Consider the following 1,068,856-nt stretch of genomic DNA (forward strand, 5'->3'; position numbering starts at 1 on the left):
ACCCTTTTCTGGAATCGCGACAGCTTTCCCCGCCTCTCTCTCGCCTTCTGAAAACCCTTGAGGACAAAGAACCTCTTGATGTTCTCCTTCACCGTCTCCCACCAGTCGACTGGAGACTCAAAGAGGGGTTTCATGGTTCTCCAACCAGCGTACTCCCTCTTAAGCTCCTCGACGTTCTCTGGGGTCAACAGAGTCGTGTTGAGCTTCCACGTCCCCTTGCTGGCCGGCTGGTCGTCCTGTAAGTGACAGTCGGCCAGCAGGAGGCAGTGGTCAGAGAAGAACACCGGCTCGACACCGGTGGACCTGACCGAGAACGCCCGTGACACAAACAGGAAGTCTATCCTAGAGCAGATAGACCCGTCTGGCTGCGACCAGGTGTATCTCTGCTGCGCTCCGTCTAACTGCTGGACGCTCTCTGGGCTCAGGAAACCATCCATGCTGCCTTCTGGGTGGCATCTCCCCATCAGGGGTATGGAGGCAGGAGAGTCCGCTCTGGGTCAGGCTGGGGACATGCTGTTTCCTCCTTCCCACCTGAAAGTTCCGAGGGGCCCTCCAGAGCACCAGCAGCGCATGGCTGGGTGTCGGAGGGAGCCTCAGGACGTCTCCCGTCACCTGGAAGCGGGGTGCTGCTTTCCTTCTCCCTTGAGATCTTTAGCTTCTGCTTTGGGTGGGCTTCCTCTGAATCTCCCTCGTCAGAGGAGCTCTTATAGCCCCCCTGTAGCTGCCTCTTCCCGCCTGATGGTTGCGGTGCCTGGGCCCGCCGGCGCGCCTTCCACCTCGCTTTCCGGACCGTCGTCCACTCCCCTGGGTCACCTGTCGCCTCCTCCATCGACTCCAGGTTGTCGGGGGGAGTGGAGCCTGCAGGTGCGCTTTGCTGGCCTTGGGTCCATCCTGCGGGGCTGGGCCCTCCTGCACATTACAGGGCTCAATGCGGGGTCCACGCAGGGCCCTGGTGCCTTCCTCTCCTCCGGGGTGGCTTGCCCCGCATTGCCCCTGCCAGCGACCTGGGCATAGGTGGTCCCCTGCCGCAGGCATGCCCTATAGAGGTGGCCCGCTTCCCCGCAGAGGTTGCAGCTTTTTTCTTGTGTGCAATCCTTTGCAAGGTGTCCTTCCTCCCTGCAGATGGTGGCTTTGCAGTCGGCTGCCACGTGACCTGACCTACCACAGGCATGGCAAACTCTAGGTTGCCCTGCGTAGGTCAGGTAGCCCTTGCTCCCGCCGATCGCGAAGCTGGACGGTGGGTGTACAATGTTCCCGTACGTGCCCGTCCTCAGCGTCACCTTGACCTGCCTCTTACTGGTCCAGATCCCAAAGGGGTCCACGATGTTGGTTAGGTTCCCTTCCACCTTCACGTACCTTCCAAGGAAGGTCAGGACATCAACTGCTGCCACATGCGGGTTGTACATGTGTACAGTCACCATACAGCTCCTCTGCACCGGCATCATGAACAGCGGGACAGTGGTCAATACAGAGAGGGGGCCCTCACCTCCTTTCTCATTGAAAACCTCCAGGAAGCGCACGCAAAGCTTGGCACTCTTGAAGGTTACATCGTAGAAACCTCCTCCAGGGAAATCCTGCAGGCAGTAAATGTCCACAGCAGCGAACCCACAACAGTCCAACAGGACCCTCTTCACGAAGAACGTGCGGTCCACAGGTGCACCTCCATCCACCTTCTTCACAGAAACGCAGATGGTGTTCCGGACCCCCTGACCTGGGGCACGAGTACTTGCCGCAGCCATCGTTGCAGGTTGGCTGCTCCCCTGAACCAGCGTTAGGCCGAAGCCAGCATTAAGATCCACCGGTTGCAAGGGTGCACAGCCAACCTGACGTCTTCCTTCCACCTCCAACACAGTCATGCTCTCCTCTTCTCGGTCCACAAAAGAGTGGGCCTTTATTTTGTTCCGAGTGTAAGCTGGTTCACTGAGCGGGAAGGTTCGTTCCCGGACGTTTCATCACCATTCTAGGTAACATCATCAGTGAGCCTCCAATAAAGCGCTGGGGTTATGTCCCGCTTTCTATTTATCTGTTTAGGTTTCCTTGGGTTGGTGATGTCATTTCCTGTGTTGGTGATGTCATTTCCTGTTCTTTTTCTCAGAGGGTGGCAGATTGATTTGGAACCAATGTGTTTGTTGATGGAGTTCCGGTTAGAATGCCATGCTTCTAGGAATTCTCATGCGTGTCTCTGTTTGGCTTGTCCTAGGATGGACGTGTTGTCCCAATCAAAGTGGTGTCCTTCCTCATCTGTATGTAAGGATACTAGTGATAGTGGGTCATGTCGTTTTGTGGCTAGTTGATGTTCATGTATCCTGGTGGCTAGCTTTCTGCCTATTTGTCCAATGTAGTGTTTGTCACAGTTTTTGCAAGGTACTTTGTAGATGACGTTCTTTTTGCTTGTTGCCTGTATCGGGTCTTTTAAGTTCATTAGCTGCTGTTTTAGTGTGTTGGTGGGTTTGTGGGCTACCCTGATGCCAAGAGGTCCGAGTAGTCTGGCAGTCATTTCGGAAATGTCTTTGATGTAGGGTAGAGTGGTTATGGTTTCTGGGCCCATTTTGTCTGTTTCTTTTGGTTTGTTGCTGAGAAATCGGTGGATTGTGTTCATTGGGTACCCATTCTTTTTGAATCTTCTCTTCGTAGTTCCTCTGTGCTGCAGTGTGTGGTGGCTGGTTGGAATAATGTTCTAATGCAGCTTCGTTTGTGGGTGTTGGGATGGTTGCTCCTGTAGTTCAGTATTTGGTCCGTATGTGTTGTTTCCCTGTAGACGCTGGTTTGAAGTTCCCCATTGACTGTTCGCTTTGCTTGAACCCGGGACCCTGGCACCGTGAGGCTGCAGTGCTCACCACTGAACCACCATTATGGTTCTTTTATCTAAGGAAATATATACTTGTATTGGAGGCAGTCTGGAGATGGTTCACTCGGTTAATATTGGGTGTGAAGAGATTTTCTTACAAGGGTTGACTGGTTTAAGTTTTTTCTCATTGGACTTTAGAAGAATAAGAAGAGACCTTATTGAAATACATAAGATTTTTAGGGGGCTTGACAGGGTAGATGCAGAGAAAGTGTTTCCCCTCTTTCCCTCTTTAGAGAGTCTAGAATGAAGGGTGGAATCTCAGAGTGAGAGATTGTCACCCAATAAAGACAGAATTGAAGATTTTTCTCTCTCTCAGAGGGTAATAAGTCTGTGAAATTCTTTACAGCAAAGGCCTCTTAAGGCTTTGGTTCTGAGTATATTTAAAGCTGAGATTGACAGATTTTAATCATTAAGTGAATCAAGAATGATGGGGGAGTGGGCAAGAAAATGTTGACAATTATCAGATCAGACAGGATCTCATTGAATAGTAGAATATATTCAATGGCTGAATGGTCATTATATTGCCTCGTCACGTAGTCTTGTGGTTTTATGATCATCCCTGTGTGCATAGTTACCAGAGTGACCACAGGGCACTCCAAATAGGATCAGGGATCTGCAATCTCACAGGACCAGGACAGGGTCTAGTCCCGAAACGTCAGCCTTCCTGCTCCTCTGATGTTGCTTGGCCTGCTGTGTTCATCCAGCTCTACACCTTGTTATCTCAGGTATACTTAGCTGCTGTTGGCGAATGCAAAATCTCTAAGGTTTTAGAGTAGATTTGTAGCTCAGGTTGTGGTTGGTTGGCTCGCCAAGCTGGTTTGTTGTTCCACAGATGTTTCATTACCCTGCTGGGTAGCATCATCAGTGCAGACTCCAATGAAATGCCATTGTGTTTTCCCGCCTGTTATTTGAACTCTGGTGTCTGTTTGCAGAGACTGTGACAAACACTACATTGGACAAACAGGAAGGAAATTAACCACAAGGATACACGAACATCAATTAGCAACAAAAAGACATGATCAATACTCCTTCATCTCTATCCACATGAATAAGGAGAACCACCAATTTGATTGGGACAACACCAGGATCCTGGGACAAGCAAAGCAGAGTCAAGCACAGGAATTCCTAGAAGCCTGGTACTCCACTAAGAAAGCCATCAATAAACACATAGAGCTCAACCCTAATTACACTCCATTGCACAGGAAACTCAGAAGTGAGGTAATCCAGCCCAATGGATACCAAAGTTCAACTAATAGGAAGGAAAACACAACAGCGCTTCATCAGAGGCTCACTGATGATGTTACCCAGCAAGGTAATGAAACACCTGCAGAACAACGAACCAGCTCAGCATATCAACAAACCATAAAATGCAAAATCTAGCACAATGTTAGTGAGAAGTATTTTCAAGGATGAACACCTGCTACAGCTGTGGTTGTACTATTTGTACTTATTATTCCAGAGTCCAATTATCTTCCAACCCTGCAACGTTGATCATATTCTAGAAGTTATGTAATGTGCAAAATGGGAATAACGCTTAGCACTCACTTGGCAGATGATCTCTCCTGGGTTGCTGGTAAAGGTAACTCCTTGCATGATGAAATGACATAAATGTATGCAGCAGTGACTTTTTATTTCTCTTGGTGTCACTGGACCTCTTCCTAAAACGTCCCTAGACACAGTCGACCTGGGCAATCATGTTGACCTGTCCCTCAGTCAAGTTCGTATTCTCCTGTAAGAATTAAGAGGCCTCTTGTTTAATGGATAGCCATTCACCCTCTCTCCATGACCTGCTAATAGTTTCTAAGACATATTCCTGAAAGGGACTTATCCACGATGATTAACAGCATCATAACATATACCTGTTTGTTCAATTTCTCAAACTGTATCACTCATGATCAACTCAGGGTTCACCATAGTTCTTTCAAAGCAGCTGATTTATTCAATATGCAGCCAGTCATCTTCCAACCCTAATTCCTGTGTATTAAAGATATATTATGAGGGCATCTTTCAATTAAGCTCAGGAACCTAATTTGGAAGAGTGACTATACTAATCCCCTTGCACTGCTGATATGAACATACAGACTTTGGGTACATACATCTCTCATTTTGTCAGGATCATACTTTTTTTTATAGAAATACATGCTTTCAAAACACTACTTTTGAAGGAGAACCATCTGTGGGAAAATATTATCACAGTTACTTTGTTTGGTGGAAAGGCAAATTATGTATTTTTTTATAATTTTCAACAGATACAATGATGTACAATATATAACACTGCATTATGTTTATTTTTAAAATTCAATACGTTTTTGCCAAACACTCCTTCATGGAAACGAAGCTGCATTGAAAAGGGATTTTGAAAACTTGGAAAGCAAATATTTCCTTCATTAGATAGTGGCCTATAATACAGAAACTCTATCAGGCCTGTTTCAGGAACGTTTATACCTCATATGTATTCTCACTTACAACACAGAGAGAAGAACGAAAATATATCCCGTCACTTCCGGAAAGTACCTAAGTTAAAATGACTGCTACCTTTCAAGAGAGGATACTTTATTCTAGATCTCAAGACAAGTATATTTCTATAGTTCTATAAAGAATTCCTTAGTGATATTCAGTCCAAAAGAAAATCCCAGAACCAGAGATAAAAAGTGCTAATTTGTAATATTCTACAAATATTAACTTGCACTGCATTTTGCTTGACTTCTTAATGAAGGAGTTATTACATTCAGGGTTGATGAGCACGGACATGGGATAATCTTTGTGTGCGAAGGAGATGGGGAGAGGAAAAGGGCTGATTACTGTGAGTGGCAGTTTTCAACTTCTCTGCTATTCTGCCAATTACCTTAAACCAGACCCTTTTAGTCTTTAGTTACTTACATTGGTAGTACAGATACCTAAAAATGTTGGTTAGCTGGTCTATTGGAAACTAAGTCATAGATAGGCATAAAAATTTGAAATGCAGAAATTTATTTGAAACTTTAGACTCAATCAGAAAAAAAAACACTCTGGAGAATGCGGGCATCGATCCCGCTACCTCTCGCATGCTAAGCGAGCGCTCTACCATTTGAGCTAATTCCCCTCGATACACAACTATGGGCGTAAAATTCTCCACTCAATTTCTTGTATTTCTGAATTTTTTTTACTAAAAAGTCATGGTTTCCAATCTTAACTTTCAATAGTCTTTAAAATTTCTGATGGTGCAACATCTTCTTATTGCTTTGTGCTCTTAATAGCTAAAACCAATGTATCGAACGGGATGGAGTTACTTTTTATAAAATGTACAGTGTACAAGATAAAGATCAATGCAAGGTGCTTTTTCCTCAGACTGCGTGAACTCACACGCTTTTATGCTGACTGCAGGAAGACAATAAAGGAAATGGAGCAAGGAGTGCGGCTGAAATGTTAATACACAGTAAATACAGAATAAGACCACTTCTTCCCACCTCCCCCCCCGAGACCCGACCGCCCTGAACATCAAAGCTGCACAGTAGATGGTGCAAAAGCAGCACGAGGGGCGCTGTGCGCGAGTGAGCGCGGTGGCAACGGGAGAGCGCGCGGCAGAGTTGCGCGGGCGGGCTCGAGCTCCAGCGTGAGCATGAGCACGGCCAGCGGCAGCATCTCGCTGTCAGGCAGGAAGAAATGAAGAGTGAAACGCAGCGGCTCAGTGACAGCAGCGAGCAGCCTAATTTTGACCTTAAGGTAAGGCGCCGGGCGGTGGGTCTTGTTTCACCCTCTTCCCTGTCTCTGTAAACAGGTAGTCGAGATAACAAGGTGTAGAACTGGATGAACACAGCAGGCCAAGCAGCATCAGAGGAGCAAGAAGGCTGATGTTTCGGGCAAATGATCAACTGATACTGCTTGGCCAGTCGAGGTAACGGCCTCTTTCTTTACGGTGTGGCGTGGACGGTGCCTGGTCATGTTGAAGGAATCATGTGTGTCTGTCCGTTCGGGGTGGACCCTCTCGCAGCCACTGGCGGTGGCTTTTTTTTGTTCCGACAGGGCATTGCTGCTGTCATTTATTTCACCAGGGAAGAAATCCATGGTTGTGTTGATTTATAATACTGCATCTCTCTCTTCTGGGTATTGTTGGACTTATGGGGGTTCTGGAAGATTTTGTTTTAAAAAGCTGTGCAGTGATGTTATTACACGCTCCGGAGCAGATGGGAGTTGAATCCAGGTCTCTTGGCTCAGAGGTCGGGATACTACCTCTGCACCAACTGCAATGAAATGGGCTTCGTTTCTTCGAACTGCCCTGCGATGGGAATTGTAAACTGTTGGTGACACACATTTCAAAACTGTTCGATGAACGCGGTGAACGCGCAGCGTGAAACGGAGAGATGGTATCAATTATACAGCAATCAAAATACACCCAACGCTGCTTAAAAGGAAATTCACACATGATTTGAGAACCTATATCGCCGGAACTGGTTTATTTCCCCCCTAAACTTGAATACAGACATCATATCTTTTGGAAACCGTATTTTATTTCACGTCAGTTTGTAAGCAGTTTACAACACAAATATTTTTACAGGCAGTCTTTCTCAATGGCGAACGCTGTCAAACATGATGGAATTTGTGGAATAAATATTTCAATATCTCTTGTTCCAAAGGAGGGCATCATAATCTAATAGTACGTTGCATATGTTGTGACATTTCTTGGTTCGGATAATAGAGCGTTGTAAGAAGAAAGTAGTAGTAAAACGGTGTAGGAGTGTGCACGTAAATTATTGCAGTCTTAATGGCCAGGATTTATTAGGGTTACTTAGACTGTGCGCAAAAATATAGACAAGTTAATTGAGTCGTAGCAAAGTTATTAATTTCAGTAGTCAGAGTAGAAAAACTAGGTATTTTTTGAAGAGTATTTGAAACATCTGTTGATGCTTCAGAGAGACATTGAGTATCTTTGCAGGAGTACACCAAAGAATTAACATGTAAGTACAGCAAGCAATTGGGAAGGCAAACAGTATGTTGACAAAAATGTCTTGCTACAATTGGTGAGACCAATGTTTGGAGCTGTGGATGCACATTTGGCCTCTGTCTAAGATTTAGCCAAGAAATATAATAGATCTGAGGATTGGGAGCAGTTTAGAATTCAGCAAAGAAGGATGAAGGATTGATTAAGAAGAGGAAAGTGGAGTCCGAAAGTAAGCTTTCAGGAAACATAAAGACTGACACTTAGAGTTTCTACGAGTACATGAAGAGAAAGAGATTGGCAAAGACAAATGTAGTTCGCCTATGGACAGAAACAGAGGAATGTATAAAAGTGGACAAAGAAATGACTGACGAACTGAAAATATACTTGGATTCTGTCCTCACGAAAGAAGACACAAATCAGATATGGCAAGGTGCAGAGCTGGATGAACACGGCAGGCCAAGCAGCATCAGTGGAACAGGAAAGCTGATAATTTCAGAAACAAATCAGATATCAGAATTGTTGGAGGATACAAGATTTACTGAGTAGAAAGAACTGAGGGAGATTCATATTAGTAGAGAAATGGTGCTGGGAAAATTGTTGGGATTGAAGGCTGATAGATCCCCAGAGCCTGATAATCTACATCCCAGAATACTTAAGGAAGGAGCTCTAGAAATAGTGGATGCATTGGTGGTCATCTTCCAGGATTCTGTAAACTCTGGAACAGCCCCTGCAGATTGGAGGGTGGATAATGGCACTTCAGTGTTCAAAAAGGGAGGTAGAGAGAAAACAGGGAATTATAGACTGGTGAGCCTAACAAAGGTAGTGGAGAAAATTCTCTGTTCTATTGTCAAGGATTTTATTGCAGAGCATTTAGAAAGCAGTGGCAGTATCAGACAGAGTCAGCACAGGTTTATGAAAGGGAAATCATGCTTACAAATCTGTTGAAATTCTATGAAGAAGTTAACAAGGGGGAGGCAGTTGATGTAGTATATTCGGACTTTGAGCAAGTGTTTGACAAAGTCTCGTGTAAGAGATTAACGTGCAAGTTCAAAGCGCATGGATTGGTGGAAGTGTATTGAGATGAATAGAAACTGGTTGGCAGAGACGAAACAATGAGTAGGAATTAATCTGTCCTTTTCACGTTGGCAGACAGCAACTAGTGGGGTGCCAAAGGGATTGGTGCTGGAACCCCAGTTATTCACAATATATATTAATGATTTGCATGAGGGAACAAAATATAATGTCTCCAAATTTGCGGATGATACCAAGTTGGGTGGGAGGGTAAACTGTGACGAGGATGCAGAGATCTTTCAGCATGATCTCCATAGTTTGGGTGAGTGGACAAATCAGTGACTGATGCAGTATAATTGTGAGGTTATTTACTTCGGAAGCAAAAAAAAGACAGATTATTACCTGAATGACTGTAACTTGGGAGAGGGGAGTATGGAGCGTGACCTGGGTGGTTTTATGCACCAGTTGTTGAAAGTAAGCATACTGGTGCAGCAGGTAGTAAAGAAGGTAAATGGTATGTTGTTTGAGTCGGTTTTGAGTACAGGAGCAGGGCCTTGATAAGGCCAGACCCAGAATGTTGTGCGCAGTTTTGGTCTACTTTTCTGAGGAAGGATGCTCTTGCTCTTGCAGTGAAGGTTTACTGGGCTGATTCTGGGGATGGCGGGTCTGATGTATGAGGAGAGATTGATGAGGTTTGGATTGTTTTCGCTAATTTTCAGATGAATGATGGGGAGAATCTCATAGAGACTTAGAATTCTAACAGGACAGGACAGGATAGATGCAGAGAAGATATTCTTGATTGTGGGTGTGTCCAGAACCAGGGGTCACAGAATGAGGATTCAGGGTAGAAAATTTAGGATGGACATGAGACATTTCTTTAGCCAAAGAGTGGTGAGCCTGTTGAATTCATTACCACAGGAAGCACTTGATGCCAAAACATTGAATGTAATCAAGAGGTGACTAGATAAAGCACTTGTGTGAATGGGATCGATGGTTTTATGGGGCGAAAGCAGGATTAAGCTAGTGAGTTGGATGATCAGCCATGATTGTGAAGAATGGCAGAGCAGGCCTGAAGGGCTGAATGGCCTCTTCTGGCTCCTATCTTCTATATTTCTATGCAAAGCTGAGTAAATTCATCATGAGCTGTCTGTGCATTTCTAAGAATGAGAGATGATCTATTTGAAATGTACACGATTCAGAAGGGGCTTGATGAGATGGACACAGAGGTATTACTGCCCCTGGATGATAAACCTAAAACGTTGGAGGTGGGGGGGGATGTGCACACAGCACCTTGGGTTAAAATCATTCTCAACAGGGATTGTGGGTGTTCCAACATTGAATGTATTTATGACTGAGATTTTATAGGCAGATTTCAGGTCTCCCAGGAAATTGAAGTATATAATCAGTGATTGGGAAAGTGACGCTGAGGCAGAGGTTGAGCCACGATCCTATTGAATGGTAGGACAGGCTTGATGGTTTACTCCAGCTCCTATTTCTGATGTTCATATAAATATACCAAGATTATTCTAACAGCTGTTGTATGATTAAAAATAGATGCATAATTTTGAAAGTTACATGGAAAATTTGTTGCAGTGTTCAAGAGCTTACTCTGGTGCCTCGGTTCTCTTGCATTATACTTATTTGGATTTATGTGCATCCTATTTTGATGTCATTTGCAAATATGTACACCATCAGCAGGCCTCCACTCTTACCTCTTGTGTTTCTTCCTTTGGTCCTAATGAAGTTGAGATATGTGGTGTTGAATGGAGGAAAGTTTGGATTGATAGATTGGGAGATGTGAGATATTACAGGAGGAAACATTGGAGGTAGAGAAGTGCTGAGTGACATGGACCAGGTTAGGGGCACCAGATAATGGCAATGATTATTTGTGAACATGAGAGATTAAGTGGGTTGAAGTCTTGGTGAGAAAATTACAGGTAAATTTTAGATGTGGTTAAGACTGAGGCAAAAAAGGGTTTTATGAGAATATGAACAGTAATGGAGGCTGCAAAAGCTGTACGTACAACTAGTTTTAGTACTTCTGAAATTTATCATGCCATTGCTCTTTGTACTTCTTCCCAACATTTGAAACCCCAAAGCAGTAAAATAACGATTTTAGAAAAAAGAATCCAGATGAAGATGCAAAATTGCTTCCTCGTTATGAATTTCTGAGAGGAGGCTGATGTTCAGAATATGGCTACTTAAAAACATCCTAAAGTGTATATATAATGATGGAGTGTTAGGTTTAAAGTTGGAGCATTTCATTCTTCAGTATTGCTTTGCCTTACTACTAAATAAGGCTATTATGTTGACTGATATGTTTTGATCTTATGATGTGAATGAGCTTATTTACCTCTAGTGTTGTTTGTAGTCTTTCGTTATCTGTGCAGTGATTCAGTTTGCTTTTATTACAGTTTGTTTGTCTCAAGTTGCTTTTATATCTGGATTAATTTAGTGCACTCTCTAGGTGAGAACTAATTCTGATAAACTGTGATACTGCATACCAATGTTTCGTTATTTAAACTTGGCAACTTCAGCAATTAGTGTTGTGTAATTAGTAACTCCCAAAACAAAATAGATTTTGATGTTGCCATTGTTATACTTAACAGAGCTTCCCTTCATAGATGTGACAATGCAACTATACCATATCATACAATGAGCATTCTGTTTCCTTCTGCACTAAGTGAAAACATTGCTACCAAGCTTAACATTACAGCAATTGTTTCGTAGTTCACAGATTTGTTTAAGAAATGCAGAAGGAAAAGATGGCAAATGAGAATAAGTGTGTTCAGTTAACTGAACACAAAATCTTCTGCTAAAATACACACATTGTACCAGTAGCCAATGAAGAATATAGACAATAAACTTTATGTTCCTCTTGCCATGAGGCTGTTCGGGAACTATCATATCATCACTAAATTGACATGCAGCATTAAATCCGGCTTTGATATAGACCTTAATATGTCGAATAGTCACAAAGTAAGGTTTAAATTTAAATTTTGTCACTTGTTATAGAGGTGCAAATTATGTGAAGTTAAAATGCTTCAGTCCTGACAAAGCAATTTAATAGTTATAAAGAAAGAAATTTAAGTGGACTATCTTTTTGTTGAATGTGTATCTTACATCTGTTCTCAGCCGTTCACTGTTTAGTTCTGATGTGGCTTTTGTTTTCCATCATTTGTCATTCCCAAATGTTTTATAGCCTATATCTGCAATCACATCTCGGTCTGGGTTATCCCACTCCTGTAGCACCTTCTGCTCCTCTTTTAAGCATCTCACTTTGTTCCACCAGACTCACCTTACCATGTACAGTGCCAAGCTTCTTTCTGAGATATTCTCATTGTTTTTGTTTCCATCAGCCTTTTCATTAAGTGACATGTCTTTGTTAAACTGAGATAGAATTTGAAATAACCATGTCTCCTTCCCTCTGAGATCATTACGTTCCTGCCCAAACACACATCTTCCTCTATATGACCTCCTTTACCCATATTCGTGGCTTTGTTACTTCACGATCCTCTCTATTTCCATTGTGTTAATCACAGACCATCTCTGATTTTTCACCAGTCAAGCCCCACTTTCGTGTACCAACCTCATTTGCTTCTGCTACTGCTCTGGAAAGAAATCTCTTTTTCCCCCAAGTCACTGACACTTGCATCTTCAATCAAGTTCCATTTTGTCACCACCGTTGCCCTTTACAGCTTCATTAGGCCTGTTTTTTCTTTACATGCCCCATCTCTTTCTGCCTTCTACTGTAAATATTTTGAAATTCCACTCCATCCTCGACATACACATTTTTTCTCTTTTCCCAGGCAAGATATCTGAAACTGCTGCAATTCTGGGTTCTTGACCATCCTCGCTTTTTAATCACATCACTGTTGTCAGCCATGCCTTCAACTCCATCAGATTTGCACTCTAGAATTTCCACCCAAAGCTGCTATGTCTTCTCTTCCTTTGATATAGTAATTCAAACCTTTTAGCCAAATGCTTAATCACCTGTTTTTGTGTAATACATTTGGGGCTTGGAGTCACATTTTGTTTCATAGCACAATATAAATGCAAGTTGTTGTTACTTTAAATTGAGTAACTATGTCTTGAATTAAGGTCAGCAACAGATTGCATGGCTTATTGAAATGCTTTGTTTATGAATTTAAAAAAACATAAATTGAAGTTCTCATGGATCATAAATCATGGAATCCCTATGGCGTGGAAACAGGCCCTTCGGCCCAACAAGTTCACACCAGCCCTCAGACGTTCTACTCAGACCCATGCCCGTATAACGCTCCTAATCTACACATCACTGAAAACTATGGGCAGTCTAGCATGGCCAATCCACCTAGCTTGAACACCTTTGGACTGTGGGAGGATACCACGCAGACACGGGAGAATGTGCAAACTCCTTGTCATTGTAAAAGTATTTTGAATACATCACCGATTAAACTACAGGCCTAAACATCTATAATAGCTTTCTTCTAGACTAAATTCTACAGTTTGTTTTATTTGTAGTGTGTCATGTGCAAACATTTTCCATAAATTCTTAGTACTGTGCAGTATAAAGTGACTCATGATTTAATCAAAGTATAGTCAGAATAGTTGAGACAATTGCTATTAATCAAGCCTATATATTCATTTTAAGTTAGTATGCAGCACTAAACAGCTGGACAGTAATGTAGTTATTATTTCATTCCATACTAGTTACTGTCAAAATTTTAAAAGCTTTAAGATTGGCTTTGTCTTTGATCTGTAAATATGTTCCAAGAAGCTATCGAAGGTAATGGCAATAATCTATTTAATCTATTTATTAATATTTGACCAGCTGAAGAGCAGAAGGGAGTTGAATCTAAATTGATGTGAAATGATGCAACTAATTACATAATTAGCTTCCAGGTACCTGCCACTTCAACACACCACTTTGTTTTTTGGTCAACATCTCTCTTTCAGGTTTTCTGTAGTGCTCCAGTGAAGCTGGAAGAACAGCATCTCCTTTTCTGCTTGGGAACCCTACAGCCTTCTGGACTGAGTGTCAAATCCAATAATTTTAAGGCTTGAAGTACCTTCTCCCATGTCCTTACCCCAACCCCAACACACCAGGCTGTTATCGCATGGTCTGCTATTACACACTACCATTGTTAGCTATGAATAGTTCCCACTGGCAGTCATTCATTCTCCTAGGCTGACTGTTATCCACTCCTTTGTCTGTCCAACTGTCCATCTCTCTCCTTGGGCTCTATCTCCATCTATTGTTTACTCCTTACCCTCTCACCCCATCCTATTTCAGCATAAAATCCAACTCATTCCTACCATCAGTTCTAAAAGATTGGACCCAAAGCATTAACTCTGATTTCTCTCCACAGAGACTGCCAGATTTTCTTTTAGCAATTTCTGTTGTTTCTGACTTCCAGCATCTGCAGTTCTTTGTTTTGTTTTAATACAACTAATTTCTTGCATTATGGTAATGAACACCTATTAATGTTTTAATGTTAGCTGGCTGCAAGTGGAATATTAATGTGATATTTAATCACTATTCCTGCTACTTAACAGATTTTAGCTACATAATGGCTTTATAACGTTGCCACCTCAGTCTAACCATTTGGGTTAGCTTCAAAAATATTCCCATCTCTTATTTCTCTAAGGCCATAATGTCAGCAGGATTTGTCATCAAATGATGTTTTTCATCGTGGGGAGGTGATGGCCTAGTGGTATCATCACTGGGCTGTTAATCCAGAGACCCAGATAACATTCTGGGGACCCGACTTCGAATACGGCAGATGGTGGAATTTGAATTCAACAAATATCTGGAATTAAGAATCTAATGATGACCGTGAACCCATTGTCGATTGTTGGAAAAGCCCATCTGGTTCACGAATATCCCTTAGGGAAGGAAATTGCCATCCTTACCTGGACATGTGACTCTAGACCCACAGCAATGTGGGTGACTCTTAACAGGCCCCTGGGCAATTAGGGGTGGGCAATAAATGCTGACCTAGCTAGTGATGCCCTCGTCCTTGAATGAATAAAGGAAAAAAAAGTTACTGATCAAAAAATAGTGTTTGTTTGAACTAATTTTAGCAGACATTTATTATTTCTGAGTTATATGTCTGAGAAAAATGACCTTGATTAGTATGTAAAAACTGAAAGAACTGTGGATGCTGTAAATCAGGAGCAAAAACAGTTGCTGGAAAAGCTCAGCAGGTCTGGCAGCATCTGCGAAGAAAAAACAGTTAACGTTTCGGGTCTGGTGACCCTTCCTCAGAATTAGTATGTTCTATTTTTATGTAAACAATGCTGTATTGGTACTTGTAAATTTAAAAAGAAACTGATCTGCCATACTTTATAATTTAAGAAGAGAAAGGAGGAAGCTAGAAATATGGCCAATATTATTTGTTAGAAAGACATGCTACAACATTGGGAGTAAGTGGAAAGTGTGGATCAGGCAGTTCTATTAGTAAACCCATCTGTGGGAATCTGATTGAAAACCAACAAAGTGATCCCGTAATCTAAAGAACTCTCAGGAGCTGCATCAGTGTTGAAGATCAATCCAAACAAAGCACTTACAGTTTAACAAGCGGTTTATTGTTCAATTAAAATAATTCTATATGGTCCAAGTGGCAAAAAACGTACTATCAAAAGTATTCGTTACTTTGTAGTTTACACAGTAATTATTCTTTATATTTTCATTCATAAATATGTGTAAAGTGATTTTTAAAAAATAATCTTTTGGATGATACAGGCAATGCATTATTTATTATTCAGTAGTGGCTGCAGGCCAACCACTTTGTGCAGGTCTTGGAATGATCTTAGATAAGACTGGGTGGCACTGACTTGTCCCCTAATAAATGACATTGGTACACCTTATGATGGTTACAGCATGAAAGAAAGTGTCTTAGTTCATTGAGTGCTTGCTGGCTCTCTGCAAGTGCGATTTAGCTCGTCCCAGCTTTTTCTGGTAGCTATGCATTATATATGCCTTCAGTTGCTTATTTAGATAGCTTTGGGAAGTCATGAATCAATCTGCCTCCATCTTTCAGGCAGCACATTTCGGATTGTAATCCCTTCAAAGTTTTTTTTTCAGGTGTTTTTGTTTCTTTTGTCAGTTACCTTACATTGTCATTACCCTCTCTTTGTTAATTCTTCTGTTGAGACTCTTGACATCTATAATATATATAGTTTTAAATGCCTATATCAAATCTGCTCTCAACGTTCTATGATTCAAGAAGGACATTCTCAGTCATTCAGTGTAGCCTGGTACCTGAAGTCCCTCAATACTAGAAGTATTCTCATTAACCTTTTTAAAGGCTTTCCACTTTTAGCACAGTTACTAATCTGAAACCTCTCCTCCTCTTCAATTAATGTAGCACACTTTGTGTTACTCGCCTGCTGACATGTGCTACACCACCTATAATCCAGCAACAAATTGCAGTCCACAGATTAACATTTTTTTAAAAAATGAACAGTATTGGGATGAAATATATAAAATTAGAAATCAGACTAATTTGTTTGAGTTGCTGTTGAGAGCTTCGCAATATACTTCAATTATTTATTACATTAAAATTTCAAGAATCATTCATCTGTATTGTTGTTACCATGACATCATACAGATAATGTTTTGACGAAACTTCATGTTAAACTTTCAGTGGTTTTATTTTGCACACTCTTCTTCTAAATAAAGTCATTTATTTTGTGAACAGTACAAACCTTGGAAGTGTTGTGAACTGTGCAGAGACTAGTGTAGAACTTCCAAAACACAGGCACATAGCTGGAATGGGTGGACAAGTGGCAGGGAGGCCCAATTTAGTGAAAGGTCATGTGAGTTGTCTTGGTTGGAACATGTGGAGAGCCAATTTAAAATTGAGGTTACAGAGCAGAGGAACCTGAGAGTAAAAGTGTATAATTCATTGTGGGTGGCAGGACAGTTTGCAAGAACAACAATAAATCATATGCATGCTAGGCTTTTTCAAATGGGGTGTAGAATAGAAAAGCAAGAGTTTATGTTAAATTTGTATAAAATTGTAATATTGTGTCTAGTTCTGGGCACCACACGATGAATACAAAGGCATTCAAGAGGGTGCTAAAAGATTCATGAAATTGACTTCAGGAATGAAGATAGATTGGAAAATCTTGAACTGTTCTCGCAAAGATATGGTCTGAAATTGATTTGATGCAGATATTCAAAATCATAAGGGGACAGTCTGTGTGTAGAAACTGCTCCCAGTGGTAGATGAATTGAGAAACAGGGAATGCAGGTTCAAGATAATTGACAAAAAGAAGCAATGGCAATGCGGAATGTCTTTTTTCGTTCAGTGAGTGATTTGGATCAAGAATGTGCTGCCTGGGAGTGTAGGGGAGGCAGGCTGAATGATGACCTTCGAGTGATCTGGATTATTAGCTGAAAATGAAGATCTGCAGGGCTACTGAGAAGAGCAAGGGAGAAGCTAAATGTGAAGTGCTCCTTCAGAGACAAGTGCAGACATGGTGATTTGAATGGCCTTCTTCTGTAAAATAAATAATTGTATTTAAGCCAGTTTACAACATTGGGAATTCAGAATTTAACAGCCAATGAAATGCCTTTTGATGTGTGGTGACTGGCCTAGTGTAGGAAACTCAGTAGCCAATTCGTGTATATAAAAAACACCCTCAACAATACTGTAATAATGAAGAGATAATCTGTTATACAAATTGAGGTAGTATTACCTCAGGGGTAAATGTTAACCAGGATTCCAGGGGATAAACCCCTGCTGAAAATAGTTATTTGAAATAGCGCCATGAAATGTTATGCATCTGCCTGAGGGGCATCAGTTTAATATCCCATTGGAGCAACTTGTCTAATATTGTACACCTTTAGTTCTGCCCTAGATTTTCTGTCCTCGTTATCTCTCAGAGCAAGCCCAAATTCCTGAGCCTTTTGGGAATTTCCATCCTAGTCTTGCCAACTTTAAACTGAAAGATTTCAGCAGCTGGCACAGCTTATGATCTGACACCTGTGATATGTTTTATTTCTGTTGAACTGATGCTGCCCCCTCTTTAAGAATTTCTGTGGATGTTTAAAAATATAATTTACATAGTAACTGTTGGTCTAGTGAAAAGTGAGGCTGTGGAATTAGTAATGCAAAATAAGAAGATGGCAGATGAATTAAACAGTGGATTTCATTCCAGGGATTTTAAAAGAAATGGCTAGTGAGATGTTTGATGCCTTGGTTTTAATTGTCCAAAATTCCCTAGAATCAGAGCAGATTCTATTAGATTGAAAATAACTCCTTCCAATCACAAAGAGAGAGAGTCAGAAAGCAAGAAACTGTAGGACAGCTAGATTAACATCAGAATTCGTGAAGATGTTAGGATATATAATTAAAGACACTATAGCAGGTCACTTAGTGTCATACAACATGGAAACAGACCCTTTGGTCCAACTCATTCATGCCGACCAAGTTTCCTAAACTAAACCAGTCTTGTTTTGCTTGCATATGGCCTATATCCGCTAAACCTTTTCCATTCATGTACCAGTTCAAATGTCTTTTAAATGTTGTTACTGTACCAGCATCTACTACTTTCTCTGGCAGTTCATTCCACATATGAACCATCCTGTGGGTGAAAGATTTTCTCCTCAGGTCCCTTTTAAACCTTTGTCTTCATCTTAAAAATGCACCGTTTAGTTTTGAACTCTCCAAGTTTATGGTAATTGGGCAGAGTAATCATGGTTTTATGAAAGGGAATTCATGTTAAGCAAATTTACTGGAGTTCTTTGAATGTGTGAAAAAGTGGATTAAGGAGAACCAGTGGATATACTCTACTTTGATTTCCAGAAGGTAGGGTGCTGTATCAAAAATTATTGGGGAAAATAAAAGCTGATACTGTAGGGTGGCAGTGTGCTGGCATGAATGTTGGCTAGCTAACAAGAAACAGTAGGCAAATATGGGTCATTTTCTGGCTGACAAAATGAAAGAAGTAGTGTGCCAAAGGGATAATTCCTGGCTCCTCAGCTTGTTTCAATTCATATGAATGACTTGGATGAAGGGACCAAGGTATAGCTGCTAATTTTGTGATGACAAAAAGATAAGTTGCAAAGTGAATTAGAAAAGTAGTAGGTTTCAAAGGGATATAGATTATTCAAGTGAGTAGGCAAAGATCCGGCAAATGCTGCATAACATGGGGAAAATGTGAAATTGTCCATTTTGACAGGAAAAGTAAAAAGGAAACTTAGTATTTAAATGGTGATATTGCAGAGCTCTAAGATGCAGGGAAGTCTGGATGTCCGAGTAAACGAAATACAAAAATTAGCCTGCAGATATGGCAAGGAATTAGGAATGCTAAATAGATTGCTATTATTTATTGTGAGGAGAATTGAATGTAAAAGTAGAGAGGTCATGTATCAGTTACACAGGACATTGATGAAACTGCAAGTAGAGCGCTGTGTAAAGTGATGGTCTCCTTATTTAAGGAAGAATGCAAATGTATTAGAGGCAGCACAGCAAATATTTATAAGGCCAATACCTGGGATAGGTGTTTTGCCTTATGAGCAAAAGTTGGTCAAGATAGGCTTGTAACTGCTAGAGTTTGGAAACGCATTACGTGACTTGAATGTTGTGCATGGACCTGAGAGGCCTACTCAGCTGGGAAGAAAATCAGTGGGAACACTGCACATGACACTCTGCTGGAAGATTTTTTTCCTGATTTTTCTCTTAAATGGCGATTCTTATTTTTAAACGGTGTCACCTATTTCCAGATTCTCTCAAAATAGGAAATATCCCTTTCACATACACTGTCACCTGGGATAGGTGTTTTGCCTTATGAACAAAAGTTGGGCAAGGTAGGCTTGTAACTGCTAGAGTTTGGAAAAGCATTACATGACTTGAAGAAAAATATATAAAATCCCGAAGAGTCCTGACAGTGTATGTGAAAGGGATATTTCCTATTTTGAGAGAATCTGGAAATAGGTGACACTGTTTAAAAATAAGAACCACCATTTAAGAGAAAAATCAGGAAAAAAATCTTCCAGCAGAGTGTTATGTGCAGTGTTCCCATTGATTTTCTTCCCAGCTGAGTAGGCCTCTGAGGTCCATGCACAACAGCAACTCCTGGAACTAGGTGTCAATGCCATGATTGGTGTGTCAACCATCAGGTTGAAAGTTGCTGCCGAAGGACCCTTGGTGAAATTCTACAGTGTATCATGCTTGGTGGTGGAGAGACTGAATGTTTGTGGATGTGGTGCTGTTGAGCTGACTGCTTTATTCTAGATAGTATCAAGCTCCTTGAAAGTTCTTAGAGTTGCAGTCATCTGGGCAAGTATTCCATCACACTGTTGACTTGTGCCTTGTGAATGGTGGACAGGCTTTGGGGAGTCAAGAAGTCTGTTATTCATTGCAGGATTCCTATGTCTGACGTGCTGTTCTAGCTACAGTAATTACGTGGCTAGTCCAGTCCAGTTTCAGGTCAATGGTATGCCCCTAGGATGTTAACAGTAGATATTCAACAATGATAATGCCATTGAATGTCAAGAGCTGATGTCTAGATTCTGTTTTGTTGGATATGGTCATTGCTTGGTCCTTATGTTGAATGAATATTCCTTATCTCTTGTCAGCTCAAGCCTGCATATTGTCCAGGTTTTGCTGCATTTGTAAAGAGACTGCCTCAATATTTGAGGAGGTGTAAGTGGTGTTAAGTGTTGCGCAATCATCAGTAAACAGCTACAATTTTGACCTTACAATGGAGAGAAGATCATTGATAAGGTAGCTGAAGATGGTTGGGCATATGATAGTATCCTGAAGATCTCTTACAGAGATGGCCTAGAGCGGGGATGACTAACCTTCCAACAACCAACCATCTTACTTTGCACCGGGTATGACTCCACCTAGTAGCGTTTTCCCTCTGATATCCCATTGATGTTAATGTTCTAAGGTTACTTGATGCTATACTTTGATCAAATGCATACTTGAAATCAAGGACGAGTTGTTGGCCTAGTGGTATTGTCGCTAGTCTATTTAATGAAAAGCTGAGCTGATGCGCTGGGTACCCAGGTTTGAATTCCACCATGGCAGATGGTGGAATGGAATTGAATAATTTTGGGTGGCATGGTGGCTCAGTGGTCAGCACTGATGCCTCACAGTGCCAGGAGCCTGTGTTTGATTCATCCTCTGGTGACTGTTTGTGTGGGTTTCCTCTGGATGCTCCAGTTTCCTTCCATAGTCCAAAGATATGCAGGCTAGGTGGATTAGCTGTGGGAAATGCAAGGTTACAGGAATAAGAATAGGGTCTGGGTGGGGTACACTTCAGAGGGTCATTGTGGACTTGATGGGCAGAATGGCCTTTTTCCACACCTTAGGGGCTCTTTTAAGAAAAAGGACAGTGACTCTAACTTCATTTCTGGAAAACAGCTCTTTTGCCAAATTTGAATGAAGGCTGTAATGATGTCAGGGGCTGAGTGGTCCTGGCAGTGCCCAAACTGAGCATCAGTGAGCAACATATTGCTAAGCAAGTGATGCTTGATAGCACTTGATGTCAATGATATCTCCCATCACTTTAGTGGTGATTGAGAGTATACCGATGAGGTCATAATTGACCAGGTTGGATTTGTCCTGCTCTTTGTATATTGGACATACCTGGACAATTTTCCACATTGTCAGGAAAATGTCAGTCATGTAACTGGAGTGTGCAAGTTCAAAAGCATATGTCTTCGTACTCTAGATGGGATTTTGTCAGGGCGTTAAGCCTTTGTAGTAGCCAGTGCTTCCAGCCGTTTGTTGGTATCACAGGAAGTAAACTGAGTTGGTTGGAAATCTCTGGAAGAGGCAGAGATAAATGTCCTCTTGACACTTCTGGCTGCAGATAGTTGCAATTGCTTCAGCCTTATCTTTTGCGCTGATGTTCTCGGTTCTCCCATCATTGAGGAAGATACTTGTAGAGCCTCTTCCTCGAGCCATTTATTTAATTGTCCATGCAGATCTTAGATCTGGATCTGTTGGAATCATTTAACCTTGTGTATTACTTGCTGAATACATTACTTGCCATGCAAGTAGTCCTGTTTTGTGGCTTTATCAGGTTGACACCATTGTTTTAGATATGCCCTCTTGCATCTGCATTAAATCAGGTTTGATCCATATTGGTACCCCAACTAATTTGTCTTCTGTTGAAAATGTGCACTGAATTTTTTAAAGCTTTTGCAGTGTGTCCGGTATTAGCTTCACTCATCTCCTAGCCAATGAACAAATGTAAGTTTTCCGCCCCTACCCACAACCGGATGTAGCTGACCCTTTCCTCTTCACTTGTGTTTTTTAGAAGCCTGCTGAATATATAATTTAAATACAGAATTGACTGTAAAAGTTAGTTGACACTTAGTGAGCTAATTTGTATATTGGTCACAGTCAATGATCTAGTTCAAATGACACGTTATAAATGTATCTGTTTTGGCTATTAAAATTACTTTGAAGAATTGATTTGAATTGTATATAGTTGGGAAGGAAGTGAAGCTTGAATTTGTTTCTTGTGATTTCCCATTCTTGCATTCAAATATTTATTTTTATTACTAAGCACGACATAATCAAGATGCACTTGTTGGCAAATTAAGTACTTTTCAAAGGAGGCTAGAATATTTATTCCAACCGTAGTGAGACATAGAAGTTAATTCTAATAACTGTAATTCAGAATTAAAGTTGCTGCAAGACAATTAGTTAACAATTGTCAACCTAGAGGTTATAAATGTTCTACATAATGATGCACTGACTCCACTGTGGTTACAGTAGATCTAAATCAGTTGATGCAACATTGGACTGATATAAAATGGCTACCACCACAGTTCCAGGCTTTATTTTTAGCAAGACGACGTGCAATTTTGACGTATCATCGCTACCTGTCATTATCTCACGCATGCAAGCTTCACGCTATTATTTTAACAAGTGACTTAGTTAACAGCTTTACTATTGATGCTTCTTTGGAAATCATCTGCTTTCTCCAAACTAGCTGAAGCCTAGAACTACCTTTAAGGCTTGTCTGTACTTCTGCAGCTGACCACTGTTAGGTTTATGAGCACAGCACAGATTCACTGTTGGATATTCTATTTCCTTCTCTATTTCCTCAGTAATCTTCATTCTTTAACCTTGTGGTGGTCAAATATGCAGTTTGCAAAATTGTAGAATAGATTTCTGTTGTTCCTTCTGCAATTTAGCATGTTGTGTCAGTGTTTAGATATTTTCTTATCAACTTGTTCAGACATGTTATTACATACCCCTGGAATACTTGGGACTTGAACATGGGGCTATTAGTCCAGTGACACTGCCACTGCATCACTAGAGCCCCATTAAAAAAGGAAGTAAAGCACTGCCATGCATGGAACCCAGGCCTCTTTTATGGCAGGTGAGAATTCTACTACTGAACCACCAATGCAACTGCTTGGACAAAGGACTCCTCTTGCTCCCTTAAAAAAATTGTACGGTGATTAAAGTGATTTCAAACTTAACTGCTCACTCATCATTAGATGCTTTCTTTTATCCTGACCAAATTGATTAGAATAAATTTGGTGTAGATGTTCAAGTTTATGAAGTGAGTTATACAACATGCTAGAACACTTTTGTAAGTTCAGTACCTGGAACATTAATTAGCAATACTGAAAATAAGCTTGCATCTTACTAGTCACTTAGCCAACAATTTGAAGCCTGGTTATTGTGTATATGTACTATTATTTTACCGTTTTACAACAATGGAAATTAATAGCAACCAGACTCTCACTTGAGTCTCAATTTGTACTGCACACTGCTCCAAAGCTCTTTTTTTTTATAATTGAAGCATTCCACTTCAAGTTAAGTTCAAATAACTACTGGTTAAATGGAAATTATATTGCTCTCTCATTCTCAAAATTCTTTATATTACTCATCCTTAGCCCACAAAGCACAATGAAAATTTAAGTGCTTCAGAAGCATTTCTAACTCCAAAGACTTTAACTTTGTGACATTTAATATGTAATTATTCCAAATTTAGGTTGTATAACATTTGTGTAATACTAACTCTTTTGGTGACATCTAACAGGAGTGGCTAGAAATAGTGATGAGGCCACATTTGGATTATCGCTTACTAATTCTAGTTGCCCTGTTACAGGAAGATGTTATCAAACTGGAAAGGATGCGAAAAAAATATTTATAATGTTGTTACTCAGACTGGAAGACTTGAGTTATAAAGGAGAGGTTGGATAGTCTGGATCTTTTTTACCCTGAGCATAGGAGGCTGAAAGGTGATCTTTGTACAGATTTATAAAATCTTGATGGGTATAGATAAAGTGAATTGCCAAGGTTCCCCCACCCCTGAGTGGAATCCAAAAGTAGAAGGCATAGGTTTTAGGTGAGAGGGTAAGATTTAAAAGGGACCTGAGGAGCAACTTTTTCACACAGGGTGCATAAATGGAAAGAGTTGCCAGAGGAAGTGGTTGAGGTGGGGACAAGGGTATTTAAAAGACATTTGGACAAGGAAGTGATTGGAAAGTTTAGAGGGACATGTACCAAACACAGGCAAATGGGACTAGTTCAGTTTAGGAAACCTGGTCTGCATGGATGAGCTGGGCCGAAGGGCCTGTTTCTGTGCTGTATACCTTTATGATTGTATGACTGCATAAATAAATTTGGTCTGAGTATGCTTTAGTAAAAGACTGGCAACTCAGCTTTATCATCAGGTGTGTTATTTTTTCAAATTCATTTGTGGGATGTGGGCATTGCTGGCTGGCCAGCGTTTCTTGCCCATCCCTCCTTGCCCATGAGAAGGTGGTGGTGAGCTGCCTTTTTGAACTGCTGCAGTCCACCTGCTGTGGGTTGACCCACAATGCTATTAGGGAGGGAATTCCAGGATTTTGATCCTGTGGCAGTGAAGGAACGACTATATATTTCCAGGTCAGGATGGTGAGTGACCTTGGAGGGGAACTTGGATGTGGTGGTGTTCCCATATATTTGCTGCCCTTGTCCTTCTGGATGGAAGTGGTCGTGGGTTTGGAAGGTGCTGCCTAAGGATCTTTGGTGAATTTCTGCAGTGCCTCTTGTTGGTAGTGCACATTGCAGCTCCTGACTGTGGGTGGTGAAGGGAGTGAATGCTTGTGGGTATAGTGCCAATCAAGTGGCTGCTTTGTTCCGGATGGTGTCAAGCTTTTTGAGTGTTGCTGGGAAATATAGTTTAATTTATTTTACTCTGCTGCAGAGAAGACTGGTTATTTTGATTCTCACTTGGAAATTACGTGCGCTTGAAAAGGACATGTGTGTTTGTTACAGATCTTTGTTTCTATTAAAGAGCTTTCATCTTCAGTGAAACTGCTGTCTTTTGATTATACAGTTAGTTAATTTAACTATTTCTCAACAATGATAGTGGAAGGGACCAATGTTAGGCTCTTTGGTTTTAAAATAATGAAAGCTTCCTGAATGTTTGCCCATGATATTTCAGCAAGTAATTAAATTATTAACTAATTATAAACTAATTAAAATATACAAAAAATTGGGGAACTTTAAAATATTTTTTCAACAAATTTACCTGTAATTCATTTACACACATCAGACTAGTGATGACAAAGAAAAAAAGGCTGGAAGCCAGAATTTCACTCAGTCTGTTAGACTTTTTACATTTTCAAAGATGTGTCTTGGAGTCATCTTGGAGATGTGGGTGAAAAAGAATTTCTCTGTAGTACCAAGAAAAACAAGATCGAGTAAATGCTAATGTGGAAAATGGAGCTGATTTTTCCCAAAATCAGCTAAATGTCAATTTTCAGGAGTTTTTCTTCAGCTCCATGAGATATATCATGCAATTCTCTGTTGCTCACCTCATTAAGTATGAATAGCATCTCTGTGGCATTGTTCTTGTGCCGTCTTGTGCTGACAGGGTGGTTGACAGTGAGAAGTAGGTCTTAAGTTACAGGAGCATATAAACAGATTGGTCAGATGGAAGTGGCAGATGAAATTTAACTCTGATGAATGTGAGGTGGTGCACTTTGGAAGAAGTAACAAAGTAATTAAGTATCCAATGAATGGCAGGACCTGAGGAAGTACATAGGAACAGAGGGATCTAGAGGTTCTTGTCCGCAGTCCTCTGAAGGCAGCAGATCAGGTTAATATGGTAGTTAAGAAGGCATACAAGAATCTTGTCATGGTCATTTAGATTATAAGAGCAGGGAGGTAATGTTGGAGCTACGTAGGACTTTGGTTAGACCACAGCTAGAGGAATGTGTATAGTTCTGGTCATTGCAGCGTAGTAAGCATATGATTGCACTGGAGGACGTACAGAGGAGATTCACTAGGATGTTGCCTGAATGGTGCATTTTATCTGTGGAGAGAGGCTGGATAAGCTCAAGTTGTTTCCTCTGAAGCAGAGAAGCATAAGAGGGGACCTGATTGAGGTATATAAGATTATGAGCGGCATTTGCAGGATGGATCCCTATTCCCCTTAGTTGAAGGGGCAGTAACAATGTGAAAAGCAGGAGGTTTTTAGAGGTGATTTGAAGACTTTTTTCAGTCAGAGGATGGGTGGAATCTAGAATATATTGCCTGGGAGTGTTGTAAAGGCGGGAAACCTTACAACTTTTCAAAAGTACTTTGACAAGTACTTAAAATGTCACAACATTCAAAGCTATGGATTAAGCTCAGGAAAATAGGACTAGTGTTGATCGAGAGTAGCTTCTTGTTGGTACAGATTTGATGGCTGGTAGGGCTCTTCTTTACTCAATGGTTCTATGATTCAACACCAATTTACAATCAATGAATGAAAACTTTGCCCAATTTAGATCCATTAGAACCAGGTGTCACAAGTTCTGTCTGACTTATTACCTCTGTAACATGGTGACAGTGATGTTCCTCATTTAATGTCTTCTTCCTCAAGACTGCTGCCAGATCTTCAGCATCCATCACATCTCCTCTTTGGCTCCTCCAGTTGTGCGTGGTTCAGCATATAAGGATTTTGTGCCATACTGTATTTGAAATGAACTGTAAGATCCCCCCAGACTTTGTGACTAGTGGCTTCCAAGGATTCCAGTGACGTGTGTGGTATCTTACAGTCCTCAACCCACAAATGTACCTCTGCTGTTATTGATGCAGTCTGTGCCAGATTGCACTTTGTCTCATCTCCTCATGATGAAGTCAGTGTTTCAGTTTGGATAGTAGGCTTTGCCAACAGAGGTGGCTTTTCTGAGGTGCTGGATGTTATAGATTGTACATCCATCATGTTGGGAGCATCATATCATATGGAGCTGATCTAATCAATAAAGAAGAGCTCCAGTTGATCAATATCCAAGTCACCTGTGATTGTTTGTAGGACCCTACGATATCTGAGCCAGGTCCCTTGGAAGTTTCCATTATGCCCATATCCTTGATAATTCTCAGGCTTCATCTTAATTTCAATAGTTGGATGTCTTCCAAGGCTGGCTTGGGAGAAAGGGGCTACCCTCTGCAACAGTGGTTGATGCCTCCATTCAGCAACCCTCTGCTTAGACTGAGAGTAGGGACAATGGCGACCACCCATTCTTCGTCGAGGTTTGTCGTGGAACAGTTGATAGGCCACTTGAAGATCAGCTTCCAGTGCTTGACTGCTGGTTTCAGAAGTTACTGCCATGAACCAAAAATTGGACAGAATATTGCTCATGATGACCTTTTACAATGACAGCACTGCACCTCACTAATCTGGAGGAAATGGCATGAAATGGCCAGCCTTGGAAGACAATTTCAATCGTTGGACGTCTTCCACCAGCAGCCCTGTCTTTGGGACTCATCTTCCTGTGCCCAAGAATGGCCACTCCTCATAGGGCAATGGCTGGAGAGCATCTGGTTCCAATGTGTTAAGCATGACAAAAGAATGGTGGCAGTGCCTTATGTAGAGGACTGTTATAGGTATCTGATGTAACAGACTTGAATGCACATATATTGGAGACATTTTGACATTATGGGTAATGGTTCTGCAGAATAAACATCGTTTAATAAGCTCTTGACAAGGGATTATTCTCTTCAGAAACTTCTACCTTTGACCAAAAAGAATCACTTGAACGAGCATTTGAAAACCCATTATCCTCTTCGGAAGCCCATAAATCTATTAGAGCCATAAACACATATTCCCTAGAACTGTTGGATAAACAAACTTGGCCAGAACAATTCTTTAATATTTTTGAAGTTCATCAAAAGCTCATAACCTATGTGAACACTTTCAAATAACCAACAGAAGATTGAGCTAATGTGCCAAGAATGACTAAAGTTTAAACATCAGTGTAAACTTTCAAATGGTCAAACAAATGGTTAGCAAATGCACAGTTTGCTCTAATGTTTAATAATGTATGATGCAGAGTAGACTTACCCAGTGGGGATAATCCAGTTCTAATGCATCGAAAGACTTTTTCACTTTTACACCTTGCCAGTTGCAGGGAGTAACATCCTGACAAACATGTTAATGGGTACGTACCTTTACTAATTACAGCATTCCTATAACTTACTTTAGTAAACAGACATTCTATAATGAAAGGAGGTAACACCATTTTTATTTAGCTTTTATACTCTTCCTGCTTCTAATTCAGGGTTCAAATCTCCACTTTTTGGATGTTATCTAGAAAAGCCTCAAAAACACAGCTCCCTTAATGAAAAGTGCAAACATTCTCAACCAGACACTTCTGGAATGGTCCCAAGAACTTCTAAACAGCAAAATGTGGAGTTTCTGACCTATCATGAAAACAGCAGGGATGCAAATGGAAGTGGAACTTAGATCTTAGCCACTTCGTGGCCATTTTTTCTTACTACTAACAGCATGCAGTCCTGAAATGGCACAGCAGAATCTGACCAAAGTTATCCAAGTGTACAAATCAGGAAAAGCAAGTGCAAATTTATATTTTTAAAAAATCAATAAGTCTAATCTCGAGCACGTTGGAATTCAAAAGTGCCAAGATTATGCTTTATGTTCAGGAACCATTTATATAATGCACCCAGTTTTAAGTATCCAAAATAGATAAAGTTTTATTCATTAACGATGTCAGCTGAATTGAGGTACAGATCAGATGTGATGAGATTGAATGATGGAGCGGGGTCTGGGGCATGGCAAACCACTCCAGCCTTTTATGTTCCTTTCATTTTTTTCTATTGAATGCAATTCCTAACAATTACTGAAAATCCTGAGTATTAGGTGTTTTTGATATTGTATGTAAATTGCATATTTTGAATATTACAAAGAACAATTGATGCTCAATATCAAAAGATAAATGTACAGTGGACATAAAGTCAGTTAAAATTTTAGGAAGTCACACCTGTAAACCACATATGCTACAGCAGTAATGATGTTCAATGTTTAAAACAAGCTAAACTATAGGAAGCTTTTTTTCATACATTTAATAGAATCATTACATTCAAGCCACATCCGGTACATAATTGTTCATTTTTCAAGCTTTCAGGGTTGAGGTAACAAAGCAATTCATATAGGATACTATATTTCTGACTCTGCAGAATTCTAAAAAATGATATTTGCTAATATTTGAAAAGCATTCATTGCAATAATGACCATCTGGCCTGGAGCAATTAATATATTCTAACTCAGTACAGTGTCTCAAGAGGGCTGGAATATAAAAGCAGCGATGTGTGCTTCTGAGGCTTTATAAGGCTCTAGTTAGGCCCCATTTAGAATACTGTGTCCAATTTTGGGTCCCACATCTCAGGAAGGACATACTAGCCCTGGAGCGTGTCCAGCGGAGATTCACACAGATGATCCCTGGAATGGTAGGTTTAACGTATGATGAACGGCTAAGGATCCTGGGATTGTACTCATTAGAGTTTAGAAGGTTGAGGGGAGATCTAATAGAAACTTACAAGATAATGTATGGTTTAGAAGGGGTGGACGCTAGGAAGTTGTTTCCGTTAGGCGGGGAGACTAGGACCCGTGGGCACAGTCTTAAAATTAGTGGGGGTAAATTTAAAACTGAAATGAGACGACATTTCTTCAGCCAGAGTGGTGGGCTTGTGGAATTCATTGGCGCAGAGTGCAGTGGAGGCCGGGACGTTGGATGCCTTCAAGGCAGAGATCGACAAATTCTTGATCTCAAAAGGAATCAAGGGCTACGGGGAGAGTGCAGGGAAGTGGTGTTGAAATGCCCATCAGCCATGATTTAAATGGCGGAGTAGACTTGATGGGCCGAATGGCCTTACTTCCACTCCTATGTCTTATGGTCTTATGGTCTAATGGTCTTATAGTATAAAACAAGCCAGAAATATTGTGCTCAAATATCAGGATGTATATTAAATGCTAAACAAATAACTTCCTTAATATTGGACTCCAGGCCAGGGTATATATATTCACCCGGGACGGGTGGTTGGCGGGGTGGGCCTCTGAAACACAGTAAATGCAGTTTTGCCAAGGTCACTTGATCATAAACTGAGCAGCTTCTTTCATGCCAAAGCTTGAAAGAGTGAAAAAAAACATTACTGTAGCATTTTATTAACTGGTTTCACATTGGTATCTTCAGTATTGAATTTCATGACAAAAATAAGTGAAGAATTTAGTGACAAGAAAACTTGGTTTGGTCTAGTTCTGTGCTTTTCAAACGTTCTCTCATTGTTGACCCTATTTTTTGATGCTTGAAAATTTCTCATACCAGAGCCAAGAGAGTTGGGGGTGCTGGAGGGGAGGGAAGAGACCTATGAGAACGGTGTGGGCAGAGTGGAGGGGGAGAAGTGTTGAGGAAGATGTTCAAAGTTGCAGTTTTTGCTTAGTTGTTCAGGATGGGAATAAGGTCTTGAGGACTGGCTAAGTACGCCATGTCAGACTAAGAGGCTTTAAAGAGAACCTTGCATTTGGTTGGAAACCTACAGTGGCTGCCACAACATTGGTGCTTGTGACCCTATAATTTTGGCTGCAACCCTATTGGTGGTCGGGACTCACAATTTGAGAAGCAATAGCGTACCAAGTTTTTTTTAATGTTGATCAGAAGATGGACACCGACATATCTCGAGTATTTTTCTGTCCAATTTTGCTTGAAAGTTTTAGTTGAAATGCATGTTCTATGCTGTTAAAGCAAAAAGTTACCCAACATTGTTAAACAACCTTTTCTTTTGCATTTACCACTCAGGGAAATACTTAGATGATGGCTAAATAATTCCAATTAATTTTGAAAATGTTATAAGAGAAATTTACCAGTTGACATTTCACTCAATGGTTTGTTTGTAAGCTCAGTTTGGATTTACAGGACCTTTCAACCTATTTGTTTTCATCCTTCCAGTCTGCTAAATAATTTGTTTTAAAATTGTATAATTTATTTCAAAATAATAAGTAAATTAGAATTTATTCATTGACCTGTAAGCCACCTTTTTTGTCATAAGCTTAATACAGATGGGCTAATTTTTCAATGTTAGAAGACTGTACTGTCTTACCATTACCAGGGCTTGCAGCCTCTCCCAACAAAAGTGAAGAATGGTATCAAATTGAAAGAAAGTACACTGTGGTAAGCCAGAGGATTGGGAAGGTTTTAAAATACAACAAAAGATGGAGAAACAAAAGACGAAGATAATAAACATTGAGGATAAATTAATAAATAATATCAAAACAGACATCAAGAGCTTCTTTACATATATAAAAAGGAAGAGAGAAGCCAAAGTGAACATAGTTCACTTAGAGAATGAGACTGGAGAATTAATAATGTGGAACTAGGAAATAGAAGAGGAGTTGAATAAATACTTGATATCCTATACTACCTTTGTGGTAATGGACACTAATAGATTCTAAAAATATGAAATAAATTAAGGGGCAAAAATGGGGGACCAAATAAACATCATAACTATCACTGAAGAATTAGTGCTCAGAAAACAAATGTGACTAAATAGGTTAATAAACTAATAAATCCTTTCAGAAGACAAAGTTATTTCAAAGAGGACAATGAGTAGCTAAATAGATTTAATTTTCTGGAGAAATTATGTAGAACCTGTATTTACAGTAAAATCAAACTGTATTTGATATTTTATCAAAGAGATAAAATAAAATCTTGCTTCTTTGCTGTCTGTTGCTCAAGATAAAGAGCTAATGCCAAATGGTTTCATTTTGAAGGACAGGACTTTTTGAACTGCGAATGGAGAAAAATATTTTCAATGAGGATGTTAATTAACTAATTAAGTTAGTTGCGGAATGTGTTCTGAGCGCAACAGGCTGCAGTTGGTCAGAATAAATTCTATATTGAGCAGCTAATAAGATGCTGCTTACAATATTCATGATGAAGGCCACATGACTATGATAAACCAGGAAGGATATTTGTTTATGATTATAATTCAATCCAAACATCATCATTGTTGTAAAAAACAATTGCATGCATTATCACTTACATTTGAGCTATCCAATATGTGCACTCATGCTCTCATGCATTAGCAAATTATTATGCTAGTCAGTCTGTGTGTATGTATTGCATGCATAAACTCTGAATTATACCGATCTCTTAACAATGCACATACATATTGTCATTGGCTATTCATCCAAGTGATGGTCCATTCCTGAGAAGTGTCATTCTTGAATCATTTGTTTGTGTGGTACCTCTTGTTACATTTCAAGCCAAGCAAAATAATTTGCTAAATTCCAGATTTTGCTGTTCCTCCCATTCTATCAATAACTTGATTAAAAAGGAATTTGTCCCAAATGTCTTTGCAACTGATAGCTGACATAAAACATAATCATTTGCAAGTGGTAAAGGTCTCTTCGTTATCTGAATTGTCATTATTTCTGTCTCCCTTTTGTTTTGGACTCTAACTGGTTTCAGTTTAATTGATTGTCAAAGTGATGGCAAGGCATACTCCAATCTCTGTCATGGTGATGAGATGCGAAGGAACCTACTTGAGAAAATATCAGTGAATAACTGATTAATAGTAAGGTGCATTTTACTTAACACGTCTATTGACATTTATTACTGAGGAAACTGTTAATGCATTATAAGGTTCAACATTTATTAGATACACAATTGTTTATTGCTGATAAAAAATTTTGTTGCCAGTAAGATTGGTGGTAATTCAGCTATCACCCATTTTAAAGTTTTCAGGGATGTGTAGAATTAGGTGGGATGCTCTGAGGGTTGGTGTGGACCTTTTGGGCCGAAGGGCCTGTTTCCACACTCTGGGAATTCTATGATTCTGTAAAGAACAATGCACGTACTGAAGTCGGTCTCGAAAATGACAGAAATATCATTCTGTTTTGAAAGTATAGTAACTCTGGAGTGTAATGTTATTTCTGCAGTACTTTGTATGTTTTTTTTTGTGGGTAAATATGCTCTGTCATGAAACCTAATACTGCCTGCTACTATACATAGAATGCTGCTGGGTGAATGTCTGATTATTGACGGTGGTTAAAATGCTTGTTAGAATTCAGCTGTTTAACCTAACATCTGATATGTTGCATTTCCTTTGTAGCTTTCAGAAAACAGCAAAAGCTTTGTTCTTCCTCCTGATTTAATTTGTGATATGTTCATTATATGGGTGGCTATTCGTCCTTTGGCCTCGAATGAAAAAAATTGAAGCAATATTTTACTGAGATCATAATTTTAGTCATTTAAATTTTAATATCCAAATTATGAAAATCTTGCATGTCACATAAATCTGGTATTGTATGACAATTAAAATGAAAATGTTGCCTGGGCATTTTAAGCCTCTGAAGTATCACAACTCAGGATATTGTACCTTTAAAATATCACATTCTAAGCAACAAAAATGTGATTGGTTGAAATGGATAATGCCTAGTCAATTGTATTTAACAAATCAAAAGCAGTCATGTTGGTTGATAATGCTGATGATACACATGAACGAGCAAAAAATTAAGCAATTGATTTTTTTTTAAGAAAAGCCTTGATTAACTTTTGAGAAATATCTAGGACTGAATATCTTGTACAGCTATTTTTTTCCCCTCTCCGAACAAGCTAGTGATCACTTTCTAACCTTTTAGTCGTCTAAACTGCAGCATGTAAGACTTTGCTGCAGCTGCTTCTCCTGCTACTCTTGTCTTGATCGTATTCTGTGTCTTGTCTGCAATTATTTTGTGCCTTCTCTGTGACCCTGGCAATATTTCAAGCCCCAACAAATGGATAAGTTGATTTCCTCTGACTGCTTTTGACCTTTTAATGATTCTACACTGCTCCAATTTAGACCCTTTAAAACCAAGTGCTTCCTAACTTCTACTTTGACAAAGCTCAGGCACTGTTGTCTGTGCTGTCAAATCATGCAATCTCCAACGTTTCTGACTCTAACTTTTTGTAACCTCGGTACTACCCAACACTTTCTCCTTATAGTACTGTTATGCTTTGGAACATTGAAACTACAATTTCCTAGCTTAGATCAGATCTTAAATTTGTATCACTGCCTTATTACAATTTGGACGTGCACTCATAGGCTCATGCAGATTAATTTGTATAGATCAAACAGAGGACTCTTGATTCCCTATCTCTGAGCCAGGAGGTCCAGTTTCAAGTCTCACCTGTTACAGAGTCATGTGAAACAAGACTGAATTGTTTGGTTAAAAAACACATTTTATATCAACAAGGCCTGGGAGATTGTGAGCCATGGTGTTTCTCCAGGCGTCTTATTTTCATCTTTTCCTGCCATCCCACTGCTTTAACCACCACCACCACCTCCTCCCCCTCCCGTTAAAGATGCATTTAATTCACACAGTTCCATTTACATTGACAGCAAGGTTTCTTGCAATGTGGAACATTGCCCCACTCACATGATAAGTGATGGTGGTGACACACTGTTCAACTCACACTGATGTTATCTAAAGTAATGATCCTGTTAGAGTTAATATTGAAAACCTGCATTACCCCTGCCTACTCTGATGTCATGAGCACTTCATTGGACAATGGCTGAATATCTTATGATTTTGTACAGTGAATATCTGTATCCAAATGTTTCCCAATATTTTAGTACAATTTCACGTTAAGTCACCAAGGTAACTTGTACTTGATTGCTATTGTACACTAAATGACATCTTGTTTAAAACTAGTGCCTCTTCTCATTAGGCCTCATTGGGTTTTTTTTCCTCTGCCAGGTAAAACAAGTAGGCCCTTAGATCAAGTTAAGGTAAGAGGGTAATTAGAGCAAATTACCCCAACCACAAGCTGATAGAGGTTGGAATTCATTGCAACATTCAACAGTGTTGGGTGTCATTTCCTAATACTTCAATCCAACGACATTGAGAATTCCAATGGACCCAGGAGCAGTACTAGACATTTACCAGTTAAAAGAATTTACTGTTTAAGAGCTATTCATACAAACAGTCAGGAGCTGTAGCAGCGAAAGAGTAAAATAACCTGTTGACAAACTTCTGGAAAGGTCAATAAGGAAGAAGCAGCATTTCAGATCTTGTAAAAAGCTGAAGCAAGAGTGATCTAGTAGCTTGTCACATCTGGCAAATACAGATTCTGTAAGGCGCTGAAAATCCGATGGAGTGGTCTTGCTTTGAAGCCTACCAAGGAAGGGAACAGTAAACTCAGTGAACTCCAAACTTAGTGAACAAAGTTAAAAACTTCTGGGGCAAGAAAAGAAAACTTCAAATTAATGACCCAGAATCGGTAGAGTGGCAAAAGCTAAGAAAGAATATTTACAGCTCACAACAAGGGGAGCTATCATAGCGTGCGGACAGTGCACAGCAAGGCTAATTGGGAAAACCAAGGGCCATAGAAGTAATATAAACTGAAGTTGCAGTGCTGATAATGTTGTGAAACCAGAATTAAGGTGGCATATGGAGCAATTTAAAAAACTTAGAGACAGACTCTCGTGGAAAATAACAAGATTATTGGGGCTGCAAGAAGAGTTAAAGAATTTATTAGCCAGGATTTAATTTTGGAAAGATGTGGAAATGAGCTGAGGTTGCAACTGATGAAGAATGCAGGATTCAGTACCTGAGAGAAAAAGTTCATTAAGATGCAGAACTGCTTTAAAGCTGTGCACTAAATCACAATGTTGTATTCAGTAAGTATATGCAATATTGTATTCAACATTATCTGTGGCTGATCATGTTATAACTCATCAAAACTTAAAAATTGCTAAGATAGTTTTGATTAATTTTCTCAAGCTTTTGACAGTTACTTTACTGTGAGAACAGATTTTTAAAAAATGAGGTTTCTTTCATGGATGCATGTTTAGACCTCAACCTTCTTCAAGTTATAGATGATGTTCAGAAATTACAACAGACAGCAAACCGATCAAGGGAGACCAAATTATGACAGGGCTTCGAAAGATAACTGAGTCTGGGAGCAACTAGGACATAAAGTCAAAGGGCAACAGGTAGAACATTTCATTGGACTTTTGATTCATGGCAGACCTCAAAAAGAAATAATTTGTTGATCATAGTTATTCCAGTAAAAGAAAAATGTTTCCAATAGCTGACAATAACGAGGAGCCAGCAATCTAAAATTGGCTGAAGCAAATTTGACAAGAAGTGAAGACTAACTGAGAATGTGGTACCATTTACTATTATGGATTTGAAGGATGGCTGAACCATAGGTCTGGTGAGTTGGCTGACAACGCGCTTTATGAGTATCTACAGTGTTTCACAACCATAGATGACTTATGAATGCATGTTAAAAGATTTATTATTTCACCACATCATCGGAAGATAGCCTGACAAGGATACAAAGGGACACCAGAATAAATAGGAATCGGGAGGTGGGGGTGGGGGGCTGGTGGCTGGTTGGGGTGGAGAGAATCTCTCCAATGGTGGGAGTCATACTTAGCACAAAGGAAGATAGCTGTGGTAGTTTAAAGTCAGTCTTGGCGATAGGACAACGAGGCAGGCATTCTTCAGCTGCTTCATTAATTATTTTCTTCCAACATAAGGTCAGAATTGGTGTGTTTCTGAATGATTACACAATGTTCAGCACCATTCATGACTCTTCAGATGCTGAAAGCAGTCTGTGTCCAAATTTAGCACAACCTGTGTAATATCCAAGATAACAAAGTGTGAAGCTGGATGAACACAGCAGGCCAAGCAGCATCTCAGAAGCATAAAAGCTGACGTTTCGGGCCTAGACCCTTCACCAGAGAGGGGGATGGGGAGAGGGTTCTGGAATAAATAGGGAGAGAGGGGGAGGCGGACCAAAGATGGAGAGAAAAGAAGAAAGGTGGAGAGGAGAGTATAGGTGGGGAGATAGGGAGGGGATAGGTCAGTCCAGGGAAGACGGACAGGTCAAGGAGACGGGATGAGGTTAGTAGGTAGGAAATGGAGGTGCAGCTTGGGGTGGGAGGAAGGGATGGGTGAGAGGAAGAAAAGGTTAGGGAGGCGGAGACCGGCTGGGCTGGTTTTGGGATGCAGTGGGGGAAGGGGGCGAGCTGGGCTGGTTTTGTGATGCAGTGGGGGAAGGGGAGATTTTGAAGCTTGTGAAGTCCACATTGATACCGTTAGTCTGCAGGGTTCCCAAGCGGAATATGAGTTGCTGTTCCTGCAACCTTTGGGTGACATCATTGTGGCACTGCAGGAGGCCCATGATGGACATGTCATCTGAGGAATGGGAGGGGGAGTTAAAATGGTTTGCAACTGGGAGGTGCAGTTGTTTATTGCGAACCGAGCGTAGGTGTTCCGCAAAGTGGTCCCCAAGCCTCTGCTTAGTTTCCCCAATGTAGAGAAAGCCATACCGGGTACAGTGGATACAGTATACCACATTGGCAGATGTGCAGGTGAACATCTGCTTAGTATGGAAAGTCATCTTGGGGCCTGGAATGGGGATGAGGGAGGAGGTGTGGGGGCAAGTGTAGCACTTACTGCGGTTGCAGGGGAAGGTGCCGGGTGTGATGGGGTTGGTGGGGAGTGTGGAGCGGACAAGGGAGTCACGGAGAGAGTGGTCTCTCTGGAAGGCAGACAAGGGTGGGGATGGAAAAATGTCTTGGGTGGTGGGGTCATATTGTAGGTGGCGGAAGTGTTGAAGGATGATGCGTTGTATTCGGAGGTCGGTGGGGTGGTATGTGAGAACGAGGGGGATTGTCTTGGGGCGGTGGAGATGGTCCTCAGTTTCCTGGGTGTGATGATGGACACTGGTTGTACCTTTATTTTTGCCCCTGGAGCTGGTCTCCTTGTACTCACACAAACTCAAAATTTACTCTTGTCGGATGCAAGGGTTCAATGATGGAGCTCGAGCATGTGCTGGTACAGATTGGTGTACATTCATGCAGAGAGAGGTTCCTCCTCCTAGCTACAAAGTACAAGGTGGACAGTGCCTGATAACGAGAACGAGATAACAAGAACTGCAGATGCTGGAGTCAGAGTCAATACAGTGTGGAGCTGGAGGAATGCAGCAGGTCAGACAGCATCAAAGGAATGGGAGAGTTGACGTTTTGGGTCGAGACCCTTCATTAGTCAAAACATCAACTCTCCCATTTCTCTGATGCTGCCTGACGTGTTCCTCCAGCTCCACTCTGTAGTGCCTGGAGTCTGTTGATCGATGAACATAGCAGTTGAGTAACATTTCTAAACCTGCTTGCCCTGGAGCCCTGGACCCATGGACTAATGTTCCAAACATTTTTTGGGATCCTGTGCACAATACATGAGAGAATTTTTTTTTTCTGTAGACTAAGACCACTTCCAGTTTTTCACTTTTAAAAGTGAAATTTCATGACTTTGAAATGATTTGAACCTGAGACCTCCATTGTATTTTGTCCCCAATGCTTTGCCTTGACGTCAAGTCATCCTTTTTGTGGGATTTCCTTCCCTCAAAATTTCAGTATCTTGCTTTTCTATCCCTGACATCTTCCAACAGAACCTCCCAAGATGCATACAGCTGTAATGTTCTATGTTCTATATCTGGCAGTGCATTGAGCTGCTGACAACCCTGAAATTCTTTGTGCACCAGATGTGGTTGTAGTTTAGTGATACCATCCTTTAATTTACTACAACTGTTTATAAGTGTCTAGCAGTGATTGATATTATGTGGTATTTCCACTCCACAGCTGACTAAAAAGTAGTTATCAAAACCAAAATATCTTTGTAGTCTTTCAAAGTAATAGCTTTACCTACATTGTTTCAGTTATCTAATGCAACTTAAAAGAATTTGTACATCTCCATTCTTATAACCTGGAACATTTGATATCCTAAACTTTGACTCTCTTCATTAAAGCTATTATGGACCTTACATTATTGGCGCAGAAACTGAGATGGCTGCCTTCTTGGCTTTATAAGGTTGTGTTGAAAGAAACTTTTAGAATATCACAACAGTCCTGAGCTTTATTCTCTAGAACAGTGGCAACCAATTTGAAAATAGCTGTACATTTACATTTTTCACATCTGGAGGGAAGGTACACAGCAGTAAGCTTTGTCCAAAAAAGATTCGAAAGCAATAAAATAAGAATTTAGAAAAGTAGTTAAATATAAATGACCAATAAACAGTGCCAAGCAGCAAAGCTTTATAATAAAGCCAATTTTGCCTTTTCATTTCAGAAGCAGAAGTATAGAGAAAGTAAAAGGATTAGCCCCAGTTCATGATCACTAGGGAAGAGGCTAAGCTTATGAGTTTAGTTAAATATTCTGAGCTGGCCTTGGTGGAATACGCATGACAATGGGAATCAGAAGTGGAACTTGTCAGAAGATATGGAACTTTCAGCTTTGGGTATCGTTCTGTTACATGCTGCCTTCCCAGTCTCTCCCTTTATCTTTCCCACATTCTTACCCCTTTCCCTCTATCTCTCTCTCTCTCTTATCCCTTCCCACCTGTCCATATTTGTCCCCCTCTTTCTTGCTGCTCACAGTGTTTCTCTCTTACTTTGATCCCTTTAATTTCATGAAAATAATCAATGGGGCTATGCCTTTCAAAAATTCACCAATCTTAAAAAAATCTTTTTAAAAAAAATACAAAAATATCTTTGCAGAGGAAATGAGTGATCGTGAACTGCAATATGGTTTCAAAAGATTGTTGACAATACACTACCAACTCTGCAATGGCAACATCACTGTCTGCTGCGAGAATTTCAACATGTACTACCAGGTGAGCTACTCGCTGGGAGAGTTCTTCGGAGCCAACAGCCCTTACCTGTGTCTTAATGGGGCTGGAGCTGGCAAATATTCAGTGCCTTACCTGTTAGCAGAGCCCAGACCCCTTCCTGCCATCTTAGGGCAGCCAGAAATAGTTCCTGCCCACCACCTCCCCAGCTTTCCACAGTGGTGGTGGTGGTGGTGGATACAGCGACCTCACTTGGCTATTCCTGAGTAGCTAAGAGGAATTGCTCACCTGATCCATCCCTGTATTCCTACTTGAGTCCTGATTGCCATGGTCATCCACAACATCCTCAACAGGAAGATGATTCTTAGCCAAGTACTGGGCAGATCTGGCTGAGAACTCTAGAGGAACTAAAGGAGTATGGAGACACTACCTAGGAGAGTGGCATTGGATGTGGCAACTGCAGTCTTCTCTCAGAAGAGTTTATTGTTTGCTTGAAACAGGACTGTTGTCATTGTAGATATTCTCCATAAGTCATGTTTGCATTCCCGACTGAAGTTGTGAGCCACATCTGAAACAGGTGTTCATTGTCGCCAAATAGCCAGCTTATAAAACAATGGTTCAGTTGGAATAAAAGTGGCAGAGAGAACTGATACAGAAAAAAAAGTCATAACTGCTGCTAGTATATTTTCTGCTAAACTTAGGGCCTGACTATAGTACTTAGCAGTGCCCCTCGGCAGTCTGGGTGCACAGCTGCAGAGCATCCAGAACATGTTGCACAGTAAGTAGACGCCATGGACAATCAACATGTCTCTTTGAAAGGCACGTCTGTACCTGCACAGCAACTTTAAAGGAACCACAAAGTGAACAGCTAGGTGTAACAAAACAAAATGTGAGAGGGAATATTGCAGTTACTGCTGAGCATCAAGAAGGAATAGCCTTTAATCTTCTCAAAGGATGCAAACGGATTTTTAATGGGTCCCTTTGTACAATATTAACAAGGGATTATTGAGTATTACATTGTAGTTGTGACTACTCATTTACTGTGAAGATGGTACTGAGAATTTTTAAGATTCATTAATTGGAGATAGCACAGCTCCTTTTAATAAAAAAATAGATTTTGAAGAAAAACCCTGCAAAGATTGCAATGCTTCAAATATCGGATACCATTGAGAGAGCTCTAGTTTCTCGAGATTTTACATGTGGCAACTTTAAATGCTTGCATTACGGTGAGGGGAAGAGGGATTAATATGGTTGATAACTGGTTTCAATACTGGTAGTACTTTTGAAAGAAGAAATCTACCTTTGCACTTCTGAAGAAGAACCCGATACGTCTGCTTCATTGAACAGAAACTGGAAATAAAAGGGAAAGTAAAATATATGACAATCAGCATGGCATTCAGGAGAACATTCTGAAACCAGCATATCTTAATGACACCCATGAACCACTAGTGATTATTGAAACTTGACACTAATTATGACTATCATTGCAGTAAAAAGGTACACGTAGAAAATTAATGTTGTAAGGTGTCTCCCTGGGTTAAGCCATTCTTATGGGTCAGAGGGTTTTGGGTTCTCCACTTCATTTCTAGAATACATACTCTGCATTGACATGAATCCAATATTGAGAGTGTACTGTAAGAAGGCGCTAGTTTTTCAGATAGAATGTTAAACTGAAACCTCACAGATCAGATTCCCTACAGTGTAGAAACAGGCCCTTTGGCCCAACAAGTCCACACTGCCCCTTGGAGCATCCCACCCAGACCCATCTCCATCCCCCTACAACCCACACACCCCTGAACACTACGGGCAATTTAGCATGGCCGATTCACCTAGCCTGCACATCTTTGGACTGTGGGAGGAAACTGGAGCACCCGGAGAAAACCCATGCAGACACGGGGAGAATGTGCAAACTCCGCACAGACATTCGCCCAAGGCTGGAATAAAACCCGGGTCGCTGGTGCTGTGAGGCTGCAGTCCTAACCACTGAGCCACCGTGCTGCCCAGAATAGGTATATTCAGTTAACTTTTTGGCGATATTACTGCACACCACTACACGTTAGACTTGAATGCAGGTTTTCTAGCTCAAAGGTTGGACAGCTACCACTGCACCGCAAGATCCCGAGGCCCCATTTATATGCTAAGTTATGTGTGAAAGATCTTTGTAACACAAATTGGAGAAGGGAATGGGAATTCTCCCATGCAGTGTTCTGCCCAGAATCCTTCAACCCAAACCACAAAAAACCGGCTTTACTGTTCTTATTTCTGTGTTTATATTAGCTGCTAAATTGCCAATTGACAGAAGACAACAGTTCAAGTAATGGGAGAGAGATAATGGGAACTGCAGATGCTGGGGAATCCGAGATAACAAAGTGTGGAGCTGGATGAACACAGCAGGTCAAGCAGCATCTTAGGAGCACAAGCGTTGACGTTTCAGGCCTCGACCCTTCATCAGAAAAGGGGGATGGAGAGAGGATTCTAAAATAAATAGGGAGAGACAGGGAGGTGGACCGAACATGGATAGAGGAGAAGATAGGTGGAGAGGAGAGGATGGGTGGGGAGATGGCGAGGGGATAGGTCAGTCCAGGGAGGACGGACAGGTCCAGGGAGCGGGATGAGGTTAGTAGGTAGGAAATGGAGGTGCGGCTTGAGGTGGGAGAAGGGGATAGGTTAGAGGAAGAACAGGTTTTGGGAAGCAGTGGGGGGAGGGGAGATTTTGAAGCTTGTGAAATAAACATTGATACCATTGGGCTGCAGGGTTCCCAAGCGGAATATGAGTTGCTGTTCATGCAACCTACGGGTGGCATCATTATGGCACTGCAGGAGGTTCATGATGGACATGTCGTCTAAGGAATGCGAGGGGGAGTTGAAATGGTTCGCGACCGGATGGTGCAGTTGTTTATTGCAAACCGAGCATAGGTGTTCTGCAAAGCGGTCCTGAAGCCTCCGCTTGGTTTTCCCCAGTGTAGAGGAAGCCACACCGGGTACAGCAGATGCAGTATTCCACATTGGTGGATATGCAGGTGAACATCTGCTTGGGGAGGCTTGGGGACTGCTTTGCAGAACACCTATGCTTGGTTCGCAATAAACAACTGCACCTCCCAGTCGCGAACCATTTCAACTCCCCCTCACATTCCTTATACGACATGTCCATCCTGGGCCTCCTGCAGTGCCATGATGATGCCACCCGAAGGTTGCACGAACAGCAACTCATATTCCGCCTGGGAACCCTGCAGCCCAATGGTATCAATGTTTATTTCACCAGCTTCAAAATCTCCCCTCCCCCCCACTGCATCCCAAAACCAGCCGAGCTCGTCCCCGCCTCCCTAACCTGTTCTTCCTCTCACCTATCCCCTCCTCCCACCTCAAGCCGCACCTCCATTTCCCACCTACTAACCTCATCCCGCCCCCTTGACCTGTCCGTTCTCCCTGGACTGACCTATCCCATCCCCACCTCCCCAACCATCCTTTCCTCTCCACCTATCTTCTCCTCTATCCATCTTCGGTCCGCCTCCCTGTCTCTCCCTATTTATTTCAGATTCCTCTCCCCATCCCCCTTTTCAGATGAAGGGTCGAGGCCTGAAACGTCAACGCTTGTGGTCCTAAGATGCTGCTTGACCTGCTGTGTTCATCTAGCTCCACACTTTGTTATCTTAGTTCAAGTAATGGATTGGCTGTCAAGCACTTTAAAACACCCTGAGTGTGAAATATGCTATATAAATATAAATTCTATGTGCTATATAAATATAAATTGCATTGATGTGGTTATTTGGTTGTTTACACAACAGCTTTATAGCATACTGTCCACTGTTCCTGAGCTTTTGAAGACTTGTCACACCTCTCACTTTCAAACAGCGGAACAGCTTAGCCTTGTATATTTGAGATAGCAAGGTGTGGAGCTGGATGAACACAGCAGGCCAAGCAGCATCTTCGGAGCAGGAAAGCTGACGTTTCAGGCCTAGACCTTGTTGTTTCCGGGGAACAAAACATGGCATTCAGCTCTTGTGAGGCACAAAAGGATTTGTTTCTCAGTAAAAATCATTATGTCAGTAGCTACCTGTGTCTTTCAAGTCTACTGTTAAAAGAACTATGTGGAGAATAGTCACAGAGTGACTTATTACCCAGATTGACCTACAAGTACCAGGAAACTGTGTAACGAAAACAAGGGGAATTGATTAAGTGATTCAGCATTGCATTACCTCCAGCAGCCACATCTCTCAAATTTCTACATTTGACAAATGGAATGTGATTTGCTGGCTAAGTACCACATTTCTTTACAAAAAGACGGAGTGCCAATGCTGATTTATTGGATATTCTTCGTCATGGTAAATCACTTGCTGCACTGTGTACATTCTGAATGAAGATAGAGGGATGGAACTAATAATGTAAAATTTAGTGTTTGAAATTGTGTTACTGTGTTGCAATGTTTATTTTGTGTTTCTTCAATCTTCATTGCAATAAATAATAAATCAAATTAGTTGAAGAAAGAGCTGTTATTGGTGGGACGGTGTGGATAGGATAGAATAGCATGATGGAGATGACTCAGAAGAGTGAATGCAAGAGGATAATAATGCAGACGGCATGGAATGGCGTCAAAAGGAGGGAATGGTATGAGGGTACCATTAGAACATAGCATCAGACGATACTGAAATAACTCCACAGAGCCTGGTATCCCACCCCCAAATCCCCCTTTATTTACATGGGGAAAGTCCTTGACACTGATCCAACTCCCTCAGAGCCAACTCTAAGTATCAGAATGTTTGACACTCCTGTTTTTATCTGCCAGCCAGGGATCCCCAATTGGACAAGATTAACAACCCCATTCAGGGAGCTTGTATTCTGAGGTCTATCTGGCAGACCTTGTTACAGTCGCTACTGATACAACCTGTTAATGATCATATTTGGCCTTGGGTGCTTTGCTGGTCTCTATAAATTTCCTAATGCATGTGCACTCCATTTATGAGAAATAAACAAGGTCTTGAGGGGATTGGATATTTACTTGGACGATGTTTCTGTTGTGAGGGAGATGAAACATGGGTGCGTATTGTTTTAAATAAGAGCTTCCCCTTTAGTCAGGAGTGAGAATGCTTTTCCTTCCGCATGTTGTTAAAATGTGAAAATACCCTCCCCAGAAGATAGAGAACGTTGGATTTTTCAAATTTTCTTGAGGCTGAGTCTCACAGGTTTTTTTTATAGACAGGGGAGTTGGGGTGCAGACAAAGTAGAGATGAGAGCATAGCCAGTTCAGCCATGATCTTGTTTAAAGGTTGAACAAACTTGAAGGGCAAAATGACCTGATCCTCCTCCTAAATCCTTTGTCCCCATAATCATCTACTATACAGGCAAAGGTACTTCATAAACCAAAAGTGATTGAACAGATTCATTAACTTGTTGAATTAATCATTAACAATTTGGAGATATTTTACTCTTAGCTAGTAGGTTCAGCAACATCAACCACTTTCAGAGTTGAACCTTAAATTTCAAAGAATATGATAATATGCACAGATTTCAGGGGTGAAATGAAGATCCATCCTAACTTCAGTTTGTAACATTGTCTTCCTTGTCCAACTTTCAAAGACATTGTCTTGACTTGAAGTTTGGCAGCAAAACAAATTTCTTCAAATGATATCAATGAAAACAGCATAATTAATTCCTTAAATGAGTAGAAAATAAATAGCTGTAACTACTTTATTGACTTGTGTGTTCACACATGGAAACCAGCTGCTCCGACTTGTTTCTGCTGTTTACAACAGCCTGATTAAGAAATATTTCGCAGTATCCATTGAGCCAAATAAGTTAGCGACACGTTCAAACAATTTGTGGGATTCTTTTTAATTTAGATAAAATGGTGTGGTTGGTTGGCTCGCCGAGCTGGTTCAGTGTTCCGCAGACGCTTTATTACCCAATTGGGTAACATCATCAGTGCAGTCAATGAACCAACCTCATCCCGCCTCCTTGATCTGTCTGTCCTCCCCGGACTGACTTATCCCTGCCCCACCTGCCCACCTATACTCTCCTCTCCACCTACCTTCTCCTCTATACATCTTCAGTTCACCTCCCCCTCTCTCCCTATTTATTTCAGAACCCTCCCCCCATCTCCCTCTCTGATGAAGGGTCTAGGCCCGAAACGTCAGCTTTTGTGCTTCTGAGATGCTGCTTGGCCTGCTGTGTTCATCCAGCTAGACACTTTGTTATCTTGGAACTGCAGATGCTGGAGCATCCCATTATCTCCAATGAAGCATCGTTGTGTTTTCCTGCCTGGTATTTAAATTCTGGAATCCGTTGAGTTGGATTACTTCACTTATGATTTTCCTTTGCAGTGGAGTGTATATGGAGTTGAGGTCTATGTGTTTGTTGATGGCTGTCTTTGTGGAGCACCACGTTTCTAGGGATTCCCGTGCTTGTCTCTGTTTTGCTTGTCCCAGGATCTTGGTGTTGTCCCAATCAAATCGGTGGTTCTCCTTATCCATGTGGATAGAGATGAGTGAGTATTGGTTGTGTCTTTTTGTAGCTAATTGATGTTCATGTGCCCATGTTCTCAATTTCCTTCCTGTTTGTTGTAGGAGTCTTGTGGTTAGCTCTGATGTATTAGTTCATCGGAACTACCCACAAGACTCCTACGACTACTGGGCGTCAGAATAGCACACAAACCGTCATCAACCCTCTGACAACTGCTCACCCAAACCAAAGAACCACTACCCACTATGGACAGGACCAAAGTCATATGCAAGATTCCCTGCAGAGACTGTAACGAACACTACATCGGACAAACAGGAAGGAAATTGAGAACAAGGGTACACAACATCAGTTGGCTACAAAAAGTCATGACCAATACTCACTCATCTCTATCCACATGGATAAGGAGAACCACCGATTCAATTGGTACAACACCAAGATCCTGGGACAAGCAAAGCAGAGACAAGCATGGGAATTCCTAAAAGCCATTAACAAACACACAGAGCTCAATGCCATATAAACGCCACTGCGAAGGAAAACCAGAAGTAAGGTCATCCAACTCAACGGACTCCAGAGTTTAAATACCAGACGGGAAAACAAAACGACGCTTCATCAGAGGCTGCACTGATCATATTACCCAGCAAGGTAATGAAACTTCTGCAGAACCATGAACCAGCTTGGTGAACCAACCAACCACAACATCCACAACCCTGAGCTACAAATCACTCTAAATCCTAAGCTAAAATGGCTTGGACTTGCTGCCAGACAGAACAAGTAAAATCTTCAATATGTATTAAATAAACTGGACATGCTTTCAGAGAGTAAAACACAGGTATTTCTGGCAATAAAAGAAACCAGACCATTCATAATTTATATAAATAGGTCAATGATGCTTTGTATTTTTTTCCACCATTGTCACGATGACCAACTTGTTTTGCAATATTCTGCACTAGTCGTTGGAACTGCTTTCCGAAGAGCAGTGTGATCCCCCACATCCCAATGAGCCAGTCAAGAACATTACTCATTATCACCTTTTCCGCAGCAGTTTGAGATGGGAGATAAATGCATTGACATCTATATCCCATGAATCAATGAATCAATGAATAAAAAAATCTATCTATGCCAGCACTTAAGTTTTATGCTTTATTATTTACATTAAATTATTGCTTAAATTCCAAGTGGTGACTTGATTGAAACAAGATCCTGAAGGGTCTTAACTCAGTGGATGTGGAAAAGTTGTCTCTGCTTCTGAGAAAATTCAGAGCATCAAGTCAACAAGTGAAGGGATTGAGGGGAAGGTAGATGTGAGGACCAGTAAAACAGAGAGAAAGGATGGGCAGAGACACGTCAATGAACACGATGACATTAGTGGGCTGAAGTGTGTTTTTTTTCAGTGTATGAAGTATTATTGGTAAGGCAGATGAGCTTAGAGCCTCGATCAGTACATGGGACTGTGACGCTGTGGCCATTATAGCGACTTGATTATGAGAGGGACAGGAGTGATTGCTCAACATTTCAAGGTTTTGTTGTTTTAGGTAAAATAGAGAGGGCGATAAGAGATGCAGGAGTTGCATTACTAATCAGTGAGAATGTTATATCTGCACTCAGAGAGGATATGTTGAAAGGTTCATCTACCGAGGCAATATGGGTGGAGCTCAAAAATAAGATGGGTGCAATTACTTTGGTAGGATTATAGTATGGGACCCCCAACAGCCGCTGAGACATTGAGGAACAAATATGTAGACATATTATTGAAAGATGCAATAAAAACAAGGCAGTCTTTGTAGATGACTTTAACTTTCCCAAAACTTACTGGACTCCTTTATAGCAAGAGGCTCAGAAGGAGCAGAATTTTAAGTGCATTCAAGAGGGTTTCTTGAAACAGTATGTACATAGTCCAACTAGAAGAGGGGTCAACTGAACCTAGTGTTGGCTAATGAGCCTGACCAGGTGACTGACTTCTCAGTGGAAGAGCATTTTGCAAACAGTGATCACAACTCCTTAACTTGTAAGATGGCTATGAATAAAGATAACTCAGGATCTTGTAGGAAGGTACTTAACTGGGGAATGGCACATTTTGTTGGTATGAAGCAGAAGCTGGGGGAGTGTTAATTGGGAGGAGCTGTTATCAGGCAAGTCCACATTTCATATCCGAGAGTTGTTTGACGAGACCTGTTGTTGAGAGTTCGGGATCAACATGTTCCAATGAGGAGGAAGGACAAGGATGGCAAAGTTGTGAATTTAGTCAAAAGGAAAAAGAAGCATATGTAAGGTTTTGGAAGCTAAAATTGGACAGATCCTGTGAGGAATATAAAGAAGGCCGGAAAGAACTCAAGCAGGGAATTAGGAGAGCCAGAAAGGGGCCATGAAATGACCTTGACAGGTAGGGTAAAGAGAAGCCAAAGGCATTCTAAACATAGGTTAAAAATAAGGGGATAACTAGGGACCAGGTACAACCACTCAAGGATAAAGGAGGGAAATTGTCCTTGGAGGCAGAGGATGTGGGTGAGATCCTAACTGAATACTTTGCATCAATATTCACCCTGGAGAAGGATGTGGAGGTTCGTAATATTTATGTGGAGCTTGCTAATATGTTCGGGCATTTTGAGATCAAGAAAGAAGTTGTGTTGGGTCTCCTAAAGAACATTAAAGTGGATAAATTCCTAGGGCCCAGTGGTATCTACCCTACATTATTCAGAGAGGCAAGAGAAGAAATTGCTGGGGCCCTGGTCAAGATTTTTATATCCCTGCTAGCACAAGAGAGAGGTCCTGGAGGACTAGAACGGAGCTAATCTTGTTCCTGTGTTCAAGAAGGGAAATCTGGATAATCCAGGAAACTGAGTCTCACATTGATGGTTGGGACGTGATTGCAGAGAATCCTTGGAGATAGGATTTATGTGCACTTGGAAAAGCATTGCCTAATTAGGGACAGTAGGTATGGCTTTGTGCAGGGCAGGTCATGTCTTATGAACTTGATTGAATTGAAGAGGTGATGAAGGAGATTGATGAGGGTAGAGCAGTGGATGTTGTTTACATGGGTTTTAGTGAGGCTTTCAACAAGGTAACTCATGGTAGGCTCATCCGGAAGATTAAGATACATGGAATCCGCGGTGACCTGGCTGCATGAATTCAGAATTCTCTTACCAGTGGAAGAGAGAGGGTGATGCTGGAAGGTTGTTTTTCAGGCTGGAAGTCTGTGACTAGCAGTGTTCCGGAAGGATCTGTTCTGGGACCTCTGTTTGTTTGTGATGCATAAATGGCTTGGAAAAAGAAAATGTAGATAGGTTGGTTAGCAAGCTTGCGGACTATACAAAGATCAGTAGATTTGTAGATAGTGTGTAGATGTTTGTCAAAGGATACAGTGGGGTATAGTTTGGAAATATGGGCAAAGAAATGGCAGGTAGAGTTTAATCAGGGTAAATGTGAGGTGCAACACTTTGGGAGATTGAATGTTAATTATACAGTTAATGGCACAATTTGAACAGCATTGATGTACACAGGAATCTTCAAGTTCAAGTCCATTGCTCCCTGAAAGTGGCCATGCAAGTCGATAGGATGGTAAAGAAGGCGTATGGCATTGGTCAAGGAATTGAGTAGAAGGGTCAGGATGTCATGTTGCAGATTAATAAGACTTTGGTTAAGCCGCACTTGGAGTGTTGTGTTCAATTCTGGTTGCCACAGTACAGGAAGGATGTGGAGGCTTTGGAGATGGTGCAAAAGACATTTGCCTGGATTAGAGGGTATGAGCTATAAGGAGAGGCTAGAAAAATCTGGGTTGTTTTCTCTGGAACAATGGAGGTTGAAGTCCATAAAGTTGAGATGCGTGAATAGGGTCGATGGTCAGAATCTTTTCCCAGAGTTGAAATGTCAAATATATGGGGGCATGCACTTAAGATTGGGTGTGGGGAGTTCAAAGGAGATGTGAGAGGCAAGTGTTTTTACACTAAGACTGGTAGGAGTCTGGAACATGCTGCTCGGATTGGTGGTGGAGGCAGGCACGATAGGGGCGTTTAAGAAACTTTTGGATAAGCACATATATATGCAAAGAATGGAGGGATATGGACCAGAGCCAGGCAGAAAGGATTAGTTTAATTTGGCATCATGCTCAGCACAACATTCTGTGCTGAAGGGCCCGTTCTTGTGTTGTACAGTTTGATGTTACAAAATTCAAATTTGTGGTAACTATTGAACTATTTAAGATAGATAATGAATATTGTTTTTCTCACAGGGTTGTGTGTTTGGAACTCTTCCTTAAAGGTGTTGGAAACAGAATTTTGATTCTTTTCAAAGCAGTAGTAGATCTTGACAAGCAGTGATAAGAAAGAAGTTACTGGCAATGTGGAGTGTTCAAATTAGCCATGATCTCATTGAATGGAGCATTTAATTTTTTCTAAAATGTCTGTACAGTTTATTTTGCATGGGTAGCAAACAATGAAGAGACAGTGATGCAACTGTTGGAAGCTTGGAAACAATGAGAATCATTGGGCAAATTGTAACTTTCAGCTAATTGAAGTGAAAACAGAAAGTTCAATTGTCCAGCTATAATTGTGTTTGTCTCAGCTGGTGTGCCTTACCACTGACAGTAAGTAAAATGCTGTTTGATTTTATTTTAACTTCTACAATTGCTAGTGCCTTGGATTTGCTATCAACCTGCATAGAATGAATTCCATTTCATTTGTTTTAAGATAACAGTTATTTGTATTGAGGTGCTATTGCTCACTTATGTTGAGGCATTAAAATTGTTTTGAAGCTTTTTGAATATACAAACATGTAAGGAATTGTGGAGATTGTAACTGGCATTAATACAGATTGCTTTGCTTCTACAGATTAGTATTGCTCATAGGCAGTTGCGGGTGTGGAAGCAGAGCTTTATAGTCAGTAGTTTTTACTTCAACCACAAGTTTGGACATTTGAACTTTAAATATTTCTTACATTCTTAAAAAAAACTAAATTTGTAAAACGGAGAATTTTCTTTGTTCATTCATGACATGAGGGTGAGAGTGAACCATAATTATGATGGGTCTTGAGGCATATTAGGCCAGGATGGCAGTTTCCTTCCGTAAAGGACCTTAGTGAACCGGATGGGTTTTTCCCAATAATTGACAATGGATTGATGGTCATCATTAGATTCTTAATTCCAGATAGTTTATTGAATTCAAATTCCACCACCTGCATGGTGGGATTTGAACCTGGGTCCCTAGACATTTCTGCATCTCTGGATTAACAGTCCAGCAATAATACCACTAGCCCATCACCACCTGTATAAGAATTGCAGAACATTCTGCAGGGGGCACTGCAGAATCTAGGTGGCTTTGACAGAATGTTCTGAACCAAGACCTCTGCCATCCAAAAGTACGAGGACAGCAGATGTATAGAAATGTAACTGGCTGCAGGATCCCCTCCAGGCTATAATATTGTTATTCATTACTAACCTGGAATATTCTCAGTTTCTTTGTGTTACTAAAGAATATCTGCAGAATTCACAAAGGGAGTGTAGAAAACATATCTGAGATAATAGCAACTGCAGATGCTGGAGAATTCGAGATAACAAAGTGTGGAACTGGATGAACACAGCAGGCCAAGCAGCATCTTAGGAGCACAAAAGCTGACGTTTCTGGCCTAGACCCTTCATCAGAAAAGGGGGATGGGGAGAGGGTTCTGAAATAAATAGGGAGAGGGGGCAAGCAGATTGAAGGTGGATAGAGGAGAAGATAGGTGGAGAGGAGACAGACAAGTTAAAAGGGGTGGGGATGGAGCCTGTAGAGGTGGGGAGGTAGGGAGCGGATAGGTCGGTCCGGGGAGGACGGACAGGTCAAGGGGGCGGGATGAGGTTAGGAGGTGGGGAATGGAGGTACGGCTTGAGGTTGGAGGAGGGGTGGGTGAAAGGAAGAGGCAGTTAGGGAGGCAGGGACGAGCTGGGCTGGTTTTGGGATGCGGTGGGGGGAGGGGAGATTTTGAAGCTTGTGAAATCCACATTGATACCATTGGGCTACAGGGTTCCCAAGCGGAATATGATTTGCTGTTCGTGCAACCTTCGGGTGGCATCATTATGGCACTGCAGGAGGCCCAGGATGGACATGTTGTATAAGGAATGCGAGAGGGAATTGAAATGGTTCGTGACTGGGAGGTGCAGTTGTTTGTTGCGAGCTGAGCGTAGGTGTTCTGCAAAGTAGTCCCCAAGCCTCCACTTGGTTTCTCCTATGTAGAGGAAGCCACAACGGGTACAGCGGATGCAATATACCACATTGGTAGATGTGTAGGTGACCATCTGCTTGATGTGGAAAGTCATCTTGGGGCCTGGGATGTGGGTGAGGGAGGAGGTGTGGCGACAAGTGTAGCACTTCCTGCAGTTGCAGGGGAAAGTGCCTGGTGTAGTGGGGTTGGATGGGAGTGTGGAGCGGACGAGGGAGTCCCAGACCAGGCGGTCTTTCCGGAAGGCAGACAAGGGTAGGGATGGAAAAATGTCTTCGGTGGTGGGGTCGGATTGTAGATGGCGGAAGTGTCAGAGCATGATGCGTTGTATCCGGAGGCTGGTGGGGTGGTATGTGAGGATGAGGGGGATTCTCTTGGCGGTTATTGTGGGTACGGGGTGTGAGGGATGTGTTACGGGAAATGCGGGAGACACGGTCAAGGGCTTTCTCGACCACTGCGGGGCAGAGGGAAGTTGCAGTCCTTGAAGAACGAGGACAACTGGGATGTGCGGGAGTGGAATGTCTCATCCTGGGAGCAGATGTGGTGGAGGTGAAGGAATTGGGAATAGGGGATGGAGTTTTTGCAGGAGGTGGGTGAGACGAGGTGCATTCCATGTAGCTGTGGGAGTCGGTGGGCTTGAAATGGATATCGGTTGCTACGTGGTTGCCTGAGATAGAGACAGAGAGGTTCAGGAAGGGGAGGGATGTGTTGGAGATGGTCCAGGTGAACTTGAGGTTGGGGTGGAAGGTGTAGGTGAAGTGGATAAACTGTTTGAGCCTCTCTTGGGAGCATGAGGCGGCGCCGATACAGTCATCGATGTTACGGAGGAAGAGGGGTTTAGGACCAGTGTATGGATGGAAGAGGGACTGTTCCATGTAACCTACAAGGAGGCAGGCAAAGTTTGGGCCCATGTGGGTACCCACACTTCCTACAGACAAAGTGGGTGGCGATGGGTACCCGCATGGGCCCAAACTATGCCTGCCTTCTTGTCGGTTACATGGAACAGTCCCTCTTCCATCCTACACTGGCCCTAAACCCCACCTCTTCCTCCATTACATCGATGACTGTATCAGCACCGCCTCATGCTACCAAGAGGAGCTCGAACAGTTCATCCACTTCACCTACACCTTCCACCCCAACCTCGAGTTCACCTGGACCATCTCCAACACATCCCTCCCCTTCCTGGACCTCTCTGTCTCTATCTCAGGCAACCACCTAGCAACTGATATCCATTTCAAGCCTACCGACTCCCATAGCTACCTGGAATACATGTCCTCCCACCCAGCTTCTTGCAAAAATTCCATCCCCTATTCAACTCCTTTGCCTCTGCTGCATCTGCTCCCACGATGAAACATTCCACTTCCGCACATTCCAGATGTCCTTGCTCTTCAAGGACTGACTATCTTAGAAAACATATCTTTTAGTTTCTGAAGATAACTAATAGTAACAACATCTGACTGGGACTTCCAGTTGTCATGAACCAATAAAAGAGCAGTATTATAATTGAGTTATGTGACAATCAACCAGTTTCTGTGATGTAGAGTGGTCTCATTTGTATATTGCATGAGTAACGCCTTACACTGCATTCTTATCTCCCCAACATCAGCCGCCCCCGCCCCCCCAAAAAAAGACTGACTCAACCCATTATGTTTCACAGTATTTTATAATATCTCACCTTGCAGCTGTGGCTTCATTTCTCATTTACAGGAACAACTGCTGTGGCAGTTTTACCAGCTTACCAAACTGAGTCCTCAGTTCTTTTAGAGGAGAATGAGAATTTGAGTCCTCCATGTGTTCTCTTGGACTCTGCTGTACAGTATAAGAATTGTCAAGTGATGCCAATTCAGCATTCAGGCTGTCGATTTTTTTTTGATGAATGTAATGTCTGGTTTGTTCACCTTTGTTTCAATTGTGTAGAAGGATGCTTCTTGTGGATACTAGTGCATGTCTTTTTCATTTGTACCATCTATTTTTAGATTGAATGATTTATATTTTTGAAATATTTGGGTATGACATGCTTAATCAAAGATCCATTCAAGCACTTCTGATTGGAGGCCTGGCAGATAACGTGCTCTGTAACAACTGTTGTATTTCCACATTCATTGCTTGTAGATGTTGCATGGTTATATGTGGGCGAGTAAGGAATTGATTTCTCCCCCTCTTTCCAAGTAAGAGGGAGCGAAATCATGTTGAAGTCACGTTGAATGATAAAGAAGGAGTGCCATGTAAATGTATCTGATCTTGTATAACAATGCTGTTACCCTTCACACTCCCCTTTCTGCTTCACCCTGGCTTGTGAGCATCTTGATGAGCTAGTGATACAGTGACAAAGCCATATGATACTGAGATCTGGAACCCTGTGGAATGTAAAGTTTCCCTTCAGTGGTGTAATCACTGACTCCGTTGAGTGACCCACCAGTCACTTGACCTTTATCCACCTTTGATAGCAGTCAACCACTGTCAAGAATGATTTTTCTTTCTGTTCAAAGAGGTCTGTCCCAAGATACCCTGTAGTCTTGAAGGTTAAGAAAAAAATGACATAAGTGGCTCCCTTGGCTCCGGTGATGAAATACACATTTCGATAGAATCTCTTCCAAGTCTTCTTAAGGGACCTGGCCACCAAACAGAGTGTTTTGTGCTTTATCTCAAATTTCTTAATCTCTAGATGATTTTGGTGTAATCATTGCTATATATCAAGTCACAGGACACTTAGTATGACTAATCTCTCGTCATAAATGAGTAGGTCATCCACAACAGAAATGCGTTCAAAAACTGCCTCAGAATGGGACTTTATGGCATGTGTGTTGGTTATTCTTTGCAGTACTGCCATGCTTAAGCACATCCTTCATTTTATTTTAGTGTGTTTCTGATTTCATTCAGCCTTTGAGGTGTCATTAATAGTAGATTTGTTTTTGTTAATGACATCAAGGTTTCTAACCCTCTAATAAGTTTTATGCCCTCCCCTCCCTTTCTCAGGTGTTGGCACGGTGGTATGAGATAAAGTTTTGCAGTCTGGTTGTTGCTTTCCTTGCATATAGTTTTACATCAAATCTCATTAGTCTTAGTTGTAATTGTTGTACTATTGGTGGCACTCTTGCTGATTCCTTAGCTTTGAAAAGAATAACTAAAGGTTTGTGATCTTAGTAATTATGAAGTAAAGATCCAGAACATAGGTTCCTACATCATTTTATCTTTTATCTCTTTGAACTGATATCATTTGAGGGTTTCTTCTTTTCACTTTTTCATTATAAGTTTCTTGTTGTGACATACTGCTTTAAAATGAACTGTTTTGAATTTTCATTCCAAGGTCTTTTCTGTCGCACCACTAACAGTTTGTTGGGATGATTTACAAGTTTTTCGTGTTTTCCTCTTTCTGTGCAGCTATGTTTGCAGTTTTGGGCGGCACGGTGGCTCAGCGTTTAGCACTGCAGCCTCACAGCGCCAGGGACCCGGGTTCGATTCCAGCCTCGAGCGACTGTCTGTGTGGAGTTTGCACATTCTCCCCGTGTCTGCGTGGGTTTCCTCCGGGTGCTTCGGTTTCCTCCCACAGTCCAAAGATGTGCAGGCTAGGTGGATCAGCCATGCTAAATTGCCCGTAGTGTTCGGGGATGTGTGGGTTATAGGGGATGTGTCTGGGTGGGATGTTTCAAGGGGTGGTGTGAACTTGTTGGGCCGAAGGGCCTGTTTCCACACTGTAGGGAATCTAATCTAATCTAATCTAATCAAATTCTTTTGAGTTTTTCCTGCTCAAATCATTAAATCAAGTCATCCTTTGAGTGCAGGAGTTCTGATGATGTTTCCTCAAAGATAACAATGTTAGTAATGATTCTTCTGCTAAGTCCATATTCCTACTTAGGTTTTCCACTGACATACATAATTATTCATAAATATATTAATACCTTAAGCCATTTGCAGGATACATTTATAAAATTGTGCCTGCTTGGCAATGATATTTTGTCAAAGATTAAAGGAGCCATCAAATGCTTTTATAACTTTGCCAAATGTAGCCAATTCTGTTTGATGTCTTGTCTGCATGACCACCCGTTTCTTATGTTGATAAACTGGCCTGTTCACTGCAAGACCCAGTGTGGTGCAATGCATGTGCGGTATTAATTCAGCCATACTTCTGATTGATTGTGATCTGTGATCTAATGGGAACTGCAGATGCTGGACAATCTGAGATAACAAAGTCTGGAGCTGGATGAACACAGCAGGCCAAGCAGCATCTTAGGAGAACAATAACTGACTTGGTCTTCCTTTGATACGAGGCTGTATGACAGCAAGATCATGATCATGATCATGTCAATTGATGTCAAATTGGAAAAGCACAGCAGGTCAGACAGCATCTGAGGAGCAGGAAAGTCAATATTTTGAGCTGTAACCCTTCATCAGGACTGGGAAGGGGGAGGGGAGCCCAGAAGTAAGTAGAGGGATAATAAAATGTGAGGCTGGATGAACACAGCAGGCCAAGCAGCATCTCAGGAGCACAAAAGCTGACGTTTCGGGCCTAGACCCTTCATCAGAGAGGGGGATGGGGGGAGGGAACTGGAATAAATAGGGAGAGAGGGGGAGGCGGACCGAAGATGGAGATAAAGAAGATAGGTGGAGAGAGTGTAGGTGGGGAGGTAGGGAGGGGATAGGTCAGTCCAGGGAAGACGGACAGGTCAAGGAGGTGGGATGAGGTTAGTAGGTAGCTGGGGGTGCGGCTTGGGGTGGGAGGAAGGGATGGGTGAGAGGAAGAACCGGTTAGGGAGGCAGAGACAGGTTGGACTGGTTTTGGGATGCAGTGGGTGGGGGGGAAGAGCTGGGCTGGTTGTGTGGTGCAGTGGGGGGAGGGGATGAACTGGGCTGGTTTAGGGATGCAGTAGGGGAAGGGGAGATTTTGAAACTGGTGAAGTCCACATTGATACCATATGGCTGCAGGGTTCCCAGGCGGAATATGAGCTGCTGTTCCTGCAACCTTCGGGTGGCATCATTGTGGCAGTGCAGGAGGCCCATGATGGACATGTCATCAAGAGAATGGGAGGGGGAGTGGAAATGGTTTGCGACTGGGAGGTGCAGTTGTTTGTTGCGAACTGAGCGGAGGTGTTCTGCAAAGCGGTCCCCAAGCCTCCGCTTGGTTTCCCCAATGTAGAGGAAGCCGCACCGGGTACAGTGGATGCAGTATACCACATTGGCAGATGTGCAGGTGAACCTCTGCTTGATGTGGAATGTCGTCTTGGGGCCTGGGATGGGGGTGAGGGAGGAGGTGTGGGGACAAGTGTAGCATTTCCTGCGGTTGCAGGGGAAGGTGCCGGGTGTGGTGGGGTTGGAGGGCAGTGTGGAGCGAACAAGGGAGTCACGGAGAGAGTGGTCTCTCCGGAAAGCAGACAGGGGAGGGGATGGAAAAATGTCTTGGGTGGTGGGGTCGGATTGTAAATGGCGGAAGTGTCGGAGGATAATGCGTTGTATCCGGAGGTTGGTAGGGTGGTGTGTGAGAACGAGGGGATCCTCTTGGGGCGGTTGTGGCGGGGGCTGGGTGTGAGGGATGTGTCGCGGGAAATGCGGGAGACGCGGTCAAGGGCGTTCTCGATCACCGTGGGGGGAAAGTTGCGGTCCTTAAAGAACTTGGACATCTGGGATGTGCGGGAGTGGAATGTCTTATCGTGGGAGCAGATGCGGCGGAGGCGGAGGAATTGGGAATCGGGGATGGAATTTTTGCAGGAGGGTGGGTGGGAGGAGGTGTATTCTAGGTAGCTGTGGGAGTCGGTGGGCTAGAAATGGACATCAGTTACAAGCTGGTTGCCTGAGATGGAGACTGAGAGGTCCAGGAAGGTGAGGAATGTGCTGGAGATGGCCCAGGTGAACTGAAGGTTGGGGTGGAAGGTGTTGATGAAGTGGATGAACTGTTCGAGCTCCTCTGGGGAGCAAGAGGCGGCGCCGATACAGAGGGAGGTTGTGGTGAAGGGAGAAAGGTAAGTGGATGCAGGTGGGAGGTTTCTGTGATTGGTCAGTGCAAAGCGTGGAGCAGATAGGCAAGTAGGAAGAGAGACCGGTTAGGTCAGGTCAGGTTGGGGAGGTGAGGATGAGGGGCAAGTCTGGACATAGGATAAGGCTAGGGCAGGGGTATTCTGAAGCTGTTGATGTCAATATTGAGACCATTAGGCTGTCAGCTCCTAAGGCAAAATGCCAGGTATTGATCTTCCGGTTTATGTTTGGCTTTACTCTGACAGTTGGAGGCGGCCAAGGATGGACATGTCGCTAAGGGAGTGGGAGGGATAATTACAATGGATGGTAACCAGAAGGTTGGGTTGGCTGGTCTGTGCAGAGCGCAGATGCTGTGCGAACTAGTCCCTAAGTCTGTGTTTGGTCTCTCTGATATAGAGGGGACCACACTGGAAGCCACAGATAAAATAGAACTGGTTGGATGAAGTGCAGGTGAATCTCTGCCAGACCTGGAAGGATTTTTTGGGGCCTCGGGCAGAAGTGAGAGGGGAATGTATGGGCAGGTGTTGCATCTTTTGAGGTTGTAGGGAAGGGTACCCAGGTGTGGTGGAGAAGTTGGTGAGGTCAGGGAGAATGGTGTTTGAGCGAGAAAAGAAACAAAAGATACATATAGAGCAGGTGTGCTGTTGAAAGTTGAAAATATGCAAAAAGCAATAAAAAGAAAACAAAAGTTATAGAGATTAAGGTCTGAAATAGTTGAATTCATTGTGGAGCCTGTATGGTTGTAATGTGCATGATTGAAAGATGAGGTATTATTCCTCAAACTTATGTTGAGCTTTACTGGAACGGCAAATATCTAAATGCTGAGAGTTTCTGATGCAACCATCTTTACAGGTAGGAAGTTTCAGATTCCCTCTGAGTGGAAAAAAAATCTTCATCAACTCTCCTCTCAGCTTTTTTACCTGTTAGTTTAAATCTATACCCCCTGGTTACGAACCTCTATTAATGGAAGATGTACTTCCTATCCATCCAATCTATAGCCTTCGTAATCTGGTACACCTCTATTAGTTCCCCTCTTAACCTTCTCTGTTCCAAGGAAAACAACCCTTGTATGTCCAGTCTTCATTTCTCAGACCCTCCAGCCACTCAGCCTCCTGGTAAATTTTCTCTGTGCACTCTCTATTGCAATCACATCTTTCCTTTAATGTGGTGTCTAGAACTACACACAGTATTCTAGTTGTGACCTAACCAACAGTTTAAGCATGACCTCCTGTTCTTGTATTCTGAGCCTCCGTTAATAAGTACAAATATCCCATTTGTCTTCTTAATCGCTTGCTACCTTCTTTGGATATCCACACCATGATCCCTTTGATCTGTGGCCCAGTGATATTTTCTCACATTTTGTTGCTATCTTCCTCAAAATTTCCCACCCTAATATCATCAGCAAGTTTCTTGATCATATCCCCTAAATTTACAACCAAATCGTTTATGCACACCACAAACAGCAAGGGCTCCAGAATTAATGCTTACAGATCTCCATTGAAAAACTGACTTCCAGTCACAAAAACATTCTTCTTCACCACTTTCTGCTTGCTGCCTCTCTGCTAATTTTGCCTTAATTTGACTGGGCTTTTATTTTCTTGACCAGTCTGCCATGAGGGACCTTTTATCAAAAACCTTGCTAAAGTCCATGTGGAACACACCAAATCCTTATCAAGACCCTTGGTTACCTTTTCAAAACTTCAGTCAAATTTGTCAAACATGAACTTCCTTAACAAATCCATGCTACTCCTGATTAATCTCTGTCTCTTCAAGTGCAGATATATTCTGTACCTCAGAGTTCTTTCTAATAACGTGCCCATCACCTAGGTTAGACTGACTGGCCTTCTGGACTCTTTAGTAAAAAAATAAAATGTATCTCCCATTTTCTTTCTACAATTGGTGGTAATTACTTCAGTCTACTACTTGTTTGGAAATCCTGCCCTGAATCTTCCTGTCCTCTTTCCTGATGATGCCACTTATTAGTTCATACCCCAAAGATGACACTGTTCATTCTTATTCACTGAGCACTTTTTTCAGAGCATTGGTGAGTGGAGGAAAGTGAAGCTCAACAGGTTAATTGGCAAATCCTTATCTTGAAGCATCTTCATTGTATTTTGGGGTCACCCTTGCTGTCAAATCTCTGAAAATAGAATGTCCAAGGTTTCTTGCATTTCAGCAGCAGGCAATAGCTGGCAATAGAGATCACAATGTACTTCAATAGATTGCATTTTTCACTTATCAGCAGAATCATAGAACACCTTCAATTGCTGTGTTCAGCTTGCAGAAATGTCAAGTGAGCACATACCCTGAGAATAATGCTTTCTTCATCAACAACAATGTTTCTAACAGCATGCCTTGTCGAATTGTGCGAAGTATAAGATCAATAGTCCTATGAACATCTTTTGGTTTTTATTCAGTTTACGCTTATTGTGCTTTTCATAATTAATGCTTACATTGTCAGCTGAATATAAGGGAAGTCTCCTTTGGTTGGGATTGCTGACAGAGTTTGAATAATATCCCTGATTCCTTCAGAAATTTTGTTAAATGAGTATAGAAATCCAAAATTAATGCTGGATCCTTTTCTCAAAATTGAGCCATCTCAAAGTCAAGACAAAAAGCTTTGTTGCAGCCTTGTTTCAAGCATCAGTTGCCAAAGGAAATAAAAGGCCATCAGCTTAAATGTAACCCAAGTGATTCTGTATCAATTATAACTTTAGAACATTCTCGTTCTGTGTTTTTGCCGTTGTTTTGCTACACATCAGCTGTCACATTACAGAGAAGCAATTGTAGATTTAGAATCATAGAGCTGTACAGCATGGAAATGGATCCTTCAGTTGAACTCATCCATGCTGACTAGATATCCTAAATTAATCTAGTCCCATTTGCTAGCGTTTGGCCCATATTCCTCCAAATCTTTCCTATTCATATGCCCATCCAGATGCCTGTCAAATGTTGTAATTGTACCAGCTTCCACCACTTCCTCTGACAAATTATTCCATACACGCGCCACCTTCTACTTGAAAAATTTCCCCTTAAGTCCCTTTTAGATCTTTCCCCCTCATCTTAAAACTATGCCATCTAGTTTTCAACTCTCACACCCCAGGGAAAAGACCTTGCCTATTCACCCTATCCGTGCCTTTCATGATTTTGTAAACCTCTGTAAGGTCATCCCTCAGCCTCCAACACTCCAGGGAAAATTGCCTCAGTCCATTCATTTGCTCCCTGTAGCTCAAACTCTCCATACCCGGCAAAATCCTCGTGAATCTTTCCTGAGCCCTTTCAAGTTTTACAACATCCCTTCCTATAGCAGGGAGACCAGAATTAAACTCAGTATTCCAAAAGTGGCCTAACCAATGTCCTGTACAGCCGCAACATGACTCCCAACTCCTATACACAATACATTGACCACCAAAGGCAAGCATACCAAACACGTCCTTCAGTGTCCTGTCTACCTGCGACTCCACGTTTAGGGAACTGTGAACCTGCATTCCAAAGTCTCTTTGTTCAGCAACACTTCCCCCAGGATCTTACCATTAAATGTATATGTCCTGCCCTGATTTGCCTTTCCAAAATGCAGCACCTCACACTTATACAAATTAAATTCCATCCACCACTCCTCAGCCCATTGGCCCATCTGATCAAGATCCCATTATACTCTGAGGTAACCTTCCTCACTGTCCAGTACACCTCCAATCAGTGTCATCTTACTTAAATGCAAACTTACTAATTATACCTCCTATGTTCACATCCAAATCATTTAACTAAATGACAAAAAGCAGTGGACTTAGCACCGATCCTTGTGGCACGCTGCTGATCACAGGCCTCCATTTCGAATAGTAACCTTCTACCAGCACCCTCTGTTTTCTACCTTCGAACCAGTTTTGTATCCAAGTGGCCAGTTCTCCTGTATTCCATGTGATCTAACCTTGCTAACCAGCCTATCATGAGGAACCTTGTCGAATGCCTTACTGAAGTTCACATAGGTCTGCCTTCATCAAACCACTTTGTTATTTCTACAAAAATTTCAATCAAGTTAATGAGACACAATTTCCCAAGCACAAAGCCATGTTGACTATTCCAGTCAGTCCTTGTATTTCCAAATACATGTAAATCCTGTCCATCAAATCCCCTCCAACAACTCACCCACCACGTTGTCAGTTCACTAGTCTATAGTTCCTTGGCTTTTCCTTACCACCTTTCTCAAATGTTGGTACTATGTTAGTGAACCTCCAGTCTTCCGACACCTCTCCTATGGCTGTTGATGTTACAAATATCTCAGCAAGGGGCCCAGCAATCATTTCCCAAGCTTCCTGCAGAGTTCTAGGATACACCTGATCAGGTGCTGAGGTTTATCCATCTTCATGGTTTTTAATCCTTTATCAACTTTTGGCTGTTGGCCTGTGAGACTGGTGGTGCCTCACAATATGGTTCAGCAGCAATAGCTTTATTGTTTTGAGGTAACAGAAGCAATTTAAAAAAGGAATGCAATAATGATGTACCTGCACTTTGAGTGTTAAATTTATGCTTTTCTGACAAAATATCCAAATTTGCAACACCTTTCCTTTGGTGGCTAATATCAGTATCACAATGGGCACATAATGCAGGATATATGATGGTCTCACTTCCTGCTTTTCACTGTCAAATCACTTCTTTTGACCTTCTATTCCTGATTGAATAACATCTTTTTCTTGAGCATTTTGAATTAATGAACGGCGCTGATGAGGATAACACAATACGATTTTTTCTTACATCGGCATTTGTCAATCTGGAAATGATTTCGTATAACTGACATCCCAGTCTCCAAACTGGAATCATTGTTCGATAGTAATCCCAATCCTTTAAAATGTTTGCATTGATCTGCAACTGGTGGCTTGGGCCCGTCAAGAAATAACCATCTCCTCAGGCTGGGTCATAACATTTTGAACTTTAAAATACTGAATTCAAGTGTGTTTGGGACCTGATTATGGCCCAATGCAATGAAAGCTGCATTATAGATATGTACACTAAAGTTGAACAGATTTTAACATTAATTTCTCAAGTTGAAAGTTTTAAATCTGATATCTTCATGGTGATTTTTCTTTTGAATAAGGTTTGAAGAGTTGAAAAATATTGCTTATTTAGTTATCTAAGTTTGAAATAGCTCCAACTTATTTAATATAATTTTCCCTGTTTTACTAACCTCAAATTTATAGGACAATATTTTGATGATATTATTAGGCAAGATATGAAGTCATTTTTAAAGCAAATATATTAAAAATGTGTTATGAAATTTTTAATATTCATTCAGTGTGTTTCTGTTCCTCTCAAGTATTCCATACGTACAGGTCACCAGTTTTGACCATTTCTAAGATTTGAAGACTAGTTGAATTCCAGAAACAGGCACAAACTCACTTTAGGAAATCTGGCTGCTCACAAGAATGAAAATAAGGTAAGCAATGTTTTGCAACCATTACAAAACCTATAAATAAAAGTTTGCAACATGAATAATATTGAAAGTGCGTTCTTCAGCTGTGCTTTAATTGCTGCATTAGTGCCACAGTGACACAAAGAGAAAAAAAGTCATAACAGATCCACTTTGTATAAATTCCCTGTTAAATTTCGACTACCAGCTTCCAATCACATAGAGTGCAATCCAGGAACTATTAATCTAAATTTTACTCCTGTGACTGGCATCAATCTTGTTCAGTTCCATACCTGCACGATTTACACACTAATTTTTGAATGGCAGTAACATATTTAATGCTAATAAGAGTCAAGATGTTGGTTTTCTATTATCATTTCAAATACTTAAGTTTAACTTTGTAATGTTGCCGGATTGTTTATCAGTAGGGTCATTGATAGATCATGTAGAAACTTTTAAACTTTGTTTTATTTTGGACTGTAATTATATTGCAGTTATTTTGAAGCTTGGATGGTGCAGGGCTACTTTTTGGTGTATTCTCATGCTTAATTTTATAGGGGATACAAATCTTGGAAGTGTTGTGAACTGTGTGGAGTATATTGTGGAACTTCAAAATGCCATAGACAAGTTGGTGGAATAGATGGAACAATGGCAGAGGAGAATTAATGCAGTGAAATGAGAAGCAATGTGTTGTGTTTGGAACAAAAAGGCAATATAAAATACAAGTTACATTTGTAAAAGGGATGAAGGAGCAGAGCACCTGTGGGTATACATACAGAAATATTTGAAAGTGGCAGGACAAGTTCTGAGGGCAATAACAAAGTATATGCACCGTGGATTTTAAAAATTGAGACAGAGTACAAAATCATGGAAGTTTTGTTAAATCTGCATGTAGCCCTGGTTTGACCTCAACTGGATTATTGTGTCCCGTTTTAAACAGTATATGAAGAATGTGGAGATAACACAGTGTGGAGCTGGAAGAACACAGCAAGTCAGGCAGCGTCAGAGGAGCAGGAAAGCTGACATTTCAGGTCAGGACCATTCTTCAGAACATTGATGCGGAGGCATTAGAGAAGGTGAAAAAGATATTCACGAGAATGGCTGCAAGGGCGTGAACTTCAGTTATGTAAATAAATTGGAAAAGTTAGGCCTGTTCTCTTCAGAGAAGGTTATGAAGTTTATTGAGGGGGTATTCAAAATCAAAAGGCTTCTGGACAGAGTAGGTAGGAAGAAAGTGCTGTCATTCATAGATGAGTCGACCATTCACAGTCACAGATATGTAACAAAAAAAACAGACAACACGAGGAAACCTTCTTTCACACAGTGAGTGGTTAGGGTCAGAAATGCAGAGTGAGAGTTTCGTGGAAGCACGTTAAATAATAGCACCAAGATAAAGACTGAATTGGATTATTATCTGCAAAGAAAGAATGCACAGTACGATAAAGAAGATGTGGGACAATGGCTCAGAACAATAGACATGATGGAGTGAATGGTTTTGTTTGCTGTAATCATTGTATTATTCTTTCACTCAAAAAAAGCACAAATAAAAACTGTATCCAACGAATGGGTTTAAGTCAAAGACTGCAGATGAAGATGGGATATCAGTGGAAAGTTATTCCAGCTCACAAGTAGTTTGCTGCATTATATTTTGTGAGGCAGTGTTGTTTTCATTTTATGCATTGTGTGCCTAAGATGGATGCCGGAACCATCAGCCACAGTATAAGTGGATAACACTTGTTCTCTCGTAGCCCTGTTTGATTTGCTGTGGGTGTCTGAAATAGAGCAGCACAGCAAACTGCTACAAATAAGGGCATGATGACTGCTGCCAGGATAAGAGGAAATTAACCGTTGCCTATTGACAAATAAAATCCGGACATTGAAGTAGTGGAATTCCATTGGTTCTACCGCAAAGCTGACTTGACATGCTTTGGCCAGGCAGTGATGTGTGAAGAAGTTGAAATTCTATCAGAGCAACATTCTTGCTCCAGCTGTTTGTTACTGACAGGAGAGAAGGAAACATTGTTAGCTCTGTTTGCATAGACAGCCTGATGCAGTGAACTCCCTGACACAATAATTGAATCACCTTGCAGAGGGATGTCTTCTTACCGACCCTCCACTTTCTTCCATTTGTGACAACTTGACCTTTTCAACATCATGTCTGTTCATTGTCCAAATCATGCTGTGTTTCATAGAAAGTGCTTCCCATATCTCAGGATAACAGATTTTTGCTGAAACCTTGAAGCTAGGTTCACAGTTGCTTCAGCACCTGACCCTGTAGATTTTTATAAATTGAAACAACCCCAATAAAATATACCAAAATGAGTATTGTTGAGTAGTGGCATTAGTAGGAAGAAATTGACCAGTCTCCAACCACAAACAGTTGATGATCTCCTCACAATGCATTAATGGCTGCTTAGTATGTTTGGAGGCAGGGTTTTTTTTTGGTTTTGTATGCTGGAGGTGGAGGACAAGGGTGGAGAGGTGGGAGGAAGTCCTGTCTGATGCAGAATGCATTCAGCTGTGCAAAATTAAGAGTGCCTGTGTTGGCTCCAAATTAACACTGCTGATGTTGTTAGCAATGTCTGTTGTCAAGTGCGTACAGTGGTTAGCATTTCTGCATGGGTTTCTGGTTTCCTCCGCGGCCCAAAGATGTGCAGGTGGATTGGCTTTACTAAATTGCTCCCTCCAGTCCAGGTTAGGTGGATTCACCATGGGATGGGGGCAGGGAGGGGGGAAATGCTGTATGGACCGTCAGCGCACAGTAGTTGGGCTGAATGGCCTCTCTCTGCACTGTTGTGATTCTGTGACATGTTTTGCCTCTCTGCACACTTGTGGCAAGTGATCACTGCAAAAGCACTGACACCTTAACCAATATGACATTTGACAGAATTCTGAACATAAGCGAGTGTATTTGGAATGGGCACTATTAAAATTCCAAGTCCACTAGCAATTATCGAAGCCTGTTTATTTTGTGCCATTTCTGACCGTGCTATAATCCGTGCTGCACTGCATTATCACACTAGATTATGTTCTTGAACCTTATCATTCATTCGGTATCTTAGGAAATTTGTTTGTCAACTTCATTCCAGGAGTAGTGAGGGCAGAATTCTTAAAATTTCTAATCGTTAGAAGTTTTGTGTAAATCGAAATCTTTTGTTCTGTCAGTTCATTTTTAGCTCTGTGCTAAGGTCCAGGGTTAATAGTATATTTGCAAATACAAAATTTTTATTCTACATTGCGAAAGATCTTGATCTTGTTTGTCCAGTTCATCTTATATTCCTCCAAGTTCATCTCTTCAAATTTTTCCTCAGCTAGACTCCTGTGTGCTGAATTAGTGACGTTGGGTTTTCCAATGCCACAAAATCTTCTATGCAGTTTTGCACATTTTAATTTTGACTGAATGCCGTGGTTAGTTTACTACCTGGTAATCCAAAGGTCGGGCTTAATAATGTAGTGAAATGAGTTTAAATCCCACAGGATATCTGGAGAATTTGGATTCAGCTAATTAAATAAATATTGATTTTTTAAAAAATGCTTATCAGTAATGTTGAGCATGAAAAAATAGATAACTGTAAAACGAAATCCTTTGGTTCAGTATACACACATGAATGAATTCTAAAAAATGAAGTCCAGTTAAATTTAGAATAGTGTATTCTAACACAGCAGGAGATGTTCTGAACTGTTGACAGTGTACCCCCGGGTGAGTTCTGTTAAAACCAGCTGAAAGGCACCAGATGTAATAGTTGAGATAACACAGTGTGGATCTGGAGGAACACAGCAGTCCAGGCAGCATCAGATGAGCAGGAAAGCTGATATTTCAGGTTGGGACCTTGTTCAGAAATGGGGGAGGGGAAGGGGCTCTGAAATGAAGAGGTGGGGGCGGTGATAGCAGGCAGACAGTGGAGAGGCTAGGTGGGAGAGAAGACGGACCAATCAAGGAGGCAGGGATCAAGCTGGTAAAGGTGAGTGTAGCTAGGCAGTGGTGGGGATTAGTCATTGAGGTGGGAGGAGCAGATAGGTGGGAGAAATGATGGACAGGTCGAGGAGCCCTGGATGAGAGGTGGGAGGGGCACTGGTCTTGGGATGAGGTTGGGGGTGTGCAGATTTTGAAGCTAGTAAAGTCCACATTGAGACCATTGGGTTGTAGACTTCCAAGGTGGAATATGAGGTGTTGTTCCTCCAGTTTCTGGGTGGCATCATTGTGACATCGGAGGAGGCCTAGGATGGACATGTCATCCAGGGAATGGGAGGGAGAAATTGAAGTGGTTTGTGTCTGGATGTGTTGTTGTTTGCTGTGGACTAAGCATAGGCATTCTACAAAGCGGTCTCCAAGTCTCAACTTGGTCTCACCGATGTAAAGGAGGCCACATCATGAGCAGTGGATACGATAAACCACATTATCAGATGTGCAGGTGAACATCTGTTTGATGTGGAAGGTTTTTTTGGGGCCTGGGATGGAGGTGTAGGGGCAGGTGTAGCACCTCCTGTGGTTGCAGAGTAAGCTGCCGGGTGTAATGGGGAGTGAGGAGCAGATGAGGGTGTCATGGAGAGCGCGATCCCTCCAGAAGCCAGATAAGGATGGGGAGGGAAATATATCCTTGGTAGTGGGGTCAGATTGCAGGTGGCAGAAGTGGCAGAGAATGATGTGTTGACCATTGACCAATATTGTTGACCAATAATTGACCATTTGTCAATCAAACAAAGTACGATTGACCACAGGTCATGCTGTGTAAATATTATACAATTTATTGAACAATATAAAAGCCGATCGCTAAAAAAAATAGCTGATACAAGCAACCGTGAACAGACGAGCCTGGGGCCTAGGTTTAAGGTGTATTAAAATCAAGAGATAAGCCTCATTTTGGAGAAAATAAGCAGATGTCCTGATGGTTAAAAGGCCAACTGATCATGGCAGACTTTGTCCATTCATTATGCCCTTAAAATAAAATAAAGAACTACTGATGCTGGTGATCTGAAACAGAAACAGACACTGCTGGGGAAATTCAGTACATCTGGCAGCATATGTGAGAAGAAAGCAGGGTTAATATTTCAAGTCTGCTGACTTTTCATTCCAGTTCTGCCAGATGCTGCCAGACATGCTGAGTTTTTCCAATAATTTCTGTTTTGTTTTATTATACACATGTTTGATTTCTACTGTTCCATAAACTTGTCTACTTTAAAATTCCTACTTCTTACATTTGTAATACTTTGAATGTTGTTTATACCTCATTTCCAGTTATTTTATATGCTGTGTGTATGGCATGTTGATTTGTCTCTGTAAATAGTAATTCATACTGTGCAGCAGAATTTTTCCACTTTGGACCATCACCAAATTACAGTTGGAATAGTTTTCACATCAATTAGCTAACGACACTGAGATTTATGTCCTTGAAGATTTTACAGTATGCAACACATTATGCCATCATTTAATACGGTCTGAAGGAACACCTAAGATTTAATGGAATGTGGGAACAAATGATGACAATATTAGGTTAATGATTAATTGATGTTAATTGGTTATATAAATATGGGGAGCTAGTAATTAGTGATGTGAAAGTTTTATGGAGTGTGGTTAACGAGATAAAGCTGATCGTATAAGTGTGGACTTGAACTCTTTAAATACAGTTGCCTTCTTGTGTATAACAGTGGTAAAACAAATCGGTGAGTCAAAATGTAAAATTTCAGATTACGGTTACCCACCCAGGTTTCCTGAAGATGAGCCTTATGACCAATGCAAGAATGAATTTGCAACGTAGGTCTGGGTTATTTCTTTGCCAAAAGAGGTAAAAAGGTATCACAGGCGTGTTGAGGTGCTGAAGGAGGCCATTCAGCCTATCTTGTCTGCATTAGCTTTTCAAATGAATTTGACTATGTAGTGCCAGTCTCCTGCATTTTTCCCCATAAGATTACAAGATATCAGAGCAGAATTAGGCCATCTGGTCCATCAAGAATCCTCTGCCATTCAGTCATGGCCGGTATGTTTCTCAAGCCTATTGTCCTGTCTTCTTCCCATAGATCTGATCCCCTTACCTATCAAAATTCTATTCATTTGTCTTAAATACATTAAATGATTTGGTCTTCACAGTTCTCTGCAATTCTGAGTTCTACAGATTTACCATCCTCTGGTTGAAGAAACTTTGTCATCTCAGTTCTAAAGGATCATCCCTTCACTATAAAGCTGTGCCCTCAGATCTTAATCTCTCCTGTTAGTGAACATGCACTCTATCCAGGCTTGTCAGTATTCTGAAAGTTTCAGTTGGACTCCCCCCACCATCCTCTTAAACTCCATTGAGTACACACTTGGAGTTCTCAACTGCTCCTCCTATGACAAGCCCTTCGTCCCTCGGATCATTCTAGTAAACCTCCTCTGGACCCTTTCTATTGCCAAAACATCCTTCCTTAGATACAGGTCCCAAACTACTCAGTATATTCCAAATACAATCTTTCCCATATCCTTGCTTCTTACTTCCAACCAAGTACTTGTCCATAGCAATGTTGAATCTATGGTGTGTCCTTAGTGCTTTTATTGCCATATAGAAGCAAGATAAGAAGGAAAGTTTCTTTCTGGAATTGGAGCCTGACAATTTAACACGGACACTGGCTTGGATGAGATGTTAACTTGCATGGATAAAATTTATCAGAAAGGTCACCTCATGGGGGTTTACAAAGGATTGTCAGGTTATAGCAAATTTAGAAAGACTGATGATAGGACCATAAGAGAGATTAATTAAATTTAATAGGTTGTATGTAGCATAGAAATTTATGTCGAAATTCCCAAATCTGTGCAGGCATTTAAGTTATTGGACTGTACCAAAACATCAAATGAGGGTCGACTTGTAGCTTTGACAGGAGATAAATCTGAGAATAAACATACACTGCTAAAGCAAATGTCAGAAGCATTAAACAAATTCCTACGAAAGTTTCCTTCTCAGCAGCATTTATAGCGCGGGATGGGCAATTGGCAAAACAAGAGAAAGTGGAGGACCCAATGGTAACAAATTGATCTGACCCCATTATTACTGGTCATATGTCACAGTGTAAAAGGAGACTGTAACTCATAGAAAGAACAGAAATGTTCTTGATAATTTTCAGAAAATTGAATTTATGTCAGAACTGTGTGTTTAGTCATTAATGTTTCAGGTGTGATTTGAAGTTCCAGTATTTCTTGAACTGTCACAAATTATATACTAAAATACTTGAAAATAAGCATGAAATGGAAGATTCAAAGGAAAGTGTGGAGATGCAAATTAACGAGAGGGTATTGAATTGGCTGCAAGATGTTCCAACTCAGTAGTGAATTTATTGGTGGCAGAGTCTACAAATATGCAGTATTGGACAGCAGATGCACATCAACTGTATGTGGAACAGACTAGCTAAAATTTTACCTAGACATAGAGTGGAAAAACAATCAGAACAAAGTGAAGAAATTTGAGATTTCCACCATTGTTAGATTTGAAAAGAATTGTTTTTTTTTCCATGTAAAATAGCTGGAATGAATTATTTTATTGGCATGGATATAGTGTAGTGACATACCCTTGTTACTGGATAAAACACAAGTAAAACTGGATGTGTAAAATGACAAAGTTATTGTGGATCGAAAATCTGAGAGTTGCAATTTACATAATTGGGACACTAGTCCTTTAATGTTTTATGTTCTTTAAATGGGGCATAACCTCTCGACTACAGAAATCAAAGAAGTTGCATCAAGGGTTGAAAATTTAAAGACAAAACTTCAATTGTGTGAACATTACATTGGCAATATGCTTATCCATCCACTAAAAGGCTAAACATTTTTGTAAAGGACATAGAAGTAATGGCTAGGGAATACACCAAGCTCATAGATAAGTGATAGATGTGAGATTTGTAAAAGAAAATTGAAGGACACTGCCATAGCCTACAGTATGTCTGCCCTTATCAAGTGATTTCAATGAATTGGATTTAAAGGTACAGTATAAAGGAAAACAAACTATTTTACATTGCATATTTTGGGAACCAGACTTTTGTCAATCATCAAACTGCATAGTAAATATAAGAAAATAATTGTGGATAATGTCACGGAAAAGTATATAGGGACTGGATTTGGACTACTTAATGATAATGGGGGTGACTTTGCTGAAGGGGAATTTGGAGACATGTATGCGAGTATAAATAATTATATATACGGGAAAAGAAAGCCCTTTCAGCAATGGGGTATGTGACCAGGGTGTCCTGGAGGGAATTCTCCCTGCAGAAGGCAGACAGGGGAGGAAGGGAAGTATGTGTCTGCTGATGGCATCTCACTGGACGTGATGGAAATGACATCTGATGATCTTCTGGATGTGGATGCTGGTGGGATGGCAGGTAAGGATGAGGGGAACCCTTTCGCTGTTGCAGGAGGGCAGAGAGGGGATGAGGGTGGAAGTGCAGGAGGTGAGTCAGACCTGGTTGAGGGCACTGTTGACAACAGTGCTGGGGAATTCTCAGTTGAGGAAGAAGGTGACATTTTGGATGCTCCCTTGTCAAAGTTGGCCTCATCTGAGCATATGCGACAGAGATGGAGAAACTGAGAGAATGGAATGGAGTCTTTACAGGAAGCAAGATGTGAGGATGTATAATACAGGTAGCTGTGGAAGTCAGTGGGTTTATAATAGATATTAATGGCTGGCCTACCTCCAGAAATGGAAACACAGATATCGAGGAAGGGAAAGGAGGAGTCAGAGATAGACCTGGTGAAAGTGAAGGCAGGTTGGAAATTGGAAGCGAAATTGATGAACTTTTCAATCCTGGACGAGAGGAGGGAGCAGCGCTGATGATATCATTGATATATCGGAGAAAGAGTTGTGCATGGGGGCTAGAATAGGACCCCTCTGATCTGAAGGAAATGAGACCAAGTTAAAAGAGGAGTTGTTGAGGGTGAGGCGAGCTCAGCCAAACAGAAGAGGGTGGTGGCCAGTGGGGACAGCTCAGGCCTTTGCCCCAGGAAGAATTGGAGAGCCCTTAGACCATCCTGGTGGGAGACGGACGTGTAAAGGGATGGCACATCTGTGGTAAGGAGGAGGCGGCTGGAGCCTACAAACTGGAAATTCTGAAACTGACGTAAAGCATCAGAGGAATCGCTGATGAATATGGGCAGGGACTGGGCCGGGGAGAGAAGACTCAGTCAAGATAGGATGAGATGAGTTCTGTGGAATAGGAGAAGGCTGAAACAATGGGTCTACACGATAGTCTTGTTTGTGGATTTTTGGAAGAAGGCAAAAGCGAGTTGTCCGGGGCTGGGGTCTGTCAGCTTGGAGGCAGTGGCAGTGAGATCACCAGATGAAATGAGGTTAGCTACCATGGTTGATACAGTGGCCTGATGTGCCATGGTGGGGTTATAGTCCAGGGGAAGACAGGATGAGGTGCCTGAGAGCTGGTACTGAGCCTCTGCAACGTAGAGGTCAGTATGCCAGAGTACAACAGCACCACATTTATTGCCAGTCTTAATAACAAAGTCAGGGTTGGATCGAAGCACACTGAGTGCAGTCAATTTGGAGGGAGCTAGGTTGATTTTGTGAGCGGAGCAGAGAAGGTGAGGTGACCAATGTCACACTGACCCTTCTTTCACTCCGAATACAGCCCCTGCCCCCATGGCACCAAACCCCGCAACAGCTGAAGATGTAACACTGGTCCATTTACACACTACATATTGTTAGACACTAACAGTCCCCTTTAATAGTTATTCACCCTCCTAACCAGATCATTATCAACTCTGAAATGAAGGGTCTAGGTACGAAACGTTAGCTTTTGTGCTGCTAAGATGCTGCTTGGCCTGCTGTGTTCATCCAGCTCTACACTTTCTTATCGCGGATTCTCCAGCATCTGCAGTTCCTATTATCTCTCATTATCAACTCAGTTGTTTATCAAACTGCTGTTCCCTCTCTCTGGGCTCTATCCTGAACTATTGTTTACTCCCTACTCCATCCCCCTCCCTATCTTCTGCAGAGAAACTGACATTTTCCTAACTACTGTCAGTTCTGAGGAAAGGTCGCCAGACCTGGAACAATAAGTTTGATTTTTCTTCACAGATGCTGCCAGACCTGCTGAGCTTTACCAGCAACTTTTGCTTTTGTATAAATTTATATACTTCATGTTTCTCAAGTTACGATACATTTGTGAATCTGTTCGTAACTGTCATTCCTAGTGTAACTGGTAAAACACAAGTACTTGATTAGCTAATCAAACTTGTTCCATTTCTCAATCAGCTGGCTGATCTGTACTTTAATTTCATTTATTCTGTTTTGCTCCGTTTTCTTTTACTCAGTTAATCAACAAAAATGTAAAGATCTCACTTTGAAAATATTAATCATTCCTGCATCCCTAGGCTTTCTGATACCCATTGTGCAGACAAATGCACACGTTCTTTATTACCAGTCTAAATGGCCAAGAACTCGTATTAACATTATGGCCTGCATCTTGTGGTCAGTGATTTGAAGTGGAGGCATTTCTTACTGACTTCTTCTTAAAGTATGGTCCGACCGTGATGGTAGGCTGCATGGGGAAGCTTGCTTTGCTGGTCCCAACAGCAGAGTAAATTCAGAGACCCAGTAGCCTGAGAGCTGTGACTGCCCCCATTTATGTTCTGAGAAACACTGCTCAATGTCTGTTGTTCTCACTGAGATCTTTTTATGAAAAAGATCTTTAATTTTGAGGAATAAGGGCCAGAATCTCAGCAGTTTGAACAATCTTTGTTTTGGTGAGACATGTGACAAAATCACTTGAAAAGGCTCGCAAGATCTATCTCGACAATATGAGCATCTTTTAACTAAGTCCCAAGTTGTCAAGGTGAGATCCTTGCGAGGGAGCACTGAGTTGCCTATTAGAGGGGATTATTGCTTGTTAATAACCTCACTAATTGCAAATCTCATCAAACATGTAGCTTCCCATCCCCTCTCTGACCATGAGCAAACGAGACACTGAGAATTCTTGTTATACAAGTCTAAGCAGGTCCCTGGTGACAGCTGGAATACTGTGAATAGTTTTGGGGCCCTTATCTTAGGAAAGATGTATTGGTATTGGAGGCAGTCCCCAGAAGCTTCACTAGTTTGATCCCTGGCATGAAAGGACTCATAATGTAGGAGATGTAAAGGTTGGCTGGGCAAGATTTGTACAACTTTGAAGCTGTGAAAATTTTTTTGTTAATTCATGGAATGTGGGCATCGCAGGCTAGCCCAGCATTTATTGCCTATCCCTGAGTGCCCAGAGGGCAGTTAAGAGTCAAGCACTTGCTGTGGGTCTCGAGTCACAGACAGGCCAGACCAGGTAAGGACAGTAGTTTCCTTCCCTAAAAGGCATTAGTGAACCAGATGGGTTTTTCCTGACAATCAACAATGGAGTCAAGGTTAGACTTCTAATCACAGGTTTTTGCTGAATTCACATTCCACCAACTGCCTTGTTTTGCAGGTTTTGAACTTCAGTCCCCAGAACATTACCTGGGTCTGTGGATTAACAGTCCAGCGATAATATCACTGGGCCATTTACTTCAATCCCCACCCCTTTGAAAAGGAGTGAAGCATAGAAGATTAGCTATTTAACAACGTCTAGGAAAATCCAACTCAAGGACTCTTGTGGCCATCTCTCTGAACTCTGTCTGGATGCAACGGGCCTATTGCATCCAAAGATCTTCCTTCCCAACCCCAACCCCAGGCGTTTGGTCAGAACTCTGTATGGGATTGTTCAATGTGAAGAAAGTCCATGCTCCCAATCGTGCTTTCCACAATCAAGAAACTAATCTGTGTAAAAACTTGACAATTAAAGCACAGCAAATAGCTGTTGCCTCAGCTTATCAATGCCTATTGCAGCTCATGGAATGGCTGTGCCAGTCTCATCAATCGATTCTTTACCTGCTTGTTTGACTGTTTGGGGTTTCACACTTTTAAGGTGAAATGCAGGTGGCTCAGAGCAGAGTTGAGGAAAATACCCAAAGGCTGGTGTAGATCTGGAATGCACTGTCTGGGAGAGCAGAAGAAAGGTAATACCCGAAATGTTGACTGTTCCCTTCCTCCAGGTGCTGCCTGGCTTCCTGTGTTCTTCTAGCTTCCTGTTTGTCTATCTAGTAAAGATTGGTAGCCTCACATTCTTTAAAAAAATTTGAGTGAGCACTTTGTATCATAACATTCAAGGCTATATTGGCTTTTTCAGTGGCCATGAAAGCCAACACCTCAATTTTAATGCTGTAGATCTTTTCAGGGAGCAGCCAGAGATTTCAGGAAAATTTCTTTGTATGCCATCCATCACAGCATCTGGAAGATGGCAGCAGCCATTTACACTTGTTGAGTGCAGTTCATGAAAGGATTCGTGGCTTTGACAAGAAATTAGAATTCCCAGTGGTGCAAGGTGTTAATGCCTGTTTGTTTCTGGCCCTGCAGGCCCTTTTTTTATAATTTGTTCACAGGGTAGGGGTGTAATTAGCTAGGCCAGCATTCATTGTTCAACCCTAGTTGACCTAGGCAAAATAATAGTGAACTGTTGCAGCTCTCGGAGTAGGGGCACCCACAATACTGTTTGGAAGCAAATTCCAGGAGTTTGATCCAACAATAATGAAGGAAACAAAATGTGTTTCCAAGTCAGAGTGTTGTGTGACTTGGAGAAGAACTTGCAGGCCGTTTTCCCATGCATTTGCTATCCATGTGCCCGTAGGTAATGTACGTTGAGAGTTTGGAAAGTGTTGCCGGAGGACCCTTGATGAACTACTGCAGTACATCTGGTAGATGGTTCATGCTGTGTGTCAATGGTGAAGGGTGCGAATATTAAAGGTGATAGGCAGTTACAGAACACCCAGTTTACTTTGTCCTGGATGATATCAATCTTCTTGAGTGTTGAACATAGAACATAGAACATTACAGCACAGTCCAGGCCCTTCGGCCCTCGATGTTGCGCCGACCTGTCATACCGATCTTAAGCCCATCTAACCTACACTATTCCATGTATGTCCATGTGCTTGTCCAATGACGACGTAAATGTACCTAAAGTTGGCGAATCTACTACCGTTGCAGGCAATGCATTCCATTCCCTTACTACTCTCTGAGTAAAGAAACTACCTCTGACATCTGTCCTATATCTTTCACCCCTCAATTTAAAGCTGTGCCCCCTCGTGCTCGCCGTCACCATCCGAGGAAAAAGGCTCTCCCTATCCACCCTATCTAACCCTCTGATTATTTTATATGTTTCAATTAAGTCGCCTCTCAAACTTCTTCTCTCTAACGAAAACAGCCTCAAGTCCCTCAGCCTTTCCTCGTAAAACCTTCCCTCCATACCAGGCAACATCCTAGTAAACCTCCTCTGCACCCTTTCCAAAGCTTCCACCGCCTTCTTATAATGCAGTGACCCAGAACTGTACACAATACTCCAAGTGCGGCCGCACCAGATTTTTGTACAGCTTCACCATAACCTCTTGGTTCCGGAACTCGATCCCTCTATTAATAAAAGCTAAAACACTATGCCTTCTTAACAGCCCTGTCAACCTGGGTGGCAACTTTCAAGGATCTGTGTACATGGACACCAAGATCTCTCTGCTCATCTACACTACCAAGAATCTTACCATTAGCCCTGTACTTTGCCTTCCGGTTACTCCTACCAAGGTGCATCACCTCACCCTTGTCTGCATTAAACTCAATTTGCCACCTCTCAGCCCAGCTCTGCAGTTTATCTATGTCTGTCTGCAACCTACAGCATCCTTCGTCATGATCCACAACTCCACCGACCTTAGTGTTGTCTGCAAATTTACTAACCCATCCTTCTACGCCCTCATCCAGGTCATTTATAACAGCAGTGGACCCAACACCGACCCTTGCGGTACACCACTAGTAACTGGTCTCCAGGATGAACATTTCCCATCAACTACCACCCTCTGTCTTCTTTCAGCAAGCCAATTTCTGATCCAAACTGCTATATCTCCCACAATTCCATTCCTCCGCATTTTGTACAATAGCTTACTGTGGGGAACCTTATCGAACGCCTTGCTGAAATCCATATACACCACATGAACTGGTTTACTCTTATCTACCAGAGATAATGGGAACTGCAGATGCTGGAGAATTCCAAGATAATAAAATGTGAGGCTGGATGAACACAGCAGGCCAAGCAGCATCTCAGGAGCACAAAAGCTGACGTTTCGGGCCTAGACCCTTCTTCATAGAGGGGGATGGGGAGAGGGAACTGGAATAAATAGGGAGAGAGGGGGAGGCGGACCGAAGATGGAGAGTAAAGAAGATAGGTGGCGAGCAGTTTCAAGGCCGAAGAGATTACAAGAGAGTTGCAATGGGAGAGAGATTCCCTGAGGTTGGTCCGGAGGGAGGAGGGTAACTTCTTCAGGTTAGGCATCCCTGGAAGAGGCTTCGCAGTGAGGTTAAAATAGTATCAGAGATAATGGGAACTGCAGATGCTGGATAATTCCAAGATAATAAAAATCTTCGGTCCGCCTCCCCCTCTCTCCCTATTTATTCCAGTTCCCTCTCCCCATCCCCCTCTCTGATGAAGGGTCTAGGCCTGAAACGTCAGCTTTTGTGCTCCTGAGATGCTGCTTGGCCTGATGTGTTCATCCAGCCTCACATTTTATTATCTTGGTACTCTCATCTACCTGTTTGGTCACCTTCTCAAAGAACTCTAAGGTTTGTGAGGCACAACCTTCCCTTCACAAAACCGTGCTGACTATCCCTAATCAATGTATTCTTTTCTAGATGATTATAAATCCTAACCCTCATAACCTTTTCCAACACTTTACCAACAACTGAGGTAAGGCTCACTGGTCTATAATTACCAGGGTTGTCTCTACTCCCCTTCTTGAACAGGGGAACCACATTTGCTGTCCTCCAGTCATCTGGCACTATTCCTGCAGACAATGACGAGTTAAAGATCAATGCCAAAGGCTCGGCAATCTCCTCCCTGGCTTCCCAGAGGATCTGAGGATAAATCCCATCCAGCCCAGGGGACTTATCTATCTTCAGCTTCTGAAGGATTTCTAATACCTCTTCCGTGTGAACCTCAATTCCACCTAGTCTAGTAGCCTGTATCTCAGTATTCTCCTCAACAACATTGTCGTTTTCTAGAGTGAATACTGTTGAAAAATATTCATTTAGCGCTTCCCCTATCTCATCTGACTCCACACACAACTTACCACTACTATCCTTGATTGGGCGTAATCTTACTTTCGTCATTCTTTTATTCCTTAAATACCTATAGAAAGCCTTAGGGTTTACCCTGATCCTATCCACCAACAACTTCTCATGTCTCCTCCTGGCTCTTCTGAGCTCTCTCTTGAGGTCTTTCCTGGCTACCTCGTAGCCCCTCAAGTGCCCTAACTGAGCCTTCACATCTCATCCTAACATAAGCCGCCTTCTTCCTCTTGACCAGAGATTCCACCTCCTTCGTAAACCACGGCTCCCGCACTCTACAGCTTCCTCCCTGCCTGACAGGTACATATTTATCTAGGACATCCAGGAGCTTTTCCTTGAATAAGCTCCATATTTCTAATGTGCCCATCCCCTGCAGTTTCCTTCCCCATCCTGTGCTCCCTAAATCTTGCCTAATCTTGTTGTAATTGCCTTTCCCCCAGCTATAACTCTTGCCCAGTGGTATACACCTATCCCTTTCCATCACTAAAGTAAACATAACAGAATTGTGATCGCTATCACCAAAGTGCTCACCTACTTCCAAATCTAACACCTGGCTGGGCTCATTACCCAGTACCAAATCTAATGTGGCTTCGCCCCTTGTTGGCCTATCTACATACTGTGTCAGGAAGCCCTCCTGCACACACTGGACAAAAACTAACCCATCTATAGTACTCGAACTATAGTGTTCCCAGTCAATATCTGGAAAGTTGAAGTCCCCCATGACAACTACCCTGTCTCTCTCGCTCCTATCGAGAATCATCTTTGCTATCCTTTCCTCTACATCTCTGGAACTATTCAGGGGCCTATAGAAAACTCCCAACAGGGTGACCTCTCCTTTCCTGTTTCTAACCTCAGCCCATACTACCTCAGTTGAGGAGTCCCCAAACATCCTTTCTGCAACTGTAATACTGTCCTTGACCAACAATGCCACACCTCCGCCCCTTTTACCATCTTCTCTGTTCTTACTGAAACATCTAAATCCCGGAACCTGCAACAACCATTCCTGTCCCTGCTCTATCCATGTCTCCGAAATGGCCACAACATCGAAGTCCCAGGTACTAACCCATGCTGCAAGTTCACCCACCTTATTTCGGACACTCCTGGCATTGAAGTAGATACACTTCAATCCAACGTCTTGCTTGCCAGTGCCATCTTGCTTCCCTGAAACTTTATTTCGGACCACCCTACTCTCAACCTTTTCTATAGTCGAACTACAATTTTGGTGCCCATCCCCCTGCTGAATTAGTTTAAACCCACCCGAACGGCCTTAGCAAATTTCCCCCCCCCAGGATATCAGTACCCCTCTGGTTCAGGTGAAGACCATCTTGCTTGTAGAGGTCCCACCTGCCCCAGAAAGAGCCCCAATTATCCAAGAATCCAAAACCCTCCCTCCTGCACCATCCCTGTAGCCACGTGTTCAACTTCTCTCTCTCCCTATTCCTCGCCCACTAGCACGTGGCACAGGCAACAAACCAGAGACAACAAATACTTATCCAGGCTAGTGGAGAGAATTCCTTCATACTTGTAACTTGTGCTTTGTAGATGCTGGAAAGGTACTGGAGAGATAGGAAGTAATATACTCAGTACAGAATTTCTTGCCTTTGACCTGCAATTGTAGCCACGGTATTTGTACGGCTGATCCAGTTCAGTTTCTAGTCTATGTCAGCAATGCTGTCTTATTGGAAATGGCCATTACCTGGTGCTTGTGTGGCCTGAATGTTACTTGCCACTTATCAGCTCAAACCTGGATGTTGTCCAGCTCTTGTCGCATGTAAACTTGGATTGTTTCAACACCTGAGGAGTTATGGATGATGCTGAATATTGTGCAAATATCAATGACTGAAATCTTCCAATGTATAGATTCAAGATCAGTTCGTGTGGATTGGAGGGTGGCTAATGTTGTCCCACTTTTCAAGAAAGGAGGGAGAGAGAAAACAGGAAATTATAGACTGGTTAGCCTGACGTCAGTGGTGGGAAAGATGCTGGAATCAATTATAAAAGATGAAATTACGACTCATTTGGATAGCAGTAACAGGATAGGTCAGAGTCAGCATAGATTTACGAAGGGGAAATCGTGCTTGACTAATCTTCTGGAATTTTTTGAGCGTGTATCTATGAAGATGGACAAGGGAGAACCAGTGGATGTAGTGTACCTGGACTTTCAGAAAGCCTTTGATAAAGTCCCACATAGGAGATTGTTGAGCAAAATTAGTGCACATGGTATTGGGGGCAAAATACTGACTTGGATTGAAAATTGGCTGACTGACAGGAAGCAAAGAGTAGTGATAAATGGGTCCTTTTCGGAATGGCAGGCGGTGACCAGTGGGGTACCACAAGGTTCAGTGCTGGGACCGCAGCTGTTTACAATATACATTAATGCTATAGATGAAGGCATTGAAAGTAATATTAGCAAATTTGCTGATGACACAAAGCTGGGTGGCAGGGTGAAATGTGAGGAGGATGTTATGAGAAGACAGGGTGATTTGAACAGGCTAGGTGAGTGGATAGATGCGTGGCAGATGCAGTTTACTGTGGATAAATGTGTGGTTATACACTTTGGTGGCAAGAACAGGAAGGCAGATTACTATCTAAATGGAGTCAAGTTAGGTAAAGGGGAAGTACAACGAGATCTAGGTGTTCTTGTACGTCAGTCAATGAAAGCAAGCATGCAGGTACAGCAGGCAGTGAAGAAAGCTAATGGCATGCTGGCTTTCATAACAAGAGGAAGAGAGTACAGGAGCAAAGAGGTCCTTCTGCAGCTGTTCAGGGCCCTGGTGAGACCGCACCTGGAGTATTGTGTGCAGTTTTGGCCTCCAAATTTGAGGAAGACATTCTGGCTATTGAGGGAGTGCAGCGTAGGCTCACGAGGTCAATTCCAGGAATGGCGGGACTATCATATGTTGAAAGATTGTGGAGCGACTGGGTTTGTATACACTTGAGTTTAGGAAGATAACAGGGGATCTGATTGAGACGTATAAGATTATTAAGGGATTGGACACTCTGGAGGCAGGAAGCATGTTTCCGCTGATGGGTGAATCCAGAACCAGAGGACACAGTTTAAAAATAAGGGGTAAGCCATTTAGAACAGAGTTGAGGAAAAACTTCTTCACCCAGAGAGTGGTGGATATATGGAATGCTCTGCCCGAGAAGGCAGTAGAGGCCAGCTCTCTGGATACTTTCAAGAAAGAGATGGATAGAGCTCTTAAAGATAGTGGAATCAAGGGTTATGGGGATAAGGCAGGAACAGGATACTGATTGTGGATGATCAGCCATGATCATAATGAATGGTGGTGCTGGCTTGAAGGGCCAAATGGCCTACTCCTGCATCTATTGTCTAAAATCCCCACTTCCGACCTAATGGTGGAGGGAAGGTCATTGATGCAGCTGAAAATGGTTGAGCTTCGGACACTACCTGAGGAGAAAACTCCCACACCATCTCCAACTTGTTTTCATTCTAAAATTCTTGAATGGTTGTCCTCTTCTAAATCCATTCTCTTCTTTCCTGGAGCTTCCTTTGAATTCCTTGAATCAGATCCCTCCACTCTCACAGTTCTATATGGCTGTTATCAAGGTCACAAATTACATTCTATGTGACTGTGATAATGGCAAACTTTGACTCCATATACTTCTCAACCTGTCTTCAGCCTTTAGCACAGCTGATCATATCATTCTTCTCCAATTTCATCCAACAAAATGGGTCTGCTCTACCTAGTTCCTTTCTTGTTTTTTTAATAATAGCTAGAGAATCAGTTATACTGGCTTCTCTTCCTTCTACACTCTTAGCTCTGGTGTCCCCTAAGGATCTATCCTTTTCCCTTTACTATTTCACATCTGCATGCTGCCATTCAGTTACATCTTCTGAATGCAATGCATTAGCTTTGTTGTAAGTTGATTAAACCCAGCTCTACCTCATCATCACTCCTAACATCTCCACTGTTCTTAACTCATCAGATTGTTTATCAGACATTCAGGAATGGATGAGCAGAGTTTTTCTCTGTTGGAGGAAATCTCACTTTCATTTCAAAGTTCCCAGTGATGGGACTGAAAATTTGTGGAATTTTCACTTGAAGGCAAAGCAACTAGCCACATGCAGTCATCTAACAGCCAATCAAGTTTTAAATTCAGGGTGAAGGGCTCCAGCTAATCATGCAGCACCGTTGGACATGAAGTTGCCTGCCCACTTTTGCTTTATGGAATCAAATGTCTAGGTGCCACATTTAAACAATGCTGTCATTGATCTGCTGTACACTGCCTTTGATCCTGTTGGATCTCACCATTGACCTTGTTTGTTTAAACTTGGATCTCATCACAGTCATACTTGAGCTGTTTATTGTCTGTTGATACTGGCCTTCCTTGCTGTCTGCCTTCCTCCCTCTGCCTCCTATTAGCCTTCATAGGGTTGCACCTCTCTTCTTTCCTTCCATGGTCAGTCATGCCCTATTTCTCTTTCAGCCTCCACTTGGTGTCGGTACATCACTACCTCCTTTCCCCTGTTTCAGCAAAGCTCTCACGACAAGAAAAACTCCTTCACAGTACAAGATAATAAAATGTGAGGCTGGATGAACACAGCAGGCCAAGCAGCATCTCAGGAGCACAAAAGCTGACGTTTCGGGCCTAGACCCTTCATCAGAGCTCTGATGAAGGGTCTAGGCCCGAAACGTCAGCTTTTGTGCTCCTGAGATGCTGCTTGGCCTGCTGTGTTCATCCAGCCTCACATTTTATTATCTTGGAATCTCCAGCATCTGCAGTTCCCATTATCCCTTCACAGTACAAGTTCACTTTAGGAAGAAGACCTTAGCTGCTGTATGCTACCTTTAACCAGATGCACATTTCCCATTTGCTGCAAACCTAATTCGAAAGATAGAAGTAAACCTCATGGTTTGTTTTAATAATAAGCAAATATGACATGCTAATATGTTTTTAAAAAATTCGTGCAGCAAGCCAGCAGGAAGCATGATCAGCCCTTTACTCTATTCCCAACTTAATCAATTTTCATCTGCCATTGCATTTCTAACAATTTGCTTCTCGCTCAGTTAAGTGTCCCTGCCTGCTTTGTTTTCGTCATTCATGAGGTTATTGTTTGTGATCCCTGCTCTAAACTCTCTTTCCTGGCTACTGATTTAATTCCCATTGCTGACAACCCTCTGAGATTAAGGAATCTGTTTGTAATCTTGATGTTGCATTTAACCCTGACATGCCATCAGGAAGACCACCTATTTGCAATTCCATAACATTAGCCAACTTCAGCCTGCCTCTGTTCATGTGTTGCTGAAATCCTCATTCATTCTTCATTACCTCTAGATATGAATATTCCAATGTACCTACCTGGTCTCCCACATTCTATCCTCTCTAAATCCTTCCATGGCGCCTCTTGCTGGATCTGTAATTTTTTCTAGCCTCTCAAACTTTTGAGCTATGTTCATTTGTCTGTCACCAATTTTAACCGCTCTGCATTTGTGACCACAGCTTCATTTGCCTAGGCCATAAGTTCTGGAAGACCTTTACTTGCACTTCTTCACCTCTCTGCCTTATTTTCTGGAGTAATAGAAGTTAAAGATTCTGTGCAGAAAAATAAATCCCCAGTTTGCCTATCTCTTAGATTTTTTCCAGGAACAAAAACAACGTTGCTGGAAAATCTCAGAAAAGAAAACAGAGTTAACGTTTTGCGTCCATGATCCTTCCTCAGAACTTATTAATTTCATTTTTAACTCACTGCCACATCTCTTCTAAGCATGCCGATTCACACCTTCTGCAGTGCTTTCAGTTTTTGTTTAGTGTTATATTTCTATTCATTTGTGGGATGTGCACGTTGCTGGCTGGCCAGTGTTTCTTGCCCATCCCTAGTTGCCCTGGAGAAGGTGGTGCTGAGCTGCTTTCTTGAACTGCTGCAGTCCACCAGCTGTGGGTTGACCCACAATGCCATTAAGGAGAGAATTCCAAAATTTTGACCCAGAGACAGTCAAGGAACGGCGATATATTTCCAAGTCAGGCTGGTGAGTGGCTTTGAGGGGATCTTGAAGGTGGTGGTGTTCCCATATGTCTGTTGCTCTTGTCCTTCTGGATGGAAGTGGTGATGGATTTGGAAGGTACTGTATGAGGATCTTTGGTGAATTTTCGTAGTGCATCTCGTAAATAGTACACACTGCTGTTACTGAGCGCCAGTGGTGGAGGGAGTGGATATTTATTGATACAGTGCCAATCAAGTGAGCTGCTTTGTCCTGGATGGTGTCAAGCTTCTTATGTTGTTGGGGCTGCACTCATCCAGGCAAATGGGGAGTATTCTATCACACACCTGGCTTGTGCCTTGTAGATGGTGGACAGGCTTTGAGGAATCAGGAGTTGAGTTACTCACCACAGTATTGCTAGCTTCTGACCTGCTTTTATAGCCACTCTGTTTATGTGGTGAGTCCAGTTGAGTTTCTGGTTAATGATGACCCCCACATTGTTGATAGTGGGGGATTCAGTGATATTGAATGTCAAGGCATAGTGGTTAGATTATCTCTCATTCGTGATGGTCATAGCCTGGCATTTGTGGGTTGTGAGTGTCACTTCCACTTGTCAGCCCAGGCCTGGATATTGTCCAGATCTTGTTGCATGTGAAAATGGACTGCTTCAGGATCTGAGGAGTCACAAATAGTGCTGATCATTGTGTAATCATCGACAAACATCCCCACTTCTGACCTTATGATAGAGGGAAGGTCATTGATGAAACAGCTGAAGGTGGTAGGGCCTAGCACACTACCCTGAGGAACTCCTGCAGAGAAGTCCTGGAGCTGAGATGATTGACCTCCAACAACCACAACCGTCTTCCTATGTGTCATGAATGACTGCAACCCCCAGAAAGTTTGCCCCCGATATGCATTGATTCCAGTTTTGCTAGGGCTCTTTGATGCTGCATGAGGTTGAATGCAGCCTTGGTATCAAGGGCTGTCGCTCTCACCTCGCCTCTGGAATTCAGCTCTTTTGCCCATGTTTGAACCAAGGCTGTAATGACGTCCAGAGCTGAGTGGCCCTGGCAGAACCCAAACTGGGCATCACTAAGCAGGTTATTGCTGAGCAGGTGCTGCTTGATAGCTCTGTTGATGATGCCTTCCATCACTTTACTTATGATTGAGGTTAGACTGAAGGGGCAGTAATTGGCTGGGTTGGATATGTCCAACGTTTTGTGTACAGGATGTACTTGGGCAATTTTCCATTTGCTGGGTCGATACCAGTGTTGTAACTGTACTGGAACTGCTTAGCTGGGGGAGCTGCAAGTTCTGGAGTGCAAATCTTCAGTACTGTTGCCAGAATGTTGTCAGGGCTGGTAGCCTTTGCATTATCCCATACCTCCAACTGTTTCTTGATCTCACATGGAGTGAATCAAATTGGCTGAAGATTGGTATCTGTCACGCTGGGGACCACTGGAGATAGATCATCCATTTGGCACTTCTGGCTGAAGATGGCTGAGAATGCTTCAGCCTTCTTTTGCACTGATGTGCTAGACTCCTCTGTCATTGAGTTTGGGGATAGTTGTGGAGCTGCCTCCTCCAGTGAGTTGTTTAATTGTCCACTGCCATTCATGACTGGATGTGGCAGGACTGCAGAGCTTAAATTTGATCCACTGGTTGTAGGATCGCTTAGCTCTGTCTATCACTTGCTGCTTTTGCTGTTTGGTGTGCAAATAGCCCTGTTTGTTGGTTTCACCAGGTTGATAGCTCATCTTCAGGTATGCCTGGTGCTGCTCCTGGCATGCCCTCCTGCGCACTCCATTGAACCAGAATTGACCCTGTGCCTTGATGGTAATGGTTGAGTGGGGGATATGCTGGGCTATGAGGTTACAGATTGTGCTGGAGTTCAATTCTGCTGTTGTTGTTGGTCCACAGTGCCTCATGGATGACCAGTCTTGAGTTGCTAGATCTGTTTGAAGTCTGCTCCATTTAGCATATGCATAGTGGTGCGCAGCATGAGGGAGGTTATTCTCAATGGGAAAGCGTGACTTCGTTTCTACAAGGACTGTGCGGTGATCACTCTCAGTGATACCATCATGAGCAGATGCAACTGCACCTGGTAAGGATGAGGTCAAGTATGCTTTTCCTTCATGTTCGTTCCCTCACCACCTGCTGCAGACCCAGTCTAGCAGCTATGTCCTTTGGGAGCTGACCAGCCCGATCTGTAGTACTGCTGCTAAGCCACTTTTGGTGGACATTTAAATCCTCCGCCGAGAGTACATTTTGTGCCCTTGCCTTTCTCAGTGCTTCATCCAAGTGTTGCTGTACCTGGAGGAATACTGATTTGTCAACTGCGGGAGGACGGTATGTGCTAATCACCAGGAGATTTCATTGCCCATTTTATAACCTGAAGACATGAGCCTTCATGGAGTCCAGAGTCAATGTTGAGTACTCCTAGAGCAACACTCTCCCTACTATATAACACTGTGCCACCACCTCTGCCGGTCTGTCTTTTTGGTGGGACAGGACAAACCCAGGGATGATTTGATGGTATCTGGAGCATTGTCTGTAAGGTATGATTCTGTGAGCATGACAGTGTCATGCTGTTGCTTAACTAGTCTGTGAGACAGCTCTCCAATTTTTGCACTCGCTAGATGTTAGTGAGTCGGACTTTGCAGTGTTGACAGGGCTGTTTCTCTCACTGTCTTTTCCAGTGCCTAGGCCAATGCCAGGTGATCTGGAGTCTCAAAGAAATGAAAGATCTTTCTTTGAGACCTTGTCATGATAGTTACGACTGAGTGGCACGCTAGGCCATTTTCAGAGGGCAATTGAGAGTCAGCCACCTTGCAGTGAGTCTGGAGTCACATCTGAGCCAGACCAGGTAAGGTTGGCCAATTTCCTTCCCTGAAGGATAATAGTGAACCAGATGGGTTTTTCTGGCAATCAGCGATGATTTGTCTGCAGGTAAACATCAAAAAAACATTGGCATACAATGTTATTAATTAAAACTCCCCTTAAACCCCACGTGCACATGCCAAAAACACATGTAATAGATGCATGGAAAACTGTGAAAGTAGTTCACTTGTCTCTGAATAATCTGTAGTGATGATTCTATTGCTAATCAAAATGCTGCTTCTCAGATTTCTTTTTCTAAATACTTTCACTGGTTTATGGGAGGCATGGGCTGGTTCGTTGTTTATAAAGTCTTTTGACTTTTTTATTAAAAGCCACAAGCTCCAGCAATTGCTGGAGGAAAAAGATAATTTTTTTTCAATCTTAAAGTAGAATTTTCTGCCAATAATAGACAGTTCCTGAGCTGCTGTGAGACTGAAAGATTCTCACTATCCTGTTTGCAGCCTCAAGCTGTTCAGCTGCCTGACAACCAATCACAATCTGTTGGCAGGCAGAAGGCCTTTGTCATCGCCAAATGGTTCCTCGTCCACGAACCAACCAGCTACTTGTTGCTGGCTGAATCTCCATTTATACAAACAACTCTTCTTCAGCTTGTCTGCAAGCAACACTTCAACCACTGCATGAACAACAAGATGTGTAAGCAGTGTTTGCAATGAGTGTCGGGTTACTTGCTTTTAAAATCTACACAAATCCTTCAGTAATCATCAGTCTTTAAAATAGTTGTTTTTCTATGAAAAGACAGTCTTTATATTTGTAGTTGCATTTCATGATTTTACAGGAAGTGGAAAAATTGGTTTTCAGCTGTCTCGGCACAGTTCATTTCATGTTTACATAACAGGATTCAGTAGTTTCAACAATGCAGAACTCCGCCATTACTGTGCTGATTTGTAAGCCTGGATTGGTCTGATATTCTAAAATGGAGCTTGAAGACACGCCATTGAAAGAATAATGATCAGAGCTAATTTACCCAGAGCCCTATTTGTAGAAATTGACACTAAGAATTGGGAATGCTAACTGAAAGAAATTGTGGACGAAGGTTTTTTGATGAAATGTGGTCATTGTTGATTTTGTTTCTTGAATAAACATGCATAGTTTCAATTATATAGCTTTCTATTCCAAAACCTAGTGGATTCCTGCTGTCAGACAAGAACATTGATGTTGTACTTTGCCAGTAGAAGGCCACATTCTGACACTGAGTTGCCTTGGACTGTTATTCTGTTCGGTTTTAAGCTGAAATTAATAGAGATTTAGAAGAGGTCAAAGAGGTCACTTGTCTGCTGGGTAATTGGGATCAAATTATAAATAAAATGATGCTGATAATATAAAATGATATTGAGTTTAAATGCACTTGATGGTCCCAAATTGTTCCTGTTAGCTCCTGGCAATGGAGAATTGCTCACAATTGCCCTGCTGCGACAAAAGAGCATCTGGCTATTTGATTAACCAGTTGACAGTTTTCAGAGGTGGGACACCCTCCTAGATGGGGCAGGGTCCCACTTCAAACCAATTAACAGCCTAATTGCCATTGTATGGGGCAAGCTAGTCAAGAATGAACAAATTTGTGCCCCTGATTCTACGTCAGCGTAAAATTCAGCTTATGATCTGCAAGCAATGTGGAGAGCGTCATCTAAAATGAAGTGAATTACACAGAAAAGGTTCTCATAAAGAATTATATTAACGAGAAGGCTCTAGCACTGTCAAAATCCTGGCCAGTTCCCTTTCCATGATTATGCTAAGGATTGAGAGGTTGTGACTCAATTTATTTTATGCAATCAGTATATTTCTCAATCTAGGAGGCATTTCCAGTGTTAGTGTGCATCTTGGTAGTTCATTAAAAAAATGTTTGCTCAGTTTTACAGTTTTGAAATATGGTAATTTTAATATGAATTATGTACTAATGATTTTCATTTTTTCTTCAGTTTTTGACATGAAGAAAGATCTGGAGACATTAATTGCAGAAGAAAGGGCTGGAATAATTTCCAATTATAACAAGGTACTGTGTAATTTATAAAATAGAACAAAAAAACAAACCATAGTATTGGATTTTAAACTATAACTTGAAAGTGAAGGAATGTTTTTATTTTTCGTCTTAACATTTTGCGCTATACATTAATCCTTCCTGTTATCATGTTATTAAATGGATGGGGATGATTTTTATATGAATCAGGTGCACGGTGGGTAGAAAGCTGATCGTCTTATGATGTAGAAAGCTGATAGATACCTTTCTAATCTGGAAGGGCAAAACTTGACAAGTGGGATGATTTCAAAGAGCTTATACCAACACTGTGATTAGGAGGTATAGTCATATTGGGAATGAATGGATGTTGAACTCTGGAGCAACAGCCAACATTTTTGCAAAAGCAACAATTGCAAAGTCCGTAAATGTGCCAATTTTTAAGGAAAAAAACACTCTGTGTTTACAATAAAAATGTTCGCTAAACCTGCACGTATCTTTACCTTATTGTACTTGACAATTCTGCGAGTGTTAGCAAAAGCAGCCTTTACCTAAATCTTATTGTTGATGTTTGGTGAATAGAAGCCAGAATTGGTAGTATCAATGTAGATGAGAGACTAAAATAGTGTTGCATGTTGCAGTACTTCACTTAATCCTGATTAGGCTAAGTTTATGAAGCTACTTCAGTTTCTGGTAGAAGGTTCGTTCATTAAGATTGAAGTCTACTGGAAAACCAGCTGAGGTAAAAACTCAAAATGGTGCTTTTGTTCTGTGTGCCATTTTGGTCCCTGTTTTTAAGGACAGATTGTGTAGTAGAAACTTAAAAGCAGTCTCATCCAGTCTAAGTAATTTTCATGCTCATGTCACATGACATGCAGTCCTCTATATTGAAAAATATATGTACTTGTTTCTCAGTAGCTTTCATTAGATCCACCTTGACAATATTTCTGCTCCCCTTCTCCTTAAACAGAGAAGACAGATAAGATTTAATTTGTTTTCGTGATATTTTGTGAACTCAGTGGCATTTTTCCAACAAACTGAGAACAGAAAGAGAAGTATATGAATACTTCTGTAATGTGTATTTCATAGAACAGTGTTCCACGGCCAACCGTCTTCAACTGTTTCATCAATGAACATCTTTCCGTCATAAGGCCAGAAGTGGGAATGTTTGCTTCTGACTGCATAACGTTCAGCACCATTCACACCACCTCAGATACTGAAGCCATCCATGTTCAAACGCAGCAAGATCTAGATAGTATCCCAGTTAGCGCTAACAGTGGCAAATAACATTCATGCTACACAAGTGCCAGGCAATAACCATCTCCAACAAGAGAGAATCATACCATTAGCCTTGGCTTTCAATGGCATTACCATTGCTGAATCACATAATATTAAAATCCTGCGAGATACCATTAACCAGAAACAAAGTGAGCTAGTTATGTAAACACTGTGGACACAAAAGCAGGTCAGAGGCTAGGAATCCTGCTGCAGGAAATTCACCTCCTGACTGACTAAAGCATGTCTACCATCTACAAGGCATAAGTCAGATGTGTGAAGGAATACTCCCTGCTTGCCTTGATGAATGCATCTTCAACATTCCAGAAACTTCACAATATTCGGGATAAAACAGCCCACTTGATTGCCACCACATCCACAAACATTCAGTCCCTTCAATACCAATGCTCAGTAGCAGTAGTACTTAGCATCTACAAGATGCACTGCAGAAATTCGCCAATTCATTTACACAGAACATTCCAAACCCATGACTGCTAACATCTGGAAGGGCATGGGCGACAGATGTACAGAAACACCATCACTTGCAAGTTCCTCTCCATGCTACTCATCATTCTAATTGGGTAAATATTGCCATTCCTTTAATGTCACTGGGTCAAAGTCTTGAAACATTTTCCCCAGTAGTATTGTGGGTCTAAGTATACCAGATGAACTGCTGTAGTTCAAGAAGGCAGCTCATCACCATCTTCTCAAAAACAACTAGAGATTGGAAATAAATGCTGGCCCAGCAAGGGATGCCCACTTCCCCTGAAAGAATTTTTTAACATCCTCTGAATCTGTTCATGATGGACTAGCATTACTGCTTTTTAAACAAATTCCTTTCCAACTGTCCAAAATTAGCTTGCTAATATCTCTTTGAAAATTAAAATAATCTTGGATGAAAAGCCAAGGCAAAGCAGCCTATTTAATTAGCAAACCAACCCACTAAATTGAATATTCATTCTCTTCACCACTGGAGCACAGTGGTAACAGAATTTCCCATTTACAAGCATCTCCGTAGCCTACCAGCTTTCATATGTGCAACCGCTGACACCTGGAATAAGGGAAGCACGGGAGCACTACCATCTGCAAATTCCCAAGCAAACCAATATTATTCAGCCTTAGAACTATTCTTTCATTGCCACTTAGTCAAAATCCAGGCATTCATTCCCATTCAGCAGTCTGGTAAACCATGTGGACTGGTGAGGGCCCAGCAGAGAAGGTGTCCATGATACTCTTGTCCCTTGTGGGGACATCTTTGGCTGAGGGTAATGTAGCCAAGGGCTGCATAAAAGAGGCAGCATCTGCAAGGCTCTGCTCCTTCAAACATAAGCCTTTTCTCTCCACTTTCATTTAAACACAGGAGAGCACCACCTAATAGTTGAAGGTACAGCTTGGAAGGCGAGTGCATGAGGTTGGCTAGCGGCTGGGATTGCTGTCAGTGGGAGACCTGGCTTTAGGGGTTTTTTCTGAATATGGCTCTCAGCATTTGGGGATCGTTGTCAGTGGATTCCAAAGAATGCTGCTTGTTAAAGGAAGATTGGATGGAGGAGGCTGTCGGGATCAGTGGTGGAAAAGATAAGGCTGCAAAGGCTTGGGTAGGAAGAAGGAGGCTGCAAGGAGGTGGAAAGAAGGAAATTACAAGGTGTGAGAAGAGGGAGGCTATATGTTAGAGAGAAGAAGGAGGCTTAAGGTGTAAGAATAAAAGAAGGAACTTGCAATGTTGTGAGTAAAGCTGGAGGTTAGAAAATAATGGATGGAAAAGCAGGCTGCAAAGGAGATAGAGCAGTCTTTAAACTGTCAACAATGCAATGTGCAACTACCTAGGAGCCTGGAAAACCTTTAATCACCACTAAAGCAATAAATTTCTTGAAAATGAATGTGCAATCTCGAATTTAAGGCTGCTTAATATCAGGAGCTATTATATGGGGAGAAACATAGTGGATGCTTTTGTAGTCAACATTGTTGCTTGCTAAATGTCCATCTGCAATTGAGCTCTAAGATGCAGCATGTAGGGTCCATAAGACATAGGAGTGGAAGTAAGGCCATTCGGCCCATCAAGTCCACTCTGCCATTTAAATCATGGCTGATGGGCATTTCAACACCACTTCCCTGCACTCTCCCCATAGCCCTTGATTCCTTTTGAGATCAAGAATTTGTCAATCTCTGCCTTGAAGGCATCCAATGTCCCGGCCTCCGCTACACTCTGCGCCAATGAATTCCACAAGCCCACTACTCTCTGGCTGAAGAAATGGTGTCTCATTTCAGTTTTAAATTTATCCCCTCTAATTTTAAGGCTGTGCCCACGGGTCCTAGTCTCTCCGCCTAACAAAAACAACTTCCTAGCGTCCACCACTTCTAAGCCATACATTATCTTGTAAGTTTCTATTAGATCTCCCCTCAACCTTCTAACCTCTAATGAGTACAATCCCAGGATCCTTAGCCGTTCATCATACGTTAAACCTACCATTCCAGGGATCATCCATGTGAATCTCCGCTGGACACGCTCCAGGGCTAGTATGTCCTTCCTGAGGTGTGGGACCCAAAATTGGACACAGTATTCTAAATGGGGCCGGATCAGATTTGTCCTCGGCTGCTTTGGGAAGCGAGAAATGCAATTGCTTCGCCACTTGCGAAGATCTTTGCATCCTCGCTCTCCACTGGAGTCGTACCTGAGGACTGGAGAGAGGCAAATGTAATTCCTCTCTTCAGGAAAGGAAATAGGGAAATCCCCGGCAATTATAGACCAGTAAGTCTCACGTCTGTCGTCTGCAAGTTGTTAGAAAGGATTCTGAGGGATAAGATTTATGACCATCTGGAAGAGCATGGCTTGATCAAATACAGTCAGCACGGCTTTGTGAGGGGTAGGTCATGCCTTACAAACCTTATCGAGTTTTTTGAGGATGTGACGAGAAAAGTTGATGAGGGTCGAGCTGTGGATGTGGTGTATATGGACTTCAGTAAGGCATTTGATAAGGTTCCCCATGGTAGGCTCATTCAGAAGGTCAGGAGGAATGGGATACAGGGGAACTTAGCTGCTTGGATACAGAATTGGCTGGCCAACAGAAGACAGCGAGTGGTAGTAGAAGGAAAATATTCTGCCTGGAAGTCAGTGGTGAGTGGAGTTCCACAGGGCTCTGTCCTTGGGCCTCTACTGTTTGTAATTTTTATTAATGACTTGGACGAGGGAATTGAAGGATGGGTCAGCAAGTTTGCAGATGACACAAAGGTCGGAGGTGTCGTTGACAGTGTAGAGGGCTGTTGTAGGCTGCAGCGGGACATTGACAGGATGCAGAGATGGGCTGAGAGGTGGCAGATGGAGTTCAACCTGGATAAATGCGAGGTGATGCATTTTGGAAGGTCGAATTTGAAAGCTGAGTACAGGATTAAGGATAGGATTCTTGGCAGCGTGGAGGAACAGAGGGATCTTGGTGTGCAGATACATAGATCCCTTAAAATGGCCACCCAAGTGGACAGGGTTGTTAAGAAAGCATATGGTGTTTTGGCTTTCATTAACAGGGGGATTGAGTTTAAGAGTCGTGAGATCTTGTTGCAGCTCTATAAAACTTTGGTTAGACCGCACTTGGAATACTGCGTCCAGTTCTGGGCGCCCTATTATAGGAAAGATGTGGATGCTTTGGAGAGGGTTCAGAGGAGGTTTACCAGGATGCTGCCTGGACTGGAGGGCTTATCTTATGAAGAGAGGTTGACTGAGCTCGGTCTCTTTTCATTGGAGAAAAGGAGGAGGAGAGGGGACCTAATTGAGGTATACAAGATAATGAGAGGCATAGATAGAGTTGATAGCCAGAGACTATTTCCCAGGGCAGAAATGGCTAGCACGAGGGGTCATAGTTTTAAGCTGGTTGGTGGAAAGTATAGAGGGGATGTCAGAGGCAGGTTCTTTACGCAGAGAGTTGTGAGAGCATGGAATGCGTTGCCAGCAGCAGTTGTGGAAGCAAGGTCATTGGGGTCATTTAAGAGACTGCTGGACATGTATATGGTCACAGAAATTTGAGGGTGCATACATGAGGATCAATGGTCGGCACAACATTGTGGGCTGAAGGGCCTGTTCTGTGCTGTACTGTTCTATGTTCTATGTTCTATGTTCTAACTAGAGCCTTATAAAGCCTCAGAAGCACGTTGCTGCTTTTATATTCCAACCCTCTTGAGATAAACAACAACATTACATTCGCTTTCTTAATTACAGACTCTACCTGCAAGTTAACCTTTAGAGAATCCTGGACCAACACTCCCAGATCCCTTTGCACTTCTGATTTGCAAATTTTCTTGCCGTTTAGAAAATAGTCAATGCCCGTATTCTTTTTTCCAAAGTGCAAAACCTTACATTTACTCATATTGAATTTCATCAGCCATTTCCTGGACCACTCTTCTAAACTGTCTAATTCTTTCTGCAGCTTCCCCACCTCCTCACTACTACCTGCCTGTCCACTTATCTTCGTATCATCGGCAAACTTCGCCAGAATGCCCCCGGTCCCTTCATCCAGATCATTAATATATAAGGTGAACAGCTGTGGCCCCAACACTGAACCTTGCGGGACACCGCTCGTCACTGGTTGCCATTCCGAAAAAGAGCCTTTTATCCCAACTCTCTGCCTTCTGTCAGACAGCCAATCCTCAATCCAAGCCAGTAGCTCACCTCGAACACCATGGACCCTCACCTTGCTCAGCAGCCTCCCGTGAGGCACTGTATCAAAGGCCTTTTGGAAGTCTAGATAGATAACATCTACTGGGTTTCCCTGGTCTAACCTACTTGTTACCTCGTCAAAGAATTCTAACACGTTTGTCAGGGTCGTAACTACAAATAAAATTTTCCAGCTTTGTCAATGTGTGATGAAAATGCATTAGCTTTGACCTCACTAGCATGTGTAAGGTGTGCTTGGGGTGATGGCTTTTTTGGGGGTAGAAGTGTCTGTCATTTTGAGAAAAGTTTTTCTTAATAATGTGTCTTGTGCCAATTTAATTACCATGTCTCTAGGAAATTAATGATTTACTTATGTAACATAGATCTAAGTTTAATGGAGGATTAATAATTGAGGACAGTAATTCATGTAATTCTGTTTTTGCTTGAGCCCAAATACCCCATACGTCACCACAAATACAAGAGGTATTGTTACCAAGTGACAATATCACTGAATGCTGCCTGGACTGGAGGGCAGGTTTTAAGAGGAAAGGTTGAGGGAGCTAGGGCTTTTCTCATTGGAGCGAAGAAGGATGAGAGGTGACTTGATAGAGGTGTACAAGATGATGAGAGGCATAGATAGATTGGATAGTCAGAGACTTTTTCCCAGGACGGAAATGACTATTACAAGTGAGCACAATTTTAAGGGGATTGAAGGAAGGATAGGGGAGATGTCAGAGGTAGGTTCTTTGCACAGAGAGCAGTGGGTGTGTGGAATGCGCTGCCAGCGGTCATAGTGGAGTCAGATACATGAAAGATATTCAATTGACTCTTGGATAGGCACATGGATGATAGTAAAATGTAGGTCTGCAGGGTAGTTTGATCTTAGAGTAGGATAATAGGTCGGCACAACATCATGGGTCGAAGGACCTGTACTCTTCTGTGTTCTGTGTTCTCTAATAATTCAGTTAATGAGAATGAAAATGGAGCCTCTGAAATCCAAAAAGAAATCTCCAGAAATAATGCGTAGTACTTGAGAAAATATCAAGAAGAGCTCTTGAAAAAGAATTATGTTGACAAAGCGCGAGGTTCATGGAGGCAGAACAGGTTGTAAGTATGAATGACTAAGTCATGTGCAATTGGCTTACAAAGTTATGGTTGTAAAGTGTGTAGTACTGAAAACTGAGAATTCTCGTAGGCTTTGTAAATAGAATACAGGAGCAAAGAGTCGATTTTTGGACCTGTATAAAATAGCTTGACCCTCGTGACTATGATTTTGGGCACCAGAAGGAACCTTTTTGCAGAGGTTGTGGAAGAGATTTGCTCGATTGGCTCCAGGAATAAGGGAAATTGGAGAAGCTGAGGTTGTTCTCTAAAAAAACATCAAGATATCTGAGGGGATTTGGAGGAAGTACATAAAAATATAACATGTTTAGATAGAAGATTTTAAATAGAAACTTTTAAAAACAGTGCTGACTTTGCCAGGGATGCATACAACCTGTGAATTGATATTCTTAAACTGCCACATGTCATAAAAGATACTGCCAGCGTTAAAAAGTGCAACAGAAAATATTAGTGAAGAATGATAGATTCACAGCATGACGAACCATGAAGTTGAATGCATTTGTGCAGACACCATTAGGGTTTAACAGTGATTAGACTGGAAATAAAAAGAGTAATTCTGCCTTCGTGAGATGTGTAAACAAATTGCAAACTGACAACATACGTTACATCATAAAAATTGCCATTTCATCTAAGTCCTCATAAATATCATTTATAAACATTGGAGGAGTTGTAAAATGGATTTCTGTTGCTGATACACTTAAACTCGATATGCAAGTAAGTACAAACAAATGGGTGCTGACTGTTGATATGGAGTTTAGGGTCAAGCAACAGTGATGAATCCTTACTGGAAAATTGATTGGATTCTGATCCTTATTGAGAGGGAAGAGAGTGCGGGGAGTTGTGATACCTGAAGTAGGAAAATTAGTTATTTATGCTCGATAAAGTGCTAAGTACACATACACACTAAATTAAGCTTCAGTGTTGATTTATTTAAATAAACATTTCTGCAATATATGGAATAAAGGAGTAGAAAGAACTTTTAAAAAATGGGAACTTGCACATGGTGGTGTTCCATGCATCTACTCCCCTTGTCCTTCTAGGTGATAGATTACACTGGTTTGGAAGGTGCTGCTGTACAAGCCTTGGTGAGTTGCCGCATTTATATATGGTACTTACTGCTGCCAGTGCAAATTGGATGACAAGGAAGTGGATATTCATGTGATTGATGGGGTGCCAATTATACGAACAGCTTTGTCCTAAATTGTATTGAGCTTCTGAATGTTGATGGAGCTGCATTCATTCAAGCAATGGAAAAGATTCCACGGTACTCCTGATTTGTGCCATGTAGATGGCTGACATGCTTTGTGGAGTCAAGAAATGATAAACCTGCACAAGGATTCCTCTTTCTGACCTCCTGTTTTGGCTGTTGTATTTTCGTTTTATAATCATGTGAGGGTTGTGTGTTCTGGCTAGTCCAACATTTATTGCCCGTCCCTCATTGCCGTTGAGAAGATGGAGATGAACTGCCGAAGCGTCAGCATTCTTGCTCCTCTGATGCTTCTTGGCCTGCTGTGTTCATCCAGCTTTACACCTTGTTATTTCAGATTCTCCATTTAAGTTTCTGGTCAGCGATAATCCCAGGATGTTGATGGTGGTAAGTTCAGTGATGGTAATGTGCTGAATGTCAAGGAACAATGGTTAGATTCTCATTTGTTGGAGATGGTCTGTTTTTGGCAATTGTGTGGTATGACAAATCACACAAATACCTCTTTCTCGAAAGTACCGGAAAGAGGTATTCAAGCTCACATGATTAAATTGAGAAAAATATGTTGGTTTTCAAAAAGATACCACTGTATGGCACTCACACTTTAGTCAATTCTGCAACATTGCCTAACAAACTTAGCACTACTGTTAAGTTGTTGAAGTATCACAGGAGGCTTGTGCTTTGACAATAGTTCTTCAATTTTACCAAAGCAGCAAAAATTACACTTTAACTTTGGAGCCTGTATTACTGCCATGTCAATATGTTTTCTCCCCCATCCAGAAGAAATACAAAGCATTTAGCAAATGTAAAGTATTTCCATGTTCACAGATTCAAATGACAGAGATCATCATTTGCTACTGTTTAAGACTGTCTCTGTTCAATGAAAAGCTTCTGTGTGGGAAACGTTGTACAAAGGGCAGTCATGTTTTAACATTCATCCTATGAGTGATGAGTACCAATAACGTTATTTAGAGATAGTAAGAACTGCCGATGCTGGAGTCAGAGATGACACAGTGAGGAGCACAGCGGGCCAGGCAGCATCAGAGGAGCAACAAAGTTGACATTTGGGTCAGGACCCTTCTTCAGAAATAATGTTATTTAGTTGTACAGACTACATGTGGGTCATATTTTTGCTGTGTTCGGGTCTTGTTGAAGCAATGCATGCTTCCTACCTTAATCTTTTAGTGCCACAGCTATGTCCTGCCACCTTATGCAATGTTGTTTGCAAGTAGAAACTCAGATGGTCTGAGGCTATTGCATTAGATTCTGGAGACTGCCTTCACACAGTGGACAGCCACTTTTTCAGTGATAATTAAAGATCATTAGCCCCATGAGCCATGATCAGGGGAAGAAGGAGCAAATGAGAGTTGAGTCCCTCGATGGAATGGGATAGCTTCAGTGAGTCAGAATGTCAGGGAGGGGCTGTACACAGAACAGTGAGCCTTGATGTAGACAACAGTGGTTTCATCAGAAGTACTGAGTGAAGTAGGATGTGGAGGAGTTGGGTGACCCGAGCTTCCAACAGTGAGTCATAATACAGAGGCGTGTTTTCTTTTCATTAAAAAATGTTGTATAAAGATAGTTGAGTATTTATCCCAATTTGCAATAGATGCCCTGCGAAGTAGCTCCATTATTTGGATTTACTAGCAGTGTAGTTAATCAGATTCTTCCCATTGATAATCATAGCTCAACAAAGCCAGAACGAACAGAAACCAGAAAATGCATTTTTTTCCCTCTGTGCAAACAGTTTTGCTGGAATTTTATCATGATTAATTTCTACCTGTGTTACAGTACACAACAGCTTTTGCTCACCAAGCTATTTCTAAAGTATAGAACCGTGAAGAATGCTGGGTTTTATTTTAAAGAGAATGGTCTTGTCTGATTATGTGGTAACCTCCTACTCTGATTTATTTCTTTCTGCCTCACCATGATTTAAACAAAAATTTTTTATTTAGCTTGACGTTTCCCGGTCAAGCTTTCCTTCAAGTAGATGGGCGCATTGTCTAGATGGCTGATCTTTGAGACCAGTTTGACTGGCAAACTGAACTGGATGCAAAAAATCAAAGGGAAGGTTTATGATGGGGTAACATCTTGGGAAATTGCATGTCAAAAAGGATGACAGTGGAAAGTGAAAGAGTGATAGTCCAGAAGAAAAACCCAGTGAAACTTGTGAATGACACAAACTAGTCTGAGTTGTCTTGAATACTTCAAAATAGAGCTTCAGAGGTTCATTTCCAGGTATTACTAGCGTTTCACTTTTTATCCCCCTCTGGGAATGGAATCAAATATATTTCTAGAGAAAATGTGAATGGCGACATTATGACTATTTGCCCTCCAAAGCAAAACAATAATACCTTAAAATGAGGGGGGAGTATAAAGGGGGAGTATGACCTGAAATTATTGAATTCCATATTGAGTGAAGAGACTATGAAGGAACTGACTGGATGGTGAACTGCTATTCTTTGCATGTACGTTGGGCTTTAGTAAAACACTGCAGAATGTTGAAGACAGAGTGCAGTGGTGAATTAAATCAGCAAACTTTTGTCTGAATGAAGATGATCCACAAAGTGGTCATCTGATCTACATTTGATTTCTTCAGTGTAGAAGAGACTGAATTGTGAATAATGAATAAGAATGCTTAATTGAAACAATTACAAGAAATAGCACGAGAAATTTCACGACACATTTAAAAATCAAGATGTACTAAATTATATATTTCCACACCATTGATCTGAATGCTATTTATTCAGAACATATTTACACATATTTCCAAATTTTGAATGTTTACCAAATTAAGTCTGTGTCAACATTATGCCTGTCAATTTAAAATAATAACTGCAATCTTACCAGATGAAATTGCAAATACCTATTTCTTTTTTCTTAAGAATATGGTACTTGAATTTGCTGTTGTGCATGATATTCTCATAACCCAGCTAATCAAAATGTAATTGTAATTAGTTAGCAAGTCGTAGACAATGGATGTGCTTTTAACTGTACCTATTCAGTGGAATCTGCAATCACTTCAAAACTTCCAGTATACATATTTGCCCACAGATACCTGGACATCCTCCAGTGGGGACCCTTTTTGCCCTGTGCCCAGAGGTGTTATCATATACAACTAAGAAATTTATCACCATTTTGTTTTGTAAAATATTAACCACCATCTGTAATCATTCATGTAGCCAATTAGATATTTACATGCAAAGCCTCTTCAAGGCAATGCAAACCATCAAAGGTGAGCGGTTTGGGCAGGGGTTGGTTGATGTGAATAAAAAGGGAGGAGGAGAGGGGTGAAGGTATGGTGGGGTTCCATTTTGTAGATATCAGGTTCAAAGACCCAGTTCAAACCCATTCGTAATGTTAACTTAATAACCTGAACAGGAAGTTATGGAACCTTGCCACCAGATGAAGTGGATTTTTGTCAGAAGAGGCTGAAAAGATGTTTTACTTGTAGATTTTGAAAGAATAAGAACACATTTCCTATGATCCCACCACCTATCTTGACTTACTAGGCTGGACAAACTTGTTATGCCTCTGCCTATTTCCCTGCCAAACGGGAGAGAGAGAAGGTGGGTAGTGGGAATTAAGTGAAGCTTGAGGGTTGCACATTTTAAACCTGGGCCAGGGTGTGGGATAGAAATGAAGGGCTGAAATTGGTAGAGAAACGTAGCAGGCCTGGCAACATATAGGAAGAGAAAGTAGAGTTAACCTTTGGAGTCTACTGACCCTTCTTCAGAACGTTTTGAAATATTGAAGAATGAGCTGCAACCATATTGAAACATTGAAGATTCTTAGGGGACTTGACAGGGTATATGTGGAAAGGTTGTTTCCACTTTTGGGAGAGTCTAGAACCAGGGACAATAATCTTTGAATAAGGGGTCACGCATCTAAGACAGAGTTGAGGATTTTATCTTTCTCTAAGGGTCTTGAATCCATTGGAATTCTAGCCATAGAGGCCCATTGAGGCTGGCTCATTAAGCACATTCACAGCTGAGATAGTCAGTCAGGATTTTAGTCACTATGGGAATCAAAGGTGATGGGGAAAAGGCAGGAGAATGATATTGAGGATTACCAGATCATCCATGATCATATTGAATTGTGAAGCAGTGGCTCAGTGGTCAGCAATGCTTCTTCACAGTGCCAGGGACCTAGTTTCGATTCTACCCTTGGGCAACTACCTATGTGGAGTTTGCACAATCTCCCTGTGTCTGTGCTCTGGTTTCCTTCTACAGTCTTAAAAATGTGCAGGTTAGGTGGGTTGCCCATGTTAAATTGCCCATAGTGTTCAGGGAAATGTAGATTTGCCATAGGAAATGCAGGGTCACAGGGATAGGATGTAGGGGTATGTCTGGATGGGATGCTTTTCAGATGGTTTGTGTGAGCCTGATGGGCTGAATGGCCTGATTCCACACTGTAGAGATTCTATAATTCATTGTAGGATAATTAGATCAGAGTATTCAGAGCTAACTTCAGCTAAAAAATAAAATGCACAGTTATCTGAGAATTGGCTGGTCAAGGTTGGGAGCCCCAAATTTGGACGTTATGGGTTGCTGACCTTGATGCTAATGAGCAAATGCATGGAAACAGTACCATTTGCGTGGACCCTTCAAGTCATACTTAGTGCTCACTTGGAAAAATGGGTTGAATTCTACCTTTTTTTGCTAAAAGTGAGTTGTTTTGGATTTTTGGAGGATTTCTGCCACAATGCCTAATATGGTTTCATGCTGTAATTGACAAATCTCACTTCATTACTTACCAATTCTGCTCCTGTAGGATCCAATGTGTCTGTTTCTGACTTCACCTTACCATGCATTGTTTCCAGAAAAACTCCTTAACTCAGTGCATATTCGCTGAGAGAGCAACATCCCTTGTGACCATGCCATCTTTGAAATACTACTGTGTATCCCAGCATGCATTGGCAATATGGCATTGCCTCTCACTGGCAAAATCATGGCACAGTAATCTTGCTACCCATGGTTCATAGCCAATATTGGTGAAACTCTCTTGCAAAAATGACCTCATTCTCTCATCTTAATTGCTGTTTAACAACCACACCACACACCTTACCCATACATAACCAACTCATCCAAATACCCTCCAAGTTAGAGCTAACTGTCCCCAATGCTCCACACCCATAGCTTGTCTTTGACCAGTAGGGAAACATATTTGCAAACAATCAGACAAATTCAAAGATGAGCTTTAATTTACAAACAGCAAAAGTGGACTCAAGCAAAAGCTGTGTTTTATGTGTACCAGAGCAGGTTTATGCCAGGTCACCACCTAATCCATCTATTTGAGCTTGTATCTGTCCACTTTTCCCCACCAGCTCCTGGCAAACACTGCACCAACCCCCCAAAAAAGAACCTTGAAAACAGGTTGCTTCTGACTGTGATGAACCCCTGTTCTGCATTACCCTATTCACAAACATGCCTTACTCTATTTCCACCCTTATAAATCCCAGGCTCTTTCTTGGTTGCTGCTGCATTTAACATCCTACACCTCTATTTTGTTTTGCATTGTCTTTATATGGTGCAGCATATTATTTTTATGAATTGAAGTATAATTATGGAACTTGAACACAAACTGTTCAACTGGAAAGTTTATATAAAATCACTATACAAAGTAAAATTGGGGTGCTATACTATTGTACTCAATAGGAGTTCAGAGCATTAATGAACGTACGCAACGTTCCTTATCTGCAGTTTGAACTCTTGGACCTGAGCAATACACATCAGTTCCCTAGCACATCAGTGTGACACCTTTTGTTGTTTGCTGCAGTGCAGATTTGGAGTTTCTGAGTGAAATTGCCAATTTGATGCTAAAATGGTTCTGGGGTGTTGTTGATGCTTGCCTACTTCATGCTACCGGAATATCATTCTATCTGTCTGGTCTGGAGTTAAGCGAGTGCTAAATCATTTCATGATACAGTTCTGGTCATAATACATTCTTTGAAGATAAAAGTATGTTGTTCACAGTGTTTTAAAGACTCTTGTATATTTTAACAGGGCAGGCAAAATGGGGCCTCAATTGATCCCTGGGAAGATTTCAATTTATATAAAGTTGTGGACAGATTTGGCTTTTTGCAGTAAGTTCAATAATTTTTGAATGTTTTGAAGACTGTTTTGCATTTTTGTTAAATTATGTCAGATACATTTATTATTCTATTTGTTATTAATGTATATCCTGTCCTTAGTATTACTAAATTAACGACAACGTTATAATGTACTTGCAGTGAACATGAACTGCCTATGCCAACAGTATTGGAGGAAAAGGTAAGATATGTAATGGCCATCACAACAAATACTAGTTTATTGTTGAACAATTCTACATTCGCCTGTACATGATAATAGATGGATAAAACTTACTGTGTATTACACATGAAATGAAATCGCAACTTTTTCAAATGAAAATGGCAATATTGTATTTCTTCGTGAGTTTAGATGACTCAGTCTAGTGTTTCAATACATTGAAATAATACTGTAGATGTTAAAATTTGGGGGATTTGATGTACAAAGCTGTTTACCTGACTGAACGATGCACTTCAATAACATTTACAGTAGAATTAAGTTTGCTTATAGTGGTGATTTTTGCTGTTCAAACTTGCTTAACTCACCAAATTATGCATTTTAGTAACATCCAGTTTGAATGTTGATGCTTCAATTTTCACACTGTGCTCTGCCACGAGAAGAATAAAGCAATGTAGAATTGCTCCAGGCCAGGAAGGGAAAATCAAAGGTTGTTTGAACTTGAACCCCTCCTATACATCCATCTAACAGCTGGTTCCAGAGCAAGACTCTCAGAGAACTGGAATAGATTTGTTACGTATACTAGAAGCTGAAATAGCACATCCGTGTAAGCTAATAAAGTTTATAGTAGACAATTAAAGCACCACCTGATATGTAAGAAGATGGTGTGGAACAACGAAGCATGATGATTCTATTTAGTGTAGTGGAAGTCTGATATAATGTGGACATTGGGCCCAAGAAGTGAGACTGCATTATAGCTGATCATGTGGTAGCCATTGATAATCAAAATCACTGACTATCTTGGAAAATAGAATGTTGGTTCAGTTTATTTACGACAATGTTCATGCTCATTGTGTTAAGTTCAATGCTCACCCACAGAAGTGTCAAATACTCTCCTGAGATCAGTCCCTTCTCTCAGAAGCCCCTGAGATTGCAAGAGAAGATTTTCAAGCAAAGGAACCATGAAGTATTGAAAATGTGCCCATGAACCCATGCCACTGTGTGCCTTGGAAGATAAGAGAAGCTGATTTACTTCATACATAAACTCAAACATAAAGTGCAGATGGGAAGATTTCAAAGCTATTTCTTTGTAAAAGTTGCAATTGTGAAAACACACTTGCAAATATAGGATAACACGGTGTGAAGCTGGTTGAACTCAGAGGAGCAGCAAAGCTTGATGTTTTGGGTCGGGACCCTTCTTCAGACATGGGGGAAGGGGATTCTGAAATAAATAGGGAGACAGGGGAAGGCGGATAGAAGATGGATAAAGGAGAAGATAGGGTGAGAGGAGACAGACAGGTCAAAGAGGCGGGTTTAGAGCTAATGAAGGTGGGGAGTTTGGGAGGGGATAGATCAGTCCAAGGAGGACGGACAGGTCAAGGGGACGGGATGAGGTGATTGGGAGGACATGGGGGTGGGGCTTGAGGTGGGAGGAATGGTTAGGGAGGCAGGGACTAGCTGGGCTGGTTTTGGCATGTGATCGGGGAGGGGAGATTTTGAAGCTTGTGAAGTCCACATTGATACCCTTGGGCTGCAGTTGTAGCATGGTGCACTGATTTCTACATTACTGAGGCCAGGCGTCAACTGTCTGAGACCACCTCCTACCGTCCCCTGGATCATGACCCCACCCCTGAGCACCAAGCCATTATCTCCCAAACCATCCACAATCTCATTACCTCAGGTGACCTCCCACCCACAGCTTCCAACCTCATCGTCCCCCAACCCCACACCGCCCGCTTCTATATCCTTCCCAAAATCCACAAACCTGACTGCCCTGGTCGACCTATTGTGTCCGCCTGCTCCTGCCCCCCGAACTTATCTTCACCTGTCTGGATTCCATTCCATTTTCTCCCCCTTGGTCCAGGAACTCCCTACCTACATCCTTGACACCACCCACCTGCTCCTCCTCCTCCAGAACGTCCAATTTCCCGGTCCCCAACACCTCATTTTTACTCTGGACATCCAGTCCCTATACACCTGCATTCCCCATGCTGATGGCCTAAAAGCCCTCCGCTTCTTCCTGTCCCACAGACCCGACCAGTCGCCCTCTACTGACACCCCCATCTGCTTATCCGAACTTGTCTCCTCACCCTCAACGACTTCTCCATTAATTCCTCCCCGTTCCTACAGACAAAGGGGGTGGCCATGGTACCCACATGAGCCCAAGCTATGCCTGCCTCTGTGTAGGGTACATGGAACAATTCTTCTTCCAAACCTGCACTGGTCCTTTACCACATCTCTTCCTGCATTACATTGATAACTGTTTCAGTGCTGCCTCGTGTTCCCATGAGGAGCTCAAACAGTTCATCCACTTCCCTAACACCTTCCATCCCAACCTTAAATTTACCTGGACCATCTCTAACACCTCTCTCTCCTTCCTGGACCTCTTTGTCTCCATCTCTGGCATCCACCTGGAAACCGACATAACAAAGTGTGGAGCTGGGTGAACACGGCAGGCCAAGCAGCATCTCAGGAGCACAAAGGCTGACATTTCGGGCCTAGACCCTTCATCAGAGAGGGGGATGGAGAGAGGGAACTGGAATAAATAGGGAGAGAGGGGGAGGCGGACCGAAGATGGAGAGAAAACAAGATAGGTAGAGACGAGAGTATAGGTGGGGAGGTAGAGAGGGGATAGGTCAGTCCAGGGAAGATGGACAGGTCAAGGAGGCGGGATGAGGTGGTAGGTAGGAAATGGAGGTGCGGCTTGGGGTGGGAGGAAGGGATGGGTGAGAGGAAGAACAGGTTAGGGAAGCAGAGACAGGCTGGGCTGGTTTTGGGATGCCGTGGAGGGAGGGGACGAGATGGGCTGGTTTTGGGATGCAGTAGGGGAAGGGGGGATTTTGACGCTTGTGAAGTCCATGTTGATACCATTGGGCTGCAGGGTTCCCAAGTGGAATATGAGTTGCTGTTTCTGCTACCTTCGGGTGGCATCATTGTGGCACTGCAGGAGGCCCATGATGGACATGTCATCTGAGGAATGGGAGGGGGAGTTGAAATGGTTCGCAACTGGGAGGTGCAGTAGTTTGTTGTGAACCAAGCAGAGGTGTTCTGCAAAGTGGTCCCCGAGCCTCTGCTTGGTTTCCCCAATGTAGAGGAAGCCACACCGGGTGCAATGGATACAATATACCAAATTGGCAGATGTGCAGGTGAACATCTGCTTGATATGGAAGGTCATCCTGGGGCCTGGGATGCGGGTGAGGGAGGTGGTGTGGGGGCACGTGTAGCACTTCCTGCGGTTGCAGGGGAAGGTGCCGGGTGTGGTGGGGTTGGAGGGGACTGTGGAGTGGACAAGGGAGTCACGGAGAGAGTGGTCTCTCCGGAAGGCAGACAAGGATGGGGATGGAAATATGTCTTGGATGGTGGGGTCGGATTGTAGATGGCGGAAGTGTCGGAGGATGATACATTGTATCCGGAGGTTGGTGGGCTGGTATGTGAGGACAAGGGGGATCCTCTGGGGGCAGTTGTGGCGGGGGCGGGGTGTGAGGGATGTGTTGCGGGAAATGCAGGAGACGCGGTCAAGGGCGTTCTCAACCACTGCGGGGGGAAAGTTGCGGTCCTTGAAGAACGTGGACATCTGGGAAGTGTGGGAGTGGAATGCCTCATCTTGGGAGCAGATGTGGCGGAGGCAGAGGAATTGGGAATAGGGGATGGAATTTTTGCAGGAGGGTGGGTGGGAGGAGGTGTATTCTAGGTAGCTGTGGGAGTCAGTGGGCTTGAAATGGACATCAGTTTCTAGCTGGTTACCTGAGATGGAGACTGAGAGGTCCAGGAAGGTGAGGGATGTGTTGGAGATGGCCCAGTTGAACTTGAGGTTGGGGTGGAAGGTGTTGGTGAAGTGGATGAACTGTTCCAGCTCCTCTGGGGAGCAAGAGGTGGCGCCGATATAGTCATCAATGTAATGGAGGAAGAGGTGGGGTTTGGGGCCTGTGTAGGTGCGGAAGAGGGACTGTTCCACGTAACCTACAAAGAGGCAAGCATAGCTTGGGCCCATGCGGGTACCCATGGCCAACCCTTTGTCTGTTGGAAGTGGGAGGAATCAAAAGAGAAGTTGTTGAGGGTGAGGACAAGTTCGGCTAGGCGATGAGGGTGTCGGTGGAGGGGGATTGGTCGGGCTGGCGGGACAGGAAGAAGTGGAGGGCCTTGAGGTCATCTGCATGAGGAATACAGGTGTATAGGGACTGGACGTCCATGGTGAAAATGAGGTGTTGGGGGCTGGGGAATTGGAAGTCCTGGAGGAGGTGGAGGGCGTGGGTGGTGTCACGGACGTAGGTGGGGAGTTCCTGGACCAAAGGGGAGAAAATGGTGTCCAGATAGGTGGAGGTGAGTTCGGTGGGGCAGGAACGTGCTGAGACAATGGGTCGACCAGGGCAGGCTAAGCCTACTGACTCCCACAACTACCTAGAATATTCCTCCTGTCACCCACCTTCCTGTAAAAAGGCCACCCCATTCGCAATTCCTTCGCCTCCGCTGCATCTGCTCCTTAGATGAGGTATTCCACTCCCGAACATCCCAGATGTCCTCGTTTTTTCGAGAACCGCAACTTCCCCTCCACAGTGATCGAAAATGCCATCGACCGTGTCTCCCGCATTTCCTGCAGCTCATGCCTCACACCCCCATCTGTAATAATAACCAAAACAGAATCCCCCCTCGTCCTCAGGTACCACCCCACCGACCTCCAAATCCAATGCATCATCCTCCGACATTTCCGCCATCTGCAATCTGACCCCACTACCAAAGACATTTATCCCTGCAACCGAAGCAAGTGCTACACCTGCCCCTATACCTTCCCCCTCACCCCCAACCCAGGCCCTAAGACTACTTTTCCCATCAAACCTGCACATCTGTTAATGCGATGTACTGTATCCACTGTTCCCGTTGTGGCCTCCTGTACATCGGGGAAACCAAACCAAGGCTTGGGGACCTAGGCTCAGTTCTCAACAAACAGCTACACTTCCCAGTCGCGAACCATTTCAACTCTTGCCCCACCCCACCACCTCTCCTCGGACGACATGTCCATCCTGGACCTCCTACATTGCCACAATGACGCCACCCGAAAGATATAGGAACAGCTTCTCATATTGAGCTTGGGAACCCTGCAGCCCAAGGGTATAAAATGTGGACTTCACAAGCTTTAAAATCTACCCTCCCCCGACCACATGCCAAAACCAGCCCAGCTAGTCCCCGCCTCCCTAACCATTCCTCCCACCTCAAGCTCCACCCCCATCTCCTTCCCACTCACCTCATCCTGCCCCCTTGACCTGTCCATTCTCCCTGGACTGACCTTTCCCCTCCCTTACACCCCACCTACATTCACCTTCACTGGCTCTAACCCCACCTCTTTGACCTGTCTGTCTCCTCTCACCCTATCTTCTCCTTTATCCATCTTCTATCCACCGCCCCCATCTCCCGATTTATTTCAGAATCCCCTTCCCCTCCCCCATGTCTGAAGAAGGGTCCCGACCCGAAACATCAAGCTTTCCAGCTCCTCTGATGCTGCTTGGCCTGCTGTGTTCATCCAGCTTCACACTGTGTTATCTCAGATTCTCCAGCATCGGCAGTTCCTACTATCTCTGTTACAAATATAGGCATGGGTTTCTCCCAGTTGATTGCCATTACTTCAACAGAAGATTCCTGAAAATTCTGCATATTGTGTAACACCGTTTGTTATTTATTTGAGGTTCTGCAGATCTTCCATCAAAGTTTGGTAGACGATTGGAAGAATCCATTCAAATGTCCATTTTCAAGAAGGGCTTATTGACTACGGGTAGCTTTAAATAAATCATTTTACAGTATTTATACAAGTAACCTGATTGCAACTATAATGATAATGTCCCTGAGCAAAATTGCAGCTGAAAAGATGAGACTGAAAACAGGCTACCTGGTGTTGAGTTAGAATTTTAAAACTACTGTTGTTTCATTCTTCCTCAACTGGCCTGGTTGAAATCAGGCATAATATTTACCTTAACTGCGAAATATATAAGTGCTGAAACAGGTACACATTCACTGAACCAAATAGGGATTATTTTTGGGAGACATGAGGCCCTGTCCTACAAGCAAATTTGCAGCATGTTGAACCCAATTATATCCTCATACATTATTGTGGTAGGAAGATGTGAGTTCTACCATAATTTAAAATCATTCCTTTCATTAAGTCTATAATAGTTGTCCAACTCCAACTAAAACCGAAAAGTTTTGGGAAGCTTTACACGCTAATTTTATTATCACTGACTAACTTCCTTGAAAAGGTTTTGGATTAACTCGTTTTGTTGAAGTATTATGTTTATTAAGAAATTTATAAATAAGTACATTGATATCCAGTTCATGAAGAAAATTTGATTTGGAAGAAGTTACTCTTCAACACTTGGGAGACCTGCCCTTGGCTTATTTGTGCTATGTCCTTTTTCAATTAATGTCTGACATTTAGGAGTAAAACAATTTATCCACTGTTCATGACAAAAAAGTATGAAGCTGGATGAACACAGCAGGCCAAGCAGCATCTCAGAGCACAGAAGCTGACGTTTCAGGCCTAGACCCTTCTTCTTCTGCTCAAGGGTCGAGGCCCGAAACGTCACCTTCTGTGCTCCTGAGATGCTGCTTGGCCTGCTGTGTTCATCCGGCTTCACACTTTGTGATCTTGGATTCTCCAGCATCTGCAGTTCCCATTATCTCTATCCACTGTTCATTGTTCTTTTGCCATGACGTTTGCTATCATGTCACTCCTGTACAGCACTAGAATTTCAAAACATGGTGGAATTGAACATAAGTAGCTCTTCACAACATATATGTTGTTGAAGTAGCTAATTTTGAAACTGAAAGACCAAGGAATCTTAGAAAAGTCATCACAGCATGTCCAATCAACATATAGAGAAAAAAAATTAAATGTCAAAGTATACAGTCAAAACATTAGAATATACGAAGAGAAAATTGCATAAGAACATAAGAAGCAATGATCAGTTAGAATGTTGATCTAGTCATTTAGCAGTACAGAACTTGTTATTACACCTTGAGTACCGTGCCCTCTTCTGATTGCTGAGACACAAGAAGATATTCAAATGGTACAGTGTGCAAAGAAAAGTCATTAGAACTGATCTCTTGTGTCTGAAGTCTGGGTTACAACGAAATAGTGAACAAACATGCATTTTTCAACCTGGAAAGGAAACGTTTGAAAGGAATTCTGAGGAGGAGTATGAGAGATACTTGAGGAAATGGAAAAGGTAAATCTAAATATATCTTGGAAAGACTAGAATATGTGGACATACATCCAAAAGAATAAAATGTAAATTTGCATAAACAACTGATGTCGATGTGGCATAGACATCCAGTTCAGGTAATAAGGGAGTAAGCTCTGAAATTGTTTAAGTTGCACTTGAAGCTGTAATGAGGGAGACAAGCTGAGTGCCTTTCCTCAATAATTATCTTGTCTGGAAAATAAATTTTATGTAATTATTTGTAACATCATTGTCCATTAGAAGTACCTGAAATTGCAAAAACACTATACTAAAAGCTGAATAATTATTGAAATAAGCACCTGATTTTTAATGTATGACACTTTTATTTCTGTTTTACAGCTTAAACATTTAGAGATTGAGAGAATACCAAAATGGATCAAAATGGTTAAAAAATGGGACAAGTACAGAAACAGCGACAAGGTAACATTTATTACTTAGCCTCAGTGAACCTGATTTTATATGTTTACGTTTGAAATAAAACATTCAGTTCCATGAATAATTATCAGAGTTTACTCTAGAACTGACTTATACTGATGCAAATTAAATGAGTCAGTTATAATTTGTTGCAGCTCCAGTATAACTGAGACATCAGCTGTTTTGGATTCCAAATTATATGCATCAAAGATCTTCACATGGTGATAATAAGGAGCCAGAAAACTTTAGGCATGTTTATACTGTGCAGAAACAAAACAAAACATGAAAGAGATAATGAAATGTGAGGCTGGATGAACACAGCAGGCCCAGCAGCATCTCAGGAGCACAAAAGCTGACGTTTCGGGCCTAGACCCTTCATCAGAGAGAAGAGGTCAGGGATGATCGTTGATCCCTTTTTAAAAGTTCTCAAGCAGAGTGAGGTAGCTAATGTAGCATTTAGGTTGTCGTTTTCAGCTCACCTTTGGTGCCCAGACATAGTGTTTTAACCTGTACAGAAGAAGCAGAGTTATAATGCTATGAAGATACCAAATTTAAGCATACATTGTTGTGAAATTTGGTATATCTCTTTGTGAGAATTGCAGGGCTTAGAGGAAATATGACTAAGATTTTTAAAGTGACGAGCGGTGCCATCTGACTAGACATGTTTTTGAATTGGATGTGGAAGGCAAGAGTAGAAATCACACCCTTAAAATCTATGAACCAAGAATTACGTTAAGTACAAGTACGTATTTGTTTTTGCTTTGAGTCATCAGCCTTTGGGGTGAAGCACCAAAAAATGTAATGATTAAAGAGTCAACTGAGTCCTTTAAAGGAGAATTTAATATTTCTCTGAAAAGAAGTTTCTGATTTAAGGAAGGCAATGAACTCTCCTGTATTTCATTGAGTCTGCAAAAAAATTAACATTATCCTTTTTTAATTTGATTCTTGGGACATGGGCGTTGCTGGCTGGACCATTTTATCATTGCGTTACAATTTTTTATCTAAGCTCAAGTCACATCGAGTTTGTTGGAGTGATTCTTGCGCAAGGCTGAACAAGTGATTTTCTTGTATCTTCCAACTCACTACATTAATTATCTTTAGCAGAGGTGAATATCCATCCCACCTTACAACATACCAATCCCAGAACAACTTGCCACTCACTGGATATTCACCTCCAGACAAGTATCCCTTGCTCACCCGATGGAGAGCTTGTATCAGTTGTTGGGGACTGAAGAGTGATGGCTATGAAAAGGAAGCTGGCATCAGTGTTCTCCGCAAGAACCTGGAGACTCTTGTTTATAGGATGCTACAGAAGAGGGCTGTCCTCTTCCTGCAGGACGAGCAGTAAAACCACCTCATGGTTGGAGGTCACCACCCGCAACAATGCCAGGGTTGAGGTTGCAGAGGACGAAACTGCAGTGCATAAGAAGATGAAACACCACCTCCGCTCTACTTGGCAAGTGCCATACAGTGACCTCTGCAACCTCCTAGTCACTCCATCTCTGCCATTCCACCCACCTCCCCTCTGTTGCATGCAACACCTGCTGTCATTTGCTCTTGTTATTATCTCCCATCTTTCTATGCCATTAACCCTGCATCTCCTGTTCACAGTGTCCTCACTCTCTTGGAACATCTAAAAACTATTCCCCCTCATGAATCAACGCTAATATCTGTCATCTGTTTGTATTTTACTCATTCAACCACTTTATCATTGCAGCAAAAGACAACCCATAGCAGCAGAGCAATGCTGAGAATACCAATATTCATGTCTTCACCCTGTACAAAATGAAAAGCCTTGTCCTCCTAAGAGAGGACTGAGACCCCTTTCTGCAGGAATGCTGTTGTTACACCAAAAAACTGACATTGACTATGCAGTCAGTTTCATGCATTGAGTGCCATTTGTAGTCAGTGGCCATGTCATATTTTTCCTGTTGTGTCTTATTGGTGTAACCAGTGTCCCAGCTACATTGGTAGAGACCTGCTCATCTCCAGCAAAGGATACTTTCTCGACCTCTGTGGAAGACAATGTCCAAGGTCCAGAGAAAGCATTGAAAGCATTGATCCCTACCAGCACAGATACCAGTCTGTCACCAGGGTCTGTAGATGGTATGAGTGAGGTTCACGGGCTGCTGAGGACCTAACACCAACTGTTTCACAGATGGGCAATGCCCCAGGCTACTGGCACTTGGAGGATTGCCAGACGCCAGACACCAGGCACCTGCTCAACCTACAAGCAGGAGAGGACCCTGTGGTGTAAGCAGTCAGAGACTTCATTTAAATGCAAAGGAAGGAGCAGCAGTGGCAGACATCATGGTCCTCATTGTTGAAAAGCTGGAACAACCAGTCTGGTGACGATCAACCTGCTTCCACACAGACAGGTTGGTAGATACCATAGAGAGACGGGCCCAGTATACTAAAGGCTTGCTGCAGACTCATGCACCCCTGCATTCTCTCACTCTGAATGTCCTCAAGGCTGAAGACAAGGCAAAAGTGTGATAGGAATCCTTGACCTACAGTCCTGATACTCCAACATCATAAGGAGACAGGAAGGTGCTAGGAGACACCTTGTCAGAGAAGGAACTACACACAAGATCCTTGCCAGTTTCCATTCAGAAAGCCTTCAATATCTATGCTGTCTGCCACTCTCTGACCCTTACCTCTGGCAAGACCACCCTCAGTATGTCTCATCCAGACTCATTCACCCACGGTGTCACCTAATTAAAATTCAGGGCTAACTGACTCCAGTACAAGTCAGGCTTTCTCCACCTCATCTGGGAATGGGGAAGCTCAGTGTGGAGCAGCAGGAAGGAGAGGAGATGTAAATTGTTCTGAGGGCATGCTTAGGCTATATCATACTGAAATGTTAACAGTTTTGTGAGAAACATTTGTTTTTCACTATTCACGTGGTCCGTGTCTTTGACGAAGGCCTGGATTTGATTTTGTGTCCTGCAGCAACACTCCTTGTGCAGTAATAAAGCACAGTGGTTCAGGGTCTACAATGAGCATCAATTACATCAAGTGGGAGCAGTAGTAGCAAAGCATGTACATGGCATTTGCTCTATCCGACAACTTATGGCACCCCCCTCCCCACAAAATTCAACATTGATATCTGCTCAATATGCTGTGTGCATGCAAGAGTGTATATCACGCAGTTCCCCAACAATGTCAGTGCTGGGGTGGAGTCCCACTCTGAGACGGTCAGTGGACAGAGTCTGGGCATCCTGCAAGCCACTTTTTGCTGACATGTGAATATTTAATCAATGCATGCATTTACAGCCCCTATCCTCTCACATCAACTCACTTACCTCACCCATTGTGATTGTGTTCATGGCTGTTCCTGAACATTACGCATTTACATACTTCATCATTGAAACAACAGCAGGTAGCCTTCTGCTACTGTCTTCCTCAGTGTTAATGTACTACTGCTGAGAGCCTCAACACTACCCTCCCCTTCCCAGCTGTACATTCTGTGAACCACACAGGCTTCACACATCCCCAAATTATCATCTATACCTATGCCCACTATTGCTTAATTTCTAAGAATAGAGACAACGGGATACTTTGTCCATCCGCTTGATTGACCCGAACTGTGTGTCTTGGCCCAGCGACCTGATTGGTGAGCCACACATGTCCCTGCATGCAGCAGACATCTGGTCGATATGGAAACAAAGACCCCTGTGCAAAGCCATCCTGACAGTACTCCAGAACATGTCCAAAGGCTAGGTCTTGTATTGGAGGCTGCCCTTGACTGACGGATGACTTCATGGACTTCACTGTGATCTTCTCCCCTCATGCTTTCAAGACAAGTTCCACTGTTTGCTGCAGACACAGTGTGTTTGGTGTAAATCCTGCTGCCATAAGTGTAAACTGACATGCTGTATGCACCTTGACTGAGGACTGATGCATAGACTGATGACCATCTGACTGCTTCTGTGACTGTGTCAATTGTCACTGCAAGACACAACAGACAATGCAAAGCATGTAAGCTGCAAACATGCAGCTAGGTGGTAGGTGACTGCATGCTGAGAGCGTAAGGGAGCAGCCCTAGCAGGCAGCCATGATGTGGACTGGATGCGTAGCCCTGTGCAGTAACTATATCTGATGCATTTGTACGTTGCTGGTTGCCAGTGTGCTTTGCTAGTCATGCCTCTGCTTGCATGGTGCACTGCAAAATGACTGGAAAGATGCTGGCATTGTGGCAATGGATCCGTGAATGTCAGTTTCAAGTGTCCATGAAAGACAGGTGCACCTGCTGTTCATTGATCTGCAGGTTGGCCTTGGGCAAGGTGGAAACCATTCAGTTGAGGCAGAGAGATGTAGCTGCTGAATACGCAACCTGGATTCCACATTGTGTTTCCCTGACAGCTAGTCTGTTTGGTAAGACCGCATCCTGGATATTAATGAGGTGAGTTGGGAGCATAAAATTGATAGGTATGTGAAAAGAAAAAGACTAGTGAAGACAAATGTAAGTCCCTTACAGTCAGAAACAGGGGAAGTTATAATGCAGAATAAAGAGATGACAGACCAAATAAATACTTTGGTTCTATCCACAAAGGAGTGCAAAATTAGCATCCCAAAACTGTTGGGGATCACAGGGTCTAGTGAGAGGGACGAACTGAACAAAATCAGTATTAGTAGAGAAATGTTGGGGAAATGGATGGGATTAAAAAGGGCAAAAAATCTTCAGGGCCTGATAAGCTACATATCAAGGCTCTTGACTGGTCCTGGAAATAATGGATTCATCAGTAGCCATCTCTCAAAATTCTGTAGACTCTGGAACCTATGGAAAGGAGAGTAGCTAATTGAACACAACTGTTTAAAAAAGGAGATAGAGAGAAACAGGGATCGATAGACTAGTTACCCTGACATTAGAAAAAATGCTGGAGTCCATGATAAAAAGATTAAATAGTAGATCACTTGGAAAACAGTGAGAGAATTGGACATCATGGATATATGAAAGGGAAATCATGCTTGACAAATCTACTGGACTTTCAAAGATGTAACTGGTACATTTGATAAGGGAGAGCCAATTGATGTGGTTTACATGGACTTCCAGAAGACCTTTGATAAGGTCCCGCATAAGGAAATAAGCATGTAAAATCAAAGCACTTGGGATTAAAGTAGTGTACTGATATGTACAGAAAACTGGTTGGCAGATAGAAAACAGTAAGTAGAAATTCTTCTTTTTCTGAGAGTCAGGCAGCAAGTAGAAGGGTACTTCAGGGATGTTTGGACCCCAGCTATGTTTTATGTTTATAACAAGGAGCCTAACAAGCGTTAATTTCTGTCAGTTGAAAACTTGCTGCTCCCTTGTGAAATTTTCGCCATGCCATTTGTGAAAAGTGATGGGGCAATGTGATCTGTGTCAAGATCTGCCTTTTTACACTTTTTGTCTGCCTATACCACACATCTTAACATCGACAATGTAGCTCAGACCCTAATATTTATATATATTTGAAGGTGACTCGGAGGAAATGTCTTTAATTACCCTGTGCAGCTAGATTAAAAATATGTTCTTATTTTCTTTGATGCATTTGGTAAAAAGAATTTTGTTCTGTGTTGAAGTTGGTATTATCATTTAATTTTGAAGTACTCTGTTCTGCATATTATGTTTAACAAAACTGTCAGAAGTTGAAGGTTATCACCTGCAGTTATACTTTTTGGATGGTATTTGATAGTACAAAGAAGGCAGGTGGTTAGTTATATACAATTACGGTGGGAAATTTTATAAGGAAAGCTCTGTAAACCATATCCAGTGACTCCCCCTTATCAAATGTATTAGTTACATCCTTGAAAGTCCAGTAGTTTTATCAAGCATAATTTTCCTTTCATATATCCATAATACGATGATGTGCTATGTATATGCAAATAGAAAAAAAAGACTTACAATTTGTGAATGTTCAACCCGGGAGAGATTAAAAATGCAAACATTGAAGGTCGGAAAAATGCTAATGAATCACAGCTGAATTTTTCTAATGATCTGGAAGCCCACTGTCCAATCAGTGGATTAACAGCTCAGCAATTCCAAAACAGAGGTTACAACGCCGTGAAGCAGCATTAATGAAGGGCAGGTAGATTGTGAGGAAATGACCAGGCCCCAGAAATTGAGGGTATGAAAGAGGAGGTGGCATGCCTTGGCATATCGGAAGCACCTGGATGCAGAGGTGTCATTGTGGAGCCATGGAGCATGATTAAGGAGGGCCCCCTCCTCTGTTCTATACCACTTAAATTGGCTAAGATAAAAAAAATCAACAGTCTGAATGAGAGAGAGATGAGGTGAAAGAAATGGGAAGAATTTGATCTGAAAACAGACACGTTGGCATTGAAGATAGCAAGGTGTAGATCTGGATGAACACAGCAGGCCAAGCAGCATCAGAGGAGCAGGAAAGTTGATGTTTCAGCTCGAGACCCTTCTTCAGAAATGTTGGCATTGAATGTTGGGCTGTGATGTTAATATAGCTTCAGTTTGGAGATTATCAGAATGATTTATGTGTCACAGTGATAGAAAGACCAACTTAAGGATATAATAGGTGGGAGAGAACACTTCTCCCAAATCCATCTCTGAGTTCTCCTAATAAGAGCTGTGACCTGTCACTCTCCATGCTATTTTCCCTCTCTGCTTCATTTTCAAATTATTCTTCATCCAAGCTTGACAGGATCTATGGCCTTTGTTTCTGAAAAAGATGTATAACACATTACTTACGTTATTGCTGTGTCAGTTGGGGCATTTGGTTGAGGGTGTGTCAGAAGCTCTCCAGCTCCCATTTTCTTACTGTGGGGCTTCCAGATTGTGGACAAGCACTTTGTCTGTCGGCATCTTCAAAGTAAACATTTCTATCTCCTTAAGTTGAGCATCAGAGGGAGATATGTTGTTCGCATAGACTTTTTTTGCTAGTATATAGTAATTAAATATGTCTGTAACAGTTCTTGTGCTAACTCCTTTAACCAGAAAATATCAATCTCATTGAATCTTGATTGGTCATTTCATTATGATAGTGTTGCATATGACTACAAATTACCATTATTGGAAATCAGTCTATATGATTTAACTTTATTTGTTGAAAACTCTTAGTTTGTTGTATTTGCATGCATACGAGGTGTAGATCCCTGATGGCTACATTACCACAGATCAAACTTAGGATTGTCTTGAGTATGATCCCTTTCTATGGACAGTGCGTGTGTTACTCTTGGATAAAGGATCTGGACAACTTTATTTGAAATATGATTATGTTCTGAAAACATAATAAAAACATAGTCTTTAGCATGATTGCAAACCAATTGTTTGATCCAATAGTTGCATAATTGGAAGCTTGAAAGAATAGAAATGGGTCAGTAAGCAATGGTTTTTGTGGATAAACTTGGGAAATATAATTCTTGGTGATGAAGCATGGCAGAAAAAGATGCTCTTGTCCTTGGCGAAATGTTTGATTTGAGGAAAAAACTGCAACTGGATATTTATATCCAAATGTCTATATTTGACCTAATTTTCCAGACAATCTCTCTTCTTGAGTCTGAATCATAAATGCAAAGACCACAAATCATTCCCTTATTGGCTTCTTTCCACATTTCTGAATTGCAACCAGAAATAAATCAATGCTATTATCCTATTTATAGTATTATTAAAGCGTACGTAAAGCTCACTTCCTGTGATGACAGCTGTCTGGAAAATCTAATACATTTTTGTGTATAGGGACGTATAATAATGTAATTGTATTCATTCAAGTGGCTCAATTTATGAAAGGCTTAAATAATTTTAGGAAGTAATGAGGTAAATTGAATAATGGAATTAAAAGACAATAACAGAAATGCAAAGATAGTAAGAACTGCTGATGCTGGAGTCAGAGATAACAGTGTGGAGCTGGAGGAACAGTGCAGGCCAGGCAGGATCAGAGGAGCGGGAAAGCTGATGTTTCAGATCGAGACCCTTCTTCAGAAATGGGGGAGAGGGAAGGTAGCTCTCAAATAAATGGCGAGAGGAGAGGAGGGGTGGGGCTGGGGCAAGGTCAGTGGGATGGCGATATGTGAGTGCAGGTAGGCAGTGGTGGGGATTGGTCAGTGAGGTGGGAGGAATGGATAGGTGGGAGAGAATACGGATAGATTGTCAGGTTAAGGAGAAAAGAATGGAGGGACCACGTATTAGTTATATTTCCTATTTTTCCTTACCATTTCTTTGAGTTATGGCAGAAAAGTTACATTATTAATCTTTGTTTGACTCGCTGATAAATTAGAGTGTAATTGATTGTGTTAGTGCTAGTAAGGTTAAGGTTCTTCACCCAGAGAGTTGTGAGCGCAAGGAATAGTTTACCAGTGGTAGCCATGGAAGCGTAGTCATGAGTGACATTTAAGCGACTGCTGGACATGCACATGGACAGCGCTGAATTGAAGGGAATGTAGGTTAGGTTAGTTTATTTTTGGATTAGGATTATTCCACGGCACAACATCGTGGGCCGAAGGGCCTGTACTGTGCTGTACTTTTCTATGTTCTCATGGTCATTTATGTTTGTTTAGGACATTGAATGCCAACTGTGAATGAAATACTGCTCTTGAGGGAATTTGTGCTGTCCTAGTATATATTACAGTATGACTTCCAAGAGATATCATGATAGATTTAACTTTAATGACTTTTGATAATATTGTTGCTATAGGAAACATGATTAGTTTACAAATAGTTGGACGAGCAATCCTTTTCGTGACATCTGTTGAACACACAGGGGCGATTATTCCTGACCAATTATTTTGCAGATGTGTGGATTATGAATTTATTTTAAATACTTTGTATGATCTAGTAGAGCTTTGATGAGAGAAAATTCATCTTTCAATTAAATCGGCAGGGTTCAAACCTCATTCATTGTAAAACTATAGATCAATAGGCCTTGGAGATTCAGTTAGGTCTTTTACACGTACAGTTTTGAGTTAATTAAAGCATCTTGATATGTTTGGAACATAAATGAGCTGAAACCTTAACAAGAATTGTATATCCTAGTTAAAAATTAGAATATCAACTCATTGCCCCCTGCATGCCCCGTCATGTCTTCCTAGCTGAAAGAAATTTGAGATTTATGTATGAGCTTTTATTTTGTTACATCACATTTTTCTGTGATTTAAATTAACTGCTTTGAAAAGAAAATCAATCATGCATTGCTGGTTTGTTTATTGGGGATGATGTTCGTTGATAGTGGATCATGTCTTTTTGTGGCTAGTTGATGACATCACCTAGCCACAAAAAGACATGACCCACTATCACTCGTATCCTTACATACAGATGAGGAAGGACACCACTTTGATTGGGACAACACATCCATCCTAGGACAAGCCAAACAGAGACACGCACGAGAATGCCTAGAAGCATGGCATTCCAACCGGAACTCCATCAACAAACACATTGATTTGGAGCCAGTCTACCATCCTCTGAGAAAAAGAACAGGAAATAACATCACCAACCCAAGGAAACCTAACCAGATAAATAGAAAGCGGGACATAACACCAGCACTTCACTGGAGGCTCACTGATGATGTTACCTAGAATGGTGACAAAATGTCTGAAAACGAACCTTGCAGCTCAGCGAGCAAAATCACATCCATAATATTTTGTGTCTGTATGAGTGCAGAATTGACCAAACATGATTAACCATAGAATTCTGGCATGTGTTTTTATTTCAGATGATACGAAGAATTTATAAAGGAATTCCCCTACAGCTGCGGGGTCAGATTTGGTCACTGCTGTTAGATTTAGAAAAATTGAAGTCTGAGAATGAAGGAAAATATGAGGTAAATTATTTAGGAAATGATTTTTGTTTTAAGTACTTGAATAAAAATCAGCAAGGTGTCTAGAGTTTTTTTTTGTTTTCAGTGCCTTTTGAATACCAGACATTGATGACAGGACCAGGACTACACAGTCAGGATTATATCCAAGATATTGGTTCAAGCAATAATACAAGCATGAAAGAATATATAGTTGAATTACTGAAATGCACCTTTTGTAGACCTTTTGTACCATTTTCACAAGAATAATAGTTCAAATAACATTAATATGCATCGTGAAGAACCCATAAGCTCTCATTTAGTGCATCTCCAATAATACGCTTTATGATGGGGAACTTATTTAATTAGGTTACAAGAACTTGTGGCACAGCAGGAAACATCTGTACCCTTGAGCCAGAAGCTTTGTGATACTGTGGTGTACCTTGTAAATATTTTATGATGCTGCCATTGTGTAGCAGGGTTATAAGAAGTGAGTGAACATTTAAAATAGTAAATAGGATGCAAATGAAGTGGGATATTTTGTTATGGATCCTGTGAATCTTCTTAAATGTTGTTAGAGCTGCACTGACTGAGGCAAATAGGGAGTATTCTGTCAGATTATTGACTTTTGCCTAGTGGATGGTGCACCTTAGAACATCAGACATAGGAGGAAGTAATTTGATTCCTCGAATATGCCCTGCATTCAGAAAGATCATGTCTGCCTGATCGTACTCTCAGCTCAAACTTCCAAAATGTTCTCAATAACTCTTGACTTTTTCATAGATCAAAAATCTATGCTAACTCTGTTTTAAAATATATTCAGTGACCCAGTCTCCATTTGGTGTCTTAGATACAAAGTTCCAAAGATAAATGATCCTCTGAGAGAAGAAATTTCTTTTTATTTCCATCTTAAATAGGAACACCTTTATCCTGAAATTGCCCTTGTTTCGAGGTATCTTGACAAGGATTAATTTCCTTTCAGCATTTACTGTGGCAAACTTCCTCAAAATCTAAGTTGTTGGAAAAGCTCAGCCAGTCTGGCAGCATCTGTGAAGGAAAAAACAGTTATCATTTCGGTCCAGTGATCCTGAGGAAGATGCTGCCAGACCTGCTGAGCTTTTCCAGCCACTTTGTTTTTGTCTTGATTTACAGCATCCGTAGTTCGTTCAGCTTTCTTCAAAATCTACATGTTTCAATGAGTATAAGCCCAATCTGCCCAGTCTTTCTTCACAAAACATTCCCATCATTCCAGGAATCAACTTAATGAATCTTCTCTGAATTTTCCTCTAATACAGTTATGTTGCTCCCTAAAAATGGAGACTGAAACTATTCAAGGTGTTCTATATGTGTTCTTACCAGTGTTCTCTATAGTTCTAGCAGGACTCACCTTGAGAAAAAGCCATCATTCTACTTGCCTTCCTAATTGTTTGCTAACTTTTTATAATTCATATATGAAGACACCCAGATCTTTCTGCCCACAACATTCTCCAGTCTGTTGTCGTTCAAATAAGGTTTTATTTTTACTATTCTTCATACCAAAGTAGACATCCATGCAGTATCCCGTATGATACTATATGTAACCTATTGATAACCCTTTGGAGAGTCTGTGTGAAATTACTTTTGAGCTATAGGAAGTGAGTTCCCCACCACAGACTTTGTAGCTCTGACCTACGCTTGCAGCCACATTCTTTAATATGACTGGTTTATTTAATTTTTTTGCTCCATGATAAACCACGGGATGTTGGTGGTAGGGTTTAGTAAGAGTGGTGCTTTTCATTGTCAAGGGGAGATAGTTATGTTCTGTTTAATTGGAGGTGGTCATGTAAGTGACTTATACAGCATGAATGTTACTCATGATTTATCAGTTCAAACCTTAACATGGTCCAAGTCCAGCTGCATGTGAGTGTGAACTGCTTTAGTGTCTGAAGATTTGCAATTAATCTAAATATTATGGCATCATCAGCAAGCATCCTCATCTCTGACCTCCTGACTGAAGGAGGTTCACTGGTGAAGAATGTTGAGCAAGAGAACTACTGTGAGGAACTCCTGCAACGGTGTCCGAGGATTGAAATGTCTGACTTTTAAGAATCACAAGCATATTTCTGTGTGGAAAAATTTTCCCTTGATTTGCATTAACCTCAGTTTTACTTAAATTCCTTGATGCTTTGGTATCGAGGCAATCACTCTCATCTCACCTTTTTGCCATGTTTGAATGAAATGTAGAGTGAGATCTGAATGATCCTTGCAGATAACAAGAACTGCAGATGCTAGAGTCAGAGATAACACAGTGTGGAGCTGGAGGAACACCGCTGGCCAGGCAGCATCAGAGGAGAAGGAAAGTTGACGTTTCAGGTCGGGACCCATTGCTGAACTCATTGCTGAGTAAATGCTTTTTTTAAGCATTGTGGATGACGTCTTGCATTACTTTGACAATTGAAATATAGTCATAACTGTTATATGTCCACCAATAAATCCAATAAGACCAACTACTTGAGAAAGGGAGGTACAAATGTGGAGCTAATTAACTACAGGGTGTAGCTGGTGCAAATAGCACAATGTATTTAAGAGGAACCAAGATAAGCAAATGAGAGATTAAGGATTAGAAGGATATGTTAATGAGGTTTGATCAAGAAGGTGAGGATGGAGCTTGTATGAGCACAAACTCTAACATAAAACTGTTGGGCCAAAATTGTGGGTACTTTTTATAACTTGTGACGCTTTCACACAATTAAATGTGTACTTTTCAACTATAATAGAGAATTTTGAAATTTTTTTTACAGAAAATGAAATTACAAGCACAAAGTGTTTCAGCTGATATTAAACAAATAGACCTTGATGTAAATCGCACTTTTAGAAACCATATCATGTTTCGGGATCGATATGGAGTGAAGTAAGTGATTCAATTTTTTGGTGTAATAATATAGTGTGTCGAAACTTTTGCAGCCTTGTCTTCCTGCCTCCATTCAATGGTTGTTCTCCATGACTCCCTTGTTAAGAGCTAAAGATATGCACATGATACATTAGGGAAGAATAGGCATGGTAGCAATGTCATTAGATGCTAGTATTTGAACCCAGGACTTCTAATTCATGGCGTAACTTGTGGAAATATTTTCTGGGAAATTAGTTTGAAACACTTGGGTGTGTTTTGCTATTTCAGCAACATTGTTAACACATGCAAGAATTTTCCTATCAATATGGAAAGCATTCACAATTATTCTGAATATAGTTCAAAGGGCATAATTTATATGAAATAGAAATATTGTTCACACCTGATAACACCTTAACATATAGTAAATGCTATCACTGGCATAGCAATGTCTATTTTATGGTGACTCAGAGAGATCAGCCTACTGCCAATGCTGACAGGGGAAGCACACCAGAAGGCGCTGGCTGAAAACAGGAGGACGTGGTAATAACTAAATTAAAGCGTAGAATTATAGAAAATTTACAGAACAGCAAAAGGCCTCTTTAGCCCATCATGTTTGTGCCATTTGCAGAAGGAATGTTCCTACCAGTCCTGATGAAGGATCCTGACACAAAACATTGACATTGCTGCTCCTGTGATGCCACCTGACTTGCTGTGCTCCTCCAGCTTCACACTGCATTGACTCTATCTCCTACCAAATCCAACTTGCCAGCCTATGGTCCATAGTCCTGTAGGCTATGGTTTTTGATATCCATGCCAAGACACCCTTTTAAATGAGTTGAGGATTTCTATGTCCACTATCTTTTCAGGCAGTGTGTGTTCTAGACCCTTCCCATCCTACTAATCTTTCTACCTGTTACTTTAAATTTGAATCCCGAGTCATTGCTGAGGTAAATCAGCCCTTCCTATCCACTCTACCAAGGCTCCTCAATTTTGTACATTTCAGTCAAATCTCCCCCAGCCTCTGCTTCAAAGAGAACTATCCCAGTCAATTCAATCTTCCCTCAAAACTGCCTTTCTCCTCAGTTGTGACGTCTTTCTATATTTTCCCAGTCACATAATTAAATCATTTCTGTTGTGAGGGGACAAGAATTGCATGCAGTTATCAAGTCATGACCTAACTAATGATTTATAAAGTTCTAGTTATACCCTCCCTATTCCTTTTTTGAATACTCTTGATTAAAGAAGATAAGGATTCCGATTGATTTCTTTCCTACCTTTATTAACCTGACCTGGTACCTTCAGGGCAATGTGGACGTTGACTCCAATGCCCTGACTTTCTCTACACTTCAATATTCTCCTTTTATTTGCATATTACTTTGCATTGTTTGACTGCCCAAATGCACAACTTCACACTTCTCTGGATTGAATTCCATTTGCCATTTTTCTGCCCAAATGACTAGTACATTGAAATCTTCCTGCAGCATACAGCTATCTTCCTCGCTAACCACACAGCCAATTTTTAGTGTCACCTACAAACTTCTGAATCACATCCCTTATATTTAAGTGCAAATCATGAATAAGTACAAATCAAAAAACTGGGAAACCTAATACTGAATCCTGCAGAACCCCACTGGAAACAGCCTTGCAGTTATAAAAATGCCAATCAGCAATTAACGTTTGTTTTCCTGCTACAAAGCCAATTTTGTATCCCGTTTGTTATATTCCACTGGATCCCATGAGCTTTTATTTGGTTTAACTGAAGTAATCAAGGACGATCAGCAATCAATTGTTGACTAACTTGTGCTTTTTGAAATGGCAGTTAATTCTTTCTTTTATAATTGATTCTGATAATTTGTCCACTGTTGAAGTTAAACTAACAGGCCTGTAATATGAGACAACAAGGTGCAAAGCTGGATGAACACAGCAGGCCAAGCAGCATCAGAGGAGCCAGAAGGCTGACGTTTTGGGCCTGGACCCTGCTTCAGAAATATTCAGTCTATCCCTTGCTCCCTTTTAAAACAGACATTAGCAGCAATTTGGCATCACAGTTTTATCCATTGAGGATTGAAAAATGAGTCAGCCCTTTTGCTATTTCCTGTCTGAGGTATTTTAATACCTGGGATACTTTTCATCTTGCTTTGGTGACTTATATAGTTTCAAGGTTGTAGAAAAAAAATCTACTTTCAATGGTGCTAATCCCAGTATTCTTCTCTTCCTATGTTTATCACATCTGACACTTCACACTCCTTTTTCTTTGCTACAATAATGACATGCTGTGTCTGCCCCACCCACCCCCACCAACAACTTCTGTGATGACAGATGCAAAGTATTCATTAAGAACCATTACAACATTTTCCACCTCTCCACATAAGATGGCTTTTAGACCTTAAAAGAAATAGCCTTCCTTTGTTATCCTCCTATTCTTCATAAGTTGAAAAAATATCTTTGGCAAACAAATTCAAGGTAAATCTAATCATCATCCATGTCGTTTCATTGTTTTCCTGATTTCTTCTTGGATTTTACACCTCTTTAGCTCCTTGAGTCTAGAACGTTCAGGAATGCTCTTCTTTGATCTCGCGAGGAGTTCTTGGATCTTTCTAGCTCAGGCCTTGACTTTTCAACTTGGCACTGCTATCAGCTGTTAACAACCTTACCCACCATTGACTTTATGTCAAAGACTGTTAATTAGTGCCTCCAACACCCTAATGTGTCCTGTTCGATTTCCATTATTGCCCGTTGGCCTTAACATCAGTCTTGCTTTTGGGATTGACCTGAATTATTATGAATTGAGACCTTGGAGATAAAATGGCCTGAATTACATGCAGAGATCCCTGTGGGGCTTTTCCATCCCCAGCCATTACAAATATGCTCCCAGTTAAAATTAAAGCCAACCTGTTTTCAGTTGGAAAACAGGCAGTTTGCCCTAACTGGAATAAGTGAAAAAGGAGATCGGTTACACCCGTAGAATGTGAGCCTGTTGTTAGCTGGTTAGGATCATGAACAACTGAAGATGTTGAAGATCACATTTTTAACAGCATCAGCCAATATCTGTATCATCTGATCAATGCAATATCAGTCCCAAGGCCTTTCACAGGAGCATTAAAATAAAAAAAACAACCGAGGGACAGATATAGAATTATTTGGTCAGATTACTAAAAGCTTGCTCTAAAAGGTACCTTTTAAGGACTGCCATAACCGTAAAAAATAAGGTGCAAGGAAGGAATTCGAGCGCTTAGGGACTAAACAACTGAAATCATGGCCACCAGCAGTAAAGCAGTCAAAATCTGGAATACTGAGGAGGCCAGAAGTAGTTAAGCACAGATATCTTGCAGAATTGTGGTATTCATGTGAGACTGTTTGATCTCTAGTGAAAGAAAACTGCAAGTAAAAGAACTTTTATATTTGAGATAATGTTATACATTATATTATTCTGAATGTCCAACATTTTATTGTTCCTTACTAATTTTTGTACATACTTTGATTTCTACTTATAGAAATCCTAAAAACAATTATTGTAACTCTACTTGTGTCTTAGCCTAAAATACAACCAACAGAATTTAACTTTAATCTAGAAATTCCTCCCAGCAATTTTTACAGTCAGATGGTTTTTAGCTTTTTTAAAAAAAATTCAGCATGTCACTTTCAAACCTTGCAGCCTTACAACACTAAGCACACCTGTATAATTCTAATTGAGCACACCTACATTATAGAGTATAGCAATAAAACATAATGCACTATTAAAGCCCAATCAAATAATGCAATGTTAATAAATGATGTAGATGAGAATGTGGGAGGAATAAGTTGGTTTGCAGATGACACAAAGATTGGCTGGGTAGTTGACAGTGAGGAGGAAGCTATTAGATTACAAGAAGATGTAAACAGATTAATCAGATGGACAGATCAATGATCTGTAGAATGCAACCCTGATAAATGTGAGGTGATACACTTTGGAAGAAGGAACAAGACAAGGGTGTACTCAATGAATGGAAAGAAACTAGGAAGATCAGAGGAACAGAAGGATCTTGGGGTGCTTGTTCACAGATTCCTGAAGGTGGCAGGACAGGTTAAAGGCAGGTAAGAAAGCGTATGAGATGCTTGCCTTTTTCAGTTGTGGTGTAAAAACAGGAGGTTCATGCTGGAGGTGAACTTTGGTTAGCCCACAGCCGGAGTACTGTCTGCGGTTCTGGTCACTAGACTATAGGAAGGATATGATTGCACTGGAGTTTGAGTTTGATTCGTTGTTGTCTCACAAGTGTTGTTGAAAAGTATTGTCTTGAGTACTGTAAGGTAGATGGTAACATACAAAGTGCATCAGGGTAGCAGAACAGAGTGTGGATTACAGTGTTACATCCGCACAGAAGGTGCAGAGAGAGATCAAAATTAACATTGGAGAGGTCCATTCAAACGTTTGTTAACAGCAGTGAAGAAGCTATTTTCAAATACACATGAACTGATTCAAGCTTTTATATTTTCTGCTCGATGGAAGAAGGTGGAAGAGAATATAACCAGGGTGGGAAGGGTTTTTGATTATGTTGATTGCTTTCCCAAGGTAGCTGAAAGGATAGCTGGAGTCGGTGGATGAACAGCTGGTTTATGTGTAGGACTGGGCAGTGTTCATGACTCTGTAGTTTCTTCTGATCTTGGAAACAGCAGTTGCCAGACCAGGCTGTGAAGCATCCAGAAAGGATGCTTTCTATGGTGCATCTTAAAATTGGCAAGAATCTTTTGTGGACGTGCAAAATTTCCTTAGCATCCTGAGGAGGTAGAGACATTGTTGTGTTTTCTTGCCTATTGTGTCAATGTGGGTGGACCAGGACAGATTGTTGGTGGTTATCACTCCTAGAAACTTGACACTCTTGACCATCTCCATGTCAGCACTATTGATGCAAACAGGTGGGTGCCCTCCACTCTGTTTCCTGAAGTTAATGACTAGCTCCTTTGTTCTGCTGATATTGATGTCTTTACAACATGTCGCTACGTACTCAGTCACTTTCCTATATTCTGTCTCATCGTTTTGAGATCCAACCATCAGCTGTGGTCAGCCAACTTGTAACTGGAATTAGGGCGTAATTTGCCACACAGTCAAGGGTGTACAAGGAGTATCGTAGGGGGACTGAGCATGCAGCCTTACAGGGCAAAAGTGTTGAAGATTATAGTGTTGTCACCTATTCTTAAAAGGAGTGCAATGGAGATTCTCAGGATATTGTCTGGTTTGGAGAATTTCAGCTATGAAGAGACACTGGATAAGTTCAGGTTGTTTTCTTTGGATCAGAAAATGTTGAGGTGGAGGTGTGCTGATAGAGGTGTATAAGCTTATGAGGGTCATTGACGGGGTAAATAGAAAACAGCTATTTGTTCAAGGGTCAGTAACAAGAGGGTATAATTTTAAAGTGAAATGCCAAACTTGTAGAGGGGGTTTAAAGAAACATTTTTAACCAGAGTGTATTGGGGGTCTGGATGCGTTGTCTGGGAGAGTAGTTGAGGCAGGAAACCTTCACAACCTTGAACAAGAATTTGGGAGAGCCCATGAAGTATCATAACATTGAAGGCTATGAGCCCAGTGCAGGAAATTAGGACTAGTGTAGGTGGTAGCCTATTTTTGTCGGTGCAGACTTGATTCATCAAAAGGCCTCTCCTTTACCGTATGATTCCATGATTGACTCAACAAGCTAATCTTAAAAGAAGTTATAAACTTGAAGCCTCCTCAAAAAGCAGCGAGGCATAAACCTGGTAACTACAAGCTGGTTAGTTTTACTTTAGTGGTGGGAATACTATGAAAGATCATTCTGAAGGACAAGATTAATCTGACTTAGAGAGGATTGAGTTAAAATGGAACAGGAGCCCAGATTTGTTTAAAAACTAGTAATGTCTAAATAACTCTATTGATGATGCTGTGGAATTGGTTGATAAAAGAATTGCAGTAGATGGTGTATAAATGGCCTTTTGAAGGTATTTGAGAAACTACCATGTTATAGACATGCCTGTAGTCAGAAAGGAGAAGCATGTGATGTTTGAAGGGATGCCTCTAACTTAGCTATGTACTTGGGAAGGAAGCAAAGAGACGCAGTGAGTAGGGAGATAGTAGGAACTGCCGATGCTGGAGAATCTGAGATAACAAGGCATAGAGCTGGATGATCACAGCAGCCAAGCAGCATCAGAGGAGTAGGAAGGACCTCGGCCCAAAATGTCAGTTTTCTTGCTCCTCTGATGCTGCTTGGCCTGCTGTGTTCATCCAGCTCTACACTTTGTTATCTCAGATGAAGTGAGTAGATTTTTTGTTCTGTCAAGAGCGAAGCATGGGTCAGTGTTACACCTAATGCTTTTCTCTTGTATGCATTTGTCCTAGTCTAGAAGACGGAAAACAATTTTGAACTTTGTGAATCCTCCAAAACTCAGCAACAAGTATATTGAGCAGGATAGTAGCAGGTTTCAATATGCCTCAGCAGACCTACAGCAGATGAGAGTTAGTGTTGATACATGTAAAGTGATGTATTTCCTGGAGAGTCTGTATAATCTCAATTAAAGGATCATCTCAATTGACATTAAATCTCTGAAGATGTTACAAATATGGTATTTTCACAGTAAAGCTAAGGATGAAAAACTTAAGTAATATTAAAGAGATTGAATAAACCTATTCATATCTTTTCATAGTATGCAATAATAGCATTTGTGCTATATCCCAAAATTCTCTTGTGAAGGTGGTTGTGAGCTGCCTTCCTGCTGCAGTCAGTCTGGCGCAGGTACTTCTATGTGCCGTAAGGAAAGGAGTTCCAGAATTTTAATACGGTGCCACTGAGTGAATGATGTATTTGGTTTCACGTAAGGATGGTGTGCAGCTGAGAGGGAGACATGAGGTGTTTCCATGAATCTGCTGCACTTATCCCTGTTATTTATAGAGATCATTGGTTTGAAAGGTGTTGTTTGAGAACTGTTAACAAGTTGCTGCAGTGTGTACACTCTACAAGGAGGGAATGAATGTCTAAGTTGGTCAATGGGTTGCTTGTCAAACAGACTGTTTTGTCCTGGATGACAACAAGTGTCGTAAGTGTTGTTGGATCCATACTCATCCAAGCAAATGGAGTGCATTCAATCAAACTTCTAACATGTGCCTTGTAGATGTTGAAGGGGATTTGAGGGAATAGAGAGTGAGTTTTTTTTTGGTGCAGAATATGCAACCTCTGACCTGCTGATGCGGACACAGTATTTATATGGCTTTCCTATGTCAGTTTTTTGAAGGTGCCCTAAATTTATGCTATGTCTTTCCTTTGACTCTCCTGTTGTCTTTGATTGTGGAATACATATTTCTTAACAATAGTAGCTAGATTCATTTTCCCTAGTGTTTACACAATTTAAAGAGAAAGACAATAGAATCTTAGCTATCAACAAATTTGACTAATTCATGACCTTCAGCATGCATGAAAGGTGAAGCACTTTTAATACTGTTTGGAAAAATAAAAGAGTAATATTTAAAGGAAATGTGTTTTTCTATTTTTGGTTTGACCGTTTGGTTCCAGCGCACTGGTTCAAACATGTAGTATGTTAAACAGTGTCATTGAAAAAGATCTATAGCATAAGTAAAATCTTTCGATATTAATGACAACATATTTTCAGCCTTTTCAATGGATAATGTATCAAAGAGAGACTTGTGAAAATCTACAGTTGTTTAATTTAAAGCTGTCTTTTTGTGAGTGACATCATAAAAAGTCCTACTAGATTCTGCATCATTGGACATGCAAAAAAATTAATGCTAAAGATAGCTATTCATATTGTGCGGTGTGGGGAGCTTTTCTTATGAGATTTTATTAGACCATTGAAGTTTCACTATAACTATTCTTTTGATAACTACTGTACAGGCTTATAGCAAAATGGCAGTAGCCATGGTTATAAGCAAAGCTGAAAAGAAAATGTTGAGATAAAATAAAATCAATGTCATGAAAATGACAAAGAAAATGAGTTTGGCGTCACAGAACAAAAGCAAATATTTATGAGAATGACGAACTCTGTATATTTGAGATTGTTGTATTGAAGAATATATTTGGGTCTGGCTTTTAGGGTCCCAGACAACTTGATTATTATTGGGACCTGAAGCAAAAAAAGTACACGTTAAGACTAAATTCACTTCAGCATTTTCTTACAGAGATAGTAGGAACTGCCCATGCTGGAGAATCTGAGATAACATGGTGTGAAGCTGGATGAACACAGCAGGCCCAGCAGCATCAGAGGAACAGGCAAACTTGACGTTTTGGGTCGGGACCCTTCTTCCAATTCCTTTGCCTCTGCCGCATCCGCTCCCGAGATGAGACATTCCACTCCCGAACATCCCAGATGTCCTCTTTATTCAGAAACCGCACCTCCCCTCCACAGTGATCGAAAATGCCCTCGACTGTGTCTCCCGCATTTCCCACAACTCATCCCTCACACCCCCTATCCGCAATAATAACGAAAACAGAATCCCCCTCGTCCTCACGTACCACCTGACCAACCTCCAAATCCCACGCATCATCCTCTGACATTTCCGCCACCTGCAATCTGACCCCACTACCAAAGACATTTTTCCCTCCCCTCCCTTATGTGTTTTCCGGAGGGACCACTCTCTCCGTGACTCCCTTGTCCGCTCCACACTCCCCTCCAGCCCCACCACCCCAGCACTTTTCCCTGCAACTGAAGCAAGTGCTACGCCTGCCCCTATACCTCCCCCCTCACCCCCAGGAAGACTTTTCACATCAAACAGATCTTCACCTGCACATCTGTTAACGCGATATACTGTGTCCGCTGTTCCCGTTGAGGCCCCCTGTACATCGAGGAAACCAAACGAAGGCTTGGGGACCGCTTTGCAGAACACCTACGCTCAGTTCTCAACAAACGACTACACCTCCCAGTCGCGAACCATTTTAATTCCCCCCCCACCGCCCTGGCTCCTTGGATAACTATGTCCATCCTGGGCCTCCGCATTACCACAGTGATGCCACCCAAAAGATGTAGGAACAGCATCTCATGTTTCACTTGGGAACCTTGCAACCCAAGGGTATCAATGTGGACTTCACAAGCTTCAAAATCTCCCTTCCCCTGACCACATGCCAAAACCAGCCCAGCTAGTCCCTGCCTCCCTAACCATTCCTCCCACCTCAAGCCCCACGCCGATCTCCTACCCACTAACCTCATCCCGCCCCCTTGACCTGTCCGTCCTCCCTGGACTGACCTATCCCCTCCCTAACTCCCCACCTACATTCACCTTCACTAACTCTAACCCTGCCTCTTTGACTTGTCTGTCTCCTCTCACCCTATCTTCTCCTTTATCCATCTTCTATCGCTTCCCCCGTCTCCCTATTTATTTCAGAATCCCCTTCCCCTCCCCCATTTCTGAAGAAGAGTCCCGACCCGAAAAATGTCAAGTTTTCTTGATGCTGCTTGGCCTGCTGTGTTCATCCAGCTTCACACCGTGTTACCTTAGTATTTTCTTGCTTGGTTTTCTTCGGTGCTCACATCCCATTTGATCCTTGTGACCTTTGCTCCTTAGTGACTTGTGACACTGAAAAGGAATTGACCCTGGCCTACCACTCTCCTTTAGTACTTCTGATCTGGCAAACATGTTGGATTTTGGAACTGATAGTCAAGACATGCAGTCATTGGCAGTGGAGAGTTGCAGCATAAGGTAGATTTTAGCCCTACCTATCCTCTAGAAATGGCAAGATTTTACCAGCCATCTCCAGACGAACTGAGATATGGGGTGGGTGGGGCCAGTGGTGGCTGGCAAAATGATGATGAGTTGGATTAAAGGGTCTGTTTCTGAGCTGTGAGACTCTATGGCAGAAGACATTGGAAGTAAAGCCCATAACCTTCCCATGCAGCACAGTGTGTTTGAAGCAATGGGAACAGTCATGACTTGGACTGAGAGACCAAATAACCATTTTTGTAGTAATGCAATTTTACCGGTGATGTAAGGAAGAGTGTCCCTCTAGCTTCGTATTCAGGGTACCTTCTTCATTGTAGGCTTCAAGTCCCACAGAGAATGACCCCAGAACAATGCCTGCTCATGCTCTAATGTTGCAATCTCTGCAGTCTACCACCGTAGCCTCAGCATTTTAACTGAACCAAACCTTCAAGGACACATAACTACTTCTGCAGCCTCAGCAGAGGTCACCTCTAGCAGTGGTACTGCTATTCAGCTACTTGACCCTGTTGTGCCGTTCAAAGGATCTTGAGGTTGTTGCCTTGCTTGACGAGCAGGCTGGTTATTGTACAAATGTTTTGTCACCGTGCTGGGTAACATCAGCACAGCGTCCAATGAAGTGATGTTGTTCTACTCTACATGGAATTTGTATGATCCGATCTGTTTAGTTGGGTTGTGCCATATTTTTCCCGGGTTTGTATATGGCGTCTCATTTCACATGTTTGTTGAATTATGTTGATATGTCGACATATGGAATTAGATCCCAAATGCAAACCCATGCAAAAACGAACCGGAAACACAACCCAACTTAACTGACCAGATCGTACAAATACCAAGCGGAGTAGGACAACATTGCTTTATCGGAGGCCACACTGATGATATGACCTTGCGTGGTGACAAAAACATCTGTATGATAACCAGTGAGCTCAGCAAGCAAACCAACAACCTCATCCACAGCCCGAGCAATAAATCTTCTCAAGGACTTCAATAGGATCATGGCTGCTGATGCAGCAGAGTTGCTCACCCACTGATTAGGCTTGCATCTCAGAGATGCTGACATAATTAATTCCAGATTGTTACTGCATTCATATTGCACTGGGGATTTAAAGCGCGGTCCCCAAAACATTATCTTGGTCTCTAGTGATAATACCACAAGGCCATCACTTCTCCTGTATTGCACACAGCCTCAGATTGAAACAAGATCATTTAACTCCCTTACCACTCTTGGATGGCTACGGAACAGCTCCAGCAACCTATCCCAACACTTAACCTGCAGGTCACCAACAGTATCAAATTGAATGATTTTCTACTGTCCTGCCAACTTCCCCGCTGAAGTTGATAAATGCGATCGTGGAGTTAAAATCAGAAATGCTAACTGTCCTGATTTGTCAGTAAAATTGTTAGTAAAAGCACGGCACATTGGTTGGCATGGTGCCTCACAGCTCAAAGGACTTGGGTTCCGTTGCAGCATTGGGTGACTGTCTGTTTGGAGTTTGCACTTTCTCCCTGTGTCTGCATGTGTTCCCTCCCACAGTCCAAAGATGTGCAGGTTACGTAGTTGATAGACGTGGGGTTATGAAGTAAGCCTGTGTGGGATGCTGTTCAGAGGGTCTCTGCACTATGAATCTAGAAAATTAAACCTATGTCACAAATGAGCAACAAAGTCTCCCTGATTTCCTTGGGAAATAGATTTTCCAATATCAAATGTGAATTATGTCTTTCGGTGAGGAGACTTTTTTTAGAACCTATTTAACTTTGGGAGACATCACTTAAAATTGAAATTTTAGGGAAGATATTAAATCTTTCAGCAGTTTATAAAGATCTCCGCATCTTTACACCAGACTAGAATTCAAAGGAAAATAAGCTGGTAGCTGCTGCACCTCATTTTCCAGCTGCTTTGAGTAGCTGCCTGGAGAACTGAATCAGAGGAGGTTGATGACTCTGTTTCCTAACAGGAGACCAAAGGCCTTGTCACAAACATAGTTATTAAGAAGCAGATTATATGAGGAGAGAAATGTTTAGAGAGGATCCTAATGTTTAGATAGTTAGTCATCGCTATCGGAGACATACAAGCGGCCACAATTGGAGTAACACAGGGCAGGAGGAGGGTATAGAAGTGGGCAGGGAGGCTGGACCACAATGTGACTTGAAAATAAGGGTAAGTTTTAAAACCAAGGTGTTGCCAAACTGGAAGATGTAGGTTAGTGAGTACACTGATGAATGGAACTTGATGTGACTAAGGATATTGCCAAGTGTTTTGGATGAGATCAAGCTTTTGGGAGATAGTGTGTCATTCACAAGTTAGTGTTTAAGTTGCTTATATTGAAATTATGACAAATTCCTGGAGGTAGACTTTTATGTTTTCTTAATCTACCACTTTTAGTATTTAAAGAATCTTGAATTGCAGCTACAATGTTTATGCAGCTGTGATCATAATGGACAAATGAAAGGAGAGAGTTAATAACTGAATTCCAATGAGCTTAAATGCTGATGTCAGAAACCATTCGGTATGTGCTTCTATAATATCATTGGAATCCCATGGTTGAGTTACAGCTTTTGAACTAGCACCACAACATCCGTTGTTCTGTGTTGGTTAAAGATTCATGCAGTCTGACACAGATGTATTGCTGTAAACTGGATACAAAATTGCAGAGCTTTGCATCGTAATTATTTGCACAGTATGTCGCAAAGGATTGACTCATAGAGATGAAATAGATTGCAGAAAATCATTCTAAATTTCCGTGCAAGTTATACATAAAGATGGAATTTGAGATTAATAACAGAATATAATATAGTATAGTAATATAGAATATAGTATTAATAACAGAATATACTGTATAGTATATAGTTTTACTGTTGCTAACAGTAAAACCAAATGAAGATATGGTTTTGGAAATTCATGCACTGTAAGGAAAATAAGGAAGATGTTGGTGCTGACGTTATGTTTATGGGTCATGCCAAACACACACTTTCCTAGAAACAATTCAGTTGCTAGATCAAAATTACTTTTATTCTTTCTCAACAATTTTCTCGTACTGTACTTCAGGATAAGTGGTCCAAGTGAAGCAGCAAACTCTTGAGAATATATCAAAGATGAAACAATAGAAAAATGAAGGCAAAAATCTCTTTCTATCTTTTCTGAATTTGACATCTTTCTAAATTCCACGTGAGCTCTTGACGTGCAATATACTTGCCTGCAAAAACTTTCAATTAGCAGGAAGTGAAAAATGCTTAGCTGCACCTCTTAAATGTTTTGCCATCCTTGGGCATTTTTCACCTAGTAGAAACAGTCAGGCTGCTCAGCAGGAAGTGGTTAGTTGAGTCAACAGTCCCTCTAACCTAGAGATGAAGAAAAGGATAATAACCTCAGGAAATCTACCAAGGTGATTCTGGCCATCATTTCATTGCAGCAGATAAATGGGCAAAGTATGCAAGGTACAGATACTTCCTTTGATCTTCTGATCAGTTTCTTGTGATATTGGATGACAACTTCTCAGAAACCACTTCTTTAACAGACCTTACATGCACATGATACAGCAGGTGACATTTTATTGCTGCCATTTCAAATTGGAACTATTTTCACATGACCATTTGGAAAGGAAATACAGTTAACTCTCATTTTGCATATTTGTTTACTAACCGTAATAAAATTATGGTGTAATCACGTGGTAGTCATGCATATGTGTGTCTTCAAACTTTCAAAAGCTTAATACCTCCTCAACAAAGTGGTGCCTAATTGCAAGGAGGAACCAGAATTGTAGAAGGCCTCCAACTTTATCTGTGTAGCCATGCATTGCTGTGGTGAAAACTGACTGACTGGAGTCAGTGGAATGTGAAATGCGGTGAGGTGTTGCAATTATGAGAAGCCTTCCTTACACAATAACTCAATGGCAGCAGTCAAATAACAAGGGTCTGTAAGCATGGTTTGGTTCCATGGAGACTATTTGAGGTGGTACCCAGCTATAGAAAAACATGTATTAGAGTTTGACAAGAAGTTCATCAAGGTCCATCTCGACTTCAAAAGCAAATCATTCCATCTTCTATGCTTTGCACAAATGGTTCAGCGTGTTACTTGCAAGGCTGTGATGAATCACCAATTAATTATTGCTTGCTAAATGGCTTATTGACAGCACAAATCATCTCATAAACATTCAGCATACCATCAACCTCAGCCCATGTTATAGGAGTTCTATGCATACTTCAATTATGAATTAATTGTAGTACTGAAGATTCAGATGAAAGATCTGACATTTAATTTGCTCAAACAACATACCACAATTGTAATTTCAACGCAACATTCATGCCAAATTAAATGCAGCATATCTACTTTGATCCACTGCTCATCTGAAACTGGAATAACTTCTCACACACACAATTTGATGTCAACATTCATTCCATCATTAGTTTTCAATAGACTTGAACCCATTTAAAACCCAGCAGGTACATTACTATCGTTTAAGGAAGATGGTCTTAACTAGTCTAGCAAACATGTGACTCTAGACCTACATCAGTGTGATTGACTTTCTCAATTGCTCACTGGGCACTTAGGATGGGCAATCAATACTGCAGCGACACCCACATCGCATGACAGAGTAAAGGGAAAAAAAGTTTGAAGATGATAGTGCTTGTACAGAAGTACTTGTCCAATAATGTCCTAATGTAAAATCCACAAACTACAAGAAGTTGGAGATTTTCTTTTTAAATAATATTTGAAGTTGTTTTATCTCTAATTATCATTGAATTTTCTTCATACAGACAGCAAGCATTGTTTCATGTACTCGCCGCTTATTCTGTGTACAACACGGTAAGAAGACTGAGTTGTGTCTAATTCCTAAGGTATAATGACATAGTAGTAAATATTATTTAAAGCCCTAATAGCAAGTGTCAACTTGCAGTTTTAAGCCATTCATGTTGGAAATTGTCAGATTGCAATCTTGAAGATATGTGATTCATCTTGTAATAAATGTATGTATTCCATATTAAGTTTAAAAAACAATAAATTCTAATCACAAACAGAAATCTTAAACTTACACAAAGTCAATAACATAAATATAAGGGAAAATCTGGCTAATTTTGATTGGATAAACAGAGCAAAAGGAGATTGATAATTTTAAATAGGAAGATTAGCAACCAGTAAAATTTGCAAGAATTGGAATGAAAGGCAAGTAGGATGTGGTGTGAATTAGATGTGAGCAGCAGCATTTTGAATAAGTAGTGGGGAATGAGAGATCAGCAAAAAGAACATCGGAATAAAAACTTGGGTAGTGCTAAAGGTATGGATCAGAGATTAAGTGGCAGCTAAGCCAAGGCAGGGACCGAAATAGATAAATTGAATGTTGATGGTCTTTTTTAGACATTGTGGGGTTGGAAACTTGGCTAACGTCAAACAGTACATCCCATTTTCTAAGTGCAGCTTGAAACAATAGCCAGGATACAGAATGGAATCAGTGGCAAGTTGCGCAATGCTGGAAAATATCAGCTTTAGTCCTTCCAGGATTAAACCTAAGGAAAATTCATCTCATCTAAAATTGAATATCAATTGAGCAGCAGTCAATAAAGTGGTCAAGAAGGGCAGTAGGGAAATAGACTAGAATATTGCCAGCTTACATGTGGAAGCTAACCCCATCATTGTGGATTACGCTGCCAAAGGGTTACCTGTAAACGAGGAAAAAAATTAAACCAAAGTAACAATACATCTCAACAAGTTTCACAAGAATGCCCATTGATACAAGTTTGACACCAAGACACAGAAGGAGATAATAGGGCTAGTACCCAAAAGTTTGTTCAAAAAGGTATGTTTAATGAGCATCTTTGTGGAGGACAATAAAAGGTAAATAGAGGAACGGTTTAGGAACAGAATTTCAGAACTCTGGTTTAAGGTAACTGAGATAATGGGAACTGCAGATGCTGGAGAATCCAAGATAATAAAATGTGAGGCTGGATGAACACAGCAGGCCAAGCAGCATCTCAGGAGCACAAAAGCTGACATTTCGGGCCTAGACCCTTCATCAGAGAGGGGGATGGGGTGAGGGTTCTGGAATAAATACGGAGAGAGGGGGAGGCGGACCGAAGATGGAGAGAAAAGAAGATAGGTGGGGTGGTAGGGAGGGGATAGGTCAGTCCAGGGAAGACGGACAGGTCAAGGAGGTGGGATGAGGTTAGTAGGTAGGAAATGGAGGTGCGGCTTGAGGTGGGAGGAAGGGATGGGTGAAAGGAAGAACAGGTTAGGGAGGCGGAGATAGGCTGGGCTGGATTTGGGATGCAGTGGGGGGAGGGGACGAACTGGGCTGGTTTTGGGATGCGGTGGGGGAAGGGGAGATTTTGAAGCTTGTGAAGTCCACATTGATACCATTGGGCTGCAGGGTTCTCAAGCGGAATATAAGTTGCTGTTCCTGCAACCTTCGGGTGGCATCATTGTGGCACTGCAGGAGGCCCATGATGGACATGTCATCTAAAGAATGGGAGGGGGAGTTGAAATGGTTTGCGACTGGGAGGTGCAGTTGTTTATTGCGAACCGAGCAGAGGTGTTCTGCAAAGCGGTCCCCAAGCCTCCGCTTGGTTTCCCCAGTGTAGAGGAAGCCACACCGGGTACAATAGATACAGTATACCACGTTCGCCGATGTGCAGGTGAACCTCTGCTTAATATGGAAAGTCGTCTTGGGGCCTGGGATGGGGATGAGGGAGGAGGTGTGGGGGCAAGTGTAGCACTTCCTGCGGTTGCAGGGGAAGGTGCCAGGTGTGGTGGGGTTGGAGGGGAGTGTGGAGCGAACAAGGGAGTCACGGAGAGAGTTGTCACTCCGGAAAGCAGACAAGGGTGGTGATGGAAAAATGACTTGGGTGGTAGGGTCGGATTGTAGATGGCGGAAGTGTTGGAGGATGATGCGTTGTATCCAGAGATTGGTGGGGTGGTGTGTGAGAACGAGGGGGATCCTCTTTGGGCGGTTGTGGCGGGGGCGGGGTGTGAGGGATGTGTTGCAGGAAATGCCGGAGACGCGGTCAAGGGCATTCTCAACCACTGTGAGCGGGAAAGTTGCGGTCCTTGAAGAACTTGGACATCTGGGATGTGCGGGAGTGGAATGCCTCATCGTGGGAGCAGATGAGGCGGAGGAATTGGGAATAGGGGATGGAATTTTTGCAGGAGGGTGGGTGGGAGGAGGTGAACCCTGCAGCTCAATGGTATCAATGTGGACTTCACCAGCTTCAAAATCTCCCCTTCCCCCCACCGCATCCCAAAACCAGCCCAGTTCGTCCCCTCCCCCCACTGCATCACACAACCAGCCCAGCTCGCCCCCTCCCCCCACTGCATCCCAAAACCAGCCCAGCCTGTCTCTGCCTCCTTAACCTGTTCTTCCTCTCACCCATCCCTTCCTCCCACCCCAAGCTGCACCTCCATTTCCTACCGACTAACCTCATCCCACCTCCTTGACCTGTCCGTCTTCTCTGGACTGACCTATCCCCTTCCTACCTCCCCACCTATCTTCTTTTCTCTCCATCTTCGGTCTGCCTCCCCCTCTCTCCCTATTTATTCCAGAACCCTCACCCCATCCCCATCTCTGATGAAGGGTCTAGGCCCGAAACGTCAGCTTTTGTGCTCCTGAGATGCTGCTTGGCCTGCTGTGTTCATCCAGCTTCACACTTTATTATTTACGGTAACTGAAACTGTTTGCCATCAGTGGAATGCTAATCAAGATAAATACCTATTTGGAGAGTTCGACACTTTTTCCAGAATCATCATGAAAATAGATCACGATGAATAATAACATGATTAAAATGTTCAATCTGTTATTCATTTTATTCCTGAAATACATGATATGCAATATTAATTAAACAGCTAAATGTTTCTCCTCATTTATTAAATAATTTATTAACTATTCATTTTTTGATGTGATTGCATTTTTTTCTATCTACAATTTAATTTATTTATAATTATATTGTAGATATATTTATAATTAATTATAATTGTTTGAAGAGGTAACAAGTATGTTAGACTAGGGAAATCTAGTAGATGCTATCTATCATGAGGGGTATAGCCAGGGTGGATAGCAAAAAGCTTTTTCCCAGAGTGGGGGACTCAATTACTCGCGGTCATGAGTTCAAAGTGAGAGGAGGAAAGTTTAAGGGAGATATGCGTGGAAAGTTCTTTACACAGATGGTGGTGGGCACCTGGAACGTGTTGCCAGCGGAGGTGGTAGACGCAGACACGTTAGCGTCTTTTAAGATATATTTGGACAGGTGCATGGATGGGCAGGGAGCAAATGGACACAGACCCTTAGAAAATAAATGACAGGTTAGACAGAGGATCTTGATCGGCGCAGGTTTGGAGGGCCGAAGGGCCTCTTCCTGTGCTGTAGATTTCTTTGTTCTTATCTAGACTTTCAAAAGGCCTTTAATACAGTGCCTCACGGGAGGCTGCTGAGCAAGGTGAGGGTCCATGGTGTTCGAGGTGAGCTACTTGCTTGGATTGAGGATTGGCTGTCTGACAGAAGGCAGAGAGTTGGGATAAATGGCTCTTTCTCGGAATGGCAACTAGTGACAAGTGGTGTCCCGCAGGGTTCAGTGTTGGGACCGCAGCTGTTCACCTTATATATTAATGATCCGGATGAAGGGACCGGGGGCATTCTGGCGAAGTTTGCCAATGATACGAAGATACGTGGACAGGCAGGTAGTAGTGAGGAGGTGGGGAAGCTACAGATAGATTTAGACAGTTTAGGAGAGTGGTCCAGGAAATGGCTGCTGAAATTCAATGTGAGCAAATGTGAGGTTTTGCACTTTGGAAAAAAGAATACGGGCATTGACTATTTTCTAAATGGTGAGAAAATTTGGAAAGCAGAAGTACAAAGGGATCTGGGAGTGTTGGTCCAGGATTCTCTAAAAGTTAACTTGCGGGCAGAGTTCCTGATTAAGAAAGTGAATGTAATGCTGTCGTTTATCTCAAGAGGGTTGGAATATAAAAGCAGCGATGTGTTTCTGAGGCTTTATAAGGCTCTAGTTAGGCCCCATTTAGAATACTGTGTCCAATTTTGGGTCCCACACCTCAGGAAGGACATACTAGCCCTGGAGCGTGTCTAGCGGAGATTCACACGGATGATCCCTGGAATGGTAGGTTTAACGTATGATGAACGGCTAAGGATCCTGGGATTGTACTCATTAGAGTTTAGAAGGTTGAGGGGAGATCTAATAGAAACTTAGAAGATAATGTATGGCTTAGAAGGGGTGGACGCTAGGAAGTTGTTTCCGTTAGGCGGGGTGACTAGGACCCGTGGGCACAGCCTTAAAATTAGAGGGGGTAAATTTAAAACGGAAATGAGACGACATTTCTTCAGCCAGAGAATGGTGGGCTTGTGGAATTCATTGCAACGGAGTGCAGTGGAGGCCGGGACGTTAGATGCTTTCAAGGCAGAGATCAACAAATTCTTGATCTCAGAAGGAATCAAGGGCCACAGGGAGAGTGCAGGGAAGTGGAGTTGAAATGCCCATCAGCCATGATTTAAATGGCGGAGTGGACTTGATGGGCCGAATGGCCTTAATTGCACTCCTATGTCTTATGGTCTTATTTATAATACCTATCTTATTCACTTTATAGTGCATTTGTTTGTTACAGAAACATCGGATACAGTACGATAGCTTATGAATAAGAAATTAATAATGCTTCTCTTCACAGGAGGTGAGCTACTGTCAAGGAATGAGCCAAATTGCAGCAATTTTACTGATGTATTTGAATGAAGAAGATGCATTCTGGGCACTGTCTCAATTACTGACTGACCAGAAACATGCAATGCATGGTAAGCACCTTAGCAGTCTGACAGAATGATGAGTATTAAATGCAGTTTTAATTTCTTGACCAAGTATGACATTTTGGAAACCCATATCGTACATGTTTGCCTGTCACACACATCATTGAAAATCTTACAAGTTTTACGCGTGGATCATTAGTATTGTGCTTTTTTTTTGATTTACGGGAATGTGTTAGTTCAAGTCCAGTATTGACTTAATCACTTAACCATGTTAAATGGTTGACTTTCACTACAGTGCTGAGATAGAGCTGCATTGTAGGGGAGCCATTTGTTAAACAGGATGTGAGACTGATAAAACTAATAAATCCCCACTTCAGGGCGTACTTAACCAGAGGTGAAGAGTACACACATCACATAGCCTAGCTGCGAACTTGGTTGAGAGATTCCTTCTGTTTGGCCAGGCTGTACCCCAAGCTGGGACCTGCCTTACTGGTCCTAATGAGGTGACCTCACATAGTTTGAACCCTGATCTCAAGCAATGCTCCTGGTAAGAGTTTAACTGCAGCCCCAGCAGTGGCCATTACTCCCAATAACACTGCAATGATTGGAGAGTTCCTGGCCATCTGATGGATTGGCAATGATTTGACATGGATTAGGGTTAGGGTTATCATGTGGTCAGAAGCCATCACTTCAGGAAAATATTTTCCTGACAACCGTGAAATTTGATCATTGCTTCCAGGGTCTGCAGATACAGGATCACCACCTACTTTGTAGCCAGTGGGTAGGGCTATCTCTTCCATATAAAAGTTAGCCCATGATAAAAATAAAATACCAAAATTGAAAAACAAAACCAAAAACGCCACAAAATACTGAGAATAAGTATAGAAATAACAAACAACAAGGATAAAACATTGTTTTTTTAAACCTAAAGCAAATTACTTCTGATCCTGGAAATCTGAAGTGATCACAAAAACTGCTGGAGAAACTCAGCAGGTCTGGCAGCATTTGTGAAGAGAAAAAAAAACAAAATTATCATTTCAAGTCCAATATGATTCTTTTTCAGAAAGTTTACGTTTCTCTTAGTTGTGCTACTCATATAAAGTAGGAAACATGACCACTAATCATATCAGAAGTGGCTATTCTCTGATTAATTCTGCATCACCAGAGCACTTAATCATTTAATCTTCTGAAATAATAGCTATTGAGAATTCACAGAAGAGATCTATATTTGGAAAATATTTAAAAACATAATAGTTCTGACTCATAGACACATACTACGTTGGTCGTATATAGGTTGTACCACTATGTCTGAGTGCTAATAACACAATACCATTTTTGCGAGAAAAATGCCAAATTGTAAACGGTGTTAATCTTGGCTGAGCAAAGATAGGTATGCAGTAGGACCTCAATGTTAAATCATATAGTCTAAAGTGTTTTATTAAAAGTGGAACAGTTAAATTTATCCAAGATCATTTCTAAAATGTTCCCAGCTGAAATCACCAGAAACTTGGCAATTCCCATATATCTCGATGTACGAATTAGATTCCCGAAAATCTGTTATCCCTAAGTACTGAGAATACATTTGAATAGAATGGATAAAGGTCTAATCTGAATGCTAAATTTATTTCCTGGTAACCCATCTTGTAAGTATTTTAAAAAAAACTTGTGAATGAATCTCCAGAGTAATTTCCATTCAGTAATAGCATTAATTTGTTTCCAGCTTTGGAGAAGATTGTAACAAGAATACTCTTTAATACTTTTTCTTCTCCTGAAAAACAGTGTATGTTATATCTCACTGGAGTAGCATGCTGGTAATCAAACCCCCCTATTCTTGGAGTCATCACAAAAATTAAAAGTTTCAAAAAATACATGGAATTCCTCAATTTACCTGTCTTTTAGACCCAAGTTGAATGAAGGCATGGGCTAAGTTTCTGTATTTAACACGAATTACAACCTACTATAAATAAAAAGATTCTAATTATAGACAAACAATTATGAACTGTCAGCATTTTACTCTACCAATTAAAATTGTAACCCACTTAACAGACTCCCCCTGTGTACACACATGCAGATAAACACAAGAAAAATGGGTGTTATGGGTGGAGGGAAACATTGGAAAGGCAGTTCAATTCCATGTCCCCAGATTTGCTGAGTCAATCGTTCTGACTTTTGAGGATACTGCTCGTTGACCTTCCTTTACCAGGTAGTGTCACTTATTTTCAGGAGACATAGAGTGATTGATTCATAATATGAAGGTCTCTGACTTTTATTAATAAAAGTCGCAGCTTACCACAGCTCATGGTCAAGAGTAAACTGGCTATCTCCAAGCTTGAATTTTTCTTACTTCAGTGCAGAGGTCTAATGAGGTCTTTTGACTTGAACATTCACACCCCAATTTCTGGGCAACAGGAAGTCTTTGCAATTGTTAACTGATCTTTGATAACTATTTCATCGACCAATCAGCTGCTCGTTGCCTGCCAAATCTCCACACATACACAGCCCTCTGGCTCCAGCCTGTCTGCAACGAGAGCTACCCCCACTACTTGCGCAAATAGCTACGTAAACCACACTTACATTCACAGAGTCATACAGCATGGAAACAGACCCTTGTGTCCAACTGGTTCATGCTAACCAAGTTTGCCAAACTAAACTAGCTCCATTTGCCTGCATTTGGCCCAAATCCTTCTAAATTTTTCCTTTTCATGATTATGAAGGAATCTTGTGGCATAGTGGTGTCATCCTTGCCTCTGGCCAGAAGGTCCAAATTTGAGTTCCATCTGGCTCGATGTGTCATAACATATAGCGAACAGGTTGATTCAAAATACTTCAGGAGTTTGTGATTTGGTGGTAATGTCCCTACTTCTTGGCCAGAAGCTCTGGTTTCAAGACCCGTGTGCCACAATATACCTGAAGAAGTTGTTTAAAAATACATACATGTGATGAGTTGGTTAAGTGTCTGCAGGTAAACTGGAAATCACAAGCTCAGATCTCTGCAAAGCTTTTCTCCATTCTTTCAAAATATAGATTGGGGATTATCTAAAGGAATCTTGTAATGTGCTGATAGTCGCCCTACTTCTGGGCCAAAAGGCAGGGAATATCCAGTAACTATGGGAAATGAGCCATAACATGTCTGAACAAGCAACTTGTGCCTAAGAGTAGAAAAGGAGGATTGGCGCGGCACTCTACTCCAACCATTGGTTGATGGCCATAATGTATGTCAGATGACTTGTTTTTAAAAGTGCAGTGATCCTTCAACAATCCTTGGCTTTTAAATCAGTCTTTTTCCCATTTCAATCTACAATCAAAAACAGAAAAATAAAAAGCTATGGTCTTTACCAGTAATCCAGTTTTACAATAACATTTATTACATCATTATGCAGTGTCTTCATTACTGGTAAAGGGTTCCGAGCTCTCTCTCTGCTTTCTAATTGGTTAGATGCAACTGATTTTAGTTCACAATCCACATTTCAATTATATTTCAATTTTTACAGCAATCAGAAGGGTTATTCACCTATGTTTCTCAGAGGTCACAAGCCGACCAGTGTCATAGGCTTGAAGCCCACTCCATTTTTGTTGCCAGGCCTCACGAATATAAAACTAGCAAACCATCAATGATAACTAAATACTTGAAGGAAGATTGCTAATTCTTATGGGCTAATGAGGTTAGAATCTCTCAATTCCTCATTTAGCTGGATTAGCAGAAATTTCATATCTTATTTGGGAGCGGGTGGAGATGTAAGGCAGGCAATCTTTTGGGGAGGACCATTGATTTGACCACATTACCCCAATGAACAGAGCACATATTCTGCTAAATAGAAGATCAAAATTACGCGTTGTCTTAAATAACTTCAATTAAATATTAAATGTCTGCCTGTTTGTCCCTTGATTCAGAGTCTGCTCAGGCATCAGATTTTGCATCTTTGTCCATTTGTGTGAATTTGTTTGAGTGCTTTTTTCTGCAATTGAATTCTGCCACTGGGGAAACTTTGAGATTACATGAGACTTCATTTTATTATGGACACTTAGCAACTAAAAGACACTTTGTTGCCGGACTTCTGAATATCCAATTTGTCTTTACATTTCTGGTTGACAAGTGGAACAGTTTAGTAACTAAAAGTCTCTTTTGTTTGTGTTTCAGTAAGCACTATAAGATAGTGGAAATTGTTAGATCAGAGGTCCAAAATTGGGGCCTTTGGCTCACAGTTGGCTAGCAAGCCAAAATTTTGCAGTCCTGTGCTCCGTCTAGGTCATGATTTCTGTGGAACTCCAACTGAGTACGAACAGCCGCAAAGTTTTTTTTTAAACAGTAGTAATGCCTAACAGGCTGACCCTTGTGACAAAACTTTGGAAAAACTCAGCAGGCCTGGCAGCATCAATCTCTTCACAGATGCTGCCAGACCTGCTGAGCTCCTCAAACAGTTTCTCTATTTGTTTTAGATTTCCAGCATGTGCAGTCTTTTATTTTGACGGACCCTTGAGATCTGATTCCAGTCCTGAAAAATTCTACTAAAAACTTTCTACTTCAATATTACAGCCTAAACATCATCTCTGCCCCTTCTCATGAAGCTTTTAACTGGTCACACTCTGAATTTACCCCATAGCCTTGCAGTTCTTATTTGCCTCTTTAGATTCAAGTCCTTTTGAAACACATGACTAAATGTGCTATCACAATATTTTCAGTCCATTCTGCGTTGTAACCATACCTTCACAGATATTATGCACCCTATGTCCTCTTTAACTCTCTTTTTTGTCCAGTATTTTGAGTCTGTGTCCTATGGTGTTTGACCTTCTTACCAATATGATTAGATAGATTAGATTAGATTCCCTACACCGTGGAAACAGGCCCTTCGGCCCAACAAGTCCACGCCGCCGCTTGATATATCCAATCCAGACCCATCCCCCTATAACCCACACACCTCTACATACTACAGGCAATTTAGCATGGCCAATCCACCTAGCCTGCATATTTTGGACTGTGGGAGGAAACTGGAGCATCGGGAGGAAACTCATGCAGACACGGGGCGAATGTGCAAACTCCGCACAAAAAGTCAAATCTGGGTCCCTGGAATTGAACTTGGGTCCCTGGTGCTGTGAGGCTGCAGTGCTAAACCACTGAGCCACCATGATGCCTAATAGGAATAGTTAATTCCTATATAAATTTGGGCACAATATTCTAGGTGAAGCCAAATCATTGTTTAAGAAAGATTGGCAATAATCATAATTAATCAGTCAATACGAGTGGTACTGAAACAATTAAATAACTTTTCTTTGTCCCAAATGCCAGGTGCAGTCTTTGATAGGAACTCAATCATCCGTCCCAACTTGTGGCCAGCACAATCTTGACATTCTTTGCGTTATAAATATTTATTTTTCCAAGTTATACTTTATTTTTAAAAGCATTTAATTCAAATATTTAACTTGAAGCCTTAATATTTTAGGCCATCTCATTTTCCGAATGTTTGTTGTAAGTGAGTGCGATTTTGTTTTTGAAAATGTATTGTCAAAATACGTGCCACATACAGTTTCTTGTAAGAGTGAGCTTGCAATGCATTACTGTTAGACAATAAGGTCTCTTGCAACCAGTGATTACATTTGCTGTATAGAAAGTAAAACTCAAAATGAGGCTGCTGTTGTCCAGTCATACTGGCTCATTGTATTATACATTTCCTTTCTATGCATTCAAATGTTACTGTTTCTGTTCAAGCAAAAGAATCAGGTTCCCCTCCCTATTTACTGTCCCCCATCTTTAAAGAAACTTCTGTGATAATTCATTGATTTGAATTACCTCGCCCCAATTTTCAATGCGAGGTATGCTGTTCAATCTAAATGTTGCTTTTGAAACACATTTTACCCGTGCTTGAATACTCTTATGTATGTAACTTGTACTTTTCATTCAGAATTTTAAATTTGAAGTTTTCTGTTCAATATCATAGAAATTTTGACTGCCCAAATTTGTTATATTTGTTGTCATTTGGCAAATTGGTATTCATTTTGTTACCCCAATGTTCCATTGTTCAAATATTCCACATCAATGTATAACAACTTATGGGCAAGCAGTAGAGATTGAACTTGTTGCAACTAATTATTTTTTCCTTTTGCCACAATAGGAGAATGAAAATTAACTTAGTACTCCTTAAGTTTCGTTTACACTTTGAGAAACTTTTCTGGTTCTGAGCTCAGATTTAAAGCTTAGGATCACCAATTTTGCACCACGATTATGTGATGAACATCAAATATATTGTGACAAAAGTAGATTGGTTCAGACAATATGCCCAAAACACAAGGCCTTAAGCCTGCCCAACAAAGGCCCTTGGGATCGCAACTAAATGATGAAGATGAGCTGTTGATACCAGTTGTACCTGAATAGGCAGCTCACATATTTCAGATAATCAATTTCAGACCATTCATCCCAGCCACCTTAAAGTAAGGACAAGGGGACAATAGGAAAGTTGCGTGAGATGGTGTTTAAGACTGGCCAGGGGATAATTGAGTTTGTAAGACAAGTGAAACAAGGCCCAATTTCCACACCACCATCTGCAGAAAGGCCTGACTTGTTTCACAATACTTCCAGCCTAGATGAAGTTCTGTTTCCTCCATAAATTCATTAAATAAGTTGATTATTTTATTTTCAGGATTTTTTATTCCTGGATTTCCAAAGCTTCAACGGTTCCAGACACACCATGATCAGATTTTAAGTAAACTCATGCCAAAGCTCAAGAAGCATATGGTAAGATGTTCTGTTTTCTTTATAGTTTAATGAGGCCCATATCATTTTATTTATTGTGTTTGTTATTCTTACTATTTCTGTTGTTACTCATGGTGGTGCCAAAAAATGTAGTTGCAATAATTAAATGCCCTGTCTACTCACCATCACCATACGTCTAGCAGTATTACAACTAAGGTGCCAGAAATTTCCCTGGCTCTTTATTTGAGGATCAAATTAAATTAATTACATTAACATAAATGAGACAATAGAGAGAGAAGAGATACTCAGTATTGTAGGTCAGTAAAAGATTGAGGAATCAGATATGGGGCACCCTATAGGTGATAAGTTTAATAACAGTTGATGGAAAATGAAGAGAACAGTAGAATGCTGGAGAAACTTATATAGTCACACGGATAACCTTAACTTTAGAGACCAAGGACCAAATCTTAACTCCCAAGCTATGTATGGTTGGGGATGACGGCAAAGGTTGAAACAGTAGCACCGGAGAGGATGCAGAGGAGATTTACTGGGATGTTAGCTGGATTGGAGAATTTGAGTGAAGAGAGGTTTGGCCCGCTTGGCTTGTTTTCCTCGGAGGAGAGCAGATTGAGAGGCAACACAATTGAGTGGCATAGATAGGGTAGACCCAAAGAAGCTTTTTGCAACAGTGGATGGATCAATGACTGGGGAGATAAATGTAAAATAAGGAGCAGAAGGTTTAGAGGAGATGTGAGGAAAAATGTTCCTGCCCAGATGGTAGTGCAAATCTGGAATTCACTGCCTGTGAGGATGGTGGAGGCAGAACCCCTCACATTTAATAAGGATTAAGATGTGCATTTGTGTTACCAAAGCATACGAAGCCATGGGCCAAGAACTAGAAAATGGGATTAGAATAGTTAGATGATTGTTTTTGACTGGTGCAGCTACAATGGGCTGAAAGGCCTTTTTCTTGCTGTAGATTTCTATAACTCAATGGCTACTATGTCAAGAATCTGGTATTTCTCTCCCTGAGGTGGGTACACAAAACTTGGGAGATCATCTGGCTGTACTCAACCACCTCAGGAAACAGTGCCCCAAACGGTAACTGGAGGGAAATGGAGACAAGTGTGGGATAAACTGGATCTGCCCCCTTGGACACAATTTGAAGGCAACTGCAGGATTGCCAAGTGCTGAGATGGTCTGGTTAAAAAGCCCTTTTCAGTTCTTGTTAATTTTGTCCCACTTGCTTTGTTAATCATTAGGCCCTTGAAACTTCATCCCCACCCTCTCCACATTCCCATATTTTGCAAGCCATGCCCATGTCCGCACCCGTAGTCTATCATAACTCCTACAACCATGTTCTGTCAGCTCATGCTAACCAATAAGACTGTAAGAAATAGAAACAGGTGTAGACTGTTCAGCCCTTTGAGCCTGCTGCGCCATTCATTAGGTCATGGCTGAGCCCACGCTCCTCACTTCTACTTTCCATCATTTCCCGATAACCGTTATTCTCCAAATGATCAACAATCTATCTGTCTCAGACTTAAACATACACAAAGATTCTGCCCCCAAGCGATCTGTCTGTCTGCAAAGGCACCCAACCCTTTGAGAGAATAAATTTCTCCTCATTTCATTCTCAAATTGGTGCCCCTTAATTCTGAAACTATGCCCTCAGGTCTCAGACTCTGCGATGAGGAGAAAAATCCTCTCAGCATTTACCCCTGTCAAGCCCTTTAAGAATCTATATTTATGTGTCTCAATGAAATCACCTCTTATTCTTCTAAACGCACATGAGCAGATTCCAAACCTATTTAATCTTTCCTCATAAGACAATTCCTTCATACTTGTGATAACACAGTGTGGAGCTGGAGGAACACAGCAAGACAGGCAGCATCAGAGGAGCAGGAAAGTTGACGTTTCAAGTTGGGACCCTTCTTCAGAAGTGGGGGAGAGGGAAGGGAGCTCCGAAATAAATGCAGAAAGGAGGGGTGGGGCTGGGGAAGGTAGGTAGGATGGTGACAGGTGAGTTCAGGTAGGTAATGGTTGGGATATTTGCTGTGGAAGAGGGACTGTTCCACGTATCCTACGAAGAGGCAGTCATAGCTTGGGCCCTCACAGGTTCCCATGGCCACCCCCATAGTCTGTAGGAAGTGGGAGGAATTGATCATCCTATGGAACCTTCTCTCAACTGCCTCCAATGAAATGATAACCTTTCTGAAATAAAGGGACGGAAACTGCTTGTAGCGCTCTAAACACTTCGTATAGTTGTAAGACTTGTCCATTCTTATACTCCAATTTCATTTGCCTTTCTGATTACCTGCATCCCCTGTTTCTGTGTTTGGTGCACAAGTATCTCTAAGTCCCTTTGTGTTGCAATTTTCTGCAGTTTTTTTTCTATTTCAATAATACACTTCTTTTGTTCTCCTTTCCAAAATGAACAACTTCACATTTTCCCACATTATACTTCATTTGCCTGCTTACTTATCAAAATCTCTCTGTAAACTGTTTGATATCCTTCTTGCAATCTGCCTTTCCACCTATTTTTGTGCCGTTTATGTTTGGCTACCGTACATTGGCTACTTTCTATGCCATTAATCTGTATCGTGAGCAGTTGCAGTCCCAGCGCTAATCCCTGTGGAACCCCACTGGTCATAGGTTGCCAACCTGAAAAAGAACCCTTTTTCCCCACTTGCTATTCCCTGCCCGTTAACCAATTCTCTCTCCATTGTCAATGCACTACCTCGAACATTGTCGGCTCTTATCTTATAACTTAACCTTTTTTGAGGTACCTTGTTGAATGCCTTCTGGAAATCCAAATACAACATGTCTATTGGAGATAATGGGAACTGCAGATGCTGGAGAATCCAAGATAACAAAGTGTGGAGCTGGATGAACACAGCAGGCCAAGCAGCATCTTAAGAGCACAAAATCTGATGTTTCGGGCCTAGACCCTTCATCACAAAAGGGAGGTGGGGAGAGGGTTCTGAAATAAATAGGGAGAGGAGGATCGAAGATGGATAGAGGAGAAGATAGGTGGAGAGGAGACAGACATGTTAAAGGGGCGGGGATGGAGCCTACACAGGTGAGTGTAGGTGGGGAGGTAGGGAGGAGATAGGTCAGTCTGAGGAGGATGGACAGGTCACGGGGGTGGAATGAGGTTAGTAGGTAGGAAACGGGGGTGCAGCCTGAGGTGGGAGGAGGGGATAGGTGAGGGGAAGAACAGGTTAGGGAGGCAGGGATGAGCTAGTCTGGTTTTGGGATGCAGTGGGGGGAGGGGAGATTTTGAAGATTGTGAAGTCCACATTGATACCATTGGGCTGCAAGGTTGCCAAGTGGAATATGAGTTGCTGTTCCTGCAACCTTCAGGTGGCATCGTTGTGGCACTGCACGAGGCCCAGGATGGACGTGTCATCTAAGGAATGCGAGGGGGAGCTAAAATGGTTTGTGACTGAGAGCTACAGTTGTTTATTGCGAACCGAGCATAGGTGTTCTGCAAAGCGGTCCCCAAGCCTCCGCTTGGTTTCCCCGATGTAGGGAAGCCACAACGGGTATAGCGGATGCAGTATACCACTTTGGCAGATGTGCAGGTGAACATCTGCTTGCGGCCTGGAATGGGGTGAGGGAGGAGGTGTGGGGGCAAGTGTAGCATTTCCTGCGGTTGCAGGGGAAAGTGCCGGGTGTGGTGGGGTTGGAGGGGTGTGGAGCGGACAAGGGACAAATGGAGAGAGTGGTCCCTCCAGAAGGCAAACAAGGGTGGGGATGGAAAAATGTCTTTAATCCCCCTCACTCCCTATTTATTTCAGAACCCTCTCCCCATCCCCCCTTTCTGATGAAGGGTCTGGGCCCGAAACGTCTGCTTTCGTGCTCCTAAGATGCTGCTTGGCCTGCTGTGTTCATCCAGCTCCACACTTAGTCTCAACAATAGACATGTTGTAACATTCTCGAAAAACTCTCATAAATGAGTCAGATATGATTTCCTTTTCATCAAGCCACGCCGACTCTGCTTGATCAGATTATGATTTTTCAAATGTTCCACTGTTACTTCCTTAATAATTGATTCAAATACTTCTCCAACAATAGATGTTAGTTAAATAGGCCTGTGGTTACCTGCTTTTTACCTCCTTTTTGAAATAGGGTGTCACATTGCAGTTTTCTCAATCTCTGGTTTTTCTCCAGAATCCGGGGATTTTTGGAAAATTACAACAAATGCATCCAGTAACTCTGTAGCTATCCTTATTTGGGATCCTAGGGTGCAAACCATCAGGGCTGCTGTTATCCCAAAGAACTTGTCTAATAATACTTCTCCAGATGATGATTGTACTTCATTCATCCCCTGTATTCTTCAGTATTAATGGGATGTTCAATGTATCTTCCACTGTAAAGATTGATGCAAAATATCTGTTTAGCTCCTCTGCCATTTACTTGTTCCCGACAACTGTGTCCCCAAATTCATTTTCAAAGGGGCCTGTGTTCACTTTGACCCCTGTTTTCTGTTGTATTTATGGAAGCTCTTATTGTCAGTTTTAATATTCCTGGCTGGTTTGCCCTTTTAGTTTATTTTCTCTGTCTTTATTATCTTTTTAATCTCCTTTGCTGAATTCTAGATTTATCCCAGTATCCTGGGATATTAGTGAATTTGACCTCCTTTTACGCTTTTACTTTCAATTTAATCTCTTTTTAAACTTCATTGGTTAGCTATGGTTAGTTTTTCCATTTCTTAGAATGTTCCTATATTAATGGGACGCATTTTTGTCAAGCGTCATGACTTCTCTCCTAAAATGTCTGCCACTGTTTACTTAATGTCATTCCTGTTAATCTATCCACTCAGTTAACTTTAGCTGTTTCTTTTCTCACTTCAATGTAATTCCATCTATTTAAGTTAAACATCATTGTTTCCAACTAGGTTTCTCACTCTTGAACTGATTATTAACTTCTATCTCGTTATGATCACTATGAACTAGGGGATCTTTTACTCTAAAGTCATTTTTTGAGCCTGCCTCATTACCCATTACCAAATCCAAGGCAGCTTGTTCCCTGGTTGGCTCCTTGACACATTGCTCTAGGAAACTGTCCTAATGTATTCTATGAATTTGTTATCATCGTACCTTTTCCAATTTGATTAGCCCAATCAACATGAAGATTAAATATATTCTTCAGTATTAATGGGATGTTCATAATTAGTGCTCTGTTCTTTTTACATGCTTCTCCGATGTGTTGATTTATAGCTTTTCCCACATGGTGGCTACTGTTTGTAGTCACTACTTCTACCAATGCCATCTTTCCCTTTCTGTTTTATATCTCCACCTAAATGGACTGTACATCATTTGAGCCTAAATTGTCTTTCACAACTGTCCTCATTTCATTGCTTAGTAGCAAAGCTACTGCACCACCTTATCCATCCCTCCTGACGTTCCGAAATGTCAAACATCTCCGAATGTTAAGTTTCCAGTTTTGATCTCTTTGTAATAAAGTTTTTCATAATGTCGATAACATAATATCTAATTCCCACTATTTGTGCCATGAATTTGTCTATCTTATTGCAAAAGCTGTGAGCATTAAAATACAAAGCCATAGTTTGTTCTATTACCAAATTTCCCTCTGTTTTTATAGTTCCTTGTTGCAGTATGACATAGAACAGTACAGCACAGTACAGTCCCTTCGGCCCACGATCTTGTGCCGAAATTTTACTCTAAACTTAAGGTCTATCTAACCTTCACCCTCACCTGCAATCCTACCTTCTCCTTTACCTTTGAAATTCTAATTTTCCATGCAACTGAACCCATGACTCACCACCATCTAATTTAATGTCCTATCTACAGCCCTGGTTATGCTTATGTTAGTATTTGCCAGGACTTTGTTCCCAGCATGTTTTAGTTGGAGCCTATCCCATTAGAACAGGGGTGACACGGTGGCTTAGTGGTTAGCACTGCTGCCTCACAGCGCCAGGGACCCAGGTTCGATTTCAGCCACAGGTGACTGTCTGAGTGGGGTTTGTATATTCTCCCCATGTCTGCAAGGGATTCCTTCAGATGCTCTGGTTTCCTCCCACAGTCCAGAGATGTGTAGGTTAGGCTGATTGGCCATGCTGAATTGCCCATAATGTCCAAGGATATGCAGGCTAGGTGGATGAGCCATTGGAAGTGACAGGGATAAGATAGTGGGTTGGGTCTGGGTGGGATGCAGTTGAGAGGGTTCATGTGAACTGAGTGACCTGTTGCCAAACTGTGCAGTTCTATTTAGAATAGCTGCCTCATTCCCCTGTACTGGTGTCAATGTCCCATGATTTACAATCCATTTCTCCCACACCAATCTTTTGAGCCATGCATTTACCTTTTTCGTCTTGTTGACCCCATAGCAATGAGTTTATGACTCGGGTATAATCCAGAGATTGTTACCTTTTTTGGTTCTGCTTTTTAATTTAGCCACTAGCTGCATTTATTCCCTTAGTAGAACCTCTTTCCTTTTTCTACCTATATTGTTGGTACCATCCTGGACTGTGACAACCGGATCTTTACCCTCCCACTCCAAGTTCCTCTGCAGCCCAAATGCAAGATCCTGAACCTGAGCACAAGGCAGACAACACACCCTTTGGGACTGTCAGTCCTAGCCACAGAGAACAGTATCTGTTCCTCTGAATATACTATACCCAATTACAATTACACGCCTTTTTTTTCTCCCCACTCGTGAATGGCACCATTATGCTATGGTTAGTTTGCTCATCCTTCCTGCAGCCATCACTGTTCACAGAAGGAATAGGAATTTCAAGCCTGTTAGTGAAGATCAAGGGCTGGGGCTCCTCCAGCACTACCTCCTGGATCTCTCTACCATCCTCGCTCTGAGCACAGACCAAATTTGAGGTAGTTAATCTAAAGGCTGTGACTGCCTCCTGAAACATTGCATCCAAGCAACTCTACTCCTCCTAATATGTCACATTTTGAAGCTCAGACTCCAAGTCATAAACTGAACTGGAGTTCCTTAAACAACTGATATTTGATACAAATATTGTCATAATGAACCAAAATGGAGTCCACCAATTCCCACGTCATGCAGGTACAACAAATCGCCTGCCCTGTATCTCTAGTTTGTTTACTTAGCTTTCTGAGTATACATTTCCTACTGGTCTTTTAGGCATAATCTGTAAAATATTTTTCCTATTTGCCTTCAATCTGACAGTAATTTATGATACAAATTAGCAACTATTAACAACTAATTTTGTTTTTGGTTTTTCTATGAATGTCACTGTTTGCTTTGTACTGGTCTCCCAATCCCAATCTTCAATTTATCCTCTTAAAAGAACCGAAAACACAAAAAGTACCTTTTTCCTTAATTCCTACGCTGCTCTAAAATCCCAGAAATATATACTCACTCAGGCTGTGCTTCACTCTGTACATGATCTCTCCTTGCTGACTATCCAAAGCTTATGGTAATAAAGTATGAAGCTGGATGAACACAGCAGGCCAAGCAGCATCTCAGGAGCACAAAAGCTGACATTTCGGGCCTAGACCCTTCATCAGAGATGGGGATGGGGTGAGGGTTCTGGAATAAATAGGGAGAGAGGGGGAGGCGGACCGAAGATGGAGAGAAAAGACGACAGGTGGAGAGAGTGTAGGTGGGGAGGTAGGGAGGGGATAGGTCAGTCCAGGGAAGACGGACAGGTGAAGGAGGTGGGATGAGGTTAGTAGGTAGGAAATGGAGGTGTGGCTTGAGGTGGGAGGAAGGGATGGGTGAGAGGAAGAACCGGTTAAGGAGGCAGAGACAGGCTGGGCTGGATTTGGGATGCACTGGGGGGAGGGGATGAGCTGGGCTGGTTGTGTGATGCAGTGGGGGGAGGGGACGAACTGGGCTGGTTTTGGGATGCGGTGGGGGAAGGGGAGATTTTGAAGCTTGTGAAGTCCACATTGATACCATTGGGCTGCAGGGTTCCCAAGCGGAATATGAGTTGCTGTTCCTGCAACCTTTGTGTGGCATCATGGTGGCACTGCAGGAGGCCCATGATGGACATGTCATCTAAAGAATGGGAGGGGGAGTTGAAATGGTTCACGACTGGGAGGTGCAGTTGTTTATTGCGAACCAAGCAGAGGTGTTCTGCAAGGCGGTCCCCAAGCCTCCGCTTGGTTTCCCCAATGTAGAGGAAGCCACACCGGGTACAATGGATACAGTACACCACATTGGCAGTCTGGTCATGAAAAGTTTTTGGAGGCACCAGAGCAATAATAAATATAAAAATGAAAACATTTGAGGTTGTGTCAGCAAACATCTGTTAAAACTTTAAAACTTACTTTTTAATTTTTAGTGGGGAGTAAGCTGTTATCTCATTTGACTGTTTAAAAACCTCAGCAGCCCTTCATACGCATTCACGTCTACTTTAAAAAAAAGTCACTCACTCACTGCAGGATAAGCCCCTCACACCAGTGAAATTTAAATCTGTTTGAACTCAGCCCTGACTTAGAATTGTCCTGCTGAGTGTGAGTTTTCCAATGTGAGTCACATCCTGACACTGTTCTCTTACCAGCAACAATAGGAGCTGTAAGAAATATGAATTAGATTGTTTTTCCAAATTCCCAGTTCTGTGTAATCTCCAACAATCTATGCCAAGAAATCTGGAACAGGGACAAAACTGCCCATATCCTATTTTATCTGCAGGCAAGATGAGGAATGAATAGCAATCTGTGGAAAGCAGTTTGATCATTTAAACGAGGTAAGAAATCCCACCACATCAAGTTCTAGTCCAACAGGTTTGTTTGAAAACATAAGTTTTCTGAGCCTTGCTCCTCCTTCAAGTGTTAGACACAGAATTTTAAGTAAGGGTCTCATCACTGATGAGGATATATTAAATAAACCTAAGATGCCGTTAAATCTTTCATCAGCTAGAAGGTTTTAATTGATTAACATAGATATGTAAATCCTGCAATTACTTTCAAATCGCTGTGCAACAATTGCCAAAAAGGGATGTTCTGTCCCAGTGTGGGAACACTTCAGTGGTCAAGGACGTTTGACCTCAGATCTTTGGGTAAACGTCCTCCAAGGCAGACATTGGGATACACAGCAACGTACAGCCAAGTTTGGTACCCACAAGGACAGCCTCTCTCACACGTGCATACATACATACACTCTCACAAGTATACATACACACACACACGCTCAGATCCTTTCTGAAACATACACACATGTGCACTCACACTCAGTCTCTGTTTCACAAACACACTTGCCCACACTGGTGCACGAGCATGCGCGCGCACACACACATACACACACACACACACACACACACACACAGAGTTCCCCCTAGCACACACAAAATATTTCTCACTCTCTTTCACAAACACACTCAGCCACACTGTCCAACCAACACAGACACAGATGCATACACAGGCTCTCTCTGTCATGCTCTCTCTCATTCACACTCGTACTCTTACTCTCTCACTTTCTTTCATGCACGTGCCCCACGTGCACGCATGCTAAGTGCATACGCCACACACCCAAAACGTGCGCACACTGTCCACCCACACATGCTTGCACGTGCACACTCTAGTGTGCACTTTGCACGCGCATGCTTGCTGTCCGTGTACACACGTTCTCCATGCACGCACATATTCTCCCCACGTGCGCGCGCACACACATTCTCCACATGCTCTGCATACATGCCCGCACTCTGTACACACTCCCACGCATACTTTCCACATACCTGCACAACCCTCTCTCTCTCGTGCCTGTGCTGTCGCGCTCTCGAGCTCTTGCACACTCTCTCTCTCTCTCTCTCTCTCACATGTGCACGCGCACACACATGTAAATGTTTCGGGTACATGTGTATTTACAGATACATTCGTGTTGTTCAAAAAAGACAATTTATAGACAGTCATCTTAAGCAAGGCCTCACACCTAGCATGCATTGTCTGACCTAAAATGTCACCTGTTCTTTACATTGATAAAACCTTTAGTTTTCTCAGAGCAGCCACTTGAAAGGAATTTGGGGATATACATATGCATATTAATAAGTTAAAACCTTCTAACTGATTAAAGATTTAACAACATCTTAGGTTTGTTTAGTAAATCCTTATCAGTGATGTGAGTCTTTGATATTTTACTTATAAATTCTGTGTCTGATACCACCTCACTACTGCCTGTGGTTTCTTATCTTGTCCACGCCAGTGCAACACTGACATCTCCATACCATGGTTATTTAAATATTATAATCAGCTGCCTGCTTTCGTTTCAACAGTCATTCTATTTTAACTGCAGAATGCCAAACTTCTAAATCCTCAGGAGACTTGGCAGCTGCAAGAAGATGAAAAGGGCTGAATCCACATGTTAGATCATTTACTGATTACTCGAAGTCTACAGAGAGCAAGACCATTCATTTTCTCAAGTCAAAAGGCAACCTGTTAATGCTGCTCTGCCAACCATCGTTTGTTCTCCTCCTCCTGACCACCATTAGACACTAAATCCCCCTTAAACCCAAGAAACCACTATTGAATTCCTAATACCTTCAAACTCCTGTGTGTTTCGGAATCACCCTTCCCTCGCCCACCACAATCAGGCTCACTCAACTCACTCCCTGCCCCCACCACTCTACTTCACCTTGATCTCTTTCTTTTCTTGCACTCCGTGAGTGCTCATGTAGACTTCGATCATGTGAAATGGGCTTCCCAAATGTATGATATTTTTCCTGTTAATCAGTCTACCTGTCACCATGAGTCCCATAGGAAAGAAAAGCTCCCCTGCAGTTACATTCTGCAAGATGCCAGCTGGGATCAAGTGAATTCCCTGAGGAGTATAAGGGCAGTAGGAATATACTCAAGGGAAATCAGGAGAGCAAAGAGGGGTCAGGAGATAATAAAATGTGAGGCTGGATGAACACAGCAGGCCAAGCAGCATCTCAGGAGCACAAAAGCTGACGTTTCGGGCCTAGACCCTTCATCAGAGAGGGGGATGGGGGGAGGGAACTGGAATAAATAGGTCCGGAGGGAGGAGGGTAACTTCTTCAGGTTAGGCATAGTTTGGCAAATTGGATAACGGAGAATCTTTAGAGATTTTACAAATACATGAAGGGCAAAAGAATAATTAGGGAGGGAACAGGCCCTGTTAAAGATCTGGAACTGCAACTGCAGGAGATGGGCAAGATACTAAACACATATCTTGCACCAGTATTTAATTTGGAGAAGGATATGGAAGCTAGAGAACTTGGAGAAATAAATAGTGATATCTTGAAAAGTGTCCATATTACAGAACATAGAACATGACAGCACAGTACAGGCCCTTCGGCCCTCGATGTTGTGCCAACCTGTCATACCGATCTGAAGCCCATCTAACCTACACTATTCCATGTACGTCCATATGCTTGTCCAATGATGACTTAAATGTACCTAAAGTTGGCAAATCTACTACCGTTGCAGGCAAAGCGTTCCATTCCCTTACTACTCTCTGAGTAAAGAAACTACCTCTGACATCTGTCCTATATCTTTCACCCCTCAATTTAAAGCTGTGCCCCCTCGTGCTCGCCGTCACCATCCTAGGAAAAAGGTCCTCCCTATCTAACCCCCTGATTATTTTATACGTTTCAATTAAGTCACCTCTCAACCTTCTTCTTTCTAATGAAAACAGCCTCAAGTCCCCTCAGCCTTTCCTCGTAAGACCTTCTCTCCATATCAGGCAACATCCAAGTAAATCTCCTCTGCACCCTTTCCAAAGCTTCCACATCCTTCTTATAATGCGGTGACCAGAACTGTACACAATACTCCAAGTGCGGCTGCACCAGAGTTTTGTACAGCTGCAGCATAACCTCTTGGTTCTGGAACTCGATCCCTCTATTAATAAAAGCTAAAACACTGTATGCCTTCTTAACAGCCCTGTCAACCTGGGTGGCAACTTTCAAGAGGAGATGTTGGACCTCTTAAAATATATAAAAATAGATTAGTAGTCAATATACTCGAAATCAAATTTATTTTGTGTCCTGTACCCCTAATCTTCTGAAATAGATATGCTGTAAATAAGATACAAAATATAACTTTGAAAACTAGATGAAACATTGAGGGCAGCATTAAAAACGAAAGTAAAGTGCTGAGAACTAGCTGAGCTGTTTTCCTGGTGGAGATATGTTTGGGAAGTCAGCCGGTGAAATATGTATGTTGTGACTGCCTTCTAGTTTGACAGTGAAATTCTGTTCATTGTGAGGGTTAGACCGAGTGAACATACAACCAACAGATGTTATGCAGAAAATAAATGCTGTGATGCAGCTTGGTGGCTTCAAAATGATGCAGTCATGGCAGCCTAGCCTGTCTTGAGATCCAAAATTAGTTAAGTATGAGGGAGGTGGGTGTGTGGCAGTGAGGAGTTCTGTTCTTTTCAGTATCTTCAAAAAGAATTCATCAAAGCATGCCTTTCAGGCTTCTCTTCAGTTTGGATACCAGCTGATAATAGGCAAAGTTGGTCTGCGCACAGTCTATCTAGTGCTATCCTAATGGCTGTTGGAGTCCTTTCTGTATGAAAAAACTACCACCTGACTCAGGCAGGCTGATTACATGCCTGATTCTGAACATTCTATATATAGAAATTATCAAACCATCAGCAGGAAAAGACCAGTAAGTCACTACCAACAGCTTTTGTGCTCCTGAGATGCTGTTTGGCCTGCTGTGTTCATCCAATTCCACACTTTGTTATCACCAACCATTATTATTTTGTTTCAACTGAGCAGAGGGTTTCAAAATCACCCCCAACACTTTTGCTTCCATTTCATGGCCAAATGTAGTTACAGTCAAGTAAGACTGAAAAGAAGTATAAAATTATGTCTAATATATACACTATTTGCATTAAATTGTGTTCCTTGTATAATAGTATGATTCTTCTAAATTTTTCATTGTTGCTAGATATAAATTTCAAACTTGGCCTGTTTTAAATTTGTTATTTCATTCAACCTTGGGGGAAAAAAATACAGTTTGAAGATTAAATTGCAGTCTGATTTGGGATAGATATAGGAGAGTATTTCCAAGTTTTTCTGAGTTTCAAGCTAAAATTAAGGCTAACATTAAAAGTTGTGGACTGTAATAACTGGTTGTTCTGGGTGCAATGAATATGTTATTCATTTTCTATTTGGAGTAATAGAAAAGAAGGCTGTCAACTTTACTGCTATTTTGTAAAGGGTCTCTTATAAACTTATATACTGGGCTGCCAATCTGAAACCTGATAATACAGGGAAAATGTTGGTCAGTGGCAGGACACAAGTAAAAATAGAATATTGGCTTGGATATTACAAATTGCCAGCTCAATGACATTCAGGCATTTACATTTGACTTCTAAAATCAGAAGAGCTATGTGACTTCTTGACACGCATCCCCCAACACTACCAAGATAGGAAATAATTTTACAATGCTAAATCATAAGTTTTTGAAATGTATCAACACTAATAATGGACTGGTGGTGATAATGAATCACAGAATCCTGTCTGCACTGACTCGCTTAACATTTTGACCTAGTACTAAACTCCTGCCTCTTCCCCTTCCCATTGTTCTTTTTAAACAAATGTCCGATGCCCTCTTGAGTACCCAATTAAACCTGCCTCAACTACACTTCCAGGCAGCACATTTCAGACCCAAACTATCTGCTGCATGAAAAAGGATTTTTTATTCTCAATTTGCATTTTCTTCTTTTGCAAAGCAGTTTAAAACTGTACACTTGGTACCAACAGGAACAATTTCTCCCTATCTGTTCAGACCCCATGTGAGTTTGAAAACTTCTATCACATCCCTCCTCAGTCGCCATCTCTCCAACACAAGTGGTGTTAACATCTCTGATCTATCCTCATGACTGAAGATTCTCGTCTCAGTAACCATTCTATTAAACCTCTTCTGCACACTCTCCATTTGGTTCACATCCTCCTTAGAATGAGACACGCAGAACTGCACATAGTGCTCCAGCTGAGGCTTAACCAGAGTTCTAAATAAATTCGATATAATCCTGATCTTGTGCTGCTTATTTCTACTGTGCTTTTTTAACAGCCCCCTCTACCTGTCCTTCCACCTTTAAAATGATTTATGCACATATATACCTAGATCTGTCTGTTTCTGCACAACCTTTAGAATAGTATGCATGATTTTATGCTGTGTCACCGTATTCTTTGTACTGAAATGTGTCACTTTACAAGTCTCCCATGTCTGTTTATTCTACCAATTTATCAATGGCTTTTTGAAGTTCACACTATTTTCCTTACAATTGTTTCAATTATGTTATTTGTAAACTATGAAATGGTTATTTGCACACCAAGATTTAGACCTTGATATGTCAGAAAAAGCATCAGTCCCAATGATCCTTTCAACGATCTTGAAAAATATTGATTGACAATAACTCTGTTTCTTGTCAGTCAGCCAATTTTGTATCCATGTTGCTACTGTCCCTTTTATTCCATAAGCTCTAACTTTACTATAAATCTGTTGTGCGGTGCTGTATTATTCTTTGAAAGTCCATGTACCTGACATCAACAGCCTTGCCCTAATCAGTCCTCTTTTTTTACGTGTTCAAAACACTCCAGCAAGGTGATGAAACCAGATTTTCCCTTAACAACTCCTGGTGCTGACTCTTCCATATTTTTCCATGGGACTATTAAGTTTATCCTGCATTGTTGTTTGTAAAAGCCTTCTGACCACTGAAGTTAAATTGGCCGATCTGTAATTGCTGGGCTACTTCTGAATCTTTTCTGAACAAGGGCATATTGTTTACAATTCTCCAGTTCTCTGGTACTATTCCTGAAACTATGGAAGAGTAACAGACTATTGCCAGTGCATCTGTAATTTTCCTTCCAACTTCCTTCAATATCTTGGTTGCATTTCATTTGATCCCAGTGTGTTATTGACTTTAAATGCTGACAGCTTATCTTATGACTACTTATAGTCATAGAATCCCCACAGTGTGGAAACTGGCCATTTGGCTCAACTAGTGCACACATACCTTTTGAAGATCAATTCCGTACCCCTATCCCTGTATTTCCCATAGCTAACGCACCTAACCCACATATCCCTGAACAGTATGATCAATTTAACATGGCTTATCCACCTAACTTGCACATCTTTGGACTACGGGAGGAAACTGGATCACCTGGCAGAAACCTTCACAGATACAGGGAGAACATGCAGACTTCACACAGACCAGTCATCTGAGGCTGGAATCGAGCCTGGGTCCCTGGTACTGTGAGGCAGCAGTGCTAACCACTGAGCCACTGTGCTGCCTATCTCCTCTGTCAATTTTAAACCATCTAGTGACTGAGTTTCCTTCACTGACATCATGGCATAGGCAGCATCAGCCTTGTAGATATAGACAAATACAAAGTAATCATTTAATACCTCTTCCCTTCAACTCACCATCCATCGTCTCCATCTAATGAGAGAACAGCCTTCTGATCCATATGGACTATGGCGGCTTTATGTTTACATCTTGCCTCCAGATGCAAATCACCACCTTTCCAGTCCCTAATCAGTCCTGCACCTTCTTTTACCACCCTTTTACAATTGACATGTTTATAGCTGACTGAATTTCTCCTCATGTCAGTTGCTAGTATTTTCTCATAATCCTTCTTCACTTTGTTTTTTATCTCACTTCTGAACTTTCTGTATTCAGCTTAGTGCTCAACTTCATTTAATACGTGTCATAAGCCCATTTTTCTTCTTTTAACTTCATTTCTATCTTGTTTCTCATTCAGGAAATTCTAGATTTATTTGTCCCACCTTTCCCTATTGAGGGAATATATATTGACAATGTCTGAATCTTCTTTGAAGGTAATCCATTGTTCAGCTATTGTTTCTTTCACCTACATTGGTTCTAGTCTATCTGAAATCTGCTGTCTGCCTGTTGATTATCCTTACTCTGGATTGACCAATGCCACTTTCCACCATATAATGATCACTGTCCCCCAAATGTTGCTCCACTGCCACTTGAGCTACTTGCCAACCTCATTTCCAGAATCAGGTTTAACAGTGCTTCCTTCCTTGTTGGATTGGGCACATATTGTTGTAGGAAATTCTCATGATCACAATTTAGGAATTCCTGCGCTTCACTGCCCCTAACATTACCACTATCCCAGTTTATATACATGTGATTGAAGTCTCCTCTATTGTAAATATGCTATGATATTTACACCTTTGTAATTTCCATGGAGATTGTTCTTTCTCCGTGGTGAATTTGATGCCGGTTCCTCCATATCTTCTCCACTAGTTGGTAGTCTAAAGCTCACCTACTGAGTCAACCTAATGAAGTGGGACTAGAGCCGCATGCAGTCTAGATCCATGATTGGTTCGCTCACCGAGCTGGTTCGTTATTTTGCAGACGTTTCTTTACCCTGCTGGGTAACATCATCAGTACAGTCCCTGATGAAGTGCTGTTCTGTTTTCCTGCTTGGAATTTAAACTCCACGGTCCGTTGGAGTTGATTACCTCATTTCTCGTTTTTTCTTTCTTGGCAGTGGCATATGTATAGGGTCTAATTCTACGTGTTTAGTGACAACATGCTGAAATTACTGAACCTATGCCTCACGACTCTGCCTTTAATGGGAAAATCTGTGAACAAATCAAGGGGACACCCACAGGGTCACCTATCTCCAGACTAATTGCAGAAGCAGTGATGCAGAGACTTGAAAACATCGCCCTTCCACAGAGCCAACTTAAACCATGGATCTGATACGTGGACGACACTTTCGTCGCATCAAACAGACTAAACTAGAGGAGACACACCACCTAATGAACAACATTCTCACCGGCATCAAATTCACCAGGGAGGAAGGAAAGAACAAATGGCTCCATTCCTGGACATCATGGTAGAATGCAGGGTCAGCAGGGAATTTCTGAAAAGGTACACAGAAAGGCCAGATACACGGATCAAGTGCTGAATTTCAACAGTAACCACCACAGCACCCGTAAACAAAGTTGCATAAACACACTATTTAAACAAGCGGCAACACACTGCAGCAACCCTGGAGTACGCCAAAATAAAGAATGCCTCTACCATGTATTTAAAGACCAAGGATATCCGAACAGCTGGGCCCAACAATGCCTATCACACAATAAAAAACAGGAAGATGCAGTACGCCCTGACACGCTCATCACATGACCAACATCAAGAACATATCCGAACTGACCACAAGACTCCTGCGTCCATTGGGCATCAGAGTGGCACACAAACCTACATCAACCCTACGCCAACTGTTAACTCAAACCAAAGACCCCTTACCCACTATGGACAGAACCAATGTGATTTACAAAATTCCATGCAAGGACTGCAACAAACATTACACTGGACAGACAGGAAGGAAATGGGCCACAAGACTACATGAACACCAACTAGCAATAAAAAAAGCACAACCAATACTTGCTTGTCTCCATTCACACGGATAAGGAGAACTACCAGTTTGATTGGGACAACACCAGATTCTTAGGACAGGCCAAACAGAGACAAGCACAGGAACTTCTAAAGGTCTTATTCTCCACCAAACAGGCCATCAATAAACATGTAGAATTAGATCCTGTATATATACCACTGCGAAGAAAAAATACTGGAAATGAGGTAATCAATTCCAGTGGACCCCAGAGTTTAAATAGCAGGAAGGAGAACACAACAGCGCTTCATCGGAGTCTGCACTGATGATGTTACCCAGCAGGGTCATGAAACATCTGTGAATGAACTAATGAACCAGCTCAGCGAGCAAACCAACTACAACACCCACTACCTGAGTTACAAATCTACTCAAGAACCTCCGTCCAGATCTAGTAGAAATGACACTCTTCCCTTCCCTGATCTACACAATAAATTGATTTGATTTTACAATAATCTAGCAGCTTTCATCATTATCCTTAGCCCACAACTTATCCAAATTTTAGTAGTTGGAATTCTGCAGTATGCATAGTGGTATTTAACATACCAAGGAGAAATATGTTTGTGTTATTTCTAATTAAATTTCTTGCAGTATGATATTGTACATTGCTGCATGAGTTGTGCAGGTAGCAGCCCACAATGCTGCCGACACCAGAGACCTGAGGTGCATCTGCCTTATTCCGCTTGGCACTGTGTGAGAGAATTACACCTTTGCTTGCCACCAGTCTTCTTGGTGTGGCATGAGCAAATGCTTGAAGGTAGGGAAGTACGGAGGAAAAAAAAAATCAGAATTTGCGATTTTTCTCTCCTGCCTTAAATGAGAACTTCAAAATCACGCCATTGAGCAGCAATTGCCTTATTTCTGTGCATTTGTATCTCATCAAAGTCCTAACTTGCTTGCTTTATATAACACTTCCAAGTCTGCTGTGCTGCCTTGAGAAACTAGATCGTGCAAACTCCTGACATGTAAATCAGGACAGATACCTGATGCCCGCAACCTGCCAAATGCTTGTCCTGCCCATTCTCCAACAGATGCTTCACAACAATGCCCCTGCATGCTTCATGACTACCACTCTGTTCAACTCTTTGCTTGTGCATGTCAGCATCAGCAAAACACGAACCTTACTACATCAGTCTACTCTTGGACCAAATCAGATGCCACTTCAGCCCTTTAACATTTTAATTTGGAGTTTGGGGCCAGAAATGACTTGCACGCTTCTGCCCATTTACTGTACAACCAGGCCTCTCATGTTTTTGACGGATCTGTAAAGGAAGCATTTTATGATTCTTAGCTTCTTTTCTTAACTCTCAGTCATTTTGTGCTTACTTGGAGTGTGCTTCTCTCTGCCTACTTCATCCGGCTTTCTTATTCGTACTCGCAGATATTGTTTTCAGAGCAAATACAGTCTTCAGTGATGAATTACACGTTGCCACCTTTTTGTGTCACGTGTTGCTTTTTAGGGCAGATATAGAGGTAGGCAGCTAGTCATGGTGGGGAGTGCTGAACAGTCAATGGGCTGAAAATGTCGCTGTGAAGCACCGTGCTAAGTCACACCTGGAGAATGTGCTTGTACATACGTCAAGCAAATGGTGATGTATGAAAGTCAAAGGGGACAGTACTTAACAGGAATGAAGAGGGCCCACAGCCTGTCACAGTCAGTCAAAGGATCAACTGATTCCAGTCCAAGAGATTTGCCTCAGTCGGTCAGGTGCTTATTCCAACTTTTTTACAGGGATCATGTAATTGCAGGGAATTGGGCCAAGGTCAGCGCTTCAGGTAAATTGCAACCAGTCCAGCAATTATGGGTAGGTCAATCAGTATGCTATGAAGACATGAGTTGTGACAGTAGGCCTGATTTTCCTGCAGTAAGACAAAGGAAGGGATTGCGTATGGTGGAACTAGATCGAAGAGCAGCTGATACTGAGGTGGTGAGGTGTCCCCAGTGAGTGAGTAGGAAATACAAAGGGTGGGGTTGATGAGTAATTTGGGAGATTGAGGTGAGAGAAAGCCCTTGAAGTGGGTATGTTGCATGCAATAGTGAGAGCTGAAATGTTTTGTTAGAGACAGGTGCAGTGGCAAAGTTGGAATGAGTTGGAGTCCTATGGGCTTGAGATGACAAAGAAATGATGGTGGCACCTACCCTTTCAGGGTGCAGAAGAACTTCACCTTGCACTGCTGGGTATCCTTTTACACTTGGGACACAACACTGACCTGTGCTGCAATTTGGTCCAGTATGGCTTGGTCTGATGACCTGACCTTCTATGGTAGTCAGCAGGAAAGATGACTGCATCTCCTTCCCACCACCTCTTCGACCAAATCCCATTACGAAGCAGAAATCAAGCTTTCCTTTCTTCTTCCCCTGTGAAATCAGTCAAGAACCACATAGCAAAGTTGGATTCCTAGCTTCCTACCTATATAGTTGGGTTTTAAATATGTGGCCAGCAGCATGAACATTAGGAAGTTCCTACAGTAGTGAATCCCTCTGCCTCTCCAGCCGTCTGATTTCTTGAGAAAGGCACCTGGGAGTTTAGTTATCATAGTTAATGAGGTGAAGAATGGAAAATTGCATAAGAAAAGTTGTTCTGTGTCATGGCTATCCAGGCACCATTCATCTCACTTGACAAAACACTTTAAGTGGAATTTTCACAATTTCAGTGAAAATATTTTGTTAGAAACGTCAAGTCCAATAATTGAGGTAATTACTTTCAAAAGAGGTTCTTGTCAAAACAATTTGACACATGCAACATTTATCAATTAGTGGCAATTGTATCATTATGGGCCATTTCCTAGAGTTGTGTTTAAGTTTCAAAGATTACAAAGTTTAGCATTTGGATTTTTCCACTTATCTTTAAAACAAATTGTTTTGTCAGAAAAATTAGAAATTTTAAATTAGACTTAGAATTTTTAATTAGAAATTAGAAATGCTATCCGACTGGCCCAACAACAAATAACATCATGAAAGATGACTGATATTTGAAATTATATTTATGATTTTGCTTTACAGGACAAAGAGCAGATGTCTACAGGGATATACACCACAAAATGGTTCTTGCAATGTTTCATAGAAAGGGTAAGTGATGCTTTGAAATATGGAAGGGATACGATGAGTAAATTGAGAGAAAAGTGTAATGGAAAAGCCAAACTGGAAACCTGCGAGAGCAACCCAGCAACTTGGAAAATGTGGTATTTCTGGTGATAACTGGTGCGGGGCATTGTCATTGGGTAGTGGTGGAGAGAAAGGAGTGAGTGAATAGATGCAGGTATAGAGAGGGGGAGAGAAGGTAGACAAAGGGATTGTTAATAGTAAACTGGGAAAGAAGGGAAAGTAGATGGATGATAATGAGAGTTACAAGTAGATTAAAATAGGTAAGACATCCTGTGCGAAAAGCAAACCATGTGCTGACAAGATCTGGGACATCGAGTTTGGGTAATATACATGGAAGAAGGTTTTTGTTCTCTAAAATTGTTAAACTCTGTGTTGAGCCCTGACGCTATGTGGTCCCTGAGTGGAAGATGTGGTATTGCTCCTGCAGCTTAGACTGAGCCTCACTGGAGAACTGCAGCATGCCTCATACAAAAATGTTGGCATGGGTATAAGGAGATGTGTTGAAGTGGCAGGCAACTAGAAGCTCAAGGTAATTTTTATGGAGGCAAAGTGGTCACCCAGTCCGTGTTTAATCTCCCCACTGCTAAAGGAGAATGCTTTGTATGCAGAAAATGCAGTAGGCTCCAATGAATGAAGTACAGATAAATCGCTACTTCACCTGGAAGGTGTTTCTGGTGCCTTGGATGTGAAGGGTGAGGATGGAAGTGGGCGAGTATAAACTTTGTGAATTTAGTGAAAAAAGTTGACTGAGTAATTGGCTGATAGATATCTAAAGGAGTAAACCCCCCCCCCCCCCAAAATGGGGGTGGATGTCTTACCTGAGCCAATTACAGATCAGTGACCATAAAATGGCTGTGAAAGGTCTTTTCATGGTTGATCTCCCAAACTCGCTTTAGTCTGGGGTAATGGAACACAAAGCTGCATAATATCCAGTCCAGTGTTGCCATCAAAGTTCAATAAATGGAAAATATCAGAGAAGATCATGCAGATTTATTATATCGTACACAAATAAATGATGAAATATCCAAAACCAATTCAAGTGTTAGGATTGAGCTTTAAGTTTAGCTGTGACAATATATCAAGCTGCACAGAATATATTAGAGGTAATGGGAACTGCAGATGCTGGAGAATCCGAGATAACGAAGTGTGGAGCTGGATGAACATATGTTCACTTCTTACCAAAGCACACCTGTTTTATAAATAATACCTCACTCCACTCTTCCGAGTCATTGTCTTGGAAATATTCAAATGAATAGCATGCCAGAGGTTGCTGGCTGGAAACTGTTTACTTCGGTATTTTATGCATTGTGTGTTTTATAAAGAGACAGATGTATTACTGTTAATATTGATTTTTTTAAAAATTGTCAAACAGACACCATTTACACTGACACTGCGGTTATGGGACATCTACATTCTGGAGGGGGAAAGAGTCCTTGCTGCAATGGCATATACTATCATGAAACTGCACAAAAGTAAGTTGGTCTCTCCCACATATTGAATTTTCATGAAATCATTAAGTTGAATACCGAAAAGAGTTGAAATTGCCAGAAATTAAGAGCACCATTTAATTGATGCCTGTTCCTTGGTCTACAATATGGTTTTCAATCATGTTCTTTCAGGAAATGAAAGGATATTTCCCTTAAGTTGAAATGACAAGACTTGATTTATATAATCAAATGTAGAGGTTGTACAAGTGGAAGAAAATGTCAGGTATTTAATATATTTAAAAGGATATTAAAATCCACTGTGGATCTGTTCACAACCATCAGCAGGAGCAAATATAGAGTGACACAGTGCTGTGTGAATGGAATTTTACAAAGTTGGTGAGAGATCTGTATTGCTAGCTCCTGGGAACGCCCACTAATTTTCATGCCAGTCAGTTAGTTGAAAGGTCGCTGACTTGACTTCCACAGGATCAGAAGCCTGAGGGCATGCCCAGCTCACCAACCGGAGAAAGGCAGCTCTTCTGCACATCATACCTTGGGGAGGAAAGACACCCATTTGAGGCTCAGATTTTTTTTGGATCCCTCGACTCAGGTGAGTGAGGGCTGCAGGTGTTTCATAGCGGAGGAGTGTAGAGGGGTCCTGGCTGGGCAGAAGTTAGCTTCTGGATGTGAGTTTGCTCGCTGAGCTGGAAGGTTAGTTTTCAGACGTTTCATCACCATTCTAGGTAACATCATCAGTGAGCCTCCGACGAAGCGCTGGTGTTATGTCCCGCTTTCTATTTATCTGGTTAGGTTTCCTTGGGTTGGTGATGTCATTTCCTGTTCTTTTTCTCAGGGGATGGTAGATGGGCTCCAAATCAATGTGTTTGTTGATGGAATTCCGGTTGGAATGCCATGCTTCTAGGAATTCTCGTGCATGTCTCTGTTTGGCTTGTCCTAGGATGGATGTGTTGTCCCAATCAAGGTGGTGTCCTTCCTTATCTGTATGTAAAGATACAAGTGATAGTGGGTCATGTCGTTTTTGTGGCTAGTTGATGTTCATGTATCCTGGTGGCTAGCTTCCTGCCAGTTTGTCCAATGTAGTGTTCAAACATTGGACAAACAGGCAGAAAGTTAGCCACCAGAATACATGAACATCAACTAGCCACAAAACGACATGACCCACTATCACTAGTATCCTTACATACAGATGAGGAAGGACACCACTTTGATTGGGACAACACATCCATCCTAGGACAAGCCAAACAGAGAAACGCACGAGAATTCCTAGAAGCATGGCATTCCAACCGGAACTCCATCAACAAACACATTGATTTGGAGCCCATCTACCATCCCCTGAGAAAAAGAACAGGAAATGACATCACCAACGCAGGAAATGACATCACCAACCCAAGGAAACCTAACCAGATAAATAGAAAGCGGGACATAACACCAGCGCTTCGTCGGAGGCTCACTGATGATGTTACCTAGAATGGTGACAGAACATCTGAAAACTAACCTTCCAGCTCAGCGAGCAAACTCACATCCAGAACCTCAACCTGAGCTACAAATCTTCTCAAAACTCGCTAGAAGTTAGCTTGATGCGGCATTCACTTGCCACCTTGATGCTAGGACAGTAAAATGCCTTTGAACAGCAGAAATTCCCACCATCTGTTTCCAGGATACCTCAAACAATTTGCTCAAATTTACTTGTCGTGCTGTCCATGTGGCAACAAACCTTCCTGCCCCTGGTTTAATAACAGGGAAACAGTAGAAACCCTTACTTGGGCATTTGTTTCTCACATATGGCTCTCAGTTGGTGGTGAGCCAGGAAGGCCATCCACAGGGCTTCCATCACGAAATGGATAGTTAGGTGGTTGTTTCTGATCAGTGCAGAAGTGATGGACTGAAGTGCCTTTTTCCAAAGCTGTAGATCTCTATGACTCTGTGGAGATGGAAGTCCTATCCAAGCAAATTCCCTGCCAGGTCCAAACCGTCCGGTTGGCAGAGGGATGCTGCCCGATATTTTATTCTGCAAGGGAAGAAAGCTTCTAGGTTCAGCGTTTCCAAAAAAAAGTTAGGTAATAGCAAAGGATAACTGCACAACACAGTTTGGACTCTCCTCAAAAGTGAAGGAAGATGCTCAGTTTACAAATAGCATTGGAAGAAACAAATGTAAGTTAGAGGTAAGTAAACTTCAAAAAAGATCTATGGTAGATAGAAATACTTCATTCAAACAATGGTAAATATTTGAAATTATCTACTTATCAAGATATTAGAGATAAAATCTATTAGAAAATGTAAAGTACTACTTGGTAGCAATGTGGTATACCCAGAACAGGGAGTCAGGGACTCCTGGTTGTGGCTGTAGTAGGCCTGGAGTGGGGACTCTTGATTATCGGTAGGCGGCAGCAGCAGCAGAGCCTGTGATTCCCAGTTGCAGGGCAAATATGGGTTCAGCATGGGACTCAGTGGTAGTGTCAGAAATTTAGGGCCAGGAGCAAAGAAATGGCGCCTAAAGGATGATGACTCCTATTTTGGTGTCCACCGAGGCAGTGGAGGAGGGGTGATGGCAGAGGTGTCTGTGGTGAGCCAACTCAAGGCTCATGGTGAAGGCAGCAGAAAAAGATAGGTTCTCTTTCATTTTTATCTTTTTACTTCTTGTGTTCTTAAACTCACCAAAATGGTGCCAGATTGTGGCAACCATTGAAGCTTTCACTGTAAAATGTAAGTGACAATAAATAATTCAAATTTAAAAAATCAAAATTAATTGTTGAATTGGAGAGAGTGAAGTAGGATAAAGAAGGGAATTAGAATAACAGGCAGAAAATGTAGCAATTAGTTTAACATAAATAATCAAGAGTCTTCAAAATGTAGGATTGAATTTTAAGTTTAGATGAGTGAAAAAACTGAATCAAGAAGCATCATTAGTCCGTACAGCACAGAAGGCCTTCCAAACCCAGTACGACTCCCTAGATGGAGTTCTGGGGATAATGAGAATTATGCATAACTGAAATGTAATCTTTAATCTTAAAATGCTCACATGAATTTGTTCAAAAGTATGTTTTGTTTTTGAAAATTTACAGTAAGTTTTTAAAGAGCTAACTTATCCAATGAAGAGACATTGCAAGGTGTTTCTCAAAACCAAAAACTTTGTAGAAGTGATAGATTTTAAGGAATGTCTTAAAGCAGGAAAATGGGGTGGAGAGGTGGTACCTCTAATACTGCAAAACTTAAAATTTCATTGAGATTTCAAATATCTAACTTCGACAAAGATGTTATGTACTAATACTATTTGAGGCCTTAAAATCATCAGAAAATATAGCTGTCCAGAGTTAAGTTTGTTTTAAAATTGAAACCTGCCCTCTGGAGCCTCCTGAAGTTTCCCACATCAGTTGTTCTCTAGAATTTCCATTGAGTTGTTCAGTACTTTGATCTTGCAGGCAATTTGTTTTTATGGTGTTATTGCTGCTTCAAATAATTTTTTTCTGTGTTGTACTTAGGAGTTGCTACCATGGTTTGGTTAAGTTTCTGAGTTTCATATCCTTGTAATCCTTCTATGATCCAGCTCCAGACGACTGGAGGATAGCAAATGTGGTTCCCCTGTTCAAGAAGGGGAGTAGAGACAACCCTGGTAATTATAGACCAGTGAGCCTTATCTCTGTTGGTAAAGTGTTGGAAAAGGTTACAAGGGATCGGATTTACAATCATCTAGAAAAGAATAAATTGATTAGGGATAGTCAGCACGGTTTTGTGAGGGGAAGGTAGTGCCTCACAAACCTTATTGAGTTGTTTGAGAAGGTGACCAAACAGGTAGATGAGAGTAAAGCGGTTGATGTGGTGTATATGGATTTCACCAAGGCGTTCGATATGGTTCCCCACAGTAGGCTATTGTACAAAATGCGGAGGAATGGAATTGTGGAAGATATAGCAGTTTGGATCGGAAATTGGCTTGCTGAAAGAAGACAGAGGGTGGTAGTTGATGGGAAATGTTCATCCTGGAGACCAGTTACTAGTGGTGTACCGTAAGGGTCGGTGTTGGGTCTACTGCTGTTTGTCATTTTTATAAATGACCTGGATGAGGGCGTAGAAGGATGGGTTAGTAAATTTGCAGACGACCCTAAGGTCGGTGGAGTTGTGGATAGTGACGAAGGATGCTGTAGGTTGCAGAGAGACATAGATAAGCTGCAGAGCTGGGCTGAGAGGTGGCAAATGGAGTTTAATGCAGACAAGTGTGAGGTGATGCACCTTGGTAGGAGTAACCGGAAGGCAAAGTACAGGGCTAATGGTAAGATTCTTGGTAGTGTAGATGAGCAGAGAGATCTCGGTGTCCACGTACACAGATCCTTGAAAGTTGCCACCCAGGTTGACAGGGCTGTTAAGAAGGCATACTGTGTTTTAGCTTTTATTAATAGAGAGATCGAGTTCCGGAACCAAGAGGGTATGCTGCAACTGTACAAAACTCTGGTGCGGCCGCACTTGGGAGTATTGCATACAGTTCTAGTCACCACATTATAAGAAGGCTGTGGAAGCTTTGGAAAGGGTGCAGAGGAAATTTACTTGGATGTTGCCTGGTATGGAGGGAAGGTCTTACGAGGAAAGGCTGAGGGACTTGAGGCTGTTTTCGTTAGAGAGAAGAAGGTTGAGAGGTGACTTAATTGAAACATGTAAAATAATCAGAGGGTTAGATAGAGTGGATAGGGAGAGCCGTTTTCCTAGGATGGTGACGGCGAGCACAAGGGGGCATAGGTTTAAATTGAGGGGTGAAAGATATAGGACAGATGTCAGAGGTAGTTTCTTTACTCAGTAGAGTAGTAAGGGAATGGAACGCTTTGCCTGCAACGGTAGTAGATTCGCCAACTTTAGGTACATTTAAGTCGTCATTGGATAAGCATATGGACGTACATGGAATAGTGTAGGTTAGATGGGCTTCAGATCGGTATGCAGGTCGGCACAACATCGAGGGCTGAAGGGCCTGTACTGTGCTGTAAAGTTCTATGTTCTGGATGAATTATGGGGAATGGGTCTGGGTGGGATGCTCCAAGGGTCGGTGTGGATTTGTTGGGTGAAGAGCCTGTTTCCACACTGTAGAGATTCTATGATTCTACAATTCAGGGTGGTAGAAATATGGAATGTGTTGCCTGAGAGGAAAATGGAGGCAGATACTCTCACAACATTTACAAAACATTTGGATGAGTATTTAAAATGTCAGGGCATAGTATGCTATGCACCAAGGTAAATGATTGTTGTTTGGTGTTTATTGGTTGACACAAATGGTGGGCTGAAGGGCCTGTTTCTATGCTGTATGACCTTATAACTCGATAATCTTTGATCCCCTTGTGAATCAAGTGCCCATCTATTTCTGTCTGAAACACACTCAATGACTTTTCCTCCACAGCCTTCTGCAGCAATGAGTTCCACGATTCGCCACCTGCTTATCGAAGAAATTCGTCTCAGTTCTAAAGGCTCATCACTTTAGTCTGAGGCTGCACTGCTCAGGTCCTAGAGTTCCCTACTAGTGGAAATATCCTCTCCATGTCCATTCTATGCAGGCCTCTCAGTGTTCTGTAAATTTCAATCAGATCTCGCACCCCACCCCATTCTTCTGAACTCCATCCAGTACAGATCCAAGCCCTTCATTTCCGGGATCATCTTGTAAATCTCCCCATGGCTCCTTCCAAGGCCAGCACATCATACAATATTCCAAATGCAGTCTGACGAGACTTAAACAAACTTAGCAGCACATCTCTGCTCATGTATTCAAGTCCTCTTGAAATGAATGCGAAAATTCATTGGTGGCACAGTGGCTCACTGGTTAGCACTGCTGCCGACAGCTCCAGGAACCCAGGTTCAATCCCACTCTTGGGCAACTATTGGTGTGGAGGTTGCATATTCTCTCCATGCTGCAACTGTACAAAACGCTAGTGCGGCCTCACTAGGAAGATTGTGTACACTTCTGGTCGCCCCATTATAGGAAGGATGTGGAAGCATTGGAAAAGGTGCAGAGGAGATTTACCAGGATGTTGCCTGGTCTGGAGCGAAGGTCTTATAAGGAAAGGCTGAGGGATTTAGGTCTGTTCTCATTGGAAAGAAGAAGGCTTGGAGGGGATTTAATAGAGACATACAAAATGATCAGAAGATTAGGTAGGGTGGACAGTGAGATTCTTTTTCCAAGGATGATGATATCGACTTATACTAGGGGGCATAGCTACAAATTGAGGGGTGATAGATTTAAGACAGATGTCAGAGGCAGGTTCTTTACTCAGAGAGTGGTAAGGGCATGGAACGCCCTGCCTGCCAATGTAATTAACACAGCCACATTAGGGGCATTTAAACAGTCCTTGGATAAGCATATGGATAATGATGGGATAGCGTAGGGGGAAAGGCTTAGATTAGTTCACAGGTTGGCGCAGCATCGAGGGCCGAAGGGCCTGTTCTGCGCTGTATTGTTCTATGTTCTATGTTCTAAAACTTTAACACCCTTCTCCCCTTACAATATTAACATAGTGATAACACCATAAGGAGACATATTGCAGCCATTTTTATTCTGTTCGCAAATTTCCTCCATAATGTACAAAGGTTGCTTTCAAAAACAAAGGACAGTGCTTATTGTGTCTTATCTTTTTCCTATTTCCTGTTGAATGTCAATCTTTGACCATTTAATTTTTGTGTATCAGGCCTTTGAACTTTTTCTGAGAACATTTGCATATGCATTTTGACTCTAGGCCTGAGCCCATCATTCTGTTTCCACTGTTGCTTTTTTTAAAAACTTCTTTTCTCTCTACCCCCTTACCGCACCCTCTTTTCATTTCTCCCCCCTCAAGTTCTCTGCCTTCTGAATTCTCTCTATTTCACTCTTTAGTATTCCTTGATCCTTCTGCCCTCTTGCCCCTATCCCATGCTTGAGTCTATCTTGTATTCTCTCTCGTATTCACTAAAAACTTCATGAAAGCACTCAGATCAAGCTTGCTACAAGCAGCATCCACAATTGTCCCATCCTCTTGCCAAATCTATCATCCCCACTGGAGAACAATCTTGCCAATTTCCTCATCCAACTCATGCCTCCTTCTGTTGATTCTGTGAACTCTTCTGGTAGATCAACCGCCAGTGTCGCTTCTCATACCTCCCAATAGAGACCTGCCTTGTGAACAAGGTCCTTCCCATCAGGAAACAGTGGTAGTTGATGCGTGGTATCATGGCCACAATGGAAATTTGGCTGAACAGTAGTGGCACCTTTGCCCTTAACGAAACCTGGTTATACCTTTCATCCTTTGCTCCCATCAAGACCATCACAATGGCAATATGATGCTTGTCACCAGATCACAGCTTTATCAGACTCCTGACACTTCTGGCAGTTTCTCTTCCATTGAGTATCTCATCATGTTCCAGTCCTTATTCAAAATCTTTGTTATTTACAGCTCTCCCAGGCACTATAAAAATGTTCTCAATAAGTTATCCTCAATGCCTCTGCAACTTCTCATCCTTGATTGTTTCAAACTCTATCTCACCTCATCATGCTTGCTCTCCTCTGAGTTATCTGCCCCTCATTGGTCTCTTCCTCTTATCTAAAATTGCTCAACACATTTTAATTACCACACCATTGACTTTGCCATCCCACTTGGCCTTACTAGTCTCGTCATATTAATGACAAATAAGGCCATATCGAATCATTTCTCTGTCTCACTCTGCACCCTCAGCTCCCTACTTTCATGACCCAACTTTCTGTATTTGCCCTTGGGGAAAAAACCTATCACCCTATTCATTTCGAACTACACTTTCAAAATCCCAAGTATCTAGCCCCTTTTGCCAGAATGTTTCTGCAGCTATGGGTTTGCTCAGTTGCACCCTTACTTCCACTTTTGGTGCCCAAGTCCCATTTAAAACCATTACTTTTTCACCTTAGCCATCCATTTGGTACTATCAGATCCTGCATTCCTCCGCTAAAGCAGCTCTTTATTCCAGAATCATTTCAGAGAATGCAACGATAACTCCAACTGCCTTTCTTCATCACACACCAACTTCTCCATAGTCATCCAACACTCTGCTGACCATGGTCTAACTCATATCGTCGTATTCCCTATTACCCTTGTGCTTGCTGACTGACATTGATATCTGATCAAGTAACATTTGATTTTAAAAGCCCCTGTGTTAAGAATACAATGAGAAAAACCTTAATACATGATAATTCCATTAATCACAAATTTAGAATAGGTTGATTTTTCCAAAAATTAAGGAAAGGTCTGTTTATGATTCCTTGAATCCCTATGTGGCTCACATGCAGTGACACAGATTCATGGAGAAGACATAATTTCAGGATGAGTTTTTTATAATTGTAGAAGAGGAAAAATGCCTTTACTCAGAAGGTTGAGAGTCTTTGGAATTTTCTACCACAGATGTTTATAACTGTTCAGTCTTTTAAGTATGAGCAAGGCTGAGATCAGTCGGCTTACTCGTTCCGAAGGAACCAAGGCAAATGAGAATTGAGTGGAAATGTGGAGCTGAGGCAAAGATTAGCCATGCTCTTAACAGTGAAACTTTCTCGTGGACCTAATTGGCATATTTTTGCTCTTTTTCTTATAATCAAAATTCTAATGATGGAACGAAATACTCTTAAGGAACTCAAGGGAAAACATCAAATGAAATCATATTTATATCTATGTCCTGAATCTACTCCTGTACATATTGTATTAGAGTCACCTGATCAGCATAGCATCTACAATATTTACAGGAGCAGTGATGTAAAATAAGAATTCTGCATTATCAATGGATAGAGCAAAACTTAAATTGCTATCAAAATGCATTCGTAATAAGTTTCTTTAGGCTCTGCATATTATTATGAAATTTAGGAGAGTCTTATCAGAAGTTACATTTGAGATGCCTTCATTCATTATACCTATCAACCAAATTGAACATATCAGCAAAAGGAATGGCAAGAATGCAGTTGCCCTGTTTCAGAATCTCTTTTGAGAAAGATCGTTTTAATTTATATATCTCCTTTTGTGACCTAAGATTATTCCAAAAAACTTTATGGCGAATTAAATACTTCTGATATGTCCTTACAATTATACTGTGGAAAACAAATTTACTAAAGAAAAAGGTATGTTGAATGACCGATAAATATGCTCCAGAGTATGAGAGTCAACTCCCTTGCTCATCTTTGAAATAGTACAATACATTTTGCATCTACCTGAGACTGCAGATGACGTTTAATCCAAAAGATGGCATTTCTGAATGTTCAACACTTTCGTGCTACGGCTTAATGTTTGTGCTGAGGACATTGGAGTACAACATTTGCTTCTAAGTGAAACAATTCTGTGTTTGAATGCTACACACTGAACCACAACAGTCACATGACTTCCCCTTTCAATGAGCTAATTATAGCAATTTCTAATGTCATTAGCACCTGTTACATTTGTTACTCCCGTCAATAAGATTTTAGCACAGCTCTCCCACCACAAATGTTGCAGGCAAGTATCTGAACATTTAAATGCAGCTCCTCCTGCTTTCTACACATGTGCTGCTGAATGCCATTTTAACTCAGCAAAAACAATGTTCAGGAGAGTGGGCCTCCTAGGCTAGTGGACTCCACCTATCAATAAAAGCTCCAGACAGTGATAGCATCAATGAAGTTTTAAAGTGGGAAATGGGGAGGCCCGATTAACAGAGTGACCAAAAGAGGCCGTTTTAACTATTTTTAATGTGTTGAGAGTGAAGCATCCTTCAGTGAGGACAGGAGTATTACATCATTCCTTTCAAATAATTCTTAGGCTTTTTTACCCTTGGCCTTTTTTGTCCTTCTCAGCATCTGAGAAGGAACCATACTAAACAGCCCCTTTTGAGGCACTAGATTGATGCTGAGGTCCATTTCCTGCGTCTACAGTCTACACTATGTGTGACATCTATTTAAATTTCCACTGTCACTGCTGTGCCTTGATGCATTGTCTGCCATCTACTGGCAGAAGGCTGTGAAAAATAATGGGTTGTGGGACTAAATATACATGTGTGATTCCTGCCTGCCCTGCACTCAGCCCACCCACCCTGAACATAGCTAGTTAAAGTTATTATTATTTTCTTTCAAATGCTTTTTAAATTTGCAAATACAGACTCCAAGTGATAAAAAGCATTAGTCATCTGAACTAATTGAAAGTCATTCAATACCATTAACTTCCAATAGAAGTTCTATGTCTCCACTGTGTCCAATTTCACCCTACAATGTTCCTTAAGTTATTTCAATGCAAAACAGTTCTTACAAAAGTAAATAAAGCTTGATGCATTTTCACCCCAATGCACAGCTTTTTCCCTGTAACTGCTAGGAATTCAGATCATATGCAAACAGTGGTTAAACTAGATTTACAAAACAAAATGAAAAGGCTCTGCTTTGTGGAGGCTTGTTGAAAATTTAGAGAAGGAAGAAGCTAAAATCAGAGTCAGATTATGTATTTCAATATTCCCTTAAAATAGTTTCACAATGTCTGTGAGGAAATGAAACAAAATGATGGAAATGCTCAAAAGGCCAATTAGTATCTATGAAGAGGGATAACAACGTGTGGAGCTGGATGGTCGCAGCAGTCCAAGCAGCATCAGAGGAGCAGGAAGGTTGATGTTTCTGGCCTAGACCCTTCGTCAAAAATTTCTGACGAAGGGTTTAGGCCCAAAACATCAGCCTTCCTGCTCCTCTGATGCTGCTTGGCCTGCTGCGACCATCCAGCTCCACACCTTGTTATCTCAGATTCTCCAGCATCTGCAGTTCCTACTATCTCAACGAAGAAGGAAGCAGAGTTAATGGCAGAATTTAATAGTCCTTACTTGGGAATGACCAGTGATGGTACTTAATGGTGTGGAAGGCAAAATATTGGGGAATGAAAGTTGGGAAGTAAGTTAACAGTGGATTAAAGCCAGATGATATTTCCCAACAGTGTGTGGCAAGAACTTATTTTCTGGCCATTCATGCATATTCATTAAAATACAGGGTGGTCAGATTAAATTGTTCTTTCTGGTTAAGACAGGAGCAAACAAAAAAAGTTCCTTCTGATTCACCACTTGTTGAAGCTGGTAGCTTGGAGGAGCCAAGGTAGTTCCTGGTCGATTTTGAGTGAGGAGGAGCTGCTTTTCTTTTATGGGAATCTTTTCCTGACCAGGGGAGAGGAGACTGAGTTATTGTATTGAGCTTGGGTGTTGGCTCTCCAGGTATGTCGGGCATCGCTATCCATCAGAAGGAAGGTAAAATAATAATGGTGCTAAAACAGGACATGGGAGGCAGAGGGAATGAGCTGAACAACATAGTGAAGAGTAATCCCTCTGGAAGATAAATCAAGCAAGATAGAAGGGAGATAAAAGGTTCTTTAATACAGATCAGGTGCATTTAGGGGAGTTGAAGATAACCAAGGGCAGTTCAGGGATGATTGTGAGAGGCTCAAAGATGACAAATGGCAAGTCAAAGGTTCTAGTATATAGGTCTAAGGTGCTGGAGGCTAGCTTAATGTGATGGGGAGCAGCTCTAACTTAAAAGTGTAGTTGATCGAGAATGATTGAGGGTGCTCATGGCCACAAAAGGCAAGGAAATGATGACGGGTGAAGGTCAAAGATGACTGAGGGAGGGTGTGAGGTGATGGCTTGCAGCTCCAGTCTGTGTGGGAGCATCCAAAGCTTTAAATACTTTAACTGTGAAAAATGGACAGAAACCAGTTTGAGGAAGGAGTTGACCACAGTGGAGAGGACGGGAGACCAGGATGTGTCAGCATTGAACAGCATTGGGCTCCCCATTAGTCCATAGTCCCCAAATCACAAAGAAGAGTAAAATTGACTGGGCCTACCAGACCTCTGCTGGGCTCTGTTTGTATTTCACAGGATGGCGGAAGACAGGATGGCCTGTGTACCCAGCACTTTTTGATGCCATGGCAGAGAATTGGAACCAGCAGAGTATGGTGCAGCTCAATTCGATTCCAGCCTTGCCAGACTGTGTAGAGTTACCACTTTCTCCCTGTGTCTGCGTGGGTATCCTATGGGTGCTCCGCTTTCCTCCTACAATCCAAATATGTGCAGACTAGATGCATTAGCCATAGGAAATGTAGGGGCACACTAGTAGGGTAGGAGAATGGGTCTAGGTGGGATGCTATTCGGAGGGGGTCAGTGTGGACTTGGTGGACCAACTAGCCTGCATCCAAACTGGAAGGCTTCTGGGATTCTATGATTCTAATGGCCAAAAGGATAACCAGGTGTAGTAGCAGAGGGTCGGGCACCTCAAGACGTTAGTCACCATGGGCAGTGCAATGTCAAACAATAGCACATAACTGAATATATTGCAGGCAACATGACTGCCTCTGAAATTTACAAACAATGTCAAAGGTGACTAAGGATGCGCGATAGTCGAATACTGACCTATACCAGCTTCTGCAGCTAGACATACTACCCATCAGAATGGAAGGCTATTCCAAAAGTCTTGAATGGCTATACCATCAACTCATCCTAAGGCTTCACAGATGATGTGTGGTATCTACTAGTTAGTCACACATGTCTGAAATGGAATTCACAGAGTCCCACAGTGAATAATTGTTGCATCTGATATTAGTCAACAACCTCGAATAATGTTCACTGGTTCCTCTCTGATTGGAATTTAAAGGACATACCGGTCTTGTGTCCCTTCAGGCAGAGGGACAGGAACAAATATGGATGTATTACTTTATGTTGAACTGATAAGTGAGATTGAAGATGTTCAACTTCCTCTATCTTTGAAGTATAACTCAGCATGTGAATATTTTATATGTTGTGGTCTTACTAAATTATATCAGGATTCCTGTGGCAAAGGCAGAAGATGCATAATAGAATCACAGAATCCCTACAGTATGGAATCAGGCCATTTTGCCTACTGAGTCCACACCAACTCTCTGAAGAGCATCTAACCCAGATGCACCCACCCCCATCACCGCAACCCTGCTAATCATCTAGCTTGCACATCTTTGCACTGTGGGAGGAAACCCATGCAGACATTGTGAGAATGTGTAAACTCCGCACAGATAGTCAGCCGAGGGTAGAATTGATCCAGGATACCAGGCACCATGAAGTGCCAGAGCTAACCCAACACAAGGAAGCTAAATTACATATGACAAAGAGTATTATAAATTTTATTTTGCACTGTTTTTATTTGAACTGTGAGAAACTATGTGTATCATTTTTATCACATATCCTGTATTAAGCCTATGTGTTTGCTGATTGTAACCATATCCTGTTTAAGCACAGCAGTTAACATTCTGAGGTTTGACCAGATAAGTGCATACTTAATTGCGAAGTTAAGTGCTAAATTACAAATTTACATTTTGTTTGTAATTGTATAATATATGTTCGTAGCATAGGAAAACTTGCTTGAGATGGCTGTACATTGAAGTCAGAATGAGGATGTAAATCTAAAAACTCAAAAATTAATTTTTTTGTTAGTGGTGCTAAAATGTTATGGGTGAATAGCAGCTATAGAAGCAGTCCAGCAGGTGGTTTTCACATACAGTATGCAATGTTTTAGAAAGTTAAAGATGTTTGTACAGCAAACTGGGCAACATTGTAGAACTCTAGAGACAGAATTTTATCATTGGAAGTCAGACTGCTGCCCCTGTCACTGCAGCGTAAAATTGGACATCATCATATCATTGAATGATGAAGGGTCTAGGCCCGAAACGTCAGCTTTTGTGCTCCTAAGATGCTGCTTAGCCTGCTGTGTACATCCAGCTTCACACTTTGGGATCCAGACATGATATGAAGATAACAATGTTATTACCCAGTTAGAATAATACAACAGGTGAGCATGCCTTCCAATAAGATCAATTAAGGAGTATTTTGAGACAAATAACAACCCTGTTGCTCATGACTCTGTTTGCTGGTTGCACAGGCTTCACAGTGGGGATTCAGGGATCAAATCAGCAGCACAAAGGGTGGAACGTGTGGGCAGAGGTGAAGAAGGCAGCATTGGAGGCTGCAGTTGAAACTACATGAAATAAGAGGAAACTAGTCTAAATTCATTTTGTGCACAATTCTTAAGGGAAGCCATTGAAGCGTTCATCTTGAAGGGAGCAATTTGGAAGATGGGTTCTAGTCATGGAGGTACTCTTATGGGGTGGCTGACAAGAGTGTCACAGGCAATAGTTAGTCCACACGGGTGGGTGCTCTTCAAGTGAGGATGATAGAAAAGGGATAGAAGAGAGGAGGACAGCTGCCCAGGCTATCTACTTGAGTAGAATAGTGACACTCAAGGTCCAGAAAAGTACAGAGGGATACAATCAGTTGCACCTAAGGAGGAGCTTATTCTTTCCACACCTTCCACTGAATATTGGACATCAAGCACCTGCTGCCTTACGCATGACAAGAATAGCCCATTCTTTGCATGGGTCTCAGCATCTTCCTGGTCTCCCACACAATTCTGAGAACAAATTCCAGGACTATTACAACCTCTGTCACTACGCCCAAACTTGAGTAGTGCTCAAAGTAGTTTGTGGATCAGCTCAGCCAGCATGCCTATACCTATCAAGGTATAAAGTGTCTGAGGTGGTGGAAAATATGGAGTACATTTGGATAATGCATCCTCTGAGATTCCCATCTCTTCTTCAGATGTCAGTGACAATCCCTCCAGGCTGGTGGCCACACACTCTGGATCTCTCTAATCTTCAAGTCATGAAGTATTACAGCACAAAAAGTAGCCTGTTGAGTCCATGCCCGTCATCACGCACCTATCTGTTGTAATCCCATTTTCCACCTCCTTGTCAATAGCCTTGTGTGCTGTGCATTTCAGGTATTCATCCAAATTTCTTTTAACTGTTATAATAGTTCCCATTCCTGCACGCGTTTAGACAGTTCCAGATACCCACCACCCTCTAAGTGAAAAAAAAATTTCCTTAAATACCTTTAAAACCTCCTGCCCCTGATCTTTAAATCTATATGCTCTAGTAATTGACCCCTATACTAGGGGGAAATGTTTAGTCCTATCAACACTATCATAATTTTATTGATCTCAATCAGGCAGCTGCTGCAAGGAAGACAGCCCTAACCTACATAGCCTCTCTTCATAACTGAAATGCTCCGGACAAGGCGACATCCTGGTGAAATGCCTCTCTACCCTCCAGGCAATCATGTCCATCTTATACCATGGGACCCAGAACTGACCATGATAATAAAGCTGTGACCCAACCCATGTTCTAGACAGTTACATGATAACCTCCCACTCCTTGCCTTTATTAGTCAAGCATATAATACAAGTATTCCATATGCCACCTTCTCCCTCTTTGAGTATCCAGAGCCAGGATGTCTTTGTCCACCTTTATTAGACTGGTCAGATTGGGAAGTACCAGTAGCTCCTTGTCCTCTTGTGTGTTGTGAGCATAATGTCATGGAAAGACAATGGGATAGTGCTGAGTTCAATTTGTTGAGTGGCCCCACAAGTTTTTATGCTTTTCCATTCCATGTTCCTTTGGATATTCTGTATCTTCAGCCTTTCCAACCTCCATCCACAAACCCCCTCAAAACCTAGCTGCTCACATTCCCTCAGCAGAAGCTCTTGCCCTGTTTGTCTTTTGCCTCCCACTCCAAGTTCCTCTGCAGCCCAGAGGAGATAATGTGAACCTGAGCACCAGGCAAGCAACTCTCTTGATCCAGGCCACAGAGGAAAGTGTCTGTTACCCTGACTATACTATCAGCGATTACAACTACATTTCTCTTTTCTCCCCATCCCCACCTTGAACTGCTTCCCTGTACCAAAGTGCTACAGTCAGTTTGTTTATTGTCCCTATACCCCAACACAGGGAGTAAGAATCTCAAACCTGTTAGACAAGCTCAAGGGCTGAGGCTCTTCAGCATAACCTTCTGGATCTCTCTACCTGTCTCACTTGTAGTCACACCCTCCTGTCCCTGACCACTGACTGATTTTGAGGTAGTTAGTCTAAGGGGTGTGACCACCTCCTGAAATACAGCTTCCACGTGACTCTTCTCCCCCCCCCCCCCCCCCCCCCCCAACCTCCCTGACATATCACAGTGTTCGAACCCAGATCATTAACTCTGAGCCAGGGCACCTGAGGAGCCATCTCATTTCTAGAGATGTGGCCACGATGAATCACAATGGAGCCCACCAATTCCCACATCATACAGGTATAATAACTCTTGGTCTTGCATCTCTGTTTCATTTACTTAGTTCTTAATTTTATTTAATTCTCTGCTGATCATTTAGTTTTTGATTTCCAACGTATTGCTATTCGCCTTTAATCAGAAAGCACCTTATATTAGATAGTCAAATTAGCAGCTATTACCAACCTGTACCCTTACAGTTTTCCTGTAACGTCACTTTTTATTTTGTGCTGGGCCCTGAATCCTGGGCTTCAGTTTATTCTGTTAAAAGTCCTTTTATGAGGCAAAAAGGCAAAAAGCACCTTTTTCCCCCTTTGCACAGAATTCCCATGCTGTCCCAAAATCCAAGAAATACATACCCACTCAGGCTGTGCCTCACTGTAGACATTACCTCTCGTTTCTGGTGATGAAAAGCTTACTGATTGTGCACTTTTCACAGATCTTTTAAATTGAATTAAGCTAATCTGAGATGACTCATGCTGGTTTTGAGCTTCAATAATAACCAACACCTTTTGAGGTCCTCTTCAGGTGGTTGATTGATAACTGTCCCTTGTCCAGATGAGTTGTCTACTTTATTAATCTTTTTACTGAATTTTAAACTTTTTGGAATAAAAAAGAGAAAGAAATGAAACATTTACCTGTTCTATTCCCTCAGTACTCCAAAATCCCAAAAAGTATATACTCACTGAGGCTGTGCCTCACTTTAGACATAACCTCTCATTCCTGGTCATGAAAAGTTCCTGATTGCGTGCTTGCACCAGACCTTCTCATATCTTACCCCTTTTATTTTCAACCTGACCATTGCCTCTCTACTGCAGCTGTATGCTTACCAGGATGTGTTTGGTGAGGGAGCACGTAATGCTTGGTTCTGTTCTTCAGGCATTCTTTGATGGGATAACAACATTAGAGAAATATGATAGTAATCGTGCCCTACTAGTCTATGAATCACAAGGGTGTAAATGTTTTATTTAATCACTAACTTTTTTTTCTCTTTAGTATTACTATCCAGAATAGGCTTCTGTAATGAGCTCAGAAATAACTCATTTATTTGCCATCTATTCTTACTATAAGCAGCAAAGCTAGTTAACAAGGAAAAAGAGTAGCCCACTTGGTCCTTTAAGCCTCTGCTACCATTCAATAATATTGCGCTGATCAGGTTTTAAACTCCACTCTTCATTCCCTTGGTAATCAAGAATATGTCTACCTTTGCCTCAAATATATTTGAAGTATCTGCATCCAATGTTGTTTGAGGATGAGAATCCAAAGACATTTAATCCTCTGAGAGAGAAAAAAAATTCCTCATCTGTGTTAAATGGGCAATCCACCTGGCCAAGTTCCCTCAGGATCTTGTGTTTCAATTAAGTTACCTCTGGCTCTTCTAAACTCCACAGGTTCCAGGTCTAGCCTTTCCTCATTAGGTAATTTGCCCATTCCAGGTATTAGTCTAGCAAATCTTCTCTGAACTGCTTTCAATGATTGAACATTCTTCCATCAGTCCAGTGACCTGTGCTGAACTCCAGATGTGGTGTTACCACTGCTTGCATAACTGAAGCACTTTTGTGTTCAATTCCCCTCACTCTAAAATATATAATGCTATCATCTTTCCTGATTACTTGCTTTAACTGTACATTAAATTTCTACAATATGTGCATGAGGACTCCCAGATGTCTCTGTATCTCAAAGCTTTGCAACCTCACAGCACTTAGATATTCTGCATGTTTTTTATTCTTTCTGCCAAAATGGGCACTTTGCCATTTGCAAATGTCAGATCCTTCCCCACTCATTTGACCTATCTCTATCCCTTGGTGCTAGACTCCTTATGTCCTCTTCACAGTGTACTTGCCCACCTATCTTTATGTCAATAGCAAGTGTAGCTACCGTTCATCCAGATCATTTATGTAAATTGTAAACAATGACACCCAGCACTAACCCCTGTCACATACCACTCATGACCGCCTGAAAAAGAGCCATTTATTCCTACTCCATGCTTCCTGTTAAGACCATAAAGTGTAGGACCAGAAGTAGGCCATTCAGGCCATCGATCCTGCTCTGCCATTCAATGAGATCATAACTGATCTGATAATGATAGTCTTCCACCTCTTCATGGACTACTGCAAATGCCTTGAGACGTCTTCAGTATAAATGAAGTTTTGATTGTCAGTTGTGACAAAAGTGGAAGTCATTACCCCACATTGTTTGCGAAGCAGCAGTGATTTTAGACAAGTCGGTTAGTTATTGAGTGACACGAAGGTGGTTTCAGTGTCGTGATCCTCAAAATCTTCCTGGAATATTGAACACTTGATTAATTGTTAAGAGGATCTCCTACGCAGAAGACAAGGTTCCCAGTGAATTTTTCTGGAGACAGCTATGCAGACATTGATAAACCTTAAACTTCTTGCATGTAAGTAATTCTCTGCCACTGATCTAGCCTGTAGAAAAAATGTTCCAAGGGCAGGATGAGACCAGCTAATGCCATCAGAATTCTCGCCATCCCACCTCATCTTCATCTATAGCCAAACCTGGTACCAGAAGTTACAAATGCTCACAAATTCATCTTGGTGAACAGAAAATTAGTATGGGTTAACTCAGCATTCAGATTTTCCTTTTTAGATTCTAACAATTTTGGCAGTCTGTGATTTACTTTGTTGATTTGTGCATGTCTAGACAAAGCTAAGCACAACAACTCTTGACCTGAATGGTGAAAATCTTTCTGTCTGCAGGAAACTATATCTGACAGTTAAGCTGTGCTGTTTGAATAGCAGGAAACCTCTGTTAAGAAGCAATAGAATCAGGAGTTTCAAGCTGTAATAATAATGCACTACAGATTAATTTAATCTGACTCCCAAATATTAAGAAGGCACTTAATTGCATTTCCCTTTTAATGTTAGATTGAAATTTATAGTGAAAATGTGGCATTGTTAAACCAGATCTAAAACAAAACTGATTAAAAGATTTTGTCAAATACAAACTTTATCAAAATGAAAACAGAAAAGCTACTTTCAAAAAACTGGATTTACTAACTGAATTTATGAATTATTTAAACTGTGCAAAAAAACTGACTTTTTATCCTCTCTTAATTTCCCCTCCCCTCTTGAAGGAGCTGAAAATCTTGAAGTACAATTCCAGGTTTACTAGATTAATTTAAAACGCCAAAAGAATCTTTGTTATACAACAATCACAGGCAATAATGATGAAATAGGTATCCTGAACAAGTACAGGCATTATTATACACAATGTAAGTTTGTATATTTTAACTCAATCCAACATATTTAACTCAGTTTAATCTTCTGACTGTGGCATTCACTCTGATAAGCTTTTAAACATGGACTTGGGAAGGCAGTTCCTCTTAATTCTGGATTTGGCTGCACAGGTCACAGCTCAGGTTTATGGTTGTAATTTCCTCGTCCAAGTAAAAGTGTCACTGACAGGCATAGACCGCAGATATATGTAGACACACCCTTGGCATCTATTTCATAGCTAGACTTCTTTTATTACAGAGCTACATTACCCTTCCCAATTCTCCAGAACTCTGATATTTTTCTCTCTCAACATAAAGTATTGAGTTCTTTAGTTGACCAGAGCAGAACAAATGCCTGCAGCCTCCAAGTCAATTTTCCTCTCACGTACTTATGTTTTAAAATCCAAAACCAACCAATTTTCATTTACAGCATTGTTCCCCATGTAGCAATTATCTCCATAGCAACAACAAGGTTTTCTTGCTTCTAAAAGACTCCCATCTGGGTCAACAGAGCAAGTATTGTTTGGAAGCACTCACAACTCTCCTAGCTGGTTCCAAATTCCAAATGTTATTTGTAATCATACACAGTTTGTTATATTGTGAAGGATTTTGATAGAGTAAATGAAGAATGACTATTGCCTCTATTTAACAAATCATTCGCAAGTATTCGAGAATTTAAAGAAGCAAGGAAAATGGTTGTTTTAAAAAATTACATTGGGGTTGTTGCAATGTGAAATATTTAGCTGCAGACTAATTAGAGAGAGAGGGAGATTGTGTTGCATCTATTCAGGAAAAAAGATAAGTAGTCAAAATAGGCTACACACAGATTTGTGAGTAAAAATGAAGCAATCGGATTAACTTTGGATTGTATTGGCATTATGGAGAAAACTGCCTCTTTCTGTGCAAAACAGCAGTTCAAGCAACAAAGTATTTTGACAATGTGTAGTTGTGTAAAAATAATGCAAGGTGTCAACTGAAGAAAGTAGTTGAACTGAAGGCTCAAATAAACATTTAGAACTACGATAGGACATCTGTTCAGTTGCTACTGGTGTAAAATCACATGAGAAAATCTACACAAGTAACGGTGGATCTCACTTGCCACCACTCTCCTGAAAATGAGCTTAATTTCAGTTAAGTGATAGTATCATTTACTTAGGTCTTCTGCATTAGATCTGAAGATAGATTCCAGCAGGCAATAACTACTACCGTGCATTTGATTTTGGCCTTCTGGAATACCTGCCATACCATCCCCCAGTTATATGACTCAGCTGTTTCAGCATAACTCCTTCCATTTCACCATTAATCTTTCCATAAAGAATTATTTCCTGACTCTTCATCCTAACTTTGGTTTGTGTAATCCTGAACCTGCCCCCCATTATATTTTCCATGCAAGATTTGAAAGTATATACTCAGAAATGGCAGTACTTCTGGGGTCGAGGCAACAAAACTGTGCATACTAATTAATCAATTCTAGGAATTGGCCTTGGTATAATAAAGGACACAGAATCCCTTTTATTAGAACAGTACATTCTGTACTTGGTGTCATAAATTTCTGTTAATAATGCTAAATAAATTTAATTTAAGCATTTTCTTTTCACTATCTGTTATATATAATCATATTTGTTAAGTATTGCTGGGAAAAAGAGACATATGGTAGCAAGAATGCCAAATTTGAAAGGGAACAACAATTTAGACTGCAGGAGACAAGGAACCTGATGGATGGGCATGTAGATTCTGGCTAAGGTATTGCCAGGGAGAATGCACAATGGAACAGTTAATCCCCAAGCTTTTTTAAATTCAAATCAGATGATTGTGGTTAGTCAAGCTTTGGTTTAATTGATAAAACTGCAATATGTTAACGTGTTCTTTCTTTTTGCAAAGCTCAGAGCCCAGTGTGTGAATATGTTCAGTTCCTAGCAAGCCTCAATGAGCTACATTTTATCAGCCAGGCTTGCAATGTCAATTAAGTTGGCTACTGAATTAACACTAGCGCAAAAAGGCATGGGCTTAAGGCCATGTGATAATGGGAACTGCAGATGCTGGAGAATCCAAGATAGCAAAGTGTGAAGCTGGATGAACACAGGGAACCCTGCAGCCCAATGGTATCAATGTGGACTTCACAAGCTTCAAAATCTCCCCTTCCCCCACTGCATCACAAAACCAGCCCAACCCGTGCCCTCCCCACACTGCATCCCAAAACCAGCCCAACCTGTCTCTGCCTCCCTAACCTGTTCTTCCTCTCACCCATCCCTTCCTCCCACCTCAAGAAAAAACCGCACCTCCATTTCCTACCTACTAACCTCATCCCGCCTCCTTGACCTGTACGTCTTCCCTGGACTGACCTATCCCCTCCTTACCTCCCCACCTATACTCTCCTCTCCACCTGTCGTCTTTTCTCTCCATCTTTGGTCCGCCTCTCCCTCTCTCCCTATTTATTCCAGAACACTCTCCCTATCCCCCTCTCTAGGCCCGAAACGTCAGCTTTTGTGCTTCTGAGATGCTGCTTGGTCAGCTGTGTTCATCCAGCTTCACACTTTGTTAGCCTGGGCTTAAGGCCATCATGCTTTGGTCCTGAAATATCTCCAATCTATTCAATAACCTTGGAAGAGAAAGGTTCCTCACAAATTTGAGCAATAGGTGAAATTCAGCATTTCACACTGCTATCAAACAATATCTGGAGAAGTGGTATTCCCCACTCGAGTCACAAGAGTTATACAGCACAATAACAGACCTTTTGGTCTAACTAGTCTGTGCCGACCAGATATCCTAAACTGATCTAGCCCCATTTGGCCCATATCCCTCCCTATTCATATACCCATCTGGATGCCTTTCTATATGTTGTAATTGTACCTGCCTCCATCACTTCCTGTGGCAGCTTGTTCTATGTATGCAGCACCCTCTGTGGAAAAAGTTGCCCTTCAGATTCTTTTTAAATCTTTCCCCTCTCACCTTACACCTATGCCATCTAGTTTTGGACTCTCCCACCCTAGGAAAAAGACCTTGGCTATTCACTCCATCCATGCCCCTCATGATTTTATAAACCTCCAAAAGGTCACCTGTCGACCTCCAACACGTCTAGGAGAAAGCCCCTGCCTATTTAGCTTCTCCCTATAGCTGAAACTGTCTAATCTCAACAACTGCCTTGTAAATCTTTTCTGAACCCTTTCAAGTTTAATAACATCTTTCCTGCAGCAGGGAGACCAGAATTCAACACAGTATGCTAGAAGTGGTGTTACCAGTGTTTTGTACTGCCACAACGTGACATCCCAACTGTTATACTCAGAACTCTGACCAATGAAAGCAATTGTGCCAAACATCTCCTTCACTATCCTGTCTACCTGTAACTGCACTTCCAAGGAACTATGCATTTGCACCCTCTGGCCCTTTTGTTCAGCAGCACTCCCCAGGTCCCTACCGTTACATGTATAAGTTCTGCCCTGATTTTCCTTACTAAAATGCAACACCTCACATTTATCTAAGTTAGACTCCATCTGTCCTTCCTTGACCCATCGGCCTATCTGATCAAGGTCCTGGATCAAGATCAAGAAACTTTCTCCACTGTTCTCTACACCACCACTTCTGGTGTCATCTACAGACCTACTAACCATACCTCCTATATTCCCATCCAAATCGTTTATAATGACGAAAAGCAGTGAACCTAGCTCCAATCCTTGCAGCACACCACTAGTCACAGACCTCCAATCCAAAAACAACCCTCTGCCACCATCCTTTGTTCCTACCTTCAAGACCTAGCCTTACTAATCGCCCCACCATGTGGAACCTTGTTGAACATTTCGCTAAGTCCATATAGACAACTTCTACTGCTCTGCCCTCATCGATTTTCTTTGTCACCCCTTCAAAAGACGTAATCAAGTTAGTGTGACACAATTTCACATGCCTTGGCCTCTAGTCTTCCTCCACCTCACCTGTAACTGTCGATGCTCCAAAATCTCAGCAAGGGTCCTAGCCAATCACTTCCCTTGCTTCCCACAAAATTCTGGGATACGCCTCATCAGGCCCTGGGGATTTAGCTACCTTTGCACATTTTAAGACCTCCAGCCCCTCTGTAATATTCTGTAATATGGATACTTTCCAAGACATCATTGTTTATTCCGCCATCTTTCCTAGCTTCCATGTCCTCCTTCACAATAAATATTGATGTGAAATATTAATTTAGTACCTTACCCATCTCCTGTTGGCCCATATTTATTGATTACTGAAGGTGGCCAAGCCAAAAACATTCTTTCTAGTTCACAAGTGAGTTCTGTAGTCTGTGAATTTTATTGTTGCTGTGATGCCAGCTATGTTGGCTGTATGATCCAACAATTGATAGATCGTATCAAACAGAACGGCTCCTCAGCTTTTTGCACCAGGCAATGGGTTGACTGTATTCAATCAGTCTATGCTTGCAAATCTCAGAATATAGAGTTCGACATTACATATGAGTTCACAATTGGACAGAACCTATTTAAAAATTCCTATTTTAGTAAAAATTACAGCACCTACAGCATCTGATTACCAGTCAGATCAAATCACCCTTGCTGTGTATTTCATTTTAGCCTGATGGAAGATGCATGACGATATGCAAGGTCCTGACCTTTGAAAGCATTAAGAATAGACTACATCATACTATATTTTGGCTGTGTCAATTTGTTAAGTTTCATAGCAATTTCTAATGTGAAGCCTAGTGCTACCATCCGAAACTCTTCTCATTAACTCCTGGCCACATCCCCATTTTTTTTTTTGCATCTGTGTAATTTCACATTTATCCTCATCATCCTTTTTCTGCCATGCATTTGGCTACTCATTAAATTTGTCCAAATAACACTAAAGCATTGTCTTCTCATAAATATAAATTGTTGTTCCTTTTCAGATTTTGCATGTAAATTCAGTTTTATCCTGATTAGTGAAAACTAAAAAGCTAGTCCAGTATTTTTTTTTCAGGCAGTGAAGTTCCATATTTGTTAAGTTAGAATTGAAGAAGCCATTTTTTTTTCACCCAGAGCACCTGATGAAAATGTCATTAGAAGATCTCCGAGAATTCCTTCAGGAAATTATGTCAAAAAACTTTCAATATGATGATGATGTTGTTATTGAACAACTGGAAAGGTCCATGGTGGAGCTCCGGAAATTGAAGCTGGAACTTCCTCCGCCAGGTATGTAACAATTCTACAAGCGTTTAGCTTATTCATCTGTTAACGTTCATCTTAATTTTAAGTTTCAAAAATTTATATGTAAAATGGAATATGTTCAGTTCTTTTTCAAGAAGCATTTTATTTCAATTTTTTAATTAACACAAGACTTTGCCACTTTACCTTCCACTGTAGCGTTCATTTTTCTTCTTTGCTTTGGTGCAGCTATTAACCATACATCACTTCCTATCTCAGGAGAAAAGTTAATATCCTAAACTACAGATTTCTCCTGAAAGATTAATTTCAGGCAGTGTTCCTTCTCTCACATAAATAATGAAAGGATGGCCTTGACTACTGCTCAACACTAGCCAAGATGGAGATCGTTATGAGTTATTTGGGGAATTAACATGCCACATCTTCCATTTTTCAGTGGTTTACAGAAGAAGTTTAGTTTTCTGCCTGTACTTTGAGGCAAGTTAAAGCAGTTAGAATAGAAATGTAGTAACAGTTGACCTTGAGCTTAAAAGTCTAAGAATCTTGCTTTAAATATTTGTACGAAAGTGTACATTTAATGGGCATTCATCACCCTTTTCAAGTTTAATATGGACTTAGACAATATGTGAAAGCGAGAAACTGATTGCAAAGTTGTTGCTGAGTTACTGCAAAGTAGCTGCTAAAACCAATACCAGTAATGTAGTAATAGCAGATATATGAAATAATAATAGCAATAAGTTCCCACTTCACACTTAGTGTAAATTACATGCATGGTATATCTAAGTGTTAACAAATCGATTGCCTTACTTAAGTAGCTTTTCATCTATTAAGTCCCTTCCCCTTTTCTGAGTTCAGGTTTAATCCCGCTAGCTTCTGGTTCTCAGGCACTTTAAGGGGAACTGTGAATTTCTCCTAAGATTTCAGAATTTTTGTGTTTTCAGTATCACTTGCAACAAATTGTCAGTTTATTATTAGAATCTCTCATGCTTGGTAACTGTAATTTATATTCTGGTTATACTGTAAAAGATTAAAGGATTTATTGAAATTTTGATGGTGTTTTCGGGATCATATTCTGTGATTTGGTCCATTTTTCAATAATAATTGCAAACAAGCAGCCTTAACAACAATGTTACATGATCATGCTATGGAAGATATTTAAGATTTATTTGCAAAACCTCCTGCTTTTAATCACCCTGCCGAATAAAATTTTTCTTCATCTCTAATATTTTTGTTACTAATAATTTAGTGCTAAACAAAAGTTTTAAAATATATTTTTAATGTATTCATAATTTTGCTCCTGAATTAGTCACAAGGTGATATTTTTAATTCCGGCACCCTCTACAACAGCCTGATGAAATGACAACTTGGGTTCATTGGACAGTTTTAAAACTGCATTTCCTACTGGCACAACAAGATGACTGCTATCCCACAAGGTTCTTTAGAGCTTCCATATATTGTCATAGGTTGGCAGGAGCCATTTAGCCCATTGAGTCTGTATTTCCACCATTTGGTGAAACTATGGAGCATGAATTATTTACTAACCATTTAGGTGATGATGGAATACAGAAAGAACCATAGGCAAAAGCTTGTAGAAGACTCCATGAGAGGTAGCATTGCAGTATGAATTAAAGTATAAAACTAAAATAAGATTTTGATAGATTACATGACTGAGCAGCCTTTGCAAAGCTCAGGAAAGCCATACAATTCAAATTAAATCCTGAGTGTCCACTAAATTACTGTGAACTCAGGGATAAATTGGAGCTAAATGGTTCAAAACTGAGTCTAATGGACAGCAACATCCCATGGTGACCCCTTTCCACTCTAACTTGATCATGCGATGTTTACCTATTTACTGCAGACTGATTGGGAGGCAGTGGTCTAGTGGTATTATCATGCCAGGGTGGCTCAGTGTTAACACTGCTGTCTTAGAGCACAATGGACCCGGGTTCAATTCCACCTTCAGGCAACTGTCTGTGTCTGCATGGGTTTCCTCCCACAGTCCAAAGGTGTGCTGGATAGGTGGATTGGCTATGCTAAATTTCTCATGGTGCCCAGGGGTGTTTGGGTTAGGTATTGTTAGACAAGGGAAATGCAGGGGTAGGGGAATGGGTCTGGGTGGGATTTCTTCGGTAAGGCAGTGTGGACTTGTTGGGCCAGATGGCTTGTTTCCACACTGTGGGGATTCTATGATGTATATACTCCTGCACACTTCAGTGGAGTGGACTGTCATATTTCCTGCCACATATGATCAAGTTGCACCCAAGTAGCAGTGGGTGCTGGGTCAATTCTTAGTTTAGACCTGAGATTGATACATTTATGTTAACCAAAGGTCTTAAGGGTGATGGGGAAAAGGTGGGTGTGTTGCAAGGTCATAGGTCCTCCAGAGTTTCATTGAATAACTAAAAAATTTTAGGAGTGCCTTTTCCTCTTCACCATTACTGCTACATTTTTAGTTTAGGATTGCTCTGTTTATTTAAGCGTGTCACTTATTTAAATTTTTTATTTTGAAGAACATAGAACAATACAGCACAGTACAGGCCCTTCGGCCCACGATGTTGTGCCAACCTATTATCCTACCCAAAGATCAAACTACCCTACATACCCTACATTTTACTATCGTCGATGTACCTGTCCAAGAGTTGCTTAAATGTCCAAAACGTATCTGACTCTATTACCACCGCTGGCAGTGCATTCCATGCACCCACCACTCTCTGTGAAAAGAACCTGCCTCTGACATCTTCCCCTACACCTTCCCCCAGTCACCTTAAAATTATGCCCCCTCGTAATACTCATTATTGCCCTGGGAGAGGATCTCTGGGTATCCACTCAATCTATGCCTGTCATTGTCTTGTACACCTCTATCAAGTCACCTCTCATCCTTCTTCGCTCTAATGAAAAAAGCCCTAGCTCCCACAACCTTTCCTCATAAGATCTGCCCTCCAGTCCTGGCAGCATCCTGGTAAATCTCCTCTGCACCCTCTCTAAAGCTTCCATATCCTTCTGATAATGAGGTGACCAGAACTGACCATAAAATTCCAAGTGTGGTCTAACCAGAGTTTTATAGAGCTGCAGCCTAACCTCACAACTCTTAAACTCAATTCCTCTACCGATGAAAGCCAGCACACCATCTGCCTTCTTTACAACCCCATCAACTTGGCTAACAATTTTGAGGGATTGATGGACTTGGACCCTAAGATCCCTCTGTTCCTCCACACTGCCAAGAATCCTGCCATTAATCCTGTATTATGCATTCAAATTCGAACTTCCGAAATGAATCACTTCACACTTTTTTCAGTTGAATTCAATCTGCTACTTAGCCCTGCATCCTGACAATGTCACGTAGCGACCTCCACAGTATCCACAACTCCACCAACCTCTGTGCCATCAGCAAAATTACTAAGCCATCCTTCCACTTCCTCATCCAAGACGTTCCTAAAGATCACAAAGACCAGGGGTCCCAGAACTGATCCCTGCCGAATACTACTGGTCACTGAGCTCCAGGCTGAATACTTTCCATCTGCTACCACCCTCTGTCTTCTATTGGACAGCCAGTTTTGTATCCAGACAGCCAAATTTCCCTGAATCCCATGCCTCATTACTTTCTGAATGAGCTGACAATAGGGAACCTTATGAAATGCCTTCCTAAAATACATGTACGCCACATCCACTGCTCGACCTTCTTCAATGTGTTTTGTCACATCCTCAAAGAATTCAATAAGGCTTGTGAGGCATGACCTGCCCCTCAAAGTCATGCTGACTATTTCTAATCAAACTCTGCTTTTCCAAATAATCATAAATACTATCTCTCAGAATCCTCTCCAATAATTTTCCCACTACAGAAGTAAGACTGACCGGTCTGTAATTCCCAGGATTATCCCTGTTCCCTTTCTTGAGCAAGGGAATAATATTTGCCATGCTCCAAACTTTTGGCACTACTTTAGTGAACAGTAAAGATGCAAAGAACATCACCAAAGGCACAGCAATCTCTTCCCTCACTTCCCGTACAAACCTTGGGCATATCCCGTCTGGCCCAGGGGACTTATCTATCCTCATGTTTTCAAAATTTCCAGCACATCCTCCTTCCTAACATCAACCTGTTCAAGCATATCAGCCTGTTTCACACTATCCTCACAAATGTCAAGGTCCCTCTCACTAGTGAATACTGAAGCAAGTTAAGAACCTCCCATACCACCTCTGACTCCGCGCACAAGTTCTATCCACTGTCCCTAATCAGCCCGACCCTCACTCTGGCCATCCTCTTGCTCCTCACATAAGTACAGAACGCCTTGGGGCTTTTCTTAATCCTACCCACCAAGGCTTTTTCATATCCCATTCTCGCTCTCCTAAGTCTATTCTTCGGTTCCTTCCTGACGACCTTGTAGACCTCTAGAGCCATGTCCTAGCTTCCTTCTTCCTCTTGACTAAATGTTCTACATGTCTTGTCATTCAAGGTTTCTTCACCTTACCATCCCTTCCTTGCCTCAGTAGGACAAATCGATCTAGTACCGGTAGCAAGTGCTCCCTAAACAGCCTCCACATTTCTGTTGTGCATTTCCCTGAGAGCATCTTTTCCCAATTTATGCTGTGCAGTTCTTGCCTGATAGCATTGTAATTCCCCCTCCCCCAATTAAATACTTTCCCATATAGTCTGCTCCTATCCCTCTCCATGATTATACTAAAGGTTAGGGAGTTGTGATCACTGTCACCAAAATGCTGTCCCACCTAGAGATCTGACACCTGGCCTGGTGCATTGCCAGGCACCAAATCCAACATGGCCTCCCCTCCAGTGGGTCTGTCTACATATTGAGTCAGAAATCTTTCCTGGACTCAGATGAGGAAAAACTGCTGCATCCAAACTATTTGCACTAAGGAGGTTCCAGTCTATATTAGGGAAGTTGAAGTCAACTATGACAACAACCCTGTTGCTTCTTCACCTTTCCAAAATCTGCCTGTCAATCTGTTTTAGCTATTTAGTTGTGCATGCAATGTAACTTAAAGAGCCAACTTGTGTGCACCCTGTTCAAGCAGTTTAGAAGGAACAATGCTCCAGCTCCTGTTCATGTACTATTGAATATTTTTAGGTGTCATCTACCACCTTGTGGTCAGTTTTAGATATTGCATCTAAAATGTTGGTAACCAAGTCAGTCTTTGTGCTCCTGACCTTCTGATGCTTCTGTTATAAAAAATTCAAAAATGCCTTGTAACAAGGAGAAGGAATTAGTGTTCTATATCAAAGTCTTTTAACCAGAAATCAAAATATAACCCTGAAACATTGACTCCATACCTCTCTCCATTTGCTGAGTGTTTCTCCCATGTTGATGTGGATTTTCTGTTGGCCTGAAAGCCATTACTCCAGAGTAGATAGGAATTGGGCATGGGGACCCTGCAGAATCTTCATTATAGCACACTGAAGGAATTGTCCAAGAAATTGAATATTTCACTAGGCAATTCCCCTCTGCCTGGAACCCTCCAATAGTCTCTGCTTAAATTGGGGAATTTGAAGGGCTTTGAAATTATGTAAAATGGTTACTCAGGAAAAGTTGGATTTTTAAATAAATAGTCAAATTCCTGAATAACCATTCAGCAGACCCTACATTTATCCCACACCCGGAGCTACACTTCATGCTAATGCCTAACGCCAATCCTGCCAGACCTGACCTGACCTGACCTGACCTGAATCAAAATCTCATCCATCCCCCCGCCACACCAGATACAGGCCCTAACTCTCCATCCCTCAGCCTTCCCCACTGCTGAATCTGACTTAAATTCTGCTGGACCCAACTCCTTACCCACCCCTTGTTCAGAGTGGAGCCAACCCACACCGACCACTGCCAGATGAAACCTAATCTCATCTTTTCTCCCTCCAACAAACCGAACCCAAAACACCACCCCACCAGCTGAACCTCACCTGATCTGATGTGAGCTGACCTCCACCATCACTGGACGTGACCCTGACACTTGACACCCCCACCTACCAGCCCCACCCCTAATGGAGCCGACCAACCTGAAATCCCCAATGCCCCTTCTCCCCTGCTGTAATGAGATTTGTACTGATTGACCTTCTCCTGCCAGACCCAAGCATCCTGCCCCACTGGACCAAACTCTTCCATTTTCTGACCTTCTCATGATTTTTAAACTTTCTGTTAAGTCAATTTTAGCCTTCTCCTCTCTGATGTAATCAGTCCCAACGTCCCCAATCTTTCCTCATATCTGAAGTGTCTCATCCCTGACACCATTTCCATAAAGCTCTTCGGCATTCTTTTCAATGCATTTACATCCATCCTCTAGTGTGATGTTTAGGATTGTATATAGTTGCTGTGGTCTGTCTAGTGTCTTATCTTGCATCAGTATAGAATTACAGCATTATAATATCTTGTACTTTGTGTTCCTATTTCTGAAGGTTAGAATTATTTATGCTTTATACCACCTTTAATGACTTGAGTATATAAACACCCCATTCTCTCTGCTCCTGCACACGCTTTAGAATAGTAACATTTATAACATCTCTCTGTATTCTTTGTACCAAAATGCATCACCTCACACCTCTCTGCATTGAACTTCATCTGCTAGCTATCCACCCATTCCACTGACATGTCAGTTTCCTTTTGAAGTTCTACACTGCCCTCCTCACAATTCACAAATCTCCAAACATTTTGTCATTCATAAACTTTGCGATTGTCCTCTACACCCCCGGATTAAGATTGGCAAGGATGCTACAGTCAAGAAAGCACGCCGATGCCTCTACTTGCTCAGACGGTGAAGGAAATTCGGCATGTCCACAATGACTCGTATCAATTTTCATAGATGCACCATAGAAAGCATCCTACATGGATGCATCACAGCTTGGTATGGAAACTGCTCTGCCCAAGACCACAAGAAATTCGAGAATTGTGAACATAGCCCAGTCCATCATGCAAACTAGCCTTCCTTCTGTTGACTCTGCCTATAGTCCTGCCTCAGGAAAGCAGCCAACTTAATCAAAGACCCCTCCCGCCCTGGTTACGCTGACTTCCACCCATCCTTCCCATCGACAGAAGATATCAAAGTTTGAAAACACATACCAACAGATTCAAGAACAACTTCATTCCTGCTGTTATCAGACTAATGAACAGACCTCTTGTATATTAGAGTTGATCTTTCTCTGTTCCTTCTGTGTAGCTGTAAAACTATATTCTGCATTCTATTCCAATACCTGATGTACTTACGCAAGGTATGATTTGTCTGGCTAGCAAGCAAAACGATACTTTTCACTGTATCCTGCTATATGTAATAATATTAAATCAAATCAAATCAATATCTAACACTGAGGAACTCCACTACATGCTTCCAGCCTGAAAAAAATGAAGAGAGTACAGATCAGATAAAATAGGGCGAGGATAGAGTGCAGTCATAAGATGAAATAACGGTAGAGAGAGAGCACAGACACCAGTATAACAGTGCAAGAGAGAGCGGAAAATGTATAAAACGGCAGAAGAAAGGGAGCAGGCACTAGATAGAACAGTGCAAATGAAAGAGAGAGGTGGACACCAAATAAAACAGGAGGGAGATCAGGGACCAGATAAAATAGCATAACAGAGAGAATACACATGAGATAAAACAACATGGAGAGCCATGATGTGGAGCTACAAATGTTAGACAGGGGTGGACAAGGTCAGAAGTCACACAACACCAGATTATAATCCAATGGGTTTATTTGAAATCACAAGCTTCAGAGCGGAGTTTCTTTGTCAGGTGAAGTGAAGGAGCTCACGGGCATAGAATTTATAGGAAGAGAGATCAAAAGTTTGTACAAATGATATGAGTGGAGTGTCAACAGGCTGAATAACAAGTCTCTGCAGGTGATCAAAAGTGTCAGAAGGTGTGAGTAAAGTGGAGACATAATTTGGTTTGCCTCCAGACCATCTTTTTTTAAAATTTTTGTAATTGACTCTCTGCCTCAATTAATCAGATCATAGGTCATCTCTTCACTTGCTGTTCAGCCTGTTTACACTCTACTCACACCATTTGTATGATCTTTTGATCTCTCTGCCTACAAATTCTGTGCCTGTGTGCTTCTCTGCATTTCAACTGACGAAGGAGCAGCATTCCAAAATCTTGTGATTGCAAATAAATCTGTCGGATTATTACCTGTTGGATTATAACGTGATGTCATGTGACATATGACCATGAGAGAGTGAGAGAGAGACACACAGCGGGCACCAGTTAAAACAGCCAGTTAAAAATGAGAGTGTGTGGACACAGATAAAATATTGAGAAAGAAAATGTGGGCATCAGATAAAACAACATGAGGATGTACACACCAGATGAAACAGTGCAGAAGAGAGCAGGTGCCAGAAAAAACAGTGCAAGAGAGAGCAGACACCAGGTAATTGTTAACAGCAGAGATTGTGAACAAGAGATAAAACTGTGTAAAAGAGTGAGAAAACATGGACTATGGATAAAACAGTGTGAAAGAGGGGAGACACCAGACAAAACAGTGCAAGACAGGGTGCGAACACCTGTTAAAACAGTGCATTAAAGAGAGTGAGAGAGCACAGTTATTGGATAAAACAGTGCAAGAGAGTGCGCAGACACCAGATAAAACAACGTGAGAGAGAGCACAGACATTGGATAAAAGAATGCAAAAGGGAGAGAGCACAGGCAGCAGATAAAATTATGCAAGAGAAAGAGTGGACTCCAGATAAAATGCCATGAATGAGGGAAAGTAGATAACAGATGGAACTAAATGAGCAGAGAGAGCAGACACCAAATGAATCAGCAGGGGAAGAGGAGAAAATAACCCATGAGTGATATCACAGAAATGTTGTGAATTGATTGATTGCTACTATTACGAACTGAGTTCCAGCTGTGGTAATTTTGAAAAATGAAATTTCTAAACTAGCACAGAGAAATAAGAATTTACAGGCACAGGAGATGGAGCTGATTTATGAGTAAAGGTTAAGAATTTCTACTTTGTGTTAATCTCCAGTTTATAGTTAATAGCACAAGTATAAGGATAAAGTAAGTTAAAGTAAATGAAGTGACTAACATTAAAGTAAATGTATTAACTTGAGAGTATGAGGTTAAGCTATGGAAGGGCAGCCCAGCCAAGCAAAATGTCTATCCTGTGGCATGTGGGGAGTCATGACATGTACTGTGATTAGATGAGCTCATGTCCAGGAAGTGTCATTTATTACACTAGCTTGAACTTGGGGTTTTAGAAGTCAGGCAGTGGCTAGAATCACTGATGTGAACGCACGAGGCAGAGAACTGCATAGCTAGCACGATCAGAGAGGTGGCCACATTGCAAATTAGGGGCAAGCAGGCAGATAGGTAATGCGTGACCACCAGGCAGTCCAAGAGATAGAGGCTGGTATTGCATGAGTCACCTGATGAACTGGTAACATTCTGAATAATAGTGAGGGAGAAGAATCCTTGGAGTGCAACAAGACCCATGCTTACTTGGCACCATGTGCCGCCCAAATGTAATTGAGGGGAGGAGGAAGAGTAGAAGGGCTATACAGCTGAAATTTTTTTAGCTGGGGGAACAGACAAACAGTTTTGCAGATGTTAGCATCTCTCCAGAATGGAATGTTGTCCCACTATTTATTGGGTTGGAGATGTCACAGAATGACTGCAGGACATTCTTCTGAGAGAGGATTAAAGACAGAGGTTATATTCCACATTAATGCTACAAAATCTTCAATAAATGAAATGTCGTCCTTCCATTGGAATTTGGGGAGCTAGATGAAAAATTAGCAAGTAGAACCACGAAAGTAATAATCTCTAGACTTATTCCATTGCAACCTGCAAGTTTATACAGAAATAGTAAGATAAGACAGATGAATGCATGGCTGGAAAGATGACGTAGGAGGGACAGCTTTTGATTCATGAGACACTGAGACTGGCTCAGAGTAAATGGCACCATTGCGTTTGAACAGAGCCAGGACTGAGATCCGTGTGTGCAGTTGTATAGAATGGTTTAAAGTATTTCAGCAGAGGTGGGAGAACCAAGACAGAATATTAAGAAATAGGACCAGAGTGCACACAATTCTGGGAGAGGTAAGTAGCACTAACATAAAGAATATGAGATGATTAAGAAAACAGAAGGAAGTAATGAAATCTAAATCAGGGTTATACCAAATATATGTGAAAATACAGAATACAAGTAAATAAGATTGAGGAGTGACAGATGCAGATTGTCATGTGAGATGATGATGTGGCAATAATTAAGACCTGGCTCAAGGAAGCCATAGTGTGGAGGTACTGGTGTTGGACTCAGGTGGACAAGGTCAGAAATCACGTGACACCAGGTTACAGTTCTGATGAAGGGTCACTGGACCCAAAACCTTATCTGTTTTGTCCTTCACTGATGATGCCAGATCTGCTGAGCTTTTCCAGCAATTTCTGCTTTTGTTATAGTCCAACAGGTTTATTTGAAAACTCAAGCTTTTGGAGCCTCGCTCCTCTTTTGGTTGTTAGTGAGAGAGGTGGTATCAGACACAAAATTTATAAGTAGAAGATCAAAGGGTCATACCACTGCTGAGGATGTATTAAACAAACCGAAGATGATGATAAATCTTTCATCACTTGGAAGGTTTTAATTGATTAATATATATGTGTAAATCCCCAAATTCCTTTCAAGTCATTGCCCTGAGAGAACTAAGGGTTTCTAAAGAAGAGGTGACATTTTAGGTCAGACAATGCATGTTAAGTGTGAGGCCTTGTTTAGAATCTGTTTGTGTTTTGATTTGGAGTCGGACTGGTTTTATTTCTAAAGTAGGAATTTATAAAATGACACATTGTCTATAAATTGTGTGCTTTTTGAACAACATAGAGTGTATCTGCAAAATCAAATTCATGCCATAGATTTAACGTACATGTCAAGAAATGACACATCTCAGTCACAAACATTCTGGGTAGCAAAGTTTTCAGAAAAATAAAGAATAGAACAAAAAAGGAGGACGTGGCATTTTCAATTAAGGCAAGTATTGCAGTATGAGAGAAAGATGATGTTTCAGAGGGTTCAATGGCAGAGTCGATTTGGCTAGAGTTAATGATTAAGAAGGGTGCTTGGTGTAATATATGGACAACAAACCAGTGGGAAGCATGTAGAGGAACAAATTTGCAAAGAAATTGCATTGAGGTGTAAACATCATCAAATAGTTATATTGGGGAGCTTTAATTACCACACATTAGACTGGGAAAGTTTGAATGTAAGGGGCAGAAAGAAGCAGACAGTCTTAGATTGTGTTCAGAAGAATTTCCTTCTGTATGTGTCCGATCCAACAAGAAAGGTCACACTGGTAAACTTGGCTCTTGAAGTGAGGTGGGCCACGTAGATCAGGTGAAGGAGGAACATTAGGATATACTGAACAGAGTCTCATCAGTTTTAGAATTATATTAGAAGATTACACTGATAACCCAGAGTCGACAGTGGGCAGAGAGTCAATCAATGGGCCAAGAAAAGAACTGGCCCAGTAGATTGGAAGCAAAAGTTGACAGGAGAAACAATGGGCTGCCTTCAAAGAGGAGATGATTCGGGCACAGTAAAAGTATATTCTGTCAAAAGAGAAAGATGAAACAATTAAATTCAGAGATCCCTGGAGGTAGAGATTAAGCTAAAGAAGAAACCTGTGCCAATGATAGGTGCCAGGTAGTAAGTACAATTGAGAACAAAATAGGAGAGGCAAACAAGCATAATTTTTTTAAAAAAATGATCATCTAACTTAATAGGAAATCCCAAAGTCTTCTAAAAGTACAACAAAACTAAAAGGGTGGAAAAGAGGAAATAAATTAGGGACTAAAAAGCAGATTTACACATGGAAGCAAGAGGAATGGCTCAGGTGTTAAATGAATATTTTGTGTCTATCATTAACAATACCGATTTTGCTTAGTCCATCGTGATAGAGGACGAAACTGAGTCCCTAGAAGTTTAAAATTGATGAAGTATAAGATAAGCTATGGAACTTAAAGTTGTAAAGGCACTGGGACAGGATGTGTGCTAAAGGACTGGGTGTACAAATGTTATGTCCTTGATCAAAAAAGTTTCAAAGATAGGTTCAGCAATTACAGACCAGTCATTTTAACTTTGGTGGTGAGGAAACCTCCCGGACAATTATCCAGTATGTAATTAATAGCCACACGGTGAAATATAGGGAAATTTGGATCATTCAGCATGTATTTGCTACAGTAACAGAGAGAGTTAATGAGGGCAAGGGTTAATCTGGACATAATGAACATGAACTTCCTAAGAAATTTGATACTGTGCCACACAACAGATTTGTGTCCAGTAATGAAACATGGAGTGCATACCATATAATTTCTTACATTTTATGATTAAAATAGGCAGCTAGCTGTTGATCACATTCACAAGCTCATATTAAATGTCCTGGGAGTTGCATTGAAATTAATTAATTAGAACTAGTACATGAAATTCATAAAATGAAATACAATAATTTTTAAAATATTATTTAGTGCTAAGAAATCAGAAGCAACATTGACTTTAACTGATATTGAAGCAAAATGGGGTTGATTGCAGGTCCCTTGATACCAGATACCAGACTAACATAACAATAGAACATACATTCCAATGACATCAAGAGTAGCAGCTGGTGAAATTGAGTAACACAGACTGGAGCTGAAAGCCATTCGTAGTAATGGTGACTGTGAAATTATCATTGATCAGTCAGATTCACTAATGCCTTTTACTTAAGGAATATATCCTTACCAGTTCTGATGAAAAGTCACCAGACTCAACGTTCACTGTGCTTTCTCCCCACATACGCTGCCAGCCCTCCTGAGTTTCTCCAAAAATTTGTTTTTGATTCAGATCTCTAGCTTCTTCAGTTCTTTGTTTTATCTTACCTGATCTGGATTTTTGTGATAGCAAAGCTTAAGTTGACTCTTACCTGCCCTCTGCTATGCTTAGCAAGCCGCTTAGTTCGAGGACAATTCGAAATGGATAACCAACGTTGATTGGCCTTGTCAGTAACATTCACTTCCTCTGAAACAAAGAAGAAACCTCCTGTACTTTGACTGGATTACTTCTTCCAGCAAATCTATTTTTTTGTGTATTTACCCATTCTCCTAGAGAGTTATATTGACTGTTCCCAAGAAAATGTCCAAATCACATGAACCAGGTTATAGTCAAACAGGTTTGTTTGAATTCACTATTAATTACATACTGAATAATTGTTTTGAGAGGTCTCCCCACCAATGAAGGAATAGTGATTGGTCTGTAATTGCTGAACCTATCTTTAATTCACAAGATTTCGTCAATTCAGCTGACGAAGGAGCAGTGCTCCGAAAGCTTGTGATTTCAAAAAATCAATTAGACTCTAACCTGGTTCGTGTGACTTCTGATTTTGTCCAACCCAGTCTATCGCTGGCACATCCACATTATTCCTTAAATGTTAGAAAGAACATAGATGATTACAATAACCTGTGAAGTACAAGTAGGTTGCAAAGTATCAGCATTATTTGAAAGATAATAGGAACTGCAGATGCTAGAGAATCTGAGGTAACAAGGTGTAGAGCCGGATGAACACACCAGGCCAAGCAGCATCAGAGGAGCAGGAAAGCTGATGTTTCAGGCCGAGACCCTTCTTCAAAATGGTTCGTTCATTCTTCATTCTGAAGAAGGGTCTAGGCTCGAAACATCAGCTTTCCTGCTCCTCTGATGCTGCTTGGCCTACTGTGTTCATCCAGCTCTACACCTTGTTTCAGCATTGTTTCAAACCCTGTTTTATTCATTTGTGGACTGTGGCAAGGTCAGCATTTCTTGCCTATTCTTAATTGCCCTTAACTGAGTAGTTTGCTCAGCCATTAGAAGAGGTACATCAAAGGTATTCAAAACATTTTTTCTCTTTTCACTGCATTTTACATTTGTTGCACTTGTTCCATTGGAGCCCTTTTAAAGGCCACTTTAACTTTGGTGAGACAAAATAGTGGTGTTCAACACAACTTGTAACAGATACAGTAATGCTGTCAACAAATGAGATTTGCGCACCACTGGTATTTTCTGATTCATTATTTCATTAATAATGCAGTACATCATTTTTATAACAAGTGCTAAAATCATCAAAGAATTGCAAAATGGGATTAAAATGCCCATAGAGAGAATCTGAGACTGCATAGCAATTAACAATTGCCTGTGGAATTATGAGGAAAGGAGAATAATCTCAAATAATATCCAATATTAAAACCGAAAATGGCATCTTAAGAGAAATTTAGCCTTCTACAGGTCATCTTAACAGTAGTAAATAACATGATAATGAATAGTACCTGGAGAAAACTGACCGTAAAAGGGAAGGTGCAGAGAAAATATTTTGTGTTCAGATTTACTGCGTGTTTCACTCTGGATGTTGTAGAACTTTCAGTTAACTGACAGGTAGATTCAAAACAGTGAATCCGCTCTTCCCACACATTATTTCCCCTCAAACAATCCGCATTAAAGCATTGGAGCGATTCCAAGTTGTAGTTGATATAAACCGCACCAAAGTATTTGTAAATGATGGGAAATTCACCATCATAGCTCATCATTGAGCACCATATTTCTTAGTTAATACTCAGGCACACCCAATATTTATTTAGTTATTTATTTAACTTATTTAGATACTTGCATTGTTTGGTCCTCTGAATAGTTTGTTGTTTTCTCAGATCCTCTTATCTACATTGATAATACGACTATTACAGAATATTTATATTCAAAATTAGAATGTGAATAAAAAACTAAATGCTTAGTGCCAGTTCTTGCAGTATAAATTGCATAGCAAAGAATGAGTGGAAATGAGAAAGAGAACAGAAGCAAGCCCGTCAATACTGCTCTGAAAATGCATTGACGCATTGGTGCCCAGGAGAAAGAATTTGACCTGTTTCAGAATGTTGATTTGCAGTAATGATCTGTACTGCACTTTGACATTTTTGTCTTTTTTCCAGAAGCAAAAAAATTGGGGGAGAAAAGTCACACTTCAGAACATGAGACATAATCCTGTTTATACCCAACATATTGCTTTCCAGAAGGAGATACTTAACCATTTGTACAACTCATTTTCTCCTTCTTCTACAAAGAGGTGCTGACTGACACTTAGGCGCGTTTTCATGAATATTATCAGCCTTCCATACCTCTGGCTTGTTTTCGTTTAGACGTTTCATCACCATGCTAGGTGACATCATCAGTAGATTCTCCAATGAAGTGATGTTATTCTACTCCACTTGGAATTTATACTGTTCAGTCCATTGTGGTGACTAATGTCATTTCTGGTGTCGATCTGTATGGGTTTAGAATTGGACCCCATATACATGTGTTTGTTGATTGCATGATGGGTGGAGAACCATGCCTCTAGGAATTCCTGTGTGTGTCTACGTTTGGGTTTGGCTACTATAGTTACTTTGTCCCAGTTAAACTGATAGCCTTCATTGTCTGAGTGCACTGATATTAAGGAGAGTTTGTCGTGCCATTTAGCTGCTAGTTGGTGATCATGTATCCTGATGGCTAGTTCCCTTCCTGTCTGTCTGATGTAATGTTCATGGCAGTCGTTGCATGATATTTTGTCCACATTGGACAAGGTAACCATTGCAGCCCAAGCCAAACCTAGACACGCACGGGAACTCCTAGGCATGAATCTGCACCCATAATGCAATCAACAAACACATAGAATTGGACCCTATATATAAGCCTATAGAGCTCAAAACCAGAAATGACACTAGTCACCATAATGAACTGGATGGTATAAATTCCAAGTGGAGTAGAATAATCACTTCACATTGGAGGCTCCACTGATGATGTCACCAAGCATGGTGACAAAACGTCTGAAGAAAACAAACCAACTCAGCAAGCAAGTCAACAGCCTCACCATCAATCCAAGCTACAGACCTTTGCTAAAACTTGCATACCTCCGCCAAGTCATTATACTTCATAATAATGCCTTCTAATGAGAATATTTGGCAAGGCACTGGGGAATATCATGGTGAAGCTGGATCCTATCCTGACCTGCCATACACATGCTATTTAGTAATCCTGGCTAGAAAGAGCAATGAGGAGCGTAAAGTCTGGCCGATTTTATTTCTCATTTTTCCCAGCCTAGATCATTTGATTTTGTGTGGCATGGTAAAATGAATGATAATGAATCAGAATCTCATGTTATCTTTCCCAATGTTTATTTCCATTGCGAAAATCAAAATCAGGAGGGCTGTAAAAGAGGCAACCAATTCTACATGATCCCACAAAGTCAAAATTACTCCATTGAATATTTTTACCGGTAGCAAAGTCAAGCTCAGCCCAGTTAGCGGGAACAAATGCCAAAACATTCCTAATCTTCACGTTCAATCAAACACCCTAAGCAGCATTTAATCACCTAGCCATATTAAGGGAATTATTTACCACCAGTTTTGATCTGATCCTGAAAGTAAGCAGTGAGCCTTGATCATGTTTGAGCTTTATTCTGTAGCGTATGATTACTGCCTCCACATAATTCTGTAATTCAGTACCTTTCCTTTGTAGTGTACTGTACAAATACAACAACTGAGAATAAAGCAAAGCATGAAGATAATGTACAATTATGAGATTTTGACCCAAAAGAAATGAAATGTGTATAATTTTCTATTTCTATTGCTCAATGAGGAGTAGCATTTCTAATAAAAGCAAAATATTGCAGATGTTAGAAATCTGAAACAAGTACTGTGAGTTCTGGAGAAACTTAACAGGTCCAGCAGCATCTGTGAAAAGGGAAACAGAGTCAAAACTTTGAATCTGGTATTCCTCTTCTTCAGAATTCTGTAGTTCTGCAGTCTTCCTTTTCTCTGTATCTTGCTGTATCAAATGCCTTGTGGCTTTGACACGAAGAACATAATGATTAAGCAAAAATCTATTATTTTCACATATTTTCAGCCTAATTCATTTATTTCATTGACATGTGATTAAATAATCTAACTCAAATGTACCCTTAGATATTTACTGATAACTAGCCAGGTGTTATCACTTCTCTCACTTCCTCACCCTCTTAGCACCATGGGACAGATCATTCATACTGAGTTACATTTCTTGAGACACAGTTAGTACTCTGGAAGTTCATAAAATTAATCATTTTGAAAACGTGTACCCACTTGACAAGTGTGGACAAGCCTTTTGGCTTTGGGCATCTGTGAAGAGCTCAATGAAGATCTCCATATGTGTATTTTTTAACAGGGCTTTCCGAATATAAACTAGGATTGGGAGCCTTTTTTTTGTTCTTGCACTTTAACAGAGGGATACTGAGGTTCATTAAAATCCACGGGTGCTCTTTAGAGATCAGATGACCATAGAAATGTGAAATTGAACCTAAAGCAAATATTTAGCCCTGTACCATACCATTCTACACACTGCACCATCACAGAGCCGCAATATAGGTTTCTTGTGGATCTTTTATGACTTTGACCTGATGTAACTATTTGCCACTCTACTGTACATGCCACTTGTTGCGCTACTACATTGACTAGACTACAGAAGGATTTAATTGTTTGTAAAGTGCTTGGGATAAATGAAAGAAACTGCATAAATTAAAATTGTTCTGTCCTCTATCTTTCTCACTTGCTTGGTAACTGTTACTTTTAGCTCAGTGATTGTTCAGATTCTCGACATCAGCATTTTCCTTTACTGTGGCAAAGTTTGTCATTAGTGACTCTATATTTCTCACTACTATTCAGCATAGTTGCACTTTGTCTAGCCGACCCACCATATGAAGGATGTACAGTCATAACTTGGACACCAATCGTGTTATGCATTCCAATTTCACAAATTGTAAAGAAAAGAACATGAAGTTAACAAATGTAAAACATCATGAGCTCAATCATGAATTTCAGTCATGTGATTGTTTGAAGATCTTATGTCAAAGTCAGGTTTATGCTCCAGCAGGAAGAAAGATCATTTTGGACAGAATTCATAACAGATCAGGAACTACCTAGATAATAAAATGTGAGGCTGGATGAACACAGCAGGCCAAGCAGCATCTCAGGAGCACATTGTGCTCCTGAGATGCTGCTTGGCCTGCTGTGTTCATCCAGCCTCACATTTTATTATCTTGGAATCTCCAGCATCTGCAGTTCCCATTATCTCAGGAACTACCTAGAGTTTGTTTTCATGCTTCATTGCTTAAAAATAAGAGCAAATTATCTGTTGCCACCACCTTGACTAGCAGTACACGTAATGGGAATTTAAAAAATCATTCGCTTAACTCCTCTGTATCAAATAGTCACTTGTGAGGTCATTGTGTATCAGGAAAGATATGTGTTCATTGTCATTTTATGGTATCATTCCAAAGTCTATTTTTGCCATAGATTTCATATCCTAAGATGTTGTTGATGTAGAAGACTAACCACTGGATTGTGAGCCAGCTCATAACATACTGTGAGAATTACTTCCAACTTCAGATCATGAACACAAAAAAGTAAATTTTGCAGTTTCACAATCAGAGAAATTGACATGGCCCTTTTGTTACCTAGAATGGTGACAAAACGTCTGAAAACTAACCTTCCAGCTCAACGAGCAAACTCACATCCAGAACCTCAACCTGAGCTACAAATCTTCTCAAAACTAAAAGCTTGGTTAAAAACTTGGGCTTTGAGGAGTGTCTTAATGGAGGAAACAGAAGTAGCAAGAAGAAGGGAGAACATAACGCACCTTAGGGCCTCAGCACATAAAGCACAGCTTCCAATGGTGAAATAATTAAAATTGGTGATGCTCAAAGAGACCAGAATTAGTAGAGTGCAGATATCTCCCTACTCTTAAGATCCATCAACCTTTCAATAAAAGCCATTGGTCCATTTACGTTCCCAATTACATCCTGTATACTAGATACTAACGTTTTGTCATTCATGATCAAGGATCCCCAGATACTTTTGTAATGCAGCATTCTGGTGTGTCCCCACTTAAATAATATCACACTTTTCTATTCTTTGCACCAAAGTGGACAACCTCACATTTTTCCATACATTTTTCTCACATACTCCATTTGCCAACTGTATTCCTCTACAGACTATTTGTCTCTACAACTTGCTTTTCCAACCTGTTTTGTAAGCCAGCAAATTTGGCTACAATAATTGATCCCTTCTTCTAAGCTATTTATGTAGGTCAGAAATTGTTGAGGATACATCACCACTGATTCCTGTGACACTTTGCTAGTTCCATTTTGCCAAAGTGGAAATTACCATTTTTCCCCCCAATTTTCTAGCCAGTCTTCTATCCATGCAATACCTGATGGTGAGACAACAAGCTTTGATCTAGTTTAGTAACCTTTTATCTGGCACCCTTTCAAATGACATTTCAAAATTTAAATGCACTACATCTCCTGGTTCTTTTTTATCTGCTGTGCTAGTTACATCCTTAAACAGCTAGTAAATCTTTCAATCACAAGTTCGCTTTCAAAAAACCATGCTGACTTTATGTAATTGTATAATTTTCCAGAAGTTCTCTTTTTACTTTCTTTGTGATGGATTCCAGCATTTTCCCGATGATAGATGGTCAGCTAACTGACCTGGAGGTCCCACCTCTTTGTCTCCCTCTTTTTTTGAATTAACATGCTACATTTTCAGTTTTGCAATATCTTAGGGCTGTCCAGAATATGGGGAATTTTAGATGATTACAAGCAATAAAATCACTATCCCGATAGCCATTTCTCCTAAGATCCACCATCAGGTCCAGGTAATTTTTGAGTCTTTAGTCCTGATGATTTTTGCAACATTTCATCTCTAATCATAGTGACTGCTTTACGTTTCTCCCTGTCTTTTAAGTCCATAATGAATTTTTTTTTTACTATACTTGGGACTTTTGTGGTGTCTTTTATTGTAAAGACAAATACAAAATCTGAGAAGACAGATTCGTCTTGGCCATTTCCTTTTTTCCCCATTATTAATTTCACAGTCTCATCCTATAAAGGACCAATATTTACTCCAACAATTAGAGTCACAGAGTTATACAGTCATACAGTATAGAAGCAGGCCTTTCTCCCCATCATGTCTATGCCAACCAATAAACACCAAACTACACTAATCCCATTTACTCCAGCTTGGTCCCTCGCCTACCATGCCCTGGCATTTAAAGTGCTCATCTAGGTGCTTCTTAAATGTTGTGAGAGTACCTCTCTTCACCAAACTCTGAGGAAACATGTTCTATATTGCCACCACACTCTCGGTGAAAAAAGATCCCTCAGATCTCTTTTAAACCGCATCTTAAATTTGTTCCTCCGGTCTTAAGTGCATTTGCCATGGAGAGAAGATTCTCACAATCTACCCAGTCTATCCTTCTCATAATTTTTATACTTCAATTAGATCCCGACCCCCAACCCTCCTCTGCTCCAAGGAAAACAAACCCAGTGTATCCAGTATCTTCGCATAACTAAGTCTTTTCATCCCAGGCAACAACCTGGTGAATCTCCTCTGCACCCTCACCAGCATAGTCACATTGTTCCAATAGTGCAGCAACCAGAAATGCACACAGTATTCCATCTTTAGCTTAACTAATGTTTTATAAAGTTGTAACAAGACTTCCTTGGTCCTATATTCAATACCCTGGCTAATGAAGGCAAGCATCCTGTATGCTTTCTTCATCACCGTCTACCTGTGCCGACACCTTCAGGAATTATGGACTTGTACACCAAGGTCCGTTTGTTTCTCAGTAATTCCTCAGGACCTGCCATTCATTGTGTATGTCATTCTCTTATTAGACATCCCAAAATGCAGCAGCTGGTACTTATCAGGATTAAATCTCATCTGCCATTGCTCTGCCCAATTTACCAACATCAGACTTTAGCCTGAGACCACCCTCCGCAGTATCAACAACGCCACCAACTTTTGTATCATCTGCAAAGTACTAATTATATCTTCTACTTTCACTTCCAACTTGTTAAAGGTAAATAACAGACAGCAGTCCCAGCACCAAACCCTGTGGTACACTGTTGATCACAGGCTTTCAATTACAAAATCAACCCTCCTTCATCACTCTTTGCCTCCTATTTTTCAGCCAATGTTAGATCCAATTTGCCAAATTACCCTGGATCACATAGAACGCTGGTCCAAATGATAAGAGATTATGTGGGATCTTGTCAAAGGCCTTACTTGAGTACATGTACGCCACATCAACTGCTCTACCCTCATCAACATATTTCATTACCATTTCATAAAGACTCAAATTAGTCAGACAGTATCTCATTTTAACAAATCCATCCTGACTATCCCTGATCAGTCCTTTCCAAGTTTTGATTAATCCTGTCCTTCAGAATTGTTTCTACTAATTTCCCTACCACTGATATCAGATTAACTCTATAATTGCCTTGCCTATCCCTGTTGCCCTTCTTGAACAAAGGAATCTGATTAGCTATCCTTTTTTTTTGTACTTGTAGAAGCTCTTACTACCTCTTCCTACATTGTTTGTTTACTTGGAATATAATTTTTCTTTTCTTAAGATTCATCCTTTGCTGGTTTTTAAACATTTCCCAATATTTTTGGCCTATTGTTACCTTCACAGAACATGCTATGTTATGCTTTTTCTTTCAACATGATATCATCTTTTGCTTCCTGAGTTTGCCCTCAATAGTGTAACCTTCTTACAGGTTATTTCCTTATCAATGATATGCACCTTTGTTAAGAGTTATGCAATATTTCTTTAAATGTCTGACACTGCTTCTTCATCTTTTTGACCTATTTCCTACAGCACTTCAGAAAATTCTGTCTTCATACCCTGCTAGTTGACACCACTACTGTTCGCCTTCAAACTGAATGTAAAATTCTACCATGTTATAATGACTGTTTTCTCCAAGATCCCTTTCCATAAACCTGTCTTAGCACACATTCAATCACCTGTTCCCTGGTTCTTTTTTTTAATGTATTCTTCTAAGTAAATGCCCCAAATACACTAGGAACTCTAAGCCACTTTTGCCAATTTGCTTTGCTTAAACAATATGAAAATTAAAATCACTCATGACTTCTGCAGTGCCTTTGCTACAAAATCCCCTGGCTGATCTCCAACATTTTACCCTCTATAAACGTGAAGTCATGCAAAAATCTCTTCCTCATGTCTTAATTCACACCAAGTTAAGTTCACCTATCACCCTTGAGCTATATTGGCTGATGGTCAAGCAACATTTTGACTTTAAAAAATTCTCACCTTTGTTTCCAAACAATTTTTTTAGTCACAGCTATCCCTATCTCTGTAAAGTTCTTTGAGCCTGCATGCCTAATCCAAAATTGTCACCTGATCAGGGCAGTGTTCACATTGCTGAAGAATGCACAGCAATGCAGGAAGAAGGTCATCGATCTTCTCTGCTCCACAAGGGTGAGTACCACCACCTTGCTTCTGCCACCTCACATTCACTCTAACTCTGCCAATGCACACACAGTCATCACCAATGCTCATGGCCTGTCTCACTATTGCATGCATCCAAAATGCCAAGGCCAACAGGGTCCACTATAGGGTAGGCTTCCCAGCTGCAGATCCTGGGAGATTTAGTGGAAGATCGAGGGGAAAGAAACTCTACTGAGGTAGCACAGACAACACATTATTTTAATTAGGATGTCATGTTTGTAAATATAATGGTACTTTACATCACTTGTCTCAATGACAATCATTTTAGCTGCAACGACAAAAATGAATCTGCTGGGAATACCCTCATTGTCATCCAATGTTAGAATCCTCTAAGAAGGAGTACTACTGTTCCACTAACACCAGTGTAGCATAAAATTTTGTTGTTATTGAATGTGGAAGCATCAGATGTTGTGAAACCTTCAAATAAATTGTTCACGCTAACTGCTGCTGCATTACAGGAAAAGTGAAGAAGAGCAAATAATAAAGCTCCTCTTGTATTCAGTTATGAACCAGAACCACACACTTTTTCAGCAACAACAAATAATCATTGCATAAAGACTTCACCCAATTCAGTTCTATTGGCAGTAGATATCAATTAAGTCTTGTCTGGCTTGTTGCGCCTGAAACTGCTGTACAATACAATAGCGAGGATAATGTTCCTCCTGCTCAATGTCCTTATCTTCAACCTCAGAAGAATGCAGCCACCCTCGCAGCTTTGAGCATCCATCCCACTCCCTCTTTGCCTGTGCTATTTTCCAGAGCATAGTGTGCAAGAATTATGTGGAGAATTCTGTATGTAGTGTACTGCAAGGTCCCATAGATCTGATCAAGCATCAGAAACTTATTTCAGCAGGCCCTCTGCTTGCCCCAGAGTGGTCCCAGTGAAAGACTGGGCTGGCTGATAGATGTCATCCTCAATTCCTGTGGCCCTTCATTGTGCCATAGCCACAGTGATTAACGAAGCTGCGTGCGAACACTATTTAAATGGGCAACAACACACTGCAGCAATATGGAACTGTGCCAAGAGGAAGAAGAATACCTCTTCCAGGTTCTCAAGGATAATGGATATCCAAAAAACTGGGTCAGAAGATGCCTCCACAAACAACTTCAGGAAGATACTACATGCCCCGACACACTCATCACACTACCCTACATCAGGAATGCATCGGAACTAACCACAAGACGGCTATGACTGCTGGCCATCAGAGTGGCACACGAGCCCACGTCAACCCTAAAACAACTCACCCAAACTAAAGACCCATTCCCCGCCCTGGTCAGGACTAATGTCATCTACAACATCCTATGCAGAGATTGTGAGAAACACTACATCGGACAAACAGGAAGGAAACTAACAGCAAGGGTACACGAGCACCAACTGGCTACAAAAGGACACGACCAATAGTCACTCATCTCAATCCACGTGAACAAGGAGAACCACCAATTCGACTGGGACAGCAACAAAATCCTGGGACAAGCTAGGCAAAGACAGGCACGAGAATTCCTAGAAGCCTGGCACTCCACAAAGCAGGCTATTAATAAACACATTCAACTCGATCCCATATACACTCCACTACGAAGAAAAACGGGAAGTGAGGCAGTCCAGCTCAGTGGACTCCAGAGTTTATAAACCAAGCAGGAAAGCACCAATGCTTCATCAGAGGCTGCACTGAGGATGTTACCCAGCATGGTAATGAAACCTCTGCGAAACAAGAAACTAGCTCAGTGAGCCAACCAACCTCAACAGTGACAATAACACTTGCTGTGGCTAGATGCAATGGCTTGGGTTACAGTGAGCCTATATTTATGATAACAGAAACAAAGCAGTTCCTTAGTTATGTGATCCGTCATGATTCCAAGATATATATTAATGACAGTTTACTATTGTCCTCAATAGAGTGGAACATGGAGGTCTCTGACAAGAAAGGTAATGAAATGTCTCTGCATGGGCCCTTAACATGGTATATGTTATTCAAATGGATGCACCTACAGTCGGAGAGTGTTAAGTGTGGTACTATCACTTACAATTTGTCTTTCCACCTTACCCCTCTCCCACGTCACCCAAGGAAGGTCATCTTGTTTATAAGAGCAATATTTACAGTTCAACTTGTGGGGAAAGCAGCCCTCGTGCAACCTACGAGACCTTGAAATATGCTTCTGAATTGTGGACAACAGGTGACGCTTTAAAGGTTGTCTGTGATCACTTCTGATTCACAGATTACTAGAATTAATTTGTAATGATCAATTTCATGGTCAGGATTGTTTGTGCCCATGATTTGTAATTTGCATTGTTAGTTAATGCATGATGTTTTCATACAGAGTTTTGTGATTGCAGATGTTTTTAATTTGGAATCTGAGTGCCTCTTATCTATGTTCAGATCCCTAACGATAAGTTGCGGATCTAGTCAGTCACCTGTACTAGTTGAAATTTGTCAGGCACACACAGATGGAGCCTGCTTCTGCATATTAAAAATGTTAATCTACTAACGATTGTGGGCAGTCACTTGAATTTCATTGTGCATTTGTACACCACATGGAAATGGAAAGCCCTATTAGCTCACCAGAGAGTAAATTGCAGACTGTGCCTGTTAAGCTAGGTGCATCTCCGCTACAAACTTCATGTTTATTTCTGCATGGTACTCCATCAAGTTTGAGCTTCCCCACTTTCCTATCCAACCTGCTGTTTACATGTTCATCTCTCTACTTTATCCTGAGCCCCAGACCTATCATTTAGTAATGCCTGACATAGTTATTCAATTAAAGTACAGAAGGAACTCCGTTCAGACTCGATTTCAGACACACTGTTCTAAAGAAGAGTAATTGGTCTTGAAATGATATTTGTTTTTCTCTTCACAGATTCTGCCAGGCCTGCTGAGTTTCTCCAGCACTTTATGCTTTTATTTCAGATATTCAGCATCAATGATATTTTACCTTTTATTATAGTTATGCACTGTCCCATTCCCCATACTGAGTTTCCTCTCCTTCACAGTAATGTACCCACTGCATCCAACCTGCTATCTCCTTTTCATACACTTGTCTTCCCCAACATTGCAGTCAGTGGCTTCTAATAGCCCCTCTTGACTTTTAGTACACAGACCCCCTAGGATTAGCTATGGCCCACCCTCCTGATGAATTTCAACTACTACTGGTGACTTACTAGATCCCCAACTTATCTATGTTCAGATCCCTGACTGACTTCTCACTAATCCTTGGACTGTGTGGCCAAATCCCTGGGCTAATGAGACAGATCTCTGGACCCTGATAACATCAAGCAGCATTACGACCATGGCCAATCCTCTGGACTAAGATCAAAGCTGCACTTGACTGATAGTGGTAGAACCCTTTACTGGACTGAGGATTCCTCCTCTTAAACTTTCAAATCTAACAATTTCGTTGAAGTAAACAGTGTGTTTGTCATGTTAACACATGCTGTAAGTGTATCATTGATGGAATAACATATCCACTTCTTTGACTGTTTTTTCCTAGCAAAATGACTGGCTGTTAGGCTTTCCATCCATGCTAAATGACAGTGCAAGAAAGAAGTACTGTGAGTACTGAATAGACAGCAATGGGTGGCACGGTGGCACAGTGGTTTGCACTGCTGCCTAGCAGCAGCAGGGTTCCAGGTTTGATTCCATCCTAGGGCAACTGTCTGCGTGAAGTTTGCACATTTCCCCTGTGTCTGCGTGAGTTTCCTCCAGGTGCTCCGTTTCCTTCCACAGTCCAAAGACGTGCAGGTTAGGTGGACTGGCCATGCTAAATTGCCTGTAGTGTTCAGGGATGGGTGGGATGTGCTGAGGTTTGGTGTGGACTTGTTGGGCCAAAGGGCCTGTTTCCCCACTGTCGGGATTCTATAATTCTAATGTGCAAACGGCAAGGCAGAGAAACCGTGAGCATCTAAGTAAATGCAAAGTGAGAGAATGCAAAGAAAGCAAGCTGGAGCCCTCAAGTCCATCCCATCCCAAGGCATGAGACGGGTCCTCTCCCTCTGTGCAAAGCAATCAGTTAGCAACGTTGCAATATTATTGAGCTTCAAAATGCAGCAGTGAAGTCCTGACCTGAATTGTACACATGTCTGAGTTGTGCTACTATTATTTGGTGAGGCTGGTGTTCTGTGCTACCAACTTCCATAGACGTGAAGTCTAACTAGTCACTTCCCATGAAACATGCCCTGAGATGTTGGGGAATGCTGGCTAAGATGGCCAGAGAAGACACTGATGTTCTGTAGCCTTCAGGTTATGGTTCTGACTTTCAAGTCAGGAATTGCCGCCATCTAATTTCTATCTGCTACCTGGGAAAATAAAAACCTGCATTTAAATGAAGTGAGTTTAGGTCAAATTGGACGTTAATGCGTTCAAATAAGCCAGTCACTGTTCACTGAAAAGGCTCATGCCATTAAAACATCAAGTGTAAAATCAGACATTTTCTTTTGACATTGAGAATCTAATTTTTCCATTCTCACTCTATTCTCCCAACTGTCTTGCCATTGCCAATGTCATTCATAGGCTGGTGAAATTCAGCCTGTTGAATAGGTTGGGTGTGTACTCAGTGAAGTTTAGAAGAATAAAAAGTGATCTTATTGAAATATATAAGGTTTTGAGGAGGCTTGACAGTCTGGAGATGATATTTTGTTAGCCTATCTAGCTAGAGGACACAGTTTTTAAAAATAAGGTCTCCCATCTACGCAACAAATGAGGATGAACTTCTCTCAAAAGTTTGTTAGTCTTTTGATTTCTTTTGCTGAGAAAGCAGTAGAGGCCACATCATTGAATTTATTCAAAACTGAATTCAACAAATATTTGATTCACAAGAGAGTCCAGGGTTATGAGTACCCAGCAGAAAAATGGCAATGGCAGTAATCATTGGTGGCCTGATTGAATTTTAATTCATTTTTTTAAAAATCTGTAACTGATAATCATAAAATTACCATGAAATCATGGTGGTTTTCTTCCCAATGGACATTAGTGAAGCAGGTGGGTGGTGGGTTTTTCCAACAATCGACAACAATTTCATGGTTATTGCTCAATTCCTAATTCCAGAGTTCTATTTAATTTAAATTCCACCAATTTTTAAACTTGAGAATATTATCTGTGTGGCTGGATTAATGCACTAGTGGTAGCAATGGCCCATTGCCTCCCTGAAATCTACTATCCTTACCCAGTTTGGCCTACATGTTATTCCAGATCAACACTAATGTAATTGACTCTTCCATGCCTCTGAAATGGCCTAGCAAACCACTCAGTTTTTTGCTCTTTCCAAAGCCACCTGCATCCAGCTGAAGAATTTTTTAAAAAATATCAAATGTCTTGAATAGTGTAGAAAGCTTGAAGAGCTGAATGGCCTACCCTTATTCCTATTTCTTGTGGGCAGTGCATTGGGATAGACATGACTAGAGATGACAAAGGCATGAATAAACAATAAGCTGAGACAGGTGTAAAGTTGGGCAGTATTACAGAGGTGGAAACAAGTTGACTTCGTGGTGTGATGGAAGCTCATCTCAGAGTCAGATGTGACAACGGAGTTATGAACAGACTGTTTAATCTCAAACTGTTGTCAGGGAAACCAATGGAGTACCTAGGAGACAGAGTCTGGAGCAGGAAGCAAAAACAATGGGTACAGTCTTTCCAGTATTTAATTGGAAGAAATTTCTGTCTTCCAGGATTGGCTGTTGGCAAAACATTCTGATAACTTAGCAACTGTGGAAGACTCTCAGAATCAAAGAATGATGGTGGTGAGGCAGAATGTGGTTTGGAATTGGTAAAAGGGAAAACTAACTCCCTGAGTTTTATAATGAAGTTAGTTATACTGGGGAAAATTATATGGCAACTGGATAAAAGGTTTGGAAAATAATTAGCTAAGATATTTCCAATTAGCTGTATAGGGCTAAAGGTAGGAAAATCTTGTTAATCTGAAAATGGATTTCAAGAAAAGTTTATAAGCCGTATTTTAAGTTTTAATTTTAATTTTAACTACTTCTATAAAGTCAGTTCTTATTCATTTTACTTGCTAAATAGTACTTTAATTTTGATCTTATTTTGTAGTTAATCTCCTAATGTTCTTAAAACTAATGAGTTACCCAATTCATTTGTGATTTTTACCATTGATTACCCAATCCTTTCACTTCTGATGCCAGTATGCTCTCGTAATAGAAGTTTTAAAAAGACGCTTGAGCGAATCTGTTCTACATTCAGAGCTTCCACATTCAATGTGATACTGAACTATGTTCAAACAGGTTTATCAGAAATCATCTCATTTTAGATTATCATGTTACACAGAGAAGAGGTGAGATTCTACAGGATGGTGTCTGTCATGTTTTATTTGCAGAACACAAGTTAATTCTGCTTGGAATATTGATGTATGTTTAAAACTGCGCAGCTAGTCAGAGTTTGGAATAACTGAACTATTGTTGAAATGCATCAGTTAATCATTTATTAATTTTAAAACCAATTCCAAATGTAGAACACAGAACATACAGCACAGCACAGACCCTTTGGCCCACGACATTGTGCCAACCAATTATCCTACTCTAAGATAAAATTAATCTGCATACCCTTCATTTTACTGTCATTCATGTGCCTATCCAAGAGTCGCTTAAATGTCCCTAATGTATCTGACTCTACTATCACTGCTGGCAGTGCATTACACGGACCCACCATTCTCTGTGTAAAAAACCTACCTCTGACATCTCCCCTATATCTTCCTCCAGTCACCTTAAAATTATGTCCCTTCTGGATGGCCATTTCTGTCCTGGGAAAAAGCTTCTCTGGGTATCCACCTCTATCTATTGCCTCTCATCATCTTGGACACCTCTGTTAAGTCACCTGTCATCCTTCTTCAATTCAGTGAGAAAAGCCCTAGCTCTATCCACCTTTCCTCAGAAGACCTGCCCTCCAGTCCCAGGCAGCATCTTGGGAAATGTCCTCTGCACCCTCTTTAAAGCTTCCACATCCTTTCTGTAATGAAGCAAGCAGAGCTGAACACAATATTCCAAGTGTAGTCTAACCAGGATTCTATTGAGTTGCAGCATAACCTTGTGGCTCTTAAACTCAATTCCCCTGTCAATGAAAGCCAACACACCATACACCGGTGGCAACTTTGAAGGATCTGTGGATATGGACCCCAAGATCCCTCTGTTCCTTCACACTGCCAAGAATCCTGCCATTAATCATGTATTCTGCATTCAAATTTGACCTTCCAAAATTAATCACTTCACACTTCTTGGGTTGAATCCCATCTGCCACTTCTTTGTGCAGCTCTGCATCCTGTAAATGTCCTGTTGCAACTGACAGCCCTCCATACTGTCTTGAACAGGGGAGTAACATTTGCCACCCTCCAATCACTGGTACTACTCCAGTGGACAGTGAGGACGCAAAGATCATTGCCAAAGAGGCAGCAATCTCTTCCCTTGCTTCCTGTAGCAACCTTGAATATATCCCGTCTGGCCTGGGGACTTGGCCATCCTCATGTTTTTCAAAATTTCTAGCACATTCTCCTTATTAACATCAACCTGTTCAAGCATGGTCTTTTTCTCCTTGTATACCAATTCACCAACTGGTAATGGTTTGAATGCATTTATAGTTTTTACATTCATCTTACTTGACATAGTCTGTAGCTCACTTTTGTATGAGAGATAATGGGAACTGCAGATGCTGGAGAATCCGAGATAACCAAGTGTGGAGCTGGATGAACGTAGTGGGCCAAGCAGCATCTTAGGACCACAAAAGCTGGCGTTTTGGGCCTAGACCCTTCATCAGGTCTAGGCCCGAAACGTCAGCTTTTGTGCTCCTAAGATGCTGCTTGGCCTGCTGTGTTCATCCAGCTCCACACTTTGTTATCGCTGTAGCTCACTTTTGGTTGTTTTAGTGACTTTTCTTCATAATTGCATTTCTTTTCTTATTATCCACCTTGTGTGTGTTTTTTTTACAGTTTAATAGTGCCTGTCTGTGTTCAGTTCACAGTTACATGTCTACATGGAAGTATGGTGGGCATTATTGCTGTGCTTGCACCAAATGTGTTTGCTTCTTTGTGTTTCCGTTAACCATTACAAATGATTTTAAGGCTGTATGCTTGATCTCTTTATGCATAGTGTACAACACAGACTACCAACCGTAAAATGAATGAGTTTGTTAATGAGCTTCTGGTGCATGTGCTTAGCTTGTTCTCTGCTGCCTGAGACATGTTCAAAAAATACTTTTGGTGCTTTAATAAGGTGACACCGTTTTACCACAAACTTAAAATTAAGCAGGATCCAACATGGATTCATTTCAGTGTGACAAATAATGTTTTGGTCTTGATGCATGGCATTGTTGCAGAGACTTGATATGTTTGTTTAAATAAGGGCATCTGTAATTGATTAAAAGAATTATTTAAAGTGTAATAATTAAATATGAAGTTTGTATTTGTGTATTGTTTGCTAGCATGTTGAACATCTTCAGTATATTTTATGCACCCAGTTGGTTTTTAAATGTTTTAGTATATAATAGCACATGATACCCATCAAAAACCCATTTTGAGATTATTTCATAACCCCTAATTCATCGTGTTAAGTATTTTTACTTTTGGAAAGTTTACATTGAACTTACTATTTGAACAGCTTAGTCAGATTAGAATGCTCACCACTGTTGAGATGAATAGTTCTCCTCTTTCCTATGGTTTAGATGATCCTATTACAAGCACAAATGTTTTTTTGAAAGTTGTACTCAAATCCATGTAGTCAAACCACTGATAGTCTTTCTGAAACCTGCTGACCAATGGAGGGACAATTTCTTTACAATTTATGCTTCCTTTATCCATACAGAAAGGCACCCTATCTTCAGTATTGACCAAGATTACATAAGGTGCCCAAAGGAATAACCCTGTATTTCTATTATCCCATCATTCTGCAGTGATTTTGACTGTGCCTGACAATGCAGTGAATTTAATTTTACCAATTATTTTTCACCAGAAACATTTCTACTTTCCAATTGCTCCTCCTTGTGCAAATTCCAACATGAAAATTGCTAGGGGGATTCATTAGCCACTAGGAGGAGTATTTGTTGCACATTTCATCAATCCTGAATTTTCTTTTCTCTTATTGTTCATTCTGCTAAGAGTAAATGTATTGCTTACTATTTTCTTTATTCTGACTCCTAGAAATCCACACGTACATGCAAGGAAATCAAAAACAAGCAACAAATAATTAAATGAGCTGAACCCATTTGCTATAAAATTGAGGTCATTTTCTGCAGGAACATAATTTTACATTGTATGTAGAATTTATAGCCACACTACTGTCATTTTACTGTTTATATTTCAGTCTTTAAATTAAATGCCATTATCTTTTCTTTTTATCCATTCTAGCAAAAGCTGATGAATTTCCCAACAAACCATTAGGCCAGGAATTTGCTGTCACCTTAATACCAGAGAAGGATAACATCATAGTCAATGGCAAGAATGAAAAGGTTAATTCCATTTCAAATAACTTTGAACCTGATAATGATGTAGACAGAGAATCACCGGAAAAAAACTGTATCCAGCCTTCTGTGCCTGAGCCTGTGGAAGAGAGTGAGATGTCTCCTGAAAATAATGGGAATCCTTGTCCAGAGGAGAATGATACTAATTTTGTCGAAATTTGTGAAATTCAAGCTCCAATCCATGACAACTCCATGTCTCCCATAAAAGACCAAACACATCTACCACAAGAGGATGAATCTGTGCTTTCAGAAATGAGTCCAGCTCCAAGCCCAGTAAAAGATTCAAAGCAGTCTCTTAAGAAGGAAGACATCCCACCTGCTCAAAATAATGGGACTAGAATTGCAGAAAATTATGCAAACTCAAATTTTAAAGAAGCTAACTATAAAGCTCCAGAAAAAGAAACTACCAGTTCTCCAGAAGAGAATATGATCACTTGTCAAAACATGAGAAAAGTTGAATATACAGAAAAAACTGAAATAGCTAAAACTCAGTTCCTAAAAGAACAACCTGCATTTTGCTCAGAAATTAATCAAGTATCAGTACTTCAAAATATGGCAACAAAGTCTCCACAGAAATACCAGGTACTTGTTTCAGGGGATGAACAGACACTAGATGAAGAAGACAATAGTGGTAGTCCCTCTCCAGGGAGTAATGATGGATTGACAGATTTGGCAAACAATGAGAATGTGCCATTATCTTGTCCAGAGCCACCACCTGCAGTGACACTGTCTGAAGGCATGCATTTCTTGCTCCCAAATCCAGAAGAAACATTGCATAGATATTCTAACCCCAATATCCCTCAACAATTGGAAACACATCTCCCTATTGATCAACCACAATCTATAGTGACAGTGAAGTTTTCAGCTGCAGAAAAGGAGAACTCATCCTTGAGTGATTTAACACAAGAAACTTCAACAGACTTGAACAGACCAGAAATAGAAAGTGCAGATGAGTTCCAAAGTAAAACGCGAGTTTCAAATGTTACCCAATATGACAACTTATCTGATACTGAGTATAAGTATGATCAGAATATTTCAGAACCAATAACTGAAATTCAATATGATGAAAATGATGCACTTATTCCAAAGGAACTTGTGGGTGTAGAACCGGCAGACACAGTCAGTACACCCAAACGATTTTCAACATTAGAATTGTCAGATGACCCACAATCTGTGGAACCGGATTCAGTTTCGTATCAACAGATCTGGGACATTTACAGATCTGAAAACCATGCCATGCCTTCTGCTCAGCACAGCCCTTCCAAATTTTCACCAACTATGCACAAACAGGACCATATGAAAGATGCAAATTTGCAGAGTCCTCAGCATCTGATTGCTATCACACAGACCTCACCAGCCATGCAGTGTTTAAATAGCCCCTGTAAAATAGTCCGGTCTATGTCTTCAGTTCATGTGGCACATGGGACTGAGCAAAATCTCCTGAAATTCAAGCACATGGCATTGCCTGTACAGGATGATTCACAGTTGGTTGCAACCTGTGATGAAAAAGGGACCTGTACAATTAGAGAGACTGGCTCACTTGAAGTTAATACTCCAGTTACTAATGTGACTCTGGATAAAACTGTAAGTTTGATAGAAGTACCAACCCATCTTTTTGTACATTCCTCTCATACAGATGCAAATATGCAACAAAAACACATCACAGCTGCAATAGAAAATTTAGGCACAGAAATTTGTTTGGCAAACTCTCCAGATGCCCAAGATTGCGAATATATTAAATTATGACAGAATTCATTCCAGTTGAATCATAATACATATGTATAAAGTTTCATCAGTTACAATGGTCAAATACTTCAAAATGATGCAAGCATTTCATATCACAAAAGCAGCCACATATTTTCCTAGTTATTGAACTAATTGTTCACTGTGCTTTATTGAGGGCTGCATGGTCATTGAGTCACAATAGAAAGCTATGCAAACAGTGTCATTTCATTCTTTACATTTTAAAAAAATCTTGTAACTAATCTGCACATTTGACAAAATATGGATGCAGGTAAATATATTTTCTTGTTTCATAAAATATTTTATGATTATTTTTGACCTATATAATTGAGAAATACCTGTCTTGTAGCAGATCAAACATTGTTTAATCTTTTGCATGACCACCTCAAAATGCCATGAAAATTTGAAAGGCAGCGAGCAGGCTCACTATATGAGACATTGTAGCACAGACTATTACACAAGCAGCTTTCACATGGTTTTCCCAAGTGGCTGATATTTTTCATTCACATCACAAGATAGGTGACAGGCAGGGCAGACAGGATTTCTCAGGAGTTATTTCTATCTTGCTTGATTTTAATGCATTCTAGTACAGAGGTAATACAATGAAACCGTATGATGCTTGATTGGAAATGGTAACATCACACATAAGATGACTTCTTAGCTTTGGAATATATTGAAGAAGTTACTGAAATTGCATTCTTTACAGCATCTTTTGAAGTTGCTGAGTATGTAAATATTTAAACAGTTATGCATTTTCTGGCATGTTTTTAGTTTCCTATTTTTATCATTTTTAAGGCTTTAAAAAAATCCTTTAAATAGCTGTGGTGTGGCGCCTAAAAACCTGAAATGTAGTTGTTGATGTTTACTATAAATTTTAGAACAAAGATTTCAAAAAATAGTGCTTTAAATATGCTTGTGAATACTTCTATTTGGTGGGGGGGAGTGGGGTTCTAAAAATCTTATCCTGACCCTTGCCTTGCCCATAACCATCTGTATAACATTTTGATCACTATTGAGAAGGTCATACTGTGTCACATCAAATCAGAAATATGGTATTTTTGCTCGATGACCACTTCAAATAGTAATTACTTGCAGCAAGCAGAAAAGGACGTGTGTCGGTGCTGTGAGCACACAAATGTTAAGTGTGTTATAAGCGTTTTAGTAAAACATATATTAACTCTGTAAACTGAATGGATGTATTTAACTGGTGTGTGATGTGTATAGTTTTGTTTGTAAAGACTTCATAATTTTGCACTTTTTATGAGCCTACTTTAGACAAGCAAGTTAGCTTTATCTTTAAAAAGCTATAAGGTTTCAATGATGCATTGATAGTGGGAAAATAATTTTGTCCTACTTGTTAAAATTTTGTAAAGTTGTTTTTGCAGGACTTCTACATTGCCAGTTTTTCTTTTTATCTGGAAAAGTGAATAACTTGGAATAGTGTGGAAACATTATTTTATGTCACGCACCAACAATGTTGTGAAGAAATCTTTTAAAATGTTTTTGATATGTTCCATTGTGTTTTGTGGCTTTAATTTAACATGATGAAAATATCGTGCAAAAAATTGTTGACTTTTGATTAACAGACAAGATGGAAAAAGAGGTGTATTTTAACTACATCTGATTGAAAGCAGTGAGTAGCCAGTTAAAGTTGCAAAGATTATTTAAGTTCAGCAGTTGTTGATTTTAACCAGCCTGATGTTGTATGCAGGTGACAAACCACCTAAATTTAGGGGCCATATCTGATCACAAGAAGGCCCTTTAAGCAGTTTTAATCAAGTTTTGACAAGAGACTATAGCAGCATGTCTGAAAGCAAAGTCAGTGTTTCCATTATGAGGCCAGGAAGAGCGCAGATTGTTTTTTATTTTTTTGTTACTATGTAAAAGAAGAGTGCTTTTTCAATTTGGTGCCAAATTCTGTCTCATTAATCACTTACGAATGATTGTATAGATTTACTGGATTTAAGCCCTTTCCCCTCATCCACTCTTACTGGACACAAGAGGTTGCTTTCATTCACAGAGCTTACATCTGGCAGAATGCTGAAAAATAACTGGGGAGAGACCTGATAAGTCTGACCTTTATCTACATTATTTCTTTGTTTTCCATATATTGTTTCTGTTAGTACAAAAGAAATTTGCTTTGAGTCATATTTAATTTGAATTCAGTCTCTGGTTCTTCTTACTATTCTGCAGCAACATTGAAGCTGTTATTTAATGTTAAGTACCAGTTTAAACATTTCTGCACAGTATTTAATATTGTAATTGTATGTTAGTTTCTAAATTTAGAGCATAAAGCAAATTTCTCAGAATAAATCAGTTTACAAAAAAGAGCTGTAAGGAAAAGTGTGTCCAATTAATAATAAATTCACCAGAATTTTAGTAGCCAGCATAGATGTTACTGGTGTTGTTGTCCAACGTAGATGTTGTTGTATAGGTGTTGCTGGGTTAGCACAGTTTATGAAGATGCAATTGATTGATTCAAAACAAGAGTACTATCACTGAAAACAGTAAAGAAAATGCGGGCACAAAGAAGATGACAAAAAAAAAGTCAAAAAGCAGAAGAGAGGGAGCCCTGTAAGAGAAAGAAATTGTGCAAACACATTAAATTAATACTAACTGATACATATGAACTCTTAGCACAGAGAGAGGAACAAAGAAACAAGGAATATTTGACAATTTGAGAAAATTGAACCAATTCAAAGAATTTGTCCCAGACTGAATGAAACATTGGGCTGAATTTTACAGCTCCCACGGGGGCAGGTTGGCAGATGGTGGTGGAGACCCTAGTAAAATTGGGCATCATGTCAGCAGTGCTAACCCTGAAGCATTTTTATCCGTGGTGAGGAGACCAGTACCAATTATCCAGTTTGCCCAGTGAAATGTCATGGGCCAGTGAACAAACAGAGGGGACCCTCCACTTTGCCTCCCTGTGCTAGTCAGAGGCCCCTATCAAAGATAATCCTCTCTTCATTTCATTGTCCTGTGTCTCATCCATTCTGAGCCTCCTTGCTGGGGCCTACAATCCTGTCCCTCATAGGATCCCAGACCTACTTTGATGTCTGGCTCCTTTGCACTGCATTTACTTGGAGATTGCTGCAGGCTCAACAGTGGTCATACACATGGTGGAAAAGAGCTAACGGCTGTGGGGAAAGTTGGCCAAGCAGTAGTGGGCTAATCCCCAAATTTTACACCATGGGTAAGGACATTGTCCCCACAATTTATAAAAGTTATATATTTATAATTTAAGATGCAATTCTCCTGACTGTCCCCTCTTTCATAATTTTTTTGGTTAATTCATAATATGGGCATTCTGACTGGGCCTGCATTAATTACCCATCCCTAATTGCCTTGAGAGTATAGTGGTGAGTTACATATTGTGCTGCTACAGTCCATGGGTGAAGGACATCAACAGAGATGTTAGGAGAGAGGTCCCAGGATTTTCGTCCAGGGACAGTGAAGAAGCAGTGATGAAGTACCAAGTTAGGATGGTATCTGCTTTGAAGGGGAATTTAAATTCAGTAGTGTACCCATTGCATTTTCTGCCCTTTACCATCCAGAGGGATGAGGTCATTTATTTAGAAGTTGCTTTTGGAGGACCTAATTTGTGGTTGGAACATGCTGCTGTCAATGTACATTTGTGGTGAAGAGACTGAACGTTGGTAACGAATCAGGTCCCATGCTTTATCCTGGATGTTGTTACACTTCATGTTGTTCGAACTGTATCTCACTAGACAAGTGAAGAATATTCCACCACACTCTTGACTTATTCTTTGTACATTGAGGACAAGCACTGGGGAGGCAAGTTACTTAACTCAGAATTCCCAGCCTCTGACCTGCTCTTGGAGCACATTATTTATGTGACTGGGTCAGTTCAGTTTCTCATCAAAATTATAAGGTTAACAAAATTATTTCAATTCTTAAATATAAAACATTTCCTGGTGATGAAGTTTATAAGCAGTACCTTTCTCTGTTAATATTTAGTGTAATGTTATCCAAAACACAGAATGATTTTGTTTGAGATGCTTGAGGAAATAACAAAGTGAACAGCAACTGAAGGGGCAAAGGCTATGAAATTCTTAAACTCACACTATTTGTTCTTATCCTTTTCCTGTTACCCTTGGGAATGTGCTCAAATATTGACAAAGTGTGTTGTACTGAAATCACTGCAAGATTCTAAATTGGCTTCAAAGTTCTTGTTGGATCAGCAGAAACAGGAAATCAAACACGAAAGGAAATCCCCTTCATCTGCAGTTCAAGGTATCTTTGCAGGAGGATGAAAATGTATTGTAAAATAGAGGGGGTAGGAAACAGGATCACTAGTGTGGGAAATTGTAAAAAAAATGTATTGCAAAAATATAAGAGCTCTTTTATGTTTAATTCTTTGTCATTACATTTTTGTTGTATCTCCAGAACTTTTTTAACCTGACTTTGAATTCTCAATTTGTTATGTTGACCTCCGAATTACTAATCTAGTAGCATGTAGTTAATTGTGCACTTTTAAAAAGCCTCAGAATGGAAAAAAACACACATTGAATTATGAGTAAAATGAATTATTCTTTTACTTTCAACCTGTTTTCCAAGAGCTCCCAGTGGAATAGAGATAAATTCACCCGAAGTAGTGTAGGTAATATGTTCCACATCAATGTTGGGTGTTGACAGAGGTTCCGCTCTTTACTGATGGCCACCATAAACTTTTAATGTTCATTGCTCAAGGTTACCCATGAAGAATGACCACATGAGCTAAATACTGGGTGGAACTCATGAGAATCATATCCAAGACTCAGTGAGAAAGAGGTAGACAAGTTAGAGAAATTTGCTTTCAAAATATCAACTTTGATCAATCTATTTACATTTATGTAATTTTACCATATCTGATCATTAAGAATGCAAGATTGAAATGTGGAAAACTCAGTTGTGAAATTGGACTCCATAGTAGGACTTACACCAATGTGACATAAGTCATGCCTCCCTTCCAACATCGCCAGCACATTGTGCAAAGCTGCAAAGAAGGCCCAGTGCAGATGCGCTCTGCATGAGCCATTAGCATCAGGAGTGGAGAGACCCTGATGTCCAATAGCTGTTCCAACTGAAATGAAACAAAGAGCTGTTGATACTGGAGATCTGAAACAAAAATAAACTTGCTGAGTTTTGCTAGCAATTTCTAACAGCATCTGTGGGAAGAAAGCAGAACTAAGGGGGAGCCACCAGACTCAAAATTTTAATATTGAATTTCTCCAGCAATTTCTGTTTCCATTCGTCCTCAGACAAATATGCATTCAGCTCCACTACAGATACCTCTCAAGTCAAGTTGGGGTGGCACGGTGGCTCCATGGTTAGCACTGCTGCCTCACAGTGCCAGCAACCTGGGTTCGATTCCTCTGTCCGGCGACTGTGTTGAGTTTACATGTGTTTGCGTGGGTTTCCCCTGGGTGGTCTGGTTTTCCCCCCACAGTCTAAAGATGTGTATTGTTAAGTGGATTGGCCATGCTAAATTGCCCATAGCATCCAGGGATGTATAAATTGTCAGTTTACAAGGGGGATATGACTGGGTGGGATGCTCTGAGGGTTGATGTGGACTTGTTGGGCCAAAGGGCCTGTTTCCACGCTGTAGGGGTTCTATGATTATACTTAAAAGGCCAGGCATCCAATTTGTAGCTGGGATACGTTTGGGTTCTGTGGAAATGTCACTAGACCCAAAATGTTAACTCAGATTTTTCTTCTCAGATGCTACCAGACCTGCTGAGCTTTTCCAGCAACTTCTTTTTTGTTCCTGAGGTACATTTGACTTACTTCCACTGTGGTGTAGCTTGTGGAAATACTACGGCCTGTTTTTTGGAAATGTTTTGGTAAATTGGTGTGTCTATTCAAGATGGTAGAGGATTTGGTCACCTGTTCAAAAGCAAGATTTGGATGCTACAGTCGCAGTGCTGCTTGTCCGTGATATGACCCACAGATGGAGCAAAGACTGCAGAGGGGACAAAGTCAGCAAAGAGGCAGATGCAAGAGGACTCCACAAAGGCCCAATCCACCGCAAATTTTAAGAGAGCACTTCTTACACCGCCCCCTCATTCAAGAGCAATACCTAAGGCAATTCAAATTCCACAAGTAGAAGACTACAAAACTCCAGTGCTCCTTTCAAAGCGACCTACAGCCACGCACCCAAGCAAAGAGACTTAGCCAATATTCATAAAGCTCTCAATTTTATTAAATTTCTGTAAGACTGGATCATCCCAGGTGGAAGTGTTGTATTTGAGTAGAAGTGATTTCATTGTGTTGCATGGAAGCATGTGGATTTGTCTAGTCAGTGGCATTCTCAATGGGAACGACAACAGCAAACACAATCCTGATGCCCCGGAAAGACCTTCTTTGGGGCTTATGCCAAACTTGGGAGATCCGTCCCACAGACTAGTTGAATAGTTTGACACATCATACTCATGAAGTGTACCTCACAATATCCCACTCATAGAACAAACCCACCTAATTAACTGACACTGAATGAATTGTGTAATATAATACTGTATGAATTGGCAAAGGATTTTCCATTGGAGTTTTCAATATTTACTGTGGGCCACTTGAAATCTCTTATTGATTACTATGTACTGTACACCATGTCAACTGATAAATCAGTACTCCATGTTGAACACTGCTTGAAGGAAGTACTGAGGGTGACAAGGGCACAGAAAATATTCTGGTAATTCATTGTCCATAATTATGAGTGGCTCAGTATCATTGGTACTAACCAAGTTGGCAGAGTGCTAAAGCTGTTAGACTGGGTTTTAGCAAGTGATGAGGGAACCAAAAATAGGGAAAAATCTACTTCACCTCTTCCCCACCATCTCTGTGTCATAGTTGTGTCAGTCTGTGACATTATAAGTAACAGCAATCACTGAAAGTCCTTGTGGAGACAAAACTTCATCTTCACGTTGCGAATACCCGTCATTGTTTTATGTGGCACTGCCACCATATGAAATGAGTATGACTTCAAACAGATCTAGAACCTCAAAACTGGACATCCATGCGGTACCATTAGAGTCAGGAAAATTATATTCATCCACAATCTGAAAGCTGATGGCCTGGCTTATCCCCTATTCTACTATTATCGTCAACCCAGGAGAAGAGGGACATGCCATGAACTGCACCAGGCATATCTAATAGTAGGATGTCAACTTGGAGAAGCAACTACACAGAATACTAACATGCATCACGGTGGAAGCAATATATGATAGACAAGGCTAAGCAATCATACAATCATTGGATCATAACTAAACTCTGCTGCATTGCCACATTTAGTTCAGTGGCTAGTTGAATAGCTTATAGGGTATGGAGGCTCCATAAATATCTTAAACTAGGGAGGAACCCAGCATGTAAGTGCAAAAGACATTGTCAAAGCTTTGGCACCATACACTGACAGGAGTACCAAGTGAATGATTATCTCAACTTGCTCCTGTAATCCCCAGCATCACAGACGTCAATCTTCAACCAATTAGATTCATTCCATGTGATATCAAAAGATGGTTGAAGGCTATGGGCCCTGACAGTATTCTGGTAACAGCACTGAAGACTTGTACCCAAGAAGCAGCCATGCCCCTAGCCAAGCTTGACCAGTCCAGATCCCACATCTATCCAATGTAGAAAATTGGGTAAGAATGTAGAAAATTGCCTAGGTCTGTCATAGATTCAAAGAGTTGTACAGCACAGAAACAGACCCTTCAGACCAACTCATCCATGCCTTCTACTTTAATCAAGTCCCATTTTCCAGCCTTTGACCCATATCCCTCTAAATCCTTTCCATTCATACACCTTCCTGTGTCGGCTCATTACAGAAACATACCATCTTCTACATGAAAAATTTGCCCCCTAGGCCCCTTTTAAATCTTTCCCCTCCCACCTTAAATCTTTGCCCTCTAGTTTTGGACTCCCCTACCCCACGAAAAAGACCTCGATGATTTACCCTATCCATGCCTCTCATGATTTTATAAACTTCTTTCATGTCACCCCTCAGCAGGATATTCAACCTGGCCAATGACTGCCCTCAGTCTACTCTTCATCATCAGCAAACCAATGAAAGGGTTCATTGACCGTGTAATCAAATTACATGTGCAAAAGAATAACCTTATATTCAATTTCTTACGGCAGGGTCATTTGGTTCCTGATATCATTACAGACATGGTCCAAATAGACAAAAGAGTTGAACTCCAGTGGTGAGGTAGCAGTGACTAGCTTTAACATCAAGCCAACATTTGATCTTATGTGACATGAGGAATAGCAAAACAAGAGTCAGTGGGAATCCAGCTGAAAGATGGTTGAAGTTGTACTTATTAGTACAAAGGAAAACGGTTGTGTTTTTTTGGTGGTCACATATTCAGCCCCAGTATATCACTCAGGAATTCCTTGAGAAAGTGCCCTAGGCCTAACCGTTTTCAGCTGCTACATTAATATCACTCCTTCCACTATAAGTGTTGGAATACTCCCCACTTGACTAGACAGGTGTATCGCCAAAAGCACTCAAGAAACCTGACACTATCCAGGACAAAGTCGCCTGCTTAGTTGCAACTGTCTCCACAAAACTTCAATTCCTTCACCATCAATGCTCAGGAGCAGCAGTGTATACCATCTAGGAGATTCACTGCAGAAATTCACTAAGGATCCTTGGATAGCATCTTCAAAACCCATGATCACTGCCACCTGGAATGACAAAGTCAGCAGATAAATAACAACACCACTGCCTCCAAGTTTCTCCCGAAGCTGCTCGCCATCCTGACTTGAAAGTGTATCACTTCTCCTTCACTGTTGTTGGGTCAAAATCTCGAACAGTTTTGAGGGTGCACCAACATCAAATAGCACAAGAAGGCAGCTCACCTTCTCAAGGGCATTTGGGGACGAGCAATTAATGCTCGCCTAGATGTCAAAAACCAAATTTCGTGAATTTTTAACAAGTGGCGGCAATGTGCAAACATCAGCGAACAATGTTCAGCATTTGTTACGTTTTAGATACTGAAGTAGTCAGTGCCCAAATGCAGCAAGACCTGCACAATATCCAGCCTCAGGCTGACAAGAGGAAAGTAGCATGTGTGTCACACAACTGTTAGACAATGACCATCTCTAAGAAGAAGGAATCTAATCATGACACCTTGATGTGCAATGCCTTTAGCTTTGCTGATTGCCCCATTATCAATATCCTGCTGATGACCAGAAGCTGAACTGAACCAATCATATAAATGGTAGCTGCAATAATGGGTCAGAAGCTATGAATTCTGCAGTGAGTCCGTCACCTGCAGTTTCCCTAATGCCTGTTTGCCAACTAAAAGACATTTCAGGAATGTGACGGAATATTCTGCGCTAGCCTAGACGAATGCAGCTCCAACAGCACCTAAGCACCTAAGATGCCTGACACCATCCAAAAAAGAGCTGTTTGTTTGGGACTGCACCCATCATCTTCAATATTCATTCCCTTCACCACTGATACACAGTAGGAGTAAGGTGCACCACCATCTATATGATTTACCGCAGTGACTTACCAAAGATCCCGGACAGCACCTTCCAAACCTGCAAACTCTATCATCCAGACGGTCAATGGTAGCTGAAATAATTCCATAGAGGCCAGTATCCCATCACCAAGTCACCCTTTATTTACGTGTGGAAAGTCCTTGACACTGAATCTAGCTCACTGTGAACCAGCTCTCACAAGGTCAGGAGGTCTGGCACTCCTGTTTTCATCCGTCAGCCAGGGCTCGCTGAATGGATCAGATTAACAGCCCCAATCGGAGAACTCACATTTTATGATATCTACATAGTTGACCTTATTACAATCACGACATCCCTTCCCCTCTGAGTCTAAGAACACTTGCTGGTTATTTCCCTAGGAGCACTTCCTAAGGCATTTTAGCACTGGGCCAAGTTCCTCCTCCTCTGACTTGGATACCAGTGCCATGAAACACATAGTAACTTGCCTCTTGCACCCAGAGTGTCCATCATAGATTCCAAGGTATCTTTGATGCTTGACGGAGAGGGAGAACCCATGGGTTCCTCCAGCCTTTCTGACTGTTCAGAGGAGCCAGGCATATTTTCTTCCCACCCCATTTGTGAGTTTGCAGCTTTCATATGGATCCATGTGTTTGTTCAGGATCATTGCATGTACCCAAACTTCATACAGCGCAGGACCTGAACTCACTCTGACCATGCCTCTTACCCAGGCAAAACCATTCCCGTAGTTCCTACACTAATCCTTGTCCCCTGAAGTAAACTATCTCTCTCATTTAGCAGAGTCTTATATCCAGCATTGCATTCCTAATGCCATTTCACCTTCCATCCCACCATGTCCAGGAAGATCAGATTTAACCTGGTGCAGTCTTCTTCCCATTAGCAACTCTGCTGAAGCCATGCCTGTGGTTGCATGAGGGGTGATCCTATATTCAGACAGGAACTGAGACAGTTTGGTATCTGTAGTGAAGCTGTAGGCTCTTTCTTTAAGCCTGCCTTCAAAGATTGGACAGCTGTTTCTGCCAAACCATTGGACGATGTACCATAATGGAATAGTCAAATTCCCTGCTGGTAAATGATGGTCCATTATCTGTGACCAATACGTGTGGGAGTCCATATGTTGCAGAAGATGTGCATTATTTTTCTATCGTCCCTGAGTTTGACAAATGAACTCTATCCATTTCCAGCCAGTTCGAGTGGGCGTCCACAATGACTAAGAACATTGAGCCCATGAAAGGACCTGCATAGTTGACATTTAACCAAATCTAGAGTTTACCCAGCTAATCCCATGGATGTGGGGAAGTTTCTGGCAGGATGTTTTGCCCTTCTTGGCACATTGGGCATTACCCCACCAATGTGGCTATGTCTGCATCCAGTTCTAGCCACCAGACATCATTTTTCGCTACGATCTTCATTTTAGAAACCCATGTATGACTCTAGAGGAGTTCAGCCAGTATCTGACAGCATACTTTGCTTGGAATAATCACGCTTGCTTCGTGTAATAATATGCCATTCTTTACTATGACCTGGACTCTCTGGGTCCCAAAAAAGGTTTCAGTTCTGAATGTGACAGCCCTTTGGTTTCCCCCATTGCCAGCAGCTGTTTCAGTTTTGCCAGGACCAGTCTTTGACTGTAAATGTGTCCATAAAATTTAAACCTATTACAGAGTCTTACAGTAGGAGCACCACCTGTGCTGTATTCACCAGCGGGAAGTGGCTGAATGCATCTACAATTGCCTCTTGGCCTCCCAGATGATTTTTTTTAACTTTTAATTAAATGCACACAGTATTAAAGCCCACGGCTGAAGTGGCTCTGCTTTGCCCTCTTTAAGTAAACCTGTCAGCGGTTTATGGTCTGCTATTATTACAAATTTACTTCTGCAAAGGTATTGATGGAACTTGCTCCAAATATGACTGCCAAATCTTCCTCCTGTCTAGATATATTCATCCTCTGGATTAGCCAAATTCCTGGAAGCATGTGCTATTGGGCATTCCTCTCCATTGGGCCAATTATGAGCCAAGACTACCCCAATGCCATGCATGGAAGCATCACATGTCAATACCAAATCTTTCTGGGGATCATAGTGTGCCAACGTCTTTCAGGATGATAGCTGTTTCTTCACTTCCCTGAAAGCTCTGGCTTGGCTGTGTGACCATTTTCATGGGAGGTTGATGCAAAAATGTCAGGATGGAGGCCAGGTAATCTATGAACTTTCTGTAATAATTCACCAGCCCAAGGAACAACCTGAGCTGCAGTGCAGATGTGGGAGCTGGGGCACCTTTGATATCCTCACTTTATCTTCCAATGAGTGTAACCCGGGGTTGTCGACTGTGTGGCCCAAATAATTCATTTCAGGTGCCTGAATACACACGTTTTTCCTTTCTAAGGCATATGCCCCAGCTGGAAGAAATGCCTAAGGACTGTGACCAAGTTCTCTAGGTGCGCTTTGTTGTTCTTTCCTGTTATTAGCACGTCATCCAGATAAATGGTGACCTGAGATGGACCTTGTGAAATGTTCTCCACCATCTGTTGAAAAATTGCCAAAGCTGATGGTACCCCAAATAGTAGTCTCGTATAATGGTACAAACCCTTTTTGGTAATAATTGCAGCATACGTCTGGGAATCCTCATCAAACCCCACTTGCAAGTACTCATATCGAGCTTCATGAAGGATAGCTCCCTCATTGCCAGCTTTTCATATAACTATAACAGCGATTGTGTTTTTGTCCAGCTGTGAAAAGTGGTTTACTGTTTATTTAAAATCCCCACAAAGGTGAATCGACCTGTTAGACTTCACAATTCATACGACTGATGCTGCCCAATCTGCAAATTGGGCTGGTTTAATGATTCCTTTGCTTTCCAGCCTTCTGATTTCTGCATCTACTTTTGCCTATACGGCAAATGGAACTGGACATTCCTTGCAGAATCATGGAATTGTTTCCTGGTCACAAACGAGGCAGCCTTGGCTCCTTTCTTTGTCTCTTGACGTTCCTGAGAAAAACGTTTGGGTATTAGGACTTCATTCGGGCAAAATGCTCAGCCAATCTAGGCTGAATCTTTCTCAACCCAATCTTGCCTGACACAAGTTTGGGCTGAGGCCTTTTACTCCAATCAATAGTAACTGAACCAGCTGCTTCTCATAAGAGACCAGATCCAAGTTGCACCCTTAATCTACAGGGTTCCCTGGGATAGGTTCTCAGTCTAGCCGAGGTCTTGCACAAACTTAAGTATTGGAGTCCATAGCAAATTTTGTTAAGGACCTCATTACAATCACTACAGTGGCCGATGCATGGGAACACCACCATCTGAAAACTGCCCTCCAAGCCACGCACCATCCTGACTTGGAACTATATTGCTGCTACTTCACTGTCACCATGTCAAAATCCTGGAACTCCCATTCTAACACCACTGACTGTGTTCCTACAGCCAAAACTCTGCAGCAGTTCCTTGAGGCAGCTCACCCCTGTCTTCTCCAGAGCAGTTTGGAATGGGCAATACCTGCTGTAGGCCCAAGCTCTCCAGCCGACTTTAGCAGTAACCATCTCTTTCAATGGCTTTGCTGTGGCCCAAAGATTGGACAGCGGCATAAATAACCCATCAGCTTTAGCTGGTCAGCAAGTTCCAATGTCAGCCCAACACTTCAGGGCTATTGTATTTGATTAGAACCTATTTCCAGCATGGGAAGTATTTTGTCCATAGTTTTAGAGTTAGCCTGCTCTTTGTTTTGTAATTTGGAGAATTTTAGGAGCTCAGTTTGCAACAACACATAGTTACTTTTACCTCCTGAAACATTGTTTGTCTTTTCATCTTTTGAAATATCATCAAAGGAGCACTTAGATTCTAATAGAAAGGAATGACCCGAAAAAATTTTGTTTCTTTTGGTATGGCCTCATCCCGTATGCCTCTGTGATTCCCTAACTGACTTTGTTAAAGACAAATATAGGCACATCCTGTGATGAGCCACATGGTTAAAACTCCAAGATGGGTTGCAAGGATGGAAAGCAAAGGCATTCACAGAAACTGCTGTGAAAAACCTTTATAGAATCTTGGTAATGTAGCTGAGGAAAGATTTTTCTCATTATATCAGTGAAAGCTGATATTTGAAGCAAAGTTTTGGATATTCAAAGTTATTGAACTTAATCAGTTGCTGACTTTACAATTCTTGGAACAAATTTGACCCTTTTCGATAAATTTAACTAAGTCAAGGATAATGTAAGAAAATTCTATTCCATACAACGTATGGTTAGGGTCTGGAATGAGCTTCTTGACAGTGAGGCGGACGGAGGCTCAATTGAAAAATTTGAAATGGCAGAAGACTTACTTGAAAAGGACCCAAGTGTGCAGAATTACGGTGTGAACAAAATAGAATGGCCGTCATTAAAATAACAGGAAGAGTGTGGCACGGCCATGATGTTACTGAACTTGTAACCGAGAACTTCAAGCCTACGTTCTGGAGACATGGGTTTGAATATAACCATGGCAAATTGTGAAATCTGAATTCAGTAATAATCTAGAATAAAAGACAGGCATATGCTGACCATGTACCAGTGTTGATTGCTGTAAAAATCCTTCTGGTTCACTCATATCCTTTAGGGAAGGAAATGTACCATCCTCACCTGTTCTGGTCTACGTGTGACTCCAGATGTGGTTGACATTTAACTGGCGCCTCAACATTTAGGGATGGACAATAAATGCTAGTGCAACCAGTGACATCTTCAGGAAATATTTTTTTAAAAATAAAAACTTTATTCTAATAGCAGGTGTAGAAAGATTGACTGAGTAGCTTCCTTCTGTACTGGAATAATTCTGTGATTCAATCATCTTGGTGTATTTGGCAAAACTTCTGGGTCCGTGCTTTTATTTTCCTAATGTAGCTTATCATTTATGTCTTTAAAGCAACTTTGGATGGGTGCATTTTCTGCCAGGTGCCAACTCAATTAAAATATGGCTTCATTTGAAGTTGATTTATTCAGAACAAGTGTAACCTACATGTATATTCTGGTCACTTATATCGTGTGTACCACACTTTTGACCAATCCTTCAAAGATTCAGACATTTTGTTCCTCAGTCTCTATAAACTCTGAAACTGTTTATCCTTGTATCAGACAGTTACATTGATGACTGTATCGGCACCGCCTCTTGCTCCCCAGAGGATCTCGAACAGTTCATCCACTTCACCAACACCTTCCACCCCAACCTCAAGTTCACCTGGGCCATCTCCAACACATCCCTCACCTTCCTGGACCTCTCAGTCTCCATTTCAGGTCACCAGCTAGAAACTGATGATCATTTCAAGCCCACCAACTCCCACAGCTACCCAGAATACACCTCCTCCCACCCACCCTCCTGCAAAAATTCCATCCCCTATTTCCAATTCCTCCGCCTCTGCCGCATCTGCTCCCAGGATGAGGCATTCCACTCCCGTACATCCCAGATGTCCAAGTTCTTCAAGGACCGCAACTTTCCCCCCACAGTGGTCAAGAACGCCCTTGACCGCGTCTCCCACAACACATCCCTCACACCCCGCCCCCGCGACAACCGCCCAAAGAGGGTCCCCCTCGTTCTCACACATCACCCCATCAACCTCCGGATACAACACATTATCCTGCGACACTTCCGCCATCTACAATCCGACCCCACCACCCAAGACATTTTCCATCCCCACCCTTGTCTGCTTTCCGGAGAGACCACTCTCTCCGTGACTCCCTTGTCCGCTCCACACTCCCCTCCAACCCCACCACACCCGGTACCTTCCCCTGCAACCGTAGGATGTGCTACACTTGCCCCCACACCTTCTCCCTCACCCCCATCCCAGGCCCAAAGATGACTCTCCATATTAAGCAGATGTTCACCTGCACATCTGCCAATGTGGTATACTGTATCCATTGTACCTGGTGTGGTTTCCTCTACATTGGGGAAACCAAGTGGAGGCTTGGGGACCGCTTTGCAGAACACCTCCACTGGGTTCGCAATAAACAACTGCACCTCCCAGTCGCGAACCATTTTAACTCCCCCTCCCATTCTTTAGATGACATGTCCATCATGGGCCTCCTGCAGTGCCACAATGATGCCACCTGAAGGTAGCAGGAACAGCAACTCGTATTCCACTTGGGAACTCTGCAGCCCAATGGTATCAATGTGGACTTCACCAGCTTCAAAATCTCCCCTTCCCCCACTGCATCCCAAAACCAGCCCAGCTCATCCCCTCCCCCCACTACATCACACAACCAGCCCAGCTCGTCCTCTCCTCCCACTGCATCCCAAAACCAGCCCAGCCTGTCTCCGCCTCCCTAACCTGTTCTTCCTCTCACCCATCCCTTCCTCCCACCTCAAGCCGCACCTCCATTTCCTACCTACTAACCTCATCCCACCTCCTTGACCTGTCCATCTTCCCTGGACTGACCTATCCCCTCTCTACCTCCCCACCTATTCTCTCCTCTCCACCTATCATCTTTTCTCTCCATCTTCGGTCCGCCTCCCCCTCTCTCCCTATTTATTCCAGAACCCTCTCCCCATCCCCTTCTCTGATGAAGGGTCTCGGCCCGAAACGTCAGCTTTTGTGCTCCTGAGATGCTGCTTGGCCTGCTGTGTTCATCCAACTTCACACTTTGTTAACTGTTTACACTTCTACATTTTAATGGTAGATCCATTTAAATTGAAGATGATATTTTTCAAAAGACTTCTGTGCTCAGGTACAAACTGACCCATGACACGGATAGACTATTTATAGCGTCCTATCTGTAAAATAATATAAAGTAAATTAAAAATAAAAAAACTGTTTTTCCTGTGTATCAGCTGAGCCAACCTGAAAACAAAATAAATTATTAGCAAGATTCAGCAGTTAAGTTTGGCATTTCCGAGTCTATGAGCCCACATCTGAACCACATGATCCCTGAAAACATGTTTCCTCACTCTCTCCTTGCATTCCTGTAAATAGTGGGATCATTGACCCTGTTCTGAGACCCTATATGGATTGTTCCTTCATCAGACTTCCAATTTGTCTGAAAATATACTATTCTAATTGGTAGCCACAAACTGGAATTAGGTAATGCATTGTGACACCTTAACAGTTACTAGATGGAAGAGAGTGTAATGTGATCTATGCTTAAGATGTCACACTTGTCAGGGAACCAACTCCACGAAGGAGTCATACACTTTCACCCAAAATTGCAAACTTGCTGCAACAGTGATCAAACTAACATCACACGATTGCTGGCATTGTACTTTGGCACAGAGAAAATCCTATAACAATATTTTGTGTCAGTTCTGATTTGCTTTTATGCAAATAACATCAAGCCAGATCTAAACATTTAAGAATGGAAACAGAAGTGGGTAGTAACGTCATTAATATCATGATTTATGAGGAAATGAAATAATTAACATTACACAAGGGATGTTTGGAATTCTTTTCTTGACTGTGATGTTTCTGTGCTTTTGAGACAATATATCTTAGTAAGGAAATACCTGAGATACCATATGAGTTTGTTTTGAGAGTTTAAAACTATGTATTTAGAACACTGAAATGGGTCTGACAGCCTTGTTAAATTTATGACCATTCTCTTTGAGTCACCAATGTCAGACTTGGCAACTAGAAGTTAGCCAACTTACTGATTAGCTCAGCTTAAACTGTAAAGTTCAATAATTCATGCTTTAAAGATTATCCTTGTCAAGTCACGACCAACAAAAATAATGAATCCAGCTGAAATAGTCTATAAAATTAAAAAGGAGTCTCAGTGTTAAATGATGCAGACAGCCTGTAAAATCAACTTTTAATCTCTTAAAGGGACACATTTTTGTTTTATAGTTTCTCCCACTACAAAAGTAATTTCACATTTTCTCTGCCCAAGTAGTTAGTTGCTAATAGTTGAGATTGTCGTCAGTAACATATTCCAGAACAAAACAGATTAACATCTTTCTTGATTCTTAATTCTTAATTATGGATTCCTGTCTGTAAACCCTTCTAAGTTCATTTCCATAGGGCCCTTAATGTGACAAGATCGTTGCTCTTCATGTGTCTGCAGTTCAGTGAGTTAACCTGGTGTTATAAATGCAAAATGAGCTATTAACATAAATTTGATCAAGTCCTGATGGACTATGCACAATATGGTGTACAGCAGGGCCCAGAATCTTTTTGTCATCTCCAGATTAAACTGTTATACTAAAGAAGGTATTTACACAGAATTCATCGCACAGAAACTGTCCATTTGGCCCAATTGATAATGTGTCTTTGTTTATGTTCCACACAAGTGGCTATTGAACCCTTTCTACATGGCTTCCATTCCTTTCTCCCTGCTGCACTTATCCAGATTATCCTTAAAGTATCTATGCTTATTTCCCCTGAACTACTCCATGTGATGGCAAGTGCAACATTGTAACCACATTGTGGTAAAGATCAAAGAATTAAATCAAAGATTTTTGAGTGTTACAACTTAGGAAGCACTGGACATACTGCTGTAAAATAACCTACATGGACCAGGGTGAATCACCCTCCAATGACGTACAGCACAAGGCAAACCTGGCAGAGGTAACTGAGAAAAGGAAAGTTGTCATACCTGATTCCCAATCTCAGAAATCGGCTGAAGAAGAGTGTTGGTGGTTTCTTGCAAGTGAGTAAGCTACCATGCAGGCATTTTACTTAATTGTGCATGCTGCATTACAACAATTATAGCAATTCATTCTCAGCATTATGGACCTTCACAGAACCCGGACCTGCTTTGTTCAGCTGCATATAGCATCATGCAAATATCAGTAACATCTGAGTTCAATCTCTTCATAGACTTTCAGAAGTTCATATGCTGAGTGTTCTGTGATGACTAACTCATCATTCTGACCTCTTAAAGAGTATCAACGTCTATAAGACACAGTTTCATTCTGTGGTGGATCACTGTCCATTTGCTGAATGAGTTTAGCCCCAAACACTGAGGTTGTTGACTTCCTCACCAGGCTGAATTTATACTGACTGGTCAATTATGATGAGTAGTGTCATTTCTGGTTTTGATCTGTAAGGGTTGTAATTGATCTGCAATAGATCCAATTCTATATGTTTGTTGATTGCATTGCAAGTTGAGAACCATGCCTCTGGGAATTCCCATGCTTTTCTATGTTTGGCTTCAGCTACTATCGTCACTATGGAGCATGTCAACAACTTCACCCACAACCCAAGCTATGAGTCTTTGCTAAATTTTAAGCCCCAAACAATGCTCAAAGTCTTCAGATTGTTGAACAAAAATCAGTCAGCTTGACTGGTGCCCTGTTCACTATATCAAACATTCATTCCCCTCACGGCCAGCACATAGATGTTGGCCTCAAATCTAGCATCACCCGTCAAATTCAGTGTAGAATTAATGCAGCTAGAAAGGCTGGAGTGCACGAAATGGCCAGGACCTTCTGGCATTCAAACTGGCTGCCACCATATTTAAAACCCATGCACCAGTTCAGATGCTGCAAGCCAGGAACTGTCCTTCACACAGTGACCATTATCACTAAGGGCACAGCCCAGACAAGGAAGCTGGCACACACATCACTGACAAGGATCTAGAGGACCTGGCAAATGCCTTGGTGGACAGGAGGAAAGTGCTTTCTCTCGCTCAGCACCAAAGGATACCAAACCAAACCAAGCAAGCATGAACAAAGACAATGGCCTGGGTCAGTGCAGTTTTCTATTTAAAATATAAGCAAGGCAGTGTAGGAATGTGCTCTGAATGTTTTTCCGTACTTTGTAAGGATAAGTGCCACCATCTTCTCTCTTCCAATCTTGCATCCACATGGCCTCACTCACTGTAACCTGGCCACTATATATGCCTTTCAACAAGGTTCACAGACAACAGCTCTCATTGCTGCATACATCAGGTCCACTCAATGTCTCTCAGTCACCAAACTACCAACCGTTCCTGCCCTTCACACTTCCTATTCACTAACTGGGAACTCCTCACTACCTCTGCTCTTGCATAATCATTAATTGCACTTTTACCCACTTTCATCATACTCAAACCATCCCTTCGTTTCATTGCAGGAGAAATTGCCCCACCCTCCACCAGAATGACAGGATAAGGTTCGTCCAAAGGATTGACTGACATAGGAGCCATGATGAGTCATGCAATATGAGGAGTAATTTCTTGAACTAACCAGAGGAGAGCACAATTGCAGTGCAATATTAATCAAATAATCTGATTTGATGATCTTGGTTGAGAGATAAATATGACCATGAAACTAGAGAAAACTCCACTGTTCTTCATGATGTAATATCATGGAATCATTTACGTTCACCTGAAAACACATTTCTCATTGACACCAAGTCCAACAATATAGAGATTCCACAGCACTGCATTGCACTGAGATATTCACCTAGCTTTTGACCTCCAGTCCTGAGAACATTTTAATTTTTCCCACAAACGTTCTCTACGTTAAGTATCATCTGATCTCTATCTACCCTATTCATTTATCTATAAATTTCCTAAATTTAAATATACCTTTACTGACAAATAGTCACATTTCCTTTCTTGTGCCATCTGCTAATTTTGATTAATATGTCTTTATATATACTCATTGAACAGGCTGATGGTTCAGTTAAATGATCCCTGAAAACTTTAAATGTACACAGTTGATAGACATGGATCAGTGGCAGTATTTTTAACTGAAAGTTGGTGGATTATGTAACAAAGCCAAAACCCAAGAATTTCTTTTAATTCACTCATGGGACATGGGTGCCTCTGTTTGAGTCCCCATTTATTGCCTGTCCCTAGTTATCCTTGAGAAGGTGGTGGTGAATTGCTTCTTGAACCACTGCAGTCCATATGCTGTAGATAGACCCACAATGCCGATAGGGAAGGAATTCCAGGATTTTGACCCAACAACAGTAAAGGAAAATTAATATATTTCCAAAACAGGATGGTGAGTGGTTTGGAGGTCAGCTTGCAGGTGCTGGGGTTGTCATGTGTCTACTGCCCTTGTACTTTTTAGGTGAAAGTAAGCTGCTTTGATCTGGATGGTGTCAAGCTTCTAGAGTGTTGTTGGAGTTGCACTCATGCAAACAAAAGAGGAGTATTCCATCACACTCCTGACTTTTAGTTGATGGGACAGGCTTTGGGCAGTCAGGAGTTGAGTTACACACTGCAGTATTCCTAGCCTCTGACTTGCTGTTAGAATCACAGAATTCCCGTACGTGGAAGCAGGCCAGTCAGCCCATTGAGTCCACACTGACCCTCCAAAAAGCACCCCATCCAAACCCACAACCCTACCCTACCCCTGTAACTAATCTACCCAGCCTGCACATCTCTGGACACTATGGGCAATTTAGCATGGCCAGTCCACCTAACCTGCGCATCTTTGAACTGTGGGAGAAAACTGGAGCACCTAGAAGAAAACCACACAGACACAGGGAGGATGTGCAAACTCTACATAGACAGTTCCTTGAGGCTGGACTCAAACCCAGGCTCCTAGCACTGTGAGGCAACAGTGCATACTACTATTCACAATGCCACCCTTTGTTCTTGTAGCCTCTGTGTTTTTACAACAAGTTCAGTTCAGCTTCTGGTCATTGGAATCCTTGGGATGTTGACAGATTCAGTGATGGTAATGCTATTGAATGTCAAGGGGCAGTGATTTGATTGTCTCTTTTTGGAAATGTCATTGTCTCGTATTTGAGAGGCATGAATACCATTTGTCAGGCCAAGCCTGGATATTGTCCAGACCTTGTTGCATGTGAACATGGGCTGCTTCAGTATCTGGGGAGTCATGAATGGTGCTGAATATTGTGCAATTAGCAGTGAGTATGCTCACTTCTGACGGGATGATAGAGGGAAAGTCATTGATGAAGCACCTGAAGACAGTTGGGCCTCACCCACAACTCCTAGAAACTCCTGCAGAGATTCCTGGAGATGAGACGACTGACCTTCAACAACCCCAACTATCTTCCTAAACACCAGATATGACTCTAACTGTCAGAGAATTTGTTCCCCAATTCCCCATTGTCTCCAGTTTTTCTACAGCTTTTTCTTGTCATACTCAGACAAATGTGGCCTTCATATCAAATGCCGTCACTCTCGCTTCATTTTGAACAAATTCTATTGGTTGAACTTTCAACACAGTAATGAGGAAGCGCTGATATAGTCCTAGTTACACATCAACTAGAAGAGCCAACCCACTAATCCAATTCTGGCTAGAAACAAACAAAGAAGTTGCTGGAAAACTCAGCAGGTCTGGCAACATCTGTGAAGAAAAATCAGTGTTAACATTTCAGGGCTGAGGAAGGGTCACTGGATCCAAAACATTAACTCTGATTTTTCCTCACAGATGCTGCCAGACCTGCTGAGCTGTTCCAGCAACTTTTGTTTTTGTTCCTGTTTACAGCATTTGCTGTTCTTTTGGTTTCAGTTTTTAGTTCAGTCTTTAAATCACGTTTTCTTTGATTTCTTTCTTAATTACTTACTGTTGTATCCTAACACTGATCCCTGAAGAACTCCACTACAAACCATTTTCCAGCCTGAAAGACATTTACCAAGCACTGCTCTCTATTTCCTGTCACCAACCATTCCGTATTCGTGTTACAACTGTTCCTTTTACTCCACTTTGTCCCACTCAGCTTCCTTTGAAACTCTACTTTTCTCCCAGCATCTGTGTCTCCACAACTTCTGTTTCAATAGTGTCACCCTATCACCAGTGCTTCTATCTTTCTTTTCTTACACAAGGAACCTCCTCCAACTTGCTTTCCAGAGTTCTCATTTGTGTCCATTCTATCTCCCACACTTCAGCCCTCATCCTTTCCCCTCCCTTCCAGAGCTTGAGAGGATTCACCTTGTGCTTCACTCACCTTTATACTCAATAAAACCATCCTCTATCATTTCAACCATTTCTAACATGAGACTACCAACAAAAAACATTTTCCTTTCCCTTCTTTTTCCAAAATTCCAAAAAGACTATTCCGTTTGCAATATCCTAGTCCACTCTTCCATCATCCCAGCACACAAGACTTTTACAATCAAACCTTTCATGCAAGTACAAGAGTGTGCTATCTACTCTTTTATCTCTTTCCCTCCTCCCAGGCATTCCTTCTAAGTGAAGCAACAATTTATTTGTATTACTTTCAATTTGCCATGCAATACTCCCTCATTGCAATGCAGTTTATTCTACAAAGAGATCAGATATTGATGAGGGACTTTACAACCTTCTACACTCAATGTCAAGTTCAACAATTTCAGGTAACGCCATTGTTCCAATTTTTTTGGATACAAAGTGCTGTTGTAGCTGTTATAACATCATTGCAAGCTGTTCTTGACCCTTTTTTTTCTTTATTTGTCCCATAATGTCTGTGTTTTTAGTACTATGATTCCTGCGTCATTGAATTAATCCTGCCATCCCTTCAATCATAGACACTCTGTTTTGTTTATTCCTCCCTTGCACCTTTTCCTCCCACTGTATTTGCTATTATTACTTGCAAATCATGAGGAAAGATCCTAAAAGTTTGTCCTGAGATGCTAAGTGGAGAATTAAAATAGCTCCTGCATTAATCCTCGTGAACAAGTTGGTGTGATGTGCCCTCTGGTCTGAAAAATGTTGTTACGTATACATTTCCCAATACATATTTAGATTATAAGACATTGGAGTAGAAGTAGGCCATTCAAACCATAATGTATGCTCTGTCATTCAATGATATCATGGTTGATGTGTTAATCCTCAATTCCACTTTCCTGCCTTTTTCGCATAAACCTTGATTCATGTAATAATATAAATCTCTCCAGCTCAACCTTAATTATATTGCATGACCCAGCCTCAATATCTCTCTGCAATCAAGAATTTCACAGATTCACGTCCCTCTGAGAGAAGACATTCCTCTTCCTCTGTGTCCTAACTGGGTAACTGTTCCTTCTGAGATTTTACCCCTTCATCCTGGACTCTCCCACAAATGGAAACAACTTGTCTGCATCTAGCCTGTCAAGTCCCTAAAGAATCTCATATGTTTTCATTAGGTCTCCTCTTGTTTTCCTGAACTCCAATGTGTAAGGATCAACCCATTGCATCTTCTCTGGACTGCCTCCAATGCCAGTGTATCTTTCAATAGATAGGGGGACCAAAACTGTTCACAGTATCCAGCTGTGGTCTCATCAGTGCCTTGTATCTCTGTGGCAAGACTTCCCTGTTTTTATAACCCCATTCTATTTGAAATAAAAGCCAACATTCCATTTGCTTTTCCTGTAATCTGCTGAATAGGAATGCTAGCTTTTTCTGATTCATGCACTAGGACCCCAAAATCCTTCTGTACAACTGCTTTCTGCAGACTTCCCCCATTTAAGTAATATGCAGCCATTTTATTCTTGCTTTGGCTGAGCAATATCCACTGCCTTCAAAATCAGGACTTCACTTGTCTGCTTGCATCCAAAGCTTTTTACATCTGGGCCATGAGTTTATAACAATTTGTATCAATTTTACCTCCTGTCTAAGTGTTTTCTTGCTGTATTTTTTCAATGGGAATTTGTAAATGGGAAGATCAGCTTTGTTCATGACTTTTACCATTTCCAGGAGCACAAAGATATTGTAGTGAATATCTGATAAATGTGCATTAGCCTGAGGACATGTTTAATCTGCATTGATGGTAATCTGAATTGATATTGCCTTCATTGAGAACTTGCAACCTAATGTCATAAACTACCAAATACTCACAAATGTCCTCCTGATCTGAAAAGCATGAAAGAACTTGTGCTTGCTTATAACCTGTTTTTGAAACACTTTGTAATTTTGACAAAGTTCATCAACCTGAAATGTAAATTCTGCTCTTTTTTTCCACAGCTGCTGCCTAGCCTGCTGATTGTTTCCAGCACTTTCTGTTCATATTTTGCACTTCTAATATCTGCAATATTTTGCTTTTGTGTCAATGTTACATTGACAAGCGTTCAGCCTGATAATGGCTTTCATAGTTTGTAGTCGGAACCTATGTCATTTCCTCACCAGCTTTCCTTGGCGTTCGAAATGGATGACATGAAGTCCTGAATGAGCTTTCACTTTCAGTTCCACCTGTTTTTTGGAATGTTTGTATTGATCTATCTAATTGTCCTACCACCTCACTTCTACCCTTCCGTTACCATTAACATGTTTCTGTATGAAATCACACATTTAGTGTCACTACTATCCCCTCATTAAATTTCTTTTTTAACTGCTTCAGTCAGAGCTATCCTTTTAACAATGATTTCACTTTTTAACATCTTGATGAAATAATTCAGTTTATTCTAAATCTATCCATCTCCCTACACCAGCTGGATCCGAAACTAAATCAACTGCAGAAACCCTACTTATTCTTTCCTGAAAAACCATTTAACATTCTACACTCCAGGCTATAAACAAGCTTCGGTGATGAGGGAAAAACCCAGGCAAGTTTCCAAGGAATGTTCTCTCTCAAGATGCTTATGGTCTTGTAAAACAGAAGCTTATAAAGCTCAGGATATGTAAAATCCCAAGAGGATCAATAGTGGTTTCAGAAGATCTGCAGCTGTTCTTTTAGTGTAGCCTTGCATTGACCTGGTCATCAGAACATTTACACAAAACGACACATAGAGTTACAAACTTTCCATAGAAAAGGTAACATTTCTAACGACAAAGGTTGAGAAGAGATAATGTGTCCACACAAACCATCTCTAACTTACAGTAATGGAATTTACACATCTATGACAATATGATTAAAAAGGATCTTTTTCATACATTAATGGATCTTTTTTCTCTAATTATCTTTGTGTAATCCTATTAATTTCCACCCCTTCTAAACCTTCAGTATCATTTATGTAGCCTTGCATTCATTTACTCCAAACAATACCCAGAATCAGATTTGCAGAATGGACTTCTGGCATGGAACTCCCTATAAATAGCAAATGAATTCACATTTTTACAGGGCTGTATCAGTTTAATGTGGTTTAACATATTATGTGCATTTATAGCATTTTTATTGGTAAAGTGTGATTTTTTTTATTCTAAATAAATTATTCTGGACTATTATCTGTGGCTATTTTCAATATTTTGTGCATGTATTTAGACATCAAGAATTTGAATTATTTCTGATATATAAATTGTTCAAGTTGGTGAATACAAGTGCAGCATCTTTAAGAAAAGGCTAAGTAAGTTGAAATTTTAATTACGTAATTACTGGTCTTTTGCAATTTCAAAATATTCTTTATAATGAGAAATTCTGTGCTTTTGGCAAAATGAAAGAAAAAACAATTCCACAAAGATTTCTTCAAAATTATCATAGAAAGTGAAACACAGTAACATCTAAACTAGGTTATACCATTCCTCCCCCTCAACACCGTTCCACAATTCGTTTAGTTCATAGAAAGTCTATATCTTAACTTGCCTGTCTTAGTTCCATATTGCATCATCCACACTCCACATTTATGAACATTTCAATTGACAATGTCCAGAAATTTTTGGAAAAGAGACTACCAGATTTACTCGATCTTCTGTGTGAAAGTAACAACTTGATTTAATCCTTACTAGCCTAGCTCTAGCATCAGAGTTAAAGCTTTTGTACTGGATTTAATCAAGAAAAGAGATAGGTTTACTGCGTCCATGCAATTTAATTTCATTATAGTTGTAAACACCTCTATTAGATCACCCTTCCACCTTTTAAACTCAGGAAATGCAAGTCAGGTTTTTGCAGCCTATTTAACACTACAAACTTCAGTATCATTTTGGTAAATCTGTACTGTACTCACTCAAAAACTGTATATATTATTCCTTAGGTTCAGTACACAAAGTTAAAAATTTTCCAGATAAGGATCTGATCATGTCTTTGTACTAAAGCATTACATTCTACACTTTTTTTCTATCTCCTTTGAGATCTTGGCCAATATTCCATTGCCGCTATCACCTGTGAATTAGCATTAGAACAGACTTTTCTTTAATCATTGCAGAAATTTCATTTGTCTTTCTTGGACCCAAAGTGGATGAATTCACACTTGCCCACACTTAAATCTGCTATAGATTTTACCTCATCTTCCTACCATTAACTCCACCAAGATCCTCACCTTGATTTATTTTAGGCTTCCTTGTACCTTTGGTGTTTTGTCCACTCTGTCCACTAATATTTAACAAGACAGGCATTTCCTTGTAGTCTCAGTTGCACATAACTTCTAGTTTATTTTAGAAATAATGTTAATATATTGATGAAATATTTTACCTTTACGTACTTCAATGTACCTTACAGTTCTTTTTACATATACTCACTTATTGTACCATGTAATATTTCATGTGTAACTCACTGTTACTTAATAATGTTCTCAGTCTGCTGATCTTCCTCAATTATTTGCATTTGTGAAAAACAGCTCTTTTGGTTTGACATTGTTAGCTACGTGAAGTGGATATTTTATTTAAAATAATGGTATGTTTATAATATTTTATAACAGTATATTTTCTTTCATCAAAAATATCTGCGGTATGAATGTCCTGTTTGGATCACTGTGTGATTTTACTGCTTCTTTGTGTTTGTACTGTTTTGACAGCCATTTTCATAAAACATTTAGTAGCATTTTGTCAAACTTTTTCACCCATTGTCATCAGCAAGTAATTTTAGGTCAGATATAGGACAATTAGAACTGCATGTTTTCTTGTTAAAATAAAGTTTTTTTTAAGCAAAGACATTATCCTCTAGAACAGATTATCTGACCACGTGGTGGATATGAGTTTGATGCTGTTCTTATAAAGGAAATTTCCAGTTATAAGGAATAAATTACTAGTAGTGCTTGTAAGGATTTATAGTACCCACAGACTCCTGAAGCTTTACCAAATGCCTTAGAGAGTTAGAAAGGAATTCTGCCCAGTTGCTGCTAAATTGATCACTTTTTTTTGTTGTTTCTTCTGTTTTGGGCTATTTCATTGTTAAGAATGTATGGATGCTGTATTTAATTATGCAATACTTAGAATAGTAGGTTTGATTAACATGGTGACAGTTCCTGCCCCTTTTTCCATATTTGTACATTTCCCCATTAGCTACAACTTCAGCTGCACCAAAAGAAGCCAAAATAACAAATTTTGATTTATAAAGAAACTAAATAAAGTCAGCATAGTCCCAGAGGGCTATAGGACTGCTCTCTCATTATAGAGAGAGATGACTGGTGGTAGTTTAAAGTGAGGGTCACCACCCCTCAGGTGAGGGGCAAGATTGAGAAAGTAGGCCCTCTGAGCTAACCTCAACTGGTATAGAAATTGAATCTGCACAGTTGGTGTCATTCTGCATCACAAATCAGCCAACTGACCTCCAGAAGAAACAACCAACTGAGGGTTAGAATCAAGCATACATTCTTTTCAAAAGATTTACCTTTTAAATGAATTGTAATAATCTTAAATCTGTAGCTGAAAGGACAAAGGAGAAAATGAGTTGGCGCAGACAAAATCCAGAATAATGAAAATCAATTAACTAGATTGCCTCGAAAATAATATTGGACTGTCTGAACTTATTTTTGATGATTTCATGATAATTACAAAATGATAACTATTCAGCATAAATTACAAATAATTTCTCATTAATGATTTGAGATGGTAAAGAAGAGTTTCTGGAAGAATTGAGAAAAACATTATGTTTATTACCTTCTGAATTTGGAATGCTGTTAGATCACAGTGACAGATTTACTCAATGTTGAATCTTACTTGTCATTAAAACATTGAATCATTGCCCAAAGTGGGAAAAGTGTTCAAAGTGTCAACATTGACTACCCTTGTGTGTTTGTAAAAAGACTTTCTCATTTTAAAAATTGACAACTATGGTATCAGAAGCAACAATAGCTCTGAATTATCCCATGTTATCCACCTTGGTAACAGAAATCAATGTTCAGAATATTTCTTAAATGATATGAGACTGAAAAGGAATCTATGTATTCTTGCCAATAAGTTGTTGACGGTTAATGTGCAGGTGCAGCAGGTTTTTAGGAAGGCTAATGGAATGTTAACCTTTATTCCAACAGGATTAGAGTACAAGAGTAATAAAGTCTTGTTTCAATTCTATACTAGCTTGGGTTGACAGCACCTGGAGTACTGTTTGCAGCTTTGGTCTCACAATCTCAGGAAAAATATTATTACCAAAGAGGGACTGAAACAGAGGTTCACCAGATTTGTTCACAGGATCATAGATCATAGAATCCCTACAGTGTGGAAACAAGCCCTTACTGACCCTCTGAGCATCCTGCCCAGACCCATCCACCTATGATCCACCAAAGCTACAATCCCCGAACACTATGGGCACTTTAGCATGTCCAATCCGTCCAAGAGTGGATTCAAACCCAAGTCCGTGGTGCTGTGAGGCAGCAGTGCTAACGACTGAGCCACCGTGCTGCCCCAGAATGGTAAGATTGTCCTTTGAAGAGAGATTGGGCAAACTCTACTCTGCAGAGGTTTGAAGAAAGAGAGGTGATTTCATTAAAACCTACCAAATACTTAAAGGGATATAGGACAGATGCAGATAAGATGTTTTCATTGTTTGGGCAGTCTGAAACCAAGGAGTACAATCTAAAAATAATGGGGATACTACTTCAGCCTTGTATTGGAGAATTTTTCTATTATTGACAGGGTTCTGAACCTTTGGAATTTTCCACTACAGATAGCTGTGGAAGTTCAATCTTTGAGTATCTTTAAGGAACGCATTGATAGATTTCTGATTAGCAGTGATCTGCAGGATTATGAGGCCGGTAGATAAAATGAAGTATTTAATCGACCAAAACCAGTTGAATGGTGGGCAGGCTCAATGGGATGAATAGTCTGCTCCTGTTACTATGTTCCTTGTAATCTGAAGCATATCCTTTGTGTTTAAAGATTCCAAGAACCTAACGATTACATGACATCAAACTGCATCTTAGTAAAAATAAATTGTGACTTAGCCATTCAGTTCGTCGCGCCTGCAACAAAATGGGGAACAAGAATAAAACAATTTTTTTTTCCCAGCTAGCCATTGCTGAAGAACAGATCAAAAGATCAGTCACCTCTAATGAAACTCAGCTGTATTCAGTTTCAACTGCTCCACTGCTTTCACAAAAGTAAGTGTAACTTAAATGGACACTTCAAAGTGGTTTGTACAGTAAATCAAAATGTAACTAAAATGCAAAGTGGGCTCAAAAGATTTGCAAACAAGCAACTTATATCAACTGATATTCAGTCGCAAACAAAAACACACATTTTGCTTCTATTAAAATCTTGAGGAAAATATCTGTGCAAGTCATGATTTTATCTTGGTATGCATTTTTGGCTCATTATCAATATTGTTATTATTAATCAATATGTTTAGATGTGCTATGATACACCTGGAGTCAGTGCAACTTGCAACCAGACTCCTGGCTCAGTGGTAGGGACATTACCACTGGACCACAAGGGACCCAAACAGATTTATCTGTGAGTAATGATCACAGCAGGAATATGCTGCATGAAATTATCTTTATATATTTGTTTTTTTTGTGATGGAAGGGAATTGGAACATTGTGGGATGTTTTATGCTCTGTAACTAGGCACTCATTTTCATAAAGACAGAGATGATGTTAGGATGCAATTCCACTTCCGAACATCTCAGATGTCCTCGTTTTTCAAGGACTGCAACTTCCCCCGCCAATGGTCGAGAACACCCTCAACCGTGTCTCCCGCATTTCCCACAATTCATCCCTCACACCCCTCCCCGCAATAACGACCAAACAGAATCTTGCTTGTCCTCATGTGCCACCCCACCAACGCATCATCCTCCGACACTTCTGCCATCTGCAATCCGACCCTATTACCAAAGATGTTTTTCTGCATTCTGGAGGGACTATTCTCTCTGTGAATTCCTTGTTCAGTCCACACTCCCCTGCAGCCCCACCACACCTGGCATTTTTCCCTGCAACAGCAGGAAGTGCTACACCTCCCCCCTCACCCCGTCCCAGATCTCAAGAAGACCTTCCACATCAAGCAGATGTTCACCTGCACATCTGCTAATGTGGTATTCTGCATCCTGTTCCTCCTGTTCCTGTTGTGGCCTCCTCTACATGGGGGAAACCAAGCAGAGGCTTGGAGACCACTTTGCTGAACACCTATGCTCAGTTCACACTAAACAACTGCACCTCCCAGACATGAACCATTTCAATTGCCCCTCCCATTCCTTAGATAAACTTGGCCATCCTGGCCCTCCTGCAGTGCCGCAACGATGCCACCCGAAGGTTACAGGAACAGCACCTCATATTTTGCTTGGGAACGCTGCAGCCCAATGGTATCAATGTGGACTTCACAAGCTTCAAAATCTCGCCTCCCCCAACCGCATCCCAAAATCAGCCCAGCTTGTCCCCGCCTCCCTAACCTGTCCTTCCTCCCACCCATCCCTTCCTCCCATCTCAAGCCCCATCCCCATCTCCTATCCACTAGTCTCATCCTGCCCCCTTGACCTGTCGGTCCTCCCTGGACTGACCTATCCCCTCCCTACCTCCCCATCTACACTCACCTATACTGGCTCCACCCTTGCTTCTTTGACCTATCTGACTCCTGTCCACCTATCTTCTCCTTTATCCATCTTCTATCTGCCTCCCCCTCTCTCCCTATTTATTTCAGAATCCCCTTCCCCTCCCCCATTTCTGAAGGAGGGTCTAGGCCCGAAGGTCAGCTTTCCTGCTCCTCTGATGCTGCTTGGCCTGCTGTGTTCATCCAGGTCTACAACTTGTTATCTCAGATTCTCCAGCATCTGCAGTTCCTACTATCTCTCAGGCACTGAAATTGCAGTGCACCAGCTTATTTTAAGCAGGTTTTTTAGTGTGTTAATTCATTCTTGACAACCCAATCATCTGCAATTATACTGACCTGCCCCACCTCTCCTGCGGGCATATGCAATGTTCACAGGAAGCTGTCAGAATTCTTGCATCCTGAAACCGTTGGTGCCTCAGCTTTTAAAGCACCTGGACAACTCTGTGGGTGAATATTATGTGAAGACAGCTATTCTCTTTCATCCATATGGCGTCCCAACACAGTGGATACCTCAAATCAAAGCCACACAACTGTGAGGGCAACAATTGAGCATGCCATTGATCTGCTATAAATGAACTTTTGGTTCCTAACTAGCTCTGGAAAAGCGTGCACTATAAAGTTGCTGCTTCAAAGGGGAGGTAACCCATGGCATTCTAAATCTCTTTGACAGTGTTTCCCCCTTCAAGAAAACAAGAGAATATGGAAGAGACTGCAGATCAGGCGGCTGTGCAGTGAAACATTTAACAACATGTATTCTGGGGAAACACACAGAATAGCCATGTGGGTACATTCCGAGCCAGTCCTAGACACATAAGTGCGCATTTCAATTATCTCCCCGACACCCCCTTTTTCTTGATTGTCCTGCACCATTTTAATTGACCTATCATGACAAAGCACCAAAACATATATTAGTTTTTGCTGTGATGTAAGCCTTCTAACAGCCCAGCAGTATACAAATGAGCACCCAAACCTTAGCTGAAGAAAGCCATGAGCTTCACTTTCACAGTTTGTTCCAAATCTATTCTTCTGTGCAATAAACTATTACCCTATGATAACCAAGTGCAGCCAGGTGTTTTTGTTTGCAGTTGTACCTACACTGTTTTACCCCAGGACATGTAGCTGAGACAGAGGTAGGCTGCTTGCCTTTCTGCTGCAGTCCTTTAGGTGAGTGTAGCATTAGTCCTTTCATTCATCCTTCATCTAGGGGATCTATGCTCGTCGATACCCACATGTGTGCTGTAGGTACTGTATGTCATCATGTTCGATGGGGGTTCCCATGAAGCTAATCACTTTCTGTGGCCTACACACCATCTCAGCCTCAGGGTCAGGGTTCCCCAGATACATCTTCAAGCTCTAAATCCTCCTCCTCCTTCAGCATTAATATCACCAGCAGTGGAAGCCTCCCTCCTTTGAATTGTGATCATCCTTCTCCTGAAAAAAATAACCATACAAGGTACCACCATGTGGTTTGCAACAGTTTCCGGATCCAGTTTTGAGCCATTGGGAGGCTTGCTGCTTGGGACTATCTGCTATTGGGAAAGCAGCAATCCATATGGATTAATCAGGGATTTTTGTTGTGAGGCAATTGTTGGTCTTTCTGTGAACACTAGCATCCAGATGTGCCTGACACCAAGGTCTTCAACTTCATCTTGCATTACATTGGCACCTTTTGTTGCATAACATATTTTTTGATATAAGGAGATCCAGTCACCTTACCCAGCAAGTCAGCAAATTACTTTCAGCACTGCGGCCACTCCAGGTTCTTAGTCCATGCCTTCTGGTGCTTTGCCAGTCTTTTCCTTCCATTGGATCACCAAAAACACCTGGCTCCTGCCTAAAGCCATAGCAGATAGAGAAGGATATCTGAAGAGGCCCTGCTCAACCTTAGCATGAGCCTTGTTTCAATTTCCTTCCAGATGCCTTTAACCCAAGTGGAGCCATCCCTCTCCTCCTGTCTTTGGTTTATCAGGGAATCTGTCATTGAGAAATTGTCTTCATTGTCCAGTGGGTGGCTCAGTGGTTAGCATAGCTGCCTCACAGCACCAGGAACCCGGGTTCAATTCCACCCTTGTGTGACTGTCAGTGTGGAGTTTGCACATTTTCCCTGTGTCTGCATGGGTTTTTCTGGGTGCTTTGGTTTCCTCCCACAGATCAGAGATGTGCAGGTTAAGTGGTTTGGCCTTGCTAAATTGCCCATAATGTTCAGGGATGTGTCGATTAGGTGGGTTATAGGGGATTGGGTCTGGGTGGAATGCTCTGAGGGTTGGTGTGGAGTTGTTGGGCCAAAGGGCCTGTTTCCACATGGTAGGGATTCTATGATATCTCTTCCAACTTGAGAACATTCAGCCCATCAACATTGTTACTGACTTGAGAAGCTTTGAAATTTTGTTCAATCACCATTATTCATGAAAATGCATGTTATTTTAGGACTGCAAAAATGTTTGCAATGGAGGTATAACAGTAGACAATCTATGAAAATGTTCCACTCAAACAAGAATCTGTGCAGACTTGATGACCGTTTTGCCAAACACCTATACGCTGTCTGGAAAGATGACCCCAAACTTCCAGTATCTTGCAACTTCAACACACCACATTTGTTCCCATGCCAACACTTCTGCCGCCGGCTACTGCAGTAGTCCAGTGAGACTGCACCTCAACTTCCACTCGGTACCTTACAGCCTTCAGGTCTCAACATCGAGTTTAACACTCTCCTCCATGTTGTTTACTCCTCCCCCTCCCCGCCGCCCACACACACGCATACACAGCTAGATTGCTGTCTTGTACAGTGATAATGGGAATTCCAGATGCTGGAGAATCCGAGATAACAAAGTGTGGAACTGGGTGAACACATCAGGCCAAGCAGCATCATTGCTCCCAACACAGACAACGCATTTTCAACAATTTGCATTTCTAGCTTGGTCCTAACTAAGCTTTTATCTCTCCCTGAGCTTATCATCAGGAGTTTTTTTTTATTTGCCTATCCCATTTGTCTCTCTCTCTCTTTCTGAACTCCTTTTCTGTATATTTAATTCACTACCAGCCCGGCAATCACCCTGTCATCACCATTAATAAAGTCAACTCTGTTTCTCTGTCTACGGCTGCTGCCAAATCTGCTGAGTTTCTCTAGCGTTCTCGGTTTTTGTCTCACATGTCCAGCGTCCACCTTTATTTTTAAATAAGAATCTATGTTGCCTTTGATAATCCAAAAATGTAAATTCAACACTTTTGGGATACGTTGAGTAGATTTAATGATAGCTGGACCACAGAACTAAAACTCCATTCAAATAATGGAATTCCCTAGAATTGATGTGATCCTGGTTCTTGGCTGCTAAATGTGCTGTTTCTGCGAGGATAGGACATCTGCATACGCAATTAACTCAAAATTAGACTTGCATGGCACCATTCTATTTGGGCTATTCTCTAATATTGAGTAATGACCCTCAAGACTAACAATAGTTATCTATACAACAGCCATTTCAATTAATTTTTACTTACGTTCTGTCAGTGATTGCTGGCTCCCAATGCAAGTAATTCATGCAGCCAACATCAACATCGAAGAGAAGTTACGCATTCGCTGGCTGGGGAGATTTTTTTTTAACTGCATTTGCCAAACCAACATTCTTAACAACTGGTAAAGTTGTTCTGGTGTTGCTGCCAGCAGCAAGAGATTTGTGCATGAGAACCAATGGTGCGATAGCAATATAAAAAGTGGCTTGAAATTTCCACCCAAGAAACAGTCATAAAATATCTGAGAAGTCGTAGAATTTCACAGCAAGGAATGAGACCATTTGGTCCGTCCAACAAGTAGCTATCCAGCCTAATTCTACATTCGGTCGGTCCAGATACTTCAAGAGAATATCAAAATGGTTTGTAAATGTTCCTAGTGTTTCTTTCAGATTGTGACTTCGAGGTCATTTGGGTGTCCCCCAAAGCATTGCTGATAGTTTGTTGATAGCATTGCTGGTGGCAGGCCCCTTGTTGTAGGGGACAAACGTGCAAAATGGTTATGGTAATTTCTGGATCTATATTTGAAAGGAAGGTGAATGTTGTTGAAACAGTCTTGTGTAACAGTATTCTTGTGTCGGTCTTAGTTGGGACTCGATCTTTTATTTTGAAGTCGGGTAAAGTTTAGACATATTTGCCTGAGGAATTTCAAATTGAAAAGTGCTAACGTTGTATTATTCTGTCCAGTTTTCTCAAATCTACCAGGAGCTCTGATTTGTGAATAAATCTTACTGGTGTGTATTAGCACAGACATCGCATATCAACTTCCCTGTGTACTTTTAGCAAATTAAGAAGCTTCTCTAAAATAAAATTATAACATTTTAAACAATCCGTATTTACGATTTCCGAATTTGGCCACACTTTGCTTAAGTTGAGGGTTTAGATGAATGTGTTCATCCATGTCTGTGTCGAGAACACCAGACAAGAAAATGTCCTTAACCCGGTGGGTTTGGAAAGCAAAGGTAAAAACAAAATTCGGTCTAGTTTTCTACCTTTGGAGAAAATACACCTGAGGTAGCCTAGAGCTGGGGGAATATTTGATTTTGTCTTTAACTGTATTGACGCCAAGTAATTTTACATAGATGTTCAAATTTCAATGACGGAAATGTTACTTCGCCGATTTCCTAAAGCGTTGGTTTGCAAATATCCCAAGCATATAATTGCTGTAACATTCACTTCTCTCCCCTGTTTTAGTTATTTCCTGGAATGGGTTTGCTTATTATATGCTTTTCACGCTTTGAAAGAAATGCCCCTCAGTTGGAGACTTGTAGGAAAAGCATTCGTCAAAATGCAGTAATACCCTGACACAAGGGAAGAGCAGTTTATGACCCTTGCTCCTGCCCAGGAGGGGTTTCAAATGATTTTTTCCACTCTCAGCTGTCCTGAAAAATTCACACTCTTTGCAAACTCTAGGTGGCAGAATAGCTCCATCGATGACCTAAATAGTTCCGAGGACCATTAATCAATCGGATACTCAATGATGCTTAGAAGTACCTAAAAATGCAGTTAGTATCAGAATTATCTATCTGTATTGAATTGTCACAGTTGAATTGTCACAGCGATTCTTGATGTTAACAGTCTTTATGGGGGGAAATTTCATATAATTCTACTATGGGTTTACACTTTAATATGAGAAACCAAAATTACAGTACGGATTTTAACAGCACGTGGAACCAAATGTTGGATCAGCGCTAGAAAAGTTATTTTCTAATCAACCTGTTCAGAGATGACGTTATACATTCCTGGACAACGTGGGACTTGAACCAGAGCCTCCTGACTCAGAGCTTGGACAATACCGCTCCACCACAAGAAGCTTTTAAGCAGTTGTAGAAACTTGCCCGGTATGAAAGGATCTAATGTAAACAGGGCGTTATGAACTTGCAACATGAATCATCCCTGTAAATTTTTATCCTCCCCGACGTTTTATGGCAGGTTAAACCATCTATAACTGCGGGGCCAAATGCAAAACAATATCCCTGAGTGATTTTATGACGAACGCGGTCAGTGTGCTGAGGGTAATATGCTTTTGCATAGATTATAATCTCACTTTGGTATCAGAACTAAGGACCAATTAACCCGATTCTTGCTTCTTGTAGTTTCTGGGTTTTAAATCAGGTGGCGCTGCTGGCTTTGACAGTAAAACACACCCGACATGGTTCTTTGGTGTCTGCGTTTGCTCCGAGCACGGAGCATCAACAAGTCAGACACTGCCCTATCGCCTTCAACCAGAACCAGTTGCGTAAACCACCCTGGATGAAATGCAACTGTTCACTGTTAATGTATTCTCCCTTTCCTAAACAACTGAAGGCAAATCCCTACGTGATCTGACTGGCTGCTGTAGGGTGTGCTCAGATTGTCGAGTTCAATCTAAATATTGACGCAAAAACCAATCCCAAACTGAGCTGTGATGCTCGCTGAATTGCTTCTTTGTTACCAAGCGGGCATCCAATAACCACAGGCATCGGAATGTAGGCAAATGTTTATTGTCTTTATTCATTATGACAAAATAGATTGTACAACATATACAGTCATTGCAAGTCTGGAATGTACAAAAGGAGTCAGGTAACTAGTGAGCATTTTTATCTCCATAATAATGGACACATGATTCTAAATTCGCTGAGACTACAATGCCCTTTATATATTTATATCACGTAGAAAAATAATTCTATGTCCAGATGTACAGTTACAGGAAAATGTTAAATAGTTTAAACAATTTTATATACAATGTCTTTCATACATTAAAACGTCGATTGCACTTTCTACAATAGAAATTGCCTTCAAGTATGATGCAATCCTTTTATACTAGCAGGATTTTAGACTCCCTGTAATCCAAACACAGAAAAACAACATCGTTCAAATCTAGTCCACAGATAATGAGCTGGAATTTGGCTCCAGATTGGGTATGAGCCTTTAATTCCAAGGCATTCGCTGAGAGATGGCGCCCTTTCCTTCATTCAGTTCGTTCTGAAACTCCAAAAAACAATTTCTGGCAAGGTTTTTTTTTACCGGTTCTGACCTCTGCTGTGCTTTGAAAAGTTTGCCAAGTATTCGTACGTCCATCAGAAGTCATGAATATTCTAGCCCAGGGTGGTGGGGCCGGAGTGACAGTCCTGAATACTGTGTTGTGCTTGTCACTGCAAAGCCCATCATGTCCTGTGAATACTCCCGTGTTCCCGAGGCAACGTGAGCGCTATTTTCGAGCGCACCGATCGCCGTTTCCTGCCGTAGCTGTTGGGGCTCCACGTGCTCCACCGAGCCATGTTGTCTTTCTCCGGGTTATTGAGGAGCTGGTTTAACCGGTGGCTTAGCTTCTGGACCTGGCACGTCCCAAGTTGGCAGCTTGGCCGGTTCAGGTGGAGCTGGGGGAAATGCGGCATGCCGTGCCGGTAGCGCTTGACGCGGATGTGTGCGTCTGAGCTGCTAAGAGTGAAAACACACACAAACACACACACGGTCAGTACAGACCCGAGAAACTGGCGCTCCGACCAACTGAGCTCAGTTGTACGGTGTCAACTGATTTGTTTTCCTTACAAACCCGGGTATAATATCAAACATAGGGAAACATCAGCCGGGGTTTTAAAGAAGTAACGTAGCGGGAACAGTTTATAAACCCAAAAATTCAGGTGGAATTTACTGGCAGCTTTGATGTACATGTTTTCACGAAGTACAGTTAGAGGCTTCTGGGACGGTTGGGAATCTCTCAAACAGCGAAAGGACACCGAGCCCTGAATCGCAATCGGTTCTCCCCTGTGTTTTCTGCTAGTTTCTCAGCGTGAAATCTTGTGCATTTCACATCAATGCAGCCCATTCATCTTATTTATCTAACAGCTCTGCAATTCCAGATTAGCTGGGGTCCCCCTGCTATTTCCAGTTTAGTTTTCAACTTCAAATCCATTCAATTCACAATTTATTGTGTTGTGAGGTTTGCCCGAGTAGCGCCTATGTGTGCAAAACCTTCTGGGACCGCTTATTTTTTCAAGTTAGTCGCTCGAAGGATTTGCCTTAATTACCTGGACTGAAGGTTTAAGTTTTCCTTAACGTCTCCTGTCCTCACGAACTCTTGCTGGCTGTTTCCTATCAAACCCTGGCTCTTCAGTTTGGAAGCTTTCAGATCCCTCTTTGCTCGGCTTAAAGCCCAAGCGTTCAACCTGCGAACCCAAATTCAAACGCCCGGTAAGGAAAGCACACAGCCACAAACTGCTGAAGCCCCTCGTTTAAAAAAGAAACAGTATAATCTTATGATATCACGATTCAGCGGGACAGCGATACAAAACCCCGGGGTGTGGTGGGGAGGAAGGAGATACAATGGTAAACTTGCCTTTTTTTAAATGCCGAAGCTACATCCAATTTGGCATCCGCATTGGCGTAGGCTGAATAGACAAAACAGCAGTACAGCAGAGCAACGTGAACCATCCTCATGGTGAAACCTGCTGAAAGAAAACAAAAACAGGCAGCATTAGGGCTTTCGCTTGTTTCCAAGCCCTGTTTGTATTCAGCCCGTGAGCACACTGCTGTTGATAGGCACTTCTCCAGTTCTGGTGATGTGTCAGCAACGCGCTCGCGGTCAGTATTTCCCAGTTTACGGGGGTCAAAAATCTCCGCTCAGCACATGTCACTGCCAGGTTCGTTTTGGTCATGTCTCTTACGAACAATGATGCTTAGATAAAGATCATCAACAAACAGCGGGTTCTGAGGTATTCAAGTACAGCAACATGCTTCGAGACACAAGCGAGTACAACCTGCTAAGAAGTATATAGTGTTCTGATTACTGCTATCTTTCGCATCATCTCGTTAACATTACAAAATACTGGCAGCTACCAAGGAAAATGGGTGAGGTGCAACGAATCAGAAAGTTGTTTAAGTTAGCCAAAGGTAGAACATTCCAGACTTACCTCCAAAGCCTACTTGATGAGATTTTCCAAAAGTCTTCAATCCTGTAATTCTGTGGTGTATCCTTATAAAGATTTTCGCGCAGAGATCGACATGAAACTGTTATTCTCGATTCGCATTGACTGAGTCCAGAGCCGGAGTCTCTCTTTATAGAATTGCACACGGGGCGGGGATTCAATTGATGGACGGCTCGCAGACAAGACGTGACAATACCAGAGCACATCCTGCAGACCGAATGCACACATCATTTATGGGTATGATAAATAGAATCAACTGGCAATTAATTTCTAGCCTATAAATTCACCAAATGTAGTTAAACACTCAAAAGTTAACTCGTGATATTTTTAAACTAAACGTTAAACGTTGCTTATACGAAGATATTTAATAGGATTACCATTTACTACGACAAACATTTATACTTCCCAAACTGTTTGCATCTTAATTATACTATAATCTATGGATTTAAAAATATCCTACATGATAATTCTGATTTTACAGTTGAAGAGGTAGCACGAACGATGTTAATGCCTCCATGTAATTTCATCAGAAACAATTAGTTTGATATATGTGTAGATGGTGGATAATTTAATTAATCAGATTTTTTTCTGTTGCAATGATTGTACCTTTTGTCAACGCACATGGCATGAATTGTGTGGCTGGCAGCATATGCTCCAAATGATTAATGCTTCAACTCGTCTGCTTCCTCAGAGACTCAGTTCGCAATGCCTCTGATATCTCCAGTCATCATACATTACTCAATCATTGGAATGTGAACCGGAGTAATTGTCACGTACACGCTTCATCGTTTTAGACTAAACGTTTTCCATTCTGTGGTCACACGCCACCGTTGAGGCATTGCATTTAAAAAAGACTTATTCCGACTCTACCAAAATTCAATAGAACCGTTCTCGGAAATATATGGTCAACATTCATTCCGAAATGACTCCTGTTAACGTTACAACCACTTGCTGTTTTTAGAATGGCTCCCTGACCATGGTCTAACATCGTCACAGGTTCTTGTTGATCTGCCTAGTATTACCCTTCACCTTCTAATAGCCTGTCGTTAGAAACAAAGAAACGTGACTGCACACGAATAGGCCATTCAGCCCATCATGTCTAAATAAAACTAGCCTCGGATTATAATCCCACTGTTCAGCCCCTGGTCTGTAGCCTTGTGCTTCAGGTGCAGATCCAGATTTCTTTTAGATGAGTTGAGGGTTTCCACCTCAGCCACCAAACTGGGAAATTAATTCTTGACACCGTCCTTCCTCTTTGTGAAAATGTTTTCCCTTATGTCACCTGTAATCCTTCTACCAAACACCTTAAATCTGCGCCTCCTGATAGTTGGCCAGTTTACTCGGAGAACTCCACTCTGCACTCTGTCTTTAGGACCAGACGTGGCAGTGATCAATGGCTCAGTTCTAGCTGATCAAACATGTATACAATTTCTGATCATTATTCAACAGATTAGTGAAGATTTCCTTTAATAAACTAGACCATCGGTTCACAGGAGTTTATTTATGGCATGTGGTATTGCAGATCAGAGTGATTCAATTGGACGTATTTCGAAGGTGATTCTTTCTCCAACCTATCGTAGGTGACAGATTTAACGTGAGGGAAGCCGTCGGGACCTATTGAACCACCTTTAGAGTTGGTCGTTCATACTTATAGTGAATAATATACAATCATGTCAGGATCTGGTTACTTACAAGAATGGAGTATTAATGCAAATATCAAATTAATTATTTAGCCGTGTAGATAATTTCACCGCGCAGCTAATATATAACACTCGCTGAGAGAGCAATTGAGTTGTCTCGAACAAAACATTTTGTGAGAAGGATTTGGCTGGCCACCACTCCACTCAGAACAAAGATATTTATCCCTCTGCAACATTCCTGAGATAGCAGTGTCGCTTGTTCCTTCCAAAATTGGCACTTCACCAAACTGCAGCCTTCTCGAAACCTCACTTCGCAACCCAAACTTGGAAATAGTCCGAATGGGAAGCGGGGTTCTGAGAGCATCATTGGCAGAGAGGAAGCAGCAATACCACTCAAATCTCAATTGTTCTTTTCGTTTAACATAGAGATAAATAAAACCGCTCCTGTAGATATCTTTAAACGATAATGTCCACACGTTCCTAAACAGATCGGTGACTGTATATCCAGTTTCTTGCCAGCATCTCTACACTTGATAAACACAATTGCTGAACGAGTCACACAGTTGACAAAATAACATGAATGTTCAATGTTTTCCTTCTCCCATTCATCCATTTCCGGCCAGCTATCCAGATACAATATATATCTCTAACGCGCTTTTCTGTGTTTTGTATTCCCGGCCCCCCGACACGAGACATGCGTGAGCGCCGTGAATTCATTTCATTTTCCTCTCACTCGTCAAGCACCGAGGTTTTTCACAGGCGATCCTCCCACTAAGCACTTCATCACTACCTACAATACAACTTGAAACTTCCTTGTTTTTGCCAGTTTTCTTCTAATTTCATTGAATTGTCACACCATTCTATTCACTTTGCTGTTTCTATTTTTAATCAACCAGTTCCTGTGTTATGACACACCACTGGAACGCATAGGAATTGACTACCCTTTTGGCTCGAATGCAAGGATACCACCTATCTATCACAAGAGCCTTTACTCTAGTGTATTATTGGCAGGTGATTGGTCAATAATCATCGGGGAGTATTACATTGTTTAATTTAATGTTTTAATGGAAACCTCATTGGGCTTTGTAAGTTTTTTTAGCATTCTGCCAATTTATGGAATATAGGTGAGTATTTAAATATATAATTTGACCTTTTTCCATAAGAGAATCATATTTCTGTTTTATTTTTGTGTTGTATGACCATTAGGTTAAGGTTAAAATGTCTCAGTTAAATGGAGTGACTGGGTTTCCCAATCTTCTATCCTAGAGTCATGATAATCACCCATTAAACTCAGAGCAGCAGTCCTATTCATGCTTGTATTTCTTCTTGGCTGGCTTCTTCTTTTAGTTTGTGGGCCAGAGGATTTAGAAAAAGTTGGTTTCACAATTTTAAAAAAAACCCTAATTCATTTTATTAGCCAGTAATGTACATTAAGGAGTTTCAAACTTTTATTTATTGTAGAATTAATCACAATTTTGTGCTGTAGACTTTCAGCTCAGTTTTTTTTCAAGAAAGTACTGTATACATAACAATATATGGATATACTGTAGAATAGCACAAGGATTTGTTAGGCCTCCACAGAACAAGTGGCATTTTAAGCAAACAGAAAATGTTGCAGAAACTCAGCATGTTGAGCAGCATCTTTGGAGAGGAAAACAGTTAACATTTCACGTCTGATATGATTCTTTCGTTTCTTCTGTTTCTGTCTGCACAGATCTGCCAGACCTGCTGACTTTCTGCAGCATTTTCTGCATTTGTTTCAGACTTCCAGTATCCACAGCATTTTGATCTTATTTCAATGTCATTTTAATGTTTGGGAAATGTTTTGACATTTTCACAGAATGCAAAGCTGAAATTCCCCTTAAATTAAAACTCCCTATCAGAGAAAAAAACTTTCACTTTGTGTGTTAGTAAACTAGTCAGAGAACAAATGGAAATCACCACAAAGAGAACCAATTACAAAATGAAATACGAAACCTTTTGAATTATTTTGTTCCCCAATAAATAAACTCTTGCTTATAAAACTAATGTCAGTTGGCTTTCTTTCTGCTCTAGACTTGGAATTTCTACCGTTGAGCTATACATGAAATACTCCTTGAGTTGATATAATAGATTCAAGAACTGCATTTCCCACCCTGATTCTCTGTAGGATACTATCAAATATCTCAAAAACATCGGTCCCTTTTCAATGCCTGCCTCGTTCTCTGCCACACAATACAATTTATAAATTAACTGCATGTGAAATTTTTGAAATTTTTTGATAAACATCTTTGGGCTGTGAAAAGTAGAAAGAAGCTGCAATGCACTCAGAACCCACAGATTCAAAATCCTGAGAACCTTTTTGTTTCAAAATATGAAAACAATTAACATTTTTCACAAAAAAAAAGCCTAGTGACCTCAACTGAGGTGAAAACTAAGAGGCAGCCTTCAACAGATGAAAAATACTGCCCTGCAAAGACAATCAACTTTCAATCCACTTTAAATTTATATTGTATGCTATATATTGAATTCGCAGAAAACAGTTTCAAATTCTGAAAAATTCTCTGGCCACGCTTGTCTGAACTGTGCAACAGATGACAGTGGATAGAGAGACTGAGACCCCAAAAAGTGCAAAACCAGCTGTAGCACCAACAGAAGGTTTCAGGGACAGTAATCAGTTAGGAACATAAAATTGTTAGATAAAAAATGACCAAGGCTCATCTTCTACCATCCTGCTGGTCAAATCGATAAATGCTATGATACAATAATAATGATAATGAAATTGTTGACTAATCACTGCAATTAATTGGTTTACAGCAGACTCAGAAATGGCACAAAGAAAATCCCAAATGTGGAAAGATTTAGGAAATGCTGATTCAAGACATCTGTTACTTTCACACTTGCAAAATTTGCCATATATTGTATTTCAAATGACTCTCATGTTATAGCTCAAAATGTCAGTTTCTGAAATAAATCTGAGTGATTAGTATACAAACTTGAAAATAGTACTTTTACCAAGTATCAAATCATAAATTTGCTGGGAAAAATTAAGCAATTGAGATTAGAAGGGTTTGAGAAGTGGTTAAGGGACAGAAAGCAAAGAATGCTAATGAATGGTAATTTTTCAGGCTGGCAAGGAATATAGAGTGCTGTTCCCTAAACATGGGAATTACAAGTATTTTTTTTTGATATGTGTTAATGACCAGGAATTGGTTTCAAAGGCATCATACCATAGCTTCTACATGGCATAAAACACAGAAATGTTGTAAATGGATCATTTTCTTGTTAACAAGATGTAGTAAGTAGTAGGCCACAGATACCAGTGTTAGGCCCTCAACATTTCACAAATTATATCAATGACTTTCATGAGGGGTCCAGAGGTACGGTTGCTAAATTTGCTGATAACAAAAGATAGGTAGGAAAGTAAGTCATGAAAAGGGAATAAGTAGGGTACAAAGGGATATGTATATTATTTAAGCAAATATACAAAGATCTGGCAAATTAAGTATAATGCAAGAAGAAGTAAATTTGTTCATTTTGGCAGGAAGTATGAAGAAGGAGCACGTTACTTCAGTGGTGAGAGATTATAGAACTCCAAGACATGGAGGGATCTGTGTGTCCTAGCATATGAATCACACAAAGTGATAAGTAGCTGCAAGTAGAAAAGCTTACAGATTGCTATTGATTAGCAAATGGAATTGAATACAAAAGTAGGGAGGTAGTGCATCAGTTATAAAGTGCAGTGGTGAGATCACATCTGAGTACTATGTAATGTATTGGACACCTTCATTTTGGAAGGATGTAAATGTGTTGAAAGCAGTTCAGGGAAGGTTTACTGGACTAATACTTGTGGAATGGGTTGGTCATCTTTTGAGGAACATTTGGAGAGATTAGGCTCATATCTCCTGGAACTTGGGTCACTTCATTGAACCAGGATCTTGAGGAGTCTTGACAAGATAGATATGGAAGGAATGCTTCCTCTTCTGAGGGAATCTCGAACTAGAGATCACTGTCTAACGATTTAGGATCATCCATTTAAGACAGAAAAAAGGAAAATTTTTAACTCATCCAGAAGGCCATGAGCCACAAACATCGAATATAGTAGCATATCTCACTTTTTCCCATATACTTTGACCCATTTAGTCCTAAAAACTGTAACTGTATCTTTCTTGAAAGTTTTCAATGCTTTGGTCTGAACTGTTTCCTGTGTCAGAGAATTCCACATGTTCACCACTCTCTGTGTTAAGAAAATCCTCCTCATCTCTGTCCTAAAAGGCTTACCCCTTAACCTTAGACTCTGACCCTGGTTCTCGACTCCCCAGTCTTTGAAAAGATCCTTGCAACCTCATATACCCTATCTAGTCCCAGAATCATAGAATTTACACTACAGAAGGAGGCTATTCAGCCCATTGTGTCTGCACTGATTCCTAAAAGAGCTACCCAGCTTGACCCATTCTCCAGTCCTATCTCCGTAGATCTCGAAATTCATCACTTTCAATTATATACCCAACTCTCTTTTGAAACCTTCTATCGAATCTATCTCTATAACTCTCCCAGGCATTGCATTGCAAATCCTAACTGTCTGAGTAAATAAGTTTGTCCTCCTCTCACTCCTAACTCTCTTGCTAACAATCTCGAAATTGTGAGCCCTAGATATTGACATAGCAAACAGAGGAAACAGAATATGAGCTTTTACCCTGTTAAAATTATTCATAATCTTGAACACTTTGATAAGCTCACCACTTAATGTTCTCTGCTCCAAGAAGAAGCCAGTTTCTCTAATCTTGAATATCCCTAAATCCCAGTATCATGCTAGTAAATCCCCTTCGCACTCTGTCCAGAGCTTTAGCATCCTTCCTTAAAAAAGGTGTCTAGAACTCAACACAATACTGTAAATGTGGTCTGACCAACAATGTGTAGAGGTGTAGCATCACTTTGTTGCTTTTATACTCTATGCTTCTGTTCATAAACCCAAGGATTGTTTAAGCCTTCTTAACAACTATTTAAACTTGTTTGACCAGCTTCCCTCAGTTCCCTTGGGTATATCCCATCTGGCTTAGGGGACTTATCTATCCTGATGTTTTTCAAAATTTCTAGCACATCCTCCTTCCTAACATTAACCTGTTCGAGCGTAACTGCCTGTTTCATGCTGTCCTCACAAATATCAAAATCCCTCTCACAGGTGAATACTGAAGCAAAGTATTCATTAAGGACCTCGCCTACCTCCTCTGACTTCACACACAAGTTCCCTCCTCTATCCCTGATTGGCCTGACCCTCACTCTAACCATCCTCTTGTTCCTTGCATAAGTATAGAAAACCTTGGGGTTTTCCTTGATCCTACCCACAAAGGTTTTCTCGTACCCTCTTCTAGCTCTTCTAAGTCCATTCTTCAGTTCCTTCCTGGCTATCTCGTAGACCTCTAGAGCCCTGTCTGATCCTTGATTCCTAAACCTTACATAAGCTTCCTTCTTCCTGTTGACTAGGTGTTTAACATGCCCAGTCACCCAAGGTTCCTTAACCTTACAATTCTTTCCTTGCCTCAGTGAGACAAACCTATCCAGTACCTGTAGCAACTGCTCCCTTAATAACCTCCACATTTCTATTGTGCATTTTTCTGAGAATATCTGATCCCAGTTGGTGCTCTGTAGTTTTTGCCTAATAGCATTGTAGTTCCCTAATTAAATACTTGCCCAAACTGTCTGCTCCTATCCCTCTCCATGACTATAGCAAAGATTAGGGAGTTGTGATCACTATCACCAAAATGGTCTCCCACTGAGATATTTGACACCTGACCTGGTTTGTTGCCAAGCATCAAATCCAATATGGCCTCCCCTCGAGTCGGCCTATCTACATATTGAGTCAGAAATCCTTCCTAGACACAGCTGACAAAATCTGCTCCATCCAAACTATTTGCACTTAGGAGGTTCCAGTCTATATCAGGGAAGTTGAAGTCACCCATGACAACAGCCCTATTATTTCAAAATCCGTCTCCTAATCTGTTCCTCAGTGTCTCTGTGGCTTTTGCGGGGTTGATAGAAAACTCCCAATAAAGTCACTACTCCTTTCCTGTTTCTGTCTTCCACCCGTACTTACTCAGTGGAGAAACCCTCCTTCATGACTTCCCTTTCTGCAGCTATGATACCATCCCTTATTAGCAATGCCACTCCCCTAACTCTTTTACTTCCCTCCCTATTTCTTTTGAAACATCTGTACCCTGGAACATCCAACAACCATCCTTGCCCCTGTGTTATCCAAGTCTCCGCAATGGCCACAATACTGTAGTTCCAAGTACTGATCCATGCTCAAAGTTCATCACCTTTATTCCTGACACTTCTTGCATTAAAGTAGACATACCTCAATCCATCACACTGACTCTCACTTTGCCTATCAACTGCTTATCCTTTCTCATAGATCCTCTGCTTGCTGTATCTGTCTGTACACTAACTACCCCAATTCTTTGATCTGTAGCTCCAGTTCCCATCCACGTGCCAAACTCATTTAAAACCTCCCGAAGAGCTCTAGTAAACCTCCTGCCCAGTTCAGGTGCAACCTGTCCTTCCTGTACAGGTCCCACCTCCCCAAAAGATATTCCAATGATCCGCAAACCTGAAGCTCTCCGTCCTACGCCAGCTCTGTTGCCACATGTTCAGCTGCGCTCTCTCTCTGTTTCTAGCTCACTAGCCCATGGCACCGGTAGTAATCTTGAGATAACTACTCTACTCATCGTGGCTTTCAGATTCCATCCTAACTCCCTATAATAACTTTTCAGGTACTAATCCTGTTTCCTAGATCTACTCTAGGCTGCCAAAAGAATAAAGAAGACGTGTACCATGACTTCTGGCTGCTCTCTCTCCCCCTTAAGAATCCTGAAGACCTGATCTGAGACATCCCTGATCCTGGCACCCAGGAGGCAACATACCATCCAGGAGTCTTGCTCACTACCACAGAATCTGTTTCCATAACCTGTGAATCTCCTATCACTATCGCTCTCCTATTCTCCCCCCTTTCCTTCTGAGCCACAGAGCCTGGCTCAGTGCCAGAGACCTGGCCGCTCTGGCTTTCCTGTGATAGCTCCCTCCCCGACCCCAGCCAGCAGTATCAAAAATGGTGTACTTACTGTTGAGGGGATCCCTACACTGTCTGTCTATTCCCTTCCCCCCCGACAGTCACCCAGCGACTGTTTTCCTGTACCTTGGGTGTGACCACCTCCTTAAAAGTCCTCTTTATCACCCCCTCAGCCTCCTGAATGATCCAGAGTTCATCCAGCTCCAGCTCTAGTGCCCTAACCTGGTCGGTGTGGAGCTGGAGCTGGATGCACTTCTCACAGGTGAAATCAGAAGGGACACTAGTAGTGACCCTGACCATATCCTACAAGAGGAGCATGCAACTGCCTTAGCTTCCATTCCCTCTACTCTAGGCTGCCAAAAGAATAAAGAAGAAAAAACCTTACCTTACTGACCCTCTACACAGTCTTCATTTTTGGTTAGAGGAGGAGGATGGGTGGGAGACACGACATGTGTAGTGTTTCGGGTTTAGACAATGCCCAATTGTAAAAGTTCCCTTCTTGGCTCACACTCTCATCACTGCCGCCGCTTGAAGCAAGTAAGTTGCTGACACATGGGGTAAGTTTTTGTAAGGAAAACCGTACCTTCCCAACTGCCCCCTGGCGTGCGCGCTGGCCACTCCTGCCCTGAAAGCAATTAGCTGCCTCACAGTCCTTGTGGTAGTTCTGACACACTTGGGAGATTCTTGTGCCTATTGTACTTTTTTCATCATTATATAATATTTATTTGTATAAACATCAATTTATAAATGATTTAATTTGAATTCTGTGGCTGCCTGAGTTTTAAATAATCCAAAGAATAAGCATCATGATATTAGCATTTTATTCAATTTGTAAAAGCTTTGATCCAACATAAGTCTTGTTCCAAAAATAACTTTACTTGGAACAGTAATTATATGCTTATTATGTTTCATTTGAGTCATTTAAAGGTCCATGCTCCATCATAAATAATTTTTGTTGCAACCGTTTAGCAATGATATATATCTTCTGGAGAATGTTATAGAACATAGAAAACAGAACAATACAGTGCAGAACAGGCCCTTTGGCCCTTGATGTTGCGCCGACCTGTGATTTAATCTAAATCCCTCCACCTACACTATCCCATCATCATCCTTATGCTTATCCAAGGACTGTTTAAATGCCCCTAATGTGGCTGAGTTAACTACATTGGCAGGCAGGGCGTTCTACGCCCTTACCACGGTCTGAGTAAAGAACCTGCCTCTGACATCTGTCTTAAATCTATCACCCCTCAATTTGTAGCTATGCCCCCTTGTACAAACTGAAGTCATCATCCTCAGAAAAAGACTCTCACTGTCTGCACTATCTAATCCTCTGATCATCTTGTATGTGTCTATTAAATCCCCTCTTAGCCTCCTTCTCTCCAATGAGAACAGACCCAAATCCCTCAGCCTTTCTCCATAGGTCCTGTGCTCCAGACCAGGCAACATCCTGGTAAATCTCCTCTGCACCTTTTCCAATGCTTCTACATCCTTCCTGTAACAGGGTGACCAGAACTGCACGCAATATTCCAAATGAGGCCGCAATAGCGTTTTGTCCAGTTGCAGCATGACATCATGGCTCCGAAACTCAATCCCTCTGCCAATAAAACCTAACACACCGTAGGCCTTCTTAACAGCACTATCAACCTGGGTGGCAACTTTCAGGGATCTATGTACATGGACACCAAGATCCCTCTGCACATCCACACTACCAAGAATCTTTCCATTGGCCCAGTATTCTGCCTTCCTATTATTCCTCCCAAAGTGAATCACCTCACATTTATCTGCATTGAACTCCATTTGGCACCTTTCAGCCCAATTCTGCAGTTTATCCAAGTCTCCCTGCAACCTGCAACATTCTTCCACACTGTCCACCACTATACTATTGGGAACTGTTGGGTTTGTCCAGGCTTTCTAAAAAGAAGAATTAGGAATCTTCTAGGGAGATATTAAAATTTAATCTTAAAATAATTTAAATATATTTAGAAGGAATATAATTCCTATTTGAACTAAGGATATTCAATGCAATTAAAATTGTGATATTTGAAGATTACAGCTAATGTAATGCCTAATTCACATCTTGAAATACCAATATATTACAATGTGTACTTATCAAAGTGTCCTTTTAGATATAACAATTTATGTAGTCGCATAGAAAATAAGAGCAAAGTAGGCAATTCAGATCATTGAACCTGCTTCCACATTGGATATAACTAAAGCTGATCGTCTATGAGATACCACTGTCCTGTTCCCTCCCTACACCCCTCAATGCCTTTACCATTTAGATGTGGAGGTGCTGGTGTTGAACTGGGGTGGAAGAAGTCAGAAATCACATGACACCTGATTCTAGAACAGCACTTCTTGGACTATAACCTGGTGTTGTGTGATTTCTGACCTTTACCATCTAGAAATCGAAGTATTTCTTTCTTAAATATATTCAGTAACTTGGACCTTGCTACTTTTTGTGGTCATGAATTCCACAGGGTCACGACCTTTTGAGTGAAGGAATTTTTCCTCATCTCAGTACTAACTGGCACACATATGCATGCATACACAGACACGCACACAGACACACGCCCTGTCTCATTTGTCTAAATTCTGCTATGTATAGTTGTAGTCAATCAAATTGCTCCTTATATGGCAAACCAGCTATCCCGTGAATCAGTTTAATACACCTTCACTGTACTCGCTCTATGAAATTTCTTTCGTAAGGAGACCAAAAATGTGCACACTACTCTAGACATACTCATACCAAGGATGTGTACTGCAGTAGCAAGTCATCCTGTACTCCCCTATTACCTGAACATTGTTTACTCCCTATCCCCAAATTCCCACACATTGCTGACTCTCTTCTAACATTAGGCAGACTTACGAACCAGGGATGTAAGTGATAATGGGGCAGGGGAGCAGAGAGTATTGAGCTCCATCAGGAAATGTGGAGTGAAAGGGTAAATACTGTTGGGGCGCAGGAAGAGTGAGAGTTGTCACAGAGATATGGGCTGGGTAAGGAATGTTGAAGATGCAGTCAAGGTTGAGGATTTCCAGGTGTGCAGGGTGTTTGAGCATTGGTGGGGGTGTGGTGACTATTATCGGGCTATAGCGTTGGAGAGTGAGCAGTGCTGGGGTTGCTCTTGCTGCAGAACACAATGTGAAGTCTGACAAAAATATCAAACAACACTTTACAAATCTCTGCAGCCTCAGATCAACAATGCCTATAATGTAACTGAACTTGTCATACTGGGCAACCTTTCGCAACATTTTCAGGAGACTGGTCAGTGATGTAGCTTGTAATTGCATAGGTATTACTGAGAAAAAATGCAATAGAGAGATCCTGGAGTCAAATTTTAAATATGATTTTTCACCCTCATATCCAATATAGCTACAACTAAATAAAAACAAACAAGTCACTGTGATCTGAGAGCACTATTTAAAATTATTCAACTCAAGGATGCATTATCGTACAGTCTTCAGGATCTAAGATAATGCAGCACAGAAGAGGCCATTCGACCCATAACATCTGCACTGGCTCTTCAAATGAGCACTTGACTTAGCATCATTCTCTCACCTTTTCCCCATAATCCTGCACATTCTTCCCTTGCACATAACAATCTAGTTCACTTTTAAATGCTTCCATTGAAGCTATCTCCCCAATACTCTCAGGTGGTTCACTTCAGACCATAATCACTTGCTGTGTGAAGAAGTCTTTTCTTCGCTTACCCTTTTGCTTTTTTGCCAATTAATTTATATCTGTCCTCTTTAATTTTCAATCCTGTCACAAGAGGGAACAGTTTTCCCATCTAGTCTGTCCAGATCTCTTATGATTTTGAATATCTTCATCAAATATCATTCAGGTACAAAGTCAGTGTGAAGGACACTTCAGGAAGGTGAGACAAAGGCCAAGTGAATGAATTGGAAACTTGGTTCAAGTTGGAATTTGGTGCAAAGAGGGCCAGAGGTACTTTAATTAAGTGCAGGGAAAGAAGCTGATTAATGAGTAGGGTTGGTGCATATTTGTAGTCTTTAAAACATTTTTCTTCAAAATGACTGGTAAAGTATAAGCATATGTTTGAAAACAAAAAGTGATGGAGATCACAATGGGCCAGGCAGCATCCACAGAATGAAAGCAAGCTGATATTTTGAGTCTCAATGACTCTTCATTGGAGCTGAAGTGAAATGTGGAGGGGGAAGCATTTATGCAGTAATAGGGGTGGTGGTGTTGGAGTGCTGGGTCAAAAGGATGTTGATAGTTCAGATTAAGTTTTTGGAATGTGAGAAAGGCAGAACAATGGTGTGTCTAGCTGTGAGACTGGAAGAAACAGACAGTCCCACTAAGGTAGAGGAAGGGGAGAGAGGGTGACAGAGAACGTAACAAACAAAGCTAAAAGAAAGGGAAGGAATGGATCCACAATTTGAACTCAATATTGAGTTCAGAAAGTTGTAAAGTGCCAAGTTTGAAGATGTTGCTCCTCCAGTTTGCGCTGTGATTCACTGTAGCATTGCAGCATGCTGAAGAAGACAAGTGGGCATGTGAGCAGGACGCTGTGTTAAAATGACCAAGTACAGGAAGGTTTGGATCATGCGTGCGCAAAAACCGGAGGTGTTCTGCAAAGCAGTTACTCAGTCTGCATTTAGTTTCTCCAATGTGGAGTAGGCCACTTTGGGTGCAATGAACACAATACACAAGGTTGGAAGAGGTTTAGGTGAAATGCTACTTCGCCTGGAAAGAGGTTTTAGGTCCTTGTTTAACAAGGAGGGGGCAAAGGGCAGGTGTTGCACTTGTGGTTAAATGGGAAAGTGCTGTATGAAGGGGAGGAGTGACGTTTGTGGTCGATGATTGGATCAGAGATCACTAACACCAACCCCTCTTCCCATAACACCTACTCACGTAGGTGCAACATCTGCCCCTTCGCTCCTTCCCTGCTCACCATCCAAGGGCCTAAAACATCTTTCCAGCAGGATTTCACCTGAATGTCCTCCAATCTTCTGTGTTGTATTTGTGTTCACAAAGTGTAGTCCACGATCAGTAATGCAAAGTTCCTTGGCAAGACTTTTGGATTGTCATGTTAAATCTGCAAGCTACACCTCAAGGCCTCAACGTTTTACCTTCTACTGCGGCTTTATTGATTGGAAGGTCCTTGATTTGTTAAACATGTTGTTTCAAGAACAAATTTTAACATCTTGTTAAACATCTGTTAAAGTGTTGTTTTAAGGTCTAAATATATGTTTAACAATTGTTCAGATTGTTGCACAAACTTGGTTGTACTGCTTTCTTGCTTCTGCCTGTGATTGGTGTAAGGGTGAGAACAATTTTGGCTTGGACAGTATTGTGTGGTTTCACAGGAATCACAACTTATGGATATGGCCAAGTCCTAAACACAAGATTTTCTTAAACCTATCGATTAATGAGGGCTTCCAGGGAAATAGTTATTCAACAATTTTCTTGTTGGGGTCATTTTTTTGCTGTATCTTAACACATTTTGTTCATTTACTACCTACACCATCTAATTTGTGGCCTTATTCTAGCCCAGTTCTTCCAACCACAGTTCCCAAAACAACTTGCCAGTCATCAGATATCCACTGAAAGACAGGCTTCTGTGCTGCCCACACTATCTTTAAAAGGCTCTGTGCACCTGAAGCAATGTTGGCAGTCTGGTGTTGCCCTTCACCAGCAGCCACAAAGCCATAGCTGACAGCACAAAGATGGCATGGTTGACATTCCCTCATATATACAATCCTGTTTAGCTACTAGGCTACACAATTTAGCTGTTCTTAGCTACATCTGTCTCAACGCCCTCTCTAGATCACTGCTAAACTGTCCTCAATGCCCACTGTAAGCCTGGATTTTGTCATAGTTCATTACATGAACACCACATACTGGCAAACAATCAGACAATTCCAAAACAAGGTTTTATTTAAAATCAATAAGAGCTAACACAAACAAAATGAACAGAGACTGCAGTTCATCTCCACAATGCAAACAAAATACTGCCATGATGATGAATGACTATTTTGCATTCCATCTAGCGCTCATTGAGTAGAAAAATAATTAATCAGTTCCTGCCTGCCTTGAACTACCCGATGTAGCTGACCACTGTCATGTACAAGGACAGATTCCACCTCTGCAGTGTGCTTGTCCTCAGTAAAGTGCTCCCACATCTCCGTAATGAGCACATTGTCTCATTGCCTGGTCCAATTGTGCAAAGCACAGCACGCTCGGAAGATATGGCACACTTTGTCAGCACAGTGGAGATTACATCCACCCGTGCCTGTTACACACACACTTGTGATATGGTCCTTTCAGTGCAATGTGCCGCACAGTCAATGCCAAAGTGATCTGGGGGATGCCAGTTACATTTCTGAATCCTTCTAGCTAGGCTGCAGCACCGATCTTGTAATTGAGAAACTAAATGAACTGGTTTGATCTTGCAAAGATGGCCTCAGCCATTGTCCTCAAGTATTTGTGGGTGCATGAGAGATCTCAAATAGGTTTCTCATTGCTCCCTGAAAGGGGCCAGTGGCATAGAAGTTCAACATAGTTGTCACATTAACAGGGTGAACTGGGAAAGATGGCCTCCAACAGTTGGAGCCCTCGAGTCCTGCTCTGGAATCCTGCATTGTTCCATCACAGTGTCCTGGGACATAGAAGCTTGTGTTGGTGCTGCATCTTGGTTATCCGCAAGAAAAGGGGTGAAAAATCCCTCCTGTAAACCCAACGCATCCTAGGGGCACAGTAGCTGCAACTGTGCCTGTACAAGATGCTCCTCCATGGTGCTCTGCTGCTGCTCGTGGAGTTTCTGTGAGCCTTGCTCCTTCTGTATCAGCCTTCAGCTCCTTGGAAAGCAGCCACAGTGATCAACATCCCACCTGTAGCTGGGCATATGACTCTTGCTGGCAATGACCTGCATTGGAAACATACAGAGCAAAACAGGTTCTTAGCTCTGAGATAATCAGTGGCGGCATAGATGATGGTTGCATACACCTCTCCACATAGCGCGACATGCAGCACCCCAAGAACCAGGCCTGTGTCTCAATAATTCATTCAGCATGTGCACCAACTTGGCGATGGTGCTGCGTAAGTTCAGTGACCAACACGGAGGCGATGGCCTAGTGGTATTATTACTGGACTGTTTATCCAGAGACCTGGATAATGTTCTGTGAAGCTGGGTTCAAATTCTGCCTTGGCAGATGGTGAAATTTGAATTTAATAAATATCTGGAATTAGGAATCTAATGATGACTATGAATCCATTGTCAATTGTCAGGAAAAACCCACCTGGTTCGCTAATGCCCTTTAGGGAAGGAAACTGCCATCCTTACCTGGTCTGGCTTACATGTCACTCCAGACCCACAGCAATGTGGTTGACTCTGAAATTCCCTCTGGGCAATTAGGAAGGGGCAATAAATGCTGCCTAGCCAGTGACATTCCTCATCCCGTGAATGAATCAAAAAAACACATTATACACTCAAATGGAGTGCTGGCTGCACTTCTTCTCATCCCAGACCCACATCAATCAGGAAACTTATTGCATTCAGTACAGCCCACCATTACAGACGATTAAGCAATTGTCTCCACCTCTCACAGCACCTTGCAAGTTTCACAAGTTATAGGACACTTTTGGCTAATATTCACTTCTTTTTAAGCCAATTTTGACCTCACTGAGATAGCAATGTTCAATTTACAACAACTAAATGGCAAGGTGTAAATTACCTTCAATCAACATTTGAACCCTCAACATGACAACTCTGCAGGTGTTGCAAATGGACAATGAAATGTCTGAAAATGAAATATAGCTTCAGTTTGCAAATACATGCTTCATGTATTTGCACCTTCAAGGTCCAGTGTCCAGCAGATTCTGATCCAATGCTTTCCCCATAAAATTAACATTGACTCTGCCCACCCTGGGTAATGTCCCAGGCATTTTCCAGTGCAGTTAGTGATAGGCCACTGGAGTCTAAACAGAAGGGGCCTTCATCTTCATCAAATGCTTACTGCATTTATAACAACAAGTACAGTTTATATTTTCTGCCAGGTAGAATTGTTAAGAACACTTAAGAATCAAATAGAGTACATCCACTCCCTTTGAGTTCTGGTGCAGAATTCAACAGCCTCTACCAAAGCCTGTGTGATGTCATCAGACCAGGTGGTGTTCAATGTAACATGAACATTAACTCTTTCTTAATCATTACCTCATACTAAATCTGACCTCAAGATTTTCTTCCCATTGCTAGCCATTGTGCACTAATATTTCTAAATTTATTACCAGTCCATCTTCTCTCAAGTCTCTGACTTCACCAATGCAGGCGGTCTGGGCAGATCACAATTTTGTCAGGATATAGTCTGCTCAGATTTGGAAGAATGGTTGATCTTCTGCCTGAGCTTGACCTTAATACTAGCCTGTGGATAATTTCTCCTCTGTAGAATATTTTACCTCCTGGATATCCTTTCTAGAGGAGATCATTTCTTGGTGATTCACACACATGCTCCTTATCTGTTGGGGGAACAGGTTAGTGGCTGTGGGAGTCGTCAGATAGCTGATTTGGCTGGATAGTTGGTTTGGAATGCTGAGTGACTCATCAGTGTGGGTTCAATTTCTACACCATGCTTTCTCAACCTTGCCCCTCACCTGAAGAATGGTGACCCTCAGGGTAAATTGCCCACAAGTTATTTCTCTCTAAGTCAGCAGCCCTGTAGGATATGGTGACCTTCCCATATCCTGTCTGGAAGGCTTTTAATCTCCTGCAATCACTTTACAGATAAACCTCTCCTTGATAACTCAGCTAGGTGCTCCCTAACTTCATCCAAGGGACCCTTAATTTTGTGATTGCCCATCATGGAAGCCAGCTGCTTTGTTGAAACAAATATTTTATTTCTTATAGTATCCTGGATTACTGGAACTGTGATAGCTTTGTGATTGGAAAATATTTTTTATCTTTGCAGTATTCTGGATACTTAAGCCAGACAATTTCTTTTGACAATGTCCTGAATTATAGATATTGGCCTGGCAGACGCGGAATTTTATCATGCAACTATAATGTGCAACTTATCCCTCTCAATTTGTTGAACGATTGGATGTCTTCAATCACCCTCTCTCGTTGGTTGAGTGAAAAAGTAAACTTTTTGACATTTTCAGTTGTTCTTGAAATCTCACTGTATTAGAAGACAGAGGAATGAATATTTCTACTACTGCCCACCTGCAGAGCATTTGGCTTTCTCTCTATTAACAGTATGAAATAATTCTCTTAAGCTAATTTAAGTAATCTTTTTGGATTCTTTCATCTATTTGGCTTCTGCCATGCATCTAAGAAACTTCTACTGATTGCACATTGACTGGCTGCTCAGCCACAGTATTGTTTCCTGGAGCAGTGTTTTGACACTGTTATTTCCAAGCCATTTGATCTCTGTGAGGTTGTCAGTCTCCTTGAACTCTTCTAATGAAATTGAGATTGACACATTATTGCCTGTTAGTATGTGAAGATTTTTGATTGCTGTTGCTTATACATTTTAAAACTTCTTATGTGCAGTACATTGCAGTGTGACCTGTAATATTCTTACAATCCTGACAGTGATTTCAATGATGCCAGGTAGTTTCATTTCTGTGGGCTGTAACTTCAGCTTCTTCAACCCCAGTAACTGGTCTAACAGGATGGCATCACACACTCCTGACAAAAATAATAAATCCTGAAGGACTGGTGAGAAAAATGATCAATTAAAGAAAAAATTTACAATCACTCAAAATGAGTTTTGTGGAAAAAAATCTGATATTTGGTGGAGACAGTGGCTACTTGCATCGAAGAAAACTTGGACAATCAAAGAGTCCTAATAAACTAAGTCAGTGAATGTGAGGGAAAAAAAAACTTTTCACCAGCTAAAGTCATACATTGCTGAAGATTGTAGTTGTTACAATCCATTCATTTCAGCTCCAAGACATAGCTGCAGGAATTCCACATTGAGGGCGGCATGGTGGCTCAGTGGTTAGCACTGCTGCCTCACAAGGTTCAATTCCACCCTCGGGTGACTGTCTGTGTGCAGTTTGCACATTCTCCCAGTGTCTGTGTGAGTTTCCTCCAGGTGCTCTTCTTTCCTCCCACAATCCAAAAATGTGCAGGTTAGGTGGATTGGCCATGCTAATTTGCCCGTAGTGTTCAGGCATGTGTAGATTAGGTGGATGGGTCTGGGTGGGATACGCTGAGTGTCAGTGTGGACTTGTTGGACCGAAGGGTCTGTTTCCACACTGTAGGTGTTCTATGCTAAATCCAATTATCCTCACTGTTACAATAATGACATTCCAGATATCTTAAGGTCAGAAGTAGGGATGTTTTTATAAAGTCAATTTCACTTGTAACTCCTCAGATAATGCAGTCATGCCTGCATATAGCAAGGTCTGGACAACATTCAGGTTGGACTGGTAGATGGCAAGAAAAATTCATTTCATACAGGTGCCATTCAATAGCGTCACCATTGTTGAATTCCCCATGATCAAAATCCTGAGCTCAACTTTGGCCAGAAACTTAAAAACTGTACCTGCTACACACATTCTGTTGGGACAAAAGCGTACCAGGCTAAGTATTTTGTGCCAAGTGATTTACCCTGCAAACCTTATGCCTTCCAGAGGCATATCAAACATATGATGCAATCATTTCTACCTGTGTGGGTCTCCTTAACACCCAACAGGCATGCAACCATTCCATGATAAATAAGTCTGTTTGATCTGCAAACAACCCAACATGGCGAATATTAATTCCCTCCACCCCTGGTATATCAGGCTCTACAAGGTGCACTGCAGCAAATCACCAAGGTTTTTTTCAGAGTATGTCTCCCAAACTTGCAGTCTTCACCACCAAGCGGAACAAAGGCAGCTGGTTCATAGGAATGCCAGCACATCTAAATCACAGAAATTCTGTCATGAAAAAAATCATTACTCCTTTACTAACACTGGTCAAAATGTGGGATGTCCTCCCTAAAGCACTGTAGATGTATCCTCATCAAGTCAACTGCAGCAGGTCAAGAAGGCTGTAATAAAATCTGGCCTTACCTGTGGTGCTCATATTTCATGAATTGATAGTGAAAATGCTTTTAATAACCAAATGTTTTAGAGACATTTTAAAGTCGTTACATATTTTAGAATAATGTTATTGAAGTTTTTGAGTGAAATGTGATTAGTCTTTGGAGACTTTATTACTTCCTAGCCTTAGCAGAATCAAAATGTAATGGGTCAACTGGATATTGTTGCCCTCATGCAGTTGGAGGATTACCAACATATTTGTGTATTCTAAGAGCGTGGACCCTGGTGAATTTCCCAGAATGCATCAGTTGATTTCTGAATTAAAGCAGTGAAGTGTTTGATGTTATTCTGCAAGAATTTGAGTTTCCTTCAATTAATCAAAAGACTTTGAGACAAACTAGCAATACAATTCTCAAAGCTTTGTTCCAACCATGTCTGAGAATGAAAAATTATGAATGCTCTTTTTTATTAGTACTAGTCAATTAATTACTGAGAGTAACAAAACTGTAATTTCTTTGTTGACAGCTTGGAAACGAGAAAAATTATGTTATATCTTTATTTGAAATTATAAGGTTGAAAGAGATTGTCTCTATTGTCTCAAGTATTTGCAACCCGTTGGGAAATGAACTCAAAGTAGTAGAATTTTCTGTATTGACTACAATACCTGTTAATCATGGTATGCCTCTTTAGATTAATTGAAAATTTTATTTTAAAACATACTTACTTTGGAACAATTTTTTGGGACTTTAAAAAAAATCTAGACATGGAAATTGCATATTAAAATAAAACCCAGCCTGTTCCCTAACCTCCCAAACCTTTACTAAATTATCCTTCAATATTGATACAGTTTCTGCCTCCATTGAGGATATCTAAAGAGAACTGTGTTGTTATTTGAAGGGAAAATGTTGCTGAGTTATAGGGAAAATGCACATCAGTAGGACTAGATGAGTTGCTCTTGTAGAAAGTGAAGCATGAACACACTGGGCTGAATGGTCTCCCTACTTGCTGCAATTATTTTATGATTCTAATGGAAGTGAAATCCAGAGTATCTCTGCAAATTGTCTACTTCTATAAATCTTATTCCACTGTTTCACAGTACTAATTATATTGTCCTGAATTGTTCTAAATCAAAAGATACAGATTTCAGTCCTTTTATTTATTTGCATATCCTCATATTAGCAATGTGCTGAACTCTCTGAAGCCTGAATATCCTACAAGACTGTAAACACTATTGTCACTGATGACTTAACATTTTCTCAACGTTTGTCACTGTCCCACAGATTTTACCTTTGATATCACTGCAAGCCTCTTGCACAAACTCTTTTATGTACATCTGTGCTCACTTTTTGGGTACTCGTAATGATTCTGACACATCCGACCCCTGACAGTCAGTATGCAACTATCTGCTGCTTAAATTGTAGAACGCAATGGAAGACCAAATGCAAATACCGAAAATATGAAAACAGGAAATGTTGTAGATGCGTAGTTCACCCAACAGTTGCAGACAGAACAGACGGTCCGACTGTTTCTAATATTGACCCTTATTCAGAAGTGATGAAGGACTACACGGGAATTATTTATCCTTCCCACGGATTCTGTCCTCAAACATTCCAGCATTTTTTGTTTCTGTTCCTTCAGTTGTTGAATTGAACTATATCCTTCTCTCTTGCAGAATATTCGCAGCATACTAGCCGACTACCGTAGAATGCAACTATGCTCGGATTCGTATCAATTTACCTGTTGGTTTTAAGCCACAATTTTTGATTTTATTGTTTTCCGTTTCTTCGATTTGCAGTGTTTGATTTTATTGAAAATCACAAATTTGACACTATTATTCTGGTTGCAGTCTTTCCAAGACTGTCAGCTTGAATGTTTCGAATTGCATTGCTCCAATCACTTTAAGCTGTTGATTCTGTTGCTCGACCTGGAGCTATATATAACGAAGCATTTCAAGTTGCAGCAATAACGAGGATAACAAGCGTGTATCACCTCGTCAGGTTGCGTCCCATCCCTCGAATGGGAAAGAGAGAGAAACACTCTGTGGTGATCTGAACACTTCTGGAAATGGAACAGTAAATGTGCATCCCAAAACCCTGGTTTCCAGAAGCGACTTGACTTGATAAGAATGCTGCTGGCTGACCTGGCTTTAATTGTTCCGACTCCTCGCGGCTCGGATTGCTTTCCCCGTCCTTACTTCTCCCGACTCCAATTGTTCCCCCAGCACCACTTATCCTCCGCGAGCTTGCACAGCCAGTGAAGCCAGGCCGCCGCCCAATCAGGGTCAGGCCTGTCAGCGCACGCGTATTGTCTTCTCGGGGGGGGGGGGGGGAGCGATTTCAACATGGCTGAGCTTTACCAGTATGAAAAATGTTGAGTTTCTCTGTTTCGAACCTTGAATTCACGAAAAATGGCGAGATTGGCCGATTACTTTGTGGTTGTTGGTTACGACCCTGAAAAGACGGGTGAGTTTTTACTAAAACAAGCTCAAAATTTTACAAGACGTCGTTAGATGTGTGGCCATTTCATTTGGTCTGAGGAGAGTCCTGTTAGGCCGTGAGTGCCTGCCAGAGCAGCTGAGTTGTTCCGGTGGGACAAGGGTGGAAACTTAACTGCTTTGTTATTTAATTATAAGATGGTGATATGACTAATGTGAGCTGGTCTGGCCTGTTAAGGTCTTTTCTGCAAGTTAGTTTAGTTTTTGTGTAGTCTGATAACTGAATCTTTCAAAATAATAAAGGAGAACAAATCTGTTGTCGTATTTGGAGTGACGAATGATTGGCGTGCGGAATGACTGGAGAGTTTAACACATGTTCTTGTAAGTACGGCGGTAGCCTTGAGTTGCAGTTATTTTTCCTGTGTTACTGCTACCGAACATTTCCAGTGAAGTGCTTTGATGTTAGTAGTACATATGTCTATAGTTAAAAAGACACAAATGAATTAGCAGAGGAAAAAGTAATACATTAAAAAGGAAATCTCAAGTTTGCGACTTATGTTCTTCAAGGAATGCAATAGCAACTTGGCATCTCATTTGTAACGTCCAAATAACCTGCCCTCATGAAGTATACGAAACCAAAGGAGCTGTGTCAGTATTTTACAGACATCCAAAGAATATGGCCAGCTGCTGAAACTCCAGACTGACATGGCCATCCTCTTTGACCACAGCAACCACTTGCTAGACCAGTTTTTACAAAGCTTATACGCAATCTCTTGCCATGATATATAATGTAAATGCCTAAAATAGTATTTTATCCATACAGATAATGCTTTTGTCCTGTCTTGATTTGTTTGAAATATTACATTTTTACACTTTGGCACTGCCCTTTGGACAGAATTCACACCATGTAACCTTTGTTTTAGAAACAGATATTGGTGTTGTATGGTCTGTCAATATCTGAAAGAGGAAAAGGAACAAAAAATAGGATATTTCAGTACATATGAATACCTTCAGATTTTAGGCATTCATGATTGCAGAATCACAATTATTAGAGTGCAGAAGGATGCTGTCTGAACCAGCTCTGGATGAAATGATAGGAGATTGACGCCAAGTCATAAGCATGGTGATTTTGTTTTTGGAGGTGGGACCAAATGTAATATTTCCAAATTTGCGTGTGATGTAAAGCTCAGTGAGACTGTGAGGGACATGTAGAAGAGGATTTTTGATGAAACTTAATGAATGGGAAGGTCGCGGTAGATGGAGCATAATGTGGGATAATGTAAGGCATGATATGACAGTGCCAGTTTCGACTGTTGTGGGCAAAGTCAGAAGTCACAGGTTACCAGGTTATAATCCAACAGGTTTATTTGAAAAGCTGAGCTTTTGGAGTGCCATTTTCTTATCTGTACTGACATTTGAAGGAATTTTAAGCTCCTTTTTTGGTAAAAGGATATCATTGACTGACCATGGCACTTTTTGTTTAGTCTGTTTGAAAAAAGCCAAGTATGTATTTATGTGTACAGTTAGCTGATAATGTAGAATATGGATTACGAGTTAATTGAGACAAATGATAGGGAGCTAAGATCAGAATTAGAATTGAGGTACAGATGAACTACGAATAAAGTAGAAGGATGGAATCGATTTGAGGAACTGAATGGCCTACTTTCTAAATTTGTTTTTATTATGAGTGCCTAAAATCATACCCATAATCAACACTTTGTTAATACCCACTTTTTAAGTAACAATGCACTTGTCAATCTCTTACCATTAAAAGCTCACAATATCTGAAAATATTGAGTGGTACTATTTGCATTGCTTTTAAAAACTTTTTTCTCTTGGAGGACATTGGTACATTTACTGTCCATTTCTAGTTGTCCCTTGAGCATTTCGCTACTGAGTGGCTAATGAAGTAAGCATAAAGAGTATTAGAAGTCAATCATGTGGAGTGAGTGACAGTTACTTAGAGACCCTACAGTTTCTCCTCTTCAGGGCACAATGCAAACAACTTTATTTCACTATGATTCTATTATGTTACGAAGGCCAGCTGTGTGCACTACTACAGTTTTAATTCTGTGATTGCAAAAATAAATGCTGCAAGGCAAATAAATTACCATTGTAATACATAATTGTGTACTTTGAAACATATGTCCAGAAATTGTGACAAACTTGTTTTAATTCCAGATTTTGTTTGTGTTTGGGAGGTTTAGGATATTTTTGTATAGACCTGACTGCAAAATAAAAGTATCTGTTTATGTAATCGAGAAGATACATGTTGTAGTCGCATGGTGCACCATCCAGTGCCTGTCTTTCTTCAGAAAGTTAATGTTCTTTTATGAATTTAATTGCCTCCCTGCTGTTTATATGGGCTATTCTTAAGAATCAAAATGTTAATTGAGAATGGTTTTGCTGTTATTCTATGATTCCTGGAATTACATAGAACAGTACAGTGCACAACAGGCCCATCGGCCCTCGCTGTTGCGCCAACCTGTGAGCTAATCTAAGCCCGTGCCCTACACTATCCCAGTTAATATTTTTGTTTAACGTAAGTACATAAAATTCTAATTTTACAGATTAGAAAAACTCAGTTTAGAATCTGTATAATGATTTTCTGAAACTCACTGGATTACCTAAACATTTTATTCTGACATTGTATATGTTTCTTCTGAACTCTAATGAGTAGAATTGAGAGCAAACAAGTGCTACCCTCCTGATGTTTTCGGTGCATGCCAAAATACATGGACTATTTGCTCCTGGACATGTTGAAGACTGCAGCTACAAGGCCAAAGAGCCCCAGAAAGAGAGAGAGAGAGAAAGAGAAAAGAAAGGCCAGAGATCCCTCCTATTAACAGCCCCTGATAAAGATGTATGTGGCAATGTAATGTATTTAAAGTTTGCCTGTATTCATATTCATACAAATTTGCGGGGTCAATGAAGGAGCACAGAAGCCATAAAACTTGATATTTCTTATGAGTGGTCAAGGCCATTGCTGATTGTTTCCTTGTATTGTTCGCCATTCATGTTCTTCAAATTTCAATTTTCTTTTATTTAATGTATTTTTTTTTAATCACCCTATTCAGATGTATTAGCACCTCTGGAGCAAGTTGAACTTGTACGCAAGCACCCTGGTCCAGGGGTACAACTAGGTGACAAGAAGGTGCTTTGACTGTATTGTAATCCAGAGCAGGGGGTGGAGTTGCATGAAGCCACTGACGGCTGTCTTTTCAAACAATTAAAAGGGTGATGATTTGTATTTGGGTCTAGGATCATGGTGTATTATTTTCTATTTATCATTCGGTTTACTATGATAAAATACAGTTTGACATTCAAGGAGGAAATAGTAAGAGAACAGGGCAAACCTATTTTCAGTAAAGACAAGGATGGGGTTAAGGGACACAATGCTTAGGATTAATGAAAAATGACAAGCTTTTGCGGTGCTTCTCCTTCGGGTGACTTCAAAACAGAAATCTTGTGATTTCAAATAAATCTGGACTGTAACCTGATGTCATTGACTTCTGACTTTGTCCACCCCCGTCCAACACTAGCATCTCCACATTAAGAAAACGCATGAAACTTACGGCAGATACCAAGTGGAAGAGTCTCTGGAGGAGTATAAAAAGTGCATGGGAGACCTTTAAAAGTGAGATCAAGAAAGTTCAGGTATTTAGAATAAAAGAAAATCTCAAGGATTTCCAAAAAATAATAAAAAGCAAGAAAATAAGCCCATTAAATACCACAGAAGTTTTCCTTTTGGAAGATGAATACTTTGCAGCAGTATTCCCAATGGAAAAAGATGACTCCAGTATAGACATCAGGTTGGAGGACAGTGAAATATCAGAAGAAATTGAAGTTGATAGAAAGAAGGGGGTTTAACAGTCTTAAAAGTAGGGATATGTCTGCAGATCTGTATGAAATGTATCCCAAGCTATTGAGGGATGCAGGGGATGTGGTTTTTGGGACTCTGGCAGTAATTTTCAAATCTTCTCTGAGCATAGGTGAGGTGTTTGAGGACTGAAGAACTGCTAAGTTGTCCCATTACCTCTTCCTTGTTTTTAGTAGACCAGGAAATGATCAGTTTAACCTTGGTGGTGAGGCAGTTACAAGAGTTGAGGGACAGAATATATCTGCTCTCAGCGAGACATTGATGAATGAGCATAGATTTACGAAAGGAAGATTTTGTTTGTCAGTTTTGAATTTTGATGAAGTAACCAGGAGTGTTAATGAGGGTAATGCATTTAAAGTAATCTATATGACTTCGTTAATTTAAGAATGCATGGAGTCCAAGACAGGGTGGCGTGTTGGATCCAAAATTGGTTGAGCTACAGGAATTACAGGGTAAGGGAAGAGAAATACTTCTGTGATTGAAGGTTTATTTCCAGTGAGGCTCCTCAAGGCTTGGTGCTAGGGTCCTTGATTTTTGTGTAGGTTCATCATTAGGTGGTAGACATAGTAGGTATGGACCAAGAAGTTTGTTGAAGGGATGAAAGTTAGGAGAGTGATTAATACTGAGGAGAGCAGCTGTAAATGTCAAGAAGATATCGATGGACTGATCGGCTGTGCAGAGCAGTAGCAAATAGAATTCAGTCTGGAAAAGTGAGATAGTGATATCCCTTGCATTATGAATGGCAGAACCCAGGGAAACACTGAAGATCAGAGGGATCTTGGTGTGTGTATCCACAGATTCCTGTGGGTAGCAGGGCAGGTAAAAATGTGGTTAAGGTATGTGGAATACTAGCCTCTCTGGTCACTGCCTTTATAGTAGTGAGGACTGGAGAAGTGCTAACATTGTCTTGTTTATTTAAAAAAATAAGGGAGGAAGGGACAGACCAAAAAATAACAGACCAGTCAGTTTAACCTCAATGATGGGACAGTTATTAGAATTCTGAGAGATACCGTATTGTCTGCATTTGTTGAGATTTACCAGGATGTTGCCAATGTTGGAGGGTCCTTGGAGCAGTGAAGGTTGAGGGCACTTAATGGAGGTGTATAAGGTTTTTTTATAAAGGGAATAAATGGGGTGGAGTGAAAAGCACCTTTTTCCATTAATATGAAACCAGGGGCGTAGGTTTAAGGTAAGAGGTAGAAGGCTAATGGGAGAGTTGAGAAATCTTTTTGCAGATGACGATGAGAGTCTGGAGCTCAATGCTTGAAAAGATGGCTGAGCTAGAAACTCTTGCAGCATTTACATGTTTGCTTGCACTGCCGTAGCTTGTCTGGCTATGAGCCCAGTGCTGAAAGTTGGTTAGTGCAGTCAGATCTTTGACTGTTCTGGATGTAATGGGGTGAATGGCTTCCTTTTGTGATGTGAATGTCTGAATAGTGGAGTTTACAGAAATGACTAACATGATTTGTCAAATATGTTTTAACCAGTTTGTGATGTAAGAGAAATTTTCATTTCTTCAAAGTGATGAATGAACGTATAGTTCTTTGATCTTTTGTTTTAGTGTAGATTAATTTACTCTAGCTATTTATGTATTTTAAGATAATCATAGGTGGCTTTAAGAGTTCATATCAGAAGCAATGCAGTGTTCAAAACAGTAGTTGGCATACAGCTGTTATAACCTAAAAGAAAATGTTTGAGAGGTTTTCTTGCTCTCTTATGACTTGCCTACAAGTCACTTTCCACAAAGCTCTGGCTGTACCTGTGGCAGTCACCTTGTGTGGAGCAGAAAGGTTGCAGTAAATAAAATAACATTAACACAACAAATGACTGAAGTATGCAGATGTTAATGATTTTAACATTTGAAATAATTTGGGGTGGGTAGACCATAAATATACAGAAAATTGATACTGATACTCTGTAAAGATCAACTTGTACACTAAACTTGCTCCACACCATAATTGTGCAATCATCAAGCCTCAACGAATCTAAACCTCACTGTGTTTTTCTTTGCTATCTGCTCCCACTCAAAAATGCATTAATCTCCAGGAATAAATTAGAAAGGGCGAATAAAATATGTTCCTGATGGGAAACTTTCACAAGTTAGCTGAACCTAGACTGAGCTATATGAACACTTGCCGACCACATGAACAAGTCGCAAGAGTCACTTGGCTCTTTGAGTCTGCTCCACTATTCATTCAGATCATGATATTAACCTCAACTCTACATTTTTGTATAGTTCTGAAAATCTTTCATCCCCATAGTAATCAAGAATCTGCCTCTGCCTTAAATTTAAAGATTCTGCATTCCACAGCGTTTGAGGAAGGGAATTCAAGAACACTTGATCATTGGCAGAAAAAGTGTTTCCTCATCTGTTTTAAATGGGTGCCCCCTTTATTTTTAAATAATAACTCTTGTGGGAAAATGACAACAAGTGGAAATACTGTTTCCATGTTCATCTGGTCAGGTCTCCCTCAGGATCTTGTGTTTCAATTAGGCCGCCTCTGTGCCTCAAACTCCAGAGGATATGGGCCTAAGCTAGCGAATCTTTCCTCATGCTACAATCTGTACATTCCAGATATTAGTCAAGTAAACTTTATCTGAACTGCTTATGACACACAACATCCTTCTCACCAATGCCCTGTACAACAACAAGCATAATTTCACTGTTCTTGCATTCAGTCCTCCTCACAATAAATTACAATATTCTATTGGCTTTCCCGTTTATGTACTGTACCTGCATTACTAACCATTTGTGGTTCATGCACTAGGACACTCAGATCTCTGCACCTTCTCACCTTTTAGAAATATGTTCTTTTTTCATTCTTTTTGCCAAAATGGACAATTTCACACACACTCCCATTTTCCAAAACCTTTCCTAGTTATTTAACCTACCTACAAGCCTTTGCAGGCTTCTTCTATCCTCCTCAACTTTCTTTCAGCAAATTTACCTACAGTACCTTCAATCCCTTCAACCAGGTTACTGATATAAATATAAGGAGTTGATATCATAGCTCTGATCTCTGTGGTACACCACTTGTAACATCCTGCCAGTCCACAAAAGACCTATTTATTCCTACCTTCTGTTTCCTCTTATCGGCCAATTTCTGTCCATGCCAAAATGCTGTCTCCTACACCTTGAACTTTTATTTTCTGCAATCACTATTTGTGTGGCATCTTATCAAACGTCTTCTGGAAATCGAAGTACAATAAATTGCTGCTTCACCTTCATCTGCAGCACAAGTTACTTCAAAGAACTCCAATAAATTAGTTAAACATTATTTCCCTTGGACAAAGCCATGTTGGCTCTGTGCAATTAACTTGAACTCATCTAAGTGCCCTGTTAAAACATCTTTAGCTTCCAGCATTTTCCCTAAGACAGATGTTAAGCGAACTGGTTTGAAGTTTCCTGCTTTGTGTCTTCCTTCTTTTTGAACAAAGGAGTTACATTAGCTCCTTTCCAATCTAAAGGAAACTTGCTGAATCTAAGAGTTTTGGAATATTAAAACCAATGCATCAACTTTCACTTGCTACTTTTAAGACCCTAGGATGAAATCCACCAGGACCTGGAACCATGTCAACTCATGGTTCCAACAGTTTACCCATTACCATTTCCCTGGCAAATGTAATTTTCTCGCCTTCCTCCCTCCCTTTCAACTCCTGATTTACAGCTATTTCCAGATGCTACCCATATCCCCTCTCATGAATACTGATGCAAAATATCTGTTCAATTCATCTGCCATCTCTTTGTCCTCTGTAACTAATTCCTCAGCCTAATTTTCTGTAAGACCAACACTTGATCTAACTCATTGTTTTTCTTAAACATCCAAAGTAACTCTCTTGATTTTTGGCTAACTTTACCTCCAGCTCTTATTTTTCCTTCTCCTTTGCAGTCTGTTTCCCCACTCATCAGGTAAAAGCCCTGGCTCTCAGCTCCATCTGCAACTTCCTCAATGGCAACACAGATCCCCTTTGTAGCTTGGTGCTACAGTTGCAGCCTGACTCTCTCCTGTACTTTTTGCGAGTTGATGGAATGGTATTATTAGAGGAGCTGATCCTCACCAATTCTGTCATTTCAATCTGCAATATCTCTTTTTCCCTGGTTTCTCCTGTAATTGAATTTTCGGTGGCATTTTGGGAGCTTTTGGCAAATTTGCTAGTTGCCCTTTGTATATTTTGAGCTGTGCTCCTATCACCACCATTGCGCTGCGGTATCAGTTGTGTGCCATGCACAAGATGCACTGCGACAACCCGTCAAAAGCTCTCTCAGCACTGTGCAAACCCGTGACCTGTGCCACCTTGAACATCAAGGACAGAAGACTCCTTAGGACATCATCATCTGCAAATTCCCATCTGAATTAGATGCTGTTGTGTCTTGGAAATGCTGCCACTGTGTTAAAATCTTGGAACCCCAAAATATCACTGGTGAATTTATGCCACTGACAACAAGGGATCAAAAAGGTGCATCTGAGATGTTAATAGGGTAACATTGCATTAATATTTGTGCTCCTTACTTTCCTACACAGGGCTATGTGGAAACTGTCTTAAACTTCCTACCTGAATAGGATTGGGTGGGAAATGTTTTCAAAGGTGTGAGACATCTGTAATTCTGTAAGGGGATGAAACTTCTGTTTATACTGAAGTGGCCAGATCAGTGACCTTTTGTTCAAGCCAGACAGTTTGGCGGCTTGAAATCACATTCTGTCACTTCGGCGACTTGAAAACGCATCCTGCCGTTATCAGTCACTTCGCGAACGATCAATGCTGTATAGTGTTCTCTTTATGTTCCGATTGCAGTAATTTTTTTTTGGTATCAGCCAATTCATAGAGTATAAAAAGCGGGGACTGTCCACTGTTTGGGAAAAATTGCTTGTGAAACTCAGCGCTCTGTGCCGGGTTGAGGACAGCGATCCTCCACAGCTTGTACTTGCTAAATAATAAAGGCTTGTGTTTTTGTAACAGGGTCAGTGTCTTGCTATTACATCAAGTCCGTGAGAGTGTCTGAAAAATGAAGCTGACACCTCATCACTACTTTTGCAAGGGTAATTAAGGATGGACAATAAGTGCTGGCCTTAACAGTCCACATCCCATGAATTAATTTAAAAAATGCATTTGTTACTGCCACTGCAAGATAAAAAGTTCATGATTAGTTTTCTCAATTTGTGAATGGTGTTCCCTAGTGACTAGATATCCTGTGTGAGTTAACTTCTTAAAATGCTTTCTCTTGCATGCCAAATATTACACTCTGACTTGTCTTGGCTGTTTGTTACTGATAATTTATGTCAATAACTAGTACAGTAATATTTTTACATTTTTTTTTAACAATTGCCCAAAAATCATGTTGCAAAAATAAAAGACCGCTAATGCTAGAATTCTGAAAGGAAAATAGAAAACGCCAAATGTAGTAAGTGAGAGAGCAATAATTAACTTGCCCAGTTGCTCATCTTTTTATCAGGGCTGTCAAGTGCTACATTTGTTAAGATTTTAAACAAATAAAACTGGAAGAAAGAGTAAAAGGGATTGAGTAGAAGGAAGGAAAGAATAAATTTTTAACTTTATTTTTCCTATCATTTCACCCCTTTTTCTGCCCCCTCCCTTGCTGCCTTTGCTTAGAGCAATTTATGCTTGCAACTTTTCCAGTTCTGTATTTATTGCTTTTGTACCAAAGTTGGTAGACAATGATCTACTAAAATATACCTTCTGTCATGCCACACTACATGTATAGGTTATTAAAAAGACTGTCTTTACGACCCTAAGATAGCTCATCTATAGTGAATTAGTTACTTCTCATGTTTAACCATTGTGGGAAGGGTATGGCCTCATGTTGTTATTGCTAGACTATTAATCCAGAGACCTAGCTAATGTTTTGGAGACCCAGGTTTGAATTCTGCCATGGCAGATGGTGAAATTTAAATTCAATAAAAGGAAAATCTGCAATCAGGAGTCAAATGAAGATTGTGAATCAATTGTCAATTGTTGGAAAAAAAAATCTGATTCACTAATACCCTTTAAAGAAGGAAACTACCACCCTATCTAGTCTGGCTAATATATGACTCCAGACTTAAAGAAATGTGATTGACTCTTAACTGTCTTCTGGGTAATTAGAGATGGGCAATAAATACTGGCTCAGCCACTGACACCTTCATCTCATGAATGATTAAGAAAGTTGTTACAATATAGGAAATGCTGCAATTGTGACATTGACCAATTTTATTTGGTGGTGTTGATTTGAGGGATAAGTAGTGGCCAGGATACTGGAGATGACTTACCTTGTGTTGTTTGATATAATGTGGGATCTTTGATTTACATTGAAGAAAGCAGATGGGTCCTTTGATCTTTCATCACAAGCATGGTGCATCTGACAGTACTTAACGCACTCGCACTGCATAGTGAGTTTCAGCCAGGACTTTTGAACACAAGTCATTGAAATGTTACAATCATGCAACCTTCAGATTCAACAGCATGAATGCTATCATTTGAGTCATAACAAGCAGTGAAGAAAATTAATATTTGGCTGATCATTTTGCAACCATTTTCTTTGAGATTTTTCCCATGAATCTCATTTATTCCTCTCTTGCTGACTTCATTGACCTTCAGGGAGTGTGCTGAAAAAAAATTAAAACATGCAAGTGAAATTATACCTCTCTTTTTTGGAAACTTAAATTACAGAAGTACAGTTGGTAGAAAGCAATCCTAGATCAGCTGAATATATTTGCTGTGTTTTTAATTCTCTTTTTTTCTCATTCTCTCTGCCTCTGCCTCTGCCTGCCTCAAAATATTTACTTCCTTTCAAACAGGTACCTTGGCAACAAAATCATAAGTAAATACTAATAACAATGTGAATGTGCGACAAGACTTCATTACAACATTTCTCTGCCACCTTTTGTTTGACAATAAGTTCTCCCGCTTGCTCTGTTCTTGTTACAGTAATAGCAACGCTGTTATGGAAAAGTTGCATCTTGACTTTCTTCTAAAACTCATCGTTTGTTCCTTAAGGCTTATTGTGATGCCTTGCTAAGCTTTGCATTGAATTCCTCCATGAAGATTCCCTCCTTTTGACCTCTGGAACCAGTACATGGCCTCACACCTCAGGAAGGACATACTAGCCCTAGAACGTGTCCAGCGGAGATTCACACGGATGATCCCTGGAATGGTAGATTTAACGTATGATGAACGGCTAAGGATCCTGGGATTGTACTCATTAGAGTTTAGAAGGTTGAGGGGAGATCTAATAGAAACTTACAAGATAATGTATGGTTTAGAAGGGGTGGACGCTTGAAAGTTGGCTCCGTTAGGCGGGGAGACTAGGACCCGTGGGCACAGCCTTAAAATTAGAGGGGGTAAATTTAAAACTGAAATGAGACGACATTTCTTCTGTCAGAGAGTGGCAGGCTTGTGGAATTCATTGGCGCAGAGTGCAGTGGAAGCTGGGACGTTGGATGCCTTCAAGGCAGAGATCGACAAATTCTTGATCTCAGAAGGAATCAAGGGCTATGGGGAGAGTGCAGGGAAGTGGAGTTGAAATGCCCATCAGCCGTGATTTAAATGGCGGAGTGGACTTGATGGGCTGAATGGCCTTACTTCCACTCCTAGGTCTTATGGTGATTTCAACACACCATAAGCTTTCCATCCACTTCTGTCTCCTCATTTGTGTCTGAATGTCCCTTGCCATTACACATGAACAAAACCTGGACCATGCTATTTTTATGGTCATAACCCTGTAACAAAACGTGCGCTTACATCCATGTTTAACAAGATTCTTTTACTTTAGACCTACTCCTGTCATTTTTATTCAGAGCCAGCAACATATTCTAAGAAATGGCTTCTTACTGTTTTACTTTTGACATTCTCTTTTGAAGGTTGTGTTCTGCCTGATTTAGTTTATACTTGTTTAGTTTATACTTCTATTAATTCATGGGCTTGCAACCAATACTCATATACCAAAATTTATTGTACAAATCTAATTATCCTTGAAGTAGTGGTGAGCAGTCTTTATTTGCTCCCTATGATCTGGTATAAGAGCTGTTAGGAAGGAATTTCCAGGTTTTTGACTCCCTGACAGTGAAGGAATGGCAGTATAATTCCAAGTGAGCATGCTGAACTTACAGGTATCAGCATTCCCATATTTTGGTTGCCTTTGTTCTTCTGGGTGGGAGAGATCACTGGAACATGCTCCTGAAAGAGATTTCTTGAAGCACAACCTGTACAGTGGTGGTGGATGGAATTGATGTTGACATTAATGGCTAGTCTGCTGATTTGTGATGTATATTATCTTGGATAGTGTTGAGCTTCTTGTGGGCCATTGCAACTGCAATTATCCAGACCCCTCTGACATGATTAGAAAATATGAGGTCAGCATACTTTACTGACCTCCTTCTGTGTACCAACTTTCTTAGTGCTGCATTAAATTCATGCTGTCAGAATACCAGATGAACATCAGTTCACACAAGAGCATGATTTTCTTCAACTGGATCAAGAATAGCAAAGCATCATTCTTGTCCTTGTTTAAAAAAAAATCCAACCCTTTACTACCCAATTCATTCTTTTCTCTGGATATGGCTCTCTCTGAACTAGAACCTACAAACCTTCAGCATTCCGTTGAATTCACTGAGCTTCATCTCCCATTCTGTCCAAGATCAGTCAACCTATTTCCACTTTGCCAAAATTGTGTTTCCATTCCCAACTTGAAGCACTTTGCCACAGATACCTCTTGCACACTTTTGTACTTCTGAACACGTCAGTTTGTACCTTCTATAAATTACGTTTTGTTTTAAATAGATCCATCTAACTTGTTTAAAAATAAAACAGCTTTTCCTCAGTTTCGAGATAGTAGGAACTGCTGATGTTGGAGAATCTGAGATAACAAGGTGTGGAGCTGGATGAACACAGCAGACCCAGCAGCATCTGCTCCTCTGATGCTCCTTGGCCTGCTGTGTTCATTCAGCTCTACACCTTGTTCCCTCAGTTTAAGTCTTTTTTAAAATCAATGTTTCTTCTCTCTCCGTTACTATATTCAAAATCACGTAACATGACACTTCTCTCACCTTCTGTAATTGTTTATACCTGTAAAGGCTAGTCCTTTGATTCTGCCATTTGGGTATTCAACTTCCCTTTGCCCCAGTATTTTTGGCAAAGCCTTCAGCTACTTTTTAGAACTTTTCCAAACTCCTGTGTATTACCACTTTTGAAAACCTGGAAGTAAACAGATTAGTATTATTTACATTCAAAAGACGGAGGTTGAAGGGGGACCTGATTGAGGTCTACAAAATCATGAGAGGCATAGACATCGTGAAGAGCAGGAAGCTTTTTCCCCGAGTTGGGGACTCAATTACTAAGGGTCACGATTTCACGCAGAGGGTGGTGGTTGCCTGGAATGCATTGCCAGCGGAGGTGCTAGAGGCGGGCACAATGGCATCATTTAAGATGCATCCATACAGATACATAAATGGGCACAGAGCAGAGAGATACAGATCCTTCGAAAGTAGGCAACAAGTTTAGATAGAGGTGGATTGGCGCAGGCTTGGAGGGCTGAAGGGCCTGTTTCTGTGCTGTAATTTTCTTTGTTCTTTGTTCTTTAAACCGCTCCCTTAATTGGATTGATAAAAGTTTGCTGTAGCATTTTAACCACTGTTTTATCCCTCACTAAATAAGCAGTACGTACTGATCTGTACCAGTCAGTTTGGAAATAAATACATATTTTACTTATGGCACCAATTTTCTCATCATATCCCAATATATGCAATGGTGTGATTTTTTTTATATTAAAAATCCAGACTATGCTGTTAAAGTTGAAATTGAAAAACTGTTTGATTTCACCTCCCCTACTCACTACTCCTACAGTATTCTGAAGATTTCAAACACTGGAAAAATATCAATTCTGTGTTGCACACATTTGGGCAGATTTACCGGAAATATAAGCTTTTGAAGTGGCTTCGTAATTGCGTCTGCATCCAGGCAAAAAAAAAGCAATGTGGTAAATTAGGTGCTAGATTGCATCTGTGGCTTGTTTAAGTGGTTTTCTTTAACTGATTTTTGTTGTAAAGTGATAGAATAATTCTTTGCTGACATTGTATTTTTTAACCATGCTGGCCCAAAAGTGTGCAATCCAGGGAATTGCCATGATAACCACTTTGTTGGCAACTTGTATTGTTAACAAAGCTGTTCTTTTTCCCATTTGTATCTGCTTACAGAAGAGTCTAGTTAAGCAAGTTTTGACTTGAGAATATTTTGCTTTCTTTTAGAAACACAGCAGAGAGATCTGAATAAAGAATGATGAGCAATTAGTTACTATGCACTAAAATATCAGCGTGGTAAGGGAAGAGAGATATTCCTCAGAGATGGGATGTACACCCTTTGTAGCTGTTCATTGGGTGTGAACTCATGGCGTAATTTCAGTGAATGGGGAGTTGCTCATAGCCCTGTGGTGAGAGAACCTAGCTGATGGAAACTTTTTTGTGGCTGAATGGAATGCATATGAATGGTGATTTTTTTTTTTACACATGAGAGTTATAAGATTGCTACGCTTTGGGACAGTTTTAAATTGTTAAAATGAAGGGGGTCTTCTGACATAATCCTAGGATTCCTCGAGTGTGGGAAGAGGCCATTTGGCCCAACAAGTCCACACCAACCCTCCTAAAGAGCATCCCACCCAGGTCCATTCCCCTACCCTATCTCTGTAACCCTACATTTCCCATGGCTCATACAGCTAGCCTACCTATCCCTGAACACCACGGGTACTTTAACATGGGCAGTCCACCTAACTTGCACATATTTGGATGGTGGGAGGAAACCAGAACACCAGGCAGAAATCCACGCAGATGTGGGGAGAACATGCAAACTCCACACGGACAGTCACCTGATGGTGGAATCGAACCTGGGTCCCTGGTGCTGAGAGGCAGCAATGCTAACTGCTGAGCCGCCATGCCACCTCTGAAATCTGATGGACAATAGGTCTGATGTTGAGTTGTTAATGACTAAAAGAAGGCCTGTTGAGAGGTGCAACTTATTCACACAATAATGATGATGTGATACTGATGGATAGACCGTCTCTAAGTCTCAGAAGTATGTTGTGAATACTAAGTTGTAAACAGTCAAGTTTTAAAATTTCTGATTTAATGACCAGCTGGAATTGAGAAGTGATGGGTCAAGAAAAGGTAATTGAAATAGTTGAAGATGCTTCACCCTAGGTTCCTGTGGTGATGTTTTTAGGTTGTAATGATTGACACCCATAGCTATCTTTTGCTAGGCATGACTCTAATTGTTAAGAATGTCCCTCGATTCCTAGCTTCAGTTTTGCTCAGCCTTTTTCGAGCCGCACTTGGCCAAGTGTTGTCTCTTGCTTCGTCAGTGGAATACAGTTATTTTGCCCATTTTGTTATTTTGGCCAAGGCTGTAATGCAATCTGGAGCTAAGTGGCCCTGGCAGATCTCAAACTGGGCAAATTATTCCTGAGCAAGCACCTCTTGATTGCACTGTCAGTGAAAACCTTCTTTCACTTTACTGAAGGTTGTAATTGGCCTGATTTGGATTTAACCTCCAGATGAATACCTGGACATTTTCCCTTTGAACCAGCAATGAAGCAGCTTGGCTAGAGGTGCAACCAGTAATGGAATACAGTTTTTCAGCCCTGCAGTTACAATGTGGTCCGGGTCTATAGCTTTTGCTGTATTCAGGTCACCCATCTGTTTCTTGGTATTAAACATAATTTTTTTTTGTCAGACCACTAGTTATCAGTAATGATGGAAGTGGCTGAGATGATTGTCCACTTGGTATATCCGGCTGATGCTCTCCAGTGACGGCTCAAGTCATTCATTGTCTCAAATTATCAAGATGTTTTGTTACTACTTGTGCATGTTTACATTTGTGGAGAGACAAGCGTGACTAAAGTTGTGGTTTCAAACCTTTTTTTTGAGACAAGCTTTAATTCAAAAAGGCAAACTTAGGGGAAGAGTGCTGTCCCATCATAGAAACAAAGTGTCGGAGAAACTCAGGCTTCATTGTATTCAAACATATAGAGAGAGTGTGATTTGAGATCAGTGACTCTTCAGAGAGTCGGATTTACCTCTGTTTCTCTCTTCACAGGTGGTGCATGATCTGCTGAGTTTCTCCACACTTTCTGTTTTTATTTCAGATCTCCAGCATCCACAGTATTTGGGTTATAAATTATTCTCCTCGTTACTCAGGGAACTGAGATTGGAAACCAAACTTGTTGATATTATGAGAGCACAGTTGGTGATGCAGTCCAGTATATGCAGACTGAAGAAGACCGGTTAGATCCAGAAGCTGAGAATAAACAAGCATGTAGTTGCTTCAGCCAACTGTTATGTTGGATCTATGCTATTCAGACAGTTGTAAAATGAGTTAAAGATGTTCTGTAGATTTGCCTCCTTGGTGAAGTCTGTGCTCCTGGAACTTGGGTTCGATGTGAGCTGTGGTCTGACAAGCATCAAGTTGACTCATAAAAGGAGAAGAGCTGGAGTTCTTTGTGAGCAAGGCAGAGTTTTGAAGACCATCTTTGTGTTTTTGGTAAACTATGTGCTGAATAAATTGTAAAACCAATTTTAAAGATGCCTTTTAGTATCTGCTATTTAGCAAGTAGATTTATTGTTATAATCTACATGTTTAGAACAATTTGCCTCTTAATGCTTGCTCATTCTGGGTTTTGGAGTGTATGTAATTATTTACGATTGTATTTGTGATCGCTTTGCTTTGTTTTATTTCTACTAGTAAAATTTGCATTTTGATTGGAATATTTGCAGCTTTATTGTTTCAGTAATTAACTGGGATTTCAGAGTCTCCTTTTTTTTAAACAAAATACCGCGTCTCAATCAAGACTGTCATTTCAGCAGGAAAATAAGTCTGTAAATTAATGAACAAATTTGAAAGCTACCTTTGGGTCTCTGAAAAGGCAGAGCTGTATCTTATCCCAATGTTTATTCACCTTGACCATGTAAGTAGAATTGTTGATACGATCACTCTTGAAACATAGATGTGCTTTTTCAGGTAAGTAGTCCTTGCAATTTTGCATGGGCTACAAAATTAACAATTTCCCTGTTCTATTAAACTGTATATTTTAAATTATGTACACCTAGTATTGCTATTTATTATTGTCAGTTGATGGAATCAAATAAAATGCTGACCAAGGTGTTGTGCAAAATATTTATTTAAATAGAAAAGATATAAATTAATGTAAAGTAAGAAAACGCAAACAACACACTGATTTTAAACAGTAACAGCTAGATTAATGCCTTAAATTTCGAGCTACTTCACAAAAGAATTATCAAACAAAATCTTACACTGGGTCACAGTGAGATATTAGGACGGATGATCAGAGGTTTGAAATGAGAGAAAAAAGGAAGAGGAGAAACAGATGCTTGAAGGAAGGGAATTCTTGTGTTTGGGGTCAGTGTCAACAACAAATTCAGTTTTATTTTCATATAGGTTACATTGGGTGTCACTGATTAGGCCAGCATTTATTGTCCAATCCTTGTTATCATTGAGACAGTGGTGAAGAGCTGCTTCCTTGAACTGTTGCAGTTCATTTGCTGTAGGTAGGCCCACAATGCTGGTGGGGAGCAAGTTCAGGATTTTGATCTAGCGATACTGAAGGACCAGTGATATACTTTGAAATCAGGATAGGATGTGGATTCAAGGGGGAAATCAGGGGGAAGTTGCAGGTGGTAGTGTATCTGGTGTGCATGTTATTCTATTTGATATTGGGTTTGGGAGGTGCTATCTAAGCAACTTTGCAGTGCATTTTTCTAGTTGGCACACACTGCTGGTATGGAATCTTGGTCATGGTGTGAGTGAATATGGATGCGTAAAGTTTTTGAGAAGATTTGTAGCTCGGATTGGGGGTGAGGTTGTGGACATGCTTGCTGCGCCGGCGTGTTTGGTTGCAGACGTTTTGTCACCCTGCTAGGTAACATCATCAGTGTTCCTGATGTGAAGCATTGCTGTTATGTCCCACTTGTTTGTTATATGCCTTGGTTTGCTGGGGTGGTTGACATTACTTCGGGTTCTGTTTTTCAGTGGTTTATATATCGGGTCTGGTTTGATGGAATTCAGATTTGAATGCCAGGTCTCTGTTTGGCTTGTGCTATTATGGATGTGTTGTCCAAGTCGAATTTGTCCTTCCTTCTTTGTGTGTCTGTGTGTATTGAGACCAGTGATAAGTGGTCTTGTCTCTTGGTGGCTCGTTTGTGTTTGTGTATCCTTATTGTCAGCTTTCTTCCAGTTTGGCCCATGTAATGTTTTTCACAGTCCTGGCATGGTATTTTTAACATTATTAGTTTTATTTGTCTTGGCTGTGGGATCCCTTTACGGTCACCAGTAGCTGTTGCAGGGTGGTTGTTGATTTGTGGGCTACCCTGATATACTTAAGAATCTTAAAATCTTAGATTCCCCACAGTGTGGAAACAGGCCCTTTAGGCTCAACCAGTCCACACTGACCCTCACAGCATCCCATCCAGATTCACCCACACCCACCTAATCTACACATCCCTGAACACTATGGAGCAATTTAGCACGGCCAGTCCACCTTTGGACTGTGGGAAGAAACTGGGGCACCCGGATGAAACCCGGGCAGACACTGGGAGAATGTCTGTGTGGATTTTGCACAGTCGCCAGAGGGTGGAGTTAGAACATAGAACATAGAACATAGAACAGTACAGCACAGAACAGGCCCTTCAGCCCACAATGTTGTGCCGACCATTGATCCTCATGGATGCACCCTCAAATTTCTGTGACCATATGCATGTCCAGCAGTCTCTTAAATGACCCCAATGACCTTGCTTCCACAACTGCTGCTGGCAACGCATTCCATGCTCTCACAACTCTCTGCGTAAAGAACCTGCCTCTGACATCCCCTCTATACTTTCCACCAACCAGCTTAAAACTATGACCCCTCGTGCTAGCCATTTCTGCCCTGGGAAATAGTCTCTGGCTATCAACTCTATCTATGCCTCTCATTATCTTGTATACCTCAATTAGGTCCCCTCTCCTCCTCCTTTTCTCCAATGAAAAGAGACCGAGCTCAGTCAACCTCTCTTCATAAGATAAGCCCTCCAGTCCAGGCAGCATCCTGGTAAACCTCCTCTGAACCCTCTCCAAAGCATCCACATCTTTCCTATAATAGGGCGCCCAGAACTGGACGCAGTATTCCAAGTGCGGTCTAACCAAAGTTTTATAGAGCTGCAACAAGATCTCACGACTCTTAAACTCAATCCCCCTGTTAATGAAAGCCAAAACACCATATGCTTTCTTAACAACCCTGTCCACTTGGGTGGCCATTTTAAGGGATCTATGTATCTGCACACCAAGATCCCTCTGTTCCTCCACGCTGCCAAGAATCCTATCCTTAATCCTGTACTCAGCTTTCAAATTCGACCTTCCAAAATGCATCACCTCGCATTTATCCAGGTTGAACTCCATCTGCCACCTCTCAGCCCATCTCTGCATCCTGTCAATGTCCCGCTGCAGCCTACAACAGCCCTCTACACTGTCAACGACACCTCCGACCTTTGTGTCGTCTGCAAACTTGCTGACCCATCCTTCAATTCCCTCGTCCAAGTCATTAATAAAAATTACAAACAGTAGAGGCCCAAGGACAGAGCCCTGTGGAACCCCACTCACCACTGACTTCCAGGCAGAATATTTTCCTTCTACTACCACTCGCTGTCTTCTGTTGGCCAGCCAATTCTGTATCCAAGCAGCTAAGTTCCCCTGTATCCCATTCCTCCTGACCTTCTGAATGAGCCTTCCATGGGGAACCTTATCAAATGCCTTACTGAAGTCCATATACACCACATCCACAGCTTGACCCTCATCAACCTTACTAGTCACATCCTCAAAAAACTCGATAAGGTTTGTAAAGAGTTGAACCTGGATGCCTGGCACTGTGAGGCAGCAGTGCTAACCACTGACCCACCATGTCACTGAATGTATCTAGGGGTCTGAGTAGTCTTGTGGTCATCTCTGAAATGTCTCTGATAAACGATAGGGTGACCAGTGTGTCTGGCCATGCCGTGTCATCTTCTTGTGATCTGTCATGGAGGTAATGGTGGATTGTGCTTTTTGGGTGTTCATTCTTCTAACGACTTCTTCGTATCAGTACTCCTGTTTTGCTTTGCGCAATTCCGGGTTGCTGTTTGTATGTTGTGGCCCATAGTAATAATATTTTGATGCAGCTCCTTTTATGGGTGGTGGAGTGGTTGCTGGACTAATTAAGTATCTGTGGTCTTTGTGTATATGCTAGTCTGGAGTTCTCCTTTGTTCTGCCATTATGTCAAGGAAGGGTTGTCTGTTATTCTCATCTTCTGTGAATTTTATTCTGGTGAGGAGGATTTTTATGTATTGATGGGGCTCTTCTCTTGTGTGTTTGATAATCGCAAAGGTGTCATCTACATAGACTCAGTTTGTGTTGTACAGTGGGTTGTATAGCGCTGTTTGATCTAACTTTTGCATATTTGCTTTTGCAATTAGTCCTGATATTGGGGAACCCTTGGTGTTCTGTTGATTTGTTTGAATGTACGGTCTTTGAAGGTGAAGCGGGTTGTGAGGTACAAATCCAGCAGTTTCAGGGTGCTGTCCTTGTTGATGCTGTTGGTGTTGTCGGGTGCCTCCTTTCCTGATTCGTCCAGCAGTGTGGCAATTCTCTCTTTTTGGCTAGGTCGAAGGATTTCATTATTTTGTTCTCTTCTATTCTGGTGTCCTTGATGTTGAGGAATTCTTGACAGGAGTGGATGGAGTGGATAATGTTGTCACCTAGGTATTTCAGTTTCTGTTGTAGTTCTTTACCAGTCAAGCCAACATATAGATTAGCTAGTGAGACAGTAGGTCTGGGGTGGGCCCCTGGTTAGTGTTCCAAGGGGAGTCTTTAGAAGTGGAGTGTGTTGAACCCCTCTGGCTTTTTTTTTGAAGTCTGTCTGGCTCATATCTCCTGAGTTGTGTAATTTCTTCAGGGTTGTTTTGGTCTGGTTCTCAAACTGTGGCTGTTGGAGAATATCGATTTCTGCTGGTAGTGTTTTAGCTTTCTTGATGTATTGGGCTCTATTAAGGATTACTATTGTGTGTCCTTTGTCCACAGATAAGATTACGATATTGCTGTCTTCCCTGAGTCTTTCCAGGACTTCCTTCACTTCTGTGTTGAATGTGTTCCACTTAAGTTTTTTGCTCAGTATTGGGACTATCATATGTCTGGGCTGTTGTTCCATGGTCTGTTGATTGCAGTGCAACCAGGAAGTCAGTTTTCTTGGCATCTGTAGTTATAATTCAGTTTGTGTGTTAAGGTGGTCGTCTCGGTGCCTGTAAGTGGTCGGCCTGAGATGTTCTTGATTCTTGTTTCTATGTTGCCCATGTCTTTGTTATGGGTGAGTTTGTATAGTTTTTCCTGTAGGGCTATTTGTTTTTGTTCTGGTCTTTTGTTGTATGGTGATGGCTTGCTCAAATGTGGCCGTCAGTTCTTGTTTGGTTGCGTTGGAGTAGAACTTTGGCACACAATTTCCTGCTCTTATTTGTGGGGGCAGTGGTGGGCACCCAACGAGCCCTAAAGAGACATGACCAATTCTCAGTACACATGGACAATGAAGGACACAAATTCAACTGGGACAACACATCCGTAATAGCACAAGCCAAACAGAGACATGCCAAGACTTTGATAAATTAGAGGAAAAACCATTATTTGTGCTGTGTAATGGGTTGGTATTTGTCAATTGAACTAATGATTTGGTAGGAATAATAGAGGCACGCACTCCTTGAAAAATGCATGTTTAATTGGGGCAGAAGAACTCTGATGATTTTATAGAATAGATATAGAGTGGTTTCCGCATCTGGATGAGATCAAACCTAGAGGTCATATGTTTACTAATAAATCCAGTAGGGCATTCAGGAGAAAGTTTTTAATCTACCAATTCCACCATCTCCAATGTATTGTTACACTTTTGCCTCCCATCTTTTTCAGCATTCTGAAGGAACCATTCCTTTCATAACATCCTGATTCACCTTTTTTCCATTGGTTAACATCCATTCCTCTTTTCTCAGCCCATGCAAATGCAGTAGATGCAACATCTTCGCTTTTACCCTCCCTTCTCGCTGTCCATGGCCCCGAACACTACTTCCAGGTGATAAAAGGAATTGCTTTTACTCTTTCTTAAAAAAAAATTCGTGTACAGTACTTGCTGCTTATGATGCACTCTCCTCTAGGCCAATGACTTTCTTGACTTGGAAACATATTGCTGTTCTTCCAAGTGTTGTTGTGTCAAAATCCTGGACTTCTCCTCCCTAACAGCATTGTGAGTCTTCCCAGAGCTCATGTTTGTAGCGGTTCAAGAAGACACCTCACCACCAAACCAAGGGTGACTCATGAAGGAAAATAAATGTTGGCAAGCCAGCTGTGCCCATGTCTCATGAGTAAACTTGTAAAATAAATTCAGTCCATGAACGTAACCCTCAGAATACTGTCACTTGTTTAATTTACCTCCCCACTTCCACTCTCTGATCTCTTTTGTTTTTAGCCTGCTGCATTATTCCAATGAAATTCAACTGAACATTGAGATCAGCATTCTTTTTGATTGCACACTTTTTGCAGCTTCTGCAAAGTTATGTTTGAATTCAGTGTAAGAGTTCAGTTTCAGATCAGAACAATTGTTCATCTGTTTTTCATATTGTCCTTTCTGGCAGTGATTCTGAAATTGCTAATTATAGCTTCACTAGGCTCCTGTTTTGTTTCTTGCATTGTTACCAGCCACTTTTTTCCTGAATCCTTTGAGTTGACAGGATTTGTTTTCTTTCTTTCTGACTCATCCCATTCTCTACCTCTCTTTCTTTAAAATGTTACATCTCTCTATCATTTTCTTGTTCTGGGGAAGAAAGTGAAACATTTGTTTCCCTTCGCGCAGGTGCTGCCTGACCTGCTGAATGCTTTCAGTACCTAGTCTTTATGTAATAGATGTTTTGTGCAGGAAGAATCTTTAGTTTTCAGTGAGCCAGTTAAGTTACTGCATTCTAAATGTTGCTGGAAGATTGGTTCTGATGGCCTTCAGTGGTATTAGTGATCTGTCCTGGACTGTTGTTTCTCTCAAACTTTGTGGACTACGTCACATTACACAACCGTAACGTCCCTATTTTTGCGACCGGGTAGCAGACTGTACTATAACGTAAATACCTGGTATAAATCATGCACCTTTTGTGCTTCAGCATGGGTTATCACCTGGCCCATTGTGATGTATTATGCTGTTGCACCCGTTTGATCCTGCTTGTGTACTCGGCTAAATGGATTGGCAACACAAATTTCTTGGGATTGATGGTATCTATCAATGTTTCTTAAACCTTTTACTATTATGACCCCATTTCGAGGCTTTAGTTTGTGTGACTTCACAGCGAGAAGGAATACTCTAGGATGTGTTGAGGATATGGGCTAGTTAAATCTTACAGTTTTTAAGAATCTATTTTTGTGAGGATTTAAAGGGCCCCAGCTGATAAGAGTCGGAGTTGCATGGTAGACATTGTTGCTTTGGAGCTCATGATCCCAAGCTCTTGTATCTCAACCCCAGTAAGAGTTATGACTCAAACCCTGGGAAGCTCTGGTAAATATCCTTGATCTTGTGAGATGAAGAAGAATGAGCTCTGTGGAGTATGGAGGAATGTATAAAATTAGTGAAGATTGCTTCATTGAAAATAAGTTCTAACTATTTTTAAATAAAGCATGAACAGAAGAGGCAAAGTTGGCGCAATAGTGGAATCGGTTATTGGGCAGACTTCAGTTTGTTTCCTTTTTGTATTAAATAACACCCAACATCAATTCGAGGGTGGAAAATTCTGTCTGATCTCAAATTTGAAGATATGAGCATATGAATTAAGAGCTGGAGTAGTCTATGCAAGCACATATCACAGTTTGCTAAGATCATAGCTGATCTGATTATGGCCTCAACTCGACTTTTCTGACAAGAAATAGATTAAGCCCGAAAAGAAAAGACAATTTTGATTTTGTATTTGGATGCCAAGTAAATGGGTAAGGTACTTGTACAAGTCCTTTTTAACCTTGTTGGAGGATAGTTTGTAGCTTGGAAATCACATTTGTAGGATATACATAGAAATAGCACAGTTAAGTGGAATTACGGAAAGAGACTTTGAGGCTTTATATTTTATTAAAGTTGAGAAAGTTTCTTTGAAAATTGGTGGAAAATTTCATGGTGAAAATTTGTAATTAAGCCAACGTAAAAAAAATCTACAACTGTTTATTCTGAGGGAAAGGATTTGTGCATGCATCAAATAAAATGAAACAAATGGGAGGTTAGAGATTTTTCTGTTGCAAAGAACTTGTGAAATTTTGTGGCAGTTGAAATGATTTTCTGCATTACAGATTAGAATGGTAGAATGAAAGACTCCTAGCTGAGTGGGAGCAATACACCTAATGTCACATGCTTTATTACTCTTCAGATTTTCCCTCATCAGATAAAGATCCAAGTCTCCTCTGAAAATCAAGGTTGAGTCTGCCTTTACCATATCACAATGTATTCCAGATCCTAACCATAGTGTTGAAGCATTTTTTTCTTCATGTTGCTGCTTTTGCCAATTGCCTGTCAAAAGAAAAATTTTTGCGAAAACATTGCTGCTTGAAAAAGAATATTAAGCTGGACTAAACTAGACAGGTTATGAAGCAAAACAGAAGTACACACTGGACTGAAAGGCCTGACTTTTACGTTCCTAGTTAGTTTAGAAAAGATCCTTTTTTAAAGCATATAAAAAAAACTGCATGTTGGAAATCTGAAACAAACAAGTTTCTGTTGTGTTTCTCCAGCAAATAGGTTGCTAACGATGAAAGCAGCCCTGGTTGTGAAAGGACCCAGGGGTTTTTGGGGTTGGGTAAAGAACATGGAAGAAGGTGTTCACACCCTAAAATGATTAAATGCTGATTCTTGAAGACTCCATTCCTTTTGATGAGATGAAATGAAAATCTGATTGTGTTTCTTCAGTTTCTTGCTTCTCTCTGGAAGTTCTTCACCGGCCTAATAATTATTTTTGGCGTAAAAGCAATCATATCATATGAAAAATATAGACGATTACTTTAAAAGTAATGAAATCTTCTTACCAAAAGGTCATACTAGCTTTTTACAGAAGTCGCTTAGGTGGTTGCTGCTACCATTACAGGTCAAAGTTGGTGACATCTTGATTCTGATCCTTTGGTATTTCAAGTACCAAAAGATCACAACTGAGCATGTACACTTTGCAGAATTTATCAGTATGAAATCTGTGTGTGTACAGTATTTTCTAGCATGTTTCAGCAGATCTTTGTGATTCAGGGTGTATATTTTTGTCCTATGAAGATTTGAAAGTTGTTTTGATTTTTCCAAAAGATAGTAAAACGAGCTGGATATGGAATTCTCAAAGGTTCGTTTATTCAAATTTAACAATAACTGAGGAATTGCACCAAGTAAAGTTACTCAATTTTTCTGGACCTGTAAATAATTTTGTGTATATTTATGTACAAGCCATGCCTCCTTGTCCTTTCAGCCACATCATTACATGCATAAGTAGTCAGCCTAAATCTTTCACTCTATAGATGCATATTTTAGTTACTGGTCCCTGGCAGACACAACAGGCCATGTTGCAAAAATGCATGGAAGTATAAGCCCTACCCATTCTGTGCTGTGGCTGCTGCTGTCATTTCAAAATGATGATCACTGCTGTGCCAACACTTGGCTTATATATTTGGTCTGTAAGCCAACCTACTTGGTGTTTTTGAGGCATTCGGAGTAGACTTGTATGCTGACACCTGCAGTAAGTCATTAGTAATTGCTCCTTTTTTATTACGATTAGCCTGTTCGAAAATACCAATACTTCCTTTTATCCCTTTAAAAAGGAAATGCCACATGTCTAGGGATTGTATTTTTTTAATTGTAAAAGGATCAGAGTGTGTTTTTTTTCATAAACTCAGCTCGGCGATATATTAGATGATTCTTCCTCATCGGGAATTTATTTTGTTTTGAAAGAACTTCTATCTCTTGAACTTTTAGGGCTTGAGGGTAGATGTTGAATCCTTCTTTAGTGTTCCCATTGTTCTATCTGAAATCCGAGAGTAGTGACACCTAATATTCTATATTAGCAGTATAATGGCTATATTTTAGACAGTACGCTGATATTTCCTGTAATACATTTTTAATTTGCTACATGCTTATTATCTGCATTTAAAAATTCATTAACACGATCTCTACAATTTCCTAATGAAAACAATGATTTAAAAAAAAGTTGAATTTATAGTCCCTTTTATGACCTCAGGACTTCACAAAGTACCTTTAGAATCAATGAAGTCTTTTGAACCATAGTTACCATTTAATGCTGGGACACTGAGTGATCTGATAAACTTTGAGTTGTAAAAATAAGTTTTTAGATGACCGGCAAAGTACCAAATGCTCAATGCAAGAATGCAGGCTGTTGTGATATAGAGCCTTAAAGGAACACACAAACGTTAAAAAGACGATAAGTTAAACATTGTATAATGTTGCTATCCTTAAAACAACTTTAAGATTCACAATGAGCAATGACTTGAATTTTTTTAAAAAAATCTACTTGCCTGTTTTCTCATCAAAAACAAGTGTGACAATGGGTAAGTGTGTAGTGGAGAAAGGGAAGAAGAGAGCAAATACGAGAGAGGGGGAGTTTGGCACAAGGCAGGACAAATAACCAGTGAGCTGTGGCAAATGAGAGAAATGTGCTATGCACCACGAAATGGAAAATGTTAATGAATGCAGTTAAAATAAAGTTTCTGTTAAAATGCAAGGAGAAATTACTCAATCTGGGATTGTACTCTCTGTGGTCTAGAAGGCCAAAAGATGAAATGATTGAAATTTTCAATATGTTAGGTGGACAGTGGGGGCACATAGAAGTTACATTGTGATTTGGGCAGGATAGGATGATGAAGGACCTGTTCGAAGTCCAGAGACTGTAGTTTATGAAATGGTACCTACCTTTCAGAAGTGAAATTAGAAAACTCTTCAACACAAAATAATGGTGGGAATTTGCAACTGTGTTCCATGAAGATTACTCAACTTCTGATTGTAAAACTGAGATGGATGGATTTTTGTTATCCAAAGTTATTGAGAAATATGGTGCAAGAACGTATTTTCAAGCCATGGTGTACAGGTAAATGAACTGTGAAACAGGTTTGCAGAGTGAAATGGCCTGCTGGTTTCTTTTCCATGTTCTTTTGTTTTAGGAAGGAGGTTAATGAATCTGAGGGACTTGCATAAAGTAAAAATGTTGAACTATATTTTCAATAAAGAATGAAGTGCTGTACCAGTTTTCCTAATCAATCTGTTCAGAGATGTTATCTCTCACCTCTGGAGCAGGTGGGACTTGAACCTGTGTCTCCTGATTCAGATGGAGGGATACTATCACTGTGCCGCAAGGTGAATTAATGAAGTACTATAAATGCTGGAAACCGAAACAAAAATTGAAAATATTTTAAGCAGTCAAAACCCATGAAGAGAAGAACAGAGATAACAAGGTGTAGAGCTGGATGAACACAGAAGGCCAAGCAGCATCAGAGGAATCAGCAACATCAGCATCTGAAGAAGAGTCTAGGCCCGAAACGTTAGCTTTCCTGCTCCTTTGATGCTACTTGGCCTGTTGTGTTCATCCAGCTCTACATCTTGTTATCTCAGATTCTCCAGCATCTGTAGTTCTACTATATCAAGAGAAGAACAGAATTAGTCTCAGGCCAGTCATCTTTCCTCAGAGTTCTGATGAATGGCCATGAACCTGAATGTTAACCTTTCGTGTCACAGATGCTTTCTGCTGATTCAGCTCTGCTTGTTTTTATTTCAATTTTTAAGCTGTAAGCTTTTCAAAAGGCTACATTTATGTCTGCCAATCTGCCTAGAGATGAAGCTGCTGTTTTGGCAATTCACATGGTTGATTGGTGCTCCACTCTTGACACAGTTTTAACTTTCAAAATTTGTCTCGAATTGCCAACAAACAGAATATGTATCAACAGCTGTTAAAATAATTGGTAGGAAACACCTTGTCAGGTTGGTTACAGCGGAAGGCTGGTGCTCTAAAATACACTTGTTCAAATTTGAAATGTCATTGATTAGTTTCTACTAAGCAGTGTATTCTCAGTGGATTACTGTAAATGAAGTCATTGGATCTAGTATTTTTGCTCAGTTGCCAATGAGTATTTGTTTTCCTGTCATGCATACGGGGGAGTGGTTTAAAACTAGTTTCAATTTAGAGAACAATAGAAGAATGGATTCTGATGGAACAGACATTGTGTGAAGGATAGGTCAAAGAAAGCCACAAAGTATTGGATGCTTTTGACTTGCAATCTGAAAGCAAATGTCTTCCAGATATGTCACAGTAATTTGTATGCATTTAATTACTTGTTCAAGTTGTCATCAGTTTGTAGCAAACATTGCAGTCCATTTGATTACATCACAGCTGTACAATATATAAACTAAGTATAGCAAATTGATTTGTTTTGGTGACATTGATTCATTGACGGCTGAATCTTGGTGAGAAAATAAGAATTTCTCTGGGTGGTGCATTGTGTGTTTTCAACCTATGACATTTGCTAGGAAGGAGTTTAAGCTGAAGAATGTGGAAGAGCTTAACAACCTTTTAGAGAGTTGTAGTGCTGAAGGAAGTTACCAAGATCAAGGACAGCTGAGAGCCATTAAACAATTTGAATACAGTGTGACCATTTTGATTTTGACTCCTGGCCTAGCAATCGGACAAGGTGGGTCAACGAGCATTGGGATGATAAATGAATTAGATTTGGTGCAGGTTATGATATGGGTGTAGTGGGATTGAGTAATGCCAATCATAAATTTTGGAAAATTAGCAAACTACCAAATCTTAAATTGTCCCATTATCTTGTTTTCTCAGCCAGATCTCTCATGGGTCAAAAAGCCAACTTGTATTGTAGAAGCTTGAATTGCATAAACAAATAGTTTGTTTCAAATTTTCCCTTGCCAGTCTAAACTTTATTAGAAGCCTGGGTTTTAATTTGGCTCTGAGGCCACCATCCTTACCACTAAAGAGGTGCTATCTTCATCTTGGGCTATCTTGGTAATGTCACAAGTGAAAATGCCATTTAAATATGCTGATCTTTTCTCTTCAGCAGTGACTGTTCTGGTTACTGTAATGTAGGCAAGGATGAGAAGGCAAATTAAATACCACTCAGCTTTCCTGTTTCAATATTTTAATGTCTCTCAACCTGAATAAACTTGTCAGTTGGCACAAGCCAAGTTTTTTTTTGTGGGCCTCCCCAGACTTATTAGAAATTCTCCATTCCTCTTGCTTCCTCAGCTTTAAAGTAACAGGTGCATTCCCTGAGTTGAGGAAGTAAAATTAAAAAGAAAGATGTAATAAAATGAAGAGGAAAATGTACCTGTTTAAAAAAAAAGCAACCTTTCATTTGTATAGCGCTTTACGTGACCACTATATATCTCAAAGCTGTTTTATAGCCAATCACTTTGAAGTGTAGTCAGTCATTTTTGTAGAAAATGCAGCAGCCAATCTGTGCTCAATGTGATAATGATGAGATGATCTATTGTGTTGTTGGTTGAGATATAAATATTGGCAGGACACCAGGATAGGTCCCTTTATTATTCTTTGAAGTAATGCTTTTGAGATCTTTTACACCCACACCAGGAGGCAGATGGGGCCTTGGTTTAACATCTAATTGAAAGATGGCTTGGTACCTCTTGTGCAGTTTTCCCTCTCTGTATACCGGAGTGTTGGCCTTGATTTCTGTACTCAAAGCTTAGCACTTTGTGATTCATATATGAGTGTACTACAAACTGACCTGACCCAGGGAGATGCTGAAATCGATAGCCAGCTGCCACTTTCAGGCAGCTTACAGAGAAATAGCTCATCCTGGACAGCCATTTATGGATTTCTGTGTTAAATTGTTTATTGCTACTTTCTTTAAGTTGCTGTCTAATTTGTGCATTCTGTATTTGTAATCCTACAGTAAAGCCTGACCATTACCATGGTTCAATCTCTCTGTCAGCAAGCATGTTTAACACTTGAATGACATTTGCTTTCACATTATCCTGACCAGATGTTTTCATCTTAATGTACCGAAGGGTAGTGATTTCTAATCCATGGTATATGGTGATTTGCTGAAGAACTCGGTCGAAAAGACTTGTTCAAACGTGAAGGCACTTTGTCATTTTTTTTGAGTTCCTTTTAGTTTGCATCAGTGAGCTTTAAGTTATGGGGTATGTATTTGTACTTGTAGCTGACTACATCAAGAACTAAATATGATATTGGTGACATGTGCTTTGAGGGGGGTGGAGCAGTTCCTGAAATGATCTTTAACAATGTGCTAAGGAAAATAGAGTTTTTTTGAAAGACAAAAGCTGTATAGTGATAAAGCAATTTTTGTGGTGTAAGCACTTGTTGGCCAGTGGTGACATGCACCAAGAACTAGGGAGGCTTTGAATCATATTGTGAGCAATTTACAAGTGTGTTTATCTGCATAATAAATTAATTCCTGAATGGTTATGCTACAAGGGGGAAGAAATCAATGTGAATTGACTACGATAATAAAGTGTGAAGCTGGATGAACACAGCAGGCCAAGCAGCATCTCAGGAGCACAAAAGCTGACGTTTCAGGCCTAGACCCTTCTTCAGAGATCAAAATCAAGATCATGCCTTTCAAGACCAATGAAATTATTGGACTCTCTCAAACTCTTCTGTCGTCCTACACTGGGCAATTTACATTAGTAATAAAATTGGTCTCATTATGGAACTCATCTATACCTTCCAACAATTGACACAGTTGGCACTTTAAATAGAGCATCAACCAACATGAGGGAGGGGTTTTGTAGAGCAGCGATTGTGTCCCTACTACTGGGTCAGGAGGACCGGGTTCAGTTCCTACCTGCCACAGAGGTGCTGCATTGGTATGAAGGGTCTAGGCCCGAAACGTCAGCTTTTGTGCTCCTGAGATGCTGCTTGGCCTGCTGTGTTCATCCAGTTTCACACTTTTTATTATCTTGGATTCTCCAGCATCTGCAGTTTCCATTATTAATGTGAATTGACTATTTATTTTTGATTTAGCAATAATAATTGTTCAAGTTATACCAACTCTGTATTCAAAAAGGGTGGCACACTGGTTAGCACTGTTTCCTCATGGCTAGGTGCTCTGGTTTTCTCCTGAATCCAAGGATGTGCACTTAGGTGATTGGGCATACTAGATTGTCCCATAGTGTACAGCAATGTGCAGACTAGGTGGATTAGTCACACTTAATGCTCAGCAAACCGACCAATGACTCTTAGAGGCTATTCAGCCCATAAAGTATGCATCAACCTCCAAACAGCATCCAGTCCATACCCATGTTACCCCCGCCTTATCCCCGTAATCCTGTATTACCCATGACCCTTTGAACCAATGCATCACCTCTGCGGCAGGTAGGAACTGAACCCGGTCCTCTTGACCCAGTAGTAGGGACACAATCGCTGCTCCACAAGACCCCTCCCTCAATTTGGTTGATGCTATACTTAAAAGTGCCAACTGTATCATTTGTTGGAAGGTATAGATGAGTTCCGTAATGAGACCAATTTTATTACTAATGTAAGTTGCCCAGTGTAGGACGACAGAAGAGTTTGAGAGAGTCCAATAATTTCATTGGTCTTGAAAGGCATGATCTTGATTTTGATCTTTTATGATGTAGGATATAGACCATTTGGCCCATTCAAACCATGCTGGTTTTTGTGCTCCATTTGACCCTGGCCCCATGTGAGCATCGTGTGTATTGTTTTCGCAATACAGTGTCTTCCTTTCTGTAGTCTCTTGAGATCTTTGTTTACAGTTACAGTTTGATTCACCTGGCTCCTTTTCTCATTCTCTCAAACTTATCTTTTTTGTTGGTATAATACCAATGCCCTTGTAATTGTGTTGACATACAAGGTATTTGGACTTGGACAGAAGCAGAATTTGAAGAAGTAATCAAGATCTTATTAATAATCATTGCTGCCCCGTAGAGCTTAAAGCCACAGCATAGAAACAAAATATTCATTTCTAGATCCACTTTACTTAATTTGGCTCAAGTCAATAGGCATGAAATAGCAACTGCCTTTTTGTAAAAAAAAATCTGTCACACTTTTATACATGGAAATCTATCACCATAGGCTAGGCAGCAGTTCCTGGTGTGGTAGGCTCAGAACCGGGGCTTCCTGGTTGTGGTGCCAGTGTGGGTCTAGCATGGGACCCGACATCAGTGGTGCCGTCAGAGAGGTGGGCAATATCTAAACGTGGGTTGACAAGTAGCAAGTAACATTTGCACCACACAAAATGTGGCAATGGCTGTCTCCTATAAGAGGTAATCTAACCACTGGTCCCTGACATACCTGATCAAAGTGTACAAGGTAATGAGAGGCATGGATAGAGTTGATAGCCAGAGACTTTTCCCAGGGCAGGATTGACTGCCACGAGGTGTCATAGTTTTAAGGTGTTAGGAGGAAGATACGAAGGAGACGTTGGAGGGAGGTTCTTCACCCAGAGAGTTGTGAGTGCATGGAATAAGTTACCAGTGGAAGTCGTGGAAGCAGAGTCATTAGTGACATTTAAGCGACTGCTGGACATGGACATGGACAGCAGTGAATTGAGGGGAATGTAGGTTAGGTTATTTTATGTTTGGATTAGGATTATTCCACGGCACAACATCGTGGGCCGAAGGGCCTGTACTGTGCTGTGCTTTTCTATGTTCTATAATCACACCATCTGCAAACGTGAAATTCTATTCCACTGTGTTGTGCTTAAGTTAGTGTAGAGCCGTCAACATTAATATTTTTCAAAAACATCTTCATATGATCCTCAGAAGTACTTTAGCTAAGATCCTTCTGGTCATATCATCCATGGATTGAAAAAGTCTATGGTCCTCTGTTCACCATACCACAGTAAGATATAGGAGCATAATTAAGCCATTCTGCACGTCTAGTCTGATAAGCCATTCAATCGTGGCTAGTCTATTTCTTGACCCTATTTTCCTGCCTTCTCCAAGTAACTGTTGATCCTGTTACCAATCAAGAGCATATACAACTATGTCTTACATACATTCAATGTCTTGATCTTCACAGCCTTCTGCAGCAATGAATTCCACAGATTAATTACCCCCTGGCTGAAAAAGTTCTTCCTCATCTCTGTTCTCAATGGTCGTCCCTTAACTGAGGCAGTGTCCTCGGTTCCTTGTCTCTGAAGCTAGTGGAAACGTCATCTCCATCCCCATTTGATCCAAGCCTCAGTATTCTGTAAGTTTTGACGCTATACCTTCCCATCTTTGTAAACTCTGGAGTACAGACTTCAAGTCCTCATCTGCGCCTGTTGTGATAAGCCCTTCATTTCAGTATCATTCTTGCAAGTGTCCTCTGGACTCTCTCCAATGCCAACACACACTTCCTTGTATACAGGATTCAAACTGCTCGCAATGTTCTCGATGCAGTCTGACCAAAGTTTTATACAGCCTCATTAGTGCATCTTCTCAGTGTTCTAGCACTTTTAAAATGTATGCCAACATTGAATTTACCTTCCTAACTGCCAAATGAACCTGTATGTTAACCTTAACAGCATTCTGAACTTGGACTCCAAACTCCATTGTGCTTCAGGTTTCCAAAGCCTTGCCCCATTTGGAAAATAGTCTATGCCTCTTTTCTTCCTGAAGTCCATAATCTTTCAGCTTCCAATGTTGTATTCCATCTGCCACTACTTTACCCATCTCGTCTGTTGAAATCCTTCTGCAGCCTTCCTGTTTCCTCAACATTACCTGTCCCTCCATCTATCTTTGTGTCTACTGCAAACTTGGCAATAATGCCCTCATTTCCTTTGTCCAGATTGTTAATGTATAACGTGAATAGTTGTGGTCCTGACACAGACCCTTGTGAACTCCACTAGTCACTGGATGCCATCCTGAAAAAGACCTCTTTATCCCTAGTCTCTGCCTTTGGCCAGTCAGCCATTCCTCTATCTGTGCCAGTACCTTTCCCCTAAGATCAGGGGCTTTTATCTTATTGAGCAGCATCCTGTGCAACATCTTGTCAAAGGTTTTCTGGAAATCCAAATTGATCGTGTTCACTAAGCTCTCCTTTGTTTACCTTGCTTGTTACCACCTCAAAAGAATTCAATAGATTCGTCAGGCATGACCTCCCCTTTGACAAAATTCTGCTGACTGAGCTGTATCTTCCAAATAATCCGAAAGTTCATCCCTAAAATGGACTCTCAAATCTTACCAATGTCTGATATTGGTGGCCCAAAGTTTCTTGTTATCTACCTCCCTCCCTTCTTAAACAGGGAGCATGGCCACTAAACCCACCTGTGTCCCCTGACTGTCTCTTGAAGTCCTGGTATGCTGCTCTTGCCTTCCAATATGAAAACTGATACCAAGTACTTATTCAGTTCCTCTGCCATTTCTTCATTCCGCATTACTACTTGTCTAATCTGGTTTTCCAATGGCCCTGTGTCCATTCTTGCCCTGCTCTTGCCTTTTCTGTATCTAAAACTCTTGAAAGCATCTTTAATATTAACCAGCTAGCTTACTGTCATATTTCATTTTCTTCTCACTTTATTTCAGTTTTAGTTATCTATTGCTGATTTTTAAATGCTTCCTAATTCTCTGATTTCCCTCAAGCCTTCACCACATTGCATGCTTTCTTATTTGCTTTTATGCTGTCGCTGACTTCCCTTTTCAGTTGTGGCTGCTTCTGTCTCTCCTGAGAATATTTCTTCTTCCTTGGGATGTATTACTGCTGTGCCTCCTGAAATGTCCCCAGAAACTTCTGCTCCGCTGTTTTCCCCTGCTTAGGCTCCCCTTCCAATCAACTCTGGCCAGTTCCTCTCTCATCTCTTAGTAGTTAGCTTTATTTGATTATAACACTTACATCTGACTGCAGCTTCACCCTCCCAAACTGCAGGGTGAATTATGTCATACTATGGTCACTGCCCTGTGAGGGTTCCTTCATCTTAAGTTCCCGAACCAAGTAGCTTCATTACGTCACTAAATCCAGAATGGCCTGTTGGCTAGTGGAGTGTATCACAAGCTCCTCTGAAAAACCATCTCGTGGATACTTCACAAATTTTTCTTCCAAGATCTGATATGAACCAGTTTTCCCATATCACCTGCAAGACAATGTCCCCATGATTACTGTCATTGTGCCTTTCTTACGTGTCTTCTGATTTTCTTCCTGAAATCCTGACTACTGCAAGGAGTCCTGTACACCACTCCTGTCAGGGTCTTTTTCTCTTTGTGATTCCTCTACTCTGCCGCACAGACTTTGGCTTCTGTCTCTGTCACCTCTTGCTGTGTATTTAATTTAATTCCTTACTAAGGATGCAACCCTGCCCCCTCTGCCATCTGCCTGGATTTTCGACAGATGCTTAGTTCTGATAACCTTGCAGCCAGGTCTCTGTGATACTCACAACATTTGTACCTGCCAATGTACCCCCACTCCCCCGAAACCCTTTTCCATAAGTCTCCAAGTAACTCTCACCCAAGCCTCCCCACTATTTAGTTTAAAGTCCTATCCTCAGTCCTACTTCACAATTCTACACAGGAGCAAGAATCCCAAGCCTTTTTGACAGCTAAAGGGTTGAAGCTTCGACAGCACTACCACCTGACAGTTATGCTGTCCGTCTCTGACCACTGACCAAGTTTAAGTTAGTCCATCTAAGGAGTGCGACTGCCTCACGAAATGGTGTCCAGGTAACTTCCCCGTGCCCCCCCCAAAAAAAAATCTGTCACAGTGTTCAAAACTTCGATTCCACCTTGTCAGCTCTAAGCTGGGGTTCTTCGAGTAACCTACACTTGCCACAACGGGCTGTACCAGCTCCCACATCATACAGGCACAACAGTGTCTTGCCTGGCATTTCTATTTTAATTACTTAATTTTGAAAATCAAATTAAGAACTTTGTACAAGTCTTTTAGTTTGTGGCTTGTAAATATTTCTCCCGATTTATCTTCAACCGAAAGTAACCTATTAGAGTCAAATAAACAGCAATCACCAGCCAATGAATGTACACTTTACTTGCGATGCCTCATGTTATTGCTGGGCCCCTGATCCTGGGCTTCAGTTAAACTATAACATAGCATCATAGCATTTCCAGAGCAATTGATCGCTGAACCACACAATCACTTCCACCTTTGCCCATATTCCCACTGGAACCATTACTCTGGCTCACTGTGGCCATTATTCTGGTATGGCTTGGAGTTCTGCTTCCTAAGACCAAAGAACGCAGATGAATGTTGTGATAACTTGTTTAGACATTCACAACCTGGTTTAACTGTCTTGAACTTTATCATTGTCAGGTTATAAAGGTCAACTGCGCATCAAGTCTATGCCGAACAAAAACATGCACTGAACTGTTGGAATTCCATTTTTTTTCAGCACTGGTCTATTGCCATGTATGCCTCTGTGTTGCAAGCACACATTTAAAATATTCTCAAATCTTATTAGGGTTATCAGATACTGGTGTGCTTATCTGCCACCCTGTACTGCATGAGCATCATTTTTCTTTTCAATTAAATAATGGGAAGGCTGAAGCCATCACAGTGTGTTTGCATTTCTTTTCTTAATGGGGAGAACACTTAGCTCATACCTACTTTGTTTATCTTGTTTGATTCGCACGTAATTTTTATGTTAATTAGCTGCCCTAGAGTTTTTTAATTTTAATTCCAGGCTGTACTTTTATTTTGGGAATTTGCCCTTTTTGGCCACCGAAACCAGTATTCTCCAAACACCCTTTTTACGATGTGTTTTCTTCCTGTTTGCAGTAGCCATTGTCTGAAGGGAGATAAATGCCTGAAATTCTTGGACTGTTTAATAGAGGTCATTTATTTTTTACTGCACTTAATCGACCCAGAATATAGCTACTTTTTCAGTAAATGCATTCAGCACAGTAACAGATATTTTTCTTGGTCCCCTGACTTTTTTGAAGAAAAGGTTTAAAAACACCAGATCATGTAGCTGTATCATGACTGTGTTCAATTTGTTCAGAAGTTTTTCAGTATTTATCCATGGAAAGTTTGAATGCTTTGCATGTTGGATTTGAAGCAAATGACATAATTCACAGGATTTTACAAGTGCCAACTGTTCTCTTAGGCACTGCACACTGTTAAATGTGGTAACTGAATAAGTAACAGAATAGAAGCAAATTTAAAACACAAGCTTTTATTGAAAGCTGTATTTTTATGGCAAGAGTGACAACTTGTATTTTGTGTCTAGTGTCTGAAACATGGCAGCACCTTCCACAGTGGATGGAACCGATCTGGACAGGACAAGCAACTAATTGTTAACAAATTATGGAGCTGGAGGAACACAGCAGGCAGTGTCAGAGGAACAGGAAATGTTTTGTGTCAGGACACTTCTTCAGAAATGAGGAGCAGACAGGGAGCTGGAAAATAGAGAAAGGAGGGGTGGGGCTGGAGAAGGTAGGTGGGATAGTGATGGGTGAGTGCATGTAGAGAGTGGTAGGGATTGGCCAGTGGGATGGATAGGTGGGAGAGAAGATGGGCAGGTTGTGTCAGGTTAGAGGGAGCGTTGAACATGGGATGAAATTGGGGCTGCGAAGATTTTTAAAACTGGTGAATTCCATGTTTAGGCAATTGGGCTGTGGGTTTCTGAGGTGGAATATGAAGTGTTGCTCCTCCAGTTTGCAGATGGTGTCATTGTGGCCCTGGAGGAGGCCCAGGATGAACATAACACCCAGCGAGTGGGAGGAGGAATTAAAATGCTTGGCAACCAGAAGACCATGTTGCTTGTCATGTACAGAACGCAGATTCTCTACGAAACAGCCTCCATGTCTCCACTTGGTCTCTCCGATGTCGAGGAGGCCACATTGCGAGCAGCAGATACAGTAGACCAAGTTGACGGGCATGTGGATGTCTGTTATGAAAGGTTTGTTTTTGGTTTTGAATCAAGGTGAGGGAGGTGGTGTTGGCGCAGGTGTAGCACTTCCTGTGATTGCAGGGAAAGATGCCAGGTGTGGTGGTGTTAGTGGGAAGTATGGATCAGACGAGACAGTTGCGGAGAGAGCGGTCTCTACATAACGCAGATAGGGGTAGGGACGGAAATATCTTTTTGGTTATGAGGTCAGATTGTAAGTGGCAGAAGTAGTGGATAATGATATGCTGGATGTGGAGGTTGGTAGGGTGATATGTGAGGACAAGGGGGATTTGGTCTTTATTTTTGTCTGGGGCCGGGGGTGTGAGGGAACAAGTGCGGGAAATGCAAGAGATGCGGTTGAGAGCATTTTCAATCACCAGAGGGACGATGTTATGGCCCTTGAAATAGAAGGACATCTGGGATATTTGGGTGGACATGTCCACTCCCTTCCTACATCCACCTATCACCATCCCACCTCCCCTCTTCAGCAACCCCCCTCCTCTGTCTATTTATTTCTTAGCTCCCATCCCCCTGCCCACTTTTGAAGAAGGGTTTTGACCCGAAACGCCAACTTTCTTGCTCCTCTGCTGCTGGCTGCTGTGTTCTTCCAGCTTTGTACTATGTTGTCTCTGACTCCAGCTTCTGCAGTTCTTGCTATCTCTAAGCAACTAAGTTGTTGTTGTTTTGTCAAATGGTCAGAATTTAGAATTTTCAATTGTCAATGAGACCTGTTTGTGAGAGGGAATTATTTAGAGATTCAAAAACCTTTCTGGTGAGTTCTACCTTTAGGAAATTAATAAGATAAGCTGTCTAGTACATTTAATTTGTCAAGTTGAGAAGCATGTTGCTTGAATGGGACAACTGGTAGTAATCTATTGGAGACAGAGATGTACCTCCTCTCACTCACCCTCCTGTAAAAAATGCAGTCCCATACTGTCAATACTTGTGCCTCTGCCTCATCTTCTCCCAGGATGAAGGTTTCTACGCCACTATTTTGCAGATATCCTCTTACTTCAGGGATATAGTTTCCTCTCCTCTATTATTAAGGATGCCATCAATTGCATCTCTTCCATTCCCATGCCTCTGCCCTCAAACACTGTTTCACCCCAGCAACAATAAGGATAGAGTCCCCTTCATCTGCACATACCACCCCATCAACCTCTGAATACAATGCATCATCCTCTGACATTTCTGCCACCTGCAATCTGACCCCACCACCAAGAAATCCATCCCCCCCCCATCTGCTTTCTGTAGGAACTGTTCACTCTGTCACACTCTCATCAGATCCACATTCCCCACCAATGCCGCCACATCCGATACCTTTCCCTGCAACTGCAGGAGGTGCGACACCTGCCCCTACACCTCCCTTCTCACCACCTTCCAAGGCCCCAAATAATCCTTCCAAATCCAGCAGAGATTCACCTACACTTCTTCTAACCTCGTCTACTATAGCTGTTGCTCCCATTGTGGTCTCCTGTATAGTGGGGAGTCCAGACGCAAACTCGGGGACTGGTTCGCAGAGCATCTACGCTCTGTGCACCAACCAACGCAACCTTCTGGTTGCTGTTCATTTTAATTCCCCCCGCTTGGTGACGTATCCATCTTTGGCCTCATCCACTGTCAGAGTGAGACCAAACATAAACTGGAGGAACAATGCCTGATATTTTGCCTTGGGAGCTTAAAGCTCAGTGGCCTGAATATTGACGTCGCCAGTTTCAAAATCTCTCCACACCTCCCATCTGTCCACTTTCCACTCACTAACTGCTCCACCGTTCCCATTGTCCAACCACACTAACCCCCTACCGACATCTGTCTAATCGCTCCGCAGCCCCAGCCACCCCACCTATTTATTTCTGGGCTCCCCTCACCCCAGTCCTGATGAAGGGTTTCAAGCCATGACGTTGACTTTTCTGCTCCTGAAATGTTGTCTGACTGTTGAGCTTTTCCAGTTCCACATTTATTGACATTGACAATAATCTATTACCTTATTAAATCTTGAGAATTAAGTTAATGTATAGAATTGTCTTCACCCAACAGCTACTAGGGTAATTAATATAAAGTTGGTCTTTTCAAGATCACAATACCTTGGAATGTACTGTTTCTAAAGCATAGCCATAATGGTTGAGTCTGTTGCCAAAGCTATGTTGGACTTTTAGCTTCCCCACCTACGCAGTAGCACCCTTCACTGGTCAGCCTATTACTTTAGCATTTTGTTGCGGATTATATAGTCATTGTTATTTTGTCTAGAATTGTTTGTGCAAATATCCAAGCTCATTATTCATGTTATTAAGAGCAGATGTTTTTTCAGTTTTTCTGATAACAGGCCCCTCAGCTAAAAATGTTAAGGTAGTTTGTGTTACTTATTACTAGTAACTATACTAGAAACTCTTGCAGTACCTAAAATAGTAGGTATTCTAATTGAATTTTTTGTTTGATACGATCCGTGATAATTTGAAGCTATTGAAGATTGTTTCATCAAATCGTAGAATATTATTGCACACGTGCTGAACAAATCCATTGTACCTTTAGAAACTCAGTTATTCATATCAGATTTCCTTTGTTCTTTTTATACATTGTTATTGGCTGAGCATGCATTTTTCTGGCCTGTTATTCTGAATGACTGAATTGGTCACAATGAAAACTTCCTTCACTTGCAGTGTTTCCATGGTATTGACATTAGCCTCCACATCCATGTTAAACACGAATTAGCCAAATGTCCAATAAGCAGTAACTAAAAAATCAAAGCTGACAACAAACTTCTAAAAGTTTTTACATGGTTATTGGAATCATATGGCAAAATGTTATTTTTGTTTCAAATTCAAGTAGTATAGCACAGAAAGAGACCATTCAGCCCATTGAATCTTTGAAGAGCAGGACGGTTCTAATCATTGGCTTTTTTCCACTGGCCATGCATTTTTTGTCTTCAGACGTTTGTTCAGTATTCTTTTCAAAGTGAGTATTGAATCTGTTAACACCAAACTGTAAAATTGTGTGTTCCAAATCTTAATCTCAAGGGTTAAAACAAACCTTTTTCTCTTGTTGTTAAAATTGTGATCAGAGATAATGGGAACTAATAGAACTCTTGTTGACCTGGTTCTTTTACATTGTTAGCTTATGTCTATGCCCTCTAGTTATGAACCTTCTGGGTGTAGCAAGAATGTAATTAATCACATCTAGCCAACTGAGAATCCAGTTATGGCTAATGTTTTGAACTGCACTATGCTGATTCTGGGTCAGAACAACACTGCCCCTGGGTCAGAAGGCTCAAGTCCCACCTGCCCCAGTTGTATGGCCTAATCTGTCTAAACCAATTGATTAAAAATATCTGTAGCGTCTTCGGCTCCATTTAGTAGGGCATAAAGTGAAGGAGGAAAGAGATTATGCAGAACTACTACATGATAGTTAGACTTCAGCTGGAGTTTGGGCACCACCATTTATGGAGGGTGCAAAATAAGTTTGCGAGAATGTTTCCAGGGATGAATTGCTTCATTTATAAGGAAAGTTTGGACAAGTTGGGACTGTTTTCTTCGGCGAAGCAGTGACTGAGGGGAAATAGAATTTCTTAAAATCTTGTATCTGTACAGTGTATGCAAGGAGAATTGTTCTCTCGCAAAAGAATAGAAGTAAAGAGTACAGTTTTGAAGTATTTTCAAAGAGAACCAAGTGTGAGGTGAGAAAAATCTTTCACCCAGCAAAGAGTTAAGGTATAGAAAGTACTGTCTGGAAGTGTGGCAAAAACATGTTCAATTGAGGCATTAAAGAGGATAATACATGATCTTTTACGTTTAAACAATATTCAGAGTTACAGGGAAAGACAAAGGAATGTCAACAAGTCAAAATGATAAATGAACCAGCATTGACACCTGTGCTGAATGGTCTCTGTCTGCACTGTAATAATTCTGATTCTTTGAATTAATTCAAAAGGATTAAACTCAGTACACGGATCAGATAAGTGGCATGTGGCAAACAAAACCAGTCCGAGTCTTATGTCTTAATCTGTGTGTAGCCAGACTACTAATCTCCTGGGGAAAAAAAATGATTTTGGGCATTGAATTGGAACCTTCGACTAATTTGACGTCCACTGGGAATTCCTGTTTCATGAAGAATTTGATTAATTTCTCTACCACTACCTTTAGCAGTGATTGTTCTTAAATGTACTTGTGAATCAAGTAACCATATCCATGATAGCCTGCTTTTCTTTGTGGGAAAGGTCCCATAAAATCTACCAAGATCCTACTAAATGCTACTTCTGTGTGAAGAACTAACTAACAAATATGTTGACTTAGTATATGCTTGGATCTTATGGATTTCTGCGTCCTGCCGTAGGAATTTCAGGGGTTATCCTTCTATCTCTTATTTGAACAGCACCATTGTCTGGTGAACTTCTCGCTACTCTTTGCCCACAGGTCTGTGAGCACATCTCCACTTCGTTATGGAAATTCCGTTTTGTTTTTAACACTGTGTAGCATTCTGTAACTCCCTTGGCTTTAACTGCAGTTGAACTGATTGGACTACTTCAATCTTGATTAGTCTGCTGAGCTTTGAACAGAGAAGAATTGTTGAATGCTTACTTCCTGTAACACACATCCAACTCCTCAAAGAAAATTTCAGTTAACCAAATATCTGTCTTTGGTGCCCATTTGATTTTCATTTAGGGTACATATCTGGGATAATTAACTCTTCTTTCTAGTCCGAGGAGGAAATCCGAGGGCATTGGCAACTGCCTAGCCCCGCCCCCCCGCCCAAAAATACCCAACTTGTCCTTGGCAATTTTCCTTCCTTTTCTCCTCCCATTTTCTGTTTTTCCTAGGTTTGAGGGTGATAGCAGAAAAGTTTTGGATTTATGATCCAATTCATGATTGTCGAATACCTCAGCTGCCTGTCATGCTGTTGCTAAACTTCATGCAAATACATACTAGAAATTCCAGAATTTCTGCTACTAAGTCCAGGGACAACTGACATTCACTGAGAATACCCTTTTTATAGCCATCTCATTGATAGAATTGCCCTCAGATAGCAAGGCATTATCCCTGAGAGACCTGCAGTCAACCTACTATGTATCAACAGTGCCCAGATTTCTTTTGGCTACCTCATTGTTGCAGTCCTGCTACTCATTGGATCATAATATAAAATGAAAATATTTTTCTGGTCCCTTGTCAATTAAATAAAAGATATATCAACCAGCTGTATTTAAACACAATTATTAGTCTAATATCAAACAAAACTTATTCAATGAAACGGTAGTAATTGGTTAACACAGAGTAATATTGAAGTATAAATGCATATCCCTGTAAACATTCCCCTTCTCTCTCTCTCTCTCACTCAAACTTTAAGAAAAGAGAAAACCAAAACGGATTTCTTTTGCAGCAATTGACTTTCTGAAAAGTCACTTTACCTTTAAAGCACATTTGCGTTTGACAAAGGATAAAACACAGCATGTTCTGAAGCCTGTTGCACTGATCTAGTTCTTGTGGTCAAGTCCTTTTGATAAGGCCCCAAATAAGAGTGGGATCATGCAAACTTAAGATTGTTGGAGTAGAGCTTGCATATTGTAATAGAGTGAGAACTGGTTGGCAGGAAGCAAAGCATAGGAATAAATGTATCTTTTTCCTGGTGACAAGTAGTAACTAGCGAGTTACTGCAGGGATCAGTATTTGGACCCAGTTAATGATTTAAGACAAAACTATGTTACAACTCCAAGTTTGCAGATGGGACAAAGCCAGGTGGGCGGCTATGCTGTGAGGAGGATGTACAGAAGCTTCAGTGGGAGTTTGACAAGATACGGAAGTGGGCGAATACGTGGTAGATCCAGTATAATGTGGATAAATGTGAGGTTATCCACTTTGGTAACAAAAGCAACCAGGCAGATTTCCATCTGGTGATAGATTGAGAAAGGGGGAGGTGCTACAAGACCTGGATGTTCTCATACACCAGTGATTGAAAGTAAGCACCCAGGCCAAGCATGTGGTGAAGAAGGCAAGTGGTACATTGGCCTTTATAGTGAGAGGATTCAAGTACAGGAGCAGGATGTCTTGCTACAACTGTAAGACCTCATCTGGAGTTTTGCGCAGTTTTGCTCGCCATCTCTGAAGAAAGATGTTCTGGCTATTGAGGAAGTGCAAGGCAGGTTGACCAGACTGAATCCTGGAATGGTGGGACTGACATTCAGGGAGATATTGGGTCAGTTAGAACTACATTGTCTATAGTTTTGACAAACAGGGAAGGGATCGTCATTTAAAAAAAAAACAGGATTAGACAGAGTGGATGCAGGAATGATCTCCTTAATGAATGGGGAGTCCAGAACCAGGGTCACAGTCTGAGGATAAAGGGTAGGCCTTCAGAACAGATGAGAAGAAATTTCTTCACCCAGTGGTGTGAGCCTCTGCTACAGGAGGTTGTTGAGGCCAAAGTATTGAAGGCTTTCAAGAAGAGACATAGGTATAGTTCTCGAGAGTAAAGGGATCAAAGAATATGAGGAAAAATGGGAACAAGTTGTTGGTAATGAGCAGACATGATCATGTTGAACAGTGGACTAGGCTCAAAGGGCTGATTGGCCTACTCCACCTATTTTCTGTTATTAGTTTTGACAGGCGGTTCAAGTTCAAGTCAGTAGTAAGTGGTAATCATTTCACCAGGTAGCTTGTTGAATCAAAAGCATCTGTAGAACAAAAATAGAGTTAGCGTTTTGAGTCTGGTGACCCCTCTTTGGAATTGTTGAATTATTTAGCTGATTTTTTTGAAAGGCTGTCTTTATCTCACTGCCCTAAATGATTGTAGGTGAATCAAAAATCCTGGACTTTTCTTTCAAAATGAACGTCTCAAGTAATAATTTTTATAAATTTTCAATGTATTATGCTTGGAGGATAATGGATGGTGCTTTTTAGTGTTGACTCCTAATATAGTTTATTGAATCAGGAGGAGACAATCCCATTTACACATACTGGGCATACTTAAGTGTCCTTCTTGGCCTTAACCTAATTTTTGTTTAATTAAAGGTAGCATGAGCTTGGAAATTCTGGTCTCTAAATATTTTTGGCTTTGGTCGGTGTTCTTGGCATCTTCTTTACAAGTTATCACAAATGTCTCTTAATGAGGGCTTATGAATGATTTGACCAGCTTGGGAGAAGGCTGTCAAATCAATAAGTAGTTAAATATATGTATCCCTCTGACTTCACCTGCGAGAAGTTCACCCAACTCCAGCTCCTCTCAGATAGCATTAGGGATCTGGAGCTGGAGCTGGATGAACTCCGGATAATTCAGGAGGCTGAGGTGGTGATAGAGAGGACTTATAAGGAGGTGGTCACAGCCAAGGTACAGGCAGAAGGTAGCTGGATGACTGTTAGGAAGGGTAAAGGAAGTAGGCAGACAGTGCAGGGATCCCTTGTGGCCGTTCCCCTCAATAATAAGTATACCGTTTTGGATACTGTAGCGGGGGATGACCTACCAGGGGAAGGCCATAGCGGATAGGTCTCTGGAACTGAGACTGGCCCTGTGGCGCAGAAGGGAAAGGGGGAGAATATGAGGGCAATTGTAATGGGGGATTTGATTGTAAGAGGTACAGACAGGCAATTCTGTGGACGCGAACAAGATGAACGGATGGTATGTTGCCTCCCAGGTGACAGGGACCGTGATGTCTCAGATCGTGCCTTCAAGATCCTTTAGGGGGAGAGTGAGCAACCAGCAGTCATGGTACGCATTGATACCAATGACGTAGGTAAAAAAAGGTCTGAGAATGTGAAAAAACGAGTACAAGGAGTTAGGTTGGAAGCTGAAATCCAGGACAAGCAGAATAGTTATCCCTAGGTTACTATCAGTGCCACGTGATAATGAGGTAAGAAATAGGGAGAGAGTGCAGCTAAACACGTGGCGACAGGGCTGGTGGAGGAGAGAGGGCTTTTACATTATGTGGATAATTGGAGCACATTCTGGGGAAGGTGGGACCTTTACAATAAGGACAGGTTGCACCTTGCCAGAAGGGCACAAATATCCTGGGAGATAGGTTTGCTCAAGCTATACGGGTTGGTTTAAGATAGATTGGCAGGGGGTGGGGAACCGGAGCTGTAATTCGGAGGATGAGGTATTCAGACTTCCTACAGACACAATAGGGAGTGAGGTTGTTAATAAACAAATGCAGTTGATGGAGTATAATTGTGGACACAGAGATGGTTTGAGGTGTGCATACTTCAATGCTTAGAAATATCAGAAAAAAGGTGCATGAACTTAGAGCATGTGTCAGTACTTGGAGCTGCGATGCTGTGGCCATTACAGAAATTGGGTAACTCAGGGACAGGAATGGTTGATGGAAGTTCTGGTATTTAATGCTTTTAAAAAAAATAGGGAGGGTGGCAGAAGAAGCGGGGGGACTCGCATTGCTCGTCAGGGCGAGTATAGCAGCTACTGAAAGGCAGTTTGAGAATGATATGTCTACAGAGACTGTTTGAGTTGAGATCAGGGTTAGGAAAGGAACAGTCACTTTGTTAGGGTTTTTTTAAACAGACCCCCTAATTGTTGCAGAGAAGTGCAGGAGCAGATTGGGAGATAGATACTGGAAAGGTGCAGAAGTCACAGAGTTGTAGTCATGGGTGACTTCAACTTTCCAAGTTTGGAAACTTTTTAGTTCTAAGAGTTTATATGGAAAGGATTCCACCCAGTGCATTCCGGAAGGATTCCTAACACAGTACATTGATAGACCAACATGAGGAGAAGCCACTTTGGATTTGGTGCTTGGCAAGGAGCCGAGCCAAGTGTTAGACCTGTTGGTAGGAGAACATTTTGGTGGTAGTGATCATAACTGTTACTTTTACAATAGTCATGGAAAAGGATAGGTACATACAGCAGGGTAGGATTTATAATTGGGGGAAGGGTAATTACAATTATGATAGGCAAGAACTGGGTAACATAAAATGGGAACAGATGCTGTCAGGGAAGAGCACTATTGAAATATGGAGACTCTTTAAAGAATGCATACTGCGTGTGCTCGATATATTTGTCACTAGCAGGCAAGGAAGATGCAGTCAAGTGAGGGAGCCTCGGTTCTCGAGAGAGGTTGAATGGCTGGTTAAGGAAGAAGGATGCTAATATAAGGTTTAGGAAACAAGAATCGGAAAAGGCTCTGGAGGAATTCAAGTTATTCAGGAAGGAGTTGAAGAAAGGGCTTAAGAGAGCTATAAGGGTGTAGCAGGTGTATCTTGGCAGATAGGATCAAGGAAAATGCCAAAGCTTTTTACATGTACGTGAGGAATAAGCGAATGACCAGAGAAAGGGTGGGGCCGATCAAGATTTGTGAAGGGAATTTGTGTACGGAGCCTAAAAAGATAGGAGAGGACCTTAATGAATACTTTTCTTTGGTATTCACAGCTGAGAGGGATCTAGTTGTAGAGGAGGAAGATGTGAAACAGGCTGGTAGGCTAGAGGAGGTCAGTATTAGTAACAAAGATGTACTAGGAGTTTTGAGGAACTTGAAGATAGATAAGTCCCCTGGGCCTGATGGGATTTATCCAAGGATTCTATGGGAAGCGAGGAAAGAGATTTCAGGGCCTTTGGCGATGATCTTTTCGTCCTCACTGTCCACGGGTATAATGCTGGAAGATTGGAGAGAGGCAAACGTCATTCCCTTGTTCAAAAAAGCGAATAGGGATAACCCCAGAAATTACAGGCTAGTTACTCTTATGTATTGGAACGAGCTCTGAGAAATAGGATTTATGATCACTTGGAAAGGCATAGTTAGTATCGATTTGTGAGGAGTAGATCATGCCTCACAAACCTTTATTGTACTCTTTATAGAAGTGACCAAACACATGGATGAAGGTAGAGCAGTGGATGTGGTATACATGGATTAAAGTAAGGCATTTGATAAGGCTCCCATGGTAGGCTCATGCAGAAGGTAAGGAGGCATGGGATCAGGGGAAATGTGGCCGATTGGATTCAGAATTGGCTGACCCTTAAGAAGACAAAGGGTGGTAGTGGACAGAAAATATTCAACATAGTGCTCCGTTATGAGTGATGCATCACAGGGATCTGTTCTGGGTCCTCTTCTGTTTGTGATTTTTGTAAGTGATTTGGGTGAAGGGGTGGAAGTTTGGATTAGTAAGTTCGCGGATGATATGAAGGTGGGTCAAATTGTGGATGGTGCAGAGGGCTGTTCTAGGTTGCAAAGGGGCATTGATAGGATGCAGAGCTGGGCTGAGAAGTGGCACGTGGAGTTTCACCCCGAAAAGTGTCAGGTGATACGTTTTGGAAGGACAAACTTGAAAGCAGAATATAGGGTTAACAGAAAGATTCTTAGCAGCATGGAGTAGCAGAGGGATCTTGGGGTTCATGTTGACAGTTCCCTGAAAGCTGCCATCCAGGTAGATGAAGTTGTTAAGAAGGCGTATAATGTGTTAGCTTTCATTAATAGAGGGATTGAGTTCAAGAGCCGTGAAGTTCTGCACCAGCTTATACAAAAGCCTGGTTTGGCTACATGTGGAGTAGTGTGTCCAGTTCTGGTCGCCTCATTATAGGAAACATGCGGAAGTGTTGGAAAAGGGGTAGAGGAGATTTACCAGGATATTGCCTGGAATGGAGGGAGGGTCTTATGAGGAAAGGTTGAGAGAACTATGGCTTTTCTCTTTAGAACGACAAAGGTTGGGAGGTGACTTGATAGAGATGTATAAAATGATCAGAGGTCTAGATAAACTGGACGGCCAGAGACTTTTTCCTAGGGTGGAGGTAGCTATTACAAGGGGGCATAGTTTTAAAGTGAGTGGAGGTAGATATAGGGGAGATGTCAGAGGTAGGTTCTTTATTCAGTGCTGGGGGCATGGAATGCATTGTTGGAGAGACCAGTGGAGTCTGCTTCGTTAGGGGCATTTAGGTGGCTATTAGGCATATGGATGATAGTGTAAGGTTTAGCAGTGTGGAGGTTGGCTAGACCTTAGGATTAGGGTAAACGTTCGTCACAACATCGTGGGCTGAAGGGCCTGTACTGTTCTGTGTTCTATGGTTACAATTCTACAGGTCTCTTTTGGTATGCGTCGTGCTTTAAAATAAATGAGGTCGATGTCATGTCTTTAAGGATCTCCAGGTTGCAACTTATGTGCATTCCAAGAAGGAATCTTTTTGTCGTCCCTCGGTTGTAATCTGTATTTTTAACTCAGGTCATATTAAATGTTGCCCAATGTTTTACAGTCGTTTTCTAGTCATAATTCTGATGCAGGAACTGTTCTAGCTAAGTGTTCCAAATCAGCAATTCATGCCTGCACTGGATTTGCATTGAACAACCCTTGCTGTCAGGTGTCTGTGCTTGGGTGTTCAGTGGTGTGGTTGTGGGGGCAAGGTTGATGTTGGGAAGTCAGTGGTCAGGCCAGACGTCTGTTGTGTTTATTGGGGGGAGTGGGTTTGTCAGGGTGTCAGTTTAATTGTTACCCAGGTTTGGAATAAGTTTTATTTCCTTTCATTCCTTATGGGTCTTGAACCACGTCATGTGCTCCTGCAATATGCAAGAACATTGCTGAACAGGTTGATTAGAAAAAGAAGTCTTTGAGTACTATGAAACTTGACTCTCTTCCTGTGTCAGTAATTCATTCAGAATAGAGCTGGATGGGTAAAGGTTGGCTCTGGCTGCTTCCATCACTGACCAGTAAAACCAGGGGGATAACAGCTTAATTATGTGGAATATAACTTTGCTTTGTGTAATCTCTACTTCTCGTTAGCCGCTAAAGTGCAGTGCACAAACTGCTCAAAGTTCTTCAGGTGTGGACCCTGAGCTTAAATGCAGTTTAGGTGTCTTTTATGGACAAAGATAATATTTAAGCAAATACAATTAAGTGCAATTCTGCAGTAATGGTATTCCAGGATTTGGTATACTGTTTCTGCTAAGATGAAACAATTTGGTCAAAGAGGCACAGACCCAAAATGAAATGCAAATCCAGCAGACTGGAAGAGCAGACAAGGTGTAGAGCTGGATGAACACAGCAGGCCAAGCAGCAGCGTAGGAGCAGGAAAGCTTGACGTTTCGGGCCCAAAATGGCAAGCTTTCCTGCTCCTATGATGCTGTCTGGCCTGCTGTTTTCATCCAGCTCTGCACCTTGTTATCTCAGATTCTCCAGCATCTGCAGTTCCAACTGTCCCTGAGACTGGAAGAGCAATTGGAAGCAACAAAGAGAAACTGTAAAAGTAATGAGGTGGAAAGAGAAAATAGAAAAATGAGCCTGTCAGAAAAGTTTTCATAATTATAAATTGGTTGAAGAAAAAGTTGATATGGAATGTAGACCCATTAAAAGCAGACACGTGTCAGATTATAATGTGGAAAAACTAACACTTCCTATTCAGGGTGGCAGGGTGTCGTGAAGGTGGGCAGTACTGTTTAAACAGGAGTTGAGAAAGTATTGAGGCTACAAAGGGCAAGAGCATCTGCTTGAGGCGTCAGGGTATCTTTAAAGCTTTAAACATAGGATTTCTCGCTTTACTTTTATTTTGTGTGATCCCAGTAATGAATTTATCACATGAATGTGGAGTCTGTAACTTACAGGTGGCCAGAAACTATTCTAGCGAAGGCCATCAATTGGTTGATTTAATACTGAAGAGTCTTTCATAATGATTTGTGCTTGTGGTATCACATTTCAAAGTGTCTCATGCCTTGCAAATTGCTGCAAAGTGAAGTGACTTTTGGATCCAAACATGCTGAGGCTGTGACGCCACCAGTCTGTTGAATACATGATTACAGTAATACACACTTTATATATACAAAAAGGTATCAGTATTTAAAAAAAAATCATTGGCACCAGAGCAAAAAGCACAAGTTGGCAATTTAACTACTGCGGTATCTAGGAAAGAAGTCGAACAGTTTGGAGCTAAACTAAAAAGCAGAACCTCAAAGTAGTAATTTCAGGATTACTCCCTTAACCACAGGCAAACTAGCACAAGGTCAATAAAGTCAGTAAACTAAATATAAAGCTTAGAATGGTGTGGCAGGAATGGATTTCAGTTCATTAGGCACTGGCACCTGTACTGTGGTAGAAGAGAATTGTTTCAGTGGGCTACACTTCACTTGAACCATTCTATGACCAATGATCTGATGAATCAAATAACTAGGGCCAGAGAGGAGGCTTTAAACTAATTTGAAAATTTTGGTGAGTAACAGTCACCAGGGAAGCAATACTGAGCAAATGATTCAAACTGTAGACTGACACGTACCTGTGTATGCTCTACATACGCAGGCTTCGGCTGAGAATCCAAAGAGGTAGTGAAACGTTGACACGTTGGTTTTAATTTTCCAGAGTTTCGTAGATTTGGAGAAGATTTCATTAGAACAGAGCATTACATGTGTAATTTCTTTATCCAAAAAGTGTGAGGGGGCAGGGGATGTGGAAGGTGTGTGGTGTGTGTGTGTGTGTGTGAGTGTGTGTGTGTGTGTGAGAGAGAGAGGGAGAGAGAGAAAATAAACAACAGGATTGTTAGCATAATATCTACCTAGCGAGTTTTGAGAAAATTTGTAGCTCAGGTTGAGATTCTGGATGTGAGTTTGCTCGCTGAGCTGAAAGGTTCATTTTCAAACGTTTTGTCACCATTTCTAGGGAACATCAGTGAGCCTCCAGTGAAGCGCTGGTGTTATGTCCTGCTTTCTGTTTATCTGGTTAGGTTTCTTTGGGTTGGTGATGTCATTTCCTGTTCTTTTTCTCAGAGGGTGGTAGATGGGCTCCAAGTCAATGTGTTTGTTGATGGAGTTCCGGTTGGAATGCCATGCTTCTAGGAATTCTCGTGCATGTCTCTGTTTGGCTTGTCCTAGGATGGATGTGTTGTCCCAATCAAAGTGGTGTCCTTCCTCATCTGTATGTAAGGATACCAGTGATATCAGGTACTAGATTTCCAGAAAGCACTTAAGATACCACATCAAAGGGTGTTATAGAAAATTGAAGCTCGTAGTTTGGAGGTAATATATTGGCTTAGGTAGTAAACAGGAAACAGTCGGCATAAATGCCTAATTTTCTGGTTTGCAAAATGATCTGGATCAGTGCTGGGGCTTAATTTGCTACAATTTATGTTTCTTGGATGAATGAACTGAAGATAGGGGTGCTAAATTTGCTGGTCTACAGAAAATTAAGTAGGAAAGTAAGTTTTGAAGAAAAGGCTACACGTGGATTTAGATAAGTTAAGGGAAAACGTAAAGAATCATTACTTCCAAATAATGAATAATCCATTTAAGATAGGGATTGTGTTTTGCTGAAGAAATTGGAACTCTTCTTTGAAATGTAGAGGAAGCAGAATCCTGTAATATTTTTGAAGCAGAGGTAAATAAATCCTTGATAAGGGAGCGAAAGATTATTGGGCATAGATGGGAATGAAGAGTAATTAGATCAGATCTGACTGAAAGACAGGAGCCACAAGGGCCTGTCAGGCCCACGTCTTCCAGTTTGTATGTCAGCTATTGGGGAGTTTGTAAAAATTAATATGTACTCATGATTCACTGTGGCGCCTGAGGAGAAACTGGTAGACAGCTTAGTTTAATCCCTTGCTCTGAGACTACTACTCTAGTCAATAAGCAGAGGTTAAAATCATACCTTCACCCATGGAACCATTAAACACTAAGCCCTCAGAAATGAAAAAGATGATATTCTAGAGTTCAAGGCCAGTGCCGAGTGGTGTACAAGGTTAAGGAAAAAGAATAATTTAATATCTGATCAAATGAAAAATGTACAGTATTTACTGAACTAGAACTTAACAATAAAATCAAATTCCGTTTTTTTTTAATCTGTCACTGAGAGAAGAATGAATAGTGATTGGCTTGCGTTGTTAGTTTGAATGAAACACAGATGAATTTCATGGTAGGAAAGAAGATGGCTACCAAGTTATGAAAAATGTATAAACAACCAACTGAAGTAACTCCCACAGAGGCCAGAGTCTCATCACCAAGTCACCCTATATTTACACATGAACAATCCTTGACTATAGTACGGCCTCCTTCAGAGCCAGAGACCAGAGTGTCAGTATTTCTGACACACTCTTTTTATATGTCAGCCAGGGCTTCCGGCTTAGGGTTGTTAATCTGGTCCAGTAGGAGAATTCATTCTGAGGTAAGCTGGCAGACCTGGTTAGCATCACTGCATCCCTCTGCCTCTGAATCTCTGGATGTAGGCCAGTCTTGTTTCTTGGAATGCCTCCTGGGACATTTTAGCACCGAGTCACATTGCTCCAACTCACCATCCAATATGGGCGATGTGTGATGCATGGGAACTTACCTCTTGCACCAGGAACACCTTGGTAGAATTTGCATTCTCCTCTTCCGGCAGCAAAAACATTTAAGGCAACTACTTCTATCATGCCCATCTCTGAGGTTGTAGACATGTTCACCAAGCTGGTGGGTTTGGTTTGAAACGTTTTGTCAGCCTGCTATGTAACATCGTCAGTGTGCCTCCAGTGAAACATTGGTGTTTTGGCCCACTTCTTATGTACGTGCCTCAGTTTGCTGGGGTGTTTGGTACCACTTCCAGTTCTGTTTCTCAGTGGTTAGTACACAGGATCTAATTCACTGTGCCTGTTGAAGTTCCAGTGAGAATACCAGGCCTCCAGGAATTCCCTGGCATACCTCTGTTTGGCTTATGTAATTATGGATGTGTTGTCCCCGTCAAATTCGTGTCCCACTCAAATTCTTGTCCCTCTTTGTCCATGTGTACTTGTCTCACTACATACAAAGAAGGCAACAAATTTGACTGGGACGACACGTACTTAATTGCAGAAGCCAAACAAAGGCAATCCCGGAATTGGTACCAAACACCCCAGCAAACTGAGGCACGTAAGTAATAAGTGGGACAGAACACCAGTGTTTCACTGGAGGCATGCTGACGATGGCACATAGGGTCACAAAACATTTCAATCCAAATACACTGGCTTGGTGAGCATGTCTACAACGCGAACTACAAATCTGCTCTCAAACTTTTAAGTGTCCATTTCAGAGAACTCGACAGTGCCCATCGTGATTGCATAAACCTCTGTAAAGACACCGCTCGTCTTCTGATGCTGCAAGGGAGACACGGAGAGAGTGGTCCCTCCGAAAGGCAGATAGGGTGGGAAGGGAAATATATATCCTTGGTAGTGAGGTCAGATTCCGACAGAATTCCCTTTTTTGTCCTCACGTATCACCCCATCAACCTCCGGATTCAATGCATCATTTTCTGCCACCTGCAATCTGACCCTAAAACCAAGGATATATTTCCCTCCCCACCCTTATCTGTCTTCTGGAGGGACTGCTTTCTCCATGACTCCCTTGTCCTCTCCACACTCCCCACTAGCCCCACCGCCCCAGCACTTTTCTCCCTGCAATTGCTACACCTGCCCCTACATCACCCCCTGCCTGCCACACCACCCCCCCCAATCCTAGGCCCCAAGAAAACCTTCCACATTAAACAGATGTTCACCTGCACATGAGCTAATGAGGTGTATTGTATCCGCTGTTCCCGATATGGCCTCCTCTACATTGGGGAAACAGAGAAGAGGCTTGGAGACTGCTTTGTGGAGTACCTATGCTTGGTTCGTGACAAACGACTGCACCTCCCAGTCGTGAACCACTTCAGCTCCCCCTCCCACTCCTTGGACGACATGTCCATCCTGGGCCTTCTGCAGTGCCACAGTGATGCGACCCGAAGGCTGGAGGAACAGCACCTGATTCCGCCTGGGAACACTGCAGCCCAATGGTCTCAATGTGGACTTTACAAGCTTCAAAATCTCCTCACCCCTGACCTCGTCCCAAGTCCAGCCTCTCTCGTCCCCGCCTCCTTGACCTGTCAGTCTTTTATCCCACCTATCAGCAGCTCCTACATCACTGACCAACCTCCATCCCAACTCCCTATCTACATTCATCTGAACTGGCTTCATCTCCACCTCCTTGACCTGTCTGCCTTCTTTGCACCTGTCTGCTCCTCTATCCACCTTCTATCATTGCCTCCCCCCCTCTCTATTTATTTCAGAGCCCTCTTCCCCTCCCCCATTTCTGAAGAAGGGTCCAGACCCAAAACATCAGCTTTTCTGCTCCTCTGATGCTGCCTGGCCTGATATGCTCGTCCAGCTCCACACCTTGTTATCTCAAACTCCAGCATCGGCAGATCCTACTATCTGAGTAAACTTATGACAGATGTGCCAGGACACCTTTGATCAGCCATCTTCACTTCATCATCTTATAGGTGTAACCCTGTCTTTTCAATTCTGTAGTTTCAGTAGGTCACTTTGGGAGCCTGGAACCCCTTTTACTCCTTTCCTAGGCATGTGCCTGACATGGAAAAGAGCCTTAGGTCTTTATCTAAGTTTTCTAAATATTCCCAATCAGTTTACACTGTTATTAGGATGTCATGTAGGGAAATGGTGATCTTGCAAAATGTTCTCCATCAGCTAAAAAATGAACTGGCTGACTGTACCCCAAATAGCAATCTTGTATATTGGTATAAGCACTTTTGGGTATTAATTGTAATATATGTTTGGAAATTCTAGCCCCAATGCAATTACAAGTAAGTATGACTCATGTCCAGCCTCCTGTCAGCTTTGTGTATAAATCCTTTATCCGAGGGATTGAGTATTTATCCAACTGTGAAAAATGGTTTCACTGAATTTGTAAAGTTCCCACATAGGCGAATGAACATGTTGGACTTCAAAATTGATATGACTGGTGCTGCCCATTCTGCAAATTGAACTGGTTTGATTCCTTCACTTTCCAACCATGCATTGGGTGGCCCTGCAGAATCACAGAATTATCTCCAGGCTAACTTGCTAGTGCTTTGGCTCCTGGTAATCTCAGAGCATCCTGGAAAACTACCAGGTATTTAATTTGGACTTGACTTAGGCAACCATTTTCTGATTGAAAAATATTGATCCAGTCTAGGTGAATCTCTCATAACTCATATTGTCCTATCAAGCTTGGGCCTGAGTCTTTAATGTCAATCACTGGTAAATTAATCTGCTGCTTTTCATAAGCAACTGGAACTAAAGTTGTACTCTTAACCTGCTAAAGCTTCTCTGGGTAGGTCTCAGCCTGACTGAGGTTTTGCACAAACTTCAGAGTTGGAGTCCAGAGCTGGTTCAGCAATCACTGATATGGCCATGATGGTATTGTCTTTCATTGGAACTGGTTGACTCTTTAAACAGATGTTTATCTTGATTGTTTCTGTTTCTGATTTGGATGCTGTTGAGCAATTTAACTGTTCCAAACCAGGTGTGGGTAGGCTTTCCAGGGTATGTTCTCTCCTGGATACCTGCCTAGGAGTTGTCATTACTCAGTTTAGGTATAGTGGAGCTGTTTTGCTGTATTGAGTCCACATGCCAGCAGCAACTACAGTGGCTTGTTGGCCAGGATCCTGAGGAAAATTTTAACTGTTTGGCCCAGGCTTGGATTTGTTTTACGGTTTTGCTATAAGCGGATTGAGTCCCTGGGTTCAGGGTGTGTTGTAAGGCTATGCAATTGCCTTCATTCAAGTGGGTGTTCCCAAGCTCAATGGGACTGGCAAGGTATCCATTTCCATGAGAATACAGTGCAACTCGTTTGTTCCACTTGCCACATTTCCAATGATAAAGCCAGTAGTAGTGGCCGTTAAATGTCCAGTTGGGCTTCAACTAACAGGCGTTTTTGCATACTTAAATCATTAAACATGCCTGCCGATCATATCCAAGCATTTTGTTAAGGGGTCAAACCAAATTCACAGGCTTCTGCCCGTCAAAATTCACAATTGAGATTCCCTGATTCTCAATATCCCTTATCTATGTTAATCAGTTCTTGAACGGTTCTAGTATATCTGGTGCTTCAGGGCTCCTAATTACAGAAAAATCTGCAGCTCCACAGACTGTCAGGAGCACCAGTTGTTTTTCATCTGCTGCGATTTTGTTTGCCCAGCAAGGGGAAAGACTGCATTCTTTGCACGTGCAGAGATAGCACAATGTGGAACTGGAGGAACACAGCATGCCAGGCAGCATTAGAGGAGCAGGAAGGTTGATGTTTTGGGCCAGAACCCTTCAGAAATCAGAATAATTGAATCCCTACTGTGTGGAAACAGGCCCTTCAGCCCAACAAGCCCACACCAACCTCAGAACATCCCACCCAGACCCACCCCCCCCCCCCCCCCCCCCCCATAACCCACCTAATCTACACTTCCCTGAACACTACAAGCAACTTAGCATTGCCAGTCCACCTAATCTGCGCATTTTTGGACTGTCCGAGGAAACCAGAGCACCCAGAGGAAACCCACGCAGACATGGGGAGAATGTGCAAACTCCACACAGACAGTCGCCCGAGGGTGGAATCGAACCCAGGTCTCTGGCGCTGTGAGGCAGCAGTGCTAACCACTGTGCCACCGTGCTGCGGGGAACGGAGCTGGGAAATACAGAGAGGTGGGATGGTCGTAGGTGAATGCAGGTAGGAAGTGGTGGTGATTGGTCAGTGGGATGGATGGGACAGATAGGTTGGAGAGAGGATGGACAGGTTGTATCAGGTCAAGGAGGCGGAAAGAGGATGGGTGGGACTGGGAGAAAAGTAGGTGGGGTCGTGATAAGTTGGATGCGGGTAGGGGATGGTGGGGATTGGTTGGCAGGAAGGATAGGGCAGAGAGGCGGGGGACAAGGATGGACAGTTTGTGTCAGGTAAAGGAGGCAGAAATGAGAGAGAGGGTTGGACATGGGATGAGGCTGGAAGTGTGTAGATTTTAAAATTGGTGAGATCCATGTTGAGATAATGGGGTTATGGGCTCCTGAGGTAGAATATGTAGTGGTGTTCCTCCAATTTGCTGGTGGTGTCATTGTGGTCTTGGAGGAGGCCCAGGATGGACGTGACACCCAGGGAATGGGAGGAGGAATTAAAATGATTGACGACTGGAAGGCAGTGTTGCTTGTCATGTACAGAACACAGATGCTATACAAAACGGTCTGCGAGTCTCCATGTCTCTACTTGGAGTCACTGATGTCGGGGAGGCCACGTTGGGGGCAGCAGATACTGTGGACCAAGTTGATGGATGTGTGGATGTCTGTTATGAAAGGTTTGTTTTTGGTTTTAAATGGAGGTGAGGGGGTGAGGTGTAGGGACAGCTGTAACACTTCCTGGGGTTGCAGGGAAAGGTGCCGGGGTCACTGGGGAGTGTGGAATGGCTGAGGGAGTTGCTGAGACAGAGGTCCCTACCAAAGGCAGATAGGGGTGGGGTGGGGAATACACTTTTGGTTATGGAGTCGGATTGTAGGCGGCAGAGAATGATGCAGATGTTGGTGGGATGGTATGTGAGGCCCAAGGGGATTCTATCTTTATTTTAGTTGGTGGGTGGGAATTTGAGGACAGAGGTGCAGGAAATGCAAGAGATGCGGTTGAAGGCACTTTTAATCGCCAGAGGCAGGGAAGTTGTGGCCCTTGAAATTGGAGGACATTTGAGATGACATCTTTGCACATACTAGGTCCTGTCCTTGATAGTAGGTTGAATGAAGCTTCCCAAATAAAGGCATACTGTTTGTAATGTCAAATATGACTGTTGCAAGCGTGTTTCTTCAGGATTGTACTTTACTGTTGTTGCCACTAAAATAATTCCACAGAGGCCGCTGTCCTGTCATCAAGACACCCTTTATATACACATGGAACAGTTCTTGACTATAGTCCTGCCTCATTGACTCAGATACCAGAATGTCGGTATCTCTGATACTCACTTTTTTTATAGCCGGGATTCCATGTTTGAACCAGCCCCAATCAGGGAACTCATTCTATGCTGTCCAGCTGGCTGACGTTGTTACAATTACTGAACTAGCCATCAAATGGTTGATTGCAGTAAAAGGCACAAGAATGAAGGTTGATGGTGACATTTAGGGGCAAGGCTTTCGCCAAAAAGAAATTTTAGAATTAATGTTTGAGAGAGACAGGTTGGAAGAAAGAAGATGGATGTAATGTGTGGATTTTAAGACTAGGAGAATGAAAGAAAGGAAGAAATTTGCTTATCTGGAACATATCTAAATTCCACCTTGTCCATAACTTGGTCCATAATATGAGATCATCAGTGCCAATGTGGCAGTTATACCTGCCGTTCTAATTAGTGTTGTTCAACCCTTCGATATATGTACAAATGAAATCTCTCAATGACAGTAACGGAACAATATGGTCACCGGCGAAAATACATTCACTGAAGGTGGCAAGACACTTCAATAGCAATGTTGCTCCATTGGAATGGATTCAATCCCAGTATTCTCAAAATAATTTCTGAAATATGGAATATTGAATATGTTCAATGGTGCTAATTATCACTTTTCAAAATCTGTTGATAATACTGATGAATGAAGATAAATTATCACTTGCACTCCACAATGAACAAGTGCAGTGAAAAGCTTCACCTGTCACCACACTCTGGTCTTAGTCAAATATTTCAAGATTAAAAAGACAAAACTGAAAGAAGCCCATCATTGCTCTGCCACGCCCACCATGAGTCATGAGTTCTGAGCTGGTTGACCAACGACTCCTGTGTTGGTCGCACCAGTGTCGGCGTCGCCACTGTTCGGGGGCCATCTCTTCATCGCTTGGCCCACCCTATTATCAGGTTGACAATGCAGGGACCTGTGCTGGGCCCACATTCGCTCCACAACCAGGAGCCCCCTGCCTGTACTGCCGCCTTGTCTGATAACTAGGAGACCTTGGCTCTGTGCATCACACAATCAGTAGTTCCTGCTATCACCACACAATAACCAGGAGTCCTCGCTCCAGGCTGATCAAAAACAGGAGTCCCTGGCCCTGCTGCCATGCCAGATCACTCCCTCGCTAAGAGTCCCGCTACAGCCACTCCCCTCTGTGATTTCACCATCTCCACTGCTGCCAGCAGGAAAACAACAAAGAAAAAGAAGGAAAACAAAAAAAGGTGTTGAAAGAAGGGAGGAAGTAGCCATCTGGAGTGGGTTAGCTTTTTACCAATCCTTCGGCACTTTTCAAGAATCTCAGGATTCTTGGAAGATTACTGCCAGTGCATCCACTCACTAGCCACTTACTAAGTATGTAAACCATCGTTTCCAAGTGACTTATTGGATTTTGTCCCCATTAGTTTCCCTAGTTTGTTTCTCTTATTGTATTTATTTCCTTGTGCTCTTTTGCATCTTGATTATTTAATTACTTTTTGAAAATTAACATTTTCTTCTGTGGTTTGGTGCTTAGGTTTGCTAAAATTTCTGTAATGTACCACATTAAAGATGCTAGATAAATGCACATTCTTGTTCTATTCCTGGTTGCAGTCAGGTTTACTCCAACATTACTGATTGTTTTGTGGACCATTTTAATTTGTAGAATAAATATACTTAAGAAGTGCAAGTGGTGTGTTTGAGATCCTGATGGAGGAGTTGTATTTCTTGAGTGTAAAATACTTGTGATTTACATAGATTCAAAGCTTGTAGCACATTAATTAAGTTGCCAAGAACAAGGCCCACCTCAAGGAGGCAGTCTTGCATTGTTTTAACTTTGCACCAACTTAAGAATGAGTTCATTGGTATTAATAAATGGCTGGCTTTTTTAATTATTCCTTTTGCTCATGTTAAAAAAATCAAAGCTGCACTTGATGGCTAACTTTTGAAATAAAATAATCATAGCTCTATCATTGTACACTAAAAACTGTGCATGAAGTACTTTAACCTTTATCATGTCATTTGTGTTGTATGAGTCCATTAGTTGTTTGCAGTGTCATAACGCCCAGTGATGACAAAAAAGAGCTATGATTCATTTGGTGTCTTTAACATAGTAAACTGCTTCACAGGATTAATGAAGTTTGACATTGAGCCACATACTGTTCTAAAGAAATTATCCGGAAACATTGAGAATTCTGCACCAGGTAGCTTTGCTTCTCTGGTTTTGCAAATCTAAATGTAGATGAAAGTCTCACATCAGTATTGTTTTACCTTTCTTTCCTGTACCCTTCATTCCTTTACATCCCACCCGACTGTGGGGTGACAGTTGAGTGACCTGTACACCGCTCTGACATGTGACTTCCTGTGTTAATCATTTCTCATTTCAACATAAACAGGCTTTACATCTTGGTTTCTTGAACTTGGATTATCCTCTGCATGGTGCTAATGCCATCCTTAATTAACAAAGCCATTCCAGTCCGACTTTTCCTAGCTCCCTATCGTTGCTAAATTCCCATTTTAATAGTCTGGTACCGTCAGAAAGAAAGTGAGATGTATACCTTAAGGAGGGGTTTCTGGAGCTTAGGGTCCTGTCAACTGAAAGCATAGCTGTCAATGGTGAAATTATTAAAATTAGGTGTTCAAGAGACCTGAAGTGAAAGGACGCTGATCTCTCTTGTTGAGTTATGAGTCTGGAGCAGCAAACGGAAATAAGAGGGGCAATGTTAAGGAAATGAGAAATTTAAAGTAATATGTTGCTAAATGAAAACCAGTATAGGTCATTGAGCATACTGGTGGTGAATCAAGGGAAGTTAGTAGAAATTAGGATATGATAGCGGTATTTTGGATGGTCTCAATTTTCTGAAAGGTGAATAATGGGATACAAGCCAGACGAGAGTAGGTGTCTGAGTATGAGTAGAGGAATGGGTGAGCGTTCAGCAGCAGGTGAGCTGAGACAGGAAGGAGTAAATGTTAATGAGATAGAAATAAGTGATCTTGATGATGACATCAGAATGTGTTCCGAAACTAATTTTTGCATTAAAGCTGACCCCAATATTGCAAGCAGTTCAATTCAGCTGGGAGAGCTACTAGAGAGGGGGCTGGAGTTGTTGACTAAGAGATGGAGTTAGTGATAGAGACTGCAGAGAATAGCTTTGATCCTCCTGTCAGAAGTCAGGCATGCAGTATGAAAACAGAGGCTATGTTGAGGAAATGCTGGGAATTTTCAGTATGGAAATTACAGTATTTTTAATTGATGCTACCAATGGGCAACTTTTGCGAAATTGAATTTAGACAACTTATTTAATTGTGTAGGAATGGGTAGAGAAGATATTGCTGGTACACATCTATCTGGAGTATGTGGATAGAAGTGAACCTATTTAAGGGCTGACACCTACAGCCGGTTAACAATGAATAGCCTTTGGGGATGGCAGTGTTAACTATTTCAAGAATAGAAAGTAATTATTTACATTTGTCCCAGTGATACAGTATGTGATTTACGTCTTTGTGTTGTGCTGATGGTATGACCAATAGGAAATCAGTTCTTCTCTAGAAAAGTCTAGTTTGTGTAACTTTCACACCACAGAAATCTTCATTTAAAAGCTGAGAGAGGTTGTGCTTTCAGTTCTGAGAGTACTCATTATAAGAAAACTGCACAGAAAAATACTTGAATTTAAAGATGACATTGAATTTCTCATGATTTGATACTGTAAAGTGGTGTTTGGAAATAGATTAAAACACATTTCAATCTGTGTTCCATGGTTTGATTTTTTTCCGGATTCTTGTGCAATAGCCTTCTATTGTTAAAGAAACTCTACAGCTTTCTGTGACTGTGCTTCACTGAATGATCTGTGAAAATAGATTTAATTCTGGGACCGATTTGACCACTCATACCAGCGTTTGGGATTATGACAGTAGTTTAAAGTAAAGAAGGCGGAATTTATCTTTGCATTTCAATATTATGATATATGAAATAGGATCAGAAGGAAACCACTTGGCCCGTTGAGCTTTTTCCACTATTTAATAAGCTTATGGTTAATTTTCAATCTCAACTCTCCTTTCTTACATAATTGCTTTGTCCACCTCCACTTGCAAAAACGTGTTAATCTTTGCCTTGAACGTGCTTGCATATCCACAGTCCTTTGGATCAGAGCTTTCCAAAGATTCCCACCTCTGAGTGATGAAATTTCCGACCCCAGTTAAAAATAGTCAATCCTACATCATGAAATATGATTCCTCACTCTTGACTCTTGGCAACCAGGGCAAGTGACCTCTCAACATCTGTCTTATCAACCTTCTCAGAATCCTGTGTCTTTCACTGAAATCCATTTGACTTGTTATAAATGCCAGAGTATTTTGTACCATTCTACTCATTGTTACTTGATAATAGAACCCTGTCATCCAGGCATCAACTCTAGAACATTGAACTGTTGTGGAAACGTAATCTTACATACCTTATTTCCCATATGTATCATTTCCCTCGTCAAATCCATCATAAGAACATTTGACTATTTCAGTTGGAACTTTTTGGCACGTGATTTACTCCATTTGAAGTTGCCTTTGAGTAGCAGAATTGAAGCAGTTGATAAGATATTTTCAGAAATGCAATTTGGTCCTTTTTATGCCTTTGACATTTCATATAATACATAGAAATAATCCTAAAATCCACTTTATTTTCTTACCTGTTGCTGGAAAAATGCTTCAGTGCAATCACATGAAAGTCATCTAGCAATCATTAATTTGCCTTTTACTCCCAGATGGTGATGAAAATGTGCAATTTTCTCTTCGTTCCAAGCAGTAACTTCTGTCACGTCTACATATTCATTTGTGACATTTAATTCCACTGTTTCTTGTTCTTATTCCTTGTGCAATCCTCTCCTCCCTCTCCCTTGCTCACTATTTTTGCTCTGTTTATCCCTCCCTAACCTTTGAATTCACTATTTTGTTTCTGACAGATCAGCTGTGATCTTATTGGTGTGATGAAAGGTGTTATCAACAGTGCTGTCAGCAGCACTTGCTTCGCAATAACTTACTCGTTGATGCTCAGTTTTTGGATTCAGTATTGGTTCAAACATGGACAAAAAAACTGAATTCCAAATGAGAGGTGCGAGTAACTAATCTTGACATCAAGGCTGCATTTGGTAGTGTGGCATCAAGAGTACTGTGGGAGCCCTAACAAAACTGGAGTTGATGGGAATCAAGGGGAGAGCTTTGCACTGGGTGATGTCATACCTGTTACAAAGGAAGATGGTTAGAGGTCACTCATCTGAGCTTCAGGGCATCTCTACAGGAGTTCCTCAGGTAGTTTCCTCAGCCCAGTCATCTTCAGCTGCTTCATTAATGTCTTCACTCCTTCATGAGATCAGAAATGAGGGATGATCATTGATGACTATAATATTTAGCACCAATTGTGACTCCTCATTAATTAAAGCAGTTCACATCCCTAAGCAGCAAGACTTGGACAGTATTCAGGTTTGACTTCATGTGTGGTAATTATCATTCACGCCAGGCAGTGACTATCTCCAACAAAAGAGAATCTCACCATGGTCTTTCGACATTCAATGGCATTGCCATTGCTGAATCTCCTAGTATCATCACCCTGGGGTTGGTATCGACAAGAAACTGAATGGGACGAGCCATGTCAACACTGTCTACAAGAATAGGTTGGAGGCTAGGAATCCTGTAGCAGGTTACTCATTACCTGAGTCACCAAGCTTGCCCACCATCTGAAAGGGCAAGTCAGGGTTATAATGAAATGCACCCAGCTTGCCTGTTTGAGTCTAGCTTGACATTAGCGAGTTTTGAGAAGATTTCAAACAAAGCTACATTAGAACATTATTCCAACGTGCCACCACACACTGCAGCACAGAGGAACTACGAAGAGCAGAAGAAAATCACCGATACAGCGTATTCAAAAAGAACGGGTACCCAATGAACATAGTCCGCCGATTTCTCAGCAACAAACCCAAACAAACAGACAAAATGTGCCCAGAAACCATAACCACTCTCCCCTACATCAAAGACATCTCGGAAATGACTGCCAGACTACTCAGACCTCTTGGCATCATGGTAGCCCACAAACCCAACAACACACTAAAACAGCAGCTAATGAACTTAAAAGACCCGATACAGGCAACAAGCAAAACGAATGTCATTTACAAAATACCTTGCAAGAGCTGTGACAAACACTGCATTGGACAAACAGGCAGAAAGCTAGCCACCAGGATACATGAACATCAGTTAGCCAGAAAAAGACATGACCCACTATCACTAGTATCCTTACATACAGATGAGGAAGGACATCACTTTGATTGGGACAACACATCCATCGTAGGACAAGCCAAACAGAGACATGCACGAGAATTCCTAGAAGCATGGCATTCCAACCGGAACTCCATCAACAAACATAGTGATTTGGAGCCCATCTATCACCCTCTGAGAAAAAAACAGGAAATGACATCACCAACCCAAGGAAATCTAAATAGATAAATAGAAAGCAGGACATAACACCAGCGCTTCACCAGTGACTCACTGACGATGTTACCTAGAATGGTGACGAAACGTTTGAAAACTAACCTTCCAGCTCAGCAAGCAAATTTACATCTAGCTTGACATTGTCTAGGACAAAGTAACCCACTTGATTAGCACCACATCTACATATCTTGTTTCCTCCACCACTTAAGCACACTAACAGCAACATGTATCATCAATAAGATGCTTAGCAGAAATTCACCAAGACTCCTTTGACAGCACTTTCCCAGCCCATGGGCAATGCCATCCAAAATTGAGGGCAGCGATACTTGCACCTTCGAGTTTCCCTTCAAGCCAGTCACCATCCTCACTCGGATATGTGGCACCATTCCTTCAGTGTTGAAAATCCTGGAATTCCGGGATATAATGAATTTATGGGTGTACCTACTCCATGTGGACACTGCAGTAATTCAACAATGAATGGACAATAAATTTTGGCCCAGCTTTTGGCATCCAAGAATGAATAAAAGAAAACAAGTTTGGTGTTCTGCTCCCCTTGTATCTTGTATTTTTTTTCCTCTTTCTCTTCCCTTGTAGCATTTTCTCTTGTTCCTTTTACTTGCTAGTGCTATACTAAATATTTCACTGATAATTGTTTCTCAATTTGTTCAGTCTGTTTGACTCCTTTGACAATAATTTTGCACTTTAACTTGATTTCCCAATATTTAAAAAAGGTTGAAACGTTGGAGATTTAAGTGGATTAGTCAGTTATATAATAAATTGCAGATAGTTATGTTTTCTTGTATGAGCCTTCATATCCAAATACCACTTGCAAGTAGATCAGAAGGAAGAGCATTTATATTTTCCTAAATGGACACACACATTTCCTATTTAATTGGAATGTGAATGCTATTAATTTGGTTTTTGGAATTTTGAGAGCCATGAGTCAGAAATATCAAAGTAGTTATTCAGCAGTTGTATGCAGTATGTAAGGCGATGGGGGTTACAATAAGAATGCCTTTGTGACCCAATTCATAAGTGTTTTGTCATCCTCTTAGAGACTGGAATTAATAGTTTAGCTCGCACTGTCTCTGCCTGTCTGCCTGTCTGTCTCTGTGTGTCTATCTCTCTCAACTTGCAGATCTTTTTCACTTGTATTAGTTATATGGTTGATAAATTTATGCCTTAACAATCATTCACAATTTTGGATTGAGTTAACTTGAGCAACTCTTCGTTGTAACTGATTCTACTGAACATTCTACTAAAACAAGTTTCTGCATTTTCATGTGGATTACAATGCTCCCTTTTCAAACATGAAAATGAAACAGAAAATATTTGCAAATTCTGAAGACTACTTGGCTTCAGCAAGAGGGTACATCTGTGTAACATCCTTGTGTGTTAATGAAAGAGCACTTTGAATGTTCTGTATTAGTAATATGTTTATGCCAGGATCACTTTCTGCTTGTTCTGTTCCAGTCTGACTTTTATGAAGCAAAGTGAGAAATACAAAAGAAAGCCCTGACTGAGAATTATGTACTTCTGTATAGGCGATGCCAGGTGACACTGATAAGATTGTAATCCGGTAAATTTTTGAAGAACTCCTCATCTATTGGGAGATCAAAACTAGAAGTAACCTTTAGATATACACATAAAACATGTTACAAAGAATAAAAAGATTCTATGGTTGAAGGGTGGAAGATTGAAAGATATTAGATTTCTCAAAAGTTGCCATATTGAGAGCTGTTTGCCTTTTGAGTTGTAGAAAAGATAGCCATACAGACAGGCCCAACTAGCCCATGCCAGCCATAATCCCAAACTAAATTAGTCCCACCTGCCTGCACTTGGCCCATATCCTTCCAAACATTTTTTATTCATGTACCTATACAAATGTCTTTTAAATGTTGTAACTGTGCCTGCATTCACCACTGCATGTGTGGGGAAATTCATCCCACAAATGAGCCTGCCTCGCTTTTCTCTCGCTGTGTAAAAATAAAATTGCCCCTCATGTCTTCTTAAAAATCTTTTTCCTCTCCCCTTAAAGGTATGTCCCCCAACCTGGGGAAAGACACCTGCCATTCACCTAATCTGTACCCCTCATGATTTTATAAAATATGGGAATTCGTTGGGTTTTGTAACTGGCCACTTTTGCCAGTTGCTTGTTTCATAAATAAATCCTGGTTTTGGAATGAATTTCACTGGCTTATAGTAGTCACCGTTGATTTTTTTTTTTCTTGAGAATATAAGAAAATCAGCTGTCCCAACCATTGAACTACATGTGTGCAAATAGCTTTTGCAGGCCCAAAATTTCATATTCTTTCACAGGGGATAAATTAGATATAGCTTATTAGATTTGTATTTTTTTTGCCAGACCCTTTACAGAGGACTTGGCTATTTCAATAATTTATTGTTCCTTTCAGAAAACCATCAGTCAGAAACTTGTTTTTTTTTCCTTTTATCCAAATATGGAATTCATTAACTCTGATTTTAACTCTTATATAAGTCACCACAGTATTCCATTTTATGACTATAAATTGCTTAATGTGTAATCCTTTGGAAGGCATTGAGGAAAGAAGAATCTGCTACAAATTTTACTTGAGGAATCTTCTGTCTCCTGACTCACCATTTACATCCTGTCCCTTCCTTTGACACTGGTGTTGCAAGGGACATGGTAACCCAAGCTGCTTGTACGTGGACCCAGCCCAGTGTGTTAGGTTAGTTTTTCAGAGACCCTCATGGGCCTGATGCAAGAACAAGATACTGACCTGGTTACAAAAACACAATCCTTTATTATTAAACAAGTACAGGCTGTGGAGGATCGCTGTACGCAACCCGGCACAGAGTACTGAGTATCGTAAGCGATTCTTCCGGAACAGGGGACCGTCCCCGCTTCTATACCCTTGGAATTCGCAGATACATAAAACAATCACTACATCCATGAATAGGATACAGCTTTGATCGTCACGAAGTGTATGATAACGACAGGATGTGATTTCGAGTGGTGACAACTGCCTGTCTTGATCAAAGGTCACTGACCTGGCCATTTCAGCCAGAGGTAGGTGGCAGTGTGGGTAGAGCCATAAAGATTACAGAGCTTAATACTTTTTGTGTTTACAGTTGTTGTTTCACACCCAATCCTATTCGGGCAGGAAGTTGAGACAGTGCCCACATACCCCTGTATGAGGAGATAAGGAGCATAAAAAGTCTTGGGATGTTAACCCATTAACATCTTAATAAGGGCATTCACCTTCTGTCCTAGTGGCATCTGAACTAAATCTCTTTGTTACCTGACAGGAAAAACACCTTCATATTTTCAAGACTCCATCTAAGTTGATGAGATGACTGAGGCAATTATCCAACAAGAAGCAATATTTGAAAAACATGAATTTTTGTGGCACAGGATACCATCCCTGCACAATAATCTGTCTAGGGCGGGTTAGCACACAGAAGAAGCATTCCTAAAGACTGCCTACATTATTCCGGCACTCTTCCAGTGCCACATAATACAAATATGCTCCTTTGAGCATCTGTCAACACTTGTAGTATACCAAACCAAGACTGTACCAGGGTCTTGATTTTAAAATCACCTACAGAATTCTCTCCAAACAATATACTTGGGAAATTTTGGCAGTTTTAAGTAGTTTCTCTTCTGAAACATTCATTTGCAGGGGTATATATTTCCAAAAAGAAATCATGTTTCCTCAACATGGAGAACTATATTTTGCTGATTATATTTTTAATGACTGCCTTCAAGTCAAGACTGAAAATATTCCGTTGTGGGATGTGGACATCAGTGGTTGGCTGACATTTTTTGCCTGTCCATAGTTGCCATTGAGAAGGTGGTGGTGAGCTGCCTCATTGTGCCATTGCAGCCCATGTGCTGTAGGTTGATCAATGCCATTAGGGAGGGAATTCCAGGATTTTGAGCCAACAAAAAGGAAGGAATGGAGATATATTTTCAAGTGAGAATGGTGAGTGCCTTTGAGGGGACCTTGCAGGTGATGGTGTTCCAGACATCCTGAAGTTGTGCAAATCGGCATTTGTCTTGAGACTGTTGACTCATTCACAGTTAATGCACAAACTTTGAGTGTGAACTGGCACCCTGCTTATTCTGTAAAGTCTCATGCAGGCTTCTGGCTTGCTTTTTGGATTACCTTCAAACTAGCCCTGGTTTTGGGATCATCCAGACTGCCAAGAGTTCAATCTCTATCCTGCTGTTTCTAGACTATTCACTCTGCCAACACTGAAATATATAACAGTTGGCGCTTTCTGCTTGACTGCTTCAGCATCACCATCGATCGTTCTCAGTCATGGGGCTAGCCCAAACACTAGCAACGTAGATTATGTCCTTCCTCCATTTCAAGGGACCATAAAGGCATCCATTTCCACTGTGAAACTAATAGTTTTTCTTGTGAGCTTGCTCCTACAAAGAGATCGACTACACTTTCTATTTCTGGCTGATGTTTAGAATCTTAAAAGGAATTTAAAATACCTCCTCTGCCTTGTCTGTTCCCTCATTATGTTTAAACACGATGTATCTGCCTCATCTGTTCACTCCTTGAGTTGAAACAGCACCTGTGCCCCACCTTTTCTTTCGCTAACCTTAAATAGCTCCGCACTTAGATGCAGAAGAAGCAGAAGTCCACCCCCAAAATGTGATTGTGTGTGCGCTCGTAGATATGGAAAGGATCTAATGTTTCTGAAGAAATGTCAGCTTTCTGGCTCCTCTGATGCTGCCAGGCCTGCTGCGTTCATCCAGCTCCACACCTTGTTATCTCAGACTCCAGCATCGGCAGTTCTTGCTATTCCTGGAATCTAATGTTGATCTAATGCTAAATCTATAAGTGCTGCTGAAAATAGCAAGGAGATTAAAGCCCTGTGAAGGGTAAATGAGCTCTAAATAGAAAGCAACATTAAAGTTTTAAAAAAAAAGTTCTACCTGAACAATATCAAGCATGGAGCATATATACTGGAGTTTTCTTCAGAATTGAAAATTGAAGAAATAAATGCTAACTTTGTATTGAACCTCGGTTAGCCTACATGACAGTAACTAGTTTTATTTGTGAAACATCTTTAACGTGGTAAAATTCTGTAAGGTGATACTTGAGAATATTGTCAAACAATGTGCAAAGATTGAATATGACAGCTGACTAAAGCAGTATGACCTCTCATGGAATGGCTTTATATGCAATTCCCAGAACATAGAGATTTGGCAGTTGAAGGCATTACCCCCAATGCTGATCCACTTAAAATTGTGAACGCTCAAAAAGCCAGAATTGGAGGAGCATGGATGTTCTGGAGGTTTTCTTTTCTGAGACAGTTACAGAGAGAAGGAGCAGTGGAAATACAAAAGGATTTGCAGTAATACATTGACCTTGATAGCACTTCCTCAAACTCAACTCCCTGTTGACTCTATCTCTGGTTCAACTCAGTCTTGGGTGATTGTCTGTGTAGAGTTTGCATGTTGTTCCCGTGTCAGCGTGGGTTTCCACAGGCTGCTCTGATTCCCTCCCACAGTCCAGAGATGTGCTGGTTAGATGGATTGGACATGCTGAATTGCCCATAGGATCCAAGGGTGTGTAGGCGAGGTGGATTAGCCGTGGTAAGTGTTGGCTATGGGGTTGGGGTGGTACAGACTCAGTGGGTTAAATGGCCGCTTTCTGCATTGTAGGGTTTATATGATTCTGTGGTTCTGTTCCATGAATTGCGTGACAAGATTTCTCATCTTGAAATTTTTATTGTGGGAAAATCTTAATGTACATGTATTATTTATATACTGTTTGTCTATTACATAGAAAGAAAATTGTTTAAGAGAAGGAAAACTCTGATTTTAAACCTCCGCTGCCTTGCAGCCACACCCAATCACGCGAAAGGCTTCGGGAGTAAACCCTGAGGATAAATCCAGAGCCAGAGTCCCTAAGGCAGTCCGATGTTACATCTAACCTTGTTCTATCAACTCCTGCCACGATGCTGGTGCCAAGTTGTATTGGCCCCTGCCCTGGGACAACACTGGTGGTGTGGAGAGTGGAGACGTGCTGCATGGACAACTGCTGATCTCAAAAAAACCCTGCCCAGTCCTGTGCCCTGGAGAGGACACTCCAGCGTCGCCTCACCATGGTGGAAAAACATGGAAAGCAGCAGCCATCGGTTATAAGCCGTGCTGGATTGGCGTAGATCAAGGCCCCTGGGGTTGCTTTCGACAGAGGGAGAGGCCATCGTGCTTCACTGGGCAGCCCCCAGCCAATTTGGTGCTGTCCCGCCACAGTCCACTCGCTCCACTGGGTGTGTGAGGCTTAGGGATACAAGTATCCTGAATCGTGGACTGTAAACACTGCACCAAGCAAAACAACAAGGAAAGAAGCCAGCATTCAGACTTGGATGCTGGAATGTGCGGACCGTGACAACTGGTCTGTCAGATGACCTTCGAGAGATCAGTGACAGCCGCAAGACAGCAGTGATTAATAATGAACTGCTACGACTCCAAGTGGACATTGCAGTGCTTCAAGAGACAAGGCTCCCAGAATTGGGGACCTTACATGAGAGAGACTGTACCACCTTCTGGCAGGGGAAAGGCATCGATGAGACCAGAGAGCATGGTGCTGGCTTTGCCGTGAAGAACCCGCTGTTGAAGTTAGTGGAATCCAGCAAGGATGGATCGGAGCAGATCCTCTCACTTTGACTGCACACTTTTGATGGGCCTGTCAACCTTATCAGCGCCAACCCTCCATTCCACACAAGATGCAAAGAATGAGTTTTACGACCAGCTTTCAAGAAAAATACAGGTGATCCCGAATCAGGAACAGTTGCTGCTGCTTGGCGACTTCAACGCCAGAGTGGGTGCCGTCCACAATTTCTGGCCAGGCTGTCTGGGACGGTATGAGATCGGCAACATGAATGACAATAGACAACAACTGCTCGAGCTTTGCATGCTCCACAAACTATGTGTCACCAACACCTACTTCCCGGCCAAAGCTCAGCACAAAGTTTCATGGCAACGTCCCCGCTTCAAACACTGGCACCAGCTTGACCTGATCCTCTCAAGACGCAGCCACCTGAAAAACGTACTCATGACTCGGTCCTTTCAGAGTGCCGACTGTGACGTGGATCGCTCCCTGGTTTGCTGCAAACTCAGACTCCAACCAAAGAAGATGCACTACTCTTAGCCTGCAGGCAAGCAGTGCATCAGTGCTACTATGACCCAACATTCAGACAAAGCAGCACTATTCATCAAGTCACTGGAGGATGCCCTCCATGCAGACCGACCAGAAGGAGCTGCTCAGCAGAGATGGGACACACTAAGGGACACTATCCACAGCACTGCGTTGAAGACCTTCGGGAAGAAGCACAGCAAGACACAGGACTGGTTCGAAGCAAACGCGAATGAGCTCAACGCGACCGTTGAGGCGAAGCCTGCTGCACTTTTGAAGCACAAACGCCAACCTACCCAGGTAACACTGCAAGCACTGAGGACAGCAGGAAACAACGCACAGAAGACAGCCAGACACTCTGCAAATGACTAATGGCTACAACTATGCGAAAGCATCCAGTTATCATTTGACACAGGCAACATACATGGAATATATGAGGGGATCAAGAAAGCCATTGGTCCAACCCAGAGCGAGACAGCTCCACTAAAATCCAGGACAGGCGAGATCATCATAGACAAAAGCAAGCAGATGGAGAGATGGGTGGAGCATTACTCCGAACTCTACTCCAGGGAAAATGACATCTTGGACAACACGTTAGACGCCGTGGAATGTCTACCGGTCATGGAGCTGGATGCATTGCCGACTGCTGACGAGCTGAGCAGAGTCATCGACAGCTTACCCACTGGGAAGGCACCGGGTTGGATGGCATCCCACCAGAGGCCATCTAGTGTGCAAAGGGAGCTCTGCTGAGCCACCTGCTGGAACTACTGTGCCAGTGCTGGGAGGAGGGAATGGTGCCGCAAGACATGAGAGACTGCAACATGGTCACCCTCTATTAGAACAAAGGGGACAGAAGTGACTGTAACAACTACAGAGGAATCTCGCTGCTGAGCATCGTTGGGAAGGTCTTCGTCCATGTGGTCCTGAACAGACTACAGAAAATCGCTGAAAGGCAGTTTCAGGTCAGAACACTCCACAATCAACAGCTACATGAGAAATGCTGAGAGCAAAGACAGCCACTCTCTACGTCACTTTCATTGACCTCATGAAGGCATTTGACCTTGTGAGCAGAGACGGCTTGTTCAAAATCCTCGCCAGGATTGGTTGTCCTCCAAGACTCCTCCGAATAGTCCAGTCGTTTCACACGGATATGAAAGGCGTCGTTCAATTTGATGGGTCTTCTTGGGAGGCTTTCAACATCGCAGCGTTGTGAAACAGGGCTGTGTGCTTGCCCCCACCCCGTTCGGTGGCGTCTTTGCAGTCATGCTGAAACGTGCATTTGGAACATTAACTGATAGTGTCTACCTCCACACCAGATAGACTGAACAGCGTTCCGTCCAGTCCCAGTTGAGGGCAAAATCCAATGTTCGTGAAGTACTCAGTAGAGACATGTTGTTTGCAGACAATGCAGTGTTGGCAGCACACTCTGAAGAGCAACTGCAGCGCCTCGTGGACAACCTCTCGAGAGCCTGCCAGGAGTTCAGCATGATCATTAGCCTGAAGAAGACCAACGTGCTGGGTCAAGGTGTTGAACACCCCACTGTCATCACCATCAACAGCTACGAGCTGGAGGCAGTCCACGAATTCACATACCTCAGCTCCACTGTCACAGCCTCTCCCTGGTCTCCGAGATCAACAGGCGGATCGGATGAGCAGCCTCCACATTTGCCAGGCTGACCAAGAGAGTCTGGGAGAACAAAAAGCTGACTACAAACACCAAGATTGCAGTCAACAGGATGTGCATCCTCAGCACGTTGCTTTACAGCAGCGAGACCTGGAGCCTCAACCCCAGACAACAGTGGTGTCTCAACGCTTTCCACCTTTTGCAGCCTGAGACACATTCTGGACATCAAGTGGACCGACCAAGTCACCAACACTGAAGTCCTCACCTGCGCCCAGGTACTCAGCCTGTTCACCCAACTCCAACAATGCCACCTCCGCTGGTTGGGTCAAGTACATCGTATGCCGGACAGGGGGATCCCGAAAGATGTGCTGTACGGGGAATTGGCCATCAGCAAGAGAACATGAGGATGACCTCATCTTTGTTTCAAAGATGTCTGCAAAAGGGACATGAAGTCGGTGGACCTGGACATTGAGAGATGGGAAGACGTCGCAAACGATCATTCATGCTGGCGGCGGGAACTACACAGAGGGCTGGAGCGAGGAGAGGAGAAACTGAAGCTTGCCGCTGAGGAAAAGCACGCTCGACAGAAAGACAGCAACACGGAAACACTGGAGGAGAGTGCATTTGAAGACAGTCGCTGCAAACGAGACTGTCACTCCCACGTAGGCCTGTATAGCCACAACAGATGCTGTGCTATCACCAGCAGCTGAATCAAAACTCTTCAGGTGCAGATTCATGGTCTCTCGAGACTGATGGATGCCACACACAAGAAAGATGGATTTCGTTTTGCTTGATACACGGAAGATGTGCCACGTTAATGTGAGCATTTGCGTCACTTCCTGCAGAAGTGCAACACTACAAGACAATCTGTCTTTCCAGTTTAACATCCTCTATGTAAGAACTCTGTCCTTTCTATTGATCAGACCCTCAAGTCTCTCTGCCGGCAGCATTATTTCAGCCCAAGTTCCAAAGTACAGTTAACGCCCAAAAGGGCACTCATGCAACGTTACCATAGTTAAATTTACCACAGTACTGATAACATGAATTCCCCCTCTGGTGTGTACACATGATGGAGGCCGGTGACCAGTGGTGTGTCACAGTGATCAGCGCTGGGTCCACTGTTTGTCATTCATGTAAAAGATTTGGATGAGAATATAGAAGGCATGGTTAGTGAGTTTGTAGATGACACCAAATTCATGTTATGTTGGACACTGAAAAAGGTTATACAACCATACAATGGGACCTTGATCTTGATACCCTGTCATACTGTGTTACTGTTATAATACACCAAAAAGAACAACAGGACAAATAGGTTTAAATAATTCAATATTGTGCTCCAGTAGCTGATTCCACTGAAATCCACACGCTGGTGGCTTAATCTTGCCTGTCATTCAGTCATACAAGATACTGTGGTTTGGAACGTGGGTTAATACTGTTTATAGTAAATATTTTAAATAAATGTGAGGACATTTCGCTGTAATATTCTGCTTGAGTTACAAAATTCCTTCCTGAGGTTACCCTGACCAATTCTGACTTTAGCAAACTTGTCCTGTCAAGTTCTTGGCATTAAAATTTGAACAATTATAACTCTGCAAAGGAAAGACTGATTTATTCTGATTCCTCTTCACTTGTTGCGGACAGTAGATTTTTGAGACACTTAGTGCAACCTGATCTCTTGAGTTCTTGTATGGGGTACTTGAAACATCAAATTAGTTGGCTAGTAAGTTGAAATAACTGGAGGTATGATTCTTAGCATAGAGTTTGCAAACTCTGTGAATTGTGACAACTTTTCGTAAACAACGTGAAATATCCATAACAGAGTTTGTTTACAGGTTAGAGAAAAGGTTTTTAAGACTAGAAAATGGGACTAAACGATCAGTTTCAGTTTGACTGTTGATCCTGAAAGTAGTAATTGCACTAAAAAATCAGGAGTATAAAATGAGCATTCATGACATTAACTATTTCATGTTTATGTCTATTTCTGGAAATTGTTTGATAAGGTGTTGCCACATAGTGTTGGTAGTGTTTGTTAACTATAGATAGGAGTTTTATTAACAGAGAAGAAACAGTTAAGATAAATGGGCCATGTTTTACTTTGGCTAACTATATGTTGTGGAGTGCTTCTGAGATCAATGTTATCATCTAATATGCCCTGGTCTCAAGACCTTAATTATGCAGAACTTTTGAGCATAGGAATTGGGATGTCATGTTGTGGCTGTACAGGGTACTTGACAATATTGCTCACAATTCTGGTTCCCTTTCTATGGGAAGGGTGTTGTTAAATTTGAGAGGATGCAGAAATCGTTTGAGGATTTTGCCGGGCCTGGAGGATTTGAGTTATCGGGAGAGGCTGAATAGTCTGGGACTCTTTCTTTTTCTTTCCCTGGGGTGTCGGAGGCTGAGGGGTGACCTTTATAGAGATTTTAAAAATCATGAGGGGCATGGCTAGGGTGAATAGCCAAGGTCTTTTTCCTAGGGGGAGTGTAATCTGAAACTAGAGGCTGTAGGTTAGGTTTAAGGTGAAAGAGGAAAGATTTTAAAAGGACCTGAGTGGGTAACTTTTTCATGCAGAGGGTGGTGCGTGTATGGAATGGGCTGCCAGAGGAAGTGGTGGTGGTTGGTGCAATTACAACATTTAAAAGGCATCAGGATGGGTATATGAATAAAGTGTTTAGAGGGATATGGGCCACATGTTGGCAAGTGGGACGAAGTCAGATTGGGCTGTCTGGTTGACGTGGACAATTTTAGATTGAAAGGTCTCTTTCTGTGCTGATGCCTCTATGAACTGGGTTGATGGACCAAGGAATGGCAGATGGAGTTTAGTTTCTATAAATACAAGGTGTTGCATTTAGGTAAGACAAACCAGAGCATGACTTGTACAGTTCATGGTAGTGCCCTAGGGAATGTTATTGAACAGAGACGCCAAGGGGTTCAGGCACATAGTTCTTTAGAAGTAGACAGGGTGATGGAGGCGTTTGATACGCTTGCCTTCACCTTCCAAGCATTGAGTGGATGAGTTTGGGATGTCATATTATGGTAGTACAAGACATTGGTAAGGCCACATTTGGAGTAGTGTGTACAATTCTAGTCGCTGTGCTATAAGAAACTGGAATGGGTGCAAGAAAGATTTGCTAGGAAGTTACTGAGGGTGGAGGTTTTGAGTTATATGGAGAGGCTGGATAGGCTGGGACTTATTGTCCCTAAAGTGTAGGAGGCTGAGAGGTGACCTCCAGAGGTCTATAAAATCATGAGGGCATAGATGAGGTGAATGACCAAGGTCTGTTCGTTAGGAGAGGAGAGTCCAAAACTAGGAAGCATAGGTTTAAGATGAGAGGAGAATGATTTAAAAGGGACTTGAGGGGTAACTTCCTCGCACAATGATGCATATCTCTGACAAACTGCCAGGGAAAGTGACAAAGGCAGCTACGGTTCCAACATTGAAAAGACATATCGACAGATATATGGAAAGGTTTAGAGGCATTTGAGCCAAGCACAAGCATATGGGACTAGTTCAGTTGAGTAAACCTGATTGGCAAGGATGAGCTGGGCCAAGGGGTCTGTTTCCATGCTGTGTGACTATGACTTTAAGGGCGTTTCCCGTTCTTATTCTCCTTTTGTTAGTTTCTTCCATCAAACACCGTTCTTCATTTATTTTTTTAAAATTCACATCTTTTGTCTTATTCGAGTTCATGTTTTTAAGGTATTTTCGGTAGCCCATTCCAGTTTCATCCTCTTTCTCTGATTTGGGTTTTGCTAGTTTTACTTGACCATTAACAGGAATGTGCTTTTCCTTGTCAATTTTCAACTGAGAAACTAATTCCATAACAGTGTCTTCTTTATAGCATCTAATTTTTAAATCAACCTGCAATTCATCTGCTAGAGCCTTCAAATGATCTTTTATGTTAACTGTTTCTATGATTACTCCATAAAGGTCTGAGTGCTAATGGTAATCATGTTCACTCTTGATGAATGTAGCTAAAGTAAATGTGGAAACTTGTTTGTTAAAATTGTGTAGAATTCCCTGCTGAGACCAATGACTTGAAAATAATTGGATCCCCAAACAATACAGGCAAAAGGAATCACCTGGACACAAGAACATACAAAATAGGAAGAGAAGTAAACCATTCTGCCCTTTGAACCTGATCCACCATTAAATAAGATCATGGCAGATCAGTTTGTGTTTTGAATTCCATATTCCATTGATCTCTGATAACCCGCGTTTCCCTGGCCTAACAAGAATCTATCCACCTCTGTCTTAAAAGTATTCAATAACCCACCTCCTCCACCTCCTAATGAAATGTGTTTTAAATTTTCACAAACCACAAAGAAAAAGTTCTCCATCTCTGTCCTGAAAGCAATTCCCCTAGTTCCGTACTCCCCCACAAAAATAAATGCCATTTCCACATTTGTCTTGCCAAGGCCATTGAGAATCTTAAACATTTCAATCAAGTCACCAGCCACTCTTCTTAACTCTCGTGGAAACTAACTCAGCATACATTAGCTATTTTTATAACTGTAATTCCAGGTATCAATCTAGTAAACATACTGTGAACTGCCAACAATGTATTTGTATCCATCCCTAAATGAGGAGAACAAAGCTGTATGTAGTGTTTGGAATGTGACCTCAAATGCATAACATCCCTAATTTTGTTATTTTCCTCCCATAATAAAGGCTAGCATCTATTGTCTGCCTTGATTACCGACTATGCATACTGCTGCCTTGTGATTCTTGCACCGAACAGTAAATCTCTGCACCCTGGAATTCTACAGTTGTACTTCATTTACGTAATAGTCTGCTTGTTTATTTTTCTTGCCACATGAACAAATTTACATTTTTGCACATCATAGTGCATCTGTCAGATATTGCTCAGGTACTCAATCTATCAATTACCATCTGTAATGTCATTATTTCATCTTCACAATGTACTTTTCTAATTGTTGTGGTATGGTTTGCATATTTAATAACTTTGTATTTGCATCTTTCCTCTAAGCCATTGATGTAAATTATAAAAGATTGAAGTCTCTGCAGGACTCCTCTTGTCATATCCTAACAATCAGACTAAGACTCAATTATGCACTTTCTGCTTTCCATCTAATTTTCTGTGATATGATGTCATCCCCACACAATGAGCTCATGTTTTCACAATAACCTTTGATGTGCTAACTTATCAATTGCCTTCTGGAAATCCAAGTACAGTACAGACTCCCCTTTATCCACAGTACATGTCAGAGTCTTTAAAGAGCTCCAATAAATTGGTGAAACATGTGCCTTCATTAAACTTGCTGATTACCTTGTTTTGCTAAGTGTGCACCTCTAATCTCTTCAATGATCAATCCTAGCACCTTTGTTTTGACAACTGTTAAGCGAACTGGCCAAGAATTAATCAGAGATAATGGGAACTGCAGATGCTGGAGAATTCCAAGCTAATAAAATGTGAGGCTGGAGATGATCAGAGATGAAGGGTCTAGGCCCGAAACGTCAGCTTTTGTGCTCCTGAGATGCTGCTTGGCCTGCTGTGTTCATCCAGCCTCACATTTTATTATCTTGGCCAAGAATTAATTTGTTTTTTGAACTGTCAAAACCAAAATCATCATAAAATGAATAATAACCCAAGGGTAATTTTCACTTCTAAATGGTCAACAGCAGAAGCATACCCCCCTCAAAATTGAGAGACTGGCCACTCCCAGCTCAAGTATGGCACCGTGTGCAAACGGGGATTTGGCCCTTGTCACTTTCACTGGCAATTTCATTCCAACTTAAGTTCCTGGAAAATTACCATTGAAATGGTGCAGTCCTGTTAAACCTCTTCAGTTAGGTTCAGAACTACCTTGGTGTATGTTGCCTGATAGACGACGTGTTTGAGCAAGGTGTTGCTGGCAAGGACAGTAAATTTTGCTAATTCTTCAGTAGGTGATGGCGTTCTTCTACAATCACTACACTCCATGGGTGATAGCTAGAATGTTGTCAAGGCTTTGACTATCTAACAATGAAGAAAAGATCAGGATCCAAATCAGGACTGTATGTGACTTAGAACATACAGGTCGTGTTCCAAATTCAAATATTGTTATTCTACTAGATAGAAGAGATCACTGATTTGAGAGGTGAGATTGAAGACCCATTAGTGAGTTGTACAGTGCATATCATTTGGAAAGTACTTTTGTCTGTCACTGTCATTTGGTGTGGGAGAGAGTGAATGTGAAAATTAATGAATTAGGTACCAGTCTACCAGGTTATTTGTCCTGGAGGTCATCTTTTTGAGTGCCCTTGCACTCACCTTGGTACAGGCAAGTATTAGAGATGATGGTAACTGCAGATGCTGGAGAATCCAAGATAATAAAGTATGAAGCTGGATGAACACAGCAGGCCAAGCAGCATCTCAGGAGCACAAGTATTCATGACTTTTGCCTTGACAGCTGGACATGCTTTGGGGAGTCAGGAATTGAGTCATTTGGTACAGAATTCCCAGCTGCTGACCTGCTCTTGTGACCCACAATATTTTTGTAGTTGGTCTAGTTGTTTCTGATTAGTTGTGACTTATTGTGTATAATGTTTATACTATTCACGTGAGATTGTCAGATACTTTCTTAATGGAAATAGTGGTTGCCTATGTCACAAAAATGTTACTTGCCACCTTGTATGAAAGCAAAACATCTTTGCCCAGTTCAAGGATTGCACTCATAAGAGGAGGACAAAGGAAGTATTTCAAAGACTCCTCAAGGCTTCCCTCAAGCCATGCTACAGTTTGGTTGGCTCTGGAAAAACTAACGATCAGTAAATTTGTCCAATCTGCAGCCTCTAATTTCACACTACCTTCAGCTTTCTGCCCTTTCTTAAACTACACACACAGCCCATTGTGGATATGTCTTAATCAACCTGTTTAAGAATGTTCTTGCACACCTCTGGAGCAAGAGCAACTTGAACAGGTCTCCTGGCTCAAAGATATGGACACTGCTACTGCATCACAACAGCTCTCCAGAGCTAATTGTAAATATTTCCTCATCACTGTTCAAAGATGTTATTGCAAGAATCCATTGTGATATACTATCTTTGATCTTTCCACCTTTTGCAGAAGAACAGGCAGTTTCATCCCCAATAGCAATTTCAACAGTCATGGCATATCCAGGAAATCTAATTATGACCTCCACGTCAGCCTTTCCATTTTTACTTTGATTTATTGGAGTATCTCTCAAATGCAAGTTTTGTAAAGTTAATCATTTTGTCACAACTGATATCCAGATTCTGAAATCCACAAGGATGGATCTTAAATGCTGGTATGGACTTGTTCAACTAATGACTTGTTTTATGTACTGTGTTTTCATTTATATGCACATATTTATCTAATTCCATACTTTTTAATTTGAAGCTTTAATATGCTTCCTTTGAAGTTGGGCAATGTCTTCTTTCTACTCAGTTTTTTTTTCAAAGAATAGTTTTGTCCCTAAACCAAGCATTGAAAAAGGACTTAAAAAAACATCAGGTACTATCTTGTAACCTGGAAATGAAAATTTTCTGACCTTAGACTTTAATGAAATGTCAAGTCGCTGTAGTCTTGCCAGACTCTCGGGCTCGCTCTCTTGAGAGATGACGTGGTGGATTAACCTGAGGGTCTCGATGATTCAGGCAAAGGGAAGTTGAAAAGTATTTTTCTTCATGATAACCTCAGTTGGTGTGGGAATTGAACCCATGCTGTTGGCATCACTGCATTACAAACCGGGTCTCCAGCCAATTGAGCTATACTAGGTTGTCACTATGACTGGGAGAAGTTAGAAAATTGGCTAAGTGTCTGCAGATATGCAGCTGCTGGGTGAAGGGGAGTAGGCCAAGGCAGCATTACCCCATTAAAGTTTACATGTGAAAAACTTCATGCTTTCTGTTCACTCGGGTGTATGTGTGAGGAGGAGGTTCTGCTTCATCAAGGGAACCAAAACACAACTGTTGCTTTGGCACCAGGATGCAGTCATTCGTACCTGTGGCTCTATTTTCACATGTCAGAGTTATTCCAGCTGTGAGGAATTTCCATGATATTGATCTGGCTACAATGAAGGAATGCCAATGAAGTCAGTTAGGTATCTGATGCCAAGAGGAGTTTGGAGGTGATGGTCTTCCCATGCTGTGTTTGTCCTTCTGGGTAACTAAAGTTGTCAGTTTGAAAGATGTTGTCAACAAGCATTGGCTGATTGCTGAGATATGAATGTATTGTAAAGAAGGAAAGATTTATTTTTTTCCTAAATGTTTTTCTTTGTGCTTATTGTAAAAGACAACAAATAAGACGTGAAGAAGCTCTCATTGTGAGGTTTATTAGTTCTCTGTGGTACTAACAGGGACAGATATATTTTAGGTAAAAGGTAATAATTTGTAGTTCCCAGTTTTTCTTTGTTTTATGAGAAGGTAGTGCTCAAGAGTGGAACTAGCTGGGTAGCTCTTCTGGGAGCCAGTATGAACACGATGGATTGAATGTCGCCTTTTGTACTGTAAAATTCTAATTCTAACCAAAATGGTCAATTCTTGCAGAGACCTTACAGATGCTTTCCACTGCTGTTCCATTCAGACTTCATTAGCAAAGCATCTTGGCTTGCGATAACGGCAATATTTGAATCACTAAAAGCAATTTCATGGATCATCAACTGGCCATTGTCATGGTTAAAGTTACCTTCTGCTACCAATATTTATTGGCTGAATTTGTTGGCAGGCAGATGACGTAGGGAAGTCATGGGTAGAAAATGGCAGGTTTGTAAAACATAATGGAACTAATTAAGGTCCAAAACTTGATTGAACTTAATTAAAATTGGTGGTAGTTTTAGGATTTCTTTCCATAGCAAATGGTATTATGGTAATGCATTTTCAGTTACATGTTAATTTCTTTTGTCTTCAGGCTCTGTTGAAGGTTCAGGGAAGATAATTCAACGTTTTCCACAAAAAGACTGGGATGATGCACCTTTTCCACAGGGAATAGAATTGGTAAGTACATAAGCTCATTCATTTCCTGACTAGTCTTTAAACTTTTTTCTTTTTACAATCTGCAGCCTGCATGCGGCTAATGTGTTCTAGCTGTGTTGGAATGTAAATAATATTTTGATGAAGGATACTGTGCACTGGAGTTTTGATTTGATCTGCGAATGTAAGCATTGTTTAATATAATAGTAAAAGTTGTTGATTACAAAATTTTGTCCCTGCTTTCATTGGAACCAATATTTTAAAAATGCACCACAATGATCTACTGAATCTAGTCCAAGACCGTCACCCTGCCTACTACAATCATTTATAGGATGCTCCTCATGACTCCACTTGGCATCTTAGAGATCATGAAATAAATAGCGAAACTATGAATTCCATATTGTTATTTTCTGTCATAACGAGAATATAATAGTAATCGATGATCTAATTATCATTCAGGATAGAGTGTACAAATCTTCGTGCAGATGTGGACTGGTTGGATCCAAGTGCTTGTTTTCATGCTGTATAACCCTAGGTGAATAGGGTTAGAGATTATAAATATGGTCAAAGGATAAAACTATGGGTTCTATTTGAATGCATGGAACATTTACCACAAACCATTGAATTGACTTAAAATAATTTTTTATGGTCTGGTGGTCTTGCAAATTGGCTGCAAGATGACAAAGACGAGGACCTGAATATTCAAGGATATATGGTATTTAGGAACAATGGGAAGCTAGAAAAATGCAGAAGTGTAACCCTAACTAATTAAGTTTGATATTGGTAGAATACAGAGATGTCCTCAACTCTAAAGATAAAAATCATTGTAGGTAGAGATGAGAAATAATGAAAGTACTGTGTTGCTTGTGGGACTGGTACATAGATCCCACAATAGTAACTGCACAAAAGTGGGGTATAAAGGAAGAAATAATGGGGACTTGAGAAAAGAATGCCAGTTATTATCGGCAGTTCAATTTGCGTATGGTTTGGATGGATCAGATTGTTCAGCTTGCTCTTGCCACTGAGTCAGTAAGTTTTCACGGTAGGAGTGGCATGCTGTAGAGCCAACCAGAAAGCAGAGTGCATTAGATTTGGTGGTGTGTATTGAGACAAGATCCCTTAACTGTGAAGGTGCCCCTGGGAAGCTGAGATAATATGATTGAATATTATTTTCAGTTTGAGGGAGAGAAGAGTGAATATAATTTCTGAGCTAAACTAAGGGTAATTTTGAGGGCATGAAGACAACTGACAAAAGTGAATGAGGAAAATAAGTAATGGAATAGGTCAGCAGAGATGCAGTGTTACAGGTTAAAGGAGATATATCAATCCTCAGAAAATGTACATTCTAGTCGCGGGGGTGGAGAAAGGGACTCCCAAGGCACAATGTATCATATATAACTAACTGAAGAAATTAGAGATGGTATCAAATAGAAAGCATAAAAGAGACACTTTTGGGTTGGCATGATATGACGAGTGGAGTTCACTGGGCTGAATTAAGTGACTTTTTGGACTTTAAGGAATTAGCCTACAACATGATTTTGATAGAAACCTGTACAGCGTATCCTTATTTAAAATTGGGATTGCATTTAAAAAAACAGCTTCAGTTGCAGGACACGGACACATTAGTGCCAAATCTAGAAGCACAATTTGTGGCTTCACTGATGATGTAACTTAGATGATGTCACTTAGATGATGTCAGAAGGGACACAATTATTTGAGAATTGGCCAGGAAGAGCACTTTAAATGAGGAGACAGCGCATTTAAAATAGCTAATTTTAAGTCAAAAAGTGCTCGGTGATGACCTAGTGGTGTTGTCTCTGGGCTAGTAACAAATTGGTAATGTTCTGAGAATCCCGGTTTGACTTCCACCATGGCAAATGTTGGAATTTGAATTGAATAAAAATCTGGAATTAGAAGTCAAATGACGATTATGGAACATCATTGATTAGAATAAAAACATACCAGTTCATTATTGCCCTTTTTAAGGAATGAAACTGCCTTTGTTGCCTGGCCTGGTGTGGTCACAAGTGACTCCAGAAACACTGTGATGTGGTTGACTGTCAACTGCGTGGAAATGGCCAAGAAAATCATTCAGTTGTAACAATTATCAGAAAGGAGCAAGGAATGAAACTGGATACAGGCTACTAGACTAGGTGGGATTGAGGTTCACAAGAAAGCGGTATTAGAAATCCTTCAGAGGGTGAAGATAGATAAGTCCCCTGGGCCGGATGGAATTTATCCTCGGATCCTCTGGGAGCCAGCGGGGAGATTGCCGAGCCTTTGGCATTGATCTTTAACTCTTCATTGTCTATAGGAATAGTGCCAGATGACTGGAGGATAGCAAGTGTGGTTCCCCTGTTCAAGAAGGGGAGTAGAGACAACCCTGGTAATTATAGACCAGTGAACCTTACCTTAGTTGTTGGTAAAGTGTTGGAAAAGGTTATAAGGGATAGGATTTATAATCATCTAGAAAAGAATAAATTGATTAGGGATAGTCAGCACGGTTTTGTGAAGGGAAAGTCGTGCCTCACAAACCTTATTAAGTTCTTTGAGAAGGTGACCAAACAGGTAGATGAGAGTAAACCAGTCGATGTGGTGTATATGGATTTCAGCAAGGCGTTCGATAAGGTTCCCCACAATAGGCGTACAAAATGCGGAGGAATGGAATTGTGGGAGATATAGCGGTTTGGATCGGAAATTGGCTTGCTGAAAGAAGACAGAGGGTGGTAGTTGATGGGAAATGCTCATCCTGGAGACGAGTTAGTAGTGGAGTACCGCAAGGGTCGGTGTTGGGTCCACTGCTGTTTGTCATTTTTATAAATGACCTGGATGAGGGCGTAGAAGGATGGGTTAGTAAATTTGCAGATGACACTAAGGTCGGTGGAGTTGTGGATAGTGACGAAAGATGCTGTAGGTTGCAGAGAGACATAGATAAGCTGCAGAGCTGGGCTGAGAGGTGGCAAATGGAGTTTAATACAGACAAGTGTGAGGTGATGCACTTTGGTAGGAGTAACCGGAAGGCAAAGTACAGGGCTAATGGTAAGATTCTTAGTAGTGTAGATGAGCAGAGAGATCTCGGTGTCCATGTACACAGATCCTTGAAAGTTGCCACCCAGGTTGACAGGGCTGTTAAGAAGGCATACAGTGTTTTAGCTTTTATTAATAGAGGAATCGAGTTCTGGAACCAAGAGGTTATGGTGAAGCTGTACAAAACTCTGGTGCAGCCGCACTTGGAGTATTTTGTGCAGTTCTGGTCACCGCATTATAAGAAGGATGTGGAAGCTTTGGAAAGGGTGCTGAGGAGATTTACTTGGATGTTGCCTGGTATGGAGGGAAGGTCTTACGAGGAAAGGCTGAGGGACTTGAGGCTGTTTTCGTTAGAGAGAAGAAGGTTGAGAGGTGACTTAATTGAAACATATAAAATAATCAGAGGGTTAGATAGGGTGGATAGGGAGGACCTTTTTCCTAGGATGGTGACGGCGAGCACGAGGGGGCACAGCTTTAAATTGAGGGGTGAAAGATATAGGACAGATGTCAGAGGTAGTTTCTTTACTCAGAGAGTAGTAAGGGAATGGAATGCTTTGCCTGCAACGGTAATAGATTCGCCAACTTTAGGTACATTTAAGTCGTCATTGGATAAGCATATGGACGTACATGGAATAGTGTAGGTTAGATGGGCTTGAGATCGTTATGACAGGTTGGCACAACATCGAGGGCCGAAGGGCCTGTATTGTGCTTTTATGTTCTGTGTTCTATGGACAGACCATCTGACATTGACTAAGGTATCGGACATGGCTACAGCAAATACAGCTCTATTGACCCTGTGAAGCCTTCCCTCCTATAACCTGGGGTGAGCACCAAAATTGGGAGACCTGCCTCACACTTTAGGAACAGCCTGATGTAGTTAGACTCGTGAAATCATGCCTTGCACACAAAATCACCAACATTCCTGGGTATGTCCTGTCCTCGCAACAGGACAGACCAAGTAGGAGTGGTGGCTCAGTACTTGACAGTTAAATAGGAGCTTCTGTTGGGGTCCTTAACATTTACGACAAGTACCACAAAGTCTCATGGCATCAGGTTAGATATAGGAAAGGAACCCTCCTGCTGTTCTGCACGTCTTTGGACTGTGGGCCGAAACCAGAGCACCCGGAGGAAACCCACGCAGACGTGGTGAGAATGTGCAAACTCCACACAGACAGTCACCCGAGGGTGGCATCGAATCCAGGTTGCTGGTGCTGTGAGGCAGCAGTGCTAACCACTGCATCACCATGCTGCTCTATTTATTATTTATAATCATGCAATTTTACAAGAGTCACAGAATATGAATAGAAATGTTAAAGGAACACTGTAGCTAAAATATCTTTGAAAATAATAAGGTGCCAAAATGTTATGAACCATTCCTTAATCTTTTAATTTAATCTTTTACAATTTTAACATGGGTGCGCCTCTGCACTCACTACCACAATGGATAAACAATCCATCTGAAATAAGGAAGATGAAGAATATGTCATATTAGATCAAATAAATTCCTCTGCAACACATAGGCATTGAGACATTCCCACTCAGGTAGAAAAGCATGATTTGCAGCAATCTAATGAGTAGTGGTTTTGGCACCACTTGCCTGTCAAATAAATTGGTGCTGGAAGGAGCTTTACACAGTGTCTGCAAGTATCATACGCATTCACATTTCAATGTCAGGCAAGCATTCTTGATATAATTAATAGCTGTAATTGGACTGTTTGTTCACCAATTAGCAAATGAAGGTTTTCTTTGATGGAAGTAAGGGGAAGTTGGTGGTGGTCATGGCAGCATTCCATGGAGTAAACTGAATTATTCAAGAACATACCAAAGCAAAAACTTAATGCTTAACTTCAAAGTATTCAAATTTAAATGTTATGCACTGAATAGATTGTTATTTTCCAGTTATTGTCATACTTTAAAAAATCTTTTGGAATTGCCACATGTTCAATAACTACAGCCTAGTTAGACACTAAGTGACTGTATAACATTATATATTGTATAATTATGTCCAATTTGGTAAGCACACTTTGATAAATATGTGAAGATTCTGAAGATGCACAGGCGATTCAGTGTAATGGTTTTGTTGGTGGTGATGGTGTTGGGGGAGGGGTGGATGTGGGAGCAGAGAGGTGTTGGTTACAAAGTTGGAAACTGAGGTTGTTCTCCTTGGAACAAAGAAGACTTGACTGAGGTGTACAAAATTCTGACAGGCTTAGATAGAGTAGATAAACTGTCTCCATTTGCTAATTGCACAAAGACTAGGACGTGCAGATTTAAGAGTTTGGGTAAGGGAATGCGAGGAACAACTAACAGCAAGTGGTAATGGCCTGGAACTTGCTGTGCACTGGGGTAGTGGAAGCAAAACAGATTAATAAATCCGAAGGGAAATTGCCCAGGACCATCAGAAACTACAGAAGGTCATGTGCACAGCCCAGGCCATCATGGAAGCCAAACTTCCGTCCATGGACTCCATTTACGTGGCTTGCTGCTGTGGACAGGCTGCCATCATCAATGGCCCATCACACTCTGGTAATGATCTCCTACGACCCTCTCCATCAGTTAGAAGATACAGAAGCCTGAACAAACGCACCATTAGGATCAGAAACAGCTTCTTCCCAACAGTTATTAGACTGATGAATGGACTCACGAGCCTCAAGTAATGATTGATCTTGCTAACGTGATCACATCTAGCGCACTGCCTGTGCAGTGTGACTTGTGCCTCTGTCTAGGTCATTTTGAACTGCACGTTCTTGCTTACTATGATCTGTCAGTCCAGCTCATAAACAAAGCTTTTCATTGTACTTCAGCACACATGACAATAAATCAAACTGGAAGGGCATTTGAAGAAAGTAAACTCGGAGCTACTGGAACTGTATTGATGGTGTGGGACTGACAAGATTGCGGTTTGGGGAGCCATCATGTTCAGGATGCCTAGATTAGGTGGGTTGCAGGGGAATGGGTCTGGGTGGGATGGTGTGAGGTTCAGTGTCGACTTGTTGGGTCGAAGGGCCTGTTTCCACACTGTAGGAATTCTGTGATTCTCTGACTTCTCCCTCCCATTGCTGCCCCAGATGATGAATCAATGCTGTTCCATGTGGAACAGCATTTGGTCACTAGGATGAGCACAGAGTGGCTTGGCAGCACTACTCCTGTCTGGCTTGGTTGAATGCCTCAAGATGTGTCTGTTATACTGGTTCTGTGGAAGTTAGCTTCACATGTTGAGGAAGGAGAGATCACATCTAGAGTGAGAGAAAACCCAAGTGAATATGTAGTTGAGGGAATTTGGAAGCCATATGGGAAAAGATACTGCTTTTTTTTTTGGCTGAAAGATTTTATTTTTAGCTGAACGTCTTAAAGCTCAGGGTCAGGGGCTCAGAACAAAAATGAGATCACAGGTAAACCATAAGTTCATTGGTTGGGGATTGCTACTAATTTGACTATCAAAAATAGGTTGTTTTCGATTGAAGACAAATAGGGAAAACATTCATGGGTTATAAAATAAAAGACCAGTGTGAAATTCTTAAAAAAAAAATCGAATTAAGAACCAAGTAATTGAGAAGATTTGTAGCTCAGGTTGAGGTTCTGGATGTGAGTTTGCTCGCTGAGCTGGAAGGTTAGTTTTTCAGACGTTTCGTCACCATTCTAGGTAACATCATCAGTGAGCCTCTGACGAAGCGCTGGTGTTATGTCCCGCTTTCTATTTATCTGGTTAGGTTTCCTTGGGTTGGTGATGTCAGATAAATAGAAAGCGGGACATAACACCAGCGCTTTGTCGGAGGCTCACTGATGATGTTACCTAGAATGGTGACGAAACGTGTGAAAACTAACCTTCCAGCTCAGCGAGCAAACTCACATCCAGAACCAAGTAATTAAAATAGAGATGACAGACAGGCGAAATGTTGTACCTGCACGATGTGGGAGCTGAGGACCCCATTGTCGGTCATAATGGCCGCATCTGTAGCAAGTATGCTTGAGGACCTCCAGCTCAGAGTTGATGAGCTGGAATCTAAGCTTTGAACACTTTGACTCATCAGGGAGGGAGAGAGTTACCTGGACTTTGTTTTGGAAAGAAATCACATTACTTAGATTAGCTACCTTGAAATTGGTCAGTGATCAGGGACTGCCAGTGAGGCAATAGAGGGCTACGCGAGGTAGTACTGAAGGAGCCTTGGCCTTGAGCTTGTCTAACAGGTTTGAGATTCTTGCTTCCTGTGAATGTTTTCCTATTTGTCTTCAGTTGGAAAGCAACCTATTATTGATGGTCAAATTAGTAGCTATCGTCAACCAATGAACTTATGGTTTACCTGTGATGTCACTTTTTTGTTCTGAGCCCCTGACCCTGGGCTTTAGATCATTCACTTGAATGTTGCTAAGTTTGCTGATGGTACAAAGACTGGTGGAGGGACAGGTAATAGTGAGGAAGTGGGGAGGCTACACAAGGTTTTGTACAGGCTAGGAAAGTGGGAAAAGAAGTGGCAGATGGAATACAACATGGGAAAGTATGATGTAATGCACTTCAGAAGGAAGAATCGAGGTATAGACTATTTTCTAAATAGGGCAAGGGTCTGGAAGTCTGAAGAACAAACGGACTTCGGAGTTCCAGTTCAGGATTCTCTGAAAGTAAACATGGAGGTTCAACTGACAGTCAGGAAGCCAAATGCAATGTTTGCATGAGTTTCAAGAGGACTAGAATACAAGAGCAGAGTTGTGCTGAGGCTGTATAATGCTCTGGTCAGACCATGTTTAGAATATTGTGAGCAGTTTGGGCTCTTTACCTCAGGAAAGATGTGCTGTTGTTTGAATGGATGCAGAGAAGATTTACAAGGATAATCCCAGAGATGACAGGCTTGTCATGTGATGGATATTTATGGATTCTAGATCTGTACTCGCAGTTTAGAAGAATGAGGGGGAATCTGATTAAAATTTAAGAGGACACTGAATGGCCTGGATAGAGTGGACTTTAAGTGGATGTTTTCATAAAACGGAGTGACTCGGACTGGAAGGCACAGCCTCATAGTGAAGGGAAAACCCTCTGGCTGAAGAAATTTCTCCTCCTTTCAGTTCTAATGTGTGGAGCTCATTGCTGCAGAGGGCTGTGGAGGCCAAGTCTTTGAGTTCATTTAAGACAGAGAAAGGATCTTGATTTGATATCATTGTAATCTGTAACCTCCTGGTCCAGCATATCCCTCACTCTACCATCCTGATCAAGTTAGGTGTCAACAGTTGTTCAGTGGTAAGTGCAGGAGGGCATGTCAGAAGAGGAACCAGACACAATTAAAAATGAGATGTCAAACAGGTTGAGCTACAAAACACAAGCTGCAAGTTATAGATAGTGAAGTGATCCCACAAACCAAAGATCAGATGCACGTCTAGCCACATCTATTCATGAAGGTGGTGGACAACTAACTAACTCACTGGCATAGGTGGTTCCACAAATATTCTCCCCTTCAATAATGCAGAAGATAAGGCTGAAGCATTTCCACTGACATACCTGGCAGATGGTGGGAAAACCTCAACATTTTATTCAAACCAGCACTTTTAATACCCATGCCAGTTTTTGAGGAAGCATTTAGTGAGATGTTAGTAAAGTGTGTAGGACCATGATCAAAAATGAAAGTGACATCATAATAGTAAAGATCCTATGAATAGGAGAACCTAGTTCCCAGAGGCCATTTCTTTCAAAACAATTCAGCTGAAGTAGTGGTGGGAAAATTAGCTCAATTTACTCATTAAGTTATCAGTACAAATAGTTAAACCCAATGTTCCAATTTTGTCTTAAACTTTTTCTCAATGTAATGCATAATGTGGGTATAAAATAGTTGAACTCCATAGCCTAATATCCACAAACATTTAGAGATACCATCAGACTCTTGATGATAATTGAAGCATATTGTGATGGATATCTTCATAATTGGGACAAAAGGCTGGATTTTCTATTATTTACTACCAGATTATTTATGTGAATCTACTGATCAGTCTATGGTCATGAGATAAGGAGTCCATTAAAAATGATCAGGAGAAGATTCTAGGGCAGAAAAATGAATCTGATATGTTAACCTATACATCTCTGCTGGAAGGATGCTTAGGAGCAGGCAGAGAAGCACAGATTGTTTATAAACTTAACAAGAAGAGACCATTTAAAAGCTTGGTGAGGTGAATTATCTGGTAGATACTGAGAAAACTGTGTTGAAACATATTAATATGATACAATACCACAATAGAGGGGAAGGTGAGAGGGGCAAGTATGTGAAGTGGTAAAGAATAGTGGAAGATGTAGTAGACAGTGAAAGTGAGGTAAAAGGAGACAGACAGTTCTCGAAATGAATCTTCCATCCAGTTAGCCAAACCTGAAATGCTAAACATTTTTTTACCTGCAGGAAAGACAACAGGATCTACTGAGATTACTTATTGAGTTCAAGGAAATCTGTAGAGATAACCAGGGTGTACAAGTTTCAGCCACACGTTGTGGATGTGGGGTAATCTATACCAACAGAACAACATCCATATCATTTTGCATCGAGGACCACAAGCTGTGGTTAAAATAGAGATTTATTATATATATGGCAATTGCTTGGTTGGACCTACTCAAAACTTTTGCAGTTCACCATTGTGTTAGTTCCTAGACCTGACGGGCCAGTAAGATTCTGTACAGGTTACAGGAAGGCCAGTGCAGTGATGAAAATCAATTTGTATCCAATTCCTCAGGGTTGTTTTGATAGGGTTGTAGTGTGTCATTGCTTACTAAAATGGATTTATTGAAAGGATATACTGGCAGGTTTCATTGATATCAAGAACAATGGAGATATCAGCTTTTGTTTCCAAAGAGGTTACATTGAATCATTCATTCAGGTTTAAAAATTCTGTTTACTTTCCTTCAGACTTATGAACCAAGTTATAACTGCTGTTCCTAATTGTGCGGTTTACTTGGAAAGTGTAAACAACACCACTTATGGAGTACATGTGAAACAGTTGGAAGCCTTAAAACATAAAGATTCCTTCTCTTGCTGGGAAGGATAACATGATTGAACAGTCAAGAATGTAACAATATGGGATTAAGAGTGTAACAAGAAGCTGTGTAGATTTTGTATAATGGATGGATGAAAATGAATAATGTCTGACTAGATTTGAGATTTTGTTGTAAACATTTTCTGGGTACATTCTATTTGGGAATGATGTTTTGTGTTTCAAGTGGGGTGGCATGTTGCAATGCATAGCTATATCGAAGTACTCTGGGGAAAAATTGGAAAATATGGAGCAAATTGGACATCTTTTTGATTATGAGTGACGACAAAAGGTTAATGTGTGCTACAAATCAGCTGTTTACAGAAAAAACTTTGGGTAAAACACCTAATCAAAGCTTTCAAGGAGATAAGAGTCAGGGTTTGTTTTCTTAATTACTAATAAATGTGATTTTTGAAAAGTCTAGCGAACCTCTTTCTAAACAGTTGCTTGGCCAAGTTTTTGGGGCAGAAGTTCAGTTTTACAGGTCTTGAAAAAGGAAGATACCCAAGAAGCTGCAAGTTTCTCTTCTGAAACACTTCTCTATAGAGGTTCCTGGGAATCTGATGGAGTTTTCAATTGCTGATAATTCTGAATACCTTGTGGAATCCAAAAAAACTGGACTTTAGTCATATACAAAAGACTCCAAAGCATAGAGGTTCTACTATCAGCCCACCGACTTTTCTAATCATCTTTTTCAGAATTGTTATTGCTCACCTCTGGACCAGACTTGAACCCATACCTCCCAGCCCAGGGGTAGTGACACGACACTGCACCACAAGAGGCATCAGTCAGTCTGTGGGGGTGTGCTGTTTGCCATCTGACTTTGGCAGGAAATTCAACAGATAAGAGGAGCCCTTACTTCATTCTTTTGGTTCCAGTCCCTTGACCCTGAGAATCGTAGAAGCCTTACAGTGCAGGAAGTGGCCATTTGGCCCATTTGAGTCTGCACTCCTCAGAAAAGCATCCCATCCAGACCTCCCCCACCTCTGTAACTCCACATTTACCATGGCTAATCCATTTAGCTTGCATATCCTGGGCACTGGGGAAATTTAGCATGTGCAATCCACCGAACCAGCATATCTTTTGGACTATGGGAGGAAACCAGAGCACTTGGAGCAAATCCACCCAGACGGGAGGAGAACGTGCAAACTCTGCTCAGTCAGTCACCGAAGGCTGGAATTGAACCAGCGTCACCTAGCGTGTCAGGCTGCAATGTTAACCTCTGTGCCGTTGTTCTGCTCCTAATAAGGTTTTGCTTTGCACTTTTTGTAAAAAAAAGTAATCTCTGCATCTTGTACTTTTTGTGTTCTGTGACTGTTTTTGGGATTAAGCGGAAATGGATTTAATTATGGAGTGTAACCCAGATGTTAACCAGCATTTGCCGCTTGGTTCAAAAATAAGTTTTCTTTCTAATAAGTGGAGTTTTGCGATCATCAAAGAATGCTAATGAAAACTTCTCTCTTTCTGGATAGTAGTACAAAAGAGAAATAAATTGGCTGTTTTGGTAATTGACTCAACACGTTTATGCTACTAGTGTGAATGATTGATAGCAGGGCTTAACTGTTGGTGCATGTGTTCTGTTATTACTGGACTCATTTTATGTTCTCTGACAACAGTTTTGTGGAGTGGCTGTAAAGCACCTGAATGGTGTTTTTTTGCCTGCTCTGACTTTGAAAATATATAGGGTAGGGTGAAGGCCTAAAGTAGGCCATTGACCCTTTCTCCAACTGACATCATGAATTTGTCAGTTTTTGGCTGATTCCTGCTAATCAAAAATTTTTCATCTGACTGGAGGCTTTCGGGGAATGGAAAACAAGCTTGGCATATCACCTTGTTTGGGGCTCATGCATGAAAATGAGAGAGGAAGTGGTATCTCCACCAAAGATTCCCATTCCAGATCCAGATAGAGCTGATGCGATTTACTAGAATTGAACTAATGATGGCATTTGGTTATTTAGAGAATATGGCAAATTGCTTATTCTGGTTAGAGCAGACAACATTGAGGGCTGATTTAATAATATGATTCAAAATTATCATTGATTTGTTTTTGTTAGAATGCACAATCTTTCCAATGGCAAGACAGTTTGTAATTTCAGGTCTTTGAGGGGAAATAAAGGGGAAGTGATAAAAACCCAGTTAGCCATAAATTGCCTGTGCCAAATAGATAATCCTGAATTAATCTAGCCCTATTTGCCAGCATTTGGCTCATATCCCTCTAAAACCTTCCTATTCATAGACCCATCCAGACACAATTACAACATTTCAAAAGGTATCACCCTCCACCACTACTTCTGGCAGCTTGTTCCATACACACCACCCTCTGTGTGAAAATGTCGCCCTTTAGGTCTCTCTTAAATCTTCCCTCTTCACCTTAAACCTAGCCTTCTAGTTTTGGTCTCCCCCATCCATGGGAAAGGATGTTGGCTATTCACCCTATCCCTTGCCCCTCATGATTTTATAAACCTCTATAAGGTCACCACTAAGGTTCTGACGCTCTGGGGGGATAAAACCCCAAGCCTACTCCGCCTCTCCCTACAGCTCAAAACCCTCCAACCCTGGCAACATCCTGGTAAATCTTTTTCGAATATTTTCACGTTTCACAACATCTTTTCTGTAGCAGGGAGACCTGTTTTCCAAAAGTGGCCTAACCAATGTCCTGTATAACTGCAACATAGCCACCTAACTCCCAATACTCAGTCTGCTGTCCAATAAAGTCAAGCTTATTAAATCCTGCCTTCACTATCTTAACTCCACTTTCAAGGAACTATGAGCTTGCACTCCAAGGTCTCCTTGTTCAGCAACACTCCCCAGGACCTTATCATTCAGTATATAAATCCTACCCTGATTTGCTGTTCCAAAATGCAGCCCCTCACATTTGTCCAAATTAAATTCCATCTGCCACTCCTCTGCCCATTGGCCTGTCTGATCAAGGTCCCATTATACTCTGAGGTAACCTTCTTTGATGTCCAGTACACCTCCAATTTTGGTGTCATCTGCAAAGTTACTAAACGTACCTAAAATGTTCATAACCAAAGCATTTATACGAATGATGAAAAGCATTGGACCCAACACCAACCCTTGTCGCACACCGCTGGCCACAAGTCGTCAGTCTCTACCACCACCCTCTGTCTTCTATCTTCAAGCCAGCTCTGTATCCAAATTGCTAGTTCTCCCTGTGTTCCATGTGATCTAACCCTACAAACGAGTCTACCATGAGAAACCTTGTCAAATGCCATACTGAAGTCTACTTAGATCACTGCCACCACCCTGCTGTCATCAATCCACTTTGTTACTACTTCAAAAAACTCATTAAAGTGAGTGAGAAATGATTTCCCATGCACAAAGCCATATTGACTTGCCCTAACTTAGGATTTCCTCCAACATCTTGCCCACCACCGATGTCAGGCTCACAGTCTACGCTTTGCTGGCTTTTCCTTACCACCTTTCTTAAATTAAGGCACCACATTAGCCAGACTCCAGTCTTCTGGCACCTCACCTGTGGCTATCAATGATACAAATATCTCAGCAACGGGCCCAGCAAGCACTTCCCTAGTTTCCCACAGCCTTCTAGGGTACACCTGATTTCGGTCCTGGGGATTTAACCACCTTTGTGTTTTAAGACATCCAGCACCACACCCTCTGTAATATGGATATTTTTCAAGATATCACTGTCTGTTTCCTCACCCGTTCTTTATCTTCCATAATCTCCTCCATATTAAACATTGACGTATAATAATCATTTAGTATCTCCCCCATCTCCTGTAGTTCCACACAGAGGCAGCCTTGCTGATCTTTAAGGGGCCCTATTCTGTCCCAAATACCCTCTTGTCCTGCATGTATTTTTAGAATCCCTTTGGATTGTCTTTAGGCCTGTTTGCCAAAGCGATCTCTTGTCCCCTTTTTGCCGTCCTGATTCTCTCTTAAGTATACGCCTATTGCCTTTATACTGACTTTCACCTGATGAAGGGGCTGTGCTCCAAAAGCTTGTGTTTTCTGGCTCAGTGGTTAGCGCTGCTGCCTCAGCGCTGGGGACCCAGGTTCGATTCAACCCTTGGAAGACTGTCTATGTGGAGCTTGCACATTCTGCCTGTGTTTGCGTAGATTTCCTCCGGGTGTCCTGGTCTCCTCCTACAGTCCAAAGATGTGTAGGTTAAGTGGATTAGCCATGCTAAATTGCCCACAGTGTCAGGGATGTGTAGATTAGGTGCGTTATGGGGGAAGGTCGGGGTGGGTTTCTTGGAGGGTCGGTGCGGCTCGTTGTGTCGAAAGGCCTGTTTCCAGACTGTAGGGATTTAATGATTCTGTGAAACCTATTGGATTATAACCAGGTGTCATGTGGTTTCTGACCTTGTCCACCCCAGTCCAACACCAGCACCTCCACATCAAACCTCTATACCCTTCAAGGGGTTCACTTGATCTTTGCTGTCTGTGCTTGACAAATGCTTCCTTTTTCTTGACCAGAATCTCTCTTTCTCTCATAACCCAGCATTCTGTACACCTATCAGCCTTGCTGTTCACCCTAACAGGAACACACTGTCTCTGGACTTCAGTTATCTCATTTTTGAAGGCTTCCAATTTTCCAGCCGCCCCTTTACGTGCCAACATCCACCCTGAATCAACTTTTGAAAGTTTTGCCTAATACAACAAAATTGTCCTTCCTCCAATTTAGAACTTTAACTGTTTTATCGAATCTATCCTTTTCCATCGCTATTTTAAAACTAATAGTTATGGTCACTTTAAGAAAAAAAAGTACCTGTAGCTATGATCTGGAATGTAATTTTTAAAGATAGCTGAAAGTAGATGTACTACTAAGCTTGTTTTCTTGAACATGAGAAGTTTGCAGTTGTTTGAGAAATTGACTTAAGGCAGCTATTTCAAGGACATCATTTTGGTGTAATAAGCCAAATGGTTTTCGTATGGATTTGATTCTATCAATATTTCAGACTGTTAAAGAACAATATGAAAGATTAAATATTTTGTTAGGCAGTATATTTTTGTCTGAATAGAATTTAATCAGCTGAAAAGAGAGTAGTAACATGCAGTTCAAATGAAGGTATAATTTTGGTTTTTAGCTGATTGAAGATAATGCCATCTACTAGCAAATGTGGTCATTTTGGGAGGTCTCTCTGAGATGCAAGAGAAAGTTAATGATATGGCTTGGCAATTCTTAGTGTCTGATTTTTTTTCTGTAAGTAAAGTTCAGGACTGGCTTTTTTTAAAATATTATACAATGGAACAGCTTATTCTGTTGAGCAGTTTAATCAAACTCAATCATGCACATTTGATTTTGAATAATGCTATTACGTTTCAACAATAGACTCCCCCTTCCCTCATGCAATCATCAGACAGCAAATTCAGCACATAAAATGGTAATGGAACCTGTCTACTGATAGCTAAGGTCCCCTCAGCAAAGGCAGACAGGAAGAAGATTTTTTTCAAGTGTGTTTTTTAATGCAACTGATTTGAATTTTTGAAACTCTGGTTAATATAGGTAACCCCATAAAGCAAAACCACATTAGAAAAGCATGTTTGTCTGATATCTTGGTTAAGGAAGTTTGCAAGGTGCTGCATTAAGTGACGGTGAGAAAGGAAAATTTTGCAGTATTAGATATGGCAAAGTGGGTTGGCACCAATTTCCCGGTAAGTTTCTACTCCGAGATGTTTATTCTTTTATGAAATTAATTTTATCAGATACAGAACTCAGAACTCTATCTTGCCCACAATTCAGCGCTAAACTAAATCTCTCAATCAGAATAGACCCAAGGCTGTTGTGTGATCGAATTTAAATGCAGTATTGATGAAGTAGTTGGTGGTTCTTGGGCTGTTTTAGACTATTGTTGGAGTCATAATAATGGAGTGTTACTTAAATCTTATATACAAATGCTTCATAATAGCGATGCTAGAATGGATAAAAAAAAATTCAAAATTGAGATTTTTGAAGAATTCCTTTCATTTCAAAAAGCATTCCAGCCTCTTGTGGCTCAATACAACCCATTAATGAGAAACTATTGTTGGTATTTCCTGTGTCTACAAGGGCACAATAATGTTTATTCATTAATTATTGTAAAATATTGCTATTCAAACCATTTGCCTTAGTTGAGTGTTTCAAAATATGAGATACCATGACTTGTCATGTTCCATGTTTTGATATAAACTTTTGAAGCATTGCCATTAACTACATGCCAGTGTGCTGATAGCAATGTTTGGACACTGATTATTGCTTCCAGATCATTTAGCTGTGCCTCTGTGACACACGATCACGTTACTCTGTTTAATTGCATTTGACGGTGACGAACCAGAATGAATGACTTATTTATTTTCAAGGAAAAATTACTTAATTCAGAGTTACAATGTTTAGTCTTTCTGTTAATGGCTAGTAAGCATAACATTTTATGTGCCTTAGCGTTCAGATGGTGCTATTGTGTAATGTTAAACTTGTCATGCCACAGATGGCACATGGTCAAATGAACTGAGAAATCATTTGGAGCTTGCTATTCTAGGTAGGAGACACATGATTGTTCTGTTGATTATATTCTGGGTAACTTTACATCTGGATTTATAGACTTAAAAATTACTTGGGCTGCAAGCCATGTGGTTAAACTAGGATAGTGATTGAGTGTGTTGTTCTTCAAAACATTTGTGTCTGTGCTCGTCCTTCTGAGGAGAGTGGGGGAGAGAGAGAATGGGTGGGCACTTCATGTCATCGGGTGTGTGCAGAAACCATTTTAATTGTGTCTATGGTGCTCTCTTTTTGATTGCTGGCACTTGAAATGCTTGCCCCTGTTCTGGTGCAAGATATCCCTCAGCCTTCCAAATATCCTCCTTTTCTGAGGTATGCTCTTGGGCTAAGTTGATAGACATCTATTAATCCTGATAGATATGGTCCAGGAGGGTTTGAAAGGGATTTCTCTTATCGCTTACCTGTTGCTGCAATTTTATCTGTAACTCAAGCTCAGGAAACGGAGCTGTAGTGTCCAATGGTGTTACCTGTAAGTTGCACAGTGTAGGGAAACCCCTTGTGCACTCTGTCTTCTACTGTATCGCTTCTGCTTTTGTTTAAAAATACCAAGCATAAAACGCAAAGGTCCATGCAGGAAGAAAAGAAATTAAGGGAAGCATTAGGGGAACTTTATGTGATTGGCATAAAAACACAACTTGTGTTCTGTGAACAGCATGAGTAATTGCAGTTTGAAAGTTTCCTTTTGTTTTATTCAAAGCTGTCAAAATAATAATTGTCTTTTGAAATAGCTTGATATGAAACTTAGAAACATTATCTTGGTATATATTCTCATCCCCAATTCATTGTTGAATAGGTTTTGTGTTTCCCTGTGAAGTAAGATCAATCCTGAAACAAAATCAAAATGTCTTCCCGTCACTATTTTAGAAACTTGGTTACATGACTCAATCGCTCCACAAAGTTAGCATTCCTTCAGCAAATTGTGGATTCGTTAGTTTAAAAAAATTGGAATATAGTCAGTTATGTAACAAGTGCATCTAGGGCAAGTGAATGCTGTAAGCCAAGCCAACTTGACTGACACTTCAGTGGAACTTCTTGGAATGTTGTACTGTTCCTGTCCTTTAAATGAAATATTAAACCTTTTCCCTGTTTCAAGGAATTGGATAGATTTAATATCTCCCTAGGAACTATACAAAGAAGAGTAAAGTTCTGTAGGTAACTTCAGACCTTGTAAAGGGAGAGACATCATTGATTAATAGATAAGGTGGCAGATGTTTGGTAAAAGAATTCATTAAAAACAATAGTTCACAATCCTCACCATTTAGAAATGAAAGGCTGAGAATCATTGGTGGCTAACTAAGGAAGTTAAGATTGGTACCAAATTAGAGGTAGAGACATAAAATATTCAATGACATTACCATTGCAAAATCCCCATTTCCTTGGGCGGGGTGGGGGGGGGGGGTGGGGGTGCTGGTGGTGCCATCATTGGCCAGAAACTGAACTGGATTAACTATGTAAATATTGTGGCTACAACAGCAGGTGAGAGGCTAGGGATCCTGCAACAAGTCCCAAATTCCCAAAACCTGTCCTTCATTTACAAGGCAGTAGTCAGGAGTGTGATGAGTAACCTCACTTGCCTTGAGGGTGCAGAAGTTGCCCTTTCCAGAAGTTGGGGATATTACAGAAAGGAAATACCTGTTTCAACAGAGAAGTCATTTTCTATGATGGAAATTCGTGTGATTTAAGGTCATCCCGAGTATCACTACCTCTGGGTCAGAAATTCTTGGTTTAGGTCACATCCGCTCCAGAGGTGTGTGTAACAACAGGTCTAGGCAGGTTGATTAAAAATATCTTTGAGGAAAGGCTGTGTGCTGGCCTTGTATTTTTTGATAATTAGAATGAGTGGTGATCTAACTGAAATACAAGATTTTGGAGGGGGCTTGACTGGACACATCCCTTTGTCGGCTTACCAAGAGAAAGGATTATCCACTTAAAATGGAGATGAGAGAGAATTCCTTGCAAGGGTTTATTGAAGGTTTTAATTCCCTGAGAGCTGTGGAGGCTGAGTCATTGAATATATGAAAAGCTAAGATAGATTATAGAGTCATATATCACCGGAATCAGACCCTATGCCCAACTTGTCTCTGCTGACCAAGTTTCCTAAACTGAACTAGTTCCATTTGACTGCATTTGGCCTGTATCCCTCTTTCCTATAAGTGCACCTATCTAAATGTCTGTTAAATGTTGTAACTGTCCTCGCCTCTACCATTTCCTCTGGCAGCTTGTTCCATACGTGCTCCACCGTCTGGGGAAAAGTTGCCCTTCAGGTGTCAAGTCTTTTCCTGTTACACCTTAAAGCTATGCTCCCTAGGTTTTGAGTGCCCTAATCTGGGAAAGAGACCTTGGCTATTCACATTCTCTAAGCTCTTCCTGGTTTTATAAACGTCTATAAGGTGACCCGTCAGCCTCCTATGCTCCAGGAGAAATAGTCCCAGCCTATTTACCACCACCATATAACTTAAACTGTCCAGTTTCTGTAACATCCTTGTAAATCTTTTTTACACCCTTTTCAGTTTAAAACATTCAATTCTGGTTGCCCGATAGGAAGTATGCAGTACTCCAAGCGTGACCCTTGGACAGCCGTGGCATGATGTTCCAACTCCTGTTTGCAATGCTCTGACCAATAGAGGCAAGTGTGCCGAACACTACGTTCACCACCCAGACTACCTGAGATGCCACTTTCAAGAAACTATGTGCTTGCACCCCTAGGTTTCTCTGTTCACTAACACTCCCCAGGGCCCTACCATTAACTGTACGAGTCCTGTCCTGGTTTATCTTACCAAAATGCAACACCTTGCATTTATCTAAATTAAACTCCATTTCCATCTGCTGTTTCTTGACCCATTGGCCCAGTTGATCAAGATCCTTTTGTACTCTTAGAAATGTATGTGTGTAATTTGTTGGAGGGAATTCTGAGGGAAGGGTTTTTGGAAAGACAAGACCTGATTAGGCATCGCCAGCATGACTTTTTGCGTGGGAAATTGTGTCCCGCCAACTTCGCTGAGATTTTTTTTACATCAGATCCGACCCGAAAGTAAGTTTGCAGGTGACACCAAAATAGTTGGTGTAATAGATAGTGAAGAAGATTATCTGAATACAATGAGTCCTTTTTCAGATGGACCACTGGGCTGAGGAGTTGTTGATGGCATTTGATTTAATAAATGCGAGATGTGGTGTTTTGGTAAGGCAAGCCTAGGCAGGACCCATACAGTTAATGGTCAGATTGTGAAGAGTGTTGCTGACCAGAGCGACCTAGTGTGCAGGTGCATGGTTCTTTTGAAAGTGGATTCACAGTCAGACAGGGTGCTGAAGAAGATGTTTGATACCCTGTCTTCTTTGGTCCTATTGAGTATAGGAGTTGGGACCTCAATTTGAGGCCGTGCAGGATATTGGTGAAGCTACTTTTGGAATACAGCGTACAATTCTGATTGTCCTTCTGTAGGAAGGATGTTAAACTTGAGAGGGTGCAGAAAAATATTGAAGGATGTTGCTGGGACTGGTGTGTTTGAGCTACGTGGAAAGGCTGGAGCTTTTTTTCCCTGCAGCATCGGGGATTAGCTGCGACCTTTATAGAGGCTTATAAAATATTGAGGGGCACGGATAGAGTAAATAGCCAAGGACTTTTTCCTAGGATATTGAGGGGTGGGGGGAATGTTGTGGGGGTGGCGGGGGTTCAAAACTGCAGGGCAGAGGTGTAAGGTGAGAGGGGAAGGACTTAGAAAGGACCTAAGGGGTAACCTTTTCATGCAGAAGATGATGTGGGTATGGACCAAGTTGCCAGAGGGAGTGGTGAAGGTGGGTACAGTTACAATATTTGAAAGGCATCTGGATGAGTGTATGAATAGGAAGTGTTTAGAATAATCTGGACCAAATGTGGCAAATGGGCCTAGGACAGATTGGCACGTCTGGCCAACACTGAGGAGTTGGACCAAGAATAGCCAAACACAACTAATCTCCTGATCCCTGGTCTGTTTCCATGTTGTATGACTCTCTGACTATCTGCATTTGGGTAGAAGCCCAAAGAAGATTACATAATGATATTTCCCGATACAACAGCCAAAAAAACATCGTAGTGGATGTAGTGAAGCAACAAAGGTTGCGTGTCCAAATGTGGGTTGTTTGTATATAATAATCATCTGAGTCTGAGAAGTGGGAACAAAGAAAATACATGATACAGGATAATCCAGCAAAACAAAGGGAGAAGAAAGTAAAGAAATCAGCTGTTTGGAAGATTGAGACAAACGTTATGATCTAGAATTTTTGGACTTGATGTGTACAGAAGGCTCTGGAGTACCAGGTCAAAAGACCCACTATATTTCCTTGAGATTATGTTAAGCTTATGCAGAACACTAGCAGAAGCATCTAAAACACACACTCTTGGTACAGTACCCAAAGACACCACTCATACAATACTGATACCAGAGTCCGTCTAGCGAACACCTTGCCAGTTTAAGTCGGGGTGGCACGGTGGCTCAGTGGTTTGCACTGCAGCCTTGCAGCGCCAGAGACCTGGGTTTGATTCCACCCTCGGCGACTGTCTGTGTGGAGTTTGCACGTTCTCCTTGTGTCTGTGTTTCGTCCGGGTGCTCTGGTTTCCTCCCATAGTCCAAAAGATGTGCAGGCTAGGTGGATTGGCCATGCTAAATTTCCCATAGTGTTCAGGGGTGTGTGGGTTATTGGGGGATGGGTCTGGGTGGGATGCTGCAAGGGGCGGTGTGAACTTGTTGGGCTGAAGGGCCTGTTTCCATACTGTAGGGAATCTAATCTAATTCACTTGTGACTTCAATTTATAGACTGGGATTGCAGATAATTTCTTCCTGGAGCTATCAACCACCTGAGCTTAAATGTACTTAGCTTTAAGGAATATCTACATTTTATCCCAACTCCTCTGGTCTGGGATTAAGGCCACCTCTTCACTCTCTAAGGTAATCTAATTGACGATATCCTTCCCTTCTCAGGAGCATTGGTCTGTACAACCATGTTCATGGAAAGACTTAACATAACTGCTCAAAACTCAAAGTAAAACTTGGAAAAAACTCTCCAAGCTTCTGTGTTTCCTTCAGCTGATAAAAGAAGGTCCAGGAATATCTAACAAATTTTGAGACCCCATAATTTACCTTGTGAGGTGGCAAAGCAATCTAAGATAAACAGAAATCCAGGAGTGGTGTACAAAACCCCATTAAAGCCAGGCCTCAAAAAGTTTTAAAAGAAATCACTATGGCTGAAGAAATCACTATGGCTGCAGAAACACTGAAGTTATTTATTAACCTGAGACACTGAAAGCCCAGAGGCTACAATCTCAAAACCCAAAACTCCAAGCCAATTCAAATGACATTGATCAAGGACACTAGGTGCTCTCTTTACATCACAATAGTCAGCACTGTTTCTAATCCAGACATTGTTTTGAAGAGTGATAATGGGAATTGCAGATGCTGTAGAATCCGAGATAACAAAGTGTGGAGCTGGTGAAGGGTCTAGGCCCGAAACATCAGCTTTTGTGCTCCTGAGATGCTGCTTGGCCTGCTGTGTTCATCCAGCTCCACACTTTGTTATCATTGTTTTGAAGAGGTCTGCAGAGCTCCACATTGTTCTCCTCCTACAAATCCATTGTTTAACAACTTATGACTTTACTGAGTCATTAATTTATGATTTGTCTTATTATTTGAAATTCTGGAGGTTATCTAAATTATTGGGTTGTATTTTCACCTGATCAAAAAACTTGAGATGATGTAAAAATGTGAAACAATTTGATAAGGTGGAAGTGACTTCATTGTTTACAGTTGGTTCAGTCCATATCTGGCATTGGAATTCTATACAATTATATAGCAACACACAGGTGGTTCAGCCATGACGACTAGTTCAGACCTCATTGTAGTCTTGGCCTAAAGAGCTGCAAAGAAGAGAATAATTCATTGGGTGAGATGAGAGTGACTGCCCTTGAAATTAAGGCTGCGTTTGACTAGTAGCATCGTGGAGCCCTACCAAAATTCAAGATAATTCGAAACAGATGGAAAACGTACCACTGGGTGGTGACAGGGATAATGGGAACTGCAGATGCTGAAGAATCCAAGACAACAAAATGTGAGGCTGGATGAACACAGCAGGCCAAGCAGCATCTCAGGAGCACAAAAGCTGACGTTTCGGGCCTAGACCCTTCATCAGAGAGGGGGATGGGGGGAGGGTTTTGGAATAAATAGGGAGAGAGGGGGAGGCGGACCGAAGATGGAGAGAAAAGAAGGTAGGTGGAGAGAGTATAGGTGGGGAGGTAGGTGGGCTTGAAATGGACATCAGTCAAATGTCCATTTCAAGCCCACCGACTCCCACAGCTACCTAGAATACACCTCCTCCCACCCACCCTCCTGCAAAAATTCCATCCCCTATTCCCAATTCCTCCGCCTCCGCCGCATCTGCTCCCACGACAAGACGTTCCACTCCCGCACATCCCAGATGTCCAAATTCTTCAAGGACCGCAACTTTCCCCCCACAGTGATCGAGAATGCCCTTGACCGCGTCTCCCGTATTTCCCGCAACACGTCTCTCACACCCCGCCCCTGCCACAACCGCCCAAAGAGGATCCTCCTCGTTCTCACACACCACCCCACCAACCTCCGGATACAACGCATCATCCTCCGACACTTCCGCCACCTACAATCCGACCCCACCACCCAAGACATTTTTCCATCCCCACCCCTGTCTGCTTTCCGGAGAGACCACTCTCTCCGTGACTCCCTTGTTTACTCCACACTGCCCTCTAACCCCACCACACCCGGCACCTTCCCCTGCAACCGCAGGAAATGCTACACTTGCCCCCACACCTTCCCCCTCACCCCTATCCCAGGCCCCAAGATGACATTCCACATTAAGCAGAGGTTCACCTGCACATCTGCCAATGTGGCATACTGCATCCACTGTACCCGGTGTGGCTACCTCTACATTGGGGAAACCAAGCGGAGGCTTGGAGACTGCTTTGCAGAACACCTCCGCTCAGTTCGCAACAAACTACTGCACCTCCCAGTCGCAAACCATTTCCACTCCCCCTCCCATTCTTTAGATGACATGTCCATCATGGGCCTCCTGTAGTGCCACAGTGATGCCACCCGAAGGTTGCAGGAACAGCAACTCATATTCCGCCTGGGAACCCTGCAGCCTAATGGTATCAATGTGGACTTCAGCAGTTTCAAAATCTCCCCTTCCCCAACTGCATCCCAAAACCAGCCCAGTTCGCCCCCTCCCCCCACTGCACCACACAACCAGCCCAGCTGCTCCACTCCACCCACTGCATCCCAAAACCAGTCCAACCTGTCTCCGCCTCCCTAACCTGTTCTTCCTCTCACCTATCCGTTCCTCCCACCCCAAGCCGCACCCCCATCTACCTACTAACCTCATCCCACCTCCTTGACCTGTCCGTCTTCCCTGGACTGACCTATCCCCTCCCTCCCTCCCCACCTATACTCTCTCCACCTATCTTCTTTTCTCTCCATCTTCGGTCCGCCTCCCCCTCTCTCCCTATTTATTCCAGAACCCTCACCCCATCCCCCTCTCTGATGAAGGGTCTAGGCCCGAAACGTCAGCTTTTGTGCTCCTGAGATGCTGCTGGGCCTGCTGTGTTCATCCAGCCTCTCATTTTGTTGACTGGGTGGTGACATACCAGTACAGTCATCTCAGGGTCACAAAATTATTTTGAGTTTCTCCAGGAAGTACCTTTATACTCAATCATCTTTGGTTAGTCAATGTTGACCTCACCCATGTGCACACATGCGTGATCTTTAACAGTCTGTACCCATGTTTGGCAAGACTTGAGGAACATTTTGGGCTTGGGTTAATAAGTGATATTAATAGCATAAGCAAGTAGAAGTGCTAAGTAATGGACACCTCTGAAATAAAGGAATCTGTTTGTCTCCCCATGACCTTCGATGACATTATCATTGTTGAGTAGCCCGCATCCTGAATGTTGTAATTGACCAGAAGTGTAACTGGATCAACCATAAATTACGCAAATGTAAAGTTGGTCAGAGGCTGGGAATTCTGAAATAATTTACCATCCCAAGGTTTTTCCATCATCTACAAGGCACAAGTCAAGAATGTAATTGTATGCTCATTCACTTTCTCAACTGCGGGTGCACAGTGGCAACAGCGTACACCTATCATTGCAGTGCAGCAACTCACTCAATTCCTTTCACCAACAGAGCCTTTCAAACCTTTGACTTTCACTAGAAGTTAAAAGGGCAGCAGATAGATGGGAACACCATTATTGAACAATTCCCCTTTAAGCCATGTGTCCAGTTACACTTAGAAGTATTGTGACTTAAGATAAATCTAGATTCCATGTTTTTGTGCAGAGCAACAATCGGCAAACTTAATACTTATAAACTTAATATAGTAAGCTATATGGCCAAATCTATAGAAATATAAATTGATGGGAGATAGAAATATAGAAGATGGGATTCAGCCCGCGTACCTGTTCCATCATTCAGTATGATCACGGCTGATCATTGAGCTCAATTCCTTAAACCTGCACTCCCCCTTGATCCCGTTAGCCGCAAAAGCTATCTACTGCCTCTTTGAAACACACAATGTTACGGCTTCACTCACTTCCTGTGACAGTGAATTCCATTGGCTCAACTGTCTAGGTGAAGAAACGTTTCCTCATCTCAGTCATAAAAAGTTTAGTCCTTATCCTTAAGCTATAACCCCTGGTTATGGATCCCCCACCATTGGGAACATCTTCCTGCATCTATCCTATTTAGGCCTATTAGAATTTTATAAGTTTCTATGAGATGCCCCCAGATTTTTCTAAACTCCAGTGAATACAATCCCAAAAGACTCAATCTCTCCTATGTCAGCCTTGCTGTCCCAGGAATAAATTTAGTAAATCTTTGCATCACTGTCTTTCGCAAGAATAACTCCTTTACCTGAGATTCAGGTAAAGAGACTAAAACTACACACATTATTCAAGGTGTGGCCTTACCCCAATGCACTGTATAAATACAACAAGACATCCTTGTTCCTGGGCTCAAGTCCTGTCACTCTGGCAACGTACAGTTTGCCGCCTTTAGCGCCTGCTGCACCTGTGCTCTTACTTTGTGACTGGTGTATGAAAACATCCGGGTCTCATTGAATGTTTTCCCCTTCACAATTTACAACCATTCAAATAATAATCTGCATTCCTGTTTTTGCTACCAGTTTTGATAACTCTCTCGTTTATCCACATTATACTGCACCTGCCATGCATGTCCACACGCTGCACCATCTCTGTATCTTCCTCGCAGCTCACCCTTCGACCCAGCTTTGTGCCATCTGCAAATTTTGAGATATTTTTAGCATTTAGCTTTCTCATCTAAATCATGAAAACATTTTGTGAAAACCCAGGGACCTCGTTTTGATTCCTGCAGTACTCCATTAGTAACTGCCTGCCATACAGGAAAAGACACTCTCTTGCCTGCTAACTGAATTTCTATCCCTATCAATGCAATAACCCCAATTCTATGTGATTGAATTTTTCTTTAATATGGGACGTTGAAAGCCTTCTGAAAGTCCAAGTTACGCACAGTCACTGGCTCATCCTGATAACTTCTCCTAGGTACGTCCTCTAAGAATTCTAGTAGATTTGTTAGGCATGTTTTTCGTTTCGTAAATTCATGATTCTACGATGTCAGATTCTGCTGCTGTTTTCTAAGTGCGTTGCTATAAAGTCCTTGATAATGGCTCTTAACGTCAGTAGTGAGGGAGATGCTAGGCTCTCAGATTTGCTGTTTCCTCTATACCTACCTTTTTAAATACCGGGGTTACATTAGCTAGCCTGCAATCTGTAGGAATGGTTTCAGAGTCTAAAGAATCTTGGAAGGTAACCACCAAATCATCCACTATTTCTAGGACCACTACCCTAAGTGCTTTGTCATGTAGATTATCAGGTCTTGGGGATTTATCAGCCTCCAATCTATAAATTTTCATCAGAACTATTTCTCAATTAATACAGATTTGCTTCAGTTGCTCTTCCTGTTGAAACCGGGTATCACCTGTCATTGCTGGTACATTATTCGTGTCCTCCTTTGCAAAGATAGAAGTATGAATTCCTTTAGTTAGCCATTCCTTTGCTTTTTGTTATAAATTACCCTGCTTCTGACCTACTTTGGATTTTACCAATCTTATTCTGTTTACATACCTATAAAAACTTATACAGTCAGTTTGTGTGCCCTACAAGCTCACTGTTGTACTTGTTTCCCCTCCTTAATTCCTTGGTTCTGCCTTACTAAATTCTAAACTGTCCCAAAGCTGAGGTCTGTTGGTTTTTATTGCCAATTTGTATGCCTTTTTTATTATGCATCTTATACTGTCTCTAAGTCCCTTTTAAGCCATGGTTTGGCCCTTTGTTCTCTTTGTACTCTTGCGCCCAACAGTTCCCATGTTCTCCATGACTGTCTGCTCAGACCACTTCTTGAATATTGTGGCCAGGTGTGGGTATGAAGAATCAAGAAGCATTCAGTCACTGAGACCTGTGGCCATTTTTAAACCCCTCTTCAACTCTCCACTTGTGGGAACTGTGAGCAAGCCCTGGGACAAATGCAGACCATTGTTATGCTGTCTTCATTCACACCTTCAGCTGCCATGTTTCAGGTAAAGGATTTGAATTAATTGACCAATGTGAGATCTGCTATGTTTGAACTGTATGAAGGAAGTATTTGGTTTTAAATGAAGTGTTTTGGCAACAGCTAACAGTGCTTGGTTAGAGAAACTATTTCCAGAGGAATTGTTTCTCTGGAGCCGTATTCTTTTGTTTTTTTCCCCAAATTATTGAGGGCACAAGAAATAATTCTCCTAAATGGTTTCAATATGTTACAGTTGATTTTTGCTATGGATTTTAGTATGGAGTTGTGTAGCATTTTACCACTTCCAAATATTTTCCAAATTCAAAAAAAAATGTTGCAGGCTTGGAGGGCTGAAGGGCCTGTTCCTGTGAAGTTTATTGAAATGGAAAGAATTTCTTTGAATTGTTGTGTAGACTAATCCAAAAATATTAGTTTAAAAATTCAGACGTTTACTGATCAGTGAGCTGCTGTCTTCGGAGACAACTGATGGTGAGTTTAACCTGAGGGCAGACCTCAGTGAGGCTGAGAAGGTGGGACCTTCATGGCAATTTGAGTTAATGCAGGAATTGAACCAACACTCTGTGTCATTCTGCTGAGCAAACCAACAATCCAGCCACCCGAACTAATCAGACCCTATATTTAAGAATAAAAAACAAAAGAACTGCGGAACAGAGTTTTGAGGAAGGGTCATCAGACCCGAAATGTTAATTCTATTTTCTTCTCCACAGATGCTGCCAGCTGAGCTTTTCCAGCGACTTTGCTTTTGTTTCTATATTTAAGATATTATCTAAACTAACACACGACCATGATAAGATTGAAGAACATTTTACTGTTGATTTGTGACTAGTCGCTGTTGGAAGCACTGCTTGAGTAAAATACTTATGTACTTAACTGCAAGTGTTGATAATAGTGTACTCATTATCTGAGTGTGGTTACTTTTCATTGTTATTGCTAACCAAGTAAGATTAAAATGTAACTTTCCTAAATGATTGCGTGGAGTTAGCGACAGTTGGTTTGTGTGGAGTTAGCAACAGTTATGTTTCATTGAATATCAAGTGAACTGGATGAGAACATTTCCAACCTTTTTGAAACCTTTTGAAGTAGGTTTGGGTTTGCACCTAATTTTTGAACCCTTTGTCCTTGGTCGTCCTCATTCCTCCTTCCTTTTAAGTGGATTTGCTCATCATTACCCTTCAACTGTTAATGTTACTGATGCAGTGCTGTTGCAGTGAAGTTAGTTTCAGAATGTGAAACCATGTTTACTGAAGTTCTGCTATCCGAGTTATTAAACTGTAAAGGGACTTTTTTCAACATTAAATAAGTTGAGTATTTGAAGTGTATGTGTTAAGTTGCTGATTGTATTGTGTTAAATGTAACTACAAAGCTTAAATAGAACTCCCCATTGGGTTGGATCGCAAAGAATAATTTCATTTTAATCTCTTTATTGTTTCAAGCCCAGTACTTGGTGAAATGTTTATTTCGTGGACTTTATCTTTAACTGAATCATCAGCTATGTTATTTTCAGGTATCTTGTGATAGAAGCCCAAAGCTTGCAATTATCTAACATTACTCTTCAAATAAGCAGAGAATTTCCATGTTAACAATATATTGACGATGAGGAATTTTAGAATTTCATACTTCCGGACAAGTTAGTTATTACCACGTATATTTTTTTAATTACCCACTTATCAGGTGTGGATGTTGCTGGCTGGTTAATGTTTATTGCTCATGAAAATGTGTTGGAGAGCTCCCTTCTTGAACTGCTGCAGTTTGTGTGTTGTAGGTAGACTTGTGATGCACTTGGGTAGGATTCAGGATTTTCTTCGAAAGACTGTGAAGGAACTATGATATATTTCCAATTCAGGATGATCAGTGGCTTGGAGGTGATCTTGTAGTTGATGTTGCTGCTAGATATCTGCTGCCCTCGCCCTTCTAGAGGGAAGTGGTTGTAGATTTGGAAAGTGCTGCCTAAGGATCTTTGAATTTCTGCAGTGCGTCTTGTAGACAGTGCACATTGCCACGACTGAGCACTGGTGGTGGAGGGAGTGGGTGCTTATGAATGTAGCGTGAATCAAGCAGACTGCTTTGTGCTAGATGGTTTCAAGTTTGATATGTTGTTGCAGCTGAAAAATGTGGTGTATTCCATCACTGCTGATTTTTTCATAAAATTTTGTAAAATCCCCACAGTGTGGAAACTGGCCCTTCAGCCCAACAAGTCCACACCGACCTTCAGAGCATCCCACTCGGACCCATCCCCCTATGACCCACCTAATCTGCACATCCCTGAACACATTGGACTTGTGCTTTGTAGTTGGCGTGACAGACTTTGGGGAGTCACCTGGTGGGTTACTTACTGCAGTATTCCTAGCCTATTCCTAAAACTATATCTTCATGGCAAGTCCATGAGAGTTTCTGGTCCATGGTAACCCTCATGAAGTTGGTAGTGAATTTCAGTGTTGGTGTCACCGTTGACCATCGAGGAGTAGTTGTTGGATTGTCTTTTGTTGGAGATCGTCATTACACAAATGTAACTCGTTAAGATGATGTGGCTTTATAACCCTGTTGATGGCATCTTCCATCACTTTACTAATGATAGAGGGTAGACTGGGGTTCTAATTGACTGGCTGGATTTGTCTTGCTTTTTGTGGACGAACAATTTTCTATGTTGACAGGTAGATGCCAGAGTTGTAATTGTACTGGAACAGTTTTGGTAAGAGTGCCACAAAGTTGCAGAGCACAAGTGTTTAGTACTATTATCAGTATGTTGAAGGGGCCTATAACCTGTCCAGTGTCTGTTGCTATCATCCTTTACTTAATATTACTTAGAATGTATAGAATCGGCTGGAGACTGACATCGGTGTTGGGGACCACTGGAGGTGGCTGAAATGAACAATCCATTGGAAATTTTTGACTGAATTTTGCAAAATGCTTCAGCCTTAGCTTTTGCACTGATGTGTTGAGCTGTTCCATCATTGAGGGTGGGGATATTTGTTGAGCCTCATCCAGTGAGTTGTTTAATTGTCCAGCTCTATTCACAACCAGATGTGGCAGGATTGTAGAGCTTAGATCTGATCCATTGACTGTGGAATCACTTAGCTCTGTCTTTCACTTGCTGCTAGTGCCGTTTGCCACGCAAGTAGTTCTATTTGGTTGCTTCACCAGGGTTGATTTCCTAGCTTGATGGCAACCATGCAGTGGATGGGGGTGGGGGGAGATGTGCAGAGCAGGTTACAGATTCCAGGCCCAAAACGTGAGCCTTCCACTCTTCTGATACTGCTTGGTCAGCTGTGTTCATCCAGCTCTACGCCTTGTTATCTTAGATTACAGATTGTGTTAGAGTATGATTCCGCTGCTGTTGATGGCCCACTGCATCTCATGGCTGCTCAATTTTGAATTGCCAGATTCTTATCCTTATTGAATTCTGTCCTATTCAGCATGGTGATAATACCACACAACATGATCGAGGGTATTCTCAATGTGAAGATGTGATTTCGTTTCCGCAAGAACCAAACAATAGTCAGTGTCTGAAATATTGCCATGGACAGATGCATTTGCAGCCGGCATTATTGGTGACCATGATGTAAATTACCCTTAGTATTGCTACAGATCCAGTCCAACGGCTATATTCTTTAGGATCTGAGCAACTCGATCAGTTGTCCTGTTTCTGTGTAAGTCTTTATGTTGGATGTTGAGGCACCCTAGCCAGAGTACATTTTGGGTCACTGCCACCCTCTGTGCTTCCTTAAAATGTTTCCTAACATGAAGGAACACTGATTCATCAGCAGCAGGAGGATGGTAAGTGGTAATCAGGAGGTTGTTTCCTTGCCTGTGTGTGACCTAATGCCAACTGACTTCATGGGGTCTGGAATCAATGTTGAGGACTCCAAGCACAAGTCCCTCCTGACAACCACTAGGCTGTCATCTTTGCTGGGTCAGCCCTGCCACTAGGACGAGATGTATCCCAAGATGGTAATGGTGGTGTCAGAGACATAGCCGTGCTCACAGAATCTCACAACAGACAATGTCAGGCTATTGCCTGATTGGACTGTGAGACAGCTATCCCAAGTTTGCTATTCACCCCCAGATGTCAGTAAGGAGGGCTTTTAAGGGTTAATGAGGTTGTTGCTTTTCTCAATGTCAGGTGGTCCACCTGGTTTCATTTTATTTTTTGAGATTTCATAGTGATTATTATAACTGAGTGGCTTGCATGAGCATTTCAGAGGACATTTGAGAGTCAACCACGTTGCTGTGGCTCTGGAGCCAAATGTATGTCAAACCAGGTGAGGATGGCAGATTTCCTTGCCTGAAGGACATTAGTGAGTCATCCTTGTCCTACTACTTTTGCTGACTTTGTCTGCAGAAGGACACCTTTTGGTAATGTGAAACCTTGTTTTTGTCTCTGAATCTCTGTATTAGATTTGGGTTGATCAGGGCTTCTGTCTTGCCTCGAAAGTTTAGCAAGGATCACTCTCATCATGGTCGTTCAGAGCTTGTCATTTGACAGATGGGGTTTCCCATAAGGTACTTGTTAATGACTGCCCATGTTTTCCGTTCCTTGATCCAAAGGATGTCCGCTAGTAGATCTTGTAAAGAACCTCCCTCTGACGTCTCCCCTAATAATAAAAAAAAGGTTCTTAGAGTAGCTGGGGCTTGGAATGCATTGCCAGAGAGGGTAGTGGAGTCGGCCTTATTAGGGCATTAGGGGCATTTAAGTGGCTATTAGATAGGCATATGGATGATAGTATAAGGAGCGGTGGAGGTTAGATAGACCTTGGGTTTAGGGTAAAAGTTCGGCACAACATCGTGGGTCGAAGGACCTGTACTGTTCTGTGTTGTATAAAGCTTCCATTGGGCAACAAGATGGAAAGCAGGAAGTGGGTGGATTGAACATGTTACCATGGAATAGAATTGAGTTGCAACGTGGATGGTTTCAACGAATTTGTTGCTTTTCATCATTTGGCAGGCATGTCGACGAGTGATGTTTGCGAGGACAGGCAGTTGGTGACACATGTTATCTGGAGGGTTCCAGTTATGATGTGTATTGGTGATGTTTGCGAGGACAGGCAGTTGGTGACACATGTTATCTGGAGGGTTCCAGTTATGATGTGTATTGTTCCGTTTGGTTGATGTTAACAAGATGCATGTTGAATAAACTATGTCAGATATGTGTGTAGTTCTCTGCTGCAGAATGATAGTACCGATATGCAAAGTGTTGAGGCATCCGCACTCCATGTACGTCCAATCAATTTGGTTAAAAGGTTATACGCTTTCATTTAAGTTTCATTAATAGTTTTTTTTCTTGTTTTGGTCTTTGTTGTTTTCTTCAGATCTTCTTGGAAGAATCAAGTCCCAGAGTCCAAGCCATCATTCGGTTGCGTTCATGCTTCAGTCTCTGTCCCTCTGTATGGATATGCATTGTTTGGCACTGGCATTTTGGAGGTAGAATAATCTGTATGTGGCTTCAGAGAGCTTCCCTGTGAGATTCCATGTACTATTTATAGTCCGTCAGCTTCATAACATCTTTGGTAAGGACCTGATGCAGAAGGATGGAGCTTGGGTGGCACAGCCAATTTTTTCCACACATTTCTCCCTTTTCCAAGTTGCTCTGTAAATCATCTGTTGCAACTGAGTGCTTAAAACAATTAATGTAGATTGGAGATAATAAAGTGTGAAGCTGGATGAACACAGCAGGCCAAGCAGCATCTGAGGAGCACAAAAGCTGACGTTTCGGGCCTAGACCCTTCATCAGAGAGGGGGATGGGGTGAGGGTTCTGGAATAAATAGGGAGAGAGGGGGAGGTGGACCGAAGATGGAGAGAAAAGAAGATAGGTGGAGAGGAAAGTATAGTTGGGGAGGTAGGGAGGGGTTAGGTCAGTCCAGGGAAGACAGACAGGTCAAGGAGGTGGGATGAGGTTAGTAGGTAGGAAATGGAGGTGCGGCTTGGGGTGGGAAGAAGGGATGGGTGAGAGGAAGAACAGGTTAGGGAGGCAGAGACAGGCTGGGCTGGTTTTGGGATGCAGTGGGGGGTAGGGGGTTCCTCACACCATTCATGACCCATCATCTCCAACACCATTCATGACCTCATCACTCAGGGGACCTCCCACCCACAGCCTCCAACCTTATTATTCCCCAAACCCGCACGGCCCGTTTCTGTCTCCTTCCCAAAATCCACAAACCTGCCTGCCCTGGTCGACCCATTGTCTCAGCCTGTTCCTGCCCCACTGAACTCATCTCGACCTATCTGGACTCCATTTTTGCCCCTTTGGTCCAGGAACTCCCTACCTACGTCTGTGACACCACCCACACCCTCCACCTCCTCCAGGACTTCCAAATTCCCCGGGTTCCAACACCTCATTTTCACCATGGACCTCCAGTCCCTCTACACCTGTATTCCGCATGCAGATGGCCTCAAGGCCCTCCGCTTCTTCCTGTCCCGCAGGCCCAACCAGTCCCCCTCCACTGATACCCTCATCCGCCTAGCCGACCTCGTCCTCACTCTCAACAGCTTCTCTTTCGATTCCTCCCACTTCCTACAGACTAAGGGGGTGGCCATGGGCACCCGCATGGGCCCCAGCTATGCCTGCCTCTTTGTAGGTTACGTGGAACAGTCCCTCTTCTGCACCTACACGGGTCCCAAACCCCACCTCTTCCTCCGGTACATTGATGACTGTATCGGCGCCGCCTCTTGCTCCCCAGAGGAGCTGGAACAGTTCATCCACTTCACCAACACCTTCCACCCAACCTTCAGTTCACCTGGGCCATCTCCAACACATCCCTCACCTTCCTGGACTCCTCAGTCTCCATCTCAGGCAACCAACTTGTAACTGATGTCCATTTCAAGCCCACCGACTCCCACAGCTACCTAGAATACGCCTCCTCCCACCCACGCTCCTGCAAAAATTCCATCCCCTATTCCCAATTCCTCCGCCGCATCTGCTCCCACGATGAGGCATTCCACTTCCGCACATCCCAGATGTCCAAGTTCTTCAAGGACCGCAACTTGCCCCCCACAGTGGTTGAGAACGCCCTTGACCGCGTTTCCTGCAACACATCCCTCACACCCTGCCCCCCCACAACCACCCAAAGAGGATCCCCCTCATTCTCATACACCACCCCACCAACCTCCGGATACAACGCATCATCCTCCGACACTTCTGCCATCTACAATCTGACCCCGCCACCCAAGACATTTTTCCATCCCCACCCTTGTCTGCTTTCCGGAGAGACCACTGTCTCTGTGACTCCCTTGTTCGCTCCACACTGCCCTCCAACCCCACCACACCCGGCACCTTCTCCTGCAACCGCAGGAGAAATAGTAGTTGGCAGCCATCTAGAAATTTTTTCCTGGTTTTGCACTACAGTCCATCTTTGGTAATCACCCTCAGCTGAAAGATTCATGTGTCAAGCAACAAGAAAGGGATCACATTTCAGAAGCTCTTGTACCATGTTGTCACATCCTTCTGCTTTGCTGTATTTCAGGCCTCCTAACACACACTCTCTTCACTTCTCCAGTCTTGAAGGGGTCAGTACTGTTATGTTCTGCTTGTTGCTGGTGTTTTTTTTTCTCATTTTATTAAAGATGATGCATTTTCTTTTCTAATGGTATCATCATTACATGAGCTGATTGCTAGCAACTTAATTTGGGATGATCGGGTGTTTTGACTGAGAGGGCTGCTCTAAGGGAAGCAGTTCAGGCTCCAGCATTTTCAACTTGAAAGGATGAAATCGAGCCCTGCTGTCCTGTCCTCTGGTGCAGCATTTAGAGACATGATGAGATGATATGCTAGTACCATGGTATTAAAATGATGTGTGTTCATTTAGGAGTGCTGTGGTGTCTATATCGAGGCATATGATGTAAAAGAATCAGCAGCCACAAGGGATCATAGCGCAAGCAGCTTTGTGAATAACGTTACGAAAGGGATTATTCTTGCACAGGTATGATCATGTTGCCCAAGATCTTGCTGAACTTTCACCAATCTGCTTTATAGAAATTTTACTGTCGTCAGTCGTACAAGGCAGATGTAGAAGTGGATAGGTTCTTGACTAACAAGGGAGTCAACATTTATCAGAGATCAGTGAGAATGTGAATTTGAGGCCACACTTGGATCATGAATGATCTGATTGCTTGATTTGATTTATTGTCACGTGTACCTAAGTACAATGAAAATCTTTGTTTGCGAGCATGACAGACAGAGTAAGGCATACACTGCACAGGATGTGTGTGCGGCAAGAACAAAGTTAACAAGAACAACATTATTTAATGTTGGAGAGTCCATTCATCAGTCTAATAATGGCAGAGAAGCTGTTCTTGAACCTGCTGGTGCACTTGCTCAAGATTCTGTATCTTCTGCCTGATGGAAGAGGTTGTAGGAGAGCATAACCAGGGTGGGATGAGCTTTGAGGTTGGCAGCAATGAGAGGTGTATATGGAGTCCATGGATGGGCGGTTGGCTTCTGTAATGGTCCAGGCTGTGCATACAGCCTTCTGTCGTTTCTTACAGTCCTGGGCAGAGCAGTTACAGTACCAGGCCTTTATGCACCCGGAAAGCATGCTTTCAGTGATGCATCTATAAAAATTGGTGAGGATCCTTATGGACGTGCCAAATTTGCTGAGCCACCTGAGGAAGAAGAGGCGGTGTTGTGCCGCTTTGAGCGTCGCATCTATGTGGGAAGTCGAGGACAGATGCTCGGCTATCATCAATCTTAAGAACTCGACGCACTTGACCCCCTCAACCTCTGTTCAGTTGATATCGATGGGGGCGTACTTTTCTCTTGTCTTTCTGAAGTCAATGATCAGTTCTTCAGTACTGCTGACTTTGAGAGAGAGGCTGTTATCATGGCAGTAGGCCACCAAGCACTCTGTATCCTTTCTGTGTTCTGACTCATCGTTTGATTTCTGTCCTTCCATGGTGTTGTCGTGAGCAAACTTGCAAATGGCATTTGCTTGGAATTTGGTTACACTGTCGTGGATGTACAGGGAGTATGGTAGGTGGCTGAGAACTCATCCTTGGGAGGGAAGGGGGCAATCTGCAGTGTTGAGATGTTATCCTTGAGGAAGTGCAGTTGTCTGTCTTCACTGATTGCGGTCTGTCGATCAGGAAGCTGAGGATCCAGTTGCAGAGGGTGGAGCTGAGACCTAGGTCTTGGAGTTTTGAGATCAGTATGGAGGGGATAATGGTGTTGAAGGTGGAGCTGTAGCTGAAGAGCAGGGATGTGCCATAGGTGTCCTCTTTTTCCAGATGTTCCAGGGACGAGTGCAGGGCTAGGGAAATGGCTTCGGCTGTGGACGTGTCACATTGGTAGGCAAATTGTTGGGAATCAAGGCAGGCTGAGAGACTAGAGTTGATGTGGGTCATGACCAGCCTCTTGAAACACTTTGTGATCATGGAGGTCAGAGCCACTGGGCAATAGTCCCTAGAGCACGTTGTATGTGCTTTTTGAGTTACTGTGATGTTAGTCTTCTTGAAGCAGGTGGGGACTTTAGCTTTTAGGAGGGGGAGGTTGAAGAAGTCAATGAGTACCTCCGACAGTTGGTCCACACATCTTATTGAATGGTGAGGCTGAGCTGAGGGCAGAATGGCTTACTGCTGCTTTTAATATGTCTTCCTGAATGACTGGAAATCAAAGGCCAGTGTGAATGAGCAGTGGCCTAGGGATTGACCATGTGGGAAATCATTCGGGGCTTAACTGGTTGAAGGTAACCATAAAAGGAACTGACTTAGTTAAAGTCTGGCAAGTGTTTCCAACACCAACTGGCTGAATGGAGTGCTGTTGTTGCTTATGGTTGTGCATCAGGGTGAATGTGGTTCTAGGGATCTACCCGAAGACCTGTTCACTCTCACTGGTACCAGATGACCCTAGTCGATGTAGTGACTGTTGAAGTCTCCGATGTAGTGACTGTTGAAGTCTCCTATGTAGGTTGGGAGACACAGTATTGATAGAATTTGTTGCTCCCACCTGGCACTTGGAAACGTGTACATATTTATAATGTGGAAACTACTGACTCTGTGTCATGGAATATAGCTGGCAGAAGGCAACTGCCTGAGCAATTTTAGATCCAGCCCAAGTGGGAAGGCTAGGTTTAGCATGAAAGGAGTAGCCCACTAGAATATAGCCTTTGATGTAGCAGCAACCTGCATCTTCAGTTTCAGTGTGGGTCTCTTAGAAAATTGTCAATGGAGTGTTGGCTGACAGGATCTGCAGTAAAGTTTCGCTTGGTGGTGCATAAGCTGTTGTGATGATACCATGGCTTTAAGAGGTGTGTTTTGTCCTGATTTCTTTAGAGAGAGATTGGGAGATTGGCCCCAACCTGTCTATGAGAAGATAAACAACTTGTGAAGTTTTGGGTGCTTTTCTTTTAAAAGCTAGAACAATAGGAGCAGCCTGAATGGGGGTAGTCAAGTTCTGACCGACAGAACATGGGATTTTGGGTTTAACTTTGAGCAGTTGCTGTTGATGTCTTGAAGTGGAAGCTATTTTTCCCGCACCTGATTTACAGCCAAAAGCTGGGTTTTTCTCCCTTGGCTGCTGGATTGCATGTGAGATAAAATGTTCTCTTAAATTGCCCTTTTCCAAGAATGTGTTTATGGGATGTTACTATGTTGGAACAGTTAATTAGTAATAGTTATTGTATCTAATATTCTGTTAAGTTTTCTAATAGAGTTGTTATTCCAAATTCTTCTTGTATTTTATCTTAAGCATGTGGATAAATTGTGTTTTGCTTGACATAGGTCATATCTGGAATGCAACACCTGATATTTACCTTTTTCTTAGTTTAAAGTTATGGTCTAGGCTACCACCTGAATAGATTTTGAGGTGGTGGGTGGGCGGTCTGGTCTTGACAAAAGCACCCACAGCATTAACTGTAATATTGGGAAAGCATGGTATCTTGGGAAAATGTCAGAGGGTTACTCTTTGTTGAGACAGGTGTTTCAGGTGAACTGGGATTCTGTAAGGGGCATATGTTGGTGTACTTGAATTTTCTCTTGGAATTTAGTGTAATGAGAAAGTCATTTGTTTCGTGGGGTGCCTGGGTACCAACTGGGACAGTTGTGTGAAATGCACTCTAATCTGTTGTTCTTCACTCTAGCTTAGTAACATTTTACAGATCACTCTTTGTGAAGTTATACATCAGATCATCCGTATTTTCATCAAGCACACAATTCTGTGTTCATTTAATTGCCTTTTTTTCCTTTTGAGGCTTAGATTTTATCAACTTTGACAATTAAGGGGAGGTGGGTGATATTATCAGTGGACTGTTAATCCGAGACCCAGGTAACATTCCGCGAATGCGCTGTTGAATCCTGCAAAGGCAGATGGAGTTTGATTTCAATAAATATCTGGAATTAAGAATCTAATGGTGACTGTGAATCCACTGTTGATTGTCAGACAAACCCATCTGGCTCACTTATGACCTTTTAGGGAAGGAAACTGCCATCCTTACCTGGTCTAGCCTCCAAATGACTCCAGACCCACAGCAATATGGTTGTCTCTTAACTGCCCTGGGGCAATTGGGGATGAGCAATAAATGTTGTCTAGCCAGCGACATTCCTCATCCCATGAATGAATAAATGAATAAAATAAATCTGTTTTAGTTCAACTTCAATTTCTCTTCTTGAGGAGGGATACGTTTTCGTATAGAATGTGCAACAATGACCCTATGGTTTCTGGATTTTAGAAGAATGCTAAATGATATTGTTATAAATTACAAGATTTAAGAGGCCTAATGTAGATGTTGGAGAATTTAGAACTTGGAATTAGTCTCAAGATTAGAGCATGACGATATTTAGTGATGAGATGAAGTGAAATTTCTTTTTCACTTAGAACGTTGTGAATCTTCTTCTTTCTGCACCCTGAAGGACGATTAACGATCTCAGCCTTGAACATATTTAAAGTTTTGGTCACTGGAGGAATCAAAAGATAGATTTCCTTAGTAAATCCTGATGTGTGGGAGCAGTCCACGTTGAATCGTGCAGCAGGCCTGTTGGCTTTTTTTCCTCCTATTTACTGCTATCTCAAGAGATGAGATGAAACTCTTGAGAAATATGTTAGAGTATAAGTTGTGATTTAGAACATAGAACATAGAACAGTACAGCACAGAACAGGCCCTTCAGCCCACAATGTTGTGCCGACCATTGATCCTCATGTATGCACGCTCAAATTTTTGTGACCATATGCATGTCCAGCAGTCTCTTAAATGTCCCCAATGACCTTGCTTCCACAACTGCTGCTGGCAACGCATTCCATGCTCTCACAACTCTCTGTGTAAAGAACCTGCCTCTGACATCCCCTCTATACTTTCCTTTAACCAGCTTAAAACTATGACCCCTCGTGTTAGCCTTTTCTGCCCTGGGAAATAGCCTCTGGCTATCAACTCTATCTATGCCTCTCATTATCTTGTATACCTCAATTAGGTCCCCTCTCCTCCTCCTTTTCTGCAATGAAAAGAGTCCGAGCTCAGTCAACCTCTCTTCATAAGATAAGCCCTCCAGTCCAGGCAGCATCCTGGTAAACCACCTGTGAACCCTCTCCAAAGCATCCACATCTTTCCTATAATAGGGCGACCAGAACTCGACACAGTATTCCAAGTGCAGTCTAACCAAAGTTTTATAGAGCTGCAACAAGATCTCACGACTCTTAAACTCAATCCCCCTGTTAATGAAAGCCAAAACACCATATGCTTTCTTAACAACCCTGTCCACTTGGGTGGCCATTTTAAGGGATCTATGTATCTGCACACCAAGATCCCTCTGTTCCTCCACACTGCCCTCAGGTTCTTCAAAATTCCGAGCACATCTTCTTTACTAACATTGACCTCCTGTAGCCTACCAGCCTGTTTCACACTGTCCTCCTCTACATTTAGGTCCCTCTCAGTTGTGAATACCAAAGAAAAGTATTTATTAAGGACCTCTCCTATCTCTGTAGGCTCCATGCACAAATTCCCTCTACAATTCTTCATCAGCCCTACCCTTTCTCTGGCTATTCTCTTATTCCTCACGTACATGTAAAAAGCTTTGAAGTTTTCCTTGATCCTATCTGCCAAGGTTTTCTCATGCACCATTATACATCTCCAAAGCCCTTTCTTCAGCTCTATCCTGGCTAACTTAGATCCCTCTAGAGCCTTTTCCGATCCTTGTTTCCTAAACCTTCTCTCAGCATCCTTCTTCCTCTTAACCAATCGCTGGACCTCTCTTGAACACCAAAGCTCCATCACTCTACCGCATCCTTCCTGCTGCGTGCTAGGGACAAACATATTGAATACACGCAGTATGCGTTCCTTAAACAATCTCACATTTCTATAGTGATCTTCCCTGACAGCATAGAACATAGAACATTACAGCACAGTACAGGCCCTTTGGCCCTCGATGTTGTGCCAACCTGTCATACCAATCTGAACCCATCTAAACTACACTATTCCATGTACATCCATATGCTTGCCCAATGATGACTTAAATGTACTTAAAATTGGCATCTGTTCCCATTTTATGTTACCCAGTTCTTCCCTAACAGAATTATAATTTCCCTTCCCCCAATTATAAACCTGAACCTTTATTCTTGGATAATCATGTTTTCAAAATCTCTAAATCATTTATGTTTTGTTTGTATTACATATTAGATTAGATTCCCTACAGTGTGGAAACAGGCCCTTCAGCCCAACATTTCAACACCACCCTAAGCAGCATCGCACCCAGACCCAGACCCATCCCCCTATAACCCACACACACCCCTGAACACTATGGGCAATTTAGCATGGCCAATTCACCTAGCCTGCACATCTTTGGACTGTGGGACGAAACCAGAGCACCCGGAGGAAACCCATGCAGACACGGGGAGAATGTGCAAACTCCACACAGATAGTTACCCGACGCTGGAATCGAACCCGGGTCCCTGGCGCTGTGACGCTGCAGTGCTAACCACTGAGCCTCTGTGCCGCCCAGGTATAAGAGAATAACCTTTAGCTTCTAATTCTGAATCATATTTTCTTCAGAATACAGGAAAGTTTACCAAGTGCCAGAATGAAATTTAAGGCTTGATGTGTTATAAACCAGAAATAAAATTTGCACCATCAGAGCTCACTTTTCCCAGCATATATTTCTAAATCCACCACTGCAGCAATTGTTATATTATGTGCCTATTTCTGTTCCCTTGAAATGGCAATAAAGATTTATTGACTGCATGTGTTTGTCGCTGGTAAGGTCGCCTCTATTGTGTATCTTTCGTCAGTCTAACAACTGATGTTGAAGCTTGACGGTGTGTCTCAATTTTTGAGTCCAGCATAAGATATCACTAAGCAGTTACAGAGACTCGGAAAGAGGAGCAGTGAAAAGCCGTTGACTGTATTAGTACTAACCACATAAATAGAATGAGGTAGTGGATTTTAGGGAGTTAAGAAAGAATTGATGTCTCCTAAGTTGGTGGCTGGGTGAAGCAACATTGGCAAGAGTTGCAGTTCCCACCTGGCGCAGAAACTTGTATGTATTTAATATATTGGAAACCATCAAGTCATAGCGTATCACAGAATGTGGCTGCTGACAGGGCAACTGCCTCAGGAATTTCACAGTTAATACAGGTGGGATGGCCAGGTTTATCAAGAAAGTAATAGAAAGCAGAACTTAAAAATAGAAATCCTAGGTTTGTTCATGGTTCTATGCACTAACAGCTGTGGAAACAAAATAATGGAGCAGCTGAATGTGTGATTTGAGTGATGGTGCCAGTAATCTTTGGTTAAAACACTGAAGGGGTTATTTGAGACATAGAAGGAACTGCTGATGCTGGAAAATCTGAGATAACAAGGTGGAGAGCTGAATGAACACAGCAGGCCAAGCAGCATCAGAGGAGCAGGAAGGCTGATGTTTCGGGCCTACACCGGTCTCCTAAAGTGGAGTCTGGGCCCGAAACATCAGCTTTCCTGCTTCTCTGATGATGCTTGGCCTGTTGTATTTGATGTTGAGTAAGTTGATGCTCAGTTGTATGAAGGTTCAAGGAAGAGGCTATCAGGTTCTCATGGCTATGATTGAAGGTTTGGTTTGAAGATCACAGATGTACTGCCGTAATCTTATCGTCCTCCTCATGCACAAGAAGTAGTGCCATAGGACAAGATAATTACAGACATTACTTCCTTGTTTAAAAAAAAAAGTGCAAGGATAAATGCAGCATGTATAAGTTGATCAATTTAATTGTAGGGTGGCACAGTTGCTCAGTGGTTACCGCTGCTGCTTCACAACACCAGGCACCTGGGTTTGATTCCACCCTTGGGTGACTGTATGTGTGGAGTTTACACTTTCTCCTCGTGTCTGCATAGTTTTTGCTAGGTTCTCTATTTTGTCCCACAGTTCAAAGATATGCAGGCTAGGTGGATTGACTTTGCTACATTGCCCATAGTGTTAAGGGGTGTGTAGATTAGGTGTGTTAGCCACGGGAAATGCAGGATTGTAGGGAAAGGATAGCGGGTCTGAGTGGGATGGTCTTTGGAGGGTTGATGTGGTCTTGTTGGGCTGAATGGCCTGTTTTGCGACTGTAGGGATTCTATGATTTTAGGGAGTAGGAAAGCTTTTTCAAAACAAGAGTGAAGCCCATCAAGTGTAAAACACATTGCCACCATGAATGCAAATTTGGCTGAGTAATTTTAAAAATAAAGAATCATGGTGAACTGTTTTTCAGATTGCAAAATCCAGCAGTCAATAATAGGCCCGTTGCTTTCCCTGTTCTATTATTTGCTTTTGACTTTGGTGTACAATGTATAATTTTCAAATTGGCAAATGAGAGAAAAACTTGGAAATACTGTGAAACGTGTTGAACATAGTGATGGACTTAGAGAACTCAACCTGAGAATGTGAAGACACACCCTGGATGAAATGTAATGCACAAAAGTGTGGAGTGATAGGTTTTCTAGGAAGAGTGAGGAGAGAGAAACTTAAAGCTATCATTCTGAAGAGAAGCAGTGGTGGTGGGACTGGAATTAAATTTGCATAAATCACTGCAGATGGTAAGTCAAGTTGACAAAAAGGTTCAACATCCTGGGCTTTATAAATAGAGTTTAAGAGTGCAAAAAAAAACTTATGAAGAACTTTTTATAAACGTTTTATGTATGACTTTACTGCTAATTGGGAGGAGGCCATTGGGGTAGTTGGTGATAGGTTGGATTAGGTTCATGCTTTTTCTTGAGTGATACAGACCTGGGAAAACTTAGGAATTGTTGAGATATTCCAGAAATCCAATTGTGTTAGATTAGTTTGGAGCAGTTGTTTCACTAAAAAGATGCAATCCTTAACACAGTGGCACAACCTCTGCAGACGCTGGAGTGTCAGATTAAGTTGTGCTTTCAGGGTTCTAGAGTAGGACTTGAACCTGAAACCTTTTGACTCTGGTGAAAATGCTGATTGAGCCATAACTTAATATCCTACTGTGAAGTAAGTACTTACATTGAGATCAGGTTGCTCAAGTCTCCAGCTTTTGAACAAAATATTTCTAAACAGACCAGTAAGACAATTTTTGGGAAGGTCTCCAGAAAGTTGTCAGGGTGCTAATGGTGGATATGATTGATTTCCATCAGTAGGCTTAGACTTTAACAAAGGAAGTTTAAGAAATATGTTGATGCCTGGGAAACTTCGTACCCAGTAAGAAATAATGTAATTACTATCACGTGAGTCACAAGATGATGTTTAATATTGAATTATTTTTCAATACTTTTTGACCTGGATAAGTAAGTAAGCTGTGAAATTATTTGTTTGAATGTGGTCCATTGTAAAACACTTTCTGGAAGGAAGAATAACTGTATGGCCCAGGTCAAATTTAAGGTTTATGGATTAATGGCTGTTTGTATTTCTCAATTTAATGTGAATTTGGCCTAAAAGAAAATGAAAATACTTCAAGTAAAAACTCTTGCTGAAGGTCAGAGCTGTGACTTGGTTCTGTATTTAACAGGTGCAAGTGTTAGTTTTGGATTATTGTTTTGTGCTGTATGTTGCTTTGGAGCTTTTCAACTTGAATTTTAGCACACTTTGGTACAGTAATAAAGTTGGATTCTTAATTTCATAATAGCAATTTCATTGTCACTATCAACTATGGGTAGCATGATGGCAGAGTGGTTAGCACTGCTGTCACAATGCCAGAGCCTGGTTTCGTTTCCAGTCTTGTGTGACTGTCTGTGTGGAATTTGTACCTTCTCTATGTCTGCAAAGGTTTCCATTGGATGCACTGGTTTTCTTCTGTAGTCCAAAGATGTGAAGGTTAGATCGACCAAGGAAGATGGTGTTCTGTCCTTGTCTCTCCCCCTACTCCTCTGTTGCCTCCTCCTCCCCCAACGACAACACTCTCACACTCTCTCTCTCTCACTCTCTCTCACTCTCTCTCACTCTCTCTCACTCTCTCTCACTCTCTCTCACTCTCTCTCACTCTCTCTCACTCTCTCTCACTCTCTCTCACTCTCTCTCTCACTCTCTCTCTCACTCTCTCTCTCACTCTCTCTCTCACTCTCTCTCACTCTCTCTCACTCTCTCTCACTCTCTCTCACTCTCTCTCACTCTCTCTCACTCTCTCTCACTCTCTCTCACTCTTTTTTGTTCTCTGTCTCGCGCGCCCCCTCTCGTTCTCTGTCTGGCGCGCCCCTGTGCGCTCACCCACGGACTATTCGGGCCAGGAACATTCCTCATGGACAATTGGACTGCTTGGCAACAATTAGTAAGTAAAGCTGAAAAGTCAAGCATGTAGATGTAAAGTGCTGGATAGTCTTGATGAAGATGAGCATGCCATTGGTAAAGTAGAGGGGTTAAAGAATGATTGTCATTGATATTCTGAAGTGGCTGCATAGGTAGAGAGAAAACCCATTTATTAACTTTTTTTGTAATGAAGGAAATCACTGAAATTCAGAGAGCACATTACCAAGGAGTTGCTTGTTAGAACGTGTTTTTCTTCTGTACAGTTTTGCTCTGATCAACAGTTTCAAATATTTCTCGTCCTGAATTATAAATCTCCAAATGTGTTTTGTTTTAGACTTATGACTGAATCAATATAGCATGCACGTGATTCGTAGAGGAGAGGGGCCAGATAGCTGTTTTGCTCATGTAGTGGCACAAACATCACAGATTCAGTTCTGGAATTGGCTGAGGTTACCACTAAGATCTTGCCTTCTCAACCTAACCCCATGCTTGAAGTGTGGTGACCATTAGGTTACATTTGCCACCAGCCATCTCTCTCTCAAATGAGAGAAGAGCTCCATGGCCCTCTAGGAAAATGGCACTTTGAGGATTTGGGCATTGCTGGCTGGCCCAGCACTTATTGCCTATCTGTGGTGACTTGACTTCTTGAACGTCCTGCAGTTCATAGGTCGACCCAAAATGCTGTGGGAGAGTGCGTGCTCCAAGATATTGATCCAATGACACTGAAGGAATGGTTATATTTCCAAAATATAGAAACATAGAAGATAGGAGCAGGAAGTGGCCATTCAGCCCTTCGAGCCTGCTGCACCGTTCTTTACGATCATGGCTGATCTTCCGACTCAATAATCTAATCCTGCTTTCTCCCCACATAACCTCTGATCCCATTCGCCCTAAGTGCTATTTCTCGTCACCCCTTGAATACATTCACTGTTTTGATATCAACTTCTTGCTGTGGCAATGAGTTACACAGGCTTACCAATCTTTGGGTGAAAAAGTGTCTCCTCATATCTGTCCTAAATCATCTACCCTGAATCCTCATACTGTGACTCCTGGTTCTCAACGCACCCACCACCAGAAACATCCTCCCTCCATCTACCCTGTCCAGTCCTGTTGCAATCTTTAAGTCTCTGAGAGCACCCCTCATTTGTCTGAACATGAAAACAATCCCAACCTAGTCAATCTGTCCTCAAACGTTTGACCCACATTCCCCAAATCAGCCTGGTAAACTTGCTGCACTCCCTCGGGCAAATTAGAAAGATCTTAAATAGCAAAACAAAGTTTCACCTGTTTCCCAGCAATATCCAGTGTAGGTACTTGATCGAAGAGAAATTATAACTCCTTTCTCAACTCTTTAAATTTGTATTTAATTGGCTATTCCAATTCTATGTCTTGGACTGGTGCAACAATTGTACAATATTGTCCCTTCCACTGACCTGAGCCCCCTTTCGGGTTTTAATGGCTTAACTCTCTTCTGACACCTTGAACTCTTCTCGACAAACACTCTCAGTTTGTAGACTTCACAAACTAAAACCCTTCTGCTAGCACAATTGTTTTCTTGATCTGAACATGTGAAAATAAATTAGTGGCATCTGGTTTGTTTCTCCATGAGAACTCAGTTGTGGAAACATTTCATCAGTTAATAGCCACAGGTATCCTGCTAGGATCAATGCTGAATCACATGCCTTCTTGGCAATTATTATTTATGTCACTGTTGCAATTGGAACTCTTGAGTTCTTTAAAAGCAACATTCATTCTAAATTTTTCTAAACAACTCAAATTGCTGAATGATTTTATTATACAAGATATTTCTAAAATCAAAATGATCAAACAAATTTAAGATAAGACTTTAAAATATGGAAATCACGTTTGACGAATTTATCGGTTGTTTGTAAGTGTGGCTAGCAAGATGGGTGAGGGAGAACCTATAATGTCCATGGATTTTCAAAATGCATAAGGTACCACAGAAGGTTACCACCTGAGATATGAGTTCATGGGTATTGAGGGTAATAATATACATTAAGTAGGGTCAAGGTGTGTTTTAATTAACAAGAAGCAGTTGAGATAAATGGATCTTTTTCAGGTTGGCAAACAAGCTGTTGGAATGCTATGGGCTCAGGGCAGATGCCTCGATTACTTCCTGACTACATGAATGACTTGGGTGAAGGGAGTGAGTGTAATATACCTACATTTGCTGACAATGCAAGAAAGAACGCTAAAGCAAGCTGTGAACACACATAGTATGCAAAAGGGTGTAGAAATGTTACAAGAGTGGGCTAAATTTGGCTGATGGAGCATAATTGGGAAAGTTAGTTTCTCCCATTTTAATCGGAACAATAGAAAAGCAAACTATATTTAAAGAGAAAGACCACTGATAACTGCGGTATACAGAGACACTCCGAATTTCTTTGTACGTTTTATATGCAGATATTTCACATAAGTCGGAAGACAAATTAATTGTTGGATTTGTAGCAAGGGGTGGCATGAAATGGAAAAGTAGGGACCTTGCGACAGCATTGGTGAATCCACACTTCAAGTACTGCATTCAGTTTTAATCTTGCGTTTTAATCTCCTGAAGTAAGAATATACTTTGTATTGAAGGCATTTCCAAAAAAAGCTTCACAAAGCTGATTGCAGGGATGGAAAAGTTTGTCTTCTAAAGAAAAATTGAGTACATTGGAGCCTATACCTATTGGAGTTTAGAATATGCTAATAGAACCGTAAGAGATTCTGAGGGGAGTTTAGAGTTAATGCTGAGAAGACGGTTCCCATCATTGCTTAATCGCAAGGGACACAGTTTCAGCATAAGGGGTCTCCTGTCAAGGCAGAGATAAGAAATAATACCTCCGGATACAACGCATTATCCTCCGACACTTCCGCCATTTACAATCCGACCCCACCACCCAAGACATTTTTCCATCCCCTCCCCTGTCTGCTTTCCGGAGAGACCACTCTCTCCGTGACTCCCTTGTTCGCTCCACACTGCCCTCCAACCCCACCACACCCGGCACCTTCCCCTGCAACCGCAGGAAATGCTACACTTGTCCCCACACCTCCTCCCTCACCCCCATCCCAGGCCCCAAGATGACATTCCACATTAAGCAGAGGTTCACCTGCACATCTGCCAATGTGGCATACTGCATCCACTGTACCCGGTGCGGCTTCCTCTACATTGGGGAAACCAAGCGGAGGCTTGGGGACCGCTTTGCAGAACACCTCCGCTCAGTTCGCAACAAACAACTGCACCTCCCATTCGCAAACCATTTCCACTCCCCCTCCCATCCTCTTGATGACATGTCCATCACGGGCCTCCTGCACTGCCACAGTGATGCCACCCGAAGGTTGCAGGAACAGCAACTCATATTCCGCCTGGGAACCCTGCAGCCATATGGTATCAATGTGGACTTCACCAGTTTCAACATCTCCCCTTCCCCTACTGCATCCCAAAACCAGCCCAGTGCATCCCCTCCCCCCACTGCACCACACAACCAGCCCAGCTCTTCCCCCCCCACCCACTGCATCCCAAAACCAGTCCAGCCTGTCTCTGCCTCCCTAACCGGTTCTTCCTCTCACCCATCCCTTCCTCCCACCCCAAGCCACACCCCCAGCTACCTACTAACCTCCATCCCACCTCCTTGACCTGTCCGTCTTCCCTGGACTGACCTATCCCCTCCCTACCTCCCCACCTACACCCTCTCCACCTATCTTCTTTACTCTCCATCTTCGGTCCGCCTCCCCCTCTCTCCCTATTTATTCCAGTTCCCTCCCCCCATCCCCCTCTCTGATGAAGGGTCTAGGCCCGAAACGTCAGCTTTTGTGCTCCTGAGATGCTGCTTGGCCTGCTGTGTTCATCCAGCCTCACATTTTATTATCTTGGAATCTCCAGCATCTGCAGTTCCCATTATCTCTCATTTCTTAGACCTGTTTGTTTTTGGAATTCCCTACTCTAAAGAACGCTGGAAACAGAATCCTGGAATGTTTTTCAAGAATGAGAAAAGAGTTTTTGATGTATTTAGGAGTCTTAGGTTGGTGGTGTGCGTCAGCAGGAAAGTGTAGTTGAGGCTACAGTAAGCTCAACCACTCAGCAGAGCATGCCTGAAAGGCTTAATGGTTTACTGTACTCCTGTTTATTATGTTCTTCTTTTCTTACGAGTGCAATTACATCAAGGAATTCATCCTCGTGAATGCCAGTTCTCTTGGCTTAAAAGCTAGTGAAACATGATGTTTCTGTTAGATATGGCTGAATATCTGACCACCCCACTGAAGTTTGCATGATTTTACCACACTTTTAACTGGACTTAAGTTAGGGTCATTGTGGCAGGGAGGAAGGCCGTTTTGTTCAGGAGTCCACGATGCTGTGTAGAGCAAACCAATCAATCCAGTCCTGCTTTATTTACCGTTCCTCTGCTCTATTCAAATTAAAGCTCCATTGGATGCAAATGTCTTACATCACAGAACCCATTGTATAATGTTTGTGCTGTTTAAACTATCTAATTCATGTGTTCTCCTTTTCGCATAGTTCTGACATTTAAAAAGTAATTTCATGTATTTATCTAATCCTGTTTTGAAAATTGTTATTTTAGCTGAGTACACTGCTCTTCAGGCAATACATTCCAGATATTGATAACCCACTTTAAATATCCTCTTCATGCCTGTTTCTTCTTCTTGTTATCTGTGTCCTTTGATCAACACAACCATCAGTGGAAACAGTTTATCCTTATTTACTCCCTCTTGCCGTCCTGCATTGTTCCATTAGGAACTTCCTTTCAAGTTATTGTTGATCCAAATTATTGTTTGATTACTCCAATGCCCTTAGACTTTTTAAAGGAAATATGAATGCTGATCTTTATACTCCAAAAATATTTTTTATGAAAATCCAAGCCTAATCTGTTGGGATGGTACAATTACTGTATACATTTGTATGTGGTATTTGATGGATGTTTGGTTTGTAGAAAGCAAAATCCAATGTGAATTCACGAGAATCAGTTGGAAGGTGACTTTCTCCTGTTTCTGTACTGCAATCCTTTTTCAAAATGATGCTTTGGTCTGTGTGCAGTTATCTGATTTCTGTTAAGCAGACTAGATAAATAATTTGTTTTTAACTACTTCTGACATGGAAAAGATTAAATCTAAATTCTTAAACTGTAACTCTGATTGTATTACACAGATTATTTCACTCCTAGTTTCAAGGATAATGCAATTCCAGATAAACTTAATTGAATAAGGAATAAAATAACATTTAGCATATGATGTAAATATAGTTTTATAGCAAAGTTCCAGCACTGAATTGGCATTTGATGCTCGGTTTTATAATACTTTTGCACGACTACCCCCATGATTTCCACATGTTTGGCATGTAACATAATAAGCTGTTTGTTTCGGTCTGTGATCCAAGAGTGAGAGATAACTGTGAATCCTAAAGAAACTGTTGATATAATGTATACATTTATTCGGTGTATAGAGTAAGATATAACAGTTCTGAAGCAAATAAGTTTTGTAACAATTAAGACTTATTTCCTTAAAAGAGACACTATATAGTCTGGCGCATCTCCAGATATAGTACTCATTTAATCTCAACTGGGTCTGTCTAAATTCTTTTCATTATAGTATAGTCCCTGTTGTAAAGAGAAATGCAGTCCAAGTTTCCGGGAAGGACAGAAATATCACTGAAATGTTCTTAAATAGGAAAAGAGAAGCCAGATACTGTCTGAGGAGCCTGACATAATTTTCTAGGCTTGCTTAGCCTCCCAAGATCCTGTCACGGCATAAAACAGGCATTTGGCTATTAGCCATTATGAGGTGGAAGGGAAGGTGAACATTCTTAGAAGAATTAGAACAGGAACTGTGGGGAGGTTATGTTTGTTTCTTTTGTTTCACAGACAGCTGGAGGGAGACTACAATTGCTGTAGTGAATAGATGCACTGTGTTTGACATGTGGCCTTGCACGTTGTTACCATGAGTTACTGTTAGACAGGACATTAGTTGCCAAAATGTCCTTTAGCGAAGAGTATTTAAGAATGAAAACTTTTGACCTGCAACATTTCCTCCCAGAGCGATATTTGCATTAACAATTATCTACCATGGGAAATGAAGTATTTGAACCTGGAAAGAATTGCATGAATTGTTCATTGTTGACTCTATAAATCCTGGAATAACTGCAAGTGACTGGAATTCCCATACTTGTGGAATATCAGGGTTTCTTGAAATCTCTTACATTTCAAGAAGAAATTTTGGGAATTCCCAAAGATACACATTTCCAGACTAATTTCCAGTGGTCTAGAATAAGTTTACTGACATTGGTTTACAAAGTCCACAGAATTTTACAAAGAAACTTTGCTTTCTAGCTATTAGTGTGGCTAATTTGGGGACACTGTACTGATGCAGAAAGTTTTAGGTTGAAGACCCAATTATGTACTTGAGCTCATCATCATCTATGTTGACTTTAAAAAAGGATGAGTATTAGATTGTCTGTCTGAGGTATTATGCCCGGCAGAAAAGTTGGTAGAAAGTCGCAATTATCTAGCTTCTTTGACTACCCCGCAGCCCCTTAAAGCACTCTAACTAATTAAGTGCTTTTGAGGTGTAGTCACTTATATAATGTAGGAAATGCAACAGCCAATTTCTACAAAGATGACTACATAAACAGCAATGAAAAAATATGCTTTAGATGCCATTGAGGGAAAGGACACTAGGTGAATGCCCTTCTCTTCAAATGTTCCCAGCGACCTTGTAAGTCTGCCTGAGGGTTTACAGGACTCATTTTCACATTCAATTCGAAGGATAGCACTTCCAACAATATCATTTGTTCTTGGTACTGCACTGCTACTCAAGATTGTGCTCAATGTTATGTTTTCAATACAAGAGTTCTACAACTGAGCTGCAGTTGACTGTGGTTTGTCTGGTGGTTCATTCATGATCTCAAGGAATTTGCTAAATGAGGAACATCTATCATCAACATCAGTAACTTACTGCTTGTGGGAAATTCATGTAGAAAATTCAAGCATTCAAAACATTACATTCCAAAGCAGTTTCTTAAAATGAAGTGTTTTGAGAAGTTCCTGAAAGGTGTTCTGAACTACTATATATTTGTATGTTAATCTAAAAAAATTTTTTAAAAGATTCTGGGACATATTACAACATGTCTACCACCAGTGTTATGAGGGCCTGGTCAGATAATCAGTGTGTTTTGGGGGTAAACGAAAAATCATCATTGTCCAGGTAGCAGATGGAGATCCAGTGTCCTCCTTTCAAAAGCCAACACTGTTTTCTTCGTGCACTGTTGCTGGGCATTCTTATAAGAGTGAAGGGCAAAGGCTGGAGAGCTAAATTGATTGTGCAAATCAAAATAACTACTAGTTGGTAATCCAGTGAGTGGTATGGTAGAAGTTGATTGATTTTCTTCTGGCTAGTGAGTGGTTGTGGTGGTGATGCTGCAACAGGGGAGAAGTTGGTGATGGTACTTTAGATAGTAAAGCATGTATGAACTGAGCCAGTTGCGTCAACAAATGCTGGCATAAAATCATTAGTTGGAAGGGATGTTCAATGGAGGGTAGGAACCTAAGAAACAGGAGTAAGCCATTCAGTCGATTAAAGCCAACTCTGCCATTCCAGTTATCCACCATATTCTCATATACCTTTGTCAACAAAACTAATCAATTTCAGCCTTGAAGTCTATATAAAAAAAACTGAGCATCCACAACCTTTTGTGTATTGGTTGAAGATGGGGTAAAAGGTACAAACTTTTACGACCTGAGAGAAGTGCTTACTGATTTTTGAAAAAACACAGAAAATGCTCAACAGGTCTGGCAGCACTGTGGAGTGAGAAATGGAGTTAATATCTCAAGTCCAGATCCAATAATAACTTCATAATGACTGGATCTTCATATCACCTGTTCCTCTGACTACTATGCTGCCTCTGTCAAAAGTATGAAAAGCAGTCATATTATTGGAGGATTTGCCCATGTTATTGAACTGAAAAAAAAAGTGGAAGGGTCATATCAATCTTGAATCATTAACTGAGATGACAAGGTGTAGAGCTGGATGAGCACAGCAGACCAAGCAGCATCAGAGGAACAGGAAGGCTGATGTTTCGGGCCTAGACCCTCCTTCATTTTTTAAGAAGGGTCTGGGCCCGAAACGTCAGCCTTCCTGCTCCTCTGATGCTGCTTGGCCTGCTGTGTTCATTTAGCTCTACACTTTGTTGTCTCAGATTCTCCAGCATCTGCCGTTCCTACTATTTTCGAATCGTTAACTGCCAGACCCGCTGAGTTTCTGAATCATGTTCTCCTTTTGTTTCAGATTTCCAGTGTCCTGCTTTGAATTTGTTTTATTGTAATTTGGAAATTCTGTTTCTTTGTTCCTCATTCCTCCGCCAGATGAAATGGTTTCACTTATTGATCCTATCAAATCATTTCAACATTTTATATCTTGCTTGAATCACACCTCAATCTTTTGTATTCACGGGAATGGAAACCATGATCTGTTGTCATAATTTAATCCTCTAAATTCCTACATAATTTGAGCAAGGTAGGGAGTAAGTGGGGGTGAGCACCTCTGTTCTACAAATGTGAGTATACCTCTAATATGATCTACAAATTAAAGCAAAATTTGTGTGGTCAAATATCATTTTAATTACAAATAGTCAAGGGAAATGCATGACTGGCTTTCGCCCTCAGAAGGAAAAATGAAAAACTGCGAAAGTAATTAAAAGATCAGCCTGAATTGGGTTTAAAAAAAGGAACTGCTATTTATTTCAAGCTGCACTATTAATTCTTCTGGACCAATCCTCATGAGTTGATTAAAAATTAGTTTGGGATTATATTTGTATGGACTGGTTGGACTAAAGGGTCCATTTCCATGCTGCATGACTGTATAACTCTGACCTTTTGCAAGGACTTAATCTTTTTCTGTTGCGTGCATATCGCCATACATTTTCTTCCCCTCTGATGAGGAAAAAGGAAAGATTCAAATATGGGTGCTCAGCTTTTCTCCCCGCAAGTTAGATTTAATATTGAGAGGTTGGGCTTTTTCGAATCTGATCTCTACATTTGTTACAGCCCTCCATTGTAAAACAGGGCCAGGATCCAGGGGCAAAGAACAGGTCAGTGGAGTAGGAAAATCAATCATGGGATATTGATATTGATTTCTCAGCCATAGGAAATAATGTACCTCACACACGAAAAGAATTATCTATGTTCTTGATTGGTGGCAAAATATTGATGACCGTTTGCAAACACTGCATGATATGTTTCTCAAAGTTGCGATGACTACATACTTACTTTGCAGCGTATGAGCTGAAACTGAAGTGGGCATGTTTATTCCTGGAGTTGGCTGATGCAGCATTAAATTCAAATATTGCAGGAGTTATATTTGTTTCATTCTTGAGGAAACAATTGTAGTTGGCTAAACCTAATTTTACGATGGATTTTAGACGATTCGAGACATTTTATTTCTGGGAAATGCAGAAAATCATCACATGAGGCTGTTTTGGAGAATAACCATGCAAACTTTGTTACATTCCAGCCAAGAGGAATTCCAGGCCAATTATTATTTTTGTTCCGAAGTGTCCATCAGCCAATCAGAATTTTGTCTACAACTTAATGATTGTTCTTATAACAATATCCTAGTTCATGCTGTTTGTTGACATAATTCCAGATTGAATTCTGCTTTCTTGCTGAATGCAGAGTGAGTAGGATGACATTTTGTGTTACTCTTTGGTTCTTGCCCAACCAAAACTGGTGACTGTAGCTTTAGGAAATCATAGTTGAATGAAGTTTGCAGACATAAGAAAATATCTTGCACTATGATGATTTAGAAGAATGCTACCTCAGTGGTAACTCTTTGAGAACTGAATAAGGAGCTGAATCTTTTTTTTAAAAATAGAAACTCAGTAATCTTCTATTTGCCTTTGGAATAATTCAGAAAAGATTGGGAGATAGTAGGTACTGCTGATGCTGGAGAATCTGGGATAACAGAGTGTGTAGCTGGATGAACACAGCAGGTCAGGCAGCATCAGAGGAGCCAGAAATCTGATGTTTCAGGTCTAGACCCTTCTTCAGAAAAATAAGGGTTCAGACCAGAAATGTCAGCTTTCTTGCTCCTCTGATGCTGCCTGGCCTGCTGTGTTCATCAAGCTACACACCTTGTTACAGAAGAGATTGGTACAGATTAAGCAAAAACACCTACCAATCCGTAAGAGGTTAGAGACAGAAAAAAAACTGTAGATGCTGGAATCTAAGGTAGACTAACAGGAGGCTGGAAGAACTCAGCAAAGCCAGACAATATCTGGAGGAAAGGAGAAGTCATCGTTTCTGTATTACCTTTCTTCAGGACTGGATGTTGGATAAAGAGAGGAGGGGGAGGGGACTAGTGGAATGGTGATCGGTGGACACCAGTAGTAGATGTGACTTGGGAGGGATGAATTTGTTTGGTAGCTGAAAGGGCGGATTAGTAGGTGGAATGGAAGGGAGGAGTTGGGGCTGGAAAGGGAGCTGGGAGATGGGTGGAAGGGTTACTTGAAATTGGAGAACTCGATATTGAGTTCTCCAGGCTGTAGTCTGCTTGTAATCAGATCATAAGTAGTATAGCATAGATTTCAAGTGGTTTGCAAAGAAGTATAAATGGCAGAAGCAGATTTGTCTATTTGGCCAAACCCTTTGACTAACTGACTGTATTCTCTGAGTGTAGTCCCTCTTCACCTTCCTGACTTTCACACATTACTATTTAGAGTCATTACATCATAGAGTCAGACAGCACAGAAACAAGCTTTCAGCCCAACTTGTCCGTGCCAACCCAGTTTCCTAAACTGAATTAGACGCATTTTCCTGCATTTGGCCCATATCCCTCTATATCTTTCCTATCCCTGTACCTATCCAAATGGCTTTTAAATGTTGTAATTGTACTCCTCTCTACCACTTTTGGCTGCTCATTCCATATGTGCACCACTCTCTGTTTGAAAGAATTATCCCTAAGGTCCCTTTTAAAACTTTCCCCTATCACCTCAAACCTATGCCCTCCATTTTTGGACTCCACTACTTTGGGGAAAAAGACCTTGACTAGTCACCTTATCTATGCCACAAATAGAAGTGAATGAATATCGGAACATGAGTAGGCCATTCAGCCCCTTAAGCCTGTTCAACCATTCAATGAGACCATGGCTGATTTGTGCCTTAAATCCAATGATCTGCCTTTTGCCTACATTCCTTCATACCTTTGCTTAACAGAAATTATTTATGACAGATTTAAAATTAACAACTGATCAGGCTTCCTGTTAATAGCTTGAAGATTTTGGTCAGATCAGCCCTTAACTTTCTACGTTCTACAGAAAACAGGCTTAATTTGTACAATGTCTTTTCATCATCCCGGAAGTCGAGGTATTGTTCTTTTTAACATACATTGTAGTTCCTCCAAAGTCAATATATCTTTCCTAAAGTGTGATGCCCAGATGTACTTACAGTACTCCATGTGAGGCTAACCAAGGTTTTATGTAATTCCATCCATTTACTTCAGATATAAAGATCAGCATTTCATTAGTTTTCTTCCTTACTCTCTGTGTCTGTTCAAGACATTTTAAAGATCTATGCACCTGAACCCCAAGTCTCTTTTGATATCCACTGCAATTAACACCATCTAGAAAATATTCTTATCTATCCTTTTACGGTCCAAAATGGATAACCTCACACTTGCTAACACTGAACTCCATCTATCACCATTTGTCCATTCCCCTAGTTTGTCTATATTCCTTTGCAATTTAATGCTATCATCTACAATACTTCCAACTTTGCATCATCAGCAAAAACTGGAAAGGGTGCAGGAAAGATTTACATGGATGTTACTGAGACTGGAAGGTTTGAGTTAACAGGAGAGGCTGGATAAATTGGGACTCTTTTTCCTTGAAGCATAGGAGGCTTAGGGGTGACCTTAGAGGTTTATAAAATCATGAAGGGCCTAGCTAAGGTGAATACAACGGTTCCAGAGGGCATAGATTTAAGGTGCGAGGGAAAGATTTAAAACGGACCTGAGGGGTAGTGTTTTCATCCATCGGGTGGTGTGTATATGGAATGAACTGCCAGAGGAAGCAAGTACAATTATAACATTTTTAAAAAAATTGTATAGGTAGATGGATAGGAAAGGCTTAGAGGGATACGGACTAAACACGGGCAAATGGGACTAGTTCAGTTTAGGAAACCTAGTATAGACCAGTGAGCCTTACCTCAGTTGTTGGTAAAGTGTTGGAAAAGGTTATAAGGGGTAGGATTTATAATCATCTAGAAAAGAATAAATTGATTATGGATAGTCAGCATGGTTTTGTGAAGGGTAGGTCGTGCCTCACAAACCTTATTGAGTTCTTTGAGAAGGTGACCAAACAGATAGATGAGAGTAAACCGGTTGATGTGGTGTATATGGATTTCAGCAAGGCGTTCGATAAGGTTCCCCTCAATAGGCTATTGTACAAAATGCAGAGGAATGGAATTGTGGGAGATATAGCAGTTTGGATTGGAAATTTGCTTGCTGAAAGAAGACAGATGGTAGTAGTTGATGGGAAATGTTCATCGTGGAGACCAGTTACTAGTGGTGTACCGCAAGGGTCGGTGTTGGGTCCACTGTTGTTTGTCATTTTTAGAAATGACCTGGATGAGGGCGTAGAAGGATGGGTTAGTAAATTTGCGGACAACACTAAGGTCGGTGGAGTTGTGGATAGTGACGAAGGATGCTGTAGGTTGCAGAGAGACCTAGATAAGCTGCAGAGCTGGGCTGAGAGGTGGCAAATGGAGTTTAATGCAGACAAGTGTGAGGTGATACACTTTGGTAGGAGTAACCAGAAGGCAAAGTACAGGGCTAATGGGTAAGATTCTTAGTAGTGTAGATGAGCAGAGAGATCTCAGTGTCCATTTACACGGATCCTTGAAAGTTGCCACCCAGGTTGACAGGGCTGTTAAGAAGGCATACAGTGTTTTAGCTTTTATTAATAGAGGGATCGAGTTCCGGAACCAATAGGTTATGGTGAAGCTGTACAAAACTCTGGTGCGGCCGCACTTGGAGTATTGTGTACAGTTCTGGTCACTGCATTATAAGAAGGATGTGGAAGCTTTGGAAAGGGTGCAGAGGAGATTTACTAGGATGTTGCCTGGTATGGAGGGAAGGTCTTACGAGGAAAGGCTGAGGGACTTGAGGCTGTTTTCATTAGAGAGAAGAAGGTTGAGAGGTGACTTAATTGAAACATATAAAGTAATCAGAGGGTTAGATAGGGTGGATAGGGAGAGCCTTTTTCCTAGGATGGTGACAGCAAGCACGAGGGGCACAGCTTTAAATTGAGGGGTGAAAGATATAGGACAGATGTCAGAGGTAGTTTCTTCACTCAGAGTAGTAAGGGAATGGAACGGTTTGCCTGCAACGGTAGGAGATTCGCCAACTTTAGGTACATTTAAGTCGACATTGGACAAGCAGATGGACGTACATGGAATAGTGTAGGTTAGATGGGCTTGAGATCGGTATGACAGGTCGGCACAACATCAAGGGCCGAAGGGCCTGTACTGTGCTATAATGTTCTATGTTCTAATCAAGGTATTCCTTAGGACATTTGTGATTTTTCAGTGAAATAATGTACAAGGTTATTGGAAAAGAGTGCAAGGATGGTACGATGGCTTGACTCACATTTGGAGACGAGTGCAGAAATGATGGGCTGAATGCTGCATTTTAACTCTTGAAGCTTGATCATGCGGACGAAGCTTGATTAGTATCCCATCCACCACTTTCAACATTCCCTTTCTCCACTGTTGATTCAGACGAGCAGCAGTGTATAGCATGAACAAGGTGTACTGCAGCAACTCAGTAATTGTTGTTCAACAGCATCTTCCAAACCTGTGACCATCTGCCATCTGGAAGGGCAAGGCCCGCAGATAACGGGCAGTTGCATTATCTGCAGGCATTCCTTCAAGTCTCACATGATTGTCTTGGAACTATAGTGATGTTGCTTAACAGTCACTTGGTCAACATCTTGGAGCATCCTTCTTAGCAGCATTGACTGTATATGTCTCAATGGACTAGGCCCACAACCAATGGATCTGATGTGACCCCTTGAGTCCCACCACATCCAATCAAGAGTGTGGGAAGCAATTCAACAAATAACAACAGGAGTTGAGGCTCATGGTCCGGAAACAGCCATAGCCTTGGCTTTCTCTGACAATGTGCTGGGAAGTCGTGTAAACAAAAAGCAGGATGAATCCAATCTGGCCAGTTATCATACACCTACCATCACTCACCTCTCAACCATCATTAAAGTGATGAAAGTGCTCATCAACAATGCCATCAGGCAATAGTTGCTTAACAATAGCTTGCCCATGGACAGTCAATTTGGATTCTGTCAAGGCGTCTCAGCTCCTGACCTCATTAATTTAACCAAGGTATACTATGAACGTTCTGTGGCTTACCATTGCCTGCCTGTCAATAATTGTGTAAGTGGTTCTTTGATAACTGAACACCTTGGAGCTGAGGACAAGTTAGGGTGAAAGAGACTGAGACGTGTAGTTCTTCCCCAGCTTGGGAAGGGTCTCTTGATTGCTGTAAACCTGACGAAAGCTAGTTTCGGGCTTAGACCCTCTGATGAAGGGTCTAGGCCCGAAACGTCAGCTTTTGTGCTCCTGAAGATGCTGCTCGGCCTGCTGTGTTCATCCAGCCTCACATTTTATTATCTCTACTGCAGTATTTGTTGAAAGCAGTGACTTTTAACTGATAGATTTTTGAATGTACTGAACATCTTGACGCTTATCAATCAATGTAACTAGTCGGTCAAAGATGACTACAGAAATCTGCTCGTCACCCGTAGAGTCATAAGAATGATCTCAACAACATAACCCAGGAACAAAGATGATTGAATTGTCTCAGTGATAATGGGAACTGCAATTGCTGGAGAATCCAAGATAAAAAAGTGTGAAGCTGGATGAACACAGCAGGCCGAGCAGCATCTTCAGGAGCACAAAAGCTGACGTTTCGGGCCTAGACCCTTCATCAGAGAGGGAGATGGGGAGAGGGTTCTGGAATAAATAGGGAGACAGGGGGAGGCGGACCGAAGATGGAGAGAAAAGAAGATAGGTGGGGAGATAGGGAGGGGATATGCCAGTCCGGGGAGGATGGACAGGTTCAGGAGGCGGGATGAGGTAGTAGGTAGGAAATGGAGGTGCGGCTTGAGGTGGGAGGAAGGGATGGGTGAGAGGAAGAACAGGTTAGGGAGGCAGAGACAGGCTGGGCTGGTTTTGGAATGCAGTGGGGGGAGGGGACAAGCTGGGCTGGTTTTGGGACGCAGTGGGGGAAGGGGAGATTTTGAAGCTTGTGAAGTCCACATTGATGCCACCCGGAGGTTGCAAGAACAGCAACTGATATTCTGCTTGGGAACCCTGCAACCCAATGGTATCAATGTGGACTTCACAAGCTTCAAAATCTCCCCTTCCCCCACTGCATCCCAAAACCAGCCCAGCCTGTCTCTGCCTCCCTAACCTGTTCTTCCCCTCACCCATCCCTTCCTCCCACCTCAAGCCGCACCTCCATTTCCTACCTACTACCTCAACCTGCCTCCTTGACCTGTCCCTCTTCCCTGGACTGACCTATCCCCTCCCTACCTCCCCACCTATACTCTCCTCTCCACCTATCTTCTTTTCTCTCCATCTTCGGTCTGCCTCCCCCTCTCTCCCTATTTATTCCAGAACCCTGTCCCCATCCCCCTCTCTGATGAAGGGTCTAGGCCCGAAACGTCAGCTTTTGTGCTCCTGAGATGCTGCTGGGCCTGCTGTGTTCATCCAGCTCCACACTTTGCTTTCTTATGATTGAATTGTCTTTCAGTTTTACTACTTGCAGTAGCCGTTTTTAAAACCCTTTTTGTTTATATGCCCGTATATGTATCTAAAAGGGAATTAGAGTTTTAATTTATTGTTATGTGTCAATGGTTTCCAACTGTTTACCTGTAGCTAGAGTCTACTTACTTGTAATAAAGAGTAATTCTTATTCAATACAGCAATTTTGTCTGTGTTTTCTATCAACCTGATCAGGTAAACTTGGGCACTATGTGTACTTTATCAAATCTTTAACTTGCGTGATGACTCCAGGAAAAGCAGGGCTTGATTTCCAGCACACTATACCAGTGATTTGTAACAATGGTGACTAATTATGAGAAGTAATTTCACATTTCAAAATGCCAACAATCTACACTAACACCAAAGGTTCACCTGTTCGCTGTCTAAACTGATCCCTGCTTTAGGAAAAATCTCCAGTTTTTCTCTATTTTTCAGTTTGTTGTTGTGAGCAGGGGTATTTTTGCTGAGAGTGAGTGCAAGTTAAATAATTTCTTTATTATTCATTCATGGATTATGGACTTTGCTTCCTCAGCATTTGTTGTCCATCTCTGATTGCCCTTGAAAAGGTGGTGGTGAGCTACCTCTTCGACTGATCCAATACACCCCAGTGGTTGGAGATGTGTTCATTGGGAATAGAACTAGCTGCTGCTTATTGTTGTATTTATACAATCACAACAATACTGAGTAATTTTCCGAACACTTCGTTGTATATTAAGCTTTTCATAAACAAGCAATAATTTTACACTTGCCTTCCATGCTTTTTGAGAGGAAATGACACTGAATTAAAAGACTTCACTACCTGATTTGGCTTTTTTTTGGACTGGTAAGAAAGAATGTCACTGTGCTGAAAGGAAATGTTTTTCAGACTGCCCTCAATACAGTAATCTAATTTACCACTAAAAGTACAAGTATGATAATGATTATTTCTGGCTGCTTTTAATGACGCTGACTGACTCTTTCAAAATTATAGCTGCACACTGATTTTCTCCTTACTTGGATGGCTGAGTATAACCCTCTTAGGTCAAATTGTACTCCAAAAGCAGTTGGTACTTTATTTTTGATTAGGAGCTATATTTCAGTTAATAATTATTTATATCTACAGGGTTCTGGCTTCTGCTTCAAAGTTAATAAACAGTCTTTTGTTTTCAAGTTCGTGAAAATCTGGAGCTTTAAAAATTGTTAATGGCCAGGTTTTGGAGTAGTTACGAAAGTAAAGTTGTCAATAATTGCCTCAAATAAAAACACAAATTTCTGGAGAAACTCCCATCTGGCAGCATCTCTGAAGAGAAAGCAGAGTTAATTGTTTTGGGTCCAGTGATCATTCTTCAATCCTGTCTTCAGATATGCCAGAAGAAGGGTTTCTGGACCCAAAACGTTAAATCTGCTTTCTCTTCAGAGATACTGCCAGAACTGCTGTGTTTCTCCAGCAGTTTGCTTCTGTTTCAGATTTGCAGTATTTGTAATTTTTTTCTCATTGCAGCACTCTCCTCCAACCTGATAGCAACCTTTGGAGACAGCTTATGGTGCTGTTAAATGTGGAAATCCAGAGATCGTTATTGTTGGTGTTTCTTTGTTCTTGTATACACTGCTGAAGTCCCCATGGACTGCAGCCATGCAAAGATCACTGAGCTGACAAAATCTCGCCCTTTTATTTTGCTGCTTTCACTGGAGAAGTTATACCTTCTCAAATGCGATACAGCTTAGTTTTAGCAAGATCCTGAATCGCCGCTCGACCGACTCACTACCTCTGAAAAGTTTGTTTTCATATTTCTGGATTGTCAGATTTCTCACAATATGTTCGAACAAATACCAGAAAAGATCAGATCTACCCAGTCTGCATTTTACACTGACATGTCATCAGTCATTTAAAGCAGGAGGAAAATAAACCATCCAAAGCTCTGATGGTGCACAGCAAACAGATAGGGCCAGGGATTGCAAAAATGGGAGAATAAAAGACTGGATTAAGGACTTTGTATCTCAATGCATGAACCATTCTTGACAAAATGAATGAATTGTTAGCCCAAGCAATCAAGATGAATGATTTGTTCACCATTATAGAGACATGGTTGCAAGGTAACAAAGGCTTTGATCTGAATATTGAAGATTATTTTACATTTCAGAACAACATAAAGTTGTTTGAATAGCTTTGATTAAAGATATCATTAACATGGCACCAAGAAATGACCTTTGCTCAAGAGCAAAATGTAGCATCAGTTTGCCTAAGAAAAGAAATGGAAACACTTATGGTAGTTGTTCAGAGAACCCCTGGAAGTTACACTAGGGACAGTGTATACAGGAAGAAATAAATAAAGTATGTTCGAAAGGTATAAGAATAATTGCGGGTAACTTTTCAGTTTACATGTAGCTTGGCTGAATCAGGCTGCGTAAATTTCTAAAGAATAATAATACATTGTAGACACAACTAGTGAGCACACTTTTCTGATCCAGTAATGTGCAATGAAACAGGATAAATATGCTACTCCCAATTCATACCCCTCTAGTTTTACTAGTTAATCTCTTATGTGGACCTTGTCAAAAGTCCTTCTGAAAAACCACAATCGCTGGCTCAACCTCATCAACTCTAGTGCTTAGATCTTTAAAATTTCAGGTAGATTTGCCAAGCATGATTACCCTTTTGAAAATCCATGCTGACTGTACAATCCTCCCACTGTTTTTCAAGTGTTTTGCTATTTAATCTTCTGCAGTGGACTCTGGCATTTTCCCCATGACTGATGTCAGGGTAATGGGTCTACAATTCTGTACTTTGTCTGTACCTCCTTTTTGTTTTCAATACATCAGCAATACTCCAATTCACAAGAACTGTTCGAGTGTCTACAAAATCTTGAAAGATGACAGCCATGACATCCATTGTAGGGCAGTTTTCTTAAACACTCCGGGATGTAGATTATTTGGCCCTGGGGATTTAATGGTCTTTGATCTTACCAATTTCCCCAGCAGGATTTCCTGACTAATACTGATTTCCTTCATTTGATCCCCCTAGACCTTGTAACCCCAGAATTTTTGTGATGTTATTTATGCCTTTGTTTGTGAGGGTCGAACTGAAATGTGTATTTAATTGGGTCTTGCAGTTTTATGTTGCCCATTAAAACATAGCTGTATCTGACTGTAAGGGACCTATATTTTTGTTCACTAATCTTTTGTCTTATCGTTACAAATGGATTGCATCTATTTACATGTGTTTTAAAGGTATGTTATAACTTGCTTTTTAATGTTTTTTTCCCCCTCTTTCAATTGACCTTTGTCTTCTGAAATCTAAATTGCTGTCAATTTGAGGTTTTCTGTTTTATTTTGGCTAATAGGTATGCCCTTCCTTGGATTTAATACTGTCCCAAATTTCCCTTATTAGACATGGTCAGGACACCTTTCACATTTTATTTTTGTGCCAGACAGGACTGAAAAATTTGGTTTCTTCATGTGCTGTTTAAATGCTTACCATTGCCTATCCACGTCTTCCTTTTAAGTAACATTTTCCAATTTACCAGAGCCAGTTCATGCCTCACTCCATGGTAGTTTCACAGATCAATGGAGTGTTGTCATTTATTGCAAAGCTGATAGAATATAAAAATAACAAAGCTTTACTGCAACGGGAAAGGTCTTTGTGAAACCACATGTACAGTCTATAATTTTTGGGCTGCTTATTTGACAGATGATTAGTTAAGTAATTACATGTGAACCAGTTGATAAAAGGCTCGCTTGACTGATCGTTGGGATGGAAGCCTTGTCGTTTGAAGAAAGAATAAACAATTGGACTTGCACACTAAAACTTTAGAAGAATGTGAGGTCGTTTCATTGCAAACATCTGAGATCTTCAGGGAGCTTGAAAGGATGAATTCTGGGAGATGAGACTGGCCTGAGGGAACAGAGTTTAAGCATCAGAAGTCTCCCTTAACATGGAGGTGATAAATGTGTTTTTCACTTAGAAGCTCATTTATCAGTGGAATTATCATCCTTAGAAAGGTTGAGTCTTTGAATTATTCAAGGCAGAGTAAGATAGATTTTTAACAGACAAATAAATCGAGGATTAAGAAGATTTGGAAGCAGATGAGAAAGTACAGTCGTGACTGCAAATGCATCTTAATGAATGATTGAGTACACTCAAAGGCCCGATTTGCCCACTTGCAGTACTACAAACTTTAGCTCTTTGTGGGCAGTTTACTTTAGGTGATTGCACATGTAGAGGAACAGCTAAGGTGTATTTTTCAGGCAGGAAGAAAGCTTGTAGTTTAGTTTCCCAATGGTCATTACTTCACAGCTTTTCCTGTTTTTATAAGCTGCGAGGACACCGTGTAGAACTTCAGAAAGACATTGTCAGTTTGGTGGAGTAGGTGCACAGGTAGCAAATTAGGTTCAGTGTGGAGAAGTAACAATTGTTACACTTTGGTACAAGAAAACATGAAACAGTTTCATTGGTGCTTTGAGTGCAAGAGCAGATGTTAATGTGTAAACTATGTAGACTTAAGCTGGAGTATTGTGTGAAGTTCTCGGTGCTAAACGTGAGGAAAATGTTAATGTATTGGAGATTGTATGGATGATGTTTACAAGCATGTTTTTGATGTGAGAAACTTCAGTTATGAAGAAAGATTGGAAAAGTTGGGACCGTTCTGTTTGGAGAGAAGGTGGATCGGAGTGATTTGAGATTAGTTGTTAATATTATGAGGGGTCTGGACAAAGTAGTTGTGGAGAAACTATTCCTGCTTGTAAAAGGATTAAGAAGCAGAACGCAGTTTTAAAGTGTTTTATGGAAGAAATAGTTGTAAGATGAGAAAAACCTTTCTCCCCTGTGACTTGTCCAGATTTGGCATTCAGTTTCTGGAAGGACGGTGAAGGCATCTTCAATTGAAGTGTTCAAAAGTGTGTTTCTATTTAAATCATAATTAAACAATGTGAACGGTTATGGGGAAAAGGCAGGAATTTGGCATCAAGTCAAACTATTCAGCTATTGCAGACATGATGGACTGATTGTCCACCTCCTATAAGCAAGTCTGTGATTCACAACAATGAAGACTTTTTGCTGGTTGCAGATTCAGGCCAGTGGCATCAGAGATTTTCTCATTGCTGGATAAAGGCAAAAAAAGCTGCATAATTACCATATCATAAAATCTTATGTTGCAATTGCTTAATTTTGGTATTAACTACCATTTAAAACAAATGGTTCCTTTGCTGTCACCGGTTCTACCTCTTAGATAAATCCATTTGCCAGTTAAGGCCTGCAAGTAGGTTTTTTGCAGTATTGTTCAACTGGCACATCAAGATGAGTATCTTGTGCAATAGAAACGGGTTATCTCTTCACTCCTTGGGCATGCTATAAACTTTTGTTCAGGTTGTAAGACAGCTTGTCGCAGTGGGAGGTTGGTCTTACCTGTGACTTTAATTTAAACATGAAAGCAAAGCTACCTAGATCATGGAAAGTGAAAGGTCTGATTTGTTATAATTATTGTGGGCGGATGATCATTATTCATTTGTATAATAACAGCTACATGCTTCTGATAATTACATTTGGGGTTGAGCATGATGTAGAATAGGCATTGAGTTATAAATATTTATTTGAATGTTGTTCTGACAAACTGATGCGAAGTGACTTTAGAAGTTTTATAAAAACATCATAAATTAGTTTTGAAATAGAGAAGAATAGTTTTGACGTCAATATGGATGAACGTGGTTTGAGAGATGTTCTGTAGCAGCCTGTAAAAACTGCATAGGTAAGCAATCTGAATTGCAGTAGTGCACTAGTGCAGGCTTTTCTTAACATTTTTCTTATCCAAACAATTTCATGACTGTTTAAGTGTTTTGCATCTACAAATTTTTCAGCTTTATAGTCTGTATCCTGTAGAATTTTAGTATCATTTTTAAGTTGCCATATACTGTAACCTGATTTGAGATGTAAGGCATTTTTAGACTTAATAGAAATTTGTAACATATTTGTATTGCAGAAAAGAAAGAATAACAGTGATGTAAATGGCAGAATGAGGAATAGCTTCCGTTGGAAATACAAAAACAATGGAAGATGAAAAAACAAACCTGCAATGGAAAGTGATACAGCATGAAATTGCTGAACTTTTTTGGGGTAAAAGGACTGAAGAATGCCCCTTTGAAAGATTAATGACTCTTAGTCGAGTTTATGTTGCATTTCGTTGGAATGCTACAGAAGGTCAAGAACATAGCGGTCAGCATGACAACAAGGGTGGGATGTTAAAATGGCAGACAGTCATAAGAGTCACGTGAATGCAGCTGTTCCTCAAAGCAGTCCACACATCTCTGTTTTGTCTCCTCAGTGCAGAGCACACATAGCGAATAAAGCACATGCACTATTCTACACTGAAAGAAGTATGCATAAGTCACTGTTTCATCTTGAATGAATGAATGAATGAATGAATGAAGTATTGGAGAATGAGGAGTGAAGCGGTAAAAGGACTAAGAGCTGCAAATTTCTGCACTTGCCATGGAAACAGGAGTGTGTGTTAGGAGTGACTGAGTCGTTGATCAGGGTGTTGCATAGTGATTGATTGATTGTTCGTTCTCGAATACTGACAGACAGCACTATGAACAATGAGAGATTTGGAACAATTCCCCTCCTTATCTCATGTCTCAACTGACTACAGCAAGATCTGTTGCAGTCTTTTTTATTTATTCTTATCAAGGGGTATGGGTGTGACCGGCTGGGCTGCTTTTTATGGCCATCACTAATTTTCCTAGGGTGAAGAGCTTTATTCTTGAACTGCTTCAGTTTGTGTTGTGGATATATTCACAATGCTGTTCAAAGTGGTTTAAGAAAATTGACCCCAAGACAGTGAACTGATAGCAACATATTTCTAATTCAGGGTCCTGTGTGATTTGGAGGTGAACTTTCGTGTGGTGGTGTTCTCCTGCAGCTGCTGCCTGTGTCCTTCTAGGCGATAGCTGTCAGGGGTTTACCAGGTGCTGTTGAAAGACCCTGAATCAGTTATTGTAATGACATAGTAGGAACTGCCAATGCTGGAGAATCTGAGATAACAAGGTGTCGAGCTGGATGAATACAGCAGGCCAAGCAGCATCAGAGAAACAGGAGAGCTGACATTTCAGATCTGGACCCTTCTTCAGAAATTCAGACCCTTCTTATTTCTGAAGAAGGGCCCAGACCCGAAATGTCAGCTTTCCTTCTCCTCTGATGCTGCTTGGCTTGCTGTGTTCATCCAGCTCTACACCTTGTTATCTGTGTTATTGTAATGCAACTTTTATATAGTTACATACTGCTACCATGTCTTGCTTGAAGGTGTTAGATGAAGTGCCAATTTAGCAGGTTTGTCTTGATGGTCTCAATCTTGAGTGTTAGAACTGCACTCCAGTGTAAATAGGCAATGATTTTATTCTCTCCTGGTTGTTGGAGGTGATCATTGTTTGGCACGTGGCATGAAAGTTGCATGCTGCTTATTGGCAAAAGTCTAGATGGCTGTGGCTTGCTGCATATAGACATTGACTCCCTCAGTATCTGAAGAGTCATAAATGATGCTGAGCATTGTGCTATCCTCAGCAATCACTTTACATGTTATGAGGGCTGGGGTAGGGGCAGGGAGATGCATTTCTGGTTCGCTGTGGCCTAGTGAAGGAATACTTTTGCCCTGAGCTTCATATGGGTCTGAAAGGACTAATACCGAGGGATACAATAAACATCACTATAAACGAACCTGTGGGAAGAGCACCTTAGGATCTCAGAAGAGTGAAACTGAATACCTGGTTGTTGTCAGAGACACCGACGGGCTCTATCCTATCTGTAATCTCTAGCGAGTTGGAGATAGTGTCATAGTGGTAATATCACTAGGCTCCTAATTTGAAGGCGCAAGCTAATGCTGTGGAATGCTGGCTCAAATCTTATATGGCAGATTGAAGAATATGGGATTGCTGTCCTTGGAGAGAGGAAGGCTGAGAGGAGATTTGATGGAAGTTTTCAAAATCATGAGGTTCAGCAGAGTAAATGGGGTGAAGCTAATCCTGTTCGCAAAAGGAATGAGAGGGCATGGATTTAAATCTTTTTCGCTCAGTGAGTTGCTTGAATATGGACTGCACTGCCTGAAGTAGTGGAGGTAGGTTTGAGGTCATTGAGTAATTATTTGGATTGAAAGAGTGGGCAAGGACGTGGGAGGAAAATTAAGAATGTGGTACTTGTAATAATGCTTTTTTGAAGAACCAGTGCTGGCGCATTGGGCCGAATGGCTATCCTCAGCGCTGTAACCATACTATCATTGATTAAGCAGCTGATGTTGTTTGTGCTTAGAATACAACATTGCGGAACGCCTGCAGATTGACCTCCTACAAACATCTTCCTTGTCCTGTTTGGCTCCAACAGTGTAGAGTTTTCTCTGGATCCTGATTGACTCCAATTTTCTTGGTCTCCTTGACACTGTACTCCATTGAATACTACTTTGATGTGAAGAGTAGTCGCTCTCAAATCAGCTGTAGTGAAACAGCTTGGTTAATGGTATACCTTGTTCAAGAACGCAGTACTGTTACTGAAATATTGCCAGAGCCTGTAACAATTGCACTATCCATTATCTTTAGGCATATGAATGGAATGAGTCAAATTGGTTGAAGACTGGCGTCTGTGATATTAGTGACCTTTTGAGGAGGTTGGCATAGTTCATCTACTTGGCACTTATTGTTAAAGATGGATGCAAACATTTCAGGTATGTATTTTGCCCCGATGTGCTGGGCTCCATATTGTTGAGAATGGGATGTTTGTCGGGCTGCCTCCTGTGAATTCTTTAGTTGTCCACCACCATTCATGATTGGAAGTGGCAAGTCTGAAAAGCGTAGATCTAAACTGTTTGCTATTGGTTTTTCTGGTGCTTAGTTTGATGTCAGCTGATCCAATCAGTTTCATTTCCTTGTTTAGACTTGGTAGCAGTTTGATATAACTGAATAGTTTCCATTTTAGGCCATTTTAGACGGGAGTTAAGAGTTAACCACATTATTATGAGTGTAGAGTCACGTGTAGGCCAGACCAGGTCAAAACAAATGGCAGATTTCCTCCCCAAATGGATATTGGACCAGATGGGATTTTAAACAGCATTCGACAGTGGTTATGTTGTCTTTCGTGTTGGAACTTGATCCCAGGTCTCTAGATTATTAGAATGAGATTTTCGATTACTTGTTCACTGGCATTACTGCTGTATGTATACCTCACCTTAATTGTAAAGAAGAGAGTTGGCATGTGTAAGTGGTTTGTCTGCAAAGTCTAAATAATAAACCTAAGCATATCATGGCCTTGCTACAAATTATCTGTTCTATTTTGTGTCAGTTCGTCAATTTACTCATGTAAATGAGGTTAAAGATTTTCATCAAATGAATTTTGTTCAGTGTCAGGTAATTGCTGAAATACAAAGGGCATTTTCTTTTGAGTGGGGTGTTGTCTAAATTCAGGTGTGACCCCAATTTAACTTGTGTTCTTTGTCTATGATGTCAATGTCATTATCTAATTTAATGCTTAAAATTTTTTTATTGGTTTTAAGAATGATACTTCATGATTTGTGAATCTAGTTGAGTTTTAATCGTTTTGTGGCCATCATAATAAACTGTTGCAATGTCATAAGGGATTGTTTGCTTTCCAACATGACCTTGTGGTTCACAAACACTTCATCTTCCAACTTGTGTGCTATAGCTCTAAATTTCATGTATCACTCTGTGATCACTCTTAGTTCTGCTGTTCTTGATCACATTGATTTGGGTGTTAATTATGATCCCCTGTAGCTCAAGAAAATGTGTGCATGTAAGATATGCAAAGATTAATGAATTTGGAGTCGGCATTGTTGCCAAGTTTGCAGATATCACAGATAACGTGTAGGAACAGGTACTGGTGAGGATACAAAAGGACTTGGGCAAGCTAGGAAATGTGGCATACAAAAGACAATATGTGAAAATCAGAGATTATGTACTTTAGTAGAAACAACAGAGGTGTAGACTATTTGCTAAAAGCTTTGGAAATCTGAAACACAAAGGGACTTGAGAGTCTAGTTCAGGATTGTCTGAAGGCTCAGTTGGCAGTTGGGAAAGCAAATGCAATGTTAGCATTCAATTCAAGAGGGCTAGAATACACGAGCAGTGACGTACTGGTCATGGTGTACAAGGCTCTGGTCAGACCACATTTAGAATGTTAAGCAGTTTTGGACCATATATCTAGGGAAGGACGTACTGGCCTTGGAGGGGGTCCAGAGGAGGTCTATAGGAATTATCCCAGGCATGAAAGGCTTGTCATATGAAGAGAGATTGAGGACGCTGGATCTGTACGTAATGAAAATTAGAAGGATGAGGGATGGGAGTGTGTGGTCTAACTGAAACCTACTGAATACTGAGATACCTGAATAGAGTGGACATCGAGATGTTTCCACTAGTATGAGAAATCGCTGTCAGCCTGCGCCTTCCAGTGCTGAAGGGATCACCCTTTAAAATTGAGATGAGGAATTTCTTCAGCCAGAAGTTGCTGAATCTATTGAACTCATTGCTGCAGACGGTTGTGGAGTCCAAGTCATTGAGTGTATTTAAGACAAAAATAAATTTTGATGAGTAAGATCAAAGGTTATGGGGATGAGGCAGGGGGACAAGACAGGCGAACAAGGTTGAAACATGAATCACCCATGATCGCATGGCAGAGCATACTAATGGGCCAAATAGTCTAATTCTGTTCCTGCATCTTATGGCCTTATTTCAGTAGTCAAGCAGGAATTCTCTAATTGCAAAGAAAACAGTACCAATCTTGCTTCTTAGATATTCTGTCATCTTACAGCTGTTTGTGTTACTTTTTTGAAGTACCTACTAATCTCTCAACTTCTCCATTCTTTTTTGGTTTATATGATGTGATTTTTCAATGATAAAATATACACAGTTCAGAACTTTACTGAATTCATTGCTGTTGAATAGATGATCCATTGCCACTTCTCAAGGTTTGAGGAAAATCAAGCAAAGGTGGTCAAGCTTTGAGATAACTTGTATCATTGAAGTAGACAGCACTATTTATATGGTTAGGAATCTGTCATTGGAGATTCCTAATCATATAAATAGGGGAATTTGCCTGTCAAAAGTCTACCAAATCTGCGCTGCCAAAATTCTGAAGATATTTCAAACATTCGCACTTGAGGGGATCACAATTTTAACACTGTGATAACTCGACATGACAAAACAGATTTTCTGTACTGTGCAGTCCATTTTTGGGAGCTATACTTAAGGAGTTGTTTGCATTTGATATTTTATTGTTGATCCTAATTTGTTCCATCAACATCATGTTCTCTCAATGTTTATGGAACGAGAGTGCAATTGTTGCATTACACAAGATTAAATGTAGTTGACCAGAGCTGATTCAAACATTGTGACCACCTTGTGATGTTTGAGCGTTTGTGTTTATGGATGCTCTTTTTGGTCATGTCTGTTCTGTTTGAGGTCCCGTAACTATAACATAGTTGTAACTTCTCTTGTTTGGTTTCTGCTTTGGCATCAGATAGTTTTAACAAGTTTGACACTCTGTTTAAGTATGCATTGTAAAAGTATTATTTTAAAATCATTTTCTGAAAACTAAAAGGATTGATTTGTAGGCAGTGGATATCATGAAAAATAGTCTGTTGAATTGTTTTTCTGGACGATAGTCAATATGGAACGTGCACTGTTATACTTCAAGAATTCAACAATATTTGATTTGGTCATTTATACGCTATCGTTGAACAACTGTTCTAGTAATCTATGAGCAGCTATTATTTCAAACTCGAACAAAGTGTGAAGCTGGATGAACACAGCAGGCCAAGCAGCATCTCAGGAGCACAAAAGCTGATGTTTCGGGCCTAGACCCTTCTTCAGAGAGGGGGATGGGGAGAGGGCTCTGGAATAAATTGGGAGAGAGGGGGAAGTGGACCGAAGATGGAGAGAAAAGAAGATAGGTGGAGAGGAGATTATAGGTGAGGAGGTAGGGAGGGGATAGGTCAGTCCGGGGAGGATGGACAGGTCAAGGAGGCGGAATAAGGTTAGTAGGTGGGAAATGGAGGTGCGTCTTGAGGTGGGAGGAGGGCATAGGTGAGAGGAAGAACAGGCTAGGGAGGCAGAGATGAGCTGGGCTGGTTTTAGGATGCAGTGGGGGTGGGCGAGATTTTGAAGCTTGTGAAGTCCACATTGATACCATTGGGCTGCAGGGTTCCCAAGCGGAATATGAGTTGCTGTTCCTGCTACCTTTGGGTGGCATCATTGTAGCACTACAGGAGGCCCATGATGGACATGTCGTCTAAGGAATGGGAGGGGGTGTTAAAATGGCTCGCGACTGTTGTGTATTGCGAACCGAGCAGAGGTGTTATGCAAAGCGGTCCCCAAGCCTCCGCTTGGTTTCCTCAATGTAGAGGAAGCCACACCGGGTACAGTGGATACAATATATTACATTGGCAAATGTGCAGATGAACATCTGCTTAATATGGAAAGTCATCTTGGGGTCTGGGATAGGGGTGAGGGAGGTGGTGTGGGGGCACGTGTAGCACTTCCTGCAGTTGCAGGGGAAGGTGCCAGGTGTGGTGGGGTTGGAGGGGAGTGTGGAGCGAACAAGGGAGTCACGGAGAGAGTGGTCTCTCCGGAAGGCAGACAAGTGTGGAGAGGGAAAAATGTCTTGTGTGGTGGGGTCAGATTGTAGATGGCGGAAGTGTCGGAGGATGATGCATTGTATCCGGAGGTTGGTGGGTGGTATGTGAGGATGAGGGGGATTTTCTTAGGGCGGTTATTGCGGGGGCGGGGTATGAGGAATGTATTGTGGGAAATGCAGGAGACACAGTCCAAGGGCGTTCTTGACCACTGCGGGTGGGTATTTGCGGTCCTTGAAGAACGCGGCCACCTGGGATGTGCGGGAGTGGAATGCCTCATCGTGGGAGCAGATGCGCCAGAGGCGAAGCAATTGGGAATAGGGGATGGAATTTTTGCAGGGGGTGGGTGGGAGGTGGTGAATTCTAGGTAGCTGTGGGAGTTGGTGGGCTTGAAATGGACATCACTTTCTAGCTGGTTGCCTGAGATGGAGACAGAGAGGTCCAGGAAGGTGAGGGATGTGTTGGAGATGGCCCAGGTGAACTTGAGGTTGGGGTAGAAGGTGTTGGTGAAGTGGATGAACTGTTCCAGCTCCTCCTGGGGAGCAAGAGGCGGCGACAATACAGTCATCAATGTAATGGAGGAAGAGGTGGGGTTTGGAGCCACGTTAGGTGCGGAAGAGGGACTGTTCCATGTAACCTACAAAGACGCAGGCATAGCTTGGGCCCATGCATGTACCCATGGACCTCTGCTTGGTTCGCCATAAACAACTGCACCTCCCAGGCGCGAACCATTTTAACTCCCCCTCCCATTTCTTAGACGACAAGTCCATCATGGGCCTCCTGCAGTGCCACAATGATGCCACCCGAAGGTTGCAGGAACAGCAACTCATATTCCGCTTGGGAACACTGCAGCCCAAGGGTATCAATGTGGACTTCACAATCTTCAAAATCTCGCCCTTCCCCACTGCATCCCAAAACCAGCCCAGCTCATCCCTGCCTCCCTAACCTGTTCTTCCTCTCACCTATCGCCTCCTCCCACCTCAAGCTGCACCTCCATTTCCCACCTACTAACCTCATCCCACCTCCTTGACCTGTCCGTCCTCCCTGGACTGACCTATCGCCTTCCCACCTATACTCTCCTCTTCACCTATCTTCTCCTCTATCCATCTTCGGTCCACCTCCCCCTCTCTCCCTATTTATTCCAGTTCCCTCTCCCCATCCCCCTCTCTGATGAAGCGTCTAGGCCCAAAATGTCAACTTTTGTGCTCCTGAGATGCTGCTTGGCCTGCTGTGTTCATCCAGCTACACGCTTTGAAAATACCTGACACTATTTGATCCGGAGTACCCCTCTCTCTCTGTAACTTTGTGGCATGGATTTTAGCAACCTTGCTTGCCATTGCAACAGTCCAGGAGTTCCCTGCCTTGCTTTAAGCAGAAGAACTGAAATTAAGACTGAGGTTTACGTTCATGACTAGTTAGCTGGCTTCCCTGGTTAAATTAGATACTCGTCTATTTGCAGACAACTTTTAGTTGATCTGGTGAACAGACCCTTTGATGTTATCCAATCCTATTTCGTAATCTTGTCAGATTGTGTAGTGAAATTAAGACTGAAGCAATTAAAGAGTTCGCAATTTCTTGATTTGCTGCATGTTTATAGGATCCATATTAATTTTCCAAGGATCTTGTGATGCTCATTCACTGCTGAACCTGTGATACAAGAACATGCAAAGTAGGAATGAGAATAAGCCATTTCATCCTTTAAGACTGATGAGGCGAAACAAGGGAATGGCATCGCCACCTCCTGCACTGTGTAGGTTCTGGGCAATTAGGGATGGGCAAAAAATGCAGCCTTGCCATCGACACCCTCATCCCATGAATGAATAAAGAAAAAAAATGCTGTTCTGTACTGTATCTTCATCCATGTATATACTGCTGTCACAGGGATTGGCAACATCTGACTTAGAAATATTCCATGACCTTACCAACACTGCTGTCCAGGAAGAGTCCCACAGATGCTTAATCCTGTGTGAGAAAAGATTTCTCCTCACTCTTAGATGCGAGATTCCTTAACATTTAAACTGTGTCCCCTGGTCCTTGCCTTTACCAAAAGAGGAAACATCTTTTTGGCATCCACTCTGTCTAATCCACTCTGGAGCTCATGTTCCAATAAGATCAACTCATATTCCTCTGCACTCCAATTAGTATAAGCTTAACCAGTTCAAGTTTTCCTTGTTGGATGACCACCTCATTCCAGGAATCAGTCAAGTGAAACTTCTTTGAGTTGCTTAGAATGCAGTTAAAGTTCTCTCTAAAATCAGGGTGCCAAAATTATAAGCCATACTATAGGGTTGTCTCGTCAATGCTCTGTCCAACTGTAGCAAATGATTCCTGCTTTTATATTCCATTCCCCGAGCAATAAGCGATGCTATTCTCGTTACCTTCCAGATAAGTGTGCTTACACGCTGACTGTTTCATATACCAGGATAACCAGACCCCTCTGCATCTCAGTTCTGCAATCTGTTTTCATAGTGCACTGCTTTCTTTCAAAGTGAACAAGTTCACGTGTTCACTCATTATATATTCCAGATGCCAGATTTTCCCTTCATTTAATCTATCCATATTATCAGGGTCATCCACCACTGCATTGGCTAAATTGGCTTTCCCTTTTGTATATAACACATGTGGCACCCTTCTGTTGGATTGACCTTAGTTGGTTTTGCTCATCAGTGAGACAACACAAGCAAAATGATTGGGTTTTCTACAGTCTTTGTACTGTTTATAAATATCACAACACTGTCCTTTATGGGTGAACACCATCACATTGGAAATACTGCTTGGGCTCAGACTGCTGTTGATTTTGCAGGTGGTTTCCTGGCATGTAAACAATGAATACTCTTTATAGTAGTCGAATTTGCAATGTGGTCATTACATTTGGCAGTCTCAACTTTAGTAGCTTTGGATTCTGAAATAAATGTTATTTTTGCTAACTTAAACAGCTCTGCCAGCTTTCTGTTTTTCTCAAGTGCTTTTTGGCTTAATTGTCCGAAGAAACATGTAGTTGACCAGAGAGGTGATCAGCTTTCCCAATAATCCTTTTTCCTTCTGCGTGGACGTCCAAGGTCTTTGGCAGAGGTTTTCAGAAGTGTAAGTCAATGCTGCGACCACAGACCTTCAGGTGGCAGTATATGTGCTGCTGTGCAGCTTAGAGGGTTGAATGTTGGAGACTATCTTTTTTTAATAGAAGTGCAATGCTGTGGATGCTGGAAATCTGAAATGAAAACTAACTGCTGTAGAAACTCGGCAGGTAGCATGTTTAGTGAAGCAAACAATTAAGGAATTTAGGAAGAGAATTTAGCCGTTGTCGAGGTGAACATCTGTGCTCCCATGTGAACTCAGCAACATCTGCATGAGAGAGATCATTTGCTTCTTGGGCATAGGTGCTGGCGTAGTGTGGGAGCTTCTGTCAATGTTATAGATGACAATATTCAACAAACTTCAGGATTGTCCCGTTCTCTCTCAACCAGAGAATGTGAACTTTTAACGTTGTCTCAGTGATAAACCACTGAAATTTCTTGATTTTTGTTTTCAACTGATCTTGTTAAATGACACAATAATGAAGGCTTTTTTTTAATCCTGCCTGGAGAATGTGGCATGCCCATCAGTTTCCATACAGCAATAGATTCGCACATTTTATAGAATCCCCATAGTGAGGAAATGGGCCATTTGGACCAACAAGTCCATACGGACTGTCCAAAGAGCATCCACCCAGACTCCCTCCTCTAACCTTGATCCCTGTAACCCTGGATTTCCCAAAGCTAATCTACCTAATTTACGCATCTCCTGGACACTATCGGCAACCTCGCATGGTCAAACCACCTAACCTGCACGTTTTTGAACTTCGGCTGAAACCGGAGCACCTGGAGGAAACCCACGCAGACATGGACAGAATGTACAAATTCCACACAGGCAGATGCTAGAATTGAACCTGGGCCCCGGCGCTTTGAGGAAACAGCACTAACTGCTGTACTGCCCGAAGGTTAACTTGATCAAGTGAGACTTTCTGTTTTTATCCGCTGTGTTTGTTTATTTGCTGTCGAAAATGAATGAATTCCTCTGTCTGTTAATCTTTAGCTTGTCTTTTTGCATGTAAAACAATAATCTAAAAAGAATTAGCAAGCTGTGAATGGAAGCTCGGATGCAACCATCTCACCTCACGGTATGTCTTGTGGCTCGTGTGATTAGAGCTGAAGTGTTCTAGGATTATCTTACTGAATGACCATCACCCCAGACCACTATTGATAAGTCTCAGTCTTCATTGCTGGATCTAAATGAACTAGTGTATGGAATGGAATGTGGTCTGGCTGTGCATTGAAATGCCCAGTTGACATAAGCCTGCTTTGTGAATTAGGTATAATTTGACAACAGTGGAAAGTCCAAAGAGCCCAATGGAGATTTACATGGTAAAAAATTTGTAACTGATTTGAATTGTTACTACATCACAAAAAAAGTACGTAATTTTAAGGATCGAACGGTCTGGCTTTGCACGTTTAATACTCTGTATAGGCTGAATGTATACATTTTTCTCTCATGAGTAGGAATAGAATGAGACAACATAGCTTCCTTTCCAGCTGTAGTAATAAATTTATGTTGTAAAATATGTGCTAAATATAGTAAGGATTCTGATCACAGCAATGAAATGCTGAACTAACATAAAAATTGTTTTTTCACTTCAGTTGAAATGGAGTTATTTTGCCCTGAGGAGAACAAATCCTATGTTAGCTGTTTTCTGCCAGGTTCTATTTATATGCGGCGCATGTGTTATGTTTCATCTGCTCCTACTGGTTCATTGAGGATTTCCTGCTGTTGTCTAGTAGTTCTTTCATCCAGGCATCCAGACATCCAGCCTTAGTTTTAAAATTTGCATCTATTTGAAAAACAATTTTAGTTATACTGAGTATATTTCTTTTAACTGAATGACATGTCGAAGACAACTCAGCATATTCACAGGAGCATTCTTCCTTTCCATTATGTTTTGTCCATTTTCCCCCTTACATTCAACCCCTCACTTGATGTTAGCATTTTGTTTTTTTTTAAATGAAAAGGCAGCAAATATTAGATGTAAGGTCTGACATCCACGCAAAACTTGAGAAAGAAATATTCAGAGATAATGGGAACTGCAGATGCTGGAGAATCCAAGATAACAGTGTGGAGCTGGATGAACACAGAAGGCCAAGCAGCATTTCAGGAGCACAAAAGCTGACCCTTCATCAGAGAGGGGGATGGGGAGACGGCTCTGGTATAAATAGGGAGAGAGGGGGAGGCGGACCGAAGATGGAGAGAAAAGAAGATAGGTGGAGAGGAGAGTATAGGTGGGGAGGTAGGGAGGGGATAGGTCAGTCCAGGGAAGACTGACAGGTCAAGGAGGTGGGATGAGGTTAGTAGGTAGGAAATGGAGGTGTGGCATGAGATGGGAAGAAGGGACGGGTGAGAGGAAGAACAAGTTAGGGAGGCAGAGACAGGCTGGGCTGGTTTTGGGATGCAGTGGGGGGAAGGGATGAGCTGGGCTGGTTGTGGGATGCGGTGGGGGAAGGGGAGATTTTGAAGCTTGTGAAGTCCACATTGATACCCTTGGGCTGCAGGGTCCCCAAGCGGAATATGAGTTGCTGTTCCTGCAACCTTCGGGTGGCATCCTTGTGGCACTGCAGGAGGCCCATGATGGACATGTCATCTGAAGAATGGGAGGGGGAGTTAAAATGGTTCTTGACTGGGAGGTGCAGTTGTTAATTGCGAACCGAGCGGAGGTGTTCATCCATTCATCCATTTTTCCTTTTTGGAACATGTACAACTTGTATTCAGTCGTGTAGTGATGAAATTAAATTGCCTTTTATGAGCTTAGCTTTAGGAAAGTGTATTACTCTATTCTTTCTCTTATTTGGTCACATCAGCCCCATATAGAATCAAACTGGTGCTTATGACCATGCTACTTGGCAACTGAATCTATCTTTATGACTCCTTTGTTTGAGTAGTGTCGCCTTGAACTTGAGATCTGTCATGCTGCACAGTACATTGGACATAGCCTTTCCCCTTTTTGATGTTTGATTTAGGAGCTGTTATGCTGATATGCCAACAATGTGAACCAGAGTAAGTAGGTACATTGGAATCGACCGTCACTGAAGGTTTGGTTCCAAGAAATTTAGAATGCCCACTGACAAGAAAATTATTGAATGCCTCTTCAAAAGTACCAAATTAGATGATACGTGTTTTAGAATGCTTGCCCCATTGATAGTTTACAGTACCCTATTGGTATCAATTTGCAATTGTCCAATAGGTCCAGTTGCAATCTTTTATATTTTAGCTTTTGTAAACATTACCATCTTGTTCAACCTTAGGTCTGCAAATATCAGATGCTTGTCAATTGCCATATCATCCAGTGGTGCCAAGGTCATCCAGGAATGACAGTTGTGACTTGTGGCATCTGTATATATCTATTGCAGAACCTGTTTCTTGCTTGAAATGCTGAAAAGTGTACCAAAAGTGGTACTTTTCAAAGTTATTTTGTTTGGCAGAGGTGGACTGTGTTTTGCACCATAAGACTCATTTTCCTCTGTCAGAAAATTCTGAATCCATCACCTAAAGATTGCTCTTTTGGACAAGAAAAAGAAAGCGAGTTTTGAGAAGATTTGTAGCTCAGGTTGAGTTTCTGGATGTGAGTTTGCTCGCTGAGCTGGAAGGTTAGTCTTCAGACATTTCGTCACCATTCTAGGTAACATCATCAGTGATTCTCCGGTGAAGTGCTGGTGTTTTTGTCCCGCTTTCTGTTTATCTGAGAAAAAGAACAGGAAATGACATCACCAATGCAGGAAATGTCATCACCAACCCAAGGAAACCTAAACAGATAAATAGAAAGCGGGGATATAACACCAGCGCTTCACCGGAGTCTCACTGATGTTACCTAGAATGGTGACGAAACATCTGAAGACTAACCTTCCAGCTCAGCGAGCAAACTCACATCCAGATAGAAAAAGAAAATCTGTTACGTATACTTGAGGCCATTGGTTTTTCACTTTTCACCAAAACAGTATTACTGACTATTATTCCAAATAGAGTTGACACTAATATCAAATTCCTTACTTTTCAAGCATTCAGCATCCTTCTAAATCCCTGGATTTCATAACAGTTCTTTCTGATTTCAATCCACAGTTTTAAAAGTTCCAAAGAAAAATGACATGGTCTTGACATGCATCTGCCCTTCAGAAAATGAAACACCATTTCGATAATGCATTTCATTACAAAAAAAAGGAAGCTAAACAACAAAACAAGACTTTATATCCATTCATTCTTCTTCTGTTAGGCAAACTTATTCAATCTTAGCCTCTGCTGAAGATTTTACTTTCTCCAACATTTTGTATTCTGAGCAATCTACCTGCAATATGAATAACTTTTTTTACATTTTGTATTGTAGCAAATGACTCCATCTAAATAGTCTATCATTCCAGTTTTTAAATTTTTCACCCAAGGCCAGGTGATCGGTGTAAATTGTCATTTCTTTATGTTGACTTCAAAGTGTTGAACTGACAACAATCTCAAAATTTATTTATCTTCAATCGAGTTTGTCTGGTAGCAATTTAATCTTTTAGAGAAGTACCTGATTGGCTTCTGTATTCTCAACTCATCATCCTGTAACAAGCCAGCATCTACCCCTAAGTTACAGGTATTAATTGCCATTCTGAAAGATCTGGGAAAAATCAGGAGTGGCAGATATTGGTTCATTTATTAAGATTGGCTTCAGCCTATCAAAGGCTGCTTGATATTCTGCTGGCCGTACTACTTGTTTGCTTACAAACCTGTGCCTTTAACTAAATTACCGAGATTACACGTATCCAGTAATAACCAGACAGTCCTAAAAATGTCAGGATTTCTTGTTAAACCTTATGAACTGGGAATTCTTTTTGATCTGTCACTTTTATTGTCCTTGTCAACATTAGTCCTTGGCAACACTAATCCTTGCGCAACCGTATATCCTAGGTAAGTTAACTCTTGCTTTTTCAAATTTGCTTTGGCCAAATTTAATACTAAACCAGCCAACTGCAATTGCTAAAGCAGGTTTTTGACTTACCTCATGTGCTCTTCTCATGTTGTAATATAGATATATTGACACATCACCTAAGTTGTCATTGCTGTTACTAACTTGAGCTACAACTTGATTCACTCCTTCAACAGATCAAAATTAGAAAGAATGAAGAACTGTCAAATCGATCAATACAGTCTTTCAACCACTGAATTAGGTGTGAATATGTCTTTGTGACTAAAATCTAAATAAAATCTTGTTGACCCATCCTGATGCTTTGACTTTGTACATTCAAGTGGTTTTCCAGTATGTACTGAATCTCTGTTTCCACTTGAACTATTACTGATGAGGATTTTGCATTATTGCATTATCCTACATCCATATCATGTCTAACTCATGGAGTACATCCAGGTGCCTCTCTACAGGTTGCCTCTTGCTTCCTCAGTAATCTGCTGTTGTCTTCCTGCTTATAGTATCTAACTATCCAATATTTCTGTTAGCTAACTGAATTAAGACCATAAGACATAGGAGTGGAAGTAAGGCCATTCAGCCCATCAAGTCCACTCTGCCATTTAAATCATGGCTGATGGGCATTTCAACTCCACTTCCCTGCACTCTCCCCGTAGCCCTTGATTCCTTCTGAGATCAAGAATTTGTCGATGGATGCCTTCAAGGCAGAGAATGTCCCGGCCTCCACTGCACTCTGCAGCAATGAATTCCACAAGCCCACCACTCTCTGGCTGAAGAAATATCGTCTCATTTCAGTTTTAAATTTACCCCCTCTAATTTTAAGGCTGTGCCCACGGGTCCTAGTCTCCCCACCTAACGGAAACAACTTCCTAGCGTCCACCCCTTCTAAACCATATAGAAGGAACCACTAGAAGGTGCTCTTTGAAAACTGTCTACCCCTCCTTCTACCTCACTGTCATTATTCCTATCATCTTCCACTACTTGTACGACCTCTTTCCTATCAAAATATTTTTAGATGTAGCAAATGCATTTTGCATTTTTTCCCTTTTTTTGTTGCTATTGACATATCAGCTCTGCACAGCCCTGAAAAAACCTTGTACAGAGCAATTCCTTGTAACTATTTTTTATTTTTTCCTAACTCCTAAGAACCTGGTGTCTTGCTATTTTGTGAAAAGCTTAACTATGCAAATTCATGTTATACCACTCAAATGATTGTACGAGTTACTGTTTATCATCTTTGAACTGATCGTGCCTCTTTGTTTTAAAGAACTATGCATCTACCATTGTCTTAAACTGCTGTCATGGTAGAAGAATTCTTCACCCCTCCCAAAAAACTGTGTCATCTGTCATGCCAATGTAAGATGGAATTTAACTGTTAATTGAGCTTTGGAAGCTATATTTTAATGCACCATTTGAATAGAATTAAAATTATGTTCCATCATCACTAGTACTCAAGTCCAGGGATACGTGAGTACAGTGTACAGAGTCGCCATTTCTGGTGCTGTCTTGGGTGCAAGAGTGCCTGGGTACAAAACCTTAAGTGTAAATTAGGAAAATAAAGGAATAAAGTTAAGAAACTTGAAGGAAAAGATCGAGTGTGGGGGTCCATGCTGGGCTGCAGCTTCAGGTCAGAGGTCCGTGCTGGGCTCCATCTCTGTATACTAGCAGTAACCCCATTAAATTAAGAATTTTATTCTGGCTATGAAATGTTTCTTTTATTTACCAATATGGTGTCGTAGATGACTGGGACAGGCTAAACGGATCAACCTTCATTTCCTGCCTGATGCGTCTGTGTTTATTAGCATGCTGCTGTATTTGTAAAGTCAATGTTGGGTGAAGCTAGGCCACATAATGTTTGGGCTAGGAAGTACAAGTTTAATTTGGGGCCCATTAAAGCATTTAGTTCTGATGTTATTTCTATATTGGACTAGTGGCCACTGGGTGGCTCTGTGACCCAATTCTGAAGTTTCTCACCTAGAACCCATGCCAACAAGTTGGCAGATAATTGTCATAGCTACAAGCATAGCATATATTCCAGATTAGGCTGAATTTGTAAAAGCTTTTGTATGTTGACCCCTTTTTAATTATTGATCTTTTAAACTTAAAAGTCGCAAGCTACGTAAGGTTATGCATTTAGCAAGACAAAAGGTCAGTTTACTGTACAACTATTGCTGAAAGTCACGTAAAAAGTGGTAAATGGTATTAGCTAAAATGCAGATGCAAAGATTTAAAGTTAGCATACATGTTACATCTGAAGATGAAAATGAGCAAGTTTCTAATATGCCATACATAAAGAGAAGGGGTTGAAGTCACATTCAGCAGATGTGATGCCGCCTTTAGTCAAATTGTTGGAAACCACTCCTACTGTTTGCCCGAGTCAATAGAACTGAGCCTGGAAAAAGGGAAGGCTCCTTTGATGTATTTGCATGCATTGCAGGTTGTGGCTTTTGGTCACCAGGTTCAGTATGAGCTGTTTCATTTAGTATTGGATACTTTCCTGTTTTCTTGTTGGGAAGTGGTTCTTCTGTCCCACAGTGCTTAGATGGTTCTCCTTGAAATGAGTGTCTCAGTCAAAGAAAATAGTTAAAGTTAACTTGGAATCTGTGCTAGACATAGCAAAGCCAATTGTTTTGGAATTTCTTGTGATGCAGATTTCAGCAAAAGCAGATAAAGGCGAAGAGAATATGATTGCAAGCTAGGAAGAGATTTGAAGGTAGACTGTAAAAGCTTTATTATACAAAAGGGAAAAAATAGCAAGGACAACAAAGAAAGACAGAATAAATTTTAACAGAGAATAGAAAATGACAAACAATTACTTGTGTTTGTCTTAATTTGGTTAGGTACAGAAAATCTTCCAGAAATATTATGGAATCGAGGGACTTGTGAAAATGAAACTGAAAGATGTATTAATAGAGAGGAAATATTGAAACCTTTATTGGATTGGAGGATGTGGAATCACTTGGACCAGATGGGCTACATTCTGGAATATTGAAGGAAATGGCTGTGGAGGTAGTGGATGCTTTGGTTATTCAAAATGCTTCTTTAGACTGGAAAGTAGCAAATATAGCTTCACTATGTAAAAAGGGAGGAAAATGGAGAATGCTGAGCCCCAGAGATGTTGGTGTGACATCAGAAGTAAAGAAAATGTTGGACAAGAATTATAAAGCAGAAGAATGGTAAATTTGAGCAGAGTCAACATGGATCTTTGAAAGGGTGATTGTTTGACAAAACAGTTGGAGATTTTTGAGTATGTTATTTGCAGCATAGATAAAGAAGAACGAGTATTTAGATTTTCAAAAGTATTTTTGTAAGGTGTAGACAAGAGGTTAGTTTTTTTTTAAAAAGATTAGCGCACGCAAGCATTGTGGTAATATGCTAGAATGGATTGCAAATTGGTTAACACTGTGAAAATAGTAAGAAGAAAATTATCATTTTTGGGATCGCAGTTTTGGGCTGTTACTGTATGGGTACCACAAGGAGCAGTGCTTGGTTGCAGCTGTTCGCAATGTATTTAATTCATTTCAATGTGTGGACCAAATATATTTCCAAATTTGCTGATGATACGAAGCTAGCTGGGAATGTGGGTTGTGAGGAGGATGTGATGAGGCTTCAGGGATTTGTCAGATTAAGTGAATGGGCAAAAACATGGTAGATGGACTGCAGTGCAAATAAATGTGAAGATATCCAGTTTAGAGAAAAGAAGCAATAATACACAGTATTTCTTAAATGATGTTTGTAAGTTTTCCATTTCAAAGGGATCTGGATGCCCATATTTATGGGTCACTTAAAGCTAAGATGCGAGTGCAGCAAGCAATTAGGAGTGCAAATGGTGTGTTGACCTTCATTGTGTGAGGATTTGAGCACAGAAGTAAAAAATATCTACTTGTAGTTGTATATAGTCTTTGGATTGCACTCCAAGGGAAAACTCAATGTAAATATTAAATCTCCTAACCTGGGGAAGATGCACTTGCTATGGAGTGCCACAGGTTTTCTGCACCAATCACTGGGATGGTAGAATTGTCTCGTGGAGTGATTAAAGTAACTGGCCTTGTATTCTTTAGCAGTTGGAAAAAGAAGGATTATCTTATTGAACATACAAAGACAACCCTTTCTTGGAGTCAGAAATCGGTCAACTCCTGGATTCAGATTGTATCAAAGGTTTGGGTATTGTGTAATAATATGGCTTAAAGGTAGATGATCACCCATGACCTGTTTGAATGACAGAGCAGGCTTGACAAATGTACTCATGCTGCCATTTCCCATGTTCAACATCTGTAATAATTTTCAATACCAGAAGGAATGATTGGTAGTAATTAATGATCATCATATGATTAAAAGAGTACCTCCACTGTTAATTGGAGAGATAATGGGAACTGCAGATGCTGAAGAATCCAAGATAACGAAGTGTGAAGCTGGATGAACACAGCAGGCCAAGCAGCATCTCAGGAGCACAAAAGCTGACATTTCGGGCCTAGACCCTTCATCAGAGAGGGGGATGGGGTGAGGGTTCTGGAATAAACAGGGAGAGAGGGGGAGGCGGACCGAAGATGGAGAGAAAAGAAGATAGGTGGAGAGGAGAATATAGGTGGGGACGCAGGGAGGGGATAGGTCAGTCCAGGGAAGATGGACAGGTCAAGGAGGTGGGATGAGGTTAGTAGGTAGGAAATGGAGGTGCGGCTTGAGGTGGGAGGAAGGGATCAGTAACTAGCAAGAATAAAAAGACACTTAAATTTGTACAGTGTTTTTCACAACCCTTGAATGTCTTGAAGAACTTTGCAATGATGTACTTTCGAAGTGTAGTTGTTATTAATGAATCAATGTGGCAATAATCTGCATATAGTAAAAACACACCGCCAGGACACTGGTGATAACTTCCCTGATTTTCTTGGAAGTACTGCATTAAAATATTCTACATCCAGCAAAACAATCAGCTGTGCTTTCATGTGACATCAGATCCAAAATATGACAATGCGATTTTTCACTGAAATGTCAGCCTTGATTTTCTGTATCCTAGTGTGGTGTTTAATCTGAGTCTAGCGAGCCATCAACTGAGTGACAGCTGACACCAGACTGCAAATATCATCAAGCAGCATGTTATTTCATGAACCACTTAACTTTTTTTAAGCTTTCCATGCATTATGTTTGAGTCTTCAATGGGACTTTGCCAAAACAGATCCTTAAAAATCCAGGGACATCTTTGTGATCCATACCTTGACTTTATGACAGAATTCTGAACCTGCATGCCTCAATCATCATGTTCATCATCTTCAAAGAATATTTTACTCGATAAAGAGAGCTTCCTAACTACCTTGTGCCATTTATTAAGTACAATGTTATTTTGAATTACATTATCTATAATTAGATATTTGTAAGTAGTTTTTACACAGTGAGCATCACATTAAGAATCAATGTAAGCAAGTGTTTTACTGGATTTGGAGTTAATCTATGTCAATGAATGTGGCCCAGATTTAACAATTGGGGTCCTCGGAAACAACTAACCATTAATAACAAAGAAATGTTTGAAAGACCTAAATGTTCCACAGAATTGGTAAACTGAACAAAATGTTATTAACTTGATTTATTTGGTGCTTTTACAAGGATTGTCATCATATTGATGCATATGATTGATGAAGAATATTGCCACATTTCCACGATTTACAAAATCTGGTGAGTCATTGTCAGCCTCTTGTAAAAATTCACTTACATTTACTCACATGATGTGGCAATACTATGGTCACTTTTGGATAATTCAAAGAAATTTGATGCCATTTTGGTTAATGGAGTTGCATTTGTTTCCTCCTGATGATTTGACTTATTGTCATTGGAGGACTCCAAGCAAGAGTCATTGAAAATCAGAGGACATGCTCATACTTGCCACAAAGTAAGATTGTTGTGCTTCGTGGTCATCTCAGCTGAAAGAAGTCTCAGAAGGTGTTACTCAGGGTAGTGACCTAGTCTCAACCATCTTTACCTGATTCCTTCCATCATAGGGTCAGAGGTGGGGACATTTACTGATAATTATACAATGCTCAGCGCCACCTCGGATACTGAAGTTGTCTGTATTCAAATGCGCGAAGACTTGGACAGCATCCGTATTTGGGCTGCCATGTGGCAAGCAGCATCACATAAATGCTGAACATCTCCAATAAAATGAAATCTTGACTATCACCCAATAACATTCAGTGGCATTACTAGCATTTGAATTCCATCTACTGTCAACTTCCTGGGGGTCTACCATGGGTCATAAACTAATTAGACTAGAAATATAAGTACTGTAGCTACTAGAGCAAGTCCACGGCTGGTCACTGTCAACATAAGGCACAAGATTGTTGGCTTGCTCAAGCCGCAATCTGAGCTACAAATCTTTGCAAGAACCTAAAACAGGGCACAAGTTGGGAGTGTGGTAATATACACTCCACTTCCTAATGGGTACAGCTCCAACAAAACTGAAGAAGCTCGACATCATCCAGACAAAGAGGCAGGTGTGATGAACACCACATCCACAAAAGTCTCCCTCCTTCTTCTGATGTTCAGTAGCAGCAGTGTTTGCCATCTACAAGATATAGAGCAAAAATTTGTCAAGGCTCCATTGCACCTTTCAAAGCCACTTTTCTCGGGAATATAGTTGGTTATATGCAGGCCATGAGGTTATATACTGCCGTGTCACCTTGGATCAGGACAACAGAAAAGTAGGATTGGGAGAGTATCTGCAATTGAGTACAAATGCTGTACATAAATACATATGTAGACTAGTGCAGTTTCAATCAATGAGTAGGAATTAAAAAGCTTTCCAATTAAATTGGGAGTCAGGCTGGCTGCTCTTTTGCCCTCTGCAGTTATTGGGACAAGACACCTGAAAAAGTGCCTCTGTTCCCCTTTGAAACAGTGAACGTTAAAATCTCTTGTAATGATTGATATTGTTGACAGTTACGATGCCCTTCCAATACTGTGCTGAATATGTCTCATCTTTCTCAACAATTAAAGGGTTAATTCCTTCCTCATGTCTTTAATTTCAAAAAGAAATAATGCTAAGTTGTGTCCCTGTTAGTTTCTCCTTTCTTAGCTGTGAATACATAGTATGTGTGCCAGTTCATTGTACAAAAGTTTGTAAAGACCCTAAAAACCATGACACAAAATTTCCTATGAATTTGGAGAAGAGTCTACTTTAGCTTGTAAGATGGGTGATTCCTGACAGATGGGAACATCATGGCCTTTGTATATTGCAGAACAAAAGTGGTGGAGACTAATTTTTGAATTTTTCTAGTTATTCTTAACTAACATTGACCGGTAAAATGTCTCAGTTAACTAAACTAAATATTCTGAATACTTCATTGAAAACAATAAAGGAAGGTTCCTTCTCATGAATGCTTAAGAAATATTTATTAGTAAAGAACAAGGTAAACCTCAGCCTTTTTGACTGTCAAATTTTCAATATTCTCAAATTCTTGATGAACAAATGTCTAAATAACTACTCCACAAGTCAAATTAACCATTTAATTTATCATATCAGAAAATATGGTAATAGCAAGTGAAAATTGCTACTGACTCCTAATAGTTAATGTGATTAATTTAACATATCCGCATCGCTCAGAAATGCCTCAAGCATTTCAACTAAAACATCAGCTGTGAAAAGTTCTAGGTAATTACTGGACAAATCTGATCCCAGACTAAAACATGCTTGTTAGGTCATATTTTGATGTGCTTTGTCTTTAATTAAATGGTTTCTCCATGCAACATAAGCTTACAATGTTGCAAATTTTAATTTTTAAAATGTAAAATGAGTTTTTAACAAAAAGCTGGAGATGTAATAGAATAAATCAACTTATCTACTTTATCATACAACTTCAGAGATTGATAAAAGTATAATCTCATTAATAGCAACGTACTCCATTATAAATTGAAAAGAAAAACAATCGCTGTGCTATGGTATCAAAATACCCTCATGGTACAGTACCCAAAAACACAACTAATAGCACAGGGACAGCAAACCAAACTAAATCAGCTTTACTGTCATTGGATTTGCAACATAGTGAAATTAAAACAGCCAATGATTCTCAATTGCTGAATTATTCTAAACCAGGCTGTAAGAATAGCAAATATCAGACACCAAGTTTATAGGTTAAATGATAGTATTTTATGACTAATGCAGTAACTTTAGTTGAGCAGAACAAAAAGCTGATCTAGTCGAGGCCTACGATTTAAACCCAGACATCTTAGTTTGTCATGCCCATTCTCAAACATAGACACAGGATAAATTTGAAAGAAAGAACATAGAACATAGAACATTACAGCGCAGTACAGGCCCTTCGGCCCTCGATGTTGTGCCGACCTGTCATACCGATCTTAAGCCCATCTAACCTACACTATTCCATGTACGTCCATATGCTTATCCAATGACGACTTAAATGTACCTAAAGTTGGCGAATCTACGACCGTTGCAGGCAAAGCGTTCCATTCCCTTACTACTCTGAGTAAAGAAACTACCTGTGACATCTGCCCTCTATCTTTCACCCCTCAATTTAAAGCTATGCCCCCTCGTGCTCGCCGTCACCATCCTAGGAAAAAGGCTCTCCCTATCCACCCTATCTAACCCTCTGATTATTTTGTATGTCTCAATTAAGTCACCTCTCAACCTTCTTCTCTCTAATGGAAACAGCCTCAAGTCCCTCAGCCTTTCCTCGTAAGACCTTCCCTCCATACCAGGCAACATCCTAGTAAATCTCCTCTGCACCCTTTCGAAAGCTTCCACGTCCTTCTTATAATGCGGTGACCAGAACTGTACACAATGCTCCAAGTGCAGCCGCACCAGAGTTTTGTACAGCTTCACCATAACCTCTTGGTTCCGGAACTCGATTCCTCTATTAATAAAAGCTAAAACACTGTATGCCTTCTTAACAGCCCTGTCAACCTGGGTGGCAACTTTCAAGGATCTGTGTACATGGACACCGAGATCTCTCTGCTCATCTACACTACTAAGAATCTTACCATTAGCCCTGTACTTTGCCTTCCGGTTACTCGTACCAAAGTGCATCACCTCACACTTGTCTGCATTAAACTCCATTTGCCACCTCTCAGCCCAGCTCTGCAGCTTATCTAGTCTCTCTGCAACCTACAGCATCCTTCGTCACTATCCACAACTCCACCGACCTTAGTGTCGTCTGCAAATTTACTAACCCATGTTTCTACGCCCTCATCCAGATCATTTATAAAAATGACAAACAGCAGTGGACCCAACACCAACCCTTGCGGTACACCACTAGTAACTGGTCTCCAGGATGAACATTTCCCATCAACTACCACCATCTGTCTTCTTTCAGCAAGCCAATTTCCGATCCAAACTGCTATATCTCCCACAATTCCATTCCTCCGCATTTTGTACAATAGCCTATTGTGGGGAACCTTATCGAACGCCTTGCTGAAATCCATATACACCACATCAACCGGTTTACTCACATCTACCTGTTTGGTCACCTTCTCAAAGAACTCAGTAAGGTTTGTGAGGCACGACTTTCCCTTCACAAAACCGTGCTGACTATCCCTAATCAATTTATTCTAGATTATTATAAATCCTATCCCTTATAACCTTTTCCAACACTTTACCAACAACTGAGGTAAGGCTCACTGGTCTATAATTACCAGGGTTGTCTCTACTCCCCTTCTTGAACAGGGGAACCACATTTGCTACCCTCCAGTCATCTGGCACTATTCCTGTAGACAATGACGAGTTAAAGATCAATGCCAAAGGCTCGGCAACCTCCTCCCTGGCTTCCCAGAGGATCCGAGAATAAATCCCATCCGGCCCAGGGGACTTATCTATCTTCAGCTTCTGAAGGATTTCTAATTCCTCTTCCTTGTGAACCTCAATCCCACCTAATCTAGTAGCCTGTATCTCGGTATTCTCCTCGACAACATTGTCGTTTTCTAGAGTGAATACTGTTGCAAAATATTCATTTAGCGCTTCCCCTATCTCCTCTGACTCCACACACAACTTACCACTACTATCCTTGATTGGGTCTAATCTTTCTTCCGTCATTCTTTTGTTCCTTAAATACCTATAGAAAGCCTTAGGGTTTACCCTGATCCTATCCACCAACAACTTCTCATGTCTCCTCCTGGCTCTTCTGAGCTCTCTCTTGAGGTCTTTCCTGGCTACCTCGTAGCCCTCAAGTGCCCTAACTGAGCCTTCACATCTCATCCTAACATAAGCCGCCTTCTTCCTCTTGACCAGAGATTCCACCTCCTTTGTAAACCACGGCTCCCGCGCTCTACAGCTTCATCCCTGCCTGACAGGCACATACTTATCTAGGACACACAGGAGCTTTTCCTTGAATAAGCTCCACATTTCTAATGTGCCCATCCCCTGCAGTTTCCTTCCCCATCCTGTGCTCCCTAAATCTTGCCTAATCTCATCGTAATTGCCTTTCCCCCAGTATAACTCTTGCCCAGTGGTATACACCGATCCCTTTCCATCACTAAAGTAAACATAACAGAATTGTGATCGCTATCACCAAAGTGCTCACCTATTTCCAAATCTAACACCTGGCCAGACTCATTACCCGGTACCAAATCTAATGTGGCTTCACCCCTTGTTGGCCTATCTACATACTGTGTCAGGAAGCCGTCCTGCACACACTGGACAAAAACTGACCCATCTATAGTACTCAAACTATAGTGTTCCCAGTCAATATCTGGAAAGTTGAAGTCCCCCATGACAACTACCCTGTCTCTCTCACTCCTATCGAGAATCATCTTTGCTATCCTTTCCTCTATGTCTCTGCAACTATTTGGAGGCCAATAGAAAACTCCCAACAGGGTGACCTCTCCTTTCCTGTTTCTAACCTCAGCGCATACTACCTCAGTTGACAAGTCCCCAGACATCCTTTCTGCAACTGTTATACTGTCCTTGACCAACAATGCCACATCTCCGCCCCTTTTACCATCTTCTCTGTTCTTACTGAAACATCTAAATCCCGGAACCTGCAACAACCATTCCTGTCCCTGCTCTATCCATGTCTCCGAAATGGCCACAACATCGAAGTCCCAGGTACGAACCCATGCTGTAAGTTCACCCACCTTATTCTGGACGCTCCTGGCATTGAAGTAGACACACTTTAAACCAACTTCTTGCTTGCCGGTGCCATCTTGCTTCCCTGAAACTTTATTTCGGACCACCCTATTCTCAACCTTTTCTATAGTCGAACTACAATTTTGGTGCCCACCCCCCTGCTGAATTAGTTTAAACCCACCCGAATAGCCTTAGCAAATTTCCCCCCCCAGGATATCGGTACCCCTCTGGTTCAGGTGAAGACCATCTTGCTTGTAGAGGTCCCACCTACTCCAGAAAGAGCCCCAATTATCCAAGAATCCAAAACCCTCCCTCCTGCTCCATCCCTGTAGCCACGTGTTCAACTTCCCTCTCTCCCTATTCCTCACCTCACTAGCACGTGGCACAGGCAACAAACCAGAGACAACAACTCTGTTCGTCCTAGCTCTCAGCTTCCAACCTAGCTCCCTGAATTTCTGCCTTAAACCCCCATCTCTCTTCCTACCTATGTCATTGGTGCCAATGTGGACCACAACTTGGGGGTGCTCCCCCTCCCCCTTAAGGATCCCAAAAGCACGATCAGAGACATCACCCACCCTGGCACCTGGGAGGCAACACACCAACCATGAGTCTCTCTTGTCCCCACAGAACCTCCTATCTGTCCCCCTAACTATGGAGTCCCCAGTGTCTAATGCTCTGCTCCTCTTCCCCCTTCCCTTCTGAGCAGCAGGGACAGACTCTGTGCCAGAGACCTGTGCCACACAGCTTTCCCCTGGTAAGTCGTCGCCCCCAGCATATCCAAAACGGTATACTTATTGTTGATGGGAATGGCCACAGGGGATCCCTGCACTCCCTGCCGGTTCCCTTTCCGTCCCCTGACCGTAACCCATCTGCTTTTTTCCTGTACTTGAGGAGTGACTACCTCCCTGTAACTCCTCTCAATAACCCACTCTGCCTCCCGAATGATCCGAAGTTCATCCAGCTCCAGCTCCAGTTCCCTAACGTGGTTTTCAAGGAGCTGGAGTTGGGTGCACTTCCCGCAGATGTAGGCAGCAGGGACACTAGTGGTGACCTTTACCTCCCACATTCTGCAGGAGGAACATTCAACTGCCCTGACCTCCGTTCCCATTATTCTAAATTGCCAAGACTTAAAAAATAAAGAATAAAAAATAAACTTGTTACCTTACCAATCAGGCACACAGAACCCTTTTTTTGGTTAGAGGAGGAGGATGGGTGGGAGACACTACCCAAGTAGTGTTCCGGGTAACGCAACCACACAAATATATTACCTCACTCACCAGTCCCGTGTCGGCTCCTGCTCAGCGTACCTCCACCTATTCACGAGGTAAGCTTTTTAAAGATTCAAAAACAGTGACTCACTGCCTTCCCGACGGGCTCCTGCTCCAAGCTCCCGCTCGCGCTGCTGCTGCAACCAGTACAAGAGTTGTAATTGGTCAGTTTCACAATTGTTACAATGATGAGTACCAGGGTTCTTTATGGAATCGTCAAACGATGTTGCATTCCAGGCACATGGGATTGTATCTTGCTTGAATTCCTGAAGTCTCCAGTCAATGCAAATAGCTTTCTGCAGGCACCAAGGAATGTTCACTTATTTCTTTTAGACTGGGGTTCTTTTCTCAGAACATTCAACAATTCTTTCAGTGAATATAAAACTAGAGAGAATAAAACTCAAATGTGCTTTCCCAGTCAAGCAATTTCTTAGCACTCAACCTTCTGTTGAAAACTCTGTCAAAAACTGGTTCAATCTCTGGTTTCTCTTGTTTCAACATTCTCTGAGGTTGGTTGACGAAAGCAACGTGCAGCCAGCTGCCAGCTTGAGCATAACACATCCATGATCTGAGATTCTGAGATCAATAATCTGCAGTTACCTTTCCAGGCCGATTTCCATATGCAAACATATCTCTCTTTTTATTTAAAAGAAACCTGTTTTTCAAAGTTTGACTCTTCATTAATGGTGCACAAAAAATAGTTAATTCAAACCCAAACCCCTCAATTTTTTTTAAAGAAATCACCATGGCTACAAAAACACTTAGACATTAATTATTAACTTCAGACACACAGAAAACTTCAGCCAATGATATCAATGTGGAACTGCAATTCATATTCCGCTTGGGACCCCTGCAGCCCAATGGTATCAATGTGGACTTCACAAGCTTCAAAATCTGCCCCTCCCCCACTGCATCCCAAAACCAGCCCAGCTCGTCCCCTCCCCGCCACTGCATCACAAAACCAGCCCAGCTTGTCCCCGCCTCCCTAATCTGTTCTTCCTCTCACCTATACCCCCTCCCACCTCTAGCTGCACCTCCATTTCCCACCTACCAACCTCATCCCGCCTCCTTGACCTGTCCATCCGTCCTGGACTGACCTATCCCCTCTCCACCTATCTTCTCCTCTGTCCATCTTCGGTCCGCCTCCCCCTCTCTCCCTATTTATTCCAGTTCGCTCTCCCCATTCCCCTCTCTGATGAAGGGTCTAGGCCCGAAACGTCAGCTTTTGTGCTCCTGAGATGCTGCTTGGCCTGCTGTGTTCATCCAGCTTCACACTTTATTATCTTGGATTCTCCAGCATCTGCAGTTCACATTATCTGAGTTTAAATATAGGCAGCTTTAAGTAAACCTCTGAGTTCTATCACTCTGGTCTGTTTTTAACAGGAACTGTTCACTGTAAGAAACAAAAAAGTATTTGTCTACACAGCTGTCTTTATCAAAGAAATTCTCAGGGCTACCCAAAATGCAAAACCAAGCTTAAAAAAAGTCTCTTGCCAAGCTATGGGTGTTTTTGTTAAGCTCAAAGGAAACAAGTTTCAGAAATTGCTAACAAACTCTACGGTCCCATTATTTACTTTAGGGTGTGGCAAAACAATCTAAGGTAAGCAAAAATTCAGTAGTGGACTCAAAAAACTTAATTCAAAAGCAATGTCTTTTTTTTAAAAAAACTTGAAAAGTAAATCACCGTGGCTACAAAAAATGCTTATCAATTTGTCATAAACATAAAGGCACACAGAAGACCCAAGCTTGCAATAAATGACATGAAGTGCACATATAAATTACCCCACACTTCAGAAAGCAGATATTTAGCTAAATATGACAGTAATGAACAATATGACCAGTCAATTTTCCATTTCTGAAGAAAGACCCTCTGAAGTTCTGATGAGAATTTGAGAAACAACTTAAGTTGATATAGCACCTCTCACATGATGCTTGGCATTTATGGAATGGAATCTGAGCATGTTAGCCATGTGTGTTTTGGGGTGCAGAAACTTGCGTAAAGGCATGTACAGATGAGAGGAAGACTAAAGCAGAGTATTTTAATATGAAGGAATAAGGGCTTAATGGACAAGAGGGAGAAATTGACAGATCCACAACTTATTTTCTCTCTTTCTTTTACGGAAAGGATATTGAAGAGAAAATAAATCTACTAATTTGTAAACAGGGATGGAAACTGTTAGAATAAATAAAAGGAATTGTTTGGTGATAGGATTTCTGAAGGATAACATTATGCTAGGGTCAGATGGAGTACATCCATAAAGAACACGACATAGCAGACTCTTGAAATAAAAACAAATTTTATGTCAAATAACAATTAATTCAATGAAAGTCACTATTTTTAAAATGTTAATTGTACAGCAACTTGTGGAGAGGACAATTCAATGTGCAAACTGCAAATTGAAAAACATTGCTCTATGATTTCTATTATTCTTACCTCACCTTCAACCTCCCTGTGAGTTTCATGAAATACCTATGTTTGTGCATTAATTGCCAACAAAAGCAATGTCATAAATAGCTTTAATGAAATTTCTATTCTTGCAGTGCAAATCAACTGCTCAAGTCCAGAAATGCAACAGTTTAAGCTTTGACATTGCATGCATCAAATTATTGTATACTTCCTTCCTCCATCTCAATCCAAATCAAATGCTTTTGAACCCAAACAATGTGCCTTTTGATAAATGTTCCCACAAATGCTAATAATTTCTGGGTAGTATCCATCTCTGTCATGAACAGCGTTCTTGTCTCAAAATATGATTTATAGCAAAATTACCCAATAATTTCAATTCTTCATGGAAATAGAGGTTTCACTTTATGCATTTTTATTTCTTTATTCATTCACAGGATGAGGGCTTTGCTGGCTAGGCCAGCATTTATTGCCCACCCCTAATTGCCCAAATTAACACTCCAGTGACATTACCTCGAGGCCATCACCTCCCTGCAACCACACCTTGTACCCAATAAGTAGTAGTCTGAAGGTTTAAAAAAAACGAAGCAGTCATGAACCACCATGGTAGTTTTTACTAAATTGAAGAAAAAGCTTTCAGTGTAGTACTTGTAGTTTATCATGGTCTTTTATCATGGTAGAAGAAGCTGAAAGAAACTCAAAGAAACTTCTGAGAAAGCAACTTTGGTTGAATAAAGGAAGTCCTAAAGGATTTAAAACATAAATGCAAATGGATAACCAGGCAAGAGTAGCGTCTGTTAGGGACAGTAGAGTTAATCTGTGTCTCGACATGTAAGATCTGGGCATTACTTTGGTCATCGTAATGAGAAAAAAAGGGTATGGATATCAGCTTGGAGGACTGCAAAATATAAGATGAAATTAGCCTGTCATGAGGAGATACCAGTGAGTATAGTCACCGTTTAAAGGTGGAAAAATCTGTAGGCCCGAATATGATGCATCCCAGGCTGTTGATAGAGAGAATAGAGGAGATTGGGCCATTGCATTATTTTCAAATTCTTTCTCTGGCCGCAGGTGAGGTACCAGAAGATTGAATGACTGCCAGCATCATTCTTTCCTCCTCTTTAATCGTATTACAGGCCACAAGTGTGGAAATTTATTGGACAGAATATATCTATACTTGCAGAGACAGTGATTAATCATGGACTTGTGAAAGGCAGTTTGTGTTTGACCCATTTGGTTAATTTTTTGAGGTGGCCAGGAGTGTTAATTTGGGCAACATATTTGACGTTGGCTACACAGACTTCAGCAAAGCTTGGTTGAAAGCTTCCTGGAACACTGATCAAGAAGGTAAGAGCCCATGGGATTCAAGGCAAAGTAGCACGTTTGGCCCAAAATTGAATAAGGGGGCAGGAAGCAAAGCATGAACATAAGGGGATGTTTTTGTGACTGGGTCTGTTTGCAGTGAAGAGCTTGGTGATGGGACTGTTGCTGATTATGGCACACATGAATGATTTGAAGTTAAAAGATCAAAGTGTTTGCTGATAATGTGTAAGTTACTAGGGTGGTATGTAGTGAGGAGAATAGTCATAATCTGGTGAAAGGATATCAACAGCCTGGTTAGCAGGGCAGCGTATTAACAAATAGAATTCAACTCAGGAAAAACTTGGGGGTGGGACTACACAATGAATGATAGTGTGTGCATTCAAAAACCCCTGAAGGTAGCCGTGCAGATCGCTCAGATGTTTAAGGAGGCACAGGGAATGCTTGCTGCAGCTCAGGATCCAAGTGTTAAGGAGGTTATGTGGCAACTGTCTAAAATGCTGGAAAGCCATAACTAGAGTTCTGACTGCAATTCTATAAGAAGGATGTATTTGCAGTAGAGAAGGTGCAGAGGACACTTAGCTGGTTGCTGCCTGATTGCAAGGGTCTGAGCTATGAGGGTAGATTGATAGACAAAGGTTGTTTACATTGAAGCAGTGCTGGTTGGGATAGGATTTGATCGAAGTATATCAAGTTGAGGGGCAGTCAAAATGTCATTAATTGAATGGTTGAAGAGAAATTGTTTTTATTCAGAAATTGGTGGAAATTTGCACCTCACTGCCTGAAAGGTTAACTGGGTCAGAAAATCTGGCAACATTTAAACAACTTTTAGATATCTGTTTGCATTATCGTAGCCTTCAGGGCCATGGGCCAAAACTTTGAAAATGGGATTAATGTAGTCAGACTTTTGTTGAACAGTACAGGCATTATGGGCTAAATAGTCTCCAACTGTGTAGTACATGGCAAAGCTTATGGTATCACCTGATTTTTATCTAGTAGGAAATGCTCTGTTCTGTCAGTTTTTGTTTGGTTTTGTCCACTCGTGAGCTGCTGAGTATATTTTTTAATCCAGAATGTCTGCATAGATTTGTTATAAAAGTAAATATTTGGAGAGCCATCCCTCTGAAATCTTCGCAATTGTAGAAACATTTCTTTAAATAAATAATATTGTAGGCTCATAAGATTGGTTTAAAAACGATAGAGATTTCTGTTCTTGTAAATGTCAGATCTTGACCTGCCCAACGCATCTGTGAGCCAACCAAATATACCAAGTGTCTAATTAAAAAGTTAAAGTAACAAAATATGAATTTGAGAGTTTCTGGTGCACCTGTAACTATAGTTCGGCACTAAAATTAATTTCCTGTTAGCAAAATGTGCTTTGATTTATGTTGCCTGGCTACCTTTTTTTATACTCCCCGTTAAAATGGAGATCATTTATCAAATCAACTATTTAATATGCATTATATAAATTTTAATCTATCATAATTCATTGAAAAGTTTTGCTTTTGAACAAAACCCAATGTAAATTTGTTTCATGAAAAATGCTGATTTTGGCTTTTTGACATTTGAACATCAATTAAATGGCCGTCTCAAATTACAGTTTGTGTATTAGTGGCATTGCAGCTTGTTTTTTTTTTGACCCAGCTTTCTGTGTAAAGTTAGGTTGGATGAAATGTATCGTGATGATGGGGGGGAAGGAACATGATTAGAATCTGGATTTATTTTGTAGTCAAGAGTTTTGTAGTTCTTGCCACCAATTCGTTAAAAATAATTAACTTTGGGATGATGCATGCATTTATTATATAAAAATCAAAAGGACTGTGGATGTTGTACATCAGGAACAAAAACAGAAATTGTTGGGAATGCTTGGCAGGTCTGGCAACATCTGTGAAGAAAGAAAGAGTTAACGTTTTGTGTCTGGTGACCTTTCCTCAGTTGATGCATTTATTATCATAGTTAACCAACAGTTCAGAGATGAAGTGGTTTTATTCGTTATTGGCCAGATATTGTACTATAAGATTCTGAAATCAACTTTAATGTAAATTGTTAGACCCTGAATCTGACCAAGTTCAACAGAAATCATGTTTAACACTGTAATGAATTCACAATGGAAAGCCAGTCCTTGATTGCATCACTGGACCTGAAACATTAACTCCGATTTCTCTCCACGGATGCTGCCAAACGTGCTGAGTTTTTCCAGCATTTTCTGTTTTTGTTCCTGATTTCCAGCAGCTGCAGTTCTTTTGGGTTTCTTTCTGACAAATAGTGTCCCTGAACTCTGTCCAGTCCAGGCAGTGCATGATTATATTCTGATTGGATACCTCAGCAAAGGCACCTTCCAGAAGGAGGTAGGTAACAGTCTCTCTACTGGAGTGTGTGGTGGTACAGAGAGTCTGGGCATCCAAGAAGGATCTCGTACCGAGTGCCTTTTTCACCACTAACCAAACAATCTGTTGGTGTTTGTTTGAAAGCTTTGGCAATGAGGCGTTCTGCCAAATGACTTGAACAGTTTGCTCAGAAAACAACCCAGCAGCATTTTCCCACCCTCCTTTTCCCACAGGGTCGCAAGGATGCTACATCCTGGCCACTTCCTGATGGATTTGTTGTCATTGGTGTTTCCTTTTTCCACATTTATCCACAAAATACAATGCAGGTGATGCGGAATGTTCTGCGGCAGCAGTTTCAATCCCATCATTTACTACAGCAGGTCTGGTAGAACATCAGTATACAAACACTTGAGGGTGTACATAGAGCTTGATCCAGCTGCGTGCACAGATGGCCATAAGGAGGAAGGCAGTGTTGGGTACGCTGCCCTGCCCATCGTTTTGTCCTTGGTGTCCATATGGACACAGTCCATCTTAGACCTTCAGATGAAATGGAAGATGGCTTGGGAGACTGCAAAAGCACCGATTCTAAATATTGGCTTAAATTAGCTGCTGTATCTTTGTTCACGTTAATTGAGCCTCCACTTGCATCCTCGAAGATTCCTGCATTTAATTTAGCTTAACACTGCAGGTATTTAACCCTTTTCATAAACAGATAGAACTTCTACAAGTATATTTTGTTTTCTTGCTAGTTTATTTTCATAATCAATTTTCTCCCTCTTCATTTGTTTTTAATCATCCACTACTGGTTTCGGAAACAAATTCCCAATTTTTAGAGTAGATTTGTAGCTTGGCTGGTGGATGTTGTGGTTGGCTGGCACACTGAGCTGGTTTGTTGTTTCTCCGCACCTGTTTCATTACCCTGCTGGGTAACACCATCAGTACAGCTTCCGATGAAGCGACTTTGTGCTTTCGCACCTGGAGTCTGTTGAGCTGGATCACCTCACTTCTGGTTTTCCTTCGCATGTGTATATGGGGTTGTGTGTGTATGCAGTTGAGCTGTATGTGTTTGTTTATAGCTTTCTTCATGAAGTACCAGGCTTCTCTGGATTCCTGTGCTTGTCTCTGCTTTGCTTGTCCCAGGATCTTGGTCTTGTCTCAGTTGAATTGGTGATTCTCCTCATCCATGTAGATAGAGATGAGTGAGTATTGATCATGTCCTTTTGTAGCTAATTGATGTTTGTGTACCCGTGTTGTTAATTTCTGTCCTGTTTGTCTAATGTAATGCTTGTCACAGTCTCTGCTGTGAATCTTGTATATGACCTCGGTCCTGTCCATAGTGGGTCTTTGGTTTGGGTGAACAGTTGTCATAGGGTTGATGCGGATTTGTGTGCTACTCTGATGCCTAGTGGTCGTAGGAGTCTTGTGGTCAGTTCAGATGCAAGGTAGCATGATGAGTATGTCGGGGTGTGTAGTATCTTCCTGGTGTCATTTGCGTAATAGGCATATTTTAAAAAAAAATCCTCAAGGGCTTACAGATTTTCTTCTATTCATGTCCTCTTTCTCTTGTCATTTCTCATTTCTACCCAAACTGCACATCACAGTCTATTGTACCTATCTAACTACTCACCATTGCACTAGTACCTTCCTTTATTAGCCACATTATCCCACGTCTTTTTCTTTTTGCTTACTGTTTCAAAGCATTGAGAACCCTTGAATATTCGATTTCTAATCTTGGTCACGCTGCAGTCACAGCTGTAATAGCTATAAGGTCATGTTTACTTATTTCAATTTGTGCCGTTAACTCAACTACCTTGTTAGAAGTGTTGCCACAGTAAGATTAAAACAAACCTTAAGTTTTGTTGTTGTACCATTATTCCTTATTCTGACTCTAATTTCTGCCCTGTTTCTGTGTATGTTTTCTGCACCTTCTTGTTATACCTTGATTATCATTCATGTCCTCACTACTTTACACTTGTACTTTTTATTTTTAAACTTCCCTTTAATTGACACACCCCCGCCAAACTATTTCGGTTAGGTTAGATCCCAGTCTACTGCCCTAGTTACACTGCTTTCCATTTTTCCAGTTTTCCAGTCTCTGTTGCATCTGCTCGGATGTTATCTTCTGTAGTGAGGGGTTCAGTGTTGTCCATTTATTTTTCCTCATGCATGGATTCCCTGATGTTATGGTTAACAGGGCCTTTGGCCCTGTCCCACCCATTTCTCATACTTCTGCCCCTGCCCTCCTTCCCTGTTGCATCAAGGACAAGCGTCCCCGTGGCCTTTATTTTCCAGCTCATCAGCGCCCACATCTGAGGGATCATAAGTCGCTGTTTCTGCAACTTCAGTCTGATGTCACTGCCAGACACGCCTTCTCTTCTCCTTTGTCAGCATTCTGCAAGAGCCGTTCCCTCTTGGACACCCTGGTTCACTTCTCCACCATTCCTAACACCACTTCATACTCCCATGGCACTTTTCTGTGTAATCACCAAAGATGCAACACTTGCCTTTTTACTGCCCCCCTCCTCATAATCCTAGGCCATAGACATGTCTTTCAAGTGAAGCAACGATTCACCTACACGTGATTCAATCTAGTCCAGTACATTCACTGCTCCCAATGTGGTCTCTTCCACGCTACAGAGACTGGATGACAGCTTTGTAGAATGCCTATGCTCTCCAGAAAACTAAACTCAAACCGTCAGTTGCCTGCCACTTAAACACGCTACCTTTGTTCCCATGTTCACATTTCTGTCTCAGGCCTGCTGTAGTGCTCCAGGGAAGCTCAACCCTAGCTGAAGGAACAACACTTCATCTTTCACCTAGGTATGTTACAGCCTTCAGGACTCAATATTGAGTTCAACAATTTCAGAATGTGAACTCTGTTCATGTTAGTTACCCCATACCCCTGGGCCCTGTTTTGTGTGGGCTGCTCCCAGCAAGTCAACCTATTTTCAACCATTTTACATATTTTTTGGTTAGGACCCTTCTCAGTGTTTATCTCTTTCCCCGCCCCCCAACTTATCAGCAGTCCCATTGTTTAGCACCCCCCATGCCTTGCCCTAGCACTGTCCCTAGCTCCTCCAATCTGTTATTAGTATAAATACCACCCTTTTTTCCAACTGCTTTCAGCTCTGACATTCCATTGACTCTTGTTTCTCACTCTACAGATGGTGCCAGATCTGCTTTCTCCAGCAGTTTGTACTTTTGACTCTAATTACATTGATACTGCAGGACATTGGACCCAGCCTGATTCAAATGAAGCTTCCTATCTCTCTGCATTCAGTTGTTGCTTGCAATCACCCTCTTTTCCCTCCTTGTGTTACTGTTTTTTACTGTCTTTGTCTTCCGCTTTCCCTGTGCAGAGTTAACTGCTCCAAACTATTGTTTCCTTTTGGTTTGTCAGTCCTCAAGTGCTGTTATCCACTTATTGAAAGCCCTATTCTAGAACTTCTACCTGATGGGTTACTTGTGATGATTGATTCCTGAGATCCACACTTTGCATTCATTGGTATGTAGGCGCTTGGACGTGCTTAATGTATTCTGATTTCCAACTACAAAAGCAGTTCTGCGGGCATGTTGTCACCTACATACGTAAAAGTAATTGACAAAAACATTTTTAACCATTTATGACTGTCTTTATTTTGCATGTTTGATTCCAAATTCTGTAAATTTTTTCTACAGTTGTAATTTCCCTACTTCCTGGCCTGCATTTTGTCTGCTGAAGACACATTGGCATTCCTCTTTAATCCCAAAGCAGCGAGTAATCTTACAAAACATTTATTTAGCTACTTTCATTGCCAGAATGCTGTTGTTTCAATTCAGCAGTGCTTACAGAACATCATTTAGTAATGCATGTTTGAATGCTTTCGGGAGTTAACATTTGGCTATACCAGATGTATTTTGAGCATAAATACTGTTTTCTGTGTATGTTGATTGTGTAACAACTATCAATCTGGTTTCTCATCTGAGGGATTCTTCCGTCTCTCGAATTCTTTCATATTCATATACACAAGAGACTGAATTTTCCAATATTCTAAATACTTTGCTCAAATGCTTTTGACAGTTGGTTTCACTTAAGTTGTATTATCTTTGATTCACCGGCAGTTTACTAAATTTTATACTGAGGGGCATGCAGTAGTAACCAGAACTTATCAATGTTGCTCACCTCTGAGTTTAAAGGAATATGACAGAAGAGGAAGTGAGTAGCAAATAGTTGAAATTTAAGTGAATTACACCACTTTGTTTTGATATTTTTGCTTTTTTGATCTTGGAAGAATTTCTTATTTATGCTGTTCCTTTAAGTTAAACAATGAAAATGATCTGGAATTAAAGTGAAATCCAGTATTCTGAATTATAAAAGAAAATCTTTTGCAACTTTGCAATTATTTCCAGTTATCATACTCTAAACGTTAGCTCTGTAGATGATCGAGGGAATTGGGATCACATTCAGAGTTAGTTTTCATTGACAGCTCAGTGAATCAATTCTTAACATAATACTTCTCACTTCATGAAATATATTGAATTTAACTAAGCATTTCTATGACAAGGCAGTTTCTGGGTTTGGAATTAGGTCCCTTTCACTAGATTGACTATCTTTGACAAGATGCAAGAAATGCGAAGAGGAGGGGTAAACACAGGGTATGTGACTATCCAGTGCACTTCAAGGAGTTTTATTTGTTATAATATTTGTCATACTATTGTTTGACTAGATATTAAACTGATCGAGGGACTTGAAATCACAAGAATGCTGATGGGAATAGTCAGTAATTCTAAATCGGAGAAAGCATCTCATGCAGCAACTGCTGTGGATTTTCATTTGAGTTCATGATTTGAAGACAATCTAATTAGTCAAACAGTAACAGTGATTTTAACAGAAATTGATATTTAAAAGTACTGACTAGGTCAAAAAAGGCAAAGACGGTGACCTGGATTTTGTGACCAGCAGCAAAGTAACTGTTAATTTCACTGGCCCAGAGACTTTGAGCTTCTGCATTGTTATTTAAGTTATTTTGCTTCAGAGCAGTAGGGCACCCTCTACAGGGAGTGTGGAAACGGTGCACTGGGAAAAGCAATCCATCTGTTCCCAGATGTAATCAGAAATAAGATCTGGGGATATACTGGGTCTGAATCAGAAGGTGCAAATTAGAATATTTAATAATGAACCAATGTCACATAGAGCCTTCAATGTAATAAAACGTTGCTAAGTGTTGACAGGAACAATATGAAACAAAAATGGCAGAAATCACGAAGTAGTGGTCAACTTACCAAATGCTTGGTCAAAGTGAGGGTTTTAAGGAATATGTCAAAGAAGGTGAGCAAGATGTTTGGGGATTCTTGCAGAATGTAGGACTAAGGCAACAGAAGACATAATAGAGCAAATAAAATCACACTGCTTAAGGCCAGAAATAGAGTGTTGTTATATCAGAGTGAAGTGGGCTTGGGAGACATTACTGAGAAAAGGAGAACCAAGCCGTGGAGATATTTGATAATACTGAGAATCTTAAATCAAGATGTTGCTTGACTGAAAGTCATCATAGGTCAGCGACTGCAAGTGTGATTGTTGAATGGGTCTCGGTGTGAGTTAAAACATGTATGACAGAGTTTGGATGTCCTCAAGTTTACAGAAGGTAGAATATGGAAGACCAACCACAAGAATGTCGGAATAGTCTAATCTAGTGAGGTAGCAAGGGTATAAACAAAATCTTAACTCATCTGCTGCTGAAAGCAAGGTCATATCATAGAGCTTGAAATAAGCAATCTTTGTTACGGTGTGTTTAGAAAGTTGGAAGCTCATTTTGAGGTCAGGTGTACCAGGAAGAAGTATGGTGCCAGTAGCTAAGGAATTGAAGTTTTCAGTGGGAACTAAAAAATATGTATTCAGTTTTCTCAAATTGGCTGGAAATCAGTAAGCAAATTAAAAAGACAAGGAAGAAAAGTTACATTTGACTCAAAGCATAACTTTATTTCTCCTTCTGTTCAGCATAGAAAGAAATTTTGAAGAAGGGTTCATTCAAGGGATATTTCTTCAAATGGGAAAAGTAGGACGAACCAATCCAAAGCTCGCTGTATGACGCAGGAGAGAGGAATTAAGATAAAGAATGGGAAAAGAAAATGTGCTTATGACAGATTTCAGCTCGAAAATAAAGTTGAAAATCAAGAGGATATTGAATGTTCAGAGGGGAGGTGAAAAAGCAGAACTGGAGAAAAGATTGGCAGCTGACAAAAAAAGGTGTCCCAACGACTTCAGTAGATGTAGATATACAGCACGGAAACAGATCCTTTGGTCCCACTCATCCATGCCAACCAGGTAACCCAAATAAGTCGAGTCCCATTTGGCCAATATCCCTCTAAGCCCTTCCTATTCATGTGCCCATCCAGATGCCTTTTAAATGTTATAATTGCGCCAGTCTCCACTACCACATTACAAAACCAGCCCAGCTTGTCCCCTCCTCCCTAACCTGTCCTCCCCCCTCCCACCTCCCACCTCCCACCTCCCACCTCCCACCTCAAGCTACACCCCCATCTCCTACCTACCAACCTCATCCCACCCCCTTGATCTGTCCGTCCTCCCTGGACTGACCTATCTCCTCCCTAACTCCCCACCTACACTCAGCTTTACTGGCTCCATCCCCACCTCTTTGATGTGCCTGTCTCCTCTGCACCTGTCTTCTCCTCTACCCATCTTCTATCCGCCTCCCCCTCTGTCCCTATTTATTTCAAAACACCGTTCCCCTCCCCCATTTCTGAAGTAGTGTCTAGGCCTGAAACATGAGCCTTCCTGCTCCTCTGATGCTGCTTGGCCTGCAGTGTTCATCCAGCTCTACACCTTGTTATCTCAGTGTATAAGTTCTGCCCTGATTTGCCTTTCCAAAACGTAGCACCTCACATTTGTCTAAATTAAACCCCATCTGCCACTCCTCAGCTCATTGGCCCATTTGATCAAGATCGTGTTGTACTTTGAGGTAACTTTCTTAGCTGTCCACTACATGTTCAAGTCATTCAGTAAAATGTTACAAAGCATAGGACCCAGCACGCTTGTGGCACGGCATTGGTTACAGGCCTGCAGCCTGAAAAGTAAACCTCCACTATCACGCTCTGTTATCTACCTTCGAGGTAGTTCTGTATCTAACTGGCTAGTTCTTTGTGATCCAACATTGCTAACTAATCTACCATGAGGAACCTTGTTGAATGGAGTTAATGAAGTCCATGTATATCGTCCACCACTCTGCCCTCATGAATTCACTTTGTTTCTTCTTCAAAAAACTCAATCAAGTTAGTGAGACATGATTACCCATGCACAAAACCTTTCCAAATTCATGTAAATCCTGTCCCTCAGGACTCTTCTCCCCCCGCCCAAAAAAAAACAGCTTGTCCTCCACTGATGTCATGCTCATCAGTCTGCAGTTCCCTGGCATTTCCTTACTCTCTGTCTTAAGTAGTGGCACCACATTAGCCAGCCTCCAGTCTTCTGGCACCTCACCTGTGGCTATCGATGATGTGAATATCTCAGCAAGGATCCCAGAAATCACTTCCTTCACTTTCATTAGAGTTCTGGGGTACACCTGATCACGTGGGGATTTATCTGCCTTTATGCATTTTAAGCCATCCAGCACTACCTCCCCTGTAATATGGGTATTTTTTAAGATGAAGCTACTTCCCAACATTCTATATCCTCTGTATCCTTCTCTTGTAAGTACAAAAAGAATGATAAGACGAGAAATAGGGCCGCTTAAAGAGATTTACACCGGGAGGCTGAGGTGTTAAATTAATACTTTGCATCAGCCCTTATCAAAGAAAAGAAAGGTGTTGGCTGAATCATATTATCGTTGGAATGTTAACCCAGAGACCTAGGTAATGTTTTGGTGACCCAAATTCGAACCCTGCCATAGCAAATAATAGAGTTTGAATTCATTAAAAATCTGGAATTAAGAGTTTATTGTTGCCCATGAATCCATTGCCGATTGTCAGAAAGAATCATTTGGTTCACTAACATCCTTTAGGGAAGAGAACTGCCATCTTTACCTGGTCTAACCTATATGTTACTCCAGACCTGCAGCAATGTGGTTGACTTTTAACTGGTTTCTGGGTAATTGGGGTGGGCACTAAATAATTATGGGTGCACATTTTAGATTTAACCCGTCTCAAGAATTTCTAAGCTATGGAATGTTATTGTTCTGGAAATTGCCAGTTTTGAACATTTGAACACAGAGCAGCAATATAGGTTGACTTGCTTCCAGCAGACCCTGTAATTCAGTGACTAAGCATGACATAGAACATTACAGCACAGTACAGGCCCTTCGGCTCTCGATGTTGTGCCGACCTGTCATACCGATCTCAAGCCCATCTAATCTACACTATTCCATGTGCGTCCATATGCTTATCCAGTGATGACTTAAATGTACCTAAAGTTGGCGAATCTACTACCGTTGCAGGCAAAACATTCCATTCCCTTACTACTCTCTGAGTAAAGAAACTATCTCTGACATCTGTCCTATATCTTTCACCCCTCAATTTAAAGCTATGCCCCCTCGTCCTCGCTGTCACCATCCTAGGAAAAAGGCTCTCCCTATCCACCCTATCTATCTACGTCAAGGTCTTCATGGTGATACACCACCGCTTCGAATTTTCCTAAGGCAGGTAACTCTCATTTCCCCATTATCCATGGGACGACCCACCAAGATCTTCAGGGTGGCAAAAAATTGCCCCTCAGGTTGACACTGTAAAAGATTTCTTCATTGTAATCAGGCATGCTCAATTATGAGTTTATTATAGTTAATCCTGACTCCTTTTTAATTTGAAATAGTATGAAACATTACTTCGACCTTAAATAGAGTACTTTATCCGATTGAGAGTGCCACACTCAAGGAAGAACGTGAAGACATTAAAGAGGATGTCGGAAAGAATCACAAAATTAATTACAGGGATGTGGGACTTCAGTTATGTAGATGAGAGATAATGGGAATGTTCTTGAAATCAAGAGGTCTTCAGACAGAGTAGATGGGGAGAAGTTCCTTCCACTTGTGGAAGGATCAAGATCAGAAGGGCGCAGAGTTAAGGCAATTGGCTAAAGATGTAATGGCAGCATTTTTACGCAGCGAGTACAGTGCCTGTGGGTCTGTTGAAAAGGTTCAGCTGACGCATTCAAATGAACTTGGATTGTTATCTGAAAAGGATAAATGAGCAGGATTACAGACAAGGGTGAGGGTGGCATTAGCTGAATTCTAGAAAAGGCCAGTATCAGCATGATGCACCAAGTGGCCTCCCTTTGTGCCATAACTGCTCTATGATTTTGTATTAAAATATAACAATATATTAAAAGAAAAGAATCTGTTGAAACTTGAATGTTTAACAAATGTGTTTTTGATGTGAAAACATCTATGATATTTTGGATTTGCATCTTTCACATGTATTGGATTTTTTTTATTCATTCATGGGAAATGGGATCACTGGCTCAATCAGCATTTGGTGCCTTTTGGAATTAACCAGAAGGCAGGTAGGAGTTGACGATGTAACTGTTGGTCTGGAGTCACATGTTGGCCATGTGAAAGAATGAAAGGTTACATTCCCCAAAGGATACTAATGAACTAGATGGGTCTTTCCAATAACTAACATGGTTACATTGTCACCAAATGTTTGGTGTAGATTGCCTTCAAGTTGGATAGGCCAACTTTCCTTCCAGATTTGTTTTATTGAATTAAAATTTTGCTATGTGCCATTGTAGAATGTGAGCCCACAACCCTAATGGCTTTGGCTTCTGGATTGTTAGTCCAGTGACATTACCACAACTTCTTCCTAGGACCTAAGAACACTGCACGATGATGTGTCAAAGCAGTGATGCACGTATGACCTGTGCATCCATCAGTATTTTTTTCCTTTGTTTTCTGCAAATAAGCCTTTTGATGTTGATTTGACAAGTTATGATGAAATTATAATTCATATAACCATAATATGTTATCGGATTGATGGAATATAAATCACATCATGATTCAATAATGACACAACTGAGTTATTATAAAATTGCTTGTAGTTTCTCATGGATTGGTTTAAGTTACTTGTCACACACCATCTTTCTTTGAAGTTGAACTTGTAAAAGTTGTATATTTTTTAAAAATTCTGTGTGTTGATGGCCACATCACAATTATTTTCTCTGCACAATAAAAACTGAAAGAACTGCAGATGTTGTAAATTAGGAACAAAAAACATAGTTGCTGGAAAAGCTTAGGTCTGGCAGCATCTGTGAAGAAAACTGTAAGAGTGAATGTTTCAGGTTAGTAATCCTTCCTCACAATGCTGTTTCCTCACAATTTTATATGAATGGCTAACAACAGATCACATAATAACACAGTGTGAAGCTGGGTGAACACAGCAGGCCAAGCAGCATCTCAGGAGCACAAAAGCTGACGTTTCGGGCCTAAACCTGGGATCAAAGTCAGTGCCAAGTTTTGATGATCTGCCTGCCTACATCCTTCCCTGGAATCAAAAATTCAATCCTAAAATTATTTAAGAGCTCTGCAGGATTTCAGTAATTTCCATTTCTGGGTATGGCCATTTTGTTGCTTCCCACAAATCATTCACGCAATTTCCTCTGCTCTGACATTTCACAGACACAATCCAGTGGAGTTACAGCATTGTGTCTGATGGCTTTGACATAATCACATAGGATTCTGGAACAATATGACCTGACCAGCTTTATCCATGATATTGCATAGTCATCTGGCAAAATGCCAAAGAATTCTGGCATCATCCTTAATATGGCACAAAACTGACTTTTTAAAATAATCTTGCAGTTAATGATTAGTCTTATATGGCAATTTCTATCTTTGTTGGTTGTACTGTTTTCATGATGCTCCCAACATTGATATATTCCAGTTTCAACTGCAGAAACCAGAGTGCACTGGGATATCCTGTAAGTCATGTTAAAATCCTGTAAGATGATATTGATCTGATCACTGCAGGTAACATTTGATGTCTTCTGTTTGTCATTTAAACTTCTCCTATGGAGTGTACATTTGGTCCTGCAATTTTTCAAATCTTTTTCATTTCCCAATGTTGAATTTAAAAGCCAGTGCCAGGAGAGTCAGTGAAAATAGTTTTTGCAATTTACAACACAAATTTTATCTTAAATAATAGGAGTAATATTGTGAAGTACCCTAAGTGATCAAATTTTAGTTGGCATTTCCACTTTTAGGTAGGATGCAGCAAATATTTCTCTGGAACATTTTTAATTCTTTTTAGATGACACTGAACTTTTTGAACCCTTATCTTCTCACTGAAAATACGATCTATTTTTATCTCAATAACATTGCCCTTCTCTACACTTACCTTGACATATTTGCTGAAATCCTCATGTATATTTTGATACTTTAAGACTCTCTCTACCAATTATGATCTTGATGGCCGCCTTCCTGTCAAGCTGCATCAACTTCAGATAATCCATAACTGATAACTGTTGCCTGTAATCTGTTCTGCACCAAGTGCTGTTTTATCCAGTCTCCCCTCACTAATCTACTTTGGCTTTCAGTCTCCCTCAGGCTCAAAATTTAAAGTTCACATTCTTCTGTTTAAATTCATTTTTTTGTTCCATCACTATTTTTCCAATGTTTACAATTTATACAAGCACTCCCTCCAAAGTCATTAATTTTCCACCAGTCTCTTGTTCATGGCTTTTTTCTTTGTCCAATCATTTACAGTGATTTCAGTTGCTTAGGACTGTCTGAAATTCCCTCCTTAAAATCTTCTACCTCTCCTCCCCATTCTGATCCTTAAATCCACCTGTCTGGCCAAGGGCTTGGTCATTCCTTCTGATTGTTCCTGTTTTGTTATCTTAGGCCTATGCAAGTTGTTTGGGACAGTTAGTCATCTAAATGGTCGAGCTAAATGCCTCTCGTTCTCTCGCTCTCCATTCCCTCCCCTGCCACGTGCTGTGTTGTAATTGTGGTAAGAGGTGTAAGAAATACTTCAGTAACATATTTTGAAGTGCTAGTTTTTTTGCCTTCAGCTAAGAGAGAGGGAAGTTTCAAATTTGTTGTCCGCGTTTTTATTTTTGCAGTTTTAACCCTTGCTTAGTCTTGGTTTCTTACTGGCACTACTTTAAAAAATTTCAATACTGTTGAGCAATGTGGAACTGAATGTATTTTAATTTGTGCTTTCAGTTGGTTATGATAGTTCTTTGGATCGACAGCATGGAGGTGTGCTACATTATTGACACTGGCATGAATTGAGATTTTCAATTGAAGTTCTAGTCTGTTGATTCAGGTCAACATCAAAAATCCTAAAATAGCTTCCCAAAGCGGGACGCATGATCCCAGATGGGATTTGAGATGAAATTTTGGTTCAGTGAGATCAGAAAGTGATGGGTGTGTAATTTCTGTATTTTTCAATATTGATTTTTAAGTTTTAATTTTTAAATTAATGGCAGATTGATTGTTTGTTTGTTTTTTTTTTCTGTGCCTGAAGGGTTTATTTGAGTAACTTGGGGAAAAAGTTCCATAGCCATGATGGTTTCTTTCTAAACCGTTTGAGAATACATAGCCTTGTCAAGAGCTAATGGGTTTTGTTGCACTTTCTGATGGCAACATCTAGATATTTAATTTTGTGGGAAACACCCAGAGCTGAAGAAAATTGTTGGTTTTGGTTTCACTTTGCAGAGTGTGTAGAAGTCTTGGATGATAGAGGATGAAGCAGTTACTCCTGAGGAAGGGAAGTAAAAATAGATTACTTGAAGGTAAGAAGGGTCGAGACAAGGAATGTTTGGATTAAACCCTGAAGAGGTTATTTAAAGCTGAGAATGTTTAAACCTAGGGGTATGAAAACTCCAGAAAGAAGATATTATGTTTTCCAAACAGTCATTTTAAGTTACTGTTAAATTAAGCCCATAATAGGGTTAGAGAAGGCTTCACATGGGATGCTTTTGGAATCTGTAAAGCACTTTTCTTAGAATTAATGGAATAATATGTAACTATGTTTCAAAAGTCTTTAAATTTGTGTTGTATGTAAATTGACTGGTTTGTTTTATTCTTTTAATTTCTTTGGCGGAATAAACTTGTTTTATTTTGGTTAGGCCTGAATTTGTAACATTGTGTACTTGTGCTTCAGTGAGGGACCGCCTTGGGAAAGCAAAAAGTAAACTTTGATTTGTCAAGACAGATTTCAGTCTGGAATCTGTCTTGTCCACTAGTAACATCAGCCAGGGTCTTAGCAGAGTCAGTGGCTGCTCGAAGTCCCAATTGAGTTGTTACAGTTGTTCTCCAGGCTAATGGCCTCTTCTCCCCACCTCCAATTTCTCAATGAAGGGATTAGAGAACTTTCATACTTGAACAGCAGTCTTAGCAAGGGAGAAAGTTGGGAAGCACTATTCAAAGAAGAATAGGCTATCCTGCATCTGGACAAATATTTCTTAATTGCTATCACTAGCATTTGAATATCCACACTGTTAACTCAGAGAAATACATGCATCATTATAGGATCTTACGTAACTTAGAACAAATCAAAGCACTTTAGAATAAATGACCTGTAGTTGCAGTTGTCATATAGCAAGTAATGACAGCTAATTTGCAAGTGGTGAAGTCCCATAAACAGCATTTAAATTACGGATCAGATAATTTTAGAGTGCTCTTTGGGAGATGTTTGCCACCAGACTCTCTGGGATCTCCCTGTGTGCACTTGGAACCACCATATTTCTGCATAAGCAACGACTGAACTTCAAGTAATTCACTTTGTGAGCTAACTCTGAAAATTATGATCAGTTATGCTTTGCTGTGGTAAGGTATCTACTGCTTGAAGTAGACTTACCCTTGCTATCAGGAGATCGGTTCATAGTTTCAGGTCCTGTCATTCGCATACTTGGCCAGATTTATTCAGTGAGCCACCTTGGTTGCTTGATACTGAAAAGGGCCACAGAATACTGCAGAATTGTGCTTTCAGCGATTTGTCATGAAGGATTTGAACTGTTCCAATCTCACATGGTCAGGTTGGAACTATACCTCTGGAGTTTGGTTTCAGTTTGAACATCAATGTGAAAGTCTTCAAGCATCATCAGTGCAATTCTTCATTCGCCTAGTGCAATGATGGCATTTAAGAAAAGCAGTATGTGCCTGCCTTAGTGAGGATAGATGAAAAGAACGCTTGACAAATTGTATTTGTGCCTCTTCATTTCCTTTGTGCCTCAATTGCAAGTGGATGCAATAACACAGGAAATGTCAGATGCGTATATTTCAGACTGAATGTATCTCTCAATTTGCTTTGGTTGAATAATTAACTTAATTGCTGTGCCCGCATCTACAGCAGCCAGTAAGTTGCTCCACTCTGCTCGCCAGTTCTCTTTGTTTCTTTCTTTGCCCTTTTTCTTTTCTGCCTCTTCCTCTCTCCCTCTGTAGTAATTCCATTTCTTACCGCCCACCCCCACCCCACCTACCTAAGGAGCTGGATCACGACTGGGAACCACGTAGTGGGAGCTGAATGTGTGGGTTGCGTCCTGCAGCAACAGTGGATTGAGTGTGGGCTGGAGCAACAGTGGCGGATCAAGAGTGGACTGGTGAGAGTGAGCTGGTGACGCAACGGTGGTGAGATTGGGCCAGAGAAGCAGCCCAGAGCGGGATGCAGGCAGCGGCATAGAGTGGAGGCATGGTGTGAGCTGGAGAGCCTGGAGTGGGATTCTGGCAGAGGCATGGCGAGGGCTGGAAAGCCTGGAGTGGGACTGTGGTGGGGGCATGATGAGGACTAGAAAGGAAAGGAAGCGGCAGTGGAAAGGAAAGTTGGGCTGTCTCTTGGGTTAGCTTTTCTTTCTTGTTTTATTTTAAGTTAATGTGAATTGCGCCATTTACGTACATCAAAGATACACACTTTTCACTGTATTTTTACATTGTATTTTCAATGTGACAATATCAGTAAATCAGTGTATGCTTCAAGACTCTTATTGAATATGGTTGAGACTGCTAAAATTACAGCTGATCTTAAGTAATCAATTTCTTCTGACTGAGTTTAAAGAGAAAACCAGCCTGGGCAAATGGAACAATGCAGTTTTGAAATTACCCCTTCAATTTTATCTACACATGCAGATTAAAGATTTATTTAAATACTGTGCACTTATGTTTGCTTTCATTATCAGCAGGCAGGTTTTCACTAGTTTGCTAGAATTACATGTGCTTTTGCTGTCACCAATCTGAAAAATCGCCTTGAAAATTTTGTTCCAGTTTAGAGGAATGTAAATGTAAGTTGGTGCCGTCATAAACTTGCCATATGAAGCATTGAATGGTATTATTTTCTTTATAATAGAAGGCATAGGGTCAAAAAGCTGTTTCAGTAGTTTAGATGGGAATTGTGCGATGGGACTCATGCCACAGCAGATGTTTAGGGAATTTCCCAGGAAACTGAAAATACCAGTAGGCAATTTTCCTATGCCTTGAACTCTTTCTAAAAAGGAAAAGATCTATTTAACTCAGAAGTTTTTTTTGTTGCAGTTAAATAAATAGTCATCCAGGAAAATTCAAGAATCAAAAAAACCTAATCTAACTACTAAACCGGCTGCCCTGTTAAGTACCCCCAGAGTCTTAGACTGTGCCTGTACCCTCCTGATGCCTTAACCTTATATTTGCTTCCTGTCAATGACCGTCTGTGATGCTGGGCTCTCAAATTAAAGAATACAACAACTTGCAGACAGAGATGAAGAAAGATACTAGGAAAGATTACTGAGAGTGAGTGTGACACCTCATAGAAGTTGCTGTATTCTCTCCCTGCATTTCCTCTTCTCTCTTCTCCTATCCCTCCATCTACCCTTTCTCTTGCTCTTTGGCCCACCCTGCCCCTCTCTGGCAACAGGCCATCCACCCTGCCGCCGCCCCTCTTTTCCTAGCATCTAATACCCCTCATCCCTTGTATCTTGCTAGAAAATGTTGTTTCCACTTCCTTCAGGGCTCTAACATACTGATGCTTTACAGTGCTTGGGGCCTAATGTTCAATTCCAGCTTTGCCTGACTGTGTGGAGTTGGCACATTTTTCCTGTGTCTGCATGAGTTTCTGCTGGGTGTTCCAGTTTCTTCCCGCAGTCCAAAGACGTCCAGGGTAGGTGGATTGACCTTAAATTGTCCCTATTCTCCAGGGATGTGCAGCCTGGGTGAGTTAGCAATAGTAAATGCAGGGTTAAGGCAATGGGACAGTGGTGTCAGTTTAGGTGGGGTGCGCTCCAGGGGCTTGGTGAGATTCAGTGGGCTGAGTGACCTCTTTCTGTGCTGTAGGGATTCTGTGGTTCTTTGCTAATGACTTGTGGAACATTAACTGTCACAGCAGAAATTAAATATATCTTTCAAAATACATGCATTAATTGCTGAGACCTTGACAGTAATTGTTATGGTTTATAACTGTAAAACATCAGTCATTCAGCAATATTCCTGTAACCTTCTGAGTAGAATGATAATTTACAACATTTAAGGGAAATTTCAAATGGGGGAGCCACCTGATGTTCAATGGCATTACCTTAACAGAATCCCCCACAATCAACATCTTGGGGATCACTATTGAACAGAAACGGAATTGTACTAGCCATACAAATTCTGTAGCTGCAAGGGCTGGTCAAAGCATGGAAACCTTGCACCAGTAATTCACCTCACAACTCCAGACTCCACCATCTCTACAAGTCAAAAGGGTGTTTGAATGCCCTCTGCTTGCCTGAGTGAGTGCTGTTCCAATGATGTGTTCCAGAATAAAGCAGCCAGCCTGATTGGCACCACATTCTCCAACTTTCCCTACCTTCACCAGTAATGGTCAGTAGCAGCAGTGTCAAGATACATCAGAGATTTCCCAAGAAGTCTCCCTACAAACACATAACAAGTATCATCTAGAAGGTCAGGGGCAATAGATAACCTGAGGATACCATCTCCTGCAAGTTCCTGACAAAGCTACTCTCCATCCTGACATGAAATATATTATTGTTCCTTCAGTAATGCTGTCAAAATCCTAAAGCTTTGCTTCTAACAGCTTTGAGGGTGTACCGATATCAAATGGATCGCAATAGTTCAAGAAGACCGATCACCATCACCTTTTCATGAACAACCAGAGGTGGGAAATAAATGCTGGCACAGCCAATGACACCCACCACCCATGAATTAATTTTATACAAAACAGCTTATCTGATCATTACATACCATGTGGGAGCTTGGTGTGCATAAATTGACTGCTGTGCTGCCGATAATTCAACAGTTCTGTTCCGCCTCTGTGACATTTAAGTTCATGAAGGGCACTAAATAAGTGGGAATCTTTCTTCTAATTTTCAAATGATTGCAATTGAAAACACAACAAGTTGCTGACTCTAAGGAACAAATATGCAATATCTCGTCACAAAAATATATTGGTATTTTGTATATCTCCAGAATAAATTGATCCTGATGCTATTAAAACAGATTTCTTAATAATAAAATGTATAGCAGCAAGCCCAGGACCTTATTTAACGCCTGCATTTGGAGGTAATTATAATTTTCTACCCTGCTGTAATCAGAAACATTTTGAAATTGAGGGGAACCATCCTTCCTGCATCTACCTCATTGATGCCTGTAAGCATTTTGTATAATTAAATAAGATAACCTCTCATATATTCAGGTCCTTTACCTAAGTCATTAATATAAATTCTAAGTAGTTGCGACCTCAGTGTCAATCCCTGTGGTAGTCCACTCATCACATCTTGCTCACACAAAAATGACAGACTATGCCGACTTTGACTTCTTTCAGCTAACCAATCCTCTTTCCAAGCTAAAAGACAAGCAGAAAGTGTTGGAGAAGGTCAACAGGTCAACTGCATCTGTTGAGAGAGAAGCAGAGTTGATGTTACAAGTCCCGTGATACTTCATCAGAACTGAAATGAAGCAGAACTTCTTCAATGGGCATATACCTGGAACAGATATGGCAGTGAATTAAACATTGAAATAGCAATGCTGAAAATCTGAAATACAAATTGTAAGTGCTGGAAAAAGTTCAGTCGTCTAATGAAAGGTCACTGACTTAAAACATTAACCCTCTTCTTCTTACAGATGCTAGCGAACTTGAATTCCTCAGCAGTGTTTCAGACTTCGAGCATATGCAGTTGTTTATTTAAAAGCACTGTCCAAGCCATTGTTTTACTCCCTACATCATGTGCTCTTACTTTGCGTATTATCCTTGCATGTTTCAACTTGTCAAATGCCTTCTGTAAGTGGAAGTACAGCACATCCACAGGATCCCCTGTATTCATGTAGCTTGCTACTTCCACAGAAGTCCAATAAGTTGTCAAACTAAGATACAGTTCAATAGAAATATCTTGATAAATATAAAGATACACATTTTAGGTGTGAAAAAACAAGTAATTATTGAATAAATGCAAGTATACTCGTAAAATGGAATTCGCGAATGGATTAAAATAATAATTAATGTACATCAATGTTTTTGTCAAAAAAGACACTGGAAAAATGAGTATTTTCAATTATGAGACAACTAGAGAATAAAGCCTTTGAAGATCGACTTGCAGAACTGAATCTCTTTATATTGAAGGAGGAAAATTGGGGTTGGATTTGAGATTTTCTGTTTCTGTATTTGGAAAGATGCTGCACTTGCTTTGAGATAAAGCTATAAAATCTATGATGTAAAGATTTAGTAAGAGTCAACTTTGTCATTAACTGTTGTGAACTTTTTCATAATCTGTTTATCTTGGGCACAGCAGCTGTAAAGACTGCACCAGCACTTTGCAGGATGACGGACTAAATTGGAAATGATGTTCAATTGCATATTTAAATTGTATTTAATTCAGAAAGTTGAAAAGAATAAGACAACTCCATGTAAAGATTGGAATGGTATGTGGCAACACATTTGTTACAAATTGGGGACAACTAAAATAATTCAGAGTTGATAAATGTACTGAATTGTGACCCAGTATGTTGCAAAGGCACCAAAGCTCAGTTGGACCTACTGTTAGTTGGTCTGCCAGATAATGTAAAAGGATATACACAGCAGGCCAAGCAGCATCTCAGGAGCACAAAAGCTGACGTTTCGGGCCTAGACCCTTCATCAGAGAGGGGGATGGGGTCAGGGTTCTGGAATAAATAGGGAGAGAGGGGGAGGCGGACCGAAGGTGGAGAGAAAAGAAGATGGGTGGAGAGAGTATAGGTAGGGAGGGGATAGGTCAGTCCAGGGAAGACGGACAGGTCAAAGAGGTGGGATGAGGTTAGTAGGTAGATGGGGGTGCGGCTTGGGGTGGGAGGAAGGGATGGGTGAGAGGAAGAACAGGTTAGGGAGGCGGAGACAGGTTGGACTGGTTTTGGGATGCAGTGGGTGGAGGGGAAGAGCTGGGCTGGTTGTGTGGTGCATCCAGCATCTGCAGTTCCCATTATCTCTAATGTAAAAGGATGTGCCACACAAGCAGAACCTCTGCTTAATGTGGAATGTCATCTTGGGGCCTGGGATAGGGGTGAGGGGGGAGGTGTGGGGGCAAGTGTAGCATTTCCTGCGGTTGCAGGGGAAGGTGCCGGGTGTGGTGGGGTTGGAGGGCAGTGTGGAGCGAACAAGGGAGTGCCTAATGGTATCAATGTGGACTTCAGCAGTTTCAAAATCTCCCCTTCCCCAACTGCATCCCTAAACCAGCCCAGTTCGTCCCCTCCCCCCACTGCACCACACAACCAGCCCAGCTCTTCCCCTCCACCCACTGCATCCCAAAACCAGTCCAACCTGTCTCCGCCTCCCTAACCTGTTCTTCCTCTCACCCATCCCTTCCTCCCACCCCAAGCCGCACCCCCATTTACCTACTAACCTCATCCCACCTCCTTGACCTGTCCGTCTTCCCTGGACTGACCTATCCCCTCCCTATCTCCCCAACTATACTCTCTCCACCTATCTTCTTTTCTCTCCATCTTCGGTCCGCCTCCCCCTCTCTCCCTATTTATTCCAGAACCCTCTCCCCATTCCCCTCTCTGATGAAGGGTCTAGGCCCGAAACATCAGCTTTTGTGCTCCTGAGATGCTGCTTGGCCTGCTGTGTTCATCCACCCTCACATTTTGTTATCTTGGATTCTCCAGCATCTGCAGTTCCCATTATCTCTAATGTAAAAGGATGTGCCAGGAACAGCATTTCTGAAGTGAGACAGCTATAGAACAGTAAAATTTCATGGTGTTCCTTTAAAGGAATGATGCTTCACATTCAGGTTGAAATACATTCCCTAACCAGCAAACAATCTTAATCTCAGCAAATGTATTAACAACGAAAAATGAAATAAGTCAGCAGACATCCCTGAAGATTCTGGCGAGAGAAAGATCAAGGGCCTCACTGGAATTAATGAGGAAAGGTAGAAATAGGTTTAGCAATGTGGAGAAGAAGAGGGATTGATATAATCAAAGTACAGAGGTGAAATAGAATAACAAAATACTGTGATAAATCAGTGACCGGTCAGTGGCAGAAGAGAGATCTAAAAATATGTAAATTGTCTTAAGACTGGAGATGAAGATCAAAAAATTAATAATTTTGTCCGATTCTTAACAAAGAAAGACATGCGTAACATCTCTTCCTGAGGAAACAGATAACTTTACTGTAATCCCTGACCTGACAGCAGTTGGGGCGCTCTCAATCTCCATGGAGAGATGGTACCGATTCCAGAGTGCAGACTGGGATTAGAAAGGAGATTTGTGTGGTGTTGACAATCAGAAGTGACCATTGGAGAGCTATAAACTTTGGTCTGTGATGAGTAGAAATTCCTTTACTCGAAGGGTTGTGAAGTTCTGGAATTCCTCACCCCCGATTGTAGATGTTTTTTTGTCGAATATATATAAAAGAAGAATAAATTGCATGCTGACTTGAAGGCTTTTCGGATCCCCTCAAATGGAAAAATTACAAAGGACTGACTGGTTGATACTAACTTTTGCTGTCCAAAATTTGTCTCCTGTTAATATATATATCTCTGAACACCAGGATGACTCCATCTTCAGTTATTGGAAGAAGTTAGCAATGCTACTGTTTTTTGATGATTTCCTGGTTAGAGATAAAGCCCTGTATTTTGTATTAGTGACAGTAGTGAATGAACAGCATTGTTCTTGTGTTATGCTTAGAATGATTTACAGAATTACTATGGGCTTTTACACTGGAATTGCTGGTTACCAGACAGTTAAAACAGTTTGGCAGCCTCAACCAATTAATATGTACAGCAAATCATGGTCTACCATCAACTTCAATTTTTTCTCCAAGTCATTCACGACCCTGACATGGAAATACGTCAAAGTCTTGGGCTGGATGAACACAGCAGGCCAAGCAGCATCTTCAGAGCACAAAAGCTGACATTTCGGGCCTAGACCCTTTCAGGCCCTAAAAGTCAGCTTTTGGCTCCTAAGATGCTGCTTGGCCTGTGTTTATCCAGCTCCAGACTTTGTTATCCTGGATTCTCCAGCATCTGCAGTTCCCATTATCTCTGATGGAAATATACCACTTTTTTCTTCAGGATTACTAAGTAAAAACATTCCTGGAGCTTCCTCCCCAGCAGCAAATGGTTGCATTGGTTCAGGAGGCATGGATACGCCACATTCTCAGACAACTAGGAATGGGCAATAAACACTGGGTCAGCTCACGATGCCCACGTTCATTTTCTTTTATTTATTCATTGAAAGGAAACAAAGGTGGAATTAAGAGTGAGAGAGGGATAAGAGTCAGAGTGGAAAAATAATTTTAATTTGCATTGTACAGTAGACCTCAGCAACAAATTTAAACATAAAAATAAGACTCTAGGGCCAAAAGATAATGGCCGTAGTCACATATTCACAAACAGTTACAGATTTGCTTCCACCTGAATGGAGCCCCGAACTATTTTCCATTATGTTTCCTGGTTATCTCAAGTGCCACCGCTTTATATCCTTCATGAATATGAACACCATGTCCAGGCAAGAAACCAGCATCAGTGCATCTTGTAAAGGAGCAGGATAAATTGGACAACAATGTCCTGATTTTCATGGTTGATGTGTAAGTGTAAGAAATTGTTGTTTATTTCACTGCATAACAACGTTCGTATCGTTTGCCTCATGGTTACTCTTCTTGGAAAATCTGGATCAGTGGATAAAAACTGAGTGTATGGACAAATGTAGAAGATGGTTTTAGTTCTTTGTTCCACCAATTTTACACATCCACTTTAGTGGCAAATACCCTAAAGAGGAGTTGGTAATTTAAAGAACAGTTTGTAATTGAAAGCAGTATATTGCCGACAGAAGATAACTCCTTTGCTGCCTGTGATTTGATTATTGGTAAAGACAAAACATAGATTGATATTGCATCTTTTAATGACAAGATGTATTAGACAGTAGGTGCTGGAGTAGGTCATTTGGCCCTTCGAGCCAGCACCACCATTCATTATGATCGTGGCTGATCATCCACAATCAGTATCCTGTACCTGCCTTATCCCCATAACCCTTGATTCCACTATCTTTAAGAGCTCTATCCATCTCTTTCTTGAAAGTATCCAGAGACTTGGCCTCCACTGCCTTCTCGGGCAGAGCATTCCATATATCCACCACTCTCTGGGTGAAGAGGTTTCTCCTCAACTCTGTTCTAAATGGCCTACCCCTTATTTTTAAACTGTGTCCTCTGGTTCTGGACTCCCCCATCAGCGGAAACATGCTTCCTGCCTCCAGAGTGTCCAATCCCTTAATAATCTTATACGTCTCAATCAGATCCCCTCTCATCCTCCTCAACTCAAGTGTGTGCAAGCCCAGTTGCTCCAATCTTTCAACATATGATAGTCCCGCCATTCCTGGAATTGACCTTGTGAACCTACGCTGCACTCCCTCAATAGCCAGAATATCCTTCCTCGAATTTGGAGACCAAAACTGCACTCAATACTCCAGGTGCGGTCTCACCAGGGCCTTGTACAGCTGCAGAAGGACCTCTTTGCTCCTATAGTCAATTCCTCTTGTTATGAAGGCCAGCATGCCATTAGCTTTCTTCACTGCCTGCTGTACCTGCATGCTTGCTTTCATTGACTGATGTACTAGAACGCCCAGATCTTGTTGTACTTCCCCTTTACCTAACTTGATAGTAATCTGCCTTCCTGTTCTTGCCACCAAAGTGGATAACCACACGTTTATCCACATTAAACTGCATCTGCCATGCATCCGTCCACTCACCTAGCCTGTCCAAATCACCCTGTCTTCTCATAACATCCTCCTCACATTTCACCCTGCCACCCAGCTTTGTGTCATCAACAAATTTGCCAATATTACTTTTAATGCTTTCGTCTATATCATTAATGTATCTTGTAAATAGCTGCGGTCCCAGCACCGAACCTTGTGGAACCCCACTGGTCACGTCTGCCGTTCCGAAAGGGACCCATTTATCACTACTGTTTGCTTCCCGTCAGCCAGCCAATTTTCAATCCAAGCCAGTAATTTGCCCCCAATACCGTATGCCCTAATTTTGCTCACTGATCTCCTATGTGGGACTTTATCAAAGGCTTTCTGAAAGCCCAGGTATACTATATCCACTGGCTTTCCCTTGTCCATCATCATAGTTACATGCTCAAAAAATTCCAGAAGATTAGTCAAGCACGATTTCCCCTTCGTAAATCCATGCTGACTCTGACCTATCCTGTTACTGCTATCCAAATCAGTCGTAATTTCATCTTTTATAATGGACTCTAGCATCTTTCCCACCACTGATGTCCGGCTAACCGGTCTATAATTCCCTGTTTTCTCTCTCCCTCCTTTCTTGAAAAGTGGGACAACATTTGCCACCCTCCAATCCGCAGGAGCTGATCCTGAATCTATAGAACCTTGGAAAATAATTACCAATGCATCCATGATTTCTAGAGCCACCTCCTTAAGTACCCTGGGATGCAGACCATCAGGTCCCGGGAACTTAACAGCCTTCAGACCTAACAATCTATTCAACACCATTTCCCGCCTAATATAAATACCCTTCAGTTCATCCATTACCCTAGGTCCTTCAGCCACTATTGCATCTGCGAGATTGCTTGTGTCTTCACTGGGGAAGACAGATCCAAAGTACCTATTCAACTCTTCTGCCATTTCCTTGTTCCCATAATAAATTCACCCATTTCTGTCTTCAAGGGCCCAATTTTAATCTCAACCATTTTTTTTCTTTTTACATACCTAAAAAAGCTTTTACTATTCTCCTTTATATTTTGGCCACTTTGCCTTCATAGCTCATTTTTCTCCACATATTGCCTTTTTAGTTATCGCCTGTTGCTCTTTAAAACTTTCCCAGTCCTCCGGCTTCCCGCTCATCTTTGGTATGTTATACGTTTTCATTTTTATTTTTATTTTTATTTTTATACAGTCCTTAGCTTCCCTTGTCAGCCACGACCACCCCTGCCTCCCCTTAGGATCTTTCTTCCTCTTTGGAATGAACTGATCCTGCACCTTCTGCATTATATCCGGAAATACCTGCCATTGTTGTTCCACTGCCATCCCTGATAGGGTATTGAACCATTGAACTTTGCCCAGCTCCCCCCTCATAGCTCCATAGTTCCCTTTGTTCAACTGCAATACTGACACTTCAGATTCTTCCTTCTCCCTCTCAAATTGCAGATTAAAACTTATCATATTATGGTCACTACCTCCTAATGGCTCCTTTACTTCAAGGTCCCTGATCAAATCCGGTTCGTTGCACAACACCAGATCCAGAATTGCCTTCTCCCTGGTGGGCTCCAGTACCAGCTGTTCCAAGAAATCCATCTCAGAGGCACTCCACAAACTCCCTTTCTTGGGTTCCAGTACCATCCTGATTCTCCCAGTCTACCTGCATATTGAAACCCCCCATTACAACTGTAGTAATACCTTTTCAACTCTTGATTCAACTTGCACCCTACATCCTGACTACTGTTTAGGGGCCTGTACATAACTCCCATTAGGGTCTTTCTATCCTTAGAATTCCTCAGCTCTATCCATACTGACTCTATATCTCCTGATTCTATGTCCCCCCTCGCAAGGGACTGAATATCATTCCTCACCAACAGGGCCACCCCACCACCTCCGCCCCTCAGCCTGTCCTTTCGATAGCACGTATAGCCTTGAATATTCATTTCCCAGGCCCTGTCCACTTGAAGCCACGTCTCAGTTATCCCCACAACATCGTACCTGCCAATTTCCAACTGAGTCTCAAGCTCATCCTCCTTATTTCTTAGGCTTCGTGCATTCATATATAATATTTTTAATTTGTTACTCCGCTCACCCTTCCTATCAATCCCTATTTCACCTGACCATTCTGTATGAACCCTTCTTGAGTTTTCTTGGTTGGCTGTGTTGTCTTTCTTAACTTCTCTTATTTTTACCTTCCCTTTAACTTCCTTCTTATGTTTCCAGTTTGTTCCCCCCCCCCACTACTTAGTTTAAACACACCTGCGTTGCAGTGGCAAACCTGTCTGCCAGAATGCTGGTCCCCCACCTATTAAGGTGCAACCAGTCCCTCTTGTATAATTTATCCTTACCGCAAAACACACCCCAGTGTTCCAAGAATTTAAATCCTTGCTTTCTGCACCAGTTCCTCAGCCACTCATTCAAGTCCTTGAAATGGTCCACTGTCAGTGAAATATTTTCAGGTATAATAAAGGGAAATATTTTTGTCAAATCTTCAAAGCATTATCATATCATAAATATCAGTGTAATTACTGGACAAATAACGTACTCAGTTGGTTGATGGATACGTATTTGGAATCAGAACAGTAGGAATACTCCCTTGCTGCTCTTTGAAGAGTGCCATTACATCTTGCGTCTATCTGAGCACAGTAGCAAAATGTGAAGCTGTTCTCCAGCATCTATAGTTCCCATTATCTTTATCTAAGCACGGATTGGGTCTTAATTAACGTGCTGCTTTATAAGGTCGTACATCCAAACACAGCACTTCCATATTGTTGCATTAAAGTGTCTGTGATTTAACGTGTCATTTATCGTTTCTCCTGAATGGAATTTGCCTGGTTGTTTAACTGTCCGCTACATTGACTTCAGTTTGATGTATTATTCTTGGCCTTCTGTCTCTCATGGGAAGCTCAAATTATTTTTCTTCGTTATTGGTTTCCATGTGTAAGAATTGAATAATTTTGGTACGCAGCTTTTTCATACTCCTTCCTTCAGTTGATACATGTCTGATTGTCTTGATTGGAACCCAGTACATGTTATTTAGTCTTAATCTAGGCTGGGAGTAAATATCACATCTTCACTTTCAGTACCACATTTCAGCAACACGTCTGTTAATATTTGGTGATAAACTTGAGAGAATGCTTTTTCAGTCTGTGAAGTACGTACACATGTTTTTGTTCACTCATATTTATCAAAGATTGTTCTTGGGTTAAATATTCCCTGTTGTTCCTATTCTAAATCCAAACCCTGACTGTGCTTCATCAATCTCAGCTTCAAATGTGATTTTTTTTTGTCATGTTTTTCAAGACCATTTAAATGACACGACTTATTCAGCCCGTGGTTCTAATATGCTCGAGTACTTTAGGTTTTCAAGGTAACGTTGAGTAATGATGTCTCAAGTTACTTGGAAAGGATTCTTTGGTCCATATTTGATAACATTTCTGTTATCACTTTTAATTCTGTTTCTCAAAAAACTGTTAAATGTTCTGTTGTTGCTTCATGTTTGCCTGGAACTTGTGTTGTAATTACCAATTTGAAAGTATTTCCTACCGTTGCTATCATTGTGTTTCATCCATTTTTCCCCCTCTTTTGAGGACTCCCAGACTATGCATCATATGGACAATTTTAATACATTATGTGCATTTTTTTTTGCATGTAACATTGCCTACAACATCAAAACAGACCTGACAAAGTATCTTAGATCAAGCAAAATGTAGACAATTAAGATATGAATAAATGCTCAAAACATGGAAGTTTGAAGGAATACGCTTGAAGCTAAAGTGAAAATTAATGTGGACAGGGTGGAACACATTGATAATATTATCTATTTAGGACAAATTAATGGCAGATGTGAGGTAGAAGTTGGAAGAAGAAGAGAGATGAACTGGAAGTAATATTGTGAAGATTAACGGAAAAGAAACTCAACTTTGTAACGGAATAAAATCATAAGGTGCTACATTCTATGCCTCAGAACCATGCCAATAGGAAGATGGACACCTTGGAAATGTGGATACTAAGACAGATGCTAAAAATTCGAAATGAAGATCATAAGACAAATGAAGATGTATTTGAAGTTGTGGGGCTGAAAAAAAAATTCCCAAAATAGTGATGGCTAGAAAAGAAAATCTCAGTATTTTGGTCATTTGATTAGATCTCAAAAGGTGCACAGGTCTCTTCTAGAAGTCAAAATGAAGAGCAGCCTAAACCAGATTCATCCTAGGAGGTGTTGGATAAGGGATGTCAAAGTGTGGTTGCAGATGAGCTAAAGTTGATGTGAGAGAAATGCACAAAAAGCTACAGTGGCATATCATTACAGCACATGAGAATTGTACAGCGTTCTTCTGTTTTCGTTGAAATTCATTTACATATCTTCTAATCAGCTCAGCTGATGGGTGAATTAGCTGTTTTCAGTCAATAGATAAAGGAGATAATAAAATAGGTAATATCTTGGCCCCGACATTTACATATTCAAATGAAGTTTTATTAGCTGATTTTTGTTTGGTAGTGTAACCATGCTGCAAAACTGGGGTTTTCTTTACAATCCTGCTGTAGACCCTGTAAAGATAACTTTTTAAAAGATAGGTGAATTTCTAGTGACTGACTTGAACATGTGAGATTTTGCATTCTGTAACTGGAGCCAACAACTAAAGGTGGAGATTGTTTGAACGTTTTATTATTGACTGCCCATTCTTGCTCTCCAGAGAGATTAACTCTCTCAATTTACTCATTTCCGTTCTGAATGTATGTAGACATTATTGCTAACCAATTTTATTTCCCAAACAAGCTTTATCTCATATTTTATTCCTGTCTTTTGGTCATTCTCTGTCATGCTTTTTATTCCTTAGTTTGATGTACTTTTTAATGAAACTGATCTAGGTATGTTATAACACAACCCCATGCTAGATAGGACTTGAATCTGGACCACTGCCTAGAGATTGGGACAGTACTACAGCACCACAGGATGCCCTGTTTCTTTACATTTTAATTTTTCCTTGACTAGTTTAGTTAACTGTGGATTGTGGGTCTCCCTTTAGAATATTTGTTTTTCTTTACGGCAAGGATATACTTGTTCCAAGTGTGCAGAAATATCCCCATTAACGTCTGCCACTGTTTCTCGATTGACAGCCACTAGCCTTGATTTCCATTTCACTGTAAACTGTTTTCTTTTGAGTCCATGTAATTGCCCTTATTTAAATTTAAAATCCTTAATTAAATCACGGCGGCACAGTGGCTCAGTGGTTAGCACTGCAGTCTCACAGTGCCAGGGACCTGGGTTCGATCCCCGCCTCAGGCGACTGTCTGTGTGGAGTTTGCACATTCTCCCTGTGTCTGCGTGGGTTTCCTCTGGGTGCTCCGGTTTGTGCAGGATAGGTGAATTGGCCATGCTAAATTGTCCGTAGTGTTCAGGGGTGTGTGGGTTATAGGGGGATGGGTCTGGGTGGGATGCTTCAAGGGGCGGTGTGGACTTGTTGGGCCAAAGGGCCTGTTACCACACTGTAGGGAATCTAATCTAAATTTCAAAATGCTTTCATTCTGAGATCATTTATTAATCTTGTCACACTTCACAAAATCCAACTCTAGTAAAACTGGTTGTCTGGTTAGTTGAGGAATGTGTTCCTCTAAGAAGCTATCATGAATGTATTCACTCAACTTCACTCTAAACTGCCATTGCCAACCTGATTCTTAAAAATTTATATGTAGATTAAAATCACCAATGATTATTACTATACCCTCAACAAACTACTACTACCAGTAAACTTTATTCCACATTAGTTACTGTTAGTGAGCTTGTAGATCAGGTTATTGACAACTCTTTTCCTCTGTTATTCCTTCTCCTCTCAGAAATTAATCATGTATTGTGATCGTTGATGCGATTCACCTGTTGATTGCCCCACATTGCCATCCTTGACGAACAGAGCTGCCCCTCCACCTTCATCTTTACCTAGCTTACCTTCCCAAATACTTTTAACATAGCTCTTAATATTCAGGATCTGCCCCTTGTCACTACACAGCCAAGTCTCTCTGTAATTGCTATCAGTTCATATTTATTTCCTTCATTGTGTGCTATCATTTAGTTTACTTTGTTATAAATTCTGTGCACTTGAACCTCCTTTTGTCATTCTGTGACCAGTGTTACTATTTTTATGTTCTGCCTTGCTTCATCTACCCAAGCTTGATCCTTCACTGCCATTGCTTAAGTAAAACCCTGTCTGTTTTCCCAGCTATATGGTTTGCTGGAACTGTGGTCTCAGCATGGTTCAAGTAGAGCTCAACCCAATTACGTTGTCACCACTTTGACCCACCCGTGTCCCATGAACTGGAGCCCACTTTTCCCACAACAGTCTTTGAGCTATGCGTTCACGTGACTAACTTATGTGCCCACTGCCAAATGACACATTGCTCAGACGATCTAGCGATTATTACTCTTGATGTTCACTTGTTCAGTTTGGTGCCGAGTTCCTCATAGGGTCTAAGCAGAGCCTTTATCTAATCCTCCCAATGTCATTAGTACATTTAAGAGCAATGAGAACTGGATTCACCCCTACTTCTCTGACTTCCTGTCTAAACCTGAACAGATATTTTGAACTCTGGTACCAGGTAGGTTAAATGGACTTCTGCACCCGTGGTCATGTCTGCACAGAAGGGTGTTTATCACTCCCCCTGTCTCAACTGTACTATCCCCAACTACCACACCATTCCAACTCACCCACCAACACCTCATTGCGTGTGCGCACGCCATTTCTCTGCTGACCTTGCATTCATCCACGCAAGTGAGCATTTTAAATTTGTTTGATAATGACAAGGGTTGGGCTTCTGCACCATCACAATTTCCTGTTTCTTATCTACTTCATTCATGGTCATGCCTTCCTATCTCTTCCTAGAAATAGTTAGACTGTCCAAATTCTATCTTGGAATTAAATAGGCAGTTTAGTGTATAATTCTTTATAAAGCCACATTTCTAATACCTGTCTGAAACTTAGAAACTAAACATCTATCAACTGTTGTCCAGGTTATTATTTACTGGTGTGAATGTTTTGCTGGATATCATTGTCATTCTCTCCCCCCCCACCCCCCCCCCCCCCCCCCCCCCCCCCCCCCAAACACAACTAAACAACTAACCTTTTTATTGAGCAGCATTTGGAGTGGTTCAAGTCAACCACTGCTCTGTTTCACTTTAAATTAAACAAACAGTCCTAAAACATTCAGAGTAGGAACTGCTGATGCCGGAGAATGAGATAACAAGGGGTAGAGCTGAATGAATACAGCAGGCCAAGTAGCATCAGAGGAGCAAGAATGTGAACGTTTCAGGTCTGGACCCTTCTTTAGATATGGGGGAGGGAAAGGGGATTCTGAAATAAATAGAGAGGTGGAGGTAGATGGAAGATGGATTAAGGAGCAGATAGTTGGAGAGGAGACGGACAGGTCAAGGAGGTAGAGATGGAGCCAGTAAAAGTAAGTTTAGGTAGGTAGTTACATAGAACAGTATAGCGCAGAACAGGCCCTTTGGCCCTCGATGTTGAGCCGACCTCTGAACTAATTTAAGCCCCTCCCCCTACACTATCCCATCATTATCCATATGCTTATCCAAGGACTGTTTAAATGCCCCTAATGTGGCTGACATAACTACATTGGCAGGCAGGGCGTTCCACGCCCTTACCACTCTGAGTAAAGAACCTGCCTCTGACATCCGTCCCAAATCCATCACCCCTCAATTTGCAGCCACGCTCCCCCATACAAGCTGAAGTCATCATCCTTGGAAAAAGACTCTCACCATCCACCCCACCCAATCCTCCGACCATCCCGTACATCTCCACTAAATCCCCTCTAGGATGGGAGTTGGTCTGTTTGTACATTTGTAGGATACGTGGAACAATCCTTCTTCCGAAGCTATGCTGGCCCTACCTCCACCTCTTCCTCTGTTATATCGATGACTGTATCAGTGCCACTTCATGCGCCCACGAGGAGCTCAAACAGTTCATCCACTTTACTAACACCATCCACCCCAACCTTAAGTTCACCTGGACCATCTCCGATACCTCCCTCTTTTTCCTGGACCTCTGTTTCCAGCTCTGGCAACCAACTGGAAACCGATATCTATTTCAAGCCTCCTGACTCCCACAGCTATTTAGAATACATCTGCTCTCACCCGCCTTCCTGCAAAAATGTCATCCCTTATTCCCAATTCCATTGCCTCTGCCGCATCTGCATCCTTGATGTCATCAATTTTAAGGATTGTAACTTCTCCACAGTGGTCAAAAAACCATCGACTGTATCTCTTGCGTTTTCTGCAACTCATCCCCCAACCCCCTCCCTGCAATAACAAGAAAAACAGAATCTCTCTCATCCTCACGTACCATCCCACCAACCTCCAGATCCAAAGCATCATCAGATTACTATCTAAATGGAGTCAAGTTATGTAAAGGGGATCTCAGTGTTCTAGTACATCAGTCAATGAAAGCAAGCATGCAGGTACAGCAGGCAGTGAAGAAAGCTAATGGCATGTTGGCCTTAATAACAAGAGGAAGAGAGTACAGGAGCAAAGAGGTCCTTCTGCAGCTGTACAAGGCCCTGATGAGACCACACCTGGAGTATTGTGTGCAGTTTTGGTCTCCAAATTCGAGGAAGGACATTCTGGCTATTGAGGGAGTGCAGCGTAGGTTCACGAGGTCAATTCCAGGAATGGCGGGACTATCATATGTTGAAAGATTGGAGCAACTGGGCTTGCATACACTTGAGTTTAGGAGGATGAGAGGCGATCTGATTGAGACGTATAAGATTATTAAGGGATTGGACACTCTGGAGGCAGGAAGCATGTTTCCGCTGATGGAGGAGTCCAGAACCAGAGGACACAGTTTTAAAAATAAGGGGTAGGCCATTTAGAACAGAGTTGAGGAAAAACTTCCTCACCCAGAGGGTGGTGAACATATGGAATGCTCTGCCCTAGAAGGCAGTGGAGGCCAACTCTCTGGATACTTTCAAGAAAGAGATGGATAGAGCTCTTAAAGATAGTGGAATCAAGGATTATGGGGATAAGGCAGGAACAGGATACTGATTGTGGATGATCAGCCACGATCATAATGAATGGTGGTGTTGGTTCGAAGGGCCGAATGGCCTTCTCCAGTACCTATTGTCCATTGTCTATCCTCTGCTACTTCCGCCACCTGTAATCTGACCCCACTACCAAGGACATTTTTCCCTCCCCACCCATACCTGCCTTCCAGAGGGACCACTCTCTTGGTGCCTCCCTTGTCCGCTCCACACTTTGCACTTGCTCCGCCACCTCTTGCACTTTTCCCTGCAACCGCAGAAAGTGTACACCTGCACCTACACCTCTCCCCTCACCCCCATCCCAGGCCCCAAAAAGTCTTTGCACATTAAACAAATGGTCACCTGCACATCTGCTAACATGGTATACTGTATCTGCTGTTCCCAATGTGGCCTCCTCTGCATGGGGGAAGCCAAGCGGAGGCTTGGAGACGGCTTTGTGGATCGCCTATGCTCAGTTCACGACAAACGACTGCACGTCCCAGTTGTGGACCACTTCAACTGCCTCTCCTACTCCTTGGACGACATGTCCATCCTGGGCTTCCTCCAGTGCCACAATGATGCCATCTGTAGGTTGCAAGAACAGCACCTCATATTTGCTTTGGAACCCTGTAGCCCAATGTTATAAATGTGGACTTCACAAGCTTCAAAATCTCCCCGCCACTGACTGCATTCCAAAACCAGCCCAGCTTATCCCCGCCTCCGTGACTTGTCTGTCCTTTCTCCCCAGTATCAACTCCTCCCACGTCAACCCCCACACCCATCTCACACCTACCAATCTCATCCCCACCTCCTTGACGTGCCCGTCTTCCCTGGACTGACCAAACCACATCCTAACTCCCCATCTACACTCACCTTTACTGGCTCTGTCCCTGCCTCCTTGGCCTGTCTATCTCCTCTCCAAATATCTGCTCCTTTATCTATCTTCCATCCGCCTCCCCCTCTCTCCCTATTTATTTCAGAATCCCCTTCCCCTCCCCCATTACTGAAGAAGGGTCTTGACCCAAAACGTCAGCTTTCCTGCAACTCTGATGCTGCTCGGCCTGCTATTTTCATCCAGCTCTACACCTAGTTCTAAGACATACTGGCCTCGTAAAGTTCATATTTTAATATTAATTGCTGTCTGTATTGTGGCTCAAGTAGGATTGGTTCTTTGCTGACATAGAATCATATAGCACAGAGCAGACCCTTTGGCCCAACTGGGCCATGCCTACCAGATTTCCTAAAAACTAGTTCTGTTTGCCTCTGTTTGGCCCATATCTCTGCAAACCTTTCCTATCCATGTACCTGTCCAAAAGTCTTTTAATGTTATAATTGTACCTGTCTCTATCACTTCCTTTTATGGCTCACAACATTGGTTTCATGGGGGATACACTGATGGAAGAAACTAAGGAACCTGTTGATGAGCTCTGATTTTATCTTGGTTCTGACCATTCCCTTACGAAATATGCAATTGTGATGTTTGAACATTTTTAAATAATTCCTTATACTTTCACTTTAGATTTTTCATATGAATGGACAGCATAGAGCTGAAAAGAATGAGAAGAAGCTTTGCCAGCAGTATTTATTAGTAGACTGTGTTTTGTCTTAGAAAATTGTATTAAATTGAGGGGATATGGTGGCATAGAAATATTGTCACTGGACTACTAATCCAGAGATTTAGACTAATCCTCTGGTGACGTGGTTTTGGCTTTCCGGTAACAATACTGAAGACACATTCCACAACTAGTTGCATCCCCTCACTAAGCTGTCCTGTATTAGTTGCAAAGGTTGACCAGGCGTGCCCTGTACACAAAAAGCAAGACAGATGTCACCCAGCCACCTCTGCCTCATCAATGTACTATCTATCATCATCAAAATAAAATTTGTAACCCTGAGGTTTGGAATCAATGTAGAGTCCAGCGAAGGAAGTAAAAGAAACTGGTTATGAAAGGAAAAGAGAATATGAATGTAAACTAGTGAGAAGCAGAAAGCTTACTGTAAGAGCTGTGTTAGGTATTAAAAGGATGAGCTCAGTCAAAATTGAGCTCATTAAGTTGGAGATAGGAGACATTTAAAGAGAGAAACAGTGAAATGGCAGAAAATTTAAATTAACTTTGCATCACTCTACATGAAAGAAGAGATGGAAACTGTTAGAAATACTAGGTGACCAAGGGCCTTGAGAGACTGAAGAAAATGATCTCTGCAAAAACAAAGTAGTACTTGAAATACTGCATAAAACTTTGACAAACCGCTTGGACCAGATGAGCTTCATCACAGAATGTTGAAGGTGGTGGCTAGCCACAGTTGGGTGCATTGGTGGTTACCTTTCAAAATTCTGTAGTTTCTGGAAATGTTCCTGCAAACACGAAAGTAGAAAATGAGACAGCTGAGCGGAGCCTTGCCCTGTCTTTTTCTAGAAGAAGCTCGAATGGCAAACTGTGTGAGACTGCCACTCCCTGGATCATCTGACCCAATATTTCAGGTGGATGACAGTCAGAGCTTGAAAGGAACTTTTTTCTGGTTCTGATCAAAGAATGTCAGTGTGGTTAATAGAGTCTGTGTTGCCTGATCTGCTGACTATTTTGAAATACCTGTTTTAAATTAAAATTTCTAACAAATTGAAAATGTAGTATACCCAACATTGGAATTTTTCAGTGCACTGGCAAGTAGCATTTTATATTTGAGCCGTTGGCTTATTACCTTTTTCAAAACATTTGAGAAACAAAATTGTGCCCTGACTCTGTTCATTATTTGTTTTCAATTCTAGTTTTGTCAACCTGGTGGCTGGCAGCTGTCCACTGAACGAAAGCAACCAACGTACTTTGTGGTGGTTTTGACAGACATTGACTCGGATCGGCACTACTGTGCATGTCTAACATTTTATGAAGCAGAAATTAATTTGCAAGTAAGTCCATTGAGTTTCTTATTTAATTCATCTTACTTTACGTTGCAGTTAATAGTTCACAGTAGGCTTCTGGGGAGAGGGAATGTATGAAAGGATAGTTTAAAGAATGAAGCTGGCAGTGCTGGGCAGATTGCAGACCTAGGACAGTACTGTCAGGAAGGGAATTGCAGTATCTTGACCCACTGACAGCGAAGCTCTGGCAATATTGTTTCAAAGTAAGAATTGTGTGTGCCTTGGAGGTAGTGGTGTTCTTGTCTGCTGCTCTTGTCTTTCTTGGTGATCGAGGTGGCTGGCTTGGTAGGGGTTGTTTAAGGTGCCTTGGTGCATTATTGCAGTGCATTTTGTAGGTGATGCACACTGCTGCCACTCTGTCGGTGGTGGAGGAAATAAATGTTGAAGATTTCTGAGGTAGAGCACTAATCAAGAAAGCTGCTTTGTTCCTGATGATGCTGTGCTTATTGAATGTTGGAGTTGTACTCATTCACGTCGATGGAGAATACTCAGTCCCATACTTGCCTTGTAAAAGGTGAATAGGCTTTAAGGAGCCAGGGTGTAAGATTCGAGATACAGACTTCTTAGCCCCTGACCAGGTCTTTTGACCACAGTATTTGGCTAGCTCACCAGTGGTAGGATGTTGATAGTTGACGGATTCTTCATGAATATCAAGGGTGATGGTTGGATGTCTCCTGTTGGAGATGCTTATTGCCTGGCACATATGTGATGCGAATGTTACATAATACTTATTGATGCAAGTCTGAGTGTTGTCCAGTTATTGTTGCACTTGGATTCCAACTGCTTTAGTGTTTGAGTTGCAATTGGTGCTGGACATTGTACAGTGGTAGTGGACCTACCTCAGAGCCAGAGGCCAGAGTTCAGTCCCACCTGCTTCAGAAGTGTGTTGTAATATCTCTGACCTAGCTGATCCAAAAATATCTAAAAATGATTATCGAGGGCTCTTGTGGTACAGTGGTAATGTCCTTACCACTGACCCAGAATGCCCAGGCCCAAGTCCCATCTGCTCAAAGTGTGTGAGAAAATCTGTGAATAGGTTGATTGGAATGGATCTAAAACTCTACTTGAGTGCAAAAATAACAAAAAACCTTGATTAGAACCGGACTGTGACCAAACAACTTTGGGCACTTGTGGTACAGTAGTGATGTCCCTACCTTTGAGCCATGAGGCCCAGTTTCAAGTCTCAGCTGCTCCAGAGATGTATAATAATGTGTCTCAACAGATGGATAACAAAATATCAGTTCTGAGGAATTCCTGAACCTTTGCCAGTGATTATTACAAATGACGTTTATGATGAGGTCAATATTGAAGAGGTCCTTGGAACATCTGGGGTAAAACTGGGACAAAAATGATGAATTTTAAGGCCTTTATTCTCTGATGTGTTATTGTTGATGTTGATTTTTCCTTTCAAAACTGAGACAAGTGAATTATAAGGTATTATGATGTGAATTGCTCTGATTTAGAAGGTTGACATTAAACAATGGAGAATTTGGAGCACAGTACACTTTAAAAGTTCTGATCATGGAGAGTGCTTAAAAGTAGAATTATATGAAAGTATCTAATGTGATTATATAAAATGTCTTGTGTTTATATTGAATTTCAAAAATAATGTTAACATTATCTTTTACAAAAGGTAATATCTGCTACCCAGGAACAATGTGCTTAAAGTGGAGAAAATTTAAATATGGTTCCAGAGGCCTGTTTGCTAATCCTGTCAAACTATTACATACAATTTGTCACCAAGTATAATAATTTTTTAATTAATTAATGTTTCTAAAACTCCAAGAACATTGTTATAGTCCATTTGTACAAGAAACATTTTTGGCAGCTGACTTGTTACTTAATTGAAATGCATCAAAACAAGTTCAAGATAAGTCTGAACTAAATTATCATTCCAGAATATTTCTTCAGATAATAATTATAAACAGAATGTTGTGCAAAGGCCTTTGTTTGTGAATGTTAATGTGAGGTTAAGGCCTTTAGTTTATTACCTCCATCCTAAATTATAAAATGGAATGTGGATTATGGTACTGCAGTGTTTTTATCATCAGACTGATGTTCCTTTTGCACAGTTACCCCTAAAGTTTGACCTGGAACCTTTATAGATAGCTTCCATTTCCTTCTCTGGACAATCTGTCATGTAGACATCAGTTGCTAAACATATTAAGTTCAAGGTTCTTCTGGTCAGACACCACAATTATGAATTTATTGAGATAAGTTACATGCTTTGAATTCCATTCTCATGACCAAATAATATGCTAAGCCCCATTGTTGTCCTTGTACTGCATGAACATAAAGAACATTTAGCAAAAAACAGCAACCTTCAAGATTACAGTGTAAAGGTCTCAAATACAGCATGCAAAGAATATGAAAGTTGTTTAATCAGTACAAGTTAACTTCAGAAAGAGTGACGTTAATTTTTATTTAGTTTTGTGCCAGGGAGATGGAACATATATTATCTGAATTGGAGATTAAAATTCTAAGCTTGGATTTTAAGTAAGGTGTATTTATTTACAAATTGAACAATGAAGATTGTTTTATAGAGCAACTCGACTAATTTTCCTTTTGCTGAAAAGTTGTTATCCGTAATGGCTACAGTGCAGTAGGAGGCCATTCAGCCCATTGTGTCTCTGCTAGGCGAGAAAAACTTAAGCTAGTCACAGTTTCTGCCCACTCCCCTGTAGCCTTAGAATGTTTTTATTCTCTTTAGGACATTATCCAGTTGTTTGAAGCCTGATTGAATCAGTGTCCTCCATATTTTCTGGCTGTGTGCTCACAATCCTAAAGGCTTGTCATTATTTTGCCATTCACCTTAAGTTGGTCTACTCTGGTCCTCAACTCTGTTGCTAATGGGAATGACTGCTTCCACACTGTCTGGATTCATCGTGAATTTGAGTAATCATATTAATTTTCTTTTCTTACCCTTTTCTTTTCTGAAAAGAATAGACTCGGCTTCACTAATCCATCCACGTAGCTGAAATTCTTCATCCTGGAAATCATTCTCGTATTATCTTTTCTGCTTTCTCTCTGATATCTTCAAACTTCCTGAAATATGGTGTCCAGAATTGGGAACACTACATCAGTTGAAGATGAGCCAGTCTTTCATGTTTTTTTCATCATGTTCTTGCTTTTGAATGATGTTCCTCTATTTGTAAGGCCCAAGATCGCATGTGCCATGTTAACCACTTTATCAATATGGCTCTCTCCTTTCAGTGATTTGGGCACACATATCCTCAGGTTTTTCAGCTCCTAGAAACATGGAAAATAGGAACAGGAGCCATACAGCTCTTTTAGCCTGCTTTGCCATTCTGTATGACCATGGCTGATCATCAACCTCAATATTGTTTCCACTTTCTCCCCATGCTCTGTGATGCCTTTAACAGCTATATTAACTCTTTCTTGAAAACAAAAAGTCTCAGACAGTTTATGTGACGTAGAATTCCAGGGTCGATATCACCTGACCAAAGAAATTTCTCCTCATTTCAGGTCTACCCCGTATCCTTAGACTGTGGCCCCTGGTTCTGGACTCTCTGGCCACCAGGAATGTTCTCCTTGCATTTATCTGGTCTCATTCTGCTAGAATTACTTGTGTTTCTATGAGATCAGTCTTCACTCTTTTCAATTTCAGTGAGTATAGTCCAAATCAATTCAATCTTTCTTAATATGTCAGTCCAATCATTCCATGACTGAGGACAATCAAGATTTGTTGCACTCCCTCCATAGCCAGAACATGTTTACTCAGATAAGGAGATCGAAATTGCACACAATACTCTAAATATAGCCTCACCAAGGCTCTTTACAATTGTCACAAGGATCTTTACTCCTGTACTTGAATCCTCTCGCTATGAAGGCCAACATACCATTCATCGCCTTCACTTCCTGCTGCACCTGCATGCTTTCAGTGACTGTTGTACAAGGATATCCAGTTCTTGTTGATCTTCCCTTTTTCCTGATTTTGTCACTGTTCAGATAATCTGACTTCCTGTTTTTGCTACAAACATGACATTTATTTACATTATACTTCAACTGCCATGTTTTTTCTCACTCATTCAAGTTCTTCAAATCACGTATTACTTTCGATCCGTCATCAATTAACTAATATATATTGTGACTAGTTAGGGTTCAAGCACTGATCCTTGTGGTGCCCAATTGGTCACTGCCTGCCGCTTGGAAAAATAAGAATTTATTCCTACTGTTTATTTCCTGCCTGCCAAACAGTTCTCTGTCCATGTCTGTACACGAACCCCAAACCCATGCATTTCAATTTTACTTGTTGGGACCTTATCAAGTCATTTAAACTCCCATTAAAATTGTATCCTTTGATTGACATTACTTCATTCTTCCAAACAAACAATACTGTTTCACACTTCTTTGCATTAAATCTCAGCTGTTGCTGGCTATCGCTGACTTCTGTGCCCTATTTTAAGCCCTCTTGAAGTCTGTCACTCTGTTCATCACAGTTAGCAATACTTTCAAGTTTTGCATCACCTGTACAATTTGAATTTGTACTTTATGAATTTTGAAATTGCACCCTAAACACCCAAGTTCAGGTCACTGATTCATAGCAACTAAAGCAGTAGTTGTAATATTGATCCTTATGAAAGCTCACTATATGCCATCCTCCATTCTGAAAAACAACTAATTGTTTGCCATTGCTTGGGTCCCGAGAACAAACCCCACTTTGTATCTGTGTTGTCACTGTTGCTTTGATTCCATGAGCTTCAACTTTTCTGACAAGCCAGTTAAATTAACATTTTGAAAGAACACTTATACACACAGCCATGTTACTCTCATGAGCACTCCCTGTTAACTAATTTAAAAGGTCAAGTCTGTTAAATACTATTTGCTTTTTGCCAATATGTATTGGCTTTTCTAATTCATTCACATTTGTCCAAGTGACAATCTGCCTCCCAGATTATCATTTTTACAGGCTTTCCCACCACAAAGATTAAACATACTGACTTGCCATTACAGTGCTTATCCTTGCATTCCTTTTTGTGTATGGCTGGAGCTTTTCTAGTTCTCCGGTCATAGTCACGTAGCATGGAAACTGATCCTTTAAGTCAACCAGTCCATGCTGATCATAGTTGCAAACTAAACTAGACCCATATCCCTCCAGATATTTCTTATTTATGTATTTATCCATATGTCTTTTAAATGTTGTAACGGTACCCACGTCCAGCACTTCCCCTGGCAGTTCGTTCCACAAAAGAATCATTTTGAATGTTTTTTTGAAAACCCCTCATTTTTTAAAAAAGATCTTTCTCCTCTTCCCTTGAAAATATACCCCCTAGTCTTGAAATTCCCCACCCTAGGGAAAAGACATGATCTTCACCATATCTATGGCCCTTATAATTTTATAAACCTCTATAAGATCATCCCTTAACCTCCTACACTGCAGTGAAAAAAGTCCCAAGCTATCCAACCTCTACTGATAAATCAAGCCGTCCATTCCTGGCCATGTTCTGGTGAATCTTTTCTGAACTCTCTCCAGCTTAGTAGTAGTAATCTTCCTAAACAGGGAGACCAGAACTGGACATCGTACTCCAGGTTAGGCCTCAGCCTCAACATAACATCCCAACTTCTGTTCTCAAAGGTCTGAGCAATGAAAGCAAGTGTGCCAAATGCTGCCTTAATCACCCCTTCTATTTGTGATGTAAACATGAAAGAATAATTGGTCTTAACTGCTTTGTCTCTGCAGTGCAACAATGTCCAACGTCCTACTTTTAATTGTATAAAGTCCTGCCCGTATTTGTTTTACCAACTGTAATACCTCGCATTTATCCTAATTAAACTCCATCTGCCACTCTTCAGCCTATTAACCCATTGATCAAGGTCTCTTTGTAATCTTAGATAACCTTCTTCACTGTCCACTATCCCAATTTTGGTGTCATCCACAAACCATTACCAAACATGTCTTTTGTGTTCTTATCTAAATCATTCATACAAATGATAAACAAAGGAGGACTCAGTACCAATCCTTGTGAAACACCATTGGTGACCGGCCTCTCATCCGAAAAACAGCCCTCCAGCATAACTCTGTTTCCTCCTGTTAAACCGGTTTTGTATCCAATTGGCAAGGTCACCCTGAATCCGAAGTGATCTAACTTTGCTAATTATTCTATCATGCAGTGTCTATCGTTCTGTCCTTTTTGGTTACTTCCTCAAAAACTTAAAATATGTTTGTGAGACATAAATGTTTTGCAGCACTGTTTACTGTGGAGAAGGATGTGGAAGCATGAAAATTTGGAGAAATAAGTTTTGCCATTTTGAAAAATATCCATGCTGCAGAGGTGATGGTGCTGGATGCCTCAAAGCACTTAAAGTTGGATACACGCCCGGGACCTGATCGGGTGTACCTTAGAACTCTGTAGGAAGCTAGGGAAGTGATTCCTGCACCACTTGGTGAATTATTTGAATCATTGATAGCCGCAGCTGAGTTGCTGGAAAACTGGAGGTTGGTTAGTGTGATGCCACAATTGGTGGTAAGGGAAAGCCAGGGAACTGTAGACTAGTGAGTCTGACATAAGGAGTGGATAGGTTGGTCGGAAGTAAGTCACTCAGAGATAGCAAGAACTGCAGATACTGGAGCCAGAGACAGTGTGGAGCTGGAGGAACACAACAGGTCAGGCTGCTTCATAAGAGTCAGAAGGTTGACGTTTTGGGTCGGAACCCTTCTTCAGAACTGGAGAGCCCTTCTGAAGAAGGGTCCTGACCTGAAACATCAACTTTCCTACTCCTCTGATGCTACCTGACCTGCGTTCCTCTAGCTCCATGCTGTGTTGTTGGAAGGAATCCTGAGGGACAGGATTTACATGTATTTGGAAAGACAAAGACTCGTTAGGGGCCATCAACACAGCTTTGTGGGTGGGGAATCATGTCTCACTAACTTTTGAAGAAGTAACACAGAGGAGTGATCAAGGCAGAGCAGTGGACGTTATCTGTATAGACTTCAATAAGGTGCTACATGGTAGATTGTTAACAAGGTTAGGTCACATGGAATACAGAGAAAACTAGCCATTTTGATACAGAACTGGCTTAATGGTAGGAGACAAAGTGTCGTGGTGGAGGGTTGCGTTTCAGACTCGAGACCTGTGACTAGTGGTGTGCCACAAGGATTGGTGCTGGACCCCAGTGCTTTTAGTAATTTATTTAAATAATTTGGATATGAACATTAGGAGATATGGTTAGTAAGTTTTGCAGATGATACCAAAATTATTGGTGAAGTGGGCAGTGAAGGAGATTGCTTCAGAGTTCAACGGGATCTTGATCAGTTGGGCCAATGGACCAAGGAGTGGCAAGTGGAATTTAATTTAGATAAACGCTGCATTTTGGAAAGGCAAATCCAAGGACTCTTACACTTAATGGTAAGACCCTGGGGAGTGTTGCTCAAAAAAGAGACCTTGGAGTGCAAGTTTATATTTCCTTTAAAGTGGAGTCACACGTAGACAGGATAGTGAAGAAGGTGTTTGTTATTCTTGCCTTTATTGATCAGTGCATTGAGTATAGGACTTGGGAGGTCATGTTGTGGCAGTGGAAGACGTTGGTTAGGACACTATTGGAATACTGCATTCCGTTCTCATTTCCCCGCTTTAGGAAGGATGTTGTGAAACTTGAACGGGTTCAGAAAAGATTTACAAGGATGTTTGAGCTATAGGGAGAGGCTAAATAGGCTGGGACTATTTTTCCTGGAGTGTTGGAACTCTAAGCGTGACCTTAGAGGAGTATAAAATTATAAAGGGCACGGATAGGTCGAATAGCCAAGGCCTTTTTACCTTCGGTTGAGTCCAGAACTGGAGGACATTGGTTTAAGGTCATAGGGCGAAAAGATTTAAAAGGGACTGAGGGGAAACTTTTTCCACGTTGAAGATAGTGTGTGTATGGAATGAGCTGCCAGAAGAAGTGGTGGAGGCTTGATTGATTGATTTCATTGTAACATGCATGAAATACAGTGAAAAGCTTTGTTTATGAGCAGTACAGGCAGATTACAGCAAGCAAAGGATGGACAGATCAGAAAGACTTGGAGGCAAGATAACTCAGTGTGAAGCTGGATGAACACAGCAGGCCAAGTAGCATCTCAGGAGCACAAAAGCTGACGTCTCGGGCCTAGACCCTTCATCAGAGAGGGAGTTGAGGAGAAGGTTCTGAAATAAATAGGGAGAGAGGAGGAGGTGGACCGAAGATGGATAGAGGAGAAGATAGGTGGGGAGGTGGGCAGGGGATAGGTCAGTCTGGGGAGGGGAAGTTTTGAAGCTTGTGAAGTCCACGTTGATACCATTGGGCTGCAGGGTTCCCAAGCGGAATATGAGTTGCTGTTCCTGCAACCTTTGGGTGGCATCACTGTGGCATAACAGCAACTCATATTCCACTTGGGAACCCTGCAGCCCAATGGTATCAATGTGAACTTCACAAGCTTCAAAATCTCCCCTTCCCCCCCAACTGCATCCCAAAACCAGCCCAGCTTGTCCCCGCCTCCCTAACCTGTTCTACCTCTCACCTATCCCCTCCTCCCACCATAAGCCGCACCTCCATTTCCCACCTACCAACCTCATCCCGCCTCTTTGACCTGTCCGTCCTCCCCAGACTGATCTATCCCCTCCTCACCTCCCCACCCATACTCTCCTCTCCACCTATCTTCTCCTCTATCCATCTTTGGTCCGCCCTCACCTCTCTCCCTATTTATTTCAGAACCCTTTCCCCATCCCCCTCTCTGATGAAGGGCCTAGGCCCGAAACGTCAGCACTTGTGCTCCTGAGATGCTGCTTGGCCAGCTGTGTTCATCCAGCTTCACACTGTGCTATCTTAGATTCTCCAGCATCTGCAGTTCCCATTATCTGTGAAGACTTGGAGGCATATAGGTTACGTTATTTGAGGCTAGAGCTGACAGTCCAATAACGGCCAGAAAGAAGCTGTTCCTGAACCTGCATCAGTGTGTTCAGGCTTCTATATCTTTTCCCTGACGGAAGATGTTGTAGGAGATCATTACTGAGGTGCAATGACTCTTTGATGTTGGTTCTCTTTCCACGGCAGCAAGCCATGTAAATAGAGTCCAATAGAATGAAAGTATGGCTGCAGTGATGGTCTGGGCTGTGCACACAACCTTCTGTAATTTCTTGTGGTGCTGGGCGGAGCAGTTACCAGGCCATTATGCACCCAGACAGTATCCTTTTCAGTGGTGCATCTATAGAAGTTGGTGAGGGACCTCATGGATGTACCAAATTTCCAGAGTCACCTGAGGAAGAAGAGGCATTTCTGTGCTTTCTTGACTGTTACATTTACTTGGGAAGTCCAAGACGGGTCACTGGTTATCATCACTCTGAGGAACGTGATGCATTTCACCCTGTCAGCCTCAGTTCCATTGATGTATATAGGGGCATGCTCTCCTCCTTTCTTTCTGAAGTTGATAATCAGTTCTTTAGTAACAAAAAACAATTCCGTGAAAAAGCTCTGCAAGTCTGGCAACTCTGTTTATTCCTTAACAGATGCTAACGTTTTGGGTCTGGTGACCCTTCCTCGGAACTGATGGTGGCTGGGAAAACGTCATTTATATGCAGAAAATGGGAGGTGGGTGCGGTAGGGAGTAAATGATAGGATAAAGTTGAAAGAGAGACTAAAACAGTTTGTTAGACAAAGGAGTTGGTAACAGTCAGGCTGGGAGGGTGAATAGTTGTTAATGGGGACTGTTGGTGACTAGTAACAGGGGGCGTGTAATGACAGGCTATGTGGTAACAAGGCCTGGTGTGTGGGGTAGGGGGCTGGAACATGGGAGTGTTTAGGTCCTAAAATTATTGAACTCTGGGGGGCTGTAGGACCCCCAAGCAGAAAATGAGGCGTTGTTGCTGCAGCTTGCCTTGGGCTTCACTGGAACACTAGCAAGCCAGAGACACATGTTTGCCAGAGAGCTGGGTGGTGCATTGAAATGGCAGACAACAGGTGGCTCAGGGCCCTTTTTGCAAGCAGAACGTAGATGTTCTGCGAAGCGGTTGCCAAGTCAACATTTAGTTTCCCCAGTGTAGAGGAGACCACATTGTGAGCACAAATGCAGTAGACTAGATTCTGAGAAATGCAAGTGAAGTGTTGCTTTGCCGGGAAGGTATGTTTAGGCCTTTGAATACTGGGGAGAGAGGAGGTAAATGAGCAGACGTTGCACCTTCGCCGGTTACAGGGGAAGGTGCCGTAGGGCTGTAGGGAGGTATTGGGGGTGGACCAGGGTGTCCCGGAAGGAACAGTCCCTGCAGAAGGCGGACAAGGGAGAGGAGGGGAAAATGTGTGAGGTGATGGCATCTCATCGGAGGTGGCGGAAATGGTGTCCGATGATCTTCTGGATGTGGATGCAGTTGGGATGGTAGGTGAACTTAATGGGAGCCTTATGGCTGTTGTGGGCGGGAAGAGAAAGGGATAAGGGTGGGAGATGGATCGAACCTGGTTGAGGGCCCTGTCAACAATGGAGGTGAGGATTCCTTGGTTGAGAAAGAAGGTGGACATTTCGGTGGTTCCTTTCTTCATCAGCTTCACTTCCGCTTTGCAGAAGATCAACGTTCTGCTTGCAAAGAAGACCCTGAACCACCTGATGCCTGCCACTTCTATGCACCACCCTGCTCCCTGGTCAATATCTCTGTCTGTGGCCTGTTGCAGTTTTGCAGCGAAGACCAACGCAAGCTGGAGGAGCAACACCTCATTTTCCGTTTGGGGCCTCTACAGCCTTCTGGACTTGATATTGAGTTTGATAATTTTAGGGCCGAAACTCTCCCATGTCCTAGCCCCCCATCCCATACCCAACACACCAGGCCTTGTTACCACATAGCCTGCCATTACACACCCCCTGTTGTTAGTCACTAACAGTCCCCATTAACAACTATTCAGCCTCGCAGCCTGATTGTTAGCAACTCCTTTGTCTGTCCAATTGTCTTTCTCTCTCTTTGGGTTCTGTCCTATCGTTTACTCCCTATCGCACCCACCTCCCTTTTTTTTCTGCATATCAACTGACGTTTTCCCAGCCACCATCAGTTCTGAGGGAGGGTCACCAGACCCAAAACATTAACTCTATTTTTTTTCCTTCACAGATGCTTTCATATCTGCTGAGCTTTTCCAGCGAATTTGTTTTTGTCCTGATTTACAGCATCCGTAGTCCTTTCGGTTTTAATCAGTTCTTCAGTTTTGCCAACATTCAGAGACAGATGGTTTTCATTGCATCAAGTCACCGAGCCCTCTATCTTCCTACTGTAGTTTGACTTGTTGGTAGATATCCGTCCCACTATGGTGATGTTCTCAGTGAACTTAGTAGCACATTTGTAGGTGTACAGAGAGTACAATAGCGGGCTGAGCTCGCGTCCTCGGGCGGCTGCAGTGTTGAGCGTTATTGTGAAGGAAGTGCAGTTACCTATCCTCTGATTGTGGCCCCTGGGTCAAAAAGCTGAGTACAATAGCGGACTGAGCTCGCGTCCTCGGGCGGCTGCAGTGTTGAGCGTTATTGTGAAGGAAGTGCAGTTACCTATCCTCTGATTGTGGCCCCTGGGTCAAAAAGCTGAGTACAATAGCGGACTGAGCTCGCGTCCTCGGGCGGCTGCAGTGTTGAGCGTTATTGTGAAGGAAGTGCAGTTACCTATCCTCTGATTGTGGCCCCTGGGTCAAAAAGCTGAGTACAATAGCGGACTGAGCTCGCGTCCTCGGGCGGCTGCAGTGTTGAGCGTTATTGTGAAGGAAGTGCAGTTACCTATCCTCTGATTGTGGCCCCTGGGTCAAAAAGCTGAGGATCTAGTTGCAGAGGGCAGAGCTTAGACCAAGGTCACAGAGTGTTGAGATCAGTCTGGAAGAGCTAATGGTGTTGAAAGCGGAGCTGTAGTCACTGAGCAGGAGTCTGATGTGCGTGCCTTTGTGTCCAGATGTTCTAGGGATGAGTGTGGGGCTTAGGGATATGGCATCCTCTGTGGACCTGTTATGGGCAGTAGGCAAACTGTAGGGGATCAAGGTGGGCTGGTAGACTGGAGGTGATGTGGGCCATGACCAACCCCTTGAAGCACTTCATGACTATTGAACAAATATAGCATTTAAAAGGCATCAGGATGTTTGAATGAATGGGGAGAGGGTTTAGAGGGATTTGGTCCACATGCTGGCCAAAAGGAACTAGGTTAATTTAGGCTATCTCGTCAGCATGGACAAGTTGGACTGAAGAGTCTGTTTTCATGCTGGACAGCTCTATGACTCAAATGATATTCCTCGCACAAAACCAAGCTGACTATCCCTCATCTGTCCTTGCCTCTCCAAATGCGCAAAAATCCTAAAAAATCACCTCCACCAACATACCTACCTCCGAAGTCAGACCCATAGGTCTGTAGTTCTCAGATTTCTCTTTACATCCCTTCTCAAACAAAGGTGCAACATTAGCTGCTGTCCAACCATCTGGCACTTCACCCATAGTTATAGATGATAGAAATATTTCTGCAAGGGTCCCCTCAATTTCCTCCCTGAATTCCCACGTAGTTCAGGGATACACCAGATCAGTCAATTGGCATGACTTCCAAACGTAAGGTAAATTGAAAGATTAAGGTCACTGCTTCCATAATTTTCCACCCATACTCCTCTCTGTATTTTGAAACCGTGTAATCCGGTCCTGGAAGCTTTTAAGCTTTAACAGAACGGAAATAGGCTAGCAGAATTGGTGGATGGTAATAAATACAAAGGAGGGGTAAATTGTTCATGCAGAGGGTGCTGTGTGTTTTTGGAGAGAGATCCCAGAGGAGGGTGGTGGAGGTGGGTGCAATTACAATATTTCAAAGGCATCTGGAATTGGAATATTTGAAGTGATGGGCCAAATGCTGGCAAATGGGACTTGGTCAAATTGGGATGTCTGGTTGGTACAGATGAGCCGTACTGAAGGGTCTGTTTCTGTGTATATTATGAATGTAACTCCGTAACTCTATATGTGTGAACTAATGCATTTTTAAAAATGCACTCATGGAATTTGTGATGTGAGCTGACCCATCCCAAATTGTCCATGAAAGATGATGGTGAGTTGTCATCTTGAACTGCTGTCATCCATTTCCTTGTGGGTAGATCCACAATGCAGTTAGAGAGGAAGTTCCAGGATTGTGACCCTACAATACTGAAGATCTGATGAAATACTTGCAAATCAGAATGGTGTGCAGCTTGGCAGGGAACTTGAAGGTGATGGTGTTCCCTTGTCTGTGGCCTCGTCCTTCTAAACAGTAGTGGGCAGGGGTTTGGATAGTCCTTTTGAGAAGCCTTGGAGAACTTTTGTAATGTACCTTGTAGGTGGTGCACACTGCTGCAACTGAAGATCACCGGTGTAGGGAGTGAATTTTTGTGGACTGCTTTGTCCTGGATGATAATCTTCCTTGAGTACTGTTGGAACTGCACTTTTCCAGGCAAGTGAGGAGTATCCCATCACATTGCTGATGTGTACCTTGTACATGATGGGCAGACTTTAGAAGTCAGGACCTGAGTTACTCGTTTCAGTTTTGTAAACTCTGACCTGTTCTTGTGGCTACAGCATTTGTGTGTAGCAGATCCATTCAATTTCTGGTCAGTGGTAAACCAAAAGCTGTTGAATGTCAACGACTGATGGTTAGATGCTCTCTTAATGGAAGTGGTCATTGCCTGGCACTTCTCTGGCCACTTATCAACCCATGCCTGGATATTGTTCAGATTGTGCAGCATTTGGACATGAATTGCTTCAGTAACTGTATAGTGAATGGTGCTGAATCTTATGCAGTTGTCAGTGAACATCCCTACATCTGACCTTGTCATGGAGGGTAAGTAATTGATGCGGTGGCTGAAGATGATCAGCCCAAGGCAGTACCCTGAGGAACTTGTGCAGGGATATCCTGCAGGTGAGACGACTGATCTGTAACCATCACAACCATCTTTCTTTGTAGCAGCTATGGCTCCAACCAGTGGACAACTTGCCCCTGATTCCCCTTGACTTCAGTTTTGCTAGCTTGCCTTGATGCCACGCTTGATGCCTTCATGTCAAGGGTAGTGACTGTCAGCGTACTTCTGGAATTCAACTCCTCCTTTTGAAGTAATACGACCAGGCAACGTAGATCCAAACGGTATACACGGACAGCAGGAACTGGGGTTTGCAAGCATAGATCTTTGAAAGTGGCAAGTCATAGAACGAAAATAATTAACTAAGCATATATAATTTTGGTTCTCTCTGAATAGAGGTTTTTGTTTAGTAGCCAGCAAATTATGCTGAACATTCTTACAAAGCTGTGGTTGTGCCCTAAATTAAATTGATGTATAATTCTGGTCACCACAGTATTTGAAGGTGCGGAAGAGATTTGCCAGGATTGTTCAAGGAATGATGAGTTTTAACTTGTAGGTTAAATTGGAGAAGCTGGCGTTGTTCTCCTTGGAATAAAGGATATTACAGGGAGATTTAATAGACATGGAAAAATGTTACGACTGGTCTAGATAATATAAGTAAACACAGTTATTATTTGATGATGCAGGGACTAGGAAAATAGAAATTTAAGGCCTTGAGCAAAAAATGTATGAGGGATGTGAGGAAGAACTTAGTTTGCGAAACAAGTGGTAATGACTGGGAACTGGCTTCCTGAGAAACGGTCGGTGTAGAAGTGAATGATTTGGAGTACAAACTAGTGAATATTTGAGAAATACAGCAGGGGAATGGGACTGATTGTATTGCTCCAAGGAAAGGTAGAATATACTTGACGGACTAAATGATTTCTTCCTATTACCTCTGACGTACCACAGTCTAGGTTGTTGGGCTTTATTTTGTGCAAATTGGCTCTATATTTGATATAAAACAAGAGTGACTAATATATTGTGAAGTAATTCATTGCCTATATAGTGATTTAATTATTTTCCTTGTTGCTTTCTTGCACTCACTCTGATTCCAGGTATCTGAAATGAAAGATCGCTGAATAGTGAGATTGAACCATCGGATAAGAGCAAGGGTGTATTTCATTCACCAGCTGTAGCAGTACCAAGACATTTTGAGTGATTATGTCATGTTCTCAAGTTCAGCCTGATGAGTAGAGTGAGGCATTGGGAATAGTCACTTCTTCAAAAGATTTGCATAACAACTGCGAAAGAACAGCGGAAATTTTTAAAGATGCTATTTGCACTGTACGATATGCAGTCACGTTATCAAAACTGTATCTGTAGCTATTGCAGTGCATTCAGGGTGGAGTTATGGTTTGGGAGGAAGTTCTGAACACTCGATAAAGATAAAAGGGAGTCACCATGGCTTTGTGAGGGGCAGGTCATGCCTTACAAATCTTATTGAGTTCTTTGAGGAAGTCACGAGACAGGTTGATGAGGATCGAGCAGTGGATGTGGTGTACATGGACTTCAGCAAGGCATTTGATAAGGTTCCCCATGGCAGGCTCATTCATAAAGTCAGGGGGTATGGGATACAGGGTGATTTGGCTGCCTGGATTCAGAATTGGTTGGCTGACAGGAGGCAGAGAGTGGTTGCCGATGGTAAGTATTCTGCCTGGAGGTCAGTGCTGATTGGTGTTGGAAGCAAGAAGATTATTGAAATGGCAAGCAACTTGAAGGCTCATTATTGCAGGTTGGAAGTGTGCTGGAAGTGGTTACCCACTGTGTTTTTGGTCTTGCCTGTGTAAAGAGACTGCATTGTGAGCAGCAAATACAGTAAACCAGAGTGAAAGAAGTAGAAGTAATCTGTTGATTGATTTAACAGGAGGTTTTAACCTTGGATAGTGAGGATGTTAGAGATAAATGGGCAAGTCTTCTACTTTTTGCAATTCCATGGGAAGGTTCCAAGATGGCTGGGGATGTGTTCAGAGCGATGAAGTAATGAATCAGTGTGTCGTGGAAGGCAGGGACCCTGTGCAGCACTGATACTGGACGGAGGGGAAGATGTGTTTGGTGGTGGCATCCTGCTGGGAATGGCAATGGATGATCTCTTGCATGCAGATACTGATGGGAGGGCAAGTAAGGATAAGGAAAAAGTAATTGTGGTTCTGGAAGGGAGCAGAATGGTGGGGGTAGGAAGGCAGAAAATAGGTCAGATGCAGCTGAGGGCCATGGCAAGGGGATGGAATCCTTAATAATGTTACTATTGTAGGTAAGATGGGTGTGTCCTCCTACAATTTTGACCTTCCATTTTGATAGACATAGCCTTGGTGTGAAATCGCACCGATTTGTTAATCAGCACCTTATGGTTGCTCCTGAATCAAGAAAAGTATTTGTATGAAAATTGTTGATTTTAAAGCTTCCCGATCGTGATCCACTTAACCAAGAAGATGTATGTTTTCCATGTCTGAGTCTTTGTCCTCTAATTGGATTCTCCTTTGCTCTAGTTCTATTTGATTTACTTCCAAGAGATGAAGGAAAAGGTGCAAATCGCTGAAAGTGACCAGACTTGCCACTGGAAGCATTCGGTGTCCCCTGCTGGACAATGCTGTCACTCATGTTTAGTGGTTGTATACCACTTAAAAATAACGATTCCTATTTTTAGTGGGCTTTTTGTTGGACATGGCAGACATCTTTGTCTCAGACTTGCACCAAATCGCATCCCAGTTACGTGTGCTGTTCTCTTGGCCTATGTAATATGCTGGACTGTCTGCTGTAACATTGTTATTTTTAGAACACAAAAAAAGTCACAATTTGTCATCAGAGTTGGAGGACTGTTGACCACTATTCTAGATTAGGCTAATCCTACTATGAGACTTAATTGCATGAACGAGCCAATTGATAAGTTACTTTTAAAGGAGTCTTCTGATTTTCCCTAGCTAGCTGGTTAAAATAGGTGCACTCAATGAGGTTTTTTTATGGGGGACTGAAATCTGCTCAATGTTCCATCAGTTAGAATGGTGGGGAGGTGTTGGTGTTGGACTGGGGTGGACAAAGTCAGAAGTCACATGACATCAGGTTAGCTGACCTTCGTTGTGTGACTTATGACTTTATCATTTAGAGGGTCAGTCGTGGTCATTCTATTTCACTGCCCTACTTCCACTCTCTTCACCATACTCCTTGGCACATTTAGCTGTTAGAAATCTGTCTATTTCTTAAGTACATTCAGTTGCTCTGCCTCTACAGTCTTCTGCGGTTGAGATTTCCACAGATTCATCATCGTCTGAGTAAAGACTTTTATTCTCATCTCTGTCCAAACTGATTTACCACGCATCCTGAGGTCACCCTGGTCCCCGATCTTTCTTTCCGGCCCTGCCGGAATCCATATTTGAATGCTGCTATGACTGATTGATTGAAAGATTTGCTGAGGTTTAATCAGCAACTTGTTGGATAAGTATTGAATCTGCACTGAGGTCCACTGCACATAAGAACTTATGAGGAGCAATTGCTGTTCTGAATGGTGACCTAAGACCTATACCTGTGGAAACATGTTTTCTCGAATTCCCACTTGTGTGCCTGCATCAGGGCTTAAACAGCATCAAAAGGCTGTGGAGCAGGTATGAGCTGCTTGATTGGCTCAGGCTTACTGTCACGTGACAATCTCTCATTTTAGTTAACTTTAGTCAAGTATTCAGCTCTCTGAATTTGGGCAGTCATCTCCAGATGCTTGCCCCGTAGTTTCTGAACTTTGACTGACTTGTAATGTTCAGTGTTTCATGATTCTTTGTATTTCTCTGAGTAAAACATCACCTCCACTTAGATGTTGTCTCCAGTGCTGCTAACATGCCTTAGCAAGGATTCAATGGATCTCCACAAGCTCAACCCAGACTTCTGGATTTCTTCTTTTAAGAAAAAAAGATGGTTTACAGTGGGGACATAGCCCAGCAGTATTACTGTTAAACTATTAATCCAAGCTGCCTAGATAATTTTATAGGGATGTGGCTTCTAATCCTGCCAGGATGGATGGCAGAATTTAAATCTGAATTTAAATGGAATAAAGAGTCTATGTGATGACAATGATACCATTGTTGATTGTTGGAAAAACCTGTCTGGTTCACTAATATATTTTAGGGAAGGAAACCCCCTGTTTTTGCCAGGTTGGTCTCATGTAACTGCAGACCCACAGCAATATCGTTGACTCTTAACTCCCTCTAGGCATTTAAGAATGTGTAATGAATGCTGGCCTGGCCAGCAATCCCCAAATCTAATACGTGAATTTAAAAAAAGTACATGACCAGCAACTGGATTAATTCCACTTTATGAGAGCATCCTATAACGTGGCAACTGAAATACAGATGTACCGCTGTTTTGTCAGAGGCTCATCGCATCTTAATTAAATCCTATCTGTGTGCAGTACAACTTGGGTGTATCTCGAGTATTTAATATTTTTTCCGCAGTGTTTTAGTATCAGGTTTAGAGATGATACTATGGCTTTTAAAGGTCTGTGTTGTCATCCCTAAATAAAGAAAGGTTGAGAAGAGGTAATGATTGGCTTTGAGCAGACTGCTCGTGAATAGCTTATGAGGCCTTGGGTTTTTTAAAAGTAGAAGCCTGCATAGGTGGGGTAAAGGTGTCTCAGAATCAGAACTTTTAGGTTTAGCTTTCTGCAGATGATAGGGTGTTGCAACTGGATGTGGAAGCTCTAACTCCTCTCTCTGTTACAGTTAAAAGATCGTTTCCTGCCTCTAGAATTGCTTGTAAGGCAATCCTATTTTACTGAATTTGCCTTTGTGTGTTCATGGGTTGTTACTATATTGGAGCAGTTAATTAGTAGTAGTTTAATATATATTATTTTGATAAGCATTTTGAGAGGTTTTTTATTCTTTCATGGGATGATGGTGTTATGGGCCAGACAGCATTTATTGCCCATCCCTAATTGCCCACAGGACAGTTAAGAGTCAACCATATTGCTGTGGGCCTAGAGTCGCACGTAGGCCAGACCAGGTAAGGATGGAAGTTTCCTTGCCTAAAGAAAATTTGTGAACCAGATGGGTCTTTCCAGACAATCAACAGTGGAGTCATGGCCATCATTAGACTCTTAATTGCAGATATTTATTGTATTCAAATTCCATCATCCGCCATGGTGGGCTTTGAACCTGGGTGTGTGTTTTGCTGAAAGTCGAATAGTTTGACCAATCAAATTGCACATAGAATGCAGTGTCTTACACTTAGCTTTAAAATAAGCAAAAGCTAGGCTTGGGCTATTTCTTAATATATATTGAGGGTATTTGGCCTGGTCCATAATGGTAGTTTATGTCTATTATAATCTTTAAGCCAGTCATTTGATTGGGATTAGTTATCTTTAAAGGAATCATATTTAACTTCTAGCTGCTAATACTGCTTTTTATATATTCCTATCATTTATAATCACAGAGAACAATTGGAATTTACAGCGCAGAATCAACCATTTGGCCCATTGTGTCTGAATATTTTAAACTGTCCAAAACCAAACAAATCTTCAGAGGTAGCAAGGACTGCAGATGCTGGAGTCAGATAACACAATACGGAGCTGGAGAAGCAAAGCAGGCTAGGCAGCATCAGAGGAGGAAGAAAGTTGACGTTTCAGTTCGGGACCCTTCTTCAGAAATTTAAGAAGGGTCCCAACCTGAAACGTCAACTTGCCTGCTCTTCTGATGCTACCTGGCCTGCTGCGCTTCTCCAGCTCCATACTGTGTTATCTGCAAATAAATCCTACTGTTTGCAAGGGCCTTGCAGGCTCCTTTGCTTCAAAGGCTATTTGTGTTTCCTTTGAAACATAAAATGCCCTTGTTATTTTTATTGCAAAGTAACCCATGCTCCAAAAAAAAGTCCATCCAAAGAAATTTTGCTTTTCTCATCGTGTCTTAAGAATAATACTTGGAGGCTATATTTTCCATCTGCAAATGTCAGGCAGAAAGAGCACAATTTCACTTGACAGATATTGTCTTCAGGGTATGTTATTTATATTTCATTTGGCCATCAGATGTTGGAAGCAAATTAGTTTTCAGTTCTGGAGAATTAATTTGTGTTATACTAAAAAGAATTTAAGCTACAATGTTCCAAATACTATTGTGTAGATTTCACTGAATTTTATTTTACATTGTTGAAGGCTTGGTGCTGAGATGCTTGCCATTTGTGGTGTATTAATAAAGTGGACTTAAGTGTACAGTTTATGATCTAGAAATTTGCGGATGACAGTAAAATTCATAGGGCGTTAAATAGCGAGGAAGATAGCTATAAGGATATAACACAATGTTGGGATGGCCGGAGAAGTGGCAGATGGAATTCAGTCTGTAAAAGCGTGAAGGAATGCACTTGGTGATTGCTGGGAAGGCAAGGGATTATGTTATGAATGGTAGGATCCTGGAAGTACTGAAGGTCAGAATGACCTTTGCGTGCATGGCCACAGATTCTTGAAGGCAGTAGGATAGATAGATACACTGGCTAAGAATGCATGTGGGATGCTTACCTCTGAGCTGAGGCATAGAAACCAAGAGCAAAGTGGTGTTGCTAGAACTGTATAAACCACAGCTTCGGCCATAAATGGAGTTCTGTATGTTCTAAAGAGTCTCTGATTTACAAACACTTGTACTTACAAAGGTGACCCTCGTACAGAGAAGCATTCATAATTTTAAAGATCCAACATACGAGTGCTTCGTCATGCTTATGAATGACTGTTTTACAGTGTCCTGCGTTGTATTCTGACTTTTGTGCAAATTGACTTGTGACTAGTCCTGAATACTGAAGTAGCACTTGTTGGGTATTGCTGCTGAATCCCTTTGTAGAATATCTTTCAAAATTTTTCCTAAGAAAAATTCCATTCCTACATCCTGCCAAGAAGGAGGGTCTTACCATTAAAGTATTTTATCCAACGGGTATGATCTTTTTAGCTTCCTGAGCTCCTTTTCCTAAAAGTTAAATTAGTTTCCCTCCTGCGCTGAAGAATGTTTGACAAAGATATGCATAAAAAGCATAACTAAAAACAATGTTTCATGTTCCTTACATTTTGCAACAATTGAAATCTTGAAAGCATAATGCTCCATTTAATAACTTTTGTTTTTTTTAAAGTATAAATAGTATCTTTCACCTTGGAAATTTTCATAGTTTTGAGGTGTTAGAATCGGCTGGCATCACACCTGTTTTGGGTACCCAACCAATTCAGGTTTCTAATTAGACCTCTCAATCCCTCCATTTCTGCTTTGGGAATCTATGCACCTTTTTGTGAAACTTTACCTTGACTAATAGCAGTAGTGATAAATTTTTATGAATAATACTAGTGATAGAAACTGACATTTGATCCATTCTTGCCCGACTTCCAATGCATTGTACTTAAGAAGGCTCAAGCTTGACTGCTAATTTTGAATTCTGCTTTAGGATCACTTAGGACAATATTTTCAAATTCATAGCTTCCAACCCACAAGAAATCATCTACATAAAGATTGATAAAGATTCCTGGCACTCTGCCCCTTCTGGTGTCAGTAATGGTCTGCTTTTGACTGAAGTCAAACCATTTTTAATTAGACAGACGTTACTGAGAAGTATCAAACTCTGGAGGCATCAGTTAGGCCATATACACAATTATTTAACTTTTCAACGGCTCCCCACTGCATTTGGTGCCTCTTTTGCAGGATAAAGTAGTATTCCCTTGAGCAAACTTTCTGCAGAAATGCAGCATTAATATCAAATAATCTACTTCTTGAATATTTGTTGCTAACAAAGCCAAAAAGTTCAAAATTGCTTTTCCTGCTATAGGTGAATCCACTCCTATCTTATTTTCCCAGTTTTTATTTGAAACTTCATGCCATTAGCTTTGCATTTGTCTTAAATCCAATCTCCAATGCTTTTTTGGTACGTGCCTACTTATGTGATAAGTCCCATAACTAGCACCTGTGTACACCCAAAATTCTCTCGAGTTTTATACTTGTACTTTTTTGTATCTTTTATTGACATGACTTCTAGTTTGAACAAATTTAATGCCTGTGTTTAAAAAAGGAGGTAGACAAAAGACAGGTATCTATCGGCCCATTAACTTGACTTCTGTCGTGGGGAAAATGCTTGAATTTATCATCAAGGAGGAAATAGTGAGTATCTGGATAGAAATTGTCCCATCAGACAGAAGTAGCATGGGTTTATGAAAGGCAGGTAAGCTAATGTACTGGAATTCTTTGAGCACATCATGAGTATGGTGAACAAGGGGAACCGGTGGATGTGGTCTATCTGGATTTCTAGTTGACATTCAACAAAAGGCTGCTGCACGAGATAAAAGTGCACTGTGTTATAATTAGTGTTAACATGGATAGAGGATTGGTTAACTAAGAGTAAGCAAAAAATGGGGATAAATGGATGTTTTTCTGTTTGGCAATCTGTGGCTAGTGGTGTGCCTCATGGATCAGTGTTGGGATCACAGTTGTTTACAATTAACATTGGTGATTTGGAGTTGGGGACCAAGTGAAATGTGTCAATATTTGATGAAGACAGTCAGTGTGCAGAGGATGCTGAAAGTCTGCAGAGGGACGTAGATGGTTTAAGTGAATGGGCAGGGGTCTGGCAGATGGTGTGCAATGTTGGTAAAAGTGAGGCCACTTATTTTGGTAGGTATAACTGCTAAATGAACTATTATTTAAATGGTGAAAAATTGTGGTGTGGTGCTATGCAGAGGGACCTGGGTGTATGAATTACAAGAAGAGATAATGGGAACTGCAGATGCTGGAGAATTCCAAGATAATAAAATGTGAGGCTGGATGAACACAGCAGGCCAAGCAGCATCTCAGGAGCACAAAAGCTGACGTTTCGGGCCTAGACCCTTCATCTGATGAAGGGTCTAGGCCCGAAACGTCAGCTTTTGTGCTCCTGAGATGCTGCTTGGCCTGCTGTGTTCATCCAGCCTCTCATTTTGTTATCTTGAATTACAAGAAGTTGGTTTGGTAATTAAGGCAAATGGAATATTCATTGCTTGAGAGATTGAATTTAAAAACAGGGAGGTCAAGTTGCAGCTGTATAAGGTTCTGGTGAGGCTGCACCTAGAATACTATGTGCAGTTTTGGTCTCCTTACTTGAGAAAGGAATACTGGTTCTGGAGGGGGTGCAGAGGATGTTCACTTAGTTGATTTTGAAGTTGAAACTGTTGACTTGTGAGCAGAGATTGAGTAGACTGAGACTATACTCTTTGAAATTTAGAAGAATGGGGGGAATCATATAGAAACATAAAATTATGAAGAGAATAGGTAAGGTAGAAGCAAAGAAGTTGTTTCCACTGGTGGGTGAAACTAGAACTAGGAGGCATAGCCTCAAAAAAAGCACAGATTTAGGACGGAGTTGAGGAAGAACTTCTTCATCCACAGGATTGTGAATCTGTGGAATTCCCTGCCCAGTGAAGCAGTTAAGGCTACCTTGGTGAATGTTTTTAAGGCAAACAGAGATTTTTGAACAGTAAAGAACATAAGTACTATCGTGGTACGGCAATTGTAGCTCCATCCACGAAAAGATTAGCCATGATCTTATTGAATGGCCAAGCAGGCACAACAGGCCAGACGGCCCACTCCTGCTCCTATTTCCTCTGTTCTTATCATGGCCACTGTCTGATTACATGGCCTTCTGCTATGGTTAGTATTCCTAGTTTGTAATGTATTTCCCAACCTTGTTAAACTATGACCTCTCTTGTCTTCTATCTCTCTTTCTGGACTGCGACCATTTGGCCCCTCTCTCCTATTAGTAGGATTTCAGTTCAATGATTTGTGAACTCTTTCTACAGGCATTTTTGTTCCTGGATCCCTGTTCGAGCTTATACTTTTTTTTGCCTTCATCTTTGTACTTCATGTTCCCAATCCATGGCCCTAACCTTCTGCTTCTTGTCCTGTGCATGCATCTAGCTTTTATAGGTTCTACTGGCCTATCCTGCTGTACTATCAATAGTCAAATCTTTCCAGTTGATTAACCCCTTCTTGTAAATATTTGACTGTGATAGCTATTTTTGGCAGTTGTCTTTTGGGAGCAATGGCCTCATGTTAACCATGAGAACTGACCTTTCTATCATCAGACCGAAACTATCAAATATGGCAGTTTGACCCTTGGGTGTGCAGCATGTGTGTCTGGGAAGTGCCTGGCTCCTCCCTATCTTCTAGAACGCCTTCAGAATCTGCAAATTTATAATTTATGCCAAGCAATCATGAAGACAGTCTCTGAACGGTCTGATTCCCATGCTATACAATTATAAGTTTTCCAGCTTTACCCAATAACCTCCTTAGGACCTCTTAAACCTTTCAGCCCCTCTGTACTGTGATGAATCTTATCTCCCACATTGAAACTGGTTTCCAGTTTTTTTAACTAAGGCTCAGTGAGTTCGTTGCGACTTCAGCTTTAATGGAGGTTTTTCTCTCTGCATGCAGTGCATTCAAATGCTCTGAGGAAACAACTAATTGTAGCGTCATTCCAACCTGGAGAAGAGTCACTTTCAACTGATGAAATTTCAGGAATGCTACCAAAATCTAACTGATAAGACTATATTGTCCTCTCAGCTACATCGAATTCTTAGCATGCACTGCCCACGCTACTGCAGACCATCCTACTTTCTTTCTTGCATGCTCGTTCTTTTGCACTGACTGACCACCCACCTTATCAGTGAGAGAGTTGACTGGGCGTCCACATCTGGTTCCTACCCACTTATCCATATCCTGTGCACCTTTGTTTTCTTTACTGTTTATTATTGCTGATTGACAAAATCTGATTGCAAATTCACAAAATGTAAAATTAAAATGATTTCTTCATTACATAATTTGAAATCCACTGCCAGTACTTTGTTCAGATCTCATGCAAAGAGAAGAATGCTATAGGCCGTGACATTGTCCTTCAATGTTTCTTACAAGTCTCACATCTTTCACTTATCTCTTCTGTGAGTTTATTGTACTCTCCAACCGATGTTCCTCCACTCTTCACTGACAGTTTTAATCTTTTACAAGATGTATGACCAACCTGCTCATGTAATTTTAATGCAATTAAGTTTTTCCATTCTAAATTTATATCCTCTGTTATCAATAAGGCAACTTTTTCTTTCTTTACTGAAGTGGTTGTGTTTCATTGAAGTAATAAAAAAGTGTCTGAAACAACGTAAATTACAAATTCATAGGTTTTCCAAATATGGTAGCTTTGTCTTTTTCCGTTTGCAGTTTCATGTGTGCTTCAGACTTCTGGCATTCGTTCAGACCATATTACATGATAACACTGCATGCAAATGTGAAGGATGTGATTATGCAAGAGGGGGTGAAGAAGAGATGCAACCTGGGCTCAAGGAAAGATGAAATAGAGGTTGTTTTCCTTGGAGCAGAGAAGGTTGAGAGGTGCAAAAACAAAGTTGCTGGAAAAGCCCAGCAGGTCTGGCAGCATCTATGAAGGAAAAAGTGGATTTAACATTTCGGGTCCAGTGACCCTTCCTCAGAACATTCTGAAGAACTTCGGGAATCCTACCAAGGAGGAACATTCACCGGACCCGAAACATTAACTCTCTTTTTTCCTTCACAGGTGTTGCCAGACCTGCTGAGCTTTTTCAGCGACTTTGTTTTTGTTCCTGATTTACCACCTCTGCAGTTCGTTCGGTTTTTATAAGATTGACAGATGACCTGGTAAAGGTGTATAAGATTAGAAGATGCACTTTCCATACCAGAGGTATCAATACCGAGTGGGCAGAGGTAGGTGGCAGAGAAGAAATCTTAAATTTGCTTCGTTTCGAGGGTGGTGGGAATCTGGAATGCATTCACAAATGCTGAAAATTGGGATTAGTGCAGTTAGATCATTTTTGACCATTTATGTAATAGGCTGAATGGCAGCCTCCTGTGCTGAAAATGAGTTATAATGCATGGTGATATGTCTGATAATGTGACTTCACCCTGTACTTGCTCTAATAAAAGCCCATCCTCAGGCATAGAGTTTTGAAGAAGTCATATCTGACTTAAAAATATTTCTCTCTCCACAATGTTGTTGACCATTTTTGGCCTTTTCTATTTTTACTTCAGAAGTCATAATTTTAATCAAAGTAATGCAGAAGACTTCAGATGGCAACATATTTGTCATGATTATTTTATTCTTTCAAGTTCTGTTAGATTTTGCATGTGCCTTCTTAGGAACAACCTTAACACGTGGATAAACGATGTTTCTCAAATGATCTGTGATCTGTACTTGAATACTACTTTCCAGTGGCCAGTGTGGCAACTGATGGGAAGAATGGCTGAGAGTTGAGCCCCAGCTCGAGTTGTGCCATGAATATAAATATGTTAATGTATTCATTAAATTGGCAACTTGCTTCCCTTTTTCTACTATTTGAAAAAAGAAGACAGTTTCACCAACTCAAAAATGATGGATTTGTTGTGTGACCATTGGACGTGGAAGTGGAAGTAGGCCATTCAGCCCATTATGTCTACCCTGCTATTCAGTGAGATCGTGGCTGATGTGATGATCCTCAACTCCACTTTCCTGTCTTTTCCTCATTACCCTTGATTTACTTAATAATTAAAAACATGTCTGTCTTGGCCTTGAGCGTACTTAATAACCCAGTCTCAACTGCCCTTTGTGGTAAAGAATTCCACGGGTTCGTAACACTGAGAATTCTTGCTCATTTCTTAAATGTGCGACCGCTTAGTCTAGGATTATGCCTCTGTTCCTAGAACCTCCCACGAGGGGAGACAACCTTTCCACATATATCCTGTCATGGTCTTGAAGAATCTTGTTTGCTTCCACAAGATTGCCTCTGATTTTTTGATATTCCAATTGGGCTATTCAACCTGTCCTTGTAAGAATGTCCCTCCGAGCTTTTTATCAGCCAAGTGAACTATTTTTGGACTGCCTTCAATGCCAGTTCATCTCCCTTTAGATAAGGGACCCCAAATAGTTCACTGTATTCCAGTTTTGGTCTAAGATGTGCCTTGTATAGTTTTAACACATCTCCCTACTTGTGTACTCGTTTCTTGTGGGAATAAATGCTAACATTCAATTTGCCTTCCCTGTTATTGACGGAACTTGGATTAGGACTCCTAAATCCCTCTGTTCTGTAGCTTCCTGCAGACTGTCTCCACTTAAATAATGTTCAGTTCCTCTATTTTTCCTGTCAAAGTGCAAAATTTCACATTTCTCAAAATGATATTCTATCTGCCAAGTTTCTGTCACTCTGTTAACCTATTTATATCCTGTGCAGACTCTGTTATTCTCACTACTTGCTTTCCCACCTATTTTTGTGCTGTCTGCAAACTTGGTAATAGGGCATTCACTTTCCACATCCAAGTCATTGATACATATTGTAAATAATTGTGGTGCCAGCAGTGATCTCTGTGACACACCATTAAATACAGGTTGCTAGCCTGAAAATTCCCCCTTACCCCTCTGTTTTCTTTTGGCTAGCTGCTCCTCTGTCCATGTTAATGTGCTACCTCTAACAGAATATGCTGTAAGTAGCCTAATGTACCTTATCAAATATCTTCTGAAAATCTAAACATATTACATCCACTGCTTTCCCTTTATCTATCCTGTTCATCCCCACCTGTAAAATTTATATTAAATATGACAGCAAGCTTTTCTCACTGTGAAACCATGCTGACTCTGTTGTTATGTTTTTCTGTTTTGTTGCATCCTTTATAATAGAGTCTAACATTTTCCCGGTAACAAATATAAGCTTACAGATCTGTAGTTAACTATTCTTTTAATCTCATTTATCATATTTCTAGATTCTAGATTCCTGGGAGATTACTACAAGTACATCCATTATCCCTGTATCTACTTCCTTTAGTATCATGGGATACATCTCATTAAGTCCAGTTATTTGTCTGACTTTAGTTTTGCTCACAGTTTTTCTCTGGTGAGAGTTATTGTATTTATTTCCTATCCTTCTCTCCTTTGAATATTTGAAAAGCTATTCTACTATTAAAACTTGTAGAAATGTATACAACTCCTCGACCATTTCCTGATTCCCCACTATTACATTCCTTCGCTGGCATCATTAAACAAAGAGGCTTTGTTCACTTTGGCTTTTCTCTTCCTTTCAGTATATTTAAGGAAGCTGTTGCTGGTTGTCTTGATATTACTTGCAAGGTGGCTCTCAAAGTTTTTTTTAATCTCTTTTTTTTGTTGGCTAAGCTTTTGTTGGTTGTTAAAACTTCACAAAACCTTTGGCCTATCACTGATTTTTGCCACATTCTGTCTTTCAATCTGTTGCGATCCTTAATTTTCTTGGTTAACCATGGTTGTCTTAATCCCTTCTCAGAACCCTTTTTCCTCATGGGGGCAAGTTTTTGTTGTGAGCTACAAACATTTGCCACTGATCTGCAATCTTTTTTGCTGCTAAACTCTTTCTCCAACTCACTTCAACCAGCTCTGCCGTCATTCTTTTGTAATTACCCTTATCTAATTTTTTAGCGCAGGTTGTTTCCAACCCAAGTTTCACCTCTCAGATGGCTAAATTTTGCCATGTTATGGCCACTATTTTTGAGGGCAGTGTTTTGCTTTGACATCACTTATTAAACCTGCCTATTTACACATCAGACCCAAAATAGCCTGAGCCCTGGTTAGATGCACAACATATTGTTTTAGGAAACAGGCCCAAACACATGCTGAGTTGTTCTTTTGCTAACCTGATTATCCCAATCTGTGTGAAAATTAACAACACCCATGGTCAATATACTGCCTTTTTTACATGCTCTTATTATTTCCTGATTTATTTACCATTCCACCATATAGCTTTTCCTTTTTGCTTCTTTACTCCACTCATAAATTCAGTATCTTCTGATTCAAGATCATTTCTTGCAAATATACTTATTCCATCCCGTACCAACAATGCTACCTCACCCTTCCTTCTTGACTGTTCTTTCAGAAAGTCGCATGCTGCAAATATTTAGTTCGCAACTTTTGATCTCCTGGTGGCCATGTCTCTGGCTGTAAGGGTTATACCCATATTTTTAAAAAATCATGTGTGCGGAATGTGGACTTTGTTGGCTGGCTATCATTTATTTCCTGTCCTTTGTTTTCCTTGAGAAGGTGTGAGCTACCTTCATGAACTGCTGCAGCCTACCTGCTATGGGTTGACCCACCATGCCATTAGGGAACAAACTCTCAGATTCCAGTGCAGGGACAGTAATGAAGGAACGGCAATTATAGTTCCAAGCCTGGGTGGTGTATGGCTTGGAAGGGAACTTGTGCGTGGTGGTGTTCCCATATATCTGCTGCCCTTGTCCTCCTAGATGGGAGTAGTGGTGGCTTTGGAAAGTGCTGTCTGAGGATCTTTGGTGAATTTCTGCAGTGCATCAAGTAGATAATACTCACTGCTGTTGCTGACCGTCAGTGGTGGAGGGAGTTGATGCTTGTAGATGTTGTGCCAATTAAGTGGGCTGCTTGTTCAAGATGGTATGAAGCTTCTTGAGTGTTGTTGGGGCTGCACTCATCCAGGCAAGTGGAGAGTATTCCATTACAGCCCTGATTTGTGCCTTGTTGATGATGGACAAGCTTTGGGGAGTCAGGAGGGGAGTTATCCACCATAGTATTCATAGCCTCTGATCTGCTGTTGTAGCCACTGTGTCTGTGTGATGAATCTAGTTGAGTTTCTGGTTAATGATAACCCCCAGGACCTTGGTAGTGGGGATTCAGTGATGGTAACACAAATGAATATCGGGGGGTGGTGGCTAGATTTTCTGTTATTGATGATGGTTATAGCCTAGCATTTGTGTGGCGCGAATGTCACTTGCCACTTGTCACTTGTCAGCCCAAGTCTGGATATTGTCCAGATCTTGTTGCGTGTGAATATGGACTGCTTCAGTATCTGAGGAGTCATGAATGGTGCTGAACGTTGTGCAGTCATTCACGACCATTCCCACTTCTGATGGAGGGAAGGTCATTGATGAAGCAGCTGAAGATGGTTGGGCCTAGGACACTACCCTGAGGAACTCGTGCAGAGATGTCCTGGAGCTGAGATGACTGACCTCCCACAACCACGACCATTCTCCTTTGTGTTTGGTATGACTGCAATCACCAGAGAGTTTGACGGCTGAAACCGATTGGTTCCAGTTTTGCTAGGGCTCCTTGATGCCGCACTTGGTGGAATGCAGCCTTGATGTCAAGGGCTGTCACTCTACCTCGCCTCTGGAATTCAGCTCTTTCATCCATATTTGAAGCAAGGCTGTAATGAGGTCAGGAGCTGAGTGGCCCTGGTGGAACACAAACTGGGTGACACTGAGCAGGTTATTGCTGAGCATGTGCTTGTTGATGGCACTGTTGATGACACTTTCCATCATGTTACTGATGATTGAGTGTAGACTGATGGGGCGGTAGTTGGCTAGGTTGGATTTGTCCAGATTTTTGACATCAAATCTCTTGATTGCTGAATTGAATATCTTTCATTTCAAGCCCTTTTTCAGATTGGAGGCGAGTTTGTGGGTTTGGTATGCAGCGACGAGATGTGGCATGCCAATGATATGTCATGATTTGACCTGGCTTACGATTTCTGTCAGGAATAGTAAAGGTGCTGAAATGCATTACAGTCAGGTGGGGGCTTCCACTAGATTTCAGAGCCGACATATTGGAATTTTTAAATGTAAGCTGTGTTGTTTGGGTTTTCCTCAATTAAGTCTCTGGGTTTCTGATTTTAATGGCTTTTAAGTTCACAAATAATTGGTGGGAGGTTTACTTGAAGTATCCCTACACCTCCCAACATACCATCAGTTACTGCTGTCATTTGACTATATATGAGCAAGACATATTCATCGATGTTGCACTGAGATCATCAGGAATGCATGAACATCAAAAATTCAAAAGATAAATTTCTAACATCAAAATACAAATAGTTGTTTGGCAGTATTCATAGAAGCGTCGAAGATAAGAGCAGGTGGTTGTCATTTGGCCCTTCGAGTCTGCTCTGCCATTCATCACGATCATGGCTAACCATCCAATGCAGTAGCCAAATGCTGCTTTCTTCCCCGAACCTTTGATCCCATTTGCCCCAAGTGGTAGATTTAGCCACCTCTCGAGTGCATTCAATGTTTTGGCATCAACTATTTCCTATGGTCATGAATTCCACTGGCTCACCACTCTTTGGATGAAGAAATGTCTCCTCATCTCTTGTCCTAAATGGTCTACCCCAAATCCGCATACTGTGACCCTGGCTCTGGACACATCCACCATCAGGAACATCCTACCTGCATCTACCCTGTCCACTCCTTTTAGAATTTGACATTCTTTGAGATCCTCCCTCTTTCATCTGAACTGCAGCAAAAACATTCCTGAGCTAGTCAGTATCTCCTTATATATCATTCCCACCATCCCCAGAATCAGCCTGGTAAACTTTGCTGCACACCCTCGAGATCAAGCATGTCCTTCCTCAAACAAAAAAGAGACCAAACAGCACACCTTATTCTTGGTGTGGCCTCATCAAGGCCCTATATAACTACAACAGCACACCCCTGCTCCTTTACTTGAAATCTCTCGCAGTGAAGGCCAATATACCATTTGCCTCCTTGACCACCTGCTGCACTGACATGCTTACCTTCAGTGACTGGTGCACAAAGACTCCCAGGTCCCGCTGCACACTCCCCTGTCCCAATTTACAACCATACAGGTAGGTATTCTGCTTTCTTATTTATGTTTCAACATGAGCACTTCTGACAAAAGACACTTCTTGTGCTGGATGTAATGCTAGGATTGGAGGAGTATATCCTAAAGACTGCCAAAAACTTTCTTGCTCTTTGCAACAAGCAAGATACTTAGTATGTCCAGGACAGCCTCCATTTGCAAAAGTTGCAATACAATGTTAACATTAGATGTGACTTTACGACTGGACGCCATTTGCTGGGCGATGAATTGTGCTGACATCCAATTTGGGATTGTCAGTTGGCTAACTGTTTAGTTATTAGAAAATACATACATTCTTTGTACACAGAACATGCACTGCATTTGTTTCAAAACAAATGACAGCCTCTTGCTGGCTCAATTTGCAGGACCAATGCCTTGACCAACATTCCTGGTTCAAAATATAACACAACCTATCATTTAACTGTCAACTATCAACAACTGTGCATTCAGCATGGCAGCATCTCAAACAATTGGAGACAGCTTGCCAACCAAATTGCGTTCTTTTAAATGGCAGAACTAGTTGATTTTTAAATTACCCTGCTCAGTGCAAGGAAAAAAGCTTTGACAAAGCGTCATTTCTTTTTTCATCAATAACAGGCACATACATTTTGCACTCTTGAAAATGACAAGACAGGTGGGGGTAATTAGGAAAAGTGCTGTTTCCACACATGGTGCAAGGTTTAGTGGAGATTAATAAAACATATGTCTCAAACTCCTTTCCCTTATCAGGCTATATTAGGTCTTCAAACTTACTGTTGAAGTCCTTGATCAAATCCATTGTTGAAACTCTTCCTGAGGATTTTAATCAATGTAATGCCAACATCAGTACATCACTTCTTCATGCATCTGATTGAACATCTTCTCTTGGTCTGAATATCTTAATGTTGCACTGAAGAATGTGTAATGAAGACTTCATATTCAGTTTGTGTACAAGATTGAAGCATTGTGGATACCTTTTTAATACTAATCATTGCAAGGACTTGGGAACATGATCTGTCAACAAGGTGTTTCTTAGCTGTCACCTGGCTTGTAATAACTCCATATTTACTGGAGACCACTAGTCTGGGTTTAGGAATTCAGATTTCATTATCTGTTTGGGGTATTATTTGAAGTTGTAGGTGACAAGCCTGTTGAAAGCAAGGGGTTTCCCAGCTAAACTTCCTTGTTATGGAGCTGCTGTGAAACCTTGTTGTTCTCTTGAAGATTGCCTGGAAGTATTCTTGATCCTGTGATGTCTGGGGAAGTTGCATTTATGAAGATCTGCAAGACAACTGTCAATGTTTGGTGACACATGCCAGAATGCCAAATCAACAGTTATCATTTATGCTTCAGAGTTACAGAATCATGCAGCACTGTCCTATTGACAGTAACCCTACATTCCAACACTTCACCCACAGCCTTGAATGTTATGACAGTTTAAGTGCTCTTCCACAGACCATTTCCTAAAGGTTAAGGTTTTCCACCTCTACTGGCCTCCTATGCAGTGTATTCCAATTTGCCTCTCCTCTGAATCAAATTCCCTCAACTTCCTGCTCTTTACCTTAAAATCATGGCCCCTCATTATTGGCCGTTCACATAAGGAGAACAACTGCTAAATATTCACCCTGTTCATGCCCCTTATTATCTTGTCCACTTCCCCAAGCCTTCTCTGCTTCAAAAAAAAACAACCTGAGCTTATCCCACCTCTCTTCATAAGACAAAATGCTGCGATCCAATCCTGGTGAAATTAAACAAAGAACTGCAGATGCATAAATAAAAACAGAAATTGCTGGAGAAACTCAGCCAATCTTTCAGCGTGTGTGGATAGAAAACAGACTTTGTTAGGTGTTTCTAATCCAGTGTTTCTTCATCAGAACTCCTTTGCACGCCTTTCAGTGCAATCATATATTTCCTATAATGTGGCAACCAGAACTGTGCATATTACTCCACTTGTAGTCTAGCCAAACTTTGACAGGTCCAACAAAATCTCCTAGATTTTATAATCTACCCCATGACTGATAAAGGCAAGTGTTACTTATGCTGTCTTCATTGCAGTATAAACCCATCCAGTCACCTTCAGGGAACTGTGAACAAGCGTCTCGATTCATCTGTTCCTCTGTGCTTCCTAATGCCCCGCTGTTAATTTGAGTACTCACTTGCTTTGTTACTTCTTCCAAAGTGCATCAGCTCACACTTCCTAGGATTAAATTCTATAATGCCTTTTAGTGAATTCAAATATTGCCATCTTCCAGGGTGAGATTTGAAACCATGGCCCCAAAACATTATTAATCCAAAGGGCCTTGATTAGTGATGTTAACTGTTCCACTGCTTCCCTGTGTTGTTTATTTAACTTTCAAGAACTAGCCATCGTTGACAAATTTACATTTTCTCCGGAAGTGAATCCCTGCAGAGAGATTAAGAAATCCATTTTTCACTTTTTCCTGTATGTGTGTGTGTGTGTGTGTGTGTGTGTGTGTGTGTGTGTGTGTGTTTTTTGGGGTATATATTTGAACTTCTGTATTTCAAACAGATATTCAGCTCTGCAGCTTCTTCAATTAAGACTTGTTTTCATAATAAATAAATGATTGAATATTTTATTCTCGATCTAATATAGACAAATTACTAAATTGATCATATTAGTAACTGAATTGAACATTTAAATTTATGTTGTGGTCGCTGAAATAGTTGGACTAAAAATGTAGTGCACTCCTCCAGTCTTGTCAGATCTAATTTTGGTGTCACTATCTTGTGGATGAGAGGTTAAACTGACACCTGTTTGCCTTGATAATAAAATGTGAGGCTGGATGAACACAGCAGGCCAAGCAGCATCTCAGGAGCACAAAAGCTGACGTTTCGGGCCTAGACCCTTCATCAGAGAGGGGGATGGGGAGAGGGAACTGGAATAAATAGGGAGAGAGGGGGAGGTGGACCGAAGATGGAGAGTAAAGAAGATAGGTGGAGAGAGTATAGGGAGGGGATAGGTCAGTCCAGGGAAGACGGACAGGTCAAGGAGGTGGGATGAGGTTAGTAGGTAGCTGGGGGTGCGGCTTGGGGTGGGAAGAAGGGATGGGTGAGAGGAAGAACCGGTTAGGGAGGCAGAGACAGGTTGGACTGGTTTTGGGATGCAGTGGGTGGGGGTAAGAGCTGGGCTGGTTGTGTGGTGCAGTGGGGGGAGGGGACGAACTGGGCTGGTTTAGGGATGCAGTGGGGGAAGGGGAGATTTTGAAACTGGTGAAGTCCACATTGATACCATATGGCTGCAGGGTTCCCAGGCGGAATATGAGTTGCTGTTCCTGCAACCTTCGGGTGGCATCATTGTGGCAGTGCAGGAGGCCCATGATGGACATGCCATCTAGAGAATGGGAGGGGGAGTGGAAATGGTTTGCGACTGGGGAGTGCAGTTGTTTGTTGCGAACTGAGCGGAGGTGTTCTGCAAAGCGGTCCCCAAGCCTCCGCTTGGTTTCCCCAATGTAGAGGAAGCCGCACCGGGTACAGTGGATGCAGTATACCACATTGGCAGATGTGCAGGTGAACCTCTGCTTAATGTGGAATGTCATCTTGGGGCCTGGGATAGGGGTGAGGGAGGAGGTGTGGGGACAAGTGTAGCATTTCCTGCGGTTGCAGGGGAAGGTGCCGGGTGTGGTGGGGTTGGAGGGCAGTGTGGAGCGAACAAGGGAGTCACGGAGAGAGTGGTCTCTCCGGAAAGCAGACAGGGGAGGGGATGGAAAAATGTCTTGGGTGGTGGGGTCGGATTGTAGATGGCGGAAGTGTCGGAGGATGATGCGTTGTATCCGGAGGTTGGTAGGGTGGCGTGTGAGAACGAGGGGGATCCTCTTAGGGCGGTTGTGGTGGCGGCGGGGTGTGAGGGATGTGTTGCGGGAAATACGGGAGATGCGGTCAAGGGCGTTCTCGATCACTGTGGGGGGAAAGTTGCGGTCCTTAAAGAACTTGGACATCTGGGATGTGCGGGAGTGGAATGTCTTATCGTGGGAGCAGATGCGGCGGAGGCGGAGGAATTGGGAATAGGGGATGGAATTTTTGCAGGAGGGTGGGTGGGAGGAGGTGTATTCTAGGTAGCTGTGGGAGTCGGTGGGCTTGAAATGGACATCAGTTACAAGTTGGTTGCCTGAGATGGAGACTGAGAGGTCCAGGAAGGTGAGGGATGTGCTGGAGATGGCCCAGGTGAACTGAAGGTTGGGGTGGAAGGTGTTGGTGAAGTGGATGAACTGTTCGAGCTCCTCTGGGGCGCAAGAGGCGGCGCCGATACAGTCATCAATGTACTGGAGGAAGAGGTGGGGTTTGGGGCCTGTGTAGGTGCGGAAGAGGGACTGTTCCACGTAACCTACAAAGAGGCAAGCATAGCTGGGGCCCATGCGGGTGCCCATGGCCACCCCCTTAGTCTGTAGGAAGTGGGAGGAGTCAAAAGAGAAGTTGTTGAGTGTGAGGACGAGTTCAGCTAGGCGGATGAGAGTGCCGGTGGAGGGGGACTGGTCGGGCCTGCGGGACAGGAAGAAGCGGAGGGCCTTGAGGCCATCTCCATGCGGAATGCAGGTGTACAGGGACTGGACGTCCATGGTGAATATGAGGTGTTGGGGGCCAGGGAATTGGAAGTCCTGGAGGAGGTGGAGGGCGTGGGTGGTGTCACGGGCGTAGGTGGGGAGTTCCTGGACCAAAGGGGAGAAAATGGAGTCCATATAGGTGGAGATGAGTTCGGTGGGGCAGGACCTGTTTGCCTTGTTCAGGTGAACATTTACAAAGGAAAAGAACAGTGACTTCTTCAACTGTTCTTCCCTTTGATCAAACTCCCGCAATGACTAGCATTGCTCTACAGTAATCACTGCTGTCTAAAATATATTAGCATAAAGTGCATTGAATATTTCCAAGGGAGATTTTCAGGTGAAATGATCAGCCTTTATAAACTAAATGGTTGGACAATATTCAGACTTAAAATTGATCTGATTTCCGGCAAGTTGCCAATGTTGTATTTGTAATTAAGTAGCCCGGTGAGGGGTGCAGCTAGTTTTGCAGCACGTCTTATCAACTGGCACCCTATAGGACCAGGAATATGCTGGTTGCTTAAGTATTCTGGTTGATCAAAGGTCCAGTTAGTCAATGTAAAATCACACACTAAGTAACAGACGTGTAAGACGGGGTATACACGTCACTGTTCTACTTTATTTACAGCATAAGTCACTCAAATAATAATGCAACTTTGCTTTACTGGCAGAGAACCTTCTCACTTGCATGGTCAACTAACTGCTTTGAAATCACTGAGATTATATTAATACAGTAAACTTTCAGTACTTCGGGGATTTAATTTTTCCCAGTTTAACTAGAGTGCTGGCTCATTAAGGTGCTGGTGAAAACAAAGTTTACTCTGTCTAATTTTTGCTGGTTTATTGATGCTGTTGGTTCATAAGGTACCAGATAAAACGAAGTATTCTGTATATATGGAGTTGTCAGGGTCCAAAAGCCCCTCAGTATCTGTTAGCTTCAGCCATTTCTTGATACCACGTGAAGTGAATCAAGTTGTCAGAAGATTGGAACATGTGATGCTGGTGACCTCATTTAGAGGTAGGGATGGATCATTGACCCTGCATTTCTTCCCAAAGGTAGTTGCAGTTGCTTCAACCTTGTCCTTTCCTCCTCCCTACTTCCGCCGCTTCCTCAATCTCTAATCTTTCCTTAACATTTCCTTTTGTTCCACTTGACCCACCCCCATTTTTCAACAGCATATAATCTTTCCAACACTCCTCAGTTCTGAAGAAAAAATCCTATTTGATTCAAAATGTTAACACATTCTTTATTGTTACATATGTTGTCAGATTACCTCAGGCCTTCTCCTGCACATGAAAAAAGCTTGTTGTTTATTGGTTTTAAGTATTGATTTTATACTTTTGGAACAAAGAGAAATGCAAGTTCCACGTTAGGTTTTTACGACTGCTTGTGTATTGTCTCATTAATTTCAATTTCTTCTTTTAAGGGCGCTAAACATGATACAGAAGGTGAAGAGGAGGATACAGGGTTAATTCAACCTGCACAGGTGTTTGCACCTAAAAGTTTAGTGCTCGTGTCCCGACTGGATTACCCAGAAATATTCAAGGTAAATTTTACTCTTCTCTTAGTATTTTTCTATGTTGCTTTTGCTTTGCATGCCTCCTGTGCAGTTGTAACCTGTATGCCTCGCTCTGTCCACGCACCCGATGATCTATATATCTTCGTTTGCTATGATCTGCCTTTGCAAAACAAAGCTTTTCACTGTACTTGAGTACGTGTGGCTACAATAAATTAAGTCAAATTAAACCGTTCCAAAAACAAAGAATTTTCTGAAAGCCGGTATAGGTAATTATTCGATACTTAAACTTCTTCATTCATTGCTCTCTTAGAGTATGCACTTGACAAAAAAAAACTGATATTCGTGATCCTTCAAAATCTACAACACTGAAAAAGTGTCCTTTGGCCCACTGAATAAGAAAGTTTGAGCTGAATGAAGCAGATAGTCTAACTTAATCTTTTCATATGTTGATCAGAGAGCCATATAGCACAGAGAGGCCCTTCAGTCTGACTTGTCCACGCTGACTTGAACTGAAGTAGCCCTATTTTACCTGCATTTGACACATCCCTCTAATCCATAGAATTTCGACAGTGCAGAACAAGGCCATTCAGCCCATCAACTCTGTACCAACGTACCAAAGTGTATCTCACTTGGAACCAGGCTCCCACCCTGTCCCTGCATTTACGATAGTTAGCCCATAGAGCCTGCACATCACTGGATGCTCTTGGCAATTTAGCACGGCTTTGTGAGGGGCAGGTCGTGCCTTACAAATCTTATTGAGTTCTTTGAGGAAGTCACGAGACAGGTTGATGAGGGTCGAGCAGTGGATGTGGTGTACATGGACTTCAGCAAGGCATTTGATAAGGTTCCCCACGGCAGGCTCATTCATAAAGTCAGGAGGTATGGAATACAGGGTGATTTGGCTGTCTGGATTCAGAATTGGTTGGCTGACAGGAGGCAGAGAGTGGTTGTAGATGGTAAGTATTCTGCCTGGAGGTCAGTGCTGAGTGGTGTCCTGCAGGGCTCTGTTCTTGGGCCTCTGCTCTTTGTAGTTTTACTAACTGGCTTTGATGAGGAGGTTGAGGGATGGGTTAGTATGTTTGCTGATGACACAAAGGTTGGAGGTGCCGTTGATAGTATCGAGGGCTATTGCGGGTTTCAGCGAGACATTGACAGAATGCAGAGCTGGGCTGAGAAATGGCAGCTGGAGTTCAACCTGGATAAATGCAAAGTGATGCATTTTGGAAGGTCAAACTTAAATGCTCAATATAGGATTAAAGGCAGGATTCTCGGCAGTATGGAGGAACAGTGGGATCTAGGTGTTCAAGTGCATAGCTCCCTCAAAGTTGCCACCCAAGTGGACAAGGTTGTTAAGAAGGCATATGGTGTTTTGGCTTTCATGAACAGGGGGATCGAGCTTAAGAGCCACGAGGTTATGCTGCAGCTCTACAAAACCCTGGTGAGACCACACTTGGAATATTGTGTCCAGTTCTGGTCACCCTATTATAGGAAAGATGTGGAGGCTCTGGAGAGGGTGCAAAGGAGGTTTACCAGGATGCTGCCTGGACTGGAGGGCTTGTCTTACGAGGAGAGGTTGACTAAGCTTGGACTTTTCTCTCTGGAGAGAAGGAGGAAGAGAGGTGATGTGATCGAGGTGTACAAGGTAATGAGAGGCATGCATAGAGTCGATAGCCAGAGACTTTTCCCCAGGGCAGGATTGACTGCCACGAGGGGTCATAGTTTTAAGGTGTTCGGAGGAAGGTATAGAGGAGACGTCAGAGGGAGGTTCTTCACCCAGAGAGTTGTGAGCGCATGGAATAGTTTACCAGTGGAAGTCGTGGAAGCGGAGTCGTTAGTGACATTTAAGCGACTGCTAGACATGCACATAGACAGCAGTGAATTGAGGGGAATGTAGGTTAGGTTATTTTATTTTTGGATTAGGATTATTCCACAGCACAACATCGTGGGTTGAAGGGCCTGTACTCTGCTGTACTTGTCTGTTCTATGTTCTATGCCCAGTGTACCTAACCATGCACTTCTTTGAACTGTGGGAGGAAACTGGAGAACCTGGAGAAAATCCACACGAGCAGAGGGAGAATGTGCAAACTCCACACAGACAGCTAAGTCTGGAATTGAACCCGGGCCTCTGGCACTGTGAGGCACTTGTGCTAACCACTGTGCCACCGCATCTAAATATTCTAAATCTTTTCCTTCTCACCTTAAACCTATGCCCACTAGTTTTGGACTCCCTGCCCTTGGCAAAAGACCTTGGCTTTTCACCTTATTTTGTCCCTCAAAATTGTACAAACCTCTATATGGTCGCCCCTCAGCTTGTTATGCTCTAGGGACGAAAAAATCTTGGCCTATCCAGTCTCTGCTTAAAACGTCCAGTAATACGCTTGTAAATATTTTTTGCACTCTTTCCAGTTTAATAACATCCTTCCTATAGCAGGGTGACCAAAACTGTATGCAGTACTCCAGATGTGGCCTTAATGGTATCTTGTACAGCTAATCATGTAGAACTTGTGTTATTCGTTAAGTTTTTATTACAAGATATGTCTCTTTGTGTTTTTGCAAGTGGAAATATACTTGCTAACCAGTTAATAAATAAACGCCACACAGCGTAATCTTGGCATACTTTGCAAGTAATGTGGAATATTGTGACCTGGAGGTCAGACTTCAAGGTAGAAATTTGCTGTGACAACTCGAGTGGTTGTAAATGACAGTAGCTATTAGTTTCTTAGGAAGACAGCTGAATAATAGTGCAATTTTGTATTTTTAGAACATTAAATGCACACTCTAAAAATAAAATGGGGACTTCAGTTTGGCAGTGGATTTATTTTTATCTTAAACCCAACTTCAGCTAAATTGCAGTTGTAGCGAATTATATAAGAAGTTTTAAAACTGTATTTTATACAGTAACAACTCTTCTTCATCTGTTTCCATATGTTCCATAAACAGATTTTTAAAATCTCTACTTCAGACATCTACTCCCATATTTTTCGAACCATAGCTGTTAGTGATGATTCTGCTATGCCAATTAAATTTCATTCAACCTCTCTTTAGTTTGTTTACTTGTTTCATTCCCATCCAATTTGTCATTTGAGCTCTCTGGTCTTCAACCTGTCACAGGCTCTGTCTTTTGGTCCGTAGCCCAACATTTTTTTCCTGCTTCTGTCTTTAAAACTTGTTACATCACAAATGCCTTTTGGCCCCAATGACAGGTGAAAGCCTTGGGATGTTAACTCAGTCTTTTTTTCCCATGGCCTGAGATCTGGTGAGCATTTCCAGCACTTTGTTTGTATTTTACATTTCATGTGTTTTGGAATACTGTATTGTTAAGAAGTTTTCAAGTATCATTGCTCCTTCAACTGTTTCAAAATAGGGAAAAACAAGTGATGTTAATTTCTATAGTATTTTTCATAAGCACTCAGTCCCATGAAGTACTTAACCGATGAGGTGTTTTTGAAGTGTAGTTACTGTTTTTGTGTCGAAAATTGTATGACCAGAAATTACAAGGGACTAATAAAAATAATTTGTTTGTAATTTTAACACTGGATAAGAATAGCCAGCACACTAGGAGCAACTCCTCTGCTCTTTAGTGCTGTGATCTTTTGCATTCACCTGACTAGTAGGTAAACAGGGTTTCAGTTTAATGTCTTAACCAAAGGACAATTCCTAGGACTGTGCAGCATTCTCTCTCATCCTTCCCTGAAATGGCAGCCTTGAGTTTCAACATGGAACCTTGTGATTGTTGATTTTTACCAGGACGGAATTGACAAACAGGCAGACTAGGATCAAGGAACTGTACTTTATATGTAAATTCTGTTTTCTTGCCATTGGGGCCCAGGGATAAGAATATATTTTCCAAATTATGCTACAGATTTTTCTGGGGACTGAAGTCTTTGTAATGTTATAATTAAGTTTTAGAGACTTTTAATGGCAAATAATAGTTATTTAAGTTATACCATTTCAATTTTTATGGTACTTGTCTACAATTAGACTGGCTACAGACATTTGGAACATGATTGTAATAACAAACCCCTATTGAAATTCATGATCATCATGATTTTCCTGAATTTAAACCAGTATTTCTGTTGCTGTCATTTGAACTTTGAATTCAGGGTGTGAATCCATATTGATTTTCCTCAACTTCCAGCTGTTCACATTTCCCAATGCCAAACATCAGTTTATCATTGCAAGTAAAACAAAAAGATCTAATTAAACTAAAGAAGTTACATTATTCTGTGTCTAAAATGTATGCTAGATCTTATCCGGCTTACTTGATGAATGTGCAACTTAAGTGCTTTGTATGTTGCGATTCTCAATTCAGCTCCAAGCATCAAAACCTATGCCCTGGAGTGTTGATTTCCACATGAGCAACATAGTCTGGCAGTATACCATTCAATTCCATCCACTGTTGTCATTTGATGTTCACTTCAGCTCTCCAGTGGCTTCCAGTCATCCAGCGCATTTAGTTTATAAACCTCAGAGATTTTTAGAAAGGCCAAATGTCTCTACTTCCCTCCTATCTGCGACCGTCTTCAATCACATTTGGCAACATATACTTTTTTGTTTTTTAGGTCCTGTTCTCCTTTGCGTTCTCCTCTTTGTTTTCAGAATGTTAAGCTAAAAATAATGTGTGAACTTGACTCTTGATGACTCTTCCTATGAATGTAAAACACATTGGTTCAAATGGTTCCAGCTCCCTTAAGAGATTAAGTGTAAAATGTATATTGATTCTTCATTGTCTGAGATTTTGACTTTCGAATGACATGAGGCCAAAGCTCAATCTTAAGTGGTTCTCCAAGTACACTGGCCAACATTTATTCATTGACCACATTCCAACAAGAGAGTCGTCAATCTTGTTTGAGAGCCTGCAGAGCACACATTGACAGCCATATTTGGCTATGTAACATCAATGATTATAGTTCAAAAGTACATAATTGGTTCTGAGGCACTTTGGGATATGTTCTTCCTTGCTGCTTTCTTTTACATAACTCACACTCTGCATTCCTGTGAAAAAGTTCCACAATGCTTACCTCTGATCACATTCAACCTTTACCCCACTCTTGTCTTGTGCTCAGTTTTGCCTTAATGAAGATTTTAGGTTATTTATAATTGAAAAATGCTTAGAAATGCAAGTTGTTCTGATGAATATAAAATTAAAATGATATGGAAAGTACTACAAAACTGTGGTGAAAAATCCTAACTGAACAGTATTGCAGAATGTTCATGTCACTTGATATGCATCATAAACTTCACACTGAGGCTTCTACTGTGCAGAGAATTTAGAGAATGTGAGACATTGCTTTTGGCCAGCACCATGGCTTATCTGGGGACTCCTTAATCATTATCACCAAATGCAAGTCAAAACATTTCTTCTTCGTTGTACTGAAGTGAAACCATCTCATATTCTTTGAATTTACTAGCCAATTTGTTGACATTAGTCATAAGATGACAAAATAATGGGACATTAAGAATTGTCAGCCTGGATTTAATTAGGTCATTCCAAACTCTTTAAAAAAGAGTCGTTAATGATAACAAATATTGTCATTAATCTAGTTAATTCCGCAAAGTGTTCAAAAGATTTTGTCCATTTTAGTTTTCTATTTGCATTGCAAGATATTGTATCTGTAATGTACATGGCCAACAGTTGTCAGTTTTCAGAGTCCTAGCTGCTTCTGTCATGTTTTGTTCCATGAATTATTACTTTTTTGTTTTCTGTTATCAGATTGTCCTAAATCTTTGTCTCCTGTACTATTCAACCTTTGCGCCAATTGCATTAATCATAAACAGCAAAAAGTTACATTTATGTAGCACCTAGAACACACATGCAAACCATTTGACAAAGCTAAAGACGACATCAGGAAGGGTGTGCCAAAGTTTGGACGAAGAGGTGGATTTTAAAGAGCATGGAGTGATTTTATCAAAGTAGTCAGGGAGAGTGGCACTATGGACTTTTGAAGCCATGATCAACAGTGATATAATGGAATGAATTGAAATGAAGTTTCTCATTCACGTGCAAACTTGCAACAGTGCAGAACAGAAATATCAAATCTACTTGTGATCTAGCTCATTTCACTGGATTGCTCTAAAATTCCTTCACTCTTCTCCAATCTGCATTGAACATACTAGCATTTCTTGGCCAGTCTCTCTTTTTGGGTATACATCCTCTGCTTCACACAGCTGCTCTGAATGGCTTAGCTGATGCTTGAAATTTTGCATTAAGTGTCTGCAGGGAAAATTTGATTTGATTGATTATTGTTACATGTACCAAGATATAGTGAAAAGTATTGTTTTGTGTGCTATTCAGACAAATCATACCTTATGTAAATATGTCTCGGTGCACAGAAGGTGCAGAAAAAGGTCAATTCTAATATGAGGTCCATTCATGAGTCTGATGACAGGGAAGAAAAATTGTTCTTGAATCTGTTTTGAAATTGTTGTATTTTCGTCCTGATGGAAGAAAGCCTGATTGGAGTGCAAGGCCTCTGATTATGTTGCCCGCTTAATTGAGGCAGTGGGAAGTAGTGATGGAATCATCGGAAGGGGGACCGGTTTGCATGATGGACCAGGCTACGTTCACAGCTCCCTAATTTCTTGCAATCTTGCGCAATGCAGTAGCCCTGCCAAACTGTGATGTATCCAATAAAATGCTCTCTGTGGTGCATCTATAAAATTTAGTAAGTGTCATTGTGGATGTGCTGAATTTCCTTCACCTGAGGAAGTAGAAGCATTGGTGTGCTTTCTTGTAGCATCAACACAGACGGACCAGAACACATCATTGGTGATATTTACTCCTAGGAATTTGAAGCTTGGACATCTCCATCTTAGCACCATTGATACCGACAGGAGAGAGTCCTCCAATCCTCTTCCTGCAGTGGACGACCAGCTCCTTTGTTTTACTGAATTGAGGGAGAGATTATTGTCTTTACACCATGCAACTAAGCTGTCTTATTTCTTCACTGTACTCTGCCTAGTCGTTGTTTGGGATCCAGCCCAGTACAGTGGTATCAGCAGCAAATTTTAAATGGAATTAGAGTTGAATTTGACCACACAGTCGTGAGTGTATAAGGAGTATAGTAAGGGACTGGGTATAGAATCTTGCAGGGCATCAGTGTTGAGGATTATTGTGAGGGAGGTGTTGTTGCTTAGCGTTGCTTATTGCGGTCTGAAAGTCAGGAAGTCAAAGATCAAGTTGCAGAGTGGGGAGCAGAGTCCCAGGTCTTAGAGTCTGGAGATGAGTTTATTTGGAATTACAGTATTGAAGGTAGAGCTGAAGTTAACAAAAGGGAATCTGATGGAGGTGTCTTTGTTATCCAGATGTTGCAGGGATGACTGTATGGCCAGGGAGATGGTGTTTGCCATGAACCTATAGCGACGGTAGCTGAATTTTAGTGGATCAAGGCAATCTTGGAGGTTGGAGTTGATGCACTTCATAATGGATGGATGTCAGAGCCAACAGACAGTAGACATTAAGACACATTGCCTGATTGTTCTTTGGGACCGGGATGATGGTGGGCTTATTGAAGCAGGTGGGAACCTGAGATCAGAGTGAGGAGATGCGAAAGACATCTATGAATACTCCTGCCAGCTAGTCAGTGCAGAATCGGAGTGCACAGCTGGGGACTCCATCCAGCCGGTTGCTTTCCATGGGTTCGCTCTCCAGAAGGCCCCACTGATGCTTGCGGCGGTGACTGTGAGTACAGGTGCATCCGAGGCTGTTGGGCACTGACCTTATGTTCAAAACAAGCATAGATTGCATTGAGATAACAAGGTGTAGAGCTGGATGAACACAACAGGCCCGCCAGCACCAGAGGAGCAGGAAAGCTGATGTTTCGGGCCTCGACCCTTCTTCAGAAATTGGGGAGAGGAAGACGGTCCTGAAATAAATAGGGGGTGAGGCAGATAGAAGATGGATAAAGGAGAAGATAGGTGGAGAGGAGACAGACAGGTCAAAGAGGCAGGGATGGAGCGGTAAAGGTGAGTGTAGTTGGGGAGTCAGGGAGAGGACAGGTCAAGGGTCCGGGATGAGGCTAGTAGATGGGAGATGGGGGTAGGTAATGAGGTGGGAGGAGGGGATATGTGGAAAGGAGGACAGGTTAGGGAGGCGGGGCTGGGCTCGTTTTGGGATGTGATTGGGGGAGGGGAGATTTTGAAGCTTGTGAAGTCCACATTGATACCATTGGGCTGCAGGGTTCCTTGGCAAAATGAGGTGCAGTTCCTGCAACCATCGCGGTGGCATCGCTGTGGCACTGCAGAAGGTCCAGGATGGACATGTCATTTACGGAATGGGAGGGGGAGTTGAAATGGTTCGCGACTGGGAGGTGCAGTTGTTTATTGCGAACCGAGCGGAGGTGTTCTGCAAAGCGGTCCCCAAGCCTCCACTGGTTTCCCTGATGCATTGAGCTTATTGGGAAGGATGTATTGTTGTCAGTGATAATGTTCGACGTTGCTACCACAAAATGCTGTACTGCCCATCCTGAAACTTAGCATGTGAGATTAATAATTGATTGAGACTCATAATTACAGGAACCATTATGCTTAGGTCTTGAACTTCACCACAAAGTCCCTCCATCACTTTGAGGACGATACCATATCACTGCTATTACCAAGGCATCTGTCGTGTCTCCCCCCCCCCCCCCCCCTCCAAAATGAGTGATGTGTCTTACCAAAGCCAAGTACTGTGGATGTCCCAACTTTGAAATAAACAAATAATATTGGAAATTCTCTGCAGTCAAACGGCATCTGCGAGAGAGACACAAGAGTGAGTATTTCAGTCTGATAACCTTTCATCAGAATTGAGTAATGTTAGATTTGTAATAAGCTTAAGTTGGGGAAGGCAGTGTCACAGTGGTATTGTCACTGGACTTGATGCCCAGGCTAATGCTCTGGGGATATGGCTTTGAATCCCATGGCAGAAAGTGAAATTTGGATTAAATTTAAAAGCTTAATAAATGATGACGACAAAACCTTTGTTCTTTGGATAATGATGCCCCGTAACAAAGGTAAATTTGCCATCCACAACTGATCTACCTTATTTGTGACTGCACATCAATGTATTTGACTCTAAATGTCATATGAAATGGCTTCATAAGCCACTCAGTTGTATCTAATTGCTAAAAAGAAGAATGATACTCAAATGGATCACCTGGAAGTCACAATAGCATGTACAGCCCTGTTTACCTTGCAGAGTCATCCTTATGAATACCTGGGGGCTTGTGCCAATGTTCAAAGAGCTGTCCCAAAGACGAATCAAGAAACAGCTTGACATCATCTGCCAGGAATTATTACATGAGAATGGCTCAGACATTATCATCCCAGATGTGGTGACACAGTGGCATACAGAAGATATAGAGTAACCATGAGAATCCTCAACACGGACACCGTGAAGCGTCAGTGGCATCAAGTCAAATATGAGCAGTTCAACCTCCTGATTAGCACGTCCCACTCCCTCCTCAGCTGATGAATCATCCTGCTCCATGTTGGACACCAGTTGCTGGCAAAGACACAAGGTATTCTAGATTGGGAGTTTGATGACCATCACCTAGACTGGCATGATAGCACTGCCATGACTGAACTGGCTGAGTCTTAAAAGACATTGGTGTTAAACTGGCACCAACAAGACAGAAAATCTCATCCTCATTCGTCTATCTTTGGGAGAATAATTTATCCATGATGGTATTGGTACTGACCACCACACAGTCCTTGTGAAGATGAAGATCCATCTGTGTTGGGAAATCCCCCATCTTGTTGTGCAACGCTATCACTGGTTGAAAGGGAGATATTTTAAATTGTTCTATCAACTCAAGATTAGAAGCTCATGGTATGCTGTGGCAGCAGCACGTTCCCCACTTTGCCATTTACACCAAGGCAAGAAGTTCCGTGAAGAGCTCAGGAGACATACAGCGAGCAGTACCAGGTATGTGATGTCAACAAAATGAGACCTCAACAAGGCTATTCATTTCGCAAGCAGCATAAGTAATATGCAGTACTTAGAGTTAAGCACTCCGACAAATAAAGGGTTAAATCTAAACTCTGCAATCATGCTGTGTCTCGTCATAAACAATTGAACAACACACTGTAGGAGGAAGTTGCACAAATATTTCCATCTTCAATTGGGAGTTGAACAAATGAAAGAAAAGACAAAGCTGAAGGGTCTAAAAGCATTTTGCATGAGAAGCTCTGAGTGGACAATTAATCACCCTTTCACCTGAGGTTACCAGCACAGATGTTGGTTGTCAGCTGATTTAAACTACTTCATAATAAAAACTGGATGAAGCCCATGGACAGTAGAAAGGAAGTTGGCTGTAACTGTGCTGTACATACCAGTACAGTGATAACACTGGTGCCTACCTAGACATGCGGGAAATTGCCGAGATATGCCCTCTGCTCTAAAACCTGTAGAAATCCAACTGTGTTAAACAAACACCCAATCAGCATATGCTTAATCTGGAAAGTGTAATAGATAGTGCCATTTGAAGTAGCATTTATTCACTGGTTACCTGTTGATGCTCAGTTTGTAATCCGCCAGACCCACACAACTCTTGACTTTTTCTAATTTCAAAAATTTACTTTATTTGTAAAAAAAAACTTTGTACATGTACATTGACAAAAAAGCAGTTCAGTTCTGCACATTTGCAAATCAAGCAAACAAACAAAGCATTGAACTTTGACTCTATCCGAAAAAAAACCTCTCTTACACAGTACTAATATTCATAGGAGACACTAGGACGGTCTGATAACTAAACAGACCCCAATTTACCTTCAAAGGAAGGATCTCAGACAGTAGTCTTTCCCCATTGTGCCTAGGATGCAGCTGCCCCAAGCTTTAGTGCATTCCTCAGCACAGAGTCTTGCACCTCGGAATGTGCCAGTCTGCAACACACGGACGGCGTCACCTGTTTGTTCTGGAAGACCAACAAGATTTGGGCAAACCAAAGAGTGTCTTCAACTGAGTGGATGGTCCTCCAGGCACAGTTGATGTTTGTCGAGGCATGCATCCTGGGGAACAGACAGTGCAGCACAGAGTCCTGCATCAGAGAGCTTGTCAAGGTTTGTCCTGAAAAAAAAATCAATGCACTTGCCTCCAGAATTTGTTTGCAGAGACACGCACGCGTACATGCACATGAAGCATGCTGCCAAATGACTCTGAAAGTTTGCTCAGGAAACGAAGCAACAGAATCTATGCTGTACTTTTCCCTCAGGATCTCAGATGCTATGTGCTGACTGCTTCCTGGTGGACTTGTGGTCAAATGTATTTTTCTTTGAAAATTTCTCTACGAAGGACACGTGATACAGAACAGTCCAACTACTTGGAGCATTCTACTGCAGCAAGGCCGATCTCATCCTTCACAACACCGGGAACAGGTAGAATCTCAGTGAAACTTGGTGTTTTCTCTCAGCCTGATGCAGCCGGATGCCAAGTTGGCCATCAGGATGAGGGCAGCATTAGGTATGTTCCTTATTTCCTCCCCACCCCTCCTGGCCCATAAAGAGTTTTGTACATGGAGTCCATGCAGACTCAGTCTCTCTTAGACTTCCAGATGAAAAGGAAAATGGCTCAGGTGACTAAAACAAAACATTTTTGCAGAATGGGCCAGACCTGTGCTCCGTACAACAGAGTCCTTCATCCTCATGACCAGGTTTATACCCACAAGGGACGGGGTGTGGTGCTCCTAAAGGAGCAGTTTCCGCTTCATTTTGGTGATGCACTCCCTAGATTTTATGCATGCTCCGGCCCCTCTGTACCATGTTCCCAACACCTTCATGTCACCTGTCCTGATGGTGAAGGGAATGAAGGATCGGTTGGCCCAATTTGTAAGGAATATGCTTCCAAGGCTAGTTCAAACTGGTTGCAGATGCCCATGCACCCGCATACTGACAGTGGATCTGAGCAGCAAACAGTGATGTCATCCATGTGGAGAGAAGCTTTGACTAGAAGGCCTCTGCTGCCTGGAATAGTCATGCCTTTTAGGCTCACGTGCTTCCTGATGGACTCAGCAAAGTGTTCTAAACAATTGTGTGATACTGTGTGATATCTTGTCAAAGACCTTCTCCTAGTCCAGGCTGATGAAGCAGGCATATGCAACCCCTTGTCCTGCAGATAGTCAACCATATCTCTGAGGACCATGAGACTCTGAGATCATCCTGCCTGGTACAGCACAGGTTTGGTTGGGATGAATCATTGACCCCAGAGCAGACCTGACCTGGTTGGTGATGACGGTAGGATTTTGTAGTCTGCATTCAGCAATGACTTCCTCCCTGTCTCCCTTCCGCTGGTAAATGAGGATGATGATACTTTCCTCATTGATTCACTCATGGTATCTGACGGAAGCCGACTGTTGCACACCTCCAGCAGTCCTAGCAAATCAAGTCCTACAGAGCTGAATACAACTTGGTTAGTAAGCAGTTGCTTCTGGGAGTTTTATCCTTTTCTAAGGACTCAAAGGCTTTGGTAAGCTCAACCAGAAATAATGACTAGTTCGGCCTTTCGCGTGTGCTGCCATCAGAGACCTTCGTGATAGAGTACAAGGAGCGAGTGGGAGGCTGCTCTGTCTGTGGGCTTTGTGTTATACAGTCTGACATGAAAGGATTTGCTGATCCTCATGATGTTAGATGGAGATGACTTTATAGAGCTACCATCTTCCTTCAGGCAGCTGAGCACAGAGATCTCTTTGCGCACTTTGTGGAAGAAGAAATGCACGCACATCTTATCCTGCTCCATGGAGTGGACCCTGGACCAGAAGATTATCTTGGAGTCCTCTTGAGGCAACAAGCAAGGGTTGCTGGCTCTCAACCTCCAGAGATAGTCCATGACATCGACCCCCATCGTCTGCAGCAGGAAAAGGTTCTGTTTTTCTGTAGTTTGGACAATTTTTTCCTGCCCCTGTCTGTTCTTCTGAACACCTTTGAGGATGAAGAACCTCTTGATGTTCTTTCAGTACCGAAGAAGGGTAATACCTGAAACATTGACTGCTCCTTGGATCCAGGTGCTGCCTGGCCTGCCATGTTTTTCCTGTTTGCCTATCCTGATGTTCTTCTCGACTGTTTCCCACTAGTCCACTGGAGAGACACTCTGCGTAATCTCTTTTGAGCTCCTGTGTGTTTTCTGGGATCAGCAGTTTAATGTCTAGCTTCCATGTTCTCTCGCCAGCCCGCTGGTCATCTTCTCTGTGATAGTTGGCCAGCAGGAGACAGTGGTCAGAAAAGAACACTGGCTTGACACTGGATCTAACTGAGAACATACAATACGCAAACAGGAAATCTGTTCTTAAGTGGATTGACCTATCTGGCTGCAACTCAGTGTATCTACACAGACTTCATCTGCAGGTGTGCTGAAGACATCATGCAACTTGGCAACTTGAACTGTTTCCATCAGAAATCTGGACATGGAGTCCAGTTCACTGTCAGCCCCTCCAGATCGTCCATTTGCATTGATGAAGCACAAGGAAGCACCTGCCCACCACCACCTTAATTTTGGTGAGGGTGCAGCTGCATCCTCGCAGCAAAATACTCAGGCCAGAGGAGCAACTGTCATTTCCCTCGGACAAAATTGAAGGCCCGTGGACCCATTAAGCTTGTGTTGTCCCATGCTCCAGCAGAAACAGGAGGTCTGCTTTGGTGTTGGCCAGGTAAGCCAATATGGAAACACATTGCATTATAGATTTAACACTGTACGCATTAATACTTGCAATTTTAAACATCCATTTTAAAAGTGTATAGAATTAACCAATGTCCATTTCACCACAGTCTTGTTACTGTGGGACTCCCTCTATCCATGTGGTGTGGGAAAACTGTTGGATATTGTCCACACAAGAGGGATTGCCCTGCTCTGGTGTTGTCATGGCAAGAATGAAGTCAGGGTCCAGTTCAGAGTTTGACAGACTGTCAGATTGTCGTGGCTCCCAGTTGGCTGGAGCTTTGGTACAGTGGGTACCTCCTGGTTCTTACCAGCTGGTGGTTGGGCTTCACTGGGCCCCTCAGGAAGTCCCGTGTTTCTCGGCTGGGGGATGCTTATCCTCTTCTCCGCCATGTGCTCTGCCTCTGATTTTTGTTGGTGGCCATCCCTCTGCACATCTTCGTCCTCAGAGGAGGTGCTAGTATGTCCGTCATGCGTTATTCTATTTTGCTGCATGGCTTTAGGACTCTCACATGTTTTTCTTTTTCAGTTGTTTCTCACTGGTATCCACTTGCCTGCTTTCTTGGTTTCCTCCTCTTCCTCCATTGACTTTTTCTGTTCAGGTGGAGAATGGATTGGTTGCTGTGCCTCTGCACTAGCTACCTTTTCCTCATCTCTAGCCTGTTCTCCCCTTGTGGGTACCCTTTGTATCAGTTTTCTTGCTGGGAGGTGGCACTTTACTGACCTTTAGGGGTCCACGGCTCACATTGCCACTTCTGGCCATCTGCGCATAAGTGGCACTTCCTGCAGAGAGTCACTTTGCAGTCTGCTGCCACGTGCCCTACCCTCCTGCAGGCTCAGCACTCTCTGGGCTGCCCCGCATGCATCAGGTAGCCTTGGCTCCCTTCGATTGCAAAGCTGGAGGGTGTGTGGAGGATGTTACCACTGGCATCCACCCTCAGGGTCACCTTGCTGGTCCAGATTGTGAAGAGATCCACCACATCAGTGCTGCCTTCTTCAAGCTGCATGTACCTATATGGAAGGTTGGTCGGGGGTAGGGGTGCTTGTATAAATGGTTTGTGAAAACGTAGCTCCTCTGTGCAGGGCAATTGAATGATGGTGCTGCAGTCGAGGTAGAGAGGGGACTATCACCTCCTTTCTCCTCGAATATCTTCAGGAGATGCTCACATTGCTTCACACTTCTGAATGTTGCATCAAAGTATCCTCCACTGGGAAAATCCTGCAGGCAGAAAATATCTGCTGCTTGGAACCCATAATGATCCAAGAGGATTCTCTTCAAGAAGAATATCTGGTTTACTGGCGATCCTTCCTCCATTGTTTTCACAGTCTCCCTGACTGCTCCAGAATCCCTAGCCTGGGGTATGTATGGATGCTGAGGCCGCAGCTCTAGGTTGGCTTTTCCCTGAATTGGCATTAGGCCAAAGCCAGCATAAAGATCCACCAATAGCAGGTCAGCTGAACCAGTGGCCCTCTAACATCCAATCACAGTCATGATCCAGCGATGACCTCAATAGCTTAACACTGGTCCAGCCTCCCCTGCCAGGTAAGTATCTGTTCCTGACCTCTTGATCTGAACCTGGACAGAACTGCTGAACGTGAGAGAGAAAGTGAGAGTGACTGTCTTTGACATCAGAACAGCATTTAATTGAGTGTGACGCCAAGGGATCCTAGTAAAATTGGAGTCAGTTGGAATCATGAGAATGCTGTGTCAATTGGAGTCATATTTCACACTAGAGAACATGGTTCTAATTTTTGAGGGTCATTCGTCGAAACAGAGTGCCAGCATATTATTCAAATGGTGGTACAACGGAAAGTGTTGCTATTCAAAGGAACCTAGATGTCATGTATACCAGTCACTGAAAGTAAGCATGCACGTGCCATAAGCACTTAAGAAAACAAATGATATGTTGACCTTCATTGTAACAGAATCCGAGTATAGGGGTAAAGAAATCTGGCTACAATTATACAGGCTCTTGATGAGCCCACACTGGAATATGGTGTGCAGTGTTGGCCTCCTTATCTGAGAAAAGATAGACTTTGAGCAAATTCATGAAAATTTTCTAGGATGGCAGGTTTGTCATATGAGAAGAGACTGAATTGATTTAGCCTGTATTCGTGGGAGTTTTGAAGACCTGAGTGTTGGATTGAAGCATATACAATTCCAACAAGGCAGGACAAACTGGTTGGAGGGATGATCTTGCTGCCAGATATAGAGGTCTTTAACATGGGGTCATATCTCGGGATTTGAGGCAGACCATTTTGGACTAAGATGAGGAGAAATTCCTCCACTTGAAGGGTAGTGAGCCTGTGGAATTCTCTACCACATAACGTGGTGGAGGTTGCTTCGCTCGATGTATTCAGGAAAAACATTATAGCTTTCTTCATTTTTACACACTTTTTGGATGTGGGCATCTCTGGCGGGCCAGCATTTTTTTTTATTGCCCGTCCATAATTTGTGAGATACCTTGTTAAAGCACTTTAGTCAGTATGCTGTAGGTTGACCCACAATGCCTTTCGGTATAGAATTCCAGAATTTGACCCAGCAACAAGAAAGGAACAATGATATTCCCAAGTCAGGATGCTGAGCAGCTTACAGTAGAACTTGCAGGTCGTGGTATTCCTGTGTATCTGCTTTCTTTGTCCTTCTAGATGGAAGTAGATGCATGAGGTTGGCTAGTGGATCTCGCTGACTATGAGCTTCCTGATTGACTCACATTAACAGCCCTAGTCAGGGAGTATTGGCTGACAGATATGAACAGGAGTCCCAGGGATTCCCCTTGCTCTAGGGACTGGCTGTGAGCTAGCTGGACATGTACTGTACACATGCAAATAAGGAGTGACTCGGTGATGAGATACTGGCCTGTATGGAATTACTTCAGTGATGGGAGAATGCTGCTAAAGAAAATTTGCTTACAACAGTCATCTTTGAGTTGGGTTAACCATGACTAACAGCATGCCTTTATTTGGGAAGCTTGGCTGGTCCAATCCTACCATCAAAGACTAGGCCTACTATGTGAAAAGCATGCATTATTTTTTCCAGGCAAATGAAATTCAGGCAGATGAAAAGCCACAAGTAATTCTTCTGACTGCTTGTGGATCTGCAGCATTTTTAGGTATTAGGGGTCTAAATTGCCCTGATGTACGAGATTCTAAAAACTTTCTAGAGTTGACAGATTTAATTCAGGAATATTACAACCTCGAGCTGCCTAATATTCTGATATGCTATCAGTTTTACTGGGTAGTTTGAAAGTGAAAACCAGGGGACTCTGTGTTGGGATTTTTGATGAAGTTAAGATGACTGACAGGCATGTGATTTTTGGTTGACCTTAAATGACATGCAGAGAGACTTTGTTTGGTATGTGGGATTACTGATGCAACCGTACAAAAACACCTGTTATCTGAAGCCCAATGGATTTCAATCAGGCACTACAATAGGATTTGTCATTAGAAGATGTGGCAGATAGTGCATGTGAGTTACAGGAATCCCAATGGAAATGGTCACGGTTAACTTTCCAACTGAGCTTGAGCAACACCGATTGAGTGTAGGCATTCACATAGTCTCATGCAGGACATATCCTGAGCAGAGGGACTCCAGATAAGCCCACAAAAAAACCCTATAACAAAGCTGACCTTCTGCTAACTGGCTAAAATATTCTTCAGAATCCAGGCCAGCAAGCCACTGTAGTTGCTGCCTCTATGTAAACTTGAGACAGCAAAGGAGTCCTACAAAGCCTGACTTGAGTAAGAAAACGTGCAAGCTGGGACCCAGGAGAGTGCACACCCTGGATTGGAACAGTTAAATTGCTTAACAACATCCAAATCAGAACCACTTGCCGTAAATGTCTGGTGAAATGGTCACCTGGTTTTAGTGGACGTCAATCCTGGAGCAGCTGTATCAGTGATTGCAGAGCCCATCTTAAACAAGATTTATATGGACTCGGACAACAAAGAACAAAGAAAATTACAACACAGGAACAGGCACTTTGGCCTTCCAAGCCTGCACCGCCATGCTGCCTGTCACAGCTAAAATACCCTCCCTTTCCAGGGACCATACCCCTCTCTTCCCTTCCTATTCATGTATTTGTCACACCCGTTAAAAGTCACTATAGCACTTGCTTCTACCACCTTCCCCGGCAGCGAGTTCCAGGTACCCACCACGCTCTGTTTTTAAAAAATAACTTGCCTCGTCCATCACCTTTAAACCTTGTGCCTCGCATCTTAAACCTATGTTCCCAAGTAACTGATTCTTCCACCCTGGGAAAAAGCTTCTGATTGTCCATTCTGTCCATGCCTTTCATAATCTTGTTAGATCTCTATCATGTTGCCCTCAACCTCCATTGTTCCAGTGAGGACAACCCAAGTTTCTCCAACCTCTTCTCATAACTAATGCCCTCCATACCACGCAAAATCCTGATAAATCTTTTCTGTACTCTCTCCAAAGTCACCACATGCTGGTGTGGCGACCAAAATTGAACAGTATTCCAAATACAGACTAACTAAGGTTTTATAAAGCTGCAATATTACATGCCAGTTCTTAAACTCAGTGCCCTGGCCAATGAAAGCAAGCTTGCACTATGTCTTGTTGACTACCTTCTCCACCTGCATTGCCACTTTCAGTGACCTGTGTACCTGTACGTCCAGATCCCTAACAGTACTCTTAAGGAGTCTGCCACTTACTATATATTTTCCATCTTGCCTCACATTTTTCCAGATTAAACTCCTGCCCAAGTCATCACCTGTTCTTTCTCCTGATGTATCCTGTGATGTCCTCATCACTGTCCACAATTCCACCAGCCTTTGTGTCATCCCTAAACTTACGAATCAAACCAGTTACATTTCCCTCCAAATCATTTATTTATATTACAAAAATCAAAAGCCCCAACACTGATTCCAGCCTAATACCACTAGTCAAGGTCCTCCATTCAGAAAAAGCATCCTTCCACTGGTATCCTGTGTCTTCTATGGCAGTGAATTTTTTTATCCATTTTGCAAGCTCACCTTTAATCCCACACGACTTTACCATCTGTGCCTGTCTGCCTTGAAGGATCTTGTCAAAGGCCTTACTGAAGTCCACGTAGACAACTTCCACTGCTTCCTCTCATCGATCATCTTCATCACTTCCTCAACAAACGCAATTAAGTTAGTGAGACATGACCTCCTGTTCACATACCTGGTCTTCTATCTCTGCTGGCTATTGGGAGGCCTACAGTAAATGCCAAACATTATGATTGCACTCTTACTACTCCTGAGCTCTAGTTAGTGAGACACGACCTCCCGTTCACAATACCATGTTGCCTCCCACTAACATGCCCACTTATTTCCAAGCCAGGAGTAAATCCTGTCTTGAAGAATCCTCTCCAGTAATTTCCCTACCACTGACGTAAGGCTCACCAGCCTGTAATTTGCTGGATTATCCCTGCCACCCTTCTTAAACAAAGGAACAACATTGCCTATTCTCCAATTGTCTGGGACCTCCTCTGTGGCCAGTGAGAATACAAATATTTCCCTCAAGGCCCCAGCAGTTTCCTCCCTTGCTTCTGTCAGTATTCTGGAGTATATCTCATCAGACCCTAGGGACTTGGCTACCATAATGTTTTTCAAGATCCCCAATACATCCTCCGTTTTGATCTCAACATGACCCAAACTATCGACACATCCTTCCCCAGACTCATCATCTACCAAGTCCTTCTGTATGGTGAATATGGACTTAAAGTTTTCATTTAATACCTCACCCATTTCCTCCGGTTTCACGCATAAATTCTCTTCTCTGCCCTTGAGTGGGCTACCCCTCTCCCTGGCTACCCTCTTGCTCTGAATATGTGTAAAAACCCTTGGGATTTTCCTTAATCCTGTTGGTCAATGACTTTTCATGACTCCTTTTAGCCCACCTGACTCCTTGCTTAAGGTTCTTTCGACTTTGCTTGTATTCCACTCTTGCTTCATGTGTTCCCAGCCTTGATGAATGCTTCCTTTTTCTTCTTGACTAGGCTCACAATATCTCTTGTTACCCAAGGTTCCCTTAACTTGCCATACTTATCCTTCGTATAGGAATGTGCCAGTCCTGAATTCGCAGCAACCTCCACTTGAAAGCCTCCCACATACCAGATGTAGATATGTCCTCAACATCTGTCTCCAAGCTACATTTTTCAAATATTGTCCAAATACTGTAATTAGCCTTCCCCCAATTTAGCACCTTCACCTGATAACTATCTTTATCCATTAGTATCTTAAAGCTAACTGAATTGTGATCGCTGTTCCTGAGCTGCTCTCCTCCTGATACGTCGACCACCTGGCCAGGCCCATTCCCCAATACTAGGTCTAGTACAACCGCTTTCGTAGTTGGACTATCTACATACTGTTTCAAGAAAACCTCCTGGATGCTCCTTACAAACTGCCTGATGTGCGTCCCAAGCACTACATGAGCCCCAGTCAATATGTGGGAAGTTAAAATCACCCATGACGACAGCCTTGTTACTTTTACATCTTGCCAAAATCTGCCTATGTATCTGTTCTTCTAACTCCTGCTGGCTGTTGGTATAGTAAACTCCAAACATTATGATTGCACTCGTCCTGTTCCTGAGCTCTAACTATTGTGTTGCTGTAAGAGCCATCCGAGGTGTCCTCTTACAGTACAGCTGTGATTATGTCCTTAACAAGTAGCGCAACTCACCCACCACTTTTACATCCTCTTTCCTGCCTGAAACATCTGTAATCCTGTCCTTTCCTTGACTAAGTCTCTGGAATAGCAACAATGTCATTGTTCCAAGTGCTAACCCAAGCTCTAAATTCATCTGCCTTACCTGTTACTCTTCTTGCATTGAAACAGATGCACTTCAGTCCACCAGACTTGCTTTGATCAACAACTACTCCCTGTCTGCTGTTGCTCTGAGTCTTACTGGCCCTATTCTCTCGTTCCCTTTCAGTCAATTCACCTTTGCTTTGGTTTTGACCCCCCTGCAAAGCTAGTTTAAATCTTCTTGAGTAACACGAGCAAACCTCCCAGTCAGAATATTTGTGCCCCTCCAATTTAGATGCAACCTGTCCTTCTTGTACAGGTCCCACCTGCCCCAGAACAGAACCCAATGGTTCAGATACCTGAAACCTTCCCTCCTACACTATTTGTTTAGCCATGTTTTGAGTTGTACCATCTTCTCATTTCTAGCGTCACTGGCATGCGGTGCAGGGAGTAATCCCAAGAATATAACCCTGGAGGTCTTGCTTTTTAACTTTCTACCTAACTCCCTGAACTGCTGCTGCAAGGCCTTGTCGCTCTTCCTACCTATGTCATTTCCCACCAATATGTACCATGACCTCTGGCTGTTCACCCTATCCCTACAGAATGCTTTCTGCCCGTTCAGAGATATCCTTGACCCTGGCAGCTGGAAGGTAAGATACCATCTTGGAGTCTCTTATGTCCACAGAAACACCTGTCTGTACCCCTAACTATAAGAGTCCCCTATAACTAGGGCTCTAGTGCTCTTTGTGTTTCCCTCCTTAAGAACAGAGCCGGCCGTGGTGCCACCAGTCTGGCTGCTGCTGCTGTTATCCCTTGATAGGCCACAACCCCAATTAAGCTTTTTAAAAAAATTTATTAAGCACTTATCTTACTTATCGGCATGAATAGTCGAAGTAGGTCTTCCCTCACTCACCTTCCCAGGACGGTCTATAGATCTCTTCCATTCCCTTGCTCTGGTCCTCACAGTGGTGTCTGTCTTTTTTTTTGGTTAGAGGAGGAGGTAGGGAGGGCAGTACTGTGGAAGTGTTTGGGGTTGAACTGTCACTAGACATCAGCCCCTCCATAAAACACCTTCTGGAAGCAGTGACCCTGAAGTTTGAACTTAATGTCGGCCAGACTGATAACATTTACCCCGCAGCCATTATAGATTAAGGGTACAACTTTGGCTCTGGCTTCCTATGAGAAACAGTTTGTGCAGTTCGTGTTGATTTGCAGTAAAATGCTTTGGCCCAAGCTTGATGGGGTGGAATTGGTTGAAAAAGATTCACTTGATTGGATTTGATGTTTTGCGATCAGAAAATTGTTACCGGAATGAAGTCCTAAATCAATGCCCAAAAGTTTCTCGTCAAGGTTTAGGGACTATCAGAGGAGCTGAGGCCATCTTACATTTTGACCAGGAAGCAATTGTGCGATTCTGCAAGGCTCACCAAGTGCTATGTGCCTTCTGTGCAAATGTACAGGCAGAAATCAGGAGGCTGCAAAGTGAAGGAATCATCAAACTTATACAGTTTGCAGAATGGGCAGCACCAGTTGTACCGATTGTGAAGCCTGATGGCTTGGTTCACCTTTTTGGGGATTTTAAGCAAACTGTAAACTGCTTCTCGCAGCTGGATAAATACCCAATCCCTCACATAGAGGATTTGCATGCAAAACTGGCAAAGGGCAGCTGACTTTCATGAAGCTGGCCATGAGCCATGAGTACCTGTAATTCTGACCAAATGAGGATTCTGAGATGTATGGCATAGTTAGTACCCATAATGCTTTGTACCAATGTACGAGACTGCTGTTTGTGGGTATCATCAGCCTCCACCCTTTTCCAGCTGATGGATACCCTGCTGTTATCATCATTGGGGCACTGTTGACCAGAAACTCAGTTGAACTCATTGCATAAACACCATGACTAAAACACACCGTTGATGTCTAAGTCAGAGGTGGAGGAACTGGACCTGGAGAAACTGCAAGAAAAATAAAAGGCCTACATCCTTGAAGTTAGAAGGGGAATAATGTAGTACTTGGAACAAGGTTGGCTAGGTGGATCTGATTATGAATTCCCTGATTGGGGCTGTTAACCTGGGCCTATTGGGGAGTCCTGGCTGACACATAAACAGGAGTTTCAGGGATTGTGCTCACTCTAGGGCCTGGCTGACAGCTGGTCAGAGTCCATGTATTGTGCACATGTACATAAAGTGTGACTAACTGAGAGGACATTAGCCTCCATGGAGTTATTTCACTGTTTTAGAGTTATGATGAGTTACTACAATGCATCTTGTAGATAGTACACATTGCTTCTACTGAATGTTGGTGGTGGAGGGAGTGAATGCTTCCATATTTGCTTCCAATCAAATGGACCCCTTTGTTAGAGAATCCCTATAGTGTGGAAACAGGCCATTTGGCCCAACAAGTCCACACTGACTCTCTGAAAAATCATCTCACCCAGACTCGCCCCATAACCCTGTATTTCCCATGGCTAATCTGCTTAACTTACACATTCCTGGCTACTATGGCCAATTTAGTGTGCCCAGTCCACTGAACCTGCTCTTCTTTGGAAAGTGGGAGGAAACTGGAGCACCAGAGGAAACCCATGTAGACACAGCGAGAATGTGCAACTCTACCCAGACAGTCGCCTGAGGCTGGGTTTGGGCCCAGATCCCTGGTGCTGTGAGGTAGCAGTGCTAACCACTGAGCTGCCGTGCCGCCCATGTGCATCTCGGGTAGCTTGTCTTGGATTGTGTAGGGCTACTTGAGTTTTATTGAAGCTGCACCTATCTTTGCCACTGGGAAGTATTCTATCACACTCCTGAGTTGTGCCTTTGTAGATGGTGGGCAAGCTTTGACCAGTCAGGATGAGTTACTCACCAAGTATTCCAAGCCTCTGACATGCTGCTGTAGTCACTCTGTTTATGTAATGACTCCAGTTGAGTTTCTGATCAACCATAACCCCAAGGTGATTGATCATGGGGAATTCATCAATGGTAACGCCATTGTATGTCAAGGAATGGTGATTACATTATCTCTCATTGGAGTTGATCAATGCCTGGTAATGATGTGGTACAAACATTTCTTGCCCCTTGTCAGCCCAAGTCAGGATATTGACTAAATCTGATGTGTTTGTTGTAGGATCACTTAGCTCTGTCTGTCACTTGCTGCTTCTGTTTGGCATACAAGTAGTCCTATTTGGTAGCTTCACCAGGTTGACACCTCATTTTCAGATGCACCTTGTGTTGCTTCTAGCATTACTCCTGCATGTCTCTCCCTACCTTGCTCACTTGCAGACCAGCTCATGTTTTGCTCTCCTCTGGTTCTTGGCTGTTGACCACACATGCGCACAAACAAACTCTGGCACGCATGCTCGCTTGGGCTCACATCCCTCGCTCATGCTGTCATTTCACACAGTTACTTTGTTTTGTTTCCTTATCACCTTTCTTAAATCATGGCATCATGTTGGCCAACCCCCAGTGTTTCAGCACCTCACCTGCTGCTATCAGTGATACAGATATCTCAGCAAGGGGCCCACAAATCACTTCCTTAACTTCCCATAGAGTTCTCAGACATACCTGATCAGGTCCTGGCGATTTATCTACCTTTGTGTTCTGAAATATGGACAATTTTCAAGATGTCGTTATTTATTTCCCGACGTTCTGTATCTCCTTTATCCTTCTCTGCAGTAAACACTGATGCAATACAGTCATTTTGTATCTCCTCCATCTCCTGCGTTTCTACACATAGGCAGCCTCGCTGATCTTTGAGGTTTACAGTTCTGTCCCTAGTTAGCCTTTTGTCGTTAATTTATTTATAAAATTCCTTTGGCTTCTCATTAACCCAAATCGCCAAAGCAATTTCATGTCCCCATTTTGCCCTCCTGATTTCCCTCTTAAGTATACTCCTGTTGCATTCATACTTTTTTAAGGATTCACTACAGTCTATACTTCACATATGTTGCCTTTTTCTTGATCAAAACCTCAATTTCTCTCGTCATCTAGTATTCCCTGCACCTATCTGCCTTGCCCTTCACCCTAACAGTCTCTGGACTCTCATCTCATGTTTGAAGGTTTCCCATTTTCCAGCCATTCTTTTACCTGCAAGCATCCACCCCCAGTCAATTTTTGAAAGCTCTTGCTTTAATGCTGTCAAAATTGGCCCTCATCCAATTTTGAACTTTAACTTTTAGATCTGGTCTGTCCTTTTCCAACACTGTTTTAAAACTATTAGAATAATGGTTTGCTGGACCCAAAATTCTCCCCCTCTGCAGCCTAAATCACTTGCCCTGTTTCATTTCTCTTGGGTAGGTTTTGCACCTTCTCTAGTAGCTGCAGTCACGTACTGAATCAGAGAATTTCTTGTATATACTTAATAAGTGCTACGCCATCCAATCCCTTAACACTGTGGCAGTCCCAGTCTATGTTTGGAAAGTTAAAATCCCCTGCCATAACCCTCGTGTTATTCTTACTGATAATTGCCATCTCTTGACAAATTTATTTCTCAATTTCCTGCTGACTACTGGGGTGGGTTTATAGTACGATCCCAATAAGGTCATCATCCTTTTCTCATTTCTCAATTCCAGCCGCATAACTTGCCTGGATGTATTCTCAGGAATAGCCTCCCTAAGTACAGCCATAATGTTAGCCCTAATTAAAAATGCTACTCACCCTCCTCTCTTGCTCACCTTTCTATCCTTCCTATAGCATCTATACCATACAACATTAACCTGCCAGTCCTGTCCGTTCGGGAGCCAAGTAGTTACCATGATGTCGATATCCCAATCCCACGTTCTCAACCGTGTCCTCAACCATGTCCTGAGTTCACCTGCCTTACCTGTTTGGCCTCTTGCAGTGAAATAAATGTATTTAATTTATTAGTTCTACCTCATTCTTTGTTTTGTTCTTGCATAGCTTGACTGTTTGAGTTACTCCTTTTTCCCCAACTGTACCAAGCTCAGACTGAATTCTTTCCTCACCATCTCACTGGGTCTCACCCCACCGCCCCTCCCTCACCTTACTGGTTTAAATCCTCCCAAGCAGCTCTAGCAAATCTCCCTGCCAGTATATTAGTTCCCTTTTAATTCAGGTCCAGTCAGAATTCAAAAGGATTCAGCCATGTAATTTTGATAGATGGACGTGGGCTTTAGAAGTTGAAACTACATGTGAAGCTTCTGGATTATTTTGCTAAAGGAATGTAAAAACTTTTTGACTTCCATAACAAGAATTGATATCAAGGACCAAAGGGCTGCAACTGCGAGGTAGACAGCAATGATGACTGATGAGTACGAGTTGGTCCACAAAAAAACCCTTTTCTGTCATCTCTATAAATTCAAAGGAATCAAAATTAGGAGGGTGAAGTGAAATCAAGTAACTAAAACAAGGAATGGATAGCTGGAAATACCCTCGGTAATGTCTTCAAACCAAAAAGGAAAGTAATGAAGGAGGTGAAAATTGGAAACACCTCAGCTTCCATTGTAACAAGGTGGAACATTTGTTCAGAATGCTTCAAGTTATGAGGGAAATCATGGGACTTGTTCGAGTTCAAAAAAGTGAGTCTGAGAAGGAAACTCAAGGAATAGACCATGGATGAGATAGTTTTAACCACAGCTAAGAGACTGGGGATAAACACTAATATGAGTGCAGAAGAAGTATTTAGGGTATATGGGAGGTGTGAAGGGTTTTAATTTAAAGGGAAGGTAATCTTTACAAAGTTACTGGTGTTGGCTGGCCCTCATTTTCCAGATTTGACAATTCATGCTAGTAATTTGGGGGTGGATGATATCTTGTAAAACTGTAAATTGGGAATAGAGAATCCACTGAGATTTTTGTAATAAAAACTAAACCAGTCTCAGAAGATGCATCACAGAGACTTGAAGGTTGTTGTTAATGCTTAAACTTTTGATGTCGATGCCCAACATGGAAACAAGGAAATGCTAATTTCCACTGATCATAATCCACTGGTCTTCATTGAAAATCTCATAACTTGAATACATTACAAGTCTTTAACTTTTAAAGGATTGCAAGAATAACAAAGCTTGCTTTCTAGCATGTTAGCCCAGTGAGGCCTGTCAATGCAAAATGTTCGAATAAACTTTGAAATGTACAAACACTGTACATGGGAAATAAGAATGATGTAACAAGTGGACTCAGTAGAGCATAAACCTGAAAAATGCTGTGTGATTCTGAAGGCTTTTCCCTGTCCTTCTAACTAATACCTGAAAAAGCCACTAGAGTTGTACAGTAGTACAGCACAGATACAGGCCATACAATCGAATTCATCTGAGGTAACAAGATATCCTAAATTAATCTAGTCTGGTTTGTGGCATTTGGCCCATATCCCTGTATACCTTTTCTATTCAAGTACCCATCCAGATGCCTTTTAAATGTTATATTTGTACCAGCATCCTCTATTTCCTCTGGCAATTCATTCTACATGCACATGTTGCCCCTTAAGTCCCTTTTAAACCTTTTCCCTTCTCACCTTAAACCTATGCGCTCTAGTTTTGAACTCCCTTATTCTGGGGAAAAGACCTTGACTGTTCACCCAATCCATGTCCCTCATGATTTTATAAACTTCTTTACAGTCACTCCTCAGCCTCTGATTCTTTTTGCATTGAAGAGCTCCCATCTCATTGACCAGGCTTTGGGCAAATCTGTGTATTAACCTACTGCTGAACATCTTCATTAAGTGACATAATTCAGGATCTCGAGATGGGATTGGGGCAACACCAGCGCATGCTTTTGTACATTGGGGCCGTGTGAACTTTCCATTGAAGAAACATTGCTTGTGTACGATATGAACCTGTGGGAAATCCTAAACTGTGCGAAAAAATATCAAAAGACAGAGAAAGTAACATTGCAGCTGCACATGACAAGATCTCTGAATGCAAGAAGCAGATTCTACAAGCAAAATGAATTCCAAAAAAAATCAAGATTTCGTATTAGAACATAGAACATAGAAAAGTACAGCACAGTACAGAACCTTCGGCCCACGATATTGTGCCATGGAATAATCCTAATCCAAAAATAAAATAACCTAACCTACATTCCCCTCAATTCAGTGCTGTCCATGTGCATGTCTAGCAGTCGCTTAAATGTCACTAATGACTCTGCTTCCACGACTACCACTGGTAAACTCTTCCATGCGCTCACAACTCTCTGGGTGAAGAACATCCCTCTGACGTCTCCTCTATACCTTCCAACTAACGCCTTAAAACTATGACCCCTCATGGCAGTCAGTCCTGCCCTGAGGAAAAGTCTCTGGCTATCGACTCTATGCATGCCTCTTGTTACCTTGTATACCTCGATCAGGGCACCTCCCTTCCTCCTTCTCTCCAGAGAGAAAAGTCCGAGCTTAGTCAACCTCTCCTCGTAAGACAAGCCCTCCAGTCCAGGCAGCATCCTGGTAAACCTCCTTTGCACCCTCTCCAAAGCCTCCACATCTTTCCTATAATAGGGCGACCAGATCTGGACACAATATTCCAAGTGTGGTCTCACCAGGGTTTTGTAGAGCTGCAGCATAACCTCGCAGCTCTTAAACTCGATCCCTCTGTTAATGAAAGCCAAAACACCATTTGCTTTCTTAACAACCTTATCCACCGGGGTGGCAACTTTGAGGGAGCTATGCACTTGAACACCAAGATCCCGCTGTTCCTCCACACTGCTGAGAATCCTGCCTTTAATCCTATATTGAGCATTTAAATTCGACCTTCCAAAATGCGTCACTTCGCATTTATCCAGGTTGAACTCCATCTGCCATTTCTCAGTCCAGCTCTGCATTCTGTCAATGTCTCGCTGAAACCCGCAATAGCCCTCGATACTATCAACGGCACCTCCAACCTTTGTGTCATCAGCAAACATACTAACCCACCCCTCAACCTCCTCATCCAAGTCATTTATAAAAATTACAAAGAGCAGAGGCCCGAGAACAGAGCCCTGCGGGACACCACTCAGCACTGACCTCCAGGCAGAATACTTACCATCTACAGCCACTCTCTGCCTCCTGTCAGCCAACCAATTCTGAATCCAGACAGCCAAATCACCCTGTATTCCATACCTCCTGACTTTATGAATGAACCTGCCGTGGGGAACCTTATCAAATGCCTTGCTGAAGTCCATGTACACCACATACACTGCTCGACCCTCATCAACCTGTCTCGTGACTTCCTCAAAGAACTCAATAAGATTTGTAAGGCATGACCTGCCCCTCAAAAAGCCATGCTGACTCCCTTTAATCACGCTATGCTTTTCCAAATTAATAAGTTAATAAAAGTGATACAATAGCATCCTGATGGGCATTAAACCTAACAACATTAATCTGCTCGGAAAACTTTGCTCACATTTTGGCAGCTGCAGCAAATTCCATCACAGCAACTAAGGCAATCTATAACAGTCTAAAACGAGAGACATTCTGAATCAAACTATCTACAGCATTCTGAAAGAAAAAAGATCAATTTTCTCTATTTCTCACCTGTTAATCGATTTTTTTAAAAAAAACAAGTCTGAGATCTGATTCTACATCTTTGATGAAAACTAATCTTCCATATACCATAACCTGTCTCTTTCACTGAGATTTCTTTTGAGACTGTCAAAGAGGCAAAAACATCTTTAAGTGCCAAGTGTACCAACTTCACTTAATGTTGTTACAGTTTCAAAAATTTGTTGGAGATCTAAGTGTTTGCATATGATGACTGTCAAGTCTGCCACAATAGTGGAATAAGCATCAAGAAAATAGAATGCTGGGTTATCTATACGTTGAGTACCAATCTGAAGAAGGGTTACTGGACTCAAAATGTTAACTGTTTCCCTCCACAGATGCTGCCAGTGTTTTTTCAGTAATTTCTGTTTTTTTTGTTTCAGACTTGAATATATACAAGATGAGCAGCCATATATATTGTTAAAAACTAAAACTAGACAAGTTTCTGCTAAGGACAGGATTAAGTGTTTAAGTCAAGTTCAAATTTCATTGTGTTTTGTATGGCTTTTAGAGAAGATTTTTGAAACAAAGTACTTAATTATTAACTGCTAGCTTTTTATTTAGGCTTGCCTTGGCCTCATTTACACAGTGTACATCGACAGCCTGAATGTGAACTTGGAAAATGTGATTGCCAACCTTTTTACATGTTTGGTGCCAGTTGCTGGAGGGTCACAGGTAAGAGAAATTCTGCTGCTTCTGTGATAATTCAAATTTCAGAATTAATAATCTATTCCTTTGCTTACGGCAATCTTTTTAGTTGCTTTCTGGACTTGAAGGTTTTGGAAACTTGAACCACATTACTTCAGTATGCACTATTATTGTGCAGTACACATACTGAATGTAATATGACAAATTATCCCTTTATTCATGTTGGTCCTAAATTTTGTCAGACATTTGCTCCATTTTGTAGCCCCACCTAAACTATTGAAAGCTATTCTTGTCACTCAGCTCACCAGTTCAGTGACTGGTGACTGCCAGATCCTAGGATTCCTGTCATTATTTATGCTGGAGGCAGTTAGGATGATGCATATTCAGATAAGTGACGGACGTTGACGTAATGTATGACTTTTGTATGACACTCAATCTGAGATTCTATCAAATCAACTATCCAAACTCTGAAATGTTTCTGTGTTTCATTTTTATAATTCTATCAGCTTTGCTTAGTAGTTTTAAGAATAAAAGAAATAGAAGCAGGAGGATACTGTCGTCATTTAGGATGTTTATGGCTGGTCTACCTGAACTACATCTTCCAGTGCTATCCGTGTAAGCTTCAATTTCCTTAATTATCCAAATAATCTATCCATACGACCATGAAGCATAGGAGCAGATACAAGCTGTTCAATGTGTTCAGATTCTGTTCGACTATGCAGTGAAATCATGGTTGATATAATAAGCCTTGACTTCAGAAGAGATTCCTCCACTGCCTTCAAAAAGCTTATTCTGAGATTATGCTCTCTGCTCCCAGACTCTCAAACCAGGCAAATAACATTTTCAGAGATAACAGTGTGAAGCTGGATGAATACAGCTGGACATGCAGCATCCGAAACATCAACTTTCCTGCTCCTCTGCTGTTTGGCCTGCTGTGTTCATCCAGCTTCTCACCGTGTTATCTCAGATTCTGCAGCATCGGCAGTTCCTACTATCCGAATAACATTTCCAATTTACCCTGTCAAGTCCCTAAGAATTTTGAATGTTTTAAAGTGGTCACCTCTCATTCTTCTGAACACCAGTGAGTACAGACTTACCATTTCAACCTATCTTCATAAGATAGCCCCTCCATATCCAGAATGTAGCTAGTGAGCCGTACCTGGACTGTGTCCAAATCCAGTGTATCTTTACCTAGCCCAAGGGCCCAAAACTGATCACAGTATTTCAGTGTGGTCTAACTGGTGCCTTGTATGTAGATTTAGCAAAATTTCCCTATTTTTCTAATGCATTACCTTTGAAATAGAGGCCAGCATTCCAACTACCTTCTTTATTACCCATTGAAATTGGATGTTTGCTTTTTGAGATATATGCATGAGGATTGTCAAATCTTCTTTAAGGTAGTTTTCCACATTCTTTCCCCATTTTAAAGAATATTTAGCTCCCGATTCTTCCTGCCATAATGCATAACCGTACATTTCTGCCATGTTATGTTTTATCTGCCAACTTGTTGAATGCTTGCTTGACTGTCAATACCCTTGCATATACTCTGTTATCTTCATCACTTGCCTTCCCATGTATTTTTGTGCCACTTGCAAACTTAACAATAGAACATATACTTACCTCATTTAAATCATTAACATATTGTAAATCATTTATGGCTCCTGTGCTGACCTGGGTGACAGTCCACTAATTATGGGTTACCATCCTGAAAATTTCAACTCCCTGTCCCAACTCTGTCTGTCTTCTATTAGTTAGCCAATCCTCTATCCATGTTGATATACTGCTTCCAACACCATAGTTTCTGCATCTTGTTACTGAAAATCTAAACATATTACAACCGCTGCTCCCCCTTTATCTATCCTGTTAGTTCCTCAAGGAATTCTAATAAATTTGCCAGGTCTGATTTCCCCTGCAAGAAGCTGAACTGACTCTGATCATCACTTGTGTTTCCAAATCCTCTGCGGTTATAACGGACTATGAAACATTTTCCCAGTAAAAGATGTTAAGCTAACTGGCCTACAATTGGCAGTTTCCCAATCCGCCGAGATTTTTCCAGAATCTAAGGATTTTTGAAAGGCTGCTCCGCAGTCCATCAATTATCTCTGTAGCTACTTCCTTTCATATCTTAGGATGCATCCCACCAGATCCAGGTATTTATTGGTTGCAAACCCATTTAGTTTCCCATTTTAATTATTATATTCATTTCCACTCCTTTTGCTGCTTGATTATTTCGTAATATTAGAGTGTGATCAGTGTCTTCCACTGTGAAGACTGATGCAAAGTATTTATTCAACTCTTCTTCCATTTCCAGGTTCCCCATTGTTAGCTCCCAAGCCTCATTCTCAAAGGTTTGGGTTCATTTTGGCCTCTCTCCTCTTCTTTGTGTATTTAAAGAAGCTCTCGCTGTCTATCTCGGTGTTACCCGTAAGCTTACTATCTTTTCCGGTTGAGATAGTGGGAACTGCAGATGCTGGAGAATCTGAGATAACAAGGTGTAGAGCTAAATGAGCATAGCAGGCCGAGCAGGAAAGCTGATGTTTTGGGCCTAGACCCCCCTCCAGAAACGGGGGAGGGGAAGGGAGTTCTGAAATAAATAGGGAAAGAGGGGGAGGCGAATAGAAGATAGATAGAGGAGAAGATACGTGGAGAGGAGATAGACCAGTCAAAGAGGTGGGGATGGAGCCAATCAAGGTGAGTGTAGGTGGGGAGGTAGGGAGTGGATAGGTCAGTCCAGGGAGGATGGACAGGTCGGTGGGGGTGGGATGAGGTTAGTAGGCAGTAGATGGGGATGGGGCTTGAGGTGGGAGGAAGGACAGGTTAGAGAGGCGAGGGCGAGCTGGACTGGTTTTGGATGCGATGGGGGAGGGAAGATTTTGATGCTGCTTGGGCTGCTGTGTTCATCCAGCTCTACACCTTGTTATCTTTTCCGTCTTTTATTTTTTATGATCATCATTTGGTTTTCCCAGTTCTCTTGCTTACCACTGATCTTTACCACATACGTGTTTTTTCTTTCGATTTGATGCGATCCGAACTCCCTTGGTGGATGATGGGTTTATTCCCTTCCCAGAATCCTCCATTCTCACTGGGATATATCTTTAGCTGTCAGCAATGAAGTATTTTCTGAAATGTCTGCTGTTTTCCTCAACTATCTTTGCAGTGAAACTCCTATCTGATCCACTCTAGCTAGCTCTGTCTGCATTCCCTTGTAATTACCCATATTAAGTTGAGCATATTTATTTCTGATCCAAGTTTTTCACTTTCAAACTGTGAATTTTTAACATTTTATGGTCCCTGTTTTTGAGGCACTCTTTTACTCTGATAGTGTTGATTAAATCTGCCTCTGTATAACAGATGCAAAATAACTTGATATTTGGTTAAAAACACAACTTTTTGTTAAAGGAAACCAACCCAAACACGCTATAAATTCTGCTTTGTAGCTACCTCTGTCGGTTCTGATTTTTCCCAATCCACATGTAGATTAGAGTCAGCTATGGTCAGTATGCAACTCTGTTAGATGCCTTTTATTGTCTCCTGGTTTCTTCTCTGTATTACTGAGCATCCCCTTTCTGGGGACCAAATAGACCATGTCTACTAATGCCATCTTCCCTTTTTTATTTCTTAGCTCCATCCGTTTATTTAGAACATAGAACATAGAACATAGGACAGTACAGCACAGAACAGGCCCTTCAGCCCACAATGTTGTGCTGACCATTGATCCTCATGTATGCACCCTCAAATTTCTGTGACCATATACATGTCCAGCAGTCTCTTAAATGACCCCAATGACCTTGCTTCCACAACTGCTGCTGGCAACACATTCCATGCTCTCACAACTCTCTGCGTAAAGAACCTGCCTCTGACATCCCCTCTATACTTTCCACCAACCAGCTTAAAACTATGACCCCTCGTGCTAGCCATTTCTGCCCTGGGAAATAGTCTCTGGCTATCAACTCTATCTATGCCTCTCATTATCTTGTATACCTCAATTAGGTCCCCTCTCCTCCTCCTTTTCTCCAATGAAAAGAGACCGAGCTCAGTCAACCTCTCTTCATAAGATAAGCCCTCCAGTCCAGGCAGCATCCTGGGGTAAACCTCCTCTGAACCCTCTCCAAAGCATCCACATCTTTCCGAGAATACGGCGACCAGAACTGGACGCAGTATTCCAAGTGCGGTCTAACCAAAGTTTTATAGAGCTGCAACAAGATCTCACGACTCTTAAACTCAATCCCCCTGTTAATGAAAGCCAAAACACCATATGCTTTCTTAACAACCCTGTCCACTTGGGTGGCCATTTTAAGGGATCTATGTATCTGCACACCAAGATCCCTCTGTTCCTCCACGCTGCCAAGAATCCTATCCTTAATCCTGTACTCAGCTTTCAAATTCGACCTTCCAAAATGCATCACCTCGCATTTATCCAGGTTGAACTCCATCTGCCACCTCTCAGCCCATCTCTGCATCCTGTCAATGTCCCGCTGCAGCCTACAACAGCCCTCTACACTGTCAACGACACCTCCGACCTTTGTGTACTTCTGATCCAAAATAATTTCTTGTCCCACCCTGGGTATTTTTTATTCAAACAGCTGCCCGGTAATGTTGTCAAGTCGTCTTGCTTTGTTCATCTCCATTTCCCTTTCCCCATTCCACCACCATGTCCCTCCCCTGTAGCAGTAGCTTAAAGCCCTCTACAAGCTGAGTTATTTGATATTCCAGGGCACTGGTATCAGCAGTATTCAAGTGAAGCAGACTTCATCAGAACAGCTCCCTTGTATCCCAGTGCTGATGCCAGTGCCCCATGAACTGTTAGCCACTCCGCCTGCACCAATCTTTAGAGCCACGTATTTAATTCCTTGACTGTACACATCCTGTTGCCGGTTTGTTTGTGGCTCAGGTTGTACTCCAGGGGCCATTACCTTGGAGGTTCTGCTTTTCAATTTCTGTCTCCATTTCTGCTTTGAATATACTTTATGACCGAACATCTGCAGCTCTGCGGTGAAGCTTCATATTCCTCCCAGTGAAGAATCCTCTCAGTGAAGAATTCACTCCTTAACTCTGTCCCAAGTGGCCAACCTCTCATTCAAAGATTGTGATTCCTGTAGTTCTAACCACCTCAGCCGAAATACTGACTTTCCCAATATTCCCTGCAAAACGCTAAAAATTTTGTTTCAGTGAGTGATTTCAATGACTGAAGTCAATGGATTTCAAGACTCGTGTGTCTGTGTTAGAAAGGCGACACTGTTGCAATGGCCGATCTGCTCAAATGCAGCAAGATCTGGACAGTGTCCAGGCTTGGGCTGACAAATGGCAAATAAGATTCGTGCCACACAAATGCCAGCCTATGACCATCACGAGTAAGAAAAAATCTTGACATTCATTGGTGCTACCATCATTGAATCCCCCACTATCAAGATTCTTGGGGTTGTCATTGACCAGAAACTCAACAGGACTCACCATATAAACACAGTGGCTACAAGAGCAGGTCAGAGGCAAGGAATACTGTGGCGAGTAACTTATCTCCTGACCTCCCAAAGCCTGTCCAACATCTACAAGGCAGAAGTCAGGAGTGTGATAGAATACTCCCCACTTGCTTGGATGAGTGCAGCCCCAACAACACTTAAGAAGCTTGACACCATCAAACAACCTACTTGATTGGCACTACACCCACAAACGGTCACTCCCTCCACCACTGACAGTCAGCAACAGCAGTGTGAACTATTTTCAAGATACTTTTGCAGAAATTCACCGAAGTTTCTTGGACAGCATCTTCCAAACCCATGACCGCTTTCATCTAGAAGGACAAGGACAGCAGACATATGGGAACACCACCACCTTCAAATTCCCCTCCAAGCCACTCACTATCCTGTCCTGGAAATGTATTGCCATTTTTTTGCTGACATTGGGTCGAAATCCTGGAATTCCCTCCCTAAGGGCATTGTGGGTCACCTACAGCATTTGGGCTCACCACTACCTTCTCAAGGGCACGTAGGGACAGGCAATAAAATCTGGCCAGTCAGTGATGCTCATGTTCCACAAATGAATAAATAAAAAAACCCCTCCATTCCGCTGTTGGCGATTATTGTGGGAGACCTAGGAAAAAGAGCAAAAGGAGCAGATCAGAGATAATGGGAACTGCAGATGCTGGAGATTCCAAGATAATAAAATGTGAGGCTGGATGAACACAGCAGGCCAAGCAGCATCTCAGGAGCACAAAAGCTGACATTTCGGGCCTAGACCCTTCATCAGAGAGGGGGATGGGGGGAGGGAACTGGAATAAATAGGGAGAGAGGGGGAGGCCGACCGAAGATGGAGAGTAAAGAAGATAGGTGGAGAGAGTGTAGGTGGGGAGGTAGGGAGGGGATAGGTCAGCCCAGGGAAGACGGACAGGTCAAGGAGGTGGGATGAGGTTAGTAGGTAGCTGGGGGTGCGGCTTGGGGTGGGAGGAAGGGATGGGTGAGAGGAAGAACCGGTTAGGGAGGCAGAGACAGGTTGGACTGGTTTTGGGATGCAGTGGATGGGGGGGAAGAGCTGGGCTGGTTGTGTGGTGCAGTGGGGGGAGGGGATGAACTGGGCTGGTTTAGGGATGCAGTAGGGGAAGGGGAGATTTTGAAACTGGTGAAGTCCACATTGATACCATATGGCTGCAGGGTTCCCAGGCGGAATATGAGTTGCTGTTCCTGCAACCTTCGGGTGGCATCATTGTGGCAGTGCAGGAGGCCCATGATGGACATGTCATCAAGAGAATGGGAGGGGGAGTGGAAATGGTTTGCGACTGGAGCACCTCCCAGTCGCAAACCATTTCCACTCCCCCTCCCATTCTCTTGATGACATGTCCATCATGGGCCTCCTGCACTGCCACAATGATGCCACCCGAAGGTTGCAGGAACAGCAACTCATATTCCGCCTGGGAACCCTGCAGCCATATGGTATCAATGTGGACTTCACCAGTTTCAAAATCTCCCCTTCCCCTACTGCATCCCTAAACCAGCCCAGTTCATCCCCTCCCCCCACTGCACCACACAACCAGCCCAGCTCTTCCCCCCCCACCCACTGCATCCCAAAACCAGTCCAACCTGTCTCTGCCTCCCTTACCGGTTCTTCCTCTCACCCATCCCTTCCTCCCACCCCAAGCCGCACCCCCCGCTACCTACTAACCTCATCCCACCTCCTTGACCTGTCCGTCTTCCCTGGACTGACCTATCCCCTCCCTACCTCCCCACCTACACTCTCTCCACCTATCTTCTTTACTCTCCATCTTCGGTCCGCCTCCCCCTCTCTCCCTATTTATTCCAGTTCCCTCCCCCCATCCCCCTCTCTGATGAAGGGTCTAGGCCCGAAACGTCAGCTTTTGTGCTCCTGAGATGCTGGTTGGCCTGCTGTGTTCATCCAGCCTCACATTTTATTAAAAGGAGCAGATCAGTTGTCTGAGGCACCATAGGCAATGATTGAACAGTGTGTGCACAAGGAATAACTGATATTTAAGACTCTTGGGGAGAAGCTGTACAAGCTAACCAATCACTAAATCTCCTAATTATCTGTACAACTGAAGTGAAGATATTGCATATTAATTTTAGCGTTTTGGGGAATAATTGCAGTCATGAATTCTGTTTGCATGGGGCATCATTATGATGCTGGAGGAGCAACACCTCATATTCTACCTCAGAAGCCCACAGCCCGATGGTCTTAACATGGAATTCACGTAAAAATTCATTTAAAATTTCCCCACCCCCGGCCTCGTCTCATGTCCAAAGCTCCCTCTCAACCCCACCTCCTTGACCTGACGCAACCTGTCCATCTTCTTTCCCACTTGTCCGTCCTACTCTTGCCGCCGACCAAACCCCACCACTCCCTACTTGCATCCACCTCGCATCACCCCACCTACCTTCCCCAGTCCCACCCCTCCTCCCTGTTTATTTCCCAGCTCTCTTCTGCCTTCACATTTCTGATCAAGAGCCCTGACCTGAAACGAAACATCAAATTTCCTGCTCCTCTGATACTGCCTGGTCAGCTGTGTTCATCCAGCTCCACACTGTTGTTTCTAAAATAGCATCCCTTCTCACTGCTGTAATTGATTCCTTGATTGACCGTCTGACTTCTCCTCTTCTTTTACCTCTTTCCCTGTCTTGTCTGAAGTACTTGTATCCTGGAATGTTGACTTGCTAATCCTGTGTGCCATTCAACCACATTTCAGTGACAGCGATTATACCACACTTCAATATGTTAATTCGTGCCCTTAACACATGCCCTTTGTTTGTCAGACTCCTTGCATTTAAATACGTACCATCCAATTCTCCCTCACACCGTTGTGCCTTAACTGACCTGAATTTCCTATGCTGCCTTGACTCACTTGCTGTCTCTTGTAATTCTGGCTGTGCATCTAGTCCTGCTCAACCATTTCTCTGGATCCCATACACTTACCAAGTTAGTTTAAACTGTCCCCACAACAGCACTGGCGAACATTTCCACAAAGGATACTGGTCTCATTCCAACATGGGTGCAAGCTGTCCACCTTTGTATAAGTCCCACTGCCCCAAAAAACGGTTCCAATGTCTCAGAAATCTAAAGCACTCACTCCTGCAACATCTCCACAGCACACATTCATTTGGACTAATCTCTTAATTTCACTAGCACCTGGTACTAGAAGTAATCCAGAGATTACTATCATTGAGGTTCTTTTTCTCAGGAGGCAGAGGTGAGGATCAGCTAAGGTTTCTTCTCCATTTCCATTGTTTCTAGCCATTTCAGCAGTAGGGGTGGAGGCTAGGGCGGTTGTATGCTCCTCTTGCAGGATGTGGGAGGTCAGGGTCACTACCAGTGTCCCTGCTGACTTCACCTGTGACAAGTGCACCCAGCTTCAGCTCCACACAGACTGTGTTGGGAACTGGAGCTGGATGAACTCTGGATCATTCAGCAGGCAGAGGGGTTGATAGACTGGAGTTGTAGGGAGGTTGTCACACCTGAGTTAGAGGATAAATGTAGCTGGGTGACTGTCAGGAGAGAGAAATGGAATAGGCAGTCAGTGCAAGGATCCCCAGTGGCCATTCACCTCAACAGTAAGGATACCGTTTTGGATACTGTTGGGTCCACCTACCATTGGAAAGCCACAGTGGCTGGGTCTCTGGCACTGAGTCTGGCTCAGAAGGGAAGGAGGGAGAAAAGAACAGTGATAGTGATACGGGATTCATTGGTTCGGGGAACAGACAGGAAATTCTGTGGATGAGAATGAGACTCCCAGATGGGGTGTTGCCTCGTGGGTGTCAGGATCAAGGACGTCTCGGATCAAGCCTGTGGCATTCTTAAGAGGGAGGATGGGCGTCCAGAAGCTGTGGTACACATCGGTACCAATGTCATAGCTAGGAAACTAGATGAGGTCCTGAAAAGTGGATATAGGGAGCCAGAAAGGAAGCTAATGAGCAGGACCTCAAGGGTAGTAATATCTGGATTGGTGCCTGTGCCACATGCTACTGAGGGCAAGAATAGGAAGATATGGCAGATGAATGTGTGGCTGAAGAGTTGGTGCAAGAGGCAGGGTTTCAAATTTGTGAACAATTGGGATCCCTTCTGGGGAAGATATGACCTGTACAAAAGAGACAGGTTACACCTGAACTCGAGAGGGACCAGTATCCTGCAGACAAGTTTGCTCGAGCTATTGAGAAGGTTTTAAACTCTGGTTAGTAGGGGGGGATGGGAACAAGAGTGTGATGTCAGATGCAGCAGCTGTTGTAAATGTGGATGCAATGAGCAGGGAGACTGAGAAGGACCGACTAAGATGACAGAAGGATGGGACTTCATGCAGTAAGACAGAAGAAAGCAATGCAGAGACCAGAGGAAAGATTAGAAAAGAGAAAAGTAAAATTGGAGGGTAGAATTAAATGGAAAAGACAAGATTACTAGATTATAAAGGGATAATGAGTATAAGGACATTTATTTGTTTGCCATTACAGAAACGTGGTTGCAGGGTAGTGATAACTGGGAACTAAATCTTCCAGGATTTCAGGTAATTCGGAAGGATAGGCAGGAAGGCAATCGAGGTGGGGTCATGCTCTTGATTAAGGATGAGATCCATGTGATGGTGAGAGTTGATTTAGGATCTAAGGAGCAAAATATTGAATCCACCTGGGTGGAGATTAGGAATAGTAAGGGGAAGACGTCATTAATGGCAGAAGCCTATAGGCCACACAGTAATATTGCTACAATGACACAGGTGATAAATCAAGAAATATCCGATGCATGTAAGAATGGAATGACAGTAATCATGGGGAACTTTAGTTGCACGTTGGGTGAATTAAGTTGGTACAGGCAGTGTTGAAGAGGAGTTCATATAACTCATCCATGATAACTTCCTGGAGCAGCATGTTACTGAACCTACAAGGAAACTTTCAATCTTAAACCTAGCCCCGTGCAATGAGACAGGTAAAATTAATGATCTTGTAGCTATGGATCCTTTCGGAAAGAGTGATCATAGTACAATTGAATTTCAGATAAAATGGAGGGTGAAAATAGTATCATGTAAAACCAGGGTTTTATGCTTAAACAAGAGAGACTAAAATGGGATGAGGAAGGAATTGGCTAAGGTAGATGGGGAACACAAGCTAACAAAGTGTGGAGCTGGATGAACACAGCAGGCCAAGCAGCATCTCAGGAGCACAAAAGCTGACGTTTCGGGCCTAGACCCTTCATCAGAGAGCTTCACTGATGAAGGGTCTAGGCCCGAAATGTCAGCTTTTGTGCTCCTGAGATGCTGCTTGGCCTGCTGTGTTCATCCAGCTCCACACTTTGTTATCTTGGATTCTCCAGCATCTGCACTTCCCATTATCACTGTGGAACTCAAGCTGTATGGTGGAACAGTTGAGGAGCAGTGGAAGACTTGTAAAGAGGTTTTTCATAGTGCTCAAAAAGTATATTCCAATCAAAAACAAGGATAGCAAGGGTAGGAAGAGCCAGCCATGGGTAACTAAGGAAGTAAAGGAAGGCATCCAATTAGAAGCTCAGGCTTACAAAGTCGCCAAGAGTACTGGGTAACAGGAAGATTGGGAAAACTTTAAAAAGCCAACAAAAAACCGTGAGGTAAGCAATAAAGAAAAGAAAGATAGATTATCAATGCAAACTAGCACAGAATATAAAAACATATGAAAAATTTTTATAAATATATGAAACAGAAAAGGGTGGCTGAAGTGAATGTCGGTCCCTTGGCGGATGACAAAAAGGAACTATTATTGGGCAGTGCTGAAATGGCTGAGGCCTTGAATGACTATTTTGTGTCAGTCTAACATGCTAAAGAATAATGTTAGGGATACAATGGGAGGTGAGAACCTCAATTCAATTGTTATCACTAAAGGGTAGTCCTGACCGAACTAGAGAGTGTAAAGGTAGATAAATCCCCTGGCCCTGATGGAATGCATCCCAGGGTGCTGAAAGAAATGGCAGAGGTATAGTAGATGCATTTGTGTTAATTTACCAAAATTCACTGGACTCTGGGCAGGTCCCAGCGGACTGGAAGACAGCAAATGTCACGCCACTGTTAAAAAAGCATGTAGGCAAAAGGCGGGTAACAGCAAGTCATTTGGCTTAATGTCTGTAGTTAGCAAAATGCTTGAGACTATCATTAATGAAGAAATAGCGAGATATCTAGATGGAAAGGATTCCATCAGGTAGACACAACGTGGATTCAGGAAGGGAAGGTTGGGTTTGACAGACTTTCTGTAGTTCTTTAATGATATAACAATCATGGTGGATAGAGCGGAACTGGTGGATGGTGTGTACTGGGGATTTCCAGAAGGCATTTGATAAGGTACCGCATAAAAGACTGATCAATAAGATAAGAATGCCTGGAGTTGCGGGGAGTGTATTAGCATGGATAGAGGAGTGGTTAACCAATAGAAGGCAGAGAGTTGGGATAAATGGGTGTTTCTCCGGTTGCAGATCAGTGGTGAGCGGAGTGCCGCAGGATTTGGTGTTGGGCTTGCAGCTGTTCATGATATGTATAGATGATTTGGAAGAGGAGACCGAGTGTAACATACCTAAGGTTGCTGATGACACTAAATTGAGTGGAAAGACAAATGGTGCAGAGGATGTAGAGAGTTTGCAGAGAGATTTAGATAGGCTAAGTGATTGGGAAAGTGTCTGGCAGATGGAATACAATGTTGCTAAATGTGAGGTCATCCACTTTGGAACTAAAAATAGTAGATTAGATTATTATTTAAATGGTGAAAGACAGCAGCATGCTGTTGTGCAGTGGGACTTAGGAGTGCTTGTATCTGAATTGCTGAAAGTTGGTTGACAGGTGCAACAGGATAATCAGGAAGACAAATGGAATGTTGGCGTTCCTTGCTCAGGGGATTGAATTTAGGAGCAGGAAGGTTATGCTGCAATAATACAAGGTGCTGGTGAGGCTGGACCTTTTTAATAAAGGATTTGGAAGATGTGCTGATACAGCTTATATTTTAAGTAGCTGAGTTGCAGACAAGTTGCCAAACACAGCTATGATACGGCGGCAGTAGCAGAGACTTGGCGCAAACAATTGCGAAGATTGGGAACTTAATGTTCTTAGTTAAAAGGTAGTCTGGAAAGACAGCAAGAGAATAAAAGAGACGTGAAATTATTTTTCATATAAACTGTTTTAGCACCAGGAATTGGTTATATAATTGAATGGCTAAAGACATACAATATATTTGGTTGAAATTAAAGATCAGTAGAGTAACTGTTGATGTGCACTACAGATTGAGGGCTTTATGTACATAGAACATAGAACGTTACAGCACAGTACAGGCCCTTCGGCCCTCGATGTTGTGCCGACCTGTCATACCGATCTCAAGCCCATCTAACCTACACTATTCCATGTCCGTCCATATGCTTGTCCAATGATGACTTAAATGTACCTAAAGTTGGCGAATCTACTACCGTTGCAGGCAAAGTGTTCCATTCTCTTACTACTGAGTAAAGAAACTACCTCTGAAATCTGTCCTATATCTTTCACCCCTCAATTTAAAGCTATGCCCCCTCGTGCTCACCGTCACCATCCTAGGAAAAAGGCTCTCCCTATCTGCCCTATCTAACCCTCTGATTATTTTATACGTTTCAATTAAGTCACCTCTCAACCTTCTTCTCTCTAATGAAAACTGCCTCAAGTCCCTCAGCCTTTCGTCGTAAGACCTTCCCTCCATACGAGGCAACATCCTAGTAAATCTCCTGCACCCTTTCCAAAGCTTTCACATCCTTCTTATAATGCGGTGACCAGAACTGTACACAATACTCCAAGTGCGGCCGCACCAGAGTTTTGTACAGCTTCACCATAACCTCTTGGTTCCGGAACTCGATCCCTCTATTAATAAAAGCTAAAACACTGTATGCCTTCTTACCAGCCCTGTCAACCTGGGTGGCAACTTTCAAGGATCTGTGTACATGGACACCATGTAGTGAGAGCTAGTGCCCCAACTGAGGTTGCAGTTGAAAATTTGGGAGTATGAGATGTCACATCACAATGGCCAACCATCGTCCTCCTGCTACTCCACTTCTTGCTAAGGGGTTGCAAAAGGTTTCACGCTTCGAAATGACATTATGCTGACATAGAGTTTGGGATGCTTTGCAGTAGAAAGAATAATACGATGGAGAAATTATGCTGGGCAAGCTATTGGGTCTATCGGTAGACAAGTCTCTGGGCCCTGATGGAATGCATCTCAGGTTTTTAAAAGAGATGGTGGGGCAAATAAAAAATGCGCTGTTGGTAATTTACCAGAATTTGCTGGACTCTGGGGTAGTTTCAGCAGGTTGGAAAAAAGGTTTTTTAAAAGGTAGACCAAAGCTGGGTAACTATAGGCCTTTTAGCTTAACTTCTACAGTGGGCAAAAAGCTTGAACCTGTAATCAAGGAATAAATGGCAAGACATCCGGATAGAAATTGTCCCATTGAGCAGATGTAGCATAGGTTCATGAAAGGTAGGTCATGTTAAACTAATTTATTGGAACTTTTTGAGGACATTATGAGAATGGTGGACAATGGATAACTGATTGATATGGTGTATCTGGATCTCCAGAAGACCTCCTTCAAGGTGCTACACAAAAGGCTGCTGTATAAGTGCACCATGTTACTATTAATGTGTTAACATGGATAGAGGATTGGTGACCTAACAGAAAGCAAAGAATAGGGAGAAATGGGTGTTTTACTGTTTGGCAATTAGTGGCTAGTGGTGTGCCTGAGGGATCAGTGTTGGGATCACAGTTGTTTATGATTTACATAGATGGTTTGAAGCTGGGGACCAAGTGTAATGTGTCACTATTCACAGGAAACAATTGGATGAATGGTAGAGCAAAGTGTGCAGAGGACACTAAGTCTGTAGAGGGATGTAGATAGATTACATGAGCGGGCGAGGGTCTGGCAGATGGAGTACAATGTTGGTAAAAGTGAGATCATCTAACTTAGTAAGAGTAAACACTAAATGGACAGTTATTTAAATGGTGCAGAATTACAACGTGGTGCTCAAAGAAGGAACTGGGTGTCCTTGTGCTTGAATCATAAAATGTTGGTTTGCACATATGGCAGGTAATTAAGAAGGCATATGGCATATTGTCCTTCATTGCTTGAGGAATAGAATTTGAGAACAGGGAGGTTATGCTGCACATGTATAAGGTGCTAGTAAGGACACATCGGGAATACTGTGCACAGTTTTGGTTTCCTTCCTTGAGAGAGGCTATACTGGCACTGGAGAGAGTGCAGAGGAGTTTTGTGCACTTGCTTCTGGAATTGAGAGGGTCATGAAACATTGAGTAGACTGGGTCTGTACTCACTGGCATTTAGAAGAGCGTAAAAACATAAAATTATGGAGGGAATAGATTGGATAGAAGCAGGGAGGTTGTTTCCACTGGCAGGTGTAACTAGAACATGGGCAATAGCCTCAAAAAGAGGGAAAGATTTCGGACTGAGTTGAGGCGGAACTTCTTCACCCAAAGGGGTGTGAATCTGTGGAATTCCCTGCCCAGTGTAGCAGTTGAGGCTGCCTTGTTGAATGATTTTAATATAAAGAGAGATTTTTGAACAATAAAGGAATTAAGGGTTATGGTAAGCAAGCAGGAACGCGGCAAATAGATCACCCACGATCTTAGTGAATGGGGGAGCAGCCTCGGTTGGCCAGATGGCCTACTCCTGTTCCTATTTCTTATGCTCTTGTGAAATAGATTTGCAGGAAATTTACAGGAAGTCTAAAAAACTATTAAGAATTGTGATAATGGAATCTTAAGTAATGCGGATATAGACTGCCATAGTAACTGGAAATCAAAGGGAAGAAAAAGATTCCTGAAATGTATGCAAAGAGGTCTCACTTGGCCTATGCATTTCCAGCTCATTGAAGGAGGGAGCAGTGTTAGACACATTTCTGTGGAATGAAGTGGGGCAATTTGACCATGTCTTAGTAGGGAGCATGTAGAGAACAGTGATCATACAAATGGTAAAGTAGTATTGAAAGAAAGTGTGGGGCTGATTAGGGAATAAAGATTTTCTTGGGGGCTAGAAGATGTTGAGGGGAATTAAACAAATTTGTAGTCTTCGTCTGTTTTTCACTGAAGATAGTGTTGTAAAATGCAGCGTTAAAGGAAAAATAAGCAGTGGTATTTGTGAGAATAAGGTAAAAGAGGAGATGCTTTAAAGATTGGTAGCACTCAGTTTCAAAACAAAAGGTCCTAGTCTGTGTAGGGTGAGACTGGTATGTGTACGTTGAACCTTGGATAACTGAAGATTAGAAGTTCTTGAATATTCAAATGTTGCTGTGAAGGAATGTCATGTAATGATTTATTGACTGACTGTTGTTAATTGGAGCATAATACAAGAAACAGAATCAGGAATAGGCAATTTGATCCTTCAAGCTTGCCCCACCATTCAGTAAGAGTGTCGCATTTGCCCTACGACTCAAATCATCTGTCATTCTGTCTCCTCCTTAGCCCTCAACTCTGTGATATTTCAGAGATTTATCTCTGCTTTGAATACTTTCATTGATTTGGCCTCCACAACTTTGAGGTACAGAATTCCAGATATTCGCTAAGAGGAGAAACACTGTTATATCTCAGTTTTAAGTGAGTGTCCCATTATTCAGTAACTATGTCCCAAAGTTTGAGATTCCGTCCTCCCCGATGGAAGCATCTTCTCATCCATCTGCCAATCCCCCCCCAACCAATGAGATCACCCCTTCTTTATTCTAAACCAAATAAATGCATTATAATAAGTAATAATCTTTGTTGACAAGTCAGCCTCTTAATTATCGGAACCAGCCTATTTGAACGACCTGCAATACCAGTATTTATTTTAGTTGCTGGAACCGAAATGTCCATTAGTCCACATGCTGCCTCATCAATACTTATACTGTTGTAACAGGACTTCTCTACCTTTAAAAAAACTCCAACTCCTTAGTCATAATAGCCATAATTCCACTCACACCAAATTTTAGTTAGTTCTGTCTCTGTTTAATTTTGATTTGGTTCTTTTTCAACATTCGCATTTTCATATAGATAGGTGTTCTTTTGGGAAACTATAAGAGTTTACCTTGTCAATTTTGTGGTGTCTTTTTGTAATGTTATAAATGTACATTGACATGAGATGTAAATTCCAATATAATAACGCTGTGAGTAAGGCTATATTTTTATTTCACAAACATAAAACGTCTGAAGTGCCAGTAGAGCAAATGAGGTCTATTGATTACAAGATACAATGTATTCAATTAGTAAAGAAATAATTTAAATGACATTGTTGAAACATTGTATCTTAGAGCCCTATTAACAAGCATCTTAGTTATTCTGTAACTTTGTACATTAACACAGATAAAACCTTGTTGGTGCTTGGCCTGCTGTGTACATCCAGCTCTACACCTTGTTACCTCAGAATCTTTAGCATCTGCAGTTCCTACTATCAATAAAACCTTGTTGATTTATTTGACATTGGTCAAAATGGTTTTTGATTGTTGCTCATTTTGTTTTGATGTAGAATCCTTTTTGAGTGAGGCTGAGTATTTTTTAGGATATGCAGACAAATATTCATGAAATTGCTGGTCAAGAAATGCCAAGTAGAAAGTGAAACCCTGAAGCCCAGCAATTATTGGAGGCACGACAAAGCCAATTCCTGTGTCAGTTTTGAAATAACATTTTTGTTTCATTTAGGAATACAATTTTTAGAGCATGTTAATTAGATACGAACATGTATTGTAAGGTGATGTATATTTTGCTAAGCTTAACTTCAGAGGGGGAAAACAATTTGTTTTAAGTTCAGTCTTCACATTTATAGATTTGAACTATTTTACTACAGAGATTCCAACTTTTCTGAGCTCAATCAAACCTTTTGATGAATCAGTTTAAAGCAGACTACCTTCAAAGAATTACTAATACCACAAGACCCCCAACTATTCAAAGTTATAGTGTAAAAATTATTAGACAATGGTAGCATTAAGCACATGGTGCGTTTGGAAATACGGGAAAATAAAGAAATCTAACACAAGGCAGACATTAAGTGTTTTTAATGCACAATTTAAATTTGAATATAATAATTTGAAAGTCACTTTTTGCAGTTATGATACAGATTTGAAAAGTAGTTAAGACATTTTAAAACAAGCCTTTGCCTATTCTGTACAAAGATTTGAATAATGATCTACTAGTATGTTAGTCCATGAACACACATCATTATCATGCATTATAAAGAATTACATTAAAAATTACATTATCCAAAATAAAAATAACCTCAAATGCATTTTTCTTAGAAATGCAGTTGCACAGAAGACAACCTAGGTTCATTAACTTCATCACCTAGCATACAGATTGTTGCAGGATAATAATAATGTAGTTGTTGGCTGATCATGTCAGCCATTCCTTATCAGTTGACCTACAATAGATCTAGCTGTGAAGTAAAGAAATCTGTTGGCAAAACACTTTGGAAATTTGCTACCTGCTACCAGCTATTCTCCACAACTCTACACATCCACCCCTGACACATGCAGTCTCTCACCTCCGTGCTCCTCCCACCCACTTGTGTCATCACCTGCACACATACCCACCCCCACTCAACTTCAACCACTCACCCACTCTCATGTGTTACCTCTCTATGCCACACACTCATAGCTTATCGCCCACACAGACCGGCTCCCTCTCCTCCCCCAGACCACATACATGTGGGTTGTATAGTCGGGGCAAAATATGCCATGGTGTTCACTTTCAGGTCTACTTACAATCCAAAAACTACCTATCACAATCACCTCTGAGTTTCTCTTTTCCAGAGAGAACATGCCCAATTTGCTTATATTCAAACTACTGGAACTACAATAAATTAAATAAGTAATAATTGTTGGAAATGCTCAGCAGGTCAAGTGCATTTGTTTCTTTTTCCACATGTTACCTGACCCACTGAATACTCAAAGTTTTTTTCTGTTTTATGCCCAATTTATTAATCGCTCATTATGATTTAATCTTCCCAACAGTAACTGCAATATCTATTTGTACTGCAGCCACCAATTGTTCACAATATGCTATCCAACAGTTAATAAAGGAGCAGGACTCCAGATTGAACTTTTAATACCTCCCAAGATCTGATTTACTTTGCTCCCTGCCACTCATGTTGTAAGTTGTTGTTAATCAGCATGTCTTTCGTCCTAAACAGCTTTTGTTCTTTGAATTTAATGTGTAACCCCTTTCAGAAATAGTATTAATTCTTAGCACTGTGTTATCGGAAAATTGGGCAATGCTGCACTGATGTTGTTCAGTTGGCTACTTTTTGGTTATTTAAGTTGAGTGAGAATATTATTTTCATTTAACACTCCTTCCTTCATAGAAATTGTTTTCATTGGGAGCTGGAGATAGACAATTGATACAAACACCGTTATATGATGGTCTTCCTGTGACAAGCACAAGTGTAGCTCTTCTTTTTCAACAGCTAGGTAGGTTTGGTTTATTCATGCATTTCCTAATTCTACTTTTGTAATTATTTCAATGTGTAGATGATTGTCTAAATTATTACATACGGCTAGAGCAAATGATGCATACTTTATGATGTTTTGATTTCCATTGATGCCACCAGTGTAAGATAAATTGGACTTGCATTCAGCTATTAGCTAGAAATGTATTATAGGATTACATGGTTTAAAAACTCCATTTTAAATGCATCTTCTCTGAATCCTAAGGTTACATTATAGTTTCTCAATTGTATGATTTCCAATGCAATTTTTAATGTAAATTTATGATGATAGTTTTATTCAACCTTTGGACAGGCCTTTGTATTTGATGCATGAAATTGACATAATTCACTGAAACAATGTGCACTCCTACTCCAAACTTATGAAGAAATGTTTAATAATTACATTTCTTTGGTGAGCTAGGAGATCCATGGTAATTTATTTATATTATCCGAAGTCAGACAAGAAACAAAAGAACTGATAGCAACAACTTAGTTTGATTTTCAAGTCGCGTTTTCCTCACCCCTCTGTCTGTCTGTGCGTCTCTCTCTCTCGCACTCACCCTCACTCACACTCTTGGTCTCTCTTGCTCGCACTCTCCATTCATTGTCCAGGGCAATCACATTGTGATCGCATTTTTGCTACTCATTCTTGTTTACACTCATTGCTGTTGTCTGTGGTCATGCCCACCCACGGTTTTCTGTACCCATCCCACCTCTTTCCAATGCATGTTCTATCTGTGTTCTCTATTTGCTGTCCTTCTGCTGCCATAAACGTCTGTTTGAGCCCTTATCCGTTTTAAAAACTAAATGGCTTACCCTCTCTTTTGAAAATTTTAAACTGACGCGATGATTTGAGCAGATCAATCTAACTGAGGGTGGGTTTTGAAACAGTGTTAAGTTCATGTTTATAGTGAACACTTGTCTGGCTAAAGATGGGCAATCCAGTTTTATGTTTACAAAATGTCAAATTTCAATGCGGATTTGGACATACTAGTCTAAAATTTTGATTTTAAGCTTTTGACCATAGTCCCATACGTATCACCAAATCCATCTTTTAATAACTATAAGATACTTCAAAAGGTGACAGATAATACATATTTGTTACTTGCTGATTTTCCGTTTATTTGGGACATCTTCAACATGGTTAAACAAGGAAAAAAGACACTGGCAGGAGTAGTTTATAGCCCCTGAAAACATAATTAGATGATAGGACAGAGAACAAATCTGGAGATAATGAGGCTTGTAAAAAAATAATCACGGGTGAGTTTAATTTTCCTGGAGATTGGGAAAATCAAGTAGGTAGAGGTAGCCGCAAGGAAAACTTCAAAATGTATTTGAGACTGTTTCCCAGAACAGTACATTCTGGATTGAACCAAGGATCAGGCTGTTTTGGATTTGGTAATGTGTAATTAAGCAGTTTTAATAAATAATCTCAGAAAATGTGATCTCCTCAGAAAGTGACCATAACATGGTAGGATTTGATTTATTACTGATATGTGTACTTAGATATCGTGAAAAGTATTGTTTTGTGTACTAAGCAGACAAATCACACCCTGATGTGCTTACGTAAGGTAATAGAAAACAATGCAGAATATAACATGACAGCTACAGAGAAGGTGCAAGAAAGATCAATTCTAATATATGAGCAGTCCATTCATAACTGATAAGAATGGGGAAAAAGCTGTTCTAAAATCTGTGTTTATAAGTGTGTTAAACTTTTGTATCTTCTGCCCGATGGCAGAGGGTGAAAAAGAATATAACTGGGATGGGAGGGATCTTTAATTATGTTGACAGCCCTCCCAAATCAGCAGCCAATGGAAGGAAGGCTGGTTTTTGCGATGGACTGAGTTTCTTTCGGTCTTGGCCAGAGCTAATGCCGTACCAATCTGTGATGCATCTGGATAAGATGCTTTCTACTATTCCGTTTATCTATCAATATAAGATCATAAATACTCATATCTTTGTTAGACACACTTTTTCTTTTAGAAATCTTTGTTGAGTTTACTCAGCTATTTTATACCTAAGTGCTGTGTTACCAAATTCCTAACAATAAATTCTAATATTTTCTATATAAGTGATGCTAAGTTAACATTCTTAGTGTCTTGTGTGGTGGATGCCTCACTTTAGGAAGGATGTGAACTTATCGGAGAGAGTGCAAAAGAGGTTTACAAAAGTTCAAGAGTAACGTTACGGGAATGAGAAACTTCAGTCATTAATATGTATTGGAAACGTTGAGACTGTTTTCCTTGGAGACGAGAAGCTAAGAGGGGATCATCTTAGATGTTTTCAAAATCACAACTGGTCTGCTCAAACTTGATGAGAAGGAACTGTTCTGTCATATGAGCATCGAGAACCAGAGGGCACAGATTTGAAGTGTCTAGCCAAAGAAGCAAATGTAAAAAAATTGTTTTGCACAGCCAGTAGTTAGGCTCCGGAATGCATTGCCTGGAAGTATGGTTGGAAGCAGTTTCAAATGAGGCTTTCAGGACAGCATTAGATTATTGTTCAAATTTTTTAAAAAATTGCAGGATCACAGGGAAAAGGCAGGTTAATATTATACCAAAATAGACAGAGCTAGTGCAGATATGCTGGGCTGAGTGACCTCCTTCTGCATGTCACAACTCTGATTATTCTCTTTGTCCCTCTGCTGTTCGATTGTCATTTAAATAAAACTGGCTCATTCATATTCTTTCCAAAGCAAATCCAACCTCTCTACCAGAGTGAACGTTCTGATTTAAAATCCATAGCCACATGATTGACTCTTAACTGTGCTTTGAAATTGCTTTTTAAGCCATACGAAGGATCTAGGCCTGAAACGTCAGCTCCTTTGTGCTCCTAAGATGCTGCTTGGCCTGCTGTGTTTATCCAGCCCCGCACCTTGTTATCTTGAAATCATTGATTGAAGTCAGCATCTCGAAAGTGTGTACTTAATCAACATTTGCTGAGAATTGTTTCACTGAATTGGTTTTGAATTTCCTATTGGTGTTAGATTTCTTTTAGTTAAACCAATCTTTTCTTCCGGGCATAAGACTTTCTAGAAACTTCTACAAAATCAAATATCTAATTCTCCAGAATGAGAGAATATTTTTAAATTAAAATTAAATATCTTTGGAAAACAACCTGGAAAAGATGTCTTTTTTCCCCCCCTGCAGCTTTCATTGTAAGTTAGAAAGTGTCTTTATATTTTGATCTGAAACTTGCGCTTTTAATTTGATGTGAACTTATGGAAAATGCAGATTGGATGAAAAACACACATTGTCTAATTATAGACCCATTATAGACTGAGTGATTAATGAAATGCTCGGATGCCCTTCATGAATTAGCAAAGAGGAAAACATGGTGAGCTTAATTAATGTTGAAAAGATTCCTTTTTTAAACATGTTATAAAGCAGGCTCAAGAGAAATTGACTTGCGTTGTACAGAATTGATGTCTTAAAAGTTTTTGCAGCTCGGCCCAATAAATCAAAGTAAAAATGTCAGTTACACTTCATAAAATAGTTCTATGAAGAAGCAAATAAGTTATTTATAGCATCTTGTTCCAGTATTCCTGTTTCTCATTTTCTGCTGAACACACAGGCTTTTTTGGAAGAAATAGTTACAGCTTTGAAAAGCAACGATTTCATGGGAATATAAAGAAAAGAAAAAGTTTCTATTTAATAGTGCCAGTTATAATCTCAGTATGCCCAAAAATGTCTTGATAACCAATTAGTTAGTATTGAAGTTCAGACATTTTAATCAAAATTATAATTGAAGTCAGTAGATGCAAACTCTTTTGAAAAGCAATTATAAACAGGTCTTTAACAGGGCTTTCACCAGTATGTTAAATAATTTGTAACAATCTTAAAATGCGTGGCATACAATCGTCTGAAATTTGGTTGCAATTTGTGGCTTGACGGAAGCTTTGGCTTTCTAAGGAACTTTTATATTTAGATACCTTAAGCATCTTTACAGTTAAATTTTTCTACATATGTTTTTCCTTGTTGTTGGCACCACTTCTGAATTGCATCTGTCAAAATCAGACTTGTGCAAAAATCCAGAGAATTTGAAATCAGTTGTTGGTGGGTTGTGGCAACTTTGATATTTTAAAACAAAAAAATTCCCCAGGGTATGTGTGTGTGAGACTTGTACCAGATTTACTATATATTTGAAATCATTTGCATGACATTGAAAATTTGTATTAAAATACTGTAACTTACCAGTTGTAATTACTGAAGTATCTTGCAATTCATATGAGTAGATGGTGCTTTGATGATTTAAAATAATTTTTTTAACATCAAGAAGGGAAAGAGAGCTAAAAGAAGGAAGGTAACATGTTTTATACTTCCTAAGTTCCCCATTAATGCAGATTTCTGTTGTGCACTGACCTTTATGCTTCAGAGGATGCTAAATATATTTTCAGAAATTTACGCATAAAAGTATCATGTAAATCTCAGAATTCTGAAATGTGCCTGTGCATCATTGCCATCTGCTGGCTTTGGAATGCATTGCAATGACAAATGACTGATTCAAAGTAAACTTAATCATGGTCAACCATTCACACAGCGTGAAGTGAATCTCAAAGTAGAAATTCCCATATGAATTCTAGTATTGATTCCAAAGACAAGTGAGCAGGTTCATTTTTGACATTGACAAAGATTGACATTGAAGTACCGATGGGAACTCGGATGGTTAGGGGCAATTCGTAGCCAAAAAGGAGACTAAATTGTGAAAGTAACAAGTGAAATAACAAAGGTGAGACACCTCCTTGGAAAGTTACAATGCCTTTGTTGCCTGGATTTAGCATCAGAAGAGTTTGTCCCGAGAACAAGTGCTAAATTTACAGAGATCTTTTGACGGTGATGAAACCTTACCTTTATCAGTAAAGGGGTGATGATGGCCCTTTCTTTGGATCAGATTGTTTTTTTAAAATATTATAAAACTAGAATTTGTCCTGCAGAATGTTACAAGAGTCATGTAAATTTTACCTTTAAATTGAACTCATGCAGGCGAAGATGAGAGCATTTCCTCTCTTGACCTTGCCAGCGTGAGACCAAAATGATTGTAACAACCAGACCTCATCTGCAAAACCCTGATCAATTTCTAACAATAAACTGGCAGGAGTTGAGAAATGGTGAGTAAGCAGTAGCATTCCAAGTTAATGTTCTGAGTCCAGCAATCCTCCTTCAGAACTTTGCCAATCCTCCATGCTAAAGTACAACCTCTAACATTGTAGACTGTAATCTTACGAAGTAACCTAATATATGGCACCTTATTTAAATGCCTTCTGTAAATCAAAATATATTATCTCCACTGTTTCCCTTTTATCTACCTTCAGAGAATTCTAGTAAACTTTGCATTTTCCCTTCTCGAAGCCATGTTGACTGTGCTTGGATCATTTTATGCATTATTAAATGTTCTCTTATAACATCCTTTATAATAGACTCTAGCATTTTCCCAGTAACAGAGACTAAGCTAACTGAAGGTCTGGTTAATGTGGTGATGTTTTCCTTGTTAACAGGCCATTAAGTCTAGGGCATTTATCACCATTTAGACCCTTAACTACTTATTATTTTTCTCATGTATCTGATTTTTAAGATTTCCTGTCTTCCTTTTCTACTCTTGATTTTCGACTATTCTTGGAATGCATCTTGTGTCGTCTGCTGTCATCTATTCATACTTTTGTAATTGCCTTTATTTAAGTTTAAGATTCTAGTTTCAAACCCACAAACTGAATGTCAAATTTGATCATGTGATAACTGTTTCCAAGAGTCTCTTTTACTATTGCCTAATTGCTCATTACTGCGTCTAAAACATCATAATTCATACTTGTTTCTAGAATGCAATGTTCTCAATGTCCTGAACATATTTTATGAACTAGCTTTCTGGGTTACCTTGGCCAATAAACAATATGAAAATTAAAGTCTTCCATAATTGCTGCAGTTCCTGTTACTTACATACCCATGAGAACATAGAACATAGAAAAGTACAGCACAGTACAGGCCCTTCGGCCCACAGTGTTGTGCCTTGGAATAACCTTAATCCAAAAATAAAATAACCTAACCTACATTCCCCTCAATTCACTGCTGTCTATGTGCATGTCCAGCAGTCGCTTAAATGTCACTAATGACTCTGCTTCCACGACTACCACTGGCAAACTATTCCATGCGCTCACAACTCTCTGGGTGAAGAACCTCCCTCTGACGTCTCCTCTATACCTTCCTCCTAACACCTTAAAACTATGACCCCTCGTGGCAGTCAATCCTGCCCTGGGGAAAAGTCCCTGGCTATTGACTCTATCCATGCCTCTCATTACCTTGTACACCTTGATCAGGTCACCTCTCTTCCTCCTCCTCAGAGAAAAGTCCGAGCTCAGTCAACCTCTCCTCGTAAGACAAGCCCTCCAGTCCAGGAAGCATCCTGGTAAACCTCCTTTGCACCCTCTCCAGAGCCTCCACATCTTTCCTATAATAGGGCGACCAGAACTGGACACAATATTCCAAGTGTGGTCTCACCAGGGTTTTGTAGAGCTGCAGCAAAACCTCGCGGCTCTTAAACTTGATCCCCCTGTTAATGAAAGCCAAAACACCATATGCTTTCTTAACAACCTTATCCACTTAGGTGGCAACTTTGAGGGAGCTATGCACTTGAACACCAAGATCCCGCTGTTCCTCCACACTGCCGAGAATCCTGCCTTTAATCCTATATTGAGCATTTGAGTTCGACCTTCCAAAATCCATCACTTCGCATTTATCCAGGTTGGACTCAATGAGAGATCAGTTTGTTTTCTTTCTAGGGCTGCGTTTTGATTTTCAGAGACTACTTTTTATCCTCTAATTCATTTATTAGGGTATGCCATCATGTAGTGACAGTAGCACCTGTGTTTGTGTTGACATTGAATGGATCCGCACAGAAACAAAAGTGGAATTCATCAATATCCTAAAGAATAAAAGTGTCCATCGAGCTCAGAGTCATAAAACACAACAAAATCATTACTTTCACTTTCTGTAATTTGTTAACCATATGGTATTGCATCCTGAACTTTACAGACAAAACATAAGATGCTCCTTGACTGTATTTGTTCTGAAGCATTTGCCTGATCGCCTTCAGAGAGATTAATTTTTTTTAATGGAAACACAGGGATTTGCTTGGCTCAGGAAAGCTTCCTTCGAGATGCTAATAATATAAAAGTACTGCTTGATTGTATTTAAAAACCAACAAATTTTTTGAAATAAGTTTTCCTGATGAGAAGTTTTTATAAATGTAATACTGCTGTGTAAATCAAGTTGTGAACAGCTGACGTTCTTTCATCTGAGCATGCATGACAAAGATTATTTAAAAAGATTGTTGAATGACAACTTAGCAAAATTACAAGAAACAGTGGGTTCTTGACTTATTCTATTTGACTTAAATATGGTTTTCTCTCCCAAAAGCAGAAATTCAATATTCATTGGAGCCATTAACTCAAACTTCCTTTATTGAGATTAAGATATTTTAGATGGTTCTAATTGCTGTGCAGCGTGGTTTTCAGACGGTATGCTAAGTATACATGTTGCATTGTAAACATATTGGTGTCCAGTTTGTTCAGCTACTTGTTTGCAAGAAAATGCTCAGTATTTAAAGCCTAAAGTTATTCGGGCACTTAGTACAGAGTGCTACAGATCATTTTCATTTTCGTGTTTTCTACTGAAAGGCAATTTGATTCATTTCTCAATTCCTTCACCTCTGCAGCATCTGCTCCCAGGATGAGGCATTCCACTCCTGCACGTCCCAGATGGCCGCGTTCTTCAAGGAGTGCAACCCCCCACCCCCACCCGAGTGGTTGAGAACGCGCTTGACCATGTCTCCCACGTTTCCCGCAACACATCCCTCAAACCCCGCCCCCGCAATAACTGCCCTAAGAGAATCCCCCTCGTCCTCACATACTACCCCACCAACCTCCGGATGCAACACATCATCCTCCAACACTTCCGCCATTTACAATCCGGCTCCACCATCCAAGACATTTTTCCATCCCCTCCCTTGTCTGCTTTCCGGAGAGACCACTCTCTCCGTGACTGCCTTGTCCGCTCCACACTCCCCTCCAACCCCACCACACCCGGCACCTTCCCCTGCAACTGCAGGAACTGCTACACTTGCCCCCACACCTCCTCCCTCACCCCTATCCCAGGCCCCAAGATGACTTTCCATATTAAGCAGAGGTTCACCTGCACATCTGCCAGTGTAATATACTGTATCCACTGTACCCGGTGTGGGTTCCTCTACATTGGGGAAACCAAGCGGAGGCTTCAGGACCACTTTGCAGAACACCTCCGCTCGGTTTGCAATAAACAACTGCACCACCCAGTCATGAACCATTTTAACTCCCCCTCCCATCCCTCAGATGACATGTCCATCATGGGCCTCCTGCAGTGCCACAGTGATGCCACCCGAAGGTTGCAGGAACAGCAACTCATATGCCACTTGGGAACCCTGCAGCCATATGTTATCAATGTGGACTTCACAAGCTTCAAAATCTCCCCCTCCCCCACTGCATCCCAAAACCAGTCCAGCTCGTCCCCGCCTCCCTAACCTGTTCTTCCTCTCACCTATCCCCTCCTCCCACCTCAAGCTGCACCTTCATTTCTTACCTACTGACCTCATCCCGCCTCCTTGACCTTCTGTCCTCCCCAGACTGAACTATTCCCTCTCCACCTCCCCACCTAGACACTCCTCTCTACCTATCTTCTCATCTATCCATCTTTGGTCCGCCTCCCCCTCTCTTTCTCTCTATTTATTTCAGACCCCTCTCCCCATCCCCCTCTCTGATGAAGGGTCTCGGCCTGAAACGTCAGCCTTTGTGCTCCTGAGATGCTGCTTGGCCTGCTGTGTTCATTCAGCTTCACACTTCCTTGATTCATTTATGCTCTGTTGTTACACATTCTGCCATGGAGTGAATATTCCATAAATCATAAGAGAAGATTTTGGGCCAATTTGAATTCATGGTAGATTTAAAAACATGAAGTGTTCCTATAAATACAAAACTACCTTCATGACATAAGAATTTTCTACCTGATATTAAGTTATCAATAAATTGGTTTTTCCCAAAACACACATTTTAGTTGGAAAAGCACAAGAATTTTTTTTTGAGAGTTGTGCAACTCTGTTGCTCCATTTCAGTAGGTGGTGGCAGCAGGATCATTAAATATTTTAAAGCAGAAGTAGATGGGTTCTTGTTAAATGAGGGAATCGAAGGTGATCTGGCAGATAGGACTGAGGAATTTGAAGTACTTAGCTTAGCCATGTTCTGATTCACTGGCAGAGCTGGCTTAAGGGGCAGAGTGCATGTTTGTAGCTCATTTCAATTCTTGTTTAAAAATAAGCTCTTGTGCTGATTTTACTTTTGTTGCATTCATTCAAACCAAATGTACAAGTTTCTTATCCTTATTAATTATGAAATAAAGTTAAAATCTCAATTACTATCAATTGACATGAGCGCTTACTCTTGCCATCACAAAATTTTTTGCATGTTCCATCATCTGGTTTGTTCTTGTGTTGAAATCCTAATCTGTGTTTTATGACCAGTAACTGGTCCTAATTTTTTGAGTACCCTACATCTCACGTGCCTGAAGTTCGGAAACACAAAATTGTTTTCATCAGCGAATCTTAACAATTGAAACTGACCTTTTAACATGTGTTAAGCTATTTCATGGGATCAGTAAACTATATTAGATTTACAGTTGTTAAGGCACAGTAAGGGACTACTTGCTTCAAGTCTCTGCTTGCTGTCCATAGAGCAGAAATAGATGATATTGAAGAGGTAGCTCTGGATAGTCTTGTGATGCAGCTCAGCTTTGCATTCATATTGTTATATAATGCATTCCTACTGGTTTACTTAATTACATGGAAAGGCAATTTTTAGAGTTAAACAATCATTGAATGAATGATTTTGCCCGTCAGTCTCACTTCCAGATGGAAGAATGGCTTCAGGAATTAGCACTGCATTTGTACATATGTTACTCAGCAAGGAAGCATGTCACCCAGTAACACGTGTCACATATCAACAAAATTAATTCCAGCATTTTAGCTTCATCATAGGCTCAATGTCTTGCATTTATTTTCCACTAATGAATCCTTTATTTGTTGAATTTGGTTTCTGAAGTGACTCCACAGGGGCCCGTATCCCATGACCAAGTCACCCTTTATTTGCGCGTGCATCGTACTTGACACTGGTCCAACATTCCTCAAAGCCAGCTCTAAACAAACAGAGCCGGTGACGCTCTTGTTTTTAATCTGTCAGCCAGGGCTCCCTGATTGGACCAGATTAACAGCCCCAGTCAGGGAGCTCTGACCTCCATGTGGCTAATGTTGTTACAGTCACAACATCTCCATCCACCCAAGTCCAAGGATTTTTCCTTTTCTTGCAGTCACTCCTGGAGTGATCTTGCACTGGGTCCGGTTCCTCTGACTCAGCCTCAGTTATGGGCGATGTGTATTGGGCCACAGTCTGCCTCATGCATCAGAAGTACTTTGGAAGAAATTCTTCCTCCTGTTTAGGTAGTAAAGGAATTGAGCCTGCGTCATCTGCTGTGTCCATCTAAGACTCTGAGGTTTCTTTGTTAGATGGAGGGGGAGACCCCACAGGTTGTGACAGCCTTTCTGTTCTGAGGCAGTTCTGAGGGGCTGTGCATGTTTTGCTCTTGCCCCGTTTGTGAGTTTTCAGCTTTAATGTTGTGCATGTCCTTGTTCAGGACTGCCTCAAATGCCTGAACTTTTTGCATCACAGGACCTGAACCCACGTTGACCATGTCTCTCTCAAAACTTTGTACCCTGAGGTAAATTGACTCTTGTTTGTCTGGCATTGACGTTACTGATGCTATTCTTGACCAGCAATCCGCTTTTTCCTCCACCCCCCCCCCCCAAAAAAAATACAGGAAGATCAGATTTAACCTAGCGCAGAGTCTCGTCCCCATTAGCTATCCCTGGAGGCGCATGAGGTGTGGTCCAAGAATCAAATAGGGACCAGGACTGGGATAAGGTAGGGTATAATGAGGCTGTAAAGAAATATGCATGTTAACTGAGTGGACAAAGATATAGTATATGGAGTATAATGTGGGAAAACGTGAATTTGTACGTTTTAGCAGGAAAATTTTTTTTAAAAGGCATTAGTTATAGTGAGATAATAAAATGTGAGGCTGGATGAACACAGCAGGCCAAGCAGCATCTCAGGAGCACAAAAGCTGACGTTTCGGGCCTAGACCCTTCATCAGAGAGGGGGATGGGGGGAGGGAACTGGAATAAATAGGGAGAGAGGGGGAGGCGGACCGAAGATGGAGAGTAAAGAAGATAGGTGGAGAGAGTGTAGGTGGGGAGGTAGGGAGGGGATAGGTCAGTCCAGGGAAGACGGACAGGTCAAGGAGGTGGGATGAGGTTAGTAGGTGGCGGGGGGTGCGGCTTGGGGTGGGAGGGAGGGATGGGTGAGAGGAAGAACCGGTTAGGGAGGCAGAGACAGGTTGGACTGGTTTTGGGATGCAGTGGGTGGGGGGGGAAGAGCTGGGCTGGTTGTGTGGTGCAGTGGGGGGAGGGGACGAACTGGGCTGGTTTAGGGATGCAGTAGGGGAAGGGGAGATTTTGAAACTGGTGAAGTCCACATTGATACCATATGGCTGCAGGGTTCCCAGGCGGAATATGAGTTGCTGTTCCTGCAACCTTCGGGTGGCATCATTGTGGCAGTGCAGGAGGCCCATGATGGACATGTCATCAAGAGAATGGGAGGGGGAGTGGAAATGGTTTGCGACTGGGAGGTGCAGTTGTTTGTTGCGAACTGAGCGGAGGTGTTCTGCAAAGCGGTCTCCAAGCCTCCGCTTGGTTTCCCCAATGTAGAGGAAGCCGCACCGGGTACAGTGGATGCAGTATACCACATTGGCAGATGTGCAGGTGAACCTCTGCTTTATGTGGAATGTCATCTTGGGGCCTGGGATGGGGGTGAGGGAGGAGGTGTGGGGACAAGTGTAGCATTTCCTGCGGTTGCAGGGGAAGGTGCCGGGTGTGGTGGGGTTGGAGGGCAGTGTGGAGCGAACAAGGGAGTCACGGAGAGAGTGGTCTCTCCGGAAAGCAGACAGGGGAGGGGATGGAAAAATGTCTTGGGTGGTGGGGTCGGATTGTAAATGGCGGAAATGGCGGAAGTGTCGGAGGATAATGCGTTGTATCCGGAGGTTGGTGGGGTGGTGTGTGAGAACGAGGGGGATCCTCTTGGGGCGGTTGTGGCGGGGGCGGGGTGTGAGGGAATATAGTGAGAGATTGCAGAACTCTGAGATGCAGAAGGATCTTGGTGTCCAAGTGCATCAGTCACAAAAGGTATAGCAAGTAATTGGATAAGCTTATGGAATGTTATCATTTATTATGAGGAAATTGGAACTCACAGGTAGGCTGGTTATGTTTCACTTCAGGGTATTCAAGGACCCGGCATACTGTGCACGATGTTGGTCTCCTTTTTTAAGTAAATTTGTTAATGCATTGAAAATAATTCAGAAAATTTACTGCACTAGTAATTGGAATGAATGGGTTGTACTGGTTAGCCTTGTAAATTCTGGAGTTTAGAAAAATGAGGTGATTTTATTAAATATGTAAGAACCCTATGTTTTTATTTTTGTCTCTTTGAAAACTGCAGACTGCAAGGAGAAAGAGCTTTTTAGGAAAGGTTGGCCACGTAATTTCACAATAAGGAATGTGATACCTATTGGGAACTCTGTGCAAACCCTTAGCCATGAGAAACAATGTGCAGATGGTCAGGAGTCGAAGAGTCATTTACAAATGAAGCTGATTGGTTCTCAGCTAACTGAACAGGTTGGAACTTGAAACAAGTTACAGATATATAGACATAGAGAAAAGCACACAGTCGCATGCGCAGTTGTCCCAAGCAGAAGCTGCTTGTTCTCTGCAGTTAAAAAAAATCAAAGTTTAAGCTTGAAGAAAACAAGTTACCTTTCCTGCAGCAGTTGTTGTGAGCTGTGATTTCTGATAAATTCAAATTTTCCGAGACATTTTCCAAGTGAATCAGTCACGCCATACTATTTACAAGCCAATGGAAGCTTCCCTACAAAGGCAACTGAGCACTGTGAGACTGGCTGGCCAAGAGCGGATCATTTCAATATTTGTATTGGGAAGCAAAGACCTCTGAACTAACTTTTTAGTCTCTTTTTGCTGTCTCTGCCAATGATCTATTTCTCCTACTTGTTTTGTGTGTGTGTGAGAGAGAGAGAGAAATGGGAAGTGTACTTTTAGATTTTTCGTCAGTCGTGTTAAATGCAAGTGGTTTAGATCTGTTTACTTCTTGCTTTAGTCCAGTTACTTACAAGAAGTAATAGTTCTTGTTTAGTACAGATATCTGGCCTGTGCCTTCTGTTAGACATGGCCTGAAAGTCCAGTAAATTGGGTTTCCTTGTGTACCTTTTTAAAACAAAAATTAGCATGTGATATGACTCCAGGAACAGCGAGGTTTGATTTAGATGCACTTCATAAGTGGGTCATAACAAAGTTTGTGGGCTCATTTGGAATTTGAATTTGACTTTGAATTTGAATCTGAATTTGATTTGAATTGGATTTGGATTTGACTTAAATTGGGTTTGGTTGCAAACAGACAGTGAGGATTTGGGTGTAGTTTGTAAATAATACAGGTGCAGGAAAACACCAATTTCAGTACTGAACTTAAAGCATGTCTTTGGAAACAGCAAAGGATCTCCTGCAGGTGGCAGAGCTGTCACTGCCAGCCTTAAAGGAAATAAAACTAGAGATTGCATTTTTAGCTCTGCCAGACAATGCTGACATGATTGAGGTACAATCACAGCACTTGGGTTTGGAGGAAACATAAAAAGGCTGAATACTTCAGGCATTGAAATATTGGAATCAGGTGATATTCACTTACCATTGAAACAGCTGGAGCAGGAGAGAATGAAGAAACTAGAGATAACAGAAAATATAAGGAAAGTGCGATCGAATTAAGAAAACAGGAAATGGAGACGAAAACACAGGAAATGGAAATTTGACAAATGGAATTACAAGTACAAGGGGAAACAGAAGAGTCAACATGACTATTAGCCAAAAATGGTACTGTTTAAACAGGAGACATCAGATACTGATGCATGCTGTGATGTGAAGTATCTGAGTCATAATTTGAAGTCTCGTAAGGAAATGTTGAAGTTTTGACAGACCCTACCAAAGTTTGAGGAAAAATTATACTCTTCGTGTCATTTGAGAAAGTGCCTAAGCAAATCAGTTGGGCAAAAGAGGACTAGATATTGCTCATGCAGAGTAGGTTGACAGGTAAAACATAGGAAATTCATACTTTGTTGTCAGGGGGAATTATTTGAGATTGTCATGCAGTACAGGTGGCTTTTTTGATACATGTCCATTATTGCCTGATGAATATTTACAAAGATTCCTGCAAAAGTGCTATCGTAGGGAAGAGGATAAGGAGGAACAAGAGTGTCAGATCGTAAGACTAGTGAATAACAAAAGAGAGAGACAGTTGCCAATTACCATTTGACTTGCAAGTTTAGAAATACTGAGACAGTTAATCACTCTGTGTTCTTACATTTAGGATCTTGTAAGACTACTGAGAAAATATGAGGCAATCTGTAAAAGCACACCTGGATGTACTACATTAGCAAAATATGATATAGGTGGAGAAAATTCTGAACTGAGATGGCTACAACGTTATCTTTTCAGCCCGGAAACATGAGTTCAGATGGAAACAGATTTTGCTACATGTTTGATCGTACCTAGTCACAGCAACGAGAACTCACCAATAGTGTTAATTCCTAAAGCGATTGACCAATTCGACTTTTTATAGGTAATAGAAAGGTAAATGCGATCATGAGAGAAGATTTGTATCCCAATTCCACAATTAGAAGATTGCATTGATAGGGCATGTGCCACATTCCTTTCTAAGATTGATCTTTTGACGAGCACAGGCAAGTGCTAAAAAGTTCTGTTTTTGTTATACCATGTGATGTATATCAATATCGTGTGATGCCATTTGGGTTAAGAGCACCTCAGCCATATTCCAGAAGTTTGAGTCGAGTCGTAGCTTGAGTTCACAACCGCATATTTTATTTAAATAATATTCTAGTTTGTAGTAACACATGGGAAGAGCATTTCAGACAGGTCAAAGTGCTGTTTAAGCACTATAGTAGGTTGTTTACTGATCAGTTTAGCAAAAACTGATCAGGAAATGCACGAGTGTCTTCCTTGGGACATATGGTTGGACAAGGATTTGTGCACCAATGACTGAGAAAGTGCTTTCATGTACCTTCAGAGAATTCCCTATTCCTAAAACAAGGAATCATGTGCCTTTTAAGAATCTGTGGATTTTACTGGAAATTTGTGTGTAGTTTCAATACAACTGCTGTACCTGTATCAGATTTCCTTTAATAAAAGCAGCTAAACTGGAATGTTCAGAAGAATGTCAAACAACATTTGAGAAGCTGAAGGCAATCTTAAAAAATGAACCAGTGTTGGCTACCTCTTACTTTTCCAGACCTTTCAAAGAGGCATTTGAAGCTAATTATTTGTGACTATCGAAAGGACAGACTGGTGGGCAGAGGGGGTGGGGTGGCCCTGTTGGTGAGGAATGATATTCAGTCCCTTGCGAGGAGGGACATAGAATCAGGAGATGTAGAGTCAGTATGGATAGAGCTGAGAAATTCTACGGATAGAAAGACCCTAATAGGAGTTATCTACAGGCCCCCAAACAGTAGTCAGGATGTAGCGTGCAAGTTGAATCAAGAGTTGAAATTGGCCTGTCACAAAGGTATCACTACAGTTGTTATGGGAGATTTCAACATGTGGGTAGACTGGGAGAATCAGGATGGTACTGGAACCCAAGAAAGGGAGTTTGTGGAGTGCCTCCGAGATGGATTCTTAGAACAGCTTGTGCTGGAGCCTACCAGGGAGGAGGCAATTCTGGATCTGGTGTTGTGCAATGATATGGATTTGATCAGGGACCTCAAAGTAAAGGAGCCTTTAAGACGTAGTGACCGTAATATGATAAGTTTTAATCTGCAGTTTGAGAGGGAGAAGGGAGAATCGGAAGTCAGTATTGCAGTTGAATAAAGGGAACTATGGAGCTATGAGGGAGGAGCTGGCCAAAGTTCAGTGGTACAATACCCTAGCAGGGATGACAGTGGAACAACAATGGCAGGTATTTCTGGATATAATGCAGAAGGTGCAGGATCAGTTCATTCCAAAGAGGAAGAAAGATCCTAAGGGGAGGCAGGGGCTGCCGTGGCTGACGAGGGAAGCTAAGGACTGTATAAAGATAAAAGAGAAGTATAACATAGTAAAGATGAGCGGGAAGCCGGAGGACTGGGAAGCTTTTAAAGAGCAACAGTGGATATCTAAAAAGACAATACACAGAGAAAAGGGGAAGTACAACGAGATCTAGGTGTTCTTGTACGTCAGTCAATGAAAGCAAGCATGCAGGTACAGCAGGCAGTGAAGAAAGCTAATGGCATGCTGGCTTTCATAACAAGAGGAAGAGAGTACAGGAGCAAAGAGGTCCTTCTGCAGCTGTACAGGGCCCTGGTGAGACCGCACCTGGAGTATTGTGTGCAGTTTTGGTCTCCAAATTTGAGGAAGGACATTCTTGCTGTTGAGGGAGTACAGCGTTGATTCACGAGTTCAACTCACAGAATGGCGGGACTATCATATGTTGAAAGATTGGAGCAACTGGGCTTGGAGACACTTGAGTTTAGAAGTATGAGAGGGGATCTGATTGAGGCGTGTAAGATTATTAAGGGATTGGACACTCTGGAGGCAGGAAGCATGTTTCCGCTGATGGGTGAGTCCAGAACCAAAATCAGATGCAGTTCTGCTATCTTAAGGAGCGATGACGCTCTTTAAAACTTTCATATTGTTTGACCCTGTTTTTGTCTGCTTTTTCCTGTGTTTCCAAATAACAGTTCAGGCAATTCATGCCACATACTGAGATAACAAGGTGTAGAGCTGGATGAACACAGCAGGCCAAGCAGCATCAGAGGGGCAGGAAGGCTGCCGTTTCGGGCCAAGACCCTCCTTCAGGGAAAAAAAGTCAGCCTTCCTGCTCCTCTGCTGCTTGGTCTGCTGTGTTCATCCAGCTCTACACCTTGTTATCTCACTATCTTCAGCATCTGCAGATCCTGCTATCTCTGATGCCACATACTGTTGAGGTATAGCCACCAACTAGTGTGGCAGGATTGAATGAATCGGCAACGAAGATATTCACTGGCAGACTTAACTCTTCAGCCACTAATGCAATAGTATAGTAATGAATTAATGCAATCCTGCAATGACACCCATCAGTGTCTTTAAGCAAATTCATCCTTGTAAAGGTGAATGCACTTTTGACTTTGGTATTTAGTAGTCTTGGAGTTTTGCATTGTCTGTATCTCTGCAGAGTTCCCAAAATGGCATGCGAAGATACCTGGTAATGTCACCTTGAAAGTTATTTTTAAGGCAGCCACCATTTTGTTCAGAAACAAAATCATTATTATGAAATTGAACAACTATCAAAGCCAGAAGTATATCAGTGTTTGAGATTTATGCATAATCTGCTGGTTTAAGCATCAGCGTAGCCTCTGGAATATCTAGATTCACTTTCTTTAGCTCTATCTTCAAACTCCATGGTATACCCTTTTGTGTGAACTGATTGTTTGTCTTAATAAATTTATCAAATGTTGACCACTCATCAGGCTTCCAACAAGTTTTTTTTCATAAACTCAAAAAGTTGCATTAAAATGCCTCATCCTTTTTGGTGTCCAGGTCAGTTACATCCAGTACTTTAAATACTTTATTTCTAATTTTATTCCCTCCTAAAAGGCACAGTAGGCTTTGCTTCTGCCAAAAACTGAATTACTTTGTTTTGTTTATCTTACCACCTGGAGGGATCAGAGTTAATCTTTTGCTACCACAGTTATCATACTGAGATCCAAGTGTTGAATTCGGCAGCAGAAGACTTAACAAAAATGTTATTGTAAATCACTGGTATAGTACAATCATTATTATTCCAGGTCCAGAAGTCAACCCTCAACAGAGAAAGTACTTTTTCTTAAAAAGTATATTTTCTATTTAGAGATGTTAATTAACACTGTTCCTTTTAAGCTGCAAGTGCAACTGCTATGATGTTTCCCATGCAACTGGTAAGAAAATTAGAGGGAACGTCGCTCTGGAACAGGTAGGACTTGTACCCAGGTCCCCCAGCATATGGGCAGGGACACAACCACTCCACCACAAGAACCTTCAAAGAACACTGATCTTTTCGTTTCCTTGTATTTAATATTCAGGTCTCCTGCATGCAGCTGACTTTTAAAAATCTCTTATCTACCATCAAATCATCTGTGGAAGAAGTTGAGTTTTTTTTATAATTATAATTTTTGTTTAACCTGTTTGTCGAATCAGCCTGTTTAGAGATGACGTTACACACCTCTGGAGAAGATGGGACTTGAACATGGGCCTCCTGGTCCAGGTGCAAGGACTCTATCACTCTGCCACAAGAGCCCAGCAAATTCCAGCCTTTTCTTTTTTTGTTTTTTTTTCCACCTGATTGTCTAATCAACCTGTTCACAGATGTTACTATGCACCATTGGAGAAGATGGGACTTGAACTCTGGCCACTTGGCCAGGAGTAAAGGCATGATCACTGCACTGCAGGTGCCTGGACAACTCCAATTTATTTTAAGGCACTGTATTCCCTGCGGTGCTGACTTAGGTCTAAAGGGATTAAGGGCATTCATGAATACCATTTTGTCTTTTTTAAAAAAAGTTATTAACTATCTCACTGGAACCCAAAGAACTCTAAACTTAAGTACAAAGATCAATGCGCATCACCTCTGCTCAATCAGTGCTGAAGTTGTTTTGTTTAAACCTTGACAGTGGCAACAGGTTCTTTGTAAGGCCTGCCACTGCACCAAGCATTTCTCTGTATGCCATTACCTTTCTCCAGTAGAACATAACAGCTAGCAGCAGACATCAAAGGATGGCTTTGTCAGTGATGCCCACAGTTCACAAACAAATTTTTAATAAGAACAAAGTCTTCATCTGTATCTTCTACAGTAAAGTTTTGGTAATTTTGCTTTCTGCCAAATTGACACAAGCACTGTGCATTCTGCTGTCTTGGATAAAGCCTGATTGTGTCCATCAACTCTCTGTACTGATGCATCATGTGCTCATCCATTCTACATTGTCTTCTAAAATTAATTCAGTGCCAGTATCTTCATCTCAGATATCTGACCTTGCCCGTTCATAGTGCGGCTGGACTGGCTATTTGGGTCTTGGATATCTAAAAGTGATAGTATAGAAGTGGACAATTGATGAGGAAAGAAAGGTAAAAACTGAAAGACCTGTGGATGTTATAAATCAGGAACAAAAATAGAAGTTGATGGAAAAGCTAAGCGGGTCTGGCAGCATCACTGAAGAAAAAAAGCCAGAGTTAAGATTTCGGGTCCAGTGACCCTTCCTCAGAACAGTTCTGAGGAAGGGTCACTGGACCCAAAACGTTAACTCTGATTTTGTTTTGTCTTCACAGATGCTGCCACACCTGATGAAACACGTGTTGCAGAGGGAAAACGATAGATTCACAATCTCAAAATCAGGGAATCACCCTACATACCAGAAAGCAGGATGAGGATCAAGTAGGTTTTGAGATGGTGCCTAAGACAGGAATATGTGATCATCCTGGATGCTCAGTGAGCTCCTTGCAATGACCTCAGCTACTGCTAACCCAATGATTTGCGGCACTACCTTCTCCCAGTGGTTTGTGCATGCTTGTTCCCACATGTTCTTTGTTGCTCCATCCTGTTCTGTGTGACCTTGTCCTTCAAGAGAAGGATATCATTGACTACGTTACATGACGTTCGAGTGTTGTTCCTATCATAATTGAGTAGGAAAGTGCATGAGTCTGTAGATATGAGGGTAGGAAAGCACAGCAGGTCAGATAGCATCAGAAGAACAGGAAAGTCCATGCTTCAGGCTGAAATGCTTCGTCAGGACATTGACTTTCCTGCTCCTCTGACGCTGTCTGACCTGCTGTGCTTTTCTAACCTCTCACCTGTAGATTCTGGCATCTGCAGTCCTTACTGTCTCCAGCAATGTACATGAAACTGGAATGTGAGTGTACCGTTGAGGATGATGTGGACGGTAAGATTTGATTAGTGAATGATGTGGATTCATGGAGAAACATGTGAAGTTGATGACACAGTGGGCAGGAGATGTATTTCCTGTCCTTTGCCATCGATATCAGAATATTGAACCACTACTGATACTGCAATCATAATGTTAAGGTCAGATGCTTTGAATCAACCTCTATTGATACCTTTTCCCCCCATTCTGTTCAGGATGTGCATCAGTTTGACTGGTTGCAGGATAATAGTGCATTGGGAGCAATACATTTGTTAATAGGCCATATTGAATTTTTAGTGTGCTATCCTGACACACAAATGACTGTCTGGAAAAAAAAATGACTTAGGAAAATTGTAATGGCCTTGAATTGGTGCCATAATTTGCACATATTTTAACGCTGACTTTGCCAACAAACACTTAGGTTACTGTTGCATTACTGCATGGATTTCAGACCAGGCAGGTACTGTACCTTTGAGACAGTTACACAATATGTGATATTTGGTTTAAAGTTATTCCATCTTGCTGCCTTGCTAATAAATGAAGTCAGTTTATACAGTGAGTGAGTTATATGTACATAATTACTTTAACAGCATAGAACCCAGATTATGTGCAAATTAATGACATTAAAACTGTGTAAATAGTGTTCTTCTTAAACTTCCAGACATCTCCCTCAACACACACCTGATTCTCATGGTATAAGTTAACTGAGCTAACATATAGGGCAGAACACAGACCATTAACGTATTGGCAGAACTGTTTGGTGCAAGAAACCGCGTGATATTTTTTTTTCCTCCCAATCTGTATATTTTGGAGTGTGAAATTTGTGAAAATACAAAAAAAATCGGGGACCAAGGAAAGCACAGGTATCTTTTTTGTTATTTCCTAGATATTAAAGTTGGAAATTTAAAGACTTCAAACTTCTCATTTTTCCAGCACAACAAGTCTTAATGCTGCAAGCATGAGCATTTTTCAATTTTTAATGTGATGATTCTTGCCATGAATGTAAGCGTTTAGGAGACAGAGAATACAGCATAAAGCTCGGTGAGAATGAGAATCACTAACAAATCTTCATTAATCGTAAAATACTTCTAAGAAAAAGACATATTGGACTACAAACGTTTATTCTGTTTCTTTCTGGATAGATTCTGCCTGATCTGAGTTTCTCCAGCAATTTTTGTTTTTAATTCCACAAGAAGTCACTTGGCCTCTCATGCTTGTGGTTTTTGGCTTTTGATCTCTGCCTATAAGCTGGAAATTCACATGAGCTGTTGCTTTGTGTACAATGTAAAGTTTTTGTTTTTATCATAAAAAGTCAAAGAAATTCAGGCTAACGTACAAGCCATTCCACTCAAGTTTGAAGTTTCTTGATCTTTTGCATTGCTTCATACTTCTGTTATTTCAGTGAGTGTTTCCCAGTATGACATCCTTCATTTGATTGAACACAAAATATTCTAAAAATGTTGAAAAGAGATTTTTTTTCATTTAAATGAGCAAACTCAATTTTATGAGGAAATGAAAGTGAAACTACGTATTACTTAAATTCCAATAGATAACCTCTTTACAGATTCGCTACGAAGGTTGGATAAACCATTGCTTGTGAGGACAAGCTTCATTGCTGTCTTGAGGCCTAACCAAATCATCACTAATTTATAAGGCTCAACATACCACTGATCCATCTAAGGTGATCCAATTCTAACATTTGTTGCTGATGCTGTCTCCACAACTTCTTGAGTTCTAATAATGACTAGATAAATGAGCTGTGCCATTCATGCTCAATAATAGTGATGACAATTTAACAATGCATGTAACAAGACAAACATCTACCTTCTCCAAAAAAAACTTGTGTTGTTTGAGACAAGGAAATAATTTTCTGCAGGAAATGTAATTTTTTGACAGAATTGATTCGCCGGAATTAATTACACCTTTCCATTCAATTGCATGCTTCAAAACTCTTTATTTTCATGTGATTCTGTCAATTTGCAATAAAATATCATTATTCGTGTTGTATTCTTGGATCTGTTCTAATTATGTCTAGAATTGCAAAACAATTCCATTTAAAACCTCTCGTGAGTTGTTTGACAATGTATTTTTGTAGTGATGACATGATATTGGACTATGCTTACAGTCCCTATTCAGTATTGCACTGAACCATCAACATTGTTTATATTTTCATTGACATTGAGCAAGGAGGTTGAAATTTAATCCGTTGGATCCAATTGGTGCATTCAGACCATTTGAGCTTTGCTGTCTTGATATGTAATATTATAAAGAACTCTACAATTAAGTTACAGTTTTTTACTTTCCTCTCTAGTTCTGTCTTCAGTGTGACTGCTAGCTTGCAATGCCATTCACGCTGGACAGTCTCGAAGACTGATACTGTGTAAATTTATGTGAATACTGCTTATTTTCACATTATTCTTTTCAATTACTATGTTAGACTTTCTTGCAAGAGGGCAGGAAATCACAGGTGCCCTGATAAAATTTTTTAATTCCTCTCTGGCCACAGGGGAGGTACCAAAGAACTGGACGCCAGCTAATCTGGTTTCACTTTTCAAGAAAGGTGATAAGGTTAAACCAGTGAATTGTAGACCAGCGAGTTTCATAACAGTGGTAGGGAAACAGTTGGAGAAAATTCTGAATGAGAGAGTTAATCCCCATTTAGAGAGGTCAGGTTTAATTAGGATAACCAGCATGGCCTTGACAGAGGGTAGTCATGCCTAATGTGGTTGATTTTTTTCCAAGGAGGTGACTAATTGTCGAGATGAGGGTATTATAGTGGTCGTCATTTATATGGGTTTCAGCAAGGCCTTTTACAAGGTACACCATGTGATTCTGTCAATTTGCAATAAAATATCATTATTTGTGTTGTATTCTTGGATACAAATAAAATATCATTATTTGTGTTGTATTCTTGGATACAATGACTACAAAAGGTAAAGACAGATGCAGTCTGGGTCATGTTGGATCCAAAATTGACTAAGTGGCAGGTGACACAGGATGGTGGTAGAAGGTTGTTTCTTTGACTTGAGTCCAGTGTCCAGTGATCTATCACAGGGATCAGTGCTAGGCTCCTTACTGTTTGCGTTCTATTTATAAATTAAGTAGATGAGAATGTTTGGGGGTGGTGAGGAAGATGTGCTGGGATTGATAACTTTGTGAATGAAGCACAGTTGGCTGGGTGGTTGACTGGAAGGAAGATGATCTTAGGTTACAGGAAGGTATAAATGGGTTGGCCAGATGGACAGATCATCAGCAGATGGGATTTAATTTTGATCCATGTGAGGTAATGTCTTTTGGAAGATGTAACAAGACAAGGCATTATTTCATGAAGTAGGACACAAGGAAGCTGAGAGGAATAGGGTGATCTTGGGAATGCGCATAAATCCCTGATGGTGGCAAGGTAGGTTAACAAGGTAGTTAAGGCATACTGAACACTTACCTTTTATCAGCTGAGGCACAGATTTTAAGAGCAGGGAATTGAAGGCCCTCTGGTACAGTCCCTACCCCTGGAACGGGAGGCCAGAGATCTGAAATAACATACGAACAGGTTGATCATAAAAATAGGTAAAGAGCAGGGAGGCCACGTTGATGCTGTACAGAACTTTATGTGTGCCACAGTTGATGCAGTGCATTCAATTCTGGTCTCTGTAGTGTAGGAAAGATATGATTGCACTGGAGGAGGTGCAGAGGCGATTCACCAGGATATTGCCTGGGATGCAGCGATTTAGCCATGAAGAGAGGCTGGATAAACTCACTGTAGTGGTTGGAATGATGTCATCCAGATGCATCTCATAAAATATGAGTTCCCTGATTGGGGCTGTTAGCCTAGCCCAATCAGGGAGCCCTGATTGACAGATATAAACAGGAGATTTGGGGGTTTTGCTCAATCTAGGAGCCAGCTGTGAGCTAACCAGGCCAGTGTCACGTCCTGTACTATAAATAAAGGTGATGGGCTATTGGCCTTCATGGAGTTATTTCACTTTGGAAGCAGAGAAGGTTGATTGAGGTGTATCAGATTGTGTAGCCTGGTTTGGGGTGGATAGAAAGTAGCTGTTCCCCAGAATAGAAAGGTCAGTTTGTTGCTAGTCTTTTTTAAAACCTCAGATTGACCATTTTCAATTTTCAATTTGAAAAAGAGATAATATTATAAGTTACCAAAGGAAGTATTTTAAAGAAAAGCTGACCTATTTATCATATTTTCAACTGCGTCAAAAATGCTGGGAGGGAATAATTTTTGAGAACTATTAATTTGGAATGATGGGCATATGCACATGATATTTAAGGATAGTTCATTAGAAGTGAAGTGGAATTAAAACATTTTTTAAGAAAAATTGAAATATAATAGAAAATTACAGTGTAATATGATGGTCATACATTTTTAGCCAATTCATAAAAGTTTGTTTCATATCCTTTTGGATTCTTAAAAACATTGCAGCCAGGAAATGGAAGTTACTTCCAAAGAAATTCCAGTGTGCATATAATATCAGCAGGATGTTGTTACTTTTTTTAAAGACTGACAAGCTCTATCGGTTGATGTGGTTTGTTGGTGACCTGTATGAATGTATTATTTAGTGCAGGAAACTAACTGGCCTTGCAGTAATCTGAAGGAGTTAAGAAAACATTCTGAATAAGCAAACATGTTTGACAGTGCTGATCGCTGTTTGCTCGTGAATCCATTAACCCCATGGATGATAAGGGCTCAAAAATCAAAATCTGTTTGCATCTTTTGGCAAACATGTATTTGTTGCACGACCACAATACACATCTTTATTAATCAGTTTTATCTTTTGGCAATAATATTATGTTAAAACCAGTTGTTCTTGCACAGGGCAGAGTTGGAGAGAAGAAATTTTGAAACCTACAAGCTTTAAAATTGAACTAACACAATGTCAGTTAAATGTGTTTTCTCATATTTAGTGCTAGAGCTGTTATCAGAAGACTCTATTGCTTTGGAAAGTCAGAAATAATCTAGTTATGCTGTGATGATATCAAGAATTTAGGCCTGTTTGCAATTTTTTTAGAAATAAATTGAAGTAAAATGTGAACTTAATTTATTTATATGGCAAATTAGGTTTATCAACTAGGCCAATTTATACTTCTGTGAGCAACTGGTGACTAATGGTACACCGATGCAATTCCCAAATGTACAAGGCATTGACCATAAGCAACTTGAAAAAGAAGGTAAACACAAAGCAGAAGTTTCCAATGTTTGCTGCTTTTATTACCATAGAGAAAGATGCTAGAGTGTGAAAAGGTGTGAAACTTGTCATAATGTTGTTTGGATAGATATTCAATGTTAATCTAATTATGTATAGTTACTTAGACTTTTCCTCCTCAACTTCCAAATTATGAACTACTGATGAATATCATACATCAAACATGTTTTAACATTTGATGTAAATGTAACTAGCATAATGAGTGGACCAATTTTGTGAAGTGATGTCAAGTGAACAATATAGTGCTCTCTGGTGTAAGCTGTAACCAGCAAAACAGGAAATGCATATAATCATTGCCAGATCACGTGACGTACTTTCGGAAGTATTAACTAAGGACATTATGATCAATATTTTACAAAACATTTACAAACAATGGTCTAAAATGTAATTAGGTCAAGTTTTGTTTTGCTGAGTTTTGTTGTGCATTTTACTTATGTTTTTACTGTTAATAGTTTAATTAAAAACATTCTGAATTTTATTAAAAACATAGGAAAAGGCACCTCTTGGGAACTGTGGGCAGTACTTTGCAGAATTTAATGGAATTTGTGCAGTAATACACTTTGGCCTCTTTTCAATTTGTAGCCCAAGACAATACAACACTGGCTATCAACTTTCAACCGCTGGGATAGGGATCAATTTAACGATAAAAATGATATATAGCTGAGCTGAAAATATAGAGATGATAGATTTAGGTATACATTTTAACAAATTTTCAATGTTTTAATTCAGTCATTAGTATTTAGTTTTGTAATTTTATTCTTAAGTATTAATTAGTTTATGTCGCAAGTATCCAATTTATTTGAATTTCATGCAGATAAAACACTTGATGGATTTATGCATAACTCCAATATAATATTAAAAATCTTCATTACTTTTCCTTTATTTTTGTGACATAGATGATAGTGAGAAGGCAGTGTTTATTGTCTATCCCTTGTTACTCTAAGAATATTAAGAAGTCCATTTCCACACAGCATGTACCTTTGTGCCCAGTGAGTTTAATGACTGTACTTTGAGAGAATGCTTATACTTGGTAACCTATTAGTCTCCGATGTATATGTCGACCAAGGAGCTAAAGTTAATGATTGACTATATTTAAATTGTTTTCAAAAAAAATTCTTTCATGGCATGCAAGTATCATTCGCAGCATAAGTATTTGTTGCCCAGATCTAATTTCCTTGAAATCCAGGTTTTGACCCAGTGCCAGTGAAGGGCCAATGACCTGTATTTTCAAGTCAGGATGGTCTGTGATATTTTATGTGCCAGCCAAAATAAAATACCTGTAACATGTTTTTATTAAAATAGAATTGTTCAATTAAGCAGTTAGAATTTATAAGCTGCTTTCGTTCAGTCAACATTTTTGTTACTAAGTTGGTGTTGTGTAGGAATGAAATTATTCTTGTTGAACAAGGTCATTTTAATCAACTTTTTCTTTCCAAAGGTATCCAACAAGTGTTCAGCCTTTTCTGTGCTGTGCTCACAGAAAATAAGGTTCTTTTTCATTCAACCAGTTATCAAAGACTCAGTGAAGCATCCAGAGCACTAGAGTCTTTAATATTTCCTCTAAAATATAGGTGAGATCATATCATATTATTTTGTTCTTACAGTACTGTTCAATAATGTGAAGAAATAGTATGATGTTCTCCATTCTCATTATTTAGATATTATTGAGAGATATATTATTGAGATATTTGTTATTATTGAGACACCTGTATAGATTTTAAAGCCTTCTGTAGTAATTATGTTCTTCAACGCACCAACCATTGGTGTACGTGGTCAGTGGTTTATGGATTAATTTTCAGGTTAACCCAAAAGTTATGCAAGCACTAACAACACAACTAGCAGATAAAGATAAAATTTAGATTATAGTAAAAGTTAGTAAAATGGAATCAGTGATTAGGTTCTGACATTACGGAATGCGACATTCAGTCTGAAAGGCTATAAAATGCCAAATCCAAAGAGCATTTGCTGTTCCTTGAACTTAACCTTGATTGTTATTCTTTAGACATTTGCATTACCTGTGGACATTCTTGTTTTGTCCCATTACCCACTCTCCTTTGGCCTTGCACGAACATTTATTTCACCTGACTTCAACCTTATCAAAATCTTGCCCTTTAGTTCTTTCTCCTCCTTTCACTCCCTACTTGTTTTAACCTGATAATGCTTATTACTTTTTCTACTTATGATGCAAATAACCAGCTTGAAAAGTAAACTGTTCCTGACTCCACCAATACTGCCAAAATTGCAATTTCCAACTGAAAGAACTGCGGATGCTGTAAATCAGAAACAAAAACAGAAGTTGTTGGAAATGCCCAGCAGGTCTGGCAGTGTCTGTCAAGAAAAATCAGAGTTAATGTTTTGGGTCCAGTGACCCTTCCTCAGAAATGTTTTGTTGCTATATCCAACATTATGTAATTTCAGGTTTCATTATCACAATACTTTGCTTTTACCTAATTTAGATTATTGCATGATTTACAGGCACTGTGACTTTATGTTAACTAACAGCTATTCCAAAGGTATTGAACATGGGAAACTGACTGCATGAATTCACGCTAACAAGCTTACAGACTGCTTTGAAGTTATTGTCCTCAATCTGTTCTCCAGAGTTAGTGCAGGACTTTAATGCCACTGATGGTACCAGTGCCAATATGAAGTGTTATATTCCACATGAAGTCTGACTACTTTTTATAGAAAATAAATCCCCATAATGTCAACAGAAAGAAACTTAATGGCCAACAGTTCACTTATTTCATTGTAACAAAGAAACCAAAATCAATATGATTCAAACACTAAATGACAGTTGAAGAATATTTCAAGTAAAATGTCAAATTACACGTTAAATAGTCATTACACAAAAATACAATTGACTTAGTTACCTCAACCTAAGCACCCATGTTGCTTGCTGCTCAAATGTGACAGAATGTGCAATCTCTCTGTCTTTTTCATTTGGTTCTCATGCATGGGTCTCTCTAATTTGTTGCCTGTGTAACTTTCACTGGCAGCCAAAGGGTGCACAACTGTAGAACCTTCCTAGCCAAGACTGCAGAGACACCCTTTTCTGATCTGTTTGAACAGTCCAGCAAAATTGAAATAGCAGAATTAGTCCTCAATCCCTGGACTCTGTCTTTGGTTTTCTGTCCTCTTATTACATTGCTTCTTGTAAAAAAAAATCTCTCCACCGGTCCCATCAACTACATATTCTGTGCTGCACTCAGTTATCTGTATTTCTGGGTTTTTATAGTCAGTTGTAAATCTGTCTCCCATTTAGATGTCAAATTACCCTTTGCTTTTTAATTTTCATTACCATTGCAACATTAAGTCAAGTGGACATTTCTTAGAATTCTAATGACCTTGTACTAAGACAAACTAATTGTCCACCTTTCCACAATTATTCTAGTTTTCTCAAAATATGAAAGAACATTTGCTGTTTCATTGTCAGAATTGGAGGAGTTTTGTTAGTTTATTTTAATTGTTTACTTGTGGGATGTGGGCATCACTGGCTGGCCAGCATTTATTGCCTATCACAAGTTGCCCTTGAGAAGGTGGTGATGAGCTGCCTTCTTGAATCTCTGCAGCCCGTGTGCTGCAGATTGACCCATAATGCCCTCAGGGAGGAAATTCCAGGATTTTGACCCAGTGACGGTGAAGGGATGATATATATTAGGAGCAGATTGGCTATTTCCTAAATTAACTTCACATCGAACTTTTTCAGTGAGTAGTGATTAAAATCATTCATTGCATCATTATCATCAGAAGAAGTGTATCCACCACATTGTGACATTCAGCCATCACTGGTTGGATTTGAGTAAAAACCAGAATTTGTCAATCATGAAGCGGTAATAGTTTTGAATTTGTTCAGTGCTTTAATCATTCTTTGTTCACAGCCAGGTAGTTAAGTTTGGAGGTGCATAATTTTGTTAATTCTGGGTTTTGTTGTCTGGTAACCTAAGGTCCTGTTTGGGAGAGGCATGTTTCATTGACGGCCAGGGCTTGATTCATACATAAAGATCTGTTGCTGAACTGCTGGAGATACTTTGTTTTATCTTTGTAAAATACTTTGTGTGGGAAGTTTGTTTTTTGTGGTGACCAATGATCAAGTTGGATTAAAAAAATACATTCTATAATACTTCTGCCAGATACCCATTGACTAATAAGTTCCTGTGAGTCCAGTTACTATTAAGGTAGATACGTAAGCCAAACAATTTACAGTCTGTTAGGATCTGTAAAGAATAAGTGAATAAATGACCAAGTAAATAGTTGAGGCGGCGATGCTGCCAATAGGAAAAATAATCTTTATCTTTCTTTAGTTGCATGGAATCATTTAAATCTTCATGAACTGATAGACAGGCTTTACTTTATACTTTATTTAACAGATGTGACCTCCCAAAATGTAACTTGCATTATCATCAGTCGAGAATTAGTATTAATGCACATTAAATACTCAAGTCTTAAAGTGGGGTTTGGGTGCAAATTTCTGAATCAAAGGAAATAATGTCCCAGCTGAAGCAATAAACGTTAAATCAGTCAATCTTTGAATAGGACATGATAGCCAGAGGAGGTTTGAATTTTACGGATACTGATGGTTTGTTATAACATCAAGACAATTTTCATTTGTTTATTTTCAGTATTCATACATGAGATGCTGAACTTGTTTCATTGCATTTGAGTTTAAAAATAATACAGATCATATTTTGGTTCTGCTAAATGATTAAACAAATAATGTCAGTTCCTTTTATTAGCTTTAACTGATGATTAAATAGGAAAAAACTCAGATAAAACAGGGCTTTGATTTTATAGATGGTAAGAACTGTCTATGCTGGAGTCACAGATAACACACTGTGGAGCTGGAGGAGCACAACAGGCCAGGTAGCATCAGAGGAGCAGGAAAGTTGATGTTTCAGTTCGGGATCATTCTTCAGAAATGCCCCATTTCTGAAGAAGAGTCCTGACCCAAAACATCAACTTTTCTGCTCCTCTGATGCTGCCTGGCCTGCTGTGCTCCTCCAGCTCCACTCCTCCAGCTCCACTCTTCGATTTTAGCATTGTTTAATCACTGAATTTACAAAGAAGCTGCATTGCATTTGAGTTTGCTTTTTCAAAATGTTATTTATTGAAGATAAGAGAACAGCCTAAATATAGTGGGGGCAAAGGATACTAATTGAAAGTGCGTGAAGGAAAAAGTTGTGACTGGGATTTTGTCTTTGTTTCTGTATGAGGAGATTTATGCTGCCAACTCTCTCTTTCCCTAGCTACCCTTACATTCCGATTCTCCCTGCACAACTGTTGGAAGTGCTAAGCTCACCGACTCCATTTATCATTGGTGTACACTCCATGTTCCAAAGTGAAATTAATGACCTGGTATGTTGCAGCCCTTTTAACTGTTGATTCAGAAGACTGTTCTGGATTCTGTCTGTTTTTTCACACAACATCATATGTATGTTATTATCAAAAAGTGTTACAGGGTGCTTCTCCTGTTAGGTGTTAATTGTGTTCTTGTGTGTCCTCGCACTGTGGAAAATTGCATAATTGGGAGATTGCTATAGAAAATTGCTATACCTGTACAGTGGAAAGTTTGCGTTATCCAAACATTGTCCACTATTCATCAATCACATTGCAGTCAAATAATGTTAATGAAACACACATTATAGCAAAACTACCTATATTCTCCAGAATTATGTACTGATTTGCAAGCAAATTGTTTACTTAGTGATCGCAAAACCTGTAGATGCTGGAGACAGAGTCAATACAGCGAGGATCTGGAGGAACACAGCAGGTCAGGCAGCACCAACGAAGCAGGAAAGTTGATGTGATGATGGATGTGAACCCAAAACATTGACTTTATTGCTCCTGTGATACTGCCTGACCTGCTGTGTTCCCCCAACTCCACATCATTTAATTAAGTTGCTTTTGTACTTCAAGATGTGTGAAACTTTCGAGATTAACTGCTTTGAGCCACATCAGAAAGCTTTTTGTTAAATAAGGAATGTGAGCATTTGTAGGAGAGGTTTTAGCTTTCTGTGACATTTTTCTTTGCCTCTGTGTACTCCAAAAGGAGTTGGCTCAGAGTAGCAATTGATTAAAATTGTAAAGGCATTGTTCTTTAATCACGGTGATACAGTTCCTCTGGAAAGGCTGTTATTGAAAATAAAGCATGAATCAGTGCAAATATTTTGTCGTTGATATATACAGTGATAGACTGAGAACTCAGTGGATCATAATACAGTGATTAATTGCTTAGTACGATTGAGTTTCAGTAGAGTGCTGGATTTAAATGATTCGGAGAGTGAAGAGGAAATGACAAGTGCACTCAGTTGCTCTTGCTTCAACTTTTTCAGCCTTCAGAAACATTTGTATTGTAAAAGTTGAACTTCGCTAAAAATTGACCAGAAGTTGAAGGTTTTTAACCATGTGCTGACCAGGATTAGGATGCAAGACGCAGCCTTGAAAAATTTGACACTAATTTATATAGCATGAGAAGCAGGTGCTGAATAATTGTTGTACCTCATTGACTTGGAGATGCAGCAAGAACATGTCCCATTGACCATTCAGATCAGGCAGTTTGCTGGCTGAGCTCAACCAGCCCATGCTTGCAAGCCTCAGAACAGTATGCCCACCAATACATATTGTTTTGCTATTGTGAAATCATTTATTAAATAATTCAAACTGTGCTAAGAGTTATTACCAGAAACCAATTTAAGATCATCAGTTGAGCTTGCAGTGTGATGCATTTGCACCTGCTAGAAGCTACACATATTCTCTCACACAGCACTTTGAAACAAATGGAATTTGTAGATAATTGCATTTTCATGAAAAAAAGCCATGGAGCCTGCTCATCTCTGCTACACTCCCACGGCAGCACCCTGGCTAGACAAGTGTCTACCTGCCTGGTCTGAGAACTAAGAATTGATAGCTGTTCTTACTCCATGTCCATGCCAAAGATGGCTCCAGTAGTGAGGGCATGCTTTTCTTATCCACCCTTTTCTCAAGTTTGTTTTCCATGTCCTATTCCTTTTGAGTGCAAAACGAAAACCTTCAATATCTTTCTCTTTTTAGCAATGTTTAAATGCAGTGATTTCTGTGAGACTGTTACCACGAGAGCTTCAGTCTGTCAGGAGAACTTGTCTTTTTAAATGACAACACAATGGTGGCTAGATGAGTTGATGATAAGGTCTAAGGAAGACGCCGGTAGGCACCAGCGCTGAACCAGATAAGCTGCAATTGGACTTGAATTTGCTTAAGCAATTCTGACATTTAAATTTGTAACCTTCAAAGTCAGAACTCCAATAAATTAAGTTGTTCCTTTAAACTGCGAGATTTCTCCTGTTGGCATAGATGCATTTGTATGAGCAGGAAGGCAAAATTAAATGTAAGACCCTTAACTGAATTGGAGAAATGTTTGAAGGGTCTAGGCCCGAAACGTCAGCTTTTGTGCTCCTGGGATGCTGCTGGGCCTGCTGTGTTCATCCAGCCTCACATTTTATTATCTTGGAGAAATGTTTGGTGTTTTTATGCTGTGGAATGCACCTCCAGAGACAGAGATGAAGATGGAAACAGAGGCAGTGACAGCATTATTCATTAGGTGACAGGGAGATCAAAAGGGATAAGACTGCACCTCCTCCTACCACCCCTTTGATCATGACCCTACCCCCTGATCATCAAGCCATCATCTCCAACACCATTCATGACCTCATCACCTCAGGGGACATCCCACCCACAGCCTCCAACCTTATTATTCCCCAACCCCGCACGGCCCGCTTCTATCTCCTTCCCAAAATCCACAAACCTGCCTGCCCTGGTCGACCCATTGTCTCAGCCTGTTCCTGCCCCGCCGAACTCATCTCCACCTATCTGGACTCCATTTTCTCCTCTTTGGTCCAGGAACTCCCTACCTACGTTCATGACACCACCCACGCCCTCCACCTCCTCCAGAACTTCCAATTCCCTGGCCCCCAACACCTCATTTTCACCATGGACGTCCAGTCCCTGTACGCCTGCATTCCGCATGCAGATGGCCTCAAGGCCCTCCGCTTCTTCCTGTCCCGCAGGCCCGACCAGTTCCCCTCCACCGATACTCTCATCCGCCTAGCTGAACTCGTCCTCACACTCAACAACTTCTCTTTTGACTCCTCCCACTTCCTACAGACTAAGGGGGTGGCCATGGGCACCCGCATGGGCCCCTGCTATGCCTGCCTCTTTGTAGGTTACGTGGAACAGTCCCTCTTCCGCACCTACACAGGCCCCAAACCCCACCTCTTCCTCCGTTACATTGATGACTGTATCGGCGCTGCCTCTTGCTCCCCAGAGGAGCTGGAACAGTTCATCAACTTCACCAACACCTTCCACCCCAACCTTCAGTTCGCCTGGGCCATCTCCAACACATCCCTCACCTTCCTGGACCTCTCAGTCTCCATCTCAGGCAACCAGCTTGTAACTGATGTCCATTTCAAGCCCACCAACTCCCACAGCTACCTAGAATACACCCCCCCCCCCCCCCCACCCACCCTCCTGCAAAAATTCCATCCCCTATTCCCAATTCCTCCGCCTCCGCCGCATCTGCTCCCAGGATGAGGCATTCCACTCCCGCACATCCCAGATGTCCAAGTTCTTCAAGGACCGCAACTTTCCCCCCACAGTGGTCGAGAACACCCTTGATTGCGTCTCCCGCATTTCCCACAACACATCCCTCACACCCCGCCCCCGCCACAACCGCCCAAAGAGGATACCCCACATTCTCACACACCGCCCCACCAACCTCCAGATACAATGCATCATACTCCGATACTTCCGCCATCTACAATCCAACCCCACCACCCAAGACATTTTTCCATCCCCACCCTTGTCTGCTTTCCGGAGAGACCACTCTCTCCGTGACTCCCTTGTCTGCTCCACACTACCCGCCAACCCCACCACACCCAGCACCTTCCCCTGCAACCACAGGAAATGCTACACTTGCCCCCACACCTCCTCCCTCACCCCATCCCAGGCCCCAAGATGACTTTCCATATTAAGCAGATGTTCACCTGCACATCTGCCAATGTGGTATACTGCATCCACTGTACCCGGTGTGGCTTCCCCTACATTGGAGAAACCAAGCGGAGGCTTGGGGACCGCTTTGCAGAACACCTCCACTCGGTTTGCAGTAAGCAACTACACCTCCCAGTCGCGAACCATTTCCACTCCCCCTCCCATTCTTTAGATGACATGTCCATCATGGGCCTCCTGCAGTGCCACAATGATGCCACCCAAAGGTTGCAGGAACAGCAACTCATATTCCGCTTGGGAACCCTGCGGCCTAATGGTATCAGTGTGGACATCACCAGCTTCAAAATCTCCCCGTCCCCCACCGCTTCCCCAAACCAGCCCAGTTCGTCCCCTCCCCCCACTGCACCACACAACCACCCCAGCCTTTCCCCTCCCCCACTGCATCCCAAAACCAGCCCAGCCTGTCTCTGCCTCCCTAACCTGTTCTTCCTCTCACCCATCCCTTCCTCCCACCCCAAGCCGCACCTCCATTTCCTACCTACTAACCTCATCCCACCTCCTTGACCTGTCCGTCTTCCCTGGACTGACCCATCCCCTCCCTACCTCCCCACCTATACTCTCCCCTCCACCTATCTTCTTTTCACTCCATCTTCGGTCTGCCTCCCCCTCTCTCCCTATTTATTCCAGAACCCTCACCCCATCTCTCTCTCTGATGAAGGGTCTAGGCCCGAAACGTCAGCTTTTGTGCTCCTGAGATGCTGCTTGGCCTGCTGCGTTCATCCAGTTTCACACTTTATTATCTTGGATAAGACCGCTGCTTGTTTGGGGAATAAACAGCATGTGGACTGTTTGGGTTGTCTGGCCTGTTTTAATTTTAGCATACCTATGTGTCTGTGTGATTGTTATTATTGCCGAATTGATTTACAATTTTAATACTACTTTTATTTGTTTCTGAATATTATTTACCAGTTGGATGTGATCATTGCTGATTTGGATGGTGGTACTGTTAAAATCCCGGAATGCATTCATCTATCTCAGTTGCCAGAGCCTCTCTTACATCAAACCCAAGCAGCACTTTCTCTTGTAAGTTGAGTTTTCCATAACAATATGATCGGAATTTGAACTTAACCATATAAACGTGTTAAAAATTCCAATTGCAGTGTTGAGCAAGCTGATGTAGTTCTAGTCTAAAGCAGGATCTGTATGGTGGCTGTGGGGCACTTATGAGGTCTTCTCCTCTTGGTTAAGGATGTTACACCAAAACACCCATTTGAAATGAGTGCTGATAATTTATTTCTTTCCTGGGATTGTTTTAATTATTTCTGTATCAGCTATGCATTCATGCAGTGAAAGCATAACACCGTGACAGAATTCAATTGAACACCAATTATTTTGATCATTCAGACTCCTCATCCCTTTTCCTATGACATCATTCTCTTTCATCTCATGTCTTCACCTTTAGCACTGCTTTCTAGCTTGGCCTTTAGCCTTCGGTTGCTCTGTGCAGCTGTTTTGTTGACATCCACTGCTGTTTTATCCTCCCTCTTTATCCTTGATGTTTTTCAGCCTATTCAATGCTAGGCTGATTTTCTTGCCTAAATGCTTGTATTTCTGGCTTCGACAACTGCCTTTTGTTTGCCAGTCCGTCTATTGTATCCACAAGATCTGTCAGTCATTGCTGATAAAAACTTTCTTAGTTATGTGCTGCTGATCTACTGGCCAGCTATCACTGTAGTACAGGAGCTTGATGATGCCTGCTGTCTGCCAGAGATCAAAATACATCGTGATGGGTGAATTCACCCCAAAAATGACCAAAACGCCTGGGAAAATTCAATCACTGAAGCAAAGTTATTCAGTGTACAGAATGGACAGAATCTGTGTGGAGTTGCTCTTCCAGTTGCAAACAGGTTCTCTCCCATATTTGCTGCTAATAGATTCACTCTTGGTTGCTGTTGACCATATCTGGCCCTTGGGAGTCTGAGGAAGTTGGTAAGGAACATGGAGTATAAGATCAGGGAGAAAAGAAGGGAGCTGTACTCTGTCTGGTTGAGAAGAAGGGCTCTGCACGTGGTGAAGGGATGAAGTTACGCAAGGTAGGGGATGTTATACTTAGGATGCATACAGTTCTTTGTAGTTCTGAAGGTTGCATTGTCTACCTGGTACCATGGTTTAAGCTTATTTCTTCAAGGCTGAGTGGAGTGGGTGGGGAGGTGTCCAGTTGTCATCTTCCACATTAGTAAGAACAACATTGGAAGGCCTAAAAGGAGGCTCTGCTGAAAGAAATTAATCAGGAAACAAATTATAAGCATCACCTCCAAGTTATTAATCTTGAGATTATACCCTGAGCCACAGGAAAACTGCCACAGGGTAAACAAAGTGAAGGACTTAAATGCATGGCTGAAAGATTAGTTTGGGAGGAATGGGGTTTGTTTGCAGGGCATTGGCACCAGTGCTGGAATGGAAGCAGACTATTCCAAGGGACAGGCTTCAGTTGAACCATGCTGGGAACAAAGTTGAAACTGTGAAGAAGAATTCAAGCTAAACAGTCGATTGGAGGTTGGGAAGGGTGGGGATGGTGTTCATAATTTGTAGCCATTACAAAGTCTAGGTTACTCAGAGATCAACTCAGAGAACTGAATATACAGAGATAAGTATTTTTCCAAAGAACAGGTTATAAGGAAGGGTAGGCACCTTTGTTAATACAAAATGGAATACTTACAACAGCAAGAAATTATCTTGGATCAGAAAATGTAAAATCTGTACGCATGGCGATAAGACATTACAAGAAGAAAATGACACTAAAACCTCCTTACAAGAGCTATTTTGTAGCATTTGGAATAAATTGGGAGATAATGGGAGGATGTATAAAAGGCAGTACACTTAATCATATCCACGTTAATCCTCATGTTGATTGGGAAAATCAAATTGACAGAAATAACCGCAACGAAGAATCCGTGGAATGTATGTAGGGCGAAAACAATGTATTGTGGAACCAACCAAGGATGAGGCTATTTGGATCTGGTAACGTGTAAAGAAGCCTATTTAATACATGATCTCGGTAAAATACCCCTCGGAAACAGTGACCATAATATGATAGATTTAGCGTTCAATTTCAGAATGAAAACTTGGCTATGATAAGCTCTTAAACTATGATAACTTAAATAATGGTAATTACAAAAGGATGAAGTTGGATTCTCTGCAGTGAACTGAGTGAAGAGTTTTGTAGAAAAATGGTTGAGGAGCAATGGCAGATGAATAGTGAAACAGCTTGTGACTCACAACAAAGATATGTCCAAGTACCATGATTAACTAGGGAAGTTAAAGACTGTATCATATTGAAAGAAGAAACACAAAATGTGGCAAGGCTTAATGGTCAGCCAGTGGATTGGGAAACTTGTGGAAATCAACAAAAGAGCGCAAAAAAATCAATGTCGAAAATAAACTTCAGGGTAAACTGGCAAGTAATATCAAATGGATAGTACGAGCTACCTTTAAATATGTAAAAAAGAAATGAGAGATGAAAGTGAATATTGACCCCTTAGAGAATGAGGCTTGGGAAATAAAAGTGGGGACCTAGGAAATGGCAGAAGAATTGAATGAATTCTTTGTACAATCTCCGTGGTAGAAAACACAAATAGCATTCCAAAAATAATAAGTAAGGGGCCAACGTGGGAGAGGAAATAAATACAATAATTATTACTAGAGAAAAAGTACTAGGGAGTCTAATGTGGCTAAGGGCTGATAAGTCCCTGAACCTGATGAGATCCATCCTATGGTAATAAATGAAGAATCTGCAGAGATAGTGGATGCACTGATAATTTTCCAAGAATCCTTATATCCTGGAAATGTGCCAGAATAAGCTGCGTATGGTCAGGAAGAAAAGATCACACCCAGGCTGAGACATAGCCACAATGAGGATATAGTTTAGGGAATTTGGTGCAGTGGGAAAGAGGTTGAGCTTGACTAACAGATTTGAGATTCTTGTTCTCTGTGTGGATGAGTACGTGGGCTATATACAGAGGGTGAGCAAACCGTCCACACAATGTGGTATAGGGAGCCATTCAAGAGAAAAGCGAATGCAGTTGTAATCTGAGCTCGAACGGTCAGGGGAATAGACACTGTCCTCCGTGGCTAGGATTGAGAGTCCTGCAGACTGTGTTGCCTGGGTTCAGGATATCTCATCCGGGCTGCAGAAGTGCGTGGAATGAGATGGGGAAGATCCAGTTGTAATGGTTGTAGGTACCAGCAATGTAGGTACAAGCAGTTTTGCTGAGGGAACATGAACAGCTAGTGGCTAAATTTAAAAAGCAGAATCAGGAAAGGTATTACGATCTGATCCTTGAGTTAGTTGACCCTGTGCCAATAAGATCAAAGAGGTAAACTCATTGCTGAAAGATTAGAGTTGGAGAATTGGGTTTGAATTCACGGGACTGTGGCACCAATCATGAGGAAGGAGGGAATTGTTCCAATGGGACAGGCTCCAACTGAATTGTGCTGGGACCAGAGTCTTTGTGAATCACTTAGGGCTGTGGATAGGGATTTAAAATAAGTAGTAGGGTCATGTGTTCAGTTGCGTGGAAAAAGTTAAAGGGGAGGAGGGCTTAGCAGAGGAGATTAAAGTTTCAAGACTAAGTAATAGGACAAAGAGGATGGATAGCCTCAGGAATCTAACTCCAGGTACAACAGAAATGGGGCAGTTATGTGAAGGAGGGTGGTCAATGCAGTCCTGAGGATGCTGTACTTGAATGCATGCAGTATAGGTAGTTCTCCTGTAATGACCTTGCACTGTAGACAATTGCGTTATTAGGGAAATCACTATACCTGTACAGCAGAAAGTTTGCCAGTGTCCACTGTTCATCAATCACATTACGGCCAATTCACATTAATGAAACATGCATTACAACAGGACTGCTTGTGTATATGTAACGAGGTAAATGAGTTTATAGCACAGATTGAAATTGGCCTGTACAATGTTGCGGTATCACAGATATAGAGCTGTATGAGGATTAAATATCCATAGGTATGCATCCTGTTGAAAGGAGAGGCAAATGGGTAGAGGGGCTGATGTTGCCCTGTTCGAAAGAAATGAAATAAAATCTAAAGCAAGCGATATCGAGTTGGAAGGTGTAGAATCTACATGGGTAGAGTTGACGAATCACAAAGGAAAAAAGAACTTGAATGGCGTTATGTTCAAGTCTTCGAGCACTAGTCAGGATGTAGGGCAGAAAATGAATCAGAAGACTGAAATGACATTTAAGAAAGGCACTAGTGCAATAATCATGGGGAACTTAGAGTCATAGAGGTCCATAGCATGGAAAACAGGCCCTTTGGCCCAAGTTGCCCATAATGCCCAGTGTTCACAATTTAAGCTGGTCCCATGTGCCTGTGTTTGGTCCATATCCCTCTGTACCCATCAAAATTCGTGTACCTGTCTAAATGTACCTTAAATGACAAATTATATTTTACTTTCACCACGACCTCTCGCAGCCCCTTCCAGCCACTCACTAACCTCTGTATGGAAAAATTGCCCCTTTGGACCCTTTTGTGTATCTATCCCCCCTCACCTTAAACCTATGTCTTCCCCTTTTAGACTCCCCCACCTGGGAAAAAAGTGTCAGCTATCTTGTCTTATCTATGCCTCTCGTGATTTTGTAGACCTCTGCAAGGTCTCAGTCTCCTACATTCCGGGGGGAAAAATACTCCCAGCCTATCTAACATCTCCATATTACTCAAACCGGCCAGTCCAGGTAGCATCCTAGAAAATCCTCTCTACACTCTTAGTAATTTAATAATATCCTTTCTACAGTAGGGCGACCAGAACTGTACACAGTACTTTAAATGTGGCCTCACCAACATCTCGGATAGCCACAACAAGGCATACCAACTCCAAGACTCAGTGCTTTGACTGATGAAAGCAAGCATGCCGAAAGCTGCCTTCACCTCCCTGCCTACCTGTGACTCCATTTTCAAGGAGCTATGAACCTGTACCGTTAGATCTCTCTGTTTGAAAATACTACCCAGGGTCTTGCTGTTGACTGTGTAAGTCCTGCCCTGATTTGCCTTAGCAAAATCTAAATCAAAATCCATCTTTGTATAACAAATCAGAATTAGCCCTACATTTAGTGGGTGGAAACTTCTGGTCTGTATAGCAATTAATTAGAAGCTGAATGGATGATTGCTTGTTAAAATTATGTAGCACTAACTTGAACTGAGTGCACTTCTATTTTCGTAGGTAATTCATCCAGACCTAGAAGTAGCTGATTATGCTTTTCCTCCTGCTCGTACAGCTCCTTCTAATCTAAGATTGTTGGTGAGTAGCAGTGAATGATTCCATTTATCTTTACTTCTATGACTAGATATTAATTACAGTACTTTTGTAAAGTTTTAATAGTGTTTATTTTTCCATTATAGGATAAGGAAGTCAGGGCAGTATTCCTTAGATTGTTTGCACAGCTCTTCCAAGGATATAGATCATGCTTGCAACTGATTCGAATCCATCCTGAACCTGTAATCCACTTTCACAAGTTAAGTACAAATGATAAATTACAAAGTTTTGAAATTATGCAACCCAATTAATGTTTGTAACTGCTGACATTTGGATCTAAGTTAATGAGTAGGAAGGTGTCAGTTCACTCAGTTTTATTGTGATGTGCTATTCTTGCATTATTAGGCTAAAATGTGTTGTTCAATAATTGTGGTCTGAGAAATATATGGAACAAGTCTGGAAGAAGAGATGAAGAACTGTTTTCTAACTGCTGGGTCTCCTCCATTCAGTGTAGAAGTTTGGATCTGCTGTGTAAGGGCAGTTTTACTGTTTGCCTTGCCTCTGACAAACTAACAGGTTGTGCAGCTGAGAGTATTTTCTTTTCTCAGTGCTGGTCAACGTGTTTCTTAACAAATGGATTACTAGTAACTGTGGTTGGGTAGACATAAGTAGTTTAATTCTTTTTGGAGGAATATATTTACTTGACAAAACAACAGTCGCGTTTAGACTTTGGTATTCTTGCGTTACAAGAATTACTATTATTTTTTGCAGTTTCTCAGACTATCGTGCTCAGTAACTTGATCATCGTTGAGTAATAATTTTATTACAGCCAATCATAAGATAATAAGATCAACAATGGAATTCTGTAACTGAATAATTACTTCCCGCCAGTCTTCACGGTGGAAGATGCGAGTAATCTCCCAAAAATTAAAGAGAGCCGGGAGCAGAGTTGAGTATTGTGGCCATCACCAAGGAAAAGGTACTAAAAAAATTGATTGAACTGACGGTGGATAAATTACCTGGACCAGATGGACTGCACCCCAAAGTTCTCAAGGAGATAGCTGAAGAGATAGTGGAAGCATTAGGGGTGATCTTTCAGGAATTGCTGGTGTTGGGGAGGGTCTCAGAAGACTAAGAAAATGTGATAGCCCTGTTTAAAAAGGGAGTAAAGCAAAAGACAGAAAATTACAGGCCAATTAGCCTAACCTTGGTCATGGGTAAGATTTTGAAATCCATTGTGAAGGATGAGCTTTCTGAATATTTGGAAGTGTATGGTAAAGTAGGGCAAAGTCAGCATGGTTTCATCAAGGGGAGATCATGCCAAACAAATCTGCTAGAATTCTTAAAGGAAAAAATGAGCATGGTAGACCAAGAAGAGTCAGTGGATGTTATCTACCTGGATTTCAAGAAAGCCTTTGACGAGGTGCCGCACAGGACGCTGCTGAGTAAGACAAGGACCCGTGCTGTTAGAGGCAAGGTGCTAGTATGGATAGAAGATTGGCTGTCTGACAGGAAGAAGGGGGGAGGGATAAAAGGGTCTTTCTCAGGATGGCAGTGGGTGATAAATGGTGTTCCGCAAGGGTCAGTGTTGGGACCACAAACATTAATGCTCTAGCTGAAGGAACTGTGGGCATTCTGGCTAACTTTGCCAATGATACAAAGGTCGGTGGAGGGACAGGTAACATTGAGGAGGTAGGGGAGGCTGCAGAGGATTTGAGCAGGTTTGGAGAGTGGGCAAAGAAGTGGCAGGTGGAGTGAAATGTGGGAAAGTCGGAGGTCATGCACTTCGGTAAGAAGAATAAAAGCATGGACTATTTTCTAAATGGGGAGAAAATTCAGAAGTCTGAGGTGCAAAGAGTCTTGGGAGTTCTAGTCCAGGATTCTCTCAGGCTAAACTTGCAGGTTGAGTAAGTAGTCAGGAAGGCAGATGCAATGTTGGCATTTATTTTGAGAGGGCTTGAATATAAAAGCAGGGATGTACTAATGAGGCTTTATAAGGCTCTGATCAGACCACATTTGGAGTATTGTGTGTAGTTTTGGGCCCCATATCTCAAGAATGATGTACTGGCCCTGGAGTAGGTTCAGAGGAGATTCACAAGAATGGTCCCAGGAATGGAAAGCTTAACATATGAGCAATGTTTGAGGACTCTGGGACTATACTCACTGGACTTAAGAATGATGAGGGTGTTCCAATTGAAATTTACAGAATACTGTATGGCCTGGACAGAGTGGATGTTGGGAAGATGTTTCCTTTGGTAGGTGAAACTAGGACCCAAGGGCACAGCCTCAGAGTGAAAGGAAGACCTTTTAGAATGGAGATAAGAAGAAACTTCTTGGCCAGAGTGTGGTGAATCTGTGGACTTCACTGCCACAGAAGGCTGTGGAGGCCAGGTCATTGAGCACATTGAAGACTGAGATAGATAGGTTCTTTATTATCAAGGGGATCAAGGGTTATGGGGAGAAAGCAGGAGAATGAGGCTGAGGAACTTATCAGGCATGAGTGAATGGCAGAGCAGACTGAATGGGCCGAATGACCTCATTTCTACTCCTATGTCTTATGGTCTTCATGCATTAATTGTTTAATAATGTTCTTGTTTCAGTCTTAAATATCTGTCCAGTAGGCTTGTAAAGCGGGCATGAAATAATTGAAGTGACACCTGTAAAGTCATTACCCAATGTAAGCCAGGACAAGCTAAGTAAAACAGATGTTCTACTAAATGTATTTAAAACTATATAGTAAGGAAGATAACTCTCCACATTCTCTGCACAGAGTTATGGGAAGGATTTCAGTAGGACTAATAAAGGGGGAAACAAGCATGTCAATAGGGTGACCCAGTGGGCAATGTTGATAAAGATTTAGCAGCCACAACTGGACATGAGAGTAAAACATGCTTTGAATAAAAAGGTATTCAGCGAACAAGTGAAACTTGCCCTTAAGACAGAGCTGACTTGATTAAAAGCTGAGGTTCTGGACAGGATGCTTGCCAGGTAACACTGACTAATCCGTGCTTGATCTAATAAGTTTTATTTCTGGTGGGGGGCATGGAGTTAGTCACATGAAGTCGCCTGCCTCAGCTATTAGCGCACAGAGTTATAAATCCAAGACTGAGCAGGAGACTTGTGAGGCAGTGACAAAATTCATAAGAAAGCCGTTGGTCACTGAGAAGCTTCGAAAAGACTGGAAATTGGTCTACACGATGCTAACATTTGTGGCAATACTATGGCTTTAAAAGGTGTATTTTTGTCCCTATTGTTAAGAACGGTTTTAACATCGAGATGTAATGCTGTCTATTGAAGGTCCATAAAGTAAACAGTTTGTGAGGCCTTGTGTTGTTTTTATCAAAGTAGGAACAATAGAAGCAGGCTGAATGGATGGACCAACTCCCACAGAGCCAAGGTTTTTAGTTTTAGTTTTTCAGTAGCAGCTGTTGGGATCTTGAAATTGCATGTGGAAGTTATTTTTCCTTTCTCATTTATAGCTAAAAGCTGAGGGTTCTCTTCCTGCTGCTAGAATTTCATGCAAGACAATCTGTTTTACTGAATTTGCCTTTGTCAAGGCTATGTTTATCGGATGTTACCATATTAGAACAGTTACTGTTTGAGTTAAATACCCTCTTATTTTGTTAAGTTTTCTAGTGTAGTTAATATTCCAGTTTCTTCTTTGTTGTATTTTAACTATCATGTATGAATAAAGTGTGTTTTCCTTCAAATCTGGTCGTTTACCCAATTGAATTGTATCCGGATGCAACCCCTAGCATTTGCCTTTAAATAAGGAAATGTTAGGGTCTGACCTATCTTCTTAGTTTATTTTGAGGAGGTTTGGTCTGGTCCATAACTCATTTGAAAAGTAAGATAAAATTGATAAGGACAATTAATTATGATTAATTATGTTCTCTTCCATTCAATGGAAAATAATGTGACAAGAACCAAATGTGATTATCTATACCATAGTCAAATCGCAATAAATGTAGATTCAGAACAAAATATCTGATCAGCTTTTCATGACTATTTTGACAAATTAGACTTTAGAAGGCTAGATAATTTTGTGTGCAAGTGCAGATACAGTGCATTTGAGACTACCACACAGGGGAGGCAAAGGCCTGGTGGTATTATTGCTTGACTACTAATCCAGAGACCCAGTTAACATTCTGGGGACTTAGGTTCGAATCCTGCCTCAGCAGATGGTGAAATTTGAATTCAATAGAATATCTGGAAGTAAGAATCTATTGATGACCATGAATCCATTGTGGATTGTCAGGAAAAACCCACCTGGTTCACTAATGTCCTTCAGAGAAGGAAACTGCCATCTTTACCTGGTCTGGCTGACTTGTGACTCCAGACCTAGAGAAATATGGTTGACTGTGAACTGTCTTCCAGGCAATTAGGGATGAGCAATAAATGCTGCCTAGCCAGAGATGCCCTTAGCCCGTTAATGAACAATAAAAACATAAGTTCATTATATTCAAAATTGTGGGGGTAACAGAGGGGTAGGAAAATAAGCAATGCTCATTAAAATACTTGTGCTGGGTCTAAAGGGCAATAATAATTAGGGAGCCTCGTGATTCAGTCTTAGGATAACTACTGATTCAAGTTGATACAATGACCTCAAGTTAAGAAACAATGCGAAGTGCTTAAATTGGCAGATTTGGTGAGATGTTGGAACTGGAAAGGGCATTTCAAATTTATGAATTAATTGGGGAAAATATGACATTGATCAGAAAAATGATGGCTGAAGTTAAGTGCAAACAAATCCAAAATAATGCAGAAAGCAAGGAAATATAACAGATGTACTTTCTGTTAATGATTTTGAAGCAGCCAAATGTCAAGCTGAAAGATATTTTAGTCTCCATAGATTTGACACTACATACCTACTTAACTACTTGATTTTACCTTGAATTTAAGGGGCAGTTTAAAGTGTGACTGTCTTATAAAGTCCAACGTTCATTAGAAGCTACATAGCTTAGAATTAGAAGTGCCTGGTCAGTGTAACTTAGTTCTTGCTTCTACATATGGAAAATCAAAACCGTAATTAATATTTTTTGTTTGGACCAGATTTCAATAATTAAGTCATCAACTAATGAAAGGGCATTTTCTTAAGCGACTTTGCAAAAAAAGTTCAATTTTTGACTCTTTGAAGCAAAATTAATTTCTCATCAAACAACAGTTTGAGTTTTGTTAAATGTATTAATGCTCACGTATTTGGTAATTTCTAACTTAAGTCTTAGTTAGCATTTGAACCAGGAGGGCAGAAAATATTTTGGGGAAGGCAAAAATGGACCAGTGTGCTAAGAACACTGGTAGAGGTCTACAAGATTATGAAGAGCATGGACAGAGTGGACAATCAAACGTTTTTCCCAGGTTGGAAGAGTCAGTTACTTGGGGGCATAGGTTGAATGTGCGAGGGGGCAAGATTTAAAGGTGATGTATGATGCAAGTTTTTTCCACAAAGGGTGGCGGTGCCTGGAACTGGCTGCTAGGGGAGGTAGTAGCAGATACTGTAGTGACTTTTAGGGGGCGTCTTGACAAATATATGAATAGGACAGGAATAGAGGGATACAGTCCCCAGAAGGGTAGGGGGTTTTAGTATTGACGGACATTATGTCGGTGCAGGCTTGGAGGGCTAAAGGGCCTGTTCCTGTTCTGTAATTTTGTTTGTTCTAACTGTGTGTAGCACTTTTTGGATATGTTTCAGACTGGGATCAAGCATGGAGGAAAATGAGTAGATGTATTTTTAATAAGAGCGAAGTTATTTTACATATGTATATCAACTTCCACAGATTGTAAGCATAGTTTGTGCAAGTCCACACCCTATAGTGTTGACATTTATGGCAATTGTTGACACAATTCTCATAGCCGCCATGTTGCTTCACTATCCAACCAGTCTAATTCCCACTTTGTTTCAAATGTTCTAATCCTGTCAATGAAATTTGTTTTATTTTACTTGAATGCCCCAAAAATATGTCATGCACTTAATTTCAGCCATCATTTTTCTGATCAATATTTCCCCAATTAATTCATAAATTTGAAATGCCCTTTCCAGTTCCAACGTCTCACCTAATCTGCCAATTTAAGTCTGACAGTCACAATGACTATGCTCTAAGTCCTCTTACCCCAAATATAGATACTTAATCACTCATTAGAGGCAAATTCCAAAATATGTATCTTGTACAGAAATTCAAAAATAGTCACCTTTCTTCAGCAAGTCATTTCTGTTTTTGAAGAATGTTTAATGAATAAATGTACTATAGATTTGTCTATTCAAAGTATTTATCATATCAGTGCAATGACTCCAGCCTTTACATAATACTTTATTCTTTCATGGGATTTGGTATCATAAGTAAAGAGCAGGGTTTGTTTCCAATCCCCAATATTCCTTGAAAAAGCTCTACTTCTTTGAACCATGCAGTTCACCTGATTTGATGTTCCTCGGTACAACTGAGCATCTTGTTAGGCCATTTCAGAGGGCAGCCAAAAGTGATCCAGATTACTGAGGATGACTAATCCACCTAGCTTCCATATCCCTGAATACAGTGGGGAATTTAGCATGGCCAATCCACCTAACTTGCAAATCTTTGGACTATGGGAGCAAACCGGAGCACCCAGCAGAAACCCATGCAGGCATGAGGGGAATGTGCAAACTCCACACAGTCATCTGAGGATGGATTTGAACCCAGGTCCCTGGCGCTGTGAGGCGACAGTGCTAACCACTCCTCCTCCATTCTATCCCCGAGGAAGAAGAAACAAGAACACAAGAACAAACCTGATTCATTTTCCCACATCTGTAGTTGTTAAAGCAGCCAAATGGCTATTTTTCTTTTAGAACACTCACTTTTTTTAATTTCTACTGGTTTTTTTGTTTTGGATCTTTGGACCGTGAGCAGTAGCATTTTTTATAAATGAAGAGAGCAGACAAACCACTATTTGCTTCTGAAGCTAGTCCTGGAAGGTAATTCTTGTGGGAAAAATATGTTCTAGTTCTTGCAAGTCCAGATCTGCATTATGCTCAAACAGATGGCAGATGCTGAATGTTAATTGGCAACTTGTAGGGAGACGACCAATTTAACAAAAGAGAACCCAAAGTTTGAACACATTTTGAACGTGTTTAGGTCAGGAGGATTGTGCCTTCGAAAGTTACAGGACAAATCTTTGGTTGCTGTCTGGTTATCCTGTCATTATCAACTTATCCAAAGTTCGAAGAATGGAATCCAAGCTATAAATATTAAGTGACTGTTACTCAAAGCTGGCGGAATACTATTTTCCTGCACCAGTGTCTTCACAAACTAATCAAGATACAGTTCCATGTGCCTGAGAGATTTCGTATCATTGGAGATTGTTTGTTTAAGTGAACTGACCAGTTACATTTGTTTTTATTCCCTTAACTGAGTCATTTGTGTTTGTGAGTGAGTAGGGACTAAAATCAAAGAAGATTGACTTTAACTCATGGGCATTAATTGGATTTCCTTGTTACTTTGCTTTGCTAAAGCAACTGTTGTCGGGAGAAGTAATTGTTGGAGTAGTAAAGACATTACTGATAGTGAGGAGTAATGATTTGATAGCACCGTGTCAAATTTGACAGGGCTTCAATCATAATTAGAGAATGTCCAAAAGAATTTCAAGAAATGGAGCGATCACAAGAACTGGTTCCTGGTATCCTTCCCTTGTGCATTGTAGCTCAAATGAAGGTTAATGTGACTCCACAAACAAATGAAAGGGTAGTTGAAACTTCACTGAAAAACTAAGATAATCCAATTTGCGTGTTTGGTATGACATCATTAATTGAAAAACAAAAAGCAAGATCTAAATTAACGCAGTTGGTTCATACTGAGTAAAGGCTGAAGGAGTTGTGAAGTACAGTTATCTTTAGAGTGCTGATCAAGAAATGGAGACGCTCTCTCAGAACCGCTGATAAGGAATCATCATTTCTACATTAGGTCATGGTAAAACCCAGTTCTAATAGGGAGATATTATGAATAGTGCATGAAATTCCACTGGCAGGACGTGTGGGATCCTGAAAAACTCAGGCATTCATAAAGCAGGTATTTTACATAGGAAAGCAAATGTAATCAGAAAGATGGATTCACCGACTAGAATATTAGATTGATTGTGCATCTTTTTAACTAAAATTGATCTGTTAAAATAATATTGGCCAATCCCATTGACAACAGGAGCCAAGGAATTTTCTACTTTTGTCACACCCGATGGAATATGCCTCAGCCACATTTCCATAATTAATGAATAGAGTTGTAGCTAAAGTATCTGATTATGTAGTTTACTTGGATGACATCGTAGTGTGCAGCATAAGAAGAAAAGTTAGAAAACGTATTTACACAATTACAGTCAGTCACATTAGTGTTAAATCTGGGGGGAAAAAGAACATTTGCAAAAGCTAAGTTGACATGTTTCGGAAATGTTGTAGGACAAGGACAGGTGTCATCCAGAACACAAAAGTAAGAGCTTTGATTGATTTCCCACTCTTTTAAAACAAAATGTAGTGACATTTTTGGGAAAATGCAAATTTTATCAAATGTTTTTACATAATTTTAGTGCAATAGCCATATCCTTCATTATTTTGTTATAAAAACATTATGAAGTCAGAATGCGAGGCAGCCTTTGAAAATCTGAAAGCCATTTTAATGAATGAATCTGTCTTAACTCCACCTGAAGTAACAAACTGTTTAAGTTAGTAGTAAATGCTAGAGATTTCGGGACTGCAGTAGTTCTCATCCAGAATGATGAAACTACAGTGGAGAAGTTTGGCTTATTTTTCCAAACAGCTAAATCAACATAAAAAAAAAACGAGGTCAACTATAGAAAAGGAATCATTGGTCAAGCTGACAGCTCTTCAACAGTTTAAAGTTTGTTTGACACTGAAACGTTTTAACGTAAAATTGTATGTATTTCCAGGAAAGAAATTGTAATTTCTGTTGTTTTATCCAAAATGTAAACTGTTGACAATTTAAGCATGTAACGAAGGAAGTTGAATTGTGATTAATAATCAAATAGGAGGAAGAATGAAAGGCTTTGTTTTGTTTCTTGGTAAGTGGGATTTCATGTTTTTGAGTTTGATTTTTTTTCTTTAATCATTTTTGGATTGGAGCTTTGAACTGTGAGTTGAGAGCTAAAGGTGATCTTTGGACTCTGAACAGTGACTTGTTTAAAAAGAGTGTGAACAAACAAAATGAAGTTTGCTTCGAAGGCCAGATCTAGAAATAAATTGATTCTTGTTCATAGAATGCTGTAGACATTTTGGTTTTGGAGATGGATTATGCTCAAACAGATGTCAGATGATGAGTGTTAACTCACGTCTCAGAGGGAGGCAACCAACCTAACAAGGATGACCAAAAGTTTGAACACTGTTTAAGTCAGAAGGATTATGCATGCAAAGGTTACAGGACAGCAGTTTGGTTGTTCCCTGGTTAACCTCTCATTATCAACTTCTAACAGATTTTATTCTTTGAACTTGTAATAAGTAGTAAGTGAAGATTTCTCAAAGCCTACTGAAAGCTATTTGTACGTGGTGGTGTCTTCAGAAACTAAGCAAGATTAAATCCCATGCTCTTGTGAAATTATGGATCGTGGAAATTGCTTGAGTAGACTGGCCAGTTATCTCATTTTCTTCTTTCTCTTTTTGATTTATCTCTTAACTGCATCTCTTTGTCTGTCTTTGTATGACAGTGAGGTTAACCCAATAAAATTGGGTTTAAATCATAGATATTAATTAGATCACCTTGTTGCTTAACTTTGTTCTGCAAAAGCTACTGTATTATTAATAAATTGTTAATTTTTTATTTATGCAGTAAACCTGGTGTCTGGTATGGTTGTTTGGAGTCTGATAACTGCTACTTGCAAAGTCTGATACTAGTCATTCATACTGTCTGGTTACATATCATTGGGGTCAATTTTGAAGGTTATTGAATGTTTTAATTTTACTGTGTTGCATATTATATGGTTGGAGACGCAGATTTGATTTGCCTCCTTCATGTCATTACAATATGAGTAATAAGCAAACATTGCTATTTATTTAGAAATATTTGTTCGTATTATAGGCGGCTTTTCTGGGACAGCGTGGCTTGGTTGAAAATGACTTCTTGACGAAGGTTCTTGATGGAATGTCTTTTGCCGGATTTGTATCAGAAAGAGGACCTCCCTACAGATCTTGTGACTTATTTGATGATGTAAGAATTTTGGAACACACTTTTCTTGCTCTACCCTTTTATTGTGTAAGACTTTTTAAATGATTGCTATTTCAAAAAAATTGATGTGATGAAATGTTGATCATTGGTACTAATAGACTTAACAGCATATATCTCATTTTCAACTATCAGAACAGTTTGTACAATTGCATTGCATGTCTTTTGTTTTGTTTATAATCTCATTTAGTTGATAGTTAAGTTTCCTAGAATTGTATCCAGTCAGTTGGGGACAACACCGGAATGTCATGTTAGATTGTTCTTTTCCATTGTTTTATTCATCTATCTAGTTTTAATTGGATTATTAAAGACCATAAGACATAGGAGTGGAAGTAATGCCTGCCATTTAAATCCTGGCTGATGGGCATTTCACCTCCACTTCCCTGCAATCTCCCCGTAGCCCTCAATTCCTCGTGAGATCAAGAATTTGTCCATCTCTGCCTTGAAGGCATCTAACGTTCCGGCCTCCACTGCACTCCGTGGCAATGAATTCCAATAGCCCACAACTCTCTGGCTGAAGAAATGTCGTCTTGTTTCCATTTTAAATTTATCCCCTCTAATTTTAAGGCTGTGCCCATGGATCCTCATCACCCTGCCTAACGGAAACAATTTCCCAGCGTCCACCCCTTCTAAGCCATGCATTATCTTGTAAGTTTCTATTCAATCTCCCTTCAACCTTCTAAACTCTAATGTGTACAATCCCAGGATCCTTAGCTGTTCATCATCCGTGAAACCTACCATTCCAGGGATCATCTGTGTGAATCTCCGCTGGACATGCTCCAGGGCTAGTATGTCCTCCTTGAGGTGTGGGGCCCAAAATTGGACACAGTATTCTAAATGGGGCCTAACTACAGCTTTATAAAGTCTCCGAAGCACATCGCTGCTTTTATATTCCAACCCTCTTGAGATAAACGACAACATTACATTCGCTTTCTTAATCACGGACTCTACCTGCAAGTTAACTTTTAGAGAATCCTGGATCAACACTCCCAGATCTCTTTGTACCTCTGCTTTACGAATTTTCTCACCATTTAGAAAATAGTTCATGCCTGTATTCTCTTTTCCAAAGTGCAAAGCCTCACATTTGCTCACATTGAATTTCATCAGCCATTTCCTGGACCGCTCTCCTAAACTGTCTAAGTCTTTCTGCGGCTTCCCCACCTCCTCAGAACTACCTGCCTGTCCACCTATCTTCGTATCATGGGCAAACTTCGCCAGAATGCCCCCAGTCCCTTCATCCAGATCGTTCATATATAAGGTGAACAGCTCTGGCCCCAACACTGAACCCTGCGGGACACTACTCATCACCGGTTGCCATTCCAAAAAAGAGCCTTTTATCCCAACTCTCTGCTTTCTGTCAGACAGCCAATCCTCAATCCAAGCCAGTAGCTCACCTCGAACACCATGGGCCCTCACCTTACTCAGCAGCCTCCAGTGAGGCACTGTATCGTAGGCCTTTTGGAAGTCTAGATTGATAACATCTACTGGGTTTCCCTGGCCTAACATACTTATTACCTCTTCAAAGAATTCTAACAGGTTTTTCAGGCACGACCTCCCTTTACTAAATCCACGCTGACTTGTTCTATCTGACCCTTCCAGGAATTTAGAAATCTCATCCTTGACAATGGATTCTAAAATTTTAACCAACTACCGAGGTTAGGCTAATCGGCCTATAATTTTCCATCTTTTGCCTTGGTCCTTTCTTAAACAAGGGGGTTACAACAGCAATTTTCCAGTCATCTGGGGCTTTCCCTGACTCCAGTGACTTTTGAAAGATCACAACCAACGCCTCCGCTATTTCCTCAGCCACCTCCCTCAGAACTCTAGGATGTAGCCCGTCGGGGCCAGGAGGTTTATCCATTTTTAGACCTTTTAGCTTTTCTAGCATTTTCTCTTTTGTAATGCCTACCATACTCAACTCTGCCCCCTGACTCTCCCTAATTGTTGGCACACTACGCATGTCTTCCATTGTGAAGACTGACGCAAAGTACTTATTAAGTTCTTCAGCAATTTCCTTATCTCCCATCACTCGCCTTCCAGCATCAATTTGGAACGGCAAATTAAAGCTTATTGTCCTCTCGATGTTAGCTTAGGATCTATCCAAGGGAAAAAGGATCAATAATTAAATACTTTTTTGTGTAGATGGATTAAAGTAAAAACAGCAAGTGCTGTAAAATCTCAGTAGATTTGGTAGCATCTGAAAAGCATAATTCGAGTTTCAAATCCAATTACTTTAATTCTGAGCAGTAAATTTGTTGTTCATAAATGTGCAAAAAACATTATTTCTTCGGCAAGCTTGTTTCCAGAATTGACGATAATTTGGAATCCAGTTCTTCTTGGGGTCCTCTTCCCTACTCTACTGGTGCATTGATGCCTTGATCAGAATCATGACATACTACTGCCCCGAACTGGAAAATGTTTTCACTTTTGCTTATGATTTTTACCCTTCTTTAGGGTTCATGTGGTTCATCTCTGGTTCTTCCATTTCTTTCCCTTTCTTGACTAGTGCCTCCATTTCTGTTGGTACACATAGCTACTTGAGCTATTTATACCCTGTATCATTTAAGAATTCCATTTTTCCTTTCAGTTTCTTCATCTAGGTGCATCCTTTCCATTGATGCAGCCTTCCACCTCAGCGCTTTGTCATCCTTTTTACCTTGAGCAAAGATTTCTTGTCACTGACTAGCAGAGCCTTTGTATTCGCTGGGTATTGATTTGATGTTAAGTTAGAGTGAGTAGGGTGAAAAGTTTTCAATGTCTTCACACAGGGTGCTGTCTTGGGTCAAGTACCCAGGTACATAACCTTAAGAACTAGTTAGAAATTGGGTAATAAAGTTAAAAGCTAAACATTACAGTCACTCTTGGTATAGCGTAAAAATAAAGTTAACTTAAATATTACAGTCCTTCTTAGTATTAAGTCTATCTTAAGTGCTTAGTCATGCTGGGACCACAATTCCTACAAGGGTGCAATCTCCCGCACTGGCTCAATCTCCCTGTTCTCGTTGCTGCAGATGTTGGGGGAACTTCCATTGCCACATTGGGTTCACTTCTGGGATCTCAGACTACCAAAGTCCCAATCAAGGCCTTCTGCCACAGCCACATACCAGACTGCCCAAGCCCTGTTTCAGGCACCATCCGTGCCAGGCCTTAGCCTTGCCTTTGGTTCGCACAGCTGTGGGGTTCCCTATACTTCTGCACTCCTTCCCTCTCACAACATGATAGAGTTCTCCTTGTCCTCACCTTCCACCCACCACTGTTTGCAGCAGATCATTTTCTGACATTTCTGCTATCACTAGCATGATGCCATGACCAAATACATCATCGCTTTGCACATTCTGAAGGTACAGTTTTCTGTTTGGTGCCCAACACCCTGTCCCTTGCTTTGCGAGTTCAGGAGATGAAACACATACCCTCTCTGCTTGCCATCCTTTTGGTCACAGACAGCCCTTGTTCAAATCCTATTCGATTTTGAATTTTTCCCAGTTCTAAGTGAAAATCCTTGGAATGAAACATTGGGTAGAATCTTCACAAGTACTGAACTCCGCAGGTGTTGGCACATAAATTGGGAAAGCTATTAGATAGAAGTCAGTGAGGAGTTTTTTGACAGTAAAAGCTAAATGTTTCATTTTCTAACCAAGTGTTGAGCAACAAGACAAGATTCTCACCAGTGAGTGGCAGGTGGCCTATTTGTGTGTGTTAACATTAATTACGTTAACATTAAAACCTAATCTTGCCTTATTTGTATACAGTTTCCCATTCTCCCAACCACCAGCTAGAAATTAGGTGGCAGTAATTCATGACATTTAAAGCAAGGTGGGAATCCGATGACTCCAACTTGTCACTTGCTCCTTGACCTCTTTCTCTGAAACGAGTCCCGAACATCCCAAGACTTACTCCGTGGACAGCAGCTGCATTTGTTGACATGGACATCCATCTATCTCTTGCATTGGGCCAAGCTGCTCTCCTGAGCTTTCACTAACTTTGACCCGAATTTGATGCTCACAGTACCTTGTCTTACTTGGCCTTTTTTGCACTTTGCTCCCTTAATCAGAACTTAAAGGCTCATTGTGCTTCTGTCTTGCCTTGCTGTTTATTATACTTAAAACATTAGCCAGCTTGTCATGCTCATCAGCAGTGATAGTCAACTGGGTGGACATGTTGCCTCTGGCGCAGGGTAGGCAATTCTGCCCCTTGAGCCTGCTGCGCCATTCAATACGATCATGACTTACTGCATCTCAGCCTCATCTCTGTTTTCCTGCCCACTCCTCCGACTCCTTCATAGGTTACTAATTAAAAATCTGTTTATCCCCTCCTTAATTTTACTCAATATCCCAGCATTCATCATGCTCTGGGATAGTGAATTCTTCACATTCTCAACCCTTTCAGAGAAGTAATTTCTGCTTGTAAAAAATGAAAGAACTGCGGATGCTATAAAACAGACAAAAAGAGAAATTTCTGGAGAAACTCAGCAGGTCTGGAAGCATCTGTGGAAAGAAATCAGTTAATGTTTTGGGTTGGGTGACTTTCCCTCAGAACCAATAGTAGGTAGGAAAGTGTTGGTTTAAATGCAGAGGTTAGGGTGCGGGGAGGATGTCAGGTGTTAAATGATAGGTGAGGATAGAGCCCAAAGAGGGGAAAGAACAGTTGGACAGACAAAGGAATACAGAATGATCTGTCTAGGAAGGTGAATTAATGGGGATTGTTAATGACTAACAATGGGTGGCGTGTAATAGCAGCTTTTGTGATAAGGCCTGACTTGTGGGTGTTGGGGTAAGGACATAGGAGAGCTGCCTGAAAAGTTGTTAAACTTGATATTAAATCCGGAAGGCTGCAGGGTCCCCAAGTGGAAACTGAGGTGTTGTTTTACCACCTTACACTGAGCTTCACTGGGGCACTGTTGCAAGCCCAAGACACAGATGTTGGTCAGGGAACAGGGTGGTGTGCTGAAGTGGCAAGCAACTGGGAGTTCAGATTCTTTTTTGTGAACAGAACACGTGTTCTGCAAAGTGGTCACCGTGCTTCATTTCCCCAATGGAGAGGAGACCACGTGTGCAGCAACTGCAGTAGACTAGATTGTGTGAACTGAAGGTAAAGCGCTGCTTCACCTTGAGGGTGTGTTTGGGCCCTTTGATCCTGGGGAGGGAAGAAGTAAACAGCCAGCGGTTATACCTTCTGCAGTTGCACTGGATGGTGCAATGCAGCTCTGGGTGAATTGTTGGGAGTGAAGGAAGAAGGGACCATAGAAGGCTGACAAGAGAGGGGACGGGAATATGTCTGGTGGTGATCATCTTTGACTCTTCCCTTTCATTCCTTGATATCTCTGTTTCCATTTCTGGGGATAGAACTCCCACAGTTAGCTGGATTATATATCCTCGCACTCTGCCTCCTGTAAAGACACTATTCCATTCTCCCAGTTCCTCAGTCACCGTCGCGTTTGTTCCGATGATGCCAATGTCATCAAGGAGCTTCTGGTACTGAGAAACGCCCAGGACTGTGGTTGACAGAGCCCTCAGCTGGGTCCAACCCCTCTTCCCCCGCTTCAACCTTCACGCCTTCTCTTCCCTCCCATAACAGTGATAGGGTCCCTTTGGTCCTCACATATCATTCCACCAACATCCACATCCAGAGGATCATTAGCTGCCATTTCTCCCACTGCCACTGTGATGCCAGGACCAGATACCACCTAGCATAGACTGGGTGACTGTTTAACAGAGCATTGCATTTAGTTTGCAAAAAAGATGCTGAACTCCAAGCTATCTGTCCCCTTATCACACCACTCTGTTCCCTGGCCAGTATCTCTGTATTGGGCTTACTGCAATGCTCCAGCAAAGCTTAGTGCATTCATTTACACTTGGGGACGGGGGCTTCCGGACTCAATATTGAATTCAGTAACTTTAGGGATTGAACTCTCCTATGTTCTTAGCCCAGACCCCACAAATCAGTCTTTGTTATCACATACAAAAGCAAATTGTGGAAAAGCACAGCGAGTCTGGCAGCATCTACGAAGAGGAATCAGAGTTGACATTTTGGCTCTGGTGATGTTTCATCCTTGAGTAATAAATGCCAAAACTCAATTTGCTTTCTTTATTACCTACTGTACCTGCATACTTGTTTTCTGTGATTCATTTCCTAAGGACATCTACGTCTGTCTGCACCTAAGCACTCCATTTGGAAAAGAAGTTGCCTTTCTGCTATTCCTACAACCTAAGATGAGAGAGCCTCATACTTATCCACATTTAAACTGCTAAATTTCACAAGCTTTAAAATCTGCCCTCCCCCCCGAGTGCATCCCAAAACCATCCCAGCTTGTACCCGCCTCCCTAACCTGTCCTCCCACCTATCCACTCGTCCCACCTCAAGCCCCACCCCCATCTCCTCCCTACTAGCCTCATCCTGCCTCCTTGACCTGTCCGTCCTCCCTAGACCGACCTATCCCCTTTACTGGCTCCAACCCTGCTTCCTTGACCTGTCTGTCTCTTCTCCTATCTTCTCCTTTATCTATGTTCTATCCACCTCCCCCTTTCTCCCTATTTATTTCAGAATTCCCTTCCCCTCCCCCATTTCTGAAGAAGAGTCTAGACCCGAAACATCAGCTTTCCTGTTCCTCTGCTGCTTGGCGTGTTGTGTTCATCCAGCTCTACACATTGTTATCTCAGATTCTCCAGCATCAGCAGTTCCTACTATCTCTGTAACAATATTTATCCCAACTCAGCGTTCTGTTGGTTCACCAGTTCTCAATTCAAGCTCAGAAATTACTCCAAAAAGTGTGGCCACGCAAAATGCTTTCTGCAACCCCAGATATACGACATCTAAAGAACCCCATTATCTGCTTTTCCTTGAAAATGTAGCAAGCACTCTTGCAGATTAGTCGAACATGATTTACTCTGCATAAAACGTACTGACTTTTATGGATTGTGTTTTGACTTTCCAAATGTCCTCTTATTTCTTCTTTATTAATGGATTCTAGCAATTTCCCAATGGCAGATAATATAGTCTGCAGTTTCCTACGTTTTGCTTCTCTCCCTTGTTGAATAAAGATGTTATATTAGCATTTTTCCAATTCACTATAACCTTTCTCACATCCAAGAAATTTTGAAATATTACCACCTGTGGATCCGTTATATCTGCTCCCACTTCCTGTAAGACTCTAGGATGTAGGCCATCGGGCCTTGGGCACTTGTCTGCTTTTCAGTTCCATGAGTTTTCTTGACGGTTTTTCCTCCAGAGATGGTTGTTCCAAGCTCCTCCCTTTCTGCAGCCTCTCTACATTACCTGCTGCTATTGGGTTGGTGCTAGAGTCCTCCACCATGAAAACAGGCAAAGTATTAATTTAATATTTCTGCTTTGTCTGTGTTGCCCCTTTTAGCTCCCCAGTATTATCCTCCAATGGGTCAACTGTCACATGAGCTAGTCACTTCCCTTTTATTTACTTAGAGGCTTTTGCTGTCTTTTTATATTTTGCACCAGTTTTCTTTCAAAATTTATGATTTTCATTTTATGACTTTTCTAAGTAACCTTTCGTTGATTGTAAAATTTTCCTAATCTTCCACCCTGCCTCTGGCCTTTGCAGTATGTCAGTCTCTAATCTGCACAATATGCCTACCCCAAATGTGCCAAATTTACCACACATGCTTCAATTAAATGGCCATATCTCAAATTTTGAGGGGATTAGTCTTCATCAGGGTCATGGAAAACATCCTTCAGTTATGGGGTCTTAGCATTGTAATTCAAAGGCAGCTGTTGATAGCATTCCATAGGCTTGAGTAGAGTCACTTGGTTACTTCGGGAAGTAGGGTTCGGGTCTCTGTACATCCAAGTCTGAGCGTTGGGCCACAGTTGGTCCTGTGGATCAGTTGCAAACAGTTCAGGGAATTGTGAGGAGTCATTTAGTCAGCTACACAGGCACCAGTAATGATCAAGCCAGTTGTCTGTCCAACTTGGTCAAGGTTTGGGTCATGGTCACTATTGGGGGTCTGTCCACAAAACATCAAGGAGGAGTTGTCAGGTGCCATTGGTATGAGAGAAGCTGGCGAATTCAGTTGTGTGGCTTGAAGACAGCGTGCTGGGATGCAGCGGTGATAACCATTTTAAACGGAAGCAACTACAAATAGAAAGAGATGATCGAATGTGGAAGGCAAAGAGGTAATGTTGGAGAGAGTCCATTAACAGTCAGCAGCATTCTAGCTTCAGTCGGGCCACAGAGCATTTCTTGCACGTGGACTAGTTATGCCTAGGACTGTGGGTAAATTGGGGGGCATGAACAGGTGGTAGGGTTGTGGGAATGTTGAAAACCAAAGGGTTAATCAGATACTGAGCCAATTGGATGTTGTTTGTATTGGGGGGGTGGTGCTTAGAGAATCAAAAAGTTTTTGATAAAGACAGAAAAATGCTAATTGTAAAGTTGGAAGCTGAACTGCGGGGTGCACTCATTAAGCTTGCTTGCTATGAATTATAAATTTACAGATTCTAGTGGAGTTTCGTACACTAATGAGGACAAGGGATCTCTCACCCAAAGTATTGCTCAACTATGAGGATTTAGCTGTTGAAAATGGCAGTCTGTTTGATGGACAGACTCCACTGATAATTAAAATGAAGTGGAGGTTCTGTGTTGCACTGGTGAGGGCAAGGTCAGGAATTGCTTGACACCAGGTTATAGTCCAGCAGGTTTATTTGAAAACACACGCTTTCTGAGCTTTGCTCCTCCTTCAGGTGTTAGTGTGAGAAATAGTATCAGACACAAAATTTAAAAGTAAAAGATCAAAGCGTCACACTGTTGATGAGGATGTATGAAACAAACCGAAGATGCTGTTAAATCTTTCATCAGTTAGAAGGTTTTAATTGATTAATATGAATATGTAAATACCCAGATTCCTTTCAAGCCCCTGTCCTCTGAAAACTAAAGATTTTTAGCAGTGTACAGGAGAGGTGACACCTGAGGGCAGACAATGAATGTTAGGTGTGAGGCCTTGTTTAGAATTTGTTTGAGATTTGGTTTGGAGACACTTATTTTATTTCGAAAGGAAGAATTTATAAAACACCACATTGACTGTATTATTAGTGTGATTTTTGAACCAAATAGAATGTATCTGCAAATACAAGGCGTGCATGTTGGCAACGGGTGTGGGGGTGGGGGGCAGGTGGTGCGCATGCGGGAGAGGGGGAACGTCGGAGCGTGTGCGGGAGAGAGGTGAATTGGGGGGGGCGTGGGTGTGTGTGAGTGAGTGTGTGGCGGGGGGCACCAAGGTCCCGCACGTGAGACCTGGGGAGGGATGGTGGCAGAGGAGAAGAGAGGGGTCAAGCGTGTGTGTGCACGAGAGGCAGAGGCCTGCACGCGAGTCCAGGGTGGTGGGGGGCGTGCATGTGGTGTGAGAGAGAGGGCAAGTATCTATGTGTGTGCATGAGCAGGGGAGGGCAAGTGTGTTGCGAGTGGTTGACGGCAACTGTATGCGTGAGACAGAGAAGGCAAGTGTGTGCGAGAGAGAGGCACCAGTGTGTGTGCGTGTGCGCCTCATGCGGTGGGGTCACGTGCATTGCAACCTGAACGCAAGATCCCAATTGAGGCCATCCTCGTGTTTCCACAACTTGGTTCTCAGCCTCTGCTCAGTGACTCTTATATTGTTGTGTATCTCAAAGTTTGTCGTGGAGGACATTTACCTGAAGTCCGGAGGCCGAATGTCCTTGACCGCTGATGTACTCCCCCACTAAGAGCAAACATCCCTGCCTGGCAATTATTGAGCTGTGTCCATTCATCTGTTATCATCACGTCTGTGTGGTCTTGGCAACATACCATACATCAGGGCATCCTTGCTTGCACCATATGAGATAGGCAACGTTAGTTGAGTCACATGGAAATCTGCTGTGCATGTGGTGGGTGGTGTTCCCGCATGTGATGGTTTTGCCCGCATTAGGGATCTGACGTCTTGTGGAGTTTGCCATGGCAGGTTGTATAATGTTTTGGCCAATGTTGTCCTGAAGGCTTGATAGTTTGCTGCAAACAATGGTCTGTTTAAGGTTTGGTTGTTGTTTGAAGGTGAGAAGTGGAGACGTGGGAAAGAACTTGGCAAAGTGCTCATTGTCATCGATAATGTGTTGAAGGCTGCAAAGAACATAGCATTGTTTCTCTGCACCCAGAAAGTACTGAGTGATGAAGGGTACCCTATTGGACACATCCTGTGTCTGTCTTCTGAAGAGGTCGTTACAGTCTTTTGCTGTGGCATGTTAGACCTGGCGACTGACGAGTTGAGCATCCTAAGAGGGCAGCCTTCAACACCTTCAGGTGTCCGCCTCATTCTTCCTCATCCAAGCACTTCCTGTGTATGTGTTGCGCATGTGAATTTATGGGATGAATTTGTAATTACAGATACATTTTATTTTGTTCAAAAAGCTCACAATTTATAGACTGTCAGGCAATGTGGTGTTTTATAAATTCCTACTTGAGAAGTAAGCCAATCTGACTCCAAACCAAAATGCAAACGGATTCTAAACAAGGCATCACACCTAACATGCATTGTCTGATCAAAAATGTCACCTCTTCTTTTCATTAATAAAACCTTTAGTTCTCACAGGAAAGGGACTTGAAAGGAATTTGAGGGTTTACATATACATATTAGTCAATTAAAACCTTGTAACTGATTAAAGATTTTAACAGCATTTTAGGTTTGTTTCATGCATCCTGATCAGTGGTGTAACCCTTTGATCTTTTACTTATAAATTCGGTGTCTGACACTATCTCTCTCACTAACACCGGAAGAAGGAGTAAGACTCCGAAAACTTGTGTTTTCAAATAAACCTGTCTCTGACCTGGTGTTGTGTGATTTCTGACCAAATCAAAATGAGACCTTTGGTCCCAAAAGACAACTGCTACAAGTGGGGACTGAAGACACATGTTTGCAAAGGGATGAGTCAATGGAAACATTTAAGTCGAGCATGGAAGGTCACTGGAAAGCATAACATCCAGTTGGATGTACAGGATGAAGGCACGAAGTTCGACCAACCAAGCTTGGGAGCATACATTACAAAGATAGAAGGGAAGGAAATGAAGTGTAAGCTCAGGCAGCGGATCTGGCAATGAAAATGCCTGCAGTAAGACAGAGTGAGCTGTTTGGAGGAATCCTATCAATAGAAGAGAGAGGATAAATAGTAGCAGTTCAGAAAGAGAGAAAAGTCAAGACAGAGGATGGAGTGCAACATGATCAAGAACTGTAGTACAGGCCAGGAAGAGCAGCCTTGATTGAGAAGTCTTACTGGCTACAAACAGCTTAGAAGATAAGTCAGTAAAAAGGGACAAACAGTGAAACTTACAAAGCTGGAAAGAAATTTAAGTGTACACAGAGGACCAGATAGGGGTGAGCCAGCCTTATCATATGAATGACTATGCATGGAAATGGTGTTTCTGATGCAATATCAAAGGATCAATCCACATGAGTGACAGAAAAGAAGGTTTTGAAGAAAAGTTCGGCTATCAAGACATGAGTTGATTCAACGTTGGCAAGAAAAACAGTTTTGAAGATTTCCTGGGCTTCATTGGCAACATATGCTTCGGGATGTGGACCAATGATACCAAAGCTCCATTTTTGCCGTGAGATCATCACATAAGAGAAGTGTTACTTTACCTTCCAAATGAGGCAGCCAATGCACTGGACATCCCAGGATGTTAAAGACCTGAGTAACTCTCCAGAATTTGGTTCTTGTCAGTAAGGTTTGATTTGTTAAAGTTGGATTGACTCCAGTTAAAAACAGAGCCTGCCACGTTTAATTGGGACAATGGAGAAAAACGTTCAAGACTCTTCGTGAGGTGTGTGGATGATTTTGAGAGGGTTGGAAGTAGAAATATTGAAAATATTACGTAATGCTTAAAAAAGAATTCAAATTGCAAGTCTGTATTCATGTACTTTTAAATATACAGCATTGGATATTTGGGATTGATTCTGAATCAGTAATTTTACCAAAGGTATGTTAAGAGGATCCTGATTAAATCACCCCAGATCTTCCTCAAAAGGAATACTCCATAACCAAGGATGAAGCAAATCAATTGATGTTTAATTAGACAATGAAGTTTGTTGTGCACACAAACTCAATAATATGCATGAGTTGATCTTTTAGAATGAAGCAACATCTTAAAATATGTTACTGTTGGACAAACGTTGATGGCAAATAAGGCATTGAAGCAATTAAAAACCAAAAGAACTGTGCCTGCCCTAAATCAGGAACAAAAACAGATTTGTTGAAAAAGGTCAACAGGTCTGGTAGCATCTGTGAAGGAGAAAACAGAGTTAACGTTTCAGGCCTGGTGACCTTTCCTCAAACATCGAGGCAATTCCAAGCGATTAAGGTTAGAACACCCTCCACTGAATGACCCAGAAGGAATTAGTCATTTTTAGTGATGTTTCACACTGATCTTCACATTGGCTTTATAAGTAAAGCAGGATATTTTATATTTTTAGTGGGAAGAAATGACAAATGTTGGTTAGGGTTGGGAATCTAACAAATAATTTTTTCAAAAAGCAGTTACAAGTACCTTAGCTCTAGAGAGACTTACTCTGGTAGAAGTTATATTATTGACTACTTTAGAGGAAATCCTCCATAAGTGAAAATCGGGGCAATATGTGCCTATAGCATGTTGAATTGATGATTGTTTAGTCTTGCACGATGTCCACTCGAAGGAGTATGTTGCAGAAAAAGGACTTAAGATTGATCTTGAGTAGAAAGAAAACATAACAAATGAAAGAAATTTCAAACATTTTGGGTGAGCAATGTGCATGTTTCTGCATGTGGAATAATCTTGTCCGCCACCCTATCCACCACCATCGTTGTTAGGTGCCTTTCTCCTCATAGTTGCGTGAATTATGAGATATGGCTGGGATGTTGGTGTTAGGAGTTGGTAGAACTTATTTGCCTTTGGTCTGCATTCAGTGCTTCCCTTCACTGCCAAGGCCTTAACTGAGTACTTGTGAAATAGTATTTCTTAGTTGGTGTTTCAATTTTCTCAGTTAGGTGTTTTTGCACTGTGCAGGAACATGTGCATATAGGCCCCTCCCATTTGTGCAAAGTATTCTTTGTGATGCCTTCTGTTTTCTGATTTAGCAGCAAGATGGTGGTTCTAAGTTGTTTAATGGGATTTGTTCACCCTCTTTCCTCTGCCTTCACACTCTAAATTTACCCCTCTTCACTGTCTGTTTTCCTGTGGGATGCACTCTGTCCTGCTCCGATCTCCCCCGTATTTATTTTCTTTTCGCTAACTTCCTTGATTGGGATGGGATCACAGGAACATCTAGATGTCCATGACCAGTCCTAGACGTATACCATTTCTTATTCAGTTCACCTAGTCTCTCTCCCTCTCCAGTGCATCTAATTATCCCATGTATTCCCACTTTAAATATGCAGCTTAAACCATTACTCGTGCTTCTTGACCCCATCACTGTGATTCTCCTCACTGTAACCCAGTTTCATCCTGCCATTCCTCAGAATCCTTCCACTGTCGCTTACAATCATGCCTTTTGAATTCTATTCTCTGCCATTCCTTTCTACTTTGTCTATCTGGTCAGCATTGCTGACATAAGTCAGTGTGGCTGCCTCACTTGGACAGAGTTGTTGACCCTTTGAGATTTCACAGTTTTCAAGATAAGTTTTTAATAACTATAAGTCTGCATAATCCTCAGATTTTTCATGAGCTAGTTGATCTGGTGAGGCTTTACCCCTTACATCGTAAGCACTTGCACAAAGAAACACATTTAATTCTAAAGGAACCAAGTTGGTGAAGAAGTTTGTGCTCACTAGAGCTTGGGAGAAGAATTCAACCTTGTCAGCTATAAGTAGTCAGGCTTGTGAACATTTTCCTATCTTTGCTGCCCAAGATTGCACCCTTGAATGTAGTTTAATTGGACTAATATGTATTGATGTTATGCTCATAAATGCAAGAGAGGTCCTTTACCTTCCTGGATATTTCTGAGAAACTAATGTCTACACTAACTCATCATCATTGGGAAACGGAATTTTGCCCTTCTCATCCCCCACCCATCACTGTCTCACCGCAATACACCTCTCTATTTCCTCCTTCAACCTCATACAACACCACATACCCCACACCCCACAGTAAACAATTTAACTTCTGACAATTGGTGACAAGAGCCATATAAAAGGGGCATGTACCACCTCCAATCCTGTTTTTGCATTGAGTGGATTTCTACTCAGACCAGACTCTATACTCTGGCCAGAAAATCCCTGACAGATAAGTGAGTAATCTCAAGAGGATGATTTGTCATTTATATCTGTTCTGATAGTGATTGGAAAATTCAGACCAATTTTTTTGGTCTTTCAAAAGGAGTGGAATTAAGCTGATTATGCTGTCAATCCAGTGATAGTGCTTATGTGTCAGAAATTAGTGGATTCAGTCTGTGCTAGAAGATCTAAAAGATAATCTGTGTGAAACTTCAATGCCAAATTGTGTGAATGCCACATTGTCAAACATTCTGTCTGCTTTGTGACTTGTTAAAGTGATGTTCTATACGTATCTTATGTGCAAATTTCTGTGGCTTTATTTGAAGAAGGGCTCTAAATATACTTGCTGAATCCTTCTCTCCCAATACTTGGCTGACATTTATCCTTCAAGTGTTGATCAAGACAGATTAACTAGCCTTGTATCTCTACTGCTTGTGGAAGACTTTGAGCACAATCTGGCTGTTACTTCAACGTAATATCAGTGACTGTAGTTGAAAAGTAATTCATTGGTTTTGAAGAGCTTTGGAAATTCCTAAAGATGCAATAGGATATGTAATTGAAAATTTTGACTGTTTGCATACATAGGAAAAAAGGAAGTGAGGCCAGCTGAGCTGATCTGATGTCCAGTTATGATTTTGGATTCTTACACTATTCAACTGTGTGGTTAGCTCACAAAGTAAAATTCACAACACTTCTCAAATCCTGATTTTTTTTTTTCCTCAACTAATTGTTCCGGACATAAGGGTGCTAAAATTCCTGTGCTTGGAAAGGTCAAGAAACATAGGCCTAGGTCCATAGTATTTGTAGGTGTTTGTTGCAGAAGCATGACAAAATAAAGGGAACATGATCTTTCCTGTCAGTTGGGCCAAATACTTTTATAAATGAAAATTGCTGAAGTGGAGACTTTTGACCGTACAATGCATTTCACTGCAAGTTTTAGAAGAAAAGACGTAACTGGCAAGTGTTTCTTTACAGCCTCTGCTGTCCACAAACAATTGTGAAACTGCCATCTGAAAGTTGCAAAATGGGATTCCTTTCGGAAAAATTTCTGAACAAGGGTCTAGGCCCAAAACATCAGCCCTCCTGCTCCTCTGATGCTGCTTAGCCTGCTATGTTCATCCAACTCTACACCTTGCTATCTCAGATTTTCCAGCATCTGCAGTTCCTACTATCTCTTCCTTTTGGCAATCCCACTGTACATTATACTCTGGCAGCAAAAGAGCATCATGTCAATGGGGAGGATGAGAATAAGGCCAGGTACTAGAGCACTATCCATTCTGCAGAATACACTAATCCAGGCATACTTCTGGAGAGCTTTCATCAGATCTCTGCCTCAATAAAACTACACTGTACTCATAAGGCTCAAAAGCAGTTCTGTCCGTTGTTGCGGCCTAATCTGCAACCAAGAGCCAAGATACATATTGTAGCAGACACCAACAGTGGTCAGTCTACCTTAATTTAAGGAAGCCACAGTGCACTCTTGCTAGATAAGCTAATTCTCCAAATATTGTTCTCTGAGGCAACTCATCAATTGTTCCTTGTGCCAGGACAGCTCAGTTAAACCAATTCTATAATAATCAAAAACAAATGTGTGAACGGTATAATCTTTCTCTGACTGGTTGGATTTCTGAAGAATGTGGATCCTACTTACGGCACTCGTTCCACTAAACATGAAACCTTGATCTTGCAAAAACTTCCGCTCCTTGAATGTGCACGTTCTTTGTAACGGCATGTGATCTATTAGTAGCAACTGAGATACTCTTCATTTCAATCCAGAATTTTAACATGAATTATGAAGAATATACATTTCTGCTGGAGGCTCATTTGGTATTATGAGCCTATATAGCACTGAAGCAATTTAGCCTAACTTCTCAATTCTGTTTCTCTCAGTAAAACACCCAATTTGTGATTTGCTTTTGTTTATGGCCTTAATGACAGGGTTTGCAACTTTTATTGATTTCACATATTTGTTCGCCCCTTTGCTCTTACAAACTCTTTGGAATCTTATTTTCCATGTAATATTATGTGACCTACTTATTTTCATACTAAAGTGTAACATCTAATACTTCAGTTGGAATTTATGCTCCAATCTAAACCTATGCTGTAAGTTTATTAATGTTAGCTTGTAATTTGGTATTGTTTGAAAACTTGGAACTTGTCATTTTCATTTCAAAGTCTGAACCATCAATGTAAATTTAAATAACTAGGGCCCCAGCAATGATTCTTAATACTCCACTTCCATGTACCCCATTCTGAAACTCTATATTTTTTCTATTCCTATTCTCTGCTTTCTTACCAGCAGCTGGTTATTCATTTTTTCCTTGTCCTCTGATTCTGCATGCTCTGCTCTTATTCACTTTTCTATTGCTTTCTCTCTTTTAAACAAAACAAAGTTTGTTCAGCAAAAAAAGTGTATATAACAGTAATAATGTTGCATCTGTAAGGCCAAGGAGTTCTTTGAAGCCCTTTAATAGGAGTCATATGGCTTAGTTTGAGAGTGGGAGAGGACTATTACATTTTGGAACTCCGAATGAATTTGACCTACCCCAGAAGCCCATTGCCCTCTCGTGCCCTGTCTCTTCTTTTCCACCTGGGAGGAATTCCTGACAAGGTGTTGTCTTGGCATTGATCCTACCTTTGTTTGAATCAAAGGGACTTCAGCCAACTACAACTGTACCATGAAGACATCTCAGTTCATAATCTGTGAGTTATCCTTTTCTCGTGAGTTTAATTATTGCTTGGCCAGCTGACTTTAAGGTTAACGCAGTAGAGATATTTCTGCTGACTTTTCCCCAGACATGAACGTGTGTGGATCTGTGTTAGTTTTTGAAGGGTGGATTTGTTTTACATAATCTAATGATCTTTGAGTAAGTCTGTTTTGATAATAAACTGGTTGTTTGTCAACTAATGAAACTTGGCTGACCTGTTCTTAATACTGTACTGAACCTGCCACAATCTGCAACCTTTAAAATTGGTGATGTCACCAAGTTAGTTACAAATAAAATTTGCTGAGACCTGTAAAAGAGTAGGATTAGAAAAGGAAACAGTGCACCCCTCCAACATCAGTCAAAACAAGAAGCATGACACCCATTTTTTAATGTTTTTAATATTGTTCTATTTTCTCTCTGTGGGGATTCACTTTCTCCAACTATCCATTTTAAGATGACTTATCTGTAGATGCCCACACATGACTTAACTGTTCCAACAGTAGAGACAAAATGCAAAAATGTGTTCCTCGTAGTTACTCATAACATTATAAACAGAAATTTAAAAATCATTGATAACAAAGTGTAGAACTGGATGAACACAGCAGGCTTTCCTGCTCCTCTGATGCTGCTTGGCCTGCTAGGTGCATCCAGCTCTACACCTTGTTATCTCAGATACTCCAGCATCGGCAGTTCCCACTATCTTTAAAAATCAATGTATTAGCCTGTTCCTTGCAATGAAACATTCCTGTGATTTATTGCATTTTATGGTTTACAAGAATATCACATTTTTCACCATGTCTTCTGGAGTTAATCAACTTTTTCTCATTACAAATTTGATACTACTACATGCCACGTGAGGTGTTAGATTTAGGTAGCTGCTTTGAAATACTTTAATCATCTTACAGTAAATTTGATTCTCCTGTCAGCACCCTTAACTCTGTACATGACAGGACTAATTATTGTCATGGTCTCCGTGGCAACTTAATGCGGAAGTTGAGGGCTTTGCCAAGTAAGTGTTGGAATTGCCACTCTATCGGCCATCTTGAGAGGAGCTTCTTGAACTGGAAGCCACATTCTGACTATCAGCATTTATGAAGAAAATTAATTGCTTGGTATCAGAAATTTTCCTCATGTTCTGGGGGCCTTGGGTGTTCATTGGATGTCCTTGGAGCAAACTGATTTTGCCACCTTACTTTAAAAAAACGCATTTTCTTAGTAGTCTGTTGATGTTTGATTAATTAATAAATTAATGGCTAAAGCCTAATAGAACATACGACATCTGTGAGAAATTGTTAAGGGAACCATTTCAGCCCCAAGATATACGCAAGAATGTTTATTTTTAATTAGTTGATACATTTCATTATTGTGGGATAAAAATTGTTACAGTTTATAACTTTTCTTTCTTGTAGTTGGTTGCTTTTGATGTGGAAAGAATCAAAACTGAGGAGGGAATTCCAACAAAAATGTTAAAACACATACGAGAGCTTGCAGAACAGCTCTACAAAAATGTAAGTTTCTTGGGAAGTAATTTTTTAACATTAATATAGTTAACTATGCATTGTAAGAATTCAGCCACTTTCTAATTAAAATGATTTGGAATGAATTATCATGGCTACATTATATCATGTCTGAGGACAGAAGCTAATTAGAAATATTAATATTACTTGCAACAAAAAGTTTATTGCAGTGTGTTATCATTCAGCCTATCCATCTGTTTCACTTGCAGTTCACTTTTCTCAAATGACCTGAACTAGAATTGTTATTAACATTTATTCTTGACTTTGCCAAAGCAGCACGAAAGATGTTGCACTATTATTGTGTCATTTTGCTGTGAAATTATGTCTTTCAAATGATTGCACTTATTTCTCCATACAAAATAGATTTCAGTATTAGCAGTCATATACAGCAACCAAAACTTAGCCTTGGAGTCCATACTGTCTGTCTGGAGGAGAAATTGGGTGGTGAGGACTCATTACATTAACGCCGGATTTTGAAATACTGTTCTTTCACCATTGGAGGCCAGTGTTGAAGTCCATTAGAAAAATATCCCATCAGGAACAGCAACAGAAATTCAGCCCTTGGCTAGATCTAAAAAAAAAATTATGTCTGGGGAAACAAGAGGCCCTGTTATTTACTGAAAGAAATTGGCTATAACTTTCATTTCAGAAGTGCACATTTTGCAACCAAAGGCAACTCAACCTCACACCCACTTCACAAAAGGTGAGGTAACGTTATGTCACTCCCCTTTTGATATTGGCAGCAAATGTACATGCTCAGGTATGTGTGTTCATGTGCGGATGACTGGTCCTTTGTCCCAAACAGCTGAGTCCGACGATGCATGTCACACGCACAACACAAGCTGATACAGCACGTCCCTGACACACTTATCACGTTACCGTATTTGAATAACATATGTGAACTGACCACAAGACTCTTACAGACACTGGGCATCAGAGTGGCACACAAATCTACAGCAACTCTACGCCAACTGCTAGCAAGAATCAAAGACCCCTTACCACCTATGGATGGTAACAACATAATATACAAGATTCCATGCAAGGACTGTGACAAACATTACGTTGGACAGACAGGAAGAAAAGTGGCTACAAGCATACATGAACAGCAACAAAAAGGCACGACCAAAACTCACTCAGTTCCATTCATACCGACAAGGAGGACCACCAATTCGTTTGGGACAAGCTCAGCATCCTAGGACAAGCCAAACAGAGACAAGCTTGGGAATTTCTAGAAGCCCAGCTCTCCACCAAGAAGGCCATAAACACATAGAATTAGACCGTATATACACACCACTGCAAAGTCAAACCGGATATGAGGTAATCGATTCCAACAGGCCCGAGAGTTTAAATAGCAAGTACAACAACGCTTCATTGGAGGCCGCACTGATGATGTTACCCAGTAGGGTAATGAAACGTCTGCAAGCTAATGAACCAACTCAGTGAATGAACCAACCACGGCATCCACAATCTGAGCTACAAATCTACTCAAGAATATATTATATAACAAATTCATACCAATTTAACACTGAATTAATATATCTAACCTCATTCCCTAATTTCATTAGGACTTGGGCATTCCTTCAGGCCATGTTAGATGAGAAGAAAGACTTGTACTCAGAAGTTTGTGAATCTTTGAGATTCTGTCCCACAGCTGTGGAAGCTCAGTCTTTAATTATTTTGAAGGTAGGGATTGATAGATTTTTAATTACCAGTTGCATCCACGATTATGGGGAATGGGGTGAATAAAAGGCATTGGAGTATTCAATCAGCCATGATTGTACTGAATGGCAGGGCAGTTTCAATGGATTGAATAGTCTACTGTTGTTCCTCTGTTCAAATATTCCTTAGTCAAGCACCATCCTGACTTGGAACTTCAATATCGCTGGTCAGAATCCTGGAACTCTTTCTGACGCACTGTAGGCAACTGAGGATTGTTTCAGCTCAAGAACAAAACTCATCAATACATTCTCAAAGGCTGTTAGGGATGGGCAATAAATGGTGGCCTAGCCAGCGACAATCCACAAACCGTGAATGAATAGTTTAAAAAAAAGTAACGATCATATTCAAACCCTATTTTGCACTATTTTGAAGTTTATTGTCCAAAAAGATTCTCAGTTATCAGTTAAGAAGTTTTAACTTTCTGAAAGAAATTGTGAAGGAATAACTTCACATTTAGGCTTTTTTGTGCTTCAGTATTTACTTCATGTCACTCATTGTAGCCGATTTATTCTTGGTCTCTTGTTACTATCCTTTCGTACATTAATCCCAATCTCTGATACCAACAATCATGCTAATAATGTCTTCAGAAATTGCAAAACTATTTAAGGTTTTGGATTTATCTACAATTACCTACAATTTAACTCATCATCAGTTCAGTCATAGAGTGAACATCAGAAATAGGAGCAGGAATTGGCCATTTCACCCATCGAGCCCATTCTGCCATTCAACAAGATAATCTTCTTAGACGTACCTAATTTCCTTAATCTCTTTTAGTTTTCAGCATGTGTACTGATCCATCTTTATTATACTGAAACCTTGAGTATTCACACTATCTGCTCACTTCGTCCATCCAAATCAGTAACATAGATTGTGTAAAACTGAACCCCGAGAACCGATAGCTGAAGATTTCCACCAGTCGCATCTCTTCAGCAAGAAAATGTTCATTTTATCCCTACATGTTGTCTCCTGTGCCCTAACCATTTACTGATCCATGTCACAGTTTTACTTTCATTCATTCATGTGTACTCCCATTTTCGTTTATCTCTTTATGAAATAAATTTTGCAAGTCCACTTACACAGCAGTCATTGGCACTCCCCTGTCCCGTGTGCTGCTGACTTCTTCAAAAATTAGGTGAGTTTAATCAGGTGTAAAGTCCCCTTCACAAACCTGTGCTGATTATCTTTCATCAACCAACTCTCAATGGTAGCACGTTTCAAAGAGCTAGCCCATCAAGATAATAGTGCCTTGATGAAAATGAGCAAATTTGTCACTTCAGACAAAACTACCAAAGTTTGGAACAAAACTGAAAGAATACTGTACGCCCTCCCTGATGTGGGCGGCAATAGTATGAATTACCAAAAGGAATATGTTCTACACATTATGCATTGTTGTCTCAATATTTTCCATAGACACAGTTCATAGTAATTCAAAGTTATTTATCTGTTTTTCCATTTGAAAAATGTTATTATAGGAAAATCCAAATCCGCACATGGCTTTTCAGAAAGTGCCTAAACCAACTGAAGGTTCACACATGAGGGTGCATGTACTGCCATTTCCCAAGATAAATGAGGATAAAGTACAGGCTCTTCTCCAGGAAGGTCTTTCAAAGCACCTTAATTCACCTCCTGCTGTTCGGGTTGAGAAAAAGTGCATTGTACCTGCTGGCCGACCAGTTGGTACGTATCAATATTTTAATGAATCAGTATTTTAAAGGCAACCTTGAACATCTGCTAACATGTACTTGTGGTAAAAATAATTATGTTAACAAATACTTGGGAAAGCAAGTTGTCAAAGTATAAACAAATTCTGTAGGATGTGATCTTTGTGATCCTTTGTCCTGTTTACTTTGCTTCTGTTCTTTGTTTGGTACACACATTTGTGGATGATTTAAGGCAGTTATTGTGTCTTATACAGAACTGTTCCTGTGGGACATATAAGAGTATTCCCTATGTTTTTAATGTTACCTGTGATTTTTTAAAAACAGAATAAACAGTAAAATCTTTCCATTCTAAGCATAAGCCTGGAATATTTTCTTAAAGGCGTACATTCTTTTTCCCTTCCAATCTCCCTGGCTATTCCTCTTCTCCACCCCAATTGAAAAAAATCCATAGAAGCAAATTTTTGCAGATGCTGGAATCTGTACTGAAAACAAAAGATGCTGGAGATCACAGCGGGCCAGGGAGCATCCATGGAGAGAAAGCAAACTACTGTTTCATGTCTGGATGACACTTCATCGGGCCTGAAGCGAAGTGTGGAGGGGGCAGCATTTATGCTATAGTGAACTATCAATTTCCTTTCTCCCCCTTACTGTTGCATAAATGCTGTCCCATTTACACTTCAGCTCTGATGAAGAGTCATCTTGCTTCAAAAAGTTAACTTGCTTTTTCTCCATGGATGCTGCCTGACGGCTGTGATCTCCAGCACTACTTGTTTTAAAAAAATCCGTGGTTGGTGAGGTTACAGTGTTGAAGGATTAATCAGACTTCTGTGTGCACTCATTGTTTTTTCTAAGCACTCCCAAATCAGATATAGCACAGATTAAATGCAGTGCGGAGCGTTCTGTGGACTACCGACAATGTCCTGCCAGGACAATGTCTGAAAATCATTCCTCCTCAACTATTGTATTACATCTAATTTCCACGCTGCAGTTGTCAAGTTCTGACATTATTATCTCAGCTCCACATTGTGATCTATTTCTGTTCCCTGTGAACAGAACCTCAATTGTGTTTGGATGCTACTGCCAAAACTAACACGAGTTTTCCATTTCATGTGACCAGGTTGTATTCAAACCCAAAAGTACTCTAAATGCAAAGGTCATACTTTGTTTGGTTTTGTTTTGTTTGCATTGCTTTTATTTTTTGTTTATTCTCCCAAAGCATCTCAGAATAAGAAATTGCCCTGCAGCAAGCAGTCTAAGAGTCTCACTAATCTCAAAAGCATTGCTGTTTTGACACCAGTTGATGTAGAGTGTCTACTTATTTTGGTAGTTGGGTGGTAGTTTCCTTCTTCCTTTTGCTTTGAACTTGATCTTAGTCTGCATCGCATCTGATGGTTTATTTGAGAATGACGAGTTGTCATCAAGCAAAGCTACGGTTTCATGTTTTAATGAAAACTGGAATTTAAGCCTCATGTTTTTGTCTCGGCATATCAGAGTGATTCAGTTCACACTGTGTTATTTTTAGACAATGTTCTACTCAATTATACCACTTCATCCACTTTGGCAACTCCATATCAACTTCTGTCCCATTTCTTGACTTTAAGCATGCATGTATAGGAATATGCTGAGATGTATTTCGGTTGTGTATTCGAGTGTATAATGTAAATATGTATTTGTGCATTCACAATGACTTTTCATTATAATGGTGCTCAGCATGAAAACTTTAATCATCTGGAATTTTTTTTGTGTACATTCACAGGATGAGGGCATTGTTGGCTAGATCAGCATTTATTGCCAGTCGCCAAATGTCCAGAGGCCAGTTAAGAGTCAACCACATGGCTGTAGTTCTGGAGTCACATGTAGGCCAGACCATTAAGGATGACAGTTTCCTTCCCGAAAGAATATTAGTGAGTTTTCCAACAATTGACAGTCGATTCATGGTCATCATTAGCCCTTTAATTCTAGATATTCATTGAATTCAAATTCCACCATCTTTTTGTGGCTGAATTTGAACCCTGGTTCCCAGAACATTAGCTGGATCTTTGGATTAGTAGTCCAATGATAATACCACCAGGCTGTTACCTCCCTCTGTCTTACACATTGGCAAACCAGTAGAAAATCTACGTGTCTCTAATTAGTAATTTTATACTCCCTTCTGCAAAGTTTGTTGGCATATCCTTTTTGGGGATCTATTGCCTTGCAGATTGACTCTTTGAAAGAGAAATTTGAACTCTTGTTTAGTCACACATAATGTGCACTTTTAGATATGTGTCTTAAGAACATAAAATAAAAATACTACTTAAGCCATTCAGACAACCTTGTTGTTCACCTTAGAACAAGAACAGAATGTTTGTTTTTTCTTGGTAAGGACAGTGAAATATAAAAATAGGGAATTCTTGCTACTGCAATCCTGGCATTTTGGTGGAACTATAGTGCGAGTACTATGTGCCAAATTGGCCATTTTGTTAAGCGGGGAAGCGGTTCGGAGACTATTCATCTGGTGGAATTTTGGTCCACCTGAAGGTCTTCGAAGGGAAAGTAGGGAATCTCAATTGGTGGGACGTGGTAGCTCAGTTTTCTAATGACAGATTGAAGTTTTGCTTTTAAGTTTTCAAAACCTTTCCGATGGTCAGTGTTGCTTACCTTTGTGGCTAGGAATGTGTTTTGCATGTGACTTGCATGACGTGAATGCACATTAACAGAGCTTGCTGGAATTATGTTCACAGGTGAAATGTTGTTAGCTAATAACGAAATATTCATGTATTCATAAGTCTGATTATTCTTATGAGGCTTACAGGATAGACTGTTACCTTCAAGCTATGATACATCAAAACTTCTTTAGTTCCTTAGCTTGTTCTGTATTGGTGTGAAATCTCACCATGTTGAAATGTCTGTAGTGTTGGGGATTGAAACTGACTGGGCTAACAAGATTGGCCAAGTGAGGCAGCATACTTGAACAGGGCTGAGCTAAACGGCTTCAACTCAAAGGGCCGTCTTACGTGGTTGTGCTTTTGGTGAAAGTCTTTGAGGTTTGCATTCTTCTAGTTGTTATATTAAAAAAAAACAGTAAGCTGATGGTACGTGAGATAGTGTTGTGGCTCCTTCTGTGTTTTAAATGCAAGCACCGTCAGATGTGACACCCAACCACTGCACCACCAATTGATCCTCAATGGTAACTGCAGTTAATTGGCAGATATGACATGCTCATGAAACATCTGACAATGATGCCTGGCACCCAATTTCTTGTGCTCTGTGCAGTGACAATCTTACAAAACCAATCATTTGTGGGAGCATGAACAATTGAGTAGATAGTGCCATGTGCCCAGGCAAATCAGATCATTCATCCTGTGATGAAACAAGGTTTCCTTGAGTTGTCCACAAGCACCTGCTTTTGTCATTTGGGATAGCCTCTTATTATCATCCAAATGGAGAAGAACATCTCTCAGAGTCATGCAAACAGAAAAGGCTGCTTGGTTCAATGAGTCTGCGGCGGTGTATCTCATGGAATCCCAATATCCAGCACTTGGCTCATTGCCTTGAATATTCCAACATTTCAAATGTTCATCCAAGTACATTTTAAGGGTTATGATATTTCCTACCTCTACTGCCCTCCTAGGCCATGTATTCCAGATTCCCACCACTCTGTGGATGAGGGAGGTTGCCTGGCCATCTTCCTTCAGAAGAACCTCTAGAGAGATATTACTGATGCGTGGTTTTGGGGTGGTCTCTGACATCTCCAGGGGTTCGTGGGGATGAGCAGGAGTTGAGTGATGCTCCTGCGTTGCAGTAAGTAAGGTACTGTTTGGGTACCTTTAAAATGTGTTACCCAAATATTGGGGCCCAGAAGATCTGGTAGGCTTCAGAGCTTCCTGTTTATATAAATTTAGGTTTTGACAGTGGATAAATATACAACAGGCTGAAAAGAACATTATTCTTTGGGAAACATGGGAATGAGGCAGGAAAGTGAAGTTCGGGATTATAGGGTCAGTCATGAACTCATTAAATGGTGGAGCAGACTTGAATCACCTACTTTTGCTCCTATATCTTACAGCCTTATACTCTGATAATAAACCTGAAATCATTGTTTCAGCCATCTGTATATCCCTATGTAAACTCATAGATTCTAAATGGGCACAGCGGTGAAACAGATTTCCAGATCAGTATGTGAGAGTTTTGAGCATGAGTGTTGACAAACGCAACATAAAAAGAGGGATTGCTGGGTTGAAATTTTGAAATTCTCAATACTAAACTTATAAAAGTACCTTGTGATGTGGCCAAATTCTAGACCACAATGGCTGGATATTATGCTCCGTCTCACAAGAACTTCTCCGGTCAGCATGCTCAGAAGTCAGATTGGATCTGACTCTGAAGTTGTACAGTACCATAATCTTCAGATATCAATATGTAAGTAGTCGTTTAGGTAAATACATCATTAAATTTTATTTTACTATTTAAAATTTCTAGTGTCAATAATGGATAGAATGGGATCGATTTTTAACAGTGCTCGTAGACTGGAGGTTGTTCGAAACTGCATCTCTTACATCTTTGAAAATAAAGTACTAGAGACTGAAAAGGTATGTTTATTTAAGTTGGTGTTGAAAAAAGATAATATTACTATGTAACATTTTCATTATGGTTTTTAAAATTCTAGCAATGTTTCTTTAAGCCTATTAAGCTTAATCTATTAGCCAGTCTTTGTATTTGTAAGGTTAAATGTCCTAGCGACTTAGGCTCCAATAAAATCAAGTTTGTTGTTACATTTCTTCACACTTAAATGGGGTATGTTGTTTCTCCATTTGCTGTTCACAAATGTAAAAACAGAACACGGTCAAACAGGTGGAATAATTTTTCCTTAATGCAGCTTCCATCCTGCATCCATATGCCTAACATTGTCTCCCAATTTCTCAGTTCAAACTGATCAAGTTTGAGTTGGTCCAATAATGAACAGAAGCTGTTGTTTATTTCAGTATATGGGCTGAGAGATGTTGTAAAAATAAATACAATTTTGTCACAGGTCTTTGATTGAAAATAGAATTTACCCTTCCTAGGCCCTAACCTCTTAAGTGCTTCCTTAAAATTTGTCTCATCAACCACTCTTTTGGTTATAGAACATAGAACATAGAACAGTACAGCACAGAACAGGCCCTTCAGCCCACAATGTTGTGCCGACCATTGATCCCCATGTATGCACCCTCAAATTTCTGTGACCATATACATGTCCAGCAGTCTCTTAAATGACCCCAATGACCTTGCTTCCACAACTGCTGCTGGCAACGCATTCCATGCTCTCACAACTCTCTGCGTAAAGAACCTGCCTCTGACATCCCCTCTATACTTTCCACCAACCAGCTTAAAACTATGACCCCTCGTGCTAGCCATTTCTGCCCTGGGAAATAGTCTATGTTGGGAAGTTTTTCATTGGAGTACAGGAGGCTGAGGGGTGACCTTATAGAGCTTTAAAAAATCATGAAGGGTACAGATAAGGTGAATGAGTCATAGAGATGTCCAGCATGGAAACAAACCCTTTGGTCTATCTTGTCTATGCTGATAAGATATCCTAAAGTAATCTAGCCCCATTTGGAGTCATACAGCACAGAAACAGACCCTTCAGCTCAACCAGTCATGACTACCATTTTCCCAAACTAAACTGGTCTCACCTGCTTCGTCCTGGCCCTATATCCTTCTAAACCCTTCCTATTCACATACCCATCCAGATGCTTTTTAAATGTTGTAACTGTACCAGCCTCCACCACTTTGTCTGGCAGCTCATTCCATACATGCACCACCCTCTGTGAAACCTTAACCTCACCTTCAACCTATGTCCTTGAGTTTTGGAATGCCCTACCTTGGGGGAAAGTTATCGACTTTTTTACCCTATCCACGCCCCTCATGATTTTATAAACCTCTATAAGGTCACCCCCTCAGCTTCCAACATTCCAGGGAAAATAACCCCAGCCCATTCAGCCTCTCCTTATAGCTCAAATCTCCCCGTGTGGTTCAATGTCATATTTTATTGTATATCACTCCTGTGAACAACTTCGGGATGTTTAGTATGTTTGTAATGATACATAAGGTATCTCATCTGTTAATCAGCATGAAATGACATGTTTAAATAAGTAAAATATTATGTGCTGCATCTTGGAAGGATAATCCCAAAAGAGACAAAATGACAGGTGAATAATTATCCTGGTTATTTTTACTCTTTAGATAACAAAGCTACATGAGCAATACTGCAGACCTGCCAATTATGCTGTCTGACTTTGTTTGTGAAGTCCTATGAATTAAACTCTAAAATGATAATTAACTTGGATACAAATACTTTTAGTTAATTTACTAAAACATCAGCTTCTTACTTGAGTGCTTTGTCCCATAAAGTTGAATATGTTTTAGCTTCAGAGTTAGGAAACTAAACATTTGCTTTCATTTTCAATAAACTTCAATAATATTTGTGTAGATAGTAATCTTAAGGAATATGACCTGCTGTTAGTGCTTTTTCTGAAAAAAACACAAATGTGTACACACTCCATGAATTCCATTGTTGTCTTTGGCCTTCTTGTTGTCCTTGTTTTGAAATCATGCCAGTTGCGTGCATTCTCTTTTTTTGTTGGTATTTAGTGATTCCGTGAAGTTGGTTTTCAGGCATGCTTCTCTGTAGTGTAATGAAATGTGGTAGAGTGCATGCCAGAAACATGTTGATGATATTGATAACCAAAAGGCAGATCTGGGCTGTCATTTTACTCTCTAATTCATGTCAGATTTAAAGAATGCTTCAGCTGTTTTAGGCCATGATAGGTTTTTTTCAACATCATAGATATTTCTAGGCAACCTGTTCAGAGATGTTTTTACACACCTCTGGAGCTAGTGGGACTTGTAGAGACATGTCGCATTTTTTTCAATATGAGCATGCTAATCAGAATCGGCTATTCAGCCCCTTTATCCTGCTCCACCATTCAGCAGCGCGAGCGGGAGTTTGGAGCAGGAGCCAGTCAGGAAGCCGGTGAGTCACTGTTTTTGAATCTATAAAAAGCTTACCTTGGAGCAGAGGTTTCTGGGAAGGGAGTGACTTTTTTTTCATCCCTCAGCTACATAACTGATTGTTGTGTAAACCCGAGAACCTACCCTTCTAGGGCCTCCCACCCATCCACCACCTCTAACCTTATACACCAGGGACAAATCAAGGTAAGCTTCTTTTTTTTACCTTTTTTTTTTACCTTCTGTTTAGGGGATTAACAGGGATGGCAGTGCAGATAGAGAAATGTTCCTCCTGCATGATATGAGGTGAGGGACGCCATTAGTGTCCCATCCAAATACGTCTGCAGGAAGTGCACCCAACTCTTGCTCCTCCAAGACTGCGTTAGGGAATTGGAGCGTGAGCTGGATGAACTTCGGATCATTCGGGAGGCAGAGTCAGTGATAGACAGGAGTTTCAGGGAAGTAGTTCTTCCTAAGCATGAAGAAAGCTGGGTAACTGTTAGAAGGGGGAAGAAGCAGTCATTGCAGGGATCCCCTGTGGTTCCCCTGAAAAACAAGTATACCGTTTTGGATACTGTTGGGGGGGAGGGGAACGACTTACCAGGGGCATGCAGTAGGGTGCAGATCTCTGGCACAGAGTCTGTCCCTCTTGCATAGAAGGGAAGGGAGTGGATAGGATGAGAGTGATAGTCATTGGGGACTCAATAGTTAGAGGGACTGATAGAAGGTTTGCCAGGAACGAAAGAGACTCACGATTGGTGTGTTGCCTCCCAGGTGCCAGGGTCCATGATGTCTCGGATCGTGTCTTTGGGGTCCTGAAGGGAGAAGGTGACCAGCCCCGAGTCGTGGTCCACATAGGCACCAATGACATAGGTAGAAAGAGGGATAGGGATGTCAGGCAGGATTTCAGGGAGCTAGGGTGGAAGTTGAGAGCTAAAACAAACAGAGTGGTCATCTCTGGTTTGTTACCCATGCCACGTGATAGTGAGGCAAAGAACAGGGAGAGATTTCAGCTGAACACGTGGCTGCAGGGATGGTGCAGGAGGGAGGGCTTCAGGTGCATGGACAGTTGGGGCTCATTCTGGGGAAGGTGGGACCTCTACAAACAGGACGGTCTCCACTTGAACCAGAGGGGCACTAATATCCTGGGTGGGAAATTTGCTAGTGCTATTTGGGTGGATTTAAACCAGCTCAGAAGGGGGATGGGAAACTGAGGTGTAGTCCTAGTACACAGGAGGATGAGCGTAGGGAGGACATGGTCAGGACCTCACTGTCACAGGAGTGTGCTGGCAGACAGCAAGCTGGATTGAAGTGTGTCTACTTTAATGCCAGGAGTAACTGGAATAAGGTAAGTGAGCTTGCAGCGTGGATAGGTACCTGGGACTTTGATGTTGTGGGCATTTCGGAGACATGGATAGAGCAGGGTCAGGAATGGATGTTGCAGGTTCCAGGGTTTAGATCTTTCGTTAAGGTCAGGGAAGGTGGTAAAAGAGGGGGAGGTATGCCTTTGTTGGTCAAGGACAGTATAACGGTGGCTGAAAGAACCTTTGAGGACTCGTCTACTGAGGTGGTATGGGCTGAGGTTGCCGAGGAAGGTTTATCGACTGAGTCAGTATGGGTGGGAGTTAGGAACAGCAAGGGAGCAGTCACCTCATTGGGGGTTTTCTCCACCCCCAAATAGCAGTAGGGAGATCGAAGAACTCATCGGCCGGCAGATGTTGAAAAGTGCAAACGTAGCAGGGTTGTTGTTACGGGTGACTTCAACTTCCCCAATATTGATTAGAACTTCCTTAGTGCAGATGGTTTGGATGGAGTCGTTTTTGTCAGGTGTGTTCAGGAGGGTTTCCTTACTCAGTATGTGGACAGGCTGACGACGGGGGAGGCCATTTTGGATTTGGTGCTCGGCAATGAGCCAGGACAGGTGTCAGATCTCGTGGTGGGAGAACACTTTGGCGACTGTGACCACAATAGCCTCACATTTACCATAGCCATGGATAGGGAAAGGAGCAGTTACCAGGGGAAGATATTTAACTGGGGAAAAGGAAACTATGACGCTATCAGGCGGGAATTGGGAAGTACAGATTGGGAGCAATTGTTCCACAGAAAGGGCACAGCAGACATGTGGAGGCTATTTAAGGAGCAGTTGTTGCGAGTGATGTATAAATTTGTTCCTCTGAGACAGGTAAGAAGGGGTAAGATTAAGGAGCCTTGGATGACGGATACAGAGGTGCTTCTTGTCAAAAAGAAAAAGGCAGCGTACGTAAGGTGGAGGAAACAAGGGTCTAGCACAGCTTTAGAGCATTACAGGCTTGCTCGGAAGGAGCTCAAAAGTAGACTGAGGAGGGCCAGGAGGGGGCACGAGAAAGGCTTGGCAGGAAGGATTAGGGAGAACCTGAAGGCGTTTTACTCATACGTGAGGAATAAGAGAATGATCAGGGAGAAGATGGGGCCGATCAGGGATAACGTAGGGAACTTGTGTGTGGAGTCTGAGCAGATAGGAGAAGCCCTAAATGAGTTTTTTGCTTGGGTTTTCACTAGGGAAAGGGACCTTGTTGTGAATGAGAACTTTGAGGAGCAGGAAAACAGGCTTGAACAGATCAAGATTGAGGAAGTTGATGTACTGGAAATTTTGGCAAACATTAAGATTGATAAGTCCCCAGGGCCAGAGCAGATTTATCCTAGGTTGCTCCGGGAAGCAAGAAAGGAGGTTGCTAAGCCACTGGCGAAGATCTTTGCTTCCTTACTCTCCACGGGAGTCGTACTGGAAGATTGGAGGGAGGCAAATGTTGTTCCTCTTTTCAAGAAAGGGAATAGGGAAATCCCTGGAAATTACAGACCAGTCAGTCTTACGTCTGTGGTCAGCAAGGTTTTGGAAAGAATTCTGAGGGATAGGATTTATGACTATTTGGAAAAGCATAGCGTGGTTAAAGGGAGTCACCATGGCTTTGTGAGAGGCAGGTGATGCCTTACAAATCTTATTGAGTTCTTTGAGGAAGTCACGAGACAGGCTGACGAGGGTTGAGCAGTGGATGTGGTGTACATGGACTTCAGCAAGGCATTTGATAAGGTTCCCCATGGCAGGCTCATTCATAAAGTCAGGGGGTATGGGATACAGGGTGATTTGTCTGTCTGGATTCAGAATTGGTTGGCTGACAGGAGGCAGAGAGTGGTTGTAGATGGTAAGTATTCTGCCTGGAGGTCAGTGCTGAGTGGTGTCCCGCAGGGCTCTGTTCTTGGGCCTCTGCTCTTTGTAGTTTTATTAAATGACTTGGATGAGGAGGTTGAGGGGTGGGTTAGTATGTTTGCTGATGACACAAAGGTCGGAGGTGCCGTTGATAGTATCGAGGGCTATTGCAGGCTTCAGCAAGACATTGACAGAATGCAGAGCTGGGCTGAGAAATGGCAGACGGAGTTCAACTTGGATAAATGCGAAGTGATGCATTTTGGAAGGTCGAACTTAAATGCTCAATATAGGATTAAAGGCAGGATTCTCGGCAGTGTGGAGGAACAGCGGGATCTTGGTGTTCAAGTGCGTAGCTCCCTCAGAGTTGCCACCCAGGTGGATAACGTTGTTAAGAAAGCATATGGTGTTTTGGCTCTCATTAACAGGGGGATCGAGTTTAAGAGTGGCGAGGTTATGCTGCAGCTCTACAAAACCCTGGTGAGACCACACTTGGAATATTATGTCCAGTTCTGGTCACCCTATTATAGGAAAGATGTGGAGGCTTTGGAGAGGGTGCAAAGGAGGTTTACCAGGATGCTGCCTGGACTGGAGGGCTTGTCTTACGAGGAGAGGTTGACTGAGCTCGGACTTTTCTCTCTGGAGAGAAGGAGGAAGAGAGGTGACCTGATCGAGGTGTACAGGGTATTGAGAGGCATAGATAGAGTCGATAGTCAGAGACTTTTCCCCAGGGCAGGATTGACTGCCACGAGGGGTCATAGTTTTAAGGTGTCAGGAGGAAGGTATAGAGGAGACGTCAGAGGGAGGTTCTTCACCCAGAGAGTTGTGAGCACATGGAATAGTTTACCAGTGGTAGTCGTGGAAGCAGAGTCATTAGTGACATTTAAGCGACTGCTGGACATGCACATGGACAGCAGTGAATTGAGGGGAATGTAGGTTAGGTTATTTTAATTTTGGATTAGGAATATTCCACGGCACAACACTGTGGGCCGAAGGGCCTGTACTGTGCTGTACTTTTCTATGTTCTATGATCACGACTAATCTGACTGTAATTTCAAATCCACATTCTTGCCCATCCTGATAACCTTGCATCACTAGTATCTGTCTACTTTTGCCTTAAAAATATTCAAGGATCCTGCTTCCACCATCTTTGCAATTTTGAAACTGAGAGTAGCAAATTCACTTCGTCTTAGTTTTAAATGGGCAACCCCTGACTTTTAATCCATGACTTCTGGTTCTCAATTCTCAAATTAGAGGAAATATCCTTTCTCCATCTGCCCTGTCAAGGCCCTTCAGGATTTTATGTATTCAATCAAATCACTTCTTTTTCTTCTAAACCCCAGCAGATACAAGCTTTGCTGCCCAACCTTTTCTCATAAGACAACTTGCCCATTTCTGGTATTAAATCTGGTAAGCGTTCCCTGAATTCCTCAAATGTATTCACATCATTCTTAAATAAGGTGACCAACTGCACAGTATGCCACATGGAGTCTCACTTGTGCCCTGAATAACTGACATATAACCTCCCTACTTTTGTATGCAATTTCCCTCCTGAAAAACAATAGCATTCTTTAACTTTCCTAATTTCCTGCAATAATCAAACCATGTTTTGCATTAGTTTGTTCATAATGTTCATGTGGTAGAAAATGAGTTCCTTAGCTTTATACAAAGGATGTTTCTCGCTCCAGCCACATTTTTGTGGTGATGTGATCCCATTAATAACTTTTACAAGCCGCCTTGATGGTTCAGACAGTTTATCCAATGGATAGATCAGCCATAAAACAAGGGAAAAGTCTAGTCCTCTGTTCAAGTGGCTGATCTCAGATGGGGTATCAGTCGGACTGCTGCAATTTACCAAATCAACCTTTGCTTAGAGTGATAAACCATTAGCTTTAATGTGATTCTTGTTTGTAACATGTTGTTGGCATTGGATAAAGGTAGATTTTGATGCCACATTTCAATATTCTTTCTGCAGCCCATTTTATCCAATTTGCCAGAATGCTGGTCCCAACATTTCAGATGAATGTTATGACAACTGCACAATTCCCTCTTTCTCTAATACAGTGCCAGCGTGCCATGCATTTAAGCATATCTCTCTCCGACCAATCTTTGAGTTGTCCTAAAAGTTCTGATCTTATTTACCCTTCACTAATTTAGCTCGTTTGGTAGTCCAGAGATTATTAGCCTTGTGATTCTGCTTTCTAATTTAGTTCCTAGTTGTTCTGACCTCCTTAGCAGTACCTCTTTTGTAGTTCTCCCTGTGCCATTGGTACACTTGAGGTCCATGATAACTGGATACTTTCTCTCCCAAGTTCCTTGTGTTCTGAACCTGGCATCAGGTCAAGCAAGATAGCTATCTGGATTCTAACTCCCAGTTGCAGTGAAAATAAACTACCCCAACTACTCTTCCTGCTGATAAAATTATATTCCTTATCACTTGGCCTACCTTCGTACAATAATGTCATAGTCAGTTTGTTCATTCTTCCTCCAATGAGTGCTGTAGTCCACACAAGTAGCAGAAACCTCAAATCTGTTGGACAGTTGCAAAGACTGAGACTTCTCCATTGCTACCTTCTGGATCTCCATACTTTCCTCACTTGATGTCACGCGCTCCTACCTCTGACCACATGATCATATCCGAAGTACCTAAGGGGCTAGCTGGCTGCTGAAGCAAAGGGCTGGATTTTGAGGTGCTGAAATCCCTGAGATGGTTAAAATGTCAATGGTAAGCGGGCTCACCCTAGTAACATCCGTCCCTCAGCAACTGAATGCCAACCCAAGTGTCAATCTTGAAACTGAGACTTCATTCCCTTGCTTGGAACATAGTCCAACAAATGGCTGGCAGGTCTGATGTTTCAGCAACTCCTTGTGGCTGCTGCTGGGATCCCAATTAAGAGCAGATCAAAATTAAGCTATGTCCAGTGCATCCCAGGGGTTATGCTGGTAGGCTCTGGCAATGGTGTGGGTTATTCTGTTTTAGAGATAGGAGAGAAAGGATGACATTACAGTTATGCTTCTGATGGGAACCAGTTATCCACAAAAGAGGACCCTCCCTTACCCAACTTTGCTCATGCAACTGAAGCTGTTGGCATCTCAAATGGTAGGAGTCTGCCCCTGTCTGAGGGAAGTATGAAGTTGGTTACTGAAGCACACCAACAAGCCCAAGGACAGGTTGGTTCCTGATGCCTCTACTGCCATGTAAAATGTGAAATTGGTCAAGGATGAATAGGTAGGTAGGCAAGTTACATGGCTGAACGTCCTGCCCTGGTCTCAAACCTGCTGTTAAAATCACTTTTATAAGAAAGTGATGCAAGCAACTTCAAGCAAGGAACAGATGCGCGATATCCTGGTGTTACTGTCAAGTTGTTCCACATTGCAGAGGAAACTTTTTTTCTGTCTGCCTCACCAGTTACTTGATTTGTATGTCATGGAGTTTATGTACTTGTGTATTAGCTGTGAGTTAAACTTACTATAATAGTTAACACTAATGATGAGTAATGTGAGTACCCTTTTGATGTCATGATTAATTTTATTTGCTGCCAGTGAACTTTACTGCACTGAAAATGAGCCACTAAAAGCATGAAATCTCAGCTATTCCGGTTTCAGGTTTTCAAATTTTTTAAACAAGGCAAAAATGTTTTTTCTACTTTTTAGTAGGAACAGGAGTGGGTCATTTAACCCTTCAAGCATGTTCTGCCATTTAATGAAAATATGGTTGCCCTGAGACCTCACCTGCCTTTGCCCCACATGCTCTAGAAAATTTTGGCTAACAAAAATCTATAAATTTCTGTTTAAAATTACCATTGGGTCTTGCATAAATTGCTGTTTGTGGAAGACGTTTCTTAATTTCTGATCCGTTCTGAAAAGAAATGTTTTTCAGAGCTAGTTTTTATTAGAAATGGGCTTTGAAGGAGTTCTTTGAAGGATTTCTCCCCTTGAACTCTACCTAGTGAGTTACCAAACACAAGTTTCTGCTGCTTAACTCATTATGCATGCACCATGCTTCTATGATGCCACTCTTGCGCTATTTTGCATTCTTGTGAAACATGCGCCAGGGTTTTCTGGGAGTTGCATGACAGCACCATGTGCAAGACCAGGTTATGCCAGATGAAACACTGCTAGCCATGAGTACACATAATGGGAGGAAATATTTTTTTAAAAAGCTTGTGGATGCAGATGGGTGGCACAGATGACACTTGACTGTTAATTGAATCTCATATTCATTAAGATTTTGCTACTTTACATCATCACCTGTATGCTCAACTGTCGTAGTAACTGCAGTTGCAAGAGTAGAGCCACAGAGGTTGTGTAATGTTAGAACCCTGCCTGAAGGAGTGTGCTACTTTTTCCCCTAATGCCCTTTTAATTCTGTTATATAATGAAGGTTTAATTGGCTGGCCAGCATTTATTGCCCATCTCTAGTTGCTGTTCAGAAGGTGATGTTGAGCCCAATTGAACTTCTGCGGTCCATGGACTGTAGGTAGACCCACAATATTGTTAGGGAGGGAATTTCAGGATTTTGACCCCAATGACAGTGAAGGAATGGTGATATATTCCCAAGTCAGGATGGTGAGCAGCTTGAAGAGGATTTACCAGGTGCTGGTATTCCAGTATATTCCATGACTTGCTAGTGGTCATGGGTCTGTAAAGTGCTGTCTAAGAATCTTTGGTGAATTTGTGCGGTGCAGCTTAGAGAACTTACATGCTGCAGCTACTGAGCATTGCTGGTGGAGGGAGTGGATGCTTGTGCATTTGGTGCCAATCAAGTGGGATGCATGGTAACACAATACCTTGTCATTTCTTCAATATGGGAATATGTTGGAAAGGTTTCAAACGGTTGATAAAATAATACTTACTGAACAACCAGAAAGTACGAAAAAGAAACAAACAAAATGTGCAGTTCCTCCTGGAAATAAGAAGGTATATTTCAAATAACAACAATTTTACAGTTAATGAATGATGACTTTGCCCAGCTCATATTTGTTGAAAGTCAGTTTCAACGAAGTCCTGTGAGGCCTTTTGTGCCTGGCACTACATTCCTTTATTGTGCTAAAGGTGATGTTTCTGTTGCTCAATTTCTTCACAAGAAAACTGCTGCTGCTCTCCCAGCTCTCATTGAGTCATACAGTCATACAGCACGGAAACAGACCCTTTGATCCAATCATCCCATGCCCAACATAATTCCAAACTAAACTAATCCCACCTGCCTACTGTTGGCCCATATCCCTCCAAACCTTTCCTATTCATGTACTTTTCCAGATGTCTTTTAAATGTCGTAATTGTACCCACATGCACTACTTCCTCAGGAAGTTCATTCCATATGCAAATCATCCTCTGTGTTTTAAAAAAAATTGCCTCCTAGGTCTTTCTTAGATCTCTCTCCTGTCACCTTAAACATGTGCCCCTTAGTCTTGAAATTCACAATCTTAGGGAAGAGACAACTACCATTTACTGTCTCTGTAACTTTTATTATTTTATAAACTTCAATCAGGTCACCTGTTAGCCTTCCAAGCTCCAGTGGAAAAAGTCTTGGCCTCTCCAGCCTTTCTTTGTAACTGAAACCTTCCATACCTGGCAACATCCTGGTAAATATCTTCTGAGCTCTCGCCAGTTTGATAATATCTTTCCTATAATTGGGTGACCAGAACTGGATGCAGTATTCCAGAAGAGGCCTCATCATTGTCTTGTTCAACTCCCAAATGACTTCCCAACTCCTCTATTCAATGGACTGAACAATGAAGGCAAGCATACCAAATGCCTTTTTTAACCACCCTGTCTACATGTGATGTAAGCTTCAAAGAATTATTTACCTGTATCCTTGTGTTCTGCAACACTAACCAAGGCCTTACCATTAACTGTACAAGCCCTATCTTTGTTTGTTGTACAAAGTGCAAAACCTTTCATTTATCCAGATTGAACTCTCTCTGCCATTTCTCAACACTTTGATCTGTTGGATCAAGATCCCTCTGTAATCTTAGAAAATCTACTTCACTGTCTATTATGGCACCAATTTGGTGTCTGCAAACTTACTAACCATGTCCTTCTAAATTCTCATCTAAATCATTTAGATAAATGACAAACAGAAGAGGACACAAACCAATCTGTGCTCAGGAGATGCTGCTTGGCCTGCTGTGTTCATCCAGCTTCACACTTTGTTATCTTGGATTCTTCAGCATCTGCAGTTCCCATTATCTCTCCTCTCCACCTATCTTCTTTTCTCTCCATCTTTGGTCTGCCTCCCCCTCTCTCTCTATTTATTCCAGAACTCTGTCTCCATCCCCCTCTCTGATGAAGGGTCTAGGCCTGAAACATCAGCTATTGTGCTCCTGAGATGCTGCTTGGCCTGCTGTGTTCATCCAGCCTCACATTTTATTATCTTGGATTCTCCAGCATCTACAGTTCCCATTATCTCTGATACAACCTTCCACACTTACTCAGTCTCCTGCCATTAAGTTAATTATGTATCCAGTTAGCAAGGTCACCCTGAATCCTTCACTGACCTAACTTTACGAATTAGTCTACCATACAGAACCTTGTCAAAGGCTTCCTAAAATCCAAATAAACAACAACTACTGCTCTTCCGTCACCAGTCTTTCTGGTAACTTCCTCTAAAAACACAATCAAGTTTGTGAGACATGATTTTCCTCTCACACAATCATGCTGACTGTCCCTAATCAATTTTCACCTCTTTAAATGTCCATAAATTCTATCTTTTACAATCACCCCAACAATTTACCACAACTGAAGTCAGACTCTCAGGTCGATAGTTCCCCAATTTCTCCTTACAACCTTTCTCCTTACAACCTTTCTTAAAGAAAGGTGCAACATTAGCCACTCTCCAGTCATCACGCACCTCATTTATAGTTATGGATGATGCAAATATTTCTGCAGGGGGCCTCATAATTTCAACCCTTACTTCCCACAATGTTCTGGTATACATTAGATCAAGTTCTGGAGATTTGTCCACCTTTTTATATTCCCTAAAGCCTCCTGAACTTCCTCATCTGGAATGTGAACTGTTTTTAAAACATCAAAGTTTATTTCTCTGCATTTTCTAGATTCAGTTTTTACTGAGGAGAAAGAAATTGACGTGAAATATTCATTTAGTACCTCTCCCATCTCCTGGGGTTCAACACAAAGATGGCCTACTTGACCTTGGAGGCCCAACCATCTCTTGTTACTGTCTTGCCCTTAATGTATTTATAAAATCTCCTTCAATTATCCTTAACCTTTTCTGCCATTGCTATCTCATATTCCCCCTTTGTCTTCCTGATTTCTCTCATGAGAATGCCCCTCTACACTTTAAATTGATTTAGAGACTCAGTTGAACTAACTTGTCTATATCTTGACTAGAACCTCAATATCTTTATTCATCCATTGTTCCTTAATCTTACCAGCCTTACCCTTCACTCTAACAGAAACAAACTGCTTTGGAACTCTCGTCATCACACTCTTGAACATCTCCCACTTGTTAGACATCCTTTTACCTGCGAACAGTCTGTTCCAACCAACTTTTATACGTTCTTCTCTCATACCATTAAAATTTGCCTTACTCCGATTAAAAACTTCAAATTTTATGGAAGGCTTATCCTTTTCCATAGTCATTTTGAAATTGATTCCTCGGCCCAAAGTGTTCCCCCACTTTTAACTTCAGTCATTTGCCTTGCCTTATTGCCCAAAAGGTCTAGTTTTGCTTCTTCTCTAGTAGGAGCATTCACATATTGATAAACAAAGTTTTCTTGAACACATTTGACAAATTCTTCGCCATCCACACCTTTAACACTACGTTCATCCTAGTCAATGTTTGGAAAATTAAAATCCCCCATGATTGCAACCATATTATGCTTATATATATGTGAGATCTCCCTACATATTTGTTCTCAATTTCCCTCTTCCTGTTGGGGGACCGATACAATCCCATCAGAATGATCTTTCCTTTCTTATTTGTAATTTCTGCCCATATATTTTCAATGGATTAATTTTCAGAAATATCTTCCTAGTTACAGTAATAATTGTTCCTTAAACAAAAATGCCACCCCCACCCCCACCCCCACTCCCATCCCCCGCACTTTCTTGCCTCCTTTTGTATTCTTCCTATAGCATCTAAAACCTGGAACATTGATCTGTCAGTCCTGTCCATCTCTCAGCCAAGTTTCTGTAATAGCTATGACGTCCCAATCTCATGTTCTTAAACATGTCCTGAGTTCATCAGCCTTAACCTGTAAGACCTGTTGCATTCAAATAAATGCTATCTAGTTCTTTAGAGTTACTGTATACTCTGCCTGCCTCTTGTCTTTCTTTTCTAATTGACATGCTCTGCTCACGTTCAGAACCATCCCCTTCACTCCTTCTGTTTACAGTGCTAATTAAAGTTCCTCCACTCACCCTCTTAATCTGAATAAAGCCTTCCTTAACAAAATCAGCAAATTTCCCTGCTAACATATTTATCCCTTCCCAGTTTAGGCCCCAAAAGACATTCCAATTGTCCAAAACCTGAATCTAACAACAATACATCAGCTCTTCAGCCAATGATTTATCTACTTTAACGTTTTGCACCTTCTCTTGTTTGAATTTGGCATTGGGAGCAAACCAGAAATTACTACTTTTGAGGTTCTACTTTTTAATCTTCTACCTAACCTCTGAAATTCACTCTGTACTGCTTTAATCATTTCCCTTAAAATGTGATTCCTACCAATGTGTATAACAATTTCTTGCTTCTTAATCTCACCTTTGACAATATGCTTGAAATGTTTAGAGACATCCTTAATCCTAGCACCAAGAAGGCAACAAACCATCCTAAGTTTACACTCACTGCCACAGAATCACCTGCCTATGCCCCTGACAGGAAAGTTCCCTATAACAATAATTCTATTAAATCCTGTCAAACGCTGCCTAATATAAGAATCATTCCAAGTGGCCCTTCCATTTTCATCAGAGACTTCTACAGTTCCAAAAACTGAAGGTAGTTCAGAAGTCTGTAGTGGATATTCCTGCATCAAAACACAACTCGTTATTTTTAAAAAACACTGTTCGGTTTTTGAAAAATGAATTTCCAATGTTTTTTTAAAAAAGCCTAAGAAAAATCTTTGCAATGTGAAAAAAATCCCTGTAAAACATACAGACTTTTCTAACTGAGATAATGGGAACTGCAGATGCTGGAGAATTCCAAGATAATAAAATGTGAGGCTAGATGAACACAGCAGGCCAAGCAGCATCTCAGGAGCACAAAAGCTGACGTTTCGGGCCTAGACCCTTCATCAGAGAGGGGGATGGGGAGAGCGAACTGGAATAAATAGGGAGAGAGGGGGAGGCGGACCGAAGATGGAGAGTAAAGAAGATAGGTGGAGAGAGTATAGGTGGGGAGGTAGGGAGGGGATAGGTCAGTCCAGGGAAGACGGACAGGTCAAGGAGGTGGGATGAGGTTAGTAGGTAGATGGGGGTGCGGCTTGGGGTGGGAGGAAGGGATGGGTGAGAGGAAGAACCGGTTAGGGAGGCAGAGACAGGTTGGACTGGTTTTGGGATGTAGTGGGTTGGGGGGGAAGAGCTGGGCTGGTTGTGTGGTGCATTGGGGGAGACTTTTCTAACTTCTGAATTTAGAATTAAAAAAACTCAGCCGCTCACTTTTAGAATCTTAAAAGCTCATTTTTTGAAAAAGTCAGATTTTTAAAAATCGCCTTTTTTTGTTTTTGGTTTTTTTGAATATTACTGAAACAAAATGAATAAAAATCTTATTAGTAAAATATAATGAGTGTAACAACTCAAATATCGATCACATCCTCATTTTGGCTACTCTAGTTCTACAGAGCACACATGCAAGGATTATGCAACACTTATGTTTATTTAAAGAAAAGTACTTTAAAAGGCAATATAACAAATATATAATTCAGAATACCAAATCACTCACTGCATTTGTAGTGTCTTTTAATACCTCTCATGAACCTTTTTTACTTAGCTGTGGGTTTTAGCAGTGTGCAGATGATGTGGACCAATGAGTTGGTTTGCCAGTAAAATTGGCTGGTTTGTATACTCAAGACCGATTATCAGTGACAAAAGTCATCTGCCTGCCAACAACTTGGTGATTGTCAATTAGCTGAACACCTTGGGATGTGAGCAAGACAGACAGAAGCAATTCATAGCAGCAGAGAAAGCAACTGATCTGCAGTAGCCAAAAAATTACACTCGGTACTATGCAGTAAGCCACTTTAAACCTGAGGAAAACCGGTTTATTTTTCCCTTGGCAGATGCTGCATGTAATGACTTTGAATAGGATAAGTCTGATACTTCTCATAAGTGAAGCAGTCACCTTGTGCCTCTTGCTTTTGGGAAAAGGAACGTCAAGGAGAAACCTTCAGGTCACAATAATCAACCCGACAGTTCTTGGGAGCAAAGATTATAGAACTGTTTTTCTAGCTTCTCCCCAATGCTCTCTTTTCTTTGTGTTTTTTTTCTGCTTACATTTGTCAGTTTAAGGGGAATTTATAAATGGGTTTAGAGTTTCAATTTGTAAAACTGCTTTCATTTGGTTTAATTGTTTTGCTATAGCCAGAATCTAATAATCTGCAATGAACTGATTTCTTGTTAAGTACAGAGACCACCAAGGATCTGAAAATCAGGTAGTTGAGTGATTTTGCATGTTTCTTTGAAAAAAATTAATTTTTGATATTACCTCTGGGAACACCAGAGCTTAATTTCCTCTGTGTTGCCTCAGTGACTTGTGACAACAAACAGGTAGAAGTTAACATTGGGAACTTTTATGCCTAAGCTGAGTGTGTTAGCGTAAAAATGTTCTCAATCAGCTTTCTTTTATCACCTAATGCTGCAGGATTGTATTATGAAATTGTGACCATTTTACTGTATCTACAAAACAGAGACTACATTACTAATCAATTTATATTCATATCCTATCATATGTAAAATACATAAACAGGAGGTTTCTCAGAAGTAATTTTGGGAAATGGTTCAATTTTATGATGACACTATCTAGAGTGGGTGGCTCAGTTGTAGCACTTCTGCCTATTAACCAGAAGCGCAAAGGGCTAAACCCCCAGAGTTTCAGTTGTCCAGGAGTGTTCATATGACTCAATGCAATTGTTAATCAGTCTGGAAAATCCCGAAGGGAGATACAGAAGTGAAGGTGCAACAAACTACTTCCCATATGGGCAGAGTTCCTACAAACAGTGTACTGTGCTCTGAAGTAAAATCCTCAAATAGTGGTAGATTTTGGCATTGTAATGACAAAATATTCATTCACAGCAGTCATGCAGTACTCAAAGGATTTTACTGTAGAGTTTACATTTTCAATTATTTTGTTTGCTTTGCTAGACCCTTCCAGCTGCATTGCGTGCCTTAAAGGGTCGAGTGGCTCGTCAATGTCTCATACAGGAGCTAAGCTTGCATGTTCAACAAAATCGGGCAATACTGGATCACCAGCAATTTGACTACACAGTGAGAATGATGAATTGCGCTTTACAGGTAATACTTTTTGTTACCATATGATGAAAAAACACTGCCATTTTTTAGAAGTACCGTTATAAAGGAGTAATTGTTTGTCCCATGTTCAGATCCATTTTGTTATGGGTCTGACCTCAATTGCAGACCCGACCTCTGGCTGAATTTCTTGTACTTCTGATGGGTACATTCTTGTTGGGTGGGCATATAAAATAGGGCTGACTCCCATAATCGGGAGGGTAACGAGACATCAAAATTGGCGGCTGGCATACCATATTTGAAGAAATAATTCAGTCAATGTAGCTTGCTAGTTCACTACAGAACTACCCTATCCATACCATAATATTGTTGCATATTATAGACATCCTTTTGTTTTGAAGTTTAAAGCATCTTTTGTGGGATGAGTAATACCTATGATGGAAGCCCCTTGCACATTGATGGTGTTGTTTAACAATAATTTATAAAAGTTTCATGGTTAGTGGAACTGAAACTAACTTTTAATGACAAAATGATTAATTGTACTTCAGTTTGAGTTGCTGTATTGAAATTTAAACTTGTGTCCCCAGGTCATGAGTTTGGGCCTCCAGATTACTAATCCAGAAGCATTACCACTGTGCAGCTTTCCTCCCTGCACATTATTCTTTATATGCATTAAACCAATGACAGAGTAGATCAGTATGAGCTGTTGATAAAATACATGAAACATACAGATTAAAATATGGTATATAAGATTGTTTGCTACAGTGGTACTAATAAATACATATTTACTATTGCCAAAAAGGTACATTTTGTGTGAAGCCTCTTGTCTTGCACTCATCAGAAAGAAAAATCACAAAAATGCCAATTTGAGGGAAAACCAACATTTATACAGCATGAGAGGTGAATGCTGATTAATTGACAAGTGGGCTGTAGGTAAAAGTAACCACTGCACAGTCCTTATGGAGACAAAGTCCCTCTTTTACAATGAGAATACCTTCCATAATGTTGTGTTGCAAATCACTGTGCTAATTGGGACAGACTTTGAACAGATCTAGCAATTCAAGTCTGGGCATCTATGAGGCACTGTGGTCAATTGACTGCAGCAGAATTGTACTGCAGCACAATCTGCAACCTCAAAACCAGTAGATCCCCCACTCCTCCACAACCATCAAGCCAGGGGATCAGTCCTGTTCAATAAAGACTGCAGGAGAGCATGCTAGGAAACATAGACGATAGGAGGAGGAGGCCATTCAGCCATTCAAGTCTGCTCTGCTATTCTTCACGATCATGGCTGATCATCCAACTCAATAGACTAATCCTGTTTTCTCCCTGTAACATAGAACATCCTTTGATCCCATCCGCCCTGAGTCCTATATCCAGTTGCCTCTTGAATTCGTTCAGTGTTGTGGCATCAACTACTTCCTTGGTAATGAATTTTTTGGGTGAAAAATGTCTCCTCATCTCCACCGCTGCACAGGAGGAGCAGCATCAGGCACCCTTAAAAATGAAGTGCCAACCTGATGCATGAACCATGTATGACTACTTGCATGCCAGAAAACACAAGAGGAAAGTGAGAGACAGAGCTAAGTGATCCTACAAACAACAGATCACATATAGGCTGTGTAGTCCTGTTGTTTCCAGTCGCAAATAGGGGTTAGACAGTTAAACAATTCACTGGAAGGGAAGGCTCCACAAATATCCTCATCCTCAACTACGGAAGAGCCCAACACACAAATGCAAAAGATAAGGCTGAAACGTTGACAGCAATCTGAAAGCAGAAGTGTCAAGTTGATGATCCGTCTTGGCCTCCCCCAGTGATCCCCAGCATTACAGGTACTAGTCTTCAGCCAACTTGATTCACTGCGTGTGATACCAAGTAATGATTGGAGGCATTGGATACTGCAAAGACTCTGCACCCTAACAACATTCTGTCAATAGTACTGAAGACTTGTGCTACAGAACTTTCTGCTCCCCTAGTCAGGCTCTTGCAATAGTGTTACAACATGGGCTTCAATCTGACGATGTTAACAATTGCACAGGAATGTCCTCTACAGAAAAAGCAGGACAAATTCAACCCACCAAATTATCAACCCTTCAGTCTACTCTCGATCATCAGTAAAGTGATGGAAGTTGTGATCAACAGTACTGTCAAGCAGTATCTACTCAACAGTAACCTGCTCAGTGATGCCTGGAGAGTGTTCTGACACTGAAACTCAGTCCTGACCTCATTACAGCCTTAGTTCAAACATAGACAAAGTAGTTGAATTCAAGAAGTGAAGTGAGAGTGACAGCCCGAGATATCAAGGCTGCATTCAATATGGCATCAAGGAATCATAGCAAAACTGGATTTATTGGGAAACGGAGGGAAAAGTTTCTGCTGGTTGGTGTCATATCTGGTACGTAGGAAGATGGTTGTAGATGTTGGAGGTCAGTCATCTCAACTCTGCAGGAGTTCCTCCCGCTGGTGTCCTAAGCCCAACCACCTTCAGCTGCTTAATCAATGATTTCCCATCCATCATCGGGTCAAAAGTGGAGATGTTTGCCAATGAAACACAGTTGTCAGCAGTATTTGCGCCTCCTCAGATTCTGCATCAGTCTACGTTCAAATACACAAAATCTGAACAACATGTGGGCTTGGCATGGTGAGTGGCAATTAGCATTCATGCCATACAATTGACGGGCACTGGCCATCCCCAAGAAGAGATGATGTAACCACTGCACCTTGACTTTTAATGTTACCATCACTGAATACCCCACTATCAATATCCTGGGGTTACCATTGATCAGAAACTCAACTGGACTCGCCACATAAAAGAACAGGGCAGGTATTGGAATGCTGCAGCAAATAGCTCACCTCTTGAATCCTTAAAGCCTGTCCGCCATGCACAAGGCACAAGTCAGGAGTATGATGAAATACGTCCATTTGCCTGGATGGGTACAGTTCCATCATTACTCAGGAAGCTTAACAGCATCCAGGAGAAAGCAAGTGATTTGATTGGCCCTACGTCCACAAGCAGCCAAATCCTCCACTGCTAATTGTCAGTAACTGCAGAATGCATTATCAATAGGATGCACTGAATAAATTCAGCAGAGGTCCTTATGCAGCACCTTCGAAGTCCACACCCATGTCCATCTAGAAGCTCAAAGGAAATAGATAGCTGAGAGCACCACCACTTGCAGGTTTCCCTCCAATTTCCACACCTGGACTTGAAAATAGATCAAGTTCTTTTATTGCACTTTCACTGTTGCTCCGGTCGAAATCCTGGGATTCCCTCCTGAAGGACATTGTGGGCCAACCAACAGTATGTAGACTGCAGCAGTTTGAGAAGACAGCTTCCCACCACCTTCTCAAAGGCATTTAGGAGGAGGTAATAAATGCTGGCCAGACAGCCCTGACCATGTTCCATGAATGAGTGAATAAAAAAGTTTTGCATCCACTGCCTTTTGAGGAAGGGAATTTCAAAGACACTCAACCCTCATTGATATCTTAAGTGGACAACCCTTTATTTTTAAACTATAACTTTCAGTTCTTGATTCTCCGAGAAGAAGAAAGATTCTTTCAACATCCACTTAGTCAACTACCCTTGGGATCTTCTATGTTTCAATTATGATTCGAGACAATAAATTTAATGACTTCAATTTGAAGAGAATGGCCTCAGTCTTGCTGAAACAAGATTGCAGGTTTGCTTTTTTTGTTATTCATTCGTGAGAATTGGGTGTCGCTGACTCACCCACTATTTACTGCCTATCCCTAATTGGCCAGACTGAGAGTCAACCACTTTGTGTCGTTCGAGTGACATGTAGGCCAGACTAGGTAAGGATAGTAATTGCTTCGCCAAAGTACATTAGTGAATCAGATGGGTTTTTCAGGCAATTAGCAGTGGTTTCAAGATTATTGTTCAAATCCAAATTTCAAATTTTTAATGAATTAAAATTGTGAACTAAACATAAAAAGTTAGAAGCTCTAAAGGAAGGGTAGGAAAATGAAAGGGTGGGAGGATAGCCTAGGGGACACAGCTTCAGAAAAAAATTTAAGATGGAGATGAGGAAATTCCTCTTTGAGGGTGCATTAATCATTGAAATTTTCTTACTCCAGAGAACACTGAAGGCTGGATCATTGAACATACTCAAGGCTGAGCTTATAAGTGTGTGTAGGGGACAAGCAAGAGCATGGAATTAAGGCCATAATGAGATCAACCTTGGTCTTAATTAATGCCAGAGCCAGCTCGGGGGGTCTAATGCCCTAGTCCTGCTCCTAATTCTTTTCTGTATGCTTTAACAATTAAGGGTGAAGTCACTTCAATTACACAACAGCATACAACAAGAGCTAAATAAGCAGTGGATGCTTTTTGGGTAGAAATAAGATGTAGAGAAGGATTTAAGATATAGTTCATATCTGTGTTCTGGTAGCTTATATCAGTGCTGGAAATAAGCTCATAGAAAAGGCAAAGAGTATTCATTTGAGACCTCAATTTTCATTTGACGTGGGCTTATCAAATTAGCACATTTTGGAAGATATATACAAGTGCATTTTCTGAGTGTGTCCAGAAGCATTAACTGTAATATTTTCAGTATGTTTTCATGCAGTGTTGACAATTTGTTACCTGTCTGTAATTGCCCTAAACTGGTGTGGAGCTGTCTATTTGAACCACTGTTAGGTCAGCATACAAATTCCAGGATTTTAATTCAACAACAGTGAAAGAATGGTGATTTAGTTCCAGGTCAGGATTGTGCGTGGCTTCGAGGAGAACTTGTATGTGGCAGTGCTCCCATACAACTGCTGCCATTGTGGTAGAGGTTATGGATTTGTAAGGTGCTGTCGAAGGACTCTTTGCAAGTTGCTGTCTTGCATCATGTATATGGTATGACCACTGCGCTTCAATAATTCCCATTTACTGTGATTTTACTTGACTTTGTGGTGTGCCATAGTTAGTCAAATCCTGGCATGATGTCAAGGGCAGTCACTCCCACTTCACCTCTTGTGTTCTGCTCTTTTTGCAATGTCTGGGCAAGGCATCTAATAAGGGGATTAGAGGCATTGGCCTTGGTTATTGCTGTAATATTGCTGCTAAGAGCTGTAGATATCACCTTCTGTCACTTAGCCAATGATCAAAAGCTTAGTGATGGCACTGGATTGGATTTATCTTGCCTTTTGAGAATAGGATATACGAGGCAGTTTTCCACATCATTGGGTAGATGCCAGTGTTGTGACAGTAGCAGAACTGTTTGATTAGGCATGTAGCTCGTTCTGGGGCAAAAGTCTTCAGTGATACTATTGTGATATTGTCAGACAGCCTTGTAGTTTCCAGTGCCTTCAGCTGGGGAAAATGAGAAGACATGAAGACAGAAATTTACTTAGCTGACTAGCATTATGGTCAATGGCCTGTTTTTAAATATACATTGTGTTCATCAATGTAACTGGAGTTTTCTAGGATGGTTAGGAGCTTTCTACCTTGTGCTTTCTTATGTCATCACAGCTGGTATTGCTTGGGTTCAGGTGTTTATGCTTTTTGAGTTGACACAAATCCCTGTTCCAGTCTTTTGGCATTAGATCAGTTTAATAGATGTAACAAAATAAAAACTAACGAGATAGAAACAACAAATGGTTCCGTTGAAATAAACTGATCAAGCTGATTGGTCTGAAGGACATAGATGCTAGCCTGAGTCTGCAGCAGGTGGTGAGGGTAATAACAAGAGCAAAAAACAAACTTGACCTTATCCTTACCTAATCTGCCAGCTGCAGTTGCATCTGTCCATGACAGTGTCAGTAAGAATGACCATCTCGCAGTCCTTGTGGAGACGACGTCCCATCTTCACATTGAGCATAACTTCCATTGTGTTATGGGACAAACTTAACACAGATCTATCAACTCAAGCTTGGGCATTCATGAGACACTGTGGGCCTTCAACAGCAGCAGAATTGTACTCCAGCGCAGTCCATAACCTCATGGCCCGGCATAACCCCCACTCAACCATTGCCGTCAAGCCAGGGATCAACCCTGGTTCAATGCAAAGTGCAGGAGGGTGTACCAGGAGCAGCACCAGATATGTCTGAAGATGAGGTGTCAATCTGATCAAGCCACCAAACAGGACTGCTTGCATGCCAAACAGTAAAAGCAGTAAGTAATAGACAGAGCTAAGCAATCCCACAACCAACGGATCAGATCTAACCTCTGCAGTCTTGCCACATCCAGTTGTGAATGGTGGTGGATGATTAAACAACTTACTGGAGGAGGAGGTTCCACAAATGTCCCTATTCTCAATGATGGAAGAGCCCAGCTCATCAGTGCAAAAGATGAGGCTGAAGCATTCACTGCAGTCTTCAACCAAAAGTGCCGAGTGGATGATCCATCTTGGCCTCCAGTGATCCCCTGCATTGCAGATACCAGTCTTCAGCTAATTCAATTCAATCCACGTGATATCAAGAAATGGTTGGAAACATTGAATACTGCAAAGGCTGCGGACCCTGACAACGTTCTGGCAATAGTACTGAAGACTTGTGCTCCAGAACTTGCTATTCCCTGAGCCAAGCTGTTCCAGTACAGTTACAACACTGGTATCTAGCCGACAATGTGGAACATTGCCCAAATGTGTCCTATATACAAAAAGCAGGACAAATCCATACCAGCCAATTACTGCTCCATTTGTCTACTCTGAATCATCAAAAAGTGATGGAAGATGTCATCAACAATGCTATCAAGCAGCACCTGGTCAGAAATAAACTGCTCGGTGATGCCCAGTTTGGGTTCCACCAGGGCCACTTGGGTCTGGATCTTGTTGCAGCTTTGGCTCAAGCATGGACAAAAGAGCTGAATTCTGCAGGTCAGGTGAGAATAACAGCCCTTGATATCAAGGCTGCATTCAACTGAGTGTGGCATCGTGGAGCCCTTGCAAAACTGGAATCAATGGGTATTGAAGGCAAACGGTCCAGTGGTTGGCGTCATAACTGACACAGAGGAAGATGGTCGTGGTCGTCGGAGGTCAATCGTCTCAACTCCAGGGCATCTCTGCAGAAGTTCCTCAGGTCAGTGTCCTCAGCCCAACGATCTTCAGCTGCTTCATCAATGACCTTCCTCTATCATAAGATCTGAAGTGGGGATGTTCGCCAATGAGTTGCACAATGTTCAGCACTATTCACGAATCCGTCAGATGCAGAAGTAGTCCATGTTCAAATTCAACCAGATCTAGACAATATCCAGGAATGGACTGGCAAGTGACGTTCGTGCCAGACAAATGCCTGGATATGACCATCTTGAATAAGAGTCAATCTAACCACCATTCCTTTACATTCAGTGGTGTTCACTGAATCCCCTGCTATCAACACCCTGGGTATTATCATTGACCAGAGATTTAACCGGACTCACCACATAAACACAGTGACTGGAAGAGCAGGCCAGAATCTGGGAATACTGCAGCGAATAACTTACCTCCTGACTCCTGAAAGCCTGTCCACCATCTACAAGACACAAATCAGGTGTGTTATGGAATACTCCCCACTTACCTGGATGAGTGCAACCCCAACAAACTCAAGAAGCTTGACACCATCTAGGAAAAGCAGCCCGGATGATTGGCACTGCATCCACTCCCTCCACCACTGATGTTCAGTAACAGCAGTATGTACTATCTACAAGATGCACTGCAGAAATTCATCAAAGATCCTCAGATAGCACCTTCCAAACCCACACTCACTTCTGTTTAGAAGGACAGTGGCTGCAGACAGATGGGAACACCATCACCTCCAAGTTCCCCTTGACTTGGAAGTATATTGCCATTCCTTCACTGTCACTGGGTCAAAATTCTGGAATTCCCTCCCTAATAGCATTGTGGGTCAACCTACAGCAGATGGACTGCAGAGGCTGAAGAGGCAGTTCAGCACCACCTTCTCAAGGGCACCTCTGGATGGACAAGAAATGCTGGCCAGCCAGCGATGCCCACATCCCACAAATGAACAGAAAAAAATTTTTCCCCCTCTCTGATGAAGGGTCTAGGCCCGAAACAGCTTTTGTGCTCCTGAGATGCTGCTTGACCTGCTGTGTTCATCCATCTTCACACTTTATTATCTTAGAAAAAAAATTATATTTTGTTCTTAACTTGTACCTTCTGAAACTGAAAATTCCTTCCACTGAGCAGAAATAGTTGGTTATTATTGCCTACTTTCAAGTAAATTTATGCTTAATAAACCAAACAGTATACCTGTAGAAACAAAACCCCCAACCAAGAACAAAGATACAGAAGGCAGGCAGAATTCAGGCATGTTGCACACTTTATTCAAGCAGTCACCAGATAACGCAGGTCAAGGGCCACGGACTCCCGCCTCTACCCTGAGTCTGTCCTTGAGGTGAGGACACCAGTTATCCCCTTAATCTTTAGCTCATGTTGGAAGAGAGGTCAGTGGCGCTTTGGTTTAAACAGTGAGATACAATATTTTTGTACATTCTACGAGATTATTGTAACACTAAATGTGTCACTGTGCCCTTTGCCTTATTCTATACAACTGCAATTCTGTGAAACACCTAATCAATGATGTCCACTCCTGTGGACAGCCCTAGGTTCCCTAATCTCATGATATTTAACAGACATTATAATCACTAGGCCTTGGGATCTTTCCAAGCATTCTATTAATTTGCATTTCAGGTTACTGGCTATAGTCCTTCGGCCATGTCCCAGACTCGCTTATCTCTAAGGACTGCTTGAATTCTGTTGTTCATTGTATTCATTTGCTACCTCTATCAAATTCTGTTACTCCTGTTATCTTTTTCCACTGTCCTAATTATAAAAAGACAGTTGATTCTTATTACTGTAACATTTGTAATATTAATTTCTTTATAAACTTAGTTATATGTAAAGTTTTGTCTCGATCACTACTGTTAGCACTGGTTAGCTAATGAATTGTGATTAATTAGTTTCTTACAACGTGAACGAGGCATTCTTTTAGTGATAAAGGAAAGCTTCCCAAGACTAATTAACTTTCACATCTGTACTTGAATCATTTCCCTTGATGCTTTCAGTGATCTTTGTATTTTGTTATACATGTGTATTTATAAATGTTGAAATCTGTCTCTGAATATCTGAAGAATCTTTGACGCAAGTCTATTTCTTAATATTGTGAATAATTTCAAAGAAACAAATACTTGCTGCAAAATGCCATTATCTGCTATTTTCACATGATGAGCTAGGTTGACTGTCTTCTGGGATGATTTACATCCCTTGTCCTAACTCTGTTCACCTAATGGGCCAGCATTCTTTCATTACTGAGACTAGAATCAATCACTTCTGTAATTTAATGAACTTGTTTGTTCTTTGAGGGGTTTTTTTGTGAACCACTATCCCATTAGTTCATCTGTGTTTGTTATTGCAGGAGTTTACTTTCCACTTAAATGTTTGTTGCAGTTCTTCAAACTCTCTCTCTTTGGACATTTCTTATCAAACTGTCTCTAACAAATCTTCTTGCAGATGTCATTTGTGCAAGGCTCCCTTTTGCCTCAGAAAGACCTTTTCTGAAAGGTGCCGCTATGTCTTAATTGCTGGAGCAGGCTTTTAATTCTGTTTACCAGATGTCAGTTATATTCTTTCGGGTGAGAGAAACGGCTTAGCTGCCAGCCATTTTCTGGGCAGCTGTAACAATACCAAGGAGATGGTAAATCTGATGATTCATAGTTTAAAATATTATTTATTAAGAACTATTTCAGTCAAAATTGAGTTGTGGGAATATTGATACCATATTTGATTGCATTATGTGATATTTATTAAAGGAATTTACAAGGGAGGTGATAGAAGAATGAGGAAAACTAGCCACAAATGAATTGTTAATCATGCAAATTTCGTCTATCAGTTGTACCCCGAAAAAGATTATAGTTTCAAAATAATCAGTTCAAAATGTATGTTTATCAACTAACGACTTTTCCTTGGTAAACTGCAAACAGAAAATGTTAAATAAAATCTGACTTCAAAGTTAAATGACGCATTTTGAATAGATGACTGCAGATATGTTCCCAAGCAGAAAGATTAGAGAGTAAATTGCTCAATATCTATACGACAAAAATAATAAATGGAAAAATGTGACTGGAAAAAGAAGCTCACTCAGTGATTGATGAATATCTGTACAACATTAAATGCAGAGTGGTTAGGAGTGGGAGAAGAAGAAACCTTACGGAGAGAACTGTGAGCCTGTTAATTGCAACACTGGACATCAGGATTCAAATAAATCACTTGAATGTTAAGAATAGGTTAGACTGGTGGTTGAAGGATAGAGGTTAAGGGGGACAAGAACAGTTGCCACATGGAATTATAATTTTGAATTGTTTTGAGGATGACCACCAACCCAGACTTTTTTGTGTTTGAATTTCAATATCTACTGTATCACAAACTGCAAGGCTTGAAGAAGTATCATCTAAATCTCAAAGTATCCGTGTGCCTTCATAGGACAGCATCATTTTATAGTATTTTATCATGATGCAGGTGGAGATTTTCCATTCAAGTTTCTGTGTCTAGTTTCGGGTCTTCAGGTTTGTGGATCTTTTCCCCATTGGTGTATTATTGCAAGAGAGCATGTTTGATACCGTCTTATTATCCTTGCTAGAGCTAATATTTATTTAATTTCTCATTATTTGTCTAAAATGCCTACTTAGTGATATTAAATAACAAAGTGTGGAGCTGGATGAACACAGCAGGCCAAGCAGTCTCTCAGGAGCACAAAAGCTGATGTTTCGGGCCTAGACCCTTCATCAGAGAGGGGGATGGGGAAAGGGAACTGGAATAAATAGGGATAGAGGGGGAGGCGGACCGAAGATGGAGAGGAGAGTATAGGTGGGGAGGTAGGGAGGGGATAGGCCAGTCCAGGGAATACGGACAGGTCAAGGAGGCAGGATGAGGTTAGTAGGTGGGAAATGGAGGTGCGACTTGAGGTTGGAGAAAGGGATAGGTGAGAGGAAGAACAGGTTAGGGAGGTGGGGACATGCTGGTCTGGTTTTGGGATGCAGTGAGGGGAGGGGACGAGCTGGGCTGGTTTTGGGATGCAGTGGGGGAAGGGGAGATTTTGATGCTTGTGAAGTCCACATTGATACCATTGGGCTGCAGGGTTCCCAAGCAGAATATGAGTTGCTGTTCCTGCAACCTTCGGGTGGCATCATGGTGGTACTGCAGGAGGCCCATGATGGGCATGTTGTCCGACGAATGGGAGGGGGAGTTAAAATGGTTCGCGACTGGGAGGTGCAGTTGTTTATTGTGAACCGAGCGGATGTGTTCTGCAAAGCAGTCCCCAAGCCTCTGCTTGGTTTCCCCGATGTGGAGGAAGCCACACCGGGTACAGTGGATACAGTATACCACATTGGCAGATATGCAGGTGAATATCTGCTTAATATGGAAAGTCATCTTGGGGCCTGGGATGGGGGTGAGGGAGGAGGTGTGGGGGGCAAGTGTAGCACTTCCTGCGGATGCAGGGGAAGGTGCCGGGTGTGGTGGGGTTGGAGGGGAGTGTGGAGCGGACAAGGGAGTCGCTAAGAGAGTGGTCTCTCCGGAAGGCGGACAAGGGTGGGGATGGAAAAATGTCTTGGGTGGTGGCATCAGATTGTAGATGGCGGAAGTGTCAGCGGATGATGCGTTGTATCCAGAGGTTGGTGGGGTGGAATGTGAGAACGAGGGGGATCCTCTTTGGGCGGTTGTGGCGGGGGTGAGGTGTGAGGGATGTGTTGTGGGAAATGCGGTCAAGGGCGTTCTCGACCACTGCAGGGGGGAAAGTTGCGGTCTTTGAAGAACGTGGACATCTGGGATGTGCGGGAGTGGAATGCCTCATCCTAGGGGCAGAGATGGTGGAATTGGGAGTAGGGGATGGAATTTTTGCAGGAGGGTGGGTGGGAGGAGGTGTATTCTAGGTAGCTGTGGGAGTTGGTGGGCTTGAAATGGGCATCAGTTTCGAGCTGGTTACCTGAGATGGAGACTGAGGCGCCCAGGAAGGTGAGGGATGTGTTGGAGATGGCCCAGGTGAACTTGAGGTTCGGCTGGAAGGTGTTGGTGAAGTAGATGAACTGTTCGAGCTCCTCTGGGGAGCAAGAGGCGGTGCCGTTACAGTCATCAATGTAACAACCCCACCACACCCAGCACCTTCCCCTGCAACCGCAGGAAGTGCTACACTTGCCCCCCACACCTCCTCCCTCACCCCCATCCCAGGCCCCAAGATGACTTTCCATATTAAGCAGATGTTCACCTGCACATCTGCCAATGTGGTTTACCGTATCCACTGTACCCGGTGTGGCTACCTCTACTTGGGGAAACCAAGCGGAGGCTTGGGGACCGCTTTGCAGAACACCTCTGCTCAGTTCGCAATAAACAACTGCACCTCCCAGTCGTGAACCATTTTAACTCCCCCTCCCATTCGTTGGACAACATGTCCATCATGGGCCTCCTGCAGTGCCACAATGATGCCACCCGAAGGTTGCAGGAACAGCAACTCATATTCTGCTTGGGAACCCTGCAGCCCAATGGTATCAATGTGGACTTCACAAGCATCAAAATCTCCCCTTCCCCCACTGCATCCCAAAACCAGCCCAGCTTGTCCCCGCCTCCCTAACCGGCTCTTCTCCTCATGCCGCACCTCCATTTCCTACCTACTGACCTCATCCTGCTTCGTTGACCTGTCCGTCTTCCCTGGACTGACCTATCCCCTCCCTACCTCCCCACCTATACTCACCTCTCCACCTATCTTCTTTTCTCTCCATCTTCGGTCTGCCTCCCCCTCTCTCCCTATTTATTCCAGAACCCTCTCCCCATCCCCCTCTCTGATGAAGGGTCTCGGCCCAAAACGTCAGCTTTTGTGCTCCTGAGATGCTGCTTGGCCTGCTGTGTTCATCCAGCTCCACACTTTGTTATCTTGGATTCTCTAGCATCTGCAGTTCCCATTATCTCTGATCACTACTTAGTGATATTGTTCACTTTCAATTTTTTTCTCTTCTCTTCACCACTTCTCTAAGTTATACTTGTCCACAGTTAAGATTCATGTCGAGACGAACACCTTTTAGAAAGATGTTCATGTTTTCACTGAGTGGTGAGATATTAATTTTAATATCTTCACTAGAATAAATTAAAAGCATATTTACTAAAAGTTGTTTTTGTAGGCGATTTATTGTTTCCTAAATAATCACTTGGCTGTTTGACTGCAGAGATAGAATTAATCTATTTTCTCAGAAATGTGTTTCATCTCTGACATCTACCATCAGAACATAGAAAATATTTCTGATATTCTTCAGCTTTGCCTGAGGACTATCTGGAACTTTAAATCTTCCAACGAACAGTTTTCAACCTAGCCTAATATCCTGCATGTGTTTGCAGTGTCCAGTTTTCTATCAAAGTAGAAAATCTTACACATATCGTTAATTAGGGTTCAGATTTTGTAATGCAGGGGGTTCTTACATAATGCAAGTGCCAGCAATGTGAATTACAAATAGGGGCACCTTATTTGCAAAGTGTGAACTTTGTGTTGGTGAGAACGAGATTCCAGTGACGTTATTATATGATTGGTTTGTGGGCTTTCTCCTGAGCATGTAACGAAAGAGTCCCCATGCTGGCATCAAGGATCCTCACGATTCTGTACAATTCTGCTGTGTTACCCACAAAATGCAAGGACAAAGTGGCAAGAATAATAATAACAAGAAGCATCCTAGTGATAAAATTGCAGGTGGTGTACATAAAAGAAAGGCTATAATGCTGGAAGAGAAGCGAAACGTTGCAAAGCATTTTGAGTGGAATGTGAGAAAATCTGATACTGCTTGTTTCACTGCAATGAAGCGGTTCTTTTCAACACCATTCGAGACAATGCTGAAAAGAGTAAAGCAAGTTGAATTGCTGGAACAAGTCTGAATGCTAGCAAATTTGGGAAGTCACAGACAAAGGAACTTTACATAGACTGGCTTCTAAGTGTGGGGACAAATAAAGAAGTGATCTGGGACCACATTTCTCACCGTAAAAAAGAATGCCTTATCAATTTATGAAGATCTAACAAAACAAGGCCAAAAGCCCTGCAGGTGTCCCTGTCTTTAGTACTAGTAGTGGCTGGTTTGCGGGTTTTAAGAACTGCTATGCTTTTCATAACGTAAAGTTATGTGGCAAAGCTGCCAGCGCAGATGAGGAGCATACATTAACATTTCCTCCCATAATTTTTTAAAAAATTGATAAAGAACGCTACAACTTGAGTCAAATTTTCAGTTAGGATGAGATATGTTTTCTCTTCTCTTCACCACTTCTCTAAGTTATACTTGTCCACAGTTAAGATTCATGTCGAGACGAACACCTTTTAGAAAGATGTTCATGTTTTCACTGAGTGGTGAGATATTAATTTTAATATCTTCACTAGAATAAATTAAAAGGTAATAATAATAAGCTTTTAAAGCTTATTATTATACCATGCTGGGTGCCAATGTCAGTGGAGACTTAAAGCCTGAGCCTGTGGCAGTGCCACACTGCAAACCTGTGAGCCTTGAAAGATTACCTTCAGTCTACTCTCGACATCCACTTTAGATCAGGCAAAAGAGTTTGGATGACTGGGCAATTTTTTTCTGAACTTATTCTAATTTTTTTTGAAGATGTTTTTAAAAAAATTGCAAAAAAAGAAAAATGTAGGTTTCAAGATTCGTTTCATCTTGGATAATGTGCCAAGCCACCCTCAGACCATTGGTGAGCTTTCTGAAAATATCGAAGTGCATTTTGTACCCCCAAGCACAACCTCTCTCCTTCAATCTATGGACCAGGGTGCAAGAGCAGCTTTTAAAGCTTATTATTTAAGGCACACATTTAAGACACTGATTGCAGCCACTGAGTGTTCTTCAGTTTTGGAAGAGCTAAAACATCAAGAATGCAATTGACATTATCGTGGAGGCCTGGAATGATGTCAGTAAGGACTGCTTGCATGCAGTTTGGCAGAAGCTTCTCCCATTTTTTTTTCCAAGATTTAAAAAGCTTTGATCCATCAGACGAGCTCCCAAGTATAAAAGAACATTGTGCTGATCCTGCAAAACAAGCTGGATTTAAAGAAGTGGAGTGTGAGGATGTTGAAGAGCTTGTTTGAGGCCCAATGTGAAAATCTGTGTTCAGCTGATCTATAACAACTTGTCGCTGAGGAGGAAGTGGAAGCTGGAGATGAAGAATGTGAGGTCCAGGCTGCAGCACGATGAGTCCTTTCCACTTCTGTTTTGTCTTCTATTCTGAGGGAAATTGAGAAGCAGTTGCACCGATTAGAGGACAATGATTACATTGCAGAACACAGCAAGGTAGCAGTTTGTAAACTAAAATCATCTTTGGCACCCTGTGAAATGCTTCTTCATGAAAGATGAAAAGGACAAAGCAGCAAAACCAGATTTTTTTTTTAAAACCAACCCCTATTGTCAGAAGACAATGAACCACAGCCATCCACTCGTGGATTAACTATTTTTCGTCCTAACCCTCCAACTGCACCTGAAAGTGGTGGTGGTGACAACGATGACAACCTTCAGTCCCTGCATTAACGACAGAGCTACCTCAGAACCTCTCCTTCCCCCCCCCCCCCCCAATCAAGTCATCCTAACATTTTTTTTCAAGTTAAGGTGATAAATTTACTGTGTTTCATTACTGGATGTGAATTAAACATTTGTTCAAATTGTGCTATCCTTTGTGTTACACTTTTGAGTGATTTTTGAATCATTTTGAGTGAATTTTTTTTTGATTGGTCTGTCCCAAACCCCCTTTTCCCACAGACAATAGACAATAGGTGCAGGAGTAGGCCATTCGGCCCTTCGAGCCAGCACCACCATTCATTATGATCATGGCTTATAATCCACAATCAGTATCTGTTCCTGGCTTATCCCCATAACCCTTGATTCCACTGTCTTTAAGAGCTCAATCCATCTCTTTCTTGAAAGTATCCAGATACTTGGCTTCCACTGCCTTCTGGGACAGAGCATTCCATATATGCACCACTCTCTGGGTGAAGAAGTTTTTCCTCAGCTCTGTCTAAATGGCCTACCCCTTATTTTTAAAATGTGTCCTCTGGTTCTGGACTCACCCATCAGCGAAAACGTGCTTCCTGCCTCCAGAGTGTCCAATCCCTTAATAATCTTATACATCTCAATCAGATCCCTTCTCATCCTCCTAAACTCAAGTGTATGCAAGCCCAGTAGCTCCAATCTTTCAACATATTAATAGCCCCGCCATTCCGGGAATTGACCTCATGAACCTACACTGCACTCCCTGAATAGCAAGAATGTCCTTCCTCAAATTTTGAGACCAAAACTGCACACAGTATTCCAGGTGCAGTCTCACCAGGGCCCCGTACAGCTGCAGAAGGACCTCTTTACTCCTGTTCTCTCTTCCTCTTGTTATGAAGGCCAGCATGCCATTAGCTTTCTTCTCTGCCTGCTGTACCTGCATGCATGCTTTCATTGACTGATGTACAAGAACACCTAGATCTCATTGTACTTCCCCTTTACCTAACTTGACTCCATTTAGATAGTAATCTGCCTTCCTGTTCTTGCCACCAAAGTGGATAACCTCACATTTATCCACATTAAACTGCATCTGCCATGCATCCGTCCACTCACCTAGCCTGCCCAAGTCACCCTGTGTTCTCATAACATCCTCCTCACATTTCACACTGCCACCTAGCTTTGTGTCATCAGCAAATTTGCTAATATTGCTTTTAATGCCTTCATCTATATCATTAACGTGTATTGTAAACAGCTGCTGTCCCAGCACCAAACCTTGCGGTACCCCCGGGCACCGCCTGCATAGGCCCCATTATTTCTATAATGCGATTTTCTACAATACGTTGTTACATAGGAATGCATCTATCATGTCATAACAGAACCCCCGTAATATCTTTGAAGTTGAATTTGTTCCAAGGTTCTGACAGAAAATGTTATGTCCAAATACAAGCACATACATATATCAGGGATGGGCACTAAATGCTGACCTAGCCAGCAGTGCCCACATCTGATGAACGAATACATAAAAATGATATACTTTGGTTCCAGCCACTTCCTACCATGTTGTATTGATTCCTTTTTTGTGGGCAGTCAGGTATCTGATCACACAAGAAAAGGCCATCATGTTTAGCAATATTCAAATCAAGGTGTTAGAATGTCTGAACTTGCAAAATTTCTGTTAGCAACGCATCCGATTTCTCCTATCTTGATTCTGATGATTTACAGAGTCAGAAATCACACAGCACCAGGTTATAGTCCAACAGGGTTGTTTGAAAATGCAAGCTTTTGAAATAAACCTGTTGGATGATAACCTGGTGTCATGTGATTTCTGACCTTGTCCACCCCAGTCCAACACTGGCATCTCCACATCACTGTGAATTTACACAAATGTTTACTGAACGTAGCCCAAAGAGTTTATGTGCAAGTTGACTGAAATGTTGAGGAAATATGTGCAGGCTGGAGTTAAAGACTGAATAGCTCACCACCATATAGCTCTAGTAAATGTCCTGCTAAAATGACCAGGAGAATGAATTAGACTGTAAACTTGCATAAATATCTATATCACTGCTGTACTATTCCTTCTATCATTTATTGGTTACTGTTACAAAAAAAAAGCTCAAAACACAACTTAGCTTTAACAAATCCATACTAGCTGAACTCTTGCATTCTAAATGCTCGTTACTTTTCACTTGAAGTTTGATTTCTAAGAATTTTTCCACATCTGATAAGAACATAAGAGGTGGGAGCAGGAGTAGGCCATCTTGCCTGTCAAACCTGCTTTGCCATTCAGCTCCACTTAGCTGCCTGCTCATCATAACTCTTAATTCCTTTCTTGGTCAAAATTCTATCTCTTTTAGGTAATCTCAACTGCTTCATTGGGCAGGGAATTCTCCAGATTCATAATTCTTTGAGTGAAGAAGTTCTCCTCAACTCAGTCCTAAGTCTGCTACCTCTTATTTTGAGGCTATGACCCCTAGTTCTAGTTTCACCAGCAGTGACACTTCGTTGAATCTATCTTATTTATTCCCTTCATAATTTCATGTTTCTAAAAGATCCCCCCCCCCCACCATTCTTCTAACTTCCAAAAGTATAGTCTCCGTCTACTCAATCTCTCCTCATATAATATCTATAGTTAACCAGTTCTTCTGCGTTTATTTCCCTTTGTAAACACAGATGCTATATTAATTATTCTCTTCTCTTATGGATACCCTGCACAACATTCTCCCTCCTACGTCATGGTAATAATGAACAAATGCTGCAAGAGTGGCCCTAGTTCGATGGATTCAAAACAAGCTTGGGCCCCTGCTTGGCCAACCCCCACTACTGAGAACTCAGTACAAACCACTTAACTGTGAGACAAACATTCTGTAAGTTACTGGGGAGTGTCCCCTCTTAGACTATGTGGCAGATTCATCACCTTAATTCAATGAGGATGCTGATCACTTGGTTCTGGGGATCTTGATTTGCTAAATAATAATAATGTGACATTGCCACCTTTTGGCTGTGATGTTAAAAATCAAGACCATGCTTCCCCCCTCTGCTGTTCATAGAAAAGTAGGGAATTTTTCACTGCCAGTTTTGGCCAGTTTTTAATCCTCCATTTGGATCACTGAAACAAATTATGTGTCTGTTAACACCTTGATTGCCATGGCAGTAATTACAGTGAAGTGCTTTAGGCCGTCCTGAGGTCAGGAAACTGCAAGTTTTTTTTAAATGCTAACTAAATTGCTCTCTACTCTAGTAGTTTTGTTCTCTCTCTAGGGGCATTGGTGCAGATGAACATTGTTCCTTAATCCAGAACTTGGTCCAATGCACCTTTTTCCTGTGCCAACATTTTCTTTCTCTTACCTATCTTCCGCATGGCATAGGAAGCATTTGGAGATTAGCACCTATTGATCTCGTTTCTCAGTCTCAATCTTTTCCTATAATAGTCGAGGATGTTGTCACTTTATTGAATTTATTTGTTCTTACATATTGTTAGGAGTAGTTTTATATTAGTCAGGCAATTAAGTACATGTCATGAAGCAAGAACAATAATGCAAGCTTGTGATATTTGGTAAGTAACTAATTTTGAGCGGTGAAGCTCAAGTTATACTTCTTAACTGTGATTTCTATCTCTTTTGACCCTATCAGGCCTGATTATCCTTCCAATGGACAGATTTTTAATGTTAAGAAAATGTCCCTAACACTTCCTGCTTGTAGTTGCCACAGTAGCTCCACCACATGCTGCCTTATGGTCACTATTGTCAATCATGGCTAATAGTCAGAGCCTGAATGCTCTTCCTTCATTCACATTGCTTAACTAGGAAAGCACCACCATCCTTGTGCCCTGATTGGTATGTCAGTATGTCTTTCTGCAAAACAACGCTGTAACCAAAAACAAATAGCTAGTGCTAATATCAGTTTGAAAGTGAAACCATTTAGTCTATTTAAATTAAAAGAGCTTTGACGTAACATTATATATGCTACTAGTGTATATTTCAAAAATTATCGTTATTTTGTAAAATGGAAATAGTTTTTGAATATATAGTTATTTAAAAGTAAACAATTAGCAAAAGGCAGTTTACATAAGAATAGCAGATTTCAGTGCTTGAAAGTTGCTACCTTATCTCATGGTATTCTGGTCAGCAGTAGTTTTAATGAAACAATATACTCAGAATGCCTTGAATAGTGTCTGTGACTTTAAAGTGCAGCTGTTGTAGTTTAAAATTTGGACACAGTCTCTAAGAATGAAGCCCTGCTGTGGTCTAAAAGTCAGAGTGCATCTTGGCATTCCAAATATTTCCTAACCAGAAGATTACAGCCTGATTTTTGTGAACTTTATTGCTCTGGGCCTCATGATAGCTTTCAGAAACATTCTTGGCATTTTGGTTAAAATAATTCACATGTGTCAAACCATTTTGGATAAACTGTTGGTATTCATTAATGTCTCAGTACTTAATATTGAGAATAATTTTGATTAAGATTGCATATCTTTCAAAGGAGTTATGTACTATCTATGTTCACCTTTGTGAAGTTTAGCAAGATCTTTCTTTGCAAATTGCTGCAGGTTCTGTGTCATGTTACTCATTCAAAATGTAGCTTGTATCCCAGTAGAACACTTAAAACTAAGTGATAGGTCCCCAAAGATAGTCTGTAGTCAATTATTGTTGGGACTAGTTAATTGTATTCTTCCACGCATTGCGCCTCTATCAAACAGGTGGGTGGTAATTGAGCTGAGATAATTTGGTTACAAATGTATGGAATGTAAGGTATCAAGATTTATGATTTCCTGTTTATTTCTTCCAGGATTGTTCAGCTTCTGAAGAATATTATGTTGCAGCTACATTGCTGCCACTGACAACAGCATTTTACCGGGTAAGCCCATGTGATTTCATGCGAAAATTCCTCAGGGCAAATTTTAGTCTCGCCTGGATTTGATTGTACAAAGGTCTGGGTCCAAAATGGAGCAATTAGATATTTCAAGTGGCTCAAAATGTGAATATATCACATTTGATTTTTAAAATAATATCCTCCTTTGTGACAACATATTTGTCACCAAACTATTTTGGAAAATGCACTAAGAATTAATGAAATGCCGTGGGCAGCAACAGTCAGTAGTTGTGCTGGGAATTCTAGTGTTGACTTAACTTTGCTTTTCTTTACCATCAAGGATTATAAAGCTGTATCTGTAAACTTATAACGAATGCGCAAAGTAAGAAGTGATCTAAATTAGCCAGCAAACGGCAGTTAATTATTCAACAGACGAACGCTATGTTGTCACTTCTTGACATAAGATTATTAATGGCATTTGTCATTAAAATATCATATATGTAAAATGAAGTACTATCAATTCACTCAGTCATTACAAAAATATGATATGCAGAGATTTTATGTCAAATTAGTTGCATGAAAGGTATGACAATGTCCACATTTTGTGAGGCAAATCTATCAAATTTAATAGGCATTGTTGACTTCAAATGCAGTTTTCAGATGCAAATGATAGGACTGCCCCACACTGACTTTGTTTGCCCCAGCTGTGATTAATTTTGTTCATTCTCTGCTGTTCTGCCTCATTGATGTTAAGAATGTAATAAAGGCTAAAAGGCAAACTAACATCAACTATTTTTCTCCCCTCTGTAAATATCCTTTTCCAGCAATAATGAACTTAGGAGATGATAAACATGGAAAAGATGATTGTCATCTCCTTCTGATTTAAAACAAAAGAACTATGGATAATGGAGAAAAACATAAGAGGCAAGAGCAGCAGGGAAAGTATCTACACAGGTCATTGATTAATAGCAGCTTTGGTTAAAGAAAATTAAGCCGGAAATATTTTGCATAATTAGTAGGGTGTCTCTCAATTTGAGCTTGCAAATGAGGTGTTTTACTTTTTGAACTTTCCAGTTATTTACTATCTTTGATTCATTCTGTGCTTAACAACCAAAGAATGGGACAGCACAGGAACAAGCCGTATCCCTCTATTCCTTGTCCTTTTCAAAATGCCTCTTTAATGATGCTATTATATCTGCTTCAACCACATCCTCTGGCGGCTATTCCAGGCACTTACCACTGTTTTAAAATAAAAACCTGTCTCACTTATCTCCCTTTAAACTTTTCCCCCTTTTACCTTAAACCTGTGTTCAGTAATAACTGACACTTTTCCCCTGGGAAGAAATGAGTCTTGAATGTCCATTCTAACCATGCCTCTCATCTTGTAAACGTCTATCAGGTTTCCCCCTCAGCTTCCGACATTCAAGTGAAAGCAAACTTAGACTGTCCAATCTCTCCTCATAGCTAATATCCTCCAAACCAGGCCACATCCTTCTGGTAGTGTGGCAACCAGAACTGTACGCAATACTCCAAATGTGGCCTGATCAAGTTCTATACAGCTGCAACATGTCTTAGCAATTTTTACACTCCATACCCTGATAGATTAAAGGCCAACATTCCGTACATCTTCACCACCTTATCCACTTGTGTTGCCACTTTCGGGGAACTACGGACCTCTAGATTTAGATCTCTCTGTATATTAATGCTTCCAAGAGTTCTGTCATTTATTGTATACTTCACTCATGCATTAGACCTTCAAAATGTTTCACCTTGCATTCATCTGCATGAAATTTCATCTGCCGTTTCCCACCCAATTGTCTTGCCTATCTATATTCTCCTGTATTCTCTGGCAAGCTACCTCACTATCTGCAACTCATCCAATCTTTGTGTCATCCACAAACCTACTAATCAGACTACCTACGTTCTCCTCCAAACGGGGTCCCAGCACTGATCCCTGTGGGACACTACTGGTTAAGGATCCTCAGTCAGAAAACTAACTTTCTACCTCTACTGTTTCTCTTCTATGACCAAGCCTGCTGTATATCTATTTTGCCACTTCGCCTAGATCCCATGTGACTTCATCTTCTGAATCAGTCTGCCATGAGGTGCCTTGTCAAAGGCTTTGTCAAAGTCCACTGCCCTGCCTTAATCAATCATCTTTGTCACTTTGTCAAAAAACTCATTCAACTTTGTGAGACCTGACCTCTCCCGCAAAAGCCATGCTGTCTATTGTTAATGTCAACATTTTTCCAAATATGAGTACATCTAGTCCCTATATTTTCCAATAATTTCCCTATGCTGACATAAGACTCACCAACCTTTAATTTCCAGGTTTTCCCTGTTGCCCTCCTTACATAAAGAAAACACACTGGCTATTCTTCAGTCCTCTGGGACCTCTCCTGTGACTACAGAGGATATAAAGATTTCATTCAAGGCTACAGCAATTTCTTCTTTTACCTCCTTTCAAATTCTGGGATAGATCGCGTCAGGTCCTGAGGATTTGTCTATCTTAATGCTTTTCAAAACACACACATGCCACATTTTATACAACATAGTCCAGAACATCAACATACCCCTCCTCTGGAATCATCTATCCACAACGTCATCCTCCTTTATGAATACTGATGCAAAATATTTGTTAAGGACCTCACCCACTTCTCCATGACTGGCCATTCAATCTTGATATTTTTAAGTGATTTAAAAAAACAGTAACGTTACAACAGAAAAGTAAAAGATGACACACTGGGATTTATATTTGTACTGCAACTTTCAGAATGAATACATTTCTATCAATTGGATCAATTTTTTGTAAATTTCTAAAATTACACAGACTGCTGCATAATATGTCATTCAAGAAGCATTGTTTAAGGAAGACATTTTTCCTTTTATCATAATGTCTTTTTTTACATGCAGAAGTTCATCATGTTTAAGAGTTTCTAATTCAAACCATTCTACAGTTAGCATGCCTTAAGATTTTCCTTATGTATAAAGTAAATGTTGTCTCCTTTGGGAAGCATCCCAATTGCCAAATCTAAAGAGCAGTGATATATGTTGATAGTAACTAACGGAGGTATTTGCAAGCAGAAATATCCAAGTGTACCAAAACAAAGCATTAAGTTACTTGATTAAATGTTGTGAATAGTATCTTCCTGCATGCGTAGTAACTAGCATATTTGCAGACAGATGTTTTTGCTGCTGAAAATAGTTTGTGAAGTACTTCAAGATAGCTTGGTAAGTGTGAGACTAAGTGTACCTGACAGCAGAAGGAAATGAAAAGAAGCTGAGTGCTGTGGTGACTGTCACAATCATCCAAATGGTCATGGATTAAAAACTCATTGTAAAAAGCACAACTTGCATCTTGGTCACCTCTTCACTACTCTTGACGTAAGCCATCAAAGATAAAATTGGTTCTGTAGAATTTTAAGGAGATGATCATGAGGAGTGCTGCATGGCTCATTTGTGTTTTCAGCATCAAATTATCAGAAGAGCAGTCCAGTTCATCTAGCCTGTCTCAAACACTTGTGATGCTTTATGAATTTGGAAGTCGAATGTTGTGAGATTTACTTTTATTGGTTGTGCCATTGTCTTCCACTTCCATGCCCTTTCTTCCTGTTAAGTTTTCACGTCCAGAGGAGGTGATGGCCAAATCGTATTAACGCTAAACCATTAATCCTGAGGTTCAGGTAATGTTCTGGGGACCCATATTTGAATTCCAGCATGGCAGTTCGTGGAATTTGAATTCAGTAAAAATCTGAAATTGAGTCTAATGATAACCATGAAACTATTGTCATTAAAAAATCCATCTGGTAAACTACTGCTCTTCTTCCCTGGTTTGGCCTACATGTGACTGTAGACCCACAGCAATGTGGTTGACTTTTAACTGCCCACTGGTAAATTGGAGATGGGCAATAAATGCTGGTCTAGTCAGCAATGCCTTTATTCTGTTAATGAATAAATAGAGCCTCCTGTGTGACTACTTCACTGAACATGCTATCCACAATATGCTCAGCTTTGTGGTTTCTTCACAGTGAATTTGCCTGCAACTCCAGCTCCAGCTCCAAACCATGGTAAGGCAGTGGTTGAATCTGGACACACTTCCGGCACATGATGGAAATGAAGCTTCTGTGTTTTGTCACATAGCATAGGAGGAGCATATCACAGATGCAAGCTCTGCTGTCATGACTTCCTTTAAGCCCCTTAGCTACTCCCTTTATTAGAAAAATATTATTAATTATACTTAAGAATATTAGTAACTTCCCTGACCATATTTTGTTTACTTGTTACTTTACTATATTGGCCCTGACTTTCACTTGTACCTATTATTACTTAATTATTTCTTCTCACAAAGATACAGTCTTTCAAATCTCAAACCAATCAGCACACCACTTTCCTGTGCTGTCACTAATTTGTTTTCCTCAACAAAGCACCGCCTGAAACCACAACTGCCAAAGTAAGACTGATCTCCCTTTGCAGTCCTGCTGATCCTGTGCCTCAATTTATCCTGTCACTGACTCCCTTCTTTCTGTTCATTTCAAATGCTGGCACCCCCCATACTGGGCATCAATTTATCCAGACTCTGATACTTTCTACACAGCAACAGACAGAGTGATCTATGGGTGCTTTTGACTGTTTTAAGAACCTGAATTACAGGTGGCCAATATGGAAGTTGAGCTTGGCCAGGAGGTGGTCTTCTAAGGTGAACCATATCTTATTAGAATCCTTTTCGTCTTTCACCTCTGCTGAACTTGCATGTTGCAGTTCCAAGTTGAACTGGAAACTCTTGAGCTCGAAGTGTTTTGTTAAAACTTGATGCCCTGCTGAGCAGCTGCATGTGGCAATGTTCAATATGCCTTTGGGGCTCCAATTAGAGTCTGAAGAATTCTAAGTCCCAGTGTCAGAGAGATGTTGCAGATGGTGTCCTTACTCCAACGTAGAGCCTGCAAATTGCGGCAAATTAGAGAAGTTATAGATGTTATCTGTAAGAACCAAAAGTTTTCAGATTTCAAAAGCTTACAACTCTTTTGATTCCTTTTCTGACTACTGAAAACAAGTGCACCAACTACTCAAATGAGATTGGTAAACCCCAAATGTGGTACCATTTGGTAAACCCATTCTAGACCCATGTAGATCCATCCATAATTTCTTATCTAGTGGTGTACCCAAAATCATAGCCACGCCTATTTAAAGGTGTACCACAATGTCACCCCTAACCAGAGGATACCTGGACCAGTTAGATATCTACTGGAGCTACATGAGCAGGTCAGAAGTTGGGAATTCTGTGACAGGTGACATGTCAACAGTTCTGTGAAATTATGTAAACTTGTACATAGAATAATGAATACAGCTCTGAGTCGACAGCACATGGATTAAAATGACTGCCCAACAATAGTTCAACTTCAGCACAGATAAGCATAAATGCAACTATCTAGTTTTATGCGGACTTCTAAAATTTGAGAAATATTTCAAGTTTGTAACACAAGAAAGGTAAATACAGCACATAATATAATAATATATAATATAAAATATCATATAATATATATCTTACAGACCATTCTCTATACTTTAAAGAGGAAAAACATTCAATCTTCACAATCCAGTCAAGCAAAATGTTGGCTCATGATGCATGCCTGGAGTGTTAAATAAATTGTCAGTCAAACAATGCTGTTAATTTTGGACTCATCCACCAGAAGAAACATCTTCTCCATGTCCACTTTGTCAAGACTGTTGAGGATCTTGTATATTTAAGTCAAGCCACCCCTCTTCTAGACTCCATTGGAAACAAACCCACTGAATCAAACCTCCTCTCACTTATTCCAGATATCAATCAATCAAAACTCCTCTGAGTTGCCTCTAATATATTTATATTTATATTCTTCCTTAAATAAAGAGATCAAAATTGTGCGGTGTGTTCTTATCAATGTCTCATAATGAAAGCATAACATCTTACTTTAATGTTCAATTTCTTTCTTCATACAGAATAGCATTCAATTCGCCTTAATTGCATGCTGTTTATACATAATAACTTGGTACACATGAATTATTGCCCATTCACTCAACCTGTCCTTGTGTCCTCTTCACAGTGTACTTTGCTGCCTATCTTTGAGTCCTGTTTAACTACCATGCCTCCCATCATCGAAATCTTTTTAAATAAATTGTAAAATACAGATGCTCCAACATAGATGTTAAAAGATCCATTTATTCACCTCAGAGATAATGGGAACTGCAGATAGAACATAGAACAGTACAGCACAGAACAGGCCCTTCAGCACACGATGTTGTGCCGACCATTGATCCTCATGTATGCACCCTCAAATTTCTGTGACCACATGCATGTCCAGCAGTCTCTTAAATGTCCCCAATGACCTTGCTTCCACAACTGCTGCTGGCAACGCATTCCATGCTCTCACAACTCGCTGTGTAAAGAACCCGCCTCTGACATCCCCTCTCTACTTTCTTCCAACCAGCTTAAAACTATGACCCCTCGTGTTAGCCATTTCTGCCCTGGGAAATAGTCTCTGGCTATCAACTCTATCTATGCCTCTCATTATCTTGTATACCTCAATTAGGTCCCCTCTCCTCCTCCTTTTCTCTGATGAAAATAGTCCGAGCTCAGTCAACCTCTCTTCATAAGATAAGCTCTCCAGTCCAGGCAGCATCCTGGTAAACCTCCTGTGAACCCTCTCCAAAGCATCCACATCTTTCCTACAATACGGCGACCAGAACTGGACGCAGTATTCCAAGTGCGGTCTAACCAAAGTTTTATAGAGCTGCAACAAAATCTCACAACTCTTAAACTCAATCCCCCTGTTAATGAAAACCAAAACACCATATGCTTTCTTAACAACCCTGTCCACTTGGGTGGCCATTTTAAGGGATCTATGTATCTGCACACCAAGATCCCTCTGTTCCTCCACACTGCCAAGAATCCTATCCTTGATCCTGTACTCAGCTTTCAAATTCGACCCTCCAGAATGCATCACCTCGCATTTATCCAGGTTGAACTCCATCTGCCACCTCTCAGCCCATCTCTGCATCCTGTCAATGTCCCGCTGCAGCCTACAACAGCCCTCTATACTGTCAACGACACCTCCAACCTTCGTGTCATCTGCAGACTTGCTGACCCATCCTTCAATGCCCTCACCCAAGTCATTAATAAAAATTACACACAGTAGAGGCCCAAGGACAGAGCCCTGTGGAACACCACTCACCACTGACTTCCAGGCAGAATATTTTCCTTCTGCTACCACTCGCTGTCTTCTGTTGGCCAGCCAATTCTGTATCCAGACAGCTAAGTTCCCCTGTATCCCATTCCTCCTGACCTTCTGAATGAGCCTACCATGGGGAACCTTATCAAATGCCTTGCTGAAGTCCATATACACCACATCCACAGCTCGACCCTCATCAACTTTTCTAGTCACATCCTCAAAGAACTCGATAAGGTTTGTGAGGCATGACCTGCCCTTCTCAAAGCCGTGTTGACTGCATTTAATCAAGCCATGCTTTTCCAGATGGTCATAAATCCTATCCTTCAGAATCCTTTCTAACACCTTACAGACGACAGACGTGAGACTTAACTAATCTGTAATTGCTGGGGATTTCCCTATTTCCTTTCTTGAAGAGAGGAATTACATTTGCCTCTCTCCAGTCCTCAGGTACGACTCCAGTGGAGAGCGAGGATGCAAAGATCTTCGCAAGTGGCGAAGCAGTTGCATTTCTTGCTTCCCAAAGCAGCCGAGGACAAATCTGGTCCGGGCCTGGCGACTTGTCAATCTTAATGTTTGACAAAATTTTCAGCACATCAGCTTCCTCTATCTCTATCCATTCCAGCATGCACACCTGCTCTTCAAAGGTTTCATTCACTACAAAGTTCGTTTCTTTCGTAAAGACAGAAGCAAAAAACTCATTTAGGGCTTCCCCTACCTCCTCAGACTCCACACACAAGTTCCCTATGCTATCTCTGATCGGCCCTACTCTTTCTTTGACCATTCTCTTATTCCTCACATAAGTGTAAAATGCCTTTGTGTTCTCCCTGATCCGTTCTGCCAAGCCTTTCTCGTGCCCCCTCCTGGCTCTCCTCAGACCATTTTTGAGCTCCTTCCTCACCTGCCTGTAATCCTCTAGAGCTGAGCTTGACCCTAGCTTCCTCCACCTTATGTAAGCTACCTGCTTCCTTTTGACAAGAAGCTCCACCGCTGTCGTCATCCAAGGTTCCTTTATGTTACCACTTCTTGCCTGTCTCAGAGGGGCATATTTATTCACCACTCACAACAACTGTTTCTTAAACAGTCTCCACATGTCTATAGTGCCTTTACCATGGAACAATTGCTCCCAGTCCATGCTTCCTAACTCATGTCTAATCGCATCATAGTTTCCTCTTCCCCAATTAAATATCCTCCCATTTTGCCTAATCCTCTCCTTCTCCATAGCTATGTAGAATGTGAGGCAGTTATGGTCACTATCAGCAAAATGCTCTCCCACCACAAGATCTGATACCTGCCCTGGCTCGTTTCCGAGCACCAAGTCTAGAATGGCCTCTCCCCTCGTCGGCCTGTCAACGTACTGAGTTAGGAAACCCTCCTGAACACACCTTACAAAAACAGCTCCGTTCAAATCTTCTGCTCGAAGGAGGTTCCAATCAATATTGGGAAAGTTAAAGTCACCCATTACAACAACCCTACTACGTCCACACTTTTCCAAAATCTGCCGACCTATGCTTTCTTCAATCTCCCTGCTGCTATTGGGGGGCCTGTAGTAAACCCCTAACGAGGTGACTACTCCCTTGCTGTTCCTAATTTCCACCCATACTGACTCAGTAGGCAGATCTTCCTCGACAATGGAAGCTTCTGTAGCTGTGATACCCTCTCTGATTAGTAGTGCTACACCCCCTCCTCTTCTTCCCCCCCCCTCCCTATTCTTTTTAAATGCTCTAAACCCTGGAACATCCAGCAACCATTCCTGCCCATGAGAAACCCATGTCTCTGTTTTGGCCACAACATCATAGCACCAGGTACTGATCCATGCTCTAAGTTCACCACTTTTATTCCTGATACTCCTTGCGTTAAAGCAAACACACTTTAACTGATCCCTTGGTTCCTTCCCAGGAAAATCCTTCCCACTAGCTGTTCTTCCCCTTGCTATTGCCTCACCTGCATCAACTCTCACCTCCGGTATACAGCTCAGGTTCCCACCCCCCTGCCATACTAGTTTAAACCCTCTCGAACTACTCGAGCAAACCTTCCACCCAGGACATTGGTCCCCTTCCAGTTCAGATGCAACCTGTCCTTCTTGTACAGGTCCCACCTTCCCCAGAAGGCATCCCAATTATCTACATATCTGAAATCCTCCCTCCTACACCAGCTGCGTAGCCACGTGTTAAGCTGCGCCCGCTCCCTGTTCCTCGCCTTGCTATCTCGTGGCACCGGTAGTAAACTAGAGAACACTACTCTGTTCGTCCTGCTTTGCAGCTTCCATCCTAACTCCCTGAAATCACTTTTTATATCCTCAATCCTTTTTCTGGCTATATCATTAGTGTCAATATGTGACACGATTTCTGGCTGTTCTGCTGGAGAATCCAAGATAACAAAGTATGGGGCTGGATAAACACTGCAGGCCAAGCGGCATCTTAGGAGCACAAAAAGCTGACGTTTCGGGCCTAGACTCTTCTTCACCCAGGCAAATCCAACATCCAGATCTCCTGAACTAAAGTTGATAGGTAGCATATGGAAGTGGAACAGGAGCGGGGCAGTTTAAGCAATGTGCACTGTCACTTCGGAGGAACTATTCGAAAATAAGCCAAAGCTGAAGATGCATAAACTACGTTGGTTTGCACAAGGGTAGTCCCACAGTACTAGAAAGGAAGCACAATGGAAGCAAAAAGAGAGGTGTTTCAAGTCCAGGAAGGATTGAGGAGCACAAGTATGACTAAAGTGATATTTCCGTAAGATTTTATTTATGACTATCTTAAATTTGTGAGAAGAATGAAAACTGAACTGACTGGCTTTGAAAACAGACTGTGGCAGAGATGAGTGCCAACTAAGAGGCAATAAATTGGGATTACAGCAGGTCAGGCAGCATCACCTGACCTCCTGTGTTCCTCCAGCTCCACACTGCGTTATCTCTGACTCCAGCATCACAGTTCTTGCTATCTCTGAATATATTGGGATTATCCTGTTTAGTGTTACCCATGGAGAATTATTTTTAGGAAAGCGTATAGTGACAATTTGTGTCCACGCAAATTCAAAACTTTAACAGCCAAGAATAGAAGTGAGGGTAGGTGATTGCGATTTAGCTAGGGAAGTCATAAGTGTCACCTGATGGCCACATGATTTAGGTGAAAACTGAAAATCAGCTCGTGGTACCTCTCTTTGATCGAACATTTAATAGGTGCCAGCAGTGATGAAGTTGCTGACGCCAAAAAGTAGTGACAGTTCAGTTGGAGACATCAGCCACAGTGGGGGCAAGGATATTGGTCCAGTACGTGCAATGCACGGCCATGCTACCGCTTTTTAAAGAAAGGAGAATGAAGTTTCAGACAAATCTTGACTGGGGTATTTCACCTTGTTTTAGGAAATTGTGGGGGCACAATGTATTAAAAAGAGGGCTATTAGAAAAACAACAATTCGATGTCTCGTTCCCTGTTTAGCAAGTGGATAGGGTGTAAAAAAAAGGAATCTACAAAGTGTAGATGGTTTAGAAATGGGGTGTGTAATATTTTTTGGCAGGTTAGTTTTTTTATAGATGCTAAAGAATAGAAATATTCTTCTTTATTTTATCTGTTTTTCTTTGAGTTATACTTAACCATAATGTGCGGTCTTTACAGCAACTGTAAGGTAAATGTTCAAGTTGGAAACACAGTTGATAGGATGTCATGTTTTAGCATGGGGTATGTTAGCAAAATCATGCTTTTCTGCAAGTTATAGACAGCAGATCATTGGAGTGCATTTTAAAGGGTTAAGACCACATCTTGAACCATTTTTAGGGAAAACACAAGTTTTTTTGTTTGTGTGATGCAGAGGATTGTGAGAATGGAGTCATTTAGTCGCATATTGGAATTTGGCTTTGAAGCAAGATTAATACTTGACTGTTACACTCATACTAACCAAATTAGCCACCTCTATTTAAGGTTAAAGAAGGTTTTGACACTGGTTCAGTGAGTCAGGGGAATTTCTGATTTATATTGAGGAATGTGTTAGAATTACTGACAGAATGGCTTTGGGATTTGTTGAGAAACAGAAGTAATGAAAGAATTTTGTTCTTTCATTAAAAGAATATAGAAGAACAGACAAATTCCAGTTTATTTCCTAGACTGCCAGTTTAAGAATGTCCCTTAGTTGAATTATCAGTCATTAAGGATAGAATTTTTGATTTAATGACACATTCAATCATGAAGTGTGGAAATATTTTCCATCTCCAAAAAATTAGAGATAATGGAGAAGAAAGCAGATTATTTTCTGAGGAGGATTAATTTTCTGGTTAAATATTTACTGCGATTCATCTCCACTTTATTTAATTTCTTTAAAAAAACTGTAAATGCCCATATCAGTACCTGTGAATATGTAATTACAATACATTACCTTCATACTACACAGCCTGTTGTCCTTGGTTGGCACAGTCTGACAGGAAAATTGTGTACAAATTTTCTTTTATTTTATTCATTAACTGGATGTGCACATCATTGTCTAGGTGAGGATCTATTGTATCCCTATTTGTCCTTGAGAATGTGGTCGCAAGCTGTCTTTTTGAACTGTTGCAGTACATATTTTGTAGGTAGATCTACAATGCTATTAGGAGGGCGTTCCAGGATTTTGACCCAGCAACAGTGAAGGAATGGCTGTCCAAATTTGGATAGTGACTGGCTTGGAGGGGAACATTCAGGTGGTGGTGTTCGAATGTATCTGCAGCCCTTGTCCTCCTTCATGGTCGTGGTTGAGAGTTTAGAAAGTGTTATCCAAGGGATCCTGTATGTGTTTCTGTAGTGTATCTTGTCGATGGCACACGTTGCTACTAATTAGCATTGGTGGTGGAAAATGTGGATATGATGCCAATCGTTTACACCTTGCATCACACATGATCAGCAGTAGCAGTGTGTATCCCTCTTTAACCAGCATATCTAAGGTTATGACCTACGTATTAGCTTCCAGCAACAAGTCTCATTGACTTGCTTAAAATTAAGATCCTTGCAAAAGATGGTTTTAAAAAATCATTGCAAGATGTCAGAAATGTCTTACCTATGTTCAAAATTAAAAGCAGAGGTTTTAGAAATGGAAAACTTGTGGGTTCTGATATAAATATTCTGAAATGTACTGTTGATTTTTGAGACTTTCTGAATTGAGCTATCATTTGGACACATTCAAAGATATTTGCAGTCATCTACAAGATTGTATTGCCTGCATGTAGACTTATTTTCTTTTGGGATCTTCAACAACATGTAAAATCCATCAACAATTTAATATGTGATATGCTGAATTGAAGTTTTAATAAGTATTCCTATGCATACTTACAAATGGGCACCTCTCAAGGGCAACTAACAATGGGCAAGAAATGCTGGCCAGCTGGCAACGCCCACATGCCATAAATGAATAAATTTTCATTTTCAGAGGCAGAAGTTTTCAGAAAAGATATTTGACAGAATCTGGGAGCTGATCAAGCAACAGTTAAAATGATAAAAACCAAAAGAACTGCAGATACTGTAAATCAGGACCAAAAACAAAGTTGCTGGAAAAGGTCAGCAAGCCTGGCAGCATCTGTGAAGGAGAAAACAGGGTTAACGTTTTGGGTCTGGTGATCCTTCCTCAGAACAGTTTAAAAACAGTTAAAATGATCTTTGTGATTTGCCAACAGTGATCCTGCCACATTTCCGTAGGCTCTAATATTGATGAAGACAAGAGGAGATCTACTTGAAATGAATAAGGCCTTTCCTTGAATAACCAAATCAGGCTACAATTATGTCTTTGGCATCTAATTTTGTATCTGAAAGCTATACAGGGAAGGACATTATGCAGTGCAAAGGTGTCAATTAGAATGATATAGCTACAGAAACTGGGGCTGAGGAATAAATTAAAACTTTGTAACAATTCCACACACTGTATATCTTCTGAAGAAAGAGTGCAAATAAGATGATTTTATGTTTAAGCCAAAATGAAAACGAAGTCTATCCTGTCTACTTTGATATAGAAAGTAAGTTTTTCTAAAATAATTTACTGACCAAAAGCTTTGCTTGAAGCTGTTGTAGCTTCAGCAATTTTAGAATTGACAATGTGTTTTTCTTTCCAAAGGTGCAATTTTAAGTGGTTTAGTCTAGTTACCTTTGTAAAATATTGTTGATTCAACTCTTGAAGTGACCAAAAAAGCAGTTGCACTTCATAGTCATTTGCCTCGGGTATGAGTAAAAATCAGGAGTTGTGCACAGTGAAACAGTATCTGGCTGGAAGCATTCAAAGTTGCTTGGCAGGGGTCATTTCTGCAGAGAGACAGTTCAAATTTAAAAAGGAGATCTAGCCAGAGTGGAAAAAATTTGCCAAATACTTTAGCACTGACCTCTTTTTCGTATAAAGTTTCTATGTAGTAGTAAACATGACAAACATATATTCTTTATTAAAAAATATGCTCAGTGCAGTCAGAACTAGATTTGACAACGCCGTGTATCTTGGTACATCCATACCATTTTATGTCAAAAAAAATGATAACGGTGATGTGGATTTAAACACTCCAGCATCAGGGCTTACAATGAAACCTTGCAGCAATTGTTTAAAGCTCATTTAGGAAGGTTGGGCCAGTAATTATTGGAATTTAAAAGAAGGTTTCTTAGAGGACTTGACAGTGTAGATGTGGAAAGATTGTTTCTTGTTGTGAGGTCGAGGATCAGAGGGCATAATCTCAAAGACCGAGATGAAGATTCTTTTGAGGGTAGAGAATCTGTGGAATTATTTACTGCCAAGAGTTGTTGAGGCTGTGTTGTCAAGTATGTTCAAGGCTAACATAGATGCTTCAGCACAAAGAGAATCAAAGGTTGATTTTGATTTATTACTGTCACATGCCAAGATACAATGAAAAGTATTGTCTTATGTGCTTTACAGGCAGATCGTGCTACACAAGTGCATGAGGGTGACAGAATAGAGTGCAGAACATGATGTTACAGTTGCCAAGAAGGTGCAGAGAGAGATCAACATTAACATTAAAGAGGCCCATTCAAAAGTCTGATAACAGCAAAGAAGAAACTGTTCTTGAATCTGATCGTACATGTATATAAATTTTATGTATTCTGCCTGATAGAAGAGGTTGGAAGTGACGACGAGTAGGTAGTGTGTAACCACTTCATGAGCCTGTTACCACATAGCCTACCATTATACACTTACAGTACACTGATTAGTTCACCGTCATCTACAGCTCATTATGCCTCGTGAACAAACTCCAATAGCCTTATCAAACATGATCATACAATTAATGGTAGGAGTCTGCCGAGTGTTGCCGAACATTGAGACCAAGGGATGCAGGTGCATAATTCTTTGAAAATGGAATCAAAGGTAGACAGGGTGGTGAAGAAAGCGTTTGATATGCTTGCCTTCATTGGTCAATGCATTGAGTATAGGAATTGGGTGCCATGAGGTGTTTGTACAGGATGTTGGTGAGGCTAGTTTTGGAATATTTCATTCAGTTCTGGTCTCTATGCTATTGAAATATGTTATTAAATTTCAAAGGGTTCAGTACAAGGATGTTGCTGGGATTGGAGGATTTGAGCTATAGGGAGAGGCTAAATAGGTAGGGGGTATTTTCCTTGGAACATTAGGGGCTGAGGCATGACCTTATATAAGTTTATAAAACCATGAGGAGTGTGAATAGAGTGAATAGCCAAGGTCTTTTTCCCAGGGTAGGGTCATCAAAAACTAGAGAACGTCGATTTAAGGTGAGAGGGGAAAGATTTAAAAGCCTGAAGGGTACCTTTTTCTTGCAGAAGGTAGTGCATTTATGGAACAAGCTGCCAGAAGAGATGGTGGAGGTGGTTACAATTACAACATTTAAAAGGCATCAGGATGGGTATGCAAATAGGAAGGCTTTAGAGGGATATGGGCCAAATATTGGAAAATGGGATTGAATCAGTTTAGGATATCTGCTCAACACAGATAAGTTGGACTGAAGGGCCTGTGTATGTGCTGTGTTACTCTGTGACTCAATGATTTTCCTTTCACAGAGCCATGTTGACTGTCCCTGATTATCTTCAACTTAGCTATATGCCCTGGTATAATTTGATTCATAATAGCTTCTGACATTTACCCTATTGTTAAGTTAACAAAAGCTGTTTTTTTCCAGTTTTCGGTATATTTTTGAATAAAGGATTATATATCCTCCAATCTGATAGGGCCTTCATAGCAAGATGCATGACTACAAGAGCAAGGATGTCTTGCTGCAGTTGTATAGCATCTTGGTGAAACCACATGTGGGGCACTGTGTGCAGTTTTGGACTGTTTATCTAAGGAGTGATGTTCTGGCCGTCCCCAAATCAGGGGACCTTTAGAAAATTAAAACTAATGTATCAACTGAATGTGAGTTTGCTCGCTGAGCTGGAAGGTTAGCTTCCAGCTCAGCGAGCAAACTCACATCCAGAACCTCAACCTGAGCTACAAATCTTCTCAAAACTCGCTAATGTATCAACTATTTCACCAGATTTTTTTATAGACTCTAGGATGAAGTCCATCAGAACTCAGGAACCTTTTGGCCTACAACACCAGCAGTTTGCTCAGTACCATTTTGCGATGATTGTAACTTTCATGATACCTGCCTCCATTCTGTTTCCTCAGTTATGGCTGTTTTGGGGGGATTCTACTTCTGTCGTCTGTGGTGATGACCAGTGGAAAATATCTATTCAATATGTCTCAGACATAGCAGGAACAGCAGATTTTGGAGTCAGAAACAACACAGTGGTGAGCTGGAAGAACACAGCAGGCCAGGTAGCTTCAGTGGAGCAGGAAAGTTGACATTTCAGGTCGGGACCCTTCTTCAGAAATGGGGAGAGGAAAGGGAGCTGGGAAATAAATAGAGAGGAGGGGTGACATAGCCACAACATTATTGTGTGCTGCTATGTTGGATAGTTTCATATGCTCCTAAGATAAAAGGCCTGTCTGGCTGTCCCATAACATAGAATTGTAGAGCACAGAATGTGCCCTTTAGCCCGTGATTTTGTGCTGAACACGACACCAAATGAAACTAATCTTCTGCCTCTGTTTTGTCCATATCCTTCTGTTCCTTGTATATTCATGGGCTTATCTAAAAGTCTCTTAATCGTATCTGCCTCCACCAACGCCTCCACCACCACCCCCACTCCTATCTTTCTGTGTAGAAAAACAAAACTTGCCCCTCACGTCTCCTTTGAACTTTATCCATCTGACCTTAAATGCATGCCTAATATTAGACATTTCAACTCTTGGGAAAAAGATTCTGACCCACTCCAATTTCAGCATTTTTTTGTTAAACTGTTTCATTGAAACCCTTGTTAAAACGCTACTTATATCTGACAGCTATAGAATTTAAACTGTGGACTTCAGTTTAATGCAAATTTCAAGTTACCAACAAAATTAGCTTTCTACAAAATGAAAATTCAAACTATCTTAGTCAACCACTGCATGCACTTTAGAGAACTGGATCTCAGCTGTTCTCAGTACATATTAATGATTTGGATGAAGGAACTAAATGTAATATCTGCAGTTTTACAGATGACAAAATCCTGGGTGTGATGGTGGACCATGAGGAGAATGCAGAGATGTTTCAGTGCAGTTTGGACAAGTTGAGTGAATGGGCGATGATGTACAATGTGGATGAATGTGAGATTATCGGCTTGGTAGCAAAAACAAGCCGATAGATTATGATCTGAATGGTGACGTATTGGGAAAGGGGGAATAGAACAAATCCTCAATGTACTTGTATGACATTTGCTGAAAGCACGCAGGCAGTGAAGAAGGCAAATTGAATGCTGGCCTTCGAGCAAGACGTGTGACTTCAGGAGCAGGGATGTCTTGCTGCGGTTGTACAACGTCTTTGTGAAACTACACCTGGGGCATTGCGTGCAGTTTTGGTCTCTTTATCTGAAGAATGATGTTCTTGCTATGAAGGGAATGCAAGGTTTCCCAGACTAATTCCTGGCAGGTCAGGACTGATGTATGAGGGAAAAATGGATCAGTTAGAACCGCGTTCTCTGAAGTTTGGAAAAATGAGTCAAATGATGACCTTGGAACCATTTTCGATTGTCAGAAAAACTCATCTGGTTCACTAATGTACTTTAAGAAAGCTAACTGCTGATCTTAGCTGGTTAGGCCTACAGGTGAATATAGACCATAGCAATGTAGTTCACTCTTAACTACTCTCTGGGCCATTGGGTATAGATTAGATTAGATTCCCTACAGTGTGGAAACAGGTCCTTTGGCCCAACAATTCCACACCACCCCTTGAAGCATCCCACCCAGGTCCATCCCCAATAACCCACACACCCCGGAACACTGCAGGCAATTTAGCATGGCCAGTCCACCTAGCCTGCACATCTTTGGACTGTAGGAGGAAACTGGAGCACCCGGAGGAAACCCACGCACACACAGGAAGAATGTGCAAACTCCGCACAGACAATTGCCTGAGGCTGGAATCGAACCAGATTCCTGGCGCTGTGAGGCTGCAGTGCTAACCACTGAGCCACCGTGCTGCTCAGTATTTGCTTAGCATGCTGCAATGCTGACATCCTGTAATGAATTTTTTTTAAAAATTAAAGGATATTGAGAGAAAAGATCAGATATTTACTAACAAAAATAAAGTTGCTGAAAGAGCACAGCAGGTCTGGCAGCATCTGTGGAGGAGGAAACAGAATTAATGTTTTGCGTCCCTTTGGTGACCCTTCCTCAGAACTCAGTTGTCAGTGACAAAACAACAGCATAATGTAAGGTAATCATGAGCCACCACTGGAAAAGCCAGTAAAATGGCTCTCCTTATTTACTTTATAAGAACCATTCATGATTTTGAGTATCTCCATCAAGTCTTCTCTTAATGTTGCTCTTTCTTGGACAGAAAAGATTAACTGTTTGATGCTGTCTCTCCACACGACTGAAATTGTGAGTTAATTCTGTAAAATTTTCTCTGCACCATCTCTAGGATCTTCACATCCTTCTAAAATATGTGCTGAACATAGTGGCGCAGCTGAGTTCGGACCAATTTTTACAAGATTGTAGCGTAATTTTCTTTCTTCTGTATGTTATTTCTCAATTGATTAAGCTAAGGATTAGGATTTATTTTTAAAAACCTTATTTTGTCTTGGCGTCTTGTCTCATGTATACAGGACCGTCTTCCGGTATTCTTCCAAAATTATGTTTTCAGTTGATATTACATTTTGCTTTTATAATGAATATGAAATGGTTAAGATAAGGAGTAAAAATACGTGTGCCTGTTTTAAGTTTCCTCCTGTTTATATTCTAACCATAAAGAAATGTTTTCGATGTAGGCCTGAGGAAGTATGAGAGCTTTTGTTTAATTATTTCAAAAGTAAACATTGTGAGAAGCCACATTGAAACCTTTTGTGATGAAACGTTGTTAAAACATTTTTTTATTGGGATTGGCAGTCCATTACACAATTTGTTAGTTTTTGCAGAAGAATTAAGTTTTCTTTGTACTCATTTTGGTTATATATAGAATTATTGTGATTCTGAAACTATAATATGCAAAGATTATGTCAATATTTTTCTAAGCACGTTTTCTTCGACAGTTTCTTAGTGAAGTTGTATAAAACAGTATAATAGGAACAAATGGCCCATTAACTGCAAAAGCTCAGACTGCAAGAGTAGTCTCAGTCCTCATGTAGCTTTAGTATTCCAGTTTGACGTGGGATTCAATCTAAGGATTGTAGAAATTAGGATGAGCTTTTGAACTGTGCAGAATGTTTACCCGCCAATGTTCCTATTGCATTTTTAAATCAATTTTAAGAAGTCATAAACTCAACTTGTGAAGTGAAACATCATTTATAAAATGTAAATTACATAACAGTAAGTTTATAATATATACCTGTCCAGCATTTCTTTTTCACACACTAATTACAATAATCCAGTTACTCCTCAAAAAAAAATTATTGGCAAAAGTGTCAAACTTTGCCAACAGTTTATCAATGTAACAATTAATGCAACATGATCAGAATTTATTCATAATGTAAAACAGATCTCCAATGTGACTGATTTTCTACATTTTTCCTTTTACGTTTGTCACACTAACTGGGAATTGGCAGCAATCATTAGTATGTCAGTATCAAATTATTTTTCATTCGTTGGTATCATTGCTTTTAGCAGTGTCGTTGGTACTGTTATCCTTCATCTCTGACTTTCCTCAAGCCTCTCTCAATCTAAATCTCTGTTATCTACCAATCTGATTCTTTTGTTTTGACCTTTAATTTCTTCTTCAGCTGTGAATAGATCAAAGTTGGATCAGGTTTAAACCTCCAATGCCCATGCTTGGCTATTCTCTCTCTAAGTGTAATTAGCACCCCTTTGATTCCTGGACTTCTGCTCTTGATCAAATCTGCTCATTGGTTGTACTGCCCATTCAGCTGATTTGCATAATTTATTATAATAGAAAACAATCCCTGTGGAGATCTTGGAGGGTGAAGATCTTTGTGGTCTGTTCACTAGTCTGCTCTCCATCCATGCAAGTATGTTTCCTATGATATATGGCTGTTAGTATTCATTATGTGCCTGTGTAGTATAGTAATCAAATACCTTGTGACAATCCATGTATTCAGCAGTGTGAAGACTTTAGTTTCCTCATGAAAGCCTTTGTGTTAATAGACTAATATTTTACAAGGTCATGCTGCCTATCCCTGATTATTCTGTTTATTTTTAAATGTTCTATAATAATATCCCTCATTTTATAAACTTTATCCATAATTTACACAAGATAACTAGCCAAGAATTTCCCATTTATCCCTTTGCACTGATAGGAGTCTAGTATTTGCCCCCTCCCCCCTTTAATGTTCTGGTAATATTTCCATTTCGAAAGATTTTTGGAAAATTATGGTCATTACCTCTGCTCTCTTTGTCAGTATTCTGAAATGGCCATTTGGTCAATCATCTGATCCTGCTGGCTTTTCTACTTTAAGTCCTGCAAAATATTTTTAATAGTTTTCCTTATCGCTAGAGCAGCTTTATAAGATACCTACTATGTGAACAATAACAGCAGCAACAACTTACATTTACGTGGTGCCTTAATGTAGTAAACCATCCCAAGGTGCTTCACAAGTGTTAAGCCTCTCCCTCTTTATAAATTATGCATGATTTCTCGCCAGTGATTGCAACCTCCACCTCAATAATGCTCACTCTCCATCTAGCTCACCTCCCTTTTACGTGTCCCAAATCTGTTCCTCCATATGAACTTCCCAGGGCATATAAGCCCTTGCCATTGCCATCTGATAGTCTGTCTACCTCCCATCATACCGATCACTGACAAGGCTGCATCTGATCATCTCATCCTCTATTTGTATCGCCACCAAGGGGAAAAACTGTTCCCCAATTCACCTAACGTAGCATATTCAAACTCCCATCTGTCTAACCTTTGGCTGTCTGTTTGTCATAGCATTTCTGCAGCTCAAGATTTTCCCATTTCCATTATTACTTGTATTACTGATGCCTGTGTCCCCAGTAAATCCATCACCTTTATTCCCACCCTGGTTGTCACTCTGGTCCAGTCTAATTTCTGCACACTTCAGCAGATCTGACAGTATTCAGCAAAGAATTAGCTTTTTCTTCTACTCTGAAATCTGCTGGAGCACATCAAACATTGCCCAGTCATGCTTTCATCTGTTAAAACTGATTATTATACCAGATTCATCTTGAAATTAAAAGCTAACCCAAATTTCCTTCCTCTATTACAAATTTCTACTGTAATTTTAAACTCCTCTCTGTTTCCTCCAGCCTCACCTCCAGCGTGCAAGAAGGTTCAATTCTAGGTGCTCAATTGTTGCCTACTTATATTAATGGCTTGGAGGAAGGGGCAGAGTGAACTGAACCAAATTTGCTGATGATACAAAAATAGGTGGGAGGGCATGTTGCGAGTAAACCTTAGGAATCTGGATGGGGGAATAGATAGGTTGGATAAGTGGGCAAAAAGCTTGTCAATGGAATTCATGTAAGAAAGTATGAGGTCGTGCACTTTGATAGGAAGATCAAAAGCGGACTATTATTGAAATGGAGAGAGATTTCAAAAAAGTGCAGCATGGAGGAATATGGGTGCTCTTATGCTGTGACTCTTGTTTCTTATGTTTACCACCTACTTCTATCCAATTCCAAATATACTGAGATCATCCAACTTCCCATCTTGGCGTCCGTAATCACTGACATTGTTAACAGCTGTTTTTCTTCAGATGGTTTCCCCTCTCCTTTCACTTTGCTATTGTCAATCCTCCTCCTTGAAAGACTAAACATTGACCTTGTCATCCATCTAAACAACAACAATCTCACCTCCGTTTCCTCTCCCAATGTCCTTGATCATGTTGCCTCCCAATTCGTTACCACCTTCGTTCAAACTCCTTGTTTAAATCATTCAAATCAAGTTTTCATTCTAATCGCCTATATTAAAATTGCTTTAATCAAATTATGTCCTATGTGTCTATGATTTTAATCCCACTGCAGTCTTTGATATGATTGTCAAAACCAACCTCCTCCTTGCCTCCTCACTGTCATCCATTTAGGTGGGATTGCATTGTCTAATTATAATCCTCACAATTATTCTACTTCTAAATTGAATTATTTCTAGTGCTTGAGATTTTTAGTTCAAAGTCTCTTGAACCCAATGGATCTGGAGCAAATATGAGAAAAGTTGTCCTGAGCATTATCAATTCAGCATAATGGGAAGATTTGACATGCATTGTGCTTAATTTCATATTATTTTTTATTTGGATATTTTCTTCACTGTTTAATACTTTGGAGTTTTTCTGTGTGGTACAGATTATAGGAAAAAAATGTTTATCAGATTTATTCATGTTAGAATTTCCATCGTTCTTGATAGAAAAGAAGCAGAATGAAACAAGAGTAAAACAACAATGATGGTCTAGCTTGTAGAAAATTTGCTGTTAAAAGCATATGCTTTGTGGGGAGTGTTTGTATTGTTCTTGCCACAAGTTTTTATGCATTTTTGGCTCGGCTTTGGGAGTTGGATGCTTTTCATTACCATGCTGTTTTTATGTACTTGGCTTCAAAACAAAATCTCTTATGTGAAATGTATTTTCATGTATTGCAGAGACATAGTTTTATAAACACAATAACTCATTTATGTCTGAATTGTTTTGCACAGTTATGTTAGAACTGGTCTGTGTAATTTTAGGTCACAGGCGTTGTGAGGCGGCAAAACACTGGACATCTTAAAATTAACCCAATGTGCCTCATCCATTTCATGGGGCACTACATTAATTTCGAACAATTTTGGAGGGATCCCTCGGCATTGAAATTTCTCTGGTATGGGTAGGCCTGGACTATGTGCTCAATCCATCAAAAGATGGATGAATATGCCAGAATTTATTTTCTTGTACAAGGGCATTATAGTTTGAGCCTTTGTTTCACTCCCACATATAATTGTTCAATGAGTATACAATAACTTTGTTTTTGTCTTCATTGTGATCCCAATGTACTGTCTTAATTCTATTATGTTAGCAGTCAAAAAGTTGTTTTAGTTTTTGTTTCCACATTTTGTACAAAGTATTTAACCTGCAGCCATCTCAAGGTTTCAAATATGACATGAATGCTGAAGTTATAAAGTGAATTTAGGTCATTGAAAATAATTAAATGCTAGTTCACTGTGTTTTGCAGATTTGAGTGATGACTTTCTGATACTGTGAATAAAGTTATGCATTATGTCATCTATTAAGCACAATATTTCTACTACAATAGCAAACATTGTGCTCAGAAATTGAGTTGCAATAGCTAGAACAGAACAGTTTTCAAATTCGGTGTTAATGATATTTGAGGTCATGCTGTGTCCTTCTGCTAAAATTCAAACAATGTTGTTAAAACTTGAGACTCTCCTGGGATTAATTGCCTTTTCATGAGTCAGTGTTATGTTAATAAACTACGTACTTGAGTTTATTAAGAGGAACAGTCTGTTAATCTTTGTTATAGTACTAATATTGCCTGTGGTGGCTCAGCAAAACTAGGTTTTAAAAAAAAATGAACATGATGTAGTTGATCATGATTAACAGCAGCACACTAAGCTTCAGCGGATCAGCTAGGGGAAAGGAAATCAACTGCCATACTTGTCTTAGTCTTGCAAATATGAATATGTGAATGTCAAATAAAGAAGGAAAGAGTCAAAACATTTACTGGCATTATCTGCGACAGTTAATGCATCAACAGTGGGCGTGTCAACTTATTGGAAGACAGATGACATCCATAAAACTTATCACCCAAGAAGTTCAGAAAAATTAATCAGCTGTTTGTTTCAAATTATATTTTTGTTATTCAGTTCGCTGCACAGCAGACTTGTCATATTCTGCCCATAAGCATTTTATAAGTCATTACTATATCCATAGAGTAATTTTGACACAGAGGAGCCATTTAGCACCATGCCAGTTCTCCATAGAGCAACCTTCTTAGTCCTGTTGTTCTGCTGTACCCTCATTGACTTGCAAGTTTATTTCCCTCCTGTACCTTTCTGATTTCCTTCTGAAATCAACAATCAACTCTACTTCCACAATCTTTGCAGGAAATATCCTCCAAGTTAGTGCATTACTTACCGTGTAAAAACATTGCGTTTGTGCATTCCTTCCTTTCCACACCAGCCTGTATCTCTTGCGTAAAACCTTAAATCTATGTTCACTAGTCCTTATGCCATCAGCCAACAGATACAGCTTTCCTTTGTTCACCTTATAATCATAATTTTTTTGTTTACTTTATTCATTTACAGAATGAGGGCATGAAGGGCTTTATTCATTCACAGAATGAGAGCTTAAAGGGCTTTAGTCATTCACAGAATGGATAACTTGAAGACCTATATTAGCTCTCCCCATTACCTCTTTTGCTTTAAGGAGAATAGGCCAGCTTCTTCAACCTAACTTTGCAGCTGAATTTTACCATTCCAATCTTGTCTGCACTTGCTCAAGGACTTCTTGGCTGTGAGATTTTGTTGACCAGAACTGGATGCATTTTTCTAGTTATGATTTGAACAGAGCTATATAAACGTTCATATAATTTCCCTGCTATTTTACACAATACCTCTATTTATGAAGCCCAGTCATTTTCAGTTATTCTCTCAATAAGCCTTCCCACCCTCAAAAGAGCAATATATATATGAAAACTGTGCCATTACATCTATATTGCATTTCCTAATCCCTTCTGCAAAATATTCACTCCTCTCATTGAATTCTATTTTGCATTGTCCGTTTTAGTATTGTGAATGGATAATCATGGATCTGGATGTAGGTGTTAGGAAAGTTTCTAACCTTGTCCCGATGGCCACTGCTTCTCTTGTTTTTACAAGTTATAAACTGCTACTGTTACTCAGGATAGTTGTAAATGCTGTTTAATTTCACATTTCAGCTCTGTAATTTTTAAAATTTATTTTCTTTCATTTTCAACAATGTATAATATGATTGGATGTGTCCTGGATGGAAGACTTTTACCAATTTTAGTGAATCCCATGGTAAATCATGCACAATAAATTGGATTGTACCTTAACTAATAACGTACAGCATGTTAGTATACTGCTGAGATGCAACATGTTAACCTGGTTCTTTTAAGGCCACAAAATGTAATTGTTGAATAAGGACAACCTAAGATCACTGAATTCAATTATTTCAAAAGAAGTTTTGCAGATTGCAACGGACTTGCCAGTTTCTGATTGTAGCTAAAAATTACTACAAATATTAAGGTTTGTTTTACTTCTTATAATAAAGTGTGACAGCTACATGCAAAAGAACTTATCATTAATCTATTACTAGCAGGCATTTTATGACATTACTCACTTTAAGTTTAATATTTGTAGGACTGTTAGACCATTCGATGCAATATTATTTTTCTGTTGTTAATGTGGAGCTAAAGAGCTCAAATTCTGATTAAGCAATAGCACCTCAGATTGCAGGTTGAGGGCACTCAGTTCTTTAATCTTCAACTTTTATAATAGTAAATAATGGACCAAAAGTGCATACGTGAACTATTTTTATTCAAGATAAAGTAGGTACCCTACAGTTAGTTACATGAACTGCCCAATAAATTATTAACCAAGCCTAAAACACACATTTGTTGTAAGGGGAAGGTAAATTGAAGAAAACTCTATTAAAAATGTTTGTCTCTCCTGCTTCCGGTGGCAGAGAATGCTATGGGTTCATCACTGTCCAGATGAAGACATTTCTCCTGATCTCAATCCTAAATGGCCTACCCCATTTCCTTAAACTGTGACCCCTGATTTCTGAACTCCCCCAGTCTTCAGGAACATCCTTGCTGCCTTGTCTTGTTGGAAGTTTATAAGTTTCTGTGAGATCCCTCCATATTCTTCTAAACTCCAGGATGTATCCCAAATTTAGAGAAGATGAAATTAGAAAATTCAGTAATCAAAATCTTATATTTTTGGTAAATGTAAAACTTGTAATATCTCTGCATGTTACTCCATTTAAAATTTTACAGATGGTTGGCTTATAGTGCAGAAGTCAAACTTGACTAACATCACATTTTGGCAGATTCACTGTTCTGGACTATCTTATGGTCATGTTTGCTTAATGCTGATATTTTCAGCTGTTTCACTTTGGAAATCACAGACATTTGGGGTTTATTGGAATTTTATCCCAGAAAATAATTTTGCTTGATTAAGCTACGTAAATTTTAACTCTTTTGCTGATCTGCTGTGATGTTCAGTGATGAATATGTATGTTGCTCACCTTCTGTTGACAGCTAGCGAACTTGTTTTGCTTGAAATGCATCTAAAACATATGCTTTATGCAGTTTACCAGCTCCATCCATCCTTCACTTTCAATATCCTCAGTCTCTTAAGTAGTGATCACCAAATGTTACCCAGCAGATGGGAAGAGTAGAGATGGTAAGAACTGTAGATGCTGGAGTCAAAGCCAACATAGTGTGGATTTGGAGGAACACAGGTCAGGCAGCATCAGAGGAGCAGGAAAGTCAATACTTCAGGTTGGGACCCTTTATCAGAACTGGGGAGGGAGAAGGGAGCTGGGAAATAAATCGAGGGAGAAGGGGTCAGGCTGGGGGAAGTTAGGTAGGACGGTGATAGATGGATGCAGGTGAGGTTTGGTCAGTGAGATGGGTGGGAAGGAGGATGGATAGGTTGTGTCAGCTTGACAAGGCAAGAGGGAGGAGAGGTGGGAAGATGATAGGTGGATACACATTGGGGTTAGTAGGGATTGGTCAGTGGGAAGGTGAAACGGAAAAGTGGGGAAGATGATGGACAGATTGCACCAGGTCAAGGAGGTGGGGATGAGGCCAGGGGATGGGTAGATTTTAAAACTGGTGAATTCTGTGTTCATACCATCGGGCTGTAGGCCCCCAAGGCAGAATATGAGGCATTGCTCCTCCAGTTGCCCAGGATGGACATGTCATCGAGGGAGTGGGAGTGGGAGGGAGAGTTAAAATGGTTCGCAACTGGAAGGTGTTGTTGATTATTGCATATAGCACAGATGTTCCAAAAATGGTTCTGAGTCTGTGCTTTGTTTCACTAATGTAGAGGAGGCCATATTGGCAGCAACGCATACAGTAGACCAGGTTGGATGTTGTGGGCTATGCTCATTCAATTAAGCACTCTTCAATACCGACAGCATCTGTTTCAAACCCCAGACTGACTCCCGTAGCTACCTGAACGACATGTTCTCTCACCCACTCTCCTCCAAGAATGCGATCCCTTACTTCCTATTCCTCCGTCTCTGTCACGTCCCAAAGGTACACACATCTTCTCCCAGATGGAGCATTCTACTCCCAGACACCCCAGATGTCCTCCTATTTCAAGGATTGCAACGTACCCCCTCCATTGATCAAAAGTGCCCTCAATTGCATGCCTTGCATTTCCTGTACCTCTGCCGTCAACACCCCTTCTTGAAATAGGAGGGCATCTGGGATGTCAGGGAATGGAACGCTCCATCTTGAGCAAAGATGTGGCGGAGGCGGAGGAATAGGGAATAAGGAATCACATCCTTGGAGGAGGGTGGGTGAGAGAAGGTATAGGCCAGGTAGCGATGGGAGTCAGTGGATTTAAAATAGATGTCACTGTTGATGTTGAAGAGTACTTGATTGAATTAGCGCAGCCCACAAGACCAGCATGTGTTAACTGATGGCCAATATTCTTGCGTAGATTTGTGACTCAGGTTATGGATGCTATGTTTGGTTCTCTCGCTGATCTGGTTCATTAGTTTGCAGACGTTTCATTACCCTGCTGGTTAACACCATCAGCTCAGCCTCCAATGAAGTATTTTCCTGCTTGCTATTTAAACTCTAGGGTCTGTTAGAGTTAATGGTACTTCATTTCCAGTTTTACTTTGCAGTGGTGTGTATATAGGGTCTAATTCTGTGTATTTATTGTTCGCTTTCTCGATGGAGAACCAGGCCTCTAGGAATTCCCATGTTTCTCTCTGTTTGGCTTCTCCTAGGATCCTGACGTTGTCCCAAACAAACTGGTTGTCCGCCTTGTTTGCATGTATAAAAATAAATTGAAGGGACAAACCCCTCCCAAAAGTACACAAATCAGAAGTACCCCTCGGACCCGTAGTCTCTCTCCCAGGCACACCAACACAGATATTAGCCAAGGAATTACAATGAAGATTAAAGCACCTCGTCAGCACCTTAACCCACTCAATCCCCTCAGCCTAGGAGTTCCTCAAAAACATAAGAGGAGACAAGGATGAGACCATGGTATCCTTTGACGTTACCGCCCTATTCACATCAACAACATACCACTAGCAAGAGAAACACTAGCCACACATCTGAAGGAACTGGACTGAAATAACACCATCTCCACAGAGAACATGCTAAAATTACTGGACCTATGCCTCACAACCCACTTTCTTTAATGGCCAAGTCGACAAGCAAATCAACAGGATACTTATGGGGTCACCCATCTCTGGACTAATAGCAGAAGCATTGACGCAGAAACTTGAAAGCATGGCCCTTCCACAGATCCAACCCAAACTATGGATCCAGTGTTTGGACAACACTTTCTTCATGATCAAACAAACTAAACTAGAAGAAACACACCAATTTATAAACAACATTTTCACCAGAGAAGACTAGAAGAACAGACAGCTCCCATTTCTGGAATTGATGGTAGAATGCAAGACTAATGGGGAATTTCTGACCAAGGTATACAGAAAGGCCGCACACATGCGCATGCACGCATGTACGCACACACAGTGCTAAATTTCAACAGTAACAACCCCACCACCCACAAACGGAGTTGCATCAAAACACTACACTGCAGCGTGCCAGAATTATGCCAAAATGAAGAATACCCCCACCTAGTATTTAGAGACAACAGATATCCATAAAGCTGGGTCCAACAATGCCAGTCACATAAACAATAACAGGAAGATACAGTACGCCTCGACACACTTGTCACGTTACCATATATCAAGGACATATCTGAACTAAAACACAAGACTTCTACAGCCACTGGGCATCAGTGGCACATAGCCATATGCCATTTGCTAACAAGAACCAACGACCCCATACCCACTATGGACAGCAGCAGCATCCGATACAAGATTCCATGCGAGGACTGCGACAAATATTGCATTGGACAGACAGGAAGAAAAGTAGCTGCGATAATACATGAACACCAACTAGCAACAAAAAGACATGACAAATACTCTCTCGTTTCCATACATACAGACAAGGAGGGCCACCAGTTTAATTGGGACAATGTCAGAATCCTAACACAAGCCAAACAAAGACAAGCATGGGAATTCCTAGTGGCCTGGTTCTTCACCCAGAAGGCCATCGATTAAACCCATAGAATTAGACCCTATTTACACACGGCTGCATGGAGGACTCAAGTAATCAACTCCAACGGGCCCTAAAGTTTAAATAGCAAGCAGGAAAATATGACAGCACTTCATCAGAGGCTGCGCTGATGAGGTTACCCAGAAGGATAATGAGCCATCTGCAAACTAATGAACCAGCTCAGTGACCGAACCAACCACAGTTAACTGATGTGGCAAAGGTTGTCTGGCCAGAATTGGAAATCACTTGCTTGAGCACTCAAGTGAGGGTATTGGTCCAGAAGATAACCAACACTGAACTGAGTCAAATCAGTTATCGAAATTGCTGTGTTTACCTGACTACCTCAGTTAGAATCATGGATATATTTATGATTCAGATGGAGGCTGTTTGGTTCATTCCAAATCTCCATGACGCTGCATTAGTGCCCAGGGATATAAACAAAACATAACTTTGCGCCAGTAAAATCATTTCTATCCAAATTTCCTATATGATTATGCCGACATCCATTTCTTTCCACTACCACCTGGTGGTGTATCACTTGAGACGTGGTGGGGTGAAATTTCTTAGGAAGGTTTGGCGTTGCTGTGCCACAGATGTGAAATTGTACCTGTTTCTGAGAGCTTTGGTGTATAACTGACTTGAGCAAGAATATTGCACAAAAAATACTTTGTTAATATTATGAAAAGTAAAATCTAAAGTTAAGTTAAACAGGATCGAGGGGAAAGAGGATCGCCCATGTTTTGCACTTTATTTAGACCCAGTTGTTTACACTCGTTTCCCCTTTTTTTATACGATTATATTCTACATAATTTTGCATTGTATGCTAATACTGTGCAATCAACAGGAAATTTAAATGCAAATTCCCAGTTCCAAAGTCACTTTAGAAACTACACTAAATTTTAGCATTATTTCTGCATTATGATCCAGAAAGTTAGTTCCTTCATTACACCCGTAATGTTAAACGGGATTTGTTATATTAACGTAAAGGAGTTAATTTTTCAACAAACGAAGGCTTAAAAGATTTGATTTTCATTGGTCAAATGTGCATGTAACTTATGGTTACTATGATAAATTTCAGTTTGATTATAGACCTTCTTTTGATGCTGAAATTTTATTGTAATGCTTCGTTATTTTGCTAATCCTTTTTAAGTAACTTTAAGGCAAATACCTTCACATTCAAGTTTCATCTTATCAGTGCTGCATTTGAGTCAGCATCATGTTTAACATGTTTAATAATGGTATACATTATTGACGGGTCCAAACGTACATTCAACAAGAGAGCCATGTGATTGATTTACTATAAAAGTATATTAGAAGGTATTTATGGAGTTTCTGATTTGGATAATTTTTCCGTTATTCGTAATTTTAACATTGTGGAAATCTACTGCCCTCTAATGGAAATGTTCACTATCAATTTAGTTATTGTAGCCGTTGAGTTTGAGAACATGTAACAGAACTAAATACGCCAATTTTGTTTTGTTAATTTTCAGATTTAAAAAATATGTTTAGTGCTGTGATTTATGGCAATTTAGAAATAACTGACACACAATGGCATTTTGTATTTAACATAATATGTTGTTACAAATGCATCACAGTAGTGTTACAAAGCATAATTTGACCATGAACCACCTTCAAGTACATTAAAACATATGACCACATTGTTGTTCAAAAGGGATAGGTTTTGAGGCATCTCTGAGTAGAGAAAAGTGATGTAGAAACAGAGATTTAAGAAGGGAATTCTAGAACTTAACCATTAACTGTTCGGAGTCATACCTGAAACAAACAAAATCTTCAGTTTGGGGAGCGTTTGGGAAATAGCAATCATAATATAATAAGGTTCAATCCTTAATTGGAAAGGGACAAAATCAGTGAATAATTAAGTTCAGATTTTAGAGGTCTAAATGTTGAACTGGAGTGGGTTGATTGAAAATGTAGTTTGGTAAATAAAACAGTGGATTAAAGAGGAATGAATTTAGAAAGAGAGCCGCATAGAGTGCAAGATAGGCATGCAACCATGGGAAATAAATACAGGGTATGAATTGCAGGGCCAATGTAATACAAAGAACAAAGAAACCAACAGCACTGGAAGAGGCCCTTCGGCCCTCCAAGCCTGCGCCGATCAAGATCCTCTGTCTAACCTGTCATCTATTTTCTAACGGTCTGTGTCCATTTGCTCCCTGCCCATCCATGTACCTGTCCAAATATATCTTAAAAGACGCTAACATGTCTGCGTCTACCACCTCCACTGGCAACGCGTTCCAAGCACCCAGCACCCTCTGTGTAAAGAACTTTCCACGCATATCTCCCTTAAACTTTCCTCCTCTCACTTTGAACTCATGACCCCTAGTAATTGAGTCCCCTATTCTGGGGGAAAAAACTTTTTGCTATCCACCCTGTCTATACCCCTCATGATTTTGTAGACCTCAATCAGGTCTCCCCTCAATCTCCGTCTTTCTAATGAAAATAATCCTAATCTACTCAACCTCTCTTCATAGCTAGTAATGTTTGTCGCAGTCCTTGCATGGAATCTTGTATAGGATGTTGTTGCTGTCCATAGTGGGTTAGGGGTCTTTGGTTCTTGTTAGCAGTTGGCGTAGGGTTGTGTGCCCTTCTGATGCCCCGTGGCTGTAGGAGTCTTGAGGTTACTTCAGATATGTCCTTGGTGTATGATAATGTGACAAGTGTGTTGAGGCACACTGTATCTTCCTGTTGTTTATGTGACAGGCATTGTCAGACCCAGCTTTATCTGTTGTCTCTAAATACTTAGAACATAAGAACTGGGAGCAGGAGTAGGCCATCTGGCCCCTTGAGCCTGCCCCGCCATTTAATAAAATCAAGGCTGTTCTTTTTTAGACTCAGCTCCACTTAACCGCCCACGAAGAGAATACTTGGAGGTATTGTTCTTTGTTTAGGCGTAGTTCTGGATGACTAAGGATATTGTTGAGAAAATAAGCATATGATGCATACTGGAACATTAACAGTAGAAATCAGTGAGAATATCTCAAATGCAGAAGAGAGTCTCAGGCTGGAATAAGAATAGCTAAGAAACATGAGGAGAGGATGGCAGATTGTGCCATGATGAATAGTAAAACGTTCTTCAGACATATTAATTGGAAAAGATTAGTGAAGAATGGAGTGGGGACTACAAAGAACAAGCAGGGTATGCTGCTCCTTAAAGTAAAGGGTATGGCACAGGTATCGATCTTTACCAATTTAGAAAATGGGTGACGATGGCCGAGTTGAAAATGTGGGTGTTGAGCAACTGAACAGTATAATAGTGGATGAATAAGGTGCTAAAAGGGCTACCTGTCCAGGTAGAATCACCAGGCGCAGATGGGATATATGCTAATTGCAGACAGAGGTAAGGAAGCATATTGCAGAACCATTGACAAAAATCTTCCAGGCCTGTCTGAACACAGGATTAGTCGTGGGGGACTGGAGGATTGCAAATGTGACACTGTTGTTTAAGAAATGGGCAAAGGATAACCCAGGAAATTACAGACCTGTCAGCTTTGTGTCATTAGTGGAAAAAGTGATGGAGGCCATAATATGAGATAAGGAAAATTTGCACTTGGAGAAAAATAAATTAATACTCGACAGTCGACTTGGCTTTGTCAAGGGCATGTCATGTCTAGCAAATTTGATTGAGTTCTTTGACAAGGTGATACAGGCAATGGATGTGGATATTACTGTGGATATTGTGTATTTGGACTTTCAGAAAACATTTGATACGGTGCCATATGGCAGGTCACTTGACAAAATAGGAGTGTTTGGAATTGATGCATCCTTGGCAGCATGGATTAGAAGTTGGCTAAGAGATAGGAAACACAGAGTATGTAATCACTGGAGATGAGTTGAAACTGACAGAGAGGTGGAGGCAGATTCTACATGAGGTTTCAAAAGAGAGCTGCATGTATATTTGAAAATCATGAATTTAGAGGGTGACAAAGATAGGGTTGGAGATTGGGACTTGCTGAGTAGCAGTTTTGGGAGCTGGTACAAACATAATGGTTTGAATAGTCTCTTTCAGTATAGTAAAATTCTAAGATTCTATAAGATGATTGTGGTTGTTAGCGGTTAGTCACCTCAGCTGAAGAACATTCTTTTAGGTGTTGTTCAGGGTCATTTTTCCAAAAATTGGGTATGAGCATCACTGGCTATGCCAACATTTATTGCCCAGAGGGCAGTTAAAATCAACCAGTAAGAAGTTCTTCAGCTCCTTCATCAATAACCTTCCCGCCATTATCAGTTGACAAGTGGGGATGTTCACTGATTGCACAATGTTCAGCATCATTCTTGATTACTCTGATACTGAAGCAGTCGATGTCTAAATTCATCAAGATCTGGACAATACCTAGGTGTGTACATACAAGTGACAAGGAACATGTGCCGTGCACATTCCGGGTAACAGCCATCTTTAACAAGAGAATCTAACCATTTCTGATGACATTCAATGGATCCCCATTATCAGTGTCCTGCGGGTTACTGTGGACCAGATACTGTTCTGGACTAGCCATGGATTTCTGTGGCTACAAGAGCAGGTCAGAGACTAGGAATTTTGCAGTACATAATTGACCACATGATTCCCCACTTTCTGAGATGAATGCAGCTCCATTATCCACAACAAAGCAGCCCAGTTGATTGGCACCCCATCCACAAACATTCACTCCCTCTATCACTGACACTCAGAACTAGAAGTGTGTGCAGTCTACAAAATGCACTGCAGAAATTCATTAAGACTTTTTAACCAGCACCTTCCAAACTCTTCCATGTAGAAGAACCACAACAGCAGATACAGGGGAATACTATCTCTTGAAGTTTGTCTCCAAGCACTCACCGTCCTGACTTGGAAATATGTTGCCAGTCCCTGTACTGTTGCTGGATTAATAATCTGGAACTCCCACTTTAACAGCATTGTGGATCTACCAGCGCCAGTAACCTGCAGTGGTTCAAAGAAGGCAAGCTCATCACCACTTTTTCTCAAGGACAACTAGGGTTGGCAACAAATGCTCCCCAACTAGCAATACCCACACAATGTGAATGAATAAATAAAAACATATGAACATTGAAACTGTAAGCTAAAAATCCAGCTGAGAAATGAGAGGAGCAATTAAATATTGCGTAAAGTTTTGCTACTTGGAAACACCAGCCTAAAATAATTAAACTCTCCTATGTTTCTTAACATAAAAATAGTAAATAGGATGAGAAGTAGGTCATTTAGCCCTCAAACCTACTTCACCATTTAGTAAGATCATGACTGATTTGATTTTTGGCTTACCTTAGTTTTCTTGCCTGCCGCAATGACTCCTCACTCCATTGTCAATCAAAAATCCAGCTCAACTTTGAACATAATTAGTGACCCAGCCTCCACTGCTCTGTGGGAAGGAAAATTCCAAAGGCTAACAGTCCTTTGAAAGGACAAATTTCTCTTCATTTACAACTTAAACGTCTCCAAAAATAGGAATCTTATCTTCAATACCATTTCCTTTCATTTTATGTAACCGCTAATGAATGTAACTCCAGTTTGTTCACCATCATTCTATGTGAAAAATATCCTCAACCTAGGAATAAGCCAAGCGAACTCTTGTTGAACTGCTTATAACTCAAGTTTTGTCTCTCCTTAAATAATGTGACAAAGCTGTATATGATATTTTAGATGTGGTCTCACCATTGTCCTGTACAGTGGGATCAAGACTTGCTTACTTCTACATTCCACCTTACTTGTAATAAAGACCATTTCATTTGGGACATAGGACTCAGGAATGTAGTAGTAGGCCTCGTGGCCTGTGCCTCACTGATGTCCTGTAGCTTCACGACAACGTGCTGTGTACAAAGATATCCAGAACCCTGTGCGCTGCTGCATTCTGCAATCTCTCTCCATTTAAAAATCTGTTTTTTCTATTCATCCAGCCGAAGTGGACACCCTCACATTTTATTACATTACATTCCATTTGCCAAATTTTGGTCCACTCATTCAGTTTATCAGGATCATTTTGCAGACTCACTGCATCTTCCTCATAACTTGCTTTCTAACCTTTGTTTATTGTCAGCAAAGTTGGCCATATTACAATTGGTTCCTTCACCCACGTCATTAATATAGATCATAAATAGTTGAGGCCCCAGCACTAATCTCTGTTACGTTCCACTAGTTACAGATTGCCAACCAGAAAATGACTAATCCATCCTGACTTACGTAACTGGTGCTTGAAATAATGGCAAAAGTGCAACATTTAGCAGGAGTCAATTTCCTTGCAATTTAAAATGTAATTTGTGTTATGATGGACTTAGAATGCTTAATTACTTGTAATTTTTTTCATTCATGGGATGTGGTATCACTAGCAAGGCAGCGTTTGTTGTCTGTTTCTGATAGCCCTCGAGTGTGGTGGTGAGCTGCTTTCTGGAACCATTGTAGACCATCTAGTGCAGGTGCAGCTATAGTGCTGACAAAAAGGGATTTTACAGAAATAACTTCTAGTTATCTATACCTTATATCTATATCTATAAACTGACCAAGATTGTTTTGTGGTTTGTTCAGAAATTGGCAACAGGAGTGAACCAATTTGCCTATACTTGTGTACAAGACCATCATGTCTGGGCTAATCAACAGTTTTGGGAAGCTACATTCTATAATGATGTGCAGAATCAAATACGAGCACTCTACCTCCCATCAAGAAATGAAAATTTGCAAAAGGTAATTGTAGACAATGTTTCTGGTTGCAGAAAAGGCAAAGAAATAATTTGCTAACTGGAGACGGAGGAAAATGTTTTTATTTGTGGCTATTTGTTTTACTTACCAAAATTCACTTTTGGTACAGTGTTTTTTGTCATTCCTGCCCATAAATTTCACTATATGTACATGCTTTCAATTTGTTTAGTCAGATATTGACCTTGCTGACACTCAGTTTCACTCATTTTTATGAACTCTTACTGGTTTAGTGGAAATGCCAATTAGAATAAGAAGTTCTGATCCTTGGGGTATTTCTCCAGAATTTTCAAATAATTGTACTCTAGCTCATTTTGCAGTGCCAATGAATGGCACTGTGCATTTGCGCTATGTAAAACAAAAGTGAGAAATATTACGATAAATTTTGCTTCCTGAAACAAAAAAAGAAATAGCTGGATAAACTGAGCAAGTCTGGCAGCATCTATGGAGAGAAAGCAGAGTTAACATTTCAAATTCAGTGACCTTTCTTCAGAACTGACAGTAGCTAGAATAGGTGGTGCTGAAGATGGGGTGAGGGATGTGGTGGAGGATTGAGCAGATAGAGATGGAGCCCAGAGACAGAGAGCAACAGTGGGAAGACAAAGGGATAGATCATAGTATTTCAGGAGAAAGCAAAGCCGATAATGGAAACCATCGGTCAGTGAAAATGATTGGATGTGCTGAAAGCAGTCCTTGTCATAATAGGGCCTGGGGTGTGGGTAAAGGACATCGATAAACGTGTTCAGGTTCTAAAATGATCGAACTCAGTAATGAGCCCGGAAAGCTTCAGGGTCCCCAAGCAGAAAATGAGATTTTGTTCTTCCAACTTGTGCTGAACGTCACTGAGGTAATTCAGCAGACCCAAGACAGAAATGTTGGCCAAGGTGTACAATAGCCTGTTGAATTAGCAGATACCTGTAAGCTTGGGAACATTTTTTGTGGACAGAATGCTTTCTCTTCACAGATGCTACCAGATTGCTGAGTTTCTCCAGCAATTTCTGTTTTCGTTTAAGTTTTTTAGTTTCCGTAGTTCTTTGTTTCATTTATTCAAGTTTGCTTTCTGTTTAGTGTTTCTTGTCATTCCTGCCCAGAAATTTCATTATATTTGCCTGTTTAAATGCGTTTTTGCAATGTTGGAGATACTGACAAATCCGTATCCATTGCCTATTTCAAGGCACAGTGGACCACCTTCGTGAGCTACTGCAGTTGTTTTGCTAATGGCACTGTCACTGTGATGTTAGGATGGAAATTCCATAATCTTAAATACCGAGAGTGATAGAATGGCAGTTTGTATCCCAGTCAAAATTACTTACGATAACCTGGGGGGCATTGAACCATCACTGAATTCCCTATAATCAAAATCTTGGGATATTGACATCAAACTGAATGCAAACAACCTATCACTTCTATTATTACCCATCTTTAATTGCCCCTGGGAAGGTGTGGTTATCTGCCTCCTCCTTGGAGTCAATGTGGTTAAGTTACACTGACACTATCGAAAATGCTGGAAAAAATGCTCAGAAGGTCAAGCATCATCTTTGGGGAAAGACATAATTAATGTGCCTGGTTAATGAACCTTCTCCAGTATTTAAGAACTGTTGTCGTTACAAAACCTGTGAAACATTTATTTGGCCTTAAATAACAGAAGTTGCGCTGTATCACTCCAGTTGACATCAGATTATTTATTTGCATATATAAAGATCATTAATGCCTCCTTCAAAATTCTTCAATATTAAGTTACATGTGTAATGAAAAATAAACATCCAAAAATAGATAGTACAAATTTTAGAAGTGCACATATTCATAAGCAGGTGATATCCATTATACCTTTAGATGTATGAATATGACTGATTTCAAGGTACCTTAAAATGTACAATTATTCAATTTGCAATGGAATGCAGTAAAACAGTTTATTTCATTGAGAGTTAAATAATGCAAAAATGCCTGTGAATCATGTGATACAAGCTCAGGTGTTTTCTGTTAAGAAATGTTTTTTCTATTTTTGTAGAATGAATAATATATGTATTCCAAATTATCCCACAGGAGAAGGATTTACAGGCAGTCACATATCTTGTGGCTCATATTGTGTAGATAAATCATTTGTGGTCTAGTGGAGCATTTCCACACTGGAATTTTTTTTAATGTCTTGTGATACACCATCAGCTATGTCGTGCTCTGTCTTTGATCCATTTATGTGTCTTACCCAATGGAAAAATACTGGAAGGAAGAAGAATTCAAATGTACACTGCTGACCTCTGTTCTGATTGTTTTAGGATAAGGATCCAATGCCAACAGAGCATGAGAAAACAGCTATGGACATTGCAGCAGAGCAGCTGCGCTTATGGCAAACACTCCACAAAGAGAAACAACAGGAGCTGGAAAAGGGAGAAGAAAACACTGTGTTTAGCCAAGCTATTCATTATGCCCAGCTCATGGTCTACCTACTAGTCCCTTTGGATACAAGCAAAAATAAGCTACTGCGAAATGCAACAACAGGAGACTGGGAAAGTGGGAGCAATAGTTATGTCACCAACAGGTTTGTCAGAAACACTTAGATATTTGTATTTTGTGCTTTATTTTGTTCACTCAATTGTTGGTATGTGGTTTTATGTAAAATAAAGTACTGAACAATACTGAATCATTGAGTGCAACTTGTGCGTACAATAACATTGTTCCATACTTAAAAATTGCCAATATTCCTTACACTCGCATAATAAAAAGAGAAAGTGACTCATATTAATATAGGACATAATGAACAAAAGACACACAACGCATTTTTAAAAACTGAAGAGTATTTCCTGATAGTTAAATATAAGTATTAGACTAAGGACTTTCTCTTCAGTAGCCCAAAGTGATCTATATTTAAATGTCGCAGTGAAACCTCAGTTTTCAACTTTGTGGTAAAAGTCAGCTGAAAATTTACAGAAAGTGCAAATATTTACATTAATACAACATATACATTATGTTTATAAATCTTGACCCTTCATACCCCCACTTGAGTTTACAATACAAAGATTTTTCAAGTTTCATTTCTAACATTGCACAAATTTTGGTCAGTAGGCTTACATTTAACCTTGCAATGTCTACCCAATTTGGAGTTACTGGGAAAAAAAATGACTTGGATTTTATGGTAACTGGAGAAGGAAAAACAAAACGTGTCACTGATGTTGAGAGATCTAGCAGTACCAATGACAAGAACTCCAATTATCTCAAGGTATAATAAAAAGGATTCTCAGTGCTCAGTTACAGGAACATCATGCTATCCAAACAACCAGTTGTGTTAAAGAATTCTCTCAGACAGTCAAGCAGGAAATGATGAGCGCTCATAATCAAATCAGTTTTTAAATATGTTAAAAAGATTCAATATGTGTTGTGACAAAGTAGAAGGAGGTTTTATACTCGAAGCTGGAATATCATGAACAAACTAAAATAAAAATGTTAGTGCACTGGTGAATCAAATGGAGACATCTGGTAACTTGTATCCTTCATGACTTGGTTGGTGATGCTCTCACATGTCAGTCAGAAGATGACAGTTGAAGACCCACTCCAGAACTTGATCACAAAAATCAAAGTTAACACTCGAGAGTATTCTAAGGCAGAAGATTTGGTTGCATAGCACAGCCTGTGGTCGTTAATAATATTGTAGCTTAACAATTCCTGCACAAATGCTCATTTACTACATGCTGAAGATGCAGTCAGATTTAGATTGGTAATGATGCTTAATGCTGACAGTCTTCCAGCAAGTTCTGTTCCATTATGCGGTATTATATGCTATCAATTCCGAAAGCTAAACTTGATTTAACCGGTTATTTGGTTCTAAATGTTTGAATACTTATTCTCTCAGAATTGCAATTTAAGGTGGTTTAATTTAAAAGCTTTACTTGGTTTCTCTTCTACCACAGAAATGAAATATTATGGCCATTTCTATGTGGTTGAAATTGGTAAATCAGTAGTCCTGATTCAAATCAATTAGGTTTCATATTATACTTGTTTTATCAAATAATTGTGCAATTTTACATTTTAAGTTCATCCTTGCAGGTATTAATCTGCTGAAATGTTTCTGATTGCCATTTAATACTTGCTATTCATTAAGATAACATTTTAACAAAAAAAGTTCAGCAGTTGGAGTGACAGAGGTAATAGCGATCCAGAACTATTTTAAATGTGTCTGACTTGTGTTGAGTTGTATTTGGCATTGTTTTTCGAAACTCATTGAGTCATCTTGTGCCCCTTGTTACACTTTGCTGGAAGAGGAAGAAGTGCAGTTGTTTGCAAAATGTGCTTCTATTAAATTGGCTTTTTGGCGTACAAATGATGACCAAGATTAAATTGGAATTCTGTGCATAATCTGCCTGCACCTGATGAGCTCTGGTCATCAGTTGGTCATGCCAACATTTTTCAAATTGTTTGTATTGCTGCTTGGGGCATTTCTCACCCCTTGTTCTAGCTAATTTAAGTGTTTTATTTTAGATTGTTTAATTTCTCCTTGACTTTGCAGTATTCAAAAAGAATGTCATATATCCAATAATAGACAACTGAAGCTCATAACACAATTTAACAGCGTGACCATCAGTAGTTAATAAACGTTATATCACCATACCATTGTAGATTTGTGCTTGCGTTGGTCAAGTAAGTCATATGGACTTAGCCGTATGCTTGCTATTATTGGTCAGTGCATTGAGTATAGGGGTTGGAAGGTCATGTTGTAGCTATACAGGATATTGATTAGGCTACTGTTGGAATACTGCGTGCAATTCTGGTCTCCCTGCTATAGGAAGGATGTCATGAAATTTTAAAGGATTCAGAAAAGATGTGCAAGGATGTTGCCAGGGTTCGAGGTTTTGAGCTCTTGGTAGAGGCTGAACAGACTGGGGCTATTTTCCATGGCGCATCGGAGGCTGAGGGGTGACCTTACAGAGGTTTATAATATGAGAGGTATGGATAGAGTAAGTAGACAAGTTTTTTGCCCTAGGGTGGGGTAGTCCAAAACTAGAGGGCATAAGTTTAAGGTGAGAGGGAAAAGATTTAGAAGGGACCTATGGGCCAACTTTTTCACACACACGGCGTGTATGGAACAAGCTACCAGTGGAAGCTGGTACAATTACAATATTTAAAAGGCATCTGGATAGGTATATGAATAGGAAGAGTTACGAGGGATATGGGCCAAATGCTGACAAAAGGGATTCGATTTATTTCAGAAGTCTGGTAGGTGTGGACGAGTCGGACCAATGGGTCTGTTTCTGTGCCCTTTATCTATGACTAAATGATGACGTAGTAATACTTGTAATGTTGAATACAGGTCTAACCTGTTTATATCGACACTTCTGGGCACAGAGAAATTTTGTTGACATAACCAATATTCTAAATTTCAAAAGGCCCCACTGAATTTGGAATTTATGTTATGCCACCTTCCTCCTGATCGCACAAATAGAATTTGGTGAAAATGTGGAGTGGACTCCCACTTTAAAAGATCATCATGTTTGAACCAACTCAGCAAAAATCCAGCTCAGTTGCTTCAAGCCACATCTGAGAAAAGTTGAAAAGCAGATGGTGTTGAGATATGTGGATATTTTTTCAATCAATGATATTGGGGCGGAACAAAAACTGATTTTTGGCTTGTCAGTGTAAATGTTTGCCTTGATGAGATAGCATGTAAAATAAAATTGACAAATAGGAAAATGGAGTAGGACTTAATTTTGAGTTTGAGATTGAAATTGACTGGATGTTGGCCTGCATAGGTTTGACATAACCAGATAGAACTATTTGCAAATGGAGAATTACAAATAGAAAATTATTACATCAAACATAAAAGCCTGGGAACCAGCTAAATTTTGCTTCTGAGAAAATATATGTTCAACCAATAATTAACATCATCTAAATAAACTGTTTATAACAAAAAAGATAATTGACTTTACATTCAACAATTTATAATGCGTTGTCAGCGAATTATAGATCTTTATTCAGCATCACTAAGTTCAGTAGTAAAAGTTTTGATTGGAAACCTGAGGTGTAGCCAGTACTATAGAAAAAATGCTGATATTCTCAAAAATAGCCTATTTTTTTGCATTGGCTACATTGTGCCAGCTGTTGAAAAATTTATTACTTAGTGCATTGTAAGCTGTTGTGTACATCTGCATTATTTTCAAATACTGGCAGAATTTACATATTGATAGGGCAATTAATAATTCTCTTGCAAAAATTTGTTACAGTCTCTCAAGTGGACTCTGAATTGCAAGTGTAGGACTCCAGATCATGTGAAGGGAAAAAATACATTTCTTCATTACAAATTTTTAATAATGATTATATTTGGTAATATTTCTACAATCTCTTTATTGTTAATGAAGCTTATTTTGTTATTTTTTTCAGCATTGCTGGCAGTGTTGCTGAGAGTTATGACACCGAAAGTGGGTTTGAGGATGCAGAAAACAATGATGTTGCCAACTCAGTAATTCGTTTCATTACTAGATTTATTGACAAAGTCTGCACTGAAAGTGGGGTCACACAGGACCATATCAAGAATCTTCATTGCATGATACCAGGTTAGATTATTGAGTATCTTCTATATGCAGAAGGCCATGAAACAGGAGGAGAGAACATTGTTGTCCTTTTCTGTCTGATTGCCAAAGATGCGTAGAGAGGTTTCTAATTTCTATCATTCGTAAAATGTTTTCTAGCTTGATATAAAAATGATTTATTCTAAAGATTCCTATTTTCAGATTAGACATATAAAAATTCTAGCCATCACTCCCTGAAACTAAGCCTTTGGAGAAGACATGGAGATATGTGTTAGGATCATTTAAAGAGGACCCCAGTAGGCTTTCGTTATTGAGGTACTGTCGAACTAGCAGACATAGTTACAGAATATGGGGGAACTTTAAAACTGAGAACACACAAAATTTCTTTTTCAGAGGTCGTAAATGCCTGGAATTCTCTACCTCCTGTTTAAATACTTCCAGTGATTTAACCTTCGCCCTTCTCTAGCGTAGATCGATTTCTGAAATATCAAGGAATTGAGGGCTATGAGAAGCTGTTATTAAAGAGGGGTTGAAGCCTGGGCCATATTAAATATGATCTTATTGAATGGCAGGGCTACCTTGAGGTGCTGAATGACAAACTCCTACTTAGGTTTTGTAGGTAAATGTGTTGTTTTCGGGTTCAAAAACTGTAACTAGGGGAGTGCCACAGGGATCAGCACTGGGTTGTCAACTATTTCAAATTTATTTTTATGATTTGGATGAAAGGATCAGTTGTATTGTGGACATATTGATGATTAAAAGGTAGTTAGAAAGTTAAGGTATGAGAAGGATGCAAATAGGCTGCAAAGAGTTTGTGTGTATATATAAGTCAGTGGGCAAAAAATTGGTAAATTGAGCGTAATAAAGGAAAGTGTGAGGTGGTTCAATTTTTGACAGGAAAGCTAAAGAATTATAATATCTTTTAAATAGATACTGCACACTCGGTGGAACACGGGCATCATTAGTTGGGGCAGCTTTTATTGCCTGTCCCTAATTGCCTTTCAGAAGGTGCCTTTCTTGAACTAATGCCGTTTGTGTGTTAGAGGTAGACCAAGATGCTATTAGAGAAGGAATTTGAGGATATTGATCCAGTGTCAATGAAGGAATAGCAATGTATTTCCAAGTCAGGTTGGCGAATAACTTGGAGGGGAATGGTGAGTGGTTTAGAGAGGAACTTGCAGGTGGTGGTATTTCCATGTATCTGCTGCCCTTATCCTTGTAAATGGTAGTAGCCCTCGGTTTGGTGGATGCTGTCAAAAGGTGTTTATTGAATTTTTGCAGTGCATCTTGTAATGCAGCTACTGAGCGTCAGCAGAGAGGATGCTTTGGATGCCGTACTGGCCAAGGTGGGCCGCTTTGTTCCGGATGGTGTGAAGCTGCTGAGGTGTTCTTGGAGCTTCACTCATTCAAGCAAGTGGAAGTGTTCCATAGTACTCCTCCCTTGAGCCTTGTAGATGGTGGGAGGTTGCAGGGAGTCAGGAGGTTTGTTATTCTCTGCAGTATTCCTAACCTCTGACCTGCTCTTAAAGCCTTTGTACGTGTGGCTAATCCATGGTGACCCCAGGATGTTGACAGTGGGGTAGTTCAGTAATGATATCATTTGAATGTCATGGGTGATGGCTATTACCTGGAACTTGCATGGCACACAAGTTACTTGTTGCTTGTCATGTGCAGGCCCAAACCTGGATCGTGTCCAGGTTTTGATGCATTTGGACGTCGATTGCTTCAGTAACTAAGAGTTGGTGGTGGAGGGAGTAGACATATTGCATTTTGGAAAAACACACTATGGCAGGACCTATACAGTTAATGGTAGGACCCTGGGCAGTATTAAAGGACAGAGACACCGAGAAATTCAGGTACATAATTCTATGAAATTTATGTCACATGTAGAGAGGGTGGTTAAAAAGGCGTTTATCATACTTGCTTTCGTCGCTCATACGTTTGAGTACAGAAGTTGAGATGTTATTTTGAGGTTGTGCAGTATGTTGGTGAGGCAAATTCCCCAGAGTATTGTGTAAAGTTCTGTTCGCCCTGCTGTAGGAAGAATATTATTAAATTGGTGAGGGTTCAGAAAAGATTTAGCAGGACTGAGGTTATAAGTTATAAAGATAGACTCAATAGGCTAGGACTTTTCTCAGTGGAATGTGTGTGGTAGAGAGTGACCTTATAGAATTTTTAAAAATCATGAGGGGTAAAGGTGAATAGCACCTTTCCCTATTGTGGGGGAGTTCAAAACTAAGGGACATATTTTTAAGGTGAGAGGAGAAAGATTTAAAAAGAACACATGGGCAACTTTTTTTTAACGCAAAGTGGTTTGTATGTGGAAGTAGTGGATGCAGGTACAGTTACAATGTTTAAAAGACATTTGGATAAATACAGGAATAGAAAAAGTTCGAATGGAAATCGGCAAAATGCAGGCAAGTGGGACTAGTTTGGTTTAGGAACATGGTCGACGTGGACAAGTTGGACTGAAGGTTCTGTTTCCATGTTGGATGACTCTTTGACTCTATAAACTCATCTTTTCATTTATTTTATTTTTGGTTTGTCTTTTTTTTTCTTCTTTCTGATGCTTCTGATTTGGCTATCTGCTTCTTTGACTTGTCAGGAGCTGATGACAGAGTGGTATTATCGCTGGGCTATTATTGCAGAGACCCAGGTCATGTTCTGCGGACCTGGGTTTGAATCGCTATGGCAGAAAGTGGAACTTGAATTCAGTTTTTTAAAAATCTTGAACTAAGTGTCTAACAGTGATCATGATCATTGCTGATTGTTCTATATCCTTTAGGGAAAGAAATCTGTTGCCCTTACCCCATCTGATCATACCCATGGCAGTATTGTTGACTCTTTAACTGCTGTCTCAGCATATTGGGATGGACCTTAAATGCTGGCCCAGCCAGTGATGTCCATATCCCGTGAATGAATTAAAAAAGTGTATAAATCCTAATTTGTGGACTTCCATGACACATCCTCTAAATGTAGGTAGGGAGGCAAAAACTATCAGGATCACTTAAACAAAGCAGAACTGTTGGGTTTTGTTTGAATATGTGAGAGTGGCACTTCATAAAATTTAAAAAGTCAGGCTGTTGTGGAAGAGGAAATGGGGCAACTAGGGGCACCAATTAGAATCTTAAAATTAAGATTTTTCTCTGTTCTCATATCATTTATTGCATTGCAACTACTTTGAGCAATAAATTACACTAAATTAGAAAGTAGCAGTCAAATAGTAGTAAATTCTCATCCTCCTCCTCATCCTCTTCCTGCGTCTTCCTCCCCTCAAAAAGAAACAAAAGCAGAATAGACATGTCTGTGGTGATCAGATTTTAATGTCAGGCTATGATGGTACTTTAAATTTAATTCCCTACGATTCTATGTCCTAATCACTGCTATATTGTTAACCGTTTTACTGAAACCAGCAACCTAAATTTCAAAGCACTTAAAAATCATCAGATGCACCTAATAAAAATGCATTACGTTAGAGTAGTGTTTGAGAATATGTTTTATTATAATTTTGGAGTTAAGTTTCAAAAGTCATTTGCATTTTATAGTTTTACTTGTTCAAATGCTTTAGCTAACTTAAGGGACTTTATTTATTTAAGGGATTGTGGCTATGCATATTGAGACTCTTGAAGCTGTGCACCGAGAAAGCAGAAGGCTTCCCCCAATACAGAAGGTAAAACAAATACTCTTTTCAGATAACGCACTATTGTCCTTACACCGCATATTTGGAACAAGTTTAAATTTACGAAAATGACTCTGGATCCAGTGTGATCAGTTAATCTTACTACAAGTTACGACAAATATTAAAAGAAATTTTCCTTTCTTAAGCTGTCTAAATCATTGAATTTTGTTTCCAATGCCTCCTGTCCTTTTTGTGACATCTTAATTTTGTTCTTATTATTTCACTTGCTCCTTTTTTAAAAGCAATTGTTTTATTTGGTCCTTGTGCTTAAACTTCCTTATTCTTTGCTTTCTTCTTTCCTTTCAGATTGGTGCAAGTAAATAGGGCCTGAGAATAATCTACACTATTCATTAATTATTACAGCACCAACTGGTCTGATGGACTGCAAAAGAATATCTTCTGCTAGTCATGATCCAAATATTAGGGTGCCAGACCAGTCAAATTTTTGATTTGCTGCTGTAGGTCATATTAAATTCAGCATTTTAATGTAAATTGTTTCAGTCTTAAATTGTTTTATTAATTGCAATTTACATTGTAATTCTACAACATAAATCCTGTTTAAAATTACATGTTCCAACTTTAAACAAAACACTTACAGGGCATGTTATCATTTTATGTTGTCGTAGACCAATAATTGGTAAACATTCTCTTCGATAAGCGACCAAATACTGCTTTCTTGCATTGTTGTTGGCCTGTTAAAAGTTTATCCCCTCTTTGTTCAGATATCACTGATCTAATATCTCAATAACTGGGTTCCAAATTTTAAACATTGCTCAAAATATTGGCTGAATGAAGTGCAAATGTTGTGTGGAAGAATGCTAATAATGTTGCACTGTAGTTATTTGCATTGTTATTTGGATGAACATCTGGGAAAAGATGGTGAGATTATATCTTTTAAAAACTCATTTTCTTTAATTATAAAATGATAGCACGACTTTCATCAACACATTGCCGCTCTTAGGAGCTCATCTGTCTCATGCAAACAAAACCAGAATGTTGGATGAGGCAAGGGAGGAGTTTGTTGGGGCCTTGACAGAGATCTTTTGTATCCTCTTTCGCCACAGACGAGGTCCCAGAAGACTGGAGAATAGCCAGTGTTGCTCCGTGGTTTAAGAAGGGCAGCAGGGGATAATTCAGGAAATTGTTGGCCGGTAAGCCTTACCTCAGTAGTAGGGAAATTGTTGGAGAAGATTCTTGGGGACAGGATCTACTCCTATTTAGAAGCAAATAGACTTATTAGGGATCGTCAGAATCATGGCTTTGTGTGGGTTGTCTTGTCTCACAAATTTGATTGAGTTTTTTTGAAGAAGTGATGAAAGTGATTGATGAAGGTAGGGCAGTGGACGTTGCCTATGTGGATTTGACTAAAGCATTTGACAAGGTCCTTCATGGTAGGCTGGGCCAGAAAATTAAGTCACATGAGATCCACGGTGAGTTGGTACGTTGGATGCAACATTGGCTTGATCATGGGAGACAGAGTAGTTGTGAAGGGTGTTTTGCTGTCTGAAGGTCTGTGAGCATTGGTGTTCTGCAAGGTTCAGTGCTGGGATCTCTGTTGTTTGTAATACAGGTAAATGATTTGAATGAAAATGTAGGTAGTCTGATTAATATGTTTGGAGATGACATGAAAATTGGTGAAGTTGTGGATAGTGAGGAAGGTTGTCAAAGGTTACAGTAGAATATAGATCAGTTGGAAGGTTGGGTGAAGAAATGTCGGATGGAGTTTAATCTTGACAAGTGTGAGGTGATGCATTTTGGGTGGTCAAATCCAACAAGAAAATGTAAAATAAATGGCAGGACCCTGAGGAACGTTGATATGCAGAGGGATTTTGGAGTGCAAGTTCATTGTTCCTTAAAATTGGCAACACGTGGATAAGGTGGTACAGGCAGTGTGCAGGGTTCATTGGTCAGGGCATTAATTATAAAAGTTAACCAGTCGTGTTGCCGCTGTATAAAAATTTAGTTAGGCTGCATTTGGAGGATTGAGTGCAGTTCTGGTCACCACACAGTAGGAAGGATGGGGAACATTTCGAGAGGATGCAAAAGAGATTTATTGGGATGTTGCCTGGTTTGGAAATTTTTTTTGGCTATTACAAGAGGTTAGACAAACTGGATTGTTATTCTGAGAGGCATAATAAATATATGTATAGGATAGTTGGAGTCTTATTCCCAGGGTGAAAATATCAGATGGTAGGAGTATAGGTTTAAGCTGAGAGGAAGAGAGTTTAAAGGAGATGTGAGGCAAGTTGTTTTTTTACATAGAGTGTAGATGCCTGGAGCACATTGGCAAGAAAGTGGTAGAAACCGATACAATGCAATAGAAACATTTAAGAGTCATTCAGACAGACACGTGAACAAATAAGGAATAGAGGAATACAAATCATTTGTACACAGATAGGATTAGTTTGGAATTGCATCATGGTTGCACCGACGTGGTAGGCCGAAGGGCCTGTTTCTGTGCTGCGCTGCTCTGTATTCTAATCCAGAAATGTTTTCAGTATTTTTTAAAATAGGTGTTTTGCAATCGCAACTGTATTCAGGACAAAATGTAGGACCACTGTACAACACCTTCCTTTAAATAACTGCACTTTATTTTGACAATGCACTTTTAATCAAAAATTGGAAATCTTTTTAAATTGAATCATGGGACTCATCCCATTAATATAACCAACACTGATTGGTGTAGAATATTCTGAACCTGTGCCTAACCTGGAACAAACTAGAAAGCTAAACTGTAACCAATGATTGCATGGAAAAAGAAACTTCACTGAGCGAGAGGCAGAACAGCCATGGACACCATAATGCAAAAGAGTGTCAATTGATATTAAAGTGAAAGTGATCATTAAAAAAGACAAAAGACAAGCTCATCTTATATCTAAAATCCATGCAAGTAAATAAAGCAGCATGGAGATTCTGATCAGAAAAATATTCTGGAGGATTGGCCTCCCACTGGCTGTTTTGAACACAGCACAGTGCAGGCCCTTTGGCCCATGATATTGTGCCAACCGATTATCCTACTAGGATCAATCTACCCTGCATACCCTACAATTTACTATCCTCCATGTGCCTATCCAAGAGTTGCTTAAAAGCCTGTAAAGTATCTGACTCCGCTACCACTGCTGGCAGTGCATTCCACACACCCACCACTCTTTGTGCGAAGTACCTACCTCTGACATCTCCCCTATACCTTCCTCTAATCACCTGAAAATTATGCCCCTCGTAATAGTCATTTCCGCCCTGGGAAAAAGTCTGGGTATCCACACTATCTATGCCTCTCATCATCTTGTACACCTCTGTTGAGTCACCTCTCATCCTTCTTTGCTCCAATGAAAAGAGCCTGAGCTCCCTCAACCTTTCCTCATAAGATCTGCTCTCCAGTCCAGACAGCATGCTCGTAAATCTCTTCTGCACCCTCTCTGAAGCTTCCACATCTATCTCATAATGAGGTGACCAGAACTGAACACTGTGTGGTCTAACCAAAGTTTTATAGAGCTGCAGCATAATCTCACAACTCTTAAACTCTGTTCCCTGACCAATGAAAGCCAGCACACCATCTGCCTTCTTTACAACCCTATCAACGTGGGTAGCAACTTTGAGGGATTGTTGGACTTGGACCCCAAGATCCCTCTGTTCCTCCATATTACTAAGAATCCTGCCATTAATCCTGTATTCTCCATTCAAATTTGACCTTCCAAAATAAATCACTTCACATTTTTGTGGGTTGAATTCCATCTGCCACTTCTTTGCCCAGCTCTGCATCCTGTCAATGTCCCGTTGCAACCTGTATCAGCCCTCCACATTGTCCATAACTCCTCCAACTTCATGCCATCGGCACACTTACTAACCCACTCTTCCACTTCTTCCTCATCCAAGTCATTTATAAAGATCACAAAGAGGAGAGGCCCCAGAACAGGTCCCTGTGGAACACCACTGGTCACCAGGCTCCAGGCTAAATACTTTCCATCTACTGCCACCCTCTGTCTTCTATTGGACAGCCAGTTTTGTATCCAGACACGCAAATTGCCCTGAATCCCATGCCTCCTTGCTTTCTGAATGAGTCTACCATGGGGAACCTTATCAAATGCCTTGCCTAAATCCATATACACCACACACTGCTCTGGCTTCATCAGTGTGTTTTGTCACATCCTCAAAGAATTCAGTAAGGCTTGTGAGGCATGACCTGTTCCTCACAAAGCCATACTGACTATTTCTAATCAAACTGTGCTTTTCCAAATAATCGTAAATACTATCTCTCAGAATCCTCTCCAATAATTTGCACACAACAGAAGCATGACTGACCAGTCTATAATTTCCACGATTATCCCAATTCCCTTTCTTGAACAAGGAAATGACACTTGCCACCCTCCAAACTTCTGACAGTACTCCAGTGGACGGTGAGGATGCAAAAATCATTGCCAAAGGGGCAGCAATCTCTTCCCTCACTTCCCTTAGGGACCTTGGGCATATCTCGTCTGGCCCAGGGACTTATCTGTCCTCATGTTTTTCAAGATTTCTAGCCCATCCTCCTTCCTAACGTCAACCTGTTGGAGCATATCTGCCTGTTTCATGCAGTCCTCACAAATGTCAAGGTCCCCCTCACTGGTGAATCCTGAAACCTAATATTCCTTAAAGACCTCCCCTATCTCCTCTGACTCCGTGCAGAAGTTCCCTCCACTATTCCTGATTGGCCCTCCCTTACTCTGGTCATCCTCTTGTTCCTCACGTAAGTATAGAATGCCTTGAGGTTTTCCTTGATCCTACTTGCCAAAGTTTTCTCATATGCCCTTCTAGCTCTTCCAAGTCCATTCTTCAGTTCCGTCCTGGCTACCTTGTAGACCTCTAGAGCCTGTTTGATTATTGCTTCCTCAACCTGAGTAAGCTTTCTTCTCCCTCTTGACTAGGTGTTCCACATGTCTTGTCATCTGAGGTTCTTTCACCTTACCATCCTTTTCTTGTCTGTGAGTAGGACAAACCTATCTAGTATCTGTAGCAAACTGCTCCCTAAACAACCTCTACATTTTTGTTGTGCATTTCCCTGAGAACATCTGATCCCAGTTGGTGCTCTGTAGTTCTCGCCTAATAGCATTGTAATTCCCCCTCCCCTAATTAAATACTTTGCCCCACTGTCTGCTCCTATCCCTCTCCATGACTATAGTAAAGGTTAAAGAGTTGTGATCACTATCACCGAAATGTTCTCCCACTGAGAGATCTGACACCTGGCCTGTTTTGTTGCCAAGCACCAAATCCAATATGGCCTCCCCTCTAGTCGGCCTATTTACATAGAGTCAGAAATCCTTCCTGGACACACCTGACAAAATCTGCTCCATCCAAACTATTTGCACTTCGGAGGTTCCAGTCTATATGGGGGGAAGTTGAAGTCACCCATGACAACGGCCTATTACTTCTGCACCTTTCCAAAATCTGCCTCCCAATCTGTTCCTCAGTGTCTCTAGAAAACTCCCTATAAAATGATTGCTCCTTTCCTGTTTCTGACTTCCACCCATACTGACTCAGTGGACTAACCCTACCCCACTACCTCCCTTTCTGCAGCGGTGATGCCATCCCTATTTAGCAATGCCACTCCCCCACCTCTTTTATCTCCCTCCGTATTTCTTTTGAAACATCTGTATCCCGGAATGTCCAACAACCGTTCCTGACCCTGTGTTATCCAAGTCCCTCTCGTGTCCACAACATTGTAGAATTCAACAGTGTAGGCCAGTTTGAATGAGGAGAAACAAGTTAACCAGTCGTCTTGTATCTTTGCATCATTATTACATTGTAAATCTACTTCAAAGGGAAATTATTACTACCATATTGAAGACTGTTTTAAAGGCAAGATGATTTGGCATCTTACAATGATATGTTATCAGTTTGTACACACGTTGCTGCCTAAAGCTAGCTAGGCTTGTATTTTTTGTGCTAAAAGGTGTGCTGACTAGCCATAATCAAGGAAACAAATGATGAATCATCACAAATAATTCTGTGTATTTAAGAATCTAACGCTTGATGTTAAAGTTCTATGTAAAAAAATTGGTAAGTTTGAAAAATGATGCTGAAGTTCAAATTAGTCAATTCCTTTGACTACACTTAATGTACCGTCCACTCAATGAGCAACTTACTGTGTTCCCCTTAAATCTTATATAAATCCTGCATAAGGAGCAAATTCTCCTGAAACCTACAAGGATCAAAGTTCAACTGCAGTTAACTTACAAATTAACTTTCATAGCCAGTGTAAGTAACAGATGACAGGGTTCTCACGTAAAAAGAAAAAGTATTGACTGCCATCTGAAATCAAAAATTGAAAGCTGTTGAAGCAGCTAGCCAGTATTGTAGAAAGCAAAGTTAATGTTGCTAGATCCATCAGGAGGTGAAATTATTTAGGAAATGCTGAGTAGAAAGAGGAACAATTTAAAAGCTGCTGCTTAAGGAGGTTAATCTGTATTCAGTGTCTAAACAAATAAGGACTTCTGGCGAAGTGATGCTGGGAGAGAATCAAGAAAAGGAATGACTAACAGTGTTCAAAATGAAAATTCAAGACTCGTGGGAAATGGGTGAGAAAATGAAACTCCAAAGATGTGACTGCAGAGAAACAAATAAGTTCAAAAAGATTAGTCTGAATAATGTACTATGCAAGAACAGTAACAGAAGTTAAAATTTTGCAGTAAGGGAAAATTTTTCAGCAAACCTGTACCTACCTGTTCAATAGCTCACTGGAACCGTAAAGCATTTCAGTGAATACAGAAGATGACCTTCTCGCATTTAGGCAGAGGAGCAACTAGCCCATGGAATATTAATGGGGGGGAAAAAAGCTTCTATGTAATCATAATACAAGCAAAGAAAATTGATATACTACTTAACTGTAGTCCAAATAATAGTCCATATTACAAATCCCATACCATTAAGTGGAAACATTTTACCATGTTTAGGAGTCTTGACTATTTTCCTCCAAAATGGCTCACTATAGATCTAAATGCAATTTTGGATGAGATACGAGACATTACTTGCAACATTGGAATTCGTGGCTTAGTTTGAATTTATTACTTCACCAAGAGTTCAGTGACAGTTCAGAAACAGTTGGAAGACTATATGGCCAGTATGAAAGCAGCTGAACCAATATGGTGGAACTTGTTAAAAACCTGGTTATGTGCAGAACAACCATTGTAAGGGTGTGCCCTTTGCAAATCTTTTTTAAATAGAACTAAACAAAATTTTAAGACGTCAGTAGTTACATTGGAAAAAGCTTGTTACCTCAATTGCATGAAGATGCCAAAACAGTTATGCTTGAAACCTTAATAAAGAGTGATAAAAATGCTTCTGAAATAATGAAATGGAACTCCCATATGTCTTTATGTACAAACTATATTGTTTGGACCTGATAGATGAGCGTTACTGAGTCTTCATTCAACACATCTGATAAAGGTAACATAAAATATATTGAATGGACCCCAGGAATTTTCAATTTGCCTTGTTTTAAAAGGCATCATGGACCACATTTACAAGTTACTTTAATTACTGCTGCTGAATATGAGGGAAAAAGCTATCATTTCTGGTCCAACATTAATAAAGTGGGGAAATAATCGGAAATGGTACATGTGAACTTTATGGAGTGTGTACTGGAAGTGTACAACTATTACTGTCACACATGGATATCCTAAATGTGGAGAAATTTATGCATCAGAAGTTCATGGCAACTACCATTCCAAAAGCTTCACTGAAACGATCTTCATCCACAAGAACCCTGCATACCATGTAAGTCATAGATGTTGGCTCATTCCCAAAGAATTGAACAGATCTATGCATAAATTTCAGAAGTGTCTCAAAGTTCAAAGCTTGCTTTTAAATATGTGCGTTAGATTGAAACAAATTGTAATTACATTTGTTAGTGAGAAGAGGAATCTTAAATGGGGCAAATTCATTTCAACAAACCCAAATTACTATGTACATGTATGCACTAAAATTAATCTCTACTGTTTAAATAGCCTGCACAGTTGAATCTTGCAAATTCTATCTATTTCTGCAATGTAACAGAAGAATTGAACTGAAACAAAAACAATGAACTATAGCACTAATAAATGCTTATCAAAAATTAATCCTAACTTCATTTCAATCAGTAACATCTATACAATGTATACAAGTTATACAATGCTGGTGCAATCATTTTTCAACCTTGCTGTGCAACTGTTGATGACATCACCTCATCATTTAGAGAACAATGTCTGCTGAAAGTTATGCTGTTAAATTTTCCAAGAAATCCCTAGAAAGGAAAATGAACTATCTCCAAGATATCAGTTCTGAATGGAAAGTAAATGGTGTAATGACACACATCTTCACACTCCAAAAAGGAGGATGGTTTTTAAAAATTTTTTTCACATAAAAATCTTATGCTGAACAGTATCTGTGGTCACAGATGCTGTCTATGCCTTACTCCTGCATTCAGGGAAAGGCTGTAAATGCAAACTGTAAGTGGCTTTGCAAAAAAAAATGGTGAAAGAAGAGAGAGTATAGCAAAGGTAGAAAATGATCCACCAGTAACAAAAATGTGATTAATGCAGAAAAATAATGAATCAATGATAAAATAAAAGTAAGAGTTCCAAATTCTGTGAAAAAACAAGTGCCAAAGTGGAAGCCATGCAACAGAGAGTAGTGCCCCATTATAAAGCAAAAATGAAGATTCAGTAAAAAGAGGTAACGCTGGGTTTTATTTTTAAAAGCAAAATCTTGAAGATTACATTGATCAAAGTGATAAAATATTGGTGAGTTCGTCAGCTTGGCTGAAACAACTTATGCTGCATGTAAATGTGCAGAGTACCAAATTAAAATAAGTTCCTGTAAGAACTTAAAAATTTAGTTCTCCAGTTGGTAATTGGGCTGCTGATTTATCTAAAAAGAGAGCCTGAAATATCAGGAATTGTTCACCAGCACGACGTGGGCCATACAGCTGGGTAACTTAACCAGAGTGTGTAGATGTCTTTGGGCTTCTCGTGTCCTGTATACTGTACAGTGTGACAGAATTGGCAAATCAACTGGAGCTGAAGACCTTCTGCCAAGGACTGCTGACTAGGTACTACTACAATTTGTATATAACTTGAAATATGAAAGGGCAATCATATCCTTTTGCACTAAGGGAAACATACCCCTCTCGTTGGGTCATCATGCTGTCAGATATTCGGATGAAAGCTGCGTGTTGATGTTATCATAAAATTGATGCCTTGAGTATAAATTTGATTTCCTTGGGTTAGAAAAACTCTTTTTTTTAAAATTGTAACCAAATGTATTCTCTAAACCAAGAATGCATTGTTGACCAGAATCAAATATGTTTGTGATCCTTGTGTAAATCAACAGACGGGATACGGTCTCTTAAAGTATGTTATTTATGTGCTCATTATAGTTTATTTTTCCGAAATTTCTACAGGCCAAGATTCTACGGCCAGCTTTACTACCTGGTGAAGAGTTTGTTGGTGAGGGATTGCGTGTTGTTCTGGACTCGGATGGTCGAGAGGAGGCGTCTGGAGGAACACTTGGTGGACCACACATTCTGCCTGCAGAGGGGGCCTTATTTCTAACCACGTACAGAATTATTTTCAAGGGCACACCACATGATCCCTTGGGTAAGATTTTTTAAAAATCATACTTTACAGTTAAGAATTAAACATATGCACTTAATTAAGAAATGAGGCATTTATGATGCAAAGCTGTTTCTAGCCAGTAAGTGAAACATTTCACAGATTTTCACCAATTTCTTGATACTTGAATGTTCTTTCAATTGTAGTTTAATAATTGAAGGACAAACCAATATTAGGAAAATACACACTTCTTTGATTCTTTAAGGTTATTAGTTAAATGTTGACTTGTGTCATATGTGCTGAATTGTTTTCTAGTCTCACATCACTCATAACTTGGTTGTTCTGTTTTGAGCTTACATTTATTCCATTTTACATGTTGAAAATCATTAGAGACAGTCATCTTATCATGATTACTACATGTTAAGGTAACTATTGTGAAAGCTTCCAAAATAGACACAGGGAAAGGCAACTTTTTCCACTCAGGTGGTTTGTCTGTGGAATGAACTGCCAGAGTTAGAACATTTAAGACATTTGGATGGATACATGAATAGGAATGGCTTGTAGGGAAATGGGCCATATGCAGGCAAATGGGATTAGTTTAGTTTGGGAAACTTGGTCGGCATGGACAAGTTGGACCAAACAGTCTGTTTCCTTGCTGTATGACTCTATGACAGACGATTCTATTTTCCGAACTACTGTTTTCACAAACTTGTTTTCTTGGCTGATTATCTTTTAACTGTACAATTGGGAAACACTTCAAGAAGCTTGGTCAATATATCAAAAAACTTACATCTGCAGCATCAAGACATGATGCATGGAGGTATTTCTGTTTCAGAGAATGAAAATGGGCTGCTTCCTAACACCACAGTGATCGCACTTCTCACCTACTTTGATGTTAACATAGAGCATTGTAGGGAAGTTTAACTTGATGTCCGACATAGATTTTGAAAGCAATGACTTATTATTTGGGATTTGCTATTTTGTAAATTTAAGTCTGTGACAAACAGCTTTTCAAAAATAGTGCTTTGTCATTGAAGTTTTGCTCAGTGATATCAACTTTAATGTACGTTGCTTATTGAGTCGGTATTCTTTAGTATATTTGCAATTTCTGGAATAAAGTTATTTCAGAAACATAATAGAATGACTAAAAATGAAAAAAAAACATTTATATAGAGTTTGTCACAATCAGATGTTCCTATTATGATATTGCTTCAAGAGTTCATGTGCTAATGAGCCATCGAATGTATGACCCATAGCCATGAGGAATCCAGGTTGCGGAATGCATGTATGAGTGTATGTGGCTATGTTTATCTGTAACTACTACAAGTGAACTTCTATAAAGTTCTGATCAGCGAACCTATCTTAGAATTTCAAATAAACTGACCAGTCCTGTGTGAGAAATTTTTTTATAAGGAAATCAACACAAGAAAATGATATCAAAGTGTATTTTACGCTGAAGAAGTACTTTTGAAATGTTGTCACAATCACAATTTCAGTCGAGGCCCAAAACATCAGCTTTCCTGCTCCTCTGATGCTCTTTGGCCTGCTGTGTTCATCCAGCTCTATACCTTGCTATCGTAGAAAACACTTTACTGCGTTTCAACACAGCTAGTTCACACCATGATCAGCCACATTATAATGACTACATAATCTGATTTTGTCATGTTGATTGAGATTGGGAGTAAGTCTCCTAGAGTAGGAGGGCATAGTTTAATGTCTCAAACGTGGCTCCTTCAAAACTGCAGCCCTCCCTCGGAATTGCACTCAATCGTAAGCAATGATTTAATATCTTGGAGTGGAGCTCCAGTGCAATGTGAGAAAAACTGTTTTCATGCTTGAGTCATTTGGGTATGAAATGCACTGCCTGCAGGCAGGATCAACTGAAGCATGCATTGGATGATTATTCAAATAGAAATAATGTGCGACAGTTACATCAAAGAAACCAAGAGAATGGTGCTAAGTAATAATTCTCCTTCAGAGAGCCAGTACAGACAAGAGGATAGCACAGTGGCTCAGTGGCTAGCACTGCTGCCCCTCAGCACTAGGGACCGGGATTTGATTATAGCGTTTGGGTGACTGTCTGTATGGAGTTTGCACATTCTCCTCATGCCTGCATGGGGTTCCACTAGGTGCTCCACTTTCCTCCCAGAGTCCAAACATGCAGGTTAGGTGAATTGATCATGGGAAATGCAGTGTTACCAGGATAGGGTAGGGAGTGGGAATGGATGGGGTGCTTTTCGGAGGGTTGGACTCAGTGGGCCAAATGGTCTACTTCCACACTGTAGGGATTCTATGAAGATTGGGCTGAATGGCCTCCTCCTGTGTCATAACAGTTTTGTGATCCCTGAATTCTCAAATCTTCTGACTCAAATTAGAATAATAGCATGTGATTATATATACCTTCATTTTTGTGTTTGTAAATTGTTGGTTTTGAAGGAAAACCATATCTAAATTCATAGCTTCTATTGTGTTCAGAAAAACTGTTTTGTTTTGTACAGCGGGTGAACAAACAGTAGTACGAAGTTTTCCCATTGCATCAATGACAAAGGAGAAAAAGATCAGCATACAAAATCAGCTTCAACAAAATATACAAGAAGGACTACAAATTCGATCAGCAACCTTTCAGGTATACTTTACCACAGATTCTTAAAATAGTTACTGCACTGAAAGGGCCATTTGGGGTGTGGAGTCTGTACTTGCTGCAAAACTATTTTAGCTAGTCCCATTCCCATCATCTCCTCATAATACATAATTTTATTCTCTTTTTGTTTTGAAAGCATGAAATGAATCTGCTGTCATTATCCATAGGATTCAAATGACAGTCATTTACTGTATAAAAATATTATTTTCCTTGTATCACTTTTAGTTCTTTCGCTGTTCTCCTTAAATCTGTGTATCTTGAGCCTCCTCCATTCCACCAATGGGAACACTTTCTCTCTGAACAAAATTGCTTGCACAAGACTTCCTCATAATTTTCTACATCTCCATCAAATCACCTCTCTGCCTATAGAATAGCAAGTATTGTTCCCAGGAAAAGCCAGTGTTGTTCCTTTTGTTTAAGAACGATGGCAAGGATAATCCAGCTAATTACAGGTCAGTGAGCTTTATGTCAGTGGTAGGAAGATTATTGGAGAGGATTCTTCGAGACAGGATTTACTCCCTCTTAAAAATAAATGGGCATATTAGCAAGAGGCAACATAGTTTTGTGAAGGGGAGGTCATGTCACACTAACTTGGTTGAGTTTCTTGAGGAAGTGAAGATGATGATTGATGAGAGAAGGTCAGTGGATATTGTCTACGTGGTCTTCACTAAGCCCTTTGACAAGGTCCTTGGCAGACTGATACAGAAGGTTAAAGTCACACTTGGTCAGAGGTGAACTTGTAAGATGGATTAAAAAACTGGCTCAGGTCATCGAAGACAGAGGGTTAGCAATAGAAGGTTGCATTTCTGAATGGAGAGCTGTGACTCGAGGCATTCCTCAGGGATCAGTGTTGGAACGTTTGCTGTTTGTAATATATACATATGTGGTCTGGTTAGTAAGTTTGCCGATGACACACAGCTTGGTGGAATTGCAGGTAGCGATGAGGACCGTCAAAGGATACAGCAGGATATTGATAGTTTAGTGACTTGGGCAGAGAGATGGCAGATAGAACAAAAACCGAAGTTGCTGGAAAAGCTCAGCAGATCTGGCAGTATTTGTGAAGAAAAAATCCACGTTAACGTTTCAGGACTAGTGACCCTTCCTCAGAATTGATGGTGGCTGGGTAGACGTCAGCTGGTATGCAGAAAATAGGAGGCGGGGCGGGGCGAGGTAGGGAGTCAGCAATAGGATAGAGCCTAAAGAGAGACAAGGACCAGTTGAACAGATAAAGGAGTTGATAATTATCCGGCTGGGAGAGTGAATAGTTGTTAAAGGGGATTGGTACTGACTAACAACAGGTGGTGTGCAATTGCAGGCTAAGTTATAATAAGGCCTAGTGAGTGTGGTGGGGGGCCTAGGATGTGGGAGAATTTAGGCCTTAGAATTATTGAATTCAGTATTGAGTCCGGAGGGCTGCTGAATCCCCAAGTGAAAAATGAAGTGTTGTTCTTTCAGCTTGCATTGAGCTTCGCTGGAACATTACAGGAAGCCAGAGAGACAGATGTTGACAAGAGAGCAGGGTGGTGTGTTAAAGTGGCAGGCAACAGGTGGCTCAGGGTCTTTTTTGCCAGCAGAATGTAGATGTTCTGTGAAGCAATCACCCAGCCTCCAGACCACACTTCTTTCAGCGACAACACCCCCGCCCCCACAGCCGTACGGCACCTTCCCTTGCAACCGGCGATGATGCAACACCTGCCCATTTACCTCTTCCCTCCCAGTATCCAGAAATCCAAACATACATTCCAGGTAAAGCAACAATTCACCTGCACTTCCCAGAATCTAGTCTGCTGCATTCCTGCTCACAATGTGGTCTCCTGTACACTGGGGAAACAAAGCATAGACTGGGTGACTGCTTTGCAGGACATGTACATTCTCTCAGGGATCTGGGTGTACAGGCACAAGTCACTGAAAGTGGCAATGCAAGTGGAGAAGGTCGTTAACAAGGCATACGACCTGCTTGCCTTCATCAGCTGGGGCACTGAGCTTAAAAATTGGCAAGTAATGTTGCAGCTTAGTTAGGCCGCATTAGGAATATTGTGTTCAATTCTGGTCACCACACTACTAGTAGGATCTGATTGCTTTGGAGAAGGTACAGAAAAGATTTACCAAGATGTTGCCTAGTATGGTGGGCATTAGCTATGAGGAGGGGTTGGAGAAACTTGGGTTGTTCTCACTGGAACGATGGAGGTTGAGGGGCAGCCTGATAAAGGTCTACAAGATTGTGAAGGGCATGGACTAAGTAGACAGTCAGAAGCTTTTTCCCAGGGTGGAAGAGTTAATTATGAGGGAAATAGGTTTTAGGTGCGAGGGCCAATTTTTAAAGGCGATGTACAAAGCACATTGTTTACACAGAGGGTGGTGGTTGCCTGGAACACGCTGCTGGGCGAGGGAGTGGAAGCAGATACGATAGTGACTTTTAAAGGGCATCTTGACAAATCCATAAATAGGATGGGAATAGAGGGATACGGTCCCCAGATGGGGCAGGGATTTTAGTTGTGACAGGCAGCATGTCGGTGCAGCTTGGAGGGCTGAAGGGCCTGTTCCTGTACTGTCATTTTCTTTGTTCATTCTTCTTTTTACTCTTCTCTTAAATCAACTCCAATCTCTCAGTCTGCCCTCCTGCTTGCAATGATTTGTGCATGTGAAGTTCCACATCTCTCTGCTCTTGCACACCCTTCAAAATTATGCCCTTTAGTTGACATTGTCCTTACTTGTTCTCTTACTAGAATTACGACTTTGTACTTCTCTGCATTAAATTGTATCTGCCATATGTATGCCCATTCCACCAACTTGTCTATATTATGCTGAAGCCAATCATCACCCTTCCCACAGATCCAAGTTTGAGGCGATCAACAAATGTTGACATTTTACCCTGTATGCCCATGTCAAAGTAATTAACTGAGATGAAGATAAACAGGGTCCCACTACTCAAGTGCAGTCAATGAAGGCTGGAACTGGAATCAATCTTAACACACTTTTATGGATGTTTATTTTCTGAATTGCATATTACAAGGAAACACTTCCTAACACAACAACCACAGGTTGTCCGAAAAGTGAAATTTCACCCTCTCCATTTCCTGTCACTCAGCCAACTTTATATCCATGCTGCTATTTTTCCTTTTGTTCCATATACTTTGGCTTTGCTGACAAATTTGTAATGTGATACTTCATTAAAGACCTTTTAGAAGTTAATATGACCACGTGAACCTCATTATCCTCATGAACGATCTCCATAATCTTAGCAAAAAATTTGATCAAATTAGTTATGCAGTTTGTCTTTACCACGCTAACTTTGCTAATTTTAAAAAAATTCTTCCAAAGAGTTGTGAGCATCACTGGGAAGGTCAGCATTTGTTGCCTGTCCCTCGTTGTCCTAGAGGTAATGTTGGTGAGCCATCTTCTTGCCCACCTTGTCCACCCTTTTTGGAAGGGAGTTCCAGATTTTTGACCCAGCAACAAAGAAGGAACATTAATATAGTTCCAAGTCAGGGTGTTCTCTGGCTGGAGGGAGTCTTCAAAATGGTAGAGTGCCCATTGTCTGCTACCTTTGATATTTAAATGGTAGGGAACGCATGCCAGTAAAGGAGCATTGATGAGTTGCTACAATGAATGTTGTCGATTGTGCACACTGCAGTCACTGAGAGTCTGTAATGGAGGGAATAAATACTTGAGGTAGTGGTTAGGATGCCAGCCCAAGTTGACTAGTTCATCCAAGATGGCATTGAGCTTCTTGAGTATTGGCGGAACTGAACATAGCTGGGCAAATGAAGAGAATTTCACTCATCCTTGTAGAAGATGGACAGGTTTTTGGAATCTGGAAGTTAATTACCCACTGCAGAATTCCAATCCTCTGACCTCCCCTTGTAGCCCCAGAATTTATACATCTAGTTTTGTTTAGTTTTGGGTCACTGACAATACCCAGAGTGTTGATGTGCAAAGGAAATGCTATTGAATGTCTTATGTGGATGGCCACTTTCTCTCTTGTTGGAGATGGTCATTCCCCAGCATTTAAGTGGCACTCCTTGCAGCTATCAGCCCACCCTGATTGTTATCAGGATTTGCTGTCTATGAACATGAACTGCTTCAGTGTCTGAGAGTCATGAATTATGCTGAACATCATGTAATCATCAATAAACATTCTCACTTCTGACCTTATGATGGCAGGAAGGATGGTCATTGATGAAGCAGCTGAAGATGGTTGTGCCTAGGATGCTGTCCTGAGGAACCTCTGCAGAGGTTATCTGGAGCTGATATGATTGACCTCTAACAACCACAACCATCTTCCTTTGTGTCAGGTATAGCTCTGACTGTTGCAGAGTTGTCCCCCAATTTCCTAGGGTTTCTTGTTGCTTCAGCTAGTATCTCTAGAATTCAGCCCCTGCATCTGTTTGTGCCAAATTTGCAAGGATGTCAGGAATCAGGGTGCCCTGATGGAATCCAAACTGATAATTGATGAGGAAACAATTGCTCATGACATTCTCAATGATGTCTTTCATATATTTAATAATGATTGAGTGTAGGCTAATCGGTTTGATTGTTTCTGCTTTTTGGAGACAGAATATAGGCAGGTGGTTTCCCCAATTGCATAAGTACAGCAGTACTGGGATAGCTTGACTAAGGGTGTAGCTAGCTCAGGTGCGCAAGTGTTTAGCACAATTACTGGGATGTAGTCTAGGCCAAAAGCCTTTCCTAAATCTTCACATGTCGGAAGATTTAATTTTGTCTCTCTTTTTTCCCTTAAAAGCTTTCTCACCGCCTATGTTAAACTGACTGTCCTTTAGTTTATAGGATAATTGTACTTTTTTGGTAAGGGTGTCACATTTGCAATACCCAGTCCTTAGAACCAGGTCCAAATTGAAGGAAGATAAGGGTCAGTACCTCTGCAATTACCATTTTATTTCCATTTACATCCTGCGATTCATCCTATTCAGATGACCTAACTTAAAGTACAGCCAGTTTTTCTCCGTGCCTCCATTTTATTAATTTTTATAATATCCATTATCTCAACTGTCTTCTTTTTCATTATTATCTTGTTAGCATCTTCCTTGGAAAAAGAAACTACTCATTCAGTACCTCAGTCATGCTTTGCACAGTCTGTTTTCTGATTTATACTTCTCTAGCTTTTTTGATTATATATGGAATCGCTTTTCTGTTTGTTGACATTTTCTTCTCATATTTTCTTTTCCCCATTACTTTTCTTTGTCATTTTCCCTCTGAACTTATTAAATGTAACCTATTTCTCACTTGCATTCACAACCTGGCACTTATCCTGCTACTTTTTCTACTTTGTGTTCTCTATGTTTTCTTTTCCAGGGATCTCTGTATTTGTTTGTCCTACCTTTTTTGTCTTTGGAGATATGCCTTGACTGTAACTATCGCGTCTTTAAAGGCACCCTCTTGTTTGCTATAGCTTTGCTTGTCAATGTTGGTTTCCAACCCTGGGCATACCTACTCTCAACCCCTGAAATTAATCCTCCTCCAGCAAAGTATTTTTATTCTAGATTAGTTATTTGATATTGATGCTTTGATGTTAATACTTTGAAAAGTGGTACACAGGTTTAATATGGTTCTAAATAATCCAGTTGTTATTCTTTTTATTATTACAGATCATTAAAGTAGCATTTGATGAAGAAGTGACCTCTGAGATGGTGGAGATCTTCAAAAAGCACATTATGAAATTTCGGTATCCACAGTCAGTCTTCAGCACTTTTGCCTTTGCTGCAGGTCAAAATGCTCCCCAGATAATTTTGCCAAAACAGAAAGAAAAAAATACTTCTTTTCGGTAAGTTTGAAGAAGTAGATGGATTATGAGATCATTGTAATAATTAAAGCCTTAAATATGTTACAGTTAATATTAACATACCTTTGATGCTAGTCATAATTTTGTGATCATGGTTGTGATTTGTTAGAATAGAAATGGTAGTAAGGAAACAGTTGCTTTGTCCTTCCACAGGAGCTATTGTGTTGCATTTATGCATTCAGCTTGGAAGGTGTCGCTTCTTAAAACAAATCGAATTGAGAAATTAGCAAACTATTTTCACCATAAACTGAAAATTTATACATTGTTATCTCATTGATACTCTATAGCAGTTTGCTTGAATTTAAGCATTGTCTAGATTGACCACAATCTCCTTAAATGAACCTTTTTAACAAAATGACCTCTAATATAAGGTTGTAAGCAATTAGTGCAATTTTAGTAAACCTTTTAAAATAATATTTCAGCAAGCAAGAGCACAATCAAGCTCTGGGTTGCAGGTTAGATCACTAACTCTACTGACTTTATAAGCTTGGCTGTACTACTGTGAGATTTCGATTGGAGACCACTACTTGCCCAAACGAGGGGAAAAATAAACCAAGCTTATCAGTGTTCCACTTGGAATAGCCTTCTCGTGGCTAGAATAAAAACAAATTTGCAAAAACTTTGGAGTTACAAGAGTTGTTTCATAAATAAGAAAGATGCAGAAGAACATGAGAAATTATCAGTGTTTTCAACAAATGCACATCAGCAAAACAAACTGAAAATTCATATTTAAAATATAACTTTGGCAACAATACATGTAGTGGAATCTTCTGCTACTGGTGGTGGTGAGTTTGGAGTTGGGAAGGGTACTTAATAAGGCAGGGGGGTGTCTTACCTGCAGCTCACTGAATTCCTACCAGTGTCAGAATTAAAATTGTGGGTTTGTAACATCCAGGATAAGTATTCCCATACCACTGGTAGTTGAGGTCCTCAGTGGTCAATTAATCATCACTATTGGCCTTGGACAGCTTTTGCTAGGATTATCCCAACTGCAGGTAGGACTGTCACCAAGCGGGACAGCTTGTCACCTGAGATGGTGAGGATTTCCCCATTGAATGCTGTTTATTATTTATGTTAATTTCTTTAAACTTTCAGAAACTATTTTTCAATGCAGAAAATATTTATTTCTTGGCATCTACTCCAGTTTAGAGTGGTGAATATTCTGACTTCAAACAAAACCTTCCACTTAATTTGTATTTACAACCACCTTTATGTCTGTTATGTGAATTGCAACCTCTTTTGTTTGATTGCAGTTTGGCAGACTTATGTATTTTGTCATTGCATAAATTGTTTAAACTAGCTTAAATCACCTTTACTTCAAATTCGTTTCTACATAGCCAAGAGAAATTTATCGTAAAAAAAGTTAATGGTCCAAATTTAGTATTACCAACTGAGTTTCCATCTCACTGATTAGAAAACCAGTTCAAGCCTCAGATAACTTCTGTGGGAGAGGCCCAGAGTGCTTTAAGTGGCATTGTGTGGAAGATGCTGCTCAATCAAAATTCCATTGTTGGAAATGGCACCCCCAAGAACTATTACAATTAGGTGCCAACTGTCTGTTGCTATTAGTGAAATCAGGTGTGGTTGCTGCTGCCACTGATGTTCCAGGGCCAGTCCGAGGATCACTACTAGATCAATGGACTCAGATGGCTGGGGAAGGATGGATTTGTGGGGGAAGGATGGATTTTTGGGGGCTAGGTCACCAGCACCTGCGTGAGAAAGATCATAAAATGTGTAGGAGGCAAGGGCAGAAGGCTAGATGCCAGCAACCCCCTCCCACTTTCCAGATTTCTTGATGCTGGGTCCTTTTGACGTAAACTGTGTGTCATTCAGTAAATAGCAAGCAACTCTCCAAACACCATTACCACCACCGCTGGCCACCCCTCCCCAAAAGAAAAATGAACACAGTGAACAGAAGTTGTTGGGTGGACTTTGGGAGGCACTGGGAAGCCCTGTGATGTCCATTAAATTCCTGGACTACCATTAAACTCTGGTGAGCTCAAATATTGTTGCTTTCAAGTGGCTCGTTAATGAGGCTGATTGATGCCGTACTACTGGTAGATGGTATTGCATCTCAGTCCTTTGCCACCCCTCTGGTTTAATTGGGAACAGTTTTCCTAAAACCGAGATTCAATGTGGATTCCCTCATCGGTCCTGAACCCCACTGTCTTCTCCCTGCACCATAATTCACACTGTCGAGGGCTCTGCTAAATTCTGCGAAATAGCTCAGACACTTTCCTTTGAGGTAAGTAAAAGTGGTGCTGCTTAAAGTAAAATCCCAGATGTAGCAACAAACAACTGTTGCGTGTTTTGATTGTAGAAAATAATTAAAGCTATTTGAGATATTCATTAACTCCAAAGAAATTTCTGCTTTTGTTTTGTGTAAAAAATGCATACTTATGTAGTTTTTATTGGAATGAATAACATACAAAATTAAATAGCAATGCTCATAAAATTGTGTTGAAAAGAACCACTACTTACTGAATACTTTTTAAGTTTTTGAGGTCTGGGCGTAAATTTTTCAAATATTTCAATATTCAACATGTTTGTCCCAGAACTCAAAATTTAAAAAATGATTGTTTCCTAAAGTATTTGTTCATCTTTTTCAAAATGATTTCTAGCACTCTTTCCAAGAATATTGTAAAAAGTGCAAAGAAGGCCGGGAAAATGACCATAGGTCGTCAGTACACAGTCAAAAAGAAGCCAATTGTTTTGACGATAGATGAAAGAGGAAATCGATCAGGCTGGAATGAAGATGATGATGTTTCAGGTAAGATGGGAAATACAAAATTTCATGAGTGAAATAGCAGCAAACTGTGAGGAAATAGGAGGTCATTCACTTTAGTCCCAACAAAGCAAAATTAGAGCTCATTCTAGATGATGAAAATCTCAGAACTGTGGAAAAGGAAGGAAATTTTGGAGTCCAAATGTACAGACACAAAGGCAGGTAGAAGCAGCAAGGAAATTTGACATTGGAGTTGTAGTGTTTTTTTTAATTCCAAGATGGCTGGAACAGAATGCGAACAGAGTTGATTCCAGAATTGAGGACGTTGCTTTAGGAGGAGAGACTGAGTGGACTAGGACTATTTTCACTGGAATTTAGAAGAATGAGAGGGAATCTTACAGAAACATATAAAATTATGAAGGGAATGGAAGGGATAGAAGCAGGGAAGTTCAGTTCCACTGGCGGGTAAATCTAGAACTAGGGGGCATAGCCTTAAAATAAGGGGGTGCAGAATTAGGATTGCATTAAAGAAGAACTTTTTTACCCAGAGGGTTGTGAATCTGTGGAATTCCTGCCTTGTGAAGCGGGGAGAGTACCTTGTTTCATGTTTTTAAGGCACAGATGGATTTTTGAACAGTAAAGGAATTAAGGATTATGGTGAGATGGCGAGTAAGTGGAGCTGAGACCTCAAAGATCAGCCATGATTTTATTGAATGGTGGAACTGGCTCATAGGGTCAAATGGCCTCCTCCTGCTCCTGTTTCTGATGTTCTGCTTTAGTTCATTTATCATGGTTGGAAATGATATTAGAAAATTATCTGAAATGGAAAAAATTTGTAGGGTTTCAGGATTGTCTCAGTTGCAGTTGCAGAGAGCTAGCCAGGACATGACAGCATGGGCCAAATGACTGACTGTTCCCTGTGTTTCAACCATTCTATAATTCTCTTTGTTAACCTCCCGGAGAGTCTTTATTTCATTGTTCTTCCATCAAAATTGCTACAGTTGAGCAAAAGAAACCTTGTAATAGCAATAAAACTCTGAATTTTTTTTGAGCCCAATAATGTTGATTGTATATGAAGTACATCTTGGTCTGGTTTTTGGAGTGAAAATATCAATGGGGCTATAAATACTCAACAATATTAAAATGTAAATTGAACGATCATTTCCAGAGGTCCACATTGTATGCACAAACATCAAAGTCAGGATGTTGCTCTCCCCTCTGCTGTATGCTGTATACTGGTACCTAACTGAAATGTTGGGCATTGAAACATGAAATAGCACAAACTGTAAATGTATGATATTAGAGTTTTTCCGTTCAAATATAACATTTATAACAGTGTGATTAGTCTTAACCATTGACAAATGAGCTTTCGTGTACTGAAAATTTTGAGACTTTATAAAGCTCTAGTTAGGCCCCATTTAGAATACTGTGTCCAATTTTGGGCCCCACACCTCAGGAAGGGCATAATGGTGCTGGAGCGTGTCCAGCGGAGATTCACACAGATGATGCCTGGAATGGTGGCCTAATATACGATGAACGGCTAAGGATCCTGGGATTGTATTCGTTAGAGTTTAGAAGGTTGAGGGGAGATCGAATAGAAACTTACAAGATAATGCATGGCTTAGAAAGGGTGGACGCTGGGAAGTTGTTTCTGTTAGCTGGGCAGACTAGGACCAGTAGACACAGCCTTAGAATTAGAGGGGGTAAATTTAAAACAGAAATGAGACGACATTTCTTCCGCCAGAGAGTGGTGGGCTTGTGGAATTCATTGCCACCAAGTGCAGTGGAGGCCGCGACGTTAGATGCCTTCAAGGCAGAGATCGACAAATTCTTGATCTCACAAGGAATCAAGGGCTGTAGGGAGAGTGCAGGGAAGTGGAGTTGAAATGCCCATCAGCCATGGTTTAAATGGCAGAGTGGACTCGATGGGCCAAATGGCCCACCTTCCACTCCTATGTCTTATGGTCTAAAATCAACTTTTGCAAGTGTGGGATCTTATTCATTATGCCACTTTTGGAGGTTTTAACAATGAAAGAATTTAAACAATTTTCATATTTACCTTCTGAACTTTAACCCTCTCAATCCATTCTTTCTTTCCCTCTTTATTTTCTTTCTGTATAGCAACAAGTGCAAAATCGAGTTCAAGTTGCAGAGCTGTGTGAGTCCCAGAGAAACTACATGATAACAGGCCCATTTTTAACCTAACTAAGTGTCAGCTTTTGGCATATATTTTCAGCATTAAAGATATAAAAAGAACATTTTCACCACCACCAAGCAACAAATCTACAAGGTTAAGTAACTAACCACAGATATTGGAAGATATTATTTCACTGTGTTTTGGAAACAGTCATTGTTTAGCAAGCCAAAAGCAACTTCCTGATACAGTAAAATATAGCTTCAGTACAGAAATGTTTTGCTCACTTCCACCGTAAAATTCTTGGCCTTATATACCACATCAGTGCCAGCAATATTGAAGCTCCTGAAATGATTGGGAAATTGGGAGTATGGATATAAAGTTAGCTAAGTAACAGGAAATGAAGTGGATAATAAAATGTGAGGCTGGATGAACACAGCAGGCCCAGCAGCATCTCAGGAGCACAAAAGCTGACGTTTTGGGCCTAGACCCTTCATCAGAGAGGGGGATGGGGTGAGGGTTCTGGAATAAATAGGGAGAGAGGGGGAGGCAGACCGAAGATGGAGAGAAAAGAAGATAGGTGGAGAGGAGAGTATAGGTGGGGAGGTAGGGAGGGGATGGGTCAGTCCAGGGAAGACAGACAGGTCAAGGAGGTGGGATGAGGTTAGTAGGTAGGAGATGGAGGTGCGGCTTGGGGTGGGAGGAAGGGATGGGTGAGAGGAAGAACAGGTAAGGGAGGCAGAGACAGGTTGGACTGGTTTTGGGATGCAGTGGGTGGAGGGGAAGAGCTGGGTTGGTTGTGTGGTGCAGTGGGGGGAGGGGATGAACTGGGCTGGTTTTGGGATGCGGTGGGGGAAGGGGAGATTTTGAAGCTGGTGAAGTCCACATTGGTACCATATGGCTGCAGGGTTCCCAAGCGGAATATGAGTTGCTGTTCCTGCAACCTTCGGGTGGCATCATTGTGGCACTGCAGGAGGCCCATGATGGACATGTCATCTAAAGAATGGGAGGGGGAGTGGAATTGGTTTGCGACTGGGAGGTGCAGTGGTTTATTGCAAACCGAGCGGAGGTGTTCTGCAAAGCGGTCCCCAAGCCTCTGCTTGGTTTCCCCAATATAGAGGAAGCCACACCGGGTACAGTGGATGCAGTATACCACATTGGCAGATGTGCAGGTGAACCTCTGCTTAATGTGGAAAGTCATCTTGGGTCCTGGGATAGGGGTGAGGGAGGAGGTGTGGGGGCAAGTGTAGCATTTCCCGCGGTTGCAGGGGAAGGTGCCGGGTGTGGTGGGGTTGGAGGGCAGTGTGGAGCGAACAAGGGAGTCACAGAGATTCCACTCCCGCACACTCCAGATGTCCAAGTTCTTCAAGGACCGCAACTTTACCCCCACAGTGGTCGAGCACGCCCTTGACCGCGTCTCCCGCATTTCCCGCAACACATCCCTCACACCCCGCCCCCGCCACAACCACCCAAGGAGGATCCCCCTCGTTCTCTCACACCACCCCACCAACCTCCGGATACAACGCATCATCCTCCGACACTTCCGCCATCTACAATCCGACCCCACCACCCAAGACATTTTTCCATCCCCACCCCTGTCTGCTTTCCGGAGAGACCACTCTCTCCGTGACTCCCTTGTTCGCTCCACACTGCCCTCCAACCCCACCACACCCGGCACCTTCCCCTGCAACCGCAGGAAATGCTACACTTGCCCCTACACCTCCTCCCTCACCCCTATCCCAGGCCCCAAGATGACTTTCCACATTAAGCAGAGGTTCACCTGCACATCTGCCAATGTGGTATACTGCATTCACTGTACCCGGTGTGGCTTCCTCTGCATTGGGGAAACCAAGCGGAGGCTTGGGGACCGCTTTGCAGAACACCTCCGCTCAGTTCGCAATAAACAACTGCACCTCCCAGTCGCAAACCATTTCCACTCCCCCTCCCATTCTTTAGATGACATGTCCATCATGGGCCTCCTGCAGTGCCACAATGATGCCACCGGAAGGTTGCAGGAACAGCAACTCATATTCCGCTTGGGAACTCTGCAGCCCAATGGTATCAATGTGGACTTCACCAACTTCAAAATCTCCCCTTCCCCCACCGCATCCCAAAACCAGCCCAGTTCGTCCCCTCCCCCCACTGCACCACACAACCAGCCCAGCTCTTCCCCTCCACCCACTGCATCCCAAAACCAGTCCAACCTGTCTCTGCCTCCCTAACCTGTTTTTTCCTCTCACCCATCCCTTCCTCCCACCCCAAGCCGCACCTCCATCTCCTACCTACTAACCTCATCCCAGCTCCTTGACCTGCCCGTCTTCCCTGGACTGACCTATCCCCTCCCTACCTCCCCACCTATACTCTCCTCTCCACCTATCTTCTTTTCTCTCCATCTTCGGTCCGCCTCCCCCTCTCTCCCTATTTATTCCAGAACCCTCACCCCATCCCCCTCTCTGATGAAGGGTCTAGGCCCAAAACGTCAGCTTTTGTGCTCCTGAGATGCTGCTGGGCCTGCTGTGTTCATCCAGCCTCACATTTTATTATCTTGGATTCTCCAGCATCTGCAGTTCCCATTATCACTGATACAAGGAAATGAAGTGGAGTTGTTTTTCAGACTGGAGTAGGTTTCACATTCTGAATCCCCAAGATGGTACTGACGCCACTGCTTTTCTTGGTATATCTTAATAGACACAGGCACGATCCAGCAGTAGTGGTAGGGAAATTATTGGGAAAAAGTTCTAGCAGCCCATTTTAAAGAGCCAAGGTTTAATTGAGGATAATCAGCACGACTTTGTCAAGGAGCGATCATTGCTTTCAAGGTGGTGACCACATCCATGACTAAAGATATTGCAATCGATGTCGTCTATGTAGACTTCACCAAGGCATTTGACAGGATCTCACATGAGCGGCTGGTCAATAAGTTAAGAGCCCATGGGATCCAGGGAAATTTGGCAGAACAGACCCAGACGTGCTTTGTGGCAGGAGGCAGGTGCTAATGGCCCAAGATGGCTTTTGTGCCTGGAAGCCTGTATACAGTGGCATTCTGCAGAACCTGGTGCTGAGCCCCTTGTTATTTATGGTATACAGTAATTATCTGGTCATGATCCAGGAAGTTTGATTAGAAATGACACAAATCAATGATGTGGTAAATAGTGAGGAAGCAATCTACACGTTGATATAGGTAAACAATGGCAAATTGAAGTTAATCCTGAAAAGGACTATCAAGGCAAGACAGTACACGATGGATGGTAGGATCCTAGGGCATACAGAAGATCAGCGGGTCCTTGATTTGCATGATCATGCACTCTTGAAGGCAGCAGCACAGGTTGATAAGGTGCTTAAAGGCATCTGGGATCACTGCCTTTATTAGTTGACGGATTGAATACAGGAGCAAGGAGATCATGTTGGAGCTGTATAAGTCACAGTTGGAGTACTGAGAACAGTTCTGGTTGCCACATTTAGGAAGAATGTGATTACGCTAGGGAGGGTGCAGAGGAGATTCGCTAAAATTTTGCCTAGGCATCATTTCAGCTATGAAGGTACCATGGACTGTTTTCCTTAGACCACAGAAGGCTGAGGGAGAGCCTGGTTGAGGTGGACAAAATTATAAGGGGCACATTTAGGGTGGACAGGAAGAACTTTTCCCTTTTAATAAAAATATCAACAAATATGGATTGTAGGTTTAATCTAAAAGGCAAGAATTTTAGAGGGAATGTAAGAAAGACTTTTTCGCCCAGCGATTCGTGAGTATCTGGCACTGCCTGAAAGGCTGGTAGAGGTAGAAAGCATACGACATTTGAGAAGTATTTGGTGATCATTTCAAGTGTCATAAAACACTTGAGGCCAAGTGCTAGCAATTGGGATGAGAGCAGATAGGTTCTCGATGACCAGTGAGGATATGGTGAGGAGAATGGTCCTTTCGGGTGCTGTAAAATTCCATGACTACGTTTTGACATTTTTCAGATGAGACAAAACTTGAAAGTTTAGTGAACTGTGAGAAGGGTAGTGCTGAAGTTCAGCAGAACATAGAGTGATAGATTGGGTAAATATGTAGGAAATGAAATTCAATTCAATTCAATTTACTTAACAAGTTTTGGTAGGAAAAGTTAAATGAAGCAATGGAATATGAAGGTTATAGTTCTGAAACAGTTACAGGAACAAGGTCACCTGGTGTTGAAGGTGGCAGGGCAGAATTTTAAAAAAGCTTATAAAAAGGCATGCAGGATCTTGGACTTTAAAAGTATAATCATAGAGTATCAAAGCAAGAAAGCTGTGGTGAACCTTGATAAAACACTGGTTCAACCTGCTGAAGCATTATATCTGCGCATTAAGAAGAATATGAAGGCTTTAGAGAAAATGCAGAAAAGATTTGCAAAATGGTCCCAGGGATGAGAGACTTCAGTTAAGTGAATGCAGTGGAGAAGCTGGGAGTTTTCTCTTTTGAGAAGACAAGGTTGAGAGGAGATTTGTTTTTTTACTTCGCTCAAAATCATGAATTGTTCTTATTGATGGAAGAGACAGCATACCAATATAAAGTTATCGGACAACCAGTGGTAACATGATGAACGATCATTTTTATGTGGCAAGTGGAAAGTATTTAGGATGTATGACCACAGAGCGGTGGAGATGGGTTTCATTGTATTTTTCAAAAACAAACCTGTTAAGTGCTGAAGAGAAGAAATTTGTAGGGCCGACAAAAAAGGGCAAGAGCTACTGCATTACTCCTGCAGGGAGCTGACAGGCATGAGTCCTCCTGTGCTGTTGCCATTCTGTGATAATATAGTGATGTAACCATATGATGGAACAGGTATACAACAAAAGGAATATCAAAGTGAGCAAAATGCCAGATGGGATAAGATACTTACTTCATATTTTTCTCAGATAGTTCACACAGGACTTATCACTGATCAGCCAGCCACTCTTTCCATTTCTGAGACCAGAAGATTATTTTTAATTGCCAGAAACTGTGAATGTGCATGTATAGAAATAATATTTCCCTTGAAATTAGTTGGCTGTCACAATATCGTAGAGTTTGCAAATTAACTTGCATTGTTTACCAGTTATATTTTTTAAAAATGAGCATATAGAGAGAGAAATTTTAGCATGACACATTTTAATACAGACTTTGTTTTATGCTTTATAGAGAAACGCAAAAGACTTCTTCATACGATTTGTGTAAGACATTGGGAAATTAATCTTGTTGTAAAGTTATAGAGTCGTACAGTGTGGCAATAGACCCTTTCGTCCAAGATAACCCCAAACTAAACTAGTCCCACCTGCCTGTGCTTGGCCAATATCCTTCCAAACATTTATTCATTTACTTACCTAAATGTCTTTTAAACATTGTAACTGTACCCACATCCATCACTGCTTCTGGCACTGCATTTCACATACTGACCACTCTGTGCAAAAAAAATGTTGCCTTTCATGTCTGTTTTAAATCTTTCTCCTCTTACCCTAAAAATATACCCCCTAGTCTTGAAACTCCCTGCCCAAATGAAAGGATATGAGCCATTCACCTTATCTATACCTCTCATGATTTTCTCTAAGGTCACCAACCCCCCCCCCCCCCCCCCCCCCCCCCCCCCCCGGCCACCGCCACCCCAACCTCCTATCTGCCATTGGAAAAAATGCCCCAGTCTATCCAGCCACTCCTTATTACTCAAACCCACTGTTCCCGGCAATATCCTTGACAATCTTTTCTCAACCCCCTCCAGTTTAATAATATCCTTCCTATATCAGGGTAACCAGGACTGGATACAGTACTCAAGAAGAGGCCTTACCAATGTCCTATACAAACTCAAAATAACATCCCAACTCCTATGCTCAAAGGTCTGAGCAATGAAGGCAAGAGTGCTAAATGCCTTCTTAACCATCCTGTCTACATGTAATGCAGAATTCAAAGAATTATGAGCTTGAACCCCAAAATGTCTATCTTGTACAACACAATTAAAAGTAGGGCCTTGGATTGTATAAATCCTTCGCTTGTTTGTTTTACCAAATGCAATACCTCGCATTTAAGTTAAATTCCATCTGCCAGTCCTCAGCTCATTGACCCAATTGATCAAGATCTCTTTGTAATATTAGATAACCTTCTTCGCTGTCCACTTTACCACCAATTTTAATGTCATCCACAAACTTATTAACACTGCCTTCTATATTCTTATTTAAAGCAATTACGTAAATAACAAACAAAAGTGGACCCAGCACCAATCCTGTGGACCACCATTGGTAACAGCCCTTTAATCCGAGAAACAAACCCGCACCACCACTTGCTGTCTCCTGCTGTTAAGCCAATTTTGTATCTAATTGGCAAGCTCACCCTGAATCTCATGCGAACAAACTTTACTGATTAGTCTACCATATGGAACCTCGTCAAAGGTTTTGCAAAATTCCATGTAAGCAATGTCTACTGCTCTGGCCCTCATCAATCTTCTTGGTTACTTTAAAAAAAACATAATCAGGCTCTTTTAAACCTGGATTAGTGTATACCACAATAGATTTCCTCTTTCTTGTACCTGCAACATGTTGATTTCAGCTAACCACATAACCCTGAAAGCCCCTGGAGTGTCTGGAGTAAATGAAGGTCCATTGTCAGTTTTTTTGTGAAATACTCCAGCAACTTTAGCAGAGGGGAAAAAAGTGGACTTGGACTGAGCAGCTATTAACAAATACCTTTCAAATAATGTTTCCCTCAACTGATCTGCAACAACCAGAACAGCTCAATGATCGCAATCATTAACACAATTGCAACTGTCCCAGGCTATGTCTTAGTATGACTACGTTGTTGCAAATTAATCCTGTAAGGGTAATGGCAGTATGTTTGATTGGTAATGTAATGAGGTCAATATATTTTGGAACATATGATATAATTTTTTGTTGTCGCATATACCAGTTTACAATGAAAAGTATTGTATATTAACCAGACAATCATGCCTTGCAAAAGTGCATCAGGGAGAAAGAACAGAATGCAGAAAATGGTGTTATTGCTGCAGAGAAGGTGCGGAGAAAGATCAGCTGTAATATATGAAAGGCCTGTTTATAAGCCTGATAACAACAGGGAAGAATCAGGTCAATATGATATGAATATTTTGTGTTTACACACCTGTAAGTATGACTATCGAATCAGATGTGGTTGAATTCACGGACAAAAAAGTCCCTATCTATGCACATCTTTAGTAAGACCTCACCACCTCCCCAACCCTGATTTCCACGCTCTTGTTTTCTGTTTGTTCTGGCATTAAGCCTAGTCATGGTCTAGACCAACAATCAAAGTGTTTCTAAGCTGTACAAATAACTTAGAACAGGAAATTTGTGCAATCTTTTGCTTTGGCCATTGAATAGAGCCATATAGTATTTTAGCACAGATGAAAAATGTTCCACCTGTCAATATCTCTCTGATTTGAAAATGTCCGCTTAATCCCAGGTCATGTGAAATTGCTTTTTCTATTAAAATAAATGGGTTGATATTTCAGCCAAAAGAGATTTAAAAATCACACAGAAAATCAACCATTCCTGTCTCTAAATTAGAAGAAATATCAAATGTATTTTCAATATGATAACCATGCAAAATTGTTACTTCTCGGTAAAAAAAATTGGAAGAAGTATTTTAAAACACATTTCATATCTTTTCAAATGGCTTACACCAAAAACTATAAAATTGCGAACATGTATGCTTAAGGTTTGGCAGCATCTTTGAAGAGGAATCAAAATTAATACTTTGGGTTTGGTGACCCTTCCTCCGACCTTTCTGATTAGTGATAACTCTAATCTCTCTTCCAATGCGCTGCCACACCTGCTGAGCTTTTCCAGCAACTTCTGTTTTCGTTGCTGATTTATAGCATCTGCAGTTCTTTTGGTTTTGATTATGTTTAAAGTTTGTTCTTTTAAATATCTCCTCCCTGCCGACTCCAACATCAGTTGAGTCACCTGAATGATGTCTTAAGTGACCATAGTTTGTAGATTTTGTAATTCATTGGTTAAAATTCTGTAACATAAATCATTTTACAGCTAATATTTGAATGACATTTACTTTCACGCCTTGTACATACTTGTTCACCCAAGAACAAAGGAAACGTATTGGAAAATAACATTAAATTCTTAACGATGTGGATTTAATGAAAGCAGTATAAGTCTGTATTTTGAATTTCAGATATTTTTGAATAGTATTCTAACTGTTATTAATTGGTTTCAAATAACTTCCAATTTTCCAGTGAGGAAGGTATGATACGTTTGCCCACCAACATTTTAAAAAACAGTAAAGCCTCAGACAAGAGTAGATGCTGTCAAGGTATACACAGTTGTTTCAATGGAGAAAGGAATGGATTAAAGACACAGTAACCAGTCAATTTGATTACATTTCCTCCACCTCGCTCCCTTATTCCATTCTCCTTCAGATTTGTACTAAAAAGAGCAGCTTTCAAAACATTTTTCTTTTTCCTCAATTTCACAAGGCTTTCAACCATAAACTTACCCATTCCCCTTCCTTCCAGAACTATAATAGGTTGCCCTTACCTCACCACTGTGTCATCAGCCTCCACCATTTCCACTGCCATCATATAATGTCAAGACCAAAACATATCTATTCCCATCCCTTCCCTTGCAGCGCTCCATAAGGGCCATTCCCTCTGTCAATATGCTGCTCCGTGACCCAATCAACTAACACCACCACTCATTCTCTTGGAATCTTACTGTGCAAATGTTTTCCAAATAATTAAATGGGCTTACAATTTTCAAAATAATGCACAGTTGGCAATAGCAAAGGAAGTTTCAAGAAAAATTGATGTAGCTTCAAGTGACAAAAAGAATTTCAAGACAAGTACACGTTAATTCAGTATTGTTCCTTTTTAGTCTTGTGTCATTTATCTTAAATGTTAATGTTTTCTGTGTACAGATTCTACCAGATTTACTGAATATTTTCAATATTTCCTGTTTTTATTTCCAGTATACGTAGTGTTTTTCTTTTCTGACTAGCCAGTAATTAATAATCTCCATTATTGCAAATCGTAGCTTCAGATGATGGTGAACTTCCCACAAGTAGCACTTTGAAAGCTTCAGAAAAGTCAACTATGGAGCAGTTAGTGGAGCGGGCGTGTTTTCGAGACTACCAGCGGCTGGGTCTAGGCACTATCAGTGCAAACTCATCACGATCTAAGGCAGAGCACTTCAGGATAACTGCTGCCAATAGGATGTATTTACTGTGCAGAAGGTTAGTATGTTTTACGTCTTCTTTGTAGCCTGGGTCAGTGCTTGTTCATAACCCAAATGCATTGTGGTAAATTCATGTACAGGTCCTCAATATCAGTAAAATACTTCAAAATTAATTAAATGGAAACACAGTGTTAACATCAACGAAACATTGGCAATAATAAACTAGCTTCATGCATAGTTCATCAGCTTCCAATGACAAAAAGGAATTTTGAACAAGTACAGGTCAATTAAGCAAAACACCTTTTAGACCTTGTGACCAGTTAAATTTCCTGATGCATTTTGAAATCATTTGATTACAATATTGATATTTCTGTACCAAAGTCATTAATGGAGTGAAAGAAATCTATTTTAGATCCTTTTTAAAATGTTAAACTTTGCAGCAGCAATCAGTAGAAAGTGATCAAGAAAGCAAACTTGACTTTTGTTTTGCCCAAGATCCTAGTTTAGGGGCATTGTGTCAGAATTGGTTACCAAGATATATATCTTCTGTGCAATATTGTGGGAATATGATGCTGTAACAATAGCAAAAAACCTGGCTTGAACAAAGGGCAAGATTGTATTCCTCAATACAAGGTGGTCAGAAAAAGGAGGAAAGGTAACTGTATTGCTTCGGGAGAATATTACAATGCTGGAGAGTTCCCTTGAAGGGTGCACACACAATATATTTCATTAGAGCTGAGAAACCGGAGCTAATATTGCATTTTTGGTTTATTTTATAGACCACTAACCAGTGTAAAAGATCTAGAGGAACAGATTTGGAAGAGAATTACATGAATGTGCAAAATCTCTAGAATTGTTAGAATGGGAAACTTTCTGCAGTTTTGAATAGTTATAGTTTAAAGGGAAGTGTTTCTGAAAAGTGTTCAGGAGTATTTTCACAAGTATTTTGTTTCCAACCCAAGATGGAAGGAAGCATTGGTGAATCTGATTCTGGGCAAAGAGATCTGTCAAGTGAATCAACTATCAATAGAATATTTGGAGGACAGAGATCAGAATAGCATAACTGTTAGTTTAGCTATGGAAAAGGACAATATGGGAGCCCTAATTTCAATAGAAACAGATCTGACTCAAATAAATTAAAATCAAAAACTGGCACATAAAACTGTAACTGAATGATGGTTTACAATTAAAGTAGAGATGGTTCAGGTGCTGAGAAGGTATATTCTCAGGAGGCAGAAACACAGGACAAACTAATCCTGAACACCATGTATGGCCCCATTTAGAATACTGTGACCAATTTTGGGCCCCACACCTCAGGAAGGACATACTGGTGCTGGAGCGTGCCCAGTGGAGATTCACACGGATGATCCCTGGAATGGTGGGTTTCACGTACGATGAACGGCTGAGGGTCCTGGGATTGTATTCGTTAGAGTTTAGAAGGTTGAGGGGAGATCTAATAGAAACTTACAAGATAATGCATGGCTTAGAAAGGGTGGACGCTGAGAAGTTGTTTCCGTTAGCTGGGCAGACTAGGACCAGTGGACACAGCCTTAGAATTAGAGGGGGTAAATTTAGAACGGAAATGAGGAGACATTTCTTCAGCCAGAGTGTGGTGGGCCTGTGAAATTCATTGCCATGGAGCGCAGTGGAGGCCGGGACGTTAAATGACTTCAAGGTGGAGATTGATAAATTCTTGATCTCACAAGGAATCGAGGGCTGTAGGGAGAGTGCAGGGAAGTGGAGTTGAAATGCCCATCAGCCATGATTAAATGGCGGAGTGGACTCGATGGGCCGAATGACCTTACTTCCACTCCTGATGGTCTTATGGTGAAAGAGATGGTGCAGACGATAGATATCAGTTGATATCAGAAGTGAGAACCAACTGAATACGAAGTTCAAAGGTGTTACTTTTGTCCTAATTTGTGAAGAAAAACTGAAATATGTACTTATTTGATCTGCAGTCATCAAATTTATTCAAATCCCAGCATCTACCACAGTTTGGGGTAGTGCATTCCACAGATTAACAACCCTTTGAGAGAACTAATTTCTCTGCACTTCTGTTTTAAATCTGCTACTCCTTACCTTAAAACTTAGATTGCTCCGTGTGAGGAAGCACACTTTCTACGTCTATTCTGTCAGTCCCCTTCAGCATCTTATATACCTCAGTTAGTTTTCCTCACTCTTCCATAGAGTATAAGCCTAAACCGCTCAATCTCTTTTCATAAGGTAAAGCCTTGGCCTCTGGAATCAACTTAGTGAGCCTCCTTTGAACTGCCTCCGAAGCAATTACAACCCACTCAAGTAAGAGGACCAAAATTGATGCAGTCTCACTAATGCTTGTACAGTTGCAGCAATGTTTCTTTACTTATGTACTCTGTTCCTTTTGCATTAAGTCCCAAAATTCCAATTGCCTCCTTATTTCGTGTTGTACCTAAAGACTAGCTTTGTGATTCATGCACAAGGACACACAGATCCCTCTGTACGAAAGCAGTCTCAAGTTTCTGTCCATTTAGATAAACTGCCTTTGTATACCTACAACCAAAATGGATAATCTCACACTCATCCATGTTAAACTTCATCTGCCAAATTTTGGGCCATTTACTGAACCTAACGATAATCCACTTGCCAATATCTTAATTTTTCGTTGCAACTTATTTCTCACCTCTTCTGCCATCTGCAAATTTGGGCATAGTATTCCCGATCCCCACATCCAAGTCACTAATGTAGATTGTAAATAGTTGGGGGTCCAAGGACTGAACCCTGTAACATTCCATTAGTTATGTCTTGCTAGCCAGAGAAAGACCCATTCGTCCCAACTGTCTGCTTTCTGTTGGTTAGCCAATCCCATGTAAGCTTATCTTATGTAATAACTTTAGGTGCAGCACTTTATCAAATGCCTTCTATAAGTCCAGATATGCTACATCTACAGGCTCCTCGTTATCCAATTTGCTTATTATATCTTCAAAGAACTCCAGCAAATTAATCAAACATGATTTACACTTCCTAAACCGTGTTGATTCTGATGAATTGTACTTTGACTTTCCAAATGTCCTATTCTTATTTCCTTAACAATGTATTCTCACAATTTCTGAATGAAGTTAACTAGCTGGTCTGTCATTTCCTACTTACTGTTTTTGAATAAGGGTGTTATATCAGGATTTTTCTAATCCACTGCAATCTCACCTGCATCCAGGGATTTTTTGGAATATTATTACCAGATGGTGCACTATCTCTGCTGCCACTTCCTTTAAGTCCATGGGATGCAGACCATCAGTTCCTAGGGACTTGTTTGCCTACAATTACAGTAGGTTGCTCAGTACTTTTTCCCTTGTGATAACAAGTTCCTTCCCTTCTCTAACCTCTACATTACCTGTTACTATGGGAAATGCAATGATGGTTAACCAGCTTGATGCCTGGGATGGCGGGGCTGCTGTATGAAATGAGACTGAATTGGTTAGGGCAATATTTGTTGGAGTTTAGAAGAATGAAGGGTGTGTCTTTGATTCCCATAAAATCTAACAGGGTAGGCACAGAAGGATATTCCTAATGCCCAGGAAGTCCAGGAATGGTTCGCAATTTAGGGTTACAGGGGTGGGCTAAGTCGGACTGTGATGAGAAATCCCTTCACCCAGATAGTTGCTGAGTCTGTGGACTTCTTTGCCACAGAAAGTTGAAACCAAAACATTGCGTGCTTTCAAGAAGGACAGGGCACTGAATTGGATGCTCAGAAGTGATCATTGTGAATGGAAGATCAAGTTTGAAGGGCTGAATGGCCCACTCACATTCGTGTTTTTTCTCTTTCTGTTTAGTAAGAGGTGGCAAGGAATCTACTAGATATGTAAGCAGCCTTGATTTAAACAGAACAGGGCAGGATAAACAGTAAAAAAGTAAGGGAGGGAATTATCACTTGGGAATAAGTCATGGAGCTATAAGTTGAGTCCAAATAAATGTTTAAACATATAGTCAAAGAAAATCCTATTAAAAGAGAATTGAAATGTCTGTGCATGAATGCACACAGTGCTTATAGTTTAAAAAAGAAGCTGGACACAATCCAAGATAACAAAGTGTGAAGCTGGATGAACACAGCAGGCCAAGCAGCATCTGAGGAGCACAAAAGCTGACGTTTCAGGCCTCATGTTGTGAGGAGACAGTTGTAGTAGGGATAGTTGGGACAGGGAAATAAAGACTGGGAATTAAACATTGAAGGATGTAGCACATTTAGACATGGTGAGGCAGGCGAGGAGGTAAAGCAGGTGTACTCATTCAGGATAACATTATATTAGCTCTCCACCAATCTTCTAGCAATGTGCATGTTTAAAATGAATGAATTAGTAATAACTCTGATACAATTTCTGAATTTGCAGGTGATGTCAAGTTGTGGGGGATTTTCAATATTGACGAGGTCTAACAATTTTAATAAACTTGCAGAATTGACAAATATTTGTTGGATGAATTTAACCATATAAATGTAGATTATGCATTTGATAAAGAGACATAGTATTCAGCAAAGAGGTGAAGAAGAGTTGATGTGGATAAATGTAAGAAAAGATCCATCACATTAATAGGTCAAGTCTACAGATCGTTTAACAGTGGAAGAGAGATGTAGGAAGATTTATGCAGATAAATTAGAAATTGAATAAGTAAAATTAGAATAATGATAATGAGGTGTTTCAACCATCTTAATATTATCGAACAGAAGATAGAGATCTAATCAGAATTTGCAATTTAAAACAACCTAGGGACGAGATATCAGAGGTATTACCAATTTATGTTAACAGTTTGAACAATGTTGTCAAAATACTTTAATAAACTTGCAGAATTGACAAATATTTGTTGGATGAAGTTAAACATATAAGTGTAGATAATGCATTTGGTAGCAAGAATATGTCATTTATTACTTGGAAGGTGAAAGGCCAGGTAGGATCACGTGATGAATATTCTATGACTAATGCATTTATTAGCAAGGCCAGAAAAAGAGGTTTTGTTCTAGAATGAAAGAACTGAAATGTTGTGAAGTTATGCCGGACCTATAATGATGATTGTTTGGATTACACACGGGGAATTCTGCAGTTTAGAATGCTTCACAGCATGCTGAGAACAGCAAATGGTACATTTAAGCAATTATCAACCTGGTAACGTTAGTTTGCAGCACCACATAGCATGCACAAAGCTAAGCAGTCATGTAATTAATGGATCAGCTCGATGTTCTGCAGCCCTCTCACACCAAACTCACAGGAGGTGGTGGTTCCCTGAACCTCCATGCTCTCCAAGATTGTATTTACAACCACTTTCAGCCAAAGTGTTATTTGGTCAATCTCAATCATAGCTGCCAGTCTTTGAGCCATTTAATTAATTCCAGTTCAGTCCACATCCACAACCATGCACTCCCTCCACCATTGACGTTCAGTAACAGTAGTATTATCTGCAAGATGCACTGAAGAAATTCACCAAAGATCCGTAGACAGCAACTCCCAAACCCACGAACATTTCCATTTAGAAGGACAAAGGTGGCAGATACATAAGAACACCATCACCAGCAAATTCCCCTATAAGCCACTCACTATTCTGACTTGGAAATAAATCACTGTCCCTTAACCATTGCTGGGTCAAAATCTTGGAACTGCCTTCATAAAGGCCTTGTGGGTCATGCTAAAGCACTTGGGCTGCAGCAGTTCAAGAAGGCCACTCAACCCCACCTTCTCAAGGGCAACTAGGGATGGGCAGTAAATGCTGGTCAGGCAGTGATGCCCATGATTCACAACTGAAGAAAATAGGAGAAATCTACATAGAATATTAAAATCCCAGCTATGAAACTCAGTGCTCAAGAATCAAGAAGATCAAGATATTCCAGAACAGCTAGGACACTAGCATGTAAGGAACTCTGACGAAGATTGATCACATATTTTTCTTTCACAAAGAGCACAATAAATACAATCCAACCAATCACCACTCTGATGTCTTATTTGCAATCAGCAATCATTATCAAGTTATCATCTATGCTGTGAAATGGTACTTACTCACCAATAACCTATGTTATACATTTGCATTCTGCCAGAAATTTCTTGGGACTGTAGCCTGAAACTATTTTTCAAAAACTCATTCATGAAGCAGCTAGAGTTTCCTCCCTCGTAAGGTCAGAATTGGACCTGTTTGCTGATGACTGCATACTGTTCAGTTCCATCCAGAATTCCTTAGGCACTAGCATTCAGTTTTGGGCTGATCATTGGCAAATTTGGGTTCCATTTCTGCCATTGACTACACTGTCAATTTGAATGTCTTCTAATGATTATGATGGTCAATCTTCATTTCCAAAAATGTTTTTATAATTTTTCCAATACTGGGTTATTGCTGTGTGCTAGTTTACTGCTGCTTTTTTCGACAGTACACCAAAAATTCTTCAAAATTACTACACTGACATAAGATATACCAGAGTCAATAAAATAGATGTGCACATGTGTGATATAGATATTATATGTACACACATACATGCAAGATATATATTAATTTATTTTCTCTCAATACTAGTAATGATTCTTTGGCCCTACTTTTTTCCACAACCCATTCCTGTTGTTATTGTCAGGTGTTCCAACCTGACAACCTGTCTTTCTTTCAAAAAGAAGAAGAATATGCTTTCAAGTTCCAGTGTTTAGGGTGTCTGAGACTTCCTGGAAGTTCCCAAATGTAATGCCTCCTTGCACCAAAACTCCACTGCAATAAATGTTGGACTATAGAACATTGAGGAAGAGGTAGTCATAGTAGAATAGATGCTTCTTATTTATTAGTACTTCATGTTCTCTGCAAAAATGCATTTGAATAAATAAATCTTGTTTTGAATTATTTATGTTCAACATAATGTGCCATACGCTGAAAATATTAAACACGCAGATAAGAAAATCCGACAAAAATGGAATAACAGGGAGGAACTTTTCGCATGAAACAGTCTCCAAAGATATTATTTGTTCTTTTGTGAAATTATGTTGAGTAATGAGTATTTTTTGACCATTTAAGAATTTTTGCTAGCATGTTATCCATAACGTAACACAACTTATCCTTTCTTTAATGTAGTTACCCTGGACTTGTGGTAGTACCACAGTCAGTATTGGACAGCAGCTTACAGAAGGTTGCACGTTGTTATCGACACAACAGGCTTCCAGTTGTTTGTTGGAAACACTCTAAAACAAAGGCCGTTCTGCTCCGCTCTGGTGGGTTCCATGGAAAAGGAGTTGTGGGTCTCTTTAAATCCCAAAATCCACACTCAGCTGGTGAGATTTGTGCTCTATATGTGCATTATGTATTTTAACCTTGAACGAACATTGTTGAAGTACTATTTTTACTGAGAAAGTTAATTATTCAAACTTTATCTCCTAATTCTTCAAAACTATAACTTACAGCATTTTAATGTGCTTACTTTTTTTAATATAATGACATGACGATGGCGATGGTTTCTTATTTGATATCAATTTCTGTACCATTTATCTGAATTGAAGTGGTCCGGCATGAGTAAGCACAATTGCTCACAGCATGACTTCATCACTCAGCCATCGTGGGCAGATGTATTTGTGCTCTGGGATTGTATGTTCTTTCTGCCACAGTGGAGCACTCATTTTGTATAACAGGTTGACTGTTGCCAAAATACATATGCAAACAATGGATTGAAGTAATAGTGTTTCAGGACTGAATCTAGTGAATAACACTTCATGAAACAATGACTTTGCTAATGTGCAAGGCTGCTAAGATTACATGCTTTATAATTAATATCATTTGACTCATTAATTGCAATTTTCCCTTTGATCCCAATTGCATTGTCCATTACAATGAATTTATTTTGCCTTCAGATCAATAGCATTTTCATTAAGTATTCACTATCCCCTTTTTGCAATAGGATTGAAACTTTTGCTGCCCTCTGGCAACACCCTCACACTGAAGGAGAATTGAAGGATCATGGCCAGAGCATCTACATTTTAAATCCTTGCTTCCCTCAGTAAAATCAAATGCATCCCATTTGGACCAGGCAACTTCTCCACTATTTTCGCTGCTAACCTTTTAAGTGCCACCTCTTTATTTTTATTTTATCCAAATCATTTCTTCCTTTTCTTTTACTGTTAAATTGACAGCATTTTCTTTAGATTCAAAATACTCATTTAGTACCTCAGCCATGTTCAGTGTCTCCTGGTGGTGATCTTTTTGATCATTTATCAACTCCATCCTTATTTGATTGCCATTTTACAACTTGTGTGTAGGAGATTTTTTAGCGTTCTCTTCTGTGTATTTTGATCTAACCAGTGCTGATATTTCTGTATGCCTTTTGTTCCCTTTCATCTGTGTGCTATCTGGATGCAGTTTGGTTCCCTACTGGATTATAAATCATGTATGCCATAAGTCTCATTTCAATCTTGAGTTATTAAGGGAGTTGTAGTTCTTTATGCCCTCCTTTTTCCTTGGCAGATCATTATTCTAAGCACAAGCAGTCTCCTCTTTGCAAGTGTCTAAAGGAGCAGTTACTGTTTTGCTTCCCAATCCTAATCCATTTGTCATATATTATTTTTTAATTGGTGGATATTAGCTGAACTCCACTTAAGTATTTCGCATTTGATCTCTCATCGCCATTTCCTAGAACTATACTGAACCTGATGATATGAACACAGTTACCCAAATGTAATCCACGAGTTTTCCCACTTCATTCTCCAGTAGTAAGTGCAGCACAGCCTCGTTTCTTGTTGGACTGAAAACATGCTGATCAAGAAAGCTCTTGAACACATTTCAGGAATTCCTGTTCTTTGCCCTTTTATGCTGTCACTATCCTTGTCTGTATTAGGATAATTGAATAGCCCCATTATCATTACCCAGCAGTCTAAAAACCACTATTATTATTTGATAATTAATTTTATTGGTGTTTTCTGTCTAACAAGATTTTGGTTTTATTTTTCGTGTTAGCTCCTGTGTCTTCAGAGTCATCAAGTAGCCTTGAACAAGAGAAGTACCTACAAGCTTTGCTGAATGCAGTACCTAGCTTCTCCAGAATAAATGGCAGCAGCACACTTACAGGCCATCCCAATGTCATCCTGTCTCCAGGTGCAATTTTATTTAAAAAAAATTGTTGTGACTGTTGATGCTAGGGGCTATTTAACTTCAGCATGTGAGTTTCATTAATTATGGACCCTCACCTTGTACAATAATCAATTTTTTTTTCAAAGAGTGTTGGAAAGTTGCCTGCTCCAAGGCTTTTGTAATATTGCTGAGTACCACACCTTACTCCTTGGAGATGTGTTGAATGGCACTGTAGTATTCTCTTCACCATGCACACAGTGCTAGTTTAGCTGAGATCGGGATGCATCAGTTACACTAGTTTGGAATTACGTGATGATACACTGGATATCATGCAGCATTAAACAAACATTTTTTTCTGATAAACTGAGGAATCTTTCCATTCTTATTCCCTATCTAAATATTTTCTGATGTGTAGGGATATTTAAAAGCCCAGTTTCCAAAAGGCATGCTAATCTGCATTTGCAGTAGTTATGATAAAATGGTTTCAGTTGTCGTAATTCTGCTTCTCCTTCTGTAAAACTAATAGTAATCACACTACTAATTGGGACCGTTGTGAAACCTTCCTTTGAAACAAATGTACTGTTTTATTATCTATTTTTAAATATTTAAGTTAATACACAATTTAGTAAAGCAGAGAGAGGTAATGCTTTGATAATGTATCCAGTAGAAGCTACCAATAATGGATTCAAAATGGATTCAGGAACCCTGAATGATGTGAGATGTTGAAAGTTTAATTATAAAGCAAAAGGAAGCTAATGTATGGGTTAGGAAATGAAATTAGACAATGACCTTGAAGAATCAGGAAAGAACTTAAGGAAAACATTAGGAGGGTTAAAATGGGACATGAAATGCCCTTAGCATTCACTTAGAGGCATCTGACTATAAAATTTAGACTGCTAGAAAGCATATGTTGAGCTAATCAAACAGGCACCCAGCCCATACTTCACTCTGATGAAACAGTGCATTTCTTGCTTTGGTTCACTTTAATACTTCCATGTCATAAACTTTACCTGAACATTTTTAATCTTGAAAATCTACTTAGTCCTAGTCTTGGCATTTTAAGTAACAAATAGTTCATTGAGGATAAAGAGAAATTTTAAGAGCTTGGTTTATCCTTTTGCATTCTCCCTGCCACTTTTCTTACTTTTACTCCTTTCCTGAAAGTGCTGATTCCTTGTTGAGGGTGCAGTTCCATGGTGCAAAGCATCCATTCGTATTTTACTCAAGAGATATTCGATAGTAAGTGTCAGTTGAGGAATCAAAGACTTTCTTCTGCCTCGGCTTATCTGCATGCACCGATTGTGAAACTTTGGGCATTCCTGGACTGTGTGTCTTGGTTACTGAAAAGTGTAAACCTGAGTAGTACGTATAATTAAATCCTTTTGTTTTTTCCTTTATCAATCCTTATTTATGGACAAATTAAATTCATTTTCTTTTCTATAGATACAGCAATTGACAAAAGGTACTCTCGAGCAACAAGTGTTGTAAAGCAGGTGGTCCCAGGACATTTGGATGTGCATCTTCCAAACAGTTTTACACGTGGAGGTTAGTTGTGTTATTTTTTACCCTTATTTTGAAATTCAGATTCAAGAAGCCAGGAATCATTAAAAGATCTTCCTTTATGTGTGTCATTACTATTAAATTGGAAACTCTGAAATGTGGTTCTGAACATAAAGGTATATCTATCGAATGTATCAGCACAACAGAAGCAAGTTCCCAACCTCTCACCCTTTGCTCAGGGAAGCATGGTGCAGGTCGGGAGAGAAAATCGTTGCTAACTAATACATTTGTCCTTACACCTGAGAAATTAAAATAGGGGTCACCCACAGGAGAAATGTGGCACAAGAAGACTGCAGCTTTTACAAACAAAAGGATGTTTTAGTGCTTACCAGAAGAACTTAGCAAAAACAAAGTTTTTTTTATTTGTTTAATTTATTTATTATTTTCTGTATGTTATTTATCTTTATACCTTTGTTTTAAACTTGAAAGTGCCTTCTCATGGCAACAGATTCACTTTTAGTCGCAAGTTTGCGCCACATATTTATCACAGTTAATGCAAGAATAAGTGTCTTTTCTGAGCTTAGTTTTCAGACTCATGACATATCTGTATGCACAGGCAATGCGGAAAAAAATACTGCAGAGATGATCTCGATCACATGTCTCTCTGCTACATACAATGACTCGTGGTACCTGTGTTCAGGACACTACTCTGCCATCCTTTGGATAAGCTGTTTGGAATTGAGAAGTCAATTATTTTTCAATAATCTAGATGGCAGGGAGAGAAAATGAAGGGGCATATAACCTGTGTGGATAGGTGGAAAAAATTACGGTAGTCAGCGTTCAGGACCAGCATGTTCCTGAGAGGATGAGAAATAAGGATAGCATGATTCAGGAACCCTGGATGATGAGATGTTGAAAATTTAGTCAGAAAGGAAAAGGAAGCTCATGTAAGGGTTAGGAAATGAAAGTAGACAATGACCTTGAGGAAGCAGGAAAGAACTTAACCAAGGAATTAGGAGGGTTAAAATGGGCCATGAAATGCCCTTAGCAAGCAGGATTAATAGAATCCCGAGGCATTCTATACATCCACTCGGAGCGGGAGGATAGTTTGGGAAAGAATAGGTCCACTTAAGGACCAAGCATAGAGCCAGAGGAAATCTGTGACATTCTTAATAAGTGCTTCACGTCAGTATTCATCAAGGAGAAGGACATTTGATGATGCTAAGATTAGGGAGGGCTATGTTCATATTCTAGGGCACATTAGATTAGCCCCTGGATACTGAGGGAGGCAGGGTAGGAGATTTCTGGGGCCTTGGCAGAGAGCTTTGTATCCTCCTATGCCACAAAAGGGGAAATGCCACAACCTACATCAACGGAACTAAGGTTTAGGGAGTGAAGAGCATCAAGTTTCTTGAACTGATGATGACCAACAACCTGTCCTGGACTTCTCACATAAGTGTGACAGTCAAGAAGGCACAACAACACCTCTCCTTCCTCGGGTGGCTTAGGAAATTTGGCATGTCCATTAGGTCCCTCACCAACATCTACAGATGCACCATTGAAGGCACACTGTCTGGGTACATAAAAGCTTAGTATGGCAACTGCTCTGCCCAGGACCATAAGACACTACAGAAGTTGGTGTGTATAGCCTAGACCAGCACGGAAGCCAAATTTCCATCCACGGACTCTGCTTACATTGCTTGCTGCTGCAGAAGAATGGCCAACATTATCAAAGACCCGTTGTACCCTGGTGATGACTTCCTACAACCTCTTCTGTCAGGCAGAAGACTTAGAAGCTTGAACGCACACACAATCAGGTTCAGGAACAGCTTTCTTCCAGTGTTATCAGACTGCAGTTGGTTGGCTCTCCGAGCTGGTTCACTGTTTCGTGGAACATCATCAGTGCAGCCTCCAATAAAGCCCCACTGTGTTTTCCCACCTGTTGTTTGAACTCTGGAGTCTCTTGAACTGGATAACCTCACTTCCAGTTTCCCTTCACAGTGGAGTGTTTGTGGGGTCAAGCTCTTGTGTGTTTGTTGATGGCATTATCAGACTGTTGAATGGACTCTAGCAACAAATAATGTAACCTGCAACGTTACTGGTACGCCTCCAAGCCTTTTTGATCTGAACATCGTTTGCTTGCTGTGATCTGCCTGGACTGCTCATTACCAAAGCTTTTCACTATATTTCAGTACACATGGCAACAATCAATCAATCAATCAGAAAATGAGGTGAGTTCCCAGAGACTGGAGAATAGTCAGTGTTGTTCCTTTGTTTAAGGGTTACACAGAAAATCCTGGAAATTTATAGGGCCCCAAATCCTTATGTCAGTGGAAGGGAAATTATTGGAGAAGATTTTTACAGACAAGATTTACTTACGTTTGGAAAAGAACAAACTTTATTGGGAATAGTCAGCATGGCTTTGTGAGGGGAGGTCTTGATTCATAAATTTAATTGAGTTCTTTGAGGAAGAAACAAAGGTGATTGAGCATAGGGCAGTGGATGATGTCTACATTGACTTCACTAAAGTATTTGACAAGGTCCCTTGGACTATGAGGAAGGTTGCCAAACGATACAGCAGATTTGGATCAGTTGAAAAGTTGTGTGCAGAAATGGTAGTGCAGTTTAATCCAGCATGAGATGATGCCTTTTGGGAGGTCAAATGCAAAAAGAAAGTAGAGTAAATGACAGGACTCGTAATAGCGTTAACATAAGGAGGCATCTTGGGGTACAAGTCCATAGCTTTCTGAAAGTGGCAACACAACTGGATAAGCAGATAAAGAAGGCATTCAGCATGCTTTCCTTCATCAGTTGAGACATCAAGTGCAAAAGTTGGCAAGTGCCTGGAACATGCTGCAAGGGGAAGTGGTAGAAGCTATCCTGATAACAACATTTAAGTGTTTAGACAGACACACAAACAGGCAGATAATAGAGGCATACAGACCATATGCAGGCAGATGCGATTAGTTTACAGCAATTTTTACGTATTACAATGTCTCAGAGCTTCACAGGTGCATTATCAAACATAGGTATATTTGATTTGATTTAGTATTGTCATAAGTACCTGTGTGCTGTGAAAAGTTTTGTTTTGCATACAGTACAGGCAGATCATACCATTAAAAGTGCAGAGAGTGGTAGAACAGAGTGAAAAATACAATGTTACGGCTGCAGACAAAGTGCACAGAGAGGAGGATGTACATTAAACTTAAAATTTGGGAGGTCCAATCAGAAGTCTAATAGCAGCGAGGAATAAACTGTTCTTGTTTGTGTACATGTATGAACAGATTCGTTTACATCTGCCCCACTAAAGAGGGTGGCACAGAGCATAACTAGGGTAGAAGAGGTCTTTGATGCGTTGATGCTTTCCAAAGGCAGCAGAAAGTGTGGATGGAGTCAATGGATGGAAGGCTGGTTTATATGATGGACAGGGCTGAGTTCACAACTCCCTGTACATTCTTGTAATCTTGGGAAGAGCAGTTGCCAAACTCTGCTGTGATTCATCCAGATAGAATGTTTTCTCTGGTGCATCAATTAAAATTGGTAAGAATCCCTGTGGACATGCTGAATTTCCTTAGTCTTCTGAGGAAGTAGAGACGTTGTTGTGCTTCCTTGACTATTGCATCGACACTCGTGTACCAGGACAGGTTGTTGGAGATAACCACTCTCATGATCTTGCCACTCTCATGTCCACCTCAGCACCATTGATGCAGACAAGGGTGTGTCCTCCACTCCACTTCCTGAAGTCAATGACCTAGCTCCTTAGTTTTGTTGATATTGGAGGGATTGTTGCCTTTACACCATGCCTCTAAGCACTCAATCCCTTTCCTGTATTCCGACTCATTGTTCACCATTAGCAAACTTATAGGTGAAATTGAGGCAGAATTTGATATACCATTATTTTTACCTTCCTACATGTTACCAGCAGGTTAATTGCTGTCACTACAACCCAGTAGAACAGTTTGAGAGAAAGAGAGGGGCAATATAATTTTGGTGGTTACATTTAAAGATATAAAAATCAGTGTTTTGAACTTTTGAACATTCTGTTTTATCTTTTGGGTTGCTCCTGTTAAGCCAACACATCTCAGTATGTCCAACACTAGGATTTTGCCAAGGTTTAGAAGAATTGCCAGAAAAAGAAAAGTGTATTAACTTAATTTCCAGCTGAAATATTAAGTAGAAAATGAAGTACAGAATAGGAATTAAGATTTTTTTTTAAAATTAGTCCAAAATTCTGACCATTCTGACAGAATTGAAACAGGGTTGGACTTCCAATTTCAAGTAATGGCACTAAGACCACCATAAATTTGCTGAGAGGAGATGGAATAATTAATTTTGGGAGCAGGCGCATTACAGCGTTAATGATCCAGAGATACAAATTCAGATCCCACCACAGCAGCTAGGGGAAGGAAAGAACTGCAGGTGCTGGAGTCAGAGTCAATCCAACATGATAGGATCAAGACAAAAGATGGAAAATTATAGGCCGATTAGCCTAACCTCGGTAGTTGGTAAAATTCTAGAATCCGTCGTTAAGGATGAGATTTCTAAATTCTTGAAAGTGCAGGGTCAGATTAGAACAAGTCAGCATGGATATAGTAAGGGGACGTCGTGCCTGACAAACCTGTTAGAATTCTTTGTAGAGGTAACAAGTAGGTTAGACCAGGGAAACCCAGTGGATGTTACCTATCTAGACTTCCAAAAGGCCTTTGATAAGGTGCCTCACAGGAGGCAGCTGAGCAAGGGGAGGGCCCATGGTGTTCAAGGTGAGCTACTGGCATGGATTGAAGATTGGCTTTCTGACAGAAGGCAAAGAGTTGGGATAAAAGTCTCTCGTTTTGAATGGCAACCAGTGACAAGTGGTGTCCTGCAGGGTTCAGTGTTGGGGCCACAGCCGTTCACTTTATATATTTTGATCTGGATGAAGGGGCTGGGGGCATTCTGGCGAGGTTTGCCGATGATACAAAGTTAGGTGGACAGGCAGGTAGCACTGTGGAGGTGGGGAGGCTGCAGAAAGATTTAGACAGTTTAGGAGAGTGGTCCAGGAAATGGCTGATGAAATTCAACATGAGCAAATGCGAGATTTTGCACTTTGGAAAAAAGAATACCTACATGGACTATTTTCTAAACGGTGAGAAAATTCATAAAGCCAAAGTACGAAGGGATCCGGGAGTGCTAGTCCAGAATTCGCTAAAGGTTAACTTGCAGGTCGAGTCCGTGATTAAGAAAGCGAATGTAATGTTGTCATTTATCTCAAGAGGGTTGGAATATAAAAGCAGCAATGTGCTTTTGAGACTTTATAAAGCACTAGTGAGGCTCCATTTAGAATACTGTGTCCAATTTTGGGCCCCACACGTCAGGAAGGACATACTGGCACTGGAGCGTGCCCAGCAGAGATTCACACGGATGATCCCTGGAAAGGTAGGCCTAACATATGATGAATGGCTGAGGATCTTGGGATTGTATTATGGTCTAACCTGGAGAAACACAGCAGCTCAGGCAATATTGTAGGAGCAGGAGAGTCAATGTTTTGAGTTGGGACCCCTCATCAGGACATCAAGGTTTAAATTCAATTAATTACATTAATCTAGAATAAAAAATTAATGCCATCAATGAAATAACTGGATCCTAAAATAGCTGCCCTAATTTGTAATGTCATTAAGGGAAGAAAATCTGCCTACAAATGACAGCAGACCTACAACAATGTAATTAACTACCTTCCATGATACAGACAAATCTAAATTACACATCCAGTGGGTCAAATTAAGAATCTTCACTCATGCAACATTCAGTTGTGAATGATGGTGGACAATTAAATAACAAAGAAAGAGGAGAGTCTATGAAAACATTTCTCCTCAATTATCCTGGAACTCAACGTTTAAGTGCAAAAGACAAGGTTGAAGCACTTCTAACCATCAATAACAGACATATATGTGGTTGATGATATGTCTTGGTCTCTTGCTGAGGATCCCATGTAGATGCTACTTTTCACCCAATTTGATTAATTTCACATGATGTTAAAAATTGGCTGTGTACAATAGGTGAAGGGTTGAAGCCCGAACGTCAGCTTTCCTGCTCCTGTGATGCTGCTCGACCTGCTGTGTTCATCCAGCTGTGCACCTTGTTATGTCAGATGTAACAGTCATCCCTGGCTTTAATGCTGAGTGCTTTAGAACCAGCCATGCCCCTAGCTAAGTTGTTCAGTGCAGCTACAACATTGGCATCTGCCTGAAAACAATTGAAAATTGTCGACTATGTCCTGCTACAGGAATTCTTCAGGACAGAATCCTAAACTCCTCCATCTTCAACTGTTTTATCAGTTCTTTACTCATAGGCCAGATTAGGCATGTTTGTTGGTGATTGAACCGTGTGCAAACTATTTAGCTATCAAAATAGTTCTTGCCTATATATGGCAAAATCTAGACGATATTCAGGCTTGTACTGTAAAGTGGCAAATAATGTTCATGCTACACAGTTTCAGGCAATGACAATCTCCAGCAAGAAACAGCCTAAGCATCTCCTTTGATTTGCAACTGGATTAGCATTGCTGAATTCTCCATCAGCAGCATTGTGGTGACGAGCATTAGCCAGTAGTTTAACTGGATTAGTCACATAAATAATATGGCTACAAAAGCATATTAGATGCTGGATGTTCTTTTGTAAATAACTCACTCATTCCTCAAAGCCCTTCCATGATATACAAGGCATAAATCAAGAATGTGTCAAAGGGTTCTTCGCTCTTCATTCACCTCGATGAGTGAAACCCATCAGCATTCAAGGTTCAACACGATGCAGGAAAGCAGCCCACTCTATTGGTAACCCATCCTTTAGTTTAAACAATCATTCCTTCCATCAACAGCCCCAGAGAGAAGTGTTTGTTTCTGCAAGGTGTAATAAGTATCTCCCCTAGATTTCTTCTACATCAATACCTTCAAAACCATGACCTTTACTGTCAAGGGCAGCAAGCATATAGGGACACCACTACTTAGAAGTTCCCTTGAATTCGTGGATCATCCTAAATTAGAAATACATCATTGTTCCTTTCTTGCCATAAAATCAAAATGTTAAAGCACTTTGCTTGACAGCACTGTGGATGAATGTAAGTCAAATGAATTTTAGTATTTCAAAACAACAGTCTCTGGGATAGAAAGAAATTTTTAATAAATATGATACTTATCGTGGAAAGTGGGTGTCATTTAGCTCTCCTCCTTAAATAAAATCTTTGACTCCAGGATAGTGGAGGCTTGATTTCCAGCGCACTACCCTGTGAGACATGACATTATCCACCTTTACAGTAAAGGATGGATGGATGAAGATATCATGAAAATGTGGCTGAGGCAAGTTTTGGAGTTTCCAACCAGGAGGATTATGTAAAGATAAAAGCCTTCTGACCTGCAACATGGTCAGACTATACTTTGTTAATATTGTAGCTGAAGTCAGATTACAAAATAGTGACATTACAGTCATTCTTGATGAGTGAACCATACTTGTTCAACATTGAATGGCTCCCTAAACAAGCCCTTCAAAGATAGCATGAAACAATTTGGAATGACTGGATAATCAAAAGAGAGAAGACGTTCACTGAGGGTGCAACATATGGGCTTGGATATTAGCAATCCTGTGTCAATAGTTTAGAGACCCAGGATGAAAACATAATGGAAATTGCCACCAACTAATTCAGAGATCCAAAATCCTTGATAGCACTGCAGATGACTGTTTGTTGATATGGCTGATAGCAAAATAAATGCATATGAAGATAATGTTGAGGTCCATATGGTAATGTTATTCAAAAAACATATTCCGCAACTCATATTCCACCTGGAAACCCTGCAGCCTAATGGTATCAATGTGGACTTCACCAGTTTCAAAATCTCCCCTTCCCCCACCGCATCCCTAAACCAGCCCAGTTCGCCCCCTCCCCCCACTGCACCACACAACCAGCCCAGCTCTTCCCCTCCACTCACTGCATCCCAAAACCAGTCCAACCTGTCTCTGCCTCCCTAACCTGTTCTTCCTCTCACCCATCCCTTCCTCCCACCCCAAGCCGCACCCCCATCTACCTGCTAACCTCATCCCACCTCCTTGACCTGTCCATCTTCCCTGGACTGACCTATCCCCTCCCTACCTCCCCACCTATACTCTCTCCACCTATACTCTCTCCACCTATCTTCTTTTCTCTCCATCTTCGGTCCACCTCCCCCTCTCTCCCTATTTATTCCAGAACCCTCAGCCCATCCCCCTCTCTGATGAAGGGTCTAGGCCCAAAACGTCAGCTTTTGTGCTCCTGAGATGCTGCTTGGCCTGCTGTGTTCATCCAGCCTCACATTTTATTATCTTAGAATGAGATATTTGGTTCTGAAGGAGGAGGGCACTTTTAATACACATTTACTGTATGGTCCAAAGAAGAGTTGTATGGAATTTGATATGTTAACTCTGATTCTCTGATGCTGCCAGAATTCCTGAGTTTCTTCAACACTTTGCTATTTTTTCGGGTCACCGGCATCCATAGTATTTAGCTTTTATTTTGATGCATGTTTGGTTGTTACGTAATATTTCTTTCTGTACTGTGAAAAAGTGAGTATAATTGTTTGTATGTGGCTTTTTAATATATCCGATAAATGTAATAATTTGCTGTATAGAGATTAATGCATCTTTCTAAGATTTTAAAAACAAAAATACTTTTGCTACCTTTTTTACTATTTTGTGGTTGGAACTGGCAACAGTCTCCAATTTGACACCTACAACAGCAAAATCATACAATAAGGTAGATGTTAATGTCTCCAAAAATGTTACTTGTGTAAAGGTCGCCTCCTAACTTTTTGACTAAAATTGTAGCCTTAGAAACTTGACTTTTGCGTAGCATATTTGCATGGTGGATACAGTTGATAATATAAACCTAGTTGACTGTTACAAGCATGTTCTTTCCTTTTTATACTTAAAGGATCTTAGGAACATTCTGCATTTGGGAGACCGAATTCCTCTTACACCTCATTAATAAGCTATTTCTCCTCTTTTATAAGCAAACAACTTGTGAAACATAGAGGCAATGGTATGGATTGGTTGGAGTTATCTTTAGGGTTTCTTTTCATGAGATTTTATCTTTCCCTCTCTCACTTCCTCTTGCTTTTCTTTCTGCGCTTATTCCAAATCAATTTTAAAATGAAGTTTTACAAAATGTGTATCTTAGAGAAAGGCCTCTGTGATAGAACGGATAGATATACATCCTTAAACTGGTGGAAGTAAGCTCAGAATCACCCTATCTGCACAACTGGGTTTTTTAATTGATCAGTCAAGAAATGTTGGTCAACCACAAAGTAGTTGCAGATAGAGCAGGGCCATTTGACTCCACATGTCCATGTTTGTGCTCCAGATTAGCCGCCTTCCATTCCTCTTCACCTAGTCCCAATGAGAGATCCTGCTATTCCTTTCCACTTAATGTGCTTACCTAACTTTTCCTTAGATCTAGCTGTACTATTCACTTCTGTTACTTGTTGCTTGGGAGTTGCAATTTTTCAACGCAGTCTGTTCAATCAATGTGAATATTCTGGGGTAAGTAGATTTTTTTAGACCTTGAACGTTTCCTCTCATTATCCTGGATTTTGCATATTGTAGCATTTCCACAAGGAGGCTATTTCCCCAGAAGTTAGCATATATTTTGGAATGAGTGTTAACTCTGACATATAAGAGTTAAATAACTCTTGCATTAAATAATAATTCCCTACTCAGAACTGCTTTACTAACAATTTCCTGAAATTGTGGGCCCAATATTTTCAAAACTATTTTAACTTAAAATCTTTTCCAAACACGTTTACTCTTAGTTCAGCTATTTTAACACCTTTAAAGCATTAACACTGTCAAAGATGTTTTAACATGGGCTCTGTGCTCAAAAATTATCACCCAGGGATTGTAGAATTTCCTGCAGTCTGATGATTAGCAAAGGAGCGTGTTAGCTGTTACAAATTATAATTGTCAGAATTTTTCAGCTACAATTAAACATCACAAATTTGCACGATATCATTAATGTAATCTTATTGGACAAAATCTTGTAGGGGTCTGAATGATATGTGGCATAATCAGACAAGAAATGCTTTGAAATCCATGTCGATTTCAGGAGAAACCTATGCCCTGTTGTCCGCTTTTCACAAGTGGTGTGGCAAGTTTCTTGCTCGGCAACTACAAGTTGCAAATCAGGGAGGATTATTTTGATGACCCAACTCACCTCATTAATATTCAGCTTTCTTTCTTGTCAAAAGTGCTAACTGATTTGGATGTTGAGAAAAATGGACATGGAAACCAGGTCAGGTACCTGGTGGATTCAGCTCACTGCCTGCTCCAAATGGCTTGTATGTTGACACTGGGCACTACCTTCTCCATGAACACTAGTCTCATACCCCATGTCCATAGAGTTTGGCATTTGATATGTACTAACCTCTAACAACACTCATGGCACATCTTCAACCCGTTTATGCAAGGTGCTTCCACACTTCAGTGATGTACCAGCAACTATCATTATAATGCTGCAGTAATAACATTGTGCAGTCAGGGACATGTACCCAGTTGATGGACTGGTCCAGGTTTCATGTCTGGGCTGTTTGCTCACTGTCATAACGCACACTCCCTGAACGTACCTGGATGCACACAGCATCCTTGCCTTGCAATGACTTGCCCCCTCAACCAGATACAAGGTTACTGTTATTTCTGTGTTGCCTTGCCATTTAATGCAGGGAAAAAAGGAAGGAAGCATTTCATAGGTATCAGCTACTGTCAAGGGGATATTGCAGATAGTGTTGAGAGTGGAAGAGCATGAGTCATGGTGGGAGGTGAGTACAGTAACAACGGGAATGTAAGTTATCAGAGACAAGACAGTGTCTCTTACCTTGGCAGAGTCAGGAAGGACATTGACATTGTTCCTACAGTGCTATGTAGACCTCCAGATGGCTGAAACTACTTTAACCTGGGTGGCAACGTCAGACGAGGCTGGTGTAGTTTGGGGTTGTGACCTTCCCTGCTGGTGCTGATCCTGGTCCTGGAGTAAGAGCATGTTCCCCTTCTGCAAAACCCACCCCAGTAAAACCTCCACATCCCTGCCTGCAAAGCAGAGCACCAGTTGCCCCTGTTTGCTGTGTCTGTAGCAAATGTCAGAAGCAGTACAGGGCAGTTCTAGTCTAACATCACTTGTCCAGGTGCAGTATGGGCTGTAAAAAAAAAACTGCACAAGCGCAAATGTCGCTGGTGAATTCCAGGAAATCATCTGATTTACACGTTGTTTTGGGAATGCCGTTTGGTATAATGGGGCCTGAATCGGATGTGGAGATGCCACAAGGGTGGTGTGGGTATTTAGTGCAGCAAGTGTAGAACAGTACTGCAGGAGAGCACACTAGGCCTTGCAGTGAAAACACTCCAGAATACTGACTCAACTCGGACTTAAATAAAACAGCTCACAAGACTTCCTGTTATTTTGGTACAATCTTTTTAACCCAGTATCACCCTATTTTGTTCATCTTATTTCGATATTTGCAGTCCCTCAACCAATAAATTTGCTTGTATATGTGTAATTGAGTGGCTGATTATGTAAACTTGGAGCAACAGGTTTGCATCTTTGTGTAAATGCATTTGGTTTTATTCTTTCTGTATCACATACATAAAATATTTACAGCTGTGCCAATCAGTTAAATTATGAATCATTATTAATTTCTAATGTGGTAAATTGCCCTTACGACAAACGTGATTTACTGATTGAGGTTTTTACATCGAAATGTAATTAGTTAATTGATTATTCATTGATTCCTCCAAGTTTGTACCACTACGCCGCCACAACTCCAGAAAAAAGAGCAAAGACTGACTGTAGCAGATTCCACAACTACTAAATGTTTCTTAACTGTCTTTTGAAAGCAAATCTTCTGTCCAGCACTTACAAAGCAAGTTATAGACCAGGCACAGCCAGGTTTGAGAAATTATGAATTCCTCCACTCCAGTGTGACCTAACATCATTATAACTTGCACCAGTAATCGAATGGGAATATATTGTCATTTACAGGGTCATATGTGGATTACACCAGTGAAGTCGAGGCCAGGCTAGGCAGTTGGGTCTCCAAAGTGGTCTATATGTTCTTTTTTTTAAAAAAGCATAAGGTGATCATCTAATAACACTTAGCAGGATTGGAAAGATCATGGGCTCAGGCATAAGGGAACCATAGTTTCTGACAGGCATGGGAAATGCTTCTGCAATAATGCTTATGCTTTCGTGATCAATTACTACGCCCCTCCCATGCCACACCCCAAATAAACACAGCAGGTGAGCTGTAAGGGGCGTATTATTGGTCATGCCAGTGTAACCATCAGGATCACAGCCTAATGAACTTCACAGCTTCCATCTATTGGCACAGTCCTAATTTTTACCTAATAATTGCCTGTAATTTTCAGATCATTTTGATTTTAATGCGCAATATTTCTGAAAATTCTTTCTCTGTCATTGATCCACCAGTTCTCGGGTATAAGGACAAGCTGTTCACTCATTCTCAGCAGAAGAATACTGTTAAGGGAAAAGTCTTCAATCAAGGTACCATGCTGCATTGTATTCTTATGACCTGTTACCACTCATCTTGTTCTTTGTTCTTTGTACAAAAGAACTGAGTTAATTTTTGTGTTGCCAATAATTTATCTTTATGCACACAAATGCATTTTCAGCAACCTAAAGGTTAATTAATTAGTGTCCCTTATGAATTCATGTTGTAATTTTCCACACCTGACAATATCATCTCATTATGAGAATGGAAAACATGTCGTTTGTCATGGTACAAGTCATGTGTCTTAGATTATGGTTAAACCACATTAATATAAGAAGTGGTTTTCAAGCCAGACTTCTTTTAAACACATAAATATTTCTAAACCACATCTGACATATACTGCATGCATTAAATAAGTTCAGATTCTTTCGCTGCAGTGTCTTGAAAATTTAAACTTCTAAAACACGTCTTCCTGCTGCTCTGTTCACGTGCTGATAAAATGTAGAAACAACAAAAATGTTCTTTTATCTAAACTGTCCAATGCTATATTGTAAATGTGGCTAATGCATATTTTTTGTCAACTATGTTGCCCACATTTAGTCAAATGACGTACTGTTTCTGAAGACGTAAATTTTTATGTATAATTCCTAATGTTATTTCAGTTCATAGCTAAAGTTGTTTTGATTCCTGTATTGATATATTGTCTGTAATCTCAATGACAGGTTTTCCTTTCTTTTTCCTAAAACTGTAATTTGATATAAGCCCAAGCACTGCAAGAACGTTACTAGTTAAGTATGTCCATAATTGCATGACATGATTCATACAATAATGTTTTTATCTCATTATTGCACAACTTCAAATATATCAAGGCCCAAGTAACATCCCTCCCAAATACAGCAATAACATGGTCACCACTGCAATAGAGCAGATTTCTTACCCTATACTACCAGGCCGAAAACCTTTATCCTCAGTCTCACCGGACTTTAGACACTTTTACACAGTCCCTCTCATTATCTCTGACCCCTGTTCAACACCACCCCAACATTAGGAAATCAGGGGACCACAATTTGTTTCTCAATGTTTTTGGCATCTGTATATCAAACTACTTTCATGGGTAACTTTAACATCTTCTATCATTGTGGGTGTTTACATCCACTCAGTTTGAGGAGTTTTTACTGACAAATCTTGTAGACTGATGGCAGATGGAGGGATGTGCCCTTCAGTTTATTTTTGCCGCTAATCCTCTTGGCCTTTGGTGTGATAGTACTTCAACAAATTTTGACTTAGACTTTTAACTGCCCAAAACTTCTTTAATCAGTAAAAGAAACAGCAAATTAAAGTGTTAATGGAGCGTTTCATATTTTTCAGTAATTGGTTGCCTGAATCAGCTTCCTCAGCAATAGAAAGCAAATAATTTCTGCGTGTTGCATTAAACTATGATGTAATCAAGACATTTGGGTGACAGTTGCTGTGTTCCAAATATGGAATCTATCATGTTAATGGTTATACTTCTGACTTAGTAATCTAGAGACCTGATCTAGTAACCCAGCAGTGTGATTTCAAGTACCATAGATTTTATTTTAAATTCACTTTTTAAAAATTTAAATATGAAAACAAAAGTCCGATTTCAATAAAAATTATCATGAAGCTGTTGGCTTGTCATAGAAATTTAGTTGGCTTTAGTGCCCTTTAGAGAAATACCCTAATATCATTATCTGGTCATGCCTACGCAGTAGTCCCATCCCACACTAATATGGTTGACATTTATTTTCCATCCTGAACAAGCAGCAAACTGCTCAGTTGTATAAAACTGCTGCTACAGCAATGCAAGAAGAAATATCACCATTGCCTTTTCAAGACAACTCGGGATGTGCAATAATCGTCTATACCCATTCTCCATGAATCTTTTTAATGGAAAAGTATGAATAAGCTCTTGTGACCTTTGAATATCTTTAATTACCAATTTTTAGGAAGCTTTTGTGTCTGTGGAAAGGCAAAGGGCAGGCCTTCGAGTTCTTCCCCATTTCATAATTGTCAGCTAAACAGATTCTTTAAAATTACCTCTCTCTTCCTTTTTTTGGATTTGCATTCAAGTATGTGCACTGGAGAAATTCCAGCATCCATAGTATGAGTCAGTTGAATAATTTGAAGTGTCATTTCTGAAGTTTACAACAGTAACTTATGACTTAATTGATTACGGAATTATCTGAACCGTAAATTTGTTGATAATAAAATGTGAGGCTGGATGAACACAGCAGGCCAAGCAGCATCTCAGGAGCACAAAAGCTGACGTTTCGGGCCTAGACCCTTCATCAGAGAGGGGGATGGGGAGAGGGAACTGAAATAAATAGGGAGAGAGGGGGAGGCGGACTGAAGATGGAGAGAAAAGAAGATAGGTGGAGAGAGTATAGGTGGGGAGGTAGGGAGGGGATAGGTCAGTCCAGGGAAGACGGACAGGTCAAGGAGGTGGGATGAGGTTAGTAGGTAGATGGGGGTGCGGCTTGGGGTGGGAGGAAGGGATGGGTGAGAGGAAGAACCGGTAAGGGAGGCAGAGACAGGTTGGACTGGTTTTGGGATGCAGTGGGTGGGGGGGAAGAGCTGGGCTGGTTGTGTGGTGCAGTGGGGGGAGGAGACGAACTGGGCTGGTTTAGGGATGCAGTAGGGGAAGGGGAGATTTTGAAACTGGTGAAGTCCACATTGATACCATTAGGCTGCAGGCTTCCCAGGTGGAATATGAGTTGCTGTTCCTGCAACCTTCGGGTGGCATCATTGTGGCACTGCAGGAGGCCCATGACGGACATGTCATCTAGAGAATGGGAGGGGGAGTGGAAATGGTTTGCAACTGGGAGGTGCAGCTGTTTGTTGCGAACTGAGCGGAGGTGTTCTGCAAAGCGGTCTCCAAGCCTCCGCTTGGTTTCCCCAATGTAGAGGAAGCCACACTGGGTACAGTGGATGCAGTATACCACATTGGCAGATGTGCAGGTGAACCTCTGCTTAATGTGGAATGTCATCTTGGGGCCTGGGATAGGGGTGAGGGAGGAGGTGTGGGGGCAAGTGTAGCATTTCCTGCGGTTGCAGGGGAAGGTGCTGGGTGTGGTGGGGTTGGAGGGCAGTGTGGAGCGAACAAGGGAGTCACACAGAGAGTGGTCTCTCCGTAAAGCAGACAGGGGTGGGGATGGAAAAATGTCTTGGGTGGTGGGGTCGGATTGTAAATGGCGGAAGTGTCGGAGGATGATGCGTTGTATCTGGAGGTTGGTAGGGTGGTGTGTGAGAACGAGGGAGATCCTCTTTGGGCGGTTTTGGTGGGGGCGGGGTGTGAGGGATGTGTTGCGGGAAATACGGGAGTTGTAAATTTGTTGGCTTTTTTTATGATAAGTTGGTAACTTATGGCATTCTTATGCTGTTTACATTCCTCGGAGGCAGCATCTTAGATCACTTCTTTTAAGAGAATCTGCATCTCTAACACCCTAAGTTATTTCCTTAATTACCAAATATCTAGGTAATGGCACAGAAATTGCAGAGACAACCATGTGTCATTATACTGTTGTTAGCTCAGTGTACCACATGCTTGTATATAATCAATAGGCAGTAGAGAAAAGGCTCAAATAAACTAGGCTGTTAGTCAATAATTTATCAAGCTTTCCAAATTGAACACAATGGGTGTGAAAAAAGGCCTCCTTAACATAATGTTTTCAAAGTGACTTTCTACAAATGAGACTCAATGTATATATTCTCTATATCATGGGGAAACATGGCAATGCCAAACATTTAAAGATGATGGCCAAATCTTCAAAAGTTACTTAGTTTCAAAAGAGCAATTCTGAAGTATATCATAATCCTCTGGATAATTTTTCTTACCTCAAGCTGTTCTCAGACATAAAATTTTCATTAGTCCTCACTTGATTGTGGAGGCCTTAATCTCTTGTTCAGATTATTTTTCCAAACAAATCAGTTGGTGGTTTTCTTTTCCAATGAGACACTATCTTCTATTTCCACTTGCCTCAAATTGGGTAATCTCTCAGCTTCTATTCCTCAAAAGATTCAATGTAAGATTAAGGCTTTCACACAGTCAGTGATGTAGCTAATGCATTATTTTGCTTACAATGTAGATCTGCGAAGTGTTGTTTGTTTTGGGTAATTTCTGTCAGTGAGCTACAATCTCATAAGGTCCAAAACGCAATTAAAATTTGCTGCCTGAAAATACCACAATAACTTGGATCCAGGGAATCTTCCGAAGCTTCATCCATTCTTCACAATTACCTACAAAAACAAAAATTGCTGGAAAGCTCAGCAACATCTGTGGAGAGGAATCAGAGTTAATATTTCAGGTCCAATGACCCTTCCTCAGAACTGATGGTAGCTAGGAAAAAGTTGTTTTTTATCCACAAGGTAAGATGGGAAGAGGGGTAGGAGTAAATGATAGGTGGAGATAGAGCCCAAACAGAGAGAAAAGTTGGACAAACAAAGGAATCAATAATGATTAGTCAAGGAGAATGAATAGCTACTAATGGGGGAGAGAGATAATGGGAACTGCAGATGCTGGAGATTCCAAGATAATAAAATGTGAGGCTGGATGAACACAGCAGGCCAAGCAGCATCTCAGGAGCACAAAAGCTGACGTTTCGGGCCTAGACCCTTCATCAGAGAGGGGGATGGGGGGAGGGAACTGGAATAAATAGGGAGAGAGGGGGAGGCGGACCGAAGATGGAGAGTAAAGAAGATAGGTGGAGAGGGTGTAGGTGGGGAGGTAGGGAGGGGATAGGTCAGTCCAGGGAAGACGGACTCCGGAGGGAGGAGGGTAACTTCTTCAGGTTAGGCATCCCTGGAAGGGACTATTTGTGAACAACAGATTGCATGCAATAGCAGACCATGTGATCACAAAGCCTGGTGTGTGGGGATTGGGGTAAGGACATGGGAGAAGGTACCTCAAGCCCTCAATTTGTTGGACTTGATATTGAGTCTACAAAGCTGTCTAATTCCTGAGTAGAAAATAAGGTGTTGTTTTTCAGCTTGCACTGAGTTTGGCTGGAGCACTACAGCAAGTCTGAGACAGAGATATTGGCCATGGAACAAGGTGATGTGTTGAAGTAGCAGGCTAGTCGAAGCTCAGGGTCGTCTTTTGGGAACAGAACATAGGTGTTTGGCGAAGCAGCACCCAGTTTATGCTTCATTTCCCTCATGTAAAAGAGACTATATGATTATGGGATGATTCATGGATACACAGTCTGCTTTGGCCTATTCTGAAACCAACCTGTAAGCTATTATTTACAAATTCTCCAACTAATTTCGGAAGCCTGCTGTTTCATAACTTTATCTCTTCTACTCAGACTCTATTAAACAAATACGGGTTACCTTCTGAACTGCCACTTGTTTTTTGGCATTCTGACAATCAAAGCCCAGCATTTGAATTGTCTTACATTTACAACAATTATTTTTCCAGAGCTAAACATAGCCTGTAAAATATCAACAAGAACCATGAACTAAATATCCACAGCAAAATAGTGATGTTATTCTAAGAGACATGATCAAATGCCCCACAGGTTTTAACAGGAAAGTTGTTCCAGTGTTTTAAAGGGAATTTGTAAAGAATGTTTTTATTAACGCAAAGATTTATTTATGCATCTATCAGTGGATAAGGAAACAAATGTATTTTTCCAAATTACTTTTTAAAAATTATGGTGCGTGATTTTTGGATTCTTTCCTGAGGTAAGATTTACATCAAAACAATTTGGAGAATTTATTTCTGACATCAGTAGAGATAGGGTTTGATCATATCACTGGTTTATATTCATAAATCAAAAGCAGATGTTGTTCACATAACATTTATTTAAGTAGCTCTGGTGTTTATTTCACTGCCTGAAGTAGGGAAGAACAGCAATTTATTTGTTGCTGAGAGCCAACCAAAATTACTTACTTTTGCCAGTACTTTTTCCCCCAAATTGTTCTCCTAGTGTGGTACACTGGTATATCATGTTCACATCGGAACAATCCATTGCAACTTAGGAATTAGTTTTTCCATCCCATTGTGCATTATTTTATTGTTGTAGTTGCTGGGAATTTACTCCAAAAACAAACTAGAAACCACTACTGGCAGATGAATGCTGAACATATTGACATGATGTTCTACTGCCCCCTGTTTTGATGGTCATTAAGCTATTTAAATAAAGCACTTAGTGCCTACATCAAAATATCAGTCAGAAGTCACATGACAGCAGGTTATAATCCAACAGGTTTCTTTGAAGTCACAAACTCTCAGCACTGCTCCTTTATCAGGTGACTTGCGGTGAAAGCTTGTGATTTCAAATAAGCCTGTTGAACTATAACCCGGTGTTGTGTGACTTCTGGCTTTGACCACCCCAGTCCAACACCAGCATCTCCACTGCTCCTGCTCCTCTTGCTCCTCTGATGTGCTTGGCCTGCTGTGTTCATTCAGCTCTACACTTTGTTATACCAGCATCTCCACATCAAAATAACAGACATTGAGTTTGCCATATCAAGCCTTTGTGCATCAAAAATCAATGATGTTGTAATAATTACAACTCTAAGGTCTCAAACATACTTATTTCCAGAAATAAAAGGTATGTAGTTTTTGTTTATATATGATGTTAGCATATCTTAATGTGAATTTTTTTTCTCTGAAGGTATGTGGGCCAGCTTGCGTTCCAGTAGTCGTTTCAATACTCAATTTTCAACCACTGATATAGGAGCAAGATTAGCAGGAAAAGAATCCCCTGTGACTGTTGACAGTGAAAATTCTCTGCAGAATCCACTTCTAAGACACCAAGCAGCACTGTACCTCTTTGGGGAAAAATCTCAACTGAGAGTAAGATGAAAGATGAATTCAATATATAATTTCTATTAATAATTTTCAAACTAATTTACTAAAACACAACAGACACAATTTTGTAGTACTCGTTGCTGTTTTTGGCTGAATTAACTGTAAACTTAAATGTGCAAACATGGGAATTCATTATGTATTCATTGTTATGTATTCATTGCACAAAAACATCAAGGATGGTTATTATGTTACGTTATGAACAATATGATACATTCTCACAAGTTTTGAGAAGATTTCTAACAGCTCAGGTTGAGTTTCTGGATGTGAGTTTGCTCGCTGAGCTGGAAGGTTAGTTTTCGGACGTTTCGTCACCATTCTAGGTAACATCATCAGTGAGCCTCCGACGAAGGACATAACACCAGCACTTCGTCGGAGGCTCACTGATGATGTTACCTAGAATGGTGACGAAACGTCTGAAAACTAACCTTCCAGCTCAGCGAGCAAACTCACATCCATGATACATTCTTATTGTGGTGGGAAAGGAAAATTTGAATATTTTTGATTAAAATGAGGGAAAATAAAACAAACAATTTAAGGTGGTCGACTTGGATTTTTTTTTAATTATGATTAGAATCAACGTGGTAAATATAGCAGGAAATGGCAGCATTAGAAGTGATACCTGCAATTCAGTACCCATCTGATTCTGAATGAGGAGTTTGAGGAAGAGTTAGTAAAATTGATTACTGGTCACCTTGGACTACTCCCTCACACCTGTGAACTGGCTGTAGAGTGGCACTGTTCTAAAGCTAAGAAAAGGTCTCCCAAGATTTGTTGATCTATCTTTCCCTTCTGCTATTTTATTCTAGTCATCCTTCCCTTCTGAAGTTGCTCAGTAGGCTGCATCATCTCAAGCAAGGAAGATTAAAATTGTATCTATGTGAGCAAATAACGTCAGAATACTTTTGTTTCACTACCTTTGGCGACATTAGCATTGTTTTTGTTTTCAGGGCTTTAAACCTGACCTTGCAATTAACTGTGAGCTGATACCTGTGGATTACTGTGATATTCGTCAGGTGAAAGCCAGTTTCAAAAAGCTCATGAGAGCATGTGTACCCAGCACGATTCCTAGTGATGTGGATGATACTTTGCACAGGTTACTAGGAGAATCTGAATGGCTTTTACAGGTAAGTCATTTATGCATCTGAACTAAATGGAGTTATCTGCAAAAGTATTTTATCTCAACTGCTGATCACCAAACACAGTGGCACAGTTTATGCTGAAATATTACATTATCCAGCAAAGTATTAACTTGGAAACTATGTCTTGGGTTTTTATTTTTGACTTTCCTTCCTTGAGGTTAGGACAGGGTGTATTTGGAACAACATTCAACAAGGAACTTCACGTCAGACTATTGCAGAAGCTATTTTAAGTCACCACCAAAAATGTAGCTTTTAAACATAACCAAAAATCTGAACACAATTTTGTTTGCCAAAATTACGAATGTATGAGAAAGTAGGCCACCTAGCCCTTCAAGCGTGCTCCCCCATTCAATAAGATAATTGCTGATCCGTTTATAGCCTTAATTCAACATTTCTAGTTACACTGATAATCTTTCATCCCTTTAGTATTCAAGAATCCAGATGCCTCTGCCTTAAAAATATATAAATATTCTGCATCCACTGCTTTTTGAGGATGGAATTCCAAAGATGCTTAACCCTCAGAGTTTATTTTCCTCATCACTGTCCTAAACGGGCATTTGCTTACTTTTAAACTATGACCCCTAGTTCTAGATTCTTTCATGAAAGGAAACATCCTTTCCACATCCACCAGGTCATGTCTCCTCACAATTTCAATAAAGTTTACCCCTAACTCTTCTGACCTCCAGAGGATTCAGCCCTAGTGTGTTTAGCTTTCAAATTGAGGTAGTCACCTTTGCTTAAAAGATCGGTGGTGTTCTTTGTTGAAAACAGTGAATGTAATAGTTAATGTATAATCATACCTGATGAATAATAAACATTAACAACAAATTGTATACATTGCAATGGATTTTTAAATAGATGAAATGTGAACACCCATCACTACTTGTATATTTTCCCTTTTGCCCCAAGAGGGAATCTGTATAAACCCAGCTTTGCTGTAGATGATGGAACTAATTGAGCTTACAAAGCAGGAGAATCAGGCAGACTGTAGTTGCTACATTGATAGCATGCAATTGTTTAATAAATTTTATGGCATAGAAATGCATATGATCCGATTGTGTCACTAAAACAGAACTACTTCATCCTTTTTGACTTCTTAGATACACAGAATATTGCAGCTGGCTGTGGTGATAGCGGAACTCCTTGAGAGTGGTTCCTCAGTGATGGTAAGCTTAGAGGATGGCATGGACATTACAACACAGGTAACTTTATGAAAGATCATCTAAATGTGTTTTATTGTTTATACTTGGAGATTTTCAACTTGGTACAACCTGAAGCTGCTCTGGTTTTGTGCTTAAAGTTTGGAAAACACTGCAATAGAATTTTGTGTCTAATACCACATTACCAAATTTTCTAGCAAGAATACAAGGAGAAGGAGCAGGAATATGGCCTCAAGCATGCTCTTCCATTTAACACAGTCATGGCTGATCTGATCGTGGCCTTAACTCCACTGTCCTGTCTGAACCCTCCAACTGTTGAACTTAAAGATTATAAAACACTCTAACACAGCCTTGCTACTGCCATGATCCAAACTCTATTGTTCTCTGGAATAGAGAATTCCAAGACTTTAAATTATCTGAGAAATAAAAATCTTCCCCATTTCTGGGAGAGCCAACCCTCATTCTGGATTCCTCATATGAGGGGAGGAATCTTTTCTCCAGCAAGCTAAAAGTCCCACTCATTTATCTAAAATTCAATGTGTATTAACTCAGCTTGCTCAACCTTATCTCATAAGGCAATTCCTTACCAATCTCAGCATCAACTATGTTAGCGTACTCTGAAATGTTTCCAATGGAAGTACATCTCTAAGCAAGAAAATGAAAATTGTATACAATAACCTATATTTAGTCTCGACCATTGCCTATTCAGTTACCACAAAATTTCTATTTTTTTATCTTTCCCCATACAATAATTATTCAAGTTCCATTTGCCCTCCTAGTTATTTACGGAATCTGCATGCTAACTTAATTCATATGTGAGGACATCAGGATAATTCTACCACAATTTTCTGCAGTCTCGCTCTACTTAAATAATAATCAGCTTCTTCATTATGATGTTCTTTATGTTCTCTTTGGATTTTACTTTCCTGCATTTATTTTTAGTCAGCAAACATAGCTGCACTACACATGGTTCTTCCATGTAATTCATTGATGTGGCTTATAAGTACTTGAGACCCCAGTAGAACCTTGGTGGCACCCCACTGGTTATATTTTGCCAACAAGAAATTGATCCATTTATCTTGGCACTCTGTTTTCTATTAACCAAAGAATTAACATAGGAGCTACTACAACTGGAGCTGCCACTATGACTAATAGAAGTGAATAATAGTGATCTCTTATTATATGTTAGACAAAGTTACGAAGCATGTATTACATCTGTCTTGCTGTGCTGCTTAATGCAGACACAAAGGAAGGAAGTGTGCTATTAAATGGGAAAATAGTTCAGGAGAGGCTATTGAAGTTTCCAGACCAAGGAATAGGACAGAGGATGAAAAGGGTCAGCCAATCTATCTTCAGGCATAGCTGAAACAGGGACGACTAGCAGTAGGGAGCGATCAACGCAGAACTAACAATGCTAAACTTAAATGCGCACAATGTACAAAACAAGATAAGTGATCTCAGATTGAAATTGGCAGGTATGATGTTATAGCCGTCACGGAGACATGGCTGCAAGGGGCATAGGGCTAGAATTAAATATTCAAGTATATACATCCCATTGAAAGGACAGGTAGATGATCGGCGAGGGGTGCAGCAGTTTAGTGGGAGGTTCTCTTTTTAATAAACAATGAAATTAAATTGATAGGAAGCGATAAAAAGTTGGAAGGCATATAATCTGAACAGGTAGAGTTGAGGAACTGTTAAAAGGGGAGTTTTGTACAGGCTGCCTAGCAGTAGTCAGGTTTGGGGCAGAAAATAAATCAGGTGATAGAAAAGCCATGTAAGAAAGGCCCTACTACAATAATCATGGGGGACTTAAATATGCAGGTAGACTTGGTAGTGAATCCCAAGAAAAGCAATTTGTGGAATGTCTGTGAGAGAGTTTTTTGGAGCAGCTTGTGGTAGCGCCTGCTGGGGAATAGGAAACTCTGAATTTGGTGATGTGTAATCATAAAACAGAACCATAGAATCCCTACAGTGGGGAAAGAGGCTGTTCAGCCTCTTATCAAGTCTGCACCAAGACTCCGAAGAGCTCTGCAACTCCATATTTACCATGTCTAATCCACCTAACCTGCACATCTTCAGACTGTAGGACATAATCAGAGCACCTGGCATAAACCCTCACAAACACTGAGAATGTGTAACTTCCACACAGTTGCCCAAGGCTGGAATCGTGACTGGGTCCCTGTTGCTGTGAGACAGCAGTACTAACCACCATGCCACCCAAAGTCACTGTCATCCTACTCACTCATTAGCGAAATAACTGGTAGCAGTTTAACCCAAGGTCACCACCCTCAGGTGAGGGGAGAAGTTAAGAACAGAATGCCTCACCCTAGCCTGAACTGGTGTTGGAATTGAAGCCATGCTGTTAGCATCGTTCTACATTGCAAACTAGCCATCCAGCCAACTAAGCTAACTGACCCTTTGAGGTATTGATTAGGAAGCTTAAGGTGAAAAAATCCTCAGGAGCAATAACTAGAATAAGAAAGAAATTTCCCTGCAGTTTGAGAGGAAGAAGTTGAAATCAGATGCAACAGTATTAGAGATGAATAAAGGTTACTACAAAGACAGGAGGAACTGGGCAGAATTGATTGGAAAGAGAGTCTAGCAGGAAAGAAGGTGGAACAGCAATGGCAGGCACTCCTGGGTGTAATTCAGAGGCACAGTAGAAATACATCCCAAGAAGTAGACTACACCCCAGAGTTCTGAAAGAGAAAGCTGAGGAGATTGTAGAAGTATTGATGACAATCTCTCAAGAATCTCTGGAGTCAGAGAGCATCCCAGAGGACCAGGAAGTGGCTCATGTAACACCTCTGTTTAAGAAGGGAGGGAAGCAGAAGACTGGAAACTATTGGCTTGTTAGCCTGGTAGTTGATTAAGATTTTAAGAGTCAACTATAAAGGATGAGATTGCAAAGTACTTGGAAGTACATGGTAAAATAGGACTGAGTGAAGGGGAAGTCATGCCTGACAAATTTGTTACAATTCTTTGAGGAGTTAACAATCAAGTTAGAGAAAGGAGAGCCAGGGACATGATCTATTTGGATTTCCAAAGGCCTTTGACAAGGTGCCACATGTTAACCTTTAGAAATTTGTGAACTAGGACTCCTTAAATCCCTTTGTGCTTCAAATTTCTGAAGCCTTTCCCTGTTTAGAAAGTAATCTGTGCTTCTGTTCTTCCTAGCAAAGTGCTTAAACCTCTCACTTTCCCGCATTGTATTCCATCTGCCACTATTTGGCCCATTCTCCTAGTCTGTCTAAGTGCTTCTGCAGCTTACCTGCTTCCTCAACACTACCTGTCCCTCACCCTATGTGTCATGCAAGTTCACTTGGCAGTTGGGAAGGCAAGTGCAAAGTTGGTATTAATTTTGAGAGGACTACGATACAAGAGTAGAATGTACTGTTGAGGCTGTATAAGGCTCTGGTTGGACTGCACTTGGAATACTGAGAGCAGTTTAGGGCCCCCTATCTAAGGATGGATGTGCTGTCTTTGGAGTGGGTCTAGAGGAGGATTACAAGAATGATGCTGTGCAAAAAGGGTTTGTCATATGAGGAGCAGTTGAGGACTTTGGGTTAGTGCTTGATGGAGTTTAGAAGGATGAGGGTGGATCTCATCAAACCCTACTTAGAGAAAACTGAAAGACCTGGTTAGAGTTGAAGTGGAGGAGATGTTTCCACTAGTAGGAGAGACCAGGACCCGAGGGAACAGCCTTAAAATGGAGGATGACCCTTTCGAACTGAGATGAGGAAGGATTTTTTTCAACCAGTGTGGTGGAAGTACGGAACTCTTTGCTACAGAAGGTTGTGGAGTCCAAGTCATTAGGTACACTTAAGACAGAAATAGGCTCTTGATTAATAAGGTGATCAAGAGTTATGGGGAGAAGACAGGAGGACGGAATTGAAAAACATGTCAGCCACAATCAAATGGCAGGGCAGACTTGAAGGGCTGAATAGCCTTATTCTGCTGCATTATCTTATGGCCATTTTGTTGTCCGAAGGACTCAGTCAGGACAAGGAGGATGGCCTTCACTCAGGGGGTCATGGCACATTAAGTCAAGACAACTTCCAATAATAGTCCAGGTCCTTGGAAGTGGTCAGAGTTAGGATTCTGTAATGTAAGGGGTGAGGAGCTGACTGTTGGGTAGCACACCATCTGTCTTGAGTCTTTCTGCCCAACTGGTGGCTACTTTTCTACTGGAATGAGAAAGAGACAGGTATTAAAGGAGATGAAAGTGGGTGGCACAGCTATCTGTTCAGATTGGAAGGTTTGCAGAATGCATGAGTAGACAGGGTGATGTGTCGGAGAAAAGGTGATGGTATTTACACTGGTAGAGTAGTGAATTTCATTGACCTCTTCCTACATTGCTTGGCAATCTTTAAGATGGCTGAGATGGCTTCAATAGAGTGGCAACTGGTAGATAACAAAGTGTGGGGCTGGGTGAACACAGCAGGCCAAGGAGCATCTTAGGAGCACAAAAGCTGATGTTTCGGGCCTAGACCCTGCATCAGAAAAGGGGGATGGGGAGAAGATTCTGAAATAAATAGGGAGAGAGGGGGAGGTGGACTAAAGATAGATAGAGGAGAGTATGGGTGGGGAGGTAGGGAGGCGATAGGTCAGTCCAGGGAAGATGGACAGGTCAAGTGGGCAGTATGAGTTTAGTAGGTAGGAAATGGAGGTGCGGCTTGAGGTGGAAGGAGGGGATAGGTGAGAGGAAGAACAGGTTAGGCAGGCGGGGACGAGCTGGGCTGGTTTTGGGATGCAGTTGGGGAGGAGAGATTTTGAAGCTGGTGAAATCCAAACATCCCCTCCCTACCTCCCCACCCATACTCTCCTCTGCACCTATCTTCTCTATCTATCTTCAGTCCGCCTCCCCCTCTCTCCCTATTTATTTCAGAATCCTCTCCCCATCCCCCTTTTCTGATGAAGGGTCTAGGCCTGAAATGTCAGCTGTTGTGCTCCTAAGATACTGCTTGGCCTGCCGTGTACATCCAGCCCCACACTTTGTTATCTTGGATTCTCCAGCGCCTGCAGTTCCCATTACCTCTGATGGCAACTGGTAGAGTCTGGTGCTGTAGCCTCCAATGCTGATCCCGAGGGAAGGGGAAGTCCCGCCTCTGCACTATCCCACCCAGCAGGACCTCCAGTTCTCTACTCAAAGCAGAGTGTTGATTTTCCCCCTGTCTATCATGTCTGGGGGAAATGTCAGGATCCATGAAAGTCATCTGTGAATTGACGGTGCTTGACTGGGTGCACACATTTATAGTGGCTCGGGCACTAACGATGCTGGTGAATCCTGGATGTTACTCTGGGAATTTGCATATTGTATAAGCTTGGAATCGGACATGACAGACACTGTTGTTGTGGGATAGATAGATTGTAAATGAGGTGGGTTTTGCAAGATATGATGAGAAGCCCCACTAAGCCTTATGGTGGGAGTCCCTCCAGAAAAACTGATGTAAGTAAAACTTTCCCGCAATAACCTGAGGTTGAGCCCTTTATGTTTACTTTCAATGCCTAGAGCAGTTATCACTGGACTGTTAATCCAGAAACCCAGGTTATGTTCTTGGCCCCTAGGTTCAAATCCCACAGTAGATGGCGGATTTTGAATTCAGTAAAAATCTGGAATTAGAAGTCTAGTGATGACAATGAAACAATGGTCAATTGTTGGAAAAACCCATCTGATTCACTAATATCCTTTAGGAAAGGAAACTGTCATCCCGACCTGGTCTGGCCTGCAGCAATGTGATTGACTCTTAACTGCCCTCTGGACATTTAGGGATGGGCAATAAATGCTGACCTGACCACTGATGCCGTTGTCCTGTGAATGTATTTTAAAACGTCTAAACTAGCGTAAACACTTTTACATTTAGGTCAACCTTAAGCTTATTATGTGAGTAGCATCTCACCATTTGTATGCACAGGCCTTCAATTAGTTCTGTCTTCTCCACAGCTTCACGTCATGCTCAGGGCTTCTCCACCCTTTGCCCATGCAAATCATCATTTTCAACCCACCAGTCTCACCTCATCAATATGCCTACTGTCAGACTAAATCTCATATCCTTATGCAAGGCCACACACATCTCATATATACACACAGGATGCATTTTATGGCTTTCAGTTCATTTCTTAGCATTCACTTACTTAGCATTTACTTGCCTAACTTAGTGCCTACCTCAGATGCTTGCATTATTTCACACCACAAAGAGAAAGGCAGGCAGTTTGTCAGGGTTGGAGCACTGAACAGTCAAGAGGGTGAACGTGTGCTGCATGCAAGCTATACCTAGAGCATGTACCAGAAGCCTATGCAGTAACCGCACTCCTTGTGCTTCAAGCAAATGGCTGTTTCTGGAAGTCAAAGAAAACCAGTCTTTTATTGGGGTCATGGGCTCTACAGTCAGTCAGGAGTGCAACCTCAGGCAGTCAAGGGGTTTATCCAGTTTCAGTCCAGAGGGTTGGCCACAATCAGTCAGACTCTAACGGAGTTCAAGGATTTGTTCCCTTGCAATCTGGGAATCAGGCCTGGTCCAACCAGTTTGGCGGTTGCAGATAAACAAGGCAGGATGCAGTGCAGATAGCAGTCGGGATGGGCTGTTCTCACTCAGGGCAGTCCTCACATGTCAGTCTGAGGATAGACCCTGGTCAGTCCTGGGTTTTGGTTATTGATGGGATCTTCTGCCTCCCTCCCTTCTTGAACAAGGGTGTTATATTAAACATTTTCCAATCTTCTAGGGCCCTCCCTGACTCTAGTGGTTCCTGAAAGATCACCACCAACGCCTCCACAATCTCCTCAGTTATCTCCTTCAGAACTCTGAAGTGTAGACCACCTGGCCTAGGTGATTTATTCACCTTCAAATTTTTAAGCTACATAATGGTTTATTAGGGGACAATCATGGGATCTTGTGGCAAGTTTGAATCTCTAGCAATATGGTTCATTAGTTTGGGTCATGGAAGGGAATGTTTATAGTCAGAGGCCAATTCAAGATAGGAAGTTGGGATCTGATTAAGCGCAAGAGAGGATGAGGAGATCCAAGGGTGAAATTTCATCACTTTGGCCTCTAAACCAGGGGAGTATACGGCCAAGAAGGGAATGACAACTCTCAAATCTGTGCCATCTGGGACTATCTTGGGGCCATTAAGAATTGAACAAAGGAGCTCAATGGATACGCTCAAGGTCTGAAAGGTCATTGGCGCCACAGGAACTGCAACACAAACAGCAACACAAAGTGGAGCATGAAGGATGCAGGACCTTATCTTGCATCTCAGGTGGAGTCTACAAGTTACTCAAAGACGCAAAGTAAATCCTTGCTGTCTTTGACCCAAAGTCAACTGTGCATTAACAGTAGCAAATGGCTGCCACCACGTGCAGAGTGGGTGAAGTAATTTTTAATTTTTCTCTTGGAGCAATGTACAATTATTTGAATTTGAAGTCCTGCTAAGGGGCATTGACATTAATCATGCATCCACTGATTAAGAATGCCACCCTCCTGGCATCAAACAACAGTTCATTAGCAGGTCAGTCATTGTCCAAGATGAAAATGATAAATTTTGGCCTTAAGCAATCACGATTATTACGTTGTTTGCATGAATTGCCTCCTTTTGTCAGCTAAGCAAATGGAATCAGGCGCTGATTTAAAAGAGATACCTGAAATTTCTTCCATAGCTAACAGTAGAAAGCAACACTTTGGAGCTGTTAAATTCATGCACTGAACTGTAAGTATGAAATATCGTCTGTGATATGCAAGCATGCCTTTTGTTTTTTGGGAGAGTGGGGCTATCACAGCGGCTTACTGCCAGAATTCCATGTCTCCCAGTCAACACTTCGGTTGTGCAACATATATTTGGATAAGGGTGCATACCTTATTGAGACATGACATTGCCATTAAGGATTCAGAAGGAGGCCATACAGTCAAGACACAACATGACACTTCACTGTGATTTATATGAGTTCTCAGGAATATCATTAGTGCAACGTTGTTCTTTTTCTGATTATCTGCTCAGAAGTCTATCATGGACATCAGCATGGCTGGAGTCCTCGTGATATTGTTTCAAATGCAAAGAGAGCACTGTTGTCAGCAGAAACCGTAACCGCCAGCAACTGTCACAGCTCCATAGGGAGAAGTTGCAGGTGAAGATCCTACAAGAGGACAGAAGAGAATCTTGAGGCCCACATCTACAGATATAAGCCATTTTCTATAGTTCTTGGAATAACGGTGCAGGCGCAGATTAAAGATTTCCTAGACCATCGTCACCAAACTCCTTCATCTGCTGGAGCAGGACTTGCACTGGAAGGACAGGGTGGCCATCCCAGCCAGTGTCGCATCTCCCAACTCTTGATCCACAAATGCATCAGGAAGTGACTGATTCCATTTCCTCCAGATCATCCCTGTGATGAGAGTCAAGCAGCAGCAGCAGTGGGATTCCCCACCATCATCTGGGTACCCAGGTGTAAGATGCTTTGGACTGCACCCACATTTCTTTAAGAGCACCCCATCAATTGTACAGTTTATCAACAGAGAATACACTACGTTATTGTGGCATGCTGTGTCCTTCAAAACTACCGGAGAGGGAGATGCCCGAGATAAGAAGAAAATCGGGAATCAGCATAATGCTCAGAGAATAAAGTTGAGGCTAAGGATCAGGATATTGACCAGGAGGGACATCCTGGAGCGCATAATAGAGTAGTGCATTGGTGATTATGTGAAACTAGAGACTAGAGACTAGAAACCTAATTAAAACACAGGATGACTGAGCTGGGTGGAGCTGCTTTTAATTGAATACTTTGTAAAGCAAGCAGCCCCTACCTGGTGGAAATTACATCATAACTTGGTTATTTTTGTAGTCTTTGAACTTTACTATTGCTGAATAAATGGTTTATAATCTGATTATATACTTGATATCTTCAGGTGATCCATTTTCAAGTGTCTGCACGTTACAGGTACAACTGACCATTAGAGTAAAATCAGCCAATAGTGAAATGGCGCTAACATTACTGAGCACTGTGGTTAGGTTATTGTTGAGGTTTCAGTTGACATATGATATCAGAGTGTTATAGAATGAAGTCTTTCATGATAGGCAGTAGATTGAGCAGAATCCTAAGGCACCTCCTTTTAACTCTGCCATCATTCGTTAACCCTCAGTGCTTCAGACTGTGCACAGACAGCTAAATTGCCTTGAAATCTTTAAGCATTTGAGAGGACTGTTTTTAAGCATAAGCAGTGCTTTTTGCAGCATTTCTTGGCACACCACAGAGCTGCGATGCAGCTTTATCGTGTGAACTGCTCATTCTTCATGTCCAAGCCTTGAATAGTGGCGCATTTATTGGAAAAGTCCCCCAGAAATGCAATTATCACTGATTCCATAAGATGATATGTGTGGAAGATACATTATTTTTGGCCTCAGAGTTGTCCTCATTAAATTACAACTCCATGGCTGCAATCATCAATGACACTGTTCATGAATCTGTGATGTCAATTGCTATCTGCATTCAAGGAGTCAGTTTGTTGTCAGAGATGAGAAATGCCTGGCCATTACAACTTTCATCCTTGAGATATCTGTGGGGTCTTATCATTTCTTACACAGGTGCAACTTGACCAGATGCAGCAGCAAAAAAAGGCCCTGAAGCAGACAGTTTGAGAGTGCAAGTGTATGTATATTTACAGAAGTGCACAATGATTATGAATGTACAAAATAGGACCGGAGATCAATCATTCGACCTCTCGAGCGACCATTCAAAAAGATGATGGCTGGTCTGGTTGTGTTCAAATTCCAGTTCTCATCTAATCCTGGTAATCTTTGATTTCCTTGCCTAACAAGAATCTACCCATCACTGCTTTAAACGTACTTAATGACTTTGCCTCTGCCACCTTCTAAGGCAGAGTTCCAAAATGGTATACCATGTCTCTGAGAAAAATATTCTCCTCATCTCTGTCCTGAAATGACCAATTATGTTTTAAAACAGTGCACCTTAGATTCTACTGACCAGAAAAAGAAATTTCATTTTTACGCCCATCCTCTCAGGGCCAGGATCTTTATCCTCTTCAGTTAGGTTCTCCCCCAACCCCCCCACCCCCAACATTCTTCTAAACTCCAGTGGAAATAAAATGAACTATATACAACAATCAACTCATTCCAGTTAAAGTAAACCTCCTCTAATGTATCCTTCCTTGAATAAAGAGACTAAAACCTCTCACAGTATTCAAGACATCATCTCACCAGTGACCTGCATGACTGAAGCATGACATCCGTATTTTTATCTTTACTTTTGTTCTGATAAAGGATCACTGGACTCCAAAGATTAACTCTGCTTTCAGTGTCTAGATGTTTCCAGACTGGCTGCATTTATGTTCAATGTATCAAGTAATAAGAAATAGCATCCTATTATCCTCCTTGATTATATGCTGTAAATGCATACAAACATTTTGTGACTCATCTAGTGAAACACCTTAGAAATCCACAAACATTCTCCATATAGATAATATTCTGATTTTCATACTTCCTGCGAAAGTATACAGCTTCTCGTTTTTCCACATTATACTCCATCTGCCACATCTTCGCCCACTGCTACAATAAGACAAAAGGATGGATTATGTATTTTAGACTAGGATATTAACGCAGTTAGTGGTGCTGTTGGTGGTGAGGTCTCTCCAGTGAGTGAGTAGGAAACACAGATCAGGAAGAATAATGTAAATGTGAACCATTGCCTGGACATCATGTATACAACATGAGAGAAGTTGTCCATAAGCCATGCTCAGAGGCGCATCCAGTGTTAGATTGGTGGCCCAATGAGTGTGAAGTAGAATATGGAAGCTCATTAAACTCTTTCCTTTACTGTATGCACTACATTTTACCTGAGATACAGCACTGAACTGGACCATTGTCTAGGACCAGGCTAGCTAATTCTGGCAGCATCACCTCCTTTTTCAATTACCAGGATCCGGCACTGCCTTCCTCTCCTCCATCTCTTCACTAGCAACACTCCCTGTTGACCAAAGCAACTATTTCTGGGCCATTTCCTCAGGATAACAGTAAATGATCTGTTCCTGCCTTGCAACATCCTAAATGGAATGCAGTTGGGCTTTAAATATGGCACCAACAGCATATCACTGGTAGATCCTGACTGCAGTGAGCACTTCTGCATCTCTTGCCACCTGATTGCATGAGATGGATGAAGAGCCTTGATTCATAATTAGAGGTGAAGAGCAGAATATTGCATGACAAAATGCCCAGTAAGTTGTGGCAGACTGGACGCCATGAATCTTACTCAAAAATCTCTCTTCTTGAAAACAGGAGAATTCACCCACGGTTACTTATACCTTTATACAACTTAACTCTGCTTTCCATTAACGCTGATTTGATTTGGATTCTGAATAATTCAACTCATATACTTAGCAGATTTAAGAAGATTGGCTATTTAGTCTGAGAACACCTTCATGTAAGAACAGACATTTCTTGGACCTTCCACTTATTTCAAGCGAGTTAGTCCCTTCAAATCTCCTCAACCATCCCTACGGTTGTGGCCTCGTACAGACTTTAATAGCATCCTAAATGTAGCCACTTCAGGACAGATCTCCTGGTTCTAATATTCTTTCTTATTATTGAATCAAAACGTTCCATTTCCTTAACTTGGCTGTTGCAGAAGTTCAACCCATTGTTAGGAGTCCTTCAGTTAATCTCACATTTGAACACTCATACTTAGGACACAATATTTTAAATGAACCCAGCTTGAAGGAAATATTCATGCACAACAGCCAACTTTTCTTCCAACAAAAAAAAAACACTAAAACTAGTAGAACATAGAACAACAGCTAGGAATCTATACCCTTATAATTATTTTCTTGTTGACCCTTTTTTTATTTTTCTCCCAGGCAATGTCTCCACATGATCATTGACTGAAAACAAGCTGCTTTGCCAGAACTCCTCTCCTAAAGCTAGCTCTTAATGGGACTATCACCCAATATAAAGTACTTTGTTTTTTCAAGAGTACACTGACCATCTCAATATACCCTGGCAAAGCCAGGGTCTGCTCAAAATGTCGCTACAAGAAGAAAGAGGCACACACAGAAAGACATCAAGAGAGAGCCAGAGAGATAAATCATGGGACAGAGAACAAGCTATGGAAAAATAAACTGACAGAGACATGGAGAAAGGGACAGAGACAGCATAGAGAGAACTTAATTTAGCTTGTAACTGTATACTGGGTTTCTCTTTGCTACAATGTCACTACATCAGGTGATCCAATGTCTTTTTGATTTGTTGTAGCATCAGACAGTTGAGGCACGAGTCTGCTCAAATTAATTCTGAACAACTGGTGATTGTGGCCATCAGATTTATGAACTGCAGAGGTTGTGATAAACTAATTCACTTGTCTTGTGATTGTCGTCATAATAACCTTGTCAAAAGTTGTGAACTCACATTTTCTGAACTTAGTATGTGGGACAGCTGATGTGTACGAAAAGTAGTGGACTTGTGCTAGTTAACTACAGTATTTGGATTCTGCATTGTGATCAACAGTTGATCCTTATAGTTGTTTTATTTTAAATGTAGTTTCCTGATAAGCATCTCAAAACATTTCTTAATTTAATGTCAACGTTTGTAAAATGGAACAGGAGCTATTTACATCCCTTCTGTTATCAGTTTAGTTGGTAATTGCATCAAATGTTCTATGTATTGTTGTATTCATTGAAGGTTATTTTTCTCACTTTAAACTGCAGAAAGTCTTCACAATTAAATTTATGGATATAGTTAATATTTAACAACTTTGCACTAACTGGAGAAGAAGGATGTGTTATATGTAGATCATACTTTTGGATTTCATGTAGGCTTTCAGTGAGTGTGGTATGGTGTTGAAGCCAAGCAAGATTGGCACGTGATGGCATCGGGCTAGTGTTCAGGCCTGCTGATTCTCTGGCCTTCCAGATGCGGGCACTTGCACATCTAAATCTTCAATGGAGACAAGGGAATGAAAGGTGGAGTTTAAGTTATGATTGAGCACATTTACAGTTGTAGAAATGTTATTTTGATTGGATAGCCAAAGGCTGGACTTGGAGAATTGATAGTGCAGATGTAAGAGGTTTAACAAATTTACAGAGTTGCTTAATTAGACATTAGTTAATTCAACATGGAACAAAATCTGAACATGAGATAACCTTGGTCCATGTAGTTAGTTATGGACTGGTAAAAATGCTGAAGACAAATGCAGGCTGATATAATCGTAAAAGCTAAAATATCCAACAACTGTAAGGGAGTACTCAATAATCAAAGGAGATTGTTCTCAGAGAGTACCACCCCAGGCAGTCAAGTGCATCATCTGATCTCACTCTAGGGCCTTGGACACAGTCAGCCACTTGGGACATTTGCAGCGAGGGGTTTTGTATCTTTACACTCCACAGAGTAGGCTACAGCCAGTCCTGTAGGTCCCGTGCAGTCAGTCCAAAGACTGGTGATAAGTCAGGGAGCTGGACAGAAATCAGTTGGGAACAAAAACAAAGTTGCTGGAAAAGCTCAGCAGCTCTGACAGTTCTGAGGAAGCATCACCAGACCTGAAATGTTAACTCTGTTTTTTCCTTGACAGACGCTGCCAGACCTGCTGAGATTTTCCAGCAACTTTGTTTTTGTTCCCAACTGATCTCTGTCCAGCTCTTTGACTTATCACCAGTCTCAGCAGGTCCGGCAGCATCTGCGAAGGAAAGAATAATTAATGTTTCAGGTCTGGTGACGCTTCCTCAGAACTGTCAGAGCTGCTGAGCTTTTACAGCAAATTTGTTTTTGTTCCTGATTTATAGCATCTACAGTTCTTTCAGTTTTTATTTAGAGATCAGTTGGGGTCTAATCAGTTATCATTCAGGGCTGTTGTTCCGTGTTGGTACAGAGTTTGGGTCATCGTTAATCCTGGGATTCTGTTTACTGAAAGTCAAGGGAAATTATCAGAGCCACTGCTGCAGTTGTGAAGTCCAATTTTGGGCTAACAGCTGGACTTTAAAATGCTGGTAGTGGCAGGAAACCCAGAAGATCTCACATCCATCACTTTGTCACTATGAATGCAGGATAGTGCGAAAACAGCACTGTATGGCATGGTGCATACTTAATAAGGTGAACAGTCTAAAATTGCATAAGGAATCTTGGTGGAGCTCATTGAGAAAAACTTGCATGAAATTTCCTGAAAATGACACTTTTCTAAATTTTCTCAAGATACAACGCTTGCACCAAATCCTGTTCATCCATCACCACTGTGTCCTACAGCCTTCCAGGATATATGCATTCCTTGAAGCCTTGTTGACATTCTCAGTTCTAGTCGCTGCACTGTTACTGGATATTCCTTCAGCTGCCTAAGCCCCAGGTTCTGGAATTTCCTCCCAAGCCTAGTCCATGTCTCTACTTTTCTCTTCTTTTTAAACACTCTTTAAAATCTCCCTGCTCGAACAGCAGCTGTTCCCTGTAAATCAATGATGTGATTTAAAAAGTTACATGCATCTTGCAGAGTTAACGAAGTTATACATCCCATGTTTAACAAGAATCAGATCAATGAAACAGGAAGCCTAGGAGGATGACTTGAAGATAGCTGACCAAAAGCTTGGTTTAAGAAGCAGGTTTTGATTACTGGCTTAAAAGAGGACAGAGGCAGAGAGGTTTAACAGAAGTTCCAGAATTTAGGGCTGACAATTGTCAGCATAGCTACAAAGTGTGAACAGGCAAAATAGGGGTATACAGGAAGTAGAATGGTAATTGGGAGATAAACAGAAGCGAGGTAAGGATGGAGATTTTAAAATTAAAGGATTCTCAAATCAAGCCAATGACATTAACAGCACTGGGATGGTGGATAAATGAGAACGGGAACAAGTTACGCAAAGTTTTGCACAGGCTTTTTGATCATCTGTCCTAATAAACAACTGTGTCAACTGTAACAATCCTGTGTAGCACTCAGTGAATGCAGGATCTTGTAATTCCAATTGCCAGCAATGCTGTAGTGATTAGGGAAAAAGATGAGTAAATCTTTACTTTTATTGCCAACTTGAAATTCGTGTACGGGCAGCATATCAGGATCAGCCTCGATTGTTCAAGTGATTGTCCAGCACACACATCTAAACAATGAAAACTTGGTGAGATTTCTTCAGCAGTGGTGGGAAGGAAAGAATATTGGTAAAGGTGACTAAGAGCAAAATTATGGAAACTTAGGTTTTTGCATGACTAAGTAATTTATTAAATAATAGGAATAATTTGCATCATGCCTTAAGACCACTTATTTGCCTTTAAAAGTACTCAAATGAATCATGGATTTTGGATGTTCGTAAAACCTACCAGAAAGTATTGTTTAAAAGCAAAATATGGAAATTTGAAAGAAAAACAAGTCATTTTCAACTGAAAGCATTAACTCTGTTTCTGTCTATGCAGAACTTGCCAAATCTTACGTTTTTCCAGCAATTTATCGTTAGTCCATGGTTTGAAAATGGACCCCTCTTAATAATAGCTTATGTAATTATATAACTTGTTTTTAAACATTCACATTTCAGGATAAATTTTAATGTTTTTGGATAATTGGATTAACACACATTTGCTAATTCAATAGATAAAAATGTCCGTCTATTATGTTAATGTATCATAATGTCTAAAATGATGCAATCTTCTCATATATGTCAGTATGTAATGCACTACCTGACCTGATCTGTCAAATATCTTTTCGTAAGGTGGTTTCCTTGGTGCAGTTGCTATGTGACCCATTCTACAGAACACTCGAAGGTTTTAAAATACTGATTGAAAAGGAATGGTTGTCCTTTGGTCACAAGTTCAGCCAACGTAGTAATCTAACTCCCAACAGCCAGGGAAGTGGCTTTGCACCAGTTTTCCTGCAATTTCTGGACTGTGTGCATCAGGTAAAGAAAACTTTCTTTCCACCAAACTTTACAGATCAGTTTCTGAAGGTGTAAAAGTGCATTAAAGTTCATCTGTGGATCTGTATACATTAAAACCAGATCAAATTGAACTCAGTGATATGTGGGTGATTGCCATTGAAAAACTTTGAGTTCAAGCCATGTTACTATATAGGTATGGTAATGCAACATAGAATTCAAATGACATTGCCAACTAGTATTCATCTTCTGAAAATGACCTGAATTTTTTGCCAATTATGTACAGGTAAAGTTTCCTGGGTATTTTAATGCCATCTTGGTGAGTTGTTGTTTCTGGTGAACATTGCACAGAAAACCTGGTTTCCCAGGACAATTGGCGATTTGAATTGAAGTGCTGCTACACCACAAAGTGAACACCACTGAGCTTATGTGCTATCTTCTATGTTAATGTAAGTTAGTGTTTCAAGAAGAGAATCTTGCTAATTCCGGACAAAAGATAACCATGTGAAAAGTTAGCTCATCTATTTTCTCAGATTCCGTCATGCCTGTTTTGAATGTTGATCTTTCTATTAATAGTTAAGATTTTAGCTACTGCATTTATTTGTTCATGATATGTTTCTAATGTTATATTTTTTTCCATAGATTCATCACCAGTATCCTGTAGAGTTTGAGTTCAACCAATATTATCTTAAATTTTTGGCCTATCATTATGTATCCAATCGCTACAAAACCTTCCTCCTGGACTCTGATTATGAAAGATTAGAACATGGTATGTTATAAACAAGTTAACACGTTTGTCTGCCAGCTTTATGAAGTTTTTGTTCCAAGAATTCTGAATTCTGTTTCAATCAAATGTATGCAACAGATTATTGCTTCCTATATTGTAACTTCCATTTTTTTTTTGCATGAACAGATGCAGTCATACATTCTTCACTTAATGTGAACTTACAATTACTAAAATTTTTATCACACATTTAGCATGGTTCTGACTACTAGCGCTGTGACAAGGTAACTAACCAAGTCTTCTTCCACATCCTTGATTTTGCAGTATGCGCTAATATCCAGTGTTCTGCCACCCCCGCAACTGTTGTCCCTTATTCCTTTTACTGACTTGTTGACATTTAACTGTTTCTTCAGTGAGTTCAACTACAAGATATTTTTGCTGATCCCTGTAAATTTTCAAACAATGTATCTGTGGTTGGATTTGATGAACACCTCAAGTAACTCCTAAGGAATTATGATATGGAAAAATACAATTCAATTAAAACATGTAAAGCCACTTCTTTTTAAATAGACCACCATTTGCATACATTTAATGACCAGATTAACTATATTAGTAAATGTTATTGTTGGCTGGATTCAGTTTGCAGCAGTTTTATCGTCAGAGACAGAAGGATCTGGGTCCAAACTCAGTTGAAGATTTGAGTGCACAATCTAGCATTAAGTCTGCAGTAATGAAAGAATTTTTTTGGAAAATCTGTCTTTTGGATGAGATATTAAGTCATCTGTCTGCTCAAGCAAATGAAAAGAATCCCATGGCATTATTTGAAGAATTCCAGCAGGTTCTCCTGATGTGTTGGCCAACATTCCTACATAACAAAAATGCTAAAATCAGATTCTCTGGTCATTCATTCATGTCGAATTTTATTCCAGTCAAATTGGCTGTTGTATTTGCTTACGTAATGAGTTTGTCTGTGTTTCAACAGTAGTCCATTGGTGATAAAGTGCTTTGGGATCTCCTAAGAATGTGACAGATGGAAATCCTGTGTTCTCTGTCTGGATAGTTATCATATTACATAGCTGATCATAACCCCCTTCTAAATAAAGGTCACATGCAGTACATTTCAGCTGTAAGATCAATTCTGATGAGTTTTGACCTGGAGTTTGTTATAATAATGACAGCAAAATCAGTCATCACTGTTGTTACTGTTGTGAAACTGACAGCAGCTTCTGGAATCCATATATGTAGTTTAAACACAAAAGTCCAAAGTTTCTTGCCAGTGATTCCGTACTTTAATCTCGGGTGTACCACTGAAGTTCTTCTCCACTGCTACCATGCTTCAGTTAAATGGAAATCACTGATCTGAGGAAAAACTTGCCCTTTTATGTTTTGCTACAAAAACTCCTGGAACAAGTTGTACCCTTTTGAATAATGTTGAGCTTTTTTTAAGGAATACCAGGTTAATAATTAATGTTAAAAAGCATTACTACATCTAAAAAGTCTATATTTGTCGAATGCAATTTCTCTATTATTAGTTCACATGATTAATGTTTTTAAATTTGATTTTTCAACTTCTGCCTTTCACACATTTCATTCTCCACTGATTTATTTCACATTCTATGAAATTCTAAACTAAATGGTGCAATTTACTTCCTGATTTACCATTTATTTCTGCGATAATAATTCAAGTTATCCAACCTGGTCACATCACCTGGAAATTTCCTTGATTTGGTGCTGGATTCAAATTGGCATCAGGAAAGGGATAATCTATGCATTGCAGATCACTGGACCTTCTCAACAGCTTTTTCGATGCGAACTCGTGTAGATTTTTAGTCATAAATAAATTTCACAGAAATTACAATCATCTGTTCCAGACAGTAGATGTTTTCGATATCTAAGACTGGGCAGATGTATGAGTTATAGTTGCAACATTACATGGTTCGTCATAATATTTATGATACATTGATTTCTTTTAAACTGAAAGCAAATTTATGTCAATGTACTTGCTGTTAAGATGATCAGCTGAAGCTGCTCTGTAACTGTTGAAATGGAATTATGATAACTGTTGTCCTCTCTTAATTCACTAAGTAAGATAATAAAAGCAGTGGAAGTGACATTACTGGATAAATACTTCATGGATGAAAATTTGCAGGGAAATGAGGACTCTGGGACTCACTGAGTTGCTCTTCAAAAGAGCCAGTGCAAGCTCAGTGGGGCCAGGTGACAGCCTCTTGTGCTCTGATTTTCTGTTTTGTTTAACTGTACTGATCAAACCTACTATCTTCTTAAATGAAAACAGCTGTTGATGTCCCATAATATTCCATTGTAAGGAAAACACCCTATTAGTTTCCTGTGATGCTGCATCTTGATTAAACATACATTGTTGGCAACTTTGTTGGAATGCAATTTCTCTATTATTAGTTCATGTGATTAATGGTTTTAAATTTGATTTTTCAGCTTCTGCATCTCTCCCATTGATTTACTTCATACACTATGAAATTCTAAATGAAACAGTGCAATTTACTTTATGATTTACGATGTGTGAGGATAATTATTGTAATTAGCTGCCTACCCTGCTCGTTCACATTTTGTGAATGCCTGGACCTCTCCTTGATTTGGCACCAGATTCAAATTGGCATCAAGGATTCCCATACATCATAATTATGTAATTTTGTCCTATGGTTTATCATAATCTGAATTAAAATTGCACTGGGTCTCTTCATAAATAAATCTGTTCCCCAGAAATAGGTGAGAGTTTAAACTAATAATCTGCATTACTGTGACTTTAAGCATTGGATTAAGAGTATTCTGAACTCTGTTGAAGATTTGTATTCATAAATTGTCTTCTGGATTGTTTTTACTTTGTTCTTCGAAGTGTTATTTGCATTAAAAGTGGATACTGATTCCTTTTACTAGGAATTTTATTTGAGGACAAGGTGGACAAACAGGCAAAAAAAGGACTCTGTATTTGGGAATGCATCGACAGAATTCACAAAAAAGGACCTGTTTTCTTCAGCTATCTGTATACTCCAGAAGAAGGGGAGGTATGGTATATAACTATTCTTTTTTGCATTTTTTAAAACTACTTTTTAAAACATCACTTCCATCAGTATAAAATCTGACTGCATTTGTTTTTGTCTTTTTAGTTTTATTTCTTCTTAAATAATACTGTAAATTATTATTTATAGAAACATATTCTAAGGCCCTGCATAAATATTTCTGCTCTGAGGAAGTGGGATTATTACACAGGAGAAACACTTTCCACTGGTCCTTCCTATGATTGGGACATGGGGACTGTAAAAGGAGGTGCTACTGAAGAACAAGAGCAGACTGATGGTTCAGTTCCACAAACTTTCAGAAAAGTAGTGTGGCCGTGTTACGACAATGTCAGTAAAGTACAGCCAGATGCCATTACCAAGCTGCTTGAGGTAACCAAAATTCTAATGATTTTTTTTTCTAGTGGCACTAAATGAGGGGAAAAAAAACAAACAGCTAAGAGTAGCAGAGTTTTTTTTGATGATTGCATTTGCTTGATGACCTGTTTTGTTAGACTTTTCATTACATGGTGACATAATCATCAGTATGAAAAACTGATTAAAGTAATATTTGTGACTAAGGATTTCACTGTAAAATGTGTTTTAAAGATTCCATAAAGGTGTCACTCTATGAAGATAAATTGCTCCAATGGAGGTATCTACAGTGACTGAAGGATTTAATAGAATCAATGCAAAGAAATTGCTTCCTTTGATAAGGGAATTTAGAACAAGGGAAAAAAACTTGAAATTAGAATTGAGCCATTCAGAGTGAATTCAAAAAGCACTTTTCCACCAGAGGAAAGGGGAACATCAAATACACTCTCACACAAGGTTACTGGATTTGGAGTCGATAGAAATAATCAAGACTAAGACTAATTGATCATCCTCAGAGAAGGATGTCAAGATTTTGAATTAAAGGCAGGTTAACGAAATTGAGCACAGATCAATTATGATCTAATTCAATGGCAGAATATTCCCAATGAACAGACTGGTATTTTAAATTTCTGCGGTTTGATTATAAATCTACCATATTATTACATTTTCAGGAGTTACGTAGCATTTGGGAGGACAGAAAATTTGCCTTTTTCTAACAATATAAATCTGTGTGTGAATTAGATTATTGTGTCAAATTTCACTTTCAAAAACAATCATGACAAAAATCAAGTGTAGAGCTGGAGGTAAACAGTTCAGGCAGCATCAGAGGAGCAGGAAAGTTGACAATTTGGGTTAACACCCTTTATCAAGACTGGGGAGGGAGAAAGGAGTTCGGGGGGAAAAAAGCGGGGCTTGGAAATATTGGGGCTGGAGGAAAGTAGATGGAACGGTGATAGGTGGATGCAGGTACGGGTGGTGGAGATTGGTCTGTGGGAAAGGTGGGGCGGATAGGTGAGAAAGAAGATGGACAGGTTGTGTCACGCCAAGGGGGCAGAGATGAGAGAGTTGGACATGGACATGGGGCAAGGATAAAAGTAAGGGCAGAATCTCCCTCAAATGCTTCGTCACCATCCTAGCACTGACAGCTATTTCAAACACACTGACTGTCACAGCCACTTTGACTACACCTCCTCTCACCCACCCTCCTGCAAGAATGCAATCCCATACTCCCAACTCCTCTGCCTCCACCACATCTGTTTCCAAGATGAAGCATTCCATGCCATCCTACTTCAAACCCCTCCCCTCCCCCGGTGATTTGTATTGCTGTAAAATGCATTTCTTGTATTTCCTGAACTTCTGCCCTCAAATCCCCTTCTCCCAACAAAAATAAGGAGTGTGTCCCCCGGCCCTCCCAGATCTCCCCACCAACCTCTGCATCCAGTGCATCATCCTCTGCAATCCACCACCTGCAATCTGATCCCACCACCGAAGAGATATTTCCCTCCCCATTCCTGTCTGCCTTTCATAAGGACTGCTCATTCTGCGACTCCCTCATCCACTTCACGCTTCACACCAACCCCAGCAGATCCGGCACCTTTCCCTGCACCCACTGGAGGTGCTACCCCTGCACCTTCCCTGTCACCTCTATCCAAGGCACCAAACAATCTTTCCAAACCTAACAGGGATTCATCTGTACTTCCTCCACCTTGGTCTACCATAACCGTTGCTCCTAATGTTGTCTGCTCTACATTGGATACACCCATCACACATTCAGTGACTATAGTTTACAGAGTGCAAATGCTCTGTGAAACAATGAGCAACACCCTTTTGGTTGCCGACCATTTTAATTCCCCCTCCTACTTTCGTGGTGACATGTCCATCCTGGGTCTCCTCCAGCGTCACAATGACGCCATGCACAAGCTGGAGGAACAACAACACATATCTGCCTTAGGAGCCTACAGCCTGATGGCCTATATGTGGAAATCCCCAGTTTCAAAATCTCCCCAGTTCTCACCTCATCCTATGTCCAACCCTCCTCATCTCTGCCTCCTTGACCTGACACAACTTGTCCATCATCTTTCTCACCTATCTGCCCCACCCTTCCCATGGACCAGTCTGCACTATCCCCTACCTGCATCCAGCCATCACTATCCCATCTACTTTCCCCCAGCACTCCCCTTTACCCCCATTTATTTCCAACCTCCCCCCTCCCCAGCCCTGATGAAGGGCCTAAACTAAAATATCGACTTTACTTCTCCTGTGATGCTACCTGGCCTGTATTCTTGCTCCAGCTTCACAATGTATTGACTCTGACTCCAGCATCTGCAGTTCTTGCTATCTCCATGACACAATCGAAGTCTTTGGTGTCATTTGGATTACTGCAAATGAGTTTTCTACGTTTGGATGATTGACTTGATGTAAACTCTGGCTCCTGAAATCATACTTTCTGTACTCAGGAATTCAATTGGAACATTTTCATTACAGGAGATTGAGAGGCTAGAGAATGAATTGAACCAAAGTCCTGAATGGTGGAAACCAGTTTGGGATCGAGTAAAAGTCAGTTTCAAAGAAGATGTAAAAACAGAGCAAAATGTAAGTACGTCACAGTTAGAAGAATGGTACTATCCCAGTGTGTTGCTTTAAAAGAAGACAAAAGTCTTCAAGTAGAACTGGTAATTGTGGTATAGGATATCCGTATCTTACCACAAAACTAGAGGAATTAAGAGCATGGGTGAGGGTGACACGTGATGAAGATGTAATGAGAGACCATGTATGTATTTAAAAACATGAAATATTTTTTAAAGATGTAGTTGCCACAAGCTGGCCAGCATTTATTGCCCATCCTTAATTACCCTTGAAAGGCCCAGCTTCTTGAACCACTGCAATCCATTTGATGTAGGTGCAGACACAATATTGTTAACAAGCAGTGACAGGATTTTGATCCATTGACAATGAAGGAACAACGATACATTTCCAAGTCAGAATAATGAGTGGCATGGAGGGTAAGCTAGATGTTGTTCCCATGTATCTACAGCCCTAGTCCTTCTAAATGATAGTGGTCATGCATTTAGGAAGTGCAGTCTTGGTGAATTTATAAGTGTATCTTGTAGATAGTAAACATTGTGCCATGATCATGTGTTAGTGGTAGATGGAGTGAGTGTTTGTGAATATGGTGCCAATCATGCAGGCTGTTTTGTTCTGGATGGTATCCAACTTCTTGAGTCTTGTTGGAGCTGCAGTCATTCAGGTTAGTGAAGACTATTCCATCATGCTCCTGACTTGCGCCTTACCGACGCCTAGCTTGGGTTCTACTAGGACCACTCATGGATGGATGGACCTTCAGGAGTTAAGAAGTGAGTTGCTTATTGCAGGATTGAACCCTTTGTCCTGCTCTTGTAGCCACCATATTTATTGGTGTTTTCCGATCAACCTGTTCAGAAAAGATTGTACAGACTTCTGGAATGGTGTTGCAGTACTTGAAACCTGGACTCCTGGCTCAGAGGTAAAGACACTGCCACGTGAGCCACATTAATCTGATTAGTCAAGTTTACCTTCTGGTCGACAATAATACCTAAGATATTGATGGTAAGGAATTCTGCTGTATTAATGCCATCAAACGGCAAAAGTTAGATTCTCTCTTGCTGGAAAATGTGTGGTACCAATCCTACTTTGCATTTGAAAGCCAAGTCTGGATATGCAGTATTTGCACAAGTACTGCTTCAGTAAAGGAACATTGCATAATCATCAGCAAACATACCCACTTCTAACCTTAGGATGAAAGGGAGGTTGTTGAAGATGGTTGGACCCAGAATATTACTATGAGGACTTACTATTGTGAAGCCCTGAGGCTAAGGTATTGACTTCCAGCAACCTTAACCATCTTCCCTTACATCAACCAATGGAGAGTTTTCCATCTGATTCCCATTGATTCCAGTTTTCTCAGGCTCCTTCATGCTGTATTCGGTTAAGTGCTTGTCTTGATGTCAAGTGCAGTCACTCCTTCCTCACCTGTGGAGTTCAGCTCTTGTGCCTGTGTCTAAACCAAGATTGTAATGTGTTCAAGAGGTGATTGGTCCTAGTAGAGCCCAAGCTAGGTGTCAGTAAGCAGATATTGCTGAGAAGGACCTATTTGATGGCATTGTTGATGATCCTTTCCATCACTTTCTACATTGCTGGGTAACTACCATGTTGCAGCTGAACTAGAATAACTTAACTAGGGATGGAAATGTTCAAGAGCACAAATCTTTCACACTGTTGCCGAAATGTAGTCAGGTCCCAGAGACGCTAGTATCCGTTGCCTTTCACTGTTTCTCAATATAATGGGGAATAAATTGCCAGTCTTCGGCCAACTCATCGGAAATGCTGAGGACTTATGAAGGAGGAGGCCAAGTTGGATCATCCACTTCTCACCTCTAACTGAAGATTGTTGCAAATTCTTCAGCAAAATCTTGCGCATTAATGAGCTGGGCGCTTCCATTATTGAGGGTGAAGAAGCCATTCAATCACCGAAGCAATTGCTCACAATCCACCCACTCACCCGTGCACTCAATGTCAACCCTACTCTTTTTGTTGTTGCTGTACATCTTGATATTACTTAATAATTCTTTCAGATTTTATTTTCTTTCTTCTTGGGTCATGTTTTCTGGTTTTTTAAAGCCACAGCAATCCTCCAACTTAGTATTGCCTGACAGACTTAAGCTTTGAAAGATTGCAAAGAAAAATAATTTATTTCAAGTTCTGTATCATACCTGGAGTGGCTCCGTTAAAAGTGGTCATTGAACATTCACTATGGACATTGGAGTCTTTTTTTAAGAAAGTGGGCTTATCTATTCCCTTCATAATTTTATATGTTTCTGTAAGATCCCCCCTCAGTCTTCTGAATTCCAATGAATATAATCCCAGTCTACCCAGTCTCTCCTCATAAGCCAACCCCCTCAACTCCGGAATCAACCTAGTGATCCCCCTCTGCACCTCCTCCAGTGCCAGTACATCTTTTCTCAAGGAGACCAAAACTGCACGTAGTACTCCAGGAGTGGTCTCATCAGCACCTTGTACAACTGCAACATAACCTCTCTGCTTTTAAACTCAATCCCTTTAGCAATGAAGGACAAAATTACATTTGCCTTCCTAATTACTTGTACCCGCAGACCAACTTTCTGTGATTCATGCACAAAGACACCCAGGTGTCTCTGCATAGCAGCATGCTGCAACGTTTTACCATTCAAGTAATTATCCTTTTTACTGTTACTCTTACCAAAATGTATGACTTCACATTTATTCACATTGTATTCCATCTGCCAGATCTTTGCCCGCTCACTCAATATATCTAGGTTGCTCTGCAAAGTTTCACAGTCCTCTGCACACTTTGCTCTGCAACTCATCTTTGTGTCGTGTCATCTGCAAACTTTGACACCCTACATGTGGTCCCCAACTCCAAATCATCTATAAAAATTCTAAATAATTGCACTCACAACACCGATCCCTGAGGCATACCACTAGCCACTGATTGCCAGCCAAAATAGCACTCATTTATCTCCACTCTTTGCTTCCTATTAGTCAACCAATCCTCTGTTCATGCTAATACTTTACCCCTAACACCATGTATCCTTATTTTATGTAGCAGCTTCTTATGCGGCACCTTGTCGAAGGCCTTTTGGAAATCTAGGTACACTACATCCACTGGGTCCCCATTGTCCACCTTGCTTGTAATGTCTTCATAGAATTCCAAAAGATTTGTCAAGCATGACCTGACCTTCATGAACCCATGCTGCGTCTGCCCAACGGGACAATTTCTGTTGAGATGCCTTGCTATTTTTCCCTTGATAATAGACTCAAGCATTTTCCCCACTACAGAGGTTAAGCTAACCGGTCTATAATTCCCCATCTTTTGTCTACCTATCTTTTTAAACAGTGGCATCACATTTGCTGTTTTCCAATCTGCTGGGACTGCCCCAGTCACCAGCAAATTTTGGAAAATTGCCACCTGCTACTTCTCCCACCATCTCTTTTAGTACCCTGGGATGCATTCCATCAGGGACAGAAGACTTACAAATCCTTACCTCCATTAGCTTGCCCAACACTACCTCTTCCGTAGTAATGATTGTCTCCAGGTCCTCACCTACCTGCATCTCTTTGTCAATTACTGGCATGTTATTAGTGTCCACCACTGTGACGACCGATACAAAATATCTGTTCAATGCTTCGGCCATTTCATCATATCCCATAACTAAATTCCCTTCTCATCCTCTAAAGGACCAGCATTTATTTTAGCCACTCTTTTTCGTTTTATATATTTATAGAAACTTTTGCTATCTGTCTTTATATTCTGTGCAAGTTTTTTTCTCATGGTCTATCTTACTTTTCTTTATAGCTCTTTTTGTGGCTTTCTGTTGAAAAAGTTTTAGAACCATGTAGGTAGTAGAGTGATACATCAGCTCTGATTCTCAACCACAAATGATGCTAGACCTGTAAAGTAGTTCAAATACTTTTTCCTCTTATTTCAGGTTTTAAGAAGCACCGTATGAGGAGGAGAGATAGGGAGGGAATTCCAGAGATCAGAACCCACCAACTGTGAAGGCCTGGCCACAAATAGTGGATGCTTAAAGGCTCAAAACTGATGGAGCACATATATCGTAGTTGTACGGCTAGAGGACTTTACACACATAGGGAGGATTAAAACCCCGGAGGGATCTGAGAAAAAGATGGATGAGAGTTATAAAATCAACTGTAGTGATGTGCTTATTAGCCCTGCTCGGTAGTCTCCAATAATGGTCAGTTGCTGAAACTCAGGCACATCAGAGGGCAATTGTATTCCAAACAAAGGGACACTCTAAATGGGTGTCTGTGGGGTCAAAGATGGGGAATCCACAACTGAGAAAGTCACATCAGGAGTTGGGATCTGCAAGGTCAACGAATGGGATCGAATCAGCCTCAGGCTCTTCTTTCTGTGAGAAGAGAAGTTCATAAGAGATTAAGGAAATATGATTGAAGTCTTCTATTATCAAAAAAGAAAGTTGACTCAAATAAAGTTGATTGAAATCGATGACCTGCTTCAATATTCAGAGATTTTGTGGGAGGGTGTTAATTGAACATTTAATACTGAGAGAAAAAAGAACAAACTTAGATCAGGAGACAAATTACCAACATTTACCATGTAAACAACTTTAACGTCCCATGGAACTTCACAGAAATAATTAGCAAAGAGAAACTGAGTCACATTAGGGAACATTAGGGCAGGTGTCTAAAAGGAGCAAAGATTTAAAGATGGAAATCCAGAACCTAGGACCCAGGCAGCTGATGAAAGATTCAAGTGGAGTAACAAAAATCAGAGCAGAGCAAAGATGGCCAAGTGCTCAGGAGTTGGAGCGAATTACTAAGATTAGCCGAGGGCAAAGCTAAAGAGTGATTTGAAGTAGTTGAGGGGTTGACAGATTGGGACGCATTATAGATCAGCAAACAAACAAACTGTGCGCTGAGGAAAAAGAGTTGACTAAATTTTTCTTTATAAAAGTGAAACTTTTACTGTGTTTCTCCTTTATCATATGGAGAGATGCCTTAAGCTAAAAGCGTCACTACAGCTCTGCCCCCATCTCTTGGAAGGGAATCTAAAGAGTTTATTAGCCAGAGCAAAAGCTCTAGAGAAGACTTTTCCAACAGGCACCCCCCAGGTCTCCTGTTGCCTCTTGAGCCTTGTTCAAAATACAGGCCACTAGGGATCCCAGAAGTTGTAGCTCTTCCAATCACAGGCTGTTTCCTTTAAATACTTGCAACTTCTGGGATCCCTAGTGACGTGTATTTTGAACAAGGCTCAGTGGCTAGGAGGCTTTCAGGCAGGCACTGGCTTAGGGAAGACAGAAATGACAGTCAGACTACTGCCTTTGGGGGCTAAGAGTCGGGTGGCAGAGATGTGTTGTAAGTGTCAGTTGAGGAAGCAAGTGGATGAGATTTGGGTGGGTCATGAGAGAGCGACCATGTTCGGCGTTGCAGTGAGATTGACTGTTGAGTGAGTGATTGGTGGAGGATCAGTGACTAAGTGATAGGGTGGCTGAGTGAGTGGGTGGGTGGGAATGAGCTACAAACTCACCTTTTCCCCCCTCCTCCCTCCCCAAAAATGTATCCACGAAGCAGAGTGGGGAAGTCCTAACTGAATTAACTCCCTTCTGACCCCCAGCTTGGATTGTGCCACACAAGAGGTGAACCAGGGTCAGTGTTAATTAAAGCCAATTTATTAACTGAGGCTAGGTTTCCACCCTTTTTGCTGGGACTCAGAATTTAGACCTGACCATTTTCTCTGTTTCTTAATCAAAAGAGCAAACAAAAGGGTTCAGTTAGCTCTGCTGCTTGGCACATTTTAATTGCATTTATTTATTAATTACTCATTTATTTAAAATATCATTTTATTGCTTTGGAAGCTTTTTCTGAAATTAATGTTTGCTGTTGTAACTGAGCTCTTTCTTAGAAGTTGCCTCTAGATCTAAACAGAGAGAAAAATTAAAATACAGCCCTTATCCTTGTGCAAAAATGTTTGGACAGCCCTGTCAAGCTCTGTAAAGCCACCTCGATATTATGATGTCACACTCTCCCTTGACAGGTACAGTGAGTGTCAGGTAGAGAGTAGAAGTGTCCTTTACACTGTGACATCAGACACTCGCTTCACAAGTGCAGCCTGGGTCAGTGAGAGAATAAATTTTCTCTTACACTATGCCATCAGATATTCGCTTGACAGGTACAGCATGTGTTAGAAAGTAAAAGTTCCTTATACACTGTTTCCATCAAAAAGTTACAGGTCAAGTAAATCACAGGATTCAATAAAGTAAAGCATTCTCTACTGTGTATCATATGTTAAGAGAATTTAAAAAAAACTAGGATTGTTCGTATTAAAACACAGAAAGGGATGGGGCAATGTAATACAAGAGTTCAAATTTATGAATGATTTGAATGTCAGATTCCAAGAAATGATTCCACTGGTAGAAAGGTCAATAACCAGAGGGGACACAGTCAAGGTAATTAGCAAAAGAAACAGAGGGAAGATTTACTAGTATTTGAGTTATAATGACCTGGAATGGAGAGATTCAATAGTTAACTTTTAAAAGGGCATTATATTTCCGTGCTGTATGACTAGAGTCTATATAAATACTTAAGGGGAACTATATTTGCAAAACTACAGGGCAACAGAAGGCAAGAGGAACTAATTAGTTCCTTCAAAGAGCCAACAGCATTTGATCCTTTTTTATGTTTTGTAATGCTTCTTCAAAAGTATATCGGAAATAGGTTTCTTCCCAACATTTCTAGTGCAGGGTCAAACTGGGATCATTTTTGGATAACCATGGGCAGACCTCTTTGCTGTGGTCTCTGATTGCTGTTCAGCAATCTCCTTCTGGAGCTCTCTTTCTGTGGCTTCCTTTTTGCCAATCGGGCAGTCTTCGGCAATGTCAAACAAAGACAGTGCATCCTTGGTGTCCTCCTCACACAGAGCAGAAGGAAACACCTTCTCTGCTATAAGTTGAACTTGCTCATCCTCCTCTGTCTGTGCTACCTTTGGGAATTGTCCGGGCGTTTCAGCTGTGGAGGGGATAAGATAAAGGAAATATGTTTGTTGTTTAAATTGCAACAGAATCATTAGAACATCTTTCACTCTTGTATTTACTACTTCAGTCAAAGTGAAGTGAAGGCCCCTCATAAGAGATGTCAGCTTAGGGTCAATGATTCATTGAAGATCCCTGGTCAAGTTAACTGATTGCCTTTAGGCACTGCAACTGGGAGTAAGCTTGGCTTCTGTTCCCTGGAATGTGGAAAACTGGAGTGTTTAAGCTTTTGAAAGGAATTGATGGGGTAGATACAAAGTAAACTACTTTGTTGGTGGGGGGTGGGTTCCCTAGTTAGAGTGGGGCTGTTCAGGAGAAAAGTTAGAAAACACATCTCACGCAAGACATGGCAACACTCTCACAAAAGTGAATAGATGGTAACTCAAGTAACAATTTTAAATCAGAGACTGATTGAGTTCAAGCTTATAAAAGATGGGGAGCCAAGGCAAGTACATGGGTTGGAATACAGATCAGCTATGATTTAAATTGTGAAATACTTTTGAGGGGGTTGAATAGCCTATTTTGAAACTATGTTAGCACTGTAAAGCCAGAGTAATGTAGGACAGCTAGGAATAGTAAGAGGAACATTCTGGGATTTTCCTTAATATGCCCTTAGGATCAGGGTTTTACATGTGATTTGTTAGAATTTTTGATTATTATTGTCTTTGAAAATAAAAATACACTGAACTGTCACCAAAAGATCATTACAAAAGGTGGGGCAACAAAAACAGGTGATGTTTCCATGAACCACATTGCACAACTTGAAAGAACCTACACAATTCCATTATCATCCATATGTTTATCCAATGACCATTTAAATGCCCGTAAAAGTTGGCGAGTCCGTTACTGTTGCAGGGGGGCATTCCACACCCTTATTTCTGTCCGAGTAAAGAACCTACCTCTGACATCTGTCCTATATCTATCACCCCTCAATTTAAACGTATGTCCCCTCGTGCTAGCCATTACCCTCCGAGGAAAATGGCTCTCACTGTCCACCCTATCTAACCCTCTGATCATCTTGTATGACTCCAGTAAGTCAAATTTCATACTGCATGAGTGGAGAATGCAACAATTAATAATGATTAACAATTAATTGGCTTTGTTTGAAGCATGCAAGTTGACTATTAGTCAGGACATTGCCCTTGGAAATGAACCAGTGAACACCATCACCTGTTTTTGTTGAGCTGAAGTACAAATCTACATGTTTGATTTATAAGTTGCAGGTCATTGTGTATTGATATATGCTGTTTCCAGTCCGTGCAGTGTGCCATACTGCAAGCCTGACAATCCTAAATTAGTTATCAGCATAATCCTTCAAACATTCAGGATTATTTGCCAAATGTTGCCTAATTGCAAGCATTTAATGTTGACACTTTTTCAACATGAGCTAGATTAGGATTGGTCAATATCTTGCTTGCTGCAAACAAGTTTATGATGTTTGGTATGATCCACCAATATTTGGGAAGCACAGCAAACTGTGTGAAATAGGACATATGAAAGCCGTATTCTGCATGATAATGTCTACCTGATTAGATCATTTTTCACGCTATATCATGCAAATTCATGAAATTTTCCTATAAGGGTCTCTCTTAGTCCTGAAAAATGTCCAGTCTATCTCATATTACTCTGGAAGTTTAAATTTAAGTAACAGGTGAAGCTGTTTTGCACTTCTACTAAGGGGTACCACCAAATGTGGTGTTTACCATTAGAAAGACACTACTGTCATATCAAAAAGAAATTCTGCTCATCACACAAGTGAGTAAGGTGGTTATATAAATTTCAGCGCTAGTCTGATGTCAGATGTTTAATCCAGTCTTTCCAAAGACTGGTAGGTCATATCAAACAGCATAATCCCTTCAGCTGTTCCTGACAAATAATGTACTAACTGTACCCAACTATCCCATGCTTGCAAAACTCACGCACAGTGTCCAGTTGTAGATGTGATTCTGCAATTGGACAATATTCACCAGATCATCCTGTATGTGCAGAGAATTGTGATGAAAACCAGATTAGGATTGGCAGTTTGGATCACAGTGTGACACACTTGTGTGAACTGGAAACTACACAGTTCTGGTTATTACATAGGCCTGGTTCTTTGCAAGTGAAATACCATTTACAAGCACTGAGTTCTGAAGAAGGGTCACTGGACCTGAAACATCAACTCTGCTTTGTCTCCACAGAAGCTGCCAGACCTGGTGAGTTTTTTGTTTACACATACTGTGCCTGTTTCAACCTAACAATATAGGTGACAGCCCTTTGCTGACTCATTTCTCAGCTGTCTGGCACTTTTTCAGTAGTACCCAAGTTCTGTTTTATGTTGTACTATATTGCAACTGTATGAAATACATTTTGTTTTGATAATAAACCTATCATTGTATTTATTAAGAGACCTGATGATCTTTTTGTTTAAAATGTGGTCTTAGTTAGGATATCAAAATGATCGTCTTGAACTTTGCTGGAAAAATAATTTTTATTTTTTGTTGTGACGCATGTAGTAGTGGGACTAAAACAACAGCATGCTCTTCCAGCCTTGGCAGTGACACCAGCATACAGAAGAATTTATAGCTACTTTGGCTTTGCATCTGTCATAAAGAACAGCTTCTGAGCCTGTCTTGCTTTCCATGTGTTCCATTGAAATTTCCAGCTTTTCAACTGGACATCTTCAGTAGTCAGCACAGTCCCCATTTCCTGCAATTTCCTAACACAGCTAAGTAACATAGTAGATGAAAGGGGAAAATGCATTGCAGAAAGAATTGGAAGAGCAAGGAAAAGGGAACTTAAAATACAGAAGATATCAGAAACTGTAATGGGATACTGGTCTTTTGTCCTCAAAGTGTAGAATAGAAGGGATAATATAAACATAGAACATTACAGCACAGTACAGGCCCTTCGGCCCTCGATGTTGTGCCGACCTGTCATACCGATCTCAAGCCCATCTAACCTACACTATTCCATGTGCGTCCATATGCTTATCCAATGACGACTTAAATGTACCTAAAGTTGGCGAATCTACTACCGTTGCGGGCAAAGCGTTCCATTCCCTTACTACTCTGAGTAAAGAAACTACCTCTGACATCTGTCCTATATCTTTCACCCCTCAATTTAAAGCTATGCCCCCTCGTGCTCGCCGTCACCATCCTAGGAAAAAGGCTGTCCCTATCCACCCTATCTAACCCTCTGATTATTTTATATGTTTCAATTAAGTCACCTCTCAACCTTTTTCTCTCCAATGAAAACAGCCTCAAGTCCCTCAGCCTTTCCTCATAAGACCTTCCCTCCATATCAGGTAACATCCTAGTAAATCTCCTCTGCACCCTTTCCAAAGCTTCCACATCCTCCTTATAATGCGGTGACCAGAACTGTACACAATACTCCAAGTGCGGCTCCACCAGAGTTTTGTACAGCTTCACCATAACCTCTTGGTTCCGGAACTCTCTTCCTCTATTAATAAAAGCTAAAACACTGTATGCCTTCTCACCAGCCCTGTCAACCTGGGTGGCAACTTTCAAGGATCTGTGTACATGGACACCGAGATCTCTCTGCTCATCTACACTGCTAAGAATCTTACCATTAGCCCTGTACTTTGCTTTCTGGTTACTCCTACCAAAGTGCATCACCTCACACTTGTCTGCATTAAACTCCATTTGCCACCTCTCAGCCCAGCTCTGCAGTTTATCTATGTCTCCCTGCAACCTACAGCATCCTTCGTCACGATCCACAACTCCACCGACCTTAGTGTCATCTGCAAATTTACTAACCCATCCTTCTACGCCCTCATCCAGGTCATTTATAAAAATGACAAACAGCAGTGGACCCAACACCGACCCTTGTGGTACTCCACTGGTCTCCAGGATGAACATTTCCCATCAACCACCACCCTCTGTCTTCTTTCAGCAAGCCAATTTCCGATCCAAACTGCTATATCTCCCACAATTCCATTCCTCCGCATTTTGTACAATAGCCTATTGTGGGGAACCTTATCGAACGCCTTGCTGAAATCCATATACACCACATCAACCGGTTTACTCTCATCTACCTGTTTTGTCACCTTCTCAAAGAACTCAGTAAGGTTTGTGAGGCACGACTTTCCCTTCACAAAACCGTGCTGACTATCCCTAATCAATTTATTCTTTTCTAGATGATTATAAATCCTATCCCTTATAACCTTTTCCAACACTTTACCAACAACTGAGGTAAGGCTCACTGGTCTATAATTACCAGGGTTGTCTCTACTCCCCTTCTTGAACAGGGGAACCACATTTGCTACCCTCCAGTCATCTGGCACTATTCCTGTAGACAATGACGAGTTAAAGATCAATGCCAAAGGCTCGGCAATCTCCTCCCTGGCTTCCCAGAGGATCCGAGGATAAATCCCATCCGGCCCAGGGGACTTATCTTCACCCTCTGAAGGATTTCTAATACCTCTTCCTTGTGAACCTCAATCCCACCTAGTCTCGTAGCCTGTATCTCAGTATTCTCCTCAACAACATTGTCGTTTTCTAGAGTGAATACTGTTGCAAAATATTCATTTAGCGCTTCCCCTATCACATCTGACTCCACACACAACATACCACTACTATCCTTGATTGGGCCTAATCTTACTTTCGTCATTCTTTTGTTCCTTAAATACCTATAGAAAGCCTCAGGGTTTACCGCCAACAACTTCTCATGTCTCCTCCTGGCTCTTCTGAGCTCTCTCTTGAGGTCTTTCCTGGCTACCTCGTAGCCCTCAAGTGCCCTAACTGAGCCTTCACATCTCATCCTAACATAAGCCGCCTTCTTCCTCTTGACCAGAGATTCCACCTCCTTCGTAAACCACGGCTCCCGCACTCTACAGCTTCATCCCTGCCTGACAGGTACATACTTATCTAGGACACACAGGAGCTTTTCCTTGAATAAGCTCCACATTTCTAATGTGCCCATCCCCTGCAGTTGCCTTCCCCATCCTGTGCTCCCTAAATCTTGCCTAATCTCATCGTAATTGCTATTCCCCCAGCTATAACTCTTGCCCAGTGGTATACACCTATCCCTTTCCATCACTAAAGTAAACATAACAGAATTGTGATCGCTATCACCAAAGTGCTCACCTACTTCCAAATCTAACACCTGGCCAAGCTCATTACCCAGTACCAAATCTAATGTGGCTTCGCCCCTTGTTGGCCTATCTACATACTGTGTCAGGAAGCCCTCCTGCACACACTGGACAAAAACTGACCCATCTATAGTACTCAAACTATAGTGTTCCCAGTCAATATTTGGAAATTTGAAGTCCCCCATGATAACTACCCTGTCTCTCTCACTCCTATCGAGAATCATCTTTGCTGTCCTTTCCTCTACATCTCTGGAACTATTTGGAGACCTATAGAAAAATCCCAACAGGGTGACCTCTCCTTTCCTGTTTCTAACCTCAGCCCATACTACCTCAGTTGAGGAGTCCCCAAACATCCTTTCTGCAACTGTAATACTGTCCTTGACCAACAATGCCACACCTCCGCCCCTTTTACCGTCTTCTCTGTTCTTACTGAAACATCTAAATCCCGGAACCTGCAACAACCATTCCTGTCCCTGCTCTATCCGTGTCTCCGAAATGGCCACAACATCGAAGTCCCGGGTACTAACCCATGCTGCAAGTTCACCCATCTTATTCCGGACGCTCCTGGCATTGAAGTAGACACACTTCAAACCAACTTCTTGCTTGCTGGTGCCATCTTGCTCCCCTGAAACTTTATTTCGGACCACCCTACTCTCAACCGTTTCTATAGTCGAACTACAATTTTGGTGCCCACCCCCCTGCTGAATTAGTTTAAACCCACCCGAATAGCCTTAGCAAATTCCACCCCCCCCCCCCAAATATCGGTACCCCTCTGGTTCAGGTGAAGACCATCTTGCTTGTAGAGGTCCCACCTACCCCAGAAAGAGCCCCAATTATCCAAGAATCCAAAACCCTCCCTCCTGCACCATCCCTGTAGCCACATGTTCAACTCCTCTCTCTCCCTATTCCTCGCCTCACTAGCACGTGGCACAGGCAACAAACCAGAGACAACAACTCTGTTCGTCCTAGCTCTCAGCTGCCATCCTCGCTCCCTGAATTTCTGCCTTAAATCCCCATCTCTCTTCCTACCTATGTTGTTGGTGCCAATGTGGACCACGACTTGGGGCTGCTCCCCTTCCCCCTTAAGGATCCCAAAAACACGATCAGAGACATCACGCACCCTGGCACCTGGGAGACAACACACCAACCATGAGTCTCTCTCGTCCCCACAGAACCTCCTATCTGTCCCCCTAACTATGGAGTCCCCAATGACTAATGCTCTGCTCCTCTTCCCCCTTCCCTTCTGAGCAGCAGGGACAGACTCTGTGCCAGAGACCTGTGCCCCACTGCTTTCCCCTGGTAAGTTGTCCCCCCCAACAGTATCCAAAACGTTATACTTATTTTTGAGGGAAATGGCCACAGGGGATCCCTGGACTGCCTGCCGGTTCCCTTTCCGTCCCCTGACCGTAACCCATCTGCCTTTTTAACTACAAAGTCCTCGCTTCATAAGTGAACTACACCAGCAGTTCTAGACAACACACTGGAGGAAGGGCCTCTTGGCCTTGAAGATACTGCAGCATAGACTTATTAGAAGTATACCTAGATTCCATGGGTGAAATAACAAGGCAAAAATTACATGAACAAGCATGTATTCCTTGGAAATGAGATGGGTGATTTGGTAAATTTTGAAGAAATTGCAGAGAATTGATAGAAATTATTTTCACTAATTAGGAGATGTCAGATTAGGGAACATAGTATAAAATTTAAAGCTAGATTTTCAAGAGCAAAACCGGAAAGCATTTCTACATGCAAACAGTTTAGAGCTCATTTACAAAGGGCATTTGGTAATGGGTCAATTGCTAGTTTAAAACTAAGATTGATAGTTTTCTGCTAAGGTATAAAGGGCAAAGTTAGGTACGTAGAGTTAGGACATAAATTACCCATAATCTGATTGAATGGAGCAATGCATTCAAGAGGGTAAATTGCCTACCCCAGTTTTTATTCCGTTCCTAACTTGAATCTAATTTACCCTTGTTCTTCCTCCTTTGATCTTTAGATGTTGTTGATGAGGAGATACTCTTTTGTTCCCATTCGTTACGTCCTGAACACATCATTGCCCTCGCATCCTGATTTTTTTTCTCTCTGTGTTTAACTTTTTCCCGTCTGTGTGGCATGAGACTGAACAATGATCTGTTTACTTTTGTAGTTTTTCCCGAGCAAATTATCCATGATTTATTTTCAAACATCTAGAATTTTTAAAACTCCTGGTAAGAAGCAGTTTGGATGCTAGAACAGACATAAATGAGGAATGTTAAATATTTATCTGATAGTGAATTGCATAACAGTGAAAAGGTATCCTTATTCATTTTTTTAAATGAAATGCCTATGTGAAGACACCTGAAAGCAGATTGTTAATAGGGTGGAGGGTATTACAGGAGCAATGCATTATTAAATTTGTTTTTTCAACATTTTTGTTTTCAACGTTTATTTTTCACTTCTGTTGTAACAGAGAGCTGCCTCATCACTCATGGCATCTAATTTGCAGTCCTTTCAAAGACGGTCTATGCTACATTTGGCAGACAACGGGATTGGTGAGAATGATCGGAGCACCACCACATCACCTTCTAATGGAGTAAATACAAGGAGAGCAGCCACTCTATATAATCAGTTTTCTTCAAAAGATGTGGAGAACAGGTCTGATCATATTCTAAACCGCTGACCCCGTCTTTCTTCACTTTATTAGTTTTTCTCTTTCCCTGACCCAGAGCCCCAGAAAAATCTGTTTGAGTCAACTATTTTATATTTAGACTTTCATTCTAATAATGGATATTCAGTTTTGCTAAAAACTAGACCCATTGTGAAATCATTTAATTTTGCAGTAAATAACCATTTGATAGCAACATTTATACTGTATGGGAGGAGTGTTCTGATTGTTCGACAGATGGACTATTGGTAGAGGCATTGCCAAGGAATATGCACAGGTTAGTGATGAGTGACAACCAACTGCCAAGTTTTCTTTAAATTTTAAACCAGACGTATGACACTGGTCAAGGCAACGACCTGAGTAAAGAACCAGAGAATAGCCATTATCTATTTTGTGGAGTTGAAACAAGAGTAATGTGTGGCCGTGCTCTTCTTGTCTGCAAGTTACAGGGCCCCAATTTTTAATATGTGGAGATTCAAGTACATGCATGTCATAGCAAGGCCTACTGACAATCATAGATTAATTATCACACACTCAGGATTATTTAGCAAATGTTGGCCAAACACAGAAGCACCTAACACTGGACATTGAGCACAGACTAGTTGGGTGCAATCAATCAATATTTTGTTTGCTATGAACAACTACCAGTATATGCTGTTTCAAATAACCAACCAATCTGTGAGAGGTATGAACTATTTATCTAGCATCATTCTACCACTCACATTTATTTACCAATGACTCATTTGTGTTATAGGCAGAGCATTTCATTGGCGTGACGGCAGCATCCTGTTAGTGACAAACACCACTCGTGTTCCTACTGCATAACGAGCAGCCAGCTTCACTTATTGCTCAGACGTTTAAGATATCTAATCTGAGACGGAGTGGACACTCTCTTATCAACCCAACAGAATAGGTGACAGCCATTCATTCGTCAGGCATTGCTCTGAGAAATGAATCAATCAAAACAAAATCTGAATTTTTTTTAATTAACGGATGCATTTTCTATGTTTTGCCTCTTCCAATCAGATTCAACTTTCCAAACAAACTTCACTCTCCTTGCAAAATAAATTGTTTTCTCTCTACATTGGTATTTTTTGCAAATTGTCCTGATGATTGCATGAAGAAAAACTGACAAAATATTTCCATTCTCAGCAATATTTAATTAGTGGTGAATCTAACGTATAAATTCTATGTGACTTTTGCCTGTTTCTAATAGGTACAAATTGCAAAATATCAACCCATGGGGAACCATAATTAGAAAATGTTTATGTCATCTGGAAATACTGAGACTTTAAAGATGGTGATCTTTAATTTACATAAAATAATCAATTGTCTGTTGTTTTGAGTGTTTTTATTTCCCTTTTTGTTAGATCATTTGAAGGTGTGCTGTACAAGAGAGGTGCTTTATTGAAAGGGTGGAAACCTCGATGGTTTGTTCTCGATATTACTAAACATCAGGTATAATTCATATGTGAATACAATTTAGGCAAGTTGATGTACAAGAACCTCTTAATCATTCAAGCTATAACTGAAAATTATGCACGTAGATTCTATATTTTTGTTAGGGTAAGCATCTCCTTTGGCATCAATATTCTTGAACTCAATTTCAGTCTATTGGCAATGTAATTTAGAATTAAAAGCTAAAACTTTGTTGTAATTCGTTCATTCATTTCATCTTCTAGTTGCGATACTATGACACTGGTGAAGATACAAACCCCAGAGGATTCATAGACCTGGCTGAGGTTGAGTCAGTTATTCCAGCATCATCGACATTAGGTGCACCTAAGCACTCAAACGAAAGAGCATTCTTTGATGTAAGTCTTTGTCCTTGTACTTCATTTGATTGTTGTTGTCACGTTGCTATTGCAAAGTTCTAGTGTTATAAGCATTAAAGGCAACATTTGACCATCTTGGCACCTGAAAGTACTATTTCTGTCAAGTGTTGTTTTTGGATGTGAGTTTGCATGCTGAGCTGGAAGGTTCGCTTTCAGATGTTTCGTCACCATTCTAGGTAACATCATCAGTGAGCATCCAGTGAAGCGCTGGTGTTATGTCCTGCTTTCCATTTATCTCTTCAGGTTTCCGTGTTAGTGATGTCATTTCCTGTGTTTGTGATGTCATTTCCTGTTCTTTTTCTCAGTGGGTGGTAGATGGGCCCCAAATCAATGTGTTTGTTGATGGAGTTCCGGTTAGAATGCCATGCTTCAAGGAATTCTCGTGCGTGTCTCTGTTTGGCTTGTCCTAGGATGGATGTGTTGTCCCAATCAAAGTGGTGTCCTTCCTCATCTGTATGTAAGGATACTAGTGATAGTGGGTCATGTCTTTTTGTGGCTAGTTGATGTTCATGTAGCCTGGTGGCTAGCTTTCTGCCTATTTGACCAATGTAGTGTTTGTCACAGTTCTTGCAAGGTATTTTGTAGATGACGTTCGTTCCAAGAGGTCTGAGTAGTCTGGCAGTCATTTCCGAAATGTCTTTGATGTACGAACGTCATTTACAGAATACCTTGCAAGAACTGTGACAAACACTACATTGGACAAACAGGCAGAAAGCTAGCCACCAGGATACATGAACATCAATTACCCACAAAAAGACATGACCCACTATCACTAGTATCCTTACATACAAATGAGGAAGGACACCACTTTGATTGGGACAACACATCCATCCTAGGACAAGCCAAACAGAGACATGCACGAGAATTCCTAGAAGCATGGCATTCTAACCAGAACTCCATCAACAAACACATTGATTTGGAGCCCATCGACCACCTGCTGAGAAAAAGAACAGGAAATGACATCACCAACACAGGAAACCTGAAGAGATAAATAGAAAGCGGGACATAACACCAGCGCTTCACCGGAGGCTCACTGATGATGTTACCTAGAATGGTGACGAAACGTCTGAAAACGAACCTTCCAGCTCAGCGAGCAAACTCACATCCAGAACCTCAACCTGAGCTATAAATCTTCTCAAAACTCGCTAGTATTGTGTTTTTTCATTTATTAGAGATGTAAGGATTGATGTAAATAAAAAATTTCACCATAATCTCTGGTCAGGGATTACATGCTAACATAGCATTTTCCTTTAGCTTCACTATGTGACCCTGTTTTTTGGGACTGACCTAATTTAAATTCCATTCTAAGCTAGCTTTTGACAAAAGATTTTCACCATGAAATATTTACTTTGTTTCTGACCACAGATGCTGTTTGAACTGCTAAACATTTCTAGAATTTCCAAGTTTTATTCCACATGTTCAGCATCTGCAAAATTTTGATTGTTCTGCTGTTTTGTCACAATCCAGTTTGATGTCATCTCGAAATATTGATACCATTATTCAATGTCTAAGTCCAGTCATTTATTGTGAGCAACAGAGATCTCTCCATAATTCCTACTCTCAGGCTTTCATATTGTTGCCATTGTTCAATCCTTCGACTTCTGCCTTAAATATTGCTGAAGGCTGCAAACCTTCTGTTTTGCTTCACTGAATCATTGGATTTCCTCCTGCCTCCAGAATCAAGTCGTTAACATTCTGGTAATTCTGTTCTTGACATTCCTCTTTATGCCCATGGATGTCAGTTGGACAGGGCCAATTGCTGAATTTTTAGTTGTGACTTGTCACTGGGTATCTCCTTATCTCATGCTTCTGCCTGTATCCAATGCAGTTTTGATGTGTCTGGCAGTAAGCTATCACCCATGGATCTTAAGTTGCTAAAAGCTGACATTAAATGCTCCTATTCAACAAAGTTATTATTAAATATCTCTTCACAGCTGAAGCAGAATTAGATTATCTCATCAGCATAACATGCATCGTTGAAATCCCGCTAGAATACATAACACTTCTCTGCTGCAAAAATAAGTTACATCACTTATCCAGTATGCACAGCTGAGAGTTGGATAAATAAACAGGGTGAAAATAAACTGTGCATCTGTAAACAGTGAGGCATCAGTGATTTACACTTCAGGTTGTCAAATTAATAAATATGTTTAAAGAATACTAAAGTAGATATTTAACGTTTCCGTATTACTTTTTTTCTTCTTTTATTTTGATCCCAGAATGTGCATTAATGATGTCCATCATTGTTGTATATATTTGTGTGAATTAAATTACTAGTTAGAACAAAAAGCAGTAAATGCTAGAAATCAGAAACAAGAACAGAAATTGCTGCTGGAAGTCAGCAGTTCTGGCAGCATCAGTGGAGAGAAAGCAGAATTTGGATCGTCTTTAAAAAAAAGTAAGGTTGCCATAGTCCAGAGGGCTGCTCTCTCCATTAGGCAGAGATAACTGGTGATGCTATAACCTGAAGGTCACTAAGCTTTGGGCGATGAGTGGAGTCAGGAACGTGGGACCTTCATGGTGACCTCAACCAAAACAGAAATTAAACCTGCATTGTCGTTCTCCTCATTACAGACAGCCATCCAGCAACTGAACTAACCAACCCCAGACCAATAATAACACTACTAAAAATGTAAAGTTAAATTTTGTTGCAAAACTGCAGACGGGTTTACTGTAGGCTAATTCAAGAGTTTCATGTTACTTTTGATTGAAAGGAGTAAGATTTGGTTGATATTTTCTCAGTAGTTGGATTTAATTTAAATTCCTTTAACTGTTTCAAGTTCTTCACTCATTATAATTATAACTTCCTCAGAAATGTATTTGTAGGGAGCTGATTGCTAAAAAAGTATATTATTTTAATTTATTTTGATTAAAAATGAGATTTTCCTTTCCATAAGCCGTGAAAAGAGAACAAGTCAAAATATTACAGCCTAAAACAAATAAGGAATGGAATGATTTTAGACTGCCTTGGAGTTACCTAATTTGAAAACTTTCTAAATTGGCTTCTGATGAAAAATCTTCACCATGAGCTATTAATTTTTTTCTGTCCACCAAAGTCTGCCTAACCTGCTGAATATTTCCAGCAACTGTAGTATTCACCAAGCACTGATTATTCTTTAGAATTATTTCTGTAGAAGGCAAACCATTAATTTTAGCAAAATATTTGTGTGAATTCAAATGTCAGATGAATTTACCTATAACATTTTTGTACATAGGCTATGTTACAGGCATACCAGTGGATCTACATATTTTGTTTAGTTCCTCGTGGCTGACAGGACTGGAGCACGATTCTAAAGGTCAAACTGGTCAATCAGAAACTATCTTTAGTTGAGTAAACATGCACAGACATTCAGTTTACTATTGTCCTTCAGTATTCACATCTGTTTTTAAAAGTAAAAATAGTTCTGCAAACTAAAAAGCAACAAAGTTACAGAAATAGCCACCTCCCCTAATTATTTGGTTGAGATAGAATACCATGAAAACTGTATTTAGTGTAGCAAATTATTCTAGCGTTTGTTTCTACTCTGAAAAAACAGAATCAGAATTTCATTGCAATATGTTCTTATTGAGTTGACTGACGAAGTTCACAATAATGTACAAGAGAAATGTCATAAAAGTCCTGACTTAGTAATTTGTGCTGTTATGGATCCGAACCACGAAACTCCCATCTGCCTAATCCAACCTTGAAGGATTTGTTCCATGTTTTAACAACTTCCATTTAAGGATTGGATATATTTTAAGTTTAATGTAGCTTGCAATATATTTCTTTCTAGTATGTTTTTATGCATATCACATTTGTATTTTTTTAAAGTGATGTCTTGGAGAGTATATAATTCCAAAAAAAAGACAGACAAAACATTTTCACCGAAAAATTTACATTGTCTTGATGCGTAAAAGCAATTTTCATTTGAATGACGTTTTTATTCCTCTTTTAACGCAGTTAAAGACAAGTAGACGTGTTTATAACTTCTGTGCACAAGATGTGCAGATTGCTCAACAGTGGATGGACAAGATCCAGAACTGCATTTCAGATGCCTAACAAGATGTATTTTAAAAAGACCAGGTGGGATTCCTGCAGTCACAAGAGATTAAAACTCAGCGCCATTGAAATAAATAAACAAGATAATAAAGGTGTTAAAGGATTATATCAGTCAAACAGGTGAAAACCATGAAACGTTCAGCAGAAGAATCTGGCAAGCAGCTTCAACAAAAGAAACTTCTGATATCTTAACACATCCATTGCGCTTTAACAATGTGAAATGTAAACTTCAGCCACTAAAGACCTAAATGTACTGTAAGTAGTTATGGATCCTTTGCTTTGATGGTCTTGCTTGCAGTTCTCAATCATTGACATCCAGAACCCTTTAGATAGCATGGATTTAGAATTGTCCAAAAATTAATAATTTGTAAAATAACATTTGTTTTGTATTTTACTGCCTATTAATATTGAAAGCAAAAACAAAATCTGTCTGAGCAGTACTTAAGTTTGCACTCATCTGAAACAGAAGCTAGAGTACAATGCCATTCAAGATAGAGACCAATTCTGTAGAATATGTATATAAACAGACAAATGTTTTTTCAGCTTACCTTGATATTTAAAGAGGTTTTGCACACTAAAAATTAGTAACCTTTTCTTAATTTTTTTACTGTTGACTTTTTTTAAGAAAATAAGTTTAAGACTGTATGTGTTATTGACCAACTGAAGAATTTATTCCACATTTTAACAATTTCCAGCTATAAATTGGAGACTTTTATAAATTTTATGTAGCTTGTGACATGTTTTTCTGGTGTCCATACAGCATGTTTATATGTTTATTACATTTGTATGTTTCAAAGAATTGTATATATGGCTTAATTTGGTATTTGTGTCTTCCCTGAATTGCTGAATATATATATATATATAAACCTAATTTTAACCACTTAATAGTTTTTTGAATGGTCCATAAAGCATTAAGTTCATGTATTGAGACCAAAAGAATCGTCTATAATTTCATATTAGCATGAATGGATTGGCAGAAGTTTTTGACGATTCCAATAGTATGACTTTGCTAATGATCTTCGGACAACAGACTCAATTTGCACATAACTTTGTTTTAATTTGCTGAGTTTGTATATACCATTTATTGACTTTGTAAAATACTGATATTGTCTAGTTCTTTGTTGAATTAAAAGCAACATCACTAATTTTTTTCAATGCAGTTCTATGTAAATTTTTTTGTGACATTGAATTTTATGACTTGCTTACACTAAAGTGCTTGTAAAACAAGTTGATGAAATGAAGGTTATTTAAATTAAGCAAGGGATCAAGAAACATCAATTGATCTTAGTCTTGAAAATGGGAGGGATAAACCTCACGTGTTTGGAGAGACATTTCCAAATTTTCACACTCCTTTCTGTGGAAAAAGTGCCCCGTTGTTTAACTCCTAATGACCTGATAATGCTGCTATTCTCTGTTAAGAAACAGAAAGCCGAGAATAGTGGCAGATGATTGTATATGTCCTCCATTATCGGTGCTTTTGCTACATTTAGGTACCTTTTCAGTTTTCACCTGCTTCCACTTTGTGAATCTCTTTGTCACTTAAAGAGGGTCAAGGAAATACTTCAACTGAAGGATTCAAGTCAAATATATGCAATCTTGTCTCGGTGATATAACCTTTCAAGCACTGTTATTATTCTGTTGAGGGCCGTATATCTTGCCTGCGATTCTATGTCAAAAACTGAACACAATACTCTACATAAAATCTGATCAAAAATATGACCATGAAATTAGTTAAGAAACAGAAAGCCGAGAATAGTGGCAGACAATTGTATATGTCCTCCATTATCAGTGCTTTTGCTACATTTAGGTACCTTTTAAGTTTTCACATGGTAAACGGATTTGAATGCACAGAAGTGTGACGCATTTTGACAGGTTGAATGTAGAGGAAAACAGCATAAACAGCATAATTTTAAGGGGTGAGCAGGCCAAAGCTTTTTAACTGGAGGTGCAAAGAACACAAGCAAATAAGTTATAGAAACCTTTGATAAACACCATTTAGCCCTCAGTTGAAATATGCAGATTTGAATTTGCAGTCAGTGGAGAAGCACCTGAGTCACCTCTGACCTTGAAGAAAGTGACCTGTAATGATCAGGCAAGCTCTGGTGTGAAGGGTCGAGGCTCAAAATGTCAACTTTTGTGCTCCTAAGATGCTGCTTGGCCTGCTGTGTTCATCCAGCTCCACACTTTGTTATCTCTTAAGCTCTGGTGTAGTTTTCCATTTTTCTCACTGGCAGTTTCCATGTGGGAACAAGCCAAAGCGTGTTTTGGGCAGTAATCACTTATGCAAAATCACACAGCCAATCAAATGTTGGATTTGAATTAAAAGTATGAACTTTATAAATTTCATATTTGCAGAATATAAAATTCTTCCATGAAGATTAGTTTTATTTCACCTATAATAGACCAAGTAGGCCCTAATGTTCCCTATTCTTTATTGCCAACATGTTTCTTCGTGCGTTGACATGCCCAGACAGTTTGGATAGGCAACTAAAAGAAATTGATTTGACAGCACATAAAACACATAGTGAGCAAAGATAAGAGACCTTCAGAGTCTGCTTTAACTTGCCTACTCATACAACAGTCAACACCAGAGGAGAGCTGAGCATTTAAGAATCTTACAGGAGAAGTCCCTGTTGCAGTCCTCACGAAAGAGTAATATTCCAGGGAGTGGTAAAAACTTTTCTGACAGATAGACAAAAACTTAAAAGTTAGCAACTCTCTTCTAAGATGGAGAAATATTGGCTCCAAAACAGATACAATCTGCATAATACTACAGTCGTCTGGGAAAATAGTCCCAATTCAGAGTTTTGTGTGAGGTCTGGGAATAAGGGTCAAAACGTGGAATCGGGGAAACTTTAAAATGAAGTAAGCCAGGTAGGAAAAGCTGATCAGAGTTAGTAACCATTCAGTAACCGTTGAGATAGAACATAAAATAAATACAGGTTTTTTGTCATAGACATTGTAAAACCAGTCACCAATGTCATGACTTGAAACAGATTAATAGATCTCGTCTAGTGGGTACAGAAACTTCGGGAGACTTTATTTAGGTTGTGGAAAAGGCAGAGGATCATTCATAGGAATCGTTTATTAAAGGCCCAAACAGCAGAATTCAGGGTGAAACCAAGTAAAAGACAGAAAAATGCTGCAAGACAGCAATAAAGAGCAACAAAACTACTATTACTGCAAAAGTATATTGAGTAAACAAAATACATATCCACGTCCAGAAGACATGGCACCAGAAATAATATTTCCAGCAAACTTAATTTGAGACGAGCCAAACAGAACAGTTTTCTGTAAGATGTTGTTTTAAGATGCAGAAAACCTTCCAAATTATGTTCCAAACTGGATACTGAACAAATAAATAAGCAACATTCATGAAAAGGTATTGAAAGCCTTTAAAAATTACTTCAAACTCTGAATTAATAAAATTCTTGAAACAGCAAATTTTAATAAAAGTTCAGCAGGTAATGAAATCTCTACAGATTAGTGGAGCAATGTGACTTGTAGCTAGAATTCATAAAAGACAATGTGTTGTAAGAATTGCTGATGAATCTTTGCCAGATTTATTACAGTTCAAAGAAGACCTGACTCTAGAGGGAATCCATTCAATTGACAAATGAATCAAAAGTCTGGAGCAACACCAATCAACCTTAAGAAGTGTAAATCAATTTTGTTACAGGACATCAGTTGAGCCCATTCAATTCTTAGGCTACAAAACCACAAATGGCAAATGTGAGAAACCTGTACAGAGCCTAAACAGGCTTTGACCAGAAAGTCCTTGTTAGTACAATAAAAGAGAGAAACCTCACCAGGTACACACAGTGCTGAGCTATTAAAAGTGAATGTTTTCTTTCTGTCACACATTCAGAAAACGTGTGAAAGTGGAACAGTCTCAAAAAAGTACTACATCAGATACCCACACAGCGATGTTAATGAAGTAGAACAGTCAATGTCAAAAAAAACTCGTATTAGTTTTACAATACCCAAGGAGAAGGATGGGAGTGATCCTAAAGGAAGAGTACTAAACTGGGGGAAGGCCAACTACACCAAGATTCAGCAGGACCTGAGGAATGTAGATTGGGAGAAACTGTTTGAAGGTAAATTCACATTTGATATGTGCGAGGCTTTTAAGGACAGGTTGATTAGCATGCAGGAGAGACATGTTCCTGTGAAAATGAGGAATAGAAAAGGCAAGATTAGGGAACCATGAATGACAGGTGAAATTGTCAGACTAGCCAAGAGGAAAAAGGAAGCATACATGAGGTCTAGGTGACTGAAGACAGACGAAGCTGTGCAAGAAAATCGGAATGTAGAGCGAATCTGAAACAAGGGATTAAGAGGGCTAAGAGAGGACATGAGATGTTGCTGGCAAACATGGTTAAGGAAAATCCCAAAGCCTTTTATTCATATATAAAGAGCAAGAGGGTAACTAGAGAAAGGATTGGCCCACTTACTTATGGACAAAGAAGGGAAGTTATGCGCTGAGTCAGAGAAAATGGGTGACATTCTTAATAGAGATAATGGGAACTGCAGATGCTGGAGAATTCTAAGATAATAAAATGTGAGGCTGGATGAACACAGCAGGCCAAGCAGCATCTCAGGAGCACAAAAGCTGACGTTTCGGGCCTAGACCCTTCATCAGAGAGGGGGATGGGGAGAGGGAACTGGAATAAATAGGGAGAGAGGGGGAGGCGGACCGAAGATGGAGAGTAAAGAAGATAGGTGGAGAGAGTATAGGTGGGGAGGTAGAGAGGGGATAGGTCAGTCCAGGGAAGACGGGCAGGTCAAGGAGGTGGGATGAGGTTAGTAGGTAGATGGGGATGCGGCTTGGGGTGGGAGGAAGGGATCGGTGAGAGGAAGAACCGGTTAGGGAGGCAGAGACAGGTTGGACTGGTTTTGGGATGCCGTGGGTGGGGGAGAAGAGCTGGGCTGGTTGTGTGGTGCAGTGGAGGGAGGGGACGAACTGGGCTGGTTTAGGGATGCAGTAGGGGAAGGGGAGATTTTGAAACTGGTGAAGTCCACATTGATACATTAACCGCCTCAACCTCTCCACCCCTCTCACCCACTCCAACCTCTCCCCCGCAGAACGGGCAGCCCTCCGCTCCAACCCCAACCTCACCATCAAACCTGCAGACAAGGGTGGCGCAGTGGTAGTATGGCGCACTGACCTCTACATCGCCGAGGCCAGACGCCAACTCTCCAACACCACATCCTACCGCCCCCTCGATCATGACCCCACACCCGAGCACCAAACCATCATCTCCAACACCATTCACGACCTCATCACCTCAGGGGACCTCCCACCCACAGTCTCCAACCTCATTGTTCCCCAACCCCACACGGCCCGTTTCTATCTCCTTCCCAAAATCCACAAACCTGCCTGCCCTGGTCGACCCATCGTCTCAGCCTGCTCCTGCCCCACCGAACTCATCTCCACCTATCTGGACTCCATTTTCAACCCTTTGGTCCAGGAACTCCCCACCTACGTCCGTGACACCACCCACGCCCTCCACCTCCTCCAGGACTTCCAATTCCCTGGCCCCCAACACCTCATATTCACCATGGACGTCCAGTCCCTGTACACCTGCATTCCGCATGGAGATGGCCTCAAGACACTCCGCTTCTTCCTGTCCCGCAGGCCCGACCAGTCCCCCTCCACCGACACTCTCATCCGCCTAGCTAAACTCGTCCTCACACTCAACAACTTCTCTTTTGACTCCTCCCACTTCCTACAGACTAAGGGGGTGGCCATGGGCACCCGCATGGGCCCCAGCTATGCCTGCCTCTTTGTAGGTTACGTGGAACAGTCCCTCTTCCGCACCTACACAGGCCCCAAACCCTACCTCTTCCTCCGGTACATTGATGACTGTATCAGCGCCGACTCTTGCTCCCCAGAGGAGCTCGAACAGTTCATCCACTTCACCAACACCTTCCACCCCAACCTTCAGTTCACCTGGGCCATCTCCAGCACATCCCTCACCTTCCTGGACCTCTCAGTCTCCATCTCAGGCAACCAGCTTGTAACTGATGTCCATTTCAAGCCCACTGACTCCCACAGCTACCTAGAATACACCTCCTCCCACCCACCCTCTTACAAAAATTCCATCCCCTATTCCCAATTCCTCCGCCTCCGCCGCATCTGCTCCCACGATAAGACATTCCACTCCCGCACATCCCAGATGTCCAAGTTCTTTAAGGACCGCAACTTTCCCCCCACAGTGATCGAGAACGCCCTTGACCGCGTCTCCCGTATTTCCCGCAACACATCCCTCACACCCCGCCCCCGCCACAACCACCCTAAGAGGATCCACCTCGTTCTCACACACCACCCTACCAACCTCCGGATACAACGCATCATCCTCCGACACTTCCGCCATTTACAATCCGACCCCACCACCCAAGACATTTTTCCATCCCCACCCCTGTCTGCTTTACGGAGAGACCACTCTCTCCGTGACTCCCTTGTTCGCTCCACACTGCCCTCCAACCCCACCACACCCGGCACCTTCCCCTGCAACCGCAGGAAATGCTACACTTGCCCCCACACCTCCTCCCTCACCCCTATCCCAGGCCCCAAGATGACATTCCACATTAAGCAGAGGTTCACCTGCACATCTGCCAATGTGGTATACTGCATCCACTGTACCCGGTGCGGCTTCCTCTACATTGGGGAAACCAAGCGGAGGCTTGGGGACCGCTTTGCAGAACACCTCCGCTCAGTTCGCAACAAACAACTGCACCTCCCAGTCGCAAACCATTTCCACTCCCCCTCCCATTCTCTAGATGACATGTCCATCATGGGCCTCCTGCAGTGCCACAATGATGCCACCCGAAGGTTGCAGGAACAGCAACTCATATTCCGCCTGGGAACCCTGCAGCCATATGTTATCAATGTGGACTTCACCAGTTTCAAAATCTCCCCTTCCCCTACTGCATCCCTAAAGCAGCCCAGTTCGTCCCCTCCCCCCACTGCACCACACAACCAGCCCAGCTCTTCCCCCCCACCCACTGCATCCCAAAACCAGTCCAACCTGTCTCTGCCTCCCTAACCGGTTCTTCCTCTCACCCATCCCTTCCTCCCACCCCAAGCCGCACCCCCAGCTACCTACTAACCTCATCCCACCTCCTTGACCTGTCCGTCTTCCCTGGACTGACCTATCCCCTCCCTACCTCCCCACCTATACTCTCTCCACCTATCTTCTTTACTCTCCATCTTCGGTCCGCCTCCCCCTCTCTCCCTATTTATTCCAGTTCCCTCTCCCCATCCCCCTCTCTGATGAAGGGTCTAGGCCCGAAACGTCAGCTTTTGTGCTCCTGAGATGCTGCTTGGCCTGCTGTGTTCATCCAGCCTCACATTTTATTATCTTGACATTCTTAACAAGTACTTTGCATCGGTATTCACCAAAGAGAGGGACATGACAGATGTTGAGGTTAGGGATAGATGTTTGCTTACTTCTAGGTCAAGTTGACATAAGGAAGGAGGAAGTGTTGGGTATTCTAAAAGACATTAAGGTGGACAAGTCCCCAGGTCTGGATGGGATCTATCCCAGGTTGCTGAGGGAAGCGAGAGAGGAAATAGCCAGGGCCTTAACAGATATCTTTGCAGCCTCTTTAGACACGGGTGAGGTCCCGGAGGACTGGAGACTTGCTAATGTTGTCCCCTTGTTTAAGAAGGGCAGCAAGGATAATCCAGGTAATTATCGACCGGTGAGCCTGACGTCAGTTGTAGGGAAGCTACTGGAGAAGATACTGAGGGATAGGATCTTTTCCCATTTGGAAGAAAATTAGCTTATCAGTTATAGGCAACATGGTTTTGTGCAGGGAAGGTCATGTCTTACCAACTTAATAGAATTCTTTGAGGACATGACAAAGTTGATTGATGAGGGAAAGGCTGTAGATGTCATATACATGGACTTCAGTAAGGCATTTGATAAGGTTCCCCTTGGCAGGCTGATGGAGAAAGTGAAGTCACATGGGGTCCAGGGTGTGCTAGCCAGATGGATAAAAAAACTGGCTGGGCAACAGGAGACAGAGTAGTAGTAGAAGGGAGTTTCTCAAATTGGAGACCTGTAACCAGTGGTGTTCCACAGGGATCTGTGCTGGGAGCACTGTTGTCTGTGATATATGTAAATGATCTGGAGGAAGGTGTAGGTGGTCAGATTAGCAAGTTTGCAGATGACACTAAGATTGGTGGAGTAACAGATAGTGAAGGGGAATGTCAGAGATTACAGCAGAATATAGATAGACTGGAGAGTTGGGCAGATAAATGGCAGATGGAGTTCAATGCGGGCAAATGCGAGGTGATGCATTTGGAAGATCAAATTCAAGGGCAAACTATACAGTAAATGGAAAAGTCCTAGGGAAAATTGATGAACAGAGAGATCTGGGTGTTCAGATCCATTGTTCCCTGAATATGACAATGCAGGTCAATAGGGTGGTTCAAGAAGGCATATGGCATGCTTTCCTTCATTGGGCAGGGTATTGAGTACAAGAGCTGGCAGGCTATGTTGCAGTGGTATAGGACTTTGGTTCAACCACATTTGGAATACTGTGTGCAGTTCTGGTCGCCACATTACCAAAAGGATGTGGATGCTTTGGAGAGGGTGCAGAGGAGGTTCACCAGGATGTTGCCTAGTATAGAGGGTGCTAGCTGTAAAGAGAGGTTGAGTAGATTAGGATTATTTTCATTAGAAAGATGGAGATTGAGAGGCGACCTGATTGAGGTCTACAAAATCATGAGGGGTATAGACAGGGTGGATAGCAAAAAGCTTTTTCCCAGAGTGGGGGACTCAATTACTAGGGGTCATGAGTTCAAAGTGAGAGGAGGAAAGTTTAAGGGAGATATGCATGCCAAGTTCTTTACACAGAGGGTGGTGGGTGCCTGGAACGCATTGCCAGCGGAAGAGGTAAACGCAGACATGTTAACTTCTTTTAAGATATATTTGGACAGGTACATGGATGGGCAGGGAGCAAATGGACACAGACCCTTAGAAAATAGATGACAGGTTAGACAGAGGATCTTGATTGGCGCAGCCTTGGAGGGCCGAAGGGCCTGTTCCTGTGCTGTAATTTTCTTTGTTCTTTATTCTTTGTTTCTTGGGGAAATAAGAAATGCAGACCTTATATTTTGGTAAGCTGGTATTTATTCAGTAGATAGCTTATGAACTTCAAGCTAGACATTTGGGGTGAGCCTCATTATGAGATAGTAAGCCATTGTTAAGAAAACCCTACTGACAGCAAATAATAGTGCAACTAGATTATTTAGGAGACACAGTGCTTAGGATTAGGTGTACACTACTAACAGATGTCCAATATAGAGGACACTGAATAATAGCAAACACATGTAATGAGGTGAATTTGTAATTGTAGTTCTTTGAGAAGGTGACCAAACAGGTAGATGAGAATAAACCGGTTGATGTGGTGTATATGGATTTCAGCAAGGCGTTCGATAAGGTTCCCCACAGTAAGCTATTGTACAAAATGCGGAGGAATGGAATTGTGGGAGATATAGCAGTTTGGATTGGAAATTGGCTTGCTGAAAGAAGACAGAGGGTGATAGTTGATGGGAAATGTTCATCCTGGAGACCAGTTACTAGTGGTGTACCACAAGGGTCGGTGTTGGGTCCACTGCTGTTTGTCATTTTTATAAATGACCTGGATGAGGGCATAGAAGGATGGGTTAGTAAATTTGCAGACGACACTAAGGTCGGTGGAGTTGTGGATAGTGACGAAGGATGCTGTAGGTTGCAGAGAGACATAGATAAACTGCAGAGCTGGGCTGAGAGGTGGCAAATGGAGTTTAATGCAGACAAGTGTGAGGTGATGTACTTTGGTAGGAGTAACCGGAAGGCAAAGTACAGGGCTAATGGTAAGATTCTTAGTAGTGTAGATGAGCAGAGAGATCTCGGTGTCCATATACACAGATCCTTGAAAGTTGCCACCCAGGTTGACAGGGCTGTTAAGAAGGCATACAGTGTTTTAACTTTTATTAATAGAGGGATCGAGTTCCAGAACCAATAGGTTATGCTAAAGCTGTACAAAGCTCTGGTGTGGCCACACTTGGAGTATTGCGTACAGTTCTGGTCACCGCATTATAAGAAGGATGTGGAAGCTTTGGAAAGGGTGCAGAGGAAATTTACTAGGATGTTGCCTGGTATGGAGGGAAGGTCTTACGAGGAAACACTGAGGGACTTGAGGCTGTTTCCATTAGAGCGAAGAAGGTTGAGAGGTGACTTAATTGAAACATACAAAATAATCAGAGGGTTAGATAGGGAGAGCCTTTTTCCTAGGATGGTGATGGCAAGGACAAGGGGGCATAGCTTTAAATTGAGGGGTGAAAGATGTAGGACAGATGTCAAGGGTAGTTTCTTTACTCAGTAGAGTAGTAAGGGAATGGAACGCTTTGCCTGCAATGGTAGTAGATTCGCCAACTTTAGGTACATTTAAGTCATCATTGGATAAGCATATGGACGTATATGGAATAGTGTAGGTTAGATGGGCTTGAGATCGGTATGCAGGTCGGCACAACATTGACGACTGAAGGGCCTGTACTGTGCTGTAATGTTCTATGTTCTACGTAAATACATTCTAATGCAACCTGTCTCACTGACACCTGAAGAAGGAGCAAGATCCAAAAGCTTGTCTTCAAATAAACCTGTTGAACTAAAATAAGAGATAACAAGGTTTAGAACTGATGAACACAGCAGGCCTAGACCCTTCTTCAGAAAATTCTTCCGAAATGTCAGCCTTCCTGCTCCTCTGCTTGGCCTGCTGTGTTCACCCAGCTCCACACCTCGTTATCTCAGATTCTCCAGCATCTGCCGTTCCTACTATCTGCTGGACTAAAACCTGGTTTTGTGTGATTTTGATCTTATTCAAAAGGTGAAAGAGGTTAAACAACAGTAGCTAATGAGTTCTTTTCAGCAAGAATACCCGAAATTATTTGAAAGGTTAGAAAAGCTGAACACTCAATACATCATGACACTGAAGAAAGATATTAAATGTTTCTGTCTTTATAAAATCAGGAAGTTTCTGCATACCTTCATGAAGCAACTTGCAGAAATGACAAGAATGAGCAACATTTTTCTAGTCATAAAACCAACCACGTAATGTAATCATGCCTGAACTAGACCCAACTTTAATGGTACTATTCAAATCTATATTGATCTCACATAACTTATTCAAAGTGGCAGCAAAAAAAAATGCAACCTATGTGTATGATTAACAACAGTGTCAAAAGTGGAGATTTAATGAAACTTGATGCAATTAGTGGATTTTAGCAGGTACCATTTGATAAGTAATCAAGACTGATTACTACATTCAGAATTCTAGATATAATTCTGACACAACTAATCCTTTTTCTGGCAACCTCGAGTGTCAACCATCGGAAAAGAAGAAGTTCAGCCTATCAATCCTATCCCATCATTTAATTAGAGCATGACTAAGCGTTTATCACAATGCCACTTCTCCCCTGCTCTCTCCATAGTTCTTAGGTTTCTGAGGGTAAGAACATTATCAGTTTCAAGTCTTGAAGATGCTTAATGATTGAGCTTCCACGGCCCTTTGAAATGAAATGATAAGGCAGATGAGCTGAGGGCTTGGATCGGTACCTGGAAGTATGATGTTATTGCTATTACTGAGACTTGGTTGAGGGAAGGGCATGATTGGCAACTAGTTGTCCCAGCATATCGCTGCTTCAGGCGGGATAGAGAGGGAGGTAAAAGGGGTGGAGGAGTTGCAGTACTGGTCAAAGACGATATCACAGCTGTACTGAAGGAGGGCCCCATGGATGACTCAAGCAATGAGGCAATATGGGTAGAACTCAGAAATAGGAAGGATGCAGTAACAACGTTGGGGCTGTACTACAGGCATCCCAACAGCGAGCATGAGATAGAGGTACAAATATGTAAACAGATAATGGAAAGGTGTAGAAGAAACAGGGTGGTGATGATGGGAGATTTTAATTTTCCCAACATTGACTGGGATTCACACAGCGTGAGGGGTCAAGATGGAGCAGGATTTGTAAGGTGTGTCCAGGAGGGTTTTCTAGAGCAGTATGTATTGTGTCCAACTCGGGAAGGGACCATACTGGACCTGGTGTTGGGGAATGAACCCGGCCAGGTGGCTGAAATTACACTAGGGGACTACTTTGGAAATAGCGACCACAATTCTGTAAGTTTTACAATACTCATGGACAAGGATGGGAGTGGTCCTAAAGGAAGAGTTCTAAACTGGGGGAAGGCCGACTATACCAAGATTCGGCAGGATCTGGGGAATGTAGATTGGGAGAAACTGTTTGAAGGTAAATCCACATTTGATATGTGGGAGACTTTTAAAGAGAGGTTGATTAGCATGCAGGAGAGACATGTTCCTGTGAAAATGAAGAATAGAAAAGGCAAGATTAGGGAACCATGGATGACAGGTGAAATTGTCAGACTAGCCAAGAGGAAAAAGGAAGCATACATGAGGTCTAGGTGGCTGAAGACAGACGAAGCTTTGGAAGAATATGGGGAATGTAGAGCGGATCTGAAACAAGGGATTAAGAGGGCTAAGAGAGGACATGAGATATTGCTGGCAAACATTTTTAAGGAAAATCCTAAAGCCTTTTATTCATATATAAAGAGCAAGAGGGTAACTGGAGAAAGGATTGGCCCACTTAAGGACAAAGAAGGAAAGTTATGCACTGAGTCAGAGAAAATGGGTGACATTCTTAACGAGTACTTTGCATTGGTATTCACCAAGGAGAGGGACATGACAGATGTTGAGGCTAGGGATAGATGTTTGCTTACTCTAGGTCAAGTTGACGTAAAGAAGGAGGAAGTGTTGGGTATCCTAAAAGACATTAAGGTGGACAAGTCCCCAGGTCTGGATGGGATCTATCCCAGGTTGCTGAGGGAGGCGAGAGAGGAAATAGCCGGGGCCTTAACAGATATCTTTGCAGCCTTCTTAGACACGGGTGAGGTCCCGGAGGACTGGAGACTTGCTAATGTTGACCTCTTGTTTCAGAAGGATAGCAAGGATAAGTCTTTTAAGATATATCTGGACAGGTACATGGATGGACGGGGAGCAAATGGACACAGACCCTTAGAAAATAGATGACAGGTTAGACAGAGGATCTCGATCGGTGCAGGTTTGGAGGGCCGAAGGGCCTGTTTCTGTGCTGTAATTTTCTTTGATCTTTGAAATAAAAATTCCAAAGATTTACCATCCCTAGAGTGAATAAATACTTCCTCATCTCCAGTTTAATGGTCTATTCCTTATGTCCTATGGGTCTGAAGTCACCAGCCAGGGGAACCAATCAATCTGGAAGCAAGGTCATTGGGGTCATTTAAGAGACTGCTGGACATGCATATGGTCACAGAAATTTGAGGGTGCATACATGAGGATCAATGGTCGGCACAACATTGTGGGCTGAAGGGCCTGTTCTGTGCTGTACTGTTCTATGTTCTATGTTCTATGTTCTAATCTACATTTAGCCTTTCACACCCTGTAAGAATGGTATAAATTTCAATGAGATTACCTCCCAGATCACATTTCCGCAATCTATCCTTATAAAATAACTTTGCCATCCCAGGGATTAAGCTGGTGAACTTCCATTGAAATTATTCTATGAAAATTAAATCCTTCTTTAGGTAAGAGACCAAACTGTAACCAATACTCCAGGTGCACAGGCAACTGCAGCAAGACATATGTACTTCTGTACTCAGACCCCTTTGAAATGAAAGCTGACATACTATTTGCCAAGACCAACACTAGATGCTACAAAGATAACAAAAGTTTAAAAAAAGGCTTCTGAATCTGACAGCACAAATTGAAATTTTTGAAAATAATCAGGTAGTCATTATAGAGATGAGGCTGCAGCATAACACAGCTTGGACACTGAATGTTAAAGGGTACATGACATTTATATATTTGGAATAGAAAGCTAGGTAAAGACAGGCTAGTAATCAAGAATAGCACCAGTTTGATAATTAGAGAAGACCTTTGTTCATGCCTCAAGCTGTAGAATCAGTTTAATTCTCAGGGATCCCTTAACTGTAACTACGTGTGAGACTATGGAATAGGAGCAGGATTGGACCATTCGTCCCCTCTGGCCTGCCCCAAGATTGTAGGAGATCATGACTGATCCACCCTAGACCTCAATTCCTGTTTTGTGCCAGTTCCATGTTTCAAAAATCCTTTTTAAATGCTTTCAATGTGATTTAACTCACAACTGTCTGTGGTAGCGAACTCCAAACATTCACTGTGCTCTGAGAGGAGAGATTCCTTTGTATATCAGTTTCCCCTTACTTTTTTTTAAACTAGAATTCCATTTCCAGAATCCCCAATTAGTGAAATTATCTTTTCAACATCTACCCTGTCAAGCTCCCTTAGAATCGGGGAGCTGAGTTCGAATCCCACCATGGCAAGTAATTGAATTTCAATTCAATAGATATCTGGAATTAAGAGTCCAATGAGGGGGACTATTTTAAAGTTGAGAGGAGAGAGATTTGAAAAAAGACATGAGAGACAAATGTTTTACACAGAGTTTCATTCTCATGTGGAATGAACTTCCTGAGGAAGTGGTGAATGTAGGCACAGTTACAACATTTAAAAGATGTTTGGATAAAGATAAGTACATGAATAGGAGAGGTTTGGAGGGATTTGGATCAGGAGCAGGCAGCTAGGACGAGTTTAGTTTGGGATTGTGTTCAGTATGGACTGAAGGATTTGTTTCCTTGCTGTATGATTCTATGCCCATTAATTCACTGTCAGTTGTTGGAAAAACCCATCTGGCTCACTGATGTCCAAAAGCGAAAGAAACTGCTATCCTTACCTTGTCTGGCCTGCATGTGATTCCAGACCCATTGTAATGTGGGCTCAAAGCCGACATGCCCCCTCCAAAAATAAGAATGGTACTGCTAAATCTATACTGCAAGACTAAGCAGAGAAAGAAAGCTCATTATAGTCAAAAAAACTCAACACTGCAGATAGCCTGGAAGAGTAGGGAAAGTACAGGGATGAAGTAAAAAAAATTAAAGAAATCAGAGAGAAAATATTTGCCAGCAAAATAAAAGAAAACCCAAAGAAACTTTACCAAAAAAAAGGTGAAAAGATGCTTAAGGAAAAAGTGGGGCCTATCAAACATGAAGTAGAAAACTTGAGTGAATATGCAGAGGACATGGAAGAATTTTAATTTTTTTTGTCTCTGTATTAACAAAGAAAAAGAATTATATGGATATAATTCAAGCGGAGCAGTGTAAAATATTGGAGAAAATAATCATAATGAAAGGAAGTGTTAGAGGAGTTGGAATCCTTGAAAGTAGATAAATCATCAGATGGATTGATCCTTAGGATGTTGAAGGTGGTCAGGGAGGAAATAAGCAAATGTTCTGAGGATTAGTTTCTAATCTTCACTAGACACACATGAGGTACTAGAGGAATGCAAATGTGGTTCCTCTGTTTAAAAAGTGTACAAAGGAAATTCCACACAATTATGGGCCATTTAGGCCTACTTAGGTGGTGAGCAAATTATTAGAATAAATCCTGAGAGATCAGATAAACGATCACTTAGAAAGGCAAGGACTAGTCAGAGATAGTCAGAATGGCTTTGTTAAGGGAAGGCCATGACTTACAATTTTGATTAAATTCTTTGAGGAAGTGACAAGGAGGATCAATGAGGGTAGTGCAGTGAATGTTGTCTACGTGGATTTTAGTAAGTGATTTGATAAGGACCAAATCGCAGACTGGTCCAGAAAGTAAAAGCACATGGGATACAGGGTAATGTATCAAATTGGATCAGAAGTTGGGTTAATAACAGAATACAAAGGATTATGGTGGATGGCTGCCCTTGCAAATGGAAAGCTGTTTCAAGTGGCGCTCCACAGGGCTCAGTGTTGGAACTTGCTGTTTGTTAAATGCTTTTAATGATTTAGATTTGAGTTAGGGGCACAATTGGGAAATTCACAGAGAACACAAAAATTAGCCATGTAGACGATAGCTGCAATCTCCAGAATGATAAAGATGGGTTGGTGGAGTGGGCAGGAAATTGGTGGTGGAGTTCAACTCTGGTGAGTGTGAGGTAATGCATTTAGGGAGGTTGAACAGTAAAAGGGGATGAAGTGAGAGATCATGGCAGGCAAGTGCACATTTGCAGTACAGGCGGATAAGGAAGTAAACAAGGCGTGTGGAATCAAATAATGGTCTCTGCAGGTCTTGAGCTTTTCGAGTAATTTCTGTGTTTGTTTCTGATTTACAACATCTGCAGTTCTTTCAATTTTTGTTAAGGCATACGGAATGCTGTCCATCATTGGCAAAGGTATAGAATAGAAAAGTAGAGATATAATGACGAAACTGTAAAAGACACTGGTGAGGCCACACTAGAGTATTGTGTGCAGTTCTGGTTACCACATTACAGGAAGGATGCAATCGCTCTTGGAGAGAATGCAAAGAAGATTTACTAGAATGTTGCCAGGGCTGGGGACTTGTAGCTATGAGGAGAGGTTGGACAGTTCAGGTTGTTTTTCTTGGAACAGAGGAGGCTGTTGAGGTATACAAAATTGAAGCTCTAAGATGTTCTGTGTTACTTTGCTGGCTGTTGTGAGCCATTCCCAAAACATGGATACATAATCGAACATGGAAAATTTATGCCTATATTTTAAAAGCTTTCTGGCACATTTTATGAAACTGCACCACATTCCTAAACAATAAAACAGTGTCTTCCAGATCCTTACACATCCACCATAGGAATTTCATGGGTTACCTCTGATATTTCTTGATGATAGTTTGATGATATCACTATCTAATGAATATCCACCCACTCTTCATCTGTAGGTCTGTGAGGAGGCCTCCCTTTCCTCTCCAGAATCCTACTTTTCATATAGAATTCTGGAACACCATCCATTTCAACTTTAATTTGAGCTGACAAGCTACTTCTTCCTGCATTGGTTTGCTAAGCCTCGATCAAAGGGGACTTATTGAAATTCCTTCAAATTATCCAAATCCCCAAAGAAAGTTTCAAACAGCCAAATATCTCTCTGGGGTGCCAAATTTAACCTCCAGCTATGGAAAGTCCCTACGCGTCAAGGAAAAAATCCTGAAATCCTTTTCTGCAAGTGTTCTTTTTTCTTGACCTGAATTGGCCTCTCTTCCAAACATTTTACAATGCCAGTCCTATTTCCCATTCTTGGCTATAACTCTGAAGATTGTGTCAATGCGAGAGAATATCTTAGAAGTTAGAATTTTTCTGAGTTAAATAACTTTTCAGGCAGTGAATTCTGGAGTCCAATCACCCTCAGGATGAAAAACAAATTCTTCAATTCTCCTCTTAGTCTTCTACTCCTCCTCCCCCAGTAGTGTCATCTCTAATAATTAAAAAATTATTTTCCTATCCACCCTAGCTATGCTTCTCACAGTCTTAAACACCTTTATCAAGTGCCCACTCACGTTTTGCTGCTCTAAGAAAGACAACCCCACACTTTCCAATCTTTCCTCAGGTCTCAGGTCCTTCAGACCAGGCAACATCCTGGTAAACCCCCTCTACACCCTCGTTTGCACAATCACATCCTTCCCATAATGTAATTCCCAGAATTACATACTCCAAGAATGGCCTAAACCAGTGTTTTTACAGTTCCAGCAAAACTTCCTTGCTCTTGGATTCCTCAGCTAATAAAAGCAAGTATCCCAAATGCCTTCTTAAACTCCTCATCTACCTGGCTTGCTACCTTCAGGGATCTGTGGATCTGCACATCAAGGTCCCTTAAATCTTCAGCACTTTCCAGGGTCCTACCATTCATAGCCTAAATTCCTCAACTTGTGAGCCCTCCCCATGTGCATTACTTCATTTTTGCCATTTGAAGTCCATTTGCCACTGTTTTACCCAGCTGATTAGTCCACTGATATTCTCCTGTAGTTTACAGCTATCTATCTTTCAGTATTAACCACTCTACCAACCTTTATATCATCCAGGAGCATGTTGATCATATCCCCTACCTTTAAGTCCATATTATTAATTATACCACAAACAGCCAGCATCGAGTTCCATAGAACCCTGTAGGAAACAAACTTTCAGTCACAGAAACTTCCCTCTATCATCACCCTCTGCTTCCTGCTTCTCAATTACTTTTGGATCCAATGTGCCATTTTGCCTTGGATTCCATGGACTCTTACTTTCTTGACCAGTCTGCCATAAGGGATCTTATCAAAAGCCTTGCTAAGGACCATGTTGATCACATTAAATGCATCAACACTCCTGAATACATCCTTAAAATAATTTGATCAGATTTGTCAAATATGATGTTCCCCTAACAAATCTATTCCTGGTGAATCCATATCTCTCCAAGTGCAAATATATACTGTCCTTAAAAACTTTTCCTAATAAATACCCCTCCAACAAATTATTGAATTCAAATTCCATCATCTGCCTTGGAGGGATGTGAATCTGCGTCCCCAGAACATTACCTGGATTTCTGGATTAACAGTCCAGTAACACTATCACCAGGCCATTACCTCCCCAATAAAAAATAACCAGCCTGTAACTTCCTGGTATATTTCTTCACCCCTTTTTTCATAATGGTTCAATGTTAGAAATCCTCCAGTCCTATAGCACCTAACCTGGGGCCAGAGAGGATTTGACAGTTACTGTCACTGCTCCTGATAACTCCTCCAAGTGCTTCCCTCAAAAGTTTTGGGTATATCTCAAGCAGGCCTGTAGATTTATTAACTTTTAAGGCTGTTTTAATCCCATTAGTACCTTTTCTCTCTTTAAATTCATTTATTCTAACATCTCACAGTCCTCCACCCTGATATCTACATTTGTACCATCCTTTTCCACTCTGAGGACCAACACAAAGTATTAGTTGAGTACTTTAATGGTCACTAATGGACCCTAATTTTTCCCTTTTTATTCTCTTGCTCATTACATTTTTTAAAGATACGAAAACATCTTTGAGTTTTTCTTTATTCTATCCACCAATGCTTTGTCATGTACTTTCTTCTTTTTCCTAATTTCCTTTTGAAATTCCCCCTGCACTTATTATAATCCCCTAGAACTGTAATATTGAGCCCCCAGTATCTTCCATAAGCTTCTCACTTATTTTTAATTTTAACCTTTTTGCCCCTTGAAATCCAGATTTCTACAAACTAAGACCTAGCTTTGTATTTAGGAAAACATGTTTGCCTCTGCTCTTGCTATTTTTTCCTTGAATTCCTCCTACTGCTCCGATAGATACATCTGCAAATAACTGTTCCCAGTCCACTTGAGCCAAATTGTACCTTATCTTAGTAAAATTAGATTTTCCCCAGTTTTTGAACTTCAATTCCTGCCCCATCCTTACCATTATTATCCGAAATGATTTCTTTCTCAGCACACTAAAGGACCTTCGGCCCACGATGTTGTGCCAAACTTTTACCCTAAACCTAAGGTCTACCTAACCTCCACTGCCTACCTTATACTGTCATCCATATACCTATCTAATAGTCACTTAAATGTCTCTAATGAGGCCGACTCCACTACTCTCTCCGGCAATGCATTCCACGCTCCTATCACTCTCTGAGTAAAGAACCTACCTCTGATGTCTCCCCGATATCTACCTCCTTTCACTTTAAAGCTATGCCCCCTCATAATAGCTACCTCCAGCCTAGGAGAAAGTCTCTAGCTGTTTACTCTATCTATACCCCGATCATTTTGTACACCCTTATCAAGTCACCTCTCATTCTTTGTCATTCTAAAGACAAAAATCCTAACTCTCTCGATCTTTCCTCGTAAGACCTTCCCTCCATTCCAGCAACATCCTGGTAAATCTCCTCTGCACCTTTTCTAATGCTTCCACATCTTTCCTATAATGAGGTGACCAGAACTGCACACAATACTCCAGATGTGGCTGAACTAGGCTTTTGTTTAGCTGGAGCATAATTTCACGGCTCTTGAACTCAATCCCTCTATTAATGAAAGCTAATACACCATATGCCTTCTTAGCAACTCTATCCACCTGGGTGGCAGCTTTCAGGGAACCATGGACATGAACCCCAAGATCCCTCTGCTCCTCCACACTGCCAAGAATCTTTCCATTAACCTTATACTCTGCTTTCAAGTTTGTCCTTCCAAAATGAATCACTTCACATTTTTCAGGGTTAAACTCCATCTGGTTATGCTTCCCAACTGATGCACTCACTATGCGCTCCAGCCTATTTCTGAAAATTAGCCCAGAATTGCCCCATTTCTATGTTCTGGCTGAAAAACATTCAACTGGATGCAATTTAAGAATTTTGCTTCATTTCCACCTTGCATACTGAAACAATCTCAATATTTGGATAGTTAAAATCCCCTAATATTATTATTATTACCCTTATTATTCTTACATTCCTCTGAAATTTAATTGTATGTATGATTTTCTATCTCTCCCTGACCATTTGATGACCTATAGCGCACTCCCAACAGAGTGTTTGCTTCATTTGTATCTTTTACTCCCAGCCAAATGACCTTCTTTGATGATTCCTCCAAGATATCATCCCCTCTTAACTGCTATAATTGATTAATTAATCAATATTCTGATGTCTCTTCCTCTTCTAGCCCTCTCTCTACCTTTTCTGAATATCCTATGTTCAAGAATATTGAGCTGTCAATCCTGACAATCTTAATCAATCAAGTCTTGGTGATAGCTAATGATATATTGGTCCAACATGCCAGTCTTGGCCCTCAGTTCATATGTCTTACCCATCAGGCTCCTTGCATTAAAATATATTCCATTTAGCCTTGCTTGTTTATTTACTTGCATGCTGCCTTTGCGTATGTATCTTCACATATAAATAATTCAACAAATACGCCAAAAGTATTGAATTCAAAACACTACTCACTATGCAAGCTTTGCCTTTGTCTAAATGAATGTTGATTCTTCAATGGGCCTTTAAAGAATTTTGGAAACCAGTTTAAAATGTTTGTTATAATAACATACTGACTTGGTTATCCCAATTCGTGAACAATTAATTGGTAAGTGCTATTTCTATTGTAATCAATCTGCTAATTAAATCACAACTGGCATCAGTCTGCAAGATAAAATATAGCATTAATAGTTTGAAGTTTTTCAAAACTACAATAAAAATGTAATACCTTCCTGCAGCGTTTAATTATTAAAACTATCCACACACATTCATGGTGAAAAGTGATGCACAATAATAGCCAGCCTTTCACAGTCTCTCACAATCAATCCATTGAAAGCACTCTGAATATTTATGAACTGAAAGTAAAATCAAGATGCCACATATTTTGTATCACAGCATCTCCAAAACATGAATAAATACTATGTCTCATCAGTTATGCTTTCAGTCACAGAATCAGCAAACCATACGTAGTTAATCATCACCATTCTTAATGAGGATGAAACAGTCATATGACTTTTATTACAATTACAAAAATAATTGTACACTTAGCCTGGGTCACACAGATTCATTCTGATCTCCATGACCACACCATCAGCTACCCGTATTTGAAGCTAGATTCTACACTGTGCAAAATCCTGATCAACTGATAATATCACCAGATGATACTAGGGCTTCAACTTATAGGTTTATAGTTTTACTCACATTTTAACTTGTAGTCCTGTCAGCTTCTCTTCTCTCTGAACTTTATTTTCTATTCTACCCAATCCTATTCCCATCCCATGTGCAGGATTACTTCTAATTCAATAAAATCTCAAACTTTCTTGATTATCCATGAAGTTGCTGTCTAGAACTCTGTGTAGACCACATGTGTAGGACAGTTCCTTTTCCGCTGCTAATCTGGCACTATCCTCCACCTCTTCCTCTGCGACATTGGTGACTGTATCAGTGCTGCCTCATGCTCCTATGAGGAGCTTGAACAGTTCATCAACTTTACTAACTCCTTTCACTCCAACCTCAAATTCACCTGGGCCATCTCTGATGCCTCCCGCTCCTTCCTGGATCTCTCTGTTTCCATCTCAGGTGACGGCCTTGAAACTGACCTCTACTTCAAGCCCACCGACTCCCACAGCTACCTGGACTACACCTCCTCTCACCCGCCCTCCTGTAAGAATGTGATCCTCTACTCCCAATTCCTCCACCTCCACCACATCTGCTCCCCATTTTGGGGTGTTTCACTCCCGCATATCACAAATATCGTCCTATTTCAAGGACTGTAATTTCCCCTCTCCGGTGATCGAAAATGCCCTTAACCGCATCTCTTACATTTCCCACACCACTACCCTTACATCCCCTCCCCCGATGAAAATAACAAAATCCCCCTTGTCCTCACATATCACCCCACCTACCTCCGCATCCAATGCATAATTCTTCACCACTTCCACCATCTACAAACCAAACCTACAACCACAGAGATATTTCCCTCCCCAAACCCCTTCCTGCCTTTTGTAGGGACTGCTCTCTCCACAACTCCCCCATGTTGTCCACACTCCCCACTAACTGCACACTAACCGCAGGAAGTACTACACCTGCCCCTATGCCTCCTCCCTCACCTCCATTCAAGGCACAAAACAAACCATCCACATTAGACAGAGGTCCACCTGTACATTCGTCAACTTGGTCTACCGCATCCACTGCTCCTAATGTGGCCTTCTCTATATCGGTGAGACCAAACGGAGACTTGGAGACTGTTTTATCCAGCATCTGAGCTCTGTACATGACAAACGACAATATCTTCTGCTCACGAACCATTTCAACACCCCCTCCCACTCCCTGGGTGACATGTCCATCCTGGGCCTCCTCCAGTGTCACAATGACACCACCTGGAAACGGGAAGAGCAGCACCTCATATTCTGCCTTGGGACCCTACAGCCCTATGGCCTAAATGTGGATTTCGCCAGTTTTAAAATCTCCCCACCCCCAGTCTCATCACATGTCCAAACCTCCCTCTCATCCCCACCTCCTTGACCTGAGACAACCTGTCCATCTTCTCTCCCAGCTATCCATCCCTCCCACCTCACTGTCCAGTTCCCCACCACTCACCACCTGCACTCACCTATCACCATCCCACCTGCCTTCCCCAGCCCCACCACCACCCCCACCCCTCTCTCTATTTATTTCTAATCTCCTTTCCCCATCCCCACTTCTGAAGAGGGGTCCCGACCCAAAACATCTACTTTCCCTTCCCTCTGATGCTGCCTGGCCTGCTGTGTTCCTCCAGCTCCACACTGTGTTATCTCTGACTCCAGCATCTGCAGTTCTTGCTATCTCTACGCATAGACATGTTCCTGTCCATCACACCCAAGACCTCCTCAAACATAACTGATCCTTCAAAAATCCATACTGGCACCTCATTCAGGATTCAGCAGGAGGAAATTAGGTGTTTAAAAAACTACTTTATTTCCATAACTTATTTTGCACATAGGTATCAATAATTAGAATCTTTACATGTTATAAATAGACATCTTCCCACCACCACCCCACTTCAAGATACAATATGAGTTTTTAGCCAAGATAAGCTGAGACAAAAAAATTCCTTCTCTCATCTTAATATGGTTCCTGAATTTAAGTGTCAGATACTGTATGCTAGTATGTTGTATTCTAATCTGGGTAGGTGACTGCTATCAATCCTCCTTTCTCTAGGCTGAAGTTAGGGTTTGTCTAATTATCACTGGCAAAGGATAGACTGACAATGAGTCCAAACAGAAAAGACACTTACAAAATAAGTTAGTTTATTGCATGATAACAATAGTTCGCATTAACTTGCTAGGCATAAATGCTAAGGACTTACAGGAGCTACATAGAATCTAGAGCTAATAGGAGCTGCAGATGCTGGAGAATCTGAGATAACAAAGTATGGGAGATAATGGGAACTGCAGATGCTGGAGATTCCAAGATAATAAAATGTGAGGCTGGACGAACACAGCAGGCCAAGCAGCATCTCAGGAGCACAAAAGCTGACGTTTCGGGCCTAGACCCTTCATCAGAGAGGGGGATGGGGGGAGGGAACTGGAATAAATAGGGAGAGAGGGGGAGGCAGACCGAAGATGGAGAGTAAAGAAGATAGGTGGAGAGAGTGTAGGTGGGGAGGTAGGGAGGGGATAGGTCAGTCCAGGGAAGACGGACAGGTCAAGGAGGTGGGATGAGGTTAGTAGGTAGCGGGGGGTGCGGCTTGGGGTGGGAGGAAGGGATGGGTGAGAGGAAGAACCGGTTAGGGAGGCAGAGACAGGTTGGACTGGTTTTGGGATGCAGTGGGTGGGGGGGGAAGAGCTGGGCTGGTTGTGTGGTGCAGTGGGGGGAGGGGACGAACTGGGCTGGTTGAGGGATGCAGTAGGGGAAGGGGAGATTTTGAAACTGGTGAAGTCCACATTGATACCATATGGCTGCAGGGTTCCCAGGCGGAATATGAGTTGCTGTTCCTGCAACCTTCGGGTGGCATCATTGTGGCAGTGCAGGAGGCCCATGATGGACATGTCATCAAGAGAATGGGAGGGGGAGTGGAAATGGTTTGCGACTGGGAGGTGCAGTTGTTTGTTGCGAACTGAGCGGAGGTGTTCTGCAAAGCGGTCCCCAAGCCTCCGCTTGGTTTCCCCAATGTAGAGGAAGCCGCACCGGGTACAGTGGATGCAGTATACCACATTGGCAGATGTGCAGGTGAACCTCTGCTTGATGTGGAATGTCATCTTGGGGCCTGGGATGGGGGTGAGGGAGGAGGTGTGGGGACAAGTGTAGCATTTCCTGCGGTTGCAGGGGAAGGTGCCGGGTGTGGTGGGGTTGGAGGGCAGTGTGGAGCGAACAAGGGAGTCACGGAGAGAGTGGTCTCTCCGGAAAGCAGACAGGGGAGGGGATGGAAAAATGTCTTGGGTGGTGGGGTCGGATTGTAAATGGCGGAAGTGTCGGAGGATAATGCGTTGTATCCGGAGGTTGGTAGGGTGGTGTGTGAGAACGAGGGGGATCCTCTTGGGGCGGTTGTGGCGGGGGCGGGGTGTGAGGGATGTGTCGCGGGAAATGCGGGAGACGCGGTCAAGGGCGTTCTCGATTTGGTCCAGGAACTCCCCACCTACGTCCGTGACACCACCCACGCCCTCCACCTCCTCCAGGACTTCCAATTCCCTGGCCCCCAACACCTCATATTCACCATGGACGTCCAGTCCCTGTACACCTGCATTCCGCATGGAGATGGCCTCAAGGCCCTCCGCTTCTTCCTGTCCCGCAGGCCCGACCAGTCCCCCTCCACCGACACTCTCATCCGCCTAGCTGAACTCGTCCTCACACTCAACAACTTCTCTTTTGACTCCTCCCACTTCCTACAGACTAAGGGGGTGGCCATGGGCACCCGCACGGGCCCCAGCTATGCCTGCCTCTTTGTAGGTTACGTGGAACAGTCCCTCTTCCGCACCTACACAGGCCCCAAACCCCACCTCTTCCTCCGGTACATTGATGACTGTATCGGCGCCGCCTCTTGCTCCCCAGAGGAGCTCGAACAGTTCATCCACTTCACCAACACCTTCCACCCCAACCTTCAGTTCACCTGGGCCATCTCCAGCACATCCCTCACCTTCCTGGACCTCTCAGTCTCCATCTCAGGCAACCAGCTTGTAACTGATGTCCATTTCAAGCCCACCGACTCCCACAGCTACCTAGAATACACCTCCTCCCACCCACCCTCCTGCAAAAATTCCATCCCCTATTCCCAATTCCTCCGCCTCCGCCGCATCTGCTCCCACGACAAGACATTCCACTCCCGCACATTCCAGATGTCCAAGTTCTTTAAGGACCGCAACTTTCCCCCCACGGTGATCGAGAACGCCCTTGACCGCGTCTCCCGCATTTCCCGCGACACATCCCTCACACCCCGCCCCCGCCACAACCGCCCCAAGAGGATCCCCCTCGTTCTCACACACCACCCTACCAACCTCCGGATACAACGCATTATCCTCCGACACTTCCGCCATTTACAATCCGACCCCACCACCCAAGACATTTTTCCATCCCCTCCCCTGTCTGCTTTCCGGAGAGACCACTCTCTCCGTGACTCCCTTGTTCGCTCCACACTGCCCTCCAACCCCACCACACCCGGCACCTTCCCCTGCAACCGCAGGAAATGCTACACTTGTCCCCACACCTCCTCCCTCACCCCCATCCCAGGCCCCAAGATGACATTCCACATCAAGCAGAGGTTCACCTGCACATCTGCCAATGTGGTATACTGCATCCACTGTACCCGGTGCGGCTTCCTCTACATTGGGGAAACCAAGCGGAGGCTTGGGGACCGCTTTGCAGAACACCTCCGCTCAGTTCGCAAAAAACAACTGCACCTCCCAGTCGCAAACCATTTCCACTCCCCCCTCCCATTCTCTTGATAACATGTCCATCATGGGCCTCCTGCACTGCCACAATGATGCCACCCGAAGGTTGCAGGAACAGCAACTCATATTCCGCCTGGGAACCCTGCAGCCATATGGTATCAATGTGGACTTCACCAGTTTCAAAATCTCCCCTTCCCCTACTGCATCCCTCAACCAGCCCAGTTCGTCCCCTCCCCCCACTGCACCACACAACCAGCCCAGCTCTTCCCCCCCCCCCACCCACTGCATCCCAAAACCAGTCCAGCCTGTCTCTGCCTCCCTAACCGGTTCTTCCTCTCACCCATCCCTTCCTCCCACCCCAAGCCGCACCCCCCGCTACCTACTAACCTCATCCCACCTCCTTGACCTGTCCGTCTTCCCTGGACTGACCTATCCCCTCCCTACCTCCCCACCTACACTCTCTCCACCTATCTTCTTTACTCTCCATCTTCGGTCTGCCTCCCCCTCTCTCCCTATTTATTCCAGTTCCCTCCCCCCATCCCCCTCTCTGATGAAGGGTCTAGGCCCGAAACGTCAGCTTTTGTGCTCCTGAGATGCTGCTTGGCCTGCTGTGTTCGTCCAGCCTCACATTTTATTATCTAACAAAGTATGGAGCTGGATGAACACTGCAGGCCAAGCAGCGTCTTAGGAGCAGAAAAGCTGACGTTTTGGGCCTAGACCCTTCATCAGAAATGGGGGAGGGGGAGAGGGTTCTGAAATAAATAGGGAAAGGGGGGAGGCAGATCGTAGATAGATTGAGGAGAAAATAGGTGGAGAGAAGACAGACAAGTTAAAGGGGCAGGGATGGAGCCTGTAGAGGTGAGTGTAGGTGGGGAGGCAGGGATGGGACAGGTCTGTCCGGGGAGGACGGACAGGTCAAGGGGGCAGGATGAGGTTAGTAGGTAGGAAATGGGGGTGCAGCTTGAGGTGGGAGGAGGGGATAGGTGAGAGGAAGAACAGCTTAGGGAGGCGGGGATGAGCTGGGTTGGTTTTGGGATGCAGCAGGAGGAGGGGAGATTTTAAAGCTTATGAAACCACATTGATACCATTGGGCTGCAGGGTCCCCAAGCGGAATATGAGTTGCTGTTCCTGCAACCATTGGGTGGCATCGTTGTGACACTGCAGGAGGCCAGGAAGGACATGTCATTCAAGGAGGGGGAGTTGAAATGGTTCGCGACTGGGAGGTGCAGTTGTTTATTGCAAACCAAGTGTAGGTGTTCCACAAAGCGGTCCCCAAGCCTCCGCTTGGTTTCCCCAATGTAGAGGAGGCCACAACGGGAACAGCGGATCCAGTATACCACATTGGCAGATGTGCAAGTGAACATCTGCTTGATGCGGAAAGTATTCTTGGGTCCTGGGATGTGGGTGAGGGAGGAGGTGTGGGGGCAAGTGTAGCACTTCCTACGGTTGCAGGAGAAGGTGCCGGGTGTGGTGGGGTTGGAGGGGAGTGTGGAGCGGACAAGTGAGTCATGGTGAGAGTGGTCTGTCCGGAAGGCAGACAAGGGTGGGGAGGGAAAAATGTCTTTGGTGGTGGGGTAGGATTGCAGATGGCGGAAGTGTCGGAGGATGATGGGTTGAAAATGGAGGTTGGTGGGGTGGTATTTGAGGATGAGGGGGATTGTCTTTTGGTGGTTATTGCGGGGGCAGGGTGTGAGGGATGAGTTACGGGAAATGCGGGAGACACGGTCGAGGGCGTTCTCGACCACAGCGGGAGGGAAGTTGCAGTCCTTGAAAAACAAGGACATCTGGGATATACAGGAATGGAATGCCTCATCCTGGGAGCAGATGCAGCGGAGGAGAAGGAATTGGGAATAGGGGATGGAATTTTGGCAGGAAGGTGGGTGGGAGGAGGTGTATTCTAGGTAGCTGTGAGAGTCGGTGGGCTTGAAATGGATATTGGTTTGTAGATGGTTGCCTGAGATGGAGACAGAAAGGTCCAGGAAGGTGAGGGATGTGTTAGAGATAGTCCAGGTGAACCTGAGGTTTGGGTGGAAGGTGTTGGTGAAGTGGATGAACTGTTCGAGCTCCTTGTGGGAGCATGATGCGGCGCCGATACAGTCATCAATGTAACGGAGGAAGAGGTGGGGTTTGGGGCCACTGTAGGTACGGAAGAGGGATTTAACTTTGTTTGTTAAAGTTACGTAACCTACAAAGAGGGAGGCATAGCTTGGGCCCATGTGGGTACCCATGGCCACCCTCCTTGTCTGTAGGAAGTGGGAGGAATTAAAGGAGAATTTGTTGAGGGTGAGGAAGAGCTCGGCTAAGTGGATGAGGGTGTCAGTGGAGGGGGACTGGTCTGGTTTGCAGGACAGGAAGAAGCGGAGGGCTTTTAGGCCATCTGCATGGAGAATGCAGTGTATAGGGACTGGACGTCCAAAGTAAAAATGAGGAGTTGGGGACCGGGGAATTGGAAGTCCTGAAGGAGGTGGAGGGCGTGGGTGGTGTCATGGACGTAGGTGGGGAGTTCCTGGACTAAGGGAGAGAAAATGGAGTCCAGATAGGTGGAGATGAGTTCGGTGGGGCAGCAGCAGGCGGAGACAATGAGTCAACCAGGGCAGGCGGGTTTGTGGATTTTGGGAAGGAGATAGAAGCGGGCCGTGCGGGGTTGGGGAACAATGAGGTTGGAGGCTGTGGGTGGGAGGTCACCTGAGGTGATGAGGTTGTGGATGGTTTGGGAGATGATGGTTTGGTGCTCGGGGGTGGGGTCATGATCCAGGCGGCAGGAGGAGGAGGTGTCAGAGAGTTGGCGCCTGGCCTCAGCAATGTAGAGGTCAGTGTGCCATACTACAACTGCACCTCCCTTGTCTGCAGGTTTGATGGTGAGGTTGGGATTGGAGCGGAGGGAACGGAGGGCTGCATGTTCTGCGGGGGGAGTGGTTGGAGTGGGTGAGAGGTGTGGAGAGGTTGAGGCACTATCTCGATGGCAGTTGGAGAGGAAGAGGTTGAGGGAGGGTAGGAGGCCTTGGGGTGGTGTCCAGGAGGAGGGCTTGTGTTGGAGGTGGGAGAAAGAGTCAGTGGAGGGAGGGTTAGGCTCACGGTTAAAGAAGTAAACGTGGAGGCAGTGGACAAACTGCTCGATGTCCAAACGTGACCAGTAATCTTTGATGTGTGGGTGGAGGGAGACAAAGGTGAACCCCTTACTGAGGACTGATCGCTCGTCGTCAGTAAGCGGGAGGTCTGGGGGAATGGTGAAGATTGAATCTATATGCATTCTGCAGGTACTTGTGCAGAATTCAACAGTCTCTATTCAAAGAGTTTGTGTCAGCATCAGATTGGGCAGAGCAGGACATAATATCAATATTAACTCCTTCAGAACCATTGCTTTTTTGCAAAAGTAGAACACAAAGTGCCAAAGGTGTGCATTATATTTTCATGGATACAAGATGAAAGATCAGTGACCACAGCAATAACAGTTTCTTTCTCCACAAAATGCTGCCAATACTGCTGAGATTTTCCTGCATTTTCTGTCTTCAATCTATACAATTCACTCTCACTCCGAGCTCTAAAAAGAAGTCAAAATCATGTTACGGCAGGAGGAGGAGATTGACTAAATAAGACAGTGTAAATCACAATGTATGTGAAAACTAGTGAAAAATTGGCACAACAAAAGCAAAAAATGCTGAAATATTCAGCAGATCAGGCATTATCTACAGATAGAGAAATGGATCAATGACTTTCAATAAACTAATCAAGGAACTTCAAAAAGTAATGTCAATGTTTCGGGTCAAGTGGCCCTTCCTCAAAATGTAGGAAGGTTCACTCGACCTGAAACATTAACTCTGATTTCCTTCCACAGATGCTGCCAGACCTGCTGAGCTTTTCCAGCAAGTTCTGTCTTTGTTTCTGACTTACATCATTCACAGTTCTTTCAGTTTTTATTTAACCTGAATATTAACTGATTTTCTGTCCACAGGTTCTGATGCACCTGCTGAGCAGTTCCAACATTTGTTTTATTTCATATTTCCGACCTCCACGGTTTTGCCTTTGACTTAGTGCAGAAGGTAATGGATAAATAAAAATATCCAATATCCCATCTGACCAACTGGTGATGATATATCGTGGGAAAAATTTCAGATCACACAATCTTCATTCAGAAAATACAAAGTTCCAAGTGAAAAAGACAATTTCTAATGAGCTATGTTGGGAGAGGGTTGAGGCCTTCAAGTGATTTGTTATAAAAAAGGCATTACGAACACAATGTCTTTCACTAAACATATGTCAGGTCATATTTTTGTAAGAATAGTGCTGATCCCATCCAATTGTAATAACAAATCTGACCCCAGAGCACAATCAAACTTTCAAAGCTTTATTTTTTCTGTTTGGTTACCATAGTGATTAATCATTCAAAATGAGGTGTCAATGTTGTTTAGCAAAACAACACCAGTGTGTTGTATTACATAAAGGAAAAAGAAAGAAAGCTATATGCAGATAAGACAAAATAGAAAGATCTTATCATTAGCAAAACAAAAGATTTAGTCTTGTTCTTCACAATATGACTCACAGGCACTCAATCGCAGTGCTGTATCGCTCCTGTTATAGTTCTTTAATTTCTTTCTCAGCTGACTGTTTCTGGTTTTGATGTCTCAGTGACTCACTTCCAGTTCTGATAGCCCAACCACCTTTTTAGTTCTGACAGCCTGAAAATTTCCACACAAAGCTCTCACAATTTGGAAACTTCACAATCAGACTTCCTTTATGTCAGCTCTTAAGAACAGAATCCTGATGACGAACTGATCTCAAACTACCAGTCTGATAAAATCAATCTGTTTTCTCTATGTCGTGAAAGTTAAACATTGTAAACATTATCAATTAATGCCACAGGGTGGCTTCCAGGGATTTAACTCAAGTTACATGTATTCTTGGAAATGATAACTTCACTGTTCCAAATGATGTTCTGACCACTTAAATATACCTTCATTGAACTGAAACCACACACCCATTTTACTTCTACTTTGAAATCCACATTTCTCAGTGATAATGATACATTGTAAACCTGTATCATAATAGTGTTTTGCATTTTGTTCAAAATCTTGTTTAGCTGAATAGAAATTTCAGTTACTGAGAAAGAAGGCTGACTTTTTTCAAGAAATGAAAGTCCACAAGTTGTGACAAATCAGTGATCAGATTAGTATTGGGAATCTAATATTCCCTACAAGATTTACAAAGAGTCTTAAAAAATAAATATGCGTATTTTAAATAATCATTTCCCGTACAGAAATATTTAAACTGCAGTTTCTAACAGAACATGCCAGTTTACATGCAATATTATAGATTATTATATATTTTTAATATAGTTTTCATTGCGCTTGGAATACAACTCCAGCAAACCTTTGTTCCTAAGTTAATCGTGTATTCAAGGCAAGGAGATACATACATACCAATATGACAGACTAAGTATATGATTATATTGCCTCTGACCACTGAGTTGTTTTAGAGAAAACACTATCTACAGAAACAACAACACAATTTCACAAGAAGTACTGGTGGTTAATCTCTTGTTTGGCTTCCTCAAAGAACTGTTGTAAAAAATATGCCCATCTTAAATTTTTTCCTATTATTCCCATTTCCTCACGCTAGCTAATGTCATTTTGCCATTTCCTGTTTTTGTTTCAGATTTCCAGCATCTGCAGCATTTTATGCTTTAATTAAATCAATTTGTTTTAAACTGATATCAGAAGTTAAGCACATCTAATGTTGTACCAAGAACACAACACATCATTCAGGCAAAGCAGATTTTAAACTGCAAGTGATCCAAATTCTAAGCTGTTTACAACAGTCATACCAGCAAGTATGTGGATCAGGAAGTGAACTGGAACAGATTGTTTTGTAGGCAAGCTAACCAGAATCCAAATGTTTGAGAGCCAGGAGATCCCGTTTTTAATAAAAGATCCTCAAACAGAAATGAAACATCTGGTATTCACAACATAATTGTGGTATCAATATAGGTTTTAACATGACATTTCATATAGATTTGGACTCTAAATATGCTAGCGTACATAAATATATCTCATTGAATGTCAATATTATATATAAAGAACAGCATTCAATTGCTCAGTAGATAATACCTGCTATAAAACAGCTGTGAAGGTTACTAACAAGTATGAAACCTTGCTTCGGGAGTGGTAGATCAAGGTCTTAATGAAGAAGGAAGAATAGAAAGACATTAAGACAGGTTGAAACAGCATTTAAAACATATACCAGATGAGACAGTCCATAAGAGCGAGCAGAGGGACCATCAAGAGTGGGAGACTGATGAAATACTTGGTATGAGGAGAAAAAGAAAAAGGTAATACAAATAGTAAATAAGACCCGAATGAAATAGAAAGCATGTAAGAAAAAATGTAGTGTATCCAAGGGAAAGTACATGAAGTGTATGACTGCCACATGGAAATGGAAGAATTACCAAAAAACACAACATGAGAGCATTGGATGAGAAAATTAAAACGCTAGTAGAGAAGAAGAAAATAATAACTCCAGATAATGACTGTATAAACAACAAGAACAACAATCTTTAAAAAAATAAAGCGTAAAGAAGCAATGTGTGGAGTACATCAGATGATCCTATGAAAAAGAAGATAAAAATGAATTGGCACCTTAGAGAGAAGAGGATGACCAGAGATCATAGAAGTAGAATTTGTTGCTTTTAACTTGCAGATCAAAGTAAAGACAACACCTGAGATCAAAGAGATACCAACAGAATGCCTGAAAGCTCAGATTGATGTTAACATTGGGATGTTGACAAACCTCTGCAATTAGATTTACAGATTAGGAATCTGTAATGAGGATCTTATGCTGTCATTTTTCATTAGGCCCCCAAAGATATCAGAAGTCCGGAAGCGTTGATGACCTGCCTACACAAACAGAGGGCTGAATCATAAGGATGTTTTGGCTAAGTGTTTGTTTCATGGAGTTTCACCGTGGGTTTTCTTCATGGCACCTAGCAAGTTTTCTTGCTACATCTTACCAAACCCAACTGTAAGTATCTAGCCTGCCCCTGCCACTCTCTGAATACAGAGCAACTTGCCATTGTTGAGATATCCTGGAATAGTTTGGCATCTCTGGCATCAGTGCCATCTTTAAAAGGCCGTTATGCATCCAGACAACACTGTGTGTCTGAAGCTGCTCTGCACAGTTTTTGACATTTGTCTTGGACATGGCAGAGAAGTGGTAATTGGCAACTGGTTTGAGGGATAACGTGATATAGAGACAGGATATTCTCTTCACCCAAGACCAGCAGTGGAGGCCATGATGCCAAACTGTGCCAACCTGGTCCAAGATTGCCCCCAAGTCAGTGCAGTGACAGCCACCTGGAGGAATACACAGAAATGTAGTAAGAAGATTAATGGCCTTCTCCACTCCACCAAAGTAAGTGCCAATATTTTCCCTCTGATGCTTCATACTCATGTGATCTCTGCTCTGGATTAACTTCCTACCAAGGTTCATGATCTACCACCGTCACTATTGACTGTAGCATCTCCCCTGACTTATTCTCACTCACTCTATCCCCTGACACCTCTAACCCTGCATACCCTCAATGCTACTTTATCACTTGCTAGAGGCATTTCACCTGCCTGCTCCAAAAATGACAATGTTTATCTCCCTCTCTCCCTCCCTTTCATTCCAGGAGAAAAACAGCCCACCATAGAGCAGGAAGAATCAAACTGGCTGGTAAGCTGCTTGACATTTAGCTCCTCACCAGCGTTCCTTCTAATTTTCTTTCTGACTGTGCAGTCCTATAAGCTCAAAGCTGTGGTCAGAATGCTGACTCAAGTCTCCATGTGCAGATCCTGGGAGCAGCTATGTAGCTTACAGTGGACATTGATCCTCATCCCTGATAAGAAGAGGTTCCGGACTCTGACCGTTCCGAGTGGCTAGCTGATCAAGCCCAAGCCTCATGATTGGTATCAGATGCTGCCGTTGACTTACTGCCAGGATCCCGTGAACAAAAGCGATCCCCCTCCTTGATTGTCTGGCTATTGTTGACAAGCCTCCTAGCTTTGTGTCAGCATTAACTGGCAAGGCAGTACTGCGAGTCATATATCTCTGGCTGAGTGGCAAAATGCAAAATGGCAAAACATATGGGAATTTTTACCCAGATGGGCTCAAGGTGAGTAAGTGTTAAGAGTGCAAGTGAACATCCTGGAGAAGCAGCCTAGTCCACTCCACGTACTGGTTGTTGGGCTCTGAGTGCAAAATACCATTGCTGCAGCATTGCAATGATGTTTGCTGTTGTGCCCTGAGATGCAGCATTGATATGCAGAGCATATTCTAATTGGATCAAATACGTATACAAGGGTTCTTAGAGTCTGGCACAAGTCAAATTCCAATGTCGGTAATGTAGGGTGGAGGTGGGGTCATGCCCGAAGATGCTGTTGTGTGGTGACTAACAGACTTTACAGCCCACAGCAAGCTGAGGTTACTGGGTACCTGCTTTGACTTCCATGTTGAGAAAACCCAGTGTCTAGTTTACTCACAATGAATCATAAGGTAAAAAGCTGCAGGTTAATGAGTTAATGCACAATAACAAGTAATAATCCTCCTCAACAATCAACATGTCATGACTTCGCAAGAATCTTGCCCCGACACCTGGAATTTAGTTAAAAGAAAGAGTGAGATGTTCCTGATAACAAAATAGGCCTCACTGGATTCCTGGTGCAAATTTCTCACCATAGCCCATGTTGTTCAGGTCCCTATTAAATTTCATTAACAGATAGTTGATAGCTAGGTAGATGATAGATGATAGATGATTAGGATTCAGACCATGAATGGAACAAAAGAAAATAGCACCAACTCAACAGAAGAAATGAAATTATTGATGGATAGGTAAGCTTCACATGATGGGGAAGGAGACTTCACATCCAGAGTGAGGCACAGCTGAGTGAGTATATTTCTCTGGGATTTTGGAGCAGCGTGCCAATTCCCTACAGAGGGGTAGGATGTCTTAGATTTTGTTTTGGTTCATAGTTTATATGGTCTTTTAACAGTATAAATTGAAACCCAGAATTGGGAGCCCAACACAAAGAAAGACTGGCATCACAGGAAAACTGTAAGTTCTTTGGTTGGTAATAGCTGCTAATTTGACTATCTATTGCAGGTTACTTTCAGATTAAAGTTGAAAGGAGAAATATTTTATGGATTTAAAACTAAAAGACCAGTAGGAAATTAAAAATACAATTAAGGGCTAAGTAGTTAAAAATAGAGATCCAGGGCCAGCTGATGTGTTGTTTCTGCATGATGGACCCCATTTTGGTCCATAGAGACCACATCTGCAGCAAGTGTTGGTTGCTTGAGGAACTCCAGCTCAGAGCTGATGAGCTGGAGTCTCAGCTTCAAACACTGCAACATACCAGATGGGGAGACGAGTTACCTGGACACTTGTGTTTCAGGAGGCAGCTACACCTGTTAGATTAACTACCACAAATTCAGTCAGTGGTCAGAAACAGGAGGCTGTGGTTATGAGTGAGGCAGTTAGTGGGATACAGGAGATAGTGCTGAAGGAGCTCAATCCTTGATCTTGTCTAACAGAAGTTTGAGATTCTTGCTCCCTTTGTGAATGAGAGTGGGAGCTGTAGGAACGACGAACAAACTGACCATAGGACTATGGTACAGGGAGCCATTCAAGAGAGGGGATGTAAAGAAAAGTGTGGTTGTAACTAGGGATATTATAGTCAGGGGAATATACATTGTTCTCTGTGGCCAGGATCAAAAGCCCCAAAGGCTGTGTTGCTTTTCTGGTGCCAGAGTTCTGACAGAGGTAGCTACAGAGATGCATGGGTTGTAATTTTTAAAAATCCTTGGATTCTGGATAAATAACGGACGATTGGAAAACTACCAACGTATTCAAAGGTGGTGGGGGTGGGGGTGGGGGTGGGGGTGGGGGGTGTGTGGGGTGGTGTGCAGAGAGGTTGGTAAAATGGGTAACTATAGGCAAGCAGCCTAACATCTATTGTTGGAAAAATGTTGGAATCAATTATTAATGAAGCATTTGGAAAAATCTAATAAAACAAAGCCAGCATATCTTTACAACAGGAAAATCATGTCTGACTAATTCATTAGAGCTTTTTTAAGGAAGTTTCAACCAGAGTGGATAAGAGGGGAACTAGTGAATGTGTTGTATTTGAACTGTCAGAAGGCATTTGGAAAGTTACCTCACAAAGGGTTAACTCATAAGATAAGAACCCGTGGTATTGAAGGGAGTATGTTGGCAACAGATAGAAAATTGGCTAATGAGCAAGAAACAGTAGGGATTAGGGGCTTTTTTTTTAAGTTGGGGACCCATGGCCATGGGTTCCATAGGGATCAGTGATTGGATTGCAATTGTTTAGCATATATATTAATGACTTGGAGGAAGGAAGCAAATGTACTGTAACCAAATTTGCAGATGATGCAAAAATAGGTGGAAAGGCAGGTTGCAAGATGGGTACAAACTGTTTACACGGTGACATTGATAATTTAAGTAAACGGGGGGGGGGGGAATGCTGGCAAATAGAGTATAATGTGGGAAAATGTGAAGTTATTCATTATGGAAGGCAGAATAAAATAGTTACTATTTAAATGGACAAAAACTGCAGAAAGTTGCAACACAAAGGAATTTGGAGGTATTTGTACATGAAATGCAAAACGTTAGCACACAGGTGCAGCAGGTAGTAAGGAAGGCTGATAGAATGTTAGACCCTATTTCAAGGGGATTGGAGTCTAAGAGTAGGGAAGTCTTATTACAACTGTACAAGGTGTTGGTGAAACCATATCTGGAGTACTGTGACCAGTTTTGAACCCGGTATTTAAGGAAATATGTCATTTCATTGCAGGGAGTTTAAAGAAGGTTCACTGTGGTGATCCCTGGTATGGAAGAATTGTCTTATGAGCAAAAGCTGAACAGGTTGGGACTATTCCTTGGAGTTTAAAAAAAAATGAGAGGTGATCTCATTGAAGTAAACTCCTTGTCACATGCCAGATCCAACATTTCTCACATCTACTTACCCGCACATTACCTGTAACCCTTGATTCCCATACTGATTAAGAGTCTATCTATTGCAGCCTTAAATATACACAAAGACTCTGCCCTACAGGTCTCTGTAGCAAGCAATTCCAGACACTTATAGCCTTATGAAAGATGAAATTCCTCCTCATCTCAGTTTCAGACTGGCACCCCTTTATTCTGAGGCTGTACTGCCTGGTCCTAGATTCTCCAGTAGAGAAAACATCCTCTCAGCATTTACCCTGTCAAGCCCCTTAAAAGCCCTGTACGTTTCAATGAAATCGCCTCTCATTCTTCTGAACTCCAGTGAGTACAGTCCCAACCATTCAGGCTTTGCTCAAAGGACAGTCCTTCTGTATTGGGGATCACCTGAGTGAACATTCTCTGAACGTCCTGCAATGAAATGACATCTTTCCTTAAATGAGGTGAACAAAACTGCTTACAATAGTCTAGATATGTTCAGATGGAGTGAAAGTACATGGTGAAGTACACACTAAGACTTGGGGAAACTGCTACAAAGAAGCAATGGGGGAAAAATCCATCTAAGGCCCTGTTGTCATTGTGTATTGAGGGGTGTAAAACTAGGTGTAGTCCCTTGGGTTGTGTATTTCACATGGAATGAATACTGTAAATGTAGGTGGTAACGACTTGTAATAATGAGGTATCTCAGAGTATCACTAACCATACCGAAAGAAATTTCTCATGTGCACTTTACATGACAATTCAAAGTTGATTTTACATAATGTACATATAAAAGGTTTGTGAGAATTTATAATTTTGGAAGATAAATTCTGGAAAACTGTCTCTAATATAACATTATGAAAGGATAATGATTACAGTAAATAACAGGTGTTAGTGGAGAGAATCTACACACAAGCTCTGGTTTCCGGTTTCAGCAATTATTTTAAAGAATGAACATATTTGTTGGTACCCAAATTTGAGACCCTCAAGTAAAATTTTCTCCTTTGCAATTTGGTATTACACAGTAATTCAGTTGGATAACTGAAATGACACCACCCTAATGTTATAAGCATTGTAAAACAACACAGTTATAACAAATTCTCATCAACTCGTGGTTTTGCCCTCTTTTTATTTGAACACTGACACCATCATCAGGAGAACTGATTTAGCAATGTGATTGAAACCTGTATTGTGTGGGAGCATGGAAATGCATGTCATTAGGTTTCATTATTAAACAAATCATTTCAACTACAAACTAACTAGACAGCATTGAACGTGCAGGTACTCACACAAAGACGCACAGAATGGGAACAAATTGATTCATGCTCTGTTTATTCCCAGGACTGAACTTTATCAAGTGGGGCTAATGAATGGAGGAACTGTTACATGCATAGTAAGTGTTCAGCCATAACAATATATAAAATATGTATTCCAGACACCTTTGTTAGTAATAGCATCAATATTCAATTTTCAAAACACAGAGGGATGTTTACCATAACCGTAATTCAACATTTTTCATGGAAATTGGGACTAGAAAACATGATTTTGGGCAATTAGTATCAACAGCAAGTAAATCCTAATTGGATGGAATCAGTGCAAAATGAAGCTTCTTCATTATCTCAACCCAAAACTGTTTATAGCATGCTTACATGATTTTTTTGATTGGCGATGTTGCTTAAGAATGTGAACTGAGATAAGTTCACAGCCATGAGCTGTGACAATTATAAAGTGAACTGCCAAAATGCAAGTTTTAGAATTTACAGATTTGATAAAGTTGCAAAGGTAAATACACAGTATTCTATCCAAGGAATATTGATGTAATAATTTCCCTCTAAGCACTTGAATTTTTATTTCTTGTTTTTACTTTAAAATTTCTGTGACATGACTAAACTTTTAATACAAACATTTGTACAGAATGCACTTGGAATGCACTAAACTCCCAATGACCTTTCTGTGGACGCTCTGGGGAAGTGGAATTATTTGGGTAAACAAGCAGGATTTTATATTTATTTAAAATAAACTAAATAAGGAGTCATGTCTTAACTTCTGTGCTAATGTAGTTTGTCAAATATTCCATTCATTTAGTTTATACAATTTGGGAAAATGTCAGTTGGCAAGGAACTTGATACACTAGGTTGTAGGGAATGAATACTGAACATGCCAAAATAAAATAAAAATACTGTTGTTGTGTCATCCCATACCTTCCCATGTTTTTGTGCTTATGTCTGCAATATGCTTCAGGCGTTTGGAATCAATTATGAAATAGCCATACTCCTGGAGCCCTCTACTGGTAGGAAGATAAATCAAAATCAGTGCTAGGCCTTAGCCAGCTGCTTGATCCTACTCGTGCGCCAAAACAGTCCCAGAACTCAACACTCATTTGGGTGTTTTAAATTTTCAAAACATAAAGAAAAGTGTAGAGGAGCTCAAGAACAAGCTGAGAGATTTTTATTGGCAATCAAAGTGAAATTTCCTCTATAACTGAACTCCAAGATGCACAGAGAATACCTACTGCATCACTGTAAATATTTATATTTCCACCTTCCTATGGATTCTTTAAGTCTAATTCCCATTTAATACCAGCTTGTATTGAGTTGGGAAAATTTTGGTTTGAAGTCGCAGCTAGGATGAGGTGTTAAAATTCAGTCATGTGTAAATACAACCACAATTCATAGAAAGATTTATATATAACAAAACTCATTGAACACAGCAACTTCACATTGACGTTAATTACCTACACAAGCAGTAAAGCTACTCCTATATTCTGCATCTTCTGTCCTATATCTTTATTGCCCTTTCTTTCAATGATCTGTCTAACCTATTCTTAGATGTTGCTATCGCCTCTGGTTCAAATGCCAACTTCAATAGTGCAATCCACAGGCTCAATCTCTTCCTGATAATTTGACGTTTTAAAAAGTTGAAAAATTCAATAATTTTAATTCATCAACTTTAAGCTGAGAGTAGATGGTTAAAAAGAGACTTTCTGGTCAACCTATAATGACATTAAATTGTTAAACAGTAAAGGGGTACAATGGATGTTGAACACGTAACTCAAGACAAAATCCACCCAGAGACAAATGTAAAAGTCACTGGTGAAGAAAGCTGAAAGTAAAGGTTTGATTAGGTTTCGTTTTGCTATTTGTAGCCCACCATGTGATTAAAATATGACGTGATAGGAACATGCTGCCTGTCCAGGGCGATCACTAACAGGTATTTTTTAAACTGTGAATTTTGTATTTCTTTGACTTATTTGTGTTTTAGGGGATGTGTAGGACGATATGGCCTTGCCTAAAGTGGTTTCCATCTTGCTCCAAATTAAGCAAATTTATCCTCACAGGCAGATGAGAGAATTTTCCATGGATTGGCTTCAGGCTAAATGGGGGAAAGAGGAAGATACAGAGACGAAGCTGGCAAAGAGGGAGAGGGGCAAAGGTGAGAGATGAGAAGAAGAGGAGAGATATGAAGATGATTGGTTGTTAAGAGCAAATCGGTGAGAAATTAAAGAACATTGAGGAAAGGGAGCAGTAGATGGTGGTGAGGGAGGTGTGAGAAATTTAGGAAAGAGTGAAAATGAAAGCAAATTCTTGCACTTATGACATCTTTGAAAAGCCACTTCACCTGTCCAACAGGTCCTGTCTGGCTTGTAGCACCTGACATAGTTCAGCTCTGTCAGGGCTAGGGAAAACATCCTCCTCATCAAAAGACTGCTCACATTCTCCCAGTGTCTCAGCAACCAACACAACGCCTCATTATCTGCTTCAATTATGCAGAAGGATGTGGCACACTGTAGCTGCATTGTACCAAAGGTTCCCACATCGACTACATCTTCAGCAGCCCTATTGTCTGCTCCATCATGGCCCAGGCCAATGCATGTGTGGCATTAAACCTGTACTCTGTATCATGTGATGGTTGCAGTGAATAGTTTTTGACCTCCAGTAACTGGCCTTGTAAGGTACCCAGACCTGCACCAAGTACAGGAAGTGCTTCAGGATGTACAAATCAAGCAGTTGCCAGGGTAGTGGGCACTCACCTCCGGGGAGTGGTAATGACCATTGATGAGCTGAAACCAAATGGAACCCCCTCCTTGTGATAAATTTCACAGTGTTGCAACATGCCCCTCTTGGTGCCATTGTATGTACAGTCTAAGACATCCTGCATCTTGAGTAAGACCTCTTACGTTCTGGACACTGAGTTCTGATGCTCAGCTGCAATACTGGCCTCATTGAGAAACAAAACAAACTAGCATGATCTTGTATAGATGGTATCAGTCACTGTCCTGATACATTTGTGGGTGCACAACAGAGAGCCCACACACGCCACTCAATACACCCTAGAAGGAGCCACCAACAGAAGTTCAAAATAGCTGTCCCCTCCACAGCCACTGGGAGAGGATGGTCTCCCACTCCTGTAACCCTCAGGTCCCATTCCATGTGTCCTGGGATACAGGGAGCCTGCATTGATACTGTTCCTCACTCATCCCAGGAAATAGAGTTGGGGCAGCAAACATCTGGGTCTCCTGCACCTCCCCACACATCCTGAGGGACTGTACAGCTGCAAGCTCCCCCAAACTCAATGCTGGCCTGCTGCTGCCCCTGAGCTTGCTGCTGGCCCTAGTCCTCCACAATCTGGCTTTACCTTTGTAGGAAAGCAGACACATGGTCAACATCCTACCAGCAGCTGGGGGCAGGCCACTCAGTGGAAATGATCCAGAATGACCTTTCTTGCAGAATCATGGCTTAACTCACTACTTCCCTCACTGAAATACTTCCTTCATTCAAGTTTAGAGTTAACAAGACAAATCTCACTCCTTTCTTTCCTCTGAATTCCATCTTGGCTATGTTCAAGATCACCCCCTCAGCACTCCTGCTCACCCCTTCAGTCCCCTACTTTATTCATTCCTATCCTTCTCAGCACCGTTTCATCCCTCTCTTTCTTTCATTTGTTGAAATTTACGGTCGATTAATTATCGACCGGTGAGCCTGACTGGAGAAGATACTGAGGGATAGGATCTATTCCCATTTGGAAGAAAATGGGCTCATCAGTGACAGGTAACATGGTTTTGTACAGGGAAACTTAATAGAATTCTTTGAGGACGTGACAAAGTTGATTGATGAGGGAAAGGCTGTAGATGTCATATACATAGACTTCAGTAAGGCGTTTGATAAGGATCCCCATGGCAGGCTGATGGAGAAAGTGAAGTCACATGGGGTCCAGGGTGTGCTAGCTAGATGGATAAAAAACTGGCTGGACAACAGGATACAGAGGGTAGTAGTATAAGGGATTTTCTCAAATTGGAGTCCTGTAACCAGTGGTGTTCCACAGGGATCTGTGCTGGGACCACTGTTGTTTGTGATATATGTAAATGATCTGGAGGAAGGTGTAGGTGGTCTGATCAGCAAGTTTGCTGATGACACTAAGATTGGAGGAGTAGTTGATAGTGAAGGGGACTGACAGAAATTATAGCAGAATATAGATAGGCTGGAGAGTTGGGCAGATAAATGGCAGATGGAGTTCAATGCGGGCAAATACGAGGTGATGCATTTTGGAAGATCAAATTCAAGGGCAAACTATACAGTAAATGGAAAAGTCCTAGGGAAAATTGATGAACAGAGAGATCTGGGTGTTCAGGTCCATTGTTCCCTGAAGGTGACAACACAGGTCAATAGGGTGGTCAAGAAGGCATATGGCATGCTTTCCTTCATCGAGTGGGGTATTAAGTACAAGAGTTGGCAGGCCATCTTGCAGTTGTACAGGACTTTGGTTCGGTCACATTTGGAGTACTGTGTGCAGTTCTGGTCGCCACATTACCAAAAGGATGTGGATGCTTTGGAGAGGGTGCAGAGGAGGTTCACCAGGATGTTGCCTGGTATGGAGGGTGCTAGCTATGAAGAGAGGTTGAATAGATTAGGATTATTTTCATTAGAAAGACAGAGATTGAGGGGGGACCTGATTGAGGTCTACAAAATCATGAGGGGTATAGACTGGGTGGATAGCAAAAAGCTTTTTCCCAGAGTGGGGGACTCAATTACTAGGGGTCATAAGTTCAAAGTGAGAGGAGGAAAGTTTAAGGGAGATATGCGTGGAAATTTCTTTACACAGAGGGTGGTGGGCGCCTGGATCGCGTTGCCAGCGGAAATGGTAGACGCAGACACATTAGCGTCTTTTAAGATATATTTGGGCAGGTACATGGATGGGCAGGGAGCAAATAGACACAGACCCTTAGAAAGTAGATGACAGGTTAGACAGGTGATCTTGATCGGCGCAGGCTTGGAGGGCCGAAGGGCCTGTTCCTGTGCTGTAGGTTTCTTTGTTTTTTTGTTTCTTTGTTTCGTTGAATGTGAGTTTTTTGGAGCCAGCTAGTGAGTGGTGAGTTATTCTGGGAATGGTGCATGCTTAGATGGGGCTGGAATCAGACATAATGAATGTCATTGGTGCAGTGTAGATCATTAATAAGGTGCAGTTAGTAAGATGCAGTGAGGGAATTTGGTAGGCCTTGCAGGAGAAATCCCTCCGAAAAATCCAGTGCAACTCGGGCTTAGCCAAAAAACTTAAGATCCAGTTCAATATTTCTGCTGATCACGTCACACTATCTAATGCCAACTAAATTTAATATAGGCCATCTAATGGCCTATATTAAATTTAGTGCTCCTCAGAGCCTTCTCACACCATGCTTCATCTAATTCCATCCACAAAAGAAGATAGGTGGAGAGAGTATAGGTGGGGAGGTAGGGAGGGGATAGGTCAGTCCAGGGAAGACGGACAGGTCAAGGAGGTGGGATGAGGTTAGTAGGTAGATGGGGGTGCGGCTTGGGGTGGGAGGAAGGGATGGGTGAGAGGAAGAACCGGTTAGGGAGGCAGAGACAGGTTGGACTGGTTTTGGGATGCAGTGGGTGGAGGGGAAGAGCTGGGCTGGTTGTGTGGTGCAGTGGGGGGAGGGGACGAACTGGGCTGGTTTAGGGATGCAGTGGGGGAAGGGGAGATTTTGAAACTGGTCAAGTCCACATTGATACCATTAGGCTGCAGGGTTGTTTATTTTTCCCTTGTTTGCTCATCTATCTTTTCCTCAAATGCATTCATGCTATTATCTCAATACTCCTCCAGCAGTGTGTGTCATATTCTAACAGGTCTTTGGGCAAAGAAGTCTCTCCTGAGATAATGGGAACTGCAGATTCTGGACAATTCCAAGATAATAAAATGTGAGGCTGGATGAACACAGCAGGCCAAGCAGCATCTCAGGAGCACAAAAGCTGACGTTTCGGGCCTAGACCCTTCATCAGAGAGGGGGATGGGGGGAGGGAACTGGAATAAATAGGGAGAGAGGGGGAGGCGGACCGAAGATGGGGAGAAAAGAAGATAGGTGGAGAGAGTATAGGTGGGGAGGTAGGGAGGGGATAGGTCAGTCCAGGGAAGACGGACAGGTCAAGGAGGTGGGATGAGGTTAGTAGGTAGATGGGGGTGCGGCTTGGGGTGGGAGGAAGGGATGGGTGAGAGGAAGAACCGGTTAGGGAGGCAGAGACAGGTTGGACTGGTTTTGGGATGCAGTGGGTGGGGGGGGGAAGAGCTGGGCTGGTTGTGTGGTGCAGTGGGGGGAGGGGACGAACTGGGCTGGTTTAGGGATGCAGTGGGGGAAGGGGAGATTTTGAAACTGGTCAAGTCCACATTGATACCATTGAACTGCATCCACTGTACCCGGTGTGGCTTCCTCTACATTGGGGAAACCAAGCGGAGGCTTGGAGACCGCTTTGCAGAACACCTCCGCTCAGTTCGCAACAAACAACTGCACCTCCCAGTCACAAACCATTTCCACTCCCCCTCCCATTCTCTTGATGACATGTCCATCATGGGCCTCCTGCAGTTCCACAATGATGCCACCCGAAGGTTGCAGGAACAGCAACTCATATTCCGCCTGGGAACCCTGCAGCCATATGGTATCAATGTGGACTTCACCAGTTTCAAAATCTCCCCTTCCCCCACTGCATCCCTAAACCAGCCCAGTTCGTCCCCTCCCCCCACTGCACCACACAACCAGCCCAGCTCTTCCCCCCCACCCACTGCATCCCAAAACCAGTCCAACCTGTCTCTGCCTCCCTAACCGGTTCTTCCTCTCACCCATCCCTTCCTCCCACCCCAAGCCGCACCTCCATCTACCTACTAACCTCATCCCACCTCCTTGACCTGTCCGTCTTCCCTGGACTGACCTATCCCCTCCCTACCTCCCCACCTATACTCTCCTTTCCACCTATCTTCTTTTCTCCCCATCTTCGGTCCGCCTCCCCCTCTCTCCCTATTTATTCCAGTTCCCTCGCCCCATCCCCCTCTCTGATGAAGGGTCTAGGCCCGAAATGTCAGCTTTTGTGCTCCTGAGATGCTGCTTGGCCTGCTGTGTTCATCCAGCCTCACATTTTATTATCTTGGAAGTCTCTCCTGAGTTGCCTTATGAAGCTTATTTGTTTCTGTGAACCTTCTAACTCTGGTGTCTTCCACAAGTGAAAACATTGGCCCAAATTTTCTGATCACTGTTGAAACAAATTCATTTGACAACAATTGTATTAAATATTGCCACTTACTTCTCTGCATTGTTTTTTTGCAGCAACCCCCCCCCCACCACCCCCACCCCGCTGATGCCTCCATCACAGCCTGCTGTCCAGACCTCAACGCAGCTCAAGAAAGCCAAAACCAATGGACCAATTCTGCCAGAGGACCTGAGAACACGACAGCAGGGAAGCAGCAAACACCAGTTGGTTCACTCCAAAAGACAAGTGCAATGGAATTTCTTTAGCAATCTGACAATATTATATAACTACTTCATGTTCTTCTGTTTCTTTTAAAGCAGTAAATGGTATTTTTATTGATTGACTAGAAGTATAATAGTTTTCTGTTTTGTTTTAAGAGTTACTGTCATTGATTTCCAACAATTCTAACTACAATTAATTTTCACATTTATCTTAACAACTAATCTTTCTTAATAATTTCTAATGAATGAGTGTGTTGAGTGAAGTAAGTGGGTAAAGGGATAGCATGGCAGATAGGTAGGGTGGTGTTTGGGGGAACAGAGTTGGTTGGGCTAACATCTGGAGGCTGCCTTGGCAGGTCAGGTAAGGAATGAGTCCAGAATATAAGAGGACTAGGGAGTGAGTGTTGTTTATGTGTACTGCAGGTTTGAGAGTATCGGTGCAGGTAGATGTGATGAAGGTTGATTTCAAGATGAGGATGTAAGGAATCTGCAGGGAGTCAGGATCAGGTTGGGGTTCAGGACATGGCCAGCAGTCTGTGGGCCAGGTTGGACATGTATTTGGGGATGGCCAGTGGTGAGCTGAGGTAGTCAATACTGTAGTTACCCAGGAACGAAAGTAGGTTTTAGTTCCATTAACATTTCCTAGATTCTTATTAAGCCAAGTAAATGCCAAAGCCTGTGATTCTAAACTCAGTGTTGGCGGCTATGCCATACAGTCCCAAATGCTAGGTAATCACTCATGATAAGTTTCAAATTCCTGGACAATTCCCACAAACTTAATTGAGTCAGAACTTCCACCTGGCCCCAACAAGCAAGTCCTGTTGATGCTTTCTTTCAGAAGGTCTGGGTCATTGTCTCTATGCCTATGATAACAATTCCTTTCAATTATCTTGAGAACTCTTATCAGTCAACATCTCAGTTTTGTCTGTTCTGGAGAAATTAAACTCACTTATTCAATCCTTCCCTTTCTTTATCCTTTAGTTGCCAGTCCAGGTAACAATGCAGACAATACTTTCTGCACCTTTTCAGTTGCCTCAATATTTATGGTATATTAAGGAGATCAGCACTTATTCACAATACTCCAAGTGCTGCCTAATTAGAGTTCTACCCATGTTGTTTGTTTCTTTAATGTTATTCGTATCCTGAGCTGTGCCTGCAGACTCTGATGCCCCGCTACTGCACCTTGACATTTTTTTTTCTGGAGTATGTGGCATCCTTTTTCTTCCTATTTTATCATCAGCTTATATAACCATTTGGGAATTTGGATTTTAGAGATGAGATAGACTTATGGTTCAGTTCTGTGAATGGAACTGTGTTTTCTTAATACCATAAGACGTAGAATGGTCCATTCAGCCCATAAAGTCTGCTCCACCATCCAATGGATTGCTGATTTGATTATTCTAATCTGCACTTTCTTGCCTTTTCCCCATAAGCCTTGATTCCCTTATTGATTAAAAGTCTGACCGTCTCAGCCCTAACTTCTACAGATTCACAATCTTCTGAAAGAATAAATTCCTCCTTAGTCTTCTAAACACCACTGAATACTGGCCTGACCAATACAACATCTCCACATAAGAAAATCCCTCCATACCCTGCATCAATCAAGTGAAGCTTCTGTGAATGGCCCTCAATGCTGACATATCTTTCCTTAGACAAGGGAACAAATACTGTTCACAGTATTCAGGGTGTGGTCTGACTGTTCATTGTATAGTTTGAGCAAAACTTCCCTCTTTTTATATTCCATTGTCTTAGAAATGAAGGCTAGTACCCCACTTGGCTTCTGTATTATCTGCAGAACTTGAGTGCTATTTTTTTTTGTGATTCACCCACAAGGACCCATAATCACACTGTGCTACAGCTTTCTGCAGTCTTTCTTCATTTAATTAACATTTAGATTGTCTATTTGTTCCAACCAAAGTGCATGACTTCACATATTCCTACATTGTATGCCAACTGTCAAGTTTTTGTCCATTCGCTCTGAACACACTTTGTGTAATCCTCACTACTTACCTTCCCACTTACTTGAGTCAACCTCAAAACTGGCAATGTTGCATCAACCTTTCTCATCCAAGTCAGTGATAGATAATATAAATAATGGTGGTCTCAGCATTGATACCTGTGACAATCCACCAGTCCTGAAAATACCCTCTTTACCTCAATGCTGCATCTTTCATTAGTTAGCCAATCCACCATTTGTGCTAATGTATGACCCACTACATCATGGACTCTTATTGAGTAATGTCGAGTGACATACCTTATGGAACACCTTCTGAAAATTCAACTATATGACATCTACTGGTTCCCGTTTATCTAAACTGTTGTTAACACATCAAAGTAGTTGAATATATTTGTTAGACATGACTTCCCTTTCATGAAGCTATGCTGATTCTGCTTCATTATACTAAGTATTCCTAAATAATCTGGTATTACGTCCTTTATAGTAGACATAATATTTTACCAATGGCAGATGTTAAACTAACTGGCCTACTGCAAACAATTATTTGTCTCTCTCCTTTTTTGAATAAGGCCTTTACATTGGCAGCTTTCCAATCTTCTGGGACTCTTTCAGAGTCTAAGGATTCTTGGAAAATTGTTAATAGTGCATCTACCATCTCTGCAGCTACTTCCTTTCATATCCTAGGATGCAACTCAACAGGTCCAGGGGACATATCAACCTTTAATCCTTGCACTTCCCTCATACTAGTTATTGTATGTATTTCCTCTCAATTTTCCCCCCTTTATTTAGTAATTTTGATATACTATTAATGCCCTCTATCATGAAGACTGACAGAAAGTATTTATTCAACTCCAAAGCCATTTCCTGATTCCCCATTATTATTTCCTAAGAGAATTATGTTCTCTTTGGTCTCTCCATTCCTTTTAATAAATTTGGAAAAGCTCTTACTTCCTTTTTTACATTACATGCTAATTTACTATCATGGCTTAATTTCTCCTTAATCACTTTCTTCTTTGTTCTCTTTTGTTCATTTTTAAAACATTTCCAATCATTGAGAGCTTTTCCAGAATCTAATCTTAGCCACATTGAATGCTCCCTCTTTCAATATGACACTATCCTTAATGTCCTGGGTTAGTCAGGCCATTTTTTCTCCTTCCTAGAATCCTCCTTCCTCATGGGGGATATATCATTGTTGAGTCATAAACTACTTTCATAAACATCTGCCACTGTTCATCAACCATCTTCTTTTGCTGAACTACTTCCTCAGCCCTCTCTAGTTAAGTCAACACTCAATTCCTTTATAATTACCTCTACTTAGGTTTAGCACACTTGTTTCTGACCCAGGTTCTTACTCTCAGCTGAATGCTCAATTCCAGCATAATGTGGTCACTTCTTCCTTCGAACCTTTTACTTTGAAAACACGTGTTAAACCTGTCTCATTCCACATTGTTAAATCCAAAGTAGCCTGATCTCTGGCTAAATCCACAATATATTGTTTTAGGAATCTACCCTAAGTATGCTTAGAAATTCCTTCTTGCCAAATCAATTTCTCTGTCTACATGAATATTAAAGTCAGCCATGATTAATATACTGCCGTTTTACATGCCCTCATTATCTCTTGATTTATTCTCTGTGATACATTATAGCTATCATTTAAGAATATAGTTTAAGAAGTCAGAAAGCCATTTGGAACAGAGAACTAACCGCATAATTTCCAGGAAAGCATGTGATTTGAGTTATAGACCTATGGTGTAATTGATTAATTGTTTTCAAAGTTGAACTTCTCTCGACATACAGAGTAACAGGGACTACTAGTAGTTTGAGTTCTGATCAGAAGAGCCAGGTTTTCCGTTCAGAAGAACAGTTTGTATCAAGTAAGGATTTGTTAATTAGTAAAATCACCAAACTGTGACAATTTGTATAGATGTTTTCAAGCTATCAGAACTGTAAAGCAATCCCAGTTACCAGAATTGGAAAGAAGTCCTAGTCCATCAAAACTAGAAATAATCAGTTAAATAAACGTCAGAGTTACGATACGGTGAAACTTCATTGGGATTGTGTATCTATAAAAGATATTGCTGGGAAAAATCCTTGAAACTTTATATTTGTTTATATTAAGCTCTGTCTGAAACCATTTTACATACAACTTTATTTCTTTTATGAAATAATATTGTTTAGCAAAAGAACACAAGTTTATCAGCCTTGTGTGGATAGATTCAGTGACTAAGCACCATGGTAAATGACTACAAAAATTAAGATTATTCTCTCTGAAGCTATTCACTCTAGGAGCTGACTTGACCAGCATTACCAGTATCTTGAATCATAAATGTATCCCCCACATTTATCTATATTGAAGTCTGTTAATTATGTAACTATTCTGCAAGTTTATTACTCCATTCCTATATTTTGCAGCATGCCTCATTACAAGCTGCTGATACCATAAATCACTTATTTCCACATTATTTAACAAATTTTTCAGTTGAACCTCTGACCTCAAACTTTCCATATAAATGATGAACAATTGTGATCCCAAAGCTGATTTACTTGAACAGTTTCCAATATTTTGATGCATCTTCATTTATCCCTACTCTCAGTTTTCTTCCCAGTTTGCTTTAGCAGCCAGTTGCCATTTCACTCCACATTTCCTGTCTTTAGTAATGACTTAACTATGCTATATCTTGTCAAAAGCCTTTAAAAATTCCCAATATATTACACCTACTGCATCACCAATGTGTGACATTTCCATCATTTCTTTATGGAATACAATTATTGTAAATTAAACATGTCCTTCATTTTGAAACCAACTCCCATTTTTCTGGCAGAATTTCAATTCTTTGACATTTTGCAGTTACTCCTTGGAGTATAGATTCCATTATCTTTTTTGATCCTGACACTATTTAATCTAAAGTTTCCTGAATGCATTGTATTTCCCTTTAAAATATAGAAATCACTGCACTATTCATCTATTCTGTCTTCCATAGTGAGGGCAGAGTTTCAGCACGGCCTGATGAAGCTGCTGCATGTTAGGCAGATGTGTGACAGTCACTGCTGGATGTCAAAGGCTGTTCCAAAACAACAGGTATGTGGCAGCACAGGAGTTTGTTTCGCAATATCCCTTCTCCCTCACATTATCCTAACAAAAGTGACAGCTGCAAATTTCACTGGCACATATCAATACTATTGCAATTTTTTTTCATAGGAGGAATCAGGAAGAATTCTCAATTAATTTCAAACTTAAAAATGTGTACGCATATGTATGTACCTGTGCATCAGTGTGCACATTTATGTGTAATCATGGGTCCATGTACCTATGTGCATGCACATGCAATGACACAGACATAGATGTTTAAATGGAAGATGACTTTCCTTAACAGCTACATAATCAAGCCAGAGCCCTGAAAATTGGTTCCTCGTTCTTTTGAAATATTATAGGATTCAGAGTCATTTCCTCAGTCCTGGCTGGGAATAGAGCAAAATGGACAGGACCCAGTGGTAAACAGATTCCAAGAATGTCACTGGGGTTTAGAATGCGTTAAGAGTAGAGAGCCAGCCATTTTCCAGCCATAATTGTCGGACAGGAACAACACAGATAGGGAAGGAGCAGGGGAGATGAAGAGGAGAGGACCATTGGTCTCAGCCACCTGTAACTAAAACATTGGATGGTGGTAATGTGAAGATCACAACAGGTTTAGAAGAGCTGAAGTGAGGTATATAGGAGGAAAAAAGTCAAATTACAGATCATTTTAATCATGAAAGGTGAATGTAAACTAAAAAACCAAAATACACAATCTTACAGGAATGCAAACTATTTATAAGGCTGTCAAACAAGATGTGATATTCCTTTCCCTGTATACATTATTTTGGCATTTTAAAATTATTCCAAAGCCATTTACACTTAGCCTTGGCAATGGAAGACGGAAGTTGGTGATTGCATCTCGACATTAAGTACCAAAATGCACTCATAGACAACCTTGACACCTGATCCTGCTAGAGTTTGTAGTCACTTGCATCAGGCCAGGAACAAGCAAACTATCAGCCTTGGAAACCTTTGTATCATGTGACGTCTCTGATGCTGGGGACAATGTTTGAGACAAATAAAGGTTGCTCAAGTATCAGGAATCACACGACACCAGCTTATAGTCCAACAAGTTTACTTGAAAACACTAGCTTTCAGAGCATTGTCCCTTCTTCAGGTTACTGAGAGAGACATCAAGACATTGATTTTACAAGTAAAAGATCAAAAGATCATATAACTGATGTGAATGTATTGAATAAAACTTAAAATGGCTGGCTGACTCCCTCCTAGTAAAACTTTAATCAGCTAGAAAGGCAATGCAGGTGTTGATTGATTAATTTGCAAATTATAGAATTTCTTTCAAGTTGCTGCCCTGAGACAACTAAAGGCTTTATTAGTGTATTTTAGGTGTGAAGCCTTGTTAGAATCTGCATGTGTTTTAACCTGGAGTTAGACTGGTTATATTTCTAAAGCAGGAATTTATAAAATGCCCATTAGCTGACTGTGTCTACAAATTGTGTGCTGTTTGAACAAAATAGAACATATCTGCAAATGCAAATTCACCCCATAGATTTATATGTATGTGTGCACATGTGTGTATGTATGTGTGCACGTGTGTGTGTGTGTGACGCGTGTATGTTTGAGAGAGAGTGTGTGAGTATGTGAAGGAGTATATACGCGTGTGTTCTTGTGTGTTTGTGTTCATGTGTGCATGCGTGAGTGTATAATGTGGTGGGGTCACCTGTAGAGCAACATGAACCCAAAATCATGGTCAAGGCCATCCTCATTTGTACCAAACTTGGCTATCAGCTTCTGCTCATCAACTTTGCGTTGTCGTGTATCTCAAAGCCTGTCTTGGGGGATGTTTACCCAAAGATCCGAGTCCAAATGTCCTTGACCACAGAAGTGTTCTGGCAGTGAGACGTAACATTCCTGTCTGGCAATTGTTGTGCAGAGTCCATTCATCCATTGTCATAGCATCTGAATGGTTTTGCCAATATACTGTGTCCTGGGGCATTGTTGCCTGCAGCGTATGAGATAGACAACATTGGCCCAGTCACCATGAGTATCTGCCATGCACGTGGTGGGTGGTGTTACCTGAGATGTCTGACTTAAGATATTACCTCTTGTATGCACTGATAAAGCCTTTACTTATTTTAGGACAGTGAGTTGAGAGAAATACTGAGATTTGCATTTTAATCAATCAAAACCTGCATCTCCTTTCTAACTGATTAAAGATTTGGCAGGAGGGAGTCAGCCAGCCTTTTTGATTTATTCAATGCATTTGCATCAGTTGTATGAGATAACAAGGTGTAGAGCTGGATGAACACAGCGGGCCAAGCAACATCAAAAGAGCAGGAAAGCTGACGTTTCAGGTCTGCTTGGCCTGCTGTGTTCATCCACCTCTACATCTTGTTATCTCAGATTCTCCAGCATCAGCAGTTCCCACTATCTCTGCATCAGTTGTATTTTCTTTTGATCTTTTATTTATAAATTCTGTATCTTGCTACCTCCTCTCTCACTACACCTGCGGAAGGAGCAATGCTGCAAAAGCTGGTGTTTTCAAATAACCTGTTGGTGTTGTGTGATTTTTGATCTTGTCCAACCCAATCCAACATTGGCACCTGCACATCACAAGTATCAGGAACAATATCTTCAAAATTTTCTCATGAGACAAATGGGTTACCAAATTGTGAGAAGAAGTAAAAATACTTCAAAAAGACATTGGAAGATTGGGAGAATGGGAAGATATGCACAATTTATTTTGAGTGTAGAAACATAGAAACTAACAGCAGGAACTGGCTATTCAACCCTTTGGGCCTACATCACCATTTAAAATGATTATTGCTGACCTTTATCTCAATTCCATATTCCTATGTCCACAACATGATCCTTATGCCTTTAAAACTTAAAAACTTCTCTTTTTTGAATACATTCAGTGATTTGGCTTCCAAAGTCTTCATGGTAGAGAATTCCACAGGTTCCCTACATTTTCAGTAGAGAAACCTTTCCCCATTTCAGCCATAAGTGGCCTGTACCATATCTTGAGACTGTGACCCCCTTGCTTCAGATTCCCCAGCCAGGGAAAATATCCTAAGGAAGGGTCACCAGACCCAAAATATTAAATTTGATTTCTCTTCACATATGCTGCCAGACCTGCTGAGCTTTTCCTGCAACTTTTGCCTTGGTTTTGAAAACATCCTTCCCCAGCCCTGTTAGAATTTCCAATATCTAAAACTAGATCTGATTCCCTCCCTGCTCCCCACTGCACACCCCTACCCCCACCATCTCCCTTAACCTTCTAAACTCTTGTGTATACAGGCCCAATCAAATGAATCTCTCCTCTTGGGACTGTCTTGTGAACCTAAGTATCAGCTGAGTGAACCTCTGCTGCAACCCCTCTATGACAAGTATATCCTTTCCTGTACGAAGATTTTAAATTTTTACACAATATACCAGATGTGGTCTTACCAAGGCACTGTATAAATACAATAGGACATCCTCCCTTCTGGACTCAAATTTTCTTGGAATAAAAGCCAATATATCATTTGCCTTCCTGCTTGCTTGCAGCATCATGCCTATCAAACTTCATTGATTGCTGTATGTGGACCTACTATCCCTTTGTACACCCCATAGTATATCACACTTAAATAAAAGATTTTCTTTCTGTGTTTTTACACCGAAGTGTGTAATTTCATTTAGACATGTTGTATTGCATCTCCTAAGTGTTTTCCCTCTCTCAATCACCTTGAAGCCTTATCACAACCAATATTCCCTCTGAGCAGTGTAGCAATGCACAAGGTAGTCAATGTCAGCATGCCAAATGTGGCATTAACTTGCAGTTCCAGTTTAGAAGCCTGTGCAACCAGAAAGAAAACTGGAGAAAACGCTGCTCACAACTCACAATCCTATGTAGTTTTGCATCATCAGCAAACTTGAAAATGTTGCTCAGAGATAATGGGAACTGCAGATGCTGGAGAATCCGAGACAACAGTGTGGGGCTGGATGAACACAGCAGGCCAAGCAGCATCTTAGGAGCACAGAAGCTGACGTTTCGGGCCTGGACCCTTCATCAGAAAAGGGGGGTGGGGAGAGGATTCTGAAATAAATAGGGAGAGGGGGAGGCAGACTGAAGAAGGATAGAGGAGAAGATAGGTGGAGAGGAGAGTATAGGTGGGGATGTAGAGCGGGGATAGGGCAGTCCGGGGAGGACGGACAGGTCAAGGGGGCGGGATGAGGTTAGTAGGTAGGAAATGGAGGTGCAGCTTGAGGTGGGAGGAAGGGGATAGGTGAGAGGAAGAACAGGTTAGGGAGACAGGGACGAGCTGGGCTGGTTTTGGGTTGCATTGGGGGGAGGGGAGATTTTGAAGCTGGTGAAATCCACATTGATACCATTGGGCTGCAGGGCTCCCAAATGGAATATGAGTTGCTGATCTTGCAACCTACGGGTGGCATCATTATGGTACTGCAGAAGGCCCAGGATGGACTTGTTGTCTAAGGAATGGGAGGGGGAGTTGAAATGGTTTGCGACTGGGAGGCGCAGTTGTTTACTGCGAACCAAGCATAGGTGTTCTGCAAAGCAGTCCCCAAGCCTCCGCTTGGCTTCCCCAATGTAGAGGAAGCCACACTGTGTACAGCGGATGCAGTATACCACATTGGCAGATGTGCAGGTGAACATCTGCTTGATATGGAAAGTCTTCTTGGGGCCTGGGATGAGGGTGAGGGAGGTGGTGTGGGGGTAGGTGTAGCACTTCCCGCGGTTGCAGGGGAAAGTGCCGGGTGTGGTGGGGTTGGAGGGGAGTGTGGAGCAGACAAGGGGATCACGGAGAGAGTGGTCTCTTCGGAAGCCAGACAAAGGTGGGGTGGGATAAATGTCTTTAGTGGTGATGAAGGGTCTAGGCCCGAAACATCAGCTTTTGTGCTCCTAGGTGCTGCTTAGCCTGCTGTGTTCATCCAGCTCCACACTTTGTTATCTTGAAAATGTTGCATTTCGTTCCCTTATCCAGGTCACTTATATACATCACAAACAGCTGAAGCCAAAGTACTGATCCATGCAGTATTCCACGAGTCACTGCCTGCCACTCAGAAAGAGATACATGTATTCTTGATATTTCCTGGCTGTCAACCAGTTCTCAAGTCATGCCAATAAATTATCCCCAATCCTGTGAGCTATAATTTTGTCCAGTAACCTCTTATGAGCAACCTTTATCAAAAGTCTTGTGAAGATCCAAATGTAACACATGTACTAGTTCTCTCTTATCTTTACTATTTACATCCTCAAAAAAACTCCAGTAGATTTGATAAACATGATTTGCCTTTTATAAACTCATGTTTGCTTTGTCTAATCCTGTTAATGTTTCCAAGTGTTCATGTTGTATATTTTATTATAGACTCTATAAATTTTTCCCTTTAGTAATATTAGGCTAACTGGTCTGTAATCATGTTTTTCTCTCCTTTCTGTTTAAGATAGTGGGGTTGTGTTTGCCACACTCCAAACTATAGGAACTGCTCCAGAGTCTAAAGAAATATGGAAGATGACTACCAATGCCTTCATTATTTCCACTTACTTTGGGATGTAGATTATCAGACTCCTATGACTTGTCAGCTTTTAACACCATTAATTTCCATAGTATTATTTTCTTAACGATTCTGATTTCCTTCAATTCCACCATCTCACTACACTCTTGGTTCCCTAACATCTCTGGGAGGTTATTTGTGCCTTCTTTTGTGAAGTCAGAACTAAAATATATGTTCAATTATTCTGCTGTTTTCTTTGATCCCAATTATAATTTCCCCTGCTTCTAATTATAAGGGACTTACATTTCTCTTTACTATTTTTTTCTCTTCCCAGACATTTGGAAGCTTTTAGTCAGCTTTTATACTCCCTGCAATTTTACTGTCATACTCTATTTTCCCCCCCCCTTAATCAAACTTTTGCCCTCTTTTGCTCAATTCCAAAATGTTCCCAATTCTCAGCCTTACTGCTTTTTCTCGCAATTTTGTGTCTCCTCATTGGATCTAATATTATCCTTAGTTAAGCATTACGCAATTCATTATGGGAGATACAGACTGGAAGAATACAGATATTGGAAAATGTAAAAGGATGTGGATAACGAGCTATGAGTGTAGTTAAATAATGTCCATTCAAGTGCCAGCCAATTACCTTATGAAAATTGAGTGACCAATATCAAAGGGTTTTAAAGCCATAAATTCACCAAGAAATATGCATTTTTCTGTATGAGGATAGACTTGGACCTCTATTTTTAATAGAGCAGGAAAAGCCAGGAGTTGATTTTGAAAGGTTTTAGAAATTTGGTAGTGAATAGGTAAAGATTATGTTATCTCTTTAGGGGATCAACAGTGGGGGTTATTAATTAAAATCATTACGAAAATGAAAACAGGCTGGGAGAAATTTCATAATAATTTGTTAGATTGTGGAATGGTTGTAGCAGGATCAATTGCTTCTTTCAAATGGAATCCTGTACGACTATTTGAAACAGAGGAAAATTAAACACTGTGGTGAAATAGCAAGACAGTAGGATTAGTTTAGAATTGCTGTAGTATATAGCCAGGACAGATATGACATGCCAAATGGCCCCTTCTGTGTTGTAAACGTACAAGATTCAATGCATTAATTTAAAAACACTGCCAAGATAAATCAAAGTCCATTTAAGTTAAATGTTTGTTTATTGAATCACATTCCTTGTGTTTTCCCAATTGCTGTGGTGTCTGATGAGGTTAAGATCCAATTTCATGTTCCCAATTTTTTGTTTTTGGAAAGCATTGGATTCCTATGGATTACCACAGAAAACGCAGAAATAACTCAGCACAAAAGGAGGCTATTTGACCCACCATGTCTATGCTGGCTCTCCAAATTAGCAGGTTAAGACCACCCTCCTTCCCTTTGCACATAACTTTACACTTTATTTCTTTTCAAATAACTGTCTATCCCTTTTAAATGCCTTGATTGAGCCTGCTCCACCTCACTCTGAGGCAATGCATTCCAGATTCTAACTATTCATTCCATGAAAAAGCTTTCTCCTCATTTCATTTTAGTTTCATTCTCTATTTACTTCAAATCTTTCCCTCATTCTTAATCTTTTCAGAAGTGTGCACATTTTTTCCCTATTTACTGTGTCTGGACCTCTCAGGACTTTTAATACTGCAATCAGATGTTCTGTCAGCCTTCTTTTCTCCAAGGAAAACAGTCTCAACCTCTCCAATCTGTCTTCATTGCTGAAATTCCTCATTCCTGGAACGATTCCCATAAACCTCTTCTGCACTGTTTCCAATGCCCAGAACTGAATGCAAAACCCCAGCTGAGGCTGACTAGTGTCTTGTACATGTTCAACATAACAACCTTATTTTTGTACTCTTTGTCCCTATTAATGAAGACTAAGATGCTGGATGTTTTATTAATTATTCTCTCAACTTGCCCTGTTAGAGTACATAAGCAGCCAAGTTCCACTGGTCCTGCAGTCCCTGCAGAGCTAGGCCCTTTGTGTTATAATATCTCCCCATGTTTTTGCATCAAAATTAATCACTTCAAATTTCTCTTCACTGAACTTCATCTGTCACCGATCCTCGCAGTTCAGCAACTTGCCAATGTCCTATTGAAATTCTATATATCGTCTTCGGAGTTTATAATGCTTCCAAGTTTCATACCATCTGCAAATGTTGATATTGTCGCCTGGACACCAAGGTCTAGATCATGATTATGCATCGGAAAAAGTAATAGTCCCAACACTGACCTCTGGGAAATTCCAATCTAAACCTTCCCTCAGCACAGAAAGCATCCATAGGCCATTACTCTCCGTTTCATTTCACTTAGCCAATTCTGAACTCACGTTGCTTCTGACCCTTTTATTCCATGAACTCTAAGTTTGTTTACAAGCCTGATGTGTGGCATTGTATCAAATGCCTTCTAGACATCCACGTATTTCAACCGCATCAACAACATTGCTCTCAGCAAGCCTCAGTTATCTTTTGCTACAACTCACTGGGGTAGTCCACTGGAAATCAAGCCCTATTACTTTTAAAACGATCACAAATGTTAAAAAAAATTTAGTCAAAATATACAAAGCCCCTAATTAATCTGACAAACTCAGACAAACACAGGAGAGAGTGAGATTTTTTTGGATGCTTTAACTTTGCAGGCTGGATGCTTCTGTACTGCACTCACACAAGGCATGGTCACCAGGACAGTAACAAATCAGAACATTATTGCCAGCTTTCCTTATGTTAAGAACCCACTGGCTCCCACTTGCTGCTTTTGCTTTCGCTGTTACACTGTAGACAACTCTGTGTGCTGCTGTAAACATGATTTTTAAAACTCATCTCGAAAGAGTCTCCATGGTGTGAAGCAGTATGCTCCTTTTGCAATCTCTAGTTCAAAACTAAAGGGAATAAAAAGATGTGATGTTCACACTTGACAAAAAACCCAGTCAGGTAGTCGACTATGAGCTTCCATTTAAAAATTCAACATTAGTTAACCTCAATTAATTTGCAAATTAAATGTGTAGTGCTAGACTTAATTTTTTTGATTATTGATGTCACATTTGCAATTCTCCATTCCCCAGGCACCAACTTGAGTTTAGGGAATGCTCAAAAATAATTGCAAGTGTCTGCATAATTTCCACTCACAGTTCCATCAAAATAGTGTATCCATTGCATCTGACCTTGGTGCCTACTCCACTTTAAGAGCAAACAACCTATTCAATACTAAATAAAAACCAAAAGAACTGCGGATGCTGTAAATCAGGAACAAAAACAAAGTTCCCGGAAAAGCTCAGCAGGTCTGGCAGCATCTGTGGAGGAGAAAATAGAGTTCACGTTTTGAGTCCGGTGACCCTTCCTCAAAACTGATGTTGGCTAGGAAAACATCAGTTTATATGCAGAAGAAAGGGAGGTGGGTGCGGTAGGGAGTAAACAATAGGATAGAGCCCAATGAGAGAGAAAGACAGTTGGACAGACAAAGGGATAATGGGAACTGCAGATGCTGGAGAATCCAAGATAACATCCAAGATGCTACATGGCCTGGTGTGTTCATCCAGCTCCACGCTTTGTTATCTTGGGCAGACAAAGGAGTTGCTAACGATCAGGCTGGGAGGGTGACAACTATTGTTATTATTTTTAACAATAGTTAACAACTATTCACCCTCCCAGCCTGATCATTAGCAACTCCTTTGTCTGTCCAACTGTCTCTCTCTGTCTCTCTATTTGGGCTTATCCTATCATTTACTCCCTACCTTTCTGACAATGCTGACTGGAATTCAGGATTCAGGAATCACTGGAGTCAAGGACGGTCCCAGAGGACTAGAAAATGACTAACAGAACACCTCTAAATAAAAGCCAAAGAGAGAGTTTTGAGTTCTGTGGAAGGGTCACCAAACCCGCAACGGTAGCTCTGTTTTCTCCTTCACAGATTCTGCCAGACCTGTTGAGTTTTTCCAGCAACTTTGCTTTTGAACATAACACCTCTGTTTAAGAAGAGAATAAGGCAGAAGTCAAGAAACTATTTGCCAGTTGTTTGACCTCAGTCGTTGCTAAGATTTTTAGAGTCAGTTATTAAGGGTGAGAGTCATAGAGATATACAGCACAGAAGCAGATTCTTCAGTCCAACTCATCCATGCCAACCAGATATCCTAAACTAATCTAGTTCCAATTGCCATATTTGGACCACATCCCACTAAACCTTTCCTCTTCATAAACCCATTCAGATGCCTTTTAAATATTATAATTATACCTGTCTCCACTGCTTCCACTGGCAGCTCATTCCATACCAAATGAAAATGTTACTCCTTAGGTCCCTTTTAAATTTTTCCTTCTCCCCTTAAATCTATTCCCTTTACCCTGTACCCTCACAATTTTATATAACTTCTTCAAGGTCACCACCGAGCCTCTGATGCTCCAGGGAAAATAGCCCCAGCCTATTCAGCCTCTCCCTACAGCTCAAACCCCAACCCTTGGAAGTGCATGATAACATAGAGCTGGAGTCAGCAAAACTTCATCAAGGAGAGGACATAACTGACAAATTTGTTTGTATTCTTAGAGGGGATAAAGAGCAAGCTTGATAAAGAGCAAGTTAGGTAAAGGAAAGCCAATGGACATGATTTAATTGGGTTTCCAGAAAGCCTTTGAAGGCGCCTCATAGGAGGCATCTTAAGAAGATAGCAGCCCATGGTGTTAGGGGAAAGATACTGGCATGGATAGAGGATTGGCTAACTGGCAGAAGGCAAAGAGTAGGGATAGAGACATCTTTTTCAGGATGGCAGCTGATAGAGTTCTGAAGGCGTTAGTGTTAGGACCATAACTATCCACATTATACATTAACAATCAGGAGAAAGGAACTGAGGGCAATGCTTCTAAGTTGCAAATGACACAAAAATAACTAGAGGGATGTGTAATGTTGAGGAAGCGGGAAGGCTGCAGTAGGACTTAGGCAGCTGAGAGTGTGGGCAAAGAAGTGGCAGATAGAATATGATTTGGCAGAAAGAATAGAGATATAGACTACTTTCTAAACAGGGAAAGGCTTTGGAAATCTGAAGCATGAAGGGACTTGGGCGTTCTAGTTCAGGATTCTGTTAAGGTTAACATACAGATTCAGATGGCAGTTAGAAAGATAAATGCAATATCAGCGCTCATTTCAAGCGAGCTAGGGTACAAAAACAAATATTTACTGCTGAGCCCGTATAAGGCTCTGGTGAGAGCGCATTTAGAATATTGTGAGCATGTTGGGACGCATATCTAAGGAAGGATGCACTGACAGTGGAGGTAGTCCAGAGGACATTCACAAGAATGATTCCAGAGATAAAGGACTTGTCACAGGAGGAGCAGTTAAGGACTCTGGATCTGTGTACAATGGAGGTTTGAATGAGTGAAGATCTGTTTGAAACTTGTAGAATATTGACAGCCCTAGGTAGTGTGATGTGGAGAAGATGTTTCCACTAATAGGGCCCAAGGGCACAGTCTCAGAGTGAAGGAACGGCCCTTTATTATTGAGATGATGAGAAATTTCTTCAAATATAAGGTGGTGAATCTGTGGAACTCATTGCCAGAGGGCTGTGGAGTCCAGGTCATTGAATATATTTAAGGCAGAGATAGGTTCTTGATTGGGTTACAGGAGGAAGACAGGAGAATGGGGTTGAGAAACACATCAGCCATCTATGAATGACAGACTCGATATACTGAATGGAATAATTCTGCTCCTATATCTTACGGTTTTATAGCAACAGTTAGATATCCAATCAGGCAATCTGTATCTCACACCAGGGAGTCAGTGATGGTCAGCCCTGTGGCTCCATAGTAGTTAGGTAAGAGTAACATTGTCAGATAAATGTATTAGCACCAGTCAGGGGTCTGGGCTTTTCTTTTCTGGGACTCTCTGATTGGGTTGCTCAAGGGAGTAGGCCATGGTCAGTCCACCAGGCCTGGCCACAGAATCTAAGGGAGTGGCTATCAAGAGAAGGAGCCGCGGTCATTTATTTTACAGGACTGGGTGTTGCGAGGCTGGGTAGTGAAAGGAGGGATGACAGTTGTGAATCTACAAGGGTGGCAGATATGGCAAAGAGGGATGAGAAGGCAGAGCCCTGGCTTCAATGGAGGTAATTGTTTATGACCACAATTGGCATAATAACCTCATATGCCAGGACTGGCTGGGAAGGATGCAGGCTTATGTTTGAATGGAGTCCTGAAGAGGTGTTAAGCCTACAAGGTATAAGGGATGGGCTACCTGGAAGAAAATGTGGATGTTTGGGAGCTCACCAACATGCTCAGATGCAGCTGGACCACTGGCCAAGGAGCACTCGCTATTATCTTCCATCATGCTGGAGATCAAGAGTGTGCAAAAGGGGAAGAAAAATGGCTGTGACCACACTCAGAGTGAAAGAGGCAAGTGACTTAACCTGAGAGGGGGCTGGCTGCAGGACCTATATTATTACATTAGGGTATTTCAAGGGAAAAAACACCGCAGACACCCTGAAGCATTGTGCAGGACACAAATCTGCATAGTCTCTAATCCCTGGCCATCTGATTGCATTGTCCCATGTATGTGCTGTACTTCTCTCCCTCAGGCATTACTGACCAACTCATTCTCACCATCATTCCTGGAAATAGAGACAGTGAAAGAATAGTGGTGTTGTAGAAGGAGGGCAAATGGTGTCAGTATTTCACTTTGGAAAGAGTAACAGGTAGAGTACAGGGCTAATGGTAAGATTCTTGGTAGTGTGGACAAGCAGAGAGATCTCGATGTCCATGTGCGTAGATCTCTGAAAGTTGCCGCCCAGGTTGACAGGGTTATTAAGGCGGTGTACAGTGTGTTAGGTTTTATTGGTAGAGGGATTGAGTTTCGGAGCCATGAGGTCATGCTGCAGCTGTACAAAACTCTGGTACGGCTGCACTTGGAGTATAGCGTACAGTTCTGGTCACTGCATTACGGGAAGGATGTGGAAGCATTGGAAAGGGTGCAGTGGAGATTCACTAGGATGTTGCCTGGTATGGAGGGAAGGTCTTATGAGGAAAGGCTGAGGGATTTGGGGCTGTTTTCGTTAGAGAGAAGAAGGTTAAGAGGTGAATTAATAGAGACATACAAAATGATCAGAGGATTAGATGGGGTGGACAATGAGATCCTTTTTCCTCGGATGGTGACGGCTAGAATGAGGGGACATAGCTTTAAATTGAGGGGTGATAGATATAGGACTGATGACAGAGGTAGGTTCTTTACTCAGAGAGTAGTAAGGGCGTGGAATGGCCTGCCTGCAACAGTAGTAGACTCGCCAACTTTAACGGCATTTAAATGGTCATTGGATAAACATATGGATGAGAATGGAATAGTGTAGGTTAGATGGGCTTCAGATTGGTTTCACAGGTCGGCGCAACATAGAGGGCTGAAGGGCTTATACTGCGCTATAATGTTCTATGTAGTACACATTGCCCTGCACTCAACTTGTTCCTGTTTCTTCCAGATACTGCAGTAGGCTCTCAGCACAGACCTCCATCCATGGAACATTGTGCACAGCATGAAGTAATGCCTCATCCTGAAACAATTACATTAAGGCTACACACAGAAACAAACAACCAGATGTAATGTGAAAACAGCACAATTTATGTTTTAAAAAGTGTCAAATAACATACAGTGCACTATTACCTATGCTACCAAAGTGCCCTCCATAACTTGTTTCCTTTCTCTCCCTCCCCCTATACCTTAATGTAGTCTGTGGTTCCACAGCTGGAGTAGAAGGAGCTATTCACCTGTGGAGCCTGTTGGCCCTGGTGCAATGTTTGGGTGACGCCATGATGCTAGTGTCTGGACAGGCCCAGACATGGACAGTTTGGAAAAGATACCTGACCAACTGAAAATTAAGGTTGAGAGTTCAGAAAAATGCTGCAAGGCCTCATCAGCGCTTTATGCAGACCAATGGTCAAGACAGAGTTAGAGAGGCTAGTCAAGACTGGAGTCTTTGAACCCGTAAATGAGAGTGATTGGGCCATGTCTGTCATAACAATGATGAAGAAATTAGGATTGGTGCATTGATGCAATGATGAGTCATAGAGTGATACAGCACAGAAACAGACCCTCTGTCCAACTTGTTCATGCTAGCCAATTTCCTAAACTGCACTAGTCCCACTTGCCTGCATTTGGCCCACATCCCTATAAACCTTCCCTGTTCATGTACCTGTCCAAATATCTATTGTATGTTATAACTGTATCTGCATTAACCATTTCCTCTGGCAGCTCATTCCATACACAAACCACCCTGTGTGAAAATGTTACCCCTCAGGTTTCTTTCAAATCTCACTCCTTGCACCTTAAGAATATTCCCCCTGGTTTTGAACTTACCCACTCTGGGGAAAAGACCTTGGCTTTCACCTTAGCTATGCCCCTCATGATTTTATAAACTTTTCGAAGGTAAAACCCAAACTCCTTCACTCCACTGAAAAAAGTCACAGCCTATCCTTATAGTCAAACCCTCTAATCCTGGCAACACCCTTGTGAATCTTTTCTGAACCATCTCCTATTTAACAATATCCTAAAAGATGACGGTTCATCCAGTACTGTGTGCTGAACAGTATCCTTTGCCTTTAATCAATAACCTATTTGTTAGATTAGCCAGGGGTCAATTTTTATGTAAAATTGACTTTAGTCAAGCCCATCTCCAGGTGAATGTAGTTCCCAAATCACAGAAATACTTGGCAATTGTAACACAAAGGACTATTTAAACACAAGCATATTCCATTTTGAATCACATCTGCATCTGTGTTACTTCAACGTGCCCTGGATCAGAGTTCAAGTGGATTGGAAGGAATCCATTGTTACTAAGTTGATAATTGAGTCATGGGGAGAAACACTATACAGTGTCTCCAAAATTTAGATGCTGCTCTGCATAGACGTGAAGATTGTGGCCTAAGTATAAGGAAAGGCAAATGGGAAATTTTTAAATCTTCTTTTGAGTATTTAGGCCATGTCATTGCAGCTAAGGAACTACACAAGTCACCTTCAAAAGTAAAAGCCCCAACATGTGGCACCAGCAGCCAGCCCCGTGGAAGACATCATAACATGACCGTAACAAGCTAAGGCCCAAAATGGCCTCTTCTGCTTATTTTGTTCAGACCTGCCGTGAAGAACACAAAAAGAAAAGCCCTGATAAACCTGGTCCTTTTGAAATACTCTAAAAGATGAAAGACAATGAGTGGAAAAGAGAAGGTCAAATTTAAAGAACTGTATAAAGTAGCTAAAACACGTTAATACTGAAAAATGAGAAATAACTTTACAGCTGAAGGTAGCAAGACGTAGGAGGAGGTCCCCAATGTGCCTAAAAGGCCTCCCCTGTTTCGTTTGAAACGTCAACCAAAAATCAAAGCTGTGAGTCCTGGTTTATCTGTTGATGTTGTTGTAAAGAAGCTGTTCATTAGTGAATCTGAAGGAGAAATATGATCAGGATGTTGCTGATTAACGTGCCAAAGGTTAACAGCATTACAAGTGTTGTTACTTTGTAATTTTGTAAGTTTGTGTGTATATGGTCCAAGGCAAAATGTAGTTTGAGTTTTTAAACTGTGCACGTCTTTTTGTAACAATCATACATTTTAAGCGTACTATGCTGCAGGCAACCTCACTCAGTGTTTGTCGTAAGTACAAGAATTGGTCGTGCAATATGTTTTTGACTTCATTCAGAATAAGTATGATATGGTTTATAAAAACGGAATAACTATATGGCAGCAACCCCTGGGTAGTGATCAGTTAATCTAGAGATGTTGGATGGAAAAGGAGGTAAACATCATTCAACGCTAACTTCCTGTACTGATATACATCATGCTATAGCTCTTCAATAAGTATTGGCAAGCAGTAGCTAAATCCAAAGGACCATGAAGTGGTAAATGATTCTTTCCATTTCTGTAAACTGTTTCCTAGATGATTGTAATTATTGTAAACTTTTTCATTGCTGTAAATGCTGATAAATTGTGTATTTGTGTAAGTGATCACATCAACTAACATGGAGGGAAACAACTCAGTCTAACCTTGCTACCAGCAGAGTGAACACTTTGTGTAATAAAGCTCCCGCTGTTTTTTGGCCTCATTGGCTTCCTATCCTTCTTGAAATGTAACAGACGTGTAGTCTTGCTGGTAGCTGTATTGAGAGGAGGCGTCTCAGCCAGTGGCTAGAAGTGGTGTGCAGTGAATAACCGCAACAGTGGGAGAAATTAGAGGGTTGCAGTGGAATGAAGAGTGGCACTTCCTTGTTTATTGGACACAGATGTCTCAGCACCCGCACAGGAGTGATTCTAGTACTCCTAGAGGATAAGACAACAAATCTCAGGCACCTTCTACTCACCGAATTCTCTGCCTTATTATGGGCTGCCTTCTCTTGCAGTGAGAGAAAGGAAGGAATTGAGTGAGGGCATGGCTATAGTGCTGTTGCAGGTGGGTGAAAGATGGTGAGGTGCCCTGAGCTGAGTGAGCAGGCAGAGCAAAGAAACTCTGCAAGGTTAGTGGGGTGAGGTGTGAGAAGGTAGAGAAGATCAGGTAAAATATTGTAGGCAGAAGAGAGAGTGGCAGAGCATAAGCCAATGTGGGTGCTTTAGCAGGGATAGAGAGAATGTGAGGTCACAGAGAAATCATTGATGGGCTGAAGAAGGTCATTGCCATTTTTACAGCACTGCCTGCTATTCCTCTATACTTCAGGCTGCCAGGGTCTGGTATTGTGGCATCCTCTGCAAAGAGCACTCCTCTCCTTTACACCACCTTCTCGCACAGGTCCTGTGTGTCCCGGTCAGAGAATTGTGGTGCCATCTCCACATTCCCTGACGTCTTCCGAAAATGTTCTCGACTGACTAGTGCAGCTCTGAAGTGCCAGCACTTGTTCGGGTGCATTAAAGATACAGATGCAGATGCAATGGTCACTGGTCTTTCGGTAACTATCTGCTGAGCAGCCTATTGATCTGGGAGCAGAGTGTAGTTAAATAGAGTTTCAGTCACTTTGTTGCTATAGTACTCTGTGCCTTTTATTCAGCAAAACGAATCAATATTTGCATCATATTATTTTATAAGAATAAAATTGATTAAATATCTCTTAATGATAAAGATGAAAAGGCTGACTGATCTGTCCTTGTGGAATGTGATTATCCTCATGCCTCTTGATGCAGCAATGCACCACAAGTAAGTAATAATGGTATATTTGAATGGGCTAATTAAACATGACATCACAGGCAGGCAGTATGGCCACTGCTTTCAGTTGGGGTTCCAATTGTATCTGAAGCTGATCACATTACACTAATGTGTACTCCATTAATCCACTGGAGGTTTGTAAAAATTATGGTGGATGCTCGCAATTGCGTGAAAATAGAATTACTATTTCCTTTTGTTAAGAAGTCAGTGATAAGAGATTGTGCATTTGTAATGTTCACCAAGGGTGAGGAGAAATTAGGAGAGGTTTCGTTCACCAGGAGCATTGCTACACCAGGGGAAGGTAAAGACCATCAATTTTTTTTAAGGAAGAAGTGGTTAATGTTTTAAGGATGGCAGTGTGGTTTGTTTTGCATTGGTCTATCACAGTGGCCTAATTAGTTTTTCTGTATATTGTGAAATTGTACTCAATCGAGATTTCATCACCATGTACAAAGTTAAGTCAGTCGAACCTGAGCTAGTGACTAGGTAAAGCAATACAACCCAGATATGAATGTTGCAACTCTGAGAATTGGGAAACCAGGCATGGTGTCTCATATAAACCTGAACATAGAACAGTCCAGCAATAAATTAGTGCTATGAGATTCAAAATGACAGTGAATCTGACTCAGAGCTTGAATCTCTGCCGTTGGCATCCTCTGATGTTGACATAACCTTCATTGTCAATGATTGGAATGGCAAACCGAGATTAAGTCGTACTAAAACTAACAAGAAAACATCCAATGTAAACCCAGAACACATTATTACAGAAAATTATAATACCTGCAAGGAAACAGACCTTATTAAAAGTAGTATTGACTAACAAAGCAATAATCTGAGTAAGGGAGCTTCTTGCAAAGACTGGCAATTGCACAACTTCGCATTAAGTCAGAGAAGGAGCAAGATTACACTTAAATTAAAACCTTGCTTTGTATAAGGGTGGCTTTAAAAGACTGAAATGAGGTGTTAATGGCTAACCCTACTGAAAAACGCCAATATGGACCTCTAAAGAAAATAAGCTGCATTTATGCAGTCATACAAATATGGCCAACATGGGAAGGTAGATTAGGAAACTCAAAAAGTGACATATAGAAAATACAGGAGAGGAAATGACCCAGCAGGCCAGGGAGTATGGGACCTCAAACCTACTTCAATCTGCACTTAAGCTCATGTAATATGTAAGTAATAGGAGCAGTGGGTTCCCATATAACTTACCATTCAATTAAGATTATGACTGGTCTTTTGCCTAAGCTTCACTTTGTAACAACTGAGCTGACGTGGCAGCACTGTGGTATACAGTCAGGACAAATTTGTCCTGGGGGTCCTCAATATTAACTCCAGTTAAAGATGGGCAAGGAAACCCCGCCCCACTGATTACCACATACCATCCTCCCTTGGCTGATGAATTGGTACTCTTTCATGTTAAACAACATTTGGAGGAAGCACTGAGGGTGGAAGGGTGCAAACTGTACTCTAGGTATGGGATTTTGATGTCCACCACCAAGAATGGCTCAGCAGCGGTACTACTGACCGAGCTGGTCAGGTCCTAAAGCACATAACTGAGAGACTCGGTCTGCGGCAGTTGGTGAGGGAACCAACAAGAAGGAAAAACACACTTAACCTTATTCTTACCAATAAGCGTGACCACAGCGCAGGCCTTGTGTAGACAACACATTGGTAATACCCTCTATTATGTATGCGGTATTATTATCATGCTAAATGAGACAGAGTTCAAATAGATCTAGCAACTTCAGACTGGGCATCTCTGAGGAGCTGTGGGCCTCAACAGGAGCAGAATTGTATCCCAGCACAATCTGTAACCTCATTGCCCAGCATTTCCCCAACTTAACCATTACCATCAAGCCAAGGAATTAACCCTGGTTCAATGGGGATTGCTGGAGGTCATGCTTGGAGACACACCAGGCACTCTTAAAAATGAGGTGTCAGCCTTGTGAAGCTACCAAACCTGACTACTTATGTGCCAAACGGCAGAAGGTGCAAGCGATAGACAGAGCTAGATTGGGGTTTAGACCATCAAATCTAGAGGATCTTACCCTATTAATTACTCCAGTTTTTTTCCATACTAATATTATTTAAGACTATAAGACATAGGAGCAGAATTAGTCCATTCAGCCCATTGATTCTGCTCTTCCATTCAAAGAGATCATGGCTGATTTGTTAATACTCAACTCCACCATCCAACCTTATCCCCGTAACCGTTGAATCCCTTAAATGATTAGAAATCTGTCTATCTCATAATTGAATATATTTAGTCAAGACTCTACAGCCCTGTACAGTAAAGAATTCCACAGATTCACTACCCTCAGAAAAAATATTACCCTTTACTGCCTTAAATGAACAACGCCTTAATCTGAGATAATGCCCTGTAGTGATTTTCTGGCCAGGGGAAACACCGTCTTTCTATCTATGTTGTCAAGCCCCCCCGAAAAATCTTGTATATTTCAATAACGTCTCCTCTCATGTTCCTCAACTCCAATGAGTATAAATCCAACCTATTCAAACTCTCTGCATAAGAAAATCCTTTCATTCCTGGAATCAATCTAGTGAGCCTGGCTGTCTTCTATGCCAATATATTTTTCCTTAGAAAGGGAACTATAATTTCACAATATTCTAGAAATGTTCTGATGAGTGCTTTGTAGAGTTTTAGCAAGACCCTCCCTATTTTTTCTACTCTATTCCCTTTGAAATAAAGGTAAACAAACCATTTACCCTCCCCTTTCCTGCTAAGCATTTTGTGATTCATGTCCAGAATCCTCAAATCCCTTTGTGGGGATACAACTTTCTGCAATCCTAATCTATTTAATTAATAGATAACTTTTCTATTCTTCCTGGCAAAGTACATAGCCTCGTATTTTCCAATATTATGTATATTCCATCTACCAAGTTTTTGTCCTCTCACTTAAACTGTCTATATCCCTCAGACTCTGTTATCCTCACAATTTGTCTTCTCACCGGATTTCCTGCCATCTGGAAACTTGGAAATAGTACAGTCGTTTCTGTCATTCAAGTCATTAAAATGTACTTTAAATAATTGAGATCCAGACTGATCTCTGTGGCACTCTATTAGTTATAGGCTGCTTTTTGAAAATGTTCCCTTTATTCCAACTCTCTGTCTTCTATTAGTTAGCTAATTCAATGTCCATGCTAGTACACCACCCACAATAACATGGGCTCTTATCTTATTCATAAGACTTATGAAACACCTTTTGGAAATCCAAATTTATTACACTGAGTAGTTTCCCTTTATCTAACCTGTTTGGTACCTTCTCAAAGACATGTAATAAACTTGTTAGTAATGATTTCCCTTTCATGAAGCCATGCTGACTCTTCTTGACTACACAATGTATTTCTAAATACTTTGTTACATATCTTCTATAATTGAACATTTTCCCGATGGCAGTTGATAGGCAAACTGGCCTGTAGTTCGAGAGATAATGGGAACTGCAGATGCTGGAGAATCCAAGACAAAGTGTGGAGCTGAATGAACACAGCAGGCCAAGCAGCATCTTAGGAGAACAAAAGCTGACGTTTTGAGCCTAGACCCATCATCAGCCTACAGTTCTCTGTTTTTGTTTCCTCATTTCCATGCTTCACAATCAAATATATAAACATATGCAAAATTAATGGGAAGAGAGATTAAAATTTTAATATTTGTCATTTTTATTCACCACTTTAATTTCTTCTTTCTCTCAGCCTCAAAGAGACAATGATTTATTTTCATTCCTTTCTTGTATTGCAGACTGTTAGGGATTATGCTGTGGAACATTTTAAATGTGTGACGCCACATACTTGCTTTCTAATATAATTGTCTATCCCCTAGAGGTAATAGTGTCCGTATCTACAGATGTACAGCCAAAAATAACCACACTAACAGTAACTTATTTTATATAGGGCTTTAATGAGTAAAACATTGTAATGCACTTCACAAGATTATCAATCAAAATTCAACATCAAGTTGCAATATCAAGAAACATGGTCAAATGTTTGATTAAAATGACAGTTTTTTCAGGAGCATCTTAATGGAGGAGGGAGAGATGGATAGATTTAGAGCTGGAATTCCAGAATTTAGACCCAAGGCAACTGTAGGGCCATCAATAGCACAGCAATTAAAATTGGGGAAGCAGACACTTCAGAGGATCTAGGGCTGGAGGAGAAAAGAGCTGGGTAGCACTGTGGCATTGGAGGGATTTAAAAATAAGGATGACAATTTCAAAATTGATGCATTGCTTGATTGCGAGCTAATGTAGGATTATAAGCAAGAGTGATAGGTGAATGGGTCTATGATATATGGAGAACTGTTTTGGATAATGGCAAGTTCATGTAGATTGGACAAATGGGGGCTGATCATGAAACATTGGACTTGTAAAGTTGTGAGCTAATGAAGGCATAAGTGAAGGTTTCAAAAAGACAATAATATGTACAACTTTGGTCTCTGTATTTAAATGCAACATTTATTTGCACTACAGGCAATTCAGCAAAGATTTATTAAATTGGCTCTTGGGATGAAGAGGCTACCTATGACAAGTGGCTGAATATACTGTGTTTGTATTCTTAGGAGTTTAGCAAAATGAGAGATGATATCATTGAAGCGCATACGATTTGGAAGATGTTTGACACGTTGGGCATAGACAGTTCTTATAAGCAGAATTTGAGTACCCATTCCCATTATACAAATATTTCTGTTGCAAGAATTTGGGGTAGCCTCAGTGCTAAACTGATGATTCCCTGCCACACACTGGTGTTCGGAACGAATCTGTTGAAACGCCAAGTTCATAATCATTTTTGACTCCTTTCCTACACATTATTCCTGAGTGTTCCCTTCCCTGAAGTCTGATCCTTTCTCTGTTCTTTGTCGGTGTAATAGGACAGTGAGGAAAACTGAGGTACAAGAAATGAAAATATTTATACTGTGAACAAACCAAAGTCTTACCAACAAATTTCAAAAGAGAGAGAGAGCTGGGAGTTCCTTGTATTTGCCAAATCAGATTTATTTTACCTTCTTCCTTCATATTTCAAAAGTGTTAGCATTCTATTTGTTATTTTTCATTACCTAATCTCCAAATACTTATTTAATAATTTACTTGTAGACACATGAACTGTTTTCAGGAATGGAATGTTAAATGAACTTTACCATATAGTGGCCTGCTGTTTTATCAAACCTGCATCTGATCAAAATTTGGCAAATACTTGTGTTTGTTTTTAGTCTGAGATGAAAGTATATAAAAGATCATTTCAGATTGAGAGTGTTGACAGCAAAACCTTCCACAGTACAACTAACACATTCCCCAGTTTTGTGTATCAACAGCAGTACAGATGAGTTATTGCCAAATAATGATTACCAGAATATATTCAGAACTAATTAGAAGTGAAAATCTAATCTCAGTTAACTGCTAGTATTCAGGTTTGACCACCACAGTCTGAAATGTCTTGTTCATGGATTCATGTTCTGAGGTAATGCTAAGTTTTTAGAAGATTATTTTTGTCATGATAAGGTGTTTAAAATGTTGTGATTGCCAGGGCACCTAAAAACGGCAGTTCATAAAGTTACCCATGTTTGTATAATAGGGCCAGAATAGATGAGAGCAAACTATAAAACAATAGGTGATCTTGCATAACTAACGAGTGTGACATGATGTTTGCTCACTTGCAAGCTATTCAGGGAGGCATTTTTGTTTTGGGAGTTGGTGCAAATTTAGTTTAAAAATTTCCGGTAAAATGGATTTCATCATTTTTTTAAAAATTATAATCAAGGACAAAGGTCAGTTTCAAGATGGCCCAAAGCAGGCTGTGTTTTTTTTATTCATTCACAGGATGAGGATCTTGCTGGCTAGGCCAGCATTTGTTGCCCTTCCCTAATTACCCAGAAGGCAGTTTAAGAGTCAACCTCATTGCTATAGGTCTGAAGTCACATGTAGGCCAGACCAGGTAAGGATGGCAATTTCCTTCCGTGAAGGACATTAGTGAACCAGATGGGTTTTTCCCTTACAATTGGCAATAGATTGATGCTTATCATGAGATTCTTAAATCCAAATTTTTACTGAATTCAAATTCCACTATCTGCTGTGGCTGGATCTGAACCTGGACAATGATTAGTGATATAGTACAGGGAAGGGATTCTCACATTGGTGTCATTCTTGGAGGAATGGAGAGTGACAGAAGAAACAACAGGTTCCAAAACTCATGTGACAGAAGTATGAATCAAAGAGAGTAGTGCAAGGTAGCAATTTGGCTGATAATAAGCAGACTGTTACAGAAAGGGATAGAATGTACAAACTAAAAGGTGCACCAGCAGATAAGGCCAGAGATTGTTGAAAGGGTAAAAAGACAAAGTTAAAGACGCTGTATCCAATTACATACAGCATTTCTCATACAATTTATGAAGCACATGGGTCGGAATGAGTATGATCTGATAATGATCACAGAGAGATTATTACAGAGTAACTAAGGCAGGGTCCTAAATATTGAATGGCATTTGATATTTCAAAAAGGTTGAAAGCTACAAAAAATAATGATAGGTCATTCCATTAAAGATGATGTTTGTACAGTACTGAGAGATTACTTTAGTCCAAAAGGTCAAGATGTAGAATCAGTTTGGGTAGAGATCAGAAATAGTAAAGGTAAGAGACCATTTGTGAATTTAGAGGTACCCTAACAGTAGTTACACAGTAAAAGGGAACATGCAGCAAGAGATTAATTGAGCATGCAAGAAAAAGGTACTTTTTTAAAAAAATCATTTGAGAGACATGGGCATCGCTTGCTGTTCCAGCATTTATTGCCTGACCCTAGTTGCTCTGCAGAAGGTGGTGGTGAACTGCCTTCTTGAATTGTTGCAGTCCACCTGCTGTAGGTTGACCCACAATGCCACGAGGGAGGCAATTCCAAGATTTTGACCCAGCTACAGTAAAAGAATGGCAATATATTTCCAAGTCAGAATGGTGAGGGTCTTGGAGGGGAACTTCTAGCTGCTGGCACTCCCACATATCTGCTGCCTTTGTTCATCTAGATGGAAGGGGTTGTGGGTTTGGAAGGTGCTGTCTGACGATCTTCATCAGTGGTGGAGGGAGTGCATGTTGCAGATGTAGTGCCAATCATGCAGGCTGCATGTCTTAGCCTGATACTTGTGTGGCACGAAATTTTACTTGCCTTTTGTCAGTCCAAGTCTGGATATCGTTCAGATCTTGTTATGTTTGAACATGGACTGCTTCGGTGTCTAAGGAGTTACAAATGGTGCTGAATATTACACAATCAATCATCGGCGAACATCCCCACCTCTGACCTTATGATGGAAAGAAAGTCATTGATGAAGCAGCTGAAGCTGGTTGGGCCTAGGACACTACACTGAGGAACTCCAGCAGAGATGTCCTGGAGCTGAGGTGACTAACCTCCAACAAGCATCACTATCTTACTATGTGCCAAGTATGTCTCCTACCAATGAAGAATTTGCTCTCTGATACCCATTGATTCCAGCTTTGCTAGAACTCCTTGATGCTATACTTTATAGAATGTAGCCTTGATGTTAAAGGTCTGGTCATTCTTACCTCGCCTATGCAATTCAACTCTTTTGTCCATGTTTGAAACAAGGCTGTAATATGGTTAGGAGCGGAATGGTTCTGGTGGAACCCAAACTGGGCATCACTGAGCAGATTATTGCTGAGCAGGTTCTGCTTAATGGCACAGCTGATGACACCTTCCATCACTTTACTGTTGATCAGGCATAGACTGATAGGGCGGTAATTGGCTGGGCTGTATTTTGTGTACAGGACCTATCTGGGAAATTTTCCACATTGTGAAGTAGATGCCAGTGTTGTAACTGTACTAGAAAAACTTGACTAGAGGTGCAGCAAGTTCTGGAGCACAAGTCTTCTGTACTATTGCCTGAATGTTGTCAGGGACCATAGCCTTTTTTGGTATTCAGTGCCACCAACCATTTCTTGATGTCATATTGAGTGACTCAATTGGCTGAAGGCTGGTATGTGAAAGGCCAGGGATCACTGGAGGAGGCAGAGTTGGATCTTCCACTCAATGCTGTGGCTGAATGTTGTAGCAATTTATTCAGCCCTAACTTTTGCACTGATATGTCAGGCTCTTTCATTGTTGAAGATGGGAATATTCGTGGACATCCTCCTCAAGTGAGTCATTTAATTGTTCACCGTCATTCACAACTGGACGTGACAAGATTAAAGAGCTTAGATCTGTTCCATTGTTGTTTGGCATGCAAGTCATCCTGTTTGGTTGCTGCATCGGGTTGACACTTCGTTTTTAGATATACCTGGTGCTGCAGTTGAGCCACTCTTGATAGTGAACGTTGAATTACCCACCCAGAGTTTGTTTTGCACTCATGCCACCCTCAGTATTTCCTTTAAGTGTTGTTCAACATGGAGGATTACTGATTCAACAGCCGAAAGAGGATAGTAAATGGGCAGAAGGTTTGCTTGCCCATGTTTAACATGGACCTTATGGGGTCCAGAGTCAAAATTGAGCACTCTGACAACAGCTGCCTCTCAACTGTATAACACTATGCTGTCACCTCTGCCAGTGGGCCAGGATATTTCTGGGGATGGTGATGGTGGTGCCTGGGATATTGTCTGTAAGGTATAATTCCATGTGTATGACTATGTCAGGCTGTTGCTTGGCTTGTCAGTGATTCAGCTCTCCCAATTTTGACACAAGCCCCAGTTGTTAATGAGGTGGTATTTTCAGGGTCAACAGTTGTTTTTTTTTCTGGTGCCTAGCTTGATGTCAGGTGGTGCATCTGGTTTCATTTCTTTCTTGGGACTACGTAGCAATTGGTACAACTGAGTGGCTTGCTGGACCACTGCAGAGGGCAGTTTAATAGTCAACCACATTTCTGGGGGTATGGATTCACAAGTGGGCCAGGCCAGCTGATGACAGCAAATTTTATTTCCTGAGGACATTAGTGAGCCCATATTATTTTCCCTGCAATGATTTCATGGTAATCATCAGAAAGTTAATTCTAGATTTCTAAAATTGATTTCAAATTCTACCAGCTGCCGTGGTGGTTTTTGAAGCTGGGATCCCAGAACATTAGCTGAGTTTCTGGGTTGATAGTCTAGCGATCGCCTACCCTGAATAATCATTGCTGACTTCAATCTACATGTAAGCTGACTGAATAAGATTGTTAAAAATAGCCTAGCAAATTAGTTTGTCATGCATTCAAAACAATTTCTTAGGGTAGTACATTCAAAAGCCAGAGAGAGCGCAAGCTATTTTCGACCTGGTAATAAATAACAAGCTGAGTTTAATCGACTACTGTATCTTCTAAAGGAGCATCTGGATGTCAGTGATCATAACATGCTAGAACTTCAAATTTGGTTTAAAAGGAAGAAGTGCATATCTTGACCTAGTATTTTAAGCCTGAATAAAGATAATTATGAGAGTCTGGAGGTAAACCTATTTAAAGTAATCTGAGAAACTAAATTAAAAATGGAACAGTAATGATGCAGATTTTTAAAGGAAAATTTAATAACCGTCATCAAAACGCAGGAACTTTATTCTTAACAACGCTGAATTACCTATACCCAAAGGACGCACTAGTTCCAAAAGGCAGCTCATCACCAATTTCTCAATGGCAATTTGGAACGTACAATAAATGTTGGCCAAACAAGCGACCACTATATCCAATTCCAAATGAAAAACATTTATCCCAGTGAGAAGCAGTATCATCTGTAGCTATCTAAGGAAGTTAAGGATTACACCAAATTAAAAAACAATTACACAGATTTGCAAAGGTTACTGGTAGGTCAGAAGACAGGTTAGATTTTAAGATCTTTTTAAAAATTGACAAGAAGGGAGAACCTCGATTTTTTTTATTACAAGCCAGCTAGTAATACAAAAACAAATAGTATGAGGTTTTACACGTGTTTTTACAAGAGTCAGCGATGTTGAACAGGTATTTTATGTCTGTTTTTACTATAGAAGAGTTAGAAAACTTCCCAAAGATACTTGAAGTGCATAAGGTGAATGAGAGGGAGGAATTAAACAATTACCATCATTAATGAAAAGGTACTGGGAAAGCAATCAGACCTCAATACTCCCCAGGACCTGAAGGCCTTCATATTAGTCTCTTAAAAGAAATGGGTATAGAGATAGTAGGTACAATTGTTATAATCATCCAAATTTCCTTTGATTCTGCAAGGGCTCCAGCGAATTGAAAAATAACCAAAAGAAGGGAGGGAGATGGATAGAAAGCAGGCAAATGTAGATCAGTTAGCCTTATTTGTGCCCTGGAGAAATTGCCTGTATCCATTATTGAGGAGTGCTGGAGAGGGATTTTAAAGAGGAGACCCGAGTCCCGTGTTCAGCAACACAAACCGATCCTGATTTGGAGCTCCTTAACTGTGCAATCCGGGAGTAGTCTCTAGAAACAGACTCCAAAACATTCTCCCTCTCCCAATAAAGTGCAGGATATTTATACATACCACTTTACAATGATTATATACAATATTGACATCAGCATTTGTCACGTCCCCTCTGACCATTATGCTGCTCCCCAGACATATACCAACTGCATTATAGCCAGTGGATGCTGTTTGGAGCCTTGTGAAGCTATTTAGTCATTCTGACCTCAGGTAAATAAATAAGTAATGTCTATGTATAATATGTAATGGCAATTCCTTAAAACATCTCTAGTTATGATGGGATCAGGCTTGCCCTTCTATATTTTACTAAATGACAAGTTTTCTCTTTCCCATTAAGATTTCGATAAAAGGCACTGGTTGCCAAGTGTATGAAGGTCATGATTCTTACTGTGGAAACTAATAATCCTCCTCAGCCACTTTATGTCGGCTAAAAACCACAGGCAGCCACTTTATGTTACCTTCAGCCATGGGCAGCTTCAACAAAGAAGTTATAACAGGATATTCAGAAAATTGTTACATGATCAGGCAGAGCCAACATTGGTTTGTGAATGGGAAATAGCACTTAAATAATTTATCAGCTTTTTTGAGGAATAACATGCAACGTGCACAAACAGGAACTGGAAGATGTAGTGTACTTGAATCTCCAAAGTTATCACAAACGTTGCCGCCTGCAAAAGCACATGCTGTAGTGGGTAACAAATCGGCTTTGATAAATGATTAGTTAGCAAAAAGGAAGCTGAGACTAAGAATAAGTTTTTTTTGTCAGATTGACAGACTTAATTCTAGCCTTGTCCTCTCCTCAACACAAGATTATTTCTCTCAGACTGGATTGGAAACTAATGTAAGAATAGAATAGAACAGAATGGAATAGCCTTTATCGAAAGAGTGCAGTGAAAAATTTGTAATGTTGCCTTTCGGTGCCATCTTAGGTACAGAGGACTTAGGTCCAAATTATTTAAGTGTAGTTACAAAGCAAAACAAAATTGTTACAGTGTGTAAAAAAAATAGATTAGCATGGGAACAGTTGAAATAGTCCCGAATGACAAATGTACTTAAATTCCAGTCTGTGCCCGCTGGCCCCAAAGCACGAGGCCATGCTGCCTCCATCCAGGACTCGCTGTGCCGTGGGACTCAACCCACACTTGCTCTGCTCTGCCACAGGATTCGGCCCACACTCCCTCTGCCACAGGACTTGCCCTGTTTGCTGAAATTTACTTGAAAATCTCAAATAAGTTCGCTTAAAAGACAAGCTAATAAATTTTGCCGCTACAGAACAACTGTGTACACACATACTTATTCTAGCATACCGCTGCTTGGACTCCTCATGGTTTTTGGTCATGCGGTATCATTCACATACTCAGTCCTTAAAACAATAATACAATATCCCCCCTTTTAACCAGGATAAACTCACATTCACCAAGTGAAAATATGTAAATGTTAGGCATTTGCAAAACTATTTACACAAAGTAGAATTGAAAGATTTATGCGTTTAAGATCCTAAGAATCTGCGAAATGTGTACGTGGTTTGACAATCCTATGGATCTCGTGATTTACAACCTTTCACAGATCTCACAGATCGAGACTTCAGACTTTCTTGTTTCTGACTTGTATGCATGCTGGTTTCTTTCATGTTGTTCGAGTTTTGTTTGTTATTGTGATGGTCTTTCATATCTTCGTTATCCGAGCGTATCCATGTCTGTGTTCAATGCATATTTGGAACACTCTACAGTACCCTGAATTGGCTTCTGTTTCTTCTCAAATTGCTGTATTAGCTGCTGTGACTTCATAGAATCTAGGCTCGTTGTACCCTTCGGATACTTCTGCAGATAACCGACTTTTTCAGTAAGATGAATGATCATGACCTTCTATCCTACCTGTGGATTAGGCAGCTCCACAACTGCATGACAGTCACGTGCCCTCCTCACTCTTCCTTATTTTTCACCTATCAGTTTACCTTGTGCTTCTGAGAGCATGGTTAGGCGATGGTTTGGTAGGTTTGTCCTAATTTCCCTCCAGACATATACTCTGCTGGATATGTGTTAAGCCTGTACCCAAAGATGTAGGTCACAGCTTAGCAACACAAGGGTCATGTTTTGCCTCCCTGCAATTCATAGTAAGTGCTTTAACTTTGCAAATCATTTGTTCGACAGGACCATTGGCTCTGGGAATAAGGTGAGGAGGTTGTCATGGGGAACAGTGAATAAATCTGTTGCAATTTTGGATGAAGAGACTGATGGAATCTCATAAGATGAAGAGGTTCTGTGTTGTGATTGGTGGCACTAGCGTGTTTTGCACATCCCAATTGTTTTCTTTATACCTCAATGTCACCTCCTAGTGATTAATTATCATCCTAAGACATCCCAATTGATGGATCCAAGTATTCCCAAGAGTTTAACAAATCCTTTAACAACAAGAACCATGTATGACTCCACAATACTTGTTGATGCCTAAAAAAAAGTCATCAAAAGTATCTAAAAAGTCACTTACTGAAAGACCTGGCTTCTTTTGTTCTCCAAGGGATCAGTTCCACGCTAAGTTACAAAACTAACCAATTTAAGGCATAGCTACATTTTTGCATAAGAACTTCATCCACTTCAAATGCATCTAGACATTCATCATGTGATTATCAAACCACAAACCGTCTCTCTTCACTTCAATGTTTATATTATGGTGTAGATTTGTAGCTCAGGTTGTGGATGCTGTGGTTGTTGGCTCGTTGAGCTGGTTTGCTGCTTTTCCGCGGATGTTTCATTACCCTGCTGGGTAAACAATGAACCAGCTCAGTGAGCCAACCAACATCAATGTTTACAATAACGTGAATCTCAAAACCAACTATAAACCCATGACTGAAAGAACTGTGGATGCTGTAAATCAGAAGCGCAGAAGTTGCTGGAAAAGCTCAGCAGGTCTGGCAGCATCAGTGAAGGGAAATCAGAGTTAACGTTTCGGGTCGGGTGACCCTTCCTCAGAAGCCAGACCTGCTGAGCTTTTCCAGCAACTTCTGTTTTCGTTCATAAAGCCATTCCTTTTATTTAACCTTGATAATATAGCTATTCTTCCTTACAAATATTTTGTCACAATTAGCCATGATTAAACATATTTTAAATTAATTTTCCATAAACAAAATTATTAATTCTTGAAAATTAATTCAATCCTACAGTTTATTTAACAATGATTTTTTTGGAAACATTTGATACATATGGCAGTAGTCAACTAAAAATTGTGACACATCTTGTGGAGTAGACTTCTGTTGTACATCTTCAATATTTTCTGGGTCAGGACGGATTCAATAACCTGAATAAGTAAAACCAATAAAGTTGATCTGACCTACAATCACCTCGCACTTCATGCTGTTGAAGATAAACTTTTAGAACAAGCCACTGCCATCAGGGAGTATAGTTCAGTCCTGCTTTTCCTTGGTTCTGCCCATCATCACATTCTCATCAGCAATACATACATATCCAGAAATACTTTCCTTAATTGTGCCATATACTGCTGGAATAGATCCCAGCTGACAAATAAACTGAAAAGTAATTTCTGGAAGCAATATCTTCCAAATGGAGCTCTGAAAATAGAGAGCTCTCTTGAGATTCCTTTGCTAAGTGAACTGACAAATATCTATGCTGGGCATCCAGCTTCGAAAATAAATTAGCTCCTGAGATTTTGGGAATCAAATCTTTTAATATTGGAATTTTTAGAAGGTAACTCTTTAGAGAAAAGTTTAGATGTCGTGTCCAACAACATGATCATGCCATCCTTCTTTTGCATACACAATAGAAGTTATGCCAGTCTGTAACATGACAGATACTATCATTATGTTCCATATTCAAGATGCCACAAGCTTCTCTTGTCCGTGTTAGCACTGCACATTTTTGGAAGGGTCAACTGATGGAATTGCATCATTTCAGATGCAATATAACAATTGTGAAGTTTCCTGTTGTACTGAATCTGGTTGGTATATTTGTTGCACAAGTCTTAGACCAACCAAACATGAGTATTCTTGGCTGCTTCTACTGCAATTGTGACCATTTACAAAGTCACCAATGTTGAATTTCATACACACCAGTAGACCTGCTGTTGCTGGTCCATTCATGTCCACCAGTAAAATTCTTGCAATTTCCCCTCAGAGCTGCCATAACTGCATTTTATCACCAAAACACAATTGCAATGGATGGGCTTTGCAACTATAAGTTATAATGTTGACTTCCAATGATCCTAATACATAATCTTTCAGAATGGTGACTGATAGGATGGTCATACTAGCTCCCTGGTCATTTGGTCTTGAGCATGTTTGACAATTTTCTTCAAGCATTTGATATTAATAATGGGAAAAAGTTTCTAACTATTTGCAAACAGGATAGTTATGTGGATGAAGTCAATGTGGAAGCCCTGTTCACATTCTGATCTTGAACCCTAACTCTCTTGCTGGTAACCTCATTAGTGTGTCTTGCAGCAGTGGCAGTTAAAATGTTCACCTGTGTGTTTGGGGTCAGAAGTGGGCCAGCAGCAACAGCACTCCTCCAGAAAATCAGAGGAGCTTCAAGATGGCAGCAACAACAAGATGACATCTTGGAGAAGGGTGACCAGAGCAAGACTCTCGGTGAGATGATGGCAGCAGCCTGGCAATGGCAGCATAGCCAAGGACTCCTGGTTACAGTAGGTCCAAGAGCTGCGACTCCTGGTTATAGGCGCTGCAGCAGAGCTGGGGGACTCCTGATTGCAGGTTGAGTGTGTGTTCAACACAGGACTCGGCAGCAGCAACGTTGGCCCAGCGGTGAAGAGATGTTGTCTAAAGAGTGGCGACTCCTGCAAGGGTGGGTCCAGCACAGAGATGGTGGTAGCTCAGGAGTTGTGTTGTTGGTGAGCCAACTCAGGACTCATGGTAATTAAACTATTCAAAATGGCTCCAGATTATGGCAACAGTTGAAGCTTTTCTCTGTATTTTACTGTATTCTTCCCTGTAAAATGCAAGCGACAATAAATCATTCAAATTCACATGCAAACATGTGCTTGAGTTTACACTGGTCTCTGGAAGACACTCTACTGTTGCTGCCAATATGCTGCAAATGCTTTCAGGTTGCTTTGGTCCAACTGTAGCCCAGGGCTGCACCTTTGGAATCAGATTTGTTGCATAGCTGAGCCCAGTGTCCTTTGCATCACATGACTTGCAAACCTCTTGGGATAAAGGACAGCTGTGGTGGTTGCAACACACTGCACTTCCCGCACAGCTTGTTTACTTACTGCATCTTTGCTACCATGCCAATATTAGTCACTACATCTAACACTTACAGATGTTTTCGTCCAGCTATAGTGGCTTCACATGTTCCACAATCTTTTTAGGAGAAGAAGGATATCACATTGAGGTACCACTAGAGGACTCTTTGGAAAGCTTTCATGGGCATTGAAACTATATTCAGCTATATTATCTACTCAGACAATCCAGCCTCAGAAATCAGTCCATACCCTTGGTGTAGCATCTACTGACAAACTAGTCAATGGATTCTGGCTGAGATAGCAAGAACTGCAGATGCTGGACTCAGGGATGACAAAGTGTGGAGCTGGAGGGACACAGCAGGCAAGGTAGCATTAGAGGAACAGGAAGGCTGATGTTTCAGGTCAGGAACCTTCTTCAGAAAAAGGTCTGAAGAAGGGTCCTGACCAAAATGTCAGCTTTCCTGCTCCTCTGATGCTGCCTGGCCTGTGGCTTTCCTTCAGCTCCACATTGTGTTATCATGGATTCTGGCTGTTGCCTACAAAATCAGCTTCACACGGTGAATTCTAAAGTTCACTTTCACACTAATCCTGCAGCATTTCCCATAGCTCATCAAGATCTCTTTAGATAAGCCTGAATTGTTGATTCTCTGGACCCTTTATTTCAAATGGCTGTCTTAAGTTTCAGGACTTGTTTAATGAGTTCACAATGGCCAAACCTAAAAGAAAAGCGCCATCATTTGTTTAAAGACCCTAAAGTCAGATAGGACATTGGCAGCCTTCCAATTCATGCTGGGGAATTTGGTAGTCATCCTCCTGATAGGGACTATCTTTCATAATGTTATTAATGTATAGCTAATTTATCAGAGCAATAGTAGAAGACTATTTTGTGTGTATATTCTGTAATACAGCTGTTGTGCTTTATCTTGGTGTTTCTTCCTTTTGCTGTTTTGGCTAAGCTTGATCACTTATTTCTCACTTTTTGTTAAGAGTAGCACTCAAGATTGTCTGAATGGCCTGCAATTTATGTACCGCACTTAATCTGCCCAGTAGAGAAACAGACTCTCCACCTGCATAAGTCATTGATCTGCCAGCTCACAAATCAAGTACTCATTGTTTAGTCAGGGCTGTTTGTTTAGTGGACTTCACAAGCTTCAAGATCTCCCTTCCCCCGACTGCATTTCAAAACCAGTCCCCTCTTCCCTAACCTGTCCGCCCTTTCTCCCACTTATCCACTCCTCCCACCTCAAACCCCACCCCCACCTCCCACCTACCAGCGTCATCCCCATTTCCTTGACCTGTCTGTCTTCCTGGACTGACCAACCCCCACACTAACTCCTCACCTACACTCATCTTTACTGGCTCCATCCCTGCCTCTTTGAACTGTCCGTCTCCTCTCCATCAATTTGATCCTTTATCCATCTTCCATCCACCTCCCCCCCTCTCTATTTATTTCAGAGTCCCTTTCCCCTCTCCTTCCTTCTGAAGAAGGGCCCAGACCCGAAATGTCAGCTTACTTGCTCCTCTGATGCTGTTTGGCCCGCTGTGTTCATCCAGCACTACACCTTGTTTTCTCAGATTCTCCAGAATCTGCCATTCCTACTATCTGTTTAGTGATTTGATTTCGAGCGGTTCCTGTATAAATGTAACTTTTGCGCTGTTTCAAATCGTGCCTGAGGCTTTCAAATTCACATTGCAGCCTTTGCTTCTTTCTAGGGAAAAAGAAATCACCACTGATCACCAGGCCATTTTCTTGTGTTGTACTGTGTTCCTTAACTTTGAATTCTCACTCTCATAACGAATTGATAAGAACCATTGAGATTTTTAAGTAAGTATGACCAAACAGGTTTATTTAACAAGCAAACTGATAACTTGCAGTTGTAGAGCAACATCCCTAGCCTAGCATGTCCCTTTTTACACTCATCATTGTTCCTGGTCATGTAACATCATTCTGCTCTTTGGTGCACAAGAGCTGTATATGCTATAAGCAGAAACCCAATACTGGGCTCAACTATTTACAATCCATATCAAAGACATGGTCCATTCTATCATCTCTCCCCATTTTGAAACTGACTGGGGACTTCCAGCTGTAGTCTGAAACATAGAATAACTAATGAATTGAAAATGGGAGGTGAATTGTTCACTGAAATAGTTGATAAGAAATTTTCTCAGTTTCACAATATTAAAGACTTAAGTTAGTCTACATTCTACATTTAGAGTTTGGGTTGTATTAAATCCAATGATACAGCTTAAAACTGTATTTAAAGAGGAGTAAATTTAAGGCCAGAATCATTAATACTCTAATTATTTTGATTAGCATGGGGTTTGGGTTACTGCAGTCCATCTTGTACATGATGCATACTGTTGTCACTCTACTGGTGTTAAAAGGAGTGAATGTTGAAGAGTTCGCAATTGATATTGAAATAGCTCAAAGTAATGAATCATGCAGAGTAAAAGTTGAACCGCAAAGCCAAATCAGTCATGCAGCATCTTAAGGATATTGCCCTTTACTGCTCTCTCAGGAAGATGAGTGAAGGATTTAGGAAATATTAAATTCAAAACAATAAGCAAAATGTCAAGATTTTATCACAAAGCAGCGGTTTGTGCTAAGGATGGGAGAGTGATTGCAAGAATATAATAAATAGCAGTAGGCCATTAGGTCTCCTAATCCTATTTCACTATTCAATAAGATCGTGCCTGCTCTGCTTATGATCTTAACCCCACTTTCCTTCTCCACCAGCCCCCATCACCCCAAAAAGTCCTCGATTCCCTGGAACAGCCTGTACAATCGTCGAATACCCGGGTACAAAGTTTAACTAGACTGGTTCCCAGATGAGGTGTTGTCCTGTAAATAGAGATTGAGTATTCCGAGGAGTTTAGAAGAATGAGAGGTCATCTAATTGAAACGCATTACATTCTTTAGGGATTTGACAGAAAATATTTCCACTCCCTGGAGAATCTAGAACACATATTCACAATCTCAGAATGAGGGGTCGGCCATTTAGGGCTGGAACAGTGACGGATTTCTTCCCCCAAAAGGTCATACGCCTTTGGGATTCTCTACCCCAGAGACTATGAATGCTTAATTGTTGAGTGCATTTAAGGCAGAGCTCAACATACATTTTTTGTATAAAGGGAATTACAGGATATGGGATAGTGTGGGATGATGATTTGGAATAGAAAGTTGGGTTCAATGTTGCCTTAAGCTTGAAGGGGCAAATGGTCTCCTCCAGTTCCTAATTCTTACTTTATACTGAGATTTTTAACAACCTGTCAGACATTGATTGATTGAAATTATCAAGGACACAGAGTGTGGATCCAATAAAAAGTGCAAAATAAGCAATTTATTGATATCCTAAGTTACTGTCCTGCAAGAGACTTGATGCTAAATGACAAAGTTTGATTCTTAGAACATTCAGAATGTTGGCAGGTATTAAATGGGTGGAAACAATCATAAAGCAAATATTTATCCAAAAGAAAGATGGGAAGAAATTAAATTGAGAAATGTAGGATCCACGAGACTATTTTAGCAATTAACAAGATTTGCAATGCCAGAGACTTTGGTACAAATGGTCAAGTTCACAATGCCACGCGTATGAGAGACCTAAACCAGAAATGGTGGGATAGATACAATAAAATGAAACTTGATTACTTTTGATATTATTTCTTCACCAATACAACTTCTGAGTCACCCTAAAAAAGCTAATTTTCACACCTTTTTTCCATGTTCTTTTGTACAAATGTTACCCTTCACCCAAAAACACACAAGCAAATAGCAGGCACATATTTTTCTTTATTTTCCAATTAACAAATAAGAATGTATTTAATTGGAACAATGTGGCACACAGGATTGTTCATTTTGATTTTTCCCATAAAATAGTAGCTAAGGCAGCCTAAATACATAAGGTAACAAGGCTACTTATCACAAAAGTATTGAAATTGTTGGCTACAAAAAGCAGGGAAACAATACATGTTCATTCATGTTGTAAAACTGAACTGTTCCAGTATTTTCCCTGATACAGAACAATGAGTGATGATCAAGAACAGAACCATCTCAGTCAGTTTGGTGAAGTTGGTATGGACTTAGTATCAGCAAATCTGAAAGATTCTTGGACTGAACCTCACTGAAGTAAAGAACAATCTGACCATAGGCCCCTAAGGGATTTTGACTGACATTTCCAGCAGGCAGACAGCCACAAAGACAATTCCTTCAAATTATCCTCATATGTTATGTGGATCCTTATTTCAAGTTATCCTCATCTTCATTTTGACATTTCATGTAAAACGTTTGTTTATTTTATGTGGTTTGGTTAGAATTTTCTGTAACTGAAGAATGAATGATCTATGGATAACATTCCATACGCTATCTTTAGCAACAATATTTTGCATTTTCCAATGTTTGGATGGTCTTTCTTAACTAGGAATGAAAGAACACTGAATGGTACACTCTCAAAACAGTACCAATATTAAATTATTATATATGATCTCACTGCACCAAACAGTTTAAGCACAAAAACTGATGCATACTGAGTCCAAATAAACAAAAGTCCAATGTTCCATACAAACCTTTATCTGCAAACCTGAAAATGACTATACTCAAAACCAAGTAGATGTCCCACACGGTCAATACTGCATTACGAGCATTACTATTGTGGTGATATACAGCAACTAAATTCAATGTTTGGCATCTGTTTATCCAAATATAAATTTGTATTAATTATCTGTATAGCTTTTTTTGTGCAGATACTTCCTACAAAGTAAATAGAATTATAGATGCTAAATGACAAGGCAAGCAACGGTTGTTAGACAGTCTAGAGTCATGGAGATGTGCAGCATGGAAACAGTCCCTTGTGTTCAATTCGTCCACGCCAACTAGATAATCTAAATCAGTCTAATCCCATTTTCCAGCATTTGGCACATGCTCCTTTAAACCCTTCCGATGCACATATCTATTCAGATGCCTTTTAAAATGTGGTTATTGTACCATCCTCCTCCATTTCCTCTGGCAGCTTGTTCCAAGCACACATCACCCTCCATGTGTAAAAGTTGCCATTAGATCCATTTTAAATCTTTTGCCTATCATCTTAAACCTATGCCTTCTAGTTCTGGATTCCCCTACCTTGGGGAAATAACCTTGACTGTTCACCCTATCCATGCCCCTCATGACTTTATAAACTTTTATAAGGTTACCTCTCAGCGTCCAACACTCTAGGGAAAATAGCTCCAGCCTATTCAGCCTCTCCCTATAGCTCAAACCCTCCAATCCTGTCAATATTCTTGTAAATCTTTTCTGGACCCTTTCAGGTTTCACATCTTTTCTAAAGCTGGGAGATTAGAACTGAACATAGTATTCCAAAAGGTACCTAATAATGCCCTGTACAGATGAAGTGCATTCAATTCCAATTCCTATACACAAATGTACTGACCAATCAAGACCAGTGTACCAAATGCCTTCTTCACTATCTTGTCCACAAACAACTCCACTTTCAAGGAACTATGAAACTGCACTCCAAGGTCTCTTTGTTCGACAATACTCCCCAGGACCTCACCATTAAGTGTATACCTCCTGCCCTGATTTGCCTTACCAAAACGCAGTACCTTACACTTACCTGAATTAAACTCTATCTTCCACCACTTGATCCATCAGCCCATTTGATCAAGGTCCCATTGTACTCAGATAACCTACTTGGCTGTTGACTACACCTCCAATTTTGGTGTCATCTGAAAACTTATTAATCATATCTCCTACGTTCACATCCAAATAGTTTGTATAAAATGACAAAAAAGTGACCCAGCATTGATCCTTGTGGCACACCACTCGTCACAGGCCTCCATCTGAAAAAAACAACCTTCCACCACCAGCCTCTGGCTACCTTCAAGCCAGTTATGTTCCAAATCACTAGTTCTGACTGTATTCCATGTTCTCTAACCTTGTTAACCAGTCTACCATGCGGAACCTTGTCAAACACGTTACTGAAGTCCATATGGATCATGTTAATCTCTCTGCCCTCATTAATCCTCTTCACTACTTCTTCAAAAAAACTCAATCAAGTCAGTGAGACACGATTTCTCACGTACAAAGCCATTTTGACTATCCCTAATCAATCCTTGCCTTTCCAAATCGATGTAAATCCCATCTTTCAACCTGCAAAAAGTTGACAACTTGAACAATCCAGGCATGTGTCTTATGAGGGAAGGTTGGGCAGACTAGGCTGTCATATTAGATGGAAGAACAGAAAAAGATCCTGAGAGATCTTGATGGGTAGATGTGGAGAGGATGTTTTCACTATGGGAGAACTAGGGGGTCACATGAAAATAAAGTGGTGGCCCATTTAAGACAGAGATGAGGTGATGTGATTTTTTTCTTAGAAAAGGTGACGGTATCTTTGGGACTCTGAGCCACCTCTGCCTTAAAAAAAAGTTCAAAAGGCAGAGGTGGATCACTTCTGGTGAAGCAAGGATGTGAAAACAAATTGCTGCGACCATAACTGTGGATTTGTGATTACAATCATATTAGCCATGATTTTATTAAATAACAGAGCAGGTTTGTGTGGCCAAATGGTCTACTGCTCCTTATTTATATGCTCTTCTGTTCATATATCTTTGATTGATTAACAGTGAGAAGAAATATTTAGTCTGGCCATTTCAAGATTCCATGGTTTTTAAAAATTAAAAACTATTACATTGCACAATGTTGTAATTTTTCTCGTGAAATACTCTGCACCAATAAAAAGAGTATTATTTTCACTCAACAAGTTAGAATAAAATACCTAATCTAATCAATTTCATTAGGTAGGGATGACTTCTCCCAAATAATTTGGAATCAAAGACTAGCAGACAAAATTGTAATCAGACAATGGGCTGCCTGCCTACTGTTGTACAGGTATAAAAATGCCCAACTTCAAATAATGCAGAATCTGAGCAGACACAGGCCTACTGGATACATGGATTGGAGAACAACTGGAAATATCAAATGCAGTCGAAACAGGGAGTTTGCCATCATGGCAGTGCCTCTATCTCTGGGCTCAAAAAGGTCCAGGTCTAAATCCAAATCCAAGCTCGGGAAGTGATGGGCATGGAGGTATGTCATAACACAACCAAACAAGATAATTTGAAAAGAATTTTTAAAAAATGGACTGCCTTTAAAAGAGGAAATGGTTTAGGTACAGTTAAAGCAAGTATCCATGACAGAAAGGTACACCGACCAAAGTCCAAGCTTTCTCAGTCACTAGAAGGTAAGATAGGGCATTAAGAAGTCAGCGTATTACTGATGTCTTGTTGATAACCCAAGTGAGAACAGGCTGAATAGAAAGCTGACAGGGAAAGTGAAATAGGAAATAGCAGAGATAAATGGAGTATGAGAGAAATGACTGCAATAAACATGAAAGAGTAACAAACATTTTCTACAGATGTGTATCCAATGGGTTTGAAGGTCACCAGCAAGGCATTTATCCACAGAATCCCTACAAAGTGGAAAGAGGCCATTCAGACCATCAAGTCCACACCGGCACTGAACAGCATCCCAACCTATCCCTGTAACCCCCACATTTACCATGGCTAATCCATCTAACATCATACATCTTTGGTCTGTGGGAGGAAACACACAAAGACATGGGGAGAATGTAAGTGTGGAGTTTGCACAATCACCAAAGGCTGGAATTGAACCAAGGTCCCTGGCAATGTGAGGCAGCAGTGCTAACCACTGAGTCACTGTGCCGCCCACAAACCCATCACAAATTTTTGAAATTTTTCCATGTCTGCACGTGCTGCTGGGAAAACCAGCATTTGGTCATTCATTTGTCAGCCAATGCATAGAAACAATAATTCCTGCATATCACCCTCCCAAACTGCTAACCATCTTGTCTTGGAAGGATATTACTACTCAATTATAATTGAGTTTCATGAGTAGTGTGGGCGCTGCATGCAGCCAGTGAAGTAGAAAATGTTCCATCACCATCCAAGGGTAATTAGGTATCATTCACCTCTCGATTACTACTCTTTTACCCATATCTGGACCAAGGATATAAACAGCTTCCAAACTAACTGGCATTTGTGGATCCCACATTGTATGTCTGTGGGCAAGTTTTTGCTGAGAAAATGATGCTTAACAGTACTGTCAATGACCCTTCCAGCATTTGGCTGATGATAGAGTTAAATTCCTGGAACATGCTCTGTACCATGCTGTAGATATGCCTGTCCTAGAAGAACTGCAGTGATTCAAGAAGCTGGCTTAACACTACCTACTCAGGGCTGTTAAGTTGAAATGGTTTCATGGTGGTAGTATCAGTAGAGTAGAAATCCAGAGGCCCAGACTAATGATCTGGAGACACTGGTTCAAATCCTATTATGGCACCTAATGGAATCTGAACTCAATAATTAACAAATGGGACTGAAAGCTACAGTGAAACTAACATTGATAGACATAAAATCCTGTCTGACATTTTCATGTCCTTTACAGAAGGAAATCTGTTGTCCTTATCTGGCGTAGACTACATAATATTCCAGATGCACAGCTACGTGTTAAAGTCTTGCAACATGCAAGCCACTCAGTTCAATGGCAATTAAACATGAATAACAAATGCTGGTTTTCCAAGCAGCACATGCAGACATGGAAAAATTTCAAAAATTTGTGATGGGTTTGTGGGCGTCACAGTGACTCAGTGGTTAGCACTGCTGCCTCACATTGCCAGGGACCTTGGTTCAATTCCAGCCTTTGGTGATTGTGCAAACTCCACACTTACATCTTTGGTCTGTGGGAGGAAACACACGAAGACATGGGGAGAATGTATGATGTTAGATGGATTAGCCATGGTAAATGTGGGGGTTACAGGGATTGGTTGGGATGCTGTTCAGTGCCGGTGTGGACTTGATGGTCTGAATGGCCTCTTTCCACTTTGTAGGGATTCTGTGGATAAATGCCTTGCTGGTGACCTTCAAACCCATTGGATACACATCTGTAGAAAATGTTTGTTACTCTTTCATGTTTATTGCAGTCATTTCTCTCATACTCCATTTATCTCTGCTATTTCCTATTTCACTTTCCCTGTCAGCTTTCTATTCAGCCTGTTCTCACTTGGGTTATCAACAAGACATCAGTAATACGCTGACTTCTTAATGCCCTATCTTACCTTCTAGTGACTGAGAAAGCTTGGACTTTGGTCGGTGTACCTTTCTGTCATGGATACTTGCTTTAACTGTACCTAAACCATTTCCTCTTTTAAAGGCAGTCCATTTTTTAAAAATTCTTTTCAAATTATCTTGTTTGGTTGTGTTGTGACACACCTCCATGCCCATCGCTTCCTGAGGTTAGATTTGGATTTAGACCTGGACCTTTTTGAGCCCAGAGATAGAGGCACTGCCATGATGGCAAACTCCCGTTTCGACTGCATTTGATATTTCCAGTTGTTCTCCAATACTCGTATCCAGTAGGCCTGTGTCTGCTCAGATTCTGAATTATTTGAAGTTGGACATTTTCATACCTGTACAACAGTCGGCTGAGAGGAGACTAAGGAGTCAGAATTGGCTGGATTGGATTTGTCGTACTTTGTCCTACATTTTGTGGACAGGACATGCAGGAAATTTTCCACAATTTCAGGGAGATACCTGTGTTAACCAAATGGTTTTTGACAATGTCTTAACTTTACAACTTATAAGGAACATTTTCCTGAACACAATGGCAACGATTCTTTGAGTAAAGGATATACTATCTTGTGCAAGTGATCAAATATGAACTTCTTAAGCGAGCTCCTACTTTTTCTGTGCATATCATATGGATAAGCATGGAAATTGACCCTTTGGTCTAACTAGTCCCCACCATCCAGATATTTTGAACTGATCCCATCTGCCAGACCAATAATCCCTTCCTAGCGATATGCCATCCAAAATCCTTTTTAAATGTTGTAACTGTACTCACCTCTACCACTTCCTCTGGCAGCTCAGTCCATACATGCACCACCTTAGCACGAAAAAGTTGCTGGTCTGGGATTCCTCTACCCTGAAAGAAAGATCTCTGCCAATTCTATTGTAACTCTGACTCCAACAGCCTGGGGACATTCCACACACATCCATTTATTTTCCCACAAAATTCACCTCATGGAGAATTGTGGTCATGAACCTATAACCAACCACTTTCTATCACTACATAGAAATAAACCGTGATTTTCCATCAATGATGTAAAATATTAGTCCTTGTATAAATCACATTTTTCCCCCACAGTGATGTCTGTCATTCAATTTTCTGATCAGCAAAATGATTGAAAATACACAGAGGCATTCAGTATGGCTCTTCCTTCAGTGCTTGTTGGAGGAATAGTTTGGGAGTGATATATCATCTCATATTGCTCTGCTCAAGATTAAACACAAATTTATTCCTTAAAAAAAAGGTAGTATAACAGATTTTGCAGACAAAGCTGGGGCTGAGGAAAATACATTATCACAGAATCTCAACTTGGAATGGGAGATGGAGACTACATTGAAAAACAAACTCTAATCCTGATTGCAGCTAGCATAGTGAGCTTGTAACAGCTTAAGCATTTTATTTTTCAATTCACTGGAGTTGCAATAATCCTTAATTCTGAGAAAGAGAAAACACATGTGTTGCACATTGTCTTCAATTGTTCAACTAAATAAGTCAATCTCCTTACATGAATTCATGTTAAATATATCCTTATTCTAATGGGAGTCATTACAAAAAAATTAGATGTTCATGTTTGTCAGTTTGTTTACTTTGAGGAGTTTAGTACAGTCATTGACATTTTATTTCAATGATAGCTAATGCAATCAAGATGTTACTGTTTAAGCCAAAATATTTGAGCATCAAACTGCCCCAAGGCATTCTTGTCCAAAGAACATAATAGTGAACTCTGTACGGATCTTTTGCGCAGCCGAGGAGAGTGGGTCCACAAGGCGGGCAGCGCTTATTCGAGGTTTATTCCTATTGCATAAGCGACCGGAAGAATCTGGTCGTTCAAGGACAACAGCAGAATTAAACGGATTCCGTGATCTGACACTTCCGGAGACCACAACTTCCCACCAGCAGCGCTGGATCATCAAATCCCTCAGAGTCACGTTGTTTTGGTAACTTCAGCCGGATGTAGAGCAACATTGAGAAAACCTCATTCCACCAATCTAAGAATTCAAGCCTACATCGCAGAAACAAGGATATGTTATAATCCACTGTCCCGCTCCCGTGTCCTATTTATTTAAATCACTTTCAGAGAGGAAGGTAACCGGAATTATGGCATTGAACAGGGAACAGATGACAGATAAAGCCGCTGGCCATTACTGCAACTTGTTTTGAACGGCCACATCCCTTCTCGTAACTCGTATTTATATTATTCTCATCATCTTGCCGACTGCCAAAACATGTCGTCATCTTGTCAGTTTGAATTCCTTAATGTCACTTTTGCTTTGACATACTGCTCTGCAGCAATAACTGTAACACGGCTTCAATTTTCAAAGGAATTGTTCCAAACTTGGTGAGACCGTCACAGAAACGGCATGAATGACGTTTATGATCATTTTACTACTTGTTCCATCAATCTTTCACCCAAGACCAGGTCAAGCAATATACCTTAACTTACCGTTTATAATTCTGTGAGGCTTGATTAAAGGATTTTGAAAGTCCAGACAAAAAAATCTTTCCCCTCAGTAGAGGTTCCCGAGATAGGACAAGCGAGAATATTGAGCATTCATACACTTAAATTGGCTGCAATTTCAGAAAATGCGATAAAATTAATCAAAATCATGCTGCTTCTTATTTTGTTAATGTAACATTATGTTATTACTTTTCCAGATCTTGCATCCAAATTAGGTCAAAATGTGTTTCTGCAGTTTGGTTTATTGTCAAATATTCAATATTAGAAGTTATGCACCTACATGGTAATAGAAAAAAAATCCTCTCCGTTTGATTTTTAAAAAATATCGGGACAACTATCTTTAAGTGCCTTTTACCAATGGGTGCTTCGTTTTAGCAAACAATGGATAAATCAATTCAGTACTTATCAGTACAGTTAAGAGATTTACACCATATTCCAATGTTCTATTAAATTTAATTATAAAATGAAGTTTAACATGCTGTTAAAATGATGTGCATCTGGGATTTTATGCACAACACAGTTTGTTGTAGAGTACAGTTAAATCTCACTCAGCTCTCTTTAAGGGAGGCCTAGTCATAGAGTCATACAACACAGAATTAGACTCTTTGGTGCAACCAGTCCATGTTGATCATTTTTTCGAACTAAATTAGTCCCATTTTCCTATGTTCGGCCCATAACCCTCCAGACCTTTCCTGTTTGTGTACTTATCCAAATGTCTTTTAAATGTTGTAACTGTACCAGCATCCACGACTTCCTCTGGCAGTAACCACTGTGTAAAATGATTGCCCCTCATGTCCTTTTTAAAAGTCTTACTCCTCTCAACCTAAAAATACACCCCCACCCCATCTTAGAGAAAAGACCTTTGTCATTCATGTTATGCTCTTATAAACATACGTAAGGTCACCCCTCTCAACCTTCGTCACTCCAGTGAAAAAAGTCCTAGCCTATCCAAGCTCTCCTTATAACACAAACCCTCCATTGCTGGCAATATCCTGATAAATGTTTTCTGAATCTTCTCTAGTTTAATAATATCCTTTGTATTAGCAGGGCAACCAGAACTGCACACTGTACTCCAGAAGACTCCTCACCAATGTCCTGTACAATATCAACATGACATCACAACTCCTGTACTCAAAGAAAAAGACCCTTCTGGGGACGAGTCACTGGACCTGAAACGTTAACTCTATTTTCTCCTGCACAGATGCTGCCAGATTTTCTGAGCTTTTCCAGCAACTGTGTTTTTGTTCCTGTGCTCAAAAGTCTGAACAATGAAGGCAAGTATGCTAAATACCATCTTAACTACCCCGTCCACCTGTGATGTAAATTTCAAAGAATTGTGTACCTGAACCCCTAGGTCTCTGCTCTACAACACTACCCAGGGCCTTATCATTCGTGGTACAAGTCCTGTCCTTTTTTTTACCAAAATGTAATGTCTATTCAAATTAAACTCCATCTGCCACTCCCCAGCCAAATGACCCAGTTGTTCAAGATCCTTTTGAAATTTTAGATAGTCTTCTTAACTGCCCACTATAGCACCAATTTTGATGTCATCCACAAACTTACAAACCATGTCTCCTAAATTCTCATTCAAATTATTTATATAAAATGACAAATAGTGAACCTGCATATTTGTGAGTTGAGAGGAGAAAGATTTAAAAGGGACATGAGGGGCATTGTTTTCACAGAGGATGGTTTGTATGTGGAATGAACTGCCAGATGAAATGGTAGATGCCGGTATAGTTACAACATTTAAAAGACATTTGGACAGGTAAATGGATAAGAAAGATTTAGAGGAATATGGGCCAAATGGAGGAAAGTGGGACTAGTTTAGTTCGGGAAATGTGGTTGACATGGACAAGTTGGACAAAAAGGGTCTGTTTCTATGCTGTATGACTTTATAATTCTATAATTCTGATCTTTCATTCAGAGCAAAAGCTATTTTTAAGTGCACAGCCGCACTTTTCCCACTCTTTCATTAAGTTCAGATGTGGTAAAACTGTGTCTTAGTAAAGAATCTACCTTCTAATTATACCTTCTAATCCTTCAAGATCTTCATCACTATTCTTTGAAAAAATTCCAGTGCCAATGTAATGCCAAAAGCCAGATCATTAAAGAAATATCTTCCAAATATTGTGCTGATCTAGCAACTGAAGGTTAAGCACCCATGATGTGCTGTGGACCATCAACAGCAGCAGCAGAATTGTATTCCAACTCAGTTAGTCTCATGGCCCAGGATATCGCCCACTCAGCCATTACCATCAAGCCAAGGAATTAACCCTGATTCAATAGAAAGTGCCGGAGAGCATGCCAGGCTTATGTAAAATTGAGGGAACAAATTACTGGAGATGCTGCAATTTGTATAGAACACAAGCATGGAGATCACAGTGGGTCGGACAACATCCATGGAGAGAAAACAAGCTAATGTTTAGAGCTTGGATGTTTCTTCAGAGTTGAAGTGAAGCAAGGACAGGGGCAGCATTTATGCCATAAATTGGGGGGTGGGGGTTAGGTGCAGAGTGCTGGGGGAGGAAAGGCATTGATAGTTCAGATTAAGTGATCTGAATGAGAGAATGGCAGAACAAAGATCTGTTTAACTGCCAGATGGTTATAGTGGTCAATGAATGGACTAGGGTGTCCCAGAGGGAACGATCCCTACAAAATGCAGACAGGAGAGCAAGGGGAAGATGCGTTTGGTGGTGGCATTCTGCTGGAGTTGTCTGAAATTGCGAAGAATGATCCTTCGAATGTCGAGGCTGGTGGGATGAAAAGTGAGGACAAGGGGGGCCCAATCATTCTGTTAAGATTTATGGGAAGGGGCAAGGGCAGAAGCATGGCTGATAGGTAGGATGCAGTTGAGGGCCCTGTCAATCACAGTGGGTGGGAAACCATAGTTATGGAAGAATCAAGCCTTGTCAGCAGCATTGTCTTGGAAGGGGGCATCGTCCGGACAGATGCAACTTAGGCGAAGGAGCTGGGAGAATGGGATGGAGTCCTTGCAGGACGTAGTGTGTGACGAGCTGTAGTGAAAGTAGCTGTGGGAGTCAGTGGCTTTGTAGTGGATGGCAGTGGACAATTTATTTCCCGAAATGGAGAGAGAGAGGTCAAGAAAAAGAAGGGTTGTGTCGGAAATGGATGATGTAAAAGTTATAGTGCATTGGAAATTGGAGGTTAAGTAAAGCAACATTTTTTTTTAAAAAGGTCTTGGTTGGAGTATGAATCAGCACCAAAGCAGGTGTATTGATAACAGTTGTGTGAGGGGGCTACAGTAGGACTGGAACAAGCATTGTTCCACATCCCCATAAAGAGGCAGGCATAACCTGGACCCAAGTGAATACATGTAGCCACTCCTAAGACCCGGCAGAAATGAGATGAATAAAAAGAGAAATTGTTCAGTGAGAACAATTTCATCCAGGCAGAGGAGAATGAGTGATGGATGCGGATTGTTCAGGGCTTTGGTTGAGGAAGAAGCCAAGAGCTCACGGAGATCTAGAGTGACTGGACATCCATGGTAAACAGGAGGCAGTTAGGGCCAGGGAACTGAAAATTGTTGATATGGTGGAGGGCACCAGAGGAACCACGAATGAAGGTGGGCAAGGTCTGGACCAGTGGAGAGAGGAAGTAGTAAAAATAGGAAGAAATGAGCTCTGTGAGGCAGGATCAGGCTGATAAAATGGGGGTACCAGAGCAGTCTGGTTTGTGGATTTTGGGAAGGACGTAGAAGCATTCTATAAAGTTGGAGCAGCTTTGGCGGGAAATCTCCAGAGGTAATGAAGTTGGTTACAGTCCTGGCAACAAAGGCTTGATGTTCAGATGTGGGGTCATGGTCCGGGGGTGAAAGGAAGAATACCTGAAAGTGAGCTTTCAACCTGGTGAAGCTACCAAACATGACTACATGCAAGCTGCAGCACATAAGCATCAAGTGATAGACAGAACTAAGTGATCGCAGAACTAATTAATCAGATTTAAGCTCTGTAGTCCTGCCATATCGAGTCACGAGTGGTGGTGGACAATTAAACAATTCACCGGAGGAGGAGGCAGCTCCATAAATATTCCCATCCTCAATGATGGAAGAGCCCTGCACATCAGTGCAAAAGAAAAGACCAAGCATTCCAGCAATCTTGAATCAGAGGTGCCAATGGATGATGCACCTCGGCCTTCTCCAGTGATTCCCAGTATCAGTTAATTCAATTCACAATAGATCGTTGGAGGCATGGAATAATGCAAAAGCAATGGGCCCTGACAATATTCCAGAAATATATTGAGGACTTATGCTCTAGAAGTTGCTGCACCTCTAGCCAGGCCCTTCCAGTACAGTTGCAACACTGGCATCTCCCTGACAATGTGGAAAGTTGCCCAGATACATTATGTGAACAAGAAGCAGGACAAATCCAATTCAGCCACTACCACCCCATCAGTCAACTCTCGAACATCAGTAAAGTGGTGGGATGTATCATCAACAGTATTATCAAACAGCACCTGCTCAACAATAATCTGCTCAAATGACTCCCAGTTTGGGTTCCACCAACTCCTGACCTCATTACACGTTTGGTCCAAATGTAGAAAAACAAAAGAGCTGAAGCTCTGCAGTGAGGTGCGAGCAACAGCCCTTGACATCATGACTGCACTCAACCAAGTGTGGCATCAAGGAACTTGAGAAAAACTGGGGATCGGGGCAAACTTTCCACTGGTTGGAGCTGTACATGGCACAAAGGAAGATGGTGGTGGGCATTGGAGGTCAGTCATCTCAGCTCTAGGACATCTCTTCTGGAGTTCCTCAGGGTAGTGTCTGAGGCCCAGTCATCTTCAGCGACTTCATCATGACCGTCCCTCCAGCATAAGGTGAGACGTGAGGATATTCACTCATGATTACACCATGTTCAGCGTCATTTGCAGTTCCTCAGTTACTGAAGCAGATCACGTTCAAGTGCAACAAGATCTGGATTATATCCAGGCATGGACTGATAAGTGGAAAGGAACATTGGTGCCACACAAGTGCCATGCATTGTCCATTATTGGTGATGGTCAATCTAGCCACTTGATATCCAATGGTGTCATCACTGAATCCCCAAAGATCAACACGCTTGGGTTACCATTGACCAGAAACTCAGCTAGACTCAACATAAAACAGTGACTACTAGAGCACGTCAGAGTCTAAGAACACTGTTGTGAGTAGTTCACCCCAAAGCCTACCACCATTAACAAAACACAGGTCAGGGGTGTGATGGAATACACTACTTGCATGGATGGGTGCAGCACCAATAATACTCAAGAAGCTTGACACCATCCAGGACAAAATATCCTGTTTGATTGGCACCACATCCATATAGGTGGCAAGTGCAAAAGGAATTACATTGACCTCTTTGTGTGCCATACTGCAATGTAATTGCACCAACTAAAATCTAAGGAAATTGATTCAGATTTCAATCCTTCTGAGACAATACATTTCTGCAGCACTACAATGCTGTCCTGAAATCAACACTGCCACTCCGCTGCCTTTCCTATTTTTTCTGAACTTCATGCATCTGGAATATTTATCTCCTAGCTCTGCCCTCTTTTGAGCTAGCTAAATGATATTTTCACATGAAAATCAGAGCATACTGTTCACCTATCTTATTTACCACACCCCTCACATTCACACACATGCACAGTAATCTGCATTTAGACTTTATTATTTTCTGCTATTCTCTGATCCCCCATTATTAACATACCGCCTTCTGGTTTTTGCATATATTTGTTAAATGTCGTCCTATAGTTATATTACTTCAATGATTGAAATATGTATTGAAAGCCCCAATCACACCCTTATTGGTGGTTTCTTTACAGATCATGTTTTCACAAAGCACAGTCTGAACAATGCTGCTGATTGCAAAGGAGTTGGTATGACTGATTCCTTGTAGTTGTTAATCCCAATGTATTCCTCTACCTGCTGAGCTATCTGTCCCAGATTGTCCACTCTGCAGCTTAATTCGGGTGTTCCATGTTCCTGAAGATTCCAGTAGCGGTTGATTTTGTTTCTTGTTTTCTCTTCTCATGAGTTGCTCCCTGTGCTGATTCAAGTTCACATTTGCTCCATTATAGTTGATTTTCAATCACGAGACTTTAACGTCTTTTTCTTTCTACTGTTCTGTCTTGCTGCTGGGGTCTGTAACTTTGGTGCTGTCCTTTGATGCCTCTCTTCTACTGCTGGATTGATCATTTGCTGTCTTCACTTGTTATTGCAGTAGGCCTGAGAAAAGATTGCGCCTTGCATAAAGATGTGGAAAGATATGGAAAGATTTCTGCCTACAACCTGTTGGTAACTTTTTAGGTAACATTCTCCTAACCATTAAAGTACTGAGCATGGTATGAGGCTGTACGAATAGTAATCTGTCTGCAGAATGTCATGTGATCTCCTGCATCACTGATGACATAGACTGATTTCTTAACATATTTGAGTATTAACCAGATGACCTACATGAACAAACCAAGATTAAAAATTACAGGAGTGCTTTAATTTATTATTTGCAAAAGCAATGAATATGAAAAAATTGGCCACGTGACTGAAAATCAAGAATCATCCAACCAAGTAAATTCTGTAAAACCTTACACTTGGAGTAGAATACACTTGTGCATTGCAAACATGGGCACTTTGGGTGACTATTTGTGGGAATGGAGCAAGATGAAATCTGAAAGATACCTGCATCAAGAACTGGGAACCAGATCCAAAAAATAGGAAAAACTGGCAGAGACGGAACAGTCGGTCATGTGGAGTAGGGGCAAAAGGTTCAATCCAGTAACTTGAGTTAGAAGAAGAGTGATGATGCATATATAGATAAAAACATTATAAAAGCTAACTAATTATTTGATTAACTAATTGCTGTCAACCCATTGACATGTATCATACTTCCAAACATATTCATTAAATTAATCTCAGCCATTTTCTTTTAATAGTTCTGTAAATAGCTAGCATCACAAAATCAACAAATGAATGACTCAATCAAAGCAAAAATTCATTACATTTAATAAATTCAACCAGAAACTTTCAAAATAAACAAACAGCCAGCCAATTTACGTAATGTAAAAAAACCAAATACATACTGGAGAAACACTTGTAAAATGTTTAAGCTGTCTTCAAAATAAAAGAAGATTGAAATTAAAATGAAGGCAAGGAAAGAAAAGTACTATTCAAAGCAAATCAAGAAAGATAGGGAAAATTAAGGAAAAACGTTTTGGAAGGTTACACCTGTGAAGTATAGAAAGTGGGATAATTGATGTCCCATCAAGATGAATTCATTAGAATTATCATATTCTGCCAAGAATATCCCATTATATATTTCTGCCAAGATTAACTTAATATAAAGTGCCAAGAAGTTGGATCAGGTAGAGGGAATTTGGACCTCTGATTAAGCTCTTCTTTCATAGGAGCATCTGATTCCCTGTCACATTATCCAACTGCCTCTTGAATGAGTTTGCACGCCCACTAGATGAAGGAAGATCATTCCAGCCAGTGTTATGGACCCATAATGCCTGTAATATCCATCTCCCAAATAAACATTGCTTTAAAAAGCAACATGGACACTGTGCCCTCACAAAATGAATAGAGTCAGGTGACTTCTGGATTAAAGATCCATAAATCCCCTGGATCAGATTATCTATATCCCAAAAATTTGAAATAGGTGGCAATAGAGAAATTGGATGCATTGTTGGTTATTTTTCATAATTCTACAGATTCTAGAAAATTTTGTTCAGATTGAAAGGTAGCAAATGCAACCTCATTATTTTAAAAAGGGAGTGGGATGGGGAGAGGGAGAATAAGAACTGTAGATGATGTTAGTAGTTGGAAAAATGTTAGAATCTGTTATAAAGGATGTGGTCTTACCAAAGCCCAATATAATTGAAGAAGAAACTCTCTACTTTTGTATACAATTTCTTTTGCGATAAACAATAACATTCTGTTAGCTTTCCTAATTACCGGCATACTAAATTTTTGCAATTCCTACACTAAGAAACCTAGATTCCTCGGCATCTCAGAGTTCTATAATCTGACTGTTTAAATAATACTTCCTTTATATGCTACCTTCCAAAATTGACAATTTTACTTTTGCCCACATTATATTCAATTTGACAAATCTTTGCCCACTCACTTAACTTACCTGTATCCTTCTGTTACACGCTTGTGCCCCTTCACAACTCATTTTCCTCATCTTTGTAAAATAAACTAAGGTGTGAGATTTATGTACATCATTTGCTTCAGATTTTGGATTTTGAACTTGTGACCTGCAAAATTTTGGTCCATGTGTATATGGGTTTAATGGTTAATTTGTCAGTGTTTCTGTAACCATGGCTTTAAAGCAGTAGATGTCAAAAAGCAGGTGACTGAAGCCTTCCTGAAGTGATCATATGTTTTTGCTTGTGTTGAGAGTATTTCATGAATTGAAAATCATTAATAGCAATAACAAGGTGTAGAGCTGCATGAACACAGCAGGCTAAGCAGCATCAGAGGAGCAGAAAGGCTGACATTTCAGAAGAAGGGTCTAGACCCGAAACGTCACCGTTCCTGCTCCTCTGATGCTGCTTGGTCTGCTGCTTTCATCCAGCTCTTCATCTTGTTATTCTCAGATTCTCCAGCATCTGCAGTTCCTACTATCTCTGAAACAATTGAAAATCATTAGCTTGCTTTTTGTTTAGAAGAAAGAAAAAGTTATTTTTGCTATTTATTGGTAAGCTTTTAGGACCCAGCTTTTAAGACCCAGCTGGATGTGAACGTAAGAATCATTTCTCCTGGAGAATGGAGTTGGTGGAGAACAGTTAGATAATAGATTACCCGATCAATAATATTTTAGTTTGAAGATACCAGACCAGAATTATATGGTTCAAAACCCAAAGAAACTATTTTAAGCAAAGAAAATTTAAACTCAATTGTGTGAATAATTGAGGAAAAGCCCATCAAACCATCAAGACTGGGAATTGAAAGAAACAGCTAAGTGAAACCTATAGATGTGATAAAAAAAGGGAATTCACTCTGTTATTTCATTACTATAAAGTGATTGTGTAGGAAAAAGATGGTGCTTATTTTCAAAATATGTTTTACATAAACATCATAGATTTTTTTCATTACTTTCGTGGAAACTTCAGTTTAATTGTTATTCCAAACCTACAACATTCCAAGCTTATGCTTCAGCAAAAAGACCATTACATTAAAAGAAAATCAAAACTATGATCTATCGAGCCAGATTTAAGACTGGGATATGACTTGTCCAATAATTACATCAATTGGGATCATAACAATGTCATCAGCAATTTGGCAAACATACCATCAGTGCCTTCATTTTCGTAAATTGTAAAAGTTGAGACCTAGTACTGTTTCCTGTGGCACACCACTCATTACATCTTGCTAAACAGAAAATGGCCCATTTATGCCACACACTATTCCTGATAGCTAACCAAACTTCCATTTGTGTCAATGTTACACCTTCCACCTTGTGTTTTTATTTTCTGTAATAACATTTGATGTGGCATGCTATCAAATGCCTTCAATGAATCAAATACCCCCAGCAGTTCCCCCTCATCTATTGCATATTACTTTCTCAATGAAGTCTAGTGAATTAATTATGATTTCCCTTTCACAAAATCACATTGACTCTACTTGATTACCTTAAACTTTCTAAATGCCCTGCCATAACATCTTTAATAATTGCTTCATCTTCCCAGTTAAACTATTTGATCTATACTTTCCACCTTTCTATCTCCACCCCCATTTTTGCGTAAATGTGTTACAATTGCTATTTTCCAATCTGATGAAACATTCAATGAATCAAGGGAATGCTGGAGAATTAAGATCAATATAATCAACAATCTCACTAACCAATTCTTTTAAAGCCCTCAGATGAAATCCATCCAGACCTGGGGACTTGCCAAACTGCAGCCCTAACAATTTTCTCAGTACCACATCCCTGGTGTTTGTAATTATTTTAAGTTCTCTATTGTATGGTGAACAATAGAGATGTGTTTTCTTTGTCTCTGATATATGCAGACTGACTGAGTATTTCAGTTTTGTTTAAGAAAACCTGCAACCCAATCTTACAACAGCTTCCTTTGGAGTCTCTGTCAAAATCAATATCTGCAAGAATGTAATCCACATGGGCCTTATATTCAAATAAAAATGCTAAATAGTTAACCTCTAGACTCCCAATTACGGATGTAAGTTTGCTCACTGAGCTGGAAGGTTCGTTTTCAGACATTTCGTCACCATTCTAGGTAACATCATCAGTGAGCCTCCAGTCAAGCACTGGTGTTATGTCCCACTTTCTATTTATGTGTTTAGGTTTCCTTGGGTTGGTGATGTCATTCCCTGTGTTGGTGATGTCATTTCCTGTTCTTTTTCTCAGAGGGTGGTAGATGGGCTCCAAATCAATGTGTTTGTTGATGGAGTTCCAGTTGGAATGCCATGCTTCTAGGAATTCTTGTGCATGTCTCTGTTTGGCTTGGATGGATGTGTTGTCCCAATCAAAGTGGTGTCTTTCCTCATCTGTATGTAAAGATACTAGTGATAGTGGGTCATGTCTTTTTGTGGCTAGTTGATGTTCATGTATCCTGGTGGCTAGCTTTCTGCCTGTTTGTCCAATGTAGTGTTTGTCACAGTTCTTGCAAGGTATTTTGTAAATGACGTTCGTTTTGCTTGTTGTCTGTAATAGGGTCTTTTAAGTTCATTAGCTGCTGTTTTATTGTGTTGGACAAACAGGCAGAAAGCTAGCCACCAGGATACATGAACATCAACTAGCCACAAAAAGACATGACCCACTATCACTCGTATCCTTACATACAGATGAGGAAGAACACCACTTTGATTGGGACAACACATCCATCCTAGGACAAGCCAAACAGAGACACGCACGAGAATTCCTAGAAGCATGGCATTCCAACTGGAACTCCATCAACAAACACATTGATTTGGAGCCCATCTACCACCCTCTGAGAAAAAGAACAGGAAATGTCATCACCAACACAGGAAATGACACCAACACAGGAAATGACATCACCAACCTAAGGAAACCTAAACACAAATAGAAAGCGGGACATAACACCAGTGCTTCACCGGAGGCTCACTGATGATGTTACCTAGAATGGTGACGAAATGTCTGAAAACGAACCTTACAGCTCAGCGAGCAAACTTACATTCAGAACTTCAACCTAGGCTACAAATCTTCTCAAAACTCGCTACTCCCAATTATATTCTGCCTTAGAATTTAAACTGTCCAAATAATACCAACTGCCTACAAAAACTTACATCTTCTTGTGAGCTGAAGATCTACATTCTATCCATCATCAGGGCAGCCATTCTGCTTATGGTTTGCAGGCCTAAATATCTTGCCTCCTCTTTCCAGTAAGAGGACCTGGGCCTGCTCATCCCAAATATAGGAAAAACACCGATCATCCAACTTACAACATACAAGTTGTATTCTTTCTCTTCTTGCCATATTTTACCATTCTGGCAATATGATAAGTCTTAATCCATCACAAATTGAATCCTAATTGTCAAATATGATCAAAAGTTCAGTTCAGATTAATTCTTGGAATTCCATGCTTTTTGCTGAATGAGAGTTCACTCTGCTCCTAATGGTTTCACTTTCAATTCATAAATCCTCTTTCTCAGTTCAAGAAAATTGTATGTGTCCTCATTTAGAAAACTGGAAAATATTGTCAACAGGATTGTTGACACTAAAACAGAGAAGACTTTCCATTCTCATTCATTGCTAAGTTATATTAAAATCATTCAAGTTAGTAAAGAAATTATCAAACAAACAACCGAATCATTCTCCTCTTATTTAAATGCTGGATTATAATTCTCCTTTGCAGTTTTAAGAATCATATTTCGGTCACTTTGATGATCAGTTAGAAAATTCCAATACTGTATTCCAAAAAGTTGATGGATTATTTTAAATCAGTTTTCCTACTCAGCATGAACTTTGCTGAATTCCATTCCCAATTTCAACTGGTTTAGCATTCTAAAACTTTGATTCACCTTCCAAACTTAAATTCGTCCTCACAGATCGATGATATCAGCATCTTTTATACCAAAGTCATTTTGCTTCAAAGCACTGTCTCCTTTTATTTCATTAGCTGTGGGGTAGGGACAGGGGATTTCTCTTCTGCTTTCTGCTTTGACACTTGTGCCTGAAAGTTTTCAGGCAGCCTTAGTTCAGACAACAAATTTGTTTCAAACTGTTTTTAACTCTTTGCTGATTATTAAAGGTTTCAGTGGCTTTTATAGTCTGAGTTTTTGTCTCTTTGGATGCCTCAAATTAATCCTTTGATCCTTACAGAGAGAGGTGGGCATGAGTTTTCTAACCGAGTTTGAGGAAGAGTCACCAGACCCGAAATGTTAATTCTGATTTCTTTTCAAAGATGCTGCAAGACCTGCTGAGCCTTTCCAGCAACTTCTGTTTCATTTCTGATTTACAACATTTGCAGTGCTTTTGGTTTTTGAGTTTTCCAAGTTCATTGATCTTGCTGGTGCATTTTTATCAACATCAAATTTGTGGAAGTATCTGGAAGCAGCACATTGCCCTCGTATTAGAAAACAAAATCTTTAAAAGGCCATTTAGACACCACTCCTGTAACAAGACCACTGACTGAAGTACAGTTGAAATTTGCACTATACAAAGGAACAGGCAGACAATTTCCATTAATGCCCTGTGTTAATAAAAAGATAGCATAGCTTCTAACCCCATCTCTCTAAGAACAATACTGTTTTTGGCCCCTTTTTCAGTCAAAACTGGAGTTACATCATCTTCAAATATAACATTGCATGACTTTTTGTGTTTGATTTACACTCATTATAAATGCATTAGATGGTACTGATTCATCAAAGGCTTCACTGACTGTTGCAGGATTTTATGGAAAAACACACATTTACAAATGCTTAGATTAACTTTCAATTTTTGGCAGTTTTTATATTTTTCATTTTAGGGTAAAGATAACATGATGATCCCCTCATATCATTTTACTGCTCTCCCTGTTTTATCTTGCTTCTCTAAGGTGCATTTATCTTTTCATGATCAGATTTCTTTTCCCTCTGGACTCACTATAGGTTGGCAAACAAAGGTATGCTGCCATCCATTTGTTTGAGGGAAAAGTATGTAAATATCACCATAACAGCAGCTTTTCTTACTTTAGGACTTTATTCTCTTCCATGAAGGACCTTACTCCAAAAGGAATACTATTTTTGACTTCTTCCATTAGCATTATCTGTCTGAGATTCACAAAACCCTTCTCAGACATCATTTGCCAAATATGACATCGTCCTCGCTGGAAAACTCTACAAAAATCAAATTCTGTCGCTTGATCTGATTTCTAAACTTTAATCCTTAAGTTTGTAGAACTAACTCAAAAGCATTAAGAACAGCAAACTAAACCACATCACAGTCTGCAGACTACTCATCCAAAAGGATCAAATAACCCTTCCTCTATCATTGCACTCCATAATAAATGTCTGTTTTGGCAGGCCATTGTAACTTAATAAAAATTCTCAAAAAAAAAGACAAAATTTCAACACTTTCCTCACGGCATTTAAACACTAGGAGAATATTTCTTACCAAGTCAAAACAAGGAGATAAATCCCTTTTATTGTCAAATCTCCCTGCTACTTGCTGTTTATATAATCAAAGCCTTTTCTATCCAGTAGGAATTTTATGGCTTCCTTTTCTGTTTCATTTTGAGGCTTTTCCTTCACTCTCTAAAACTGTTCAAAAAGGGAGGAAAATGAAATTGAAGTCCGATTCAATTTTTTTCATTTCCCTTTTTGAGTTCAGGTTTACTCATTTCTCTTTCTTTCTCAAACTCTAATTTTTTCCCCAATCATTCTCCATTTCATATTTATTCATTTGTACCCAAATCCTGGATAATTTGACTTGTATTGGATCTGAATTGTTATTTTCTTCCACAAGGTTCGAGTGATGAACCAATATATCAATTACTACTACAAGAAAGCAAAATACTATGCCTGTTGAAGATCTAAAATAAAAACAGAATGCGCTGGTGAAAGTCAGCAGATCTGATAGGATCTGTGAAGAAAGAAAGAGTCAACATTTCAGGTCCAGTATGACTCTTTAAAACTAATTTTAGTGCCTCTCTAGCACTTGGTTTTGAATCTGGTTCTATCTTTTCTGCTAACACTTACCAGTTAACAAAGGCTCACTTTTTTTTTTCAAAAAAGTAGTCGAAGAGAAGTCCCTTCTTTTGAGGAAAACTTCAGCAATAGACAATTTAGATTGAATATTCCCATTTAGAAGATTTATACTTGTGTCGTTTCTGACAAGTTTCATGGGTGGTTTCTCCCTGTGAGGCCTGCCAAGATTTTTTTTGCGCAATCGTCCCAACCCTGCCTCATTGACTATCTACCATGATTCTACAGCACCCCTTATGTCAAATACTAGCCTAATTACCCCATTTTCCAGAGCCAGATGTACTCACCTGTGTCAGGAAATGCAAGGATATACTCTCATTGCTGGCACTGACGCCATATTTAAAAGGACATTGAACAGACTGTCGAGTGCTGGCAGACAGAGCTGACCTGCACAAATGCTGAAGTTTGGCCTGCACGTGGCAGACAAGAGGAAATTGGCACACCACTTTGCAGATCAAAACCTGGGGGTCCTGGTGGATGGAACGGGACAGGAAGGGGTGTCCCCTTCCCTCAGGATCAACAAAAGGAGGCTACAATAACTGACCCAGTTGGACTGAAGGTCACTATCCAGGTCAGCATGGTCTCCACTGCCCAAAGAAAGGCTCAGCAGCATAAGAAGAAAGTCAAAGTCATTTGACCTTCTCTACTCTGCCACCATCTGATCTCTGTGACCTCACATTCACTCCACCCGCTTCTCACCATGGCTCATGCTCCATCACACTCACTGTTACGTGCAACATCTCCCCTGAACAAGCAGCCCTGAGACACACCTTGGTGCAGTCTGAGAGTTGGGTACCCTTCCCCGTGTGCAAAGCTGCAATGAGAAAGTGCTGGTACTCTGTAATGTGCATCATTATAGCATTGAAATGTACAATAAATGGATCATAGACATGCCATGATTGTGAGCAACCCTCCACATCATATCTGTAAACGTGGGGTATCTACGGCATTGCCCTTGGAGCAGGGTGAGCAAGACAGATCCATATATGAAACTGAAGTGGCCATGCCCCCATTCAGACCATCATGTTGGGAATTTTTAGTGACTAGGATCTACCTGACATGTGAGAGAATAAAATCCTGCATATTAATGAGGGCAATGAGTAACAAGGATAAAAGTGAGCAACAATTTCTGTTAAGAAGCCTCTCATGTTCACTCCAAAAGAATCTTGTCTCAATACCCAATACTTGGTTGGAAAATGCAACTGATTAGCCTCAAAGTCAACAAAAAAAGCCTTATTTGATATCATCTCTCAAGGTTTGTCCAAGTTTTTCACTGGAGACCATGACATTCAGGACGTGGGAACATTTCCATCCATATAATATAAATGTCTCAAAGATTACAACAGAAGCCAACATGAAATTGTGTTCATTCTAACTGTATAAAATCTCAGTGTACTTATCTCGGCCAATGGATTTGAAACCCTGCAAGCAGTCCCCAATTTGTTACAGTCCTCTCAGAAATTGATTCTAGTAAGTGGCTGAAAGGATGACAGACAAGAGTTTAAGATTTTCACGAACAAACAAATTAAAAGCAACCTTAAGGGAATACTATTTTGGTGGATAACTAACATTTTAAAGTAATATTCCAGGGAATATAAACATGATCCTAGCTTGTGTACTTTGCTGTCAGATGTCAGAGATACATTTACACAGCACCCTCTCCAAAACTACATATGCTTCATAAAGATAACATAGTGTGAAGCTGGATGAACACAGCAGGTCTAGCAGCATCTCAGAAGCTCAAAAGCTGACATTTCGGGCCTAGACCCTTAATCAGAGAGGGGGATAGGGAGGGGGTTCTGGAATAAATAGGGAGAGAGGGGGAGGTGGACCGAAGATGGTGAGAAAAGAAGCTCGGCGGAGAGGAGAATATAGGTGGGGAGGTAGGGAGGGGATAGGTCAGCACAGGGAAGACGGACAGGTCAAGGAGCTGGGATGAGGCAGTAGGTAGGAAATGGAGGTGCGGCTTGAGGTGGGAGGAAGGGATGGGTGAGAGGAAGAACAGGTTAGGGAAGCGGAGACAGGCTGGGCTGGTTTTGGGATGCAGTGAGGGGATGGGACGAGCTGGGCTGGTTTTGTGATGCAGTGGGGGAAGGGGGGATTTTGAAGCTTGTGAAGTCCACATTGATACCATTAGGCTGCAGGGTTCCCAAGCAGAATATGAGTTGCTGTTCCTGCAACCTTCGGGTGGCATCATTGTGGCACTGCAGGAGGCCCATGATGGACATGTCGTCTGAGCAATGGGAGGGGGAGTTAAAATGGTTCGCGACTGGGAGGTGCAGTTGTTTATTGTGAACCGAGTGGAGGTGTTCTGCAAAGCAGTCCCCAAGCCTCCGCTTGGTTTCCCCAATGTAGAGGAAGCCACACCGGGTACAATGGGTACAGTATACCACATTGGCAGATGTGCAGGTGAACATCTGCTTAATATGGAAAATCATCTTGGGGCCTGGGACAGGGGTGAGGGAGGAGGTGTGGGGGCAAGTGTAGCACCTCCTGTGGTTGCAGGGGAAGGTGCCGGGTGTGGTGGGGTTGGAGGGGAGTGTGGAGCGGACAAGGGAATCACGGAGAGAGTGGTCTCTCCAGAAGGCAGACAAGGATGGGGATGGAAAAATGTCTAGGGTGTTGGGGTCGGATTGTAGATGGCGGAAGTGTCGGAGGATGATGCGTTGTATCCGGAGGTTGGTGGGGCGGTATGTGAGAATGAGGGGTATCCTCTTTGGGCGGTTGTGGCGGGGCAGGGTGTGAGGGATGTGTTGCGGGAAAAGCAGTCAAGGGCGTTCTCGAACACTGCGGGCGGAAAGTTGTGGCCCTGGAAGAACGTGGACATCTGGGATGTGCGGGAGTGGAATGCCTCATCCTGGGAGCAAATGCCGCGGAGGCGGAGGTATTGGGGATAGTGGATGGAATTTTTGCAGGAGGGTGGGTGGGAGGAGGTGTATTCTAGGTAGCAGTGGGAGTCAGTGGGCTTGAAATGGACATCAGTTTCTAGCTGGTTACCTGAGATGGAGACTGAGAGGTCCAGGAAGGTGAGGGATGTGTTGGAGATGGCCCAGGTGAACTTGAGGTTGGGGTGGAAGGTGTTGGTGAAGTGGATGAACTGTTCGAGCTCCTCTGGGGAGCAAGAGGCGGCGCCAGTATAATCATCAAATGTAACAGAGGAAGAGGTGGGGTTTAGGGCTAGTGTAGCTATGGAAGAGGGACTGTTCCATGTAACCTACAAAGAGGCAGGCATAGCTTGGGTCCATGCGGGTGCCCATGGCCACCCTCTTTGTCTGTAGGAAGTGGGAGGAATCGAAAAAGAAGTCATTGAGAGTGAGGACGAGTTCGACGAGGCGGATGAGGGTTTCGGTGGAGGGGGATTGGTCGGGCCTGCGGGACAGGAAGAAGCGGAGGGCCTTGAGGCCATCTGCATGAGGAATAGGCCCCGAACCCCACCTCTTTCTCAGTTACGTTGCTGAATGTATCGGCGCCGCCTCTTGCTCCCCAGAGGAGCTCGAACAGTTCATCCACTTCACCAACACCTTCCACCCCAGCCTCAAGTTCACCTGGGCCATCTCCAACACATCCCTCACCTTCATGGACCTCTCAGTCTCCATCTCAGGTAACCAGCTAGAAACTGATGTCCATTTCAAGCCCACCAACTCCCACAGCTACCTAGAATACACCTCCTCCCACCCACCATCCTGCAAAAATTCCATCTCCTATTCCCAATTCCTCCGCATCCCTCGCATCTGCTCCCAGGATGAGGCATTCCACTCCCGCACATTCCAGATGTCCATGTTCTTCCAGGACCGCAACTTACCGCCCGCAGTGGTCGAGAATGCCCTTGACCGCGTCTCCCGTATTTCCCGCAACACGTCCCTCACATCCCGCCCCCACCACAACCTCCCCAAGAGGATGCCCCTTGTTCTCACATACCACCCCACCAACCTCCGATACAACGCATCATCCGCCGACAATTCCGCCATCTACAATCCAACCTCACCTCCCAAGACATTTTTCCATCCCCACCCTTGTCTGCCTTCTGGAGAGACCACTCTCTCCGTGACTCCCTTGTCCGCTCCACACTCCCCTCCAACCCCACCACACCGGGCACCTTCCCCTGCAACCGCAGAAGTGCTACACTTGCCCCCACACCACCTCCCTCACCCCCATCCCAGGCCCAAAGATGATTTTCCATATTAAGCAGATGTTCACCTGCACATCCGCCAATGTGGTATATTGTATCCATTGTACCCGGTGTGGCTTCCTCTACATTGGGGAAACCAAACGGAGGCTTGGGGACTGCTTTGAGGAGCACCTCTACTCGGTTCACAATAAACAACTGCACCTCCCAGTCGCGAACCATTTTAACTCCCCCTCCCATTGCTCAGACGACATGTCTATCATGGGCCTCCTGCAGTGCCACAATGATGCCACCCGAAGGTTGCAGGAACAGCAACTCATATTCCGCTTGGGAACCCTGCAGCCCAATGGTATCAATGTGGACTTCACAAGCTTCAAAATCATCCCTTCCCCCACTGCATCACAAAACCAGCTCAGTTCTTCCCCTCCCCCCACTGCATCACAAAACCAGCCCAACCTGTCTCCGCTTTCCTAACCTGTTCTTCCTCTCACCCATCCCTTCCTCCCACCTCAAGCCGCACCTCCATTTCCTACCTACTGCCTCATCCCAGCTCCTTGACCTGTCCGTCTTCCCTGGACTGACCCGTCCGCTCCCTACCTCCCCACGTATACTCTCCTCTCCACCTATCTTCTTTTCTCACCATCTTTCGTCCGCCTCCCCCTCTCTCCCTATTTATTCCAGAACCCTCACCCCATCCCCTTATTCTGATGAAGGGTCTAGGCCCGAAACGTCAGCTTTTGAGCTCCTGAGATGCCGCTTGGCCTGCTGTGTTCATCCAGCTTCACACTGTGTTATCTTGGATTCTCCAGCACCTGCAGTTCCCATTATCACTGATACACTTTATGAAGGATAAAATTGTGTTTTAAACGCAGTATTCTAGCTGCAATTGAGTCAGTGTTTTCTTTTCATTCATAAATGGAGGCATCCCTGGCTAAGCCAGCATTTATGCCCTGTCCTAATTACTCAGAGGGCAGTTTCTGAATTAACCACATTGCTGTAGGCCTTGAATCACATGTAGGCCAGACAAGGTAAAGATGGCAGTTTCCATCCCTAAAGGACATTAGTGAGAGAGATGGGTTTTTACAGCAGTTGACAATGGATTCATGGTCATCATTAGAGTCTTAATTCTACATTTTTTAAAAGCGAATTCATATCCACGTCTGCCGTGGTGAGATTCAAACCTAGGTCCCCAGGATATTACCTGGGTCTCTGGATTAATAGTCTAGCAATACCACTGGGCCATCACCTCCCCTGACTAGATGAAATAAGATGAGCTTATATTAGATGGGATGAAAGGGGAGCCAGCTAATTGGATACAAAATTAGCTTGAGGGTAGGAAATAGAGGGTGATGGTGGACGGTTGTTTTTCAGACTGAAGGCCTGTGATATGCTGCAGTGATCGATGCTGAATCCACTGCTTTCATCATTTCCATAAGTGATTTGAATGTGAATATCAGAGGTATGGTTAGTAAGTTTGCAGAGGACACCAAAATAGTGGTGTGATGGACAGTGAAAGAGGTTATCTCAGTGTAAAATGGGACCTTGATCAGAGGTAGATGGAGTTTAATTTAGATAAACAGGAGGTGTTGCATTTTGGTAAGGCAAACTAGGGCAGGGTTGATACACTTAATCGTAGGGCAGTGGGGAGCGTGGCTGAACACAGAGAAATAGGGATGCAGGTGTAATATTCCCTGAGGAGGCTTTTGGTATACTTGCCTTCATTGAAGGAGGCACCGAGTATAGGAGGAGGGACATCATGTTGCCGTCATGCAAGACATTAGGGAGGCCACTTTTAGAATGCTGTGTATAATTTTGGTCACCTGCCTACAGAAAAGATGTTATTAAAATTTCAAGGGCACAAAAAATATTTATAAGAACGTTGCTGTAACTGGAGTGTTTGAGTTATCGGGAGAGGCTGAATCGGCTGGAGCATTTTCCCCTGAAGCAGAGGCTAAATGGTGACTTTACAGAGATTTATAACATCATAAGCGGCATAGATGGAGTGAATAGCCAAGGTCTTCTTACCAGGGGTGAGTCCAAAACTAGACAGCATATGTTAAAGAGAAGATGAGAAATATTTATCAAGGCCCCCAAGAAGTCATTTTTTCATGCAGAGGGTGGTGCGTATATGGAACAAGCTGCCAGGAGTAGTAGAGGAGGGAGGTACAATTACAACATTTAAAAGGCTTCTGGATGAGTATATGATTAGGAAGTGTTGAAGAGGGATAAGGACCAAATGCTGGCAAATGGACTAGGTCAGAGTGGGATGTCTGGTCGGTGTGATTGATTGGACCAAGGGTTCTGTTTCTGCGTTCTATGACTCCCTTCCTTATATAGGCCAGTATTCAATTGATTATTTTTGTTACCTTTTCATGTTATTTTAATCATCAAAAAGTACGTAGATGTAGAATTTTACTACAATAGGAGAACTGCTGTTAAATTCCAAGTGTCTTGCTAAATGTGGATCTTGTGGATAATTTGAACTTCAGGAGCCTTATACTTGTATGGAATATCCCTAGATGTAAAAACACATGAAGAGAGAGAATTTGAACTGGCAGTTGATGGCCATAGCATCAATGACAACTGATGCAGAAGCTTTAATGCAGTACAATGTCTTAAGGTGCTCATGTAATTGTTATCATACAACATTCAGCAAAAAAGTCAGATCAAGTCATTTTAGGGGGAGATGATTAAAATCTTGGTCACCTGGAAGGGTTTATAGAGTATCTTAAAAGGAGGAGAGAAGAGTGAATTCCTAGCTTAGGGCTTAGTCAGCTAAAGAGACAGCTTTTTATATATTTCAGAGTTATGCAGAGATGTCATTAGTTCCTTTGTGGAGAACAGTTTTTATTCACAGTGCTTTAAAATGTCTATTCCATGCTTCAGCTCTAGCTTTGAGGCATTTCTAGTGCTTTGATTACGTTGAACCAAATTCCCACCCAGACTTAACCAATCAATCACAGTGCATGTCAATACTAAACAACGATCGGAACTCATGACACAGTGTCCCTAGCTTGGAGCCAGAAGACCTGGGTACAAGTCCCACTACTCCACTCCAAGTCCCACTTTATGGCACGTGTCATAGAGTGCCTTGACAAGTTGCTTAAAAACATCAAGAACTGACTACCTTTGAAAAGGAAACAAAGTTAGTTTCGTCTCCATGGTGAAGTTGGCTTGTGGACTTGGAAAGGTGGATAATAATTGCTTGCTGCAAATGATAGGTTTATGATAAAACCCTTGTAAACCTATTAAAAAAAATTGAGGGAAAAAGAATACTACAATGACCACTGATGGTAGAGATATCTGGATGAGGCACAAGACTGCAGATATTGAGGTCATGAAAGGATTTGAAAAGAAGAATGAAATTTTTTACAACTGGGCATTGTTGGATGGGAGGTACATGGTGATGGAAGAGTACAGGAGTATGAGTTGGGATACAGACACTAGATTTCTGCATGTAATAAAGTTTATGGAAGACAAAAGGCCAACCAGGAAATCTAGAGGTAACTAAAATGTGGTTAAGGATTTCAGCAGCAAATGAGCTTCGGCAGATGTGAAGTTGAGTGATGTTACTGAATTGGAATTAGGTGTTCTGGCTGATGTTGCAGATATCTGTCTGTAAGCTCATGTCTAGGTCACATAGACAGAAGGGCTTGGGAACACCCTGGCTCAGCTTTAGACAGTTGCCAAGAAGAGAGAGATAGCGGATCAGTTAGAGAACAGAGTTATTAAGGAAAACTAATCAAAATTGCTCTGGTATTCCCAAAACATAACTGGAAGAAATTTTTGTTTACCCAAAGGATGTCAGACATGGAGGCTGTCCATTTAGAACAGGCTAGTCTCAAGAAAGGTGGTTGTAAGGCGGAGCTAGATGTCATTAACATAAAATATTAAAAAAATGATGTCCTTTCACAGGATATGTAGAAATAGGACATTCAGAGCAATCTTTGTGTTTATTCTTTTCTCAAATCAAAGCCACCCAACTTAATTGAATTTTAATTGATGTTGTTGAGTGGCAACAATTGAGAGGAGAGTCTGGAGACGCCATATATAGATCTTTTGGGAACTGTAGAGGTAACAGTATGCAAACAGGAAGGTAAACCATTATAGGTGATTTTCTTTGGCTACGACTGCATAGATTAGAATGGAACAAAGCAAATGCTGTACTTCCTAGCTGGACAATAGAGGAGAGAAGTTGGAGGAAGATAATATAAGCAAATCTATCAAAGGTTGCGGAGATAGATTAAGAAGATAGAAAGAGAAATTTTGCCATTTCACAGTTACACAGGATTTATGACATTGGTATGGCTGATTTAGTAATGACAATCTTTGTGGGTGGGCTTTTGACTAAACATCCAAGCCATTACTGAGACCATTTATTTTCACCTCCATAACACCATCAATTCTAATTCACTTCGGTTCATCTACTGCTGAAATCTTCACCAATGCATAATCACAAGCAAAATGAACGTCATCTACAAAATACCTTGCAAGAACTGTGACAAACACTACATTGGACAAATAGGCAGAAAACTAGCCACCAGGATACATGAACATCAACTAGCCACAAAAAGACATGACCCACTATCACTCGTATCCTTACATACAGATGAGGAAGGACACCACTTTGATTGGGACAACACATCCATCCTAGGACAAGCCAAACAGAGACACGCACAAGAATTCCTAGAAGCATGGCATTCCAACCGGAACTCCATCAACAAACACATGGGCTCCAAATCAATCTACCATTCTCTGAGAAAAAGAACAGGAGATGACATCACCAACGGAGGAGATGACATCAACAAACCAAGGAAACCTAAACATAAAAATAGAAAACGGTACGTAACACCAGTGCTTGACTGGAGGCTCACTGTTGATGTTACCTAGAATGGTGACGAAACATCTGGGAACAAACCTTCCCACTCAGTGAACCAGCTTACATCTGGAACAAAATAAAGACCCACTCTTTTGTGGACTGAGAGGAGGAGAGCACTGTGTTGGAGGTGGAAGGAAGACATCAGGTTGGCTGTGCACCCTTGCAACCGGTGGATCTTAATGCTGGCTTCGGCCTAGCGCTGGTTCAGGGGTGCAGCCAACTTGCAACGATGGCTGCGGTGAGTGCCCGTGCCCCGGGTCAGGAACACCATCCGCGTTTCCGTGAAGAAGGTGGATGAAGGTGCACCTGTGGACCGCACCTTCTTCGTGAAGAGGGTCCTGTTGGACTGTTGCGGGTTCGCTGCTGCGGACATTTACTGCCTGCAGGATTTCCCCGGAGGAGGTTTTTATGATGTAACCTTCAGGAGTGCCAAGCTTTGCGAGCGCTTCCTGGAGGTTTTCAAGGAGAAAGGAGGTGAGGGCCCCCTCTCTGTACAGACCGCTGTCCCGCTGTTCGTGATGCCGGTACAGAGGAGCCTTATGGTGACTGTACACATGTACAACCTGCATGTGCCAGCAGTTGATGTCCTGACCTTCCTCGGAAGGTACGTGAAGGTGGAAGGGGACCCCTTCGGGATCTGGACCAGTAAGAGGCAGGTCAGGGCGACGCTGAGGACGGGTGTGGACGGGAACATCATACACCCACCGTCCAGCTTCGTGATCGGCAGGAGCAAGGGCTACCTGACCTACGCAGGGCAACCTAAAGTCTGCCATGCCTGTGGTAGGTCAGGTCACATGGCGGCTGCCTGCAAAGTCACCATCTGCAGGAACGAGGGACACGTTGCAAAAGATTGCCCAAAAGAAAAAACCTGCAACCTTTGCAGGGAAGCGGGCCACCTCTATAGGGCATGCCTGCGGCAGGGGACCACCAACGCCCAGGTTGCCAGCAGGGGCAAAGCGGGGCAAGCCCCCAGGAGAGGAAAGCACCAGGCCCCTGCAAGGACCCCCCTAATGGGCAGGAGGGCCCAGCCCCGCAGGACAGACCCGAGGCCAGCAAAGCACCCCTGCAGGCTCCGCTTCCCCGCAACAACCCGGAGTCGATGGAGGAGCCGACAGGTGACCCAGGGGAGTGGACGACGGTCCGGAAAACGAGGAGGAAGGCGCGCCGGCGGGCCCCAGCACCACAACCGACAGGCGGGAAGAGGCAGCTACAGGGGGGCTATAAGAGCTCCTCTGATGAGAGGGATTCAGAGGAGGCCCACCCAAAGCAGAAGCTAAAGATCTCAAGGGAGAAGGAAAGCAGCACCCCGATTCCAGGTGACGGGAGGCGTCCTGAGGCTCCAACCGACACCCAGCCACGCGCCGCTGGGGCCCTGGAGGCCCCCCCGGAACCTTCAGGCAGGAAGCAGGAAACAGTGTGTCCCCAGCCTGACCCAGAGCCGAACTCTCCTGCCTCCATACCCCCGATGGGGGGATGCCACCCAGAAGGCAGCACGGACAGTTTCCTGAGCCCGGAGAGCATCCAGCAGTTAGCCCGGGCGATGGGCATGAAGGGACATATGGAGGGGCTGGACCTTGGACTCGGGGAGGGTACTGTGGTCACTGCCCAAAATGGGGGTACAAGTTGCGAGCATTAATGTGCACAGTGTCAAGTCCACCGCAAGATGTGTGTCCACGTTGGCCTACCTGACCACCGTCAAGGCAGACCTCCTGTTTCTGCAGGAGTGCAGGATACCGCACCTCAGCAGGTACAGGAAATGGTCGGGCGCCTGGACCTGTGGGCCTTCGATCTGGTCAGGGGGTAACGACTGTCGCTCCTCGGGCCTGGCTATTCTGCTGCGGGGGCGCAACTTCACCATCTCTTGAGTTCAGGTGGTGGTGAGGGTCGCCTCCTAGTGGCTGATGTCACCTACAGGAGAGGTCCCCTGAGGCTGATCAACGTGTATGCCCCAGCGGTACGGAGTGAGCGGTTGGCCGTCCTGCAGCGGCTTCCACCCCTGCTGGCCACATCCAGGCCGGTCATCCTAGGCGGAGACTTCAACTGCATCATCGATGCAGATGGAAGAACCGGCGTGGGGACAGCGGGTGGGGGTAGTCAACTGGACGTCACGTCCAGATTCCTGATGGGCACGGTGTAGGACGCCAAGCTGCTCGACGTCTTCAGCACTCCTGCAGATGGAGCGCAGCGGAGGTACACCTGGTCGCGGCCAGACGGCTCTATCCGCTCAAGGATAGACTTCCTGTTTGTGTTATGGGCATTCTTGGTCAGGTCCACCGGTGTCGAGCCGGTGTTCTTCTCTGACCACTGCCTCCTGCTGGCCGACTGTCACTTACAGGATGACCAGCAGGCTGGCAAGGGGACGTGGAAGCTCAACACGACTCTGTTGACCCCAGAGAATGTCGAGGAGCTTCAGAGGGAGTACGCTGGTTGGAGAACCGTGAAACCCCTCATTGAGTCTCCGGGCGACTGGTAGGAGACGGTGAAGAAGAACATCAAGAGGTTCTTTGTCCTCAAGGGTGTTCGGAAGGCGAGAGAGAGGCGGGGAAAGCTGTCGTGACTCCAGAAAAGGGTGCAGAACCTGCTCCTCCTGCAGTCGATGGGGGTCGATGTCACGGAGGACCTCCGCAAGGGGAGGGGCCAGCAAGCCTCACTCTTTGCCGCGGAGGCCTCCACGATAATCTTCCGGTCCAGAGTCCGCTCCGTGGAGCAGGACGAGACATGCTCGCGTTTCTTCTTTCAGGAGGTGCACAAAGAGAGCTCTGTGCTTAGCCGGCTGAAGGAGGACAACGGCTCGGTGACATAGTCTCGGCCCGACATTTTGAGGATCAGCAGATCCTTCTATGCCGGACTGTACGACGTGAAGCCCACAAACAGCACGGCCTCCGAGTCGTTCCTGTCGTCTATCACGGAGGTCTTAGACGACGGCACAAGGGAGTGGCTGGGCCGGCCGATATCCCTGGACGAGCTGACCAGAGCCCTCAAGTCCTTGGAGAGGAATAAGACTTCTGGGAGCGACGGCTTACCGGTCGAGCTGTATTCTGCTCTGTGGGACCTGGTCAGCCAGGACCTGCTGGAGGTGTACGATAGTGCGCTTCGGGCAGGGGAAATGTGCAAGTCCATGAGGAAGGGCATCTTCACCCTCATTTACAAGAGGAAGGGGGAGAGGGAAGAAATTAAGAATTGGCGTCCCATTTCACTATTGAACATGGACTACAAAATCCTGGCCGAGGTCATAGCCAACCGGGTCAGGTCTGTCCTGGAGTCGGTGATTCACTCTGACCAAACCTGTGCTGTGCCGGGCAGGAAGATCGCTGAGAGCCTCGCGCTCATCAGGGATACGATAGCCTACGTGCAGGACAGGCGGGTGGACACCTGCCTCATCAGCCTGGACCAGGAGAAGGCCTTCGACAGGGTCTCTCAGGCTTATGAGGGACGTCCTCTCCAAATTGGGGTTCGGGGAGGGCATCCACAATTGGATCTGGCTGCTCTACACAAACATCGTTAGCGCAGTCTCGATCAATGGGTGGGAATCGGACAGTTTTCCCGTCAGATCTGGAGTCCGGCAGGGCTGCCCGCTCTTTCCTGCCTTGTTTGTGTGCTGTGTGGAGCCCTTCGCCGCATCCATCAGGAAGGACGTGAGCCTGAAGGGCGTGACTATCCCAGGCAGCGGAGGCCTTCAGGTCAAGACCTCCGTGTACATGGACGATGTCGCCGTCTTCTGCACCGATTGTCGGTCGGTGAGTAGGCGGTTGGACATCTGTGACCTGTTTGAACTGGCCTCGGGTGCCAAAGTCAATAGGGGTAAGAGCAAGGCCATGTTCTTCGGGAACTGGGACGACCGCTCCTTCATCCCCTTCACCGTCAGGACAGACTACCTGAAGGTGCTGGGTGTTTGGTTCGGTGGAGCTGGGGCATGCACTAAGACTTGGGAGGAGCGTATCACCAAATTGAAGCAGAAGCTGGGCAGGTGGATGCTCCGGTCCCTCTCCATCGCGGGTCAGAACCTGGTTGTCAGGTGCGAGGGGCTTTCAGTACTGTTGTATGTGGTGCAGGCCTGGCCTATTCCCTGGACCTGTGCCACTGCAGTCACCCCAGCCATCTTCCACTTCATTTGGGGGTCAAGGATGGACCGGGTCCGCAGGGACACCATGTACAAAGACCTGGAAAATGGGGGAAAGGGCGTACCGAATGCCACCCTCACCCTGATGGCTACCTTTGTGTGCGGCTGCATCAAGCTGTGCGTAGATCCTCAGTACGCAAACACCAAGTGTCACTACTTACTGAGGTTCCACCTGTCCCTGGTGTTGCGAAGGATGGGCCTGGCCTTGTTGCCGCGGAACGCTCCGTGTAGTTGGACCGTCCCATACCGTACCACCTGTCCTTCGTGGAGAAATTTTTGAAGGGAAACACCTTTGACCACAAGGCCATCAGGCAGTGGTCAGCACATAGTATCCTCGAGACCCTTTGGGAACAGGAGAGGGTGGATCCCATCATGTGGTTCCCCACGCAGACTGCCAAAGTCGTTTGGCAGAATGCCTCATCGCCAGAACTTTCAAACAAGCACAAGGACATTGCTTGGCTGGCGGTGAGAGGGGCTCTGCCAGTGAGATCCTTTATGCATGCCTGGAATCTCTGCGCCACCGCACGCTGCCCTCGAAGTGGCTGCGGGGGGCGGGCAAAACGAGACTGTCGATCACCTCCTTCTGCAGTGTGCCTATGCACAGGAGGTCTGGAGGGGGATGCAGTGGTATTTGTCGAGGTTCATCCCGAGCAGCTCCGTGACGCGGCACTCCGGGGTCTATGGGCTGTTTCCTGGGACGCACACCAAGACCAACATCAACTGCACCTGGAGGACCATCAATGCAGTGAAAGACGCTCTTTGGTCTGCCCGCAACTTGCTGGTCTGCCAGCTGAAAGAACTGACCCTGACCGAGTGTTGCAGACTGGCACACTCCAAGGTCCAGGACTATGTGCTGAGGGACGCGCTAAAGCTTGGGGCAGCCGCCGCCAAGGCGCGGTGGGGAAAGACCACAGTATGAAACCCCTCGTCCAGAATAGAAAAAAGAACCCTATCTGGTAATTGGGCCCAGCTGGCACCTCCCCCAACTGGTCAGGGGGCCAACGGGGACTGTGTGGGGAGACAACTGCCAGGGTATTTTCTTTGCTTTGTTTTTTTTCTTCTTTATTTTGTTTTTTTATCTTTTAGTTGGTGTTTGTACCCCCTGGGTAACCCGGAGCGGCTTGCATGACTGGGTAGGTGTATAAATATGTTTTATTTTTTGTACATCTTATGAATAAAGTATATTTTTTCAAATAAAAAAAGTGACGAAACGTCTGAAAACGAACCCTCTAGCTCACCGAGCAAACTTACATCCAGAACCTCAACCTGAGCTACAAATCTTCTCAAAACCCACTAGCATAATCACTATTCCAACGTATCCCCAGTTGACCTCTCAAATTGTAAACTCTGCTAACTGTATCTTCATTTGCACCACAATTATTTACCATCACTCCTTTATGTTCTGACCTCGACTCTGCCTGGATTCAGAAACACTTTTTTCAGGGGTTCCAGATGACAGAAAATTAGACCTTAAAATCTTAAATATTCTAGCCAATAACCATATGGTCAATGGATTGACATGTCTGAGACATCCCATCTGCACCATTCGGAGTACATTCAGTTTCCAACAGGCCATAGTATCAGCTCCCTGCAAAAGGGCAAGGCTGAGTAATAGCTGTGGCACAGCAAATTTGGAGATGTTGCAACAGCATAATGTAGACACAGTCATTTCCGTGGCATTGGGTAAGTATAAGACATCCACGGTTCCCCGTTATTCCTTTCCTCACCTTGGTATATAGTTGTCTTTTGATCCTTTCAACAAGGCAGTACCATTCCAAAGTCCCTTGACATGTTGTCCCCCAAGCTGTACTCACTTTTCTCTCATTTCACATTTGAACACCTCTAAAACAGATTTTTAACCACTATTGCAACAACTTGCATTCGCAGATTGTCTTTATTTTATTAATAAACGTCTGGTGCTTTATAGGAACATAAAACAAAATTGAGTACCAAGCCACATAAGGCGGTACTAGAGCAGACAGCAAAATACTTAGTTAAAAAGGTAGGCTTTAAAAAGCATCTTAAAGGAGGAAAGAATAGTAGAGAGATGGAGGGGTGAGGAGCTCAAAAATACAGGTCTTAGACAATTGATGTACACAAAGTGAAGTTGTTAAAAATGAAGATGGAAAGAATCAAGGATTCGACGAGCAACTGTTTTTGGGGGGTGGTTGTAGAGTTGATCATGCATAGAGTAAGAGTCAGAGACTTTAGAGCATTCCACCTTACTTACTTTAATCATAGCTAGGAAATGTTGGAGAAATTAAAACCCATTTTGACTTGAAGGTGTGACCTCCAACTGTAAGGGCATGAAATGGTTAACCTTAACACAGACATGAACTAACTGAAACCTGGCTCACTACAGAATGGAAGAGCAATTACAACAAATTATATCTCAGAACAACTGCAATTGCCAAGTTCTTGCCAGGAATGAAAGTAGCTGTTATGCTTCAAATCAGCTTTGAGCCAAACATCCTTTAACACGCAGAAAGGGGCCACATTATTTTCGGCTATGTAAGCAGTTGGGGAATTGTCCATACCCTTGCAGTCTCTGGATGTTGAAAAAGCCAAGGTACAAGTATGAAGAGCCAGATAATCCAATGGAATATTAACAATTTACCCTTGAAGCCCATGTGACTTAACATTTCTTTTCAAAAAAAGGGGCAAAGTCTGGTCAATGCAGTCAGAATGGAGACCAGTCACCTCCAGATCCAGGCTTACAACCAATGTTGATATTAACTAGTTGTGTGGGTGATTGTAAGTTTCTACCGGATCATAGAAGGTTTTGTACTGGTTTTTATGGTTCAATAAACCAGTGAATTTAATGTAGAGTCAAATCCTGTTATGCGCAGTTAGTTTTTGTAATGTTGGGACTCAAGAAACTATTGTGAGGAAGGAATGGAATCTCTCCCAGACTCCTGGCTAACTAGATAACTGACATGTCCAATTAACTCATCCCACCCTCCCCTTGTGCAGACTAGCAAGTGGGTGGAGTGATAGGATGCCATGAAAGTGGGACATAGGCTCCCAAGTGAATGAAGAGGTACAGGTAATAGGTTAAGTGGGGAAGGGGTACAGGGAGGATCAGGAGTTAGAACTGTCTTTTTATTCCTTTCATATTTCCTGGCTAATTACTAAGCTAACTAAGTTGAATTCTTCTGATGCTAGGCAACTGCTCATGAGAAGATTCAACTTCTGGTTTGTCAGCATATCTGGACTTCCAAGAGGTCCCACTCATATTTTCAGGGTTTGTCCAGTGTTCTGAATATCAGGAGGCTGAAAGATCTAAGTCATTACAGGTATGTAATCTTTTACTCCAGCAAAATAAATGTTAGAGATGTGACAGGTTTTATGCAAATACAGATGTCTGCAAAACAGGGAAGAAAAAAGACCTACAGGGAAAGTCTGTGTTAAAAAGAAGACAAAGGGTGATAAAATTGCAAAAGGGACTATGATGCAAAACAAAAAAGATGATATGGGATAATAAGAGAATCTATGTGGAACATGAGACCGGCAAAGTTGAGATGCCATAAATCAAGATAACACCAGCAACTCCTTTCCAAAAACTTGAAGCAATAGTGTGGTTTTGTGTGTCAACGGTTGGCAATAGTCTGTCGTTGAGTCAAATGTTTGTCGGTTCAATCCCAGTCCTTGGATTTTGAATTCAAATTATGCAAATAGTCAGAGAACTTATCTCCCTAGCTTTAATCAGTTTAGTACATATACCAGATCCAACAACAGGAAACAGGGGAGAAGTATGAGTAAGTAGGGTTGCAAAAGAGTAAATCACTCAAAAATGGCCCATTCTTACCCACTTCCATTATAGTAGAAATGAAGGCAGAAGACAGAAAATAGAGGTATTAATTTTAAATGAGAATTTTCATTGGCTGTTACGTGGAATCATTGATGTATCCTCACTTTAATCAACTAACTAACTAACCAATACATGAATATCTATTGATATGGTGATTTAGCTGAGCATAACACGAACAGTAAAAAAAACAAGATACTTCATTTCAAAACTAAATGAATAGATACACAATTCACTATCTAAGATTTGCACTGCAGCCCATATATTGCTGTGGCTCCTTATCAGTACAGCACATGCATCTCTTTGCTGGTAAACAAGTAAACGTAGCAGTTAGCTTCGTCAAAATAACCAGTATTCCACTCCCCTCAGCAGATAGGTTGCGGAACAGAATGTTTGAATGTCCAAGCAGAGGCCGGTAGAAATAAAACATTTAGAATGAACGGGCAAAATGACAAATTCTGGAAATACACAGGTTAATAAACATCTGATAGAGATTAACTTTTTGTATCTTGCCCCACCACAAACCTTTACACACCCTCCAATTATACATTTCCGATATGGGTTTATTCCATCTTTGAACAGGTTCAAGACACAGTGGGACCAACAAGAGACCCCATGCTTGCAAATTGTACTAGAATATTTTCAACACCTGAACCTATTACTAAATTTTGAGATGCAATGGTCTTCATTAAACACATTATAAATAGATGATATTATCCTTAACTTTCTGCAATTTGTATCATGGTTCTTTCTGGTTGCTTGTAGTACAAGACATTTATTCATTCTTAAGATTTGAGCAGAAACCCACAATAGTTTTAATTTACCGAAATGTGTGCAGCAAAAAGCTTTGGTTCCCTTTTCAAAAGAAAGATATACTGGCACGGGAGGCAGTTCAGAGAAGATTCACTATGCTGCCTGCAGGTATAGAGGAGTTGTTGTAGGTCAGGCTTGTAATCATTGGAAGTTAAAAGATAGACAAACATAGCATAACATAAAAAGATATTCAAGGTCCTTGACAGTGTAGAAGCTGAGGGGTTGTTTCCCATTATTGGAGGGTTTTGGTCCAGAGGGCATGTTCTCAGACTAAGAAATCACCTACAATGGACAAAAATGAGAGGAAATTCTTTTAGTGAATCAGTGGGATTCATCATGTACAGGGCTGTAATTCTAGATCATTAAGTATATTCAGGGCTGAGATAGATATTTAGTCAGTAGGAAAATCAAGGGTTTTTGGCAAGAAAAGACAGTAAAGTGGATTGGACGATTACCAGATTGGTCTCAATTTCATTGAATGGTGTAGCAGACTCAATGGGCCAAATAGCCCACTTCTATTCATACATCTATGGTACTACTTAAATAAAAGTGCAATAATTAGGCACTGTGTCATGGTATATATTGACATTCAGGTCATTGCTCAGACAAAATCAATCATTGACCCCTATTTTGTGATGTACCAGATAACTATGCTGAAAAAGAATATTCTTTTTAAATATTGCTTAAAATTTCAAACATAACAATGTGCTTTTTTTAAAATGTCTATTACAGTATCAAGATTTAAAATATAAGCATGGTGTATATATTTTCTCACCCTCTTTGCTAGGATTATTTAATGGGGCAATGTATCCCTTCGCAATTTTAAAAATAATTTTTTTTATTAATCATCACACACTTAGCCTGCATATTTGAAACATAGTGTCTCTCACACTTCTCATGCACACTAACACAGAGACAAATACTAGATACAGATGTGGTAAAGCTAGACAACTTTAAATTCAGGATTATTTTAATCCCTTCCGTGGCAGGCTTGTACTTTCAAATCAGTTGATGCCTTATTTGAAGTGAAGGTCTTGTAAAGCAGAGAATTCTCAGTAAATTGAAGATTTCCTTTAATAATCAAATATCTAGGAGATGGGCTTCCAGGTGAACTCAAAGTTGGAACAAGTTAGGGGAGTCCTTCTCGTCCTTCAAAAGGCATTGCGACTTTGGGTGCTTCAAGGGCTTGCAGCTGGTGTGATGCCTTCCTCTCACTGTTCTAAACATTGGCCAAGAGAATGGCTGCCCTATGGACACCTAACAGACTAGGTCAAAGTCCTTTTCCAAATAAAATGGGTAGTTAGAAATACAAAGTTCTGGATCAGTTCCAGCAACAACTGCAATGAGAGAAACAGAGTTAATGTTGTATCACTCTTTTTCAAAAGTGGGTAGTTAGCTTGATTATATATATGCTTTGTTGTAGATTTCACAATTCCTCTGAACATACAAACATGATTTGATATTTCAAAGATCCATTTAATTCACAAACTCTTTTGAATCGGTTTCAGGAAAGGGCATCAACTCAATCTCTTAGTTTAAGAATCATAGAAACCCTACACAGTATGGAAACAGGCCCTTCAGCCCAACAAGTCCACACCGACCCTCAAAGCATCCCACCCAGACCCATCCCTCTATAACCCACCTAATCTACACATCGCTGAACACTACAGGCAATTTAGTATGGCCAATCCACCTAACCTGCACATCTTTGGACTGTGGGAGGAAACCAGAGAACCTAGAGGGAGCCCACGCAGACACCGGGAGAACGTGCAAACTCCACACCGTCACCCAAGGCTGGAATCGAACCTAGGTCCCTGGCGCAGTGAGGCAACAGTGCTAACCACTGAGCCACCGTGCTGCCCTAAACAGGCAGCCCTTAAACGGGAGAATGGCTCCAATTAACAAATCTGGTGACCCTCAAACACTTTTTTTTGCAGCCTTTTGTTATAAGTCTTAACATATAAAAATTAGTTGGAAGTTCAAAATATACAGGAAAATGGCAATACATAAGATAGCATTGAATGGATTAACTCCTATGTGCTTGTCCCTTATGACCTGCTCCCAATATTTTGGAATTTTGCTCTGAGCTGGCTCTTTGGAGGAAGCTGAAAGCAACAAATGTCAGATTTGCCCAGCCCTTTCAATAAGGAGGGGAGTGGTTCAACACCTTTCCATAGCAACAAGAAAAAAAATTAGAGAACTTAAGGAACTTGTCCCTTTCGTGACCCAAGTACTGCGTTTTTTGTGAGCATTTTGCAATCAGATCACTAGATATTTTTGGAACCTGACACTCTTAATTTCCTGCATATTTGGCAGGGTCTCCTCAAATCCTCGTGTGTGATGCAAGTCCTTCTCCCCCCACTCTTCACTTTTTTTGAAATGAAATCACTGACAAAAATTAAACAGAATAAGACTTGATCTTGATCCCACTGTGACCACCCACTCAAGCATATTTTCTGAATGACACTGTGCACACTAAAGTCATTTTAAAAAAATGCAAGCAGCTTGGGGCAGGGGATGTAAGCAGCAAAATGAAAACAAATGCCAATATGAAATGTTAGCATACATTCTGAACATGGTGTCACACAATCTTTAATGAATTAAAGTAGCCTCTCCCCTGAAATAAAGTTATTCATTTAAATAATTTATTAACTGCCAAAATTAAAATAAAAAGTATTTAGTCAAATAATGAAATGACAGCTCATTTGAAATTCAGCAAGTAAAGCCATTGTGTCAGATTGTCTCAATGAGAAGGAACAAGTTGCCAGTTTAACTATTAGGAAGGCAAAGAGCACAAGCTGATGAATCATCCCATTTCACTTTGTATCCACAAATAGCAGAGCATATTTATTAACTGATCAAAATTCCATGGCCTTGTCTCAAACAATAAGCACATTTAGGGATTAGAAGTTAATTTTGATTGCTTTTCATTTCCAATATCTAGAGGAGACAGTGGTATCATAGTAATGTCACCCTGATATTCTGGAGACATGGGTTTGAATCTCATGATTTAAAGTCAAAAAATCTGGAATTGTGGCCATGTAACCAGTCTTTTAACAACAAAATCTGGTTCATTAATGTCTTCAGGGAAAGAAATCTGACAAATCTTGTCTGGCCAAATGCAACATCAGACTCACAATGTGATTTACTCAAAGGGTAGTTGAGAGTCATTAGGGATGGGCAATAATAGTAACCAGTGATGCCTATGTCCCATAGTGAATAAAATAAGTCTATTTGAAAATAAGTCAGAGAAAACTCTTTTTAGGATCAAAGGTGACAACGTTTATATTTTCAACAATTTTTTTTAAAAATAGGGGCAGGCAATATCCTTGAGATATTATCGCAATACAATTAATTCAGAAACCCAGGTAATGTTCTGGAGACGTGGGCTTAAGTCCTACCACAGCAGATAGTGGAATATGAATTCAAGTCTAAGAGTTTAGAAATGACCATAAAGCCATTGTCAATTGTCAATTATCAGGAAAAAAACCCTATCTAGTTCACTAGTGTCCTTTACGGAAAGAAACAGTCATCCTTACCTGTTCTGGCCTACATGTAACTCCAGACTCATAGCAAAGTGGTTGACTATTAATTGCCCTCTGGGCAATTAAGAGTTGGTGATAAATGCTGGCCAAGCCAGCAACACCCACACCCCATGAAAGAATTTAAAAAAACAAATAAATTGATACTGCTGTCTGAATCAGGGATAGGAACAGTCCTCACCCACTGGAAGTTCACTTTTGAAAATGCAGTTGAGGATAGAATTAGAATTCACTATCCAATTGATTAAATGGAAATGGAGTCAATTGGAGACCTTGATGCTGGATGCTCATTGCATAGGCAATGCAGAAAGAAAAGCCACTTGAGCAAGGTATGACAGGATGTTTAGTCAATTATAATCCAAAAGGAATCACTTAATGAGTAAGTGGAAGAACAGATGAAGGAACTAAATGAAACTAGAATATGGCCAACAGTTCTTCATGACTGCAGTTTTAATCATATCAAACGTTGTTAAAAAAAGAAACAAAGTCAAAGCTTTCTCTCATTCAAGAATTGCAAGAAAACCAACCTCAGAAAGGAAAGAACAATTGTAGTGAATGAGTAGAGGGTACTGATTGGTTGAAATGTGGTTGGCATGGAGATGTAGCAACAACTGTTAACTATCATTGTTAACTGATTAACTTGAACCTAAACAGACAGGTTGACTTTCAAAGACTAGAATATTTCCACACAGTAGGGCTTGGTTACTTTCAAAGTCATTAACCAATTAAAACGATACAACATGTGGAAGTATTCCTTGTGCCTATGAAGCATAAGGCCCTGTGTACGAATGTGTTTCTATTAGCATGCACAGATGAATCACTAAATTGGTTTCCAATGTCATTCTTTGTGTTAATGATTACTTAGTAAATACTCCAATAGCAGAATCACATGTTGGACGCAATGTTCAAAGTTTTTCGATCACGATCAGTACGCTGCCCGCTGGGGTTAGTTAAAGTGATGTTGTTTAATAGAATCTGCCAGTCCTTGGAACATACAGCCTACATACTGCCATTACACTGACAGTGAAACTCACATCATATTATTTATTGTTTTGGTAGGTAGAGTATGTTTTTGGCTTGACAGTAGCATCCTCTTAGTAGAGAATACCAGTTCTGCATTTAATGCAAAATAGCAGTCTGCAGTAGGAGATTTCACCTCTTGCTAAAATGAGAGGCATCTTCTCCTTCTGGGTGGATTAGCCACTTTTCAGAAACATAAGTAGCAGCAGTAGACCCTTCCTCGAGTTGGTGTGATAACAGGCAATGATTTTACCAGAGTAGTCTTTATCAAATAGGGTAGTTTTGATACACCTCATCTCAGCATCAAGCTTATGCTCTGAGCAGATATTTTACCCTTTTCTGATAAGGCTGACTTTGTTCATATGGACAAGGACCATTTGGCCCATGAGCCTCCACCATTTACTAAGCTCATGCCTGATCGTATAACCACAAGTCCATATTCCCGCCTATCTCTGATAGCCAAGAATCTATCCACTTCTACCTTAAAGATTCAGACTCAACTTCCACCAACTTTTCAGGACAAGATTCCAAAGACTTCATGGTCCACAGTGTGAAAAAAAAATTCACATTTTTGCCGTTTTGAATGAGTGACTCCTTATTTTTAAAACAGCATCCCCTGGTAAAAGAGTGGAAAACATAATACAAGATGTGAAATTGTAAGAATTCCTATGCTTATTCATTATCCCCAGCAGTTCTTTGAAGAGATGTTCAACGTGGAGAAGTTCAATGTCCTCAGCTGTAAGAGGGCAGTAGATTGCAATTGGCAGGGATTTTGCCTTCTGTTTGACTTGGTGTCGTGAGGGCCCCTAGAGCCATGAACACCTGATAGTATCAGTGGAGCTTGTTCCTGCCGGTGGAAGAGGACATACCCACCTGGTTGCAGAAACTGGATGCTGGGTTTGAGGCATTGAAAGTAATTTTGAAAGGAACAGAAATAATTCTTGTGCAAAGAAATTGAGCATGTTGGGACAGGAGAGCTAGTTGACTAGATAAAACCGAAGTGAGGCAGATTATTCTGGGAGCAGGAAGTGAGTCTCATGGAAAGGATATTGTAAAGACTATTGTAATAGTGGAAGTGTTCTTTCTCTTTTTGCATGGCAAGTGGATATCTTCACAAAACCAGCATTGGTTGTTCATTCCTAATGGCCCCTTGAACTGAAAGGTTTGCTCGGCCCAGTTGAGGAGACAGTTAATAGTCAACCACTGATAATGGGAACTGCAGATGCTGGAGAATCCAAGATAATAAAATGTGAGGCTGGATGAACACAGCAGGCCCAGCAGCATCTCAGGAGCACAATCAGACCAGCCATGATCTTATTGGTTTGGAAAGGGAATGCTTGGGCAAATTATTAGACTAGTGGCAATAAGAGATAAGTCACCCAAGCATTCCCTTTCCAAACAGGCCTCTCTGTTCTCTATTCAGGCACTGGGCTAATAATCCAGAGGCCCAGGCTAATGCTTTGGGGGCATGGTTCAAATGCCATCTTGGCAGCTGATGAAATTTAAACTCCATTAATAAATTTGAAATATAAAGCAAGTCCATAATGACTATGGTGAGTATAATCAGTTATTGCAAAGATACAAGCCCTTCAAGCCTGCTCCACCAATCAATAAGATCATGGCTGGTCTGATTTTAACCTCAATGAGGATGAACTCAAGAAATCCTCTTTCTCCAGAATGGCAATGCTCTCTTTAACCAATAGTGACACCCTTCCTTCTTTCCTCCTTTTCGATCTTATCTGAACACCTTACACCCATGAATATTTAACATTCAGTTTGCCCTTCCTTGCTCTAGGTCTCTGACATCACCACAAATTTATTTATAATAGCAGAGAGCACCAGTGTATAAAACAATACTGCACTCAACAATATCCCAAAAGTGGGCAAAAAAGATGGATACTGCATTACATTGTCAATATTCAATAATTGAAATATATTAAGAATCATGAAATGGGTGCATACTCACACTGGAAAGACAATGATACAGAAGAACTGAGACATCTAATTATTCAAACACAAAGCTCTCCAAGTGTCCAAGTAGTGTCATAAAGTACATAAAATCCATAGGTACCTTCAGTGTGGGTTGATCAGCATGATGGCTGAGATAAGAGAACTATTGTCAAGGGACATGACTTGAGATATTGGGATGATTTTCACTAGAACAGACGCTGTTGGGAAGATTTAATAGTGCTATTTTTAATTATGAAAAATATTAATGGAATGAATATGAAAATCTATTTCTTCCATTTAGTAAGTCAGTGTTGAAATTTCAACAACTTATGGGTCATTTAAAACATTATTTCTCATCACATAACAATTGGGTAATAACCTAATGGAGAAATAGGTGAAAGAGTTTTGGCCTGAGTATGGAGCAGAGGATTAGTTTTGGGTTGCTTTAAAATATTTTTTAAAAAATCAAAGACATGATGGCCCAATGGTTCCTTCTGTACTTATGAACCACTGTGGTTCTTTGGTACATGGGGTCAATTGAGAACTTTTCCAAGCCAAAAAATAAAGTCTCTTTGGAAATTCACAGCTGCGGGGAATTGTTTTGTTCATGCGGATGCAATTTGTAAATGGAATGTTCCAGTCACAAAGGCATGTCACTCTTGTTGAATATTTGCTGTGATATTGCTCATGAAGTTTTAAGAAAACGCTCAAGGCACATGGACAGTTTTTTTTCAGAAAATCAGCCCTGCACCAGAATATTTTGCTCCAGCAGCATCCCCTTATAAGTCTTGCATTGAAAGCAATATAAAAAGCATGTGATAGATGGAAGTTATTTGGCGCTCTCTCCAGTATTATTACTTTTAGATATGCCCTAACTCAGAGGCTTTGGTGCACAGAGGTACTTATTGATGGGGTGGGATCTTGCATTGTAACAGGATATTTATAACTAAGTCACTAGGACAAAAGTTGGCTTCCACAATAGTAGCTGGGGAGCGTCTAGTTGCAGAAAATTGGCTTCTAGATCTGAATTCCAAATTTGGGTTCCAAAAGGTCAAGTGTAGGGATTCTTTTCAGCTATTATTTAGCACAAGAACTGCTGATTTGTCCTGAACCTGACCCCAAACCACATGTGCAACTAAATGGTAGAAGCAGCTCTTTTGTTCATGGCGTAAGAAATCTGCCGAGTAAAATACAGTTTCCAGCTGAAAAATATTAATTTTATTATTTAATTCTCATTGCTACTTACTGAAAATTTAATGTAAAGAAACAATGCTCACAGTGAACAACACTGTGTTTTCGAAAAGTTAATGGAACAAGATAAAGCATTAGCTAAGAAACACCAATTTTAGTTCTATAAAGTCTTGGATCGTGAAAGCACGGTGGCAATAAAGAGTGCAAGGAAGTGAGTGGTTGCTCCCAGTCTTTCAGGTTGGAAATATGAGAAAACAATTTTCCGACATTATAGTATTGGAATCCATCCACACTTTTGGCAAATCATACGGATGTTTCACCGCCAACAACCAAAATTCTCTACTTGAAGCATTAAGTTATAAAATTAGTCAAGTATAATCTTCTTTCAAATACAGCTACCTGTCCAGGTGAAATACAACATTTTTGATACAGAAGGATGGAGGATGGTCACTACCTATTTAACCCAGAATGTAACTGGTGTTCTTTAAAGGTGACTAAATCAAAATGAAGTGATAATGGGAACTACAGATGCTGGAGAATCCAAGATAATAAAATGTGAGGCTGGATGAACACAGCAGGCCCAGCAGCATCTCAGGAGCACAAAAGCTGACGTTTCGGGCCTAGACCCTTCATCAGAGAGGGGGATGGGGTGAGGGTTCTGGAATAAATAGGCAGAGAGGGGGAGGCGGACCGAAGATGGAGAGAAAAGAAGATAGGTGGAGAGGAGAGTATAGGTGACATAGAGTATAGAGTTGAGACAATAACCGCCTCAACCTCTCTACCCCTCTCACCCACTCCAACCTCTCCCCCGCAGAACGGGCAGCCCTCCGCTCCAACCCCAACCTCACCATCAAACCCGCAGACAAGGGTGGCGCAGTGGTAATATGGCGCACTGACCTCTACATCGCCAAGGCCAGACGCCAACTCTCCGACACCACCTCCCACCGCCCCCTCGATCATGACCTCACACCCAAGTACCAAACCATCATCTCCAACACCATTCATGACCTCATCACCTCAGGGGACCTCCCACCCACAGCTTCCAACCTCATTGTTCCCCAACCCCGCACAGCCCGTTTCTATCTCCTTCCCAAAATCCACAAACCTGCCTGCCCTGGTCGACCCATCGTCTCAGCCTGCTCCTGCCCCACCGAACTCATCTCCACCTACCTGGACTCCATTTTCTCCCCTTTGGTCCAGGAACTCCCTACTTACGTCCGTGACACCACCCACGCCCTCCACCTCCTCCAGGACTTCCAATTCCCTGGCCCCCAACACCTCATTTTCACCATGGACGTCCAGTCTCTATACACCTGCATTCCGCATGCAGATGGCCTCAAGGTCCTCCGCTTCTTCCTGTCCCGCAGGCCCGACCAGTCCCCCTCCACCGACATCCTCATCCGCCTAGCCGAACTCGTCCTCACCCTCAACAACTTCTCTTTTGATTCCTCCCACTTCCTACAGACTAAGGGGGTGGCCATGGGCACCCGCATGGGCCCCAGCTATGCCTGCCTCTTTGTAGGTTACGTGGAACAGTCCCTCTTCCGTACCTACACAGGCCCCAAACCCCACCTCTTCCTCCGTTACATTGATGACTGTATCGGCGCCGCCTCTTGCTCCCCAGAGGAGCTCGAACAGTTCATCCACTTCACCAACACCTTCCACCCCAACCTTCAGTTCACCTGGGCCATCTCCAGCACATCCCTCATGTTCCTGGATCTCTCAGTCTCCATCTCAGGCAGCCAGCTTGTAACTGATGTCCATTTCAAGCCCACCGACTCCCACAGCTACCTAAAATACACCTCCTCCCACCCACCCTCCTGCAAAAATTCCATCCCCTATTCCCAATTCCTCCGCCTCCGCCGCATCTGCTCCCACTATGAGGCATTCCACTCCCGCACATCCCAGATGTCCAAGTTCTTCAAGGACCGCAACTTTCCCCCAACAGTGGTCGAGAACGCCCTTGACCGCGTCTCCCGCATTTCCCGCAACACATCCCTCACACCCCGCCCCCGCCACAACCGCCCAAAGAGGATCCCCCTCGTTCTCACACACCACCCCACCAACCTCTGGATACAACGCATCATCCTCCGACACTTCCGCCATCTACAATCCGACCCCAACACCCTAGACATTTTTCCATCCCCACCCCTGTCTGCTTTCCGGAGAGACCACTCTCTCCGTGACTCCCTTGTTCGCTCCACACTGCCCTCCAACTCCACCACACCCGGCACCTTCCCCTGCAACCGCAGGAAATGCTACACTTGCCCCCACACCGCCTCCCTCACCCCTATCCCAGGGCCCAAGATGACTTTCCACATTAAGCAGAGGTTCACCTGCACATCTGCCAATGTGGTATACTGTATCCACTGTACCCAGTGTGGCTTCCTCTACATTGGGGAAACCAAGCGGAGGCTTGGGGATCGCTTTGCAGAACACCTCCGCTCGGTTCGCAATAAACAACTGCACCTCCCAGTCGCAAACCATTTCCACTCCCCCTCCCATTCTTTAGATGACATGTCCATCATGGGCCTCCTGCAGTGCCACAATGAGGCCACCCGAAGGTTGCAGGAACAGCAACTCATATTCTGCTTGGGAACCCTGCAGCCCAATGGCATCAATGTGGACTTCACCAGCTTCAAAATCTCCCCTTCCCCCACCGCATCCCAAAACCAGCCCAGCTCGTCCCCTCCCCCCACTGCACCACACAACCAGCCCAGCTCTTCCCCTCCACCCACTGCATCCCAAAACCAGTCCAACCTGCCTCTGCCTCCCTAACCTGTTCTTCCTCTCATCCATCCCTTCCTCCCACCCCAAGCTGCACCTCCATCTCCTACCTACTAACCTCATCCCACCTCCTTGACCTGTCCGTCTTCCCTGGACTGACCTATCCCCTCCCTACCTCCCCACCTATACTCTCCTCTCCACCTATCTTCCTTTCTCTCCATCTTCGGTCCACCTCCCCCTCTCTCCCTATTTATTCCAGAACCCTCACACCATCCCCCTCTCTGATGAAGGGTCTAGGCCCGAAACATCGGCTTTTGTGCTCCTGAGATGCTGCTGGGCCTGCTGTGTTCATCCAGCCTCACATTTTATTATCTTAAATCAAAATGAAATTCAGCTTCTGAGGCTCCGGAAGGTGATTGTCCTGCTATAATTGAGGCTGGCACTGCCACTGTCATTGGCCCCATGGATTCTGGTCTCTAGCTATCTACCATATTCCCATCCCTCACTACTGTTCAAAGCTGATCTTCAGGGTCCATCATGATCCTGAATTGAACTTCTGACCCAGAATCATCTCCCTCACTGAGACTACTTGCTTTCATCTCAACTCAGTTCTTCATCCTGCCTCAGCTCTTTTAAGCAGAAAATGTCACCCATGTTCCTGTTATCACCGGACTCAGCCATTCCAACACTCTCCAAGCTAGCTTCCCACCTTCTGTAAACTTGAACTCAAAATCTGAATACGTACTAATGCCGGCAAATCCCATTCATCTACTGCTCCTGTGCTTGCTAAACTACATTGGTTCCTGTACCAACATTACCTTGATTTTATAATTCTCACCTGTATCTTCAAATCCTTCCATTTCCTTGTAGGAATTCATCTGTTGTAGATGTCCTCTGTTACATCATTCAGCCTTCAGAAATTTAGGTGTTTCTCTGATCCTAATTGCCAAGAAATCCAACATTGGTCACAGTGTAAATTTTTAACTTTTGTATTTATAATCTTGAAAGTATTTTTTAGCCCTTTATTTGGATTACCTTTAACCTTGGGGTACTGGTCATGAACATCAAATTATTTAGTGACACCTAGGTTTTCTCCAGCTCAATACCCATAGATATTAATTTTGCAAAAATTTCACATTTTATGTCTGAGAAGAAGGACTAATAACAATGTCATATTTACCCACTTCAAAATCATATCTTTCAAACATGGGCCCAAATCTCTCACTTTTAAATGATTACAATCCATTCTTCTCATCTTAGATCTAAACAGCCAAACCTTTACCTCAAAACCCTGAAGATTTCCCAGCAGCTCAAGTACATTCCCATTTAGTACATTCCTTTCCACCAAATCTCATGACCTTGCATTTCTCTGTACTGAATTACATTTACCATTTTCCCATCAATTGATCAAGTTTGGTAAAATATGATCATTTCCAGCAACCATAAATATGAGCAAACAGGATGGAATGATGTTATTAGCAGTACTAACAGGGGTATTGCACATGTGATGACAGCACTGAGGAGGTATATGTGCTCTGATTAATTTTAAGAGTGTTAGTGACGTAGACCAGGGAAAGATGTGAGAAAATCAGATGAGAAGTTTGTCAAGGCCCATCTCAATGTTGGGTTCACCTCACTCTACCTTTTATGATTTTCACAAGCAGCATGAATTTCTCATCAGACAGCAGGACAGCAATTGTTTGGAATTAAAGCTGGTTAACCACCTTGTTGATGCCACAACACCCCTTATTAATATACAGCCTCCCATCTGAACAAACTATTAAATAAGTTATATACATCAGGGAAAACTAATCAAGGAAAACAGAACGCATACCCGACAAATTCAACTTGCTGCTCGGTCCAAACAACTTTCATGTTACAATCCCCAAAGCCCAGCCCGGGGCATGATCAAAGGGCATCATGTACGTGCACCCTTCCTCAACAGACATCAGCATCTGGCATCTGCCAAACATTTCCTCAGTTTTTGCTGCAGCACAGCCTTCAAAGGCCATGCATGGCAGTGGGTTCCATAATTAGGCACCAACTCTAAGAAAGCTCCAAATCAGCATGAACACAACTGCTAAGCAGCTGCACAGTCACATAAGTTTAGAGGGAAAGTTGCTGCCAATCTATTACAACCATCAACTCTCTGCTTCTCCTTTTCATTGACAGCGCCTTCTGGAAGCACAGACCCACAATGCAGGGAGCACCAGCATCTAGCATTGAATGCGTGCAGTGCAACCTTTATACACAAAGACGGATAGCCAACACAGAGACTTGGACCACACTGTAATTCAGGATGCTCTGATTCTTATCTCTCACTCCCTCAGCACCTACCTGTATGTCCGCAGCATCACTCCCTTGCCAATTAGCGCAGTGACATGACGAGATAGCTTACCTTGCTATCCATTAGTCCTCAGTCAAGGGGGAGGACATCTTACTGCATATTTATTTATTGCTCTTCTCAATTATCCAGAGGGCAGTTAAGATTCAATCACATTGCTGGTGTCTAGTGTCACACATACAGATGGTAGTTCTCTCTCTAAAGGACGTTAATGAGCCAAAAGGGTTGAAGTGGAGGTGATGGCTTAGTGGTATTAATCGCTGAGCTGTTAGTACAGAGAACCAGATAACAATCTGGGGCCTGGGTTCGAATCTCACCATGGCTCATGGTGCAATTTGTATTCAACAATAATCTGGAATTAAGAGTCTAATATTGAGATTGTTGAGAAAAGCCCATCTGGTTCATTAATGTCCTATAGAGAAGGAAACTGCCATCCTTACCTGGTCTTGCCTACATGTGACTCCACACCCACAGCATTGTGGTTGACTTTCAACTGCCTCTGGGTAATTAGGGATGGGAAATAAATGCTGCTTAGCCAGTGATGCCCTCATCCCATTAATGAATAAAAGGGGGAAAAAAGTCAGAAAATTGACAGTGGTCAATCATGGTCATCATTGGACTCTTAAATCCAGATTTTTATTGACTTCAAATCCCACCATTTGGCATGGTCCAACAGTCCAACAATAATACAATTAGGCCATCACCTCCCTTAATTACTCCCCTATGTCTCAAAGTGTTCGGGGAGCAGTGCTCATTGAAGTCATGCTGAGGCTCTTGACTTACTCTGCCAGAACTCCCTGACTGACAAGGACAGCCTGTCATACCATCAAGGGTGTTCTCAGTCACAGGGGCCTGTACATGTGTAGTCCAGTTTCTGTGTCATGGTTATCAGGTGGTTCTATAATGGCAAGTCTTTGGGGAAGGGATGCTAACATGGTCAGGGCTAACTATAGGCACCAGTCAGGGATCTTGGCATGTTTGCCCAGAGCTATCCAATCATGGTGGGAGGTATGAGCAGCCATTGCTGAGAGAATTGAGCCTTGACAGAATTAGTTTATGGAATTTGGAGCTGTCAGTTCTGAACAATAGTGCAGTAGACAGAAGCAGTAAAAGGAAGGCAGCTCACTACTGCCTGCAAGAGCAGTTAGGAATATGGGCAATAAATGCTGGTCAGCCAGCAATGCCCATATCCTCCAAGTAGTCAAAAAGAAAAAGGACCACACCTGGCATGATCACCTCATACACCAGAGGCTGGGAGAGAAAGGTAGTCAAGTATAGGCTCATATTGACAGATTGGGTGCAGTCTCAGGGAAGGGTGAACCTTTGGGGACGATTAGATGGGCTAATAGAAAGGGAATGTGAATGTTTGGGGCTCAAGTCAGCCCCATCTGAGACTGGGAGCGACTGGCAGGCGCGCCCACTGTCACCTTCCATTGTGTTGGAAACTGGAAGATAGAGAAGGAGATGCCTGTGACCACAATGTGTGAATGGGTAAGTAACATGTCCTGTGAGAAAGAGGCTGCCGCAAACACGGATCATGGGGCTTTTAAAAAAGGGAAAGAACACAGGTCACTGGTCCATGTAAATGTATAGCACACAGGCTGTCTACCCCCTGACCTTCCTACAACACTGACCTTTCCTTATGTGGCAACTCGCCTAGCACAGCCACCACTGAACTACTCTCTGACAGCTACCCCTTTCCGCATAGACGAAGACAAACACTGGGAAGTAGAATGCGGAGGAAATCAAAGGTGTCACATGCCATCAGACACATTATTCCCTCTCCTTCCAGATGGTGTAATAGCCTGTCAGTGTAGATCTCCATTCATAGAACCCTGTCTGTGGAAATGACATGATATCAAATGGTGTGAAGATGCATTTAACATCAACACAGAAATTAACAACCATGTGGCAGTTTTTGCATAAACTGAGAGTGACTTAGAAACTTTTTCACCTATATCAAAGTGCCTTCAATAAGTTTGCTTCTTTCTCTCCTTCCCACGACATTGTGGTGTGGTCACTGATTCTGCAGCTGGGATAATAGGGACCCTGCTCCGCTGTGAAATTTGTTGGCCATAACAATTTGGTGAGGCATTCCCAACGGTACTCTAGACAGGCCAGACATGCCAAGAAGCAAGTTGATTCTTGTTGGCTTGAGCTTCCGAGGATTCAAACAGGGGTAGGCAAGGTGAAGGTGGAGGACCCAGCCATCTCTGCAGTGACCGACGTGGTAAGTGCAGAGGGAGCAGTGTGTGGTTCCAACTCCAGTTGGTTCCCTACCGTCACCTCCCTGTTCCCTTGACAAGGTATGCACCTAGTCTGGCATCAAGGTTCCCTGTCCCTTCTCACTGTACCTCCATCCTGGAGGAGTTCTGTACACTTTCTCCAGTAATTCCTGAGGGTGCAGGGTCTGGCTCTGCACAGCAGCTGCTAGCCTGTCTATGGATGCTGACAGGCAGTCACAGGATTTGCTGGGCAATGAGGGCCATTGCATCCTCAATGCGGGTCTGCCACTCCTATTACTTCCTGCAATTTGAATAAAGTCCTGACTGCCAACACCACAGGGTTCTATCTGTCTCGCTGAGCAGGTGCCTACTCTGGGCAGTCCTCTGAGAGTCAGCAGCCTGAATCATTTTTCCTGCAGAGAACACGTTGAGAGGTGCTCACCAGATAGTGTGGGCACACTGTCTATGACTGTAGGTGTCAGTATCCGGTCTGTAAGGGATAGCAGCTGCGCCAATGCCTCCCCTAAGGGCTCTGACCCTCATCATGGTTGTTTCTGGTAAGGTCACAAACAGAAGCAGGACCTTGGTGAGCCAGACCACTCAGTGCATTGAAGAGCAATGGGGAATGATCTGAAGGATGAGTGAAGCAATGGCCAAGAGACAAAGTAACAAAAAGATCATTCAGCAGTATGGACACAGCGTCCAAGGTAGACTTTAAACTAATCAAATTAAAGCTCAAAAATAGTAAAAAAGTGATTTGATCCAGGAGAAAAATGTAATTCTGCAGAGAAGTCAAACAGCAGGAAGGGAAAACAGATAAATCAGGAGTGTGCCGGAGTACAAAAGGCAATAGCAACAAGTGGAACAGAGAGAAAGAAAAAGGCACTTGAGAATATAATCCTTACAGAATTGGTAGTAATAGCACAAGGTCACTTTTGCAAAGAACTGTTTACTATCTCTCTTTGAAAACACAGTCTCTAGAAATGTTCACATCACCTGTTGCCTTTCTTAAGTGCATTTTGTACTTTAACTTTACAACTGTATAATGAAGACTTTAAAAATGTCTTGTAGCATGATGTGAACTAAAGGTGGCTGCAGGCTAAAATGATTGCTCAGAGGTGACGTCTCTTTACCCTTCGGTACCTGCCTTCTTTACATTGTCAATCATTTGCTTGGATACTTTCAGCTATGGTAAGAAAGCCATGCCCTAGAAATAGAAATAAAGTATATCAGCAAACATTCAAAACAGGAGGGCAATCCTCATCTGGCAAGACGGAAAATGAAGGAAGTCTGGGGGCATTAGTGTCCTAGCCTTCTGCTGTCAAGCTTAAGTGTTATCACTGCATGGTAGAGAGATCAACACACTATGCCCAATAACCCATTCTTCCTTTGGAATCAGTAAACCCTGTTACCTGTCATATAGCTTTTAGGATTATGTATCAGGCCTAAACTATTAATCTTAATAAACTTCCTTCAAATGACTTAAGACCTCTTAACCACTTATGTTGGGTAATCTATGACCAACAAAAGCCAAATGTTATAATGAGCAGCATGAAAAAGGTCCCCTCAAATTGGTACAAAATGAATGTCAACCATGACGTTTTTCATGTCAAAGTGTAGCCTTGATAGCAGGAATACCAGTTCTTTTCCCAGTCACTGAAAAGAACAAAATAGTAAAAGTACAGAAGGAAATAAATCCGGAGATGAATTTTGTATCTTGCACAGGTAGCTTCAATGAATGAATATTCATTTCAGGGTTGACTACTTTAGGCAGTTGGAGAGAATAATGAAAAAGCAAAAAGATAGAAAAGGACGAATGAAATGCTAAAAGGTGTAGTCAATAGGGAATAACCTTACTTTCAGAAATTTAATGATGTTTTAGGAATGATTCTTGGATTGGGTCTTCCTGGCTGCTGCTGGTCCTGAGGTTTGGAAACATGTTGCTCCACAGGCATCTGGCTGTTTCAGTAACACTGCATGGTGACATCACCACATAGAGACTATTCTAATCATCTTTGGAATTATGCCACAGTGTAAAGAGGTACAATATGATACTGCACAGTTTTATTGCAAGATTAAATGTCAGGTCCCAATCACAGAGTGTGGCTGGTAAACAGCAAAATATTGCTGCCCATCACCCAACATCACACAGCTCAATTAGCTCCTGTGTGGTCTCATATTCCAGTTACTCTATTTATGAAGGTATTAAATCAAACTAAACTGACTCCCTAGTATTAGTGTATCAAATCAGTACTGTAATAAGGTGTTACATTCTAAACTGGATTATTATTCAATTATTACTTAATTGAGATGTTTGTTCCTTACTAGTGTAGTGGGAAACAATATGCATCATAATACATTCCTGAAACATATTTAAATCCTTAATTTTTGAACTTCAGACAAAATGGACAAAGTTAAACTGTTTGATATGACTTGAAGTCTGTTGCCAGAAAAAACATCATGCATGACAGGTAAAAGTCAATCAATCGATCACAAAATGACCTGTACGGTATTTCCCTTATGTATAGCCTGTGTTTGTAAAGTATTCAAGGATCATTCAAATGGGAAATCTATGAAGCAGAGCAGATTTCTCAAGGGATCTTCAACATGCAATCTTTATTAAATGAAATAAATGAAAGTGGACTAAACGCTTGCTTCACACTTCCACTAAAATTCTTTCTGGCAGCTAATCCAAGCAGACAACTACTCCACCGCAGATAAATGGTACCAGATCAACCTACATGGAATGCACAAACAGCATGCGTGCAAACAACTGATAAACATTTGTCATAGAGCTGAAGAGAATGAATTTTTCAGATTTTATTTAGTAACTAGCACTGTCAGCCACAATTTACATCGAAAGAACACACGGTTCTTTCTGGGAAAACACAAGGCAGCAAACACAGCTTAAATGATATCACTGCCTGCAGCAAATGTAATAAAACTAGTACTTCAACTTTATGGATCCACATTCAGATTGGACAACAACAGATGTTTTGGTATTCAAGGGATGACAGTTTAATTCTATATCTGAAATAGCCAATAAAAATGATGTAAATAAATTAATGTGTACAACTATTTACAAACTAGGTTTAACATGCATTTCAAATATGCCAAGATCTGCCACATCTATAAAATGGCAACTCTGATTTTCAAATTGTTGCAAAGGTCACCAATGGCACAAGGCTAGGAAGGTGTCATTACTGCTTTTCAAAATATACTTAAAATCTGAAAACTGCACCATAAATCCTATGATGTAATAGCTAAACACGTTAAAGTCATCCAGCTCACTTAAAAATAGCCTCTACAAAATGCCAATCTGTAGTTTTGTTTGTTGCTGAGCATGCAGGAGCCACTCATCACAAAACTCAGCACCTTCAAAACTTTTCACTTTACTTACCGAGGTCTATATCACACTTAACTCTATTATCACTCAGTTGAATTGAATTTCATTTTTTAATGCCCATTCAAACAAAAGCTCTGTTCCAAATTTGTTATCCCAAGTTATTGGTAAAATTACTAAAGACCAAATCTTGGTCAACCTGGTGAAACTCATTACGAGAATGGTCTGTGTGAGGGAAACAACTTTACTGTGCTTAAAAACTATAGAACTCGCAGCTCATTACTTGCATTAGCATCAGCCACTTTCTACCAGTTTATCACAAGCACAACAGAAAATGTAACAGTTCTACACAGTACTTAAAATTACAGACCAAATAAAAATTCAAGACCAATATTACCAACAGAAACAAAACTACCAATATGCAGCTACTCAGCAACAAACAGAGCAAAGCAATCCCACAACCAACAGATCCAAATCAACAGTCTGCAGGTCAGCCATGTCCCGTCAAGAGTGGTGAGGACAATTAAACAAGTAACTGGCAGAGGAGATGAGGAGAAATTTCTCAAAACACTCCCATCCACAATGGTGACAGAGACCAACATGTGTACAAAAGGCAGGACTGAAGGCATTTGCAATAATTGTCATCAAGAAGTATTATATAGATGATCCATCTGAGGTCCCAGGCACCAAAGAAGCTAGGTTTCAACCAATCCACCTCACTTCACATGATATCAAGAAACAGCTGAAAGCACTGGATAATGCAAAGGCTATATGGTATCTTACAACATTCCACCTGAGGTACAGAGGACTTGTGCTCTGAAACTAAGCACTCACTTGAGCAACAGTGACATTTACCCCAACAATGTGGAAACTAGCCCAGGTACGTCCTGTCCATGAGATGTGGGACAAATCCAACCCAACCTATTGCTGCCATTGCAATTGGCTCTCAATTATCAGGTCTGTGATGGAAAATACCATCAACCATGCTATCAATTGGAACTTGTTCCGCAACAATCAGTTCATTGATTCTCAGTTTGAGTTCCTCTGGTTCCACTCAGCTCTAAACCTCATTATGGCCTTCTCCATGTGTGGACCAAAGGAGCTGAATTCAAGCAGTGAGGAGAGAGGCACAATATGATTACCTATGATATTAAGGCAGATTTTTCCTGAATGTAGTATCAAGGAACACTAGTAAAATTGAAGAAAATGGGAATTGTCCCTGGTTGAAGCCATACCAAACACAATGTAAGATGCTTGTGAAAATTAAAGGTCAATAATCTTAGTCCCAGGATATCGTTTCAGGAGTCCCTCAGAGATGAGGATAATTCAGAGGTGACTAAACAGTCCAATATTGAGTCTGTGCACTCTACGAGGGAGGTAGTGTTGGAGGAGACAGTTGGATGCTCAGATTTTCACATGCTTTGTGCTGAGACCTGTCAAAGATCCTCAAAATGGTTGATTCCTTTGCAAATGCTCCTTCTGCAATTTAGGTGATCATAGACTAGAGATTCCCACCAAAGCCTACTTTTAAGATGAGAGGAGGCAGATTTAAAAAGAGATACGAGCAGCAATTTTGTCTTTTTACACAAAGAGTAATTCAGGTGTGGAAGGAACTTCCAGATGAAGTGGTAGATGTAGGCACTGTAATAACATTTAAAAGATATTTGGAAAATTACATGAATAAGAAACTTTGGAAAGAAATGGGCCAAATGCATGAAGATGGAACTAGTTTCATCAGGGATTGTGGTTGGCTTAGACTGGTTGGACCGAGGGGTGTGTTTCCCTGCTATGTCACTCAATGACGAAGTGGGTGGGGATGCTACATTTTCTCAGGGGAGTTTTCCAGGACATCCTTCAAGTATTGCCTCTGCCATCCTGGTAGTCACTTACCATGACAAAGCTCAGAGTAGAAAACTTTCTTTCTTAGACATATGAACAATATGTCCCTCTCCCATCCCCCATCACTGTTGGAACGTCAACAGTGCCTTGATGCAGGGGGGTGCTGACTTGACAAACAGCACTGATTTTAGAGGGGGAAGTGAGGAATGGCAATAGTGATAGGAAATTCCTTAGTTCAGAAATCAGAATCCTTACAGCGTGGAAACAAGACCTTCAGCCCAACAAGTCCATATTGAACCTCAGAGCATCCCATCCAGACCCATCCCCCCAATAACCCACCCAATCTACATCTCCCTGAACACTATGGGCAGTTTATCATGGCCAATCCACCTAGCCTGCTCATTTTTGGACTGCAGGAGGAAACCAGAGCGCCTGGAGGAAACCCACGCAGACACAGGGAGAACGTGCAAACTCCACACAGACAGTCGCCCAAGGCTGTAATTGAACCTGGGTCCCTGGTGCTGTGAGGCCGCAGTGCTAATAATCACTGTGCCATCGTGCTGCTAGGGAAAGAATGACAGGCACTTTTGCGGCTGTAATCGAGAGTTCAGATGGTACATTACCTCCATGGTGGCATGTCAAGTATGTCACGGAACAGCTGTGGGACATTCTTCTGGGGGATGGTGAACAACAAGAGATCATGGTCCACAGTGGTACTACTGACTTGGATAGGAAGGGAGATGAGTTCATGCAATCAGAATTTGGGGAACTTGGAAGAAAATTAATAAGTAGGACATCAGACATGGTCACCTCCAGGTTACTCCCAGAGCCACATGCAAGTGAGTACAGAAAAAAAGATAAAAGGTAGATGAAAGTGTGGCTAGAAAGGAATGGGGCAGCATGGGCTTCAGATTCCTGGTACTGGATCTGGAGAAGAGGGCCCCTGCACAAGCTGAACAGGTTGCATATTAATAGATCAAGGACTAAGGTCATCGTGGGTATTTTGCTAATGTTGTTGTGGGGGCTATAAACTAACTTGGCATAAATAGGGGAACCAGAGAGAACATTTGAGTGTGCCAGGACAAAATTCACAAAATTCTGGGAGAAAGAGATAGCACCAGCATCAAGAATATTAAGTTTGTAGGTGAAATCAGAGTAAGGGAGAAAGTCATGAAGTCTAAATCATGGTTACTGTGAATCTGTGAACGCAGGGTACATAGTAAATAGGTTTTGGGAACCACAGGCACAGATTATATATGGAAATACGATATTGAGGCATGATCACTTGGAAAGGCACAGTTTGATTCATGATAGCGTGGATTTGTGAGGGGTAGATCATGTCTCACAAACCTTGTTGAATTCTTTGAAGAGGTGACCAAACACATGGATGAAGGTACTGCACTGGGCGTAGTACACATGGATTTAAGTAAGGCATTTGATAAGGTTCTCCATGGTAAGCTCATGCAGAAAATAAGGAGGCATGGGATAGGAGGAAATGTGACAGATTGGATTCAGAATTGGCTGACCCTTAGAAGACAAAGGGTGGTAGTGGACGGAAAATATTCAACATGATACTCAGTTACAAGTGGTGTACCACAAGGATGTGCTCTGGGCCCTCTTCTATTTGTGATCTTTGTAAATGATTTGGATGTAGAAGTGGAAGGGTGGATTAGCAGGTTTGTGGATGATACGAAGGTGGGTCGAGTTGTAGTTAGTGCAGAGGGTTGTTCTAGGTTACAAAAGGGACATTGGTAGGCTGCGGAGCTGGGCTAAGGAGTGGCAGATGGAGTTTGAGGTGATTCATTTTAGAAGGACAAACTTGAAAGCAGTATACAGGGTTAACAGAAAGATTCTTGGCAGTGTGAAGGAGCAAAGGAATCTTGGGGTTCATGACCACCAGTTCCCTGAAAGCTACCACCCAGGTGGATAGAGTTGTTAAGAAGGCGTATGGTGTGTTAGCTTTCATTAATAGAGGGATTGAGTTCAAGAGTCGGCAAGTTATGCTCCAGCTATACAAAAGCCTAGTTCAGCCACATTTGGAGTATTGTGTCCAGTTCTGGTCGCCTCATTATAGAAAAGATGTGGAAGCATTGGAAAAAGGTGCAGAAGAGATTTACCAGGATGTTGCCTGGAATGGAGGGAAGGTCTTCCGAAGAAAGGCTGAGAAAGCTAGGACTTTTCTTTTTAGAACGACCAAGGATGAGAGGTGACTTGATAGTGGTGTACAAAATTATCAGAGGCATAGATAGAATGGACAGCCAGAGACCTTTTCCTAGGTTGGAGATAGCTACTACAAGGGGGCATAGTTTTAAAGTGAGTGGAGGTAGATATCGGGGAGACGTCAGAGGTAGGTTCTTTACTCAGAGTGGTCAGGGCACAGAATGCGTTGCCGGAGAAGGTAGTGGAGTCGGCCTCATTAGGGGCATTTAAGCAGCTATTAGATAGGCATATGGATGATAGTATAAGGCAGGGGTGAAGGATAGATAGACCTTGGCATTACAGTAAAAGTTCAGCTCAACATCATGGGCCGAAGGGCCTGTACCGTGCTGCACTGTTCTATGTTCTAACAGATGCCTGGCTCAGGGAAGGGCATTAGTGGATGTTAAATATTCCTGGGTAAAAGCTTTTTGGAAAAGGAAAGAAAGGAAGAGAGGTTCAGTATTGGTTAAGAAAAGCATTCAGCACCGTACAAAGATGATATCCTGGAAATTCAAGGATCTAATTGATTTGACTAGAACTAAAGGAATAAAAGGGATATAATTATAGTGCTGGGTATAGTCTGAAGACCACCAATTGGTGGGAATAATGTAAAGAAACAAATCTTCAGGGAAATTACAAAAATGCCGACGTTATGGTGAAGTTATAATTGGGGATTCAACAACCCAAGTATAGTCTGGGATACTGGTAGAATTTGGGGCTGAGAGACTCAAGTCTGCCTAGAATATATTAAGGGCAATTTCTTACAGCAGTTTGTGTCCTTTTCAACAAAAAAGATGCACTGATGGACTTAGTTCGTGGAAATGTAGTGGACCAAGTGAATCATGTGACAGCAAGGAACATTTAAGGGACCATAATTGCATAGGATGACTGTGGAGAATGACATTGGTCAAACCAGAGAGAGAGAAAATCAACTGTAGAGATCTGACTGCAATGAGACAAGAATAGAATTGGTGGAGAGCAGACTGGAATGAGAGATTGGTGTGAAAACTATTATAATTTTGAGTTACCTTCAAAAAGAAGATGGCTCGAGTAGTCAAGATATACTCCCTCAAAATGGAAAGATTGGAAAAACAAATTAAGAACCTTTCTGGATGAAAAAAAATGATATAAATTAAGATAAAGAAGAAAAAGCATGTATGTGTAAGAAGGTATTAGATAGGAAAAACAGTTTAGGACTAATAGGAGTACAGAAAGTTCAGAGGAAAGGTATAACAGCATACTAGAGAAGCAAAGAGGAATTAGGAAAAAACAAAATTGGCATTTGACATAAAAAGGGGAATCACAAGTATTACATAGATAAATAAATATGATAAACGTGGTGCAAGGAGGACTTGGGTCAATTAGAAATCAAAAAAGGGGTTTGCATATGAAGGCAGGGGCATGACAGAGATACTAGATGAATACTTTGCATCGGTCTTTACTAAGAAAGGAGATGCTACACAGTCCACGGTAACACCAGAAGTACCGTTGTCACTAGGACGGTTCAAAATGAATAATGGAGAAGAATTGGATAACTGTTGGTACTTAAACTTGGCACATTGAGGTCCATATGAGAAACACCCAAGGATATTGATAGAAAATGAGAGTGGAAATTGCAGGCACAGAGAACATAATCGAAAAGTGTTCCTTAGAGGATGGAAAATTGTAACATCACATTTGATAGGCGGCAGCAACTCCCTAGTGGTATTATTGCTGGTCTGTTAATCTAGAGACCCAGATTTAATATTCTAGGCCCCTGGGTTCAAATCCTGCCGTGGCAGATGGTGGAATTTGAATTCAATAAATATTTGGAATTAATAATCTAATGGTGGCCATGAATCCATTGCCAATTGTCAGAAAAATGCATCTGGTTTACTAACATCCTGTAGGAAAAGGAAACTGCCATCCTTACGTGGTCTGGCGACATGTGAATCCAGACCCGCAGCAATGTGCTTGACTGCCTTCTGGGCAATAATAGATGGGCAATAAATGCTGCTGAGACAGCAATGCCCCTCATTCCAGAAATGAATAAAAAGAAAAAAAATAGCCATGATGTGGCAGTGCCAGTGTTACACTGGGATGGACAAGGTCAGAAGTCACATGACACCAGATTATAGAGATAATGGGAACTGCAGATGCTGGAGATTCCAAGATAATAAAATGTGAGGCTGGATGAACACAGCAGGCCAAGCAGCATCTCAGGAGCACAAAAGCTGACGTTTCGGGCCTAGACCCTTCATCAGAAGGCCTAGAATATTAAATCTGGGTCTCTAGATTAACAGACCAGCAATAATACCACTAGGGAGTTGCTGCCGCCTATCAAATGTGATGTTACAATTTTCCATCCTCTAAGGAACACTTTTCGATTATGTTCTCTGTGCCTGCAATTTCCACTCTCATTTTCTATCAATATCCTTGATGAAGGGTCTAGGCCCGAAACGTCAGCTTTTGTGCTCCTGAGATGCTGCTTGGCCTGCTGTGTTCATCCAGCCTCACATTTTATTATCTTGACACCAGATTATAGTCCAGTTTTATTTGAAAACAAGCATTCAACCTGAACTTCACCTGAGGAAGGAGCAGTCCTCCAAAAGTCTGTGATTTCAAAAAACCTGATGGACTATAACCTGGCGTCATGTGACTTCTGACATTCATAAAAAGGCAAGTCCAGCAATTACAGACCAGTCAACTTAACTTCAGAATTGGGGAAGCTTCCACAAACAAGATGAAGTTCGTAGCCACATGGAAAAAGGTGGGTTGATTAGAAAGTCGCAGTACCCCTTCCTAAAGTGCAAGCATTTAATTAATTTGTTGAGTTTGAGAATGCAATGGTAAAGGAGCCTGGTTGATAAAGCTAACACTGTTAATGTTGTGAACATGGAATTCTAGAAGGCACTCAAAGCAGCGTTGCACAACAGACTTGAGAGAAAGGTTAAAGCTAGTAATGGGACAGTAGCAGCAAGGATACAAAATTGACTGAGCAGCAGGAAACAGATTAACAGTCATTGGATATTTTTCAGGCCTGGGAGTTACCCAGAGGCCAGTATTATGACCCTTGCATGGTGTGCAAGGGACAACGCATTGTGGATGATACAACATTTGGAAACATTTTAAGCTGTGAGAAGGACAATGTAGAACGTCAAAAAGGTATAGATAAGTTGGTAGAGCAGGTGCCAGATGACAGTTAATGCAAAGAGGTTTAGATGATGCATTTTGGGAGGAAGATCATCAAAGGATAACATAGCAAAAGGGGATACAGGAATAGAGGGGCGTGGGTGTATTTATATACAGATAAAAAGATGGCAAGACAGGTGGGGAAGTTGATAAAGCATGTGGTATCCTGGTGCATAGAGTACAAGAGCAAGATGGTGATGCTGAACTTTTCTTGGCCTTGCTTTGCTGTAAAGGCCACATCCATCATCATGTGATGGATAGAATCTACATTGTGCTATCAGTAGGAGCTCTTCAGCCTATTCAGTTCAATTCAAATGCTTCAACATCTTTACACTTATTGCCGGGCTCTGCTATACTTGAGAATGTAGATAAATCGTACAACCTGTCAGTTGTTTATTCAACCATCCACATTTCAGAACTGATTCTGGCAAGCTGACAACTTTGATTGTAAGATTCTTTACCTCTGTCAATTAGCATATTCCCTCTGCTTTCATTAGGCATGATCAGGGAATAATGTTACTGGAACATAACAGACCTGGGTTCCAGACTGATGTGATCTGATATTGTTATGCTGGTGGGTGCACTTGCATAACAGCAATGACCCAATTTTATTAGATTAGATTCCCTACAGTGTGGAAACAGGCCCTTCAGCCCAACAAGTCCACTCCGCCCCGTGAAGCATCCCACCCAGATACATCCCCCTATAAGCCACACACCCCTGAACACTACAGGCAATTTAGCGTGGCCGATCCACCTAGTCTGCACATCTTTGGACTGTGGGAGGAAACCGGAGCACCCGGAGGAAACTCATGCAGGCAGAGGGAGAATGTGCAAACTCCACACAGACAGTCACCCGAGGTTGGAATCGAACCCAGATCCGTGGTGCTGTGAAGCTGCAGTGTTAACCGCTGAGCCACCGTGCCGCCCTAAACGTATAGTAGATCCTCATGTACACTCAAGTCCGTGACCTAAGGACCTATCCTGCTGACAGTGAAAGGAAACAGATATACCTTAAAACAACTAAGAATGGAGTGCGAGTCATCAAGGACAGTCAGTGTTCATTGCGGGCTGAGGGGCGGGGGGAGGGGTGGAAGCACTTCAAGAATCGCCTCGAATCAAGATTCTGTCTTCAAGATTGGGTGCCCTTGACCATGTTCTATGGCATGCTACCTATGACCACCTGAGCACAAGTCCACCCTGACATGAGGGTGGAAAAGTCATCTCACAGCTAAGAACCAATGGGTCACTAGTCCAGATGGAATCCCTGCCAAGATACAGAAAAATAGTGGAGAAGCACTCTTGGCACTAATTCACGGTCGGGCACAGTGGTTCAGTGGTTAGCCCTGCTGCCTCACAGTCCCAGGGACCTGGATTTGATTCCACTCTCGGCCAACTATCTGAGTGGAGTTTTCACATTCTCTCTGTGTCTGTGTAGATTTCCTCCAGGTGCTCTGGTTTCCTCCCACAGTCCAAAGATGTGCAGGCAAGGTGGATTGGCCATGCTAAATTGCCTGCAGTGTTCAGCGATGTGTAGATTAGGTGGGCTAGGGGGATGGGTCTGGGTAGGATGCTCCTATGGTCAGTGTGGACTTGTTAGGCCGAAAGACCTGTTTTCATACTGTAGGGATTCAATGATTCTCATGATCTGAAAGATGAGGCCATGCCAGCAGATGCCATAATGTGGCCATCTTCAAGAAAAGAAATCAGAACCATGAGATACCTGCTCAGTGTCACTGAATTCTAAATGTAAACCCTGTTCTCTCTTCACAGATGCTGCCAGATCTGAATTTCTCCAGCAATTTCTATTGTTTGTTTCTGGCAGAAATTCAAAGATCCACAGACAGCACCTTCTAAATCCACAACCAATTCCATCTCAAAGGACAAGAGCAGCAGATATATGAGAACACCACCACCTTTAAGTTCCCCTCCAATACACTCACCATCCTGACTTCGAAATATATCACCATTTCTTCACGATTGCTGGGTGAAAATCCTGGAATTCTTTCCCTAATGGCATTGTGGAGCAACCCAGAGCAAGTGGACTGCTGCAGCTCACGACCATCTTCTCAAGGGCAACTAGGGTTGGGCATTAAATGCTAGCCAGCCAGCAATGTCCACATCCCACAAAAGGTTTCTCACCACCGAATTAGTCTTCAGAATCTTCCTTCTCTTGGGTTTCTGATTGTCCAAGTTCCAGCACTTCTTTCTTGGATTTGTTTTGCTCTGACTAGCCTTTACAGATATGAAGCCCAAGAACCAGCTGCCAGGAGAAGTTACTATTCCAGTCTACCAGGTGATGCTGTAGTCAGAAATATGTTCTACATATTCTCCAAATTACCGGAAAATTATTTTGGGGATTAATGTCTGAAGAAGAAACTTAAGAGTGGGAAAGAGGTAGGCAAATGGAAGACAAATGTTGAAATTTAATGGTTAAATGTTATTGAAAGGACTGTAGGTTAAAAGAAAAAAATGGGTGTAGATGTGAAATACAGGATTAACTATACCTTTACTCCAATAATAGTTACTGAGCATGTACGAAAGGAGCAATATGTCAGAGCAATGTTAGATCATATGGATCTGAAACCTGGCTCTATTATGTTCCAGTACTATGGCCTCTGATCATCCCCGATTACATTCAGCCAAGCCTGTCCATATTCATTCACAGACCTGATTTTACTACATGTACAATAGATCCTACTACCTCTGTTTATATTATAGTTTAACTATCATTTTGCCTCAGTATTCAGTGCATTAATAGACCATTCCAGCTTATCACTATTGGAGTCAGAGACAGACAGCACAGAAACAGACCCTTCAGTCCAACTCATCCATGCTGACCAGATACCCTAGATAAATCTAGTCCATCTGCCACTCTTCGCTCATTGGACCATCTAATCAAGATTCTGTTGTACTCAGAGGTAACCTTCTTCACTGTTCACTACACCTCCAATATTGGTGTCATCTGCAAACTTACTAACCATACCCCCAATAGTCACATCCAGATCATAATAACGAAAAGCAGTGAACCCAGCACCTTGTGGCAGACCACTGGTCACAGGCATCCAGTCTGAAAAGCAACTACTCTCTGATGCTACCCTCCGTCTTCTACCTTCGAGCAAATTCTGTATCCAAATAGCTAGTGCTCCCTCTATTCCATGTGATCTAACTTCGCTAACAAGTCTACCATGAGAAACATTGTCAAATGCCTTTCCGAAATCCATATAGATCATGTCCACCACTCTGCCCTCAGTCCTCTTTATTACTTGTTCAAAAAAAAATCAATCCAGTTAGTGTGACACAATTTCCCACATACAAAGCCATGCTGACTATCGCTATTTGCCTTTCCAAATACATGTAAATCCTGTCCATTAGGATTCCCTCCAACAACTCGCCCGCCACTGTGTCAGGTTCACTGTCGATACTTCCCTGGCTCTTTCTTACCACTTTTCTTAAATAGTGGCACCATGTTAGCTAACCTCCAGTCTTCTGACGCCTCACCTGATGCAGATATCTCAGCAAGGGGCATAGCAGTCACTTCCCTCGCTTCCCACAGAGTTCTTAGGTACACTTGATGAGGTCCCAGGGACTTAACCATCTTTATGCATTTTAAGGCATCCAGCATTTCCTCCTCTACAATATGGACATTTTCAAGATGTGACTATCTATTTGCCCACATTCTCTATCTTCTATATCCTTCTCCGCAATAAACACTGATGCAAAACACTGATTTAGTACCTCCCTCATCTCCTGTGGTTCCACACATAGGCAGCCTTGCTGATTGTTAAAAGGCGCTATTCTCTCCCTGGTTACCCTTTTGTCCTTAGTGTATTTGTGGAGTCCCTTTGGATCCTCCTTCACCATATTTTCCAAAACTATCTCATGTCCCCTTTCTGTGATCCTGATTTCCCTTTTAAATACACTCCTACTGCCTTTATACTCTTCTTATAGGCATTCACTTGATCTCTGTTATCAATACCTGACATTTGCTTCCTCCTTATTCTTGACCAAAATCTCAATTTCTCTAGTCATCCAGCATTCCTACACCTATCAGCCGTGTCTTTCACCCTAAGAGAAGCATATTGTCTCTGGACTCTCGTTATCTCATTTTTGAAGGCTTCCCGTTTCCCAATCATCCCTTTACCAGCAAGTATCTGCCCCCAATCAACTTTTGGAAGTTCATGCCTAATACCTTCAAAACTGTCCTTCCTCCAATTTAGAATTTTTAACTTTTAGATTCAGTCTATCCTTTTTCAATCACTATTTTAAAACTAATAGAATTATGGTCACTGGCCCAAAAATGCTTCGTCGCTGACACCTCAGTCACCTGCCCTGCCCTATTTCCCCAGAGTAGGTCAGATTTTGCACCTTCTGAAGTAGGTAAATCCACACTCTGAATCAGGAAATTTTATTGTACACACCTTAATTCCTCTCTATCCAAGTTCTTAACACTATGGAGGTCCCAGACTATGATTGGAAAGTTAAAATCCCCTACCATAACCACCCTTTTAGTCTTGTAAATAACTGAGATCTCCTCACAAATTGGTTTCTCAATTTCCCACTGACTATTGGGGGGGTGGGGGTGTGGTCTGTAATACAATCACAATAAAAATAATCATCCCTTTCTCATTTCGAGCCAAATGACTTCCCTCAACGAATTCCCAGGAATATCCCCCCTAAGTCCAGCTGTAATTTACCCCGATCAAAAATGCCACTGCCCTCCCTCTCTTCCCCCTTTCTATCCTTCCTGTAGCATCCATACCCTGGAACATTAAGCTGCCAGTCCTGTCCATCCCTGAGCCATGTTTCTGTAATTGTTATGATGTCCCATTTCCACATTCCCAACCAGGCCCTGCGTTCATCTGCCTTATCTGTTAGGCCTCTTACCTTGAAATAAATGCTGTTTAATTTATCAATCTGACCTCATTCTTTGTGTGTTCTTGCTTGCCCTGACCATTTGACTTGCTCCTTTTCCAACTGTATCAGTCTCAGATTGATGTCTTTCTTGTCTACGATGTCTATCTTCCCAAAATCCACTCCCTCCTCCCATTCCCATTCCAACCCTATTCCCAAAAAAATTTGCTAGTCTAAATCCTCCTGACCAAGTCTAGCCAATCTCCCTGCCAGTATATTAGACCCCATTGAAATCAGGGGCAATCGTCCTTCTTACATACACAGTTCACTTCTACCCCAGAAGTGATTCTAACGATTCTAAAATGTGAATCCTTCTCTCCTGCTCCTCAGCTACGATTCATCTGCTCTATCCTTCTATCCTCACTCGCTTGTGGCACCAGGAGTAATCCAGATATTACTACCCTCCAGGACCACCTTTTTAAAATTCCTGCCTAATTTCCTATATTCTCTGCTCAGAATCTCATCCTTTTCTCTTCCTATGTTGTTAGTTTCAATGTGTACAATGACCTCCTGCTGGTCCCTCTCCCCTTTGAGAATATTCTGCGACCTCTTGGAGATCCTTGATTCTGGTACTAGGGAGGCAACACACCATTCTGATTTCTCACTGTCAGGCGTAGAAACATCTCTCTGTGCATCTGATTACAGAGTGTCCCCTATCACAATTGATCACTTAGAACCTGATGTACTCCTTGTTACGTTAGAGCCAGTCTCAGTACCAGTAACCCGGCTGTCTGTGCTACATTCCCGCGAGAGTCCATCACCCGCTATGTTTTCCAAAACAGCAAACTTGCTTGAGATGGGAATAGCCACAGGAGACCCCTGCACCACCTGCCTCCCTCTCCTACTTTCTGGCAGTAACCCATACACTTGACTGTATCTGTTGTTTTCCTCCCTTCCTACAGCAGCCATCCATCACACTCCCTAGCTTCTGTAAATTCCTCATTGCCCCTGACTAGCACTCCAGCCAGTGCAATTCAATAGGATTCGCAAATAAATACGCTTCCTGCAGATATAGCCATCATTAGCATGGAAACTGTCCTTAATCTCCCACTTCCGACAGGAGTAGCACATCACTCTACTGAAGGCCATTTTTGCACCTTAACCATCTATAGACATAGAAAATAGCACAATCTTACTGCTCTAAAAAAAACAAACACTCTCAGGCTAACATTGTACCTATGTTTTACATTTTTAAAAGTTTAAATCAAAAACAACCAAAAAAAGGAACGCACTTTACTCACTATTGTAGCTTTACAAAATAAACAATAAAGGTTACACTTTAAAAAGCCACTTTGGTGCTCCCCTTCTGTGAGCTCTCTCACACAGGTCAGTTGTGAATTTTGCTCTTTGGAATTCATCTAAGAAAAAATTAACAATGTCCAGACAAAATTAAATCAAACAAGCATAGGCAGTAGCCGTGCAGATTCAATGCTGGGTCAGACAGCAGTGTGGGTTTCTTTTTTCCATTTGAATCACTTGCCATGTGGTCACCGTTACTGCCTTTGGCTATCTTCCTCTCCTTTTTTGAAGTACGGTTTGATTCTCTTTTTCCATCACACCGCCTCCCACAAACAATAGAACAGCCTATAAAACAGCAATTACTGCTCTTAGAATTTGAGGAAATCAGTTCCAACACTGAAAATATCTTGGAAAAAAAAAGCAGCTCTTACAACCACAATTTTTCCCAGCGTCCATCTTGGATTACCCACAAACCCAGCTGGAAAGAGACTGGCAATTAGCATCAATGAGAGAACAGGTACTAAGCAAACTGATGGACTCTGGGTTGCTATGTTTTGGGTACAAATGGACTTCACCTTAGGATCATACCTCACCCAGATTATACAGTAACCTTATGAAAATTATACCCTATTCCCAATCCATTCCATGCTTTAATTTTTTTAAAAAACAAAATTCTTAATATCTTAGTAATTAGCCCATGAACCTTGGACTAAAAGCACTGTAGCAATGTCAGCTGAAAGTGACGAATCATAATATGCAACAGTTGTGCACTTAAGGATCAGTCACAACAAGTATGGAATTTGCAGCTCCAGGACTGCGTCATCTGAAAGTAACATCTTTCATAAATTACACACCTTTACCATTTGCAGTGCACACAATGAACCTGCTGCAAGTGTTAACAGCCACTGTTTCCCTCCAGTCATGTCAAATAATATTAGTTTAAGGAATAAAAGTGATTCTATCAACAGAACAGATATTCTTGAAATTCCTGCTTTCCTCTGTCAGCAACATTAAACTGTGCCAGAAGAAGAATTAGTCATCCTCAGCTGATCAAAAGTAAGCCAATTTTTAGTGGTTTCCATGGAGCTATTGTGTTATTGCCCCACAAACTGCTTTTGTTTTATTTCAACTTTATGAAAACCGTGTGTCATTGTGAAAGCTAACCCATAGCGAGACTTCAGACACTGTCTCCAGCAAAGAAATCAAGATGAAAACTGCTTTAATCTTAATTTTTTGTGAGCCCAACTATTCAAGCCCATTTATATTTTGGTGAATTTCATTTCTGGGAACTAGAGCACTTTTCAATTTCTATCATGCAGTTTCCACATTATATGCCAACATTCCCCAGGTTAGAAAGAGCAGGGTAAGGTTTAAAGTAAGCTTCTCTCTACCTCAGAATATCTTAATCTAAAGATCAAGTGTACCAGCTACAGTACCAATCCACCATTTCCAGCTTGTATTTGGATTCTTTACATTGGAATCCAGATCCCAAAAGTGAGCAGTCAACAATGTCAGATATGTTTGGCAACCACCATCCAAGTTTTTCCAAGCAGATGGAATGATTGCAGTTCTAAACAACCATAATCTTCTCCTTTAAAAACTGAAAAATGCTGGAAATATTCAAAAGTACAAGCAACACCTGTGGAAAAGAGAAACAATTAGCGTTTCAAGTCAAACAAAAACATCTAAATAAAACCCGAAAGAACTGCGGATGGTGTAAGTTAGGGACAAAAACAAAATTGCTGGAAAAGCTCAGCAGGTCTGGCAGCATCTGTGTTTTTTTTTCCTTCAGAGATAACCTTTCGGGTCCGGTGACCCTTCCTCAGACATCTGAATCCTGTTTTTAGTCCAGATTTCCAAAATCTGCAGCCTTTTGCTTTTATAGAACAGGTCAGTCATTTGTCTTCACATTTAGTGAATTTGATTACAATGTACAAAGCACTGTATACCATTCATTGATTGATTGAATTTTGAGACCCGTGACAATAAAATCAATGAAAGGCTTTGTTTACTAGCAGTACCAGGAGATCACAGCAAGCAAAGGATGTAGAGATCAAAAACGACTTAGACATTCAGATTACATTGTTTGCGACTAGAGTTCATAACAGCCAGAAAGAAGCTGTTCCTAAACCTTCTCGTGCAGGTGTTCAGGCTTCTGTATCTTCTGCCCAATGGAAGTTGTAGGAGAGCATGACTGAGGTGGGATGGATCTTTGATGATGTTGGCAGCCTTTCAGTGGCAGCAAGCTGTGTAAATAGAGTCCATGGATGGAAGGTTGGCTTCTGTGGATCATCTGGGCTGTGCACACCACCTTCTGTAGTTTCTTATGGTCCTGAGCAGAGCTATTGCTATTCTCGGCTGTTATGCACTAGTCAGTATGCTTTCAAACGGTGCATTTGTAGAAGTTGGCAAAGGACCTTATGGATTTGCCAAATTTCCTGAGCCGCCCGAGGAAGAAGCACATTGTTGTGCCTTTTTGACTGTCACATTAATGTGGAATATCCAGGACAGGTTGTTCGTTATCATCACTGAGGAACTTCATGCTCTTTACTCTCTCAACCTCAGTTCCTTTGATGTAGATGGGAGAGCGTTCTCTTCCTCTTCCTGAAGTTGATAATCAGTTCTTAGGTTTTGTTGACATTGAGAGACAGACGGTTTTCATTGCACCACGTCACCGAGCCCTCTATCTCCCTGTATTTTGACTCCTCATTGTTAGATATCCATCCTACTACAGTGGTGTCATCAGCAAATTTGTAGATGGCATTTGTTCAGAATTTGGCAACACAGAGAGTACAGTAGGTGGCTGAAGATGCATCCTTTGGGGGCTCCAATGTGGAGTGTTATTGTGGAGGAGATGCAGTTACCTATCCTTACTGACTGTGGCCTTTGGGTCAGAAAACTGAGGATCCAGTTGCAGAGGGCAGAAACAAGACCAAGGTCACAGTTTTGAGATCAGTCTGAAGGGGATAACTGTGTTGAAAGTGGAGCTGTTGTCAACGAGGAGTCTGATGCAGGTGTCTTTGTTGTCCAGATGTTCCAGGATGAGTGCAGGGTTTAGAGATATGGCATCCTCTGTGAATCCATTATGTCAGTAGGCAAACTGTAGTGAATTGAGGCAGGAGACTAGAGTTGACGTGGGCCATGACCAGCCTCTTGAAGCGCTTCAATTTTTGAGGTCAGAGCCACTGGGCAGTAGTCATTAAGAAATATTGCATGTGTTTTCTTCGGTGCAGGAATGATGGTCATCTTCTTGAAGCAGGTGGGGACTTCAGCTCAAAGGAGGGAGAGGTTGAAGATGTTGGTGAATACCTCCGCCAGTTGGTACACGCAGGATCTGAGTGCTCGGCCAGGCACACCATCCAGGCCCGTTGCCTTCCTTGGGTTGATTCCCAGGGAGACTGATTGGATGTCTGAAGCAGTGACAGAGAGAACGGGTGTGTCTTGGGCTATTGGGGCAGGCATTACCATGCCGGTGGTATTCTGCTTAAACTGAGCATAGAAAGTATTGTGTGTGTCAGGGAGGAATGTGATGGCAGTGTTTGCTTATCCAGATTGTCATGAGCTTCAGCAAAAGGAGGTTGCATCCAGCTATACAATTAAGAAAAGGTCAAGAAAGTGAATAGCAGGCTTAAAGAAAATAGGAGTAGGCCGTTCAACCATTCAAAATCATGGCTGATCAAACTCAATAGCCTGCCCCAACTCTTCCCCCCCCCCCCCCCCCCCCCAGTATTCTATGATTACTTCAGCCCCAAGTGCTATATCTGACTCCTTGAAATTACACAATATTTGGCCTCTACTGCTTTCACTGCTAGCAAATTCCACTAGCCCACCACTCTCTGGCTGAAGAAATTTATCCTCATCTCAGTCTAAAATTGCATACCCTGTAGCCTTAGATTGTGACCCATAGTTGAGGACTCTCCATTCGGGACATCTTTCCTGTATCAACACTGTCTAATCTGGTCAGAATTTTATAGGTTTTCGATTCCCCCTCATTCTTAACTCCAGCAAATATAATCCCACCCAGTTCAATCTCTCCTCAGATATCAGTCCTGCTGTCCCAGGAATCAGTCTGCTTTTGATGAAGCACGAAACTAATTGATCATTGCACCCGGACTGGAACATAAGAAATAGGTACAGGAGTGGGCCATTTGGCCCCACGAGTCTGATCCACCATTAATAAGATCATGGCTGATCTTTTTGTGCACTCAGCTCCTCTTACCCGCCCACTCACCATAACCCTTAATTCCATTACTGTTCAAAAATCTCTCTTTGCCTCATTCAACAAGGTAGCCTCAACTACTTCACTGGGCAGGGAATTTCATAGATTTACAACCCTTGTCTTGTGCTGGCTGATGATTACAAAAATTGCTGCCACAAACCTCCACAAAATATATAATTTTCTCAGTGAAGGACTGTGATGGAGGTGGCATACTATTTTGCAATTCTTGCTTTTGTTTAGAGAAGCTTCCCAAAAGATTATTGTGGTTCTCCAACTCATTAATTTACCTGACTTTGTTCAGTAGAAGAAATAAAACAAACTTGTAGATGACACACACTGGCCCAGCTCATCTTGCACCTAGTAGTATGGAGCTCCAGTGCATCCACTGTTCACTTCCAAGTTAGGTGATCTTTGTTGTATTTGTTTCCTCCTGAGAATTTAGCTCATTTTTTGTTACAATGTCACCTATATAATTCATTTACCAGTATGACAGCATCCCTGCCAGGCCAACATTTATTGCCTATCCCTAAATTTCCCAGAAGGCAGCTAAGAGTCAGCCACATTGCTGAGAATCTGTAGTGATATTTAGGCCAAAGTAGCTAAGGATGTCGTTTTCTTTCCTTAAAAGGACATTTAATGAAACGGATGCTCATAATTCCAGGTTCGTTACCGAATTCAAATTCCACCATCTGCCATGACAGGATTTGAACCTATGGCCCCAGAACATTACCTGGGTCTCTGGACTAACAGTCCACCATTGATATACTAGGCCATTGCCACCCCTTAATCTGATGGACAGCTACGAATCAAAGTCTCACTCCAAAATTTGAACACGTACTTCATGATGTGTTTACAATATTGAGAGAAAGTGCTTCCCCATTGGGTGCCATTGAAACAAAAAAACCTAAGGCGCATAGATTATCATTGAGCCTATTATGTCTACAACAACCAAGCATGAAATATTGAACGTAATCCAGCTCTTGTTTGCAGATCCAGATCTGTAACCCTGCATATTACAGCACTCCAAGTGCATTTGCAAATATTTGCTAAGGGTTTCAACCTCTATCATCCTTTCTGGCAATGATTTCCATATTCTCAGCACCTTTGGACAGAGCAAAATTACAGATTTGTAGTGTCAAATTCAACTTTAATGAAGACAGAAAATGGGCAACAGGGGATCTGCCATCCATTAAAACATTTGGCCCAATTTCTCTCTCTATTTTTTATTGCAAAGACGTAGTTTAATTATAAAAATGTATAGTTGCATACAGAAAAGTTCTTATTCTGTTCTAAAATCTTTCCGATGAGGAAAAAGAAACACAAATGATATGTTGGAATTTTACATTCCACAGAACTAGTGTGCAGTTGCAAATAAAGGCATTTTAACTCATGCAGGAAGAAAGTGTTTACGTTTGTTCTGCAACAACAGAGTCTCACAACTGAAGAGAATCTCATTTTTTTCTATTTATTTGTAGGATGTGGACATTGCTGACTAGCCAGCATTTTTTGTTTGTTCCTAATTGCCCTCAAGATGTTGGTGGCGGGCTGCCTTCATAATGCCATAATGGAGGGAATTCCAGGAATCTGACCCAGCAAGGAGTGGCAATATAATTCCAAGTCAGGATAGTGAGTGACTTGGAGGGCAGTTTTAAGGTGGTGGTGTTCCAATTTATTTGCTGTCCTTGTCCTTCTAGATGGAAGTGATTGTGGGTTTGGAAGGTGCTGTCTGAGGATCTTTGGTGAATTTCTGCAGTGCATCCTGTAGATCGTACACACTGCTGCTAATGAACGGAGGTGGTGGAGGGAAGGACGCTTGTGGATGTAGAGCCAAATCAAGTGGACTGCTTCATCCTGACTGATGTCAAGTTTCTTGAGTGTTGTTGGGACTGCACTCATCCAGGCAAGTGGGAAGTATTCCATCACACTCCTGACTTGTGTCTTGTACATGGTGGACAGGCTTTGAGGAATCAGGAGGCGAGTTACAGGTCACAGTATTCCTAGCATCTGACCTGCTCTTTTAGCCATTATGGTTATGTGGTGAGTCAAGTTTCTGAGCAATGATAACCCCCAGGATTTTGATCATAGGGGGATTCAGGTGACAGTAACACTGTTGAATGCCAAGGAGGTGGTGGTGAGATTGTCTCTCATTCATGATGGTCATAACCTGGCATTTGTGTGGTATGAATGTTATTTGTCACTTGTCAGCCCAAACCTGGATCTCGTCCAGAACTTGTTACATTTGGGAAAGGACTGCTTCAGTATCTGAGAAACCCTGAATGGTGTTTTGCAATGTTCAATCATCAACGAATAGCCCCACTTCTGACCTTATGATGGAGGGAATGTCATTAATTAAGCAGCTGAAGATGGTTGGGCCTAAGATACTACCCTGAGGAACTCCTGCAGAGATGACCTGGAGCTGAGATGACGGACATCCAACAACCATGACCATCTTCCTACGTGCCAGGTATGACTCCAACCACTGGAGAGAGTTTGTACCTGATACCCACTGAATCCAGTTTTGCTAGGGCTCCTTGATGCCACACTTGGTCGAATGCAGCCTTGCATTCAAGGGGTGTCACTCTTCAGTCATAGAGTAATGCAGCATAGAAACAGACATGTCATGTCTTTTTTAAATCAAGTCCCTCTCTCCTCAAAAAAAAAGAGCTCCCGGTCTTGAAATGCCCCATCTTAGAGGAAAGACAACACTATTAACTCTATCTGTACCTCATTAGGCCTATCCAGTCTTTCTTTACAACTCAAACCTTCCATACCCAGGAACATCCTGGTAAATCTTTTTGGAACGCTCTCCAGCTTGATATTATCCTTCCTATAATGGAACAACCAGAACTGGACATGGCATTTCAGAACAGGCCTCACCAATGTCCTGCACAACCTCAGCATGACTTCCCAGCTCCTATACTCAAAAGGGCTGAGCACTGAAGGCAAGTGTGCTGAATACCTTTTCAACCATCTTGTCTATGTGACACAAACTTCAAAGAATACGTACTTGCATCACTCAGTCCCTCTGTTCTACAATACAACCCAAGGTGCTCCCCATTAATTGCATAAGTCCTGCCCTTATTTGTTTTACCAAAATGCAATACCTCACATTTATCCAGATTAAACTCTATCTGCCGCTCCTCAGCCAATTGATCAAGATCCCTCTGCAATCGTAGAAAACCTTCATTGCCTACCATGCCACCAAGGTATGATGTCATCTGTAAACTTACAAACCATGTCTTTTATATTCTGATCCAAGTCATTTACATAAATGACAAGAGCACCTAGAATCAATCCCTGTGGACTATCATTGATTACAGCCTCCAATCCAAAAAGCAACCCTCCATCATTTCTCTATTGGCTAATAAGCCAATTATGATCTAATTGGCAAGCTCACCCTGACTCCCATATGGCTTAATTTTACTAATTAGTCTACCATACAGAATCTTGTCAAAGGCTTTACTAAAATCCAAATAAACACGTACTGCTCCGCCATCAATATTTTTGGTCACTTCCTCAAAAAACACAATCAAGTTTGTGAGACGTGATTTTCCTCGCATAGAACTATGCTGACTATCCCTAATCAATTTTTTGCCCCTTTAAAATGTCCATAAATCCTATCTTTTATAATCACCTCCAACAATTTTCCCACAACCAAAGTCAGACTCTCAGGTCTGATCATTTGTAAGGAAAAATTGGGGAATTTTCTTACAAGCTCCTGTCAATGGCACCTCCCCCATAGTTATAGATGATGCAAATATTTCTTCTGGGGGTCTCAATTTCCTCCCTTACTTCCCACAAAGTTCTGGGATACATTAGATCAAGTTCTGGAGATTTATCCACCTTTATATTCTTTAAGATCGCTCAAACTTCCTCTTCTGTTCTGCGAATTGTTTTCAAACTAAACTTCTCTGCGTTCTCTAGACTCCGTTTCTTTCTCCACAATAAAAACTGACAAAATGTTCATTTCATATCTCTCCCATCTCCTTGATCTTTAACAGGTTCAACTCTCTCTCTCTAGTTACCCTCTTGCTTTTAATGTATTTGTAGAATCTCTACTGATTACCCTTTACCCTCACCTCTGGAATTTAGATCTTTTGTCCACAAGGCTGTCAGGAGCTGAGTGGCCCTGGTGGAATCCAAACTGGGCATCACCGAGCAGGTGCTGCTTGATAGCACTGACGATACCTCCCATCACTTTACTGAAGATTGAGAGTACAGTGATGGGGCAGTAATTGGCTGGGTTAGATTTATCCTGCTTTTTAATGTACAGGACATACTTGGGAAATTTTTCACATTGCCAGCTAGGTATCAGCGTTGTACCTGTACTGGAACAGTTTGGCAAGGGGGAACAGCAGGTTCTAGAGCTCATGTCTTCAGTACTTTTGCCAAAATTTTGTCAGGGCCCATAACCTTTGCTGTATCCAATGTCTCCAGCTGTTTCTTGATATCACATGGAGTGGAGTGAATGAAGTTGGCTGAAGACTGGTATCTGTAATGCTAGGGACTACTGGAGGCAGCAGAAATGGATTATCACTTGGCACTTCTGGCTGAAGTTTGCTGCAAAATCTTCAGCCTTGTCTTTTGCACTGAGTTACTGGGTCTTCCACCATTATACTTTGGCAAAAAGACAGAAAGACCTTAGATGGCAGTTTATACACCCCATCTCCCATCCATTACACCTTGGTGGTAGCTGACCCAAGCTAGAGTCAACCTGCACCACATAGTCTTAGACCTTGGAATGTGCCAGTCTGCAACACTCATTCGAGGTCAACTCTTTACAGTGAAAGACCAACAAGTTTTGAGCAGACAAATGAGTAACTTTCATCAAAGTGATAGTCCTCTAGGTGCAGTTGACATTTGTCTCAGTGTGCACGTGGGGGAAAAGCCTGTGTCACAGAGCTGGTCAGGATGAACCTCAAAACAAAAACCATTGCATCGCTCTCCAGATTTCCTTCGCAAAGGCACATTCCAGGGGAAGTTGCATGACAGTGTCTTTCCCCTGACAGCTGCTTCGAGGCAGCCTGTGGTGGCACACTTGAACAATCTGACAGGTATTGCCTTTCTCACCAGCAGCCAACTTACATCTTACTGCTTGTTGGACAGTTCCAATGATGCATTCTGCCAAATGACTTGGACAGTCTGCTCAGGGATCTATCCGATAGGAGAAACTCTCTCCTTTTCTATCCATTCCTCCACTTAACAGGGATATTCTTGGTTATAAAAATGCTTCAGGCCATTCTGTAGTGCTGTCCATGTTGCATTTATCCATGATGCTGAACTGAGGTTGCCTGTTCAGAAGGATGTGGTAAAGACTACAATGCTCAAGGACACAGTGTTTTGCTGATCAATATTGTTCCCCAATATTGGACTTTAGCTTGTTATTCACTACATTTGTGTGCAAACTGCATTCTCCACACTTTAGGAGAATGATAATGAATACACAAAAAAACATGCATTGGTTGAGCAGTATTTGGGATGTCCTGAGCATAACACCATTGGCATTTACCTGACCATGTGGGAAATTGCCCAAGTTATGCTTTGAATAAGAAAACAGAACAAATCCATTGCAGCAGGTTACTGCTAATTCAGTTCATTCTCAGTTAATTTAGTGGAGCGATGAATGGTGTCATTAACAGCATGTACCCAGCAAACTGCTCATTGATTCTCAGTTTGGGTTTTACTATGGTCACTCACTCCAAACATGGACTAAAGAGCTGAGCTCCAGAGGCAAGAGTAACTATGCTTCACATCGAGGCAGCATTTGACCAACGGCAGCACCAAGGAGAACTAATAAAACTTAAGGAATCAGGCAAAAACCTTTACACTAGTTGGAGTTACACCTAATGCAAGGGAAAATTGTTTTACTTTCTAGAAACTAATCATTTTAGCCATGGACTCCATTGCAAGTGTATCCCGGGATGTTGTGGTAAGCTAGGGAAGAAATTTTGATGTCCCTAGCAAAGATCTTTGTATCATCTACAGCCACAGGTGGAGGATCAGAGGGTGGATAATGTAACACCTTTATCTAAGGAAGACTAAGGAGAAACTTTGAAACGATAGACCAGTGAGTCTGGAATCAGAGGTGGGCAAGTTCATTGAAGGGGCTGAGAGATAGGATTTACATGCATTTGGAAAGACAAGGACTGATTAGGGAGAGTCAGAATGGCTGTGCATGTGGGAAATCATGTCTCACAAATTTGATGGAAATTTTTGAAGAGGTGACTAAGAAGATAGATAATGGCAGAGTGGTAAACATTGACAAGGTTCCACATGGTAATCTAGTTGACAAATTTAGATCACATGGGATTCAGGGACAGTTTGCCAATTGGATACAGAATTGGCTGAATGGTAGGAGACAGAGGGTCATGTTAGATGATTGTTGTTCAGACTGGAGGCCTATGACCAGTGGCGTTAGATGGTAATCAATGCTGGGTCCACTGTTATTTGTCATTTACATAAATGATTTGGATGAGAATTTAAGAAACATGGTTAGTGTGTCTGTCACCAAAATTAGTGGTATAGTGGAAAGTGACGAAGGTTATCTAAGATTACAAAGAGATCTCAATCAACTGGATCAATGGGCCAAGGAGTGGCAGATGGAGTTTAATTTAGATAAATGGGAGGTGTTACATTTTAGTAAGACAAACAAGGGCAGGACTTGTACAGTTGTTGGTAGGGCTCTGGCAAGTGTTGTCAAAAGGAGCGATCTAGACATTCTGGTGCACAATTTTTTGAGTTTCATCACAAGCAGACAGGGTGAAGAAGGCAACATTTGGCATGCTTGCTTTTATTGCTCAGATCATTGAGTATAGTCATTGGGCCATCATGTGAGGTTTGTACAGGATGTAAGTGATGCCTCTTCTAGAGTACTGTGTCAAGTTCTGAACACCCCACTATTGGAAGGATATTATTAAATTGGAGAGCGTTCAGAAATTTACCAGGATGTTGCAGGAATTGGAGGATTTGAATTATAAAGTAGATTGGGATATGCTGGGATCTTTTTTCACTGGAGCATAGGAATTGGAGTACTGACATTACACAGAGGTGAATAAAATCATGAGGGGCATAGATAAGGTGAAGAGCAAAGGGTAGGGGAATTTAAGGTGAGAGCAGAAAGATTTAAAAAGGGGCAACTCCCCTCCCCCCTCCCCCCCCCCCCCCCCGCCCACACAGATGGTGGTTCTGATGCAGAATGAACTGTCAGAGGAAGTGATAGATGCAGATACAGTTACAACATTTAAAAAGACATTTGGACAGGGACATAAATAGGAAAGGTTTCGAGGGTCAAAGGTGAGGCCAGTGGGAAACTTAGTTGGCATGGATGAGTTGGACCAAAGGATCGGTTTCCATGCTGTAAGACTTCATGACTCAGGGTAGAGTCCTAGCTCAAACCATCTTCACCTGCTTCATTAATGGCATTCCCTTCCAAAACCTGAAATGTCAACACAGTTGATAACTTCACATTTCAATACTATTTGCACTGCTTCAGATACTTGGGGAGACCTGCATGCAACAAGACCTGGCCAACCTACCTGAATTGATGAGTGGTAAATAGCTTATCAAACAAGTGCCAGGCAATATATATATATTGTTGGATGGTCTCTGCCCAAGATGGAGACAAATGTCCCCTTGACAATCAATAGTAGCACCATCACTTGTTCACCCAGCTTTAACATTCTGGGATTTACCATTGACCAGAAACTTATCTGGACCAACCATAAATGTTTTGGCTGCGAGGGCAGGTAAGAGGCTGTGAATTAGCAATGATGACTTGACTCCTGATACTCCAAAGCCTATACATGACACAAATCAGGAAATGTAATGGAATATTCTCTATTTGCCTGAGTAAATGCAGCTCTAACAACACTCAAGGTCAACACTATCCAAGACAAAGCAGCTCCTTTGGGGGACACCCATCCATCACATTAAATATTAGTGTACAGTGTATACAAATTTAAAAGATGCATTGCAGCAATTTTTTTTAAAAGCACACTCAAAATGAGGGCATCTTTGGCTAGGTCACCATTTATTGCCAATTTCTGATTGCTCAGAGGCAGACAGTCAACCATATTGCTGTGGATTTGGTCACAACTTGCTAAGGATCCCTTGAAAACATCTTCTAAACTTGCAATCCTACTAGTTAGGAAGCAGCAGGCACACAGCAATAGCACCAGCTGCAAGTCCTCAGTCTAGTCTCATAACATCCGAATTTGGAACCAAATCATTGTTCACTGCTGGACGGTCAAAATCTTGGAATTCCCTCTCTCAAATAGCAATTGGGATGTACTCACCGTACATACAGCAGTGATTCAAGCAGATGTCTCATTACCATCTCCTGCAAGCAAAATGAGGCATATGCAATAATTGTTGGTCTTGCCATATCCCAAGAACAAATAAAAATAAAACTAATGTTATATAAACCCAAATTCTTATTTTCATAATATTCAGCATAGCAGCCTGGCTGAGAAGTAAGGTAACATTACAGGATCTATGGTTGGATGCAAATCAAAAGCATTTTAAAGTATATTCCTAAATTTGGGAAGCCTGGTAGTTTAATATTAGTAGCAGCTGCACTGACCAAGCCTTAACACATTATCCAGAATAATTAAGAGGTGACTATTCTTGCACAACATCCTGTCCCACACAACAGTATTTCTAACCACACAGTAGCACTGCATGTATGGACTTGTTTGCACCTAACACTAATATCTTACGTGCAATTGTAAATTTTCCACCCATTACTACTATTCCGAATTATTCCAAAGAGCCTTTTAAAAAGTAAATAAGAGCTGAAAAACAAAAAAAAACTGATGAATCTGCCCCATCTGTTGAAATAGAAAATAATGTGTATACACCAGCTCACATTAAAATACCAAAAACCTTCACAACCTTCATGTACTGGCAAAGCTCTGCACATCAAGTAGTCAGAGAGAGCAATGATTGTTACTGGTGATGGCAGATTGAGATGTTTTCTACCTCAATCCTTAAAATTGATTTTAAAATTGACTTTTTTTAAATTCTCCCATTGCATGCCAATAACAAAACAATGAGTTGAGAAGATGTGTACATTCAAAATTAGGTGAAATGGACTGATTCCCAGCTCTAGGTAACATATTATGCAAGGAGAGGGCTCTCTTTTAAAAATTACTGCGAGATCACATTTTGAATGCAATCCATTAATTGGATTAAAGCCAGTTAAAGATTTCTGCTTTACTGAGGTGGAAAACTTATCGCTTTAAATTTTTCTGTTCAAATAGGACTTCTGTTAAAAATTAGTTAGAAAAAAACCTAAAAAGCAAAAGAAATGAAGTCATTAACTTCTGGAATAATTGCACAAGACTATCACTTTTCCTTTAGCTAATTATTAGGTTTCTCATAGTTCAAAGCAACTGTGTAATTTTATGAAACACTCAAATCCTCTTTAGGAACTTCATCCCCTACAGATTTCTACAGTTCTGTCACTCCATGTCAAGCATTCAGCAATATGTTAAGTGGTTCAGAGGTTCATTGTTAAAACTGACACTGCCAAATACCACATCTCTTTACAATGCCAGAAAGCAGTTGATTAATTAACTGCTCAAAAACAAATTGTAGCGTGCCATCAGGAGGAAATACCAGGCATTATTTACTTGCATTGCCACATTTGTCCCTCACCACTGCATTCAAGCTGTTGAGAAGGAAAATTTGGTTTGGAATTGTTTAACTCTCGAACATTCCCGTAGAACTTTATAACCACATTTCCTCAAAATTAAAATATCTGTGATAAAGTTTCCATCTGACTATCAGCAATTGTCAGAATAGAATGAGAAAACAACATGAAACATTTCATATTCATTGTAACCAAATAAATTAAACCATACTGTAAACTTAAATTTTCACACTGCAAGTTGTATTAAATCCTAAAAAAAAAGCTACTGTACTCAGATTACCTTGAACCCTTACAAACTGAAATGGATCATGAGCCAGCTACTACAGGATTATTTCAGTAATGCCATAATTTATGCAAAATTAGGCTGACTTCACAATGACACAATTAGATAAATACAGTTCAATTTCTGCAAAAGTCCAATGGTTAGTGGATAACCGGCCAGGATAATTTTTCTAATAATTTCCATCTACTAGTTTGAGTTTGCAATGCTGTTAGAATTAAATGTTTTAAGACTACAAAATAAAAATGCAAAATATTGGAAATCTCAAACTTGTGCAATTCACCTTATTCTGCAATTCCCTTATTCTGCGTATGACAGATTCTTATCCTGCTTTGTGTTATTTAGGAAACTAATGGTTAAGTCTCTGGGTGTTGCTGCTAGATTTCTGTCACTGTCACAATATGGAGTTACATAATGCCCTTGCCGTCAACCTTGCTTGATGGTTGAAATCAATAGGTGCCAGGAAAGGCAAGGCAAGGCTCCTTTATGCAACTCTTGATGGTTACTATGGTGATCAGACATAAGAAAATGCTACCTCTAGCAAATCTAATTAGGAAAGGAGGCAGAAGGATGGTGCTTTTGAACTTCATGCAGTGCTTTATGTCACAAGTTCTTTGTGTGAATACATCTTGATTGCAACAACTGTCCAGGGCACAGATAGCTGCCAACTTTCGCAGGTGAGACTTACAGCTTTATTTTACATAAAAATAAAAGAAATTGAGGCAAGGCTAAACCATGCAGCCTCTTGAAACTGCTCCACCATTCAATATCATTTAAGCTAATCTAATTAGAGTTAGAGCTGTACAGCATTGAAACAAACCCATCCGTCCAACTCGTCCATGCTGACCAGATATCCAAAACTGATCCAGACCCATTGGTCAGCATTTGGCACATATCCCTCTAAACTTTTCTTGTCATGTATCCATCCAGATGTCTTTTAAAATGCTGTATTTGAAAATTCCTCCACCATTCTTTTTCGCAGCTCATTTCATACATGCAACACAGTCTGTGCGAAAAAGTTGCTTTTCAATCTTACCCTTCTCTCCTTAAATCTGGGCTGTCTAGTTCTGAATTCCATGATTCTGGGGAAATGACATGGGATATTCACCCTGTCCACATCCTCATGATTTTTTAGTTTTTAAAAAACAAACCTTTATGAAAAGGTAACCCCTCAAGTTCCAACACTCTAGGAAAAATAGCCCCAGCCTATTCAGCCTCTCCCTCTAGCTCAAACCCTCCAACCCCCCAACACCCTTGCAAATCTTTTGTGAACCCTTTCAAGTTTCACAACATCCTTCCTGTAGCAGGGAGACCAGAATTGAATGCAGCATTGCAAAAACATCCAAACCAATAACCTGTACAGCCACAACATGATCTCCCCCAACTCTTATGCTCAAAGCACTGACCAATAAAAAGGCAAGCATACAAAACACCTTGTTCACTAACCTGTTTACCTGTGACTCCACTTTCAAGGAACTATGGAACTGCACTCCAAAAGTCTTTATTTTCAACAAAATACCCCAGGACCTTACCAATAAGTGTATAAGTCCTGCCCTGATATACCTTATCAAAATGCAGTGCTTTGCTTTTATCCAAGTTAGACTCCATCTCCCACTCTTCAGCCCATTGGCCCATCTGATCAAGATCCCACTGTACTCTGACTTAATCTTCTTGGCTGTCCACTACACCTCCAATTAGTGTCATCTGCAAACTTACTAACCATACCTCCTATGTTCACACCTAAGTCACTTAAATAACAAAACGCAGTGGACCCAGCACTGATCCCTGTGGCACACCCCTGGTTACTAGACTCCAATCTGAAAAGCAACCCTCTGTCTCCTACCTATGAACCAGTTCTGTATCCAAATGGATAGCTCTCCCTGCATTCCACATGATCTAACCTCATTAACCAGTCTACCACGCGGAACCTTGTCAAATGCCTGACTGAAATCTATATAGATGACATCCACTGCATTCATCAATCCTCTTCATCACTTCCTCAAAAATCTGAATCAAATTAGTGAGATACTATTTTCCATGCAGAAAGCCATGTCAACTATGCATAATCATTACTTGTTCCTCAACATCACTTTCCTGCCCATTCACCATATCTTTTATTTCCCCAGGAGTCTAAAATTCAGCCTCTCTCCACCTTAAAGCACAACATTGGAGTTTCCACAAACCTCTGTGTTGGGCCTGTCAATTATTCACAATCCCCCAAGTGAAGAAATGCCTTACCTCAATCCTAGATGAACAGTTCCATGTCCTAAAACTGTGCCCTCATTTTCTGGATTACCTAGCTGAGGCAAACAACTCAGTGCTTGCCTCATCAAGCCCTTTCAGAATCTTGTATGTTTCAATCATTCAAGTCATCACTGGACAAGCATATGGACGTACATGGAATAGTGGAGGTTAGATGGGCTTCAGATCAGTATGACAGGTCAGCACAACATCGAGGGCCGAAGGGCCTGTACTGCGCTGTAATGTTCTAATCAGCTCAACACACATTCTTTTTAAACTGCATACTTTTAAACTATGGACTCTTGGTCTGGGTCCAACCACAAAATATGGGCAGATATAATCATGCATTTTTATGCATGTGCAGCAAAACAGGGATCTTAAATTTTATTATAAATCCATACACGACACCTACAAAATGTGGTTTTCTTACGGTCAACAAGCAACTGAATTTACTTATTTGGAAATAGTGAAACTACTTGTATTTCATTTAACATTATTGCATTAATTGTACAGTAAGTGTCTGCATTTGCTCAACAGAACGCAAATACAGGTAATTTTCAACAAAGTGTGGAGCTGGACGAACACAGCAGGCCAAGCAGCATCTTAGGAGCACAAAAGCTGATGTTTTGGGCCTAGGCCCTTCTTGTTATCTCTGATTCTCCAGCATCTGCAGTTTCCATTATCTCTAGTTTTCAACAAGTTGCATTCAAAGTTAAGTTTGGATAACTTCAATAGTCCATGGAACAACAGATTCCCTTAATTCAATCTTCTTGCAGATATTTTCCAACCAACCTATTCAGAGATATTTTGACACCTCTGGAGCAGGTGGGAGTTGAACTCTGCTCTCTTGGTCCAGAGTAGGGACCACTACCACTGTGCCACAAGAGGACTCCCAATCTGCTTAGAGCATTCTCTACTATTTAATTACTTGTATTGTTAATAATATTAATTTAAACATTTAAAACAGCCTTCATTTATACTTGTGTGCAGTTGGGTGCCACACAGTGGATAACTTTACGTGCACAGAGATACTTAGATATTGATGGTAGGCTGCAACACTGGTGGTTATACATTTGGAGTTTCTCGCTGTGAATAAATCCCAACATAGTATGCTGCTTTCCTCCTCCTTCTGGCTCTAAGAAATTTAACATGTATAACTTGACATTCTTTAACTTCTCAATCTAACTAATTCATGAGTCAATTACACCCATATCCACAAAATGTTACCTAAAAATTTTCTACAAATTAAGTCCAATTATAATTTGGGGTGGAATCAAATTATTTTACAATTCACTAAATAACTTCTGGAATACACAAATCAAACAAAAAAATAAACAACCAAAACCCCAGCAGCTGAATATGACCCATGTAAGACATAGAACACATTCTTTGTTGGTGAACAAGTACCTCTGGCAAAAAAAATGACAAGCAGCCATTGAAAACCAGATGCATCATTTCATACTAACATCTATTTAGTGAGATTTGACCAAGCCAAACTATTGATTTCATATCACCGGATCCTTCTTAAATGAGTCTTGAATGAAAATTGTAGTTTTCTTCTTTATCCTGGCTTTTTAAGAGATGCATTCATAACATACACACAGATACAACCATAACTTACAACCCAATCAAATTAACGGATGGAACGTGACTTTGACCACATGTTCTTTGAATATTCAATCCCTTCAGGCAAGGCTTTATCTCTAACGACCTAGCAAAAAGTGTACCTGAATGTTCTGGCTGGTTTCTAAACCTAAATGAAATAGACCTTTAATTATATGGGATAAGCAGGAAGCAATATTTCAATAATCTATACACACAAGTGCTTCTGGAATTGTTATAAGTTTTACAACAGTTGTTATACAATTTTGTGTTCACAATACATTAATTTATTACTAAGCATAAATAGAATTCAAACTCAACAAAATTGGAAAATCCTCAAGTTTCTTCACAAATTCAATAATTTTTAAAAATAGACTAATACAACATCTGGCATATAGAAAATATATTTAACAAAAGGCTGTCTAGAGGTAAAGAGAAATACTGAACAAAGAATGACAAAAGGCAAGAGTTTTCCCCTAAACAGAGTTACGGAATCACTGAATTATTGCATTGCTCGAATGCTTCAATTGCACCTGTCTATGTCAGACAGTCAAGTGATGGTTTCTGCAATTAATTGTATATGTACAAATGTGGGACGCTGCTGTCCAATTTGCTTCCTAATGGTTAGCAGTGGGAAGCGCACGATGATTTGAGCTACAAATCAGGGCCATTGAGATAGCCTGAAAGTTTTTAAAATACTATTCTGTTGCCTTTGTTACTGAAGTGAAACCAGATGCAACTAGACAAATTTAACATAAATCAACAGAGCTTTAAACAAGTTAAAAGCCTTGTTTGTCATAGGGAACAATTAATGCACAGAAAAAAAGTCAAGATGCAACCAAAGTGCAGGGTTTCATTCATGGTGCTCACATAGCCATCAATACAGATCCAAAGAACAATCCCCTGTAGGTTGGGAAGGTTAGTAAGGCTTTCCCTCACATTCCAATCAATTTATAAATCCTGATCAACCATAGGAACAGGAGAATGCAGATGACTGCACTTTAGTCTGGTAATATTCTTGGGTGCCTTTCTTTTGCATGATTCCATGGTGTCTGCATTTGAAGGAGCAGATGGACAGATGGGTGATTAACTGATGAACATTGGGACCTGGAACCAAGGCTGCCAAACATCAGCCAAGCACTTGTGCACAAATCAGCAAAAAGAGTACTTAAAGGCGCAATTCTTGTCAATTTGGCAAAACATTAGAAAAGGTACGTGGAATGAATGAGTCAGTGGTGCTGTAGTAATGTAATTGGACCTCTAATCCAGAAGCGCAAGCAAATAGTTTCAGGGCAAGTGTTGAAATCCCAATGTCTAAGGCAACTCAAATTCAATTCAAAATCCTGGAATTCAAAAAGGTAGTTTAATGATGCACAAGACCAATATCATTAAACAAAATCCCTGCTTCATCTCATCATCCGGAAATCTGTCATCCTTACCATCTGGCCTGCTTGTGACCCCAGACCTACAGTAATATAAAACTTTTGCCCTCTGAAGTGGTCTAACAAGCCACTCAGTGATATCAAACTGAGGGTACAAATCTCTTAAAAAGGTATGAATCTGGAAGGACCACCCAACATTCACCTAGGCACCAGAAACAAACAGCAGACCCAGCCTGTCAACCCCAATAAAGTCCTCCTTACTAACATCTGGGGCCTTGTGCCTAAATCCAGAGAAATGTCCCAGGGACTTGCCAAGCAAGAGCCTGCTATTGTTATAGTTATTAAATCATTGCTTACAGGCCGGATCCCATGCATCGTCACAATCGTTGGGTGTCTCCAGCTGGACTGACAGAGATGGGGAGGATGGTTGGGCACGGTGATATACACAGCCAGCAAGGAGCTGTCCTGGGAGTCCACCATATTGATGCTGGGCTCCATGATGTCTTGTGACATCAGGAAATTGCCTGATTACCACATATCATCCTCCTGCAGCTGATGGCTCAGTAATCCACCATGTTGAACAACACTTGGAGGAAGCACTGTGGCTGTCAAGGAAACAAAAGTGCTCTGGGTGGAGAAATTCAACAACCATCACCAAGTGCAGCACAGCTACTCACCAAGTTGGTGGAACCCTAAAGGGCATACCCCTATGCTGGGTCTGTGACAGGTGGTGAGGGAGCCAAGAGAGAAATTGTATTTGTCCTAATCCTCATTAATCTGTCACTGACACATCAGTGCGTAACAGTATCAGGAGTGATCACCACATAGCACTTTCATCTTCACAGCTGCTGTCTTCATATTCATCCATTCCCTGACACTCATGTTGGACAATTAAAAACTTGCCTTATGGCAACTCATACCATAAAAAGTAGCACATGTCCAGTCTCCCGTCAAACTATAGGTCTGCATTGGATTTTTTTGAAGGATTGTACACTGTTTCGCTAGACACTGGCATTAAAGAACATGACCAAAAATTCTGACTAGCATCAGGGGGCAGCAAAGTTCCAGCAAAATGGTAATCCAACGATGACTCTCCTTTGGTTAGAGATCTAATCCATTGATTTAAAATCTTTGAACAATTACAAATCAGATAAGATCAGTATTCTTACAGGAAATTTACATTCTGACATATGCATAGCTTTTCGGATATTAAAAGAAATCAGGGAATGAGGATTAGTCAGCAGGCACGAGTTGGGGTGGAAGATAAACCTTGACCTTACTAAATTATGGTTTTCTTCCAATGTGCAAAAAGCAAGTTAAAGGCAAATTTACAGAACCAAAACACTTGTCAAGGATATGGATAAAGATTGTTTCCACTGAATAGAGACCTGTCATCTTAGAAGACTATCAGAACCTGAAATTCTTGGTTATGAAATGGCGTTCTTATTTAATAATGGCACAAGATAAATTGTATTACATCCTTACAATTTATCTTGTATCAGTTACACGTTCCTAGTCTTATTTATATCAAAGATGGGGCTTTATTTCACTGAATTTAAAAGGACTGTGAGAAATTGTGTAAATTTAGACCCATAATCTTTCTCATTATTTGACACAAAGGACTGTGCTGGTTTTTAACTCAAAGACAGACACCTCCAATATATTGAAATGCTGTAGCTTTTTCAAAATATGAACTGCCAAAGATCTGCTTGATTTAGGGACAGAGATTTATTCTCCTGGAAGGTTCTGTACAATACACATTGGCAAGCACTAACTCTGACAGTGTTAGTTAATAAAAATAAAAGATTGTCTACTTTCAACTGCAACAAGTAGGACATCATGAACACTGAATGTGCCTTTAACATTTAATATTTAAATTCTGGTGGTAATTGCAGTGCTGAATAATAATGCTCAAATTTCAAATGTTTCTAGATCCAATTAAATAAAACCAGCTTAATTATCATGGCTCTGCTTAATGCAGAAATAATTGGAAAATACAAATCGACACTACAGTTTTGCTTCAGTTTAACTTCAACATGTCTTACTTGGTTAAGGTGGTCAGTAATCAGGAATGACTATATTCCATTGTGCTCTCAAGTTATTTTCATCAAGATTGGCAAAGACAGTTACCTCAGCATCCAGGGGGAATAAGGCAAAAAGAAACAAAATTAACTTAGTACCCACTTTGTAACACAAGTAGACCAATGCAACTGATAATGCAAGAATGAGGATCAATAAGTTAAATTTGTATTTATACAGAGACTATTACTTAGCAAGAGGTCCCAGGGCTTTTCAGAATTTAGCCAAGTTGTCTCCCCAGTTGAGCAGTTTGTGAATTTCAGCTCACATACACAGCAAATCCACTTAAGGGAAGACATTGGTATCCATGAAGCTGCATTTCAAAGAGAGTGCAGAGAGCCGTTAGGAGATTTAACAACATTCCCAGAGGAAAAAAAAAGGAGGAAAGAAAAGCACAATATTTCCTTAAAACTGGCATTCATGATCTGTTGGTGTTCCTTTGCCTTTTAAAGGAGTCCACCATTCAACCAGGACAATGAGTTGAAGATATCAATTTCCTTTCACATGAAATTTGTAAATCAATTGGCTTTTGTATTAGTTATTTGTAATATTGTATAAAGTTACATAGACAAAGTCAGAAAGCCACAAAATGAAATTACGTTGTCAATCTGGCCATCTGATTAGTCTCGTCAGCATAACTAAGATTTGCACTACAAATCTACGAACTTCTATTTTAACAGTTTATGGCTAGTTTTCCCATGTCATAAATCATTGCTGGAGAAGGAATTTGTTCCAAAGTTCTTCTAAAGCTTTTTGAGCAGCACTTAAGAGTAAACCAGGTGGAAGATAGTGTGCTAATTCTGCTTCTTGCTTTTTGAAAACGAGGAAACAACCATACTCAAATCAAAGTCTGACACCTTAGAGCACTGTCTACGTGCAGAACCAATGGGTGACAATTGAGAACATGATCTCACAATGGAACTTCAACCTAACATTAGCAAAAAAAATGCTTGATATGTTTGCATTAGTAAAAAAATTTGAAATTAATTTAGGCTCTGTCAGAATTAGTTGCATGTGCTCAAAGCTGGTTTTCACTTTTTGACTGAAGCTGAAACCATTTATTAAGCTACAAAATTACCCAATTGATGTAACTAAATAAATTGACAGCTAAGCATATTTTCACTCATATCAAATATATAATTAAAGCAATAAAATCATTTGAGACTTTGATTTCAACTATCTCATAATGTAAAACCAGACGTTAATCCCATAATAATGGCATTAAAATTTATCCAAACATTTCTTTAAGATCAAAATAAAAACCAAAAGAACTGCAGATGTTGTAAATCAGGAACAAAGTCGCTGGAAAAGCTCAGCAGGTCTAGTAGTGAAGGAAAAAACAGAGTTAATGTTTTGGGTCCGGTGACCCCTCCACAGAAGGATGTACGGACCCAAAACGTTAACTCTTCTTACCTTGACAAATGCTGCCAGATCTGCTGAGCTTTTCCAGAAACTTTGTTTTTGTTTCTTTAAGATGAATAGGTACTACCTACCTATACAATAAAATGTAAACTATTGAAATAAATTGCCAGTAATTTACAGATTCCTTTCAATCTTGAATATGTTTCTCATATTATGGATTACTTTTCAGGAGTGGTAACTTTATATAACAGGCCTACCAGTATGACATTTGTACGTTTAAATGATATGCAAGACATTGAAGCACACAACCGCATCACAATTACATTGCTGGCTGTCTATAAGTCTACTTTGTCCGCTATGCAACATAATTGATCTGCAACAGTAAAATTATATATCTGCTACTTAAAGACAATTCCAGGAAATGGAGTTGTTTCTCTTAAAACAAACAGTGAATAGAATACAATTAAATAAGTATCCCAGAAGCCTGTAAAATGTTGCTATGTTACAACAAGAGGATTTTTTCAAATATGGTCAAAGTTCATTACTGTAACAAATGGAAAAGTGCCATTATAAATTACTGCCTCAATATTTCCATGAACATAAAATTATAATCTGTGTAAATAAAATTTTCCAATTTAGCTGGCATGTATTTTGATGCTATTAAATTAGAAAGTAATAGAGGCTGTACATAATGAACGTGTTATCCCGTACTTTCCCGACTGCACTCTTCTGGGACCAATCTGTTAGTTTCATCCATACTCCACATTCCACAGCAACGTGCCAAAACCATATTTGCACGCTCCTAGGAAAGAGGTCATCCATTTGGGAAAAATTACCTTTTTTAATCACTTGCACTGAATCCAAACCTAAAATTTATACAGTTAGCACAATAAAATGAAGTGAATAATGACAAGAGCCACGTGTAAGTTTTTCTCTGGGATACAGAATGAGGAATGCTGGAAGTACTGTTTCATGCAAGCTCTTCCTGCAGTATTTCATTTTCTCTTAATCTTGGTCAATACAGAAGATACCAAATAAGTTGATACATAGGGGTTTGCACGTGGGATTACAGATATTAAAATCCCACAAAAGTGAATAACTGAATTCCATATATGTCAGAAGATGTTATGATGTATTTAGTGATTTGTAATTTAGATGATTTGAATAGTTGGAGAAAAAAATCCATCATGTTTTGCACAAATTAATTTTGTGTAATTGACAAAATCTGATAACATCATGTAATACAATGCTTTAAATATTTCAAAATAGATGCAGCTGGAAAACGAAAAGGACTCAAAAAGAAATAAAGCCAAGAAGTTGTTAGCTTTCATTCATACTTGGCATAAATTAAGTGTCACTGGACAAAAGGAGAGAGAAATATCAGCAGATTACAGACAGCCTAATGTGGTATCCATATTCCGAAAAAGGCAAAAGACAAAAACTAACCTATCAGTCTTATTTTAATTCAGTGTAAAATAACAATTTCAGAACTAAAACTGGACAGGATTGTGTTGTTTATTGGGCTGAGGGAGGTGGAATAGATAGTGAAAAGAGAAAAATCAAGCACTCACATATTTTAGATTGTAGGATCAAGTGTTTGACAGCCAATCGTGGGTGCATGGAGACAGGAGACTCCAAACCTAAAGGGTGTTTAAGCCAGGGCACCATGCAGCAGGTGGGTTATGCTGTTAACAGGATGTTGGTCATGGCTACAACTTGAGAGGCTCCCTGTTCTCTGAACTTGCACCCTCCCCACTCCACCCCCAAGTGAAAGCTCCAGAAGGCCAAAGTCAGGCTCAGAAATAATCGTAGACCCTAACACCTTCATCAGAAGAATCTATCATGTGCAGCTATGGTCAAAGTGGCAGGATCTTCCTCATGTCACTTGTTATACCTGCTGTAAAGCATTTGCAAAACCTTTTACAGACCAATTACCAAAATATTCCATGCAATTGGCTTATTCAATAGTTTCTTAATTAGCAATTGTTTTAAAAAGCAAGCCTGCTCATCTTGGAATATTTGACATGGATGGTTTATTGGCATATTGCTGTACCTAGTCATGACACCGCATTTTATGTACATGAAACATATGACCTGCTGGACTTCAGCTATAAAATCTAAATGGGAATTATAACTCGATTAGTAGGAAGGTTGCCTGACTGACTACCCTGACTTCTGAGAAAGCAATAATTTAAGTGAACTGTGAAAGCTGTACGGTGATTTGCAACAGGCTTGTGATGAAGTTCCACTTGGAAGTCTATCAAATGCTTCAGCAGATTCAGACTGAAACTTGGAAATAGGTTAAGAACTTGATTGAAGGATAATGAGTCACAAATGCTCAATAGGCGAGAATGTGGAAATACTGAGTGGCATGTCTCAAGCGTCAGTGCTGAAAAAAATAAATTCACTTTACAGAAATGATATGTTTTCAGAAACTCAATTCAGAATAGGAATAGATCATTTTTAGCCCTCCAATGACTGTTCTGTAGCCCTACTCCATACACCTGCTCTTTCCTTAGTACTTTTGTTTGATCAATTTGCTCATGTCAGATTTTAAAATCAATGAGTAGCCTACCAGAGTTTCAAGTTACTACTATCCTCTTTCGTAATCTCTTTTGGCGAATTTGCACTGAGCCAGTCAATTGTCACCCATTCCATTTTGCCCAGCCCCAGCTAATATTTCTTCATGAACTGCACACCAATTTCCTTTACCAATTCTGCTGGGTCATTTCATTGGCCAGCAGGCTGCTCAGTGCAGGACTAGGATTCAGACAGAGTGTTCTGCCCGTTGCTGGGCTTCTATTGATGAAATCAGCCATTTCAGGCAGAGATTAAAGCATAGAAAATAGGAGCAGACATAAGCTATTCAGCCCTTCAAGCCTGCTCTGCGTGGCTGATCATCCAAATTAGTAACCCTCTTCCTGCCTTCTCCGTATACGCTTTAATCCCTTATTCCCAAGGAATATATCTAACTCCTTCTTGAAAACATTCAGTGTTTTAGCCTCAACCATTTTCTGTGGCAAAGAATTCCACAGGCTCATCATTCTCTGGGCAAAGAAATGTCTTTCCATCTCAATAGTAAGTGATCTTTATTGCATCCTTAGGCTGTGTCCTGATTCTCAACTCCTCAGTCGTTAGGGACATCCTTCCTGCATTTACCCTGTATAGTCCTGTTAGAGTTTTGTATGTTTCTGAGAGATCTCCCCTCTCGTTTTTTTGTAACTCCAATGAGTATAATCCTAACCAATCTAGGTCTGCCGTCATACATCAGACCTGCCATCGCAGGAATTGAGAAATGAACTTGTCACTTAGTGTAGAACTGATTTATAATTTTTAAAAATATTTAACGTCCCCGTGGCTTAGCTCTGCAGGAGACAGTAAGGATGAAGTAGTCAACACCAGCAAGAGAGCAATTAATTTCAATATTCTATGATGAGAACTGTTATCTTGCAAACCATGCCAAAAATGTGCAGGCGCAATGTTGTACATGGGTAGGATTGGTTGTGATAGTGATGTCCTCCAGAGCTGAATAGCATGCTGACATTATTGTCACAGAGAGACCAGCTGTTTCGCCAAAGTAATGAGCAGCAGCTGGTATTGATAAAACCACATGACAGTGAGGAGAAAGGAAAGTTTTCACATAGGGAAAGGGACCAATACAGAAATTACCCAGTAATGATTATACCGGATTAGTGGTGTTGACACGAGTTATTTCTAATGAATGCATATCACAGATTTATCCATAACTTAGAAATTTTTAGAAATAACCCTTCTTTCCCAACTGTCCTGAACTGCAACTAAATAACTGTCTTAATCCTTTCATTATACATTCTTGGATGACCGTACAATGATGTCAAAAATGCAATACATCATTGTACTTCCCATAAATATTGTGTGAACAGAATGTACAATAATTTAACCAAATATGTTAGCCTATTTAGTTTCCAAGATATTTTACAAATCTGGTGCAGATTGAATGAGGCTGCAGTCCAGGTGCAATTTTAACCCATGGAAAGGCTGTACAATCTAACAATTTCAGTGCTGTTTTATCATCATCAGCTAGTAATTCAAGAACAGTTGACTTATGTCTCAAGCTCAGCTAATAATAGATTGTAAAAGTTACAGTAAAGAAAAATGTTGTATTTCTAGGAAAACAAACTATTGCTATTGTTTAACAAAAATGATACTCAATATCAAAAAATCCTCCGCCACAACTACTTCTTCATTGGTTAGTTGACTTGAAAGTTGCAATGAAACCGTCTATTTAGACCCAGAACTAGTAAACTGGAGAAATGAAAACTATAGTCATCCAGAACCAAAGCTACAAACTTTAAAACAGCTACAAAGTTAACAAATCTGAGAGTATTAGGCTTTCCATCGTGGATCGAAGTACGAAGGAAGGTTTAAAAAAAAGTGACAATGAATGAACAAAAAATGCGTTCAATTGCCAAAGTTAGAACTGAGGCACAATGAACGACAGAACTACAAGTCTAGTCCGTAGAGTAACATTTTTCAATTCAGCACATTTATATTATTATTTTACAAATAAATTCTCAACTTTGGAAGGAAGTGTTGCAATAAAGTAGAACAACTGAGTTTTAATTTAAGTGTCATGAGAGTTCAACAAGGGAGTGGCATGGCATCTCGAACAGCAACGTTATTTGCCCAAACTACAAAGCTGTTGTATCATTAATGCAGCACCAATGACACCAGTAATATGCTGATTGAGTGTCAGATAAAGCAGCCCATTATCAATAGTAATACAGGCAAGTATGGAAAAAAAAATCTTAAATCACCCGTAATTTACAGGGTGCATGATGTGTTTAACCAATTCTACACCAAAGATAATTACCAACTACAGTCCCCGATTTCAAAAACTAGTTCTATAAATATTACAATCAATTGGCTCACAGCCAGGAATATCCCAACCACTGGAATACCAACAGAGCGGGTGGGAAGCTGGTGGTCAAAACAGCAACGATCCTGATGGAGAAAACAATGCAACATCCCCATCATGTGGTAGAAACAGAAATAACAGTTCATATCAAAAGGTAGCTCATACATTGCAAGGACCAGTAAACAAATAATACGTTCTCACAGAAATTTACGTCACTCTTTAAAGAGTTAAAGCAAGAATTATTACTTTAAATGCCTGAGATGAGACCGTAATTAGCTGCTCCTGGCCTGATGATCCCCTTGCATATCCTGGTCAATTCAAGGTGGTCATTCCCTTTTCCCAATCCTCTGTTGCCTGTCAGAGACATTAATATTAAGCTAGACAGATGATGAGTCATCGGTATTTGTGCCCATGGTTTTTACTTGTACATCTTACAGATGGATTAACAATCAACCTTACTAAAAATCAGTCCACACCAGAATTCAGGAAATTTGTATTCTTTATGGTAATTTTTTTTAAAAATGAGAAGTTTTGTTTCATATCTTAACATATTTTGGATCTCAGTAGAGACAGAAATGAGAATTCTAACTTTCTAATTTTTGACCCAATTCAAAAATATTGTTTTACCAAATTACTGTTACCCCTTGTTGCTACTGTCTATTATGACAGTTATATTCAACTGAAAGATGTCAAACAAAGTCTAAAGTCTGTTATCAGCTGATTAATACATTGGAATCTAAGACAGGATAGTTGGTTCTGGCACCTTACTGCTCTCTCTGCTGGGCTATTTCAGCCATAATTTTTATCTCATAATATTCGTGGCTGGGACAATTTTTTTAAAACTTCTCTTCACCATATATGAGCAGAATAATAACCACAGTTTGACTGAGAACAAACAAAATGCTGTATTTCCCAGCATGCAAATTATGCATTCATATGACTTGACATTCCTGATCCTGAGAACATTAGTGTTTCATTTTTTAACATCCAACTCCCCCTCCCCCAATCATCTCCACCAACTCCCAGTCTTTCATCAAAATGGAATCTGCAAAATTTCAGTTCAGGCAAGTCATAACATTTCTATGACTTATTACCAAATACTGTGACCCCCTCCAAATACAACAGCTGCAGCACCTATGATTGCAAAGAATCTAATTACCAAGAACTTATTTGCATAGGCCATAAAGCACTCCTCTACTTCTACAGAAAAGTAATTTAAAAAACTCTTCTTATCCTTGAGGATTGAGAAGTTTGTTTAAATAGCTTGCCACTTTGGGAAAACTCAGCATTTGGGAATAACTACAAATGCCATACAAGTTATTAAACCTTAATAGTGCAGCAAGCTTGTGAAAGGTTAGATTTTCCAACACACTGCTTCTGGCACGTAAGAGCATGTATTGGGAAACTCTTCACTACCTGGTGATATTCTGCCCATTAATCTATCATTAAATGTTTTAACACAGGAGCAGAAGCGAAAGGAATTAACAGCCAGCACGGATTTGTCAGAAGGCACTAAATGACAGGACAAGTCATGGAAAGACCAAGTATTTGTAACTCACTATTCTGTGATGTTCAAGAACTACAAGATTGCTGTACCTATTCACCCTCTAATATTTTCAGGCTCCAGTAATCCACCCAGACATCCAGCCCCTTGTGGCTTAGCCATCACCCTCCCTCTTCCACAATGCAGCACAATTTACTCCCTAATTATCCCAAGAATCCCCTCTGTAGGTTCCCACCCTAACACTAACAACATTTTTAGCGTTCCTTGGCACCTTCAAACACGAGTGCCAAATAGTCAGGTAGGGCAATTAATTGGGAAGGAAAATGGAGTTTGTTTTTATTGTAAAGGAAGAGGGACCATAAGAGTGGCAGGTCTTGCTACAAGTGTACCGGGCACTGCATACACTTCTGATCTCCTCACTGAACAGAGATGCTGGCATTGGAGGCCGGTAAAAGATTTGTTTGGCTAGTCCCAGAGATGAAACAGTCGTCTTAGAAAAAAAGGTTAAAGAGGTTGCTCCTCTACGCCTTCAGGTTGAGAAAAAGAGAGGTGTTCTTATTTTAACATGCAAAGATTCTGAGGGGTTTTGACAGGTTACGTACTGAGACAATGCACCCGCTCCTGGGAAAATTTAGAACTAGGCTTTATAAAAAAAATTGGAAATGAGGAGGAATGTCCCATCTCTGAGGGCTGTTAATCTTTGAAATTCCACTACCCTGGAGAGCAGAGGAGGCTGTCATTGAATATAATCAAGGCTGAGTTAGACAAATTAGTGAACTAAAAGGGAGTTGAAGGTTATGACGGGAAAGTAAATTTGAGACTTGAGTAGGCAGTCAGGTCAGTGTGGCGGGGAGCAGGGGCTGATGGTTGTGATGCTTAGCACAGTTACACTGGCTAATCACAGAGTCAAGGGTATTCATCAGCCTAACATTTCCTGGGAACGGATCCAGGCGAGTCCCTAGGAGCCCTTGTGGTGCAGTGGTAATGTCCCTACCTCTGGACCAGGAGACCTGGGTCCAAGTTCCATCTATTCCAGAGGACGTGCAATAACATTTCTGATTAGGAAAATATCTCGATGAGTCCCATGTATCTGGCCCAAATCTCTGATCCTCAGCACAGCTCACAGAGGGTCCAGGGTGAAATACATGTGCAGTACTGCGTTCAGAGCTAAAATTACAGGAAAAGTTTTTTTAAAAGTCACTAAATACCAAAGGGAACATTGTACGGATAGGTCCTGAAGTACCTTTCTCGGTCAAAAAATAACTTTAAAAAAGTTACTCAGTTGCAACATATAGATATCTAAATACTCTTATTCATAAACAAAATATCCTTTAAATAACGTTAAAAACAGAATGAATACAATACAGAGCACATGTTGCTGTTACAATCATCCGACGCTCCATCTAATGGCAGGAACTGGTCAGTGCAAGCAGAATTACCTGCGCTGAACAACATCTGCCACCAGGTGGAGTCCAAGACTTCAGTGCAAGTTGAGAATGGCAGCCAGAACAGAAAAAAAACAAAAGTTTAAAAGGAGGGGTCACAGAGGCAGGAGGTGAAGAGGGTATGAGGGAAAGGGACAGGAAATGAAGCAAGGTCACGGATTAAATGTGGTTGTAGAACCATGTGATAAAGATCTTGAAAACTGCCAAACTACAGAACATGAAGTCTGGTGAGCAATTTTAAACTGAAACTTTCAAAGTTAAACAACTGTACTGTCAGTATCTTTGAAGATGTATTTCAGTAAGTTTCATTTTAACATATCGTAAATTTACTAACTCAATTACCCTGGAGAAGCTAAGAATCTAAAAGATTTTAGCATCAGCTTAAGCAAACCACGTCACAGCTACAATGCAGTGGATGCACAGTGGTGTTTTCCATTAGCCATATCCGACTAGTCAATCCAAAAGGAGGAACATAATGTATAAATTATTGTGTTGGTCCAATGCCAACAGTCAGTCAATTATCAAGACCACATACTAGGCATTTCAACAAAGTTGTCCATAATCTAAGAATGAGTGATTCTGTATGCAGGCTTCATTTTAAATTTGAGATTCAATTTAAAAATAACATAGCAAACTTTAGTCTTAAACAATAACATGAATTTTCTCCCCCCCCAACTACAGATCACTACTAGGCTACATTAAAAATCAACTAAATACACTGACGAATTAAAAGCTATTTAGGGTAAAAGGTGAAATTCAGTCAGTCCTTTAGCATGTTGTTTCAGGCTCCATGTAATGGTAATACCACTGGAATAGTAAGCTGAACCTAGGTTATTGTTTTGGGAACATGAATTCAAATCCCATCATAGTCGTTTTTTTTAAATTTTCATTCACTGTGGAACGTGGAGATCACTGGCTGGCCAGCATGTGTGCGCCTCTCGCAGCAACTGATACAACTAGGTCAGTTGAGAATCAATCATATTGCAGTGGATCAAGTCACGTGTAAGCGTGATCAGCTGTAGACATTAGATTTCCTTCTCTGAAGGACATTCGTGAGTCAGATGGTTTTTTCCAACAATGGTTTCACGTTCACCCATAGATTCTTAATTCTAGGCATTTTTTATTAAATTCAAATTTCACCATTTGCCATGGTGGGATTTGAACCTGTGACCCCAAAACATTAGCTGAGCTTCTGGATCAATAGCTCCTAAATAATATGACGAGGCCATTGTCTCCATAGTGAAATTTGAAATCAATAAAAATAAGGAACCAAAACCTAATGTAATGGTGACTCCTATCAGTCATCAATTAAAAACAGGCCCACTTATGTTCTTTAAAGGGAGAAATTTTTCTGTGCTTACCTAGTCTGATCTACACACAAGTCCTGATCTACAGCAACATGGTTGACACTTCACTGCCCTTAGGCAATTAGGGACAGGCAATAAATAATGACCTGGTCAGTGACATCCACATCCCATAAACAAACTTTTAAGCATTAATTTCCTATTCTCACCCCTAAAAAGACTAATGCTCATTTTAACTGCTCCTTTACTTGTTATACATTTGTAGACATGAGGTGGAGGCGCCGATGTTGGACTGGTATGGACAAGGTCAGAAATCTCACAACAACAGGTTATAGTCCAACAGGTTTATATGAAAACACAAATTTAAGTAAAATATCAAAGGGTTACACCACTGATCAGGACGTATTAAACAAACTTGAGATGCTGTTAAAATCTTTAATCAGTTAGAAGGCTTTAATTCATTAATATGTATATGTAAATACCCAAATTCTTATCAAATTACTGTTCTGGGAGAACTAAAAAGTTTTATCAGTGTGCAGAAGAGGTGACATTTTGGGTCAGACAGTGCATGTTAGGTGCGAAGCCTTGTTTAGAATCTGTGTTTTGATTTGGAGTCAGACTAATTTTGCTTCTAAAGTAGAAATTTATAAAACAGCACATTGACTGTCAATAAAGTGCGCTTTTTGAACAAAAAGATATAAATTCACCACATAGGTGTGTGTGATGATAGTGTCCATATCAAAGATCTGACATGTCTTGCAGAGGTTGGCATGACAGGGTTGTATAGTGTTGTGGTTGATGTTACCTTGAAGTCTGGGTAGTTTGCTGCAAACAACAGTCTATTTAAGGTTTGCTGGTTGTTTGAAGATGAGAAGTGGGGGGTGTGGTGCGGTGGGAGAGATCTTTGCAAAGCGCTCATTATTGTTGATAATGTGTTGAGGGCTGCGAAGAACATGGAGTAGTTTCTGCACTCCTCAGAAGTATTGGACAATGAAGGGTAGTCTATTGGATGTATCCAGTGTCTGTCTTTTGAGGAGGTTGTTACGATTTATTGCTGTGGCACGTCGGAACTGGTGATTGATGAGTTGAGCATTGTATCTGGATCCTGTGAGGGCATCCCTCAACACTTTCAGGTGTCCGTCTCGTGCTTCCTCATCCGAACAGATCCTGTGTATGTGCAGGGCTTGTCCAAAGGGGACAGCAGTTTTAATGTTTTGGGTGGAAGCTAGAGAAGTGCAGCATCATGAGCTTATCTGTAGCCTTGTGGTACAGTGAGATATTGAGGTGTCTGTCACTGATGGAGATGCGCGTGTCCAAGAATGAGACTGATTCTAAAGAGTAGCCCATGGTAAGTCTGATGGTGGGATGAAACTTGCTGATGGTGTTTTGTAGCTATTTCAAATGATTCCTCGCCATGAGTCCAAAAGGAAGAAAATGTCAACGTATCTGATATATAACGTTGATTGGAGGTTCTGTGCAGCAAAGAAGTCTTGTTCGAGCCTGTGCATGAAAATGTTGGCATATTGGGGAGCATGTCTGGTCCCCATGGCTGTTCTGGGTGTCTGGATGAAGAACTGGTTGCCAAAGGTGAAGATGTCGTGGTTGAGGATAAAGTGGTCGAGTTCTAGGATGGTGTCTGAAAATTGGCAGTCGGTGGTATTGAGTACTCAAACTGTTGCAGTGATGCCATCGTCATGGTCTCAGGAGTTGAAAGATCCGTTGTGATGGGGAATGTTCCTGGCTCGACTGATCCGTGGGTGCTGAGTTTCTGTAAGAAATCTGTAGTGTCACAACTGAAATTGGGGGTTCCCTGCACAATGCATTTCAAGATGCCCCCTACATAGACAGAGAGGTTCTCACACAGGGTCCCATTGCCTGATAGGATGAAACATTCAGGTGTGCTGGCTTTGTGTATTTTTGGAAGGCAGGAACTTTCAAATGTCCATTTTTATATTTTTTGCTAGTTTTCCTTCATATTTCACTCACTCTTTCTTTTTCATTGTTCTTTGCTGATTTATAGGATTTTACCAATCTTAACATTTACCACTAATCTTAGCAATATCTTTTTGGTACCATCCTTATTGAACAACAGATGCTGCTTTCTTCCTGTAGAGTCTTCCTGTCTCAATGGAAATTGTGTTTGTTGGGTGTTAATAGATAGCTCCATGAAAATGTTTGCCACTCCACCATCTCACATTTTATTTTCCCCAGTCCCTTTTAGCAACTCAATCTTCATATCTTGGTAGATGCCTTTAAGTTTAAGATTAGCTTCAGGTTCTCATTGCCCACACACAAACTACTTGAACATCTGCTATGGTCACTCATTAACATTCACATTAAACATCACTTTTGTGGCTCAGACCAGAACGTATCGTGATGTATTGTGCAGGGTAAATCAAATCATGAAGCTTTATGTTATGATCACTCTTACCTAGAGGACATTAACTAATTTTGTCTTACTACACATAACCATGTCTCAAATAACCTGCCACACATTTAATTCTGATTGAGTAGATCTTAGGCCAATTTGCTTGTGGCTCAGGTAGTAATTCCAAAAATAAAACAAAGGTGGTAATACTAAATTTATCATCTAACTGCATATACTTCCTGGGTAGAATGTCTTTCTCAGTGCTACTTATGTTGGTTCCCACATAGATGACCAATGACTGGATCCTGTACCTCCCAATTGAAGTTTTCTTCTGGTGTCCACAACTCTTGCACAGGGCCAGCACCGCAGACTTTGGTACTCATGTTTTTGGCTGACTAAAGAGTCTTTAGCGAGAGATTCCCTACAACTACATACCTTTTTATTAATCCCCACCTGAATAGCTCCTTTTACTAAAGGAATCACTTGTAAGTCATCATTGGATAAGCATATGGACATACATGGAATAGTGTAGGTTAGATAGGCTTCAGATCAGTATGACAGGTCAGCACAACATCGAGGGCCGAAGGGCTTGTACTGTGCTGTTAAGTTCTATGTTCTAATTATGGTCAGTTTACTTGTCCTCAAGTCCCAGCTTTTCTTTACACAAACTGCACGAACATCCTCCATTGCTACTTTCTGGATCCCTGAATCTGTCTCTTTTACAGTCACATCTACTTCCCCTCCACAATTTGGAAATAGCTATCCCAAATGGTGGGACTACTTCCTGGAACCAAGTCTAATAATCCCTCATCGGGAAGCATTACAGTGACCAAAACTTGAACTCCAGCTCATCAGCTCCAAGCCAAAAGCTCCTTGAGCTACAGATACATTGTAGATGTGGTTACTATAAATTCCACTGGTCTCCACCAGCTCCCACATGGTACAGAAGCAACACAACTGCCTTGTCAGTGTTCTTTTTAGTTATTTTGAATTTTTATTAGAATGGATTAGAAATATCAATAATCCGTCTTGTATTATGATCTTAACTGTAAATGTTTGCTATAATTTGAACATAATAGGCCAAATTTTTCAAGGAGCAACATTACAGCCAAATTGCCACATTAATAGGTCCTGTGAAAGAATAAGTGTGTAAAGTAAATGTAAGGTCAAGGCCTCAGAGAGGTCTTAAAGCATTTAGGGTAGGCCAGGGCAGGTGGGGTTATCAGATGTTGGAGGAGCAGGGGTTGGGGAGTGGTGGGGAACTGTCAGCTTCTGGGTGGGAGGTGATATCGGATCCAATGGTAGGTGGCAACAGGATCAGGGTCCTTGTGGTGTAAAGGGTTTTTCATTTGCTCATGGAACATGGGTAATTCTTGTTACCGTTGAGAATGTGATGAGTTGCCTTCTTGAATTGCTGCAGACCAAGTTGACTCACAAAGCGCTAGGGGAGGGAATTTCAGGATTTTGACCCAGTGACAGAAGGAACAGAAATATATGTCCATGTCAGGATGATGAATGGCTTGGAGGGGAACTTGCAGGTGATGGTGTTCCCACGTATCTGTCAGCCTCATCCTCCTACATGGAAGTGGCCATGGGTTAGAAAGGTCAGAGGAAGTGTAGATGGTGGGGGGGTGGGGAATGAATGGTGAGTCGAGGGGTCAGTTTAATAGTTACCGAGCAGTTAGACTTTAGGAACTAGATCTTAATTATCTAACTTAACTATTAAGATCAGTGGAACCCTCCAAATTCTCGGAATTAAATGGATACTTTCAGAGGATACCAGGTGTAAGGAAATTTCTCATCAGTATCTTCAATTTCCGGGACAATTCCCACAGTCTGCTATATTTGGGATTTCAGAGTCCCAACACACAAAATAAATGACTGACCATCTGGTCATTATAAAATCTGGGCTGAGTCTTGCATCTTCCCAAACCCAAATTAACTTGCTATTGTAGTTGATAGACAGAGTGAGAAAGTCATACTCACCAATTACCTGTTTAATGCCTCCAGGCTTTAGTTCTTTGGTCTCAGTCTCCTCAACCACTTATTTGACTCACTCCTCTTTTATAAACAGACCAGCACAATGCCACCACCCTCTTTGCACCAAATTCCCATAGTAAGCATTTTTGATGCACTCACAAAAGATGCCATTATAATCCAATTTCATGTATGTATTTATTTTATTGCAACTTCTTTTTCCCCCTTAATCAACCTGTTCAGAGATATCATTGTACATAAGATGGGACTTGAACCCTGACCCCCAGGCCCAGGGGTAGAGACAGTACCATTGTACCACAAGGTGGCACCCTTATATCCTGTATTTATTCTGGTTGAAATTCCAGAGAACTGAGTTGGCACTGTTGGCTGGGGAACTGGTCGTAACTGGCTACAGTACTGTGATAATTTTTCTTTTGTATCCATTTGTCCTGTGTGGACTGGCAGTCTGCTGAGATAAGAATATATAAGCATAAGTTGTTCCACTGCTTGAAACATTTTTGCTGCCTAGCAACATGTGCAGCACCCTCTTGGAGAGTTTTAATAGGTGACCCAGATCAATTCAAGACTGTGAACGTGAGTTCAAAGTCAGTTTTAGTGGAGTCAGAGATGATGATTCCATGTTGATTGAGGTAGTCAACGCAGAAGGTTACACCTTCAGGCTGCTGGTCAGGTACTTAGAAGCCAAGGGAAAAGGCAGTATTGTCTGCAGCCTTCAAGTAGGCAGGATTCAGGAGATGTAATGAGGCGCTCGGAGGATGGCAGGAGGTCTTTGGTGTTTGTGCTGGAGACGGTTAGGTCTCCAAGAAGCCCACGGAGCCATTGATAGTTCAGTGTAGCAGAGAATGGGGATTGGTGGTGGTGATGAGGGGAATACGGGGGGTGCTGGGAGTAAGTTCACAAGTAACATTCCCTAGTCAAAGGTGAGAAATATCAGAATTGACACGAGTCTAGGGGGAAATGCAGCTTAGGTGAAGCTGGCTGCAAACGTGAAGTCCAGCCTCATGAATCTAGGGGAGTGCAGTCCAGGAGGTGGGGAAGTAGGAAATCAAACGCCAAGAGGTCAGCTGTTTGGAGCATTCCATCATGGAGTGAGGTTCAAGGCTATCAAAAGTGAGAATTGTAATTGTATAGGAGATAAAAATTGAGATTAAAGTTTTTATCTTTTTTTTTTAAAAGTTACTGATCTTTAACCAGGTTATATAAATATGCTGGTCTTGTCTGGGATTTACCTACTTATCTGCAACTACCACTTTACAGAGCTTGTTTACTATTGAGCCTGAAAGTAACTACACATAACTTCTACAATTTAAGCTAAATGCTGAACACAAACATGACTAGATTTTAAAAGAGTGATCAACCTTTAAAATATCCTCAGTTACTAAATTGACGAACTCGAACGGATACAAGCTGCCATCTTGATATGAACCTACATCCCACCATGATTGTCTAGCAGCTGAATTTAGGGTCAATGGACATGCAGAGGGCATATTTGCTGCACATAGTTGCAGCGTGAGACTCCCAGACAGAAACCTGCATCTAATGCAGAACAGATGTAACAAAGACAGGAGGAGGGCAAGAGCAAATCTGCCAAGTTAGAGAGTGGCATCAAGTCACAAGGGTGAGTGCGGTGACTTGTCCACCTTTACTTGGGTTTGAACACAATAACTTTGTGGTTATATACTTATCTGCACTAAATGCTGTTTTGCAATTTGATCATGTTTGGGCCACAGGAGAGAAAAAAAATTTAAAACTTCAGCTGGAAACAATGCTGTATCCTTTACTCTCTTCTAAAAGTGATTTTACTTAAAAATGGTGGTAATCCTTAAACTAAATGAATAGTGGATTACTATTTCATGATCACAGATGGATCTTGAGCTAAATTTCACAAGCGTTGAGTTGTGGCTGTAATCATCCAAGCCCAGCTAATCTGATAGGAGACTGACAGATATGTTCACGATTTAGAAGGGATGGTGTGCTGCTTTAAACAGCAGGGTCTCAGGAGAGAGAGATGCAAGCATGAGACAGGTCAGCTCCTTTCGTTGCAGGCTACAAAACAGTGGAGTGACAGTGCAATGGAGAGCATCACTAAGGGCCACTTCAAGAAAGTCCTGCTATTCTGTAAGTATTTGATCCTCTGGAGAGGCTGCTGTTGTTATCATGGGAAAACACAGCATTAGCAAGTGTAAATTTTGAAATTTGGTGCCACAGCAGGGTTTGAAAGCAACTTTTGTATGTCTCTTCTTTCAGTATTGCAGTCAATCATCTCCCGGAAGATGACAAACTCATGCAGCATTGTCCAAGTAGTAAATTTGCCAAATACTGGTCATTGTTTGCCTATTCTGACCCTGGCCTGCTCTGGATATTCTAGACTCTTAAGAAGATGTGATGCTTATGCCAAACAGCATGATGAAGCCTAGTATAATTTGCCTTTCCATGTCAAATACTAAAAAAAACCAAACAGAAATCCAACATGGCACTGGGCATTTTCAAGAAGAACAAGCGAATGAAGCAAATAGATCTGCCTGGCAACGTGAAAAATTGCCATGCATCTGTTGTATGCAAAATGCAGGAAAAATCCAAGCTGGCCAATTATCACCATTCTATTCTCAATCATCAGTGATGTGACGGACAGTGTCATCAATAGTGCTATCAAACAGCACAGGCTTAGTAAATAACCTGCTCAGAAATGCCGATGTTTGAGTTCCACCAGGGCCATTCAACTTCTGACCTCGTCTCAGCCTTAGTTCAAACATGGACAAAAAAAGTTGTATTCCTGAAATGGGTTGAGTGTGACAGCCCTTGACATCACAACTACATTTGGCTGATTATGGCAGCCAGAAACCCAAACAAAACTGGAGTCAATGGGAATTATATTGGAATTGATAAACAGTGATGAGAGTTTGATTTGATTTATTGTCACGTACCAAAATACAGCGAAGATCTTTGCTTGCAAGCAGTACAGGCAGATCATAGTAAGCAAGGATATACAGATCATAGGGTGAAAAACAAACTTGGACAGAGTAAAGAATCCAGGTCATGCCACATAGGACATATATGAGGCAAGGTGAACACTAACAAGATCAGCATTAATTGAAGTTAGAAAGGCCATTCCATCTAATAATGGCTGGGAAGAAGCTGTCATTGAACCTGCTGGTACACGTGTATCTTCTGCCTGACTGTAGAGGTTGTAGGAGAGCATTACTGAGATGGGAGGGTCTTTGATGATGTTGACGGTCTTTCTGTGGCAATGAGACATGTAAATAGAGTCCATGGATGGGAGGTTGGCTTCCGTGATGGTCTTGGCTATGCACACAACCTTCTGTAGTGTCTTATGGTTTTGGGCAGAGCACTTGTCATACCTGGCCGTTTTGCACCCAGACTGTATGCTTTCAGTTATGCATCAGTAGAAGTTGGGTGAGTGTCCTTATGGACATGCCAAGTTTTCCGAGCTGCCCGAGGAAGAAAAGGCATTGTTGTGCCTTCTTGACAGTCGCATCTACGTGAGAAGTCCAGGACAAGTTGTTGGTTATCGTCACTCTCAGGAACTTGATGCTTTCAACCTCCCCTTTGATAATGTAGGAGGGGGTGTGTTCTCCTCCTTTCTTTCTGAAGTCAATCATCAGTTCTTTAGTTTCTCCAACACTGGGAGAGAGGTTGTTATCATTGCACCACATCACCAAGCCAAGCCTATCTCCTTTCTGTGTTCTGACTCATCATTGTTTGATATCTGTCCTACCACAGTGGCATCAGGAAACTCGTAGATAGCATTCATTTGGAATTTGCCTGCTCCTGTGGGTGTAGAGGGAGTACAGTAGGGGGCTGAGAAGGTATCCTTGGGGAGGCTTCAGTCGAGAGTCATCATGGAGAACGTGTAGTTGTCTACCTTCACTGATTGTGGTCTGCGGGTCAGAGTGGGAGGAATATAAAAGTGAGGGCTGGATTATAATGCCTTGATTGTGGTCTACGGGTCAGAGTGGGAGGAATATAAAAGTGAGGGCTGGATTATAATGCCTTGATTGTGGTCTACGGGTCAGAGTGGGAGGAATATAAAAGTGAGGGCTGGATTATAATGCCTTGATTGTGGTCTACGGGTCAGAGTGGGAGGAATATAAAAGTGAGGGCTGGATTATAATGCCTTGATTGTGGTCTACGGGTCAGAGTGGGAGGAATATAAAAGTGAGGGCTGGATTATAATGCCTTGATTGTGGTCTACGGGTCAGAGTGGGAGGAATATAAAAGTGAGGGCTGGATTATAATGCCTTGATTGTGGTCTACGGGTCAGAGTGGGAGGAATATAAAAGTGAGGGCTGGATTATAATGCCTTGATTGTGGTCTACGGGTCAGAGTGGGAGGAATATAAAAGTGAGGGCTGGATTATAATGCCTTGATTGTGGTCTACGGGTCAGAGTGGGAGGAATATAAAAGTGAGGGCTGGATTATAATGCCTTGATTGTGGTCTACGGGTCAGAGTGGGAGGAATATAAAAGTGAGGGCTGGATTATAATGCCTTGATTGTGGTCTACGGGTCAGAGTGGGAGGAATATAAAAGTGAGGGCTGGATTATAATGCCTTGATTGTGGTCTACGGGTCAGAGTGGGAGGAATATAAAAGTGAGGGCTGGATTATAATGCCTTGATTGTGGTCTACGGGTCAGAGTGGGAGGAATATAAAAGTGAGGGCTGGATTATAATGCCTTGATTGTGGTCTACGGGTCAGAGTGGGAGGAATATAAAAGTGAGGGCTGGATTATAATGCCTTGATTGTGGTCTACGGGTCAGAGTGGGAGGAATATAAAAGTGAGGGCTGGATTATAATGCCTTGATTGTGGTCTACGGGTCAGAGTGGGAGGAATATAAAAGTGAGGGCTGGATTATAATGCCTTGATTGTGGTCTACGGGTCAGAGTGGGAGGAATATAAAAGTGAGGGCTGGATTATAATGCCTTGATTGTGGTCTACGGGTCAGAGTGGGAGGAATATAAAAGTGAGGGCTGGATTATAATGCCTTGATTGTGGTCTACGGGTCAGAGTGGGAGGAATATAAAAGTGAGGGCTGGATTATAATGCCTTGATTGTGGTCTACGGGTCAGAGTGGGAGGAATATAAAAGTGAGGGCTGGATTATAATGCCTTGATTGTGGTCTACGGGTCAGAGTGGGAGGAATATAAAAGTGAGGGCTGGATTATAATGCCTTGATTGTGGTCTACGGGTCAGAGTGGGAGGAATATAAAAGTGAGGGCTGGATTATAATGCCTTGATTGTGGTCTACGGGTCAGAGTGGGAGGAATATAAAAGTGAGGGCTGGATTATAATGCCTTGATTGTGGTCTACGGGTCAGAGTGGGAGGAATATAAAAGTGAGGGCTGGATTATAATGCCTTGATTGTGGTCTACGGGTCAGAGTGGGAGGAATATAAAAGTGAGGGCTGGATTATAATGCCTTCTATCCATACTGTTTGAGAGATTTGATTTTTCATGTTTGGAGATTTGATAAAGGAAGCTAGTTAGAAAAAATAAAGCACATGGGACTGGTCATTATGTTCTGGCATGGATTAATGATTAGCCAGCAGACAACACAGTGTAGGAAATAAATGAGTCAGTCTCGTGTTGTCAGACTGTGACTATTACATACTGCATGGGTAAGTATTTGGGTCCCTGGCTCTTCACAATAAATATCAATGATTTGGAAGTGGGGACACAAGGGGAAGTGATGGCCTAGTGGTATTTTCACTGTACTGTCCATCTAGAGACTCGGATAATGTTTTGGGAACCCAGGTTCGAATCCCAACACAGATGATGGAATTTGAATTCAATAAAAAAAATTTGTAATTAAGAATCTAACGATGACCGTGCATCAATTGTCGATTGTCAGGAAAACCAATGTGGTTCACTAATGCCCTTTAGGGAAGGAAACTGCCATCCTTACCTGGTCTGGCCTCCATGTGATTCCAGGCCCACGGCAATGTGGTTGATTCTGAACTGCTGTCTGGGTAGTAAATGCTGCCTAGCCAGCAAAGCCCCCATCTCATTAATGATGAGAAAAAAAGTGTAATATTTCCAAATTTTTGAATTTACAAAGCTAAGTGGAGATGTGTGTTGTGAAGGTATAAATCAGCTGCAAGATAATTTGGACAGGCTTAGGGATTAGGCTAGAACATGGCAGATGGAACATAATGTGGCAAAAATTGTATGTTACACACTTCGTCAAGAGCAACAGATACGTGGAATATTTCTCAAATGGTAAGAGATGGAAAAGTGTAAATGTACAAAAGAGACATCTTTGGAATTCTCTCCTATAGAGGGCTGTGGAAACTCAGACAATAGGTATGTTTAACATAGAAATTGATAGATGTCTGATTGTCAATGGTAGACAGAGTTTTGGGGGTGGATTGGGTAAAAGTCTGCTCAATCTGCCATGACCGAATTGCATGGTAACAGGATCAACAGCCTCCATCTGTTCTTATCTTGTGATCTCCAAAGAGACAGAATCTAACCGTCGGCCTTTGATGGTCAATAGCATTAACATCTCAATCTGCCATTAACCACATCTGGGGCTGTGGGTGGTGTTAAACCATTGACCAGAAACTGAACTGGATTAGCCATATCAATATTGTAGCTGCAAGAGCTGGTTAGAGGCAAAGGATGTTGCAGGTTTTTGGTAACATAAGATGAACCATTCACACCTCCAGGGATGTCATTGTCATTATGCTTCTGTTATATCGAAAATCGATGATCGAAGATCGAAATGCTCAGTGAATTTCAAAAAGTCGTGTGATCCTTCTTAAGGAAAGTCTTCAGCTGTTTTGTCACTGAACTCTCCTCCAACATAGGGTCAGAGTGGGGATGTCTGTCAACAGTTGCACAACATTCAGCCCAATTCATGATTCCTTGGATACTGAAGTAGTCCATACCCAAATGCTGTATACCTGCATGATATCCAGCCTTGGGCTGACAAGTGGCAAGTAACATTGACATCACACAAATGCCAGGTGATGAGAGTCTAAAATTGCCTGATGACATTCAACGGTGATCCCACTGCTGAATTCCCCACTATCAAACATCCCGAGAATCATTATTGACAAGAGGTTGAACTGCAAAAGTTTTATAAATACTGTGCCTGCAAGGACAGGCCAAAAGCTAGGGATTCTGTTTCTATTTGAGTATTGATTGTCCACCAATATCCATTACAAACTCACCAACTCTGTTACCTTAACTACGCTTCCTCATATCCTGCTTCCCATAAAGACTCCATTATCCCAGTTTTTCCATCTCTTTCATCTGTTCCAATGACAGTATCTTCCACCAGCATGTTCTGTTTTTATGCCTTACCCTACAATCCCCTACTCTGGGTATTTTGCATATCCTGTGGCTCCACTATTTATGGTATTATGATCCATGCTGATGTTACTACTCGACAAACCAGATCTCAGACTGAAATCTGGCTAAATTATAATGTTAAAATTTTCAAAATAGATTTAGAAAGCAAAATATGATCTAATATGGCAGTCTTTCACCGAAACAAGCACACAAAGGCACAGATTTGATTTTCACAAAACAGGAGTTCATACAAGAGAAGTTTCTAAAAAAGTTTCTAAAAATAAACAGTTTAAAAGCTTTCACATAGAAAACAGAATCTATCTACTCCCTCACGCTTCACAGTTAATCAAAAATGCCCTTTTCCTTGATGTCTCACAGCACAGAACCTAGACTTCCTCACTCCCTTAATCTGCACTTCTGTTCTGAAAGTTTTGACAAACTGATTTCATTAGCTACCTTGATCTCTGTTTGAGAGAAACTATACTTGCATCTGACCTAAATCATGTCTCCTTCGAAAAGAAAAAAATTCCCATCTCATTTTTCTAAGCTAAAAATCAAGCCTAAACTCAAAAGCAAGCTGACATACTTTAATGTTTTCTCTCTCCTTTATAAAACTCCAGTGTTTGAACAAACCTCCATTGACTCTCCAGGAAGCTTTCAGCTAGCTGCCCTTTGACATGTATGGTTTAAAATAATAGATCTAGAGAAGACTGACCTAATTGATTACAAAACATGTTCAAATATACATATGCCCACTTGCTTAATATACAAGAGATAAGGGGAACTGCAGATGCTGGAGAATCCAGGATAATAAAGTGTGAAGCTGGATGAACACAGCAGGCCAAGCACATCTCAGGAGCACAAAATCTGACGTTTCAGGCCTAGACCTCTCCGATGAACGGTCTAGGCCCAAAACGTCAGCTTTTGTGCACCCGAGATGCTGCTTGGCCTGCTGTGTTCATCCAGCTTCACACTTTATTATCTTTGCTTAATATACAATCTCTTTTTTAAAAAAACAAGTAAAACATATACTTTTTAAATCACAGTGACACTTCCAGTCTAAGACCTGTGTTGTGAAATTCTCTTCCTAAATTTCCATAAAAAGGATGGCAAAGCTTTAATCAGCTCGCCTAATTCCTCGTTCAGCATTGATTTTTGTGTAGTGACGTTTGTCAAGTCTTTTAGAGTATTTTCCTTGTCAAAAGATTCAGTGTAAATGTAATTTACTAATCATCAGGGATATAATTAGACTTTTCACCTAAACATATTAGCAAGTTGAGTGTGAAGTAGCAGTAGCTGCTAATGCTAATTTAAGGCAGTATGTAAAGTGCCCGTATGTATGACAAAACTTCTCAGAGTGAACAGTGCCTGCACAATAAAGTGCTTTTCAAAGAGTTTTTCTTGCTTTCAAAATGTTAGCACTCAGTCATTCTGTCTCCTGTTACGTGTGAAGTGCCAGAGAGCCCAATTGGCAGCTACAGCAACCAGCTGGTATTGCATTCAACTGCATGTTTTTGAATCACTAGTATATTCTAACTACAACCTCGGGGCCAACTGTAACTTATAAAGCTGTGAATCTCAAGCAACTTGTTATATTTATAATTTCTGTTTGGTAGTGCAGCAGGTTTACATTGAATTGAATGGTTCAGAGGATTGCAAAGGGTAGATTGGCATTGTTGGGGTTAGAAACAATTCATTCATGCCAATAAATAATTATTAATTGTTCAGAATTCATTGAAGTCAGTTAATTAAATCTTTTTACAACCAATGATACCATTAATCTCCATATGCAATCATAGACTATCCTTTGTCACGTGTACTCAAGTAGACAGACAGACATTCAGGAGTACAGTGTGAAGTTTCACAATGTCGCCTCTTATGGCACCGTCTTAGGTACAAATCTTAGATACAAAAAAGGATTAAAAAAAAAGTAGTTTCAATGCTTTACAGAACTAAGACAGTTAAAAGGATAGTCATTAGTCATGTAAACAAATTACACAAACAATAAATTGCAGTAACTGAGCGTAGGGGCTTCCACACGTGGTCTGACCCCAGTCCAACCATCCCTGTTCTGCTCCAAGCCTCCAGCCTGCTCCACACTGGCTCTCAGCTCTCCAAGGTAAGTTTGCTGCAGGACTCACTTCCCCTTGGCTCCAGGACTCACCAGCTCCCCCATTCTGCTCCAGGTATGTCAAAGTCATTAGTTGAAACGGTTGAAAACAAAAAGAGAATGGGCAGAACAGAGAAGCCCCAGCTTGAGCGTCCCTCTCTGCCTCTATCATGCATGTCTACTACAACTAATCTGCTAAACTGGAGAGGAACACTAAACTAGCACAAGGGGAAATAATTCAAATGTATTCAATCCAAAATGGATGCAATGATTTGACCAAATGTGGGAAATATCAACTATACAATTGCATGACATAGGAACACATTAAAATTTCAGCATCAGTTCTTAGGTAAATATTGAGAATTCCCTAGCACTATTATGGCACCACCTCTGGTGGGTTTGTCCAGCCAGTGGCACTAGGTTGTGGGTTGGCTAGGTTTGATACTCACTGTCTCAATGTTAGGGCGTTGGCTGTGTGTGACAGCTTTCTCAATTTTGGTAGAAGGCATAATGAGGAGTTTGCAGGGTCAAATTAAACAACTTGTGTCATATGTGGTGTTGTGTTTCATGTGAATGTTATTTGATTCATTTTATCATTCTTTGTATTCTCCCTACTGCCTCATTAACACAAAACATCTGACTAGGTCATTTCAGGAAGTTAAAAGTCAGCAATGTCTGGAGTCACATAATCAGCTAGACAACAGAACTACAATAGGCGTGTAGCTGTGCATGAGAAGTATGACGTTTCCAAATTTGCCAATTACTACCCCATCAGTCTACACAGTCAAACTGATGGAATGTGCCAGTGACATGCTATCAAAAGACACTTACTCAACATTAACTGACATCAAGGGATAGTTCCACGAACGACACAGGATCATAATTATTACAGTGCTTTCGGCCCATCGTATCAGTAGCAGATGTCATTACAGCCTCTGTTCACATGTACAAAAAGTTAAATTGAAGAAGTGAGACAAGAGTGCCTGTCACATCAAAATTCATCCAAATCTGGCAATTCAATAAGCCCTAAAAGTTGAAATCAATGGGAATTGGGGGAGGGGGACAGAATACACACCAATTTGATTTTCACCTGCATGGATCTCCAAAGGACAGCAGCTTTCAGAACCAAACAACACAATAACAATTAGATAACCCCACCCCCTTTATTCAAGATTTAAATATGACCACAACACTAGAGAAAACTCTACAGTCAATTTTGAATCGTGCCACAGGGTATTTTTTTCTGTTCACCCAAAAGGGCATGAGAGCTCAGTTTTGAGACCTCACCTGAAACACAATACCTCTGACAGTGCAGCATTCACTCAATACTGCATTGGAGTGACAATCAAGATTATGTTCCTTCTCAGAAATGGGTATGGTAGAAATTAAACCAAAGCTGATTCTCATTACCCAGTTTACTTTATCCTTCTTGAAATTAATGCTGTGCCATACAATAAACACAGACCAATAAAACCACAAAAAGATGAGTACTTGTCAGGATCCTCACCATATCCAACTAACTTGCTTGGCCACCTTCATCAGAGCCAGAGTTCAGTTTAGTTTAGTTTAGCTTAGTCTAGAACCAATTTGTTCTCAACCATCATGTATACCATTTGTCCCACATCAGGATTGAATAGTTTGCACAAAACTAGATTAAACTGGACGGATGGCAGAACTAAAAACAAATTAGCTTCAACCAAATAGTTCACATTGGAGCAGAAAACAAGTATGAAGTTAACTGGGAAGAACTTTTACTTGTCACACTATAAATGATTTACATTTTTGGAAAAGTCCCTCTGCATTTTGACCACAGCTCAAAACATTGCTATTGTTCCAAACAAACAAGTTACTTCCTTAGCTTATTTTGCCATGTTGCTGCTTAGATTTCAAACTGCAACAAAAAAAAAGCTTGTTCTAGTATCCACAGTGTTGTTTGGGTTTTCTACTTAACAAAATTAAAAGAAAAACAATGGAAGACTCACACACTGGTCTTTCACTTGTAGAATCTGGCTCCATTTCCTTCCTTCCTGTCCTTATGCTGAAGGTTTCCTGAAATTTACACGTATTCCAGTGGAGATGTAGTTCTTGAAAACATAAAACTCCAAGATGTAATAAAGAAACAAAGAGCTGAACACTGCATGACAATTAAAACAGGTTCCTCAACTACCGCAGGTGAGAATTCACTGGAATTAGGCAGCAGAACATATTTGATTAACCCCACCTGCTGAAGAGCTGGTTCACCATTCAGTTCACCTGGGCCAGGTCTTCACTTTATGGCATTAAACTGCAAGGGGACCCTCTAGCGGTGGTAGTGCCCCTACCCTTAAACTAAGACCGCGGGTTCAAATCCCATCCACTCCAGAGCTGTGTAATAACATCTCTGAACAGACTGATTTGGAAAAC

The 1,068,856-nt window shown here is 41.3% G+C and overlaps 3 protein-coding genes and 1 non-coding gene across 15 annotated transcripts; 2 read left to right on the forward strand and 2 right to left on the reverse strand.

The window, feature by feature from the left end:
* Positions 1-5,857: 5,857 nt before the first annotated feature.
* Positions 5,858-5,930, reverse strand: trnaa-agc (transfer RNA alanine (anticodon AGC)). The gene has a single exon. It is a non-coding gene; the product is annotated as a tRNA-Ala (tRNA).
* A 483-nt stretch (positions 5,931-6,413) lies between these two features.
* LOC125459510 (uncharacterized) lies at positions 6,414-236,418 on the forward strand. Of its 5 annotated transcripts, none has more exons than XM_048546013.2 (15): positions 6,414-6,550; positions 63,554-63,673; positions 89,537-89,610; positions 103,817-103,896; positions 104,044-104,083; positions 111,625-111,705; positions 121,359-121,466; positions 124,220-124,329; positions 138,734-138,782; positions 143,640-143,760; positions 150,345-150,439; positions 170,752-170,817; positions 172,226-172,325; positions 196,617-196,769; positions 228,391-236,418. In XM_048546013.2, the coding sequence occupies exons 3-15, from the start codon at positions 89,545-89,547 to the stop codon at positions 230,247-230,249; spliced, it is 2,928 nt and encodes a 975-aa protein (XP_048401970.1). In that variant the 5' UTR covers positions 6,414-6,550; positions 63,554-63,673; positions 89,537-89,544; the 3' UTR covers positions 230,250-236,418. The 5 variants fall into 5 exon arrangements, with proteins under 5 accessions (XP_048401970.1, XP_048401973.1, XP_048401972.1 ...); XM_048546014.2 differs by lacking the exon at positions 6,414-6,550 and adding an exon at positions 50,157-50,264; XM_048546016.2 differs by lacking the exon at positions 121,359-121,466.
* A 30,733-nt stretch (positions 236,419-267,151) lies between these two features.
* On the reverse strand, positions 267,152-269,695 carry LOC125459367 (pro-adrenomedullin-like). Of its 3 annotated transcripts, none has more exons than XM_048545762.2 (4): positions 269,567-269,695; positions 268,993-269,101; positions 268,685-268,822; positions 267,152-268,094 (listed from the first exon to the last, which is right to left on the reverse strand). In XM_048545762.2, exons 2-4 carry the CDS (start codon positions 269,091-269,093, stop codon positions 267,821-267,823), a joined length of 513 nt encoding a protein of 170 aa, XP_048401719.1. In that variant the 5' UTR covers positions 269,094-269,101; positions 269,567-269,695; the 3' UTR covers positions 267,152-267,820. The 3 variants fall into 3 exon arrangements, with proteins under 3 accessions (XP_048401719.1, XP_048401720.1, XP_048401718.1); XM_048545763.2 differs by having other exon boundaries at positions 267,152-268,091; positions 268,993-269,104; positions 269,567-269,694; XM_048545761.2 differs by having other exon boundaries at positions 268,993-269,104; positions 269,567-269,694.
* A 21,900-nt stretch (positions 269,696-291,595) lies between these two features.
* Positions 291,596-900,872, forward strand: sbf2 (SET binding factor 2). Of its 6 annotated transcripts, none has more exons than XR_009446846.1 (43): positions 291,596-291,727; positions 374,153-374,238; positions 508,672-508,809; positions 546,227-546,346; positions 575,698-575,808; positions 594,574-594,679; positions 621,459-621,591; positions 625,267-625,375; positions 629,969-630,082; positions 635,232-635,309; positions 635,411-635,522; positions 645,309-645,439; positions 663,789-663,887; positions 667,088-667,292; positions 671,738-671,847; positions 688,749-688,898; positions 709,088-709,156; positions 744,590-744,745; positions 747,031-747,293; positions 751,124-751,296; positions 754,869-754,942; positions 764,364-764,559; positions 767,013-767,140; positions 772,762-772,937; positions 775,577-775,725; positions 786,824-787,022; positions 794,030-794,226; positions 795,899-796,036; positions 797,456-797,557; positions 809,991-810,065; positions 816,654-816,835; positions 817,798-817,974; positions 819,090-819,191; positions 834,827-835,012; positions 835,631-835,757; positions 838,626-838,753; positions 838,898-839,137; positions 841,604-841,711; positions 856,245-856,429; positions 857,810-857,897; positions 858,122-858,253; positions 862,215-862,568; positions 900,855-900,872. XR_009446846.1 is itself a non-coding variant. In XM_059652035.1 (43 exons), exons 1-42 carry the CDS (start codon positions 291,673-291,675, stop codon positions 861,544-861,546), a joined length of 5,664 nt encoding a protein of 1,887 aa, XP_059508018.1. In that variant the 5' UTR covers positions 291,596-291,672; the 3' UTR covers positions 861,547-861,570; positions 862,215-862,321. The 6 variants fall into 6 exon arrangements, 3 of the variants coding, with proteins under 3 accessions (XP_059508018.1, XP_059508017.1, XP_059508019.1); XR_009446845.1 differs by lacking the exon at positions 900,855-900,872 and adding an exon at positions 895,384-895,549; XM_059652035.1 differs by lacking the exon at positions 900,855-900,872 and adding an exon at positions 861,490-861,570 and having other exon boundaries at positions 862,215-862,321.
* The last annotated feature ends 167,984 nt before the right edge of the window (positions 900,873-1,068,856 follow it).

Source organism: Stegostoma tigrinum, chromosome 17 (assembly GCF_030684315.1).
Source record: "Stegostoma tigrinum isolate sSteTig4 chromosome 17, sSteTig4.hap1, whole genome shotgun sequence".
NCBI lineage: Eukaryota > Metazoa > Chordata > Chondrichthyes > Orectolobiformes > Stegostomatidae > Stegostoma > Stegostoma tigrinum.

Coding starts and splice junctions, on each gene's coding strand:
- sbf2 (XM_059652034.1), top strand. CDS start 291,673: ATGGCGAGATTGGCCGATTACTTTGTGGTTGTTGGTTACGACCCTGAA. Junction 374,239..508,671: donor TTCCACAGGGAATAGAATTG/GTAAGTACATAA, acceptor TTTCAATTCTAG/TTTTGTCAACCTGGTGGCTG. Junction 858,254..862,214: donor ACGAAAGAGCATTCTTTGAT/GTAAGTCTTTGT, acceptor CTTTTAACGCAG/TTAAAGACAAGTAGACGTGT.
- LOC125459510 (XM_048546013.2), top strand. CDS start 89,545: ATGAAGAAAGATCTGGAGACATTAATTGCAGAAGAAAGGGCTGGAATA. Junction 103,897..104,043: donor GACAGATTTGGCTTTTTGCA/GTAAGTTCAATA, acceptor ATGTACTTGCAG/TGAACATGAACTGCCTATGC. Junction 143,761..150,344: donor CCAGAAACATGCAATGCATG/GTAAGCACCTTA, acceptor TTTTATTTTCAG/GATTTTTTATTCCTGGATTT.
- LOC125459367 (XM_048545762.2), bottom strand. CDS start 269,093: ATGAGGATGGTTCACGTTGCTCTGCTGTACTGCTGTTTTGTCTATTCA. Junction 268,823..268,992: donor GCTTCGGCATTTAAAAAAAG/GCAAGTTTACCA, acceptor TTGGGTTCGCAG/GTTGAACGCTTGGGCTTTAA. Junction 268,095..268,684: donor AACTTAAACCTTCAGTCCAG/GTAATTAAGGCA, acceptor TTTCACTCTTAG/CAGCTCAGACGCACACATCC.